Raw genomic sequence first — 1,136,633 nt, forward strand, 5'->3', positions numbered from 1 at the left:
TGAGTTGGAGAAGGAAATGGCAAAGCAGTCCAACATTTTTGCCAAGAAAACCCCAAACGGAGTCACGAAGAGTTGGACATGACTGAAAATGACTCAACAACAACTTCAATTTTTAGCCCCAGATCATTGTCTGTGGCACTGAAATGTTAAATGATTTCCCTCAGGGCTACAGAAACTAGCATATTTTAGAGGGGAAATACTTGATCACAGGACTTCCTCTCTCCCAAACTGGCCTTCTAACCATGACACCATGCATGGAGATGTCTTGATTTACTTATGGGAAATTGCATCCTTTTAAAGTTGTTGTTGAGATTAAGCTGGAAGTAGGGATTCAGTCAGGTATGCTGAAGAGGGACAGGGTAACAGAGGGTCCCTGAGTTCTGACCATAGGGCTGGTTCCTCTAAAGTCTGTCTCTAGAATACTCCCCGCAATACCATTTGCAGCCTCGATGCTGCGTGAATAGCAATTTGATACAGATCCCAAAGAGGCTACTGAACTGCTAGGCTAGCTTCACTTACACACTTCATTGATCTACAATAATAAGATATCAATACTGTGGATTTATCTTCAGCTTTTCATCTGAGGAGGTCAAAGCATTTTAATTTAATTGTATATTCCCCTGACTTTAAGACCCACTGGGTGTATTTACAAATGTAATAATAAGATCTCAGCTCCATCCCAGTTAACAATTGAGCAGACAACATGAAATCAAATCTGCACAGGCACTAGTTCCTGCCCCGAGTAGTTCAAGGACCTCCATTCATTCTAAACTCAAAACACATTTATTGATCACACTTTGGGCAAAGGGAGAGACTGTTAGGCATAACAGATAAAGGCCCAGCCTTGGACACAGGAGAATCTGGGTTCAAGTTTAGCTTTTGATGCCTAGTTATGTGATTGTAGAAGAGTCACTTAAACCCTCCAAGTACCCTGGGCAACTCTTTAAGACAATGAATTGCAGAGGTTTTGTGGAGTGGTGGGCAGCTAGTGCATAGAGTGCTGGGCCTGGAGTAAGACTCATCTTCCCAAGTTCAAATCTGGCCTCAGACACTTCCTAGCTGTGTGACCCAAGTTTCCTCCTCTATAAAATGAGCTAGAAAAGGAAATGGCAAACCATTCTAGTATCTTTGCTGAGAAAACCCCAAATAGGGTCATGAAGAGTTGGACAAGACTGAAAATGACTAACAACAAAATGTGAATTTATGCTAATGGAAAGAGTTTCCTTATTGAGAGTTTCCTCCTTCAATTAACATCACAGAATCCTTCTATCACACCTCTGGAACAAAAAAATAGATATAAACCAAAAGTTTAAAACATTAGACAATGAGGGAAATTAGGTACCAAGTTATCCCTCTCTTCTTATATTCCACTGTGCACCAGTGTGAGCATTTCACTCTAGTCCTACAACTCATCTAATGGTTCCTGTACCATTAAATTTGTCCTTTTAAATTTGAGTGGATCTTTTATTGTATCTTTGTGTGGCATTTGATTTATAGGAGAGAGGATGCTTAGTTTTTTATTTTATTCCTTTTTAAAAGAAAATTTCATTAAAAAAAGAGAAAAATAAAGCAGATACTCTTGAATGAGCAATATTCCCCCATTACTATTCTAATAGGTTTAAATCCCTCTAGTTACTTCAAGTTCTAGACAGGATGGCTTTTCTCCAAGTCCTATTTTTGTAAGTTTTTATTTACCCTTCCCCATTTCTATTCTTCTGCTAGTTCAAAGGTCTTGTCCAAATTGTAGTCTGGCCTCCAACAGAAAGTGAAGACAAGTCTGTAGGCCTTTCTTATCTTTGATGGCAAAACTTCCAGAATCCTTTTCCTGGATTTAGGCTCCATAGGTATAGGCCAACATAGAGGTATACAGTTTAATGCCCTTCCAGAATTCTTTAGCCTAATAGTCACTTGATAAGAAATAGAGCAGTATGAAACAACTGGGGTAGCAAAGAATGAAGAGACCTGGAAGTTATTGGTTAAAGGTTTAATTTAGAGTTATTGATTCAAGGTAGATATACTCACTGAATCCTCTACTTGGTCTGTTGCCTTTGTTCTTTTTCTGACTTTAATGAAAAAATTGCAGTCTTTGGAGAATTCTGATTCATAACATTAGGATGCCTGAAACAATTCAATTTACCCTCTTCTCAGAAGTTTTTAAATCTTCACAGTTATTTTTTAAAATTTATTGGAATAACCCCCGCCCCTTTTTTATCTTTTCCATCATTTTTCTGCTCTTTAGACTTTTCCCTTTGGCTCTTTTTTTGCTTCCGTATTTGACATAATGAATGAGTCTGGTACATGAAAGTAGAACTCACTAAGTAAAGTTGCTAAGTTTCAAGTAATGTAAAAAACTATAAATAAAAATCTAACCAGATTAAACATTTTTCCCCTTTGTACTTCATTCTGCTAGAGGACCATTTAAAAATTTTAGACATGTATAATTTTACTTCTTTTATCAAATTGTCTCTGTTTTTAGCTTTATCTGAAGATATCATAAAATTGGCATAAGCCAGATGTGTACATCAAACACAAATAAAAAATTAAAAGGATAATTTTAAATAGCAAAGATAAATTCTTATTTTAATTGAATTTTCTCTTGGGTTTTAGTCATAATTGTTTTGAGTTAAAATGTCTGAAACTTTCAAAAATCAAACTAATAGAAAACAGGATTCTGACTGTTTAGGTAAATACCAAAGCTCTTGTCCTTTATGTATTTTTTTTTAACCCATAAGAATTCCTCATTCAAATGGATAATGATGTTTTAAAACCCACACATAACTTTAAAATCACGTGGACAATCCTAAGATCAAGTACAAGGGGAAACATTACGATTTATAATAAAACTAAATGAATAACAATGATCCTGAGACTTTATGAAGTTTCCATTGGTTTAATTTTGCCACACTTCCAGCACATGTTAGAGGGAAATGATCTTGACAGCGGAAATTCACGATTCATTCACAGAACTACAAGTACCAGCATGCTTTGAGGGAAAAGTGCTCGTCGCGCCAGAGAAGCTTGAGAACTTTGATCCCGCCTTTTCATTTTTACTATTGGATAATTACGCGTACAGCAACTCCCCTGCTCTCATCCGATTGCTAGAAACTCCTAAGGGGTTCGCGCTCAGTGGTTGCACGTCCTTTTTCCGCTTCTTCTCTCCTCCTCACCTCTTCCCCCTCAGCCCCGTACCAAGATGGCGGCAGAAGCAGCTGTTGGGAAGTACAGGAGCACAGTCAGCAAAAGCAAAGACCCCTCGGGGCTGCTCATCTCCGTGATCAGGTGAGGGAGGGCGGAGGCAGAAAGCCGCACTCAGGGGCCGGGGGCCGGAATGTCTGAACCCTGGCTAGGGGACAGGGGAAAGGCTGTCAGTGGTTCTCATCCTCTGGACCCTCCCCTCGCCTCCCTCCCCGCCTCTGATGGGAAGCTAGTCCCAGGGAACGCGCTCCCCGCCCCCTGCTCCCCCAAGGCGGTCCGGGTCCCCCCCAAGGTCCCTCTTTGTCCCAGAGGGCCTCAGCCCCCAGCAAGGCTAGGTGGGGATACGAGGCAGAAAACCAAGGGGTTTTCATCCATCCTTCCCTCCATTCATCCATCCAAACAAACATACCTGGGGCCCTGAACGCCGAGTGAAGCTTAGGGAGGGGTGGTCAGCAACTCTTGCCTAGGCTTTGGGGGGGGGGGGCGGAGTTCTGGAGTCCCTGTCAGAGTTGTGCCCTGGCTCACTTCTTCGGGCACTGGGGCCACAGGTTTGATACAAGAACCCTCGGTGAGAGGAATGCATGAGCATCCTCCTTTTTAGGAGTTATATCCTCATCAGATTCTGTCCAGACTCCTCCCCATCCTCTCTCCTTAACAAATTAGATACATTTCATTGACCTGGGCCCTGTGTTTGCTTTCTTAATGTTAGGCCTTGGAAGTAAAATAGCTGTCAAGTCTGAATGAATTGGTTGGGGGTAGGAAGAAGAAAGAATGAATCCTTACCACCAGGATGGGATGAGTTAAAATACCTAAACTATTTACGTAAAGCACTGTGTCAGTAGGAGCTATTAGGATCATCATCTATTCCCATCATTAATTTAGAGAAGGCAAAGAGTTGGATTTCATTTTGGCATCTGGTCAGTTTCATTCTAGGCTTCTGCCCTAGAGTGATTCATTTTGTTTCTTACACTGCCAGGGGGATGTTCCACACAACACAATTAAGTAGAAAAAACATGCTGAATAAAGTTTTTTTTGAGAAGGTGGGAATAAACCTCACCCTGCCCCATTTTGTGTGTGTGTGTGTGTGTGTGTGTGTGTGTGTGAATTTCACTTGACAGTTCTTAATATTAATATTTGAATTGGCACTGAGGTATTACACTGTAAAAATAAAGCCCAATGTTCATTGATTGGAAATTAGAAATAATTGACTTAGTAGATGACACTGATAAAGGCCACACATTCACTTATTCTTTCCAAAAAATGTTTGCCCATCATTAGCTTGGCACTTGGTGGTATCTATTGATGGATAAGATCAGATCCCTAGCCTTCAATCACAAAATTAAACCCATTTATCCAATTTACTATAGTTTCCTAATCCTTTTTGTGAGAGTGTAACTGGAGAAAGTTGGGAGGTGTATTAAAATAAAAAACATTAAAACATTTGCATCCTTCCTGTACTCATCCTGGGGAAGCATTTGTATTTAATGTTGCCTTTGGTTTCTAATCTTTTTGCTTCCAATTTGGTGGGGAGAGAGGATAGGAGGAGGGAAAAGGAAAGGGGGAAGTTAAAGACCTGAAATCTGCTCCCTATTTATTTTTTTCAGATAATGAGAATAAAATGTATGCACTTGAACGATTGCTGTGTTTGTGTTTGTCATAGCTAGGTTGGTATAATGCACATTGACTGATTAAGGCTGACACATGACTGACCCTTGGCACCTATGGGTCCTGGGTTCTTTTGTTTAGTAGAATGTTTTCATCATTTGCAAAGTGCCTTAGTACTTTGTGCTTAGAGTGTGATTATTTAAAAAAACTAGTTATGGGGGGCAGCTGGGTGGCTCAGTGGATTGAGAGTCATGTCTAGAGGCAGGAGGTCCTGGGTCCAAATGTGATCTCAGACACTTTTCACCTGTGTGACCCTGGGCAAGTCACTTAACCTCCATTGCCCAACTCTTACCACTCTTCTGCCTTGGAACCAATACATAGTATTGATTCCAAGAGAGAAGATTTAAGGGTTTCAAAAAACAAGACAAAACAAAAACTAGTTATGGTTCCTCAAAGTAGTATCTGAGAAATATTATTATTGTGTTTGAACCTATACTTGCTTCATCTAAATAGATTCTAGAAGATAGTACAAGGTTTTTTCCTGAAGAGGAAAAAATTAACTGTCTCGGTTTTGATAACAAGTTTTCTTTTTTCCTTTACTTCCTTCTTATTTTGTTGTTCTTTTTTTTTTCTATGTTGAGGTCTTGGGTAAGGAATGGAAGTTAGGAAAAATGGTTATTTGAATCTCTAGGACCTTGTGAGATGAACTCACAGTTCCATAAACCTGGTTACATTATCTTAGATTCTTGCTTTCACAAGATCTCAGAGTTGGAAAAGACTTCATTGATTCCTCCTTCATTCATTCATCATTTAACAAATTTGTCAAATTCCTACTATATACAAAGCAATATTTTTAGCATTGATGTTTCATTCAGTTTCATCTACAAGGACTATGTTATCTCTGCATTTTTCAGTCTAACAAAGTTCCCCTATAGTTCACTTTTAGTTTATATCCCATGATTACCCTAAGCATGGGTTGGAAGTTTTGGAAGTTTTAATAACTGAGAAAACTTGGGAATAAAGAGATGGAGAACAATCCTCTTTATCAGCTACCTCAAATACCTCTATGCTGGTTAGAACATAATGTGACTGAATTGATTTCCATTCATTTTCTTAGGACTCTACTCTTTCTTGTTAGGGGGAACTGTTCATGTAGTAAGATTAGGATAGAGAGGATATCATGGCATACAGATTCATGCTTGTGAAGCACCTTGTAAGACCCTGCCTCTGCTCAGAAATCCCTTAGGATTTTTTTTTTTAAATATATTTTATTTGATCATTTCCAAGCATTATTCGTTAAAGACATAGATAATTTTCTTTTCCTCCCCCCCCCCCCCATAGCCAACGCGTAAGTCCACTGGGTATTAGATGTTTTCTTGATTTGAACCCATTGCTTTGTTGATAGTATTTGCATTAGAGTGTTCATTTAGAGTCCATCCTCTGTCATGTCCCCTCAACCTCTGTATTCAGGCAGTTGCTTTTTCTCGGCGTTTCCACTCCCATAGTTTATCCTTTCCTTATGAATGGTGTTTTTTTCTCCTGGATCCCTGCAAGTTGTTCTCCCTTAGGATTTTTTGGAGGCCCTGGAATTTATTCACTTTGATTTCTTTGCCATTGTGTAAATGACTCTTCCTTGTGGTATCTCTGTCCTCTTTAGACCAAAGGGACAATGCTTTCTTTCAAAAGTTGAGGATGAAAAGGAGTACACTTAAACAGTATTATATTGATGATTATATGATGACTTGGGGATGAAGATCATACATTTGCTTGATTATCTAGAAGTATGGGTCAAGTTGGTGTTTTTATCCTGCTGTCAATATTTCTTAGTAGTTGTCACTTGGGAATCTTGCCAATTGTCCTTTTCATGTGTTATTATGTTTCTCTTTCTATCCCATACCATAACTGGGAAAAAAGTCAATGTCTGTGCCGGAGAAACAGTGACATCAATCACTTTGAAGAATGGGGAGAGAATGACAAGAGAGATATTTTTTAGATATTTTTAGGCTAACAGTTTTCCTGCCCCCATGAAAATACAGTTTGAATTATTGGTATCATCTACTCCATTGGGACAATTCCATCGCTTTTTATTAGTCCATATAAAACTCCTTTACTCTTTTTCTAATCACTTGCAGAGTATCTGCAGGTGTAGGTTGTAGCTGATGCATATTATGTATTGGTGTAGTTTCCCTGATTGCCTTGTTAATAAATTGAAAAAATTTAACTGAACATTTTCATGTTTGTTTATGCCATACTAACCATAAAACAACTAGCTATAATGTAAGGACTCTTATTTCCTTGGCACTCTACATGAGTGGAAAGCTCTCATGAAAATCAGAAAATATTCCAAATGCCAGATTCTCATGTGGAATTGAGAGTGTTATACCTAATGGGTGTGAAATGGTGAACTTGGTTAGTTTGTCTAGGGCAGAGATTTCCAATCTAGAGTATGTATTCTGTAGATTATGAGAAGCTTGTCAAGGGACTAGGCAGAATATTTGGTAGTTCTATTATCCTATTGAAATGCATCAATTTATTTCTTTCATATGGAAAAGGGGATATATGCGAGAGCTTTTCTTATGTGCCATATGCACAGTAATTTTTAGAATTTATTTCCTTTCCTATTGAACGGGGTGTCAGGGAATGTTTATTGAAAGCCAAGGAACATGAGGACCAGAAAATGCTGGGAACTCTTGGTGTAGGTTTTAAAAATTAATTACAGCTTCATATCCAAATGATGTAGAGAGAAGAGGGCTGTAGGGAAGCACAGAAGTGCTTTATCTTGTTACTGCACTGAGGGTGGATTACTGATGATCCAAAAGTAAAACCAGTATGTTTTATGATACTCAGACATTAGTGATGTTGCAACTGTATGTTCAACAAAGGGATTTAAATGGAAGAAGTAGGAGGAGTGGAGCGGACCCAAGTTCAGTGGATAGCACACCGGGCTTGGAGTCAGGAAGATCTGAGTTCAAATCGGCCTTAGCTACTTATTTGGTGTTTGATCCTGGGCAGGTCATTTAACCCCTATTTGCCTTAGCTCCTCATCTATACAGTGCGGACATACTGAAGAATAACATGGTGAATCACTCCAGTATTGTTGCCAAGAAAATTCTATGGACTTTTGTCCAAAGAGTTGTACTGAAAGACTGAACAAGACCACAATAAAAGGAGACTTGGAAGACTGCCTATGTATGATGACCAAGCTAGAAACCATGAAGAGTAACTTCAATAAAGGAAGGACAGTGGCAGGATAAACACCCAGACATTCACATGAAGCAAAATTTGAGAAAAGAGCTAGTAACCTGTTGCCTTAGATTTCTAACACACAAAAGTATGAGGAGCCAGTAATATGGACCAATGTCCAATTGCTTGGTGACCTCATTAGAAGTTTCGAAAAAAGACCATATGATCACTTGTCAGTTATGTTGTCAAAAAGATTCTTTTCTGGCTTTAGGTTGGACTAGATGTCCACTGAGGCTCTTTCTAAATTTGACATTCTGTTATTCTTGCAGAAAACAAATTTGATCTCATGGGTATTGCCCAAGCTTGGTAGAGTGAAAACAATGCTGGCATAACTCTGGAAGGACATAGTTTATTCAAAAGAAACAGCATTGGTAAAAAGAGTAGCATTGTATATTAAGAAGATATACTCAGTGAGGAAATTCAAGAACCTGAAGGTAAAAACATGGTAGAGAACATTTGAGTTAATGAAGGTAGAAATTGAAAGGATATTGCCATACAAACTATTCAAACAAAAATGGAAATAAATGAGGAGTTCAGGAAATATTACAAGCCTGGCATAGAGCCATTATATGGTAGTGATCTGAGATTTAAATTTATCAAGGCATCAGCTGGAACTCTCACTGCCAAAAGCAGAGCAGCTAATAACTTCTTGACTTGACTTAATGGTAATTTCATCCTTAAAAAAGTGGAGAACTAACGAGGGGAAAACCATTTTTGTCCTGATCTTCTCAACAGGATAAAATATTGGACCAAATCTAACTTCATTTTATACAGAGAGGTAAAAAAAATCTTATGCTTGGGTTAAAAAGAATCAGCTTCATCAATACAAGATGAAAGAGGCATATCTGGGCAGCATTTGTCTTAAGAAGGCTTGGGAGTTTTAGTGGTTTTTGCTCAATATGAGACAACAGTGATATGGCAGCCATAAAAGCTGCTAGGAGCATCACAGAAGAGAGTTCCCCGGGAACTTGTTTTTTCAGTATTTTGGTTAATTGTATTTTAATATCCTTGCTTTCCCTTATAATCTGTTGTATTTTATTTTATGCATTTCAAAACATTATTTTGATAAGGAGTCCATATTGTTTCACAGTACTACCAAACAGGTCCATGTTAATAAAAAGGTGACAAACTTCTGAGCTTGGACTTAGGGAGGAGATTGTATTTTTGTGCATTGTTTTGTCCCAGTTCAAGTTGCCTTAATATAGGAAGTGCATTGCCAAGTTAGAGGGTTTTCACAGGAGCATAATTAGGATAATTAATGGGCTGGTGTCCATGTATTTTGAATATAATTTTTAAAAAACCCTTACCTTTTGTCTTAGTATCAATTCTAAAATAGAAGAGCAGCAAAGACTAGGCAGTCAAGGTTATGTGATTTACCCAATGTCACACATACATTTTGTTTTCAAATATTTGAAGCACTATCATGGGAATCTAAGGCCAGAACTTAGGGATGAATGGGCATAAGTTACAAAGAGTCAGGTTTAGGCTTAAGATGGAAAAAACCCCATCCTGAGAGAGCAATCCATCAATAAAATGAATTTACTTGGATGCAGTGAGTGTCCTCTGTATTGGAGGTCTTAATTCAAAAGATGAGATGACCATTTCTTGTACATATTATAGAACTGATTCTTGTTCAGGTACAGGTTAGATTCAATAGCATCTGAAATGGCTTCTGAGATCAATAAATGTTTATATAAAGAAAGGAAGATTATTCTCATTCTCTTACCATTCCAAAGATGGGCCTGAACTTGGAGCAGATAGGTACAGAGCTCAGTGGATAGAGAGCCTGGCCTAGAGATGAGAGGTCCTGGGTTTTAATTTGACCTCAGACATTTCCTTGTTGTGTGATCCTGGGCAAGTCCCATTGCCTAGCCCTTACTTCACTTCTGCCTTGGAACCAACATTTAATATTAATTCTATGAAAGGAGATACGGGTTTAGGAAAAAAAAAAAAGCTTCCATGAGTCCATCACTGTGTTTCAAAATTCATCTCCTTCAGTGATATGGAAGTATTGCCTCTACTGTCATTCTGACGTAGATAAGACTGTCTTCATTTTATCCCTGCACTACTCTAGTAGCCTGGTGTGCTATCACAAGTCTCTCTATTCCAATCCATCCTCCATTCAGCTGTCAAAGTGATTTTCCTAAAGCTCTGATCTGTTATTCCTACTTCTTTTCTCCTCCTCCTGCCAGTAACCTCCAGAGGTTCCCCATCACCTTTAGGATCATATAAAAAATCCTGTTGAGTATTCAGTCTATCTTATCCTTGCCCTCCTCTGTACCTTTCAAGGCTTCTTTTGCCTCCCACTCCTCTTCTCCATATATTTTTCAAAATCCAGTGACTCTGACTTCCTTGCTATTTCTCAACCAAGACAGTCCATCTCTTGGCACTGGGCATTTTCACTTGCCATTCTCCATATCTGGGATGTCCTCTCTTTCTATCTCTACTTCCTGGCTTCCTTCAAGTCCAGCTAAAATTCTGCCTTCTACAGGAAACCTTTCCCAGTCCCTCTGACTTCTAGAATCTTCTTGCTATTCACTATTTCATACTTATTGTGTATATAGTTTATACCTAACTGTTTTCAGGTTGGCTTCCTCATTAGAGTGTAAGCTTCTTGATAACAGGGACTATCTTTTGCCTTTCTTTGTCTTCTCAGTGCTTAACTTATCTAGTGCTTACCTGACCCAGAGCAGGCACTTAATAAATGCTTATTGATTGACTTGAATATGGAAGACTTGGTTTTTTACCTGAAAGACTTTAATGTTTTTTGTTTTTTTTTTCCTAAGGAGTCCTATTAAAGGGACAGGTAGAGTATACTTGTAGTGCTGGGCAGATGCATATTTGTAAAACACCTGGAGTACTTTGGCGGAAATTGTCATTATTTGTAAAACTATGCTCCTGAGAAGGTACTCAAATTTATCCTTTCTTAGGTCAAATATAGGGATATAAGGATGTCTTCAGGTCTGTAAAATGCTATTTGGAGGGAGCCACAGAAGTAACTGAACAGAAGGAGAGAAAATTCTTAAAATTTAATCATATACCAAAAAGATGTTGGGTTCAAAGTTCAGCTACAAGTTTTTGGTTATTTAACCTTGCTACTGGCCTTTTGAAATGGAACTAATTGGATGGAGAGAGTTCTGGCTACCTGCTGTTTCTGTTTTTGTTTTTTGTTTTTGTTTTTTTCTATACAGAAGACATTTACTTCCATTTATATTGATTTTTCCTAACCTTTTATTTGGTCTGAAGTTTGTGGAGGCAGCCTTTTTACATGTAAAATGAGCAAGCTGGCATTTTGGAGATGCTATTTTATTTTTGCTAGACATTGTCAGATTTTTAATTGGAGAATGTGTCTGCCTCTTGTAGTTAGGTGATTCGCTTTCCAATTAAATGTTGTTTTTTTTACAAGTTGGCCTTTAATAGCTGCTTTAATTGGGAAGACAAACTTTGGTTGTGACTTGAGAAAGAGACCTCATCGAAACCTCAGAGAAGAGCTTTTAAAGACCCAGATTCTGGTTACAGATGACAAGGAGGATTGAAGACAGCCAAAGTATCAACTTTTATGTCTCCACAGAAGTTGGACTTTCAAAAACCCTCTGAAAATCCTTTATTTTAGATACCTATGAAATTCCCTTGTCAGAGGATTTTTTTTTTCTGGTTAGCACAACATTTAATTCAAAGTCAGCTTTGCAGGAGAGGTCTAGTCTTTGATGACATCTTTGAAAAAACAATCTTGATGTCAGTGGTATGGTCAATAGAAAGAAAGCATCCTCCACATGGTAGCCAGGGCTCATAGCAGCAGTCATCAGAGTTGTAAGGAATATCATTTCTGGCTCTTCTTTTTGCATTGATTTGGAGTATTATTTTTTTAATTATTCCATTTTTATGTGAGCTGGGTAATTCTAGGTATTAGAAGGAACTGGGGTCTTTGAAAACTATTTCAATAATACCAAGAATTAAATTCTTAATAGAAATTTTCAGAAACTTTACAAACGCTTGGGCAGCATATGTGAGTTTAAAGAAAAAGAAATAAACATGTTTTTAGGAAAATGATAAAGGACTAAAACCTTAGCTATGCAGGATTTCCCTTGTGCAATTTCCATTTTAGGTTCTTTCAGTCTAGGGCAAGATAAAACATTTCATAATGGATAACAAGAAGAATGTAAACTAATATTCATAAGCAAAGTAGGTATTATTTTATGTATTGTCCATGTTTTCTCAAAAACTAATACTATCCAACTGGTCAAAATATCACAAAGGCAAATTTAGGGTCCATATAAAGAAAATGCTTCCTAACAGTGGGAAGATCTAGGCCAGTGATGGTGAACCTTTTAGAGACCTCATTTCATGCTCTGCCCCCCATGATGTCCTGTGTGGTCCCTCCCTTCACCTACCCAAGGGAGCTCCCATTTTACTGCTGGGCAGAGGGGCAGAGGAAGTGAGGAATGTCCTCAGTGAGTGTAGAGAGGGGGAGGGGAGTGGCCCCAGCACTGTGCTCCCTTTATGCTGCCTTTGAGCCACCTATATCACCCCTTGTGCTCTCCCATTGGCTGCTGGGCCGAGGGGCAGGGTATGTGAAAAAATGTCATCAGGCATGGTGGAGAGGGGGAGGGGAGCAGCTTCACCTGAGTCCCTCTGCCTTTCCAACTAACTCTGGGGGTATATGGGGGAGAGGGTGGCTGCATGCTCATAGAGAGCGTTCTGCATGCCATCTTTGGCACCTGTGCCATAGGTTTACCATCACTGATCTAGAAGTAAAATGGGTCTGCTTCAGGAGGTAGAGCAGCTCCCTGATTTGAGCTCTTCAAGCAAAGGCTGGATGATTACTTGATTGGCATCTTGCAAAAGATGTAGAGTAGAGTGGGCTGGATGGCTACTTTGGGCCCTCCCAACTCTCGTTTCTGTAATTCTTTGGTATAATTGCCCATAGAAGTATAGACAGATGATAGTGGACTTGTTCAACCAGCCTCTCCATATATTATGCAAACTCTTAGGTAGAGAGAAGAACCTACATAACCATTCAGATCAATGCTCTTTTTTGTTTTACTGAATGATGAGATATCTTGTGTTTTGGGTCTTGTTAACCTGGCTTATAGAATTAAAATGTACATACATTTTCTTGGTCAACTTTTGAGATAAATGTAGGTTTGGATTTTGAATAGGTTGTGTCTGAAACTTTAAAGAGGAATTGATTTGGTTCCTGCAGGATAGATACCATTCTGTTGACCACATTTATAATTCTTACCAACTTTGGCTAGAAACTTGTAATCTGGTGGCCCTCTAAAAATAAGAGTGATAGACTTAGAGTCAGATGACCTGGGTTCTAATCCTGTCTTTCCCCTCAAACACTCTCCAACTTCCCCATGAGTGGAAGGCAATACCAACCTCCTGGTTCCTTGTGGCTCATGTCCTTGATTCCTTATCTGTTGCCATGGCCTGTTGATTGATCACCTTTGTAGCATCACTCATCTGACATCTGGATTGTGAGCCTGGGTGAATTGAAGGAGGGTCATACCTTCACTAGTGATAGGGAAATTAGAAAGAAAAAATAGTTTTTAGGGAAAGATAATAAGTTCAGTTTTGGATATGTTGAGTTTAAAATACTTCCAGTTTGAGATGACTAATAGGGAGTTGGAGATGTGAGATTGGAGGCTAGTAGAGAAGTTAGGCCTAGAGAAGTAGAATTGAGAATCATTAATGTAAATATCATAATTGAATCCTGGGAAACTGATAAGATCAACCAATGAAATAGTTTAGTGGGAGAAGAGAAGAGGGCTCAGAATAGAGCCTTAGGAGTGACATATTTTCAGTGGGTGGAACCTGGATGAGGAATACTGAAAACAAAGACTACTGAAAAGAAGATATCAGGTAGGAAGAGAATCAAGAAAACTCAGTGTCAAGTAAACTTAGAAGAGAGTTTCAAAGAGAAAAAAGATGATCAATAGTGCTAAAAGCTGCAGAGAAGTCAAGAAGGATGAGGTGTAAGAAAACACCTTTAAATTTGGCAATCAAGGTCATGGTTAATTTTAGAAAGAGCATTTTCAGTTGAATGATGAAGACTGAATAGACTTCAAAGAATTAAGATGAGAAGAAGAATAAAGTAGAGGCTATTTATTTACACAAGAGTGTAGATAAAAATTATCAGCCACAAAAGGGAGAAGAGATATGAAACAGTAGCAAGTGGGGATGAACTGATTAAATGAAAGTTTTTTGAGAGTAGAGGAGATATGGACATTTTTGTAGGTAGCTTGTAAAGAGACAATGGACAGGAAATGATTGAAGATAAATGAAAGAGTAGGGATAATAGAGGGAGCAATCTTGGGTGAAGACACAATGGAATAGGATCCTTAGAAAGAAGAACTGTTTCTTTAAACGAGATAGCAGTGAAGGAGAAGATGGTAGTAGAGAGAATTGCATGATGTGAGATGAGGAAGAAGAGAGAAGAGAGAGCTCCTGTCCAATGACTTCCATTTTTTCAGTAAATTATGGGACAAGGTTTTCACCTGAGAACATAGGGAAAGGAGAAGCTATGCAAGATTTGAGGAAGATGAAAAATTTTGGAAAATCTGCTCTCCTGGGAAGGATAATAAATGGATTAAGGAGGTGTAAAAGGATTGTTTTGCTATAAGTAAGGTTTAGTTGACATTTTGTAACATAAATTTGTAATGACTTCATCATCAGTTGCATGATTTTCTTCATTTCATTCCACCTTAACTAGGAGCAGTGGCAGCACATGGTGATAGTAAAACATAGCTGAGGCTTGGCAGGGCAGGATTATTAATTGAATAAGGGGGCAAAGGATTCTAGAGAAGGAGGTAGAGTTGAACTGTTTCACCAAGAAGTTAGGATAGAGAGTATAGCCATTCCACATTTGAAAAAGCTGAGGGATGGAAGGATTGTAGTTTGCAGTAAAGATGAAGAATAGGGTTTGAGGTTGCAAGACAGAGGGAAAAGTGGAATAACAATAGATGGTTATTAAGTAAAGTCATTTCAGACTTCATTAACATAGAAGGGGAACATTTTTAGGCAATGGTAAGATCATTGGTCTGACCATCTCTGAGAAGGGATAGAGTATGTCAGGGGAAGTGAGTAAGTTGAGGCATTAGAAAGCAGTGTTTAAGAGAGTATCAGTTTGTATGTTGAAGTCCTCTAATATGAAGGCAGGAGAGAAAGGTTATGAGCCAGGCACTATATTCATTGGAAGTTCAGACCATCACCTGTGATATGGAAATCACTGTAAAAGACTGATATATATTAATTTAACGTTGCCAAGGAATTCAGCTATGTAATTCCTAAATGAAAACTCAAGTCAGCTATCAACCTTTTTTATGGTGTTTAATTACAAACAGGAGGAAGAAAAGTATTAGAGAGAGAGAGAGAGAGAGAGAGAGAGAGAGAGAGAGGAAAGGGAGAGAAGGAAAGAAGGCTTAAATACCCACTCTGCTTCAGCTGAGCCAAAGGCCCAAGGCCCTGGATTGCTGAGGCAAAGAAAATAGATCAGTCCCTATCACTCAAGTGACCAAAATGGAGAAACAGTCTATGGGCTCCTCCACTCCAAGCACCAGGCTCCATCCACCTTTCTCCCTCCACACAGGAAGTCCCGAACACTCCTGAGCTGTCCTCTACCTCACTTCCTGTCTCTCACATGTGCCAATGGTGGCTCTAGGTTGACCCAGGACCTCCCAGAAGTCTGTCCTTTTTGCACATGTCTGTTGAAGGCCATATTCTCAAATAATTAAATCTTGAGTTTTGCTGCAGCCCTTCCTAATCTTGTTACCCTGAGTAGGGTGGAGATTGTAGTTTCAAAGACCTGATTCTGTTATTCCAAGTATCTCTATTGTTATTGATCAGGAAATAGCTAAATCCTATCTTCTAAAGAATGGTCTGAATAGGGTTGAGTAGTTTTGAAATTCACAAACCCCCCTGAGGCCCAAGGAAGACTAATCTCTCCGATGGGTCTTGTAAACATACCAGCTATGAAATTACAATAGTTAGAGATAAGGGAAAATAGGAGAGATAGATAGAGAGAGAGAGAGAGACAGCAAAACCAATGTTTTTCTGGGCACATTGACAAAAGCCAATTAGGGGGCAGTCCCCTTTGGCAAAAGAGTGTACATTCAAAATAAATTCAATCAACCTTCAGTTCAAACAACCACACCCCACGGTTCATTCTTGATCTTGATGTAATATAGGTTTTCTGGCATCTTTCTGCAGCAGTTCATTCTCTGGATTTAGGAGTAGCAAGCTTCTTCCTTGAAGATCTTTCTCAAACAAACAAATAAAACCTTTTCAAAATCTTGTATTTTTATTAAAATACAATCCCCCCTGAAGCGGATGTTAAAAAAATCCAGTTCAGCTCAGGATGCATTGTTGAGTTATGGGGGTGTATGAGTCAGTTATTAAAGAATTCAAAAACAATAAAAAACAAAACAAGCAAAAACCAAAAATATATAAAGGGAAGAAATATGGAAGAAAGTTAAACTTTTGGGAGAAAGGGAAGAAAAAAATTCAAAATCAGAATCAAAATACCAAAATCTATGTATAAAATATTGAGTAAACAAGTATAACTTCATAATGGGCCCTTGGAAAGGTCCAATTTAAAGTAAATTTCTATCCCACAAGTCTGTAGGACAGAATGCAGTAATATTTCACTTACTCATTTGCAGGCAAGACTATAGGAAGTTGTCATATTACAAGAAGGAAAGGAACTAGAATTTTATTTTGATAGGGAAGAGTCATTCTCTGGTCTGACTTTTTTCATTCTCAAGGATATAGGGAACCAGCATGATAGTCAAATTTTTGTACTTGTATGAGTACTTCATAAACAGTGTAGATACAAGGAAGTCCTACGACTTAACGTATGTCAAGCGTTGCAACCTCGAGTCCACATTAGTATTTCCTGTGTGCTCTTTTGGCACTATTCAGGTAAAGTCTGTGCTCCTTGTTTTTTCCCATTACCTGGAATCAGACACAAACATTAATCATAGTCCCATAACATTTTATCAATAAATGGCAGGTTTCCACAGTCTAAAGCTGTTTGGGTATGTATATTTAAACTGATATTACTGCAGAGAGAGAGGGAAAAACATTTAATTGCATGTACCTTTTTTACAAGAAATGAGGAAAGGGGAAAAAATTCAAATATTCAAAAGAAAAGCAATAATAAAAAAATAAGGGAAAGAGAAGAAAAAAATCAGGAATTCAATGTGTTTTTGAAAAAACAGCATCCACTTGTCAATGGATTATTATCTTCAATGCATGTGATAGGATACAGTCAATCAGTCTCAGTAGAAGATGCTCTCTTTACATGTGAGCAATGAATCCAAGAGTCCTTTTCTCCAACCTTTATAGATGTTGGAGTAGTTAACAATATTTGGAATGGTCCTTCCCAAGAAGGCTGAGTTGCTCCAGTATGCTGGAATATATACCTTGTCTCCTGGGTTCAGGTCGTGAAGTTAAAGTCTAGTGGTCCGGCTTGTACTGCAGCTCCAGATTCATGGAAGTTCACGCAGTTTATGCTGTAATTCCTGTATATAGGAAGCAATAGTAGTATCTCCTCCTAATAGTGATGTTATGCCAGGGAGAAAGGCTTAGCCTGTATAGGCGGATGTCCAAAAAGTATCTCAAATGGTGAAATATGTAAGTCTCCTCTAGGACTGCTTCTAAGATAAAATAGGGCCAGAGGGAGAATTTCAGGCCATTTTAAATGGGTCTCAGTGCATAATTTGCCAATCATAGTTTTAAGTTCTTTATTCATCCTTTCAACTTGGCCTGAGCTCTGGGGATGATAAGGAACATGGAATTTGGGAGTTATCCCCAAGCAAGAATATATTTGGTTTAAGACAGAATAGGGAAAATGACTTCCTCTATCAGAATCAATATGTGCTGGCAGGCCAAAACGAGGAATAATTTCCTTTAAAAGCACCTTAGCAATAAAAGCTGCTGTGGCTCGGGTCGCAGGGAATGCTTCTGGCCATCTGGTCAGTTGATCTACTATGACTAGACAAAATTTATAATGACCGGCCTTTGGCATTGTTATGAAATCTATCTGTAGGTGCTCAAAAGGTGTGTAAGCCAGAGGATGCCCACTGAAAGCTTTTCCATGAAAGGCGTGTTGGTTATATGCCTGGCAGGTAGAGCAGGCTGAACACACTTTAGAGGCTATGGTAATTATACTGGGGGCTATCCATACTCTCTTAACAGAGTCCACGATGCCCTGGGTACCAAAGTGACCATTTTTATGCATAGATTGGCAACTTTGGTGATAGAAACTTCTAGGGAGCAGGGGTTTCCCTTCAGACGATACCACACTCCATTAATCTGTTTTGCTTTAAATTTTTGTTTCCATTTTTCCACTTCCTTTTCATTATAGGAAAGTGATAAATTTAAATCATCAGTGGTTGCTAATGTTAAAATTAATCCAGGTCCTTCTATGGCTTCTAGCTTTGCAGCAGCATCTGCTTGGTCATTTCCTCTAGAGACAGGGTCAGAGCCACCTGTATGGGCAGAGCAATGAACTACAGCTAGGGCTTCAGGCAGTTTGAGAACAGAAAGAACTTCATTAATAATTTCTGCATTAGCTATGGATTTTCCAGCTGAAGTTAAAAATCCTCTCTGGAGCCATAGCATCCCGACTGAGTGACAAATGCCAAAAGCATATCTAGAATCCATATAAATTGTTGCCTTTTTACCCTTGGCAATTATACAGGCATGTTTCAGAGCTATGAGTTCTGCCCCTTGAGTTCTAATATTAGAGGGAAGAGAAGCTGACCACTCAGTTGCAATTTCTGTGACTACAGCAGCTCCAGTGTAGTGTATGCCATCTCTCATAAAAGAAGAACCATCAGTAAATAAGACCAGATCTGAGTTGTTTAAGGGAGTGTCCAAGAGATCATCTCGAGGATTTTCTGACATGGACACTAGTGTTTCACAACTATGTAATGGTTCTCCTAAAGTTGGTAAATCTGGAAGCAAGGTGGCAGGGTTAAGAGTTGAACAGGGCTTCAAGGTAATGTTTTCATTGTTTAACAAGGTTATTTCATACCTTGTAATTCGCTGATCAGAAAATGCCTGTGTTCTATGTCTTAACAACAATGCTTCTACCTCATATGGGCACATAATTGTCAATGGGCATCCCAATACTAGATCAACAGTTTTTGTCACTAGTAAGGCTGTAGCAGCTACTGCTCTTAAGACATGGTGGTGCTCCTGATGCTACTGGGTCCAGTTGGGCAGAATAATAGGCAATTGGGCGCTGAGAAGGTCCCAAAGTCTGAGTTAAAACACCTGAAGCTACCCCTCTTTGCTCATGTACTTACAAAGTAAATGGCTTGTTGTAATCTGGGATGCCTAGAGCGGGGGCAGACAGGATAGCCTTTTTTAGATCTGATAGAGCTGACAGGTGTTCTGGTTCTAATTTGAGGGGCTCAGGGACCGAATCCCTTGTTAGTGCTATAAGGGGTTTAGTAATTTCCCCATAGTAAGGAATCCATTGTCTACAAAACCCTGTTGCTCCCAAAATTGCTCTTAACTGGTTCTTAGTGGTAGGAGCACTTAAATTTTGAATATTCTCAATTCGTTTGTGAGGAATCAAGCGGGAACCTGCAGACAGGATGAACCCCAAATAGTCTACTTTAGGGAGGCACCACTGAACCTTATCCTTTGAGATCTTATGACCTCTTTTGTGCAATTCCAAAAGAAGGTGCTTGCTATCTTCCTGACATGTTTCCGCATCTGTTGAGGCCAAGAGTAGGTCATCTACGTACTTGATTAATTTGCTGTTTTTAAATTTTATATTATCTGTATCTTGGCTCAAAATTTGCTCAAATAAGCTCAGGCTGTCTACGAAACCTTGTGGCAAATGACTCCAGCAGTATTTATGGCCCTGCCAGGTGGAAGCAAAGATATGCCTCGAGTTCTCATGTATGGGTATGGAAAAGAAGGCTGAGCACAAGTCTACTACTATAAAGTATGTAGCTGTGCTAGGAATAGAAGAAATAATAGTATTGATATTGGAAACTATGGAGTGTCTCTTTATAACGTGATTGTTCACAGTCCTCAAATCCTGCATGAATCTATAGAGGTGTTTGCCATTGTAAGATTAAAATTTAGGGGAGACGGGGAGACTGAGGCAGGTAGAAATTTGTTTCTCTCCGCAAGGAGTATTATATTTTTTTAGAGGTTTATTGAAGATTAAAGATTAAAGAAAATACAGGATAAGAGACACGTGTCCAGGGTTTTTTTTTTTTACTCCTAATCTAGGCAGTTGTTCCTTAAGGGAAAGGATATTTAGAAACAGCTCTCCCAACCAGGACTTTAGGGTCCTGTTGCTAAGATTTAAAACAGCTCTTTTCTATCTAACTATCAGAGTCACACAGCTGGAAAGTATCTGAGGTTCGATTTGAACCTAGCACCTTCTGTCTCTAGGCCTGGCTCTCAATCCACTGAGCCACCCAGCTGCCCCTTAAGATTAAAGGGAAGAAAAAGAAAAACTGCTGATTCCAATTTAACTTAAGGAGAAAAGAGAAGAGAGAAGTTTTTTATACTCAATTGTTCTAGCAGCTGTGTCTTTAAGCCAAGTTAGCTGTTAAAAAGGACTAAGTGGTGAGAAAGTAGAGTAAAAAGGCAAGAAAATTCAGAAAGTTTATTGAGGGAATTGGTTAGACTTTCGTAGTCAGCCACACTATGATATGGAAATCACTTTAAAAGACTGATATATATTAATTTAATGTCGCCAAGGAATTCAGCTATGTAATTCCTTAGTGAAAACTCAAGTCAGCTGTCAACCTTTTTATGGTGTTTTAATTACAAACAGGAGGAAGAAAAGTATTAGAGGGAGAGAGAGAGAGAGGGAAAAGGGAGATAAGGAAATAGGGCTTAAATACCCACTCTGCCTAGGCTGAGCCAAAGGCCCAAGGCCCTGGATAGCCTTGACATTCACAAACCCATCAGAATCTTGATTGAGTGTTAATGCCTGGAATGCATTTCCTCCTTACTTATGCCTCAGAATTCCTCTCTTCCTTCAAAATGAAGTTCAAGCACTATCTTCAAAAAAAAAAAACCTAAACCATTCCATTATTGCTGTTATTGTGTACAATGATCTCCAGTTGTACAGCCATTCCTCAGTTGATGCACATCCTCTCAATTTCCTGGGCAAATTTTTTTAAACCCTGTTTGCCTCAGTTTCTTCATTTGTAAAATGATCTGCAAAAAGAAATGAAAAATCACTTCAGTATTTCTACCAAGAAAATCCTAAATGGGGTCCTAAAGAGTCAGACACAACTGAAGTAACTGAACATTAACAACATTTAATAAATTCTTATTGTTCAATAAGCTCCAGTAATACTGATTATGGCTGTCAGACTCTTCTTTCATGTTAGGCATTATGTATTAGGTTCCCCCTATCCATTGTTTGGATTTTAGCTTTATTTATTGAAAATTTTTATTTCTTCATTTTCTTGGAAAGATCAGGCCTTAGTGAATTAGATAATACTAACAAAATTCAAAGGAAATGATTTGCTTATTAGAAGTTAATTTATTAATTTCTAATAAGTATGTAACCGCCAAATTAGGATGTTTGTGTTTATTGTCAACACATTCTTTTTGTAGTATAAACACACCTTGTGAAATTTAAGATAAGCAGATTGCTTCTCTAAGTACATTTATTGTTAACTTTTTGTCCCCAGTGTCTTGGAGAAAGCCAGCATTTGGCCACTGTTAAATTGAATTGGTGTATGAAGCCATAGCAAAAGGGAGTAGGAACTTTTTATATAGATCAGACTTCTCCACCAATGGATTTTACATGTTCAATTACGTAAAACATTGTTTCTTATTAATCCTTTTGTTGAAGGGAACTTGAATTAAAAAAAATTAAGAAAGAAAAAAAAAGTTGCTTCGGTCTAGATTCAGACTCTTATCAGTTCTTTTTCTCTGGAAGCAGTTGGTATTTTTTATTTTGAGTCCTTTGGGATAGTTTTGCATCATTGTATTGCTGAGTATAGTCAAATTATGCACAGTTGTTCATTTTACAGTATTCTTGTCACTGTGTTCAGTGTTCTTCTGGTTCTGCTTATTTCACTCTGCTTCAGTCCTTGTAAATCTCTCCAGGTCTTTCTGAACTTTTCCTCCTTGTCATTTCTTATAGCTCAGTAGTATTCCATTGCAATCATATACTGCAACTTACTCAGCCATTTACCATTCAATGGGTATCCCCTCACTTTCCAATTCTTCGCTCCCACAAAAAGAGCTGCTTTAATTATTTTTGTACCTATAGATCCTTCTCTCCTTTTTATTTTTTACCTCTTTGGAATATAAACCTATTGTTTTGGAATATAAACCTATAGTATTGCTATCAAAAGATGTGAACTGTTTTATACCTCTTTGGACATAGGCCCAAATTGTTCTCTATACCCAACAGGGTGTTCATGTCTCGATTTTCCCACTTCCATTCAAATTTTGTAATTTTTCCATTTCTGTCATAATAGCTGCGGTGGTACCTCAGAATTGTTTTAATTTTTATTTATCTAATTAATAGTAATTTAGAGCACTTTTTGCATGATTAAGGAGAAATTTAATTACTTTGAGAATTGCCTGTTTGTATCCTTTGACCATTTATCAATTTGTGGACTGACATATTCTTATATATTTGACTTGTTTCTCGATGCATTTGAGAAATTAGGTCTTTATTAGAGAGACTTGTAAAATTTTTTTTTCCCCAACATTATAATTACTGTGTATTACTCTCCATCCTATTTCCTCTTGTTTAATTTCTGACCACTGCATTCCTCAATTTGCCCTCTTTTCTATCAGTCCCATCCTTCTCTTATCCCCTTCCCCATCTACTTTTTTATAGGATAAGATAGATTTATATACCCTGTTGATTGTGTATGTTCTTCCCTTATTGAACCAATTTTGTTGAGAGGTTCACACATTCCTTTCCCTACCTCCCCATATTTCTTTCCACTGTAAAAGCTCTTTCCTGCCTCTTTAATGTGTGATGATTTACTCTATTCTGTTTTCCCTTTCCCCTCACAATGCATTCTTCTTTCTCATGCCTTAATTTTGTTATTTTTATATAATTTTATCTTATTCAATTCATACCCTTGCCCTCTGCCTGTATATACTTCTTTTAACTGCTCAAATAATGAAAAAATTCTTTGGCATTGCAAGAATCAACTCCCCATGTAGGGATATATGTAGTTTAACTTAAATGAATGTCTTGATTTCTCTTTCCTGTTTACCTTTTTATGCTTCTCTTGAGTCTTCTATTTGATAGATTTTTCATTCATCTCTGGTCTTTTCATCAGGAATGTTTGAAAGTCCTTTATCTCATTGAATAGTAATTTTTCCCCCCTGAAGGATTGCTTTAAGTATTATTGGGCAAATGGTTCTTGTTTGAGTCTTAGTTCCTTTGCCCTCTAGAATATTATATTCCAGGCCCTCTGATCCTTTAATGAAGAAGCTCTTAAATTTTATGTCATCCTGACTCTGGCTCCATGATATCTGAAATATTTCTTTTTGGCTCCTCACAATATTTTCTCCTTGACTTGGGAGTTCTGGAATTTGGCTATAATATTCTTGGAAGTTTCTTTATGGGATTGCTTTCAGGAGGTGATTGGTGGATTCTTTCAATTTCTATTTTGCTCTCTGGTTCTAGAATATAAGGGCAGTTTTCCTTGATAATTTCTTGAAAGGAAATGTCTAAGCTGTTTTTTTGATCATGGCTTTCAGGTAGTCGAATAATTTTTAGATTATCTCTCCTGGATTTACTTTCCATGTCAGTTATTTTACAATGAGATATTTCACATTTTCTTCTGTTCTTTTCATTCTTTAGACTTTGATTGTTTCTTGATGTTTCATGGAGTCATTATCTTCCACATGCCTAATTTTAACTTTTAAAGCATGATTTTCTTTAGTTGAAGAATTCTTTTGCTCAAGTGTATCTGAGTTCCTCATTTTCCATATAACCAATTCTGCCTTTTTAGAAGTTCTTTTCTTCAGTGAATTTTTGTATGTCTTTTTCCATTTGGCCAATTCTGCTATTTAAGGGTTCTTCTTTTCCTTGGATCTATTTTTTAAGGTATTTTTTTCAATTTTTTTTTGTGTGTGTGTGTGTGCCTCCTATACTAAGCTGTTAACACACAATTTTCTTTTATCACTAATTTATTTTCCAATTTTTTTCTTCTACTTCTTTTATTTGATTTTTAAAAATACCTTTTGAACTCCTCCATTAATTCTTTTTTGGCTTGAGAATTTCATATTTTTTTGGAGGTTTTGGATGCAACAATATAGACTTTGTTGCCTTTTTCTGAGTTTGTATTTTGGTCTTCCTTGTTACCGAAATAACTTACAGTGTTGAATTTCTTGTTTTGTTGTTTCCTCATTTTCCAGCCTTTTCCTTTTCTTTTAATTTAACTGTTGAAGGTGGGCTCTATAATTGTGATGAAGGAAGCACTGTTCCAAGTTTCAGGTTCTTTATGGAGCTGCCTTCAGAGCTAGTTCTGGGGGGTCTTTCTTCTTTCAATTCTTCCAAGATGATATGATGTAAGGAGAGGTGGGTTTAATACTCTCAGGGTCTGTGCTCTGGTCTCTGAGTGACCATAAACACTCATTTACCCCTTGGAACAGTGACCAGGGTCCCTTGCTCCCCTGTAGACACAAGTGCTGGTATGTGCTAGTGCTCCTTTTCACCCTGCTACCTAGATTTGTATATGGGCAATGCGAAACGAGTCTTGCACCTAGAGTCAGCAAAAGGGTCCTTTTAATCTCTTTCTGAACAATTATCAGACTTCTTACCATCTGTAGCTGAGAGCTCTAGAAGTGTTGGCTACTGCTTCAGCTGTGCCAAGGACTTATTGCTATGATAGGGTCTGCCCTGGCATGATGCTTTATGCTCCACTTCCACCCCAGTGCCATAGATCCCTTGTGTCAGCCTTCTAAGTTTATTTAGGCTAAACAATTACTTCACCCTGCCTTTGTGTGAGTTATGCTGCTCCAGAATTTGTTCTGAGGCATTATATCATAGTTTTTGGAGAGTAATTTGGTAGACATCATGTGGGCCTATATACCTTCTTTTCTATCTATTCTTCACCTCTGCTCTATTGTACCAATTTAAAAAAATATTTCTTTGGTACCATTAAAATTTCTACAATTAATATTTTGATGTCTCTAGGATCTTTCTGCCTTTGAGCAGCGGACTCAAGTTTTTACTTATTTTCCTGTAATTCCAAATTTCTTTATGAAATTATTGGATCAATTGATAGTTCCAACAGCAGCATATTCGTGTGTCTTTCTTTCTATAGTCTCTTCAATATGAATGATGATTTAGTGAGATGAATGAGAATGAATTGTCAGTTATTTAGGAGAAAAGCCATAAAAATGTCATGGAAAACCCAGGAAGAGGGAAGTGATTGATAGTGTTAGATGTTGCATGGAGGTGAAGGAGGAAGAAGTCTAAGAAAAGGCCTTTGGTTTGAACAATTACATTATTTTTTTTGAAGGGCTACCATCTGGAAATGTAATTAGACTTGCCTTACTTGACCCCAGAGTAGAAAATTAGGTAGAAGTTTTACAAAGGAAGATGCCAGCTTAATATAAGGAAAACTTTCTAACTGTTTAAGTTGTCCAAAATTTAAATGGGCTTCTTCAAGAGGTGGTGGATTTACCATCACTGGAGATTTTCTAGCCCAGGCTGGATGATAAAATTTGGGGGATATTGTAGAGAGGGATCCTGCTCAGGTACTGTGCTCAGAAATCAGAGCTCACCTTACTTATATGCCTAAGGTTCTATGATTCTTTGAAATGTCAAGAATTCTACCACATGAGCGAAATGCTTTATGGACCTGGTGGAACTTGAGCTGGTCCTTGACAAATAAGGGGTATTTTAGACTGATAGGAAGGGGATGGGATTCCAGGTGTGTGGTAGTATAACTGTGATATCTGTCTTCTGTGTTATAATAGAGCTGATTTTACTTAAATTTGGATACTTTTTTTTTCACTGGGCGATTCAGTTTATAAGTCATTGTCACCAGGAGTGTTCTCTATAACTGAGTTAATTGAAATATTGAAAACCTGCTTGGGTTGTATGTAGTAATTGGCATTAAGTGCTGTCTGGAACAAGATACCAGGGATTTTTCAATTGACATCATGAAGGAAATTGTTTGCTGTTGCTTGATATAAAATGGAACACTTTGTACTGAATTAAAGGATGCTGGTTTTAGTGTGGGAAAATTTTTTACTGATGGACTTGTCTTTGTGAGTTATAGTTATATGAGTTGGTTTTCCTCATGTTTAAGACATTCAATGAGACCAGACAGAAATTTGCAGTAAGCAATTCTATCACAAAGTAGCTTGATAGATTTTGTCATCAAGTTTTGAATCAAGTCATATTCCTTGTCTACATAGCAGTGTTTCATAGAATGAACCATTCTCACTGCAATGAAGAATCCATAACATTATTTTTGGCTCCCTCCATTAGCATTTTGTTGGACTTCTATTATACTTATAGTTCACTGGTAGGGCTAACAATATACCTATGCCAGACTAAGTGCTCTGCTTAACGTGCTCTGTTTTGCAAAGATCATTTGCTTTCCACCTAGTTTTCCTTAGTGCTTAAACACTTAGCAGGCCTTTCTCAGTAGCTTACTCTTCAATCTGCAGTTTTTCTTGGGAAATGCTTTCAAGTGACCATGAGTAATATCCATGCTGACAAAACAGGTATATTCTTCTGTCTCACAGTAGTCTTGAGTTGGCTAGTGCACACTTTAAAGAAAGAGAAATTTTGTGAACCTGACACCTTGAAATGCAGGTTAAATAGATGGTGAGGCCCAATCTAATCTCTCTTGGTTATAGGCAGTTTGGGAAAGGAAATGGAAAAAAGATTATGAAAGAGCATGAAAGCTAGGAGACATCATCCTTCAGTTAATTGAGCTTAGTTATCAGTTCACCCAGATGGGCACACACACTTGATGGCCTGACAGAGGAGAGCACTAGGGAAAATGAATGTCATGTCCCTCGGTTGTGTATAACTCAAGATGGTACTGTAGGTTCTGCTCCTTAGAGAGAGGACTTAAAACCTTTTAATCCTTGTTGCATTTGTTTAGAGTGTTTTGTTTAAACTTACAACTTTTACTTTATGAGAATCACTGAACTTGTCTGGGTTTCAGATCTTTAAAATCAAGACTGTAGACAAATGTTGTCTCTTACTCGGGGTGTGAGAATTATCTAGATTATAATCAGCCTTGAGGTCAAAGATTTACACTTTCAGTGCTGTGTGCAACTTGTAGATTTAGGTAATATTCATGAATTCCATATGTAATGGTGATTGTTTTGATTTTTAAATTGATGCCTTTTAAAAATATGCCATTTATTTCTTCATAGATTGTTGCTTCCTTCTTCTTGCTAATCCCACCTTCAAGGTCATCCTTTGTTCCAGGGAGCCAAGCTTGTTCACTGAAGTTTTTCTGTGTTCACCTGCTTTTCATGTTTCATTGACAACATTGTAGGCATTGTGGATATCATTCTCTTTGTTTTGTTTGATTTGTTTTGCATAATTTCCTATGCCTTTCTGAAGTTCTCATTCTTTCATTGCTTCTGACCCAATATTCCATTACTTTTATATGTCCATGGTTCAGCAATTCTCCAAATGATAGACACTCACTTTCTTTTCACAGGTTTTGTATGTGTGTGTTTTGGGGGCTACAAAGAGTGTATTTTGTCATATACCTTTGGTAGAACATTGTGTCAGTGAGTTTTGGGGTCTACTTTTAAGCAGCTGATGTTCAGGTGGGAAAGTCTTCATTTTTCAGGGTGGATAGTACAGTAGTTTCCCCATGTAAACCAAAATAATTTACAGTTATTGAACTATCTTTGAAAGCCAAGTTACTTATATCTCACAATAGTAGCTTTTTACATTTTTAATTTTTGGTCCTAACTCTGTGGTGTATGTTATGAACAGACCCTGTATCCAGGTGGTAATTGATTAGGTAAATTAGGATAATCTAGGAAAGGGTTTGAAGATAGACAGGTGAACACACTTTGTGTACATACTTTGATTGAATGAGTAAAGAGGAGAAGGCACAGTAATGCCTCACATATGCAGGGCCATTGAGAATGAGGCTCCACATAAATGGGGCAGCTAGGAAGTACAGTGGATAGAGCACTAGGCTGGAGTCAGGAAGATCTGAATTCAAATCTAGCCACAGATACTTGCTAGCTATGTGACCTTGGGCAAGCCACTTAACTTCTGTTTGCCTCAGTTCCTCCTTTCCAGGGTTGTCATGAGGATCAAATGAGATAATTGTAAAAGTACTTAGCACAGTGCTTGGCACATAGTAAATGCTGTATGAAGGGTCACTGCTATTATTATTATTATTATTATTATTATTACTACTACATAATTATTTCAGATAATTTAAGTATACCCCTTTAAGTGATAGCACTTTAAAAATTATTTTTTGATGAAAACTTTCTGAAATTTGTGATATGCTTTTTTATATTAAACATGGCTAAATAGCTTTTTTTTTTTTTAAAGGATTTAGGGTTATTTATGTCTTGTAGACATTGTAATCTATTTAAAGGTGAAGCTCTATCTGCCATAGTTAGGTATGTAAAGGATGTTTGCTCATAAGATTTGGAAGAGACCTCAGAAGTCTTCTGGCTCAAATCCCTTATTTTCTTAATCAGAAAATGAGGCCAAGGGGGATTAAATGACCTGTTTAGGGAAGTGGCAGAGTTGAAATCCAAACCCAGGTACTTGTATTCCAATCCATTACCCTTTGCATCACACCATGCAGGCTCTGCCACCTATCTAGACCCTAAGTGACCCAAACCTAGTTTTTGTGAATTCTTTTGTCTTGGGTCTTTTTATTTTCTTCATAACTATCCAAATATCAGTTGACTTTTCTTGCTGCTTGTTGGCCTGCCTACCTCTGCCCATGCCTTCCCCCTTTTATTTGCTTTGTCTGATCCGCTTTGAGTTTAAGAAAATAGAGCAGAGAGTTTTAAAGCTGGAAGGGAACCTTTGAGGTCACTAGATAGGATAGTAATTGTTTTGGTGCCCTCATTTTGTAGAGGAGGAACTTTAGGCCCAGGGAATTTGAATTACTGGTGGTCCCCAGGCTAGTTGGGGCCAAAACAAAGCTAGAATCTAGATCTACATGCAGGACTCCATGATATCTCTGAACTTGGAGTTAAATTAAGAATCCTTTGATATTTGGCCTTCTTCTGAGTGAAGTGCATGCATTTGGGCTGTTCAGAGGCCTTTTACATTCTCTCTTACTTCCCTGAGTTATCAGTTATGTTTCATACAGTTGGAGTTGCTAGACTAGATGTCTCTAAACATTTTTGATCTAAGAATTGTTTCAGTAAAAATTTTTTTACTGCTCCTCACTCCAGCCATATGTATCTATTGACTTACTTGCAAATGATATGCATGCCCTAAAGTTATAAAATTTACACAAAAATGGAATTTAAAAAGCATTAAAAATGAAAAAATATTTGATCACATAGTCTACTTAGGGAGCTGACTCTAAGTAGAATGACATGGTTATTAGCTGTATTTTAAAGAAATACTTTGGCAGTTTTTTGGTGAATGGATTGGAGTGGGGAGAGCTTGGAGAAGGTAAAGAAACTAGGAAGTTATTGCCAGAAGGAAAGGTAATAAAGACCTTGACTAAGGGAGTGGCTGTGTGAGTCAAGAGAAAGAGACATGTGTTAGATATGGAGGGAGAACCAACAAGACCTGCAGGCGATTGGCTGTGGAGATGTAGGGTAGGGAAAGGTGAGAGCCGAAGGTGACGTCGAGGTGTGATACTCTTCATCATAAGGGAAGTTTGGGAGATGAATGGGTTTGAGGGGAAAGATAATGTAAAAATAGCTGTGATCCAGGTCATAGTCCACCATGGGCATGCTTCTGTCATGTGTGCTGTGCTGCTCAAAATGAAAATGGGGGAAGAAAGGCATTTTTTCACTAGCCACTGCCTCAACTCAGAGCCCAAGAAGATTTGAGAAGTGGGGGCAGATTTTTCCTAATGGCACCAGAATAGCTGTTGTGGATCAGTGTCAGTGTAGTTTATAACTGCCCTCTGGAGCAGAGGAAAGGTGTTAAGGCAGAGACTTTGGAAGATAAGGTCAGGTGTGGAAGATAAGGAAGGTGGGTTACTGCCTGTCTTCCCCCTTTCTGATTACACACACACATCCTCTTGCTCACAAGCCTTCTTGGGGGTCAGGATATGGCCTCCTGGGGCGGCCACAGCCCTTTGGAGACCACCAGTGCTGGATAACTGACATCTACACTCTCTTCCATATAGATGTGGTGCTAGGGAAATGGATTTTTCTTAAATTGCTTATTATGTTTATCACATGTATATCATGTGTGTTTATCATATGTTTATGTCATATAGAAATATTCTTGAATTTCAGCAGGTTTCTAGACATGTTCATGAGATATTGAAACTGGTACCAATGTTTATTGTGGCATCTCCTTTCCCCATTTTTAAGTGCCTCTTGGATCAAATAATTCATCCTTCTGTCTTCAAGCAATAGAGGTTCATCTGTGGGAAATATTTGAAGGCGATTCTCCTGGAAGTCAGAGAGAGGGTTTATTTGACTCCCAGAGGCAATTAAAACTGGTGATTTGTACTGGCTAAATATTTATTGAGAATTTATAGCTGGAAGGCCACTTCTAAGAGGCCATTTTTGGTTATATCATCCACTGGAAGGGATCTCAGAAAGGGAGCATCTATTCCAACCCTTTTGTGTTACATTGAGGAAAGAAGTATAGTGAGATGAAGTGACTTGGTGTAAGTGATGGGTGTAAGGGACAGGGCCAAGCCTTGAACCTAGGGCCTCTGATTCAAAATCCACTTTTCTTCCCACTGTATAAGACATATTTAGGACTGCCCAGAATTAAAAAAAAAAAAAGTGTTCCTGGGGGCACCTGGTAGCTCAGTGGATTGAGAGCCAGGCCTAGAGATGGGAGGTCCTGGGTTCAAATCTGGCCTCAGACACTTCCCAGCTGTGTGACCCTTGGCAAGTCACTTGACCCCCATTGTCTAGCCCTTATCACTCTTCTGCCTTGGAACCAATGCACAGTATTGATTCTAAGATGGAAGGTAAAGGTTTTAAAAAAAAAAGTGTTCCTGCCCATTTTTCATGAATATGCTTTCTTAGGAGGTTCAGGATGGAGGCAATTTCTAGCCCCTTTTGTGTTCTAAAAATGTTTTGGCACAGTTCCTGTCTCAGTAATATAATGGTTATCCATTCCACATCACAGAGGTTAGGAGCACAGTGTACTTGGTAATCTGGAAAATATGTGCAAATTTTTTGGTCCTCCCTTTGTATCAGAGAAGTCTGAATTTTTTCTTTTTCTTTTTTTTTTGGGTGTTTATAGCACCTTATTACAAATTTTGGGTTAAGTATACATTTCTGAGTTTTTAAATTTTTTTCTGTCATCTGCTGGCCTTTGGATATTGTCTGTGGTTTCTGTAAAACTTCCCCCAAATCCCCATTTAATTTTTTATGCTGACCCATAATATAAAAAATATATATCTATATATCTATATATCTATATATATATACATACTTATTCGATTTGAGTTTAGTAGTACAAGGACTGCATCTTGGCATGTAGTAGAGTTTTTAGTAATGCAATTGTATGAGTCTGTTGGAGGTAGGGATAAAAGGTCTTGATCCTGTTACTGTTTGTAGGCTTCACAAATGGTGGTTTTCCTCCTGAGTGACAGGTTACACTAGGGAGAAACTGACCTTATTTCCAAAGGTTTGTTTTTTCTTTATTCTTGTGTGCCTTCCATCTTTTCAGGGGCATACTGACATATATTTGGTCTTATCTGGATTCCATTACTTTAACAAAGTGAAGACAAAATTGTATCAAGAAGGAGCCAGTGGTTGTGACTAGCTATTTTCCTTTCAAGTTGCTTGATCCCTCTTTCTGAAACACACAAAAAGGAACCTGACAAACTTATGTTTATACCTCCATGGTTATTTGCTCAGGTTTATATGTGTGACTGTAGGACTTTTTTTTTTTGTAGTCGACAGTTGAGGATTTAGTAGTAGAAACATTGTGTTTCTATTTTGTATTATTTATTGTTAATGCCGGTAACGTGGATAATGAATTCCAGAGCCTGTTGGAAAAATAAGTACCTTTCTGGGTAACAATTAGACATCTTTGGAAGGTATTTTCTATTTACTATGGTATTAATTTATTGAAAGCACTCAAGTTGTGGATCAGAGTGTGTCTCATTACATCTAATATCTGGTTTAATATGTTAGTATTCTGTGAACCTAATCTTGGTTAAGTCATCAGAATTTGGAGGTAGAAATGGAAAGATCCAAAGGGAGGCTCAGGGACTTCAAAGAATACTGGGATGACAGAGTCCAAATCAATTTTGCCTCCCATTCCTAGGTTCCCGCTTTGTATTCCATATCTAGCTACAAACACCTGCTACTTTGCCCTAGACTTAAGACTCTTGCAGTTTTAGACGCTCCTTGGAGATCTTAGTTAGGCTTTAGACTTACTCTTATCTTTATTATGTGCCTCAAGTTGACCACTGCCTCTCTCTAAGGTACAGCTTTGACACTGACTCTTTTGATTAAGGGTGAGATCCAGCACAGGAGTTGAGGGCAGGACATAGTGTAGAAGACAGAGTTTGTTGGGACGTTTAAGTCTGGTATTTAACAGGAATCAATGTAAAGTTTTCAAAAAATAAATGTGTAAGTATAGAATGGGAACAATTTGTATTGACTGAAGTTTATGAGAAAAAGGCATGGAGATTTTAATTAACCAGGTACTTAGCTTGAGTGTGGAAAAAGATAATTCAGTATTGACACTAATAGTGGTTTTTGACATTTCCTACTTCACCTATAGACTTCGCCTAGAGTGCTGCTGTGTTTAATTCTTAGCTCTGTTTTAACAAGGTAGTTGAACAATCAAAATGTTAAGGGGTCTAGAGAACATATCATTCCATGAATGGTTTAAGGGATTGTGGATAAGAAATCTGCTGATTAGGAGATAAAATCAAGAGATGATAACTATTTTCAGGTATCCGAAGGGCTATCACACTGGATCTCAAACATGAAAGTAATTTTGTAGCTCTAACTTTCTGGCTAAATGCTGTAGGAGATTTCCATTGCTCTGGAAGTCAGAATTAGAGCGATTTTTGATATTTGTATTTGAAAAAAGAAATTAAAACCAAAGTAAACATAACTTACTTTCTAGTTTGCACATCAGTAACCATCTCCATTTCTTAAACATCTCATAACCTACTTATAATTTGTTACCATGCTAGTTGGTGTAGAACTATATGGGTTCTCTGGGCCTCTAAATGACTGTTTTACTAGTTAGCTTAAAACAAAATGGAATATTTTGTATTTCTCTTCCCACAGAAGGGATTATTGGGGATGTAGAGGGAAGTGCACACAGTAGTTGAAGAGAGAATAGAGGAAGACTTTTGTAAAGCCATAGGGTGATGATCTGGTGGAGCCCTCAGTATACTGTTTCCTTTTTTTTTTAATTACTTCATGGTAATAACAAGGAATAACAGTTAAATATTCAAGAACCTATTCACCTTGAGACATTTGAGGACTTGAAGGAGTTTATGTTGGAAACCTTCAGTTTCTAAGAAGAGAGGTATGCACCATGGATGTAGCTGATAGACTGGGATCAAACATGAAAGTAATTTTGTAACTCTAACTTTGTAGCTGAATCTTCCATCTTCACCTTTGTCCACTCTTTTTTAGATGTTCTTTCTCTAGAAATATTTTATAATAATGTACTTATTTCTTGATGACTTACTAATTGGCCTTTCACCTTATACCCAGTTTGTAGGACTTTTTACTCGGACTTAAGATGGCACTAACTCTTGACCTCAGACAAGTCACATAACCTTTGTGAGCCTCAGCTTCCCCATCTGTAAAATGAGGGGAATTTGTACTGGATGATTCCAGAGCTCCCTCGTGACTCTCACTCTGTGACTTTAAAAATATCTAGGCTGCCTAGTTCTCTCCTAAATAAATGGTAAGAAGGAACATTTTAATGCTAAATTGTGCCCAAGTTGAGATCTCTTACTTTAAATGTCAGTTTGGAGAACTTCTTCATTTTTCTTGGAAATATCTGAAAGTGGATTAATAATTGACTTGATGACCTTAAAGGAGCTCTAATGATGGCCCTGTAAATGATAGCATTCATCACTTTGAGTCTAAAGTACCCTCCCCAAATTAAAAAAGAAAATGAAATGCACTGGGCTAAGGGTACATATGGACAAACCTGAGGGAATTTAATGAAATCCTGTAAATTACAGCAACTAGCAGATAAGAGGAAAAAGGCTTTTTCTCTTCTTACTGAGTATAAAACTGAATTGAAAAAAATTACACTGCAAGTAAGATAATGGATGAAACAAAGATTTGGATCATGTATCAAACTAGGTTATTGAGAGATTTTTTTAATAAGTGCATCCACCTCATCCCTTGGTTATTGTTGATTTATATCAATCTCTTAGTGCTGTTGTTAGAATAATAATAGAGTGACAGCCTTTCTGTAGAGTTCAGATTTTTACACCTGCAACATCTCCACAGTTCATGCAATCATTTTTACTGGTTTGATGTTTGTTGATACCTAGTTCAGTTAAGTCAGCTGTTTGCAATCTCCTGAGAAGGTTTGGCAGTCTGCAAAAACCTCTTTTGTTTGGTTTTGTTCTTTTAAAGATCCATAAAACTCCCCAAGGCTGAGGTGCAACATGCTTCCTCTTTTGTGCACATCCCCTCCCCTTGCCAAGCACCTGTCTTGCTTCTTTGGAATCTCCCATAGCTGGAAGTCTCCATATTAGAAGCATCTATGCTCTGTGGAGAAGGGAGAGGCTCACTGGCCAGTCTCTAGAGTGTGCCTTTCTGACAACAGGAACAAGCCCCAGGAGGTGTGTGAACATCCACTTCTATCATCCCCTTCTTGCTACTCCCAGGAAAAATAAAACAAAAAGAAAGCTGGGCCTGGGCTGCCTCAAGAGCGTATTGCTGGACAGGGAGGAGGGAATCTGGGATCCTGGGAGGAGTGAGCAGTGCTGTGTTTAACCTGGATGTGCCAGATCTTGCTCAGAAAGTAGTGTTTCTTTTGGTTTACTTATTTAAAAAATAGACTTTTAATGCTTTTTGCAGACTTTGTTTGCTTTTACTGGGCATCATGCATATTCTGTCTTTGTCAGGACTCTCTCTACAAGTGATGATGTGGAAGACAGAGAAAACGAGAAGGGCCGTCTGGAAGAAGCCTATGAAAAGTGTGACCGAGACCTGGATGAGCTGATTGTGCAGCACTACACCGAGCTCACCACGGCCATCCGCACTTATCAGAGCATCACTGAGCGCATCACCAACTCTCGGAATAAAATCAAGCAGGTGATTGGCTGACTTCTCTTCATGTGGAGCTTTTTTTTTTTTTTTAACTTAGAATCAGTACTATGTATTGGTTCCAAGGTAGAAGTGTGGTAAGGGCTAGACAATGGGGCTTAAGTGACTTGTCCAGGGTCACCCAGATAGGCGGTATCTGAGTCCAGATTGGAACTCAGGACCTCCTGTCTCCAGGCCTGGCTCTCTATCCACTGAGACACCTGGCTTTCCCATGGAGCTTCTTTCTGAAAGAGAGGCCCATGTGTTGTAGATTCTGTGATTTTCTTTCTTTCTTTTTTTTAATTTCTTTTTATATTTATTTCAAAATATTTTCCCATGTTTACACGATTCATTTTCTTCTCCTCTTTTCTTCCCTCCCCCCTCCCAGAGCTGACAAGCAGTTCCACTGGGTTGTACTAATGTTGTCCCTTGATACCTATTTCCATATTATTCATTTTTGCTATAGAGCAATCTTTTAAAGCCTAAACCCCAAGTCACATACCCACATATACATGGGATAAGTGGTGTCATATTTTCTTGTTTTTTCTTTTTTTTGCATTTCTACTCCCATAAGAACTTCTCTCAGTGTGGTCACCATTCTTTCCCATAAGTCCTTCAAGGAGTGTCCTGGCTTGTTGCATTGCTACTAGTAGCAAAATTAGAGGCTATGATTTTCGAGCCATCTCTTACTAGAGGCTTGTGTCCGGTTGTTTCCACAAGCTATAAGTTCATGAAGCTTTGCTGAAGGAGACCCCGCAGACATTTTTTCCTTTGTTTCCTCTTTACTACCCAAATGAGGGAGCACACAGGATGGGTCATATATTGGACTTGGAATAGGAAGAATGGGTTTAAAACCACCCCTGACTCATATTTATTAGCTGTGTCACCCCACACGAGTTCCCTGAGCCTCCCTGAGCCTCAGTGTCCTCATCTGGAGTATGGACCTCATTGGATTGTTGAGAGGCTCCCATGGTAATAGATGGAAAAGGCTTTGAACGCTGCAGAGCCCTGCGAATCAAGGTCAGGCTTTTGGTTTTGGTGTATCCAGACCTGTGATTTCCTCCACAGGGAGCTCCCACTGTTGAAACTCCTTCACTAATACAGACAACTGCTCTGTAACTTTGAGTTTAGGATATTTGCCTCTGGAATGGAGAGGGTCAGTGACTTGCTCATGGTCATGTAACCGTTAGGTGCCAGAGGAAGGATTAAGCCCGAGTATTTCTGACTCGAATGCCAGCTCCAAGGGAGGAATTGTCTCAAGAGGAAGTTTATTTTTTGATGGGGCCAAGGCAAGCTCATGAATAGGCACTTTAGGCTTTCTCTTCAATTGCAACTATGTTTATATGGCTAACCATTTTCCTGGTTTGCAAAATCAGTGAGGGTGGAGACCATGTCCCAGTTAAAGTATGCCTCTTCTGAAGCAAGCACAGTGCTCTGCCCATTGGTGGTGCTTAACATTAGTTGAATTTAGTAAATCTGTTCATTGCTGTTGTGTTTGAAGGGTTTGTCCTGTGTATCGAGATTTTCATCCAAGTGAGAAACCATGATTTGGGCTTCCTTAGATAATGGAATAAAAATAGTTTGGTTACAAGCTTGCCTTTGAAGTATCTATATTCATAGCCACAGCAATTCTGCTTTCTGTATTTTCTGCCCTTCGGAGCTTACAATGTTAAGATTTTGGAGGCAGATACATAAATTATTGTTTTGTTTGAGAAGAGCTGTGGAGATCATGGTTTTCTACCTTTCAGAGCATCACTGCGGAAACAGTAAGCCATAACCCTATTTGAGGCAGAATGCTGACCTTGCTGTCTTGTAAAATTAACTGAGTATTTCCAAAGGGAAGGCTGCTGCTCTTATCCTTTACAAGTCAAGAGTTCATCCTATGGATTTATATTTGAAACCAGGGGAAGCTTGAGATCAATTGCCCTAGATTTCAAATAAACTGTAGTCCATTTTGACCCAATTCATACTAAGCTCCAGCAGGGTCAGCAAATGAATGTATAGAGCTACCGACCTTTTGGCTTTACTTAGAGTAATCACAGCTTGGGTGAAGGATCTTTTGATATTTGTGTTTTCTGATTAGTTTTGGTTGACGAGTACTAAAAAAGACTTTTTGTAATCTCAAGGGAAGAGCCAGCAATGATTCCCGACTTGACTTCACTTCAAGTTGATATTATCTTTGCTGCTAAGAAAGAATGTTCACATTTGAACTGACTTGAAAAGACAGCATTCTGAGCTGATTTTTCTAATCCCTTTTTTAAATTATAAGATGCTTGCATTGGTAGCCAAACTCTTTTCTACTACCTTATTTTCCTTCTTCTAAGTTTGGCAATAAAAATAGAAACAACATAACCAATATAGTCATTTCATTAGGCAGTTGTCAGGAAAATAATTGTCATGTAAGAAATTCCAAATTATGACTTAACTCAAAGATCCTGTAGGGAGAAAATTAAAGGGCTGAAGCCCTTTAAAAAGGATAGATGCCTTTACTAATTGGCAAGTATGTAAAGAAAAATGATAGAAAAACAAATGAAACATGAGTGGACTTGTTTTAAGTTAGATACTTTGACAATTTCCTACTATGAAAGTCCAATCTCAATACACTAAGGAAACACTGACATTTCTTTACTAACCTTTTCCTGTTGCTTTTTGGTTTCCAGAGAGTCATTGATTTACATACATATAATAGTTGTTAAAGGTATGAATGTGAATGATTTCCTTGTCTGGCCAATTGCTCAGTGGATTATTTAGTTCCTTCAGGACTAGAGACTTGGGAACACTGAAAATGCATCAGGCCATAAACTGAAATTTTCTTCTTGCTCTTAGCCAATAGAATATAATTGGGAAATGGCAAATTCATTCTTTGCTTTCATGTAGAACTTGACACCAAAGTATTTATATTTTGAATGGGGTGGCTGCATTAAGTTACCGAATTATGGCAGTGTTTAAATAAACTTATAAATAGTATAAGTAAAAATAAACAGTCTCATGGGGATTTGTATATTTGCTAAAATCTAAACTCTGGAAATATAGATAGAAAAATAAATTTGGATTAGGATTAACCATCTAGTATTTTGCCAAATGCAACTGATTTCTTTTTCAGTTTATATGAAAATTCATTGTAAATTCTGTCTAATTAAGAAATTTATTTTCAAACAAAATGACATGTTTTTTGGTCAATACAAATAATGTGGTTGTCAAAGAATTTGAGCAGTTTTGGAAATAAAGTCTTATTGGTCTGTATGGAATTTCAGCTGCTTTGATTTTTTGACACATCAGAATTATAACTTTTATATCATCAGAACCATCATGAATAAAAACCATTTGAGGCAAATGAATCATGATGGCTGTATTGGAAAAATTTAACAAAGATTCAGAACTGAAAGGAATTTGAGAGATTATCTAGTTTAACTCCATCATTTTACATTTGAAGAAACTGAGATCCAGAGATGCTACATGACTAGGAGAGAGCAGACTCAGTGTTGCTGATGCCATGTCCAGGATTCTTTGTCATTTTACTATACTGCCTCATTTGCTTTTAAGGAAGTATATAAAGGTAGTTTTTGGAATAGACTTTCCCTTCTCTGGATCCCTTTGAAAATAGGATAGGTTCAAATATAGGCACAAGGTAGATCAGTGATTTCTCAATAACTTCTCCAGTTTTAGGATTTCTTTGTCTTCCTAATAATCCTGCTGTTTGGGAAAATGTTGAAAGTTAATGATAATCCAAAGATATGTTGTAGAACCTTCCTCACTATTCTCTATAGAATCTCTTTGCACATTGGAAGACTAATTAAATGTGAATACTCTTGAATTTCAGAAGTGGCTCTTTGAAATCTAAAATGGAAAGACATTGAAAAAAACCATTTAATCTTAGTAACTTTTGTTTGGAGCTCATTTATCAATATAGGAAATGGTTGGTTCTGTTTTCCCCTTTGAGTCCGTTTGTATGTGTATCCATTTGCTTGTGTTGATTTAAATAAAGCTCTCCTTGGAGACATATGACCTCTTAGAGTCCCTTCAAGTCCGAGGATTCTCTCTGGGAGATTAGAGAGGAATAGCAGCGTGAAGTTTTCATTTCCATCATTTTCCCATGAAACATATTTAACATTTACATAGCACTTAATATTTTCAAAGTGCTTTATAGCATTAGTTATGTCTTATGGATTCACTCAGGGGTAGGCCAGGAGTAGTATTCTCATTTCACAGCAGAGAAAACACAGACAGAGAGAGGCGAAGAAGACTCACCCAAGTGAGTCAGTGTGAGAGCCAGGATTAGAACTCAGAAAACGCACTAACCCAGGGGATTAAGAGAAAGTAGGAGTTAGCAACTGTTAAGTACAATTAGCACCAAGGAACAATGTTAACTGGTTAGCAAGCTTAAAATGGAGAGAATTTGGACTGAATCAAGATTGAAATTGCTCTTTTATAGGTAAAGGAGAATCTGCTTTCCTGCAAGATGTTGTTGCATTGCAAACGGGATGAGCTCCGGAAGCTGTGGATTGAAGGAATTGAGCACAAGCATGTCCTAAATCTGTTGGATGAAATTGAGAATATCAAGCAAGTGCCTCAAAAACTGGAACAGTGCATGGCCAGCAAGCACTATCTTAATGCCACGGACATGCTGGTAAGATATAATGCTTTATGCTAATGGGCAATTCTTCCAGGGCCTAAGAGCACTCCTGGCACCTTCGAGTCCTTTTTAGTCTGTCTAAATCTGGTAATGCAGGCATCCTATTACAGATGTTCTCTTGGGGATTTGGTAGTTCTTGGCAGGTGATATGGAGCAGTCTCTGCTACTGGTTTAAGTATTTTAAATGGAAGGGGATTACTATTTATACATCCTCTGTCTGTGGAAAGCTGGGTTTGGCACTAAATTGAGTAATGATGCAAACCCAATATTTAAATCATGTTGGGATGGTAGACAGAAAGACTTTTACTTTCAACAAAAGGTAGTTAATGTGCTTCATGCTCAAGTCTCAAATGAACCTAGAAGGATAGAGGAGTGCTCTTGAATTCAGTTACCTTGTCTTTCCTGGAATCCTTTGAGAGCATTAACAGTAGGTCAAAAGACTTTTGCCTTTAAGTTGATAAGATAGGAGAAGGATTGATGCAGTTATCACAAGGGGCAACCTTGGTCAGTAGGGTGAGCACTTGCGCTTTACAGCCTGGAGCCTTGCATCTTCCTTCTTAGAAATGATTTGGTTAAGCCTTAAGAACAACAAGGAAGAAAACCTAGAGAGTGGGGTTTCTAGTCAGATCTTTTTCTCAGGGTCTGTAGTTGTTATAGTGGGGCGCACTACCTCCTCATAATAGTTCTCAGTTCTGTAGGGCTGGCCTTCCACTAATGCAGGGAAGCTCATGCAAATATGATTCTGGCTTTACACAAGGAAACTGAGGATCAGAGAGATTAAGTGTTTTGTCCACATTTGATCAGTTGCCAATTTTGGAGCTAGAATTCAGCCCAGGACTGTTCAGTTTTTGTCATACCACAACTTCCTACATCTGTGATCTTTTGTGGGAAAAGGTGATCCACAAAAGGGTGACCTTTTGCCTCTCATTTGTCTCATTCTTCTCTTTCTCCTTTTCTCTCCTAATCTTCTCATCTCTGCTAACTATTTCCCTTACTTAAGTCATGTTGGTATGGGGTTCAGATGTGTACCCCTGGGGTTCAGAAAGGATACCTTTTGCAAGAATGCAAGACTCCAAAACTTAGCTTAAAAATAAAAAGAGAAATCTATTAATTTAGAAAGTAATGTTCTGAATGGCCAGGAGGATAACAAGGTGGGGCAGCAAGATGGGGAGCAGTTCCTGGGAGGACAGCACAAATGGAAAGGCTGTTCCCATGAGGACAGCATGGATGGAAAGGCTGTCCTCCAGAGGACATCAGTTCTGGGAATTTTATACTCTTTAGAACAGATGCTCTGTCATGGTGTGGACGGGACTAGGAAAACAAAAGGTAAAAACAAAGTTATGGTAAAAGTAGAGGACAGATTTAGGATGAATAAAGTGGAGGGAAAGACAGAAGTAAACCCTCAGGTATTTGGTGGGGTGAGGTGGTCATCTGACTGGGGTCTGCCTGGAGGCATAAAGATTCATCTCTTTGTCCATCTTAAATCTAGAGGACTATCAAAGAGGATAAACATCTCAGGACCCTAGTGGGGTCATTGGGTGTTTCTAGGTTCAGAGTCAAGAGGATGCAAGGGAGCAAGGGAGATAATAGTTCTACTGGAATTCTGGGGGTACAGTGCCCATGTCAATGTTGGTATGGTAGATAGAATGGTCAATAAAGATGCTTAGATTTTTCTTATTTTAAGTGGTCTCTTGAAACAACCCTCAAACCTTACTTGATCCGGATACCCCCTTATTTCTTATTATCTACTCATTTCATAACTTCTGTGATTTGACTTCTAATCTTATCACTTGCCATTGCCTGGTTAAAGTAATGTTTCTCATGTACCTGCTTACTAGTCATAATATATTATTGTTCAGAATCATTCAGTGGCTCCCTAATCCCTGCCATATAAAATATAAATTCCGTATTCTAACATTTCAAGTCTCTAAATTTTACCTCTGGTGTGCCTTTCCAGCTTTATTTCATCATATTCTTATTTATATATTCTAAGTCCTGACCAAACTGAATTACTCCTTGATGTCCTTCTTATGCCCTTGCCTTTGGGTATACCATCCTACATCACTGAATTGATTCTCTTTACATGCCAACCTTTTTTTCAAGATCTATCTTGAAAGTTGTAATTTGTTTTCCATGAATCCTTTCTTAGAAGACTTCTACAATAAGTAGCTTCTCCTTAAGCCTCTTAGAATAATTGTTTGACCTCTATTATTCATTTAATCATTTGCATTCTGCATTTTCACTCACTAACTTCTCTTTTGAGATTCAACCCATCATTTAGTTCAGCTCATTGTTTTGGTCATCTAATGACAGTTGTTTAGCTCTTGGCTTAATTTTTCTTCTCACACTAAACACCCATCTTCATATTTGGGGAATTCAGTATATACATTGAGGTTCTCTTAAAGCATCTTAGTTTCCTACTTTATCTACTTTCTTAATTCCCAATATCTGTTATTTTCATTCTTCTTTAGCTATACCCACAGGTGGAACCATATCTTGAGATTCTTTTCACCTGGGATCTATGAACTTCTTTTAAAAAATATTTTGATAACTATATTTTAATATAACTTATTTTCTTTGCAATTCTATGTCTTGCTTTAAAAGAAAACATTTAAAAACATTATTTTTGGGAGGAGTTTTCTAGGGAGTCCATGACACATAAAAGGTCATGAACTATCAACAAGCAGAGGACAAACGGTGGGAACCAAAAACACAGAAGAAAGGCAACTGCTTGACTACAGGGGCCGAGGGGATAGGATTGGGGATATAGGCTCTAAATGAACATCCTAGCACAAATACCAACAACATGGAAATGGATTCAGATCAAGGACACATGTGATACCCAGTGGATTTGCGTGTTGGCTATGGAAGAGGTGGCGGGAGGGGAGGGAGGAAAAGAAAATGATCTGTGTGTTCAATGAATAATGTTTGAAATTGACCAAATAAAATAATGTCTAAAATGGGAAAAAAAGGAAAAAAAGGTCATGAGCTCCTGCCTTAGATCTTAGCATCACACATAACCAGGACACTTTAGGGATCCTGATCCCTTCTTTGATTCTAACTTCCTTTACTTCTGTCTTTCCCTCCACTTTACTCATCCTAAATCTGTCCTCTACTTTTACCATAACTTTGTTTTTACCTTTTGTTTTCCTAGTTCATCCTCTTTACCTCTCCCTTCTTAGGCTGCTGCCTGTCATTGACCACTTTAACTATTCTTTGTTGTCTACCCATGAAACCGTTGCCATTTTGTCCCATTGCCTTGCTGTAAACCTACGGTCACTTCTAATGCTTGCTGCCTTCTCTTCCACACATGGGGAAGCACTTATTAAATACCTTTATGTGCCAGGCACTGTACCACATACTTCACAAAATCTTATTTGATTTTCTCAAAACCCTGGGAAATAGGTGCTAGTACTATCTCCATTTTATAACTGAGAACAATTGAGGCAGAAGGAGATTAAGTGACAAATCTAGGCTCACATAGCTTCTGTCCAGAGTTTTGAATTCTGATCTTACTCCAAGCCCCATGCTCTTTCTACTCTGCCTTCTGTGTTGCGCAGTTAATCTGGAAGAAATCATTCAGTCATGTTGACCAGAGCCAGAACAGATTTATCTAATCTCAACTGGGCCTTCATTATTTCATAGCCATCCTTTGCTATCATGAATACTTTGCTACTCTCTTTGCAACAACTCTTGCAAATTTTTCCTTTTGTCCTCAGTATCATTATTTAGCTCCTTTCCCCATTCTGGTGGTGGAATACCTTGTTTCCTAGTTCCTAGTGGATCTGTTATCCACTGTGAATTTCTTTTTCTATAGGACAGTGGTGGTGAACCCATGGCACAGGTGCCAAAGATGGCCCACACAGAGGCTCTCTGTGGGCACTCGGCTGCTCCCTCCCCCAAGTTTGTTACTAGAAAGGGAGAGATTTGGGTGGAGCTGCTCCCCTCCCCCTCTTTACCATGCCTGAGGTCATTTTTTCACATCCTCCATCTCTCTAAAGGGCGGGCCAGGGGGTGCCTAGCACTGGGGGAACTTGGCCTGGTACTCCATCTCTAAAAAATTTGTCATAATTGCTCTAGGATATAACTAAAAAACCCTCTACATCAAGGGGGAAGCTAAGTGGCTTGGTGGGTTAAGAGCCAGGCCCAGAGATGGGAGATCCTAGGTTCAAATCTGGCCCTAGACAATTCCTGATTGTGTGGCCCTGGGCAAATCATTTCATCCCCATTGAATAGCCCTTACCACTCTTCTGAAGATAAGGATTTAAAAAAACAACAACCCCAAAACAACTCTCTACATCATCCACCATTCTGACCTCTTTTGTTCAGTTTGTCATGGCTATCTTTGTATGCATTGTTGTCTCTACTACATAGTATGTTCCTTCATAATTGTGTTACTTGTCACTTTTGTATCCCTAGCACATTAAACTTAATATATATTTGTTAAATGAATGGACAGTTATCCACTGCTAAGAGTTGTTCATAGTTATGGGCCTCACATGAACTCAAAGAGACATTATCTTTCTTTAATAGAATGGACATCCTTTCCTTTGTTATGCAAAATTCCATGGGCTGCAACCCTTGAATATACAGGGGAAAGTGCCTGGGAAGGAAAAGGGTAAATGATCTGAATGAGCCTTCATTTCTTATTTCTACAGTCTAATGTATTCATACTTTCAAGGAGCATTTTGATAAAAGTTCTTTATGAGACGCTTTTAAAGATATTTGGTAGTCACAAGGTGAGAGGTGCTCTGACTTCCTGTCATGCACTGAAACCTGGTTATGGGATAAGGAATGGCCAATTTTCACAGCAATTCCGGGTTAATAGTGGTCTGCCCTTGGGAATGGTCCTAGGGAATGTTGATTCCCAGTCACTTGCCCAAGGTGATGTCATCTGTGATAATGGTTATATAGGAATCCTAATGGAAGTCATTCTTGCTTTAGTATTGGTTTATGGATTCTGAATCCATGTATATTATATGAATGTTTAAATGTAAAAGAAAGCTTTCCTTTGTTACATTTCTTAAATGGGGAGTTACAATATTTTAGATCAATTGCCTTTTTTTCTCAATCCAGTAGAACAACTACCACATTTGAGGCGAAGTAGAATAAATAAGGTCTTAACACTCATAGAAGTTATAGTCTAGTATGAGAGATAAGACATGAACATGACTTTCTTGTAGGGAGGAAGTCAGAGATGTGTGAAAAGACACCAAATATTGTGGGAACTCGGAGAAAAGGGAGAGATCGTTTTCATGTTCTCTAGATTGTTACATCCTGCCAACAACACATATGTGGATCTCGGAGAGGAGAGGCTCCTTTCTTTTTCAGGTGTGCATGCCAATTAAAATTGTGAGGTGAAAAAAGCAGAAGACGGGATAAAACAGATTTGTTGTTGAAACACTTCAATGTGGTCCAGTTTTGAAATAGGTCCAATTTCAAGTATAATCATAGAAAGTGGGTCATTGGAATTTTTTTTTATCAAATATTTATCTCTTTTAAGATTTCACATTTCTACTTTGAGCTAAGTAAAGTAAAGCTTAACTGTTTTACAAAAAACATTCAATATTGAAAAAAACTTCCCTTCACCTCTGACTCTTTGATTTATATTGTTTTGGAAAAACCTCACCAAGACCTTAATATGCTTCACTTGATATTGAGACAGTGACTGTAAGAGACAACAGTAGATGACAGTCTGCTAAATGATCGACTATATCTGCTCAGTACGTGTTATACACTGGCTCTGGCTTGCCTCTGGCAATCCTAAAAGGGAATTTATTGTAGTCCTTAAGAGGATCCACGTTTTCACCTGGTTTGGTGTAGTTCCTGGAGAGATTAGCAAACTGTCTCCATGAGTTGATATGGCCAGGCAGATTCATCTTCTGGAGGCCTTTTCATGATGGGCTTTGGTGTTCTTTGTGGCAGGCTGTGGTCATAAACTGTTTGCATCTCCTGACCACAACTAGAGGCACAGGGATGGTATTCAGTGCAGAGAGAGAAGGTGGGAAACTCATCTGAAAGGTGGGTACAGTGGGGGTATGGGTGGACTGTGATATCATCAGCCTGAGGTAGTTAGTTCGAATCTTGACACGGGAAAAGGTTTTGTTTCTGTTTTCATAGAATCCAGTAAAGTTTATATAAATTAAAATGAACAATATATGTTAAAAACACCCTACATCATTCTCAGTATTATATTTAAATATAAAATTCACCCTCTTTTCATATGAACTTGACAGTAGAAGGAGTTTGAGTTTCTAGACTAGTGGAAGGAATAGTCTTTCAAGTCACCTAGTATTTAATCATTTATTTTTCTATAAAGATATTTTATTTTTAACTATTTCATTTAATAAATTTCTACATAAGTGTTCTGAAGTTATTGATCCAAATTGTCTCCTTCCCTCACTCCCTCCTGACAAGCCATTTGATCTTCACCTAGTATTTATTAAGGGACTACTATGTGCCAGGCACTGTGCTGAGCACTAAGGAAGCAGAGGAAAGCAAAAAAAGAGGCCCTGCTCTCAAGGAGTCAAAGAGCTAATGATTTAATTGGGGTCAACATATAGATAACTTGAAATAAATAAGACACACAGGCACAGATAGTCTATATATATATGTATATATGCATATACACACATACATATATAGCCCATATGTAGAGACTACATTGGAAATAATCTCAGAGGGAAAATCCTAAAATTAAGGAAGACTAGCAAAGGCTTCTTATAGAAGGTAGGACTTTAGCTAAGACTTGAAGGCAGGGAAGCTAGAAGGTATCCATAAAGGAGAGAAATTCAGGCATGGGGGATAGCCAAGGGAAATGATGGAAATTAGGAGATGGAACATTATGGTTGAGGAAGAGCAAGAGGGTCCAGTGTCACTGGATCCCAGAGTATGTAGAGGGGAGCAAGGCAAAAGAAACGTGAAAAGGTAGAAAGGGATGAAATTATGAAGGCCTAAAAAGCCAGGTTGAGGATTTTATAATTGATTCTGGGGGTAATAGGGAGCCACTGGAGTTGGTTGATTAGGGAGTGATATCATGTACTTTGGGAAGATCAGTTTGGCAGTTGAGTGTAGTGTCCTGAAGTGGGGAGAGACACGAGCTCAGGAGATCAAGTACCATGAGATTGCTCCATTTTCTAGGGTGAGGGTAGAAGGGACTCCCTTTGTGGTGTATGTGGTGGCCACGTCAGAGGAGAGAAGGAGGCATATACAAGTGGTGTTATAAGGACAGAAATGACATGATTTGGCAACTGATTAGATATGGGAGGAGTGAGAATATATTGTATATTAGAAGTCAAATAAGACACCTCAGGTTGTGAGTGCAGGTGTCTGGCCATTCATTGTAAGAGGGAAGTTTGGAAGAAGGGGTCGGGGGGGGGGGGGGAGGGATTTCAGGGGGAAGATAATGAGTCAACTTTAGACATGTTGAGCTTATGATGTCTATGGGACATCTGGTTCAAGGTGTCCCATAGGTAGCTGAAAATGTAAGACTGGATGTCAGGATTGAAGATGGAGCTGGATGGATGGATTTGAGAATCTGAATCCAGGGAGGAGTGAAGAAGTGCCAGGGCAGAGTTGCGAGAGACAGCTATGGTTAATAGAAATGGTCTGAATGAAGATCTAACAAAGGAGACTCAGAAGGAGTTGTTAGGCAGGTAGGAGGAGAATCAGGAGAGCAGTGCCATGGAAACTGAGAGAAGAGAGTATCAAGGACCATGAGGACCAGACTAGAGATGTCAGGAAGGATGAGAACTGAGAAAATCCATGTTTACTGTTCTGCTTGGCCTGAGAGGTTACATTGAGCATCAGAGGTTGGAAATTGTGAAGAGGCAGATTTCAACTCAGTATAAGGAAGTCTTACTGATATTAAATATTTTTTAGCTTCTCTATTTCATTCCCCTCAAACCTTTTCTCTTCTATATGCTCTTTATTATGTTCACACTTTTAGGAGAATCGACACTGTCCAGCACTTGTTAAGGAAAAGCAAAAGGGAAGAGGAATGGAAAATGTTTTCATTCTGATGTTTTGTACTTAGATATTGTATCTTGTGTTGTTATATATCCTTGCTAATGTAAATGCTGCTACCATTTGAGGAAATGGTACCTATTCCATCCTCTGTGGTTGAGTGCTATTTGGCAATATCCACATGAAATAAGGACTCAACAGTCATGTGTCTGTGCTAGTTGAGGGAGAGCTGCCTCTATTTAATAAAAAGAGGATACTGCCCCAGAGAAAAGCAAAGGTTTCCCCTGATGATGCTCTTTTCTTGTCCAGGGGCTTGGAATTAAAGACTTCCGTTCCCCTGGTACCTGCTCTGCCATCTATCATTGCACACTTGCTGCCATTTCCATTTGAAGAACTGGTGTCCGCTCTCATCATGAGACTCAAGTTGACTCTTCATCTTTCAGGAGAAAGTGTGGAGGGAGAAGATAGTCTGTCCTGTCCTGGCTATTCTGTATTCAGATGACTAGCAACATCAATGGCCCCAGTCTTAGTCCTTTGAGCCTTTGAATCTTGAGAGAAATTTCAAAACCTTTTATGGAAAAACTAGCCTAATTTGCATGGAGAGATCAATGATGTTTAAGACCTGGAAATACTTTTACTCATCCTTTATTGACTGTTTCACTCTGTGTAACTTCTGCTTTAAATTTCTCCCTTTAATTCTTCAAAGCCTTTCCCCATTTCAGTCTTTCATTAGATCACTTCACCTCATCTTTTACTGAGAAAAACACAGACTAGCACACTTCAAAACATCTCTATTTGTTTATCTGTCTTCTCACTTATTGCAATATAAGACCATGAAGTGTTTTTTTCTCTTTGCCAAAGCTAATTTCTATACTGTATGCTCTTGATTTCATTCTTGGAACTTGCCCCATTAGTCATTCCTTTTTCTCTCCTTCCTCTTTCTTTTTTTTTAAAGTATATTTTATTTTTTCCCCATTTACATGTGATAACAATTTTAATGTACATTTTTGAAAACTTTGAATTCCAATCTCTCCCTCTCCGCCATGGTCTCTCTTTCTCTTTCTAATCTTCCTATATTCTGACTCTTTTCCTACTGCCAACATGCATGTTTAGATCTTCCCTCCAGCCTAAAACTAAATTAAACAAACTTTCAACTTGCCAGCCATGTAAGTTATTTTGCTATGTTTATCCTTTGTTTTATTGCTCAAGCCCTATAATGTTGGCCAGGTGTATTCTCAGATCCATGAAATTTGCCTTCTAATTCCATCATTTTACTCAAATTGCACTCCCAAAGATTACTAATGATCAATGGCAAACAGATAGTTATCTTATGCTTATCTTATGGCCTTTTCTCAGTCATCCTTGATACTGTTGAATATGTTCTCCTCTTGGATACTTTCTTCTTGGATACTTTCTTCTCCCTTGGATTCTATGGCATTTCTCTTTTTTTTTTGTTTTATCTTATCTAACTACTGTTCCTTAGTCTCCTTTGGTGAATTGTCATGCCTTTCTTCTCTATTATGGGGAACTCTGATTATAGGTATGCCCTCAATCTTGTGTCTTGGATTCTCTTAGTTCTCTCTATACTCCCTCTGGTGGTCTTACCCAATTTCATTGCTTTAGTTGTCTGTCTAGGTGATGTTCAAATCTATAGCTCCAACTCTAACTTGGCTCTTGAATTTTAGTCCCAAACAGCCAACTGGATATCCCATTGGCATCTCGATATAAAAAAGGGAATCAAAGATTTTCTTCCCCCAAATCTGCCTTCTTTCAAATCTTCCTATTTCTGTTGAGTGTACCATCATATTCACTGTCACTCAAGTGACTTTCTTTTCCCTCTCTCAGATTCAATCAGTTGCCAAGTCCTCTCAGTTTTACCTTATTACACGTTTCTCATTTTCTCACTTCTTTCCCCCTATAAAACTTAACAGCCTTGGTTCAGGTTCTGATCATGTTTTGCCTGAACTATTTCAATATCCTCTGAATTAGTTCCTCTCTTTCCCGGCTCTCTTCTCTCTATTCCATCTCCCATATAATTGCTCCTGTCTGAAGCACAAGTCTAACTTGACCATGCCACTGTGCTGCTCCAAAAACCCATTGCCCTTGGAGGAAAATAGAAACTCCTGAGCTTGGCCGTGAGCACCATGTGTATTTTGGCTCCAAACTATGTTTTTAGACTCATATCTTTTACATTTAATTTCAGTGGGCTACTGTTCCCTGAAGGTGATGCTCCATGCTCTGCTGTTGTGCACAAGCAGGACATTCCATATCTTGAATGTACTCCCTCACACTCATCTTGCTGAATCCTTATGCTTAGGACTTAGGCTTCTTCCATCCTTCTAGGATTCCTTTTCTTGTCCTATAGATTTTTAGCGTTTTCTTCCTTCTCAAATTTCTGAAAGCTCACTCTATTTTCTTTTAAATACCAGCTTCTGGAGAGCAGGGGCTCTTTTGGTTATTCATTTATTCATGGACAGATGTATGTATGCATGTATTCCCTTGTACCATTGGTGTTTGTTAGTAAATGTTTGTTGAATTGAACTGAATTATCTCTGGAAGTAGATTGTAAGCTAGAGATTTAAGAAAGGGAATGATAGTGTAGGCAGTATGAGCAAACTTTCCTTGCAATTCTGTTGCTTTCATATGACCTTACTGAATTAACGTCCTTATAGTCAGGTCCTGCTTTTTTCCTGTCACCTTTTGGGGAATTGGAGTGGAAAAACAATGGCAAACAGATAGTTAACTGTGGTGTGCCATGTATTCCTGTGGTTAGCAACCCCTAAGCCTTGAACCTCTTTTCACCACTAGATGGTGCATGCTTTTTCATAGAAATGCCCGGCATTGGTGAGATTTCTTTGTGCTTTTTAAGGGATCCCTGCAGGAACCTGACAAATGAAGGGATTCAAAGGGTTGAAAACAGAAATCCCAGGTAATTAAAAAAAAAAAGCATTATTGAATGAGTGGAGCAACGACATGCAAAGGATTAAAAAGTGTGTGCATTGCTTCTGCTTCGTTTTTTTGGGGGGCCATGGTTGTTTGCTTATTCAATGCAAACCAGAATTGCAATAGACATATGTAACATTTACATAGTCCTTTAACATTTGCTAAGTGCTTCATTTATATGATCTCCTTCTTGTACCTCATAATTACCCAGTGTGCTGGGTAACTACAAGCATTTTAAATCTCTTTAATAGAGGAGAAGCCTGAGACACGGGCTATGAATTGCCAAAGACCATTTAGTTATCAAGTGTCAGAAGAGGTATTTGAACTTCGACTCTTCTCATTCGAGGAGGTCCAATATGCGCTCCACCATAGCAAACTCTATTAGATAAGGCAACTACCTATGTGTAGCCAGGGTCCAGGCTGGACAAGCTGACTCACACTGTGATGCTTCAGATCCTATATCGAACAAGAATAGGGAGCTGCTATATAGAACAAGCTGATTGGACTGGAAGATCTCAAAAAATCCTTCTAGGTCTGAGTGTGTATCTCAGGCCCATCCAGGATCCCGCACATGTGTAGTCAGGATTTGTCTACACTGCATTCTTTCTATAAATGCTATAAATCTCCAGAATACGTGGATCTGAAATGAGTATTTGGGAAAGCTTAACTTCTTCTGCAGTATAGATAGACATTGTTGTTATTGTTGTTCATCCTTGGTTTTCAGAGGACCGATGACCTCATGGTGTGATGTCCTGATTTATATAGAAATTGGATTGAAGCAAGGCAGAGTTGCACAGTCACTGGCCTCGCTCTTCCAGAGTCATCCAAGCCCAGTGGCCAGACGAGGTCAGGGCGATGGTGACGCCCTGGGATGGAGAGTATTCCACAGGGCCCGAACCAGTCGTTCTCATCTGCCCATTCCTCCAGGGGGGGGTCTTCACATGCTTGGGGTAGAATCGCTCTCAGTCACTGATGAATTGGAGGTCTGTTGGTTACTCTCAGGCTGGTTGATTCTGTGTTCTGAGACAGTTTTCTGGGAGTGGCGGCTGAACATGCTTCTTGGAGCCAAGGGTGAGAGTGGGCTGAAAGGTGGCTACCCAAAGGTGTTTGAACAGCCCTAAAAAGGGCTTGGAAAGCCCTGCACACACCCCATTCATACAAGTGGTTCAGAGGGAAAAGCCCTGGATCTGGAATCAAAGGACTTGCATGAAAATTCTAGCTCTTTTACTTATTACTTCTGATGTGCTGCCAGGGTACTTCACCCGTCACCCTGCTTTCCTCATCTATGTAGTTAAGTGTGGGGTCTCTTTTAGCTCTAAATTTGTGATGCTAAATGGCAAGAAAGCTAGTGTGGCTAAGCTAGAAGCAAAGGCTCCCGCCTTGGAAGGCCATGATCAAAAATTTCACTGTAATTAGAGTTTGGACTTCTGACTAAGGAAGACGCCATTAGGAAATTCATTAATTAGGACTCTATAGTTCTTTTGGGAAGGAAGCATTTCCCTTACTAACTTAAATAAAAAAGCTGTCAGTTCTTAGATACTGGTGAAGGTACTCCCCTGTTAAGAAATGGATTTGTACTGTTTTGAGTACTTATGAAACTATCTTTTATTGGCAGGCATGGATGCTTTTAATAAACCTGAGACTTCATTTGAACAGACAGCTGTTTCCAGTTAACAAATAAGTATAAAATGGTCTAATTAATGAATTTGTTGATGGCTGTTAACCTGGTGAAGGATATTGGCCCCAATTCACTGTCATCTGTTTGAATGGGGGTGTGTGTGAAGGGAGTGGGACAGAGGGAATATATTAGTAGGGGAGGTTGGATGCCAAGCAATATTATAGTCATTTTGGTGTCAGGTTCTGGAATCAACACTTGAGATTTGTTGGTGGGAAGAGAAGAAAGGGTAGACTCAGATGATGTCTGTGACATTTATTCCTATGCTAAAAAGAGGCCCTTGACTGAAAATGTTTGAGTGTTACTGATGTAGAATTAAATATAGAGATCTATTTTGGTTAACATTATCCTACCTTTATAAACTTGATTACAGTGACTTGACTTCCACAGTCTTATTGCCATTATGTGAACTCAAGGGAGTATGAGCTCCCTTTTAGGGGAATAGAGATAGGTTAATATCCTCAAATATTCCTCTAAGCTGATTATGCATCTTCTATGCATCTTCTTTTTAGGAGAACTTTATCAATTTGTTAATCATGAAATGACTCAAAGCTATTCTACTGCAGAGGATAGGAATCCATTTCAGTTTGAAATGTAGAGGTTCTTACATTTTTCAAGCAGTTTTTATTGTTAAATGCTTGGGAAGAAGGGTGGAGCATGGGGAAAGTGTCCGAAAGCTTAAGGCCTTCAAGACTACTATCTAATGGAGGATACTATATGAATATGTCTAACCATATGGAAAGTGGAATGATCAATTCCCAAATGATGAATATGGCCAATAAATGCTATTAGTATGGTCAGTAAGTGCTATCACTGTGGGTAAGGTTTATCAGGGAAGAATTTATATAATTAAAATTAGAATTACCTCTTGACAGCAGTTGATATGATGTAGATAGGGATCTATGGACATAAGGAGGCAAAGCTAACGATATAAACAAAAATAGTGGTGAGAAAAAAGTAGATAAAAAGGGTAATACTTATTTATATTAAAAACATAAAAAAGCAAAAAAATGAATGAATTCTTCATTATTATGGTAAATAGTATCTGTTTAAAAATAAGAGCTAGTGTTATATGTAACAGAAAATAACTAGTCCTTTGCAATAAGATTAGGCATAGCAAAGATGTCTGTTGTCATTTCTATACATTTTAAAAGATGCTAGCCATAGCAATAATGCAAGAAAAGAAAACGAGGGAAGAAAGATAGACAAAAAAAGAAAGAAATGATTGATTTTTGCAGATAACATGGAGCCCTCTAGAGTCAATTAAAGATCAGTTGAAACAATAACCAGTAAAGTAGCAGGGTATAAAACAAATGATAGATCATCAGCCTTTTTTATATATTTGCCCACAAAACCTAGCAATAAGAGATTGAAAGAGAAATTTCATTTAAAATAACTGCAGAATGTATAAGATATTTGAGAAACAACCTACCAAGACAAACATGACTACTCAACATTTGTTACCAGAATAAATAGATCTAAATAATTGGTAAGATTAATTGTTCATGGTTGGATTGTACCAATATTTAAAACAAAAACAATGTTACTTAAGCTAATGTAGTGATTCAGCACCATACCAATTATACTACTAGATTATGACTTTATAGAACTAGAAAAATAATAACATGTTTCATCTGGAGAAACAAAAGGTAAAGAAAATCAAGAGTGAACATAAAGAAAGTAAGAAAAGAAATGATGAGTAGTACCATATCTCAAACTGTTCTACAATCCAAACTATTTGGTACCACTAAAAAAATATAAAGGTGATGAGTAGAACAAATTAGGTACAGAAAATTCAGAAGCTATTGAACATAATAGCATAGGGTTTGATAATAAATACCAAGGACAGCAATAGATACTACTAGATAAAGGACTCATTTAATGGAAAATGTTGGGAATGCCAGAAAATAGTCTGGCTGAAATTAGGGTTATTTTTATTTATTTTGGAATTTGGTTTAGTTAGGCATCTTATCCTTTTTATCACAATTAGAAATGGATAAATGGTACACTTCTTCATAAAAGGTTATATCATGAACAAATTAGTAGGATGGGAAAAAGATACTTTTCATGACTAGGGATAGGAAAAGAATTCTTAATCAAGTAAGAGATAGACAATTATAAGATAAAAAATGTACACATTCAACTGTATAAAACAAAATATTTTTACATAAACAGAATCATTATAGTTAGAAGGAGAAGAAAGATTGTTACTAGGGGGGAAAAACTCTTTGCATCAGATTTCTCTGATAAATGGCTGATATCCAAACTATTTGGGAAATTGGAATAAATATGTAAGAAAAAAGTCATTCTTTTATAGATAATTGCTTGAAGGATATGAAAAGGAATTACAGCTTCATCAGAATAAATGCAAAAAATGTTTCTGCTTAACAAAAATATAGACATTATTATGTTAAATTGATATTATAAGAAATCAGTCTGGCAACCAAACTTCCAACATATTTTGTATTAGGATTTTTGGATAATTGTAAAGACCTTTTGCTGCCAAATTCTAAGATTTGGGAGTATGGGTAGATAGCCTTGTTCCATTGTGTGACTCTTAATGATCACAGCCCTCTATCCAGTATACCTTCTAGCTGCCTTAGATAGATAGATCAAGTACTTATTGCCAGGCACTTTTCTAGTGCTGAAAATACAAATATAAGCAAAAAAAAAAAGCCTTCCCAAAGTCCCTCCCTTCAAGGAATTTGTATTCTAATGAGGGAAAATAACAGGAAAAGAAGCTAAAAAAACATTGGAGGGATCCCTGATGAGAGCTATCAATGTAGAGACATAGTTCAAAATGAGTCTGGGGAAGTTTGAAATGACCATGGTTGGTTTGGCTACTTCCTAAAATAAAGGTTCAGGAATGAGCTCACCAATGAGAGGAAGAGACTGAAGAATAAAGGTTTATTAGAATGAAGGCTAGTGGGATAGAGGTAGTATTGGTTACAATTAGAGATTATGCCAGGTATTTTTAGTTAGTAAAGGTGAACTGAAATCTTGCAAGTTTCATTACCTATCATTTTATAGGTCAGCTAACTTACCTTTGTGCATTTTTAAAGGCAATTGATATTATTTTGGCTTTGATTAATCTATGTTGAAAAGCTTTAACACTAGTTAGGGTTCATTATTTTGATTTAGGCATGATATAGAACATATCCACAGGATGACACTTGTTTTAGAAGCTCATTGACTCATCTTATTTCCTAGCTGGTTTTTTAGGTTATCATTTAATGTTTTTTTCCTTTTCCCCCCTCCACAGTGACATCTATTCATAATGATTTTGTATGTAGTCGCTATGTCATTTTTAAAATTGAAGACTTCATGGAGGAAATGGCCCAAAGTGTACTTAGAAGAGGGACCTTTGGTCTTGTTCTCTCCCCCTAGGCCTATGGAGAAAAGATAGCAAAGGACAGTAATGGCTCTTCTGTAAGCCTTCCACAGGAATAAAAAATAATCACATTTCTTTCTCTCCTAGTACACTTTTGGAAGCAAAATCTACTTACAGCCTCTCAAGGGATCAAATGGAAGTCTTTGCTGAAAGATACCATAAAGAAAGTGATGACAAAAAAGAGTTTAGTTCTTAGATGTCAATTCTCCTCCTTTTATTTTTTTATCAAAAGATTTTGTGTATTCTATTTCAAGGAGGATACAGAGTATATTACACAGGATGCCTGGTAAATGTAATCCCTATCCAGAGTAGGTCACTAAATCTAAAGTAAATAAATCAGTGGGTTGTCTTTGGATATTATCAACTCTTCTTATCACTTCTTCAACATCAGAATGATATGTACATGAGTCTTGGCTGGATTTTTTATTTTTATTTTTGATATGTTAACTCAAATATTGTATGAAATAATTAAATTGTCACAACTAGGAATGTTTGCAAATAGGCCTGTCCCTATGTTTCCTTCTTCAAGGTAAACAGCTGCTGTTGGCTTATGAAAAGCTAAAAGTGATCCGACAAGAAGCCTATTTCCGTTGCATTGAAATCGGAGACTTGATTAATATTGTTGCCTGTAGCTTTGTGATATGTACAGTCTAAATTAGACCTTTGCAGTCATTGTGCTGGGTGGATGCAAGCACATTAATGACATAATTTCTGGTTGCTGCATCACATTTCTGCAGTCTGTCTTTTGTATTCCACTCACATTAATTGAAGTAATTTTGCCACTGAAGCGTGTTTCAAACCTCTGCATTTAAATTGAAATTTTAATTCCCTTATTGTCTTGAAAAGACGGCTGAAGATGCCTTGTTACAGGTTTCATTATCACTCAAAACACTCCAGCTGCTGGTTCTAATGTACAATGACTGATTAATTCTGGGAAGAATTATTAATATAAGAATAGCAGTTTTTCCCTAGTGGCATGAGCTAGCCAGGAAGGTATTTCTGTGACAGCTCATATTTTTAAGAACTTAGATTTACTTTTTTAAAGCAGTTTTTGAAAAAAACAACAACAAAAAACCCCCAACAACCCCAACAGTTTGCATCAAACTAAAATTGCACAGATGAGATTTGAAAATCACTTATCCCAAGTTCTGATTTATCAGCCCATAGAAGTCAATTCATAATTGCAGTGAAGCACGGCAAACCAAGCCAAATGAGAGCAGTTTTGGAGCACTTTAGCTGACAGTCACAAGGCTTGTGACTAAAATAATATTTTTTTCCCTTTTCTAAACCTATTTCAGCATATGAAGCTTTTGAATGCCTCTTAATCATTTTATTTGTCTCATTTTTATTTATATGCCTCTTTAAAGGAATCTATAGCTGCATAGTCAGATAAGGATTATTATGATAATTATAATAATAACTTATATTTATATAGCTGTGTTCCTCCCAGAGGGTCCCAGAGCACTTTTCTGAAAACTGTAGCAAGGAATGATTTTACTCCCACCATTAACATGTGACTATATCTGGGCTAGACTGAGGGAGGCCACTCTTTTAATTGGGTACACTTTTGATAAAGGGTAATAAAAATGTTCTCCTTTAACCTTTTCTGTTTTCAAAGCTCCTTACAGCAGTGATTGTTAGGTTTTTCACAATACTCTGGTAAAGGATATTGAGGTAATCTTTATCTCAAAGTCTAGAAATTGGTCTGAGGCGAGAATTCCAGTACTTTCTTTTGAGTCCTTGAGGGACTAAATATAGAGTTAAGATTAGCATTCTGACTCCTCTTCCTGATTTGGAAAAACAAAGGGAAAGACCCAACTGCCATCTGCTTGGCATCATTTTAGCATATAACAGTTTTCTTTAAAACGTTTTATGGTTCTCTGTTATGGGGATAATGGAGCCGTGTGATGATATGTGCAGAAATTTAAGTCACAAATTTAAAGTATAATTATTATCTTGAGTTTTATTGTTGGTGGGAAAAGTAGAGGTGATTTTTTCCATTGTGTACATCTTTTGGTATTGTTATGTAATATGTATAAATAGGATATTTAGGAATCTCTGATTAAAGCAGTCTTTATTACCAACATGTATGAAGATGTAAACCGATCTACCCCAAGCAAACAAGGCGTGTTTTCTACACTTTATCTCATTTGATCCTTCTAACAACCCTATGAGGTATGGTATACATCTATATGATTATTTCCATTCTGTGGATAGGGAAATGGAGACAGGAACAAGGGCTGCGTGGCCAGGGACTGGACTTGTTCCATGACACTGTGCTTGGGCTTCCCTGTCACCGACACACGTGCGGTCCCAGCCCCCGGGAGAATCCGGGGACGCCTAGATATGGGGTGAATAAAATGCCTGGTGGTTGTGCATTGCAGGGAGATTTTTCTATCTTAGGAGGCCTCCCTCCAGGAAGGGCTCACCCTCGGTGTAGCTTGTGAAGACTGGATTACCTTTGTGGTGGAATTCCAGAGGTAGTGAAAAGTGAAAATCCCCAGACCAAGGCTGGGAATTCCCTAATTCCTGATTGGGTGTTTGTGATCTGTAATTCTTTTCTTAAACTTGTCAGGGTAGTTCTTTTTTTTTTTAAACATTATTTTATTTGGCCATTTCCAAACATTATTCATTGGAAACAAAGATCATTTTCTTTTCCTCCCCGCCCACCCTCCCGCCACCTCTCCCATAGCCGACACGCGATTCCACTGGGTATCACATGTGTCCTTGATTCTAACCCATTTCCATGTTGTTGGTATTTGCATTAGAGTATTCATTTAGAGTCTCCCCTCCACCCTTGTAGTCAAGCAGTTGCTTTTCATCGGTGTTTTTACTCCCACAGTTTGTCCTCTGCTTGCAGATAGTGTTTTTTAGATCCCTGCAGATTGTTCAGGATCACTGCATTGACACTAATGGAGAAGTCCATCACCTTCGATTATACCACAGTGTATTAGTCTCTGTGTACAATGTTCTCCTGGTTCTGCGCTTCTCACTCTGCATCACTTCCTGGAGGTTGTTCCAGTCTCCATGGAACTCCTCCACTTTATTATTCCTTTGAGCACAATAATATTCCATCACCAACATATACCACAGTTTGTTCAGCCATTCCCCAATTGATGGGCATCCCCTCCTTTTCCAGTTTTTTGCCACCACAAAGAGCGCAGCTATGAATATTCTTGTATATGTCTTTTTCCCTATTATTTCTTTGGGGTACAAACCCAGCAGTGCTATGGCTGGATCAAAGGGCAGACAGTCTTTTATCGCCCTTTGGGCATAGTTCCAAATTACCCTCCAGAATGGTTGGATCAATTCACAACTCCACCAGCAATGAATTAATGTCCCTACTTTGCCACATCCCCTCCAGCATTCATTACTTCCCTTTGCTGTCATGTTAGCCAATCTGCTAGGTGTGAGGTGATACCTCAGAGTTGTTTTGATTTGCATCTCTCTGATTAAAAGAGATTTAGAACACTTCTTCATGTGCTTATTAATAGTTCTGATTTCTTTATCTGAGAACTGCCTATCCATGTCCCTTGCCCATTTATCAATTGGAGAATGGCTTGATTTTTTGTACAGTTGATTTAGCTCTTTATAAATATGAGTAATTAAACCTTTGTCACAGAGGTTTCTATGAAGATTTTTTCCCAATTTGTTGTTTCCCTTCTGATTTTATTTACATTGGTTTTGTTTGTACAAAACCTTTTTAATTTGATGTAGTCAAAATTATTTATTTTACATTTTGTGATTCTTTCTATGTCTTGCTTGGTTTTAAAGCCTTTCCCCTCCCAAAGGTCTGACATGTATACTATTCTGTGTTTACCCAATTTACTTATGGTTTCCTTCTTTATGTTTAAGTCACTCACCCATTTTGAATTTATCTTGGTGTAGGGTGTGAGGTGTTGATCTATTCCTAGTCTCTCCCATACTATTTTCCAATTTTCCCAGCAGTTTTTATCGAATAGTGGATTTTTGTCCCAAAAGCTGGGATCTTTGGGTTTATCATATACTGTCTTGCTGAGGTCGCTTTCCCCCAGTCTATTCCTAAATGACCTTTTAATTGGAGCCTCTGACCTGGGCTTCAGGGATCTACCCAACTGAGCTAACTAGCCATAATCAAACATTGAACTCTTAATAGGCAGAGAGACCTTACCCTCATGGTCAAGTTCAGATTTCCTTTAAAAAATGCTGTTAATATTGGCCTTACTTTTTTGCTGCCTTCTATTTTAGCTCTGTAATTGAGCTGATGGAGATTTTACTAGCATTTGCATTTCATTGTGTTCAGCCTGACATAATCTGTTAAGAATATGAGCTTGGCTTGTTGTTAAATTAGGGTGTTTTTGATCTTTGTGCTGATTTAACATGCTCCAAAGCTGCCATGTTTACCTTTTGCATCCTGATGCTATGATACTGAATCTTTGCTGTGGTTTAGAATCTCATTTATTGAAATGAAGCAAATTTCTACATAACCATGCCAAATTGTTATCACACCAGCCTCTTCTTTATATGCAAATCTCTGCCTCTTGTGGCTCTAATGGATAAAGCAGGAGGCAAAACTGTTGATGGACAGAATGGTGAGAACCCTAATGTATGTAGGAGACAGACACTCAGTAAATTGAAGAAGGCCAGGCTGCCTTGGGAGGCTAGCTAACGACAGTGTGGAGCCAATGACAAACCAAAGTAAGGATGCATGGAACAATGATAATCTGAGGATTTTCCAGATGGTTCACATGTTTGTCTAAAATAAAATGTTAGGGTGGGACTGGCCTTGAGTAATGTTTCCACTGTAATGATTGAAATTCTCTTAATTTTACAGTGATTTCCTAGTTGACTGCTCAAGACATCCTAAACTGGTCAGTTGATTCCTTCTACAATCTGAATAGATGCCATAGAGGCCTCCCCTCTGGTGTTTGTTTTCATACTATTATTTGTGAGCTCATCACTCAGCCCGTCTCATTCACATTCTAAGACACATCTGATTGGAAAATAGCCACTGAAGAGGTGGATTTAGAGACCCCAGCTCCTCCCTCATTACTTCATCACAGGAGGAGGCAGGTCTTTGTCCATAGAAAGAGAACACCAATACACCTTTCCTCCCTGCCACATGGCTGAGTCTGTCTAAGGTGGCTACACATCTTGCAGATTTCCCTGAATCTCTCCAGTGGTTCAGAGTTCACCATCTTGAGCCCTGGGCTTAATTCTTTTGTCCTTTTAAGGTCTAAACAAAAGAAGGGAGGTTCCAACTCAGTTTAATAGCCTGGGGGAAAAAGGTTTCATTCTAAACCTAAAATCAAATTGTTCTTTGATGGGAGGGAGACTAAAGAGAAAATTATTTCACAATTCAATATTAATTTTCCACACCTGCCAGTATTAGGGGAAATGAAAAGTGTGTAATAAAGAAAATAGCGCTGGGAGAGGACAACTTACTTGTAAATGACATTATTGATGGCAATTTGTCAACACAAATTTAGATCATTAAATAGTTACTGGTCTGCTACTGGCTTCAGTGCTAGGTTAAGTCATTAAAACATCTTTTTGTTTGGCCACTTTCATTGCTGAGCTAAGTGAGGGGCAGTATGAGCATCTAAATTGTGGTTAATGATGACTTTTGTTTTTGATAATGGGTGCTCCTGATCTAGACCCTAGGCCAGAGCCTGATGATGCTGATTAGTAGATTTGGCTTGTTGTGGCAAGATGAGAACTCTTTAAGGAAGTGAGTTTTGTTTAAGATTCTGCTCAGTACTAATTATTGAGCTTGCCTAGCTCTTAAAAAAAGTCATATTCTACTAAGATTCCTTCTACCATTTCTTTTTTTTTTTAGAAACCCTTACCTTCTATCTTGGAATCAATACTGGCTATTGGTTCCAAGGCAGAAGAGTAGTAAGGGCTAGGCAATGGGGGTTAAGTGACTTGCCTAGGGTTACACAGCTGGGAACCTTTCTACAATTTCAATGGTTTATATTAGTAAAGTATTTACAGAATACTGATCACTATTAATGGATTTCAGAGCTCTCTTGCAAAGAATAGGAGAAATTGCTATGATTTAAATGTGACACTCAAGTGAGTCTCCAAGTTCTCCCTTATTAGCCCTTTTCTTAAGCTGTTTTTTTGTTTTTTTTTTGTTTTTTTTTAGCATGATTATGTATTTAAGATACAGAAGACATCCTAGATACCATCTGGACCAACTATACTTATAGTTGAAGAAACTGAAGCCCAGAAAATTCATATCATTTTTCCAGGGTCACATAGCTAGTGTCAGCACTAGGATTTGAGCTCTGTACCATAGAAAAGGGCTGGATTTGGAATCAAATGGCCACGGTTCTGTGAATTTTAGATTTTCTCCACCCTGATTAGTTTTTAAAATCCTAGTAACCAGGAATGTATACACCCTTCCTTAAGGATTAAGTGTTGAGGAGGATGGCCTATGACAGACATGTGCTAGCAAGTGACAAATAAGAAACAACTGACAGACCCCCTGGGCTGTCCTAAGTCAAGCGTAAGCTACCATTGGTACATGTGAGATGCAGGAAGTGATGTAAAGAATGGTCTATATATTTCACGTCACTTCCTCTCTCCAGTTTCTCTTGCTGAGATGTTGGGAGCTCGTGGCAGTGTCCTTAGTGTGCTTAGTGAGTGGTTTAGGTTGATTCCTTTTTTCCTTTACCTCCTAAAATGCTATCCTCCTAGGAGGCCCCTCATCTCGGAGGAGGCCTTGTGGCTGGAAGCCAAGCTAGATTGAGAAGGCCCCTTGGCCTAGGCCTCTGAACTCCTATCTGGCTTGCCAGAGCAGTCCAAATTCCTTTTCTTTCTCTCTCTTCTTAATTTCTTCCCTCTATTGTAATTAAACCACCATAGAAATCCCAAACTGACTTGAGTATTTTATTGGGATTGAATTAATCCCTGGCGACTACTAGTATAATATATTCAGTAAGTAACCCTTAACTTTACCCCTTACAGTTCAAATCATGCCTCTGACACATACATATGTGATTTTGAGCAAGTCACATAAGAGAAGACTGACAGATTCCTGACCTCAAATATAGTACATATATCAAAAGTTGGTCTAAGGATGTATTTTCAAGGGCTTTGCAAAATTAAACATAAAGGCTTTAAAACTAAATCAAGAAGACTCCTTCTGTATATTTCCCCAGTTAAATACCATAAGGAGTAGAGTAAGAAGATTAGTGACTAGGACAGCCATAAACTCACTGGAGATATAATCCAGGAAAGAGAACTGTAGTAAAGCCTAAGGCGTTGAGCATCTATATAGAGTTTGAGAACTGTAGGTTAAAAGGACAAGTTTGATTTTAGAGATATCAGTGAAATTTGGTGAGATGAAATCCATTATTGAATGGTAGCTCAGGATAGGGATATTTTGTGCAAAAGCAGTAGGATTGGGAAAAGGGGGAGTAGTGGGGTAGCACTTTGTTAAGAAAGTATATTCATGTGAGGAAATACAGGACCAGAGAGAGAAAGCATGCTGGTAAGTATTTGGACAAAAGTCAAAAGAAGAGACAGAAGTGATTTTTGTCCATGGGTGAACTACTCTGGCCTATTTATAGTAGCACAACACTCCATCTTCTCTCTCTCTGCCTTTCCAATGACTGCCTTTGATTATGGAAAGTTTTGCTTTCTCACATCTTATTTTTCTTTCAAGACTCAGCTCATATCCCACCTTTGGCAAGGGGCCTTTTATCTCCCAGTTGCTAATTTCTTCCTCATTCAAATTATTTCTTTCCTTCCTTCGTTCGTTCCTTTGTTCCTTCCTTCGTTCGTTCCTTCGTTCGTTCGTTCCTTCCTTCCTTCCTTCCTTCCTTCCTTCCTTCCTTCCTTCCTTCCTTCCTTCCTTCCTTCCTTCCTTCCTTCCTTCCTTCCTTCCTTCCTTCCTTCCTTCCTTCCTTCCTTCCTTCCTTCCTTCATTCCTTCCTTCCCTCCATCTATGTATCCATCCATCCATCCATCCATCCATCCATCCATCTATCTATCTATCTATCTATCTATCTATCTATCTATCTATCTATCTATCTATCTATCTATTATTTTTCTATTTCTATCTATGACTCTATCTACCCAGTTTCTCCTATTAGAACGTACTGTTTATGAGGATCAGGATGATAGGTTTTTTTCCTTTCCTTTCTCCTGCCTTTATATCTCCAGCATATGTCATAGTGCCTAGCACATAAATGCTTAATTAATGCTTGTTGACTGACTAACAGTGTGATTTTTAATAATACTAAAAGTGTTTTTGAATATTCAACCTACTTCTTACATGCCAATATTTGGGTTTCCATATATCTTTTGTCAATGAGGCCTTTTAATATTCTTAAATGATTATTTGGATTTTGCCTTTGTTTCTACATTTGAAAAATAAGAATGACAATACTTATTCCAAATTTCCTCAAAGAATCTTGTATAAAAATTAATTTTTCATAACTAAGAGTGCCCTCAAAACATTTTCTTTAGAGGTCACCATTGTATAAAGATAAGGGTGCTTATCATTATCATTATTTTCTCCTGATGATTTTTCTTATTATTGTTACCTTTTGTTTGATATAGACACATCTGACAATTCACACTCTTCTCCCTATTCAAAATTGGCTACTGATTATAGAACCAATTATGAAAGTTAGTCATGACATGCTGTGGTAAATTCTGTAGTTTTGCTCCCTATCTTTTCCCCATTTATAATAACAGAATCATGAAAACAGGTTTGCCAGCCTATTACATTCTCTTGTCTTCATGAAAATTTTAGCATAATGATGCAGCTGATGACAGTAAGTGTAACTAGTCTGAATTGACTTAGGGCTTAATGCAGTGGGTCATGTGAAAGCTGATCCAGCTAGATTAACATTCTTGCCCAGTAGATAAGAATGCTGGATCTGGAGTCAGGAAGATCTGAAAATGAGATAATAATAGCAGCTATCTCACAGTATTAATATGAGGATCAAATGAGATGATGTTTGTAAAATGCTTAACATAGTGCTTGGTGCCTAGTAGATGCTATAGATAATTTTTATTGCCTTCCCACATTCTGATTCATAATTTGTAGCTTTGTTGTGTTGTTAAATAAAATCAACAAACTGTAAGATTCTTTAATAGCCCTATGTGGTAGATTGAGAGTTTTGGTAGAAAGACTAAATTAAATGTATTTCCTAGAACAATAAATGATTATTATATTATTAAAATTATAATAAAATTATTACAATTAATAATTTCTATTAATTTGTGGTGTGTTTCTTGAATTATTATTTCCATGCCTGTGTTAGATTGGAATCACTTTGAGGGCAAGGATCTATATGCCTTCATTTATTTTAAGTTAAGTTTTTTTAGTTGATTCATCTTTATTTTTCTCCATTTTCTGGAATCATATCTTTTAATAAATGAAAAAAGTTAGGAAAACCAAGAAAAAAGAACCACTCTGAAAGCATATCCTGCATTCATGTCTCCTTTCTTTGACTGAAAAGGATAAGGATTTCATCATTTGTTCTCTGGAAAAAGACAATGAAATGCAATAAATCTGAGTTAAGTTGCTTTTTGGAATTTTTTTCTTTTACCCTTTTGTTGTTATTTTGTTTGTACTACTGTTTTTCCATTCTATATTACTTCATGAAAATCTACTCATATTTTCTAAATTAATGAATTTTTGTTGTTTCTTATAATATTTCATTTTGTTTATATAATAGTTGGTATAGACGTTCTTGAGTTGATGAATTTCCATTGTAAGGGTTAAAGCAGGGATTTTGACAAAAGTTTTAATGAGAATATAGTAGAGTTGTAAATTAATAATTAATATTATCCCTTTAAGCCAGAGAAAAGAAAACTTCTAGCAGCTTTTAACAATTAACAATTTAGTTTAACTAAAATAGAGCTATAAAAGAGTATAGTAAATGAATGTAGTAAAGGAGAGAAATGTAGGAAAGAGGCAAAGAAAATTTCTCAATGTTTATACTAGTCCACCTATAATACCTATAACTACCTATAATTACCACATATAACTACCATTAGAGAAAGCCCAGCTGATCACTCTTTAGCTCAGCTCACCAGAATCCACTCTCTCTGTGTCTGTGTCTGTGTCTGTGTCTGTGTCTGTGTCTGTGTCTGTGTCTCTGTCCCTGTCTATGTCTGTGTCTGTGTCTCTGTCTGTGTCTCTGTCTGTCTCTGTCTCTGTCTCTGTCTCTCTCTGTCTCTCTCTCTGTCTCTCTCTCTCTCTCTCTCTCTGTCTCTCTCTGTCTCTCTCTCTCTCTGTCTCTCTCTGTCTCTCTCTCTCTCTCTCTCTCTCTCTCTCTCTCTCTCTCTCTCTCTCTCTCTCTCTCTGTCTCTCTCTCTCTCTCTCATTCTCCCTCTCCCCATCCCTCCTTCCCCTCCCCACCACCAGCAAGAAACCCCCAATGATCTATTCATACTCAGCAGCCAACTTCCCCACACCTGTCAGCGACTGACAGCCCAGCCACCTCACACTGGTCCCCTTTTATCCCTTCGTACTACCTCTCTTCCTGCCTATATCATTCCTCCTTCTTGTCGATGTGGCTTATTCCTACACATCTCTATGGTAAGGGGACCTGGAGGTCCTCCTGTTAAATTAATAAAGGAATAAAGAATTCCTGTTTACACCATGTTTTCTAGCTTTTTGCTACCACAAACAGTGCTTCTACAAATATTGTTATACTGTATATGGGATCTTCCTCCATTGCTCCCCTTAGAGTACATGCCTCAGAATGAGATGGTGAGTCAATGGACATAAAGTCTAGGGACCTTCATTTCTTTTCTTTTTTCTCTTTGTGTCAGTATTAAGTGTATGAGAGGTACTCAGGAAAATCACTGTTTATCTCTTTCCTTGAATATTTTGATCTAATTTCAGAGAACAGAATTGGCAGGAGAGCTTGATTCAGCCTTTGATCAAGATGAATGAAGGATGGATTAATAGGGGAACTTTGCCAAGAATAGTTAGGGAAGAACAAATTGCTTACTCCCATGACTCAGGGTTCTAGTATTATCTCTGGGCTACAGGGATAAATCAGGAATTTCATTTCTAAGTGGAAGATAGGAAGGTAGATTTGCATGTTCTTACAGCCTGTAATAAATCAGTGAATCTATATGTGGCTCCTGTAATCTTTGTATTGCAAGGAAAGGAGTCAGGTTTTCCCAGGGTCCTAGGTTTCTATTTCATAACTTAAAAAAATCAGGTAACCAAGCTGTTAGACAAGTAGACATCAGAACTGTGACTTGGTAGCTAGAGTTAGCAAATATGTACTCATACACAGCTGATCTTGACTGTATCTCTTTAATATAGTTTTTAATATATACCAAACTGGAGCTTTTAATATATTCTGGATCCCTACCAGAACTGGCTTTTTAGCTAACTCCTGGGTAGGATAGGTACTTGAATATATACAGAAGCATGTCATTATGTTCTTAAAATGATTGGGAATAAAAACTATGTACACAAATATTAGAATTGCTTTCTAAAGAGGAAGAACATTTTGGGGATGCATTACATGTTAAGATATATAAACTGCTATGAGAGCTTATGCTAATACATGTTTCTATTAAACATTTGGGCAGCTAGGTGGCATAATGGATAGAGTACCAGTTTTGGAGTCAGGAAGACTTTATCTTCCTGAGTTCAAATCTGGCCTCAGACACTTTCTAGCTGTTTGACCCTAGGCAAGTCACTTAAGCTTGTTTGCCTTAATTTCCTACCTGTTAAATGACCTGGAGAAGAAAATTACAAACCTCTAGTATTTTGCCAAGTAACCCCCAAATAGGATCATAAAGAGTTGGACATGACTGAAAAAAAAGTGAACATTTACTAAAATTGTTAGTAGTCACCTAGTTCAACTTTCTGGACCAGCTGAAATATCCTACATTTTTATTTGACCTAAATGCTTGTTAAATTAAAAACATATTCTTTAGTATGTTTTTCCCTGTCTTTAAGAATACAGACATGTTTTAGATTTAGTCATATTTTAGGGAAGGCAATGGAAATTGGGAAATTACGTATAAAGAATAATATGGAGAAATTGCCTACAAGGAAATTTCATATATATATCTGTGGAATTTCTTGTTTTTATTGTGGCATGATTAGGGTTACTTGGTGATAATATGGGAATCCTTTCTGGAATAATCTAGCATCTGTTTTTTTTTCCTTCAAAAATAAAATATATATATATATATATATATATATATATATATATATATAATAAACTGAAAAGCCCTTAGACTAGATTATGTAGTCTGACTCCTTCATTGTATCACAATTCAGTTTGTGTAGTCCCAAGTGACTTGTTCACCTCCCCCCCCTCCCATGTAGATTTCCTATTCCCTATCCAAAATCCATTACAGATGGAGTTCTTTTTTTATGTACTTGATTGGGCATACTTGCTCTTCTTGACTTTTATCTCCTTGTCTTAGTATGCCTTACAAGGGGGGAAGATTCCAAAAGAAAAACATCAAGTGGTACTTTTCAGGGGAATAAAAGTGTCTAAGAAGACTTTAGAAACTTACCGGTACTTTTTTTATGCGTCCAAAGTTATCTTTGAAGATAATATAATAATTGACATTTATGAAATACTTCTACAGTCCTCAAAGTGCTCTGTATACATTATCTTATTTTATAACAGAATCACAGCATCTCAGAAGTAGGATAGGCACTAGGGATTTATTTACCTGATCTAGTTCATATCCTAATCCTTTCTATATCATTACTGAAGCAATTTGGTCATTTTGCATTCACTTGAAGCCTTTCAGGAAAGGGCAGCTTACTATCTCCTTAGGCAGTCTATTCTACTTTTGGATGATTTTAATCTTTTGGAAAATCTTCCTGTCTTTAAGCCTACATTTGTCTCTTTGCAGCTCTCTTCATTACTTATGTCAAGGAGAACAAGCCTAATCACTCTTAATACATGACTGCCTTTTAAATACTTGAAGATAGTTGCCACATTCCTCCCAAGTCTGCTCTTTTCCAGGTGAAAATATATTCAGTTTTTTCAGTTGATGATTTATTCCAGTGATATATTATGGCATGATCTGAAGACTCTTCATCATTGTAGTAGCCCTTTCTTGAATACTTTCCTAGTTTATCATTTTGCTTCCTAAAATGTGGCTTCTAGAACCTAGAATCTTTTAGATGTGTTCTGACCAGGAGAGTATCTTCTAAGACTCCTCCTACTTTTTGAACATTTCTGCCTTTCCTAATGTGGCCCAAGTTTGCATTAACTTTCTTGGCAATCACTTTATAATGTTGATTCATATGATACTTTCAGTCTACTAAATCTGCCCTAACATTTTCATTTAAATTACTCTCTAGCTATGCCTCCTCTATCTTGTGCTTGTAAAATTGATTTTTTGATCCCAAGTATAAGACTTTCCATTTTTTCCCATTAGATATCATTTTATTAGATTGTTCTAGTATGTCAAGACTTTTTTTGAATTGGTACTATTATGTAACATGTTGGCTATCCTTTTCAACTTAATGCCATTTAAAAACTTGATAAACATGCCATCTTTATCCAAATCATCAAAAGAAGTGTTGAATATCATTCTGTCAGGAATGTGGGACATTTACAATAGACTGACTTCCATGTTAACATAAAATTATTAAAGAATGCTCCTTAGGGCTAGATGTTTAACCTGGTTCCACATTCATTTAATTGTACTATCATTCAGCCCATAATCTCTCCTTCTTGTGCATAGGAGTAACATGAGATACTTTGTAAAATGCTTTGATAAAGAGTAGTCAGTTAACATTTTTAAAGTAACTACTGTGTGCCAAACACTGTGCTAAGTGCCAGAGAGATCAATACAAAAAAGAAAGACAGCCTCTGCCCTCCAAAAGCTTACCATCTAATGAGGGAAGACAACACACAAAAGGAAGCTGAAAAGCAGAGCCATGGGGAGGGACCTGACTTGGGGGCATGATGGAGAAATACTAAAGAATGCATCCATTTGGGAAGTGAAGAGATGTCTGGCCTGGCCCTCCTCCTTAAATGGAAGTTTTGGAAGGTGTTCCTTGCTGCACCCTCTAATCAGAGCAGTCAGAAGGGCAGAGGATACTGATGATGTTTGAATGCCAAAGCTGATTCAGTTTTGCAGGATGATGACATTTCTGGTAATAGGATTCCTGAGGGCATGTTGGAGATCCAAAGGAGTGTATCCAAGTGGGAAATGAAGGCGAACTCAGCTATGTCTATGGCATTCCCCTGACATATGAAGGAAATAAGTTTAGTTTGGCTTGACCAGTGCTTTATGAAGCCATAATGATCCATAACTGTTTTAAATAATATGTTCTAGAGTATTTCTAGCAATTAGAGTCAAAATCACTGGTCTACATTTTATACTCTTTATTCTTTTCCCTTAAAAAAAAAGAGTGAAGTCCTTCCATCCTGTAGTATCTCTCCTATTCCCCACAGTCTCCACCAGACAGTGACTCTTCTTTCACGTTGGTCAGTTCTTCTGGTTCCTAGGAATACAATTTACCAGGCCTAGGTGACTTGTACACTTTGAAGATAACTAGGTCCTGCCTTTCTGTTTTTTTCATAACTCTCAAGGCTCTAGGGATGGGTATTATAAGGATCATTATGTCCATTTTGTGAATGGAAATGAGAGGATAAATGACTTTTCCATAGTCTCACAGTTAATGAGATCAGAGATGGTATTTGAAGCATCTTTATGACTCTGAATCCATTAGCTTTTGTATTATTACACCCTGCTAAATTTTTGCTGTCTTCTTTATATAGAGGAACACATTCTCACAATTTGTAATGGGAAAAAAGGTGTTAATTATATAAAAAGGTTGGACTGGATTATATTTAAAATAGGCTCACCAGGAACTTAACTTATTCCAAAGGGATTTATTTACAAAATATAGAAAGAGTGAAGTAAGAAAATCAGAAAGAGGATAGGGTAAGTTATCTAGCCTAAGCACTAAGTAATTTACTTCTGGGCCCTGGCTCAACTTAGGCAGGGAGAGTTAGTCCTTAGCTGGCCTTGGCAAAGCTAACCAACTGGGGAAGTCTCTCTCAAGAGGTAGGTCTCTCCTGAGGCTAGTTTTTCAGAAAATCCAGGAAAGGAGTCAGCTTTTTCACTTACCAATTGTCAGTCCAAAGGGAGAGATTTAAGGACAGTCTCACCAGGAACAGAGTCTCAGGTCCAGCCAGCAGATTCTTCTCTAGTCTCCACTCCAAAGAATGAAGAACTGACTCTTACAGGAAGTTGTAATTCCTTTTAAAGACACTTTCTTTTGCTTCACTTCCTATACCTTCCTCCACTTTTTACATGAACAAATCATAGTCTAAAGCCTTGCTTAAGACTGCCCAGGAAGCAGTCAGTCGATTCTGATTTGTCACCCACTATTCCACACGTGGGTCATAGACCTTTCCACTAAATGATTAAGTGGGATGTTTACACTTTTGGTGATTAAATCTAAAAATGGGCAGGGGAGTTAATTTAATTTTCACAATCAGGAGAGAGATTAATCTTCACAAATTACACAACTGAGAAGTGTGGGGAATATACAAGATCACAATATATGTGTTGTTTATTGATTCTAAGAAAGTTACTGATGATAGAAAATTATATTCAAACTGGTGGTCCTCAGACATATCTCTCTTATGGTGTGATAAAGTTATATTGTCCAACTGTATTTGTTGAAGATGTTTGTCTGTGTCATTAAAGATGTCCTACTTAATGACTATGCAAAGAGGGGTTACCAATCCATGGTGGAGTTCTTTAATTCCCCATGACATTTACCATTCACATAAAGTTCTGGAATCCTGTTAAACCTTCTTAGTGAAATCCACAGTACTACAAAATAGCATGGCTAAATTGTTCACACTGAAAAAAAAAATATATTAGAAGTGCATATTGCTTAGATCATGATATGCAGCTGGATGGGCAGCCTGTCAAATTAGTCCTTTAGTAGATATATCTTGGACAAGTGTTGCAGATGGTTAATGAGTTGGGCTGGGAATTTAGTAGGAGGAAGAGATTGGGCTTGATTACATTCGGGAAAATATGTGGTGCTTTCAGTGATTCTAAAATGTTCCTTACTACAAAACCCCATTTCTTTAGTACCAGTATCCTCCCAGTGATACTATCTGACTTTAATCTTGGATGCAATGTTTTCAGAAGAATTAAGATTATAAACAAAAACAATGGAAGGTCAAACAGGTAACAACATATTACCAGTAGCTAAATGCATTACAGAAACTATCACTAAGTATTTTTTAGAATTTCTTTGACTAGGAAAGGAAGCAGACTGGTTTTGTGTCAAGAATGAGAGGCAACAGGTGGACAAACTAAGTGCTTCATTGATAATCTGAAGCCAGTTTGCTGGAGCCCAGCGACTTGCACTTAATAGATATTTAATTTTGTTTGTTGAATTGATGATGTTAAAAGAATGAGAGGGAGGCTTTGAGATTCTTTATGAAGGACTTATGGGAATATTTGAACAAATATTATGTAGAATGAGCAAGCTTTGTAGGCATTTCCATCCACATTGTTGAAGTAATTGATAAGTTCATGGATCCATGCAACTGTCATGAAATTTGAGAATTTATGTAGTTTGGGAATCCTTGGCAAGGACTATCTTGGCAACTTGGCAAAAAAAAAAAAGATTCAGCAAGTGTTTATGGAGTTCCCCTTTGCACCTGACATGATCTTTGCTCTCCAGGGACTGAACAGAAAAAGGGTGGATTTTTGCTTCAATGAAATGTCTTAGCTTTTTAGTAGTTGTTTTTCTTTTATTTCATTGATTTAAAAAAAAAAGAACTTACCCCCCCCCCCCCAACCAACAATCTGTGTGCTTCAAAGAAATAAATACTTTTTAATGAGGTTTGGTACTCCAGGACTGGTCAGGATAATATTCTTGATCAAGGTGACCAGTGACATTGCTTATTCTTGGGTTTTATTTCCTGTGATTCATTTGAAAGATTCTGTAAGGTAGAAATTCACCAGTAAATGGCCTTTTCTTTGATAGCACTTTATCTGTCAAACCTCTCCCCCCTTCATGCACTTATCAATAACTTCATCTCATTTACTTTATCCTGTAAATTCCATTATCTCTGAGGCAGTCTATTGCATTAAGCTGTTAGTACCTAATATTGCCTCATTTACACTGACACATGCTTGACCTCAACCCTTCGACTCTCTTAGTTAATGCCCCAACAAGCACTGATATCTCTCTGGAGCATTATCATTTGGCTGTTAGCTCAACTAATAACAACCATTCATTTGTGCTGATGAAGGTTTATTAAATAAAAACATGCAATAACCCTGGCAGTAATGAAGGTGGAATGGAGGCAGATAGCATCCTGGTTTTAATGGTGAGAGCATGCTGAGTCAACATTATAGATATTGGGTTTCCTGCAGGAAAAGAGAAGGCAACCCTCTAGGTCTGATCAATATTTTGTGATCAAACTGATTTAGAAGTGAGCATATGTAAATGTCTGATATTATTATTGATGACTATCATACAGCCTGAACAATAACAACAATAATAATGATAAAAAACTTCTTGCTGTAGGTAGTTGAAATTGTCCTTGTGATTCATCTTCCTTAGGATGTTTTCTCTTCTGTTTTCCTATGGCTAGCCCTGAGAGCTTTAATGGAGTACAAACCTGTAGCCAGAGCAAGAACTTTTGTGTACTTTCTGGTGAAATGGAATTGCCTCTCTGAACCTCATTTTCTTTATCTGTAAAATGAGTTGGTTGAACTCAGTCTTTAAGTTTCTTTCCCTGCTCCAGATCTGTATAATAGTTTACATTTATCCAGAACCCTAAAGTAAATGACTTTTACACAATTAATCTCATTTGATCCTTACACAACTCTATTTTATAGAGAGTGTTAAGTATTCTCCTTATTTTATAGATGAGGAAACAGATTTTGAGGCATTAAAGGGCTTCCTTAAATTGCTTGTGTGATTTATGGACTAACTTTCCTAGTACAAGTAAGTATATCTTTTAGATTAGATTCTATGGGTAGCAAGGCCCAGGGCATTAGGACAAATAAGTGGATTATTAGCAAAGTAATAAACTGAATTGCTACCTCTTTGGAATTTATACTTGAATGTATCATAGTTTTTCAGAAATGAGATGTTAACCCTCTTAAGTACTGTTGACTTGATACTTTTTTATGATGATGTGCAGAAGTGTTTCCCATCCTTTTTGGTTTTGGATATTTTGCTTTTGTTCTCTTGTGGTGTCAGTGAACAAAAGTCAGGAATAAATCAATGTCTTGAATTTATAGAATCTGGCTAATGATCCCTCTTCCCCCCGTTCCATTTCTGTTGGCACATCAGATGATCACAGTCATGCAGTACTAGAAATCTTTCTTTAGAAGATCTGATATATTTATTAATTGGGCAATTCCTGGGAAATTGGTGTTTTCTCAAAGTTGTAAAACTGGAAGCCTTTATTTTGTAGTCACTTTTCTAATACATGGCATGTGTTAGATTCTTTCATCTATGGAACCCCTGGACAAATGGGAACATTTTCTTTGTGGAATTTTATTCTTGAAGTGACAGTAAATGCATCCTTGTCCCTAAAAGCTCCTCTTTTGGCCTGTTCATTCTGTCTCTGAACTGTTGGCTCCTTTACTGGGTATTCTCAGGAGGATTTTGGTAATATAGAGTCTCTACATTTTGGGATTTCTATTTTCTGTTTCTAATCTTTCCTGGTATTGGAAGATAATTGGTTGTGACCAACACATGTGCTCTGATTTCCCTTGTTTCTACACCCCCTCCCACATCCATCTGTGCCTCCTTAAATATCTCTCCCAAGTGCACTTGGGTCAGGTATCATTGATATGCAGCACATTACAGACATTAGTTTTCATTCCACAATTTTTTCCCCAGTCTGGGCAGTTCTATTACCCCTGCCCCAAATTTTTTGCCTGTTTCCTAGTGACTGTTTTTTTTTTCCTGTAAAGTTGGTTAGTTCCTGTATTATATAGCTGAGAGACTGATTCCTTTAAATGAGACTTAATCTTGCTATCTCTCTTTCCAAATCTGATTTTCTCCTTTCTGGTTCTGTCTTCTCCATTGGAGGAGGCATTTGTAGTTATTTAATTAATCTCAAAAAAATACTTTGAAGATAAAAATGCTTTATAGAAGTATAATTATTAATTTGTTACAGACAGTATGACTGCCAAGTATTGAAACCTGTAAATAGATTGCTGCAGGGATGGTAGTTTCTTATAAGCTTTCTAGGGAAGCCGTAATTCTGTTTGAGTATGGGGATGGTCTGTATTTTCCTTATTCCCTTCAGTTAATAGAATAGTGCTGGTTCTAATGGGTTGTAGAAATACTTCAACAGATATTTCTTGAACTGATTCACTGTGCTGGGCTTTCAGAGAGATACAAAAATCTGGAACCTGGTCCTTCTCATAGAGCTTATAACTCAATTTAGTGAATATTTATTAATCACCTCCTATGTGCAAAACACTGTAATAGGCCCTGGATATACAAGGAGGAAAAACAAAATAATTACTTCAAGTTTATGATCTTGGTGGTTTGTGTGTACAGATACAAAGGGAAATGACTGGGCATGGTGCCACTTGCCAGTAATCCTTGCTCCTAGGGGAGGCTGAGGCTGGTGGATTGTTGGAGCTCTGGAAGTCTAAGCTGCAGTAGGGCTCCAGCTGATCATAGGGTCTTACAGTTTGGCACCCAAAAGATCCCTGGAGTGGGGAGCTACCAGATTGCTTAAAGAAGGGTGAACCAGCCCAGGTTGGAAATGGAGCAGATTAAAGCTTCTGTGCTGATGAGCAGTGAGGGTCAGGCCATAAATGGCTGCTGCATTTTTGGTCTGGGCAAGATGGGGAAAGTCAGTCTTCTTTAGGAAAAAAAGGATAATTGACAGAATTGCATACTCCTTATTTTCTAAATTTAAAATGTGCTTAAGATTGAATAATAGAGGGATAGCTAGGTAACACAGTGGATAGAGGTCCAGATCTGGAATTGGGAGTACCTGGATTCACATCTGGCCTCCTAGGCAAGTCACTTCATCCCAGTTACCTAGCCTTGCCACTGTTCTGCCTTAGAAATGATCCTAGGACAGAAGGTAAGGGTTTAAAAATAGTTAAAAAAAAAGAATTAATAATAGAATCATAGGTTAGCACTGGAAGGACCTTAGTAACCATTGAGTACAGTCTTTTAGTTTTACAGATGAGGAAACTGAGGCCCATCGATGTTGTCATACTCTAAGTTCATGATGGAACCTAGATTAGGACCTGGATCTCCTGACTTAGTATCCAGTGATTTTGCCGCTAGGCCCCACTGTCAGATGCTACTATAGATCTAGTTCCCTTTATGGTTTTTTAAGGACTATGCATGGATAGATCTTATCTTATACTAGTTTCTGGCTGTTGTTCTAAGTCTTCTTCATTCTTCATTTTTATTTCTGGTAGCAATGTACCCATGCGCTTGCTTATACAAAACTATGGGAACCTCAGGAGGGAATCCAATTCGCAGGAGCTGTTACAGTACAAAGCAGTGAGTTGAGATATTTGATGTTTTGTAGGGACAGTTGGCAGCAGTAATATTTCATTTTAGGTAAGCATAATTCAAATGGCCAGAAAACTGACAGTATGTTTCAGAGTGCATATTGGAATGTGACTTTGGCTTCTTAGAAATGGTTCTGCTGTTCCTGCTATTACCAGCCCATTATTTATAGATTATAAACTCTGAGTTGTTCTTCTAGTGCTGATGATCTGGAAGGGAGGTGGGAAAGATATTGGATAGTAACTGATCAATTATGAGGTTTTTTCTTAATTGTTACTTGTCTGCAGTGATGGATAATAGATGATGGATTCCCTGGAACTCTAGACTATCTCCCCCAGTTCCCCTGAGGCCAACTACAGGCTATAGAGCAGAATTTTTTACTCAGCTGATCTGTAGAGTAGTGCCTTGTGTTTAGGAAACCCAACCTGAGAAAATATACACAAAAGATAAGATTAGGGATACTATCACTTCAAAATACTTTTGAGATAATCTAGTTCAATCCCCTTATTTAACAGGTGATGCCCTTTGAGGCTCAGCCATCTTCCCTGTGACTTTCCCAAGATTGTAATTTGTGTCAAAATGTGGACTATTGGTATTCTCTATTCCCATTTCAGTACATGATTCTTGGCATTTTACTTCCTCTCTCCATTCTATAAAATAGATTTTCAATGGGTTTTCTTTAAATAGAAAGTTCTTCTCATGCAATGAAAATATGATTTGGTTTACAAAATTTTGTTTTATTTACAACTTTGAGAAAACACATATTGCATAGTTCCCTGGGGGGATACAGTATGCAACAGTGGCCTCATTATTAATAAAAACAACAGCAATAAAAGAAAAGCTTGCATTTTTTATAGTGCTTTATAGTTATACTTTCATGTTATCTCATTTTAATCTCATTAGAACCCTGTTTTAACTAGGTGACCTAACAGACTCAGGTGTGTTGTTTCAGGCGAGATGAAAACATGCTATGCAATTGAAAATGTTCTGTTATTATCTTTTACTGCTCCCTTTCTGACATAGAGACAGATATGAAGTGATTTGTAGTTGGGTGCCAACAAGAGCACTAAAACGACTGCTTTAGAGAATGAAATGTTTCCACGAGGGAAAGACTGAAATAGCAACCTGCATTTCTTGTGGTAGTTGCACAGCTTCTGCCTGTTGATAAAAGCCTGATTCCAGGCAGGACTGAATGAGAACTCTGGGGGTAGACTTGACCACTCCTGAGCTTGACAATGGTGACTAGGACAACCATGTTCCCTGGAAAGCCCTTGAGAAGAAAACCTGGGGTGACAAGGAAGGTGATGAAGGAGTAGGGTGTATATCATTCCCAAGCTGAATGCTTTCAACTGGGAGACTTTGTTTTCCTGTGAAACACCTTAGGGTTACATGCATGTTAACCGTGTCTTCGTTTTTGTCTAAAGAAATGATTACAGAATGCTCACATTATCTTAATGGTGAAAATATGTCCCATCAATGTCCCATCAGAGGTCACATGGGGACCTATTGAAAGTGACAAACCTTTTAAAAACTCTTTGGTTATCTTGAGTCATAAAAGAAATATTCATTTTGGCCTCGTCAATTTTTTTCCAAACTTTCTTTTTGGAAAGCAAAAAGTTACTAAAGCAAAAATTTTTTATTAAGTAGCAGATGGTTTAGTTGTAAAGATGATAATTCTTTTTTTTTGGGGGGGGGCCTAAACCAGATTCTTATTTAGAAACACTTGCTAATGCCTTTGAGGGTCTTAGGCAATATTTCCTTCCTAGGTTTCTTCTACACCATTTCTTCAATGAAAAAGGTGTTGAAAATGGCAGAATTTGTTATGTCCCCCTAATATTTCAATTCATTTAAAATAATGAAGTTAAATATTTTCGTTTAGCAAGCACTCATGAGAAAGTGTACATGACAAAGAATACATTTTTAATTCTCTTCTGCTCACCATAGGAAGAGCAAATGGCATCTTCATTTTTGACTCTGTAATGAAAATGTGAAATAAATTATGGTGGGCAAAATTATAGTAATTTCTAATTCACTAATTTTTTTTAGTTATATTGTATTTATGTTCCAAAGAGTGAAACCAATATATTGTTAGAGCAGGAAAGTTCAGGTCCCTCATTTTACAAATGAGGAAACCAAGGCCCAAAAAGGATAGGGTTTCAAAAACTTACCATATGTGTGGAGTAAAATTCGGGGGGGGGGGGCTTATCCTCCCCGCCCCCCCCCCAATCACTCTAATGAGCAGACAGGAGACTTGATGCTATCAGAGTTCATGTGGCTTTATTCAGAGCTGTGTGTGTGTATGTGTGAGGGCAAAAGGTGAGGACAACTATCTGGGCATAGGTAGTATCCTCACAAGGGGGAGGGAATAGGGAGAGAGAGAGAGAGAGAGAGAGAGAGTGGCTCCACGGTCTGAGGTTCTGAGAAGAAGTGGGCCCAGATGCCTCGGTTTACTCAGATTTTATAGGGATCCAACATGATGTTATCTCCACTTTTCCATCCTCTCTATCTTATTCTCCCTGCCTTCTTCTATCCTTATTCTTTCCCAAAACTTCTGAGTATCTTCTAACATTTCCAAGCATATGGGAATATTCCTTAAGTTTGTAATTTTTAGTTGAGTCAGGTTTTTAGGCCTGTCCAAGGATTTATCAGATTGCAATATTTCTTGGGCTATATAGCATTGCAAAATTTCTCAGAACATGTAATCAAGTTTATAACTTGTAAGTTTTGAGACTTCTCTCATAGGAATTAGGTCACCCTTCAACTTCCCATGGGAATAGAAAATGGGGGGGGGGGCTCTTTAGCCACATTTAAGAAGAATATCAAAGGCTTATACTAATATATACATATGTATTAAGCTGCTTGGGGAGGGGGTTTCTTTTACTCTTCAAAAGGAGAGATTGGTATCTCCTAATGGAGGGCATCTAACTTCACTATTTTTCTATAGGAAGTTCCCAATCTATGATTACTAATACTAATCAATGTATGTTGGAGAATAATGCACAATTTCATCTCACACAGCATAGATCATGTAGTTAGCAAGTAGTAGAGCTGGGATTTGAACACAGAATTAATTCTCTGACTCCATATTGAATCCTCTTTCCATTAGATCAATTGGTCAGATTTAAATACAAACATCAAATCATAAACTTTGTGCTTCAAACTTAACAGACAATAGAAATCTGTTATATAGATTTAAAGTCATGCTTCCTTTAGATTAAAAAAAATCATATTACCATCATCTTTTTCAGAATTCTGGATTACTAAGAAAATTTATTCTTTGAATTGATCTCTCATCAATGTGGGTATTCCTGCCCCCACTGTCAGTTGTGTCTTATTTAGACATCCTTGTTTTGTGTTTGTGTCATTTCACCAGTCCTCAGGAGATCATAGTGACATATTATAGGAAAGATACTTAAACGTTCATCTGTAATCTGTACAGTTCATAAATACTATTTAAATATGATGGTATAACTAAGATGATAGTAAATTCCTGGAAGCATAGCATTTGGAATGAATAAAACATGACTGATTTTAAGAGAGATCCTTTGGTAGTATGGCTTTCAGATATCATACTGCTTTTTATACTCTTTGGCTAGCATGTTAGGAGTAAATGCACTGTAACTTAGAATCATATCCTAAATGTGTGTCAAAACTTGGAAAAGGACTGACGATTGCCTGTAAACCTTTATATTGAGTGTGACTTATTACTATATTCATTTTCAAATAAGAAAAGTTGAATCCATAGAGGTTGATTTGCTCTTGGTTGCATAACTTGTTAAATATCTTGGTTAAAATGAAAGCATCATCAAAAGGTAATCATTCTTCAACATGTTCAATTGAAAATAAAAAAAAATGTATTAAAAGCAAAATGTATTTTTATCCTAAGAATATTTTTATTCTGTAAATTATGGACCATACCTCTTTGTAAAGGCACCTTTAAAAGTTTTAAGTTGATATAATAGCTTAAAATGACATTGAATAGATTTTTTTTCTCTCTCACTTCATGTGGGAATACAAAAAATAGATTTCCCCTCTTTTCAAGTGGGAATATAAGATGGCAAGGTAAAAAAACATTACTGAGTGCCTACCTTTAAAAAAGGTAAAATATAGACTAAAAAAATCCTATATTAGTGGAACTTAGATGTTTAGTTGTGAAAATGTTGGAGTTGGAGAAGAAAGTAAACTAATAACCTCTGAGGTAGCAGGATCAATTGGCTTTGGAGAGGTAGTATTTCCAGGATTCTGTGGGCAATATGATCATAGGATTTATAGCTTTAAAAAACCTTTGAGACTATCTAATCTTACCCCTAAAAGATAAGCATGAAGAATGGATTGTAAGCAGAGAAAAGTAGTGGAAAGAATTTTGAATTTGGAGTTGGAAGACCCAACTTGCCTGGTTGTTTGAACGTGGGCATCTTATTTCCCCTCTTTGAACTTTAGTTTCTTATCTGAAAAATAAAATCTTTAGATTGAGTCATTCTCCAGTTCCCTTCCAGTTCTAGCATTCTATGGAACTTCGGTTTCCTTAATTTGTGAAATTTATGGTGTGATCTATCCAAAATCAGTTGGGAAAATGGTAAGCCTCTGATGATCTGGAGATCCGGTGTTGGAACCACTTATTTCATACTGATTGGAGTGCCACTAGAGTTATGGAAGACTCATCTTACAGAATGTTTGTAGTATAACTTTAGAAGAGTTTTAATTCATGAAATCCTGTGGCAGAGTGTCATGTTTTTTCTTGAGTGGAAATGAAAAGAATTTAGGATTGGGGGAAATAATGTCTGGGTTTGTATCTCTCACATTATTAATGATGGATGTTGTATATTGATGAAGAATAATTTTGCTTATTATCAGAACTTTAAAAAAGATATTATATGCCTTTTGGGACAGAATATAACTGATTTAATAAAAGCTTTGAAGCATATTTTCTAGTGTGTTTGGGAGTGTCATTAAAGCCAGAGTGGTAGTAATAATTGCTTTTTCTGAGCTAGTACATTTTTTGAAATTAATGCTAACTTTTAAATTAGTATATTTTTCTAATTTTCACATCTCATTTTGCATTTCCTATTTCTGAATTTCTTATGCTTTCCTAGGGAGCCATTGGAGTTTTACATTTTTCTATTGCCATAACCTGAATACCTGAAATCTTTGCAGAGATTACATGCCATTCAGCACTCAGCATCTGGAGATTTAGCAGCTTGTGACAGGTCTGAGTCCCTGCACCATGCTATATTGCCTCTGGCCACAGGGAATGTTATTGAATTAAAGTGTGTGACTGGATGTTGTCTTAAAGTGCAAATGGTTAGAAACTTCCCTTAGAGATTAGAGTTTGTTTAGGGGTAGTTTCTTGAGATTTCAGTATAAATTTTTGGCACATTTAGTGTCTCTCATCTTTGGTAAGAAGGCCTCCGTTATTTGCATTGCTATTTATGGAAGAAGAAACTGAATAGAGAAATAAAGTGTCAGAATCTGCCCGTATTTCTCCCACCTCCATCCATTTAGCCTGTTTACTGTCTTAAGGGATTAGAGGCAGTTTACCAAGTTACATTGCTTTCCACTGGTTCTCATTCACATGATGATTAAACTACTAGAGAAGCCAGAAGCAGGTTTTGCAGCCATGAAAAGGTGAGAGAGCATGAAGTCTTTAAGACCCTAAGTTTCTGGATTAGGCAATACATTTCAATAGTATGATCCTCAAAGGAGTAGATGTTGCTGATTGGTGATGATAGAGCAAGCTTCTGAAAGTGGCATTGGGAAAAAAGAGAATTCTTGTCCACCCCCACAATCAATGAGTGAAAATATAACCAGTGGATAGGTGGAGAGAGGTGCAGTGTCTTTAGGAGGAAACTAGGTCACAGTTAGTACCACGAAGATAGAAGGACTGAGAGAAGAAAAATCTTTAAATGAAAACTAATTTGTTAATTATAAAGCAGATGTTCCCAAGACCACAGTGAAAAAAGTATGGCTATGTTTAGAATGGACTAATTAAGGAATATGACTAAGGAGTATAGTAGTGAGGGACTAGGAAGTTAAGGATAAGAAACAGGGCTTTTTCTTCAACAGAGGATTCAGGATGGTAAGAGAATATGAAGTGGGAGCTTGCTAACTATGGAGGAATAAATCCGGGCAGAGTATCAGTATCCTAGAATGGTCTGGTGAAGAAAACAGGTGATTAGACTATTCAGAATCTTCCCTTGGGGATGCCTTGAGCAGGGGATGATGTTATATCCTGAAAGGTCTTAGGAAGACCTTCCCCATGGCAAACGTATAAGTGAAACAGAATATATACAAAATAACAAAATAGTGTAATTGGGAATTGGAGGAAGGAGATGTTAATGAACTCTTTAGGGCAGCCATAGCCAGGGGTGGGTTCTATGATTATGATGTAGAGATTTTGATTTTGTTCCTTATACCTTTCCTATATCATGTACTCTAACCTTATGTCTAAAAATTCATTTAAGTTCCTAAAATAACTAATTGTGGGTGGGATTCAGCAGTGGATAGAAGAAGGTTCTAAGGTTTTGACAGATTTAATGACACATCATCATGGTTTGTTGCAGTTAGGTAACCTGTCTAATAATTCTATTGGAAAGTTTTATGCCTTTTGTTTTTAAACACAGTTATTTCCTTATATACCTCCTCCTACCCCCCACCCTCTCTTTTTCCTCATGTTAAAAAATAAAAATAGTTAAAGAAACAAAACAACAAAGGAACTACGTCTAACAACATGTGTGGTGTTCCTCATCGTTATTGAGAATGGAGGTATGTTTCATTTTCTGCCACTGAGTTTAGTTGTTTCAATGAGTTAAATTTGGTTGCCTTTTACTACTGTTTTTTTTTTACATTATTGTAGTCCTTATGTATGTTTATCTTTTGACTGTTCCCTTTGTTTAGCATTAATTCACACAAGTCTTTCTATGTTTTTCTTAATTCTTTATATTCTGAATTTCTTAGGTCACAGTAATATTCCAGGATATAGATATGCCATAATTTGTTTAGTTATTCCCATGTTGAAGGCCAGCCGCTTTGATAATTTTTGTAACCCCAAAGACAACTTTTATGAGTATTTTGGCATATACATTAGCCTTTTTTCTCCCAAATTTGATTACCTTGGGGTATATGCCCATTAATTGGATAGCCTGTCACAAGATATGAACAGTTGAGTGATTTTTTTTTCCATATAATTCAAAGTTGTTTTCCAGGTTGGAATGGTGGCCTTTTAGAAAATTTGTAGCATTTTTTTTATCTCTGTTAAGAAAGATTTGAATGTCAGAAAACAATTGCCAAAAATTGTTTTTACATGTAATTGAAAAAAAAATGTTTATTGACCCCCCAAAAAAGGCATGGACTTACTTAGATGCCCCATTTACATAAGTTGGTATGGATTATGAAATAGTCTATGTTACTGATAGTACCTTTTGGGCTTTACTTATTCCTAGAACCAAATTGTTTCAGCCTTTGGGTAGATTTGGAGGTTGTGCTTTATCATGTAATTGCGTATTTGGATCATGAACTCACTCGGGTAAAAATCTTCATGCAAATTCTTCCAAACAAATTATATATTTCTTTTCAGGAGGTGACTTTAAAGCTCTAAATCTCATCTGGATTTGATTATCTTAGTGATAATGCTACATGAAGATTTACCACATCATTTTTTAATTTTCTGGATACAGATTCATAAAAGGTTAATGCATCATCCTTTCACTGCCTAAGCTGTGGTTTAAAATTCCTTCTAGAACACTAGGACAAATATATTTGTTGTTCTACTTCTCCTTGGGGAATGTTTGATCATTTTGTGAAACTGAATGAATTTTCATTTTGAAGATGTTGGCAGCTTGCAAATAGCCCAGGGGCAATGGCAAGTCAAACTGAAGACATACTGGCTAGTTTTACAAGGCAGAACTGGCTCAGGAATGATCAGTGTTGGATCGCTAGAAGCATGTCTTTTTAATAGTCTTTAAAGGTAAGGAAAATACCTTTGTTGCTGACATTAGAGATACAGAGAACATGGTGCAAAGCAAAATATTAATTCCACATGTATTTATTATTTGTAAGTATTTATTGTATGAAGAGCACTGAACTAGGCATTGGAGGAGACAATGCATTTTTTTAGTTAGAGTGCAGTTCCAACACCCATGTAGTTTATGGTCTAAGAAAATGGAATATACAACAATAGAGATCATGGAAAAATCTAGTCTTTTGTGATAAATGCATTAGAGAGGTACAAAAGAAGCTCCTGGGGGAGGTTAAAGGGGAAGAGTAGTTTTTGACTAGGTGGATCATGGAAAGGATCTTGAGTTGGACTTTAAAGAATGGTTAAGAAATCAGAAGTGATGAAGGAAGAGGGTATAATAGGCATAGGAAACTATAGGAACCCAAGCAAAGAAACAGGAGAGTACTAATATATTGGGAAGGCATGGAGTCATCCAGTTTTCTTTAGCATACAGTATGTAGAAGGGAGCAGTGGAAGATAGGACTGAAAATCAGGTTAATGGTTTAATGCCACATTGAAGAGGGCCTTATGTGTTGGGCAGAGGAATCTGCAATTGACCTGGTAGGTAGTAGGGGGAGCAGAGAAGTAACATGGCTGAATAATAAACTATGTATACATTTTGTATGAAGCAGTATGAAGGATGAATTGAAGAGGGAAGATCTACAAGTAAACTCGTAATCTTATCAGTGTCATTGGGGATGAGAATAGCAGCAGTGGGAATAGAACTTAAGAATGGATGGGAAATGCAGCATTGTGGAGCTGCAGTGGACAGGATTTGGTAACTGGCAATGAAAGTGAAGCTCTGTTTATAGATGAACTCTCTTTTTTGCCTCATCTCCTCATTCAGACTTAATGCTTGATGTTTCCAGTTTCCTGTAACATTGACTTGGGTGCTGATTGTAGTCTCAGGACTCTAGAACAAAGTGTGGGACTTGCACAGGTGCTATATTCTTGTTGATTTCATCTGGTACTAGGATACTTGAGTGCACATAGATTTTTGATATAATTCAAGTCAGGCTGCTTTATAGTAGCACCTTGTAGAATATTAAAATGATTTTCAATTTTTTAGTTCTGTTCCTTTTCACATCCCCAATGTTTTCCTCCTTCATTCTGTAGTTCTCCTGTAAGAGGGAGTACCTGCAATTTGGAGCCTACATTTGTGTTTCAGACCAGGGTGTCTTCTTTATATAATTGGCATCCATAGAAATATAGACTCTCTAACCTGCTAGGCTCTTTTCCTTTCTTCATTCCTTATTCAGTGTTGCCTCATTCATGGAAATGGAATGAGCTGGGGAGAAGTTAAATGACTTGTCCCATGTTGAGACTGGTGACTGCTCCCATGGCTTTCCACCTCTTAAAAATTTTGCCTTTCGTGTGTATATGTTATGGCTAAAAGCCAAACTCTGGCTAGTGGCCACCTAAGGAGAAAACAATGAGCAAATTCATGAATTATTCTTTTATTCTATTCCCTAGGCTAATTGTTTAAGTAAAGACTTGTATTATTCATTAACATGGTTATCATGTGGAAATGTTTTCTGAATTTGGAAGTATGGGACATGAAATTCAGATATGCTTGGGTGAGTGCTGTTCCACTTTGTTAAGCGCCCTTTTCATATCTGTATCCATTCATAGTATATTTCTTTTATTTTTTTAAAAACCCTTACCTTCAGTCTTGGAACTAATACTGTGTATTGGGTTAGGGTATTGGTTCCAAGGCAGAAGAGTAGTAAGAGCTAGGCAATGGGGAACAAGTGATTTGCCCAGGGTCACACAGCTAGGAAGTGTCTGAGGTCAGATTTGAACCCAGGACCGCTCAGCTGCCCCCTCATAGTATATTTCTTGATGGTCTGTTATATTTTTCTTGGTCCATATAGTTTGGGCCAGTTTTGTCTTTCTTATATTTTGATCCCCTAAAGGGTAGAACCTGTGTCTTTCTGAATTACTCTAGAGTACTTAGCACAGTGTCACATGCAAATAGACTCATTTTTTACTATCCTTTAAAAAAAGTGAACAAAAATCCATTTTCCTGTCTTTCCACTCATACATAGTACACGGCAATTTGCATAGATGGGCCAGGTGGGGTACGTGACTTATTGATATGACATATTTCAGGAAATATCAAGGTACAAACTGACTGATAGCCTCCCTCTAACACCAAATGACTAGTGGGGCTGGAAATAATGGGTCACTGAATCATTATAACTTTCAATAAATGATAAATAAAAAAAAATAAACTTTCAGTAATCAGGCAAATCAGATCCCAGAATTGACTGGCCAAAAACGTATCTCATTCTACACTCTGAATCTATCTCTTTGGAGGTAGGTAGTAGGCAGACTTCTTTATTGTTATTCTGTAATCATGGTTGTTCTTGGTGTTGATCTGAGATGACAGATCTTTGTTTGCTTGTTTTTCCTTTTTTTTTTTTAAACCCTTACCTTCTGTTTCAGAATCAATACTGTGTATTGGTTCCAAGGCTGAAGAATGGTAAGGGCTAGGCAATGCTCACACAGCTAGGAAGTGTCTGAGGTCAGATTTGAATCTGGGGTCTATTGTCTTTAGGCTTTGCTCTTAATCCATTGAGCCACCTAACTTGCTCCTTCACAGATCTTTGAAAGCCATTTATCTTTACCATCCTGTCGTCATTTTCTTCATTATTCCCTTGATTCTGTTTACTTTATTTATCAGTTGATACAAATCTTGCCACAGGTCTCTGAAATTATCCCTTTCACAATACCTCATGTTAAAATACCATTCTATTGCATTTATATACTGTAATTTTGTTCAGCCTTTCACCCATAGAAAGAGAACCTTTTAGTTTCCAGTTCTTTGACACTATAAAAAGAGCTGTTATGAATATTTTTGTACATTTGGGCCTGTCTCATTTTTCTTGATTTCTTTGAGGATGTAAGTCAAATAGTGGTATTTTTAGATTAACAGGTATGTATAGTTTAGTAATTTTTTGTACATAGTTTCTGTAGAAAAAGGGTTTAGCAGCAATGGCTTTCGGGAGCCATAGAAACTACAGGAAGAGAAATAGGGAGGAACATCATGCAGAATGGGAGGAGAGATGACAGGGAGATCTGGGCAAACCTGCCTGTAAGGAGCCTCCCTCTTCCATCTTTCCTTACTTGGCTTCCTTCTTCATACTTTATGTCCGTAACATCTGCCTTTTTGTTGTTCTTTGCATGAAACATTCCATCTCCCAACTCTGTCCTTTTCCTTTTTTTTTTTCCCCTCACTTGGTGAGCGTTTATTAACTTGCTGTCCACACAGTGTGGTAGAACTTGGGGATACAAAGATGAGAAAGTACCAGCAACTGAGCTGTTCTGTGGGGAGGAGGAGAGCAATATGCACCATATAAAGAAATACAAAACGTATACACAACAAACACAAGTTAATTTGGGACAGGGTTTGAGTCACAAGAGGCAGCACTTGGATTGAGCTTTGAAGGAAGCCAGCGAGCCCAGGATGGGAACTGAGAAAGGAGTGCCCAGAGAGGGACTGCTAGATAGAAGGGCCGAGGATGGGGGGCAGTTTGTGGAGTACGACATGTGAAGAGAAGTAATATGTAGGAGAACCTAGAAATGGAGGCTCCAGTCAAAACACAAAGGGTTTTCAATGAGAACCAGAGGAGTTTGTACTTTACCCTACTACAGCTTTTTGAATTAGGCAGTGGCATGGTCAGATGTATGTGTTAGGAGCATTAATCTGTCGGCTGTGGAGAAGGTAGGCTGGAGATGGGAGAGAGTTGAGGCAGAGAGGAAGGCCAAATCTTCCCACCCTTCTCATGGGTCAGAGGACTCCAATTCTAGTTAATGGCATGAAAGGGAAGCAAAATGGCTTGAGAATAGACAAAAGCAAACCAAATTTAGACAGAAGTAAACATCTTCATAAATCCAGTAAGAAAGGGCCATTTACCATTTGAGCTATGTTGATTATTATTTTGTCTTTTAGAGTAGCTGGGGTGTAGATAGTGAAGACATGATTTAATCTGCAATATATTCCAAATCTGTGGGAACACAGGTAGATAGTATTCCCCAGAGAGCACTGCGCAGGGGTAGGGGATGAAAGAATAAGGAGAAAGCAGGGAATGCAGATAGTGACCAGCTCCATCCTTTTCCTTGGCAATCCCCATGCCTGGGATGCTCTGCCTCATGGATCATTTCAAGGCTCCTCTCAGATTCTCTCTTCTGCAAAAGGCCTTTCTCAGGCTTCATCAGTGCTACCCTCTCTCCGCTGAGGTTGCTTACAATCTGTCCTGTATATATCTTGTATGTTTGTAGTTGTCTGCATTTCTTTTAATCCTTAGAGCTTAGCGTAGTGTCTGGCATTTAGTAAGTGCTTTATAAATGTTTGCTGTTTTGACTTTTTTTGACTTGATAGTTGTGAATTGCTTTTGAGAATTGCTGGCCTAATTCATAGCTCTAACAAGAGCTGTGCATTAAGGTGCCTATTTCCTGTCAGCCCCTCTGGCATTTGTAATTTTCCTTTTTTTTTGGTTAACTTTGCCTGTCTTAAGGATGTGAGGAGAAACCTCAGAATTATTTCAAATGGACTCTTCACAAATTACTTTTTGGGGAGGTATTTTTCCTATTCCTTCATGATATTGAAAAATGGCGTGCTTGTAATTGTGGTTTCCCTTTCCTTTTCTAGGTGTCAGCGGTAGATTCTTTAGAGGGCCCTCTCCTTCAGGTAGAGGGGCTGAGTGACCTGAGACTGGAGCTTCACAGCAAGAAGATGAACCTACATTTGGTTCTCATAGATGAGTTGCACCGGCACCTCTACATCAAATCAACTAGCCGTGTTGGCCAGCGGAATAAAGAAAAAGGAAGAATGAGGTTAGTTTCAAAATGGTTCCTTCAAAACCTAATAACACACCTCGGGGTTCTGTGGAACATTCTGTTTTCTACAAGGATTTGTGCTTCTTTTGGCTTTTCCTTTATGCCCTGATTTCCTTTCGCTGCCTTGCTTCCATAGCTAAGCAACAATTGTCCCCCAGTATTTATGTAGACTCTTACTATATGTGTACGGATCTGCCTTACCACGGTCTACATTTATAACTAGATTTTAATGAGTAGTCTAAGGCCAGTAGGAAAGATGGTCAAGATTAAAAATTCATAGACACTTCTTTTTTATTTGAAAAAGGGACTTGTGTGGGAAATAGAGGAACAAGACAGTTGGGTCCCAGCTTTCCAGGGTATTCCCAGGATAGGCTACCTAATTAGGAAATACAGGGTTATGTATAAGGAAGCCTCAAATGTTGGCTGCCTTAGGATAACATATCAGCTTTAGGAAACTTTTCTTTTTAGAAATAGTTTAGGGATAATCTGAAGAATACACCTTCCTCTCATTTTGGCTTTACCATAATGGTATTTAAGAGGTGAATGTTAGGAATTGCATCATTTCAGAAAATTTATTTTGTACCCAGCAGAGAGTTTACCTTATCCCTAAGTCACATTTCCTCTTGCTGTGGCTCATTCTCTCTATAGAGGATCTTTGGTGGGTGAGCCCTCAAAATCTTCCGTCAATCCTAGATCTGACTTGACTTCCTATAGAAAGAAGTCAGTGTAGTTCTCTCCCATCTCCCCCCATTTAAACCCCCTGTATTCTGAACCTGTATTCCAAATGATCTCTCCAGATTAAAGATTCTATACTTTACCTCTGTGTTGAATCTATTCTCCAGGTACTAAGTCTGGTTTCTTCCCTCCTACCTTTTATTTTGATCTTTGTTCTTCTTGTCATCTACTTTTCTTGCTTGTTTGTCTCTCATTCTGGTCATTCTTATCAAATCCTCTGCTTTTATCCTTAACTCATTGTGGCAACCCAGATCTTTTCTTTCTACATACCTTTCCATCTTGGAAGATCACTTCAGCTCTGTAATTCACTCAGCCACTATATAACATCCCCTTCCTCTGATTGGATGACTCTTCCACTTAGGGAGGGTGCCCAGGCCAGCCACCTCTTCATTTCTCAGCAGACTGAGCTCCAGAATTCCAAGCTGGGTACCTTCCCTCCCTTCTCCCTTTCAACTTCCTTTTGCTATTGTCTTCCTCAGTGAAAATGTAACTTGAGGGCAAGGACTTTCCTTTTCACTGTACTTGTATTCTCACTACTTTCCACAGGACTTGGCACCTAGAGAGCATTTAATAATCACTTGTTGACTGATTATCAAAAACAAATATTTTAAAAATGTTTGTTATGAGTAGAGAACTATGTTAGTGTTGAAAGAAAAGTTTAAAACTTAAATAAATATAATTTCCTTTTTATCTTAGAACTTACACTCTAGTACATAACATATATCTGTTCTTTTCCTTCAGTTGTTTGTAGTTGTGCCTGACTCTTCATGACCCCATTTGGTTTTTTATTTGCAGATACTGGAATGGTTTGTCATTTCCTTCTCCAAATCATTTTACAGATGAGGAAACTGAGGCAAGCAAAATTAAGTGACTTGCCCAGGGTCACACGGCTAGTCTGAGGTTAGATTTGAACTCAGGTAGATGAATCTTCCTAATTTCAGGTCCAGCACTGTATCCACAATGCTTCTACCTAGCTGCCTCACATGATGAATATACAAATAACTATAATATAAAATAATTCTTACATGAAAAAGAGGTGTTAAAAAAGTGCTTTGTGAGATTTAAAGGAAGGGATAATTATTATCAATTGAGGATAAGGGGACGTTTCCTAGAGAGATGAAGTTTCAAGACATAGTAACCAGGGATCACTATAGATTTCAGTCATCTGTATACAGGTGAGGAGAGAGGAAGTGATCCAAAGGACCAGTAGACTGGTCTTCTCTTTCTCCTCATCTGATCCTCCTCCCATACTTTTAGACTCTTCTAAAACTTTTGCTCAGGCCTAACTATGTAGTGGTATGCTGGGCCTGTTCTGCTTTAGGTTACCTAATTCAAGGCTTTTTGTTGTTTTTTTGTTTTTTTCCCCCATCATTATTTTCTTCGCTTTACTAAAATAAATAAGTGTTAAGATTTATACCTAAGGGGGGCAGCTGGGTAGCTCAGTGAATTGAGAGCCAAGCCTAGAGATGGGAGGTCCTGGGTTCTAATATGGCCTCAGACACTTCCCAGCTGTGTGACCCTGGGCAAGTCACTTGACCCCCATTGCCTAGCCCTTACCATGCTTCTGCCTTGGAACCAATACCCAGTATTGATTCCAAGACAGAAGGTAAGGGTTTAAATTAAAAAAAAAAAAGATTTCTACCTAAGGGCATGCTCCCATTGCTTTTCTATGTAACAATAACCACCTGCCTTCCTCCACTCCCAAACAAGCTGTAATTTTTTCTGCACCGATGGGCCTATTTAGTGACTTACAGAAATTAATTTTTCTGATAAAAGAAAAACACTTTTGATAAGCTATGAAGGGTTATAAACCTCTTTAATACGGCACACATCTGTGGTTATGACCTAGAATCATTGAATCAAAATTCCTTAAAATTAGACCCCTGGCAGTAGCAGCTATTTACATTGCTGATAGCCAGAAAGTCTTGAAATTTGGGTTTGTGTTTTAATTTGCTACAATACATTCCTTCTTTTCACGTGTGTCTTTGGTTATCTTTGCAGTTACATCCAACAAACCGCATTCAGGCAGAATGTCTATAATGTTAAAAAATCTTTCTAGTTAGAGCAATGCTGACTGAGTTCTTAATCCCTTGTTGGCTAAAAATTATGATATTACCATTCCAGAAAGTGGTTTTTGTATCTTAAGTTAGTTTAATAAGAATTTAATTTAGACATGAAGTAGAATGTGCTTAAAAATAACCATAGCCAATCAATAATCATTGCAAAATGGAATGCTTAGAGCACTTCTGATAATCAGAATCCTCCTACCCCCAGATAAAGCAGTAATATAATGTGTCTTGTTTTAAATGCTCTGGCATCTTTTCTGTGAGAGATTAAAAATCTCTTTGTGAATATTAATTTATCCATTGCTAACTTTCCTTATGAGGTATGGACATGAGAGGTATTTTTGTACTGTTAAGCCCAGATGGAAACTGAGGCACAGTATATTCAGTGAAATTCTTTGGTAGCCTCAGTGCCCTCTGTGGGACAGTTCATTGTTGTGCTTCCTGAGTAACAGGGACATGGATGGGGATTTTTCTCCTGAACTTTTTAAAACAAAGCTACCAATTAGAAAATCCTATAGAGAACTACTTGCCTTTGGGTCAGTGTTCACAGAGGAGAAAATTGAAGCCTATGGGAAAATTTTTCAGAGAAAAGGAGAGAGAGTGATATGAGTACATGAAGATAGTTTTAAAGCAAATTCGCTTTCCCCATCCTGGCACTTGTAGTAATGTCTTTGGGTCATATTGCTTTAAAGCTATGATAGATATTCTTTATCCTCCCTATAACTAAATCGTTGCTTATGTTTATGATTGAAATATCTGTTGATTTTAACTTGACTTTTTGGGTATGAAAACATTATTACATCTATATTATATATTACATGTGTTTTTGATATATTTGGATATAAGCCATAGATGATCATGATATCAATATGGATACACATCTATGAATCTATCAATAGATCTGCACAATATATCCTACGCTGACAATGTACTGTGATACTTCATTGGACCACGGAGGGTGCCCTGAGTTCTTGAGGAGCGCAAGCTCTGGTAGACCTCATTAAGCTGGAAAAGCCTTTGATTCAGGCCTTATGAGGATCAGCCAAACTAAGCTGGATGAAGCTTATTACCACAAGTTTCATCATCCCCTGATACAATTTTTGGCTGTAGCTACACATGAAGACAGTTGGTCAATTCATTGAAAAGTTTGCAATCCGCCTGTGGAGAGAGGACTCAAATGAATGGAAGTGCTAATGTTTAAAAAATAAGTGTCATATTTCTGTGTATGTATGTATACATCATATATAATATATATGTAATATATATGCCCATATCCATGTATATATCCATACACACACACACACATATATATATATACATATATATGTGCCTGTGTACAATGCAGATTTACTGGTGTCATCTGGTAATGTGATCCACATAACTGAATGTTCTGTGTAACTGATAATTTCCCCTTTAGTCATCAAAACTTTTTTATAGTTGTTTGCCATTATTGGTGAAAATCTTATGTATTATCCTCCTCTCTGCTATTTTAGTGTATGCTCAATATTTAATTTAATCTTTTTTTTTTGGACTGTTGTCAATATTTTGAATATTAGTAGTTGTATTTGTTTTGTTACCTTAAAATAGTGGTTCCCAAAGTTTTTTGCAATGACAACAAAAAGTTCTATCGTAATTCCCAAGGAAATTTAATAAACTTCATATAATCTTTTAGAATTATTTTTAAGTGCTTATAACAACTACAATGATGACTTTTGTTCCCCTCAAAGCTTCAGATTAAAATTCACATGATATAATTATAAAATTTCATTTTACCTATAGTTATCAAAACTATAAAATTATAAACTGCAATTATTAAATTATTACTAATATTTTATTTGAGATATTCCATAAGAATTAAAAGAATTATTTCAGCAAGATTTCATATGCTTATCATTATCAGTAAGACTTTATATTAAATTTCTTTATTTTGCAAATTTTTGGAATACTAACATTTAATTGTTTAAAATTATTACTCAAATTTATAAAGAGCTAAATCAATTGTACAAAAAATCAAGCCATTCCCCAATTGATAAATGGGCAAGGGACATGGATAGGCAGTTTTCAGATAAAGAAATCAGAACTATTAATAAGCACATGAAGAAGTGTTCTAAATCTCTTATAATCAGAGAGATGCAAATCAAAACAACTCTGAGGTATCACTTCACACTTAGCAGATTTTGCTAACATGACAGTTATGGAAAGTAATGAATGCTGGAGGGGATGTGGCAAAGTAGGGACATTAATTCATTGCTGGTGGAGTTGTGAACTGATCCAGCCATTCTGGAGGGCAATTTGGAACTATGCCCAAAGGGCGATAAAAGAATGTCTGCCCTTTGATCCAGCCATAGCACTGCTGGGTTTGTACCCCAAAGAGATAATGGACAAAAAGACTTGTACAAAAATATTCATAGCTGCGCTCTTTGTGGTGGCCAAAAATTGGAAAATGAGGGGATGCCCATCAATTGGGGAATGGCTGAACAAATTGTGGTATATTTGGTGATGGAACACTATTGTGCTCAAAGGAATAATAAAGTAGAGGAATTCCATGGAGACTGGAACAACCTCCAGGAAGTGATGCAGAGCGAGAGGAGCAGAACCAGGAGAACATTGTACACAGAGACTGATACGTTGTGGTACAATCGAAGGTAATGGACTTCTCCATTAGTGGCAATGCAATGTCCCAGAACAATCTGCAGGGATCTAAAAAACACTATCCACAAGCAGAGGACAAACTGAGGGAGTAAAAACACCGAGGAAAAGCAACAGCCTGACTACAGCGGTTGAGGGGACATGACAGAGGAGAGACTCTAAACGAACACTCTAATGCAAATATCAACAACATGGCAATGTGTTCGAATCAAAAACACATGTGATACCCAGTGGAATCACGCATCGGCTACGGGGGGGTGGGAGGGAGGAAAAGAAAATGATCTTTGTTTTTAATGAATAATGCATGGAAATGATCAAATAAAATACTATAAAATTAAAAAAATTATGAGCAATTTTACATTTTCTTTCATATTGAGTCTTAACATGTTAAAAAACACACAGCTATAAAATTACATAGCAAACCAGCAGCAATATCCATACTTAACTTTCTTTGAGGAACCCTGTGTCCTTCAGATACATTTACATTGATTTCTGAATAATCATACTGGAAATGTTTCTTAAGTACTTTCCCCTTTTCAAATGACCACATCGTTGTGTCTTGGTGAAGTGAGATCAGAGTGCCTGGAATCACTTTTGAGCATAGTGCAACCATCTCATGAGTGTGAAGTGACTTCTTGCTTATTCCACCTCTAAGTTAGTACTGCAGCTTTATTCTAGAACTGGACATTGCTAACTTATTCTTTCTTATTCTAGCCGAATCTTAAGATCTGAGAGGAAAGAATAGAAACCCCTAAAGCTAGTGTGTACAACCCCGGAATCAACCTCTTAAGGAAAATGGAACAAGGTGGCTCAGGCCCTGGTGGTCTCTCTGCACTGGCCTCCCACTACAACTTCCCTCCCACCATTACTACTCTCACTCCTACTATTTCAGCCCTGAATTTAATTTCATCTGGCTGATTTCTCCAAAGTAGATAAAGGTGTTCCCACATTTGGTCCTCCAGAAAGGCCTGAAAATTGTGCTGTTTCTAAGCTCTGCTCACTTGGGAGAAGCCCCCTGACCAGGAGGAGTTATACTCCCTCCCTAGGGTCTGCTTCTCCTGGATGTCTGCTAAGCTGCGGCACAGATGGGAAGATGATGAGCCTATGCATTAAAATAAATATTGGTCAAAGCTGATGAGGTCCATATCTTTAGAAAAGAGTAGGAAAAAATACTTCAGAGTTTCTCCCAGAAAGAAGCTTTCTATCTTATCTCTTGGTTGTGGGTTGCTAGAATTCTGGACATTATTGATGGAAGAAAAACTTCCTGCAGGGACCCTTGTATATTTGTTGAAGTTCTATAAAATCTTCCAACCCCATGCTGGTATTTTTTGTCACCAGTAAACTGACATAGGCAGAAGAGGTTCTCTGTTGTCTCAGGTCACAGCAGATTATGCCTCTCTAAAGACTATACTGCCATATCTTTATGGCCTTTCTGGGGAAGAATGTTGGTATACACAATCCCTGGCCTCAGGCCAATCTCTGTCTCATGATATAGCTGGTAATGAGTTTCCATGGGAACTTTGGCCAGTTCTATGTGATTGACAGTTGGTTTAATATGAACTCCAAGAGCTCAGAGTATCAGACAAGAAGTGTACCAGGTGATCCATTTTGGCCCTGAAACAGCCCTGAGCAAGCTTTCTGGGCTCAGATTTCCTAAGTAGGTACCTTTTGGCCCTTCTGTATCATTCATACACTCTTGGGAATTTCTCATCTTTTCTTTCCTCCCCGGATTCATTGCTTCAGCAAATATTCATAGGAATTTTCATCTTAGGCACCTAGAGTATAGACTTCCAGGTGAGTAAAGAGACCACTGTTGGTATTGATAAACATGGGAACCAGAGCATCATTTATTTAGATATTTATTTGTGGGGGGGAATTCATCTTTAAATATTAAAATTTCCTTTGATTTCCAATGAACTACTAGAACTTTATTAGTAGGTGCCACAATGCAAATTTCTCATAGTAGCCTTTTAAAGAGCTTATGCTTTACAAAAATAATGAGGAATGACAAGGAAAACTGGAGAAGAAAGAAATAAAAGAAGAGCAGAGATGAGAGGAAAGCAAAAGAAGAGAGCTTGAAATTAGAGATGAGAGATAAGGAAAGGATGAACAATTCTGTTTTACTTGGCTTTGTAAGGCCTGACTTCAGAGCTAATAGATAGCTGTCCCTGGGCTTCCAAGAGAGTGATCAGAATCTTGCTATTGGATAAATCTTTTATGTCTTGAAGGCCTTCTTTTTTAAAGCACTTGACAAAAAGTAGACTCTTGATTGTCTGATCCAAATTGTAACCTTATGAACTATCTCATCTTGAGAGATCATTGTTCATGTTTTTCAACACATCAGTTGTAGAAGAGCTAGGTAACACATTGAAGTCTTCCCTTTTTTAGTTTAAAATTTTTAAAACATATTTTAGATTTCCATCGAAGAACTTTGGTCATTGATTTGCTGAATATCGTTTCAGATACATAGCTGGCCTACCTTCTTTTCAGGTTATTCATATCCTTAAGAATAACTTATACTTGTACAAGAATATTCACAGCAGTGCTCTTTGTGGTGGCAAAAAATTGGAAAATGAGGGGATGCCCTTCCATTGGGGAATGGCTGAACAAATTGTGTTATATGTTGGTGATGGAATACTATTGTGCTAAAAGGAATAATAAAGTGGAGGAATTCCATGGAGACTGGAACAACCTCCAGGAAGTGATGCAGAGTGAAAGGAGCAGAACCAGAACATTGTACACAGAGACTGATACATTGTGGTACAATCGAAGGTGATGGACTTCTCCATTAGTGTCAATGCAATGTCCCTGAACAATCTGCAGGGATCTAAAAAACACTATCCACAAGCAGAGGACAAACTGGGAGTAAAAACACCGAGGAAAGGCAACTGCTAGACTATAGGGGTTGAGGGGATATGACTGAGGAGAGACTCTAAATGAACACTATAATGCAAATACCAAAAACATGGAAATGGGTTCAGATCAAGGACACATGTGATACGAGTGGAATCATGCATTGGCTATGGGAGGGGTGGCGGGAGGTGGGGGGAGGAAAAGAAAATGATCTTTTTTTCCCAATGAATAATGTTTGAAAATGACCAAATAAAATAATGTTTAAAAGGAAAAAAAAAAGAATGACTTACGTCTACACGTTGTCACTGATAACATTTCAGCCCACTTGTAGCCACTGGGCATTTTTCAATTATTTATGGAGCTATTTGCCATTTTACTTTTTCCAAGACCTTAAGTATGCTATGATTCACAGATACATAGCTGGGAATTTGTTACTATTCATTAACATTAAATGGACTTTTTCAGCAGTGAGTGGTTTTGGATCATGGAAAACACTGCATTTTCTTAAAAATGATCTATTATTTTCTTCTGTCAATTCTGGACTCCCTTGTAATGCATGTCTGTAGTGGCATTTAATTATATTGATAGATTAATTGAGCAGTCTTCTTTTTCAGGTAGGCATCATAGTTTGAGGTAGCTAGGTGGCACAGTGGATAGAATGCTGGCTCTGAAGCCAGCAAGATTCCTTTTCCTGAGTTCAAATCTGGTCTTGGACATTTAGTAGGTGGGTGACACTGGGCAAATTACTTAACCCTGTTTGCCTCACTTTCCTCATCTGTCAAATGAACTGGAGAAGAAAATGGCAAAGCACTCCAATATCTTGCCAAGAAAACCAAATGGGATCATGAGGTTAAACACGATTGGAATTATTGAACAACAGCAGCCATTATTTGGGTAGTTTATTTTCTTTTTTACTTCCTTTATTTTCCTGAGGTTGATAGTTATTTAGCCCAGTCTCTTTCAATGAAGAGATTTCTAATGATCTAGGGTTTAGTATGATGAGCAAAATGTTAGCTGCCAACAAAAATGTGTAGGGCACACAATTAGGGCACATCCATTTCATCTGCATGATTGTATTGACTTAAGGGAAGTTCACAATAATGATCCTTTCTAGTGCCAGTACCCTCATTGTAGAGAAAAAGGGAAAGTTGGACATTACTCTATTAAATAAATTACATTTACAAAATTAAGTTCCTTTCCCCATTGCTTTTCTTGGAAATTTTTATTCCTCCTAAACCAAATTTTCAGAAAGTCCTTTTTTTAAACCCTTATTTGTTATAAAATAAACAAATTATCTGGATTGTCTCTTTTGACTAATGTATATAAATGCAATTCTTTGTGGCTCATAAAGCCGTGTTTATATGAGGGATGCTTGACGTAATCCTCCAGCACAACTCCTGACTACCAAGGACAGGAAGGACCGAGACAAGCATAAATTAAGAAATTACTATGTTCCAAGCACTGTGCTAAATTCTTGATGAATGTTATCTCATTTGATCCCCCCAAAAGCCCCTGGATGTGTATGCTATTATTATCCCCATCTTATAGTTGAGGAAACTGAGTCAGGTAGAGGTTAAGTGACTTGCTTAGGGTCACTCAGCCAATTAAGATCTTCCTGTCTCTAGGTCTAGTGCCTTATCCACTGTACCTCCCTCGAAAAGTAAAAATTCAGATATTTCCAAAATAAAGGTTTGTGAATAGGAGAATAGGATGACTATAGAGTCAACACTGACTTAAGCTACGTGGTTAAGGGGTGCCTTTTGGTCATTCCTCTTTTGAAAGGAGAAGTGTGTGATACACTAGTTAGGAAGAATGCCTCATGCAAAGAACAGTAGTAACAGATGAGGAAAGAGTAAGAGCTAGACCGTAGCATGCTGGAATAGCAGTCCACCGCAGGACATGGGATAATGTTGAAGCCAGTGCTGAAGTCTGCCTCTTTCTATTCCTTGTAGCTCTCTCATGAAAGATGCTTCCCCAGTTCCTCTGATTGACATCACAAACCTGCCAACACCTCGAAAGTTTCTGGATACATCTCAGTTTGGTACTCCTGGCTGCTCGACTGGTACGTAGCTCATTTTCCAATTACTCATCTTTTTTTGTGTGTGTTTTAGTTTCTTCACATACTTTTTTCCCCCTTTCATTTCCATTCTCTGTAATTGCATGTGAATTATCTACTTCTCTAATCTATATGGCAATATCCTTATTGGTAAAAATCCATTTTGGGGAACAACAATGGGATTTTCCATAATTCAATCAATCAGTATGAATGTTTTAAGGGTTTAATGCTAGGATGTGGGAATACAGACTCAAAAATGAAATGGTCTAGACTCTCAAGGAGCCCACATTCTAATGAGGGAGATAACACGTGTATATAAAATATATATACAAAACATATATAAAATAAATATGAAGTGATTTTGGGAGGGAGTGAATTAGCAACTAGGCGAATCTGGAAAGGCTTCATATAAGAGGTGATACTTATACTTGATGTGATTCTTTTTTTTTTTTTTTAATTTTTAAAATTTGATTTAGTCAATTTAGAACATTATTCCTTGGTTACAAGAATCATGTTCTCTCCCTCCCTCCTCTACCCCCACCCTTTCCGTAGCCCACATACAATTCCACTGGGTTTACATGTGTCCTTGATCAGAACCCATTTCCATGTTTTTGATGTTTGCACTAGGATGATCATTTAGAGTCTCCATCCCCAGTCATATCCCCTTCGACCCATGTCATTAAGCAGTTGTTTTTCTTTTGTGTTTCTACGCCCACAGTGTTTCCTCTGAATGTGGATAGTGTTCTTTCTCGTAAATCCCTCAGAATTGCTCAGGATCACTGCACTGTCAGTAATGGAGAAGTCCATTACATTCAATTGTACCGCAGTATATCAGTCTCTGTGTACAATGTTCTCCTGGTTCTGCTCCTTTCGCTCTGCATCACTTCCTGGAGGTTGTTCCAGTCCCCATGGAATTCCTCCAATTCATTATTCCTTTGAGCACAACATATAGCACAATTTGTTCAGCCATTCTCCAATTGAAGGGCATCCCCTTATTCTCCAATTTTTTGCTACCACAAAGAGCGCAGCTATGAATTTTCATGTATATGTATTTTCCCTTCTTATCTCTTTGGGTTACAAACCCAGCAGTGCTATGGCTGGATCAAAGGGCAGACAGTCTTTTATCGCCCTTTGGGCATAATTGCAAATTGCCCTCCAGAATGGTTGGATCAATTCACAATTCCACTAGCAGTGCATTAATGTCCCAATTTTGCCACATCCCCTCCAGTATTCATTACTTTCCGTGACTGTCATGTTAGCCAATCTGCTAGGTGTGAGGTGTTACCTCAGATTTGTTTTTATTTGCATCACTGATTATAAGAGATTTAGAACACTTTTTCATGTGCTTATTAATAGTTTTGATTTCTTTACCTGAAAATTGCCTATTCATGTCCCTTGCCCATTTATCAATTGGAGAATGGCTTGATTTTTTATACAATTGATTTAGCTCTTTGTAAATTTGAGTAAGTAGACCTTTGTCAGAGGTTTTTGTTATGAAGATTATTTCCCAGTTTGTTACTTCCCTTCTAGTTTTGGTTGCATTGGTTTTGTTTGTACAAAAACTTTTTAATTTGATGTAATCAAAATTATTTATTTTACATTTTGTGATTTTTTTCTAACTCTTGCTTGGTTTTAAAATCTTTCCTTTCCCAAAGATCTAACATGCATACTATTCTGTTTTCACTTAATTTACCTATAGTTTCCTTCTTTATGTTCAAGTCATTTACCCATTTTGAGTTTATCTTGGTGTAGGGTGTGAGATGTTGATCTAAACCTAATCTCTCCCATATTGTCTTCTAATTTTCCCAGCAGTTTTTATTAAGTAGTGGATTTTTGTTCCAAAAGCTGGGATGTTTGGGTTTGGTATGCTAAGCCACCTTCCTTCACATTTTTTTTCCATTATTTCCCTGGATATCCTTGACCTTTTGTTCTTCCAAATGAACTTTGTTATGGTTTTTTCTAATTCAGTAAAAAAGATTTTTGGTAGTTCGATGGCTATGGCACTAAGTAAGTAAATAGGTTTGGGTAGATAGATTCCCAAGTATTTTATATTGTCTAGGGTGATTTTAAATGGAATTTCTCTTTCTAATTCTTGCTGCTGTGATATGTTGGGACTATATAGAAATGCTGATGACTTATGTGGCTTTATTTTGTATCCTGCAACTTTGCTAAAGATTGTTGATTATTTCAACTAGATTTCTAGTTGATTCTCTAGGATTCTTTAAGTAGACCATCATATCATCTGCAAAGAGTAATAGTGTGGTCACTTCGTTGCCAATTTAATACCTTCAATTTCTTTTTCTTCTCTAATTGCTACTGCTAGTGTTTCTAGTGCAATGTTAAATAATAAAGGATGATAATGGCTATCCTTGTTTCACTCCTGATCTTATTGGGAAAGTTTCTAGTTTATCCCCATTGCAGATTATTTTGGCTGATGGTTTTAGATAGATACTATTTATTATTTTTAGGAAAGACCCTTCTATTCCTATACTTTCTAGTGTTTTTAATAGGAATGAGTGTTATATTTTGTCAAAGGCTTTTTCTGCATATATTGAGATAATCATGTGATTTTTGTTGGTTTGCTTGTTGATATGGTTAATTATGTGGATGTTTTTCCTGATATTGAACCATCCTTGCATTCCTGGTATAAATCCTACCTGATCATAGTGAATAACCTTTCTGATCACTTGCTGGAGTCTTTTTGCTAGTATTCTATTTAAGATTTTTGCATCTATGTTCATTAAGGAGATTGGTCTTTAGTTTTTTTTCTCCGTTTTTGACCTGCCTGACTTTGGAATCAGTACCATATTTGTGTCATAAAAGGAATTTGGTAGAACTCCCTCTTTGCTTATTATGTCAAATAGTTTGTATAATATTGAGATTAGTTGTTCTTTGAATGCCTGATAGAATTCATATGTGAATCCATTAGGCCCTGGTGATTTTTTCTTAGGAAGTTCTTTGATGGCTTGTTCAATTTCTTTTTCTGATATGGGATTATTTAAGAATTCTATTTCTTCTTCTGTTAATCTAGGTAATTTATATTTTTGTAAATATTCACCCGAATCACCTAGATTGCCATATTTGTTGCCATATAATTGGGCAAAATAAATTTTAATGATTGTCTTAATTTCCTCTTCATTGGAGGTGAGGCCTTCCTTTTCTTCTGGGATACTGTTAATTTGATTTTCTTCTTTCCTTTTTTTTATTAGATTGACCAGTACTTTGTCTATTTTGTTTGTTTTTCTAAATACCAGTTTCTAGTCTTATTTATTAGTTCAATAGTTCTTTCACTTTAGATTTTATTAATTTCTCCCTTAATTTTATGATCTCTAATTTAGTTTTCACCTGGGGATTTTCTCTTTCAAGTTTTTTGATTTGCATGTCCAATTCATTGACCTCTGCCTTCCCTAATTTGTTAATATATAAACTCAAGGATATAAATTTCCCCCTGAGTACTGCTTTGGCTGCATCCCATAGATTTTGAAAGGATGTCTCATCATTGTCATTTTCTTCAATGAAATTATTAATTGTTTCTATGATTTGTTCTATAACTAACCAATTTTGGAGAATCATATAATTTAATTTTCAATTAGTTTTTGATTTGTCTCTCCATGTACCTTTACTGATCATTATTTTTATTGCGTTATGATCAGAAAAGGTTTCATTTATTATTTTTGCTTTTCTGCATGTGTTTGCCATGTTTTTATGCCCTAGTACATGGTCAATCTTTGTGAATGTATCATGTGCTGCTGAAAAGAATATGTATTCCGTTTTGGCCCTAATTATTTTTCTCCATATAAATAACTCCAATTATTATTATTAACTCTATTTTTTCCAAGATTTCATTCACGTCTCTTACCTCTTATTCATTTTTAAATTTGATTTATCTAAATTTGATAGTGGTAAGTTCAGCTCTCCCACTAGTATAGTTTTACTGTCTTATTTCCTCCTTCAAATCCACTAGTTTGTCCTTTAGAAATCTGTATGCTATACCATTTGATGCATACATGTTGATTAATGATATTTACTCCTTGTCTAAAATGCCTTTTATCAAGATGTAGTTACCTTCCCTATCCCTTTTAATCAGATCTATTTTTACTTTGGCTTTCTCACATATCATGATTGCAATTTCTACCTTCTTTCTATCAATTGAGGCCCAATAGGTTTTGCTCCAACCTTTAATTCTAACCCTGTGAGTGTCTACCCGCCTCGTGTGTTTCTTTCAGACAACATATGGTAGGATTTTGATTTCTAATCCGCTATGCTATTTGTTTTCATTTTATGGGTTACTTTATCCCATTCACGTTCAAAGTTATGATTGCCACTTGTGTATTCCCCAGCATTTTGATATCCTTTCCTAGTTCTGTCCTTTGCTATATCCTTTTAAACCAGTGGTTTGCTTTTAATCAGTCCCCCCAATCCCTGCCCTTAATAAGCTTCCCTTTCTTCCCCCTCGCTTTTTGTCACTTTCTTATTTTTTTAGGGTCTGTTAAGTTCTCTCCCCCCTCTCTTTTCCTCCCTTTTTGTACTCTGTGACCCCCTACCTCCCTTAGTTTTCCCTTCTTACATTCCCTTTTTCCCTTTAGGGTAAGATAGAATTCAGTACCCCAATGCATCTAAATGCTCTTCCCTCTCAGAGTTGATTTCACTGAGAGTAAGGTTTAAGTATTAACTATTAGCCCTCTCTTCTTCTTTTTCTTATAAGAGTATTCTTCCCCTCCCTTTCCCATATGTGTCTTTGTCTGATAAAGATTATCCTATTTATTTTATTTCTTCAAGTATCTCTTGGTACCATCTTCAATTCCCCCCCAACCCTTTTTCTTTTTTTGCATATCATCTCATAGCCCTTAATGCCCCAATCTTTTCCTATGAGTGATTCTTCTAATTACCATAATAATGAATACAATTTTTGAGAGTTACAAATAACATTTTCCACATATATTAATGTATGTAATTTGATCTAATTGTAGCCCTTGAAGAGAGTTTGAATAAAAAAGAAAAAAAAAACATTTTCCCCTTTTCCCTCTCTTTCTCATTTACCTTTTCATGTTCCTCTTGATCTTTGTGTTTGGATATCAAACTTTCCACTTATTTATATACTTGGAAATCTTCTATTTTGTTGAATGCCCATACTTTCCCCTGGAAGTATATAGTCAGTTTTGATGGATAGGTGGTCCTTGGTTTAAGACTCAATTCTCTTGCCTTTCTGAATATCATATTCCAAGCCTTGCGGTCCTTTAGTGTGGAAGCTGCCAGATCTTGTGTAATCCTGATTGGTGCTCCTTGATATCTGAATTGTCTGTTTTTGGCTTCTCGTAAAAATTTTTCCTTAGCTTGGAAGCTCTTGAATTTGGCAATTATATTTCTGGGAGTTGTCTTTTGAGGATTTAGTATAGAGGGTGTTCCATGAACTCTTTCAATGCCTATTTTTCCCCCTTGTTCAAGAACATCAGGGCAGGGTTTTTTTTGGATAATTTCTTGTACAATGATGTCAAGATTTCTGTTTTTTTTCTGGATTTTCAGTTAGACCAATGATTCTCATTGTCTCTTCATGCTCTTTTTTCCTGATCTGTCAACTTTTCAGTGAGATATTTTATGTTTGCTTCTATTTTGTCAGTCTTTTGACTTTGCTTTATTAATTCTTGCTGTTTTGCAAGATCATTGACTTCTAATTGCCTAATTCTGGTCTTTATGAACTGGTTTTCCTTTTCAGTTTGGTCTATCCTGCTTTTTGTGGCTTCCAGCTGTTTCTCCAATTGGGAGTTCTTGTCCTTTAAACTGTTATTTTCTTTTTTGAACTTTCCCCCACTTTTATTGCCAGGTTTCCATCTTTTTGATAAGCTCCAGTTTAAATTCTTCAAGAGTTTGTGGGCAATTTCCATTTTTTGGGGAAGGTTTTGGTGCACTTATTTGTATTTACTCTTCTATTTCCTCTGTAGCCTGGGTTTTTCCTCCATAAAAGCAGGCTCAACCCCTTCTTGTTTTTCTTGGTGTTGGGAAGTTGTTTTTCCTGGTCACTGTTTGCCATTATGGTGGTGGTTTCTCCTTCCCTTTCCAGTTAGAAATCTGAGTGAGATGGGCAGTCGAGTCTCTGAAGCTTCCACTGTTTCCTGCCCCTCTCTGTGCTATCTCCCTGCCGGTGAGTACGATCTGAGCTCCTCCGCCTGCTGGGACCTCAGGTCTAGCTGCTCTCAGGGGTAGGTCCTTGGTGGTCTCAGCTAGCTGCCAAGGATTCAGAGGTGGCTTTCACTTTCTCCAGAGGCGCCCCTCGCTCACTCACTGATTCTAGTGCATGCTGGCTCTGACTCTGGCTCCGTAGGTGGTGTGGGGGAAGTGGATCAGCTCATGTTTTGGTGGAAGCTTTTTCACCACCTTATGGAGTGGAAATGCCCAAATCCCACATACCTTCAATGCTGAGCCCTAATGTAGAGTCCCTTTGTTCATATGAATTTGTGCTGTTTTTTTTTTTGTTTTTGTTTTTTGTCTTTTTGAAGTAGTCTGTATCGGTAGGTGGTGAGGAGAGGAAGAATCCTGTGTCTAGACTGCTGCTATATTTAACACTTGATGTGATTCTTGAAGCAAGTAAGAGATCCTAAAGAGTGATAGGTATAGAAGTAGGGCATTCCAGGTATGGTGGACAGACAGTTCAAAAGCTTGCAAAGACCGTCATGTTTGAGGAACAGCTGTAAGACCAGTTTGACTGGCATGTAGAATATAAGAAGGGGAATTAATGATAATGAAACTGTTAAGGTTGATCCGAGTCAGGTAATGGAGGGCTTTAGTTATTTTAATTCCATTCAGCATTTCTCAATTATTATTGCTAGTCTCCATTAAAGTTCTATTTGAATGACCTCTTTGTGACCCAGAGAAGTGGTTTGTGGTTCTTTAAAGCGAGGCCAACAGATTGCATGTTTTGGGAAGTCTTGCCAAGCTTAAAGCATGTAAGTGTGGTCCTCCTGTGCATGCCGGCAGCATTCTAAGATGGTATAGGTTTTTGGCCAAAATAACTCACAAAGACTGCCCATTCAAGCTTAGCAGTGGCAGGAGTCCCCACAAGAATAAAATCACAAACTACTGAACTCTCTGTAATAATAGTAATTGGAGGCATAATAACTCATAGGCATTGCTTTTTGTGTTTATTGTATTCATTATCCCTTTTAAGTCTCATAATGGCACTGTGGGGCAATACTACTACTCCCATTTTATAGATGAGGAAGTTGATGCTCACAGGTTTTAAATGACTGACTTGTAGTCACACAGTAAATGAGGGAAGCATGATTCAAGTCCTGGAAGATCCAAGGCTTTGAGTCCAGCACTCTCTATATTCCGTTGTGTGCTAGGTGTGTGTGTGTATGAGAGAGAGAGAGAGAAAGAGAGAGACTAGTTTTGCCTTCAAGGAGCTTCCAGTTAAGTAGAATGGTAAATTTTAAATGAGATTATGGTATTTCTTGAAAATTCAAGAGAAACAAACCATTTTTGTGCACGTGTGTGTGTGTGTGTGTGCATGTTTGCATGCACATACATAACTGCCGGCTTTTATTTAAGTTGAGATTGATTGCTGTTTGGATATCATTTTTCTTATAAAGAGATGTTCATTGCTAAAGAGTTGATCACAGAGGCAGCTAGGTGGCACAGTAGATACAGCAAAGGACTTGACATCAGGAAGACATGAATTCAAGTCCTACTTCAAACTTTTACTTTCTCTGTGATCTTGAACAATTTACTTGGCTTCTTTAAGCTTTAGTTTTTTCACTTGTAAAATGGGGATAATAAAAGCATTTGCCTCATAGAGTTGTAAGGTTCAAATATGATAACATTTAAAATACTTTGCAAACTTTATAGTTCTATCCACATATTAGCTGTTGTTATTTTTAAAAATAGTTCAGTTAAAGACAAGTGGTTAGAATTCTTTAGATAGATCAGAGGAATTAAAGGTAAAACTCAGATCTGGCTTGTATTTCATTTTATAGGGAAGCTAAGTCTGATACCATGGAGGATGGAATTTGAAAAAAGTTCAATATTAGTTTGGAAGCACTGATGCATATGTGCATGCAGCTTCCAGTTTGCTGAATGAAATGCATTCTAAAACTTAGCAATAGATCAGTTTTTGGAAAATTGGTATATATTTCTCCATTGAGTCTTAGATGGTTAAATCCCCAGGCCATTTCACAAAAATTTTCCCTATAAAATGTTGCAGGTTTTATTTCGTAATAGTTTTATCATAGAGGCTAACTACCATGTATAACTATGTTTCCTTGGGGAAGTGAATTCAGAGTTAAATATTGGGAAAGCTGAAATACATCTTTTCTTACCTGGAAGTTGTGCTGTTGTCCTCAAGGAAAAAGTGTCTGTCCCCTTATACCTACCAAAATGTGGATGGGTGGAATTTTTAGCTTCCAAACCCACTGCAGCCTCTATAGCCTGGATTGGGGCAGGTTTGAAAGGTAAGGAGCTTGGAGTAGGGAGTGGGATAGTGAGAATAGATTCAAATGGCTAATGAGATGAGCACAAAACTGTATGTAAAAATATTGAGGCATTACTGGTAGATACCAGCACAAAGAAAGACATAAAAGTAGGTTTGCCTTAATATGTTTGAGAGACAAGGAATAAACTCATTTTACTGGTGTTGTGATTCATGTAGGATAGTAATGAGTGAGAAGATTGGAAAGGTAAGTTGGGGAAGGCTTTAAGACCTGTTCAAGGAATTTTTCTTCTTAGTGAAGAGCGTTTAAAGATTTTTGAGCAGATTTATGAAATGATAAAAGTGATATTTCTAGATGATTAGTCTCCTGGGTTTGTCAATATACCAAGATATAGTGAGGGGAGGATGGAGATAATATGGGACTACTTAAGAGGCTTTTGTTGTTGTCCAGGGACTAGATAAGGGTCTGGATTAGGTTGGAGTAAAATTGAAAGAGAATGAATATTGTGAGATTGTGAGATTGTGAGATTAGATTAGACTCAATTAGATTTGAGTACTGATTTGATATGGGGAGAGAGGGAATTATATGAACAGGTAGTAGTAGCTTTCAAGAGTGGATGATTACAAAACAACTCTGAGGTACCACTTCACACCTAGCAGATTAGGTAACATGACAGCAAAGGAAAGTAAATATTGGAGGGGATGTGGCAAAATTGGGACATTAATGCATTGCTGGTGGAACTGTGAATTGATTCAACCATTCTGGAAGGCTATTTGGAACTATGTCCAAAGGGCTTTAAAAGACTTTCTGCCCTTTGATCTAGCCATACCAATTCTGGGTTTGTATCCCAAAGAGATAATAAGGAAAAAGACTTGTACAAGAATATTCATAGCTGCACTCTTTGTGGTGGCAAAAAATTGGAAAATGAGGGGATGCCCTTCCATTGGGGAATGGCTGAACAAATTGTGGTATCTGTTGGTGATGAAATACTATTGTGCTAAAAGGAATAATAAAGTGGAGGAATTCCATGGGAACTGGAACAACCTCCAGGAATTGATACAGAGTGAGAGGAGCAGAACCAGGAGAACACTGTACACAGAGAAGAATACACTGTGGCACAATCAAATGTAATGGACTTCTCTACTAGCAGCAATGCAATGATCCAGGACAATTCTGAGGGACTAATGAGAAAGAACAGTATCCACATTCAGAGGAAGTTCTGTGGGAGTAGAAACACAGAAGAAAAACAATTGCTCAATTGCAAGAGTCGATGGGGATATGACTGGGGATGTAGACTCTAAAAGATCTATCTCCCTAGTGCAAATAATAATATGGAAAAAGCTCTTGATGAATGACACATGTAAAACCCAGTAGAATTGCTCATTGGCTATGGGAGGGGTGAAAAGAGGAGAGGAAAAGAAGATGAATCATGTAACCATGGAAAAATATTCAAAATTAATTGATTAAATAAATAAAGTTAAAAAAAAAAGAGTAGTTGATTCACATGAAAAGAAATAAGCCAGGGTGAAGTATTGGTTTTATTTACTAATATTTTTAACCCACACCTTATGTTCTTAGAATCAAGATTAAATATCAGTTCTAAAGGAGAAGAGTGGTAAGGACTAGGCAATTGGGTTTAAGTGACTTGCTCAGGGTCACATAGCTAGGAAGTGTCTGATATTATATTTGAACCAAGGTCCTCCTGACTTTAGGCCTAGTTTTCTATCTACTGTGCTACTCATTTGCCCTTGAAGTATTATTAATTTTAGTGGAAGATGATGAGTTTGAATTTGCTTTAAAGTTAAGTGACAATGGAAAATCTAAGTGGAAATGGCTAGTAGGCATTTGAGGGTGCAGGACTGGTGTCTGGCAGAGTTGTTAGGGACAAAGAGATAGAATTGAAAATCAGAAGCCAAGAGAAATAGTTGAGGTCTTGAGTTCCTTGAAGAGGGGTGATAAAATAGGAACAGAGGGCCAAGGAATAAGCCTTGGAAAAGATCCTCATTCATATACAAGAAGGAGAAGAAAGTTACTGGATTACAAATTTAGAGAGAGAGAACCTTGTAAATCATTGAGTCTGTCCCCTTCATATTACAGATGAGAAAACCATGGCCCAGAGAAGTTGTGACTCTAGGGAGGTCACCCAGCTAGTAAGAGGTAGAGGTGAAATATGAATTCTGTTCTTCTGACCCTAAATGTCACCCTCTCCCTGTGATAAAAGAGCTTGAGAGGTAGAACAAGAGCCCAGAGTATCAGAAAGTATGTGTGTGTGGTCTACTGGGTCTAAAACTAGAAACCAGGCAAGGAAAACAAAAATGAGGCTGGTGGTGCCTTTGGGGAGGGAAGTTTCCTCTTAGGTGCTAGAACTAGACATCAGATTTCAGCCTGAGGGAATGATGAAGAAGAGACCAAGTAGTGAAGGAATGGAAGCAACTGAAATGGTCTCCCTTTGAAAGGAAGAAGAAAAATACAGTGGGAGGTATAAGGGGCAACTGAGTCAAGACAAGGTTTTTCCAGAGGTGGGCACACAGGCATGGAGCAAAGTAGAGAATAAAAAGAACAGCATGTGTCCCAATTTGAGTAACAGAAATGAAAAGCCACCAACAGGAGACCAAATTGTAAATATCTGGGAAAATGTGAAAATGTCATTGAATGAAACATTCTCCTGTGGTGGCAGAATGAAGTCACAATACTGGGCATTTTTGCTTCATTGCTTTTCTTTGTTACAAGATTACAATTAAACCCAAAGAAGGGTTTATTTAATCTGGAGAAGGAAAGTATCCCTCCCAACTCCCTGAATAATTATGATTTAGAGATAAAAGGCATCAATTAAATGTGTATTTTTTTTAAAAGAAGAGGAAGACAGGCATAGACAAACCTCTCATACCATACAACAAGATAAAATCAAAATATATACTTGAGCTAGAAATAAAGGGGGGACACCATAAACAAATTGGGGAACATAGAAAAATGTACCTGTGAGACTCTGGATAAGAGAAAAATTTATGACCAAATAAGACATACAGAATATTATCAAAAATGAGATGAATAATTTTAATTACATTAAATTAAAAAGTTTCAGTACAAACAAAACTAATATAACCGAGATTAGAAGAGAAATAATTTGGTGAAAAAATTTTATAGCAACTGCCTTTGACAAAGACCTCATTTCTCAAATATGTAGAGAATTGAGCCAAATTTACAAGAATATAAAGCATTCCATGATTGATTAATTGTCAATGGATATGAATAGGTAGTTCTAAGTTAAAGAAATTAAAAACTAGTTGTAGTCATATAAAAAAAAATGCTCCAAATAACTGTTGGTTAGAGAAATGCAAATTAAAACAACTGTTGAGATACCACCTCACACCTATCAGAACGTCTCATATGATCAAAAAGGAAAGTGATAAATGATGAAAGTGATATGGAAAAATTTGGATTCTGATGTGCTGTTGGGACTGTAAACTGATACAGCCATTCTAGAGAACAATATGGAAACATGTCTAAAAGGCCATGAAACTATTCATACCCTTTTATCCAGCAATATTACTACTGTGTCTGTATCCCAAAGAGATTAGAGAGGGGAAAAGAACCTACTCGTATAAAAATATTTTTAGTGGATCTTTTTGTAGTGGGAAAGAATTGGAAACTGAGAGGATTTCCATCAATTGGAGAATAACTGAACAAGTTCTGGTGTATAGTTGTAATGTTTTGTAAGGAATGATGAAAAGGTTGAGTTCAGAAAAACCTAGAAAGACATTATGAACTGATGTAAAGTGAAATGAGCAGAATCAGAAGAACAGTATATACACTAAAAGAAATTTTGTACAATGGTCAGCTTTGAAGAGTGAAACTATTATTAGCAAAACAAGGTTCTAAGATGACCACAAGGGACTCATGATAAAAAAATGCTTTGCACAGCCAAAGAAGGAACTGTTGGAATCTGAATACACATCAAATTACACAATCCTTCACTTTATTTCTTTCTTGAGTTTTTTTTTTAGTCATATGTATGATATGGGTTTTCAGGAGAATATGGAACTATGTATTATTGCATGAAAGAACTGATATAATATAATAAGACTGTTTATTGTCCCTGGAAGCAGGAAAGAGCGGAGAGAATCTGAATCACAAAGTATCAGAAAACAATTGTCAAAAATTGTTTTTACATGTAGATGAAAAAATAAAATTCAATAAAAAAATCTAGTAAAAAAAGTAAGTATAAAACTAATGAGTACTAAGAGAATTTGACTTGAAAGAATAGTCTTGGAGGAGTAAAGAGAGGATGGAATTGTAAAGGAGTTAACCCTAAAATAGTGAGTGGACAAGGCTTTATGTGGTCAAAAGGTAAGGAAGAAAGGGAATAGAGAACAAATGTGAAGACAGCTTGTATCTATGGTAATAATATTTTCATAGTCCTATATAATGCCTTCTGTGAGTAATGCATTCAATGATCCAGTATTTCAAGATAACATTTTATTAAGCCTCTTAAAGCTTAATTTTAAAAAGGTTATGATGCCTTGGGCAAAAAAAAGTGTGTGTCTTGAATCCAAATGAAATTCTAAAAAATTGATTCTTTGTGTATGTATGTTTCTTCTATTGACTTGCATTAATGTACCGTTCTGTACATTCCTTGAATACCTCTCCTATTACAAAGCTCTGAAGGTATTTTCATCCGCAAAGGAACACTTTGAGTGTTTCATTTTTACAGTGTTGGAGAAAATATTGTCATTATATCATGTATAGATCTCAGAGAAGCGTATACAGAAGCAAAACTGCAAAATAATTCTATATAGAGACTTTACATTATTCGGTTCTTTTACTGTCAGAAAGTATAATTGAATAAAATGACAGCCTTCTTTTTGGCTATTTCCTAATAAGTAACTTTGTTAAAATATTTTGAACTAACTAGTTCTTTAAAAAAAAATTATGTAATTTTAAAAGGATTGTTTTTGCCGCTGTTCCTGTAATCACAAAAAGTATTATGCCATATGGTGGAGTTTATTCCATTCTTTGCAATTTTGTAGTTTTAGAATTAGGCCAGAGATCCAGTTTTAAATTTAAATACCCTCTCTCTGCCTTAGGTTGGTATTCACAGTTGTTACACTGATGTCTTTTTCTAATAAAGATCCCCACATTATAGCTGAGACAGGTCATCAATTATACACATTGCCAAGCCGAGGCAAATGATGCTGCTTAAACAATCTAAAAAAACTGCCAAGTGGAATCAAAAGTTCTTATTGTTGATGAAGAAATAATTAGGGAGCATTGCAAATGAAAAGTGCTTTAGGAATACCAAAAATCAAATGATAGTAGTGGCAATAACAGAATGGTTGTATTTTTACCTTACCCAATGCGGCTTCTTTTCTCTTTTGATGGGAAATTTTTCTTTCAAACTTCAGAATTGCGGTTAATTTTGATTCTTTTGGTTGAAATCATGATCATTCTGTGACTAGCAATCTGTTTTCCCTTTATCATAAAAGTCTCTAAGAGCTTAAAATGTCATTTGCACAGTCCTGGGGGGCCATAGTGGAAGTCATCTGTAGAGCTATGTAAAATAAATTCCTTATTTTCCAAGAGACATCTGCTTTGCAGACTGGTGTTTCTGGCTTTTTCTTTGAGGGATAGAAAGAGGAGGTGGTGAAAAAATATAAAAGAAAGCTAAAAAATTTTCAGTATGGCTCATGCTCTGCCTTGAACTTTCTTCACATAGCACTATGTTTGGATTAGAGCCTCTGAAACTGAAGCAAGTGAAAACTTTCATCACATTCCTAGACTTTAGGACCCTATTAATCTGCATCACCTCATCAAAGAGGATTAGTGCCAACAAAAGGGTATAATTTGGAATGCCATAAATCATATAAGGTACTGTGTAAAATTTTACTGGGTACATGTACAGTCATGGGACTAATGAAATGTACCATGATAAATGGCAGCAATTTGGTATCATTTTCAGTAGTGAAGAATAAGCCTACAAGGCATATTCATGAGTATTGTACAAGGTAGTCCAGTAAGTATCTGCTCTTACAAGCTGGACTTTAACAAGCAGTCTTAAAAATTTCCTCTTCAGAGTGTGAAAGAGTAGACATGAGGATGTCATCCATAACCAGGGACATTTTTATGAGAAATCTTCCATCTGGGTATCCTAAGACAGAATGACTCTTGTAGGCTATTATGAATTAAATTAAAATCTTGATTGTAAGAGAAAGGCTCTTTTTCATATGCCTTATTCTGTTCAGAGTTCCAAGAAAGACTTTTCATTGAGAGTAACCACTTCATTCAGTTATCAAGGCTTATTCTTGCATTGTCTTGTCAAACGTGTTTATAATGCAAGGGGGAAACCACTGTCTAATTTAGATAGGGTAATTCAAATATAAACTGGTTAGAAAGAATGGAAAAGTGTGGGGAGAAAGCCAATAATAGTAGCAATTTGTTGGTTTAAATCTTTGGACCCACAATATATTTTTTCATTTGGCAAACTGCCTTTGAAACGTTTAAACTGAGCAATTACTCCCAGGGCACACTGGCATTTCATTTGTGTTTTCTTTATTCATTTTATTCAAACTCCTGTTGGGATTGCTGTGAATATGACTATAATGAAACTGGAGGCCTTGTGTCTTTTCTCTTTGGTTTTGGCAAAGGTTAAGCAATAATAAAACCTTTAGAGAACACAAATCAAATGACTTGTTACAGTGCTTATTTAACTGTCTCCTTTCACAGCTGTTATCTTGACTTACATTTTATTTCATAAGGCCTTGCTCTAAGATGGGATTTCTATCTTCTGAATTTTTGGTCCAAGATGCTTAAGGGTCCCTTCATGTAGGAGAGAGAATATGTCCTCACACCACTGGGGAGATGAAATTTGTCATCTTGACTATCTGGCATAGGATTGGAAGCGAGGAGAAGTCTTGGTGATGACTTATTAGAGCTACTTCCATTCTCATGCCAGAGGTGCTCTGGCATGTTCAGTTTGCCTGTTTCTGCATTGACTGCTACTGTTCTTAGACCATTCTTTGCCTTCTGTCCTGTTTGAGAATTCTACCAGTCAGGTAGAGACAGGTTGGAGGAATATGAGACAATAGAATGTTAGAATAGTCTCCCTTTCAACCATTTTGTATATTATTCCCTCCCACACATTCTGTGATACAGATGAATTGGTCTTCTTGTTCTTTATCAAAGTACACCTTTGAGCCTGGGCAGTATTTGCCCCAACTGGCCCCTTCTCTGCCATGCATCCAGTCCTCCCTCTGAGCCTTAGAATCCCTGGTCTTTCCTGGCACTCTCAGTCTGCTTTTGTCTTTTTAGCCTCAAGGCCCAGTTCCCTTCCTGGCCCAAAGTAGGTTTTTAATGAATGCTTATTAATTGAATATTGTTAAGAGAGAATTTTTTATTATGTTTTACTTTTAGTATCTCCTGAGAGAATATTTGAGCCTCACTTTAATGCTGAATTCAGAGTACCTGTTTCTATTGAAACCTTGTAAAGGTACCACAGGTAGCTGTGAGGTTCAGTGGAAAGAACCCCAAATAGAAGTTCTGAGGACCAGGTTCAGTCCTTTATGTCTTACTCATTTCCCCAGTGCCCTTTGCCAAGTCACTTAATCTTTTTGGGCCTGTTTCCTCTTTTATAAAATGAGATAGTTGGATTAGGATAACCCTGAGGGTCCTTTACTTTAGATTTTTGATTGTCTATTCCATGGCTTTTCTAAACTTAATATTTTCCCACAACCCCAGAAACAGCCATCTTTTTTTGTTTTAAACCTTTACCTTCTGTCTTAAAATGATAATAAATATCTCTTCTAAGCCAGAAGAGCAGTGAGCATGTCTTGCCCAAGGTCACATAGCCAGGAAGCGTTGTGACAAGGAAATCACTTTAAAAGACTGATATATATATTAATTTAAGGTCGCCAAGGAATTCAGCTATGTAATTCCTAAATGAAAACTCAAGTCAGCAGTCAACCTTTTATGGAGTTTTTAATTATAAACAGGAGGAAGAAAGGTATTAGAGAGAGAAAGAGACACAGAGAGAGAGATAGAAGGGAATAGGGCTTAGATACCCCCTCTGTTTAGGCTGGGCCAAAAGGCCCAAGCCCTTAGATAGCAGAGGCAAAGAAAACAGATCAGTCCCTATCACTCACGTGACCAAAATGGAGAAACAGTCTCAGGGGCCTCCACCTCCAGCTTCCTTCAGAGCAAGCTTCTCAGAGCACAACCTCTCAGAGCAAAACCTCTCCAACCACCCTAGTCCTCAGACCCCGCTATCTTTAAGGAAACCATCCAAGTTCTCTCCCCTCAGTTCTCACATCTACCAATCACTGTCCATGTCTTCCCTGTGCCAATGGTGGCTCTAGCTTAACCCAGGACCGCCCAGAGGTCTGTGGCTTTGCACATGTCTGTTGAAGGTCATATTCTCAAATAATTAAATCTTGATCCTTTGCTGCAGCCCTTCCTAAATCCTGTTACCCTGAGTAGGGTGGAGATTGGAAGTTCCAAGACCTGGTTCTGTCATTCCAAGTATCTCTATTGTATCAATTCTAAAATCAATCATGACTCAAAGAACTTCCTGTTCTATGCTTAAGCATAGGTCAAAGCCCTTTCCATTGTTCAGCAAAAGGTTTCTGTCCTAAAGTAATCTTAAGTAGGGAGGAGAAGGAACCTCCCATGCCAATGGGGTTCACATTCCAATAGAGTTCCCACTATCAGTAAGAAATTCTTCAAGTATGAAATTTCCCAATGGTGAAATTTCCAACATTTATAAGTCTAAGAAATTTTAAGGTTTACAGCGTCTGATATCCCATTTGAAACTCGGTCCATAGTAGGCTTTTAATACATGTTTACGCATTGAGGTAGCCTTATAGATGATCTTTATGAGAAGGTATCTTTAATATTGTGGGAGGCCAAACTATCCTGAAGGTGATCCTTGATTTCTTCCCTTTATTCCTAAACTGCCATTCTATAGTCAATAGTGTTCCAATTTGAATCCATATCTTTTGGCTACAAGACTTTTCCTCTCTCCATTATGCCACTTAGTAACTTCATAACTGAATTATAAAGAGGCTGTCCAGAAAACTGAGGTAGCCCTGGCAGGCCCTCTGACCTCACAAGGACACAGTCACTGATGGTTCAATTAGGTTTGGAGCTCCTCCTTTCAGTTGTATTCCTGTCCATTTTACTTTCATTTTCATTTTTGCATTCATGAGCAGGCTGGGGTCTGCTTAGAATGTCTGATTTAGGAAATTGCAAGAGGGAAAGCACAGGTGTTGCCAGTAAGACATAGGCCTTTATTGTAAGACTCTTTTATTTAATACTAGATTTTAGACTCAGGGAGGTCAGGGCTTGTCCTCGGTTGTGTCCCTCACCTCGCACCCAGTACTTTGTACATCTTAGGTGCCTGTTCCATATTGAATGTTTTCATTTGAATTGAAACCCAGATCTCTCTACCATCACTGAATCATTCTATAAGTAGAAAGTGGTTCCAGAGTACAGTGTGATAAAACTCTTTTCATGTAAAGCTTATGTCCTCTTTCCCTTGAGGAGAGGGAATAATTTGTCCCAGATAGGTTTGTTATTGCTCTCTTGTCTGAAGCTCTTTGTGAGCTTTTTTGTATGGCCATGTCCTTTGTCCCTCCCTCTTTGAATCACCAGAATCAGGTGAGCAAAGATCTCTTTCAGTCTCTCTCTCAGGCATCCTTCACAGTAACAGTAATAATAACAAAAATAATACATCTGACATTCATGCTGTACTGAAGGTTTGGAAAATGCTTTATCCTCACAATAACCTTGTGAGGTAGATGAAATTGTAGCAGCACAGAGAGATCAAATGACTTGCCCAGAGTCACACAGAGTAGACGTCTGTGCTGTGAATCTTAAAACTGCTCAGGTGCTACCTTAGAAGATTTGGTTAAGCTATTCCCTTATTGTAACAAATGGAGGTACTTGATCAGGAATGTATTGGGAATTTTAACATTACTCCACCCATACTTAGGCATCCTTTAGGGGAAGATAAAGTTGTAAACTCCTGATGGAACAATGAAAAAGTCCCCAACTCACACTTACAGTAAAGCTAGAACCTTTAGCTGGGTCTTTTTTAGATCTAATACAAAAGGGTGCTAAGTACCTATAAAGGTTAAATTAATCACTAAAAGGTCAAGCAACTTAGGAAGGGCAAGCTTAGCAAAGAGATGTGAAATACTCAGAAGATATAATCTAATCAGAGAAGGTGATAACAAAAGAAGATGTGAACTAAGAATGGTCAGTCCTGGGGAAAACGTCTACTGTGATTGGTAGATGTGAAAATATCGGGGAGGTGACACAAGAGAAAATTTCTTTAAAAGGAAGGAGAGTTTGAAATTGGTTCAGTTTGGGAGTTCGCCGTGGAGAGAGGAGTTTGGAGTTAGCTTGGAGGAGCTGGGTCTCTGAACTCAGTTCAGGAGTTGAGGATTTCAGTGAAGGACTGGAGTTTTGCTTTAGGATGATCTTGTGGTGAGTGATTAAAGACTGACTAGTCTCTCTTAAAGCTCAGGCCTAGGCCATTTGGGCTAGGCCCTTCATACTATTTACTCTCTACTCTCTCTCTCGCTTTCCTTAATTCCTTCATTTGTATTAATTAAAATCTCCATAAAACCCAGGTGACTTGGGTATTTTCATATTTGGGAATTTTTCCCATGGCGACCACTTATTTTTGATTTAAATCAAGACACTAAAAATTATCTTTACAGTTTTGGCAATTCACAGTCTTGAAACCCACATTTTTGCGGTTACAGTGCTTGGATTCAAACTCAGATCTTTCTTACTCCTAGTCCTGTACTCCAGTGGCTATGCCACAGACCTCTGTCAAGCTGGTGAAACATTCTCAGAATAATTTTTTTACTGCATAAAACAAAAATTCTTAAAAAGAAGCCAATTCTATTATAATAGTCATTGAGAAACTTGAAAACAAACTCAGAGACAGTGAGGTCCTACTGGCTTTCCTCTATCCATTTCTGTGCTTTACCTTTTCTTCTCCCACCTCAGAGAGGAGATTGAAGCTATCACAACACCATTCTAGAGAGCCTGGAGGCCTATTGTTCTAGAAACATCCTTCTTCTATGTTCCTTTTGTCCTGTCCCTCAGATGCCCACTGCTCCCCTTTCCAAACCCTGCGTACCCACCTGGCAATGACAACCTTGCCCTAACCTCATTTCCCATTCTCCTGCTTCTCTGTATTTGTGCATACACTCCCAGGAACATTTCCTTCTTCAAGTGTGATACAGCAACCAACACATTGTTGTGATGGTATAGCAGCTAGAGCATTGGTCTGTGAGTCAGAAAGACCTAAGTTCATATTCAGCTTCAGACATTTACTAGCTGCCCAACCTTGAGCATGTCAGGTAATCTTTGGCTGCCTTACTTTCCTCATGTATAAAATGAGCATCATAAAAGCACCCATTTCCTGAGGTTTTCATGAGGATCAAATGATATTCTCTCTCTCTCTCTCTCTCTCTCTCTCTCTCTCTCTCTCTCTCTCTCTCTCTCTCTCTCTCTCTCTCTCTCTCTCTCTTCTTTCAAACCCTTACCTTCCATCTTGGAATCAATACTATGTTTGATTCCAAGGCAGAAGAGTGGTAAGGGCTAGGCAATGGGGGGTCAAGTGACTTGCCCAGGGTCACACAGCTGGGAATTGTTTGGGGTCAGATTTGAACCTGGTACTTCCCATCTCTAGGCCTGGCTCTCAATCCACTGAGCCACCCAGCTGCCCCCAAAATAATATTTTAAAAGCACTTAGCACAGAGCTTAGCACATAGTAAGCACTTAATAAATTCTCCTTCCATTCCTTTCTTAAGGGGTCATGCTGTGTTAGAAGAGCTATAATTAATGGCCCTGCCAGGGTTCTGCAGGCTATGGATGCAGGTATAAATGGACCCCAAGACATGATACATTTGGCACATGATATATACAGGCCAAGGGTAAATGTTTCTTTGGATTGGGAAGCAACAAATGGGAAAGGGAAAAAACAAAAAGTTCTAGAAGTACTGGTGGAGGCCCACAACCATAGAGATCACATGTTCTCTAGGGGTGAACTTTTGGAGAATTTACTTACAGGGACATACCTATGTATTTGAGACATTAGAAGTTACTCATTGAATGGATTTCAACTCCTTTCTCATTCCCCTCAGTAAATAGCTTAGTTTTTATAATCTTGTGTCTTATGGCTGTAAAAGGGGTAGCAAAGAATTAGAAAGTGCTTATTGATTAGCAACTGACGAATAGAATTCAGAAAAACATGGGAAGATTTGGATGAACTAATGCAGATTGACATAAATGGAACCAAGAGATGAATGAATACAATGTAAATGCTCTAAATTTAAATCACTAAAAGAGATCAAGCTCCGAGTAATGGAAAAACCAGCCAAGGTTCTAAAGAAGAGTTTAAGAAACATACCTCTCTCCTTGTGGCAGAGAGTTGAAGGACTATACTTAAGGAAAAAGAGAAGCTATTAACCATACCTTTGGTTTTCAGTCTTCTTTACTTCTGCCTGTTTTTCCTTATTCATTTTGGGAAGACATTTGTTATTTCTAGACTACTTCTTTTATTCTTACTGAAGGGTCTTTGACTGGTGACAGTTGTTATTCAGAGAACCCTTTCATCAGTATCTGCTAGACTTGCCATCACTTGCACTGCATATATGCATTCAATAGAAGGAAAAATGGCTTTAAAGAAATTTTAGTTCCCTATTTTTCTTTCTTTGAAAACTTTTTTTTTTTTCAATCTGAAGTCCAGTGACTTAGGATGAATGGGGAACTAGTTCTTGTTTTTTTCATTCTCTGCTATTTAAAATCTTAATTATTTCAGTGCTTTAAAAAAATGTCCCAATGCCTTTTTCCAGTTGGTCAAATAAGTCATCTATAAGTGGAGACAAGTGACTTTCCTCTGAAGTATACAGTGAAAAGTCTTAATGTTGTTAATCTGATGACAGATAAGTGAAGGGTTATGACAGTGAAGATTTCCCATGGTAGATCTGCCGACAGTTTGTATATTTGTTACAAATATTTACTGTCTTTCATTCTCCTTTAATTGAAATGATCCAAATAATGATATAAATGTGATTTTGAGATTGTGGTAGAGGTACTATAAAAAAAGTAATATTTCTAATAAGTAGCATCTTCTTTGGTTCATATCTTATTCCTTCCATGGAAATTACAAAAAACAAAACAAAACAAAACAAACAAAAAAAAACAACCCAACAAAAAACATTGTATTTGATTAGGATTGCCTCTGTGTGAATACTATGCTTTTTACATTGATCTTTTATGTGATTTTCAGTAAGAGAAATGAACCTGCAGGATATCAAGGAAGATTTGGAGCTGGATCCAGAAGAGAATAGTAACCTCTTCATGGGTATTCTCATCAAGGGGCTGGCCAAACTGAAGAAGATTCCAGAAACAGTTAAGGCTATCAAGGAACGCCTGGAACAAGAGCTAAAGCAGATTGTTAAGAGGTCCACCACTCAGGTAGCAGACAATGGCTACCAGAGAGGAGAGAATCTTTCTTTGGAGAACCAGCCAAGGTATGTATGGGCCCCAAAATGAGTTTGTTGAAGACTTTATGGTCAAGATATGGAGTTTGTGGCATAAAGATCTTTGGACTTGGGTCCTACCTTTATCTTGGCAACTAACTTGCAATCTCTTTTGGCTTTAGAGTCTTCCTCCAGATTATGGGGTTGCATTTTCTAATGTCTAAGATTACTTCTTGATCTCAAATTGTATTATTTCATTATTTTTCACAATATACCCAAACTAATAATTATGAAAACAAATAGTTGTCATTCTGCATGTCACCTAACCAATCTTCTTGTTTCTAGATGAAATTGAGGATGGCAATAAATTTGGTAAACAAAATGAGTTCCATCCCTAAGTAATAAAATTAAATCCTCTGATGATTAGGAAATGTGTTATATGTACAAGATCCAAGCTATTTTAGGAATTTATCAATAGGAAATCTAGGAGCTTCTGCTCTACAAATAGCTAACATGATTTAGAAAAGACAATCTGTTAAATAGGGAGAAAGAAAAAGACATGAAGGGAAAATGTAGATCCTAATTAGGTTGTACCTTTATATCCATGATAATGCCAAGTTCCTTTGGAGAAACTGGGAGAGTATGTATAATCCAGAAGTGAGCCATGCAAAAACAGAGGGAGGGGAGGGGAATGTGACTAAAATGGAAGTTAAGTTCACTATTTTGAATCATGTTAAAAAGTATTTCACACATGAATTCTCTCCAAAACCTTTTTATGGGGGCTTAGAGGTGGGGGGAGAAGGGAGAGGTAATTAGAATAGTAGAAAAAGGATTTAAATACGAAAATAAAGTTTTAGAAATCTGAGGTAGTCAGTGGCAATAGATAGATGTCAGTATAGGCCACCCCAGGTGGTCATTCCTAGGTCATTCAAGCTGTAATAGGGAGGAATTGGGGAAGATTTCTGATTTGGGTTTTGCTCTCTACCCCTCCCCACAGCCCTCACCTGATTGAGTTCTGGCAAGACCTATTTGATTCCCTATTAACAAACACTCCCATATACCGGCTTGCTATTTACCCTCTTCCTGTAAGTCCCCAGAGAACTGCATGGAGCTCTCATAGGGAAATACATTACAAAAGCATATATTGGAAATAAAACAAAAGGGCATGAATCGATAGCTTTTCCACAGAACTCATTACAGTGCCCTTAAAAGCAGTGTATCTTTCACAATATTTTAACATCCTCTTCTTGCCTTCTGTAAGCCCCTCCAGAATTCACACGTGGAAATTACTGCACCAGAAGTGGATTTTCAGTAGACTGCCCCAGGAAATAATAAATGTGTCTGTACAAGGAATGAGTCAGCTGGAGTTCTTATTAGTTTTGTCAGTATTTAAGATGGCGCTTGTCGGCAGGACACATTGGACACTAACTAGTGAACAAGCTGTTTATGATGGTTTCTAGTTGGTAATATGACTCTATCTTGTAAAATGTACAATTCCCACCTTTGTTATCAGAAAACCTTCTGTGACCACATGAAAGAATGGAGAGTTCATAAGTTGGAGAGAGGGCGATATATGGTGCAGTTTTCTTTGCAAGATTGGAATTTAAATTCTCCAGTTATTTCCATTGGAGCTGATCATTTTGATCCAGTCTCCTATCTTACCACCCAATTTAGCCAAATGTACAATTCCTGCTTCTAAGATAATTTGAGTTTTGGCCAATGATGGCTATTTAAGGTTAGTGTGCTAGTCTGCATTATTGGAATAATGTGTATGAGAAGCTTCTATTCATGATTTATTAGTTTTATCAACTTTGACTCTTATAAGGATGAATAGCTCCTTGCTTTATAAATAATTAAAATTCCTAAATTTGGCATATTAGAATATAGCTAAAGGACTAATCTCTCACTGTAAGAATGATTCTTTCCATGTTCTAGCCTTAAGAAAAACTGAACAACAGCACATGAAATATAAACCTCCTAAACTTCCACCTATGAAACAGCCTCAAAATAGATCCAAATATAGTAATTTTCCCTAAGGGCATCATTGTAGAACATAATCTCATTAAATACAATCTGGTTGTGATGCATTACATCCATGTTTGCATCTGTCTTTATGTAAAGGGAGTTAATGTTGCATGCTGGTTTGCTGGAAATGCATAAGAGGGTAAGGTAGTGAATCATCTTGCTTTAAATTCCTATGGAGGCAGGATGGTTTTTTCACCCAGTTAGGAGAACCATTCATTAATATTGCTTGCTTCTAAAAATTTCTATTCTCTGTTTTTAGCAGAAGTCCCCCCTCTCCCCTATTCCTTCAATGTCATCCTGATTCTGTCAGTTATCTATCAACCATCAGGGTCTCTTATGGATGAAACTTTACTGTTGTTGCCATGAAAATAAACATTCATGTATGATGTTTCAATCTCAGTGCTGTCAGGACCACCTGCCTCCTGTTGTCCCCAAAAGGCTCAACCTCTGATCTCACACTTCTGCCGTCAACTTCTTCAACCTCAGCTGTCTTGTTACTACTTCTTTTCCAAAATAAGTCTAGTGACTTTGACATTTCCAGTTTTGGAAGAGCCCTTATTACTAAAATTCTTTCTGAATTAAGAATGACTTGGGAAAAAATTAAGGGTAGGGGGTAAAAAGGGTTTATTCTAGAGGTACAGTACCATGTTCCAATAATAGGAAATGGAGAAAGTAGAAGGAAGAATGGACAATTAAAGGTATGATTAGTGTATGCATGAGGAAACCACTGTTTTATCTCTGAACTTGTTCTCTTTAAATGTATTTTGAGGTTTTCTGAAAGTAGAAGTGTTACTGTTTTGAGAAGAAATCAGAGGCCTGCTATACCTGAGTAAAGAAAATTATTCAGTGTTAATTAGACATTCATTTTGGGGGAATTGAATAGATGAAGAGCCTGGCTACCAAGCAAATTCTTTTCTGACTGCAGAGAAATCAGTATTGAATTTTTACATAGACTCAGACTCAGGGGACTTCATTCTTATTTTATTTTTGCTCTGGATAGCTACAGAAACCCATAGGAAAACTGTGGTTGCAAGGTAAGGTGGTTTAAAGCCTTATTTGATATTAACAAAAATCCAGGGGCAGCTAGGTGGCTCAGTGAATTGAGAGCCAGGTCCAGAGTTGGGAAGTCCTGGGTTCAAATGTGACTGCAGACACTTCCTAGCTATGTGACCCTGGGCAAATCATTAATCCCCATTGCCTAGCCTTACCACTCCTCTGCCTTAGAACCAATACACAGTATTGATTTTAAGATGGAAGGTAAGAGTTGTTTTTTTTTTTAATCTACTTCTTATTTATATATTGAAAGATCAGATGGGCCACTCCAGAGCTTGTTAGGAGTCCTGAGGAAGCAAATTAAAACCACCTCTTTGATAAGTTACAAGCAAGTTTAAAGTTTAAATCAAAGAAACTGGAAGCTTTGAGGTACATTTATTGGTCAGCTTCTGATTCTCAGGTAGTTTTAGGATAAATTTTCTGATTAGGCCTAGGAGTAAAAAAACTATCAGGAATAGATTAAGCAGTGATTCATAGTAGTTGAAATTTCATGTCAGAACAGTACCATATTGTACTTCAGAGTTCTTATTTACTTAAGTTCCCTTCTTATTCTGGTCTCTTATTGTTTGTTCTTGGTAAATAGTGATTTTATATATTCATTTACACCTGGGAAATAGTACATTACCAATTGTTTGCATGTATAGGAGACTATCTCTAAACAGCAATATTCTTGCAGTGATCCTTTATAGGTGCCAATCCTAGAATACTCTGTATAGAAAGATGTATGATGGGCCTACGTAGCCTGCACCATGTTGCCAGCAATGATTTCTGCATGAGAAGTGACAGAAAAGATATTATTGTGAATGTAGGTCACTGGAAAACAAGGTGGACCTGTCATGTGGCAAGAATGTGAGGGGAAAAAATGGGTAGTTGGAGAGGTATAATACCATCCTCAATATACTAAAAGTTGTAATGGAAAGCCTCCAGTATGATGGGTTGGTCCCCTCTGAAGGATTCATGGGAAAGCATATCCAAGAACTAAACAAATAGAAAATATGGAAGGCTTAATATCAATGTCAATGAAGGGACTATTCACATTGATATCATAGTTATTAACTAAAGTTGTGTTTGTGCATGTATATATATAATGAGACAACCAAAATTTAATATTGAACAAAGTTGTTTTTAATAAGGTATAATAGTTTTATAGAAAAATACTGGCTAAAAGAAAGTTTCTGGTATAGTGCTTAAGAGAAAATGTAGTTTTAATAATCCTAATCTTTAAAAAGAAGTCATAATAAATAATAAATGTCTTAATGTGAAAGGAACAAAAGTAAGTAGGAATGAATAGGACAGCATATAGTGCAGGCATCGAAAACAAGGGCATCTGAGTTACAGGATGACTATGCAGAGACTCTCTCCTCGTTTCATATTATGAAGGAAGATTGCATGTGTGGATTCATTTTTACTATTGTATCTATAGCTTGGTTCTTCTTTGGGAACTTACCTCATCCCTTTATCCCAGAGCTAAATGGAAAGACCTTAAGTGAAATTTCAGCTGATCTACTTTGGAAATCTTGCTGACTATAAAGGACAAAATCAAACTGGCTGATAGAGAATTGATTTCCAAGATAAGTAAATGGACAAAGAATGCCTAGCCACTATGGAGGTCATTGTACCCAGATAAATTACAATCTTGGGTATTGAAAGAACTGAAAGTTGTAAGATTTTTGAACTATTGTCAATGATTTATGAAAGATAATAGAGAGCTAGAGCTTGGGAAAATGTACATGTTGCCCTGCTTTTTTTTTTTTAAAGGGAAAATAATGGAGTTTTCCCATTCCAGTAGTTTGACATTGATTCTTGGTAAAATTCCAGATCATATGATTAAAAGAATGATAAATCAATATTGAGACAAGGAGAAGTCATGACCATAAAAAAAAAACCAACAACACAAAAATCTTGGTTTCATGAAATAGAAACATTGGGACACATATTAAAAAAATGGGTATTTTTGGGGACAGAGTTACAAGATAAGTAGATCAGGAGAATCCTGTGGATGTTCTTTAGCCACATAAAGTTTGGGTTTTAGTAAAGCAATTACAAGGTCTCTCACTTATTCTAGTCAATAAGAAGAGTTGGGACTATATCTCAGGTTCTCCTGCTCCATTTGGAGAGGTCGCTTCCATCATGTTCCTTCCTTAATTCCTTTCCCAAGGTTTGTGAAGTTAATACACCTCCCACCAATAGGCTAAAAGAAAAGCATTCAGGATCTTGACAATCCACTTTTGAAAAGCTCCTGAACCTCCAGTAGTAGGTGCCAAGGAATACATTTTTTGATAGAATGAAGGCTATTAGGCAAAGGTGCATTGAAACTACAGTTAGAAGGTATGATAGAAAATTGAACACAAAACAAGATGGCCCCAGAAAGGATTTATGCATTTTCTATCTTAACAGCATCCTCTAATAAGGCCTGTTAGCTGTAAGCTCCTCAAGAGCAGGGACTATTTTTGGTTTTGACTTTCATCCCCAGAGTTTAGCACAGTGTCTAGCATATAGTTTGTATCTAACAAAGACTTCTAGACTTGACTTAGTTTAATTTAAGAGATAGACCAGTGGTACAGACACCCACCCTCCTCAGGGACAGCCTTAGAGTGAAGCATATATCTAAAGAGAAATTCACTAAGAATTCTTTATGCTTATTAGACCTGCAACAAACATGAAGCTTATTTATATTCAAATATAATAGAATTTCCTTTCATCTTTCTGTGCTTCTATAAGCATTTCTCTATCTGAAGACTCAATTTCAGATGTTTGGAGAATTTGTTATTTTTGTTTAAGGAAGAATAGTTGAAGAGCAGCATTTAGACAAAGTCAAGAAGAATTTGTCCTTGTGGCTTCTTGTAGCCATTCGCAGGCGGTGCATGTAGCACCTGGACATGCTTGGAATCAAGAAGGTCCTGAAGGTAATTGAGATGACTAGTTAATTCGAATCAAAGCAAGCGAGGGAAGCAAGCAAATTTAACTTCAGTGATTATGATTCCATTTGATTAAATCTCTACTTTTGATTGCATACGACAGTGAAAATTTGTTTTAAATATACCCAAGAATCAAATACAGGAGGGAATGAATAGGAGGAACAGGGAGATACAGAGATGAAATCCATATTCTGATGTCTCAGTGCATTCTCGGAATGTTTACTAAGAAAATTTTTAAAAGAAAAACAATTGAGTTCTCTGACTTTGGAGTAGAAAGTGACAGGAAAGATCTTCTAGTTATAGTATTATAGAGTTAGGCATGAAAGAGTTATCCATCGTATTACAAGTGAGAAAACTGAAGCTCCCAGGAGTTGTTACTTGATATTTCACTTCATAGATGTGAAGTCAGAGGGCAGTAGAGGTTTTTTAGTTCACCCAAGGTTGTAGAGCCAGTGAGTGACAGAGCAGAGTATAATGCTAACTTCTGTTTGTTTAGCATTTTCCTCAGAGTTCTATGAAGCCTAGGTAGTACCTTATTATCACCATTATTTCATATGTATTTGACGTGTATAAATCCATAGTTCATATAAATTTCATTATCACCAATTTTTGGAACTGAAGCTCATTGAGGTTAAATGAGCTAGGAAATAAAATGGCAGAGGATAGCTAGGTGACTCAATGGATAGAAAGGAGGTCCTGGGTTCAAATCTGTCCTCAGATACTTCCTAGCTGTGTGACCTTGGCCAAGACATTTACCTCCCATTGCCTAGCTCCTACTACTCTTCTGCATTGAAACTAATACACAGTATTGATTCTAAGACTGAAGGTAAGGGTTTAAAAAAAAAACAACTAAGTAAATAGCAGAAATTAGGTTTTCTGACATTTGTTTGGGTGCTTTTTCCTCTATATCAAGGTGCCTCTCCTTTCAAAGGAAATATTTCTTTATATTTTGGAAAGCAAACACAGTGAACTTGTTACCCTGAGATACATTGTTAGCCAGAAAAATATAATTTCAGAAAGGGTTCAATTTAGTCTAATAAACATTTATTATGCATTTACTATGTGCAAGACACATTGTGCTCAGGGCTGGGAAAACAAACACAGAAATGGAGTTTTTTCTGTCTTCAAGGAGCATGGTGGATGTCAAGGGTGTTGTACATGTGGCTAGAGGGTTCAGCTACTTAGGATCAGTTACTTCTGAATTCCAGTTTCCTCATCTGTAAAATGAGGGTTAAATGAAATGGCTTCTCAATTTCCTTATAGCTTTAAGTCTATGATCCTAGCTTATATTCTACTTTGTGGTAAATCTGAAACCGTTATTAAAAAGAAAACCAAAATGTTCATGGTGGATTCTTAGTGGTCCCAGTTAGTAAAGGAAGGCAAGATCATCTGACCTTCCAGATCTGGTTTGCCCCAGCCCATCCTGCATATTTCACCCTATTATCCCAGTTTTTTTTTTTTAATCTCTTGTTCTGGGAAGATACCACACTAATAATACCATTACTCTTCAAAGGCACATGATGGTCAGTCACTGTTTGTGGATGCATTCAGCATCCACATTCTCAGACTAAAATCTACTTCCCCCAAACACTATGAAAGAGAGAGAGACAGACAGAGAGAGAGACAGACATACAGATGGAGAGAGACAGATAGATGAAGAGAGACAAACAGAGAGAGACAGAGTTTGTTTTATCTCCCTTTGTTAGACTATAAATTCCTTGAGGACTCTTTAACTTGCGTGTTATTATTCCTAGCGCCCAGAAATGCTTTTCTATTCATTTGTTAAACACATAAGAAATATATAAAAGGGCAGCTAGGTAGCCCAGTGGATAGAGTGTCAGACCTGGAGTTGAGAGGACCTGCATTCAAATCTGGCAAATGACTTAATTCCAGTTGCCCATTCTTACTGCTCTTCTGTCTTAGAGTTGTTACTAAGACAGAAAGGAAGGGTTAAAAAAAAGGAAATATATAAATACTGCAATAGTGTCTGTGTCCATGGTTTTGAGGCTTCTGTGGCTGCTGCCTGGGCTTCAGCAGCATGTTGGGCAGGCTGTAACTAGCCAAAGGCAATGGCTTGAAGTGTGCTTGTGGAAATGAGTCCACAAGAGTTTCAGCTTGTGAGTTGTGAAATGGTGCAGGGGTCTGCCTTCTTGATGTTTCTCATGCAGACATGCGAGTTATGCTCAAAATGTTTCCTAACATCAGTCTCATGGTGCAGTCACATTTTTTGAAACACAGATTATAGCTGAACTGTTCTAACGAATATGGAGAGACTAACTCGATCTTACATTTTGTAAGTGGGGATATATTTTCAGCATTTCCCCCCTCAGTCTGCGTGATAAAATATTATCTGCTTGAGTTCTGATTCAGAGATCAGACCAATAAAGCAAGTATTGATAAAATCTACTTAGTGAATTGTGTGAGCACCTTATTCGGGTGCCGATCATCACATTGCATCAAGTCCTATTTCTTCATTTGGCAGACAGTGAGAGCTGCCTCAGGACCTGCCACTTCCTGGCTGTCTGTTGTCTTGCTCCCGGCCCAAGTTCTCACCCAGGCTGAGTCCCACTTCTTTACTCCAGATGCTTCCTTGGCTTTGGTCCTTGATCCCAAGAAGGAAATGCTTATATCAAAAGAAATTCCTCCCTCAATGGTGGGTGGTAGATGGTTGCATTGTGTGTAGCTTAGATTAGATTCATGGCAAGAAAGGGGCTGTGGGGACAAAGTGCAGAGAAAATGAAGCTACTTAGAGGAGGTGGTTGTTCTTTTTGTATTATCTAGCTTATATCTGTGTAATGCCATGTTAGAATATTAGGGCCAAGAAACACTTGTGATTTCATTGGTGTAGGGAACTTGGTGAAGAAACTTCCTCTCCTGGTGAAAATCAGGACCCAGTTGCCCACCCCCCGGGGGAAGTTAAGTGGTTTGACTGGAGTTCCATAGCTAATGTGCAGAGGTGGTCCTTATCCCCGCATCTTCCCGGCTTCCTCATCGTCTCTCTATCCCCCAAGCTTTGCCGTCTCTCAGTTATGGTCATAATAACTCCTTGGAGTCCCCTGGGTGAGGCATGCTTTCTTTTAAACAATGGTGTGATATAGGAAGTCAACGAGCTTTTATGAATGCTTCCTGTGCGGCAGGCACTATTCTAGGTACTGGGAATACGGATATAGAAGCTTCTGCTCTTCAGTTTATATTCTACTGGGAGAAGACAGTGCCCACAAAAAGAAGCAGAAAAGGATGGAGAGGGAAAAAAATAGAAGGAAGCTTTGAATGTTAGATGTGAGCATGGCCAGTCAGAGGAAGGGATCGTAGGAGGAGATAGATCTTCCCAGGGGAGATGCGCGGTACATGGTAGAGAAGCGTGGAGGCCTGGGCAGAGCCGAGCACTTGGCCGTCTGGGGTGTATTTCTTGCATTTTCCAGCTGAGGCTGGGTGTGTAACATACTGCTAGAAGGTAGCAGAGTCAGGATGCTAATGGGGAACTCAACTCTGAAGTCCATTCTGCCCCATATTAGTATTTCATTTGGTCCTTTAACATCTTGTGATGTAGAATATTGTTTATTGTCTCCCACGTTACACAGGATCCTTTGCACACAAATATATAACACTGGTTTTTGACCCTTTCCTCATACACATATGAAGCATCCATGTGCTCAGAGAAATTAAATGATGGACTAGAGGTCACCTGAATTATGCTGGAGAGAAGACTAGAACTCAGGCCTCCTGTTTGCCAGGCCAGCATTCTTTCCACTGTGACAGAATGAAAGTTATTGTGCTGACTGCCTCTAGGACATCCACTTATTTCCCCCCAAGAGTTTCTCCACTTCCATCCTCATTCTCATGCTGTACTCATTGGAATTAGGTATAGTCACTTGTGAGGTGATTGGTTGTGATTAATAATGTCAGCTGTGGGCATGAAACTGATTAAAAATAAGTCACATTTGCTCACAAGCCATGGGCCTTGGTGGCTTTAGAATCTTTTTCTGACAGATTCTGCTGAAGTCCCTGTAGCATCTTAGAGGAGTTTGTTTGAAAATCTAGGGACCCAAGTTTGTTTCCAAGTTTCAGTCACTGATTTGCTGCCTGATCTTAGGAAAGTCTATTGGTTTCTTTGTGAATTAATTTCATTACCTGTCGCATAGGATGATTTATGGTATGGTGTGTTTCCAAAGTGCTATGAGTAGGGGAATGAATGCAATGTAAATATATAAAACTATTTTTAAATGATTGATATACAGATTGACCAATATGACAGTAAAGAAAATAATAAATGTTGGACAGGATGCGGTAAAATTGGGGCACTAATGCATTGCTGGGGGAGTTGTAAACTGGTCCAGCCATTCTAGAGGGCAATTTGGAATTATATCCAAAGGACTATAAAAGAATGCATGTCTTTTGATCTAGTAATATTCCTCCTAGGTCTATATCCCAGAGATGGGAAAGGGCCTGTTTGTACAAAAATATTTATAGGTGCTCTCTTTGTGGTGTCAAAGAATTGGAAACTAAAGAGATGTCCTTTAGTTAGAGAGCAACTGAATAGAACGTGGTATGTGATAGTGATGGAATACTATTGTGCTATAAGGAATGATGAACAGGATGATTTCAGAAAGAGCTGGAAAGACCTACATGATCTGATGCAGAGTGAAATTAGCAGAACCAGGAGATCAATATACAGCAATATTGGGGAATGATCAGATGTGATAGACTTTGTTACTAAGAGCAATCCAGTGATCCAGAACAAATCAGAGGGACTTATGAAGAAGAATGCTATCCACTTCCATAGAAAGAACTGTTGGAGTGGAAATATAGATGAAAACATATGATTTTATCACTTGTTTATTTGGGTTTATGTTTTAGAGTTTTGATTTTATAACATTATTCACTTGTAAAAATGAATTATATGGAAACATATTTTTGCATGATACTGCATGTATAATCCAGATTGAATTGCTTGTCAGGTCTAGGAGTAGGGAGTGAAGAAGGGAGGAAGACAGTTTGGATTACATAACTTTGGAAAACTTGTGAAAATTTGTTTTTAAATTGATTCCTCTAGGGGCTAGAAGGAATTTTAAATTTGAGAATGAAAACTAGTGTCAAAGAATAAGTTAAATTTTAATCCAAAGCTGACTAGTACAGGATTATGCTGTTAAAATGTAATAAAATAGATTAAGGTACTTGAAACCAGAAAGGGAGGCAGGCATAAAGGAGTGTGCTGAAAAGAGATCTCTATGTTTCTCTTTAGGGATGGCCTGTTGTAGGGCTCGAGGAGAATTTCAGAGGCCACCAATGCCACCCCTTTTCATTCAGATGATATCATAATGAATCAATTTCAAACAGATGCCAATCTATTATATTCTTGAACATCTTTAGGAAAGAAAATGAAATAGTTTTTCTGCTGACCTAGTAATATTTAAAAAGCAACCATAAAAAGTAATTTATTTTTTGTCTGAACTGAATTATCTTGTAGCAATTTAAGTCTGATTTCATAGAGTCTAAAATTTTAGAGTGGGAAGTGAACTTAGAGGTCAACCAGTCTAATTTTGTCCTTTTACAAATGTGGAAAGCCCAGCCCAGAGAAGTTATGTGATATTCCCAAAGTCACACTACCAGTTAATGACAGTTTAGATTATGACCAAAGTCTTCTGACTTGCACTTAAATCCTTTTGTATGCCAGATTATTCCATATCTCAGGAATAATTTCCCATTGTCTTATCCGGTTCACAGATATAAGACGCTGATCATGTTTCCATATTGTCTTTTCTTTATAGAAATAGGAAATACACCATGAAACTAAAAATTAAAAAAAAAAAACCTATGAAACTCAATATACTTGAAAATAAGGATTATCTTATTTTTAAAAAACCCCTATCTTCTGTCTTAAAATTGATAGTAAGTATCTGTCCCAAGGCAGAAGAGCAGTAAGAATTAGGCAAATGGCATTAAGTGACTTGCTCAGGGTCATATACCTAGGATGTGTCTGAGGCCAAATGTGATCTCAGGACCTCCCATTTCCAGGCCTGTCAGTCTTTCCACTCTGCTATCTAGCTGCCCCTGAGATTAAGGTATTAGCTAACCTGTACTCCTTTTGAAGTGAAAATAAACTGCTGAGTAATCAACATCATTGATTATAGTGAGAATATGGTAGTAACAGCTGAATTGAATTCTTTCATGGAATTATTAATCATTTATTTTATAATTATGTAAGATTTGAGCTCAGGGTTCAGTGTTATTGTACATTTCTGGATTTAGCATTAGAAGAAAGCTCCTTGATTTTTGGTTTTGACTGTCTATAGAAAAGTGGGGAACCTTGAAATTAAGTTCTCAGCAGTATGTAGTAGAACTGAACTGATTTGTACCTCATGCATATCTTTGCTTCGTGACCAAGTCAGGCATAATTTTGGCTGCAGAACTATATTTTCTGGCCAGTTGATTAATTCAAGGTTTCTTGTATGTTAAATTTAGGTTTAGGGGACTTTTTCTTTTTACCTTACATATTAGGCATTTTTCATAGTTTGATAAAGTATCTTTAGCTATTATATATATATGCATATATATATACATATATATTCTTTTTTTAAAATAGCTACACATATTCCTTAAAAATATCTCCTTTTCACCATTTTGCCTGTTTTTTTTAATGGAAGGAGACACCTAAGGATTGTATAATATGGGATAAAAATGTTTTATGAAATTAATGAGAGAAATAGATTAAGATTTTAATAGATTAAGATTTTCATTTCTTCAGAATTGGAGAATCAAAGATAGATTTGTGAGATGCTTTCTTTTTCTATCTTAGCTCCTTTTTTGTATTCTAGATAGATATTATTACAGTATTCAAGTTAATCATATGTACTACCTATATTCTTCAGCTTTACAGATATTTCATATATTAATATTTGGATGAACAAAGTAGGTTCTTTAATAGGAATTCTATTTGAAATATCGTTTTTTAGAATATGATAGCTGCTCTCCCTTATTATTGTTTACTTCAGACAAGAAGATCATCTTAAATTTCTGGAATAAGTAGTTGACATGCTCCAATTTTAGTCCTTGACTTTACAACAGTCTTTATAATAACACCTATAGTCTTTTTTTGTGTCTACCACTTTAATAAAATTGCACTCAGTAAAGTCACCAGAGACTTCTTATTTGCCAAATTCAGTGGTTTTATTTCCCTTAGTTTCTGTTTTCCTTGATTTCTTTATCTTTTTTATGTTTTTTGATCTCATTTTTTTGGCTCCCTCTTTTCTTAACTTTTTTGACACTCTGTAATCCTTGTTTTACATCTTTGTCTCCTCATTCTTTTTTCCTTTTGCTAGTCTCCATTCCATATTTCATTTCCTAAAAATAGGCATTCTGTATGTGTGCATGCATGCATGTGTGTGTGTGGGTATGTGTATGGGGGGGAGAGTCAGTTAGTCAGAAAGGGACAGATAGAGAGATATACAAAGAAAGGCAGAGAATGAAGAGATTTATTTCCCATTGCTTTACTTGCTATCTCTATAGTAAATCTCAAATTTATATCTCTAGACTTGTATTCCCTCCTGAAATTCAGCTGTCCATCTGTATTCTCTTGTTAACATATCTCCTCAGATATCTGCCTATTTGCCTCAGATTCAACATTTCTGGAACTAAACTCACCTTTTTCCCAAAGACAACTCTTCTCTTTACATATATCTTTTGTTCCTTATGACAATCTTGTGAGGTAGTTTCTAGTATCATTCCCATTTTACAAATGAGGAAACAGGCTGAGGGAAGTTATTGCCAGAGATACTAGCTAGTATTTTCAGTGGTATTTGATTACATAATCTTCCTTTTTCTCTCCTAAACCAGTTCTCTGTTTAGTAAGCCACACAGCTGTCTAAAGATTAATAAGAATTTTTACTTTTTCTTTACAAAGCCCCTTTCTTCCTATTTCTATTGTGAATCTTTTTTTGCCCTTTATCCACTTTTGCATTGAGTTGGAAGGGTCAAGGTGCATTGTTTCCTGCAACTTCTTTTTTTTTTTAATTAATTTTTTTTTTTTTTGGTTTGGTCAATTTCAAACATTATTCCTTGGTTACAAAAATCGTTTTCTATTCCTTCCTCCCCTCCCGGTTCCCCTCCCATAGCCAACATGCAATCCACTGGGTATTGTATGTGTCCTTGATCAGAACCCATTTCCATGTTGTTGGTATTTGCACTAGGATGTTCATTTAGAGTCTATATCCCCAATCATCCCCTTTGACCCATGTCATTGAGCAGTTGTTTTTCTTTGCTGTTTTCACTCGCACAGTTTTTCCTCTGAATGTGGATAGTGTTCTGTCTTGTAGATTCCTCCAAGTTGTTTGGGATCACTGCATTGCCACTACTGGAGAAGTCCATTACATTAAATTGTACCACAGTATATCAGTCTGTGTGTACAATGTTCTCCTGGTTCTGCTCTTTTCGCTCTGCATCACTTCCTGGAGGTTGTTCCAGTCCTGCAACTTCTTGACTAGTTTATTTGCTTCTAATCTCTTTCCTTTCAATCTGTATTGTTTAGCACATCTGAATTACTCCAGAAGTCTATCATATTCAACTCACTTCCTTAGCTTCTTTCCTGTTTATTTTATGGTTAGATTTATTTAACTATAATGTGAGGGAGGGTAAATTGAGGTCTCCTACTAGTATAGTGTCACTGTCTGTTTCCTTCTGTAATTCATTTAACCTTTCCCTCAAGTTTTTGTATACTATGCCATTTGGGGCATACATGTTGAGTATTGATAGAAATTTATTATATTTGGAACCTTTAAAGCAAATGTGGTTTCCCTAATTATCTCTTAATTAAGTCTATTTTTGCTTTTTTATAAAAATTTAAAAAATTATTTAATTGATTAATTTAGAGTATTTTTCCAGTATTACAAAAATCATGTTCTTCCCCCCCCCACTTCCGTTAAGCCCCTCCCCTAGTTGATGCACAATTCCACTAGGTTTTACATGTGTCATTGGTCTAGACCAATTTCCATATTATTCATATTTGCACTAGGGTGATCATTTAGGTTCTATAACCCCAATTATATCACCATTGACCTGTGTGATCCAGCAGAGGTTTTTCTTTTGGGTTTCTACTCCCACAGATCTTCCTCTGAATGTGGATACTGTTCTTTCTCCTAAGTCCCTCAGAATTGTCCTGGATCATTGCATTACAGCTAGTAGAGAAGTCTATTGCATTTGATTATGCCACAGTGTATCCATCTCTGTGTACAATGTTCTCCTGGTTTTGCTCCTTTCACTCTGCATCAATTCCTGGAGGTTGTTCCAGTCCCCATGGAATTCCTCCAGTTCATTATTCCTTTGAGCACAAAAGTATTCCATCACCAACATATACCACAATTTGTTCAGCCATTCCCCAATCGGAGGGCATCCCCTCATTTTCCAATTTTTTTGCCACCAAAAAGAGTGCAGCTATGAATATTCTTACACAAGTCTTTTTCCTTATTATCTCTTTGGGGTACAAACCCAGCAGTGCTATGGCTGGATCAAAGGACAGACAAGGCTTTTAGTGCCCTTTGGACATAGTTCCAAATTGCCTTCCAGAATGGTTGGATCAATTCACAACTCCACCAGCAATGTATTAATGTCCCAATTTTGCCACACCCCCTTCAACATTTATTACTTTCCTTTGCTGTCATATTAGCCAATCTGCTAGGTGTGAGGTGGTATCTCAGAGTTGTTTTTATTTGCATTCCTCTGATTATAAGAGATTTAGAACATTTTTTTCATGTGTTTATTGATAGTTTTGATTTCTTTATTTGAAAACTGCTTATTTATGTCCCTTGCCCATTTATCAATTGGGGAATGGCTTGATTATTTTTTTTTTTTGCGCAATTGATTTAGCTCTTTATAAATTTGAGTAATTAGACCTTTGTCAGAGTTTTTTGTTATGAAGATTTTTTCCCCAATTCGTTGCTTACCTTCTAATTTTAGTTGCATTGGTTCTGTTTGTACAAACCCTTTTAAATTTATGTAATCAAAATTATTTATTTTACATTTTGTAATTTTTTCTCTAACTCTTGCTTTGTCTTAAAAGTTTTCCTTTCCTCCAAATCTGACAATTATACTATTCTGTGTTCACCTAATTTACTTATAGTTTCCTTCTTTATATTCAAGTCATATCACCCATTCTGATTTTATCTTGGTGTAGGGTGTGAGATGTTGATCTAAACCTAATCTTTGCCATCTTTTTTTTTCCAATTTTCCCAGCAGTTTTTGTCAAATAGTGGATTTTTGTCCCAAACGCTGGGATCTTTGGGTTTATCATAGACTATCTTGCTGAGGTCACTTACCCCAAGTCTATTCCACTGATCATCCTTTCTGTCTCTCAGCCAGTATCATTTTGTTTTGATGATCTCTGCTTTATAGTATAGTTTGAGGTCTGGTACTGCTAGACCACCTTCCTTCACATTTTCCCTGGATATTCTTGAATTTTTGTTCTTCCAGATGGACTTTGTTATGTTTTTTTCTAATTCAGTAAAAAGTTTCTTGGAAGTTCAAAGGGTATGGCACTAAATAAGTAATTAGTTTGGGTAGGATTGTTATTTTTATTATGTTACCTTGTCCTACTTAGGAGCAGTTAATATTTTTCCAATGATTTATATCTAGTTTTAATTCTGTTGATAATGTTTTGTAGTTGTGTTCCAATACTTCCTGTGTTTGTCTTGGCAGATAGATTCTTAAGTATTTTATATTGTCTAGGGTGATTTTAAGTGGAATTTCTTTTCCTAACTCTTGCTGCTGAGATATGTTGGAAATATATAGAAATGCTGATAATTTATGGGGGTTGATTTTGTAACCTGCAACTTTGCTAAAGTTGTTAATTATTTCCACTAGCTTTTTGGTGGATTCTCTAGGATTCTTTAGGTAGACCATCATATCATCTGCAAAGAGTGATGATAGCTTGGTCTCTTCATTGCCAATTTTAATACCTTCAATTTCTTTTTCTTGTCTAATTGCTACAGCTAGTGTTTCTAGTACAATGTTAAATAATAGAGATGATAATGGGCATCCTTGTTTCACTCTTGATCTTATTGGGAATGCTTCTAATTTATCCCCAGTGCAGATGATGTTTGTAGATATATACATTGTTTATTATTCTTAGGCAAAGCCCTTCTATTCCTATACTTTCTAGTGTTTTCAATAGGAATGAGTGTTGTATTTTATGGTCAATTATATGTATGGTTTTCCTAATATTGAACCATCCTTGCATTCCTTGTATAAATCCTACTTCATCATAGTGAATGATCCTCCTGATCACTTGCAGGAGTCTTTTTGCTAGTATCCTATTTAAGATTTTTGTATCTATGTTCATTAAGGAGATTGGTCTATAGTTTTCTTTCTCTGTTTCTGACCTGCCTGGCTTTGGAATCAGTACCATATTTGTGTCATAAAAGGAATTTGGTAAGACTCCTTTGCGAATTATGTCAAATAGTTTGTATAGTATTGGGATTAGTTGTTCTTTGAATGTTTGATAGAATTCATTTGTGAATCCATCAGGCCCTGGTGATTTTTTGTTAGGGAGTTCATTGATGGCTTGTTGAACTTCTTTTTCTGATATGGGATGATTTAAGTATTCTATTTCTTCTTCTGTTAATCTAGGCAATTTATATTTTGTAAATATTCATCCATGTCACCTAGATAGCCATTTTTATTGCCCTATAATTGGGCAAAATAGTTTTTAATGATTACCTTAATTTCCTCTTCATTAGAGGTGAAGTCTCCCTTTTTATCTGGGATAGTATTAATTTGGTTTTCTTCTTTCCTTTTTTTATTAGATTGATCAGTACTTTGTATATTTTGTTTGTTCAAAACATGAGCTTCTAGTCTAATTCATTAATTCATTAGTTATTTAACTCTTGATTTTATTAATTTCTTCTTTAATTTTTAGGATCTCTAATTTAGTTTTCAACTGGGGATTTTTAATTTGTTCCCTTTCAAGTTTTTTGATTGCATGTCTAAATCTTTGACCTCTGCCCTTCTTAATTTGTGAATATATGAACTCAAGGATATATATTTCCCCCTGAGTACTGCTTTGGCTGCATCCCATAGATTTTGAAAGAATGTCTTATTATTGTCATTTCTGCCAATCAAATTATTGTTTCTGTGATTTGTTCTTTAACTAACTAGTTTTGGAGACTAATTTATTTAATTTCCAATTAATTTTTGATTTGGCTCTCCACATACCCTTACTAATTATTATTTTTCTTGAATTATGACCTGAAGATATCGCATTCATTATTTCTGCTTTTTGTACTTGTTTGCCATGTTTTTATGCCCTATAATACATGGTCAGTCTTTGTGAATGTACCATGTGCTGCCGAAAAGAATGCATATGCCTTTTGTCCCTATTTATTTTTCTTCACATATCTTTTAACTCTAATTTATCTAAAATTTCATTCACATCTTTTACCTCTTTCTTATTTATTTTTTGGTTTGATTTATCTAGATCTGATAGAGGAAGGTTCAGATCTCCCACAATTATAGTTTTACTATCTATTTCCTACTTCAACTCCACTAATTTCTCCATTAGAAATTTAGATGCTATAACATTTGGTGCAGATATGTTGATTACTGAAATTTCCTCATTGCCTATACTGCATTTTATCAGGATGTAATTACCTTCACTACTTCTTTTAATCAGATCTATTTTTACTTTGGTTTTATCAGATATCATGATTGCAACTCCTGCCTTCTTTTTCTCAGTTGAGGCCCAATAGATTTTTTCTCGTCTTTGATCCTCATTCTGTGAGTGTCTACCTGTCTCATGTGTTTCTTGTAGGTAGGATTTTGGTTTCTAATCCACTCTGTTATTTGATTTTATTTTATGGATGAGTTCATTCTATTCATATTCAGAGTTATGATAACCACCTCTGTATTCCCCAACATTTTGATATCTTCTCCTAGTTCTGACCTTTCTTCTCTTGCTATATCTTCTTAAACCAGTGGTTTGCTTTTAATCAGTGCCTCAATCCCCACTCTTATTATACTTCCTTTTCCGCTCTATCCCTTTTAGTTACCTTATTATTTTTTCTTATTGTCTATTAAGTACCCCCCTTCCCTCATTTTTTGTACTCCCTGCCCCACTCCCTCCCTTAATTTTTCCTTTCTCACTTTCCCTGTAGGGTAACATAAAATTCTATACCCCAATGGATCTATATGCTCTTCCATCTCAGAATTGATTTTACTGAGAGTAAGGTTTATGTATTTCCTATTAGCACTCTCTTCCTCTCCTTCTTATAATAGTCTTCTTCCCCTCCCCTTCCCATGCGCCTTTTTGTGTGATTTAGATTATCCTAATTATCTTATTCCTTCAAGTTTCTCTTGGTGCCATCTTCTATTTACCCCATCCCTTTTCTTTTTTTGTATATCATCTTAGAGCACTCATTACCCCAATCTTTACCTATGAATGATTCTTCTAATTACTATAATAGTGAATATATTTTTGAGAGATACAAATAGCATTTTATCATATATTAATATAAACAATTTGATCATATTGAAGCCCTTAAAGAAGAAAATTTAATTTAAAAACATTTTTCCCCCTTTCCTTTCTCTTTCTCATTTACCTTTTCATGTTTCTCTTGATCTTTGTTTTTGGATATCAGACTTTCCATGTAGTTCTCGTATTTTCTTTTCAAATACTTGGAAATCTATTTTGTTGAATTTCCAACTTTCCCCTGGATGTATATAGGCAGTTTTGATGGGTAGGTGGTCCTTGGTTGAAGACCCAATTCTCTTGCCTTTCTGAATATCATGTTCTAGGCCTTGTGGTCCTTTAGTGTGGAAGCTACCAGGTCTTGTGTGATCCTGATTGGTGCCTCTTGATATCTGAATTATCTCTTTTTGGCTTCTTGTAAAATTTTTTCCTTAGCTTGGAAGCTCTTGAATTTGACATTTATATTCCTGGGAATTGCCTTTTGAGGATTTAGTTTAGAGGGTGTTCTCCCTTATTCTTTTCTCCTTCTGAGTATCCCTGCCCTCCCCTTTCACAAATTGACTGTGAGAGGTGAAGTAATTTGCCCATTGTTAGTTATGCGGCTGCTGTGAGATGGATCTAGGAGTCAGACCTGGCTCTTCTGGTTCTCCAGCCAAGCCTGTCCACTGTCAGGCTGCTTTGTCTCTTGGATCACAGTAACATACCTACAGCTTCTTCACGATGTACTAGACAGAAAGGAGCTATCTAGACGGTGCCAATATACTTCCATACCCTGCTGAATCTGTGACCTCATTGATGCCAGTATTCTCCCCAGTGATGATGAAACCACAATCCATCCATTCCTATACATCCTTTGGAAATTTTGCCTGTCCTTCCAGGTTACCCTCATCTATGCTCTCCTGCTATGTCACTACGGGAGAACTTTTTTTTTCTGTGTTTTCCCATGAGTTCATCACAGGGGATCCACCCAACAGGCTGGGTGGCAGATGGAGAGGATCCTTTTTGAGTTCTCTTGATAGCACAAGGATACCAGTGAGGTCTACCAACTGTCTCTCAGTTACTACTCATTTTGCCATATAACATAATCAATTGAAAGATGTTATATTCACTTACTCTGTGTTTTTTTCCCTTTACATGATGCTAAATAAGTGTTTTCATTAAAAGTATTTCGTTTAAAACTAGATTTCCTTTTTTAGTCTTGTGTGTAAATGTAGCCTTAGTGGACTAGTGTAATGTTTTCTGGTTCCAAATATCTTTTGAAATTGATTTTAACAGCTGTGCAAACTAGTTCCTAACCTAGAACTCACTCCTGAGGAACTTTAATATGTCTTTCCACTGGATGACATTATGGAACATTTCAACAACATATAGAGGAAGCAAAAATTGGCTTAGGTAATTGTGTGTGTAAATATCAACTGCAGACTGGAAATGATAAAGAAAAATCTGCTACTTGAAAGGTTAGAATGATTGCTCACCTGTATGGTTTTGTATATGTCCAAACTCAGTGTAGATCACTATATAAATTTCCATTGATTCTTTCTCTTCTAAATTACAATGTCAAATGTAAGTTGGTATTTTATCACAAGGTAGTTATGGGCTGTTGCATGGGCACATTAATTACAATAATTGGGCAGTAAAGAAGCCATAGGAACAGATTATATGCTGTACGTTTTGATGAGGTTGTAGTTATAGCCTCTTATGTATGATAATAAAATCTTGTTAATTGACACTTCTGATGTGCTCTCTTGCCTCTCATCTCTCTTTTCGGGTTGGTATATAAATCTTTTCAGGAACCGTGCATCTAAATTTTACAAATGAATACTTCCCATCATCCTCTGTCATTACACTTTGAATTCATTTGTTCATTCATTCAGCAAATACTTATTGAGCACTTTCTATGTGCAAGGCACTGTGCTAGGCTCTGTGAGAGACACAAAATCCATGTAAGTCATGGCCTCTGACTTTAATGAGAGTTATAATCCAATAGTGGAGATAAGAATCTGTGTGGATCACCATAATATGAAGCAATGTGTAATTATTGAGTACAAAGTAACTAGTTCAGGAGAGAGAGAGAAAGAGATTGATCAGTGAAGTCCAAAGGGAAGATAGTTTAGTGGTAGAGAGGCATGAGACTCCTGGGTTTAGGGGCCAGCCAGTAGAACTCAGAGAATGGTATGGATAGCTTACTTTGCTTTTAAAATGTCAAGATGGGGAGAACTTTCTGGGAATCCAGAAATCAATATCACTAAAAGAAATACCCATGAATTCTAGCAATTAAATGTCACTGATACACATAGAGAAGTGTTGCCATTGAGAATGAAGGGCCAACAGTCAGTAAATAAACATTTTTAAAAAAACTATTACCTTTTATCTGAGAACCAATACTAAGTATCTGCTTCAAGGCAGTAGGGTTAGAAAATTGGGGTTACATAACTTTCTCAGGGTCTCACAGCTAGGAAGTATTTGAAGCCAGATTTGAACCCAGGTTCTCTGACCTCTAGGCCTGCCTATCTACTGAACCATCTAGCTGCCCTTCAATAAGCATTTATTAAACATCAACTTTATGCCCACTATTAAATGCCTACTACACAGTTAGCCCTTGAATGAATGCTGTCAGCAGAGCAGTGTGATAACCGAGATGGATCAGTTATCGTTCTGTGAATTGGAGGTTGATGGACATTTAAAAATATACCCCACGCCCACACAAGGGCTGCTCCTAAAAAAAGTATTGGGATTGAATTTTGAGATTAACAGAGATGGCTAGTTTAAGTAGAAATATTTTGTTTCTAATCTTTTTTAAGATAAATTTTATTTCTAAAAATTTATCATTTAGCATTGATTTTACTTCTTATTAACAATCTCTACCTATTTCCTGACTGATAGTCAACCATTTTTTTCTACCACACAAAGTGTTATCATGAATATTTTGGCACATGGGAAACTTTCTGTCTTGACCCAGCCATAATACATGTCAAAGGCCTCAGTAAAGTTTTATAATTTTTCTAGTATCATTGCAAACTATTTTCTAGTGCAATTGAACTGATTCATAGATATTTGAATGCCCCTTGGAGGAGCTGTCTTCTGTACTCTTTGGTATTCTATCATTTTGTAGGTGTGAGGTGACACCCATTTTCTATCCATTTACTTTTATGACCTTGAGTAAAACACCTTCTCTTTGTGACTTGAGTTCTGTTTGTTTACTTGGTACCCTAATAATTGTTTTTGCCCTGATGAATTGTTTGCGTGACCAACACATTCTCTTGCCTTAACTTTGGACTTTTTGAAGGGTGGTTATGGGTATGTTTTTGTTTGTTTTGGGGCCCTTTTGCTTGAATAGCAATAAAACTATCTATATTGGAAAGAGTTGATACTCATGGAAAGTACTTAGTATACAGGTAGGGAATGGTTTTTGCTATATATAAAACCTGATTGATTGCATCTCATAGTATAACTTTGGTTAGCTACTTAATTTCTCATATGTAAAATAAAAGGGTTTGATTATAGGACTTCTATGGTCCCTTCTAGATTTGAAGGTATTGTGACCCCTTTCTTCTTAACAGAATACATATTTGATTATTTTTCATGAATCAGAAGGAAAACCATTTCTCCTATTATATTTTAGATTGCTTCTAGAGCTTCTGGAGCTTCTTTTTGACAAGTTTAATGCTGTGGCTGCTGCGCATTCCATGGTCTTAGGATACCTCCAGCAGACTGTTGTGCCCCCATCAACTCAGCATGAAGACATCAAATTGTATGATATGGCAGATGTTTGGGTCAAGATACAAGATGTCCTGCAGGTGAGATTCTCTTTCATAAGATATGGGTGTTGAATATGATCTTAGTTAAGTACCTTTGATGATAGAAATAGGCTTCAAAGATAATTTAATTATCTGGTGATGCTTGTGTTGCCATGGACATCAGTTAGCTATCAAATATCTTATGACCAGGTTTTCTCACTAAATAAGAATAGACTATGGTATCACAGGTTTTCAGATGGTATATAACATCCACTTGACTCCCTGCCATGCCCTTTACTCATGGAAATCAGACACATTCCTGCATATTTTATAATTGCTATGCTTGCACATCTCACTGTTTTATGGACAATATGAACTTGTGTGCAAGTTCCTTTGATGGGGTTATTCAAGTATAAGTTATACAAGTATGAGGAAGAATCTAATTAATGAATTAGTACATAATTGCTCCCTTTTTGCATGATGAGCTATATATTTAAGAAATGAATCTCCATTAATGCATACTGGAATTACAAATTGATATTGATGGGATATTATGTCCATAGTCAATTTTATTATGAAGTCTTATAAAGTCTTTTGAATTGCACTTTTCATTTTTCTGGTTCTCCATATAGCTCATTCATTATAAATTTATATCTCACATTACATGGGACAAAGTAGGAACATGAAACCTAGGCAAAGTGCTGAAATTTTCCATAGCAGAGTTATCCATAGTATTTTATCTCTTTTAATTATATGATAATGTACATTTTCTCATAGACCTTCCCAGGAGTTAGTAGTGGTTTAGAACATTTTGCAGTTTTTGAATTATATTGGGAACATTATAACTTGTTCAGGCATATTATTATGAACTATTTGATCAATGAAGAATAGACCAAAAGTTAATTGTGTTAACCATAGGGTTAAATGTTGTGTTTTGTCTTTTTTAAGAGTAGGATAAAGGCTCTACATTGCAAAATGATTTACTTTTCTTTTGAAAATTTCTTATATTTTCCCCCTCTTTTCTTCTCTTCTTTCATTCATCATCAATTTTGACATAGTTCCTTTAATCCAAATTTCATCTTTGTGTGTACCATTTGCTTACCAGCACAGCTCTCTGTATTCAAGATAGTTCCACTTGACTAGTTCATAAAGTGTTTTAGAGTGATAGTAGTGACATGTTAGCTTCCTAGTACTTATCAGAATTAGTTTCTTCAAGTTCATCAGTTGCTTTGAGCAGTAGTAGATATTTAGTCAGTAAAGAAACATTGTTTGAGTAAAACTGCCACTAGGGTATAGAAAAAAGGATCTGATGTGGTCGTTGTCCTTAAATAATCGATCATTAGGTATATTTTAGATTCCCACTTGGTCCTAGGCACTGGGAATACAGGTACAAAGAAGGAAGCAGTTTCTGTTTGCAAAGCTTTTATTTTAATGGGGAAATAAAAATTACAAAAATAAATATATGCAATATAAGCCTAAAGCAAACAAATATAATAAATACAGGGTTTTGCAAAAGTCTTAGTTCAGTTAATGTTTATATATTGTCTGTAGATACAAAGTAGCTTAGGTACGAAGGCAGTCACAGTTAGGAATGGTCAGATAAGCATTGAAGTAAAATGATTTTGGTAAGTGTGTAGGATGGATAGAATGAGGGAGACACCCTTTAGGAGGCCATTGCAACAATGTAGGTGAAAAGTGATGAGGGCTTGGGCTAAAGGTGGTAGCTATGTGACTTTGAGAAGGGGGTCAGATGTGAGAGATCTTGTGTAGCTAGAAGCAGCAAGATTTGGTCATTTGTCCAGTGTTGATGGGTTGAGGAGGAGTGAGGAGGCCAGGATGATCCTGAGGTTATTGACCTAGGAGGCAAGTAGATGGTGGGGCCTCCAACAGAAATAGGAATGCTCAGAAGAAGGATGGGGGAGAGCTTAGAGAAAACAGGAATGACCAATTTGGGGCATGTTGAGTTTTAGATGTGTCTGAAACATTCTGTTTGAAATGTCTAACAGGCAGTTTGTGTCAGACGCTCAGGAGAGAGACTTAGACTTGAAATATTCATGTGGAAGTCATCTGTGTTATGGTGGTGGCACCATAGATCCAGTGCTGCTCTGGAGGCAGTCAGACCTCTCTCTGAGTTCTGGTCTGGCCTCATACACTTCCTTGCTGTGGAACTCCAGGAAAGTCACTTAACCTTGTTAGCCTCAGTTCCTCCTCTGTAAAATGAGATGGAGAAGGAAATGGCCAACCACTTCAGTATCTTTACCCAGAAAACCCCAAATGAGCTCATGAAGAGTTGGACATCACTGAATTACCTGAACAACAGCAATAAACCTGTGAGGCCTGGTGAGGTTATCAAGAGAATGCTGCGAGACTAGGTGACAGAGCCTAGAGGAAGACCTACCAATAGTCATCATTTGGATAATGAAGCAACGGGGCAGACTGAGGAGAGGCAAATCAGAGAAATCAGAGGGGAGCTAGTAGAAGGCAGCGCCATGAAAACACTGAAAATTGAGAGAAGGCAGGATGGAAGGATGTCTATTATGTCAACTGCAGCTCTAATGTTAAGAAGGGAAACTGTCAAATCATTGTGTAGTACCTGCCAAAGAAAGGCTGGGGCTGCCCTGAGGAAGAGCACAGGCTCTGGGCATTCAGAGCCACCCAGCTTTAGAAGAGGTGGAGGACACTTTGTGAGTGAAAAGAAAGGGAGGGAAGAGGGAGTAGACAAAGCATATTGGAAACAATGAGTTTGTCCTGCTTAAGGTATGGTTTGATACAGGGAAGTCATTTAAGATGAAATTGGAACCATATTAAGGAGTTTGTACTTTGTCTCAGAGGCAGTGAGCAGCCTTTGAAGATTTTTGAACTGGAATGGTGACATAAAGGCAACATTTTTAAATGTTTAATTTAGGGCTGGTACAAGATGGGTTCAAAAAGGACAAGCTTGGTGTCAGGGAATTTTATTTTGCTGGAAGTGTTCAGTTATTCAAATTAATAAGTAGTTATTTTTTTTAACCCATACCTTCTGTCTTAGAATTGATTCCAAGTGTTAATTGTAAGACAGAAGAGCAATAAACTCATGACAATTGGGGTTAAGTGACTTGTCCAGGATCACAGGGTTAGGAAGTGTCTGAGGTCAAATTTGAACCCAGGACCTCCTGTCTCTAGTCCTGGCTTTCTATCCACCGAGCCACCCAGCTGCCTCAGTCATTTATCCTTCTACTAGGCAGAATACAGGATATTATTATCTTGGGCAGTAGAGGGGTTTAATGTGTACTTTTTAGTTGGCAAGGGCTAGGAAGAAAGGGAATCATTTGTTTTTCTCTTAGCATCTTAGAAGATGCACAAATGTTCCAGTGGACATGCCTATTCCATTTCATTGAACACATGCAAGGATATTCACGGTGAATACCTGTCCAGTTTAATTTGAGGTAGAGCCCTCAGCACTATCTCTTTTTCCCCTTGATCTCACAGTGGCAGTCTGGCACAAAGGATGACTCTGAGAGCTGGCTAGAACATAAATTAGGTTAAAGTCTGTTTGTAAGTAACATTTAGGGAAGAGTGTTTTTGTTTTAGATTTTCTTATAGACTTTTATGTATATAACCAATTTCATTCTAAAGTAGAGCTGTTGGCGAAATCCTCTTTGGGTAATATAAGCTTCTCTTAAGAGCTAAATATTTGGTTGAGAAGAACAATGAGACACCTGCCACTAAGTAGGAAATAACATGAATAACTGAGGCAGCATCTTTTGATTAAAAGAGTTAAACATTTAGGGGATAGAATTAAAGATACTTTCTTGAATTACTTTTTTTTTTTTGCCAGAACATTTGAAGCGTTCCTTTACAAAATCAATTTTAGAAAAGAAAATATTGCCTGGTATTTAAAAGATGCTGATGGTGGAATTTACATTTTTTCTATGCCTTACCCAGCAGGTGGAATCCAGCCTGTGGTTGGAAAGCCTCATTTGTCTCAGCATGTTTGTGTCTGAGGAAAGACAGCTGGGAGACAAGGCCATCGCAGTAACAGGGTGTCATAACTTCCTCCTACCTGGTGTCAGTCCTTCGGCTTCACACCGTTGCTCTCTGCTTTCAGGTTTATACTCTTTTGGAAACTGTGATAATAGAAATATTTGTCTTGGTCTTCAGAGCAACAGTAGCACCTTCTGAAATGTCACCTACTTGGTGGCATGCCTGTCATTCTGTCTACTGCACACTTTCAAGGTATGCAAGTCTGAGGTTCACTGGAAAACACAAAACATCCCATTTTGTCATGCTGTACAAAAGATGTGGCAGGATCACTTTGAATGAAGTATGCTTCTGTTACCTGTGCCTGAGAAAAATAAATTTAAAAGTTGCTGCTGCAGAAATGGTCCCATTTTAAAATAAAACAATTCATATAGCTGTTGTAAACTGAGTTTTGTAGCATTTCATTGTGTTAAGGGGTGGCAGAGATTTGGAGGATGAATTCTAAGCTTGTCTTTATGTTATGTTTTAAGAATCATGAGTTTAGAGCAGGAAGGGAACTTGGAGGCCACCTAATCCAGAGCCTTCATTTTTGAAATGAGGAATTATAGTCCAGAGAGCTGAAGACATTTTCGAAACTAGGATTTGAACTCATTTCTTCTGATTTTCCTTTCATTCTGTCAAATGTCAAATGTAAAAAAAAAATTGACACTCAAAACTTTGACCTCCAACCTCATCTTTCTTTTAAAAAATTTTTAAAGATATTTTATTTTACCAAATATTTGTAATAAGAATTTCCCATATATGTTTTCTGAAGTTATGAGATCCAAATTGTTTCCTTTCCTCCCCCTTCCTGGAGATGGTAAGCAATTTGATCTGGATTAGCATGTATTATTATGCAAAATCTATTTCCAAATTGTTCATTGTTGTAAGAGAATACTCATATATAATCAAAACCCTCAAATCAAAACCCAGATAAACTAATGTGAAAGATAGTAAGTTTTGATCTACATTCCTACTCCAAAAGTTCTTTCCCTGGAAGTGAATAGCATTCTTTGTCAAAGCCCTTCAGAATTGTACTGGATCACTGTATTGCTGAGAGAAGCTAAGTCTTTCACCGATGATCATCATATAATATTGTTGTTACTGTGTACAATGTTCTCTGTGTTCTGCTTATTTCACTCTGCATTGGTTCATGGAATTCTTTCCGGCTCTTTCTGAAATCATCCTATTCATCATTCCTTACAGCACAATAGTATTCCATCATGATCATATACCACAATTTGTTCATCCATTCCCCAATTGAGGGACATCCCCCTCGGTTTCCAATTATTTGCCACCAGAAAAAGGACTGCCTTATCTTTCAGCTGAAACTGAATACCCCAAATTTACCAGCAATTTCTTAACTGCTTAATTTAATGACTTTTCTGCTTTCCTCATTCTTCTTTACCTCTCAGTAACCTTTGATACTGTCATTCTTCCTCTTCCCTATAGTCTTTTCTTCTTGGGTTTCTGGGAGATGACTCTTAGACTCTTTGTTACCTGTCTGACAGCTCCATCTCTGTTTCCTTTGCTGGATCTTTATCTGTGTCTAGCCTTCTAATGATAGATGTCCTTCACTGCTTTTCCTGGTCCCTCTTCTATTTTTCCTCCCATCTTAGTTCATTTGGTGATCTCTTCAGTTTCCATATACTCAAAAATGGTCTCTCTGTTTTTTATTCTCAGATCCTGTTAGATTGTAACCTCCTTGAGGTCAGGAACTGTCTCTTGCCTTCCCCCCCCCCCCATCTCTAGTGTTTCAGCACAGTAACTGGTACATAGTAAAGGCTTATCATGTTTATTGATTAATCTACTTATCGTGATGAAATATTTCTCCTAACCTCCAGAATAGCATCTCTACCTGTCTTTGGACTTCTTGAACTAGATGTTCTGCAGACATCTTAAACTTATCATGTCTAAAACTTTACTCATTATATTTACCAAAAATTCTATCCCTATTCTTGAAGTGTAGGTTTGTCCATGTCAACTCTCACCCCCCCTTTTAATAAATTCTAGTGACTCCCTATCATCTATAGGACCAAATATAAAATCTTTTTTTGGCATTTAAAACCCTTCATAACTTGACTCTTCTCCCCCGCCCCCTCCACCCTGCCCCAACTTTCCAGTCTTACATTTTACTCTCCTCCATCAACTCTGAGATTCCTTGATATCCTATATTATCCATTGGCCAGTAAGTATTTATTAAGCACCTGCTTTCTGCTAAGTACTATGCTAGGTGTTAGGGATGCAAAAGCAAAAAGGAAAATCTTTCTCTCAAGGAGTATATCATCTAATGGAGGAGAGAATATGCAAACAAATGCATATAAGCAAGACATGGAGAATACATTGGAGGTCTTGATTAGTGCAAACAATTAATTCTCTCTGAAGTGATCCCATTATTGGAATAATACAGTATGTTTCCATTGGGCTGGAACCTGTTCCTATATTTTACATAATTATAACTTTAAAAGGTTTGAATTTGAATACATGCACCTACTTTAGGGGATTTATTATTTACTTTTCTTGAGACTTGGTTGTAATCAATAAAAGGGAGCTACTAGCACATATAAAGCAGGAGTGAGTAAAGCTTCTTGTAGGAAGATAAGTTATACACAGGACTCGAAGGAAGCTAGGAAGCAGAGGTAAGGATGGAGAGAACGTCAGGTGTGGGAGATGAGTAAAAATTCTGGTCTTTGAGATGGTGTGACTTTTGAGAAATAGCAAGGAGGCCAGTATGTAAGATTTGAGTTGGAGACAGGAAGCTTATGATGGTCTTTGCACTCCAAACAGAGGATGCTATATTTGTTGTTCTTGGAGATCATAGGGAGCCCCTCAAGTTGGTTGATTGGGGATGTTAGTGTTGTGACATAGTCAGACATATGCTTTAGGAAGATCAGTTTGACAGCTGATTGGAGGATGGATGGGAGTGGGGAGAGTCCAATCAGCGGGTCATTATAATAGTCCAGGTATGGGGTGATGAGGACGTGTACCAGTGTCCCATATGGGATGTGATACAAAGGTAAATATATGTTACAAAGGTAAAATTTATAGGATTTGGCAACAGATTGGATAGAGGCATCAAAAATGGCACATAGATTTCAAGTCTAATTGATTAGAAGATGGTGGTACCCTCAGCAGTATTAGAGAAGGTTTAGGAGGAAAGATAGTGAGTTCAGTTTTGGACAGGCTTAGTTTATGATGTTTGTAGGAAATCTATTTTGAGATGTCTGATAGAGGATGTACAGTAGAGATGTGTGCCTAGAGATGAGGATAAAAGTTTGGACTGAATAAACAGATCTGAGAATCTTCATCAAGATAGAGATGATGTTTGAATTCAAGGGAGCTGATGAGATCAAGTCCAGAGTGTTGAGGGAGAAGAGAATAGGGTTCACAACTGTGGGAGGCCCCCCTTCCCTTGGTTAGCAGTCATGATTTGGATGAAGATCCTGGGGAGGAACAGCCATCCATCTAGGTAGGAGGAGACTCAGAGATCCAAGACAAGATAATGTCAACAAAATCATAGGGAAAAAAGTATCAAAGAGAAGAGTGACTGACAGTGTCAAGAACTGCAGAGTGCTCAAGAAGGATGAAGATTGAGCAAAGACCATTGAGCAAAGACTGGACAAATAAAAAATCACTGACTTTGGAGAGAGCAATTTCAGTTGACTGGTGAGATTAAAAAGCTAGTTTGAGAGATTTAGAAAGAGTTGAGGGGAAAGGAAGGGGAGAAATTGATTCTAGAGAAACTTCTCTAGGAGTTTAGCCACAAAAGGAAGGAAAGAAAAGACCTGAGAGGTAGGGAGGAGGATGGATAGATAGAGGGAAGTGTCTTTTTTTTTTTTTTAAGACGAAGGTATAGACATGTTTGTGGGCAATGTGGAGGCAGACTGTGAGAGAGTGGATATTATAGAAGACCCAATGTATTAGTCCCTTTCCTCTGTTGATTATCTTCACTTAATCCTGTCTATATTCTATCAGCACAGAGTAGCTTAAGCATTGTCTCTTCTGTTAGACTGAGAGCTCCTTGATAGCAAGGGAAGTCTTGCCTTTATCTACATCTCCACTGCTTAGCACTATGCCTGGTACACACTGGCAGCTTCATAAATGCTTGACCTTACTGATCCCAAATCCATTGTGTTTTCCATTATTTCATACCACCTCTCAAAATTTGTCAAGTACCTGTCCTCACAATGACCTTGTGAGGCAGGTTTAGGGAATATTTGCACCTATAAACCTTAAAATTTCCCAGACCCTACTTTATAAGATTGGATTAAGACCATTCCCCATTTGGGCAGTGAACTCTACTTAAAGCAGGAATGTGAGAATTCTACTTTACCTACTTGGGTCTGCCCTAGGGGAAGATAAAGTTGTAAACTCTTTTCTGAACAATGAAAAGTACTTAAACCCATACTTTTCTTAAGCTAAGTACCTATAAAGGTCAAGCAACTTGTGAATTTACAAGGAACAAAGAACTAGAAAACTTACTCAGAGCTTTCCTGGTGTGAATTACTCAAAAAGCCACACCTTTTTAGGTGTGAATTAAGAATGGGCGGTCCTTTAGAAACATCTACAGTGATTGGTAGATGTAAGGACTTAAGGGAGGTGACAGGAGATTTTGCCCTTAAAAATAAGAGCTCAGGGAAGAGCTGGGAGGTCATTCTGAAACATTCAGATTGAAGAGACTCATTCTGAGGAGACTGATTCTGAAACATTCAGATGGAGGAGGGAGCTGGTGAAAGCAGCTGAGATGCTGCTGGCCTGGTGTCATTAGAAATCCTTACTTAGACAGATCTTATGGTGAGTTATAAAAAACTGACTGATTTCTCTTTTAAGACTCCGGTCTAAGCCATGTTGGCTTAAGGCCCTTCATACTTATTCCTTTCTTACTCTCTCTCTCTTTCTTTGATTACTCATTGTATTGTTAATTAAAATCTCTATAAAACCCAATTGACTTGGGTATTTGAATAATTGGGAATATTTCCCTGGGGACCACCTTATATTTGATTTTAAAACCCAAGACACTGTAGTGAAACATATTTCTGCAGTCAAATTTACTCACCCTCTCTTATATCTATCACAATTTATATTTTCCACTACTTTAATCACTACAGTTTAAGACCTCAACCATTTTAAATCTCACACACCCTAATTTTACCATGAGGAAACTGAAGCTCCAAAGATTTAAGCATCTACCCCATTATCACATAGTAAGAAAACCCTTGAAGTGGAATTCACTTACATCTCCTTCCAAGTTCAGTGGTCTATTAGGCCACATTCCTTTTTGAAATTGACAGTGATATTGTGGGCTAGTCATTTTCCCTTCCATACCTCAGTTTCCTTAGTTGATTCATGTGGAAAGCCTATATAAAAATCAGATGAAGCCTTTGGGGTATGTCAAGTATGCTGCATGAATGTTTAATGGTGATGAAATTATCCTCTTGGACAGGGAGCCTGAAAGCTGCTGTTGAGTTAAGAAAAGTAGCAAAGACAAATGATCCTGATCTTTGGCCTGGAGGGCATTTTCCAGGAGACAAATGCAGTTTTTGTTCTGTGTCTAAGTCTAGAACTGGATTATTTAGAGGTCTTTGTCTATTCTGCTAATAGAGAACTATATATATATTTTTTTTAATTTTTAATTTTTTTAAAAATCCTTACCTTCTGCCTTAGAATTAATACTGTGTATTTGGTAGAACCATACTCTTAGAAGTGAAACTAAAGGGGCACCTGGGTGACTCAGTGGATTGAGAGATGAGGGGTCCTGAGTTCAAATCTAGCCTCAGAGACCTCCTAGCTGTGTTACACTTAACCCCTATTCCCTAGCTTTTACTGCTCTTCTGCCTTAGAACCAATATACAGTATTGATTCTAAGATGAAATGTAAAGGTTATTAAGGAAAAAAAAGTAAAGTTAACTCCTCACAGTGTTTTAGGCCACATAACATAAGAGGAGGGCTTCATGAGCTCAGTTTTTCATTTTTGTTGTCCGTATAGATAGTTGTTTACAGCACTGGTTATTTTGGGGATCTTCATTTTCTTGAAAGGGATAGCCAGTTGGCAAAGTAGATAGAGTACCAGGCTTGGAGTCAGGAAGACTCATCTTTGTAAATTCAAATCTGGTCTCAGTTCTCTCATTGTGAAATGAACTGGAGAAAGAAATAGCAAATCATTCCAGGATCTTTGCCAAGAAAACCGCAAGGGATCCCTAAGAGTTGGACATGACAGAAAAATGACTGAACAACAAAAGTCTATAGATTTCATGATTTTATTTTCTCTTCCTATAAATTCATCACTGGATGATGTCTTGCCCAGATAGAGAACTGAAGACTCTAAATCAACTTGTGAAACTAACAACTTCCCCCAAATTAGGGTCAGTTTACAACTAGACATAGTAGCAGCAGAGTCCTTTGTCTCCAATTTTTGGCCACCATTGATGCTTAAAGCCATAACTAAGAGGGGATTATGGGGATTCCTTTAACCTCAGAACCCTATGGCAAGTATGGTACAGGTTATAGATTTTTGTTTTGTTTTAGTGCTAGAATATTTGATTTGTTCTATTGCTTTGATCTTAATGAACCTCAACACTGAGTTGATTCATGAACCACAAAAATTCTCCTAATCACCCCAGGGTTGCTGGTAGGAACCATCCTTGTTTACAGACATTGGCTGCCCTGAGAAAACAACTCTGGTGCCCTTGTGTTAAGGGTAAAATTAGGGTTGTTGACTGAATATATTATTTTAGTGGTTGCTAGGGATTTAAATTCAATCCCAATAAAATACTCAAATCAGTTTGGGATTTTTATGGTGGTTTAATTACAATAGTAGGAAGAAATTAAGAAGGAGAGAGAGGAAAGGGGATACAATTTCTTTGGCCTAGCCTAAGCCAAGGGAAGTTCAGAGGCCTCAGCCGAGGGACCTTCTCAGTCGATTAAATCTAGCTCAGCTTCCAGCCCGAGGTCTCCTCCGAGATGAGGGGCTTCTTGGAGGATAGTGCCTTTTCAAGAGGTCAAGGAAAGGAGGAATCAGCAGCCTTACCACTCACCAAGGTCCCTCAGGGAAAATACCTCACCTAAACCACACTACAGAACCAAAACCCGCAAGCATGCCAAAATGCTGCCCAGAGCTCCCATCTTCGCCGAGTGAGCTCCCAATGCCGCCAAGAGAGCCCAACCTTGCTGAGAGAGAACCCAACGTTGCCAAGAGAGCCCAACATCCCTGAGAGGGAGCCAGAGAGAGGAAATGACACAACATAAATAGACAGTTCTTTATATTACTTCCTGTGTCTCATGTGTACCAATCTATGGTACCTTAAGCTTGGCTTAGGGCAGCCAAGGGGGTCTGTCAGTTGTTTCTTATTTGTTTCTGATTCTGATGTGCTCGCTAGCACATTTCAGTCATAAGCCATCTTCCTCACAATTAATCCTTAAGTGGGGGTGTATACATTCCTGGTTGCTAGAATTCTAAAGACTAAGCAGGGTGGAGTCAATCTAAAATTAACACTTGTGCTAGCAGTTTCCTGAAAAGGCAGTAATGTTGCAGGAAAATAAGTACTCGACAGCAAGTCAAGAGACCCGAGTTTGAATTATACCTTTTCTGCTTCTAGTTGTGTGACCTTGGGCAAAGCATTTAATTGTTTTAGGCTTCAGATTCCTTCTCTGTAAAATAACTCATATGTCCTTTTTATTTCTAATTCAGCAAGGTTGGGATTCATTGGTAGAGAGATGGTTAGTGATAAGTTTTCCTTCATCCCGTTGTTGTCTTTCCTCATTGTTTAGGGTATTCCTGCTTAGTTTGCTTACTTTCCAGTCTAGGAGTTGTGGCAAGAGTCTTATCCCACTAGGGTGTAAGGCCCTCGAAGGCAGACTGTTGCTTCATTTTTTATCTTTGCCCCTTTGCACCTAGTTTACTTCCTTGCCAGGAAGATGCCTAACAAATGCTTTTTAAATTGAATGAAAGGGTTTATTGAGATTTTGAAGGATTTTTATTTAGAAACCAAGAATGCTACTCTTAGGAAATATGTTTGACTTTTTGGTCCTACATTTAGAACCCATAAATATCTTTAGAGGCCAGCTAGTTCTTAGCACCTCATTTTACAAGTGAGGAAATTGAAACCCAGAAAGGTTTTAAATAATAAATCAGCATCTAGCTCTGGGCCAAGGAATATAATATGCCATATATATATGAAATGATAGAGGTTTATAACCATGTGAAAAACATTGGGATAGAACCTCATCTTCTCATCTTTTGAAAACACAACCAGTGTAGAGGAGAGTATAGCCTAATTAATCTCTGACTCTTAGATGGTCATTTTATGGGAAACTCTGTGTGTGCATGTGTGTCTGTGTGTGTGTGTGTGTGAGTGGGAGTATGAGTGTGTGTGTGTGAGAGAGAGACAGAGACAGAGAGATGACTTGTCCATACTATATAACTCAGATTCTTTCCCTTGTCTACACTTAGATGACCACTGCCCTATTTGGTCCTTGCCAGGATACTTTTAAGAGCTATGCACTGGGTTTCCTTTATGCACTGGGTTTCCTTTTGCCTCTGGTCCATTATCAATACAACTGCCAAACTGAGGTTCCTGAAGCACAAACCTGACAATGTAATTCCCTGTCCAGAAAGCTCTAGTGGCTCTCTCACCTCTAGAATCCAAAAAAAATCTCCTCAGGTTGTTTTTTTTTTTAACCTTTACTTTCCATCTTGGAGTCAATACTATGTATTGGTTCCAAGGCAGAAGAACCCTAAGGGCTAGGCAAAGGGGATTAAGTGATTTGCCCAGGGTCATATAACTAGGAAGTGTCTGAATTCAGATTTGAACCCAGGACCTCCTGGCTCTCAATCCACTGAGCCACCCAGCTGCCCCCTGCTTTTTAAAGCTCTCCACAATCCAAATCCAGCCTTCAGGTTGGTCCAGCCTTACTACATGTGATGATTGTCATGCTTTCTAACTTCCAGGAAAAGGTGCATTCTGGTCATTTCAGGTATGTTTTAACTATTGATCTATGACTTTGATTAAGTCATGCTCCATACCTGGAATAGATGTCCCCTCTCAACTTTTTCCTTTTAATAATGCTAAGGTGTTTTTTTTTTTTTAAGCTAAGCCTCAAATGCCATTTCTTACAGGAAACTATCCTGATTTGCCCAGTTCTACAGTTCTTCCCTTAGAAATTACTTTGGGCATATGTTTGCTATTTAATGTCTATGTGCATGGAATGTAAGCTCTTGTGGGGCAAGAGTGGTTTCTTTTTTGTCTTTGTATCTGTACTGCATAGCTTGGCACATAGTAGGCTCTTGATATATACTTATCTGGTTCAGTTATTGAATTACAGAATTGCTTGTGGTTCTGAGAGGTTATTTGAGTGATTTGCTCTGGGTCACACAGTCAGGATATGTCAGAGATGGGAGTTGAATTTAGGACTCAAAGTCCAGTCACTATCAGCAAATTGCATGCTGCCTTTCATAGTTGTTTATTAATAATGATCTGTTATATGTCAGGCACAGTGGATAAAAAGAAAGTAAAAAAACCATGAGGGAATATTAGGTCATTTTATTTCCTAGTATGGCTTTAATTATAATTATGCATAATCCATGTTGTTTATGTGGGGAAATAGTTTAGCTCATTTGATTCAAAACAGCCTTTGGTTCCAGTTAAGAAAATAGTCATGATTGACTTCTTTGAGTTTCCTTTGAGTAATTGAACCAGAGCTGCACTAATGTGAAACTTTTGCTGGGTCTTCATTACAAAATAAAGGTCAACATTTTACTCTTGCCTTGGTATGCTTAATTAGTTGGGGAGTATTGAAATGTATATCCAGCTCAGGAAAAGTTAACAGGTTTGGTCAGATGAAAGCAATGGTCATTATAGAAACATTTGCAGAAATAAGACTCTCTCTCTAAATTTGTTACACATTAAGTTTATGGGAACTGTTATGGTATATTGTACTCTGTATTTTATCTGTCACTTTGTTTTAAGGAACTAAAGTTGCTTTATATATCTTTTCATTAAAATCTTTCTGTTATCATTTGTAACATTAGTACCATTATATACTTGGAGAAACTGAGCCATGAAATATAAAGTCTGTATTTCGCCTTTGAAAAGCAGTATGATAGTGGAATGGGCAGTTAGATGGCTTTGTGGATATAGTGCTGGACCTGGAGTCAGGGAGATTCATCTTCCTGAATTCAAATCTGGTTTTGGACACTAGCTATGTCGCTCTGGGCAAGCCCTTTTGCCTCAGTTTCCTCATCTAGAAAATGAAATAGAGTAGAAATAGCAAACCATGCCAGTGTCTTTGCCAGACTGAATAACTGAGCATATGGTTAGTGAAAGGCTCACTAAACTTAGAGTCAAGAAAGCCTGAGTTAAAATTGTGCATCTCTACTTAGGGTTGTATGACTTTGGGAAAGTCATTTAACTGAGATGTGCCTCAGATAACTCCTTGGTGCAACTGGCTCCCTAGTCAGATGAGGCCAAAAAATTGTACCCAGCATTCATGGTATGTAGATTTTCTCCTTTAATTGTTTAGGTCCCTCATTTTTAACCCTACTTCTAATACTTTTCTGTTATGTTGCCACTTATTTAAAGGGATTTTACAAATTTCTTCTAACAAAGTGTAAAAGAAGTATGGCTCATACATTTTTTAAAAACTGACACTGTAACAGTAATGGGCTCATAACAACTCAGACAGCTCCAAATGAACTTGTTTTAGGTTTTTGTTTATCATTTTTCAGTGTAGTAAAATGTTAGGCTGATTCTTTAGTGCTCTCTTTTCCATAATCCTTCCCTGTCTTCTGCTAGAAGTCATAGGAAGGAAAGATATGACATTTTTTTCTTATCTTCCTTGTTTATTTTGGGTGTGTGATTGTACTTTAGGTGTTACTTTATCCATCAGTTTCTCAGTGGTACATTCATTTGGAGGTAATTTATGTAAAAGGGTTGTATTAAGGTTCAAGTCTTCCCAGAGATGACAATACCACACCTTCTTTTCTCCCTCTGACACTTTGTACTGTCACCTTGTATGTCCTTTGTGCATATTAGAGTATATGCTATTCTCGTTGTAGCGAGCAGACGGGTTCATCAGGACTGATTTCTTTTTTAAAAATTGAATCAGATGTCTCTGGCAGACTTTGCATCACTAGGGGGATATCATTTAGAGGGCCGTTTAGGATTGGGAAATTCATCTTATATACAGTGTTTTGGAAGTAAGGGATATTCCTCAGTGGGCATTTGTGAAATTAAGCTTTTTACATTGTACCTTTTTAGAATTTGTATGTTTCTGAAGTAGTAATAATTTTATTTTGTTAATAACACAATGACCACCACAATTGGTAATCAGTGAATGTATTTTAGTTGGTTTTGTGATGGAAAATCCCCAGATTCCTCATTTTAGACTTCCATTTAGGATCAAGGAACTTGTTTCATTCATCTCATTCTTGATTTGTCTGCTGTTTCACAAATTTATCTAAATGTGATGTCACTCTTCTTTGAGCTGTTGTGGCACCTGTTCTCTTTGTCATTTCTTCGTCATTTGACATGCTTCCATGTGTTGGGATGTGTCTTTTGTTTGTTTTCTGTTCTCTCTCCTTAGATGGATTATAAATCCCTCAAGGTTGGGCACCATCTTGACTCCAGGTCCAGCACTTAGCACATGAAGATTAGTAACAGCCACCATGAAAACAGCTTCAGCAGTGACTGACATTTACATAGTACCTTGATGTTTACAAAGAGCTTTATCTACAGGAACTCATTTGAGCCTCAAGTCTGTGATGTGGAGTTGCTGTAGGCATTGTTGTCACCATTTTTACAGATGAAACTGAAGCTCATGGAGGTTAAATGTCCATTGTCATATAGCTAATCAGCATTGCAGTCAGGATTGCAACTGGTGTGTTCTTTGCCTTGTGTCTGATGACAACCATGGTGGTGGTGATGAATACCTGTAAAATAAGGCATTTAGACTAGAGGACACCTTAGGTTTGTTGCTTTAAGCTCTAAATTTTATAAACTCTGAAATGACTAATTCTGTGTTTGGCCAAAATGGTAGTTACATTTTATTGTTGTTCTGGAGGGTTTGTTTTTTTTTTAGGTAAAACAGTATTGGATATGACCAATGAACCTTGTTTTTTTTTTTTAATAGCGTTTATCTGCAAAGAGCCCAGATTGTAAATGCTGCTGCTGTGCCTTAGAGGCAACCATTAAGTCAATCGTCTTCCTTCTCCATTGATGGGCTACATTTTAGTAGTGGCTGAAGTAATTCTAATATTTGTTTATCCTTGTTTATAATTCTTGCTATGGGGCAAAAAGTACTGTATTGAAAATAAAAAAGGAATTTGAATTAAGACTGTAATTTGATTATGCAAAGTTTAATTTTAACATTGAGTGAAAACCGAGTTTCACTGTATTAATATTTTATGACTTTAACCTCAAATCTTCTGAGGTGAAAGGCAATGAAAAATGTGCTGTTATAATATTCTTTCTAGTTTGGCCATTAGTTGAATGGATTCTGCTAATGAAAGAAACAGTGAGTATTTCTCTCAGAATGGTGCTCTTGCCTAAGAAGGGTTGAGTTGCCTTGGTTAAATGGTGACAAGAAGCTTTAAAGGTTCAGAGTCAGAGGCAAGACCTCTTTTGACCATATGAAGCCCATATAATTCAGTCTATTTTTTTAGTGTTTAATCTGATTGACGATTACTCTTGATTTATACTACATCAGTAGTTTTTAATCTTTTGTTTTTAAACTCCTAATTATCTTTTCTTAACTCTCAGTTGTCTTTAGGGAATTTTTCAAAAATTTTAAGAGATTTGGTAAAATTTAAAAAAAACATGGCATGTGCTTTTGGAAAAAAGAAGGGGACAAGTTTATAGATATTCCAAAAGAAAATAGAATTTGATGAATGTTAGGATTGAAGAAGACACATGAATCAAAGATGAATGAACTGGGGTGATAAGGAAGATAACTTTGCCATTGACATACATATGAAAGTTAGCAGGAAGAATTAGTTTGAAAGGAAGTTGCTGTTGAATTTGGGTAGTTACTGGGCAGTGAAATTTCAATATGTAGGAGTGGAGCTATAATGGAACTTGGGTAAAAGCTAAGGGCTTCATAGAATGTGTATTTGGGAGATTTAATTTCCTGGCTCTCTCACTAGCCACCATGCCACTGAAACTCAAAACTAAGCCCAGCATGATTGAACCCTTTCATTTTGGAATTGCTATTTTGGGGTGACTGCTGTGCTGATTGGTGGTTGCCCAAGTCAATAAGATCAGATCCAGCCTTGCTTCATTTCAGTCTCTGACCATCTTAGCAGGTGCTATGGCATTGGCAAATAACCCTTCTTCCCTTTCCAGTTGTAGAACTATAATCAGTTTAAGTCTGTCATTGCTCCTATTAAGGGTGTTCTAATTCCTTGTGGCTCTACTAACTGTTTTGGTAACTTTTTAAAACAAAATATCACCCTTTGGCCAACCATTCTCTCTATGTGCTGTCTCACTTTCATGAAAATAAGGGGTCATGGATGATTTTCCTGTCTTCAACTTTTCACCAGTACTTGTGGGTGATGATAATAACTCATGTCTCAGAGCTAAACATTATTATAGTCCTGTTTGGAGTCTAACATAAAATTATAAGATGGATTAACTATGTAAAGCTTCTGAAGTGTTTTAAATATTGAAAATAAAAAATATTACACTTAAAATAATTAGCTCTTAGTAATAAGGAACTTGCTGCTAAGTGAGCTGTAGCAAATGAAGAAAGCTCTTGTGAGGGATAGCTGTCCTCGCTGGGGACATGCAGGAGTCATAATTGACAGCAGATTAGTATGTTAGCAACGTGATATGGCATTGAGGAAGGCAAGTGCTATTTTTGCCAGTGTTCAAAATGGAATAACGTCAGAAAACTGAGAAGTGATAGTCTCTTTATATATAGAGTTCTGGTTATGGCATATGGTTCATTTGCTTCAGTTTTGGACATATCAGTACCAAAATCATATAGACAAGTTTAGTGGGATTCCTGAGAGCAGCCAAAACAATTCAGGAATTAAAATAAGAAAAGATTTTGTTTGTGGCTTAAAAAATTTGAGTGAATGATATGCATAGAATGTTGGATTTTTGCCTCTATATAAGGAAAAAACTTTCAAACAGTTAGGGTTGGCAGCAGACCTGAGTTCAAATTTGACCTCAGATACTAGTTATGTGCCCCTGGGCAAATTATTTTACCCAGTTTACCTCAGTTTCTTCATAGGAAATAAGAACTGGAGAAGGAAATGACAAATCACTCTAATATCATTGCCAAGAAAATTTCAAGTGGGTTCACAAAGAGTGGGATGAGCCTGAAATGAAAGAAGAACAATAAAATAAGAATGGGCTGCCTTGGAAGTTAGTGAGATTGGCAATCTTTGAATCTTTAAACTGGGATTACTGACATCTTTTCAGACCTATTGTAGAATGTTTTCCTGTTCAGGTATAGGCTGGTCTAGATGACCTCTGACACCCTTTACAACTCTTTGGTTCTTTCAAGGGGAAGAAAATGGTAACCATAACAACATTGTTAAACTGGAAGTGAGTTATAGCCCTCCTAATAATTTTCAATAGTTTAATCTACATGCTTCAGTGGAGTTACTTTGGCATTTTCACAGGTGATAATAAGTAGATCCATTGAAGCCTTATAGATTATAGGGACCAACAGTTTATTCAAGGACCCCAAAATTATTTACACTATTTTAGGCTTGTCTCCTAAACCAGCCTCAAATCCAGCAGACTAGAACAAATTCTCAAATATCGAGCTATCTACCTGTGTTATGTTTATTAAATGATGAATAGGGAAATGATTTTACACAGAAAATAACTAATGTAGGTGATATGCTTTTTATGGGAATTTCAGGTCTAAATTTTAAATTTGTAAGTGACTGCATTTGTAGCATTTAAAAATGTAAATATAAGGAAAGATGAGGAATTAACTAGACATCTTGACAAAAGGAAATATATGAGGTACAGCAGAAAGGAATCTAATCCGGACTGTATATTAATTATGCCAGGGGAAATCTCTGAGAGTGAGAACTGTTGGACAGTGGAATACTCTCTAAGGGGAATTGCCATTGCATTTCTTTGGACATTTGAAGCTGTCCTGGATGGAATGTGATATCAGTAGGGATACAGAATGAATGACCCATTAGGTCTTTTTCATTGTTTCTTTTTCCTCAGACTTTGTACCTATGATGCTAAATTGATCACCTACTGTGATCAAAAAAGGAATTGTATCTCTTGGTTTTATAAACCTGGCCCATTTTAAATGCTGCTGAGAATGACAATGTCTAAATTGACCTGCAGTGGTGATTGGGGCACCATTTTTCTGTTTTATTTTTTTTGGGGGGGAGAATGGAGTGGGGTGCAATGAATATTTTTTTCCATGACAGAAATGAGATTATACTGGAATGAGATGATATTTCAGGGACATCTGGTCCATTTGAGGTCAGATCTTGACTTTAAAGGGATCTGAATCTATAAGGAGTGAAGGCTTTAATTCTGATGGGTGTCTGGATTTGAACAGCTGCAAAAATGTATGAAAACCTTGATTAAATCTTCTAGTAAGCAGGATTTTTCATTGGACCTTCCCCTGGCCTCACAAAATTCTTCCATCAGAATGTATACCAGATTAAGTGACCATTGACTCAGACTTTGCCTTGGATAAATTTGGCAGTCGAATAGACTTCTGTTAAGATGAAAAACATCTGCTTTAAGAGCTAAACTCTATAAGTGGTGACAATGATGATGGTATGTGTACTACACTCCTCTCCAACCTTCCTTCAATTTCTAAGGGAAATCATGTTCCTAAAATGCTGCTTGTTGTTTCCCAGGTTTGAAATCTTCAATGCTTCTTGATAGCCTATAGATTAAAATTTAAATTCCTTCAAGATCATCCAAAATCTGGTAGCCCAGGCTAGTGGAAAGAGGCCTGAACTTAGGATCACGGAGGTAGGTTTGAATGCAGACTCTGCTACTTAATAATGTCTAGGAAAACACAGGCAAGCCACGTGACATCTTTGGGCCTGTTAGATCATATCAAAGGCCCCTTCCAACTCTAAAGTTAAATGAGTTAGCAAGCACCCAGAGTGTCTTTTTACCTATATATTATCCCCTATTTTTCTACATGAACCTTTTGCTTCAGTGAAAGTCTGTTGTGACTATTTATAACTTGTGTGGGCCATGAATTTGTTGTTAAAATATTGTAATACCTGTATTTTGGTATAGATGGTTTTGTTTATAATCTTATGTATTTTATTTTATTAATTTAAAAACATTGTGAGAATGCCTAGGTAGGCTTTGGCAGACTGCTAGAGAGATTCATGACACAGACAATCATTAAGAACTCGTCCTCTAATAGAAAGTATTTCTTTCCTCTTTCCATTTGTATATAACTTTGCTTATAGAGCTTCTTTGACTAATCACATACCATCTTATCTTGATAGTTTCTTTTTTGCATGTTATTTGATGCCTCCAACTACCTTATAAACTCACTATGAGCAGAGAACCTGGCTTTATATTTACTTCATTAATGTTTTTTGTTATATTAAAAGTTAGTCAGTTCCAAATATTCTGCTTGCAAAATTGAAAGAAAAACAGTTTAGCAAAACTGACTGACAGCATGATTATATTTGACAGTCTTTATAACACTTCTACCCCTGAAGACCTTCCACCTTCTTTCCAATAAGAGGAAAGTGTATTTAATCATCTCTGCTCTGGGACCAAGATTGGTCATTGCAATTAATTTGATTTCAGCTGCTTTTGAGTGTTATTTTCTTTCATCTCATTGTAGTCATTGTATATATATTGGTCTCCTGTTTCTGTTTTCTTCCTTCAGCATTCATTTATGTGAACCTTCTAGCGTTTCTTTGAATTCTTCATATTCACGGTTTCTTAATGGACAAAAACACCCTGTTGTATTCATGTTGCTAATTTACTCATTCCCCAGTTGATGTCTACTTTGTTTCCACTTCTTTGTTAGCCCAGAAATATTGTTATGAATATTTTGATATGTATTGTATTTCATTTGGGCATGTGCTTCATAGGGAGATCCCTAAGTCTAAAGATTACCAACAATGCAGTGACTTCTTAAATACCAGTTCAAATTGTTTTTCAGAATGGTTGAATTACCTCCCAGTTCCAACAGCAGGGTATTCATGTGTCTACTTTATACTTCCTGAGAGTAGTCAGCTGAGTCTCTTTGCAAGTATTAGATGCTCATTGATTAAATGTTGGCTTTCAACTGTCATTTAAAGCTAGTGCTCCTCTGTGGGTGTCAACATCAGCTTTTCATCATTAGAAGTTTATGCCGTAAACTTAGGTAAGATTCTAGGAGGTCAACTTATTCAGCTTTCTCTCTCTTGAAAGACATCTCCTTAAATCATTCCAAACTGAAGAATATCTGTAAGTCATTCAAATTAATAAAGGCTTGATAGTATGAATCCATTAGTATTGTGGGAGAGTAAAACTACTAATAAACACAATTACTGCCCTGTCACCAGTACCCTGCATCACTCATTGCCGTTGACTGCATTGTTACCCATGTTTTCTTTAGAAAGTTTTGGAAAGTGTCAGTTTTAAATGTGGATAAATTAAAAAAAAAATCTAGTCACACATTTAGTCTATCATTTTCTTAAAAAGCTTCTGAAACAGGCAATTTCATATCCACCTGGTCTTTTATCCTGGTTTGCCTTATCCTTCACTAACTAGTTTTGCATCACATTTTCATCTGTCAGCCTCTCTAGCTTCTGTTCTGTTTTTCTCCCATTCTCAGTTCTTCCTTCAGTATCTTTTGAGTTTCCAGTCTAGTAACTCTTTGAGTAGTGAGGCTCTTTAATCAGGGAGTGCATTTCACCTAAGGGGAGGTTATACTTCAATAGTGCTGGTGGTGTTTCTCTTAGAGTAGTTTGTAAGATGTTTTGTGGTCCCTTGGGAGGAAAGGTGCTATAGAAATGTAAGGCTATTATCATAACTCCAGTGCTGTTATCCAGAACTGTGCTAACATCATTGATGATTCTTTTGCATAATCAAAGAATTAAACAAAAAAGTCATATTAATTTTCAGCTCCATTAGAGATGCAGGAAAAAAAATGTTTGCCAAATGGAAAAGGGCTAAATTGGTAAGTGAAAGAAATTTTAATTTCAAGCTTCATGAGAATATTACAAATAATCGAGTGTAAAAAAAAAAAAGCTATAAAAGTACTTGACTGTGTCTTTTTAAAGTCCAGTTAAAAAAAATAAAAGACAGAAGGAACCAAAAGAAATTCAGATTCTTGTAATAGTATCACTTTATGGTAGCAAATAACTTCTAAGATCATAATTTTAAAGATACCCAGCTGAACTCTGTTAATTTGTATCATTTTTTTTGCCATGATCACTAAGTATTTATTTTGAAGTTGATAGTTAACTGTTGTATCTTCTGGATTTCCCCTCCGGGAAGGGTTGAAAACGATCAGAATTTTATCTCTTCTTTATGTAGAGGTGCATAATTGAGCAACTTTCATTGTAGCGGGACAGTGAGGGATAATGTTCACATGAGAATTGAAGCTGAATTTACTGTGTAAGGAAGCAGTAGAAGGGAAGGAGGTATGAAGAAAAGCACACTAAATTTGGAGTCCAGAACATGAGGCTTGGGACCTATAACTTTTTCAACCCATAGATAAACATAGTAAAAAGTGTGAAACTGGAGATAGTATGTTATCTTCCATGACTGTGAGTCAGCCCACGTGAAGAGGAGGAATGTTAGAAGATATGCCATTATGTGTATTATTCTTTTCTTTAAAAAAAATCTGTGATGCCCATCAGAGCGTCTATAAAGACCTTACTAGTTATATGTGGTATTCTCAACTTGGATTTAAAAAAAATTATCTGGCTGGCCAGGATCAAGTTGCTTATGAGCAGTTTTCAACATTTATGGAAGAGAGTTAAGAGAACCATAGAAATGTGGCAGTTGTTGATGTGCTGAGCTTCTTCACACATTGTCCCGTTGTGACTAGCTCTGGAGGCATAGAGATGCATTATCCAAGAATATATGAAAAAGATCTTTAGATTGGGAAAAGGCCATATGCTCCTCATGCCCACGCTTGATGGGGTCTAATCTGACAGTGAATCATTTGGGGTTTGTGCTGGATAAACCTCATTACTGTTAAAGAGCTGCTGACACCTTCTGGAAAACAGAAAAACTTTCTGTTTAGAAATTATTCAGACAGATGCTTCCCCCACCCCCTTTCCCCCCCCTTCTTATCACATATGTACCTTCTCAATGCACAGTAAAAAAAAGGCTAACACTAAAACACACTAATACTTTTGGCATTAATCTTTTTGAACTATGTATTTGTTAGGAATAAGTCTCAAAGTTATGGCAATTTCTGAGGTCTGAAAATTTGATAGCAGGGAAAAACAATCCAGTGTTCCATCTAGTTAAGACTCAACACCTACCCTCATATCCTATTCAGCATTTCTCATTGACTGAGAAATCAAATAGTAACTTTAGAAGTATATTATTAGCATAATAGATGCCATTTGTGGGGAGAGAGTGGTATTAGTAAGACTATGGGATTTTGAGTCAGAAAACCTGATTTCTATTGTTTAACTAGCTTCATGATCTCGAGTGGGTTATGTCAATTTATGAGGGGGGTTTAGATGATATCTTTAAGGACCCTTCAGGCTTTAATAATTATGCTCCCATGATTAAATCCCTGAGCATCAACAAAGAATATTCACATTGTACTATGTTTTGATCATTCCAATCATTCAAAAACAGAAAGAGTTAAAATCAGCAAATCTTGTCTCTGGCACTGAGTAGAGATGTGACCTTGGACTGTCACTTTACCTTTTTCTGATATTTTCTTGATGAATGAAATGGAGACCCTTGCCATGAAATGGTCACATGATCTCTTTCATTGTTTCTTCAAAATTCTGTCTTGAAGTTAGCAAGACAGACTGGGATGATAAGGAGAAGAATTATTATTTTCATTGATTTAAAATGATAGATATCCATGAGTTTTTACAACTAAACAAGTTATCTCTAGACAATTTCAGAGTTTAACCAATGAGTTGGATAATAAGTACAGAGGAAGATATTAAAAACTCAGTTGTCCCAGTATTGGTCCTGGGTTTGTCTTTTGTTATTAATTCTCAACCTTTTAATAAGCTTGAAATCTTATATACTTTTCTACCTACAAGCTCCAAGTACTCCCTAAAGTTAATCTCCCCCACTAGGCTTTTGAGCTCATAAAGGCCAAGACCTCTGTCTCCACTTTCTCTTTCCCAATAAAACACTACTGTAATGCTTTGGTCTAATTAAATGCTTAGTTGTTGAGTAACTATTGAGTCATACTTGTACTCACAAATTCTTTATGAGGTAGGTAAAATGCCCATTTTACAGCATTAGCATTTTGCTAGTAAGAAAACTAAAATGAAGAATTGAAACAATTTGGGGTTGGGGGAATTTATATTGTCTAGCTCTGCCAGACAGAACTTGCTTATGTTATAGTTTTTTCCTCCTAGATTTATTTCCTAAGAGACAAGACTTTAATAACAACCATGAACAAAGACTGAGAAACAGAGGAAATGATGAACAGATTTCCCCAAATAGAATGTTCTCCCTAGAGTTCCACATACATTCATAGATTTTCTTCCTCCATAATATTTCTTCTATTTTCCATTTCATTTCCATTATTATAGCTTTTATTTTCTATCTTTATATTATTCTTCAACTCTGTCTTCTATGCCTAAATCTGTTTCTTGCATAGTATTCTTTTTTCACAATCTTGAAATTGTCTTTGGTCTTTGGTATATACATATTATTTAAAACCTTAATGAAGACCCTTCAGCTGTGACATCAGCTACTTTTATATGACCTACTATAGGTCTATACAAAAACAGGTGTCCAGTGAATTATTCCTTTTTTCCTCCTTTTTTCCCATCTCTTCTTCTTCTTCTTCTTATAAGTACACATTAGTTTGTTTTTTTCTGTTCCATAAAAGTAAATTCACTGACTGTTTTCTCACCAATACTTTTTCTGTCATTCTTAAAGCTGTCATGCCATTCTTCCAGCTTAAGCTTCTGTCCCTGTTATCTTTCTTCCACTATAGACCTTCTTTCCTTGAAAATATTGCTTACAAACTCTCTTCCATGAAATCTTTCCTAATTCTGACTGACTACTTGAGTGACATTAGACAAGTCACCGAACCCCAACTGACCTCAGTTTCCTCATCTGTAAATTAGAGAATTAGGATAAATGTTCCCTAATGTTGCTTCTAGCTCCAGAATTCCCCCTGTTTAAAATTCCTTCACTTAGGAAGAAGCTCCAGTCACTTCCCTCACTTCAGGCAGCACTGTATGTATGTTTATACCCATGTTAATGGTATCAAAGGTTTAATAGATTTTGTCATAAGTAGAGACAATTCTTACCACTTTTCTGGTTAGAATCTGAAGTGGGGTCTTGTCAGCATAATCAAGTTATCCTATTCCTTTTTTGGTCTTAGAGTGGGAAGGGATCTATGAAGAGATTTGTTTCAGCTCTCTCATTTACAGATGAGGAAGCTGACAAACAAAAGAGTGATTTGTGTTTCCCAAGATTCCACAGATATCAAGGAGTGAGAAAAGATTTGAGACTTGGTCTTTGGATTACAGCTCCATTGATCTTTTACTGCATGACATAGCTCTGTCTGTCTTGGTACTCTGACACAAAAACTGTTGACCCAACCAATGTCTTGGTGCCTTGGGTCATTAAATTCATATTCTTCTACATAAGGCTCTTTTCTTTAATTTGCTCCTATTCTCAGTAATCTCTGTCATGTTCAACTCAGATGTATTGTACTTATACTCTGGGGTAAATGGGCCACAACTTTATTTTAATTCCATTTCAAATAGAGAATTTGATCAAAAATTCTTTTCCTCATCTCAGATATGAAAGGAAACTAGAAAATATGAAGTAGGGCACCTTGAATGAGTGCCTTGTGGATTATTTCATTCTCTCTCTCTCTCACACACACACACACACATACACACACACACACACACACACACACACACACACACACACACACACACACACACACCCTCTTCTCTAAGCTATAGAAGCAGACTAAATAACCTCCAGCCCCGTGTGTGACCTTAAGTAAGTCACTTATCTTTCCTCTGTCTATTTCCTCAAAATGGAAATGTTTACTTAAATTACAGGGAATGCCCTGTGGCTTAATTAGTATCTCTAAACTGATTAGAGAATGTAAAGCAGTATTCAAGTGCTTATTATTTTTTAATTACATTTATAAAGGTTAAAGTATGGATAACTCAACTATTATTATCATCATCATTTAGAATTTGTATACCATTTATATTTCCAAAGTGCTTTCCTCATGTTAATTAGCTCTTTTCATGACATTCCTCTGAATTATGTCATTATTATCCTCAATGAAATGTTGCTGTTTCCCCCTTTAGCTATTATTCAACCATGCTAAACTTAGGAGGGAGGATGAAAACATCTAATCACTTTGGTACTGAAAACAGTAAGGGTAAATATCCCTTTAGAGCCAAGAGCTCTTTAAAATGACTTTTTGGCCAATAGTTAAGATGGCTATTATATTTTTTACTCTGTAGTAAACTCTAAATCTCCACATTCACCTAGGCTTGCATCTCAGAGTCATCTTTGAATCCTTTCTTCCTCATCTGCTCCAATCAATCAATTTCCAAACTCCACCTCCCCCCAATTTTCTGGATATGTCCTGTCTGCTCCATTTTAGTATAACTTTAATTCTGCTCTTCATCATTTTTCCCATGGAATATTATTCACCTGTTCTTTCTCCCTTTAATCTTTCCTCTCTAATTCATCATTCACCCAAGAGTTACATCCATCTTTCTGATATACAGGTTTGACATCTTCTCTCTTCTGGTCAAAAAAACCTTTAAAGGCTACCCATTACCTAAAAGACAGAGTACAAAGTATTTAACTTGGGATTTAGAGCTAACTCTTTCTTCCCAGATTTTATTGATCAATACTTTTGCATGTACTTTAGATTTCATTTAAATTAGTACTGTTATCTAATCTTTGGCAGGCTCTACCTTGAATCTGAAATAAATAAATCTCTTATATTTCTAGTTGCTTAATTCAGTTTAGTTTATTTAAGTGTCTATTGTGTTGATATGTCTTTTCCTTTACAACCCAGCTCAGGAAACATTTCCTCATGACCTGACAATTAGAGCTGTCCAAAATTAGAGTGGGTTAGCTGGAGAATTTGTGGATGTGTCCTGTCACTGGAATCCTCCTTGTAAAGACTGGACATTTTATTTTATTTTATTTTTTATGTTTTTTCTTATTTCATTTTAATAACAAATTTCCACTTAAGTTTTCCAAAGTTATTTGATTCATACTGTCTCCCTCTCTTCTTTCCTTCCCCCTCCCAGAGTTGACAAACAATTTAGTCTGGGTTATAAATGTATTATCACACAAAACATTTCCATATTTCTCACTTTTTATAATAATCTTTTAAAAACCAAAACCCCAAATCATATACTCAAATAAACAAGTGGTAAATCATATGTTTTCATCTGTATTTCTACTTGTTGGATATTTTAAAGTGGAGATTCTTATTGAGGGGGCAGCCTAGTAGGCACAGTAGATTTCCTAAATTCAAATCTGATCTCAAAACACTTATTGTACGATCTTGGGCAAGTCACTTCACCGTTTTTGTCTCAGTTTTTCATCTGTAAAATGATCCTGGAGAAGGAAATGGCAAACCACCATAGTGTCTTTACAAGAAAGCCCCAAACAGGGTCACAAAGAGTTAGACATGACTGAAATGCCTGAATAATATCAACCACAACTTTTTTGTTGAGGTTTGTGTTGGGCGGAGTAGAATGCTTCTGATGTTTTGTCATCTTCAATAAAACATTTATTGATGTTATGTCTTAAGGAGTGATAGGTACATGAGATACAAAACAACCAAACAAAATGAAACAAAACATATTTCCTACTTTCACAGAGCAGAATCGCGGTAAAGAAAGACAACATAGGTACAATAGAATCAAAGGAACAAATGTTCCTTTTTTTTCCATATATGAAACCATTCATTACTTTATAGTTTCACTTGTTTCTATTAGTGTGTGTAAATATGCATGCATGCACACACACACACACACACACACACACACACACACACACACACACATACTGCCTTTTATTGCTATTAGTCATCAGCCAAATCAGCAGTAAAGACAATAAGCATAAATCAGTTCACAGTCAAAAGAAATCACTTTGAACTGGAAAAAAGAAAGGAGGCTTTGTGGCATAAAGGAGACCCACATTGAACTTTTAAAGCAATGGCAAGCAGTTAGACAACTGGGCAGAAGGATTGGGATATTCTAGACTAGGAGAGGGGGATGAGATCTGCTGTGAAGTTGAATGGCATGCTTAGTAGTCCTAATAGTAGAATAGTTTGGCTGAAGTGGAGTTGGGTGGTTTCAATGTAAGAACAATGGAGGAGAAAGTTAAGGAACTGGGTAGTGATTAGATTTTAGAGGACCTTGAATTCCAGATATAGGAATTTGGACTTTATTCTTGAGATGTTTGGAGACTCTTGAAAGTTTTGTCACTTTTCAGGATACAATGGGATATGATATGATAAAATCCCAGAAGTTTTAGGAAGCATCATTTGGTAATAGTGAATAGTTTGGAGAAAGTAGGGAATAGATGAAAGAGGAAATCAAAATAGTAATAGCAAACTATTACAGGAGTTAATTTATGATCTGATGAAATCTTGGCATTAGGGTTTTTAAACCCAAGATTACAGATTAAATAATTGAAGAGCTTTGCTTGCTAGAATGGGAACTCTGTTCTTGAATCTCCTATGTGATGCTTATTTAGGAAGCCATCAAAATAAATATAAATTAGTAGAAATATTGTATTTACATGGTCAGTATTCACTGCTTATGTATAATGTGCTCAGAAGTGTAATGATACACAGAAATAAGACTTGGATCATTCTTTTTACTTAAGAGAAATTAACTTTTGTCCATACAATGAGGTGATTCCTACTTTCTATTTCAGATCAGTATATCTGTCATTGACTGGGAGATTGCCCCAATCAAGAATATGTTGCTACCACTTTAGTATCAATAACTTACATTTGTATACGGCACTTTACAGCTTATAACATTTTCACATATGTTAATTTGTACCTCACAACTATGCTATATCTAGGTATCCAGAGCAGGCATAATTATCCCCGATTCCTAGATTAGGAAACTGAGACTAGGGCAGGTTAATAGGTTGGGTAAACAAGACACCTGTTGATTGAAAGAGAGTTAAAACTTGAATTTTTGGTCTTGTAGTCCTGTGCTCCCTCCATATTGCTGTAATATCATATTACCATAAATCATAGCAAATCTTCTAATCTTCTTTAGCCTTTCCTTCTCATTTCTTGACAATGGTGACCAGATCATTCAGGACTTACCTTAGATCTGTTTTTTGCTCAAGAAACTGGTAGAAACAGTTCTTCTTCTACCCAGTCTGTCTGTGTTGTATGATTAATGGCTCACATGGTGGGTTGATTGATGAGGGAATGAAAGGAGTGATATATAGAAAAGTAAAAAAAAAAAGAATATAGACACATGAAACATGTGGATGATAGATGGTAGTTTGACAAAGTGATTGGTCAGGATTGAATAGGAGGTAGAAGACAGGAAAAAAGGAAAAGAGAAAAATGTAGTAGACAAAAAGAGGATATATATGAAAACAGACAGGAGAAAGAGCAGAGGAAGCTGAAAAGACGAGACATGAATGTTGGGGTTCTGAGTTTTCCATTTGAGGGTAATTTCTAGACCCTTAAAAAGTGCTTGAAAGTATATAAAGAAACTCACATTTAACTTTGTTACTATTTTTCAACTTTATGTCTCTCTCTCTCTCTCTGTACCTATGTCTTTAAGAATTTTGTGACATTATGCAACTCTTGTGTTTTTGGTATCTTGAAATATTTGTTCTGATCAATTTCATGATAAAAAATAAAAAAAAATTCAAATGTCATTCTTTAAAGGAAGTAGTTTTGATCAATACTAAAGAAATCTATAGCACTCACAGAAGTTTCTTAGAGACTTTTTCCTAACCAAAGGTATTCCATGGTTCTTAATACCATTCTGGAATGATTTTTGAAAGAAGATATTTTTAAAAGAATAATTACTTCCGTTCAGCATTTCCCTTGATACCCTTCAGTCTAGCCTTCAGACTGTTAAGCTTTTGTGGTTTAAAGAGGTTCATGGCCATTCTACTTCAGTATTCTTTCTACCTTTCAAGATTTCAAGCCTTCAGGGGCAGCTAGGTGGCTCAATGGATAGAGAGCCAGCACTAGAAAAATGGGAGGTCCTGGGTTCAAATTTGACCTCAGACACTTTCTAGGTGTGTGACCCTGGACAAGTCATTTGACCCTTATTGCCTAGCCCTTACCACTCTTCTGCCTTGGAACCAAGTATTGATTCTAAGACAGAAGGTAAGAGTTTTTTAAAAAAAGATTTCAAACCTTCATACTTTAAAGTATGTTATCTTCATGAACTACTGTATCAAAACCAAACAAACTTGAAATAAAAGACCTCATGGTCTGGTTGCCAATCCTTTTAGCACATAGTAGGACATGCTGAACTTATAGGGAAAACCTGGATAGGGAAACTTCCTGCTTTTAAAATAGTTGACATCAGATATTAATTAAAAAGCTGCTTTTTCATTTTTCTGTGTCCATCTATGACATGATTTAAGCTTCTTCAACCTCTTAATAGATTTTTGAATTTATTATTTTTAATAGCTGCAGTGTTTATATTGGAACTAGCATATTAATTACCCCTTTTAAGGCAAGTCACTACCCAAAACACATTAACTTCGTCTGCACTGAGAACTATGGCAACACATTTTCACCTGACAGAAGGGGGTGGAAAGAAATTAACTAATGAAATGGTTGTTCCAGCCTGGTCTGTAATTAAAGAGACTTTGCAAAAGCTCTTTGGGAAGCTAGATTACTGGGAAAATGTTCGAGAAATAGCAGTCATCTATTGCTATACTAAATGAATATCTAATAGAAGTGAGTACTTTTGGAAAAACTGTTTAAAACAAGAATGTCAGAATTATACTTTTCTCATGGTAATAAAGATGAAAAGCTATATGTGAGTCTAAAAGTTCATTTTCATATCTACCAGTTTTTACAAAATACCGACATACTTTATTGAGCCAGACTTTTAAATAATTAAATCTAAAAGGCAAACCACCCTACTAGGTGCTGGGGATATGGCAGAAATTAACCAATTCTTGACTTCAAGAAGATTTTTTGTACTGCAGTAATAATGTACACAGATAAGCAAATATGAAATCATTTTAAAAGGGAGAGAAACCTAAGATTCATAGGTTCTTTACTTTAGAGTTGGAAGGAACATTAGAGGTGCGTTTCTGTAATGAATCTGATGCTGGACTTGGAATCAGGAAGACCTAGGTTCAATTCCTGCCTTTCTAAAGTTTTACCACTTTAATATATCCTTCCCATGGCTGCCCAAGTGATTTCCTTTAAGTACAAATTTGACCCTGTTATGATCAAATGTTAACTTTTCTGACATTTAAAATTCTTCACAGCCTGGCCCCTTCCTATATTCCCAGTCTTCTTAACACATTAGAACCCTTCATATACACTACCATCTATTTGTGTTGGCCACTTGCCATCACTTCCAATGAATGGTCTATCTCCTATCTGCTTGCCTTGATTCATCCATGAAATTTTCTCTCTCTTCAGCTCTTGGTCTTTTTAATTTCTTTCAAGTTATAGGTCAGGAGTATCTTGCTGGGCAAAGTGTTTTCTGATCCTCCCTTCTCCTCACTCTGTTTCTGTATTGTATGTACCAGTTGTTTTTGTCTCCAATTAGGATGTAAGTTCCTTGAGGGCCACTATTGTTGTTTTGCCATTTCCTTCTCTAGCTTATTTTACAAATGAATAAACCAGGCCAATAGTAACTTGTCCAGCTTCACAAAGCTAATAAATGCCTGAGAACTCAAGAACATGAGTCTTCCTGAGTCTAATAGCCCTCTATGTACTGTGCCACCCAACTGCCCCAAACTCTTTCCATATAAATAGATATTTATCTCACATGTCTGTATGCATCATTTCCTACATAGATTTGGGCAGAAGAGTAATTCTTATATTTTTTTCTAAGCATGAGATTATTACTTAAAAAAAAGTGAAATTAATAGACTATATAGAGGCTACTCTTACTTTTTGATACCTTTCTGTTCACTTACCTATTGCCCATACATCCTAAGCCTCCTACTTAGAGCATTCCATGATACCCCCACCTAAAAAATACTCTTTGCTCTACAATTACCTACTACTTTTGCCTCTCAACTAAGACTTGAATTCTTTTGTGGTACTGAACTAAGCTGTAGTAAGAAAGCAGACTGATTAAAATAATTTATATTGTGTAAATGACTTATAGTCTCTTAACATTCCCAGAGTTATTTGCATTTTTAAAAGAGGATGCTTATTAGCTCAATGAATCTTAAATTGCTGGAATTTCAGACAGTGTGTCAAATAAGAAAAAAATTATTGAGTATGAAAGAAGATATTTTTAGCAGGCAAGTCTGCCTGGGATTATGCCTCCAGGGTCAGTTTTGCTATGCTTTTCCTAAAATGTTTCTGATTCTTTCACATATAAAGCCACTGATTTTTTAGAAGCTCTCAACTTTTTCATAATGACTTCCATAAGAGGCAGATTTTAAAAATATATGGAGACTATCACTTATATAAACTTGGGTTTTTTCCCCCCTTAAAACTACCTATAGATATAACAATTTATTATCTTTTATTGGGAATTTTCCAGACCCAGTTTCAAGGCCTGTTTACTCATATTTTGCACATAATTCAAATAAGATTGATTATTTGCTTTCCTAGCTCACATTAAATTAGCAATATGGAAGGGGGGGGACAGGGCTATTAGGAGCATTGACAGTGACAGCCGCAAGATATGACAGCTGACAGTATGACAGCAAGGAAGATTTTGGAAAACCAGAATATTTAAATTCAAGAACTCCAAAAACTTAAATCACATTCTGGGACCACTTAATATAGTAGTATACATATGTATAGCTGATCCTGAGGTATTATAATGTAATATGATAATTTATATGTGTATATATATGTATATATATATATATATATATATATATAATTCATCAAGAAAAGTTAAATTTCTTGGCCTTAGAATATTATCTACTTCAGACCCCTTCATTTTAATCACTGGAAAAACTGATACCCATGGTGTCATACCTATGTAGTAGTAGAGGAAGAACTTATTTTGAAGGAGGTAGGGAGTTATTAAGTATATTTAGGAAGGATTTCTCTCAAATATGGTTTTAAAATGGCATTTAAAATTAACTTCATTTATGAAGGGAAAAAGTAACTTCTACTGATCATCTCATTCCTCAGTTGTGGTAAGGTGTTATAGTTATGACAGGACTTGGGCTTTCGATAGGGATGGTGCAATAAGTATACCTTCTTAATAAGTGTCTACTATATGCTAGGTGAGAAATAGCATGTCTGGCTTTGGAGTCAAGAAGACTTAAGTTTCATCTCTGACACTTACTGTCTGTGTACCCAGCAAGTCACTTAAACCTCTCATTGTAGGTATATGTATTGCTAGGAAAGTTCCTCCCTATTAAGTCTTTTTCCTGAAGAAAGTACAGATCTAATTGAAAAGAAAAATGTGCTAACCACTGGGGATACAAAGGCAAAATTAAAAACTTCATGGAACTTGTTAGGAGACAGAACATTTAAGCAGATGTGTACATGTGTTGAGTGTGTTGTGTGTGTATATGTATGTATATCTTACGTCTATTGTTATCCATAGCTATATCTATGTTAAATTGAGGAGGAAGGATAATCACTAACAATTAAAAGAAAGACTTTCTTTTGGAAATGACACAGAGTCCTGAAGGAAGAAGCCAGGGATTCAGAAAAGCTGAGCGGAGGAGAGAGTGCTTTCTATGCTTTAGCAGGGGTCCCCAAACTGTGCCCCCCCCCACCCCCCGGCCATGTATCTGGCCCCTACCTCACTTCCGGAAGGGGTACCTCTTTCATTGGTAGTCAGTGAGAGGAGCACTGTATGTGGCAGTGCCGCAAAGCGCTGAGTCACTCACGTACAGTACTACTTCTGTTGACATAATCCTTTGCGTGGCGCCTTGTTCTGAGAGTAACTGAATGAGAACGAGGCATGGATTATGTGGCAGCACAATGGAAGATGTCAGCATGGTGAGTGGCAATCTGGAGGAGGGGATTCCGCACTGTGTATGCTGCTGCCCGGTGTAGTGGTGGCAGTGATAGGCCTGTTAAGGTGTGACAGGCCTATCACAGCCAGCACTGCAGCCTCCCCTATCCCAGACAGCAGTATACAGATTTGTTCATAGTATTTTTTTTTAATATATTCTGGCCCTCCAATGGTCTGAGAGACAGTGAACTGGCCCCCTGTATAAAAACTTTGGGATCCCTTGCCTTAAAGTCATAGTCATCTAGGGCCAAAGAGGTGAAGATGGCAGATGAAGTGCCTAGTATTATAGTATGGTCATTCTGGAAGATGAGGCTGGAGCCTGTGTCAAAGGGACTCTTGACTGCCATTATTTTGTTAGTCTGCCTGCCTGTTCATCTCTGTTGGTAGATCTGTCTAATTTTGCATTGGACTCTTTGCAAGTCATGCCAGGGAATTGAAAGGCTCTTGACTTCAAATGACTTAGAATGACATTAGGGATAAAAATAGTGGCAGGAAAAAAAATTCTCCAAATTAATTCAGTCATTGGAGTCCATGCTAGGAGAAAAAAATGACTGATCTTTTATAAAAGAAAATACATTTGACCTGAATCTCATTTGTTTCCTCTTAAAGGAAGATATATTATGTAGGATTTTAGAGACCATTTTGAATTATAGTCATGTTGAACATGTTTTACATGTATATACAATATAGTCTTCTTGAAACATCTTAAAAACTTTTCTGTTATTTGATAACATAATTTCTAATATTGAGACAATGTGAAGAACTCAAACCAGATGAGGAACTTGGTCTCATTGAACCCTACCAATTTCCTGTGGACTCCAGGTTCTTCTGTAAACCTGATATGGGCAACCTTTGCCTTTGACCTCCGATCCTTCACTTTGCTATTTTCTAAGTCTAGCCTTCACCTAAGGCATTGAGCCTCTTAGGCTTTCCTCACCCCTGACACTTCTTTACTTTTGAAATCCAGACATTTGCTTCAGTTAATCCTTTTCTTCCTCTTGCTGTTGCACTGTAGTATCTAAAGCCTTATTTCCTGTCAAATTGTGGTTCTTTCATAGGGTTTATTTATGAGAGAAAGTGAGACAGGTTGGAGTACAGAGAACTGGCCTTTGAGTTAAGAAAACTTGGTTTCTTGTCCTGCCACTGACACATTGATGGTATAATCTTGGCCAAATCAATTAATCTCTCAGTTCTCTCATAGTCTTTTTAAGATTATAAGGTTCAGAATAGTTGGCAGTGTGTATTGGTAAAGAGAATTTTTTCCTTCGTAGCATCCTATGGGCATAGATGGTGTTTCTAACATTTGAAAAATTACAATAAATCAACCCCAAGTTCACAAGAGAGAGGACCTTTGTTTTCTAAGATGATAAAACTTCTCTTCATTATTACATAGGGAAGCTTTTTTTAAAAATGTGTTCACAATTGATTAGGTAGATTTCATTTATTTATTTATTTATTTTGCCTCTACAAAACCCATCACTTAATTCATTGCACTGAAAGACCTTTCTGATCTAGCTCAGGTAACCTTGGTTGGGTATTCTTTTTGCTGCTACTATCCAGAAGGGCTGCATGAGAAGAGAAGTGTAATCAAAATCCGATAAACCTCCCAGCAGGTTAGTAAATAGATCAATCATTGTTGTTTTTACTCATAAGCTTGACTCTCCCCTGTTGCTCATAAGGGATTGTAAAATAAACTAGTTGATTTATAATTGTTTAGCTAACATACAATAACAGTATGATCTCACTTTACTGATGTAATTTAGAATTGCCTTTTCTTCACTGGCTACCATTTTGGTGACCTCTCAGAAATGTTAGCTTTCCAACCACATTCTCATTTGGATTTTGTCAAAATTCTGTTCTTTTGTGTTAACCTCAGTTGATCCTCTAACCTAATTCAGTGTGGCAGTTTTTTCTTCAGAGCTTGCCTATTGTACTAGTGAGAGAAGTACACATATGATTGTCTGCATCAGACACTGCAGCTTCCTTTCTAAGAACAGAGGGTTTCCACAACCCGCTCCCAGTGTTCTGCCCCCCCCCCCACCCCCAAAGTAGACATGTGAGTTGGAAAAGGCCAGTGATGCTGGAGGCCAGATTTTTATTTTATTTTATTGTTGAGCTACAAAATGTTTTCAGAAATGGTCAGAGAGATTGATTTGCTTCTGTTTTCTTCCTTTCCTTCTTATTTTTCTTGAGATCAGTAACTCAGAGTTGCATTTACTACTTTCTGTTCTCTTTATGTTGCCCTGATAAAACCTCCTTTACTATAGACTATTTTATCAACTGGCCTCAATCAGACAATTGACCATCTGGCATGCAACTATGACCACTGGAATCTTCCTTCCTTCCTTCCTTCCTTCCTTCCTTCCTTCCTTCCTTCCTTCCTTCCTTCCTTCCTTCCTTCCTTCCTTCCTTCCTTCCTTCCTTCCTTCCTTCCTTCCTTCCTTCCTTCCTTCCTTCCTTCCTTCCTTCCTTCCTTCCTTCCTTCCTTCCTTCCTTCCTTCCTTCCTTCCTTCCTTCCTTCCTTCCTTCCTTCCTTCCTTCCTTCCTTCCTTCCTTCCTTCCTTCCTTCCTTCCTTCCTTCCTTCCTTCCTTCCTTCCTTCCTTCCTTCCTTCCTTCCTTCCTTCCTTCCTTCCTTCCTTGCAACTGAAGAAGGTGGGGCTATATGAAAATATATATACATCAGCAGATATAAATTTCAGTAGTTCAGAAGTTCTGTGATTTCATCACTATAGACATTCTGTCTATCAATACAGATTACAACCCCTTTGCACCTTAGTAAGTCATATTTGTGAGTTGCTGTGTCCAAAAAATAATTATTACCTAACCACTAACCTTATGGTGACAAATCCTTGGAGCCATTTCAACTTATTAAACCCTGATAATCCTCTTGTACATAGTCTTTGTGAACCCAGTTACTTTCACAGCATGATGAATCACATCAGAATAAGATTTTATGATTCTTATTTTTAAAGAAACCTAATAATATTCTTAGAGCTTATGTCATTGAAAATTTCAAACTTTTGTGGTTTCCCTATGTTTGATAGTTCCAAACTTCACTTACCTAGTAGTCATAAGGAGGGAAAGATATTGTGGCAAAATTGAAGAATATCCAACCTTTTCTGCCTCCCTCCAGAAAGGGTCATGGTATATGTCTTACCTACATTAGATTGACAGCATACTTTCTAGACTTAAGATTAACATTCTAAAAATTAAAAAATATATATATGGGGAAATGTTTCCTAACAATTAGAGCTCTTTAGAAGCTAGCATAGAAGGTAGTAATTTTCCTTTCTGGAGTTTTTCAGTCAGACGCTAGAGGATGACCACCCACTAGCAATGTCATAGAGGGAATTCCTTCTTCAATTATGTATGGGTTAGAATAGATGATATTAGAGGTCACTTCCAACTCTATAGTTTTCTGATTTAAGACAAATAGAAGATTCTAGATTCATGGCTTGCTGTCTCTATTGACATTACCTCCGTGCATTATGTTTGTTGCTGTGCCATCTTCAGTGGTTTGTAATTAGATTAGGAATAGCATCTTGAAATCTCCTCATTAAAAAGAAATATTCTTAGTCATTTACTCATATCATATACCCTTTCCATTCTTGTGCTTTTCCTCGTACCTCCCAGTGCATTTAGCACATTCTCTCACTTGTGCTGAATGCTTACCAGATGCTCTCTTGCGTTATGTATCAGTAGATTTACTGTTTTCAGGACTTGGGCATCAGAAATAGAACAATTTGGCAGTCTTTACACTCCATCCAAACATGTTTCGACATTCTCAAGAGAGACATTTGTACAAAAATCCAAACATTAAATATCCCTACAAAGGCACCTGCAGGTACAGATCATATACAGATTATAGGGGACTTATCTCCGAGGTCATGAAAGTGTGTTGGCTTTAGTGAAAGATATGTCACAGTGTCAAGTAGAACATCCCAATGTAAGTGGAACACAGGCTCAGCTGTTCATACTGAAATGCTTGACTTGAGCTAGGTGGCTAAATATCGATACTTGACTGCCTTTTAAAGCACAGGGAATAAATGATCAAAACAAATGTTTTTGAATGTTTTCTTTTCTGAATAATGTAATTTATGTCCTTAAGTTTGACATGTAAAAGGAAGGTGTTGACTGTCAATCTTAAAGCGGATGTTTAAAGAATAATCACTTGCATATAAGCATGATTATTTATGGGAATTCTTTCTGACATGCTATTGTTTGGCTATTGTGCCCATTACTCTAGCTTTTCAGTGGATTTCCACGGGGACAGAACAGTGTGTTTTTGTGTATCAAGTACTATTTCAGCAAGACTCTTAAATTATTTGACCAGTCTATTGTATGTTGGAGGCATTTTTAGGATAACAAATGGAGCTCTGTAAGAAGCCAGTTTCAAAGGATGAATATATTATTTCATTCTCATTATATCTAAATATTTTTATGTTTCCATTCCTTCCCCCTTCCCTTTCACTTAAGAATCCCCTCATCTTTCCATCCTACTTTTATAATAACCTTTTGACTTTGGTGTGACATCTGTTTATTTCTAGTCATCCAGGAATAGATTTTTACCCTTTGCCTGAGGTGACAGCCAGCAGTGATTCTGCAGCTGAACAATTGAATTTCAATAAAAAATCCCAACTATAAAACTAAAACCTCTTTGAGTTAGCTTATTAAAATAGTACCCAGGCATGAGTTTAGTTCATGGGATTCTGACTATCATGTGTGGGTATGGTTAGCCATAGAAAACAGTGAAATCAATCATATTTACTGACTTAATGAAACTTTTCGTTAGATTCTAACCCCTGGTAACTAGCATTAAATTCCAAAGATTGAATTTTACAAAGATTGGGTTCAGTCACCCCTCTCACTTTGGAAAGTGAGATCCCAAAGTTGGGTTTTATTGTAAAAACTAGTTCAGAGCAGTGGTAATCTTGATTGCAGAATACTGAGCAAGAGTCACATCTTACTTTCTACAAGTGCCAGAGGCATTGTTGATACTTCTTCCATGTTTAATAATGCCACTATTCAGTATTGAAGTGTGGGCATTACATTAGAGTTAATGCCACTGCTTTTAGGAAAAGGGTGATTGGCATTTTAATCAGTGCAAATGTTTAGAACTTCTGTGCTATGTTTCATCTGAAAGACTGTATTTTCAAAAACATAGATTTATAAGATCTGTGATTCAGGACCAATTCAGAGGGGAGAGCTCCATCTACTGAAGCCTTATTTCCAAGTGATTCCTTCTGTTCAATTCAGTGATTTTCCTGTTTGCACAGCTCATTGAATTTTCTTTTAATTTATAAACTCCAGTGAAAGTTGTGTTTTAACTGGTCATTTAACTGGTGATTTCAAAACCAAATTTCTTGTTATTTTGCTTAGTGCTTAAAACTAAAGGGGTTTATAGTAGAATTGCATGTCAGCTATGGGGAAGAACATGAATCATGTAATCATGGAAAAGTATTCTAAGTTAATTAAATAAAAAAACTAAACTAAGCTAAAGGGGTTTATTAGTGAGTGATCCTAGAGCCATGTATTTAATATACATCGTTGGTTGTTTTTTTTTTGTGCCTATGCTGTTAGAGTGGGGTTTTGGTCTTTATATTTACCTAAGGAAAATGTTGCCATAGATGAGTTCCCCCTTTTAGTGCCCCCATATCCTTATTACCTCCATTTGATCAACTTTTCCTCATGCCCATCCCCTTCTTTTCTGGTGTACCATTTGCTTAAACCTTTTCATTCTTTGCCTTTCCCTTATGATTCCCTGCTATTTCTTCTAATTCCTTAGTTAGTAGGTGTCTGCCATCGGATCTGAATTGAGATCTTCCTGACTTCAGGCCAGGTGCTTTATCTACTTACTGCATCACCCTCTCTATCTTGAAGTTACCACCTCTCTAGTCACTTTAAATCAGGAGATGGAAATATTTTTTTAGGCCACTTCTTCTAGGACTCCCTATGACATAGATAGTTAGCAGATTTACACTATTATACTCAGTTCAGAGTTTCAGACTCAAAGGTGACCTTTGTTTACCTTGCAAACTGACATATCAATGGTAGTGTCAAAGATGAAAACCAGAACCCTTGTCAGAGTTCTGTTATACCCATAACACCTCAATGTAGAGTTTTGTTGTGCTTATTCTCGCATTTGTTTTAATATTGAAATCCAGACTTCTTTGTCAAATTCCCAGTATGGATCAGACAACCAGGAGAGTCTTTTTAAAATGTGTTCATTTTATAAATGTGGTTTCTCGAAGTCCCATGCAGATTGAACAAATGCCCACGGCCACACTCTTCACCCACCCCAATGCTACTACTATTCATTAAACAGTTTCTGTGTCTAAGGCTCATTGCCAGATGCTGGGAATACAAAGATAAAATAAAAAAGTCCCTACTCTCAAGGAGCTTACATTCTCCCGCAAAGACATGTGCAAAAATAAGCATGCACACAATAATTTAAGGGGGGGGGGGCACTTATAAGATGTATCAAAGGATCTGAACCATGAAGGAAATTAAGCTTTCTAAGAGGTAGAAGTTAGGAGGGATTATATTTCAAATCAAGGAGTGAGATTCTGTCAAGGATAGCATATGAAAAGACATGAACATGGAAGGTGAAATGTTGAGTTTAGGAAATAGCAAGGCCAGTTTGGATGGAATACAGTGTACATGAAGGAAAGTAATATGCCACAAATCCAGAACAGCAGGCTGGAGCCATATTGTAAAAAAAGGCTTACATGCCAAGTTGAGGAGTTTTGTTTTATCCTAAAAGCAGTAGTTACCTACTGAAGTTTCTTCAGCAGGGCAGTGACATGGCCACATTTGTACTTTCAGAGTTTCGGGATAACTGTGTAGAGCATGATGTGGCCGCTTTACAAGATTCATTATTTATACTAATCTGGATCTAGATGCAAATGAGAAATATAGGAGCCAAGAAAAGATGCCCTCTTCCCTCCTTCCACTGTTATAGAAATGCTAGTAATAGCAATAATACAAGGAAAAGAAATTAAAAGCACAAAAATAATTTTTAAAAAAACAGCCTATTTGATGATGGCAGGATGGATTATCTAGAAAATCCTAGGTAAATGGCAAAGAAAGTAATGGAGACAATCGTTTCAGTAAATAAACACACAAAAATCAACAGTATTTCTATATAATAATAACTTAAGAAGGAGTAATAGAAGGGAAAATTCCATTCAAAGTAACTACAAAATGAACAAAATATCTGAGAGTCTACACAAATACACTCTACAACTGTGTAGATACAACAGCAAATGGCTTGTCATTGTTTTGGATTTTTATTTTCAGTTCCAAATTCTCTCTCTATTACCACTCCCCCCCCAACTGAGAATGTAATAAGTACGCATTATATGTATGAAGTCATGAAAGCATATTTTTGTATTGGAGGTTTAATGAACACTGGGTATTACTCCGTTTAATTATTTCTGATGTTTCCTTGAATTTCTGTTTTAAAGTTCTATTCTATGTTGCCAAAAAAAATGGCAAGAAAACAATTTTAGAAAATAGGTTTTAATCTGCTCTGAGAGTTCATCAATTCTCTGTCTGGAAGTAGAATTTTTCATCAAGTCCCTTGGAATTGTTGTGGATTACTGTATTGTATCAGAGTACTTTTCCTTCACATGTGATTATTATTATAGTAATGCTGTTATTGTGTACAAGTGTCCTCCTTGTTCTGTTCACTTCAATTTATGTTAGTTTATATGAGTCTTACTGAGTTTTCCTGAAATCATCCCTTTCATCAATTCTTACAGCACAATACAATATTCCATCACATTTATATACCACTGCTTGTTCAAACATTCCCCTATTGATGGACATCCCATCAGAATCCAATTTTTTACCACTACAAAAAGAACTGCTCTAACTATTTTTATACATATAGGTCCTTTTCCTTTTTTAAAAATTTCTTTGGGATGTAGACATAGTGATATTATTGAGTCAAAGGATATGCACAGCCTTTTGGGCACTGTGCCAAATTGTTCTCTAGAATGGTTATACTAGTATATCAGTGTACCTTTTATTCCACATCCCCTCCAGCATGTGTCATTTTCTTTTTCTATCATGTTAACCAATTTGATGGGTGTAAAATGGTACCCCAGAATTATTTTAATTTTTATTTCTGTACTTATTAGTGATTTAGAACTTTTTAATATCATTATTGAAAGTTTTGATTTGCTCTCCTGAAACTGACTGTTCATCTTTCAATCATTTATCAATTTAGGAATGACCAAAATAGACTATTGAAGTAAAGTACAACTTAAATAATTGGAGAGTTATTTTGTATTCATGGCTAGACCATACCATATAATAAAAGTAAAAAAATACTATCTAAATTAGTTTACAAGTTTAGTTCAATGCCATACTACTAAAGGGAAGCTTTTATAGTATTAAATGAAATAATAATGAAATTCTTCTGGAGAAATGAAAAACTGAATTATCAAGGGAGATATTATAAAAACAAATAGTACTTTTTCACTTTCAAAACTTCTTTGGCACCAGTTAAAATAGAAAAGTAGAACATTAGAACAGAAAATCAAGGAAATATCAGAAATAATTAAACTGAGTAACCCAGTGTTCAGTTAAAGATATTACTATTAAAAAAATTAGAAAAGGACCTCACATTTATGACTGGGGGAAATAGATGTCATTAGGCAATTTTGATTATATGAAAATGAAAAGCTTTTGCATAAAAAAATCTAATGTGCCTTGTATAAGAAGGAAGTGTGTATCTGTGAATAAGGTGATATACAAATTTATTCAATAGTTATATATAAGACCAAAAGCCATGACCTGATAGATAAGTGGTAAAAGGATATGAGCAAAGAGTTTTTATAAAGAATGTAAACTGATAATAATTACAGTGGTACCTGGTAATCATCATTAATTCATTCTGGAAGGCAGGTTGAGTTCCAAAAAAGTTGAGTAATAAAAGAATTTTTCCCATGAGGAAAAATGTAAATTGAATTAATCTGTTTCAGATATATAGAAAATCCAGATTTTATAAGGCATTATATGCATTGAGTTATTTTTTTTTACTAAATAAATGTTAATAACACATAGTTGTAAATTAAAAAACAATAATTAGATTAAAAATAATTTTTACTTAACTTTAGCTGTATTGAAAGGAGTTCATGGCAAACACAAATAAACATCATTCTTGTGAAGTTTATACCTGGTGAAACTTAAGCAGGGTTAAGCTGTGATAAGTGCAAGAGAAAGAGAAAGAACTGCAGAAGGGCAGTTGCTCTCAGATAGTATGGAAAGGGACTCCTCTTTCAGACAATAACATTTTTCCTCCCTACAACCCCTGTAGACCATGAACTTCTTTCAATACAAATTAAATGATTAAGATTTCCATACCATTACATCTAGTATTTTACTATTGGGTGTGTTCTCAAAAGTAGATCAGTGACACTAAGAAAGGTCCTATATACACACCAAAATATTTATATAGCACCCTTTTTTTTAATAGAAAAGAAGTGGTAGGAAAATAGATACTCTCTATTTGGAGAATGGCTAAGCAAATTGTACATAAATTATACATAAATGTAAGGGCATAATGTTGTATATATAATGTTATAAATATAGAGAGGTATGGAAGTATACCTAATATATAACAATGCAAAATAAAATAAGCAGAGCCTAGAATAACAACGTATACAAGTAAATATAAAGAACAATTAAAACACTGAAAATAAATGCTGTGAAATTATGTCTAGGCTTTGCCCCAAAGGGGAGAAAAAAACCATTTCCTCTTTTTTTTTTTTTGGCAGAAGCTGGGTACTATTGATGTGAACACAATATATTGCATGTATTTTTCAAAATACTGTTTAATTTTGCTGAACAATTTTCCCCCTCTTTTAAAAAAATATTTGCTTTCATGGATTGGTCTTTGAAAGAGGAATGGTTAGAAGTGATAAATGAAGAAATGTAAGTGATATAAATACAAAAATTAATGATTTTTTAAAAAAATTGATACTCTTAAACTTGTTATGAATATATCTGTACTGTCAGGTTTCACATGTGTAGTTTTTTTCCTCAAATTAAGTATTTCAATTCAGTTATAGGATGGATTTCTTCTATTAATTGTCTTGAAATAAAAACCAACTATCCTTCATTTTGTTTGATGAGTATGTGGCTACTCATCTGTCAAATATTTGAGTTTTTTTTTTTAAAGAACAAACATCAAGCTTTTCAAAGGACTTTCCCCTTTTTAGTGTCTGTTTTGGATATTCTTGCCTCTGAATATAGGAAATTTAAGAATTAATAATCTTGTTCTGTTTTCTGTATTTAAACTTCACCACCAGATCCCCTTCTTCATGATTTTTAACTTATAATTTATTTCTTATTTCTCATTTGTTATTAAGAAGCTATAGCAATTCTCTAGATTTAATAATTGCAAATACAAAATTTTGACAACAGATTTTTTTGGATCCAATGTTAAGTAGCAACCTTTTTTTTTGACAGTGTGTAATGAATAAAATTTAGGGGAGAGGGGGAGACTGAGGCAGGTAGAAATTAGTTTCTCTCTGCAAGGAATATATATATTTTTAGAGGTTTATTAAAGGTTAAAGATTAAGAATATACAAGTATGAAACATGTGCCTAGGCCAGAGGCCTAGACAAAATAACCTCACATCATGGAAGAGACCTCTCTGCTCCAAAAACGGAAGTCCAAAAAAGCCCGAGCCCTTCAAAAGCCTTTGCTTAAATATCTTCTCGATCTCGGCCCAGGTGAGATTACAAGGCATTCTGGGGAAGTGGAGCAAAGGCTCATGGGGATTGTAGTCCTGTATTCGAGTCTATTTTTTTACATCCCCCCGTGTGATCATTTGTGGAAAAATTAATTTTTCCCCAAAAGGATCATAAAAACATAATAAACTTAAAAGATTACAATAGTGTGAGGATAAGAGAAAAAAGAATAAAACCAATAATTTCTGAACACATTGACAAAAAGCCGTTAGGGGACAGTCCCCTTTGGCATAAAAGTATACATACAAATAAATGTTCAATCAACCACACCCAAAGTTCAATTTTGTGCAACTTGTGGTCTGGAGGCTTCTTCATGGTGGCTTCTCCAACAGTTCAGTTCTGGATTCAGAGAGGTAGCATCTTCTTTACCTAAAATTCTTCTCAAAAAGAATTTAAACTTTGCAATTTGAATAATGATATTTTTTTTTACATTCCCCCGTGTTGTGGGTGATTGAAAGATTCAGAATCAGTTAGGGATGCATGGCTGAGGTATATGAATCAATTGGCAAGAGATATTAAAAAGACATCAGAAAATCCAAAAGAAAAGAAAAATTTCTGGATGAAAATATAGACTATCAAAGTCTTATGTGTAAAAATTCCAAGTAGAAGAAAAATAAATCTATAACAGGTCCTTCAATCAGGGCCCAATCAAGATGATCTAAGTAATGATGCATTTACCCAGTCATTGCCAGGACTACAGAAAGTTACCACACTATGAGAGGCAGAAAAAGGGGACCAGAGTATATAAACCAAGGTTCCGGGAGCCAAGTTTGAGGTACTTGGTAGAATGTGGAACAAGGAAGACCTGCTTTTAACACATGTTAAACAGCCGCAACCTCGAACCCCAAACACGTTCAAGTCCTCTTTGTCTAGGCTCAAAGTGACGTCAATTTCTCCAGGATTGGTTGGTCTCTTTGACCTTATGCTCTATTGGCACTATGCAGTGGCTCTTTTGTGTATATCTTGTCCTAGAATCAGACAGAATCATTAAGCAAAGTCCCATAATTTATTTAAATAATTAGTGGCATAATTTTTATAGTCACAAGCTTTCTAGGGCATGCATTAGCAAATGTATTTCAAACTTGTAGCACTGAAAAGTCAAAAAGTTAAAGAAAATCTTAATACTGGTGACATGTGCTTCAAATATAAAAAGGAGAGAAAAAATAATAAAAAAACTGAAAAAGTATATTGCACATGTAAGAAAAATATAATAAAAAAAGAGCTTTAAAAATTCAAAAATATAGCTTATAACCATTGACACTCTGTGTCAGTTAAGAAAATATAAAATACAAGGCTTTTTCACCAAAAAATGAGATCCATTTCCTCTTTGTATCTGGCCATGATCACTGTGAGTAGAATGTGAGCAAATGAATTGAACAAGGTTAACAATTTTTTTTCATCTTTAAAAATACAGTAGTACAAATATGTCGATATCAAAATCCCCAAAATTCTCAATAGCCCAATTAATTACAATAGCAACCAAACACACTTTCATATTTCACATAAGTTGCTGTGTGACATTTTTAAAACCTATGAATTGATGGACATTTGTCACAATTTTTACAAACGTAGCAATCCTTCAACCTTGGTATTTAAACATATTTTAAAACAAAGTAAAACTCATCTTGGGTTTAGAACATAATCAAGAAATCTATATATCATCCTGGTAGAAGTAAAATAGTGAGCTGAAGAGCATAAATAAAGGGGTGCTCCTTGTTCTTGGAGGCTTTTCCCAAGGGTACAAATGCCCTGAAATTAACTGCCCAACTTCCATTCGCATGTGGGAAGGTTGGGGGTTATAAAATACATTTCACTTCAGCTACTAGAATGGGCCTTACCTCGTGGTAGGGGCAGGCAAAAATAACCAGACTGTTAAAAAAAAATTCCAAAATCATATTTAAAAACCCTTAAAATCAAATCATTTGAGGTATTTAGCACATTAAAATTCCAAAGGTTGTTAATACAATTATAACCAGTTCTGAAGTCCATCTATCCTCAGCAAAATAGAAAAAGGCTGTTTTTTTTTTCATATATGGGCTTATTCACAATAATATTTGTTCAACAGTTATAGGGGAAAAACAACAGAATTTCAAAACTCAGTACATTCAAAATACATTCAATCAACTTCAGTTCAAGCAGAATAATATTGAATCCAGTAATATATGAACTTAAAATCACAAAGTTAAACCTTAAACAAAACAATGCAATAGAATACAGATAATTTTATAAACCATTAGAGTCTGAAATGCCTTAGAATATAGCCTTTAGCCTCTTCAAAGTTCCTTGGGGTTTTTTTTTTGTTTGTTTGTTTTTATTTATCCATTTAAATGTCTATTGTCCGAAGGTAGAGTAGTAAAGGCTAGGCTATGGGGTTCAAGGGCTCCGTCCAGGGCCCCATGGCTGGGAAGCATCGGAGGCCAGATTTTAGCTAGAGACCTCCGGTCTCTGGGCCTGGCTTCCAGTTCGCTGGGCCACCCATTTTCCTCCCCAAAGTTAAAGTTGAATCTTTGGGCTGAGTCTGCTCCCAGACGGGCAGGTAAAATCAATGAAACTGTCAGAAGAGTCAAAAATCCTTTTAAACAGCCCATTGCTATTAAGTTTCTGTTTGAAAAGATCTGTTTCTTCTCTTTAGTCTTTTCTGTCTTTCCCCTCTCTGATCCCGCAGTGGCCAATACCCCCAGCCACGTGGAGGCTTAGCCTAAGGGAAAATCTCCTTTCCCTCTGGTCTCTCCCCTCCACCCACGTGGTCAATACTGTTACCAGCTGGTCGCAATGAGTCCTGAGCGATCTGCTCCAAGGATCTGGGTGATGAGCCGGCTGGGTCGGGCTCCTGGGTCTGGGGCACAGAAATAGGCAGGCAGCGGGCGGTGAGAGGCCAGGAGCAGGAGCGGCTGCGGGGGTGGGCAAGGCCGGGACCAGGTACCAGGTGAGGATGATCAGGGCTGCAGGCTGCAGGCAGGAAGCGGCGGGGCCGCTTTCTAGGTACTAGCTATTAAAATTGAATTTAAGATCAGAAAAGAAATCAGAAGACTGAAAGTTCTTTTTCCCGTAGTGGTTAGCCAAACTGTAAAGAATAAAATTTAGGGGAGAGGGGGAGACTGAGGCAGGTAGAAATTAGTTTCTCTCTGCAAGGAATATATATATTTTTAGAGGTTTATTAAAGGTTAAAGATTAAGAATATACAAGTATGAAACATGTGCCTAGGCCAGAGGCCTAGACAAAATAACCTCACATCATGGAAGAGACCTCTCTGCTCCAAAAACGGAAGTCCAAAAAAGCCCGAGCCCTTCAAAAGCCTTTGCTTAAATATCTTCTCGATCTCGGCCCAGGTGAGATTACAAGGCATTCTGGGGAAGTGGAGCAAAGGCTCATGGGGATTGTAGTCCTGTATTCGAGTCTATTTTTTTACAAGTGTCTTTGTTTAGTTTTTGTATTAAATTTCATTTTTTAATTGCATGGCAATTGTTTTCTGACATTTTGCAACTCAAATTTTCTTCCTCAAGAATCTTCTCTCCCTCCCTGAGGCAGTTAATAGTTCCACATAGGTTTTACCAGTGTTTTCATGTGATATATTTCCATATTCCTCATTTTGTGACTGAAGAAACATATCATATATACAATTAAAAAAACACATGAAGTGAGTAAAGTGGATGAAGGCATTCTTTGATCTGCAATCAGATTCCAACAGTTCTTTTGTGGATAGTAGTTTTTTGGTTTTTGCTTTTTTTTTATGAGTTCTTTGGGTTTATCTTGGAACCTTGTTTTGCTGATAATAGTTTAGGCCTTCACAATTGATCATTGTACAGTATTTCTGTGAATGTATAAACTGTTCTTCTGGTTCTGCTCACTCCACTTCGCATTAGTTCATATAAGTCTTTCGAGGTTTTTCTGAACTCATCCCGTTCATCATTTCTTTCACTACATACCACACACAATAGCTTTTTCAGCCATTCCTCAGATAAAGGGCATCCTCTCATTTTCTAATTCTTTGTCACTACAAAAAAATCTTATAGAAATGTTTTTGTACAAGTAGGTCCTTTTCTCCTATCTCTGATCTTTTAATGATGCAGACCCATTAGTAGTATTGCAGGCCAAAGGTTATGGTCCTTTGGGCATGGTTCCATATTGTTCTCAAGAATGGTTGTATCAGTTTACAGTTCCACCAACAGTGCATTAGTGTCTCAATTTTCCCAAATCCTGTCCAACATTTATCATTTTCCTTTTTGGTGATATTAGCCATTCTGCTAAATGAGAGGTATTTCAGAGTTGTAATTTGCATTTCTCTTACAATAGTGATTTGGAGCATTTCCTCATGACTATAGATTTAGTTTGGGGCAGTAGCTTTGTAATGATTTCTTTTTTGGCCCAGTACTTAACATGTCCAAATTATATTCTGTCCTATTTTCTTCCAAGATTCTGAAGTCAACTTTTCCATTCTTTAAAAAAAATTTGGTAGGTTGGTACCCTGAAATTTCCTGTTACTGTTGTTACTCTTTCTTCATCTGAATGTGAAAAGATTTGAAAAGTAGCTTGGATTGCTGAATTGGAAAGTTAGGTCTTTTTTGCTTACTTTGCTTTTATTTTAGTCTTTGGACAGCTAGGCAATCAGACTCAGAAATTACCCTAGTGTTCTTCTGCTGAGACATCATGGTATTGAGGTCACAACAGGCTTTAAAAAGAATTTCTTACCCGCATTTAAAAAAAAGAATGTTCTAAGAGAGAGTTTGGTAAACTATAGCATAATCTAGTCAATAAAGGCTGGAAGTTAGGGCTTGTCAGCCCAGTTATGTATTGATTACCAATGGTAAAGTGAATGGTTGAACAAAGCGCCTCTCAGGCAAGTTTGCTATCTTATATTTAAAATTATATTCATAGGATCATTTTGTAAGCAAGACAAAGAGTTCTGCAGAGTTCATCAAATATTATTTGCTTCCTCCATGTTGAAAGGTGATTCATGTGAGGGTTCCTGGAAAAAATAACCTTTAATATGCAATTTGAAGCTTTAGTATGTTGGGATCTATAGTGTGCGTTGTAGATGAAGAAATGTGTCTGATCACAGGGTAGCCAGGAGTACATGGAGAAGACCACAGTGAGATAAATATTTCAGAGAAAAAATTTGTTTCAGTTTAGTAGATATAATACCTTGCATATAATGGGTTCTTAATAAATTATTTTTGGTTGATTGTCACCAGAGGGATTTTTAAAATGACTAGCACTTGTACTTTGGGTAGTTTTTGTGCAGAAGAAAGAGAATAGGAAAGATTAAAGGGATTCATATGTAAATGGTTTGGAGGAATCAGTGTAACTGGTAGCCAGTCATAATTTTATGCAGTATGACTTAATGATTAGAATGGCATACTTGGAGTCTGGAAGATATTGGTTTAAATCTTATTTTTAAAACCAGATGTGCCAAAATGGACAAGACACTTAACTTCTTAGTTTTCATATATATGTACACACACACACACACACACACACACACACACACACACACACACACACATACATATATAAAGTACGGACCAGTGGTCGCTCGGCCCTGTGGGCAGCAGGGACGTTTGGCAGCATCCTGGGCAACTGAGCAGCCCTCTCTAGGACAGCACTGCTCACCCTAATCAAGGGAGGGGACTAGAAAAGGTGTCCCAAACATTGCCTGCCCTACAAACACCCGGTCAGCACACCGCGGCTGGCGGGGTCATCCCCTTTAAGCAGTCGAAATCAAAGAAAAAATACAAAGAAACTCCTACTAGGAGCATGGAACATCAGAACATTACTTGACAGAGAGAATACCCCAAGACCTGAGAGAAGAACAGCTCTAATCGGTAAAGAACTGGCGCGATATAACATCGACATCTCAGCCTTAAGCGAAACACGCTTACCAGAAGAGGGATCACTCAGCGAACCCACCACTAGATACACCTTCTTCTGGAAAGGTAGAGCCTCAAATGAAGGCAGAATCCACGGTGTTGGCCTGGCAATCAAGACCAGTTTGCTCAAACAGCTGCCAGACTTGCCTGTGGGCATCAGCGAGAGGCTCATGAAGATCCGTTTGCCTCTCAGCAAAGACCAGTATGCCACAATCATCAGCGCATATGCCCCAACACTGACCAGCACAGAGGAGACCATCGAGCAGTTCTACTCTGACCTGAGTGCCGTCCTGCACTCAGTGCCCACAAATGACAAGCTGATACTACTGGGAGATTTCAACGCACGCATTGGCCAGGACCATAAAGATGGAAAGGAGTGCTCGGCAAACATGGCATGGGCAAAATGAACAACAATGGCCTACTGCTACTCAGCGAATGCTCAGAGTTCGAACTCACCATCACGAACACTGTGTTCAGAATGGCGAACAAATATAAAACAACGTGGATGCACCCACAATCAAAACAGTGGCATCTCATTGACTACGTCATTGTACGCCGGCGAGACATCCAGGATGTAAAGATCACCAGAGCCATGAGGGGAGCTGAATGCTGGACAGACCACCAATTGGTGAGAGCGACTCTTCAAATGCGCATTGCGCCTCACCATCCAAAATGCGCCCAGACAGTTCGCATATTTTACAACATGAGTCGTCTTAGAGATCCATCGTATCTGCAAACATTCCAGTCCTGCCTGGACAACAAGCTGTCTGCCAAGGAACCACTCCCAGTAAGCTCAACCGAGAAATGGAACCAGTTCAGAGACGCAGTGAAGGAAACATCAAAGGCAGTCCTAGGCCCAAAACAATGCAACCACCTGGACTGGTTTGACAAGAACAATACTGCTATTGAAGACCTATTGAGCAAGAAGAACAAAGCCTTTATGGAGTGGCAAAATAACCCAAACTCTGCTCCTAAAAAGGACAGATTCAAGTCTCTCCAAGCCACGGCGCAGCATGAGATCAGGAAGATGCAAGACCGATGGTGGGAAAAAAAGGCAGAAGAAATCCAGCGGTTTGCTGATATGAAAAACTACAAACAATTTTTCAGTGCCCTCAAGACTGTCTATGGGCCATTAAAACCCACCACTACTCCCTTGCTATCCTCTGATGGTGACACTCTCATAAAAGATAAAAAAGGCATCAGCAATAGGTGGAAAGAACACTTCAGTCAGCTTCTCAACAGACCCTCTTCAGTCGACCAAAGTGCCCTTGAGCAGATTCCCCAAACCCGCTCCACTGAACAACTTGATGTCCCTCCTTCAATAGAGGAAGTCCAAAAAGCCATCAAACAAATGAGTGCAGGCAAGGCACCTGGTAAAGACGGGATCCCAACCGAGGTGTACAAGGCCTTAAAGGAAAGGCGCTCCAGGCATTCCACATAGTACTGACCAGCATATGGGAAGAGGAAGACATGCCCCCAGAACTCAGAGATGCCTCCATTATAGCCCTATACAAGAACAAAGGCTCACGAGCAGCCTGTGACAACTACAGAGGCATCTCACTACACTCCACTGCTGGAAAGATCCTCACCCGTGTTATATTAAACAGACTCCTGTCATCTGTTTCAGAGCAGAACCTGCCTGAATCACAATATGGTTTCCGACCAGATCGCAGCACTATCAACATGGTCTTCACGGTGAGGCAAATGCAGGAAAAATGCCTTGAGCAGAACCTGAGTCTCTACATTGTCTTCATAGACCTAACAAAGGCGTTTGACACAGTGAACAGGGATGCATTGTGGGTGATCCTCAGCAAGCTCGGTTGCCCAGCAAAATTCGTCGAACTGATCCAGCTCTTTCATGTCGACATGACAGGGGAAGACCTATCTGGTGGAGAGACTTCTGATCGCTTCAACATCTCCAATGGCGTGAAACAAGGTTGTGTCCTCACTCCAGTACTATTCAACCTATACTTCACCCAAGTATTACGACATGCTGTGATGGATCTAGACCTGGGCGTCTACATCAAATACCGACTGGATGGCTCACTATTTGACCTTCGCCGCCTGACTGCAAAAACAAAGACAACAGAGAGACTCATCCTGGAAGCTCTCTTCACAGATGACTGTGCTCTCATGGCCCACCAAGAAAATCATCTTCAAACCATTGTGGACAGGTTCTTCACCGCAACAAAACTGTTTGGCCTGACTATCAGCCTCAGCAAAACAGAGTGCTGTTCCAACCCGCATCGGGGAGGCCAACTAACCAGCCGTGCATTACAATCGATGGCACGCAGCGATCTAACGTCAACACTTTCAAGTACCTGGGCAGCACCATGGCCAACGACGGGTCCCTAGACCACGAGATCAATGCCAGGATCCAAAAGGCCAGCCAGGCACTCGGGCGGCTGCACTCCAAAGTCCTCCAACACAGAGGTGTAAGCACTGCGATGAAGCTCAAATTCTATAACGCAGTGGTCCTTAGCTCGCTCCTGTACAGTTGTGAGACATGGACACTGTACCGGAAGCACATGAAACAGCTGGAGCAATTCCACCAACGCTCCCTCTGGTCAATCATGAGGATCTGATGGCAGGACCGAATCACTAATCAGGAAGTCCTCGACAGAGCCAACTCCACCAGCATCGAAGTCATGGTCCTCAAAGCCCAGCTACAATGGTCTGGACACGTCATCCGCATGGACCCAAAGTGAATACCAAGACAGGTATTCTATGGTGAACTGTCAGCTGGACTCAGGAAACAAGGCCGACCACAGAAAAGATTCAAGGATCAGCTAAAGTCCAACTTGAAGTGGGCTGGCATGACACCAAAGCAACTAGAACTCGCTGCCTCTGACAGAAGCAGCTGGCGAACCCACATTCACCATGCTGCCACCACCTTTGAATAGATAAAATAATAGTATGTATGTTAGAAACTACAGAGTGTCTCTTTATAACGTGATTATTCACTGCCCTTAGATCCTGTACGAATCTATAGATGTGCTTGCCATCGGGCCCTTTTTTTGGTTTTTTAATTGGCAGGATGGGCGTGTTGTATTCAGATTTGCAAGGGATTATTATTCCCTGTTCTATTAATGAGTTAATAACTGGTGTAATACCCTCAATTGCCTCCTTTGAGAGGGGATACTGAGGGATAGAAGGAGGTGGGCTAGATTTAGTTTTTATCTGTACAGGAACAGCAGATTTAAGTAAGCCTACATCAGAAGAAGATGTGGCCCAAAGAGACTCTGGTATATCTTTAGGTATTTCAAAAGTGGAAGTCTATTTTGCCTCCTAGTTTTCCGAGAGAAGTACAGGGATTTCCTTGTCCCTTTGTGGTCACCACAATGTGACAAGGAAATCACTTTAAAAGACTGATTTATATTAATTTAAGGTCGTCAAGGAATTCAGCTATGTAATTCCTAAATGAAAACTCAAGTCAGCAGTCAACCTTTTATAGAGTTTAATTACAAACAGGAGGAAGAAAGGAATTAGAGATAGAGAGAGAGAGGGAGAGAGAAAGGGGAGAGAAGGGAATAGGGCTTAAATACCCCTTCTGTTTAGGCTGGGCCAAAAGGCCCAAGCCCTTAGATAGCTGGGGCAAAGAAAGGAGATCAGTCCCTATTACTCACGTGACCAAAATGGAGAAACAGTCTCAGGGGCCTCCACCTCCAGCTTCCTTCAGAGCCAACTCTCAAAGTACCACCTCTCAGACCAAAAACCTCTCCAACTAACCTCCTCAGTCCTCAGACCCCTCTATCTTTAAGGAAACCATCCAAGTTCCCTCCCCTCAGTTCTCACATCTACCAATCACTGTCCATGTCTTCCCCGTGCCAATGGTGGCTCTAGCTTAACCCAGGACCGCCCAGAGGTCTGTGGCTTTGCACATGTCTGTTGAAGGTCATATTCTCAATAATTAAATCTTGATCCTTTGCTGCAGCCCTTCCTAAATCCTGTTAGGACTGAGTGGGGTAGAAATTGTATTTTCCAAGACCTGGTTCTGTCATTCCAAGTATCTCTATTGTATCAATTCTAAAATGACTCAAAGAAATTCCTGTTCTATGCTTAAGCATAGGTCAAATCCCTTTCCATTGTTCAGCAAAAGGTTTCTGTCCTAAAGTAATCTTAAGAAGGGAGGAGGAGGAACCTCCCATGCCAATGGGGTTCACATTCCAATAGAGTTCCCACTATCAATAGGAAATTTTTCAAGTATGAAATTTCCCAATGGTGAAATTTCCAACATTTATAAGTCTAAGAAATTTTAAGGTTTACAGCAATATATATTGTTTTGGGGGGAAGTTTGTGGAATTTACTTCTTTTTATCTTTAAAAGTCTTTTTTTTTCTGGTAAATCCAAAGATTCCCTAACTATTCCCTAAATTCTAATTGTGGTTGTGTTTTCTAATATTTTCTCTGTATGTTCCCATCTGTGTTAAATTTCTAATTTGCCCTTTCAAGCGTTTTTTGAACCCCTAACTCCACCTCTCCCTTCCCTAATAGTTATGATATTTGAAATTTCATCTAGCTTGATCCTGAAATGCAATAATTCAAGATATCTGAATGAAAGCAACAACTATATTTATCTAATTTAGCTAAGCGTACTCTAAATAGAAAGAGGATACAAAGGTAAAATCTTGTAATAACACCTGCAAATTAGTCATAGTTGAATTTTATTAAAATGAATGAGTTAACAAAAAAATGCCTAGCTTCAATAAGTCTTTACAAATGCAAGAACATTAAGGGCAGTGCTAATCTAACTAAAGTGAAAATGTACGTTAAAAAAATAAATTTAATTTAAAAAAAATAATCTTCCTTCTTCCACTGTCTCTACCAACTGAGATGTCAAGTGAAACAAATCCAGTTACAAATTCATGTAGTTATTTGAAATTCATCTCCACATTAGCCATGATCAAAAAATAAAGAAACAGAGAAAGAAAATCTTGAATTTGAGTCCTTCAATTCCTTACTTAGAGGTGGATAGCATGTTTCATCATTAGTCCTTTGGAATTGTTTGGTCATTGTGTTGATCAGAGTTTCAAAGTCTTTCAAAGTTAATAATGCTTAAAAACAAAAACAAAAACAACCCTCACCCCCTGCCTTAGAATCAATACTAAGTATTGGTACCAAAGCAGAAGAGTAGTAAGGGTTAGGCAACTGGGATTTAGTGACTTGCCAAGGGTCCCAGAACTAGGAAGTGTCTAAGGCCAGATTTTGAACCTAGGACCTTCTATCTCTAGACTTGGCTCTCTTTCCATTGAGCCACCCAGCTGCCCCATAAAGTTGATTATTTTTATAATATTATAGATATTATATACCTTGTTCTTCTGGTTCTACTTACTTTGCATTAGATCAGGCAAATCTTCCTAAGCTTGTCTGAAATGGTGCCCTTTGTTTCTTATGGCCAAATAATAGTGTTGCATAACATTTTAAATACCATAATTTACTCAGCCATTCTCCAGTTGATATATGCCCCCTTAATTTTCAGTTCTCTGCCACCACAAAAAGAATTGCTGTAAACCATTTGTCCATATAGATCCCTTTCTTCATTTTTTGATCTCTTTGTGGTATAGACTTTGTGGCAGTATTGCTGAGTCAAAAGGTCACAGTTTAAAACCTTTTGGTGCATTGTTCTGAATTGCTTTACAGATGGTTGGACTTGTACACCACCCCACAAAGAGGACATTAGTGTACCTATTTTTTTTTACCACATTCTCTTCATCATTTGTCATTTTCCTTTTTTGTTATTTTTGCCACACTAATGGATGTGAGGTGGAGCCTCAGAGTCTTAATTTGCATTTCTCTAATAGTGATTTATAGCATTTTTATATGGCTATGATAACTTGAATTTCTTATTCTTAAAACTACATATTCATATTATTTGATCATTTATCAAATGGGGAAATAAATTTGACTAAGTTTCTTTTATGTATTAGGAATGATACCTTTATCAGAGAAATTTGATGAAAATATTTTTTCTGACTTTCTGTAATATTATCCATTTTGCCTCCAGCCAACCTCACTATCTCCTGTTCGGATATGAGCTCTTCTTTTATCTATAGATCTCAGAGACAATTTTTTTCATTCTCCACTAATTCATTTATGTTTTCAAATGCAGTTAGTAAATATTTATTAAGTGCCTACTATGTGACAGACATTGTGCTTACTAGTGGGGGCACAAAGACAAATAAAAACAAAGATAACATCTACCCTCAAATAGTTTTTAGCCTAATGGAAGAAAATAACATTTAAAAAACATTTTAAAAAAACTAAGAGAGGGAAAGGTACTCAAAATTGAGTCATAATGGAGTGACAAAGACAAACAAAAGTATATAGTTGGTGGGAAGTAAGATGGTGACCTCTCTCTTTAAATAGAGACTTGAGCCCATGACTCTGCTTTCTGATCAGAATCCAATCAGTTGGGTAGAGGTTAATGATGAGATGTAAATACCAGCAAAATTCAATCTCAATGTCACTTTCTAAATCATCTGTATCTTTTTTTAGCTGAGTGTATGGTGTTAGATGCTGTTCTGTCCCTAGTTTCTTCCATATTGTTTCCTACTTTTCCTAACAAGTTTTGCCAAATAATGAGATATTGAAACAATACCTCTAATCTTTAATTTGACCAAAAATTAGATTATCACATTCATTTGCTTGTGTGTATTATATAGTTAATTTGTTCTATTTATCCCCCTCTCCATAAGTATCAAATTGTTTTGATGATTAAAACTTTGTAGTATAGTTTGAAACCTATACAGATAGGCCTTACTCCTTTCCATTTTTTTGGTCATTAATTTCCTTGATATTTTTAACTTTTTGTTCTTCTAGATAAATTTTATTATTTTGAACATTGTACTTTTAAAGAAATCTGTTAATTATTTTAAATGTCCTTTCCTTTGACTTGTGACAATTAGACTGACATGTTGAAAAAATGTATTTATAATATCATTAAAGTCAAATAAACTTCAAAAATTTTGGTTTCATGAATTTGAAAGATATTAAAGTTTTGCCAAATGAGTTCCTAGGTATTTTAGTTCTACAAGATTTACATATATCTAAATCTATATTAAAATATTTTTTTCTACTTTTAAATACAAACCAACCAATGATGCTCATGATTTTAAATGGTCCTTAATATAAGACTGTGCTACTGGGCAGTCCCATCCTTATCATCCATTAATAGTATTTAGTGAAATATCCTGCTAGAAATTAAAATTTCAATCTGTATAGGAACTGGAGCCATGACAGAACATACTCTTATCTTCCTGGAAGACTGAATAGAATTAACAAGTTAAAAGAAATATTTATAGTCCTGTAAAGAGATACCATATATGTATTGACTGCCTGTCCCACTCTTCCCTTCCAGTCATTTTTCCTGTTTCTGGCTTCCAGAGGTCCTACAGTTTTTAGTATGTGAGACAATATTTTAATATTTGCTTGGAGAGTATGGGTGTGTTTTTCCTTGTAGATCAGTGTAGGAACGATTACTTCTTGGTGACAGAACAAAAGAACTAGAAATAGCCTTCAGCTTTCCTTTCCTCTAGTAGTGGTCCTCTTTTAAGGAGCTACAAAGAATCTTAGAGTTGGTTTGTTCCAACTTCTATTCTCCTATTTAAAGCAGGGGTCCTCTCAATTTGAGACTGCTGATCCTCTTGACAGGATTTATTATAAAGGATTGTTCACATTAGAAAATTTGTTATAAATGGCAGCAAAACATGATTGTTAAGAGGGCATCTATGAGGAAATTCAATTCAATTAAAATCATTATAAACTTCACAATATCAAAGCAATTAGATGTTTTATTTAGCTTCAGAGGCAATGGGTTTGAAATTGCTAAAGTTTCAGTTTATTGTAAACAAAAATTTAACAACTAACAATAAGAGGTATCAAAAATTGAAATGGACTGAGGAGACAAATAGTAGTTTCCCCCTAATGATGGATCTTTACTGGTTTTCCTCTAACAAAATATCAAGAGCTCTAGGAGGTAGTCCTTCTTCCCTTCCTCATAGCAAGTTGGATATATTCTCTAGAGAATTTACTGAAAACCTGGACAAAAATTACACAGGTTAAAGTGCCAACAGGTTTTGATTTTTGGCATTGGAATGGTACCACATAGCATTTATACTCTGCATGATATAAGAGATCTTTTGGAATATGGGAGTGTGTCTAAGATATTATAGTATATAGAAATCGGTTTATTATTTAATACCCTTTGGATGCTTTAGTTTTTACCTATGTAATGTTTTGGAAAGGATGTCTTTTATGGGTTCTGAAAATTGTTAAAAGTTAGAAAGATTAGATAATCTAAATTGTTTTACCCAGCCATTAATTCCCTTGAGTTTACATTACTTCTAATAGTATGAGAACTTGTGTTAAATCCTTTGCCCCTTTACTGTGACTTTGAATGTCAGATTCTCAATTGTAACATGAGAGTGTTTGACTAGATGACCTCAAAGTTCTCTTGAATGTCTAAATTTATGATCTAATCCGATGACCTTTGATTATATTAACCTCTAGCAATACTATTTTTGATTGTCCTTCAAAAGTTGCTTTCAAGGGGGCAGCTGGGTAGCTCAGTGGATTGAGAGCCAGGCCTAGAGACGGGAGTCCTAGGTTCAAATCTGGCCTCAGACACTTCCCAGCTGTGTGACCCTGGACAAGTCACTTGACCCCCATTGCCTAACCCTTACCACTCTTCTGCCTTGGAGCCAATACACAGTGTTGACAAGACTGAAGGTAAGGGTTTAAAAAAAAAAGTTGCTTTCAGTTTCATGCCTTTATTTCAACGTTTTCACTCCTTGTGACTGAAGTTGATTTTAATCTTCACCAATCCTAGTCAGGCATTGTCATCCAACCAATCATATATCTTTTCCTAACAAGAAGGCAAGAAGAATGCTGTGTATGCTTGTTTTTATTAAGAAAATAGTTACAAGAGAAAAGCAAAGCACCTCAACTCAGAATTTTAGTTGCTAAATCAAATTATTCAGTCACCTTTGATAACTGACAAGCCAAAGGTGATCTCTCAGACTTTGTACTTCCCAGCCTTTATAAAGAGACAAGGAATACAAAGAGAAAATAACATACTTCCTACTTTTTTTCAGGGAGCTCACAATGTCTTCCATGCTTTAGAATGCGACTCTCCCTAATCACCTACCTATTGTAATCCATCCCTCTACCTTCATGATAGAACTGAGGTGCTATCTCCCATAAGAGGTTCTCTCTCTCCTCCGCTTAAAAAGATCTCTCCTTCCTCCAGTTATTCACAACACTGTCTAAATCTCTCACAGGCAGCCTTATAACATTTATTTGCATACCACTTTATCCCCTATTGTTAAAGCCCAGAGTTGATAATGAAAATAAGCTGGATAAGAATAGATTAATGTAAGTAATACCGTTTGGCTGGAACATATGACAGCAACAGCAATAACAGATAATATTTACATAGCACTTTTAAGCTTTGCAAACTGCTTCATGTCTATTATCTCATTTGATCCTCATAACAACCTTAAGACATGGGTGCTATTATTATCTCCATTTTACAGATGAGGAAAGTGAGGCTGAATGAGATTTAGTGACTGAGACAAACAAATAGGGTGAAGCTAAATCTTTATACTTTATTTCATAGACATTGGGACAGAGGTCAGAAACCAGTGAAATTATAATCATATTGTATATAGACCTAATTTTAAAACCATAGTTTCTTAACACAGAGGTTATCTAGGTTACATGTTTTACTGGCTCCTACAGCATTTCAAAATGACCCAGTTCAGAATGACATTCAACTTAGAGAAAGCTGATTGAAATGGGCATTTGTCAGAAAATCCCTTGGGGATTTATGGAGCAGTTAAATAAGTCAGGAATCTCATTCTTTTTAATGGTGAGAAAGAGAGAGAGAGAGAGAGAGACAGAGACAGAGAGAGAGAGAGACAGAGACAGAGACAGAGAGACAGAGACAGACAGAGGACAGAGACAGAGACAGACAGAGAGACAGAGACAGACAGAGGACAGAGACAGAGACAGACAGAGAGACAGAGACAGAGAGACAGGGAGAGACATAAAGAGCACCTTAGTAAGGAAAGACTAAAGAAATAGATGGAAGCTACTTCTTAACATGGAAATTTTGGAGAAGGTATGTGCTTCTTTTTTAAAGAGAAGAGGAATACAATTGGGCCTAATTTTAATTCTTAATTAGGGAAATTGATGGAATTTCTTCAAGATTAAATTATTATTTTGTAAGAAACTTATACTTATGCTTTTTTTTAACCCTTTCCTTCTGCATTAGAATCAATACTAAGTACTGGTTCCAAAGCAGAAGAGCGATAAGGACTAGGCAGTTGGGGCTAAATAACTTTCCCAGGATCACACAGATAGGATAGTGAAACTGTATTTGAACCCAGGCCCTCCTATCTCCAGGCCTGGATTTCTACCTGACTGCTCTCATCTCCTTTTTTCTCAACGAGTTCAGTACCTGTCTCATAGTTTTCCTCTCCCTCCAACCTACAAATGAAAATGTTTGAGATCATTTTTACATCATCTATTACTACCATTCCCTTGATCCTAAACTCCAAAGCTTTCCTTTCTGATTGGATTCTTCTTATACCTATTCATTATATTCATGACCTTCAATTTCTTCAACTCTCTCTTTTCTCCTAGTCTTTTACCATTGTTCTGGCCCCACTTTCCTGCCATTAGTGTTGACTTTTTTCAAGCTTTGACTCTTCCAGGTGGACTCCTTAAAAATGGAGATATCATACCCTCATTCAGGATGGAACGTGATATAAAATCTACTGAATTATCCTAGTAATTAGACTACTGAACCTAACTTCCTATATTCCTACAGATGGCTTTGAGTCTGTCAAAGAAAAGTAAGATAAATATTTTCTCACAAATATGAAAGAGGAATAAAACACTTATTATTTAGTCACTAAGCTGATAGGCATATTATATTGTTTGAGACACCAGAAATAAACAAATTAATTACATGCAAATAACTTGCTTAGAAAGAGTTGGATAATGATAGTATCTGTTTGAATGTTTATGGGCAAATTTATTTACAGTATGGTTTGATTTTCTAGCTTTTTTTCTTGCAGAAAATTATAAATACTTGTTTACATTCTCTTGCCTCTGTTTTTCAGAAACATTAAAAAATTAAGCAGTTTTGATATTCTCTTGCCAAGGACAAACCTAAGGATAATATTTATGTGTATTGAATTAAGGATTGTTATTCACATGTTTTTTGCAGGCAAGAAGAGATGAGCACCATCAGTACTGTCATCAAGGACATACTTTCAAAGGACGTGTAAAAAAGATCCTTGTTATGTTAAATTAACTTTTCTGTTGGCTTACCTGAAATTGGTTTTCTAATAATCTTTTTCTTGGACATCCGATATGAATTTCTTGGGGAACTTGGGATGCTTTTTTGATGTCGCTGGATTAGGGAAAGACATATAATTGAATAGTGTATGTTGACACTGTGATTCCCTGTTGTGTTGTCTATGTCTTTTCAACTCCAAGGCTGAAATGACTAACAGTTGTGTGTGTTACCTTCCTTCCTACAATTGCTTTAGGCATTGAATGCTGTTCACTTGATACGACTCAAAAGAGCACTAGATATTAAGTCAGAGGGTTTGGGTTTCAAAGCCTGACTGCTACATGCTGCCTCTGTGACCTCAGGCCCATCTCTTTGCCTCAGTGGTGCCTAGACTGGAAATGAAAATTGTTTGGAGCTTCATCCCCTATTGTCCTAGGAACAGTTTGTTCTTAAGTCAGGAAATTATGAAACGTGAGGTATTTTGACCAATATTTAGATTAAATTAGGAGTTTTAAATAGAAATCACTTCAGGAATACATCTAGTCCAGCCCAGTGAGATGAGAAAGTTCCTGTCCATATGGAACTTTGGTCAGATGACCAGGAACTGGCAAAGCCAGGCCTACAGCTGAGTCTCCTAAAGCAGAGTCTTCTGTTGATTTGAATACATCTTGAGCCCTTTTTGCTTTGCCTCCCTTTGACTAGAATTACATTTTAAATCATATATTTTATATTCAGTATATGCATGTTCATTGGAAAATTAGACTTTTAATGAATTTTCATAGATGGCCATGACCTTTCAGCATGAAATTTTAAAAATCTTACCTCATGGATTGTGATAAACTAGCCACTCTAATTGCTCACGAATTGTGGGCTGAAAAGTAGCATTTGTTTCAAGACCTGGAATAGACCTTGTGCTTTGATTGGGTGTAGAGCAGTAATCTGTATTTAATCTAAAAGAACACTGAAGATGGAGAACTAAAACGCCCTTAACAGTGGTTCTCCAACTTCCATGCCACGACTTGACAGTGCGGCAATATTGGTACAGGCTAGTGACAGGGCTTGGGAGCTCCAGCACTCCATATAATCACGTAAAGCCCTCATCCGTCCCTGTGTATCTCTGTAGGATGATTGTCACTGCTGCTTTTGTTTCTATTCCTTTTCTCCCCAGTGATTGCCACTTTAGAGACAATTTGAGGAGGCTAGGAGTTTAAGAATCCAAGCCCCTGGCATTGTCCTTCATCCTTCTTTCCAGTTTAATAAATATTGATTAAGTACTGCCTGCGAATAGTATTGTGCTTGTATTGGAGATGCAAAGAGATCTTAAGTAGCTCTTGGGCCTTGATTTAAGATATGCCGATCTAGATCATACTTTAATGGCTGTGTTTGAAATATGAAAAATCAATTAGCTGATATCTGGGAAATATTCAGGGTGTTCAAAAAAAGTGAGAGATATAACTGTCTTTTGTTTGCAAATTATTTGCTTTCAGGGGTTTGAAATATGACATTTAGCTTCTCAACTTATGACTGATAGGATGAGGCTAAAAGTGCCTCAGTCTAATGGAAATTTATAATATGGCTTTCAGAATTGCTGGATCACACTTGACAGTGATTTGTATGTCCTTGGATTATTAAAATTTCAGCATGGAGAATGACCTAATTTTAAAATGTCCAGTTTGCTTTACTTTGTTTTATATGGGTAGCAGAAACTCTTATCCATTGTCCTCAATGCTAGAACCCATATTTTCCATTATGGCCATAAGTCTTTGATTAATGCCTAGTAAAGAGAAATTTTGAGACTGTCTCTAACCACTTAGCCATAGTCACTCGCTATCCCTGTCTTCTTGAATTGGTGCTACCAGGAACTCAAATGTTATTATTCTGTGAAATAATGCATAAGTACATATGTGCACACAGAGACGTACATGAAAACATACATATACTGAAATCAGCGGAAATGATTATAAAGAAGCCATTTTCTGGCAAATGGTTATCATTTCTTTTTGATATATTCCCCATTTACTGAAATGGCTGCAGAAATGTCATATACAAATATGTGCAATATTACTTAGTATATTATTTCAAGACTTTTTAAACAAATTATGGAGTTTTTTTTTAAATTAAGAAGTAAATTGAGTAACAGAGGAAGCATATTATCCTTTATTTGAGAAATATTTTTAAACATGTAACAGGGATACTTAACATGCCCCAAACTGAACTGCTTGTCTTTTACCCAAGTTACTCTCCCTTCACTTTTCTCTGTTTTTTTTTTTGATGGCAATACTATCTTCATAAGTCAACTAGATTTGAAACTTTCATGGCATCTTTAATGGTTCCCTTTCATGATTCGATCACTGGCCAACTCCTACTGATCCAATTTCCATGATATTATATATATATATTCCCTCTGTTCCCATCACACTAAAGTTCTCTTTTGCTCATAAAACCATCAGTGTTTTCTCAGTGACTATAGAATAAAATTTAAACTCCTTGAAATAGCATTTGAGTCTCTCCATAAGTGGTTCCTATTTAGCTTTCCAATCTTATCACAGTATACTTTTATTTAATGTACCTCTATATACCAACCAGCTGGACTACAATTTCTGATTTTTACCTCCCTCCATATATTCACAGAAGTTCATGTCTTTAACAATCTCAGTCCATAACTGCCCATTAGAATCTTTTTCATCCTTTTTAAGTACCAGTCTTCTTTGATCCTTCTCAGTTGAAAGTGATCCTTCCTACAATTTTTGTTATAGCTTATCATGCTTGTTTTCATATATGTTTTATTTACTTTACTGGATTGTAAGGGAAAGACTATTTTTCATGTCTGTATTCTCAGTGCTTAATATGACTCCTTTGTATGTAGAACCCAAATCTATTAAAAAGAACTAGATTCCTTTTTGGAGCATTTGACAAAGAGGGCAGCTCAGTGACGGGGATAGATTGTGAGGCCTGGAGTCAGGAAGACTCATCTCTGAATTCAAATCTTAACTAGCTGTGGAACCCCAGACAAATCCCTTAATGCTTTTTGCTCCAGTTTTCTCGTTTGTAAAATGAACTGGAGAATGAAATGATAGGCCACTCCAGTATCTTTGCCATGTAAACTCCAAATGAAGTCATGAAGAATCAGACATGACTGAAAAGCAACTGAGTAGAACGATTCTTCCATCCCTCAAATACTCTTTTAATTTTTCTCCTTTTCTGTAGAAAAATAATTTTATGAATACTTTAAGCAAATTTGGATACTTGTCTATCAAATGAAATATAGAAAAGCAAAAATTTTACATCTTGAGTCTAGAAAGGGCAAGGATAGGAAGACTTAGACAGACAGATGGGGATGAAAGGGATTAAGGTTTCTAGTAAGGTGTTCTGAAGGAAATAAATTAAAAGGTGGAAACTGGAAGCCTATTGATTAATCAAAGTGAGAGAATTCAAGCAATGACATATTGGGTAGAAGAGGAAACTTCAGTGAAGTGTGTGTAATCCTTGTGGGGACAGTTTCTCCCTTACTTTACTAGCTAGAAAGAATCTTGTTTTCAAAGACTGTAGTTGAATGAACCCATTTGACTTGGAGTCCAAATACTTGGGACTTCAGAACACATAGCCAATTTAAATATTAAGCCAGGTAAGCTTGACTGAATAGAGTTTGACTACCAGCATCTCATCCATGTCTTGAATTCCTTCACATTGTAGTGAAATAGCTTTTGATTTTCAAATGGTTTTACCGTGTGATGGGCTCATGGTACACTGGAAAAGAAGTCCTCTAGAGCACATAGAGACAAACCCGAGGTTGCATGCTGGCCGCTTGTTAGGAATTCTTCAGTCAGCTATGGTTGGGTGAAAAGGAACTAGGAAGGCAATAGAGAAACTTGACTTAAAGTTCTACTTTTGTGTATTTCTGATCCATTATAGAATCAACTGGTGGCAGTATAGTTTGCAGAGCTTTGGGCCTGGATTCAGGCTGACCTGATTTCAACTCTGGCTTCAGATAATCATTCCATGTTTGATCCTGGACAGGTCACACTCAACCCTGTTTGTTTCACTTTCGTCAACTGTAAAATGGGGATAATAATATCTTACAGTATTGTTGTGCGGAACAAGTGAAATCATATTTGTAAAAGTGCTTAGAACTGTGCCCTGCATACAATAGGTGCTCCACAGATGCTCTTCCCCATTGTGACATTCTTGAGGATTTTAGATTCTCTTCTGGCTCTGGGATTTTGGGACAGACTATGATGTTTTTCTGCATAAAGTGACTTGAATTAGCATTGAATTGTTGCCCTTCATTTTTGAAGAGGACCACTGACATCATGGGTCACGTCCCAACTTGTGTCTGAATTGGATTGACGCGAGGCAGGGCCACATGAGGGCCTCAGCCACACTCTCTCCTTCAGAATCATCCAAGGTCAGGAGGCCTGGGGACGGCCTTGGTGCCTGATGTCCCACCAAGCTCTAAGCGCTTCACAGGGCCTGCTTCAGCTGTCTTCTCGGCCCTAGAACATGCTCGGTGGCCCTTCAGTACTCTCATCCTGGGTTTGCCCATCTGCTGAAATGGTTGACCACCATGCAGACGCTAGGCATGCTTCGGTCTCAGGTGGGGCTCAAAGGTGGATGGATACCCCTGAAAAGGCTCTGCAAGCCCTCTTCCCGAAGGTGCAAGTCCTTCCTGGACACTCATGGACCTCAGTCAGTCAGTCGGTCAAAACTTAGTAAGTGCTAAGGCATCCTGCACTGGGCTCAGCACTTGTTGTTCTGTTCAGCCCCCTGTGTTGTTTTAATTTTAGATCCTATGCTGTTCTGCCAAATCTAAAAATTCTTAACTTGGTTTTCATGTTTAATTTACTTTTTTTTGAAAACCCTTACGTTCTGTCTTAGAATCAATACTCTGTATTGGTTCCAAGGCAGAAGAGTGGTGAGGGCTAGGCAAGGGGGGTTAAATAACGACTTGCCCAGAGTTACACAGCTGGGAAGTGCTGAAGTCAGATCTCCAGCCGCTAGGCCTAGCTTTCTATCCACTGAGTCACTTGGCTGCCCTTTGTTTTAATTTCCTTTTAATGTTATTTTAATACTTATGAAAATATTAGTTTTCCTTTACAGTATCACTTTTGTTACGTATTTGACAAAATTATTTAAATCAATTGACTTTTTTTTTCAAATGGAGCATGGCCTCATTTAATTAGCATACATATATAAAACTTTAAAATTTCCAAAGTATTTTGTATATATTATTTCATATGAAACCCATGAGCTATAAAGTAGGTTGTATACAATTATTATTTTATAATTACTATTAATCACATTTTACATATGATCAAAGGTAGGCTTAGTGAGATTGTAACTAGGCTATACTCACACAGATGCCAATTATTTTAGGTGAGATCTGATCTCAGATCTTCCTTACTCTAATTTAAATATTCATGGGATTGTAGATTTGGGGCTAGAAAAAACCTTAGAAGGTATTGAGTAAAATTGCCTTATTTTACAAATGACATAAAGAAGTTAAGTGACTTGGTCAGAATCACACTGATATTAGGTACTGAATTGGGATTTAAATTTATGTCTTCTTAAATGTCAGGAATTAAATTGAAGTTGTATTTCTTCAAGCTTAACACTCTGCACAGCATCATGCTGCCCACATTCTTAAAGTTAGTACGTGTACTAGGCTAGATTGCCTCAATGTTATTTTGAAAGTCAGTGGAAAAGTAGGATTTAATAATAGACCTCTTGTAAGCCAACCGTTTCTGTAATTTAGTTATTGTGTAAAATGAAGTTTATCTTGGTTACAAAAAGAGAAATTTAGATAATGAGAAACTGGAAGAACTTCCTCACTGTGGAGGACATTAGCCACTATTTTGAATTATTGTAGGTGACTTTGGAAACTCCACTCCTGGATCTTTTTAAGAAAACTTGAAACATAATTTTAATCAATCAAACCTCACTGACCACCAAGTATACACTAGATTCTGGGTATATATCAGCAAAAATGAAATGATCCCTTCCCTTGGGGAGCTTATATTCTTATAGGAGAGTTAACCTGTACTAATGTGGATAGATACAAAGCTCGTTCAGAACAGAGGCTTTGGAGGGGACTAGGGAAGGCATCATGCAAAAGATGGTGCTTATGCTGAGTCTTGGAAGAAGCAAGGGATTTCAGGAAATGGAGTTGAGGAGACAGTATTTCAGACAAGGGGGGCAATAGCTAGTCTTGGGAAGTGGAGTGTTGTATGTGAGGAAAGGCTAGTAGAACAGAGTGGAAGCATGGGTTATTCTCCTTGGGGTCAAGGAAGACTTACTTTCAGATCTCACCCCAGACACTAGCTATGGACCCTAGGCAAGCCATTTGCCTGCTCTGTCTCTATAAAATCAAGGGAAGTTAGACCAGGTGGTGTCTGAGGACCCTTTCATCTCGAAATTTATGATCCTCCAAATCTATGACTAGACCAGAGAGTTCATGGAGGGTAGTACTGTATAAGAAGGCTAGAAAGTTTGAAAGGGTTCAGATTTTAACAAATTTTAAATGCCAACCAGAGGACTTTATATTTGATCTTAATGGATAACAGAGTAAAACGGGTAGGTCATGGTGAGGGAAGACAACACAGTCCCTTTCAGTATAGAAAATCAGCGTGGCAGTTGGGTGGACAATGGATTAGAGTAGAGAAAATTAAGGCTGAGAGATCAAGAGTTTTGAGGCGACTATGGTAGTCCAGATAAGAGCTGAAAAAGACTTTAACTGATGGGGTGGTAGAGAAAGGATTTATACAAGCATTGTGGAGAAAGAAAAGACATGATTTGGTGATTTTCTGGACATTTATGGTGAGGGAGGGAGCTAAGGATGATCCTGAGGTTCCAGACCTAGGTGACTGAAGGGACATTTGAAAGAGAAACGTTTTGGGGAAGAAATAGAGTTTTGGTTTGGGCACATAGACTTAGGTATATTTACACAGAGTCTAGTCTAAAATATCTAGAAGGCCCTTAGTAATCTCGGCCTGGAGTCTAAGTGCAAGAGTTTTCAGAGGTGAAAATTCTCATAGAATCGTCTAGTTCAAGCACCTTGAGAGAATCCATGCTATCCAACAGTCAGAGGACCCCGGTTACAATTCTGCAGCTGCCACTTCGTATCTGAGTAACCAAGAGTAAGTCTCAGCCTCTCCTGGCCTTGGTTTCTTCTGTCAAAGGCAGGAGAGAGAGGTGGCTTCTAAGGTTTCTCTCAGCTCTAGATGTGATCCTTCATTAGAGTACCCTGAGGCACAAAGAACAAAGCAGCTGGCCATGGAAGAAGACTCCCCAGGCTGGTGTTCTAGCTGCATCTCCCCCTTCTACTACTATATTCAGAAACCTGGGAATGGTTTAAATTCACTTAGGTTTAATGATAAGTGGTATCAGATTAAAATAGAAACAGGTCCACTAAATGTAGGCAATCATCCCTGAGGCTGCATAATGACTTGGAAATCCACATAGCAACATTATCTATGTTTTATTTTATTTTTATTTATTCCTTTAAAAATTTCCCAATTACATTTTATTTTGATTCAGGAGTTTCTTGGGCCTACAGTGCACGTTTGACATCTCTGCTTTACATAACTTTCGACTCTTCTCTTGAGATCAATGATCTATATTTTGTTGCATTGAAAAAAGCAGTCATATTATACCTAGTATTCTTTTTGAGCCAAGTGGTTTAGAGATGACACAAAACCACCTAGTACATTGTTTACTGCCAGTTTTTATCACTGTGTCAAGGGGGTTTTACTGACTTTTAAAGAGTGTTTTTGTTCTTCTGAAGTAATTTACATGTTTACTGCTGAGGCCAGCATTCACAAAACAAGAAAAACAGTTTAAATAACTGCATTTTATCCAGTGAAGATAAATTGCTGTTGCCCATCAATAAATAGATAACTTTCATAGCTGCCAAGATTATTAGATAGTAGAAGACAATAAATTTGCATGCTCCCTTGTGAGTCACAGTGTCTTAAAAAATTCACAACTAATTATCTTAAAGTGAGACAAGTTAATGCAGGTTTGCTATCTACTACTTTTCCTTTTTTTCTCCTAATCACCCTTGGGTATGGTAGGAAACCAGCCTGTATCAGGCTTTCTTCCCTCACCTCCCTTCCTCCCCCCAAGTAATATATGTATAAATTAAATGTAGCATGGCCTAAGTAAGCATAGATTACTCAGTATCTGCAACAGCATTCTTGGAGGCCACATTTGCATGTTAAGTGGAGTTATGTGCCATGAAGGATAGGTTTATAGACTGGACCTGTAATGAAGTCACTTGTGGAAGCTGTGGATGGTAGGTAGAAATCTAAGACCTCTGAATACAAAGAGCATACATTTCACTTTCTTTTGACAAAGCCTTTATTTTATGTGGTTTTATGGGCAGCAGTTGCTTCAATTACTGTAGTTAAAACTCACTGAAGGGAGAGAGACATTAAGACTTTGGTGGATGATACTTGCCTCTTCACTTGTAGCCTTTGGTTCAAACCAGAAGAAGTGCCCAAGGTAATCCAGTTAAAAAGGTTAATTGGCTTCCTGCTGTTCTATGATGAAAAGACAGTACTCCCATTTCATATGTTAACATGAAAGCTCTGTGGCTTGTGCCTTTCCAAAGGGCACTGGGTTAAGAACATTAGTCCTTTTAGAATTTAGGGAAGTCACAAAAGGAGGATCCATCCTGAATGGGCAGGTGGCCAGTGTCTAGGAGAAGTGAGCTCTTGAAAAGTTTTGCCTGGAGAATTACAACTTTAAGGTACACAACTCACTTATTTTGTATCCTCTAACATCTAGTCTAGTGTCTTGCTCATTCCAGGTATTTAATAAATATTTGTTATGTTCCCTTATATCTCCAGTCTGAATGTTCTTTTCTGAGAGCATTTTGTTCCACAAAGGCACTGTTGGTATTTTGTTTTATGATTACGTTTTCAAGACTTTACCTTCCTCTTAGACTCAAAGACAAGGATCATACTCCATTTATCTTTTTTACATCATCACTCACATGGCAGTACTTTGTGACTCCTTGTTTTCAGGAGTCTTGGAAGAGTATTCATTGTTAAAGATTAATGCTGGTTTCCCTATAGTGAGACATATGTTTGAAACACTTCCCAGCTTTTCTCAGTTTCTATTAGGGATCTTGCCATTCCTCAAGCACCATAGGCTATAATTATCAATTATCTGTAACTCTTCATCCCATATCCAAATATGCACCAACATTTATTGATTCTTCATAGAATAATAATCTCAGAAGACAGAAGAGACCTTGAGGTTCATCATTTCCAACTCATCAGTCTTGAGGTTGTCTATTCACTGCACTGTATTCAATCTGCACAGTTGACAAAAATGTTTGCTTTGCTAGGATATCTGCTTCTGTTCATTCTCTAATCCCTACACGATTTCATCCTATCATTTTCTTGTTCAGAATCCTTTGAAATCCCATCCTTGGCTTTAGTATCCAACCCCAATTTCTGAGTTGAGAATTAAAGACTCTTTGGCAGTATGGTCTTACCCCAACAGTTAAACTTTATTTGCTACCTTTCACAATCCTCTAATTCACCCAGGCTAATTCCCTTACTTCCCCCCCCTAAAGATGTCATAATTATTGTGGGCTCCAGACCTTTGTTCTTGGGGTCCTTCTTCTCCCCTCAAAGTGAAATGTCGTTGTCCTTTCTCCTTCCCTAGGCCAGACCTTTCCCTATCTTAAAAGCCCAGCTTGCCTCCCTCTTGTACAAAACCTCCCTGACCCCTCTAGCTTACACTGATCTGCTTATTTGAATTTCTCTACTACTGTTTGTAACACAGTCATATATTGCTTTCTTTTGTCACTTCCCTGTTTCATGTTTATATATCTTGTCTCCCCGAGGGACTATATCTTGCATTTCTTCCTTTCAGCATTTCTTAAAAGTTCTATTATGTACATATGAAATGCTCAATAAATAATTGAATAAATAAAAGTTTTAGAAAATCTGCTTTCAAATACTCTAGTATGTAGTTTAGTGAATTTTTTCAATTAAACTCAGTTATTTCCAGACACTATACTATTTTGATCGTATTTTGCTGGTTGAGTAAGTTTTTCCCTATTCCCATTAATAACTATATGTGGATTAAAGGAAGTCAACTGGTTCTGGACCTTCTTTGATTCATACTTTTCCCTATATGTAAACAGACTGAGTAGGCTCTCTTCTGCTTCTCTTGTAATTGTAACCCAAGCCCTGCCCTCTTTGAAAATTTCCATATATTTTATGTTTTGTGGCACATTTTAATTATTTTAATTAATATTTAATAATTTTTCTTATCCTTTCCTCCCTTATTTCACATCCTGAATCCTTATGTACTTTATAATTTTTCTACATTTCATTATAAAGCTGATGATGGAATTTTGGCATTAGATCCTGTATTCTCTATTAATAGACATGTTATGTCCATTTATCTCTGGCCCCCAGTAGAGTGGGCATTCAGTAGTGGGAAGTATTTTGTATAATGTGCCTTTCAGAGAGTAGACTCTGGGCAAACATGGGTGATGCTAATGCTGGTGTGAAGTTAGACAATATGAGAAGTACCCTGTCTCTTTGAAACTAATAATCTCAGACCACTAAATTAGGGTGCCCTAATCAGCACTCTGCAGCAGTAGTTTAGTACTCCTCATTAGTCATTTGCTGAAGCTGGTATAGCTCCCAGTGGTGCTATACTTACATTGCAAAACACAATCTGTTCCCCATCTTCCACTTCTATCCCTAATGAAATCTTATTTTCCTTTGGCATTCCTATGAGGCAGGTAAGTGACAGCCTGTCAGGCTGCTGAAAGTTGTCTTTTGGTTCCATGAAAATATAGCGTTAGTTGACGCAATGTTGCAGGAAGCCGTTTCTACCATAGGATTGATGGATTTTGTCTGTGTGGGTTAGTGTTGGAACCATGTTAAATGAGGTTTTCTGACTTTATACTGGTTTTGTTATGAAACAGTATGATCTTCTCACATTGTAGAATTATATTGTGTGAGTGTGTGGGGCTGGTAACCTTATTTAATAAATGCCTACTATGGGTCAGGCATGTATCTGTTTTTCACATAGCTATTTTAGTATTATGGATTCTTACATATATCTGGCTAGCCAGTAATTATGCTAGGTGCTTAAGAAAACTCATGATATCCTATTTAAGTGATTTGCTCAGAGTCACACAACCAGGAAGCATCTAAGTCTAGATTTGAACCCAGGATCTTTCAACTCCAGGTCTGACTATCCATTGAGACACCCAGCCTCCCCATGATATCCTATTTTTAAGTGATAATATATAGCTTGTTGGGAAGATCACAGAAGTAGGACTCAGGAGGCTAAAGTTGTGGTTCTAGTTCAAGTTATTATTATTCCTGGAATAGTGGGCAAATTGTTTATTTCCTGTGTCACACTGAGGCACAGTTATCTTGTATTTGCTGATTTATGCATATGTTGTCTCTCTCTCTCTCTTTCTCTCCCCTTCCACTCATCAGAATACAGTATATTCTCAAAGCCTTAGTTTGCAGTTTTAAGCTTTGATAAGCATATACAAACTTAAAATAACACTAAGACTTTGGGGACACCCTGTATAAACTCCTTGTATGTAGGCACTGGATTTTCTTGGGGGGATCCCATCACATAACACAAAACTTTTCATATAGTAAGACTTTTATAAATGCTTGTTAATTGATTATTCCTTTTAGTTCTAAGGATGTGTGCATCTGTGGTTTCCTTTGTTCTAGATAAATGGGCACCGGGCAAATGTCTCTGGATTTCCTGGTAAAGTCAACTCTATTTTGGCTTGACAGTCATTTCAGAGGTGAAGACTTAGAAGAAAATGCTGAATGCTGGACAGACCTCTGTGACATTGTAGTTAAAACACTGCTCAGAGTGATAGGATGGGGATTCCAGTTGTTATTGCCTGCCTCCATCCCTAGCTCCCTGTGCATTTGGATATGCATGTTCAGTTTTCTATATTTTTGGGGTTTTTTTTTGTTGCATGAAGAGGTAAAAGTTAAGGGAATATGCAACAGCAAACCCATCAACCTCATTCCTCATTTACTATGAAAATATGTATCTTTGGTCCTTTGAAATATTCTAATCTCGGTTATGGGAAGATCCCATTAAAAATCAATTAATTTGTCTTCTGAAGTGAAGGAAAATGGAAGAATTATAGACACACCTCTCTTTAAGGCCATGATTATGTTGGACTAATTGTGTCTGAGTGCTTCAGAATTTGTAGGTGACAATTCTTTTTAGGAGCTTCATTTGTGAAGAAAATTGCCGAAAGGAGACTGGACAGACTATTCAAGCAGAGATACCAGACTTCTACCAGTTGTCTATTTGATTTTGTTTTTGCTGGACCTCAGGGATGCTGTGACCAAAGCAGATAAACAGACCATGGGTTCTTTCTTCACCCCTCTTTCCCCTTGAAAAGAAATCATTTGGAACAAGAAAAGGGTTAATGTATAAAAGCTTACAAGGATTTCAGATCTCATTGCCACCCAGTGTACACAGGAGAGTTCCCTTGATGCTGAGCTCCCCCCTCTGGCACTTGGGCTGCATTTATTTCTGTTTGAATCTTCCAGACTAAAACTTCCCTCTCCCCTGTGCCTGTCTTCTTGCCTTTGCCTTGGGGGATGGCTGCTTTTCTCCTGGTAAATAGAAAGAGAAGAAAAGAACACATGGGGGAAAACAGCAGACTTTTCCGGAGTAGAAAAATTGGAAAATTCAGTACAACCCCAATGTATCTCTAAGCAAGGCTTGCTGAGCTCTTCTGAAAGTGTATTCTGAAACCTCAGTGTGAGCTCTGAAATGGACAACAGACCATCTTATTATTGTAGGTCAACCAAAAGAATATAGGGAATGAAAAAAATTTTATTGGATTTTGATTTTGATTTAGAAGATCTAGATTCCAATTCCAACTTCTCATTTAGTAGGTGTGGCTTCTAGGAAAGTCTTTTCCTGACTCAGGTCACTTTTGTCCTTAAACAAGGAGATTAGACTCTATAGCTCTACTTTTCCTTCTCTAAATCAGATTGGAAACAAACTGCTGACCACATGTGGTACCCTTTCTGAAAAAAGAAATATGACCAGGTTATCCTAGATGTGGGATAGATACAATCATATTTCACATATGCAGTCTCAGAGAAGCTGTTTGTGATGGATTTAAACAAATTGGATTCACTCTCTGTCTCAAGACTATGTATTAGTTCTGTGAGCATGGGCAAGTCCTTTACCCTCTCTTTTCCATTGCCCAAGACAATAACACTTTCCTAATGTGAGGTTAAATTTTTAGGAGCTTCTAGGTTTTGGAACAGAGCTAAGAACCTAGATTATTATATTATTATTATATGCCATATATTTAATTATTATTGATATTTTTAGTAACTTTCCCATCAACACTATTGTTTCAATGGAAATTCTCATTAAAGTGATCATATGCATTTAAATAAAAAATAAACTAAACAAAATTTAACTTTTTCTTTATCCCATAGGATTATCATGACAAGTGATAATGATCATATTATACATAATGGCTCTCAAGTGACTCTGATGTGTAGTCTATTTGTCTTATACTCAATGCCCTCAGACTACTTTGCCTTTTAAATTTTATTTTAATATTCCTTTACAAATGCTTTACTGATGCCTTTTGTTTTATTTTGCATGTCAATTCCTAATATATTCCCACACTGAATCCTCCTTTATGACTCACCTCAGTCCAGTAGTTCAGCCAAACTATCTGACAATTTAACTGTCAAGATATACAATATTCTCTCTGTGTTTCTCTTTATCTTTCTACAGATATTTTATGTAGAATAATCATTATAACTAATCTAATTCAGTTGTCATGTATTGTTGCTTTCAAACACATTGTGATAGAAATTACTCTATTAATTAATTGTATCTTACAATTTTTCTGCATCTTACAATTTTCATGTTTCTCTGAAATTCTCCTATTTGTAATTTTTTAATGTCACAGTAACATCTTATATTATTCATATACTTTGGTATGTTCTGTAGTTTTCTAATTGACATACACCCTTTTTGTTTTTTTCCTGTCTTCCCTTCCTTTCCCTTCCCTCCCCTCCCCACTCCTCCCCTCCCCATATATATTCCAATTTATCTCTTTAGGAGTAGGTACCCAGCACTTACATCACTGAATAAAAGACTTTTCTCAAATTATTCAAAAATTGTTTTCAAAAATGGTCTCACCAATGCTCAAGTCCACAAGTATTATATTGGTGCTTCTGTTTGCCCATGTTATAATTCCTGTTACATAATATATTTGCATTTTTTAATCATTCTTCCCAATTTGATAAGAGTGAGATGAAACCTGATAGTTGCTTTTCTTCCCCCTCACTTTATTTTATTTTATTACTTTCAGATTTAATTATTTAATTTTAATCTTTTATTTTATTAATTAATTTAGAAGATTTTTCTATGGTTACATGATTTATGTTCTTTCCCTCCCCTCCACCCTTCTCCTTCCTGGAGCCAATGAGCAATTCCATTGGGTTATATATGTTCAAAATCCATTTCCATATTATTAATATTTGCAATAGAGTGATCATTTGAAGTCAACATCTTCAATTATATCTCCATCAAACCATGTGATCAATTATATGTTTTTCTTCTGTGTTTCTACTCCCACGGTTCTTTCTCTGGATGTGGATAATGTTCTTTCTCATTAGTCCCTCAGAATTGTTCTAGATCTTTGCATTGCTGCTTGTAGAGAAGTCCATTACATTTGATTGTGCCACAGTGTGTCAGTCTCTGTGTACATTGTTCTCCTGGTTCTTCTCCTCTCACTCTGTATCAATTCCTGGAGGTTGTTCCAGTTTACACTGAATTCCTCCAGTTCATTATTCCTTTCAGCTCAGTCATATTCGATCATCCACAGAAACCACAATTTGTTCAGCCATTCCTCAATCGATGGACACCCCGTCATTTTCCAACTTTTTGCCATCACAAAGAGCACGGCTATAAATATTTTTGTACAAGTCTTTTTCTCTATTATCTCTTTGGGGTACAAACCCAACAGTGGTGTATGGCTAGGTCAAAGGTCAGGCAGTCTTTTAAAATCTTTGGGCATAGTTCCAAATTGCCCTCCAGAATAGTTGGACCAATCCACAACTCCACCAACAGTGTATTAGTGTCCCAATTTTGCCACATCCCCTCCAACATTTATCACTTTCCTTTGCTGCCATATTCTCCAGTCTACTAAGTATAAGTGGTACCTCAAGAGTTGTTTTAATTTCCATTTCTCTAATGGGGGGGGGGGATGTGGTATACTTTTTCATGTGCTTATTGATTTTTTTTAATATTGTTAATGGAAACTGTGCTGCCCCAATTTGATACTTCCAATTTCTGGTTGGTAGAAAATAAGATAATTTTGATAAAACTGTATATAAAGTAAGAGTAAACAGGCTCTGAATGAGAGCTTGAGATTTTCTTCTAAGGACAGAATACATGATAACAGTGAATGGACATTGTGGCAGTTATTTGAAAAGACTAAATATTTTTTTCTTATTTGCTTGTTAGCTATGCATCAAATAGTTGAGCCTCTAGAGAAGTCAAATGTTTATGTTTTATCAGTAAAAAGGTAACATACACTATATATTTTTTTCCTAGATGTATCTAGTTTTAAATGTCACAAGAATAGTACATACTTCATCCTTCTCAGGTATTCTGTAATCTTGTAGGTTTTAATATTTCTGGCAGCATTTGATCTATATGTAATTTTCTCTATCATACTTCTATGGTTCCTAGACTAAATTAATATATTTGTATTTTTTATGTTTTTGACATTAAGTTTTATACTGATTCTTTTATTTTTTTTATATTTTTTATTATTTTGTCAAATTATTTTTTTTATTATTTTGATTGCCCTTTTCTCTCCCCAGTTTGATGATTGAGATTTCTTAAAGTATTATAGTCCTGAAAGTAGAAGAATTTTTCTTCATAACCATAACAGTAGAGTGATCTTGTCTTGCCATCCTGTAATTAAAAACAAAAAATTCTTCTGTCCTCTTTTAACAGGAAAATTATATAGGATAAATAAAATCTTGAAAGATAAATTGGATTTTCCATGGCCTTACTCTTCAGCCAGAGTTCTTCAGCTTTTATTAGTCTGAAATGAGTTGAGTGTATATTGCCCCTGAATTCAAACTGTAATTTCCAAAGGAGTAGTCTTATATGGGGCCCATTTTTTAGTCCAAGGCTATAGTCAAATGATATTGCTGTTTGTTACTGTTTCAGAACTTGTATTCTCCTTTTTTTCTCCATTCTCAGATTCCAGGACAAATCTTTATCTTTTGTGGTCAGGACTACCTTGTTTGAGGACAAATGGTTTCTCATTGGGGAGAACAAGAGTCCTGTCTTTATTCTTGTAAAAATTAAATTTATACCTCTAATAATAAAATATTATATTTTAGAGGTTTATTAAGGATCATTAGAAATCAAGGAATAAAGCAAGGAATAAAGAGGATAAATAATAAATAAAGAGGAAAAATAAAGAGGATAAATAAAACAAAATAAAAACCATGTACCCATGGCTGGTTAGCCATTTTCAAATTTTCCCTGCCTTATCACTATCACTGCTGATGCTACATCATGCAAGAAGAGAGAGCGTTGGAGGCATTACTGCCAGTTAAATACCAATTGTGATCTCTCCAATGTGGAGATGCAGGAGATGCATTCCACTCTTCCCCAAGTAGTGTATTTGATACCTTCTGACCTGAGTAGCTCATCTTCTTATGTTATACCTTTTATCATTTTAATACTGCCCATGGGGTTGTCTTGCCAAAGATGGTGGAGCAGTTTGTTGTTTTCTTCTCCAGTGGATCACCTTTTGTCAGAACTCTCTACTGTGACCTTTCTGTCCTGTGTAAACCTGAATGGCATAGCTCATAGTTTCACTGAGCTATGCAAGCCCCTCTACCATGACAAGGCAGTGCTCTAGGAGGGGATGTAAAGTTGTACAGATGGCTACATTAGATTTCAAATTCATTTAGCAAATGTGAATAATAATTTTAAAGAGTCAATGTATTTGACAGCATTCCTTATTTTTAAAAAAATGTATGAGAAGACATGAGTGAATGTAAAAAGTCAAACATTTTAAATATATTTCTTTCACAATATGGCACAATAAAAGAATAATTAAGGAAAACTTGAACAAAAGATACAAACATAAAGTGAGAGGATCAAAGAACAAATGATGGAAGTCTTAACAGTGAGAGAAGATAGACCAATAAGGCAACTAATGGTCCTTATAGGCAAAATTTCTTAAAGAAAATTAATAAAATTAAGACAATGAATTGAGTAGGCAGCTTATTAAAATAGGAAATGAATAAATTAATTGTACCCAATTAAGTATAAAAATTCTTCAAGAATCAGGGAAATAAATTAAAAAATGAAACTTGAAAGACTATTGAACTGATAAACAAAAAACACTGAAAGAACACTAAAAGTTTTAAAACCATTCTTTAACTAGATTTTAAAATGAAGAGGAAGTCAGATTGCCAGAATAAAAAAAAAGAACAAGTTGCTTTCACAGTGTAGAATAAATAAAATTATATGTCAATGAGACTTGAAATTTAAATTAAATAGATATTTTCATGCAAAAAAGTATAAAGTACTTAAAAGAACAATAGAGATTTTCAGTAGTTAATTTGAAAAAAGTATTTTTAATTTTATTTTAAAAACCCTTCTTTCTGTCTTAGAATTGATACAAGTATGGTTCCAAGGCAGAATGGTAAGGGCTAAGCAATTGGGGTTAAGTGACTTGCCCAGAGTCACACAGCTAGGAAGTGTCTAAGGCTAGACTTGAACCATGGTCCTGCAGCTCTCTGTCTGCTGAGCCACCTAACTGCCCCAATAATTCATTCATAGTAAGAAAAATCAAGCAAGCCTTAAATGAATAACCAAAGTTTGTAGGGGGAAAAACTTCATCCAAATGGATTTACCAGTTAATACTATCTTGTGTTTCAAAAAGGTTTATACTTAATGCCATAAAAAATATGGAAAGGAGACATCTTACCAAATTCTTGAGAACAAATATGCTTCTTATATGTAAACCATGGAAGGATCAAGCAAGAAAAAAGTATAGACCAGAATATATAATACATATTGAAACAAAAATTTGAAATAATGGAATTATTTAGGCAGTAGACATAGAATTACTAAACTTATACGCATTCTGATTGTGCCCTCTATTTTGACATTGTAATTTTGCATTTGACATTGTAATCACTTTTTTTTCTTGAAAACTTTATCTTCTCTGAGGCTTTGTTTAGAGGTTGGGGGAAGGGGATGGTGCTTTATCTTGCTTCACTTTTTATCTCTATTATTACTCCTGCTCAGACCCTCTTGCTAGATTTTCATCTCTTCATATGTCACCTGTGAGCACAACGCAAGACTCTTTGCTTTTCTCTCTTTTTATGCCTTTTCTCACTTGGTGATCTCATCAGCTTCCCTGGGCTCACTTATCTTTTCATGAATGATACCAAGATCCATAATCCTGTTTTATTTCCTTTCTGGAGCTGCAGCCCTGTATCATCAATTGCCTGTTAGACATTTTGAACTAGACGTTTCATTTTGATCTCAAGCTCAATGTGTCCTAAATAAGACTCATTATCTTTTCCCCAAAATATACCCTTTTCTCAACTTAGATATTAATGTCATAAGTACCACAGCATCTGTCCTTTTGCCTACTCTTGTAGCCAGCACCCTAGGTCAGACTTTTTCCCTGAACTATTGAAGTCTCATATTTGTTCTATTTTAAAGTTTTCTTCTCTTCTATTTCTTCTGTGTGGCTGTCAAAGTGATTTCCCTAAAATTCAAATTTCATCATGCCACCCAACCACCTAAGAAATTTCAGTGGCTCCATTGGATCAAATATAGACTACGTTTAGCATAAACAGCTTTTCACAACCTGCCCTTTTCCTACATTTTTCTGTATTCTCACATGTTGCTGCACCCTGTGCTTCAGCTCTACTGAACTCCTTGCTTTTCTCACACATTCATCCTGTTTTCATGCCTAATGCACTGACTTGGCTCCTCTCTCCTGTAACAAGGGAATCACTTTAAAAGACTGATATATATTAATTTAAGGTCGCCAAGGAATCAGCTATGTAATTCCTAAATGAAAAACTCAAGTCAGCCGTCAGCCTTTTTTGGAGTTTAATTACAATAGGAGTAAGAAAGGAATTAGAGATAGAGAGAGAGAAAAGGGGAGAGAAGGGAATAGGGCTTAAATACCCCTTCTGTTTAGGCTGGGCCAAAAGGCCCAAGCCCTTAGATAGCTGGGGCAAAGAAAAGAGATCAGTCCCTATTACTCACGTGTCCAAAATGGAGAAACAGTTTCAGAGGCCCCCACCTTCAGCTTCCTTCAGAGCAAACCTTCTCAGAGCCACAGGAACCACACCGACCAACTCTCCCCAACTCCTTCTGTTCTCCCATCTACCAATCACTGTTCATCAATTTCCCTGTGCCAATGGAGGCTCTAGCTTAACCCAGGACCGTCCAGAGGTTTCTGGCTTTTGCACATGTCTGTTGAAGGTCATATTTTCAAATGATTAAATCTTTACTCCTTTGCTACAGCCCTTTCTAAATCCTGTTAACTTGAGTAGGGTAGAGATTGGAATAATTAAATTTTGATCTAGGCTGCAGCCCTTACTCAATCCTATTAGGACTGAATAGGGTGGAGATTTATTCCAAGTATCTCCATTGTATCAATTCTAAAATCAATCAAGACTCAAAGAAATTCCTGTTCTATGCTTAAGCATAGGTCAAAGTCCTTTCCATTGTTCAGCAAAGGGTTTCTGTCCTAAAGTAATCTTAAGAAGGGAAGAGAAGGAACCTCCCATGCCAATGGGGTTCCCATTCCAATAGACTATCAGTAAGAAATTTTCCAAGTATGAAATATCCCAATGGTGAAATTTCCAACATTTATAAATCTAAGGAATTTTGAGGTTTACACTCCCCTCACCCCATATTTGTGATCTACTCCCTCTGCACCTTTGCCTCTTGAAATATGTTGTTTTCAAGACTCAGCCTAAGACTCACCTTCTGACGCCATTAGAATGTAAGTTGCTTGAAGGTAGATACTGTTTCACTTTTATGTCTGTAGTGCTTAATACTTAGTAGTGTTGATTGATTGCTTATGTCAGGAATATAAGGACAGTTCAATATTAGGAAGCAAAGTTTGTTTAATTAACTGCACAAACAAACCAAAACACACAAATGTGTTAAAAGTGGCTGAATTAGCTTTTAACAAAATGCAGTCATCTATGTGAACGACTTTGAAAAACATAGGCAAAGAAAGGCCCTTTCTTAGTATAATGAAATGATATTTCTGAAACCAAAGGATTCTAATATTATTTTCAGGAAATATCAGAAACTTTCTTTTCAGCTTTCAAGCAAGCTTTTTTCCCCCATTATTATTTAGCTTTATATTGGAAATGGAAGCTATAACCATAAGAGAAGAAGAAATTATAGTAATAAATGTAAGAAAAAAGGAAGGAAAACCATCCATATTTTCTGAGGCTATCATGCTTTATTTGAAATTAGAAAAGTTACAGAATTTGTAATCTTGGTTTATCTTCTATACTTTTCACTTGCCCTCACCACACATAATGATTCTGTTGTGAAATTTTGCTACTTTTTTCTTCAAATCTTATGAAATATCTTGCTTCCAAGTTCAGCTTCCACCTTAGTACAGGCTCTCATTGCCTCATGCCTAGATTATTATATACAATTAGTCTCCCAGCTTTGAATTTCTACCTACTTCCTACATATTGCTCCTTATGTGAAAATCTGACCATGCAAAACCCTTACTTAGTCAGCTCTGGCTTCTTATTGCTTCTAGGATGAATACAAACTTCATTGTTTAATTTTGGAAGTCCTGAACAACCTGACCCTCTTCTGCTTCTCTAGCCTTATGGTCCTCTATACTGAGGTCTAGCTACACTGGCTTTTTCTCTGTTCCTCACACTTGACATTCCATCTTATAATTTTTTGCTTTTCATTGGCTATCACACATGCTTTTAATATTCTATTTTCCTAACTCAAGACTCTGAGTTCATTTCCCTCTTTAATCTCCCTTCAGTGTATCATATTCAGCATAAAATTTTGAGCGAAATTCAACCAAGGTAAATTGAGGCAAATGAGATTACATTTTATAAACATAGGTGCTACTTTCTAATACAATAGGTCAGTGGCTGGCTCAATTTAAGTCCTAGGCTTTGTGATGGAGACAAAACTCCTTTTTATAAAATCACAACCAAGAACAGAGCAGAGTAGGTGAGTAAATAATACAGTTTGATATAGTATTGGTTACATCATGAGGTTGGGGGCTACGTGATTGGTTACATTGCAGATGCATGGGGAACAATGTGATTGGGTGGAAGTTGGGAATGAAGGGCTATCTCATTCATACCCCCTCCTTTCCTGTGACTGCAAAAGGTTTATTCATTGAGTCCCCCTTCAGAGTTCAAGATAGTGGGCCAGACTTCTTTGGATAACAATCTAGACAGCCTTGAAAAATGCCTCAATGGTATGAAGTCACTCAATTTGACTACCTGATGTCCACCTGCATTCTCCTAAACAGAAGATTTCCTTGAGCAGTTAACAGGAAAACTGGATTTCTAAACTTAACTCATTATAGGCCTGCTGAATTTATGCATTAAGTTCAGAGACAAAGAACTATGATGTTGGCAGTTAATGAACAAGATGAATTAACTGTAAATAGGCTCAATAAAAAAGGATGCAGAATCAATCCAATCTCAAGATTTCTTCTCATTCCCTAAGCTGTGAATGATCTCCTGTCTAAACGTCCTTGTATTTAATTCATTTTTATACATTTACCTTTACTAATCTTTACTTTTATGCTCTATAGTATGGGGTCTTGGCATTAGAATGTAAAATACTTGTTAATAGGAATTGTTTCATTTTTTGTACTTGTATCTCCTGTGCCTTGCATATAATAAATGCTTTTTTTTGTTTGAATTTTTCCTACAATTTGGCTCAGTGAGCCTATTTCTAAGTTTATATACAACAGTTATTATTTATAGTTTCATAATAGTAAAAAATCTGTATTTGAAGCGGCTGCCCATTGTAGAGAATGACTGAACAAATTGCTGTACTTGAATTTAATGAGATATTTTTATGACACAAGGAATGTAAAATGTGAGAAATTCCGAGAAAAACAGAAAGACATGAAATAATTCAGAAAAAAGAAACAAGAACCAGGAAAACAATATCTGACTAAAATATAAATGAGGATAACATTAAAAATCAGTAAACTTCAAATTAAATTCAATGATTGAAGATAAAATATTTCCTGTGTTAAATTTATTTGTGGTTGGACTCTTAATATATATTTATATAGGTAGTTACCCGGGATTTAAATTCAAACTCCCAAAATGAATTACTAAAGTAAATGGAATTTATGGTAGTTTATTTACAATATTTACAATGGAAGGAAGATATTAAGGAATGAGAGAGAGAGGGAAAACTCTGACTTCTTCTGATACCAGTTAGAATTTCTAAGCCCCAGCCAGGGGAAGAGAGTCTCAAGATGATGGACCTTTCCTGGAGGCTTTATACCTCCAGAAAGGCAGGGTCACTAAGTCAGCTTTTCACTCACCAATGATGATAGTCCAAAAGAAGTCTGGGTGTCTGTCTTCCAGTTGCTCCTCTGAGTCAGTGCCCAACTGTCTGAATACCCCAATGTCCGAATATCTGTCTTCCCTCCAGCTCCGAGTGGCTGATCCTTTACTCCAAGCCCAAGTGACTGACTGTCCTTCTTCAGTCTTTGTTTCCTCTATTTAAAGACCTTTTTCTCTTGTATCACCTCCCCTAAATTTTCATATCTACCAATCACAGCAGACACTTTTCTCCAGGACTGCCCATTCTTTAGTTCTCACCTTCTCTGGTTAGATTATATCTTTTGGGGTTACTTAATGCCTCTTTTGTTAAGTTCACCTTTTGTAGTTACTTAACACCTTTTTGTGGTTAATTCACCTTTTTTAGTTACTTAATACCTTTTTGTAGTTAAAATCTAACAATAGATTGTAGCTTATAATTCTAGCTTCACTATAAAGAAAAGCTAAGTGCCTTCATTGTTACAATCAGGAGATTACAATTTTATCTTCACAATAAAGAAAGAGCAAGGTATCTTCATTGTTACAATCAGGAGATAGCTAAATCCAATCTTCACACCTGTCAGTATAGATGATAGAGACTACTTGGTCTATAATGTCACATACAGCTGTCCTTTTCAGTTGCTCACTCTGTTGGTTTATTTTAAATTTTGGTCTTATTTGAAGGAGAGAGTTCTGTGGTAGTTGTGGGGATAATAGTGTGTTAAATATAAAGTGCATCAATAATATAAAAATTTAAAAAATGGAAATCTGTTTATAATCTTCATAATCTCTTCAAGATTCTTCTCTAATTAATTATCATTGTTGAGTACCTTTTCTGCACCATATATTAGGCTGTATTGGAGAATATAGGAATATTATACTTTAATCCCCTTGTGGATTTTACATTATGTAAGAACTGAGGCGGTTAAGATAGACACACAGGAGGAAGAGGCACCTTTTAAAAGTTCACTGTAATGAGATTTCACTTGTGTTGCCATAATCTTGTCAGAAAGGAAATTTCCATAATTGTTCTTTTTAACTACTTTAAGATTGATAGTGAATTTTCCTATTCCATTCACCCCTATCACCAGTCTTCATATCTTTTTGTTTCCCCACCTTTAAATGGTATTTCTACTATGATTGTAAATGACTCAGCAAGTGTGTGAACCCATTCCCTTAGGAGCTTCAGCTTCCCATCATCCAAGCTTCCTGATGGCTGTATGTTCAGCTTTATCAAGTGTTCCCCATCTGCTTTTTGTCAGTCATTATTTTTGCAAAGTCTTCATTCTCTCCTAATTGTACAAATGTCTTCATTTCTCTTGTCAGAGACAAATTAAAAGGAATTAGTTCAGTTGGGGAGCTAGTTTAGCATCTTCATTAATTCTATGCCTTACCACATTTATAAGCAACATTTTTCCTCCACCCCAGGCTTTCTTCCCTAGATAATTCATAAAAGCTCTTCTTGTGCCTCAATCATTTGTGTAGCATTAATCCACCTTCTACCTGTACATTTGACTGGTAAGCTTTGACTATAACAAGGATTTACTGTGTCTTTTGCCTTTTGAACTTGTCTCTGTATTTAGTTTAACTCTTTCCTTGGCTTTAGATGCTTGAATAGCAATTTGTGAAAACTGCATTAGGTGTTTCTTGTTTGTTATCATTTCTTTACTTCCCCAGAGGAATTATTATTCTCTCTGTGTTAATTATTTCATTATCCTAATGATGTTCTCAAGACACTCTTGGCATCTTGTGCATTGATGGATTTTAATCCATCACTCTAGCGCATCCCATAATTCTTAATTTTTTAAATTTTGCTCATTTCAAATCTGATAGCCTGAATTGATTAACTGTGTCTTTCCCCCTTTGATACTTAAGCACTTCAGAGTCACCTTTCAGTGGACCAATCTACCAACAAGTGTTAAGCACTTACTATGTTCCAGTTAGTGGAAATAAGGAGACAAAAATGAAACTGTGTCTGCCTTCAAGGAGCAGATTAAGAATCTTCAAGGAGAATCTATTGGTGGAGGGAGTATGGTTGGTGTGTGTGTGTGTGTGTGTGTGTGTGTGTATACAAGTATGTGCAAAATAAAAAGAACATAATGGGGGCACTAAAAGTATAGGGATCATGAAAGGTAATGCAAAATGTGAAACATTAGCTGAGTTTTGGAGGTAGAGAATTTTCTATGGGATAGAGGTAACAATGCTTTCTTTCAGCCATGAGGGACATCCATTTCAAAGGTGCAGAGATGGTAAATGGGATGTTTTATGAGGGACAATAAGAAGATTCAGTTTGGATGGATCAATGTATAATATATTTTATGTTTCATAATAGGTGATGATAGTAAATATGTAATAGGTGATGATAATAAATATGTACACGTTATAGATAGTACAATGATGTGTTGGAGTCCTGGATTGAAAACGGAGGTTTATCCACTGCCACCCACTGCCTTTGGGCCAATTAAGTAAAATTTGAAAACAAAAGATAGAACTTTATATTTTATCTTTGAGACATTTGGGGTTCATTGAGTAGAACAGTGATGTGGTCATCCTTTACCATAGAAAAATCACATCAATATTTGTGTGGAAGATGTATTGTATTTAAAAGTCAGGAAAACCAAAGAGGAGGCTATTGAAATAACTTAGCTAAGTGAGAGGCAGTGATGCAGGTGATGCTTTTATGACCCACAATTGAGTAGGTTGAAGGGGACTGATGGATGCAAGCAACGTTTTGGAGGTAGAACTGACAGAATTTGGCAACTAATCTATAGAGTCTTAATTCAGATACACACACACACACACACACACACACACACACAAAACAAACAAACTAGTAACTAGAAATCCTAAATCGAAATAGGGAAGTATAAAAGAGGAGTTTTTTTGGAGAAAGGCAATGAGATTGTTTTTTAATGCTTTTAATTTGTGACCCCTATAAAACCATCTAATTTGAGTTATTCAGTTGGCTACTTGAGATATCTGACTTTTTCTGCAGAGGCCAGGGCTTTGATAAAGAGGTGAGAATCACTAACATAGAGATAATAATTGAATCCACCAAATGTGATGAGGTTATGAAGCTCTAGGCAGAGCTTTAGGATACCCCCATGGAAAGGAGGCATGATATGGATATGAAACAATAAAGTGTAGACTAACTAAAAGGACAAAAAGCAGAAAAAGAAAGGGATAACAGTTTTATGAAAACCTAGAGAAGAGAAAGTTCTAGGAAGAGCCTCTGGTTAGCAGTGTCAAATGATGCAAACAAATTAAGAAGGATGAGTTTCCATCTTCTGAGCTAGGAATGAAGAGAGCATTTGTACTTTCTGAGTAGTGTCAATTTAATGTTGATGTCACAAGACAGCTTGCAAAGGGATAAGAGTGAGTCAGTAGAGGTGGCACACTTAGATGGCTTTTCAAGGATTTTGACTGACAAAAAGATTCTCAACTGTAAAATAAAGACCCCTCAAACTCTAAACATATAATCCTATAAAGGGAGGAGAGAAAAGATGCTAATTTGAAAGGATGGTAGAGTCTACCCTACCATCTTAGGCTTATTTGAAGTGAACAGAGAAGCAACTAGTAAATGGAGAGACATTGAAGATTTTAAGAGAGAAGGATCTGCTCGAGAAAACAGGAAGGAATGAGATTATACATGTATAGTTTTGATTTATCTCTTTTCTTTGTGCCTATGTGAAATCAATCTTGAAATTCTCCAACTACTTCCTTTATAATATTGTCAACATCTAATTATTTCTTCTTATTTGGACTGTCATTTTCCTAAATTGAGGCTTTATCACCTCATGCCAGCAATCTTTCTGTGGTCTCCATTCACTTTCTTATGAAAACAGCTGCTTTGTTAATCATTCTAAAATGCCACTTTCATTGGGTCCCTCCCTTTTTTGGAATTTTAAGTGCCTTTCCATAGCTAACCATTGTCATTTCAGTTGAGTTTGTTTAGGTGAGGAAGTATACAGATTGCTAGTAAGGTATAATAGAAAGATACTAGACTTAAACATAGGTATCTTGGTTTCCAGGCTCATATGCAAATTCACAACTGTGATTCTGGGTAACTCAGTGACCTTATGGGGGCATTGCCTCCATTTTTTCATTTATAAAGAGGTAATAATGTTATTTTGCCAACTCTAATGCAGCTGATATACAGTAGTACGTATTCTAGTTGTCAATATCAGTCTTTTCTTCTTCCAACATGGGTTGTTTCCTCCAGAAGAACAAGGAATGTGCTGCATTTGAAACTAGGATAGTGAGCAACATCTATACAGTGTGATTCCTTAACAAATGTTGTGTGAATCAATTACTTATTATTAATAAGTTAACAATAATTATTAATAATTAATACTATATTTTATATAAGAAATTAAATTAAAAGATAAATATTCCCATATTTAATCTCTTGGGAATTGTCCTTTATGTAAAAATTCTCATTTGTAAAGCATAATGACAGTTATAGGGTTTCCTCATTATTATCAAAATACTGAAAACTTGTAGCTTCTTTCCTAGGTATTACAGTCTGTCCTCAAGCTAGGTTTTTATTTCTTTGGGGTTTTTGTGTGTGTGTTTTTTTTTTTTTTGGTTATACTAATGTGATAATAGCCTCTAAAAATGGATATGGCAAGGTGTTTATTTTGATACTTTATTCATTGTCATTTTAAGACTTTGGTACTTTTAAGACCAAAGTTGTTTTCAAGGTTTATTATTTTTTAATTCTAGAGTCTCTTTTTTGGTGAACCTCATGATTGTCGAGCCCACTATTGTTGCAGATTGTGTTAGAAATGCCTGCCAGTTCATTTTTATTGAAGTTATTTTCAGTCATTTTATTCCTTCCTAAATTGGAAAACTAGGAAATTAACAGTCAACTGACATTTTGATGCCTCTTCAGAATGCTTTGAGGATTCTCTAATTATGAATCCCCTGCCCATAAATTTCTTATTTGAATGGATTTAGAATATAAACTGGATCTAGAAAATATTTCTATTTATTATACCCAGATAAGTTTGTCGTATTTATATGACAGTGCTTAAATGGTTATTTGAATATCATAATTATACCTTAATCTTTCACTGTGTTCTTTGAACAAAACATTAATTAAATGTCTTCTTTATCCTTTATTAGTATGTATGACTGAAGCTTTGGTTTAATGGGTTAAACATTACATTGCCTTTCCAGACTTTGTTACCCTTTCTGGGATTACAAATGTGTTTTGTGGGTGCTGAATCTTCCCTTCTCTGAAATAATTTATTTCCATATCGACTAGAATCAGTAAAAAAAAAAACAAAAAACAAAAAAACAACCTTCCCTTTCTAAAATTTTTCAGTGCTTTACCTGCAAGATTGTATCTGGGTGCTAAGAGACTTCAATTGTATCCAAATTCTTTTTTCTTAAGTTTGCAAAACAGTTTATATCACTATGTTCTTGTGTTTTGTTATGATTTCTCTTCTCATGTGTACATTCTGTAGTAAATTACTATTTCCATGTCCTTGATGGTGACAGTGCCTTTCCATGTTTTCTATTCAATTCAATTCAACAAATGTTTGTTATGTACTACCTGAAGGCAAGACCTTATATGAGCTGCTGTGGTGGGAGAGGGTAAAAAGACAAGCAGAAATGACTCTTGCCAAAATTTGCCTATCATCTAATAAGTAAAAAAACAAACAAACAACCCCCCCTCTGAAAAAAAACAAAAACCAACCAACCTATGCTTCAACAATTGATCCATGACCTCACTGCTCTGAATTCACTCTCTATAAACAGTGAAAGCTATAATCATAAGATTTCAGTTTTAGGGCTCAAGGGGGCTCTGAAGGTAATCTTACCCTAACATCTAATTTTATTAAGCAGAATCTGAGGGCCCAGAAAGATAAAGTGATAACCCCCAGAGTCATTCAGGTGGGAAGTGAGACAGTTGGAGTTTGCCTCTCCCTGAATTCAGTGCTCTTTTCTACTTGATCCCATATCCTTAGTGAGAGCAGTTCTTGTCCTTGTCTTCTCAGGAGTCTTCCATGATGCAGCCGCCCTCCAAGTCTTAACAAAAGGGAGAATGTCCTTGGAGCACTATAGCTGTCTTTGGTCTCTCTCCTTCACCATGATCAGCTCACTTCCTTTTCTATGCATTCATCTACCAGATATTATCTTTTATATGGAAGTCAGTTTGGCTATAAGTTATGGTCTATTTTTGTCCATTGTCTCTTTTATTTCACTTTGAATTATTTGTAATTTTTTTGCTTTGAAGATGATTAATGATTCTCAAAGCATCACTGGGAGATTATTGGTGTTAAAAAGATGTGTTTTTGTTTCAGGTAGCAACTTTGGATTATTGAAAGCATTATCCAATTTCCCAGATGCAAACTTTTCCTTTTATTCAATTCTAGGTCAGGCTTATTGTCTACTTGAAATGCCTGTCTGACTTCCCTCTTCCATATCCCACTCTCTTTTGCACCTATATCTAGTGTCCTCAAAGTCTTAGAGCAGTTTTGACCTTTTATAGTTTAAGGCTAAAATAATACCTTGAAACCACACTAAGACTTTGGGGACATTTTGTACACACACATGAACACATATATGCACATATATGGGCATGCTAAACATATATATTTCTATATATGCACATATTTAAGTGTATGTATATACACGTATAAATGGATCAACTCATTGAGCAGCTTTTAAATTTAATTTAAATACTCTTAATAGTGTAATAGACATTTTTCATTCTTTAGCCATTTAATCTTTCTCAGGTTGATTGTCAGGCTACTCTTTGGAATGGTTATGAATCACCAAGCACACATACTGGCATCTTTCCTCTTTGTCCTGGCAGGCCACCATGCCTAGAATATGCTCCTTCCTTATCTCCACTACAGAGTCCTTCATCATTTCCATAAAGCTTTCCCTGATCTCTCCAAGTGTCATACCCTGTCTCTCTAATGGCCTTGTATTTAGCTCTTCTATGTTTCTTTATATTCTTCTCTTTCTATTTATTTAGAATAAGCTAATATTTGTCCTTGTTGCCTCTGAGAGAGCATAAACTCCTTACTTACATGAAGAGATTGTTGGATTCCTTGTATTACTCACCTACAGAACCTCACAGCACATAATAGTTATTTAATACATGCTCAATAATGGACTGATTGTTTCTTAATACTTTTTATATAAACTCTGTTACTATGAAGAGGTAGTCTACTTTATAATATCATCTTGCAAAAACCTTCTTTTTCCCCCCTCCTTTTATACTTTCACCAAAGATATCCTTGGGAAGTTGAAAAATCCAATTCTCAAAGAAGAAATCATGAAACCTACCTCCTCCTCATACCTATAAGTGGAAGACTGTCTTGGTGGAATATTATATATATTATTGGCAAGGTCTTTATAGAATATAATTTCGTTAGTCTTTGTCATAAGGAAGGTTCAATTTAGGAAGTGGCCATAGAAATTAACTGATAAAAAGACAAAAGGTGTCAGTAGAACAATTAAAAAAAGGAATCCCTTGATAAGTCTTTAAATAATTTTCACAAAGATTTTATAGAGATGAAAATTAACTTTGCATGGGTTTGTAGTAATTGATGCCTTCTGCATTACTCTTTCTGTTTGTAATAATATTCATGATTTTATTTAAATTTTTCAGTGTTTCTCCCACTTTAAGATATTCTGAGAATCATTCTTTTCATGTCTCCAATATGGTGTTACTTTTACAAGAGTTTGCATTTCTCTTTAATGGTTCTGATTCAACTACTCTTCTGATACTGGCCTTTTTTGGACCATTTATATATCCTCATCATCTGTTTATTGTCTTTCAATTTCACCTTTTAAAATTTTATTTTAATTTAATTTGTTTCCCCTCAATTACATGTAAAAAGAGGTTCCAACATTTAAAAAAGAATTTTGATTCTCAAATTCTGTCACTTTCTCCCTCCCCCTACAATGCCTGACTGAGATGGAAGGCAATATGATATAGACTTTATATATGGAATCATGTAAAACATTTTCCCATATTAATCCTTTTGTAGAAGGAAGTTAGAACAAAAAAAATTAAGAAAGAAAGTGAAAAAAAGCCTGCTTTGGTGAAACAGATGGCATTTTTTATTATGAATCCTTTGGGATTGTTTTGGATTATTATATTGCTGAGAATAATTAAGTTATTCTTAGTTGTTTATCATGTTCACAGTATTACTGTCACTGTGTATCTTTTTCTCCTGGTTTTGTTTATTTCACTGTTTCAGTTCATATAAGTCTTTCTAGGTTTTTCTGAGCTCCTCATGCTTGTCTTTTCTTACAGCACAATAATATTCCATTCCAATAGCAATCTTGTGCTATAATTTACTCAGCCATTCTACAGTTGATTGGCATCCCCTCATTTTCCAATTCTTTGCTCTCACAAAAAGATTTACTTTAAATATTTTTGTAAATTCAGTCCCTTATCTCTCTTGTTTTATCACTTTAGGATGAAAACATAGTAATTCTAGGTCAATGGGTGTGTAGTATTTCATAGCCCTTTGGGAATAGGTCCAAATTGTTCTCCAGAATGCTTGAATCAGTTCACAACTCCCCCAGCAGCGCATTGGCATCTCAATTTTTCAAAGTCCCCTCCAAGTTTTGTCATTTTCCTTTTGTGTAATAATAAGCAATCTGATAGGTTGTTTTGATTTGTATATCTGTACTTAATAGTGAGTTAAAGTATTTTTTCACATTACTAGAGAGAGCTGTAGATACTTAGAAAACTACCTGTTCACATTCTTTGATCGCTTATCAATTGGGGAATGACTTGTATTTTTATATATTCAAATCATTTCTCTATTTGTTTGAGAAATGAAGCCTTTATTAGAGAGACCTGTAAAATTTTTTTCACCATTATGCTTACTGTCTTTTCTCCATCGTATTTCCTCTTGTTTACCCTTTTCTCTCTGCTTTCATTCTGTCCATCCTCAAAAGTATTTCGTTTCTGAACACCACATCTCCCAATTTGCCTTCTTTTATATTAGCCTTTCTTTTATACCCCTCCCTTCCTACTTTCCCAAGGGGTATGATAAATTCCTATTACCTATTAATTTTTCATGTTTCTCTGTCTTTGAGCCAATTCTGATAAGAGTAGGGTTCAAGTGCTCCTCTCCCCACCTCTTCCATTTTCCCCTGCACTGTAAAATCTCTTTTCTGTGAGATAATTTGCCCAATTCTATTTCTCCTTTTCCCCTTCTCCCAATCCATTTCTCTTTTTCACCTCTTAATTTTATTTTTTTAAGGTATCATTCCATCATATTCAATCCAACTTTTTCTGCTGTCTATGTAGACTAGACTGCCCTAATAATAATAACATTTTTAGGAATGAGAAGAATCATCTTCCCATGTAGGTGTACATCATCTTGGATGTTTTAGGAGAGAAGGTTAAACAGCTTTCTTTATCTTATTACCACTGGTGTGCCATACTAAAGAACTACTACTGACACATTTAAAAGGGAATGAAATCTGTTTCCATGTCTAGGAATAACATGATCTAAGTTACTCAAATCTATGTTATCTTAGTTAATATCTAAAATATACCTTTGACTCAGTCCATTAATGATCATAATAACAGCCCAGAATCTTTAGGACAGGGTTCATTGAATCATAACATTTAGAATCAGAAGAAACCTCCAATGACCATGTAGTCCAACCACTGTCATTTTTAATTAAATAGTAGAACTCTTAATTGAATCCCAGTTTTAGGTCCAAATCTATTAATCTTTACTATTTCCTGCCATTGTATTTCAGTATACTGGACTTTAGAAAGGGAGTTATATGTGTATACATATAAAACATTTTAGAAATATTTAAATATTAGAAATAGTAATCTTTAAAAATATGTTAAAAGTTTCCAGATCTAAAGGCTTAAATATGCAGTTATTTGGGTAATTATTGCCTATCCAGAATGATCCTTTGCAAGATGATTCTTCTAAACACAAAGGATGGGGGCAATTAGGTAGATAGTGTGCCAGGCCTGGAGTTGGGAGGACCTGGGTTCAAATGCAGCCTCAGACACTTCCTAGTTGCCTGTGAACCTGGGCAAATCATTGAATCCTGTTTGCCTCGCTCTTACCCTTCTGTCCCAGGAGCTGATACTAAGAAGTTAAAGGTTAAAAAAGGAAAATAAATACAAAAGATGTTTATGAAATTTTCAAATCAGCAAAATACCTGAATTCTCTCATTCTTTAGTGTCTAAAGTCCTTCAGCAAAATAGTTGTTTCTGACCATGAGTTTTTGAATCTTTGCCATCATAGATTACCTTCTAGAAGCAGTTGGCCTCACAAATGTGCCTTATAGTACTGATTGTCTTTTTAAAAAGTATAATAAACAATGAATGTCCTATGTATGAGAACTTGTGTTTAATTTCAGTAAATGTTTGTTCCTTAAATACTTGAAATATTCATCCTACCTTTAGGTGTTGTAGGGCAGTCTCCATTTGTATAGTTCCTTATTTTATTTAAAAATAGCTTTTTCTATGTGCAAGGTACCTTATGGCATCAGTGGTAGTTCACCCATCACATTTCCATTATATGTTTGAGTCATGTGTATCTGCCCCCTGTCAGGTAGATTATGTGTATACCTAGATAAATAATGTGTTTGACTTTGTGGCATGCTTACAGTATGCTTTTATCCTTTGTTGGAACTGAAAAAGCCATAAATATGAGCTAAATTTATAAAAAGGCTAATCATAAATCACTAAGAAAAATGATTCTGCAATATTTTCTGAGAATATAAAATGCTCTATAAGTGATAGATAATACAGTATAGTAATGCTAAATAATTTATTTGTAGCCAGGAATGCTTTGGTATTTTTCACATTTGGACTCAGTAATTTAAATATGACTGGTTGTCTAGATTTTCAGCAGAACAGGGTAAAAAAACTGTTCAGTAGCTTATATAGGTAAATGGTTGAAAGCATGGAACATTGATGTTCACTGCTGGCAACACATTTGCCTCCTATTGGTTTCAGATGCTTTGTTTTGTATCATTTGGAGAAACCTTCATTTATTGGTAGCAGTAGTTAGGTAAAGAAATCAAGTTTTATTATAGAAAATGTAATCTTTTTCATAATAAAAATTTGCCTGTAGGTTTCAGTACTTGTTTTATGTTCTCATTTTATTAAGAGGCAATGATTGAGGCACGGGTCATTTCTTTGAGATGAATGATTGACTAGGAGTACTTTGGGCTGCTTGTTTTGTGATATGTCTAGTGAACCCATTTTATTAATCATTTTTCTGTTGCATTTCCTTAAATGAGATTTTCAAAGGAAAATTAATCTCAGAAACATAACATGAAGGTAGTCAACCTTTTGTTTGATGGATACTACCTTTTATTAATGCTTTCAGAGTTATATCTTTTATAACATCTACCTGTGGTAGCTTTTCAAAAAAGTTTTCATCCCATTTGTTAGTGGCCATTGCATGTTCTTTAGAATATTGCATGATTCTTAGGGAATAAATGTTGTTAAAGTAAGTAACTTTTAGATGATCTTCTAAGTTGAAAAGAACTTTAATGTGGGAGCTTTCTTTCCATTTTTTAAATATAAAATGTACATTGTGTATAGCTGTATAGCATCTGTTAGTCAACATGTAATGATATGTTTTAAACTGTGCTAGGCTACTTGGAGAGTATGGAAGAAATAGAATATATGCTCCATGACTTTAGGCTGCTCATATGTATTAGGAAGATAATTAAAGCCATGTTTTAACTGCTCAGTTAGAAAAAAGATTAAGTACTGAAGTACCACTTTCTACAGGAAGTATTTGCTGACCTGCCCCTCTGCCACTACCCCCTTTTGCTGTTGGATGTTTTTCTTCCCAAAATTCACTTGTACTTCTTTAATATATATTTTATCATATGGAGCAGCATGCCATAACGGATAGGGAGTTGGTTTTGAACTAACAGAAAGTAAAGTCTAAATCCTTTTTTTCACATATAAACTGTAGTTCTCTGGGGAAATTGCTGAAGCTCTCAGTGTTTGGGGCAACTCCCTAAGACTTCTAAGTTATAGAGAAGGTGCTGATCTTAATCCTCAGAGGGAATTTCCTCATGTGAGAGTTTTCTCTGCCATTGAAATATCAAGTCGAAGCCTTAAATCTATCCATAAGTTATCAGCTATTACAGAATGTAGGCTCTTTGAAGGCAGGAATTTTTATTTTACTTTTTTATCCTTAACATATGCCACATTTTAAGTGCTTATTCAATTCTTGTTGTTTGATGGGAAGATGATTAGGCTATCATTAGATAAATAAGGAGCTGTGAAGGATTCTGTATACATAAAAGCACACTGTATTGGAAATTGTTGTGTGGTTAAGTCAATGAGGTCTGGCTAGAGCAAAGGGTACATGTTGGTCATACTATGTTATATGGTTGGAAGAAGCCATAGTTTGGAAGCTTGTTTTCTTTCTTTACCATTCTTATGTCTTCCTCCAATTCATTTGGGATATTTATTGTCATTAACAAGAGTAAAGTGAGGGCAAAATCATGGGTTCCTTTTTTGAGATTCCTCATAAAAGCCTTTACCTTTAGGTGTTTTATTTTATAAATGGTTCACCAAATACCTAGCTGGCTCTTTCAGAGCCCTATGCCAGGAGTCACAATTAATGTGTAAAGCAAGAAATGCATAAGAAGTACAGACCTGTTCCCTGTCTAAGCTTGAATTTCACTTTTACTGTTGTCATCTCATATCACTCAGTAGATAGGATTCAAACATATTAATTTGAATTGAACACAAAACTTTCAAACTGTTAAAGCAAAGCTATAACTAAATGCAAAACTACACACACACACACATGCGTGGCACAAGCACCATTATATCTAAACTCATGATCCATATGTCCTGGGCCATCAGATTGTGCTGTTCTCAAATGGTCTTCGAAAAAGAAATAGAAACCCTGAAAGTTAGAAGCAAGCCACAATTAACCCCATCTACCACAGAGAATTATAAAGCAACTACCTGCTTCCTTCTTTATTTTTCTTCCCAAATAGATCAAGTAATATATAATGTATGTAAAGTTTTATACTATAAAATTAATTTTTATTAGTGTTCTCATCATCTTTATGATATCAACTGGATCCATTGACTTTGTCTTTTTACTTAAGAAGTTCTTTAAGAGGAAGAGCTCCTTTGACCTTTTTACTATTAAGAGTCTATCACTGGCTTGTGAAAAGCATCAGTAATAGTAAGAATTTTTACTTTTCTTCCAGAGTCCCCATTGCTATTTTCATTGACTTTCTTAAGTAGTGAACATTTCTGAAACCTCTATATCCAGTATTAGAAAAGGGAATCAGAAAAATAAGAGAGAAGCCAGTAATATTAATTATTGTATAACCAAGCTCATAAGGTTGTTGTGAGAATAAAATTTGATAATATATATAATTTACAGAAGGACTACAAAAGGGGAAAAGTGGAAAATTGAAATTTCATATATATATATCTACATTTCATTAAAATTTTATAATTTAATGTAACTTGTGAGATTTCACTCTTCCTTCATTTAAAGTGCTCTTCATTTAAAAAAAAATATTCTTCATCACAGAAATTGCTGTATCTCTTCAATCCTTAGCTGGACAATCTGGAAATGGAGGGTTCTAGCTTGGATAAGAATTCTATCTGAGTTTGAGATCTCTCACTTCCTCTTCTTGCTCATGCTGCCTCTCGCAGGCTATTTTCTGTAATGCACAGCAGGGACAAAATTATGCTTTCTACTGGGGTTGACACTATTGTCAACTCAAACATATTCTTTCAGAGAATCATAAATTCTTCTTGGAGTCTGAAGCTGTGTCTTGTTCATTTGTCAACATGTCATTGCAGGAAACAGGTGCAGCACATTCATGGAGAGAAGTAACTTGTGTTTCTCCTGATTGAAATCTTGTCTTTAATATTATTTCTAAAGACAAAACAATTAAGGATCTCTCTCCATAACACATTTTACTGTGATTGTTAGGCTTTCCTGGAGCCTAGGTAGGGATCAAGTCTTGAGGGGAAAGCAACAAACTTTTAAAAAGACTTGTAGATACCTTCTCAAAAAAGAATACCAAGCTACTTTTACCCTGGTGGAGTGAATAGTGCACATTTTTAGTCAAGTATGTGATTAAATTTGACATTTGAAAATAGAACTTCACGTGGAAATAAGTATGGTACTTCTGCATGTCTAATTAAGATGTTTAGTTCCTGTCAAGGCTGATAGTTTTTTTTCCCCCCTTTCCTCTGTGAAGGGCAATATATTCTCAACTTCTGGAATTTCAGAAACCTGTACTTAACCTTTAATCGTCATTCCATTTACATAGAAATCTGATTAATAACTTTAAAGTTCAGGAGCTCCTGGTAAATGCAATTAAGACCTTTTTGGAGTCTGTTATTAAGAACTGGCATTTAATGAAGACTGGGGCTAAGCTACCATTTCTGTCTCCACTAGGGCAGGTTGTCTCAAACAATTAGCAGACAACATGAAATACATGAATTGTACTGTACTATCTATGAGTTAACATGGTTGGTATTTAAATAGCATGCTGTCTCTTTCTCCAGTTCACTTTATTGTATGTGCTTGTTGTTCAATGATAGAATAAGACTTGGGATAATTAGGTGGAGTCTGGCACTTCTCACTGCTTTTCTTAACTGAAAGGGCCACACGTGCTCAGCACTTAGGATGTGCTAAAGTTCTGTTTACAAACATGCCCTCATTCCTTCAGTGGAATCAAGTTAAACATGCATGTCCTTTGTACTGCTAGTACTGGTGGGCAGATAGACTGGGGGCTTTTCAAGAATTGCCATTTGAAGATCAGAGAGAAATGTAATTCAAATATCCTACTTTGACCTAACCAGAGAGAAGGGTTGGAAATTTGTCATGAATGCCACATCTAATCTAGGTTAAACCTTGACTAGAACCTAACAATTTCTGGGAATATTTTAGAAACTATAGCAAGTGAAGAAGTATAAAAGCATTTTCTTTTGTTATAAATAACACCAATCTGGAAGCTTGTTACTAGACTTATAAGCATTTATTAGTGAAGAGAGAGATAAAAAGGATCCAGCCTTTCTGACATTAGGGAAAGATCCAATCCTCCATTACAGCTTGCTCTCCACTTGCCAGAGATGTAGAGATAAAATAAGAGCTCAGAGAAAAACACCAGACCCAAGACATGTCTGGAAGCAAAGAGCCACTCAGCTTTCCACACTAGCTTTTCAAAACCTCTAGCTCCTTCCTCTGTGGTGAGGTTGCTCTGATTCTGGCACGTTGATGCTGGGGCATCAGCCTGTCAGACTCACCATGTGACTGTGAGTCCTAAGTCCTGCCAGGAGAGTGTGTGGTATCCAAGGCTCCTAAATAATTACCTCACATAATCTGATATTAAAGAAGTTTCTTCCTAAGGGCAAGGCACGTTGAGAGAAGTTTTAACTCAAGTCAGTTGGGCTTCATTCCCTTAAACTAAATATAATCTAGCTTAAAAACAAAAAGAAAACCATCTTATTCCAGTTCATTAGATGGTGACTGATTCAATTCTTTTGTGAATGTTTGAGGATAATGAACTAGCATCTTTTAAGTACCTACTTTGTGCATAATATTTGCCTATGGAACACTATTTCTAAATTTCTTTTCATTAAACACTAACCTACTATGTAACACTAAGAAGACAATGACAAAAAAAAATGAAATAGATTATCCTCAAGGAGCTTACTTTCCACCAGGAGAGCACCTGAACAAATCAGAAAAGGCCTTCTATAGGTAATGGTAACAGCTGTGTTTTGAAGTAATATAGGATTTGAGGATAATCTATGTAAAGGCAGAGGGTGGTAGATAGAATGTCATGTATGGAGAATAACTAGTAATCTAGTTTGTTTGGAACATAGAGCACATGTTGGGAAATAATTTGAGATTGATCTGGAAAGATAGGTTGAGTAACAGGCATGATTCTTTCCCCTCAACGGCTTCTAGTGTGAGAAGAAAAAGATGGCTTGCAAAAAAGTATGAAGCAGAGATCCAACAAGTAAATATTAAGTATGGGAAGTGCTGAGAAATGTAGATTAAGGCCTCTTATTAAAAATACAGGTTTTCTCATTTCACCTTGGACCTCACAGCTATCTTGTAATCATTTTAGGCTTCTTCAAAAGTCTTCTATTACATGAGCCACAGGATCTCATCTAATATTCTCCTCTCCACCCTGTCCTTTATGTGACCCTGTGATCTCCTTAAGGTCCTGTCCTTATTCCTTTCCTTTGACATTAAAACTCTTGGGCTTATGTACACTGATTGCCTTCATTTTCTCTCTCTGGCTCACTTCTCAGTTTCTTCTGATTTGACTTCTGATGTTCTCTTTATTGAAACTTCTTTATCTTGATTATTAAGCCTCTAATGCCCTTTCTCAATCTGCATGCTATTTTTGTTCTCTCTAACTTGGGATGCTAGTTAACAATAAAGCTTTCCTTTATTCCTTGACTTCTTTGATACTGTTGTGTCCTACTCACTCTTCAGTTTTCTCATCAATTTCTAGTTTTATTATCATCCATTTCTTACATTAAACATGCACATCTAAATCCCTGCTTCCTTTCTTTATATTAAGTCAACTTCCATGGGTACAGTGACCATTTCTAGGCATATGACTCCAGATGAGCATTTTCAGCTCTTACTTGTCCCTTGTACTCTATCCAGTATCATGTTTCCAATTTACTGATGGGCATTTACCTCCACCTTGGCACTTCATTTCAAAGTCACCATTTGCAAAACAGAACCTCATATGTCTGTCCTTATATATCTTTCTTCTAAACTTAACTATTTCTGTGGATGGCACAACCATTCTTTCAGTCTCCTTAATCTGTAAACTGGAAATCATCCTAGGTTCTCTCGTCTCTCTTACTTACCATATCAAATCAGTTGTTAAATTTCCCCCCATAACATCTCTCCTATCTATTCCTTTCTCTTCACTCATATATCCTTTCTGGATTATCTTAGCTTCCTTCATAGCTCAGATCAGATTCTTCCTTCTTATGGAATGATTTTTCTGAATCCTTTTGTTCTTGTCTTCCTTCTGCAGTGAATTAGCATTTACTTATTTGTCTGTGGGTTGTAACCCTGGAATGGGATGTAAATTACTTAAGGGTAGGGATTATTTTGTTCTTGTCTTTTATATACTCAGCAACTCTACCCAGTACTCTGCACATAGTAGGCATTTAATAAATGTTGTTTGAATTGAAATGGATTAGAGGAGGAGTTTGCTTCAAGAAATATTGATTCAAGAGATATCCCAGTTTAAGGACTTTTGTATTTCTATATTTAAACAGTATATTTGAGTTAGCCAGACAGCCAGACAATTCATTTAACCTTGTTAGAGATGGGGCAAGAGCAAGAAATGATGTGATCTTTTGCTTTGACAATTGACATTATTGGGAAATCAATGTAGGTTAGTCATCGCCCCATTTTACATCTGCCAATAAAAGTGAGACTGACTTCTTGTAGAATCAGAATTTTTTTTTTGACATATGTGCTCCTAACTAGCTTTTACCAGTTTGGTATCTAGCCTAGAGTCTAACTATGGTTTATCATTTTCTGATGTTCTAGTAGTAGATTTTGTGCTATGGCCAAATATTTCAGGTCCATGACCTTAATAAGTAGAGATCATGAAAATCTTTTTTTTTCTTTTTATTTAGGCTATTAAGAGACATTGTCATTTTTCAGTGGGAAGCACAGGACTGAGAGTCAGTAGACCCGATTGAACCCAAAGCCCTTGCCTAGTTACTTGAGTTCCTTTCAGCAAGTTACTTGGCTTCCATGAGTCTCAGTTTTTTAATTTCTAAATTGAGGTATTAGAGCACATGATGAGACCTCAGCAACCCTTAAATCTATGTGATTTAATGCCCTACTTATATAGAACAGCATTTTAGGATAATAATATTTATAAGAGATTTTGAATATCTAGTCAAACTCTCTTATTTTAAAAATGAGAAAGCCCAGGAATAGTAAGTTGAAATGAGTTCCCCAAGGTCATACAGAATTCTTGTGTCAGATAAAATCCCCCACCCTTAAGGTGTCGGTGGTCTCATTAGGAAGATGAGACATACATGTTGCTGTTTGGTAGTATCTGACTCTTCATGACCCCATTTGTTGGCAAAGGTACTAGAATGGTTTTCCCTTTCCTTTTTCACCTCATTTTCCAGATGAAAAACTGAGGCCAACAGGGTTAAATGACTTCTGCTACTAGCAAGTGTCTGAGGCCATACTGGAACTTAGGAAGATGAGTCTTGTGGACTTTAGACCTGACAGTCTATTCACTGCACCACTTAGCTGTCCACAAAAGACATACATAAATGAAGGATTAACATATTTTAAGTCAAATACAAGAGATGCTTGCGTATCAAATTTACTATTGAATAGCAAAACCATTTTGGAATTAGGAGACAATATGATGACAATATGGAGTGGGAGAATTCATCAAGTTGGTTAGAAAAAATTTCATAGATTATGTGATCTTGAGTTGTACTCTGAAGGATGAGTTCCATTCTTTCTTTTTAACTTTTTTTTTAACTTTTACCTTCCATCTTAGGATGAGTCCAAGGAAGCAAAGCAGTAAGAGCTAGGCAATTAGGGTTAAGTGACTAGTCCGGAGTCACACAGCTAGGAAGTAATTTGAACAGTTTTGACCCTGGGACTTTCTGTCTACTTGGCTCTCCCCGCCATCCTGATGAGTTCCATTCTTATTGGTCAAAGGAGATGGTAGGAGTACAATGAAAATTTTCTATTAAGGGAGATGGTGAACAAAGGAAATTAGATTATTGAAACATTATTCTAGTTCTTAATCCTCAAAACCACTCTTGGGGAATAGATTCTTTTTTGCTTTCTCCTTTGTTCTTATTAAGAATACTTCAAAAATATCATGATGTCAAAATTTTATGGATGCTTTTTATTATTAGGCCAATATTTCATTTTTAAAAGTAGCTTCCTAATATAGACTATACATCTTACCTAATGCAGATGGTTTTTCTTTGAACTCAACTTGCCCTAGACTAAATTCTTTAGCTTTTAGATCATGTTATAATGTTTTCCCATATAGATCTCAACAATACTATTTTCTTTTGAAGAGGTAAACATATTTGGGCTTAGTGTGTATCTTGAGGTAAAAGTGACCCTATATGTATTGCTTTTGTTTTTTATTATTAATAATAATAATAATTCCTTTCATTTAAATAGCACTTTTTAATCTTCATAATTCTTTCATATGCACTATCTCATTTGGATCTTAGTACTGCCCTGTGGAGTAGGTAATATAAGTGTTTTCACCTCCATTTTTTAAATGAAGAAATGCTTAGGGAGGATAATTGATTTTCCTTTAGGCATTCAGCCAGTAAATATCTGGGTCGGAACCTGAATCCTGTTTTTTTACTTCAAGTAAAGTGCATTTTCTTGTTGTAAAGATGAACTTTGTGTTATACTTTTTACCAATTAGAATTCTGATATGGGGCCATTTTTGATATGACCTACGTTGTCTTGGGGCTGCCCATTTTGTCCTGCACACTGAAGTAAGAGACTATTCACAAGTCCACACTAATGGCTGTTCTAATTGAACAATTGACTTTCATAATGAATGTAATTGAGTTCAGAGCTATTCCATTACTGAAATGACTATGTTTATTTTCTTTCCTCATAAAAATACTTCTTAATTTCCATGGCATAGGGAAACTGAGCTTCTAATTCCAAAAAATTAATTCTTAACTCTTTCTCTGCTCTTCTTATGCTTTCCCCTGCATTTATTCTTCTCTTATTTAACATTTTGGGTAGTTTTTTTGCCATTAAAATTTCATTAATCCAGAGCACAAAGGAAAAACCTGATATTATTCTTTGGTGTCTATTTGGAGCCAATAATGTGTTCATTTTCTTCTCTGAAATAAATGTTTCCAAGGTCATTATGTGATGTCTGGGGTATGCTGACAGATTGCTCTCAAATCTGTTGAAACTTCATAGGGAGCTATTTCATTTCATCATGGTTTGTCAACTACTCCTTAAACTTAGTGATGAGCTGATGGGTAGTGCGGACTCATTTATCAAGGTTTGAATGTATAGAAATAATAAGTAGGAACATCGGATTTCTGAGTATATGGACTGGGACTTGGTTGTTTGTATAATGACCACATGAGGAGGTTCTGCACCAGAATAGAAGGTACCACATAAATGTGGTCATGGGAACTGAGAAGAAGTATATGGGAGAATGGCTGTCTGGAGAGTGGGCTTGAGAATCAGTTCCAAGCCTATCACTTGGTTTTTGAAAAAAACTTACTTAGACATTTATAAATATAAAATGGTACTTGCAGTATATTAAGTTCAAACTTCTTTCTCAGGTATTCAGTTCTTCTCCATTCCTTTACCAGCCTTCCTTTTCAGCCCCTACCATCAGTACTCCTTTCCTTCATGAATTTTAAGTTATTGCCTGTTTCACAAAAGCTTCTCTTGATTTCCCACCCCATTGTCTTTGCTCATGCCTTTCTTTACTCCTGAAGCTTCTCTTCCCTCTTAAAGAACTAAAGAACAATTTAAGTAACTGGTGGAACATTTGGTGATCATTATTGGGCCATACTAACATAAACATGATAATACTCTCAAAGTTATTTTAGAGTGTTAATGTTATACTAATCAAAGTACCAAAGGAATACTTAAAAAACTTAATGAAATAGTGAATTCATATAGACTAGAGGTCAGCAAACAATTGGCCAAGTCTGGCCACTAGGTTGGTTTGTTTGCTTTTCTTTTTTTTTTTTTATAACCCATGAATTTTTAACCTTTGGGCCTTAACAAAAACAAGTGGCCAACTCCAGATGTAAAAGACAAAAGATCCTCAATATCAAGGAAAGCATTAAAAAGCTGCTTTTGCTAAGGCTGATAGATCCTATAACTATTATAAAGCTGCTTTCATTGGACCAGTTTGGTATTGGTCAAAATTTTTTAAAAAGTAGTTAATTGGAGAAGACTAGACAGACGAATCAGAAATGAAACTCAATTACTGAGGATTAAAATTAATGGTTGAGACTGAATTTAATAATTATATTTGGTCGCCAAGGATTTTACTTATAAAATCCTAGTGAAACACCCAAACTCAGCTGGAAATTTTATGGTGATTTAATTGATATAGTGGAAGAAAGAAGAAGGAAGGGGCTAGTAACTGGCGGGAAGATTAGGAGATCTAGAAAGTAAGGTTTTGAGTGAGAAGGAGGGAAGAGTCAGCCTGACCTCCAAAGGGGCTTAGCTAAGATGCCCGAAACTGAATCAGGTCAAGGACAAAACTCACCGTCAAAACCCAGACAAATAACTGCCACCACTCCCAAGATGTCGAAACACCTAGCATGCTGCCAGCCAGTCACCTCTCCAGGGAAAGAGGAAGAGACAGGAAGTGACGTGCCTTATATAGATGTTTTTACATCACTTTTCTGTGTCTCATCTGTACCAGTGAGGACTTAGCTTGACTTAGGACAGCCCAGAGGTCTGTCCTTTTTTCTGCACATGTCTGTTGAAGGCCATTCCCTAGATAATTAAATCTTGAGTTTGATGCAGACCTTCAAAATCTTGTTAAACTAAGAAGGGAGGAGAAATGTAGAGTTTCCAAGACCTGCTTCTGCTATTCCAAGTATCTCTATTGTTAATTGTTATTGATCAGGAAATAGCTAAATCAAATCTTCCAAAGAATGGTCTGATTGGGGTGGGATAGTTTTAAAATTCACAGTATTAAATAAACTCAAAGACATAAGTTATTTTAGGAATTAACTCCATGTTTGATATGACAAGAACTCCTAAGGAAAACTAGAAAGCATTCTGGAAGAAGTTAGGTTTATACCAACAACATACTCTATATTCCATAATAATAAATTCAAAATATTGATGTACTCTGAATACTAAAATTCATATTATGAAAAATTAAAAGAGTTGCTGATCACATTCTTTTCACAGCCTATATAGGAGATGAATTCTTAACCAAGCAATGGATAGAAATAATTACAAAAAAAAATACTTAATTTTAATAACATGAAATCTAAAAGCATTTGTACAAAATAATGAATGCAACTAGGGTAAGAGAACAAATAGTTGACTAGGGAATAAATCTGCAGATCCCATTTCTTAAAAAAGTTATTTGGATCCAAAATGGGTATAAAATTAGCAGAAAATATATAAGACCAAAAACCATTTTCAGAATTGGTCAAAGGATTCTCCAAAGAAGAATCCAAATTATTAATTACCATGTAAAAGAATGCTCCAAAGTAATTATAAGGAAAAAAAAATCAAAACAATCATGAGGATTTACCCTGTAGTCAGCAAATTTGTTGGGAGTGTTGTAAAAATAGACACACTGATGCATTGTTGGTAGTTCTTTGAATTAGTACAACTATTTTGGAAATCACTTTTTAAGTGCCAATGAAATGATTGCTATAGTTTTAATTCTTTGGTCCACTGATTCTACTTTTAGGCATATACCCCAAAGTAGTCATCGATAAAAATAAATACTCTAAATACATAAAAATAAATAGAACACACTTTTTGTGGTAGTAAAGTACTAGAAGTACCTACTCATAAATTGAGGAATGACTAAACAAATAAATGACAGTCTGTGGATATAATGGAGTGTTACTGTGCTATATATACATGATGGATATGATGAACAGTAAAAGAAGAAGATAACATTTTTCCCCTTTCCTTAATATTTACCTTTTCAGGTATTCCTTGCTCTTTGATTTTCGGTATCAAACTTTCCACAGAGCTCTGGTCTTTTCTTTGCAAAGAGTTGGAAGTCTTCTATTTTGTTGAATACCCATACTTTCCCTTGGAAGTATATAGTCAGTTTTGCTGGGTAGCTGATTCTTGGTTGGAGACCCAGCTCTCTTGCTTTTCTGAAGATCATGTTCCATGCCTTACGATCATTCAGAGTAGAACTTGCAAGGTCTTGTGTGACCCTGATTGGCATTCCTTTATATCTAAATTGTCTTTTTCTGGCTTCCTGTAGGATTTTTTCTTTTGTTTGATAGCTTTGGAATTTGGCAATTACATTCCTGGGAGTTGTCTTTTGGGGGTTTAGTGTAGAGGGTGTTCTGTGAGCTCTGTCAGTGGCTGTATTGCCCCCTTGTTCTAGAATCTCTGGGCAATTTTCTTTGATTATATCTTGTATCACCATGTCCAGTTTGGTGTTTATTTCTGGCTTTTCTGGGAGTCCAATTATTCTTAAATTATCCCTTCTCCCTCTATTTTCCAGATCTATCACCTTGTCGGTGAGATATTTTATGTTCTCTTCTAATTTCTTGGTGTTTTGGCTTTGCTTTATTAGTTCTTGCTTTAAAGCCTGGTTTTCTTTTACAGTTTGGTCAAACTGGTTTTGTAGATGCGTGAATTTCTTTTGCATTATTTCCCACTTTTCCTCCCAGAAGGCTTCCATCTTTTTGGTCATTTCTGATTCAAATTCTTCATGGGTTTGTGGAGAGTTTCCATTTCCTTTGGAAGATTTTGGAACATTTTCTTGTATATCTTCTTCTATCTGCTCTGTATTTTGTATTTTGGCTCCATAGAATGTGTCCAAAGTCGCCCCTTTCTTCTTATTTTTCTTGGTATTTTGGGGCTTCTGTGCTTCTGTGGAGTTTGCCATCTCTGAATGTGGAGGATTAGCTTTTCTTATCTCTGTCTGGTGATCAGAGGCTTTAGTCCTGGGCAGATTGTGGGTTCTATGAGCTTTCCCTGGGTTAAACTGAATATGCCTCACTGGAACTGGAATGGAAGGGTCGGACCACGTTGCTTTCCGGAAGTTGCCTTCAGAATCGCTGGCCGTGAGGCTGTTTCGTCGGCCTGCGGGGGGATGGTCTGCAGCTTCCCCAAGCTCTGAGGGCAGGGACTTTCACTGAGACTTGGATAGCAGGATCCAGCCCATGAGGCTGTCTTGCTCCAGGCAGTGACTTTCACTGGGACTCGGATAGAAGGCCCTGAGGGTTGTTGTTCCGAGGACCCTGCTCTCTGAGCCAGGCCGGGCTGCGGCTTCCGGGAGCCTTGGACTTTGCGCTCCTACCCCTGAGGTCCGAGGGATCTCGGGTTCTGGCTTTTAAGGGGAGCCGTACCTTTTGAACCGGGTCCAGGTCCAGGAGGAGGGTTCCCAGGGTCTGTGCTGTTGATCGTTTTGAATTTCGGCGCCTTAGGAGCTTATAGTTTGAGATCGGTCGGGAAGGGTTTTCCGGAGATCTGAACTTTAGCTTTCTCTAAGCCGCCATCTTAACCGGAAGTCCGGATATGATGAACAGACAGAAGTATGGAAAGGCTTAGAAGAGTGGATACAATGGGAAATATGCAAAGTTGAGAAGACAGATGACTACAGCTCTATAAAGAGAATAACAACTACAAAATAAATGAAAATGAATTATGAAAATGATAGTGGACAAACTTATACCCCCCCAAAAGTATATGAGAAAATTCCTTCATCCATATCTCTTGCAGAGATACTAAGTCACTGAATATGGAACATTGTATATATTGTCATATGTTTTTGATTTATGATTGATTTTGCAGATTTTTGTTTTAATGTTATAGTTCCTTCTTTTCCTTTTAGTAAACAATTCTTTGTTATAAGAGATGACTCTCGAGGAGGGAGAATGGAAATGGATATACGAGGAAATTTAGGGACAACAATGGAGAGAGGGCTATTAATAAAAATTTATTTACAGAAATAAGTGCTTGTTTGAATGATTGAGAACTGAGCTTGTAAGTCACTTTTTTTTTTTTTTAATGTTAAAAACCCTTACCTTTTGTCTTGGAGTCAATACTGTGTATTGGCTCCAAGGCAGAAGAGTGGTAAGGGCTAGGCAATGGGAGTCAAGTGACTTGCCCAGGGTCACACAACTGGGAAGTGTCTGAGGCCATATTAGAACCCAGGACCTCCCATCTCTAGGCCTGACTCTCAATCCACTGAGCTATCCAGGTGCCCCCTTTGTAAGTCACTTCTGTGTAATGATCTCCAATACTTCTGGTCAGAAATAAACTTTCCTTTCTAGGAATTTTCTTTGTACCTCTCCTCCACTTATCTGATTCTTCTTTACAGAGTAGATTTGTCATATATTTTTGGTCTCCAATATTGCCCTTTGCTAAATATTGTTTAGGGGCAGCTAAATGGTGAAGTAGATAGAGCACCAGACCCCGAGTCAGGAGGACCTGAGTTCAGATTCAGCCTCTGACACTTAATAGCTGTGTAACCTTGGGCAAGTCATTTAGTTCTCTTGGTATCTGTTTCCTCATTTGTAAAATGAACTGGAGAAGGAAATGGCAAACCTCTGAAGTATCCTGACCAAGGAATCCCCACAAGAAGTCATATAGAATCAAAGACAACTAAGATGACTGAACAACAACCACAAAAATTTTATCTATCAGTTTGTCTAGTGCTGTGCTTTGAACATTGGTATTTTATCAACATGTTCAGTGAGTCAAAACAGGGGTGGGTGAGTTCTAACATTTTAAATGCTAAGTAGGGAATACTTGCTCAACATGGTGATATTGTAGACTTTATATTGAGTTATAAATCTCTCAATCTTGTCTCTGATTTATACATCATGAGCTTTTTGACTGATAGCTAGCAAGTGCTAGTAAAATGTTACAACCGACATTAACAAGAACAATAATGTTATATATCTCTATTTTCAAGTACTTTTCAGCTGTGAATCCTTTGGTGTGGCTTTGTCACTTCAGCTAATAATGCTTTTTAGGTTATTTTAAAATCCAACATAAAATTTGACTTTATTATGTTGAGTGCTTGCCTACCAGAGAATTCTTTATACTTGAAACCAAGAGATAAAGAAAGAATCCCAAGATTTAAGGAGATTGATAGCTAACCAGGAACACCGTTCATGCTATAGGTAATATATGGTGCATGTACCTCTATTATTTAACCTATGATTTTCAGTTGACATATAGCTTTGAATTAGCAGCAACATCTTGTCACATAGGTCTTATTATTCATTTAATCAAATAGTCCATTTATTGAGTACTTACCAGCTGCACTTAGGCCTGAGGATACAAAAGATCCTAATAATAAGGCAGTTAGGTGTGGCACAGCACATACAGCCCAAAGCCCAGAGACTGAGACCAAAGTGTAAATCTTGCCTGGCATTTAATGTCTGTATGACCCAGGGCAAGTCAAATAATCACTGTCTGCATCAGTTTTCTTCTCTGTGATATGGGAATAATAGTACCTATCTCCTGGGTTTGTAAGGATAAAATGGGATGTTTGTAAAGCACTTTGCAGGCATGCATGCAATGCCACATAACTCGGCACTCTTTTTCATTATCAGCAGCCCCATCCCTCGTTAGCTCGGTAGATAGAGTAGATAGTGAGCTAAGAGGAGAGATGAATGCTATTGGGTCCAAATGTGACCTTAGGCACTTCCTAGCCATGTTATAGATAATAAAGCAGTTTAAATTCCGTTTGGGAGAGAGGTCACTATGGAATGGAGCAATCGGGAAAGATGGTTGTGGGGAAATCAAGCCGTTAGTCTTTGAAAGATGAGTAACATTCCTATAAGCAGAGGGAAAGGTGAGGAGAGAATTGCAACCAGGGAAATGCTTTGATGAAGGACAAGGATGCGGGGCCTGTTCTGAGAACTCGGAGTAGCTCAGACTTCTAGACTTGTGTTTGGGTGTTCAGGGGAGTGAACATAGGAAGGTAGGTTAGAATCAGAGTGTAAACTGTCTTGAATAATCGGCCTAAAAATAGGTGTTATTGAAGGGTTAGGAGGAGAACAACAAATGATGAGGGCAGTGAAGGAGGTACATTAGTCTGGCCTTTTGGTGAGTCCCTCATTTGTAAGGGCGGAAGCCCAAGGGCGTGGGCTGCTTTGCTGGCGCAACCTTGGTCACCTTCATTCTACTTCAAGCTATAGAATAGACTTCAGCTGAGATACCTCATATAGGAAATGAAAATCATCCCTGCCCTACTTAAGCCAGAGGAGAATGGTGGTGAGGAAGGGATGAAATCAGAATACAGTGGGCACTTAGAGTGGGAAGCAGCAGCTTCTGCTGCATTTGAAACCAGCTTGGCCACTGTGATCTTGGGTCCTACAGTTCTGAGGGACTTATGACAAAGAATGCTATCCCCCTCCAGAGAAAGAATGGTTGGAGTCAGATGCAGATCAAAACATACTATTTTTCGCTTCTGTTTTTCTAGGATTATTTACTTACAAAAATGAACAATATGGAAATATGTTTTGCATGTTAATATATGTATAACACAGATCAAATTGCTTGCAAGCTCTGAGAAGGAGACATTTTGGGTCATATAACATTGGAAAACTTATGTGGAAATTTATTACATGTAACTAACTGGTAAACATTTAAAAAAATATTAAATAAAAAATATTTTGTTCATGCTAAAGAAAAAGGTGGATGAAGTCCTAGTGCCCTTCCACTTAGAATAAGTGCACTGACCCCAGTGCGAAGAAGAGTAAAGAATTATATTGGAGTTAGAGAATGGGGGTTCAAATCTTAATTCTGCCCTTTATTAACCTTTGTGATTTTACACAAATCATTTAACTCGGTTTCATTTTTCTCCCCCATAAAATGAGGAAATTGGACAAGGTGACTACCAACAGCACTTCCATCTCAGTTTCTCTGCAGTAGGCTGCTGGCCCTCCACCTTGCATTATGAGCTTCCTCTTGGTTAGTGGTAGAGCTAGTACTCAGGCCAGCTCTAGGGTAGCCAAGGTTCCATGGGGGCACACATAAGACAACCAGAGAGAATTGAACAGTTAACCAAAGGAAGTTTAATTGCCCCATAGCCTGGAAAGGATAGTCAACAAGACTACTCTAGCATGAGACTCATCTAGTCTGCAGCACAGATGTGGTCTGGGGAGATCTACTAAGTCTGCAGGGCTCCAGCTCTAGCTGATTGGGCATTTTGCATTTTGCGATTGACCAAAGAGCCACATCTCTGTTGCCAGAGACCTTGCATGAAGGGAAGCACACACCTGTCTATCCCCGTTGCACTCCTGGGATTTTAAGTCCCAGGGTCACATTTAGGGGGGAAAAAGCTAGCCAACTCATACGGAAACTCAATAGTTATTGGTCCTTCACAATATCCCACCCCAGACATCTTCTTGCCATCTGCTCTGCCAATGTCTACTCATACCCTTTTCACGTAGCTCCCAATGTTTTCCATTTCTAGCTGTGGAAACAGTAATCAAATCTGTCCAGTCATTGCTGCTAGAAAACCATGTTCACTACCTCCTCTGTGACACTACTCACCATCACTGTGACTTCCTGGTCCAAAACTTCAGGCCCTGACTACCATTCCTTTATCTATGTTGTTTCCCTTTACAAGAATATGAGTTTCTTGAGGGAAGGGAAAGTTCGCTATTATATCTGTTTGGGTTAACAGAATGCTATTCCAAGATAAGTGCCTAAGGAATGCTTTTCATTTATGGATTCAAATTTATGTTCCTTTGACCAAATCCAGTACAGAGTCATATAGTCTCTAAGCTATAAAGCATGTAAAATTTTTCTTTTGAAATTATAATTTTGTTTTAAATTATTTTTTCTAAAAATAAATGTCTAAGGCAGGTGAATATCTTTTTGCTCTAACTATTCCTTATCCTGTCATCATTTATTCTTCAACACTATTTTAAAGTGATAATTTTGTTTCTATTCTATGCCAAAAGTTTTGTCCAGTAAATGATTCTAAATTTTCTAGGCTTTCTATTTTTTTAGCTAGGTCCCTCCAACTCTTTTCTTTACTAAAAGCCATCCCTGCCCAGGGTTCAGCTTTCTTAAGAAGGAAGCTAAGAGGAGTTGGGAGTGGAGGAGAACCACAGTGCCCCTGGTTCCTTCTGTGTGAGTTCTCTTATTCTTGTTACTTTGTCTCAATGGGAAGATGCCAAAGTTCTCAGCTAATATCTTGGTTTTTCAGCCCAAAAGAGATATTTTCTTTCTTTATTGTCTAGGAAAGATTTTAGGATCAAAGGCTTTATAACTAAAATGGACAGGAGATAGAACAGTCTTCTTCCTTTTCTTTCTCCCTTGTCTTTGAAAATTAAATTTACACAAGATCTCTGGCCTGACTTAGCTAACAGTCTTTAACATGATGCCCTTAGGACTTGGCTCTAGATACTGCTGCAGTTTGGTAGTTGAAGGTGAACAGATTTTTTTAAAGCAAGACATTAACAATAAATTATAGAAAACTTATTTCAAAAACAGTGAATATATTAATGCATTTCAGGAATGCATTACATATTATTGTATTATCACATCGATATATTTTCAGGGAAGGAGAAGGAAATAAGTATTTAACTCCTATGTACTAGAGAAATAAATATTTATTTAACTCCCATGTACTAGGCACTGTACTAAACACTTTATAAATGCTTTTTTTTTTTTTGATCCTCACAACAATCTTTCAAGGTAGGTACTATTATTGTCTTCGTTGTTCAGTTGAAGAAATTGAAGCCAACAAAGTTTAAGTGACTTGTCCAGGGTCACACAGATAGGAAGTGTCTGATTCCAAATTTGAACCCAGGTCTCTAACTCCAGGACCAGTACTTTATCCACTGCACCATCTTGCAGCCCCTTACCTGGGGGGGAGGGGTGGGCACAGAAATTGACCAGTTGTTAGAGTAGTTTTACAGTGAGGATTTAGAAAACAACTATGCCTATAATGAGATATAATTAGATTGTTATGTTTGCTGATTTGTGTCTTGTTAGCTTATTAGAACTGTTTATGTTAAACTGTTTTGTCTGCTTTCGTAGATGCTGCTGACTGAGTACTTGGATATGAAGAATACTCGAACAGCTTCAGAACCATCAGCTCAACTTAGTTATGCCAGCACGGGTCGGGAATTTGCAGCTTTTTTTGCCAAAAAGAAACCTCAAAGGCCAAAAAACTCCCTCTTTAAGTAAGTATTAGGTTTGCAGAGGAGCAAGTGTTACGTCCCCAAACCCACTGGGACTTATAAGTTGCTTGTCAGTAAATTTCATTATTATTTTGAAGCTTTGGTTTAAATGATGTCATAGTAAGTTGATTTCTAAAGGCTTTCTTCAATTCTCTGTACTTCTGTTTATCATTAGTTAAAGCTATAGTATCAGAAAATGATTCCTGGAATATTTTTACTTTTTAATAAAAAGTCCATGGAACCTTGGGGAAATTAATGGAAAAGGAATGAATATTCTACCTTCTGAGAAAATCCCTAATCCTAAGTACTTATTGTTTTTAATGAGACTCCACATTATATTCTCTCTTGATCCTTGGATAGCATATTAATTGGTCAAAGGATAATTCTTTCACTCTTTTACAACTTCTACCCCATTGGCCTCAGTTTCCTCATCTGTAAAAAAGATCCGCAGAAGCAAATGACAATGTACTCCAGTATATTTGCCAAGAAAACCCCTGATGGGCTCATGAAGAGTCAGAAAGAGCTAATTGACCCCATCTTCCCCTCCTCTGTCTAATTCTTTTACTCTTCTTTCCTTTAATATTACTGAATAAAAATTCCATTTCCTCTATTTTTTGTTGTAACTGATTTACTAACCTATACTCACACTGCCAGTTCTCCTCTCTTCTATGGGATACAAGTGGAACATACACTCCCTATTTTCTCCATATAGTATATGAAGCAGAAGAAAAGGCAGGACTAAGTTAAGATTTTGTTTTTGTTTTAAAAAAAATTTGAGTTTCTATTTATTATACATAGTTTAGCCATCTATACCACTTACTGAGTTAATTTTGGAGTTGCTATGCATTTTGCATTTTTTTTAATGAATTTAATTGATTTATTTTGGAGAGTATTCTCTCTTTTCCATAGGTAGTATTCAGTTACAAAGAGGAAGTAAATAATTATAGAATGGTTAGTGTACTCTGTCTTCTTCCAGTCTTTATCTGCACATATTAAGCAGTTTTAAGGATTTTTAGGCAAAAAAGCCTGTGGTTTTACATATGCTTCTAAAATTTGTGTAATCCCCTTGAGATTCTAAGCCATTGATTTAGCAGGTAGAAAGAATTTTAGGATTTCAAAAAATCTTCTGGTTATGAAGGGTTAACATTTTGATAAAATCCCATTATTCTCAAGTGCAAGATGTGCTTTATTATCTGTCATTAATTATCTCTAACTAAGGTTAATTGTGTGTGTTTAACAGCTCTCCTCTCTTAGCATGTTTGACTTTCCCTTCCCTTTTCACAATGCCGTTTTTCTCTTGTCCTCTGGCCAGCAGCTTTCATCATGCTTCTTGGAGGTCAGTCCTATCTCTTTTGTAGTTGCCTGGCAGGTAGATGTTATGGCAGAAGGAGCCCACTCACTCTACCTTACATCAGACTTTCGGTGTCCAATTAGTTTTTGCCTAATAAATAGAAAAAAATCAAATGTAATGATTATTTTATTAAGCTTTATGTCTACGTCTGTATATATTCCATGAATGACCTTTCTTCATCCTCTAGTTGTTAAATTAAATCATGATCATGTGACTACCTATAATGAAAATGTAGCTCATTAATACCCTATAGTGACAGTGATAGGTTTCCTGTGTCTGCTGTCTACTGGAAGGTTTTGTTTTTATCTGGTCAAATTTCAGTGTTGATATGTATTCCATTAAGGATTTCATTGTTGAGTTGCTGTTCAGTCATTTCAGTCCTGTCTGATTCTTCTTGACTCCATAGAACTCTATCCATGGAATTTTTTTGGCTGAAGTAATGGAGTGGTTTGTCATTTCCTTCTCCCTTGGTAAATGGGTTCATAGACTTGCCCAATGTCACATAGCTGGGAAGTTTCTGAAGCTGGATTTGAATTCGTGTCTTCCTTATTCCAAACCCAGCATTCTATCCACTGTACCACATATAGCTCCTTTTACTCCTTACTTTGTCTATCTTTGTCTTTCTTTTTTTGTTTTTAAATCATTGTTTCAGATTTTAGGAATCTGTTCAGTTTTGTTTTGCATCTTTACTTTTCATGAAGATCCTTGGTATTTTTCTTATGCTAGCCATTATTTAACATTTTAGGAATTCATTCAGTTATGTAAAAATGGAGATTTGAACCCCAGACTTCAATCCCCAGAAGTCCTTGGTACTTCCCAGTATTCCCTATAGTCTCACCTGAGTCTCCACCTGGGTGAGATCACAATTTAGTATTTAACGAGCTCTCTGCCTCCCAAGAGCCTCTTCCTCTACTCGGACATTGTAAGATTTAGTGAGTAGGCTGTGATTTATTGTGACTAGGCAGGTGGTTTATTATTTTGTATCCTTGATTTCTAATAATCTTTAATAAACCTCACAAAATATAATATTTTTATTACTAGAGACTAATTTAATTTTTACAGTTATCACATCAATTTTTTCTCTCTCTAACCCCTTGTACAGGGCCTTATATGACAGACAATAACTCCCTCACTTTGTTGTTAAAAAACTGTTTTTGTGGAGGCTAGCAACATCCATTTTACAAGTCTGTAAAAGTGTTTTATTTGGTACTTGGTAGAGGAAAAAGCTAATAGTATTTTAGTAAATATATTGTCTTGAAGGCACTAAATTACAGTCTTCCTGGTCTCCTTCTTTGGGGTAGTTAACAGTATTTCTAGAGTACCCCTGATAAGGAAAACTCTTCTGGGAGTTAAAAGAGGAGTTTTGTCTAATAATAGAGATCTGGAGTCTTACCCGGGTGAGGCTGAACTGAGCAGTGATATGATCACAAATGACACTTAAATAGTCCTTATAGCCCCATAGTTCTGATAATGTCACTCACTCCCCTGCTCAAAAATCATCAGTTACTCCCAATTTCTTATAGCTTAGGGTTACAGCTTGACTTATTGTTGGTTCAGTTGTTTCAGTCATTGTCCAGCTCTTTGTGCCTCCATTTGGGATTTTCTTGGCAGAGGTACTAGAGTGTTTCTCCATTTCCTTCTCTGATCCATTCACAAATAAGGAAACTGAGGCAAACAGGGTTATGGGACTTGCTTAGGGTCATACAAGTTTATGGGACCAGATTATGAGTTGAAGATGAGTCCTCTTGACTCCAGCTCCTGGGCTCTATCTACTGTACCACCTAGTTGCTCCCCTACGCAGCTTGACGTGGGTTTTTAAAAATTTGACACTAACCTTCTTTTCCAAATGTATCTCCTTTTATTTCTTTCTGTTGTACTCTGCCTTCCCATTCCCTGAAAATGGGTGCTTTTGCACAGGTTGTCCCCTATCCTTTTTTTTTCTTCTTCTTGCTAGAATCCTTAGCTTCTTTCAAAGCTCTGTTCAAAAACCCCTTTCTACGGGAAGGCTTTCATGGTCCCCCAGTTATGAGGTTCTCTCTGTCCTCTAACTGCCTTGACTTTACTTCTCAGTGTATATTAGAGCAAATGTGGATTCTTGGAGACAGTATTGAACCTGGAGTTAGGAAAACCTATATGCAAATCTCATCTCTGACAACTTGCGAGTTATTTGCTGATAAATGGATTCTCTACACATTTTCTTTCCTTCTGTTTCCTCCTCTGCCAAAAGCACCTTAGAATATCCATAGTGATGTTAGTTATAACACTACTCACTCCCCCCCCCCCAACAGATAGTAGATGTATTGAGGACAGGCCTGTACTTTTTGCTTGCTTGTTGGGTTCTCACCTTTTTTTTTTTTATCTCTAGGATCTTATATATTAGGCTGCATATAATTGTTGCTTTATAAATATTTGTGGGATTATTGAAGTATTGAATGTAGACTAAGTGACAGCAAAAGGTCTACCTCCTGGTGGACCAGAGACAGTGTGAGCAGTTCTTTGGGCTGTTTGGGATCTTCTTTTGGGTTAGGTAGGGGGAGGTGGTCTGTGCTATTAGCATGCAAACCTTTCCTGTGTTCTGCTGTAGGTTTGAGTCGTCCTCCCATGCCATTAGCATGAGCGCCTATTTACGTGAGCAGAGACGAGAGCTCTATAGCCGGAGTGGGGAACTTCAAGGTAGGTAACAGAACTTCTCAGGCACAGTTATTTTTATGGGTAAAGTCTGAAGCTTTTCTAGCTTGTGAGTTCATAGCCTCTATTCACAGGGTACGTTCAAGATAACGGAAACTTAAAGACTTGATAATCTGCTTCTTCTATCACTTCCCAGCATCTGCTGTAGGGCAGCTAACACCATCAGGATGACTGCAGAATGTAGACTAGTTGCTATTCAAGAAGGAGCTCAAGGCAAAAGATGGGATCAGACACCATGCTCAAAGCTGGCAGACTCGGGCCCAGTCAGACCTCAGGAGAATTCCAGTAGTCTGCTTCTGTCAGCCACTCTTGATTCCAGCTGTTATTTTTGAGGATTCGTGGAGGATAGAAGGCCTGCCTGAGGATCACAAATGGAAAAATTCAGAGCCCGTTCCTTAACTGGAGGTTGTAGGCCAGCCAGCTTAATTATGATGCCTGCAAAGATACTAGAGCAAATTATCAAGCAATTGATTTGCAGGCACCTAGAAGAGCACAAGGAAAAGGAGTCTTACAGGAGAGTAAATAACCTGCTTTTATGAAAAGCAAATCATCATCCTAATGACATTGACTTCTATGACAATGCGATGGTTTTACAATATAGAGAAAAAGGCAGCCATGATACGCTGTTGGGTTTGGTTAAGGTTTTTGATTTTGTGCCACTTGATATTCTCAGTAAACTGCTACTGTGGAAGAAACTGAGTGGGAAAAATCAATTCTGTGGGTGAAGAAGTGGTCAGACAGGTGTGTCCAAAGGATAGTGATGGATAGCACTTCATCATGTACAGGGGGATGCTTGTTAATTAGTGATGTATGAGGTCAGCTTTGGGTTCAATTTTTTTTTTAAACCCTCACCTTCCATCGTGGAGTCAATACTGTGTATTGGCTCCAAGGCAGAGGACTGGTAAAGGCTAGGCAATGGGGGTCAAGTGACTTGCCCAACGTCACACAGCTGGGAAGTATCTGAGGTCAGATTTGAACCCAGGACCTCCCATCTCTAGGCCTGGCTCTCAATCCACTGAGCTACCCAGCTGCCCCCTTCCGTTCAATTTTATTTCACATTTTCACCAGGGACTTGGATGGTTGAAGTGGAGATATACTTACTGGGTTTTTGTTGTTTCATCATTTCAGTCTTGCCAATTCTTTCTGACCCTATTAAGGGTTTTCTTGGTAAAGATACTGGAGTGGTTTGCTATTTCCTTTTCCAGCTCATTTTACAGATGAGGAAACTGAAGGCAACAAGGTTAAAGGACCTGGCACAGGGTAAAAGTGTATGAGGTTGGATTTGACCAGACTCCAGGCCCAGTACTCTATCCACTGTACCACATAGCTATTTAGGTTATGAGACGCTTTGAAAGGTAGGGAATGCACATTGATTACTGGCTTCTGTTCATCCTTTGGATCACAAGCTGAGTACAAGTCCTCAGTGCAGTACTGTTAATGTGATACTGCTGCAAATTAGCAGAAGCATGATAGTCCGTGGGTAAATAATCTTTTTCCACTACTGTATTATTGATTGGTTACTGATTAGAGTACTGCATCTTATTTTGGTTCCTGTATTTTACATGAGATATGTAGAAATTGAAGGGTTTTCAGGGAAGAGTAGTAAAAATGAATAAAATGATTGGAAAAAGATAGTGTTATAAAGGTTGTTAGGTTGCTGATTCAGTCAGAGAAAATTAAAATTTTAAATCATAATTCCTTTAAAATGGAGTAAGTTTAACTGACAAATTCTCATTGTGCACCTGCTGTATGCAGGACAATTGATAATAAATAATTAATAAGTTAGCATCTCATAAATGCTACAAAAATAAATGCATATTATAAGATCTCAGGGGAAGGAAAGGTCACATTTTATTGCAGGTGAAAGAACAGAAAGTTACTCTTACAAAAGACAGGATTTTCAGCTGAGTGATAGATACTAACTAACCCTACTTTGCATGTCTGATGATGACTAAATTTTTTTCCTAATGAAGCTTTATTCCCAGGAGATTTATCAATTGAGGCATAACATTTTGTATGAGTGGCAAGTGGGAATCCCTTAATACATTGGAACTGAGCAAGGATATGAACATAACAGGAAGATTCTCCGTTTCTTAATAACCTACTTAAAATGTGGAACTTGGCAGAAATATTCTAACAAAATAGCCAATGCTCACTGAAGTATCAGGGTCTCTTTTGGTAATGTAAAGAAGTAGTGGGCAGATAGATTATGTTAACTGTTGAAAAATAATTTTGGCTTTTTAGCTAAATCATCTGACAGGAAACTGTCCTATCAGCTACCCTGATTTTTTTTTGTTTCCTTTAAAAAAAGTTTCTCTGTAGAATTCTTTTAACATTACAACAGGAAAAAAAAAAGAGAAAAAGTCATACCTACTTTCCATGATAAATGATTGGCCTTTTTTCAGCCTTTCCATTAATCTTCCTGATCCATGGACCATAGCAATATCTACATTTAGCTTTGTCCTTGAAAAAGTCTAATTGAATTGTTGAGTCAGATTGGTAGACAGTGGTGGAAGGCTGTCTCTTCTATAAATGCAGCACAGTTGCATGCTTTTTTCCACAGCAGGCCAGGCCACAGGGGTTGGCTGTTACCACTACTACATGGAAGCATGATAAAGAAACCCACCAAGAAGAGGATCAAAGTAACATTAAAAACCTCATATTTAAAAAAAAGATCCCTGCCAACTTTTTACCCCCACTTTTCATTTAATTAAAAGTGTTACATGACCAAAAAGTAAAAGAATTTTAAAATGAGCTTTCTACTCTTTCCACAATTCGGTCTAAACATTATGATACAGATGGTTCATTATCTTTTCTACTTTTAGAGATGGGTAAGTTCAATTTCAAAGTCTTGTGGCATAACAGGTAAGACTTCTGTGAAATTCTCTGCTTTTGTCAGTGACATCTGGTTTCTCTCAACCTCTCTAGGAATTTCATTCTGTTTATATATTTGTGTTACATGTAGATAACAAGATGGATAATTATTTTAATGAATATGTAGTATTGTCATAGCTTCTTGAATATTAAATTGACTCATTAATTATTAATTTATATATTCTAGATAATTTAATTAAATTATGTAATTAAATTAAAAATTAAAGTGATAGTTTACTTCAGATTTAGGGTTCCTTTTTGGGGGGAAATGAAGGTAATTGATCAACAGAGAATCCTTTGGGGAACAAGCATAGGTCTGTGAGTTAGAAACTTGGCTCCATCACTGCCACTAATAACCTGTGTGACTTGGCAAAACTTCTTAAACTGTGCCTATGTTTCCTCATGTGGAAAGTGGGAATAATAATAATACTTGATTTGCTTGCCTTATGTGTTGTGATGATAAAATTAAATGATATGTAAAATGTAAGTAGTCTTTGAAAAATTCAAAGTGTATTGGTGAAACAAATTAAAGGGGGGGTTATTTTTAAACTTACAAATTTTGCCTTCTTTATTTCTGAATCTTACCTATAATACTACTAATCACAATTGGTATGAATTTTACTTATTTGTTTTGGCAAACTATGTAGTCATGAATGATAGTTTATAAATGATGTAAGGGCCTTTATATTTTCTCCTTTTGAGAGGGGAAGTGGCATGAAGAATGGCTAAAGTGCATTTACCTGCTGTGATTAAATTGGAAATGCATACCATGATGGATTACTCTTAAGTCTCTGACTACTTTGAACTTATTTTTTTTATTCACCAATACTGCCTTCATAATTTTTCCTCTCATGATTTGTATTAGTAACATATAGTTTAGGCTGTCAAGTGATCTAGGCTTTGGAATGATCTGACCTTGTAGCTTTATAATTGATATCCCCCAAAATATCATCATAAGAGTTGGGAGCCAGAATACATGTATCTAACAGTTCACTTGAGCTGCCTTTTAGTTTCTTTCCTGAGCCTATTCCTATAGTTTATTGGTTTGGTTATGAAGCCTTAAAATTTTTGAACAGTATAATTTTCATCACTAGCTGCGCCTTGTCTCGTGTGTAAAAATCCTAGATTTATGATTGATTAGCTAGCTTGTGATTATTTACTTTGTAGAAGAATTCGCTAAAAGATACTTTTAATTAACAAACCCTCCAAAAGCATATTTAAAGTGCCACTTCATCTGTATACAACTTTTCAGTGACATGTCTTTTACTTAAAATGAGGTACCTTCTTATGGTAGAGTAATTTTATCTGTGCTATATAACCCTATCATGTATAGTTTTATTTGTTTAAGCTGGATGAGAAAATTCTTAAAGATTTTTTTATAGTTTGTCTAGTGACTGGGTAAACACTATGTAGGCAACCATAAAGAAGTACATTTTTTTTCTAAAATGTGCATAGTTACTACAAAATGGTTCAAGTCTTCCATATGTCTGCACCGTTTCAGGCCTTAGAAACTCATATTAAAACTAACTGCTAAATGTATACATTTAGGTTCTTGAGATTTTAAATATACCATTTAATTTTAATCAACATAAGTATAATATTCACTTCATAATCATACATATTACATAGATTCTTAGAGAGATCTAAAATTTCACCTGCAAATTTCCTCTCCTGGTACAAATTATGGATATTTCTTTCTACAAATTTAATTTTTTTTCTCTTTCTTTTTTAAAACTTTTTTTGAAATTTCAAGTTCTAACATATTACTCTTACTTTTCCTTATGCCCCTCCTCTACTCATTCTGTCTATCAATTTTCTGTGGAAATATATACAGTATTCTGGAGACATTTAATATATCCTGAATATGTTATAGTACTTACTGAAGCTATCCATCCAGTATGGCTCATTCTCATAATATGGCTGGTCCATTTCCTTTCCAGTGTCATAAAATCAGAAAGTAAGATCTGAAAGGAACCTTATATCAACTGGTCTTATACCTTCCTTTTCATATAAAGAAATTGGAACCTACTCAGTGAGATAATATGATTTGCCCATAGAACGATGAATTTAATTCCAAGTATTAATTGTTGATGTCAAGATATGACCTTGTTGTTAATAGTCAGTATGGTTTCTATTTCTAGTTTCCAAAAACGTTGTCAATCCTCAATCATTAGGATCATTCACAATTTCAAGCTTTTTGTTTAGTTATTGAAAAGAATGTTAAATAATACCTGACATGAGCTATAGGGGACACTATTCAACACATATTCAAAAGTTTACACATCACAGGGATTCCCAAGGAAATCAATTATATGGAAATGCAGTTTTAAGGATATTAAAATAAAACAAGTTGATAAAACATAGGTTAAAGCTAGATTAGCCCAGGTTATAACTCTATTTAAGATTTAAAAGGAAACCTTAGCATTTATTTGACAAATAAAGAAACAGAAAACTAGTGTACTTGCCCAAGGATAAACAGGTTTGACCTTGGTTATTTCCCCCCCCCCCCTTTAGTTCTTATAGGCAAGTAATGATTGGTCACTTGGTACAGTATATAGACCTCACCTTGGAGTTTTCAGGGTTTTTTTTGTGTCTCATCTAGTCATGATACTTCTGAAATCATGGTGTTCATAATTTATAGCCACATAGTATCTATGGGAGAATACTGTTATTGGAAAGATGGGCTTTCCAAAGAACTAGATACAAATTAGATGTAGTTTGATTAACAGAATGATTAAACAAGCTGTTGTGTGTGCATGAAGGTAATGGAATATTATTGCACTTAAATGAATATGAGGAATTTTGAGAAGCACAGAAAAAATGTTGTGAACTAATATAGAATGAAATGTGCAGAACTTAGAGAACAGTGTAAAAATGACCATGACATAAATTATATCACTAAAACAAAGCAGAACTCCTAGGTAACTGAGAAAGCCCACCTTGACTAGGGAATAGAGGTAAAATACTCTCCTCTTCCTTTGCATAGAGAACTGAAAATACAGAATGCTGGACATTTGTTAGATATGGTCCCAGGAAAAGTTGGGTTTTCTGGTATAAAGTGAGTATTCATTGGTAAGGTAAGGATTTGTATCTGGAAATGTTTTGAAGCAAAGCCAAAAGCCAGAAGGCATCAATAAAAGTTGCTTTTACTTATTTTTATAAGTGCATATGTAATTTTAAGTTTTTAGAGTTGTGGTATGGCTGTAATTGGCCTGATGGTGTTTCATAGATGATTCTTATATTGGATGATTATTCAGATAAGAGAACTTCAACCAGCTGTCTCCTCCTCCATTCCCCCCTGTCATACTTCCCAAACACTATCCCTCTGATTTGGGAAGAAAAGAGATCTTTGGAAGGGGAGCTAGAACTAGAGATGTCCTCAGAGGCCAAATCTAGGCATCTTGTTTTACATTTGCAGAAACTGAGGCACAGAGAGATTGTGACTTGCCCAGATTCACATGACTCTTGAGTGTTTTAATCAGCCTTTGGGCTCAGGAATTACTGACTCTGTCCACTCTGCTATGCACTTGCTTCATTTTAGAGATAATCTAGTCTTTCTTCCCCTAGCTGCCACTCATTGTGATATGGTAGGAGAGAAAATGAATGACCTCATCTTTGGATAGTCCAATCATTGAGAGCTGCCATTGCATGATTCTATACATCCAGACCAGAGATTATTTACCTCAGGCTCCTTGGGGTGTTTTAAAAATCAGGATAACTGCACCAGGAAGCTGGTGGCTATGTGCATAATTCCCCTCTCTACTATTGTCAATACTAATCTGATCCAGATGTTGAGATTTCTGGACAAAGAGGGGCATGTTTAGGGCTTAGGCCATATTTTAAGATCTTTAGGATGAAATCCAGCCTCAAGTTCCTGGATTAAAAATAGAATATTCAGCTTAACTGCAGGTGGTGGCGGCAGCTTGGTTATGTATGGAGATTGCAAAGTTCTCTGTGCATATGTAATTTTAAGATTTTAGAGCTGTAGTATGGCTGCAAATATGTGCAGAGTGACTTTTGGCTTCACCACAATTCTAGGCTTGAAAAGCTTATAGTAGTATATGTGAATGATATATGAATATTGTAATAGTCATAATATAGAATGTTCATTCCTAGAATTGTGATGGCATTTCCTGAATTACAGCCTGTTCATTTGCATATCCATGTATGATTAGCCCACATAAGTCCCATTTTGTTTGTACATTAAAGCTTTCTTCTGACATCAGTCAACTAATTTACATATTCCTATTTGGTTGGATAGTAATATGCAACTGCAGACTAGACTAATAAAATCTGGTGAAACCTTTCACAGTGCGGGCCTGGAGTATGATATTAAAACTCTGTTGTTTTTAGTCCTTATTTTAACCCTTAGCTTCCATTGTCAGAGGCTGAAAGGTAGAGAGTTTTCTTAGTCTTAGCTGGCTTTTTAAAAAAAGTATCCAGGAATATCTCGGATCCAGGAAAGAAAACTTGGCTTTTGCATTTGAAAACCTGGGTCCATGTTCAGAATCTTCTCCTTATTCCCAGTAAAGCTAATTTACCTCTCTGGATCTCAGTTTCCTCCTTTGTAAATGTTCTGGTCTGGTCTAGATCAGTGGTGTCCAATTTAAATAGAAACAAAGGCCTCTAAACCATGCATAAAGATTCCTGCAGGCCACATATTAACTCAGAAAGCCATGTAATAGCATGTTTCATTGAATTTTTCCTTATTTTGTTAAATATTTTCCAATTAAAATTTACTCAGGTTTGGACCATACTTGGGAGTGTCATGGTTGGAGACTGCAGGTCTTGCTCCCTGGAAATGAACATTCTACCCATAGTTCTGTGACACTATGGTTTTACTGCAGTCCTAGACACACAAACGCAGTTCTAGATACATTGGAATTTGAGAGTTCAAACTATGTACAAGTGAGGTATATTATAAAGATTTTTAACATAGCAGCAGTTCTTAACCTGTAGTCTATGGGATCCTGGAGCAATGAGGGTTGTGTGACCCCACAAGTGAATCCATAAATAAGCCAGAACATTTTCTACAAATATATATTTAACTGTCAATTTATTGTGAGTAGGAATTTTTTCATTTCTGGTACTTTTATTCTAAGCACCTATCATAGTGTTTGGCACAAATTAGATAATTTAATTAATAAGCACTTGTTGATTAATTTGTCACATTTTCAAATGTATAGAAAGTATTGTGTTTAATAAAGTCCAAATTCTTTTAAATGACTTATTGAATTCATAATGGCTTATTATGTTTATTTTTAGTTTATACAACAATAGCAGAAGCATGATTATGTGGACTCCATATACTTAAAAATAAGAAGAGAGAGAAAAGGAGAAAATCTCTAATTGTCCCTCTGATCAACAGAAGTTCTGGGAATTTTCTTTCTACTTTCTCCTGGAAAAATCAAGGAGTCTTTGTATTTCCCATTGTTCTATTTTCAAGGACAAGAAAATGCTAAAACAGAGAACACAATTTGAGTTATTAGGATGCTATTGACCAGAAGGAAAGAGAAAGGAAGGTCAAGGGAAAGGATCCCAGCAGATTCCTCTTAAAATCCCTCCTACTGCTTATAGTCAAATCATGTTCTCTCAGATGTGTATCTTCTTGTTAAGATTGAAGAAAGCTCCTCAGATCTTTTTATTAATTTGATCTTATCTATATGCTAACCTACTTCAGTAAAGGAATCAGTTTTTTTTGTTTTTGTTTTTTAAATTTAAACCCTTACCTTCAGTCTTGGAGCCAATACGCAGTATTGACTCAATACTGCATATTGGCTCCAAGGCAGAAGAGTGGTAAGGGCTAGGCAATGGGGGTCAAGTGACTTGCCCAGGGTCACACAGCTGGGAAGTGTCTGAGGCCAGATTTGAACCTAGGACCTCAGTCTCTAGGGCTAGCTCTCAATCCACTGAACTACCCAGTTGCCCCCTAGGAATCAGTTTTTAATCAAGACAATCCAGCCCCATTTATAAAAGAAACCTGCCCTGTCAATTTGGTCCACATAACTAAATAGCCTTAAATGTGTTACAGAAATTTAAAATCAAGAGTCCTTTTTCATTCATAGACAGAAAGCTCTCTACTTAACATGGGATCCATTAGTGAATGCTTTTTTGTTGATTGGAGGCAAATAGGAGAGGAAATCCCCCCTTCTCCTATTTCAAACTGCTAGATATGTGTTTCCAAGGATGGATGAGCAGAGCAGAGCAATACTCCTAACAGTATTGGCCACACTGGTTGAATATATCATCTTAGGCCCTTAAATTTTCTTAACAAAACAGTCTTGTTCCTTTCACTTATATTGTCTACATATTCAGCTCTTACTTTAACCAGCAACATTAGGGCAGCTATGGTAACAGTCATTAGAGAATTCAGCTAGAAATTGATTATATTCCAGCACTGACAAAAGCTCTCTTAAGACAATTAATATTTGAGAGAGTCTAATGGACCCATTAAATGCCTTTTTAGGTTTTCCAAGTATTACCCCTATATGAATTTAGAATAACAGAAAGCAAAATACAAGCCTTGATTTCTCTCATCTTCCATAAATGTCTTCATGAGTCAGGCCAGCATACTATTCCTTCAGCATTTCTAGACGGTCATAGGAGAATTTTCTGTTTGAGCAGCATTTCTTGCTTTTGTATAACTGTAGTTAAAAAATCTTGTAGTTTCTAAGGGACCTTTATATAGAGATACATATAATTTATTTTACCTTGAGTTTAATTATAGGAAAAAATTGTTTCCAGAAATAAATTTGTATACTTTCTTTTGTAAGATTGTAAATACTGTATAACCAAGCATGTTTCTCTTTTTGCTTTAGCTGCTAAGGAAATTTGAAGCTACATTTAGTAATTAGCTCATCTAAAGTACCTGGCAACTGCTAGTTCCCATTTTCTTCTTTGGTTATCTCTCCTAATTTGAATCCCTAATTTTTATTTTGAAATTGTTAATTTTTGTCTGTTTTCTCAACTTCTTTTGGTTATTGATGAAATTCATTTATTTGTCAGTCAGTATTTACGAATGGAGATTTTCCTCAGTATACTTAGAATCTTTGATTTGGAATACTCTTTTTAATTTTTTTGGGTCCCTTTTCCATTTACCCAGTTTTATTTCAAGGCATCCTTTAACTCTCCATCTCACCCTCTACACCCTTTTCATTCTGAGTGTTATCACAGTAGATCTAACTCATCACAGTGTTTTGTTATATTGGTCCTTCTTTTTCACTGATATAGATAATCCTTCCAATGATCCAGGTCAAAATTTGGTTTGTTCCTTTTTGTTTTATGTGACTCCTCTCCCTGCCTGCTTCTATAATTCTCTATGGAGGCCCTACAAGCAGTGCTGGCAATCCTCTTTAATATCCTGATATTATGTGGACATCAGTGTAGATTGCATATTGTTTTCATTGATCTTAATTCATGACTATCTCTGTCTCTGTCTCTGTCTCTCCTTTCATTCATTTTCATCATCTTTTTGATGATGTTTTCAGTCCTCTTTTTAGGAGCAATTTGTTATTGGTAATAATTTTCAGCTTATTTTGGCCCACCATGAGTCTCAACATTGCCCTTTAGATGACCTGGAATTTTGATTTCTTGGATACTGTGAATATTTCATGGATTGTGGTTGTAAAACATGACCAGAAGATACTGATATCAAAGAATATTTTAGGGGTAGGACTAGAGAATGAAGAAGTTTAGGATGATTAAAAATGCTATACAGTTTCCCAAATTCAATTGTTTCTCCTGTCTTCCTCTTCATTTCTGAGCCTGCTTTTCTTCCATCTGCAGCCCAGAAAGAATTTGGAACTTGCCCATACTTACACAGACTATGAATAGATTAGTCAAGTTTCAAACCCAGATAACATTTTGATCCTTTGGCTCAAAATCTTTGATCTTTCTAATTAATCATTCATCTTCTGCATTTATATTTTAAAATACAATTCTTGGGCTATCTCTCAGAAAGTCTTTAAAGATACTCCCCTTGCTCCCTCACCCTTCACCCACCTTGTTTCTTCTTTACTTCTTGCTTCTATGCCCCTTAAATTTTTAGATCTGACTTCCAAACATAGGCTAATATAAACCCATCCTGGTAGGACCATGGTTCTGTTGCCTCACAGATCAATGGTTTTGTTTAACCCTGAGGTTAATCCTTCAGTCTTCAGTTTCATATATTTCTAACCAATTTACACCTTACTAAATCTGAATATTTATAAGAAGAAAATAAATACATAAGTAATACATAGAGTGCAGTCATTATTGTTCTGGAAAGATATGTGAACAGTAAGATACTGATTATGACTGTCAAGTTTCCTATATTGAGCTCATTTTCCTATATCTTTTCCCAAATGCCTATATGCTTTCATGATCTTATGCTTTAATCTAGTTCCAATCTCCTCTAAGGTCTCCTGAATGGGACACTTCTGCCATGATTGGTAAGGTGCACCTTTTCACTTTGACTGGACCTTACCTTGACTTGCCCATATGTACAGAATACTTATTGATACAAGTCATCAAAAGGACTCTGAAGGTGTGGAAGATATTCTTTTTTCTTTAGAAGATCTTTTTCTATTCACTCTTAGGGAAATAATCATCTTGCACTCACATTCCTCATCCTTCCTTTTTTATCAAGAAGCTGTAACTTGTATTTATTTTTGTAATAATTTCTAAAACTGCCAAGTATTTCCTCAGCTTCTTAGTTGGGATATGCTTTCTAGTTTGGATCTATAAGCTCCATAAAGCCTGTATTCTTCTCAAGAAAGTAAACAAGAAAAATAAGTAATCCATTCTTCTCTCCAACTCCTATTATTAGAAAATGCTATCACAGCCAATTTGCTAGAACTTCTTGGGTGGGGTGTGGAAGTTATGCCAATCTTATAGGCTTTTTATGTTATGTAAGACTAAGTGTATATGGTTATTATGTTTAGGGAGATGTAATTTAATCTGTGATGTATACATACATACATACATACATACATAACAATAGACTTGTAATATAGCTTACACTAATCAGTTTCTCTATATAATATGCCTTAGGAACAGGTTGATTTATTTATTTACTTTTGGGGGCAGTTATTGATACATCATTAAATGGAACACAAGATTTGGGATTCCTTCTTCAGTTCTAGAATTAATTCCTAATTCCTCTTCCTTTGCTTTATTAGCCCAGAACTTTTTATTGTTTTTATTATGCCTTTTCCTGGCTATTTTACCCTGATGCCTTCAGCACATCTTTCAACTAGGCAAGCATTTATTAAGATCTTTCTGTACCAGGCATTGGGCATACAAAGATCCTTTCAAAGGATCTTATAGTCTTGTGGGAGGAAATAGCAGATACACATAGAAGTCATTACAAAATGTATGCAAAGGCACTATGAGGTAATTTGTTGGGGGAAGGGCCCTAATATCTGGGATGGGGATATCAGGTTAGGCTTTGGGTAGAGCTTGAGCTGTTCCCTGCAAGGAACTAGAGGTTAAAGATAAGGAGAGACAATGCTGTTGATCCAGAGGAGAGTGATGGGATATTACAAAGTGTTACAGACAACAGCAAGTAGACCAAGAGCAAGAGTAACATGTTTTTTATCTGTAGAACAGGGGCAGGAACATTAGGAACCAAATATTATTTAAATTTTCCGTGGTAGTCAGCCTTGTTGATTGACTGTACTATTTTACATTCAGTTACAGGGGAGGGATCATTGTAGGGCTGTGTTCACAGAGAGTAGCTATAGGTAGCTATGTTGTAGTACAGGTATCTCTTCCATATAGTGACTTTCCTCATCATGGCTTCAATATATTGTGGGTCAGCACAAGAAATTAAATGGGAATCTTTTGGGAGTTTTGCAAAAGCTGCAAAAAAAAAAAAGCTGCAGGCTCAGGCCTGCAGATGACATAGAAAAAGTTTAGAAACTTAGAAATGCATAGTTTTCTATAACATAAACACATTTTTACCTCTTAATATCATAAATATACCCAATTTCCTTTTTTAATTAAAAAAAGTAAGAAAACATGCAAAAGAATATGAAAACCAAAAAATTTTATGCTGATTTTCCAGATCATGAGGGTGCTTGGCCCTGTGATGTGGAAGGCATACCTGAATGATTGAAATGAAAAAGCTTCTATAAACCTTTTTTCCCAAAACCTCAGTAAAATGGGGGTGGGTCTCAATTTACCCAAATGATCCTGAAAGTCTTTCTTAGTTTTCTCATTTTTTGTGTTCCAACTCTTATGCAAATATTGAAGAAAAAAAAGAATAGCCCATTTAGTCTTATAAATCAACCTGAAAAAATGCTCACTCCTGATATTATGTATTATTGTGTCACTATAGCATTTTCTGAAATTGGTTCAACATCAGTTGGTCCTAGATGAGCATTACTGTATAAATGAAAATTGCCCACATCATAATTAGAGGAATAATGCAGTATTCTCCTAATTAAGACTTCCTTTTCTTTGTGAGTGCCACCTTGGCAGCAAATGGCATCCCAAACTGATGAGCTGTAAATTTAAAACTGCAGAATGCCAGGTCTGGTCTGGGGGAAATGAAGTTATGTGTAGGTGCCTTGTTCCATTTGAATTAATCAAAGGGCTTCTGGTGTAGACCAGCTGTGTTCTCTGATGACAAAAACGAATCTTGACATTTTGGATAATGAAAATTCAGTTCAGCACCTCTTGGAGATATATATGATAATATATTGTCAGTCTGAAGCAAGGGGAGAGGGAAGCAAAATCCTTGTCTTATTAAAATAGACAGTGTGACAAGTGGACATTACCAGATCCCTCATTATCAGGTTGGAGGGGTCTGTGTATGTAGAACAGGAAAGATAAAGTAGTTCAAGAAAATGATAGGAATTGATGTTTCAGGAAGTGAGGTGAGAGATGAGGCATAGTGCCTCACCTCACTGACAGTTATCTTTGTTCATAATGCCTAATTTCATGCTTTAGTTTCCTGGGGTGTAGTAGGGTATAGTAGTTCTGGGAACAAGAATCACTTTTTGGGCTTGACAGTATTAATGCAATCATCTAATTCATACCTTGTAAGCCCACTTATTATTTCCTCTGCGTGTGTTTTTTCTAGTTTAGCGGATTAGCTGTACTGTCTCTTCAAAGGCTATCCAATCAAGGAGGGGTTATTAAAACCAGGGCGCTTTATGACTGAGAATTAATTAGAGAAGCATTTTCATGCAAAACATCCAATTTTTTGATTAGCAATGGAGCAGGGCCGCAATTAACACTCTAGGAAGCTTAAATTTCCAGCTTTTTGATTCTCAGGAAATGAGATTATCAAACCAGGGTCAGGCACTTGACAGCAAAAGGGGAGATTATGTGTTAAAGTTTTTTTGTTGTTCTCCCTTGATTTTGCTTCCGAGTTTGCTATTAAGGGATTGGTAAATTCAGAGGAGGGAAAGAAAAAATGATTCTGAAAATGCAGGAAACAGACATTTGCTTCATTAGTCTCCTACTTGCTATGCCAAGTGTCTGCCTTCCATGTTTGACTGAATATGATTTGAAAGCAGAGTAATAATTTTTTTATTACTACATTATTATTATTTATTATTCTACCATTCCTAGCAACTCATTTGGGGGTATTTGGCAGTTTTGAAATATTGAAATATTCAAAATATTTATATCCTTTGTGAAGAAGAAAAAAACAACCCTCCCCCCAAAACAAAAACACAACACCCAAAAGATTTATATGTTAATGGTACTATTTTGCTAAGGAGTGAGTTTTTTCTTTTTAATGTAGCTCTTGGAAACCAATTTAAGCCTGAGTTTAGGTAGTGAGGTATCTCTTGATATAGATTACTGCTTATTAAAGTATGCCCTTTGTCAAGCTTAGGTATCTCTGATAAGGAGCAGGGAATCCCCAGAACTGTTGTAAAACAGTTTCATCATCAGCATAATTAGTGCTCCTCAGGGAGGTGAAATACAATGAAGAAATCAATTTGGTGATAGAAAATATTTCTCTTCCTCTTTCTGTTCATAATTCATGTTTTGGATTGGGAAGAAGGAAGAGAAACTAACCCATTAAATCAGATATTCTTATTAATTGATAATCAGGCTTGGATCTGCTTCTCTTCCCTTACACTATGGTGTTCTTCAATCCAAAAATTTGTATATTCTTTTGTTAAGGTCTCCTAACTATATAAAAATAACATTACATTATTTATTATCTCCCTGGGTTCCATTAAGTTTACCTGCAATTAGATGGAATTGGGCTTTTATGGCCCTCAATTTCTAAGTCTTGGGAGCCCACAAATGTAGGAGGCAACATGAGAGGTGTAGAGAGCACTGGATCTGGGGGTAAGGGAGCTGGATTCAAACTCTAGATCTGCTATTTAGTACTTTTGTGACCTTGGGCAAATCAGTTAATTAACTTCTATAACCCTCAATTTTCTCATCTGTGAAACGATGAAGTTAGGTTTATTTTAGCTCTAAAGATGACCCTATGCATTTTTGTTTTCCTTGTTTATAAAGATTTCCTTGTATTTTAAATATTCTTTTAATTTCTAATATTTTTTGCTTTTGTCTCTGTTGAAGCTTATGTGACTATTGCAATCCTTTGTCTGCCTTGGTATGTCCAATGTGTAAAGAATGAAGAATCTTACAGTAGGGATTTTCATTAAAAATAACTGCTTGAATAGAAATTACATCATGAGGTCTTTAGATGTAATGTGAGCACACTGAATAAAAGCGATTGTATGCCTTCCGTAACACCAGTGGCTTTGTTTGTTGCATTTTCCCTCTAAAACATTTCTGATTTAGGAACATGATGCATTGATCTAGCCTTTCGTTCATATAATCCCACTATGGATCTCAGCTTTGTATGTCAGTCTTGCTTAATCCTCCTTCCTTTGTTGTTGAAGAGAATCTATCACTGGCTGGATGAAAATTGGCTGCAGTTTAATCTTGGGGAAAGAGAAGAAACTGTCAATCAGAGCTCGTACAGTTGATCTTGTTGAATTTGTAACCTTTAGCCTTCACGTGGATCTTCATGTGTTTGGATAGTGATGATGATATGCTTTTTGGTATCCAGTAAAAATTTATTGAATGAATGAACTTAAAATTATGAATTCATAGGCCTTCCCTTATATCAGAGTACTTCTTCTGTCTGTCTATAGGGTCCCTTGTTGTCTGTTAAAGGGCAGATATTGTGTCCCTAGCAATATTTAACCCAATAATCAACTCAGTTGGAATATGCCTTTACTTTTAATGAAGCAAAATGTTTAATAAATTCTCTTTTCACTTGATTTACATTATAAAATTAAATTATAGATGAAATGGAGTCCACTTTGAAATTGAATCATACTATTAGAATGTAGAAAATGTGATATAATTTAGAGAAAAATAACTCACTGATTAAAAAAATTTACATTTGTGAGAAAGATCCTGTATGTAAACTTTTTTTGTTCAAATTATATTTAAAAGTATTCAAAGAAGAGAGAAAAAAGTTAATCTGAAAGTGTTTAATATAGGAAGAAAAGAAGAGCTCCCTATATTACAAACTTAGTCACCCAAATAATGGAATGTTGATTGTGAGAAAGTCACATGATCATAAGTAAACTTTCATCTCTGGTGAGAAAAGATATTCAGGGTCGTTATTTATCTTTTTATATTCTAATCTATAACAAAAATATCATGGTTGACTTGTGAATTACAGACAGTCATACCTCTGAAGAATGAATTAATCTTTAGGGGAAATGACTTGTGGATTCAATTCTATTTTAATGATAGCTATGATCATCAAAATAAGTGAATCTCACTAAAATTGTCTTATGTTTAAAAAAATGACAATTAAAATGAAAGTAAAAATATTTTAGTTATATACTATCTCCTCAGCTTTAGTAATATCTTGTAAGATTTTTTTTTTCTTAGCCTTACAAATCTTTATGTGTGAAATACTTTGAGATGGGATAGAGGGGAGACTTAGCCATCTTAGGCCCTTTCTAGACATACATTTTTACCTAATTATAACTATACAGTTATGGAATCCTTGACTAAGAGAAGAATATTGGCGTTCACAAAGCTCAGAACTAAAATATGCCATACTTGTTTAGCAATTCTGTCTTATTCCATTGTCTCTTTGGAGATATCTGGTAATTACCTAATGTCTAAATCTAGAAATTAGAATGATAGAATCTTAGAGTTAAAGAGTTAAGGCCATTCTGTCCAGTCATTACCTAAGCCTTCATAGCAGCATCTCAGACAGGAAGGAATACAGCTTATACTTGAACACCTCCAGTGACAGAATTCTTACTCCCTCATGAGGGTGCCCATTCCATATGTGGACAGCTTTAATGATTAGGAAAGAATTCTATATTATATGCAGTATTAGTTTTGTTCACTATATCCTACTCCGAGGAAAAAAAGAAAGTTTCACTTCAAAGCTATTTTTTAACACATTATCAGGGAAAACAGTTTCTTTGAACTATTTCTCCAAGAAAGATATCAGAAGGGGTTCTGTTGATTATTGACTATTGACTTTGGGCTATAATTAAGGATTAAGAGGAAAAAAATGGTAGACTCAAGATGAGGGCAAATGATGTAGTTATTTTTATTTAGTGTCTTTTGTGTTTCTTATTTTTTTAACATAACTCTTGCTTTCCCCATTCAGAAAGCCATCCCTTGTAACAAACAACTACAACAAAAATCTAAAGTGAGGGAATAAAAGCAGTTCAGCAAAACTAATACCACAACTGAGTCTGATTGTAAATTCAATGTTTTATATTCATTTTTCTCTTTCCACCCACCCCTGGCCCCCATTTCTATAAGGAAATGATGGAAATGCATTATTTTTATCTCTTGTTGAGGGCTACATGTAATTTTATTAGGAATTATATCTTTGAATTATGTAATCAATATTACCATATTGAATTATAATTATATATTTTAATTCTTATATTTAAAGGATTTATATATCTTGATCAGGAGCGATTAGGAACTAGGCTTTGGATCCAGAGTGGTAGAACTCTAAGTGATGTCCAGGGAATGTTTTAATGGAGTGGAATGGATGGTTTGATTGCATCCTGGGAGGTATGTAATGCTTTGGGGGACATAAATACTTAGCATTGGAGTTTTAGTTAAATGACATGTGCCTCATAAGTTGTAGAGCTGGAACTAGAACCCAATTCTTTTGACTCCTAATCCATTTAGGACATAAAACTAAGTTAATAGTATCTGAGATGAGCTAACTGGGATAAAAAAAAGGTTTGGTGCCAGTGGAGTTACAACAGAGACTTCTTTTAGAACCATCTATTGTCTTTGTTGGAGAGAATTAATGAGAATTAGAAGATGAAATATCCAGGATTCATCTGAGATGGAAGGAAAGCAGGAGACATATCTGATGAGATGAGTGAGTCAAGTGAAGACAAAAGTAGGGATACTTGAGGCTGTAAGGGAGACAAAAATAGGAATAAATAATACAGCTAGAGGTCAGTTAGTCAAGGTAGGCTTGAAGAGAAAGGACAGCATGTCAAAAATAAATGTAAAAAGAAATAGAGACAGTTGTAGGGTGAGTAAATATTTTTTCAAGAGATGAGTGTCCCTAGTGGCCCGATTGTCTGATTCTTTAAAAGTCACTATCTTTCAGTTCACAATAAGTGGTGTAGACCTAACATTTATCCTAAGATTTTAGAATCATAGATTTAGAGCTAGAGAATACTTTAAAGATCATATAGTTCAATACCGCTGTTTTACAGATGAAGAAACTGAGGTGGCTCAGTGGATGGAGAACCAAGCTTAGAAACAGGAAGTCCTAGGTTCATATCTGGCCTCAGATACTTCCTAGCTTTGTGACCCTGGGCAAGTCAGTTAACCCCCATTGCCTAGGAAACAATACACAGTATTGACTCCAAGACAGAAGGTAGAAGCCAAGGGTTTAAAAAAAAAAAAAGAAAGAAAAGAAACATGCCCAGAAAGATCTTATGGCTTGTTTGAGGTTGCACAGGCATCAAGTAGAAAAGATTGGATTGAATTTAGGTATCTGATCCCACTTACATTAGAATATGCTCTTTTTCCTTTACCATTATTCTTTATTTTGTTTTGTATTCAACCTACTTGATATTTCTTTTGTTACTGATGGCTTCATGATAGCATAATAGCAGGTGTTTGGTTTTTTTTTTGAAAGGTGATATGGCCCAACACTGATCATTGTTGAACATGGCAGGGAGAATTCAGCTCAGAAACCACTAATGAGCCCAAATTGTGGTGCTGCTCACCTGCTATTCCATCTGTGCTATCAGTATATTTCAGCCTTTAGCCCTTTGGTAAAGCCTTTGGAGCTCAAAGTGACTACTTCTCATATCCATGTCATCCTATGACATTGGGAGATTGGTGTTGCCTTTGCCAAGCAGAGACAAGGTGCCCTAGTTATCATCATTGAACTTAAGCCCTTGTATTAGTCCATCACAGGGATGGATAGAGAGCCCAGGACACTTATTTCCTCATTTCTCACCAGCTGCCCTACTTTTGGACTTCTCTATTATGTCATCATGCTCCAAGAATCTCATTTGAGAAATCTCACAGTCTGCAAGATTGAATCAGCCTTGGAACTCACATATTATCAGTGACCTTTACCCCTTTCTTTGGAAAATGGAACCATGAGCTCCAAAACCTTCATCGAAAGAGGAGGTCCAGAACAGTTATGTCCTCATTCTTCACCAGCTACTACTCTCCTTTTGGACTTCTCCATCTCTCTCCAGGTTCCTCACAGGGAATTTTAACATTCTCTTTCCTCCCATCCTCTTTTCTGTTTCCTTGTGTGTTCTACAAACTCATGGAAGGAAAGGGGTCTCCCCATTGCTTAGGAGTTCCTGGCACATAATAGCCACTTAATTAATGTTTATTGACTAAGTGACTAATCCAGAGGGACAAAAGAACACTTATGCTGCTTTGAGCTAGAGGCCTCCATCATCTGTGGTCTTTGTAACTATCAGAGCAATTGATGCTGCCTCTTCTAATCAGTTGAGTGCCCTAATAAGTTGACTCTTCTGTTATTTGGCATTCTCTTTTCTACTTATTTCATACTAGAAAGATATTTGTTAATTGATGTTTCCTTCATTTCTTGCATATTATGCTAGATGTAGTTGAATGGAAACATGATCAGAATTCTAAGATACAGGATACAAAGAGAATTGTCTGCTTGTTTATAAATGAAACATTCTACCTAATACGTTGTGCTTAGATTATACTTCAGGTCCCATTTTTCTGGATACTTCATAGTGATATGAAGATTGAGGTACTGTTTTCCTCAAATTAGGAAAGATGAACAATAAACATATTTAACAATGCCAAGTGTAAACACTTGTTTAGGCAGTCTCCCATTTATAAATGAGTTATGATTGAAAAGTTTGTGCTCTAATCAGTTGTTTGGAGTTCACTTTCCCCATAGTTGTTTGTTGTTATTCATCCTTCATTTTCATAGATTACCAGTGACATCATAGGAGAATGCCTTGACTTGCTTGTGAACTGGAACTAAGTAAGGCAGATATGCACAGTCATCAGCCTCACTCTGTCTTCCAGAGTTTATCAAAGATGAAGGTCCAGCAGAGGAGACTGAGAAGGATCAGGGTAAGATGAGAACCAGAAAGGCAGTATCACAAATAAAACCAAATGAAAACAATAACAAAAGATAAGATATAAGATATTAGCAAGGAATCTCAAGAGAAAAACAAAACAAAACAAAACAAAACAAAAGAGGTGAGAAAGAACAGAGTCCAGCAATAAAAGATCACAAACTTTATTGAAAGCTTGAAATCATAAGAACTATTTGGAACCACTTTTGAAGCTGATCAGGTGCCATAAGAAATGATGAACAAGATGAGTTCAGAAAAACCTGGACAAATTTATATGAATGAATGCAAGGTGAAGTGAGCAGAACCAGAACAGTTTGAAGAGTAACAGAAATATTATACAGTGACCAACTATAGAGGACTAAACCATTATCAGCAAAGCAAGTTTCCAACATAACCACAAGGGACTCATGATGAAAGTACTATCCACAGCCAAAGAAGGAATTGTTGGAGTCTGAGTGCAGGACAAAGCATGCCATCTTCCACATTATTTCCTTCATGAGATTTTTATTCTATATGTTATATGTGTCTTCTATCATGACATATTCAATAATTTGAATATGTATTACATCAAAATACTGGATAACCTATATCCAACTCTTTGCTTCCTCAGGGAAAGGAGAAAGGGAGAAAAATCTGAATCCTAAAATCTCAGAAAACAAACAGTTGTCAGAAATTGTTTCTACATGTAATTGAAATAAAAGTATAGGTTTAAAAGCAAATATTATTGTAATTGGAAAAATCCTAGACACTTTCTAAACAAATACAGGGGTAAAGTAAGGTTGCCCCAATCCACACAAGTTTAGTCTTAGAAATGCTAATCATAAAATGAGAGAAAAATTAGTGGTTTATGTAAACATCAGCAAAATTATGCCAATTTACAGATGACATGATGGATCATATAAAAAACCCAAGAAAATCTACCACTCTTAATTAGGGGGATTAATTAAAATTAATGTCAAAATAAATCCATTAAAATCATCAGTATTTCTTTACAAAAACCACAAGGAAAATATGAAAAGAGAAATTCCATTTAAAAAAACCCTATAAAATACATAACAAAACTAAGAGTTAATCTACCAAGACAGCTTCTGTATTTATATATAATTAAAAAAACTTTATGGAAATAAAAGAAGATAAGTCAAAGGGAGATATTCACTACAAATGGAAAGGAAATACTAACAATGATAATTATGATAGTAGTTAAATTAATTTCAAGATTAAGTGCTATACAAATCAAATGCCAAAAGACTATATTTTACAACTACATAAAATAATAACAGAATTCATTTTAAGTAACAAAATTTCTGACATCTTAAGGAAAATAATGAACAAAAGAAGAAGTGAATTATTAGTAATCATCACTACTGCATGGTACTAAAGAAATAAAAAAAGTAGCTTATTGGAACAGACTAGGTAAGGAAGACCCAGAAGCAAATGAATATAACAATCTAGCATTTAGTTTACTTAATCATAGGTTTTATCCCCAGAGTAATAATGACTCCTGGGTTATGCACAAAGCATATGGCAGCTATACATTACTAGTCAGGATTTTGACTATAGTTGCCATTTGCTCCTAACCAAATTGGTAGAGAATGGAATCTTCCTCAACCCATCTCACCCTCCTCCACATAACTCTCAACATGTAGCTCAAAACAATCTTATCTCACTGGAAGCCACAAAGGAAAGAGCTCAAGAATCCCATATCTTCCTTTTGTATGACCAGGACATCATTAGCCCTCTAGCTCAATACTCAATTAGGTGTTCTCATAATCTTAAAATCCTAGCCCCTCAGTCACGTAGAAATAGAAAACCCCTACCCCCACGCCAGGTTTCCATTATGAACTGAAACAAGATAGGGATTATAGTTGCATGTTCCAAGAGATAGAATCTATACGTTACTACCCATTTTATAATAATAAAAAATAATAACAAATACATGATTATATCAATAGACCCAGAAAATGACTAACAAAATATAGAATTGCTTTATGTTAGAAAGCACAAATAGTATAGGAATGAATTGTTTTTCATTGATATAGTAAAAAGTAATGGTCTAAGACCAACAACTGGCATTATTAAACTTTAAACTTAGATTTTATACACATGCACACACAAACACACATACACTCTAATGGGAAAAGGATAGAGATAGAATAAGATTAAGGGAAGTGGAAGGCTGTCTTTAAGGCACAGGCTAGGAACTTAAGGGAAAGGATTTTAGCAGGCAGAAGGCAGAGGAGGAACAGTTTGGAAGTGACAATTGCTAGAGTGAGTGACTTCCTGTAGGAGAGGAGGCTCTTCCTGTGTTGAAGGGAGAAGGAAAGGCAGCTTGTCGGAGCTTAACTACCTCACCCTGAGTGTGGAGAAGAAGAAACCCCTAAATCATCTTTGGAGGTTCTCTGTTTGACTGGGGAATGTCTAGAAAAGGATCTGATCATACCTGCTATGATTTCCATAAAGTTTTTATCTAAAAATCCTGTCAGATCAGTTTTGAGATTTTTACCTTGGGGATCAGACCCCCTGGGGTGGACTCAGCCATTTGAGAGCAATCATAATGGGTTTTGGAGACAGTTTTTGAACTAAATCTAACCAACTACTGAAGGACATAGATAGCTAGCTTAGTCACCTTTTGGGAAGTACCTAGATAGAAATAGGGAGCTGGTAAGTTAGCTAGAAGACTCAAAGGCTCCCTCTTGCTTGGGATGTAGAGGGTTGTGGAGCTAGATCCCTTAGAGTTAGGGACCCCTTGTTCTGATCCTCAGTTTGTATCCCCTCTTATAATAAAAGAGATACTGATTTTATACATCAATTGTCTCCAAAACATTTGAGCCACTGGCCCAGTGAGAGAAAGTGATTCTGCTTCACTCTTATTAACCAGAGTTTAGAATATGTGGAGATAATGGCTGTGTATTCAGGGAGATCTCTAAGTGGAAACTACTCTATCCACTTTAGGTCCCTCTCCATATATATATATACATATATAAACACACACACAAATACTGGATGTATTATCCTATTAAACATATGTAATCAAATAATTTAATTAATTATATGTCTGTAGATCATTCACTTAATATCCCTGTTTAATATATGTGAACTTTTGCAATAGTATTTAATTGTAGCATTTAAATGTTATTGAAGTTGCCAGGCACCCACCCAGTCAAAAAATACCCCTTCCAATGTGGCAAAATTGGGACACTAATGCATTGTTAGTGGAGTTGTTGACTGATCCAAACATTCTGGAAGCCAATTTGGAACTATGTATAAAGGGCTATAAAACAATGCATTCTTTTTGGTCCTGAAATACAAGGTTTGTATCCCAAATAGATAAAAAAAAAGGATAGGGGATGTGTTCTGGAACAAAAATATTTATAACTACTCTTTTTGTGGTGGCAAAGAATTGAAAACTAAAAGGAACTCCATCAATTGGGAAATGGCAGAACAAAATAGTATATATTGGTGATGGAATGCTATTGTGCTATAAGAAATGATGAACAAGGTGATTTCAGAAAGACCTGTAAAGACCTACATGAACTGATGCAGAGTGAAATAAGCAGAACCAGGTGACTATTGTACACAGTAACAGCAATACGGGAATATTTAGCTGTTCTCAGTAATACAAAGATCCAGGACAATTCTGTGTGAGTTAAGACACAGAATGCTATCCACCTTCAGAGAAAGAATTGTTGGAGATAGAATGCAGATAAAAACATATGATTTGTCACTTTAGTTTGTTTTGGTTTTGGGGTTTTGGTTTTATGTGGTTATTCTCTTACAAAAACGATCAATAATGGAAATATGTTTTTCAAGATAATATATGTATAACCCAGATCAAATTGCTTGCCAGCTACAGGAGGTGGGGAGGGAAAGAAAGGAAGGAGAAAATTTGGATCATTTAACTTTGGAAAACATATGGAAATGTTATTACATGTAATTGGTAAAATAAAATATCTTTATAGTAAAAAATAAAAATAAAAAAATCCCTTCCCTGAAAAAGTTTTCCCCCATGCCAGCCAGAAGCAGTTATACCATGTTATATAGGCTGATGAGTACTCAAGTCATTGAGATACTTTTTTAAATGAGATTTGTTGGAGTGATAGTATTTTGAATGATTCTGAAGAAACAACCAGTAGCCCGTTTATAGTAATCTAGACACAACCAAAATGTATGGGCCTCTTTTAAAATATAACAAAACTTCAGAGGGTGGTATGATAGTCTCTCATGGAGTGATGTCTGAGATATCATTAAAGACTGTGATAGAGGACTAAGATAAATATAATCTTGTAATTGTGTATTTATAAATCTTTATACACCAACATTGTAGTCTTATGTAACATACAACAAGCTAAAATTGGGTATTTATGTGGAAAATAAATTATAATTCAATAAATATATAAAATGATAAAGAAAAATTGATTGTATAAAAACTTAGGTACACAAGATCCAGAAACAAATGAACCTTGAGTATGGTATTGAATAAATTCAAAATCAGCTATTAGGGTAAGTTCTTATTCACCATTCAACAAAAATTGTTGGAAAACCTGAAAAGAAATATAGCAGAAAGACTCCTGTTTCCAGCTCCTATGATACAAGTTCTTGAATAACCACTCTTGGTTTTCCTCTGAAGTGTGGCTCATTCTTTCCTGAGTTCTTTATGTATGTATGCAAAGACCCATCTTTAGAACCCATGTACATCTTCATCTTTCTCCAGAACAATATAAATGAAAAATGTGAAGGAACAGGTGCAAAACAGAATTCTTTTTTTTTTTTTATTGTTAGGACATAATCTTAAAAACACCTCAAAAAGTTGCTTCTTGTATCACAGACCAGATATAAATCCTGTTCCTGACCCCGATACAGAATTTTTCTTCCCAGCAGTCTGGCACCAATGCATCACTCCTCTGAGCCCTCAATACTTACAGTGCTGGCTTTATTGCTGGAGACCCCTTCCTGATGCCCAGAGACTCATGCTGATTTTTTCTGGGCTAAGTGAAAAAATTTATTTTCTTTACTTTCAAGTTTTTAAAATCCTTATTTGGTTTGGTGTCCATTTTATATCTTTGCTAGAGTGCATACAGGAGAACTGGTATTTATGGCCTTGGCCTTTCATGCTGCCATTTTAATCAGTAGTTTCCCTTTAAAATTTATGATATCATTTCTTTATAATGGAAATGATTTGTTCGTGTGGCAGTGACTCAAAAGAAATCAGGGTAGCATGTCAACTTTCCTTTATAGCACCAAGAGTGTCTGTTTACTCATCATGAACCTTCTCTTTAGCCCAGCTGGTTGCGATTCCTCCCAAGTTACTGAAAGAAGCCCACTCTAATTCTGTTTCCTCTAACTAACGACTACTGCTCAGTACTTTTGCAGATCTCATTAGTGTTTTCAAATTTCTCTCTAATTGCTTGATGGTATAATAACAAAAGCTTGATGTTCTATAGCTGGATTCCCTTAAATAATATCAAAAATATTATAAGTGATTAGAAGCTTGGATGACTTCCCGTGCTTCTCCCTGGGAATTTTTAATTGCTGTGATTCTGTGGTTATGTTTAACTTAATTGTCATTAACTACTGCTGAAGTCCTCAGCTCATTCATTGTAAAGTCTTTGCCTTTCCAGGGCATTTAGGGAAGGGTGGACAAACATTCCCTTCTTTGTGTATTTAATGAATATACAAGTACTTTTAAATGGATTCTCCTTAGACTGGAGGTTGGTTTGTTTTTTTTTTTAGTAAGGAGAAATATGCTAGAAATAGATTTATAACACCCAGTTTGATGATTGTAGAATTTAAGTCAAGATTTAGAATACTTATTTAGGAATGCTCATATCTTAAGATAGATAAAGGACCAGACACAGGTTAAAGTATAGTTTCCTAATATCACTTTATCTGTACTCATAGTGATGTTGATGTTTCAATGGAGGTCTCCTACAATTTTTGATTTGTATGTATATGTACTTTTAAATTTAGCCCTATCTTACATTTCAAGGGCTGAACTGGAAAGTACCTTAAGGTTATTTAGTTTGCCTTTTTGCAGAAATGTTTTCATCCATAGGAGATGATATCCATTTCAGCTTGCCAAATTTTAGCACTTGATACACTTTAGAAATATCTTGTTTTATTGGCACAGGTGACTTGTGAAATAGTTTGAACTATAATTTTATATATTTAGCATCTAAGATTTAGAGAAGTTTAGTGACTAACTTGCAACCCATACCTTTGAGAACTCAAGAATTGTGTCTTCTTCCCATTACTGGGTAGCAGAATGCTTCCTGGCTTTGAATTCAAAGGGCCAGGTTTCAGTCTTGCTTCTTATGCTTATTTCCTTTGGGACCTCACAAAAATAATTTACCTTCCCTAGGCCAAACTTTTCTCTTCTATCAAGTGAGTGGTTTGTACTAGATGGCTTTCAGGTCTAATACATGATCCCTTTCCATTAGTCCCGCAGTCCCAATTGGGTAATTTTTTAAGGTATCTAATAATGCACAGAGAAGTTGTTTTGCATAGTCATCTCAAATTTCCCTTACTGGTTTAGCACTGTGGCCCATTCAGCTCACTATTTTGCATGTAATGTTGTTACCTAATGACATTTAAATAGAAGACCATGGTTTTCCCCATAATATCAAACTTAAAAATTTTTCCATTATATCTACTCTGACTTCCCTAGATTTGATAAAATGCCTTATAACTAATTTAATAAATGCAGATACATATCTGTAGTAGCTGCAGATAAGCAGCAGCAAACCTCCATTTTCTGTCTAGTCCCTTCTCCTGCCACACGTAGATTAACCTGGTTTATAGCTATGGATCTTTGTAACACTTCTTTAGAATGAAGTGAGGGTTGATATAACCTGCATTTTATAGAACTGAAAAATATCATATATGATATAATCTGCTGACAGTCATATGGCAGCAGAACCAGAAATTAGAAACTCATTTCTGGTCTATTGCTTTATCCAAAAAATAAAGCAAGCATTACCTGATGACAGTGCATAGTTTACTTTATGAGCAATATATTGCTATATTCTGATGTGTTGTTACCTGTAAATGCTGGGAGAATAGATGCTGTATTCTGTTAAGACTGTCTTGGTGAAGTTATTCTATAGCTTTATGAAAATGACAGAACTTAAGATGGCAGAAATTTTTGTGCATCCAGCAGGTTTCATTTTCTTCTATAGAACATGGAGTTTAGTGCTAAGACCTGAAGTACTGAATCTACTCATTTTCCTTCTCCATTTTCCTCTTTTCCTTTCTGTCCTCTTATATTCCTTTCTCTTCTCTCTTCCTTCCTTCCCTCCTCTTCCCCCCTTTTCCTTTTCTCTTTCCAACCAGAAATACAGTTGAAAACCATGTAAGTTTAAGACTTAGAGCTGGGAAGGAGTATGGTGGTTCAGAGGATAGAGCCCTGAGGCTAGTCAAGAAGAACTCAATACAAATCTATCCATATACACTTACTAGTTATGTGATCTTGGACAAATCCCTTAATTTCTGTTTGCCTCAGTTTCTCCCACTATAAAATGGGGACTAATAGTACCTACCTCTCAGGGTAGTGGTGAGGATAAAATGTGATATTAGTTATGTACTTAGAGTACTTTTGTTGTAGTTGCAAATATATGCTTAATTATTATTATCATTAATAATTATTAATGGTTGGAAGAGGCCTTAGAGCTCATTTAATTCTTATTCTTGGTTATGTGACTAGCTAGCTGACATGACCATTAGTGAAGTGTTGGCATTGCCTAGATTCCTGATGAATTTGGGCAGAGAAGGATGGATACTGGTTGTTCCATTAGATAGTTTTTTGCATTATGGTTTTTCTTATATTCATAGAAATGTCAGTGCAGAGTCTGTTTTGTTTTTGCTATTTGATTGTTGTGTGTATTTTCAAGTTCAGCTAGTGGTAATGACAGGAAACCCTACTTTTGTGTAGTAGTACATGACAACTAATATGTGAAACACCGTTATAACAGTTGTCAGTTCCATGGCAATAATATTTAAACTGTATATTTGGAAATTAGCCTAAGGGAGTTCATGTCACTGCAGTTCAATTGCTAGCTGGGTTCTTGCTGACCACCTGATTTTCTTTTGTTTGATAGACCAAGTGATATTACAGATAGGCTTTTGAGTGTTTCATCAGAGTTTGTTTTAAAGCATTTTTGATGATTTTGTTAAATGATGTGATCAAGGCCTATTTCTGTGGGTTATGCTAGTGTCCATGAAAGGTATGGTATAGAAGAGACCTCCCTCAGCTACCCCTGGTTCAACTCCTGTTGGTTTAATTAAATTATTTAATCTCTCACTCCCCTAGACAACTATTCCTCTTCACTGGTAAAAATAAACTGATTCACTAAGAAACTCCCTCCAAAAGTGTAATCATTGTTGTGGATCCTATATAAACTGAAACCTGTTTATGTTGCTCACTACTGTAAATTTATACTGATTTGCAAACAATGTGTCATATACTTCCGAAACTCCTTCCATATATAGAACTCCAAGTTAGCCTCTGCAGTGGATACAGAATTTGGATGAGACAGGTCCCTGTCTACAATGATCTTATAGTCCATTTGGAAGTTAAGAAACCAATACAGTTACCTATAATACACAATAGAAGATAAATGCATTAGAGATGCTCCATAAACAAAGTGCTGTATAAAATTTGAGGTTAAAAATTATTACTAACCTCAACATTGTTCTATAGTGACCAGTTTTCAAAATGCACTTTTTTGAAAGAAGTTGGAAGAGAGTTATGGGGAAGAGACCTATGCCATTATTTTCTCCTTTTTGCTTTGGTTATCTCCTGAATTTGACCAAATATATTTTGTTTCTTCTGAAGGCATGAGTAAGAAACATTATAAATAAGACAGCCTGATGAAATTAACTCAGGGAAAAAAAGATGGGAACCTTTCTCCTTTTAAAATAGATGCAAATAGAAGCTGATAAGTAAATTCTAATGTATTTGATGAAAGTCTCTGCAGTTGGAATTATAGGGTTTGATTGTATGTATTCGGAGTTAATGATGCATTTGGGCTGAAGGGAGTATAGGAGGAGGGAGAAGCATGGATGTATTCCTGGAAGAATAAAGATGCCTAATTCAGGCCCTCAGTACAAGAATGTTATTATTTGGAACCATCAGTGCAGATTATTCAATTGTTTCCAAGCATCAAATTAACCCTTTAAGTAGTACCTGGCTATTTTATAGTGATGCTATAGCCCTGGTGACTAGATATTTCCTCTGTCCTTTCCCTAACAATCTGACTACTGAATCCTTATCCTTGCTTTAAAGTGGACTTGAAATGCCCTTGCTTGTAGGAGGATTGCCTTTGATTTTCCTCCCTCTCCTTTGTGATGATTTCTTCCCTAGGAGTTAATGATATTGTCCTCCTTAACTCAATTAATTTAATTCAAACATCTGTTTAGTGAAAGTATCTGTACTAAAGCTTGAGTTAAATTGCCAAGAATTAAGCTGTACATGTCTTCAAGCAGCTTATATTCCACTGGGTGAACTATCTTTAGAGAAGGAAAAACAGGATATTAGTCTCATCTATCACCCCTCATACCTATACTTCTCTTATACCCCAGATACCATTTTAAAGAATTGAATGTCCATGCTGATAATATAAACAATATTTTATTTCTATTTGACATTTTAAATAAGTATTTACATACTTACAATCATAGTATCTGTAATGCATATAATTCTGCCACACCCTTATTTCCCAAGACTTTTGTATCTAAGAGTTAGACAGGATCTCAGAGGTCATTTAGTTTAACCCTTCTCAAATAGATGATCTCATCTACAATATCCAGTGACAGAAAACTTATTACCCACCACGCAGCCTGTGGCATTTTGGGATACCTTTAATTGTGAGGAAGTTTTTCCTTGTGTTAATTTTTATTCATTAATTATTTTTCCATAAGGAATTCTCTTTGGGATATTTGTTGGTGTAGATTTTGAGGTGTAGATGCAACTGAGTGACATAAAGTTCTTTGGGTCCCTTTATAAATTATTGGGAACAAATTTATTGTGATATAACTATTTTGACACATAACTATTTGGAGTAATTGAAGGTTCAGGGGATGGTATTATAGGGCCAGTAATCTGGTTTGGGAAGAGTATACCAGCCCAGGGCACAGGCAGAGCCAGACTCTGAGCTAATGAGCACAGAAACTGTATACAAACAAATCAGTTTGGGTTTAATAAATAAGGGAAAGGTGAAAAGGGGTTTGGGATACCTAAACTAAAGAATATAAATAAACCTTCCACCAAAATCTAGCTGGTAGCTTCAGAGAGATGGTATCTTCCCTGTCAGTTACCTCTTGACCTAAAAGTCCCAGTTCCTATAATACAATACACGTCACTAACCCAAGCCCCCCCTTAGATGGTGATAGAGGGGGTAAGGTAGAAGGCAAGCAGGAGTAGGACTCAGAGGAGAGGTCTCACTGACACATGATTTTAGGTGTCTCAAGCAGCTCTGTAGGCATATCTCAGTCAACACGCTACACAGGTACAGGTAGTTGGTAAGATGGATCACAAGGAAAGCCACAGGAGAGAGAACAACTAGTTCACCAGGTCCACCTTAGGAGACTAGACAAAACTCAACCTCCAGCTTAACTGTCTGTTAGAAGAAGACAGTCCTGCCACTTCTCCAGAATTCCAGAAGCTTCCTGCTCCTGCTCATTTCCTTATAACAAATGAAACTGTTTCCCTTCTACCAAATACAGTACATTATCAGTGTAGTGAGGATCAAATGAGACAAGTTTGTAACATACTCCGGAAATGCCAGCTGGTATTATTAGTTTAAAGGTTTAACAGGTGGAACATTGCTTTGTCTTTTTTCTCACTAATAGTAACTAATCCAAGACTATTCTCATGGATTTTGCATTTTTACTGAAGTGAGCTTGAATAGGGCCCATTTTCTAGTACTATAACTAAGAAAACTAACTTGGGGAATATTTTTGGAGTGAGAAATGACAAAAGGAAATGCTTTCAGCTAAGATTGTTGATATTTGAAGTCTATAAGTAGATTTACCAGTTAACTTTCGAGAGATTAAGGCATTGTTTTAATATTACCCCCAAATAAGATTCCCTACAGTTTAAAGTTTTAAAACCCCAATGACCCTGCCAGGAAAAAAGCAGTAGGAGTCATTTCTAGTAGAGTTTAACTTCCTGAACCTTATGCCTTTTAATGTGTTTTGAATCTCTCCACAGCTCATAATACATATTTGTTTGTCTAAATTTCAACCATACCTTTGTTGTGATTTTTCTCCATTACAGACTTTACACATAATGAATTTCAGAAAATACATAAAAACAGCTTCTCCTGGTTGCAGATAAGGACATTAATATGATGGAGTGATCAAATACAAATGTCTCTTTAATTTATTTATTTTACCAAGACATTTATCCATGTTTTATTTATAAGGCAATTGAAGTAATTTATTTTGAATGGAAGCCTTGTTCCTGTGAATAAAAAAATATGGTATTATTATAATACAGCATTTTGGGGGTTGGGAGGATATATCTACTTATACTTAACTATACTTATATTTAAATGCATATTGTATATTTAAATGTCATTTAAATGTATACTTAAATGTATACTTAATATATTATATACATAAAAATGAAAGTTTAGCATTGTGAATTCAACAGTCACAATTCAAGTGATGATGTAGAATTTATTTCTAATGGAATAATTATTTTGAGAACAGGGATACAAATCTGATGGACCTAAAACACTGACCTGGTTAGAATATTTCAAGTATGCAGAATTCAAAGACTTAGAAATACCTTCTTTACAAAAGCTATATACCTGTAACATTTAGAAAGGATTCTGTTCTAGGACTGCCCAGAAAATTGGGGGAGACAAGCTACCATGAAAATATTCTAGACTCAATTCTTTCCTAGATGACTGGTGGCATAGTAGAGAGAGCCCTGGTCCTGTAATCAGAAAGACTTGAGTTCAATTCCAGCCTCAGACACTAACTGTGTGACCTCAGTAAGTCATTGACTTTTGATTGTCTTAGTTTCCTGACTATTAAATTTGAATAATAATAGCACTTACTTCCCAGGGTTGTTTTGAGTCTTAAATGAGATAATATTTGTAAAGTTTTTGGCATAGTACTTGGCATGAAATTGATTCTATATAAATGCTTATTTCTCTTTCCCTAGTAGTATTCTTTTTTGAACATTAATTTACAACATTAATTAGGATTAAACTCTTTGTTTAGACCTCCATAGAGTTTGATTTTTGAGGCCAACATCTCTTTTATTTTCTATTAATAAATTTTTATTTATATCTTTTTAAAATCATTTCCCAAAATTTTCCTCTCCTTTTCTTATCCCAGAGAGTTGACCATCATAACAAATGAGAATAAAGTACTACTACAGTTTAAACATTTTATTCAGGGAGCTACATTCATAATTTCCACCTGCAGCTGAGATGAGGAAAGGAACAGTGTGCCTTCTCAGGTCTCTTCTTTGGCACCAAGCTTGAGCATTATCATTTCCTAGTATTCAATTTTCATTGCATCTTTGTTCTTCCCATTTCTGTGTATCGTTTTCTAGGTTCTGCTTATTTTACTTTATATCCTTTCATATGTCTTGCCAACTATTTTTGTGCTCATCATATACATTGTTTTGTACAGCACAGTAGTATTCTGTTACATTTGTGATCCACTTGGATATTACTGATTCATGACTAGGCAAGTCACTTAACTTTTAATTTAGACCCATGTTGGCAAATCTATGGTTCCTGTGCCAAAGAGGGCTGCTTCCTCTCTATACTTGCCTGAGAATATTTCTCTCATCACCTGCTTCTCTGCCCAGCAGCTCAGTAGGAGCACTTCCTCCCTCCCCTGTCTGGGGGAAGCTCACAGGCTGTGTAAGGGTTGAAGTTTGGGCACTTAGTCCCTAAAAGACTTGTCATAACTGGTTTAGGCATTCTGAATTGATAGCCAAGTACTTGATTTCTGCATCTTTACCACTTTGGAAAGTGCTACTAATGTTTTGTTGAATATGATACCTTTCTTTTTCTCTGACTTCCTTGAGAAATATGTTTAGCAGCGGAATCTTTGGGTCAAAAGGTCTGAACATTTAAGTCATTTTCTAAACATAATTTCAAATTGCTTTCCAGAATTGTTAGACCAATTCACAGCTTTCCCAAATGCATTAATGTGCCTATCTTCCCACAACTCCTCCAACAATGACTAGTCCTTTCTTTTGTCATCTTTGCCCATTTGCCAAGTGTGAGGTAAAACTTCAGTTTGGGGGATTTGTATTTCCCTTAATAATCTGGAACATTCCTTTATGAGGTTGTTAATAATTATACTTTTTTTCTAGAACTATTTGTTCATATCTTTTGAGTAGTTGGAGAATGGCTTTTGGTCTTTTATTTCTGTTAATGGTCTCTGGACCTTGGATTACAGTTCAGATCTTTTTGTAGATTTTTAGTATAAAAGTTTTTCAGTTCACCACTTAATTTCTATTCTAGTTGCATTAGTTTGGTTCATGTAGGAGCTTTTCATTTTCACATATTTGAGATTATCTGTTTTGTTTTTAGTATTGTTGTTTAATATTTAATTCTGTATTTGCATTTGCAGGTAAAACGATGCCCTCGAGTTACAACAAAAACCCCACCATCACTGTTATTCTTTAACCTCAGCAAAAACTCTGTCTAGCAGCTGTAATGCTGTGTAGATGCTACAATTTAGTCCGTGGTAATGTCTTGAGAATCAATTCTGAGTTAGTTTAGGAGAAGGGATTAAGTTTGAAAGAACAAAAGGCCCCAGACATAAAATCTAATATTCATAAAAGATGAACAATGATTAACTTATTAAGTCTATTTCTCTGGCAAAACAGATTGAAAATATAGCTAAATTCAAGAGGCGTTTAGATTCTTTGAAGAAGCTTTTTATTTTTTTAAAAATCTATTGAATTCTGGGCCTATTTTGAGGTTGTACAAGCCAGGAAGACCTTGGTTCAAATCTAGATATAGACAAGTACCTGCTCTGTGATTCTGGACTAGTCACTTAATATTTCAAGCTGTAATCAGGCTGAAATGCTGACCTGTGAAATCATGGGTCCATTTATTTTTGTTTCTGTCCAGATTTCTACTGAGGGGCCATCTTTAGGTTTTTGAGCTAATAAGAACAGAAATGCATCCATTTGAATTATATGCTTTAAAAAGTATTTTTTTTTGCAATAACTCCTCAAAATATGAAATTTATTATTATCCTTGTTTTTACAAATGAGGAAATTGAAGCTGGTCAACTTCCATGTTCTCCCATGAATTTTTTATTGACATTACCATCAGACAGAGTGCTAGACTGAATGGACCCTGAATGTTGATAACTTTGTTTGCTAATAAATTTAGTTTTAAGAGAATGTAGGTATGCCATTATTTGAGGTACTTTAATATTTTAAAATTCCAATGTTAAAAATGACAAAAAATTGGGGGCAGCTGGGTAGCTCAGTGGATTGAGAGCCAGGCCTAGAGACGGGAGGTCCTAGATTCAAATTTGGCCTCAGACACTTCCCAGCTGTGTGACCCTGGGCAAGTCACTTGACCCCCATTGCCTAGCCCTTACTACTCTTCTGCCTTGGAGCCAGTACACAGAATTGACTCCAAGATGGAAGGTAAGGGTTTAAAAAAAAATTACAAAAATTACCCTACAATGTTTCAAAGCACTTAGCAAGAGGGTTTTTTTATTTTTATTTCAGTAGTACATTAAAATAGAACTTCTAAATCATTATTTCATGAACATATCCTTTGTATATGTAAATTAGAAATAAAAATATACCTCAAAACTGTACTGTCTCTAATCTTAAAAGATTCCATATTCAAATTAAGCATATGCCTGTTTTGTTGATTTTGTTGTTTTTTAATATATTGAACCTTAAAAGACAGAGGAAATTTTTTGTTTATCTATGTCTGACTCTTCATGACCTCATTTGGGGTTTTCTTGGCAGAAATACTAAAATGGTTTGCCATTTCCTTCTGCATTTCATTTTACAGTGAGGAAACCCAAACAAGCAAGGTTAACTGACTTGTCCAAGGTCATATGACCAGTAAATGTCTGAGACTAAATTTGAACTTGGGTCTTTCTGGCTCCAGTCCCAGCACTCTGTCCACTGTGCCACCTAGCTGCCCTGAAAGGGAATTAGCTCACTAGGATTGTCTAAGACAGATTATTTAGTTACTCCTTTCTACTCGAAGATTGCAGACCATTTTTAAAAAGTATTTTTCAAGTACATCAACCAATATATTAGGCTGAAGACACTATGACTACCATAGATCCATCCCTTACTTTTGTAGAATAGCTACTCTTCATAAGTTAAAATTTCCATAAATCAAATCAGCTTGAGGAAATTGTTAACCATTCTTAGATCTTTGTGGAGATTTATTGACTTATTTGATTCCTTTGTTTGTTCTGATATCTCTGAGAAAAAACAAAACATGGAGATGTTTCATAAGACAGAGGTGCCTGGAGTTTTGCTTAGAGCATTCTGAATCTACTTGGAATTATGGTATCGTTCTCTTCCCTAGTCCTTTGCTCACTCTCTACCTTGACAGTGTCATTTATAGTCTTATGCTAGCATTTCATATACTTTGTTCCCTACCTTTGGATCCTAAAAGAATGAGGTCCTTAAACAGTTTGCAGTTGAGGGCCATAATGTGATTGAACCAATAGTTTAATAGCTTCTTCTTATCATAATATATATTATATATTTATAATATATATTATAATATAAAATATAATTATATATATAATAATAAATATATATTATATATTATTAATTAGCTTCTTATTCCAGAAGATACTTATGGCTAGTAAATTTTTCTTCCTTTCCTAAATAATTGCCTTGTCCTTCACCAGAGCAGCCAATGTCATATTCTCACCAAAGCTATTGTGAAATTCTTGTTTCATTGGGATGGTAGAGACAACAGAAATCAGATTGACTGAAATCCCAAACTTTTTTTTTTTAATTTGCCCAAATGAGTTAATTGCAATTTTAAGAGTTGACTATTCCCTCTTTGTCTAACTTGCTATTAGATTTAACTTTCATTTCAGAAGTACAGTTAATCTACTTTTATTGGAGTACTGTTCCTAGGAAGCAAGACTATAGTAAAAAACTCAAATGCTAATTCATTGAATTTATGGGAAATAGGCAGTTAGGTTACCTTGACCACCAAAAAGTGTAGTCTTGCTAGATTGCTAGAAATAAATTTTTCTGCAAAAGAAAAAAAGAGGGGAAATTAACTATCACCACCATCATAGTCCTGAGATGTTTTCTGTTTAATCCAATGTTGTTAAAATTATTAAGAAAAAAATGCATAGTTTCCAAGTACATACTGGCTCTGTTTGCCACTCAGCTGAGAATCAACTGTATCCCAGTATTGGGATTTATTTTTAATGATAAGATAGATTTAACACCCAAGTTTTCCATTTTCTCCAGATTTTTGTTGCTTCACTTTCTATATCTTCTCCTTCCTATAGTATATCTGCTGATCCCTAAATCTATTTTTGCAGGTAGGTGAAGGGGAGGGCAGGAAGAGAATACTACAAATAATTATTTCCTTAGGTTTTTTTTTTTCTTGGCAAATTGTGTTGTAATTATTGTCATGATGTTATCCTTATTCTTGTCTTCATCATCATCAACATCATCATCATCACTGAGAGGTGTGGCAGAGTACACAAATTTTTTTAATTTCATTTTTTTTCTCTTTACAAAAATATTTAATCTGCCTCCCATCTCTACCCCAACTGGAAAAAAAAGAAACAAAAAGGAAATAAAAGCCATGTAACATATGTGCTTCATGAAGCTAAAAAAAAAAAATTTAAATTAGCTATGACCAAAAATATGTCTCATTCTTTATATTTATTAGTCTTTGACTAGCATGTTTGATTGTCAGTCTTTTAGAATCGTGGTTGCTCATGGCATTAATTAGAGTTCTTGAGACTTTCAGAATTGTTTTTCTTTACAATGTTGTTGTTATAGTAGAACATATAGACTCAATAAGGAAGATTAACACAAATGGTACCAATGCAACATACAAATATCAGAGTTGGCTTCTAAATTACAAATTTTGGAAGGATCATTTGATTTCCTCAAAATGAGGAATACCTGCTTATAACTCTCTACTAAGTGAAATCACAACAGTGATTTGGTATATGTGTCACTTCTCTAAAACAGGGTAATTTTTTTGAAATAGGACTGTTTAGTTTCTGTATCTGTATATTTTGATACTGATCATAGTGCCAACACATTGTAGGTACTTAACAAATGTATGTTGGTTGGGGGAAAAACCCACAACAAACTATAATTGTCCCTGGTGGATATAGGTATAACAAAAGGTTTTAGTGTCCCTTAATACAATTATCTTTGATACATGAAAGTGAATGAACTCCTATTATAGAAAAATGGAGCTCAAAAATGACCTTATTCCTTGCATATACTGGTTTACAGCCATAAAGAATTATAAGAGTCATTAGAATTTCCATGAAAAATGTAGTTTTTGAGCCCTTTTCTAAAAAATAATTGATATCTCTTCTTTGTTTTAGGAACAAAAAAAGGGGAGTGGGATTAGAAATGTGTTCCTCATTGTCTTAATGGTATATCAAACATGCTGATAAAACAGTTCCTCATACAATTCATTATATACATATCCATATATGTATATCTGTATATATTCCTATATATTTGTTTTCAAGTACCAATGATGATTCATTCAGCTGATGATCTTTGAATTCAGTGATAAATAATGTCTATGTGATTAATCTGAGTATCATATTTGCAACTTGAAAGAGCAGCCATTCTCTTAGTTCAGAATTACAGGCTAGCAATTCCGTTTTTTGGGAGATCTGACTGAAACCAGAGAGCAGTACAGTTGGAGGTCCTGACTAGTGATAGGAGTTAGAGTTCATAGGCGCATCTTGTGGTTGTCTTTTTCCATAATTTCAGCCAGCCTGGAGGTGAAAGACAATGAAATTTTCTTAGTTGCCCAATCAGATTCTGAACGAACAAATGAAACACAAATGGCAAACCTCTCACTTAAGACTTTTGGGCCAAAAACACAATCAGTAACTGCTGTCTTAACACATGCATGCTACGTTTGGATGCCAAAATATGCCACTGCACCTGTCCCTACACTTCATCATTTGTTAGGTTCATCATTAGATGGTTTCCCCCAACCTGGACAGGAAGTGGAATTTCAAATTTTATTCTTTTATCAGTTAATTTGGAGATTGTTTCCATGCTCAGACTTTTGGAAGGACAGGGTTCCTTTCCTAACTCATTATTTGTTATCTTGCTAATTAAGATTTTATGAAATTTTATTACATATTGGGTGATTGCTATATTGTTTGCTAAAAGGAGCATGAATAAAGCTTGTAGAAAAGAAAAATAATACTGCTCCTCAACCTGAGGGAAACATTTTATCAGGATGCCCAAGTACTGAGATCTAGAATTCTTTGGCTAAAAAAGGATAGAAGAAACTAGAGAACATATACTTTTATGGGGGGAAGAATATTCAAAAACAATTTTAACCACCTGCCATTTATATAGCCCCAGATCAACCTATATGTAATTTAGCTTTTCCCCTGAACTCCTGACTCTGGCTTAAGTTGGTTCTCAGTCACAATATATTTAGTGTTCTGAACAGCTGGGAATGGAATATAGCTCATTAAGACAAAAGATGTTATCTAAGGCTCCCTAAGCATCCAGAAGAATAGTGAATATGTTCTGCAGCTTGAAATCTAAAGTATCCATTTCTTTACCACCTAGTGTTTCCCTGCTTTTATTGAAAAGTCTTCTGGCCCCATTGCATCTTTGAATGATGTTCACAGTTTCTACCAGCTGTTGTGCCTTTTATATTCTCTTATCTGTTTCCTTTGGCTTTTCATTAAGTTTATGGTATATCCAATGTCTGTTACTTAAAAAAAAAAAAGTGCCTGATACAGTTAGTGCTAGCATAGCTTGACTTTTTTTCATTGAAAGTGTGATTTCATTGACATAGGGAGCTCCTTTTGAAGAATTTTCTCTCTTGATCCCAATACTTAGATACCAGTACTTGGAGAATTGCTATATTTTTGCTTATCACTGGTTTATGGAACCCATGATTGTGATAAAAAAAAAAATTGATTCAACCTGCACAATATAGATGTGGGCTACTACTAGAAAACGTCAATGTCCCTAAAATATGCAGTGGATCAAAAGGGGAAGAGAATAGAGAGGCCATCAGGCAGTCAGTATGTATCAGAGGCAGGGCTTCAACAAGATCTTTCTGACTTTGAGACAAGCTATCTACCCATTAACCCAATGCTACTTCTCTTATTTTGTAAATTAAAACTATAAATGTAGAGCAGAATATTTCAGGAATTCCACTATTGCTTAATGGCACCCATGCTAAAGACAAATTATCATCAATGAATTGTGTTCAGCTATTTATGGATATTTTAGGCAACTGAGGCTGACAAGAGAATAGTCATGCAAGAAAGTTTCTCTGCTTGTGTAGAAACTCTAGAGAAATACTGCAAGGTGACTCTGGGGGAACAAAAAACTTCTCTAAATCTAGGACTATAAACTTCTATACCATTAGACATAAATATGCATATTCATATATGTGCCGAAAGGTTCAGTCTGGACTTTCCATAAAAAAGGCCCATGGCATCTATCTACATTTAGGCACCTTTGTCATTTTCTGTGTCTTCCTTTTACTCCATATTATCTCTCTCACCTCTTCTGCTCTTCTTCTAGTGCAAAAAGGAGCTCTACAGCAGTAAAGGCAGTTCTCCTGCTACTGAAAGACTAGCCATTCCAGTTAGCTACCCTTCAAGTCCTTCTCTCCCTCATCTCAACACCTTTTGTTCCAAAATTATCTGAGATGTCCCCCCACCCTGTCCCACTACTTTCTTTCTTTTAAAAACGACCTTGCATGTATTGCAGAATAATTCCATTTCTTCTGCCAGATCTAACTTCATTCTTTCCTCGCAAAGCACCTTCTCCTTTTCTCCTTCCTCCTGACTCTATGAAACCTCACTCTCACATAGAAGACATCCTTTTATATCCCCCCCTTTCCTCCTAGTGAAAACCAGTTAAGTTATCATAATCCTCAAGAAATAAAGCTGAAGGAATCATTAAGTTAAGATTAGATATAGAGATTTGGGAAATTTAGGAATAGAAACTGGACCTGTGATGCCATTGTATATGGAATTTCTGTATCAGAAACTCCCTTTATTGATGCAATTTAGCAAAAAAACCTTATTTAAAATTTACACCTTCAATAAGTTACCTAGAACAGAGGTATCAAGCAGTTCTTGGAGGAAAACTAGATGAAAATGTATTTGGGAAATATTTTTTAAAATAAATAAAAATACAATAAAAATGAATAATGTTACATAAAACTAAGTAAATACGTCACGTCAGGGACTCATGCATGGATTAGAATTTTGAATTTTGAGTCACTGACTGAAGAAGTTGAATATCTTGTCTACAATCAAGTATCCATTATGTTTCTTCTTGGTTTAGAGCCTAGTTCTTTTCTATTCATTTTGTCACACTGCTTCCCTTAGAAATTGAGGACATACAACATTGGTACATTCCAGTGGAATTGCTTGTCAGATTTCGGAGGGATAGGGAAGAGGGAGAAAAAGAAAATGAATCATGTAAATATGGAAAAATATTTTAACAATAAATAAAAGAAAAAATAAATTGAGGTCACAGAAAAAATTGAAGTATAGTTTAGGAACATTTTCCATAAGTTGACTTAATGATAAAATAATCCATTTTAAAGTATATTTTTAGATAATAATTTGATACTTAATAATGTAATTTTGGGGGAATATTTAACTTTTCCTTTTAAATTGAGCAAAAGATTCGGTACTATTAAGAGTCCAGCATCTTAGTTTTTCCTAGTTTTTGAAAAAACAAGTCAAAACTTAAGAAATGTAGAAACCATCCACATTTTTAGGGTTATTTTATTCAGAAAGTCATTGTTACTTCCATAGAGCTTGATTGTGCCTGAGACCATAGATAACTGCTAGGGATGAAGGGAAGATATCTAATGTTTTTCAACTATAAAGGGATCCAAATTAAGCTATTCCCTATTTATTTTTAACCCTTACCTTCAGTCATAGAATCCATATAAAGAATTGATACTAAGTATAGATTCCAAGGCAGAGGAGAAGTAAGGGCTAGGTAATTTGGGTTAGACTTACCCAAGTTCACACAGCTAGAAAGTGTCTTGGGTCACATTTGAACCCAGGAACATCTCCAGGCCTGACTCTCTTTCCACTGGGCCACCTGATAGAAAATAGGGACACCAAGAGGAGGTGGATTGTTGGGAAGGCCTAGATGGATCAGGGATGAGAAACACCCACCTAGGGACCACCCCAGGGCCAGTAAAGCACAAAATACCCGGGGCTAAGAAAAACTAGTTTATTTGATAGTTGGAGTAAGGGAATCTGTACTACTAAAATCTAAACTCCACCAGCTTCTGTGCCTCCTGCACAGGAGAGCCCTTCTTTTCCTTCTATAGGCCCTGCTTATCAGCTCCCTGATCTTATCTAGAACCCAAAAGCTATCTGACTATCTTACTTATACTTTTTAGTATGGATTATCTCTAAAAGAGTTAAAGAGGGAGGACTCTCTGATATACAGAGTCCTTCACCTAAAGCCTGGGGGTTGTTTCCTAGATAAACCCAGAGTCCCAGGTGACGAAACCCTCCTATTTACCTAAACCAAGTGAATCTCTGACCCATGGATGTCTGACAGGTTGGTCTCTGTACTTCAGGGAAAGGCAAGTCTCCTCCAAGGCAGTTCTCCAACCCAGGAATATCCTAATCTTTCCAGAAGATTATATTTTCCCAGGGGATGCCAGAGCAAAGATCCTCCTTACCGGCTCAGTAGAAAGCTAGATCAGGAGTGACAGTTAATGCCAGTAAAAACTCCCAAGATCCTTTTTTCCTTTCAGAATCTTCTCCCAGGGCTTGTGTCTAAATTCTCCTTCTTTCCTTTTAAAACCAATCCATACTTTTTCTCTATCACTTACCTTCCTACACACCTAGCTGTGCAACGGATGAATGTTTTAAAAACTATTCTCCATTTTTGATCTCCCCAATCCTCACAATACCCTTTTAGTAATAACTGAGCTAAGCTACTTTTATTTTTTTCCCCTGGATTTTGAATAGTCCACCAATTTTGTTTTGTGACAATAGCATGTGAATGTGGTATCTTGATTCTTGATATAAAATTGAAAACTATATTTAATAATTTTATCTTCTAATAGTATATAGGTTTTGGTTGGGTCATTCAAAATCTACATATCCACAAGTTCGAAATCTGTACCTGCATCAAACCTTAGAAGGAGAAGCATAGTTTATAGCCATATAATTATTTTGATCTGTAGAGTTAATAATTGACTTATTCAGAAGTAATGAGACAATTGAGATATAAATTCATTTTTGAGAAGGCATTTTAATAATGGATAATTAGTAAAATTGTGTTCTGAATAAAAAAATAAGGCTATTTATGAAGGAATAAGGAACGTTACTTTTAGAGGTTGAAGCCATCACTCACTAAGACATTGTTGCTAGAAAGATTCCGTAAATGATATTTCGTGGTAACAATTACATGGATTGAGAACGACCTAGAAAGAGTCCTAAAAGTGATTGCCACTGGGAATGCAACAATTGAAGATTTGTTTCTGCTGAATGAGTTTTTATCACTTTATTACAGAAGCCTAGGCCAGTGTATACCATATTCTTATTTCTCTTGATCTCCTTTCTTATGAAGTTTTGCTCTTTGCTATCTACTTTTCTGATATTTAGAAAGTGGCATTTAAAGTACCATGGTGGGTTTTTTTTTTGATTAGTTTTATAATATATATCAATCTTTTTGGGGTCTAGAGCCTAGTACGGGGTGGAGACACCTTATTACATAGGATTTATGAGTTGCTGTGTCCCAAAAAGTTCACCACCTGACATCCAGCCTGAGAATGCTTTTGCTTGAATCTTGCTTGACAGCTATGCAGTTTGTCACTGGGTCCATACTTGAAACCTTTCCAGCTCGCTGGGACTTGCTAGATAGAGCTTATGCTGAGCTGCCATAGGGGAAACACTTGGACACTACAGTGAGCCTCAGAGCTGGACGTCACTGGAGGCCAAGTTATCATCAGTGTTTCAGAATCTATGAATGAATGCTATATTGGGGCTGACTCTCCCACCTTGCTGGCAAAGTATTTATTTTCTTATTTTTTCCTATTTAATATCTTGTCTTTTTGGACGTTTTCAGCTTGAGTAGCTCTTGTTGCACAGTGCCAAAATGATGTGTCTATATGCCTAGGTAATATAGATGCTGAGTGTTAACACTTTTCCTATGACTCTCTTTGGTACCGTTTCACTTCTGATGCCATATGGCAAGGTGTGCATGAAATGGTCTTGGGGAATTTCAGTTTAATGTGGACAGCAGTGAAAATCTGATGATGCCATCTAGAATGGAGCATGGACCATGGATTCTAATGTCCATTCTAATGTTGTCCTTGGGCAGTGTCAAGACTCGGGCACTTTGGGTAGGGTCACCTTAGGGGTATAAACTGTAAGGTTGAGGAAGCTGTGGCTAGCACTCATTTCAACTTCTTTGCATAGATGTCACAGGATATTCTGGAAAAGATGAGGGCAATGCCATGGGGACTACTTGGAACTAATTTTATCAAGGTGCCTCTCCTCTTTGAACTTGAACCCCAGGGGAAGCCAAATTGTATTTCTGGTAGCACTGGCAGGAGTTAGGAGGACCAGACTGAAAAAACAATGATGAAATTAGCTTCTTCAGTTTTGTCAACTGTATAATTTAGATTCTTTGCTGCTGACTGGGATTCCACACAGATCTTGATTAGTGTCTCCATGTATATATTGAACCCTGTCCTGTGGCAGTGTATAGTGGGGTTTTTAATTGCCTGAGTTTGTAGATCATCAGGAAACATATGTTTTTCTTGTTTCTGTTTCAGATGTGCATGTTTGACCCAGTTGTTTCAAAGACTTTCCATTTTGTCCTCAGTTAAAGAACCTTGGCTAATTTTAATCAACCCTAAGCTGTCAGTCTTGCTCATCACTGTCACAATAGCATCACTCTTGTTCATCAATGTCACATTAACAGAAAATCTGAACTCACTGATTAGCAAAGTGGATGGAAATCACAGCTCTGTGTGTGGCCAAATAGCTACTCATCAGCCAGGTTTGTGATGGGGACTGATCATTTAATGCAGGCCTTAATCAAGGTCTGAACCTTGTTTTCTCTGTATTGAAACTTAGCAGGATTGAATTACACAAACACATAAATGCACTCTTTCATACGTGTACACACAGAGCTCATATTATGTTAGTGTTAAAAGGCAATCAGACGTTATCAAACAAAAGCTGAAAATAAATAGAAACTGCAGATACCTTTATCACTGGTCACAGGTTTTCAAATAAAGACTGCTTTTTTTCAGTCTCAGCAGAAAGCAAGAAAACCTAATTGCATGCTGTTAGACACTGGATGTTGTGAAGCAAAATATTGAAATTTTAGGAAGTGTATGGGTCATTGTTACTTTGTAGTTACCCTATTGCCTTCATTTCAGAGACCCAAAGTTGCTTTTATTTATTTATTAAAACCTAGATTGCTAATAATGCAGGCCAAAGCCTTGTCTGTGAAAGGCAGGATGGTGGAGTGGAAAGAAGTTGTTGGACCTTGGGGTTTGGAGACCTCTAAAGAGCCCTGGCTCCTTGTCCTTCAGTTTTTTTTTTATCTGTAAAATAGGACCACCAACAATAATAATAGCGTCAGTAGCTTTTTTTCTTTCTTAGTCAAGGTTTTTGTCAGAATCAAAGGGGATAAAAATTGTGCTTAGCACATTGCCTGGTGCATAATAAGTGACATATAGATGTTAGCTCTTATGATTATTATTAAAGTGATATTTAGACTACCCATCTCATAGAGCAAGGGAACTGCTTTGTAAATTTTAAAGTGTTACATGAATATGATTTTCTATCAATCTTATTCCCCCTCTATATTGGGGAAATGTTCCTTTCCCCTGATTCACTCTTTAATTTTGTATAGATCTACAAAACCCATTGGGTCTAGTCTTCATATCTACGTAAATTAGTAGTTTTTAGAAGTAGATCCATGAAGAATATGGAAGTATAGTGAAGAATAGTGGAATGGAGGCCAATACAAGTTAGAAAAAGAGAACAATGTATAAATAAATGTTGAATATTTTTAATTCTTATTGGTCAACAGCAGTTTGAGTCTCTAGTGTAGGCTGAGCTGTATAATATTGAGCACTGATATAATTATGATTATATCGATTTCCAAAAGAAATTTAAAATTGCAAAATATGACAATAAAAGATAAAAACAGAATGGAGAATGCTGAGATTAAAAATAAAGACAAAAGACAATCTCTACCCTGGAGGAGCTCAAAATCTAATGGAGTTGACAAACATAAAAAGAAACTGAGAATGGGAGTAGCTGGGGTAATGAGAAGAAAGGATGCCTTATGTGAAGGAAGATGATGAAACCCAGAGGAGTGCAGTTGATTGGGAAATGATGAGATGGCAACATTTACTGGCTGACTGCCCTCCTTAAATGGAGGGTTTCTGAGGACCTCTCTACTACCCACCCTCCACCTTCTCTAATCAGAGGGAGGGAGGGGACCCAGAATCAAGAGGTACAGAGGAGGTGTCAGTTTCAAAGTTAATGTGACCTTGGGTGATAATGAATGTCCAGAATGACTTAAGTTCAGGAGTGCAGTTTAGAAAATAATATTATCTATCTATTATTTTATCCAAGGTAGGATCCCTAATCTAGCTTCTTTAATACATGGCAAAATGACCCTCTGCCAGAATATTACCAGTTAAGGGAACTTCCTGCATCATGTGGTTGCCTCTTCCATTATTTATTTTTTTTTAAAAAAAAGGTTATTTTCCACTTTAAGCTATAATCTGCATTCAACTTTTTCTTGGTGTTCTAGAGGTTTTCTCCTCTAGATCATTTTTTAAAATTAATTCTTCTCTGAATTCCTAATACTTCACATGATGTACATATGAATTCTTTGAATAAATATTTTGAACCTAGTGCACCATTTAGAAGGGGATGCCAGAGTTCCTCTGACCTGAAGCAGAATGACTAGGCATTGTTCTTCTTTCTTTTACCCAGCCTCAGCTCCAACTCCTCCTTCAGGAGTGCTTGTGAGGCTGATATAAATGAAAGATAGACCCATACTAAGAGACCCCACCTGCCCTTGTTTATACTCCCCACTGGGATCCATACAAATCTTTCTCTTTTTTTCTCCTCTCCTTTCTGTTTCCTTAAGGTCTTGTTTCATTCTTTAAAAATGTAAAAAGGATGGTGACAAAAAGAGACACTGAAATATTCTCAGTTCTATTATGTACTTCTTTTCATAAGTACCTAGCCTATTCCTAAAGTCCTCACTATGGATAGTCCCAGTTGTTATTTGTCTAAATCCCAAAGGGTCTGCGACCTTGACAGTAGAATGCTGTATTTATGGCTTTTGAAGATACATTTAGAACACAGTTATGTTTTGTATTTGCTAAGAGAAATGCTGCCCTTAGAGCAAATTCAGAACAACTGTTCTCCAACTTTAACACAATACTCCAGATATTTGAAGACATTTGCCATGTTTTTTTGAGGTTTTTTTTTTCTTAAGAATCTCTAGTTACGTCAACCATTTCTTACAGGATGACGTTATTTCCAGACCTCTCAATGCTCTGTGTCTATTAAAATGTGATTCCATCTTGAATATATACTATATGTGTACAGTATGAAAATCCCTTCCTATTTTCCCATTAGCCAACTAGCCACCCAAATCACAAATGTAGCCCTGGAGGACTTAACTCTTTTATACCTCCTGCTCCTGCTGTCATACTAGTCATACTGGTCAGTATTCCTGCTGTCCTGATTGATGATTGTTTCCATTGCCCACTATATCTAAGCCTGGACTACAGTAAGTAATTTCCTTCTATTTCCTCAACAGCCATCTTGCCTCCATAATTACATACATTCCTATTACTTCTGGCTCCAAACTATCCCTATAACACTCCAAAAGAAAGCTCTTGCTTCCAAGACAATTCCTTTTTTATATGTTCTCTATCTTTTAGAATGAAAGCTTCTGGAATGCCAGAATTGCATTTACTTTTATATGTCTATTCCCCAGGTACCTTAGCTCAGTGCTTGGCACAGAGTGAAAGCTTAACTGGTGTTTTCTCATTTATTTATTTATATTTGGTGTTTGGGCAGAATTCTAAGGATATTCTTATTCACGATCTGGACTCTGTGCCATTGTAGTTAAGATGGCCTTAACTGACTTAGCAAGGAATAGTAAATTGTACTTTAGATATTATTGTTTGTAGTTAACAAAAGGAATAAGGATTTTCATCATTTTTATGCCCCTTGTTTACATTATTGTCATTTCCCTACATCCCATCCTCAAGCCTTCCTTTTAAACAAAGAATAACAGAAATAAAAAGAGTAACTCAGTAACCACATCCAACAATCTATTTAACATTACACATTAATATTCCCTGCATCTTAAATTTGTTCCCAAGACTCATCCTTAGCATTATGTAGCATTTGGCTTAATTTAAATGTATTATTATTTATTTATTTATTATTTATTTATTTATAAATTATTTATTTATAGTATTATAACAGTATATTTTCTTTACTTTCCATGTTTTCTTTGTTGCATTCCTTTATCATTTCTTTGAGTATGCACATATGACACATTTTTCAGCCTTCTCACCTAAATGATGGGCATCTACTCTTTTTCCTTTTTTGGGCTACTATAAAAACTAGCACTAAGTATATGAACTGTTGCAAAACGAAGAAAGCAGAAGCAGGAAAACAGTATACACAATGACTTCCAAAACTTAATTGAAAAGAACAATGGAAACCTAATGTTATGAAATTAAAATGGCCAAGCTGGAACACAGAGGAGATACATAAGAAGAGATTTACTCTTCTTTATTCTTCAGTGATGGGACTATGAATATTATAACCTTCAGCATACAATATCAAAGGTTTTTGATATACTGGTTAGTTTTGCTTAAATTTTTTATTATTTCTTTTTATGAGGAATGACTTTCTGGAGTAGAGAATAGGGAAGTTTTCAGTAAAAATTATTTTTTTTAAGTTCTGAAGTGGATATTTTTATTTATTAAATTTTATTTAATTTCAATTAAATGTAGAAGCAACTTTTGGCAATTTTTTTTCTGACATTTTTGATTTCAGATTCTCTGCCTCCCTCTATTCCCCCTCTCCCTGAGGCAGTAAATGGTCTGATATAGGTTATACTAGTGGTTTCATGCAATAAATATTTCCATATTCACTATGTCTTAGATGAAAATACATATAATTATAAAACTTTTTTTTAAAACTCATGAAGGAAATAAAGTGAAGGAGGGTGTGCTTTGATGTGAATTCAGATTCCAACAGTTTCTTCTTTGGCTGTGAATAGCAATTTTTTTTTTATCAAGAATCCCTTAGGGTTGTTTTGGAACCTTGTTTTGCTGATAATGGTTTAGTCCTTCACAGTTGATAAATTGTGCATTATTTTTATTACTGGATATACTATTCTCCTGATTCTGCTCATTTCACTTGGCATTGGTTCATAAAAGTCTTTACAGATTTTCCTGAACTCATCTGTTCTTCATTTTTTGTGATGCAATAGTTTTCCAGTACAGCCACATACTAAAGCTAGTCGGCTGTGGCTATTTTGGTGTATATAGGTTAAACTAGGACCTTCCTTACTGCCCTACTTTAGGGTATACTCCAAGCATTTGGATCTCTGGTTCAAAGGATATGAACAACATATGTTGGTTTTTCATGAACTCGAATGTATAAAACTAGTTCTTCATTATCCTAGTCTAATACACTTGATTTTAAAATTTGAATATAAAACCACATATTTATATCTATTAAATTTCATTTTGTAGATTCCCATTTAATATTGTAACACTTTGAAATAATTTCAATTCTTTTGTTTCCTGTGATATGTTAGTTTCTGCTTCTGGCTCTGTTTCATGTGCAAGTTTGATGGGCATATAGTCTTCATGCAAATCATTGATAAGAATGTTGTGGAGCATAGAATTTGTTTCATGTCTTCCTTCTGGGTTCACAATGGGCCATTATTCAATACTCTTTGGCCACAGTTTTTCAACATTATGAATCTACTTAAAAGTATTATGCAATTAATGTCTTACTATCTTAGAAACAAAACTATAACATGAAACATTGTCAAATGCTTTGCTGAAATTGAGTAATAATTCTCTTCCAAACCAGTTTAGCCTATCAAGAAAGGAAATGAGATTAGTTTGGCATGGTTTACTCTTTGTTAACACATGTTGACTCTTAGTGATCACTTTTTTCCCCCCTGAATATTCACATGCCATCTGTTACAGAATTGATATAAACTTTATTCATTTTTAGTTTTTCCAATCTAGTCTTTCCTCCATTTGTAAATTAGGATAAGAATTCTGGGTTTTTAGTCTTCAGTGACCTATTTCCATGATTTCTTAAAGGTTACTTACAGTATATCTGACATTATATATTCAAATTCCTTTAGCATACTCAAGGTATAATGTAAAACTTCTATGTATTTTCATCTTGAGAAAATGATCCTACTTTATTGTTTGTTCTATATTCTCCTTTTTAAAAGACCACTCATTTCTCTGAAGAAGAAACAAGCAAGAAAGAACTTGCACTTTCCTAATCAGTTAATCTGTCCACTTGTCCATTTTGGAATTAAGTTCAGAATAGGAATTTTCTAATTTCTTTTAAAAATTGTTAGCAATGCATTAATATAGCAGAAGATGGGAAGATAACCCTTCCATCCTTCTTTTACTGTATCTGGCTTGATTATTAAGGGAGCATCATTTATAGTCTCCACATGACTGTTATATGCAACCAGATACCATCACTTGTTTCTCTCTTAAATATACCCTGCTGTGCTCTCAAACTCAGTCTCATGGATTTCCTTCTTTATCTTATGATTTCTCCTTCTACTTCTTTTATTAAGATGCTTTTTAGATTTAATAGATTCTTAATGGGTCAACTGGGCACTTGATGGCTAGATTTCCTTTTTTGGGAGATCTACATTTCTGCCTCACCTCCTACAGAACCTTTTACTTTACTTAAATGCCATTTTAAACTCCTTCCCCAGAAGGGTCCTTTGTGTCTGAGGTAGGGCAGTAGGATTTGAATTTCCTGACCTCCTAAACCTCTCTGATCTGCCATCCCCTGCAGGGAAAACTTGAGGGGTCCCAGGAATATCGAGTTCTACCTTAGTATAGGTCATCCCCAATGTCCAGAATGTTCCCTCTCTTATCCTCTTCTTCTTTTAACCCTTAATTCACTTTAAGGTTCAATTAAAAAATCTTTTCCTACAAGAGACATTTCCTTGTTTTGCCTGTTAGTAATACCTTAGAAATTACTTTGCATAATTTCTCATTTGTGTTCATCTGACTTATTGTATTACTCATACCCTACCTCCAACACCATATCCACCCCTTGAGGATAGGGGCTGACTTTGTCTTTGTAGTCCTAGTGCCTACTACAGTGCCTGGCACATGGTAGGATCTTAATAAATGCTTGTTGAATTGAATTACTATCTTTTGAACAAAATGTAACCTTATCTCACCTATTCTGATATGCAATTATAGATTAATAGGATCACAGAATTTCTGAGCAATACTTCATCTGAGAATTCAACTTATCTGCCCCAATATTTCATCAGCAGGGAAAATAAAGTGTAGAAAGGCTAAGTGCCTCACCTGGTATCAAAAGTTAATTAGCCTATGAAACTTACCTGGAAGTCATCTCCAGTCTTCAGATCCAGTGCTCAGTTTCACTTTGGTTTTTATCCAGAGTGTGTGCATTGGTACAGAGATATGAGAGGCAATGAATATCATTTCTAACTATCTTCTTCCTTATTTTTCAATTCAATTTCAAACTGGTTCCTAAGATCAGGTCCCTTTGTCCTTTGTCAGAACGTCAGTGCTTATATGTTGTTGACTTAAAATCCTTTACTAATTTAAACAGAAATAAGCTATATTATCAATCCAGAACATAAAAAAAGAAACCCAAACTTCTTTAAAAAAAAATGACTTGTTCATGACTGATGGACCACAGTACACTTATATGTTTTGAAATCACTTTGGGTATTTTTCCCTTTCATCTGACTTATTAATAATTATGATAGTTATGAGAGGATGGTATAGAAATGGTGGTGAGTATCTGACTTTGTAAATGTGGCTTGTAAATGAACTGTTGCTATATACTAAACAGGATCAGATAGCCTTTAAGGTCTCTTTTGGTTTTGATATCCCCAGATTCTATTAGGAATTCAGGTTAGATTTTGGCATGAGATTGGGAATCAATAAAGTTTGGGAAACACTAGAGTCAGAAATTTGTACAATCTTCTTACTAAAGAAATGTGTGTATATATAGTCTGAAATGCTGTGAATATCTTCTGAATTCTATGTGTGTCTTCAGAAAACTTCGAGAAAGGCAGGATTTAGGTATAATTCAGCCTTGGCAGCAATGGGATACAGTAGATGACCTCTCAGGGACTCTTCTATCTTTACAACAGAAAGCTTCCTATGGCATGCTATTTTACAATTCAGCACAAAACCCATACGAACAAAACCCCCTACAGCCCACTTCAGAAGGAGAAATTAGATATTGCCCTTAAAGAGTTTTGAGCATTTAGAAGAAAGACATTAGATAAACATAAGACATTTTTATTATTACTATTGCTATTACTTGTTATCATTCATGTAACACCTGGGTCACTAATGCAATTGCTTATAGGAGCTACAATTTTTCTCCTGATGGCTTCTTTTTGTTATTATGTAATCTGTAGCAAACCACAAACTATCTAACTGTTTCACTGGATTTCTTTTTCCCCCTAAACACTGGTCCAAATTTTCTATTTCTGTCCATTTATCACTGAGCCATTAATGGAAGTTTCTCAGCAACACTTAATATAGTATAGGGTACTTAGAAAAAGGTGTATTAACTAATACAATTTGAAGTGATTGTCCAATCAGAATTTTTATGCCTGCAGAAAACTATTAAAAATACATTAATAATTTTCTTGTGCATGGTTTAATCTTTGGCAGCCATTGCCAAGTTATTTTATTCACCATCAAAATGAGAATCATAGTTTTCAATCCTGATAATACTTTGCTGATGCCAAGTCAGTATATAGATATGCATCTGATGTTCTGTTCTTATTATCATTTTGCTTTTCCTTTTGTCATTCAGGTCTTTTTATTCTGACCAGAAGCCCTGTATCATAATTGAACCTTCATTGTTTTTAGAACTACTAGCAGGATTCAGTTTTGTGAATCTTAAAATTTCTCAGACTTGTGAATCTTAAAAATTCTCAGACTCTACTTCAGAAGATTTGATTAAGCTAAACCCATTTTAAACAATGAAAGTACTTGATCAGGAATATGGGGACTTCTAACATTACTCCACCCATACTTAAGCATACTTTAGGGGAAGATAAAGTTGTAAAACTCCTTACTGAACAATGGAAAGGTACCCAACCCATACTAAAGTAAAGCTAAAACCCTTAAGATGGGTCTGTTTTTAGATCTAATACAAAAAGGTGCTAAGTACCTATGAATGTCAAATTAATCACTAAAAGTTCAAGCAAGCTTAGCAAGAGGTGTGAGGTTTTAGTCTACCCAGAGAAGTTGAGAACTAAAGAAGATGTAAATTAAGAATGGTCAGTCCTGTGGAAAATGTCTACTGTGATTGATAGACTTGAACACTTAGGGGAGGTGACATAGGAGAAAATTCTCTTTAAAAGGAGGTCAGAAAGGCCTCTGAACGAAGGTCAGCTCTCCAAAGCTGAATTGGAGGTCAGCTCAGGAGCTGAGAGCTGGGCGCTCTCTCTCTCTCTCTCTCTCTCTCTCTCTCTCTCTCTCTCTCTCTCTCTCTCTCTCTCTCTCTCTCTCTCTTTCTCTCTCGCTGAACTTAGTTCCATTTTGGCCTAGACCCTTCATACTATATTTCTCTTATTCTCTCTCCTTTTTCTTTAATTCCTTCATTTGTATTAATTGTATTAATTAAAATCTCCATAAAACCCAGCTGACTTGAATATTTCATATTTTGGAATTTTTCCCATGGCGACCATTTTATTTTTAATATAAAATCAAGACACTAAAAATTATCTTTACCAATGTGGCCAAAACCTTACACTTTTTCACGGTCACAGTTTATGGCAACCACTTTTTTGTCTGTAACAGTTTTCATGTTGTGACACACTGTGATGAACTGATAGACTTTGTCATTTCCATTTGCAAAATTATTAACTTAACATTAACATTGTATAGGAACAAATGAAATTACCATAGCAGAAATCAATTCATTGCTTAAAGTTTCATCAATATAGTTTAATTTTCTTTATTTTGCATTGAAACTAAATTGATACTACATCTATTTTTCCCTCCATTTTGTATTTTTCTTTGTTTCAAATGTTGCCATGACCAAAGATTTGATTCCTTAGACATCAGACCACTCACTATGTATATCTCCTTGTTCAGCTGGGTTGCTCTTTGAGAAACTGATAAAACACTATTCCTAGTATCATAATCAAAGACTTTCCAGTATAGTAGAATCCGTTGGTACATTTATTCAACTTCTTTTCTCTCTAGGAATCCAGTAATGAGGTGATCTGAAATCAGATGGACAGCCCATAGAGCAAATTATACATATCTTACACAAATGTAGCCAGTGGACAGTGAACTGGACCCAGAATTGAATAGGAAGAAAAGAGTGGATTAGTGAAATTGTGCTGTACTTTCAATGCCCCCCCCCCAGCTTATCCTTGACACATAATCCTATCTTTTAAGATGAAACAGGTCCATAAGCTCTTCGATTTGAGAGTTCCTCCAGCAATACAGATTTTAAAAAATCCTGTGCAACTCTTGTCTATGTGCTTTCATTAGTTATCCACAGGGAGCCCACCCAACATTCTTTAGGCCCTCCTTGCTTTTTCCTGATATCATGAGCCCCCAGAGGAAGAATCTCTTGCTCTCATCCTATGATCTGTTATCATCTTTCTTTATTCTATATGTACCTAATGACATTCCTTACTCTTATTTTTCAGAATTTTTCACTGGTTGTATGTAGCAGCCTGGTCACCTTAACAATTCTCCTCTTTATTTCTTTTAAACACCAACATTTAATTTATTTTGATTAAAGACTCCCAGTCCTCCTGTTGATCCTTATTTACTTAGTCCATCTTCTGCTAACTACCCTCATATTCTTTCTTTCAAAATCTTGACTAAATGGGTGATGATAGATGTCATAGAATCCTACTCTATATTCTTCCCTTACACTACTTACCCCTTTCTTCTCCTTATTTATGTCTTATCAGACCTCAAACCAAGGTCACCTTTATCATGTACCTCCTTCACTTCTATTCATACACTGCTTAGTATTGTTGGAGAATTACATAAAAGTACCAATGATTTACTGCAAATTATTGTTTTATCTCAACTGGTCCTTTATTTTTGTATGACAATTCTTTTATTCCTGCTTGATTCACTTTTTATTATACTCTCCACAGGGACTAATCTAAATCTTGTTTTCAAATTTCATATACCACTTCTATCTATTCTCAGCACACAAATTTGCTTAATATTTTACTAAGAAATCTATATGTATCTACAGTTACAGTTAGTTCCCCTTTCTCTATACCCTAAAACCCTTCTATATTGATCTGCAGGCTCATAATTTGTGTGAAGAGGAGACATTTCATCTAGGCAAGTCTCTCCTTTTCTTGTGCCTTAGATCTTTTACCTCTTTTGTCTTCTCCCAGAACGTACATGTGTGACTCTTTCCCTGCTACCTACAAATATCTCCACACCCAGTCTCTAAAAACCCTTTACTTGACTTTACTGTCCCCTCAAGCATCCCTTCTTCATGGCCAACTCTCAGAAAAAGTCACCTAGGTTATTGCCTGCATTTCCTCACTTTTAACACCTTTCTAAATATCTTGGAAACTCTCTTCAAGCCCTTTATTTCACTGGAAACACTCTAAAGTTACCAGATAATCTTAACTCTCAAAGCTTTGAACTTTTTTCACTCAATCCCCATTCTTTTTTATCTCTCTGATGCTTTAGATACTATTGACCACACACTGGATATTTTCTTTCTATTTTATAGTTTTAGATGGTATAAGAAAATGTTTCAATCCAGGGTCTGTGAGGGAGATTGTTTTTTGCAGGAGCCCCTTAGTTCAGCATTGACCATGAAAAGGGCACCTATCTTGAAGTAGTTAGAATGGGCTTGTAAGGTAATTGAGTATAATTTTTTTCCCTTTGTTTTGAGAATTATAGCACATCTTTTGAGACAACTGAAGACACCTGGAGATATTGGAAGATTGAGAACAGTAGTCCCTAGCCCAAGTAAATGAAACTGGGTTCAAATTTGAGGATTAAGTTCCTTTAATATTGAGAGTACTTTATTTCCCAAAATAACTATGATGGCAATTATACTTAAAAAGCATGTATTCAACAACCTTATTTTTCTAAATATCAGTGCTTAACACATATGCACCAAATGGTATAGCCTCAATTTTAATTATTTTTTTTGAAAATTTTATTTAATTAATTTAGAATATTTTTCCATGGTTAGAAGATTCATGTTCTTTCCTTGCCCTCCCACCGACCCCCTCCTGTCACCAACATGCAATTCCTCTGGGTTTTATTGATCAAGACCCATTTCTATACCATTAATATTTGCACTAGGGTGATCATTTAGAGTCTACATCCCCAATCATATCCCTATCAACCCTTGTGATCAAGCAGTTGTTTTTCTTCTGTGTCTACTCCCACAGTTCTTTCTCTGGATGTTCTTTTCTCATAAGTTCTTCAGAACTGTCCTGAATCATTGCATTGCTGGTAGTAGAGAAGTCCATTACATTTGATTGTACCACAGTGTATTCGCCTCTGTGTACAATGTTCTCCTGGTTTTGCTCCTCTCACTCTGCATCAGTTCCTGGAGGTTGTTCCAATTCCCATGGAATTCCTCCAGTTCATTTTCCTTTGAGCACAATAGTATTCCATCACCAACATATACCACAATTTGTTTAGCCATTCTCCAATTGAAGGGCATCCTCTCATTTTCCAATTTTTTACCACCACAAAGAGCATAGCTATGAATTTTTTTATACAAGTCTTTTTTTTTATTATCTCTTTGGGATACAAACCCAGCAGTGTTATGGCTGGCTCAAAGGGCAGACAGTCTTTTAGTGCCCTTTGGGCATAGTTCCAAATTGCCTTCCAGAATGGCTGAATAAATTCAATTTTGCCACATCCTCTCCAACATTTATTACTTTCCTTTGCTGTCTTGTTAGCCTAATTGAGTATAAAATGAGAAGTGAAAATTGTTTCCTTTCCCATTCACTTGCCAAAACAGTTTTGACTTTTTCTTCCCTAAGTTTTGGTTGTATAAACACTTCAATGCTGAATTTGAGAGCATGTGCTATTGAATAGGTTATAAGGAAATATTCTGGTTCCAAATCTTAATCTGTATATGTTAAAATGGATAGTTAAATGGATTTCCTTCTAAGAATTTATCCCAGTAGAAGCACAACAGGTTGAGACTTTCCATACCTGTTCCTGAAAAATTCTTGCCAAATTTAGAATTTTATTCTGAGTGTGTTGTGATATATAAGGAGGAAGTTTGAGGATTTGAGATGAAGAAACATTCCTGATAGCTTTATTTGAAGTATAGAACATGAATCCTAATAGTCACTATACACTAAATCTCACTGAGGAGAATTTTTCTTATTTCAACTTATAGATTTGTAGAATTGAAAAATATTAGAAGTGACAGGGATTTCCTTTTATTTCCTAATTTACCTTCCTGATGCCATCTACCCAAGCACCTGAGCCTCTTGGAATACCACACTAGACATATTCTATTCTTAAAGGTCTTCAGTAAAGGATATTCTATGTCCTGTCAGTGCCTAGCAACAAGATATATAGGCAGGCAGACAGTTATAAAGATAGATATACATGCACTCAGAAGAGTTTTTTTTTTTTTTTATATTTACTGGAAACCTTTCTGTCAAATTTAAACCCATTTTCTCTTGGGCGGTTGTCTTTGAAGAACAGCTGCTCCTTTCCTCTGTGTAATAAGCTTCCATATATTTGATAACTATTATTAAGTTATCTCAAAGCCCTCCTTTCTCCAAGCTAAATAATTCTAGTTCCATTAAACATTATTTACAAATTCTCTTTTTTCTTAAGCCATCGTAATTTTGGTGGCTTTTCTATCTCTTCTTTGGGAAAGGCTATAAAATGAACCTGCTGTTATAGAGGTACCATCTGCATTTATCCACTATACTAGTCAAAATGCTTTGTGGTCTTTGAACAGAAGACTCCATGGAAACATTTATTATTTGTTCAAATATGGCCATAAAAATTGACTTTCCAATCATATTTGAATCCTCTTGACAGGCTGTGAGTGACAGAAACTAATCTTATCTGCCGGATAGCATTTTAAAAATGATAAATGGACCCTCAGTCTTTAGTTAACCTGTAAATGAAATTAGGTTTATCTTATTTAGTCCCAGAAATAGCATTCCTTAGAAAATTTTGAATTATACCTCTCTAGTAGAAGTTAAATAGCAAAGGCCAGGGGCTACATTTTGATGGTGATTATATACATATATTTCAAGACTGTCTCTTAGCACTAGATAGTAGGGCTTTGGGAAAAGAGATTTGCTTAAAGATCCCAGCATTCCTCTTCCAAACAGAATACAGGAGTTTTGATGCTCCTGAGTATGTGACTGAACCTTTAAAACAATACCTGGGTCGATTGAAAAAATAATTGTTCAAGGTGAATTTTGCTATACACTTGGGCTCATCTGAGAGTGTATCATAATCCCAGCTTCATTTTTAGAACCTAAAATAAATTTTGAAATGTGTATAATCACAGCATGCCCAGGGCTAATATCTTCATTGTTTTGTCTGTGTTCTCCTTGGTCCCTTAATCATTTTAACACCAAGTTAAATTGATTCCTGGTAAAATTCATGCTGTTAAAATGGCTTTTCTTAGTGACTTCCTCAATCCATTTGTTTCCCCAGTGGGAAGCTGATTTACCTGACTTCTCCATGTGATTCTATTATCTTTGTTTTGAAATTGTCTTTTCTTTTTCAGTCTGGATCAAGGACTTCATTGCCCATTTTTATCACTCCTATAACAAATTAAATTAGGTCACCTCACAGTGTCCTTTATTTTTTAATTCTTTCATCTTAACTCAAATTTCAGGGCACCTATTCTCTTTTCCTTTCCTCTATTCTGGATCACCAGGACCATGCTAATATGTTCATTAGATGGTTTTGTGCAGTATGTGGGTCATAACCAATTGATGGGAATTAAAGCATTAACCTTTTGTATTCTGCATCCTAAGCAAAGGGATATTGATATGCTGGGTTGAGGGTGGTGGCAAAAGCTTGTTATCCTTGGGTGGTGGATGTTTTTGCCCCTTTCCTCTCCCTTTGGCCTCCTTTCCATGAAAGAGCACTGAGACACAAGTTGGCTGATTAGGAGGATGCCTCTACACCTTTTGTTCTGTTCCTTCTCATTCCATTTTGCCTTATTTCTTTTAAAAGTCTAGAGACCTGAGGATGATTGTTCTCTATTTGAAAATTTTCAAGCTGAGTTAAAGGCTCTTGAAGCATTACTACTGCTTTGCAGATGAACATATGAGATAAAGTTATTCTGTTAAACTCATAAATTAGCTCCTGCTTCTCACAAGGACCTCTTGCTTTAGACAGAGTATGCCCCATTTATTAGATTTGTTTGAGGAATGAGACATATTGCAGATAACTGAGGCTGACCCATTTAAGCAGTGATACTTGTAGAAGTGTAACCATTTAAATGGAAATCCTATTAAAAACATTGTCTGTAGATTATTTGATATTTTCTTGGTATCTCCTATCATTATTTATTTTAGTGCTTATGCTATATGTACTGTATTAGAGTGTTCACAGAAACTCTGAATTCAGTTTAGTATGTCCGGTCACTTGCTCCACTATTGAATGACCCCATAAAGCTAATCTTTTTCTTTCCTTTCTTTAAAAAAACAAACACACACACGTGCTTTCACATGCCCTTCCCTTGAAGTTAGCCATCACTTCTTGCTACTTTGGTTGGTCTACCTCTCCCCCAGAATGCTTCCTTTAATCTGCTAAGGGCCAGAACTTCACAGCCTAGTTTATTAAATACCAGGCACCGTGAAGCTTGTTAAACTTGTGTCTGGTTTTCAAGTAAATGGAGTTTCATTAAGAACCTGAAGAGAAGTTTTACCTTTAATAAAGTATATGTGTTCCATTTCATAGACTTGAATTGGCTTTTTTTTTTTGGACATCCAAAGGTCTTTTTTCTTTCCATTTGTCTTGGTTCTCAGATATTGTCCACATAGTAGAGGAATATGTTTAAGCGAAGTATCACTTCATGAATATGATTTCAGTAAAATCTGATCTCGTCAGTGACGGAATTCTGCATTCAGTTAGCAGACATTTATTAAGTGCCTACTGTATGCCAAGTACTAGACTAAGTGCTAGAGCTATAAAAACAGAAATGAGACAAGTCTTTCCCTTCAAGGATCTTTTATTCTCTTTGGGGTAACAGCATTTATATAGAAAAGCATGCACAAGGGAAATGCAAGGTAATATGATGGGAAGGTACCAGTAGCCAGGGAGGTTGAGAAAGGCTTCGTGCAGATGATAGTGTTTGAGCTGAATTTTGGTGCTGATTACAGTCTATACTTGCCTTTTCATTCTCTGTATTTCCTGGTGCTATCTGGTCATAAATCCTCTGTAGAGTAGCAGTCTAATACCCTGAAGAGTATCTTTAAATTTTTCATGGATACCAATGTAGCACTCCGACTTTTATCCCTAACATTTCCTACTTGTCTGGTTTATCTCCACTTCTAGTTCTAAGCATTTTTGACAATGCATTTTCAATGAATGAATTATTCCATCATGTTCCAGACACTATGCTAGACTCCAGGTATATAAAAAAAGGCACAAAGTTCCTTCCTTCCAGGGGCTACATTCTAATGGGAGAGATGGCATGTATGCATACATTTATGTATGTATGTATAATATGTACATATATTCACATGTGTGTTTGTATGTGTGCATATAAGGAATGGAGATTGCTGTTGAAGTATCACATTAAAGAGTCTATTTCTTCATTAGTTTGTTCCATAAACATCTATCAAGCAATTAGTATGTGTAGGTGCAACTCTATATAAAGATATTGTTCCTGCCTTCTAAAAACTTATAACTTAGAGAGACATTACAACTGCAGAGAAATATCTTTTACCTCTTTAAATATTCATTCTGTATTTGGTTTAAACATGCACTGTGATCAATTTTAAACTTCAGTCAACAGTAATAGTCTCCTTATGATTTGTACATGTTAGTAAACATTCATTTTGAGAAAGATGTACATTACGCCATCATACTTTCATTCTTCTAAATAATTTGGATTTACATGATGAAAAAAAGACCTTTTGTGTTCAAAGACATTCCATCTTCTGCCTCAATTATTTTAACTAATATTACCTGACTGAATGGGCTCTTGACAGAAAAAAAAATAATTTTTTATGAGAAAAAAAATTTACCATTATTCTGTGTTTTATCTTTTAAATGAAAATGTAAGGTCCATTTAATTCTCTTAAAAATATTGCCTTCTGATTTTACCATCTTTTAAGATAGATGGTCAGTTCATGATAGATATGACATAAAAGTAGATGGTATTTATACATAGAATCGTATAATATAGCTGGCAATTACCTTATAAATCTAGTTCCCCCTTATTTTAAAGTGTAGAGAAAGAAAATGATTTTATAAAGATCATGAAGTGTGACCTCTTGGTAGAACTAGATTTTGAACCTAAACCACTAAATCCTGCTTCTTTCCATTATTCTATGCAACCCTCTTACTATTTTAAAAGCAGAGACTGGGGCAGCTAGGTAGTTTAGTGGATTGAGAGCCAAGCCAAGAGACAGGAGGTCCTAGGCTCAAATTTAGCTTCAGATTGTAGGGATTGGAAAGGAAGGCTTTTGGAATTCTACAGATAGATGATGGACAAGAGCTGGAGTGACACTTTTGATAGTGAGGGATTGTGGGAGAAAACTGTTGGCTGGGAAGAATTCTGGAGAGCCTGAAGTCTTCCGTGTTTGGATTCAGTTCAGTGTGGCTGAAGGAACTCCTAAAGTCTTGAGAGAAGACCCAGACTTCCTACCTCTAATTTCCTGAAGCTGTTTCTCCAAAGAAACCCATTTTATTGTTTCTTCCACCTTTTACCAAGAATCACAGGCCCAGAAGAGGTACTGGCCAAGGACTCTCTCACAACCCAGAGTCCAGACCTCCTGTCTTTTCTTGGTCTCTTCTAGCCTTCCCCAAACTGTTTTCAAGATCCAGTCCTTTTAGATAGACTAGTAGCATAGATTGTAGAAAGAACAGATATTTGGGGAAAGGGGCAGAAACATTTGTGGACACTGGCAAAGGCCCCTTGAACCAGCTGCCGTTTTATTTTATTTTAAATTTAATGAATTTAGAATATTTTTCCATGGTTACATGCTTTACATTCTTTCCCTCCCATCCTCTCTTTCCCTCTCCCCCCCCCCCAGCCAAAAAACAATTCCACTGGGTTTTATGTGTATCATTGTTCAAAACCTATTTCCATATTATTAATATTTGCAATTGAATGATCATTTAGAATCTATATACCCAATCATATCCCCATCAATTAACCTGCATTTTAAAGGAAGGAAATGCTATGTAACAGAGATGAGGAGAGAATGCATTCCAACCCTGTGAGATAGCCCAGTACAAAGGAATATGAAAGTAAAGATGAAAGTTGGAGTAACTTGCTTAAGGAACAGTGAGAGGACTAATGCCACTGCTTTGGAGTGAGAAGAGAAAACAATGAGGGGTGGCAAAGATTGCAAGTTGGGATAGGCCTTTGAGAGCTAGAGGAGTTTTGATTGTAGAGTTTAGTAGCAGAATGCTACTGGGATGATATGATCATGAGAGTCACAGATCTGTACTTAAGGAAAATAGCTTTGGTAGCAATTTGTAGGATAATATGGAGTGGGGAGACACTTAAGGCAGAGAGAACAGAAGTCCTTGCAATATTCTGGGTAAGATGTTATTAGGAGCTAAACCAAGTTGCTAATTGTGTGAGTGGATAAAAGGGATCAGCTGTGAGAAATCTGATTGTATCTTCAGGAAGAAATAACAAGACATGGCAACTAATTGGAAATATGAGCTGAGGGAGAAAGAGAAGTCTGGAATTCCTCTGAGGTTACAGACTTGAATGACTAGAAGGTTGATGGAATCCTTCAACAAAAAAATAAGAAAGTTTGGAATACAGGGGAGATTTAGGAGGAAGATAATGATTCAGTTTTTTAGACATGTTGCATTTAAGTTCTTTCAGACATTCAGTTTGAGGTAGGCAATTGGTGATTCAAGACTGAGGCTTAAAGGAGAGACTGGATCTGGTTATACAGATCTAGGAGTCATCTGAATAGAAAATGAGAGTTGATGAAGTTATCAAGAGAGAGACTATAGATGAAGAATAGAAAAGAACCTAGGACAGAGCTTTGGGTTTCATCCACAGTTAGAGAGTATAATATGGCCAATGATTGAACAAAGGAGAACTAGGAAGAGTGGTTAGACCGATTGATGGAGAATCAGGAGAGAATAGTGTCAGGGAAAACATGAGATGAGAAAATGTCTCAGAGGAATGGGTGGTCAGCAGGATCAAATACAGCAGAAGTTGAGAAGCATTAGGATGGAGAAAAAACTTTGATTCAGCCATAAAGAGGTCACTGTTAACTTCAGAAGGAGCAGTTTCAATTGAGTGATGATGTGATCATAATTCAGAGCGAAAACAATTGAGTAATTAAGAGGAGAGGAAATGGAAGTAGAAAGTTTAACCAGATTTTTTTCAAGGAGTTTGGCTCAGAAAAAGAAGTGAGATACAGGACAATAACTTGAGAGGATAGAAGAGTTGTGAATTATTTTAAGGGTAAGAGATTTGGGCATGTTTTAAGGGAGGAGAAAAGGAACTTGTTGATAAGTAGAGTTCTAAGATTTGAAAGAGGAAGGGAAGATAATTGAGATTGCAATTTACTGGAGAAGATGGAAGGAGAAGGGATTGAATGCAAACATGGAGTAGTTCTCTTTGGTAAGAGGGACACTTCTTTGTCAGACTAGGGAAAAGGAGAGATTAGGAAATCAAGACTAGGGTTTTCATTATGGTGAGAATGGGAGAGGTCAGCATCATATGAGTATTAAATACTCAAATGAACCTTTGATTTCATTGATTTGAATCTTCTCAAAGATGATGCAGATTGCAAATAATCTATCTTTCTCTAAATATCCTGTTAAATTCTTGTCAACACCTTTCCTTAAGTAACCAAATAGAGTTCACCCAAAGTGCTGTTGTCCTTCCTCAGTCTCTCTTGACAACTTGAGGATACCAGTGAAGCACTTGGACTGATCTCCTTTCAATCCAACTCATTCATTTAAACTGGTTAGAGTATGAAAATTCAGCATCATTTATTTTCTATAAAGGGAAAAATGTAATCTTCATAATTATGAATGTGGTATACCAAAAAGAACATATGTCAGGCACTAAGGCCCATCCTATTGACAGAATGTTCCTGGGTTAATCAGATTTGGGGATCCGGATCTGGAACAATAGTCCTAAACCGTGCCGTAAAGAAACAGTTCAGAAAGAGCTGATGGGTTACTAGGTTGGGGATGAAACCAGAGAACTCATTATCATCGACTGTCAGAGCTGGGAGGAACTGTACAGATCTTCTTACAAATTGATTTCTCCAGGATCAAAGCTTATTAATGATAGATCCAGGGAGAATGGTGAGAAACACTGTACCAGAGAATCTGGTTGTTATGCTAAAGTTAGATGAACAGAGTCAGGCTAGCTACTTTAAAGTCATGAATCCTGGTCCTCAGAAATAGGAGAGGAATGTGAAATTTTACTACAGTTCAAGTTCATAGGCAGAAAAGGAATAAGTAGGCTTGAAGAAGCAGTTTATTTCTAGGGAGCAGAGTACCTTGGGACTTGAACAGTTATTTGTCTTAAGACATTTTTTGCTCTGTCACCCTGGTTTACAACTTAACAATTTTTGCATGTCCAACTCACCTATTTCTCCCAGGACATTGGTACTTTGGGTTTTTCTTGCTGTTTCTTAACCTTGATCTGTCTGTTTTCAGAAAATATGTACCTGCTACTTAATTAAACTGCTGAATTGTAGGGTAATTGGAACCTTAGGTCATTTAAGTTAACCTCTAATTTTTATACATGAGAAAATGGGGCCCAGAGAAATAAGTGACTTACCCAGGGTCACAAAGGTAGTTAATGCTTTCCATTGACTATAAGTAATATGAGTACCATACTTGCTTAACCCTTTTGTAGTACAGTTGCGCAGTTTAGTTAAAAATCATGCTTTTGGTTTTATAACTAACTTGTCATTAAAGGTGAGGAATTTAAAAAATTTTTATACACCCACACCTCTGAATATATTTGTCAATATGAACTATGCTGAGAATTACTCCTTTATTTGCTTTTAGAATTTCAGTGATAACCATGACAGCACATGTTGAGTGGTTTATGTTATCATACAATTCTCCTAAGGCTCCACTTGTAATACAACCTGATTACAGTACTGTGACCTGTTCTCTTTTCCTATTCACTTGGTTTAGTCACAGAGTAGAATGTCATTAATAGATATTCACCACTGGAAAGCTTGTTATGAATCACCAATATTTTTAGTTTGGAAGAGAGAATTGCTCCTTTCTAGGGACTTTTGTATGAGAATTTGCTATTACAGAATTTTTCCACCGAGGAACTGAATTGGTATACAACTTGATCATTTTTAAAAATAGCAGCACTTGGTCCGTATAGCCATGTTTCAACAAATTCTCTGCAATGACTTCATTTTCTGTTTTCTGTTTCCCAACAAAAACATTTCTCATTTCTTCATTTTGTTTTGCATTTGACATGTTGACCTGTGATGGGCTCCCGAGTTTCTACTCTTTTTGTGGGAAAATTGAATAGATTTTTTAGGTAGAATAAAAACATGAAATCTTAGTAGCTAGAGCATCTTTCAGCTGCCAACTCTACATACTTAAGTCAATGAAAGCAGTCTCTGTAATTGTCCCTTCTCATAGCTTTTGTCAAGGAGACAGGTTTCATAGATATCTATATGCTGAGGAAGTACGACTACTCTTGTGACTTAGTTTTCAGAAAGATATATTTCCCTAATCCAATCCAGAAAAGTGAAGCAGTTTCCCTCTTCCTAACTATTTGACTTAGAATGACTTTATCTTTAAATAAACTTATCATCCTTTGCTACTTCCTAGCAACGAATAGAGTTCCCTCAAAACTTTAGCTTCTTTCCATGAACATAAACTCTTCCAAGAGCCATTCCAGAAAAGGGCCCATGTTTCTTTCTGCAAAACATTTAAAAATAATTTAAATAAGCATTAAAACCTAAATATACAAAACCAAACCAAAGAAAAAAACTATTTTCATGATAAATCTCTTCTCTTTTGAGTTAGTGTGTGTTTCTATCTGAAATATGGTCCTCTTTCTACAAGGATAAATGAAATTCTCTTTTTGTCGTACCTTGTTAAAAACCCCAAAAAGAGATTTGCTCACCAGAGAAAATAAAAGTGTACTAGTAAGTATTTGTAAAATGAAAAAACAAACCAAGGCCATAATGTCTAAAAAGAAATGCCTGTGCAGGGAGTCTGCAGTAGAACAAAAGGTTGCTCATCAGGTAGCTCTTAGAGAGCTTGTTGTCATACACATGCATTCTGTGTGTGTGTGCGTGTGTGTGTGCGTGTGTGTGTGTGTGTGTGTGTGTGTGTGCGCTTGTGTGTGCGCGTGTATATTAGAGTGGATAAAAGGCCAGGCTTGTAGACAAGAACAGTTAAGTTTCAATTCTTGCTTCTAACATATACTAGCAATATGACCATGGTAAAGTCAGTTTTCAGTGTTATAGGCAACTCCATAAGAACGTAAGCTACAGAGCAGTTATTAATCTCTGAGCATTCCACGGATGAATGCTGTTACAAATCTGAATGAATAAACTAAGACAACCAAACCTTCAGTACAATGTGCTGAGGTAAAATATTTTCATTATTTATCACATGGAGAGTTTGGGCCTCTAATATACCACTTGACTTAAATGTAAGGAAGGAGAGAGGAATATTTGTTAACTGTTGTATGCATCAGGAACTATGCTGGGTGGCTTACCAATGTTATTTTCACTTCATTCTCATAATAACCCGGCGAGATAGATGCTTTTATCCCAACTTTGCACTTGAGAAAACTGAGATAAAGACTCAATGACTTATTCAGGGTTACCCAAGTTAAAAATGTCTGAGGTTGAATTTGAACTCAGATGGTCCTGACTCTCGGCCCAATTCACTATTCCACCAAGCTGTGAACAAGTCACAGGGAAAGTGGCCAGGATTTAGGGTTAGAAGTCCTGGTTTTGCAGCTGACTCCCTCAATTGCTTATTAGTCTGTCTGGGTGTCTCTTTCCTCACTTGTAAACTAAAGGCATTTGACGAGGCTGAAGATCTTTTCTAAAGTCTTTAGTCTCTGGTCCCATGATTCCCTTTATTTCCAAGTTTTGTTCATGTGAACACTTCCTGGGCTTGGAGCAGAGCAGATCTGTGTTGTGGTTGGGTGTTGGAGGTTGCCGTGTTCACTTTCTGGAAAGGGAGGAAAGTGGCTGCTGTGCATTTTATGTTTACTGCTCAGTAGTTAGTCTTAGAATATGTCAGAACTGAGTTTAAAATGGAAATGTTTGAGGGTTCCAGTCCAGGGAATTGATACAGAGGGTATGTCAGTTGTTCTGAAGTCGTATTCCAGGATTTTGTCACATGTTGATGTAGTGCCAAAGCATATGGATCTCCATATGGTGTTTCTTTCTGGTTTTATACCACCTGTAATCTAGCTGATTTTCAATCACTTGAATTTGCCCAAGAGGTAAAGCAAAATAAATATGGAAATGAGAATAAGATGCCAGTGTTAAAATGCAGTATTTTGGTGTGAGTTACTGTTATTACAGTAATTACTAAAGGAAAAAAACAAATTTATTTAATGAGTGCCTTAGTAATATAGAAGTCATGTTTCTAATACCTCATTAGCAGCAGGGAGCTATGCATCCACTTCTGAATTGCTGAATGGAGAATGAAATTCATTTTTCTATTTTATTGAGTTTTCAGGAGAAGATGGAGTTAGTTCATTTTGGGCATCTTTAAGAACAATAATAATAATAAATGAATTTAAATGTGTTTTCATGGTTCAGAAATAATGGTATTGTGAATGACATTTGGCATTTTGATTGAATATAAAAAGTAATAAAACTGGTTGTATTCTGACTGAATGATATTTGCAGTTGTTTTATGTCATTAAGAAAATGTGACTTCAAAAATAGGAAAAAGATGATTTTATTGAAGCATGATTTTCATACCTCATAAAAACGGTCCCTGAAACTTGAGAAAAAGTTATTAGTTTCTGTGTCATCTAGCATTGTTTTACATCATGTTTTAAGTGCTTTAGTTTCTTTTCAAAATAATTTTTCTTCCAAGGCATGATCAATTCAGTGAGGCTATATCAACAGCTATACCTATATAGACAATGTTTATCCAAAACTAGTCTTAAGGTAATGTTGGGATTATTTCCCTATGCCTTGTTCTTTGGTGCTGTAGGTATCTGATCTGTGTCTTGAGAAGCAGCTTGTTGGGGTAGGAAGAACACCATATTTGTATGACTGGACAATAGAACTAATTCATCCTCTCTGATCCTCACTTATTTCATTTGTAAAACAGGTTAAATTATACTTTCACAGTCTATTTTATAGAGCTGTTGTGAATATAATGGGGGTCTGGTAGATGCACAGACACATTATATTAACCAAGCAAATGGAGAAGATGTGTGCATGTGCCAGAGAAAGCAACTTAAAGTCCTGCATAGGCTTTGGTAAGTATTAGGAGTTATTATATTTGAAAATGGTATGTAAATAAGAATTGTTATTATGTTTAATAGCATTATTTAATGGTCCTAAGAATCAAAATGGAGGCTAATTGTCAAAGGGATAATAGTGGACATCTAGAAAATAAGGTGGGTATAAAAAGCTAGAATTCCTTCATCAAGAATAAGACCTTATCAACAAAGCAATGGGTTCAAATCAAGAAAACATCTAATGCCCAGTGGACTTACGCGTCGGCTATGGGGGGTGGGGGGGAGGAAAAGAAAATGATCTATGTCTTTAACGAATAATGCTTGGAAATGATCAAATAAAATATATTAAAAAAAAAAAAAAAGAATAAGACCTTTATGGGGGCAGCTATATAGCTCAGTGGATTGAGAGCCAGGCCCAGAGACAGGAGGTCCTGAGTTCAGATGTGGCCTCATACTTCCTAGCTATGTGACCCTGGGCAAGTCACTTAACCCCCATTGCCTAGCCTTTACCACTCTTTTGCTTTGGAACCAATATACACTATTGATTCTAAGAAGCAAGGTAGGGGTTTAAATAAAAAAAAGAAAGAAAAAAGAAAAAGTCTCCCTTTAAGGTTAACCTCAGTCCTCCTATAGATATAATTAGTGCACCAAAAAATAGGAGTGTCCAAAAGGAGACTGAAATGTTGAGGACACTTAATTTAAAATCATGATTATAAAAGATGATATTATTTTGAAATCTATAACATTTGTGTTTTGATAGCACTTATACTCCAGCAATTTAGAAACAACAAACTTAATTAACAGATAATTAGTAAAACTCTGTGATGGCTTACTCCTTATCCCCAGCAATCTCCAGGTGAGCTGCTTCTTGACATAGCCCCTTCCTGATCTACCTCCCATCCATACAATACAGTACCTTCAGTGCTTTGTGGCTTCCTTGTGTGTCTCTCCCTCTGTTTTCTCCCACCTCCACAATCTTGTGTCATCAGAGGGTTTTGCTTCATTCTCAGCTAAATTACTTTAAGTACTATTTGTATTATTTTCACATTATGAATCACAAGACTGATTTGAGGGCAAAGTTCATTTTTCCTGCTGTTTTGCTCTAGGCACCAAAATAGTTAGCTACAGTTTTGTTGACAAGGTTATTAGATTGATAGATGAAGGGAATGCCTTACATGTAGGTTACCTAGATTTCAGTAAAGCCTTTGAAAACATGTTTCATGCCATTTTTGAGGACTAGATGAAGAAATATGGTCTAGTTGATAGGTACAGTTAAATGGAGTTAGAATGTTGTAATGATTGGAACCAATGAGTAGTCATTAATGTTTCTCTGTCACCTTTGAAGGAAGATTTTAGTGGACTGCCTCAGGAATATTCTTGGCATAAAATGTGTGTGTGTATATATATATATACATATATATATATATATATGTGCATATATATATGTTTTAAAGAGATTTTTACTTGGAAAATTCATTTTATAATTTGATAATCTATTATATGATTCTGTTTCTAATGACTGTATTCGAGGCTTTGAACCTTGTTTCATTAGGTCATAATAAAAGTAGAAAATGTATAATTTTGTGCCTTTTTCCAAAATACATTCTTATAATAATTTTATTTAATTTGTAAATGAAAAATGTGGGGCTTCAAAGAGCTAAAAATATATGCTCTAATAGGTTTTTTCTCTCTGTAACAATTCCATATTCATATTAGAATATGCTAGAGCATCAGTTAATATAATTCTTCCCAATTTTCTTTGAATCCCTCTTTTATCACTTTTGGGTACAATAATATTTTGTTGTATTCATATAACATAATTTACTTAACCATTCCCCAACTGATGGATACTTTTTTTTTCTATTTCCTTATTAAAAAAAAAAAGTAACTGCTTGCTTTTAAATTCAAGTACTTGAGGCTAGCCTCATCTGCCCATTCTCCTTAAGGAGCCCTATGGTGAGAGGCTCTGGCCCACATACTCCTGAATGAGAAACAGATATGTCAGAAACTGTGTCAAACAGATGGAGCCACAACTGGAAGTCCCTTACATTCTTGCTTATTTGTATTTTTAGATGTCCCAGAATGATTTTTGGTCTCCTAAATACAAATCTTGCCAAAGACCTGTGTCTTATGCTACTATTTAAAGAAAAAGGATAACAAAAAACTGTTTCTTTGAAAAAGATCTATTGTTTTGATATTTCTACTGTAATATTAGATATCTCTAAATTCATATCTCTTCTCTGAATTAAATAAACTTTAGTTTTATTTCTATCTTATTGTATTTTCCTAATTCTGCTACATATGTTGAGGTACTTCATTCCAGTTTCTTGATTCTGTGACTTTAAAAAAATAGTTTCAATTAAAAATCATTTGTTTTCTCTTTTATCTAACATTAAAAAAAAAAGAAAAACAAAACTTAAAGAAACAAACATAGTCAATCAAAAGAAATCCCCAACTGGCTGTGTCAAAATATATGTCTCAATCTGAGTCATCAGGACTCTGCTGGAGGTGGTTAGCATTCTTTATTATTGGTCTTTTAGAATTGGGTTTGGTCATTATATTGATCAGAGATTTTTGGTCCTTCTGAGTGTTTTGTCTTTATGTTTTCATCGTATTGTAAATTATTTTTTTAGTTCTGCTCCCTTATTCTGCCTCTGATCAGAGGATTTTTCCCAAGTTACTCTGAATCCCTTTCATCATTTCTCATGGCACAATAATGTTCCATCCCATTCATAACAATTTTTTCCTGTCATTCCTCAGTTGGTGTTCCCTCCCTTAAGTTTCCAATTCCTTGCCACCACAAAAAGAATTGCTATAAATATTTTTGTACATATGGTCATTCCATTCTCCAATCCCCACAACCTACAATCTTTTTTTTTAAGGACTGGGGCTCCCTCTCTCTCCCAGGCCTGATGTACATAAGCTAGTTATAGGTCCAGCCCCACTGTGGATCAGCATAGAAGCTTTGACCTGCTCCATTTCTGATCTTGTGATCCGTCATTTGTGGGGGCATAGTATAATGTGAACATGTGATTAGCTACTACTGGTCAGAATCTGAAACTCAAACATTCCATTAGCCTCACCATTCCTAGGATCAGGTATTTTCCACCACACCCAGCCTTTAAAAAATATTATAAGTTACATGGTTGCATAAAAGGCATCCTCATCACATTTGCAAATGGCACACAACTTCCTTGCCTTTTATATAAGAGTTTGGATTCCTACCCCTCTCATCGCCACACACACAAAAAAATATTCAGTCATCTCCAGAACATTAGGCTAAATTGAATAACTATAGGAAGAGGGAATTATAACTAGACAGTAGTACTTTGCGAAAGAACTTAGATTTTTATTGGATTGCAAGCCATATTGGCTCAGCAGTGTGATATGGTAGTCACGAACCTAATGCCATCTTGCCTTAGGAAGCATCTCATTAAAGATTAGGGATGTGATAGTCTTGCTATGCTACTCAGACCAGATCCAGAAAGTTGTGATTTTTTAGTTACTGTATTTTAGGAAGGTTATTGATAAACTGGAGAGTCTAGACCAGGGTGACCAAGATCCTGCATGGCTTTCTGATCATGACATATGAGGATCAGTTGGAGAAGTAAATACAATACAGAGGAAAGAGCCTTGGACTTGGAGTAAGGAAGACTTGGGTTCAAATCTATATTGGATCCTTCAAGCTCTGTGAGCCTGCCCTCATTTCTTCATCTGCAAAATAATGATAATAATAGCATTTTACTCAAAGGATTATTGTGAGGACCAAATGAGGTAATATTTGTAAGTCACTTTGCAAACCTTGAAGTGATTAATTTATTATTATCTAGGAGAAGACTTGATAGGGATATGATAATTGCCTTTAAGCCCTTGAAGCATCTGACCCACCTAAAAATTAGGAGTAATGGGTAGAAGTTACATGGAAGAAAATGTCAGGTGGATGGATGCCAGCAGGGACCTTGTTATAACAGGATCTTGGGGTTAAAGGGGGCAGCATATGGAATAGCATCCTCAAGGAATCTATGGTGCCTCCTTATTGAAGACCTGCAAGCAGAAGGTTGTGTTCACTAGGTAGATAGAGCAGAGAGATGGGGATTGGGAATTGTATTTGATGGTCTCTGAGGCCTCTTTCCATTCTTAGAGGCTGTAATTGTGGGACAAGGGGCAGGGGGAGGACCTAGATTAAGTATAATAACATGGACAGAGATTTTTTGAGAAAATTATGTGTAGAAAAGGATGCATATAGTGAACCTGAGGGATAAGATTTAACCAATAGTACCCACAAAATTTTAGAGACTTAGGCAAGACTATATCCTCAGGTGAGATTTCTCAATAGCACATACACAAGATAAGAAAATGTGGCCATAATGCGGGGTGTGCTGAGATATGCATTTTTGGAAAAAAGCATTTCCCATGGATGAAATCCTGGATCCATTGATATCAGATGAGATAGTTTGTGGAAAGTCCTTTACAAGTCTGAATATGCTGTGGAAATACTAGTCATTATTGTTGATGTGATTATTGAGGTCAATATTAATATATTATAAGGTTTTAGGTGGTAAATTATATTATATGTAAAAATATCGATATAATAACAATTTTGCCCTGCTATCCACAGATTTAGTATCTATCGATTCAGTAATCATGAGGAAAAAGGTAAAAAAAAAATTGAAAATTTTGGAAAATAACAGAAAATTATAAAGTAGACTGTTTATAAGTTTCAAACCACCTGCTAAGCAATTACGGGCTGTAGCATGATGAAGTTTGCCAGTCCTAGAACAGAACTCATTTTCCTTTGTCCCCATGCCCATGCTCTTATGTGAAGCTTTCCACCAGTCTTTCCCTACTATTCTTGCTGTTCACATAAGTTGTCACTTTATTGCAGAGCTAGTTTTCAGGTGTTAGAGAGCTTGTTGCACACTAGGTTCCTCTCCTGAGCGTAAAGGCAGCCTCTTCTATCCTGCAAATAAGGCTACAAAGTACATAATGGTGCTGATGATTTGAATTCCTGGATTATTTAATAGTTCTAAAATGCTTCTGCCTCATTTCTTCTCCACAACAGCCCTCAGAAGTTGGAAGTTAAGTGATTATTCTGTTAGTTTGACAGATAAGGAAATAAAGACCTTTTGATTTTGCCAAGATCAAAAAGAGCAAGTGGCAGTGTTAGAAGAGGAACCCAAGTTTCCTAATGCCAAACCCAAGATTCTTTTTATCATTTATTCCTATCATTGTATTGCTTAGTGATTTATCTAATTGTTGTCATATGGAAAAGCTTTGTCAATTAAATCATAATTTAAATCTTTAGAGGCACTTGCCATTTAAAGGACCAGTATGGGGAGGGTGTGCATTTGTGTGTGTGTGTGTGTGTGTGTGAGTTTTAAATAAGGTATAAAATCAGTGGTTATGTGCTATTCCACAGTTTTTTCCCACTTTTATAAGTTTGGATTTCTATGTTTTTCTCTTATCAAGTTGTGCCTATTGGATGGTGGCATTTGTAGACATAGTTTAATATTGAAGATGAGTTCTGTGATAAAGCACAGTAAACCTTACTAGAAAAAATTTCACTTATCAAATTTTCTCACAAGATCAGGGACTCATTTTTAGGTCTTGTATGATTGCTCCTATGATGTTACTTTCCTTTGAGAAAGTTTCTCTGAGGAAGTTTGGAGGATCTAAGTACTTGAAAAGATATCAAAACAGGGTTGAAGTGATTCAAGAAAGACCTTAAGGACCCATGATGACATCTGCCTCCAAAGAAAGACCCTATTGTCTTAAAAAAAAGATAAAAGAGAGAAGTTTTTGTACCCCAAGGGAAGCGTGGACTTTCAGTATGGAGAGGGGGGAATAGAGGAGAACCCCCTTCTCAAAACAGGGTTCAGGTGAGACAGCAGATGTAACAGGTTGGCTCAGAGAGAGGAGAGGGGGTTTGAAGATTTTCCCTCTTCTGCTTTCCCTCCTTAGCTAAGGCTGTTCTCCCCAATTCGCTCTGGTCCCTCTTGTCCCCCCTCCACTACTATAGACCAAAAGGTCTTCCCTTGATCCATTCACTCACACTCAGCTTGGGGAACAGATAACTTTTAATGTTAACTCAATCAGGTAACAAAAGAAATAATGGGCAGGGAAGAATGGGAAAAGGAAAGTAGGAAAAGGGGGTCCCTGTCTCTATCTAAACCCTTTCCCCTCCCTCCTCGAGTTTGGGGAAAACTCAGGTCTTGGTAGACTGAGCCCCCTGAGAGAAAGTTAGGTTGACTCACCCCTGGGCAACAGGAGCTGAGGTAAAGTCTGCTCAGGTTTCTCTTCAGAAGTCCCTTCAATTAGGAAGTGTTGGGGGGAAAGATTTCTAGTCACCAGCAGGAAAAGTGGGTAACCCTCAGGACAAAGTCTTTTCCCCAACCTCTCTCTTCAGCTTCTCAAGACCGAGAGCCCCCTAACTCCTCTCCCCCAGAGCCTTCTCTCCTCAGGATTCCACTCCTGGGGCCCCTCCCCCATCAAGGTGATCAATTTTACATACTCTTCAGTATGGCACTTTTTCTCTAGTGCCAGCCTCTGTCACACTATGGAATCTGAATGTAGACTGAGATATTATATTTCACTTTATGTCTTAACTTTTCTTTTTTTTTTGTTTATGTTTTACCAAATAACTAATATGGAAAGATGTTTTATGCTATTACACATGTAAAAACTCTTATCAGATGCCTTGTTGTCTCAGGAAGCCCTAAGGGAAAGGAAGGGGAAATGGTGAGAATTTGGTTGAAATGTAAAGAAAAAGGTTAAAAATTTTTTGAGTGTGTAATTGAGGAAAAAATAAAATAAAGGAACAACAATAATAAAAACATTGAATGTTTAGATCATGGGGCCTGAAATAAAGTCTAGGAAAGGTCTTCTGGCCCATTACAAAATATATATCTATTAAAAACAACAACAATGAATTGAAATCTGTATAATTAATATTACCAAGCTTGGATCCAGAGAAGAACTGAAAAACTACACCCGTGCTTCCTTCTTTAAAGAGGTGGGGAATTATGCATATGAATATCAAATGTATTGTTGGATGAGGACCATGTCTCTGGATATTACTCTTCTTCCTGTTGTCTACAAACCAGTGAAATTGGCTTTAGATACTAGCGTCTCCAGATACTCCCTATTCAGTTCCTCTGCACTGGTGTTTTCACATGCTGAGAATGCACTCCCTCCTTACCTCCTAGAGCAACTCTTTTCCTTTAAGATGAAGATCAAGTACCATCTTCTTTTTGCATAAAATCTTTCTTCATTCCCCAGTACTGCTAAGTGGCCTCTTTCCTGAAATACTGCATCCTTAACTATTTAGTATTTATATTTATTTGTGCTCTAGTTATGGTGCTTATATTAAAATATGCACTTCTTGTCTTCTCCATTAAAATGTTTGTCCTCAGGCAAAGATAATGTCGCTCTTTGTATTTGTATCTTTAGCATAGTTTCTGGAACATAGTAGGTGCATATTGAATATTTTTTGATGGATTGTTTAGTGCTTTGTCTGAAGTGATTTTCCCTCTTCTTTTTTTTAAAATATATTTTATTTGATCATTTCCAAGCATTATTCGTTAAAGACATAGATCATTTTCTTTTCCTCCCCCCCGCCCCCCATAGCCGACGCGTAAGTCCACTGGGCGTTACATGTTTTCTTGATTTGAACCCATTGCTTTGTTGATAATATTTGCATTAGAGTGTTCATTTAGAGTCTCTCCTCTGTCATGTCCCCTCAACCGCTGTATTCTGGCAGTTGCTTTTCCTCAGTGTTTCCACTCCCATAGTTTATCCTTTGCTTATGAATAGTGTTTTTTTCTCCTGGATCCCTGCAGATTGTTCAGGGACATTACACCACCATTAATGGAGACGTCCATTACGTTCGATTATACCACAGTGTATTAGTCTCTGTGTACAATGTTCTCCTGGTTCTGCTCCTCTCGCTCTGCATCACTTCCTGGAGGTTGTTCCAGTCTCCATGGAACTCCTCCACTTTATTATTCCTTTTAGCACAATAGTATTCCATCACCAACATATACCAAAATTTGCTCAGCCATTCCCCAATTGATGGGCATCCCCTCGTTTTCCAGTTTTTGGCCACCTCCCTCTTCTTTTTTACATTTTATTTTTTATTATAATGGTTATGTGCAGTGGTTAGGAGGAAACTGAGATCTTCAGATATCAATGTGATGTATACACAGAAAACATAAATACATATAATATTTAAAAACAAAATCTCAACTCATTTCATTCCCCCTTTGGAGTAGCTGCCTCATTAGTTTTCCAATATATTCCAATGTGACAATTTTTTTTATATAATCCTCCTGAATCAAAAAAATACTTAGGTTTAGTGTCTATGCTGTTAATATGTGGCAGTCCCCCTCATCCTTCTTCCCTGTCTCCCTCCATGATAATTGAATAGCCATTGTCATGCACCTTTCCTCATCGTGGTGAATTAATAATGAATTATGAAATAGGGGCAGGCACCTCTGGTTCTTTGGGAAAGACCATGATTGGCAGCAGGAAATAAGGTGGCAATTACACTTTCAAAAGGCACAGGAAGAAGAGGTGAAAATGGTACAGAAGCACATGAGACAAGGAGTGGTATGGTGAAGGAGGAGTGGGAGAGGCAGAGGGCCACCAGGCATGTAACCATGGATTAGAGTTGGGAGTGTTAGGCAGCATCGACCCAATAGAGATGGAAGTGGACTGGGGGCATGAAAGAAGGAGGAAGGAAGATTTTGAAGTCATATTTTTATAAAGTATTTTGGGGAAATTGTCCAACTCCTACCTGTGCCCCTTTAGGTCATTAATATATCTAAATTATTTCAAAGTTAAAACTTCAAAGCCATCACCCCAAAGTTATCAGTGCCTTTTTGATATTCTGATGGTCAGAAGCTTTGGAGGTGTAGATTTTGTCTGGAATTTACATATCACAAGACCAGAATTTTATCAAGTAGTGCCTAGGTTGTTTCCCCTATTCAGCACTTATTACTGAGATGTGAATTTTAGTAATATATTATCCAAATTGCAAATTATGCCCCTTTGATCTTTGGGACAGTTTTTATATGACTTCCAGGTTGCCCTTTTGAGTCTTATTTCCTGCTAAAATTTGCTGACTAGAGAGCTAAGTACTGGTCAGGGAATCCAGAACAAGATGCATTTTTAACACAATGGTTACCACATATAGTTTCTTAAGAGGCTTACCATCACCCTTACCATCCACATCCCACAAGTCACAGGGCAAAGAGCCCTGGATTTATAGCCAAATGAACAACTTTTGTGCCCCCTTAATATAGCTATGACCTTAAACAAGCCTTTTTAACTCACCTTCTACTTCCTGATCTGTAAAATGAAAAGTTGGACCCTGTGACCTCTAACATCCCCTTCAGCTCAAGAACTGTGGTTTTATGATCCCACAGAACAGGTTTTATTAGGGAAAGAAAAGTTTTACTTTCATATGGATAGAATGACCTTTGCACCCCTGGGGTTCTGTGGGAAACTCAGATATTTGTAGCTGTTTGATGTTAAGGTCATTACTTAACTTTTCTAATCTCCAGTTTTCCACGGCTTTGTTATGAGGTAAGTGCTTCTTCAGTTTTGAAGCTCTGTAGAAACATGAGGTATTGATGATGATGATGATGATGATGATGATGATGATGATGATGATGATGATGATGATGATGATGATAGTGATAAGGTTGGTCAGTAGACTGAGTACTTGACTGTGAGTCAAGAAAATTGAAGTTCAAATTTTACTATCTGTGATTCTTGGAAAATCACTTAATGTTATCTGCCTTGGTTTCTTCATTTGTAAAGTGGTAATAATAATAGAACCTATATCTAAACATTGTTGTTAGACCCAAATAAGTTAACATTTATAAAGCATTAGGCAGACCTTAAAGAGCTGGATTGAGTACTAGCTAGTATGATGATGATGATGATGATGATGATGATGATGATGATGGTGTAGAAAATATTTAGTGATGCCTCTAGACCCTATCAAAGATGTTGAATACAATCTACAGTGGCCTAGCATAATTAGAATGGTCTGATGTATTTTGGTATTTTACTAGATGATTATCTGGGAAAATACTGGTTTAAATGATAACATTTTTTAAACCATCATCTCATTCAAGACTGCAATTGGTTTTTGTAGTGGGGAGGAATTATCCAAAAGTGGAGGGCTCATTACACCAGGTTTTCATTGTAGCTAGGTTTGGCAAGTGGTTAAGAAATAAGTAGACTTCTAATTTCAATGCAATTCACTTTCCCTAGGAATGAGAAACCTATAGCCTTATTTTTTCTCATTTTTCTTTAATATAAAATCTAAAATGAGTTAGCTTTTCCCTTTGTAATACTCAGTTTATTCATTCATTCAGCTTTCATTCATTCATATCATTATTGAGCACCTATTATATATAAACCTTTTGGAGGATAAAAGAAAAATAAGATGTGGTCTGCCTTCAGACCTACAGTTCCTGGAGCCTCAGTCTGTTAGGGGAAATAAGGCAGAGATAACTATAATATGAGATATAATGTGAAAGTACAATAAGATAGGTTCAGAATATAATGGGAAGGAGAGATTACTTCATGCCAAAAGGATCCCATAAGGTTTCATAAAAGATATAACAAATAACATTCAAATTGGAAATAGAAGGATGACTTAGATATAAGATCATCATCATCATCTCTTGAATTTATATATTACTTTAAGGTTTGTAGAGTACTTTTCAGATAGCTTACTTTATCCTCCCAATAATGTGTGATAGACACATTATTATCCCCATTTTTCTGATGAGGAAGTTGAGGTATATTAAATGACTTGCCTGCTGTTGTTGTCTAGTTGGACCTCTAGTGAGGTAAAGTTGAAGGCTAATACACATGAAGTAAACAGTGTGAATAAAATCATGGAGTAGCAAGGCAGGGAATATTCAAGAAGCAGTTGATATTCCTTTTTGACTATTGAACTTCAGCCTCCCTGGGAGTATGTCTTTTCTATACTTTTCTCTCCCCCAGCACCCCATAAAGTGCCCTGCCCAAAATAGCTACTTATATTTATTGATATTCTTCAGTATAGATTATATGAGATAAGGGAATGGTAGTATGAAATAAGAGCAGCCAGAAGGCCCAGTGGATAGAGTATGCAACATTCATCAACAATCAGCAACATTCATCTTCATGAGCTTAAATCCAGCCTCAGACATTTACTAGCCATGTGACCCTGTGACTAGCCAAATAATTCTGTTTGTCTCATTTTCCTCATCCATAAAATGATCTGGAGAAGGAAACAGCAAACTACTCCAGTATCTTTGTCAAGAAAACCCCAACAAAACAATCTCCACACAATTAAAACTAGATCTAAATAATTGGAAAAACATTAATTGCTCATGGGTAGGATGAAGTAACATAATAAAAATGACAATGTTACCCAAACTAATTTACTTATTTGGCACCATACCTATTGAACTACCAAAAACTTTTTTACAGAATTAGAAAAAAACAATAACAAAGTTTATTTGGAAGAACAAAAGATCGCAAATATCAAGGGAAATAATGAAAAAAAATGTGAAGGAAGGTGGCCTAGCAGTACTGTATCTTAAATTGTATTATAAAGCAGTGGTCATCAAAATAATACAGAAGGGAGGATCAGTGGAATAGACTTGAGGTAAGTGACCTCAGTAAGACAGTCTATGATAAACTCAGAGATCCCAGCTTTTGGGACAAAAATCCACTATTTGATGAAAACTGCTGGGAAAATTGGAAAACAGGATGGAGAGATTAGGTTTAGATCAACATCTCACACCCTACACCAAGATAAACTCAGACTGGGTGAATGACTTGAACATAAAGAAGGAAACTATAAATAAATTAGGTGAACACAGAATAGTATACTTGTCAAATCTTTGGGAAAGGAAAGATTTTAAGACTAAGCAAGAGTTAGAAAAAATTACAGAATGCAAAATAAATAATTTTAATTACATTAATTAAAAAGGTTTTGTACAACCAAAAACAAAGCAATCAAAATTAAAAGGTAAGCAACAAATTGGGAAACAATCTTTATAATAAAAACCTCTGACAGACGTCTAATCACTCAAATTTATAAGGAACTAAATCAGTTGTACAAAAAATCAAGCCATTCACCAATTGATAAATGGGCAAGGGACATGAATATGCAATTTTCAGATAAAGAAATTAAAACTATTAATAAGCACATGAAAAAGTGTTCTAAATCTCTTATAATCAGAGAGATGCAAATCAAAACAACTCTGAGGTATCACCTCACATCTACCAGATTGACTAACATGACAGCAAAGGAAATAATGAATGTTGGAGAGTAAGTGGCAAAATTGGGACATTAATGCATTGCTGATGGAGTTGTGAATTGGTCCAACCATTCTGGAAGGCAATTTGGAACTATGCCCAAAGGGTGCTAAAAGACTGCCTGCCCTTTGATCCATCCATAGCACTGCTGGGCTTGTACCCCAAAGAGATAATAAGGAAAAAGACATGTACAAGAATATTCATAGCTGTATTCTTTGTGGTGACAAAAAATTGGAAAATGAGGGGATGCCCTTCAATTGGGGAATGGCTGAACAAATTGTGGTATCTGTTGGTCATGGAATTCCATTGTGCTCAAAAGAATAATAAACTGGAGGAATTCCATATGAACTGGAACAACCTCCAGGAAGTGATGCAGAGCGAAAGGAGCAGAACCAGGAAAACATTGTACACAGAGACTGTTACACTGTGGCATAAATGAATGTCATGGACTTCTCTACTAGCAGCAATGCAATGATCCAGAACTATTTGGAGGGACATATGAGAAAGAACACAATCCACATTCAGAGGAAGAACTGTGGGAGTAGAAACACAGAAGAAAAACAACTGCTTGATCACATGGGTCGGTGGTTCTATGACTGGAAAAGTGGACTCTAAAAGATCACCCTAGTGTAAATATTAATAATATGAAAATGGGTCTTGATCAGTGACATATTTTAAACCCAGTGGCATTGCACATCGGATATGGGAAGGGGGGTTGGGGAGGGGAGGGAAAGAGCATGAGTCTTGTAACCATAGAAAAATATTCTAAATCAAATAATAAAATAAAATAAAAATATTTTCAATATATGTTTCCTGAAGTATCTAAAAAAACAAATACAAATCCCAAAAGGGTCATGAAAATTTGGACACAACTGAAAGAAACTGAACAACAACAACAATGTGGATTGAGCCTGAAAGATTTTAATTTGCTAGGAAATGTGCGTGATGAATCAGAACAGAGAGACCGTACGGGGCTATTGCAGTAATTCCTGTAGAGGTTGTACTTATATGAAGTATATTTAAAAATATAAAGAAAGAGATTGATAGGAGAACCGCAGTTGCTCAGAATCCTTCTTACCCCACAAAAGCATGAATATTTTGAGCATTAGCATCAACAATGATGAGGATTTACTATCTCAGTAGAAAGCTCATTCCACTTTTAAATAGCGTTGTTAGGAAATTTTCCTTTTATGGAGCTGAAATATTCTGTGTACCTTCCAAATAGAGTAAGGTTGTGTTTTGGGGTTTTTTGGTTTTTGTTTATTTTTAGTGTGTGTATTTGCCACTAGATGCTATTGAGGAATGGGGGATAATTTTTTTAAGGAGACCTTTTTATCCCTACAGAATATTCCATTGAAACAAGGCAAACAGTTTCATAAGCAAGTGTTATTGGCTATATCTATGAATACAGCCCTTAGTATTTGGCATATAGTAAGCATTTAATAAATACTTGTTCACTGATTGAAACAGCATCATGGAATTTCATACTTGGAAGGGCCTTTGAGAGTCCAACATTACAACTTCTTCACTTTTGTTGTTCAGGTAGCAGATTGCACTTAAGTTGCACTGAAAATAAAAATTCCCTTTTCCCAGACATAACATGCAGGTCTCCCTTTTAATCATCCAAATACTGAAAATAGCTTCCTCTTGGTTTATGTATTAACTCTGCTTTTCTGCTGAGAATTGACCAGACATACTGGGCTTTTCCTGGCTGAAATGAGTTATACATCACAGAGAAAATACTGACGGAGGTGATTTTAGACCAACTTCATTGTTCTTGTCGGTTGTTGCCTATAGTTGAGTTGTTGCTATACAGCCTGATACCTGTACTTTTTAACTTGTCACTAGATATATTTCTAATGGATTGTTGTAACTTTAATGAAATCCAGTCTTGCTGAATCACTAAACTTGCTTTCTCCTGGAAGGCTCTTTATTGGGACCTGACAGATCACCTCTCCAGTGCTTCCAGACGTCTTGGCTCTCTAATTCTTCTCCATAACGAGTTTTGTGCTGCATGATAAAATATTCATGTTAAAATAGGTTCTAAACTAATTATCTGCAGCCAGCAGTTGCCACTGCAGTCATTTGCTGTTAGCTTGGCTGAAGTTAATGGCTTATATTTCAGTACAAATAGTCCCTTCTGGCTGTTTCCTGTCGCTGATTCTTATCCTAAATGGAATTTCCATACATATCGAGAGTTAATTCTTCTTATTTTGAAAGGAGCTTTCTTGTCCTACTTTTTCTCACCCCATTTCTTAAAGATTAGCTGGATCCATCCCTAACCCCTACCCCCCTCCCAAAGAAATCTAATAACTATCCTTGGATCCTGTACTGAGACAAAAACTCAACAGCTTCTATCTCTATATTTAGTGAGTGACCCTATTAGGCTTTAAAGGAAAACAAATACAATAAAAACTTGGTTCTTTTTCAATCTGAAATCCTTTCTTTTGAACAGAAAGTAGTGTGATAGGGAATGGCCTATGTCACAAGGAAAAAAGAGACAGATTGATAGATTGGTCTAATATATCTCTCAATGAAAATGAGATGATCTGTCCAAGGAAAAGGAGGGTGTATGGAGAAGGGTGGGGGCCTTAGGGAATACCTGGAGTTAGGAGGTAGAGAGAAGAAGAATCAGCAAATACAGAGGGAAAGTTGTCAAGAGAAAACCTAGAAGGAAAAAGCCATTATGAAAGCTAAGACCGAACTATGTCCAAAAGTGCGGAACAGACTAGGAACTGATGGAAATCTTATCTACTTTGGATAAGTCAGGAGGGATCCAGAGTAATGATTGGGATGAATGAAGTATCGATATTAATTTTAATTTGTAATAGAAGAGTAATTGTATTCAGAATGCCTTTTCTGTTGTTAAAATCTTATGAAATAAATGCCAAGATTCATACAATTATCTTTCTCTTTTGGCTTAACCTCTACTTTTTATTATTCAATTTTATTCAAGTGCAAAAAGGAAAATTGGTCATTCAGAGGTAGAGAATGGATCAGTCTATGTTCCATCTTCATATTTAAGGTGAATATGTAAAAATTCTTTAACTGTTGAGACTTCTAAAAGTCTTAATATGGTCTTATTTAAAAGGTGACTTAATTAGTATTAATTATACTTATGAACCTATCTTATTGTACTTGTATGTGCTAACTTTTGGATTTGACCTATTGACTATTTTGGATTTGACCTAATATGACTATTAAATTATAAACACCATTATGTCATATCTTTGTTGCCCCCTTTAGTGCTTTTCACTTGGTAGGTGGGCATCAAATATTGGATTGTTGGATAGATGGATGTGTTGATAGTTTAGGATCAGCATCTTTGTGTAGTAGATAATATTCCAGGAAGAATTGGGCTTAAACCCTTTCTCTGATATTTACTGGCTATGTGACCCTAGATGAGTCACTTGTTCTCTCTCTGCAGCTTTCAAAGATGAGGGGATTTGACCTCATATTCACTATGGTACCTTTTGGTTCTACATCTATTATTTTACAGTCCCCTGACTCAGTGACATTCTTAGAAAGAGCCTGGATAAATTTTGTATTTCCTCTTAAAGGACAGAGAAAATCCCTGGAAACTGTTTTTGGAACTGCCTTTGATCATGACATTCTGCCCTCTCTGTCTCTAACTATTGGCTTCCTTTAAGATTCAGCTATGAGAAAGCTTTCCTGTCTCCCCTTTGCCCCCATGCCCACTATGGTGCCTTCTCTCTCAGATGACTATGTCTTGTACATACATGGCAGTTAGTATTTTGTCTTCCCCATGACAATGAGAACTCTTTTACTTCAGGGAACTTGCTTTTGTTTTACTTTGTGACTTGAGAAGCAATTGAGTCTAGTAAATTTAGCACTGGATCTAGAATCAGGAAGATCCAAGTTCAAATCCAGCATCAAATACTTTCTAGATGGGTGACCCTATGCAAGTCATTCTGTCTCAGCTTCCTCAACTGTAAAATGGGGATAAAAATAATGCTAACTTTCTAGAGTTTTGGGGATCAAATGAGATAACATTTATCAAAGACTGCACAGTGCCTGGCACACAGTAGGTGCTTATGAAATGTTTGTTAACTGACTTTTCCCCTTTGAAATAATAACCAGGGCTATTAAACAGTGTTTTTTGGTGGGGACTTCAGAGTGAACATCAGTTTAAAATTCTTTGCCTTTGCCAAGGCAGACAAAGAGTTAAGCTAGGGGTGTATCCAGTTGTTTGTCACCATTTAAGGTAGTCTGAGGAGAATTAGAGATGCCATAGATTTTTCAGAAAGTCTGGAAAATGAGCACTGTGTGTCAGTTGGTATCTACTTGGGCTTCTCAACACCATTTTGCCTGCTAGATCTCTCCAGAAAGGGGCACATATCTTTACCTTCATTTTCTGCAATACTTGATTGACTCTCTCAGGTTCCTTAAACAGGTTGAATGGTACAGCTTTTGCTGTGCCTCAACTCCATCCTATCACTCTTACACATTGCAGCCATTGTGAACTTTAACCCCACACCATCCTCAAAGGAAGAAAAACAGCTCCTCTAATAGGACACAATTTCAGGTTTGGCTGGATTCTAAGCCATCATTTACATTCTGTTCCTGACTTAGAGGTATTTCAGGCACAGAATTATAGTAGTTTTATTTTTAAATCAGAGCCGTCTGTTTTTTGGGGGCCTTTTTTTTTTAAATGGGATTTTATTTTGAATGAATATAGTTATTGGAATCATGCCATTACTCAGGGACTGTCAGTGTGCTGAGATGCAGGTGTGCAGTGAATAAAACATGCAGTGATTTTTATAGGGCCCCAAACATTGAATATTAAAGAAAACTCTCCAGTTACCAACTGCCCGAATCTAACAAGCCATTCTTTTATTGTCCTTAAAATAATGCAAGCAGAGGGAATTGATATCCTAAGCATTTCCCCATCACGTACTGTTTCTGACCTCTGCCATATGTTTGTTAATTCAACTGCTTTTCACTTCTTGATCAAAGCAGAAAGATGCCTGTTAAAACACTCCCTATGAAATGCATCCTGGAAGAAAGTGTTAGTTGGCATTTTGAATTTCTTCATTTTGTTTTTCTGCTCAAGGAGTTTTTAGACATTGAAAATCAGCAACAAATATATATTTCCAGCAAGTGCAAACAGAAAATGCAATTCAGAGCAATAGAATCATGACTTGTTCCATAGCATGTATGTTTTGATATAAATTAACATGGAGAAGTAGTCATCACATATTTTGTTTCCTCTATGTTGCCCATATGTTGTTACATCCTGCTCTTATGTTGAATGTATTAATAGTCTTTCAAGTTTAATGCTTTATTAATCCCCGAGGATGATGTTGAGTAGACAAGACACAACACTGCAGTGAATGACAAAATCTCAGAACTTCAAGGAACCTCAGATGCCAACTAATACAGTCCATGTATGAATAATAATCTAAGCTTTGCTTGAAGAACTCCAGAAGCACCAGGATTTGAATCTTCTTTTTCTGAAATCAAATTCAGTGCTTTGGGGCATTCTCCCTGCCCCCTGCCCCCTTATATCAAGTCTAAATTTCTCTCAACAATTTCAGTGCATTAGCCAAGGAAAAAATCTACTTCCTTTCTGTATTTAAGATACTGTTTTTTAACCCAAACTTAAGATTTTATATTTATCTTAATTTTTTATTAGAGTTGACCCAATATTTTAGCCATTCAAGATCTCTGGATCTGGATATTATTATTATTCAGAGTATTAGCTACCTCCTTCACAACTTCTTATCTACAAATTTGATAAGCTTGACATTTCTGCTTTTCACCGTCATTGCTAAAAAAAAAATTGTTTTTAAACAGTCAAGCAGATACCTGGGACCCTCCCTAGAGATGGCCTTCCAAATTGATATAAACATTAATGACTACTCTTTAATTCCTGCCATTTAACCAGACCCAAGTCCACTTACCTGTGCAGTCACATAAAACATGTTGCTTTGTCTTTTCCACAAAACTTTTGAGAGATTCTGATAAATTCTAAACCATTGTGTTCGTGTCTGAACTTGGTCAAGCCCTACTGTCTTACTGAGACCATTCCTCCCCATCTTTAGTTTTCAGAAGCCACATTTTCATAAGATAGTCTAGATTGTGGCCAGATTTTATCCAGTTTGGGGAAAATTCCTATGAAAATTGAAAAAATGTTTATTAGTAACATAGTTTCTTATGTTATCTTCTTCAAACAAATACAATATCCATTCACATATTCTTCTCCTCTCTTTCTTGTCCTCAGTTTTAGGAATAAATTAAATACTTTTCCTCCCTTTGAATAATTTGTCCTGATAAGTTTTAAGATCCATTGGTAATTCTGAATCTCTGAAAATTTGTGAAAGTGCCCTTGAAGAAATATGAGCTTTGTTTAATTGAACCCTGTTTGCTGAAGGTAAATGAAAGGCTGCTTGAAGACTGTTCAGAGCTCCTCAACTACTAGGATCAAACTTTCACCCCTTATACTGCTTCTACTATCTCTTCCCTCTCCAAAAAAATAGAAGAGATGGTAGCTAGTAGAGACTTTGCTGTGATGGTAGGAACAATATCCCCACTGAATCTCTCTCACCATTTTAGAGATAAGATATCTGTGAAGGTGTTGGTCTAAGAGGATAAGATTAAAATAGAAATCATTTTCCCTCTCTGTGTGCTTGGGATTTTATCTAAACTAAAAGAGAACTTGGCCTTTTCTTTAAGCATTTGCTATTCTATAGAAGAGGAGCTGATTAGGGCCAAGGTTTCCACCTTTGGCTTTGATTGTCTTGGGAATATGCTTATCCAACTATATTTAGGTTATGTGAGACCCTATAACTAACTTCTTTTTAATATGCTAAGGTTTCATGAACACTGGATTTTTATTTTTGAGCCTGCAAAGTTTGGGTCAAGGTCTACTTTCAAGTACTTGTTAATAGGCTCTTTCATTCCTTACGGCTTGTTTTTTTCAACCTAAGGAACTGCCTTAAGTTGTTTTACCTTATGGTGTCTGGCAGAGGAGGAAGAAGGGAGGGGTTTTGATTTAGGAGAAGCTTGTGTTTAAATTTTTTTTTCATTTGTAGGAATGAAGGAAGGAACAAAGAAAAAAGAAAGGAAGCTTTAAAGCATTTATTGAGTACTTGCTGTGTGTAAAGGCTGTGCTAAACTTTAAAAAGAAAAATAGGCATTAGCTGTTCTGAAAGAGCTCACTTTTTAATAAGATAGATAACATTTAGAGGCAGTGAGGTTTTATTTTAGTTGAAGGTAAAGAGAACAGGCCCAGTGTTCCTCATGGGCAAACACTTAGTGAGGCATTTTCTTGGAAGTTCTTTTCATGGCTAAATTCATGCCTCGACTTTGGTGTGAAAGTGTTCTTTCCTTGGTCCTCACTAGCTGCAGCGCCTGACCTGGCAGGGGCAGTAGTGTCTTCAGGTGCTAGTTGCTAGACGGCACGGCTACTAGGATTGATTCCCTGAGTGGCATTTGCAGGACCTGGGATAGCCCGAGAATTCATAGTGTTTTGGGGAGGGGCACTCTTATTCCTGGGCCACCTGGGCGGGGTTGTCTCCGCTGGGGTTGGAGGAGAGGTGGTCGTCATGGCAGCAGGAGTAGTTGGACCTGTCTCTTCTGCCTTTCTCAGGCTTCCTTGCTTTGATAGGCGCACTCTAGTTGGTGGGGATCATGGACCTTTTCTTGTAATGTTTGCTCCTCAGGATATAGTTGGGGAGGCCGGACGGGGCTCCTACCAGTGCTCTGGGTACTAATATTTCTGGGTTTATTGGGTTTACTTGCGGGTTAATGGCCATTTGTCATCAGTTGGTGTCCCACTCGGGGATGACTCAGACTGGTTCAGAGCTCTATGTCGGGAGTGGGGCTGGGGCTGAGGGCTGTCACCAGACCTTTTAAACTTGCCAGTTGAATCGTCCCATAGGGTTCAGTTTTGTCATCTGTAAAATGGGGGTGATAGTAGTACTTGCCTTATAGCGTTGTTTTGAAAACCTAGTGAAATGTCTTTGTGAAGTGCCATGCAAACCTTAGAGCACCATACACATGGCGGCTGTGATTAGTAAAAGGGGATTTGTCTTTTTGCTTTTATCTTGTACTGATTGTCTTCTCCAACTGTACTGGCATCTCAGCTAAAGACCTCTGCTGACCTCATATAAACAGTGTTTCTTTTTCTTCGTATTTATTCATGTGGTTCTATAAACCCTGTTGAACTGAAGCACACAGACTCATCCCTTTTATTCTGTTGTACTGCTTCAGCGGTTACTGTACAGCACTAACAAATGCAGCTTTTTCCTATTTAGGAAAAACAGTACCTTTATTTACTCATAGCAGTTTTCACAAACGTGCGAAGAGGCAGAAAATTGCAATTAGTCTCTGAGCAGCAAGGCTGAAATGTTCTGTGCTAGGCAGCAAATAGAAAGACAGATTGAAAGCATTGAGTCATCAGAGTTCTTTCTCTGATCCAACTAATGCATTATGGGTGTTCATAAGGAACTCTGGCGCTGAGGAATTCTAAAACAAAGGGTCCTTAATATGCCATTAGTAATCTTCTAGCCTCTTAATAGAAGCTTTTAATTTCTATTCCCTGAGTCATCACATTTTTTGCATTGCTAGCCCCCTGCGGCCAAACCAAATACTTTCCTAATTAATTTTAATAATAGAAAGGTTCATTAGGGATGCAGTGGTCTGTTGGGATATGATGACAAGTAGTGCCAGCAAAAGAAAATGAAATCATTTTGGGCATTTCAGTGACATGACTTGTTAAAATGGCCATTTCAGACTAACGAGGGATATTTGTGGCCAGCAGTCAGGAGGTTAAATGTTACGTTTCATTTGTTTGATTTGGAATTGTTGGGTTGTCTGGCATTGAGAAATGATAGAGTTTTTAAAGCATATGAAAAAGAAAAACTTCAAATGGTAGGAGTGAAGTCCAATGGAAAGGGAAAGTGTGTGTGTTTTGAAGTTTTTAAAGAGCCCTAAGCAAGTAAAGGCTTCAGGGTCATTTCCTTCCCCCCCCCCTCCAAGTCCCAGGAGCTGTTTCTCTTAAAAAGTGAATCAATTGGGGGTTGGGGGGAGGAATTGTCTCCCAGGAACATCTGTAAACTGTTGAGTTTAATTGGCCCTGCAGCTGTTGTTGGTTGTAAGGTTTGTGGCTTTATTCCCCAGTCCCCCTTTCCTCCATTTTTACATGTCACTACATTTCCTCTTTTCTACTGTTTCCTGGGTCAGATAGATGGTTTGCTGGTGTATAAACATGAAGGAGTACTTAGTTTTTATTTGTGATTTTCTAAGAGCCCTAAAGAGAAGTGTGCTTAGCTATAAAGCCTTTTCCTCTAAACACCTGTTAACAGTTGGATTTAATCTACACCAGCTGTAGCCCAATTATACGTGGAGTGAATGGGAGGTGTCTTGCATATTGTCTTCTGTCCCTATTTTAGTTTTTATTTCATTGAGATAGATTTAGAAAAATCAAATGACATAAGAAAATTGGAAGAACGATGCCAACAGATCGTTTCCAGTAAGCTGGAAAGAGTCCATCCTGTGTGTTATCTGAAGACCAGTTGAGCTAAGTTCTGAAGAAGCTCATCCCCAAGCTCACTGCTGGGTGAGGAACTTTTCAGCCCTATCAGCTCTTGGAGAATGAATACTAACATACTACTAGGGTTGCAATCCATGCCAATGGAGGGAGAATCCATAGTGACTAAACTGCAATTCTTTGAAAGTATTGACAAAGACCTTGCAAAACAAGATCTGAAGGATGCAGTGGGGGCCCATCAGCTCAACCTTTCTACAAGAATTACAGAGTTGAACTATTAATAGAATTTTGCTTCTGTCTGCAAAGTTGTGAGAAGTTTTCAATTCCTTCACTAACTTCTTTCTGCCTTCTCAGAAATACAGCAGAAAAAGCTCAGCATTTGTAGTCAGAGGACTTGGGCTTGAAGCAGAGCCTTGTGATGTACCACATCTTATATACACCTTGAGGAAGATCTCAGGGCTATAATTTCTCCTTCTGTAAACTGAAGAGATTGGATTGGGTCCTCCCAGGTCCCTTTGAGGTCTAAAAAAATGATCATCTGATCCTGTACCATAGGACACCTGTTTCAGTTTTAATGATTTGTTATCATGGTCCTAAGGACTGGAAACACTCCAGAGAGAAGATATAGATAGTAAAATTTATTTGTCTGCTCTTATTATTCATTCATCATTTTTAGGCAAACAATGAATTCAGCAAATAAACCATATTATTTATCACAGGGTGAAAGATTGTCTACTTGCCTATTTTTTTTTTCATTTGCACAATAGCATATTAAAAGCAAATAGCCTTTTTGCAGTCTGTTTTTAAGAGGATAATATGTGGTGTGATAGATGTTTGGGTCTCTGCATGAGAGGATAACATATTTAATTTGAAATACACAGCATTGTTTACAAAATTTCAAAACGAGGGTAGGGAAGAACCTTGAAATGCTGAATTTTGGTGATTAATTAGGCAACAAATATGGTAATATATTCCAAATAGAAAAAGATTGGTGCATAAGTGAGGCACAGTTTAGTCATGCACTATTGATTATACTGTGAGGAAAAAGGTCAAATTAAATATAGATTTTTGATAATTGGAAATTAGTTACAACTGGGATGCACTGGAAACATGGGAATAAAGTAAATACTTAGAAAGAGATGGAGAAAAATATTGGATAGATTACTGGTTTAGGAGTAAATGTTGCTACCTCATTTATAATAGGATAATAGGATAATATTGGCCCCAAAGAAGTAGCATTTTAGTGGCATTATAAATATGCTATATGTGTCAGGTGCTTTTTTAAACTCAGAAGAAATATGATGAATTTTATAATTAAGTAATCATAGTGTGCAAGCATATTTATATGAAGTAAAAGGAAGAGGTTTTTGTCCTCATTAATTAGGAGTTTTGTCGTGACACATCTTAATGAATTTTAGATCTAGTGTTTTTTAGAGCCATGTATTGAGATAGTTCTTGTTGGTTACTCAATTTCTGTGTAAAATTTTCTGTTGGTTAATGGGGAAATGGGATAGTAGATAGTATAATTAAAGAAGAGTCTGGAGCTCATTTATACTTCATCTTTCTCCCCTTATACTGCACACATCCTGGAAATGAGAGCCTTGCTACAAGTGTCCTGTACCAGTGATATTTAATTTGAGTGGATTAAACCTTTGCTATGATTACCACCCTTATGGAACACTGTATGAAAAAGAAACACTACTAAAATGGTATGGGCAAGAAAAATTCAATTTCTGTGTATTCATTCTGTTGCTATTCAACAAAAGCTAGAAAGAAACCAAGACTGAGAGATAGAAAATGTTGGGCAGAGTATTTTATTTTACTGGGAGATACTCCCAACCCCCCCTCCCCCACCTACCTGTGACTGTAAAATTGCAATAAAAGATAAGAATATCTGAAGTAACAAGTTTTAACATATAGTGGAAGATGGTAATGCCAGCTTAAAGGAATTTACAAAGAAAAGGTTGAAAATTTTTAGTATTGGTTAGTGGACATGGTTGATATCAGAATAAAAAAATGTACTTTCTTTTTCTTGGTTCCATAGCTGACTTTGTATATAACTTTAGTAAACTTGTCATCCAGCCATTTGGGAAATTTGTACTATGGAATCTAATAGCTTGTAATTTGTTAATTGAAAAATTAGCCAACATACTTTCCAACTTTCAAGAATGTTGTCAAGATTATGTATATGTTAATTATGTGTGAGTAGACTCACTGATGCTAATTGTATATCAGTATCCTAATCCCAGATTCCTTAAGTTTAAAATAAAAAACAAAACCAAATAAGCAATTAAAACATTAGGCAAGGATATGTAGAGGAGTCAGTTGCCAAGGTGAAATTGTGGGAGGGAAGATTAGTTCATTGACCCTGTGGTTTTGATGACTTTTGAGAGAAGAGAAAAAAATAATGAATGTGGGTCAAAGAAGGCTAAATAAAGTATGAGAAACTACAAATGGTTATGGTGGTTGGATTTTTTGTGGTTAGAAAGTGGGAAAGAATATCAGTCAAATCACATTGAGGAAAGTGTATACCAGATGAAAATGAGCAGATTGTTTTCAGGCATCATACATGAAAACTAGGAGACAAGTGGAGTGGATTCAAAGATGGGCAGATACATCCAGCACATACCTATTGATAAGAGATCAGTTTAAATCTTTAAAAATAAGATTAAATAGATGACAATATTCAGGAAAATATATAGAACACAGACATCAGAAACTCAAAACCAACAGCTAGCTATTTACCATTAGGAAAGGAAGAAATTATGAAATTACTTTTAAAACCAGAGTAGCTTTGAATATTACTAATCCAGTATTATTAAGCAGGAAAAATTATTGCCTGGGGCAGCTGGGTAACTCAGTGGATTGAAAGCCAGGCCTAGAGAGGGGAGGTCTTAGGTTCAAATCTGGCCTTAGACACTTCCCAGATATATGACCCTGGGCAAGTCATTTGACCACCATTGCCTAGCCCTTGTCGATCTTCTGCCTTGGAACCAATACATAGTATTGATTCCAAAACGGAAGGTAAGGGTTTAAAATTTTTTAAAAAAATTATTGCCAAATATACATACATTTACATACATGTACATATATTAAATATAATATATAAGTAAGAAATTGGAACGTTTTCTTTACATTGTTGTAATTTAGAGCTCTGGTAATGGGCCTCTAGATTCTATAACAGAACTATCAGCCCAAGCTTAGGTTACATAGGATGGATGGATGGATGTAAGACTTGGAACAGGTTACAGTGAGTGAGCTAGTATCCAGGTACACTCAAGAAGGAGTATTTGACTTCAGCAAAACCAACCAATATCTCAAAGATACATACCTTTAGAAAAGATGGCTTTATCAAAGCCTATTTGAATAATTGAATTTACTCTTCACAAGTTGCGTGCCTGTGTACATGTGTGTATGTGTATACACATGCACACTTATTTATGAAAAGGGATTAAAAACAATTCTTTATCATAATAGTTAATGATTCAGTATGAATAGAGTATATGACAAAATCTTGTAAAGAAAAGAAGACTGGTACTGAAAATCAATAATTTTTAGAAAAAAATCTGGGAAAGGTACTCAGTATAAAAATAGCAATTCTACAAACATGCTAAACAACTAAGTCACTCAGATAATTAATCCTCATACATTGAATGACCTACTTAAAGAGAAATTGATAATGTTTGGTCAATTATTCCTACTTCTTATTTAGCAAGATTATTGATAAAATAAGGGAAACAAAGACAGGAAAAATAAAAATAACGAAACATCTTTTATTGGAAAAACAATGAATCTTAGAGAGGATGTGCTGTTGATTTAAGGCATTGGGATTCTGGGAAACATTTAGGAGGTCCATAAATATCTTAATATTGAAACACTGTTGTCATAATTACAGATTAAAGAATGATACAATGTTAATATGAGATGGATTGATTATAAAAACTTTACATGACTTGCATCCTAATTTCTTGCAGGTTAATGGGTTCAGCCATTCAAATCTTTAGCTTTTGTAGCAGACACTTCATTTAGCAAATGTTTGGTATACCATGTTGCATTTTTTAAAGCTGAGGAATATTTTGAAATAATGACTATTTGGGGGAGACCTGTATTTTAGTGGTTTGTGAAACCACAGAGCAACAAACTACAGTCATTACTTTAAGGTGGTATTTAAGGATGTAAAGATATTCAAGCCTTTAAGAAAGTATTTACTCCTTGTGGATGATTTGAAGCTCTCCATTATTCCCCAGTCAGCTTCATAAACCCACAAACTGATAACTGAAGTGAAATGGCAAGTGAAATATGAGTTGAGTTAATCTATTTATTATCATGTGATTTATCTGTGTTTTGATACTTTGACTTGATAGTGCTGCTCCTATCTTTGGTTCTTTGGCTTCTGACTGGTAAGTCTTCACTGTTTCCTGTTTGACCCTACCATACTATTTCTCCCAGTCATCTTTAAGTCATTACTCCTTGTTCATTCCCCTCCCTTCTTCTCTACCCCCCTCACAGCCTTTTATCTCTTTGTCTGGTAATTGTTAGAGGACAGAACTTGACTATCATTTTGCTCTGTGATTCCACTTACCATTTCTTTGATTTATCTGAATAGTATATACCTCTGTGGCTACTACCTCGTTTTATCCATTATATATAATGTCTTTCCCTATTAGAACATAAGCTCACTGAGGTCAGAGAATGTCCTTTTTTTTGTATTTGTATCTCCAGAACTGAATATGTTGAGTATGTAATTAAGACATTTCTCATTCATTATTTTACTTATTTGTACTTAATGATTTAGATAATCGCTCTAACAGTTCAGATGTAATTCAACCTATTCATACCTTTTCATCCTGTGTGAAATCTTATCTATGTCCTCCCATAAATCTTCTAGAGGGTCTACCCAATGTGCTCAGAAGCTTTCTTTAGATCACTTGACTTTTTGTGCATACCATTTCAGTCCATGAACTATTCTTTCCTCTTGCTTCATCACATGATCATGGACTTAGTGCTGACAATAAACTGGTGGGCTGAAACAACCAATACTTCCTTTTTGATATATGAAATGATTGACACACTTTCTTTTCTAGCCACAGTTGTGTCTTATGATATCCTTTATGTCACAGGTGTTAAGCATATATCATGCAATGCTCCTGAATGAGGCTTGAACGACATTAAAATATAATTGGGAAATATTTTAAAAAATAAAACATACACTAAAACATAGATAACATTAATGTGATTTTCTAAGCCAATCTGTTATGCACAGGGCTCCTTTTGTACAGTGCAATGGCCCCTGTTTCTATTTGAGTTTGACCCCTATGCTTTTTGCCTCATCCAGCTAGTTGTGAAAGTCTTCATTTGTAATTCACTGTAGCCTCACACCAACCATGTATCTGTTCATTTCCTTTGGGTTAATGTGCTGCTAATTCTTTAGAGGCTGGTATTCCTTAACTCAGCATCATAGAGTCACTGAAACATTGGTTTTTAAAAAGATGAGCCTTTGTGAGAAATTGAATGATGATTAAAATCATTACACAGTTTCTTAAATTGAATTCAACCTATTTTCCTTCTCTTATTTGTATTTTAAGAACAAATTAATCTGAGAAATAAAACTAAATTAAAATTATAACAGTTGAAGTATAAAAGCATTTATAGCATCAGTCTTTGGAATTCAAAGTCTTCAATATCTCTAGACAGCTCCAAACATTTCAGAAAATCATTTTTGCATTTTCTATGCTTTAATTCCATCACAATTTTGACCCCTTAGTGAACAAGTTGAATTTTGTCTGATATTGTTTGTATTCATCATTCCCACACTCCTACCCTAAATCACTCCCATCCTCTTCCATCCTCTGTCCTCTGCTTGTGTGTTATTGAACTGAGCTAGAAGAATTCATGTATTTATGCTGTCTACTAGTGATTTAGCAAATCTCATTGGGTCTCCACTGTAGCAAGGCAAACTTTAAAATTCTCCCAACTTCATTCTCTCTCCTATTCATCACAGCAATTGTTCCAGACCTCTTCCTTCAAGCTTTCAACACCATCACTTCCACCTACTTTCAGTTAAGGACTTTTCCTTATACTTTACTGAAAATATAGAAATCATTCATTACCTGCTTTCTTTATCCTCTTCCTTACCTCACCACCCTTTGATATCATCTCCCAGCTTGGTGTTACACTGGATAGAATGCTAGACTTGGAGTTTGGAAGTTGTTGTTTGTTGTTCAGTCCTGTCTGACTCTTCATGACCCCATATGGGGTTTTCTTGGCAGACATACTAAAGTGGTTTGCCATTACCTTCTCCAGCTCATTTTATAGATGAGGAACTGAAGCAAAAAGAGTTAAGTGACTTGCTCAAGGTCACACAGCTTAATGTGTAATCGATTTAAATCTGAGGTCAAATTTGAACCCAGGAGGACCTGTAATCAGACCTTTTACTTAATTTCTATCCCTTAAGATAGAGATAAAAATAATATCTTTCTCACAAGATTATTAGTGAGGATTAAATGAAATGATATCTGTAGGACACTTTGGAAACTTTAAAATGCTATATAAATTCTTGCTTTAATGGTCTTTTTTGCTTCATTCTCTGGTGAAGAGATGGTCCTTCTCCTTGCCCTGGTCCATCCCTCTACATGGGTTCTTGACCCCATCTGTTCTTTTCTTTAGCAGGCTGCCCCACCACCATTCTCTTTATCTTCATCTTCCTTTCTCTGAACTTTAGTTTCTCTCTGTCTACTAGTTCCTGCCTTGTTGCCCACAAGTATGTCCATATCCTTGCCATCACTAAAATTCCTCTTAGATCCTACCCTTCTCCTGGAGTTTTAATCCTCCATTTTTTTCTCACATCCTCAGTCAGACAGATTTCTTGAAAAAGCTGTTTATCCTCATTGCCTCCTTCCTCTCCTCTCTAAACCCTCTTTAAGCTGACTCCTGACTTTGATCACTCCACTGAAACTGATTTCTCTAAGTTACTAATGATCTCTTAATTGCCAGACCTAATGGCCTTTCCAGGGGCCTCATTCTTCACAACCTGTCTTCAGTATTTAATACTTTTGACTCCTCTCTTGTCTTCTATGCGTTTCCCGCCTTGTTTTCCTAACTCTGGTTTTGGTTTTCCTTCTACTACTCCTTCTCAGTCTCTTTTCCTGCCTCTTCACCCATGACCTATCCACTGTGGCTGTGAGTGCATCCCCAGCTCTGGTCTTGGCCCTCTTCTCTCTTCTTTCTAGAGTCTATCAGGTTTTGGCCTCATTAGCTGCTCTAGTATCGATCATCATTCCTATACTACATATGTGTGTGTATGTCCACATATATATCTATATATATCTTCAGAAGTCACAATGTGTATTTGAATCTTTCATCTCCTGAATTTTAGTTCCACATCACCAACTGTCTAATGACTATTTCTAAGTGGACATTTTAAACTCTCTCGCAGGCCTTACATTCCTACACAGTCCAATGCAGGGACTCTCTGATATCTCTCAGATCAAACACAAACTCCGGTTTGACATTGAGGTCTCTTTCCTACGGGCACTCTCAGACCCTCACAAGCTTCTTGGACATTACTCCTATCTGTGGCCTCTGCTGCTCTGCAGTCCTTGTGCTGTATTTCCCAAAGGCTCTTCATCCTCATTTGTACCTTCTGGGCTCAGCTCAAGCTCCACTTCCTAGGCCTCTCAGATACTAGAGTCTTCCCCTCCAATTACTTTGTATTTGCTTTGTTTATGGTGTGTGTGTGTGCATGCATACTTCCTCTCTCCAATTAGAATATAAGCTCCTTGAGGGCAAGGATCATTTTTATTTTTTCGCATATTAGATGCTTGATCATTGATTGAAAATTAAATTGTTACTTTTCTATGAATGAGGAAACTGAGACACAGAATGTTATACCTTACCCAAGATTAAGTCATTATCATGGATGAATACTAACCTTTCTTGGTACATTACTACAGAGTTGTAAAGTCTGACACAATATGTTCTTATGTGGACAAAAGGATGACCCAAATTATTCAGAATTTGAAATTCTTTGGAATACTTCTTTTGTAATATGCTAAGTTAGAATTGGATGGATCTGCATTTTAAAGAGATGACCTTCAGCTCTGAATATCAACCTTGCAAATTCTTTGGTTACCCTGTACTCTAATTATTTCAATTATTATTTAGTATTTATAAAACATTCTGTATTACCAAAGTGCTTTTTAATCACATTACTTATTAAATAAGATTTATAATAAGATGCTGCTCCTATTAATAGAATGAGTGATTGTATATGATTATTTGCAAGCAGCATCTGGCATTAATAAGTAGGGGCATTGTGTATAATTTTGAAGAAATTACTCTGGCTCTTTGTAAGTGACAAAAGAAGAGGCTGTGTTACACATCTAGACAACTGCTTGCAACTAATGTAGAGACACCATGGAAATTTTTATTTACTCAGTGCTCACCCTTCTTCACCCCTAGAAAACAGTTGGATTTATAATGGGACCAACTAAGGTTTAATTAAGGGACTTAGGCATTGGCTAGATGCTAGGTGGATCACTTAATGTGAACATTCCATTTCCTCTGGCTATTCGTTGGAAGATATCTTGTATAGCTCCATATTTTTAGCTGGCTCCCATATACCTTTTGGAGCCTGTAACAGTTAAAATTTAGGGAAACCGAGGCAGGTAGAAATTAGTTTCTCTCTGCAAGGAGTATGATATTTTTAGAGGTTTATTAAAGGTTGAGAATTTAAGAAAAATACAAGTAAGAAAGGCACATGCCAGGTGGGCCGAGAGGCTCAATTCGATTTCACTCACATCATGAGACGCGTCTGCTTGCCAGCGGAGACAGGAAGAGAAGAGAGGCCCAGAAGCCTTTCCAATCAGGTTAAATACCCCATCTCAATCTTGGCCCAGGTGAGAATTCAGTGATATTACAAAGCATTCTGGGGAAGTGGAGCAAGGACTTCTGGGGATTGAAGTCCTGGATTCAAGTCTCCATTTTTACAAGCCTTGTCAGTGTAACTGTCCATTTGAAAATAAAATGATATCCTTTCTGAAAAGAAGGCAGTAGTCTTCGAAACAACCAAAATATTCTAGTTGTTGGATTTTCCCTACTCAGTCTTTAAAAAAAAAAATCAACCCTCTCCCTATGACAGCAAATAATAGAATATAGGTTATATGCATATTATCGTATAAGGCATATTTTCATGTTTGTCATTTTGTGAAATAAGACATAACTTACATTGGAGAAAAATTTATAGAGAAAATGAAATGAAGTAAAGAATGGCATGTTGCAATTTGCATTTAAACTACATCTGTTCCTTCTATGGCAATGGATATTGTTGAGGGTTTTTTGTTTGTTGTTTGTTTTTTCATGAGTCTCTTAGAATTGACCTGGATCTTTTCCTTGTTGATAATTGTTAATTGTTAAGTCATTCACAATTGATCCTCAAACATTATTGTCATTTCTGTGTACAACTTTCTCTTGGTTCTGTTCACTTCCCTTTGTATCATTTCATAAAATTCTTTCCAAAATTTTTTAGCATCTTTTCATTTTTATGGCACATTAGTATTCCATCACAAGCTTTTACTATTACTTGTTCCACCATTCCCAATTAATGGATAGCCCTTCAGTTTCTAGTTCTTTGCCACCACAAAATAGAGTTGCTATGAATATTTTTGTACAGATAGGTTCTTTTCCCCTACATTTAATTTACTTGGGCTACAGACCTAGTAGTGGTATTGCCAGTTCAAAAGTTATACATAGTTTTATGGCCTTTTGGCATGGTTCCAGATTATTTTCCAGAATGTTTATTTTATCAGTTCACAGCTCTACCATCAGAGTATTAGTGTCTCAGTTTTTCTATATCCCCTCCTCATTTTTGTCATATTAGATAATGAATGTAAGATGGTACCTCAGAGTAGTTTTAATTTATATTTCTCTAATCAAAAAGTGATTTGGAACATTTTTTCCTATGACAAAAGTTTTCATTTCTTTATCTGAGAATTACCTGTTCATATCTTTTACCATTTGTCAATTGGGAAATGTTTTATATTCTTATAGATTCGTTCAGTTCTCTTAAATATTTGAGAAATGAAGGCTTTGTCAGAGAGACATGTTATAAAGATTTTTTTCCCAGTTTGTTGTTTGTCTTTTAATCTTGGTTGTATTGCTTTTGTTAATGCAATAACTTTTTAATTTACTGTAATCGTTTTGCATCTCATAATGTTATCTATGTCTTGTTTTGACCTAAATTCTTCCCTTATCCATAGGTGTGACAGGCTAACTATTTTGCACTCCCCTTATTTGTTTATAGCATCACCCCTTATTTCTAAATCATGTATCCATTTTCACTTTACCGTGGTAAATGCCGTGGAGTATTACAGGTCTATGCCTAATTTCTGCAAAACTGTTTTCCAGTCTCCCAAGCAGTTTTTGTGGAATAGTAAATTCTTTTTCCGGAAGCTTGGATTTCTGGTTTGTCAAGCATTAGGTTACTATGGTCATTTATCATTATATGTTGAGTGCCTAGGTTTAATTCCATTGATCCTCCATTCTATAGCTTAGCCAACAGCAGACTATTTTGATGGTTGCTACTTTATAATATTGTTTGACCTGTGGTATAGTGAAACTAAATGCCTTTATATTTTTTCTTTAAATTTCTTTATATTCTAGGTCTTCTGTTTTTCCAGGAAATTTTTGTTGATGTTTTTTTCTAGCCCAGTGAGATTATTTGGGGGTAGTTTGATTGATATGACACTGAATAAATAAATTGATATAGAAATAATTGTCATTTTTACTGTATTGGCTTGGCCTACCTATGAGCAATTAATTCTTTTCCAGTTGACCTTATTTTTGTGAACAGTGTTTTGCAATTTGGATTATTTAATTCCTGGGTTTGTCTTATGGGGTAGATTCTCAGGTATTTTATATTGTCTAGAGTTATTTTAAATGAGATTTCTCTTTTTTGTGGTTTTATTTTATATTCTGCAACTTTGCTAAAATTGTCATTTGTTTCTGTTAGTTTTTTTGTTGATTCTCTAAGATTGTCTAGGTATGCCACCATATCATATAAAAAGAATGATAGCTTTATTTCCTCATTACTTGAGTTCCTTCAATTTCTTCTTCTTTTGTTTCATTCCTAGTCTTATTGGGAAGGCTTCTATTTTATCCCCATCATATACAATGTCTAGCAATGGTTTTAGATGGATGCTATTTATCATTTTGAGGGTTGTTCCATTTATTCCAATGTTCTCTAGTGTTTTTAATATGAATGGGTGTTGTATTTTGTTGGAAAAGCTTTTTCTGCTTCTCTTTTTCCCATTAAAATTTGTCCAAAAATCCAATACTGTATATTTTAGAAAAGAAAATATACTGGGGCTGTAGAGGAAGGACCTTCAGAAAAAGCCATGACAAACCTAGGAGAGCTACTGTATTTTTAATAAATATTTTTTAAAAAGCAATCTAAGCAATGGAAAGGACCACCATTTTATGAGAGGAAGAATTATGTAAGAAAGTGTTTTTCTGAGAATCAGGAAGTCCTGGATTTAAATCTTGCCTCTGACACACGTTGGCTGTATAACCCTTGTCACTGCCTCAGGAAGCACTCATCAAGGCTATAGCCCATCTGCACCAGTAGAAATAGTTTCCTCACCTGAATACTGCATATTGATGAAATCAAAAGTCAAATTTTTAAAAATCATGTTGATTTTGACAACCTTCAACAAGAACTAAGTTGTAATCTTAATGATGGCAAGTCCATATCTTATATATCTCAACTTCCAACATGACACTTGTCATTAAAATTTTGTTGAATCGTGGCAATATTGTGTTTTCTTCTAAAGAAGTGTCAAAGAATATGTAACCTTAGACTCTCTCATAGGTGAGATTTGGGCCTTATTTTTGGTGGAACACACTTCTAATCTATTCTATTTTTTTAAAACACTGATCTTTCTTAGAAGTGATATTAAGCATTGGTTTCAGTACAGAAGAGCAATAGGGGCTAGGCAGTTGGGGTTAAGTGACTTGCCCGGGGTCACAACAATATTTTCATTTATTTTCAATTTATGCTGCTTATAGTCTGACCAGACTCACTTCCTAGCATTTCCTTTTGTGCTTTCCCTTGTCAGAGTTGTAAAATGAAAAAAAAATATATATTGGGGAAAATTATCTGAATCATACTAACATTTATTTGTAGAAAGTTATAAATTACAAAATGTTTGAGTCTAGGCTCATCCCAGCTCAGCCAAGACCAGGTGCTTTTGAGTCAAATTGTATATAATTGTATATATAGAGAATCAAATTATTGAGACCTCATATCCCCCTTGAAAGTCCCCTGAACACCTCTTCTCATTAAAAGGTATATTCTATAAAGTAATGATCATTTCTATATTATTTAAAAGTCAAGGTCAACCTTGTAGCTTCAAAGTCAACTGAGATATATCATATTATATGGATACTTTCTAGGATGCTGGAATGCTGGACGCATGCTCACTGCTCCCTTTTTTGCCAAGGCATTTCAGAGGATTTTCTTTGTGTTACTTACAATATGATTATTTATTATATATTTTCATACACAATTATTCAATTAATTAATAATGGGATTATTCCTTTTTATTAATTCTATCATGATTACAACTTATAATATTGGCCATCTAAGAGGAGTACAAGTAGAAGTTTTATACACACAAGATATTTGTTAAATGAATATATCATAATTATAACAACTTAATGAAACTATCTTTTACAGAGTGTAAGCTCCTTGAGGGTAGAAATTGTCTTTTTGCTTCTATTTGTATCCCTAGGACTTATCACAGTGTCTGGCACAGACTAAGCACTTAATTAGTGCTTTTTTCATTCATTCAATCATTCAGCTACCCATCCATTCATTCATTTGGAATTATGTTATATCTAAATCTTGTGGAGTGAGTTGTATGACCCAGTGAGCATCTTGACCTGTCTTTATCCTGAAGTTTTTACAGTTGCATTTGTAGAAAGATGAAGCTCATGACCATAACAACTATTACTTCTGTAAAATGTAAGACTACTTGATCTCATTAATGCTGGGTTTTTACCATTCATCAAAGCCATACGTATGCCTCATGCTGACTTCTGTTCTTTGCTTTCCTTCATCCTTCTCTCATTATAACTGTGTTGGCGCCCTTTGCACCTAACTGCTCAGGAGAGGTTCACACCTGCAGAGACATTTTTGGTGAAAATTTTGTTAATCTTTTAATAGTTGAAATAATGTCCTGCAGCTTCAACGGGAATGAGAGGTCTTTTTGAAACTATCCTTTACAATGAGGTTTTTCCTCCCCAGATGTGTCATCCATAACCAATAAAAAATAATGTAGGAATGGAGCATGGTTACAAATAAGTGTTCGTTCTGCTTTTTAAGTTCTAGATAGTATTGCTGTATTTGAGAGTATCATATGATTAATTTTAAAATGTTGTACCTCTCTAGCTCTGCCTGGCTGATTCCTGCCTATCCTCCTACTCACTCAAATACCCTGTCCCCCACGATCCTCCTCTATTCTTCCACCTCCCTAGCTAAGAGTAATACATCATCTCAGAACTCTTAGTACTTTTTGTGTATTTTCAAATTCAGTCTTCCAGAATTTGTTATTTCTTCATGTATTATCTCATCATCTATACTAAATTGGGAGCTATAGGAGGGCAGAAACACTGCTACCTTCTTTTTTTTCTAAATCACCCCTATAGTGGCTTGAATATGATTGGTGTTCAGTATAGAGGGAAAGGGTATTTTAGAAGGAAGTTATTAAGCATAGTTCTTAGAATAAGAAAAAATGGAAAGTTCTACCTCACCCTGCACCTGCCCTGAAATCTCAAGTTTAGTTTGTGCACTAAATACTTTTAGAAATTCATATATCTTTAAATTTTCTCGGCTCTATCACATATTTTTCATTCTAATCTGTCATTTCTTCCTATTCTCATGATCCCCCCCCCACCCCCACCTTTTCTCTTCTCAAGCCCTTGTTAATCTCTTCCTGACGGAGTTCCTCCTCTGCATTTCTCCATTCTCTCACATGTGCTCCACCATGTATGCTGCTTTTGATGAAGCCACTCTATGAATGCTTGCCTTTGGTATATTGAAAAGGGCTAAGCATGAAAAAGCAGATAGCAAAACTGAATCCTATAAAAAAAAATTGTGGTAGCCAGGACTGGAATTTAAAAGTAAGGTGAAGAATCAGTTGAGGGTGTGGTGACTGAGAGGTTTCACGTATTGCAGTGGGGTGGACTTTGTGTAGTCCATTATGTAAGTTCATATTTTTCTAATTCCAAAACTGAGAGCTCAGCATATTAGGCCAAGAATGGCCCTGAGTAGGGGAAAGTAAAAGAGAGGAAGAGATACAACTAGACTTGCTCAAATGTAAACAGAAGAACATTTAGGCAACAGTTGACATTTTCCCTGTACCTGCAGCTAAGTTAATTCATCAATAGCTTTAGTTTATTAAGCATTTATTTATATATCTACCTGCAGTGTTTAGTCCCCAAGAGAACTTAGTATTCATTGGGGAATGATAGGAGGATAAGAATAATATTGAAATAATTGTAATACAAGTTTAATTTTTTGTAGGAAGGCATAGAAGAGGTCCAAACAGTGTTACCAGTGATTATATGAGCAGGAAAGAGATATAGAAGAGTGATGTGAGTAAAATGGGCATTGAACTCAGACTCTAAGGAAGGTTAATAGATCCAGAACTGGATTTTGTTGTTGTTCAGTCATGTTTGACTTTCTATGACCCCATTTGTAATTTTCTTGGCAAAGATATTGGAATGGTTTGCCATTTCTTTCTCCTGCTTATTTTATAGAGGAAGAAACTGAAGTCAGCATAGTGAAGTAACTTGCCCAGAATCATATAGCTCATAAGTGTGTGAGGTTGGATTTGAATTCAGGAAAATGAGTCTTCCTGATTCTAGACTGTTCTCTCTATCCACTGTGCCACCTAGCTGCCCTCTGGGAAGAAATCTCCAGAGCCATCTATTCCTGTTCCCTCATTTTACAGATAATGAAACTGAGGGCCAAGGGGGATAAGTGATTTGTGGAAAGTCACTCAAGTATCAAAAGAAGATTTTCTGTGGAAGAAAATATAGCTAGATATTATTTGAGGTACAAGGATAATTTGGTTTGAATTCCAGCTTTTCTACCAGAGGATCTTTGGATAAATTAATAACTCTTGGATGGATAACTTTTCATTGATATCATTGATGGATATCCTTTCTTTGAAGGTCACTTTCCTCATCCATGAAATGAGAGAGCTAGTTTAGGTGATCTCTCAGAACTCTTCCAACTCTAGATTTCTGATCCTACATTTAGAGGCATTGAGGAAAAAAAGGATTATATGAATTGGAAAACAATGAGGAGTTGTTTACCTAGAAGATTTCATATTTTTGAGGGAAAACATAGGTATTAAGCTTTAAAAATTAAAGTCAGGACCTTGTGAGAAAGCCCTGGTACTCAGCTATGGGTGAGTGGTATCATGTTAAATGAGTAGGTTTGATAATAATGACTAGGTTATTTAATTAAGTGTCATAATTTTTGTGTACCATTGTACATTGTGCCTACTATATATTGAGTACTTAATGAATGCCTATTGATTATTTTAAAAACTTACTTTAAATTGTTGGATAGGTTGTTTTATGCAGACTATAGAAATGAATTGCAGTGTATTATTAAAATATTGTTACAAAATAAAAGACATTTGCAATTATCCATACACTTGTTTCCTCACCTTTATAAAATGTCTATGAGATTGTTCATAAGTAGTTTTTGCTTTGGATACCATCTTTACAATCGTACAATTCCCTGAAACTTATGAAGAATATAAAATCCTATTGGATTTATTGATTATTTATTTTTTAAGAAAGTATTTGAATTGGTAGAGCAAAAGGCAGTCTTAAAGGCTGTCTTCCAACAAGGTGTTTTTCACACATATAATATGTCAAAATCAATTCCCAAGACAGCTCTTTGATGCATGATTTATATATCTCAATCAAAGCATTAAAACAGGGAAAGAAATGTTAACAAAGACATGATCATGGAAGACATCTGCCTTAGTCCAAACAGAAGGTTTTCTCCTTAACAGTGAGGTTTTCCAAATCCTATTGCCAGATGTCACCAAGCAATTACTTTTGAGCCCTGGCACGCATAATAAAGATTCCTAACTGACATACAGTGATTGAAAGACATTGGTCAAAGCCATCATTTCATTGTCAAACTATATATGATTTCCATCTCCTTTTCTTCTCATTCAAAAACCTCCAGTGCTTTCTTTTTGCCTTTTGAATTATGTCCAAATTCCTATCTGGCTTCAAAAACTCACAATCATTTGACCCTACTTCCCACCATAAATTTTCTTTGTATTTTTTTTTTTGTGTGTGTGTGTGTCAGACTGGTTTTTCCACTGACTTCCAAAAGTATATACCATGTTCATTTCCATCAGTAATTTTTCTCTTGGTGATTCCACTAAGTGGAATATGTTCTTTGCCCATCAAAATCATCATTTCAAGGCCATATCAGTTCTCTTTAATTTAGAATTAAAAGAACATTAGAGATCACCCAGGGCAAACTCATTATAACAGAGCCTTCTCTAGTCACCAAAGTTGACATTGTTCTCCTCATTTCCTCTTTCATTTATATTCTGTCCCATTCAGTTTAATCTAGTATATGCTGCCTTGAATTGTTCTATTTGATGTCCAGTGCCATGCATTATTTTTTTGTGTCACCTATAACATCCAGTCCTAATGCTAAGCACACAATAGATACTTAATGAGTATTTTTAGCTTGTTTTCTGAGCTCTGCCAATTTTGTGTCCTTGTGTCCTTCATCTCTGGACCTCAGTGTAAATATTTTTTAAATTAGAGGATTTGCTGTTTGCAATATTTCCTTTTGCCTAACCATCTTAGTCATAGCTTATGTTTAGATAATTTTGTGGTTTGATAGAATATATATGTATAATATATGTATATACACATATATGTGTATCATAATCTCTTATGTCTATAATAAACTCTTTCTTCTCACCAGCCTCATAGAGCCTTTATCTTCAAAGCCCAACTCAGGGGCCACTTCCTGTAAGCGATCTTTGTTGATTCCTTCCAGTAGTCACTCCCTCTTGAAATTACTTTGTATTTATTCAATTATAGATTGAATTCTTCCCCTTCTACCCCATACTAGAATGTAAGTGCTTGGAAGGTTTCCTTTTTGTCTTTGTCTCCATGGTAGCATAACGCCCAGCACATGGTGTATCCATGTTTAATAAATGTTTGTTGAATTGACTTCCCTGGCCAACTGCAGCATGGAATATAAGTAGATTCTTGTTGATCATTTACAAGTTTTAGGGAACTGTTTCAGTACCTTTTTATCTTCCTACCTCTATGTTTATCAGCTAAAATGGACCCTTCTTTGATTCTGTAAGGCCAGTCTGATTTCACATTCCTTAGTTTTGATTCTTTTTGGCAGGAAGATGAGATGTGGTTGACAGATTACGTCTGAAAAGGGCTTTGGTAATTACTTGTTCTGTTCAGTGACTAAGTTGCTGACAGATGGGCATAGTGAAAGCTGAAAATATTCTGGACCTCAGCATGGTCCTTCAGCTTGTGTGTTGTGAGGATTGCCAACATTTTTGTTATTATCTATTAGCCAAAAAAAAATCTGCTTGGATCATTACATCTTTCTGGACCGTTAACAACATCATGTTTATGGCTGACTTCCTCCTCCTTATCCTCTCTCCTCCTATATTCCTTCTTTGTTATTTTATTTTATTTTATTTTTTTTGAATAAAGAAAATCTCAAGATGTTAGTACAGGCTGGCATGAATGAGTGCCAACTGCACTTACAGACTTGTTAAAAGATTTATTTTTTGCTTGAGAATTACACATATGGCCCAGAATGGTAATATTAGGGTCTATGGTTGAGCTAACTGGCAGATCACACCTTAAGAAAAGTGATTGGTTTGCCTTGTCTTCCTAATTTTAATCTGTCATCTATGTCATAGTCTTTAGAGTACTATTGTGTAGTAGCACTGGAGCATATTCACATTTTTTTTCACTTATTTAACCCACTTATCGAGGCATCTGTTATCTGAATTAGACTTATTTAAAGAATTCCTGTATTTGCCAATTTAGAAACATAACCCCAAAGTGAACATAAATGGGAATCCCAATAGTAATAGATCTATAAGATGAACTTCTTAACTGGCAAATGAACAAGTTCCCACCTAAGTATTTTTGCAGTTCTAGAGAAGGTTTCAAACATTTGTTCTCTATACAAAACAGACAGATATACAGAATGAGAAAAATTATATTCAGGAAATAGTTCAAGTAAAGCTTTTTAAAAATTATTGATAATGATAGTTGATAATACTCTTTCACATTCACTATTTCATTCGATCCTCACAATAGACCTGTGAGATTGTTAGTACACGTTATCATGCAATAATAAGATGATATTTATACAGTACTTTAAAATTTACAGAGTGCTTTACTTTATCTTATTTGAGCCTCTCAGTCACCCTGTGAGGCACTCACTCTGGCTGCTTTTGTCTTCATTTTTCAGATGAAATCAGGAACCATAATGTGCCAATGTCCATAGTTTCAAGAAACCAAATTTGTACCCAGAATTTTTATTCAAACCCAGATTGCATAATTACAAGTTCAGTGAACATCCACTACACCTACATTTTATGTCTTAGATGAGGGAATTTAGAGCCAAATGTTATATAGTACAAAGCTTGCCACAGTTCACACAACTAGTTAGTTGTAGAAGAAATAGACATTGTAGAAGAAATTTAAAGATATCCAAGAGTTTGTAGAGAGAATACCATTGGGTTTGGGTAATTAAGAGATCATTGGTAATTTGGAGAGAGCAGTTTCAATTGAACAACGAGGTCAAAATTGGAAAGATTTACAAAAAGGGTGAAAAAAAGGAAGAGGAGGCACCTGTTATAGAAAGTCTGCTCAGAGTTTGGCCACAAAATGGAAGTGAGATATATTATGATAGATAATGGGGATTGATAAATTGAAAGATGTTTTGGTGAGAATGAGAGAGACAGGGACATATTTTTAGGTAATAAGGAAACAATTCAATAGGGAGGGAAGGATTAAAGATTAGTCAGACAGTAGGGATGACAGAAGTAACCATCTCCTAGATAAAAGGAAATAGAATGAAATCACTTGTATATGTAGAGGGTTTTGCCTTGGCACAAAGAAAGATTACATGAGTGATTGAGTACATAGTGGCAGAAAGTATCTGAATGATATGAGATGAAAAACAGGGGAGAAGAGGGAGCTTTTTGTGAATAATATCAAAAATTTCCGTGAAATATTATGCAAAATTCTCAATGGAAAAGTTGGATGGAAAAGGACCTTTGGTAGTCTTGGGGGGAAGAAAAGTTTGGAAAATCTACAGTGGTTAGTTGCATAGTAAATCAGTTAGAGAGTTCTTATAGAATTGCCTTGCTTTGGTGAGAATCAAATAGAAATTAAATAACAGATTTCTTTTGAGAAGTAGCATTTCAGTTCACAGTGGCCATAAGAGAGAAGGTGGAGATAACGAATATAGACTAGTTCCTCTTGGAGTCTGGCAGTGGCAGGGCATAGAGATATATAATAGGATCCCATATAGTTAAGCAGCTGGAAGGGTCAAGTGAAAGAATTTTTAAGCAGGAGTAAGACTGTCATAGAACTCTCCTTTTGGTAGATCCCTCTTCCCCAGGAACCTATATAGTACCTATGATTTAGAACACTGCTTCAGTTGGAGTACTAAAAGAAGATAAGTCAAGCTTGGTTCCTCTATGTTGGTGACCTCTCCTACCCATCTCTTGCCTCCAATAGTTGTTGGTGCTCTATCCCTTTGTTCTTCCATTCCTAGCACGAGTCTTGGATCCTTCTTTCATTGCGACTTTCTTCAGTCTTTTCCAACTGTCATGGTATATTTCCTTTGGTATTTGCCTTGCCGGTATTGACTGTTTGTCTGTCCCTTAGCAGATGGTATTCCTTGCCTTCTTTCCAGAAACTATGCTTGTTTATTGTGCTCTGGATTCTCAGCTGACATTGTTAGAATTCTTTTACTCTTTGTTGGAGATGGAGTGTAAGGAGTGTTGAGGGAGGGGTAGTATCTCTGGTATGGAGGGCTTGTCGTGCCCTCCTAGGGCAGCTCTCCAGCCTCTGACCCCCACCTGACACCCAGCTCTCACTTGTGGCTCCCAGTAGCTGCTAGCATGTGGCAGCGGCCACACCCCGGGCAACGGCTTCGACAGGCCGGCCAAACCTTGTTAGGGTAGCCATTGGGTCGTCGACCCCTGGTGAACCAGGGCTTTGCTCACCCAGCATGTGAAGACTGCTTCAGCCGAGCAGCCAGAAGAAACCAACAAGAAGGTTCAATGGCTGAGATGGCGACGCAGCAAAGCACTGTGGAGTGTTCAGGGCGTGTTGGAGCACAAAAGACAACACGGCCATCCAATGCAGCTGAGGAAGTCTCCAGACGTAACAATTTTTCGTGCCACTGGACGCAGGCTTCCAACGCCGAGAGAGAGTGGGACTGTCTCTGTGCATCGACTTTTCCACTTAAATCTCTTTCACACACAAGTATCTTTGTGCACACTCATCTATCCTAACCCCATCCACCCTCTTCAAGACCTGCGGCGATGGGGGAGTGGCTACGCAACAGGTGGAGGTGACCTCTGGCAGTTGTAATCATGATCCTGCACGTAGGCGGCCCACGGACCAGTGGTCGCTCGGCCCTGTGGGCAGCAGGGATGTTCGGCAGCATCCTGGGCGACTGAGCAGCCCTCTCTAGGACAGCACTGCTCACCCTAATCAAGGGAGGGGACTAGAAAAGGTGTCCCAAACATTGCCTGCCCTACAAACACCCAGTCAGCACACCGCGGCTGGCGGGTCATCCCTTTAAGCGGTCAAAATCAAATAAAAAATACAAAGAAACTCCTACTAGGAGCATGGAACATCAGGACATTACTTGACAGAGAGAATACCCCAAGACCTGAGAGAAGAACAGCTCTAATCGGTAAAGAACTGGCGCGATATAACATTGACATCGCAGCCCTAAGCGAAGCACGCTTACCAGAAGAGGGATCACTCAGCGAACCCACCACTGGATACACCTTCTTCTGGAAAGGCAGAGCCTCAAATGAAGGCAGAATCCACGGTGTTGGCCTGGCCATCAAGACCAGTTTGCTCAAACAGCTGCCAGACTTGCCTGTGGGCATCAGCGAGAGGCTCATGAAGATCTGTTTGCCTCTCAGCAAAGACCAGTATGCCACAATCATCAGCGCATATGCCCCAACACTGACCAGCACGGAGGAGACCATCGAGCAGTTCTACTCTGACCTGAGTGCTGTCCTGCACTCAGTGCCCACCAATGACAAGCTGATACTACTGGGAGACTTCAATGCCCGCGTTGGCCAGGACCATGAAAGATGGAAAGGAGTGCTCGGCAAACATGGCATGGGCAAAATGAACAACAATGGCCTACTGCTACTTAGCAAATGCTCAGAGTTCGAACTCACCATCATGAACACTGTGTTCAGAATGGCGAACAAATATAAAACAACGTGGATGCACCCAAGATCAGAACAGTGGCATCTCATTGACTACATCATTGTACGCCGGCGAGACATCCAGGATGTAAAGATCACCAGAGCCATGAGAGGAGCTGAATGCTGGACAGACCACCGATTGGTTAGAGCGACTCTTCAAATGCGCATTGCGTCTCGCCATCCAAAACACGCCCAGACAGTTCACGCATTTTATAACTTGAGTTGTCTTAGAGATCCATCTTATTTGGAGATGGAGTTAGGAGAAGAAGTTTCTGGTATATTTGGACCTCATTCTCTTCTATGGAAATGCATTTTTTATCTCTGCTGCAAACCCCAAAGTGCTATTACCTCTCCCCAAAGTTTTCATATTTTTATATATATTTGGTATATATATTGCAAAAACTAATGTGTATATATCATCACTCCTAATAGAATGGAAACTTTTAGGGTAGGAACTATTCAGTTTTGTACCACCAATGCCTTCCACAAACTAGAAACTTAAATAATTATCAGTTCATTTATCTTGGCCAACTCAAAGGATTCTGTTTTGAAGTCTGACTCAGCTAATGAGGAATTTGTAGCCATTCTTTCCATTAGCTCCCATACAGTTGGTCTCCTACTTACATCAGCATCTCTTGTTGACTTTTTAGAAGTTCAGGAAGGCTCTTCTACTTCCCTTTCAATTGTCCTCTGAGGAAGCCAGGTGAACCTATTCAAAATTTTCTATGTTGAATTTTTGATGCCTTCAATAAGAGAATGATGGAGGAACCAAGATGGTGGCTTTTGGCAAATATTTATAGCACACATGCCTGTAACTGAGAGGGAATGAGCCATTTGGTTATTATACTTTCAAGTCGGTTCAAAAATGATCATGAGTTTAACACATTGCCAGCAATAAATTAGGTACCTGGAATTTAGTAGCACTTATTGACATCACATGGCTTGACTCTTTTTTTTTTTGGCTTCTTTAAAACAAATACTATTTATGTTTTAATTGATATATTTAACTGTTATATTTTTCTCACAATGAGCAACAAGTTAAGTTGTCATTATAACACCTTTTAGAAAAGAATCAGGCTCTGAAATGTTTAAGTACTTTGGAGAGTAGCTTCAAATAAATAAATAGGTCAGTTCTACTTTATCATTAAAAATTGTCATTATTATTACTTCAAATTTTGGAAATTTGAGTCAGTTACAAATGACAAATTACTTATAACTTGAATAGTTCTTACCAATTGTCATGAAGATGGCTGAAGCAGTTGCTATGAAGCACTTACAAGATGGTTAGACTTCAAAGATGTCAAGGTCATCTACTGCATCCCAGACTATCACCAATCATCCTGACTTTTGTCTTGCCACTGGATTTTGATGACTGGGGGAGAATGAGGCTGATGACCTTGTGTATCTCTCCCTTAATTAAATTTACTTTACAAGCACATCGAGACATTATCCTGTGATGGCATTGATCCTCTTTGAAAATGAAGGAACAACAACAGCAACAGCAATAACAACAACTTATAACTTATCATTGCAAATCAAAGGAATACACAATATTGATATTCTCTCCAAATAATTCTCTCCCAATCTTGCTTGCTTAAAACCAGTGCATAATTTGTAATCAGTGTTGTTTTTTCAATACATATCTTTTTCCCCCTTTCTGAGGGATCTCATTAGAAAGATTTTGCTTTTATTTGAATCAAATGGTACTACTTCAAAAGTCATTTGCTTTAACTTAATAATCAGAGTTCTTAGTGTTTCTGATACTCTTTTGAAGGGACTAGGAAGTTTGAACATTGGGGTCCAAGTCTATAATAAAATTATGTTTTATTCATTATGTTCTTTTGGATGACAGTAAAGTATAGATATAGGGATAATATCTAAATTAGTTTGAGTACATGAAAAACATAATGCTGAACTCTCAAAGTCTAGGATAAAGTGACTCTGAAATATGACAATCACTGTGCCCTCAACTAAGAAAATGCAGCATGCATTCAGAAGCCATTGTTAATCTGGAAAAAAAAAACAACTCTAGGATTACATAAATAATGGACAGACTAAAATACATTGGTTTTGTAATGTAGATTAAGGTAAAATGTCATGTCAGGACTGAAATTTGCATATTAGAATAATTTAGTTATCATATCTTGTCCTCCAAAGAAGTGAAATAGCTATGAATATTCATAGGTTCAATTAAAATATTAATAGCATACAGATACTTCAGTTTTAGGTCTCTAGTCATCCATAAACTGTTTCATTTAAACATGATTAAGAATGAAGAGATATTGTGGCAGTGAGGATAAAATATTGGCTTTCTGTTCCTGCAATGAGAATGCCATTTCTCTCATGAGTGAATGAGGTGTTTACTCTTCCAAAAAAGTTTCTTCTTGGTAAGAAAAGTTCATCCAGTTATGCGAGGATCATAGACTGGAAGTTAGGATAGTCTTTCAAGGTAATCTACTTTTAGCATTTCACAAATGAAGATGCTGAATTCAGAGAAGACTTTCCCAAGGCCATATAGATAAGAGGCAGAGACAGAATTTTGAACTGTGCTCTTCTGTCTCATCATTCAGTGCTTTTTCTCTGCTGCTGTTTGCCATCTCCCAGTTTGCTATTTCACCTTGGGAACATATAGACACATATATGGTGGCTATTTCCTTATGCTCCCATTACTTAATTTAGCACTGCTAATTCATCTTATATTTTGCATATAATCAGGAATATGGAATGCAAATGTTCCTGTTGATTTTTTGAACACTAAATGAACAGAGATCTCAAATGAATTTTTCAGATATGTGACTAAGCCACAGTGCTGAAAAGGAAATTATTTAGTGTGTCTCTGCCTAGCTTTTGGTGGGACCTTAGTTAGAGACTAGGTCTCCTTACTCCTGGTCTTGTGTCCAAATAAGTGATATATGAGAGATTAGGTCTATGATCAGTCACTAAATGCTTTAAACTTAAATTGTATGAAGTGCTGAAGATATGTGAAATTTTTATTAAAATTTGAAATGTATAACATTTGTGGAAGACAGTGTGGTATAGTAGATAAGAGTGCTAAGCTTGGAGTTAGTAAAATTTAATTTGAAATCCCACTTCTGATATTTATACTTACTTCTGTGACCTAGGACAACGTACTTAACCTGGTTCAGCCTCATATAACTCCCTGGTAAATAGAAGCTAAGTAGAATCTTTTTTGAAATTGTATATATCTCAGCAACTCAGTGATTTAGAGAGGCAGGCTTAGAGACAGGAGGTCCTGGCTTCAAATCTGGCCTCAGACATTTCTTAGTTGCGTGGCTGTGGCCAAGTCACTTAGCCCCCTTTGTCTAGCCCTTACTGCTCTTCTGCTTTGGAACCAAAACACAGTATGGCTTCTAAGTTGAAACACCAAGAATTCTCAACTTTAAGGAAATCATAAATTCCTTATCTCATTCATTTTTGTTTATTTCACTTATGGAAATATATTTTATTTGAGACCCCTGTTTTGTAAGCCAATGTTAGTTCACCTAACATAGTTTCTGGTTCACCTAAGGTTGTTTCTGGTTTATTGTATTTGAGTTGAAAAGAGAAAAAGGAATTGGTTTCAGATTAAACTTCATGTGATCAAAAGTATATTTTAAGTTCTATTACGTGTCATTTTTATTGTTGCATTTTTTGTTTGTTTTTGGGGAGGCCTTTGAGTTGGAATCATGAACATTTCAAAAGTTGCCATTTTAAAAGATAACTTAAAAGAGATTTACAATTTTCTTGACCAGATTTAATAAGAGATGCTAACCACAATAGAGTTAACCTTATTATACCCATTAGAAAACCCATCTGTCTCTCATAAATTCAAAACTTTTATGCTTTTTATTTTGAAATGTAAACTGGACATTCTCCTTAATACAATCCATAGAAGGGAAAATGTACATTGTCATTTAGTGTCAATATGACTAATGTTCAGAGATCTATGATTAAAAATTCAATAAAACAAGTTTTAAAAGGCCAAAAAAGTCCTACAGTAGTGGTCAAATGGGACTCATTTGTTAAAGTAAGCAGATAATGTTTCTGAGCAACAATTATGTCTCAGTTAAGGAAAAGTATCAAAGGATTAAAAGAAAAATGTTGGGCTGTAGAAAAGCTCAGTTGCTGGCAGGTACATTGCAATCTTTCAAAATACAAGTAATTATTTTTGAAAGGACAGAGTTAGTGGTCTTTTTATATAGATGAAGAAACTAAAGCCCTTTTCTAAGACCTCATTTTCTTGATCCCCATATGCTAACTTCTTGATCTTCTGTTCTCTTTTACTATCTCTCCCTCAGAGATTCATTTATATTTATGGCATCACCTCTTGAAAATGACTCCAAATTAGTATCTTTAGCTTAGGACACTTTTTCTAGACTCCAATTTTAGATTCTGACTGCCTGATTGACATTCCTACTTGGATATCTTGACAAATTCAACAAATCTAAGAGCCACCATTTCACTTTCACTTTTCAAATTTCATTAAAAATTATTCTCTTTTCTGTATTTCACCCATCCATTCAGTCACCAAACATTGTTTATTCTTTTTTTTTTTTTTGCAGTGCTGTCAATATCTCTTTTTCTTTTCCAATACCTTAGTTTAGGTCATTTTTCTCTCATTAGTAGGCTGTTTTGATTTCTTTCCAAGTGGGCTTTCCGCCAGAATCTCCATTCTCTAGTCTGTTCTGTATGCTAGCTTGAGATTAGTCTTCCTAAATTACTGATTCCATTATATTATTCAGCTACTCAAAAATCTTCCCTGACTTCCTTTACCTATATAAGATCAATTACACATTTTCTGCACAATTGCCTCAGACCTCCTTTTTCAGACTTCTTTCATGTAGTTATATTATATGTACTCTATTACTATCCAGAATGTATTTCTAGCCATTCCTTAATCCTATTCTAGCCAATTCTTCATTGATGTGCATTTGTATGTATCAACCCCCATACCATAGCTCTTTGCTTTTACTGTTATGTTTGATCTTTTCTTTGTTCTTGAATTATAATAGCTTACTAAATTGTCTAACTTTGTAAAATTTACAAGAGGCTTTTATTCACCAAGCTCCTTATTTGTCCTGTAGTTGTGTGTGTGTGTGTGTGTGTGTGTGTGTGTGTGTGTGTGTGCACGTCTGTATAATTACCCACTTCTAGATGGAAGTCTTTTTGAGGACTGGCCTGTCCTTTTCCCTCTCTGTTAACTCAATGATTAGCATAGGGCATACATTTAGTAAGGGTTTGTGAGAGAGTCAGGGAGGATTAGCACCTTTGGTGTAAGAGCTTGCTGAGCTTAACCCTTTTCAGAGCTGCTCATCTACCTTTAGTGTCCATCTCTTAGCCAACTCTCACCTGTGCCTCCAGGAACCCGTGCAGTTAGTCACTCTCTGCTACAACCATCCCCAGGTTGGGCTTTACTAATGAGCCTAAAACCCGTCTGTGAGTTACGGAGGATGTCTACCTTAAGCATGTGGGCGGATGAGAACACTTGGAGTTTAGTCAGACATTGACAATGCAAAGATCATTTACTGCATCCTTGGCCAACCCTAGTTGTCATGACTATTGTCCTGTGCCTGGACTTTGATGACTCTGTAAGAGAAAGTGAGGCTGATGACTTTGGAGAACTCTTCTCACTTAAATCTAATTCATACATAAGTTGAGAACACTCGTGATTAGACCTCTTTGAAAATGAAGAATGGAACCAGAAACATTTAGTAAATAGGTAACTTGAATTGATTAGAATTTAATGAATTTCCCTTATTGTACAAATTAAGAATAAAACAAAACAAAAACAACTTAAACTTGATAGTACCCTACCCTTCTCTGGACTTAAATTGACCACTTGCAAAATGAGGGAATTGGAATAGGTAATTTCTAAGTGTGTTTTCAGCACAAAAATTATATGATTCTCTCATGTTAAAGTAGTTGTTTTGCCTAAAATCACACAGCTGGGTAATGGAAAAAATGTGAGATTCTCGTAGATGATCTCAAGGGTACTCTTCATACGGTATGCAGGGATAATCTAAGAAATGTTGTTAAATTCTTCATTAAAATGCAGTTTATTGTGTTTGCAGCATCCCTCTGATCTATCCATTCATTTATCCATCCCAAGTCTACTTAAAAGATTCAAGTTACAAGACACTTATTTAGTCACAAGTTTTAGAAATATTTCAGTTGTGCCAAAGTAATCCTGTATGTGGCTTAGAATTGAACTTATCCTTCTTTGATTTCCCTGAATGTTTTTTGGTTATAACTTGTTAGAAAATGGAAACTTTGAAGAATGTTCTTTGCTAAAGATTAAAAAGTACTCCATTTATCCAGAACCTGAAAAACATTAACTTTGTATTTTGTTGAATGGAAGCATTATACAATGGAAAGAGTGGATTTGGATAATGAGAATGTCAATTGGAATACATCTCCATGGTACATCAGTCAGTCAATAAGCAATTATTAAGAGCCTACTTTGTGTCAGGCACTATGCTAAGTGCCAGGAGATAGACATGTGTGATAGACTGGAAGAAATGGCTACAAGGAAACCAGTTGTCTCTATTTCTTTCAATTTTCTCATTACTTTGTAAGTACATGTGGTGTCCTCCAATTAAATAGTAAGCTCCTTGAGGGCTTGCCACCTGTTTATTGCCTTTCATAGTTTCCTGTTACACATACTTGCCATGCAATTAGGATGAGTTGCTAGTTGATGAATTATTGTACTTCATTGTATACAATGAGATTTCTCTTAGGTGAGTTTAACTAAATTTAAGAGAAATGCCATTTTCAACATAATTATGTTTTTTTTTATTTCTGTTGAAAATGGTTTCATTAAAACTGCTAAGAATAAACTTGGAAGAGAACTCTAAGAATTGAATGAGGGAGAGTAAGCTGAATTGCCTTTGAAAAATTTCATGGTGCATTTTTTTGGGGAAAATTTTATTGAATTAGCCAATTTATAATATTTTCCCCTGGTTACAAGAATCATGTTCTTTCCCTCCCCTCCTCTCATCCCCTTCCCATAGCTGGCATGCAATTCCACTGGGTTTTACATGTGTCTTTGATCAAAACCGGTTTTCATGGCACATTTTTAAAAAGTCCTAAACTTTCCCTTGAATGACAGACCTATCTTTTTTTACATCAATCTACTTACGATAATACCATAAGGCAGAATTTATGGGATATCACAACCTCTTAAGAATTAAATTGAAGGTTATTCAAAAGGCTATGGGAAGTTACATGGTCGATGTCAACATTCTACAACATGTTACCGAAGAAGAATCACACAGGAGAAATATGAGGTAAAGAATATCATCAGAGATTTAGGGCTGTAAAAGGCAGTGGGGCCATCATATAAGGCATAAGTAGTGGACAACCCATGTGTTCCTTTGTTAACAAAAGAATATCTGATCAAAAGGAAGGCTTTGAGCACATTCAATAAACTTCTTTGTGGAAGCCTGATGGGAACACATGGGACAAGTCTCATCAAGTAAGAGGGTGTAGATGGGTTGTGATCTGTAGTGGGGCTTCAGTAAGATTCCATAGCTGTTGATATACAATTTAAGGCAAAATATAGAGTGATAAAAACCTCTACAAAGCTTCCTTATTTATTCTCAACTATTAGAAATAACTAGTTTTTCTCATTCTTTACCCAACAACTTCTCCCACATATTTACCTTGTTAGAGGACAGGGCTTTTGGCTCTGATTCTTCTGACCCTTAGAATGGCATTCCTAGAATTCCTTCACAGGGGTGAGTAGTGCTCATCCAAGTTCTCTTCTACTTAGCTTTGCTAAATTGTTTTAGAGACTTATTAGTGCATAGTGATAAAATAGAAACTCAAAAAGGTCAAAGTTGATATCAGTAACAGTTAATCTCTGAGAAAATCAGTAATCTTTGCTAAGCCTGGACTGGTGTAATGGCACTTACTTGTATGTGCTACTATAAGGAAATGGAACATCTTGAATCATCTCTAGTCTGTTTCCGGAGTCAGCAGACTAGCCCTTGAACCTAAACTGGTGCCTTTGTATAGCCTGTGAGCTAAGATTGGATTTTACATTTCTTAAATAAAGTTTTATTGGAACATGGCTGTGCTCACTCATCTATGTATTGTCTATGGCTGCTTTTACAGCTACAATGACAGAGTTGAGTAGTTGCCACAGAGACCACATGTGATGCTGTCATGGTTTCCAAATGGTGCTTGGCACACTAGAAATCATAGTGACACAATACTAACTTGAGAGGGTTTTGAAGCATAGTGCTTTATTGCAACACTTTTTTTTTTTATTATTACCAGGGCAGCCCCATCCTGTCAAAACAAGAAGAGAAAAAAAAATATTTTATTATGATTTTTTGTGAAGTTAGGTCTGAGTCTGAAAATTTTCTAAATGAGAACTGCTCTCAACCACTGTTTACAAACACTGAATGACTTTGGAAATTAGCTTTTGCTTCAGACTTGATAATACTTCTTAGTTATTTATACCTAAAAAGACAAGGTAAAAGTACTTATATGTGAAACTTATATTGCCTTAACGTCAATTTGATTACAGCTAACATTGTTTGAATGCCAAGTAAGATCAAACAGTTTTATCTACTTCTCAGGCTGCCAAAAGGTAAAACAAGAAAAAGATCTTCCATTTTCACACAAATGTGCAACAGATATATTTTCTGAGCTCAAACTACAGTTCCAGCAGTGTTTGGATCTCAATGCAATTGCAAAAGGAATTAAATCTATTTAACTTTGTAATTGAGAAACTTCTCTCATTCATTTGAAAGTGATTAATCTATAGTATTATGTCATATGAAAAGGAAAATGTCAAGAGGAATATCTAATACAGTTATACAATTGTGTGCCACGTGATGAATATTAAAAATTTTATGCTAGTGAATAGATTTTAGTATTTAGCAATATCTATTCATATAAAGAGACTTGTTCAAAGATGACAAGGTCTCAGTGCAGATCAAGATGAATAGTTAAACCATTTCAATTGATTTTAATGATACTGCTCACTAACTTTGAACCTGTATTAACTGAAATTTTGCCCCGCCTCCAAAAAGGAAGAATTATATATTCTTCCTTTTAGCAAATCCAATAGGAAAAATTATACTTAATTATTGTTATATTTTAAAGTTCATCAATAAAGAATGTGTGGAAACACATTTTTCTCTTGTTATCTATCTTTATATCTTTATATCATTGATTTTACTTCAGCCCACAAAACCTAAAATATTTATTGGCTGACCCTTTATAGAGAAAGATTGCCAAAACTTGCCATCGTTCTTCCCTAATTGAAGAAGGGTTTGAAATCAAATAAAACTTGTATATGTAAGATACTAGGATGACTGTTATTTTGACTGAATAAATTTATCATTTTTAAGAGATTTTCATGTCAGGAGACTGAATAACGGTGCTCTGTGCTATGATTCAAAGAGCAATGGCTTTTAAGATTTAGGATGGAGGACAAAATCATGATTCTACTGTATCTAAATGATCTTGGGTCTTATACTTTTCTTCTTAGGTTCTCATTTTCATTTGTAAAATCAGGAATTGTACTTGATAATTTATAAGGATTCGACCATGTTTAAATCTTGTAATCTTCTAAAAATCATTAAAAAATAGTTGAAAGACAGCAGGATTTAATGGGTAGAATTGTTAATTTGGAGTAGAAAAAGACCCAAGTTCCAATACTATCACTGCCATTGGCTAGCTCCATGGCCATAGGCAAATCATTTATCTTCTTGCAGTTTCAGTCTCCTTATCTGTAAAATGGAGAAATAATGAAGACCAGTATTTACCTTACAGGGTTGTTGCAAGACTCATTTGAGGTACAAAGTTTAAAAAACAAAACTAAATAAATGCTAATGATTGAAAGAAATGATTGCCAGAATTTGAATTTGATCCAAAGTCATATGATTTCATTTAGAGTTTGGATTTTCACTGGTCTCCTTTTAGATTTCCTTCTTTTTAAGTATACTACTCAAGAATGTGGGGTAAAACTTAAAAAGAAAATAGATTTCAAAATGTGGAAATCAGTATTTCCATTCCATTCTCTCCAAAGGAAAACTATCCTAGGAAGAGTTAAATTTCTTTTCAATAATGACATGAAAGCTATGTTGTTGCTATTGCTTTTGTTTTGAACTTAAAAAAAAAATGCACAGAACATTGCACTTTGATTAGTTCTAGCAGGTTTTCCCCGGAGGGGAAACTGTAGAATGTAATTTCATCACAAAAAAAAGTGGTGCCTGAGCTCAGACCAAAGTTTGAGTTTGTTTTTCCCTTGGGGAGTTGACATTTTCTGTTTCCTGACATTTTCCCCATTGTTAGACACATTTCTTTGTACTCCTGCCCTCTGCCCAACCCCTTTCAAGAAACTATATATTTGATCTTCTAGGAGGGAGGAATGCCTTCTGTTTTGGACAAGCCTCTTAATTGTTCAAATAAACTAAACTATTGTTTAATAGACCACTTATTGGGAACCGGGTCATGTGATTATATTTACACTCATTCACAGCACCCAGAGCCTCAGTTAATTCTGGAAAAGGAATTAAATACCATTTATGCAAAATGAATGATTTATATTCCTTTTACTTCTTTATTCATTTTCCCCACCCCAAGCCCTCTTCCATGACTTTCTCACCAATCCTTCATTATTTAAAAAAAAAATTCTGAAAACAAGAAGAAAGAGGAAGTGACATAATGCAGTGATCTCAAACCTTTTTTGGTTGCACATATCAGTTTTAAAAATTGGACACATATCCAAAACATGTCAGTTTTATTTGATTTTAATTTATAAATATCTATAAACACATACCCACACCCACCCACCAATACTAATTGTGTGCATTATAGAACACAGAAAAAGTAGACAATTTAGATGGATGAGATTTGATGCTAGAGTCAGTGTGGGACCATTAGAGTTTATTGAGTGGGTGACACTTTTTTTAGAAAAACACTTTTAAGAGAACTACTTTGTTGGCTGATGGAGGCAGGATTGAAGAATGTCGAGTCTTAAGGTAAGGAGAAATTTAAGAAGACAGTATAATAATCTGGGAAAAGTCTGAAGATTGCCACATGAGTACAGAAAGAGGATAGTTATTTTAAAGAGACAAATGAGAAGAAATTCCAACTGATTTGAAACATTGAATGAGTGAGGAAAAATCAAGGATGAAAGAGAGGTTGCAAACTTTAGTGACTTGAAGGACGATACTTCCCTTAACAGAAATAGAGAAGTTTTGAAGAGGGATGGTTTTTTTAAGGGGAAATAATAAAACAGGTTATTTCATGTAGATTGTAGCTTCCTATTGATGTGAACTCACACACAGCATGGCAGTTAAGTTAGAGAGTGTTAGCAGATAATGAATGAAAAAGATTTTGTTGGAAAGCCCTTCAATTAGTTGTCTCCCATAAAATAGGGTGAGACCCATTCTCCCACCCTTGCTTTATCAGGGATCCTTTGTCATGCAATGGCAATCTCTAGTTTTTGAGATCCCTGATTCAAATTTGAATTCTATGCAGGTCATTTTTGCAAAACATTTTCCTCCCTAACCTGTATAGTTTATGGAATAATACACATCACTGGAATTATAAGAAGAGGTATGGGTAGACTAGTCCAGCCTCTCCCCCCTAGGTATTGAACAATTAAAGGTCTTAGACCTGAACAGCTGGGGAAATCCCATCTTGAAATTCTAGTATAGTTCCTCTTAGACTTCAGTTTAAATGAAACATAGATGAAAATATCATAAATGATCATTGCTCCTATTTATTAGAAAAGAATTATGGCAACATTTTTAGTACAAGATTTAGGAGTAAAGTGGGAGAATATATTACATAAAAGCAAAGACATTTGTCAAGTCAAGATGGGAGATGCTACATTATTATTGTCCTGAGTGTAGACTCTGACATTTCTTCATCAGTTCTTAGCATTTCTGTATAGTATCTGAAATTAACTCCGTTAATCCTTACCTAGCAGGCATAACCTTCAGAGCCAGAGCTAATCCAGCTAGAAATCTTCAAGCTGTAGGCCATCTTACTGCCAGAATCAGTAATGTGTATATAATTATAAAACAGGAATCGGTTTGTCTTTCGGCGTTGAACTACAGAAGAATAGAGGGTGGGATTCTATTGTCAGATTTGTACAGAAAATTATGGTTGAGGCTTTTTATGGATGAAAACCCTTGAATTATGTTCTTTGGAATTCCTCCATACTCTAAATTGTTCCTCTATCTAGTGTTTATCATTCTTTTTCATATCAAAGGCTTCAGAAACAATCAGCTTTCTTCTTACATTAGGTCATCAGAACTCATTTCCAAAATTCCTGAAAGTATTTAGTACTAAGATTGATAGGAGGCAATAACTTGGTCAAAAATAACCTAATTAATAATAATGAAGTATTTTATAATCTTGAAATTAAAGTATAGTTTTGTGTCTATTAATAAGGTACATTTTGAGAGGCCTTTTTATAAGCATCATTTTCATTATTACTTGGCATCATGAATATTTCAGTGGACAAGAAAAATGTTGTCCAAAGAAGTCAATGTAGGATAGGAAGAGAATACTAGAAAGCTCTCTTGCTTAAAAAATATTTCCCAGTATCTTTAGTTGGCAGGATAGTCTTTTTGAAATTTAAAAACCCTTGAAAACATCAACTCCCCAACCCCCACCTCTTACTTCTCTTTTCTTTGTCTCCTTTACTTGCTTCTTGTCTTTTTTCTATCCACCTATGATGAATGCTCTGCAATATAATGTCTTTGGCCCTTTTCTTCCTTCCTTACTCTTTCCATTGACAGACTCATTTCTTCCATAGTTTTATTCATTATGTCCAAGTCAATGACCTCCATATTGGTATTTATAGCCCTGACTACTTTCCAGAGCTGCCTGATGTTTCCACCTATACTCCCTACTTGTTTCTTGAATGCATCATGTCCAAATGAAGCTTTTTAGCTTTCTTTCCTTGAAGCCTTACCAATTTAAATCTTCTAAGGCTTAACTACCAACTATAACCATAGAACTTTACTTTACAACATAGCATAAGATTTACTCTAATTCCACTCAATCTTTTTGGACATTTTTGTTTTTTTTTAAATCTTTCCTAATTATATCCTGTTGGCATTGTACGTCTGGATTCTCCATACATTCACCGTGTAACCTATGCCCATGTACAAAACTGATTTACCAATTTTAGCTTAGTTCTTTTCTTCTTTTGCACCAAAAGATAAGATGGTATTCCACTATTTGAGTTTTGGTAGAAGAAAGTCTGGAATTATGCATCCCTTGAGTTTCCAACAGTTTTTAATGTAGTGACAAAACTTGATTTCACAATTATCATAATGAGACCTTAAAATTATACAGCATATTTCTAAATATGCTTCACATGTTTGAAAGAGTTTTGATGGAAATATTGGCTGTTTTCTTATATTTGTCACTATCCTTTCTCATTAGCAAAGAGGGTAAAGATCAGATGATACTAGTCCTGTTTTATGCATGGAGAAAATAGAAAGAGCACAGATTTATATAGGGCTTTAGGCATTATGAAATGTTTTCCTTAAAACCACTCTGGTAAATATGTGAAGACAAGTATTCTTTTTTTTCCTGTTTTATACATGAAAACAAAAATGAAGGTCAGAAAAGTTGAGTGATTTGCTGAAGGTCATACTAGCAAGTGGTAGAAATAAGATTCAAGGTCAGGTCTGCTGATCCCAAGGACAGTCTTTTCTTCACTAGACTTTACTGCCTCATGTCTTTTCCATGTCTTTCTCTTTGTATGTTCTTGTATTTCTTCTCTTCACTTCTTCTCTCATTTCTCCTCCTCTCATTCTGTTCTATAGGAATATAAGTGGTAGGAGCACCAGATGTGCAGTTCAGAAGACTTGAATTCAAATCCTGTCTTAGACACTAGTTATGTGATCCTGGGCAAATCCTTTTTGTGAATGACTTTCCTCATCTGTAAAAATGGAATGTAGTCCAAAGATCTCTAAAGTTTTATCCACCCCTGAATCTGTGATATATGATATTTTCTCACTCACCTTCAACTTAAAACCATTCCTCAATTGGACATATACTTTGCTCGATCATACATGTATAATCCAGATCAAATTGCTTATATTTGAGAGGATATAGCAGTGACGGTGAACCTTTTAGAGACCGAGTGCCCCAATTACAACCCTCATGCTGCATGTGAGCCCTGCCATCTTGCCCCAGACAGAGGAGGGAGAAAGCACTTCCATTGGGCTGCTGGGCAGAGGGGCGGTTGATGGGGGAAATGTCCCTAGGCATGGTGGAGAAGTGGAGAGGAGAAGCCCCCTCTGGCACATGCTATAGATTTACCAACATGGGTATAGGGGAAGAAAGAAGACAATTTATTTCTTATAACTTTGGAAAACATAAGTTCACAATTGTTATTACACGTAATTGGGAAAATAAAATATTTAAAAGAAAACTCTCAAGGGAATAATTTTTTCCCCATTGCCATGATGAAGAATATACAACTTCACAAAAAATAAACTAATGTTAATATGGTTGAAGTGAAGTTGATTTGGACTGTCTCAGCCCCATTGCTGGACCCAAGAGAAGGAGCAGATAACAGAAACAATGGAGTCCTATGGTCTTGAAGAAAGTATAAAGAAATGTTATGTATATACTTTGTTATCCCCATAAGAGCCATGAGAAAGTTTTTCAGTCAGACATGATGGAATGACATGGAAGCTACGTTTTGGATACTTGGAGGATTATAGTGACAGGCCCTGATGATTAAAAAGCCAGACACTCTTTAGGGGGTGAGTAGAGCAGGTGGAAGCTCTGAAGAGTGTTCTTTCAAGTAGCAGAGAAGGGAGCCAGCTATGAAGGAAGGGCCCTCCTCTTTCTTCTCATTGTGAAGGGAGTTTCACAGTCATTGGTGAAGATTGGGGGAGAAAGTGAACTCATCAGGTGCCCTGTTTTAGAGTATCTCATCACCTGGTTGTTAGCCTTCTGATAGCCTGTCTATATTTGTATAAATGGTCCTTGGATGACATAGTATTTTAGTAAAGGTTCTGAGACTAAAAATCATCTCCAACACACATATACACAGTCACAGTCTTATAAACTAATGGATATTGGATGTTTCCCCATAGCCAGAAATATATATAAATGCAAAGTGATATCTCTAAAGAGTAGAAATATGATAAAGTGGAAATAACACTGTCCAAGTTGGTGATTTTGCCCCGAAGTCAGAATTCTGAAGTTAAGTTCTCACCTACTTTATCCATTTATACATAGCCTCATTTTTCTCATATGTAAAATGGCACAGTTAGTGCTTGCACTGCCTTCCTTATAGAGTTATTGTTTAAATGAAGGCAATAAGTATAATGTGTTTTATAGCCATAAAATGCCATGTAATTGTAAAGTATTATTTTACAGCTATGTCATTTTCTCTTTACTTATACAGCCATCACCTCAGTCCAGACCTTCATTGACTCTTTCTTGGGCCATTGTAGGAGCTTCATCTTTGGTCTTTCTTACTTCAGCCTTTTCCCCACTTCAATCTGCATAGTTAGTCGACAAAGGGGTTTTCCTAAAGGCCAGGTTATCCCCTATTCAATGCATTCTACAGGCTCTCTATAACATTTGCTCAAGTAAGATTTCTATATTGCATTTATTTAATGCTTGTCTTACCTTTCTGGTCTACTTACATTTCATTTCCTTCAAGGTAACTACTAGGTAATTAGTCTAGTTTATTCATTATTCCACATGCACTTGCTACCACCAGCTTACCTCCTGCTGCTTTATGTGTGGAATACATTCTTTTCTCATTTCCAGCTCTTAGAATCTTTGTTTTCCTCCAAAATTCAGCTCAAATACTACTTTCTAGGTAGAATCTTTGCTCATTTTCTCAATTGCTAATGCCTCCCTTCCGAACCAAACTTGTGTTCTTTTGGTATTTATTTTGTATATATTGCTGGTATATACTATGTTGTCTCCTGCCATCAGGAGATAAGCTTTTGGTGGGCAGGAAGTTTTTTCCTCTTTTTTTTGTATCTTTAACACTTAATATACCATTTAACGTGTATAAGGTGCTCAATAAATGCTTTCTGAGTCATATAAACACATAGCTTCTTTACATGCTCCATTTTCTGATTAATTTTTGCTGGAATTATTTTTTCTTGCTCTAGAGGGAATAACTTTTTTCTTTTTCCTCCTCCCAAACAGCAGATTGCTTTTTTGCATTCCCCATCTCCTCAATCTCTCTAAGTAATAAGCAACCATCGTATATTTAGGGTCATGACTTTTGTCTTTTGGCATGTCTACAACTTAAACAAAGAATTGGTAGCAGAACTGATCCAAGCCATATAGTTCTCTGAACATCTGGGCTTTGTGGCCTTTGCCAATAGAAGGCTTGATACCCCAAAGTGCTCCATCCCAAATTCCTGTTCTGAAGAGAGTTCCTGGACCATCTCTGTTTTGTGGGGGCTCTCCAACCCAGATTTTGCACCTGTCCTCCCAGCTGGTCCTCTGTTATCCATATTTTAGATACAGCAATTGTGTGTTTCTGATTTACATGTATGTGTGTGTTTTTACATTCACAGTGTCTTATATAATGTTCGTGTGTTTTGCATATTATCACACCACAAATTAGTATGTATAGAATGAGTATTCTATCTATTTGTAATGTTTTTGGAGTTTGCTAAATTAGGTTCAGCATGATGCTGACACACTGACTTTTATGAAATTGGTTTTTATTAAAGTCTGCAGGTTGTTCTTGTACTGGCAATGGCTTTGATTAAGCACTGTATTAGGGTCATATCCTGGAATAACAGCATTTTGAAATCCCTGGCTGTGTTTGAAAGAATTGTGATTAAAGTTCTGGCTGTTTTCCCGTGATTACTAATGTCTGCTGAGGGTTGAGTTACCCCGGTTGTTACTGGCGATTGAGTTGTGTGGCAGCCCCTTGTGCTTTCTTGCCAATATCAGTGGCACTCTCTAGAGGAAAGTGATTTTGCATTGAAATGGGAGAACTAAAAGCTGTAACAAAATTAACACGAGTGTCTTGAGTTTCTGATGTGACTAGAGAGCCAGAGTGGTGGATGTTTTTCTAATGCCTAATTCAACTTTGATTGAATTTCAGACTAAACAAAGTGACCATGATGAGGAGGTAGGGAAACCCATCTAAAAGAGATTATGGAAGAACAGGTTGAGGAATACTTTATGGCAGGCTAGATTCAAGGCAATCAGATCTGTTTGGACTTCAGCTGAATGTTCTTACTGGATGTACTACCTGCTTTGGCATGAACACCTCCTCATTCAAAGCATATGAGCATCCCCATGCTCTTAGCAGTGAAAGCCTCCTGCTGAGGAGTGAATAATTTCTTGAATGTCATCACGTGGCCATAGAGCTTGGCATCTTTTGTGGGGTGAGGGGAGTAGAATTTGAGTATTCAGAATCCCTAAAGTGGAATGGCTTTTAAACACTGTGTGAATAATGATTCATGAGTTAGCAAGTCAATCTGATGAGATTCCTGCACTTTGAACTGGCTCAGTCAGTATAATCCAAGGAGCTGATGAATAGGGTATTTGAATAGAGTTTTTGAGCTTCCTGCATTTCACTTCTTGGTGCCTTGTCTTGGGCATTTAACAAAAATGCAACAGATCTTATGATCATGAACAGAGTTTGGGGGAAGTCAATGTGAGATCTTGTTAACATTTGCCTGTTTTAAAAATGTATGTTGATCTAGCAAAAGACTGATGTAATCTTCTGGCCATTTTAAAGACATAGTGCTCTCTAGATAATAAACCCTAAATAAATTCATTCTCTCTCTCTCTCTCTCTCTCTCTCTCTCTCTCTCTCTCTCTCTCTCTCTCTCTCTCTCTCTTTCTCTATCTATCCATCTATCTATATCTATCTATCTATCTATCTGTCTATCTATCTATCTATCATTTTCCTCAACTATAAAAAGGAGTTGCAATAGTTGTCTTCCCTATAAAGCTCAGATCCTATAATGTATACCTTTCCCCCCTTACTAGTCTCTAATCTCCTTGAAAGTAGTAATCTTGTTCACTCTTTCTTTCTTTATGTCATAGTATTAATGCACACTGCCTTGCCCATGCTAAGGAAACAGTAAATATTTGTTGATTAATTTAGGATTCATCCTTTCCTTCCTAATTCAGTAATAGATTCCAAGTTCTCAAGAACTACACATGTATACTCATAGAATCCCAAGTAAAAAAAAAGATAACCTTAAGATCTAAATTGGGGTTAATAAAGACATTTTTGAGGAAAATACATGACTATAAATAAATAATACAAAACATATACAAAATCAGCAGAAAATAATTTGGGGGTCAGGTGCCCTACAAAATGGAGATTGAATTAGTGGATTTTCAGAGGGAAAGATGAGAAGAGAGTATTCCAGGCCTGGAGGATAGTCCATCCAAAAACATGGAGGTAGAAAATGGAATTGAAACTAGAAGAGTTCTGAATCATAGCAAATGCAACTCTTATTTTTAAAAATTGTCTGGTGCGCTTTGTACCTTATTGATTTATTAATAAAACAAATATTTTTATGTGTCATCTATAGTAGTATGTGTCAGGCACTCATTTATATCTTATGTGCAGTATGTTTTATTGATTCATTCAGAAAATAGGCCTTTATCATATGCCTTCTACAGTAATATGTGTCAGGTGCTATGATAGGTATAAAAAAATGAAAATAGTTGCTTTGATTAAGAAACTTATATTCAACTGAATGAAAGCAACATGTCTGTAGATAAGTAAAATGTTCTGCAAAATTAATACAAATCAATATCTTATCAGAACTATGGAGAATATAAAAGAGAATAAAGTCTATTCTTTCTAGGTTTAACTCTCAAGCAGTCATTGGGGGGAATCTGTAGCTTTGATATTCCTTTTCTCCTAGGTTTATTTGTATCACCAAAGGTAACATAGGGAGAAAAGTAGAGCAGTAGGTGGAATATATACAATTTGGCGAGAATATTTTATTAGAGGCAAACTTTGTGCTATATGTTCATTAGCAATGAGGAAACCTTGTGTTCAGTTTTGGAAAATGTTGATGCTGCAGACTGATGTAAGCTCAGGAAGAACCAGCAAGGGCAATTACCTTGAGACTAACCGAAATAGTAAATATAAGAGATGACAAATGCATTAATCAAAACTTCTATTACACTGGTCTGCTGAAAAAAAAATACATGAATTTTAAGCAGATTATGTAGTTGAAAGGGGACTTTACACATGTGTCTGACATACTGATCAGATGATAAAGTGAGGGAAAATTTAACCTCAACCTTTTTACTCTGCTCGAGAAAGTAAAGGCACATTACAGTTTTTTGAGGCAGATGGAATGTGAACAACTAATAAATCAGGTTTTGAAACATTGAAGAACAACTTATTTGAATGCATATGGTATTGGATCTCAGACAAGATAGTATTGGGGAGTATAAATAGATCAGACGCAGCAACATCAGAAGGACAATGTGCCTAAGCATCATCTGCATAACAATATTTAAATCCATTGCATGGCATCATATTCAAAATTTAGTAAATAAATGATTATAGTTCGCCAATAGGAAGCTTCAAGATCTCCACTGAGAGTTGTTCATCAAAGAGATCAAAATGAAATTGTATTTAAAAAATAAGCTTTCTATGATCGTTCTTTTATTTCTGAAAAATCTGCTACACTTTATAAGGAACAGAAGGATGCAATGACTCTATAGATTTCCTCATCAGAAATACCAGTAGGAGTGGAATTCTATACCCAAATAAACAAATTTTTGTCAATGCTGATAAATATTCCTTGCCATTTGGAAAGATGCTATCACCCATTGAGAATCAACATAGCCTCTGAGTATAAGAGACCACTATGGACTGTGTACCATGTTTAGAAGAAGATTAAAAATAGGCTTCTGTACAAGACCATGTTGAGAGATTACATAAAAACAAATTGAAAGCAGGAATACATCTGAGACTGGAATATAATAATTGCCAAGAATAGACTTGGAATAAAATCCTTTGATGAAATTAAGTCAAGATAAACAATTCTTTGTCAACTATTCAATGTTTTTTCAACTGTTACGTGGCATAATGAAACTTGCCTTTGAAATTGCCCAGTTTCCAGTTATGAAACAAGATGTTTGCTAGTCTGAAGATCCGTATACTCATATAGCAGTATTTATTTTAAAAAATAATAGGTGTGTGCATATGTGTAAACATATATATGTGTTTGTGTGCATTTGAATTGTTTCCTAGTTCTATTTTTTAGAAAATAAACAAAAAATAATCAATAAAAATATTGATGGTTTGGGGGAAAATAGGATGAATCTTAGCATATGTCTCAAAGTGAGTATTTCCCCTATTTTGTTGTAAAATGATCTCCTGTCTTAATTGTTTGCTTGATTAAAATGGGAGGTTAAGTTATTGATTAATTTGTGATAACACTAATCTTACCAGACTGAGTATAAATTTTATTATTTTAATCACCTATATAAGAGTATCACCAAGTATTAGAAGCTTGGCAATTACACTAATAGTGGGAAAGGAATTAGAATTTACCCACACAATCAAATGTAATAGACTTTTCTAATAGCAACAATGCTATGAGAACCCAGATCAACACTGACGAACTTATGAGAAAGAACACTATTCATATCCAGAGAAAGAACTGTGGGAACAGAAACACAGAAGAAAAACATATGACCAATCATATGGTTCAATAGGAATGTGATTGGGGTTTTAATGTTAAAGGTTCACTTGAATGCAAATATGAATAACATGGAAATAGGTTTTGAACAATGATTCATGTATAATCCAGTGAAATTCCTTGTCAGCTCTGGAGTGGGGGGGATCATGAATCATGTAACTATGGAAAAATATTGTAAATAAATTAAGGGGAAAAAAAGAACTTACCTACAAGAGGCACAGTCTCTGGAGAAAGTGAATATATAGAGACACATTCACCTGGCCAAAAGAATAATTAAAACCATTGATTTTTAATAGAGGAAAATTAAAATATCCAAATGATACATGGAAAAACATAAACATTTAATACTTAGTGAAAACTACAATCTTGAACCTTAAGAAATTTTACAAGCAATTGCAATGTTAACTACTTTTTGGTGCTTATAGCCATTGAACTCAGAAGTCCAGTACTTCCTCATCCTGGCAGTTTGAGCATAATCCAGCTGGGGTGGAAGTGCTAGTTAAGTGTCATGCTCTCTGTGACCAGATTTTCTGCCTAGGGCATCACCTTCTTGTCTTCTTGGAGTAGATGGGTTTGTAGATCTGACCATTGGTACTTAGCTCTGAGCCCCCAGTCTCTGATTGATGCTACTTTCTTTCTAACTCTCTGCATTTTGATTGATGCTAGTCACATGATATCCCCAATATAAAAGTTTTTCATAGAAACAGACCTTTGTGCTTGGATATTTAGCATCCAATCGATATGCAAATAAAAAGATCATAATAACTCTAGCACAATGTATATTAGATATATAAAGATCCACCATAAAGCTTATTGTGCCCCTATATCCTTTATTGTTTAGTTCCCCATTGTTACTCTTCATTGAGTAAATAAATGAATGAAATTTATATTCTCTCTTCACTAGATAAAGTGGCAGAATCTCTGAAAGAACTTTCCAGGACCCAGAATTTAGGAGATTACAAAATCTTGATATGGAATGGTTGTAGAACCATTATGGGTATGGAATATCATCTGTAATGCAACCTGGAATTAGGAAGGTTCTTGCATTCCCATTTCCAGCAGTCTCGTTGCTTACTGTGATCTCTGTCCCCTAAATAATCACAAAGCACAGTGCGAACATTTATGGTTAAGATTTAGCAAAAATTATATTATCATCACAGGGTTTAGTTTCTGCCTCGGGCAAAGTCCAGCCCCACTTGTTACTCCAGGGGTTCCCAACAGGTGAAGAATGGTCAGTCAAGAAAATAACAAACATTTTTTTTTGGCACACAAATACATTACCTAACACACATGTCTAAATAGAGATAATTGGAAAAGTGATACATTAACTTTTAACAAATTACTTGATTAACATTCTATATTCTTGTATTGTGATTATAGATTCTTGACCGAATAAAGGTTTCACACAAGATAAATTATTTCATCACAGGTGGCTTAATTTTCTCATTACCCTGTGAAGAATTTTGAGCTCATAAACAATCAAGGAAATTTACTTGTTACTTTTAATAAAAAGAAATAATCAGAAATTCTTCAAGACAATTCAACAATCATATCATTGAGGTTGAGAGGTACAAATTTAATATTAGACTGATCACTTTTTTACTAGGAAGTTTCTCAAAGGAAGAATCAAGGCACTGAGGCATGATGAAGTGTGGTGTACCTGCTCATTTTGTATGTGCCTTTATGATTGATTTGTATGCTGGCTTAATGAGAATAAGTTTCTGTGAGTGGGAAAGTTATGAGCTTGACTTGTAGCTATGGTTTTACTGGGAATTATGTACCTAAGTAAAAGTTAACCCAATGGTAATCTTTTGGGATTGGGTTTGAGGGTCTGATCTTTTGGTGATGTTTTGGGGAAATAGAGTGCAAGTATTTTGCTTTTGTATTATTCCTTCTGAGGTTAGGGGGGGATAGCAATCATGTCAATTCCATAGGTAAGGGATGTTAATGAGAGACGTCATGCAAAGGGGACTGATTGGGCAATCACATCTTGCCAAGGGGCCACTCTTTGACCTCTTTAGCTGCCGTGAGTGACCTTGTCTAGGAGCTGATGGCTCCCAGCAAGTTTCACCTTCTCTAGTCTTTGAGTTTTAACACCTTTCCCTGCCTCTACATGTGCCCTCATTCACTGTTACCAGACCTGGTTCTCCAAGACAGAGTGATGAAGGTGATTAGAATGAAGTCATGCTTAACATTTTTATAGTAATTTTTGCCTACATATTCTGATGGGGAGAAATCCTTCTTTCATGAAGTACAGTTCTAAGCATGTTGTTCTGAAAAGCATATCCCCAAGCCCATGATGGTCTATCAGTTGCCTCTATTTATTTATCTGTTTCTCACCAAGGAGGCTTTCTAAGTCTCAGCATAATGCATCAAAAAAGTTTTTTAAGTGCCTTCTATATCCAAAGCACTGTGCTTAGTGTTGGAGTTTAGCTATTTTTTAAAAACCCCTGTCCTCAAGGAGCTTATTACACACTAATAAAAGAATAAGACATTAATCTAGATTGGTATAAAGTTGTCATGCAATTTTCAGGGATACTAGGTCACTAGTGCTTTATCTAAGTAGCTAGAGATAATTATCCCCAGAGTCAGGGTTGGAGATAGATACAATATAATCCTTTAATTATTAGTTAATGGGAAAATAAGCATAATGTGCCAAGAGAGAGAAAACAAGAATTGGATGAGCAAAAATTATTGTCCCAAGCACTGAAGGATACACAAAAAATTTTGTTTGTGTTGATCAGAAGTAAATATAACTACTTTTTTCTAGAAATGGCTATTGATACTTCTTACTGTTGTCTTAGTTCATGTAAAGGCATCAAAAGCACTCATGTGTTCTTTCTTCAGTGCTGACAGATTAAAAAGGGGGATAAACTGAAAAACTAATTAATTATATAACAAAACCTAACATTTATTCATAAATAGGCAAAATATGGCAAATCATATTGATGCAATTCATCATATTGGTGTTTCTGGAATGTATGCACACTTGATTGATGCTCATAGTCTGTGAGGTCTTGATCCATATATTTCCATTATATAATATTTTGGCTTTTATAAATGTAGCACATTCCAAATATATGCATGTTATTTCAGCAATGAACTGGATAAATTTCTATTATTATTCTTATAACAACGCTGTGACAAGAACCCTATCCAACTTAGCCTCATTGTCCAGTGAGCATTTGGGAAAGTGGAAGATAGAAGATATTTGAAAAGGCAAGTTAAAAATACATTTGGACCATTTTTAAAATGAATTTGCAAACTGTTAACTGATCTTGCACATCAGATATACGTTGACATGGCCTCTGTGTTAATAGTAATATTTTGAGCACATATTTTCTATTTACATTTAAACCGTAACCAGAAACAGAAGTGTGATAGTCTACAATATATGGTAAATATAAGCATACCATTCATTGTAGGTTACTTTTGTAAAGTGGAATGATCATTGGAATATAATCATCACTATAGTGAAATAGAAAATCTACAACTTGTTAACTTTCTCTAAGCAATGTACCAGATACTCTGAGTTTCTGTAATTTTTTTTTTGTTAACACTGCAAAATGATTGGAAATCTGGTGTGTCTCCTACTCCAATTCCACCACCACCACTATGAATGCTGTTTTACCAATTATACTCTTTATAGTATAATTGCACGTTTGCAATTCTTTGTAGCTCTAGCAGAATATGGTAGCATGCTTACATTGAAGGATGCAAGATTCACTAAGTTCAATTCATAGTGGTTCTGTTACACCCTAGAATAAAGCTATTATTTGGACCCTATTTTCCTTTGAAATTCATTTCTCTCACTTTGTTGTTTAATGCTCATGGGGATTAGCTAGGTGTCCATTTTAAAACTGTAGTTCCAATTGTCAATTTTACCAATTTGTAGGAGAGATATGTTGTGAATGAAGGAAGTATTTGACTTCAAAACTTTCTTCTATTTTTATTCTAAGGAATTTCTTTTTGACTTAAAAATTATGTGACAAAAACTGTCTCATGGCTGTTATTTAGGTTGACTTGACACTTGGTCTTGGCTTTACATATACCTCCTTTCACACCATTGCATCCCATAGTCCCTTATATCAAACAGATGATGGGTAGCTCTTTTAGACCAGACAGATGGATCAGGAATCAAATACTTTTGTATTTTCATAATCATTTCCTCATTAATTTCAGTTTAATTTCTAAAAACACTTGGTGGTAATGCAAAGAAATAATCAATAAAGAGATTAGAAATGAAGCTACAAAAGCTACAAATAGAAAGTAATAAGCCATTTTTTGCATTGTTTCTAGATGAAGTCTCATTTCTGTAATTATATTTATGTAATGAGAGTATTTGTCTATTGGAACATCAATAAACATTCATCCGTTATTCTGCCTTTTAAAAAAATTTTGGTTTTGAACTGAATTATTTGTCTGTATAAACATATGTTATCCTTGACCTCTGGGGAAGTGAAATGTCTCTGCTAGGGCTAAGTAAGTTATTAAGGACTAACCTGCTATTACTTACCTCATAATATTGTCTTTAGACTTTTTGTTTTATTGGAAGCTTCATTTCTTGATTATCCCAAACATCAATTTCTACTATCAAACTTGGTTATCTGAAAATGGGAGATATAAGCTATTATTGAAGGCACAAGGATATATAATAAAATATTAAGGTAGTTGTTAATTTAGAACAAGTGTTTCCTGAGTGGATGCAATACTTTATTTTTAAAATAGTTCTCTATTGATACCTCTTGTTTTTCATATCACCTCTTATTTTCTCCTTTCTCCTTCCTTCTCTGTCCCCAAAAGCCCTCTGTTTAATAACAAAGAGTTAAAAGAAAAAAGAGAGAAGGGGGGAAAATCAGTAAAAAAAAATCAACACTTTAAAAAATGTAACATAATATATATGTTATATCCATATATCTGTGGTCCCTTATTTTGTAAAGGAGTTGATGTTGTTCAGTCATTTTACTTGTGTTCAGTCCTTTGTGACTCTTATTTGTGGTTTTCTTGGCAACGACACTAGAGTGGTTTGACATTTCTGTCTCCACCTCATTTTACAAAGGAAGAACTAAGGAAAACACTTCAGTGACTTATCCAGGTTCACATAGCTAGTAAAGAGATTGAGGCCAGTTTTCAACTTAGGAAGATGAGTCTCCTTGACTCCAGCTTGGCACTATCCATTGTGCCACCTAGCTGGCCCTACCAAGGAGTAAGGGCTGTGCTCATATCGTTTGAGCTCAAACTTCATCTTTATAATATTGTAATTTCCAGTTTCCATCAATTTCTGTTATTTGTTCTTTTTACATATGTTATTATGGTCTTTGTGTATATTAATTTGCTGACCCTGCTTACTTTAATTTGCATCAGTTTATCTAAATCTTTGCATGCTTCACTGTAATCATTATTTTAGTTTTTTCTTAGACTGCAATAATACACCATTAAATTTACATATCACCATTTCTTTAACCATTCTCCACAATATGAATATCTATTTCATCTTGATTTCATTGCTTCCATGAAAAATGCTACAAGTATATTCATGTAAATGCAGTCTTACATGTGTGATTTTAGTCTTTTGGAAATATGCTTAAAAGTGAAAATTCTCTGTCAATGATTTGAACATTTTAATCTCTTCTCATAATTTGTTATTGCCTTCTAGAATAGTTGAATCAATTTGTAGCTCCAACAGAAATGCACTACTGTTCCATCTTTCTACTCCCCCAGTGGTACTATTTCTATTTTCTTTAATGTTTCTCAATTTGCTGGATATTAAATAAACCTTAAGGTTATTTTGGCATTTCTCTTATTAGTGATTTGGAGAATTTTTTTTATATGATTGTTAATAGTTTCTTATTTCTCTACTGGGGAAAATTTTTTCATTTTGGCCAGACTTGAATAACCCTTCTCAGAAATATTTGATATGAAACATTTCCTTGTTAGCTATTATTATTTTTCTTGAATAAATTAATTTTATGCTAAATATTTTTGTTTCAAATAGTCAAAATTATCCATTTAATTTTTGATTGCCTATGTACCATGTAGATTTAATAATTTAGTCTTTACCCATACCTATGAAAGGTAAATGGTTTGTTTCTCTTCAAAATTATTTTAATGAGATGATCTTGAATATTCAGGTTCCATTTCTGTTATGAATTTTTCTGGAAAATGGTATGTCCTTGGTATAAGTCCAGTTTTGTTAGATTGCTTTCTAGTACTCTCAATTGTTCTTATCAAATAAGGGGTGCTTTCCCAGGTAATTTATGTTTTTGGATTAATTGAATTGATTTTTTTTCTTATTCCTTATCTATTCTCTTCCATTGATCTATATTTTTGTTATTCAAACCAACACTAGAGTTTTGATGATTATGCTTTATAATATAGTTTGAGATCTAGAAGTGTTAGACTTCCTTTCCCGTATTTTTTCATTATTTCCCTTGATAGTCTAGACCTTTTGTCCCTTCAAATAAATATTATATTACTTCATCCTGCTCTCTAAAATATTCCTTTATTAGTTTGATAAAGCATTAACTAGAAATTAATTTTAGTAGTATTCTTATTTTTATATTGGTGAGCATTGAACATGAGTATTGAATATTTTTAGTTACTTAAGTTTTTCTTCATTTATTTAAGAAGTATTTTGTGTAGACAAATTTTGATTGCATCATAATAGATTGCTTTTTCAGATGTTTTATGCATTTTGTAGTTATTTTCAATGGAATTCTCTTATATTATTATCATCTTTTGTTATTATATAGGCATATATGTGTGTGATTATTTTGTAACTTGAAGTAGTGCAAATGCTGTTATTGTATCAGATAATTTGTTATTCCAAAGAATTTTCTAATATACTACCATGCCATTAGCAAATAGAAATCTTTTAGCTGTGTGTTCTTTCTCAATTTTATCTTTTTGCTTTTGTTAATATCCCTCTTATATTTTTCCAACTTTGACAAAGTAACATTAGGTATTACTAACATTATAAATTAGGTTAAATATTGCTAATATTTTTCTGTTATTATCTATGCCTTTTTGAAATGATTTGTTGCTGTGGTGGTTATTTTCTCTTTTTTTCCCTTTGTTAATTGTCTTTTCATTTTTTGAGGTAAATTTTTGGTATTTGTCCTACATATACTTTCTTCAGCAAAATTTTTGTCTATATTTTATTCTTTCTTTAAAATTTATTTTTCAAATATGGAATAAAAATAAAGTCAAAGCATTTGGCATAAAAAAGGTAATTGTAGGAATAATGGTCTCCTTGTTAAATTGCTCAGTCACCATTAGTGATCAAGTAAGTAGAAGGCTTATTGAATGCCATTTGTTAATACTAATGCATTTGATGTTAACTTACTTTGTTAACCATCAAGAAAAAATGCTGTGTATATATAAAAGTTATAAAAGGAGAAATGACATAACCCTACTAGGAAAAATGGGCCTAGAAGATAAAGAGACCAGAGCTTAAGTTCTGCCTCTGCTGCTGACCAGTTATATGACTTTTTCTGGGCAAAGTTATTTCATGTTGATTGGGCCTCAGTTTCCTAACATGTAAAAACAAGGTGAGTTCTCATGTTCTTTTGAGTACTAACAATCTGTGATTTTATTTTAGTCAAAAACAATTTATCTTCCACATTTTTAATCTCAAATTTCTACTGAAAATTTTAATATACCAATAATAATTCACATTTATATAGCCCTTTAGGATTTATAAAGCACTTCCTTCATAAAATCCCATGTGACGTGTAGTACAAGTATTAAGACTCAGAGACATCAAATGAGCAAGACAGAAACAGCCAGTCAGTGCATACCCAGGACTTGGACTCCTACAGTTTGACTCTAAATCTAGTCTACTTGCTACTCTACCACATGTCCTTTCTTAAATATGTTAATTTCTAATTCAATGAATAATACTTTTTCCTATTAAATTTTTTATGTTTAAATTTTTTAGATGGTTACACCATTCATGTTTTCTACCTCCCCTCATCCCTCCCCCCTCCCAGAGTTGACAAGCAATTCCACTGATTTATACATAAGTACACACATACATATAAAATCACCCAAACCCATTTCCAAATTATTCATTTTTTTGTAAAAGAGTAAGCCTTTAAAACCAAAACCCCAAATCACATATCCATTTGCACAAGTGATAAATCATGTTTTCTTCTGGATTTCTATTCCCACAGTTCTTTCTCTAGATGTGAATAGCATTCTTTCTCATAAGCCCCTCAGAATTATCTTGGATCATTGCATTGCTGCTAGTAGCATAGTCAGTTAACTTTGAACATCCCACAGTGTTACAGTTTCTGTGTATAATGATCTCCTGGTTCTGCTTATTTTGCTCTGCTTCAGTTCATGGAGGTCTTTCCAGTTCTTACAGAAATCCAAACAGGTCCTTGCCTAGGTTTTTTTTTGTTTTTTTTTTTAATCTCTTTGGGATATAACCCCAGCAGTGATATTGATGGATCAAAGGGCATGAATTCAATGAATAATACATTAAAATACGTCTTCTAGGTCTGGTTGCATATCTTATCTTATGATAAGATTAAAGGGAAAATCTACCTCTTGCTTAAATTTTATATAGTATCATCCTCCATATCCTAGTGTGCTTTTAGGCTTAAATACTACATTGACTTTGGGAGACGTAAATACTCTCTATTAGCCACATCTGCCATCAATTGCATATGGCAGTTAAGTACTCATTTAAAATTTTTTAAAAGGTAGATATAAAAAAGATCGATTCCTTTTGAATTTTAGCTATTTCTCTTTAAATTATTCATGATTCTAAGTTAAAATACTTTTCTCTAGGAAATCAGTATGAGTCATGTGCATGAAGAGACAGGGATGTGCTTGAATTTTTTCCTACTTTCCTCAGCTATTAGAAATACATGCTGCACTGATGCTTCCCACAGAAAATAAAATTAAAGTGCGAGTTTATAAGATAATCATAATTATGGAGTGTAAAAATGTCATCCTAAAAAGATACCAATTATTTTATTTTCCAAAGTATAACTATTATCCAAGCAAAACAGAAATGGAGTTTACTGCCATTTAAAAACCCATTAGAATTATTACTTATGAATATCTTTATGATTGCAATAATTGGAATACATTTCTGCTAGGGATAGGTACTACTCTAATTATATTTATGCATTCTGAACAAACCCAAACAAAGTCAAAAGGTTAGAATTATTTTAAAGTACATTATGTGATTTAGGAAATGGAATTTTAATAGGATTTTAGAATACAAGGTAGTTTAGAGACCATCAAGTTAGCAAGTCAGATCCTTTACATTTCAGATGAAATGTTGTGGCCTATATTATTGGGAGGAACATAATCCATATTTCCTGACCCTTACTCTTTTTTTTTGACTCTTACTCTTTCCATTATTTCAGTTATAAGTAAAATTGTTAACTAGAAAATATTGAGCTATATCTACTGCCTACTTCATTTATGTTAGCTTTTATTTTTCCTCATTGCTCCTTTACTTTCATTTACAATTGGAAGTCCTGATGAGGAACCTCCTACCCATTGAGGACAGCAATTACTCTACAACTTAAAAAGTTGCCTGTAGGTGCCAAGAGGTTAGATGTTGGAACCAGGGTCACTTGTTAAAGATGGAATTTGAATCTCTGTCTTCCTGACTAAAGCCAATTCCATCTGCTATGCAGCTGTCTCTCTAATTAGCTTTACTCCTGGACTATTCATTCTCTTCCATGTTACTGAAACTTACCTTATTAAATAACTTATAGACAGAAGTGTTAAGCCACTGAGATGTGACCAATTGTGCCTTCAGTGCAATGTTGAATTTTAAGAGAAATTATTTCATAGATTTTTTGAGCTAGAATGGGTCTGATAGATCATCTTCCTTGTCAGAAAAAGAAATTGACTCTCAAGGGTTTTTAGTCACTTGTCATGGTCAAATACATAACTGACAAAATAACTCATAAGAGAACCTAGGATTTGTTTTTGTTTTTCCCTTTCCATGATAACATTTTAGACTGTTTTGCACAGCACCCTCTGTTTGTCTTTAGAGTTCTTCAAAACCTGGTTCCTTCCCCGCTTTCCAGGAAGCTTCTTCTACCTTACTCCCCATCACTGCACTCCAGGGTCAGAGACTTTCTTGTTGACTGCACTTTCATTGGCTGTTCCTCAGCCTGGCATTTTCTCCTTCATGATTATTCTTTGGTTTCTCTGTCTTTCTTCCAATCCTAACTAAAATCTATCTCTGCCAGAAGTCTTTTTTCTTAATTCCCCTTAATAATAGCCTATTCCTTTTGAGATTACCTGAAGTTCATTATGTGTTTGTCTGGCTCTTAGGTAGTTTTTGGCATATTTTCTATCTCATTAGATTATGACCATATTGAGGGCAGGAATGGTTCTTCCTTTCCTTTGCCTCCTAGGGTTTATCTTAGCACAATGCTCAACATATACCTGCCATTTAATATTGAGTCAAAGTAAGATTTCAGTCTGAATATTTCAGGAAAAGACTTTTCATATTGAAAAGTGAAACAAAAATGTTTGTATATTAGTGGTTTTCTCCAGGAAGACCCACATGAACTGACCTCACTAAAAGACATCAATTGTCTGACCCAGTGAGACTGAATGGCTAGAGGTGGGTTTGAAGAATAATTAGAGTTCTAAAATTTGAAGAGGTAGCAAGCCATTTATTCAGTCAACAAATATTCATTCAATGTTTGTTAGGTCTTGGTCTCTCAGCTATTAAACTCCTGAAATTGGGTTCAAACCCAGATCCCTTCATTATGTGGCTCTTTATACTATGCCACCTCCCACAGAGTTGGCAATTCAGCCATTAGTTAAAACACATACAAATAACTACTGCAAGACAAATTAAAGTGTGCATTTTCATTAATTCTTCCTCATGTCTGTAATTTTCTCCATCTTCATATTTGCTTCCTGACTTCCTTCAATTCACAGCTAAATTTTTAGTTTTTGCAAGAAATCTTTTTGAATCCCTCTTAATTTTAGTTGCTTCCCTCTGGAATTACTTAAAATTTATCCTATATATCTTTATACATTATTGTTTACATGTTGTCTTCCCCCATTCACTTAAGGGCAGGAACTGTCTTTTGCTGGGTTTTGTATTCCTGGTGATTTGTGCAGTGCAAGTGTTTAATAAATGCTTGCTGACTGACAGATGTAAAATGGAGGAACAAAATAAAATATCTAATGAGATCCAAACAGGAAGTGGTCATTCTAGATGTGAAAATTCATTGTGGATTCATAGATATTGGAGGTGATTCAAAGATTTTCTTACCCGTACTCAAGTCCTCAAGGGTTAAACCTTATTCTGTTGAAACACTGTAAACTAATGAGGAAGCATAGTGAGAGTAGTAAGTAATGGGAGTAAATGAGAGTAAAAGCAAGTAATGGGTAGATTTTTTCCAGGGAGTTAAAGTTGGACTTCTCAAGGACAATCAACTTTCATGTCCTAAAAAACACAAAATGTGGTCTCCTGTGCAAGATTAAGTAACAAAAACTGGAACAAATAATTAGACACATCCCATGGATTGTTGCTATCATGAGCCATGGGACTTCAGTGTTGCTAATAAACTCTGATTTTTGAAGTTACTGAAATGATTAAATTGAAGCAAAAAGTCCATCACTTTATAGTGTTTTCCATTCTTTCATTCCAATATTTCCAGGTTCTTGTGTACCTAGGCTTGCTTTCCAGGACAGTGGGAGGTTCATCCTCCTGGGAACATCAGTTGGTATATGCAACTTGTTAAATACAAATAATATTGTCAGATATAATAATAATAATAGTCATCATTATCATTATCAGCATTATAGATAAGTTATATAATAGCTACACTATGCTAAACCGTTTACAACAATTTATCTTATTTCATCCTCACAACAACTCTGGAGGGAGGAGCTATTATTATACCCATTTTGTATTTGAGAAGACTGAAGTAAAAAGAGGTTAAGTGACTTTTTTAGGGTCATAGCTACTATTTGTTAGCCGGCAGATTGGAGCTCAGGTCTTCCTGGCTTGGTCTACTGCGTTGTCACTGTGACACCTAGTTGCCTTGACCCTACTAATTCAGACTAAGAGAGAGATGGAGGGACATCCAATTTCACCAGTATGTGCAAGTCTTGAGTTTTAGTACTTCTGTTTTTAATGGCATCTTCTTATATTCAGGTAAATACAATATCTGAAAATGATGACAGAATTTATGCTTAAAGGATTTCAGTAGTCCAACCCATATACGAAAGACTTTTGACATGTAGAACCATGTAAGTGACATAATGGACCAAATGCTTGATTTGGAGTCAGAGAACCTCAATTTGAATCTTTGTGAGACATTTGCTGCCTCTGTTGCCCTTGTCTTGCAAGTCCCTGTTGTGAGAGTCAAAAAAGATAATATTTATGAAATAATTTGTTAACCTTAAAGCACTATACAAGTATCAGCTTTCATAGTCATCATCATCGTCATTACTGGCCTGTCTGGACTCTCTTGAAAGTCCCCAGAGGAAGAGAAGCCTTTGAGGCAGGTCAGAACCAAAGCAGGACTTCTACCGTACAATATTGGCCTAATACAATTCAACAGATCATTATTATGTGCCTGCTCTGTAAGAATCCTGTGCTGGATACTGAAGAAGAAACAAAGCCCAAGTCAGACCCAAACAATATCCTTATATGGACAGCTTGACAGATCTCTTATGTTTTATGTTTTCCAAAGTACATTACATCTAATACGTCATTTGGGCCTCACAATTACCTGTTACTGCAGCTATTCTAAAGCCCATTTTATAGATAAAGAAACAGCCTAACGAAAGTTTAGCATCTTTCCCTGGTCAGTTACCTTCTTAAGAAAAGACTCAAACCTCATTCTTCTAATTCCAGATCCATGAAGAATATCCATGCCCATTAATGCTTCTTTTGGAATTTATAGTGCCACGTGGAGTCTGTTAAGATTAAAATTTAGGGGAGATTGAGGCAGGTAGAAATTAGTTTCTCTCTGCATGGAGTATTATATTTTTTAGAGGTTTATTAAGGATTAAGGATTAAAGAGAATACAGGATAAGGAAAACGTGCCTAGGCCAGAGGCCTAGACAAGACCTCACCTACTGTAAATCTTGAAATTTCTCAGACTTGTGAATGTTTAAAAATTTCCACATTGAGGAATCCTCCATTGGAACAATTCCCTATTGGAAACATTCCCCATTTTGATGTGAGAACTCGCCAGGATCAGAAATGGGAGGACCTCTACTCCACCCGTACTTAAGACTGCTTTAGGGGAAAAAACTCCTTGCTAAACAATGAAAGTACTTGGACCCATGCTTATAATAAGGCAAGGAGTTCTTTGAGCCATGCCTGGTTTTTAGAATTGATACAATGGGATGCTAGGTACCTAAAAGGGTCGGGCAAGTTTTTTCTTAATGAGATTAGTTGACTCAGATGTGTTTTCTCTGGTTCAGACTTACTGAGGGGATTAGTCAACACAGCAGCATTTTCTCTGGTTCAGACTTACTGAGGATATTAGTCGACTTAGCAGGAATTCAGATGGGCTGTCTTTTAGAAAACATCTACGGTGATTGGTAGATGGAAGAACTTAGGGGAGGTGACATAGGAAAAAACCCCATATATAAGAAAAGGAATCTCTTGAGTGAGAGAGGCTTGGAGATCTTTGGAGATCCTTGGATCCTTGGAGATAGATGCTTGGAGATAGATCCCTTTGGAGGAGGCCCTTTGAAGATCTCTTGAGAAGAAGTCCCTTGGGAAGCTAACTCTGGCTGGAACTCCCTCTGGGGAGACTCTGTTCCCCAGACATCCTTGCTTAAGACAAACCTTGTGGTGAGTGATAAAAGACTGACTGACTGACTGATTCTCTCTCTCTTAAGACTCAGGTCTAGGCCATGTTGGCTTAAGGCCCTTCATACTTATACCTTTTTCTCTCTCTCTTTCTTTAATTGCTCATTGTATTATTAATTAAAATCTCTATAAAACCCAGTTGACTAGGGTATATTCATAATTGGGAATATATTCCCTGGCGATCACCTTATATTTGATTTAAAATCCAAGACACTGTAGTGAAAACATTTTCTGCGGTCACAATTTACTCACCCACTCTTATATCTATCACAATTTATATCTTCCACCATTTTAACTCACTACAGTTTACAACATCAACCATTTTAATTATTACAGTTTATGACATCAACAATTTTAAATATAACACTACATTATGGAAAGAGCCACGTCTGCTCCAAAACAGAAGTCCAAAAAGAGACCCAAAAACCTTTGCCACCAGGTTAAATACCTTCTCGATCTCGGCCCACCTGAGAATTTCCGTGAGATTACAAAGCATTTTGGGGAAGTGGAGCAAAGGCTTGTGGGGATTGTAGTCCTGTATTCGAGTCTATTTTTTACATTCCCCCGTTGATTGTTTGAAAAAAAATTAATTTTTTTCCAAAGGATCATGAAAACATAATCAATTTAAAGATTACAATAATTTGAGGATAAGAGAAACAAAAGAATAAAACCAATAATTACTGAACGCATTGACAGAAAGCCAGTTATGGTGCAGTCCCCTTTGGCATGAAAGTATACATACAAATAAATGTTCAATCAACTACACCCAAAGTTCAATTTTGTGCAACTTGTGGTCTGGAGGCTTCTTCATAGTGGCTTCTCCAACAGTTCAGTTCTGGATTCAGAGAGGTAGTATCTTCTTTACCTAAAATTCTTCTCAAAAGGAATTTAAACTTTGCAATTTAAATAATGATATTTTTTACATTCCCCCCATTAAGAGGGTGATTGACAAATACAGAATCAGTTAGGGATGCATGGCTAAGGTATGAGGTATATGAATCAATTGGCAAGAGATATTAAAAAAAATCAGAAAAATTCAAAAGAAAAATTTCTGGATGAAAATATAGACTATCAAAGTCTTATGTGTAAAATTCCAAGTAAAAAGAAAAATAAATCTATAACAGGTCCTTCTATCAGAGCCCAGTCAAAATGATCTAAGTAATGATGTGTTTACCCAGTCAGTAGCCAGGACTACAGAAAGTCACCACACTATGAGAGGCAGAAAAGAAAGGGACCAGATTATAGGAGCCAAGTTTTGGGGATACTCCTCTGTGAGTATCTTCAGAGTAAGTGTGGACACAAGGAAAGCCTATGTCTATCAATGATAAACACAGTAACCTCGAGTCTTCACACTAGGTTCAAGACCTTTGTATTGGCCTAGAAGTGCATCAATCCATCCTGGATTGGCTTTTCTTTGGCTCTGAGTAATGGCTCTTTTGTGTATATCTTGTCCTGGAATCAGACAGAATCATTAAGCAAAGTCCCATAATTTATTTATATAATTAGTGGCATCGTTTTTATAGTCACAAGCTTTTTGGGCATGCTCTGACAAATGTATTTCAAACTTGTAGTACTGAAAAATCAAAAGGTTAAAGAGCTTCCTGCTCCGGGCACAGCACAGAGTGCGTCGCATTGTGGGGAAAGGAGATACGGGAGGCGGGGCGCTCTTCAGGCCTCTCGAGCGCTACTCTCTTCCTTCACTGGATGGATGGATAGATGGATGGAAAGATGGACAGCTCTCTTGCACACCCTAATGTCCACAGCACCAAGACTGGCTCCCATGTTAATAAACCTCTAAAAAATACAATACTCCGTGCAGAGAGAAACTAATTTCTACTTGCCTCAGTCTCCCCTAAATTTTAACCTTAACAAGTCACAGTACTTAAGAGTAACTATAACACAAGTTAAGGGCCTCAGAGAGATACAAAACAAAGAGCTTTGTGAGGCCAAGGCATAAATAGGCATTATTGATTAGAAAGATAGAAGAATGGTTCCCTAAAGATTTTTCATGAGAGCTAGGCTTCAGCTGATGAGTAGGTACTCCAACCTCATCTGACCCCATCTGGATTACTGTGAGTTCTGGGCGACATGATTTAAGGATAGTGATAAATGGATGGAATATCCAAAGGAGGGACAGCCTGGAGAAGAGAAATCTCAGAGAGCCCTTTATAGCTGCTTTGAAGTATTTGAAGGGTTTTTGTATGGAGAAGAAATTAGACTTATTCTATTTGGCCCCAGGGGATAAAACCAGGAGCAATGAGTACAAGGGATGAATTTAGGCCTAATGTCCAAAAAAACAGCACCAAAATCCAACTTGACAAACAAACAAAAAAACCTTAAAAGTAGAACTTTTCCAAAATGGAATGGGCTGCCTCAAAAGCCATTAGGTTCTCTTTCCTTGGATATCTTCACAGCCTGGACTGTGATGATCACTTGTCCAATGATGATGATGAAGATAAGGATAATAATAATGATAGCTAATATTTGTATAACATTTTAAAGGGAAAACTAAGTCTAGGTGAAAATGACTATAAATTCTGAATCACAGCAATATAATTGAGCTTTTGCATTGAGAACTTCAGTGTTGTTCAGCAGGCATGACAATTCAGATTATAAATAGATTATGTAAGGTTGAAAATGTGAGTAAATTTAAAAAAGCACTTTGTATGTCTTTAAGATGGACAGCTCTTGTTTGTGTGTGTGTGTGTGCATATTCCATGCATATCTGCATGCTTAAAAATCATTTCAAATACAGCTTAAGAGAATATTTTACTCTAGATTTAGCTTAGCTAAATTCAGAATGTTTCATCACCAAAATGTCTGTAGATTGATGAAATCTGAAGTCATAGCACCTCATAAATGACCTTCTCAAGTCATAAGAGGGGATGTGATCTACATGAGTGAGAAGAATATTTATATTGATAAAAGTATTTTAATAAGAAAATCAGCATTTATTAAGCACCTGCTTTATTCTTGACTGTGCTAGACACTGATGCTACAATGACAAAATTGAAACTGCCCCTTCAGACATTTCATACAAGCTGTAAATAGTAGCATTGCTGTAAATGCCCCTCTCACTGCTCTATATTTGTGAAACTGAATGGGCTTGAATATGAAAGACAGTCTTGGAAGGGGAAAAGAACCAGAGAGCCACCTGCTACCTAAAGTAGTAATTATGCATGGGAGTGAAGATTTAGTTAATGGGCATGGAATCTTTATTGACTGACTTTATCAATATGTGTATGTCCTCCCCACCCCCTTGTATCTTTATTAGGTACCTGTTTTTATTCTTTCAGTAGAGTCTTAATTATTTATACTTTTTAACTTCCCTTCCCTCCATTGTAGTACAAGTTTCATGAGGGCAGGGATCATTTCTTATAATCTCTCTCCCTTGCAGTCTATACATAGTTGGTGTTTAATGATTTTCCCTATATTTTTACCATCATTATTAGGATTATTAGGTAATAATTATTAGTCCAGGGTACTACAGAATAGGAAAATACCCATTAATATAGTAGTGATGACCAACTACAAGTTTGAGTGATAACAATGCCATGACTCATAGCTGTCTAGGACGAGCACTTTGGTTTTCTGTGATAATAATGAAATAGATCCTTGCCTGGAAACACCGAGAAGCTTATATTGCTAATTACAATTGGGGGTTTGTTGGTAAGGAGGTTTAATGCCACCTATGTCTCAGTAGCCCAGACACTTCAATGAGGCATGAAATAATGTCATTTCTGTTAGGGTGCCAAAGTTGATTATTTTTGTCAAGAAGGTAAGTGCTACCACGTTTTGCTAAGATAATTTTGCCTTTCGTTTGGTTTGAAAAGCATTAGATCTAGCCTATTGTTTATATTTTTTTGGCCTTGTTTTAAATTTGTTATTTCATTTTTGTCTTCTGCCCAGTTCTTAAGGGTGAGTCTCTTCCATTGTAGGGAGTGTTTATATTTAAGTATGCCTCCGGATACATAAAAGGCAAAGATAACTTTTACCAATGACATCTTTCTTCTGTGATCTAGTATATTTATGTACTAATCTTTTCTGGTACCTTGGGCTCCAATAGAAACCATTGCACAGGCGAAATAAGATTGATGGTCTCAATCTGTTTCCTGCTTGATGCTTATCCACATCATAAATCTACCACTCAACTGGCAAGTTATCATCAGGAGACACCCATTACTAGCCAAACATAAATGTTAGGTCAGCATTGAGGTGTAGGCAGATCTGATTGGAGAATTTCACTGCATCTTGTTTTTCTTCCTACAGCTCTTGCTTTATTTTAACTAGAACTAGGAATAGTAAAACCTCCTCATCTGAAACTAGAGTGGAGAGAGAAAGCTGATTGGCTATTTTAATCATGAAAGATGAGCCAGCCCTGACATTTCTTTCATGGTGCAAAAAAAAATGCCAATAGTTTTCCAATTCTACATACTTGATATGCTACTGCCATCATCTGTTAAATCTGATAGTACAAGCTGAATGTCCCACATAACACTCAACAGGATAAAGTACATTGGGGTACTTGATAGGGCCAATTTAAAAAAATCACTTTTTGCTCTTGTGAGCTTGACAAACATCAACATGAAGATCCATAGTCAAAGAACAGAAAAAATAGGATTCTGTATGAAACCATGACTCTTTCTTACAGACAACTTACTTTTTTGAAAAGTATATGACAAATTCAGCACATTAATTCTAAAACTGCTCTGCTTGTCTTCAACTCCCTCTAAAATTCTTTCTGTTCATTTAAGCAAAAGTCTCATTGATTCATTAATACTCTTTTCTTTATTTAGGGGGGAAAATGTTGTAGCATGATTATCACTTGTCTCTTCCCCTCCCAAACAAAAATAGACTTCGTTCATAACAAATGAGCATACTCAAGCAAAAATAAATTTGATGGAACAATTATTACTTCTGTAATGCTCCTCTTTCCACCTGATATTTTTGTATTGGTGGAATTAAATTGGTGTGTATATAAAGACCAGTCTTTGAAGCACAAAAACAAGCAAATTTCCACATCCTACCTGAAGTAGTTAGAGTATAAACAGAGGTATGGCCTATGATAACAAGGATAGTGTTTTTATAGATGCATTTCATATATATAAACATAGATATAATAAGGATATATATTATATACACATGCATCATATATACATACATACATCCTTTAGCTACTGATGAACTTTTGAAGCTGTGAGAATTTTATAGGATTCATTGGCTCTTAGTATAGATTCTGATGGGTAGGGTCAACCTGGTGCATGCAGATGCATGATAGGGACCCTGCTGATCCATATTGAAGTCTCCTGAGTCTTTAGCATCACTCTGCTGACCACAAAGGGATACTTAATAGGTTTGAGATAATTAGGTCAAAGGAATCATTAAAGAGTGGAGGGAAAGGAAGGAATCAATGCAATCTCCTTATATAGTCTTAAAATAAAGTGAATTACAGGATAATGTCACTAAGCTAGGAATATTCCACAAAGATTATCAATTAAAGTTCCCCTTTACTTTATTGATCAACCATTTTCCAAATATGTATCCAATGATTGCAGTTCCTTTGGTAATTTACTCGTATCTTACATTTTACTCTTCATAGAGCAAACCATTTAAGACATATTTTGTACATATATGTGCACATAGAGTTATATATTTATATACATAAATTAGATCTACAGATCTAATTTATGGAGCATTCCATTTAAAATATGTGAAATGTATCTAAAATAGCATGCTCTTTGAATTTACATGCATATATATGCATATGTGTGTGTAAAATTCAGGGTGCTAATATACTCATATTTGCCTTTGACTAATGAAAAATATTCAATTGAACACATTTCTCTCATCATTCATAGAGTTGGATCTAAGTACCTTAGTGATCATCTAGTCCAGCCTTATTTAAAAAGTGAGTAAAACTAAAGATCCCTGCTGAAATGACTTGCCTAAGATGACACAGAGAAGCCATGTAGCAGAAGGAATATAATATTTTGTCTTTTGCTTAGGAAGTTTTAGGTTCCCCTTTTGCCTCTGGCACATGCTGACTCTTTGACTTTTCTAGGCAATTCTCTAAGAGACTAAATTACAGAGAAGGTGTTTATTTACTTTTGTAGAGGAAATGACCTCACCTGGAAATTCCATATACCACTGAAATCTCAGATCTAGTTCCTATCCCTATTCCTACAATAAATTATAGGAAAAACTAATTTCATGTCTGGTTTTATTTTACATTCCTTCTCCTCTTTTAATTTGTTTCTAGAAAGAGTAAATCAACAAATGACTAGTCTTGTTCAACCCCAAAAGAGAGGAGGAAACATACCTTAGTTTTATAGCTATGTAATAAAACTGTGGTCAAGAAAAGTACCAAAAACACAGAAGTAGTTAGTGATTACTGAGACCAATCCTGGTCTCAGTCTGCTCTTGGGGCAGTGAAAATCCACAAAAGGAGAATTGCTGAGTAAGGTTAGAGTATACACCAGTGGTAAGATTCTGTCATGTCAGTATTCTAGATCAGGTACATTAGGGATTAAATAGACAGTTTTGTGGGCTGTGTTTAGATCATGAACACCACTTATTTATTATGTGGGGAAAAAACTTCCTGAATTCCAAGTAACCAATTCAGAAATAAACTTTAAACTTTTAATAAATTGTGAACTATAGTGATGTTTTTCAAAAATGTATATTATAGTCATCTTTATCAGCAACTAACACTTAAATGGATAGTAGACTCTTATGGCTGCATTAACTTTATCATCCTTAGATTTGTAAGCAATATTATAGATGATATATGATATCCATTTGGGTCACCTCCGTTGTAACCATAGAGTTATTTCATGAAAGATGTTTTTGCTTCTTTGGAAGAGCATCTTCTGCTAATAATAATAATAATTATATATATGTATATATATATATCATTCTGTCTTCTTTCTTGAGTGCTTTCTAAAATGATAAAGTGGAATATATTAAGTATGCACTGTGAAATAATCTTAAGTAGCTGGGGTTTGGAAGTGGCCTCAAGATCCATAGAATGTGGAATTCAAAATAATTATTGAAATCATCATATTTCCTTTAGGGAAGTCGCTTGTTCATGGTTACACTTTTTGTTATTAGCAGAATCAGGATATGATTCCAGTTATCCTGACTTCCAAGACAACATTCTTTGTACTACTCCCGCTAGTAAGTGAGGCACTGAGCTAAGAATCCAAACAGTAACAAAATAAAGAGCATACCGCTTTAAGGTTAGGCATTTTGCATAAATTAGCTCGCTTAAGCCTTATAAGATCCTCCTGGGGTGGATATTCTGGTCATTATTAGTTTCTCTTTATAGATGAGGAAACTAAGACTCAGAGAGCAACTTGCCCATGTTCACATAGTTAGTATCAGCGTCAAGATCTGAATCCAGATATTTCTGCCTCACAAATCTAGCCATCTCGTCATATCCCCAAACTGCTTCTGCAGGATTCTTCCATACATTTGCTTTGACCAGTTAATGAGTTAGAATGTATTCTGCGTTGAGCATGTATTCTATATCCTTCTAAGACACTCTCTTTTAACCCACCAGATCCTATACTTTGCCTTTAGCTTTTGCATCTTTAACACCTCCATAACTAATTAGCGATTAGTAGTAATTAAAACTTTGAGAGAGAAGACTTATTTTAGTCTCTTCTATAACAACTGCTGGCTCCACACTTGTGCAATGTTGCCAAACAGATAAGACTGATGTGTTTTATTCATTGCTCTAAAGTTAGTCCCAGTCAGTGATAATGATTAGTGCTGGGTGACTTAATGTAACAGGAAAAACACTCTTTTCTTAATTTGAACCTGCATTTCCTGGTTTGTGCTTCATTTGTTCATGCTTCAGTTATTTCCTTGATGAGCAAGTTAGTGACTGTCTATTGGAAATTGCAAAGACTTCCATTAATAAGAATTGGATGATATTCTTTTGATGAACTCTTTCTCCTCTTTTACTTCTTCCCCAAATGTCGATTCAGTTATGTATCTATGAACTTAATTATTTTTTAGATTATTCTTGAATTAAATTTTAGAAAACCCTCTTTTGGAATAGCCCTTTTATTAGTTGATCTGTTTTGAAACTGTTAGTACCTGCCATATTTTTTTTTCACTCTTTGCACATTTTGTATAAAACAATTTGCAAATTCCTTAGCAACTTTAGTGTTAGACAACAGAATATTAACATTAGTTTCAAATATCACCATAATATATCTTAAATATTTCTTGGCCTTACCAATTTGGAGACAATACATAATTACAGATGGAATTATATACTCAATATTAATTAATCAACATTTTATATATTCATCTCCCTGATGAATTTTCTCTTTTTTTCTTTCCATATTTGCTAGCAGTGTTTATTTTAAAACTTAACTTAGGGGGCAGCTGGTTGGCTCAGTGGATTGAGAGCCAGGCCTAGAGACAGGAGGTCCTGGGTTCAAATGTGGCCTCAGACATTTCCCAGCTGTGTGACCCTGGGCAAGTCACTTGACCCCCCATTGCCTAGCCCTTACCACTCTTCTGCCTTGGAACCAATACACAGTATTGACTCCAAGACAGAAGGTAAGGGTTTTTAAAAAGCCCAACTTTACTTAAACTATCTACTTCCTATAGTTAAATAAGTCTCTATTTATTAATGCCTCAAAAAGTCATACAACAGGAATAGGTTCTCTACGGACATTTTTTTCCCTGATTGAAAATATAGAATAGTGAACAGAGATCCTGCCCTGATATCAGGAAGACCTGGGTTTGATTCCTGTTCAATTGTATCACATATTATACTTGTAATCCTGGACAAATGTTTTAATTTCTCAATGTTCTGTACCACTCTCCATAACTAAATTGCAGAAAAATTCCTGATTTGATAAAATCAGATTCAGATCCACCAACACCACAACAAACTACTCTAAACATTTATGAAATAGATATTAATCAAGGCTAGAGCAAGGCTTAATAGCTATAGTGTATTGCTAAAGCTTAACAAGCAGTTCTGGGAAAAGAAGTAGGTATAATATACTTTTAAGTTTAATCTGAATTATTAACATGTTTTCTATAACTTTCTTAAATCTAGAAAATCAACAAAACAAAATAATAAATAAAGGCCAGATTCGGAGCATTTGCCAGTTTCTAAGGTATATATGCTTACACTGAAAATTTAACAATAGGTTCTCATAAAATGAATCAAAATTGCTTCTAGCCTACCTGTGTTCACTGATCACTGACAATTTCTCTTTTGAATAGTGATTGATTTAAACTTTATAGAAGTCAAAGCCCTGGATTCTTTTAAATAATTTATTACTGTTTACCTTAAAAACATAAGAAAATACAGAGAAATAGAAAGGACTAACTTCATAACATTTTAAATTAAAGCACCTTTTCTTTATATGGTATGCACATACCGAGTAGCTTGTACTAACCTTAGAGGTATCTAGTATACTTTGGTTTTCTATTCTGAGTCCCTTGAGTCATCCTGTCATGTTCTCATTTTTTAAAACTGAAAATATAATTGTATGCAGTTTTCCCCATCTTTTGCTATATGTATTTCATACATAACCCTATTGTCAATTTTCCCTTCATTTCAACTATCTATCATCATCCATATTTTTCTTTGGTGTCTATCACTAGAGTTGTCCATCACCTAAACATTCTGTCAGAGAAGATTAAGCAATAAACATAATAAATGAGGGACAGGAAAAATCTATTTTTTCTCTCTCTACTCTAGCATGTTATTTTCAAAATGGGTGAATGACTTGAACATAAAGAAGGAAAGTATAAGAAAATTAGGCAAACACAGAATAGCATACATGTCAGACCTTTGGGAAGGGAAAGACTTCAAAACCAAGCAAGAATTAGAAAGAGTTACAAAATGCAAAATAAAGAATCTGGATTACATCAAATTAAAAAGGTTTTGTACAAACAAAACCAATGTAACCAAAATCAGAAGGGAAACAACAAATTGGGAAACAATCTTCATAAAAACCTCTGACAAAGGTTTAATTACTCAAATTTACAAAGAGCTAAATCAATTGTACAAAAAATCAAGCCATTCTCCAATTGATAAATGGGCAAGGGACATGGATAGGCAGTTCTCAGCCAAAGAAATCAAAACTATTAATAAGCACATGAAAAAGTGTTCTACATCTCTTATAATCAGAGAGATGCAAATCAAAACAACTCTGAGGTATCACCTCACACCTAGCAGATTGGCTAACATAACAGCTGTGGAAAGTAATGAATGCTGGAGGGGATGTGGCAAAGTCAGGACATTAATTCATTGCTGGTGGAGTTGTGAATTGATCCAACCATTCTGGAGGGCAATTTGGAACTATGCTCAAAGGGTGCTAAAAGACTGTTTGCCCTATGATCCAGCCATAGCACTGCTGGGTCTGTACCCCAAAGCGATAATAAGGAAAAAGACATGTACAAGAATATTCATAGCTGCACTCTTTGTGGTGGCCAAAAATTGGAAAATGAGGGGATGCCCATCAATTGGGGAATGGCTGAGCAAATTGTGGTATATGTTGGTGATGGAATACTATTGTGCTAAAAGGAATAATAAAGTAGAGGAATTCCATGTGAACTGGAACAACCTCCAGGAAGTGATGCAGAGCGAGAGGAGCAGAACCAGGAGAACATTGTACAGAGACTGATACACTGTGGTACAATCGAAGTTGATGGACTTCTCCATTAGTGGCAATGCAGTGATCCTGAACAATCTGCAGGGATCTAAAAAATACTATCCACAAGCAGAGGATAAACTGTGGGAGTAAAAACACCGATGAAAAGCAACTGTTTGACTACAGGGGTGGAGGGGATATGACTGAGGAGAGACTCTAAATGAACATGCTATTGCAAATACCAACAACAGGGAAATGGGTTCGAATCAAGGACACATGTGATAACCAGTGGAGTCCTGCGTCGGCTATGGGAGAGGGAAAGTTGGGGGGGGGGGGCGGGGAGGAAAAGAAAATGATCTTTGTTTCCAGTGAATAATGTTTGGAAATGACCAAATAAAAGAATGTTTAAAATTAAAAAAAAAAAAAAAAGAATGCCCATGACCAAAACTTCCATGTTACTGGATTAGTGAAAGGCTCAAGAAGAGAGGCAAGTCTTGTTTTCAGTTTGAATACAGAAATTTGTGCCATTGAATTATACCACTTTTTCCTAATGTATTTTATTGTTGCCTTATTTGTTCATTCTATAGCTTTTCATTATTCTAGCACACAATTTACAGTCTTTCATGCCATCTATTCCCTTTATAGCATGCTCAGAGACATTAGTGTCCACATTGGTAACCTTTGGTCACCTTATCCTTACAAGTTTGTTTTTTTTAATCCTTCCACTCTCAAGATCTCTCTTTTTGACAAGAGCTATTCACTCCATTGGCTGGATGGTCATAACATAGCAATGGCTATCACTTGAAATTGTCTTTTGAAAATCTTGCACTCTAAAATTCACTTTTCCTTCACAACTCCCCTACCTCCTTAATCCTTCCATATTTATTCTCATTCCTCATTATGCCTTCGTTGTTCTGGCTTTGGTCTCTTTCCTACTGAGCCCTCAGCTTTCAGCTACTTTAGTTAGCATGCCCTCATTTTCACCTTTCAGTTTCTTCACTCAGTCCAGGGGAACGTATCAAATGCTTCCATTATTTCTGAAATACCAAATGCTTCTGAAGGAAATCACATAATTTTGACTTTTGGCAAATAGATCCACTATGAACTTAAACCCTCTAACCTCAACTGCCCTGTGACCACTTCTCAGCAATCCTTTTTGTCACATCTTGTTGACTTTTTATTATACCATATACAGTAGCTATTCCAGCCTTCTGAAATCCCTGATTCTACCTCATTAATTCCTCTCAGCAGCTGACCTCATCTATTTTATTGAAATTATTGAAACCATCTGATGTAAATTTTCCATTCTTTCCTCTTCTTAATGTCTTCTCTTTCCTCCAGTATAAATAAAAGGCCTTCCTTCTTGTTAAATCTAACACTTCCATTCACACTCTAAGGCCCGTCACCTTTAGTCAAATCTCTCTCTCTCTCTCTCTCTCTCTCTCTCTCTCTCTCTCTCTCTCTCTCTCTCTCTCTCTCTCTCTCTCTCTCTCTCTCTCTCTCTCTCTCTCTCTCTCTCTCTCCTCCCCCCTTCCTTCTTTCTTGGATCGTTGTCCTTAGCCTACAAACATGCTCAAATTTTGTTGCCTTCCCCAGTTGGTTAAGGACAGGTACTGTTTCTTTTTTTCCCCCCCCTTAGGATTCCCAGTGGGCACTTGATAATAATGTTTTTGGAATTGAAGTAATAAATATTTGCTCAAGGGAAAAAAAAATTCTCAAATTTCTCTATCCTAAAATTTCTCTATCCTTGACACTAAAGTCAAATTATCTAATTTTCTTCTCTTTTACTAGCATATTACTTCTTTTTTATTATATCAAAAAAAGTCTCAGTCTTTATTCTTTTTTTATAACACTATTTTTTTATTTGATCAATTTCAAACATTATTCCTTGGATACAAAAATCATTTTCTTTTCCTCCCTCCCCACCCGCCCCCTCCCCTTATAGCTGACATGCAATTCCACTGGGTATTACTTGTGTCCTTGAGAGTGGAAGGATTAAAAAAACAAATTTGTAAGGATAAGGTGACCAAAGGTTACCAATGTGGACACTAATGTCTCTGAGCATGCTATAAAGGGAATATAGATATATGAGTGGGTGAGTAAATTGTGACCGTAGAAAATGGGTTCGAATCAAGAACACATGTGATAACCAGTGGAATCGTGCGTCAGCTATGGAAGAGAGAAAGGGGGTGGGGGGGAGGGGAGGAAAAGAAAATGATCTTTGTTTCCAGTGAATAATGTTTGGAAATGACCAAATAAAAGAATGTTTAAAATTAAAAAAAAAAAAAAGAATGCCCATGACCAAAACTTCCATGTTACTGGATTTTTGTCCATTGTCTCTTTGGGGTACAGACCCAGCAGTGCTATGGCTGGATCAAAGGATAGACATTCTTTTGTCGCCCTTTGGGCATAGTTCCAAATTGCCCTTCAGAATGGTTGGATCAATTTACAACTCCACCAGCAATGAATTAGTGTCCCTACTTTGCCACATCCCCTCCAGCATTCATTACTTTCCATAGCTGTCATGTTAGTCAATCTGCTAGGTGTGAGGTGATACCTCAGAGTTGTTTTGATTTGCATCTCTCTGATGATAAGAGATTTAGAGCACTTTTTCATGTGCTTATTAATAGTTTTGATTTCTTTAACTGAAAACTGCCTATTCACGTCCTTTGCCCATTTATCAATTGGGGATTGGCTTGTTTTTTTGTACAATTGATTTAGCTTTTTGTAAATTTGAGTAATCAGACCTTTGTCAGAGGTTTTTGTTATGAAGATTGTTTCCCAGTTTGTTATTTCTCTTCTGATTTTGGTTGCATTGGTTTTGTTTGTGCAAAAACTTTTTAATTTGATGTAATCAAAATTATTTATTTTACATTTTGTGACTATTCCCAAAGGTTTGACATGTATACTATTCTGTGTTCACATAATTTACTTATAGCTTCCTTCTTTACGTTAAAGTAATTCTCCCATTCTGAGTTTATCTTGGTGTAGGGTGTGATGTGTTGATCCAAACCCAATCTCCCCATACTGTCTTCCAATTTTTCCAGCAGTTTTTGTCAAATAGTGGATTTTTGTCCCAAAAGCTGGGGTCTTTGAGTTTGTCATAGATTGTCTTGCTGAGGTCACTTATTCCACTGATCCTCTATTCTGTCTCTTAGCCAGTACCAAATTGTTTTGATGACCACTGCTTTATAATATAGTTTGAGATCTGGGACTGCAAGGCCACCTTCCTTTGCATTTTTTTCATGATTCCCCTGGATATCCTTGATCTTTTGTTCTTCCAAATGAACTTAGTTATGGTTTTTTTCTAATTCAGTAAATAAGTTTTTTGGAAATTCAATGGGTATGGCACTAAATAGATAAGTTTGGGTAGGATGTTCATTTTTATTACGTTAGCTCATCCTACCCATGAGCAGTTAATGTTTTTCCAATTGCTCAGATCTAGTTTTAGCATATTTCTTCTTAAAAATAGTTTTTACTTGATTCTTCCCATTAATCATTACCCTCATACCCTCTTGAAAACTGAAAGACAAAGTAGTATTTTCTCTACGGTAAGTGAAATAAGACAAAACATACATCAGGAGTTTAGAAAAAAATAAGGTATTCACAGATGGTGGATTAAACATGTAAGAGTAGGTCTTTAAACTTCTTGAAGGAAGACTAGGATTTAGATGTCTTAGAGATGATCTGAGAGGACTAGTAACATGGGGTGAGTAGAAGGAGGGGAGTTTAGAAAAGACCTCAAAGAAAAATTTATGTGGTATAGTCAGGAATTCATTTGGAGAAAATTTGCCAGTTTCTAATGTGCTTATTGAGCAATAACTGCACCCTAAAGAAAGTTTTTATGTTGAATGAGGAAATTAATGTGTTAATTTGTTGGGGTTTTGTAGGGTTAATAAAGAATTATTTCTGCTTGTTTTTGTAATAGATTACTTCCTTTATGAATAAGTTTGTAATATTATTTCAAAGCTGTATGGGAATCTGATGGGATAAAAAATATCTAGTCATCTTTCTTAGGGAAGGAAATGAAAGGTGGAGATAGAAAGGAAGGGAAAGATGATTGATTGACTAGTAATGTAGATATATTTGTTTAAAAAGGTCTCATCAGTCTCAATTTTTTTTCTTTTCTTTTTTGTATGTTTTCCATATGGTCCTTAGAGGTGGGATTTATTGTTTTTAAATCAGAAAAGTAGATTCCTTTGACTCATTTGATACATTTGATACATTTGACTCAATACAACATTGAATAGGCAAATATAGCCTACCTTTGACTTGTACTTAATTGTTCAATATATATATATATGTTCAATTGAGAGAAAAAAGCTCAGCTTATTATCTAAGACTGTACATTGAATTCTATATACCATCCTCTTAGCAAAAAAATAGTACTCTAATTAGTTGATATAGATATTATGTTAAATATCTATTCCTAACCATATTTCCCAAGGTAATTTCTCTTCAGAAGTATTTGGATTTTAAATATTTTTCTGAAACCTTCTAATTCTGATACAAGATTTGAAATATGACTATTTGGTGAAATTTGCAATGAAAAATAGTTTTAATACAGAAAATTATCAAATGTAATGATTATTTTGCTGTATAATTTTATACTTAATTTTCTTCGAGGGAAATATTTCTAACATAAGGATGTTCTCTTATGTGGGAGATCCGTGTTTTTCTATTCAAGATGCTTAGAATTGCATGGAACATAATTTAGCAAATGTCTATAGAGATACCTTTCTGATAAAGCATGGTGCTATTATTACATTGATTTCTGAGACTGAAATTGTATACTTATAATTTCTAATGTGTCTCCTTTGGATTTCAGAGAGATAACCAGTTAATTATAGTTTAAATTTAATTAATATAATTTAAATGAAAAACATTAAAATAATACTTGCAAGTGGTTGATATTTGTGTTTCAGAATTTAAAGTGATATGATATATTAAGGCTTTTTTGTACATTTTGACATTCTCCTGATACTCCTATTTTAAGAAGTAAGGTCAAATTCTTGAATTAGTATTTTGTTAATAAAAATAATATATGAGAAACAGAATTTTTTTTGAGACCATAATGCTCATCCTCCTCATTTTACAGGAGAGATAACTGAGGCCCAGAGAAGCAAAACCAGAAACAGGATTTATATGTTCTTAATTCCTAATTCTTTGTTCTATTTCTTTTATGGCTCTTCTCTAGAAAGTCATATAATGCTTTTTTTTCCTGAGTGGCAGTTTAATAAAGTGGATAGGGTAATGCCTTGGAGGAAGGAAGACCTTGCTTCAAATCAGTCTCAGATACTTACTAGGTTTAGAACCCTGGAGAAATGATCTAAACTCCTTGTTCCTCAAGTTTTCTCATATGTAAAAGGAGCTATTTGTATTTGATAGCCTCCAAGTTTCATGTCAGCTCTAAATCTATGCTCTTATAATCAGCCTTATCTTATAAGCCTTAAGCTTCCCTGTAAGTTATTGGCTAAGTTTGGCTTATGATTTAGGAAAAGTATTTAGTTCCCCTGTTGTTGAGTCTTCTTGCCAATTAAGAATAACTATAGCTACTTAGCATTTCAGATAACTATGAAAAATAACAGTTAAAAATAATATGTTATTATTATCCATTTTTCAAAGAAAGTGCACCTTGCTAAAAACATGTCCCAAGCTAAATGATGTTGTTTTAGTCCTTATTTTAAAAATTATAGTTAGGTAAATAATTAAAAACAATTTTTTTTAAGGAGGACCTGATGACAACTTAATTGAAGGTGGAGGAACAAAATTTGTCTGCAAACCTGGAGCCCGAAACATAACGGTCATATTCCATCCATTACTCAGGTAAGATAGAACCTATGATGTGCTAAGCATAGGTCCATATTTTTATTATTTATGCCAATGTGATGTGTGCCAATAGTGTTATTTTTCAGCATTCCACAAGATTTTTTAAAAAGACCCCTAATATTATCTACAATCTTCCTATCAAAGTTATACAGCTCAGTGGAAAGAAGTAAATCATCTTAATGTCTTCTCAGGTCCGAGGAGGATAAGTTCCTATTAAATATTTATTAATACAGATAGATTATTTATTATGTTATAATATTATAATACAGACAAATATTTATTAATACAGATATACAAGATATTATTCTTTATCTTCCCCTTCATGAACTGGAAGATATGGGTGTTGCACATTTTTAGATAAGGACCCAAATGTAATCAATCTGGTTAACTTCTTTTGGGATATGGCTTAGATGACTTTTTATTAACTCTTTTGAGTCTCTCAGATACTGTTTCTAAGTATCTGGAGTAAAAGTTTAATAAATACTACTGTAATACTCTGGCATAGTTGTTATTACTTAAAATTATAAACATATTACTTTTCATATTCTTACCACTATTATTAACAACCCTCTTCTTTCCACATTAAAGACAGTTTATTAAATCTATTTTCATCAAACTACTCTGTTTTGCTTGAGTTTTAGACATTTGCATTGATAGCTATAGCTGTCATGAATAGCTTCTTCAAGTTGATATTAAGAAGACCTAGATTTAACTCTTATACTAATAGTTGTGTGAACCTGGCCATGTCACTTAACATAAGTACTCCAGGCATCTTCCTAGGGCCTTATAACTAGAAAATTTATATTTGTGATCTGGTTCATGGAGGGATTTTTATAGAATGCAGAGAAAATGCTAGAGCCTTTCCTTTTATATGTGATACCTCTCTAGACACAGAGAGGATAGAATTATTGTTTGTTTGAATCTAATCAGGAAGCTAGTTGTTTTCAAAATCATTTTGACTCAAAATTGTTTTCAAAAAAAAACCAGTTTGAATTAAACTGAAGTTTTTTTCCATATTAATTTTTTTTGTAAAATACACTTAAGAAACCGTGTTCCAAATAATAAAAAAAAAATGGAAGGTGTGAAGAAACTTTTAAAATCTTAAGGAGATAGTTTTTTATAATAAATATTATCATTAAGCAAGTCATTTATGTGTCTATGTATGTATGTCTACACACATATATGCATGTTTTAAACTGAGCCTTCAATAGACAAAGGCTATAACTATGTAGGACTAATTAATGTTGGGCTTCTGATAACAATTGTCATTGGTGACCTAAAAGCCTTAGACAGCTCTAGTTTAAATAATCATGGTAGTAAAAATCAGCTGGCTTTGGTAATTATTTTATTGCCCTGTTTCCCAGTTACATTGATCTCTTTTAGACTAGTGCTGCTAATTGTTAAGAAAAGGGGGAGGGGAACCCTTAATTATTATAGGCATTTCCTTTTTTTTTTAAGTCCTTACCTTCTATCTGGGAATCAATACTGAGATTTGGTTCTAAGGCAGAAAAGCAGTAAGGGCTAGGGAATTGGGATTGAGTGACTTAAGGTTCACATGTCTAGGAAGTGTCTGAGGCCAGATTTGAACCCAGGAGCTTCCATCTCTAGGCCTGACTGTTTCACTGAGCTGCCTAGCTGCCCCTATTATAGGCATTTCATTTCTTAACCCAAATTTAACCCCACAGCTAACCAAGATATATATGAAATTCACAAACTTAAGGTACAATATGTACTAGCTCTACTAAAGGCCTTTTTCAAATTTTAAGATTTAAAAAAAATTTTTCCCTAAAAAAACTTTAATTAATTTAGGGTATTTGTCCATGGTTACATGATTCATGTTCTTTCCCTCCCCTCCCCCTACCCCCCTTCATACCCAAAGAGCAATTCCACTGTGTTTTACATGTGCCATAGATCAAGACCTATTTCCATATTATTAATATTTGCATCAGGGTGATTGCTTAGAGTCTACATTTAAGGAGATTTCCTTAAACTCAAATCATTCACACAGATAATCTGAGAGTTGGAAGGGTCCTTAGACTATCCTTAGACGTCTAGCCAGTTCTTGAGGAGGAATCCTTTCAGCAGCATTCCATATAAGGGATGAAATAGTAGTGTAGGCCCCAAAACTTCCAGTATGTAGTTTTCTTCTCATCTTTTCCCCAAAGAGCCCCACTTCTGGGCCAATTCTGTTATGGGTGTGGAAGGATACCCTTTTGGGTTTGGGAAGGATACCTTTTGCAAGCATGCAATGACTCCAAAACTTAGCTTAAAAACAAAAAGAGATCTATTCATTTAGAGAGTAATGTTGAGAGTGGCCAGGAGGATAGCAAGGTAGAACAGCAAGGTGGGGGGGAGCAGTTCCTGGGAGGACAGCATGAAAGGAAAGGCTGTTCCTCCATGGGGACAGCCTGGATGGAGAGGCTGACCCCCAGACGACATCAGTTCTGGGGTTTTTATACACTTTAGATGCTAGGCCCTGGTGTGGACAAGACCAGAGTGAGTGTTAGTCCCACAGGCATTTGGTGGAGTGGGGTGGTCCTCTGACTGGGGTCTGCCTGGAGGGATAAAGAGTCATTTCTTTGTCCACCTTAAATCTAGAAGACAAAAGAAGGTAAACATCTCAGGACCCTGGGTGGGGTCATTGGGTGTTTCTAGGTTAAGAGTCACAAGGATGCAAGGGCAATGGAGTTTTCCCTGTTAATAGTTGGCCTGGGTTTCTGGGGTACAGTGCCCATGAAAAATTGCACTTAGTGTATCATGTGATGTTTGTCGCTTCATCATGGGAAAGTCTGCCTCTCTTCGTCTAATACCCCTGGCTACTAGCTCTGTTTGGCATCATTATTACATGACTCCTTTCTATATATTGTTTAGAATATTCATGCTCTGTGGGGCATAAAAACTCTTAAGAGTGGTTTTGTTTTTTCTTTTTTATTCTGCTTTGCAAGAAAGTTTTTCTGAATAATGTGATATGTCACCAGGTAGCCATTCTCCTGATTACTAATCTAACTTTTAAGGTTTATTGGGTCTCCTACTGGTTTTACTTGCTTGTTTGATCTCTCTCCCATCTAGTTATAATTTATTATTGATTAGAACCGGGAAAAATTTAGTTGTAACATCTCTAAATTGTTCATCTCATTGTCTGTATAATGCTTAATGAAAGCCAGAAGAGTACTATGTGCATCAAAAGGTAAGTGAATTGTTATATAAATAGATACAAAGTCTGTACCACAAATTAGCCCATACTGTACATAACTTCTCCTCATATACACATTATAGTTTCTCAGTGTATAGTCATAAAAAAGTTCGTGGAACTTAAAATGGCCTAAATGTTTCTTTCAGTTGTAAGGAAAAGACCATCTTAAGTCTTAGGAACTAGATTTCCTTTTTAAAATTTTATTAGGAACTGAATAGTGTTATCTTAGTGGCATTGAGAGAATAATGGTTTTCATCCTGATGAAAAAGTTAGGATTTAGTATAGTATTCAGTCTTTTATCTTTAACATTCCTCTTGAGTCTGGGTAAATGTGCATACTCTTTTAAGAGTAGTTAGTTCAAATTTTCCTGAATTCCCTGAATCATCATAGGTCACAGCCTTTACAGCTTGCCAAGTGAAAATGAGACCTTTTGTGATCTCATTCAGTTTTTAGCTGATAAACTTTACCTATTGATTTTTTCTAAGGCATTTTAAACAATTTCTTCTTTGACCACAAGGATCTATTTGATTACTTGGAGATATAAGTATAAACACTAAAGATCTCAATAATTTTTCTTTATTAAGATGCTTTATTAGAACATCCTAGAGTTTCTCAGTTTCTCCCTTGCTTTATTTTTTTCTCTACTTAACATCATACTCTTCTTCTTACTCTTTCACCTACAACAAAAGCAAGTCCATGCCTACTAGGAAAATATAATGAAACTCCTATATCTATTTATCTTATTCTGTTAAATGTTTACTTCCATGTGTCTAGTACTTAAAGTACCCTATATCTTCCCAGTGAGCCAAGCTCTATCCTCATTAAATGTAAGACTTATTGAACTAATTTTCAAAGACAATAAAACATAAATTATTGTGACAAAGATTTAAAAAGAAAAGGGTTGCTATCCTTATGCATAAATTTTTAGCAAATCAAAACTTTTTTCCTGATGCTAGGCCATACTATTGATGTCAGTTGTTTAAAAATAGCATGTTTTGTGTTTGGTAGAGTGTCCCAGATTTTGCCTTCTTTCTTTAAACTTTGCACCTACCACTTTGATCCTTTTTGATAACCAAAAAATATTGACTATAAATTTCTCAAAACTGTTTCTGAATTTCTGTAGTCAATATAGATTTCTTTTTTGAAATGTTATAATGATGACTTTTAGTAGGATTCATCTGCCCCCAAAAGCCATTTTAAATCAAAAGTGTAACCAGACACCAACAGTCATGATTAACCAGCATCACATCCTTTTACCACAGAGCTAATAAAATACTATTTGCTACTACCTATAACATTTGTATGTGGTTCTTCTAAAGACATAGTTGGGTTAAAAACATTTTAACTTAGTCAATCAGAAAGTTATCTTGATACCCAATTGAAGTTGTTTTCTAAATGTTATATTTTTAGTCTATGTAAATCACCACTCCTTAAAGTCATGAATTTACTTTTTAAAGAAGCCTGGTAGTTTTAAGGATCCCTTCTCTTCCAGAAAGCTCCCCACCCCCAATTAATTCTAGAACTGTTGATTTCATCTCTTGAAGAGAACTTCTTCCTCCTTCCTCTTCTTTCCTTACCCTGTGAAATACAGTAACCTTTTTGTTTATTCTTAGTGGCAAGTAATAACTTATTTAATTTATATAATCAACATATGTTCTATGATCTTTGTCCTAGTCCATTGTTGTCTCTTAGAGAGTAAAATTGTAGAAAGCTGGGGAAGCATATCTGTTCAATTCACTTTATATTATCCATTGCTTAGTGAAGCATTGTATATAATTAGACACTTAATGAATGCTTTTGGTGATAAGAGGTCATCTAATCTATTTCCTTTGCCTGTGGGCCCACCTGAACAAAGACTCTTTCAGATAGATGGCCTCCTATCCTCTTCTTAAATGGATTCCATAATCTCTTCTCCAGAAGTACAGACCCTGAAGATGATACCACTTAGGCTCTCTCTTTGTTTTCTACCTAGATATTTGTCATTTGTCAGCTTTCACCAGAAGCCTTCAGGAGAAATGGATGAGTTCATTTTGATTAATGGAATTTACTTTATCCTCCTGGGCCTTAATTTAGGGGTGGGAAGTGAAATATGGTAATGATGAAGCTTGTATGACATATTTTTTCCCCTTTGACGTGCAGATTTGGTCTGCATTTAGATTTCCTCATTGCATAAATGACTAGTAATTAATAGCTGCTATGTAAATAAACCTTCATGGAGTGAAGCATATTTCATAGAGACATCTACTACTTGGTGACAGGGAGCGACACTTGTTATAATGAGCTGCACAATGGGATCATTTGTCAGAGCTATTCTGATATTACTCTTTGGTTGGAATTAGAAGTATATGTACAAAGGGGGAATTCCTTTTTTTCTTCTATTTAAAACCTTTGCCAAGATTTGCAACCTGCCTCTAAGTAGACCTGGATTCTAATGAAGCCTACTTTCAATGTGGAGCCTGTATGACCCCGAGCAGCTAAATAAAACTTTTTGGACTTTAATTTTCTCATCTTTAAAATGGGGATGATGTGGTACCAATGTTCTTTATTTCCCTATATTTTGTGATATAAAATAAGACAATTTTTCTGAAGATGATTTAGAATAGCAATACATTGTAAAAAAAAAAAAGGGCTCCTTTTTATTTTTACCTCCTAATGAAACAGACCTTGATAAAAAAATTTTTAAAAATTCCACTTTAGGGTCATTTATAACTGGCAACTGAAGGCTCTTGAGATACTTTATTAACTTCTTTACTTCATAGGCAAGTTAGTCTACTAGGTAGATTTGCAAATGAGGTCAGCATCTTGGATTTGATATAATTGTGCCTGCCATCTCACAAATGCATGCTATGCTTTTGGTTATAAAGGGCATAAAGAGGGGAAGCTAGAGTAGTAGTTAGAGTACCAGGCCTAGAGATGGGAGGACCTGGGTTCAAATATGTCCTCAGACATTATCTGTGTGACCTTCTGCAAGTCGTTTAACCCCAATGTGCATACCCCTTCCCACTCTTAGAATTGATACTAAAACAATAGGTAAGGGTTTAAAAAACTGATTATAAAAGATAACAAGAAATTATAAATGGCTCACATTCCATCCCCACAATGGGGGAAAAGTGCAAAGTGAGACTCTCTGTCAACAATAGAAGGCAGTAATGTAATCAGGGATTCAGTGAGGAGTAGGGCCCTCAAAGAGAAAAGGATTCTAGTTATAAATGGGAGGTAGCAATGCATGGTGGATTGTGATATAACCTTCAAGGCAGGAAGCCCTAGGTTCAAGTCCCTTCTCTAATGCTGGCTGCACATCTAAAAGCTAGTCCTAACCCCTTTAGGGCTTCACAAATCACTAACAAAATAAATTCCAGAGCAGGTTTAGACTTGCACTGATTCATAGTTTCCTCACCCAAAGTTCTCTGTCAGGAATATCACAAATCTAGTCTTTAACCCTGTATCTGGAGGGAGTAGAAAGTTATTTCTTTTTTCTTGCCCAACTCATAACTGTGAATTTGGGTCAAACTAGGAAAGTTGGAGCTCTGAAGGGTTCCCTTCATTTGACTTGGGACAGAACCAAGAACTTATTCTACACTTGTAGATGTGTATGGGAAGTGCAGAAAGCATGGAACAGCTTAGATGCTTTGAATTTTACCAGGCTAATTGACATAACTTTTTTTTTACTTGTTAGGGGGTCTCTTTGCTTATTTGTTTCAACTGGCTTTTGAAAGGCATTGGATTCTTCAGGGTAATAATCACTCTACATATGCTTTATGAAGTATGTTTACTACCAGACAACTGAGGAACAGACGTCTAGTGTGTCTTAGGGGTGGCAGAGGAGAGACAAGAAGCTAAAAATGTTCGGAATGATGGCGTTTTAAATGACAAAAATGCCAGTGATCCTTGTATTGTTGAATAGTATTAAGACTCTGAGTATGGTGACTATCTATTTATTAACAACAACCATATTTTATTAAGATCAGGCAGCAATTAAAAGTGTTGTGGCATGGAACACAAAGTCAAACTCTCACTGGGTTGAAAAGTGAGTTTGTGTCAGAGCGAGGGGTACTGCTCTGTTGGGGCTCACAGTTTTCCTGCTGCTGGGCAGCATCCATGCTTGCCAGCTGCCTGGCTCCCTTAAGGTGTGACTGCAGAAGAATAGCCAAGTTATAATTCCATCATCTCATTACAGAGGAGGGTAACTTGTTGAAATTAAACTCTCTTGCTAGATCTTGAAACTAACCATTGTATGGGAAGCCATCTTTTGCGTACTCATCTCTGACTGTAGTTGTTTATCAGCTCTGGCGTGTGTATGAGTGTGGAGAAGGAATTGAAGTTATAATATGTGAACATGGCAGAAACAAGGCACAGGCCATTGCAAAGCATCAGCAGCAAGGACATTCTAATTGCAAAATTATTTTGGAGTAAGTTACACTGACAACTTGGATTTTTCTTTCAAAACAGCATTTTGTTCATTATTAGGAGTGCATGCCAAAAGTGTACATTAAAATTGTCATGATATTAGTAAACGAACTCAGGATGGTAGAATAATTATCTGTGTTCAATGAACATTTTGGAATGACAGAGTGTGTATATATACATATATATATATATATATTTTTTTTTTTAAAGTAAAAGGAGGCTATTTTGGCTCCTGAAAGTAATTTATCTTGACTAAAATGCTATTCTGTATTAAATAAAGAGGCCACTGATTTACTCTTTAATACTAGTTGGGTCCTCCACACAGGCTTTTACTCTCTGAGACAATTCAATCATATCTTACCAAGGATCTCTGCCCCAGAGATTACCTTTGTCATTCATTTAGCTGTACATCTCTTTGGTCACACAAGCAACTAAATAAGAAACATTAGCATGGAAGGAGAAGACAAAAGGGAGAATCAAAGCAACAGGAAGCCTTTTGGAGAAATTAAATTACTTCAAAGATATAGAAAACCTTGTAAAACTTCATCATGTAGGAAATCTCAATATAAATAGAATTAAGTAGTCATATGGGAGATGTAATCTCTATTCTGGGTTTTAATGTTCTATATTTTGCTTCTCAGAGTAAGATAAAGAATCTTTTGAAAAGATATTAGACTTTGTAAGTTGGTTTTCTGATGTGAAATGGAAAATGTAAGGGGAAGCTTCAAAAGAGGATGCATTTACTTGGGGAGAAATTATAGTGCAACAAATGCAATTTATTAAGTGCCAACTGAATTCAGGTCCTTGTACACGATAGTAGGGGAGGCAAGCAGTATACTGCCAACAAGCATAGGGTCAGGAGGAAGGTGCCACCACTGTTATGATTAGTAATTATATATTAGTAATTTAGTATATTATTAGTAAGTTAGAAGTACATAAGGTCTGAGAGAAGGTTATTAGCAACCCAAAAATCAGTGAAAGTTTTCAGGAGGACTTGGTATTTGATTTTTGATTCAGAGAATGAATAAGTATTTCATAGGTAAACAAGATAGACATTCCAGCATAGAGAACAGTTTGAACATAGGCACCGGGTGAGAAAGCACAACATGTGTTTTGGGACATCATGCAGATTTGGTGGATGGGAGGTAGAAAAGGGCAGCTGGGAGTTTCAGCTGCAGAAACCGAGGGGATTTCTAGTTTCTGACCAAAAATACCCCCAAAATGAAAGTGCATGTGATAATGATCCTTGAGCATATGTGAAATTGCTATCAAGGATTGCTGACATCTATACATTTTATAGTCCAAACAAATTTGGCAGAATATAGTTTGGCTAGAATCCAGTGGAGCTTTATTGCAGCTTTATTCCATAGAACATGAAAAAGACCCTACCTTCTGAGTCTTTTCTCCAATACTGGCTATGTCACTGGTGTAGTTTACCTTCCAGTTTGTTCTAGAAGGAAAAGGAGGAGGAGAGGTATTTTAAAATGTAAAACCAATAAGGAAAATACTGCTATGATTTTCTGAAGATTGTTTGGCAGGTGTGATGATGACAAGAATTTGCTCTTGTCTCAGTTATACTGCCCAGAAGATTGTTCCACCTTGAGTATCTCTTTCCTGTTCTGTGACTTTCTGGGAAGAGTATTTACCATCCATATAAGTAGTTATCTATAAGGGGTTCCTGTGTGGAGCTTCCTCTGTTCTTGTTGCTCTGAGCCTAATTTGCTAGAATTCATAGAGCTATGTGGATAGAGGACTCCTTTTCTTGTTTTTATATAAGGTCATGGGGATATGTGACTGTTATGTTTAGCATGGATAGGGATATTCTCTTTCCCTTTCTAGCCCAGTACAACCATTCCCAATTTTTAAATTTGGGTACTATCCCTACTCAGAGCAAGATCATGAAAATTTTCTTCCTTACTTTTTCACAAACTATCAGGATCCACAGAAAGTCACTTCCTGCCCCCTTCATGTTCATTAGAAATTACCAGCTACTTTATAGAATAAGGGTTCTTCACTTGGAGTTAATAGAATCCATGAATAGATTTCAAGGCACCGATGAACTTCAGTGGGGGTAGGGGGGGAAACTTTAGTCTTTTTTGTAGTCCTATATACTTTATTTTATTCATTTAAAAATAGTATTGTGAAAAGTGACCCTTAGGTTTCCCCAGAATGCCAAAAGGGCCCATGATATGAACAGTTAAGAAGTCCTGTTTTTTTTTTTTTTTTGAGGCTAGTATCCTTCCTGAAAGGGATTTGAAAGAAATAGACCTTGAAGGATATGATGTATCAGAATTAGATTCAGGCTTTTAATCCTATTTCTATGTAGTTCTCAAAAACTTTTGGCCCACCTTAAACCTCAGAGACCCAAATAGAGTCTTGGTAAAATCCCCCTTTAAAATACCTGCTCCATTCTTCCAATCAGTCCATCTCACCCTGTATCTCATACTTCCTAAATGTATATACTTTCTAAAAAGCCTCCAGTTCTTCCCCTGCCCAGAACTTTTTTAGACTGTTAGTCTTCCCTGGTTTGGCTTCAGTTCATTCTCCTTCCTTTTTCTATTCTAACCCTGTAGTTAATTATTTCAGCACAATGCTGTCTGCTCTCCAATCTCTTCTCTCCTTGTCCTGTCACATCTTTTGTCAAACTTCAGCCTTGCACTAATCCTAGTACATGCTTCCTCCTTCTTTCTGACTCAGGTGAACAGAGCTGGTGGACATTGCACCACAGTGTACATTACCTGTTTCAGTCATCCCTCACTCCAGTAAGGCCATCCTTTAATTGATTCTCTTTGTCACTTATCACAGAAGCATCTCTAAAGCTTGGCTTCCTCCTCAAGCCTCTCACCCTTCCCTGCTCCTGAGAAAATGGAGGCCTTTCCACAAGAGCTTTCAACCTCTTCTTCCACTCTCTTAACTTCTAAACTCCCTTACATCAACTCTGAATCTTTCCTCTTTTCCTCCCGCATCTGACAGTGAGGTTCCCTTATCCTTGCCAAAGTCAAGCCTTCTTCATATATTTTTGGCCCCATCTCTTCTGCCTTCTCTAGCAAATTGCAATCTTAATCTCCTCCTCTAGAATCTTCAGCCTCTCCCTATATATTGGTTCCTCTGTGCTATTAAACATACCTGACTCCTTGGTCCTTTAAAAACCCTCACTAGATCCTAAAATAATTTTGTGTTGCATTAAATAGGATAACTTCAATGTAGAAAGAATGTTCAGTTTTTAACCAAGTCCTAAATATCTTTGGATGGTTAAGCCTATTTGGTTAACCAATTTTTTGAGTCTTTACTATTGTATCTATGGATTGCCCATTTTAAGAGGAATATTGACAGATTTCATATTGGGACCAGCTAAGTACCAACTAAACTCCCTTTAATTGGAGATATTTAAGAGGAGTCTGGAAACGTACACTATGAGGAATTATGGGAGTTTGAATATATTTAATTAAAGAAGCAAAGACTAAATGAAAATATGGTAGCTATCCTCAGAAACTGAAGGATTATATTGTAGGAAGGAAACATACCTGTTTTATATTACTTCACAAATCCAAACCAGAACCATGGGTATAAATTGCAAAACAATTTTCAGTTCAACTTAGGAAAGACTTTCCAGTGAACAAAACTTGTTCAATAGCATGAATATATGAAGCTCTTGAAAATAGTTAAACGAGAGCCAGATTGGCATCTGATAGTTTCATGTTTTTGTGTTTTGTTAGAAGGGGCTACATGTTAGGTTTTATTTTGCTAGGTGGGATTGCTTGACTTTTATGTCCTTTTCCAACTCTTTATTTCTGTGATTCTAAAAACATTTAGAACACATGGAACTAGGTCTCTATTTCCTATATTTCCATATTTCTCTCACTAATGTTTCTCAACTTAACTAATACAATTACTTTATGTACTATTGGTGGGAATCATGGGATAGGCTATTGCTGTCACTACTATATGCACATGTCTTTTACTAGGTCAGGGTGGGTACCTTATTGCCCTAAACAGTCACTGGGGATACATTATTCCCTACCAAGATAATTTGCTTTCTCTTCTCCTTTTTGCTCTTTTGACTTTTCTTTCTCTTCCTCCACCAGTTTGTTAACTAGCCTGCTAGAGGGATCCCCCAATTCTCACTGTGTTAACTCTTTTGTTCTGCAAACTGAATGGAGAGTAGTATTCCTGGAATTATTAGAACTTGATTTAAAAAAAAAATTTTTTTTGCAAAGCTGAATCCTATAAAATAGGGAGCTTTGTTCAAGAAAGAGATTTAATGGAAATGACCAAATGCTTAGGCTGTTAGGGAAAACTAAATCTGTCAAAGTCTATGTTGTGAGGACTATCTCAACAATAGAAACAAGTCTATCTGGAATGTTTCCTCTAGAATTAAAAAAATTTAATCTTGACAGTAGTCCTAAAACATAAAGGTATAAAAATTATTGTGGATATTCCTATGAAGATTACAGTGGATCCAGTTCTAGACCTAGTTGTTCCTGCCTGAATTCAAAGTTACAAAGATTTCCCAACTTTAAAATGGAAAATTGCCCCTTCAATCCTTTTAGCAAATACTCATGCTAATAGGAGATAAGTTGAAGGAGAGGTTCTTTCACATCCTCATTCTCACCACCTAAGGGTATTAGTTTTTTATTGTGCTTTATAAATTCTAATTATTATTGTTGTTGTTGTTATTTCCAATCCTTTTCTTACAGTAGTCTGGCATAGAGGGACTATGTTTACTCCAGTGGTAGTGATATTTAAGGCAAAGAAGATGACTAACCCATACTGTAGAAACAAGTTTTGTTACCTAATCCTATTTTTCCAAATATACTATTTACCTACATGAGGTTGTTCATTGTTTTCTGTTCTATTATCATCAGAATTAATACTTTTGAAAACTTACATATGTAAAACATTAAGGTGTAAATCTTTCTTTTAGGCTTTTAATTTACCTAATTTGTGAACATCCATTATGTCTTCTGAATCTTTAATTTGTCTTCTGAATCACAGTGACCAAAATGCATTTACTGCTCCTGATCAGGCCCAGAGCTATCTTAATTTGTTTTTCAGATGTGAATTTATAATAGAGTACATACAAAGTAACCTTTTTGGGAGGTATGAAAATTGGCCCTGACTTTAGTAATTTAAATTCTCATGGTCAGTAACTATTCTTTTAGATTTCCCATTTTTGAAAATTATTTATCTCTTGCTGCCTTTTCAGTCTTTAAAAAAAATGCTAAGGATAATTTGTTCTCCTTTTTGCATAATTTTGAAGGTTCCTTCAATTTTGCTTCCATATTTTTATTTGTTTTCATTTTCCCTTGACTACTTCCAGCAATAATCATTTAAATACAATTAGCTAATAATGATAATAATAATTTTCTCCCCTTTCAAAAACCCTGGGCATGTGCTAGGAATAGGACCATATCTGTGATCTCTGTGGTGTAAGAAATTCTCTTTGAGAAATGTTCTCAGGTGATTGCAGATAAACACATGTTCTCTGCAATTTCTAGTCTTAGAAACACATTGAAGGCATTGAAAAGTGAAAAATAATACAACCAGAACATGTCACAATCCTAGGCATACATTACTGCAAATAAAAGTTTTCTTGGGAGTAGTTCTCTGATATCTTGACACTGCAAGTAACCATATCGCTCATCTGGTCCAGCCCTTTACCTTCATATGAGAATTTTAAACATGAGACAGTTGTTTTTTGGAGACGGAAAGTGATTTACCTTAGCCACATAGCTGGTTAGTGGCACAATTGTTACATAAAATTTCCTTGCCATGTCTGAGCTTTAAAATAATTTTTTTTGCATTAGTTTTGATGTTAGTGAAATGTGAATTTCTTGCCTATTGCTCACTATACTACTGGGACTTTGCTGTTTAATTGACAATTTGAGTAAAGAAACTTCTGTTCAAGCTGTAACAAACCAGTGATAGAGAGAAATGGGTAGCAGCTGCCACAAAAGACATTAGGATTTTTTTTTTGGTAGGTGAGAGCAGCAGTTTCAAACTTGAATTTACTAGGACACCACCTAGTAATTTGTCTTGTGATTGAAATTGAAGCTGCTGCTCTTGATGGCCACAAGTGGTTTCCAGCACTCTAAGTGGGAGATAGGCTATCTCCCTATTATATGGTAGAAACTGTGATTATTGTCCTTGTAAGTCTGCTTATTTTAAGCACATCTATGTAATTTACCACCTTATAAGGTGGGGGGTAAAAAATGATAGGTGGATGGTAAATAGACTTGGGCCTAGAGTCAAAATGTTTCTGTATTTCTTTTCTAGAAAATCGGGAAATCTATCCATTTACAGCCCTTCTCAGTCATCTCCTATATGCTAGCCAGTGTATTATGCTCGGGAATATAAAGTTTAAAATGCAACAGTCTCTGCCCTCAAGGACCTTCCATTTTACTGGGAAAGTCTTAGCAATTTACTAATTTGAGATTTGCATTAATTCAAATTCAGTATTAGTACTTTTTGACTAAGATGTTAAGAATAATTAGTTCTGTGAATTAATTCTGTGTCTTTTGAGTAAGAAGACTCTAGTTTAAAATGAGTACCTTTCAAATCAAATATTAATTCTTCTTCCAATGTGTCTTCAGGATCTTAATGTTAATTTTTTCTATTCAAAAGCAGATATTTATAATACTGTATAAAATTAGGCAAAGCAGGGCTTAATGTGAATCCTTTTCATTTACTTCATTTGACATCTTCATGTTTATATTTTAATTTATGAGATATTTGATATCAACTAATCCATATATTCAATTTGGACGTTTTGCCAAATGAGACTGGTCTCTTCGCTGCCTCCATTATTCTTAAATAGTAAAATCTTAGTATGCTCTTTTTAATACATGTATAGATATAGATATATTAGAAATAATATGAGATCAATGGAAGCAGTTATACTTATTCAGTAATTATTTATAATTAAATGACTACCAAGACAGAAAGTACCATGATACTTTTTATCATTCCATATTTATAAAACTGCCAAATTAGGGAACAATTGCAAGTAGGTTCCCAGTTTTTTCAGAGACTACACATATTCCCTTACACATATTCATGGGGTCATGAAGATCAAAATGCAATAATGTTTGTGAAACTTGAAGGAATGCTGTGGAAATATGAGTTATCCCTCCTCATCTCAAACAGTGCATCATCTTATATTCCACAAGGTCTGTTTTGATTAGAACTTCTAGTATCTCCCCACCAAAAAGTTACTTGGTATTTATATCATAGGTATTTTATATGTAATAATACTTTCATAATAACAGCTAACATTTATATAGCACTTCACAGTGTGCAAAGTGCTTTTCCTATCCTTATAACAAACCTGTGCGGTCGATGCTTTGATTATCCCCACTTTACAGATGAGGAAACTGTACATTAGAAAGTGATGTGGCAGGATCATACAAGATCTGGATCCACATTTTCCCTACTAACAAGACCAATATTCTATCTACTGAGCCACCAGCTACCTCAGAGCTAATATATACTTTTACATGTACATATACATGCACATTATAGAGTGTGAGGTTCTCGTAAACGGGAGCCTCAGCACCTAGCACAGTGTCTAGAACATAGTAGATGCTTAATGAATTCCTGGTTTATTACATGAATGATCATCTTTAGTCTCTAACTGTTATCTAAAGAAATAAAATGAGGTAATAAGAACGGAACCTGGCAATAGTCAAATGAGGAGGATTTGGAAATGGAAACCAATGGAATGATTTCTTTATCAATTTTCCAGGCCATTCCAATTGAAGATGCATAGTTTACATATTCCTTGTTCAAAAGGAATAGGCCATATTGAAAAGGAGTGAGAACCTAACTGAAAAGGCATTTATCTATATGGAAATCAAAGAATTTGATTGGGGAAATAGAATGGAGAGCATTTGGTTGAGAATAAAAGGAAGAAAAAACAGAAGTGGTGTCTTTATAAGAGTTTGCATATTGTTCAACCATATGGTGGGTATAGATGAATTTTTCTTAATATAGATTATACAGTGATTATAGAGCCAAGATACTATTGGGAAGGGAGGGGGTAGGACTCTACTCTTTTCTGTTGAAGGCTCATTCTGGCAAATGCAAAGCATGTGATATATTCCTAACAAACTCTTCATGAAAATTTTCTTCTCAATGAGGTGTAGAGCAAGTACTGAATATACAACAGAAACCATAATAACTTATGTATATAGTAAGCCTGTCCCCTTTGTAACTTATAGCTTATTAAATGATTTTAGAATTCTACCTTGGTTTTAGTCATGTACAGCTCTCAGTGATTCTTTTTGGGAAGAGGAGGGGGACAGAAAGAAAGAAAGAAAGAAAGAAAGAAAGAAAGAAAGAAAGAAAGAAAGAAAGAAAGAAAGAAAGAAAGAAAGAAAGAAAGAAAGAAAGAAAGAAAGAAAGAAAGAAAGAAAGAAAGAAAGAAAGAAGAAGAAGAAAGAAAGAGAAAGAAAGAAAGAAAGAAAGAAAGAAAGAAAGAAAGAAAGAAAGAAAGAAAGAAAGAAAGAGGAAGGAAGGAAGGAAGGAAGGAAGGAAGGAAGGAAGGAAGGAAGGAAGGAAGGAAGAAAGAAAGAAAGAAAGAAAGAAAGAAAGAAAGAAAGAAAGAAAGAAAGAAAGAAAGAAAGATGAAGGGAATGAAGGAAAGACAGAAGGAAAAGAAAGAAGAGATGAGTCAGTAGTGCAGCCTGGAGAGGATTGAAGACATATTTGGCCCCTGCCCTCTTCCTTAAAATGGAGGTTCTGTAAAGAACCAGCCAATCAGAGAAGAAAAAAAGGAAAAAGTGTAAGAGGAAAGAAGTTACTTAATTTACTGGAATTCTAGCTTTCTAGGGTTAGGAGAAGGACTGTTACTGAGGCACTCATTCTACTTTCTTCAAAGGGAAGACTGGGACTTAAAATCTTATTTTTTCTCATGACCCAGCAAATGTTTGTCATTTGGGGATACATTTCTTTTATTGCTTACAGAGGATAAAAGCAACTTTCCCTGGTCACTCTGGAAAGGAAGTAGTTCTGTCTCCAAATTTCAAGGGTAAACAGCCTTCTTTCAACTGGCTTAGCTCCTTTCCATGAAAGTCATATTATGTGATAATGAGTGAACATATTTACTAATGCAAATGCTAAAATAATATAAAGTTCTATAGATTAATGTGGATAATGGAATACACAATAAAGTAATCCCTTTGACTTCTGAGTAAAGTGAAATCTCAAGTCAATCAAAGAGAGTAAATCTCACCCAGGAAATCCATGACAGAATTCTAGTACACTCCACACCACTGTCTTGGTTTTCTTCTCATGCCTGTTGCTCCAGATGGGACCTCCATGCACCATTTAAAGTGCTCATTTTCCTCCTGTCTTCTCTCTTGTCTCCATGAATTTTCCACATTTATTTTTCCTTGTGGACTCTTAAGTGCATAAGCTAATCTGGAGTCATGTCTTTCTTTGTATGCATAGAACAATGTGTGACTGAGTGGTCCTTCAGGGACAGCCCATCCCTACCTGGAAGGGGGTCAGGGGGAGTGATACACATTAGAACCAGAATATCTGAAGGATCTTGCTATATGGTTTAGAATGTAGGTAAATGAAGAGCATTACTCATAACAGAATTTGGTCAGGTGGGGGGAAGTGATAGTACTTAGAGAAAAACTTCAGATTCTCTTAAAAAAAACAACTTTATTTTATCCAGTGATTTTTACCAATATTCAAATGGCTAGGCACTTTCTTCCAAATGCTTTGTCTCAAAATGTTATGCATCTTATGTCTCAAAGTGTCATTTTTGACTTTTCCTTATTTTTTATGTGTTTGTTTTGTATTACTAAAAATCTTTTCTTTTCATGTCCATTTGAAATTAAATTTTGCTTTTTTATGGCTCTGGTTTCAAAGCACATTATGTGCTTTAAGTTCATGTGGTTAATGATTGATGAATAGCTCTTGAGCTAGAGAGAAGCAGTTTGTCCTGTGGAATTAATAAGCCATCCCTGTCCTCTAGGAGTTTGCATTCAGTGATAGCAAAGCCAGTTGGATGCCCTTTGCAATGACAAGCCAGGGAAGGAAGGTGCATTTCTAATGCAATCAGAAAATCTCTCCATAATTTAAATATATTAGCATATCCTAAGAAACCTTGGTTATTAACATGTCGTAAGGTAGCACATAGTATCTCCCCAACAAACATGATTGAATTACTAGATGAAACACATTAAGACAGCAGGAAGGGGCCTTAATGGACCTGCTCTGTCTATACTCATTATTGCAGCAAATGCTAGGAGAGCCATCACCAAAGCCATAAGGAGTCTGGTTATTGATGCTGCTCTAGTGATTTCACTAGCATGCTTACATCCAATTTGCCACGAAAAGTTTGATGACATGTAAACATTGAACTCCCCAAACATTTATATTTTCTTTCTCTTGTAAGCAGAAATAAGTAGAAAATGTGTCTCAAATCTCTGTAGTTTGGATTAGGATCTATTATATAAAGCAAAAGGCATAATAGGTTATGAAATTTTTGATTCTAGGAAAGTTGGGTAATGAAGAATAGAATTAACTCTAAGTGCATATGCACAGTCTGGCTAAATTTGTGTTATTCATAAATATCAAGGTCTTCGCTTGGTTAAGAAACTGTTCAACAAAATCAAGCCATTCTCCAATTGATAAATGGGCAAGGGAAATGGATAGGCAGTTCTCAGATAAAGAAATCAAAACTATTAACAAGCACATGAAGAAGTGCTCTACATCTCTTATAATCAGAGAGATGCAAATCAAAACAACTCTGAGGTATCACCTCACACCTAGCAGATTGGCTAACATAACAGCAAAGGAAAGTAATGAATGCTGGAGGGGGTGTGGCAAAATAGGGACATTAATTCATTGCTGGTGGAGCTGTGAACTGATCCAACCATTCTGGAGGGCAATTTGGAACTATGCTCAAAGGGTGCTAAAAGAATATCTACCCTTTGATCCAGCCATAGCACTGCTGGGTCTGTACCCCAAAGAGATAATGGACACAAAGACTTGTACAAAAATATTCATAGCCGCGCTCTTTGTGGTGGCCCAAAACTGGAAAACGAGGGGATGCCCATCAATTGGGGAATGGCTGAACAAACTGTGGTATATGTTGGTGATGGAGTACTATTGTGCTAAAAGGAATAATAAAGTGGAGAAGTTCCATGGAGACTGGAACAACCTCCAGGAAGTGATGCAGAGCGAGAGGAGCAGAACCAGGAGAACATTGTACACAGAGACAAACACACTGTGGTATCATCGAACGTAATGGACTTCTCCATTAGTGGTGGTGTAATGTCCCTGAACAACTTGCAGGGACCAAGGAGAAAAAAACACCATTCATAAGCAAAGGATAAACTATGGGAGTGGAAACACCGAGAAAAAGCAACTGCCTGAATACAGAGGTTGAGGGGACATGACAGAGGATAGACTCTAAATGAACACTCTAATGCAAATACTATCAACAAAGCAATGGGTTCAAATCAAGAAAACATCTAATGCCCAGTGGACTTACGCGTCGGCTATGGGGGGTGGGAGGGGGAGGAAAAGAAAATGATCTATGTCTTTAACGAATAATGCTTGGAAATGATCAAATAAAATATATTTTAAAAAAAATGAAAAAAAAAATGAAAAAAAAAAGAAACTGTTCAGCTCCGGCCAGGATCCCTAAAACCCGAACTTAATCAAACATCTACTAGGGGGAAACCTTTCTTTAATGAAATGAAATAGGCCTTTCCAGCCTTCTCCTTACCACATGGCCCATACTTAGACCATCTTGTTGAGTCCCACCCCAAAGCCTCAAGCTTTGCTTCTGAGTTTCTAGGTGAGATTTTTAAACTTGCCATTCCTTTACTCCATTCTGTTTCTTGGCCATCTCAGCTAGAAACAAGTCTCACCTTGTCAGTATTTATATCCCTAGGGTTTAGCATAGTATCTGACATATTCCAAGCGCTTCATATATTGTTCTCTCTGTCTCTCTCTGCCTCTGTCTGTCTGTCTGTCTCCCTCTCTCACCTCCCTGCCCTTTAAATTATTGAGTTCTTTGAGAATGTCAACTAACAATAGTTAATAAATAAGAATTGTCTAAAACTGCTATCAGACTATGCTATATATGATGGCATATGCCCAATCTTTGACCCAGAAAATCTAGGTTAAAAAGATTTTCATGTCTCTCTCAGTCTTACACATGCATTATTGGGCAAGAAAAGATTAGCCTTTATTACAAATAATTGTAGGCCACACTTTTAGATTAATTTTCTAATTTTAAAAGATAAAAATACATCCTACTTATGTCTAGTTTTAGGGAAAATATATATATAAAATAAAATCCCCAGGTTAATTAGGGAACAATCTTTGCATTATTAAGTGGTTCATCAGTTTTCAAAAGTACTCAAAGTAGTGTTTCTTAAGTGAATATATGAAATATAGAGTCTTAAAGTATTATGGTTAAAAGGACTACCTTAATTCCAACTTACGTCTGTTCAACAATAAGCTCTATCAAATCCCCACTGAGTGGTCATCTAGTTTATACCTAAAGACTTCCAGTGATGAACAACTCTGCTAATTTTTGAGGTAACCTATTTTACTTTCTGGACAGTTCTTATTGTTAGAGAATTTTTTTTTCTTTCATTTAACAAAAATTAGCTTTTGTGTACCTCCCATCCATCACTTCTTATTCCTCTTGAAGATCAAAGAAAAGTCTAATACTTTTTCTACTCAGCCACAGAGTTCCTTCTCTAACATCTTGTTTTCTCTGAACTCGGTGTCCTCAGTTCTTTCTTATGTGGTAAAGATCATTCCATACTCCCCTCCTTTAGATAGGCTTCATCTTATCAGTTTGCTTCCTAAAATGAGCAATCCATAAATGAACTTGACTATCTGATATCCTAGGTGGTTAACTTTGGGGACTGCTCAGTCAAACTGTTTGCTCCTACCGTAGGCAGCAGAGCCATGTCAGCAAGTATTTAGTAATCATCTGCTACATGCCAGGCCCTATGTTAAGTTCTGGTGGTACAAAGAAGGGCAAAAGAAAGTTGAGTTCACCAGGAAATGGGACAGACAATACACAATTATGTGTGAACGAGGTACATATAAGATAAATTATAGAAAACAGAAATATATGGCTTAGTCTTAGACTCCTCCAATTGTCTTCTATAGTTGACTTTTTAAACTCAAGTATAGCAGTTCATACTTGCCCTTGTTGGCTTTCTTCTTACCTAATTTTGCTCATTGTTTTTTGCCTTTTGAGATCTTTTTAGTTCTAGTTATGTTATCGACCTGCCATTTACAAATTTAGTAAGCATGTCATCAAAGCCTTGATTCATGTTTTTGACAAAAATCGTGAAAAGCAGAAAGTTCAAGGACAGATTTTCTAAAGCTTCAAATAAAGGCCATTTTCCAGTTTGACAGATCACTGATCTTTGAGTTGCCTCATACTATCTTTGAGTTGCCTCATACATCTTCCATGAATCTACCTGTGACTATCTTAGCATCTAATCTGCCTTTTTCAATGTTGCCCACATTGATGCTTTACAAAATACTGAAATAAAAAAATAGACAGTCTAATAATCTGTTGTTCTAATTTCCTAGGTCTACTTAAAGAAGCAATTCATAAAAGATTTATTTAAATATATCTTCTTTGAGGATATCTGACCTATAAAAGAATGTAAAGCAGTATTTTAGTGATAGCATACTATACTGTGATTCTCTCATATGGCTTTTGACTACAGCTTGATACAAAATAGGAACCTTTAAAAAATATCTGTGCCAAAAGCTTGAAATATATTGTGTAACCCCCTACCGTTAAGTCCATGAGACTAGAGTGTCAAATTCAAATAGTAATGGGGCCTCTGTAAACCATACATAAGGATTTTTGGAGACTGTGTGTTAATTACTTTAGAAATGGAACATTATTGCTCTTGTATTGTACTTTTATTAATTTTGTTAAATATTTCCCAATTACATTTTAGCTTTGTTCAGGCTGCCTTTGGGAATGTTGTGGGCTATGGATTTGATACCTTTGCTCCAGAGAATGATAGCTTTGGATTTTATTTTGGAATCAGGCAGTTCCTTGTGTTTTGTCAAATCACACTGTCTGAAATAACTGCCATCTTCGTGATCTCTCCCTTCCTCCCAGATCTGAGAAGTGGCACTTTCATCTTAAATATTCTAACCTCTTGTTACTAAAAATAATTGATTTTTAAAATACACTGATACTGTATACTTTCCTTATCCACCTTTCTGTGTTTTAATTTCCTTATTCATTTTAAAACACGTTGTCTATTTGGAGCCTCAAAAGAAAAGAAAAACATTTCTGGATAACTGTTCTGTTGAAGATAAAAGCCTTAGGGTTTGTGCTTCCATTCTTTATTGCCCACCCTGCCAACCCCCAATTCCTTCTTCCTTTCAGGGACTGGAAGCCAAAAAAAGCCTCCTTTTAGAGTAATATCAAATATGTATTTTGTTTGGGGAGCAATTGAAAGTTACAGTTATGGAAAGAAATGCTGGAAGAAGTATATAGCACCCAAAGGACAGCAACAACTGCATTTCTTTTTCCTATTTATCTAATTGATTGTATCTGAGTCTTTCCATCTTCATCTCCAGATATGAGGAAGAAAAAAAAATAAAGGGAGCACTTTTCTCTATGGTAGATTAACATACAGGTTCAATAGACTTTGTTAGACTACTTTAAGGATAACTCAGTAATACCATTGAGGGATAAGAGAAAAGTCATTGATATCTTATATTTTCATTTGTTGTTTTTTGAAGTTCAATATTTTAAAGGGATATCAGATCAACGTTTTGTTAGATTGTTTAGAATTTAAACGACTGGCATCTCTAAAATTTCACAAAGGCAGTTGGGAAGATTATTTCTGTTTTTCAGGGCTCTTCCCACAAGTTCTAACAAAAAATGTGCACTGGTCAGAAAAACCACATGATGCCTTTTTTACCACTACATTTATTTCTTTTCTCCTTACATTTAGTTACATTTCATCTAGTTTTCAGTACATGTGATGAGTCTCATCGCCAAACCAACTGTTATGGATTTGGCGGCCAATCATTTCAGAAACTGGCTGGTTTAGCTGGCGTTCTTGGATGATAGTTTGTGTGAAGTATCCTACTTTTTCACCACTAAGTGTATTTTTAACTGTCATTTCTTTTCTGTTCGTTTGTGTCACTAAGGAAGATGGTTGCTCCTTTTGTAGTGTTTCTCTTGGATTTCTTCTTTCAAGCTTTCAAGACCGAGCTTCTGTTGAATGCACATGTTTATATGTGCACAGACACACAGATACACGCATACCTCCCCTTGCACCTCCAGTACCATAGGGTTGGAAGGGACCTTAGGGGTTATATAGGGCAACACTCACCTTTTCTGGATGAAGAAACTGAATTCCCGATAGGTTAAATAGCCTTACCTTATATAGACACAAAGTTTGGCAGACAGATTCAAGTGCAGGTCTTTTGACTATAAATTCAGTACACTCTCCACTATGTCACGGTGTAGGCACTGTGTACATTGCTTTTCAGAATAAATGTGCACAAAATCCACAGTGAAGACTCATAACCTCAGTTAACTCATATTACCTATTAATGGATTTGAGAGCATTTATGGAATAAAATGATGTTTTAGTAGCACCAGTAGACCAAGAAGAAAGATTATTGTTCATGTTATTTCTTTATGTATAACATAACATGTAACATAACATAATACATATGACTAATTATAATTATGTGATAAATCATAGTAAATATCCAACAGAAACAAATTCTCACATTAGCTATGTCCAAAAATCTGTGTCTCATTTTTTTCCTCCTCCCTCCCACCTGTCCCTCTTCCCTAAGATGACTGGTGATATGATATAGGTTGTACATATATTATCAGATAAAAATATTTCCCTGTTCATCACGATGTGAATCAAGATACACATTAATTACATTGGAGAAAAATTCATGGGGGAAATCAGGTGAAGAATGGCATGTTTCCGTCTGAATTTGGACTCAATCTATTCCTTCTATGGTAGTGGCGATCCTTTCTCTTTGTGAATCTCTTAGCTGTATCCTGGATCCTTGTCTTGTTGGTTATAGTTAAATCATTCACACTTGATTATGACACATTATTGTTACTGTGTACAACATTCATCTGGTTCTGCTCATATGTTGCATATAATTCTTAACAGGATTTTTTTTTGATTGTCTTGTCATTTCTTATAGCACAATAGTATTTCATTGCAATCATATTCCTTTTAAAGGATTTTGAGAGACCATATATTGGAATGGATAGTCTTGGAGACCTGGATTCAAGTCCTGCCTTTAATACAAACTGTGTGACCATAAGTGAATAGTTTGACCTCTGAGTGATCCAGGTGATTATGCAGTGGGAATTCCTGGTGAAGATTGGTGGAGGAAATTCACAGTTTTAATAGGTTTCTGTCTCCACCACCAAAGTACAAGCCACTTGATCTTCAATGACTGGAATGATGCATTTTTATAGTGATCTTATTTCCAAGTAATACTTATTTTTGAAATTGAGGAGGTTTAGGTCAGTTGGCATCTTAAGAATTATGTGTAATTCAGAAAACACTATTTATGCCCAGAGTATTCTTAAAATATTCTTTTATTAGATCACATTGCCTTTTCATTCTCCCTGTTCATCTGCTTGAAGGTTCAGTTTTATGGCCCAAATCCATTGCCATTCTTTCCTTCCCACTTTAGATATTTCCCACACATGACATGATTAGCAATCTTGTGTGAAATGATTATGTGGCAACATTCCTGGTGAATTACAGTTTCTCTAAGTGCTGTATGTTTTTGCTTGAGAACATTGGCTCTTATGGGTAGTTCTACTTCCATGAAGTGAAAGTCCCTATGATCAAATACAGCCAGAATTTAATTTGTGAAATGGAGCTTTAAACTAGATTGTTCTTCTTCAGTAGTGGCAGTGGAAGATTTCTTATTCTCTTTCTGAAACAGAAGAGCACTGTTTTGACTATTGCTCTTATAGGTCTATTTGATTCTTCAACTTGATGTTGTCTTTAAGAAATATTGAAAGCTCTACTTGAATCTCTAAGAGCTTAGGGGGCAGGGTAAAGATGATTCAGAGGGGGTTTATTTGTATCCATATGTTTTACAAAAGCCGAAGCACCATGTCCAAACAATGCTACTTAAAACTAATGGAATAGCTGTTATAGGAATCCTAAATGAGGGAAGTGAATTTTTTTTTAAGATTTTATATTGGCTATCCTGGCTCAATTCTCTCATAGTGAAGAAGGCATAGTAAATGCCAGAGTTATAGTACTTGAATCATAAGACTTAATCAGATCACCAACACTTCTGACTGTTCACTGCTTGGGGAATTAGCTTTATTCTGTGAAATAACTTCAGAGAAAGTATAAGTGGATAGGGGAAATCCACCAAACTCCAAAGGACGTATCTGTTTACTTTAACATCTTATCCCTCACTAGAGAGAAACTGCTCCTATCCATAGTTTCCAGGACCATTTGCTTCATGTTACTGTTTGTCAGCTTTATTTTTAGAGAGGACAAGTTCATTCTGTCCAAAAAGAAATGCTGCTTCTTTATTCATTTTATTATTATGATCATGAAAGCTGCTTTGAATCTTTCCTGGAATATACCCAATGTGACAAAGAAGAAAGAGGGGGAAAAGATGCCATATGTGTGTGTGTGTGTGTGTGTGTGTGTGTGTGTGTGTGTGTGTATCCCATTTGAGGACCTCAGAGTGCTAGAATAAAGTCACTCTCTCTGCCTACCCCAGTGTTTGAGGTAGATGATTGACAGTATATACAGAGACCTGGTCTTGTTAGGGTCTCAGCTGAGGAAGACATCATAGCTGAGAAGATCAAAACTCTCCCCTGAAGCAGAAAAGTTTCCATTTAGACTTTTATAAATCTAGGCGGAAAGGATGATCCAGCTTCAAATAATTAAAAAAAATTTTTTTAAGTACTTATATACCCCAAAATTTCTTGTATACTGTAGAATATTTATTTTAGTCAAAATCAAGTCAAGGATTTATTGACATTTATTACCCTTTTGAAAAGTATCAATTTTAACCACCAAAAAGGATCAGTAGGCAGTATTTGGAGAGATGACTGAAGAAGACAGAGAAGGGCACTATCTATTCTGAAAATATTAGCTGAAATGATTCTGATTGGTGTGGTCATAGCATCCTATCAAGCAAGAAATTGTTCTCTGGGCTACAATGGCCAAAACAATACTGTGCTATTTCCTGCAAAATAAATAAATAAAATCAGTTAATCAGAAAATACAAGTCAGAAGAGTTATCAAAAGTTATATAGTCCATAGAGTCCTTGCTTGCTTGGAATATTCCTCAAAACATGATCATATCTAATCCATCCCAGAGTTCAATATTTTCTTATTTGGCAATTCCTCCAAGTTAATACTTTCATTTTCTAATAACATTTACTGTTAGGAATTTTTTTCATAATGTCAAAATTTAATCTCCTTTGTATTAATGTAGTTTCTGTCTTGATTGATTTCATTTCAATCAATCCTTAATAAAATGAAAACTAGCTAGAAAGGGAACTTAAATATTCAAAATTCAGTAGTGTTACACGTGTGATCACACCTTTGCTCCTGTGTAATTCCTCATTTGTAATATATCACAGCTAGTTCTCCTCAATCACAAACCTTTTCATTGCCCTTCACATGATTCTCAACTTCAGTTCTTTGAAGACCCTAGAATTCCATGACTTAGTAACATTCAACATCCAGTGATGAATAAAGACATAAATAAATATTATAGGGCCACCACCCACAATTGAGTCTGGCAGTTTTCTTTAAGCTTTAAAGGTTTTATTGGGCAATTAACCTCTCTAAAGTTCAATTCCTCCATCTATAAAATGGGGTATCCCTTAAGATACCTATCTCATAGACTTATGAGAATCAATCTTGATAATATGTGGGCAAAATACTTGTGGAATTGTAAATTACTGTTTCTCTTGGCATTATTGTCCAAGTTTTCCATCAATGCAGAAGATGAAGAATGAAGAATGTGTACAAAAAAAATGTAATTAGCAAATGCTAATGCCTAACTGCCCTTTACTTCTTGGGCTTTTCTAACCCCATGCTTCTCATTCTCAGAATCTCTCTCCCTCCTTGGATCTACCCCTGCCACATTCAGTTCAAATAAATGATCCTTTCCCCCATGACTTTTCCCCAAGTAGGTCTTCTCCTATTAGCATTTGAATTTTTTAAAAGACTGGACACCTGGGCAGCTCAGTGAACAGAGTCAGGACTAGAGTTTGGGAGACTCCTCTTCCTGAGTTCAAATCTGATCTCGGACACTTACTAGTTGTGTGACCCTGAACAAGTCACTTAAGCCTGTTTGCCACAGTTTCCTTATCTGACAAATGAGCAGGAGAAAGAAATGGCCATCCAGTCCAGGATCTTTACCAAGAAAACCCCAAGTGCAGTCACAGAAAGTCAGACACAAGGACAGTGGCTGAACGGCAAACAGAGGGCCATAGCTTTATTTAATGCTATTTATCAGTCCTTTCTAAACCTTGAAACTGTGCTTGTTCTTCCCCACTGTCCTTTCTGGTTCCTTTTTTAATCCTCTTCCCCTAAAGATATTAACCTAGCTGAGAGAAAGGCTATCTAGTTGGCTTGTATAGGGTGCTGGGCATATCATAATTAATTAGTAAGTAATAGCTGATCCTATTAATTCTCTCTCCCATTGTAGTGTGTAAACTTTGCTGAAGACACTGCTTTATTTTTGCTTTGCAATTCTTAGAGCTTAGCCAGTGACTGGCACATTGTTGGGACTTAAGGGCTTCTTGTTGATGTATAGAATAATAGATACCAAAATGGCAGAATTTTCACTGCTGTATAAACTCTATAAACACTATGTAAACACAGCCAAGATGATCTCATTGCTTGCCTACCTCTAAATGGTTCCCTCTATTTGTTACAGATTTCTATAATTTGTTGACAGTTTTATTTGACTGCAGCTCTAGAACTTTACAAGTAACTTTTGCTATGGGAGTTAACCAGATAGATTTCCAAGAGAAAACACTCCTGGTGCATTTGGGTCTGCTGTCTTCTCCCAAACAAACTCTCTGTCTTCTAAACACTGCTGCGGAATTTGGAAGCAACAAAAATGGGATGCCTTTGGTTTAAATCTTTTGCTCCCATGAATGAGAAAAAAGACCAAGGTTTCTGGAGGGGTAAAGATTGGAATAGTTGCAAAGAAAGAGTCTGGAAGAGGATTATCTGTGCCAAGATGAATTGGTCCAGATGGGATAATATCTTAGGAAGGAGAAGTAGTGACAGTCCTTTGGGATTTTATACAAACTTTTCCCTTCTTAGAGGCTTATGTGTAATATGTACTCTTTATTTTAGGATACTTCCTATATGAAACTAAGCAGATAGTGCATTAGATGACCTCATGCTTTGTACTTAGCATGTGTTGGGTTAAGCAATTCTAAAAATGATTCCATCAAGGAAAGAATATGTCTTAAAGGTAGCAGCTAAGTGGTTCACTGAATAGAGAGTCAGGCCTAGGGACAGGGGATCCTGGGTTTAAATCTGGTCTTAGATACGTCCTAGCTGTGTGACCCTGGACATGTCACTTAATCCCAGTTGCCTCGCCTTGGAACCCATATTAAAGTTATTGATTCTAAGACAGAAAATAAAGGTGAAAAAAGAAAGAAAAAAAAGATGATGTCTGAAGGGAGAATTAAGCTGTTTAGTAAGAATATCTCACTCATAATAGCGAGCCTGAGGACTTAACTTTTGTTGGGTTCTACTGGAAATCAGTGTATAGGGTGATTCGCAGTGAAATGGACAGGGATGAAAATAGACACAATGAAAGCAGATAGAGTTTGTCTTTGGGATTTCTAGCTCAGACTTCTTTTTCCCCAACTCTTCTCTTGGTCTCTTTCCCGGGAGGCAACCAATGCTCAGCTTTTCTATCACTTAGAAAAGTATTAAATTCTTTCACGCTAAATTGGTCAGGATTCTACCCATTCCCTAAGGATTTTCATTTTAAAAGAGGACCCAGAGAGGAAGGTTGATTAAATGAAAGGAATGAATCCTTAGAGTATAATTTTGTGTTTTTGCAAGGGTAAGGTTCCAAAATGTGTTGCAAGTACTTTCCTGAATCCTTAAATTCATCATTGCTTTTTTCTCTCTGCTTGAAAAATGTTGGTAAAATTTTAGAGTGGAGTCACATTTACACCATATAAAATAATGGTCATTGAGACGAGTAGAAAGCTCAATAAAAACTGACCAGAGAACGAACTCTGATCACTTTATATGGGTTTTGTAAAACTCTTTATTTTTTTATAACATGTTGATTGGAGCTTATAGAGTAGAAAGGGAGGGAGGAAATTGAGTAGAGGTGAGTAAGTAGTGCAATCTGGAGAGGACTGAAGACAGTTAACCCCTGACTTCTTCCTTAAAATGAAGTTTCAGGAAAGAACCAGTCAATTAGAGGGAGGGACCCAGGAGAGGAGGCTGCTTCCAAAGTGCAGTAGTGCAGGGCTGAAGTGAGCTTACAAGTAGTGCAGGGCTGAAGTGAGCTTACAAGAAGAGATTTCAGAGTAGAGAAAGATTGAGTTTAGTTACTTAAAATAATAAAGAAAAACTCCAGTTAGAATAATCTATTAAAATTAAGAATAATTTCAGTAGGTTTTTTTTAAGTTAAAATAATACACATATACATATTTTTTTAAAGGGGAATGGAATGAACATTTAAATGGTTCTTATTATTTGTTACACACTGTGCTAGGAGCTTCACAAATATGATCTCATTTGATTCTCACAATAACCTTGAAAGGTATGTGCTATTATCTCCATTTTAGAGTTGGGAAAACCAAAGCAAACAGGTTTAAGTGATTTTCCAGTGGTCACATAACTAATAAGTAGCTGAGACTGAATTTGGACTTGGGTCTTCTTGACTGCAGGTCCAGCATTCTATTCTCCGAGTCACCTAGCTGCCTCTATTGGGTGTTCTCTGATCCATAGGACTTATGTTGGCCTTTATAGAAAAATTAAATATATTTGTTTATATCCATATAAAACAAAAATCCTATAATTATTAAAATAAAAAAATTGGAAAAAAAATGAGAGAATTCTTGATTACCAGTGAGACTCAAGGAAAAAAAAAGATGCCTGTTTATTTAATTTAGTTCATACTGTGAAAGGACAATCAGGAAGGTAATCAGAAATAGCAGGTATTAATTCTTATCTTTAATAAATCAATCAACTTCACTAAAAAGGAAACTTCATTTTGTTAAGGAAAAATGATTTTTTTCCCCTTAATACTTAAGAATGATGGTCTTTTTTTCTTTTTCTGAGGTCAAAAATGCATCAAAATGACTTTTGTTGTGCACTAAGGGACTGAGTAGCTTTATCTTATTGAAAATTAAATTGAGTACTTGGAAAGGCAAAATTCTATATGTTCATTCCTTGCCAGTTAAGATATCTTTACATCTTGTGAGCAAAAGTAGAGAATGGGTCATGTAGAGTAGATAATGAATCAAATTAGGAAAAATTCTAAGTGAAAATGACTTTAGAACCTATTGGATAACTACTAATTTGATCCATTTAGGAACTCTGTTCCTTTTCTATTGGTTGTCAGAGGGGGAAAATAACATTAAAAATGTATAATTATTCAGAACTTTAAGATTCACAAGATTTTTTCTACATGAAAGGCCTGGGAGATAGTCACGATGTAGAGATATTAATACAACCATTTATTGATGGAAACAAAAGCATTACAGGGAACTTTAATCACTTGCCCAGAGTCACTTAGCCAATAAATGTCTGAGGTGAAATTTAAACCCAGAAATGCTAGTTTCAAATTCTGCTTTTTTCTTCTAAGTCACATTGCCTGTCAACAAATATGAAAAACAATTACACTAGAGACTATTATTATTCATTCTATGTATTTAGCCAGTGGTGGCTTTCCATTTCTTAAACACTAGGCATATTTTTTAAATTTTTACCCATCATAGCCAGGGTTGCATTGATTTTTTAGAAACTGAGGCATATGTATATATATATAATATGTATAAATAAACATATCACTAAAAAGAAGTCAACTCTGAGGTAATGGAAAAATCAAGGAAGGTCCTGATAAATGAAATATACCTCCTTTTTCAAGGCAGAGAGTTGGGAGAACCTACAAGGACAGAATATTATATGCCTCATTAGACATGGTCTCTGTGTTTGATATTTTTCTTTGTCACAGGTAGAATTAAATCTAGGAGGTGGAAGGTCGGAGAAACAATGTCAATGCAAAAACAAAAGATATCAGTAAAGTTTTGTTTTGTTTTTGTTTTTATTTTTAAAGAAAGTGTTGTATATTACCCTAGTGAGAAATGGAACCTTCCTTAAAAGGCTTTTAGGCCTCACTGCTAGTCATTTCTGCATTAAAAATATTGTCAAAGATCTAGAAATTTAAGAGTTAGAACAGTACTGGTCCACTCCTCTTATTTGTCAGAAGGGAAACTGAAGCATGAACTGGTTAAATGAAAGAGAAGATCTAAGCGATTTCTGACCATTCTTTGCAGCCTTCTTCCCCTAGAATATCCTTCTGCTATGTCCATCCCATTTTCCATATGTTCCTCCTGGAACTTCCATTTTGAGGAGAAGCCCAGGCAGCCAACCTTGACCCCACTTTTGGCCATGCTTCTGACTTTCCCGACTTAATTTGACTTCTTACTTTTTATGTTCAACTTTTCCAGCTCTCTTGGGTGTCAGAGACTGGCTACACTTGAAGAAATGTTTGTTGTCTTGCAAAAACGACTTTGCCCACCTTACCCAGTTAAATAACCAAACTATGTTTTGAACCCAGTTCCTCCGGCTACAAAATCTAGTTTGTTATTTTGCTCTTATTTCCAGTTCTAAGACTGAACAAAAGACAAAACAAGATCCTTTTGATTTAATCCTAGCTCTCTTTTTCCGTTCCTACAACCTCCTTTTATGTGAACGCTCCCAGTGACCTGAAGGATGCTCCAGAGTTTCTTTCCTTTTTCAGATAAGGCTAATCATTACTTGTCACCTCTTTCCTCACAAACCAGAAAGCAGAAAGGTCAACTTCCATTCACCTCTTGCATTCAAAATAAAGTAGCTAACCATATCTCCTTTCTTTCCCTTAGGATTGTCTTTTCCCTTGGACAGTATGTTCCAGGCAAGCTATCTGAATGTTAATAACAATGTACAAAAGAACACAAACTTTTCTGTGCCTGGGTGTTTCCATTAATTCCTTTGCAACCTTGAATTGATTGTTTCCTCCCAATCACACCCAGGACAACTCTGATTTAGAGTGGCTTAATCAATAGACTGCAGAATGAGTAATTTGTTTCCTGTTCATTTCTTTACTGTGTATTTTCAGAGCAAGGCCAGGTGCTCAGGAAACCTATAGACTGGATAGATATGGGGATGGGAATTGTTGGTAACTGCTTTCCTGATTCTGCTAACATCTATGAAAGTGACTTATTTAAAACCTTTCCTCTTGGGTTTTTGGTGTCAAATTTCCAACTATGTCTAAATATCACAGATCCTCTACCCTTCACCCTGATATACACTCACAATAAAGATATTTCCCTTTCTCTATGGTCCTTCAATGATACTTTGCTGTAGTGAAATAAAGTACAGTGAGGGAAGGACAGAGAAAAAGAGAGGCACTTGTAAATACATCTCTTAACATCTTAGGGTTCTTGCCTCTACAAGTTGGTATGGAAGGAAGAGTAGATCTATACTCCTTATTCCTCACTGCCATTATTGTCATTTCTGGATTATGACAAAAACATAGTTTGAGTGCCCATTCTAGTAATTCAATGGATTTTTAAAAAATTAATCACTAAAAGTTAGATGTCCTTGATTTGTGAAGTTAAGGAATTTAGGAGATTACTGGGAAAATGGTTCATAAAAGGATCTTAATATCTTTATTTTATGACAACTTATACTACAGAAATGATGATGCATAATTCTTAATGTTGTTCTGAGGAAATCTTCTGGTAAATATTACTCGATTGGTTTGTATTATTGGTGTTTATATCTGGGATTGTCACAGTCTCCAAAGAATTAAAATTGCATGTTATCATGAGTGTTGTGGATATAAATAAAGCACAGCATATTACCAGCCAACAAATAAGTAACTTCATAAGAAATTTTAAAGCTATTGTCTAAGGGATGTACAACTAGATAAATGGAACATGAATCAGCCATGTTAAGAGAGAGATGAAAAAATGGGGAGTCTGGGTGGTCCATCAGTTTCAGTATCAAAAGATATAATAGAGATTTGAAACATGGATAAGATTTATAGATGGCGAGGAGTATATGAGCTCCAGTAAAGATTATGAATCCTTTAAATTCTTGAATAGTTGTTTTATTAATTAGAATAATGATGATAAAGGATAGTTTCAAATCATGTAGCAAACATTCTCAGAATGTTGACTATTTAATATATTCTCCCTAAGTCTCATGGAATGATAAAGGAAAAAAGGTGAACGTCATTCTCTGTTGCATATGCCCCAAAAGCTTAGACTTAATTAGTTTAGAACACCAAGTAAGCTTCTATACCTCACAAATCTCTGATTTCATCTCCTTCCCCCCCCCCCCCCCCCGCCATTGCTATAGCAAAAATTCTTCATGAGTTGCTGCGACCTAAACAATTCATCATCTGACAACCAGCCTTTTGGTGGTGATCCTTTTCAAGCTAAACTAGGCTGCTCCTAGCACATACAATCTGGTGCTAGCCACTTAATTGAAATCTTTCTACCATGATAGAACTTTACAGAGCCTGTGCTCAGGTGGCCCAATCAGCCAGAATCTAGAGTCCTGCAACTCCACAATTAGACTTCAAATAAGAGCTTTATTTGAACAGTTTTTGTGGTAATGTATCCAGCATTTTAAAAAGTGATGTGGAATATTATCCACATATATGTGAATGTATATATGTGTATATACATACACATATATAAATAAATTCTAAATATACACATATATATGTAAAAAGGATATATAGTCATTAAAAAACACTTAGAATAACCTTCATTAGTAATTACAAAAAGATAATTCCAAGAAAAGAATGTCTTTAAAACATCATTAATTGCTTGTGGGTACAGTGTAAAAAGTGCCAGATTTAGAGTCAAGACTTTGATTTAAATCCTTGCTCTTCCATTTCCTAATTGCATGACCTGGTCACTAACTAACCAAGTTTAGTAATAATCATGATTACAAATCCTGAGCAGAAGTGGAAGAAAGAATATACATGTAATAGCAATTCATGTCACTTCTCTGGGCTGTAAAATGAAATTACAAAAGTCCAATTTTACCCCTGAGCCTAATATAGAATTCAATTTTTTAAATACTGTCTTATTACTTCAACCAAAGCTTCTCCAAAACTCACCTAAATGCTAGAATTCTCAGCTTGTTCTGGAAGATCTCTTAACTGAGAGATCCTTTCTGCTATTAAGAGCTTGCTATCTTGTTGGGGAGACAAAATGTATAAAGAAGTATATGCTAAGCGATATAAGCAGTAGATGCTATAAGGAATTCAGAGGAAAGAGACACAATTATAGCTTATGAAAGTTCTCAATTATTTGTAGATATCTATGGACCCAGGATGTTATGTCTGTGGTTCATTTGGCCAGCCTAGCAAAATGTTGAAGGACTCATCATCAGATTTGCTACAGGATAGTTTTAGTCATAGTAACTCTTGAAAACCGTCTAAGTTATAAGGAGATTGCACCGTAAATCAATGGAGTTTTTATAGAAGGAAGTATATTTTGTTGAAACATTTAAGCATTATTATTAATAATAAATAACTAATATTACTGTTAAACCCAGGAAAATAAGTAAACTAAAAGTGAGGTTGGGGCAGAGGAATAACCATAGTGATTGACTCTTTTAAGTTCCAGTGCTCCCATACTTTTCCTCACAGTACCCTAAACCTTTAACATATTAACTCAACGTGTCACAAAAAAAATGTGTTATACCTGGGGGAAAGGCATTATATTCTTCCATTTTTGGTGAGGGGGAAATTAAAAGAGGTTGGGGAAGATAAACAGCTCATCCAGAATGGAACAGCAAATATATTTAGGAATCTTGCTTTCCTGTCTCAGCCTTTTCTACATTCCAGCTTGACCTGAAATGGGCCAAAATCATTTTCTCTATTTTGATGGGTGTTAGAGTTGACAATCAGAGTTGCTGATCAAGGCTTTGTGACTGCCTGTATATATGCATATGTGTGTACATACATGTTCCTTCTGATTGTTGAGCTGTCGCCTTGAGTTAACAGTTTACCTCAAAGGAAAAAAAAAATCTTTGGAAATGCTCGGTCCTTCATCTCAGCAAAAATCAACCTTGCGTATTAAAGCCAGTGTGAAAAGTATGACGTGACACCCCCAATCTTATCCAAAGTCCTTTGGACCAAAAGTAGCTTTAGAATGTTGTATCGTCAAGGCCACCCAGACCCTTGCGACCCTTTCCCTGTCCTCTTATGAATCAGCCAATGGAACTCTGCAAACATCTTACACTCTATAGTAATGCCTAGTTGCCTAATTGCCTGTGAAAGAATTAACCTGACCACCGCCAAGGTGACAATTGGCCCTTTTGTCACAATTCCAAGAGTATCAAAAGTATCCATTAATGCCATGAAAGAACCACTGAGATATCTTTAAGGTAAATTTTAGGATCTCTTTTTTTTCTCCTTTCTTCCTTGTAAAAGGACTTATAATTGCTGTTAGTAATATGGTGGCAAATTGCAGGAAGATTATCTGTCCTCTGCTTCCTCTACTGCAGTTACAGCTTGTGAGATGCAGCATGGCAAAATGGATAAAGGACCCGTCTTGGAGATCAGGAAGACCTAAATTCAAGTCTTGCCTTTAACGCATTGTAGTTTTGTGACCAAGGGCAAATCATTTAATAATTCAGTGCTCGGGGCAGTTCTTTGAGTCTAGAAATGAGCAACTGGTTACTACTCTGTAGAGTAAAAAAATGTTCTTTTTCCACCCTAGGAGTTTCCTATACCAGTGTCCACATTTTTAGCCTAAAAAGCAACTGGGAGACCACAAGCCACATGTATTCATTTAGTTTCTTTGATGAATGAAAAGCAGAGATTAGTAGTGCAAATATTATCCTCATTTTCAGATAACATGGTCAGCTAGTAAGAATCCACTATGTCTCAGGCACCAGGTGAAGCACTGGGCATGCAAAGAAAGGCAAAAGACTATCCCTTTTCTCAAGGTGCTCACAGTCTATTGGAGTATAAACAACATGCAAATAACAACTTACAGAAATGATATAGATCGGGTAAATTGAAATCAAGAGAAGGAAGGAACTGGCATCAAGGAGGTCTGGAAAAAGCTTCCCAACGGGCTTTCGTTGAGACTTGAAGGAAACCAGGTGATGGAAGGACACAGGAAGAGAGATAAGTGGTGGAGAAGTACAATGTTCAAGATTGTCCTGCCTATGTCTAAACTAGAATTTGAAAACTTCATTGGACACCTAATTCAGAACTCTATTCCCTCTTAGTTTCTATAGAAATAGAAACAGTATTCCAAGTTCTTGAGCTTCATTTGATATTAGAAGAATTATTCTTGGCTATGGGAAATGGGAGTGAATTAATGAAACATTTAGCATCTTTAAAATTGATGAGCCCAAGGGGAAGCTTGGTGGCTCAGTGGATTGAGAGCTAGGCCTAGAGAAAGAGATACTAGGTTCAAATCTGGCCTTAGACACTTCCCAGTTGTGTGACCTTGGGCAAGTCACTTAACCCCCATTGACCAGCCTTTATTGCTCTTCTGTCTTGGAACCAATACACAGTACTGATTCCAAGATGGAAGGTAAGGGTTTAAAAAAAAAATGATTGATGAGTCCTCCAGTTAGCATATTTTAGTGTATTTTCCATTAAGGACTGGGAAAAATGTGATTTTCTGCCGTATGGAAATTCTTCCTTTTTTATCCCTTAAATTGCTACAGCAACCAATTTTTTGCTAAAAAGAACACAGCAACGGAAGGCTTCAAAGAATTAGGCCAAAGTTGTGTAGAAGTACTCTAGGTTATGCTAGACCACACATAGAGGCAACTTAGAGAGAATAGTTGTTTCTCCACATGACCAGAGGAAAATGGTATATCAGTGGCTCTGTTAAAACAAATAAGCTCTCTTGTGTTCTTCTTGAATTGTTTCCCCTCTTGGAGCCTCTTTAAAAAAAAAAAACCCAACCATAATGTAATCATTGAATTCTCTTACAAAACCAGAGAGATGTACATTTTCCATCATTGGGCAATATTATGCAAAATATAACTCCCAGTGAGCCATTTAGCTATTGTTTGGTTTAGGGCAAGGAAAAATCCCCCCAAACCTAGTAACCCAAGTTCTTAGGGACGCAGACAGCTAATTAGGACTTTGGATTTTGTAACACAAATTTTTCTTTTCCCTTACATATCTTTGCTCTTACTTGACCTCTCTGGTCATCTGTCAAGCAATAAGAAGAATAACAATGAGAATTCACACTTCTCTAATGCTTTAAAGGCTTCCAAAGTATTTTCCTCTTAGCAAACAATCTTGGGAGATGGAGTGAATTGTATACTCTATTACTTTTTCTTATCCTTATTCTTTAGCTGATTGATGACACTTAGGTATTGGAGTTATGTGACTTTCCCAGAGCTATACAAGTAATTAGAGGCCAAATTTGGGGTAAGAAAGAGCATGGAGAGGCTCTGGTGCACTCATTTGGCAGCTTGTAGGTATGGGAGGGTTGTGTGAGGTTCTGGTTCATTCTAAAAGGAAATTTGGGAGCTCTGGACCGTGGTCTGACAGGACTTCATTGTATCCCCTGTTACTTCAGAAAACGTTAACCACAGCTTCAGACTTACACAATGCTATAACTCTATTCAGTTTCTTATGAATATTAACCTTGTAAAATAGTATTGGGTGATTTTTATAGGCCAGAAGATTAAGTTCAGTGTCTGACTTCACTGCCGGAATTTGAATGCCCTTTGTAAAAAAGGTGCAAAGATCCTAATAGTGTATCTTGAGAATAACACCTAATAAAGAAGTATTGGCTAACCTGGGAGTAAGGAGTCCAGAGCTCATGCCCCTGTGTCTGCCACAAAACAAGTCATGTGCTCAGGGACCCTGGACCTCAGTTTTCTCATCTGTAAAATCAGTGAATTAGACTATAAAGTTTCTAATAGCCTTTGCAGTTCTGAACTACCTTGGAACTCTGAGGTTGCAATTTGGCTTTGGGGATTTCTAAACATGTACACCTCAAACTATGTCATTATTTAAGGTAGACTGATGTTTTGGGGTATCTGTCCAGAATGTCAATGTGACTTAATGCATATTTCTTTTTTAGTATTTGCTTATGAGCTGCTCAGAAGACATAGTACTCCCCAGCAGTCTCCTGCGTGATAGAAAAAAAGTAGCATCTTCATGAGACAAAATAAAACCCTGTCATATTCCATTTCTATTTATCCAGGTATATCACTATTATTCCCACCTAGATTCTGATAGTCTGTCTAGAAAACTCAATGTTGCTTTTCAGTCCTGTACCAGTTTTAAAGGAAAAAAGACCCAAGCACTAGGTCATGTCTAATTGTAGCTTAAGAAGGAGAGGGGCGACCTGTTGCCCCATTTCAAGATTTTAGTTTTCTCCAATCTTCAAAATGCATATTCTAAAAGCTCATTTCTTTCTTTTTTGTCCCATTTACTCTTATTTTCAGTGCTAATTCATTTCAGTTCAACTTGCCCCACATGCTTCACTTTTATAGCTCCATATAAAGTGGAGTGCTCTGCCATATTGATTTAGTGGTATGTTTCAATAAATTTCCCGTTACAGTGCTTTCTCCACACTAGGCAGTCAAGGGGAAAAACAGACATATGTGCTGGTTAACTAATTTTGGAAGAGAAGAATTCTATTTTCTCTATCCTTTAATGTCATAGCTGTCCCACCAATGACCTGATTCTGAGATGTATTAGGTTACCCCTGACATATGTTACAGGAAGTAGTGACCTGACCTTTTAAATTTTTTATTAACATTTATAAATTTGTTTTAGCGTGTTAGGTTGGAGGCAATGATTTTTCACTAGAATGGATTGGGGTGACTGGCATATGGATTGATAGCCATGTCATAGATGAAGTTGGTGGACATTTTGTGCAATGTTGCAATCCTACATTTTTATCTTGTTCTTACCTGCTTACTACATTACATTTATCTCTAATATTAATAGGAGTAAAGACATTTAGGTCTTATCCTTGAAGCATTCTGTAGACATTCAATGGTATGGAAGTTGCTGACCCTGGTTGGTATATTTCCATACCAGAAAATACCTCTTTTGATGAAATCATAAAACCCTATACCTGAACTCTAAAACAACTCCAACCAAAAAACTTGCCTCCCCATTCCCCAAATATATAGTCTCTTATGGTTTTTTAACAGCTTTTTATAGAGATAGAAAATGAGATAGAGAAAATAAGTGGTAATAACAAGTACACAGAACAAGATTTTTCACAGCTCAATTCTATTTTCAGGCCATTAAAATATATAATTACTTGAATATAATAATATCTTTAAATCATGCTTTACCATGTGTTTTCCCTATGAATCTAATTTTATTCTCTTTTTAGTATGAATGATTCATTATCCAAATGAAGACACCAAGACTCAATAAGCTCAAATGACTTGTCCAAGTTTAAACAGAGTATAAATCAGAACTAGTACTAAAACTCATAACTTCAGTCTTCAGATCCAGAGCTCTATCCCCAATAACATTGCTACCTCTTGTATTACATTTCTTTTCCTTCTGGAAATTCCTTCATTATAGTTATTTATTTGTGACTGTATCATATGAAAATGGCTTCATGATGAGTGAAGGAAAATATCAGAATTAACAGGGACTCTTCAGACTTTACATTTACCTTATTCTCTTTTATTATCATCTCCTCAGGGTATGAGTTTTAATTTTCTGGAGACAGTTGATTAAACAATAAGCCTTTTTGGGGCACATAGCAGCCCCTAAAGCTAACAATGTTGCCTTTTTTCAGTGTTTATATAATTTATGTACTGTGGAGAATTTGCTAACTATAATATCAGTTATCATGATTGATATAATGATGATGATGATGATGGTGGTGGTGGTGGTAGTACTGGTACTAATGATGATCTGTACTTTTAGCTATTCGCTGCCATTTTCAGAATTTCTCTGAAACTTTAATTAAACCATCTGATATTTTTATCTGAATACGAATTGTTAGCTTCATACCATTATAAGATATTTGTAAATTTTACAAACAGGAAAATTAATGCTTAGAGAACCTTTCATTATTGAGAAAAGTGCTTTGTAAACCTTGAACAATCTGATAAGCTAAGTGAAATAGATTAATATTTTTAAAATATCTGAAATGCCCAGATTAACACAAGAGGGAATAGAATACTTAACCCCATCTCAGAAAAAGAAATTATATAAACCATTATTGAATTCCCTAAAGAAAAAAATTGCAGGATAGAATGGAATCACAAATAAATTATACCAAACATTTAAAGAACAATGAATTCTGTAACAACATAAACTAGTTGACAAAATAACTGAAAAAAGAATTCTGTCAAATTTCTTTCACAAAAAAACTATAAACCTTGAACAACTACAATAAAAATTTTATTTATTTTAACATAATTCTTTTTTTGGAATCCAAATGTAGCAATCAGACTTTTAAAAAATTCTTTTTATGTACAGAATTCATAGTGGGAAGAACTAATGAATGAACCAGATAAGAGTCACCCAGAAGATAATGTATGGAAATTTTATAGTGCTATGTAAATATGAGCTTTTTTCCTTATTCCACAAGGCTGGGTTAGATTTTCAAGGGACAGACTCAAAGACTCACCTCAGTTAACCTAAAGATGAAACTTATTGGTAGTGTGTGAAAGGATTTAGTGGAGCAATGATGCAGAGGCTGCATGCATGTGCCTTACTGCCACCCCAGGGTCTCCATATTGATTCTGGTTCTAGGAAATAAAGCAGCACATGCCATATTTTTGAGCCCCCTGCCCTGCCCAGAAATTCACAATCTGGTGGGGATAGGATTAACATTTGAGTTTAGTGAGATAAACAGAAAGACTTGGAGCACTTTACAAATATACCAATCCAAAGTGAGCAGACCCTAAGTACTCCTGAATATGTTGCATGATGCATAGATCAGATAGAGTGAGACAGGAATGGATGGCATTTCCTTCATGTTAGGAGCTGGACTTATGGACCAATTCATCAGTCATTCTCACTGTTTTTGTCTTCACATAGTTCCTCTTTTCTCTTTATCTAAACTGACTAAATCATAGGTTTTATTTAATATAAATGAAATTGAATGTGCTTTTGGTTTATCGGAAGCACAGAGTAGAGGGGCTCTCCAGTCAGAGATCTGGGATATAATCTGGCCTCTGACCTTTGTGACATTAGGCAAGTCTCTTGACCTCCTCTGATTTTGGTTTCTTAATCTTTAAAAAGGGTAGAGCAACACTCATTCCTATTGAAAACACTAGAAAGCCTAGGAATAGAAGAGCCTTTCCTAAAAATAATAAACAGTATATATCTAAAACCATCAGCAAACATCATCTGCAATGGGGATAAACTAGAAGCCTTCCCAATAAGATCAAGAGTGAAAAAAGGATGCCCATTTTCACGTCTATTATTTAACATTGTACTAGATACACTAGCAGGAGCAATTAGAGAAGAAAAAAGAAATTGAAGGTAATAAAATAGGCAATGAGGAGTCTAAACTAGCTCTTTGCAGATGATATGATAGTCTACTTAAAGAATCCTAGAAAATCAACTAAAAAAACTAGTCAAAATAATCAACAACTTTAACAAAGTTACAGGATACAAAATAAACCCACATAAGTCATCAGCATTTCTATATGTTTCCAGCATATTTCAGCAATAAGAATTAGAAAGAGAAATTCTATTTAAAATCATCTTAGACAATATAAAATACATAGGAATCTATCTGCCAAGACAAATACAGGAACTATATAAACACAACTACAAAACACTCTCCACACAATTAAAACTAGATCTAAACAATTGGAAAAACATAGATTGCTCATGGGTAGGACAAGGTAACATAATAAAAATGACAATCCTACCCAAACTAATTTACTTATTTAGTGCCATGGACCCATTGAACTACCAAAATAATTTTTTACTGAATTAGAAAAAAAAACATAACAAAGTTCATTTGGATGAACAAAACATCAAGAATGTCAAGGAAAATAATGAAAAAAAAATGTGAAGGAAGGTGGCCTTGCAATATCAGATCTTAAACTGTAGTATAAAGCAGTGGTCATCCAAACAATATGGTACTGGCTAAGAGACAGAAAGGAGGATCGATGGAATAGACTTTGGATAAGTGACCTCAGCAAGACAGTGTATGATAAGCCAAAAGATCCCAACTTTTTGTGACAAAAATCCACTATTTGACAAAAACTGATGGGAAAATTGGAAAACCAAGATGGGAGAAATTAGGTTTAGATCAACATCTCACACCCTATGCCAAGATAAACTCAGAATCGGTGAATGACTTGAATATGAAGAAGGAAACTATGAGTATATTAGGTGAACACAAAATAGTATACTTGTCAGATCCTTTCCTTGGGAAAGGAAAGATTTTAAGACTGAGCTAGAGTTAGAAAAAATTACAAAATGTAAAATAAAGAATTTTGATTACATTAAATTAAAAAGGGTTTATACAAACAAAACCAATGCAAACAAAATTAAAAGGGAACCAACAAATTGTTTTGACAAAGTTCTAATTACTCAAATTCATAAACAGTTAAATCATGTTAAATTTAAATTGTGGTTGGACTCTGAATATTTATATAGGTGGTTGCCAGTGATTTAATTTCTAAATCCCAAAATGAATTACTAAAGTAAATGGATTTTATGGTAGTTTATTTACAATAGAGGGAAGATATTAAGGAAGAGAGAAAAAGGGGGGGGGGGGGAAGAGAGAGAGAGAGACAGAGAGAGAGAGAGAGACAGAGAGACAGAGACAGAGACAGAAAGGGAGGGAGGGAGGGAGAGGGGGAGAGAAAAAGAGAGAGGGAGAGAGAGGGAGAGAGAGTGCTCTGGCTTCCACTGATACAAATTAGAAATTCTAAGCCCCAGCCAGGAGAAAAGAGTCTCAAGAAGATGGACCTTTCCAGGAAGGCGGGGTCACTAATTCAGCCTTTCAATCACCAATGAGGACCGTCTAAAAGGAAAGCAGTCTGAGGTCTCCTGCACTAGTTCCTCCAGGGTCAAGTTCCTCTTCCAGTCTCTCCTCAAGTGTCTGTCCTCCAGTCTTTACTCTGAGTCAGAGTTCTTCCATCCAACTTGAATTGAATATCCTCTTCTGGCCTCTGGTCAAGTCTACCATTCACACCAGACTGTCCACTCTAGGACTGCCCAGAAGGCAATTAGTCAATTCTAATTCATTACCCACTATTGCACATGTGTGTCACAGACCTGCCACCTCATGATTAAGTGGGAGATTTATATCCTTGGTGATCAGATCTAACATGGGCAGACCTTCCCATTCAACTTCAAATACTGTGCTTAAATTTCTGGGGATTAAATCAACAAATAGACAGAGGATTACAATTCAGTCTTCACAATCAAGGAAGAGCTAAGTACCTTCAATGTTACAATCAGGAGAAAGCTAAATTCAATCTTCACAATCAATTGTACAAAAAAATCAAGCCATTCCACAATTAATAAATGGGCAAGGGACATGAATAGGTACATTTCAGTTAAAGAAATAAAAACCATTAATAAGCACATGAAAAAGTGTCCTAAATCTCTTGTAATCAGAGAAATGCAAATCAAAACAACTCTGAGGTACCACCTCACACCTAGCAGATTAGCTTGCATGACAGCAACAGAAAGTAATAAATGCTGGAGGGAATGTCGTAAAGTTGGGACATTAATTCATTGCTGGTGGAGTTGTGAATTGATCCAACCATTCTGGAGGGCAATTTGGAACTATGTCCAAAGGGCAGTAAAAGTCTGTCTGCCCTTTGATCCGGCCAAAGCATTGCTGAGTTTGTACCCCAAAGAGATAATAAGGAAAAAGACCTGAACAAGAATATTCATAGCTGCGCTTTGTGGTGGCCAAAAATTGGAAAATGAGGGGATGCCCTTCAGTTGGGGAATGGCTGAACAAATTATGCTATATGATGGTGATGGAATACTGTTGTGTTCAAAGGAATAATAAAGTGGAGGAATTCCATGGAGACTGGAACAACCTCCAGGAAGTGATTAAGAGTGGGAGGAGCAGAACCAGGAGAACATTGTACACAGTGACTGATACACTGTGGTACAATCGAATGTAATGGACTTCTCCATTAGTGACAATGCAGTGATCCTGAACAACTTGGAGGGATGTGTAAGATAGAACACTATCCACATCCAGAGGAAAAACTGTGGGAGCTGAAACACAGAAGAAAAACAACTGCTTGATTACATGGTTCGATGTGGATATGATTGGGTATATAGACTAAATGATCATCCTAGCAGAAACATCAACATGAAAATATGTTTTGATCAAGGACCCATGTAATACCCAGTGGAATTGCATGTTGGCTACGGGAAGGGGTGGGGGAAGGGAGGGAAAGGACATGACTTGTAACCAAGGAAAAATGTTCTAAATTGACTAATTAAATAAAATAAAATTTTCAAGAAAAAAAAAAAGTCGAGCTGCACCAAAACACCCCTGAGATCTTATAACCTTGTGGGTGAAGTTTCTTGCTAGCTTATCACTAGTGCAATAGAATAGTAAGAGGAGAGATTCCCAGAGGTGTATATATATACAGCTGTACCTTTGCCTCTCTCCTTCCTCACTAACTTTGACATCTTACAACCTTCTTTTTGTCATTTCTGGTACTTTCCTCACCCCACATATCCCTAATCCCTCTACTCACCTTTCTTCCCCCACCCCATTTACTGCAATGTACACACATTCTGACTTCAAGGTTCCTTCCTAGATATTATTGGTAGGACTCACAACTTAACAGATTTTTTTATGGCTATATCTACTGTTATGCATTATAATCATTAGATCTATTACTACTACCATGACTCAGTTTCCTTCCTTCCTCCCTCCCTTTCTTCCTCTCTTCCTTCCTTCCTTCCTTCCTTCCTTCCTTCCTTCCTTCCTTCCTTCCTTCCTTCCTTCCTTCCTTCCTTCCTTCCTTCCTTCCTTCCTGCCTTCCTGCCTTCCTTCCTGCCTGCCTTCCTGCCTGCCTGCCTGTCTTTGTTCCTCCCTCCTTCCTTTCTTTATTCCCCTCCTTGCACCTAACCCATCCCTAGTATTCTGTGGTTTAGTCTGCTTACTGAAACAAGGCAGTAATCATGACTCTTTACCCCAGGTCAAGTGTTCTATCCCATCTGACTGTCCATACTGGCCATTTGGCCATATGTCTTCTCCATGTATGCCCTACCACTCCCCTCTCATCTCATTCTCTGAGAAAGTATTCAAATCAGAATCACTTTTGTTTCTGGAAAGAATTCCTCAGTGGATACAGTCCCCATTCCTTAGCCTTCTCACTCTAGGTTATCATTTTGCAACCTATAAGGGTTAAAATAAAAAGGTTGGAGTAAATGTATAAAATGTGGTCACTGAAATTCTATTACTTCAGTCAGTATTACTTTTTATGGTAATTTATTTATAAAAAGAGAAAGAGTGAATGTAAGGAAATAAGAGAGAGTAGACAATTACTTTGACCTGGTCTGAACCAGGCAGAACTTCAGAGGCCCCAGCAAAGGGGGCCCAAAAGTTAATTAAACAAGGGTTCTAACCACAAGGCTTCCTCCAAGATGAGGGGCCTCTCCGGAGTCCAGTACCTCCAGAAAATCCAGGAAAGGAAGTCAACCTTTCCACTCACCCATGTGGTAGTTCTAATGGAAAATCCAAGAGCAACCTGAGGTCCCAAGCCTGAGACCCCTCAAGTTCAAGTCAAAGGCAAAAAAAGAGCTGGTCCTAGGAAGTTTCAAAGACCATTCCTTTCGTCACTTCCTGTGCCTTTCTTCCATTTTATATGGACCAATTGCAGCTATAGCTTTGCTTAGGACTGCCCAAGTGGCAGTCAGTGGATTTTGATTTTTATTCATCACCTACCAGGTGTGGATCACAGACTTAAGAATAAGTGGGATATATATTTATGATTCTGGTGATTTAATCTAAAAGTGGGCTAGGGGAGAGTTAATCCCATCTTCACAAGCCACCACTCCTTTATATGTGTTCTCCCTTTCAAAATGTAAGATCATTGAGGGCTTTTGTTTTTGTGTTTGCCTCCCTAGCACTCCATACAGTGCTTGGCAATAGTAAGTGCTAATAAATGCTTTTCAGTCATATGAATAGTTCACACAGTAATGGTATAGTGCTACATAAGGAGAAATAATAGCTAATAGTTTGGCTGTCATACATTTGCAGAGCACTATACCAGAGATCTCTCATTTGGTCTCACAACAACTTAGGGAGGCAGATGCTGTTATTATTCCCATTTAAAGAGAAGAAAACTAAGGTACAGGTTAAGTGGACTTAGTGTGAGTCACCAGCTGGTAAGTATTGAGGTCAGATTTGAACTCCTCTCCTGGCATTTTCTCTGGCTGTCCCCATTCCTAGAATGTTCTTCTTCCATTTGCTGATCACCTTGACTTCCTTACATCCCAACTAAAATGCCACCTTCTACAGGAAGTCTTCCCCAACCCCTCTTGATTCTAGTGCCTCTCTCTGTTAATTATTTCCAATTTGCACTATATATAGTTTGATTTGTTCTTATTTGTTTACATATTGTCTCCTCCATTAGGTGATGAACTCCTTGAGGACAGGGGCTGTCCTCTTCCTTTCTTGTAACCTCAGAACTTGGCACTGTAGTTCATACATGGTAGGAGCGTGATGAATGTATCTTGATTGATTGAGGTCATTCTGATTCCAGTTTTAAGACTTTTAATACCTTAAAGAAGCTTGAGACAGTGCATCAAGACTTTAGCAAAGAAGTGAGATAATAGGGGGAAACTAAAGCTCCACTGAGTTTTTTAATCACCTAAGGCCCCAATACTGAATTGTAAAAACATCTTAAATGATTGAATGCTCTTATGGGAACAGATGAAAGAAAAATCTCAAGGGACAGATGCCTAAGTTTTCTTTGCAATCCAAGCACTGCAAAAGCTTTCACTAACCACTAAAGGCAAATTCATAACCACAAGCAAGTGCACAAAATCCCTGAAACCTCAGATAAAAGCGACAGTGGATTATACATATTATAGAAGATAAACATAGATACTCTGTCTCTGCCCAATGGGCTTTCAACCTAAGACAAAACGATTAAGACAAAAAACATAGTAATTAAGGCACGATATGGTGAAGCCGATTGGGTTAGTAGATTGCAGTATACTTTGAATTCCCTTGTTCTACTAATTGTTTTCTTTGAAGGGGTGAGTTTTTTGCAGCACCATTGCCACATAGAAATGATAAATTCTCAAATGAGGTGTAGATGCTTAACCTTATGACTCATATGCCCGTTTATGTGCCCTGCCAACAGGTAACTTCTAAGGTCGGTGCCCATTAACCAAGCTGTCTTGCTTTATTGTTGCCATATTACAATAAGTGTTCTCTGCATTTTGCGGGGTTGGGGTATAGGTAGAATGCCTATGGTAATGCAAAGTGTGAGATAAGGAACTCTTTGAGTGTATGAATACAGTTCATCTTAGTGAATGAATTTAGCACTTTAGTGCTATTTATTTACTCCACACTATAAAATGCGATATAATAAATAATGGGTCCCATGGGGGTGTTGGAAAACTCAGTGATCATCTTCTCAGCAGGAAAGGGAACACAACTCGAGTGCAGAAATAATGATCAAAATTTGCAGAGCTCCCTAGGATGCCATTTATATACCTGAATCTAATAAAGGAAGAATTACAATGCTTAACACAGTGCTTAGTATTTGGCATATAAATGTAATGAGACTGGGAGAGGGAAAAGACAATCCCATTAGCAAAAGATCCTATTAACCTCAAATTAGCAGTCTGGGCAATGAGAAGTTTTTTAAAGGCAGTGGCTTTTGTCTGTAAATTCTCTGTTCATCCATGTCTGAAGAAGTTAGAGAATGTAAAATAAATGGAGAACTACTTTGTGAGCACCTTACTTCTGAAAATCATTCAGACAAACTGGACCTTTTCAGGCTATAGTCAAATCTCAAGACTCTCAAGCATCATCCACCAGATAAATTACCTTTAGCATCTCTGGGCCCCATTTCCAATGGGGCATAGATTCTGTTTAATAAACAAAAAGGCTATCCCAGGGAGCTGATGAAACCAAACGCAGAAGTGATTTATATGTGTAATTAAGTGGTGCTATCCCAGGCTATATAGATATATGTATATTTTATTCCACATGAGTACTAGAAACATTTTTCCTAATACTCACTGGTGTCCAGAGGGCCTCTCAATGCTGTCTTTACCATAGAGTGAAATAGCTGTCTAGCTAAAGGTAAATAAAATGCATCACTGCAGGTTTATATAACAGATGGACTTCTCTCAACATTTGGAGGTACAGAAGACATCCTGGCCCTATACATGTCATATCAGTTGTACATTCAGTTATTAATTGCCTCCCTACTTTCATAGCGACCATGATATAATTGGGCGGAACCAAGGCCTTTTTACCCCAGGTAATCCAGTTAGTGACACAAGAGACAAAATGGATTATTGCTAGCAAGAGCTTTAGGTTTTTTTTTGTGTTATGTTTTTTTCAATTTCACATTAACATTCCATGTGTCCATTGAATCTTGGTGGTATAAACAAAATTTAGTATCTCTAAAACCTGACTCATTGTCATGATTTTTCTGTTACTATTATAAGTGGGTACCTCAGTTCTGTAAGGCACCCAGGCTTCCAACCTAGGTATCATTCTTCCTTCCTTACTCTTACCACCCTCCCGCCCCCTCATTCAGTCAGGAGTCAAATCCTGTCATTTCTGCCTTCCTAAAATCTCTTTGATTCACCCCTTCTTGCTTCCTTTACTGCTAATACTTTGGTTCATTCCTGGACTATAACAATAGTCTTCTGGTTGAGATCACTGCCTCAGATTCTTCCCATTCCAGTCCATCCTTCTTTCCATTGTTAGCCTATCGTAATTAGCTGGAAACTTTCATTTTAAGTTGATTCAAAATCTTCCCTATATATTAGTTTTGTTTCTTAGAGCAGAGGTGTGGACCAGCCAATATCCCCCAGCCTCAGTGCCTACAAAACTGATAGCACCAGATCAGCCCTCAAGAAGTCCAATCCAGAGCCATTGAAGAAAGGCCAGGTCCGAGAATTACAGAGAATCAGTGAGTCACAGCCAGAGATGTAGCCAGGACATCCCTCAGGCAGTCCATAAAGCCAATCCAAAGCCCAGGAAGCTCTGTGCCTCCTGAACTACAGCAGGAGACCAGGCCAAACCAGCACCTAATTAGCCCTGGCCTGAGTCATAGCAGTAACCACAAGAGAAAGGGTTGTGGTTTATGTCATCTGGGAAGGGAAGCACATTGGGAAATTCACTCAGTTGGCAGCACCGTCATGAGCATCTGGTCGGGACCTATGAAGGTCACAGGAGGGATGAGCTAACTTTGATTTGGCTGGCCAGATGAAACACAAAGTGGCCAAAGCCAAAAACTTTGGTGAGCCACCAGAAGCAGAAGCCAGAACCTAGGAGTTTCTTCAGAGGATGAAAACTGGTCTGAGTCACTTCATCTAGGACATCTGAAGGCTTGCTCATACCATCCAAGAAGATTACCCAAGCTCTCAGCCCCAATCCCAAGGCTCAGTTTAGAACTAGGAGTCAACAGAAGGCAATTCTAAATACAATGAAGAAATCATCGCTTGAGAGAAACCCCAGAAGAATAACTTCTCACCAAATCCAAGTAAAGACTCCAAGAAGGCAATCACCTGGCCTCTGAGAAAGGAAAAAATAAAGGTAGAGATTCAAAATATAATGATAACTGTACTGAGACTCAGAAGAAAAGAATGAGAAGGAAAATTAATAGCTTAGAAGGTAGCAAATCTTACCCAAGAATTGAATTTTCTGAAAATTGGATTGGGACAAACAGAAAACAACTACATGAGATATTAAAGCAAAATCAAGACATTGTTGAGGGGCGAGAGAGAAGGAAAATGCAAGGTATATACTATCCAAAACAACTGACCTGGAAAACAGATGTTGTGATCATTTATCCTATGAGATTGTTTTCATCTCCTCCTTTACCATCGTGGATACCCTTTCTTAAATAGTCATTAGCACATCTGTTTTTAAAATAGAAAGCTTAGAACTGAACAAAATATTTCAGATTTGCAGAGTGCCATGGAAATACTGAAGGAGTTCATGCCTTATCATAGAAATAATCCTGGATTTGGAGTCAGGGAACCTGATTTTGAGTGAATTCTTCAGCTTAGTACACTATGGTTTGCATTCACTTCCTCTGGAAAATGAGGGAGTTGTACTAGCTTCCCTAAGGTCTCTTCAAAAATCTAAATTCTATGAGCTTATTACTGTGAATCTTAGGAATTCCTTTAGGTATTTTAGGTATTATTTTAAACACTCCTTTCTTTAAGAAGAAAAAAAAAACCAACAAGCTTCAATTTCCATTTTTGCACCAAATAAGTTTTCTTAGTAACAAAGCAAAATTCTACTCTCTGGCAGTAGACTTTACATAGTTCCCAAATCATTAGCTATTACCCCTGGGCTAGCAGGTTCTAGCAACTTTTATTTCTAAGATATCTGACACTAAGGTCTTTTTTTTTAATTTACCTTAAGAACATTTTATCAAGCATTTTTTTGAAAGCTTAAGAAAAAACTTAAACAAATTGTCACTTGGGGCATCCAGTTTACTTTTCTTTTATGATGAGAACAAACCTTTGAGTCCCAAAAGCTTCTGGCTTTTGCCTTGTTCATGTTGGCAGCCATGCTGATTTATACTGATTTATCTGTTTTACTCAGCTTGCATATTACTCTGCTTGTTTGGTCTACCTTTACCCTTGGGCATCAGTAAGATTGGCAGGTTTGGTAATCCTTAGGCTCAGTCTCATTTTAAAATTTTGAAACACATGAATAAAAAAGGGTATCCATTTGCATCTTTGTAGTCCTCAGAAATTGTTGCTGAACCAGAGAACAAATGATAAATCCACATGTCCCTGCCATTCCACACTTGCTTCCTGTGAAATCCATGGGCCAACTCATCATATCCAGGTGATTTACTATGCTCAATATCTTCCTTGATTTCAGCTTTAGACACTTCATTCTTTGTCAAGACCATTCACTACTTTCCCCCAAGGGTTATGTATTTGAATACTTCCTGTCTAGAGTTTTTTGTGGTGGTTGTTGCCTTTGTGAGGAAAGCACTAGCAGGTGGGGAACCAAGGCAGACCTCCTTGGGAAGTGACTGATTCTAAAAGGAAGCCAGGGATGCTAAGTAATGGAGGTATAGGGAAAGCATTCCAGGCATGGGGATAGCTAGTATTAAAGGAAACAGAATAGCAAATAGTTCAGTATAATTGAACTTCAAAAACCATAGAATGTTATATATAAGAAGTTTTATAAGGCAAGAAGGGGCCAGATTATGAAGAGTTTTGTTCATTTTTTTTCAACTACAAAGCAGTTTTTTGGTCCAATTTTTGTCCAATTTAATATAATTAAATATAAAAGAATAATAGCAGGGTACTGATTGTCTCAGTCCTATTTCTATTTGATTCCCATTAAAAAAAAAAGCATGAGAAAAAGATAATTAACATTTGCATGGTCCTTTATGATTTGAAGTATTAAATTTAATTTTTAGTCCTTTTTGTTATAATTTATTTTTATAATGTATATGTAACAATTTAATATGTGACATAATATAATACATATGATTTGTTATGTGTGTAATAAATAATAATATATACATGCTCATCCAAAAGAAACAAATTCTCACTTTAGCTACATGCAAAAATCTGTCTCATTCTTTTCCCCCCTTTCCTCCCACCTATCTTCCCTTCCCAAGGAGAAAGGTAATACGATATAGGTTATACATATATTATCATATAATACATATTTCACTGTTCATCATGTTGTAAAACAAGACACATTATGTTCATTGAGGAAATTAAGTAAAGAATGGTATGATTCAATCGATTCAATCTGAATTTGGACCCCATCTGTTCCTTCTATGGAGGTGGAGATCCTTTTTCATTAAGAGCTTTATTTTTTCAAAAATGAATTTTAATAATTTTTTAAAATTTGTTTTTATATCAGCTACATATAATTTTGTATTCTGCTTTCCACTGTCTTCCAGAGAGTACTACCTATAAAGAACTTTTTAAGTAAAAAGCTTTAAATGTCCAAGTTTATATTTGATACCTGAGTTAATAGCCAGTTTTTGTGTAAGTTTTTGTAAGTAAGTTTTTGAGGTAAGTGTCTTATGTAAAAATTAAAATTTAATGACAAATAATATATTATTTTAAGAGATTTATTAATGATCATTAGAAATAAAGGAATAAAAAGATAACAAAATAAAAAACTATGTGCCCATGGCTAATCAGCCTGTTCAAAATCTCCGCTTATTACCACCATGGTTGCTGACAGGAAGCAAAGTGCCTAAAGAAGCCAGACCAGGAAGGCCCACTGAATTTATCACTTGTCTACAGGAAGTACATAATGACAGAAAGTCAGTGGGCTCCTGGGAAATGTAGTGTTCAGGGTACCAGATTTCTAAATATATACTTTCGGTAAGCCCTCTGCTTTAGGGAAATTACTTTGGCAATTGTGTGAAGGATGGATTAAAGATGGAAGACACTTGAGAGAGAGAGTCCAATTAGAATGCCCTTGCAAAAGTCCATGAATAAGAAAATGATTTGTAATCTGTAGATTTAAATATCTGGGAAATGTCTTATGATGTGAATCTCCATCTTTTGATCTGTGGGATTTGGTCATTTTTTCCCCTAGATTTATCGTTTTTCTTTATTTTCTCCAAATAAACCTAATCTTCAAAGGTCCTTAAAAAACAAAAATAATGATGACCTAGATGGTGGCTACATGAACGGAGAAAAGGAGTGTATTGAAGAAACACTGTGGAGGAAAAAATTATTAGTTAGCAACTGATTGGTTATGATTAGGCGATCAAAAGTAAAGAGTTAAGGATGGTACTAAGATTTTTAATTTAAAGTTATAAAGCCATTGTCAAATATTTTCTTTAGTCCAGGTTTTCATCCTTGTTATTCTTTCTTCCTGTTTCCCATATTCTTTCTTTCTCCTTCCCCTTGTAAGGGGTAAATTTAGGGGGTTTTGACTGAATATATTATACTATTGGCTGCCAGGGATTAATTCAAATCCCAATAAAAATACTCAAGTCAGTTTGGGAATTTTATGGTGGTTTAATTAATGTAGAGGGAAGGAATTAAGAAGAAGGGAGAGAGAAAGTATAAGATTTCTCCGGCCTAGCCTAAATCAAGGGAAGTTCAGAGAACTCAGCCATGAGGCCTCCTCAGAAGATTAAAACTAGCTCGGCTTCCAGCCACATGGTCTACTCTGAGATGAGGGGCCTCCTAAGAGGTTAGTGCTTTTAGGAGGTAAAGGAAAAAGGAATTAGTCTAAATTCATCACCTAGCACGCTCACGCCAAGCCACTAAGACTCAAGACCCAAGACACCAAAAGCTGCCTAGCACTCCCCACATTGCTGACAGAGACCAACATCTCCACGTGGAAGAGACAGGGCAAGAGCCATGTCTCCATGAGAGAGCCAGAGCCACCTCTCTGCCAAAAGAGACGTGGGAGGAAGTGATGCAAATATATAGACTCTTTTTTTACATCATGTCCTGTGTCTCACATGTACCAATGGTAGCTTAAGCTTGACTTAGGACAGCCCAGGGGGTCTGTCAGTTGTTTCTTATTTGTCACTTGCTATCACATGTTGGTCATAGGCCATCCTCCTCAACACTTAATCCTTAAGTAGGGGTGTATACATTCTTATTTGTTAGGATTTTAAAAACTAATCAAGGTGTAGAAAATCTAAAATTCATACCCTATTATTTTCTCTTCCTGTAAATTCTTTCACTTTTCCCAAATAGTACCAAAGGGACAGATTTAATTTATTCTTATCACTCTCGGTGGTTCTTTTTTGTTCATTTTGGCTACTACATTTCTTTTATTGGCCAATAAACATATTATGTAAATATAACTCTTTAATGAATTAGATTATTTGTTAAATGCTCAAAAATATGGTTAATGGTACTTTCTGGTAAAAATGTAGTATAATTGCTTATTAAAGTTTTATTGATCACTCTGAACAAACCTTTATTTATACCTTTATTTATTGAATTGTGCAGATAAAAACTTATGCTTTGATCTTTTCTAGTTGAACAGTGGTGGGTTGTAAAGTCAATTATACCTTCCTTTTGGTTAGGGTTAATCTCATTGATAGCAACCTTGCTGTATCATTTGGAAACATTCTAGGCATACATTAGTTCATAGTCTAAACCCAATCCTAAAAAAATTGAGAAATCTTAGTTAACCAGTTGAAACACTCATTTGGATGAGAACTTAAGCAAGGTTCAGTAATTCTCAATTTCCTACTTTGCTTGCAAAACAGTGTAAGTACTGAATTACCCTCTTCACAGCTTATTACACTGTGTGTTCGCTCATGAGGAAATAATTTAATGCAATTTACTCCCAACTGTTCCCCCCATGCTGACCCTTTTATTAAAGGAACTGATCTTTCAAGGTAATATTTTATTTGGGAATTATTTTGTTTTCTCAGAGGTCATGAGCTTAATCATCACACTGACTACCACAGCCTCCCTAGCTTAGGAGTCCTCTTCTCTTTGCTGCTAGTTGAATCTGAGCTGTCTTTTCGGTACCAGGTGGGAAAAAAAAAACAAAAACAAAGAAAAATCTCTCTTAAAGGTTCCACCTCCCTGTTCCTATTGCTAATGGTAAGTTAAGCAAACCACACTCAGAAGCTTGAGTTTGTAGTTACTCTTCCTTTTGTTCTTGATAGCCTTTCTTTTAAATAGGCAGCCTTTCCCAGGCATCCTTAGCATATTTTAGCTTCTTTTAGGACTTTCTTTTTTATCTTGCCCTTTTCAAATTCATCTCAGTTTCTTTTTATTCTCTTGGTTCTTATCAGAGTCTCTCATCTCATCTCCTGGGCATCATTCTCTTATGTCTCTGACACAGCTAGCATATTCCCATTCTGCCCTAGTTTGAGTTTAGTGTACCTAACTTGACCATTCCATGTTTTTACATTTTCTTCTTGATGACCATATAGTATACATCCAAACCTCACTTACAATCAGTATTCCTCATTAATATCTAACTATAGATAACTATACCAGCAAACCTGATAATTTGCTTAATATAGTCCAGCACTTTAAAATTTAGAGATGATCCCTAAATTAAAAGTATTATTAAAGCTATATTTTTAAATCTTAGGAAAAATTAGTATCTTTAAGATTTTTTAAAGCCATTTTTACCTTCTGCCACTTGGTTTCAACTAGTCTATTGAACTCCTTTTCCCCTAAGCTTTTTTATGACAACAGTTGGTATCCTGAAGCTTTCATCTTTGTTACTGATTTTGATCTATAAATCCCCAGATTATTGGATCTCTGGTTACCTTTGAGATTTCTCTCACCATGGCCTGCTACCTGAGGCCAAATGAACTTGCATGTTTCTAGCCATTTTCATCTCAGAGCTCACATCTGTAGAGAATTTTTAAATATTAACTTGAAGTCTTCTTCCCACAAATTCTACTCTCTCAGAATGATCCCCAGGTATTTGTCAGCTGTGTGGCTTACCATAAATTGGTTTGGGGTGCTGTTTCTTAAGGCAGGTATTTTTTTCCTTAGGATTTACTGTATTAGAAACAACTAAAAAAACTAATCAAAACAATTAATAACTTTAGCAAAGTTGCAGGATATAAAATAAACCCACAAAAGTCATCAGCATTTCTCTATAGTAACAATAAAACCTCACAGCAAGAGATAGAAAGAGGATTTACCATGTTTTTACCTACGGATTTTGAGAAGTCCACAAAAAAAGAACAAATCTTAGTGAAATTGAAATCATCTCAAGGCCTTTTCCATTTCTGACCTCTAATTTCTATGGCTATGAGAGTCACCAATCCAATACACTTAACAGGAGATTGGAGACTACTTGATTTTAGTCCTTGACTTAAGCAGGTAAAAAATTAAAAGTACCAAGAGTCTATAGTATCATTATTCAAACTTAGGCCAAAGGACTTTGAAAGCATATTGATTTTATTGATGGACTCTGTATAGTACATTTTCTGCAAAGCCTGCCTTTTCCCTTAAGTGTTCCTGGGAGGGAAGCAAGGACTAAAATACTAACATTCTTTCTTTTTTTTTTTTTAAGTCCTTACCTTTTGAGTTAGTACTAGTTATAAGACAGAAAAGTTGTAAGAGTTAGGCAGTTGTGGTTAAGTGACTTGCCCAGGGTCACACAGCTAGACAGTGTCTGAAACCACATTGAAACCCAGGTCATTTGAACTTCAGATTGGGCACTCTATCCACTATACTTGCCCTTAGGAGTAACATTCTTGTTTTATACCTGGAGATTCATCAGTGAATGAGTATCCAGGGATATCCCCAATTAATGGTATCAATGGATAACCCCATTCTCTTCTTAGATAGGGAGATTGTGACTCTATTACAAAATCTGGATCAAATTTGTTCAGTTTCTTTTGCTGCCCCCACCCGTCCATCCAACTGAGTCCTCTATAGCAATTTTTTGGTTTGAGTTTGTCATGTATATCTTGGATTCCTTTGCCTTAAATGCTAGCATTTCTCATAAAATGTGTTTAATAAAAAAGCAAACATTTTTAAATTTTCAAAGAAAAGAATATAAAGCATTCTGCTGAAACTATGACACATGCTTGGTCTAATATTTTCTTCACCTTACATAAATCTCTAGAAAAGCTGTAGGAAGGAAACACATTCCCCTGACACATGACAGGATGTAAAATGGACATAAACCAATTACTTCTTGCAATTCTTAGAGCAGTCTCAGGAATACTGACCCTTCTGACTTCATTTTCAAGCAAGAACTCTCTACCCCCGTACTGCAAGGAAAAATAATTGAACTGAATTCCTACTCAGAAGCAAATCTGGGCTTTCAAAGAATAATTGTGTTAGGGCCTATGGAACAAATCACCTCTGAAACCTGCTGGGGTTGTTTACTTAAATACATTTAAGCACCTAATCACTGAGGCCTCTGATGAACTTTTCACACATTAAATACATTAAAGTAAGCAAAGGGAGGGGAGAAGCCATTAGAAAATCATTATAATAAACACCAACATTGATCCACTTCCTTTTCCCTTGGTCTCTTCCCTTCTCAAATGCACTTGCTACCCACCCCCTTGTTTCAACTAACAGCTGAGATTATAATACACAACGAATCCACACCAGTCCATAGTCCTGAATTCTGTCTTAATTTTATTTTTAAATGGTATTTACCAACATTTTCTTTATTTAGGATGTTAAGGGAGCCCATCACTAATGCTAGTGCCCCATTTTTGGCAGGGCCTTTCAGATTGAACCTTTTTGATGGGAAATGCTCACTCCTGCTTATGCCTCTGTGTTTTGGTTTTAAAAATCAATCTCTGAGAAAATGGGCTTCCATCTCCCTTTCAGCCCTGTCTCCTTTGATGATTGATGTTAATTCACTAAGCTGCTGACCCAAGAAAAAAGAATTGTTTGTGCTGTTGTTTTGAATAAATAAACTTACAAAAGAATCAATGGTGCTGGCTTAGAGAAATTAGATGGCAAGGATTGTAAAGCTGCTCTCTGTCTGTGATCCCCATGTAAACAAAAAAAGCAAAGGGCACTTCAGTTATGCAGTGATTCTATGAATGACATGAGCTTCTTTAGACTTTGCAAAAGTCTAAAGGAAAACGATTTGTACCATTTTCTGCAAAGGAGCTGTATTTGTGACACTACATGGAAAGAGTGCTAAATTGGGGCTCAGAGAAACTGGATTCAAATCCGGACTCTTCATTAATCCCTGCCCATTCCAGCTAAGGAAATCCTCCAATATTTTTTAACAATGACCTTTATTATTGTGTTAGAAAGTTCAAGTTGTAATGTATGATTGCTGTCCCATTTTGCTGTCATTATTTTACTGGCAAAAGTATGTCCTCCCAAAACAATACTTGATTCATTCTTTGTTCACTCATAAAATTAGTATGTAGTTTATAATTTAATCTTGGGATTAAAGCCATTAGAGCCTGTAGGGTTTGTAGAGATCATCTAGTTCAGTTCTGTCATTTTGTAGGAGATTACTGAGTCGCAGAGAGGGTGTTTTGCCACAAGTCACACAAGTAGTAATTGTTAGAGGAGAGATATATCAATAGATATATAATTTTATTTTGTAATTAATAAGCATTATTTTTCTCTCCCTCTCAATCACTCCACTTTAAAGAAAGATGAATTTATATTGTCAAATAAAACAAATCCCTCCCTTGTAGGTATCCTTCATTATCTCAATCCTATCACCTCTTTTAGAAGTCTCATTCATTATTAGTCTTTTGGAATTGTGGTTAATAGGAGTTCTTAGTCTTTCAAAGTTTTGTCTTCATAATTAGTTGTTACTATGTAAAATATTTTCATTCTCTTTAGTTTACTCTGTATCAGTACAGAGGAAACATTTGAACCTGGGTTCTCTGGCTTTAGATCCTTTGCCCTTTCCTCTGTATCATAAAATTAATTATATTAAATGTAGAAAAAATAAACTTCATAATTTTGGTTTAAAATTTTTAAGATCAAGTTCTAGTCCAACTTCTTTCCTCCCGCATTGTTCTATAAAATATTAGTCCCCATTTAAATGACTTCATCTTGGGTGGGCTTTTCTTGGTACTTATTGTTTTCAGATCATGAGGACTCGATATTCCTGTTTTAGTAGTGACTTGGCCCAAGTCTTTTTTTAGACTTGATCCCACCTTTTGGCTCTCTTCACCATAGATTTTTAGTCTATCTGTGCCCAAGGTGTCATCCATGGATGGAGGTAAGAGTCATTATATGTAATTATGATCGCTCTCCAATAGGCGTAACATGGTCATAAGTGTAGATAGCTGTGTGGCAGGTCAGACTTCTTGAGTGCTTTAAGGTCTGAAGGGTGTTGCTTCACAGGACCTCCAGAAGGCAGGAGAGAGAATCCTTTCCTTCCCTGTTTTCAGCAGAAGAAACAGATTGGCAGAAGCTGAACAGGGTCAAACATCTGGGAAGCATCAGAACAGACCCCTCCGTCCATGTCTTTCCAGTATTCCCTGCGGCTTCCCAACAAGAGATTCCGTGTCTGCCTTTGAATGAGGAGCCTCTCCCCCTGGGCCTCCCGTGCCAGTGCGAATATGCTCTCAATGAATTTTGGTAACCATTCCTTTAGAAGGACTCGTCAAAAAGCCATCCTTATTCCCAAGCTGCATGATGAGTATAATAGTGCCTGTGCAGTCAGAGTAAATGCAAAGTTCAGATTGGGCCTTACAATGACCAGCTTTAGGATACCGTTTGTAGGGGGCAGCCAGATGGCTCGGGGATAGAGCCCCAGCCTGGAGCCAAGATGCCCAGGGTTCAAAGCTGGCCTCAGGAACTTCCTAGCTATGTGATCCTGGGCAAGTCATTTAACCCCCTTTGCCTCGCCCTTGCTGTTCTTGTGCCTTGGAACCAATGCACAGTCTCAATTCTAAGATAGAAGGAAAGGGTTAAAAAAAGGGTACAATTTTCAGGATCATCCAAAAGCAGGGGACATCGATCCTTTGGCTATAAAATTACCAAACACTGGAGTTGCTTGAGCAGCTAGGTGGTGCAGTGGAGTGCCAGGCCTGGAGTCAGGAAGACCTGAATTCCAGTGTGCCCTCAGACACTGTGTGACCTTGGGTGAGTCACTTAACCCTGTTGGCCTTAGTTTCCTCATCTGTAAAATGAGTTGGAGAAGTAACTAGTAAACTACTCTAGTATCTCTGCCAGGAAAACCCCAAATAGCTCAAGAAGAATCAGACACAACTGAAGTGAATGAACGGCAAAGACACGCTCAGGTGAAGATTAATCTACAAATTTGAGTAGTTTTGCTCAAAAAGTATGTGTGTATACACATATAAAAAATGAGAATTTAATATTATTTTAATAAAATTAGAACTCTGGCCAGAGAGATAGAAAGATGGAGAAAAGGGCCTAATCTAACTACCCACATGACTTTTCCAGCAGCACCCCCAGCACAGAAGTTCCTTGGCAGAAGGCCAGAGACAGAACAAAAACTTCCTGCTTAACCCTTTTTTTCAGGGTCAAGTTCAGGCTTATGTAGTTAGATGTCATCGGCATAACCCCAGAAAGTGGGGGACAAGTAAACTTCCCTTGCACAGTATTGAGCATCATTCTAAGTTTTTACATACTTTTATTTTAATAATTTTTAAATTCACCTACTTTTAGCATGAAACAAATAAATTAACCATGGAAAATGTTATTTAGGTTTTCATAAATTTATCACTTATCAAAAAAATATAGTTGATATTATTTTCATATTACAGCAGGATTCCAGAGTAATCTGTATTGGATTAAAGAGCTATAGTAAAAGCTATCTCTGCAGATTTTTCCTAATCTATCCGGGTGTTTGGGGGATATTTGTCCAGAAAATATATCTAAGCCTTAATTTGTTATTTTTCCTTAGGACCACATTTAATCTACTTTAAATGATTTTCTGCATTGATTCTATTCCATGATTTCAACACCTTTGTGTCTCTTCAGGTCCAAATTCAGGTTTTGTACTCATTCATACCAGGGGATTCCTTTATAATCGTAACTGTTAGAAATTTAGAGCTGGAAGGAACCTCAGAGGCCATCTAATCCAACCTCCGCATTTTACAGATGGAGAAATTGAGGCCCAGGATAGTTAAGTGACTTATCCAAAGATACTAAAAGAGTAAGCAACAAAGGCAGGATATGAACTTTAGTCTCTGGACCCAATTTTTTTAACTACCTGTACTGTGCTCTCTCTGCCTGGTATTCACCTAAATTGGTTCTTATAGAATATGGTATATGTTTTTAATAACATAAATAATGCTTTATAATTCCAGATCAGTTCTGTATATTTTATTTGAAAAATAGTTCCTTAGAGCAATGCTCTTAATATGCTTTGGTTGTGAAATAATTGCTGGACTTGAAATCGATCAGTCCTGAGTTCAAATTCTGCCACAGACACTTCCTAGCTGTGTGACCTGGGACATTTTATTTAACCTTCATTTGTGTCAGTTTTGTCATCTGTAAAATGAAGAGATTGGACTAGGGGACTTCCAAAGGTCCTTCAGCTGTTTCTATAAATGAAAAAGGGTCACATTTGGGTTGGGTGAAGGCTAGTGAAAATGATGATTGAATAGCTTTTGGAAACCAGAGGCAGCCGCGACTCCGTAGTGAAGAGCCCTGGGCTTGGGGTTAAGAAGCTGTGAGTTCAAATCTAGTTAACGACGCTAAGTGGCTCAGTGAATAGAGTACGGGACCTGGAGTCAGGAAGCTGGGGCTTGGCCTCGGCCTCTTCCGCTGTGTGACCCCGGCCAAACCGCCCAGCCTCGGACTGCCTGAAGAAAGGATCCCCTGGAGGAGTAAATGGCAAAGCGCTCCGGACAGACAAGCCCCTGGGACGACCACAACAAGGCCTTGGAGTTTACGTGGCCCAAAGCACCAACCTGCCCATGGCATGTGCTTTATGTATTGTTTAACAGCTGGGAAAGCCTTTCACACGCTCCATCTCTGGGTCCCTGCGGCAGCTCTGGCGGACACCTGGGCCCCCGCAGGGTGTGGAGCAGACCCCTTACACCGGAGTTCTGCGCAGGCCCGGTGTGCGGCGGCTTCCGCATCCTCGCTCTCTGCAGGAGACCCGCAACCCGCGGGGTCCCAGCTTCCTGTTTGGTGGCGCTCAGACCTGGGACGGCGCCACCCAGCGAGCCAGGGCGCCTCCTGTTGGGGAGGCCGAGACTTACCAGAAGGAGTACAAAATCTTCAGAAACAGTGGTTCTCGGCCGGCCCATTCTCGTTCCATATCGGATGGAGGATGGCCTTTATCATCAGACTCTCAGGCCCGGGCCACCAGCAGGGCCTGGGGAGCCGCATCCTTTAGGCCCGAGAAGTGAAGGGAAAGTTGACTTATCCCCACGGCCTATTCCGCACGGTTTAGGTTCCTTTTAATCAGGGCTGCCCCGAGCTTGCGGAGCCCCCTGTGGGCCTGGGTTGGGAGGGCAGTTTTCCAGGCCGGGCTCCCACCTGCATCTTTTCGTAGTTTTTAGGGCCCTCCGACCCTCTGGGCTATGCCATCCCATGTACTTTTCTTGGCTTGTCTTTGTGGGCGTCTTTTTTCCTTCCTTTGCTCGCTCCGCCTCCTTTCCTGGCTCTGTTTCTATTATGCTTATGCTACTTGGTTCTCTACAACTGACATATTTTGTTAGTGTTATCAGACAGATTAGAGGGAATCAAATCAGTATGAGTGTTGTTTCATATTCTTCCAGGTCAACAGCCTTATTTTCAAGGATCACACTTCCTGATTGCTCTGCTAGGGGCATAATTGATCACTATCAAGTTTGCTTCTCATGCTACGTCTGACTTGTTCATTTAAATCATGGTGTACTGATTTTATATGCAGCAGACTCCTATCTTAGGGCGTAGAACCTCAGGTGAATATTAAGCTGTCTGATCAGGCCAGCAGTAGGCAGATTTGATTAGCTAAACCACAGTGATTTTTCCTTATTTTCAAAAAAATCAAATAAAAGTTGAGTATTGTTTTGTGGTATAATTCAGGAGATAAAAAATAATTCTCATAAATGCTCCTTTCTTTTGCCTGCCTCATACATTCCCTGCTTCATTTCCTGGCCAAATATGTTAGATGTTCTTATACAAAAACATCTTACCCTGGCAAGTTTGTTCTCTCCTTTTGTGAGATGCTTACTTGGGAGAACACTAATATATTTCCCTATGAAGAACGGAGAATGCTTCTAACCCCCACCTCTCCTTCAAACCATAAACATTTAGTGTATTGGAAAGGCAAGAGCAAAAGACAACAGCTAACACAACCCCCACAGCAACATCATCATGATATTACAGTGCTTAAATTATTTTCCTTTTTCTCAAGAGATGCCATAAAAACTAGGAAACTTATCCTGACATATATACAAGAGAATGTTCAAAGGGAATTTTACTCAGAACCAGCAATTTGTCCTAAAAAAGATCTAAAAAGGAAAAAAAGATAGTCATTGTTGACATCTTTTGATATTTCAGAGATTTGGTATTCTGCTGCTATAGTACCCATTTCACTCATCTGAGTGAATTAAACAACTGCCCTTGGTGTCTTAAGTATGCCATATAAATGAGTATCTTTGAGGGTCAGTCCTAAGTTTCCAGAAGGAGCTCTTGAATTTATATTGTGCATATTTCCTCTTGCAGACAAAACTGCCATTAAATTCTCCATATAAGGAGTCACAGGATTCCACATTGGGAAAGGACCTCTGAGCTCAATGGGTCCAATTTATGTATGAAAAGACCTTACCTCTAAACTAGTTTTACTAGCAACCATCCAGCTTTTGTTTGAATATTTTCTGTAAGGGAACACTTTCCTGACAGTTCCTTCCACTTTTGGACAACATTTCATGTTTCAAACCTTTTTCTTTGCATTGAATGAGTCTGTCTCTTTGTCTTAGATTCCCCCCTCTATGATTTCTGGTTCTGCCCTAACAACATGGATACGTTTTTCAACTTATATAATATAATATAACAAAAATTATTTTCATGATTTTGAGATACAATCTTATATTTTTCCTCCCACAAGAGATACAATCTTATATTTTTCCTTCCCCAATTAGCCATCTAGAATTTTTTCCTGATGTCCCACACAACTTATTTGTTTAGCTGTGCTCATATTGTTTTTCCATTAGAATATAATTACCTTGTGTCCAGAAGCTGCCTTTTTTGTCTTTGCACTCTTGACTCCTTCTTACCAGAATCTTCAAATCCATCCTTAGAACCTCCATGAGTTTTCATAGGTAGACTTAAACCTTTCCCCTAGGAACCCAGTCTCTACCTCAACTCATGGCCCAGCAGCTCCAAAATGAGTCTTTTCAGTTTGTTGTAACCTCACCCATTTCTTTCCTTCTACTTTTTATTTGTTGTCTTCTGTCTATTAAGATATATGCTCCTTAAGAGCAAAAACTGTCTGGATTGCTTATATCTGTCTGCCTAGTACTTAGCATGGTTATATAGTAAGTATCTAGTAAACACTTTATCATGAAAGCACAGCATCTTGGATTTGGATGGAACCTCAGTGGTTCAGCCTATGTACCACTACAACAAATGTGACCTGTGGCTGACCAGCCACCACTTGAAGACTTCCCCAAAGGAATAATCTAACCTTTCTTGAGGCAAGCCAATCCCCTTCAGGACAGCTATAATTACTAAGATTTTTTTTTTCTAGACTTAAAGGCTAAATTGAACTCTTTTCCAACTGTATCCAGTGTTCTTGGTGTTGCCCTTTGGGGTCAAAAAATATATTTAATCTCTTCTTTACATGTTAACCCTTCATATAATCTAACACAGTTATCTTGTGTGTATGTATATGTGTGTGTGTGTATATATATATATATATATATATATATACACACACACACACACACATATATATCTCATATCCTTTACCTCCCAGTCTTTTCTTTTCCAAGTTAAACATGACTTTTACATTTAGTTATTCCCCATATGAACTCAAGGCCCTTCAGCATCCTGGCTGCCCTCTTGCATACTGTTAGCTTGAACATCATAGCTCACTAATGTATTTTTCTTTTTATCCTCCCTCCTCTTTCCACTCTCAAAGCAATCATTAGGACCACTGTGTTTCTTAGTTAGTTCTCTCAATACCCTCTCAAGACATCATTATAATAAATGTTTTCTTCTTCCTTATAAGAATGTTAGTACTGCATGATCATACAGTTCCATCTATTTGTCCCAATAAATTTTCCTTTCTTAGTTTTTTAGGATCATTGTGTTGTATTTCAGAATTCTGATGCAGATGTTATCTTTTCATTAGACATGCTTGAAAATCCTCTGTTCCACTAAAAAGTACACCCCCCCCCCCCATAGTATTTTTCCCAGTTTTACAAGGTAACTCATTTTTGGTTGTAGGTCTTCATCTTTTGTCTTATGGAATATTATATTTTAAGATTTCCTCTTTTTTAATAGAAGCTGAAAATAGTTCTTGTGGAATTCTGACTAGAATCCCTTGATACTTTGAGATGCTTCTTTCTGGAAGTTGCATTATTTTTTTCTTTAACTTTTGGCTTAGGCATTCCTAGTACTTTTCCTTTTGAAGTTCCTTTCAGGAAGTGGTTAGTTTATACTTTTGATTTTGATTTTGCATTCTGATTCTAATAGACCTTGGCAATAGATTTTGTTTGAAAGATAACATAAGGAGAGATAACTTAAGAATCCCTGAAACTTCCTAAAAATTATTATAAGGATTAAAAAACTGTTATTGACCTCAAGTAATTTTTAAATGAGAATTAGTATGTACCAATATTTATTATAATAGAAATAAAAATGATAGATCTTCAAAATGTTCATTAATTCATTTAAAATAATAAATTGATTTTGTTTTATTATAAATAACAATTTAATGAAAAAATTATATTTCCAAAAACATAAAAATTATTGAGTAGAGTGTAATTTTTTAATATATTTTTCTAAATCTCTTAATTTCTAGCTTAATAGAAACAAGCTGGACTATTGTACCTGCTTCTTCATTCAAACTGTTGTGATGTTGTTTGAGTTGTAGTTAAAAAAATATGACCTCATAAATATACATACATAGACACACACACACACATACACACATATAGAGACAGAGAGACAGAGAGTTGAAAATGGGAGGAGCATTTTAATAGGTAAATCACATCTTAATATATGGAGGACCCACAGGATCGTGGTGATCAAAACTGCTTCCCTGGCCAATAAGTTTATTGAATGGGAACTGTAGGGGCTGTGGAGGGATGATGTCATGATCATACTTGGACAAATCTCAAATGGAAAATCATATTGGCAGCTTTCTGGAAGAGAAGATGAAAGCCTGACTGGGGGAGAGTGGAAGAGGGGAACTGGTGGCTACAAGAGTAGACAGGGGGGCAGCTGGGTAGTGGGGGCAGCTGGGTAGCTCAGTGGATTGAGAGTCAGGCCTAGAGACGGGAGGTCCTAGGTTCAAATCTGGCCTCAAACACTTCCTAGCTGTGTGATCCTGGGCAAGTCACTTGACCCCCATTGCCTAGCCCTTACCACTCTTCTGCCTTGGAACCAATACACAGTATTGACTCTAAGATGGAAGGTAAGGGTTTAAAAAAAAAAAGAGTAGACAGGAGGGGACATAGTCTAGAGATCTAAAGATAGAAATAACAAGAAATGGCAACTGATTGAATATGGGGAGTAAGAATACAATGTCGAGGATGACATTGACATTTTAAACCTGGATGGATATCCAGATTTGGAAGTCAACATAGAAATGGTAACTAAACTCATAAGGTTGATGAAATCATGAGACTAAAGAGAAAAACGAAAAGAGAGTCCAGAACAGAATGTTGGTGGTACCCTTCGGGTTATTGAGCTTGGCAGACTGAGAGTAATGGCTCCATAGAAAAAGAAGACAAAAGAATGTCACAAAAGTTCAGAGAGGTGTGAGTGGTTCAATATCAAATGCACCAGAGTTTAAGGAGGATGAGAACAGGCCATTAGATTTGCTGAAGAGAAAATTTCTGGTTATTTTAGAGAGAGCAATTTAAAATTGAGTGATAAGGTCAGGAGCCACATGTCAGGAATTAATGAGATTATGGACAAATCTCTTAACCTACCCAGGGCCTTGGTTTCCACATCTGTAAAATGGAAATTATAACTATAATTTTGGTAATATTCTTATTGTTGTGAAGAAAATGCTTTTCTAATATTAAAATGCTATTTGAATGTTCATATGCTGTTCAGGAAGAGAAGCTGCATGTGAATAAATGTTGTTAATTTATGTGCGAGACAGCTGAGTGTAATGGACAGAATCTTGTACAGTACTTTGGATCCAATGGCTGGTTACTTCTGCTGTCTTGATCTTGGTTTGCTTCCCTGTAAAATGAAGGAATGGAATTTTATGGTTCCTTCTACTTCTAAATGCTACAGTCTAGTTTGGTGCAGGGAGCAGAGGTGGAGATACATAAAAATGTAAAATCTATGTCTATACACATACAGATTAAAATAGAAAGGACAGCCTTATTTGCCTTCAAGCTATCTCAAAACTGTCTAGAATAGAACTACTTAGCATTACTTTACAGGCCATTGAACTCAGAGTTTGGAGTCATGATTGAGACACCCTATAATGCAAATAGAAATGTCCTGAGGTCATTCAGCAATTTTATAAGACACTTCACCCAAGCCAGAAAGGGAATTGAATATGTTTATAGCACAATTAACCCTAAAGAATTTTCTGAGAAAAAGCAGAATTTAGAACTGAATTCTTTGCTCTATGAATTCAACACTGTAGAATATACACATGTGAAAATTATGCACACATCCTCATGCCGTTTATCTTTGTACAGGGCTCATATGTTTAATATAATCTAATGGAAACTTCTACAAGAGGAGAATACATTTTGAAAGAGTGATGAACGAGGGCAGCAGTAAAACAACAGCTTGCAGCGTTTTGCTTTGAGTCCCTCTAGATTTGTGGTTTTATTTTACATTAGAAATGACAGTACAGTGATGATTATTGCTCCTTGGGGACTGATAGGAAAGGAAACAGTGCCCAATTATATTAGTCATTAGTATTCTCTACAGAGAGGGGGTCTCCATAAGGGGAGAAACACGGATTGAGATATGGATCTGAGTTGTATATTTTTTTTAACTTGTAAGTCATCTTTTACATAAGTAAAAACAGAATTTCAGTTCTTTTTTTTCCTGCTTTTGAAAGAAAGGGGGATAAACCAAGAACCCCCAAAACTCTGTAAGTCATTCAGCTTATCTTTTATTATTTAAGTGGAAGGTATATTCCAGTAGTCCGGACTCATTCTTATTTTTTAAGAGATGGTTCATGTGGGCCCCATGTTGATTCATTTGTTGTTTTTTACTTTTATGTGACAGTCTGAATGTTTTTGAAACTTAAAAGGCAACCAGCCTATTCCTTGGGGATCAGTCAGCTGAAGGCCATCTATCAGTCAGCCTCCTTGATTGCTATTAAAGCCACCCAATGATACAACAGTACGATGACAAAATTTTATTAATGTTCCCTTCCCCAGACGGATTTTTGTTTTCTGTTTATATACACTTTCATCCCACTCCCACTTCACCAATAAACAAAGTTGATTTTCTTATTTGTATTCTAATATTAATTTGTGGAATAAACCTAAGGAAAAGTTTCTGCCTAGGAATCAGATCAATGCTTCCAAAATTAGGACCACGAGAGCATCTCTATCTATCCTTCTCTGCCCAACTTCTGTAGTACATTGTATCTATTAACCAATTTTGATTCTTAATTATTCAGAACTTTTACTTCTTTGGAGAGATTCCTTGTCATGATTTATATTTTCCTACGCTTTTGTTTGGGATTTTAAAATTTTGCTTTTTTTCTGGCCTAAATTAATTCCTAGTTTCTTCTGCTAAGAGTTTCATTTCTCCTTTGTGTGGAGTATATTTGAAGGAGTGCTGAATGTTGACCGAAGTCATAGATCTGTTGGGGAATTCACAGGAATAGATACTAGAATCCTTCTGGAGAGTAATGCTTCCTACTTTGTTTCTTTTGATTGAAGGTCAGTAAATTTAGGGGCCAGACTAGAAGACTAAAAGTTTATTTGGCATTAAGCTGAAGATTGTAGCCTAGAGAATAGCAACTCTGCAGAACCAAGAACAAAGATACATGGGTATATAGGATTTGATAGACCCTTACAAAATGCAAAAAAGAGCAATTTGTTTAAGTTACTTCTTTAGGCCCCTTTTCCTAATTTGGTTAGTTAAGTAATAGGCACTGGATAGATATTAGGTGGTAATTTGGTGTGGAGAATATCTTAATCTTGAGGCTATAATTTGTCAAACCTGTTGAAGGAGAAATTGTTGAATCTCAGGTCTCTTCTGGTGGAAATATTTCCATATAGTTAACTGGATCATCTTAGTGGATCTGGAGTTAGCAGAGGTATATAGTCAATCTCAACAGAATATTCCGGTGAGAATGGAGTTCTCCAAGATAGAATCAGTGGCTGGAAGAGTATGTGAATGCTACCTCCAGAAAGTGAATACAAAGATGAATTGTGAAAGACTTAATTTATATGTACAAGTTGGCCTCCTAAAGGATATCTTTTGTAATGCAGGGAAGGTGGGCTGGGCTGGGACTCTTGAGCTTGGGATTTATTATGTAGAAATGAAGAAAAGTAAGCTAAATATTTAGGAAATTTGTGGTTTCTTTTGTGTACTATCTTCTTTTTCTTTGAATATGGAACTACTTGTTTTGTTTGGTTTTATAAAATTTTGAATTAAAAAAAAGTAGATTCCATGGGCCTATCTCATTAAAATACAACTTGATAGTCTGTTTATACCATACTGGAGTTCCTTTCTTTGATCTTTTAAGGTTACTTTTTAATGGAATGATGTAACTTTGAACTCACAAGCAGCAGTTTTTATTCATTTCCTCAAACAGTTCAAATCCTGACTTTCCATTTACTAGCTATTTGACCAAAACATGTGTATTTGTTGTTTTTGTAAATTTGTGTTTACATTTTACTATAAAAATTACTTGAAAAGCTGTGCAAAGCACCAAACAAGGATGCTCTAATATAAAAGAACTGATCTGAGATGCTTGAGTTTTTTAGCATCTCTCCTTTGTGTAGTATCCTAAAAAAGTACAGGATTTCAGTGATTGTCACCTCTTTGAAATATGGATTAGTTAATAAGCCATTATTCATACCTTTCTAGAGGGAAATGGATACCACTGGGGAATGGCAGAGCATCTTTTCAGCCTTCTGTCCCACATTTGATCTAAGATATTACCGTGAAAGTTATGGTCAGCTCATCTTTAATGAAGGATCCTTCACATGCTATTTTCATTGACAATGACAATGACAATCATTTTGGATCTCAGACTAAAACCAATTGGATGAGTTTTATTTAGCTTTTGATACCCAACTCAACCAGACAGAAGCTTTTCTAATGGTCCTAAGCTATATACTTATTACCACTTTGGGCAACATTCAAAAACTTGCAACTTGTCTCTAGGGTTTTCTGGTTTTGTTTTATTACCGGTGGTATTATTAAAGCCAATAAATCAGCCCACAGTGTTTTCCTTTTTTAGATTCATATTGATAGATGCAGTATAAACATTGGCATTGGTAAAATTATTACACTTATATTAGTGAAATAAGAATGAGCTGTGTTCATGGAATAGTATTATATTATTGCCTTTTGGGTGGCTTCCATTAGGCTCTGAATATACAATATCCATTTATTCTATACAGCCATTTCATCTCCAGTTCAATTTCTTTTAAAAAAAAAAATATATCCTTGTTTTCAATGACTACAACTGCCATTTAGCAATCTCTTATAAGTAAACTTGAAACTATTTGACAGTCAGAAAATATATGTTATTCTAGAATCTGAATAATTAATTTCCAACTCTATTTACCACATTTGATCTACTTTTGGAGTCACGTCCACCTCTACAATATGCCTAAAAATTCATATTCTCATTAATAAGGTCTCTTAGAAGCCTGTGGGATGTAAAGATTAAAATTAGGGAATATGGGGAGACTGAGGCAGATAGAAATTAGTTTCTGCAAGAAGTATTATATTTTTTAGAGGTTTATTAAAGGTTAAAGATTAAAGAATATACAAGTAAGAAACATGTGCCTAGGCCAGAGGCCTAGACAAAATAACCTCACATCACGGAAGAGACGCCTCTGCTCCAAAATGGAAGTCCAAAAGAGAGCTAAAAGCTTTTGCAATCAGGTTAAATACCTTCTCAATCTCGGCCCAGGTGAGATTACAAAGCATTCTGGGGAAGTGGAGCAAGGAATTGTGGGGATTGAAGTCCAGAGTTCAAGTCCAATTTTACAGGGATAACAGCTGCTTAAAGTAAATAAAATTTCCTTTTTATAGAGGCAAAATAAAGGGAAGACAACACCATTCTTATTTTACAGATGGAAAACTGAGGCACGGAATAAGGAGATGACTTGCTTAAGACTTAGCAGATAGGGCAGTAAAGGGGATTCTTAATGTCATTTGTCTGGCATTATGTCTGTTTGCCAGACATTGCTGCATATTATACTTGAGACTATATTACTCCCTGTTTAAGCTAGACTATTATAGTAAAAGAAGCTTAACTCAATGAGTGAAACAGTATTTTAAAAAGACATTGGTTGTATGTTCTAATCCCTGCTCAGCTACTGACTTGCCGTGTGATCCTAAGTAATTCTTTTGGCAAATTCTTGAACTCCAGATTTTTTAAAAATTTCTCTTAAGGGGGCAGCTGGGTAGCTCAGTGGATTGAGAACCAGACCTAGAGACGGGAGGTCCTGGGTTCAAATATGACCTCAGACACTTCCCAGCTGGGTGACCCTGGGCAAGTCACTTGACCCCCATTGCCTGGCCCTTACCACTCTTCTGCCTTGGAGCCATTCCAAGACAGAAGGTAAGGGTTTAAAAAAAAATTCTCTTAATAATAAAAATGTTTATAAGGAGGCCCATGTTCAAATAGTTGCATTAAAGATAGATGAAGAAATTTGCATCTAGTCACTCTTCTGATGAAGGGGAGTCAAGTCCTCTGAATCAAATAATTTTCTAACAAATGCCATGAGTTGACTAAAATTCTTTTGGTGTGTTAGAGTTTTGCTGTCAATTTATTGTTTGAAATAAGTGAGTTCTTCTGAGTTCTGTTATAAATAGATGTAGGTATAAATATGGACAGTGAATTCGGTTCTATCTCTGGCATTATCCAGGTCTCATTTCTATTGGAGGTCAGTTATTTAGCAATTTTAAAATGTCAGGGAGACTCTTTTGTAATAATTTTTGTTTTGGCAAGGGAACTGTGTGGTCCTAGAATTGAGATTTATTCTATAGGTTTAGCAGTATCTGTTTAAATAGGGTTCTAGGAGGCAGCTGGGTGGCTCAGTGGATTGACAGTTAGGCCCAGAGATAGAAGTTCTTGGGTTCAAATCTGGCCTCAGACACTTCCTAGCTGGGTGAACCTGGGCAAGGTTCACTTAAACCCCATTACCTAGCCCTTATCACTCTTCTGTCTTAGAACCAATACCCAATATTGATTCTAAGACGGAAGATAAGAGTTTTAATAAATAGACTAAATAAATAAATGAACAAACAAACAAATAGGGTTCTACATTTAATTTCAAAATTTATTCTTTGAAGGTAAAGTATGAATTTGAGGGTATTATAAGTGTGTTAAAAAAAGAATGTCTAGATTTTTGCAAGATGGAATATTGGATGAATGATGATAGGAAAATAGTTTGGTAAGGCAGAAAAACAAAATTATATGAGAAAATACACCAATTAGAGTCTGTGACTATCACTTCATGAGGAATAGGTTTTTGGTGCCAACCTAGTTATCTTATCTAAAAAAAAATGGTCAATCTGGAATCACCTCTTCTTGATAAAGCTATAATATGTTAGCTTTTTTCATTACTCCTTCACTTTCTGCATCCTCAAAAACCATCCCTTTGAAATGTATTCTAGAATTTTGACAGAAATAGAGGCTAATCTCATATATGGTTTTTAGCTTCTATCCTCTTGTTTGTTATTTTTATTGTCCTTCAATACCTGTCCTGTTTTCCAAGTCCTTGAAAGATCATTGATTTCTACTTTGAAGTTATATGCACTAGTTATTTCAGTTCAGCAGAATGTAATTTATTGGGTGCTGGTGACTTTAACACATCAAAGGCATCTAGATCCCATCCTCCACCACATACGCAACCTCCTCCAAGATCTGCTTCCTGCTAATAATCTTTGTCCTAGACTTTTAATACAAGACTAAATGGATTTAAAGTAAATGTTGAGTAGTTCAGTTCTCAGAATCCTCCGGATTACATTTCATCCACTCTGATCCACAATAATTCTAACTCATCTTTGATCCTTTGAACATCTCAAAGACAATGAACAAAACACAGCAAAGCAAAAAAACCTGATTTTGATTATTGTTCATAGTAGTTAATGTCAGTCTCATTCCCTTCTGGGTTTTGTGCTCCTGAAACAGTAATAAGATTTTTCCATTTTTGTGTAATTATCTTCAGTTACTTGCCCCTGATGCCATCTTCCATCCCACTGTGCATCCACATTCAGCCTTTTAGTGTGATGCCCCTTTCCCTCCTCCTCCTCAGGTCAACTTCTGTTTGAATCTTATTTCTTTAAAGCTTCCTTTGCCTCTTAGACATAGTACATAGAACCCTTTGAAAACTGCTCTTCCCATATCTAGGTTATGTGTTAGACTTATATAACGAGTTCATTCTCTATTATATACGCTAATGAAGTAGTCATGTGCCTCACATGGACCTGCCATTTATTTTTCAAGAAACTATTCTTTCTGTATGTGAATTTCCTTTTCTGTACTTAGTTTGTACATACCATTTCATCTTCTTCTCTAGCAATAGATAGAAATATCCGTTATGTAGTTAGGTATCCTGTACATACTGTCCATTTTGTCTTTTACATACAAAACCTCTTAGGTAGTGAAACTTGATGATTTATGTATGCGCCGTGTACCTTGGCACAAGCCTAATATTAAGTTAGGTCAAGGACGTGCAACTCGGGAATTGGGGGCCTGTCTCTTGAAGACCTCCTAAGTTTTGATGGAACCAATGACACCAGACTTTGAGGAACCTTTTCCTTTGGCGAAAACATGAGAAGAGATGACAGAATATAGATAGGCAGGCTTGGCCCACGTTTTGTTCTTGGTTAATAACATCCCTACTGCTTACCTCAGAGTAGAGAGTCCTAGTCAAGGACTACACAGTAGGTAACACTTGACTGCCTACATCCCTATGTATTCTTCTCTTCAATTCAATTCAATTTAACAAGCATTCATGATTATCTCCCTCTTCTGCTGGAGCACCTGCCACCTTTGGGTCTGTCTTCCTCTTTGCCAGACACTGAGAAGAATCTGCTTACCTGGATCATTAGGCTCTACAAACCAGATCCGTCACCGCGTACCCTGCCCTTAAGAAACGTCCAGGCTAAATATGAACAATGCACATACGTGCAGAAAACTGATAAAACACTGAGCAGGTAATCTTCTGAAAAATACTATTCGGTTCAGTGTTTATGGGGTGCTGCCAACATAATACCTGAGCTGAGCCTGATTTTGTCATCTTCTGTTGACTGTTCACCTATCCAGGCATCCAAATAGGCCTTCCATGATAACTAGGACATTTTATTATTATTAATTATACCATTATTTTATTCAAATTCTAAAACTCCCTCCAGTAATCTGAAACTGATCCTGAGAGAACTTGCCCAAGGGCTCTTGTTTCATAAATGCCGCAGCCGGGACATCGCCCTACATTGTGTCTAACCCCAAGGCCAGTGTTTCATTTTGGAGTTTTTGTTTGTTTTTATTGTACCATGTAGAGGGGAAGAGGGAATATGGAGTAGGATGAACAGCTGGGTTGTCAGAAGAAATGGACAATGCTGAAAGAATACTTGCTTGCCAGAGGAGTTAGCTAAATTAGTTCTTTTGATTTGCTGACAGCAGCAGAATTTTTTTAAAATTCAGGTAGCTATAAAAGCAACACAAATCTGTAGTCCCTGCTGAGCCCTTTCGAAGAGGGGAAGAAAAATTTACCAGTATCAAAAGTTGCAGACAACCTGCAGAGATGGCATATCTGCTGCGCCTACTAAGCTTTCCATTAGCATTCTTGGTAGGTTGGTTGGGAGACTATTGCTGTGCAGAGGATGGGTTCTGAGTACTTTGAGTAATTTGTTTCTGCAAAGAGATTGCAAATGGACTGCAGACTTTTAAGGCCAATTAATACATTCGTGAAAATAGGCAATGTGAAGAGACAGCATTTTGAAACTTTTAGCTTTAACTGGATGCATTACAATATGCCAGTCTTTGTTCATATTAGATAGTGTGCTAAATGTCCCTTCTCCCCAGCCTGTTCTTTATTAATATAAAAGCTGAGGCCTAGAGACTCATTTAGCACATAATTAATTGTCAGATGTTTTGAAGGACTTCCAGTTAAAGCACTGGTCCACAAAAGCAAAGACAGAAACTGAGAAAAGGGATGCTCTGAGAAAATATTCAACAAACCATTGTTAATGACAAGACTAAAAAAAAACATAAATATTTTTGCCTTTGAATTTAAAAATATAGATTCAAATTTGTTTTGTTTTCCCTATTTCTCCAAAGGTTTAAAAAAATTAAGATATTTGTTTTCTTTTCTTTTTTTTCTTCTTTCTCATACATTTATATAAGTTGTACTTCTGAAAGCCAAAGAAAGATGCTTCTGCCCAGTCATGGAATTACAGAATTGTGTGGTTGGAGCAAACATTAAGCATCTTTTGACCAGTCCCTACTTGAAACATGAATCTGCTTTTCAACATCGTCTTCTTCAACAGTTTTTTTAATGAATACTCATTATCTAATGAGGCATCCTCTTCTACTTTTTAAGCTGTAATAATCATTCAGAAGCTTTTCCTTAAACAATGGCAAATCTTGCCTTAGATACTTTCTAGCTGTGGGACCCTAGGCAAGTCACTTAATCCCAATTCCTAGTCCTTGCTACTCTTCTATCATAGAATTGATACTAGGACAGAAGGTGAGGGTTTAAAAAAAGTTATTATGTTATTTCTCAATTAATTCCCCAAAATGTTTACACTCAGCCTTAGTTTTGCCCTCTGTAGCCAAGTAGCATGGACAATCCACTCTTCACATGAAAGTCTTTCAAATATTTGAAGATGGCTATTTTGGCCATTAGAGTTTTCTTCTTTTTTTAAGTTTAACTCTTTCAGTGCCTTCAACTATTCATAAGTGAACAACATTGGTTCATTGTTGCATAACTCAATGTGATCATTCAAATCCAGGTCATCTGACTCCAAGTTTAACATTTATTCCACTTTACAATGCCATAGAGGTTATGAGGCTATTACCATGTGGTTTCTATATTAGTTGACTCTGGCCTAGGTATCCTAAAAACATGGATTTTTGTGAAGGAAGAAAGCTATCGGAAATGAAGTGAGAAAAGAAGAGATAAAATTGTTCTTTTCCATGATACATGCAGTAGTTCTTCATGTCACTGCTGAGTTAAGTTCTATAAAATAATTCCTTCAAATGATTGGGAGTCATAGCTCTTGAGTGACCAGGAAATAGCAAACACTGATAACTGATACATGAAGGTAAATATTTAATTTGTCAGACTGAATCTTTGGTTGATATTTCATGGTCCTAGCTAGTACTCTCCCCAAACTTTGTATGATGTAATTTATTTTTCTAACTTCATAGTCAGCGAACCATCTTCAAGAAACTTTTGTTGAGAACCCAGAATGCTTGGTATGTGGTGTACTGTTATGCTGTGGTATAATGGACTTCGGTTGGCTTTTGTCGTATGTTCCCTGCCTCCTCAGTTTTCTCATTGGCACATATACATGAGATGTCATTTAAATAATAAATAAAAATGTAATTTTATTACAAGTTATCTTTTACTACATAATATCTTTGTGATTAAGTGTTGAAAATGGGTAACATTAATGAAACCTTTTTTTTAAAAAGGATTATAGAATTTAAGACTGGAAGCTGCCTTTTGATCCAGCCATAGCACTACTGGGTTTGTACCCCAAAGAGTTAATAAGGAAAAAGACTTTTACAGGAATATTCATAGCCGTCTCTTTGTGGTGACAAAAAACTGGAAAATGAGGGGATGCCCTTCAATTGGGGAATGGCTGAACAAACTGTGGTATCTGTTGGTGATGGAATACTATTGTGCTCAAAGAAATAATGAATTGGAGGAATTCCATGTGAACTAGAACGACCTCCAGGAACTGATGCAGAGTGAGAGGAGCAGAACCAGGAGAACATTGTACACAGAGACCCATACACTGTGGTATAATCCAGTGAAATGGACTTCTCTACTAGCAGCAATGCAATGATAGAGGACAATTCTGAGGGACTTATGAGAAAGAACGCTATCCACATCCAGAGGAAGAACTGTGGGAGCAGAAACATAGAAGAAAAATAACTTGGTTCGATGCGGATATGATTGGGGATGTAGACTCTAAACAATCACCCTAATGCAAATATTAATATTATGGAAATAGGTCTTGATCAATGACACATGTAAAACCCAGTGGAATTACTCATTGGCTACAGGAAGGGGGTGGGAGGGAAAGAACATGAATTATGTAACCATCAAAAAATATTCTAAATTAATTAAATGAAATTTTTCAACTTTAAAAAAAAGCTAAAAAAAAATTCAAAGCTGGAAGCTACCCAAAGCATCTTGTCCATCTCTAGTTTTTCAGGTAAGGGAATGAAAGCTCAGAAATACTAAGAAATTTGCCCAATGTCTCACATCTAGTAAATGTTGGAGTTTGCTTTAAAATCAAGTCTTCAGTTTAACAGCAGTTTTCCTTGGTTCTCCATTTTCTCCACAAATACTTGGTACCTGAAAATGTTAATATTCTTGTATCTACCAGAAAGTAGCATTGTGAGGAGGCTACTCATTCCAAAAACTTTACTCTAATAGCTAGCCTTTATATAATGCTTTCAAATTTGCAAAGTACTTTAAAAATGTTCACTTATTTGATCCTCCCAACAATCCTAAGAGATAGGGGCTATCATTATACTTATTTTACAAATGAGAACATTGAGGCTGACAAAAATAAGTTATTTGCCTAGTGTAAGATTAAAATTAATATCTAATAACTCCAAGTATTATGTTTTATCAGAATTATTAATAATCACTTGAAGTAGAGGAAATAAAGACAAATGTAAAGCAGAGTAAAGAGAAGTTTTTCCCAACAGGGATAGCAGGAGAAGAGAGGTTGGGGTTATAGAAATTTTATCTCCAAAATATAAGGACTCAATATGAGGATGAAAGTGGGATTCTGGGAAATGGAGTCCTGGGGTACAAAATTCTAATTACACAATGGTAAAGGGAAAGAGATTGATGGAGTGATAGCTGAAGAAGGTAGAAGATTCAAGGAGAGGAGTTTCCTTTCTGTTTTGTTATATTTTTTTAATTGGGGGAAAGTGAGTATGTTTGAAGACAAATAGGAACAAGCTAGTGATGAGATAATAATAACAAATGAGAGAGAGAAGAAATGCCTTCTGGAAGGGGTGGTACTCTCTCTGTAGACACATACATGTATATGTAGAGCAGCCATAGTAAAGGGCAGGGTTACCTTTTGTACAGGATTGATACACATGAGAATTCTACAGATTCCTTTTGGGAATGCATACTATTTTCTTCAGACATTTTCTTTTCTATTTCTCATATTCCCATACACTTTCAAAAGGGCTAATGTTAACTCTTGGTTTCTTGGGATTTTGTATACTTCTGATTGGATACATCATATTTCTCTTCAACAATTCTACATCTCACCTATTTATATCAGTTTTATACATAAAAGGAATTACTTTTAGAGTATCTCCATCCCAAGGTATCTTGCAAGTTAACATATTCAATAAAACCTTAGTAATGGTTGGAACAAAAGACTAAACAATAACTCAAAAGGGTCAAAATAGGTGATACTCATTGCTCACACAGCTAAATTTCACCAGAACTTTACATTCTTTCCTTGTTTAGCTTGGTGTTTCAGGTTTCCTGCTCAATCTTCTCTTTCCCCTCTGGACCAGTAATTTTCTATTATTCCAGCTGTGTGGCAGTTAGTTAGTTGTGAAATGACTTAGTCATGGAAAATCATTGAAGTACCAGTTCTTAGGGGCAGAAGCTAAATGCTAGTATACTGAAACATACCAATCATTCAGCTTTTATGATGCAATTAGTAAGACAAAAATCAAATATACCAGCACTTAGAAGATAATTTAAATCCACTTATCTCTTTTCTTTAACGTTACTGTAGCAATCATTTTATTTCTTTCCTTTATAGAGTAATCATGCATTAGAATATTAGTCTATACAAGACACTTTTAAAAAAATCTGGTATTTTTAAAAACTGCAGTGACTATCGATACAGCAACAACAGATGAAGAAAGAGGTGGGGCAAATTAAGCATGTTGCTGATGTAATGGGATTCTAGGGATTGGAGATCCAATATGCCATACTATCCCTGTTGAACAAAAGCAATAGAAAATGAACTATATAATTTTTCACTGACTTGTTCTGTTGGTGATTGAGGCATTTCAGAGCACAACCAGGAAAATAATAGGTTGCTCACACAATAGTAGAAGTTTAACAAATGCTCAATCATTCACCCTACATCATCGCTGTCCTTGGTGAGGGCTTTCGTGTATGATGTTGATGCCTTGCTTCATTCTTATTGCCGTATTCTTTTCAGATTCAATCAATCTGTCTGCAATGGACCACTAAACATTTCAATTTGCTACCTGTAGAGCTGGATTGCAATGCTCAAGCTAAAATAAGAAAGAAATGGATTTAGTGAGACAGAAAGTAGAGGGTGTTTCATGGATTTCTGTGTAAGGCATGCACAAACTGAAATTCACCGATAAGACCCACGTTCACTTTTGAATGGCTCATAAAAGTACATGGTATTAAGCAATTCAGGGATGTTTATAGGGAAAAATATGCCCAGTCGGATCCTGATAAGACCCCCTGCCTTGTGAGGAACTCTGAATCTCTTGTCAACCAAAAGTGTACTTTTCTTATCCTTGATGCTGTTATAATCACCTATGGCACATTTCCTTATGTGCTTTGCTGTTATCATAACCTTTGAATAAATCTTAAATATGATACTTGTTTGAATGTTTTTAAGAAGCAACACATCTAAAGAGAAGTACATCATAATATGAGTCATTTCACACCTATCTAGCAGTCTCTTGAATAAAAGAACTATTCATAAATTTTTTTGTATTTAATTCTGAGACTATATAAAAGTTATTTCTTTTCAAAAATCTAATTGCTTTAAGATAACTATAAAAGTAAGATTTATAAGCTACATCCATAACTACCTAGATTCCTATTTAGCATTAGAATCTGAAATTAAAGGACTAGAATATGAGATCTCTTACTCGCCATTTCCATTGTTAGGGCTATCTTAGGTATAACCCTATCAATTTTCCATTTGCCATAGATAAGAAGCACATGGTTCAACCTCCATTGTAGAACACATTTGACCCTTTCGCTGGACACCCTAAATATCAACAACTATGTCCCTTTATGAATGGCTGGGAGAATCCCTGAAAAGTGTCAGGGATGCCCAATCTTTTGGTAAATTACAATTTCAGTTCCATTGGTTCCTGATTCTGGTTTGCTATGGTCTACTACCTTGCTTTTTACTATAAATCTTGGGTGTTCTCCAACATCTGACTCAGTGGCCAATCTTTGCCTCTCCTCTGTCCTTATATAAGCTCAGTTCATACCCTCAGTTGTGCCTTGACTGCTAGTTTCTAGATACTTCTCTTGAGAGGTTTATTACATGCCTTTACCTTTCTGTTCATTCCTCCCCACTTGGTTGTAGCTTTCTCAATCCCAGATCTGTGGCCACTCTCTAAAATCTGTTTCCTTTTCCCCACCCTCTATCTATGAGCCATACAATGGCATTAATAAACTAATTAAAATGGTGGTTCTCCAGAGGCTGAGCAGTATCCAAATTCATCTTAACTTCTGTGCTGTGATTCCTAGGTCATGTGATCAAATGTTGAAACATTTTTTATTTAAGGGAGAAAATAATGTGTCTGAATCCTGAATTTAAAGAAACTACTCATATTATCACTTCTGACTTCTTCAAAGTTGATCTTTGTATATGAATTTGTTTAAATTCTCAAGAGTAGTGTACTCAGAAAAGTTTTTTTGTGTTCATCACAAGAGACTAATGTATGAAAATCCATAAAAATCAAATTTGAAGGAAAATAGTAAACAGGGAAATAATTGATCACCAGAATCAAAGTTTTTTTGGGAGAGTCAAGTTTCTGAACTAGTTTATTAATGTCCACCTGGCTTGAGAAATCTGATAAACCCACCCCTTGTTGATACTTTTTTGTTTGCGTATTTATTTAGCTATTGTCCATTTTAGAAACTCCAAATAATTGGTTCCCTGTTCATAACAAACATGAGCCTAGTTTATATGCAAAAGGGAAAAGGAGAGAGAGAGAGAGAGAGAGAGAGAGAGAGAGAGAGAGAGAGAGAGAGAGAGAGAGAGAGAGAGAGAGAGAGAGAGAAAGGAATGATTTTCCATTGTTGAATCATTTGAGCAAGTCATTTAATATCACCAATCCTCAGTTAGCTCACCTGTAGGATAGATAAGTCATCATATTTTTTACTAGCTTTCTCATAGAAAAAAAATACTACCTAAAAATATAAAAGAAAATGTGAGTTGATATCATCATCATCGTTATTTTTAACTTGGTTCTTCATTCCTTAATCCCAAGAGTAAAGAATGTGCATGTATTTGTATATATTCTCTTAGGTGCTAGAGCAAAGGTAGCAGGAGACTGTGAATATAAAACAGTGAGCTAACTGGGAGCACTCAGTGAATAGGTTAAAGGGCCAGATAATCACCAAAGGTTAGAATAAGCAGTAAGACTGGAACACAGGAAGCTACTTTCTAATTTGGTTCCCTGTACTTTATAAAAGTCTGAGAGATCTTGTGTAGTAAGTATATTTTATAGACCAAGAGCTATACAAAGACCAGGCAACAAGTTGGGAAGCATCTGGACAAAGAACATGATTAATGAGCAGATGCTTGAATACTAAGGCATCTTCCTGGCATGAATTTTTATGTGATTCCTGTTGAGTCAGAGACCCCCCAAACCTCCTACATAATCTTTCATATCCTTCTTCCCTAAGCTAGGTATTGGGCAGAAGGAGGCAGTAATGGGAAAGGACCATCCTGTAGGGACCCTCAGGAATCATGGCCTTTGTGGGGTACAGGAATAAACCACTTTCCCTATCTCACCCCTCTACTGCCTGTGTTCAGGGCACTGTATTCTGGACTTTTTCCCTCAGTAATCCTTTCTGGGCTCAGCAAATACTATACTGAGAAAGTATTCTCAGACATCAGGCTTTAGCTGTATTCCTGTGACAAAGGAAGGCCTCTTAGACTGTGAAGGCTCCAGCCTTGCTGACCTCTTTCCTCTAAAAAGATTGCATCCCAGCTTTTGGGACAAAAATCCATTATTTGATGAAAACTGCTGGGAAAATTGCAAGACAGTATGGAAGAGATTAGATTTAGATCAGCATCTCACACCCTACACCAAGATAAACTCAGAATGGTGAATGACTTGAATATAAAGAAGGAAACTATAAGTAAATTAGGGAAACATAGAATTTTTTACTTGTCAGATCTATGGGAAAGGAAATAATTTAAGACTAAGCAAGAGACAGAGAATATTACAAAATGCAAAATGAATAATTTTATTAGATTAAATTAAAAAGGTTTGTACAAACAAAACCAATGTAACCAAAATTTGAAAGGAAGCAACAAATTGGGAAAAAATCTGTATAACAAAAACCTCTGACAAAGGTCTAATTACATAAATTTATAAGGACCTAAATCAATTGTACAAAATATCAAGTCATTCCCCAATTGATAAATGGGCAAGGGACATGAATAGACAATTTTCAGATAAAGAAATCCAAACTATTAATAAGCTCATGAAAAAGTGTTCTAAATCTCTTATAATCAGAGAGATGCAAATAAAAATAACTCTGAGGTACCACCTCACACCTAGCAGATTGGCTAACATGACAGGAAAGGAAAGTAATGAATGCTGGAGGGGATGTGGCAAAGTTGGGACATTAATGCACTGCTGGTAGAGTTGTGAATTGATCCAAACATTCTAAAGGGCAATTTGGAACTATGCCCAAAGGGCGCTAAAAGACTGTGGGAGTAAAAACACAGAAGAAAAACAACTGCTTGAATACATGGGTTGAGGGGATATAGATGGGGATGGAGACTCTAAATAATCAACAAAATGGAAATAGGTTCTGATCAAGGACACATGTAAAACCCAGTGGAATTGCGTGTCGGCTATGGGAAGAGGTGGAAGGAGGGAAAGGAAAGAATAGGATTCTTGTAACCAAGGAATAATGTTCTAAACTGACTAATTAAATAAAATTTTCAAAAATAAAAAATAATAATAAAGAGGTTCCATACTACGTCTTATGTACAAAATCAGGTTGACTAATAAAGAATACTTAGTGAGCTCAAAAATCTAGTCAGCTTTGGTGAACCTCTTCTGAGTTCCAGTGCCCAGAAGGCAAATTCAAGCTATTTTTGAGCCCCTGCATTACCAGAGAGAACTGAGGGAGGAAGTGCTTGCTTTGGGCAGTTAGACAGAGAGTGGAATATACTTCCCCCCCAAAAAATGTCTTTGGGCTCTGGGAAGAGAGAGAACAGAGCAGCTTCCTGAGTGTCAACTCTGCAAGGGTGCTCAGTCTTCCATTAGTGTGGTCTAGTTTATCAGAGGACCTGCTTATTGATGAGAGCTGATCAAAGAGAAAATTTTAAAGAAATTCTTTAATTTGGGGGCAGGGTAGCTCAGTTGATTGAGAGCCAGGCCTAGAGATGGGAGGTCCTAGGTTCAAATCTGACCTCAGACATTTCCCAGCTGTGTGACCCTGGACAAGTAACTTAACTTCCATTGGCTAGCCCTTACCACTCTTCTGCCTTGGAACCAATACAAAGTATTGATTCCAAGATGGAAGGTAAGGGTTTAAAAAAAAAAAGAAAAACTCTTTAATTTGATATTTTATCTGTGTAAAATAAATTGTACATTTATTTACTTCAGCTATTTATTTTGTTCCTGGAAAACCTCAGGCAGGGATAAATGATCCTATCATCCACTTCTAAATCCTCCTAGAGGGAAAAATTGGTAGCAAAGCCACTGGCCATTTGTGATTTAATCTCTTGAATTCAGTAAAAAAGAAAAAAAATTATTAAGCATCTTCAGTGTGTTAAGCTCTGTGCTAAATCCTGGGGATTCAGTCAAGAAAAAAAAAGAGAGATTTTCTTCCATCAGGACACTTAAAATCTAATGGAGGAAGACAACACATAAAAGGAAGATGATGTTGAGTAACTAAACCTGAGTTAATGATCCTGAGATTTCAGGTCATCAACTTATTCTGGCTTGGCTTGGTCATCATATTCTTTAGGGTTCAAACCAAGAATTTCTACAGATGGAAAATGGAGAGCTAGTTGGAAAGTGCAGCTTTCAGCCCTCTATAAAGGAAAACTTTGGGAGAAATTTAGTGCTCCATTCCCCATTCCTCTAATTAGTGAGGGGAGGAAGATGAGGAAATTGGGAAGATGGTGAGTACCCAAAGATGAATTAGAGCATGATGATGAGATTTTAGTAAACAGTCTATCCAAGATCCTTTATTGAAATATAGGAGTGCCATCAGCTTGAAAAAAAAATGATTTCAAAGTGGTGTTTTTAATAGTAATTATTTCATTTCATTTTGATCAATAGATTCTTATGAAATATATATGAATAGATGTATATGCCTAATTCCTCATTTGCTCATGTAAATTATCAGTCATCATTTGATCATAACTTGTACAACATGCTTGTCAACCCTTAGGTCCAGATTTATGTGAAGAAATAAGAAATAGATTATCACTGATGATTAAGTCAGTGAAACCTATTTGTCTTATTAGCAAGCAGTTCTATTCGACATATTTTATTAATCCAGATTTTATTCTTTTAAAAAAAATTTCTGACAATAATTGATTGCTTGAAATCCAGAACAGGTGACCACCATTTTGCCTCTCAGTCTGCCACATGGCTTTCAGCAATGAGTAAAATTAGTGTAGTGAAATCAGCATGATAGTGTTTTTCTAGTTATTAACTAAATCTTGATCACTTAATGATATTTATCATTTTTGCAAATGATATAATTCATTTTTAAATTGACAGAGTGGAACAGTGATAATAATAACAGACTGATTCTGGGAAACTTGGGTTCCATTCCACCTCCGATATATATTTATTGACTTCTCTCTCAATGCCTTTGGCAACTCTTTAAGGCCAAAAGTTATAAAATAGTTGTTGATCTGAGTGAATAGACGATGCTTACTCTTTGGAAGTTCCCCACATAGATGAAGTCATAAGTTGGGGGTCCAAAAAAATCAATTTAATGATCAGCCTAAAGAAAATAAATTAGCTTATTTCTTTCAGTTATAGCTCAGAATACTAAGTTCATGACACAAAAAATAAGCCATTCAATTAAGGTTAAGACACATAAACATATGCAAAAATAGAAAATTTATTAGGGTAATATTTTTACTTCCATGAGGCAATTAACCAATATTGAGCACTTATCTCAAAGTTTCTATGTTCAACTGTATAAGGGATAAAGATAAAACATAGTCCCTTTTCTCAAAGACAATACAATAATAGTTGAAGGAAAGACCCCTACATTCTAATAATACTACTAATGATATCTCCCATCCTGATAATTTATACATATAATTTCTTCATAAGAGTCCCATGAAGTGGTTCTTGACTCACATTTATCACAGTGTTCTGCAACCCTGTCTGTGATATCGTCCATGTCCGTCCTCTTTCCAATATTACAAAAAGTAAGAACCCAACCATACCTTCTTACACTGAATGACTCCTGTCCAGTTCCCTTGATGAGGGGATCTGCTCCATTGACAATTTTGGTAGTGAAGATGCTACTAAATAAGAGTCAACTCTGTTGCCAGTGGATCTTCTTTCCCTTTTCTTGCCATTGGAAGAGATCAGACTGGATGCCTTCTTCAGTAGGATCCCAGACCTTCCTCATGGTCTCAGACCTCTGTGTTCTCCCGCCTACAGCTTTTGTTCTCTTCAGGGCTTTGTCTCAGCCTTATATGCCTGGTCAGTCCAGACAACAGTGTGTTATTGGTGGATTCCAAATTCTTGGTTTGCCCCTAAGTCATGTGACTATCAAATAACAGGGTGAGCCTAGGCAACCAGCCCACCTATGCCCCATCCTCAGGTCATCACTCTAGCAATGGACTCAGCAGCAGACTCTGGCTGATGTGGTCAAGTGAAGCTGCTAGGTCTTAAGTCCAGCCTCTCGCCCAGGCCTGCCGTAGATGGGTCAAAAGACCAAAATGATACCAGGTGGAGGGCTCTTCATATATCTTGGGGCTTTGTGCTGAGACTTGTGACATCTCTGTCATACAAGGCCACATGTTCAGGCCTAGGGTGAGGGCTCCTTTTTCTAATCTTGCAAGTCATAGTCATAGGATGCCACGTGTATCAAGATTTAGCATGAGAGGAAAGAACCTATTCAACTATAACCTACATCTAATTACTTCTAATTGTGTTATGTTTTAAGATTAGTTGCTTATCCTTAGAAGAAATATCTAGGAATTAATCACTAACCTTATGGAATCACATTAAGCTGATTTAATACTGATAAAATCATTGATTTAAGATGGGCAGGGATCTACTAAAATAGGGTAGAGTACTGATTCTAAGACAGGATGTCAGGGTTTAAAAAAAATGTGCACAGAAGGCTTCACAGCTTTCTTTGACCAAACCAAGAGATTGCTATTCATATTAAAGTGAATTCATATTCAAGAAAAGAAACCTCCTTGTGCTGAAACAATTTCATGAAACTAAATAGAAACTTTGACTCCTTAAGATAAATACCAAATAAGATGAAGTTTGGAAAATATATTTTTGCCTTATCTTCTTTTACTTTATACTGATTTTGTCTTATATTTTTTCCATGACTCCAATTAGGAAGGGAAATGGAGAAATAGAAATGCAAAAACTTCCTTTTTCCTGACATAATATTAATGAGTAGTAGCCTTTGGTTTGGGTTGAGAGACTTGGAGCATAATTTACATTTTTTTCCATTATAATTAGCAGAAAGTCTTATTCTGTATATTAGTCCAGCAATGTTCTCATTTTGCAATTTTTAAACTGTCTGTACTCAAAAAGACTTATTAAAGAATGACTTTAAAACATTATAAATCACACTTTTCTTTGTTCTGTTTACCTATTCAAAATTCCTAAGCCTTTAAATTTCAATAATGGCAATCATTAGGAGAGGTGGCTGCCTCATGTAAGGGAAAGAATATGGTTATTGGATATTGGATCTAATCTGGACCTTGCTACTGTGTCAGAGGTCAGTCCATTTTGCTTTCAAAATTTAGAGAAATGAAGAAGGAATAGGATGATCTTCAAAGAAAGTTTCAGTTAGAATGAGTTTCCAAGTAGAAAGATTCTTGACATTTCAGAAGTAATTGCAACACATCAGACCAAAACATTTCAGCAAAATTCTTGAAAGAGTTCTTTTAAAGAAGCTTTGTCTCTTCTGTTTCCTCATGAAAGCAGCCAGTCCTGTGGGATCTTGGACAGGTTACTCAGCCTTAAGTTAAAAAAAAAATGGAGATAGACCTGGATGATTACTTGGGTCCCTTCCTGGGACTATATCTTGTTATTTTTTTCAACTTTAAAATTCTACGATTGTGTGAGTCTAAGTATATTTTTCACTCTCTTATTATCGCCTAGGTTTCCTCAAATCATACTTCTGAATTTCTTTTTTAACTTTCTATCTAGAATAAATGCTAGGAGCAAACCAGTATAAATACTTTGGAATTAGAAGGAAACTTTATTTTAAGATTGCTCTGTTTAGTTGAAATGAGTTTAAAATGGTTAGAGGTGGGGAAAGCCATATTTAAAAAAAAAATACAACTGGTCTTCCCAAAATTTTAACCATGTAGTAAATTATTATTAGGCTTACCAAGATATTTTTAAGGTAATCTTAGGTATTCTTTATAAAATAGCTTTTATACTAAGCCAGGCAGCTTCATTGGAAGGCCTAAATGCTTAAACATCCATGGAAGAAGTGGGGTATGGGTTGAGGTGGTGTATCTCATCATGACTAGAAGGATAACATAAAAGAATAACCACCCATTTTGTTGTTGTTTTTTTGCTGTGATCTCTGCCCGCCCCTAAAAACATGGGATTTGGGGGTAGAGTGGAGAAAAACCACATGGAGTATGGGCTTCCTTGTCCAAGAAGGTGTAGAAGGTTTGGGGACCTGGCAGTGGCAGGATGTAAGAATAGGTAACTAGAACAATTAACCTAAGAAACTAAAAGCTTTTGAAAACTAAGAGAAGGTTTCAGGTTTGACTAAACTGGAAAGTTTTTATGTTCAACCACATACTGTGGTTGTAATAACTCTAAAGTTTCAGACATGGCCAGAGTGAGTGTAGTCTAAGAGATTTCTTACTCCAAGGAGGCAGACATGGCCTTTTTCTCCTCTTCAATATGGTGAACATTTATTAAATGTCTGCCATGTAAAAGGTTCTATTCTAGGCCTTGTAACTAAAATACAATGTAGTTCTTGCCCTCAAACAGATTATAGTTAGGAGAAGTTAAGAAATCTATCTGCCATAATAATTGTTATTTTTTCATATATGTTAATATAATTTCTTCCTTTCAAAGGAGGAATTAGAAACATGAGCAATTTGAAAAGGAAGAAATCACTTTCATTTCATGAAATCCAGGAAGGCTTGAAGGAATGGGGAAATTTCCATAGGCAGGGAATTGGTGGATAGGGAGGAATTCCATACCAAATAAAAAGGATTATGTGAGCAAAAAAAATGAGTTGAAACAGAATAGTATCAGAATGGAGTAGAGTGAATTCCATTTGGCTGGAGAGTAGTAAGGGTAGAGAGAAGCAAAATTAAGTTCTATCTACTTTGTGGAAATACTTAAGTTCCAGACTAAGAAATTTTGTTTAACCTAGAGGCAAGGGAGCACTGAAGGAAGTAATATGATTTAGTTCTGTGCGTTTTTTTTTTTTTAAAGCAAGATTACCTAAACTTGAATAAAGATTAAAGAAGGGTAGAGACAGGAGGCAAGGCAGCCAATTAAGGAAGGTATTGTAATAGTCAATTATAGAGGTGATAGGACCTGAACTGAGACAGTTGGATCTGGAGTGAAAAAGAGCATATTTGAGATGTTGTTCTGAAAGACAGATCAAACCAAAAGCAAAGAATTGTATAAGTTGAAACTAAATGAAACTGGTCTTTTGGGCTGAGTTATTGATTTTTATCTTATCCTATATTGTACCTTGTTCTATATTTTATTACTTTGTATGACAAGATTGACAAAATAGAGATTTGTTACTGATGTGTGCTGTCATCCTGTGATTTCGATGTGGCGCCATCATTCACCTAATGGCAATTCCTGCAATTGTGCCTAGAAGAAAATAATCAGCCACCATTGGACCCTCGAAAAATTCGAACCTGTTGAGTGATAAATGTTACAGTATTCCAGAAAATCCAAAATATAGTAATAACGATAGCACTCTGTGATCTATGAAGCACTTTTTTCACAACAGCCTATCTAAGGCAACTAGCAATGTGTCCCCATTTTATAGATGAAGAAATTGATGCAGAAAGGGATTGTGACTTTACAAAATCACAAAATCATAGATTGGGAGAAGACCTTAGAGAATCTCATTTCACAGGGAGATCATGTGGTACAATGAGAAGAAGGCTATATTTGATGTCAAAATTAGAATTCTTCTTTGCCCCCTATGGGACTCTGTCACTTAATCTTTATGGGTCTCCTCTGTAAAACATGGAGGTTGGACGAGGTTACTTCTAAGGCCCCTTTTAGTTATAAATCTGTGATCCTAGGAAATCAGACCTTGAGTGCTTAAGTGCTAGTAGATGGCATAGTTGGAGTTTAGACAGACATCTTTCAAATCCACTGCTTTGTCCATATTACATTGCTTGCTCATAAACTCAGACTTAGTAATTATTGGAATCAGCCTCAGAGTGCTGGACTTCAGAGACCAAGTACAGCTTTTCTAAGATGTACTTTATTTACTTTAATATCAAACAAGTATACGTTATCTTAGGCTCTACTTAACTTTATTAATTAGAATGTAAGAAATATCTTGCTAAATAGAGGCAACTTATAATAAAAGGTCTTTTTAAAAATTGTTTTGTGAATGGTTGGCAACTCCGAAAAGGAAAACACAATTAGATGATGAATTAAAGAAAATGATTCATTTTGATCCAGAGAAAAATGGGGTGTTTCATTTTGCTTTTTCAGTTGTTTCAGTCATGACCAACCCATTTGGGGTTTTCTTGGCAAAGACACTTGGAGTGGTTTGGCAATTCTTTCTTCAGCTTATTTTACAGATGAGGAAACTGACACAAAAAAGGTCAAGTGATTTGCCCAAGATTACATAGCTAGTGTCTGAGGCCAGATTTAAACTCAGGAAAATGAGTCTTCCTGATTTCAAGTCCACCATTCTATGTCCTATGCCATTTCACTGCCCCAAATAGGTTGAAAGGTATTTTATATTTCCTAACTTCAAAACATGAACCAGAGGAGATAGTGGGTGTGTGTTATGTCTCTCCTGCTACAGAGGTTGTGTTTTGGGGGATAAATCAGCCTACCTTGGTTCCAATACTTTGGCCATCTATGCTCTTCTATAATCCAGCAACATTTTTCTGCCGCTCTGTGTAACATTTTTTTCCTGATTTTAAATGAGGATTTTAGGATTGCTACTGGTGAGAAAATCACCCTTGTGTAGTACCACAGGGGCCATTTGGAACTTTGCAGTCTTAAAACCATTCTTTTTCTCAAAGCAAAATCACATTTTGTAAACCTATTCAGATATCACTTTGGATTCAAGAGTTTAGAATAAGACAAGTGACCTTGGCGACACATTTTCAGACAGTTGCCCTAGATTCATTAAATTCTTGCCGCCATTGACTTTACCCAGGGTTCAGTGGAAAATCAAAGCTCTGAAATGGAGAAACATGTTAATTCCTTTCTCCTTTCCTTAGAATCAGGACTCAGCAGATAGAGAGAGGTATTTGGGGGCAAAATGTATAAATTTCAAAAGAGGAAGAAAAAAGGTATTGTTAAACTTAGCTTTAGGCAATTACAGGTTCCTATCAGCAGCCAATCTCTGGCACAGTATTAAAATGTTAGGACTTTGGGATAATAAAACTGCTGCAATAAGCAAAAGGTGATAACTGTTAGACTATTTAACTGGAGTTTTCAGGGTTTTAGAGGTCATTGGAAAAGGGAAAATAATCCATTAATTCTTTTACAAGTGTGTTCTTTAAATGTCTTCTATAAAGATCAATGTAAAATTTCACTGCCATTCAAGATGCAAAGTGGTGTATAATATCTCAATTCAAAACTGCCCTAAATTGTTGCATTTTTAAACAAGCTGCTTTTGAGTTAATGCCCTCACCACATAAATTCAGTTTTGAGATTGGATTATCACCATGTGGATGCAATAGCAAGAAAAATGAATTCCTGTCATTCTGAATTCTACTTCAGCATTTATTATTAAAACTGCTCTTAACCTTTTCCTAGGTCAGTGATCATCTTGCAGATCTGATTTTATTCTCATCCCTTGGCAAATAAAAATTCCTTTCTTTATGAGGATTATTTATAAGCCAAATGTTACTCCTCCATTTACATTAATCGTGGTAAATTATTTACATACTTTGGAATTCATATGTTACAAATTTGCTAGATGAAAGCTATCAAATGAATGAATATATTTGTTGCTACCAGTCTGCTTTTCATTAATGAGGCAATCCTCAGGGTCATTGGTTAAAAAGAATTGAAGTGAAGGGCAAAGATGAGGAGGAAAGAGACACATGACCCAAAACAGAGGAATCAGTACCATAGCTAGGACCATTTGGCTTTGGGGTAATTTCTGCCTAACCTTGAGACACTGAACTCACCCTCTCCACCTCTTATGTTGTCTCCTTGACTAAACTTCAAGTTTAATGATTGGTCAAGATGGAAAAATATTACTCTAGCAAAAATAGATTGGGCTGTTAATATAGACTCATTTCTGAAATAGGATATTTTGAGTTAAGATTGATCAAACAACTATGTAAACCAGAAATTCTATTTTGTAGGAATTAAAATTACATAAGGGCCATGCCTAATATTATCAGTATTAATGATTAGACCCAGACTTTGAGCCCTTCCAGTGGCAAGCCCTGTCATTGAGCAAGGAAATGCAATTTGTGGTCTTAGGCTGAAAGTTAAGGTTCAGTTTTCATAGTGTGGTATTTCAGATGACCATATAGCCTATGACCTTGAATAACCACAGGGACTGATGCTCATTCTCTGAAAGCGGATAAGAATCTTTCTTGTGCTTATTTCTGCAAGTCACCTGAAAAGAGATCTCAAACACAGAAACTAGTAGTAGGACAATATGTTTATGCTTCTTCCCTATATATTAGAATGGTTTAATTCCAATGAAACACTTTTTGGCAGGACAATGGAGAAAAATGATGGAATAATAATGACTTTGTGTGAATTTTTGTAGTTCTATCATTTATTGATTTCCCCCTTACATATTAAGTTCTTTTAACACCACAGAACTTTAAGATATTGGATACATGCAGTATTTGTTTTTAAGAGATTCCTATACCTTGATTTGAAAATACATACTTTGTTTTTAACACCAGCTCAACAAAAAGTAATTTACCTAATCAGTGTGTGAGAAATTCTTGGAATGTAAATGATGCTAAGATTTAACTATTAGGATCCCATCTCTTAAGTAAATTGTGGAAGAATTATTCTTTTCTTCTGTTTTGGCCTTCAAACTGGTAGTTTAATACCAAGCCTCAGATTCTTTCTTTGCCCCACAGCACTGCTTTTCTGGTTAATCAACATTAGAAAGGAGCTGCATCTAAAGTCATTACCCATTACCTAAAAGTTTTTCATTAGATTTTAAATCTTTTATGTTAAAATTTTATCATGGATAAGAAGGGAGAGAAGTACATGATGAGGTAAACCTTTGGTTAATGGCTCTTTCTTTTTAATGCAGCTTTCTGATTCAGGAAGCATATTTGTTCCTTTCTGCAAGTTACTTTTTTCTTAACAATTTGTCTTTAAATGATTTTTTTTCTGAGATAAAATGAAATAGTCAAGCTTCTGTTAAGACTTTTGATTTTCACTTAGAATTTATTAAAGATAATTATTTGCTTCGGAATCATAGAATAGAGGCAAAGATAAATGGAGAGAGAGAAAGAGAGACAGAGAGAGACAGAGAGACAGAGAGAGAGAGAGACAGAGAGAGAGATTAAAGTCTTTGGCAATATTTAATTTACCAAAGATCAAGTAAGAAATTGTCAGACTTTAATTGGGACATCCAGTACTTATCTTGAGAATTAATTCCATTTATTACTAATTGGTCTAGCTCTATGTAAAATTCCTTTTCTTACCTTATTTCCTTTGCGTTATAACTTGTGTAGTGTCTACTTATAATAGATGGAGAATTCATCTGGTGTATAATCAAATATCATGCTTTATGCTCAGTTGGTGCCTAGTGTTGTTAGTGACGAATACTATTTACTTTAAGAATGGGATTTTTTTTTTGGCTTACTGTTAATTTTCTATTAATTAATGACATACCTTCAATTCTTAATTGAAGTTCAGACCAGATTATATAGAACTTCTGGTTGCTTAGGCATTTCAGTCATATCTAACTCTTTGCGACTCCATTTGGAGTATTCTTGGCAAAGATACTAAAGTGGTTTGCCATTTCCTTTTCCAGCTCATTTTGTAGATGAGGATACTTGAGACCAATAGGATTAAGTGACTTACCCAGGGTCCCACAACTAGTAAATGTCTGAGGTCAGAACTGAACTCAGGTCTTCCTGACTCCAGATGCAGCAGTCTCTCTGGGGCCAGTGTTGTATTCACTGAGTTGCTTAGCAGTTGCCTTATATAAAAACTAAGCTAAGTTAATTGTGAAGAGATAAAAAAAACAAGAGGGTTTTTTTTTGGGGGGGTTACATGTATCATTGTTCAAAACCTATTTCTATATTATTACTATTTGCAGTAGCGTGGTCATTTAGTCACCATCCCCAATCATATCCCCATCGGACCTTGTGATCAGATATATGTTTTTCTTCTGCGTTTCTACTTCCACAGGTCTTTCTCTGGGTGTGGATAGTGTTCTTTCTCTGAGAGAAGTATATTATAATCGATTGTGCCACAGTGTATCCATATCTGTGTACAATGTTCTCCTGGTTCTGCTCCTTTCGCTCTGTATCAATTCCTGGAGGTCATTCCAGTTCACATGGAATTCCTCCATTTCTTTATTCCATCACCAACAGATACCACAATTTGTTCAGCCATTCCCCAATTGAAGGGCATCCCCTCAGAAAATGAGAGTTTTGAAATGCTGTGTTATTTACAGAGAACTTGATATAGTAGGAGATAGAGGTCCAGAAAGACCCCAGTTTAAGTCCTGTCTCTCATTCATGCAAGCAGTGGGCAATTCACTTAATTTCTCAGAGTTTCTATGAAATTCTGTTAGACTTTAAATTACAATTGAGTTGCTGCATGAATCAGAGGAGAAATTTTTCACAGCTGGAATTCACTGAAGTCATGAAATCACAAGTATAAATATATAAACCCAATAAATAAGACAACGAAGAAAACCTCCACTTCTTTTTGTGCCAGAATGAGTTTATGAAGGGACAGGCTCAGACCTACAACCAGTAAACCTTTTATTATGCATCTTTTCTTTCCCCTTATAAACTTCCAGTCAGTCACCCAATGATATTTATTGATATCTACTCTTGCACTGTGGTGCACACATTCTGACTTTGGTGAATTGTAAATTTAGAACTCAGTTTCCTCAAGTTTTCTCTTCCTCTGTACCCTGCTTGTAGCTTTCAGGTTGCTATGTAGCCTGTTGAGAGGGTGGTGGTTTTTACTCATAATTTCCTGCCCTCTAGTTCTTTCCTAGATTTAGGTACTAGAAGAACAAAAAATAAAACAACAAAATGATTCAAAAAAAACCCTGGTGGTCCTGCATAAGGAGAAATAAAGGGATGATTGACAGCTGCTTCAACTCTGGCTCCCTCCACATTAAAAAACAAAAACACTTGGGCCATTTTTCTAAAGTCTTGTGTTTATGAAAAGCTAGTAATTGCATTTGGTATAGTGTATAATTGTTAAAATACTATTATTTATGAGTCTGACGCTAATCATGCCTTTGGACTCATTTTGGGCTATTATGCAAATCTCTTTGGAAATTCTCTTTTGAGGGGGGAAAATTATGTATCTTAGATGAAGGATGCTGTCACATAAATACTTATTTATCTCAAAAAAGACGTCCCTGCACACCAGGGGGCTGTGCAAGGCCCTTTTTTTGTTTACATATTGTAGAAATCATTTTCTTTGGGATTCCTGGGATGTGCCACGGAGCTATCAGTTGCCATATTGTGTCTATGAAGAAAAATTTTTCTATAACTTCCTTCATCTACATTTTCTTTTCACTCTGGTAGATTTGTGTTCAATTAAAATAAACATAATTTATTTAATGTGAATACACCTGCTGCCTGTAAGCTTTAGTTTCTGCTAATGTATTTTCTTTAAAGATAATTTTTTAGAGAGTTGAAACAGCAAAAAACTTTTAGATAGTGGTGAGTGGCCTTCTGCAGCAGCAGCAAATTTCTTCTTGCTGGTTGTCAGTCAAAGGGTGGAGGCCCTTCACTCTGGTGGGTATAGTGTTACAACTCTTTCTTATTGATGTACAGCTTGGATTAAATGAATTTGATTTCCCTTCCATAGCTGAGATTCTGGGATACCTTTAAGCCTTAGGATTCAGAGCTAGAAGCTCAGAATTCATACTAAGGGAACATTTCAGAACAGTAAGAATCAGCCAATTTGACCCTTTCGTTTCATAAATAAGGAAACTGCAGTCCAGGGAAGTTAATTGACTGCCTTGGGTCACAGATGGGAAGTAGTTTAGAGCCAGGCTTCCCACCAAGCACTCAGGGAACAGGAGTAAATGTTTTCATTTCCACAGGGGCTAAAGAAATCTTCTTTTTGTGGCAATCTACTTGCTCAGCCTATATATCTCAGGGTTAAATTGTATGGGGAGGGTTCTAGGTGTGAACAACCTAGGGCAGCAGCAGTAGTTAGGCGAAGGGAATACTGAATAGGTGGGCATTTGCCCCAATTAATAGCATCTTTGCAGATCTGTGAAAATTAGTAAAGGTGATAGAGCTGACATTTTTATAAAATTAACTTTTGTTTTTATTCTCAACTATAACACTTAGTAGAGTGGATATTTGAATACACATAGTAAAAAAGAAAAATTTGCATTTGAAATTGGAAGTCTCTACAGAGCATGATTTTCTGTTTCAGAATATAAAATCAACATGTAGCTTTCAAGCCAGCCTGCTTATCCAGTCTTCTATCTGGCAACTAGGTGGCTCAGTAAATAGAAAAACTCCAGGCCTAAAGACAGGACATCCTAGGTTCAAATTTGGCCTCAGACATTCCTTAGCTTTGTGACCCTGGGCAAATCATTTTACTCCAGTTGTCTAGCCCTTACTGCTCTTCTGCCTTAGAACCAATACTTATTATCAATTCTAAGATAGAAGGCAAGGGTTTAAAAAAAGTTACTTGTTATTCTTCCTTAGACCATCACCTCTCTGGCAGGAGGCGGTTAGCATGTATCATCTTTCCTCTGGAATCAGAGTTGGTCTTTGCAGTGATAAAAGTTCTCAAATTTTAAAAAGTTTTCCTTATAATGTATGATTATTCTAGTTCTGAACACTTTATTCTGCATCAGTTCACAGAGGTCTTACCAGATTTCTCTAAAACTGTCAATTTTGTTATTTCTTATGGCACAATAATAGTATTATATTCATATACTATAATTTGTTTGGGGCAGCTATGCGGGGCAGTGTATTGAGCACAGGGCCTGGAGTCTGAAAATCCCAAGTCCCAGTCTGGTCTCAGACATTTACTAGTTATGTGATACTACATGAGTTACTTAACATTGGTTGCCTCAGTTTCCTCATCTGGAGAAGAAAATGTCAAACACTCCAGTATCTTTTCTGAGAAAATTCAAAATAAGCTCATGAAGAGTTGACACGACTAAAATGACTGAACAACAAATAATTTGTTTAGCCCTTCTCTAGTATATTTGAATGGAAGACAATACTTGGATTTTGTAATTATTTTCCTCCTTTGGTCATTTAAAAAATTTTGTATGATTCCTTTATTCATTCAGTAGTTTGAGTTTTAATCAAAAGAAAAACCTAAAAAGAGGATTCTATGGTACCACTAGTTCTCAGAGGCCCAGAGGCTCTGCATTCTTCTAAATTTTGATACCCTGAAGCATATTTATAATGATATTAAAATTATGAAAACAAGATAATTTGGTAGCTCACTGATCCATGACTTAGGGATATGGGTCCTTCCTTCATTGATACAAAATACAATCCCATCTATACCTTAGAAAGGATAGGTTTGATGAGTCACTGTGACAAAAAACATCTGTCATCTCCTAGCCAACTATCTGGTGCTCAGCTTGCCTAGGCTGGTCTCCATATATCTAGATGCAAGATTTGGCTATATCTTTTTATCTTGGTAGAATCTGCTGGAATTTCCATACTTTTTTCAGATTTATTTTTTTCAATTACATCTAGAAATAATTTTTAATAATTGTTATCTGGCATGTTGGGATTCAGATTCTCTTCCTATAGCTCTCTCCCTCCCCCTAATATAAGTTATACCAGTGCTGTCATGCAATACATATTTTCATATTCATCATGTCATGAAAGAAGACACATATTGCACATACCAGAAAAAACTCATTAAAGAAATAAAATCTAAAATTGTTTTCTTTGATCTGTATTCAGACTCTCTCAGTCCTATCTATGACTGGATAACATTTTTCATCACGAGTCTCTTGACGTTATCTTAGAACCCTGCTGATAATAGTTTAGGCCTTCCAAGTTGATCATTGTACAATATTTCTGTGGCTATATACAGTATTCCCCTGGTTCTCTACTCACTTCACTTTGAGTCAGTTTATAGAAGTCTTTCCAGGTTTTTCTGAATTCATTCCGTTTGTCATTTCTTATTGTATAATAGTTTACCATTACAACCATATGCTATGACTTGTTCAGCCATTCCCCAATTGATGGAAATCCCATTTCCAATTCTTTGCCACAAGAAAAAGAGCTGGTATAAATAGTTTTGTACATATATATCCTTTTCCTTTTTTCTTTGATCCCTTTGAGACATGATAGTCTCCACAGACTTATGTTCCCAGCTTATCCTGAGTGGGCAGAGCTGTTTTTCTGGCAAATATGAGATCCCTTTTGAATTTAAGGCTTATGGCCTTCTCACTGACCCTGAGTGCTGTTGGTTAGAGGGGAAAGTAGAAATTTGTCACCGATTCCTTCAGAAAAAAAAAACTACTGCTTGTAACTCAGGGAAAAGAGAGGTGTTGGGTATTGATTCTAACTAGAGAGCAGATACCCTACTACCATACATATGTAAAAAAAAAAAAGCCAAATGACACTCAACACCTGAAGTTAAACCTTTCAAGTTTGATGTTTGTTGTTTTTTTCCCCTCTACTTGCTTTTTCAATTTCATTATGTTAAGAACATTTCCCTTAATTTAGAGTCCTAAAGGAATCAACAATTTCCCAGAGCAGATAGCTAAACATTACATAATACCAGCTAGTGGTCATCCTAATGGAAAAAAGGAGGATTGGAAGTATTTGTGTGGGAGGAGTTGTTTGTATCTATTCTGACTTTGCTAGTAACCTGCATAGTACTTAGATGGATTGGCCTGTAAGGATAATGCAGTTTATTCAAAGAGATAATCAGATCTTACCCTGTGGTAATTTTTCTTCTGCACAAAACCTTTTCAACAGAACATTTGCAGTGTTTATTGCCTTTGCTGACTTTCTTTTGTTTTACTAGAATCTGAAAGAGCTTTGTACTTTTGGTCTCTTTCAAGGGCTTAACTCAAATCTGTTTTCTTCTATACTAAAGGGGGGTCCTGGGTGAAAAATGTCTTCTTGATTACTAAATCCATTGAAATGAAAAAAAAGGCCTGGGAAGGGAGTTAGGAGAGAGGGACTTAGTAAGAATTTCCTAAAATGTAATTAATATTATTTTATTAGTAAAAGCTATAGCAAGGTGTTCTTCTTACATATCCCTCTAACTATGCTTATGAACACTATCACAGACAATTGCATCTTTTAATTGCCCCATGGCAATTGAAATAGCTTACTGCACCTGCTAATTAATCCAACTAAATAAAATCCCTCTTCACATTCTTTTGCCAATTTTCAAAAAACAAATCAACATTTGTGAAAATGCAAAGACACGTATGTGTAAACATATCCACTCATACTCTCTTTCCCTTGTCCCTTAAGGGATGTTAGTTTTCCTCCTACCAAAAATTACTCTGCCTTGCTGAGTGAACCAGCTGGAAATGTTGACAAACTTAAAATGACAATAGTGCTACTTTATCACACCTTGTAAGAACCCATTTTTAGAAATATGTCTCAAGTCACCTAACCCTGACATGATTTTCTTTTAATGTTGAACAGCCGTAAAAATATTGCTCACCGTAAGAGAAATTCCCTGGATCTGCAGTGACCAATTCCCTTTTCCATGTAATGCCAAGCTTAATTCAGCCTTTTCTATTTTGCCTTCCTCAGTTCAACCTCCCTCCCTTTGTTTTGCCTTATATAAAATATGCATAGAAGAGGCTGTCTCCTCTTTGGATTTTGGCCCTTTTCATCGTTCTTTTGCTTTATACTGAAGCTAAAAACATGATGTTAAATGATGCCATTCCAAAATCGCTTCCCTTCCTCCCTGGCAAAAAATACTGCTTTTGCTGTTATAATCCTGACCTGGTGACCCTTCTAATCTCCCCTTCCTTACATCCCCTTCTTTTGGTAGTGACCAATTTCTATCTCTTCAAGGACCCATATGAAATTGTTGCAAGTCTCTTTAATCACTTTCTTCCTATTTCAATGAATAATTCAAATAAATCACTTAGATTGTGGCAGTCCCATTCCCTTCAGTCATTTCACTTACCTGATTAACCTTGATGTCTTCTTCTTCCTTTCTAATACAGGTGGCAAAACTATGTAAACTGGAATTATTCTAATTTTCAATTCAACCAGCACTTATTAAGTTCATATTATAGGCCAGGCAATTAGTTATCCCCTGAAATAAACACAATCCCTACCTTCAAAGAGTTTCCATTTTCCTGGGGCTATGCAGGATTCCCACAGAAAAAATGAAATAATTTGCAAGGTGAGTTAGCTCTAACAACTAAAAAGATTAGGAATTCAGACCATGGAGTAACTACATATGTTAAATATATAAATCCTTGTCATCCCTCACATCCCAACATCTTTACTCTGATCCACTCTCCATCCAAGTACCTAAGCAGCAGGTACACAGGCTACCGTAGACCCACCCAAGGCCATGAGCAGGGAAGCAGTTGCCCCCATGATAGGAGCTGTGAGGCTGAATTCACTGGTGATGTAATGGACTAATGAAAGATTTGCACTGGAGCTAGAGGCCAGCTTTGCTGGGATGAGAGGCTAGTAGAGGGAACTGAGGGCTTGAGAGGAGCAATCAAAGCCAAAAAGGGTAAAAGAAGGCGAGGCTCTTTTCTAGGATAGGGCAGCAGCTCAGTGTACAGTCATTTCAAAGCATCCAATGTCTAGGGTAATCGTTTTTAACCTAGGGTGTGTGAACTTTTTAAATTTGATATTTTGTTTCAGTGTAATTGATTTCTTTTCTAATCCTGTCAATTTTATCTTATATATTTAGAAACATTATTCTGAGAAATTGTTTATAGGTGACACCAGGCTTCCAACACTATTCATAACCCAAAATAACAAAATATTAAGATGCCTTGGTCTAAGGAGAAACAAACTCAAGTGGGAAATAGAAAGCATAATATAATGCAAAGAACACAACTGGTTTGGAAGTCAAAACAAAAACAAAAAAACACAGGCTCAAATCTTTGCTCTGTTAATAACTTGATGACATTTCTTAAGTCGTTTTTATCATTGTGATTCCTGTTTACTTTTTTAATGAGGGGGTTGAATTAGCTGTTCTTAGTGCTTGTTTCTAGCTTTCAGTTCTTTGTGAGTAATGAGGGATGAGAGCAGGGTCCTGAAGAGTCCTAACTGTCAACATGACCCTGGATATGCTTAATGCTTCCCTTCTAGCAGTGACTGAGAAAGTCAGAAAGGTGCATTTAATAGGCACTTGCCTTGCCGTTGTTGTTTGATGAGATAAAGCTGCATGTGGTGGGCATCTCTGACAGATGGCAAATGCTACCATATTCTGGCCATCCCCATGAAATCTTTTTTTTAACTACTTGCTTACCAATGTATATCATTTTGCTACTATGCAAATGATAGCATATGGCATGATACTTTTGTGAAAAAGTGATTTCTGCAGGTGTGCCTTTATCATATTTGATGATTTTTAAAAAGTGTTTTATTAGCCGCCCAAATGAAAATAATTCTACCCAAAATGATCATTCTTCTTTTCTACCAAAATGCCTTTGCTATTTCTCTTAGTGGAGCCCTATGACAGAAAAATATGAAATTTAAATCAAATTCTTATAATCTAGAAAGTGCTGAAGTTAGTGGAGCCCTATGACAGAAAAATATGAAATTTAAATCAAATTCTTATAATCTAGAAAGTGCTGAAGTTAACAACTTAAAAAGAAATGTAGGGGCTATTTTACCAAGTCCATAATTGACATTCTGTCACTGCTTAGACTTTATTTCATTTCTGCCCAACTCAATATATGGATTTTTATCCGAACCATTTACCAAGCACTAGACAATAGCGCCTTTGGCAGATCAAATCTGAACAGGTAAGTTGTTTGTTACCCACAAGAGAGCTTCCTTTTGTCACTTAGTTTCAGCCAGCTGCCCAGAGTGACAGTTGGTGACACCTAAGGACAGAAATCTTTATGTGAACATCTCAAAGAAAAAAAAGCTCCTTAAAAACTGTGAAATAAAATAATTTGTTTTGTATGGTCATTATCACATTAAGAAGGGAGGAGGTGATGATTTCTAAATTAGTTCTCCTTTTTAAGTAAGACCTGGTCAAATCTAAATGAAATCTTTAAAATTCATTTATCTGATTATAATTATTCACTTTTTAAAAATATCTAGAAGCTGAAACTGAGATAATCTCTCTACACTCTTTTTTTAAAAACCTTTCTCTTCCATTTTAGCATCAATATTGTATATTAGTTCCAAGGCAACAGAACAATAGGGACTAGCCAGTGGGGGGTTAAGTGAATTGCCCAGGGTCATACAACTAGCAAGTGTCTAAGGCCAGATATGAACCCAGGCCCTCCTGCCTCCAGTCCTGGCTCTCAATCCACTGAGCCTCCTACTGCCCCCTCTATGTACTTAGTATTTTTTTCCTAGTAGTTTCTGTCTTTCAAAAGCCTACAGATTGCTTTATGGCAGTGTTAGTGATCTTGAAAATCAAGATCGTGTGCCAAAAGTACAACTTCAAGCTACCTGTGAGCACCATTGCATTACCCCAGACAGTGGAGGGAGGAAGTGCTTGCATTGGGTGGCTCAACAGAGGGGCAGGACTTGCAAAAATGCCCTTCAGCACTGTGGAGAGGGGGAGGGGAGCAGGTGCACTCACCCACCTCATGCCCTCTTGGCGCCTCTGCCATGGCGTCACTGACATAGCTTTATAGTCTTTTCCTTCCTTAGTAGTTTGAAGTACTTTGTAGAATGTAAAGTCCATTATCATTTCTACCCAAATACATAAAACAAGCCTTTCCTTTTCCCAAGACATTAGGTAGAGGAGAGCCTTTGAAGATGTAACTCAACCAACTCCACCCTCCTTTCTAAAGACATCCCTGGATTGCTTAAAGTTTTCTGAAAACCAGTTCCAGGTGGCCCACAGACCATGTTGAGAGTTTACTTTAACCATCCTTGGGATTCCCTTCTCCCTCTCAGGAGTAATCAGCTTTATTTCGAGCTTATTCAGCCAACTTCATTTCCATGAAGTCTCTGAGTCATAGATTTCTAACCTGTATTTTTGGGTAAGTACAGATGCCAGTTCCAGTCAGTCAGTGTTGACCTGGCAATGATTGCAGCCACACCACCCAGGATGAGAGGACATATTTGTGTGTTGCACAAGAGGTCGAGGATGTTCACTGAGAAATTGTGTCAGAATCAGAAGAGTTCCTGTAGCCACCATAGGGAGCCAGGGCTCTTACCTTGCCCAGCAAATAATAAGTCCTGACAGACAATTAGAGAGTCAGAGAAAAGCATAATCTCAACATCCCAATGGAGCTAGCAAGTGTGAACCATTGGATTTTGTAGACAGAAGTGAAAGGGACAGATTCAGTCAGTTTAAAAGACTAAGCAAAACCATGGAAGACCATTTTATTGACACTGAGTAGGCTTGGTTTATACTAGCAAAAGATGCTCAAACAGAAATTTCTTGACCATTCTCTTGATCATTCTCCTTAGATTTTACTGGAATCCATACAAACAAAAAAGAATAATTCAGTTGTTCTCTTAATGAATGAAACCATTTACACGCCTCTCTCCCTTTCATGAAAACTCAACTCTTTCTTATAAAGGTCTGATTACTAAGGTATAGGAATAACTGACAGAATAAGACTAAAAACAATTTACTAATGCATATGCACAAAGGATATGAAGAAACAATTATCAAAAGAAATATTGAAACCTATTGACAATCAAATGTCAAAATCACTCATTATATATAAACAAATAGCCCCAAGATTTCATCTCACACCCAGCAAGTTGGCAAATATAATAAAATATAGAAGTTAGTGCTGGAGAGGTTAGAGAAAGATGGAAGCGGTTGCATTGTCTGTGGAACTGTGAATTAGTTCAACTATGATGGAAAGCAATTTGGAATTAGGCAAACTAACATGACCGAGAGGTCTAGGGTCAAAAGAATAAGTATATATTCCAAGGAGGAACATGACAAAGAGAAAGGTTCTGTATTTACCAAATTATTTATAGTAGAACTTTTGTGTTATCAAAGAACTAGAAACAAGCCCATAGATCAGGAAATGGCTCAACAAATTATGCTGCATGAATGTAATGTTATATTACTGTGGTGTGGAAAATAAATATGATACATGTGTGAAGCATGAAAAGACAAAGTGAAGTAAGCAGAGTCAGCAAAACAATATTCACAGTGGTTATAATAATATAAATGGAAAAACAATAGTCACAAAACAATCAAAACTGAATAGTGCAAAGTTATGTTAGCCCCAAAAAAGAGAACTAAGAAAGTACTTCCTCCTCTCACCCTTTTAAAGAAGGAACATGGGACAATCCAAATTACATGACAACACTTGCAGTGTGTTTGAGATGTTTTTACTCAGTTCAAGCAAAAAAAAAAGTCTTCCTTATTGTCCTGCGTGTCTTTTGCTATTGTTTGTTATGAGACAGCATTCTGGATAGGTTTAAGGAGAGGGATATAGTGAGGAAAGTAGTATCAATAGAAATCTGTTTTTTAAGAGGAAAACTAAACTTTCATCTGTTCCAATCTTGTAAGATCCTAATAGTATATTTCTGCTTGTATCTTGTCTCTATTCACAGCTGGAAATTAGGCCATTTTTTTCCTCATGTACAGTTGTATCTCCTGTTATTACCATAGCTACAGAATGGGGTCTTTTTGTTAACTGAAATTTCCTATTAATTTAGGGTTAATCCTTTTCACGTAGTATGTCTGTTGGGGTAATGATATCCTTTGAGGCTGTTAACCTTCATGCATAGGCTCATTGTACACAATTGTATTTGTTGTTCTCTCAATTATATATTCATAGAAATAGAGCATATAACCACAGTTTTTCCATCAAGTAATGTCAACACAATTTGAAAATGACCTTAAAAAAACACTTTTTTGTTAACCTTAAATGCATTTAAGTAATCATATACACAGAAAAATAAAGTCTTCTATTTTTACTTTAAAAAATAAATGATTTAAAATAGAAGGAACTCTGATTCTGAAAAAATTAGAATAATTGAGAAATACTTAATAAAATAGTAGCAAACATGTCAAATTCAAATTGTTTATCCTTCATAGCTAAGTCTTCCTGATCAAAACAGTTATCTATACATTGAAACCAAAGGGAAAAGGAAAGGAATAAACATTTACAGAATGTTTGCTATGAACTGAACACTATGTTTAGCATTTTGTAAATATTACTTCATTTGATCCTCACCACAACCCTTGCAGGTTGGTAGTATTATACTCTCCTTTTTACTGTTGAGTAAAAAAGTTGAGGCAGAAGCTGGTTAAGTGACTTGACCAGGGTAAGAGTGTTACTGTGATCCAGATAAGATATACCAACAGAATCTAATGAAAAATATGAGAGATGATTGAGTAAGGTTCTGAAAGAGTCTAAAATAAGTCCTATTGTCAAATCAGATATAGACCTATTATTTTGGGTCATCTGTCCTGAAGAAAGTAATAGCAGCTTGAATTTTTAAGGTCGTTTTTAGGAAATTCTTCCTAGGATAGTGAAAGGATTGACAGTTGATTATTCAACCACTCTCTGGAATATAGCATTGGAGAGAGGATGTAGTAGCAGTCTAAAGTTTTCCTCTTCATCCTAATCTTTCTTTTATAATAATGAAGAAAATATTTTTAAATTATCCTTATTTGAAACCTTTGGTTTGATTGGAAAGACATATCAGTCTTTCTTTTAGCTATCAGTTCCAAAACACTGCCCTTCTCTCCTATCTCCAAATCAGACTGGGGAGACTTCTTTCATGAAGCAATTAGATTATGATTGGACAGGGGCAAAAGACCCTTCACTAATGTATCATAGCCTTATTAGGTTAGAGATTCACCTAAGAAAAGAAAGAATTCTCTTTGATTACTTCTAATAATAAAAGTAACTCTTGGATATTTTTATTTGCTTAAAGGAGAAGCCTTAAAGGGAATATAGGATGTAAAGATTTTAGGAAGTCAATTCTTCAAGGGCATACTGAAAGTAAATAACTTGGTTTGCTTAATGAATCAAACTCTTAACTGAACCTTTCTTTTTCTTAGCCTGATTTCTGTAACTATGTTTTCATAATTTCTTGAAATTTTCCTTATACCGGAACACTGTAAATAATAGCCACAAAAAGAGATATTTTCAGAGGCACAAAGTAACTAAAGTCAAGAGAAGAAGCAAACACCTACTACATGCCACCCTCTGCTTAGTGCAAAGAGAGGCAAAAAAGGCCCCTGCCCTCCACAATCTCACAAAAGCAGCAATAATGAGGATCGTGATAGCTGGCATTCGGATAGTGCTAGACAAATATCTAATGTTGTCCTCATGGTAACTCAGTGATGAAGAGGGTATTGTTGTCTCCATATTACCTGAGACAACAGAGCTAAGTGACTGGTGGAGGGTCCTATAGCCAGTGAAGGTCTGAGGCTGGATTTGAACTTGTCTTCCTGACTCCAGATCCATCACTCTATCAGCTGTCCTCCAAATTGCCACTAATGAGAGAAGGCAGCCTGGAAATAATGGACAGACAAAGCAAATGGAGATGGCAAGGATGGCACTGCTCAGAGACCACATGCAAATGCCTACCAACAGGGTAGAGATGGGGCAAGTTGGAGTTCAGAAGGAAGGTATACCAAGAGCTTGGATTTTAGCTGGGACTCCAAGGAAACCAGGAAAGCCAGGGGAGAGGCGAAGGAGAGAATTCCTGGTGTGACAAGCAGTCCAAACTCCAGGAGTTGGAAGAGTGAGTGGCTTGTGTAAAGGGCAAGGAAGCCAGTCTTGGAGAACGTGGAATGGGGAGAGGTTGTGGCAGGGACACCAACCTGAAGCTACTGAAATAGTTCAGGCATGAGGTGATGAGGGCCAGTGCCAGGGGAGGAGCAGCATCACAAGGCAGAAGTCCTCTTGGCTTTTGTACTTTTCTCCCTCCAAGCAGAAATGCATAAATTGGAAAATCAAAATTAATAAAAATTATTTCTGAATGTCTTGTACCTAAACCTCATATAGTATTTTCTTCCATTTTTTTCTTCTTTAAAACCCTTACTTTCAGTTTTAGTAACAAAAAACATAGAAGGACAAGGGTCAGGCAAACCGGGCAAAGTGTCCAAAGTTAAGGAAATAAAACTCTATTGAGACTTAAGTGGCCCATAGAATAAGGAATCACAGAATCAATAGTTCATCCCTCAGGCTTTTGACCTATTTAGGAACATAAGTAGTACAGGTATAAGAAGCTATGCCTAGCTGAGTAAATAGTAAATTCTTACTAAATATCATTTCGTGCACAGGTTAAGCAGATTCCTTCTTGTTAATTGCTTTTTAGTCTACTAGTATCTCTTTTTTTTTTTCCAGTTTAGAACCTGAACCAACATAACAGCTTAGGTTATGTCTGGCCTATAACTCTTTTTCTAAACTTGAATTAAAAGCTAATATACTGGACAGTAGCTAGGTGACTCAGTGGATAGAGAACCAGGCTTACCTGTAGGAGATCCTGAGTTCAAATCTGGCCTGAGACCCTTCCTATCTATGTGACCCTAGGCAAGTCACTTAACCCCCATTGCCTAGCCTTTACTGTTTTTCTGCTTTGGAACCAATATGCAACATTGATTCTAAAATGGAAGGTAAGGGTTCACAGGGGAAAAAAAGCTAATGTACTTGCCCAAACAATACCTGTATTTAAAATAAAATTCAGACTTCAGGTTTGGTAGCAAAATAAATATCATAGAAAGTTGAACACAAATTTTTTAGGGTCTTTAGATTTCTCCCATCTTTCTCTGCCTTCCAATTACTGGATCCAAAATGACTTTATGCTGTCTTGAAGGAAATGAGATTTCTCAACACTAGCAAACAACAGTGTCAATCTATTTGAGAGTGTTAATGACTCATTTATAATGCTGGCAGACACATGGATGCAGGAAAAATTAAATGTGTGGCATCATTACCTTTCTTAGCATTGCTGGGAAACTGCATATTCTTTTAATGTAACATTTCATAAGCTTGGAAGAATTCTCTTCCCAAATAAACTTTATACTTGAGGGTTTGGATAATGACTGAGAAACTGATAACTTTTTACTCTTTGGACTGACTGACATAGAATTCTCTCAATGATTAGCTGTTTATATTCTGCAAGGGTTTTCGTATCATTATAGCCTATTTTACATATAGTTTCTTGACATGTATTTTTGAAAGTTTGAGGACACTTTTCAAAAAGTATTTAAATAATGTAAAAGAATTTTGTATTAGGGCTATTCTAAAGTATGTTCATTCTTTCAAATTTGAAGGTAATGCTACTGACTGGGATATTGTAGAAGGATTTGCCACACTGTAATAATGACCTCTGTGGAGTCTAAATTCTAGAATTCTATGACTCTCCTTCCTCATAATCCTTTAATATTAAGTTCTTTTCCAGTAACTATGATTAATTTTTATTTATTCTTCTGTGCTGAATTGGTGCCTCCTCCTTCAACCATGAGCACATACTATATTAAAAACAAATTATTATTATTATTATTATTATTATTAGCATTGAACAAATGGTTTAATCACAATGCATTTATTTAATGGAAATTAGATTTATGATAGTAATTCAAGACCAGATCATTCCTACCAGAAATTATAGAAATACTCCACCCTAGACAACCATTGGAAAAAGGAAAAAAAAAACTTGTAAACAATAGACATTGTCAAGAAAACATAATCACACATTGGCTATATTACAAAAAATATATCATGTTCTGAATATTGTTATAACAACTCATTGTCAAGCAGTGTGTAGCATTCCTAATTATTTGTTCTCTGGAATCATGATCATTGTATTGATCAAAGTTCTTAAGTTTTAAAAAGTTGTATGTTTTTATAGTGTTGATATTTTAGTGTAAATTGTTCTCCTAGGTCTCTGTTCATTCTGAAACTGTTTATCAAACAACCGTCCAGCTAAAGCTCTTTTCATTCCTATAGCATAGCACTATTCAAATGCTTTTAAATGCCAAAATTATTGAGCCATTCCCTAATTGATGGATACCTGCTTAGTTTCCAGTTCATTGTCACTACAAAAAGAGCTGCTACAAATATTTTTTTCACATATAGCAATGGTTTCTTCTTTCTTTGATCTCTTTTGGTAATAGGCCTACTGGTGGTATTACTATGGGTTAAAAGATAGACTCAGTGGAATAACTTTCAGGGCATATTTTCAAATTGCTTTGCAAAATAGTTACTCCAATTTATATCTCTACCACCAGTGTTCTGTTTCCCCCGCATCCCTTCTAATGCTTGTTATTTTCCATTTTTGTCAACTCTGCCAATCTGGTGGTTGTAAGGTGAAACCTCAGAATTCTTTCATTTGCATTTCTCTATTAGTGGTTTAGGATATTTTACATGAGAATGAGTAGTTTGTATTTCTTCCCTTTTCATAACCTTAGACCAATTATAAATTCCATGAAGGTTCATGTTCTTATAAAATTGAATGAGTCCCATACATACTGAAAATAAGACTTTATCTAAGAAACTTGCTACAAAGTTTATTTTTTCCCCTCATAACTTTTCCCCCTTCCAATCTAAACTCCACTGGATTTGTTTATGCAAAAAACTTTATTTTATAAAACCAAAATTGTTCATTTTATCTTCTGTGATCTTCTTTATCCCTTATTTGCTCATGAACTCTTTTCCTACCCATAGATCTGAAAAGTAATTTCTTCCTTGCTCCTCTAATTATGTAGCATCTAGATAATTTCTCTTGGCATATGGAGCTCAGACTTGTTGATCACTGTTTATTTTACCAGGAAGTGGCTGAAACCATGAAACATACCTATGTAGGGAAGGGGGTGCTGTTGGGGGAGGAAACGGTGAGGCCTCTGTGTACAGTGTCATACTTGTGGCTAGAAGGCTGATATTTTGGGATTCAAAGAGAAGTAAAATAGATATCGCTGGTCTCTTCTTCCCACTGCATTCTTCTCAAGGAAGACTTTCATTCCTCCCCAGAGGGGAGCCAGAAACTGGGGCAAGTGGCTGCCCTGTTCTCCTTAGAGAGAGTATTGGGCTATAATTGGCCCCTTAAATATTGTTAGTCTGGAAGGTATGATGCATTCCTTATAACTTCCAATTGCTTTGTCATTTCAGGGACGAGGGAGGAGGATGCTGAGCTCTAAGTCTTGACCCCTTTTACATAACTTATCAGTTCCACTGTGAGCACATTGAGATTAGCAAAGAAACCCATCTACCCAAATCATAAGAAAATAGAAATCAGAGAAGGTATATGTAAGAGAGTATAAAACAGAGAATAAAAAATGAAAGTATTCTTCCATTAAGAGTGAGATAGCTCAGCCAAGAGAATGTGCCCTGGATCTTCCCCAAAAGGAAAGTCCCTACAGTCTCAAGAGTTGCCAGTCAGGAATAGGAACACAGGTATTCATGGAGTAGGTCAGGGCATTCATTTTTACCAATAAGGAGGCAGCCCAGTGGGCTTCGGGACAAAGGTTATACCAGGAGAACTATCAAGTGACCAGATTTCTATTTCTGCCTTCTTTTAATCCTTAGACCAGTTATAGATTGGTAAATGGCTCTTGATCTTATAAATTGTTTGGGAGGTATCTCAGAAGAGACTGGATTTTGGAAGGGGGGTTTGGATACAGATTGGACTAGAATATACTCTAGACCATTTCATTGTTGTCGGTAACTCACAGGTTGGAAAGTATCTTTACTGCTGCCCTTGAATAACTTCTGTATATTAATTGAGTCCTCCAAAGCTTCCTGAAGCACTTGAAGCTTCTTGCATTTGGCCACACAATCAGGATAAGACAGAGAGAATTTGAACACTGTCTTTTCTAACTCCAAGGCCAGCTATCTGTCCATTCAACCTTACAGTCTTATACCCAGTATTTGTTGGTCATTTGATTTCTATTTAATTTATATCTCTTGGAGCATAACAAATGACTTTTTGGGTGTCCTTAAACTATAGCAAAAAAGGTGATTTCTTTATTGCAATCACAAATCTATATTCCTAGAAACAGTTATTTTCAAGCAAGCCTCATTTTGTATAGCTAAGTGACTTTGAATTTCTCCCTGACAAAGATGACATAATGACTGTTAAAAGCATGTCCCAGTAATGTTCTAATATTCAGTGCAAATCACACGGTACTGCTTTCTTTAAAAGTTGAAGGTTTAAATACATCAGCACAGAATTCTAAAAAGGAACACACTCAGCTCTGAAAGATGTCACCTTCAGCCTTTGGCTGTTGTTCTCCCTGGAGTTGTTGACCTGAGAGTTCTGTGAGAGTGTGTGCTGAAAGCAGAGCAGAGTTTCATCCTCAATTCCAAGGCAGAAATAAACAAAAGGGGCCATGGACTTTTTCCCAGCTGCCCCCATGACAGAAACAGAAGGTAGGCGACTGGAGGCTTGTTTAATAACAACGATAATAATGATAACTAAGATTTATGGAGCACCTACTATGTGCAAGGCACTATGCTAAGTACTTTACTATTATTATTTCATTTGACAAAGACACTTGCAGTGTAGATACTAGTACTGCTAGCAATTCTGAGCAAGAAGTCCAGCCTTCCTCTGCATTTGATTTGGTGTAGCATAACCCCAAGTGCTCCTGAAAAGGAAGAGCAGGATATTGGTTCCCCTAATTGTATTTTGCTTCCCAACGGCATCTGTTCTTATCATAGCAGCACCAGGCCCTACTAGCTCAGTCAATACTTGTATATTAACAAGAGACAATCGATAGAAAAATTAAAAAGGAAAGTCAAGGTAATTAGGCTAAAGCTGCTGCTTATGAGTTTTCAATAATTACTTTAGCTTCCCCTTGTTTTCCCATCTCCAGAAAAATAAGGCCTGATTAAAGAAGTGGATCGAGTTTGACTGAGGACATGTCAAAATTACACAAAGCTGAGGAGGAAATAAAATTAAGCCATATTTGTAATGGAACAGAAGGGAAGCTCTTTAATAGAATGGCATAGAAAGAATAGACTTTGATTTAAATGTGCCAATTAGTGGCTGGGCCATTGTTGCTACCTGTTTTGTGTCATCGCTTTTCCCCCAACTGACAGAAGCCCTTTGACACTCCCGCAGCATCTCATGTTACTGAATGGAGCTTTAGGGGCCTAAGATGACTAGCTTTCTTAAAGCAAGATAAGGAAAGTGCCATTTCTTGCAAAGCTGCTGTACAAGTCAAAACCCTGCAGTCTGCATATGGTGCTGGAGCTAACTTATACTATTGTTTTATGTAGTCACAATTGAAAATGATCCACACATTTTTTTAAAAGCCATGTCCTAATGAACAGGCTTGTCCTTATTGGACCAGCATAGCAACCTCTGGCTTATGGCTTTATTCATTGCTTGCACAGGCTGACATTGTTTGTGACTCTACTCCTGAGACTTCTCTTCTTCCTGTATCTTCATTTGTAAAAAATCTACTTTGTTTTTGGCTATTTGAGGTTATATTTCTTGATGATCTCTCTAAGGGAGACCAGAAGTCATGAGCCTTTAATTTGGGAGGGAAAAAGAGAGAGGAGATATTCCAGGTTTTATTTTCAAGCACAATATTTCCATTCATTTGGAAGAATTTCGAGTACTTTACAAATTTTACCACCAAACACAATGTTCACATCTGCCAGGTAGGTACATATATCCTGATGAAAAATGAAACTGTCTCACTTCAACTTAAATCCATGGAACAGATTTATGGATGGATGAATATGATCAATAGATATTAAACACCTGCTGTGTACATTGTTTTATATTAAGGAGGCCAGAAAGAGAATTACTTCTTGCCTCGGTGAAACTAATAATCTCTTTCATTCATATAAGATCTATAAGTACAAAAGAGTAACTAATAACCAAAGGCAATAAATAGCAAATGCCCAAAGTAATACATAGGACTACCACTATAGAGCAGTGAGGAAAGGAAGGCTCCTGCATGCTGTGTTTAGGAGCAAGAAGCTGAGATTTATGTTGAATAGAGTTCCAGTGAATTGGGATGAATCAGTAGGAGTGGAGGTATGTAGTGTGAAGAAAGACTGAACATGTACAGAGACTATTAAAGAAAATACAACAATTGGTCTAGAGGGATAGGTTCAATTGAGAGTTAAATTTATTTTTGTGGACTCCATGACCTTTAACACTGTCTACTCCTGCCCACCATTGTTATTCTTCTATCACTAGCACTTTAAAAATGGCAGAAAGCTATGTAGCAGTAAGGGTTGCAACTGGGCACAGATTATAGAGAACTTCAGTGCCAGGCATCTGGCTGTTAAAGTTTGAGCTGTGGGGAGTTGTTGACTTTAAGTTAGAGACATTGTCTTAGAAAGTGGGGTCCAGCAGCGGAGGACTGCCCTGGGGGCCTAGGGAAGACTAGAGGCAAAGAGATGGGTTAGGTATGTATTGTAGAGGAGGTGATGAGGTTCTGAAGTAGAAAAGGGGCAATGATAAAGGAAAGGAAGGAATTATGGGGCTGGTTATATGAAGGAAGGGAATAGTCAAAAATGGAGGGGACAGCTGGGTAGCTCAGTTGATTGAGAGTCTAGCCTAGAGACGGGAGGTCCTAGGTTCAAATGTGGTCTTAGACACTTCCCAACTGTGTGACCCTGGGCAAGTCACTTAACCCCCATTGCCTAGCCCTTACCACGCTTCTGCCTTGAAACCAATACACAGTATGGATTCCAAGACAGAAAGTAAGGGTTTTAAGAAAAAAAAATGGCTTTGTAACTATATAAATGAAAATGCTATTAATAGAAATTGATGTCAGGAGAATAAATAAAATCCAAAAGAATATTAAAATAATAATTTATATAATACTCTAAGGTTTGAATAGTGTTTTATGATGTCCCATTTTCCATTCTCACCAACCCCAGAAGGCAGATGACCTCATTTTATAGATGAGGAAATTGGCTCACCCAGGGGCACAAAGCTAGCAAAAGTCCGAGGCCATATTTGAAATCTGGCCTTCTTGCCTCATCAAACATTCTATACATTGCACCAATATATGTCTCTAGGTTGAAATGTGGAATCAGAATAGAAAGTTCTTAACATTCATTTCAAGATGTAGAACTAGCTGTTGGGAGGAAGACCTCCAAGTTCTCAGTGTAGATTTGCAAGTCATTTTAATAGATGGGATAGCTGAAGCTGGGGATAGAGATGAGTTCTGCCTGCTAGTATGTCCCAAAGAAGAAAATGCCAAGAATTGAGCCCTGGAGAAGCAAGAGCATTAGGGTCCTGGAGAAAGAAGAAGAACCTTTGAAGAAGACAAACATGGAATACTGAAAGAGGCAACATTAAAGGCAGGGGAGCATATAAAGAACTAGAATAAGAAGCCAAGTCATGAATCAACTCTAAGAGCTGAATGAATTAAGAGGATCATACAGTATAATAGAGTGGGAAGGGTCCTTCCCTAGGAGGCAGAACTGTCTTTAGTTCAGGCTTTAGAGGTGTTCTTGGACAAATCACTTTGCCTATTTTGAACTTTCATTTTTCTATCTGATAGTGCTTTCCTTTGAAAGAAAATTGATTGACTAAAGAGACTTGTGGAAATAGTCATGAAGGCATGATGGAAAAAAGTCCAAATTTAGAGGTAGAAACACTGGGTTCAGGATAGAGGGCCAGGCCTGGAGTTGAGGGGACCTGGGTTCAAATATGGCCTCAGACATCTCATAGATGTGTGACCCTGGGTAAGTCACTTAACCCCAGATGCCTAGCCCTTCTTGTTCTTTTGTCTTGCAATTAATAAGAAGGTTGAGTTCATTTCTGGCTCTGCCTTATTCTGTCCCTCTGATCCTGGGCCCATTCTATTACCTTTTTAAGCCTCTAATTGTCCATATCCAAAATAGGGGTAACTCTTCATTTCTACTTAATAATTGACAGTTGTGGGACATTGAAGGTTTACAAGATGCTGTATATGTGTTATCTTCTAATAACTGTGAAGTAGACACCAAAGATATTCTTATCCTCATTCTATTGATGAGGAAATTAAGACTAGAACTGAAACAACTTACCTCGGTTATAGAGAGTTTAAGTGACAAAAGTGGAATTAAGACTCAACTCTCTATCTTGACTCTGAAAGCCAGCATCTTTCTTTAAAAAAAAACAACAAAACTTTTATTGATATCTTTTATACATATCACTTAGTTTTATTTCCCACTATATTACTCCTCCAACGACCTCCCAGAAATCCATGCCTCATAATGAAGAAAACAAAGATTAAGAAAAGAAAGCATAGTAAAACCAAAAAAAATTGAAATAGTGTAACATCGAATGCAGTGTCCCACACCCACATTCTTCCACCCCTGGAAAGAAGGAAGAAAAGCACATCATTCCATCTCTTCTTGTTGGCCAAACTTGGTCATTCTATTTTTTCAGCATTCAGTCCCGACTGCTTTGTTGAGGTTTCCATATTATTATAGTCATGTGTCTATGGCTTTCTCACTTTTGCTAACTGGACTTTGCAGCCATTCATAAAAAGTCTTTACATTCTTTTCTGTATTCAGCACATCCATTGAGTCTAACACTGGAATGTTATGTTCATGGACTGCAGACTATGGGCATCAGCCCTTTTTTGGTTTCTTGTTGCTAGAGAGAGCATTACTGCCACTATTCTGGCGTGTAAAGGAGTGTTTCTTTTTGTTCTTGACCTTCTTGGGGTATATATCTGAGGATCAAAGGGTGTGGAGATTGTAGTTCATTTCTTAGCTAATTTCCAGGATGGTTTGACAACTCGGCAGCTCCACCGTTAGTACTTCAGTGTGCCCTTCTTTCCATAACCCCTCTGAACTGAACATTCTCATCTCCTATGACATTGCTTCATTTCCTGGGCATGTGGTAGAGCCTTATAGTTGTTTTAATCTCAGTTTCTCTGATTGTTAGTGATTTGGAGCATTATTTCCTGTGGTCAATAACAGTTTGGAGCTCTGTCTTTACCCATGATACTGTCTCTCAATATTTACCTCATGGAAATACCTCAACTTGTGAGAATCCAATGAAATACACACTCAGCAAACACATATATAACTTCATGAAGGTAAAATGCCACAAAAATGTAAACTTTTTATTATTTTGAAATCATTTTTACCAGTTATATCCCAAATAATGTGTGTAGCAGGTCAAGACTGAATTGCTGGTATAATCAGAATTGATTTTCTCTATACCAGAATTTGTTGACTGTTTTTTGGCCCCTATGATATTATTTTTCTGTATAAAGTTGTTACATATGTATGTGCTAATGGGGCATGGATGGTGGCAGATAAGATTCTTGGTTATTTTATACAGGTTTTGCTTTCCTTTGCAACTTGGCCTTGACACTGCACTGAGGTCCACAGAGTTATAGTTGTTATAACTCTACTGTTCAAAGTTCTTCTTTTTTTTTTTTTTTCATCAAGCTTCTTGGAGACAGAGCTGTCCTTAACCAGCCCAACACAGAGAGAATTCAAACTGAATGTGAAAACCTTTTCATCCCATTACTAAAAATGTTCAAAGTAACTCAGATGCAATCCATGTCTCTCTACTTCTACCATTCATACTGCCAGACTGACAGACTGAAATTCTATCACATTTTTGGGGGTTTGAATAGAATATACTGCTATCTATTTAAAGCACTTTGGAGAAGAAAGGAAATAAAGAAGTTTGGGTCTTGAAGACAGTAGTTCAGGGAAAAGTTGATGCCTTCCTCTGATTCATCTCCTTTCCCATAGTTGAATTGTATCTGGGAAATGAAAAGATTGTGGGGGTGGGCAGAGGGATAGTGGTGTCCATTGTCTTTCCAGACCTGTGATTTAATTATTGTAGAGAATCCTGGATATGAAAACCTCCCTCTGCTCATGCAAATCAGTACCCAGGTCCCTTATCCTAGGAACTTATACGAAAGCTCAGAGAAGTTATGATAACTCATTATGACACATGAGTAAGAAGCAAGACTTCAAACTAGGTTCATCTTACTCCAAGGCCAATCCTCAATCCACTGTACCATGCTGCCAACAACCACTGTTGTAATCTACAAACTATTTTGCTCAGACAGGCATGGCTAACCCATATGTGTATGGAGAAAAGTTTAATATGTTTATCCTGATATTCAGTGCTGTTTAATTAAAGCAGCTTATTTTTACATAAATTAAGGAGACAATACTAACTATGTAACTTTTTTAGGAGCAAATGCTTTTCTTACTGACTTATTTTCTATTCTTTTCTATTTTTTAAAAATTCTAAACATAACAAATATTTAAAAATAATTTGTATACATTATAGAATAATATTAAGAGATTTGTATATGGAAATGTAGATTTCCATTATGTGTAGCTTTCTTTAAAAAAAAAAAAACCTTACTTTATGGCTTTGAATCTATATTGTGTTAGTTCCAAAGTAGAAGAGTAGAAAAGGCTAGGCATTGGCAAATAATGACTTGCTCAGATACACAGGTAAAGTATCTGAGGTTATATTTGAACCCAGGACCTCCTGTCTCCATGCCTGGCTCTCTTTCCATCAGTTCATCTATCTTCCTCTGCTTACTTATTTTAAGTACAAAATCATCTCAACTTTAACTTTTAAATCTTTCTTAGCTGTGCTTCTTTGTGGTTTTCTTTCTCTTCTTTACATTACTCCCTTCCTTCCTTCCTTCCTTCCTTTCTCTCTTTCTTTCTCTCTCTCTCTCCTTCTCTCCCTCGCTCCTTTCCTTCCTTCCTTCCTTCCTTCCTTCCTTCCTTCCTTCCTTCCTTCCTTCCTTCCTTCCTTCCTTCCTTCCTTCCTTCCTTCCTTCCTTCCTTCCTTCCTTCCTTCCTTCCTTCCTTCCTTCCTTCCTCCCTTCCTCCCTTCCTCCCTTCCTCCCTTCCTCCCTTCCTTCCTTCCTTCCTTCCTTCCTTCCTTCCTTCCTTCCTTCCTTCCTTCCTTCCTTCCTTCCCTTTCCTGATCCTGTTCCTGTTCCTATTAGAAGAAAAAAATAAAAGCAAGCCCTTGTGACAGGTCTGTATTGTTTGCGCACAATCAATTCCCACAGTAGTTTTGCCCAAAACTGTTTAACTTATTATACATCTTGAGTCTATTATCTCTCTGTCAGGAGATAGGTACTGTGCTCCATCATCAGTCCACCAGAACTCTAGTTGATAATTGCATTGTTGAGAGTTTTTTGAAGTCTTAAGTTGTTTTTCTCTATTAGATTTGTCTCTCCATGGAGAGAGGGAGAGAAAGAGAGAGAGAGAGAGAGAGAGAGAGAGAGAGAGAGAGAGAGAGAGAGAGAGAGAGAGAGAGAGAGAGAGAGAGAGAGTGAGTGAGAGAGTTCTTTTGGTCTGATTCTATACTTCCCAGTTTTCTCTTCATCCACTTCATAATTGTTTATGGCTAATAAGCCGTTCACCACTGGATGGGGTCCTCCTTAATTTCCACTTCTTTGCTAGTATAAAAAGGGCTTTTATAAGTATATTTGTACAATGGGTCATTTTCTTCTTCATTTGATCACTATGAACTCCCACAGGTTTAATGAGCATCCCTATACAGCAAATTTCTATATCTCTATATGTCTCCCTTACCTTCATTCCCATATTATCAATCTGTTGGGCATTTCAAAATGCACATCATAGAGACTTCCTTCCACCAGCATGTTTAAAACACAACTGATATCTTTTCCCCAAAAGTGACTGATTTTCACAACTTTAATATTTCCATTGAAGGCATCACCATTTTTCCAGTTTGCCAGGTTCATAACCTTGGCCTTTGTCTTGCTTCCTTCCTCTAAATCCACATGTCCAGTCATTAGTCAGATCTTCCTATCTCCACGACATCTTTTGCATCTGTCCTCTCAGTTCAGACACCCTCACTACCTATCCTATCACCTAGACTTCTAATTAGTCTCACTGCTCCTCTTTCCCCCCTTCATTTGGTCCTCTACATAGCTACTGATTTTTCTTAAGCATAGATCTGTCTGTCAGTCCCCTGCTTAATTAAATCCCAAATAGAACACTCATCCACTTAGTTCTTCTCAACCTTTACCCCATGCTTTTCTTCCAGTCTTCTTCATTATTCCCTGTCCTATACCCTGGGATCCACCCAAACTGGCATTCTCCTTGTTACTTTCACAGGGTGCTCCCATTTTTCTCTCTTCTCACCTTGTTTCAAGCCCCACATCTAAAGTATTTTGCTTCCTTACCTCTATCTGATAGAACACCTCTCAGCTTAAGGCACAGATCAAGTACTACCTTCTTTTTTTTTTAACTCCTTACCTTCTGTCTTGGAATCAAAACTGTGTATTGATTCCAAGGCAGAAGAATGTTAAGGGCTAGACAATGGGGATTAAGTGACTTGCCCAGGGTCACACATCTAGGAAGATTTGAACCCAGGACCTCCCATGTCTTGGCCTGACTCTCAATCCACTGAGCTATGCAGCTGCCCCCCAAATACTACCTTCTATTAGAAGCCTTTTTTCATCCACCCCATTTACTAATGTTCCCACCCAACAATATTGTATTTTAATAATTTGTATTTACTTAGTTATCTTCTTTATATTTAATCTATGTGTATGTATGTGTGTACATATATACATAAATCTAGACCCTCTTAAAATGGAAGCTTCTTACCAATAGAGATTGTTTCATTCATTGCATTTTCATCCCTAATACTTGCCACTTTGCCTGGGACATAGTAATTAGAAAATATCTGTTGTTATAATGATAAATTTTTTAAATCACTGTCGTAATTGGAAGCCCAGAGTCAAATGGCTTACTTACTGGTTTTCCCCTAGGATAAATGAGCAATCTTGGTGCTATCATGTTATTGGAAATCTATGGCCCCAAAAAACTCTCCTTGCTACTGTGGCCCCATATGGAGGGGTGCCTAAAGGAGGCAGGGGACATCATTTGATTTTTCTGAAAAGGGACATTTTTAAAAGCCCAAATCTGAAGAAAATGCTTTAAACCTCATAACTAGGTCATTTAGACTAGAGTATTTTGGATGATTTTTTTCCCCCTTCACATTAGCACCACCATGACAGAGACTATTTTGCAGCATGTCTTTCCTCCCCCACCCAATAGTGTTTTGCTCACCCTTTGGGAGACCTTTGTTTCAGCTACAGACATATCCATCTAAATGTTTGGAAGGCCGACTCATCTCCCCCCAACCCCCCAAGAAGCCTTTAATTGCTTGTATGAAGTTGGTACTTGTCTTTCTCCTTTCCCAACAAAATGACATTTATTAGCATTTCTATGGTGGTTATTAGTAATTGCACTGCTGTTCACAGTGCCCAAATGTTACAATTAAATTATTTGTGATCCTAGTCACATTGCTAAGCAGCTGCACCAAATTACAGCTGAAGACTTCTGCTTAAAATCTGGAGTTCCAATTAGTAAAATATCTGGGGTGGGAAGGGTTTGCGGGGGGAGGAAGGGGTTGGAAAGACTTAAGAAAACATATGGCCTAAAATAGTTCAAAATATTCTTGTTGCTCTCCTCCTGCCCAGCTTTGGGTTTGTCAGCAATGCAAAAGGGTATTTCAGCTTCTAAGAAGCTGCGTGGCTTCTTTTCTTTTCCTAAGGCTTCATTGTGTCCATGTTATTTCTATGTATTCAGTAAACCTCAATTGCTCCCTGTTGCCTCAAGGATCGACCATAAAGACTCATGTTGGAAGCTTTTTATTACCTAGTTCCTTTTTCCCTTTTTGGTATCCTTTTGACTTTACTCCCCTTCACCAGTTACAAAATTCAACTATTTCTCCCTATTTTCTGGGGGCGGGGTTATCCTTTTATTGACCATTTCCATGCCTTTGCCCCATTGTCCTCCATGCCTTCCTTCAAGTCTCACCTTCTGTAGGAAGCCTTTCCTTTCTCCCAGCTATTAGTGTTATCCCTCTGGCATTACCTCCCATCAACTCTGTAAGTTACCTTGCATGGATCTAGGTCCTTATCTGTTGTTCTTTCCATTAGAATGGGCACTCCTCAAGGGCAGGGACTGTTTTTACCTCTCCTTGCTTTTACCTTTGTCACCTAGAGACCCCTGATAAATGATTTACATTGATTCAGTGGATTAAGCTGGAACAAGAAGACATTCCCGATGAGTTGCTGAGAGGATAAGGAGAGAGAATAGCAAAGGTGGCATCACATACTGAAAAGCTTTGTCTTGTGATAGAAGGACTACATTTTTTGTCTTTTTCCATTGGGTCTCAGAGAGAAGAATGGGTAGAAGTTGCAGAGACAGATTCTGACTTAATGTAATGGAAAAACTTCCTAACAATTTGTGCCATGAAATATATAAAGGACTGCCTTGAGAGGGTTCCCATTCACTGAAATTCTTCCAGCAAAAGCTGCATGAACCCCCCCTTCACTCAGAAATCCCATGAAAGGGAAGGAGCCCTCAGGTCCATCTGGGAATATGTGTGTCATCTGCCCTTTGCATTAGCATTCTACATCTTTAACTGGCACTGTAGTATATTTTCATTAATTTATCTTCCAAGTACTCTAGAGATAAAAATATTAGATTCCAGGTGGCACAGTGAATAGAGAACTGAACCTCCAGTCAGGAAGACCTGAATTCACATCTGGTTTCATATACTTAGTAGCTCTGTGACCCTGGGCAAGTCATTTTGCCTTAATTTCCTCCTCTAGGAAAAAGTATATATTATAATCGGTCTTATAGTCAGAAAGACCTGAATTCAAATCCTGCCTCAATAGCTACTCTGCTTATAGTATGATCCTGAACTAGTCATTTAAATTCTGTCAAGCTTCTCAGTATCCTCATCTGTAAAATGAGGATAGCACCTATCTCCTAGGGTTGCTATGAGAATAAAATGAGATATTATTTGTAAACCATTTGCAAACATTAATGTACTCCAGAAGTATTAGCAATTATTATTTTCTGAGAAAAATAAATAACTGTCATAGATTTATTCTAGTAGTTGACATTCATGTAGTATTTCATGTTTACAAAGCATAAGTATATACATTAACTCATTTAATCTTCAAAACAACCTTTTCAGGTGGATAGTCTGTGTATCAGCTCTTTCAACTGATAAAAAGCTAAGACTCATGGGGGCTAAAATTCACTGGCTACATCGAGTTTAAAGTCATTTCAATGAATAAATATTTTATAATTGCAAAGATGAAACAAGGTATGTTTATGGAAGTATTTGGTAAATCTCTTAAGTCGTAGACTAACATAATGTGTGGTGCTGGTGGTCGCAGCAGCAGTTAATATGCCACTTTTCTCCTTCTTTTCCTGAAGTGCCTTTTGAAAGCCATATTATAAAGCCATTTGTCTTCAAGTGGACCATATGCCCCATGGGAATGCTGTAAAGATGAGGATGAGAATAATTCTAATGAGAATAATATTTATAGAGCTTTTTAAAGTTTTCAAAGCATTTTACAAATACTGTCTCATTTCATCCTCCCAGTGATCGTGGGAGGTAGGGGCTGGAAACTCAGGCTTAAAAGAGAGATTAAGTGACTTGTTCAAGGTCATACAATAAGTATAGTATCTTGACATGGGATTGAATTCAGGTCTTTATGCCTACAGATCCAGTATAATATGTACTATATCATAAAGATGCTCTATTTCTGATTTTTTAAAAGTAGCCAAATATAAATTCTGTTTTAATCTTAAAATGTTAAACTATGTTCATATCCTATGTAATAGACAGAAGTATATTTGCAGCATAGGTGTAACCAGAGTCTGTACACATAAATACCATGTTACTATGTCAAGTTTTATTTAAAATTAATATGCTAGATAAAATAAATATTAAATATTCAGTTACCCGAGGAAGTAATTGTGAGGAAGATTTGGTTGTTATAGGTCTCTTTAAAAAGATGTCTAAGTGGAAGGCAAATGGGTGGCTGAGTGGATTGAGAGCCAGGCCTAGGGATGGAGGGACCTGGCTCTAAATTTAACATCAGATACTTCCAGGCTGCATGATCCCAGGCAAGTTGTTTAATCCTCATTGGCCAGCTCCTACCACTCATCTGCCTTGGAACCAATACACTGTATTAATTCTAAGGCAGAAGGTAAGGGTTTAAAAAAAAGATAGCTAAGCAAGTTCCATCTGATCTCTTTTCCTTTTGATTGATTTCTCTGTGCCAACTAAAGGCTTTTCTTCTAAGGCCTCCCAATGACACCGGAGCTACCCCGAAGTACTGTTGAAGTTGTTCCATCAATGTTTATCGTCGATGATAGGGCTTATTCAATTCCTCTGAAGAGAAAAGGCAAAGGCTCTCTTCATCCTTTCTTCCTGCTCATCTCATCCCATAAAAGTCCCCTGGCCCCAGGAAATGACTGAAGGTCTCATCTTTTTCATCCATTACTGTCTCCGGTCCTACTTGATTCTTTTACTCACTGGCTGTCGGGCTATGTCGTACTTCATTGAAAAACAATAAAAACAAGTTTCACAGCCTTTTCTAAAAGGACGTTCAATCTATCGCGTAGAATTCTAAGCCAGGAAAAAGTGCTATCCTAACTTTTATCTTCTTTATGTTTTCACAGTGGCAGAAACCATAGATTCCATCAACAGTTATTTAGTAAGCACCTATCATGTCTAAGATATTATACTAAATGTCAAGAATATAAAAACAAAATGAAAAAGAGGCCCAGCCCTACCTGGGGATGATAATATAGTTGACATTTAAAGAAAGCTTCAGTATTTGCAGAGCACCAGGCACGTATCATCTCATTTGATCCCTGATTCTCACGGCAACCCTGTTAGGTAGAAATTGTTGCAAAGACAGCGAGGGAGGACTTAAAAGTAAGAGTTCAAAGAGCAGCAAATAGGTAGTTCAGCTAAAACAGAGTAACATGATATAAGCCTTTAGAGCAGGCCAAAGGGCTTTCAGGGCCAACCTGAGAAGTTTTTGACACTTTGAGAAGCAGGATTCAGAGAGCATTTCATGAAATGATCATGAGAGATGGGTTGGCCCAGCTGGACCTGAAACTATTGCTTTGGGTTCTAATTCAGCATTTAGCATTTGGTTATTTGGTTTTAGGCAAGCTTCTGAGACTTTAGGTGGGTCATTAACATCCCTGACACTTCATCGCAGTGTGGAGGTGACTTGTGTTCTTGACAGTTTTGCCCACAGAGCACATGTCTGACAAGCGCTACAAATCCTCAAGGCTTTGAAGGCAGTGGCAGCAACAGACTCTTTTCCAAAGACCAACCAAGTTAAGCGAGAAGAGACATATCACCAGAAAATTGGCTAATGTGTAATAAATAGTTTGGGACAGGTCAACTCATTAAATTCTCTACTGAGGCATGAAGAGAGCGCCTTTTGCATTGATGGAGAGAATATCCATGTGATGATTCCATAGACTCATCTTTTGAAGTGTTGAAAAAGCCACTTTATTCACTGTAACCTCATTTAGTAAAGTGGTAATTGAGAGAATGATCTAATGGATACCACTCTGAACCGTTATATAAATATAGACTGAAATGGATTGCAATTGATTTCAACTATTTGGGGCTGACATGACAATTATTATTAAGTTTATTATATTAGAAGAGTTATTGGAAATACAGTTAAAGTAATGGTTAACAGTTGAATCTATTCACATAATTGCCAACTTTAGACTTGTGGTAGAAATAGAAAAATCGTATGATCAGGATCATAATTGCCTTGCTGTTTTCTAAAAGGAGTATATTAAAGGACTAAATGCATTCCTCAGCTTCACTGTGCATTAGAAAGTATATCTATTCTATTGACTAGTAGAGACTTTCTTTCCTGTGAAAAGGGATTGAATAGATGTTAATATCCTGGCTAAGTACAAATGAAGCCACTCTGTCATAGATCCCTCTCCTTTTTAATGGGAAGATGGTGAAATTCCTGTTTTTGAATAAGGTGGGGGGTGGGGGGACTGTGATGTTAAATGTAAGTCCTTGAATATCAATGACATTTTATAGCTGTAGTTAAATAGTATAAGATTTTTCTGCTGAGGTAAAAGAAAGAGGCAGGGAAAAAACCAATTCAACATGCCCCTATGAATTATGGCATTGTGGGGTGTCCCAGATTATTTCTTTGTGACTTAGATGTTTAAATTTGGATCATGAAGATCCTTCATCTTAGAAGTGCCTACATATCTTAATAAGAAAAAGAAAGATGCCAATAAATCCTTTTTTTTTTCCTGAGTAATTCTGGCATTAGAGTTATTTTAAAAGATGCCTAGAAGAACTAGCTATGGGATATAACATCCCATTTTGTTTTACATGTGGCTCAAAAGTGAAACTATAAGAACGGAATCATAAGAACTTTATCCATCACATAATTTAATGTGTCCTTATTGCTTCAATTTTTAAATGATGGTACTTGACTATTTTAATGATCATTTTCCTCCTGTGATCTGATTAGGATGCAAAACTTCCTTTAAGAAACCTCTGCCAGTAATGTTGGTGCTGTCCCTCTTAGAGATTAGTAAAACTCATTCTCTTAGATATAAATAACATCCTTTTAGAGGTTAATAACTATTCTCTTAGGTAGCACAAAGATATTAACTAACTTTTCCAAAGTTATAGAGCTGGAGGTGGAACTTGAACCTAGGTCGTCCGTGCCCCAAGACCACTATACTACACTTTCTCTTTTCTTCCAGGGAGCACAAAAATATAAAAATAAATATTTATTGAATTTCCCTGAATGAAACATCCTTTCCCTGGAAAGATCTCTAAGTTAGATTGCATTAAAACATTACTGATAACAGTTTTAATAGATGTGAACATCAAGTCAGAGGAAATTGTGACCAAGGTAGGATTACACAATAATCCATGAACAGAATGGGAACTAAAGCCAAATTTTTTCACTTCTGACTTTATATTATTTTTGGCATTTAATTCAAAACAAGTAATTAGACACAATTCACAGACAAACAGCATACACAAACCCAGTGAAATTGGCCCTTCACTTATTTTCTATTGCACAGCTTATTATAGGAGAGAGAGTTGGATTTATATTCAAAAGACATGGGTTATTGTCCTCATTTTCCTCCTTACTCCATTGGGCAATGTATTTAATTTCTTAGGGTGTAAGTTTTTTCACCTACGAAAATGTCTATATGATGCTTAAGATTCTACTATTCTATGATTCTCTGGGCACCTGTCATTCTCTAGTGGAACAGATGCAAAGGTACATATTTCCTTCTGGCTAAGATCTCCATAATTTAAAACTAATTCTTACAGGGGTAGACTAAGAAGGGAATGATCAACCTGTCAAAACCCTACTAAAGCCATATTTTTCCCCCTTCTTTGTCCAGAAGCAGCATGGCATTTTAGAATCAAAAGGTTTGGTTTTGAATTATGGTTCTGATTCTCAGGAGCTATATAACACTGGACAAATCAATTTATGTTCCCCTCTCCAACCCCTATTCCCCACATTCTTACTCTTCCCCATTTCTATCCCTCCTTAGTCATTCATGATCTTTATATTATATTGAGTAAGTCTTCCTCTCACAGGAAAAAAATTAAATGATCCCATAAACTAGTTAATATCAGTAAGGTGTTAGAATCAGGAATTTATGAACATCTGCATTTTTAAAGAGGCACAGCTGAACCTCTCCAAGAAATATCTCTGACTTCTGGAGCCCTCCTTGATCTTTCTTCGGAACTCCTGGAGCATCTAGTCAAAACCACCTACCTTGGCACCTTCTGCTATTTTGCTTGTGTGCTAGTTATATATCTGCTGGAGAGGCAGCTAGGTAAAACAGGCAGACAGAGCATTAAGCACACATCTTACACTAGGAACCATGCTAAGAAAGCAAAGCAAACTATCCCCTCCAGGTGTTTACATTTGGATGAAGCAGACAGTACCCAAAGGAAAATTGGAAAGGGGGGATGGAAGGGAGAGTGCTGTGTAGACGGCTGGACCATGGCATGGAGAGCTGATCTTGGGTGAGGTTCTCATCTCTGAATCCGTACGCCAAGGGTGGAGTCCTAGATTCCAGGGGTGGGCTAGGGGCAATATGGATATGATGACTAGGGGGAGGCAGCTGGCCGTGAGGGGGGCTGGGAAGGCTGCTTGCTGTACTTGGAGTCAGCTAGACCTGGGTTGGAATCCCATCCCCATCTCCCCACGCACCCAGCATGTGACCCTCAGGAATCACTTGAATTCTCTGGGGCTCAGCTTTCTCAGCTGTAAAATAAGAAGAAAGAACTTGGGCTCTGAGGTCCCTTCCAGCACAAAATCTATGATCCTGTGCACTCCAACTAGATTGCAAACTGCTTGATTTACATGAATTCTGTAGACACCGAATTGTTGGTTGATGAAACTCTTGGAAAGGACAATACTTAACTGGAAAGAATGACAGGTCCATGGCAGAGTTTCAGAATTTAATTCAATTAAATTCACTAGACTATTATTTATTCAGTACTTAGCATGTATTGAGCACTGTTTTAGATATTGGGGGTACAAAGAGAAAAATAAGGGAGCCCCCATCCTGGAGGATTCTGATGGGAGAGCTGACATTCTCCTTCTTAGGGTTAATTAGATATTCAAGTGAGACACATATTTTAGGGATATCATATAAGCACAGAACTAACTCCAAAGAGAAACCTTAAGGTCATCTAATTTAATCCTGTCATTTGATGAGTGTGTGAACTGAGCCTCAGATACCCGAGACCACTTCCTCAAGGCCACACAGGATGGAAGAAACAGAACCAAGATTTGAACCCAGGCCCTTTGGTTCCAAATTCAGGGCTTTTCCAGTAATAGCTTTATATTTTTTTCACATTTTATTCAAAGCAGAGAGCTGATTCCCTACTCAAACAGCTAGGCCTGACAAGTAGGATTTGGGGGCTTCTGTAGAAGGATCCCATGTGGTATTTACTCTTCTTGGACTTACCATATGAACTATTTCATTCTATAATACCATTTAGAACCCTGGACTAAATGGAGACTCTAAAAGTTAATGTAAAATGATGAATCATAGTATCACAGGAGATGCTCCTTCTTTCTAATTTTTATTTTATTTTTATTTTTTTACTCTCTCTTCTCTTCCGCCTCTTCCCAATGACCATATGAACCAGTGTTAGTCACAGACATACTCATTTGGGCCTGAAATTTTCAGAGCACAGACTGCACTGCTAAATATAATAACAGTACCCATAACTCACATTTATATGGTATTTTAAGGTTAACAAAGCCCTTTCAAGGTCACAAACAAAACGATGGGTGTTTTTTTCAGTCATAATATAAAAACAACTTGTTCTTATGATCATCCTTAGGTACTCTTGCCAAAAACAAGGGACTATTATTAAGGTCCCATCACACTTAAGCAATAAGCATTTTTATCTGTCAGATACTTGGTAGGAACTCCAAATTATTTTTGGTATAAAATATGCCTTTAATAAATTTACTATTTTTAAAAAAAATTATTTAATTAATTAATTTAGACTATTTTTCTATGGTTATGAGATTCATGTTCTTTCCCTGCCCTCCCCCAAACCCCTTCCCATAGCCAATGCATGATTCCTCTGGGGTTTTACATGTGTTATTGATCAAGACCCATTTCTATACCATTGCTATTTGCACTGGGGTGATCATTTAGAGTCTACTTTCACAATCGACCCTTGTGATCAAGTAGTTGATTTTCTTCTGTGTTTCTATTCGCCCAGTTCTTCTTTTTCTTTTTTTCCCCACAGTTTTTCTTCTGAATGTGGATAGCATTCTTCCTTATAAATCCCTCAGAATTGTCCTGGGTCATTGCATTGCTGCTGGTAGAGAAGCCCATTACATTCAACTGCACCACAGTATATCTGTCTCTGTGTACAATGTTCTCCTGCTTCTGCTCCTTTCGCTCTGCATCAATTCCTGGAGGTCATTCCAGTCCGCATGGAATTCCTTCAGTTTATTATTTCTTTGAGCACAATAGTATTCCATCACCAACAGATACCACAGTTTGTTCAACCATTCCCCAATTGATGGGCATCTCTCATTTTCCAATTTTTGGCCACCACAAAGAGCGCAGCTATGAACATTCTTGTACAAGTCCTTTCCCCTATTTTCTCTTTGGGATATAATAAACCCAGCAGTGCTATGGCTGGATCAAAGGGCAGACAGACTTTTACTGCCCTTTGGGCATAGTTCCAAATTGCCTCCCAGAAAGGCTGAATCAATTCAAAATTCCACCAGCAACGAATTAACGTCCCAACTTTGCCACATCCCCTCAAACATGTATTACTTTCCTTGGCTCTCATGTTAGCTAATCTTCTAGGTGTGAGGTGATACCTCAGAGTTGTTTTGATTTGCATTTTTCTGATTATAAGAGATATAGAACACTTTTTCATGTGCTTATTGATAATTTTGATTTCTTTTTCTGAAAATTCTCCTTGCCCATTTATCAACTGGAGAATGGCTTGATTTTTTGTACAATTGATTTGGCTCTTTATAAATATGAGTAATTAGACCTTTGTCAGAGTTTTTCATTATGAATATTTTTTCTCAATTTGTTGCTTCTCTTCTAATTTTAGTTGCATTGGGGTTTTTTTTTTGTACAAAAACTTTTTTAATTTAATGTAATCAAAATTATTTTACATTTTGTAATTTTTCCTAACTCTTGCTTGGTCTTAAAATCTTTCCTTTTCTAAAGATCTGACAAGTATACCATTCTGTGTTCACCTAATTTACTTATAGTTTCTTTCTCATTCACCCATTCTGAGTTTGTCTTGGTGTAGGATGTGAGATGTTGATCCAAACCTAATCTCTCCCATACTGTCTTCCAATTTTCCCAGAAGGTTTTGTCAAATAGTGGATTTTTGTCCCAAAAGCTGGGATCTTGGGTTTCTCATAGACTGTCTTGCTGAGGTCACTTACCCCAAGTCTATTCCACTGATCCTCTTTTCTGTCTCTTAGCCAGTACCATATTGTTTTGATGACCACTGCTTTATAGTATAGTTTGAGGTCTGGTACTGTTAGGCTACCTTCCTTCAAATTTTTTTTTCAATATTTTCCTTGATATTCTTGATTTTTTGTTCTTCCAAATGAACTTTGTTTTTTTCTAATTCAGTAAAAAAGTTTCTTGGTAGTTTGATGGGTATGGCACCAAATAAGTAAATTAGTTTGGGTAGGATTGTCATTTTTATTATGTTAGTTCATCCTATCCATGAGCAATTAATGTTTTTTCCAATTATTTAGATCTAGCTTTAATTGTGTGGAGAATGTTTTATAGTTGTGTTCATGTAATTCCTGTGTTTGTCTCAGCAGATAGATTCCTAAGTATTTTATATTGTCTAGGATGATTTTATATGGAATTTCTCTTTCTAATTCTTGCTGCTGAACTGGGTTGGAGATATATAGAAATGCTGATGATTTATGTGGGTTGATTTTGTAACCTGCAACTTTACTAAAGTTGTTGATTATTTCCACTAGCTTTTTAGTTGATAAATTTACTATTCTTTAGGATATTAGACAAGCAAATAAGAAATGGTAGCAACCAATATAAGAAAATCAATTCAAAACTAGTCAACAAACACTTAGTAAATGACTACTAAGTTCAAAGCACTTTGGTACTAGGTGCTTATAATTCAGTAATGGACCCAAAATGGATCCTGCCCTTAAAAAGCTCACATTGAGCTAGGACTAGGATGGACATGGGGTTGGCTGGTGAGGAAGGAATACGATATATGCAGAACTAAGTAACTAAAAAGCATATATACAAATTAATACAAAGAAATTCTAAGGGAGGGAGAGAGTGCTAATAAGAAAGGACATCAGAAAAAACCTCTTATTACAAGTTGTTCTTGAGTGTGTTTTGAAAGATAGGGGAGCAAAGGTAGGGAGGTCATGGATAGCCTAAAGTGGTACCAATTATGCACACATATGCAGGTAGATTGGAAATGTAATGTAGTATACAGAGGATAGCTCTCGTGTCCCTAGCTAACTGAATTAGAGAGTGGGAAAAAATATGAAATGGGAGCAATATTGATGAGTATTTAACTGTAAAGCTGAGGAGTTGTATTGATCATAGACTTAAGAGGGATTCAATTCAGTTTAGGTTTTGGAAAGGTTTTCAGTTTTTGATTTTTAGTATCAGGAGATGCAGTCAGATATGTAGTTTAAGAATATCAATTTGGAAGCTATGTTGAAGAGGGGAGAGCCTAGAGGCAGAAAGACCAATTAGGAGTCTATTCCTGTAGTTCAGGTAAGAGGTAATGAGGCTCTGAACTATATTAGAGAATGTGTGAGTAGAAAGAAGAGAATGAATTCAAGAGATATTGTGGAGGTAAAATGGTCAGTACTTGGCAATTGATTGAATATGGGATTAAAGGAAAGAGACAAGTTAAGGATGAGTCCAAGGATGTAGACCTGAGTGTCTGGAGGAATAGCTTTCTTCAACATAAATATGGACGTTTGGAATAGGAATGGATTTGAGAGGAAATATAATGAATTAAATATTCAATTGTCTCATATAGACACTAAATGCTATTAATACTTCAGAGAAGAGAGAAATCATTCATCAGAGAATATCAGGAATAGTAGAGAAAATTTCTAAGAAATGGATAGAAGTTGCAAAAGGGAATTTTTTAGGTTAACACAGAGGAATTTTCTAACAAGTAAACCTGTTCAGAAGAGGAATGAGTGACTTTGGAAAGTGGTACAGTCCTCATCAATGTTTTTTAAACAAGACTAGATAAGTCCTCAGATTGTCGAGGTAATTTTTGATCAGGGACTGGTTGGACTAGAAGACCTTTAAGGCCTCTTTCAATATTGACCCAAGTCATAAATAATATTTTTGGAGCTTCTATCAATGAGAAAATGATGGTGCTATTCTTAAGAATAAGAAAATTGGGAAGAGTTATTTTGTGAACTACATTTGAATGGCTTACTGACTACAATAACACACTTGATTTTAGTTAATAATTTTGCACATTAATTAAAAATATGAGCTGTATTTTGGCAACAATATTTATGTACCATCTGTAATAATATGATTAAAAGTATCAGATAACTAGTGATAGATATTTTAAAATTGCATATTATGTCAGTCAGTCAAAATCAAAATATCAATGATTTACTTAAGTAAATAAAATATAATGTTTTGAAAAACATGTCAAAATTTATAAAGTATATCTTTTACTGCACTTAAATTACAGCAGAAAGGATAAAAATAGGAGGCAACTTCCTAGTACACAGCTCTGGAATCAGGAGTCCTGAGTTTAAAGCTCACCTTATACTTTATAATTGTGTGACCTTGGATAACTCACTTAACCTCCCCAGGCTTCATTTCTCTCAGTTTTAAAGTGAGGAATTTGGACTACATGGCCTCTGAGGACCATCTGTTTTTGTTTTAGAAAACTAGAAAATCCCCTTTCCCTCTTTTCCTGTATTTCCCCCTTAACATTTGTACATAAAATATTCAGAGAATATTACTTGATATTAAAAAATACATATGCACACCACCTATTGAAGATTATAGCCTCCCCTGTGCCTCAGTAGTTAGTATTAGTGAGTTGCTGCGACTGAAAAAAAAAAAATCTAAGCTTAGCAAGGTTGGTCATTGCCTAACAGACAGTCCTTAACAGCCACCTCTACCAGAAAGTTCAAGTTTCATAGAATTTGCCAGAGATTAAACAAACATTTGAGGGGAAAAACATTTGAGAACTTGAGGCTATTTCTTTGCTATGATGAGATGCTATTGTAAAAGTTTAGTGGCAAAAGTATAACTGAGCACCTCATTAAAATTCAGTGAACTTTCTCTACCTCTGTGTCAATAAACTCATTTAAGACTTCTGAGAGTCAGCTTTGATATTCTAGCACAGTTATTGGATCAGACAGCTCCTAAAATATTCAGTGGTTGATGAGTGCTTTACCTATGTTACAACACCTGATCCTTATAAAAACCCTCTTGAGTTCATAAAGATATACATTTATAAGCGAAATTTTATATAACAAAGACCCAGCTATTGGCTTTGTTACTTCTATCAACATTTAAGGCAACAAAATGATAGATCAGGAATGTTTTTCCTTGTCCTTGTAATTTCCTTTTAAGAGAATTTGACCTGTAGAACCCAGTTTCACATCATGATGATGATGATAGAATGAAAGACAAATATAGAGAATAAACAAGTTCACTTAAATAAACAAGTAGTCAGCCTATTGATGATAACCAAAGGAGCAAACAAACCAATACATTGAGAAGTTAGTGCTGATAGTATATGTACTGGGGCTTCAGCCTTCCCTGATAAAGAAGTATTTTGGAAGATTATCATTTTTTCATTTACCTTTGGAATCTTGAAAAAAGACAAAGTGTGAGCAAAAGATGCCCCAAGGAGGATTTTTGGAAAAACTTCAACATTGCATAGAGTTATGCAGTTGAATTGATTTAATTAGCTTAGCTAATGCCATTTCTCCTGAAATATATGAAACTGGCTTATTTAAACTCATATGTGACTTGTCTTTGGTATCATCTTTGAGAACTTAAGGATGCTTAAGAGTCCATTAATGCAGAGCTGCTATGCTAAAATGAGATCTTAGGCAAGTATCAGAATGAAAAAGAAGTAGGTTTCAGGCCAAGTTAATATGATTTATCATTAAAAGTTGCAGCTTGAGAAGCCTTTAGAGGGCTTCTAGTCCATCTTCCCATTTTCAGATACAGCAACTGGGGCCACAGCTATGGTGACCCTGCATTCCACAGACTACAATATATTTTTTGGATGGAAAAATCCATGCCAGAATGCCATAACTCTATGCCACTGGTCTGAAGCATTTCAGACCGACTTCTCTGAGCCCCATTTTGGGGAGGGACATTACCCAGATCTCCCCTCTATCAAGATAGGGATAATTCTGACTGACCATCAAGCTACATGATTAGGATCCCCACATTAGAAACACAAACACAAGTAATCTCTCTGCCTTAGGTAACGAAAGTTGCTGGTGGTTGTTTCCAGTTGTTTTCTTCCTTTTGCTACTTAGCCATAAGCTTCCCTTTCCTGTTCTGTTCCTGGGAACATCGACACTGCTGGACCAAATGATCTAAAACCTGCAGACCTAAAATGCAGGTCTGATAACCCCAACTTTGATGAACCCGCCACTGTTGGGTGAGGTTTAGTCCCACAAGTTATTCTCATTTGCTTTTACAGGACTCTTCCACAGAAATGGATGGATATGTCTGTCAATTCTATTAGGTTAGCTAAAGCAAATTGTCTTGCCAAGCAGTCTTAAGATCTTCTTTTGTATTTCCAGTAAGACTTTCTGGGCCAAAACTTCTTAGTGACTGATGCTTAAGCAAGGATATGTTTTCTCTGTCTGTGTCCAATTTTTTAATGGAATGCCATCTCAAAGAATTGATGACATTACTTTAGCAATGACCCTTCTTTCTCAAGAGCACTGACCAATCAAGTATTGCTACATTTGATTTCTCAACAACAAAAGGCAACTAGGCCCAATCATTTGAAAAATACTTAATGATCAGTTGCCCTTGCCCCAGAAGAGTAAATTTTCATTCCACTTTCCTGCCCATATGAGTAGGGATATAATTCCTGAGAAGCAACCTATCTGAACACCGTTGCTAAGTTATGAGTCTTATATTCAATGACTATAGCAGCTTTTACTCCTTTCTAGGGTTTTGCCCTATCTCTACCAATGCATCCAAAGTGACATCTCTCTTATATTAATAAGAGATATAAAAAGGAAATCTCCCACATAAATAACAGGACTTGCTTACCTATTCTCTCTCCATCTCTCTCTCTCTCTCTCTCTCTCTCTCTCTCTCTCTCTCTCTCTCTCTCTCTCTCTCTCTCTCTCTCTCTGTGTCTCCATCTCTCTCTGTATCTGTCTGTCTGTCTCTCTCCACACCCACCCCAAACCTCAAGTCTTCTGATGGACAGACCAGTATTAATACGAAGCATATTGGCCAAATAAAGACTTGGGAGTTGACTGTTCTTGGGAATACATAGTAACACCCTAAGTTAGATGAGACAACTTCCGAGATTCCTTTTTAATTCTAAATTTCCCCCTAACCATGCCCATTCATTGAGCTGAGTTTTTGTTAATTATTAGTGTATTACTTTCCCATCATAGAGTGTAAAGTTTATTTAGGTACATGATTTGTGCTATTTTTATCCCATTCGTTGGTCATCCTTGTGGGGGCCGAGGAGGTTGCCAAAATTGTTAGTTAGTGTGGTGATTGGGAAGGTAGCCTATCTGCCAATTTAGACAGCACATTCCTGAAGCGCCATAAATGTAAACTGGCTTGGAACATTCTTCCTTAATAAGTCCTTTTATTAAGTAGGCAAGTAGAGTATTTAATCAAGTTCTTCAGAGAAAATGTTTAAATAGAAACTAGACCAGATGACTCCTGAAGTACCTTCCAGCCCTGAGATTCAATAGTTAGGTAGTGCCTTTAAGTTAAAGCTGTCTCATATTGCCAAATATTTTTTTCACCTCCTTAACTAGAATCAAATAATGTTGTAAAAAGAGTATTGAAATAGAGTCAGCAGATCTGGATTCCAGCCCAGACTCTGATCTCCTCCTCCTTTACTGTGGTCTTGGCTAAGTCATTTAACTATATTTTAGTCTCATCTTCCTTTTCTGTAAAATGAAAATTTAGAAACTTTAGCTCTAAAATTTCATCTCTATGAGCATGTGGACCCTATGTTATACAACTTAGAATCTACCACAAGAACTTATTTGTAACAATCTTAATCAATATATAATGATTTTGTTTTGTCACCTCAGTTTCAGATCACAATTTGCTTTTCTTCCCCAAAACTTACTTTTAAAAGAAAAGAGAAACTCTTATAAATAAAGCTCTCACCTCCTCCATAGCTTCACACCCCCCCCATGGCCACAATTTCCTTTCAAATATTGGAACTGAGAATATTAAATCCACTCACTGTGGAGTATAACAACCTAAAATGTGTGAAAATTGCTATATCCATGTTTTGAAGCATTTAGTCTTAATAGGAAACTTTAATGTATCTACAGCCATTTTTCTAATTTGTAAACATCATTTGAGTGCCTTTTTGATTACTGATAAATGTATATAGCTTTCATTTGTTATAATAGTAGCTGTATAGGAATATGAAAAATAAAAAGACAGACATCAAGGATAGATATGATGGTAACTCGCTAGCTAGTTAGTTAATAAGACTCTCTGGTCTTTTTTGCCATCCCATTATTTTACTATGTAATGTTGGGTAACTAATCTTGCCCTTCTATTGTCATTGAAATAACTTAGCAGGAGTCTTATCTTCAGCAAGTCTAGATGCTATTATGTACGAGGCACATCCTCACACTGTTGGAGACAAGGCCAAAAAATATAGAATGGTTTCTGGTTAGAAACATGTTCCTATTTTCCTTAAAGGCATGGAGAAAGTAATATTTAGGTAAATTGTAATCTGTGTTCTACCTTGACTTCATTTTGTTGCTTCTATTAACAGTAGGGAAGTATGCAGGAAGAAAAATGGTTGGGAGCAAATGTCCCCTCTACTCCATTGCAGAATGCCTGTGGAGTCATTGACCTACAGTTATCTGCTTTTATGCAAATAGAGAAAGGTTACAAGCTTTCATACAAATGTATGTCCATTTGGGAAGGAGCTTCAGGGACCATCTAATACAGGAATTTATAAGTTATTGGTGTCTCGTAGTAGTTACACAGCTTTTGTCACTGTCCATCATCACCATGGTGTCTGGGAAAAGGCTCTTCTCTTGTGTCCAGGGAGAAGGCAGGTTTATTTCTGATATGCTCATACAAAACTTCAAATGCATTTTCCCTCACAGAAACAATGATATTAATGTCCTCTAGCTGTATTTGAAATCATACTATTAAGACTTTTAGTTCAGGAACATAATAAGCTAAAAACCAGACATTCATGGGGCTGCCTGGGTAACCTAACCATCACTGATAACATGATTTCACGAAAAAGAAAATGTACTCTGAGTTCTTAAAACCTCCCTCATAAATGAGCTTTTGAGGTTTAACACTCGTTTTTCTAGACATACTTACATATTTAATACATTGGACTTCCTGAATGTTGAAGATGAAACAAAAAGCATCATTTCCAAGATTTTTTAGCAAGAACTTGAACTTCTAAGCATTCTTGTGGTAGAAGGAAATGGTAATCCTTTTGTTGAATAGAGAAACTGAGCTAAAGGATTGAATAAGAGTAAATAAGTGAAAATAGGACTTTCTAAAGGTAATTTTTCTGACAGGTGACTCTGCTCTATGGACTGCTTTTAGTAGCCTTTTCAGTGTCATCTACTCCCCTGATTTGTTACACAATCTCCAACTGGTAGTAAGAAGATTCTCTTGGACATCTACAACAAAGAAAAGGGAAAGCATATTATGAAGGAAAATGCCCACCATGAATGTTTAATCTTAAGGAGGAAGAAGTGCATTTTGCACTGGGAATGAATGGTAAAGTGGCAACTTAATTTTAAAAATTAAAAAGTAATCTTAAAAAGAAGCAATTAAGATAATGTCTGGGCTGCTACCTGCACCACTTAGAGGATGTTATGGATTCTTTGAAGATGTAGAGAATTATGAAAGGGAAAAGAAATGACCTTCTGAGTTGGGGTAAAATCATTGCTTTATATCAGGAAAGGTGATACCCATAGATTAAGAGGGTATTTGTTTTATAAACTTCACTGCAGTGTAGAGGAAAGTGCTCCAAAGGTCGAGTCAGAAGACCAGGGAATTGAGTTTACATGTTACTACTTACCAGTTGCTTCCAGTTGAAATTGTTCCATTCCCTTCCTTGACCCAAGAATCCCTCAATAATGTCTCTATTTCCTCCACTACTTACATCTGTGGTGCCCTAGTTGTGAAGACCTTTGACCACAGAATAGAGTTTGGGTTTAATATTGATCTACATAATTTTCCCTTTTCCTGTGTTAAATTCCCATGTTAAGCCTCCTTTTAAATGATAAAACTCAGTAAACTTCATCCTGTCAGGGAGACCCAAAGATGCATATCTGGGAAAAAAATAGGGAAAGTAATTTCCATTGCACCTACCTTTCATAGCTGTTTGAGGAACAGGAACAGAACTGGTGTGTATATAGAAAGCAGTAAATCTTGAAGTAATACCAACTGATTTCATTGCAGATTTCACAGGGTTACACAGACCTCCTGACAGCTGGAATGGATCGTCAAACCCTAATATTGAAACTAAAAGGGACCTTAGAGATGAATTAGTCTCCTTTTAGAAACAATTAAACTGAGGCTTAGAGAGGCTATGAGACGTGCCCAAGGTAACATGTGTAGTAATGGAGTATCATGGTCACAATTTTATATTGTTAATTATTATTAACAAATAACAAATACCTTATGTATTAAAATATAAATATTTAATATTATTAATTATTTATAGCTAAATAATAATGGTGATAACAATATTCTGTGATCCATCCCCATGTGGAAATGTCTTTCATCCCTTGGAGAAGATCAACAGTTCATTAGTAAATTACTGTCTTGGAGGATTTCTTGCACTGAGAGATTAAATGACTTACTCATGGTCAGATAGCTAGTATATATAAAAAGCAGGATTTGAATATTGGTCTTCCTGACTCCATTGCCAGTCTTTAGTTATTATGCTTTGTTGCTTTTAGCAGATAGTGAGCACTAAAGAAATCTTGATTCAAGGGAAATAAATCTTGTAAAAAAATGGGAATGAATGAGGATATGGTATATTCTGACATTAAACTTTTCTACTAAGGACTAATAATCAAAATTACTTGGTACAGTCTAAAATATAGAAAGATAGATCAGTTAAATGGACTTAATAAAGATAGATTATAAACAATTAAGTAATATGCCCAAGAACATAAATATTTGTGTATGAATTTCCTATTTAAGAAGAACTTATAGGAAAGCTAAAAAGAGGATTGGCAGATATTAAGATTAGACCCACCTCTTCTACTCTATATCCCACATATCACCTTTAAATAAACTATTAATGATCATACCATAACAAATTAGAAGAGAACAAGCCAGTACTTTTTTTTTTTTTGGAAAAATTTCTTTAATTAGTCATTTAGAACATTTTCTCTTGGTTACAAGAATCATATTTTTCTCCCCCTCCCCTCCCTCAACCTCTTCCCATACCCGACATGCAATTCCACTGGGTATTATATGTGTCCTTGATCAGAACCTATTTCCATGCTGTTGATGTTTGCATTAGGATGTTCATTTAGAGTCTACATCCCCAATCATATACCCTTGACCCATGTAATCAAGCGGTTGTTTTTCTTCAGTGTTTCTACTCCTGCAGTGTTTCCTCTGAATGTGTATAGTGTTTTTTCTCATAGATCCCTCCAGATCACTGTTCAGTATCACTGCATTGCCACTAGTGAAGAAGTCCATTACATTCGACTGTACCACAGTATATCAGTCTTTGTGTACAATGTTTTTTCTTGGTTCTGCTCCTCTCACTCTGCATCAATTCCTGGAGGTCATTCCAGTTCACATGGAATTCCTCCAGTTCATTATTCCTTTGAGCACAATAGTATATTCCATCACCAACATATACCACAATTTGTTCAGCCATTCCCCAATTGAAGGGCTTCCCCTCATTTTCCAATTTTTTGCCACCACAAAGAGTACAGCAATGAATATTCTTGTACAAGTCTTTTTCCTTATCTCTTTGGGGTATAAACCAGCAGTACTATCAAGCCAGTACTTTTTACAGCTATGGGTAGGTTGAAAATAGGTAAATAAGCAAGGGAGAGACATAATTTTAAGTGATAAAATAGACTTTCAATTACAAAAAAAAATTTTAAAGCTTTTTTCATTAACAAACTAAAACAACTAGAATAAGAAAAGAAATGGATGACTAATTAGGGAAAAAATTTTTGCATTAAATTTCTTAAAGAAAGGTCTGATTACCAAGATGCACAGTCAGTTCTCAACATTCTTCTCTCACACTTTCATGACTTCAAGCATTTTCATGATTTTATTAGTAAACCTCATTTTCCCTTTTGCTTTGACAACCCTGAAAATTTGTGCTTATGTGAACTAGAGAAAAAAATGAGAGGTATAATGCATTAAAATTTGTGGAGCCATTGGTACTAGGCAATGTATTCAATTCATCATTCATCCAATTCATCTCTGCTATAATTCCATGCTCTGAAATTTTTAAAGATCTCATATGATGCATGAAGATCATATCACTATTTCAAACTGGGGTCTCTTTTACAATCTCCAATTCCATCCACCAGCTGAAAAGGACAGAGTATTAGAATTGCTATCATGCTCTTGCCTTCAAATAACAGTGATTAAAGTCCCAGCAAATTCTCCCTTGCTTTTCAGAGGACACCCAAGGTAGAGAGATTTATAGCATTATAGTGAATAGTACAATGCCCTTGCACCACAGTTTGACACAGAGAAAGGGAAGAGTGAGGTTAAAAATTGTTTTAGTTTTAGGAATGTTATTTGCTGTACAATATTGATGATAATATAGATTTCGTGTATTATGAAAAGTGAATATTGTCTGAAATCAATTTTTTATTGAGACGCTAGCACAAAAGATTACAGAATTCTTGGGAATTAATAGTGAGAAAAAATGTTTTGCATGTTACCAATTTTATTTTGTGTACAGCATTTTATAGGTTATTTCATCGTTTTTATGTTAGGAAAAGTGCATATTATCAGAATTAATGTTTTGTTATAGAGGGCTGTACAGAAAAGTGTGTTTTCAGCCAGCTCTAACAAAAGATTATAATTTTTCATGTTGAGAGGAAAGTAATCCCCTATTTTATATAGATTCAATGGATCAACATTCATATTTTTTACTTTTGCTCCATTTTTTAAGATGTTGAGGCCTAGGGTTGATTGTAAAGACAACTAAGTGAAATATAGTAGATCAAAAGTCATTTTCCAAAGATAAACTATGTAAAGACTTCACAAACATTATAGACTTTTAGCCATGAGAAAGAATGTTCCAAATCAGTAATAATAATAGAATTCCATGTCAGAACAACTCTGAGGTTTCACCTTATACATAGCAAAATGTAGCAAATTAGCAAAGATGACAAAAATGGGAATACTCAATTTCAGGTTTGTTATAGAAAGATGGCCATACTACTACATTCCTGGATGGTTGCTGGATTTGCAAAGTAGTCCAAACATCATAAAAAGGAATTTCAAATCATGCAGAATTTTAACCAAATGTCTTTACCATTTAATTCAGAAATTCTGCTATTCAGAAGATACCCCAAGAAAGTTAATGACAAAGAGAATAATTCCATATGCAACAAATACTTATAGCAGTACTTTTTGTAATAACAGAAAATACAAAATAGATGAACATTGAGTAATGATTAAACAAATTGTAGTACAAGAAAATAATAGAATATTATTGTTTAAGAAACAATAAATAAGACTACTAGGAGAAATAGGAAGACATGAATTGATGCAGAATGAGATAAGCAGAGCTATCAAAACCATACACACAATGACTACATTAAATTAAAAGGTCAAAAAACTACAAAAATCAAAACTACATACTATGTAATTATAACAATTAAGCTTCATCTTGAGGAAGATATGATACTACATCTACCTCCCTTTCCTTGCAAAGGTAAGGGCATATGGAAGTCAAAGACACCCAAGTGCTATCAAACTTATTTGATCTGTTAGGTAGTTTTGCTGAACTGCTTTTTCCATTTTTCTCCCTCTTAAAGGACAGGTCTTTCTGTTAGTTAGGGGGAAGTATATATTGAGAAATTAAGGTTACACAAATATAAGATGTTATAAGTAAAAAAATGTAAACTCTAAAATAGTTTAATGAAAAAATTTTGCTTAGTTGTTTAATAGGGTGTTTGTTTTTAAATTTGTCTTTTGTTTTAATATCACCCTCATATCCATATATGCCCTTCCCTTGAATGCAGAGAGCCAGTCCTTATTACAAAGAATTTTCATAAAGAGGGAAAAAAGCAATTAAGCAAAATTAGCACACCAACCAGTTCTGTCAGTCTAATCAGCATTCAACATTTATAGGCCCCCACTGTTTCAAAGATGGAAAAGGAGACATATCACTTCTTTGGGGCCAACTTTAGTTATAATTATACAACATTCAACTTTAGGTGGGGGGGGATTTTTTGTGTTATCATCATTGTTCTTTCTATTTACACTATTTTAATTATATGCATTGTTTTCCTGATTGTATTTATTTTATTTTGCATTATTTCATATAAGTTTCTTATGACTATATTCATACTCATCCTTTGTTATCCCAGGAATATCCCAATTTATTTATGTACTCTACTTTCTTTAGCCATTCTCCAAAACATGGGAATCTTCTTTTTTTTTTTGTAGTTCTTTCTAAGAATATTTTAAGAGTTCATTATTTTGTAATCACTACCTCTAATAAAGATAACCATTTACCCTTGACTTAAAGACGTCCAATTAAAGAAACATAATGTTTAAAGTGGTATAACCATAACTAGATATCTTTTTATTAAACTCATCCCTATTCAAAACCATCCTTTTCCAAGAAAGAAAAGGAAACCTTATCCAGATAGGTTGAAGATGTCCAAAGGAAGGCAGATAATTTTTTTTTTTTTATCACATGGTCCTTCTCTGGAAGAACCATTGTAGGACATTAGGTTTATAGGACATTGAATGCAGTCTATTTGTGGCAAAAAAAGCTGGGCAATCAAAAGCTCCTTGTATGAACCAAAAACTTTCATAAGCAGATAATTTAATCTTTGTTTCCTAGTCTCTAAAATCTTCTTATTCTTTCCAAATGTGTTATGAAGATAAAAAGATGATTGTGGTTTTAAGATTCCCTTGTGACATTTGAGATAGCAGTTAATTCTTCTTATTTCTGAGCTGGTGCACCTTCCCGAAGTGACCTCATCCAAACACCTTTGTTCAAGTTGGTCATCTTCCTTCAGCTTATATCTTTTCATGTATGATAATTGCTAAATTTTCTCCATCTCCTTTTCCTAAGTAAAATAAGTGATTCCTATGAACTTTCCTCATATAATCTAATTTCTATCTCTTTTTTAAAATTTTATCTGCTTCTCTATGAAGCCTTCTGAGTTCTTAATTTACTCTTGGTTCTTCTAGTTTTACAAGTTGCTTAGGGGAAAACCACTGGTTGTTTTTACATGATTAGAACTGGACTGATGTAGTGGTTGAACCCTAAATAATTACTCAACTAGGAGAATGGTGAGCCACTTATAAGATTTCAGAGGACATCGAAAGAAGGGGTGAAAGAGGAGAACAATAACTCTTGAACCTCCGTGGATATTACACAGAAATTCAAAATATTTAAAATATGACTTTGTTGAACTGCCCAAAATGATGAAGCTTAAATCTCGTAAAATATAGCAAACATTGGCCACATAAACTGTTTAATTTTTCACCAGGACCTCTGAAAGAAAGCATATTTCTCTCTTTTCCTTAAATTATAATTGTAATTATATTTATGGTTTCTCTGACTTTAGTATGAGTTTCCAAGAGAGTCTTATCAAGAATTTCTATTTTTTTAACAACTACTTCCTAATTACTATGCCAAAACTATGAAGAAGGGGAGAATACTTCAGCAAGGCATATTACAATTACTTTGTCATGCATCTGGTTATGTTGGCATATTTGTTTAATTAAATTCCCTGCTAATTATAACTGTATGTACTTGTGTTAATTATTATTTGCTTAACATAGTCAACAGTGTAATTCTTTTAAGGAAAGCAACATGCTTTCTATTTAAATTAAATTACTGATTTCATAGACTTTCTGAAATAATAGTTATGCCATTTTGTGAAAATGGATTGAAATTTATTTTAATTAGAATTTAGTTTGGACAGACCAGAATCTAAAAGTTGTTTTACTTTTAAATGATAGTTTAGGACATAAAAAAAATCACTAACTGGTTTTGCCATAGTCTAATCATCCAAGCATAGATATCACCCTTTATAGAAGATTTTTCTTGCCCTTTTGAACTGCCTTATCGCCTGCCTTTTAAGAGAATAAAAAGAGTTTAGTTCCATTGACTCTGAGAAACTACACAAGTTTAATACAGTAGCACTCTCTCCTGGTGTGCTCCTAATATATCCTCTGAAGTGTTTGCTTAAGATCATTTTCTCCAGTAGTTTTGATTTTGAGTGTTCTCCTTAGAGATTTAGTACTTTTGTAGCTAGTCTTAAGGTTAAAGAGAAATCTTCTTCATCTGCATATAAAGTTAGCATCTACTTGTGAGCAAACTCTTCCATTACATTTTCTCTTAATTCTCAATTTCGTCCCTTTCTTTTAATTCTCTTTTCCCTATCTTGACTACATAATGAGTATGTTAAACTTCAAGCCACAGTTATCATATATATACACATATATATTTTACTGTTATCATATATGTATATATACATATAATATTTCAGAATCATTTATAACTTAATAATAAGAACTGAATATGTTAAGAAATCATCTTTAGTTTTATGTATTTAAATTTATATATAATGTTTTGTCTTTCTTCCTGTTCCCCCTCCCCTCCCCATCCTTTCTCAGGACTTCTTATGCTTAAGCAACACTTAAGTTAGTTGAACTTTGTTATGTGTAGAAAAACACTATTAACTTCTATTTTCCTAGGGATGTTGTGAAAATCTTGGTTCAAATCACTGTATAATAGTCTCAGTTTTCTTCCCCCCCCCCCCCACCTTGGGAAATCCCTAAAAGCTAGTATCAATAGCTTGACTTCCTCTTTTTTGTTTGCTTGTTTTTAGCAAGAAATCAATTGGAGTACCAAATTCTGTGGGAAGATGGCATTACTTCTTTAAAATCTATTTATTTCAGTAAAGTTTGCACTGCTTCACCCTTTGTCATTCTTAGAATACAAGTTGGCATTATTATTTTCCTTTCTTAGTGACCTCCAAGATTGCTAAGTGGTTCTTCATTTAGATATTTCTGGGGGAAGATATAAGAGAAATAAAAGACATGATCATGCCCTTAAATTGTTTCCAGTTTATTTTAAAAAAATACAATGGGGGGAAGCTGGGTAGCTCAGTGGATTGAGAGCCAGGCCTAGAGATGGGAGGTCCTAGGTTCAAATCTGGCCTCAGACACTTCCCAGCTGTGTGACCCTGGGCAAATCACTTGACCCCCATTGCCTAGCCCTTACCACTCTTCTGCCTTGGAGCCAATACACAGTATTGACTCCAAGACGGAAGGTAAGGGCTTAAAAAAAAATACAAGGTATCAAGTTATGATCCAATACAATTATTAAGCAACATATCAACACGTACAACATTATTTCCATAGCATAAGGCAGTTAGATGTTGAGGTGACAGAGTTGGGATAATTAGATATCAGTTGTGTTAGTTAAAGGAGGTTTCCTGGAGCGGATGACTAAGGAGTAGGTTTTTTTTACCTTTACCTTTACCACATTAAGTGGTAAAGATGAATATGGGGTGCAATGAATCAATAATATAAATAATGATCATCACTGACACACAGACTTTAAGATTTAAAAATACCTTGTGTTCATCATCTCATTTGACCTCAGTGAGCTCATGGAGGAAGGCTCATCAATGCATGAACACAGGATGCCAAGATGGTCTTGGCTGGATTAGTTAAGAATTCAACAGGAAATGAGGCATAAAGACTAGGCAAACAATTGATAGAAGACATTAAATGTTTGGGTGAATTCAAGGTAAAGAATACTGAATTTGGATCCAGAGGATCTGAGGATAAGTTCTAACTCAGTCACTGATCAATTTGATATCAAACAAAGGCCATCACATCTCTGAGCCTGTTTCTGAGCTCATTTCTCAAATGAGGATACTAGTGTTTGGGCTATAGACTTCCAGATATTTTCTAGAGGAAGACACTTTGCAAATCTTAAAGCCATGTATAAATCATAGCTTTAGAATTAAATGAGTTCTCAGAGGTCATCTCGTTCAGCTTCTTGATTTTCTTTAAAACCATATGTTGTTTTGTTTTACAGCACTAGAGTTTTTCCTAGTATCACTTCCCACCCTGCCTGTGAGAGCCATCCTTTATAACAATGTTTCAACAATATTTTTAAAGAAAAGGAGGAAAAAATTACAAAGTCAATCAAAAAAGTCTGAAAATTTATGAATTGTTTCATACCTTGTGGGTGAAAAGTGTAATAGTCACATATTTCTTCCTTATGGTCTTGCTTATTCTTTATTGCTTTGTAATATTCATTTTAAGTGGCTTTTTGCTGTTTTCATTTATATTGTTGGAGTCATTGCGTAATTTTTTTACTTGATTTCATTCTGCATCAAATCATGTAAATCTTACCCTGCTTTTCTGAATTCATTGTATTGATTATTTCTTAAGGCATAATACTCTCCTGTTGCACACATGTACCACAGCTTGGCTTGCCATTCCCCCACCTATGGGCATCTGCTTTGTTTCCATGTCTTTGATACCACAAAAAGGAATTCTGTAACTATTTTGGTGTATACGGGGATTTCCTTCTATGAATTACCTGCCAGAGTAGTAGTGAAATTGCAAACTCAAAGGATATGGACATGTTAGTTGCTTTATTTTCATAATCCTAAATTCCACATATCATTTTTATTGATTCGTTCATAGCATTATCCATATTTCATTAATGTACCTGTCTTCCCGCAACACTTCCAACACTGACTGTTCTCATCTTTTGTCCTCTTGCCAATTTGCTAGTTATACAGTGAAGCCTGAAGGTTGTTCATTCTCGTTGATGAAGTGAAACATTCTTGCATATAGTTGTTAATGGTTTACAGTTGCTTTAAAAATTGTTTCTTTGTATCCTTTGACTATGAAGCTATTACAATGTTCAGTTTTATTTTGAGGAAAGTAAGGCTCAGAATGCTCAAGGGATTTACCTGGTGACATAGGAAATAAATACTATCTCTTCAGAGTCCTGATTTGAACCCAGCACTTTTCCCACTGCCTCACTCACCTACTTCTAATATTACTTCTTTTCTTTGTTATGACAGACAGCAGTGCAACTCCTCCATAGACTTTTAAACAGGTGACAAGATCATTACTCTCCCAGGACCCCAAACAACTACTACACAGTGTGAAATAAATACTATGTATGAAAATTTCAATTCACTAAGCATTTATTAAGTGCCTACCATATACCAGATACGGTGCCAGGTTCTGGGGATAAGGCCGTCCATGACCAAACAACATCTGCCTTCATATTCTACAGAGAGGATGCAAAATGTGTCCAGATAAGTACAAAATTAATACAAAGACATTTCCAACTGCTTTCTGTGGATGATTCTTGATGTTCTCCCAAGAGAAGCTCTTTTACAACCACTGTAGCCATCTCGTGAGGACTTAGAGGAAGTCCAAGTTCGCCCTTTATTTCCTTTTAAATGACCAAATCCAAAACAGTTGCCTTATGGCTTAATATGAATTGTTACAAAAGCAAAATTGAGTTACCCCCTTGATAGGCATGCTTTGCCCACGAAGAAATAATTTCTCTTTGCTGTGTTACCGTAGTGAATATTCACAGGCTTTTAGCAGCGAATTTAATACTGAAATTCATTGCTGAGCTGATGGGTTGGCTGCTATTTAGTGGTGCAATAGACACATCTTCCCACTAAGACCACATTCAAAGACACTCACTTTGAGTCTTGAAAATGAAAGAGAATATTCTGCCTGCCAAGAAAGCCAACTCTCAGGCCTTGATAACAGCTGAATTTGCCAACCACCGTAGCAAGTGATTACGCCTATAGAATAGAAACTTACAAGCCCAATTAATGCACCCTTTTCTCAGGGGCTTTAAACAGACAAGTTCTTGATCTGTCAACTCTTTCTCTCCTGGGGTTGTGTCTGGTTTTCATTCCTGTTTTAAGATCTGTCTGCACGCGTTGGGCCTTAAGCCACATAGCACGATAGAGGGACAAATGAGATCATTTTGTGCCACTGAGGGGAATAGTTAACATTTATTCAAAGATGACTTGCTTGAGAGGGACTTTTGGTTATTTTCTAATGAGCGAAAATCTCCCAATGTAATATTTCACTGCCCACTGTTTCCTGCATAACAAAGCAAACCTGAAACAGTATTGAACTTTCCCTTCTTCTCTGTGTCATAAATGTTTAATAACTAAAGAGTCCAGCCACATTTTGTTCAGAATTAGCTTCCAAATTTGAAGAACTGTTAGTAATTACCCCAGGGAGCCTTGGGCTCTGATTATAATCACCACCTTTCTTCTGAATAGAATTTTTTTCTATGTAGTTCTAGAAACAGCCTTTGTTTCACCAGCCCTGGATCTTCCTACTCTTATTTGAGGTATATTTAGTTCAATTCAGCTAGCATTTTAAGGGCACAATGTAGAGCACAGTGCCAGGCACTCAGATATATTACAAAGCCCAGCAAAGCAAAGATTTACTTTAAGAGTCAGAAGATGTGAATTGAAATTCCAGCTTTGGCTTTGGCGGCATAACCACAACGAACTTCCTGGACTTCTCCAGGCCTTATTCATCTCATCCACAAAATGGGAGAAATAAGGCTTGTATTGTCTCTCTCACATAATTATAATAGGAAGAACACTTAAGGGAGTCTTGCCCTTGGGACTTTCATTCTTATCCTATTGTAAGCTTCACTGAACTCTAAACCTTAATTTGAGCTATGAAATGTCCCGATGTTCTTGGCCACTGAGCCCATGAGCTTGACAGTTAGGTGGTGGAGGCTGGCATGCCATGCCCAGCATCGGGAAGATCTGAATTTCATTCTTGCCTCAGATACTTATTAAACCCTTGACAAACCTCAAAGTGTCATAGAAATGAGCGCTGTTAATACTATATCAGCTCCCGAGTTCAGAGATGTGCCATACTCAATCCCTTATTACCTTTCCTTTTTCTTCTGCCATTACCATTATGTCTTCATACATATTCCTCTGACTTGTGATCCCTTAACTTCTCTGAGACTCAGTTTTCTTACCTGTAAAATGAGTGCCATAATATTTGTGGTACCTACCTCACAAGATTGTTGTGAGACTCGGGGGAGAGAGAATGGATGTAGAGCGTGGTCAGCATAATGGTGGGCTAGAAGAGTGGAAGATATGAGTGCCAATCCTGCTCTAGGCCTTTATTAACTATATGAGTCAAAGCACACTATTTCTTAAGCTTTCCTTTGCTTTCATGTTCTCTCTAGGCATAACCTCTTTCTTCCCTTGTAAAATGAGAATAATAGCATCTCTTCTCTCATTTGGGTGGTTGTAAAGACAAAACAACCCATGAGAAGGCTGTACTAACAATGTACTCTATAAATATTAGCTATTGGTATAAAGAACTGTAAACGCTATAGAAATTCTAGATACTGTTATTATCTCATTATTGTTTTTTTCTGTAGAATTCAGATAGAAATGGTTGGAGAATCAGTCACTATTCCATTATTATTCTCAGATATCTCAATGCACAGGTGGATTAAACGTCTATACTTTGAAGTGAAATAAGGATATTTGCGTATAAACGCATCAGCTTTAGATTCATAGAGAGGATGACAGCAATGACATATACCTCATCCTGCTCTCTTACACTTTCAATTTCTACAGATTAGAGATTATGAGCAGTTAGTATGGTATGGGCCAGTGTTATGCCTGTGCAGTATTATTGCTTATTAATAGTAGCACTGCTATTACTCCTCCTAATACTTCTACTGCTCTCTTTCCCTCCTTACACCTATAGCTATACTTTGCAGATCACAAGTACACGTTTTTAAGAGGGGGGAGTAATATTCTGAAAGAATAAGAATGGAATTCTGAGTAAAGAAGACATAAAATTGTCTAGTATGGACAAGATTGTACTACTTGAACTTGTTAAGCTTTTTTGAAGTTAAAATTTCTCAATTCATCTTTAACCATGATGATCCTTACTAGGCCTAAAACTCATTCCCTTTTTGGCCTACTCTTATTGTACTTTGCTCTAAAGATTCTTTCTTTCACGTGTGATTTCTCTCACTCTGGGGGGGATCGTGGGTTCAGAGACTTGTGTATCTGAGCAGAGGTTATTCTGAAGTCCCAGACTCATCCTTAACCACTCAGAAAGCCTTCTGATTGCTGAGAGATTGTATATGTGTTGGTGGGGTAGAGAAGAATTATACCCAAATTCCTACTTGCTCTCAACTAATTAGAGTTACCTTCCTTTAACCCAAAGAAAGAAATGAGAAAAAAAAAACTTACAATAGATATATTTATACTCCATTATCAAGGTTAAAATATTCTTAATACTCAATTTACCCTTTCTGTACATAAAATGTACCCCATTTTCCTCTCCAAACTATTGAAGATTTCAAACAGAGCACTTAAATAGTTCTTTAAGATTTGCAGAATGTTTCAAATACATTCTCTCTCTTGATCCTCATTACAACATATTAAAGAAGGTGCTAATTACAAATGAGAAAACTAAAAAGAATTCATGATCTTGCTCACAGTTACGTAGTATGTGAGGAGGAATCAAACCCAGGTCTTCTTGTCTCCAAGGCTAATGTTCTAGATGCAACACTGTCTTACTTCTCATGACCATACTTTGTGTACTAAAGATTAAACTAAAAAATGGGGTGAAGGATAAATTAAAGATTTAGGGGATGTATGTATATAGGAAAACATTTTGGGAATTTATCTTAACTGTATCGTAGTAATGGGAGATCAAAGGGATCTTAGAAATCATCTAGTCTGCTGCTGAAACCCCCTTTTACATCAGAAGAGCCTGAGACTCAAAGAGATGGAGTCAATTTGCAATTACAAACTGAGTTCCCTTATCCAATGTTCTTTCTAATATTCCAGGCTACTTTCTCTTAAAAATTCTTTTATTATGTATTTTATCTTCCAGAATACATGTCGATATTATCTTTAATAATCATTTCCTGATATTTTGTGTTTCATGTTATCTCCCTCCAACATTTTCCTTTCTCCTTTCTGAGACATCAGGTAATATAAGATATACATGTGTGATCATAGGATACATATTTCCATGTTTATCATGTTGTGAAATGAAATATATCACTTATCCTGAAAAAACTCATAAAAGAAATAAAGTAAAAAATGGTATATTTTCATCTTCATTCAGACTTCATCAGTTTCTTCTCTGGTAATGAATAGCCTTTTTTGTCATATGCCCCCTGTAGTTGTCTTGGATCCTTGCACTGCTGATAATAGTCATCATTTACAGTTGATCATCATATACTCTTTAAAAAAAAAACTTACTTTTTGGCTTAGAATCATTACCAGGTGTTGGTTCCAAGGGAGAATTATGGTAAGGGCTAGGAAAGGGGGAGATTAAGTGACTTTCCCAAGGTCATACAGCTAGGAAGTATCTGAGGTCAGATTTGAATCCAGAACCTCTTATCTCTGGGCCTGCTTCTCAATCTACTGAACCATCTAGCTGGCCCTGATCATCATAGACTCTTGTTGTTACTGTGTACACGTTGTCCTGGCTCTACTTATCTATACTATTTTCCATATATAAAAATATTTTAAAGTACCCTGATTCCCCACACTCTTCTTCACTCCCATATACCAAGTAATTTCTTTCCTCAATATCAACAGACTTTCTTTTGACTTATGTAGTAAACTAGACTTCTGGTGAGTTCTGTAGTGAATATATTGAATTTTTTTAATGTCTAAGTCATCTCCAAAATACATTATTCCAGTTGGTATTTTTCGTTTCGTTTTATTTTGTTTTTTGCTGCTATCTTTGAACAAAGTATATCCTAGGGAACTGAAAGAACTTGCATATATATTTGTTGAACCTGTCCATGAACCTTCAGGATAAATATTCCAAGAGGGTCATAATAGGAATTCAGAGCAAAGAAAAAACCTGAAAGTTGCTTCACAGATTAAATTGGAGGAAACAGCTAACTATATTCAATATGGAATAAAAATAACAATTGGACTTTCAAGTGCTAGAGACCAAGGGAAAGGCTGTTCAACTACCAGAAAGAGTGAATTCCGAGGGAGGAGCAGGTTGAGGAGGAGGGCAGAGTTGGTGGTAAAGACAAGGGGAAGATAAAAGGCATACTTACTTGTGAAGAATCCAAGACCATTCTCAAGGCCACTAGGACAGACCCCTTGTTTGGCAATAGCCAGTAAAATTATTTAAGCTTCTGAATGCTGAACAAGTTATTCTACATTCTCCAGGACGAGATGAAAGGAGTAAAGCAAAGAGAAGCAGCAGAGGTGATAGGTGAATGAAGGAGAGTATATATATATATAGAGAGAGAGAGAGAAAAACGAGGGTCAAGGAAAGAACCTTGAGGCCTTCTTACTTGTCTCAAAGATCAGAAAGAAAGGGAGGAGTCTGTAGGAGAGAAGGAGCAATTAGAGAGAGGGGAGGAGATCTTTGAGAGTCAGAGGAGAGTTTCTAGAAGGAGAGGATAGTCAAAGGTGTCATATGCTACAAAGATATCAAGAAAGTTGAGAATTGGGGAGAAAGGTTATTAGATTTTGCACTTCTTATATTCTTGATGACCTTGGGAAAAAACTGCGTCTGTAGAGCGGTGGGAGAAGAAGCCAGATTTCTTGATATTGATGAGAAAATAGACAGCAAATACCTAGGGGCTGTAAGTATAGAAGTTTTGACTATGAAGGGGAGTAGAGAAGTGTGATGGAAGCACTTGGAACTACTCATTTGGTATAGGAAGGTTAAGAGAACTTTTCAAAGGGTAAGTCTGTAGGCAAATAGGGAGGAATCATTTAAAAAGCTTTTAATCCCTGACTCCTAGGCTTATTAATCTCCTTTAGGTGATCTTCATCCTAGGCAAACTGCTCTACTTACTATTTCTCAGCTCAATTGTCAGTCTCCCTCCTATGCCTTTACACATTCTGCCCTCCCTCCTTGGGATTTGCTCTCTTCTCAGAATCCCTAGATCCCTTAAAGGCTCAGATAATGTGCCATTTATCCATGGGAAACTTTTCCAGACCCTTTCTCCCTCCTCTTCACATTTTCATGTATGTGCCTACCTGTTCCATGTTATATCCCCCTGCCAGAAATAAAGCTTCTTGGGGATGCGGGCTCTATTTCAGTTTGTATTTCTGTCCTTAGCACCTAGCACAGTGCCTTTGTGCCCAGTAGATGCTTAATGCATGTTTGTTAAATTGGATTAGATTGGATTGGAGCCAAGGGAGAAGTATAGATTGAAAATGCAAGAAAGAAGGGAGCTAATGCTGGATTAAGTCCCATGTGAGGTAGGAGAGGATAAAATTAGGATAATTTAGAGGAATAAGTGCTAACAAGGAATAGCAGTGTCTCTTCCCTTGAAACAGGAGACTAGGTTAGAAAAGGCAGTGATGCTAAGAAGTTTTCAGGAGTACAAAGAAGTTTGTCTGGAGAGATCTGGTTCAGTGACCTCAATTTTCTCTGAGGAAGTCTGGTTATCTCTTATTGGTGTGGGGTGCTAGGAGTTCACACAGCTCAACGTTTGAAATAGTAGGTTTAGGGAAAGAAAGAGAATCAGTAAGCATGAAATCCAAAGATTGTTAAGCAGTTATGAGGATTCACTGTTATATAGTTTAAGCAAATGCGTAGAAAGTGGGATGTCAACAGTTCTGGATTAAATCAAAGCCCAAAGATTTCTACATGCACACAGTCAGTCAACTAGAATTGACAGAGGAGTGAATCAGTCTGTATTGGTGGAGAGAGTTTTCATATTCAGTCTTCCCTCTGATGCTGAAATCATAAGTCTGGAAACAAACACACAAAAAGCCAATAAAGTAGATTTTCAAACTTTCTAGGTCCATGTAAGCATGTGGAATAGACCAAAATAAGACTTGTTCCCTTGTGCAAACCAATACATAAATTAAATAAAAATAGTGCTACTTTTTTAAAAACCCTTACCTTCCACATTAGAATCAAAAGAAGAGTGTTAAGGGCTAGGCATTGGGGATTAAGTGATTTGCCCAGGGTCACACAGTCTGAGGCCAGATTTGAACCTATAACCTCCCATCTCTAGTCCTGGTTCTCAATCCACTGAGCCACCCAGCTGTCCCCCTTAGTATCAATTCTAAGATAGAAGATTGACTAGGGTTAGGCAATCAAGGTTAAGTGACTTGTCCAGAGTCACATAACTAAGAAGTGTCTGAGACCCAATTTGATCCTAAGACCTCCTATCTCTAGGCCTAGCTCTTAATCCACTGAGCCACCCAGCTGCCCCCTGTGCTATTTTTAATGACATACCAAGAGACTGATTTACTTTTTAAGAAAGAATGTATTATGAAATGTCAAAAGCAGCCATTAATTGTATCACAAGCAACCCCCCCCCCCAAATCATATCGAGAACTTTCACAGACCACTCTTCTTTCTATTAAACTCATACTTTCTGTTATAGTAACAATTCTAAGACAGAAGGTCAAGGAATAGGCAAATGGAGTTAAGTGACTTTCCCAATCACACAACTAGGCCAGAGGCCAGATTGGAATCCAGGACCTCTTGATTTCAAGCCTGGCACTCTATCCACTGAGCCACCTAGCTATCCCTAGAGATAACACTTTGAGAACCACTACTCTAGAGAATTATGAAGTATTCACAGGATTAAAAGAAAATGTACAAAGGAATTACTAAAAGATCTCCATAAGGAACCAACATTTCTTCATTAGATTTTAAGTTCCCTGAGGAGGGAAACTTTCTCTCTATTTATATTCCCAGGGATTAGTACAGTGCTTGGGCATATAAGAAACAATAAATTCTAGTTGACTGACTGTGTGCATGTAGAAATCTTTGGGCTTTGATTTAATCCCTGATAGCAAGCATTAGGATAATTATTACTATTTCTTCTCTGATAATTATTGTTGTTCCAATTATTGTTATTCCATCCATTATTATACTGCCTATTATATCCATTATTCCTATTAAGTTGCCTAGAAAATTGTCCTTTGAATCTACATTCCCGCACAAAATGTCCTACTCAGTTACATAAGAAACATCTTGGAGGTCCAGATCTTCTTTCTCTTGGCCTATACTGATTGTTTGATTGCACAGATTTAAGTGCTGCCACTGCTTTTATTTCCTTTATTTCACTATCCTGTACTTTACTTTCAGCATCCCTTAATTTCTTTTTCAAATCCTCAATTACTGTATCCTTGTCTTCATACCTTATCATCATTATCCATGCATGAATAAGTTGCTTTTCTCTTTAACTCTTCCAAACCCATCTCTTCCCAATCTGGGCAATTATTCTAAAAATAACTTTATCTTGGGATAAGCATTTTTAATAAATAGTCTCTTGATGTGGGCAACTGTGTCATCCGCTAACATCGAGTCCTAATATTAATTCAGGAGCATCTGTTATTCCTTCTAGAAAACTTATTGGTGATTCATTCTGTTTCTGCTTTATGCTCTCAAATTTGGACCAAGCATTTGGGCGTTTGGAATACCTTTTCATTACATCAATAATTGACCTCGTGGCCTGTTTCACCCTTCTGTAATCAGGGAATAAATTCATATCTGTTCCTTCAAAATCATGTGGCCATGGGGTTAAAGATAGATCATTTCTGGACTCTTTTATGAATTGGTTCATCTCTCATTTGGTTACCAATTCCTTCATCAGTAAGAAAAAATCAGCATAGTCAGGGTTAAAGATTTCTCTCTCCCTCTGAAATTCTTTTACCACTTTATTAGGTTCATCGGAAAAGCACAGTGTTCTATGCCTGATAGTTTCTAAATCCTCAGGAGTAAATAACTTATGTGTTTTAACTTTATATATCTCATCCTGTGTAACTACTGATATATCTCTTAGAGGAAACAAAGAAACCTGATTTTTATTACATTCAGCATTCTCCCTTTCCAATCTGGATATTTTCTTAATATTTCTTTCAATATTTTCTTTATCTATAGCATTATCCTTTAAATCATTCAAAATACCATTATTTAAAACCATTCTCTCCTTCATGCACAGTTCCATTGACTCTATTTTATCTTTCATTATCATTTGCTTCATTTCTGAATCTTTTGTTATCCTTTGAACAATTGCCCTTAATTTATAGCCAACACCAAAAACCAAGAATCTGCATTTAAACAACAAAATTAAACATAAGCATATCAATGGTACATAAGCCAAAACAGTTCTTACAGACAGTGACATAACCCAAGATAATATAACAGCAATGAGGGAATAAAGTGAAAATCCCATAAAGGATATGCAGGAAACGATCAAAGAAAAAATACAAAATAGCATTTGCCATGTCTCCTGACATGATGTTCAGAGTATACAGGAAATTGTTATAAAGCACAGGATAGGTGTTATTAGTATCCACCTTGATTAGCAATTACAATCACCAAATAACAGAACCAGGAAAAAAAAAGTCTTCCTAACACATGTGCTTTTAGCCTTTAGTCTATTTAAAATTTAAACCTCTCTCTGTGTCAATCAAGTCAGAGTTCTGTGTACCAGGACCTTGGAGAGCAACCTGGTGCTGGGGAGGACAATGGAATGTTGCAAGGTGTCCTAACTATTAGCTGTTATAAATTACCTCCAATCTGCTCTAGCCTAGGCCAATTCCTTTGTATTCACCAACTGAAATAGGTGGGCAGAATAAGGGTTCAAAACCATAAATATATAAGAATAACAGGTTTATTTAAACTAAAGGGAAAGAGGAAAGAGAATCAGGGAATAACTAACTTTTACCCCAAAACAGAAATTAAAACCTTTATAACTTCCTATAAGTATTCTAAATTGACTCCTTAAATTATTAATTAATATTAAGGAGGGTTTGGTAGGAGCAAGACACAACTAGAATCCTTCTTTGGGTTAAGCAGCAGTCTCAGTAGGAAGTCTCCAGCAGCTCTGTTGAACATGCACTCTTCAGCAATAGCAGTAGCAGAGATAAACAGAGTCTCCAGAAAGCCCACAGGAGAGGGAATCACTGGCTCTCCGGGTCCACCCCAGAATAATCAGACTGAAAACCTTCTGGGCTCTCTCCTCACTGTTAGGGAAAAGCAACAGTCTCTCTTTCCTAGCATTCTGGAATCCCTCTTGCTCTCTAAGACTTCCTGGTTTGCCTTGTATGACTTGCTGGTTTTTAGGATTTCCTAATCCCAGTAAAATCCCTTGCAATACTACCCAGTTTTATTTTAAAGAATTCTGATCATTAGTTATGACCACATAGCTTATCTTTTTTTTTAGACTAGGTCTCCCTATTTTATCCAGGCTGAAAGTGCAGTGACCACTCATAGTCCTGGTCCCAGTATTAATCAGAAAGTTTTAACCTGCTCTTTTTCTGTTCTAAGTTGGTTTGCACCCTAGACAGCCTTGTGGTGCCCTGCTTCAGATGTCTTAACATATTAGTACCACACTTAATAGGGTCACCCAATTGGCTTTAACCATCTGCAGCCCAGAATTCCCAAATTCAAACAACTTACTAGCCTGAGCTTCCTGAATAGCAAGGTAATTGGATCAGATATCTTCCTGCTAATTAATGTTGTTCCCAGGATCCCAAGCTCTCAGTGCTACTGGTCTTCCACTCTTCTTTCTCCTCTACATCAATGAGAACAGTGGATGCGAATCCCTAAAGGGCAAAAGCAGTTAAAATTTCTTAAACCTATCGCAGTAGCCAGGGAAAGACCTGTAGAAGTGCCTTCCTCCAATGCCATTGCCTCGTGTCCTCGATCTGGCCTTGCTCCTCTTTCAAAGTCTCTGTACTAACAGAACTCTCCATCATTTCTATCTCGATTCTTTGCCTTTAGTAAAAAATAGAAGCCTTGTAAATAGAATTGCCTTCAAAGACCAACATCTTATTCTTTTCTCCTTTCATACCCGATGGGAAAAAAAAGTAGTGTGTGTGTGTGTGTGTGTGTGTGTGTGTGTGTGTTAGGGAGTGTTACAAGATCACTCAAGAGTGAAATTAAGTAGATAATAAGGGTTGAGGCTATTTAATTCATATTATCTGAAATGATTATAGCTTGTGGGCCAAAATCTTTGGGTGCAAAAGGCAAAAGGGTCCACCAGCTGTGCAACAATACCTTCCCTTAATATTTTTATACTCCTTTTCTCAATTTGCTAACTATGGCTCACCATGGTCTTGCTTAGACTTTTTGCCAAACTTCAGTGTCTTTTGGATTTGATTGGGTAATATTTTGACAAGGAAACTGCTGAGCCTTGAGAGGAAGAATAATCCTTTTCCTTCTGGATTTAGGTACTTCATCTTAACCCCCCCCCCTCCACTTATAGATACCACTAATGATTCCCTTGCCACAGCTCATTCCAAAATAAATTTAATTGGAAACTAGATAGTTCCCCAAACCCATGCATATATTTTTGCATAACAGAAGAGAAAAGGATTAATTTCTTTGTTCTCATTAATAAGAATTAAAGCTGAATCACAATCTATGGTGTAGTGAGATGAGAGAAAATAAGTCTCCTTAGTAATTGGCATGGTTGTTTAGGTATAATTGTTTCATTATTGAGTTAATAGTTTTTTACAGACAGTTTCCACTTCCATATCATATTTCTGCTCTAGCTCTTCCCTGCAATTGTCTAGTCTGAAGACGACAAGAAGTTGTTTTAGATCCATCACTTGTCTAAAATGTGAGCTCCAAAGAGGTGGGGGTGTGGGGGGGCATGGAAGGGTAAGGGGAGGAGGAGTTGGGAGTGGGGTTGGATTGAAATCAGTTGATTAATAAGACAACAAAATTCATTCACCAGCTTGTTTCAAAGGAGACTCTTATTATTCTGGAGAGAAATTAGACATCAGATCCCTCATAGGCCCCAGGCTCTGACATGTGTTTTATAATGACAGTTAATTAGATGCTGTCTGCAGCAATCATAGGCTGTCATTCCTAATACATTTCTGGGAAGTTGAAGGACAGGAGAAGTCACCCCCCCCTTCCCATCTTTCCCCTTCCCGTAACTGAAATCGGTTGCCAAAATTAACTGTGAATATATGAGGCACGAGTTCGACAATTATACAGCCGTTCTGCACATTTTAGCTCCCTGCTTAGTATGTGCTCTGCATTCCAGGCTGTGATCAGCTTCTTCTGGCAGACAGACCAGTCAATGCTGAGATAGTCACATTTAGGAACATCATACCCAGCACTTTCTAAACACCCGCTCTCTGGAGAGATACTACCTGTCATCGCACCTTATGGTTTCTAGCATGAGGAATCTTTTCACCTCACAAAACGGCCCCCAAATTTCCTCTAGAGTCAAAACAGAGCTGAGAAGACTTTGCCCAGGAAAGTAGGCCTCTGAGAAGAAAGAAGCCCGTTTGGGGTCAGTCCGGAGGCGTTTTGTGGGTCGTACTCGATTTAACTTGGGCCAGTGGTTTAGGCTCAGAATCAGAGCCACGTGCTAGTCTGACATTGAACACAAATAGATTTAGTTAACAATCAAAGGATTCCCGGCAAGTGTAGAACACTGGTTCAGTTACACAAGTCTCTGTGTTCCCGTCTGCTCACCATGGCGGCGCGCCTGGTTAGAGGCAGGCGCCAAACTGAGCAGTTCCTGACTGCGTATCTATTCACCCAGAAGGATTGCAGCAGGTAGAGCCTGGGCCCCCTGGGCCAGCCACGTCTCAGGGGCAGTGAGATTGCCTTTGACTTAGAAGCCCGCCCAGCCTACCTGAATGCACGTTGCTCGTACCCCATTCTCCCTCTTGCTTATTCTGAGCCCTGTCGCTGCCTTGATTTCATCTTCATGGAATACCGTCCTGTGGGCCTGTCTGTATCCATCCTGTCTTCTCCCCCCTCCAAGATGAAGACATCCAGGGAGAGCAGGAGCCATTTCCTTTTTGTATCTGTCTCCGCGGGGCCCGTGGTGTGTCGAACTGAGTCATGTTTCACTGAGGGTTTGTCTCCCAGCCTGAGCCGCTGCTTCCCCGCTTGTTTCAGAAAGAGGGGAGAGGATCATCCTGACAGAGCTTGCCTTCCTCTGTCAGCGTAGGTCGGGCTAGGAAGGAGGTAAGGGCGTGGGTATTAGAAGAGAGGCGCATGGGGGAGGGCAGAAAGAGTTGTGGCCCATTCTCAATAAAGCAAGGCCCCTTGGGTAGTTGTGATCAGCTCATCCACCTTTCGTTTTCCTTCCCTATTATTATTCTGCCAGCACCTTATCATTGATAGCACACTCTTCTGTGCATGATCACAATCCTTACAATCATAGACAACGTTGGGAGGGCTAGATTTGTTATCCCCATTTCACAGATAAAGAAGCTAAGGCTCAGATTAAATGACTTGCCCAAACTCAGAGGTATGCGTGTGAGAACTGGGACCAGAACCCCGAGGCTTCCAATTCTTCGTCTAGTGTTCCTTTCGTTTTACCATGTGCTGCCTAATTTGTCCTATAGGAACATAGGTATAAATCATATCATCCATATTATATTCTTGTTATGTTACATAGCATATAATGTTATATATATTAAAAAACAAATATCTGTGATTTTTTAAAAAAAAGTAGTAAGAGATTTAAGGATGAAAGGAGGACCTTGAGCAAATTGTTCATACTCTTTAAAAATGATTTGCGGAAAAGGCAGACAAGAATCTCCTAAGATGTGATCATGTGAACATGATACAATCCCCACGAGTCACAGAAAGTACCCATATTGAGGGCTTCACAAATGGAAGGAGTCAAAGCAAGAGTTTGAGAGCATGCCTGTGTATCACCGTGTCCCCGTGACCATTGACTAGAGGCTGGATATCCATTAGATGTTAGATGTATTAGAAATGCATAGTGTGGCCTAGACATGGATTAAGGTGCTGATATTGTGTCGTTTCCTCTGCTGTTCCCCAGCAACTACCACTGATAAATATATCCAACTTAGGAACCACCATTTATATGTATGATGATTTGGGGCAGAGACCACAAAACTCCAGACAAACACTTTAAAGTCTTGCATTAATTTCTTTATTTGTGCCTGACCGACAGGGAAATTAAACCCTAATCTGATAGGTTAGCTATGAAAACCCCAATTTACAAAGACTCATTGCTATTTATAATTCAGTCTTTGGAACATGCATTTCTTCTTAAAAACAGTATTGTAAATGATAGATTTGGGACCATTCAGTAGAAGGTTCTATTATTACTATTCACCTTCAGTTCTTGAGGGATCTATTATTTTATCCCAGGTGTATATTTCCTTCACTGATAAAAATTGTCTCACATGTATGATAACAGATATCAGGAGTTTCTATGGCAAAAAGACAGTCACTTACTGGTCAACCTTTCCAACTTTAGGTAGGCTGGTCCTAAATTAGCAGGCCCTTAATATAGCTGAAATGAAAAGAATAACAATCTATACCGATATTACCCCCTTAAAGTTTGTCAAGCACTTTCCTTAAATCAAACCTGTGAAGTAATACAAGTATCATTACTTCAACTTCACAGATGGGGAAACTGAGGCCTTGAAAAGTTAAGTGACTTGTCCATTATTGTATACAACTAGTAAGTATTCAAGGAATGATTAGAACCTAGGTTTCATGACTCTCTCCACTTCCCAAAGACATTTTGGTTGTTTGTCCATATTATATTTTTGGAATGAAATATAAAAGAATACACCTACAGCAGCCAGCAAGGCCTAGCTTAGAAATTAATCCACACCAAAGTGTAAATAATTTACAAGAGATTATTCATTGCTCTAATGGAAAAATGCCAGTACCTGAACTGACAACGTTCTTGGACCTAGGAGGACAGGAGTATGGCAGCTGCAGATGTAACATAAATTAATGTTTTCTGAAGCCTCACTATGTTGCAGACTTGTAAGATAAGATTTCTATTCTGAAAAGCTTTGACCTTGGCCAGGTCAGCATAAACGGGTTTTTTGTTAACTTAGAGAGCAAGGGCGAAAAGTAGTAGAGGACTTGGGGTTAGGAAGATTCTATTTTTTAAAGTTTATAAGTTTTTAAGAAATAAAGACTTTTGAGAGGAAAGACTCTGTGATCCAGGCAAAATTTGCCATTTAATAGGTCATGAAACAGAGGTTGGGAAAATAAATACTAGGTTAAATATTTAACTCCATGGTCTTGTCAGATTTGCCACTGTCGCCAATATTCATCCAGAGCCATTGTACTTTGTGAAGGAATAGCCCAGGTGGAAAAGAACAAGCTTTTTCACCTGGCCCTCCTTATATCACATCTGGATATCTATACATTATATACCTCAGCTTCTAATAAATTTTTCTCAAGCTCAGATACTGGTCCACTGTTATCTCTACCTTGCTACTAGGGGTTTCTTTGTCCTTGATTATGTTAAGAATTTAGAATACTGTTGGAATTGGCATGTCTCTTCCTCTCTGATAATACAGTTCCAAATGCCTGAATACTTTGCTTGAAAATTTCACAAGATGTCAGTTCTGCAAGATTTATCACCTGGTGGCCAAACTCCTTGTGTGGAGCTTTGCCAAACTGGGCTAAGTTGTTCCTCAGATAGTTATACATACCTTTATATGATGTATATTTATGTCACAAGAGGCACTAAAAGACGAACTTAGTCAGGAATCTATATTTTGGATAGGGGAAAACATCAGGAGTGAAAGGAACCTTAAGAATTATCAAGTCTCTACTACTTTACAAGTGGTAGTTGTAATCTGTAAATTACAGTGCCTCAAAGAAAAATGCTAATTAATCCCAAACCAAAGAAAAATGTCTGGAAGAATTAAAGAAAGAGATAAGAATGATAGTAGAAAAATTGGTAAAAGAAATGAATATGGCACAAGAAAATTATGAAAAGAAAATTAACAACTTGATTAAAAAGATAAATAAAAAGTACTGAAGAAAAAACTCCTTAAAAATCAGAATTGGCTAAATAGAAAGGAAGGTACAACATTCATTGACGAAAAAGATTCCTTAAAAAGTGGAATTGACCAAATATAAAAAGAAGTACAAAAGCTCCACTGAATAAAACAATTTCTAAAAAATTAGTTGATGACTCTAAGAGACATCAAGAAACAACCAAAAAATTATAATAAGAAAAAATAAGAAAATTTGGAATATCTCATTGGAAAAAAACTGAGAAATGACCTGAAAACAGATGGAGCCAAAATAGCAAAAAATAGCCAAAAGCTGTGATTAAAAAAAAAGGCTAAACATCATGTTTTAAGACTTTATCAAAGTAAATGATCCTAATATCAGATCCAGAAGGTAAAATAAAATTTGAAAAAGTCTATCCATCACCTCTTGAAAGAAATTCCAAAATGAAAATTTCCAGAAATATTATAGCCAAATTCAAGAGTTCCCAAGTCAGAAAGAGAGTATTACGAATAGCCAGAAATAAAGAAGAAATCAAACATCATGGAGTTGCAGTTATGATCAAATAAGATTTAGTATATATCCTGTTAAATGAGCAGAGGTCTTGGAATATGATATTTCAGAAGGTAAAGAAGGTAGGATTGCAACCAAGAATACCCACCCAGCAAAACTTAGTATAATCCTTTAGGGGAAAAAAATGACTATTTGACAAAATTGAGCATAGAGAAACATTCCTGATCAACAGACCAGAGCCAAATAGAAAATTTGGCATGCAAAGACAAAACACAAAAGAAGCAATAAAAGGCAAATATGAGAGTAATTATATAGTACTCAATAAGGTCAAACTATTGTAAAAATGGAGACTGGAATCCAGGACTTCAATCCCCAGAAGACCTTGCTCCACTTCCCCAGAATGCTTTGTAATATCACTGAATTCTCACCTGGGCCGAGATCAAGATGGGATATTTAACCTGATTGGGGAGGCTTCTGGGCCTCTCTTTTTCTTTCCTGTTTCCACTTGCAAGCAGGCAGGTTTTTCATGATGTAGGTGAGGTTGTGTCTACGCCTCTCTGGGCCTAGACACGTGCTTTCTTATTCTATAATTTTCTTTAATCCTTAACCTTTAATAAACCTCTAAAAATACAATACTCCTTACAGAGAAAAACTATTTTCTACCTGCCTCAGTTTCCCCCCTAAATTTTAATCTTTACACTATTTATATTCCTATATGGGAAGATGCTATATGTCATTACTAGGTCAGTTAGAAAAAGTCTACATTGAATGAGGACATGAGTGTCATTCAATTATGTTGAAATATATCTCCAAAATAAATGAAGGGATGAGAAACAGGGAGGCACTGGGAGAAGAGAGAGTAAGAGGTTGAATGGGGAAAATTTTCTCATGCAAAAAAGAACTTTTATAGTGGAGAGGGAGTGGAGGGGAAATGAAGAGCATTGTGTAAACCTCACACTCACTGGATTAGTTTAAAGAGGGAAGAATATATATATATATATATATAGTGGATATAGAAATCTATTGTATTCATTAGGGATGTAGAGGGAAAAGAGCATAGGGAATGCTGGAAGTGAGAGTATGGCATAAAAAGGAAGGCATATTAAAGATCATTTGCTAGAAGCAAGAGAGATTTTAAAAGAGAGAAGGATAAACAGAAGAAAATTGGTTGGAAGGACATAAATAGTAATCATAACTATGAATATGGATTCAATGAGTTCACCCACAAAACAGAAGCATATTGAAATATGGATTAAAAATCAGAATCCAACAATATATGATGTTTACAAGAGACATACTTGAAACAATAAGACATACACACAGAGTTGAAACAAAATGATGGAGCAGAATACATATTATACATCAACTACAGGAAAAATGTCAAATGAAGCAATCATGATCTCAGGCAAAGCAAAAGCAAAAATAAATTAATTAAAAGAGATAATCAGGGAATATACATTTTGATATATTTTGTACATCAAAATATGCATTTTGATTAAAGATACCATAGCCAATGAAGTATTGTCAGAAGTTTTTACAAGTCTCTCTGATAAAGGCCTCATTCCCCATATATTTATATATAAGGAAATTAGTCAAATTTATAAATATAAGATCAGTTGATAAATGATCAGAGGATGTGAACAGTTTTCAAAAGAAGAAATCAAATCTATAACTATATGAAAATGTGCCATAAATCACTATTGATTAGAGAAATATAAATTAAAATGACTATGAGGTCCCATATGACAACTATCAAAAATGACAACTGTTGGAGGAAATGAGGGAAACTAGGCCCACTAATGAACTGTTGGTGCAGTTGTGACCTGCTCCAACCATTCCGGAGGACAATTTGGAACTATGCCCAAAGGGCTATAAAACATTGTAAATAAACCCTATATCAATACTACTATTAATCTATATCCCAAAGAAATTTTTTTAAAAAGGAAAAAGACACAAATATACATATATATCTCAACTCTTTTTTGTGCCAAATCTCTCTCTCTCTCTCTCCCTCTCTCTCTCTCTCTCTCTCTCTCTCTCTCTCTCTCTCTCTCTCTCTCTCTCTCTCTCTCCCCCCTACTCATGGTTTGCATGATTTCACATGCATAATTGATATCATTTTGCTTGCTCTTAGTGGGTGGGAGGTGGAAAGGAAATTTAGAACTCAAAATTTAAAAAGAAAGAATGGTAAAATGTAAAAATAATAAATTTCTTTTAAGATAATACTTTGGGATATAAGATGGATAAGACTTGACTAGACAACAGTTCTTGTAAAAAGAATATCTAGGTATATTTGACAGCTGCATGTTTTTATAATAAAACAGTGTGATGTGGTAGCTTAAAAATTAAACATCTCTACTACATCAAGAGAGGCATGATAATCTTCACTTTGAACACTCTGAAGGGCTACAAGGGATTACATTCTGTTCATTCATAAATGTCAGAAGTAGGAGCAATTGGTTAAAGTTGCAAAAGGTCAAATTTAAGGAAAAAGTTCATTCTATTACTGCAATTAAAAAACTTGATATTCCACCTTGCAGAATGATAGGTATTCCCTAACCAGAGCCTAGTACATCACTAGCTCTTGTGTCCATTAGTCAGCCTAAGGAAATCCTTGGTCAAATGTGAATTGGAGTAGATAGTCACTGAGGACTAAAAGAAAAAGAAGAGAAGAAAATGTATGTGGTTTTCACAATATGAAGACTATTAAAGAGCTAGGCAGTAAGCAGTAGATTTCTTTTTTTTTTTAACCCTTACTTTCTATCATAGAATCAATATCATATATTGTTCCAAGGCTCGAGGAGCATCAGGGGATTGGCAATGGGGGTTAAGTGACTTTCCTACATTTACACACAGCTGAGAAGTAGCTGAGGCAACATTTGAATTCAGGACCTGTCTCTAGGCAAGACTCTCAATCTACTGAGCCATCCAGCTGTCTCAAAGCAGTGGATTTTTGATGAAAAGGTATTCATTTAAAGATAACATATTTTGCCTCTTCAGAAAATCACAAGAGAAACATTTTTTTTTTGTGCAAATGACAGTGTGACTCCTGTCTAAAGGATGAAACCTATTCTCAGTTCACTTGCAGAGCAAATATGAGTGGCATGCCCTGAGCCAAGAACACTGGGAATGTGTGTGGGTTATTCCATCGCCTCTCACCTTCCATGTGTGGTGCTGTCTAAAATGGGATGTGTTGTCTACTCTTCCCAAACCCAGCCTCTTATGTCACTGGCTTACCAAATTAGTACTCTGTGGATTCTATGCCTGATGATAGGTTTCCCCTCATACACCCTGCTTGCTATTCTTTGTTGCTATTTTTAAAAACTGAACACACAAAAACTTAAAATGATTAGGTCCATTTCCCCTAGAAATCCTAGAGGTCATCTGAATGCTATATTGCCCCTCTCCATGGTGTTCTGGGCTTGAAGGACTTCTGATTGGGAGGATAGGGAGAGGGTAGCAATGTGGCACTTTGGGGCAGAGTATGAAAGGTACTTTTTATTCATTTTCCTTCTGTGTGTTGGCATATGTTCCCTACATTATGTACTACCACATGCCAAAGCTCCTTAGTCATAATTCAGCCATCATTGCTACAATCCTCTCCATTGGGGAAAAGAGCTAAAAGACAGCTAGGTTGACAGGCAGAACTTTCACATGTATGGATTGTCACATAAATCGGTAAAGTTTGCATATGCCATGCCAGGCTGAATACAAAAAGAATGACGTCCAAGTCACTTGTCATGCCTTCCTTTTAAAGTTGTCAGCTTGCGAGTCCCACAGGGAAATTTGTGAACACAAGAGTGCTTCAGCCTGTGTCCACAGTGAGCATTGTCCTCACACTGAGCTCCTCTAGTTTTTCATCCTCAATAAGTCAGACACGGAGATAAATTAATTTCTTCTGCCAAGAGTCATAAGAGGTGCATCCAGCAGAATATTGCCTGTAATAGGCTCATCCTTACTTTTCACTAGCTTTGGTACACTAAGGGGAAAACAGGTCTTGTTTTTAGACTTGAAACATGAAGTGCACAATCCAATTCTCTGTTCCCAGATGCTTCCAGATTCCTACAAACTCACTCATTCCATCTTCAATCATGTTAATCAGGAATTGCTAAAAGGAAGTATTTCTAGTGCCTCTTTTTGACATTGGGTGCCATAATATACATGAGTACATTGGAAATAAGGTCTGCTGCCTCACTGTAGGTAGTTAATGATTCCAGGCCATCTGTGAATTCCTGGTGTCTGATAAAAGCAAATTGTAGGTTGGTTTCTAATTTTCCAGGGAAGTATGTGACAGAAAATATGTAGGATGCCTCATTATTAAAACAAAAGGAATAGCTTTTTCTGGAAGGAATCACAGTCACTTCCCTTCTATTTTACAATTTTCCAAATCTTAATGTTTGTTAGTTATCTCCTGGTGATTTTTAGATGAACGTTGTTCTATAAATAGGCTAAAGAAAATAAGAAGAGCTTGAAGCTGGGGCAAGAGGCCAGAGCAAGGAGGGGATAGAAGCTGTTAGTATAAGATTTTAAATGGTATTTTATCTGGTTGAAAAAATCAGATTGTCAGTTCCCTTGCATCTGTGTCATCTATTGTTATGTTTCCTTTCAGATGTCATATCAGAAGCAATAACTTTCCAGCCTCACTCTGAACAGAAACCCTTCAGTGGCATTGTGCGCTTCCCATTACTATGGCCAGCTCAGGACAGCCTCCAGGCAGGCTACCCTCCTTTCCACTCCCCCTCTGAGTTGCCATTAGCCTCTGACATGGTGGCATCACAAGCCTATAAATCGGTTTGGTTCATGGTTCTACATGAATTAACCCAATCATGGTTAGGAGTTAATTGAACATCTCATTCCTTGTTCCACACATTCAGTAGCTTTGCCCCAAGCCCTCTTTCATCTTGTGGATTAAGGGACAGCCTAAGAGGCCTAATTGAACTCTTTGTGAATGAAGGACTTGAAAAACTGAATGATGAATTGGGTTTCATTGTGAATTGTGGACCTGATTCATTCCCTCTTCTCTGCAATTTTCAAAATAGTGTGTAATTTATGAGAAATTCAATCCATGTTTGATTTGTATCCACTTAAATCATCAGCCTATTATTTTTTAAGAGTTATCAAATGTTCAAGTGCTAACATTTGGCCCAGAGTAAAACTATCCAGATGCCAAATGATTCAGGTTAAACTGAGGAGTCTGTTGTCTTGGGTTCCCAGATGGGTCTTCTTAACAAAGCAAGTTTCCCTTCCTCTTGAAATTACTAGATGGATGAATCCACTATGTCTCTTGCACTATTGAGATTTTCTCCTCTACTTTTAATGTGGTTATACTGGCTCTAAATCTGACTATTAGGCTTTAGTTTTTTGCTTGTCCCATAATCTTAATGCCTTAATCTTCTTTTGAAATAATCCCAGTAGGGAAAAGAAGAGGTAAATTCCCCTTATATGGATGTCTTTGAAGAGAGTCTGGTGGACGATCCCTTGAGGGGAATATTATAGAGGGGATTTATGTTTCAGTTTGGACGAGCTGACCTCTGAGCTCCTTTTCAAATCTAATATTCCTTAATTAACTTAATTCTAATTATAAGGCCATTTGATACCACTGAATGTTGGATCTGGAAAAGATCCCCAGAGATCATTTATTTCAAACTCTTTTTATAGATGAGATGAAATGACTTGTCTGGAGCCACACAAGTAGGAAATGGCAAAGCTAGGAATTAAACATGGAGCTTCTATGTCTTGGTCCAGGACCTTTCTATTTTACCAATACCAAGAAAATTTATTAATTTATTACTATTTGTTACTAATTTATTTCTAATTTTATTTTTTCATAATTACCCTTTTTATTGATTTCACCTATATTTTCCCCTAACTTAAAATGTGTTTCCTATTAAATCTCTCATGGAGAATTGATTCTATAGAACACCACTTTTTGAAAACAGGATCTTTTAGAGGCATCTACTACACTTTGCTCATTCTTCTGGGTCTGTGCTATTTCTTCAGGAAGCAAATTTCTCCATTACTATAGCTTCTAGGTAGGGGTACTTTTCAGAACCAACATGTCCAGTCCTTATTTCTAGATTCTGGTTTCTTGTTCTGATTCAGAAAGTCTGCATGTGGGAACAGAGAATCTCCCTTTTGAGCCATACTACATAGTGGGAATTGACTTACCTCACAGGGATTATATGAGTAGTTGCTACTACAGAACAGAAAAAGTAGGGTTCAAGCTTTCTCTGAAGTGTACCTTATGATGTGAAACATTATACCACCAGTATCAATCTCTCTGCCAAGCCTCACTCCCACATTTCCAGCTTCCTGCTCTGTACATCTCCACCTAATTGTCATGATAGCATTTTAAATTCAACATATCCCAAATGAAACAGGACAGTACTCCCTTCCCAAAAACCTGATTGATTGAAGGAACTAGGGTTGTTTAACCTGGGGAAGAGGAGGCTCATTGAAGCTAGGAAAACTATCTTCTAAGATCGAAATATTTGTCATATACAAGAAGAAAGATTTGTTTTGCTTGGTTTCCCAGGGGAGATCTAAGAGTAGGCAAAACTTGCAGAGAAGATTTAATCTCTATGTACAAACAAAGGAAAAGATAAACAAAACTTCCTAGCAATTAGAGCTATCCAGAGTGGAATGATAACCTCAAAAGTGAGGGGACCCCCCCTTCTTTGGGGGCTTCATCTGGAGGCTGAAAGTTTTGGGCCAGGTACTATTCGAACTAGACAATCCAAGTTCTCTTTCAATATGAATTCAATATGGGAGATTGTGTGATTCCTCCTAACATCTCCTAACATCTCCATTTCTGTCAGTGACATACAGTCACTTAAGGATGTGAGGTCCTTGTTGTTTAATGAATGCCTTTTCAGGTATATTTAATGTAATTCAAAGTCCCTCATAATTTGTGACCAGACATCTTTTTCTTCTTTGTGTCTAATGACTCCTTTGTTCAGACTAATCACACAGAGGGGTAGCTAATAAAAGCTCTATACCACCTTTTACTGAGGACCCTGACTTCTTCTACTGCCACCAAGACCACCATCACTACCACCACTACTACCACCCAGATAGTTATGATCATCCTGCTTTCTCTACTTTCTCTCCAGGCTCACTTGCTCTTGAGAAAGAACCAATAAGACTAAATATATCTTTGTGATTTTGCTCATGCTCCATTCCAAGAGTGGACCCCCAGCTTCCATCACCCTCTCAAGATCTCTGCTTCCTTCAGAGTGGCAGAATAGATAGAACGATTGAAGAAGGAAGACCTTCATTTGAAAACTGCCTCAGATACTTACTAGTTTTTGACTCTAGGCAAGACACTTTACCTTTCTAGACCCCAGGTTCCTCATTTGTAAAAAGGGAATAATAATGGCACGTAATTCACAGGGTTGTTCTGAGGATCAAAATAGTAAAAATATATTCAAGGAAGATTATACATTCTTTGGAGTCAGGGTCAGTTTTATATCTATCTTTATATATTCAGGACCTTTCATAGTATCTTATACATTATTGTACATAGTATATTAAATATTTAATTGAATGAAGGGTTAAAGTTTCACCCTACCTTGACTTCTTCCTTTTTAAAGGTCCCCTGATCCTTTTTACCTAGTGACCAATAAGGGGACTTCTTAAATTGCCCGTTCTACCAGGCAGTGTCACACATGACTGAATATAGCCTACCTCATCATCCTGGAGAACTCAAGTGCTGAGCTAGCTCACCGGGACTTAGTTAGAAATAGGCACAGCATTTTTGCCCACACCTTGTTCAACCTCAGTTACATACATGGAAGTAGAAAACAAAATTGAATCAAAATATGCAAGACAATTTCAGTGGGAAGAACTCCTGAGCACTTGGAGAGGGAGGCAGTTCTAGGGAGACTTCACCACACTTGGGAGGTGATACTTCTACAAGAAACATAACGGAGGAAAATTTGTCTGGTCTTTTTCATAATATATGAAGGGAAATAATGTATATGTCTGGAAATGTAATCCGAAGGCCTTTAAATTCCACACTGAGGACGTTCTACTTGATCCTAGAGTCAAAAGGAAGCTGTTCAAGACTCCTGAATGGTTCACAGATGGGGGATGACATGGTCAGGCCTGTGCTTAAAATATAAATCTGAATGGTCATTTGTCCCCCAGTCTGTGACATTTCTTCTTCAACAATTATTTCTTCCTTGTTTGTCAGAACCAGCTCTGGAAGAGCAGCCCTTCTTTGACTTCCCCCACCAAAATGTATTGTTGCTCTGTTTTGGCCAAGAGACTGGCAGATGTCTGTATAGTTAAAGTGCCAATCATTGCGGAATTATTTCTCTGTGCCTTATTCGTGGTCTACTTCCTGAGCTCCTTATCTAATTCTTCCTTCATCCTTGTTTTCATATCATTACTGTTTCACCCTCTGCTGATGAATGACTCAAATATCCTCCATGCTTAATAACCCTTCTAGTTTATGAATTATTTCACATTAGTACATCTTACATACACTAGTATTCCATCACCCTTTTTAGGAAGACTTTTGTTTTTTTGAATAAAGTTCATCTTCCCAAAGATGATTATTATGTTCCATGGACCAGTGTTACCTGTGAGTTTGAATTTGCCTCCTCCTATGTCTGTTCCCCAAGTGGAATGAAATTTAATATCCCATCTCAATTAAGACTTGTCATCCTTTTTAGGGAGCAGACTCAGGCTGAACAGAAGGGACAAATGCAACCTTTCGATCTTAGGCCTCTCTGGAAGACTGCCTTTTTTCTGTCACATCATAGGACAAAACAGCACCCTAGCTATAATTGCTTTGTCTAATCCCTTATTAGTCTGTAATGTGGTTTCTGCCATGTCAGATTTTTTTATTTAATTCTAATAAAACACTAACAGTCTTTCCCTTTGGTTTATTTCCATATAGGCTGCTTCAGAGACTTTTAAGTCAATTGTTACAGCATTAATTATGATTTCATGGTCAGGCCCCATTTGTCTATAGCAATGATATGATTTTGCCCCCTTTGCATCTTCAAAAAAGGAATCTTCAAACATCCTTGTGATGTCTCCTGCTGCTTTAGAAGATTTGATATAATGGAGGGATGATGAAGCAATCAAACAAATTCTATTGATTCATCTCTGTGCGTTTAATTCATGCATCACTGAACACCTTGGATGGAAAATTACCTTTGGAGTTTAAATTTTCCATTCCAGACTTGTGTTACAAAGGTAATTTTGTTTTGGTAGGCCACAGGGTTTTGCTGTTAGAGACCATGAAATTTATATCCAGTTGCCAGCTTCATTGTGTAAGTGAAAGGTTTAAATACTATGTTTTTAATGTCCTTGTCTATAAAAGTGAGATTTTTTTTATGGTTTACTCAATACTACTAACTCTTACTGTTGCTGCTTTGCTAGGTTAGTGGTATGGATTGATGAACTCATAAAAAGAAAAGAGTAGGAAGAAAAAAGGAACAATGCTAGTTTCCTGGAAACTGGTCAGAATGGGAGTTGGACCTGTGGTTCACTTAGGAAATTTCCATTAGAAAACTCTTTAGGTTTCGGTCTCAATACTTATCCCCATGATTTGCTAGAGAGCTAGAAAGTTGATTCTGCAGAGATTGAAAGAGCAGGAGTTTCCTCCTATAGTGGTGTTTTTTTTTTTCCTGACTGATAAGAGTTCCATAATAAAGTTCAAGTTCACTAACTACTTCAGAATCATTCATTTTCATGCCTTTTTGTCAAGCAGGTGCTTGTGGTCTTCAAAGTTGGTGTGGAATTTCTTAAGGATTTTATTTTCATACACCTTAAATAGTTTTTTTTTTAATTTTTATTCCAGTTATCTAAGCATCTCAAGGTACTTCATAAACCCGCATAACATTATTAGGTGAACAGACTAAACAAAAAAGTTTTTCAGTCTGGAGAATGGTATTCAACAACTTTAGATGTGCATAGTGAATTCTCTTGAAATGATTGTGGAAGTTAGTGAGCAGATGGGCTTATTTGTACATGAATAGAAGAAATGCTGTTTTAAATGAATGAAAGTCACTTCTCTTTCATCCTCACTGCCTCTCTTTAGTACCTCAGGAGAGTACTGAGTTTTTCTGTTATAGCAGAGATAGATCACTTTGAGTGTCTTAGGCAATAAAGTAGTCTGGTAGTCAAGTAGCAGAATGGCAAGACTTTCTTCTCCCATGTCTCCAGAATCAGGACAGACTTTACTGAGAAACTAACTTCTTAAGTCCTATTGGATCTTTCTTAATGGAAAGAACTGGGCCTATAGCATATAAGGGATAGTCATTTAAGGGAGAGACCAGTAATAGAAGCTGCTAAAAGGAAATCTAGCTTTCGAATGGGACAAACTGGAATACAGCATTTTAGAATTGAGTTTAATCTGCTGAATAACACCCAGAGGAAGTAAGCCAAGTTGGCAAAAGACATCTAGATCATGTCATGCTGTATGAAGATCCAGTTGGAGAAGAGAAGAATGGAGGGAGATGATACCTTCCTGCAAGCACCTGAAGCACTGCCTATGAAATGAATTAGAGATGTTCTTGGCCCTCAAAGGCAGCACTAGCTATAATGGGTATTGAAGAGGGACTGTATATCCATTAAGGTTCCCTCTAATTCTGGAATTCTGGGAGACTTATAGCAGCAAGGATAACTGCCTTTGTGATATGATTTCATAGGCACCAGTAAGAACTCCTTACCTCTTTTGACATTTCCCATCCCACCATGTTCCCATCCCTTTTCACTTCCCTACAAAAGCAAAATACTTTTGATGTTTGGAATTCCTTTTCATAAGGCAAAAACATTTTTCCTTCTAAAACTGAAGGTAAAGCTTAAAATGCAGAATCCCTTATAAAAAAATAACAAACCATTTTAAAGACACACTAATGTATAAACTTTTGTATGTAAGATTTACTAGTATGCTTTGATAGGATAAAGGCAGTAGATTAGTAATCTAGTAATAGAAAGCATACTAACAGAGGATGAAAGAGAAATGGAGAACAATGGTGGTGGTGGTGGTAGTGGTAATGGTGGTGGTGGTGATGGTAGTGGTAAGAGAAGAAACATTGCACTGGTCATCCCTGGCTGGTAGATTAAAAAGAAGTATGACAAATTAAGAAGCACCATTATACAGTTTAAACTGTCTCTGGTGACAAAGTGGTAGAAATACAGCCTTTGGGAAATTTTTTTTGAAACTAAAATGTGGTTCAAACTACTTTCCTTTCTCAGACTCAGAAGACTCAGAAGAGAATATTCATAGTCAGCTGGAATTCACAAGCTCTGCCAAATTAGAAAGGACATTTAAATGCTAAATCTTTTTTTTAATCCCCTTTCAATACAGTTCAAGAAATGATCTCATTTTAAAGAGAATCTCCATGTCTAGAGGCACAGTCAAAAGCAACATATATATCTTTTTACATGGCAGTTCTTCTTTGCCAAGGACAATAAAGTGACAATGATTTTTTTCCTCCTCAATAGCCTAGAATGGGTTTTAAATAGTCTTATTTTTGGTTTTGTTGAGGCATTATTGCTGCAGGTAGTTTTTCTCATTAACTTGATTTCTGTTGAATTAAAATTGTAATGTTCTTCAAGGAAACAAGGTTAAAATGAGGAACACTGAATAACAAACTAAATTATTTAATATATGATTATATATAATCATAGGTATAGAACATATTCTATACCTATTTTAATGTAGAATATGTTATATTATTGAAAGGATATATATTCTTTTCAGATAATTTTATACATACATATAAAATGATATAATATATGTTTGTATATTACATATATGAATGTACATATCCACATATATTCTGTATCTTTTATTTCTTTGATGGTGATGAAGGATAGTCTATAACTTAAGAGACACTGAGAGATTGTTACTTGGCCAGGCACGGTCCCACAGATATTTCAAAGGAAGGAAATTAATGATACAGAGACATGCAGAGATAGGTCTTTCAATCCATTATGAATCTCTCCATTTTAAAATGTCCATATATATACTGAAGGGTTACAGGGGGGGAGAGAGAGAGAGGAGGAAGAGAAGGAGAGAGAGAGAGAGAGAGAGACAGAGAGAGAGACAGAGAGAGAGAGAGACACAGAGAGAGAGAGAGAGAGAGAGAGAGAGAGAGAGAGAGAGAGAGAGAGAGAGAGAGAATGAGAGAGAACATGAGAACACATGCACATTTGTCAGTCAGTCTTATGATTTCAGAAGTACTGGATGCTCCCTATAGGAGTAAGTGTATCATTCCTTTAATGACACTTGAGATTTCATTATAGATAACTCCTGGTAAAGATTCTCCCCACCAATCCATATAGACAACTTCTCTGTCATTTATAATTTTAAAGAATGGCCTGGGGACACTAAGAGGGAACGTCTGGTGGGGTCACAGAAACCATATGTGCCAGAAGCAGGATTTGAAATCAGGTCTTCTTGACTTAAGAGTCAGCTCAGTTATGTAAAGATTAAAATTTAGGAATATGGGGAGACTGAGGCAGGTAGAAATTAGTTTCTCTCTGCAAGAAGTATTATATTTTTTAGAGTTTTACTAAAGGTTAAAGATTAAAGAATATACAAGTAAGAAACATGTGCCTAGGCCAGAGGCCTAGACAAAATAACCTCACATCACGCTAGAGACGCGCCTGCTCCAAAACGGAAGTCCAAAAGAGCGAGAGCTTCAAAAGCCTTTAAATCAGCTTAAATACCTTCTCCATTTCGGCTCAGGTGAGATTACAAGGCATTCTGGGGAAGTGGAGCAAAGGCTCATGGGGATTGTAGTCCTGTATTCGAGTCTATTTTTTACAGTTATCCACTGTGTCCACTGTTCTCTTCTACATTGCACATTTATATAGGGTTTTTAGGCTTGCAAAACTCTTTATATCCATTATCTCATTTGATCCTTACAATTTTGTGAAAGAATTGCTATTAATATAACTATTTTACAGAGGTAGTAACACTACACTGAGCTTCAGAGAGTGTGTAGACATACATGTATGTTTTCCATTGCCATTCTTAAATAAATATGCAACAATATGTTAGCAGAGTGAAGGGGCCTAAAGAAGAAATATAAGCTTTGAACATTTCAGAAAGTTCAGTAATTCTGATGAAGTTTGGAAGTCCTAAGTGTATATGGGTATATCTTAAATTTTTCTTTGATTGCTAAAAATTATGACTAGAAAAGCATTTTTTCCTCAGGTCCTCAGGACTTGGCAAAACCCTTATTTATGTCTCCTGACTTTGGCCTTCTGGGAAAAGTCATGGATCCCATCTCACAGTCACATTTTTCAACGTATAAAATATGTAATGTTACAAAGGAAACTAATAATGTTGAAATAGTTTTATCTGTATATATCTTAGTTCATATAGTTATAATTTGTATATAAAGTTTTATATATATGTATATATAAACACTTAAAATATTTATTTATTCTTACCTTCTATCTTAGCATTGATACTAAGTATGGGTTCCAAGGCAGGAGAGCAATAAGGGCTAAGCAATGGGGGTTAAGTGGTTTGTCCAGGGTCTCATGACTAGGAAGGTTCTGACACCACATTTGAACCCAGGACTTGCCATCTTCAGTTCTGGCTCTTTATCCACTGAGCCAACTAGCTGCCCCTAAAATATATTTTTCAAACATTCTCCCTATCATAGTTCTTTAAAGCACTGCTAATTCAGTTTTATGCTCTTCTAAGTAGAAATCAGGGGCTGGGATAGCAACTAGGAAACCATGCGGCCTCATGTTATCAATGTAGACCTGGAAGCAACTTTGTCAATCATAGTCGAATTCTCTCATTGACTTAGTTCTGAAGCATCTTTTTAGGAATGTTAGCCCTTTCCTGCATTTCAGGCCTCGGAGAGAGAAGCTGGCACACTGGGACCTTCCATCGTCCACTGACCAGAGCTCACCTTTTACTCCCTCCCCTAGCTAGACCGAAGCTGTGCTAGGCTTTGAGTGCCCCTAAACTAAGCTTTGCTATAGGACAATGTAAATCTTGAAATTTCTCAGACTTGTGAATGTTAAAAATTTCCCCATCAGGGAATTCTTAATTGGAACAAATTCCCTACTGGGAAACATTCCCCATTTTGATGTGAGAACTCGCCAGGATCAGAAATGGGAGGACCTCTACTCTAACCGTACTTAAGACTGCTTTAGGGGAGAAAACTCCTTGCTATGGGAGGACCCCTACTCTACCCGTACTTAAGACTGCTTTAGGAGAGAAAACTCCTTGCTATGGGAGGACCCCTACTCTACCCATACTTAAGACTGCTTTAAGAGAGAAAACTCCTTGCTAAACAATGAAAGTACTTGGACCCATACTTAGAATGAGGCAAGGAGTTCTTTGAGCCATGCCTGTTTTTAGAATTGATACAAAGAGATGCTAGGTACCTATAAAGGTCGGGCAACTTGTAAACTTGCCAGGAGCAAAGAGGTGAAAACTTATTCAGAGGTTTTCTCTTGAGGGGATTAGTCGACTTAGCTGTGTTTTCTCTGGTTCAGACTTACTGAGGGGATTAGTTGACTCAGCTGTGTTTTCTCTGGTTCAGACTTACTCAGAGGTTTTCTCCTAAAGGGATTAGTCGACCCAGCAGTGTTTTTAGAATGGGTTGTCCTTTGGAAAACGTCTACAGTGATTGGTAGATGGAAGACCCCCTATATAAGAAAGAGATTCGCTTGAGAAGGGATCTCTGATGAGGATCGCTTGGGAAGAATCTCTTGAGAGAGGCTCTGGAGAAGGGAAGCTCTTGGAGGACAATCTCTAAGGAGGTCTCGCTGGAGCTCCTCTGAGGGGACTCTGTCCCTCTGGAGGCTCTGGAGAGAGGCCCTTTGGAACAGTCTCTGGCTGGAAGGCTCTTTGAGGAGAACTCTGGCTGGAACTCTCTCTAGTGAAGTCAGCTGAGATGGAGCTGGCCTGGTGTCACTAGAATCCTTGCTTAGACAGACCTTGTGGTGAGTGATAAAAGACTGACTGATACTCTCTCTCTTAAGACTCAGGTCTAGGCTATGTTGGCTTAAGGCCCTTCATACTTATACTGTTTTTTCCTCTCTCTCTCTTTCTTTGATTACTCATTGTATTATTAATTAAAATCTCTATAAAACCCAGTTGACTTGGATATATTCATAATTGGGAATAAATTCCCTGGCGACCACCTTATATTTGATTTAAAAACCAAGACACTGTAGTGAAACATATTTTCTGCGGTCACAAATTTACTCACCCACTCTTATATCTAGCATAATTTGTATCTATCAACCATTTTAAATCTCACAACAAGGACAGTCACCTTTCAGTTGCCTTGATAAGCTCTGATCCCTTTTTGTATTCCAAATGAGAGTCCACTGAGGTCCACCCTTTTCCCTTGTCCATCGGATCACCCACCGTCACCACTGCAACTGTAGGACAGAAAGAGAAAAACAAGGCGAGCGACAAATAGCAGGCCCCCCCCCCCCCCATCTATGTTTAACCTCCTTATTTAATTGGGCTGCACCAGGAAGAGAATTCTGCTGTGACTGCTGGGTTACCATAATGGGCAATAATCAGGGAAATACTCATCTTTTCCCAGAAACTATTTAAAAAGAGAATTTTTCATGCCAGCCCCTTTTCTTCACATGAACATTGCACCTTTAAGGGAATTGAACTATAATCATTCATTAGGAAAGGGTTTCACTGGGAGAGGAGATTTTTCTGCAACTCAAACTGGACCATTTTAAACCCGCTTGTTGCCCACGACAAGGGCTTCGTGTGCAGGCTTCTCGGGTGAGGGCCGAAGCAGAGAGGAAGGACGTCCACAAGCCTTCTCACCCTCGCGGCCAGGCTCAGCCTTCGCTCTGGGCTCACCAGGGAAGCACCTTAGCAACGATTCACAAATGGTTCTCCATAAAATCAGTAGAAGGGAAGGTGGCTCAGCAATGGCGGGCTGGGATTCTCCACTTCTACAATTTACTATCCTTAATCGCCACTGGCCCGTCCCCTGCTACTGCCCTTGTTTTTCGTCCTCTAGGTTCGTGGTCATTTTAGAATGCTGCCAGAGAAGCAGGCAATTCATGAAGGGAGTAATTCTGAGACAGCACACTAATAATGGAAGCAGCATCGACTCGTAGGAGGTTTTGCTTTGGTTGCCGGATTTGCTGTTGATGTCATGTCTGTTTGAAAGAGTGGCAGCTGGTCCTCAGGCTTCTGCCCTGTGAAAGGGAACCCCAGAATTTCGGCACCCTTCAAACAGCACTGAAGATGATGCATTTGACTCGAGATCTCATTCAACAGAGAGACTTTTCCAATTTAAATATATGTACTAGTAATTAAATTTCTTAATTCACTGAGGAAAAAGACAGTTTGTTCCCTTCAAAGCAGCTAGTGGTACAGTGGAAAAATCACAGGATCTGAATTCAGAAAGACCTGAGTTCAAATTTGGCCTCACATAACTTACCAGCTCTGTGACCTTATACAAGTCCCTTAACTCCACTCTCAGTTTCATCAACTGTAAAATAGGGGTAATAATAGCACCTATATTACAGAATTATTATGAAGATCAAGGAAATAATATTTTTTGGGGGAAATCATTTAGCACAGTGAGTGGCACATAATGGATCCTATATAAATGCATATTCTCATCCTTCCTTCTTTTATGAGGTGAGCCGGTTTGTTCTCTAACTGACTCTTTGTGCCTTGATGATTTTCTGAATTATGTTGCCCTGATCCTGTCGTGGAAGTTGTAATCAAGAGGAAAATCATTACCAGTAATAGAATATTGGAAAACAATAAATTACCAAGATATCCCTTAATAGAATAGGCTTATGGATATATAATGTAACTTCTCTTGGTGAAGTTTGGCTCTGTGCTAGAACCAAAAGTGCTCCTTAGAATCTTGTTTTAATTTGAGCCTGAAATTGTAGGTTTGCATTTCTGAGGTCTAGAAAGAGTAGCCAAGTGGATCCTATGGAAGTTACATCTGTAAAAAAAAACCTTCTTAAAGAATAGAACTCATTCTTCATGGTAGTTCCTCATATAACATCGCACAGCTAGACAGATGAAGGCTTGCTATCAGTCATTCTCTTCTGAAGCACAGACAGTATGCTTGATAGCCATTCCATACTGTGAAATATCCCCAAGCGCTGAGAATTCGGCTGGTATGATCTGTCCCTGGCTTGATTTTCTTTTAACTGAATATAAGTAAGATCGTTCTTAAAATCCACTTAAATTCAGCAAACATTTTCCTGTTGTCTCCTATGTGCAGAGAACACTGTGCTATGTTCTGGGGAAGATACAAAGTTTAAAGGACAGAACGCCTGCCCTCGTAGAGATTATAATCTATGGACATAGTGGACAGGATAAGTACAGTAGTTATGAAACATGCTCTATGAAGGGAAGATTTTATTTTTTTCCATTTGAGTTATCTTTATATGTCCTTTGAACATTTCAGAAAGGCAACTAATTTTGAAGAAATTTGGAATGCTACTAAAGTATATCTGAGTGTATCTTAAATTCAATTTGTGACTCATTTGGCCAGCTTGATTCACCTTGGTGATCAATTCTATTTTTCAAATGGGCATATCCGCTGTAATTTTTATACCAATTTCAATGAAATTTCTCATAAAATCAGAGTTCAGAAAAGCATGTGATTGTATCAGATGTCGTCTATAATTCACAGAATCAGTAGGTGGAATATGACATAATGGTAAAAGCACTAGATTAGGATTCAGAAGGTCTGGTTTTGAGTCCCAGGCATATTAATAACTGGGTGACCTGTAATAAGGCAATTTTTCTCAACCTCAGGTTTTGTTTTTTGTTCTTATCCTTTAAACTTGATTATCTCCAGTCCTAAAAATCCAAAAATCTTTTGGATCTAATTTAGCTACTTTTAAAATATTTCTCTCCTTCATCCATAATGTGCTTTTGGCTACCATTTCATTTGGAATAGTTCCACTAGTAAAACCTGACACATTGGTTTTTTAAGAGTCCTGAAAATAGCCATTTAGGGAGACTTACCTATTCATGCCAGGAAAGTAAAAGAAAAGAAATTGTTCCCTAAATTTTACTCTGTGTGTGTAAGAGAAAGTGAGTGAGTGAGAGAGAGAGAGAGAGAGAGAGTTGGTTTAGGAAGAAAATGTCAGCTGGTAAATAATTCATACATCTTTGCAAGGCAAATGGAAATTATCTAGCTGCTCAGGTTCTTCTCTGTTAATATAGACTAGCCCATTTCTAGGAAATTTCTAGGAAAGTCTGGGTCCTATTTTCCCTTTTTTCATTGCAAGCAAAAGGAGTTCCAGTCATCTCCTTGCCCCAGGGGGTATGGAGGCATGGCATGTCATTTTTTTTATTCCAGTACTTTGTTACATGATTGTAGCCAGACAGTCCCCCTCTATGCTTTCCTCCTTATTGTTGCCTGAGCAATGTACTTTTATTTCATGTTTCAGCGATAGCTGTCCCCTGGGCAGTGTAATAATTATTTCATTGTAAACTCTAAGCAGGAGGAAGGCTCAGGTATTTGTCATTCCCAGGGAACTCTTTGTAGTAAGTAGGGTTTCCGAGGCCCTTATATAATGTCATTGTGCCTCTTTTAATTCTAGATGATGGCTTTGCTAAGTAAATGTCATTCAAACAGATTCTTCCCTTCCTGCTAAAGTATCTGCCAAAGCCAAATTAGAGGGGGCAGGGCAGGGGGATGTTGGCTACTTTAATGGAAACAAACCTAACAAATGGTCTTGGAGATTATAGAAAACTGAATTCTTTCACCTCAAATACCTTCAGAGGACTTATTTTACTCTGAACTCGACTTACAGAATCAGATTCATTGCCATTACCACTGTCTCTTTGGCCATATTTTGTGGGGTGTTGAGAGGTGGAGGACAAATAAAATAAAAAGGGGACAATAACAGGAACTGGCCCTCGGAATATGGCAATAAATTATGAAGGGTTGGGATTGACCAGTCTGGTCTAGATTGCCCTCAAAATGTCTGCTCTGGCTCTGGGTCATTCCCCAGGTTAGAGGAGGATCCCTGGACAGTTAGAGCTATTTTGATGATATTGAGAATCCAGGCTCAACCCGAACTTCAGTGTTACGTGTTGGGAATTCAAAGACAAAGGGGAAAAAATCCCTACCTTCACAGAGCCTTACATTCTTTTTCTTTTTTTTAAACCCTACCTTCCTTCTTGGAGTCAATACTGTGTATTGGCTCCAAGGCAGAACACTGATAAGGGCTAGGCAATGGGGGTTAAGTGACTTGCCCAGGGTCACACAGCTGGGAAGTGTCTGAGAGAGCCTTACATTCTAAAAAGGGACACAGCACATACCTATGTGAATATGTGCAGAGAAACATCTAGACCTCAGCATTGATCCTTATCTGACCCTGTGGGGCCCAGCAGCCCCCGGGTGGTGCAGTGGACAGAGCCACTAGTGTCCCTAGACGAGACTCTTCATTCTCTCCTGGTCTGATTCTGTGAAATGAGGGGGGTGGGCTGGACAAGCAGCACCATGTTGTGGAAGCTCAAGTGCTGAAGGAGGAACAGGAAGACTCGGGTTCAGCTCCGTAGCCAGACTTCCTAACTTGTGGGGTTAAAATAGCTGCTCTTCCCAGGCCCCTTCCCGGCTTTCCAGGTTTTCACACGTTATTCCCTTCCTCGTAGTACCGTCATTGTGCCCGCAGGGGTGCTGGCTCCTGTCTCCGTGCCGCTCTTTTCCATCTCAGCCCTGGATCTCCTCCACTTGCCTTGATGAGCCCTCCAGCGCCTAGTGTCTCCTTTCCCAAAGGCAGCTTGTCGTTACGGTACATGCATCGTGTACGTGTGCACACACATGTGTGTAGACATACACGTGTGTGTAGACATACGTGCATAGAAATGGTCTCCACTGTTGGGATGCGGCTTTTCTCTCACTCGTCCCGACACAAAGCGAGTTATTTACTGCCTCCTCATCTGCAGCGTGGGGCCGATACTCCGGAGAGCACCTCGCAGGGTCCCCGGTTATTGCGTGTGTTATCACAGATCAGTACCAGCACTTTAGAAGCCTTCAACAAATGCTTAATCAATGCAGTTATCCTTATATCCAAGACCTCTTCTGATTTCAACATTCTTCTGTGTTCGTCCAATTGCCCCTCCCTGAAGGAGCCTGTTTCAGCTTGGTACCTCTCCCCCATACACACGCGTGTGCCCATGTGTGCACTCACACACACAGCGCCGGCCTTCCCGTGCAGAGCCTCTAGTTAGTCTATTCAACTGATCTCTGAAAACGGCACTATGGAGACAGGCTCGTTCACATTGACCACAGTCAATTCAAGATGAAGATTGATGTTCAGTAAAGAAAGGGCCTGTTGGCATTGGAACTACCACCTTGTACTCTTGTCTCATTTGCTTTGGGATGCGCCGTTTGCTCTCTCTACATGACCATGTATGTACTAGGAAAAACGCTTTGCTCCTCTGGGTGCTCTTAGGTGAGTGCAACACCACAGACCTACTCTGGCCATCTTTGCTGTCTGCCTCCCTCATCTCTCTACCCCCACCTGCTCTTGTCCATTGTAAACCTTAAAATTTCTTAGACTTATGAATGTTGGAAATTTCCCCATTGGGAAATTTCATACTTGAAAAATTTCCTACTGATAGTAAGAACTCTATTGGAATGTGAAACTCCTTGGCATGGGAGGATCCTTCTCCTCCCTACTTAAGACTACTTTAGGACAGAAACCTTTTGCTAAACAATGGAAAGGGCTTTGACCTATGCTTAAGCATAGAACAGGAAGTTCTTTGAGTCATGATTGATTTTAGAATTGATACAATAGAGATACTTGGAATGACAGAACCAGGTCTTGGAACTTACAATCTCTACCCTACTCAGAGTAACAGGATTTAGGAAGGGCTGCAGCAAAGATCAAGATTTAATTATTGAGAATATGACCTTCAACCGACATGTGCAAAGGAAACAGACCTCTGGGCAATCCTGGGTTAAGCTAGAGCCACCATTGGCACAGGGGAGACATCGACAGTGATTGGTAGATGTGAGAACTGAGGGGAGGGAACTTGGATGGTTTCCTTAAAGATAGCGGGGTCTGAGGACAGGAGGAGGAGGTTTTTCTCTGAGAGGTTTTGCTCTGAAGGAGTCTGAGAGGAGAGAGGTCCTGGAGGGAGAGCTCCTGGAGAGGTCTGAGAGGAGGGCTTGCTCTGAAGGAGGCTGGAGGTGGAGGCCCCTGAGACTGTTTCTCCATTTTGGTCACGTGAGTGATAGGGACTGATCTCTTTTCTTTGCCTCAGCTATCTAAGGGCTTGGGCCTTTGGCCCAGCCTAAGTGGAGGGGGTATTTAAGCCCTATTCCCTTCTCTCCCCTTTCTCTCTCTCTCTCTCTCTCTCTCTCTCTCTCTCTCTCTCTCTCTCTCTCTCTCTCTCTCTCTCTCTCTCTCTCTCTAATACCTTTCTTCCTCCTGTTTGTAATTAAAAACTCCATAAAAGGTTGACTGCTGATTTGAGTTTTCATTTAGGAATTACATAGCTGAATTCCTTGGCGACCTTAAATTAATATATATCAGTCTTTTAAAGTGATTTCCATGTCACACCTTCAACCTCTTGGAAAAAGAAGAAGCATTATTTGTTTAAAAGGCAAGTCACCAATTCAGGACTATTACCGGAACTTTTCTTCCCTTCTTTTATTCAGAACGCAGGGCCATTCCTCATCCAGATTTGGGTCAATATTAACCTCATCTGACTAAAATGTGTCCTAAGGAATGTGAAAATTTCCAAGAACCTTCAATTCTCCTTAGATAAGGAGCCAGAGGAAGAATCTCAGGGGTTCCCCTTCACTCCTTGACTACATGTTAATCCTCTTCCTCCATCAGTCTTATTGTGAATCCCTTAAATGTAGTTCAATCTGTAACCCGACTTAGTTTACCTAAAGAGTTTGTTTGATGAGATTTGTTTCCTTAGGGCATATATGAGATTATAACTATTTAATATTGTTCAACTTTTATGACTTTGAAGGAAGCTTTGGGATTATTCATCTCTTCCTTAATATTTTGTGCTCCAAGAGGAATACACAGGTTTGAAATATGTAGGAGCATTATTTTTCTGTCACTGACATAATTTTGCCTGTTAAGAAAGCTTGTGAAAATCCTAGTCAGAGTTTAGGTTTTTTCTGAGGCTTGAACCTATACTTGAGCATAACAATAATACCTAGATTTTTACCTCTATAATTTCTGTATTGAGTTAAATATATATATATATATATATATATATATATATATATATATATTTGACAGCAATTACTCATCACCTGGACTCAAAGAGGAGATATTTCTCCCCTAACACGACAGAGAATTGCTTAGGAATTGGCCTCTTGGGTATTTCATTGAGAACATGAGGTTTCTTTAAGCTTTGAGGGATTTATCAATTGCTGTTTAATAGCACTTTCCTCCCAGGATTGTTGCAAGGATCAAATGAGAGAATATTTGTAAAGTTCCTTGCACATAGTAGGTGTTTAATAAATTCTGTTCTCTGCATTTTCCTAGATATATGCCCAAGAAAGTCATTATGGAAAATGTCATCTTATCTATATGCAACTAGGTTTCCTAAAAATGAGTGTAATATCAAAAAGCTTAGTGAAACTGGTACCCAGACTTCCTATTGGCAACTACCTCTGAAGCAAAACAAATATCACAACTTTACTTTTTTAATCTTAGAATGTAAGCTATTCATGTTACTATTTAAAATAACTAAATATATTCATCTTTTGGACCTTAAGGGCATTGTCATTAATCAGTGCTGCAAAATTCAATTTTAGAATTTATGTGAAGCTCCCTGCAATCCAGTCTCACCAGGCAAGTAACCACTTTGTCAATAACCTCCTAGAACCACTGACTTGGATCAGGCAGGCCATTGACAAGGAATAGTTTTTTGAAATGAGAACATTACAGAGAACTGATCCTTCCCAAGGAAGTGAAACTTTTTTGAAGAGCCATCCATTGGCATCCATTGGCAAATCATAATGTGGGGACCACCTGTAACCTTCTTGCTTAAATATTTCAAGGAGCTACCATTTTGATTGTATGAGTACTCCATCCACCTTTGTTGCTAGTCTTAAGAGATGATCTTTCTTCTGTTGAGGGGGAAAATATTTCATCACCCTAAACAGTCAACCTATTATTGAGCTTCTCCTTGAGTTCTTAAACTGGCCCATATTTGAACTCTTTTCAGTTGATTGGAGAAAATGCTATTCTGGCATAGTTCTTGAGAACCTAATAGCCCTTCCATTCCACAAAGAGATTGAATATTGGTAGCCTGGTATGAAAATACAACTTTAGGAGAAATAAGGGGCAAGGAGGTTGGCACTTGATGAAATTGGCTTTTTAATCATGATGGACCCCTACTTTTCTGATTTGATCTTAGGTTACTCCTGACATCTGTCAGATCACTGGACCAAGTCTCTTATTAGTAATTCCTCAGGATCACATTTGAGTCACATTTTAAGATCTTTAAAGCACTTACTTCTTTACTATTTTTTTTTGCCATATAATTCCAAATGGCCTGCAGATTCTTTGCTCCAGTTCAGCTCAGTTCAACTCAATACACATTTATTAAGAGTCTATGGTGTGGGGGACAGCTAGGTAGCTCAGTGGATGGAGAGCCCAGCCTTGAGATAGGAGGTCCTGTATTCAAATATGACCTCAGACACCTCCTCACTGTGTGACCCTGGGCAAGTCACTTGACCCCCACTGCCTAGCCCTTACTACTCTCCTGCCTTAGAACCAATATACAGTGTGTTCCTTGATTGACCATATTAGAATCAGATTGTGAAGATTTTTAAATTGGTAATCACTGAAAAATTTGGGGGGAAAGGAGTGACTGCATCAAATATACAAAGTAGAAGATTATTTAGCAACTGTGATTAAAGAAGGGAGGACCTAGATGTGGGAAGATCTGTAAGTGTGCTATTATATTAAGCTAGGTGGTAGGTAAGGAGGACCAAGCCTGGTATGACTTAGAGTTCGTCACAAGGGATTCATATAATTGATGGCAGTCATATAACTTCTATTAATAATTGCCATAGTCCATTGTCCTTCCAATTGTCATACATTTCAAAGCGCTTTTATATACCTGATCTTATTTGATCAATATGTTGCTTGAGGTTATCTGTGTTTATGCCTTTCTTTTATCACTGCCACCATCTCAGTCACAAGGGAGGAGGCCAAGGACTCTGACCGCCTGGGTGTTCCCATTGTGTTCCAGGAGTTGAGACTTCAAGAAGACGTGGAAAGGAGGACGAGGGGATTAGAGACAAAGACCCCTTGGATAATTCTATCTTTAAAGCTTATGTTCAGTAGCTATAGGGTTCCACTTTTTATTGTACTTTAATTTGTGCCGTCAGTCACGGCGTCTCTGAATTTTCAATCTTCCTTGGACATGTAGAATGTAGAGACCCCTGCCCGTAAAGATGAAGATGGAGAGCAGGACACGACCTGCATCCTTATGGCTTCCTCCTTAGGTTCATACCTCTTCTCCATGGTGTGCTCCATCTGGGGAGCTGACAGCACAGGCTGGTTATAATCATGCTTTCAAATTTCTTCACCGAGTCTGTAATTAAATGACATCACTGAGTCTTAAATGCATCTGCTGTGAAAGTCAGAAGGCTAAATTATCCCATTAAAGGGAGAAAAGTGTTACTCAGTGTTAAAGAAGCTCAAGTTTAGTATGCTGAAGAGTTGCTTCGGGAAAGCTGTTGAAAGCCAGTTGAGCATGGTACATTGTGGAAAGATTGGGAGGCCGGGAGGCCATGGGGTTTAGAACAAGCTGTTCAAGAACTACAGCTGCACTCTGGCAAACTTAAAAAAAAATACTGTTTTCGCTCTAATATAGTTAACCGCTTGGCTGCTGGAATAAGCTCCCAGCTGCTAGAATTAGCTCCCAGCAGCTGGGATGTCATAATCCACTGGGACAAGGAGACCGCCATGAGAATGGTGGAATGAGGTAGCTTCTCGGGGCATAGCGTTGGTGAGGTCATGAGTTCAATTCCTATTTAAGGCACAGGATGCCGCCCCGCTTCATGACCACAGATAACTCACTAGATCTAGGGATGCATTTTCCCCAAAATATTTTCCCATAGAATAAAGGGGACCAGTCAGGAGAATAGCAATGGATCAATACAAATCCATCATGGTTATTATCATAACCTAGCAGCCATGGCAAGGATGTGTGCCAAAGCATAAGCAGAGCTCATTTAAGACAATTTGTCTGGGCCCTGTTTTCCAGCTTGAATAAAGTGACTCTGTGATTCTACAGTGAAGAGGTTACTGGTTTCACATTGATAGTTTTCACCCATGTATGTGGATTTGGCAGTCATCTGTAGCATCATCCTTTTAAATGCAAAAGATAGTAATTCCAGTACTTAAATGATCCTCAGCCTTTTCAGTGGCTGGCTTCCGAGGCATTCTAATGTCATTAGGAATTTTCATTTTTCCTGCCTGTTTGTTTTTTCTCCTGTATCTACATCTAGTTGATTATGTAGATCATAATGATAATGATGATGAAAACTGACATTTATGTAGTAGGATAACATTTGTCATGCGCTTTATATCCTTCTCCAATTTTATCCTAGGAAGTAAATGTCACAGATAGAATTATCCCTGTTTCCCTCATCTGTATAATGGGAAAAATCAATTTCTGACACTTTTTAGTGATTCCAGACTGTTTAGTAAAGGATGAAACTTTTGCCCAGGTTTGATTATGGTGATCAGCACTGGGTCTGGGTGAAGTAAGTAGGTGTCCATGGTAGCTGGAGCTATGGGGCACAGGGAGATAAGGCAGTTCCTGTCTAAAGCAATCCAATGCTTTGTTTTGTCTTGTTTTTGTTTTGTTTTGTTTTGTTTTCTGCTAAATCCACTGACTTCAAGTAACAGGCATACATTCAAGAAGCAGCCTAACATGTTAGTAGATAAAGCACTCAACTTAGAGTCAGGAAGACCTGCCTTCCAATCCTTCCTGAGACATATATAAAAGACTTTGACCCTAGGCAGCAATCCTGGGAGGTAAATGCCACAGATGACATTACCCATGTTTGTTTCATCTTTATGATGAAATGTAAATGAAAGGTAAATGAACCCTGAGCCAATTGTTTCACGTTTCAGTGCCCCAGGCATTTCTCTATGTACCAGTTTACATTGTTTGAGGCAGTTCTTCACTTGGAATTCCCTATTTTGCTAAAATCTGTCACCCACTTCTCCAAAAATATTTAGATAAAATAAATTTATTGTCAAATATAGTATCATAATGTATGTTATTATATATGATAATTTTTCTTTATTACAATGCAAATTTATATTATACATAATATATATATATATTTGGTGTGAAATGATCAATTAATGGTTTTTTTCTCTTATTAAAATTCTACCCCCAAATATCCATAACTAAGAGGACCTAAAGACAGTTTATGGCTTGATACTCACTAGTAAATAATATCTGCTTTTGCCTGGTTCTGTCATTTTCACTAACGTTTGAAACAATAGCATCTAATAATTTTTTTAAATAGATATTTTCCAACTGGCTACCTTTTTGCAAGTTGCAGTGCTAGCCATCGTTGTGGATATAAAAATGTAGATAGATATGCATAAACTTACAGTTAGTCCATTAAGACTAGAAGAGGGACATATTGCTATATTTCTCCATCTGCCACTTTTGCAATTCAACCTTGAGGTCAAGGATCTTTTTTTCATTTTGCCTTTGAACCTTCAGCATCTAGGACAGAGTAAGTATTTAATAAGTGTTTGAAGGATTAAAGTGTTCTGTAATCATAAAGACCTCATAAAGGGCTTCCAATGTTTTTGTGACTGTCATCACACCAAGGCATGGTCCTAAGTAGATATCAGATCCTTTTCTGTATGTTCCTTACTCACCAAAGTACCATCCTCATTTTTCTCAGCTAAATTAACAATACCAATAATTATCCTGGATGAGGACAAGAATAAGAATTATATTCAGAAAACTTAGAGTGTTTAGGGTGATTTTCTATAATTACACTCACACGCATGCATATACCTGCCCACACAGATGACTGTGGGACAGGTTTGTATTCATTTGGAGTAACCTCCAAGGAGTTGCTAAGAGGAGGAACTCTGAAAACAGGTGTCAAAGGCATTCATTGCCAGACCAACATCTCTTTGAGAAATAGGACAGAAGCCTTTAGTAGTGCCTGGCTTTGTGGTCTTATGGAAGAAGAGCCCTGGGTTGCATGTTCTGCATCCCCAAAGGCCAGCCTCCTGCTTTTCCTTTTGCATTTCCTGATGTGCTCCTTCTTCTCTTCCCCCAAAGACCTGCATTTTTATTTTTGACCAGAACAACTTCCCATTTATCAGTTTCTAGCAGGTTTTGGAGTCAAACTCAAGTCAGCATTTTGCTTTATCAGCAAGTGTAGTAGTGACATCTAGTGACAAAAAGAGGGGAACAGGCTGTAGTGGAAAGAACACCACTGAACCTGTCTGCCTCCTTGGCCCTTTGTATGACCTTGGGTGACATCTCTGAGGCTCTTTGCTCAGGGCTCAGAGAGAGATGTGAAGGCCTGGCAAGAAGAAAATCTGGACTCTGAGGCTTTGTTCACCCTCAACCCTGATTTCTAACCTTTTTAAATTTTGTTTTGCTGTTCTTTCCCATGCTCCCCTTTTGCTTTGATGTCACAGTAATTTCGTTGATCTCATCAGATCCTTCAGGGCACGGCTCTCCTTCATCGTCTACAACAAATGCTGACAAATAAGCTCTCGTTGGCACCTGAGAGTTAGGGTGGGCTCCTTGTCTATGCACAAAACGGGCCAGTATGTAGAAAGAGCCCTGCAATGCACAAAATAGCAAAGAGCCAGCTTCTGTTTGGAGAATTTAAAGAATGTTATGGGGGTGAGAAGACCTGGAAAAGGTATGCTCAGCACTGGTGGAGGGAATGAAAGCCCAGATTAAGTCAACTACCCGAGTATTAGCTTTCCAGTCTAACCACCCTCCCGTGTTATAAAGATTAAATGAGATATTATATTGGAAAACTGCAAAATGGCATATCTGGGCATATATATCACACATTCCCATAACGGCATATAAATCTTTCTAAGGTAATTGCAGGTTTTTCCAGTCTCTGTAATCCATTCTAACCATGTAACCGCAGATGAGGGAAACTTTGGGCATTGTGGTAATAAAGAGAAAACACAGATAATTAAGTTGTGCATTTTCATCATCACCACTTTATCAATTTAACAAGCATTGATTAAGTGCCTACTATGTTCAAATCACTGTGCTCATTCTGATTTACATTCATCTGCCACAGGTAGAGTTCATTAAGGATGGTTTTAGACATCCAGGAGATTTCCCTTCTCCTACAGTGGCATTTTCAGCCTGTTGTCCAGACAGATAGCTAAGGTAGACGTTTAGTCATCACAAAGCCAGACTGTGTCAGAAGTGACACGAAGAGCTCAGGTCTGCTTTGGGCAGCTGTGTACTCCTCTCATTTGCTACCTCTAGCTAGGAAATCTGGACAGTTCACTTTCTGGTGGCTCTCGGTATGATGCCATTGACTCCCCTTGCAAGCACATGGCTCACAAGGCTTACAGAATGAACAGGTTTATTACAAGTCAGAGAAAACACATTGGGTTAACAAATGAGTTCTTAGAAAATGTGACCATTTCAAAACAGCAGCCTTTCCCCAGAAGCCCGTGTAGCCTCAGGCACCTCTCAGGAGGGCTTTCAGGGAGGCCTCAAGTGGGGTTCCTTAATGTATATTCTCCTGAGACTCCACAGAGGGCTTCTCTTGTTGCCATTTCTCATTTCAGTGAAACCTGGATATTCTCTAAAAATGGTGCCTGATAGATACCTGTTCAGGAGCTGAGGCAGAAGTAGCAGTTTCCATGCCTCCTGCTCCTCCCAACAGGTGGTGCCTGTCATCCGCTTCTTTAAGCTCTCAGCTGCTAATGATAGGGTCACAGAGAGAAAGCTGGAAGGGACCTAAGAGATTATGTAGTCCAGCCTACTTACTTATATTATGATGAGAAAAAGAAACCCTGGAGAGTTCAAGTGATTGGCCTAAGGTCACAGGTTCTGTAGCCTTCTGGGCCAGACTTCAAGCCCAGCCTTGTTCTTTGCTGCAGGAATCCCCTGTCTTTCCTGGGATCACTTGACCTCCCTAAGACCACCAGGTGCAAACAAAGCCCCCCAATCAGAATCTGTGCCTTGTACTACAGTCAGAGGTGTGCTGGAGGCAATTTGTACTGTCTGGCCATTTATACTTTGAAAGTAAGCAAATGCTAAAAACAGAATTTCATCTATTGATTTGATGATTGGATAGACTTAAGAAAGTGATGGAGAGGGGGGAGCTGGGGGGCTCAATGGATTAAGAGCCAGGCCTGGAGATAGGAGGTCCTGGGTTCAAATCTAACCTTAGATACTTCCTTTGCTGTGTGACCCTGGGCAAGTCACTTAACCCCAGTTGCCTAGCCCTTACCACTCTTCTGCCTGGGAATCAATAAACAGTATTAATTCTAAGATAGAAGGTAAGAGTTTAAAAAAAATTTTTTTTAAAGGGAAGTAAAGAAAGTGATGGAGAAAATGCTAATGATTCAGTTTAAATTTACAATTGTATTATATGTACTCTTTTCCCCAGAGAGTCAGTTGTTAAACATTTACTAGCACATGACTGGCTCTTTCAGACACACTCACATAAGCTTCCCAAGTGATAAGGAAAATCCCTCTTTCCCTTCTCCCATTCCATTTTCCAAATATTCCCCAAGGCCTAGTCAGGGCAGTTCCTTACCTAACCCCACAGCACACCACCCCCTTCTTCCCAACCCTTAGTGGATTGTTCTCCTGGAAGACAGAAAAGCCTTTATGATCACTCTATATATGTCTGGATACTCTTCAGTCGTTTCAAAGCTGGCAAAGAGTAAATGGAAAACTAAAACAACCGAATCTTTCCAGCTGAGAGACACTAAGAGCAAACCTTTTCTCGAAGTCTTCAATATGGTCAGTGAATCAGTGACTGCTGAGTGTATAGTAGACACACAGCTGGAGCAGCAACAGACTCTTTGAGGAGCAATAAAGTATGCATCAGAACGTGGATGGGAAAGGAATGTGATGAATTGATCTTCAAAAAGTTAGGCAGAGACGTCTTTACTTCAGAGTGCCTAATGTTCCTGAAGCTCTGAGCTATGGGTCTGTCTTTTTCTTGTGGGTATTTATGTATTTCTAAGCATAGAAAGAAGAGGTATTGCACATTGGCTTTATTTCCTAGAAACAGAAACAACTGAGCTACCCATCTTAATGCCATGAAGGTCACTGAAGAGATGGGATGGAGAACTTATTCATGGCCAGGTGGCCGGCCTCTCTGAAATGAGCCGGTCTGCTCTTCTGACAACAGACTTGCACACGCTAGTGCCAGGCCCTTTTGCAAAGGCTTTTGAGCTCCTGCTCATATAGCCTTCAAGAACCCAGGGAGGGTCTTCTCCACACACATTGTCAGGAATTCAGCCCAACTTTAAAAGTTTCTTCCAGATTTTAACCAAGGTTCGATTACAGACTTGTCACCTTAGTGTTTTCTTTGACACTTCCCCCTCCCTCACTCCTCCTTCCTTCAGTTACCAAATCCTCTCTGTTGGGCCCTTACCATATCAGCTCCCTCCTCTGTTTTCCACCACCATAGAAGACACTCTGGTCACAACTCCCCTGCAGTAGCCTTCTAACAAGTTTTCTGGCCTCCTTTCTCAGTGCCCTCCCATCTCCCAAACAATTTCTTAATAAACTGTCCATTGATCAAAAATCTTCATGGGATACTTATTGCCTTCCAAAAGAAAGTTTATATTCATTTGCTTAGAATTCAAGGCTCTCTTCAATCTGTTGCTCCTTAAATCTCCAGCTCTTTCTCTGATTATCAAACTGCTCTGCTGATATCCAAACAGGCCGTGTCCTTGGCCGTTCCCCAGGCCTAGAATGTTTTTCCTTCCTTCCTCTTTACTTGTTAAATTCCTGGTCATCTTCAAACTCCAACTCAGATGCTACTTCTCGGAAGTCTTTACAGATCCTCTTTCATTTTCCCTTTGGCCATACATGACACCATGTTTTACAAGTTTACATGTTATCTCCATCAATAGAATGTAAAAGTTCCTTCGGGTCAAGGACTTTTTTGTTTTTGTCCTTTTATCCTCACCAAGCACAGTGTCTGGCACATAGCATACAAATTAATAAATGGCTACTGATTGCTTACAGCTCTCTAATGTACTTATCATATAGTATTTTATTTTGGAATCATCCATATTTTTGTCTCTTTTTTTCCACTTGGCTATATGGTTCATGAGGAAAGGCATACTCTCTCATCTAAACTTTTTGCACTGACCTAGCCCATAGATTAGTGCTCTGCATATGATAAGACACTTAAAGTTTATTAAGTGAATGAGTGTTCCAGCTCTAACTGCCTTTCTCAGTTCATTGGGTCACTTGATTGAATAAATACTAGTTGTTATTAAATGTTTATTGATTGACTGATTTAGACCTGGAAGAGAATCTTAGAAATTATCTAGTCCAGCATCCTCATTTTAAAGACAAAACTGATGTCCAAGGAGGTAAGGCCTTGTTTGTACAAGGTCATATAGGTAGTGAGCATCTGAGCAAAGATTGCATCTCTTCCAGTGTTGTGCTCCTCTGAATCTCTGGGGTCGTTGGCAAGCAGTCCATGTGAAGTGAATCATTGAGTAACTCCTCATGCTTTGCCTCAGAGGGATGCATACAGCCTCATTACCCCAGTGCTTGTTTCCTACCCTCCTCTTTATGAATTGGGGGTGGAGATTTGTGCTTTATTATGCCTGGGGTTCTATAGAACCTGATTTTCAGATAAACAGGGAGCATCCATTCTCTGGAATGTCATTCCCAACAGCTTTCAGAAGCATTAAACTCACTTAGAAAATAATTAGTAATCAAAAAGGGCATTTAAATTCAATTCTCTGAAGCGTGGAGGGAGATGTACTTTACATCGATTGAATTATCAGTACAAATATCTGCTTAGTTGAAGTAATAGTAATTAGGTTTTAGTGAAAGAAGACATTTGTGTAGATTTCGGGGATGGTGGGATGTTTTAATCATCTATGCATCATTTTTAGGAGGGCCAAAGGAAAGTGGATACCAGGAGGATTTGAGTGGAGGGCACTTTCTTCCTCTGTAGAGAATCATAGAACTTCAGAGCAGAAAGAAGGCTACTTAGAGATGCATGTTTTAGAAGAGGAAGCTGAGGTCCACAAAAGTAAATTGTCCTCCTGAAGATTATGTAGCTAAGTGGCAGGGTTGGGACTAGAACCTGTATCTCTTAATCCCCGTTTCCTGAGCTTTTTACCATGTACCGAACAGGAATGAACTGAAACATGTCCTCCTAGATCTGTGACCTGGGACATGAAGCGGCAGTGTGATCCTCAGCAGTCAATTCCTATGTCAGTAATAACTTAGTTTTGAAATTGGCACATTGGATACTTTATTCACATGCACCAGCAACGCCAAGATACTAATGAACATTTTCACCTGCAAAGGGATTCCATTTGGAGACACCTGCCACTTAATAGCTTAGGAAGGCCAGAATTATCATTTTTCCAGCTGTTTCCTCCTCTAGAACTGCCTGGCTTTCACCTTTTGCTACTGTCTTTTAAAAAAAAAATTCAAAGATTTTATTTTCTTAGTTACATATGATAATAATTTTAACATACTTTTGCTACTAAGTGTTAAGCAACTTGTAATGTACTATATTAATAAATTTACACATTAAAGTCACCCACAAAGAAGCCTTCATTGTGTCCGAAGTGGGCGATTATTTTATTTGCAGTTGAGACTTTGTGAACAGTGAAAAGCAAATTCTTCGATGGAAGAAAATTGTTTACAAGGAACAAAGATCTGAATTACTATCATATTGTCATAAGTGGAGTTCTTATATAATATGCAATCGTATTCCAAAATGGAAATGAGAACAGGATAATGGAGGAAAATTTGAGACTCTGTAATTGAATATGTTTTCTTTTTTTTAATGTATGGCAAAAAGTGAACATGCATTTAAAGTCTTTCAAGAGATTGCATTATATAACAGAAAATAATACTCAACTTTTGATTAGATGAACTAATGGTTTGGAGCATTAGAGCAGATGTACGGAATGGTGCATAATCTTTGAGAGATTTCTATCATATCACATTTTTTGGATGATAGACAGTTATAAAATAAATAATGAAAAAAGGCTGAGATTTATGAATTAGTTTCAGATTAGAGTCTTGGGGTGGTGAATATAGATACTGTTTTCTCTTTAATATATGTTTTCATATATACTACATATGTTCTTATATTAATATATTCATATTCTATATGTGCATATAGACAAAGTATCTATATTCACCACCCCAATTATATATTTTTCTTTATTTGGAAGGCAATAATATATTTAATATATAGGTATATTATATATGTGTGTGTATATATTCTCTACTATCCACCTCCAGAGAAAAAACTATTGGAGTCAGAAGCAGATCAAAACATACTATCTTTCACATTAGTTTATTTATGGTTTTATTTTGGAGTGTTGATTTTATATGAGTATTCTCTTACAATAATGACAAATATGGAAGTTTGTTTTGCATAATAATACATATGTAATCCAGATAAAATTGCATACCATTTCCAAGAGGGTGGAGGAAAAGAAGGCAGGGAGACAATTTGGAGCTTATAATTTCATAAAATGTATGTTGAACATTGTTATTACATGTAATTGGGAAAATAAAGTAATAGCTCTTAATTTAAAAAATTAAAAATAAATATATATATGCCCTCTAAATAATAATTTCATTTCTTTTGCTTGTATCTAAGAGAAATTATGAGATTAATGAGAAGGTAGACACAATCCCCTCATTTAGCAAACTTTTTTTTGTCATGATTCATAGATAAATTTCTCAAAGTCCCTTAAATAATTTCATAGTAGCATTTAATTTCTTATTAAGTTCATCCAAGCAAACATTAAATGCTTACTCTGGGTTTAACTTTTAAAATACAAAAATGAAATAAGACATGGGTCCTGATTTCAATGAATTTATCTTCTAGTTCAGTAAGATAAAGACACAAACAACTAGGCCCCAATTAGTGTGAATAATGAATTTTATGAAATGGTCACATTATTTGAATTTTCCTTGCATGATTTCATTGGACTGGAACCAATTACTGTATTATACACATAATTATGATGTAAGTCAAAATATAAGTATAAATAAGAAACTTGAAGAGAGATGAGGATACAAAAATTTGGGCAAATTTCCTCTGAACTCAGGGAAAAATGGGGAGAAAATTTGAACAGAAATCAGTATTTTAGCAGAAATCAGGGATAGTAAGATTAGTTTTACATTTATAGGAAATGGTGTGAGCAAAGGAATGGAAACAAAAACAAGAATGGGGAACAATTAGTCAGGAACTTCAAGAAGAATAATGATAATATAACGAGAAGTTTTAGTAAAATACTCCTGGGAATAGAGGCCTGAGCCAGAATGTAGAGATCTTTGGATTCCAGGTTCAGAATTTTATGCCTAATATGCTAATCAAAGGGAGCTAATGAAGATTCTTAATTGAGAAGTGACATAGTCAGAACTCTGGTTCCTTCAAGTTGCTGGTTGATTTCCTATTTAATTAAAATAGTAGGAAAGTAGAAAGTGCAAACAATAGTACTAAATGAAGCTATAGAAAATTAATGAAAAAAAAAGTCTACCAAACATGGGTCATAAGGGAAGGTCACTGGTGGGGATGGTAGCACACAGGGAGGACTGGATGAAGCAGACAATTTGTACAAGAATAATTAAAGGTTAATAAATATTCCATGGAATTCTCCTTGATGCTGACTATTCTTATCTGAAAACATTGTACAGAGAGCACTAGATGAATAATCAGCACATCATTTTTTTGCTATGTGATTTTGAGCAAATCTCTTAATCTCTCTGGACTTCAATTTTCTCATCTATAAAATAAAGATCAATCAGTTACTGGGCAACTTATTACTCTAAGGAACCTATTACTCCAGGAAAATTCTAACTCTAAGGCAATATCATAGACTCCATGAAATACACAAGCAAATATCAAACTTCCCCTTCACTGAGCTGAAATTCAAGCTGGACAGACAATATACATTCAACATTGTCTTCTTTTGAATTCCTAACATTCAATATCTATATTGCACCATGCTTCTGATAATTAATTTTGTACTATGTTGTGGAATCTTTTGTATTGACAGCAAGCTTATTTATATAACATTCTGAGCCTCAACATTCTCCATTATAGAAAAGGAGTAATATTTTTACTGCCTTTCTTACAGAGTTGTGAGAAAATCACTCTGTAAACCCAAAGTCCTATATAAATGGAATCTATAATTGTTCATGGGAGAGGAACACTTAAGGTATCAGAACCACATCATTTGTTACACACACACACACACACACACACACACACACACATAAAATCTATGCTATTATATATGGTGTAAAATTGAGTGATTCCTTAAACACTCCAAGAAGTTTTTTATGTCCTTATTGTTCACTATACTGATGGTAACATGATTTTGAAAGGATGTAGAGATTATTTAGGAAGATTATAGCATGATTAGAATCAATGATTCAAATTACTCTCCAAAATGACTATGAAGGTCATACTGATAACCACTGACCAACTGATCTACTTACTTATCTCTACCAAATCATTGAGAATAATTTATATACATTTTGAAGACATCATATTTTTTATCAGTTCATATCGTTTTATCACTTCTCTGTTGGAAAATGACTGTTGAGCTTATCAATTTCTGTTACTTCCCTATAATTCTTGGATGTCAAACTTTTATCAGAGGCATATGGTATTTTTTTTCCATAACTGATAGTTTCCTTTTTTTCCTAGTTGTATTAACTTAGTTGGTATATTTTTAACATAATATAATCATGTTTGACTATTTTATTTCTTGTGATCTTTTCAATTCCTTATTAATTTAGAAATTCTTTCCTTTTTTCTAATTGTAAAAGTTTTCTCCATAAATTTTACTCCATATTTTTATTGATGCAACATTTTACATTTATATTTTTATATCCATTTTCAACAAGTTATAATATACTGTATAAAATAAAGCCTTGAATGTAATTTCACTCTTTTGGGAGCAAGTGTTATAAAGGGTGAGAAGACATGGACTTTGATTGAATTATGAGAAAAGAACAGGCAGCCTTTTGTAAATAATTTTCTATAGTAGACTATATCTTTATGTTCATACAATTGACTCGGGCAACAATCTAATAGATCTCACTATTGTTATTGTTTGAGTTATAAAAATGCATTTGGTTTAGTGAATCAAATTGTAGTTCTTATGGCTCTTCTGTGACAATGTCTCTCTCATGCATATGTTAAGATCTATTGATCTTAAAGGTTTCCTTGGTAGACACAAGAAAGATAACTTTATTAGATTAAGCAAAGTATAAAATTGTCAGGTGTTTGCAGTGATAGGGAAGGTGTCCAGCAAGTGCATATGAGAGATTCCCTATAGATGAGATGTTTCAAACGGTCCTTTTTATGAATGAGATTATTGTGTGGACTGCATCAAATCTGGGAATTTTGTGTAGCCTCTCAGATGAGGCCTGTGAATCCCTCAGAAGAGTTTGACCTAACTGTCTACACAAGAAAAGCTTAATGACAGGAAAACGTTTCTTGTGTAGACCATGATCTACAGTTGGATGGACAGCCAATATAGCTAGTCTGCAAGCACTGTGGGTGCCAGCTAGGCCCAGAATTGACAGATTGCATTTGGGAACTGAGACGATGCTTCCAATGATGCCAGGCTGCTCCCTGAAAGAAAATCCTATCCTTTTAACATCATTATTTTTCTTCTTTGAAACATGGAATACCACAACATGCAGGGGAAGAAAATTAGAGATCACTCAAAGGCCAATAGAAGGGTATACTGCAGGCATGGAGAAACTGCCGCATATTATGAAGTGCTCATGAGAAATCATAGAATCGAGGGTTTGTATGACCAGCAAAGGAAGTGAAATGGCATTGGATCTAGAGAAAGGCTCCAGGGACAATTTATGGGAGGACACAGACAAGAGTTTTACAGGATAGGAAGTGAGGAATGTGCTTCAGCCCGCTTGAAAGGAGTTCCCAGGTGTATTTGAAAGTGAACCCATGGAAGTATGGAAGTATCATTCAGGAGGCAGCCTCGGGGAAACCATTGAAAGTTCCATTGCAAGGGAGACCCTCTGAACAAGGGGAGGAGCGACCACTTCCTAATGGGGGGGGGGGAGTGTTATGAGCATTTTGACAAAAATCTTGGCACCATGACATATTAAATAGTATTTATGTTTTTAAAAAAGGTTTTCGCTGGAGTTTTTCCTTGGAGTTCAAAAAACACCCATTTGGAAATCAGCAACGTTGCCCTAACATTCAGGATATTCACAGGAAATAGGTTGTATTTGAGTCTTTGGTTTGGAAATGGGGCCGTGAAAGAGAAGTCTCAATCCTAAACCAGAAGTTTCTTTTCCAGGCCATTTTGTGATCTTCACATCCATGGCTGCCTACTTGGTTACCCATACCTAATTCTCAGTGCTTGCAAACCTCCAAGCCTAACCCGAATCAACTTTTTCCTGACTTAGACCTTAATATCTAGGGTATGTGGTCCCATCGTTTAGAACAAGAAAGGCTTTACTCTCAAGCAGTTCTGATTTCCCTTTCACCGCTTTCAAGCATGGCTTTTCTTCTCATTTACTTGGGAGATGGTTGGGCCTGCTGATAATGGCCCAAACGTCTGATGTCATCACCAAAGGAAGCTCTCAGTGTAGAAACTTTCTTACTCACATTTTGGCAACTTCTTTTCCACGTCTAGACTAACAAATCAGTCTGGGGAGTGACAAGTGGGGGCAGCTAGGCAGAGCAGTGGATAGAGAGCCCGACCTGAAGAGAGAAGATCCTGGGTTCAGTCTGACCTCAGACATTTCCTAGCTGTGGGACCCTGTACACATCACTTAATCCCACGTGCCTAGCCCTTCCTGCTCTTCGGCTTCAGAATCAGTAGTTAATGTCAACTCTAAGATAGTATGAGTTTAAAAAAAAAAAGCCATCGGGTAGGCCAAGAGGTTAAACAAATTGCCCCTGGTTACATAGCTAGTATATTTTACAAGCAATACCCAGATACAAGTCTTTTGCCTCCTGTACTAACAGACTTTTAGGCTGCATCTCCAAGCTTTTATAATAAAATGGCAATTTCTGAGTATCAGATTTCTATCAGTAATATTTGACTCTTGCTCATCTCTAGCCTTTAATTCTAGCTTCCTAGATTGTGCTTCTGTTAAAGCAAATTTTATTTTTAATTTTAAGTCATCAAGATGATCCATTTTATCCTTTATGATCCCTTCTAATCCTGGTCTAGTTGAAAAAATTTTCCTCCTCACCCTGATGTGTAACACATATTTTCCTCTAATTTTTTTAATGTGAATATTATCTATACTGTCTCTTTATATATATATATACATATACATATGTATATGTGTATATGTATATGTATATATATGTATATACTTCCTCCAGAAATCAGGAATTTTAAGAGCAGAGCCTGTGAAGCATTTATGCACCCTAATGGAGGTTTGAAAATCACGCCTTTACATTTTAAAATCGTGACCGCTCTTTGTTACTATATTGGGTAGGCCCTGAGCCTTCACTATAACATCGAGGCTATACAATATAAAATGACTTATTACAAAATAAATACTTTTGTGTCCTGAAGGATACCTCTGCCATTAAGGCTAATCTTCCCTGTCTTGTAGTTTCTTGGTGATAGCCTGCGTTCTAGGGCAGCTCCTCAGCGTCAGAATGAGAGAGAAAAGACCCCAGGAGGAGGGGAATAGAGGACCTCCCTCCCCCTTCCTTCCAGAAAGACGCTGAGAAGGAAGGGTCGGCAATCAGCCCAGGGAGGGGCTGGCCCATTACATGGCTATACATGGGAGTAACTTGGGGTTACAAGACTTTTTTAATGGCCTGTGTTTATGGATTCACGTGAAGAACACCTGACTTCAGAGATGGACTCTTTCCCCAGTTCTGTGCCTGGAAAGCTAATTATTCAGTCGGATGGTAATGAAAGACCCTGCCATCTGTCTGCTGATTTAATGGAGTGTCAGCACATCCCAAATAGGAAGTAATTGGATTGACAGACACAAAGCCAGTTATTAGACCGTTATTATCTGATTGGAAAAAGCAAGCAGAGGAGCATACAACTGTAGCAAAACTAATCTGATGATGTCTGTTGTTCCCGGAACACGCAGTCTGCCACACAGAATTCATGGGCTTTGAAACCCCTGACCGGCTTGGGAACGTTTGGAGCACTTTCTCTCCGAATTCATCTCTGCATTCTTATTACAAATCATTAGAATGCAATCTAATAAAACACCGTTTGCATAAAGATGGGGCCCATTTATAAAACTGTCACCGCAGCCACTCTATTAATAGAGCCATTTTAAAGATTTATTGTGAGCATATGTTACTTTTTACAGGGGGCCAGATTGAGAGCTGCAGGATTTGAACACGCAAGAATGTGCCTCTGGTTGGGATGATTGGAAGAAATAAGTTATTCTGCCCAAGGAATGTCATGAGAATAGTATTTGTTTCTTGCTTTTCAGGTACAGTCATCCAACAACAGTCTTAATGAAGCAGTAGAGAAAGCAGACTAGGTCTGGTGCAGTGATGTTCCAGGGTCGTTTTCTGCCTAAAAAACCCTGGAAGTTAGAGGCACGTGGCTAGGGCCGGGTGTCACTCTATAAGCCAGAACCAAGGCCTGGATGCTTTCCTCCCTCTGTGGGATGCTAATGAGATGGAGCTGCTGGGAAAGGACCAGAGACATTGGCTCTTCCTATCCATTAGTTAAAAAAGAGCCACAGTGCTATGTGTTATATGTGTATGGATCCTAGAATTCTAGTCGTTTTTGGACTTGTGGAGAGAGAACTAGGCAATGAATCAGAAAAGTTATCATTGGACGTCACTAACCAGCCCTATTACTTTAGACATGCCTTGTAATATCTATGATCTCTAAATACAGAAATTTGATTAGATGGCCTCTAATATTCCTTTGAGTTTCAACAACCTATGAATATATCACTAATTTCTGTATAATAATTTGCATTTACAAAATGCTATATTTTTTCAAAGAATTATCTTCACAACAAATACATGATACAATTGAAGAATTGATTATTAGCCTTATTTTAACATGAGGAAATTGAGGCTCAGGGAGGTAAAATGCTCAAGGTTACATGAATTCAGAATGTTGGAGCCCGTAGTTGAGCCTTGAATATGTGATTTCTGTCAAAAAAAAAGTTGTTAATGATTCAATGTTGATATTGAAAGTGAGAAAATTATACTTCAATTCCCTTCCTGTAGGCAGAAAACATTTTCTTCGAGAATCCTTGGATCACTGTAGCCAAGTTGTTCTTAGTTAATCATCATTGATGTTAGTCTACACAATGATCTCCCATCTTGCTTCACATCAATTCATATAAGTCTTGCCATGTTGTTTTCTTTTTTTTTCCTGAAACTACCCCCAGAGTTATTTCTTATAATACAATGGTACTCCATCACAATAATGTGCCAGAAACCGTTCCCCAACTGATGAACATCACCTTGATTTTGAACTCTTTGCCTACACAAAAAGGGCTGCTCTAAGTATTTTTTGTCCATATAGATATTTTCCCTTTTCCTTTGATCTCTCTGGGGTATGGACTTAGTAGTGGTATTTCAGGGTCCAAGAGTATGCACAATTTTGTAGCCCTCTGGACATAATTCCATGTAGTTCTCTAGAATGGTTTGACCAGTTCTCTACTCCATTATTCCACTGTAGACTATTAATGTGCCTATTTTCCCTCAACTACTCCAGCCTTTGTCATTTCTGATAAGTATAAGGTGGTACCTCAGAGTTGTTTTAATATGCATTTCTCTAATAAGTAGTTATTTAGAGAAATTTTCATATGACTAGAAATAGCTTTGATTTCTTCTTCTGGAAACTGCCTATTAATATCCTTTGATCATTTATAAATTGGGAAATGGCTTTTATTTTCATAAATTTGACTTGTTTCCCTATATATGTGGGGGATGAGACCTTTATCAGAGAAACTTGCTGTAAAAGTTTTTGATATTACTTGGTAATATGGTACCTTTTGGGAAATTTGTAGTTTCACTGACTGTCTTTTAATTAGGTCACTTTTGACTTTGTCTTTGTCTGAGATCATGATTGCTACCTTTTTTAGTTAGGTGAAGCATATTAGATTCTGCTCCATCCCTTTATTTTAATTTTCTATGTGTCTTTCTATTTCAAGTACATCTATTATAAACAGCATATTATTAGATTCTGTTTTCTAATCCATTCTGCTCTCAATTTCTGTTTTATAGTGAGCTCATTTCATTCATATTTGTGGTTATGATTATATATTTCCTTCCATTGTATTTTCTTATATTTATATTTCTCTCTCTTTTTTCTTTACATCCTCCAATAAATGTTTTGCTTTTGACCCCTGCCCTAATTAATCCACTATCCCTTTTATTACTTTACCTATATTTTTTCTCCTTCCTTTCCTAGATTTCTATACCAATCTGAGTATGTATATGTATATTTTCCTCTTTAAACCAAAGCCATTGAGAATGAGGTTCAATCATTTTCCAATCCCCCATTTTCCTCTCCACTATAAATGTTCTTCCTCGAGTGCCTTTTTAATGTAAAAAAAAATTTTCCCCATTCTGCCTCTCCATAAATCCCTTGTCCAAGTGCATGCCTCTTTTCTCACCCGTTAATTTTTTAAATAAATCATACCAACATAATTAATAATATTCAAGCTCTCTGTCTATGAAGACTACTTCTGACTGCTCTAATATTGATAAAATTCTTAGGAAACAAATGTGTCATCTTTCCATATAGGAGTATAAACATTTCAACTTTGTGATTACTTTCACATTTACCTTTTTATGCTTCTCTTAATTCTTCTGTTTGAATTTTGTATTTTCTGTTCAGTTCAGGTCTTTTCATCAAAAATGCTTGAAAGTCCTCTATTTCATTAAGCATCAATTTTTTTCCCTGAAGGATTATACTCAGTTTTGCTTTTTATGTTATTTTTGGTTGTCTTCCTAGCTCCTTTGCCTTATAGAATATCATATTCCAAATCATCTAGCCACTTCAAAAAGCTGTTGACTCTTGTCTGAACAGATCTGATTCCAGGATATTTGAATCATTTCTTTCTAGTGGCTTACAATATTTTCTTCTTAACCTGAGAGCTCTGGAATTTGGCTATTATTCTGGAGAGTTTTCATTTTGGGATCTTTTTCAGGATGTGATTTGTGAATTCCTGAATTTCTGTTTTACCCTCTGGATTTAAGATACTGAAATAATTTTCTCTGATCATTTCTTGAAATATGACATCTCAGTTCAGATTTTCATTCACTTGATTTTATTTTATTATTTATTGATGTGTCATTTAATTATTAATTTTACTTTCCCAATTTTAATTTTTAAGAAAATATTTTCTTCAGTGAGTTTTTTTCCAAACACGTGCTTTCTTAGAACCAATACTAAGTGCCAGTTCCAAGGCAGAAGAATAATAAAGACTAAGTAATTCTGGTTGAGTGAGTTGGATGTTCACATAACTAAGAAAGGTCTAAGGCCAGATTTGAATCCAGTTTCTTCTTTTGTTCAGTCTCTCCCAGAGCTACCTAGCTACCCCTTGAGTGAGCTTTTGTTTTTCCATTTGTCCAATTTTACTTTCTTAGGAGTTCTTTCCTTCAGTGAATTTTTATGCCTCTTTTGCCACTAGACTAATTTTATTTTTTAAGATGTTGTTTTCTTCAGTATTTGTTTTTGTGTCTCTTTTACCAAACTGTTAATTTCTTCTCATAGTTTTCTTACATCACTCTCATTTCTTTTCCCATTTTTTCTCTAACATCCTTATCTCCTTCTTTAATTTCCAGGCCTTCTTAACCCAATTGATGCTTGTTGCTATTTTCTCACTGTTGACTTCTTCTGAGTTTATGTCTTGATCTTTGCCACCACGGTAGTGTTTTATAGTGAAGTTCTTTTGTTGTTATTGTTGTTTACTCATTTTTCCACTTATTTCTTGACTTTGAACTTTATTTTAAATTTGGGTTCTGCTCACCTGGGGGTGGGGAATCTCTGTCCCAAGCTTCAGACTTTTTCATGTTGCTGCTTTTCAAAGCTAGTTCTAGGGGTCTGCAAGTATTGGGTGCTTCCAAGGTAGTGGGATCCCAGGAGAGGTTTAGTTACTGCTCTCCTCATCTGAATTCTGGTCTTTACCCAGGAAGGGCCTCTTGTCCCCTGCAGCTAGTAAGTTCTAGCACTCTTCTTGGCCCTGGACCTATGACCAAGTCCCCAGTTCTTCTGTAGTCCCAAGCACTAGCATTCCTCTCCAACTTAAAACTTTGACCAATGCTCTGGCTCCCTTGTAGATAATCACAATCACTCTTTTCTTTCCTTGTTCTGTGACCCAGAACTGCTATTGGCACTAGAGTCGCTGATCAATGCCAACTGTATCCAGTTGCTAGCAAAGAGACCCTGGTAGCTTCTTGCTGACCCCCTAAACATATCTGGGATCAAAGTTTCTATTCCTTCTATGGCTGCTGTTTTTTCAGTTGAGGCCATCTCCATATCCCACAGCTTATGTTCTTTCCATGCTCCAGGCTGTCTCCCAACATGCTATCATAGAACTTTCCTGCCAACATCCTAAGATGCCTTAGTCTGGAAAAATGTCTCACTCTCACCTTTTGTTGGCTATATAGTTCCAAAATTTTATTTGAGTAGTTATTTTTGAATTGCTTGGAGGGGAATGTTGGGAGACTATGGCTGGCTTGCTGCCTCTAATTTAACGTCTTAGCTCCTACAAGCACTGTAGAGTTTTGTAGGAATAGGGGAGCAGAATGAACTGGAATAGTCAGGAAAAGAAGGACTTAATTAAGGTGTAGAGAAGGTGTGCAACTTGTACTCTACATTGGCATATTGGTAGATGAGAAAGGAGGGGGGAAGAAAATCTAGGTGAAGAGATGGGAAGGGGGAAATAACCATGGCATCCTGGTGCAATATGCAAGAAACCCAGCTGGCTCTATCTATCAGGGAGGGCATATTAGAGAGTGGTAAGGGAACAGATCAAAAAGGTGGGGAAAGAGGGAAGGAAGATTTCTGGTTATGGAGGTCCTAGAAAACCAAGCAAATAGGTTTAAATTTACTGCATTATAAATTGAGGATCTATTGATTTTTTTTTGTCCATTCTCATAAATGAAGAGTTTGATAAATGTGATTTAAAAGGAATATTAAGGGCAGTTAGGTGTACATCTAACTAGCTGTGTGACCCTGGGCAAGTGACTTAATCCCAGTTGTCTGCCCTTACTGCTTTTCTGCCTTAGAACCAATATTTAGTATAGATTCTAAGGCAGTAGGTAAGGTTTTTGTTTTTTTTTTTTAAGGAAGATTAATCTATCAACAGTGTCCATTGAATGTGAGAGAATCAAGGAACCTAATAGACTATTGCAACATCTTCAGTGTGAAAAAGTTGGAGAGAGTAATTAATAGGATCTGGACAATAGTTGTGCCAGTCGGAGCTGAGAAGGATACATTGGGATCTATAAAAGGGAAGAATTATTTTTGAGCCTGTTACGTTTTTTTAATCTATCACCTCATTAAAGCAACAGATTTAAATAAGCTCCTTCTTTGAATAATTTTTAATACAAGGTTTAACAGAACTTGTGTAGGGTGTCTACTATCTTTCAGAAATCAGCTTTATGGAGTTTATGTGTCTTTTATTTATCTAGCTATCTCATTAGCTACAGGCACCTTTCTAGATGAACAACTCGCCTATTCAGATAAAAGTGGGCTGAAGGATTACTGGAGGGAAAGTGACATAAACATTACTGGGAGTGGAAAAAGAAAACAGGGATATAGGACCATAGACACACACCTTGGACTAACCCAGCAACTATAACTAGAAATGCAATCAACTAACTGAACCATAAAAGTACTAAGACCATTAATTTCATTTTATTGTATTCATAAGAGGTAGAGAAATATTAGATATATGTACTTTGTAGAATGACATAGAATTGATAAGGAATCATCATAAATAATTCCCAAATTCCCAGGAGGGTTACCCCTTCCTTTGGCAGATAGGCTAAATATCTTTCAATAACTCAGATTTTGTCTCCTAACTTAGTAGAAGTCAGTGGATTAATCTTATATCAGAAATCCTGTGTTCTTCATTGCAACCATTACTAGAAGAGGAAAAAATAACTGGGGGCAAGTTTTTATAGCAAGTATCTCTGACAGACAATATATAGAGAAGTGAGGCAAATTTATAAGAATATAAGTCATTCCCCAATTGATAAATGGTCAAAAGCTATGAATAGGTAGTTCTTATATGAAGAAATCAAATATATCTATAATCATATAAAAATGCTCCAAATTACAATTAGAGAAATGCAAATTAAAACAACTCTGAGGTACAACCTCAAACCAATTAGACTGGCTAATCTGACAAAAAAAAAAAAGGAAAATTATAAATCCTGGATAGGATGTAGGAAAATTGGAATATTAATATACTATTGTTGGAGATGTGAACTGATGCAACTGTTCTGGAGAGCAATTTAGAGCTGTGCTCAAAAGGTATAAAACTACATACCTTCTGACCTAGCAATACCACTACTAAGTCTATTTCCCAAAGAGATCATAAAGAAGGAAAAAGGATTCAACTGTACAAAAATGTGTATAGAAGCTCTCTTTATGGTGGCAAAAAATTGAAAAGTGAAGGAATGTCCATCAGTTGCAGAATGGCTGAACAAATTGTAGTACATGATTGTAAAGGAATAGTATCGCAACATAAGAAACAGTGAATGGAATAATTTCAGAAAAACTTGGAAAGACTTTTGTGAACTGATGTAAAGTGAAGTGGGCAGAACCAAGAGAACAATGTATACAATAAGAGAAGTATTGTACGATGATCAACTGTGAAAGACTAAACTCTTATCAGCAATGCAAGAACCCAAGACAACCCCAAGGGACTCATAATGAAAAGTGCATTCACAGCCATAGAAGGAATTATCAGATTTTGAATGCAGATCAAACCATGCCATTTCTTGCCTTATTTCCTTCATGAGTTTTCTTCTTACATACACAGTATATGTATTTTTTCAGAACATAAGGAATAGAGAAATTTGTATTATATGACAACACTGGAATAACCTATATTGGATTGTTTGCCACCTTGGGCTATCTAAGAGGGAGGAAGGGAGGAAGAAAATTGGAATTGTAAAAAGTCAGAAAGCAATTGTTAAAAAACTGTTTCTACATATAATTGAAACAACAATAAAAGGAATGAGTTGGGATAAAAGGATCACTGAATGTAATTTAATGAAGAAATAAAGTTAATTAGAAAGCCTTTAAGCTAAAAGAAAAAAGAAATTTTGAAATCTTATTTTAGGTATGCTAATTACTAATTATGTTATCCTGTACCAAACTTGTAGACTGTCAGAACAGGGAGGAAATCTTTAGTTTATCTAGACCAATCTCTCTATTTTATGCACGAGGAAACTGAGGTCCAAAAGATGAGACAACTTGTTTTAGGTCATACTACAAGGTAGTTAGGGAGCAGGAATTAGAACATAGATTTCCTGAAGCTCAGTCTGGTGTTCTTGTCTTTTTATCACACTTTTTAATTTCTCTGCCTCCCCTGTAAAATGGAGATAATAATACTTGCCTTGTCATGGAATTGTTTTATGATTCAGTTCAGATACATGGAAAAGTACTTTGAAAAGTATAAAGCACTGAACACAGGCAAGATGTTATTATCTATCTGTCATCCTTTCTGCTACCTTTTAAAGCCATGTTTAGGGGAGACAAGAGAAGATTCATTGCACTGGGTGTATGTTTTGAGAGATAGATACTGCACAACAAGCCAGTGCTCTACTCTCCTGACCCCATCTGCATTTTTGAGACAACCTCTTTAACTTAGTAGATGTGCAGCTGAGAGGCAGATGATGAAGGGCTCGCATGTTGGGTCAGGCTGATTATCGCCCAAGGATGGATCCCATGCCATCTCTCTCAACAGTCCTGTATCCACTATGTTAATTTGCAAGAGGATGGGCTGATAGGAAATGATTTTCTTCCTCTTGACTGAGAGAGAAGCATCATTCACTAACATCCTCTCATTGATGCTTTGCTGGTAATTAGGTATGTTATATGTTGGCTTTCATGAATAACCAAATGCAATTAATAAGGGACATAGTTGGGGGGGAGATTAGCCCATAGTGAAGTTATGAGCATAGAAAAAGGAGTTTTAATTGGAACCTGAAAGAAGTGAACTCCCGGTACATGCTGATGTGGTCGCATGGAGAAACTTCAGTACTTTGTGTAAGGGAGGTCTGCAGAACTTTTAGTGAATTGACTTGAATAAGAAAATGTCCTCAAGATATAGTGATTACACCACTGCTGAATAGGGTGGCCACTTCACAGTCACAAGCAGCTTCCAGGGTGATTAAAAAATGGATAAAATAGCATAGAGGGAAAGTAAAACAACAATCTACGTGCTCATGGGGTTCAATCTTGCTAACGTGTTTTTTGTGTGTAGTGTGGCATTGAGATTTTCTAATAAAATCATAATTTTAGCAATGAAATAAATCTATATTCAGTGATTTGCTGTTGAAAATGATGCTTCCTGACCAGCTGTTTGCACTTGTGTTCATTAATATTTCACTGAGTATTAGGAAGACTCACAATTGCTAAACAAGATTTTTTTTTTCCCCAACACAAAAGCATTCTTGTTTCTTCTTACTCTATAGACCTGCTTCATGGGCCTAGATTTCATTAAAAGGAGTGACTGTTAGTTGGGTGCATCTACAGAACAATAGGCCCCTATGGGAATTAGAATAATTCTGGGCTCTGCTGTTGAATAATCCTTTAGTTAAACCAAATTTAATCTCATTAGCTGGGTAATTGTGCTGTTAAGGGAAGTGACCAACTAGGCTAAGGGGAAACCAGCATTGTCTAATTATTATTTATTTTCTGCCAGTGGAGGGTATGACTAGACCTATGGATGCTGAACTTCTCCCTATTTTGAATTGAGCTTTGAAATGCACTATATCAGTTCCAGCTCTAAGGGATGTGGGGTGCTATAGTGTAGTAGAATTTTCTAAAGGAACATTTTACTCATCTTCAAAAAACCCTATCCCAGATAATAGGATTGTAGAATGTTAATTCTTGAAGGGACCTTTGAGACCTTCTAGTTTAGTGACTTCTTTTTTACATATGAGGAAATTGAGGTAGAGAGAGATCAGGTAAGTGCAAAGGGCACACAACTAGCCAGATAAATCACAAATAGGAAACAAGCCTTCTGAGCTCCATTTTCACTTCTTCCCTGTCTTCTAGCAGCTTTGCAAAGTGAAACATGGCACCCTCCTTTGCATGATACACATCATCCATTTTCTATCTTTGCTAGCATGTTATAGCTGCTCAATAAGCAGTGGCTTAGGACTGATTTTCAAAAATTCTACAAACCCTATTGAGGATTATTTTTGAAAATAGATTTCTGTCCTCTTTGTGTAGGAATGCTCTCAGGCTTGCTGTTCATTTCCTTGGCCATTGCAATATGGAATTGTGGCATACCCACAGTGGAATAATATTTCCAAGGGCTTCCACCAACATTATTTCATGTTATGATTTTGTAGGGAGGATAGAATGCTTTAAATTGTGTTTGTGGAATGGAACATGGAATAAAATGCATTATATGTGATATATTTTGTATGAGATTAAAATATATGAAAACAATTATTACAAAGAATTAGCCAAACTCCATTATTAATTACTGCATGAAGAGTAGCACCAATGAAATACACTATTGTAATACAAAAGAAATTGGAGGGTTTTTTGTTTGGTTTGGTTTGGTTTGGTTTTGGTTTTGGTTTTTTGCCTCTAGGGTATTTACTATCTAGGCAGGGAGAGAAAATACAGGCAGGAATTTTAGCACAGGAAAATAGCAGCATATCATTACACCAGTGGTAAGTGATCTCATCCATATAGGTTCTTGCTACAATAGTACAGATGGCAACCCATCCATATTTTCTCTTCCTATACAGTTCTTGTCCATATTCCCCCAGAAATACCCACCAAAATATTGAAGCCTTCTTCTAGGTCTCTCAGTATTACACTGGCACCAGTGGAGCAGCTCAAGTATAATCTTTTCCACTAAACCTCACTTTTCCAATAGAGCCATGCTACTTTTTTTTTTTATGGGCATATATCTCTTTGAGGTCATCCTTTATGCCACTTCCTCATAATTCATCAGTGGTAATAGTCCATAAACATTTATCAGGTGCCTTCTATGTGCTAGGCACTGTGGTAAATGCTAGGGATACAGTGAAAGCTAAATGATAGCCTTTCTTTTTGAAGATATTCTGTCTAATGGGGGAAACAACATAGATGTAACTGCACAAACAAGCTATGTACTGGATAAATTGGAAGACATCCAAAGAAGAGAAGCACTACCAGAATTAAAAAGGATCAGAAAAGGTTTCTTGGAGATAGTAGGATTTTAGACTTGAAAAATCAAGGAAGCCAGGAGGCTTTTATGAGGAAAAAGAGCATTCCATGCATGCATGACTGATTATGAAAATATCTGGAGTTGGGAAAAGGAATGTCTCATTTGTGGAATAAAAATGACCTTCTCAAGGATTTTTAGCCACAAAAGGCAAGAGGAAATGGGATGACGGCAGTGTTCTATAGATCCGGTGTCTGTCTGTTGCCCTTGGGTTACCTATGACTTTGATTCTTTGGAGATTGTAGCATTTCATGGTTTCCCAGTCATATAGTACTAATGCAAGAATATTGGCATTTTAACAATGGATGTTGTTTTCCATGAGAAACATGGTTATATGGCTAATTCTACCCATTTAATAAGCAAGTAAAATCCCAATCCTTACAACTGGCCTACCATTAATACCAAGTTGACCAAAATTGAGAGTCACCTTCTGCTTTGGAGCCTGTTTTCACACTTCAGCCAATTAATTCATGTTATATTCTCTTGGCATGTATGCATCCAGTCAGAGGTTGCCATGAAACATGTAGGTGTAATTTAATATAGAACAGAAATGCTTACATGCAAAAGGAATGAAGAACAAATTAATTGGGTGAAGTTAAAGAGCCTCATTGGTAGCTGTTGGCCCTCTTGCCTATGAGTAGTTTACTTCATAGCAGGCTAGTTGTAATGTCTGGGATTTTACTAGGCTCTTTTATAGATAGAATAAGTTGTTTCAGAGTGGCCTGCCAGTGTTAGCTGGGAGAGAAATTTCTTCTTACATTTGAAAACCCTTTTTAAAAGATTGTGTTGTTTTTTAATTTAGAATGCACAGCATATATGAAAGATTATAAAGAACTTAAATGTTTCTTAATTTTTTCCTTTGCTTTGAAAGCAGGAAGCATTTTTTAATGCAAAAGCAATACATAGGTGGCTATATATGGAATTGTTATGATATATACTACTCCAATTTGGCTTTTCCTCTATCTCGTCCACATTCAGCTGCAATTCCTAGCAGCAATCATCCCAAGAATACAACTCAGTGAACGCATATTAACCTTCGTTCAGTCATTTCCTTTTGGACAGCTGGTTTATCTTTCATATGTTTTAGGTATTTGTCATCAGCACATTCCAGAGAGAAATATCAGTTCTGCTGGAACTGATAATATTGTAATCAAAATGATTCCATAGGGTCTAGTTTTTCTTTGGACATACTGTGTATTCCATCATTTTAATGTCTATAAGATTGATGGATAGTCGACTGCAAATAATCTCTGGCACATCAGCCAGAGAAGAGATTTTTCTTATTATTTTACTGTGTTTATTATTCTGTATACAAATTTAATAATCCCTACTCTTGGGCAACTCAGGTTCCTGAGTAGAATTTTTACTCTGCATAGGCCACAAAAAAGAACCTGAATAAAATGAGATGTATAATAGTGTGAATTATAAGACCTTTAATCCCTATCTAATCAGAGGAGCTATTTATGAAAGCAGACATAAGGAAGAACATATCTGTCTGATGTCTGACCTCTGGGATGAAACATTAGACTTCTTGAGAATTATAAACTAAGGGCCTATTAATATGAAGATTTTTGTTTTCAGCTAGTCTACCCAACACATTTTGTGATATTAATATCCTGGTGAAAGAGGTCTAGCTGTAGGATGTCAGAAGTTTGGACCCTTGGAGTAGATGACTTCAATAAATCCACAAGAATTTATTCAACACATCCTCTGTTTCATGTATTTTGCTAAGTACAGGAGATGCAAATACAAAATTGAGAATCCCTGCCTAAAGGAACTTCCAATCTAACTGACTGCTCCCAGTCATCAGAATTAAAGAGAGGTTTGACTGGTTAAAACAAAGTAACTTGAGAAATGGCATCAGAAAGGTATATTGATGGTTAGAGGAGGTAGAATTAATATGGGGGATTAAAAGAAAGAAACATATAGCTACAAGGAAGTTAGTGCAGCATCAAAAAAAAAAAATGCTTCTCGAGGTTCATCGCCAGAAAACTTAACTACCAAATAGCAATTCTTTTTACAACTGCTGCAACTCATAGAGGGTTTGAAATCTTCACCAATAAATTCATAGTTGTTGGCTTACTGAGGCATCATCTTGCTACATGTTCAAAATTGTTCTTTGAAAACTGACCATTCAAGAAAAATCTCATATGTAAAAACACTATTTTCATTCATTTTAAATTAAAAAAAATTATAGAACTTTTTTTGTATCTTCTCCCCCAACCTCCCCAAATATACTCAGTAGCAAACTCATACCCGAATTGCTCCACATTTATCAAAAAAAAAAAAGGGAAAGAAAAAAACGTTTTTGAGGTAGGCAAATAATTGAATCTGCTTCTGGGGGTGAAGGAACACTTGAAAGTGATGGTAATGGTCATGCTAATGGCCAGGGAAATGGAGAGAAACTATTAAATGACAGTCAGCCTATCTACTACTAACACACCTGAAATCAACATCTAAAGTGATCTGAATGGTTTTGGAGAAAATCTTGCCATTCTTAGTGGTACCCAAATCCAAGTGAGAACTCAAGCAGCTTTCTTTGACCATCAAGCTCTGAAAAAAAGGTCCATCTCTTGAAACCTTTCAAAGTTGTTTACCTTTATAGTATCATTGTTATTGTATAAGCTATTCTTCTGGTTCTGCACATTTGTTACAAAGATTTTATTTTTCTTTTACTCTTCAGTGGCAGGGTGTGGTGGAAGGGAAAATGCTTACTCGTGTAAAAAGGAATATAAATAAATGCTTTTTTTTTTTTAAGAAATCTTTCAAACCATCCATGACTGTCCTTAAATTTTATCACTTATCTGCCTTTTCTCTTCCACTGAATGGATGTCTCTTGTGCCTAAATTTTAAGGAATCCGTCCATCATAGCAATAACATCCATAACAATAACAATAATAACAATTAACCCATTGGATGGCAGAGCTAAAATCAGAAAAGATCCTTGACAAACTAGAAAATTGAACTGAACCTAAAAGATTGTATTTATTCATTCTTAATGTAAAATCTTATACTAACTAAAAAAAGTTTTTTTGCATAAAGAATAGAAGTGGCCTGAATTTAGGAAGGCCTGGCTTTAAATTCTACCTGCAATGCTCTGAGAAAGTCATCTAACCTTTTCCCTAATTTCATGAAACTGTTAAGAATTTAAGTTGCAGAACATTTACTGATCTGCATTGGTAAAGAGAACTTTCTTGACATTAATGACATCACAGGTCTGAACCCCCCCCCCCAAAAAAAAAACTTCTATTGCATCCAAGTCTTCCAAGACTTTTTTCTTAAATTTTAGAAAATATTTTCTTAAAAACGTTCATCTAAATGACTTCAATATAGAGTGAAATCATAAATAAATTAGGTGAACATAGAATAGTATACCTGTCAGATCTGTGGGAAAGGAAGGAATTTAAGACCAAGCAAGAGACAGAGAACATTACAAAATATACAATGAATGATTTTGACTATACCAAATTAAAAAGATTTTGTACAAACAAAACCAATGCACTAAAGTTAGAAGGAAAGCAACAGTGGGAAAAAATGTTATAGCAAAACTCTCTGACAAAGGTGTAATTTCCCAAATATATAAGTAACTAAGTCAAATTTATAAAAAATCAAGCCATTCCCCAATCGACAAATGGTCAAGGGATATCAACAGGCAGTTTTCACATAAAAAAATCAAAACTATCAATAAGCACATGAAAAAGTGTTCTAAATCCCTCTGGATTAGAGAATGCAAAGATACCATCTCACACATGGCAAACTGGCCAATATGGCAGCAAAGGAGAGTGATAAATGCTGGAGGGGGTGTGGCAAAATTGGAATATTAATGGATTGCTGGTGGTGTTGTGAATTAATCCAACCATTCTGGAAAGCAATTTGGAATTATATCCAAGGGGCTTTAAAAGACTGCCTGCCCTTTGATCAAGCCAAAGCACTGCTGGATTTGTACCCCAAAGAGATAATAAAGAAAAAGACTTGTACAAAAATATTCATAGCCTCACTCTTTGTGGTTGCAAACAATTGGAAAATAAAGGGGTATCTATTGATTGAGGAACAGCTGAACAAATTGTGGTACATGTTGGTGATGGAATACTATTGTGCTGAAAGGAATAATGAAACTGGAGGGATTCCATGTGAACTGGAATGACCTCCAGAAATTGATGCAGAGTGGAAGGAGCAGAACCAGGAGAACATTGTACACAGAGACTGATACACTGTGGTACAATGGAATGTGATGGACTTCTCTACTAGCAGCAATGCAATGACCCAGGATGATCTAGAGGAACATAGAAGAGATTCTATCCCCACCCAGAGAAAGAATTGTGGCAGTAGAAATAGAGAAGAAAAACATATTATCAATCATGTGGTTCAATGGGATATGATTGGGGTTTTGGTGTTAAATGATCACTATATATATATATATATATATATATATATATAACATGGATATAACATGGATAACATGGAATAACATGGAAATAGGTTTTGAACAATGATACATGTATGAGTGTAAGGGTTAAAATTAAAGGGTTAGACTAAATATATGAGTGTGGTCACCAAGATTAATATATCTCAAGTCTAGATGACTTTTTTATGGTAATTTATTTACAAAAAGAGAAAGTGTGAATGTAAGAGGTAATAAGAGAGAGTGAAATAGATAACTACTCAGGCCCTCTTCAAACCAGGCAGGGCTTCAGAGGCCCCAGCAAAGGGGCCCAGAGGTAAATTAAATAAGGGTTCTAGCCATGAGGCCTCCTATAAGAGGAAGGGCCTCTCCAGAGTCCAGTACCTCCAGAAAAACCAGGCAAGGGAGTCAGCCTTTTTTCATTCACCCACAAGGTAGTTCTAAGGGAAAATCAAAGAGCAGTCCAAGGTCCCAAGCCTGAGCTCCTTCAAGGTCAAGTTCCAAGGTGAAAGAGTTCCTCAAAGGAAGTTCTTGCCACTTTTATTTTTTTTCCATTTGAATTAGTTTATTTAGTCAATTTAGAACATGATTCCTTGGTTATAATAATCACATTATTTCCCTCCCTCCCTTCCACCCACCCTTCCCACAGCCAACGCACAATTTCATTGGGTATTACTTGTGTCCTTGATCAGAACCTATTTCCATGTTGTTGGTGTTTGCACTAGGATGTTCATTTAGAGTCTCCATCCCCAACCATATCCCTTCGACCCATGTAATCAAGCAGTTGTTTTTCTTCTTGCCACTTTTAAAGACCCTTCCTTTCATCACTCCCTGTGCCTTCCTTCCACTTTACGTGGACCAATTGCAGCTATAACTTTGCTTATGACTGCCCAAGGAGCTGTCAGTCTTCTGATTCGTCACTCACTATAGCACACGTGGGTCACGGACCTCCCCATACTTAAGAATAAGTGGGGTGTTTCTAGTGATTAAGTCTAAAAATGGGCAGGGGAGAGTTAATCCCATCTTCACAATAACCCAGTGGAATTACTTGTCAGCTCCAGGAATGGGGAGGGAAGAGGGGTGGGAACAATCATGAGTCATGGAACCATGGAAAAATATTCTAAATTAGTTAATTAACTTTAAAAATATATTCACCAGGAACCTTCCAGAGATTATGCATCTCTGACATAGCCATTGATAACCTAGAGTCACTGACAGACTGTACTGAAAGCTAGTCAATAAGAAAGCTTTTTTTGAGGATAAAAAAAAAGGCAAAAAGCCATCTCTGCCTTAGAGGAACTCACAGTCAAATAAGAGAAACAAAATAAGAGAAGCAGATGTATAAGAACAAGTTAGATACGGGATGAATAGAAAGAAAGTAGTTAACAGAGTGAAGGCACTATGATGAAAAGAAATTAGGAAAGACTTCTTGTAGAAGGTGGGATTTGCATTAAGTCTTAAAGAAATCCAGAGAATCTAGGAGGCAGACATGAGGACAGAAAACATTTCAGACATGGGGGAACAGGTCATGGAACAAGAAGGAAGCATTGAATTAAAAAGAGTGGGAAGAATGGGAGAAAGGGGATTGGTACAAGTATAGGAAATATAGTGAGGTAGTGGAAGGCTAGTTGATGAAAGATTTTAAGTGCCCATCCGATTTCCCATTTGATCCTAGAGGTGATAGAGAGCCACTGGATCTTATTGAATATTGAGTGGGAGTGGGGATGATGAAATGTAAGACCCACAGCATTAGGCTAATAATGACAGTAGACAAAAATATCTCCCAAGAGAAACTGAAAAGTGCTTTAATAAAATCTTAGTAAAAGAGAATATTTGCAGTTCCCCAAAGTACCAGTCTTAGGAACTACTAAAAAAAAAAATAGAAATGAGGTTGGTCTTAGCATGGACCTGCTCTTAATGAAGGAATGCTGATTTTTTTACCATCTCTGTTTTTTATGGTGTAATTAAAATAGTTTTCTTTTTTTCCTATACTTTAAAATAGATATTAAATATATATAAAATAGATGTCATGTCAAGATTTTTTAAAGTATTAAATTGAATGCTGAATTGATAGAGTTCTACATTAATCAGATCACAGGACAGATTTTACCCAAAGCAAGCTCATTCACTGACGTAGTTTTCAAACTTAGAGCTTTTTTCCCTCTTTTTGAAAACTAGGATATTAATTCTTCTCCAGCCCTAACACAGCTCTAACACTAACACTAACACTCTCTCCACAGTTTTTCAGAGATCACTGATAAGTGACTCAGTTCTTTAATTATCTCAGGATATATGGTCTTTTGAGGATCTGATCACTTCATCAAAGGCATCTATATGTGATCTTACTGTTTGTTTTATGTTTGTGCCATAAGGAGAGAATATAAGTGCCTTTATCCTGGTGAAACAAAGTAAAATAAGAATCACAGTCCTGCCTTTTTTTTTATTATCCATTATCATTATTTCACCCACCTTATTAAATGATCCTATCTTTTTTTGATTTACCGACAGTAGATTCCTGAAGTTTTGTAGAACTATTAAATTTCAAGGAACATACCATGATATTTTGGTCCCCTTTGTCTATGTAATATTAAACTTATATGATTTTGTATTGCAGTTCCTTTTCTTTGTATCTTATTCCCCATACTATCTTAGAAGATCCCACATATGCTTCAGGAGAGCTGTGACCATAACTTACCTAACCTTATCTCCCCAGTGCGTAACACAGTGATGCCTTGCACACAGTAAATGCTTAGAACACAGATGTTGAGTGAATTAATGGCCCTTTGTTGCATTTTTAAAAAGGAAGACTAAAGTAACTCAAGTTTAAGCATTGACTGTAGTTGGAGAAAAGAGAATGGGGAGTATATTTTGCATTAATAAGGGAAATTTAAAAGATAAACACACAGATTTTTAGGACTTTGGAAAAGAATTATTTTATATTTGTTTTCTGGGGCTTATGCCAATAGCCCTTTTTAATTTTTAACACTTCAGGAAAAGTAGTTTGCTTAGTGTTAAAGTTTAGAGTCTGAATCACTTAAATTCCTGTAATGATTTACTTTTTAAAAATTCAAATGATTGTTATTTTTTTTTCCTTTAAAGAGGGTTACTTCATTTTATCTAAAGTGCTTTTCTGTCTAGTGGGAACACTTAAGTGTAGTCACAAATCACCTGCAATATATTCATAGAAAGATTAAAATCAGTTAAATTTGTTTATAAGCCTGCAGATTCTAAATTTCACCCATAATGCTCATTTTTTTCCCTGCCCTTGCTTAAAGATTTCACCCTTTTTCTCATCTGGTCCTAGGTATGAATTTCATGTAGCCATAAATGTGAGCACCTGAATACCATTTTATATCATTAGAACAGCAAATTGCCTCCTAAGGGTATAAGGTATGGACATAGAGCCATAGGATTTTAGAGTTGAAATGGACCTTAGAGATCATCTGGTCCATGATTGTGTTCTAGCATTGATGAGCTTACTTTGCACTTTTATCCAGAGAAAATTTTAAGTACATGAAGAACAGATAATAGTTCCTCTAAATATATGCAATTATGGAGAGTTAGAGGAAGAATCTTTTCTTGACATGCACATGACTTGCTCCATGAATTAAGAGGTGAATATGCCCCAAAGTGCATTAACCTTTATGGATTTTTCTTTGGTTTTCATGTTCCACTGATTTATGGTCTTAAATATGGCTGTTGCTGCCGTTTCTGAATGAACTCCTTGTAAATCATTTCTAAATGATCCTTTCCTAGTCAGATAATCTAAGTAAATTGAATACATAGCCAATCAATTCTTCTGAGGTTCCTATTCCTTTGTCATAGTTGTTTGCCAGTATGTTATGCTTTGTAAAATATTCTATTTGGGGGTATGGGAACCTCCAAGGTTGAGATCTCCAAAACACTACGTGTGTGCCGACAACTTTTTCTACATAGGATGTGTATCTGAGGGTCTTTGATATGTTTTTCCTTAGATTTTTATTTCAAAGAAATGAAAAGGGGCTAAAAAGATCTTCTGTAGCTCCTTGTGAAAGGCCTAGATGAATTCAGGGTGTAGATGTTTATTTTCAGTATGACCATGTGGGGCAGACTTGAGTGGGATCAAATACACTAAGGATTTCAAGTGCAGTGTATTGAGGGAAATGTATATCTTTGTTCTTTAAGAGGTTGTTGATTGATTTAAATGAACTGTGGAAAAGTCATTTATATATTATTGAAGTTCTGGTATTCATATTAGTATTGGTATTAACTTCTCTTTTCCCTGGTTTATAAGTTTTAGGAAAATTCTGAATATTGCCTAAAATGTTGATTTCTTAGTCATAGGCTCATAGAGCTTCAGAATCTACACAAGACCATTGAAATTATATAAGCCAGTCTTTCATTTTCCAGATAAGAAATCCAGTTAAGCAGAAGTCATTGTTTAGACTTTTTTTTTTTTAGACTGTTGGATTGAAAAAAATCAGGGGACCTGGGTTCAAATAAATCTGATTCCATCATTTTTTAAATTTCTGTGGCATTCAGTCTCTTTGGAATTTTCTCCTCTCCCAGGGGAAGGAGTTGAGGTGCTTCCTAACAGCTCTAAATTCTTTAATTCTGTGATTCTCAATAAAATTTTTCTAATTTATTCCACATATAATTTACCTCTGTCATTTTCCTTTTTCTCTTTTAACATAACACCACACTACAAAAATGAGGTTGAAAAATTCATAAGACCCAAATCACAATTTTGGTTTTCAAAGCATTAGTCCTCTACTTTGATACAGCATGTTGGCTTATTTAAAAAAAATACTACTCCTGATTTTTTATATTTCCTTACTTTGTTTTATATTTTTATTTGAATATAGGTTGTGATATTATAACCCAGCAAGGAGCATAACTAAAAAACACTCTTCTGTTTTCTGCACTATTTATTTCTTTTCCCTGTTATGGTACAATTGTATTTTATTTTCTAGGTTTAAGAGCCTGGAGAAATGTCTGGGTCATCCATTGTGACCTCTCTGTATTTTGTAGGACCCTTCAATATATCATTTTCACTAATGTATTCTCTAATCTAGTCTTGACTCTCTGCAACAGGGGTACCTTGACCACCTCCCTTGGGATTCTCTTTCACTGCCTAATGGATCTTCTTGTTAAGACATTTTCCATACAACCTTTTTTTCTTTCCTTCAGTTTATGACATTGTATAAATGTGAAAAGAGCTCCTGAAATGTGATATGGGGCCTGCAGAGATGGTGCATGCTCCTCTAAAGTAGCCTGCCTTATTCATAAGCATGCCCATGTTTCCCTATTTACCTCTACTGTGAATAAAGACTATATGTGTATATTGTTAGCTTGAGTAGTTGACCATAGAATTTCAAGTTTAGTGTCTAGGCAAAGAAATGGTTATTTAATATTAACAGCTTCCTTCTGATGAATAAAAACTGTTCCTTTACTACAAATCCTCTAATACAGTGTCAGCCCACTGTGCTCCAGGATGTTTCTAGCTAGTCAGTACTCTTAGACCTGTCTGAGAAGAAATGGAAGAAATGGAGCTTTACAGTGAAATGGAATTTGTGATGATGAGCCTCAGCTAAACAAGGGACTTTGCAAATCAGAAGCCCATGCAGCTTGAGTGAAATTTTAATTAGTTTAGAATTTCCCTAGTGGCACTCTCTGAAAAGGGATGGAAATCAAATCAAGATAGAAGTAGTGGAAATTATTAGGGAGAGAGAAAGAGAAAGAGAGTGTATGTGCGTTCATTTTCAGAGGGAGAATACATAGGTATATATTCACATGTTAACTTTTATTTTTAATTTTTTTTCAATTTGCAAGCATTTATTTTCTCTTTCTTCCTATTGAAGAAGAAAGAAAAGAAAAGCAAATGTATTCTCTAATTTAGTCTTGATTCTGCAACAGTGGTACCTTGACCTTGTAACAAATATATACATAATCAAGCAAAATAAACTCCTGTATTGTCCATATCCCATCCCCCTCCCAAAAAAAGGTTTATTCTGTGTCTCAAATCCAAACCCTAAAATTCAGGTATCCATATGTGAAGGTTTCTAGAGTTCCTCCCACCTTTGGTGATTATCTAAGAGAATATTTCTGACCCATATGCTCAAAAAAACAATTTAAGTTTTAATATAAAATTGCAAAGAAAGTAACTCTCAAAATAATTATTTGGGGTTTTTTTTCTAACTCTCTCTAACCTTGTTCAACACAGAGTTTTTGAGTATATACATACATACATATATATATATATATATGTGTGTGTGTGTGTGTGTATATATATATATATATATATATATATATATATAACTTATCTTGTAAATTCCTTGACTAAATTGGCCATACCTCATATATCTTTCTAGAGTACCCTTCCTTGCCAAAGTACCTAGCAAAGGATTGTGTCCCAAACTGGCACTCAATAAGTTATTGCTGAATTGAAATAGGACTGATAATGATAATAGTAGTTAACATTTACTATGTACCAGGCACTATGGCATACATCCTACATTTATTATCTCATTTGATCTTGATCTGATGATCTAGATGAGATTTTTGTTTTTAAAGTCATGATTTCCTGAGTGTTTCCTCCACTAATATAGATCAACAACTTTGCCATTACATAGCCTTAGAATTCCTGGGCCACCCTGAGATTAAGTTCTTTCTCCATGATGATTCTGACTGTTTCTCAGCAAAGAAATTGTTTAGGGATTGATTTATCCTATCTTCTCAACTTTCATTTAGCTGATTAGGAACATTCTTGAAACACAAGAATTTTTGCTGATTTCTAATTCCTCCCCAAACTCATCCATTCATTCAATGAAAATTTATTTGAGTTCTTTCTGAGCTCAATGCTGTGTCAGATGCAAAAATGTATAAGGCAATCAAGGATCAGATATTTATAGCTTTAAAGTCATATATAGTTCAGAGGTGTTAAACATGCAACTCACAACAATCCCAAGTGCCATGGGACTAGAGTAAATGTAATTGGGAAATACTTAACAAAAAAAGTTTACAATACAATAAAACATAGATAATATTACATTTTAAAACTAAGACAATAAATTATCTCCAGGGATCCTCATATATAGATTAGTGGCCTCCATTTCTGTGGCCCCAGTGATGTAGTTTTCAGCCTTCTCATTTTACAGGTGAAGCTAAAACCTGAAGGGAAGTGGCTTAAGCAGGCTTGAGCAGAAAGTATATGACTTGGCCAGAATCTACCCCAGACCATCTCTCACCTCCTGCCCTGTATCATTCACAGGCCTTTCCCAGACATTGCCTGCTTCCAAGCCAAATGGAGGCCATTTGCTTCCTCCCTAAAGAAAATTCTGCCATAAACTAGGGCCCCAGAATGATTCAAGTACATATTTTCAAATATAATTCAAGTTTTGCCTAAGGCTTACTTGTTAGAAGTGAAGATTGTTGGCACATGACAGTGATATAAAATAAGTAAAACATATGTGATTGCAAGATATGTTTAAGATGTTAACATATTAAGAAATATGGTCATGGGAAATAAAAAAGATCATTTTGATTATGTGAAATGAAAAAGTTTTTATAAAAACAAAAGAAATGTAGCTAAAATTAAAAGGAAAACAGGAAATTTGGGGAAATTTACAGCAAGATTCTCTGATAAAGGCCCCATTTTTTAAATCTATAGGAAATTGAACCAAATTTACAAAAATAGGAACCATTTCTCAATTCATAAATGGTCAGAGGATATGAACAGGCAATTCTCACAAGAAGAAATCAAAGTTACCAATAGTCACATACAAAGAAAATTATCCAAATCACTGCTGATTAACAAAATTTATTTTAAAACAATTCTGAGGTACCACCTCACAACTATCAGATTGGCTAACATAACAGAAAAGGAGAATGACAAATGGTATAGAGGATGTGGAACAATTGAGATACTAGCACACTATTGGTAGAGTCGTGAACTAATTTAGCCATTAATTTGGAACTATGCCTAAAGGACTATACATCTGTGCATATTCTTTGACCCAGCAATAATCCCAATATTACATCTACCTTTCAAAGAGATTTTTTAAAAAGGAAAAGAACCTAGATGTAAAACAATATTAATAGTCTCTTTTTGATGTGGCAAATAATAGGAAATTGATGGAATTTCCATCAATTGGGAAGTAGATGAACAGAGTGTGATATATGATTGTGATGGAAAACTTATGCTGTTAGAAATGACCAGCAGGATGATTTCAGAAACACCTGAGACAACTTATATGAACTTTTGCAAAGTAAAATGGGCAGGCTCAGGAGAACATTGTACACAGTAACAATGATGTTGCAAGGATGATTAATTGTGAAAGACTTGGCTTCTCTCATCAAGACATTGATCCAATGCAATTCCCAAGCACTCATTATGAGAAATGTTATCTGCCTCTAGAGGAAGAACTGATGAAATATGAATGTAGATTGAAGCATATCTTTTTTTAAATTATTTTTAAGTTTTTCTTATTTTATTCTTATTTTCTTTAGTAACATGCAAACATAGAAATGTTTTACAGGACTTCATGTGTATAATTGATATGAAATTGACTGTCTTCTCAAGGAGAGGGGTGGGGTAGGATAATGGAAGAGAATTAGAAACTGAAACTTTTTAAAATATTAAGAATTATTTTATATGTAATTGGGAAATATTTAACCAAATTTTTTTAAATTGGCCAATTTGATGCTCTGGCACCTTTTTAAGGACTTGGGTTCCTTTATCTGCATCACAGATGAGAGGCTTTTCACAAATACTTGTACAGAATTTAAACAGTTCCTCAGAAATAGGGAATTAGATCATCTGTTTCATATTTCCAAAATTAGCTGATTTTTTTAGTTATATGTATATTAAATTGGTTTGTTGGGTTTTATATAGAGAGGCATTTGGGCTCTTTTTTTTTAAAAAAATTGTTTTTAGAAAATGACAAGCTTAGATCTCTCAGAGAAATTAGAAGATTATTTCTAAATAGATCAGAAAATCTGTCCTTCAAAGGAGATCCGAGGACTTCCTTGTTCTAAGGTCCTCTGAACCTCTCTTACTCAGAGGTAGCAAGTTGGAGAATCTCCTCACTGGAGAAGTTCAAGAAAAAAGGTTGAATGACCATTTGTCAGTAAACTGCAGATAGGTCTCTTGGTCAAGGATGTGTTGATGACCTCTCAATACCCTTCCAAACCTAATATTCCATAATCTTGCAAAATGAGACTAAAAAAGGTTGAAAAAATTATGGGTCAGTGCTTCATCTTGACTCTACTTCTACCTTAATGGAAATGCCAAAAAACGCCATTCTACTCAGACTCCTGCAAGGCATTGATTGCTTCCTATATAAGCAAACATTGCACTGCTCAGAGAAAGACAATTTTACAATTTAACAAAGTTTCTCACTGTTATTGACTAGGGTTAGAAAGGAGCTGGTAAGTCAATTTCTTTGTAGAATATTATTTCTTTTTTTCATTCCTTTGTACATTGAGGTTCCTTCTAGTTCTGAGAGCAAATTTGGAAACTTATGTTAAATGGGTTCCCTCGAGTTAGTGACAACAGCATCAACCTGGATATGTCATTTTAGACTGATGAAGTCAACATTGTATATGCTTTAGGGAATAAATAGTTCATGTTTGAAAGAAATCACTCAGCTAAAGTTGACAGGAGGCACTCCATCAGCGCTACTCAATGAAGTTTTATATTGTAGAGACACTAAAGGCAAGCAATAAATTAGGAAGAAAAAAATAATTAAGAGCATTTTACTGATTTGTTTAAGGGCATGTGACTAGTGATTTTTTTTTAAATCTCTCTAATAAATGTTGTATAAGATTTTAAACTGTCAGAAGCACTGAATATTCAAAAAATATCTATTCAAAGGACACTTTTTCCAAGCATTGTTTTAAAAAGAATAAATTGATTAATTCTGATCCTGATGCTTGATACCCATAACCACACTTGCCTTTTTGAAAAAGAAACTTTAGTGTATTCTGTCATCATCAAATTCATCAAGGTAATTTATTTTCACAAGTGAGATAAGTAGAAGAAACTTCACAAGGCCAAGGGATTTATTTACAGATAGACTAATTCTAGAGAGGTTAGCTGTACTGGAAAATGAGGATTATTAACTCAAAAGGAATTAATAATCTCAACATTGTCCTCTAACCAGCAATGATTTGCCAATATAGATACCTATAAAAACTGCTTTTCCTCCTAACCATCTGGCTATTCTCCAGTTCTTTGCTCAACTTGTTCAAGAGTCCTTTTAGTATTTTTTGCCATCTTACAATTGAATCAGTCTCCTAATCTACCTTCTTCTGGATTCTTGTTGCTATTAATAAAATAAGTTGAGAGGTTTTTATTTTTGGTCATTCCCACTTTCTTGTCATGATTCACTTCCACTGTGACAGTCTTGGTTGTTCTACCACAGGAATTAATGATTAAGTCTGTCTGGCCACCTTCAGCATTTTTCTAAATTAAAAAAAAAAATCCAGTGATGGCGATGGCTATAGTCAGTTAAGTTATAAGTCAATAAACCTCTACTAAGTGCTTAATATGTGTCACTTGAGGTACAATGGAGATAGGAAGGCAAAAGAAATTGTTCCTGATCTTTAGCACATCATACTCTAAAGGAAATAACACCAGAAATAACATGCAAATGGAAGATAATCTCCCTGAAGCCTGCTCTAGAAAATTGGCATTCTGGATATTTCCCTGTTTGTTCTTTGGAAGTGCCCCAAGTCTGGTGATACTTTGAAAGAATCGTGAAGTATTTTTATAATTGAATCCTTTATTCAATGAGTTTATTATATATGGTTTCTCTGCTCTGTTCTTCTAGGTTTATTCAAGAGATCGAGCATGCCCTGGGACTGGGCCCAGCCAAACAGTGTCCTCTTCGAGAGTTTCTCACTATGTATATCAAAAATATATTTCTCAACCAAGTCCTGACTGAAATCAACAAAGAGATTGAAGGTGTCACCAAAACGTCTGACCCTTTAAAGATCCTGGCCAACGCGGACACCATGAAAGTCCTGGGAGTACAGCGGCCTCTCCTCCAGGTAGGGCTTGGCACATTTTTGCTTTTAACCCAATGATTTTCAAGCCTAAATCACACAAAGGTTCGGAACAGTCAAACCCCCGGGGGTTGTTTCCTAGTTCAGATACTAATTTGATTTTGAAGAGTCATAGAATGTTTCATGAACTGAAAAGGAAGAGTAGTGCGACTTCCCCACTTCTCCTTCATCTCCTACACATCTGCTGCTCTGACTTCTCTGCCTCATGACAAGCTTGTGGTGTACTGGATAGAAGACTGCCCTGGGAGCCAAGAAAACCCAGGTTCTAGGCCTACCTTTGGTGCATAGCAATGGCTAAGCACTGGGCTAGTCACTCTGTCAAAACTTTTATTAATACTTATAATGATGCTAAGCTCATTCGAGATAAAAGAAAAGGAAAAGACCCTCCCTGCCCTCCAGGAGCTCCCAAGGGGGTAGCAACTGACAAACAAACATACACAAACAACCTATATACAAGATAAACCTGAATTGATTGGGAGAGGAAAGGCACTAGAATTTAAAAGGGTTAGGAAAAACTTCCTGTAGAAGATGGAGTTTTATTTGGGACATAAAGGAAGCCAGGGAAGCCAATGGACAGAGGTGAACAAGGGGAACAAGGATGGAGGTCCTTGGGGGAGCACAGCCAGAGAAAATGCCCAGAGGGAAGAGATAGTGTCTTGTCCCTGGATTTAAGGCTGCAGAGATTAAGGTGCAAGAAGACTGGAAAGTTAGGAAGATTTTATTTAGGCTATGAAGGTCTTCAAATGCCAAACAGATCATTTTGTATTTGATCCTGGAGGTAATAGGGAGCTATAGGAGTTTTTTGAAGTAGGGATTGGGGTAGGGTGACATAGTCATCCCTGTGCCTTAGGAAAATCATTTTAGAGGCTGAATGGAGACAGGACTGAGGCAGGCTCTGCTCACCAGCAGACTCTTGTGGTAGTCCAGGCCTAAGGTGGTGAGGGCCTACACTATAGGGGTGTCATTGTAAAGAGAGAGAAGGGGGGGCATGTGCAGGACATGGCAAAGAGAAATCAACACTCCTTGGCAGCAGGATCCAGGATGACTTCTAGATTGTGAGCCTGAGCAGATAGGAAAATTGCCTTCAGCAATCACAAAGAAGGGAGGAGAAGGGGAGGATTTATTGGTTTATTTGATTATTTACATATCTTCAATAACAAATCCTTATCAAAGTAATCTGATAAAAAGATTTTTTTTTCCTTATTCAACCATTCCTTACTTATCCTGGATGTGTTAATTTTGACTGTACAGGTTATTTTAGTTCCCCATTAATCAAAATCATTTTGTTATCTTTTTGCCTCTATCTCTTGTTTGGCTAAGGATATGTCTCCTACTTGCAGTTTGTGATCAATGTCTAAATTTTTATAGTATAATCTTTATTATTAAGTTTATACATCTATTTTGAATGTTTTATGGAACATAGAATAAGGAGTTGGTCTAATCCTAATTTCTGTTAGGCAATCTTCCAGGTTTTCCCAGCAGTTTTTATCCTAGGTGATTTTTGTTTTCTGTTTTGTCAAAATACTGTTATTGAGTTCTATTATTTATGAATCTCCCATGTCTGTTTAATTGTCAAACTCTATTCTTTAACCAATACTGGATGATATTCATGACTGATGTTTTAAAATATAGTTTTGAAGTATGGGAGTACTATTCCTTGGGCAAAATTTTTAAACTGCTCTAACCTCAGCTGTCTCCTATGTAAAATGAAGATAACTATAATTGCGCTACATGTTTCACAGAGCTATTCATAGGAAAGGGCTGTGTAACCTTCACTATGCTATATAAGCATTAGTTTTTCTTATTGTTTTAAGAGAATACCAGTAATTCCTCTGGTTGAGCCCCACCTATCAAACAGGATTTAATCCAAACCAACTCAGGGATGCACTGTCTCAGAACGCATTTGAACTCAGATGTTAACTGGATTTTTTTTTAAGTGAAATGAAATTGTTTTATTTAGAAGATTGGTTTGTTTAGAGATTAAAATTTCATTTTTCCTATGGAGATGTGACCTCAGAAAATGGCCTAAAGATACTCATCATAGGCCTCTTGGCTTAGCAAAATGGTGGTTCCTTTCTCCTAAAAATTAAGAGACAATGAGTGTTTTAAATGCTGGGTATGCATTGACTCTGTTGGACACAATAACCTATTTATGCCTAGGTGCTGGCAGGTTATGTAAGAATTTGAAGTGCTTTGTTTGTCATGGAATTCTCCAGTATCAGAGCTTCTAGGGTCTTCAGAGTTCTAGTCTAGCCCCCTCGTTTTACAAGTGAGGAAACAGGCTTAGGGAGCTTTAGGTAATAAGCAGCAAAGCCAGGACTAGAACAGGAACCTCCCAGCTCATACCTTATCTAGGATGTTTCCCAGTATCTTGGGCTACCTTTTGTCCTTCTCTAGTGTCCTAAACAAGAGATTTTTAATCCTTCCTGCATTGTGATACCATCCTCATTTTAATGATAACTACTTCTTTTACGGTGCATCTCACTGTGGTTTTCCTTCATTCTTTGACCTTATTAACCCTGCTTTGTTCTTATTATCTCTATATCTAATAGATTTCATTGCAGTAATATTTTTAAATATGAGTCTTGTGGGACACAAGATTGTTAGTTTTTCTATATCTAGGAAAAGAGCTCCTCTTTTCTTTATTATTGGAGAAGTGAGTTTTATATTTTTGGGTCCCTGGGGACTTGGAAAGCATTATAGACTTGTGTGGGGTACACACTTAGACTGTCTAATACAGCAGTATTAACACCCACATTGATTCTAATTCTGATTCATTTCTCCTTGGGATATACTCAGTGTGGAGGGCAAAGGGGCAGAGTCGTAGTTTAGAGGGACGCTGAGTTAAATGTATAATGGCTGAACTGACATAGTGTCAAGGGAAAATTATTTTTCAAAATTTGAGGAGACAAGTTAAATAATACAAACAATATTAGTTCATATTTTCTCCTACATCATAAAAAAAACCCTTTAAGCCTCTCTCTGCATGTAGCCCTATTTATGTTTATTGCATCAAAGTAGTTAACCAGATTGATTCTGAAGCCCTGGGTTTAAAAGAAAAAAAGGGAAATCCTGAGCTATTCATGGACGTCACCTGGAGTGTAGAAATACAACTACGACCATCATTGTTTTAATGTCTAAACACTTCCAGGATCTCTAATTGATTAGTCTGGGCACTCCTATAGACTCAGATTGCAACCCTCCTAATAACCTTAAGATATACTTCCCATCAAGTGCTCAGTCTGAGAAGGGCCTCCGTGGCCTTTCGCAGAGCTGGCCTCAGACAGCAGACACAAGCCTGAGGCCAGACGCCCCTGCTGCAGCTCAGGGTCTCCCCAACACCACGAGTCAGGGAGGTTAGAGTTGAATATTAAAACCTTTGTAAGAAGTGGCCACCCCCGCCCCCTTTCATAGACGTAAAGCGCCGAGTCAGTGATCTGACAGTCTGTAAGGAGCAGAACCAGCATTCAAGCCCATGTGCTTGAATCCAGTGCATGCCTGAGTCTGCATTCAAGCAGTCTTGGATTCCAAAAGGCAGCTCTGCTTCTACCTTTGAAGGCCAGCCAACTGAAATAGGTCTAGTGAGTGTGTATATCAAGTCACTCCTAAGACTGTCAGGGCCATTTCTCACTATCTTCTTCTTGTCCTTTAAATGAATTATTCTGTTTTGAGAGTGCATAAGAGCTGCAAGTTGACCTCTCCATTTGGGTGACCTTGTCAGGTTTAGATAATTATATGGCAATATGTGACTGTGTAAACCTTGAATCCAAGGCCATTCCAGTTATTAACCTCACAAATTTGTTTCTGGAAGCTAAAAAAGCTGCTGTGTTATTTGGCTATTTAGCTGCCCTCTCACCAAGTTCCTTTTTATGGGTATGTAAATTGGTTAAACCATATCAATAAATTTGTTTAATATTCTCATAGTGTTGTGAGGCCAAAAAAGCAAACTGGATGTTACTGGATTTTTTTGCCCATTTTGAGAATTCTTGTTTAGTAATGAATGTAAATCATTTCCTGAAGCACTTATTGATGGTCAAGATTCTGTGTTTCTTAAATGTGTTTATGTGACCTTTTGATATGATTATTCCTAGGTTTTTATAAGTACCTAATCTGTAAGAAAAACAAATAATTGACTACATGTATTTTGCCTCAAATGTCCAAGCAGAAGTATTGGGGGAGGAGGAAACAGAGAGGGGAATGTTAAGTATTAAAGTATTAAGATTTTTTTAAGCCCTAAAATCTATTTTTTCTATCAAGATGACCATATTTAGTCATAACAACCATAAAATATGTAGCCCTAGCTTCCCCCATGGCAGCACATTCTGTCATGTAGCATCAATTAAGTTCAATTAAACAAATATTAAAGACCAGCTGTGTACAAAGCACCATGCCCAACACTGGGAATTTCAAATAACAGGAAGTAAAAACTGCCTAGCACCATATGGGCACATGTCTAGGAAGTGAGGCTGCTGTCACTGAATCACAGTATTATAGAACTGAAAAAGACCTCAAAGGCCATCTAGTCTAACCCTTGCATAAGAATCTCCTTTATATTATCACCAGTTAGTGATTATTCAGACTTTGCTTAAAAACGGCCAGAGCAAACCTACTACCTCATAATGTACTTCTTATGAATGTTCTGAATTTTAAGGAAGTTTTCCCCTATATTGTGCTAAAATATGCCTCTCTGTATTTTCTACACATTTTTCCTAGTTCTTCTGGGGCTAAGCAAAATAGATCTAAGCCATCTTTCAAATCAGGGGTCCCCAAACTTTTTACACAGGGGGCCAGTTCACTGTCCCTCAGACCGTTGGAGGGCCAGACTATAAAAAAAACTATGAACAAATCTGTATGCCGCTGTCTGGGATAGCGGAGGCTGCAGCTTGGCTGTGATGGGCCTGTCACACCTTGCACAGACCCATCACCACCACCACTACACCAGGCAGCAGCATACATAGTGCGGAATCCGCTCCCCCAGTTCTCCGCTCACCATGCTGAAGTCTTCCATTGTGTAGCCACATAATCCTTTGCGCGGCGCCTCATTCTCATTCAGTTACTCTCAGAACAAGGCGCCATGCAAAGGATATCACCAGAAGTAGTACTGTACGCGAGCAACGCAGCGCTTTGCGGCACCACCACATACAGTGCTCCTCTCACTGACCACCAATAAAAGAGGTGCCCCTTCTGGAAGTGCAGTGGGGACCAGATACATGGCCTTAGGGGGGCCACATGTGGCCCAAGGGCCATAGTTTGAGGACCCCTGTTTCAAATGATCACCATTCATATAATTGAAGATAGTTATCATCCCCTTCTACAATGTTTTCATTCTCCTGGCCAAAAATCTCCAGTTCTTCCAGCATGCCTCAAGATGATCAACTGGTCTTCTCCCTTTCCTTCACCTTCTTTCTAAATTGTATTGCTTTTTCTTTACTAATTGTGGCACTCTGAACAGAAGACAATAACCCAAATCTGCCCTAGTTAGGATGGAATACAGCAGGGACAACAGGAGTACTGTCAATCTGTGGGAATATTATGAAATAGATGGGGGAAAGCATTTTTTAAATACCTATTCTGTTTTAGGCACTAAAAATACAGATACCAAAGCAATAAAAGTCCCTTACCTCAAGAAAATCACATTTGAATAGCCAGACATGACAGTATAAGGAAGTAGTAGCCAGGCAGGGGAGTTATGGGAATGATGAGTAGAGCCTCAGGGCTGTCAATTTTCATATTTTTCCTGGAATGTTCTAACAGATCTAACAGATCTAACAGCTTACATGAACTTGTACTCACCCTTCAGATGAACTCAGTCTGCTCCAGTATGGACTAACAAAGCTGACTTTGACTCCTTCTAGACTCTGTGGAGATTTAGTCTAGACATGGGGGATGTTGTCCAGATGGAGAACACTGCCTCCTTTATCTAAAGTAGGGTAATTTGTTGACAAATAAATCATACTGTTGACTGGTTTTAAGTCCATTAAAACCCTTAGATGTCTTTTGTTAAGAACTATTATGTCCTTTCTTGTACTTATTATTTGAACTCAAATGTCGAACTTAAAATCATAGTGTCTCACTCTATGATGCGTTACTGAATCGATTATATAACTATAAAATTAAAATCTCATTAAATCTAACTCTTCATTCCAGTCTACTAATTTAATCTATTAGATTTGGCCCAATATTCACTTTTTGAGTTTTCTTTGGATCCTAACTCTTATCCAGTCTGTTAGCTCTTCTTCCCAATGTTGTGTAATCTGAACATTTGTTTAACATGCCTTCCAAGCCACTACATAAAATACTGAACAAACCAGAATCAAGTCATCTCTACAGTAGTTCTTTTATCCAACCTTGGATTTGATATTTCTAGTAACAAGAAACTACCTACTTAAAAAGTCAGTCTATGTTTGCAGAACTCAGCTAGGTGGAGAGCCAAACTTGAAATCAGGAAAACTCATCTTCCTGAATTAAATTCTGGCCTCAGATACTTCCTAACTGGGTTGCCCTGGATGAGTCATTTCACCCTGTTTGTCTTAGCTTCCTCATCTGCAAAATGAGCTGGAAAAGGAAATGGCAATATACTCTAGTATCTTAGACTTCAAGAAAATACTAAATTGGGTCATGAAGAGTTGGACAAAATGGAAACGATTGAATGATAAATTTTTTAAAACGTCTCCTTATATGGAGCTATAACTTTTACCTACAGGTTCTTTGGAACTTGCCTCAGCACTATTTATCCTTATCCCTCTTGAATTCCATCCCCTACATTACAGTGTAGGGAGATGTAGAAGCCTTTCCATGGAGGCCTGCTCATTGCTTAAGACCATAAGAGATGCTGGGCATTCCCTGCTTCAGTTCCTCCAGTGGAAAGACTCTCCCTCATGTGTAGGCTTAATGCTGTTGCATAGATGTACCATTGCTTAAGGAAAGTTTCCACTTCTGTATATCACATATATATATATATATATATATATATATATATATATATATATATATATATATATATATATACAGCTCAGACATTGTATACCAGCTAGGGTGGCAGGTCTTCAAATTGAGACTCAAGTCTATTTAATAATGACCCCTTCACCTTGTAAAGGGGAATTCTTAATAACTCAGAGGCAGATGCGTATGTGTAGCCTTGAGAGAAAAGTGTCATTTTTTTTAGCAACTAAGCTCTTAAATCATTTGTCTCCCCTTCTTCCCAACACAAATGGTTGGACTGAAGGGTAGGAGGAAAGCTTTTGATCTAACATAAATTTTTGAGCATCTCCCTGACCTTTCTTCAGAAGTGAAAAGCAGTTTTTATCTTGCTGTGATCTTGGTTTAAGACTCACACCAAGAACTTCAGGACTTAAAAATGAAGCTTCAAAGCTGGTGGACTTCTGACTTCTGCTAGTATTAAAAGTTAAAGAAATTAGCACTTATACTTCTTTCCCTTTGTTTTCTGCATCATTGCCATGGCTCTGGCCAGTGGTCTTACCCAGATCCAAGGCTGAAACATACAGATTGGAATAGAAGGGAAAATATCAAAGTCCCTTCTTTTACTTTAGTGAGAAAAGTTCTCTCATCTCTTGCATTTGAGACTAGAGAACTAGTGTTAAAAATGGATCTAAGTGGATGTGCCTTCACGTCCAACTAACGAATACTTAGTTCATCACTGCTGGAGGGTATCAAAGGAGTAAGGTCTGTTGATCATCATTTGACTTGTTTATTATTGACCTGAGAGACATAATTTAGCTTCTTAGCCCTTCATTTCCTCTGCTTAAGTCAGAGAGAAAGAGAAAGAGACAGAGACAGAGAAAGAGAGTGAGTCTTTGGGGGACCAGGGTGATGGGAGAGTCATGAGGTATGATTGATCTCTGCTCTCCTATGAAGCACTAAGTATATTGCTACTCTGCCCATCTCCCAATTTCTAGTTCAGTCGTTCAGTGTCCTTCAGGCTCCTTCTTGCCTATAGGATTCAGTGCCAACTCATCAGCCAGATATTCCAGGCCCTTCACATTTGGGCCTTAATTTATCATTCCAAACATGTCCCCACCACCATGAGTCTCCTTCATAAGCCCTGCATTCTAGCCAAGGAGAACTCTTTTGTTCCCTAACCATATTCAGCGTCTTCCCAGAACTATGCCTTGGCTCATTCCTTTCCCTCTACTTAGAATGACTTCTCCTCCATTCTCACCTTTCCAAATTCTACCCATCTTTTAAAACTTAAATATTCCCACACCTAAGCATCCTTCAGCTTGAGATAATCTCTCCTACCTCTCACCCTGCCCAACTTCCAACAGCTCAAAATCATTTCCATCATTTTAGTAGTAATTTGTTTAAAATTCTCATCTGCCCTCTACCGCTCCATTTAAAGCTCTTTGAAGTTGACACTTATACCTTCCACAGTGCTATATATATAAAACAAGGCCTTGGTAACTTTGTATGGATTTGAATTTGTTGAGTTGAGCCTAAGGATGTGAGGTAACAGTGAGGGTAGAAAGCAAGATCAGCTGCCTGAAAGCTGATATATGGATTGGGACTTCCTGTGTTAGAAAGTTCCTTGGAAGTGTTGGTCTTGTTACAGTGTACCCTAGGCATACCCCACTTCTTCAGACTTACAAGACAATCCCAGAGAGCTCTAACAGAGTTCTGGAACATTTTCTGATGATCTGATTGAAGTCTTAAGAAGGAGTATTCAGGCTACACAGCTCTTGGCATTGGAGTTACTCTCTGGAGAAAATTATGCTGTTCCTTAGGCCTATTATCACATACCCCAAATTAAGAAACTGCCAGGGACCACTTGCAACTTTCCCAAGGAAATATGGCCAGCAGAAATAACATATTGTTTTCATCAAATCAAATTATGTTCATAAGAAAGAATGACTGAAATGAGTACAATTTGAATGGTGACCAGTTGTTACTCTTCCTCTCTCTGGTACTTTAGTAGATCTAAGCTTCAACACATTAGTTCCATTTAGGATGTGCTGAAAGCCATAAAGAAAATCATTAAGTTGAGATGAGGCCTAGTCAATTGAATTTTTTAGTTATTTTTTTATGAAAAAAATACATAAAGAGGATATGTTTGTAAAAGTCTCAGGACAATAATGAAACAGGCAAGCTATGGCAACAGTTAACTAGAAGGGATTTTAGATAGGAGGAGGATGTTATGAAGAAATATAATGAGTTCTGTTTTTACAATTTTATAGTTTTAAATAAGTCAATAAATACTTCTATAAGTATTTATAACTATTAAATAGTTAATATTACTATATATGCATATAATATTAATAGGTAATAATTATGTAAATAAATAAGACATATAGTTTTAAATAAGAAGTACAGTAGACAATTTGTGATATAGGATTGAAACAGGGAAAATATTAGAGCTGTATGTACACATATGTACATAATATATACACATAAGTATGTGAATATATCATTATGCAATGACTTTTTGAGCCAATGGACCCAGGCTTACAACGCTGAGAGAGTGGGAATGTCTGTGCATCGACTTTTCCACTTAAATCTCCTTCACGCACAAGTGTTTTTGTGCACACCCATTCTACATCACAGATGAAAGCTCACAAAGACAATCGTCATCCTCGGTTACCGAGAGACTACTACTATACTATATCATTTATGTGTGTTTATGTGTGTTATATGTATATATGTGAGTGTGAGTGTGGATTTGGGGCCAGGGGTAAGCTACATAGAGAGATTTATTAAACTATTGATTCTTATTACCAAGAAAGAATGTAGAAGTAAATTGCTCTCTTGATTCTGCTTACTTCTTTCACTCTACATCAGATCATACAAGCCTTTTGTGGATTTCTTCTCAAAAGCTAGATTCCTATTGCATTCAAGATAACATTGGGTTCTAGTATAACTTTTCAGGAGCCCATCTATTGTGTGCATTCAAACTGACACTTCAAATGCAACAAAAGTAGTCCTGTATTCTTTTATTAATTGTAATAGTAAAAAACAAAAAGATTTCTCCATGTGTATGGAACTTGGGGAATCAGAATTGAGAGTGGGATGGGTACCTCAGTACCCATCAGTCTAAACCATACCCAAAAGAAATTCCAAACATAACATTGCTAACAAGAGAACATATGGGCTGTTCTTTTTTAAATTAATTAATTAGCTAATTAATTAATTAAGTCAATTTAGGATATTATTCCTTGATTACAAGAATCATATTCCTTTCCTCCCTTGCTTCCCCCCACCCTTCCCGTAGCTGATTCACAATTCTACTGGGTATTTCATGTGTCCTTGATCAGGACCTATTTCCATGTTGTTGGTGTTTACACTAGGATGTACATTTAGGGTTTATCTCCCCAGCCATATCCCCTTGACCCATGTAATCAAGCAATTGTTTTTCTTCTGTGTTTCTACTCCCACAGTTTTTCCTCTGAATGTGGATAGTGTTTTATCTCATAGATCCCTCCAGGTCATTCAGGATCACTGCATTGCACCACAGAGTATCAGTTTCTGTGTACAATGTTCTCCTGGTTCTGCTCCTTTCTTCTGCTTACTTCTTTCACTCTACATCACACTTCCTGGAGGTTGTTCCAGTCTCCATAGAATTCCTCCAGTTTATTATTCCTTTTAGCACAACAGTATTCCATCACCAACATATACCACAATTTGTTCAGCCATTCCCCAATTGAAGGGCATCCCCTCATTTTCTAATTTTTTCTCACCACAAAGAGTACAGCTATGAATATTCTTGTTCAAATCTCTTTCCTCATTATCTATTTGAGGTACAAACACAACAGTGCTTTGGCTGGATCAAAAGGCAGACAGTCTTTTAGCACCTTTTGGGCATAGTTCCAAATTGCCCTCCAGAATGGTTAGATCAATTCACAACTCTACCAGCAATGCATTAATGTCCTGACTTTGCCACATCCCCTCCAGCATTCATTGCTTTCCTTTGCTGTCATGTTAGCCAATCTGCTAGGTGTGAGATGATTACCTCAGAGTTGTCTTGATTTGTATCTCTCTGATTATAAGAGATTTAGAACACTTTTTCATGTGCTTATTAATAGTTTTGATTTCTTTTAATTGAAAATTGCCTATTCATGTCCCTTGCCCATTTATCAATTGGAGAATGACTTGATTTTTTTTTACAATTGATTTAGCTCTTTATAAATTTGAGTAATTAAACTTCTGTCAGAGGTTTTTGTTATGAAGATTCTTCCCCAATTTGTTGCTTCCCTTATAATTTTGGTTGCATTGGTTTTGTCTATATAAAACCTTTTTACTTTAATGTAATCAAGATTATTTATTTTACATTTTGTAATTTTTTCTAGCTCTTGCTGATGACTTATGCGGGTTTATTTTGTATCCTCCAACTTTGCTAAAGTTGTTGATTATTTCAACTAGCTTTTTGGTTGATTCTCTAGGATTCTTTAAGTAGACCATCATATTATCTGCAAAGAGTGATAGCTTGGTCTCCTCATTGCCAATTTTAATACCTTCAATTTTTTTTTCTTCTCTAATTGCTACTGCTAGTGTTTCTAGTACAATGTTAAATAATAGAGGTGATTAATGGGCATCCTTGTTTCACTCCTGATCTTATTGGGAAGACTTCTAGTTTATCTCCATTGAAGATGATGTTTGCTGATGGTTTTAGATATATACTGTTTCTTATTTTTAGGAAAGACTCTTCTATTTATATACTTTCTAGTGTTTTCAATAGGAATTGGTGTTGTATTTTGTCTAAGGCTTTTTCTGTATCTATTGAGATAATCATGTGATTTTTGTCAGTTTGCTTGTTTATATGGTCAATTATGTGGATGGTTTTCCTAATATTGAACCATCCTTGCATTCCTGGTATTAATCCTGCCTGGTTATAGTGAATAACACTCATGATCACTTGCTGGAGTCTTTTTCCTGGTATCCTATTGTTACAGATAAAAGAGTGGTTGGCATAAACTGTGACCGTGAAAATATGGTTTCAAGATAGTGTCTTGAGTTAAATCAAAAATAAAGTGGTCGCCATGGGAAAATTCCCAAATATTAAATATACCCAAGTCAACTGGGTTTTATAGAGATTTTAATTAATACAACTGAAGAATTAAGGAAAGGGAGAGAGAATAAGAGATGTAAAGATTAAAATTTAGGGGAGAGGGGGAGACTGAGGCAGGTAGAAATTAGTTTCTCTCTGCGAGGAGTATTATATTTTTTAGAGGTTTATTAAAGGTTAAAGATTAAAAATATACAAGTAAGAAACATGTGCCTAGGCCAGAGGCCTAGGCAAAATAACCTCACATCATGGAAGAGACGCCTCTGCTCCAAACGGAAGTCCAAAAAAGCCCCAAGACTTCAAAAGCCTTTGCTTAAATATCTTCTCGATCTCGGCCCAGGTGAGATTACAAGGCATTCTGGGGAAGTGGAGCAAAGGCTCATGGGGATTGTAGTCCTGTATTCGAGTCTATTTTTTACATCCCCCCGTGTGATCATTTGTGGAAAAATTAATTTTTCCCCAAAAGGATCATAAAAACATAATAAACTTAAAAGATTACAATAGTGTGAGGATAAGAGAAAAAAGAATAAAACCAATAATTTCTGAACACATTGACAAAAAGCCGTTAGGGGGCAGTCCCCTTTGGCATAAAAGTATACATACAAATAAATGTTCAATCAACCACACCCAAAGTTCAATTTTGTGCAACTTGTGGTCTGGAGGCTTCTTCATGGTGGCTTCTCCAACAGTTCAGTTCTGGATTCAGAGAGGTAGCATCTTCTTCACCTAAAATTCTTCTCAAAAGGAATTTAAACTTTGCAATTTAAATAATGATATTTTTTACATTCCCCCGTGTTGTGGGTGATTGATCAAAATCCCCAAAATTCTCAATAGCCCAATTAATTACAATAGCAACCAAACACACTTTCATATTTCACATAAGTTGCTGTGTGACATTTTTAAAACCTATGAATTGATGGACATTTGTCACAATTTTTACAAACAGAGCAATCCTTCAACCTTGGTATTTAAACATATTTTAAAACAAAGTAAAACTCATCTTGGGTTTAGAACATAATCAAGAAATCTATATATCATCCTGGTAGAAGTAAAATAGTGAGCTGAAGAGCATAAATAAAGGGGTGCTCCTTGTTCTTGGAGGCTTTTCCCAAGGGTACAAATGCCCTGAAATTAACTGCCCAACTTCCATTCACATGTGGGAAGGTTAGGGGTTATAAAATACATTTCACTTCAGCTACTAGAATGGGCCTTACCTCGTGGTAGGGGCAGGCAAAAATAACCAGACTGTTAAAAAAAAATTCCAAAATCATATTTAAAAAACCCTTAAAATCAAATCATTTGAGGTATTTAGCACATTAAAATTCCAAAGGTTGTTAATACAATTATAACCAGTTCTGAAGTCCATCTATCCTCAGCAAAATAGAAAAAAGCTGTTTTTTCATATATGGGCTTATTCACAATAATTTTTTCAACACAGTCATAGGGGAAAAACAACAGAATTTCAAAACTCAGTACATTCAAAATAAATTCAATCAACCTTCAGTTCACAGAATAATATTCAATCCAGTAATATATGAACTTAAAATCACAAAGTTAAACCTTAAACAAAACAATGCAATAGAATACAGAGATTTTTTTTTATAAACCATTGGAGTCTGAAATGCCTTAGAGCCTTTAGTCTCTTCAAAGTTCCTTGGGTTGTTTTTTCTTGTTTGTTTGTTTTTAATTATCCATTTAAATGTCTATTGTCCGAAGGTAGAGTAGTAAAGGCTAGGCTATGGGGTTCAAGGGATCCGTCCAGGGCCCCATAGCTGGGAAGCATCGGAGGCCAGATTTTAACTAGAGACCTCCGGTCTCTGGGCCTGGCTTCCAGTTCGCTGGGCCACCCATTTTCCTCCCCAAAGTTAAAGTTGAATCTTTGGGCTGAGTCTGCTCCCAGACGGGCAGGTAAAATCAATGAAATTGCCAGAAGAGTCAAAAATCCTTTTAAACAGCCCATTGCTTTTTAGGTTTCTGTTTGAAAAGTCTGTTTCTGATCTCTTAGTCTTTTCTGTCTTTCCCCTCTCTGATCCCCCTGTGGCCAATACCCCCAGCCACGTGGAGGCTTAGCCTAAGGGAAAATTGCCCGGTCTCCTTTCCCTCTGGTCTCTCCCCTCCCCCCACGTGGCCAGTACTGTTACCAGCTGGTCGCAATGAGTCCTCAGCAATCTGCTCCGAGGATCTGGGTGATGAGCCGTCCGGGTCGCGCTTGTGGGTCTGGGGCTGGGGTGATGAGCTGTCTGGGTCGGAGGCCAGATGGGTGAGAGACAGACCGCCGGGGTGGGTCGGGCCGGGAGCCGGAGCGCAGCTCGGGCACCAGGTGAGAGGCCAGGAGCAGAAACAGGAGCCGATCAAGATGGTTTTCTAAAGAGTATCTTGGAGAATCGTGGCTTTAAAAAAATTCTCTAGGCTAAAAACATTTTTTGAGAAGTTCTCATCCAATCTAGTGGTCGCCAAAAACTGTAAAGATTAAAATTTAGGGGAGAGGGGGAGACTGAGGCAGGTAGAAATTAGTTTCTCTCTGCGAGGAGTATTATATTTTTTAGAGGTTTATTAAAGGTTAAAGATTAAAAATATACAAGTAAGAAACATGTGCCTAGGCCAGAGGCCTAGGCAAAATAACCTCACATCATGGAAGAGACGCCTCTGCTCCAAACGGAAGTCCAAAAAAGCCCCAAGACTTCAAAAGCCTTTGCTTAAATATCTTCTTGATCTCGGCCCAGGTGAGATTACAAGGCATTCTGGGGAAGTGGAGCAAAGGCTCATGGGGATTGTAGTCCTGTATTCGAGTCTATTTTTTACAGAGAGGAATAAGTATGAAAGGGCCTTAGTCAATATGGCCTAGGCCTGAGCCTTAAGAGAGAGATCAGTTAGTCTTTAATCACTCACCACAAGATCCTTCCAAGCAAGACTCTAGTGTTCAGAGAGACCCTCCAATTCAGCTTCTGAGCTCCACTAAGTTCAGCCACTGAGCCCTCCAATTCAGCTTTGGCAAGCTGAACTGCTCCAGAGGCCTTTCTGACCTCCTTTTAAAGAGAATTTTCTCCTATGTCACCTCCCCTAAATTCCCACATCTACCAATCACAATAGACATTTTCACAGGACTGACCATTCTTAATTCACATCTTCTTTAGTTCTCAAATTCTCTGGGTAGATTAAAACTTCTGAGTAAGTTCACACCTCTTTGCCCCTTGCAAGTTTGCAAGTTGCCTGACCTTTTAGTGATTAATTTGACCTTCATAGGTACTTAGCACCCTTTTGTATTAGATCTAAAAATAGACCTAGCTTAAGGGCTTTTGCCTCACTATAAGTATGGGTTAAGTATTTTTTCATTGTTCAGTACGGAGTTCACAACTTTATCTTCCCCTAAAGTATGCTTAAGTACGGGTGGAGTAATGTTAGAGTTCTCACATTCCTGATCAAGTACCTTCATTGTTTAAAATGGGGAATGGTCTTAACCAAATGTTCTAAGGTAGAGTCTGAGAATTTTTAACATTCACAAGTCTGATAAATTTTAAGATTCATACTATTTAAGATTTTTGCATCTGTATTCATTAAGGAGAATGGTCTGTAGTTTTCTTTCTCTGTTTTTGACCTTCCTGGCTTTGGAATCAGTACCATGTTTGTGTCATAAAAGGAGTTTGGTAGAACTCCTCCTTTGCTTATTCTGTCAAATAGTTTGTATAATATTGGGATTAATTGTTCTTTAAATGTTTGATAGAATTAATTTGTGAATCCATCTGGTACTGGGGATTTTTTCTAAGGGAGTTCTTTGATGACTTGTTCAATTTCTTTTTCTGATATGGGGTTGTTTAGGTAGTCTATTTCTTCCTCTGTTAGTTTAGGCAATTTATGTTTTTGTAAATATTCATCCATATCACCTAGATTGCCATATATACCCATTATTTTGGGCATAAAATTTTTAATGATTGACTTAATTTCCTCTTCATTGGAGGTGAGACTTCCCTTTTCATTTTGGATACTGTCAATTTGGTTTTCTTCTTCCCTTTCTTTAATTAGATTGACCAGTACTTTATCTTATTTGTTTTTTCAAAGTTCCAGCTTCTAGTCTTATTTATTAAATCAATAGTTCTTTGACTTTCAATTTTATTAATTTCTCCTCTGATTTTTAGTATCTCTAATGTAGTCTTCATCTGAGAATTTTTAATTTGTTCACTTTCTAGTTTTTTAATTTGCATGCCCAATTCATTGATCTCTGCCCTCCCTAATTCGTTAATATATGAACTCAAGGATACAAATTTCCCCCTGAATACTGCTGTGGCTGTATCCCATAGATTTTGAAAGCATGTCTCATCACTGTCATTTTCTTCAATGAAATTGTTAATTGTTTCTATGATTTGTTCTTTAACCAATTTGGGAGAATCATATTGTTTAATTTCCAATTAAGCTTTGATTTGCCTCTCCATGTACCCTTACTAATTATTATTTTCATTGCATTGTGATCTGAGAAGGTTGCATTTATTATTTCTGCTGTTTTGCACTTGTTTGCAATGTTTTTATGCCCCAGTACATGGTCAATCTTTGTGAATGTACCATGTGCTGCTGAAAGGAAGATTTATTCCTTTTTGTCCCTATTTATTTTTCTCCACTTATCTACTAACTCTAATTTTTCTAAGATTTAATTCACTTCTCTTACCTCTTTCTTATTTATTTTTTTGGTTTGATTTATCTAGTTCTGATTGGAGAATGTTCAGGTCTCCCAGTAGTATAGTTTTTCTATCTATTTCATCCTTGAGCTCCACTAAGTTTCTCCTTTAGAAATTTGGATGCTATGCCATTTCATGGATACATGTTGAGTACTGATGTTTCCTCATTGTCTATACTGCCTTTTTTCAGAATGTAATTACCTTCCTTATCTCTTTTGACTAGATCTATTTTTACTTTGGCTTTTTCAGATATCATGATTGAGTCCCCTGTCTTCTTTTTATCAGTTGTTGCCCAATAGATTTGGCTCCATCCTCTTACTTGTACCCTATTCTACTTTCCTCATGTGTGTTTCTTCTAGACAGTATATGGTAGGGTTTGGGATTCTAATCCACTCTGCTATTCACTTGTGTTTTATGGGTGAGTTCATTCCATTCACATTCAGAATTATGATTACCAGCTATGTATTTCCCAGCAACCCTTCACATACTGAATGGAACTATTGTACTCCTCTGCATCTTCCCTTCTTCACTCTACATATCCCCAGTTTAATCTCAGACTTGAAAAATTCTATGCAGGCAAGTATAGGATACCCATTCTCACTTCCATGTTTCTTCCCTACTCATTAGTCTTAATCTTAAAAACAAAACAAATTGACCTATGCAAAAGGTAATTTACTTGAAATGATGGCAAGAGTCGCATCCTATACATAGGATAGAGATTAGATTAAATGACAGGATGAATGGTCCATCCAACTCACTAAGTTCCCCATTTCTGTGTTAGTATCATTGCACTTTAGTGGTCCATTGCCTTCACCTTCACGAGGAATCTATCTTTTTCTTACATGGTGAAGCTGTCCTCTTCCTGAGAGGGATAAGTTATAAACCTTGAAAGCATCTTGGGGAACTCAAAGGATGTCTATTTTAAGTTCCTTTCTTATCATCTCATAAAGAAATTGTTCATTCCCAGTCCATTTGATATCCTTGTCCTTTTGCTCCTTTCTTTTCAGTGCCATTCTAAATAAATAAAAAACCAATGGCTAGCCAGAAACTTTCCTCCCATTCCACCTCCTCTGCCCATTCATCCTCCCCATTCCCTTCCTATCCATTTGTTCCTTACAAAAGTCAACAGTTTGCCAGCCAAGGCCTTTAAACACTTCTATAAAATTCCATGGGTTTGTGCTCTTGTTTTTCTTATTTCTTTGGTTTTTATTTTGATTGTTCTTTGGAAAACTAACAGGTATTTGGAAACATAGGAAAACTCTCCCCAGCAGTTTCTGTTAGATTAATAAAGATCTCAATTTAAAATAAATAAATATCCCCAATTTAGCTGATCCTTACATGACATGGATCCAAGGCCATCCAGGTGGGCCTACTTTGGTTATTTGACAGTTTATCCATATCCTTCTTAAAATGAGGCTCCCAGAATTGAACCCAGTAATCTCACCTAGGTGTGATCAGAAGTGTGATCACTCACTACTGTTTTTGTTATCTGGTTTCTTAATGCATTCGAATATCACATTAGCTTTTCTGGCAGCCATATCAAACTGCTGCATCATGCTGATATTGCAATCCAGTAGGACCACCGCCCCCAAGGTCTTTCTCAGAATGACTGCTGTTCAACAATACTTGTCCTACTTTGTTTCTTTGAAGCTGGGTTTTTGTACCCAACTGTGAGACTTTACATTTATCCCTAAGGCATTTTATCTTACTGAATTCACCCCAATATTATAACTCATCAAGATCTTTTTGGATCCTGACTCTATCATCTAATGTATTGGCTATCATTCCCAATTTTGTGTCATTTGTAAATTTGATAAGCATGTCATCTGTACTTTTATCCAGATCATTGATAAAAAATATTAGACAGGTCTGAGTCAAGCACAAGTTTCCCTGGGACTCTCCACTAGAGACCTCTTCCTGTGCTGATAATGTACCATTAACAATTCTTCTTTTAGTCCAGCCATCTAGCCAATCCTGAATACACCTACTTGTATTATTCTCTAGTAAGTAGCTTTCCATTTTCTACATAAAAGTAGTAGGAAGAGGCAACTAGATTGAGATCCAGGCCTAGTGATTGGGGTCACTGGGTTCAAGGTTAGCCTCAGATGTTTCCTAGCTGTGTGACCCTGGGCAACTCATTTTACTCCCATTGCTTAGCCCTTATTGCTCTTCCTGCCTTTGAACCTATACAAAATACTGATTCTAAGATGAAGGTAAGGGTTTTACATGAACTAATGTGATGTTGAGATGCCTAAGGAGCAGAATTTAGTATGAGATACTTATCAAAAGCTTTGTTATCAATTATAAAAATGTTATATGAAATGAATATGAATGAAAGATGAACTTCCGTGAGTGATACCTGCCGCCCAGCTCTGCTTTGGGTGAGAAACATGTGCTTTCTTGGAGTAGCATCAGAACCTCATCCCTATGAGCCCTAGGTTTCGATGCCAAACATTGAAATGCCTTTTCCATTGCAAGTAAATATGGAAGGTGTTGTACTGTAATTGACAGAATGCAGGACGAATCATCCAAAGACCCGGCTTCTAGTCCTGGTTCCATGACAACATTATCGCATGCCTCTGGGCAAGCCTCTAAAACATTTTGGGCCTCATTTTCTTCTATAAAATGAGAGTGTTTAGTGAAATAACAGCAAACTCCCTTCCAGTTGTCAAGTGCTGTGAGTATATCTGTGAGTCTGTCTCTACTGATAGCTTTCTTGGTTATCACTTAGAACTTGCTGTTGGAATTGGCTCCATTGGGGCATTTTCCAGAAGAGGTTTACCTCGGGGTGTGGATTGGCCGCTGTCTATTTTGATCCTGCTGCGGTGGATTCCTTGGTGGTGAAGCAAGAGAGGAGGGTAATGACTTATGACAGATCTGCTGACGGGGCCTGAACTACATTAGCACTGTGTCAGTCAGATCTTTGGAGAGCTGCTTTTGCTGGAAGGGTATATGACTTTACTTATTAACAAAGGCATCTTCAGATAGATTAGAGAAGAGAAGCAAGAGCCAATCAAGAGATACTGTGAAGAGAGAGAGAGGGAGGAAGAGCTCAAGCCCAAGTCTGAGTGGATGATTGCTGTCATTCCACTCAGGGGGAGCAGAATGCTGAGCCACTAAGATTTACTAACAGGAACCAGTGGAGTGATGGTGGGTGTCCACAGAACTGCAGCTATGGGGAGATTTTTGAGTCTAGTCTTATCCTAAGTAAATTCTTCCCTGACTAAATATAAAACCCAGTGGAATTGCAAGCGTGGTGAGAAAAAGGGAGGAGGAAAAAATTGGGGAGATATGTAGATTGTCTGTTAATATTAGCTGAGCAAAGATACTCAGTGTTATCCCTGATACCTTCCATTCTGACCTTCTCAAGAAACTTAGGAACATGTATGTCTTTGCATTAGTAAAGTGGGACTTTTAAGACTGGCTCATCACTTCCAGAGAAAGAACAAATGGAGTTTTATTGAAAACCAAAAGGCACTAAATTTCACTTTCTTATTTCTTTTTTTTGTTTGAGGTCTCTTTTTTTAAATTCAAAGATATATTTAATTTTCCTAATTACCTATAATAATGATTTTCAGCACACATTTTCCAAAATTATAAGATTTAAACTGTCTCTTTCCTTCTCTCCCCCTTCTTGGATCTGGTAAGCAATTTGATCTTGGCTATACATGTATTATCATGCAAAACATCCTCCCATAAACAAGTATTAGAAAAGTTTAATCGAGGTTATAGACTTTCATCTTGAAGAAGTGGTAAGATTTGAATCTGGAGAGAGAGGAGGCCCAACGGAGCACTGGCCAGACTGAGAGTCAGGAAAATCAAATCCAGTCTCACACACTAGCTATATGACCCTAGTCAAGTCACTTTCCCCTATTTACCTTATTTTCTTTATGTGTAAAATGAGTTGTAGAAGGAAATGGCACTATCTCTGCCAAGAAAAATCCCCCAAAAGGATCATAAATTGCTGAACATAACTGAAAAATAACTAAACAACAAGATTTGAACAAGCAGTGAAGGGAAGGCGTTAGAGGCATGGAAATGGGATGAATGAAGACTCACAGCAAGGAATGAAGGAGATCTCCTCATCTGACAGAGACTAAAGCAGACAGTTTGTTTTGGGGGAAGTCAGAATCTAAGTTAGGCTATCTGGAATAGGGTCAGAGTGCAGTAGAATTAGAAGTCAAGTGGTCATATTTATGAAGAATAGATCAGTGAGTTAGAAGAGGAGCTGAATCTGAATGTTAGGGAGGACAGTTATGTTACAGTAATTGAGGTATGAGGTGAAGACAAAAACTTTCTAGTCAATCTTTTTTCTCCACAGCTGGAGACTTTGGCTGATGTCATGATAGCTGCTTGACATTTGGTGATTGCCAGCATTTTACCTGGTTCAGCCTTGGAAACCAGTCTTGATTGATCATTTTAATTAGCCAAACAGCCCAGACAAGCTGCCTTCCTGGGATAAATATTACATTCATAAATCTTCATTCAGCTTTCCCTTGTTGAGCCCTCATAGCCCACGTCTGGATAGGGTTCTGCATCATTTCTGTGTCCACAGGAGTAGCCATTTGGCTGGGGCTTGTTCATATTTGTTTAAAGATTAAGCTGTACATTTTTCATTTATTACCTTGTTAGACACACAAGAGATCTGCCAGTAAATGTCCTGATTTGGGGGAAAAAGACAGCATGGCTAACTCATTAACAAGTTTTCTGTGTCATTCCTTCTTCTTTGGTTAGAACATATTGGAAATGTATTTTTTAGTGGGAAAAAAAATCCATCTATCCTTCTAGTTTTCTCTTTCTTTTTCATTTTTAATCTTCTTTTCCCTCCGTTACTTACAGCTGCTCCTATGATGGATGGGCATATCTGTAGGGTCCAGAACACTCTTAGCATTCACTTGCAAATAGCTACAAAAGCTTATTCAGATAAACTGCCATTAAAAGAGAAACCAACCTTACCTCCCTTGATTAGAAATACAGTACCACTCTTTATCCAGGTTTTGTAAGGGAGCTTTATTCTCTCTTCCTTTTGAAGTGTTTCTGAATTTGTTGTCCCCTTGGTCAGTCCAAGGTCAAGATTCCCTATCGTACTATTGCAGAAATCCTCCAGTGACCTCATTTTTCAGTGTTGTGGGCCAGCCTAGCCGGGTGATGGGAGAGGCAGGGTTGATAAAGTTAGTGTGCCTTCGCCTATTTGAGGGGCACTATGATACAGTGGGGAATTAGTTCCCCACTGTGTTACTTAACATTTATTTCATAACAGATAGTGTCCTGTAAGTTCATGCTTTATGCTTTAGAAGTGGAAGAAGTTAGTCAAGCAAACATGACATTATATTCCAATACAAACCCTGCCTAATTTTCTTGGGGGGGGGGGGGAGAAAAACTTTTTGTTTGTTTTTTCAAGGAGGAAAAGTTCTCTACATCTATGCTTCCAAATTCCCTCCTATGGCTATTATAAATGTTTTATATATCTATATTGTGACAGAGACTGGCACTAGAGAAAAAGTGCCAGGCTGAAGAGTGTGTGGAACCGATCACCTTGATGGGGGGCCCCAGGAGGTGAAATCTTGAGGAGCAGTAGATTCTGGCTGGAAGAGCAGTTGGTTTCTCAGCCTGGAGAAGCCAAAGAGAGAAGGTGGATTAAGACTTTATCCTGAGGGTTACCCACTTTTTCCTGCTTGAGACTGGAAATCCTTCCTCCCAACATTTCCCAATTTCAACTCACTGTAGAGAAACCTGAGAAAGGCATTTTGAATCTCTGTCAGACTTACCTCAGCTTCTGTTGCCCTGGGTCTGAACTGTGGCCAAGGGGCCAAACCCCATGTCAGCCAACTTAACTTTCTCTCAGGGGGCTCAGGCTGCCAAGGCCCGAGTTCCCCCCAAACTCGAGGAGGGAAGGGAAAGGGTTTTAGATAGGGACAAGGTCCCCCTTTTTCCCACTTTCCTTTCCCATTCTTTTCCTTGCCAGTTATTCCTTTTTATTACCCTGATTGAGTTTACATTAAAGAAGTTATCTTTTCCCCAAGCTTTGAATCAAGGGTGTGTGAACAGATCAAGGGGAGAGACATCTTCCTAAGAAAAAACCCTTTGGTCTCTAGTAGTGGAGGAGGGGAGACAAGAGGACAAGAGCAAATCTTGGAGAGCTCTAGCTAAGGAGGGAAGGCAGAAAGGGGAAAATCTTCAAAATCTTCAAAATCTCTCCTCTCTCTAAGCCAATCCTAAACATCAGCTGTCCTCTCCTAGATCCTGTTCCCTTTACTATCCCCAAACCTTTTCTCCATTATATCAGCTGTCTCCCCTGAACCCCGCTTTGAGAAGGGAGGTCTCCATTCTTTACACACACATATCTGGAGCCATCTCTAGGCTTCAGTTGCTAGTAGTGAAGGAGAAAGAAAGGATCTAGAAGAGCCTGGAAAAGACATAATCTTCCTGCCCACTTTTATTATTTTGTTCTGGAAAGGCATTTTATTTGAGGAAATGATGATGCATGAGTCAATCCCATGGGACCAGTGTTATAAGTAGATGTTCATCAAGATGACATTTCAGTTGACTTCAGTTAAATTATTCCATTATTATTAATTTAACTAATTATTTAAATGCTTTTGCAAAGCATCACTGTTCAGGGCACCTTTGGGCAGGCTGTGCATACAATCATACAAGATAGAAGTTTCCACTCTTAGAAAGAGGCTACTGACCCTGTTAGAGAAAGGAAATAGAACAGTCTATGGGCTCCATCTCCAATTCTAATCCAATATTAATCACCAATTTTAAAGCCAAATTCATCCTAGAAGGCCACCAAAAATGTCTCTCAGTTAAAAAAAAAAGTTAGCAATAAAATCTGAGTGAAAAGCAATGCATATTATTTTTTACTTTATTTTTGTTTTTGTTGTATATGAGTCTTCTCCCTCAGCATGATCACTGTGGAAATATGTTTTGCATGAACATGTAAGTATAATCCAGATGAAATTACTTGCTATCTCAGTGAGAGGAAAAGGGTAGAATGGAGGGTGAGAATTTGGGACTTGCATTTTTAGAAAATGAATGTTAAAAATTGTTATGCATAATTGTGGGAAAGTAAAATATGATATTTTTTTAAAAGCAAAGTTAAGAAAGAATAAACAGAAAGTGATATCAGGGCTTGTTAAAATCACCTTAGGTCCTGTGAAGAAACCACTATATTTCTGTTCTGTTCCATTTTGTTCTCTTCAGATGTCTCTTAAAAAGTCCAGTTAGAAAGTGAGTAAATGCTATTTAACTAAGCAGCCACATACTGTAGAAGAAAGAATCCTAGATTTTGATCCAGACTACCTGGATTTAAATCCTGATATTTTTCCACCTCTGGAACCTAGCACAAGTCACTTAATCTTTCAGGACCTCATTTTCCTTACTTGTAAAATGAGTATCTAAGAGGGGATGATGGCTAAGATCCTTTCTAGCTCTAAGTCCTGTGGACCTAAATCTGACTAAATAAGGGTATAAAACAAATCATCTAGAAAAACTCATAAGATGTACTGTAGGGAGTCACGTAAAGGAGGAATCATGGCCTAATTGGGAAAATATAATCATGTGGAATACACATTGAGACAGACACATCTATAACATATATCCCTAATTTCTGCTTTGGGTGAGATATAGGTCTCCAAGGAGATTGTTTTTTTTTTTAATTTTATAATATTTTATTTGATCATTTCCAAGCATTATTCATTAAAGACAAAGATCATTTTCTTTTCCTCCTCCCCCACCCCCCATAGCCAATGCGTGATTCCACTGGGTATCACATGTGTTCTTGATTCGAACCAATTGCCATGTTGTTAATATTTGCATTAGAGTATTTGTTTAGAGTCTCTCCTCTGTCATGTCTCCTCAACCACTGTAGTCAGGCAGTTGCTTTTCCTTGGTGTTTCTACTCCCACAGTTTGTCCTCTGCTTATGAATAGTGTTTTTTCTCCTAGATCCCTGCAGATTGTTCAGGGACATTACACTGCCACTAATGGAGAAGTCCATTACGTTCGATTATACCACAGTGTGTCAGTCTCTGTGTACAATGTTCTCCTGGTTCTGCTCCTCTCGCTCTGCATCACTTCCTGGAGGTTGTTCCAGTCTCCATGGAATTCCTCCACTTTATTATTCCTTTTAGCACAATAATATTCCATCACTAACATATACCACAATTTGTTCAGCCATTCCCCAATTGATGGGCATCCCCTCGTTTTCCAATTTTTGGCCACCACAAAGACCGCAGCCATGAATATTTTTGTACAAGTCTTTGTGTCCATTATCTCTTTGGGGTACAAACCCAGCAATGCTATGGCTGGGTCAAAGGGTAGACATTCTTTTGTCGCCCTTTGGGCATAGTTCCAAATTGCCCTCCAGAATGACTGGATCAGTTCACAACTCCACCAGCAATGAATTAATGTCCTGACTTTGCCACATCCCCTCCAGCATTCATTACTTTCCTCTGCTGTCATGTTAGCCAATCTGCTAGGTGTGAGGTGATACCTCAGAGTTATTTTGATTTGCATCTCTCTGATTATAAGAGATTTAGAACACTTCTTCATGTGCTTATTAATAGTTTTGATTTCTTTATCTGAGAACTGCCTATCCATGTCCCTTGCCCATTTATCAATTGGAGAATGGCTTGATTTTTTGTACAATTGATTTAGCTGTTTATAAATTTGAGTAATTAAACCTTTGACAGAGGTTTCTATGAAGATTTTTTCCCCAATTTGTTGTTTCCCTTCTGATTTTAGTTACATTGGTTTTGTCTGTACAAAAGCTTTTTAATTTGATGTAGTCAAAATTATTTATTTTACATTTTGTGATTCTTTCTATGTCTTGCTTGGTTTTAAAGTCTTTGCCCTCCCAAAGGTCTGACATGTATACTATTCTGTGTTTACCCAATTTACTTATGGTTTCCTTCTTTATGTTTAAGTCACTCACCCATTTTGAATTTATCTTGGTGTAAGGTATGAGGTGTTGATCTATTCCTAATCTCTCCCAATTTTCCCAGCAGTTTTTATCGAATAGTGGATTTTTGTCCCAAAAGCTGGGATCTTTGGGTTTATCGTATACTGTCTTGCTGAGGTCTCTTGCCCCCAGTCTATTCCACTGATCCTCCTTTCTGTCTCTTAGCCAGTACCAAATTGTTTTGATGACTGCTGCTTTGTAATATAGTTTAAGGTCTGGGACTGCAAGGCCCCCATCATTTGTGTTTTGTTTTTTTTCATTATTTCCCTGGATATCCTTGATTTTTTTGTTTTTCCAAATAAACTTTGTTATGATTTTTTCTAAATCACTAAAGAAATTTTTTGGGAGTTCAATGGGTATGGCACTAAATAGATAAATAAGTTTGGGTAGAATGGTCATTTTTATTATATTGGCTCATCCTATCCATGAGCAGTTAATGTTTTTCTAATTGCTCAAGTCTAGTTTTAGTTGTGTGGAGAGTGTTTTGTAGTTGTGTTCATATAGTTCCTGTGTTTGTCTTGGGAGATAGATTCCTAGGTATTTTATTTTGCCTAAGGTGATTTTGAATGGGATTTCTCTTTCTAGTTCTTGCTGCTGAGCTGTGTTGGAGATATATAGAAAAGCTGATGACTTATGTGGGTTTATTTTGTATCCTGCAACTTTGCTAAAGTTGTTGATTATTTCAATTAGCTTTTTCATTGAATCTCTACGATTCTTTAAGTAGACCATCATGTCATCTGCAAAGAGCGATAGCTTAGTCTCCTCCTTGCCTATTTTGATGCCTTCAATTTCTTTTTCTTCTCTAATTGCTACTGCTAGTGTTTCTAGTACAATGTCAAATAGTAGAGGTGATAATGGGCATCCTTGTTTCACACCTGATCTTATTGGGAATTCATCTAGTTTATCCCCATTGCAGATGATATTAGCTGATGGTTTTAGATGTATACTGTTTATTGTTTTTAGGAATGACCCTTCTATTCCTATGCTTTCTAGTGTTTTTAATAGGAATTGGTGTTGTATTTTATCAAAGGCTTTTTCTGCGTCTATTGAGATAATCATGTGGTTCTTGTTGGTTTGCTTGTTGATGTGGTCAATTATATGGATGGTTTTCCTAATATTGAACCATCCCTGCATCCCTGGTATAAATCCTACTTGATCATGGTGGATGACCCTTCTGATCACTTGCTGGAGTCTTTTTGCTAGTATCCTATTTAAGATTTTTGCATCTATATTCATTAGGGAGATTGGTCTATAGTTTTCTTTCTCTGTTTTTGACGTGCCTGGTTTTGGAATCAGTACCATGTTTGTGTCATAAAAGGAGTTTGGTAGAACTCCCTCTTTACTTATTATGTCAAATAGTTTGTATAGTATTGGGATTAACTGTTCTCTGAATGTTTGATAGAATTCACTGGTGAATCCATCTGGTACTGGGGATTTTTTCTTAGAAGTTCTTTGATGGCTTGTTGGATTTCATTTTCTGATATGGGATATTTAAGAATTCTATTTCTTCTTCTGTTAGTCTAGGCAGTTTGTATTTTTGTTTATATTCATCCATGTCACCTAAATTGGTGTATTTATTGCCATATAACTGGGCAAAATAATTTCTAATGATTGCCTTAATTTCCTCTTCATCAGAGGTGATGTCCCCCTTTTCATCTTTGATGCTGTTAATTTGCTTTTCTTCCTTCCTTTTTTTAATTAAATTGACCAGTACTTTGTCTATTTTGTTTGTTTTTTCAAAGTACCAGCTTCTTGTCTTATTTATTAAATCAATAGTTCTATCACTTTCGATTATATTAATTTCTCCCTTAATTTTTAGGATTTCTAGTTTGGTTTTCTGCTGGGGTTTTTTAATTTGATCGCTTTCAAGTTTTTTTATTTGCATTTCCAATTTATTGATCTCTGCTCTCCCTAGTTTGTTAATATATGCATTCAGGGATATGAATTTACCTCTGATTACCGCTTTGGCTGCATTCCAAAAGATTTGAAAGGATGTCTCGCCATTGTCATTTTCCTCGATGAAATTATTAATTGTTTCTACGATTTCTTCTCTAACTAAACGATTTTGGAGTATCATATTGTTTAATTTCCAATTAGTTTTTGATTTGGTTTTCCATGTACCATTACTGATCGTTATTTTTATTGCCTTGTGATCTGAAAAGGCTGCATTTATTATTTCTGCTTTTCTGCATTTGTGTGCCATGTTTCTGTGACCTAATGTATGGTCAATCTTTGTGAATGTGCCATGTGGTGCTGAGAAGAAGGTGTATTCCTTTTTATCCCTATTTATTTTTCTCCATATGTCTATTAATTCTATTTTTTCTAAGATTTCATTCACTTCTTTTACCTCTTTCTTATTTATTTTTTAATTTGATTTATCTAAATTTGATAATTGTTGGTTTAAATCTCCCACTAATATGGTTTTACTGTCCATTTCTTCCTTCAATTCTCCTAGTTTCTCCATTAGAAATTTGGGTGCTATATTATTTGGTGCATACATGTTGATTAGTGATATTTCCTCATTATCCAAAGTCCCTTTTAACAAAATATAATTACCTTCCCTATCCCTTTTGATCAGGTCTATTTTTGCTTTGGCTTTATCACATATCATGATTACCACTCCTGCCTTCTTTCTGTCAGTTGAGGCTCAGAAGATCTTACTCCATCCTTTAATTCTGACCTTGTGGGTGTCTACCCGCCTCATGTGTGTTTCTTGAAGACAACATATGGTAGGGTTTTGGATTCTAATCCATTCTGCTATTCGTCTATGTTTTATAGGTGAGTTCATCCCATTCACGTTCAAAGTTATGACTGTCACTGGTGGACTCCCTGGCATTTTGATATCCTTCCCTAATTCTGACCTTTCTTCTTCAGCTCTACCTTTTAGTCTAGTGATTTACTTTAAATCAGTCCCCCTTGTCCCCTCCCTTGATATGTTTCCCTTTCTAGTCCCTCCCTTTTTGTTCCTTCCCCCTCCCCCCTCTTCTTCCCTCCCTTTTTTGTGTTCCCTCCCCGCTACCCCCCTTGGTTTTCCCTTCTCCCTTCCCTTGTTGGGTAAGATAGAATTCAAGATCCCAATGTATCTGGATGTTCTTCCCTCTCAGAGTTGATTTCCCTGAGAATAAGGTTTAAGTGAAAACTCTCTTCCTCTCCTTCTTATAGGAGTTTTCTTCCCCTCCCCTTGTGAATCTTTGTGTGAGAAAGATTATTCTATTTGGTCTTTCTTTTCCCCCTATTTACACATTACATTTTCCCCACATGTTAGTATATTTAGAATGATATAAATGTATTCCTTATAGAAGAGAATTTGAGTAAAAGAAAAAGATAACATTTTTCTCCTTTTCCCTTTCCTTCAAATTTACCTTTTCAGGTATTCCATGCTCTTTGTTTTTCGATATCGAACTTTCTACAAAGCTCTGGTCTTTTCTTTGCAAAAACTTGGAAATCTATTTTGTTGAATGCCCATACTTTCCCTTGGAGGTATATAGTCAGTTTTGATGGGTAGCTGATTCTTGGTTGAAGGCCCAGCTCTCTTGCCTTTCTGAAAATCATGTTCCATGCCTTATGGTCATTCAGAGTGGAACCTGAAAGGTCTTGTGTGACCCTGATTGGCATTCCTTTATATCTAAATTGTCTTTTTCTGGCTTCTTGTAGGATTTTTTCTTTTGTTTGAAAGCTTTGGAATTTGGCAATTACATTACTGGGAGTTGTCTTTTGGGGATTTAGTGTAGAGGGTGTTCTGTGAGCTTTGTCAGTGGTTGTATTGCCCCCTTATTCTAGAATCTCTGGGCAATTTTCTTTGATTATATCTTGTATTACAATGTCAAGTTTGCTGTTTATTTCTGGCTTTTCTGGAAGTCCAATTATTCTTAAATTATCTCTTCTTCCTCTATTTTCCAAGTCTGTCACCTTGTCAGTGAAATATTTTATGTTCTCTTCTAATTTCTTGGTCTTTTGGCTTTGCTTTATTAATTCTTGCTCGTTGTCTTCGAGTTGTCTGATTCTGACTTTTAAAGCCTGGTTTTCCTTTTCACTTTGGTCAAACTGGTTTTATAGATGCGTGAGTTTCTTTTGTATTATTTCCCACTTTTCCTCCCAGAGGGCTTCCATCTTTTTCATCCTTTCCGAATCAAATTCTTCATGGGTTTGTGGAGAGTTTCCATTTCCTTTGGAAGGTTTCGGAGCATTTGCTTGTGTTTCCTCTTCTATCTCCTCTGTATTTTGTATTTTTGCTCCATAAAATGTGTCCAAAGTCGCCCCCTTCTTCTTGTTTTTCTTGAAATTTTGGTGCTTTTGTTCTTCTGTGGTGTTTGTCATCTCTATCTGAGTGGGGAAGACTGGCTTTTCTTATCTCTGTCTGGTGTTCAGAGGTTTTAGCCTTAGGCAGATTGTCCGTTCTATGCAGTTGTTGTTCTGTCTTCCCGGGGAAGCCAGGAATTGCTGGTCTTTCCATGTTACTGCCCTCCTCGGTTCCCTCCCGATGCTTCTCCGTTGCCTTACTTCCACGCTCTGAGCCTGGCTTGGCCCTTTCCAAGGGGTGTTTCTGTGCCTTAGCAGACCAAGAGAGCCAGCACTCTGAGGGGGGAGGGGCCGCGGCTTCCTGGAACTCCGAGGCCTCCTGATAAGATTAACTTTCTCTGGGTTGAACTGAGTATGCTTTGAGTAAGGGGCCTTCCATGAGACTTGGATGGAAGGATCCAGCCAGGGGGCTGCAGGCTCCCCCCGTCTCTCTTTGTTTCCCTGCTGTCTGGATGCCCCCTTGACTGGGTCAGGTTTTTTTCAGGATGCAGCCTTCAGCTCCGAGGCCCTTTTGCCAGACCTGAGGGTTACTGTTGTTTCAGAGGACCCTGCTCTCTGAAGAGGGAGGGGCCATAGCTTCCTGGAGCTCAGAGGGCTCCTGATAGGATTAACCTCCAACTGAGTATGCCCTGAGGCAGGGACCTTCAGTGAGGCTCAGATGGAAGGATCTGGTCAGGGGGCTATAGGCTCCTCCCATCTCTCTCTGTTTCCCTGCTGTCTGGGTGCCCCCTTGACTAGGTCAGGTTGTTTTCAGGAAGAGGCTTTTGGGATAGCCGGCCCTGAGGATCTGAGGTTCCCTCTGCTGCCTTGGACTCAGCCCTCTGGGTTGGGGGGATGGGTCCTGGGACCTTCCTTCTGCCTACTCCTTAGGTCAGAGTGATCTCTTGTTCTGGCTTTTGGGGGGGGCCGTACCTTTTGATCCAGGACCAGGTCCAGGAGGAGGATTCCCCGGGTCTCTGCTGTTGTTTGTTTTGAATTTCGGTGCCTTAGGAGCATATAGTTTGAGTTCGGTAGGGAAGGGTCTCCGGAGATCTGAACTTTAGCTTTCTCTAAGCCGCCATCTTGACCAGAAGTTCCAAGATTGTTTTTAAAAATACAAAAAATTTATAAAGGCCTACGTGGAATTAAGAAGAAAGAAATGAGTAGAACCAAGAGAATATTATATACAGTTAGAGAATAATGTTTGAAGAATACCTTGTTAATGTTCACTTCCAGAGAAAGAACTGGTAAATAGAAACACAAAAGATGTAATTTAATTTATATATGGATTTTTTGTGAAATAATGCCTTTTCTATGGGAGGAGATATACATGAGAATTTTAATGTAACCAACCAACAGATATATTAATATACAAAGGAAAAGGGACAGGGAAGAATATAGTTCTCCACTCTACAGAGAAGCTAATGGAGCTGGAAATCTTCAGTATAAGAGGAACTCAGTCACAGATATATTTTTGCCATGTCATTTAGAGAGAGCTAAGTGCAAATCTGGCATCATCTACAAGAGGTTAAATGCTTGGGTGCTTTGTATGGGTCTTCCGATACCAAAAACATAAATACGATTTTACCACAGACTTCTCCTTATATTAAATTCAACAGGGATTAATTACTAGATTCTCACCTAAAGACTAATTGGATATAGATAACAAGAAGTTACTTTGTGGCCTCAGAGAAGGTATTTCAGCTGCCTAGACCTCAGTTTCCTCATATGTAAAGTGAGAGGACTGAAATGGATAATGTCTACATCTCACCATCTTTAAGGTCCTGGGTATGGAGCAAGATAAACGCTTCTTAGCTAATGTTTTTAAATTAAGTTTCATAAACCCCTTCCTTCTCTTCTCTCTCCAAAAGCAAAACATATTTCATTCCAAACTCAAAAGCAAGATTCTGCCCAAATCCACACTAATTTGTGGCTTTCAAATTTTTTTAAATGTTTTTCCCCACTTGGGGTCCAATATACTGCCTGCAAAATCACAATGGTTTAAATAATTGATGGCTACTTTATGAAATTGTCAGCCTGGATCCATCTTTCTCCCTCCCACAACCACAAGACCTTGAGCAGCTAATCCTTTTATGTCATATTACATTTTTTAAATGTTTCATTTAGATAATTGTATTATTCACCCTGGAATATAATTGCCAATATATAGTGATAGAAAGGAAGGAGGGAGGTAGTTAGGTGGGAGCTGTCTGCTACTGGCATCTGCAGGTCTTAATATGTCTGTTATGTTCTAGCCTCTAATTTCATTGCCAACCCACCTTTTAAAGGTTTAATTATGGTGGTATAAAGGTATAATTTGAAATGTGACTTCTAATTCTTGTGAAAGATAAAAGACACATTAAACCATTGCTAAAATCAAGAAGTCATGCTGGTATGGTAGAAAGTGCCTCACACTTGAAATTTAGGAGACCTGAGTTCCAATCTTGCTTCTGCCAGGCCTTCACTACAGGCCCACATGCACATCAATACACCTCCCAGGACCTCCTGCCCTCCTCCATAATATGATGGAGTTGACCATTGATGTCGGGCCTCTCCAGGACCAAAATCTCTGGTTTTAAGAAGTTCTATAGTGTGGCTGCTTCTATACACTGAATCTCATGACTAGGAGCTTGTGGAGGAGGCATCACTCATCTCTGTTTGCCATTTGTGAAATCAAACCAAGCCTTAGTCCACCCCATCCCAGGAGAGGGTGGAGAGGTACATACATTAAAACATATCTTAACAATCAAGAGGTGTTTTCTGAGGAACAATACATTTATTTGTCTTCCCCCCATCTCCCGGGACTGGCGCCTAAAGCTTTTTTTCTGAGTATCAGAGTGTAAATTTATGATTTACACCAGTCTAAGCATCACTGCATTATTTCAAAGGATTACTCGATATTTCCTGGGGTGGAAGTTCAAAAACTGGTCAGTGATACATTTCATTTGAGTCCTATATCTATGGTAGTTATAGGACCCCAGGATTTCCTAGAGGGAGGGATAGAAGGAGAGAGGAGGGAGGAGGGGGGAGAGGGAGAGGGAGAGAGAGACAGACAGACAGACAGAGAGACAGAGAGAGAGACAGAGGGAGAGGGAGAGAGAGAGAGACAGAGGGAGAGGGAGAGAGAGAGAGACAGAGGGAGAGGGAGAGAGAGAGAGAGAGACAGAGAGAGAGAGAGAGAGAGAGAGAGAGAGAGAGAGAGAGAGAGAGAGAGAGAGAGAGAGAGAGAGAGAGAGAGAGAGAGAGAATGAACTGCCCTCTGGCTCCCAGGCTCATAGCAGAGGTCCCTGGGCCCCTCTGCCTCCAGCAGAGGAAGACATTTATTCTTCATTTGTAATCCTGGAAGCCATTAAGCATGGGGCCATCATGCCTATTAAAGAGTCAAGCACTAGTCTAGACTACATGTAGAGAAACAGAGCTACAAAACTGAGAAAAGAAGAAAGATGGGAGCACAGACTCTGCGAGGGTTTTGTGGCTTTAAGGGAATAGGGAGAAATGCTATTCTGCTCTGTCAGATCCTCGTATGTCTGAAGAGTGTCAACCCCAAATGACAGCATGTTGCCTGTTACAAATGGAAAGCAAATAACACATGAAAGGGAAAAAAACGGATTTAGAGTGGATTTTACAGTGTGTTTATTTTCAGGGAGCAAATCATAACCCATTTGCCTTATTGGAAAAACAATTTTCCTGTTACACTAGGGAAAAATGGAGTATTTAAAAAGGAAATGAATGTGACAATCAAATGGACCTACTTGAATTTAGCAGTTTTCTTTCCTTTGTGTTTGGTATTTCTTTGTAAGAGAGAGACTAAGACATGCCCTTGACCTGCTTCTGGCTAAAATCACTTTTCAGTGGAAAACTCATGCATCTGGGCACAATAAGGTGGTAGACTTACTATGGTAATGCCCCTGGCACACAACAGCATCTAGCTGAGACTAAGCAAGCCTCTTGCCCCTTCAGATGAAGAACCATGTTATAATCTTCCTCATTTTGTCTTTACTTCTTCTCCTCTTCCCTTCATCTTTCCCCACCCCATTGTTCCGCAGAAGTTCCCTCTATGGCTGTGCCAGATTCCTGTGCACAGTTCACTGTGTTCCTTGTGAGAGTGCTCTCTCTCCCTACTTCTGTGGCTGCTCCCAAGACTGAGAGAACTTTTTTTTTTTTAAGTTAAATTCGTGGTTTCAGAGTGACCAGATTCAGAGATAAAGACCATTTGGTAGAGTGGATAAATCTCTAGACGTGGTATCTATAAGACCTGGGCAAAAATTCTGCTCCTGACCCTTATGAGCTGTATGACTGTGGGTGAGTCACCTAACCTCTGAACCTCAAAACAGTCTCTGACCTACTGAAGTTGGAGCATGGCCCTCCCAGATCCTGAGGTTTGGATATGTCCATGCTTACAAACCCCACCTCAGATCCAACATACTACTGATGCTATTAACAGTGACTTACAGAGCACTTCTGTGTTTAGTACCTGATGGAATCCTCCCAGCAATCCTGGAAAGTCTGAGGATGGAGATCATGATTCCATTTTACATATGAGTAAATTCAAGTTCAGACAGCTGCTTCAGGTCACACATGGATCTGGTAAGTGACAGAACTGTGGCCCCTCCCTGTCTTGTAGTTCCGTGTCTGGGAGGTTTTATTACCCCCCCCCCCAATTGCCTCACATCCAGTCAGGGCAGGACCCAAGTACTTTTAAAAAGGGAGAGGAGAGAGCAGGCTTTATTAGTACAAATAACATTGGCATGGCACCTTTCTGCTTTTGGTTAAAAATAATCAACTTCCCAAATATAAGATGAAAGAAACATAGATGGATATGACTTTGCTTAAAAAAAAAAGACTAAAAACCAAACTTGTGCAGTTGGGTGGCTCATTGGTTGGAGAGACAGATCTAGAGACAAGAGGTCCTGGGCTCAATTCTGGCCTGAGACACTTCCTAGCTATGACTCTGGACAATTCACTTAACCCCCATTGCCTTCCCCTCACCACTCTTCTGTTTTGGAACCAATACTTAGTATTGATTTTAAGACGAAAGGTAAGAGTTTGGTTTGGTTTGGTTTTTAAATTCTCATGGTGGTTAGTGGCCTGCATGCTCTACATGAACGGACAGGAGTTATACTGCTTCCAAGAAGGCTTTCATGGACTTTCTTAAGAGAGGGACAGAAAGAGGGAAGGAAGGATGCTGCAGCCAGCTCAGTTCCAGGATGTTCATTTTGGACCTTGGTTAGGACATTGATAAACTAGAAGGTGGTGAGAGGAAAAGAGTCAGGATGGTGAACGACCTCTATTTCCTGCTACCCAAGGATGAATGAAAAGAACCGAGGCGATTTTGCCTCCAGGGGAGGCATTTTGGAAGGGGATGAATGTGATATCTGGTCTTTACCTAGTGGAAGGGCAATCACCCAGGTGTCTTATGAGAGAAGCAAGTTGTCCTCCTTGGCCTCTGAGGGCAGAACTCAGAGCAGTGAGTAGAGGTGAGGAAGGAAATGCATTTAGGATGCAGATGAGTAAGAACTGCCCCTAGCAGAAGAGGCGGCCACCATACCATGGCTTCCCTCTCTCTAGTGGTTTTCAAGCAGGAACTAGATGAACATTGTTGGGTATGGTGGGGCGCATGGGGGATTCTTGTGTACGTCGGATTAGGTCCCCCTGAGATCCCTTGTGACTAAGGTTCTGGGGGCCTGTTAATTCCTGCTTCTTGATGCTGCGGGATGGGTTAGATGGGATGGCACCCCAGCCCCACTTTGGCACAGCGACACCATTTGTTTTCCCAAGTCTCTCCTCGGCAGGCAGGCATTGATAGTGCCGTGTTCCATGTACGTTTCTTTCTGAACTCCCGGTGCTCCTTCGTGTATGTATGTTTCTTTTCTAACATTTCTTGCCATATCATCTGGCACTAATCCATATTTGGGTAATGAGCGAGTTTGTTGTGCCTGCAATGAAGAAAATGATTTAAAATGTTTTTTAATAAGTTAACAGGAGCAAGCGTTGAGATTACTGTAATGAGATAATGACAGTGCAGCATATTGCTTTGAAGATTGTGCTCTGGTGAAAAATGGAGGCTGTTAATAAATTCATCTTCACTTTATTTCTCTGCCCTGTGTTGTTTAGAGGTTGCCTGTTTGTTGGCTACTAATGGGCAAATGAGCTGGGAGGAAGGAGGAATAAAACTGGTCATAGCTTCAATGTCCAGCTGAGCAACTAAAGATTTGTGGCAAAATACTGACCTGACTCACAGGGAAAACAGGACCCAGCCTGAAGGGTGCCCAGAATTTCCTCGATAGGCTCTATCTTGGGTAGGAAGCTTGTCAAAAGTGCCGGAGGCGTGGAGACAGATGGCACATCCATGTATTGTACCATGGACTGCCAAAGTGAGAGCTCAGCTAACTCCCCAAGGGGAGAGGAAACAAACCAAGCTATTCGAGTGTCCTCGTGTTAAGTTCCAGGTGAGATAGAGATGGCCCTCATCCCCCTCCCTCCATCCCGTCCCAGCCGGCACCCCTCTTCTCACTGATGGATGTGAGCACATTTCTGTCCAGCCGCCTGCCCCGAGTCTTCTCTTTGTCCCCCCCAGACCCAAGACCCCCTTCCCCATCCCATTAACCCATGTTCCTCCCTCCCAGTTTGGAGCCTGGCTCACACAGGGCTAGTCAGTTCCATGGATCTCAGGAGGCGAAAGCCCGGGTGCCTACCTTAATGGATTAAAGGCTCACTTTATTAAACATGTCATGAGAGTTCAGCCCAAGATAACCCCGTCATTTTACTGCCATGAAGTCAGTGCTGACTGTGCAGTCTCGGCACTTCCAGGGGATACAACGTGTCTCTGGTTGACTGCCTCGAGTTGTCAGTGTGGCAGGATTTAAAAGACTAGAAAAAAGGGGCACGTGCTCCTCCGCAGTAAACCAGCAACCTTTCCAGGGCTTCCTGTGAGCACTGTCTACTACCGCCCAAGACAGGATTTAATACCCAGGAAAGGAAAGCAAAATACCACGTTACTTCTTATATAGGCAAAGGGGAGCTTTGATCACAGGCGCTGTCTGAGGAAGGGAATAAAGCTGATGGAACTGATAAGAAAAGACATCAGTGCAGGAAGGCAGATTGAAGGCTCTAGTCTGTCTTCAGTTCCAACTTTGTTTCTTTTAGAGACTTGTGTACGACATGATCTCGAGCATGATTTCATCTTGTTCTTACTCCTCCTGCATGCCACGAAGTTGCCACCAGAAGCTGCTTTGCAGCAGCGGCTGCTTCGCATGTGGTAAACCATTAGCAACGGTGTTGAAATAAAATGAAGAAGCCTTTGTCCACCCCACAGTTTAATGGAGAGCCATTAGCTAGCAGCAGCCCAAATGAGGGCAGACGGGCCTGATAGCCCGTGTCCTAAGAGACAGGGCTTCGAGGAGCATCTCTCTACCTGCAGCAGTGGTCCCAGGGGACTTGGCCCCACGCAACACCCTACTGCTGTCCGCTAGGGGGGGAGAGGGTCGTGGCCGCCTGCCCACCCCTGCTGAATTCCCAGCGCAAACTGAACGGTGCTTCCCAGGAGCCGAGGAGCCCAGAACCCACTGACTAGACCCACGTTGGTCTCCTTTCACAGCCCCCCAACTGCTGCTCAGGGTGTGCTTGGAGGGATTTGGTGCCCTGAGGGGCACATCACACCAAAGTTTCCTCCTTTTCCTCAGTTTCCTCATCTATAAGACAAATGAGTATGTGATGTAAGCTCTCTACTTGGGAGAGCTGTGAGAGGGAATAATTAGTTACATTTATTGTTAATGTAATTGTCTACATTCTAAATCAGGCACCAAGGTGACTCAGTGAATAGACTGCCAGGCCTTGGGTCAGGAAGACTCCTCTTTAAAAAAAAAAAAATTAAACCCTTATTTTCTGTCTTAACAACTTTAAGATATAAGGGCAAGGGCTTGGCCAACAAGCTTAAGTGACTTTCCCAGTATCACACAGCTAAGAGGTGTCTGAAATTAGATTTGAACCCAGGTCCTCCTGACTCCAGGCCTGGCAATGTATCCACTTGTGCCATCTTGCTTCCCCCAAAGACTCACCTTTTTAAATTCAAATCTAGCCCCAAATATTGCTAGGCGTGTGACCCTGGACAAGTCACTTAAGCCTGTTTGCCTCAGTTTTCTCATTTGTCAGATCAGCTGGAGAAGGAAATGGCAAACCACTCCAAGAAAACCCCAAATGGGGCTATGAAAAGTCAGACACAACTGAAACAACTAAAGAACAAAAAGCGTTCTCTAGTCTTCTCTGAGCATACCTCACACTTTCCTGCCTCTGGGCGTTTTTATACTAGTCCACTCCCCCTTTCCAAGGTTTTGGAAGCCTCCCTCCCTTGCTGTCTCCTCCTTCACTCCTGCACATCCTTTTTTATGCATATCTTTTTAAAAAATAAATTTATTTTAGTTTCTATTCAATCAAATGTAAGTTCTCACTACCCACCGAGTGCTAAGTTTTAGAATAAAGACTCCCATTCTTCACAGCCTAACTCAAACCCTACCCCTTCCTCAATAACAATAATGATAATAATACATAATTTATATATATATATATATATGTATATCAGAGACAGTGTGTCATACTGGAAAGACAGACAACCTTGTTAGGTCTGGATTCAGGTCCTATGCTGCCTGTCACCTCTGGGTAAAATTGCTGAGGCAATACTCCATGACTTCATCGATATGGATAGATGTGTGTTTGAATATATATATTATATACACACACGTATATTTGCTTAGATTAAATATGTTACCAGCCACATTTAAGTTGCAGAGAAGGTGCCAACCTACATTGGTAGAGGTAATTTCTTGACTTGGAGTCGCTGTATGCACACCCCACTTGCCGCGCCTGCGCACCTTGAGAGGTAGTTACTCCAAGCTCACTCATTGTGCCTCCCTTTCACTGCTGCAGCCTGAAGGGACTGCTCCCATCTGGCCCGATGATTAGACATTCAAACTCACCATCTTAAACTGTTAAGTACCAGGCAGCGAGGTAGCACCGCGGATAGAGCACCAGGCCTGGAATTGGGAGGACCTGGACTTGAATCTGGTCTCAGACACTGCCTGGATGTGAGACCCTGGGCAAGTCACCTGTGCCCAACTGCCCAGCCCTTACCACTTTTCTGCCTTGGAATTGATACTAAATATTGATTCTAAGACAGGAGGGAAGGGCTGAAACAATTGTCAAAATACCTTCTTATGTGCAGATGGATTATCTTCCCAGATAGAATGTAGGTTTCCTGAGGTGATGACTTATTTTTTATTGTCTTCTTACCTCTCCCATGTCCTTCCACACAGCAGGAATTCAGGTAGACTGTCCAAAGTCCTTCACATCCTTCTTAAATGTCCAGGGAGGTTAGATCAAGACAAGAATACAAAGAATCTTGAGCTTTTTATTTATTTATTATTATTTATTTTTTAATGAGCAACATAAGATATTTTCTATGTATTACCCTCTAGCCTTCAAATCTTCACCAAAACTATACTCTTCAGAATAGGGAAGTAAAGGGTTAAGGTTTGGGGGTTTTTTGCAATCTGATTTTCTTTTTCCTTTTGATCAACTTTGGAAATGTGCTGTAAACATCCATATTCAAGCACTTACACATATAAAATATTAATGTTCTCAATATATTGCAACCAGTATATGTAGCGTATCCCTAGGCAGAGCAATCGAAGAAGCAACTATTATTATAACTATGTTAAGAGATTTTTTTTGTCAATGGAATATAAATTTCTTTGATATGCCTCTTCAGTTCACATGCTCTGAACCAACAGAATATTGCCAATTTCTTGTTGCTATGGATTGCCTCTGTAAAATATTGGGAAAATCTACATTTGTGCCAATTAGAGCATTGACGGTGTGCTTCATTGCATTTACAATACATACCTATAGCTTTTAGCCATTTAGAATAAGAATTCAAAGCCTTTAAAAATATGGACAATCCCAAGGAAAAAAAGGAGTTCTGCAGGATAGAACACTGCTTTTATTTTTCCCAATGAGATATATTTATGCTGAGACAGCTTTGGAAAATTTTAGCATCAGAAGAGACCTTAGAGATCTCCTCTTATCTGGCATCTCATCTAGTATCGGAATCCCTTCTTAGGGCACAGATGGTCCCATCTCTTAGTTTCTGCTTGAATATTTCCAGTGATGGAAAACATACTTCTGCAGAAAGCAGGATCTATCACTGTTAGACAACTTTAATTGTTAGAAAACTTGTTCTATATTTCATTAAAATATGCCTGTCTGCAACTTTCATTCTTTGGCCCCTCTTAAATCATGTGATGCAATAAACAAGGGACAGCTTTTATCCTTTAGATGTTTGAATATGTCTCAAACATTTCCATTAGTCTTCTCTTCTCCGGGACCAAATATTGCCAGGTTCTTCAGTTACTCCTCCTATGGACTGGTTTCCAGTCACTGTGCTCTGTCTTATTCACTTCTCCCTGGGTGCACTCTGGTTTGTCACTGTCCCTCTTACAAGGTGGTGCCTAGAACCGAAGGCAGTAGTCACATCAATGTATGGTGATATCGCCTGATCCTAAACTCTAAAGCTCTAGGCAAGTGGCTGTGCCAGGGGTCATAATGATCATATAGATAGGCTGAAATTTCAGTGCAGCCTGAGACCAAGCAGTGGTGTTCAATTCAAATCAGTTCAGTTAAACAGACATTTATTAAATACTTACTTGAGGCAAAGAAGGCACTGCCTGAGCTGGGTGATGGGGACACAAAGATAGAAATGATCATCTTTGCTCTGAAGGAGCAAACCTTCTACTTCCCTTCTACTGACCTTCCCTTCTGCTGAAGGGATAGATCAGACAAACAGACAGGCAAAGTGCAGGGATGATTCAGGAAGGACAGAGGGATCAGAGAAGGGTTTTCAAGGGAAGGTAGAACCTAATCGGAACCTCAAAGGCAGAGAAGGATTCTAGCAGGAGAGACCAAAATAAGAAAAGAGAATATTCCTGCCATATCATGCTAGTGCCCCGGGATCAACTGAAAGCCTCAAGAATTTTTTATGATTGTTGTTATTATGTTGGCACAGCTAGGAGGCAAAAAAGATTGTCTTAGAGTCAGGAAGATCTGAGTTCAAATCCCACATCAGACACTTATGAGCTGTATAATCCTAGGGAAATCATCTAATCTCTGCCTGTCTCACTGTACTCATCTGTAAAAGGGGGATGATAATAATAGCAGCTACTTCTCAGGGATATGGTGAGGGTAAAATGAGATAATATTTGTAAACTGCTTTGTAAGCCTTAAAAGTGCTATGTAAATGTTTTTCTTCTTATTGTTCAGCCATTCATTGTTCAGGCAAAGGTATAGAAGTGGTTTGCCATTTTCTTCTCTACTTCATTTTACAGAGGGGGAAACTAAGGCAAACAGAGGTGAGTGACTTGCCCAGGGTCACACAACTAATAATGGTCAAAGGCTGGATTTGAACTTAGGAAGAAATCTTCCTGATTTCAGACCTGCTAGTTATTATTATTTATATGATTTGTTCTCTGCCAAGCTTTCCCCATTCTGTATTTGTACAGCTTTAATTTTTGGACCTCAACCCTTTAGGTTTAGCCCTGTAATCCAGATGAGACAACACTGGCCCTAAAGTCTGAGGATGGAGAATCAAATGCTGCCTCTGATATCTTTGTGAACCTGGACACGTCACTAATTTCCCTGGCTTTGGTTTTCTCTTTTGTAAAATGAGGGTTTGGACCAGCTTCTTTCATCCATGTCAGGCTTTCTGCTCTCTTGATCCTCCTACATTCCTTCTTTTTGGTTTCCACCCAGGATTCCAGTTTGTCGAGACAATTGTTCACCTTTATTGTTTCAGCTATAGGATCTGATATCCTTAGGAGCTTTGCAATATCTGCCTCTCTGATATAGGCTCACCTCATCATTTTTACACAAAATGACTGACTTTAAATTAAATAATGCTATATGGGGCTCTTACTACTAAACTTGCAATGGTAGCTGAGCCACCAGAGCTACATTTCTCAGTGCCTTGGCAGCTGTGATTATGCTGTAATGATCCTTTGTGTGTATATGTTGTGATAGAGACGTGAAGAGAGAGAGGTTTTGCAGAACTTGCAAGAACCAGGGCTGGAGCCCTAGCTCTAGCTTCATGTCTATCACAATGTGGGGGGTTTTGCCACATGACCTTTGTCAGGATAATATTCTGGGGGGGTATACCCAACTTTTGCCTTCTGTTTCCTCATGGAAAACTGTTGATAAAATGGGAAACAAAATATGGCCAAGGATAGAGATCCATTGCATCTCCTTAGAGACTGCACTCCAAGCAGAGGGCAGTACATCCATCAAAATCTTTAGCTACAGTTGTTTAACCAGCTAAAAATCTACACTTAGTCCTCTCTTTACCATCCTGTCTACAAAGAGAGAGGCTGTGTCAACTGCTTTGCCAAAATTAAGCATATTCATTATCCTGACTTCCTAGACTACTAAACCTATTTAAAAGTGAGGTGAGATGTGTTTGGCGTAGATCTTTTTTGAAAGGTTTTATTTATGTCTTTTGTTCTTATTAATAATTTCTGAACAAACCCCTCTCAAGACTCCCACTTCCCTCCTTCCCTTGTGACCAAGAAAAACAGTTCATTGGATAATAGATCTATAATTAGCAGGGACTTCAGAAGCCATCTAATCCAGCCTCCTCATTCTGTAGAGGAGGAAATAGACCTGGGGATTTTAAGTGACTTGCCTAAGGTCGTACAAATAATAACTAATAAGGGATTTGAACTAGGGACCCTAAATTAACAGTTATGAAACACCTCATTGAATGGTCTTCTAACACTCTTCAGTTCAAGAAGGGAAGTTCATTTCCTCATCTCTTCTCTAGGGCTAAGATTAATCATTTGGTAAAATAGGGCTGTGCTTTACTTTGTTGTTCCTTTAATTTATATTAATCTAACTAGGTGACATAGTGAATAGAGTTTTAGCCCTGGAGTCAAGAAGACTCGTCTTCCTAAGTTCAAATCTGGCTTCAGGCACTAGCTGTGTGACCCTGGCAAGTCACTTAACCTTATTTTCCTCATACATCAAGTGAGAGAGAAGAGAAAATGGCAAATCACTTCAGGTATCCAAATAAGATCACAAAGAGTTGGACATGACCAAAACGACTGAGTCAACAACAACAGTCATTGTGTATATTGTTTCTCTTGTTCTGCTTTCCAATAAGATAGATTTATTTTTAGGGATCCCATATTGTGTCTAGTGATAATTAAAATCTTTTCTGAGCATCTACACTTTATATCCCTGTCTTTATATTCATAAACCTTCTGGATAATCTATTTTAAAACTTTTCCCTGGGATAAATGCGAGGTGAACATGAAAACATGTCACAAATCCCTTGGACGATACACTTTTCTCTAACATTACAATAAAAATAACCTATATTCTCATAAACTGCCTGTCTATCTTCACATACAGAGCCAAATTTTCATTAGCTTAGGTTCATTTCAGTACAGATTTTTGAAGGCCATCCATCCTTCAGAGGCCCAGAATCACCATCATCTCCACTAACGGTTGTCCAAGAGAAGCCCATTTTTCTCTGTCTACTAAGTATGAGATGCATGTTAAAAATGGCATAGCTTTAGCTGCTAACACCTGAATCTTCCACTTCTTCCTAGCAGAGAGCAATAGCTCCAAACATTTCTTGTTGCTGGCACGTCTGTTAGCATGGAGGTACTTTTGAAAAGATTCTGGCACTTCACATTCCCTGGTGGTTGATGTTTGCTGTGTTTACATTTGCCTTCCAGAGGTAGAGCATTTAACCGTCAAGAAGATGTGGTGCACTGAGGATTCAGCCGTAACTAGGAGCTGGGATACAGCTTGTGCAAAGTGATGTGTGAATGGTCCAACCAGTTTGATGATGGGGATGGCACTGATAATGACTCATCAGTAGCATCCATTCTGTACATCTCCAATCCCAGATGCAGCTATTTAGTCTTCTATGTGTCATAATGAGGACAAGGTAGAAGCATGATTGTTAAGTGAGAGAACATATGGGTAAAGGACCCTTGGAGACTAGCAGTGAGAGCTTTGTTTCAGGGCCAGTAGTAAGTATAATGCTTTCTTTTCTCTATTAGTCTAGGAGTTCCCAGGTGTTTTTCTTCAGCATTATTTAGCTTTGGATCCCCTGGGCTGTTTCTAAAATTTGTTTTTCTTATGGTCTGAAGCTGAGAAGAATGTGGAAGAGAAGAAATTTAGTTAGATCTGACAGCTTTTTTATCACATCATGTGTGTGTGCATGCATGTATGCACATGCACATGTACTTTGGGAATTACATTTCACTCCTTTAATCTATTTGGCACATATTTTATTTTAAAAACAAGTACAACCACTGTAGAATCAGTACAATCCAGGAACTTGGAGACCCAGAAACAGTCTAAACTTGGGAACTCTCTTAACTCCCACACATCTCCCAAATCTTAAACAATCTTTTTTTTTTTTTAAACCCTTACCTTCTGTCTTGGAGTCAATACTGTGTATTGACTCCAAGGCAGAAGAGTGGTAAGGGCTAGGCAATGGGGGTCAAGTGACTTGCCCAGGGTCACACAGAATCTTTTTTATTCTTTAGGGCTTCACTGTCTCTTTTCCCTCCTTAATTTTCTTCCTCTTTCCTTCACTCCCTAAAAGCCAACAACAACAACAACAAAAAAGCAAATTGCCTTCTGATATTAATTAAAAAAGAATGATTTAATGGCCAGATTGTGTACCAGAGACGTGGGCTATAAACTATAATGCCCACTACTTATATGATTCCCATAACTTCTCAATATATGTTTCACATTTGCAGAAAAACACTTAGCCTAATGCTGACTTATCTAATACTAGGCCATTACAAATGCTTCCTGCCTGCTACTCTTCAGGAACTACCATTTGGTCTGATTTTTCCAACAAGCAAACTTGATAGAGTAACTCTTCAGGGCTCTTTTTTTTCCTCTCCAGGGCTCTCTCTTCCCAGACACTGTGCAGAGTACAGATGCTGCTCTTTATTGCTTTAAATAAAATTATATGCCTTTTATTCTGGGAGTCAGAAGCTTGATTTCACCAGATAGTTTCAAAGACTACCTTCCCATTGCAGCTGGTCACCAGGATAAAGTGATATATCTTATGAGAACACAGCTGTCCATAAAATCTCCTGCTTCCAGGACATATAATTTGATTCTTTATCTGAGTAGTTATCTTTATCCTGTGTTTTGAGGTAAGGAGCTTTAATCCACATTCTTGCCCTTAATCTTTTTAAAATACCACATTTTTCTTAGTGACCCAGTTTCCAAATAGTTATACATTGATATTACATTGAAAATGCAATAGAATGTAATTCCTCTTAATAATGTCCAGTACTATAAAAAAATGATATCAAACAAAATAGAACAAAATACTTGTCAGATATATGGATAAAGGAAGATTTCATGAACAGAGACAGGGAGGCTCCCAAGAAGTAAAGTTGACAATTTTAATCAACAAAATCAAAAAGATTTTTCATAAATAAAACCAATGCAACTAAAATTAGGAGAGAAGTGGAAAATTGAGAGTAGGAGATCTTTATAATAAAGTTTCTCTAATAACAGTACCATTTATAAGCTATATGAGGAACTGATTCAAATGTATAAGAATAAGAGCTATTCACCATTTGATAAATGATCAAAGGATATGAATAGGCAGTTTTGGGAGTAAGAAATCCAGGCTGCCAATAGCCATTAGAAAAGATGTTCTGAATCACAAATAATTAGAGAAATTCACATTTAAACAGCTTTGAGGTACTACCTCAAAGCCATCAGATCAGCAAAATTGACAAAAAAGGGAAAATGACAAATGCTAAAGGAGTGATGGGAAAACAAGTTCATCACTGCGCTATTGGTGGAGCTATAATATAGTCCAACCATTCTGGAAATCAATTTGGAATTTTGCCTTTAAACTATTAAACTCTACATACCCTTTGACCTAATGATACCACTATTATTTCTGCCCTTCAAGGGGATCAAGAAAGTAGGAAAAGGACCTATAAGTACAATAATATTTATAGCAGCTATTTTGTGATTTTTGTGATAGCAAAGAATTGGAAGCTGAGATGTCCATCAACTGGGCAATGACTAAATTAGTTGCAATGTCTCATTATGATAGAGTAGCATTGTGCTATTAGAAATGATTTAAAAAAATTTTAATAACAATTTAATAACAAATTTCCACATAAGTTTTCCAAAGTCATATGATCCATATTGTCTTCCTCCCTTATTCTACCCTCCCCCCCTTCCAGAGCTGATAAACAATTCAATCTGGGTTATGTGGAAAGGAAACAAGACTAACAGTTGGTGGGGGAAGCGGCAACTGGGAGTAGCAGTTGGGTTTTGTGACTAGCCCTTCCTTCCTGCCGGGAGTGACTAGAACTTCCTTTCTGGTGTGGGAGGAGGGAGGATCTCATTCAGCCCAATCTGGAGTGGTGTGCCTCTTCTTGGTTCAGCCTGAAGATTCAGGCCCAATCACTTCTGAAAGTTAGAACTGTTCTTATTTGCTTTCTGTCTACTAAGATTCTGAATTAGACAAAGTGAGGACAGATATAGAGTAGATGGGAGTGGGAAAAACATGCCACCAGCCGGTGGGGCCTGGTCTCAGCTCCAAAAGCTGAGGAAAAAACTCCAATCCCAACTGGTTATTAAATTTTATGTTATTTGAATCTGCAGTCAGATAAGTGGACTATCTTTTCTGTGCATAGAGGGAGCTGAACATCAGTTCAGTCATTCAATGACAAACAGTCCTTATCGAACCCCTGCTGCTTTCTCTCGGCAGGGGGCATCTCTCTCCTTTGCCTAATCGATCAATATTCCCTCTCTCCCCTCAACTCCTCCATAACTGGCTACAAACCTCCCATTATCCCCATTTTTCCAATCCCCCCATTTCTATTTTCCCAATAAATATTAAAGTTATACATGTATTATCATACAAAACATATTTCCATTCCATAAATTATTCATTTTTATAAGTGAATAATCTTATAGAACCAAAACCCCAAAACATATATGTAAATAAACCAGTGATAAATCATAGGTTTTCATCTGTATTTCCATTCCAAACAATTCTTTCTCTGGAGGTGGATAGCATTCTTTTTCATAAGTCCCTCAGAATTGTTCTGGATCATTGTATTGCTGTTAGTGGCAAAGGCTTTCACATTTGATCATTCCACAGTATTGGAGTTACTGTGTATAATGATCTCCTTGTACTCTTTATTTCACTCTGCATCAGTTCATGTAAATATTTCCAGTTCTTTCTGAAATCATCCTGTTCATCATTCTTTATATCACAATAGCATTCCGTCACCATCAAATACCACAATTTGTTCAGGCATTCCCCAATTGATGGTCATGCCTTTAGTTTCCAATTCTTTGTCAACACTAAAAGAGCAGCTATAAATATTTTTGTAGAAATGGGTCCTTTCCCATCTCTGGGATACAGATCTTGGGGTGGTATTACTGGATAAAAAGACATGCATTCTTTTATGGCCCTTTGGGCATAATTCTAAATTGCCCTCTGAAAAGTTGGATCAGTTCACAACTCCAACAATAATGTATTAGTGTCCCAATTTTGCCACATACTCTATAATATTCATTATTTTCCTTTACTATTCAATCTGATAGGTATAAGGTGGCATCTTAGAGTTGTTTTAACTTGCATTTCTCTAATAAAGAAGGATTTTGAGCATTTTTTCATATGATTTTTGATACCTTTGATTTCTTCATTTGAAAACTGCCTATTCATATACTTTCACCATTTATCAATTGGGGAATAACTTGGCTTCTTATAAATTTGACTTAGTTCTTTATACATTTAAGAAATGAGACCTTTATCAGAGAAATTTGTTTTAAAATTTTTCCCCAGTTAGTTCCTTCCCTTCTAAACTTGACTGCATTGGTTTTGTTTGTACAACCCCTTTTTAATTTAATGTAATCAAAATTTTTCATTTTATATCTTATAATGTTCTATCTCTTGTTTGGTCATAAATTCTTCCTTCTCCATAGATGTGACAGGTAAACTCATCTATGTTCCCCTGATTTACTTATAATATCACTGTTTATGTTAAAATCATATACCCATTTGACCATATCTTGGTATAAGATATGAGACATTGATCTAAATCTAATTTTTGCTATACTATTTTTCAATTTGGAGTTTTTGTCAAATAATGAGTTTGTATTCCAAGAGCTGGCATCTTTGGGTTTAATAAATACTAGGTTGCTGAGGTCATTTACCCTTAGTCTAGTCCATTGATACATCCTCCTATTTCTTAGCTAGTGCCAGATTGTTTTGATCATTACTGCTTGATAGTATAATTTCAGATCTGGTACTGCTAGGCCACCATCCGTTACATTTTTTTCATTAGTTCCTTTGATATTCTTGACCTTTTGTTTTTACAGATGAATTTTGTTATTGTCTTTTCTAATTCTATAAAATAGTTTTTGGTAGTTTGGTTTGTATGGCATTGAATAATAAAATGTATTCAGGTAGGATTGTCATTTTTATTATATTAGCTTGTTACAGGAAATGAAGAAAGGAGTGGTTTTGGAAAAAACTGGAAAGACTTGTATGAACTAATGCAAAGTGAAGTGCACATAATTTATATAATAATAATAGTCCTATAAAGATAACTTTGAAAGACTTAGGAATTCTAATTAATACAACCACAATTCAAGAGAACTCACAGGTAGAGATGAGGAAGAGAATTCAGAACTGAAGATAATTTTTAAAAAAGAAAGGTGGTAAAATATGAAAATTACTTTGCAAATTACAAAGTAATAGTAATAATAGTAGTACTGGTAGTGGTAGTAATGGCGGTGGTCGTCGTCGTAGTAGTAGTAAAAAATAACTAGTCCTAAAGATAATCAACATACTCTTTATGAAAGGTGAGATAGTATGGTAGAATCATGATAGTTCCCCATTTGGTCTCTTGATTTACAAATATTTCTATCATAACAAGCCTGTAGGAAAGACCATCTAAGTAAAGGATTCTAGATGATTTTATAACAAGATTCCTAGGGAGTAAGGGGAGTTGAGGGTTGAGTGTTGTCAGATAGGGAAATGGAAACATTGAGGGGAAAGATCTGTCTCCATTTTGCAGATAAGGAAAGGGCAGTTCTGAAAGGTTCAAATATTTGTTTCTGCCCACACAGATTCTAAGTATCAGGATCAGTATTCAAATTAAGGTCTTTCCAATTCTAAAGTTGAATTTTCTTTCTATACAGCCTCAAAAAAGTCCAGGAATGAAGAGTTTGAAGGCCTTCCACTCTCACTCAGTGTCTCTGAGAGAACCTCTGTATTTTTGTTTTCCTTTATAGAGGTTTTTCTGGTAGGCTTTTCATTTTTTAAGATTCTTATCACTTCACTTCCCAATGATAATGCTACCCCTTTCCTCCTCCACCAATTGAACCCTCACTTGTAACAAGTATATAATCAGACAACACAAATCATGACATTGGCAGTACCTGAAAATTAGGCCACAGCCTCTCTGCCAAGAAGTGGAAGACATACTTCATCAACCCTCTGAAACTATTATTTATTACTGCATTGATCAGACTTCTGAAGTCTCTTTCAGTGTTGCCTCATTTTTTTTCCATATAAAATCAAGGCAGTTAAATTAGATGGTTTCTGAGATTCCCTCCAGCACTACAGTACTTTGGTTTTGTTATAGGAAAACTAAATTGACTTCCTTATTGACAGACTTTCCCCCTCAATGCTTCCATTTCCCCATCTGAAAATTAACAATAATTAACCCTAAACTCCCCTTTCTGCCTAGGAATCTTGTTACAAAATCATCTAGATCCTTTATTGAAATTATAACCTAGGCAAGCAAATGAAAAAAAATTATCTAGTACTTTGGAGCAGATTACAAACAGGAAAATATGATTATCATCATATGGAGTTATTTCATAAATATTCATTGATAATAATGAAAGGAGCAATAATAAATCAGAATAGTTATACATTGACAGGCTGATACAATAGAAGCTTGCATGAAGTCTATGGCTCCTTTTTATATCTGCCTTATCCATTTCCACAAGGTGCTAGGTGCTTTCTCCCATGATAAACTCTGATATGGGACCAGCAATGCTGAGGCAGGAGCATACAGTTAAAACACGATTTTCAAAAGCAATGACTGCTTTTGATAAGCAAGTCTTCTTGGATGACTGACTTCTACAAAGTACAGGCTTGCATGGATAGAGCTTTATTTGTTGATTGATTCCGAAGATGACAATTCGGGTGCCTTTTAAGCATCACAAAGAAAGAATCCTGTGGCTTTTCTGGAATTTCCTTGCCTTTGAGAGGTCTTCCTGCAAAGCTTTCACTGTCATTTCATGTTGGCTGAGCTGAACCCCATGATATTAAATTAGTTAATATCAAAATGAATCAACATAGTGGTACAGCCCATGGTCTCAGGCTTCTCTTATTCTTGGACTGTTGTGAACAGCAAATGGAATCTTGTTGCCAAAAGCTTCTCCCCTCCCAACCTGAGTTTCAAATTTTGATCACTTATTTCACGACAACCTTCTACCCCAATGGTTCTCCCCCTCCCCTTTTTGCAACTGTTGGAACCCTGAGGATACTGAATATTCTTCCCCCGAACTCTTCAGGATCCCACACCATGGCACCAATTTATTTTTCCATAGACCCTATTTTATTCGTTTCATTGATCTTTTTCGGTTGAGTTAAATCTGCTGCCATTGTTTGTACTGCCTTAGCTCCCTGAGCAGCCGTTAGAGGCGAATGGCACCACAGCCCCTGCTACATTTCAAGCACATATCCCGGAGGTAGCAAGACATCACATCAATCTTATGTGCCACCTGGCTCCCTGATAAGCTTTTGTTTTATGTGACTGCGTTGTCAGGAGCATCAGTCCCCCTATCACTACCACCTCGCCCGGAGAGCTTTTCTAGATATGACAACCATCTAAAGACGAATTATCTCCTCTCCAAGTTAATTTCTGTTTCTCAGTGGGGTGCCCTAGGGCCCCCCACTGGGTTTGGAAGTGCTGCCGTTTGGTTAATGGATGAGCATCTCTTGGATCTGGGTACCCAGGCTGGAAGTGCTGAAGAGCCCAGCTCTCTTTTCTTTTCGGCTTTAATTTGCTTTAATTTCTCACTTGCAGCTGGCGTTAGGAGACCTAAATGGGTTTATTCACAGGACAGTAACTTGACTGTCATTAGCACAGAGAGCAAATCATATCAGAGAACAAGGAGTAGAGTGCAGCTCTCTTGCTGCCCTTGACCAATTCTGAGGTTTTGTTTTTCCCTGGAGAGTATGGGAAGCCCTTCTGGAGGCTGGAAGAAATGACCTACTACCGTAAGCCCTTCTCTGACTTTGGGAGATGGGGAATGAAACTGAACCACTCCTTCCCATCCTACCTTCTCGGGGACTGTTGTGAAGATAGAATGAGATCGTTTGAAACTGCTTTGAAAAATCAAAAGCATTCTACAACCATAATGTGTTCTCTGCACTATTAATTTCAAGTATGGTAATTTTTGTAAAAGGTGTTATCTTCTAGATAGAAAAGCCACTGGCAGAATTGAATGACTTCTATAGAGTAACTAGGCAAATTTCACAATACTGGGATGCTGAGCAGACTTTTCAGAGAAGGCTCAGAAAATTCTTGTCCATCACTTCTGAAAAAAGTCAGAGTTCAGCTAAGCCTGCAGCCAGAGACCACCTTTCTTCGGGAGGCATTTGATCCTCTGACAACCTTTATGGGATGGGAGATGGGGCGCAGGATTAATATGTTTTTGTATATATAGGAATATAGAGTGGTTATTCATGAACTAAGAGGAAGTATAGCATAAGGGAATAGAGAACTGGTCTCAGAGACAGAAAGACAACTGACCGATTCTAGCTGGGTGACACTGAGCAACTCACTTAATCTTTCTGTGCTTCCTAGAAGAGGGGGGATCTGCACTGGTTTAGAGAAGGTTCTAGATATGTGATGATGAACCTTTTGGAGCCAGAGTGCCCAAACTGCACCCCTCATGCCACATGTGAGCCACCCCCTTACCCCAGACAGAAGAGTGAGGAAGCGCTCCCATTGGGCTTCTCCGCAGAGGGATGGATTATGTGAGGAAAAGAGTACAAGAGACTCTTCCTGGGGATTGGCAAACACTGAGTAAATGGTCTCGCTGACACATGTCACTAAAACATTGATCCAAATGTTAGTTGGTCTCAAGCAAATTGCTTCCCCTTTGGAATTGGGGTCCATAAATTTGCCAATGTTTTTGTTTACCAAAAAACATTAATTAGAGGCAGTTGTGACTCAGTGGGTAAGAGCACTGAACAGGGAGTCAGAAAGACCTGAGTTCAAACCATCAGGTACTTCTTCCTAGCGGAAGAAAGTCACTTAACCTCTATTGCCTGACAAAATAATACCCTAGAAAAAGAAAAGGTGAGCCACTCGAGCATTCTTGTTAAGGAAACCTCATGAATCACTGGTGACCCCTGATGGTAACAAAAAGTCAGACATGACTAAAGAATTGAACAGCAACAAAAATCAAACTAATAGAAAATCATAATCTTCAGAGAAAGACCAGATTAGTACCCTTAAATGCCAAACATCCCTAAAGAATACCACTTGGAGTGAAATGCCTTTAAAGAGGCAATCATCGTGTAGGAAGCAGTATTGTCTCCAAAGTCTTCTTTTCCCCCTACCACCACGGTTAGAGGGAGGAAGAGGCAGGACCAATACAAAGTGCTTTTTTAAACAGAAGTGACATTTAGGTTTTCTTATTCTTTAATGTTTTCACTTTGAAGCTTAAGCACTTTGGGTCTAGGAGGATGACAATACTTTGTATTCATAGGGCCTCTCATACTTTCATATATATGTTACTCATAAGGACCAGGCAGCTGTTCCAGCCCCAGTTCACTGCTCCTGTTTCTCCCAAGGTACTATTAGAACTTGATATAAATATCTACTCAGTAATAGTTGCTACACTTCACTGCCAAACACCTTTGGCTCAGTAGTCCAGGGGAGTCAGCACGAAGATAGATGAAAAAGAATGGAAAGGAAAAAGATAGACACAGTGGAGGTTAAGTTCTGTTTCACTGTATTCTCACATCTCCACACAGTAGTTAATAAATATTTGTTGAATGGAACTGAATTTTCAACTGCCTTAAACCTTCAATGACGAGCATCCCTAGCAGAGGAGGGTCCCATTTATCTCCGTCTGCATGCCTGCCCGGCTGCCCAAGTACCACACCCCACCTACAACAGCTGACCTTCAAGATACTTCCCCCTGGACACTTCACTGACACTCGAAACTTGATCATCCAGAAGCCAGCATTTACCTTTTACCTTTAATTGGTTTTGACTTCAACGTCACTGCTGCTTTGTCTGGTCCTGCCGTTCACCTGGTCTTCCATGTTTGTAGCACGAAGTCTTTTACACATCCTTCCCCTCCCCTCTCACCAGGTCCCGTCAGATTTTCTTTGTAACATCTATCAAATTCATTCTCTCCTCTCTTTCTCATTACTGCTGTCATGGTACAACTCCTTATTTGGAGCCTGGACTCCTTCAGAAGCTTCCTTTCAAGTCTTCCCACCTCCATAATCTCCAATTTGTTTTTCATAAAACTGCTACGCTGATTTCTGTTATACTTAGATCTAGAGAGGCAGTGTGATATAGTGCCTCAGCCTTTGGCCTTGAAGTCAGGAAGCCCCGAATTCAAGTCCAGCCCTTTGACACATATTGTCTAAGAGATGCCAGTTACGGTGCTTAACTGGTCATTGTCCAAAGCAACTCTGAGACATTGCAGAACAATTATAAATCTGCTTTGATAGAAAGAACTTTTGGACTTGGGGTGGGGGGTTCCCTGCAGTATGAAATCACAGGTTTATACCATTGGGTACTCTCACGCCTCCAGGAAACATCTATAGGTCTGTTCATGTTTTTCTTCCTCTGCTCAAAAATCTTCATTGTCTCCCTATTTACTCCCAAGAAAAGTTCAAACTATTCTAGCTGTCATGCAAGGTCCTCTACAACCGACCTCTCCAGCTTTCACGTATGCTCTACTCCAGATAAACGAAACACCTTTTTTGACATGTCTATACTCTTAACCATCCATGTATTAACTCAAGTTCTTCTCTATGCCTAGAATGACCTTCCTCCTTATTTTTACCCATTGAATTAATAATTGAATTAATAACTGTCCTGTAAATCCCTTCCTGTTTCCCATCAGCTTTGGCCATTACCTCCCTGCTCAGACCTATCAAAACCCTTTGTTATATAACCTTTAAATACATTTATTTTGTAACAAGAATAGTCTTAATTCATCACACTTTTGCTTTTACAAAGTGCTTTACAACCTCCACGAACTGATATGGAGTGAAAGGAGCAGAACCAGGAGAACCTTATACACAGAGACTGATACACTGTGGTACAATTGAATGTCATGGACTTCTCTACTAGCAGCAATGCAGTGATCCAGAACAATTTGGAGGGGCTATTGAGAAAGATGCTATCCACATCCAGAGGAAGAACTGTGGGAGCAGAAACACAGAAGGAAAACATTTGGTTTCTCACTTATTTATGTGGGTATTGGATGTGAGGTTTGGGTTTTTTTAAAGATTATTATAAAAATGATTAATATAGAAATAAGTATTGAGTGACAATACATGTATAACCCGGTAGAACTGCTTGTTGGCTCTGGGAGGGAGGAGGAGAAAAAAGGAGGGAAAGAACATGAAGCATGTAACCATGGGAAAATATTTAAATTGGAAAAAAAATGTGTTATATATATATATATATATGTCTATTTTCTCCTTTCAACCTCACAGCAACCTGTGAGGTGAGCACCACAGATGTTATTCTCCTTGTTTTATGTATGAGGAGATTGAGGCTCAGAAAGATTAAGGGATTTGATTATGGTCACATAGCTAGTAAGTGCCCAAATCAGGATTTGAACCCAAGTCTTTCTGAATCTAAAACCAGTTCCTTATCCACTGTACATAATATAGGTGGTGTTGATCTCCATTCTGGCTTTTTCTTCTGGCTAGCTTATACATTTCACGAGGATAGAGACCTATCTTAAGGTTTCTTCCAGTCCACAGCACAATCCTCTGCACTCAGATACTTAATAATTGTTTGTTATGTTTTATTATTTGAAAGAGAAAAACTGTTCCCATATAATGAGAAATAGGTAGATAATGCCCAACCCTTTAGGATTATTCTCCATACTATTATTATGTAATCACATATTATATATGAAAATGCCTTCAGAAATATTTAGATATGGACCAAGGAAAATATCAGTAGGCAAGCCCAGATACTCCCTCACTAGCCAGGAGATGAGATGGGTTATTCAAGCTTCATTCCAGCTTTCCTTTTCTGGTAACCCAAGGTGGAAAGAGGGCATTCCGGGCACAGGGAAGAATTTAAACAAAGACATAGAAGTAGTTGAAGGGTTTTTTCACCAGAGAGAGAAAAGGTAGGACTTTAGCTAATCCTTGAAGAAAATTGAGGATTCTAACAGGAGCAGGTGAGGAGAAAGATTGTATTCTACCAGGGAGTTATATAGTTTGCACAAAAGCAAAGAGGCTAAAAATGGAATGTCGACTTTGAAGAATAACAATTTGGCCAATTTGACTAGAATATAAATTATATGTATGATGATTCTGGAAAGATAGTCTGGACTCAGACTTTACAGGGCTCCAAATACTAAGCTGAGGAGTTTGTATTTTGTACTTGGAGTTGTAAAGAGCCACAGGATATTCTTGAACAGAGACTTTTTAAAAAGACTTTAACAGGGGGCAGCTGGGTAGCTCAGTGAATGGAGAACCAGGCCTAGAGATGGGAGGTCCTGGGTTCAAATCTGGCCTCAGACACTTCCTAGCTATGTGGCCCTGGGCAAGTCACTTAACCCCCATTGCCTAGCCCTTACCACTCTTCTTCATTGGAACCAATACAAATTATTGATTCCAAGATGGAAGGTAAGGGTTTAAAAAAAATTAAAAAAGACTTTAACAGACACAGGGAAGTTTGGAGAAGGAGCAAGTTTAAAGGCAGAGATAATGAACTCCATTTTGGACATATTGAGCATGAAATGCATGTACATCTTCTTTCTGGAGATGTCCAATAGAAAGTATATAATGAAAGAGTGCACCTTAAGGGACAAGTTAGGTCTAAATATTTAGATTGAGTCTTTTGTTTAGAGATGACAACCAAACCCAAGGGAACAGATAAGGTCAAGAAAAGACAAAGAAGAGAAGAATGCACAGGATAGAACCTTGGGTACACCTGCTGTTAGGACATAGGTGATGGCCTTTCAATGGATACTGAGAACTATCCATCAAATAAATAAGAAAAGAATGATGAGAGAGCAGTTTTACTGTTGTGGAAGGATGAGAGGGTATGGGTGAGAATGAGAGAGAGGGAGCCATAGTAGTGTCTAGAGCAGCAGGGAGGTTAAGAAGAATGATAGCCTGGGTGAATTGGGCATTGGATTTGGCATTTAAGATACTGTTGGCTACCTTAGAGCTATGTCAATTGATTGGTGAGTGTTCAGTGTTTCAAAGGATTGAGAAGTGAATTGAAGGTAAGAAAGTAGAGAAAATAAGTGTAGACAACATTTCTAATTGAGCTTTAAAAAGAGAAAGAAGTATAAGATAAGAACATGAGGGGAGAATGGGGCCAAATGAAGGTTTTTTTCTAAATATATAGGAAATCTGAGATCCTTTTTTAAATAACAGAAAAGCAGATAAAGAGTAGCAGTAGATAGAGAGAAGGTGCAGAGAGAGAGGAGATTAATCAAAAGGACAAGCTCTTAAAAAAAACAAAAGGGCACAAGTTGCAGAGTTGACTGTGGCAGAGAAAAGATCCACTTTTGGTTGGAGAATGGTACAAAAGAGTTGACAATACAAGATGTTCTTGAAGTGTTTTCAGATAAAGAAAAAGAGAAGAGCTCATAGTAGGATAACCTCAATTTTCTCAAATTTCTCTTCCATACTAGATCAATTCTAAATTTGTCTAGCATTCAAAATCCTAATTAATCTAGTCCTATTCATCATACCGTGGTCATTCATTTAGTCAAGTGGTGAGGGGGGAGCTGGTTCAGTAAGTTTATTTATCTTAGTCTGAAAAATCTTCATAGAAAATTATGTATTATAATGGTTAACTATGTGCAGCTTACTTTCAGCCATAAAAACTTGCCTTTTCCCGGTCAACTTTGTTTTTTGAAAAAGATAGACATTTTGGAAAGATTTCATCTCTTCAGTTCTTTGTTGGGCTTATTTTCTTAGATGGGATCATCCCATCTCCAGCACTAGATTTCTTGGGTATCTCCCCAAACACTTCCAGAGCTACATTATTCTTTATGTTCCATGAGAATTCTTTTTTGAGATTCAGATACTCTGGGCCATGATGATTTGTTTACTATTTATTTCAACATTGAATTCTTTGCTTTCTGAAAGGGAAATGTTTGACAATGAACAGTGAAGAATAGTTAGTTATATATAGCTCCCATAAGGATTCCAAAGGCTTTGTTCCCAACAGTAACTCTGGCACGACCTGAATCATAGGGTAGATATAAAAACAGTGGACGAGCTTTCAATGCTTTCCTTATTCCTTTCATCTCCAATCATTTTGACCTGTCTTGTCAATGCCAAATCTATTAAATAGGCTTCTGGCCAGCAACAGGCCAATACAGTAAGTTGCAATATAATTTGTTAGCTCAAATTTAACTCCATACTTGATCATTTTGAAACATAATTTGACCAGAAAATCACATCCTTTTCTACATGGGCGTGAACTAGCTGGCAGATATTTTTGTTGGTGATTGGAACTATCACCCTGTTCAGTGTGTCATACTTGCTTTTTCCCTGGATTACCAAACATTTGTTTGCATAATAATCTGATTTTCCCTCTCTTCTTCTCCAGATTTTTACTGAATATTTTTTGAAGTCACCTTTACTTTAAACCACTTAGACCAACCCCATTCTTTTTTTCTTTTTAAACCCTTACCTTCCGTCTTGGAGTCAATACTGTGTATTGTCTCCAAGGCAGAAGAGTGGTAAGGGCTAGGCAATGGGGGGTCAAGTGACTTGCCCAGGGTCACACAGCTGGGAAGTGTCTGAGGGCAGATTTGAACCCAGAGCCTCCCATCTCTAGGCCTGGCTCCAACCCCATTCTTCTTTGTACAAACAGTCTAGTTTTGATTCAGACAGTTGTGTCCCATAGCATCAGGGACAGGGATGAATAAAGAACAATATTTCCTTCTCCCATGGTTTTTTCCCCCCTCAAACTACTTTCTCCAAGTAGAGTTCCATATCCTAGACTTTATCCTTTTCATTTTTAGGAACACTCATATGATATAACAGGCTCTATATTACGTACTGGGAAGACAAAAAAAAATGTGACAGCATAATCCCAAACCTTTATGGGGCTCACATTCTACCAGTGGAAACAGTATTCAGTGTATATATACAAGATAGATACAATTTAAATGGAAGGAAATCTCGGATTAAAGGCACTGGGATTGTGGGTTTAGGGGAAAACAAAAGGCCTCCTATAAAAAAAAGTGGAAGGAAGTCAAGGAAACTAAGAGGAAAAGGTGAAATGGGCAAGCATTCCAGGCATGAGGGACAACCAGCAAATGCAATGCACTAAGAGATGTATTATCATGTGTGAGGAATAGCAAAAAGACCATACCAATGTTAGGGGATCACAGATTGCTCAGAGAGGAATAAAATGCTAAAACTGGAAATGTAAGGAAGGAGATGGATTGTGAAAGGTTTTAGATGTCAAACCAAAGACTTTATGTTTGATCCTTCAGGTAATTGGGAGCCACTAAGTTTTCTTGAATAAGAGGCAGATCTAGTCAGGCCTATGCTTTAGAAAGATATTTCCTACCTAAGTGAAGTGTAGATTAAACTGAGGAGAACTCAGGCATACAGATCAACCAGAAACTATAGTAATAGTTCATACTAGAGGAAATTAGGACTCCTACTATAGTCATGGCCTTGTGAGTCCAGAAGAGGACATGTTATTTGGGATGATATAAAAATAGAAATAAGATTTTTCACCCATCCACATACCACCCATTTTTCAGATCTCACCTTGTCCATAAATGTTTCTTTTATGGCTCTAGTCCACTTTGATCTCTGCCTTCCTTAGCAACTTTCACACATCCGTACCAAGAAATGACTGTTTTCTCATTAAACTGTCATATTCTTTGTTTCATTTCTCAGTGTCTTATCTCCCCAACTGGACTTCAGTCTCTCTGTGGCCTTTTACTTCTTTTGTATCTACTGTAGTGCCAAGAATAGTATAAGAAAAATAGCCAGCAATAAATATAGACCACTGTAGATAGCTTCCTTAAGGGCACCAAAAACTTGATTTCCATGGATAGTTCTAAAAAGAACTGCACCCACTAAATATAATACTGTCTCCCTCTATTTACCATAAGGATCCATTCCAACAACATACTTCTTTGTCAGAAATTTCATTATAGATGATGTGGGCTGAATCTCATGCAGGCTAGTCCCTTGATAGTTTAGATCTGCGTTGGCAAACCTAGGGCACACGTGCTGGAGGGGGCTCCTCCCCACCCCCTTTCCACATGCACCTAAGAACATTTCTCACATGACCCACCCCTCTGTCCAGCAGCCCAATAGGAGTGCTTCTTTCCTCCCTTGTCTGGGGTAAAGGGGTGGCTCACATATGGCGTGAGGGTACAGTCTCTAAAAGGTTCAACAACACTAGTTTAGATCCATTATCAAAACAAAATGAGGCATCTGTAGTTCATTGAACAAAAGGAGTCTAACTTAGCCACAGCACAGAAAGGATACTCAACAAGGTTACAGCTCTTTAGAAGTGCCCCTCTTCTCCCTCATCTCCATATTGAAACACATCTTCTTCTCAGGACTGAATGTGGTGACTCCAGCCTTGGAACATCAGGCAAATGTAACATAACATGGGCAGGATTTTTTATGCCCTTAGGTAACGAGAAAACTACTTTGATACTTGGGCCAGTCAAGGACCTAATTAACCTAAAAGGGGACAGAGTGGAAGAAGCTACCTTAGTAGAGCTTGATCTTATCACCCAGGATATAGATTTCATATGGAATGCCTTCTCAGTTGTCAGAAAAGAGTACTAAGAGCTAAATATGCCATTAGCTGCTAAGTCAACATCAGAATCTCTAGAAAATAGGAGCAGAAGGAAGTGAACAAGGGAGGTTGGGAAAGTCAGAAGCTCAACCTTCACTTAGAAAGGAAAATGAGGGAAAGTGCTCCAATGTACTATGGAAGGAAGGATTTACCAGGTTCATTTCAGAATACAGAGGACAAAACATTTATTCCCAGAAGCTTCGGAGAATAGATCTGAATCTTAAATGGCTGGCAGTGGGCTAGTAAGTCAAAGTTAGGAGTGTGGGAAAGATGATCTAGATGAGCAACTAGAATTATTGAATACAGAAACGATTTTTTTCCTTTCCTCCTAATATAGGAAGTTAGGCAATAGAAGGGCACCAGGGACCTACTACAGGGATACACAGAGGCTGAAATGAGCCACCTAGAGACAGTAGCACCACCTTCTTGTCCAGAATCAGGCCCCATTTATATTAACCTGGAGGATAAAAATAGGTTACACCAAGACTGTTTTTATCTTAAACCAGCTCCTGAATGTGGCTCAATAATAACATTATGTTGGAGCTTCCTGATTCCTGTACGCACAGCTTCCCAGGGTTTACAAATTGGGTTTGTTTCTTGAACGTCGCCAGCTTCATTGTCTTGTTCCCCAAGGATTCGTTAATCGAGGTATCACAGGACTTGTTGGTTGGTTTATTGATTGATTGAAAAGCCTCATCACAGCAAAGCAAGGAAGGAGCTTTAGGTGAGCTGAATCCATGCATCCAGCTGTGAAACTGATTGATGTCTGGAAGCCCCCCAGGAGCCTCTGTACTGAAGCCAAGGTTACTCTTTAAAATCAGAGGGAGGGAAAGCAGGGATCATACAGGAAAAACACATTTTTCTTGATTTTCCTTTCAGTAGTTGTGAGCCTGGGAGAGGAAGAAGAGTGAGGAATTACACATGAGCTAAAAATATATGAATGCCATCCTTCCTCTATAGACATTAACTTCTGAAAGATGGTATCCATCTTCTGACAGTTGTCCTTCTTTTGATGGAATTTTCCAGGCTTCACAGTTTCAAGCTAGTACATGATAAAATGATTCTGAGTCCAAGAAGGGAAAGTGAACATATGGTATAAAAGGGAGAAATTAGCAATTGAGTTTTTAATTTGTTTTCCATTTATCCCCATTTAAGATAGTGTTAGCCATAATAATAGGTATGTACAGCATATCTTTTTTTGTTGTTGATGTACCCTTCCAAATGCCAAGATTTGTCATTTTTTCAATGTGTGGGATCATTATCGTTAGCTGCATCATTAGTTCTTCTCTTGATAACTGTTGGCCATGTGCTAATTTCTCATAGCTAATTATCATATGAGAAGAGGGGGAAATGACTGAAATACTGTTTCTTTCTAGTATTTTAAAGCAATGTTCTACAGCCAGTGCTGTCTGTCCTGGCCATAAGACATTTAGAAGTCAGTTGAAAATAGGTTTGCCTTTCCAAAAGCTAATGATCCTCCCATGATCCATGATTGTCAAGTTCAGTAGTTTATCTGTGAAAGATATATATAGGTTATGAAATTCAAATTGGAAAGTGAGTGTGTCAGTATGGGAAGTTGATAAAAATGGCTAAATAATATTAGTTTCCTAATCGACTAATTAACTAGATGAATTTTGGCACATCATTTCACTTATCTCCACTTTAGTTTCACTATAAAATTTAAAGTAGAGGGGATAAAAAAATCTCTCTTTGAACTTCTTAAAATTTGCTGCTACTATAATCTCATTTTAGAAAATAGTTGACTTTGATAGATTACAGAAGCGTAACTGATCACTTTCAGGAATTAGCAGAGGTAGAAACTACTGTATTACATATCTTTTTCAGTTAAGGCTGCAGATCATGTTAATGAAGCACAAAAACCCATAGAATATCTAACCCATCATTTCTCATCATCATTAAACATTTCACCAAAATTAAGGGAACCAATGTCACTACACCAGCAGACATGACACAGTCTTATCACACACGCGCGCACACACACACACACACACACACACACACACGAAGTAGGTGCTTAGTATGTGTTGAATAACTGATTGCTGGGAGTCATAACTCTAGAGCACCAGAACTGCAAAACTCACTGCCAGTGCTGGGGTGGACAACCCTGGAACACCAGTGCTGCAAAGCTTCAAACTGCCCTTTCTGGACTGAAGAACTAAGGAGGAAATGAGACAAGTAACAAGGATAGAACACCATGACAGAGGGTCAGGGAGGGAACTGTGAAGCACTTCACTAAACATGCGAGAAAGAGCACAACATCCAGCTGAGGCCAGTTCTCATCTCTCAGAAGTTGCTTGGAAAAAAGACATATAGGGGAGAACTGTGAATTGCCCAGTGTGAGAGAATACTGAGAAGTTTTAAGATCTGCCCCGCAATGAGGAAGAGTCAGAAAGTGGGTAGTAGGACAAAATAAATGGGAGAAAAAAAGAATGAAATTACCAAAGATTTCAGGAAGAAGAAAATACAAATTAGGAAGATCTTTACATAAATAGATAAATATTTTAGGGGAAATGGTAGCAACAGAAGGAAATCCTCAAGATATATTTAGGCCATGAATTAATAAATACTAATAAACAAAGGAAAATGATCCAACATTTGATGAGACAGAGGACCCTGTAAAATTTGAGAACGTAGAACCACAACACACTGTTCCTGAGTATTCCAAAAGAGAAACAAGAACTATGAGAGTTAAATTTATAACTTAGAGAGCAAGAATATTGAGTGGAACAAAGATGCTGTGGAGGTAAAGTCTATAAAGCTTAAAACTGATTAGTTTAGGAAGTATCAGGGAGTGTGAGTGAGAAATAACTCCAGAGTTGAAATCTGACCCTTAGCAATCTATCTGATTATTTTTGTTAAAGTACTACAAAAATAATGCCCTATTCATCTGGAGATTAACTTTTGGGTCCTCAGTCCTTTGGAATACATATGTAAACCCAGGCATCAAAAAAGAAACCAAAGTCCTTAGACTATACATAATAATAACTATAACTACCAATCACAAAGTCTGTGCAGTTTATTCTGTAAGAGATTTCTTCAGGCCATTACTCAGAAACTGATGTATTCTCTATGCAACTCAAAAAATTGCTTATCTGGTTTTCTAGTAGTTATTAGCACATTAGATATGGAAAACAGTTAATGGTAAGGAATGACAGCTATAATTTTTTCAGAGTGACAGCTCTCAATCTGAGAGTGAGAAATCAGGGAGAAAAATTTAAAAACTGGATCAGAACTAAAAGCACAGCAATTTTGTAGAATTCTAGCACCATCTTCTACCAGAGATTGTCAGCTACTCCTTCCTAAATTTGTTTATATTTAGTACTCTTAGGATCATTTTTAGACATTGGTCAAAGATGTCTAGCAAAACTGAACACTACAAAGTAGCTATGTAATTTTGCGTGAGAAAATTATTTTAATCAGGTTATTTTATTACAGGAATTCTTAGCTCAGTAAAGGACATACCAATTTGATATAAGTAGAACAACCAAGTACATAAATTACCAGGCAAACGTTTAATGAAAACTAGATTATTTAACAATTAACCCAAACACATAAAACATGAAGTTATTCCTGGAAATGGGATTATTAGTGTCAGAGGAACCAGCCTTAAAAAGCAGCCATGCAGACTTTCCAACTTTGAGCAGGGAGAAAAAGATGAGAAAGGAGAGTAAGGTGGGAGATGAGGGCAAAGGAATGCCAAGAAACAACTCCCAGAGGCATTTTCTCTGGTCACAAAACAGAAAGGAAAAAAAATAGACAGGAAGCAAGGCAAAAAAACAATACAGAATCCCTGACTGTAAACCATATCACTGTTTAGTTCTACTAAATAACATGTTCCAGTCACTTCAGCTTCTCCCCCCAAGGCTTATATGATATGTATCCACATTAGAAACTCTACCAGAAAAGTTTTGTTCATCAATCTGCGGGGAGATATCTCTCTTTATGTCCTTATGATTGAACTCAGTGACTCTCTAGATCAAAAGTTTCTCACTGAGTCAGTCTCTCAAGCTGGTGGTCCAACTTGGAAGAGTCCTGTGGTGTCTGGAGCTAGGTGGAGAAGAGGCAGGTTCAAGAACCCACATCCTCATTCACAGCTGAAGGAATCTTATCAAGTATGAAAGGAGCCAAGAATACACCCTAATTTTAGTCTAGGTGCAATCAATCCTGCATATCTCCAAAGACCCGATGCAATAATTATTGTTAATCTTGAGTCATGAAGAAAAGTTTAGTTATGTTCCTGCCCTATTTACAAAGGCAGGAAAGTTTGTAAGATATTCTTTCCTCATTAGAACGTAAGCTCCCTGTGAGTAGAGATTGTTTCATTCTTTGTATTTGCATTCTCAAGACCTAGCATAGTGACTGGTATATGGTCCTTAATAAATGTATATTAATTGATGGATTAATTTGGGAGCTATTTCCATCCAAAGTGGCTTAAATTTTTTAAAGGATGTCATTAGCCTACTATACACTGCAAGAATCTAGAATCGTTTTTTATTAAATATTGTTTTGAACTAGGTAATGCCAGCAGTAGCTGACAGTCTTTTAGTTATACATAGGTTTTTGTTGTAATGGGACTTTTTTTCTTTTCTGTAGAACCTTTACCTGAAAATAGGAACTCAGGATAATCTACCTTTAATTAAAAGGAAATTATCACAGTGTAGGCCTTTTGTTTTTCTATAGGTAAATTCCATGGGACAGAGCTATTCTTTTTCATAATTTTCATTTGCTAGTCAGAAACTCTCAAGAGGTCTAGGATGGGTTTTATTTTTTGCTGAAGTTCTTGTTTTCTTTCCCTTTTAAAAAATTGAAGCCTTATATCTGGAATAATGAAGATTAAGAACCTCAGTAGGCAAGAAATTGAAACAAACAGCTGGAAGGTTTGGTTGCTGATGACCCTATCCTCTAGGGCCCTTCTCCTGAAGCATGCTCAGAAATGATGATATGTTCAGTAGATGCCAACAATTATTCCAAATAGTGATAAATGGTCTCTAATGGTTTAGTTAGAAAGCTTCTTTTGCTTTTGAAATACCACTGGACCACGTCCTCTTCCCATATCATGAGTTTCAAGTTAGAATTTGATTCAGTACCTAACAGAAATGCCTATATATCCAAGTATGTTGTTAACTGTTCTCCTTAAGTTACTTCTGTCATTGACTTCTGACTTGATCTTGAGCAAATCTTTCTTGTTTATGTTTAATTTCTCTAGCTGTAAGGCAGCAAATTTTGTGTTCCTCTATCACACTTATTGGAGAAGGATTAAAGAGATTTAAAATAATTTTCAAAGTGCTTTAAAAACAAAATAAGGAACATTATTGTAATATCCTACTTTTTCAATAGTTTTTCATTTTTTATTCTTGATTTATGATTTCATGTTTCTCAGGGGACAAAGCAACTAACACTTATTAAGTATTTATTATGTGTTAGGCACTATTCTACGTATTGTAGACACAAAAAGAGGCAAAAGATATACTCTTCCTTCAAGGAGCTCACAATCTAATAACCAGTGAATGATTATATATAAACAAGGGATGGACAGAATACATAGGAAATAATTAAGAGGAAAGGCACCACAATTAATAAGGGTTAGTAAAAGCTTCCTGTAAAAAATTGAGATTTTTGCTGGTACTTAAAGCCAGGAAAGGCTTTAAGGTAGAGATGAGGAGAGAGAATATTCTAGCCATGGAGAACTGCCAGAAAAAAATACCTATACCTGAGAGATAAGAGTATGTTGTTCAAGAAACAGCCAAGAGATCCATGTCACTGGACTGAAGAGTACTTTTAGAGAGTAAAAAAAAAAGAAAAAAAGAAGCATGGAAATGTAAGAGAGGGCTTTGAATGTTTTGGATTGGATTCTGGGGCAATATGGAGTCACTGAAGTTGACTGAATTGGAGACTGACTGGATCAGACTTGCACTTTAGTCAAATTACTTTGCCAACAGAATGGAGAATAGTTTGGAGTGTGGGGAGTCTAAAGACAGGTAGACCCACTGGCAAGCAATTGCCATAGTCCAGGTATGAGGTGATGAGGTCCTGCATCAGAGTGATGGCAGCATCAGAAGAAAGAAGGGAGCATATTGGAGAGATATTGTAAAGTGAAACTGGCAGGCCTTGGTAACAGCTTGGATATGGAGTGGGGGTGGGGGGAGGGGAAGAGATAACTTGGAATCCAAGATGATTCTGAGGTTGTGAGCCTGGGAAGCCGGGAGGCTGGTATTGCTCTCTGTAGTTATAAGGAAGAGAGGAGATCATGAAATGGGGCAGGGGGAAAGAGAGAGGTCACTTTGGGACATGTTAAGTTGAATATGTCTACTGGTTGTCCAATTTGAGATGTCTGAAAGACTGATTGGATATCAGTAGAGAGAATCATCAGCATAGAGATAGTGATTAAATCCATGGGAGCTGATGAGATTACCAAGTAAAGTAGAAAAAAGGGAGAAGAGAAGAAGGTCCAGGACAGAACCCTATGGAACATCTTTGGCTAAAGTGCTTGATCTGAAAGAGGATCCAGGAAAGGAGACTGAAGAATGGTCATATAGAGAGAAAGAGAACCAGGAGAAAATAGTGTCCCTAAAACCTAGAGAAAGAGGATGATCCACAGGGTCAAAGAGAAGCCAAGCAGAATGAGACCACTGGATTTGACAGATAAAAGATCATTGGTAAATTCAGAAAGAATAAACATCCTCTATTAGTGCATGTTGGCATATGCTCATTAATTTTTAATCCTAGAGAATTGTCTAGATCCCTTGGAAATTAAATGACATGTCTAAGGTCATGCAGCCAGTATATCTCAGAGTGAAAATTTGAACCCAGGTCTCCTCTGCTCCAAACATGGTTCTTTATTCACTAACCCACATTGCTTCTCAATGCATAGTAAAAAATTTGAAATGATCAAATGGTCAGAAAATTAGATATTCTTATCTTATCAATTTTCTAGATAACTAAAAGGTCCCCATTGTGAAAACTATTTTTATATTTAATTTTAATAGTATTCTTACTGAAATGTGCATAAAGAAGATAACATTTTTCTTGAAGACTTAATGAAAATTATTATTAATATTAATCATTATACATATAATATACTGGTGCCCCTGGGAACTATTTCTGTACTTAATGATTTCCAAATACAGTTCTCTCTGCTTTTTCTAGTTCTTATGGCGCTTACCCCACTCTCATAGTAATGGTTATTAGGAAGAAGAAGATCACAGCTTGGGCTATGTACCCAAGATGTTTCTATGCACACCTGGTTTAGGTCAGCTCCACCTCACCTCTAATGTTAGTATGCCACAATCCAGACATCCTAGTTTTTGCAAGGGTCAAAGGGCACTGTGTGAAAATGTAACCATGAAAATGTGGTTTGCCAAGACTGTGAATTGCCAAAACTGTAAAGGTTTCGGCCAAAATGTAATGATAATTTTTAGTGTCTTGGTTTAAAAATCTAAAATTAAGTGGTCGCCATGGAAAATTCCCAAATATGAAAATACCCAAGTCAGCTGGGTTTTATGGAGATTTTAATTAATATAAATGAGGGAATTAAGGGAAGGAGAGAGAGAGAGAGAGAGAGAGAGAGAGAGGGGGGGGGGGGGAAGGGAGGGAGGGAGGGAGGGAGAGAAAGAAAATAGTAGAAAGGGCCTGAGCCTAACGGAGAGCAAGGCAGTCTTTATCAATCACCACAAGATCGTCTTCAAGCAAGGTCCAGTCCTCACTTCAACTCCGAACTCCAACTAGTCTGAACTCCTACTAACTCAATTTCAAACTCTCCTTCCTTTTAAAGAAATTTTCTCTTATGTCACCTCCCCTCAATTTTCACATCTACCAATCACAGTAGACGCTTTCCCCCAGGACTGACCATTCTTAGTTCACATCTTCTTTTGTTCTCACCTTCTCTGGTTAGATAAAATCTACTGAGTACTTCACACCTCTTTTGTTAAATTTGCCTTTTGTAAGTTGCTTGACCTTTTAGTGATTAACCTTTTTAGGTACTGAGCACCTTTTTGTATTAGATCTAAAAATAGAACTAGCTTAAGGTTCTAGCTTTACTATAAGATATGAGTTAGGGACTTTTCATTGTTTAGTCAGGAGTTTGCAACTTTATCTTCCCTTAAGGCACTGTCTGAGTAGAGTGGAGTAATTTTAAAAGTTCTCAATACATTCCTGATCAAGTACCTCTATTGTTAAAAATGGGGAATAGCTTAATCAAATCTCCTGAAGTATAGTTTGAGCAGTTTTAAGATTCACAAAAAGGAATAACCAAATAAGGGTCCGACAAAATGGCAGCTCACCTGTCTCTCTTAGTATTGTTGCTGTGGTCTCAACTATCATACCTCTGGAAAGACTATCAGGATTTATTTCAGATATCTGTGTTTCAATCCCAAGTATCCATATGTGGTCCATAGCTGAAAGTTCTGTTACTCTGTTACCAGACCACAAATTATATCTAAGAGACAGTTTGAATGGTGATGAGATGTGGCACAGAAGTCATGTCCCCAATTCTCTGAGCTGAGCTTGATCCCCCATGATTAGGGGACATTGCCTAGTAGTGGGCATCTTAATAGCACTCCCCTATCAGATACCACTTCTCAGATCTTTGTTAATGCATAGTCAGGGAATCTAATCTCTTGCCTTATTTTATTTCTAATTTATGATGTCATTTCTAATTTAGTAGACCTGAGAGAACCCAACACTTCCAAAGAATTTAATTCAGAGATACGGTGCTTGAGGTTCATAACAGCTGTCTTCCTTTCTAGAGCCCCTTTTCACTTCTTGGTCTTGTGACATTTGATTGACATGACTGTCAAATCTGATGAGTAGGTATTGTCTTAGTATTGGATGTCTGTGTTAGGGAAGGTACAATAAGTTAGATTTGCAACTGGTTGCAAGACCAGATTAAGAGTAGTCATAATGGCTCATTGCCAGCTCAAAGGAAGCCTGCAAAGCGTTGTTGTTTTGATTTTCATTTCTTTCCTTATTAATGATTCAGATTCTTCTTTCATGTGGTTATTAATAATTTGCAGTTCTTTTGAGAATCATTTGTTCATATCCTGTGGCCATTTATTGAGGAATGGATAGTCAGTAGCATTATATATCTTGGATACCAACTATTTATCAGAGAAATATAATAATAAAACAATTTTCCCATTCAACTACTTCCCTTATTGTAGATACATTAATTTTGTTTGTGCTGAAGCTTTTCGGTTTTATTTAGGCATGGTTATCTATTATATATTTTCTCATTGCTTCCGTCCCTTGTTTGGTTAAGTAAAAATATATCTACTACCCACAAAAGTAAAAGGTATATGATGTTTCTCTTCAACTTTTTATGATGTAATTTTTAATATTAAAGTCATAGGTTCACTTATAATTATCATGGAATAATGCATAATCCTAATTTATGCCACACTGTCCGTTTTCCCAGGGGTTTTTCTCAAATATGAAATTCTTTCCTAAATAATTTGTTCTAGATATCAAACATTGGGATATTGAGTTCCATTTTTTTTCAGATATCTCCTTGTCATCTGTTCATTAATCTCACTCTTTTTATTAATGCCATATGATTTTAATATATTACTTATAATTAAAAGTCAAAAAATACTATTCTCCCTAAATTTTCTATACCTTTAATTTTTCCAAGTGAGTTTACATTTATAAATGATTTTTATTTATTTTTTATTTATCAGTTTTTATAAAGTATTCCTTGGTACATTTAATGCAATTATTATTGAATTAAAATTTTAACCTAACTTAGGTGGTATTGTTTTTATTATATTATCATGGTCCATCTGTTAGCATGGAATATTCTTCCATCTATTTTAAAATTGTTTGTTTTTAGGAACATTTTGTAATTGAATCTATGCATGTGCTTTGGTAAATGGGTCCCCAAATATTTTAACTCATTTTGTAGTTATCTGGAATGAGATTTCCATATTCATTATTCTTTATCCCATGGATTTTGTTATTGTTGTTTTGAAATACCATTGATTTAAGAGGTATTTTCTTTGGAGTTATTTTATAGCCTGCAATTTTACTGAACCATTAAATTATCTTAATTAGTGTCTGGTGAATATCTTGGATTTTCTAAGTAAATCATGATGTCATGAGCAAATAGATTATTTTATCTATGGTTTGCCTATATTTATGTCATTGATTTCTTTCATTTGTCTTATTTTTATAACTAGCATTTCTAGAATTATATCAAACAACATTTAGAAGAGTGAATATCCTGAATTAGCCTTATATTTATTGGGAAGCTTCTAGTGTAATCCTACTGGATATGATACTTCTTTTGGTTTGATAGATTTTGTAAAAAGACCATCTAGGCATAAATTTTGTGGGATTTTAGCATAAAGGATTGTTGTACTTTGTCAGAGACTTTTCTTCCATGTTTATTGAGATAACTGAATGGTTTGGGACATCATAAACTTTAATGCAATCATTATGTTGATTATTTACCTAATGGTGCATCCAACTTGGTTAATATCAGATTTCCGCACCCCACTCACTCCTTGGATGAATCACCCTAATCTCTTTGTCAAGATTTTATTTAAAATTTTTGAATCATATTCATTATTTATATTGGTTTATAATTCTCTGGTTCTTTATCCTTCCATTGTTTAGATCTTAGGACTACATTTGCCTCATCAAACATTTAGAGTATTTTCTTTTTTAGTTTTTCAGAATGATCTGTGTAGCATTGGTCTTAATTTTTCTATATATTTTTGTGGAGGATATGTGTATATATATACACACATATATATATATATATATCTTGCATTTTTAAAATTTTTAGTTTCATTGATGTGTTTTGTTTTTATGTTAGAGATATTTATAAATTATCCCTAATCCTTGAAAATACCTCCTCTAAAGTAAAAAATTAAGTAAAACTAACAAAATAGTGATTTTATCTGCAAGTTCATGTAACATTGTACATCTATAGTACCACTCCCCAATCTGTTTTTTGGTTGACAAAAATCTATTTCTTTTCTTACCACTTCTCACCCCATTAAAAAATAAAAGAAAAGAAAAATAAATTTCCCTGTAAAAAATATACATAGGAAGTTAAGCAAAGTCCCTGATTGATTATATATAAAAATACATGTCTCATTCTCTATTCTTTGTTAGGAGGTTAATAGAATGTTTCAGTACCAGTTCTCTGTAAACATGAATAGATTATTCTTTTTATTATTACAGTTCTTACATCTTTCAGAGTTGACTTTTCAATGTTATTATTACTGCATAAATTGTTTTTCTGGTTCTGCTCATTTCATTGTTCACCAGTTTTTTTTAATTGTTTATTTTTACAATACTGATATTGTTGTAGTATAAATTTTTCTTTTATTCTAGCTACTTCTTTCTGTACCACTTCATATATGTCTTGTCATGTGTCTATGAAATTATTTCCTCATTTATTACAGCACAATATTATTCTGTCACATTCATATATCATAACTTATTAAGACAATTCTCAATTGATATGCTCCCTTTAGAGTCCAGTTTTGTTTAGCCACCACAAAAAGAGCGGCTATGAAAATAGTTTTGTGTATATATAAAACCATTTCCTGTTTCTTTGATCTTTGAAGAGTGTGGATCTAATTGAGTCAAAGGGCTTAGATTTAGTCATTTTTTGAGGCTAATTCCAAATTTCTTTCCAGATTGGTGCCATCCACACATAGATCTACCAACTGTGGATCATTATAGCTTTTTTCCCAAAGCCTCTCCAATATTTATCATTTTTTTTGTCATTTTTGCTACTCTTTTGAGTATAATGTAGAATCTCAGAATTGCTTTAATTTGCACTTTGCTAATTAACTGAGCATTTTTTCATATAGCTATAGATAGCCATAGCTTATTTTCTTCCCTAAACAATTGCCTGTTCATATTCTTCAACAGTTTATCAGGTGCGGAATAGCTCTTATTCACCTAATTTTGTCTTATCTTCCCAAACAAATTCTAATGCTCTTGAGACCATGGATGACATTGTGTGAATTAATATAAAATACCCCCCTTATTCCACTTGAAAATCCCTTACCAAAGACCTACATGAACTGGTGCAGAGTGAAATAAGCAGAACCAGGAAAACATTGTACACGATAACAGCAATATTATGGAATGATCAACAATGCTCTCCATATCCAGAGAAAGAACTCATGGAGTAAGAATGCAGAGGGAAGCATATGGTTTATCACTTGTTTGTTTGGGTATATGTTTTAGGGTTTGCTCTTATAAGATTACTTATGAAAATGAATAATATGGAAACCTGTTTTGCATGGTAATACGTATATAATTCAGATTGAATTGCTTGCCTGTTGCTGGAGGGAGGAGAGAAGGAGACAGTTTCAATTATATGACATCAGAAAACTCATGTGGAAATTTGTCATTAAAATAAAATAAAATGAAATGAAATTATTTTTAAGAAAAGAAAACCCCTTACCTGCATATGTGTATTAAGTCAGGATGCCAGTGAGTCATTTGACTGAAGTGCCCCATGGGTACCTGGAGTCCTGATTTCTGGAATGGGCTGGTGGAAGTCCCTGTATGATGGGTGATGTGTCCAGAAGTCAGGACTTGGGGACAGGAACTGAAGTTAAGCCTGGCCAATCAGAGATGTAGGAAGAATGACATCATTGACCTTATAATGAAGAGGACAAGCAGTGCCTTGGTCTTTTTGGCTTGGGACTCTCTCTTTGGCAGGACACGTGGTAGAGAAACATGGAAGTAGTTGTTTAGTCTGGACAGCCTGATGATCTTTCTATTGTTCTCTAACTTTTACTAATAAATAATTTAAAATTAATATATAGTCTCCAGAGATTTTGATCATAACATATACTTTATCTCTTTATATCCCCTCTCTCACCTAACATAGTATCTGACACATCATGGATGTGTCATTTCTGAACACCTTTCAGTCTGTAAGAAAACAGAATTGGAATTAATAGTGCAGATGGAAACTCCAGTATTCCAATTTTTGGCTTAACTGTATCAAGGATATCAGCTAGGTGGGGTCCTTTTCTTAAAGACTTTTATATCAAGAAATTCTGATCTCCTAGATCGCAGTCAGAAAAAAAATATATATATATAGTTAATTTTACAATAAATTTGAAAAGATCCTTTCTCAAATTCAATACCAACCCACAAACATTTGTTCCTTCAGTCATTTAGTTTCTCAGGCTCTTCACATAATCCATGCTACCCTCACATAAGTCATGCCCTCTACAAGGTGCAAAAAGATCATTACAGGTCTCTTCTCCCCGAGTCCTACTGTCAGGCCTCTTAGATTAACTGACACTGAGCCATTACAATTACATTTACAACTAGCAGACTTCACAGAGCAGCATCATAGGTCAACCAAGGAGAGGTTTTCAGTTCCCAGGTGACAAATGGTAGGCTGTGGTTGAGGCAAAGTTGAAAGGACTTCTCTTTTTAACTGAAAAGCAGAGGCAAAGCTATTAACCTCCGGCAAAGTTTGGGCAAAGCTTTTGCTGAAACACTGCCTTCTTCAGTTTCGGTTATCTTAACAGGATATTAGTCAAAGACTTTGATTACTGGAAGAATTAATGTCTGCATAAACATACAATATATTGTTTTCTAACAAGTGAAAGAACATTTCATTTTATAGAATTTTAGATTTTAATTCTATTCTGCAATGACATTATTCTTGTTGTTGAGTTTTTTCCATCCCTTCCTGATCCTGTTTGGGGTTTTCTTGGCAAAGATATTGGAGTGGTTTGTCATTTCCTTCTCTAGGTCATTTTGCAGATGAGGAACTGAGGTAAACAGGGTTAAATGACTTGTCCATAGTCACACCGCTAGTATGTGATTTGAAGCAGGATTTGAACTCATGAAGATGAATCTTCTTGGTTTCAAGCCCAGTTCTCTATCCACTGTCCTACCTAGTCGCTTATTAAGTGCCAACATAATGTGCAATGTTTTGTTCTTGTGAAATAAGTGTAAAAATAAAGCAATTCTAGCCCTCAAGGAGTTTACATTCAACTCGGGCTAAGTGTATTCAGAGCATAAGACAGGAAGATAGAAAATGCACCTTGAAGGAAGTAAAGATTTTCCAGAGATGGAAATGAGCATGGAGTGCATTCAGGGTATGGTAAGTTTGGAGATGGAAAGCAAACAACCAAGAACTGTAAAATTAGAAAGTAATTTAGGCCTTAGGTCGTCCCACTTCTTCCTGTCATGGCTGAAGATAAAGGTCTGAAGACTTTAAAATGACTTTGCTAAGGTCACATAATTTAATGGCAGAATCAGGACAAGAAGCTAGTTCTCCTGACTCCCAGACCCTTTTCGATCTACCACCTTTCCTTCCTTTTAAAGAAATACAAAAAGAATAATAAATTAAAAAGTGACCTATTCCACTAATGCAGGAGACTTTGGGGGCAACCTGTATTTTAGGTGTTTCCCTTAAGACTCACGAACAGGAAGCCACATAGTATTTTCAAAAACCCGTGAGGGCTATGCGTATGGACATTTTTCTGAAATTCTAGGATCAGAGGGACAACTGATAAAAAGGAAGCAGATGCATGGAACAATAGCATTAAATGGACTGAGCTAGTGGCAAGCAGAGGAGATTAGCAGAGATCAGGGTCCTGGGAGCAGTGAATCAGTCTAATGTAAAGTAGTTTGAGTTGATTATAATGATCTGATTATATGCCCACAATTAGGAGAAAGCACCACCAGCCTGGCGAATTCTAAATGTCTCTGCAAACACAATCTGCCCCTTGCAGAATGTCAGCCATTTTTCTCCATTACAGAACCCATACTGTACCATATAAAATAATGCATGAGAGAGCTTTTATAAACTGTCAAGCACTACATAAATGTATGGTGTTATTATACTTGCCCTGACCCCATAAAGGATAGAAATGGCAGGGAGACAGTATGGCACAGTAGGAAGAACATTGGACTAGAAAATCCAAGATCCTATTTCTGGTCCTAATTAGCTGTGTGACCTTGAGCAAGTCACTCTCTGGTCCTCAGTTTCCTCATTTGCCAAGTGAGAGGATTAAACAATCTTATTTCTATGATCCTTTCTAGTTCCTAACGCCTTGTGGTGAACAATTCTGTGCTGATGCTTTCAGTAATACAGATGCCGTCTCATTTCCCTTGAATCTCTGAAATGTTATAATTCGAAATCTTTAAAGTACTTGGGGAGATAGTTAATGACTAAGGCAGTGGGGACCTTTTTGCAGTTTGGAAAATGGTGGGGGGTAGGCAGAAGTCTAGTCTCTGGAAAATTAGAACTTCTCCCGGTTTCTGCTAGAAAGGTTACTGCGGTACATTTGCCTGACAGGAAGGTCACCTCCATGGAACTCCTGAGTGAAGCCTTTCATTCCCAATGAGCTCTCTCATCAACTCTTAGTGAAACCTTCCACCCACCAGGCAGGCAGCGATTCCCCAACGCGAACAGCCCAAATTAACACAAAAATAATCGCATTTCAGAGCAGTGAGCAAGACCTTGGGGATTGTGGCATACAACTTTTTAATTCTGCGGTGAGAAAACTGAGAAGCCAGAGAGGCTTCATGATTTGCCCAACATCATCACATAGTTAGTGACAGAGATGAGATTAGAACCCAGGGCTCCTGACTCCTCAGGCAGCGTTCCGTTCCACTACATCACCCACCTAACCCTCCCGACAAGTGATGTGAGATTGAGCCTTCTGGGGAATTCAGACGTTGGCCCTCAAGGAGAGAAGTTGGGGATCAAATTTCACAAGTTCAGCTAGTTGCGAGCACTTAATTTCCTAAGAGGGGAAGAGTTTCTCAGTGTGATTGACTTCACAATCAAGGATTCAGAAAGTAAAAGACTTGAACCTTCTCTGCCAAGGCATCTTGTTACATTAAAGTATGATCAAAAGCTTGACTTCCAAGAGAATTAGAAGTTCTTTCATGGGAAGTGAGGCTGAAAAAATGATACCAAATGTCCCTGCCTTTGAGGATTTGGGTCATCAATTCATACCCTTTCAAATATAAGCAACCCTTGACTGCCCTGGCAGTGAGGGAGGGAGACTAGATACAGCAACAGAAGGGACTATTCCTGAGGCATTATTTCTATTTATTTGGTGAGGCACACATTGAAGGGATCCACTCCCGGTGTGGCTGACATTCGTTCATATCTACTTTAGGGTGAGCTGAGGATACTCCCCAGCAAACTGTTCTTCTTAAAGGGGCTCACAGGTAGGAGAGAAATGCTTTTTGTAGCATTTTTGGATTTGTACTGAAGTGCAATCCAGTTAGCTGCATGTGATTCTAACTTGCCCTGACACATAGAAGGAGGTGCCAGAAAGAGCTAGATTTGTAATATACTTGAAGACCTGCAGGGAGACTATAAGGAGAGAATAAGAACTGAGCCTTTGGAATACTTCAAAAGCAAGCTAAGATTGCCGCTAGCTCTAAAAGTCCGTAGTTCTATGATTTTTTTCCTTCTCTCTACCGTGTTCTTCATCAAGAATTTTCTTCATCCCCTTATTCATCATTAGAGTTGTTTATCGTTTGCATGTGCCAAACCTGTAGATTCTGTACTCTAGCCTTGGATCATTCGGGGTTAAATTTCATTATTATAGACCCTTTCTTAGTTTCTCAGCATCTGTCTTTCCCTCTATTTATCAATTCAGTTCAACTTAAGTCAGCATTTATATCCCTACTGCATGTGCGTGCCAAGCTCTGTGCTCTACTGAAAGGTACAATGAAAAAGCCCAGATCTCCCCGTACTCTCCAAGAGTACCTGCCACTGTGGAGGAACATGTACATCCTTAAGTGGATACACCAAGTAAATGTCTGCTAGTGGACATGGAGGTGGGAGCCCTAAGAAAGGAAGGATGAGCTTCAAAAAAGTCCTTGTCTCGCTGGTGGCACCTCAGCTGAGCCTTAATGAGAGCTAGGAATTCCAAGAGGTAGAGATGAGGAGGAAAAGCTTTCCAGACATAACAGACAGGTTGTACAATGGCAGAGACAGAAAATGGAACAGCAAGCAAACCAGTGGAGCTAGAACAAAGAGGGCTTGAGGAGGGGGTGGGAGTAATATGAAGCTAGTCTAGAAAGAAAGATTGTTCTGCCAAACCGAAGAGTTTTTATTTTATCTTAGTGGACCCTTGTTGTTCAGTTGTGTTCAACATTTTGTGCCCCAATTTGGGGTTTTCTTGGCAAAGATATGGGGCTGGTTTGCCATTCCTTTGTACAATTCATTTTTACAGATGAGGAAACTAAAGCAAAAAGGGGTTAAATGACTTACCCAGGGCCACCCAACTACTAAATGTCTGAGACCAGATTTGAACTCAAGAAGAGGAGTCTTCCTAACTCTAGGGCTGGAGCTATTTCCGCTCTGCCACTTAGCTGCCACTGAGATTTTTTGAAAAGGGGAATAATATGGTCAACCTTGTGTGCATTAGGAATATTCATATGAAAGCTATTTGGATGATGGGTAGGAGTAAAGAGAAATCTGCCAAGAGCTCTCTATTAGGAAGCCATTGCAATAGCCCAGGCAAGAGATGATGAGGATCTGAATAGAATGCTGGCTGTGTGAGTGCAGAGAAAAGAGTTGTGGAGGAAAAATCAATAAAACTAGATGGAAGTGAATGATAGGGAAGATGCAAAGAAGATTCAGAGGTTTTGAAGCTGGGTGAAAAAGACGATGATGGTACTCTCATCTTCCCACTATAAGGAGATATCGCAGGGAGATGAGGTGAATGGTCTGGGAAAGAGTGACAGAGGATGATCAAGGCATGCAAACCCATGTAGCAAAAAAGCAATCTATTCTTTCCTTGAATTTATTTCCTCATTGGCTTTTTTCTCCCATTGAATTCCGATGGCCTTCATTAGAGGAGATTCTCATTTTCATAATTATAATCTTTGCTGATGTCCATCTGTTTAAACATGAGGTGGTTTATAGTCACCCTGAAGTCTCTTTCTACAGTGAGTTACCAAACCACTAGCAGTCCGTACTGAATGGTAAGTTGTAGGAAGCACTAGAATAGCATAGTCACTTACCTCTCCTGCTCCTGTACCCATTTCAGGAACCAAATGCATCATTCCAGATAGTGTCGTTTTCTTTGAGGATGTAAAATTGTCTTCCCTTTCCCCTTTAGCTTCATTGCCCCAAAGTGTTCTTAAAGCCAGTTCTTCTTGATACTTCCTTGTCCACTCATATACTAGCTTCCCCTTTCCTCAGACATCCTCTCTTAAGTAAAATGAGGAATGAAGATATGAGCCCATTCCCAGACCAGCTTGCCTGTGTAATCTTACGTAGTATCGAACCAAAAGAGATAGAGGCTAAAAAAGAAAAAAAAGGTGGGGGGGGGGGGAGAATAAAGGGCAAAAGGTTAATAGGTCATCAATTTAAAACTAGAAAAAACTTTAGGATACATCTACTGCCACCCCTCCTCCATTGTACTCTATAGGGAAACTGAGGTACAGGGAAGTTAAGTGATTGACTCAGTGTTGCACAGCTGCTAAATGCTTTTTAGTGCAGGATTTGCACTCAGGCCCTCCTGACTACAAGTCCAGTGGTCAACTTCTTAGGAAGTAATAAAAATGGTTATATTTATAATCAACATGGACTGTGAAAAAGAGATTGGAGGATACAATATAGATTAAAGAAAGAAGAGAACTATTAAGGGTGTAGGAATGGAAAAGTGAATGTGCAAAAGAAATAAAAACAAACACATTCATAAGTTGCTAGTTCTTAAAAATATAAGATGAATATTACATTTCTATCTAAAATATAAGCATCAGGGAAATAAAGAAATAGTTTTGAGAATCCACACACAAAAAAATCCCATTTTGATTAGAGTAATTGAATCAGCCTTGATCTGGGTTTTATGCAGTAATTTCATTGTCACACATTTAAAGCACTTTGGCTGAATGAAGTTTGTATTGAACAGGAGAACCATAGAGACCCCAGAAAGATATGTATATCCATATCTATACAGAAGGTCAGCTTAGGAGCCCAAGTGCTCATTTGTCTGGCCATCTGGAAATCTCCAGTGATCTGAACACTTAATTTTACCCTCTTTTTTTTTTCCTTTTAACAAAGGGGAACAAAGCAAAAGAAAATGGTCAATCCAGACATTCTATTTTTTTATTCCCTTAAAGATAAATCTTAGTGTTGCAACAAATGAAGAGATTAAAAGAAAAGAGATAGACTTCATTAAAAGGATTTGAATGCCTGGCTTCATTTTCTGGGGAGCACTATTGTTTTCAGCTACTTGGGAAGTGTGGTAATTTTATGAATCATTAGAGTTTTCTTTCCAAGTAACATGCCTGTACATGTAAAGTACTTCCTTCCTAAATCTCTTGCTAGAAGGGACCTTTGAATGATTTCATTATTCTTTTGAGTGTTTTGGAGCTGTATTTTAATTTCCCATTTTTAAAAATGTTTAGAAATGTAATAGGCCAGACAAAGATAGAATAATGAGCAATAGATCTTTGAATACTTTTTTTCCTTCTTTTTTATCTCTTACACATTACAGATTACATTTTTTTTTCTTTTACACATTACATTCTCTACACTCTCCACAGTGGAATTGACCAAGTTAAGCAGCTCTTCCCTGGGCCTCTAGTTTTTTGGACCAGAAAAATAGATACAGTGGGAGGATATGCAGAGTATACATTTTCCACTTAAAGACAAAAACAAAGGATCTGAAAACCTTTGACCATTGTCTTTTCTGCACCAGGACAGGTCAGAGGAGCAAAGGTAAGACTACTGAACTCTAGCTCTGCCAGCCTTTGACCCTGAAAAGCACTGTATTTGGAAAGTTGTACTGTGGAAGAAAAATTTTATGCAAATGATACCTAAAAAATCATTTCATTTTTGTATCTTCTACCTTAGAGAAACTTGAGCACTTTGTAAAAATTAACTATACCTTTCCTAGAGAATTAGCTGTTAAGATAAATGTAAGCTGTTGGAAAATTTTACTCTTTCAGACTATTTAAAAAAAGGATTTTAGGATTAAAAAGAACTTTGTTTCCCTTCTACTTCTTTATAGGGTAAGATACAATTCTATTCCCCAATGAATCTGGCTGTTTTCCCCTCTGTGAGCCAATTCCAGTGAGAGTAAAGTTAAGTATTACCTGTCACCAAACTCTTCCTCCTTTCCATTGTATTGGTCTTCTCTCCCCACATCCCACACACTTCTTTATATGATATATTTTATCCCATTTTACTTCTTTTTTCTCATTTCTTTTAGTATTATTCTCTCTTTTTTTTGCCCCTAGTTTTATTTTTTTTTGTCATATCATCCTAAACAGCTTACTACCACACCCTCTACATATTCTTCTTATAACTACTATGATAATGATAACAATTTTTAAGAGTTACAGATATTTTTCCTTATGGGAATACAAGTCATTTGACCTTATTTTGACCCTTAATTTTTTTTCTCTTTTTTATTTACCTTTTTATGCTTTTCTTGAATTTTGTATTTGGGCCTCAAATTTTCTGTTTAAGTCTGGTCTTTTCTTCAGGAATGGTTGGAAATCTTCCATTTTATTAAATGAACATACTTTGCCCTGAAAAAATATAGTTTTTCTGAGTAGTTGATTCTTGGTTGTAAACCTACTTCCCTTGTAAACCTACTTCCTTTGCCTTCTGGAATATCATATTCCCAGCCTTCTGGTCCTTTGTGGAGGTTGCCAGATCCTGTGTGATGCTGTCTGGGGTCCATGATATCTGAATTGTTTCTTTCTAGCTGCTTATGGTATTTTCTCCTTTATCAGGGAGCTCTTGAATTTGGCTATAAAGTTCCTGGTAGCTGTCACTTCTGCATTTAATGCCAGAGGTGATATGTGGATTCTTTCAATCTCTATTTTACCCTTTGGTTCAAGAATATCAAGGCAGTGTTCTTGGATAATTTCCTGTAGTATGATGTCTAGGCTTTGTTTTTTTTTTCTTTTGGTCATGACTTTCAGGTAGTCCAATAATTCTTAAATTCTCTCTCCTGGTTCTATTTTCCATGTCAGTTGTTTTTTTTTCAATGAAGTATTTCATGTCTTTCTTGTATTTTTTTCATTCTTTTGATTTTGTTTTATTGTTTCTTGATGTCTCATGAAGTCATTAGCTTCTAATTGCCCAATTCTAATTTTTAAAGACTGAATTTCTTCCATGGCATTTTGATCCTCCTTTTCCAATTGGTCCATTCTTCTTTTCAAGTTGTTCTTTTCATCCTTTTACTTTTTTGTCTTATTTTCCAGTTGGCCAATTCTTGATTTTATGATACTATTTTCTAGTTTTGATTTATGTGCCTCTGTTTCTAGATGACCTGTTTTGCTTTTTAAGCTGTTGTTTTCCTTTTCCCATTTTTTTCAACCTGTCTTATTTGATTTTTGAATTCCTTTTTGAGTTCATCCAGAGCCTGAGTATTCCCTGGATTTTTTGAAGTTTTGCTTGAAGTTTCTTGGATCCATTGTCCTCTGTTGGTTCTGTTCTTTGGTCTTTACATAGAAGCTTTCAATCATTACCTCCTTTTTTCTTAATATCCCCTGTGGACTATAAACTTACCCATTTGTTGGTTTATTGGAATAGGTATTCAAGCTTCCCTCTCCTGAAGGGAATCTTCAGTCTTCTCTCTCCTCTGCTGATATATTGGATTAGACTATTTGACCTGACATGACTATTTGAGGGCCATGCTAGTCTGCTCTGAAGCCAAATCTTCACCATGGCCAGATACCATGGTGAGGGTTCCCAACCAGATGACTCCTCCCCCCACTGCTAGCTCCTACTTGCTAGCCACTCATAGTCTTGGACCTCGTATGGTAGATCTAAGATGTTCCATCACAGTTGTAGCCCCCACCTAGGAATCCTGCCATGGTCTCAGGCCCCCACCCTTTCCATGGCTTCAGGGGTCCTCGACTAGGTGTGGCTACAAAGGTGTAAATGAATGATGGAAGACAGTTGGGAGTGTCAGCCTGGGCCAGGCTTTGCACTGAACTGCTTTGTCTGGCCCAGAGTCACATTTATTTTTATACCCCTCAGTGGTTATATTCTTTATTGGCACACAGCTACATTATTCAACATACATGTTCAAATGCAGATAATTGGATAAGTGATACATTAACTTGTTTGATTAACATTCTGTGATCATTCTATATATTTACATTGTTACTATTGATTCTGATAGCACACACAAAGCTTTGCAAATGATAGATGATTTTGTCACAGGTGGTGTAGCTAGAGATCAGTTTTTTCATTAACCTGTGAGGTGCTTTTGGACTTGTGGACAATCGAAGAAAATAATTTGTTACTTTTAATAAAATAGATAATCAAAAGTTCTAGAAGACAATCAACAAACACTGTAGCCAAGTTGAGGGATCAAAGGGACAATAGAAGCACAATTTAGTTTTAATATTAGGCTAATCATTTTTCAGTGTTTCATGGAGAGTTTCCAAGATGGATTTTAGTTGGTAAATCAAGTCACTGAGGCATGGTGTACTGGCCTCTTAGTAGGGTGATTGATGTACTGGCTTAGGAGAACTTGTTCCAGGTCTGTACCTTGCAAGGGTGGAAAATTTTGGGTACAACTCTATTAGAAGTTAACCCATAAGAGTCTTTTAGGTTTGATTTCATAAATGTGATCTTTTGGTGTTATTCTGGGGGGATGATGTAGAACATTAGTAATAATCCTGCAAGTATTTTGCTCTCATATTATTTTTCCTGAAACTAGAGAGAGAATAATGATCACAACAATTCTAATAGTAAGCGATATTAGTGAGAGAAGTCACACGGGGGGGAAGGGGGGGATAAGTGGGTGCCTCCATCCTTCCAAGGAGCCACTTTGTGACCTTCTGGTTTCCACAAGTGACCATGTCAAAATATAGTGGCTTGACAGCCCCCAGCAGAATCTCACAGACAGCCTAGGTCTGATTGCATGTCCCAGTGTAATAGGTTGGGGTGGGGTGTCCATTCTTCACTTATACCATGGAAATAGACTCTCTCTGTCTACCTTTCAAGTTTTGTTCAGAAGGAGAGTACTGTGGCTCCATGTTGTTGTTGGGTTTTGATTTCTGTCTTTTTTTGAAGTGCTTTTTAAAGATTGGTATGGGAAAATAGTCAGATTTCAGCTTTTGCTGTTCCTAAGCCACCATCTTGAATCTGCCTTCCTAAAAAGAACTTTGGCATTTACTTACTCCCATTTCTGTCATTTGACAATGAGAAAACTAAGCCTAGAAAAAGAAACAACTTCTTCAAAATCAGATAGCTTGCTAGTATTAGACCCAAGATTGTAAAGGGACTGAAGTGGTGGCAATAGTAATAGCCAATATTCATAGTGCTTTAAAATAGACAAAACACACTATGTATATTAACTCAGTTCTCACCATAACCTGGGAGGTTGGTGCTATTATCATCCCCATTTTATGGCTGAGGACACTGAGTATGAGAGAGGTTGAGGGAGATTAAAGTCACCTACCTAGTAAATACCCAATGCTGAATTTTAATTCAGATCTTACAGACTCCAAGTTCCACACTCTATTCCCTATGCCCATGGAAGGTATAGCACACATGCTAGAGGGGGCACTCATAGCCCTCTATATGGGCACACCCACCATCCCTCCAGCACAGAGTTTTCCAAAATTTGTTTCTAGAAAGCCAGAGGGATGTAAGGTCAGCTGCTCCCCTCCCTCCCTCCACATGCACCTGATGATGTTCCTCACATTACCTGTCCCTCTAAAAGGTTCACCATCACTGTCCTAGACCACAGAGCTGCTTTCTATTTATACTTTAGAGTTCAACTTAATGCAACAAGCATTATAAAGTCCTTCCTCTATGCAATTCTCCCTACTGCTAGGCATTAGGAATTTTTAAAAAAATAGTCCTTTTCCTCAGGGTGCTTACAGTTCATGGTCATGAATCAGTAAATATGGTATATGATCATTAGAGGAGAGAGGACTGACAAATGGAAGAGACCAAGAAGTTCCTGGATAAGATAGCTACTAACCTGACCTTTAAAGAACATAAGGATTCAAAAGGCATTTTAAATGAAGAGGAATTATGTACCACATCTTTGAGAAGGCAGCTGAGTGTTGCAACAGAGAGAGTCCTGGACCTGAGTTCAAATTCAGCCTCAGATACTTACTAGACTGTGTCCCAGTAAAGATCATTTAGTCTCTGCTTCATTATTTATTTGTAAAATGGGTATAATAATAGCACCTACCACCCAAGGTGGTTGTGAGGATCAAATGAGATAATAAATCTTTGTAAGGTGCCTAGCACATACTATGGACAATTAAGCAAAATGCTCATTCTCTTCACCTACTTTTGCAAATGCATAGATGCACTATAGGTAATATCTAGTTTGGGGAAACAGTAGTTAGTGCAGTTTGTATGAAATGTAGAATACACAAAGACTAATAAATGTATATGTAATAAGCCTGCAGTAGTAAAGCAGCTTTATAGTGAAAGATCTTAAATGTCTTATTCAGGTTTTGGGGGTTTTGTTTTTAATTTTTTAAAAGTGGTAGGAAACTCCTCATGATCTTTGAATAGGGGACTGACTCAGTAAGACATCATTACAGTCAGTCCAAATGAAAGGTGATGGAAGCTTAAGAAAGAAATACAGGTGTGATTTCTGTTGTGGAGGTCAAATTTAATAGGCTTTGTCAACTGATTGGTTCTGGAGACTGAATGACAAGCAATCATCAAGTATTTATTAAGTGTCTTCTATATCAGGCACTGTGCTAGATGCTAGGGATTCAAATATAATGAATGAAACAATCTCGGCTTACAAAGAGCTTACATTCTAATGGGGGAGACACCAAGGATATACATAAGTATAGAAAATTAGGAAAGATACTGGACCTATGATTTAATTAGCACTAGGACCTTTCATATGAGGAAATTCCTTTTACCATTGTAGGTTGGTACTCTCTTTACACCTTATAGTCATTGAGATTTTCTTAGAGCATCAAGAGATGTTTGTTGGAGGGATGGCGGTCCCTACCTCAATCCATCCACTACACTGTTAGCACATTAATTTTGCTTAAGCATAGATCAGACAATATGACTTCTCTCCTCAGTAAACTCCAATGGCTTCCTTTTGCCTTTAGGGTACAGTATACATAACTTCTACCCATGTCTGCTCTCTCACTCTGCTTCTCATACAAATACATAGGTGGAATAAATATAAATAGTGAATCAATACAAATATATGCAGAGGAGCTAAATACAAAGGAGTTTGGAAGGGAAGACACTAGTATTTGGGGAAATCAGAAAGTCTTCCTGCAAAAGATAGCACTTGAATTGCATATTAAGCCACTCATGTTTATTTAGTAAAGAAGTCACTCCAAATGGTCTGATCTGTGGTTAATTTGGTAGTAGTATGGTAGGTAGACTGAGATAATAAGAGAACCCACATTTAAGGGGCATGATCTGGATGAGAGAGAGAGAGACAGAGAGAGACAGAGACAGAGAGAGACAGAGACAGAGACAGAGACAGACAGAGACAGAGACAGAGACAGGGACAGAGACCAAAATATAGCAGTGTCATAAAAGCTTGGGGACCATAGAGTAAGCTTGTTCAACAATGTCAAATGCAACAACTAGTTTGAGAAGGATGAGGAATGAAAAACAACTAGAATTTTTGGCATTTAAGATGTCATTGGTAACTTTTGGAAAGAGTTAAGGAGGATTGCTGATGTCTACCCTAGAAACAGAAGTTTGCAGTAGGTATGGGTTTGGGTGAAGAAAGAAATGTCTGATAGGGATGTATAGAATTGAAAGTCATCTATGTGAGCTCTTAAACTGAACCTGTGGGAGCAATTGAAATCATGAAGAAAGAGAATGTTGTTCCTCCTTCATTTTTCCAAAGAGTATCAATGATATCATGGATGATGTTTTGACATGCACATGCAAAAGAAGAGAATGCAACGGGAGAAGAAAAGAGAGGCCAGGAGACATCCATTTGTAGTGATAAGAGATTAATAATTCAGCATAGGAATGAGAAGAACCAGCTGGACCAGGGTAAATGGTATGGGATGTTTGTTTGTTTTTTAAATTTTTATTTAATTAATTACTTTAGAATATTTTTCCATGGTTACAAGATTCATGTTCTTTCCCTGTCTTCCCGCAACCCCCCTCCCATAGCCAACGCACAATTCCTCTGGGTTTTACATGTGTCATTGATCAAGCCCCATTTCCATGGTATGGGAGTTTTAAGAGAGAAATCATGGCAGAATAAAAAATCATTGTATTTGAAATTGAAGGAACTGGCATGAAATCCTGTTTTTGCACCTGCCTATCTACCTCCTTTCCCTGGGCTTGTTTCCTTATCTGTGAAATGAGGCTGTTAAACCTTTAAGACTGTTTCTGGCTCTAAATCTATGATCCTACAATATGAAGACCCTCAAAGTAGATGGCCTTAATTTTCTTAGTAAAGTAGGAGGCAGAAATTATTTTCTCTAAATAAGGTATCTGAGGGAATAAAGGGGAAAAAGTGGACTTGGTGTTAAAGACTTTAGGGAAAAGGTTTCAACAAACTTCTGCAGAGAACCTTCTTAGAATTTGTCAATGAATAAAAGGACATTGTGATCAAAATGAAGAATTACAGAGTTCAAGATCTCAAAATTAAGATATGCTGGGATCATGTCAGGTGTGATACAAACTCTTTAATGGCTGAAGAAGAATGAAGTTATAGATCATGACAGTTTAAGGGGACTGATAAATGCGGAGAGAGTATTTGAGAAGGACGTGTTAGAGAAGAAAGGAAGATATTGAGCCAGTATTGAACTCCTTGAGAAAGGAGGGAGATTGACCTAAACTCCTGTAGATTACAGAAACACAGATCCATTCAGGGTGATCCAGACAGATGAAATGAACCTCATTTGCTGAAGAGTAGTAACCTTAGGGAGGGACCTAAAATAGCAGAAGGACAAGGAGAGTGTTGTCAGCTCTTTCTGGCCCTGGGTGGAACTGACAAGGAGAATGAGAAAGAACAAGTAGTACTGGAGAGGTCAATCAAGGAGAAGTGGTATTCAGAGGAAGACAGGATTTATAAAGCATGTGCTTTTCAACATTCTGAGCTATGTAGTGCCACTGTTACTATTTCTGTTTTACAGAAAAAGAGATGGAAGCACAGAATGGTTTAGTGAATGGTATGGTCACATAATCAGTCAACAAGCATTCATTGTATCTGCTCTGAGCCAGACACTGTGATAAATGCTGAGGACAAAAAGGGGGCAGGCAATTTCTCAAAGAGCTTACATTTTTTCAGGGGAAATAACATGTGCACATATAAGTAGGCATATACTAAAAATGTGCAAAGTTAGAAAAGTATGTTTTAAGTACTTCTCATGTGCCAGGTGTTCTTCTAAGCACAGGAAATATAAGTACAAGTAAACAAGGCAGTTTGTTTTTTGTTTTTACAGTATCATATCTGTCTCCCTCCCAAACAGCCATGTCATATAACAAAGAATTTTTTTAAAGAAAAGGAGGAAGAAAAATGTCAGCAACCTTAGACTATACTAGCTCTGGACAAGTCACTTAAACCCTTTGCTTCAGCTTCCTCAACTACAAAATAGGGATAATAATTTCTTGCAGGGTTGTTGTAAGGTTCAAATGAAATAATATTTGTAAAGAATTTAGCACAGTGCCTGGGACACAGTAGGTGCTATATTAATGCTAACATTATTATAGTTTCTTCCAAGATGATAATAGCCCATTACATTCACATACCACACTTTGTTTAGCCATTCTCCAGTCAATAGGCATCTAGTTTGTTTTCAGTTCTTTGTTACTATAAATAAAAAATGCTACTATAAATAGTTGGCTATTTATGGGTACTATTTCCTAACAATCACCTCCTTGAGGTGATCCTATCTAATAGTGGAATCTTTATTTCATAAAATATTATTTGGGGTTACATTATTTTTATAATTCCAAATTGTTTTCCAAAATGGTTGTACTAATTTATAGAGAAACATTTTTATGGGGAAAAGAGAACATCTAAAGGGATACTGGAAAATGGAAGGAGAGGACCACCATGCTAGAACATGATGAAAAGACTGAAGGAAATAGTTTGTAGTTCTGGTTCCCAGAAAGACAAGGCAAAAAGGCTCATCTGTCAGAGCTGTGGGAGTCAGTAGTAATTGGAGAGTGGGGCCATGGTGAGGAACATGCAGGAAATACAAATAAATACAATTTCATTTTGGAGAGGAAACACTCAGAGCTAATGGGATCTGGAAAGGTCTTATGTAGGAGGGTGGCACTTTAAGCTTTAAAGAAATCTAGGTGTTCTTTGTGACAGAGATGAAAAGTAAGGGCATAGGGCATGGCCTATGCAACAATATAGAGACATTTAATGGGAGATGGAATCACTTGTGAGAGAAAGCCATTAGGTCACTTTGATTGACCCATAGAATGCACAAAGGGAAGTGATTTTTATTTATCCTGGAATTAAAAGGAAACCTTAGAAATTTCTTGAGCAGGGAAACAACACGATCAGACTTGTGATTTAGGAATAGTCATTTGACAACTCAGTACTGTATAAATTCAGGAGGAGACAGCTGGTGCCTGGCAGATCCAACAGGAGACTATCTCAGAAGTCTTGGTGAAAGATGATAGTTGACCTAAACTAGGGTGATGGACTTGTTGCAAGAGATATTGTAAAGGTGAAATCTGTAAGACTTGATAACTAATTGGAAATAGGGGAGTGAGAGAGAGGAAAGAGTTGAGGACAGCTCAGAGCACTATCTTTTCAGTTAGTGATGCTGTAGAGAGAAATTGGGAAGACAAAAAGAGGGTGAGAGGGAGGTAAAAAATAATGAGTTGTGTTTTGGACATGTTGAATTTAAGGTGCCTATGGAATACTTATTTAAAATGTCCAGTAGGCAATTGGGAGTAAGGCACTGGGAGCTCAGGAAAGAGAGTAGATCTGGATATGAAAATACTGAAACCATGAATAGAAATGGAACCCCATGGAAGCTGGGGAAAGAAATGGCAGAGAAAGACTGGAGAACTGGACTCAGGACAGAGGTTTGGGGGCATACAGTTAGGGAGCAGGACATAGAAAGATGATCCAGCAAGAAAGCCAAGGATTAAAAGTCAGGCTGGTAGGAGGAGAACCTAGAGAAAACAGTCACAAAAACTCAGAGAAGATAAGAGTATCCAAGAGAGGTTCCTCAACAGTATCTAGGGCTGGACAGAAGTCAAGAAGGATGAGAACTAAGTATTGTCCTTTAAGAGATTATTGATAAGAGCAGTTTCACTTGAGTGATAAAGTCCAAAGCCATATGAAAGGGGTTTAGAAGAAAAGGAGAGGAGAGGAAATAGAGACAATGAACCCAGTCAGCTTTATCTGCAAGAGACTAATGAAAAGAGATGCAGGACAATAGTTTGAAAGAATGTTGATCAGATGAGATCAAAGGATCAAATGAATCTTTTTCAAGGAGGGAGAGACCTGCTTGTGTTTATAGGCAAAAGAGAATGAACTAATACATAAGGAAAGATGGAAAATTGGAAATGAAAAAACGATGACTATGAAGGCAGGCTACTGGAGGAGATTGAAGTAAATGAAATCACAGGTATATGTTAGGGGAATTGGCAGCTCGTGAAGCATTGTTGGAGCCTGGATTCAGGTCTTCTGATGCCACATCCAGTAATTTGTTTGCACCCTTCCTCCCTGCTACATCTGGTCAGTACCTTTATATAGCCTTTCACAAGAGAATTGGCAGAAGGAAAGAGCTGTTTCTACCAGTAAGTTCAACTGGTTAAAGTATAGTGTCATAAGCTCAAACTCTGGAGAGATCAAGCTATTTAATTTTACATGAAGAACAATGACCACAGACTATCTCCAGGCCCAGCCAATGATTTTACCAAAGCTTGTCTTTTATAATTACAAAATAAAAATGGTAATATAAATGATTGAGTGAAAACTAATGCCAATACTAGAAAAATTAGTCAAAGCTCATTTCTAGTGCTATAATCTTTATTTATGAACAATAGCACATTTGAGCTGAGGAAAGGAGAAGTGCCTTAACTACTGGTGCAAAATATATTAAAGACAGCGATGGGTTTAGGACACTAAACTCGTGATTCTCCTGTCTTTTTGCTTTGCCTCCAGCCCTATATTATTCTGTGGAATATTGATAGTGTTATAGGAATTGCCACAAAGAGTAGTTAAGTTTAAACCTGGAATGACCAGAATCCTGAGTTAGATCCTAATTAGTTTTCCTGAACCTGAAAACAATTTTCTTTGGATTTGGCAATTCTTTTTATGTTTTTTTGGCTTCCTACTCAAAGGGACGGCTCAGCTCTCTCCCCAGACCAAAGCTTCCCCAAGATGAAGGTCTAAGCATGTACACACATAGACATACACATATACATTCCTTGCCAACAATTCCATATGTTGCATTTTCCTGGAAGCCAGGCTCCCTGCTCATGTGCCTCCTTGGAGTCCTCCACACCTCCCCTCAGAGGTACATGAGTAACTGATGCTGAAAGGATTTGTACAGAAACATGTCAGCATAATTGATTATTATATGGCATGTGCCACCAAAGACAGGTGAGCCGGCACAGAGCGGAACCGATCTGTGTGGGGCATGCATTTCCCTCTGGTTCAAGCTGGACTTCCTTCTCTGACATAGTGATTGATATATCTGCAGCTCTTCCCCAATGAATAGTGCCCCAGCATGGGTCACTGGAGCCCCCTACTGAATAGACCCTGACATAGCCAGGAAAGAGAAGAGGGTTTTCAAGGTTTTGTGCTGTGAATTTTGTAGTTCTTTGGACATTCAGGGAGATGGCCGAGGATATGTTGTTTTGTTTTTAATAGCCACAGCAAAATACATAATTCCTTAAGAATCACTACCTCAAGAGAAGAATTTCTGTGGCCACAGAAAATTCACATCATGACCTTAAATACATATTAATCAAATGAGAATTTGAGAGATTGAAAAAAGTGAAATCATTTCAGTTTAGCCTTATTATTATTTTTTAATCTCAGTGCTCCAGAGCCTTGAAAAACCTCTTTCTTAAGTCTTATGTTTTTCCCCTGAAAAACCTCTTATTGAAACTGTTAAGCTTGCTGTTATATAATGGAGATGGTAATGATTGACTATTTTTCCTATAACCTGTTGGGAGATTAATCGAGATATTGTTTGTGAAGCACTATGGATTCTTGAGAAGAGTGTTGAATAACTAAATCTATTATTAAAAGGGATGGGAAATTATGCTTTAAAAATAAGACTAACTAGATTCAGAATTTGGGCCTAGGTGGACCCCTGGGATGAACAGGTATATGACTTCTTTTGTTCTTATTAGAGATTAGGAAATCTCTTCTCCTGGATCCCAAGCTCTGGTGACCCTAAATTAGGAAGAAAGGGGCAAGACGGGGAAATAGGAAGAGCCTTTGATATGTGCTTCTTATCTAACAGCCATTGAGAGGCTTTTGGAATTTGGGAAATTATAATGCTATATAAGCCACAAGTTTTTTTTCCTCATTTAGAAAACTGTCATAACCAGTGAGAGTAACCCAGCTTTCACTTCACCTATACGGGCTTCTCTAAGTACTTATTTCTAGGACCATAACATGAAATTTTTGTGCACAGAATAGTCAATATGAAGTATAGTCTCAGTTGGGCAACAGTACAGACAGAGACTCTAGGACACCAATAAAGACTGATATTGAAGATCATATCACATGACTAGAGAAAGAGGAGGTCATTTCAGCCCACCATCTTATAGTTTTCAGTTTTAACTAATCTTGGCAGTTGTTTCTAATTGCTAAAGTAGTATAAGTGATGTCAGAACCCTAAATTTTATGCCCCAGGTCTATAAACACTTGTCACTCTGCCCTAGTCATGACTCTGCCTATTTCTGCCTTTTTGTGCATTGACAAATTTATCAAATACATAGCCTATATGCCTTTTGGTTTTATTGCCTTATTATCTATTTCCTCCTTAATCACGGGCATCATTCTGCTTTATTAATAATAAATTAATCCAAAGGAGTAGGTAAAATCAAAACATGGGACATGTCAATCGCCTCTTAGAAGGACAATGTATCTGAGAGAGAAAGAGAGAGAGAGAGAGAGAGAGAGAGAGAGAGAGAGAGAGAGAGAGATTTTCAGCGATAGCTAATAGAGGAATTGTTTTGCTGAACTGTCATGTTTATGATGATATTTGTATATATACTATATATTTAATTTTTGAATTATTTTTGCTTCTGTTTTTATTCTGAGGGAGAGTATCAGGAGAATAGATTTTAAATGCATGCTAAAATAAATAAATGTTATTAGTGGATAAAATCAAGGAAAATAATATATAGAGAAAAAGAGAAAATGTTCTAGGACAAAAACTCAGATAATAACCATATGGCAGGTGTAGGATGCTGAACCAGTGAGAAGACTGAGAAAAAACACCCTGTGAAATTGGAAGAGAATGGAGACCAATATAATAGAAATCAAGAGGAAAAATATTATCAAAAAGGAGGGAATGATTCATAGGGTTATATGGGGTAGAAAGGTCAAGGAATATAAAGGCTGAGCAGAAACCATTGATTTCATAATTAAGAGATCTTTGGTAACTATAGAAAGAGAAATTTTGATAAAGTGTCAAAGAAAGAAGCTCTGTCTCAGCTCTTCTACTTACTACCTGTGTAAACTTAGTCAAGACACTTCTCTGGACCTTAAAGTCGTCACTGTAGAATGAGGGGGTTGGACTAGATTACCACTATGGTCTTATATTCTTGAATCTATGATTCTATGTAGAGATGACCAATCAGCAAACATTTATTAATCAACTCCTATATGCTGGGCACTCTACCACATATTGGGTGATGTGGTTGTAGATGAAGTGATCAAGAATGAAGATGAAAAGGTAGCCATAAGGTGAGAAAGTTCAACTTTTCTATGCCAGTGATGACTAGAGATGAATTTTTTGAGGGTTATTAGAACTTCTTAAAAGTTTCCCTTGTTTTTGTTGTTTTAAAACTTTACTCCTTTTACACTTCCTTTTCAGTTTGATTTTGTGCTACTTGGAATCTATGATTTCAACACTAAAAGGAACTCAGTATGAGAGAATTCTGTCAATGCAAATCAACAACTTGTCTGTAACTTCCAATTTTAGAAAGTTTCCTGGGAATGCTGAGAGATTAAGTGGCTTGTTCATAGTTACACAGCTAGTACATGTCAGAAGCAGGACTGGAACCCTGCTATCTCAAATTGCATATCTTAAATGCACTGTCTAAAGTTGAATTTTTCCCCATCCTCCTCTCCCCCTTCCCACCTTCCCTATTACTGGTGAGGTCACTGCCATCTTCATCGTCACCCAGGCTTATAACACAACTGCTATCATCATTTCCTCAATCTTTTTCATCCCTCATAATCCAATCTTTTGCAATTCCTGCTGATTCTACCTTCACATCTCTTGTGTACATCCTCTTCTCTACTCTAGTACTGATGTAGTCCCTTAAAATCTCGCACCTGGACAATTGTAATAGTCTACTGCTTGATCTGCCTCAGGCCTGTCTCCATTGCAGTCTACCCTCCTTCAACTATCAACATGATCTTTTTTATACTCCTTATCTTGTCTTAAAATCAATACTAATCATTGGTTCCAAGGCAGAAGAGCGATAAGGGCGAGGCAATTGGAGTTAAGCGACTTGCCCAGGATCACGTAACTAAGAAATATCTGAGGCCAGATTGGAGCCCAGAACCTCCCGCCTCCAGGCCTCATTCTCTATCCACTGTGTCACCTAGCTGGCCTTCAGTGTGATCTTTTTAAATTGAAGATCTAACCATGGCACTCCTCTATTCGGTAAACTCCTGTCGCTCCCTGTCACCTCTACAATCAAACATAACATCCTCTGGCATTTTAGGCCCTTCAAAAACGGAGCTTCTTCTACATTTTGACATTCTTTGTATCCTCAGCTTTTGTCCCATTCCTGGCACACAGTGGGCATCTAATAAATGCTTGTTGACTCAGTTTGACTTCTTGATAGCCCACTATCCACCATGTCATGCTACCTCACTTTGTAACTAATTTTCGTATGTTCTTAGGAAAATCTGAAAGAGATTATGTTCTTAATTCAAGGTCATGGTCAAGAGAGTAAAGGAGTAGCTTTGAGACTATGGGCCATAGTGGGCCAAGGAAACAGAAACCTGATCAGAAGAAATAGTTGTTAGAAATTGTAAGAGAAATAGGGAGTTGATGTCCTGGTTCCATGGAAGAAAGGAAGAGTAAAGAGCTGTCTTGGGGGAAAACTTCCTTGGAGATTTTCACCTACCACTGACTGAAATAACTTCCTTTGCTTTCTTAACAGATCCAGCCCGATTTCCCTCTTATTAATTCTGTTTCCCATTTGTGGGCACAAATAAAAAATGGAGCTGAATTTTTTACACAGCACAATGCAGTATTTAGTCAGGGAACCTGATAGTGGTAGGTGCCTATTAATCAAGTCATTATAAATCCATAATTTGGCTCCACCCTACTTATCTTCCTTTATTTGCCTCAACTCCTCAGTATATGCCCTTCATGTATTTGGAGTCTTCTCCAGCATCTGTGTATGTAAAAGTATATAGACAGAGAAATAAAGATAGAAGTATGTAGTCATGTGTATGTCATTAGATATAGATATACCTGCATTCCTTTTTGTAGCTCTGTTATCTTCTTCATTTCGGATGATTACATATGCCACCCCTTTGTCCTCCCTGTCCAGAACACGGAAACCTTTTCAATATTGTACAAATCAAAACAGATTAATGAAGTAAAACTAGTTTCTTTCCCATTTCTGTCATCATTTTCATTGACTTAGTGATTATCATAATTATTTGTAAGACGCTACAAATCATAGATGATTAAAGTTTTTTGGTAATATTGTAATTTTAAGTTGGGCATCTAGATGGTACAGTGGATAGAGTGCTAGTCTTGAAGTCAGGAACCTTTGTGACCTGGACAAGTCATTTAACCCTGTTTGCCTCAGTTTTCTCATCTGTAAAATGAGCTAGAAAAGGAAATGGCAAACCACTCTAGTGTCTTTGCTAAGAAAATCCCAAATGGGGTCATAAAGTGAAATGACTAAGTAACACCAACACATTTTAAGTATTCAAATTATACTTATGGTGTACATCCATCAGCAGCAACAAGCATTCATTCAGAGCCCATAAATGCTAGTATCTGGCCCTAGAGATAATAGAGATGCAAAGGAAACAGTTGTTAGCATCATACTTTATTTCTCTTGGGATCATTAGTTCAAGGACCACTTCGTGGAATACAGACTCCCTACTCCAATAGCTGTGAGTCAGGAGATCCAACTTCTGTTTTCTTTCCCACTAACTTGTTTTGTGATCTGAGACAAGTTAGTCCACCTACTACCATCACTGCCACCTCTCTTAGTTTCCTCAGTTTCCTCAAAATAACCAGGCTGAACTTACTACACAGCACAATGCAATATTTAGTCAATGAACCTAGTGGAGGTGGGTGTCTAATAATTAAATCATTATAAATCTATAATCTGGATCCACCCTATTTATCTACATTTATCTTCTTCTACTTCACAATACATACCCTTCATTCTGACCTGGCCAGTTTTCTCAATGTTCCCCAAATGAAATATGTTCATACTCAGTCCCACCTCTGATCTCTCTAATCATGGCACTGTCCCTGTGTAACCTTGAACAGGCCACTTAACATTTTGTTGCTGTCAATTTTTTCTGTCTGTCAAAAGTGAATAAATAATTCCTACCATTTCTACTTGGGAATGCTGTAAGCATATTAGAGAATACATTTAACAGTGCTTCAAGATGTTCAGAAGAAATGCATTATTAAATCAAAGGCTTTTATGGAGGATATCACTTACATTTTTTCCCTTTCTAAGTCACATTCTAGATACCAAAGAGATTTTTTTTAATGGAGTATAGTTCCTGAGATAGCATGCCATATTCTGAATGACTCACTTGTACTCTATCTGGAGATAACCTGCATTTTTTCTCAGATCTTCCCCAATTAATAAACCCTGTTCTATGAACATAATTTAGCAATCAAATGTGAATTATTGACAGCACTCAAAAGTACTTTGAGTAAGTTATTTAATCTCCATTAAAGCCCTTCTTTGTAGTGTAAAAGGGACTCTGGGTTCTTGCAGACAATGCCAGACTAGCACAAATTTAGACATAGCAAGGACCTCCCAAACTGGAAATGCGTTTGAATCTGAGCTTCATAATATCCTGTTCTGCTTGTTCCCAGAAGGCAGTGCTAAGAACAATGGGAAGAAGCTTCAGAGACAGATTCTAGTTTAGTGTAAAGGTAACTTATGAATGATGACAGCTGTCAATAAATGGAATAAGCTGCCTCGAGGTATGAAGGTCACTCGAGTAGTCTTCAAGCAGAGGCCAGACAAGCATTTAGTCGGGACCTTGTCATCAAATTAATCAGATATGGTGAGACATCAAACTCCGAGTTCCTGGGATTCTGGTCTTGTCAGCCACCTTCCTCTTACATCACAGACCCCCCCCCCGTTTCCCCCCAAATATGTGATATCTTAAACAACTCTGTGTCTACATGTAATATTGCTGAAGACACAAAGGCTAACCCGTTGCGTGGCCGAGCCCCACAATGACAAGTTGCTGTCAGTGGCCACGATATCAGCGTAGCCTGTATTCTGAGTCTGGGTGAGATTTTTAGATTCTTTTTAGCAGCTTGGGGACATGGAGCAGAGCAGAATCAATTTCTGTCACTCACAAGCAAATATAGAGGAACAGGATTATGGATCAGGGTGAAACTGCAGTACTTTAATCTTAAAATCAATATAGAAAAGGAAGTTGTACTTGTGAGGATACCATAGAGATAGTAATTTGGACTCCTATGAGGTTTTACCCTATAGAAGATAGATCTTCTCCCCTCACTCCTCTCATTTCTGATTAATATACCTCATATCACCTTCAGATTAATATACCAAAAAAAAGAGGCAATGAAAGAGAAATCTACAGAATTGAATAAGAATGCAGATGTAACTCATATAGCTACAGCTAATTCTCCATGGTCTTAGGAAAAGCTATGTGCATATGTATTTTATATCCTTACTTCCTTTTGTTCCCATTCTTTTTGATTTTCAAAAGAAATAACAAAATCCTATAGTTTACACTGATAATGTTTAAGAATCTATGGTTCCATTGTTTTAGGTACTCCCTCCATTAACTTAGATCATATCACCTCTATGCCTTCTTTCTTATCTTTTGCAATTCTTGCTACAGTTTTTCTCTGGATACTTTATAGAGGATTCACCTACTGTGCAGAGGTCTTTCCCTTGGTCCCTCATTGCGTTATTGCAAATATTCATTATTCAATCATTGGCCTCAGTTTGTTCTCATCTATTCTTTCTTATCCTCCCTAGCCAACTGGCTCCATCTCTTTTCCCAGTCATAAGTTGTACTCAGTGATATCTCATGGGTAAGTCACTGTTTGTAACATTCTAGTAGAGATCTTTACATTAAACATGCATCTTTCCACTGTCCTTTGAGTTACTCACCATTTTCCTTCTTCTGACACAGAAGAGTGTGGTGACTCACAGCTATATGATGTTATTGAAAGAATATTGATATTCAGACTATAGGCTTTGACAGCAGCAAGCTGTCTGGGATCCCGGAAGGCATGATGTAATTTCCCAAATATGCCTGGTTCCAGGTAGATGCATAATAAGTGCTTATTGAATTGAAAGGAAATGCAATTCAGCCTGATTTCCTCTTCTTATTTAATTCTGGGGCCCATTTGTGGTTTATCTGAAGCCCTCACCAATGTCTTTCTATGTGTGTAAACCTATATAGACAGAGAAATAGAGATATCAATATGCAATCACACGTTTGAATAGATATGATTACCTCAATTCCATTTTGTAGCTTTTTGTTACCTTCTTCCTTTTAGATGCTTACGCTTACCACCCCTCTGATTTCCCAAGCCAGAACCCCAGCTCCCTTACAGATAGATAGATAGATAGATATACACATTCTGTTCCCATTTTAAGATTATAAGTTTCTTGAAGGCAGCAACTGCCTTGCTTCTTTGTATTTGTATCCTCAGTGCTTAAAAATGCTTTTTCAAAGGTCTTTCCATACCTTTATCCACAAATACCCTTGAAGTGTAAATGAGCAAGATTTCATGGTGAACTGTCTACAGACTCATTTTCTCCTCAGTTTCTTTTTTTTTTTTTATAATTTTGTTAGTCATTACTGCTCACAGTCTTCTATAGTTCTCCGAAATATTTGGAAAATAAGCATATACTATCAACCTAGACTTCCATAGCTACAATGTCTCCCCACTTGGAAATGGAAGTTAAATGTTTGCTAACTAAAGTAGTTTCTGGGCTCATTCATCCTCTTCATCAAGGGTTTTTGCATTGTTTAAACTTCTTTAAAGAATAGTGATAGGTGAATGTTCTTGCTTTTTTTTCCAATTCCCACTTTTAAGAGTTAGTAACTTGTTTAAAAACAATATAGTCTACGAAAAAATTTTATATCAAATATCTTGAATAAAGGTCTCATTTATAAAATATATAGAGAGACATCTAAAATAAATATTTATGATTGTCATTTTCCAATTCAGTTGCCAAATTCCAATGTTCTACTTGTCAAGCAAATGAACAATTCTTTAAAAAAGAATTTATTGGAGGCAGCTAGGCGGCTCCGTGGATTGAGAGCCAGGTCTAGAGATGCAAGGTCCTGGGTTCATATGTGGCCTCAGACACTTCCCAGCTGTGTGACCCTGGGCAAGTCCTTTAACCCCCATTGCCTAGCCCTTACCACACTTCTGCCTTGAAACCAACACACTATATTAATTTCTTCTAAGATAGAAGGTAAGGGTTTTTTTAAAAAATAATTTATTATTAACAGACACATGAAAATGTTCCAAATCATTAATAATAAGAGAAATATAAGTCAGAACAAGAGAGGTTTGTCTGATGCCTGGCAAATTGACCAAGATTACAAATAGGAGTAGTTAGTGTTGAAAGGGTTGGAGTAATACAGGCATACTAATGCACTGTTGTAAAATGATCCAACAATTCTGGAAGGCAGTTTGGAATTATGTGAAAAAAAAATAACTCAAATGCTTATTATACCCATTGACCCAGAGATACTACCAACAGACATGTGCCCCAAGGGGTCCGTGACAAAAAGAAAGGTCCCATTCAAGACAGAATATTAATAGCGGCGATTTTTATAATGGTGATGAACTGGAAGCAAAGATACATACACATTAATAAGGAAATGACTAAACAAATTGAGTACATGAATCTAATGGAATATTACTGTGCTGTAAAACAACATTTAATGTGATGAATACAGGTAAATGTGGGAACACTTAGAGTGGAGTTAACAAAACCAGGAAAACAATATTTATCATGGCTACAGCAATGTACCAACATAATATTCATAACAGAATGCTCTTATAATGACCAAGCTTGGCCACCAAGCTTGTCTCCTCTGTTCTTGGCAAAGGTAGAGGATTGAGGGTTGGGAACTCTGCATATAATGTTAGATTTTTTTTTTCCTGTCTTAAAAAACCTTATTTTAAGGGATGGCTCTCTGAGAGGATGAGGGCAGGGCAGATGCTGGGAAATATAGGAGATGTTAAAAGAAAAGATAGTAAAAAATTTAAACACAATATAGATTAGAGCTTCTATTATCACCCACATGGTATTTAGTTAGTTTGACCTTTGTTCTAACCAATCATTTGACAGCATAAAAAGAACTGATTCCCAAATGACTGAAGAGTCTTTAACTAGGTCATTGGGGTGTGTGTGTGTGTGTGTGTGTGTGTGTGTGTGTGTGTGTGTGTGTGTGTGTGTTTCCTACCTGTTAAGATATAGTCAGTTTCTTTTTTTAAAAATGATGTCATTCAGGGCTGACCACATCCATTGCTTTCTAGCCCTTCTTAAAGAACTTTTTCATGATGTGCAGCCTAGGGCTTCTCAGTAGTCTACGAACCTTTGGCCTCTTTCATTTCTTAGTCTCAAAATATTTTTTTCCAACATAATGTTAAAATGGACATGCTACAGCAGACCCATCATATAGCCAATTATGTACTATCCTGAGATACAAATTCCTAAATTTGGTTCCCGCTGAGTCCAGTTGTATTGTTTGCTTCCATGCTGAACCTAGAGATCCCTGCCCTCTTTTTTGTTAGCCCAGAGCAGAAACCATTTATAGAAGCAGAGCAGACCCAGTTTTCCTCTAACTCCTAAAGTTGTGATGATACTCTGTCATTTCTTTACTTGACTAAGATCTTCCCTTCCATATTCCCCAAAACTTTCCCTGTGCTCTCAGAACAATACCCCTCCACCCAGCGCCCACATATTTTCTTTCCTAATAGCCAGGTATAGATGTTCTGCAGTCACCAAGCGACTACTTAAAATAAGTTCTCCCTCTCACTTCAAATACTGAGTGATCAGTAAAGTGAATTCTCTTCCCTCAATCTCACCTCTAACCTCATCATCCCATATCCAAATCACTCATTCTGCTGTTCATTTTTCTTTATTTAGTGAGGCAGTGTAACACATTCTACAGAGAGCCAGCCTAGAAACCAGGAAGGCATGGATTTAAATACTGCCATTGATATAAACTAGTTGTACAATCCTAGGCAAGTCACTTAATTTCTCAGTGTTCTAGGTAAATTCCTTAGGTGCCAGCTTGTATTCATAGAGGAAGCTTCTTCCTTTAGTTTCCTACTAATGAATTCAGAAGTTCAAGCCCTACTCCTATCATTAATATTCATGGGATCATGAATTTAGACTTGGAAGGGATCTTAGAGGCTATCTGGTCCAACACCCTCATTTCAGCACTGAAGAACCAAGGTGTAGAGAGAATTTAAGTGACTTGTCTTTCCATGGCCTCTTAGCTAATAAGTGTCTGAGGGAAGATTTGAATCTAGGTCTTCCTGATGCTGAATCCAGTACTCTGTCTAGGGCAACTTAAAGTATCTTATTAAATTTGGGGTTTAGTTAAAAGATCACTCTATAGCAAAAATGAATACTATAGAAATAGGTTTCAAGTGAGAACATTTGTACCACCCAGTAGAATTGCTTGTCGGCTCGGGGTGGGGGGTGGGGGACAAAAGAGGGAAGGGAAAGAAAATGAATCATGTAAATGTGTGAAAATAATTTAAAATTGTTTTTAATTTAAGTATCTTATTAAGTTCTTCATAGAATTTTTTTTTCTGCTTTGCCTTCTGCAATGCAGTTATCATCCTGTTAGTTCATTTCCTTATTCTTACCTGAAGTATTGGAAAGTAAAAAGGGACCAGTTAAACTAGAGAATGATATTTCTTGTTGCCTCTGGAAACTCCCTGACCTCAGCTCTTACAGCTCCTCTATTTACCAGGTTAAGTCAAACCCCAAGTCAGTCTTCCATATACTTGGGACTTCTATATATCCTTCCATTTCACTTATAGTTAGAATATCAATGGAAATGTGGTTCTGTTCCTTGAATAGTATTAAACAAGGACAGCATGTTGAATGGCAGGAATATTAATGTTTACAGATGTTCCAAGAACTACATGAATCATTAGCACCTCTTGTACCCTATTCTGTTACCCATCACTATTATTATAGCAACAGAAGGGCCACTTTTTGTTTTTACCATTTCGTGTACCATTTGTTCATCTTTCTGGTAGCCATCTTTCTCATGATGAGTTTTTCTGCACTTGGTTAGTTTGTCTTTGGACAACAGAACACATAGTCTTGCTCCATTCCATGTCCAAAGGCTTTCCAACTTGAAGAAGGTGCCTGAGCCTGTGTTCCACTGACCTGTTCTTTTTTACCTTGTTATCTATCACCATGAGCCCCTGGAACAGGACTTTTTATTTAAATTTCCCAACTGACTATAAACCATTTTTAGATAAATACAATCTAATTTTAATGTGAATTTGATCATTTCTTTTTTATTTTTTAAACCATTTCTTCAAATTACATTAAGTTATAAGTTCAAAGGCAGAAGAGTGATAAGAAAAGACTTGTCAACTGGAGTTAAGTAACTTGCCCAGAGTCACACACCTAGGAAGTGTCTGAGGCCAAATTTGAACCCAAGACCTCCTGTCTCCATACCTGGCTCTCTATCCACTAAGCCACCTAGCTGCCACATATTTAGCCATTTCTAGTGGTTGAACATTTCACATTGATCTATTTATTTTATTAAAAATTTCCTCCATGGGTCAGCTTCAAATTAGCACTTTAGAAATCATTTTATCTCTGTTATTGCCTCCATAGTTGTATCACATATATTTGTTCTACAACACATCTGTAGAAAGAAGGACTCCAGGCAATTGAGCTTGAGGCTCAATATGGCTTCACTATGGTGGAAGATTGACAGGAATCAGTTATATGAGTCTGAAGTATAAACCCTTTGGAAGGGAGTGAAAATGAGGGGCTTAACCAGTGCAGAATTGGGAATCTTCAAGTTTACATTCTGATGAATATTGCAGAAAGATGTCTTTTTTTCAGGTTTGATATTAAACTTGTTATGTAATGGATCCCTATTGGTGAAATATGAATAATATTATTTTCTCCTTTGGAGGTTTGTATCCTTCATTTTTAAAATGGACGAAATCCCCAAAAGAAATAATGTGGTCTAATGAAAAGGGCTTGCCCTGAACACAGGACACATTTCTGGTTTTAATATCTCCTAATAGATTAGAAGCTCCTTGAGCAGAGGAGTTGGGGGACGTGGAGGCTTTATATCCCTAGTGTCTAGGACAGTACCTTGCACATAAGAGGCAATTAATAAATGCTTATTGATTGATTAGTTTTGCTATTATGTGATAGACCACAGATAAATATGTGCCTTAAATTCTGTGCCTTATTTTCCTTATCCATAAAATGTAGATAAAGATACCTGTAACTATCTTCTTCATAGGTTTATTGTGAAGTGAACAGGTGTAAAAGCTTTGAAGAGTCCTCTCAAAACTCACCATTAATATAAAGTGATACTGTTACTACGTTTACTACAGTAATAAAACCTTGCATTGATTTAGTTCTTTTCTTCTTAGGAATTCAAAGCACTTCATATGTAGCATATTGTTTCAATATCCTTGGGAAATAAGGAATAGCCAGGAAATATTTTCCTCATTTTATATCTTTGAAATTTTACTATATAAACAATAAAGTGTTTCCCATAGTTCTTTGCGCAACCAGAGATTGATGCTTCTGAACATAAATCTACTTAGTCTGACTCCCAACAATTTATGTTTTTCTTAGATAAATGATTTTCTCTCTCCAAGGTTGCGGACTCCTTCTCCGTTGTCCTTTCTGTCCAGTCTTGGATCTCTGATCTTCAGTGCAGGGAGAGAGGTGATCTGGCTGATACAAATTGGACGTGTCCTCAGAATCCCCCAGACTTTTCTTACTGGAGCTGACCGGCACATTTTGAAACTTTAAGGATTAAACATGCAACATACAATTGTTCCAAAGTCCTTGCAAGCAGCCCTGTGTGAGATGTCACTGGTGTCTCTGTTAACCATTCTTCTTGGGTTACCTCTTCCACATAGGGTGATATCAGCATCCTAAAGTATTATGTTATTTCGGTTTCTCTGCGTCTCGTCCCCCGAGAAAAGATTTCACAACTTTCTGTTCTGTCTGCATTTCCTTTCCCAGAGCACAATAATTGTGGAGAAGACTGTGCAAGACCTCATGAACCTCATGCATGACCTGAGTGCATACTCTGATCAGTTCCTCAACATGGTGTGTGTGAAGCTCCAGGAGTACAAGGATACCTGCACAGTCGCCTACAGGTAGAAAATTACTTTCAGGAAAAGAGTACATTCCATTTCACTTTATTTGGGGTCTTCTTGGCAGAGATACTGATGTGGTTTGCCATTTTCTCCCCCAACTCATTTTACAGATGAGGAAACTGAGGCAAACAAGATAAAGTGACTTGCCCAGGGTCACACAGCTAGTAGCCAAGGCCAAATTTGAACTCAGAAAATGAATCTTCTTGACTCCAGGCCCAGCACTTTATCCAGTATACCACCCAGCTGCCCTTTCCTACTCAAAGCCAGCCCTCCAGTAAAATGTACAACTTCAGGTTTGTCAGAGATCTGAGGGCATGTGTGTATATTCACAGAACAGAGCCCCAGAAGCCTTAGTCCACTCACTAAAAAATGAAAAATATCAAGTATGACTGAAGTGTCTTATGAGTCCGGCTGAATGGCTTAGATGAGGCTTTTTATAGACCTCTTGATTTTCACACAGTTAGAGAATCTTCAGGCTAGGAGGATCTACAGTTTTTATATAATCTCTCATCTTCTGCCTCTTGTTTGTGTGGGGTTTTATGCCCTTACCTTACATCCTAGAATCAATAGTATATATTGGTTCCAAGTGAGAAGAGTGGTAAGGGCTAGGTAATGGGAGATGAGTGACTTGCCCAGGGTCACACAGCTACAAAGTGTCTGAGGCCAAATTTGAACCCAGGACCTCCCTCCCATCTCCCAGCCTGGCTCTCTTGTCTATTGAGCCACCCAGCTGCCCCTCCTTCTGCCTCCTGTTAATGAGCACCAGGGAAAGACGGTGAGTTCACAAATTCCCTTACTAACCTTCCTTTAGTTGTTAAATTCCTCTCTTCGGAAGTTTCTCCTCATCTCTATCTCTTGTGGCCCCTGAAGCTATATGTAAGCAGGTAGCTTTGGGTCCAAAACAAGGAAACACTTTTTAATGAGTAGAACTATTCCCAAGTGGAATGAGCCAGCTTTGTCAGGACAGGGACCTCTCATCACTGGAATACTTTCAGTAAAGGCTGGATGGCTCTTGCCAGGGTTCCTCTACATAGTGTCTGCTTGTGTCCGGGTTGGGCTACGCAGGGCTTGTTAACCTTTCTCTTCGATGCACGCCTTGGGCATTCTGGGGAAGCCTATGAACCCCATTTTAGAATTAAGTTTTTCAGTCTATAAAATAGAAAACACGGGATCATAAGGGAAAACAATTATATTGAAATCAAGTCATCAAGTTTTCTTTTTAAGTTCACCGACCCTATATTAAGAAGCTCTGGACTAAATGATTGCTAAAGACCCTCCCATTCTCATGGTCTGTGATTTTAAGTCCATTTCCCCTTGATGACACTTCATTGTATTTAGGAAACTTAGGAAGTCAATGTTTTTCAGCTTTCTTTTCTCTGAGATAGCTATATGTTGTAGGGGAGATCACCGTGCTTCTCCTGAAGAATCTATTAAAGGAACAAGTGAGAGAAAAGCCTTCCACCGTTCAGTTGTTTGAAGAGTTTCCAAGTTCCTCTATCACACAAACCACAGCAATGTCCTGAGACTCTGCTAACTTCCAGAAGGTAGTTTTGAGCTCCTGCCATGCCCACCATTGAGGCTCTATTCTACGGCTAGCCTTGTGGTAGGCATTTTTGGAAACAAAAAGAAAGTAGAGGGCAAGACATGGGCCCTGACTTAATAAAGAATAATACTTTAGACAGTCATGGGGGGGCAACTTGAGCAGTATAGCAAATTAGCAAAAAAGGAAGGAGCTTAGTGTTTGTTTCACTAATTAAGGAAAGCTATGAAGGATGGTAAGATAGAGGTAAGCAAAGAGAGGAGAGGAAAGCTTTAGGGAATTCCGAGGAATTGGAAGAATAAGAACAAGGAGCAAGTAAACATGAAGAATAGGAGAGACAATGAAGAAACCAACCTAACTGGAAAAGAGAGTTTATAGTTTGAGGTAGGAGCTGGATAGGTAAGGTGGAGTCAGACAAAGCCATGACAACCATGTGGTAGGTACTAGGGAACCCTGGAAGTTTGGAAGACAGAGAGGATTATAGTTAAAGAGGGGTGTAAAATGGATTAGAGAGAAATTGAGGGCAAAAGGTCACTTAGGAAGTGGTGGCCATAATCCAGGTAGTGAAATGATGAGACTAGAAAATAAAGGCTACTCTGACAAGTGTTATGAAAAATAGTATAGGCCCTTTCACAAAGATAATTGGATAGTTATCAAGCAATAATTAAGAGCAAAAGCAATGATTGAAAGTTTTCCATGTCCTCACCTACACTTCTTAAACTGAACTTCTGATATCCTACAGTCCATGAACAAATGATTTTTCTTCTTATAAGGTTATGATTGAGATCTGGATAGACTGTTGTTAAAGTGTAGGGCAGTGATGGTGAACCATTTAGAGACAGAGTGCTGTGCCTGCCCCACCCCATACCGCATGCCATGCCCCCCCAATGCTGGGTATGGGCTTCCCCTCTTACCCCACAGAGTGGAGGAGAAAGCACTCCCCTTGAACTGCTGGGCAGAGGGAAGAGTAAAATGAGGAATATCCTCAGGGATTATAGAGAGGGGGAGAGGAGCAGCCCAAGCACTCTGCTCCCCTCCAGCTCTGCCACCTGTGAGTTGCCCACTTTACCCCCTGTGCACTCCCATTGGGCAGCTGGGAAGAGGGCAGGTGATGTGACTGGAGGTGGGGAGGGGAGCAGCTCCATCCGAGTCCCTCTGCCTTTCAAGTAATGCACTCTGGGGGTAGTGGTGGGGAGTGTGCACCCACAAAGAGTTCTCTGCATGCTATCTTTGGCTCCCATACCATGCGTTTGCCATCTCTAGTCTAAGCGATTCCTTATGGAAAGAGAATCATCTACCAATAGCATGGCTTCTTTTATCAGAGAAGACCTATTATCAAGCTTTCATTGACACCAAGTCTCTCAGCCTCCTCTCTCCTCTAGTCAGAGAGATGGAGGGTACCAAACTATGCCCAACACCTTCCTTTATAAAGGGCAGAAACTGGACTCTCACCTCACTCCATTTTGTATCTTCTGCCCTACCTGGTTTCAGCTCCATGAAACAAGATACCCCTGTACCGGGTACCTCCTGGTGTCCCCCTTTCGCCTTCTTTCTCACCTCCTTTTAGATTATATGCCTCTTGAGGTCAGGGATTGTCTTCCATTTTATTAATAGTTGATTGGATTGGATTGGATTTTTTGTAGTACAGATGAATTTACAATGATTGACTTTACTGTCTTGACAACTCCCTCCTAGAATCTAGGGCACAAAAATGCCTATGCCCAGAGATATAATCTATAGATGTGAAATAGAATCAGAAAAAGAAATAGAAAGTCACTGGGCCTCAAAAATTAAGTTTGTAACCTTGGCCTCATTTACAGCAGTGCTCCAACCTATATCAGACATTCATTTGTCAACATTATTTAAGCTCAAAGAGAAAAAGAAAATGACTTGTTATTAGTCTTCACTGACAGGTCTTAGAAGAGAACCTCAAAAAAAAAATGGAAAAAGGACCATTTCCCTTATAAAGACCATTTTTAGAGAATCTATACTCTGTAATTAGGTTTTATCTTCTTAAATTCCTTCTATACCCTCAGTGCCTTAATTAAGACTACTATCAAACCTTTAACAGCTTCTTTTCCCCTCTCCCATCACCCACATAAACAAAAGATAACTTTTATTCTAAAGTTTTTTATCAGAGAAAGCAAAATGTATCATATGTTTCTAAGTTCTCTCTATTCATACAAGTACCAATCACCTTATTCTTCACCTCTTGAATGGAGGCTTGACCCGATTTCATAATTAGTCACCCTGCCTCTAATCTCTTCTCTCTCCCATGCATCCCACACACAGCTGCCAAAGAACTGTCCCTAAAGCCCAAGTCTGACCATGTCACTCCTCTGTTCAAGGAGCATGACTTGACCCCCTCTTACAGAATCTTGGAATTTGAGAGTTAGAAGACAACTCAGCAGCGATCTACCCCAGCCAACCCTCAAAGGAACCCCCCAGAATCATGCCCAACATGCCCCAAAATGCTTGTTCAGCCTCTTCTACATTTAAATCGCTCTGATTGTTAGAAAATCTTTCCTGACATCAAGTCTAAATTGGCTCCTTTGCAGTTTCCCCCTCCCCCACTTTGACGTTTCTCAGTGAGATCAAACAACAAATGTATTTCGTTCTTCACATGACAGGCCTTCAAGTACCTGAAGACAACTGTCATGAGCCCCCAGAGCCTTTCCTCCTTTGAGCTAAACATATCAAATTCCCTTAACTGATCCTCTCAAGATCATTCGACTTGCCATCCTGTGGACACTCTCCAGGTTATTAAAGCCCTTTTTAAACTGTGACATTCAGAACTTAATACCATATTCCAGAAGTCTGGTGAGAATAAAATGCAGTGTGACTGTCCCCTCCCTCTTCCTGCAAACTATGCCCCTCTTAAGGTGGCCCAGGATTGCAATAACTTTTTGGACTGCCACATCACACTGATAACTTTGAGCTTACACTCCACTAAAATCATTAGAGCTTTCTTAGAACTGCTTTCTGGGGAGCAGCTGGGTAGCTCAGTGGATTAAGAGCCAGGTCTAGAGACGGGAGGTCCTAGGTTCAAATCTGGCCTCAAACACTTCCTAGCTGTGTGACCCTAGGCAAGTCACTAGCCCTTACCACTCTTCTGCCTTGGAACCAATACACAGTATTGATTCCAAGACAGAAGGTGAGGGTATAAGAAAAAGAACTGCTATCTGTCCATTCCTCCCCCTATAGTATTCTCATGCAAGTAATTTCTTGTACCGAAAGACTGGACTTTACTTTTTCTTCCTAATTATTTTCACCTTATTGGATTCAACCCAGTATGAGAAGCTACTAAATGAAAAACAAGGATTCCACAGGGTTTGCAAGGAAGATAATTTGTTTGTCTCTAAGAAGTAAAGTGCAGATAAAGCTTAGATAGATGTAGGACTCTTGGCTCACTCAGAAGGCAGATGAAATTTTATGCTAGTAATAACAATCCAAAGCTTTTCAATGATGGCATGAAGGCTCTTTATGGTCCAGAAACCTATGGTTTATCTCACCCACTGAATGCTGATGGAGCCACACTGATCAGTGATAAGGACATGATCCTGGACAGATGGACTGAACACTTCCATCTTAAAAGACCATCATCAATCAATGCTGAAGTCACTGACCATTTGCCTCAGGTTAAAATCAATTCCTCTCTAGCTGAACTTCCAACTTAAGAAGAGGTTTTGAATGCCATTAGGCTCCTCTCCTTGTGCTCATTTTGGCCAAATTAACACCAAGAACTAGATTCTCCACCAATCAGCTCTGTACTCTCTAGATGTGGAACCACTGGTCATAGCAAATGGAAAAACTTTGAATACTGTGGACAAGTTCACTTAACTTGGCAGTATATTTCTAGGGATGTATACATAGATGATGGGGTGGATGGCAGCATTGCCAGAGCTAGCTCAGAGTCTAAGAAGCTCCTAAAGAAAATGTGTGTGTGTGTGGGGGGGGGATGTATGAGGTTGCCTACGAAGCTGAAGGTCTAAAGAGTTGTTGTACTGACCTCCTCGTTATGCCCCTGTGAAACCTGCACAGTCTACCAGCACTGTGCTGGGAAACTGAATACCTAAAGATTTTGAAGAACAATTTGCAAAATAAGGTACGAAACACTGAAGTCTTTTCTCAAGTTGAACTGTCAGGCATACAAACTCTATTGGAGAGACACAATGCTGGTGAACTGGCTATGTTGTTTGAATGCCAAAAGTATGCTATGGAGAACTTACACAAGGCAAGTGCTTACTTGCAGGTCAGAAGAAGTGATGCAAAGACACTCCAAAGGTCTCTCTCAAGAGCTTTAATATCAGCTATGAGTCATGGAAGATGCTGGCACAGGACCATGCAGCATGGCATGCTCACATCACAGAAGGCTCTGTACTCCAGGAGTAAAGTAGGATGACAGTAGCTCAAAAGAAATATGAAATGCACAAATTTAGAGACATATCCACCCCAGATATTCATACAGGCTGTTTGCACCTGACCTGTGGTAGAGCTTTCCAAGTTCCTGTTGGTCTGATCAGCTGCAGCACATTGACCCAGACCATAGGGATGTCGTTTTTGATCCTCTTTGAGTATGAAAACAATAATCCACCAATCAAAAACTTGTGTCAAGGATTTCAATAAGTATTGGGAATATAAATACCAACATAAAACAATCCATACTTTCAAGAAGTTTCTATCCTAACAGAATGGAGGAAGGTACATTTTGTTGCTTTTATGTTTTAAGAGCTTTGAAAATCAATGCTATACTTTTTCTACATTTGACTGAGTTGGTACCATGTAATGGGAATTTAATAAATTCTCTATAAGAGTAATAATAATGAATATTATGATAAAATAGTTAACATTATAGGTTTATGATTTTCTGAACATGGAGAACTTCTAGTGTGAGTCCCTACAGCAAAACATACTGAACATTGTCTATGATTTAGTTCCGTTTCCTGACACCAGTAGAAGTGAATTTCCAAAGGTCAGTTAGTCAAAACAGAACCAAAAAAAACATTTATTAAATGCCTACTGTGTGTCTGGTCCTGTGCTATGTTGATCACTGTAACAAGTATCAGAAGTAAATTGGAACCTAGGTCTTCCTTATTCTAGTCTATCCTCTAGGCTGTGTGACTATGGTTGATAATTCAATCAAGAAAAGACCAGTATCTAAACTCAATGTTGCTGCTTGTCTATGCTGTTCATATATCCTGTTTCAGCTTTGTCATAGCTCTCCTGTGTGCTCCCTTATCTCCTGATACTACCAACATCCTGGTGCAGGTCCTCATCACCTTGTGTTGGGACTATCACAATAGCCTACACAGGGGTCTGCCTGCCTCAGATCCCTCCCAACTCCAATCCATTCTCCATTTTGTGAATCTTAAAACTGCTCAGACTCTACCTTAGAACATTTGGTTAAGCTATTCCCCTATTGTAACAATATAGGAGAAACTGTGACCGCGAAAATGTGAGTTTAAGACTGTGAATTGCCAAACTGCAAAGATACTTTTAGTGTCTTAATTTTTATCAAAAATAAGTGGTTGCCATGGGAAAAATTCCCAAATATGAATCAAAAATAAACTTTGGGTGTGGTTGATTGAACTGAAGTTTGATTGAACATTTATTGTAAATGTATACTTTTATGCCAAAGGGACTGCCCCTAATTTGGCTTTCTGTCAATATGCCTAGCAAAACATTGGTTTTGCTTTCTTTCTTTCTATTCCTCCCTAACTACTCTAATTACCTCTTAGAAAATTGAATACTGTATACATCTGTAGTTAGAACTGTGTTTAGGACTACAAGATGATTCTGTTAAATGATCAATGGGGAGACTAGTCTCCCAATGATCATCAGGGGGGATTGTGAATCTTAAAACTGCTCAGACTCTGCCTTAGAACATTTGGTTAAGGCTATTCCCCATTTTAAACAATGGAGGTACTTCATCAGGAATATATTGGGAATTTTAACATTACTCCACCCATACTTAGGCATACTTTAGGGGAAGATAAAGTTGTAAACTCCTGATGAAACAATGAAAAAGTCCCTTACTCATACTTATAGTAAAGCTAGAACCTTAATCTAAGTCTATTTTTAGATTTAATACAAAAAGGTACTAAGTACCTATAAAGGTTAAATTAATCACTAAAAGGTCAAGCAACTTACAAAAGGCAAGCTTAACAAAAGAGGTGTGAAGTTTTAGTCTACCCAGAGAAGGTGAAAACAAAAGAAGATGTAAACTAAGAATGGTCAGTCCTGGGCAAAATGTCTACTGTGATTGGTAGATGTGAAAATTTAGGGGAGGTGACATAAGAGAAATTTCTCTTTAAAAGGAGCTGGCTCTCTGAACTTAGGGGAGAGTTCAGATTAGTTGGAGTTTTGGAGTTAGTGTGGAGGAGCTGGCTCCGAACTTAGCTGGAGTTTTGCTTGGGACAAATCTTGTGGTGAGTGGATAAAAGACTGACAAGTCTCTCTTAAAGCTCAGGCCTAGGCCATTTGGCCTAGGCCCTTTCCTACTATTTCCTCTTACTCTGTCTTCCTTCCCTTAATTCCTTCATTCATATTAATTAAAATCTCCATAAAACCCAGCTGACTTGCGTATTTCATATTTGGGAATTTTTCCCATGGTGACCACTTATTTTTGATAAAAATCAAGACACTAAAATTATCTTTACAGTTTGGCAATTCAGTCTTAAACTCACATTTTCGCGGTCACAATTCAGACACCGAAGTGATTTTCCCAAAGTATAGGGTTAACCATGTCATCTCCCCTACTCTACTCCAGGAGCAAATACAAAATTCTCTGTTTGGTATTCAAAGCCCTTCAGAGCCTACCCCTGCCACCTTTCCAGTCTTTCTGCACTATACCCCCTGCCATGTACTCTTCAGTTCAGTGACACTGGCCTAGAGGATACTCTATCATCTCCCAATTCTAGACTTTTACTCCGGATGTCCACCATATCTGCATTGCTGTCCTTCTCCACCTCCACCTCCTGGCTTCTCTGGCTTTCAAATCCCAACTAAATTTCCACCTTCTACAGAAAACCTTTCCCAACCCCTCTTTATTTTAGTGCTTCTTTCTTTTAATTATTTCTTATTTATCTTGTTTTTATCTTATTCATATATATTTCTGCGTGTTGCCTCCCTCCCCTTTTATTAAAATATATCAAGCTTTTTGAGAGCAGAAACTTATCTTTTTGCCTCTTTTTGTACCTCTAACATTTAGTATGGAGCCTGGCACATAGTAGGCACTTAATAAATGTTTTTGAATCATTGGTTCCTTGGGGATCCCCAAGAATTTCTCCCCAATAAAATGGCTATCTTTCCTGTTGTTATATCTAAATGCCTTTGGAATTGATAGCTCCTAGATGCCAATGGCCTATTTTATCCTTTCCCTTCAGTAAATGTGGTATTTCTTTACTCAACTTTTGTGCACTAAAGTCCAGTGTATGTATCTGTGTGTGTCTATATATGTCCATACAAATACATACATATATTCATATACTACTCTCTGTGTGTGTATATATGTAATATGTGCATATATGTGTAACATTATATATGCCCATACACAGAGACATCTTAGAAATGGGTGAAGTAACTCTTGAAAAGCCTTGGAGATAAATAAACAGAAAATCATTTTGTGATTGTTACACAACATACACATACCCTGTTGTGGATAGCTTGTTACCTAATCAGATCCCACCGGCAGGGGAGAAAGTGTTTTCCTTTTCTATGAGTATGAAAATGCCGAGTGTCCTTTCTCACTTCCTGTCTCCCTGTTTATTGCCCTCCCCAGGATTGGCACCTGCTGAGCAGTAATTAGGGCAGCCCTAATTTGGACAGCCAAATCCTGATTACAGTGAGAGGAAAAACAGGAAATGTTCTAGTTTTGCTGCCAGCAAATGACTGACTTAAATAGAAAGCCATATACAATTCAAATGATCCAAAAAGATATAACAGGATTGGGGGGTGGGAAGAGTGTGCCAACCTGATTCTTTTATCTGCTTCTCAGCAAATCTTCTACAGAAATTACCAACTCCATAAGCTCATGATGCCCTCTGGTGAAAGTTAATGTGTCTTCCAAGATTTCTGCCAGAGAATAGAGAGAGCTGTGAGGTCAAAAATTTCTTAGCTCCCTATGAGAACCCTGCCATTGTAGAAGAGAGATTATCGGATGTTTCATTTCATGTTGGGGACAAAAGGAGAAGGTTTCTCATAGAAGGCGTACTCAGCACTATCAGGTTAGATAATATCTTAATTTGGCCCAAAAGACGCTGTCAAAAAACTGTTAAAAATTCCATAAGGAAATACATTAGCAGCAACTAATGTGGTTTTCTATCTGGTTATTAATTGTACTATGAGTTCCTCTCTTTGTCTTTTTATCCTCAAAATACTGGCACTAAAAAGGCAGCTAATGGTTCCCAAATACACATTTTGTAAGTGCAAGTCCTTTTAAAAGCCTTTTAAGGGAATCTGACTACTGTCATCTAGCATAACAACAACAATGGCTAGCATTTAGATAGTGCTTTAAATTCTGCAAAGCACTTTATAAGTATTGTCTCACTTCATCCTCACAACAGCCCTGTGAGAGGCAGATGCTATTATTAACCCTACTTTACACTTTGAGAACCTGAACCAAATCGAGGTTAAGTGGTTTGACTTAGAATCACAAAATTACTGTCTGGTGCCAAAATTGAACTCAGGTCTTAATTCCTTTTCTGGGTCTCTACCAAGCATAATTCATCAATCAACAAATATTTATTATAGAGAGGCAGGCACCATGGTTTTGCGGAAATATCCTTGAACATGAGAGTCATAGGACCTGCATTCAAGTCCTGACTTTACTCGTTAGTGCCTTGGGCAAATCACTTCCCTGGGCTGGTGGTTTCCTCCTCTATAAAATTAGAGGATGAGATTAGGTCATCTCTGATGTACCTTTCAGCTCCGTGTCTGTTATCTTCTGTGTTCCACACTGGGGAATATGCAAAATGAAGTTCTAAAAAATAGCCTCCTTCCTAAAACAGTGTAACAGTGCATCTCCAATTCAGAAGTCAGCTGCTTCTGCCATTCACGTGTAATAATGGACCTGTTGCTGTAGTCTGTGGTTAATAGGAGTCACAAATTATATGTCCTTTACTTAAGAAAAACAGAATTTAAATGACTAATATGGAAAATGTTTTACACGGTTTCTCATGTCAAATCTAAGATTGTTGTTGTCTCAGGGATGGGGGAAGGGAGGAGGTGGGAGAAATTTTGAATTTCAAAGTTTTTTTAAAGAATGTTAAGAAAGATAGAATCTGTAACCAAAGTTTACTGTTTCTTATCCAGTCCTCTTTGTTGTTCTTCTTGGTATATTGGAAGGAGTGTGTTTGCTAAATTCATTAAAGGGAAAAAAGGGACCCAGCATTAGGCTCCACCTATGAGATTATGTCTAAGGTGACAGTTATAAGCACTGACATACTGATAGTCCTGAAAAGTGACACAGCTGGTGGGAGAGAAGAGAGAAACATGTCTGATAACTGTAAAATGATGATTTTTTAGATTATTTCCAAAGTTTCTTCCAACTCTTAAAAGCTTTAAATTTATGAGACTTAAATGATAGTTAAAAACATTCCATGTTCACAAATACACAATTGGGCGTGGTTTGTTTGTTTTTAATTCTTAAGCCCTTACTTCCTATCTTAGAATCAATTCTAAGTATCAGTTCCAAGACAGAAGAGCAGTAAAGGTGGAAGTTAAGGGATTTGCCCATGGTCATACATGTAAGAAGTGTCTGAGACTAGATTTGAACCCAGGTCCTCCCAGCTCCAGGCCTGGCTCTCTATCCTTTGTTCTACCTAGCTGTCCCTCAGCCCAGAAATCAGAAGATCTAGGTTTCAGCCCAGCTTCTAGACACTAATTAGCCACAAGACTTCAGTTTTCCCATCTCTAAAATGGGGATAGTAATACCTTCACTCCCTTATAAGGTTAGTTTAAGGAACGTATATTTAAAACTGCAAATGAATAGGAAAATGTGAATCATTATTGTAATAAATCTAAATATTGCAAGGAATTTTGCCCTACTACTGATCCATTCGTTCCACAGTTTCAATTAGATTGCATCTAATTTAGAAAGGCCTTGTCTGTCTGTCTCAGCTGTTAGATTTTGGAGCCGCTGACAGACTCAACCTGCATACTCTGTCACCAAACAGTTGAGTTCCATTAGGCCTACCTGCCCCTTAGTTGTTTACCTAATGGAAAGGCTCAGCACCCAGCTGTGTCCGGGGACCACGCTCTCCTGCATTCCTGGCTGTTCCCGAGAAGCAGCTCCCTTCAGAGCCAGTCAACAGCCCCAGCAGATGTTTCTGAACGGAATTCACCGCGCTGTGTCGAGGGGACGGACCCTCCTCAACGCACACCATCACCTGTTCCAAGAGTTACACCTATTTTCCTCTTCCTCTTGGGAGCGGGTACAAATAGTTACACAGATGGCTCTGCCCGTGGCCCGTTGAGCTGTGAATTAATTAGTAGATTATGGCTCTGGTAGTGACAATTAACCCCACTCCTCTTGTGGAATAATTGCTTGGGTCTTCTTCCGCTTTGTGTGTATCCATAGGACTGTTTGGCTATGTTCTGGACGGAGGTAATGCAGATGATATGGGCTATCACAGACTCCTGCGCCAATAAACGGAACTGCTCAGGGGCAGCAACCCTGCCACCTACGTGGAAAGGGATCCTTGCGATGATTTTATGTCGCCAACAAATGCTGCCGTCTTCCATATTCAGAGCTGCTGTTAAGATTGCTGTTAGCTCTATTCTAAATTTGTTGTTGAGTGCTGGAGCATTCGATATGTTTTACTAGTGTGATCAGTGAAGTAAGATTAAATTCGTCCAGGGTAAATGGGCAAGTATCTGCGACTCATCTGTCCTATTGAGCAACGGAATGAAAAGCATTGGTCAGGAAACGACATATTCCAGCCCATATCCCTGGAACCCAATTGAGTTCCCAAACCATCTAGGACACATTAACCCAGTGATGTGGAGAATAAAAACTGGGTAAGGTTTACATTTCCTACTACCTTGCCCACCAGATTTAATTTCTAATGTCAGGCTAAAAAAGATTAGAGGCTTGAATTCCCAAAGCAGGGGTCTTCCCAGGAAGGATTCCTGGGACAACTCCCAGACCAGAAAAGGCTCCCTGGACATTAACCTCAGGACACCTTTCAAGAAACCGATAAAGGAAAGAGCATTAATTTAGGAGTCATGAGATTGGGTTCTGAGTCTAGATCTACCAGCCTAACTCACTTTACCCTCATTGATTGATTCATTGTTTAGATTAACAATCTCTGTCTCTCTGTCTCTCTCTTCCCTTCCCCTCCCACTTTCCCTTCTTTTTCCCCCCAAAACCCTCAACAAGCATTTATTGAAATACCCTTCTCGGCAACAAAGAACAAAAGTACCACATCAAAGCAAGGTGGTGTCTTATTTTAACAGTGTACCTCACTTTGCATAGATTTGTTCTACTCTGGAATCTGCTACCTGGTCAGACGGTTTCTGGACTGTTATGTTGAGTTCCAAGGGCCATATTTTAAAGACATTAATGAATTAGTGCCCAGAGAAGGGTAATTAGGATGGTAAATTACCTTGAGCTCATGTCATATGAACATTGGCAATGTATTGGTAATGTTTAACTGTCAGAAAAGAAAACTCAGAAATATATGGTAGCTGCATTCCAGTATTTGGAAGGTTGCGGTATAAAAAAGGGATTTGGCTTACTTTGCAAGGCCCCACAGGACAGAACTTCCTTGTATTTAGCTATTTGTCTTTCCAAAAATATGAAACTCAGGATGGAACACATACTCTAATACTCAGAAGGAAAGGAGACAATAGAGCAATAGCTTCATTCATTCTTCACCACATGCTTGCCCCAAGGCAGCATAAATTCATAGTAGCTTTTTAAGTTGCCGTGTCACTTTGCTGAATCGTATCAAACTGGCATTCACCCCCTCAATTTCTTTATTTTGTACATTAGGATTTCTTATGTTGGATTGCTTTAAAGCAGGGCACACCTGTGTCCATTCAGTCACTCCTGGGAGAATATGTCTAGACTGCCATATGCATTCCCCAAAGAATATTCTGATTTGTAGCTGTTAAGCTACTTCTCACTATTGAAAAGAACCTCACAGTGAATCCTCACATAAAGCAGAAGTGATTTGCCTAAGTGCCAAATTACTTGATCACTTGACTAAGTCCTTTAATGAAGAGATTTTGAATGTGTATAAACACCCAGGAGGGAAAGGAATTATATAAGGTGATGACTGTAGGTTACAGACACGCCCCAAACTGAAAGTTATCACTCCATCCAATCAAATTTGTGTCTATCTTATTCTTAAGACCTCTAGCCAAATAATTTGATGATCCCTGGTAGTGACTATTTCTAGTCTCTGACTTTTTTTCTCTTAAGCAGTTTTTTTCATGACATCTAATCTAGGGAGATAATAGCAAACAAAGATAACTATAATTATATTTTTTAAATGTTCTTTAGCAATCCAGTAATACAGTATTCTCTTCAAGGACTTGCCTTGTATTTCCTAGAATGGTAGCTATGGGGAACTTCAAAGTTGTAGCTTACCCAGATTTTAGCAAAGCTTATATATCTCATACTGTTATTCTTGTAGAGAAGATGGAGAGATGTGGAAGAGGTATTGACACAATTATATGTATGCAAGAGTAGTTGAATGGCTAGACTCAAGGAATAATCAATCAGTAAGGATATGATGCCAACATAGAAGAAAGTCTTCACTGGAGTGCCTCAGGGATATGTGCTTGTCTCTTTATTATTTAATATTTTTATCAATGTCTTGGATAAAGCATGTTCATTAAATTTGCAGATGACACTGAGCTACAGGGGATATCTAATACAGTGGGTAATAGACAGGATACTAAAAGATCTGGACAAGCTAGAACATTGGTCTAACTCTAATAAGATGAAAAGCAGTTGGAGTAAATGTAAGATCTTGTACTTAGGTACCAACTTCCACAAGTATGACTTAAGGGGAAGCATGTGTAGGTAGCAAATTGACAAAAAAGAATCGAGAAGTTTTAATGGGCTGTAGATTCAAAATGAGTCAGCATTGTATATGGAAGCCTAAACACTAATGCCATCTTGGCATGCACTGAGAAAGGCATTGTTACTAGGAGCAATGGGGTTATCCTAAAATGGACACTACCTCTATATTCTGCCTCTTTCAGGTCTCATCTGTAGTTCTTTGTCCAGTTTAGGGCATCAGTTTCAAGACATTGTACTCAGAAGAAATTATCCAGGATAGTGAAGGGCCCTGAGACAACATTATATGAAGATTATTTGAGAGAATCGTAGATGTTTCGCATAGCAAAGCTACAGGGCAAACATAATCAATGTCTTCAAGTATTTGAAGGACCACCAGGTAGATGAGAGATTGAACTTAGCCGCAGAGGACAGAATCAGGAACAATGTGTTACAAGTCATAAAGAGGCAAATTCAGACTTGATGTTACAGGGGGAGGGGAGGGGAGGATGCTACCTCACAATTTGAGCTCAAAAAATGTAATAGACATGAAATCAGACTTTGAAAGCTATAAAGAATCTCCTTTTTTAGCTCCCATCCTATATTCATCACTAGAATTAAGTAAATGTATCTTTGCAGAGAAATGTAGTTCAGTTAAAGGAAAAAATGTACATTTCCATGCCAATCAATCAATAGGGATTTATTAAATGCTGTGTGAGTGGAGAGAAGGCAATGTATATGAAAGATGCTATAAAATCAGAAAGAACAAATCTTGATTCAAGAAAAGAGATAAGGATGGCAACAATGATGGCAATCCTGGGTGACTGGAAAGATGGTGGTGGTGACCTTGATAATAATAAGAATCTTGTGAAGAGAAGAGGGTTTAAAGAGGAAAAATAAAGAGTTTTATTTTGGACATGCTGAATTTGAGATATCAACAGGAAATTGAATTTAAGATATCTAATAGGCAGTTGGCAAAAAAAAAAAAGTCTATAATGAATTCTTGGCACTCTGCTAAACAATAGGAATAAAAAGAAAATCATGCACATGGTTCCTGTTCTCAAGGAACTCACATTCCAATGGAAGAGACAACGTGTTATATCCATTATGACTGGGAGAAAATCCAAGAGGGAAGATGGCAGGCTCTGATGGAGGTGAGGCTAGGAACTAGAGGGAAAAAGATCTCTTACTGAAACTAGAATCCAAGGAAATGAGGAAGCAGAGAGATGAAGGAAAAGTAAGTCTTCCAGGCATAGGGAGCAGCTAATGAAAAGTCACAGAGTCAAGAGAGGGAGTTTCATGTACAAGAATAACAAGAAATCAGTATTGCTTAATAATAAAAGTATGAAAGGGAACAAAGAATAAGAATACTGGAAAGTTAGGAAGAAGCATATTTGGCACGGACTTCAAATACCAAAAACAGCATTTTATATTTGATCTGAGAGGCAACAGGGTCCACTGGAATTCATGAAGTTGGGTGTGGTATGACATGGTCAGATCTTTGCTTTTTACAGTGATTATTTTGGCAGATGAGTGGAGGATAAACTAGAGAAATCTGAGGCTATGAGATCAACCAGAAGGTTATTATGGTAGTCCAGGCATGAAGTGAGGAAGGCTGGCTTCAGGATAGTAGCTGGAGAGAAGTTGTGTGTGTGTGTGTGAGAGAGAGAGAGAGAGAGAGAGAGAGAGAGAAAGACAGAGACAGAGACAGAGAGAGAGAGAGAGAGACAGAGAGAGAGAAATGTTATAAAATTAGAAATAATAAATCACATAAAATAAATACAAAAGAGGATATGAGGATGGCATTGATGCTGGCAATTCTGGGTGACTTGAAGGATTGTAGTGCCCTTGATAATAACAAGAAACTTGGGAAGAGAAGAGGGTTTAGAAGAAAAGATAATAAGTTTTGTTTTGAACATATTAAATTTGAGATATCAGCAGGAAATTGAGTTTAAAATGTCCAAGAGGCAGTTGTTGAAGGAAAAAATAGTCTTGTCTATAGTCTGGAAATGGATTCTTTTAGTGTTTGTTATCTTCAGTTGTACATAGTTGGTGCATAATGAATATTTGCTCAGTTGTTGAATTCAATGATCTAATCAATGGCAAATTAGTATTTCCCAAGTAAATAAATACCAATTATGTAACTGGAATTACTAGCAAGATGGGGAGGGTGCGTAGAAATATTATTCCAATACAATTGTTAAATGCAAAGCCAAGCGATATAACTAAGATGACTGAATACTAAGTGTAGTTTTAAAGGTGCATTTTAGTAAGAGCAGGAAAGCCAGAGAATTTATAAAAGGATATGGAGTCTTTTAACTTTGGGTCATTAGTTTTACTGTCTCAAAGATAATGTAATCAAAAGCTATTTCTACACAATAGCTAATGGCAAGCAGGAAAGTAGTGAGCTGTTGACTATGGCTTTTATTATGAAATACAGTTGAGAAAATATCCTTATGTAACTCTGGAAGTGTAACCTGAGGAGACAAGGGATAGACTTCCTTCTTTGTCCCAAATGTTGTCTTAAGAGTGGGGTAGCTGATGCATGTTTATAAAAATTTTTGTTACTTTCTATGTGGTATTCATGCTTAGTAACTTAATAATAACCCTACCTTGTTTAATCATGGTCACTATTTAATATCTTTCTTCAAAGAGACCAATACGGCATAAAGATGGCATCACATTCATCCTTAGAGCCTCTTTTGTCTCCTTTCTAGAAATTGATGCCCAAAATGGCCTTTTAGTTTAGTCACTTTCTATAAGTTGAAGCCAGACTTAGTGTTATAATTCCTTATCTGTTATTCCTCCTTCCCTCCATACTTATATAGTAGATTTTATTTGTGAGAAAGATGATGAAAATAACTCACCAAAGAAGAAATAAGGAATAGGAATAGGGGTTGATTTTAATGAATTTTGCTAATTTTATTAAAATATATTATTATTTTCCTCTTTATCCTTAGGAGCATTGCCCAGTCAGAGGAGAAACTAGTAATCAGTGCCTCCTGGGCAAAAGATGATGACATCAGCAGACTTTTGAAATCTCTGCCAAACTGGACTAATATGGCTCAACCCAAACAGCTGAGACCCAAGAGAGAAGAGGAAGAAGATTTCATAAGGTAAAGAATCTATGTTGCCTAAAAACTGATAAATGAAATGAAGTTTTTTGTTTCAATTCAATCATTAAGAATTTTGTGTTGTCCATGCGGAATTATTTAGTTGTATAAATAGAATTTTTAAGTTAACCAGTCATTGATTTGTTCTGAAGAGCCTATTCATTTTAATGTGGCCAACTTTCTACATTACACTATCCCCACCTGTGCCATTTTTATCTGTATTAAATTGCAAAGTAGTAAACATACCTATAAAATGTTTTGTTGTATTAAAATCAAAGTCAAGGACTTCCAGAAGAATGGTGTAATGCTGAAGTTTTCTCCATCAACTCCACACAACAAATATGCCAAATAAAATAAAAAAAAACAATATAGGTGAAAGGGAAAAAAATCTTGTAGAAAAATTGGCAAAGAAACTAAAGAAATCAGTAAGTAAAAAAGTCTCTCAAGTATAATAAAGAAATATTCTGAAGTACAAGATATTAAGAAGAAATCTATAGAAAGGAAAATTAATACAGCAAAGGAAACAAGAATTAAAAGATTTGACATCTATCCAGATAAAAATAAAATTTCTTAATATGTGGACAAACATGAAATTTAGCTACTTAGAATAGGAAATGGGATATTTTAATAAAACAGTAATCTTTCTTTAAAAAGAGTGGCAGAGATAGATCACAAAAAAATAAGAATATAACTCATGTCAGATCACTGTAGGAAAGACAAAAGACAGCAAAAATAGAATAACATTTGTGAACTCTACAGAACAAAGCAAATGCCTCAAAGACAGAGGCATTTTTAAAAAATATTTTTCCATGTTTACATGGTTCATTTTCTTTCCTTCCCCCTCTTCCCTCCCCCCTCCCAGAGCTGACAAGCAATTCCACTGGGTTATACAAATGTTATCACTTAATACCTATTTTCATATTATTCATTTTTGCAATAGAGCAATCTTTTAAAACCAAAACCCCAAATCATATAAACAAATGATGTCATGTGTTTTTCTTCTGGAGAAGATGGAACTTTATAAAACAAGCTAAAAATGATTACATTCTTTTAAAAAGTATAAATACAAAGATATTGAATATAATATTTGAGGAAATTATATAAGAAAATTGTCTGAAAATATTGGAAATTAATGGAGGAAATACAGATCAATTAGAACCTAGAACCAATAAAGTTCAGTCAGAGAAGAACCCCAATATAAACTCTCCTGGAAATGTTGTTAACAGCTTTTAAAACTTTAATATCAAAGACAGGGAATTTTGGAAACAGAAAGGAAGAAGCAATTCACATGTCAAAGAGCATAACTCTCAATTATTCAACCCTTATTCTTTTTTTTTTTAAACCCTTACCTTCCGTCTTGGAGTCAATACTGTGTATTGGCTCCAAGGCAGAAGAGTGGTAAGGGCTGGGCAATGGGGGTCAAGTGACTTGCCCGGGGTCACACAACTGGGAAGTGTCTGAGGTCATATTTGAACCTAGGACCTCCCGTCTCTAGGGCTAGCTCTCAACACACTGAGCTACCCAGCTGCCCCCAACCCTTATTCTTTTGAAAAGAAATAAAAGAGGAAACTGGAATATAATGTTCATTGAAGGTCTTAGATTTAATTCTGGAGAGATGTATAACTTCATCATTTTAAAGATGAGGAAATTGAGGCCCAGAGAGGTTAAGTGACTTACCCAACACCATATAGGCTGACTTTAAGTGGGATTTGATCCTCTGCTCTTTGACAATAAAACTCCTACTCTTCCCTTTGCACCAAAAAGTAAATGAAACTGGCCTACATCCAAAAATCATACAGGCATACCTCCTGTTTTATTGTACTTTGCTTTATTGTATTTCACATATTTTGCGTTTTTTTTTTTACAAATTGAAGATTTGTGATACACTGCATTGAGCAAGTCTATTGGCATCATTTTTCCAACAGGATGTGCTCATATCATGTCTCTATGTCACATTTTGGTAATTCTCTTAACATTTCAAACTTTTTATTTATTATTATATCTGTTATGGTGATCAGTTATCTTTTATATTAATATTATAATTGTTTGGGAGCACCATGAATTGCAATGATTTAAGACAGCTAACTTAATTGATAAATGCTTGTGTGTTCTGAATGTTCCAATGACTGGCTATTCCCCCATCTGTCTTCCTCTTCACAGTCTCCCTATTCCCTGAGACACCACAATATTGAAATTAGGCCTATTAATAACTCTACAGTGGGCTCTAAGTGTTCAAGTAAAAGGAAGAGTCAATCAGTGCAACAAACTCCATTACTGTCTTATTTTAAGAAATTGTCCTAGCCATGCCAACCTTCAGCATCCATTACCCTCATCAGTCAGCAGCCAGCAACATTGAGGCAAGACCCTCTACCAGCAAAAAGATTATGACTTGCTGAAGGCTCAGCTAATGTTTAGCATTTTTAGCAAAAGTATTTTTACTTAATGTACATTATTTCTTTAGACATAATACTATTGCACACTTAATAGATTATAGCATAGTATAAACCTAACTTTTGTATGCATTGGGAAATAAAAAAAATCATGACTCACTTTATTGCAACATTTATTTTATTGAAGTGTTCTGAAACCAAACCCACAAGCTTTCCAAAGATATGCTTTTATATCTTCCTTCATGAGAAAAGATAGATATCAGTTGGATGATAGACTTTTCCCGGGATTTTGGTAGGAAAAAAAAAAAGGGAAATCCAGAAAGAGACTTTAACATACACATCTGCCAAATGATAAAAACCTAACAGATAAGCAAGATAATATAGAAAGAAATTAGTAATTTATAGCCCAACTACTTGGAAAGAGATCCTTTATTTGACAGAAACTACTGAGAAAACTGCAAAACAATTTGACACTTTAAGGTTTAGCTGACATTTCACAGAATAAAATTCAAATAATTAAGAGAGATGAATGTAAAAAGTCAAAATGTTTAAAAGTTAGAAAAGAAGAGAAAGTTATATCTGTAAAAACTCTGGTTAAGATAAGAACTTATAATTGGCTGTGGCACAAAAACATTATAAAAGACAAAAGGAGAAATTTAATGAGGATTAAAAGATATGACTTCAAAATCCATAAGAAATTGATACAAATTTATATTAGGAAAAACTATTTCCCACTATATGCTTTGAACATTTTTCAAAATAAGAAATGTAGACTCTGACCAGTCATCTGAAAATTTATTCAAAGTATCTGAAACTCATAGAAATCTAAATTAAGACAGTTCTTAGGTGTTACATCATTCTCATCAAATTAGTAAATATAGTAAAAAATGGAAAAATTCAATGTTGGAAGGGCTGTGGTAAAACAGGCACACCAATCCACAATAAACAGTGCAGTGAATTGTTTTGACTATTCCAAAAGAGTTGAATTATGAATGAATACATATTAAATGGATTGTTCTTTTTGACATAGAAATTTCTAGTATTATATGTATTCCTAAAGAAAGTTAATGTCAGCAAGAAAAGACCTATGTGCATGAATGTTACTGGCAGAACTACTTTTAATAATAAAAAGCCTGAAGAAAACAACCTATATTCCCAGTCACTAAGAAATAAATAAATGGAATATGAATGTGTATGTATAATATATAATGCAGGGGTCCCCAAACTATGGCCCACAGGCCACATGCGCCCCCCCCCCCCCGAGGCCATTTATCCAGCCTCCACCACACTGTCTGGAAGGGACACCTCTGCATCCTGTGATCCTGGAGTACTGTATGTGGCAGTGCCACAAAGTGCAGCGTCACTCATGTACAGTACTACTTCTAGTGGCATAATCCTTTGCATGGTGCCTTATTCCTAGAGTAACTGAATGAGAATGAGGTGCCGCAAAGGATTATGTGGCTGCACAATGGAAGATGTCAGCATGGTGAGCGGAGATCTGGGGGAGGGGATTCCGCACTGTGTATGCTGCTGCCTGGTATAGTGGTGGCAATGATGGGCCTGTGCAAGGTGTGACAGGCCCATCACAGCCAGCGCTGCAGCCTCCGCTATCCCAGACAGTGCTATACAGTGTCACAGGCCCAGCACCACCTCCAGTACTATATAAGGGCATTGGATAGCGGTGATCTGGCCTGTGACATCAGCGGTGGGCCTCTACTGTGAAAAGCCCACACTGCCACTGAGTGTTTTATAAGGCACCCTCTGTTTTGGGAGGTGTGGAAAGGAAACTAGAGTAACAGTTCGTGTGGGGGAAGGGGCAACTGGGAGTGGAAGTTGGGTCTTGTGACTAGCACTTCCTTCCTACTGGGAGTGGCAGTTGGGTTTTGGGACTAGCACTTCCTTCCTGCCAGGTGGGACTGGTTTCCTGGTGTTGGAGAAGAGAGGAGCTTGTTCAGCCCAATCTGGAGTGGCATGCTCTTCTTGGTTCAGCCTGAAGACATAGGCTTCTGAAGGTTAGAATTGCTTTCTGTCTACTGCTAGGGTTCTAAAAAAAACAAAAGAGGACTGATATAGAGTAGACGGGAGTGGAACAAACCCTCCGCCAGCCTCTGGGGCCTGGCCTCAGATCTGAAGCTGAGAAAAAACTCCAATCCCAACTGGTTATTAAACTTTATATTATTTGAATTCGCAGTCAGATAAGTGGACTATCATTTCTGGTCATAGAGGGAGCTGAACTTCAGTTCAGTCATCAAGGCAAAACAGACCTTATCGGACCCCTGCTATTTCCTCTCAGCAGGGGGCATCTCCCTCCCTTGCCTCACCAAGCAATATTCCCTCTCTCCTCTCTCTCTCCTCCATACCCTGCTACAAACCTCCCAATACTCCCCATTTTTCCTATCCAATTTCCTTTCCCAATAAATATTACGGGGGGGTCAAATTAATATAAAACAGTGTCTTATTTTGGGGGAAACACAGTAGTACAATGGCCCCCATATTCCCCCAGATGCACAACATAATGGCCCCTATTATAGGGTGCATCTGGGAGAGTATGCGAGCCATTGTACTGTGAAGTAATGTGGGGAGAGACTTTTGGGTAAAGGGAGGTTATAGGGGTCATTATATTGTGCATTTGGGGGAGTATGGTTGCCATTGTACTGTGTGGGGGAAGTGAGGCATGTGTTTTTCATATTACGGTCTATAAATCCAGATCCATAAGTACAGACTACAAGAGAACACACACTAGTGCCTTCTTTTTTCCTGCCATGGAATCTGATCCCATGGGTCTTACCATGCGATCAGATTCCTGTGTGAGTTCACAGATCACAGTCAGTTCGCACAGGGTAGTGTGAACTGGAAAGGTGGTGGAGGAATTGGCTCTGTAATTGTACTGGTTCCTGCACCGCACCAGTGTGAGCCTGAGGTAAAAGTGGAGTTCCACCAATATGGCCACTGGTAAGGTTGAAATGATGTGGACTGTGAAGGCTGCATTGATGGGCACAGATCAGACCTCATTGATGGGCAGTGCAGTCTGTATGCCTCTGTGTGGGCAAAATTATTGTTGGTATATTGTTTTTGTAGGGCCATATATACATATGTATATATGGGTATTTTACCAATTTGGAATCCCTAGGAAACAATGACGTAAAGAAAGAGAAAAATTGACTCGAAGCATTAGATATTCAAAGAAGAGTGGACCTATGATTAATTTTTTACACAGTACAAGGAAATAGCTGTGTTTTTTATATGCCAAAATATAGTGTCTGTGTTCAAAGAATACAATTTGCGTCAACACTATCAAACTCAACATAAAGATAAATATGATTGTTTGGTCAGAGATGTGAGAAAAGATAAAATATTAAAACTGAAAAATACATTGAAAACTCAGCAAAATACTTTTGTGAAGCAGAAGCAGCTAAATATTTCATCACTGCGAGCAAGTTTTCAAGTTGCCAAGCTAATAGCATGCACTGGCAGACCATTCGTGGAGGGAGAATTTGTTAGAGTGCCTTCTTTCTATGGCCAAAGAGAAGTGTCCAGAAAAGACAGACTTATTTAGTACAGTTAGTCTTTCAGGATCTACAATTACACGAAGGATTGAAGAAATGGGAGACAATTTGCATCAGCATTTGCAAAACTCTGCAAGAAAACTTTCCTATTTTTCCTTGGCACTCGATGAGAGCAATGATGTTTGTGATTCTGCACAACTTCTAATTTTTATTCGTGGGACGAATGACAATTTTGAAGTCACAGAAGAGCTTGCTGCACTGCAAAGCATCAAAGGAACAACTACAGGAGAGGGTATCTATGAAAAGGTTTCCCAAACTGTGAAGGATTTGGAGTTGGACTGGGCTAAACTAGACAGTGTGACAACTGATGGTGCTTCTAGCATGGTGGGATCTAAGAAAGGAGTAATTGCTCATATTAACCAAGAGATGGACAAACATAACAATTCTCATCCAATAGCCATACACTGCCTCATCCACCAACAAGCACTGCTATGTAGTAAATCACTGAAGTGGGGCTCTGTTATGAAAATTGTGGCATCTTTTGTTAACTTCATTAGTGCTAAATACACTAAACCACAGACAATTTCAGGCATTTCTGTCTGAGCTAAATGTTGCCTATGAAGATGTTCTGTACCACACAGAGGTCCATTGACTTGAGTCGAGGAAGAGTTTTGAGACATTTCTATGACTTACTTCCACAGATTACAATTTTTATGCTTTCAAAAAACAAAGAAGTACCAGAGCTCAATGATGCAGAATGGAAATGGCACCTCACCTTTCTGACAGATGTAACAGAGCTACTCAACAGTTTCAATGTGCAACTTCAAGGAAAAGGGAAGCTCATCTGTGATATGCAATCACATGTGAAAGCATTTGAAGTAAAATTAGGCCTCCTTATCAAAGTGAAGGAGGAAAATTTCTGCCATTTCCCCTTAACTCAAAATCTGTTAGTGTAAAAACCTTTGATTGCATTCCCAAAAGAAACATGTGTGAATTCACTGGAAAAGTTGCAAAAGGAGTTCCAATTCAGATTTAAAGAGCTTCATCTCCATGAACAGGACATACATTGAAAATGTGGATACAGTTTACCAAATGGAACTGGCTGAACTTCAGAATAGTGACTCTCTGAAAGATGCATTCAAGTCAAGCAGCTTGCCTAATTTCTATGCATCTCTCCCCTCTGAGACATATCCTAATCTCAGGAACCCTGCACTCAAAATGGCAACCATCTTTGGCAGCACTTATGTCTGTGAACAGACTTTTTCCAGAATGAAACATCTGAAATCTCCAACCAGATCTAGACTAACTGATGAACACTTACATCATTTGTTACGGCTAGCAGTGACAAATATGGAACCGAACATTGAGCATCTCATTAACCAAAAGCAGGCCCATAGCTCCCATTGAAATACTGGTCAGTTTGTTGATTTCCATTTACTTGTTCTTTATTTTAAATATTTTATTTGTTCCCTTTTTTTTAACCTTAAAATAAGATATATGCAGTGTGCATAGGGATTTGTTCATAGTTTTTTTTTTTTATAGTCCAGCCCTTCATCAGTCTGAGGGACAGTGAACTGGCCCCCTGTGTAAAAAGTTTGGGGACCCCTATACTATAATGTATAATGAATGACAGCATGAAGAAGGCAGGTAAACAATACAGACTGAGAAAAGCAGAATTAAATGAACAATATACACTACAATTGCAAGTGTATAGATGAAGATAACATTAAAAATCAATAACTAAATAAATCAATTAACTAAATAAAATTGGGAAGTGGGGTTGTTCTGTGGGTTAAGGACTTATTTTTATGTTGGGATGAGCCCATTGTGGCACACAAAAAAGAATCATTTTTTAAAAAATAATATAGTTACCTCAGACTCCCAAATATCAAATTAACTAATAATGTCTTTTTCCCATTTACAAGAACTCATACAGTAAAATATTTGATAAACTTAAATAATTAACATCTTTTTATGATTCATCATAAGACAAAAAACTTTATTTTGATAGTCTGGGGTATAATGTTTTATTTGCAAAAGAAATTGAATGCATATATAGTATTTCTTCATTTTCTCAGTGCCCTGATCTGACTTTCCATATAATTGCCATGAAATCTTCATTCCTTTTATCTTCTATATTGGTCAGGTTGACCTAAAGAAATTTGACAATTTGAGTGACTATCAGCTATCTCTTTCCTAGGAGGAAAGCAAACTATTTAAAAAATTTTTTTATTTGAATATTTTTTCACATATTGAACAAAATTGTACACTCATAAACCTTCTAAAGCCTTCATAGTTCTCCATGTTCCATTTCTTTTATGGAGTTCTGTGTAGAAAATGTAGTGCCCTACTAAAGGTATGGCATAATTTCTATAATGATGAAAGAAATTTGCATGAAGAGAGGTAGGGTATTCACCTGCATGTATACCCACAATAAAGAGAAGAGGGGAATGACTAAATTTAAGACAGTCCTTAAGCCATAGGGTTCAACCCTTTCACAGCCTTCTATTCTCACAAATAATCAGATAGAACTGCAATTTCTATTTGAGAGTTTCCTCTAATAACACAGGTACAAGGCATCAAATTCCTGGGGCATTTCTGTAGGCCACATGCAGTACCCAACTCTCCTGAGTGCCCCAAGCAGATTGAAGTGTAATTGGGAAATAGTTAACAAAATAAAAAGATAATAAAACACATAATACTAACCCTTCATTTTCTAAGTCAATATAGAGGACACAAGAACTCATTTCTATTTGAGTTTAACATGACTAATATAGATCATGACTGATCCACACCTGCCCATCCTGTGGGACTCTGGTTCATCTGTCTTCAAAGCTCACCAGAGGACGGAGCCCATCCAGGGTCCTGGAGATCTTCCTTGTTTTCTTCTGACATTACAAGAAAACCACCACCACATTTTGGTTGTTCACCCACCATCTCACACTCCTGCCACATGACCAAGCCATGTTTCCTTTCTATCATGCAATTCATGATGGCATCATTTATTCTTGCTCTTTTTTTGGAGTCCATTGTTAGTTATCTGCTTCAACCTACTCACACCCTAATGCACTCCCTGCCCTCTATATCGTACTCATCTTTAGTTATTTGTAGCCCATAACTCACTGCCACATAATAACCAGAGTAGAATGTTAGTATTAAAATGAAGGGCCTTTGTTTCATGGGAAGCTTGGGAAGTAAATGAGCTTTGCATGTGCCCCAAAGCAATGAAATCCACTCTTTTCCATTCAATTCCAGGCCCTAATCATCCATTAGTACTGTCTGTTTCAAATTTAAGTTCTTTGGGACCAACTTTATGGGGCATCCATTAGGCAATAGACACTCTTCAGTGATAGCTTTTCTCATATTGTCAGTTTTTACATAAGACCAGAGGATGATAGATTTAGGCTTAGAAGAGACCTTAGAAGCCGTCTGGTTCAATCTCCTCATTTGACAGATGAGGAAACAGAGGTATGGCGAGGTGAGGAGATGTGCCAGGGGGGCCTACAGCCTGAGTGTTTGAACCAGGATTTTTTAATCAAGTCTTTTTGACTCCAGATGCAGAGCCCTCTGCCTTGCTGCTAGATGGCTTCAGAGGTTCTTTCTAACTCTGAGGCTCTGCATTTAGATGATTCTCACAGTCCTTTAAAGATAAAAGGTGAGTTTTTTAGTCTTGTTTGGAAGAGAAATTGAAGCCAAAGAGTGGGTCTCCACAAGTCTTTAAGGTCATGGAAGGGCCAGATTAGCATTCAGGAGTGAGCTTTTCTAGATTGTCCTTTAGCCAATTGAGTCATACTTCTTCCCAATCTTACCTCAGGTTCTAATAAATCTATAATGTTTATTTTAAGAAAATGGCAAGGGAAGAGGGTGACCTGCAGGTCTGATCTGTTTTGGTGTGATTGATTCTGTCATCTTAGCCTGTCACATTCTCCATCGTGATTAAAATTTGAAAGCCAAGGTAAGTACTAGAAGAATTTTCATTAATATTCTAGGGCTTGACAAAGAAGCTTGATTAAGTGCATTATAGGGCCATGGAACTTGGCATCAGCCAAGAGTAGGAGACGGCAGGCTTCACTTCCTGTAATTAATTTTTAAAACTCATACAGCTACTTGGCACTTGTATGAATATGAAGAACTGCATGTGCTCTTTGCTTTGAATAAAGGTTAGAGCACCTTCATTACCAGATATGGCCCTTTCTTCTCGTTTGTAGCTTTGAAAATAGATGATTTTCAGACAAAATTTTGAATAAATGGAAAAGTATGTTTAAAGAAAGATGTTAATGATGTGAGAGGCTGTGGTGCAGTGAATAGAAAGCTGACGTCAAAACCAGTAAGACCTGGGTCTGTGTCCAACCTCTGACACAAACTGTGTGAACCTGGACAAGTCCCTTACCTTCTTTGTCCTACAGGTCAGTGTTGTCAAACTCAAACACAGCGACCATTCTTCCATACAGAAGGATGCGTATTCACTTAGCTTTGAAATGTAATATTATCTCTGTTTCATTGTGTTTTGTTTAGTCTGTTAAATATTTCCCAATTCCATTTTTAATCTGGTTGGGGCCCACACTCAGGATGTTATGAACCCCAGGGCGGCCTCTGGCTCTGCATAATTCTCCAAGATTATGTTACAGAGAATGTGCTCACCTCTATTGGTAGACATTTCCTCACTCAAGAATTCCCTATGCTTGTGAAGTCACAGATCCAGTTCCCATCTCTATCCTTAAAAAAAAAAAAATGGAGTCCTTACTCATGCCTTCTTTTGCACTCCCTTTTAGGTCCTAGTTAGGTTTTACCTAATAAAAATCCAGGGTTCCAGGTGCCCCATAGACAGAGGTGTGCTGGAGCCACTCCAGGATGAGAGCTGACTGTCAGCTTCTCAGTGTGAACATTTACACCTCTGATAAGCAAAGGCTAGAAAACAGGGTTTGATTTGTTATTTTTTTAATAGGCATAGTGACATATTTCAGAAAATTGATGTTCATTTGATTGGAGTCAAAGAACTATTAGTTCTATTCATAGACTAAGATGCTTTTTTTTTCCTTAGTGCAAATTTTATAAATTCCTTAAGCAAAAGGATGTGTGAGTAGTCAGACTAGGTTATTCTGCCTATGAGGTGTAAAGAACACATAAGTACTCTAAATCAGAAAGCATTTTACCTCCTGGCTGTCAGACGAATGATAAGAATATAAGTCTGTTTAGGGATTAGAGATGTTACACAGTCTACTAGAATAATAGTAATCGACCAGCATAATCATTGATAAGGAATTGAATGTGCTTGGGAATTTAGACTAAGGCTCTGTTCCTGGGCATTGTCCTGAGCTCCATCACTGGTATTCTAAATTCAACACTTTCTGTAATTCACAAGGCTTTATCACTTGGCCTGTCTTACTACAGCTTTTGCCTTTTGTTGTTATTGGCCTATTAGTGTATTAGGAAAGCACACTGTAAACCATGAAATGCTATGGAAATTTGAGCTCCTATTCTTCTGTGTCGTGGCTGCTGTTCTAGCCAAGAGCTCTAGTGAATGTTTGAACACATTATTAGAATATATCCAGGAGAAACAATGTGCTAGAATGTCTAAGGACCATTTATTTTTCTAACTCTCAAAGGCAATGAAAATGGAAAATGATTATAGTAGAAAAAAGAAGGAAAAAACACATTTACTGAGAGGCAAAGTATGAGACTTAAAACTAAACATGCTCAACTTGTTGTGGAGAATAGATTATTCAAAAGTAATTGCAAAGGGAAATGAGAAGAAATTACAAAAAGAAGGAAGGGGGAGGAGGAGGAAGAGACGAGAAGCAGGAGTAAGAAGAGGAGGAGGAAGAAGAAGATGAAGATGACAACAACCTGGGAATATTTAGAAACTTTAAAAAGATTCTTTCATTAGGTCTAGGCTGTGTTGGATAAGTAGTAATACTTTTGAGATTTATTTTTACTGTTTTTATGAAACAATTAAATTAGCATGATTAGAAGATAGCTAAAATAATCTCTTCCCATTGAAGGAAGCCTGATAATTACCACTCCCAACTTTTCTTTGGAGTGGTGTTTAAAATTTTAATAAGAAATAATGGAAGAACAAGAAAAAAATGAATCTTTACAAAAAAATTAGCCATCTTTCCAATAGAAAAAGAAAATGATGAAAACTAAGGAGAAAAAAAATGTCCTAACCTGGGAAGTAACAGAAGACCAATGCTAAAGATTTGGAGAACAAATATGAAAACCATCTTCTGTCCTGGCTTAGAGAAGTCATGTCAACTCCCTGTGCCTTGGCTTCCTCATTTGTAGAAACGAGGAGCTGGGTGAGATCATTTTTAAGATCTCTTTTAATACTAAGGGGGAGAGGGGGATCAGAAGCTCCTAATGCCTTACTATAACTTTAGATCAAGAAACTTTGTTGAGAAATCTTGTCTTAACAGCATGAATTCAATCAGAAAGGTCCTGGAGGACAAGGTTAGAGAGGCTAAATGGCAAAAAAAAGGGGGGGGGATGAGGGGAAACAGTGTTTAAAGGGAACTAAAGAAGAACAGGAGGAAGAGGTAAAAGATTGGTCTAATGGAATATTTTGGACTTCTTTTGCCAACTATGACAAAATGCTTTCTGAAATGGAGACATTTATTTTTCTGTATCCAAACACCTAAAAACTATTTTTTTAAAAAAATGCACAAGAAAGCATAAATATATTAAATTAGGACAAAGGAAGAAGCAACTTTACTAAAATAATTTTTTTGCTTGATTAAATGAAGGTCAGAGATGGATTTAGGAACATTGCCCATCAGATCTGAATGAGAGAGACAGAAATATTCAAATTAAACATAAAAGTTTGGCAATTAACTTGGAATCAACTAAAAACATATCCATTTGTATTATGGGTGATTAAATTAGAAGTATTATTATTATTATTATTATTATTATTATTATTATTATACAACACTAGTTTAGCTCCCATTAACATCAGATTTTCAGTAAATGAAGAAAATATCCTAATATTTGACCTAGACATAAACAATAATCTAGTGAGGCATTTAGTGGGGGGATCACACTGATTCACATTGTTAAAAATTCAGTGACGTGGGGTTTTCTATGTGCTTTTTCTGTTTTATTTCAAGTAATAAAAATGCTTAGATCTTTTGAATTTATTCTCAGCATTTGATACTATGCAGGCACTTAATAGTGTCAAAAAAATCTCATACTAATCTTACTCAATTCAGCCCATATCGGTTAAGTGCCCATTGTATGCGAGACACTGTAGTCATCTCTTACTTGGATGTGGTTGTTATGGCATAGAAGGAAAGGAATAGCTAGATAGGTAGGTAGACAGGGAAGATTTATGTGTTAATGCCATGGTGAACAATTTAGAAGGATATAGAAACATTGCTAAAAAGGCCTTTGCATATCCAGCTTCGATTTTGCTGAGTACTGTGGCCAATATCTGAGACGTGACATACGCTTATTAATCTTTTTTCTTATCTCAGATCTATTTAAAGATATGGATTAAACTGGGACAGTAGTTAAGGCCCAGTGAAATCTGCCATGAGGGTTGCCCTTTTTCTCCCTTGGTCTTACCTCTTTTCCCAGATGTTAAGTCTCAGTTCTCCCAGCCTAACCTGCTCTGTCTTTTGAAACGCCAATCATTTTCCTTAAACCTAATTTATTGAAGAGAGGCCAGGCACCATATTGCCACATCTTATGCCTTCAATTGCAAGTCCTTTAATTTTCCACAAAATCTCTTCTCATTTAGGCTTTCCCTCCTTGGAAAGGGGCATCCTCTTAGCCAGGGTTCTTCCCTTTTCTGCCACTCTAGCCCACATGGCTCTTTCTTCTTCCAATCCTTTAATTTATCTTTAGGATAGGAGTATACCTGCTGTACACTCCACGAGTAGAGGAACCATATCATATTAGAGGCGGATGGTCTAGTGGGGCCCAGCTTTGGAGGCAGAAAACCTGGGCTCCGTTCCTGTCTCCATCAGTGACCACCTGTGTGACCTTAGGGGACTCCCTTCACTTTTATGAGCTTCTGTTTCCTCATGTCTAAAATGGGTGACCTCTGAGTCCTCTTCTAGGTCAAAATCCAAGATCCTTTGGTCTACAGTTCATATTTTCCCCAGTGTCTGCTGTAACGCTTTACATATATTATGGATGGTTGTTGAATTGAAATGAACCTATTCTAGTTTCCCCTGATCCAAGACTATTGACCTAGGCTCGGTTAACTCATGAATCCTCTTCTTTTAAGAGACTGAAATCCTTTCAGAGAACATTGTACAACCATTTGAAAGAGCACTGCAATGGGAAAGAAATTAAAATGCTGAAAGAAAGAAAGTGTGATGATCTAGAAATATCCATAGGAATTAGCTTTTTCAAGAAAATCAAAGGTAAATTCTTCTGTAAAGAAAAAGTCAACCATGGAGTAAATATTGACTGATTGCCTACAATGGAATAAATGTTGTGTGGATAGAAATGCACAGGAAAAGCATAAAGTATCCTCTCCTTCTCCCCTTCCCCTACAATAAATCTCTTAAAAGCTAGTTGGTAAAAACAAATCATACATAAATCAATCCAGTCCTTGTCCAATCCAGTCTGATCCAACAAGCATTTTTTAAAGAGCCTACTGTGTGGGAAAGCACTATACTAGGAATTAGGGATGCAAAGACAAACCAAAAAGCAGTTCTGATGCCCTCAAAGGGCTGTTTCCATTTTTCATATGTGACATTTTCTCCCATGCCCATGTCCTTGGCACAAGCAGTGTCCCTGTGCTCTGGGCATTCCCTTTTCACCTCTACCTTCCAGCATCCCCAGCCTCCTTCAAAGCTATGCTCAAACATCACCTTGTTCATGAAGACCACCTGAGGTAAAAATCGCCCTTCTCTACAAATGACTGAAATCCTTTGTGTATATTTTGCATGTATTTCATATGATCATAGATCTCGAGTGGAAGGGCCTTCAGAGACCCTCCATCCAGTGCAGTCTCCTCATTTTAGAGTTCCCATCCCATTATCTTTGCTTTGCCTAGCACAATCCCTGGCATATGGTGGTTGTTCTAAAGTTGTTTCAGTTGTGTCTGACGCTTCGTAACCCCATTTGCAGCTTTCTTAGCAAGGATTCTGTAGTGGCTTACTATTCATTCCCTAAGCTTATTTTGCCAATGAGGAAACCGAAGCTAATATATTAAGTGACTAGCCCAGGGTCACTGTGACTAGCTACTTAGTGTATGAGACAGGATTTGAACTCAGGTGTTCTTGACTATAAACTCAGTGCTCTATCCACTGTGCCACCTAGCTGGCCTCATGTATGCAGTGATACATGACAAGTGCTTATTTAATAAGAGAATTCCCAGACCTTTAATTTTAGAGGAGTTCCATCTTACACTCTTTTCCATTAGAGGTGGTGTGGTATAATGGATAGAGGCCTGACCTTGGAATCTGGAAGGCTTGAGTTCAAGTCCTACCTCTCACCTATTAGCCATGAGGCCATGGGTAGATCACGTACCACATTAAAATCATATACCACAACTTGTTCAGCCATTCCCCAATGAATGGCATCCCTTAGTTTCCAGTTCTTTGCCACCCCAAGAAGAGCTGCTTAGAATTTTTGTCCTGGGAGGTTCTTTTTCCTCCATCTTTAATCTCTATGGGATACAGACCTAGTGGTGGTATTGCTGGGTCAAAGGGTAGGCCCTTTGGGCCTGGTTCCAGATTGCTCTCCAGAATGGTTGGGTCAGTTCACAGTGACACCAGCAGTATAGTACTATCCCCTTTTTTCACATCCCCTCCAACATTTATCATTTTCCTTTTTTGTCATGTTAAGCTTGTCTGGTAGGTATGAGGTGATACTTCAGAGATGCCTTAATTTGCATTTCTCAAATCAATAGTGATTTGGAACATTTTTTCACATGACCAAAAATAGTTTTAATTTCTTCATCTAAGAATTGCTTGTTCATGTCCTTTGACCATTTGTCAGTTAGGGAATATTTTGTATCCCTATAAATTTTACTTAGTTCTCTATATATTTGATAAATGAAGCCCTTATCAGAGAATCTTAACATAGGAGATTTGAGAAGACAGAAGTCATATTTACCTGGGATTGCTCCAAGCTTTAATCCTAATTTAACTCTCCCAAATTATAAGGCAAATAAGTATATGCTAATTAAATGTTGACATGTTTTGTATAGCTAGTACATTTGTGTTAGGTCATAGGATGATGAGATTACAGATTTTGAGCCACATGGGACCTCAGAGATCATACAAACAAGCCTACTCATTTTGTAAATGACAGAATGGTTTAATGACTTGCCCAATGTCTTACATGTAGGAAGCACCAAAAATATAACTTGAACCCATGTCCTCTGATTAAAAAGCCATCACTTTTTCCAATTGTTGTTCTGTTACCCAGTTTATGACACAATAGAGTTGCAACTTTAGGGGAGAGACTACAGAGAGACAAAAATGATAATAATAACCGATGTTTTACATTGTACTTCAACATTTGTAAAGCACTTTGCAAGTAATAGGTAGATATAGACAGAGAAACATGTGGAAACAACAAAAAAAAATGAAAACCTAAATGTTTCCACTGGTGACATTCATCTGTCTAAATCAGAAATTCAAATTGTAGGTAATTGGGCTTAGGGTAGAAGAAGCCTAGAAGTAATGGAAACTTCTGATTTCATAGTTATATTACTGCTGTCCAAATTTTGAATTTGGTATGTGAGGATACAAAAACATAGTAGTGTGTATCAGTCATCTAAGAAAGACCGTTTCTAGAGATTCAATGCCATATAAATGAGACTAAAGGGGATACAGTGCTATTTCCAAGAACTTGCCATTCTTATAATTTCCTTTTGGAATACATTATCAGGGTAAGGAAAGTCCATAATCTATCCCTCTTTAGTTCCATTTTCCTAGTAATTGCCCCAGATTCATTATTGTCCTAGAAATAATTAAAGGAGATACCTACTGTTGAAAGGGGAACAGAGCTTTGAATGATTTTTAAGCTATTGCCAAGGACCCATCAGAGGCCACATTCAATAGCTTTCTAGGATTTATGTGGACACTTGGCTGTGTTCACTCTTGGCTAAACTAAAAAGACTTCACTGTGTGAAGGTAATCTTAATTTATCACAAATGCTTCCATTCATCATCTTGTTTCCTTTCTCTTACTTCTGGAAATGTTGGCGTAAGGGAACAAGATGGGTGGTTATATTTGTTCTTTAAGATGTCTCACCAATAGTGATAAATTTCACCATCTTGAGTGTGAGTCTATTAAACATATTTGTTTTCCTATCTTGTGTGTATTTAGTCCATATTCTTTATATTAAGCGCATGTGTTTCCTGTGTTACTAATAGGTCACCCACTAGGCAGATTCTATAGGGTTTTAAAAAAAAAATCCCTCTTCAGGTGAGAGGAAAGGACAGGTATTGTAGCAAATTTTCGTCTTGGGTAAGACCACCTACCTTCATGTCACTCTTGCCTCACTTACCTTTAATAAGAGTTTCTCAGAAATGCAAATCAAAACAACTCCGAAGTGCCACCTCCCACCTAGCAGATTGGCTAACATGACATCTATGGAAAGTAATGAATGCTGGAGGGGATGTGGCAAAATTGGGTTATTGATGCATTGCTGGTGGAGTTGTGAAGTGATCCAACCATTCTGGAGGGCAATTTGGAACTATGCCCAAAGGGCGACAAAAGACTGTCTGCCCTTTGATCCAGCCATAGCACTGCTGGGCTTGTACCCCAAAGAGATAATAAGGAAAAAGATCTGTACAAGAATATTCATAGCTGCGCTCTTTGTGGTGGCCAAAAATTGGAAAATGAGGGGATGCCCTTTGATTGGGGAATGGCTGAACAAATTGTGGTATATGTTGGTGATGGAATACTATTGTGCTCAAAGGAATAATAAAGTGGAGGAATTCCATGGAGACTGGAACAACCTCCAGGAAGTGATGCAGAGCAAAAGGAGCAGAACCAGAACATTGTACACAGTGACTGATACACTGTGGCATAATTGAATGTAATGAACACTCTACTAGTGGCAATGCAATGATCCAGGACAATTCTGAGGGACTAATGAGAAAGAACACTATCCACATCCAGAGAAAGAACTGTGGGAATAGAAACACAGACAAAAAACATATGATTGATCACACGGTTCAGTGGGGGATATGATTGGGGATGCAGACTCTAAATAATCACTCTAATGCAAATATTAATAATATGGAAATAGGTCTTGGTCAATGATACATGTAAAACTCAGTTAAATTGTTTATTGGCTATGGGAGGGGGGAGAAGGGGAGAGAAGGAATATGAATCATGTAACCATGAAAAAATATTCTAAATTAAATAAATAATTTTTTTTAAAAAATAAGAGTTTCTCAGGCAACCAGTATTCCTTTAAAGCAAATGTCTTTAATATGTACTGAAACTCAAAGAAAAGAACAGATTAAAAGTATAATGGCTCCTTTTCTAATGAAAAACAAGTGCTTGGAATGAAGAAAATACCAGTATTTATTTGAGATGGCTAAGATGGGTCCATTGATTGAAAGCCTTCAAGGTGTTTGTCAGTTATCTAGCTGCAGAAACCTGCTGCCTCTGTGCCCTTAGTTTAAGTGGATTACCCCCAAGCAAGATGGGACCATTAAAGATAAACCAGATAAATACACAAAATGTCCATATAGGTTATTTAAGTGAACAGATTATTAGCAATAAAATCATAGATCTAGAGACTGAAGTGAAGATTAACTAGTCCAACTTTTACTGATGAGAAAACTAAGGCCTAGATGATGTCAAGTGACTTGTACAAGATTACAGGGGTAGTTTGGTGGTTCCTAGGACTACAGATACTTTCCTCAGTGTCTCAGGGTCCTGCTTATTCCTAAATTTATACCTTCTCTGCCCTATGCAGATTTCATATATGCTGAACCTAATTTTTTTTTCCTGGCCCTCTTTCCCAACCTCTCCCAACTGCTTCCTTCCCAGCCATATCATCCCATCCTTCTCTCTCCACCTCCAGACTTTCAATTAGTTATTTGGTTCTGGACATGTTCAGCAGCTAGGTCAAGCCTTGTTTCTGTATGGGAAGCTTTAATACTACACCATAGTCAAGCGAGTTGTTCCTGAAGGGTAGGAGAAGGCAGAGAGTGTGTGGTTTATTTTATAAAGGTTTCTTTTATCTGTGATTTGACATATTTGCATTGTCTTCTCTTCCATTAATGCTATTAGAGTTGATTGTTCAGCCAAGACCAATTCTGTGGCCAGAAGTGATTTGTAAATGACTTGAAAAGGGTAGATGTGAATTACTAAAGACACGAGAAGGGAAAAGATCCACTGAAGTCATTAAAACCGCTTTTAGAGGCTGGGCATTTCATCTGATACACAGGGCAGAATCCCAGAAACAAGAAACTTTGCTTTTGCTTTTACTTTTGCTATTGATTTTTTTAAAGCCACTCCGCCAGATGTGTTGGGCGGCTAGGTGGTACAGTCGATAGAGCACTGGCCCGGGCGTCAGGAAGATCTGAATTTAAATCTGGCCTCAGACATTTAGTAGCTGTGTGACCCAGGGAAAAGGTCCCTTAATCCCTATTTGCCTCAGTTCCTCACCTGTACATTAGAGAAAACCCTATTGGGTCATGTAGAACTGGAAATGGCTAAACAATTGAACGATCACAACCAGGTACATCACCGTGTACCTTGTCCTGCGTTTTCTCTATCTTCAGAATGTTATCCAAATATTTGGCATTACCATGCCTCAAAGCAGTGTACTGAGAGAATTAAATGGAATAATTATTACTACATTGAACCTAAGCTAAGTTCACTGTGAAGAAAAAAGATGGACCAGAAACTCAAAAAATCAGTAGCACAGAACAAGGTATCAGAGGCTAACCAAAGGCAGAAACTGGAACTAGAACAGAAGACGAGTTGGGCCAGGTTACAGGCAGCCTCATAACTTCATTATGGTTAGAATCGGGCAACAGCATCCACGAAACTGAAGTAGCAGAGCCAGGCCCATGCGAGGCATCAGGGCCAGAATGATATAAACCAGAGTCAACGTCCAAAGCTTCGTCACAGAACAAGGTTCCAGTCAAGCAAGCTATGCATAGTAGAAGACATAGCACTAGAGTAACAGAGAGAGGCTGGTGTTCAATATTTTGTTAAAATCAGGACTCTGGTCCTTTGATTATAATAAAGTTTATTAGAATTTCTTAAATAGATAAGAGAAGAGAAATAGAAAGAAAGATGGAGAAAATGGGCCTAATCTAGCTACCCACGTGGCTCTTTCAGAAGCAGAGACAGGGAGAGCAAAAGCTTCCTGCTTCACACCCTTTCATCCTGTCTTTCATGTCCAGGTCAAATTCAGACTCACATACACAGATACACAGACAAAGCAGACAGACATCACCTGCACGACCCTGGAAAACAGGGGTGAGGGGATAGCATAAACTTCCCTCACACAGTTTTATGGCAGTCTGCTCACTTTGCTGTTTTTGTTCATCCTTGCCTTCCATCTTAGAATCAATCCTGTGTACTGGTTCCAAGGCAGAACAATGGTAAGGGCTAGGCAGTGGGGGTTAAGTGACTTGCCCAGGGTCACACAGCCAAGAAGTGTCTTGATCCCAGGACCTCCCATCTCTGAGCCTGGCTCTCTATCCCCTGAGGCACCTAGCTGTGTTCTAGTCTGCTCACTGTTGATGGACAGCATCGAGTCATGGACCTGACCCATTTATGGAGGAAAAGTTGGGGTTAAAAAAGAGTAACAAAGGCCTAATGGCAATATCAGGCATCAGATAGAATAGGCTTGGTGGGGATCTACATTTTTTTAAATTTACACACACACACATATTGAGGAATTTCTGTAGCCAGTTGAAGATAAAAGAATGAAGTACAAATGTAAATAGAGAGGAAGTAATGATTTCATGAAGTAAAAGGAACTGAATGATTGACCGTATTATCAAGATGTGGACAACAGCAGTTTTATCAAGTAGGTGAGAGTGGGAAGAGAAAAATAATCAATAACAAATAAGGAGGCTGTGATCAGACAGCCAGGGTAGTGAAATAAAGCTAAGATCATGATGGGGAAAACTTGAGGATCCTGTGAAAGTAATACTTAGATTTGGTACTTTCCCATGGTTTAAGGAGAGGTCAGCGTAGTGCAACTATAACTGTCTGAAAGATGGTAGAATGAGCAGTTGTGAAAAGCTGAGTGATAGATGAGAGAGTGATTATCACAACTCACAAGAATCAATTAGAGTCATTAAGGTCATTGATGGAGCCCTGATCTCTCTGCACCCTGTATCAATCTGATTTTCCATTTCCTTGCTACATGATCTTGGACAAACCACCTTTCTTTATTTCAAATTCTCCGACTATAGAATGAACCTTAATTCCTCCAAATTCAGTAGAATTTACTATCATCTGTGGCTTTAAGAACATGCAAATTTAGTTAGCAGACCTGCAAATAAATCGCATTCAGACTTTGTTAATGTGGTTGTTCTTTTTAGAATGAATGACACCTGCTACAAATATTTTTGAATGACTTAGTGGAAAAACTGCTGAACTTGAAGTCACAGAAACTAAATCAAATCTCAATTCTTCTATTTACTTCTTCTAGTTAATTTTAAGGTGATAAAAAGATAATTATTTGTTGAATATCCCTTGAGAAAGCCTGCTTGTTTCTTACTAATATCATTAAGAATGCTCTCAATCTATGTATTCATGTCTTTCATAAATTTTTTTTTATAGTTTGGAAATTGGTATATAGATTGGTAATTATTTTCTCTTAGTATTCATTTTTCAGTATTAATAAGATCCAAGATTTTTTTCATATATTTAGTATCTTCCCATTATCCAGAAGCTTTATAACTTCTCAGCATCCTCAAAATTACATCAACTTCCTTACATAAGTTTTCTAAACACAGTGCAATCCTGCTGCTTTTCTCATCTTTGTTCTCTTTAGTGCCTTTTATATATATCAGCACTTCAGGAACTGTGATGTTAAGATCCAGGTATGATGGTTCCACTGTCTTTCATGAAGAAAACAATTTCTCAAGATGGTTTTGCAGATATTTTCCATTTTTCTTCTTGTCTATAACTCTTCCTTCATCTTCATACTTAAATGCTCTTGGGATAATGATTTGGCGTTGGTTGGATATTTTGCTAAGCTTTCTTTAATGTGAATTTTACCTCCCACTATTTTTTCCCTGCCTTATGAGATGATTCTGTTCATAGTAGTCCATCATTCCTCATAAAATTTCACAAATGAGTTATATTTTAACCTTGTATTGCTTTTGGCAAGCATCTCTCTAAGGCACTCTTTAGGCTCTTTTGGTCTCCTTGTCATGTCAGTTAATTTTCATTGGTTAAGCTGTGATATAAAAATATGCTGTCATAAAAATGATAAATAAGAACCATATAAGAAATAAGGAAAGACCTATATAATGTGATATAAAATGAAATTGCAATCAGAACTATATACATACTGCCTGCAATTATATTAAGAAGGGAGGAAAGGAGGACAGAACCCCTGTCAAGACAGTACCACTTCAAGTAAGCCTAGAAAGTGACTCTGAACAAAAATGCTGCCTTTTCCTAAATGATTGCTTATTAAGTTGTTTTTGTTTTCCATTTTCAAAAGCCATGGGATTGGGAATCAGATTTTGCTTTGTGATATATATATAAAAACCTAACCACCTAACCATATATATATATATATATATTTATACACACACACACAGAGTGAGACATATACGTGTGTGTATATGTATATATATTTTTACATATATATGATGCATGACTAGAAATTGAAGGTTCTAAGTTTACACAACTAGGTACAGTATTACAGACATCACTTTGGTTCCCGTTTTTTTGTTTGCTTTTTTCATATAGGTCTTTCCCAAGATCATTAGATTGTGGCTTATGTCTGTGTCTAGCCTAGCTAAAGCACAAAGAGGCCATTTCCAGTAGGATGGCTACTTGGCAATAAATTAATTGACCATGGAAACTTAAGAAAACAAAGAAAATTCCAAAATAGTCCCCATTCTTTTGCAAAATGGCTGTGTTCCATGTCTGCTTTGATCATGGCATAAAGTAGAGCAGAGGCTGCCAAGAATTATAGTTTTTAGGCTATCTATAAATATTAATTTAATTATTAGTATCCTTAATGTGAAATGCTTATCCAGATACCATTATTAACATATAGAGAAACTGAACGATGTTGTTCTTGTTATGAACTCCTTATGAACTAAACCAAGAAATGAAAAGAAGTTATAGCTAAATTGATGGATAGATAACAGGTTGTTCTTGATGAAGTAAATAAAGGAGTTGACAGAGTTGATTTTATTATGTGTCCAAAGAAAACATAAAACATTACATGAGACATTTCATCATCTCATAATTCAATGCGCATAATAAGCATTTGCAAAAAGATAACCACGAGAATAACTGGAGATCCTACATTATCATCTTTGTGGAGGATGAAGTTGTCAAGAAATTTTTTGAAGAACTTTTTATGACCCTCAAAGAAAAACCAAAATCTAGCATATGTCAACAGGAAGAACTTTTTTATTGTTTTCTGATAATTTATATCAAGAAATCCTAAAATGAAGAGACACATTATTCTCAAAGGTATTTACTACTGTCTTGGAAGACATCCAACAAAAAGTCCAAATCAAAGAGGAATTCCCTAAAGATCAGTTGTGTCAAACTCAAAGAGAAAAGGGGGGGGGGGGCACTAAACCATACATAAGCATCCCTGCAGGCTACATATGCACTTAGAAAAACACATTAACATTATCCATGTTCTACTGTATTTTTATTTTTGTTGTCAAATAATCCACAATTACATTTAAATCTGGTTCTGGCACCACTCAAGAGCCTGCAGTCCACGGCAATTGTACTATAGAAGATAAGGTAATTTAGGTGCTGCTATTTTAAATTGACTTTGCAATGATTGTATCAAGCCACAGAACATTGCACTGAGATCCATGATCTAAGAGAAATCTATGATTATAATTTAACATAGGAAAAATCTTATAAAGAGTTCCAAGTACATTTGGATGCCCCTGAACATTAAGAAACCCTTACTTGACCCTGCAGTCCCTGCAAAATATCATCCGTATCTCCCCCTCTTGTCACAGTGAAACTTGTAGAAAATGCTGTCACTTTATCTTCCCTCAGTTTCTCCTCTCATTTTTCAGCATGTAGTCATCTGAATTCTGATCTCATCCCTCTACCAAAGCCATTTTTTCCAATTATCAGTGTTCTCTTCATTGCCAAACATTGGCTTTTTCTCAGTCATTATACTTCTTGATCTCTCTGAAGCATTTGACTCTTTTCTCCTAGATACTCTCCTCAACTGATTTTGTGATATTCTTCTCTGGATGCCTTGCCTACCTCTCTAAAACTCTTTCTCCAGCTTCCTTGCTAAATCATTATCCGTATTACCAAATTCTAATTGTGAATATCCAACCAGGCTTTGTCCTTAAGCCTTCTCTTTATATTCCCTCTTAATGCCTCATTCAGCTCCTTTCCATTACTAAACTCTCTCTGAAAATGACTCCCAGATCCAGCCATCCAGTCTCACCTTCTCCTAAATTCCCACATCACTAGCTACCTACTGGAGATTATCAGTCACACATCCTATAGGCATCTCAGACTCAAAGCAGAGCTCGTGATCTTCCCTCCGAGTCACACCGATTGGCTAGTTCTGTCAAGGACCCCATCATCTTTTCAGGATCACCACTTCAGACTCATCCTCGTGGCCAGGTCTTGTTGATTCCTCTTCCACCAGACCACTCCTAGGGGTCCCCTCTTCTCCCTTCGAGGCCAGCACCCTTAGTGTCTCTCCCCTAGTAGCTTCCTCGTTGGCCCGACGCCTGCTGCTTTCTCCATCCAGAGTCCCTCCTCCACACAGGTGCCAAAGGGATATGCCTAAAGTGCATCCCTAAAGGGCCTGACAGCTCATTTTTCTATTCAGTAAATGCAATGGCACCCTATTATCTCTAAGATCAAATTACAACTCTTCTGTTTGGCATTTAAAAGCCTACATAACCTAGCTGCAGCCTCGCTTAGCAGCCTTATTAGGCAGTCGTCCCATTCACGAATTCTATAGTCCAGCCAAAGCGGCCTGTGTATCGTGTGTCATCCCATCTGTTCATCTCTCATCGGTGTCCTTTTACTAAGCTGTTCCCCATGCCTGCTTTCCCTACCTCTGCCTTAGAGTTCCTGTTTTCCTTCCACGCTCTGCTCAAATGCTACTTGAGACCTCTCCTGAACATCCCATTTACTAGGGCCCACTTTCAAGAAAAGGGCGCATCTATCCTGGATAATTTTGTACGTATTTATTTTGCATATACAACTATAGGGACGTATTACCTCCAATAATAGCTAACATTTACAAAATACATTCGTAAGAGATAAGATTGGTTCTGATGCCGAGTATTGGCCATTCTGGAGGTATCCTGATAACCACATCTTCAGCAGTATCAGGTACCTGTGCTACTGACCCTACTTTAGCCCAACCACAGAACCTTTCTGATGTTGGGCTACCTTCAGAGCTATTGTCTTTCCCTCGCTGGGCTTTTACTGCCTATTTTCCTGTATTATAGACTCCCAAAATGTGAATTTACAAGGCTCTGCAATTCCTTTTTAGAAAATTGGCCGTGAAGCAACAAAAAAGTAAAGCATTTCAGAATTCTCTGGGTATAAGACCTCTCTACCACCACCTTGCACACACATACAGATCCTTAAAGGAATGGGTTTTCTGAGTAACTGGCTGCAGCTGTCGGTCAATTATTCTCAGTGTCATGGTTCCTGTGCTCTTTCCAGGTTGTTAAGGGATGATTACTGATTCCTGTCAAATGAGATGTCTACTATATATTCAACATGAGGCATTTTGTATTTTCTCAGTCTGTGGCTCTCAAGGCTTAGGAGGTTAAGCAAATTTTAGCAAGCCAAATGGAACACAGGCTAGGAATGCGATGCTAGAAGCATGCACAACAGACATGCCAAAAGTTTGAAGATCGCTGTACAAGCAGATTAACATTTTATATAAATATACTCATCTTGATTGTCACATCTACCTGGCTTTACACCTACATTCATAAAAGTGACCCTGAGCCTAATTTTCAAAGAAATTTGCCTCCTTGTTGCAACTTTTAGCTGTCAAGCACAAAAGTATTTTGTGTGTTATATCTATCAAAAATGATTAAGGAGCTAGAAGGATTGATGCATGCGGATAGACTAAGAAAACTAATTCTTTACAACTTGGCTAAGTGACAGCAAAATGGGAGATAGAAAAACTGTCTTCTGGGCTGAAGGACTGCAACAAAAGATGGGAAAATTGCTTAGCATGATCCCAGAAAGTGGATCTGTAAGCATTTAACTCAGAAAGCTTACTGAAAACCAAGAAAAAACTTCCGTTAGGGACAGTTGTCTTAATTAGCCTCCCCAGGAAATGAGAGATCTCCAGAGCCTGAAGTACTTTGGGATGTCTGACATAGCTTTCTAAATTTGGGTTGATAAGGTTTACAGTTTATGTATGAGTCATAGGTGATCTGTGCATGGACCAACCATCTAGGATGTCCCCGTATATGCACAAGTAAGGACATTTAATCCAGGCAATTATTATTTTTCTTAGAGAAGTACACATTTAAAGGAGCCACTGATGGGGTGGCAGGGATAGGTTTGAGAAAGAAGGGTCCAGATCTATATGATTGAGTTATTATAGGGAATTCCTAGTATGGAAATTCTGTTTATGGATGTTTGTATGTAACTCATATGTAATTTATATTCTTAGAGAAAAAAATGACACTGGAAAATATTTCTCTTAGAAATATAATCTGACTTATTTATTAAGTTTATATTATTGTATATTGTGGTTGTATATTATAATTATAATTATACTTTAAACTATTCACCTTCAGCAGTGATGATAAACCTTTTAGAGACCAAATGCCCAATCTGCAACCCTCATGCTGTGTGTGAGCTTCCCCCTTCCCCCAGGCAGGGGAGGGAGGAAGCACTCCCATTGGGCTGCTGGGTAGAGGGGCAGGTTATAAGAGAAATGTCCTTGGGCATGCATGGAGAGGGGGAGGAGAGCAGCCCCTCCGGCACATATGCCATAGGTTTGCCAACACCAGTGTAGAGGAACCATTGTCAAGGTCCCTAACCAATGCCTAGGGAATCAAAAGGCAAAAGTTCCAGGACTGAAGTGACTTTGCAGGATGAAGAGGTTCCTGGGGCATGATAGAGAAGTCTAGAGGAGGCTTATGTGTTCTTCTAAGGGAAATGCTTTTCTGGTTTCATTTAAAAATTTTTTTATCTTTTGTTCCACCAAATTATTTATTTTTATAATATGTTTTTTACTTTAAATATCCAATTAACTAACTCCTTCCCTCTCTCTCCCCTCCTCCCATTAGAGAAGGCATCATTCCACAAAAATATGTATATATAAAACAATGTCTTACCTACTGATCAGTTCTTTCTCTGGAGATCATTTTTGTCATTCTTGGTCACAATAAAGATTTTTTAAATTCTCAAATGTGCTCTATTCTTAAAATTTTCACTTTATTTTCTAATTTAGTCTCATGAGGGGTCAATAATCCCCCTGAATGGGTGAGAAATGACATGCCATCAAAAATCTCTTATATCAGGAAAAAATAAGAAATTGTCTTACCACTCTTACTGAACTCTGGATGCATTATTCTATCATTATAGACTATTTCTATCCCATTTGTGAGAAGGAAATAACTTTCCTTTGTGATTTTATTTTCTAGTCTAAAATGAGAGGAGAAACCTTCCTGGGGACATTGTATGTCTGTGTGTGTGTGTGTGTGTGTGTGTGTACATATATATGTATGTATTATATAGTCATAGCATTATAAACATCTCATAATTATTTTTTTTTCCAGTTAGGAATAGCAACTGAATTTATTAACTGACCTTATCAATTGATCAGTGCCCAATCTCAGTTGAATCTATTTTTGTTAATAGCTAACAGCATTATAAATCTCAGACCTTTGGCACAAATAGATATTTTCTTACTGGGACCATGCACTTCTGAACATTTGCACTTAGCACAAGAGCTTTTAGCTAAATCAATTGTACAAAAAATCAAGCCGTTCTCCAATTAATAAATGGGCAAGGTACATGAATAGGTGCATTTCAGTTAAAGAAATCAAAACTATTAATAAGCACATGAAAAAAGTGTTCTAAGTCTCTTATAATCAGAGAGATGCAAATCAGAACAACTCTGAGGTATCACCTCACACCTAGCAGATTGGCTAACATGATAGCAAAGGAAAGTAATGAAAGTTGGAGGGGATGCAGCAAAGTAGGGACATTAATTCATTGCTGGTGGAGTTGTGAATTGATCCAACCATTCTGGAGGGCAATTTGGAACTATGCCCAAAGGGCGATAAAAGAATGTCTGACCTTTGATCCAGCCATAGCACTGCTGGATCTGTACCCCAAAGAGATAATGGACACAAAGACTTGTACAAAAATATTCATAGCTGCGCTCTTTGTGGTGGCCAAAAACTGGAAAATGAGGGGATGCCCTTCAATTGGGGAATGGCTGAACAAAATGTGGTATATGTTGGTGATGGAATACTATTGTGCTCAAAGGAATAATAAAGTGGAGAAGTTCCATGGAGACTGGAACAACCTCCAGGAAGTGATGCAGAGCGAGAGGAGCAGAACCAGGAGAACATTGTACACAGAGACTGAGTACACTGTGGTACAATCGAACGTAATGGACTTCTCCATTAGTGTCAATGCATTGTCCCTGTACAATCTGCAGGGATCTAGGAGAAAAAACACCATTCATAAGCAGAGGAAAAACTGTGGGAGTAAAACACCGAGGAAAAGTAACTGCTTGACTACAGGGGTTGAGGGTACATGACTGAGGAGAGACTCTAAATGAACACTCTAATGCAAATACCAACAACACGGAAATGGGTTCAGACCAAGGACACATGTGATACCCAGTGGAGTCGCACGTTGGCTAAGGGAGGGGTGGCGGGAGGAAAAGAAAATGATCTTTGTTTCCAATGAATAATGTTTGAAAAATGACCAAATAAAATAATGTTTAAAAGGAAAAAAAACAAGGTAAAAAAAATAGACAGAAATACTTAGTAGTATCCTCACACTGAAAACTGGAGACAGTAATACCTAATAGAAGGAGAATGATAACAATTCATCTTGTCTTGTTATAGGACCAGCATGTTAAATGTGAACTAAATAGTCTTTCCCCATTTCTAAAATCGTCATACTATTTGGTGATGTATGTTATCAATTTGTATTGCAGGGCAGCCTTTGGCAAGGAGTCTGAAGTTCTAATTGGGAACCTCGGTGATAAATTAATCCCACAACAAGAGATCCTACGTGACGTCAGTGATCTGAAAGCTTTGGCCAACATGCATGAGAGCTTAGAGTGGTTGGCAGGACGAACAAAATTAGCTTTATCCAATCTTTCAACATCTCAAAGTAAGTGCCTGATTCTCATTGTCCCATTTAGGGTTTGGCTTAAAGGCCAGGTAGGATCATTTCATTTAGACTTGCAGATAACAGGTAAAAATGCACCTCCCAATGGTCTACTCTGTTGAAAAACTCCACTTAACCTTCTTCAAAGGACAACTCACTTGTCACTCCCTGGACGATGTCTTTCTTGAACCTTACCAAAGTATTAGTGCTCTGTCTCTGTTGAAATTACTTTCAATCACTATATCGATCTGTCTACCTACCTATTTTTCTGTCACTCGGCCTATCTAGATATCTATATCTCTGTGGACACACACAGAAAAATAATACTTCCCACATAGTAGGCACTTAATAAATGTTGACTGAATTGAAGTACAGTTCTATTTTTGTTCTCAGATTTCTTTGTGACCTTAGGAAAACAACTATTTCCCTATTCCCATATGTAGTATAGAAAGCCAATGGGGCCTGTTTTAACACAGCTTTTATACTAAACTTCAGAAATATGTATCAGTTGAGACCTAACTGGAACATCTCACAGAAAGTAGTAGAAGTAGTAGAAAACTGTATTTTTCATTCTTACCACAATACATTAAAAAATAGAAACTTGAAGAAAGGAATTGTATATAAGTATTTGATATAGGATAATTCAGAAAACAATTAACTAGAAAAAACAATTTAGAAGAAGAGAAAAATAAAGTTTGAAAATAAAGACAAAAAGAAATTATCTTGTTCAAGAAATAAAGGAGTAATTAAAAAATACCACAAGGTTGCTCCTTATAAGATGAGAGGAGAGAGGGAAAGCAAAGGGGAGACAAAGAAGATAAAGAAAGTCTATTCTGAAGTGAATGTTAGGATAAACTATTAAAAGAGTGTTAGAAGTAAAGTGGTGGGGGCAGCTTGGTGGATGAGTAGATAGAGAGACAGGCCTAGAGATGGGAGGTCCTGGATTCAGCTCTAGCCTCAGACACTTCCCTAGCTGTGACCATGGGCAAGTCACAACCCTTGGTTCCAGTCTAAAATGAAGGGGGGGAAGATTATGGGGACACTGTATATATGTATACATGTATATATATGTATATACATATATATGTATATATGTGTATACACATATAACATTATAACTCTCTCATGACTGCCTTTTTCCAATTAGGAAAAGCAACAACTTTATTATCTAATCTTATTAATTAATCTGTTTTTGCTGGTGGCTAATAGCATTACGATCTATCTCGACTTTTGACGCAAACTGATTTTTTCTTTTTGGGACTGTGCACTTCTGAATCTTTGAAGCTAACACAATACACAGTATTGATACTAAGATGGAAGATAAAGGTATTTTGGTTTAATTTGTTTGTTTGTTTTTTTTTAAAGAAGAAGCAGTAAAGTGTTTTCATTATACCTTGGTTTCTTTCTTCAAATTCATAATAAATTATCATACTAATAATATAGTAATAATAATAGTTGACCTTTTTAATAGACTTTAACAATTCACAAAGCACTTTGTATACATCCTGTTTTTCAAATTCCATAAGGTAAGGGGTAAATTTAGGGGTTATTGACTGAATATATTATACTAGTGGTCTCCAAGGATTAATTCAATCCCAATAAAAATACTCAAGTCAGTCTTGGAATTTTATGGTGGTTTAATTACAATAGAGGGAAGGAATTAAGAAGAAGAAGAAGAGAGAAAAGGGTATAAGATTTCTCTGGCCTAGCCTAAGCCAAGGGAAGTTCAGAAAACTCAGCCACGAGGCCTCCTCAGAAGATTAAAACTAGCTTGGCTTCCAGCCTGGAGGTCTACTCTAAGATGAGGGACCTCCTAAGAGGATAGTGCCTTTAGGAGGTAAAGGAGAAAGGAATCAGCCTCAATCACTCAACCAGGTCACTCAGGGAAGACACCCCACCTAATCCACGCTACCAAGCTTCTCCCAGTTACCTCACCAGCAAGCCCAAAACTGCCAAGACACCCAGCATGCTGCCACCAGTCACACTTGCCAGAGTGAGAGCCACGTCTCTGTGAAAGAGCCTGGAGAGAGGAAGTGACGCGAAATATATAGACTGTTCTTTATATCACTTCCTGCATCTCACATGTACCAATGGTAGCTTAAGCTTGACTTAGGACAGCCTATGGGGTCTGTCAGTTGTTTTTTTATTTGTCACTTACTAGCACATGTCTGTCATAGGCCATCCTCCTCAACACTTAATCCTTAAGTAGGGGTATATACATTCTTGGTTGCTAGACTAAGCAGGGTGGAGTAAATCTAAAATTCACAATAACAACTCTGTAAGATAAATAGTAAAGATATCCTTGTTACAGGCAGTAAGTTGCTAAATTATGAAGTCAAGCACAGGTCTTCGGACTCAAAAGACAACAGCATTTTACTACACCACAGCTGCCTGGCCATTTACAACTTTCCTTTGACATAATGGTCAGCTGATTAACCATAGTTCAAGGAATTCCTCCTTTCAATGAGAGTCATAGAAGCTAACCAGGGGGAGATAGTTTCCTGGGCTACAATGACAATAGACAGAGAAATGTTTCCAGATAGGATACTTTATGAGAGTCTTTGGGCCTGTAAGTCTCTGCTTCTTCACCAAAGGATGCCAGACAGACCAAAGTAAATAGGCTTAAATTTCTGTAGAAGAAAGGTGCATGAGAGATGAGAGTTCTAAGGCTGTGGAATTCTAAAAGGGACTTCTGAAAAAGAATCATATAGTTTTCCCTGTGGGATCCTTAAGAACAAAAGGCACTTCCATTTCAGTGTGTCCAAAAGTTTTGCTTGAAAGCTGGATGTTAGGAGGATGACTTCTCAAAGGGTGCTTAATGAGTCTGTAATATTGGAAACTGTATTGCAAGGCATGGAATACAGCAAAGAGTTAAATCTGGACACCCACATACACATTTCAGAAAAGCCCTGATGTCCCTTTGTTAATTGTGAAATAAACACTTAATGTCACCCTCCCTGTCATCTCTCCTGCTTCAATGCAAGGGCTACTTGGGTGTTATAGCATCAGTAATTGTATGAACTCATCTCGTGTGTAGGCCATCTGCCCCTAGGGGACAATTACCTAGTGTTTCCAATAATGCAGCATTCCAAATTTGATGTGTTCTGGACTAGAACTGCTCCACAAAACAATATAATAGATAACCTTGATAGCTAACTGCCGGGTGATTCACACATGCTAACCTAGAATCAACTGTTTTCAGATGGCAAGAGATGCTCTCTGAGCTAATGCTCAACTTTGTAATTGCACAATTTTGCCTGTTGTGTTCATGTCACTAAGAGCACCCTGGTGCCATAGATGTCCAATTCGTGTCTTTAATCACCTGCGTGATTCTGACAAAGACCTATTCTACCAAACCTGTTAACACTTCTGATGTACTCAATTCCATTTCATAATATAAGTAGCATGCTCTCAGTTGTTCATTTCAAGGTAATTATTCCACCCAGTGAGTGATTTAAGTAACTGTCATCATTCTGATGTTCACTGTGGAACACCCCAAGTGAACAGTGATCACTTCTTTTATTGTCTTTGCTAAACCAAAGCTTCAAGTGATTTGGTTTATCCTTCTCCCAAGTCCTGCCCATCCTGTCTTCCCTGTCCCATGGCACCCTAGAACTTTATAGGCAGAAAAGAGCAACAGATGTGGAGCCCTGGTTTGGAAGCCAGAATTCCCACTTGCTCTGGAATCTTGGGCAAATGGCTTTAACCTCTCTGGCCCTCAGAGAAGGTAGGATCAGATAACCACTCAGATCCCTTTTAGCATTAAATTATCCCCCTCGGCTGTTTCTAGGTGGGTGAGACTTCAGGAGGAGAGTCCCATGATGCCACATGATGACCTTACTTATATCCACATGTAGGAAAAATGTGCAAACAGAGAAAATACTTTGGATAGTCAGACGTAGGACTGAAAGAAGGATTCTCATTCACCTTGTAAGGAATGGACATGCCTTGACCAGGGAATAGAGTAGACTACCTTTTCTGAGGTATTGCCTGCTGAATTCTTTAGTAACAGACTGAATTTTGACATGTCTTCTTTTTAATTTATTTCTATCTTTCCTAAATACTTCATGTCTAAACTGCCCAAATCCAAGTCACCTTTTGATCTTAATCCATAATTACACTGCTTTGTACAGTCTGTGTTCTCCCTTGACTCTCCTGAGTGGTTCTTTCTTGAGCTCAGCATAGCTGGGTGAGCCATGCCAAAAGTCCACCAATTCCTGGGCCACATTTTGTTTACATTTCATATTACCTCCTAGCTCAAGTTCTTTCCCTAGTTTTCTCTTATATATGTTCATATGCATGTAATTCTATATTCTAACATTTATCTGCATCTGTACACATGTAGAGTCAGTCTGCTCAAAGAAGGAGTTTCTAGCCTGCTGTTTGTCTCTGCACTGTTTTTTTTTTCATATTGAGAAGAGTGTATTCTATACTTTTGTTTAAAGCCTTGTACTTGCTTAAGGATGGATTTCATAGAACAAACAGTATGGCTGAAAGCAAGCTTGAATTCAGCTCATCCATCTTACTCCTTTAGGCAGGACCACACTTTATTATCTCTTTTTGATCATTTATTTAAAGCTCATCAGGAATTGAGATTCTGTAAGCTACCTTGATGGCTAGTTCTGATAGTTAATTTGCTCACCATCTAAAAAGGTTGTCTTTATATTTTTCTATGACAACTGCCTTTGTACTTGGTGCTAAACTTATTTCCCCTGTTTGGTCGTCCTCCGAAATGGAAAACAAATGATGAGCGTTCTCCCTATCGCATGTCTGAAACCTCCTCTCAGAGGCCGTGTAGTTCAACCTATACTGGACCAAGAACCCATCTGCAATATGCCCGACAAATACTCATCCCGCTTTTATTTGAAAACCTTTGGTGAAGAGAAGCTCCATGCCTCCCAAGCTCCTTCCCTTTAGAACCACCCTCATGAACAGGAAGTAGCTTCTACCATCGCTCTTACCTCTAACTTCTGGGGCCAAATGGCACAAGCCTATTCCTGGCTTTTGGCCTACTTCCTTCAAGTAATCTTCATACATCATGGCCTCGAGGCTCTTCTCTGTCCTGGCTGGCCTCCTCTAGATATGCTCCAGCTTATCAGTGTCTTCCTTAAGCTGAGGTGCTGAGAACTGAGCATGGAATGAGACCAGAGTACAGCGGGGCCAGCAGGGCCCTATTTCATGCAGGCTCTTACTGGGGCCAACGTGGCATTAGCTTTTTGCTTTGCCCCATCTCACCACAGACCCATGGAGCTTATAGTCTACTAAAATTCCCAGGAAAGCCGTTGCCTGACTATTTAGCTCTCCTCGTCTCATACTTCTTTACCTACTGTTCACTTCATGAATCTGCTTTCTCTCCTCAAGTCCTCGCCTTCATCTCCATCGCTGAGAAGAGCGCCCCCATGCCCCTGAGGGCCTCAGTTTCTGGTCCACAACCTCATCATCCTTGTCAGTGCTTGTGACATTTCTTCCAAAAGTATCTTTGGTGCCCAAGTAAATCACCAAAGGGCGTAGTGTTCATCAAAACTGACAGACCCAGGGAGGTCCTTCATCATACCCTGGGAAGACAGCAGCCCTCTATTGCTGTAATCAGGCCAACAGACAGCTGCCTCATTACCCCTCAGCAGGCAGTCACCTCATCAATCTGTGCATCTCCTCTCCCCTGACCCTTAACTGAATGATCTTTCACCTGTCATCCCTGGTAGATCCGTATTATCATTCCTTGTAGGGCCAGCAGCTGCTCCCACCTTATTGGAGAAGAACCTTCTGCCTAAATAAATGTTCACTGTTCCTTTTTCTCTCATTCTTTTAGCTTCCTGATAGAGGTCATTTTTCCCTTTTGCCTCTTCAGAGTCCTTTTTTCTTTTGTTTTTGTTTTTAAAAAATGCAATCTCTTCTGTTTTTTGTTTTTGAATAGTTCATTTTTCCTAGGAATATGGAGATTAGAGAGGCATTCTTCAAGTAACTTCTACCTTCTCTTCTAGACTGGAAACCAGGCTGATAGCCTCTATTCTAGGAGAAACAGCCAACATACTAAAGCCTCTGCTTAGAGTTTGTCCACAGATTAAACAACTTCTGGGGTTGGTTGGTTGGTTGGTTGGTTGCTTTTAGCATTGCTCTTTTCTGAACTCACAATAAGTTCTAGAACTTTCTCTTAAAATATGATTTCAATCATGAGGCTGGCAGAACCTTGGTCCACCTACAGATGAGGAACCTGAAGCTTGTAAAGATTGAAGGGTTCAAGGAGATCTCATAGCTACTTTGTGGCAGAGAAGTGACTAGAACTCAGGTCTCTTTTCAGCAAATCAAGTGTTTTATCTATTGTGCCATAACTGATCACTTTTAAGTTCAGCAAAAAGAAGACTTCCTGGAGATCCTAGCATTCTGATAATTCCTGTCAATGTTATATTGGTGTTTTAAAATAACCCATCTCTATTGCTATTGTGTATTCAGCTTGTTACCTTTCCTCCCTACTCCCCCTCCCCCCCTTGTAATTTTCTGGCATCCAAATTCCATCTTCATATAATTTTGGTTGTCAATAGGTTTATCCAGTCCACTTACTTCTGTATCATCTTAAAAACATTTACAAGTCTATGACCAGGGTCAATGATAAAGGTTTTAAATAACACCGACCCATTAGAACATTAGTGGTAGTCTCTTGGTGACCGAGAATGACTATTGTCTTTGTGCAGTTTCATCTACGGTGTACCCTCATGTGGCTTTGGAGTCCAAAGGCTGAGGCGCACAGTTTGTGGCACGTGGGGCCTGGGGCGCCGGTTGTTACGGGAGGTGCGGTTGTGGCCTGGTGTCGGCGTTCACGCGCAGCGGCAAGACGTCGACGTTGTTCATCTTCAAAGGAGGTGGCGGCATGGTGAATGTGGGTTCTCCAGCTGCTTCTGTCAGAGGCAGTGAGTTCTAGTTGCTTTGGTGTAATGCCAGCCCACTTCAAGTCTGACTTTAGCTGATCCTTGAATCTTTTCTTTGGTCGGCCTTGTTTCCTGAGTCCAGCTGACAGTTCACCATAGAATACCTGTCTTGGTATTCACTGTGGGTCCATGCGGATGACGTGTCCAGACCATCGTAGCCGGGCTTTGAGGACCAGGACTTTGATGCTGGTGGAGTTGGCTCTGTCGAGGACTTCCTGATTGGTGATTCAGTCCTGCCATCGGATCCTCATGATTGACCGGAGGGAGCGTTGGTGGAATTGCTCCAGCTGTTTCATGTGCTTCCGGTACAGTGTCCATGTCTCACACCCGTACAGGAGCGAGCTGAGGACCACTGCGTTATACACTTTGAGCTTCGTCACAGTGCTTACACCTCTGTGTTGGAGTACTTTGCAGCGCAGCCTCCCGAGTGCCTGGCTGGCCTTTTGGATCCTGGCATTAATCGCATGGTCTAGGGACCCGTCGTTGGTGATAGTGCTGCCCAGGTACTTGAAAGTGTTGACGTTAGAAAGCTGCGTGCCGTCGATTGTAATGCACGGCTGGTTCGTTGGCCTCCCTGGTGCAGGTTGGAACAGTACCTCTGTTTTGCTGAGGCTGATAGTCAGGCCAAACAGTTTTGTTGCGGTGGAGAACCTGTCCACAATGGTTTGGAGATGATTTTCTTGGTGGGCCATGAGAGCACAGTCATCTGCAAAGAGAGCTTCCAGGATGAGTCTCTCTGTTGTCTTTGTTTTTGCAGTCAGGCGGCGAAGGTCGAATAGTGAGCCATCCAGACAGTATTTGATGCAGACGCCCAGGTCTAGATCCATCACAGCATGTCGTAATACTTGGGTGAAAAATAGGTTGAATAGTACTAGAGCGAGGACACAGCCTTGTTTCACGCCATTGGAGATGTTGAAGCGATTGGAAGTCTCTCCACCAGATAGGACTTTCCCTGTCATGTCGACATGAAAGAGCTGGATCAGTTTGATGAATTTTGCTGGGCAACCGAGCTTGCTGAGGATCACTCACAATGCGTCCCTGTTCACTGTGTCGAACGCCTTTGTCAGGTCTATGAAGACAATGTAGAGACTCAGGTTCTGCTCAAGGCATTTTTCCTGCATTTGCCTCACCGTGAAGACCATGTAGATGGTGCTGCGATCTGGTCGGAAGCCACATTGTGATTCAGGCAGGTTCTGCTCTGAAACAGATGACAGGAGTCTGTTGAGTATAACACAGGCGAGGATCTTTCCAACAGTGGAGAGTAGTGAGATGCCTCTGTAGTTGTCACAGGCTGCTCGTGAGCCTTTGTTCTTGTATAGGGCTACGATGGAGGCATCTCTGAGTTCTGGGGGCATGTCTTCCTCTTCCCATACGCTGGTCAGCACTATATGGAATGCCTGGAGCACCTTTCCATTTAAGTCCCATCTGGGTCGCATCGTTTCTGGGGTGTATGGGGTGCTCAGGGAGGGGTAGTATCTCTGGTATGGAAGGCTTGTCGTACCCTCCTAGGGCAGCTTTCCAGCCTCTGACCCCCACCTGACACCCAGCTCTCACTTGTGGCTCCCAGTAGCTGCTAGCATGTGGCAGCGGCCACACCCCAGGCAAAGGCTTTGACAGACCGGCTAAACCTTGTGAGGGTAGCCATCGGGTCATTAGAACATTAGACAGTCATAAACCCACCTAGGTTTATCCTGAGTAATTGGTAACCACTTCGATTGTCTCCAGGCAATAAGATTCCTGCTCCATGCAACTTTGTTCTGTGACTTCAGAGCTTATTCAAGATATGTGATGTTCCTCCTACACCACTCAGTACTACAAAGCCGGTTACTCTGCCATTGAATTAAATTAGTCTCATGACTAAGACCCTAGATTTGGGGAGGCCCAAAAGATTGAGGGAATTGCCCAGGGTTAAAAGTGGCAGAGTTTGGATTTAAAGCCAGGTCCAGTGACTCCAATTCTAGTGCCCTTTCATCTCATTATATGAGTAAAAAGCCATTTTGGCAGCTTTGGTCTCTTCTGGGTGATTAAAGTGGAAATTTAATTTGATTTATTATGTAGATTAGGTATTATGTAATATGTCACATATTTTCTGATCTATAGAATTATGTGTTAATTTATTTGACATTATATCATAATATATGAGTATAATCATTATATATTATTATATGATTTATCTTAATATCTTCTCAGATATTCAAGTCGACTAGTTATGTAGTCTCTCATTTCCAGCATTCACTCATTTGCATTTTTATAAAATGATTATTATGTTTGTTCTTTTTCAATTTTGAGAACTTTCCAAGAAGCTGCCTACCAACTCCACAGTAACAGATATTAGCTTCTTAAGTAACAATGCTAGGTCCTGTGCGCCTGGGCCCTTCTGATATACCTAAGTACATATTCTAACTTAATGAATTTCTCATAAGCATTTTCTTTTCCTTTCCAAATGGACTTTCCCCCTTCTCCTCACAGTTCACTCTTGTCCAACCAGGTACCTCTTTCTGATTTATGATGAATTTATTTTACTAAATGTGTGATTTCACTGCTATCTGGAGCTCCATAAGAGGAAACTATTTAATAATCTTTTTTAAATCTTTACCATCTGTTTTAGGATTATGGTAAGGGAGAGGCAATAGGGATTAAGTGACTTGTCCCAGGTCACCCAGCTAGGAAGTATCTGAAGCCAGATTTGAACGCAGGACCGCCCATCTCTAGGCCTGTCTCTCTATTCACTGAACCCCCTCACTGCCTCTCCCTCTCCTACTGTCAATCAGCACCTGCTCTGCAGCTAATTGTCTTAGTTACACCCAGGGTCACAGTGGCCACCTGTGGCAGAGGTCTCGCCCACTGGGAGGCCAGCTCTTTGTTCTCTGTCTTTCTACATTGTAGGCTAACCTCTTCCTCCTGGCATGCGATGCTATTGATGGTGAATCAAGTGCCGTGGAGGCAGATTTGGCCCCAAACACCAGTGTAGAGGCAGCCACGTGCATTTACTTCCTGAGCTGGCGTGAAACTTGTCCCTTCCTAAACATCTCCAAGCATCCTGCTGTAAGCTTGTTTACATTTCTGCCTCTGAGTAGTGATATCCTCCAAGAAGGCACTAATAGAGCCAGACTTACACCAGTCTTTTCAGACACAGCCAAACTAATGCAAAAAAAAAAGAACTAGGTCGGCTGTTTTCCCAAAGCAAAATAGTAAGAAAGGTAGCCAGTTTCCATTGTTTTTTACACAAAATTGGAGATCAGCAACTGATTTTAAAAGTTAAACTTTTACTGAGAAATGTCACTTTATAGACTCCAAAATGATTTAGCTTCTTGGTCTCCTATATATCTTTGTAACTGGAAATTGCTTTGTAGTTATTTTACTTCTCATTTTTTCCATTCTTGGAGGAGTAGATTTGTCTTGTTTCCCCTATTTTAAACACAGGGCACAAAGATTTTAAAATGGTGTAATGAAAAGAGCCCTGGCTTGGGAATCTGGGGAATTTTAAATTCTGGTCCTATGCTCTTGGTTGTTGTCTCTCTTTCCCTCTATACTTTTCCCTTTTCCCCTGATCTGCACTAAGCAACTGTATAAAATTAGGCAAGTCCCTTCTCACCTCCATCCATTTTGTCATTTGTAAAATGAGAAAACCATACACTCATCACCTAATTCCCTTTCCAGTTCTATGCTTCTGTTCTGAAATTTAGAAGCTGCATAGGAATAATAACGCATCTTTTCTTGGTGCTTCTTAGATTTACTCTCAACCTAATCTGATTAAAAATGAAATGATAAGGGGCAGCTGAATGGCTCAGTGGATTGAGAGCCAGGCCTAGAGATGAGAGGTCCTAGGCTCAAATCTGGCCTCAGACACTTCCTAGCTATGTGACCCTGGGCAAGTCACTGAATCTCTATTGCCTAGCCCTTACCACTCTTTGGCCTTAGAACCAATACACAGTATTCATTCTAAGATGTTAGGTAAGGGCTTTTTAAAAAATTAAATGCTCTCTTACCGCTTCCCAAACTGTTATCAGTGAAGTCATAAAATATCTCTTTATGTTAAAGTCTGAGAATGCCAAACTAGTTAGTTAAAAGTGAAACTTTCTGTAAAATATCACCCTCAAAATTAGAAAAGACCCAGCTGGTCTATATTCACTCTTGATCAAGACTTAGTGACTTTCTATTTTGTATTATTTTGTCTGATTTAAGGATTCCTAAAAGACAAAGTGGGAGCTGTACTGTAGAGTCAAAGCTTTTGTCGTGCTTTAATCATTAATGAATTCTAAAATAGAAACCCATAGATATCTTTCTACATAACTACATAAATGACAGTAGCAATTTGCTTAGCCAAGATCCCATGAGGTATTGCCCAGTTTCAACTGTTTTTCTTGAACCATTAGACAAAATATTCCCTTTCCTAATTCCAATGGATTATTATTAAGTAAAGCCCCTTGTATGGTAATTCTTTCTCGCTCAGGTATTTACAAGTTTCAAATATTTGTAGACTGTTATCAGATCCTCTTTAGTCATTGCTTAGCCTAGCTGTACATATTTAGTTTCTGTAATCTTCTTTCCTGAGTTAGGCTTCTTGTGCCTTTAATCATTTTCTATTCTATTCTTTTTCATTTTCTCAAGCTGACTCATTTAGAAATTTCCTCTTCTTTTGCCTAACCTCTACAGGTCTGTTTTTATTTCTCTGTTCTTACCGCTATTGGCCATACCTTCTAATTCAGTGTCCTCTTTTAATTCCATTATCTTTCTGCTCACTGAGAAAATCACCATTTAGCATTATACTTTTGTGTCTGAGTTTTCAGCCCATTGTCAAGCCGAATGACTTTGTCCTCATCTAAGCTAATTGGAACCAATTTTACTTGTAAATTTTTATGAACTTTTATCAAATGTTTTTCTAAAGTCCAAATATATATCTACGTTGTCTTTCCTTTCAGAGTTAATCGTATTATTTTGTGGGGGGAAGAAGTACTGAGTGGTAATTTTATGATGATTCATCCTTATTATTCTTCAGGCTTAATTGAAGTTTGTTCAAATATAAAACCTCAATGAAATGTAAGTTAAGGGAAAATGAATGTATGGAGTCCCTGCATTCAGTATGCTGACCATTCTAAGGACTCATAAAACTGTTGCCATTGACAACAGAAATAATGGTTATTCTCTTGTTAGTTTCTGGGTAGAAACATCTGGGGTCCTCTATTTCCTTCTCCATGGCTGACATTATTACTGATTATCAGCTAAGCCTCAGCTGGACGTGAATGGATTTTTCTGGCTTTGAGTCTTGAGTGTCTCTGTTTTTTACCATAGAAAAGAGTTCTCTCTGTGTGCACCAAGGCCCTGGCTGCCACCCAATTCCTCCTAAGCTTCTATCTCCCCTTCTTCCTCCCCTATCCACGCCCACTTTTTTTATTTTACCTAGGAGAAGTTTTCTCATGATTTTTCTTCAGTCACTTTACAACTTTCAACACTTTGTTGCTGTTCAATCTTGTCCATCTCTTCTTGGTTTTCTTGGCAAAGATACTGGAGTGGTTTGCCATTTCTTTCTCCAGTGGATCACCAATCTATAGACAAACAGAGGGTCAGTGACTTGTCCAAGATCTCACAGCAAGGAAGTTTATGAGGCCAAATGTGACTTTGTGAACTGTGCCACCTACCTGCCTTTAATTAGATTTGAAAAATTTCCCCCTGCTTTGTTTTCCTTCCCTCTTTAAGATATTATTGTTATTCTGTAGTTCAATTGTGTTTAGTTCAATTGTGTCTAACTCTGCATGACCCCATAGGGGATTTTCTTGGCAAAGATACTGGAGTGATTTGCTCCAGCAGATTAGATAAACAAAGGTTAAGTGACTTGCCTAGGGTCACACAGCCAGTGTGTGTTGAAGCTTTCCTGACTCCAGGCCCAACACTCTATCTACTGAGCAATCTAACTGCCCATGACTTTAACACTTTATAATCCTTTCACCATTTTTCATCTTTCAGCCACTCATGTCTCCCTGTTGATTTTATTTGTATCTCCTTGTTCTTATAGTATCTCCAAAAGCAAATGAAATTATCTATGTAAAGTATTTCATAAGCCTTAAAGCACTATAAAAATGTCAGTGTTATTATTACTGTTATTATTGTCATCATCATCACCATGATGATTGTGGTTCTCTCCACCAGAAAGCACACAAATGTGGCAATGTCTTCTGAAGCTTTATGCCTGCATGACATACATGAGGCTATCTACCCTGTGAGAGCAAGACTCAATGTGTTTCTCAAACCATAAAAGGAGGCCTCAGCTAGTCTCCAGAATCTATTTACCTGCTACATCCAAAATGTCCAAATACAAGCCTTTCAGTATCATCATCATCCACTTTTGCAATATGTTACATTATGACATGTCCCTACAATTTTTAAAGGCTATCTCACTAATTTCCCCCAAAAGTGGCTTTGAGCTTTCAAGAATTATCCCAAACTAAGATTATTTGTATAAATTCAGAGACTAAACTTTTAAAGTAGAGTTAAAGTAAAGATAAAAATTATGATCAAGAAGATTTTTGTGATCTTTGTGAGCCCATTAGGGGTCATCTTGGCAAAGGTACTGGAGTGGTTTACCATGCCCTTCTCCAGCTCATTTTACAGGAAAGGAAACTGAGGCAAATTGGATGAATGACTCACCCAGCGTCCCACAGCTAGTATATGGATTTAAACTCTGGTCTTCCTGACTCGGGGGTCAATGCTGTATCCACTCTGCCACCTGGTTACCCTTCCTAGGTCTACGGAGAAGTGATTTGCCCTACATGGTAGGCACTCCATAAACACTCGTTGCTGACTGGCTGTCTTGACATTCAACCCCTATCGAATGATCTGTCAAGCAGCTGCCAAAGCCAGGGCTATTACTTTATCATATACCGTTTTCCCACTTTTTTTTTTGGCTTTAGAAGACCATCACTGGTAGTGTTTTCATTTATGTTCATGAAGATGGTCCTTATAGAGCTGAACCTAAAAAAATGTTATGGATGCACCTTCATGGATACAGCTGAACTAGTCATCAGCGAACAAAAAGGATTTCCATTTTGTCTGCCTGTATTGAGTAAGAAGGTTCCCCTGCAAGGAGTCTGTGCGCACAGTGTCCTCATAGGCTGTTATGGGGATAATAATAATAACGCTTACCATTTGTGGAGTGCATTCTAGTGACAAGAACCCTTACAATCGTTCCTTCTTAATCTCGCTGCTCCTCCCCAGGCCTTGAGATTCAGGTCACCCTCATCCTCTCAATTCGATAATCAAATCAGCTTCAGTGATTTTCTAAGGTCACGAACCGAGTTTAAGGCAGAGTCAAGCTCCTGCCTGCCTTCTTCTGAGCTTTGGGGCCACAAGACAGTTGTGAGGAGCAGGACAGAAGAGGAAGCCGTGCATCATATTGGTGTTTTTAAGTGTTCTGCTCACCAATGTGCTCCAGTTTCCTCACCTGTAACATTTAGTTAGTGCTGTTTTCTGGCTATCTTACAAAGAGGGAACAATGAGATGAATCCTTTGCCTTGAGTCCATAACCATAGAGGAGTAGAGCTGAAAAATCCCTTGATGTCCGCCTGCCCTCATTTGGCATAAGAAGAGGCTAACGTCCAAAGAGAGAAAAAGTCTTGCCCTTTGTGGAAAGCTGGTGAGGAGAGAGCTGGGCCAGAACACCTCATTCTCAGCCCAGGACTCTTTCCATTACGTTAATTTGCTTCTCTTGGCAGAAATGGAAAACTCTTTGAATATTATTTCACTCACTTTTAGAAGCCAATTCTTAAATATGGTGTCCCAAAAGGAGTATGTTCGGGGACAGAAAATCAGGACTCATATTTTCAGGAAAAAGTCTTTTTTGCCTTTATATCCCTTTGACTTCACTATAGCTATTCATACAATTAAAATGAAAAGGAAGCCGCTGTGAATAAGGTGCAGGTCTTAGCCTATATTAGGTCCAGGGCTCCCGGGCACAGTGTTGCTTATTAATAATAGCTAATACTGTGTACTAGCATCTTGCCTCCTTATTCAATGAAGCCTTGGTGGATTTGAACTGGAGTTCTTAACTAGCAGCTTAATCCAGTTTTTATGAAAGGAAGAATAACCTGAGAGGGGAAAAAAGACAAGCCTGATGAAAAACTAAATGCCTTTGTGGAAACAAAGAATATCTGCCTGGCGTCTTGGAGGAGTAAAAAACAGCGCTGCGAATATGCAACACGCTGGGAAGCCGGAAAACCCCTCTGGTCAATTTCATCTAAAGAAGGCCCTGTGTGGAGGTGACTTTTTGGTGAGTCTGTCAAAGGCTCTTTGCTACAGATAAAAATTCAATAACCTTTCACTGTGAATGTGCCACAATTATCACTCATTTAAAAACAGTTTCTCTAATAGAGTGTTTTATCATGCTGGACAGTCTCTTCATTGTTCATTATTTAGTGTTTGCTAAGCTGATGGCACTTCCACAGTGGTTCCCTTATCTCCACTTCTTCAGAATTGGATTTTATATTTCCGAACCAGTCAGATATGACAAGTCATTTTCTCCTCTCTTGTCTTTTAAGGGAACGCAAACTTCCTTTTTTTCCTTCCTTTCTTCCTCCCTTAAAAAAAAAAAAACAATCACTTGAGGATTAAAGTTATTGGAAATAGCCACATTAACCAGAGTCAGACTACAAAATGACGAGGGGGGATTATGTTTTAAATGGAATTGAGGTTTTCACTCTTCTTTTTTTGTTCCTTCTTTTTGTGTTTCTATATATTCTGCATCTCTTTAGAAACCCATCCTTCTAAAACACACAGAGGATGCAAGAATAAGGTATTATGTTACATGATGTGGCTAGAAGACAGGGCAAAGTCTTATCGGAATTATTATATTATAGAACCTCAATCAAGGTAGTGATAAGCTCTGTAAATGACTCTGTCTGCAAATACAGACTACTTATATGAGAAATTTATGGAAAGGGAAAGAAGATATGGTGATTAGCCTGCCGCTCGGGAAATGGATGCCAGTTCAAACACCTTTTTTTCCCCTAGTATTTAGTAATTTTTAATTAGTTATTGATAATAACTACATTGAAAGTTTCAAAAGAACTGTGGACTGATGAGATGTTATGATTAAAGTAATCCAAGAGACTGGCTTTGGGGTAAGAATAACAATTTATTGATTAGATTAGCACATTAACCAATAGGTTAATAGTCCAGTGCCTTCCTCAATTGACCAAAGACCCCAAAGATTTTCCACATAGACCAATAAATAGAGTTTTAGGGGCTCATTTTTCAGTCCCTCACATGAATACTCCAAGACATACCTAATTATTAAAAAATTAAGTGGAGGTAGTTCACCAAAGTCTTACCCTTTCCTACATCATAGGTGATTGAAATCATGTAGGCTGAAAGAGATTGTCACTTTCATTTTTTTCAAAGGAAAACATTCCTGGGAACTCCTATGGACAAAGAAGAAGTAGAAAGCAATAGTCTTGATGAGTCTTTGACCAAGAGCCCAGATATAGGAATTCTTTCTAATCCACAATATTTATATAGAAATTAATATAGTATATGAAAAATAAATTCTCACAGAGGTAAAACTCCTGAGATGTAGTGTTGAATAGCAGGTAGGGTACTGGACCTAGGTTCAAATTTTTCCTTGAAAATTCTCCAGCTTATGATCCCAAGCAAGTGATGGAACTTCTTATCTATGGAAATAGGCATCATCATAATTCCTGTGTGACCAAGTTGTTGCAAAAGCTGGAAATAGTGCCTGTAACTTGCTTTGCAAAACATCTATTATTGCTATTATTGTTACTGAATAAAAGATTATTAATTTATGTAGTGTTTTTTAAAGAGGAATATGAAATTATTTTCACCAAGTATCTACCAAATAAATACAGCTTTTCTTTGGCCAGTGTCATCTTTATATATAGTTTTTGTTCTTGAGCTTTAAGGTTTAAAGTAATGATAATAAGAAATTTGCAACATTGAAAGGACATTGGATTCGAATGCTGAATTCCTGCCTCTGCTATATTTAGTACCTACCATGTGCCAGATGCTGTGCTGGGGATATAAAAAGAGACAAAAGACCATCTCTGTCCTCAAGGAGCTCGTAGTCTAATGAAGAAGACAATGTGCAAACAAACATATACAAAGAGAGCTCTATACATGATAGATATGAAATAATTAGCAGGGAGAAAATGCTGAAATTAAGAGGAATTGGGAAAGACTTCCTGTAGCAGGTGGGGTTATTGTTGGGATAAGACTGAGAAGGAAAAGTCAAATAATTAGGAGATAGAATGAGAAGAGTTCAGTCTTCCTCTTGGACAGATGACTTTTTCTCATAGGTCTCAATTTCCCCATTTATAAAATTGAGAAGTTATATTAGATGATTTACTAGATAAGATATTCTCCAGCTCTAACACTCTGCAGCTCTATTAGACTATTTTTAGTGAAATTTGATGCAGTATCATAAAGAGCCCAGGAATTTGCTGCTGAATAGCAAAAGATCCACATTTCCTCATTCAGTATTAGCAACTCTCTCATTGAGCCTTCCAGGAATGGCTTATTTAAAAAAAAATGTAGCATAATATCTATTAGTCTAACAAAGCTATATTAATGTAGTTCTCTAGAAAAGTATAAACAAAGGAACAGTAGCTTATTAAATATTGGCCATTTTAATGGAATGATTTCCAAAGTGGGGAAATATTGGAATCCTGAGGGGAAAATAATGTGTGAAAAAAAACTTTCAGAGTCTTTTAAGAAAGAAATTAAAATGTCAGGGAATCCATTGTGATCATCACAACAGAAACAATCTTTTTTCCCACCAGTTAGTTGGGAAACTGAAGAGAGATGTTTAATATTAATAACTTAGTTATGTTTTCTTTTGACTAGTAGCAATCTTTTTAAGTTGCTTTCTAACCCATAAGTAGTGACTTCAACATATTCAGAGCTGGAAGTAATCTTAGAGATAATCTAGTCCATTTTTACAGATGAGTGAACTGAGGCTACTCTCTTGCCAAACTTTAGCCTTTGCTCACCCACACCACCCACATCCTTCCTTCCTAGTCAAGAGGTGCTAAACCAAGCTGGAAAAAAATCCCACAACTACATCATTTCATGTTATCTAATTTTAGCTTAGCTCTCACTGCCTCCATGCACTCTTTTTATTCCTCCATAATTGATTCCCTATCTCAGTCCCCACAAAAAGTTTTTTCAATCTGCTCTTCCCAAGCTCTCCACACCTCTTAGCTGAGAACTATTCTTCTTACTTGACCAAAAAATATTTTTTAAGTCATTCCATATACATCTTCTCCCATTCTCCTTATTAGAAAACTCCTTGATGTCATATAACTCTCTGCTCCTTTACCTATGACAAAGAGGTGGCCCTTCTTTCCAAGGCTGGCCACTTCATGAATACTTGATCCCATCTCCTCCCTTCTTCCCCCACCTTTCTTGATCTGGGTTCTTCAATTGATTTTTTCACTTCTGCCTTCAAAGGTTCCCATACCTCATCCCTCCTTATGAAGTACCTTATCTCTAATTGTTTATTGTTTATTTCAACCTGGATATCCTAGAGGCAACCCAATATGACTAAAACAGATGATTATCTTTTTCTCCTTACTCCTCCCTTCTTGAAAGTTTCCCAATATCTTATCAGAAGCACGGATGTCTTTCCAGTTTCTCAGATTCACAATCTGGGCATTATGCTTGACTCCCTTATGCCACACATCCTATCAGTTGTCCAGTCTTGCCCTCTTTACCTTCACAACAGCTCTCATCCGACCTATTCTCTTTATTCACACAGTCACCCAACTTCAGTTCAGGACCCTAAATTGTTGCAACAGCCTCCTAATTAGTTTCCCTGTCTCAAGTCTTTCCCCACTCTAGTCTGTCATATTCACTACTGCCAACTATCCTACTCAACCAACTCCACTGACTTCCTATTGGCTTCAGAATAATGCAAAAAACTTCTCTGTTTAACCTTTAAAACGATGCATCCTGACCTCAGCCTATCTTGCCAGCCTCCTCGAACATTTCCTTCCCTCTTTCACTGCAATTCAACCAAACTGGCCTTCTCTCTGATCTTCACTCACAATACTCCATCTCACAACTTAATAATGATAACCACAATAATAATAATAGCAGGTATGTTAATAGCATTTTAAAGTTTACAAAGAACTTTAAAAATATTGTCTCGTTTTAACGTCATCATGGCCCTAACATGTAGGTGCTATTCATTCTCCTGATTTTACAGAGAAGTTATCTAAGGCAGGCAGAATTGTCTTAAGTGATTTGCCTAGTCTAACTGCTTTCACGTTGAATTCACTTCCTCCTTATTTCTGCCTCATTAAGTCCCTCTTCTCCTTAAGGATGTTGAATAGTCACCATCTACTACATGAATCCTTTCTCTGTCCCTGCAACAGTTGGTTCTCTCTCTCCCAAACTCCCTTGTGTTGAAGTACTTTGTATGTGTGCGTGTGAGTTAATTTCTTTCTTTCTTTTAAATGTTGACACAATTTTTAATAATAATTTTCTGACATTTTGCTTCCCCCCCTCTCCAAGATGGCAGATAACAGGATGTAGGTTGTACATGTGGTAACATACAATATATATTTCCATGTTCAGCATGTTGTGAAAGAAGGCACGTAGAAAAGTTCATAGAGGAAATAAAGATCGGAATACTTCAATCAGCATTCTTACTCTGTCAGTTCCTCCTGTAGCAGTGGATAACCTGTTTTTCTCATGAGATCCTTGTAGTTGTCCCGGATCCTTGCACCGCCAATAATAGTTTATTCTTCCACAGTTGATCATCATAACTTATACTGTGTACAACCTTCTCCTGGTTCTGCTCTCTTCACTTTGCATCACTTTATGTCTGTCCAGATTGGGGGAGGGGAATGTCTTGGTTCTCATTTTTTATGGCACAATAGTATTCCATTACAATTATATGCCACAACTTGTTCAGCCATTTCCCAATTAATTGATATCTCTTCAGTTTCAAGTTCTTTGCCACCACAGAAAGAGCTGCTATAAATAGTTTGGTGTCAAGCAAGTCCTTTACCCCTCCCTATCTTTGTTCTCTGGGATACAGAACTAATAGTGGTATTGCTGGGTCAAAGGGTATGCACGGTTTTGTGGCCATTTGGACATGGTTCCATATTACTCTCCAGAATAGTTGGATTGGTTCAGAACTCTACCCACAGTGTATTAGTACCCCTGTTTTACCACATCCTCTCCAACATTTATTTTCCTTTTTTTGTCATATTAGCCAGTCTGATAGGTGTAAAATGGTTTGTTTTCATTTGCCTGTCTCTAATTTATAATGATATGGAGCATTTTTTCATACAATTAAAGATAGTTTTTATTTCTTTATCTGCTATTACCTATTCATATCCTTTAACTTTTGTCAATTGGGGAATGCTTTGTATTCTTTTAAATTTGACTCAGTTTTCTATATATCAGAAAAATGAGGCTTTGTCAGAAACAAAGAAATCTGCTCTTAAAGAAAATTTTTCCAGGTTTATTGTTTCCTTTCTAATCTTGGATGCATTGATTTTGTGTGTGTAAAAAATTTTCAATTTAATGTAGTCAAAGTTATCTATCTTACATTTTTAATATTCTCTATGTTTGGATATAAATTATTCCCTTATCCATAAATTTAACAGCTAAATTATTCCATGCTCCCTTATTTTGTTTATAGTATCACACCTTGTTTCTAAATCATGTATCCATTTTGACCTTACCCTAGTATATGGCATGAGGTATTTATGAGTTATTGGCATGTGCTTAGTTTCTGCCATACTGTTTTCCAGTTTTCCCAGCAGTTTTTGTCCTGCTTCTTCCAAAATCTCGGATCTTTGGTATTGTCAAATACTAGGTTAATGTGGCCATTTACTATTGCATGTTGAGTGCCTAATGTATTCCATTGATCCACTACTCAGCTAGGACCAGATCTTTTTGGTAGTTGCCACTTTATAATAAAGTCTGAGATCTGTTATAGCTAATCTACCTTCTTATGTTTTTTCATTAATTTATTTGATTTTCTTGGACTTTTGTTATTCCAGATAAATTTTTCTATTTTTTCCTAGCTCTATGAAATAATTTTTGATAGTTTGACTGTTATGGCACTGAATAGGTAAATTAATTTAGGCAAAGTTGCCTTTTTTATTATATTGGCTTAGCCTAACCATGAGCAATTAATGCTTTTCCAGTTTTTAGATCTGACTTTATTTCTTTGGAAAATGTTCATTGTGGTTGTGATTGTCAAATTCCTAGGTTTGTCTTGGCAGGTGAACTCCCAGGTATTTTATATTGTCTGCAGTTATTTTAAATGGGATTTCTCTTTCTCTTGTTATTGGACTTAATTGATAGTATAGAGAAATGTCAATAATTTATGTGGGTATATTTTTCAACATCATATCATGCTGTATATATTTTTGCATGCATTTGCCATCCCTATTATAAGGTAAACTCCCGAGTAGGGAGTATTTCATTATACTTTATCCCCAGTTTCTTGCACATAAAAAGTGCTTCATTATTTCTTGCTGATTGATTAAGTTACCCAGGGCATGGAAGTGCCTACTTGGCAATAGGCACTGGGCCAAGGATGCAAAGCCATGTGCTAGAGAGATATCCCTGCCCGCAGGGAGCTTCTATTTAGGGATAAGGGACACAACATATACATATTTAAACATGTATATTTTTCATACATAGCAAATGCAAAGTAATTTCAGGGGGAAATCATGAATAGCTGGAGGAATCTGACAAAGCCTCACATGCAAGGAAATACTTGAGCTGAACTTTAAGGGAACCTAAAGATTCTAAAAAAGTCGAGATGGGAAAGGTGCACATTCCAGAAGTGGGCAGCAGCCTGGACACAAAGCTGGAAGAGGGAACGTTCTATTTGAAGAGCAGCAAGTAGGCCAGGTGGGCTGGATTCATGCAGTGCGTGAAGCGCAGGCATAGATATTCCAAATACCCTCTGAGTCCTCCATAATAAATAAGAAAATAGTTAAGCAAAACCAATGGGAAAACAGTCATATTTAGGACAATATGCAGAGGGAATAGTCTTTCATCCTCTTCTCTGAAACCACATTGTCCATTGAAATTTATCTAAGCTAATTGCCTCTTAGTGTTCCTTTATTATTTATATAGCCTCTTATTTTCCTTGGTCTGCCTTCTTCCCTCCATGTCATTGAAGGCATGTCTTCCCTACCAGCAGGATCATTCTCTTTGACGCGCTTGCCATGGTTTTTGTGGCCAGAGTGCTATATGCTTGCTTTGATAGAAAATCGCTTATGTCGGTGTTCTGCCTGTCTATAACACATCCCTGAATCCCAGTCATAGGGATCCTGAAGCTAGCACTGGAAAGGGTCTCGGTGACCAGCTAGCCTAAGCCCTTTGTTTTATTGATATATACGGAATCTGGGGCCCATGGAGGTGGCTTGCTCCAGGCCACATAAGTATTAAATGTCAGAATTTGAACCCAAATCCTCATGACTTCATGTTTTTCCCACTGTATCTCACAAGGGTTTCCAAATGGTCATTTCAGAAACTTCTTATGATTGAAGAATAGGCTTCAGTTTGTAGGGCAGGTAACAAGGACAAGTATCAGAACATAAAGCAGCTACATGGAGAGGGCCCTGAGCCTGGAGTAAACAAGACCTGAGTTCAAATCCTCTCTCAGACATTATGAGCAGTATGATCGGGGCTAGCCATTTAACCGCTAACTTCCTCAAGTTTCCTTCTCTGTAAAATGGGAATAATAATAGTACCTACCTTCCAGAGTTATTATGAGGATAATGTTTTTAAAGTGCTTTCCAAACCTTGAAATGCTTGAGAAATGCTAGCTATTATTATCATCATTGTTATTATTGATTTAAGGCAGGGGTGATGGAAGGAGAACACAAAAAAAGGAAATGGAATTGAAAAACGAGCACAAAGTATTTACCTTGAAGTAGAGGCAGAAAGTGCCTCCTGTTCTGAGGGGTCCTTAAGCTAAGCAGCTGTTTTGCTTCCCTGGGGAACCCAAAGGATTATAAGGACAGTGAGTGGGTGGTGAGAGGAAGGATGGACTAATGGCCAAAGGGAAGGGCCAGTCTTGGAGTCAGCAACATGCAGGTTTAAGCTCTCCACTGAGACACATTGGCCATGTGACCACGGGCAAGTTGCTCACCTCCTTGGTGCCTCAGCCACACCTCCAAGACTTTAACAAGTTACGGACGGGCTGCCATCAGCGCCCTTAAAGGAAATCTTCACGCCAGAAATTCCCGACACCGATGAAGTCACAAGTCCAGATTAAAAAACAATGCCAGCAAGGGCAAGAAAGACCAATCTATTTTTTCTCTTAGTTCTCCTCTTTGGGGATTGCGTTGTTGGGTTTGAGTCTTATTTTTGGACGTGGTTTCTCATTTCATGATAGCAGAAACTAGCTGACCCCCACTTGAGAGAAAAGCGATTGCTCCCAATCCAGGTTCCACAACTCTCCAGAGGCCTCGTCAGTGCCGTCCCGAGGAGGGACTGTCTAAGCTTTGCAGTGGCTGCGCTCTGCGGTACTCTTATTTGTATTAGAGATACCACAGCCCTAATTAACGCATTCACTCTAGCCAACAGCACGTGTGATTTTAATGGGAAGTGTGGTGATGTGCTATGGAAACACCCCCACAAAGGGCCTTTGCATATGCTACAGGAGCTGCCTCATTCCGGGAAGAGGAGCACAGTTCACTGGCAGACAGATGGTTTCCAACAGCTCCACAGCAACAGGAGCTTCTCCCACCACCTCTTGCCCCTGGAGGCAGGGAGGGAGAGGTAGAACTCTTCAGCACCCTGTCAAGACCAGCTCTCCTTGAATCTTAAGGTATACATTGTTGCATTCCTCTACTTTCTGCTGCTTAGCGCCATTATCTTGCTCATTCTCCCCTGAAAATATTGTCCTTTTGCCTCGCTCACTTGAGCAACCACTACTTAGGAACTCAACATATAATGCCCGATCGTTCCCTAACTGGTTCCTTTTCTCACATCCTGCTGATTCAAGAGGGCTAGGCCAACGAGTAGGTCATTCATCCTCTACATTTTACCTCAGGGTCAAGGAGGTCTTCAGCATAGTTCATTTGAAAGTAGATATAAAGTCCCTGTTTCTGATAGTTGCCCAATTATCACCAGTGTCCTCTGAATGCAGATAGAGGCTAGGGTTGAACATTGTCTAAAATTCACAGTGGGAAAAAGTTAAAGTTAAAGCTCTTGTATCTTAGAAGTCCTCCACCTCCTAAGTGTACTCAGATGTGTCAGGAGACACAGAAAATTAGACTGCTTGTTGCACTGTATTCTGGGAAGAAATAGAAATTAAATTGCTAAATGTTTAGCATTGCTAGCTATTTACGCTCAAAGCTCAGAGTGTAGTTCTGATCTCTGAGTCTGGCAATCATCAGACAAATAGGGCCAGCCTAAGATGGACTTAAGGAACTGACCATGTCAAGACAGCAAGCATTTATTAATCACCAAGTTTGTGCCAAGCACTATGCTAAGTGCTGAGGATATGGAGAAAGGCAAAAATTGCCCTCTAGGAGTTCACTATATATATATATATATATATATATATATATATATATATATATATATACAGAATAAATTGGAGATAATTAACAGTGGGAAAGCACTAAAATTAAGAGGGAACTGGAAGAACTTCTTGTAGAAAATGGGATTATAGCTGAAATTTGGAGGAAACCAGGGAAGATAGGAAGGAAGGAGATAATTCCAGCTATGGGGATAGCCAGTAAAAATGCCCAGAGTTGAGAGTTGGAGTTTCGTGTGAGAGGAATATAGTGAGGAGTCCAAAGTCACTGGATCCCAGAGTACATAGAGAAGATTAAGATCTAAGAAGATTGCAAAGGCAGGAGGTTACAAAGGGCTTTAAAAGTCAAAGTATCTCATATTTGATCCCATTAGTAGGGAGCCACTAGAGCTGATTGAATATTAAAGGATGGTGAGGGAGGTGAAATTGTCAGATCAGACATGCTTTAAGAAGATGACTTTTTTAGCTTGTTATAGGCTAGACTGGAGTATAAAGAGATCTGAAGGGGAGCAGAATTACAGTAGTCCAGAGCTGAGGTGAGAGAGGGTGAGAAGCCAAGGATGACACCTCGGTTCTGAGCTAGGGTGACTCGAGACGTTAGGAAAACAGGTGCATTTGGAGAGAAAGAGTTTTGGACTGAACTGTTGTGTTTTAAGGTGTCTTCAGGGTATCTAGTTCAAGATGTCCAGTAAGCAGATAAAGATGACACTGGGAGTTGGGAAGGATTAGAGCTGGACAATAGGTCTGGGAATCATCTGCACAGAGATGGTCATTGAATCTATGGGAGTTCGTAAGACCACCCAGGGAAATAGTATACATGGAGAAGAGAAAAAGACCCAGCGCAGAGGCTTGAGGACACCTACAGCTGGGGATCATGACCTTGATGAAGATCCAGCAAAGGACACTGAAAAAAAGACAAGAGGAGAACCGGCTGTGTGCAACATCATGAAAACCAAAAAAAGAGATTGTCAAAGACAAGGATATAGAAACAAGGATACAGAAAGGTCAAGAAGGATGAGCACTGAGGAAAGGCAATTGCATCTAGTCATTGAGAGATCACCAATGGCTTTGGGCAGATTGGCTTCAACTGAATGATGAGCTCAAAAGCCAGACTACAGAGAGTTCAGAAGACATGATAAAGCCTGAGCTGGCCCCAACTCAGAAAACAAACAGATGGGATTCTAGTTCTCTCAGGACTCCAGGGTAGTCATCTAGAGGTACCCCGGGGCCCAAAGTTTTCCAGAAAGTTCTGACTCCATTCATAATATGGAAGGTAATGCTGGGTTAAATGCAGTACACTACTTCAAATGATGACAAAAGCAAGCTCTTGAATTCTGTCTTTCCTAATGCAGGATTCCACAGTTTAATGCAACCAAAAAGTTTCATGTTGTTTCTTATGCCTTATTGGGAAAAGACATTGTTCTGTCTGTTACTCGTGGGCCCAGAATTTATTTGCATCTTTTCTGTGCTTTGTCCCTGTGCTCCCATCCATTCCAATCTCAAAAGGTTTTTTTCTATTAAAAAAAAAAAACAGAAGGCTTTGAAGACATGTCACTTCTCCCTATTATATGGACATTCTGAGATGGAAAGAAGGAAGTATTTTAGCATCATCTCAAAACTAAAGAAACTAAGGAGCTACAATCCAAAGCGACTGAATATTGTCTGTGATGAAGCCAACTAGCCTTTTCTTCAGACTCCTGTTTCAGGGCCTGCTTTTACTAGGCAATGCTGCCTCCAAATGGTCAAGTCTAGAGACCACAGGGACACTATTGTCCTGAATGCATAGCCATTGCCTAGCGGTAAAACTCTTAAAAGGAGAATTTCCGGAGCCACTTAGCACCTGATTTCTCAGTTAGTAGTCAGATAATGTTTGAACAGAGTGATAGAGAAGAGAGCAGGTTCTGGAGAGATGGGGTATTCCAAAGTTGGGAGAACAGTGACAGAAAATTTTCATGGAGGGGCAAAGGAGATGTAGTTCATAAGGCCTAAGGGAAGGAGGTTTTAGAAAGGGGGAAGATGAATTTGAAGGCAGAAGACCTGGGTATGAATTTCTACTCTATTTACTTACTATCTGTGATCTTGAACAAGCCACTTCCCTTTCCTAGGCCTTAAGTTTCTCACCTACAAAATAAAGGAGTCAGAGTAGATAGATCTCAAAGGTTCCTTTGATTTTTTTTCCCCTAAAACACTTACCTTCCATCTTAGAATCAATATCATGTATTGGTCCCAAAGCAGAAGAGTGTTAAAGGCTAAACAATGGTGGGGTGACTTGCCCAGGGTCACACAGTCAGGAAGTGTCTAAGGCCAGATTTAAACACAGGATATCTCTAGGCCTAGCTCTCAATCCACTGAGCCACCTAGTTGTCCCCTAATTCTTCTCATTTTTAAAAATATGATTCCATATTCTTATAAAAATTGAGCAAAAATCATGGAAAATTGATCCTTTATTATTCAACCATAGGAAATTTTCTAATATTTTAATGATTTTTTTTTACATTTCTGTCATGTCTTAATTTCCCTAACCTCTAGTAGAGTCCTCTATTCTAACAGAGAATAGTTAAGCAAAACAAACACATTGGCCCTGTCTGGTAAGGCATAACTCATTCCACATGAAGTCATTTATAGAAAAGCTTGAGTGCAGCCTTAGGAAACAGCAGTCTTGGGTCCTGTTCTAATCTCATCATGTGACTTTGAGGATGTCACAAATTTCTTGGACTCCCCATCCCTTCTATAAAATAGCAAAACCAATAAATTTCTTTCTGCTATGAATAGTATCAGAAAGTTGCCTTTATTACAGCATTTTGAGTTTTTTTCTTCATTTCTGTAGTCTTTATTCTTTTAACTCCAGGAAAGTAAAACAGGTCATTGCCCAAGAGATGGTAAATACCATTATTTGTATGCAAGCTTTACAGATCATAAGAGAAGATATTAGAAGATATGGCAGTAGTTTTGTAATTAATAGGTTGTGACAGTGGAGAGAACAACTTTATCTCAGAAGTTTTTACAAATGATGCATGAGATTTTATCAGGAAGATCTCACTTTTATTAGTGAGATCTTCCTGATAAAATAATAAATTTATTTATTTATTATATTATTATATTTTTATATATATTAATATATTATTATATATATTATTATTATAATATAATAATATATTAATATTATATATTATATTATATATTATTATATTTATTATTAAAATAATAAAAGTGAGATCTTCCTTTTAGTATGCTTTGAAGGCCTCCTCGAAAAGGTCTTTGTACTTAACCCCATAATATAAAATGAACTGAATTTTTTCAGTACAACCATATTTTCCTGAAGTCAAAGCTTTTTTTTTTCTCCTGGGGGAGGGGGTTTAGGGGGTGGTTGACTTGTAATACATCTTGTTGAATTGATTGCTCAGAGTGTTTTTTCTTTTAAACTTTTTATTAATAACTGTATTTAAAAGTCAGAATAATTAAAGACTGTTAAATGTCTAAGTGACCCTGAACAGCCCTGAGAAGGTGCTTGGAATACTGGTACTTCATTAATGCAATAAATGGTGTGATTAAAAAAAAACCCAAACCATAAATCTACACTTAATGTGAAACATCTACCATTAGCTTCAAGTACTAAATTTTGAGCGTGTGTAGTCTCCAAAGAATTCCTATTGGCAAGGCATAACTTAGTGTAAATGGGAGCTTTCCTTTAGGAGCCTGGAGAGCACAATCCATCCTGATCTGTAGCTTAGGAAGTCCTGATTCTTAAATGTCAGTGGGTATTTTCTGTACTCACTGCTTAGTTAGTAGATCGTTCAGTGATCCCCTCTGTATATCAATCCTTTGCTAAGGATCATTTGCTTGGGTTTTACATGGAATACAAAAACCTTCATTAAGAAATAACTTTCATTCTCCTCCATCTGCATTCCCATTTGAAACGCAGAAAGAGGTCTGAGAAACACATTCCCTAAAATGAACATTATCCCTTATCCAAACACAATCATTAGACTTCAGTGCCTTGGCTATGGTTGGGAATGGAGTTTAGTTGGCTTGGATTTGTATTAGTGTGTTAGTTACCCATGTTGCACTTTATTTGGCTTCCTACCTCGCATCACTTAAATCCATTTCAAGTGCAAGGCAAAGCATCACCCTGTAATATCATTGGTCCTCTTAAAAAAAAAGGATGAAAGACAGAAGATCATCCAAGTTAGCAACCTCACCACCATGAGGCAATGCACAAGGGGCGCTCGTGATCTCTCATCAGTGATGGAAATTCTGGGATCCATTAGTATTGTAAAGCTAGTCACTAGGATGCATGCATGTCACTCGTCAGAGATGTTATATAGGGGATTCATATCCCTTACCCACCTAGAGACTGGCCTTGATGCCCTCGGATGCATAGTCTCAAATTTGGGGGTTTAGCTTATGACAGCTTAGCAAGTGGTGTTCATGATAGTATTTTTAGCCATGATTACAGTCAGCTGGGGGTCATGAAGAATAACACATCATAATTTTCAGGACATGAAATCATACTGTCACCTTTTAGCAAAACTACCTGTTAAATTTGTGTCTATGAATAAATCATCCTCTCTCCTCATTTCTCTGATTGAAACCTTTCCATTTTCTTTGTTCTCTCCTTTCAAATACTCATTAATCAATTTTAATATAATAATAGCACAGGGCTTTAGAGTATTTCAGATATTTCTTAGCAAAAAGGATATGGGGAGGTGGGAGAGTAGGGAAGACACTGAAGCAGCAGTGGCCTATAGTTCAGAGAGTCGATAAATATTTATTAAACTACTTCCTGCCATATCCTGTATCCTGCCAGGCACTGTGCTAAGTGCTAGGGATACATAAGAAGGAAAAAAAGACAGTCCTTGCTGTCTAGGAGCTCACAGTCTAATGAGAAAGATAACTAACAAATATATTAAAAACAAGCTGCATGCAGGAAAAATAGGAAATAATTAAAAGAAAGGTACTAGAATTAAGAGGGGTTAGGAAAGACTTCTTGGAGGAGATGCAATTTTAGTTTGGATTTAAGGAAGACAGGAGGCAGAAATGAGGAAGGAGAACATTCCCAGTCAGCCAAGGGTGTTCTAGAACCTGCTTATTCAGGCTCAAGAGAGCCAGTTGTTATGTTTTCAGTATGAGGATTTATACCGAAGAAATTGGCAAAAATGCATTGGAAAAAATGTAATCAAAATGCTGCTACCAATCTTTTTGTTGTTGTTTTGCTAATTGTCTAGGCTTGAGCCAGGATCTGAACATGTCTCCTGACTCCAGATTTTGGAACTTTTTCCAATTTGCTACACTGCCTTGATCATAAGTTCAGAGAAATAGAGAGAGAGAATTTAAATGAGAAAAACTTGACAAATAAAAATTTGAGTGTGCTCAAAAGTGATTTAGGGACATGAGATGGATGTGCATGTAAGTGTCTCCTATACTATGTTTTTCCACACAACTTATTAGAAGTTTTGAGGCATTTTTCTTTTTTTTCCCCTGAGAGATTTCCCTTAGCCAAATCCCTGCTCAAAGATGAGAGATACTATCAACTCTTGGTAACACTCACTCCACAATGGCCTTTTGTCACCGGTACATATAAACTGGACATACAGTCATCATAAATTCGAGACTCTGACCATTGTCATTCATTAAGATATAAAACAACTTACTGATAGATTGTTCAGTATACTATCCAATTTAGCACATGCTTACTGAGCGCATAGAGCAGGTTATATACCAAGCCATCTAATTTTTCCATTCAGCATCCATTTACCAAACACTTCTTCTATGAGCAGCACTGTGCTAGGCACTAAAGTCCACACAAAGATAAATGAGATACAGTCCCTGTCCTCACAATCTAGCAACAACTAGAAGGTGGAGGGGCAAGGAGAGTTAGTAAAACTCATACACAAACACACAATATACAAATATACAATAATTGTAATGTATAATAGCCTTTAATGTGGCTGTAAGGCAAGAACAAATTGGTTTCAAGGTTAGAGAAAGGGAAAAAAAATAATTTCCAACTCAGAGAAACAGAGAAGGCTTTCTGGAGGAGGTGGCTTTCAAGCTGGGTCTTAAAACTCTAAAACTAAACTAACAAGAAGTACTGTATGGAGCAAAGTTACCAAATAAAAAGAGAGTTTGTAATTACAAATCTGTCTTCTTAATCTAGTGTTTAGTTCAGTTCTGTGACAGAATTTCAAAGACTTCATCCAAAACTCTGTTCTCCAAGAATTATGCCCTCAGGATTATCATATTCATCTGCTGTCTTTTTGTATCTGATTAGTGTATTCTCACCAATATATCTTTTGCCTTGCACACAGGACTCCATTTACCGAACTAGCTCCTTCCCACTAAGCTGGCCGGAGCCAGTCCGGAGCATGCTTTCTCAGAGTGTCACTACAGTGGCAGAATGGGGCTGCTCCTTGGCCCTCACAAAATAGCAGCAGTGCCCTCTTGGTTTTTACTTCAAGGGCCAGGCACGTGATTTTCCTCACTTTTATCCTATGTCAAATCTTATCTACAAGTAAAACTTACCATTAAACAAACACACTCAGATATGAACAACATTGGGTTGGGCTGCATGTGCATATTCCATTTCCGCATATTTCTTTGGAGATTTCAGGAAACATGAACCAAACCATTTATGCTTCATAGGCACAGTTTATATCATTTGAAATACTCAATAAAAATGCAGTCTCATTCTACAGATGGGTGTCATTTAATTAAAATATGTATTTAAAATGCAAAGGGCTACATTAATTCAGCACTGTGGCTGAGATTTTAATTGCACTCAAGTTAGGAAATTCTGAGTTAATGCTCCCCTGGCATCTTTATGTAGCCTTTTTGCACAGATGTATTGTGATCAGAAGAGGCTTTCAATATGCTTTCACATGCTGTAAATGTAGTAATGACTTCAAGATACTAGAGTGGTAGGCAGTGGAACAATGGCACGAGAGATGATGCTAAATAAAGGAGACACTGTACTCTGCCGATTCTTCTTCATGGTGCTGCCACTGGTTTACTCTTTGGCATCTGGCCGATGACGCCCCTCCCCACACCTTTGGTAACACCCGGCAGGAGTGTCTGGGGGCTCGCTTAAAATGAAATAAAGGGCTCGAGTTTTTAATTTTTTTTAAATAAACCAACCTTCCTGAGATATCACCAACATGTGAGAAATGTCAGCTATTAGGACACTGGTTGGACACAACTGTCTCATTCTCACAGGAATGCAGAAACTGGATGCAGAGATATTTCAGTAAGGATTCTATTTCACGTTTATAACAAAAATGATATATTCCTATAAATCCATGATATCATCCTTGTGGACATTCCATCCAATGACATCAGTTATGAGTCATCCGTTGGTGGCCCACCCTTAAAACTCTTATCCGTGTTCTTCCAACTATCACAGGCTCCCCGCAGGAGGTCTAGTCAGTGTGACTGTCTCAGCTTTCCTTTGACATTAAGAAGGTACCAGTGGAAGGCATAGATTTTATATTTTCTTCATTCTTATCATATGATGATCCCGAGGTGCTTATGATTTGTTTTTTGGGGGGGAACCACTTGGTTTAATATAATAAAATAGCACCTTAAAGGCTATCTTACAACAAGCCACCTCTCAAAAATCAAAGATTTTTCCAAAGATTTAACAGTAGCCATAATCTGATTCAAGGGCCCTCTCCTCTCCAGATGAGTCTTAAAATGGGGAATTATATGCTCACTAGAAGGAGCCACCACAGTCATGGAGAGATACAGCACAGTGTCCTAGTTAGACATTCCCCAAGGATAGTGAGGTAAGCCAGGGACCCTTTTTCCATGGGACAGTTATGCTGGTGGTCTTGAGCCCCAGGACATTGTCCAAGGGGCTCCAAAAAGTTCTGGGGCTCAAGACCACCAGCATAACTGTCCGAAGAACTTGACCTAGCCAACTACATTTGAAAAAACAAAGAGATGAAAAATGTCAGTTGTCCAGATTATGACAGTCAGTTTAGTTGGACAGCATAGTATCCTGCTTGTCCACTAGTGAGTCGTATGTATGTCTGTGTGTGTATCTTAGAAAGAGTGTACAAATAGGCCCAGGATTAAATAAAAGGTGAAGAATTGGTTGGATGAACTTTGGGACATGACAGAGACCCTTTAATGGTCCCAGGCTCCTCTCTGAAACAAAAGCCCGTGTGGTTATGTGGTTGTGTGTCATGGAACACAGTCTCTGAAGAATTAAAAATTAATCACCTCAGAGGGCAGTGGAGAGATACCAGGATGTTTGAACAAACCGGGGCACATAACAAATAAGGAGCTTTGAAGAAGAATAAAAGGAAAAAGATGCCATTCATGTATGATTGGAAAATACCCAAAATATGAGACTGATTTCTAAACAGGTCAATAAAAAATGAATTCATTCAGCGAACATTTATTAGTCACTTACTACATGCTAAGCAGGGAGCTAGAGGAGGTGGCAAAATTGCTGAGTCTTATAACTGCCATCACTCAATAAAAATGTTAAGGGCCAAATGATGTTATCTTTGATCTCAGAGAACTTACATCCTTTTGGAGGTGGCATCATTTGGATGAGTGGGTGTGGGATAGATATGAGTGTATGTATGTATATGGATGTGTTGTATTTATTCAGAATATATTGGGTGTTTGTGTGAATATAGACATCATACATTGTATATGTATATTTATATACATTATAGATATACATTTTATATATTCACCCACACATGTATTCAGAATAAACACAAGACAACCACAATATACTACAGGAATTAGGGCACTGGCACTTGGGGAGCATCAGGGAAGGGTTCATAGAGAAGGCGATACTTAAAGGAAGTGACAGATTCTATGAGATCAGAATGAGGAAGAAGTATCTTACAGGTGTGGGAAACTGCCCGCCCAAAGTGCAGAGAGAGACAGAAAATGAAGTGCTATGGATCAGGAACAGAAGGCCACCGTGGCCAAACCAGAATACAAGGAGAGGAACAGACAATGAGACTGGAAGAGTAGATTAAGGTCAGGCTATCAAGGAAAGTCCTTAAAAGACAAATAAATTACTTGCATTTGGTCTGAGAAGCATTGGGAGCCCCTGAAGTTACTGAGTAAAAAAGTGTGAACTGATCAGTCTATACTTGGGGAAAATTGCTTTGGCAGCAGTGTGGAAGATGGATTAGAGGAGGAGAGACCCAAGATAAGGAGGTGAATATAAAGGGCATTACAAGTCAAGGAGAGTGAAAGGTGATGAGCACCAGAACCAAGGTACTATCTGTTTAAGTAAGGAGAAAAGAGGACAGACAGAAAAGTTCTGTTTCAGACATTCTTTAATATCAAGTCTCTGGTTTTTCTCTTTGTATTATTAAACCAAACCTTAAAATCAATTGTTGGGGGCAACTTGGTGGCTCTGTGAATTGAGAGTCAGACCTATAGATGGAATGCTGTATGACCCTGGGCAAGTCACTTAACTAACAACCCCCATTGCCCACCCTTTTCTGCCTTGAAACGAATATTCAGTATTGATTCTAAGATGTAAAGTAAGGAAAAGAAAGAAAGAAAGAAAGAAAGAAAGAAAGAAAGAAAGAAAGAAAGAAAGAAAGAAAGAAAGAAAGAAAGAAAGAAAGAAAGAAAGAAAGAAAGAAAGAAAGAAAGAAAGAAAGAAAGAAAGAAAGAAAGAAAGAAAGAAAGAAAGAAAGAAAGAAAGAAAGAAAGAGGAAGAGAGAAAGAAAGAAAGAAGGAAAGAAAGAAGGAAAGGGAAAGGAAGGAAGGATGAATAAGAATACTAGGTTGAGAAGCAGTGATAAATATGTGTGTTTCATGAGAATGTTTTTATTATCTATTTATGCCCTTGTGAAATCTTTTTAATTAAAAATCTGTTTATTTGAAATGAGGTAATATATGAGAAAGCACTTTGAATCCATAGAATGGTAGACAATATAAACATCTTAGGGAAGAAAATAAATTTTAAATCCAAGTAGGGAATCATTGGAAGGCCCAAGAATAGAATTCAGGCTTCTTGGTTCCTCGTCTCTGTTCCAATTTACAATGAAACCTTTCTGAAATTACATTTCATTTAGAAAATGATCAGTTTAAACAGCCAGCCATACTGTATTCTCTTAGACCATGTTCTGATTTCCCAATATATTGTTTCAAAGGGCCATGCTTAACCATTCATTGAACTACTCCCAAAATAAAGAGCCAGCTAAAATAACTTTTCATTTGTAGACTCGATCTCTAGGTGAAGAAGCCCCCACAGGAAAAAGCATCTGGTTCAGAAGGGACGACCTCAGCCAGAGCTGTGCCATCTTTAATGGGCAGCTGAGGTAATAAATACCAAAGAGGTAAAATATAATTATTTGTATCAAAGGCCCAGACCCGACTTCCAAATTCTGCAGGTGCAGATAAGGCTTGGAGGATCTGGTAAATGAAGGAAACCTAATCATCAGTTTTAACATGGAAGACTTGGTACATTGTAAGAAATTGATTTCTGTTTACAATACTGAAAATTAATCAGATGTCAGGGTTATTGGGTGTTTTGAAAAAATATTTCCAGTCATGTCATGAGATCCTATGCAAATCAGCCACCCGTGTGTGAAGGTCATTCTAAAAGGCATGTAGTGTTTCTTTTCTCTTTTGTTTTTTTTCCCTTTGTGAGGGAAGGATGAAGAAGATGGGAAGTAAGGGTGGAACAGTAAACAAAAGCCAGATGCCACCAAGGGTAGATTTGAAGAAACCAATGGAAAACAAGCCACTTTTAAGGAAATTATTGCGTTTTTAAAAGTGCCAGTTTCCATGTGAAATTTCTGCCTTCCAGCAGAAGCAACATAGGAGTATCCCAGGCAGCGCTAAAGAGACAATTCATTAACTGGCTAGTGTACACACGCCATAAAGGACATTAATTCACAAAATGAAAAACTAATAGAGTGTTTAGCTGACTCTTTATCACCAATGACAGTCCCATACTCTTGTCATCATTAGTGTTTACTGAACTGATGGGGGCTGCAGTCCGACCTTATCACAGCTCATCTCAAATGAGTTTACATCACTTTTTCAGCCTGATTGGGCATCCTTCCTCTTCTCTCTTAATTGAAATTAGCAGTCCAAGTTTATCTAGGAACCAGGAGCACCTCCTCCATGTTTGATTTACCTCATTTTCATTTTGGTTCCCTGCTCAGTCCCTTTGACAATGATAGCAGCATTTCTGTAGTGCTACTCTTAGGTCATAACAGACTTTAGAAGTCTTATGTTAATTCTCTTGTTAGCTCATTGGAAGGCTAGTGGTTTTTATTCCCATTTTACAGATAAAAAAATGAAGGGCAGAGCAGAAATGTAAGACAGCTTGATATAGCAGGAAAAGGGCTGGATCTGGGGGGGGGGGTGAGGGAAAGAGGACATGGATCTGATCTGAATGCCAGTTCTACAAGTCAACAGCACAGTTGGATTATAAGCCACTTGAACCATAGTTTTCCTTAAACTAAGAAAAAATTCCACTCCATTCCTCAGTTCTTTTTTTTTTGTCCTTCCTCCTTTGATATTTCCCATATGTGCACTCTCCCTCTTAGGTTATTAACCAAAAGCTTGTCATCTCTGAGCTTTTAGTCTTTTGTATGATAAAAAGAGTTTGCAGTAATTCTTCTGTACTAAAGTATCAGCCCTAGATACTAGTCTTTATCTGCTCTAGCCCTACTGATTTCCCTCATAAAAGTCAACTCTTACATGTTCAAGGATTGGCAAGCAACTTTCAAGGTTATTCCTGGCCTTTTGTTTCCCTTTTTTGGGCCATTTCACTGCTGATTAACTGCAGGTATTATTGCCATATTGACAAATTTTGAATGTAAGAATTGTTTCCTTAAATTCAAAGTAATTTAAGTGAAACCCTATTGCCACAGTAAACATAAAGGATATTATAATATTTACTTGGGAATCTGTTGTTTCCTTAACTACAGCTAGTGCTTTGTATGGATAATCATTTCACAGAAGTTTCTGTACATTAAATTTCTGGTGAGTTTCTTGCAATGTAGGGTCTTTAAGTCATGGTAAGTGAAAGACAACTAAAGAGGTCATAAATGCATTAAGTGCTCTAATAAATACACTTGTACCTAATGAACTCTCAAAATTTCCACCTCTTAATTGTGATCCCTAGGTTTTCTAAATTGCCTCATTTCCCAGCCTAGCTCCTCCACTGGTCATCTCCACTAAGAACCCTAGAGACTTGTGAAAATACCTAATCCTGGGGATTTTTATTTTAACAGAATATGTTAAAAATCAGATCAATGAAGTATGATTTCTCTGAGTTATGATCATAAAAGCTCCTTCTCTGAAAGAATTGCATTACAGAGGAATTCATTAAAATGGGATTTTTACTTGAGTATCATTAGTGGGCAAGTGTAAGGAAAAAATTGTAACTAAAAATCCATTTATTTTGCTCTTGGTGTTCAGTGGTAATTGGGAGGAGGAATGCTGACCTCCCAAAGGGATCTTTTGTCATAACAATAATAAAATAGCACTTTAAAGTTTCTTTATAACAACCCTATGAGGTAACACATGAGTAATAATAATATTTTATTAGTATAGCTATTGCAGGTCAGAACCTGTTGTTATCCAATTTTAAAGCATTTTTACTAGAACTTGATTGTGTCAACCATAGCTTAGAATAAGCTATTAATATTAATAGCTGTTAAATTAATAGCTAGGGGCATGGAAATTCAATTAAATAAACACTAATTAAATCCTTGCTATATATAAGACACTGAGGAGGATACTAGGGGAGTTTTAGACAAAAAAGAAAGTAATTCTTGCCCTCATGGATCTTAAATATAAAATAATTTGAGGAAAGAAAGCTTAACAATGGTAGTTAAGAGGGAGGGAGGGCTTAGAGAAGGCTTCTTATAGGAGATTGCAGTTTACCTAAGCATTAAATAAAGCTACAAATTCTTGGAGGCAGAGGTGCAAAATGAGCGCCTGAAGGATAGTAGTCACGTCACTAGAAGAGGAAATTTTAAGATTCGTTGCTGATTTGGCATACCACAACTAGACAAGTGATTGGATATGGGAGGTGATAGACAGTGAAGAATCAAGGATGATCGAAGTTTAGAATCTGGCCAACTTGGACTTTTGTCATCTTCTCAGTAAAAATAGGAAAGTCTGGAAGAGTGAAAGGGTTAAGGAAGAAAATGAGTTTTGTTGCACACATCTTAAATTTGAGAACATAGATTTAGAGCCAAAATGAACCTTAGAGATCATCAGGTCCAATTCTTTCATTTTACAGATGAGGCCTGGAGACATTAAGTGATTTGACCAAAATCACAGCAGTTATAAGTGACAGAACTAAAATTTAAATTTCACACCTTGAATCCCAAGTCCAATGTTCTTTCCTTTGTAATGAGACTTTAAGAGGTTGTTGAGATGGTGCAGATGTCCAGCAGGTATTGAAAAGTTCAAACTGAAGATAGTGAAAGAGATAAAGGCTGGCTGTATAGTTTTGGAAGTCATCTTTGTAGAATCAATTATCTCTAATAATAATCACTAAAAGAGTACCTATGGAGAGAAGAGAAGGGAACACTGGGGCAAAACTTTAAGAGTTTTTACAATATCTAGAATATCAGCTTACTTTTGGTTGTTACCAAACCTTCTAACAAAGCTGGTAGCAGCTAGCAAAACTGATTCCTTTGAGTTTCTCTTTTTCTTCTTTTCTCTAACTTTTTGGTAAATGGTAGGGAGGATTGAGAGGTAGACCTAGGAGACAAGGAGATAAGGAGAATATGTTGGTTGGAATGCAAAGGAATGATCATTTAAATTTATCTAAAGATATACAAAACAGAAAATGATTTCCTAACTGGACTATCATTCTCTCAATGATAGTTAATACTACTGTTAATAATTCTAGAGAATAAAGATGTTGGACTATTTCTGTACATTTCATCTAAATTGATGAAACTTAGGTCGGTTATCTCTGTCCCCTATTATCACAAATGAAAATTGATTCTACTATTGATTTTACATTTGATGTATGCACAATGTTTGCACCTAGAACAAGTGTGTGGTAGTAGAATTGCTCTGTTATGTCACAGACAAATTAAAACCCTGAATAAACTCCGCAGTCTTTAAGTAGTGTATTTTACACATTACAGAACACAGTTGTCAAAGGCCTTGCTAATAATAAAACAGCAAAATATGAGGAATCATATGTAAAGAAACTATTTATACTGTAGGCCAATTGGATAGATAGATGATGTGGAGGATGCTTTCATAATATAGTTTTTAGAAATGTTACAGAGGCAAGAGAGCTTCAGTTGTCCTGTCTTCTGAAATTCTTAGTGTTTCTCTTACATTTATTAAATACTTATTCAGTGAACTTGAAGGAAAAGACTTAAGAAATTAGTTATAGATGACAAGAAGAAGCTTTTTATCATAGAATGATAGTAAGTTCCTAGTAGATAGCCACTAAGGGTAGCTTGGAGCAAATTTAAAGTGAAAGTAAAAACAAGAACAGTTGTTTTGTTTTGTTTTTTCAATCTCTTCCTTTTTTCCTATAGGAGAACCCTAGAGTAGTAGTGGGTGGTGGTGGTAGTTAGTAGTAGAACTAGTAGTTGTAGTGGTGAAAGTAGTAGTTAGTAGTGATCATCATTATCCTCCTCCTCCTCCTCCTCCTCATCCATGGCAAATTGTCCAGTAGAAGTAGTAGTAGTTATCATAGTTGTTATAGTAATAATAATTCACATTTAGATTGCACTTTATAGTTCACAAAATACTTTCTTCACAAATAATATTCCCATTTTACTGCTGAGGAAACTGAAGCCCATAAAGGTTAAGTGATTCACCCAGAGTCTCTTTGTTGTCAGTAATGTTGGGTTTCAAACTCAGATCTTCTCACCCCAAATTGCCCATACCAAGCTTACTCACTAACAAGCCTGATACTAGCTAGAGTGCTCCCCTCTGGGATCAGAATCTTATTCCTGTCTTCTCTAAAGTTCAAAAAGCCATGTTTTCCCTTCCATATTAATGTCCATTAGCTGTAGGAACAACCAAGCCTAATTATTTCTTCTTGCCCTTCAGCTAAATATCTGTTTTCTGTGAGGTTTTCAGGCAGACAAGAACATTTAATCTGTGTTTCTTGATTTTTGAGAGGTGCTATCTTATTATCCTCCGGGGCTCTGTAGAGGTTTGTAACAGCTAGTCCTATAAAGGTTTATGTACCTGGGAGAGTCAGCTTCAGGGATCACATTTACATCAGAAAAGAAAGATATTTAGATTTTGAGGTAACTCAGTCTGACACTTTGTAATCAACTAGTAAATTATTCTGCTGTATAGGAATAAAAGCTCTATCTTAAAACTGGTACAGAAGCAGAGTATCATTGTAATAGTTTTTAGAAAAAAATATTCAGAAGATTAATTATTCTACAAACTATATGGTGAGTCTTAAATAGGAATGAGAACAGGCTTCATGGGTTATTAATATATAATGACAGAAATATGGTAGCAGATTATTAACCATCACAAAACATTAATCAATATGTGAGTGTCATCACCCCCATCAATTTAACCCATATAGGCCATATTTGACACAAGAGAGATGTAATTGGAGTTACTTAGTGTTATCTTTACAGCACACCAGACGGGTGTCTCCTTTTGTCCTCACAGGGCAGAAATTCCACCAGGAAGATTACACCTCTTTAAATGCCATCCTGGATATAAGGAAGTTCATTATCTTTCCATTCCTTCTTTTCCATCTTGCTCGTTTCCAGAGCATCTGACGTCTCCAAACAGCTATCCAGCATGTCTGTATCTTCAGACTTGGTGTAAGGACCCTTCCAGAAGTATTTCAGAAAAGTCTTTCAATCAAACCACTGAGCCACAGTCTCTACCCTGAGTAGCTCAAAATGAAAGATTAGAGGAATTCATGCCTCTGTGATTCTTGCTGCTATGAGTGACCTTGCTCAAGTTTTTGTTACCTGATAAGTAGCTACAACCCAAATGTATTAGTACCTAAACAAAGTGGAAGGAGAAAGAGAAGAGGGATGGACACTTATTGTTTTGTAAAGAGATAAACTGATCTGTTAAGCTATTTCCAGCACATGAAATTCCATCTCCTGTTTCTGTATCTTTGCTTAGATGAATCTCTCAGGTCTAGAATTCCTTACCTGCATGTCATAGAATTTCTAGTTTCTTTCACAGTACAGCTTAGGGGCCCCCTGAATTACTTCTATTCTCTCCAATCTGAAATTCCTTTGTATATGTGTCCATATTCTAACTCCTCAGTGGGCTCTAAGCTCCTAATTGCTGGAGAATGTTTTGTTTTTATCTTTGCCACCCCAGCATGTAGCAATATGCTTTGTACATTGTACTTAATAATGTTTGTTTTATTGAATTAAGCATGCATTTTTTCATGAAAGAAATAGTGATCAGAACTGAAACTATTATGCATATGGGATTGTTGGAGTCTGGGCGGGGTGCAGAGAAAAGAGAATCTACAGATTAATAAAATAACATCCCTGCAGTAAAGGAACTTCTAGTCTAGTAGGGGAGATGAGATATATGCAGTTAATACAGAAAATATGAGATGTAAGAATAGTGCTGTTAGAGTATTATTTGACTAATATGGACATTCTTCCATCCCATCCTGCATGATTCTGTACTCATTTTCTTCCATAGAGCCTCCATTGGAGGCCTTGCTCTAGGTATTTTTTAAATTTCATTGGTGCTTGTCCACATTTGATCCTTCCTTCTGTTTATCCCGTGGTCTTGCTAAATGACAAAGGTCACCCCTTTTCCTACTCATCAATTTTCTGGATGATGGTTCTTGTAAGCAGATGGTCATTGGAAATAAACTGAAGCCTATTTGGGCCTGCCATACTTCTCTTCTCTGACTTCTGCAAAAATCACCCTCAATTTTTTGTCTTCAAAGACTATGCTATTAGAATATCTGCAACTATGTCCTGGGAAAACTTTTATCCTCTAAAGTCATATTTTTGCACTGGAAAGTAGATTAGTATCATTTAAAAACACTATGCAGTTTCTCTTAAGCAATCTAACCCACTCTTCTCTTCTTCTTCAATATTAAGCCTTACTCATTGTCCTCCTGCAGTGACTCTCTCAGATATATGACAAACTCATTGAACTTGTCTTCCAGTTTCATGTCATACTCGTTATTTTTTCACATATTTTATTTAGCTTTTCCTCTAAGATTTGTAAACTGATAACCTTTTTTTCTTTTTTTTTAATAGCTGATTACTTTTGGATAATCATGGATTTCATTGATAGGTTTCATTGAGGAAGCCCTAGGATGAGTGTTCATAACTCAAATTATTCAATACCCAAATGAATCTCTGATTTTAGTCATATAAATTCCCTCCAACAGTGGAGATCAGTGATGTCAAATCCAAATAGAAAAAGATCCCTGGGGACTATGTATAGATTTAGAAAACCATATAGTATATTTACAAATAAAACTGATGTAACCAAGCTTAGAAGGAAAGGAAATAGGTGGGGAGAGGGACTTAGACAGTTTTTCACAGATCTCATATCTAAAATAGAGACCTTTGTCAAATTTATAAGAATATGAGCTACTCCCCAGTTGATCAAAAGATATGAACAGACAGTTTTTGGACAAAGATATCAAAGCCATATATATATAGACATGAAAAATGTTCTAAGTCATTACTATTTAGAGAAATGCAAATCAAAACAACTTTGAGTTATTATTTCACTCCTATCAGATTTGCTAAAATTATAAATGTTGAAAGGGATGAAAAAAAATGGAGACACTAATACACTGTTAGTGGAACTGTGAGCTTATGGCCAGAGAGCTATAAAACTGTGTGTATACTCTTAGACTCAGCAATAGCACTGTTTGGGTCTGTTTTCCAAAAAGATCAAGGGAGAGGTGAAAGAATCTTTACATTATAAAATATTTATAGCAGCTCTATTTGTAGTAACAAAGAACTGGAAATTGAGATGTCCATCAAATGGGGAATGGTTGGACAAGTTGAAGCATCTGACTCTAATGGAATACTACTGTACCATAAGAAATGATGAGCAAATTATTTTTTTTGATATGGAAAAACCTACATGAAATTATGAAAAGGGAAATAAGTAGAACCAAGAGAACATAATACACAGCCATAGAATTCATATTTGAAGAATAACTCATGAGTGTTCTACCTCCAGACAAAGAACTGATCAATAGAAACACAAAAAGCCGTAGTTTATCCATACCTTTTTTTTTTTCAAGCAATGCCTTCTGTGGTGAGGGGAGGAAAGGGAAGAATATACCTGGGAATTTTTATGTAGCCAACAAACAATAAGAAAAGAAAAGAAAACTAGATATGAATATTATCTGCATTGTGCTGTATTTTTATTTCTTTTGTTAATATTTCCCAGTTACTTTTTTATTTTCTTGGTGCTCCATGGAGCTTCAGTGAGTTTGGCACCTCTAATATAAATCACTCATTATCCATCTGTACCTACACATGCTGTATGACTCATAGCAATAAAAATCATTCAATCAACATGTATTAAATACTGTATTGAGTTTTGAATAAAAAGACAACAGGAAAATAATCCCTAACTTCATAGAGCTTACATTCTAATGAAGGAAACAACTTACAAACTAAAGACAGCTATTTTGGAAGAAGTACAGTAGCAACTAAGAAGACCAAGCAAGACCTAGAGATGAAGGTAGTCCTTGAGTTGTGTCTTGAAAAGAAGCCAAGGAATAGATAATATAGAAATATGTTTTGCATGACTATATATATTTGTAATTGGTTTTATTTTTCTTGCCTTCTCATTGAGTGGGTGATGTGAGGAGGAGGAAAAAATGGGAACTGAAGAATAAAACTGTGTCTGTGCTTTTTAAAAAATAATTAAAATTTTAAAAATTAAAAGTGGAAATCAGGGCAGCTAGGTAGCTCAGTAGATAGAGAGCCAAGACCTGGTTTCAAATATGGCATTGAACACTTCCTACCTGTGTGACCTTGGGCAAGTCACTCAACCCCAGTTGTCTAGTCCTTAACATTCTCCTGCCTTAAAATCAGGACTTGATATCAATTCTAAGACAAAAAGTATAGGTTTCAGTTTTTTTGTTGTTGTTTTTTAAGAAGAAACAGGGATCCTAAGAGGCAGAAATAATAGAGTTGGCCATGTTTTCTAAAACAAAGGGTAACCAGTGCAAAAGCAGACAAACAAGAGATTTTATAGATAGAACAGCAAATCTGCCATTGTAGCTTAAATACAGAGTTCAAGAATGGGAGTAAAATTCAAGAAGACTGGAAAGGTAGGAAAGGGCCTCATTCTGGAACAATTTAAATGCCACATAGCAGAGTTGATCTTTGACTCTTAAGGTAGCCGACACTAGAATTTGTTGTGACATGATCAGAATGCACTGCAGGAAAATCACTGGTCACTGTGTCAGAGGAATGGGGAGACAATTGAGGCAGAGGAGACCAAAAAGGAGGTGGGGCAGTAATCCAGGTGAGAGGTGATAAAAGGCCTGAAGGAGGGTGATGGCTGTGCCAGTAGAGAGTAGGAGACACATGGGAGAAATATTGTGGCCAATGGAGCAACAAGATTTGGCAAATTCCTGGCTGAGAATGCAGTGGAGTGGCAAACCTGGTGACTGGCTAGGCTTACCCCAAGGAGTCCACTCCATGTGCTGATGCCCTCCTTAGCTTTCTCTTACTGTTGAGGATATTCCAATGGGCTTTCCACAAGCTATTCCTCACTCTGTCTTCTATTTTGCCTACAGTGAAATGGAATCCTGCTTATGACACTCCTAATTCTGTGACACTGGGATCCCTCATCCCTAGAAGAAGAAGAAGATTTTTTTTTTAATAATAATGTTTCTTAGGTGTTTTATAAATTTTAAAGTGATGTTTGAATAGTCAAGTAAAGCAGAGGCCTTACTCTCAAGGAGCTCACAATCAAATAGAAGAGACAATGTGCAAACTACAAGCTATCAATAAGAGGATTAGTTCTTCTATTATACTTATTAGGGGCCTCTAGGAGGTTCAGTGGATTGAGACCCAGGCCCAGAGACAGGAGGTCCTGGGTTCAAATAAGGTCTCAGACACTTCTTAGTTATGTGATCCTGGGCTAATTGCTTTACTGCCATTGCCTAGCCCATGCCAGTCTTCCACCTGGGAACCAACACTTAGTATTCATTCTAAGACAAAATGTAAGGTTAAAATAAATAAGTTACACTTACTTGTGTGTCTTATCCCCTACCAGAGTATTTGCTCCTTATAGTTTGCTATCCTATCTTATCTAATCTTTATGTCTCCCCCCAAAGTCTAGCACAGTGTTATTGGTTGAATTTAATTAAATTGGTCTCTGAGTCACTTAGTGAATAAACTACTCCCCTGAGGCACTTTGAGAAGTGCACAAATTCTACAGCTAGGAGGATATTCATTAAACACATTTGCTTTAAAGAAAAACAAAACTGCACAGCCCTTTTAATATTGTCTTTGGCTTCATCCTGACTCCCTTATTCACCTGGGAAAACTTGGGCAGGTTTTTGTTCATTTCTTAAGATGTTCTTTGATTTGAGATTTTTGTAGAAATGCAAAATATTGATTTATGAAGTACACAAGAGATCAAATATAGCATTAAAATTTTATTTTCCCAATGAATGACTAAAATGAGGCTTATTTTTTGTGTTGTTTTTGCTTTATTTTTACCTCATTTCTCTTCCTGATCTAGTAGTAGCAGAATTAATATTACAACATATCGTTTTAGTTGGTGATTAGGTTTGTGCCAGGAGCTTGGAGAGGATTATTTGAAACAAATGAGAAAAAAAATTAATCTGGTATTTTCCCCTCAGACTGAAGGATCCTGTTCCTTATATTTTTTTACCCATGAGATTTAGGAAAGATGGAGTTGTGATACTTTAGAGAAGTACCTATTTTCTGCTATGTACGTACTGTGTGCTGGCAAGCCCCTAAAGCTTAATATCTTGGCAGGCCTGGGACTTGCTCAATCGGTATTAACATCAAAGAATATGTACTAAGAGACTTACATTGTGTTTCATTGAGCTGTACGATGTATGGAGTACCAGTGTTGGCTCAGATTCTAGAAATACTGACTTAGTAGTCTCTTTCCCTTGTGGGAACTTCGAAAACAGCTGTCCACTTTTACCTTGGTTTTTTGTTTTACTATTCAGAAAGAAGTCCTGCATGAAGTTTCTCTTTTCATCACTATTTATCTCTACTTCTGGCACTTCTATGATAATCGAGATTTATTTTCATAATCTTTGGAGCTTTAGTTTCAATAACATTGAATAATAATACTGATCATTAAAATATTTGGAAACCATGGGCAAAAGATATTAGTCAGTTTTTAGGAGAATGATAGGAATAAAAATTTAAGTTTTGTTCCTATTTTGACAACACCTGTTGAAAAACTTACTCTTCAGATACCTGGAGATTCCTTTGTAAAGATTAATTTTTCTCTGGCACTGGGTTGCTCAAAAAAGAAATCTACTCAGAAAAAGCAAAATGAAAGATCACATGTTACCTTTGAGTTAGTCTATCACCACATATATGTGTTATAAATATGAGCAGTTAGCTGGGCATAGAACTGAAAAGAACATCAGGATATATCAAATTTGGGAAATGATGCAACATTTTCAGTGATCCCTTGCTTCTTGCTACCACAAAATTGTATATTTCTAACACCATTTGTTTTCCAGTGATTCTGATTGGTTATGTTTTAAAACACTATCATCTCATAGTAATCAAAATTTCCTTTGACCCAGGATGACTTCACAGGAAAAGGAGAGTACTCATAATGATATGTGTGTAAGAATTACCATAAAAGACACTAGCAAAAACATGAGTGAGTAGAAAAAGAAGTAGATAGTCATAGAGTGAAAATGAAGAATAATCTATGAACAGACCAGTGTCACACAGCTACCCATATGGTTTCAAAATCAGAGTCGTATTTAGCAGATCAGATGAGATTCCTACTTGGATTGGTTTCAAGCTGCATAGAGAGAGGCAACGTTCACTCTGATAAGAATTTAGATTCATCAAAGTATTAGGAAAATAATCAAATCAAAGTATTTATCAAGTGTATACTGCCTACCAAGCACTATGCTGAAAACAGAGAATTCAATAAAGTAGGGGGAATCTAGCTTGTAGAGGGCTTTGGATGCTGGACTAAAAGAGACCGGTCATTCCTCTGTAGGCGGTGGTCTTTGTTCAGGGTAGTAATCCCATCAGCCTTGTGCTTTAGGGATTTGACTGGCCGCCTTGTTTTACAAGACTGATTAGAGATGGAAAGAATGGTGGGAGGCTACTGTAATAATCTAGGCAGGAGGTGATAACAGCTGATGGAGCAGTGACATAGTTATGAATGTAGATCTAGAGTATCAGAGCCAGCCCCTCTTGTGGAACAGGAGCCAGCCATGCCCATTCACTCTCAACCAGCTGCCACTCATGAGACAGTCAAGCCAGCCTAGCTAAAGCACAAAGGCCCCTGAGAAAGAGACAAGCAACACGTCAAAGAACCACCACTGCCATGTCGACACCACCATCTCCCTTTAGGTTTCTGAATCCAAGCCTTGGGAATAAGAATGCTTCCCGCCAAGTGTCCACAGGAAACGGCCCCTAAAGAGATGTAGCCTGACTCCTGCAGATGCTACAACCACAGCTACTAAAGACCAAGAAAAGAAATTCTTGCCACCAAAGTCCTTGGCATTGTCAATTCTGATCAACATCAAAAACGGATATAATTTTAGATGGAGGAAATGACATTAAAGAAGAGGCATTACCTTCTGCTTTGCTGCTATGCCCTAAGGACCAGGGGACTTTTCCATCTGATTTTCAGTTGAAACCTTCCATCTGTGTTATCTTCCAAATTAGAATGTGAACTTGAAAGCAGGGACTGTCACAGCCAGAATAAAAACACCGGTCTCTGGACTCAAAGCCCAGAGCCTTTTCTATTATAATACTCTGCTTCTCAGTTCCTTTATATCTAGAACACTTCTGGAGCTCTATTTTCAGCCCTGATATGTCTACCAGAACCTCCAGCCTCCTGCTGCACATTGCCATTGAAGATGTGTTACCATCTTTCCAAAATGTACGTGCCTGAAACTGAATTCATTATTCTTCCCAGCCCAACATTAGTTCTCCTTTTTTGCTTGCCTGTTTCTGTAAATGCCAAAATTAGCCTCCACTACTCAGGCTCAACACCTCAGAATCGTCTTTGGCTCTATCCTCTCCCTCAGGGCTTTCCCTGAAAACGAATTCAGTGATCCTAGGCTGGGATTTCCTTCATAATGCAGATCCAATCAGTTCTCTGCACACACACACACACACACACACACACACACACACACACACACACACACGCGCGCGCCCATGCACATAATATGGATGCATATATTTTATGTTGCCTATTTGGTTGAATGAATGAGTCAGAGGCTTCTTTCACTGAGAGAAGGGATCTCTGAGGTAATAGCATCTCAAGATCAGAGTGTGAATTTGTAAGCACTATCATTACATCAACTCTGTGAGAGATAGAAATGTTTTAGAATTGGATCTGTGATTTCATCTCCTGTTGATCAGTATAGGACCCTCACAATGAGGAACTTGCTCTACCAAGGTGAATTATCATTCGCTCTATAATTTAGCATCTTCAGAAGTCATCTAGAGCCCTTAGAATTTAACCAACCTTCCAAAAGACCCAAGACCACTGTGTCTCAGAAGATTATGGGGTAGCTAGGTGGTGGAGGAGATAGAGTGCCACATCTGTAATGGAGAGAACGTGGGTTTAAATCTGGCATCAGGCACTTCCTGACTGTGACTAGGCAAGTCACTTAACCTCCATTGCCTAACCCTTGACATTCCTCTTAGAATTAATACTAAGAGAAAGGGGAATGATTTTAGTGGGACGTAAGACCTGGTCTTCTTGACTCAAGGGCAGTTTTTCTATACATTACGCCACATAATCACCATTTTTCAGAAAGGAAAACTAAAAAACAGAAATGAACATGCTTTCTTTATGTCCCCCTGAGTCATAGTTCAGAGCAGAATTCAGTAAGTTGCATCATGCTCCAGTACTTTCAAAATTCTGTTATCTCGTCTGTAGGTACTCCTACAATGTAGGTACTCTCTCTGGAGATCCCAATCTTTATGCCTTAGAACTAAGGTTCTTTGCCAGGGGTTCACAGACCCCAAAGGACCCATGGACAGATTTCAGATGGAACATGAACTGGGATCAGGAAAAATATATATACCTTTATGTCAATATCATTAATTTTCTTTTTAAACCTAAGTATTTTATTTAATACATTTTAAAAATGATTCTCAGAAGTCCATAAATTTTACCAGATGGCCAATAGGGTCCATGACCCAAAGAACATTGTTTTATGGGATGGTTTTATGAGTTGCAAAAATTCATCACCTGCATTTTGGTCAGCATTTTCATCATGAGACTCCCCATACTTAACAAAGCTGAGCTTTAGATGAAAAACATACAGTCCTTTGCCAGACCTTCCTCCAAGACTTTCCAATTTGTTAAGACCTTTCAGAGCTTGCATTCTGTTGCCCTAGCTTTAAGAAATCCAGTTCATTCATCTCTATGCCAGGTTAAAACATCTAAGGAAAGCATTGATGGAGGAGAGTATTTCAAAACTTTGTAAAAATTTAAGGGGATTCAGTTTCCCAGAATCTTAGATTTATAGACCTAGAATGAACTTCTGGAAAGTGGTCTAATGTTCTCAGTGAGGAAATCATGTGTGATTATTCTTTGGCAGCTTTCTGCCTCCTACAAAACATAGATTCAATAGGTTAACCTCCATTTTCCTGCTACAATAACTATCTTTCCCTTTTGAGTTTTTCACTTCCACCCCAGTTGGGACCAGTATATAATATAACGAATTCAGCTAATACTGCAGATGCACAAGGACATCCTTATATGGATCAATTAAAGAAGTCGCAGTAAGTTGCCATTGAAAGCAGAGCAGCTGCATCCTTGAAAACAGATGCTCTTCTGGGGCTGAATGAGCCCAATTTTGACTAATTTTAAGAACTAAACAGATTTAGGTCTTGTTAATATTTGGATGTGGAACCACCTGAGACTTCCTAATGTCCTCAACTAATTGCTTCTCCATGGCAGCTAGCATTCCAGTTTTCCTGAAAGGTGTTCTGTATTTAATATTTCACTGGAACTGGTCAAGTGATTTGGTTGTCATCTGAAAGGAAAGATTCAAGTCCCTTGATTGCAGCAAGATGGACCCCATGTGTGCTTTATGTGGAATTCCTTGGACCAGAACATTTTATAGGACTGATTAATTGGGCTGTCTTGGAGTAATCATCGAAGTTAAGGTCAAAGTTCTTAAATCACACTACCAATTCTGATTACACTGGCATTTCAGGGAAATAACAAAAAAACACTACTTTTTCACTAGCTTCACCTATTCTAGTGTTTGTTTGTGGAAGGCACTAGGAGGGAAGAAGGTACAGGGGCTTGAAATTTTAAATGTGACCAGGACAGCCGGGCGTCTTTAGTAAGCCCTAGATTGTGATGAATCAAGATCAATCTCTACAAACTAGCCCCCTTCAGAGCTGCTGCCTTGTAGGACCTCATCAAAATTATTAATGACCTCAGGAAAAATATCCTGAATCTTCTGTACAATGATGATGGTGGTGCTGGTGATGATAATAAACAACTCACATTTCTATAGCACTTTCCTAAAAATTTGGAGTCAGAGGACTTGGATTGAAGACCCAACTCTCCTACTTGGTTCTTTGTGACCCTGAACAAGTTACTTCTCTTCTATGGACCTCAATTCGATTATCTGTAAAGTGAAGGAGTTAGACTACTATCAGGAGTTCTTAACCTGAGATGTGAGAATTTGTTGTGTTTTTTTAATATTATAATAGCAATTTCAATATTCTTGGTATTCTTTGCAATCCTAGATATTTCATTTTATGTGTTTTAAAATATTATTCTAAGGAAGAGTGGGTAGACTTAACCAGCCTGCCAAAGGGGTCCACCATACAAAGAAGATTAAGAACCACTGGAGTGGGTGGCTTGGTAAATAGAGAACCAGGCCTGGAGATGGTAGGTCCTGAATTTAAATCTGACTTCAGACGTTTCCTAGCTGTGTGACCTTGGGCAAGTTACTTAACTCCAATTGTCCAGCCCTAAGCGTTCTTCTGCCTTGGAACCAATACTTAGCATTAATTCCAAGATAGAAAGTAAGGGTTAAAAAAAAAAAACTGGACTAGATGAATTCTAAAAATCCTCTCAACTCCAAATCTATAATCATAAGTAATTATCCAGATGAGTTTCACAAAGGTTTTGTAATTTGCCTCAAGTTACACAGTTAGTTTTGTATTCATACCAGAGCTTGTAATTTGTCTTTCAATTGACTAACATTTATTTTCTCCCACTTTTTCTGTTCTCTTTCATGGAGGGAAAAAAAAAAGGAAAACCAAAACAAAACCTTTGTAACAAATATGCATTCTCACACAAAATTAATTCCCATTTTGTCCATGTCCAAAAAAAATATGCATCTCATTCTATACCTTGAGTCTATCATTTCTTTGTCAGGAGGTGGGTAACATATATCACCATTGATTTCCTGGAGTTATAGTTGGTTGTTGCATCGACCAGAGTTCTTAAGTCTTTCAAAGTTGTTTGTTTTTATAAGGTTGTTGTTACTGAATACATTGTTCCACATTGTTCTCTGGTTCTGCTCAGGATGCTTTGCCTCAGCTCATAAAAGCCTTCTAAGCTTTCTCTTATTGGCACAAATATTTTGTCCCATAAATTGTTCACCCATTCTCCAATTTCTGATCATCTCTTTTGTTTCTAGTTCTTTACTAGCCCCACCCAAAACTGACTACAAATAATTTTGTTCTTATGGGTCCTTTTCCTCTGTGTGATTTCTTTGAGTTACTGAGAGGGCCTATATTTTTATAATTACACCATGCTGCCCTCTCAACTCTACTGTCTAAGGTTCAGTTTTCCACTTTCTTGACCTTTTATTCACCAAGCAAAAAGATCCACATCTTTAAATTAGAAAAAACTAGGGAGATTCAGCCTGATTTATGACCCCCCCTTCATAAATGACATACCTGAGTCCTACTAATATTCATCATTGGGACTAGTTTAAAATAAATGAGCAGGGAAGAAAAATATTGTTAATACACGTGTGACCTTTAAATTAATTGATTCTGTTTTACACACAATAGATGTATAATAAAGTACTATAGTAAAAATCCATGCCTGGAATTCTCATCTTTCTCCCTCTTAGTTTTCCTGGCTTCTTTCATGGATCCTCTCAAATCCCAACTACCTCAGGAGGCTTTTCTGAATCTCTGTTCTCCCTTCCTATGTAGTTGTCTTTCCCCTTAGAATGGGGGGAACACCTTGAGGGCAGAGACTGTTTTTTACCTGTCCTCAACACTTTGCACAATCCTTGGTATATTATAAAGCACTTCATAAGTGTTTGTTATATGACTAACATCAATGTATTTGTGGAATAGCTAATACTTCAGTTTGACTGAAACATTATCTGTGAGGGGAAGTCGTGTGAGAGAAGGTTGGAAAAATTAGTTGGCATCAGATTGTAAAAGGCCTTGAGTGCCGCTGACTGTCGGCCCTTCTCTGCGCAAAGCCAGGCAAGAGAAAGAAAATGACTTTCCTTGAAGCGATTTCCTGCTGCAGAAAAAAAGTCTTTCACTGTACCCAGTCCTTGACAAGCGGTGCCAGAAATCAATCTCCAGATGCTGAAAACCTGGAATTTCCATCCTTCCTGGGTACAGAGCTGCCAGAATGAACTTGTATGCATCTTCATTTAGCTAACCCCCTGCCCAACAGTAAGGATGGTGTGAGGCAAATTTCTATAAGTGAATTGCAAAGTCCTCAGTACACAGAGGAAAACCGAGCCCCCTCCCGCACTCAAGAAATGAGCGAGCTCTGGATCTCCTCTGGCACCTCACAAGGTGCAGGCCCAGAATTATGCAGTAGGCTAGCTCCTCCCAGCCACACTGCCCGCTCTCTAAAAGATAGAGGTCCACGTTCTGTGCCAAAGCCAAGTAGCACTTTTCTCCCCTTGAATTTGACTCATTTCCCCCCTTCCTCCCTCCCTGTCCCCTCCCTAGAAGAATGCTAACATTGCAAAGAGACCACCATGTCCCACGTCCAGTCTGCAATGGGAAAGAAAGGCATGATGGGGCATCTGGGCGTACCGTCCTCCTCTTGGCCACGTCCTGGCCAACGCCGGGCCGCTGAGCAGACGGTTTCTTTGGGCCGGGCTAGGTGGTCCATGAGAACGGAGGCCAAGCCTTTGCTACAGCGTGTCTAGCCTGGCGCTGCACCTAGAACTTCCTCCGTTGGTGCCTTCCTAAATGCGGACCGTCGCCCCATGGAGGCAGACGAGTGACCGCTTGTACGAGGAGTCTTAGACAGCCGCCCGGGCTGAAATTAAGGGATGGCCCGCGGCCCCCGAGTGAATCGTGGCGTGGTGCTCCCTGAAACCCGCTCTCCCGGCGCCGCTTCTCCGTGTTGAGACTCACGATTTCTACAACACCAGCCATGCAAGCGTGCACGTTTATTTATATCGTCCTCATAATAGCTACGATTTAAATAGTGCCCGTGCATGCCGGGCACCATGCTAAGCACTTTACAATCACGACCTTATTCCACCCTCCCAACAGCCTGGGAGATAGATGCAGTTACTCTCCTGATTTTACAGATGAGGAAACTGATGCCAACGGAGGTTAAGTGCCAGCTGGTGAGTGTCTGAGGCCAGCCCCAACACACAGCTTTTCCAAATGTCTGCTCAGGATGGGACTTTATTGGAATATGAACCTCGTGTGTGAACGACCTACCTAGCAGGGTTGTGGTGAAGAAAGCACTTCACAAGCCATAAACCCTTCATGAATATGACTCGCTTTCTGACTGTGCGTTTCCTGGGTCGCGCTGCCCTGGATCAATGTCCCGCCAAGCTCCAGCAGCATTTGAGCCAGTTAGTACGACCCACAGAAAAGCGTGGGCCCGTGGCCAAGCACGTCCTCCTTATCCAACCTGTAGACTCGGCGGGGCACCTGGATGGTCATGGGGCGGAGCATCATGCCACTTACCTACTCAAGAAACCTCTGTGGCTTCCCAGGGTCTTTAGGGTAAAATCCAGACTCCTCGGTTGGTCCATTTACCACCTGACTCCAGCCTGCCTGTTCAGATTTATCTCCCGTCATGTATATTCCTCCCCAAATGGCCAGTGGATATTCCCTGAAAAGAATATTCCCTCTCACGGGCTGGCTGTCCCCCCCTCCCCACCTGCAATATTCTCCTCATTTCTGCTGCTTTGAGTTTCTTGCTACTCGGAAGGTTAAAATCAAGCCCTGCTTCTGTGATTCCCCCACCCACGAGGGGTTTCCATTCCCCCATTCACGCACAATAATTTTAGTTTCATTTTATATCCATTTCTTATTTGCTTATGTCTCTGTATATGCTGTTCATCTCCAGCAGAATGTAAGCTTCTCGAGGGCAGGGCCTTTCTTGTCTTTCTGTATCATAACATATAATATGACATCAGCGCCTGGCACATAGTAGGCCCTTAATAAGTTCTCAACTTGACTTGAATTGGAGTTCAATGAAGCCCATCCTCCCCATGATAGTATTGAAGAAAAACCAATTTCACATTCAGGTCCTTCCAACAAGGGGTGACTTATTTGCATTGGCTTTGTACCTGAACAAAAATACTATATTAAAAGGAATATATTAAAAGAGGAATAGAGTTTTGTAAATAACAGTCAAAATACATCCTTCAGATCATCTTACAGAAATGTTCTATAAAAAGGATGCGTGTGTGTGTGTGTGTGTGTGTGTGTGTGTGTGTGTGTGTGTGTCTTATGTTGCAAATCTTGACTGCAATCACCCTGAGCAGATTCTATTCTGCCAGTGCCGTTTCTTCATGTATTTCCGTTTGACATTTCGGAGCTAGTTAATTATTTTTGGTTGTCTCTGTTTGCCCTGTTCAGGATTTCTTTACTCAGTACTGTCTCCCATTTAAAAAATACTTCATAAATTTCAGTGAGCCCTGGGGAGTTCATAAAGCAGCATTCCAATCAAGCTCTCGGTTTAATGCTCAAGTTTTTTCCAGTAGAACACTATGCTTTCACCATAGATTAGAGTCAAATTAAATATATCACCAGATAGTTGTTTTACTGAAATACTTTCATCTTACTACTTACAGTTGGAACTCAGCAGCTGCTCTATGCTTATAGTTCTCTCTATTTGAAGCAATTTCTTTAACTTTCAGGTGGGTTGTTGATCATTTGTTTACCACATAAAATATTTGGTGTTGCTATTATTATTATTTTTTATCATCCGCATTATTACAAGGAAAGAGAAGAATTAGGATTTCTTAGCAGGATGTTTGGAAAATGTTTGGGGGGGGGAGAAACCCTTTTTTGAATTATAAAGAAAAAAGAAAATGCTTTTGATAGTGAAGGTAGCATGAACCCCTGAGCTGGAAGTAGGATTTCAATGCCCTAGTCCCAGTGGCCTTCATTTATACATGCATGGCTCCTTTAGTTCTCTATGCCACATTTAATGTACCCAGAAAATTTCACATCAGAAAGGATCCAGGAGGTTCGGTTAAATATCTCAGAATATTACTAAACTAAGAACCTTCTCTTGTTTTGCTCTGATATAGAATAATAATAGAGAGAGTGCAATATTGCTCTCTAGTCTCCAGGAGATACATTCAGGTAACAGGCTGGATGTTGTAAAGGTAAACAGTGGCCAGCATTATACAGTGTTCAGTCCTTTTGCATGAACTGCCTTGAGCAAGGCTTGACTTTTAATGTGTTTTCTATCATCTTTTCTTTTTTTTGGTCCTCCCATTCTTCCATGAGAAAGAACATGATTATCCCACATTTAGGTACCTTCAGAGGCCTGGACTATAAGACAATATCTATCTCCAACCTTGGCAGGAGGTTGGAATTGGTAACTCACCAAACTACTTACCAGTATTGTGTAGTAGGGCTGCAGACAGATGCCAGGCTCCTTCCCTTCCAAAGAAAGCACCCTCTTTTTTTGTCTTTGAATCTTCCACAAATGGCAAGTTGCATTGCTGTTACTCAGTCAATTCAGTCATGGTGGACCCCATTTAAGATTTTCTTGGCAAAGATATTGGAGTCATTTGTCATTTCTTTTTCCAGCTCATTTTACAAATGAGGAAACTGAGGCAAAGAAGGTTAAATGACTTACCTAGGGTCACACAGCTTATGAGTGTCTGAAGCCATATTAGAATTCGGGAAGATGAGCCTTCCTGACCCCGAACCCAGTATTCTATCCATTTCACCTCTTAGCTGCCCCTGGATAGTATAAACACCTAAATGCCTATAGAATTGAGTTGGAGTTCTGTGCAGACCAATCTCTGTAATGGCATTGAAGGAAGACCACTCTGGTTTCAAAGTAGAAATTCACTGGATTTTCAGAGCACGAAAGTGTGTAAAGCTCCAACTCACTTGATTTGAGCCACTCCAACTGGCTTCACCATCTAATCCTTTACTAAAACAGACACTTCCTCCTGTACTGCCAGGGCCTCAGTGATCCCTATGAGGCCAACCTGATCAAGACAGCAAGGAGAGAGGCAGGATGTGTCGTCATGCTTGTTTGTTATTAAAAGCGTGTATCCCCCTATGCCAATATAAACTCAGAATGGGTGAATGATTTGAACATAAAGAAGGAAACTATAAGCAAATTAAGTGAACACAGAATGGTATACATGTCAGACCTTTGGGAAGGGAAAGATTTTAAAACCAAGCAAGACTTAGAAAGAGTCACAAAATGTAAAATAAATAATTTTGACTACATCAAATTAAAAAGGTTTTGTACAAACAAAGCCAATGTAACCAAAATTAGAAGGGAAGCAACAAATTGGGAAAAAATCTTCATAACTAAAACTTCAGGCAAAGGTTTAATTACTCAAATTTATAAAGAGCTAAATCAATTGTACAAAAAATCAAGCCATTCTCCAATTGATAAATGGGCAAGGGACATGAACAGGCAGTTATCAGCCAAAGAAATCAATACTATTAAAAAGCACATGAGAAAGTGTTCTAAATCTCTTATAATCAGAGAGATGCAAATCAAAACAACTCTGAGGTATCACCTCACACCTAGCAGATTGGCTAACATAACAGCAAAGGAAAGTAATGAATGCTGGAGAGGATGTGGCAAAGTCAGGACACTAATTCATTGCTGGTGGAGTTGTGAATTGATCCAGCCATTCTGGAGGGCAATTTGGAACTATGCCCAAAGGGTGATAAAAGACTGTCTGCCCTTTGATCCAGCCATAGCACTGCTGGGTTTGTATCCCAAAGAGATAATAAGGAAAAAGACTTGTACAAGAATATTCATAGCTGCACTCTTTGTGGTGGCAAAAAATTGGAAAATGAGGGGATGCCCATCAATTGGGGAATGGCTGAACGAATTGTGGTATGTGTTGGTGATGGAACACTATTGTGCTCAAAGGAATAATAAAGTGGAGGAATTCCATGGAGACTGGAACAACCTCCAGGAAGTGATGCAGAGCGAGAGGAGCAGAACCAGGAGAACATTGTACACAGAGACTGATACACTGTGATACAAGAGAACATAATGACTTCTCCAGTAATGGCTTTACGATGTCCCTGAACAACCTGCAGGGATCTAGGAGAAAAAATACTACCCACAAGCAGAGGATAAACTATGGGAGTAAAAACACCGATGAAAAGCAACTGTTTGACTACAGGGGTGGAGGGGATATATCTGAGGAGAGACTCTAAATGAACACTCTAATGCAAATACCAACAACATGGAAGTGGGTTCAGATCAAGGACACATGTGATACCCAGTGGAGTCGCAGGTCGGCTATGGGAGGCGTGGCAGGAGGGGGTGGGGGAGGAAAAGAAAATGATCTGTGTGTTCAATGAATAATGTTTGAAAATGACCAAATAAAATAATGTTTAAAAGTTAAAAAAAAAAAGCATGTGTCCCAGGTGAAACCAGTCACATCTTTATCTCTTCCTGTTTTTCAGTGCCCTCCCCTGGCCAAGATAACCACATGAGCCTAGACCTCCCTTCAGGCTCCGAACAGATCGTGCAGACCCTCGGGGAACTGGCCAAGTCTTTCCAGGAGATGGCTGACCGTTGCCTGCTGGTTCTACATCTGGAAGTCAGGTGCGGCTGTGGACACGACTTCTTGCTAGTTTAAATACATCAGGAGTTATGGGTCACTCGTTTGTTTCAAAGGGAACATTCTATGAGTCCTTTTGGGTTTTTTTAATAAAAATGTTCATTCTACAGATTCATTCTACAGTCAATGACAAGTCTGCCTTCAAATTGCACTCACAGGCATACAAGGCATAATACTAAATACAATATGCTCGAATGTGAGCAAAGTTAAACAACATAAAATAACAACATAGAAGAATCTGTGACTTTTCCATGATGAATGTCAAACAAGTTGTAGAGTAGTATACAGTCCAGTGAATGAGCTATTAATGTGGGCCAAATTAGGCCTTCTTCATAGAAGAGAAAGAATGTTAATTATACAATATTTGTGATCCCCAAGCCAAAGAATCATGGGATTACAGTGTTTGAGACCTTGAGGAGTCCTTCAAGGTCCCCCGGGCCAGCTCCATCATTCTGCAGATGAAGAAACAGAATCCTACAGAGGTGAAGGGACTTGAGCCTTTTGTCTTCTGTCTCCAGATTCAATGCTCTTTCCACTAGAGCACATCGCTCTTGCCTAGTCCATTGTTCAGCCCACCCAATACCCTTCCTTTGTCTTCTTTATCCCCATGCCTCCATTTTAGAGAATATTTTCTAGATCATCATGCAAAGTCTTTTTTTTTTTTCAGTATAGGTGTTTATTTCAATAGAGTAGGGAACTCCTGTGTAGGAAAACTCTCTGCCCATATGGATCTGCAGCTACTCTGGAATTCAGACGTGTAGAAAATTGACTGGAGCATTGAGAGAGATTGAATGGCATCTTTGTCAGAGGCAGGATTTAAACCCAGACTGACCTGACTCTATCTCAGTATTCACTATACCATTCTCCCTCTTGATCTGGTTTTCTTTCCTTAAGGTTTTTACCCTATATCCTGCCATTTTGTTGTTGTTGTTGTTATTCTCTCTTAGCTTTAAGTAAGATATCGGAAGTGTTTCAGAATGGGGTGACCTAACTTTTGGAGTGGAGGAGCTTCTCATTGTGTCTCTAGGATGCCCAGTGGTGTAATCAGATGTTCTCCACAGAATCAAGGAGGCTTCCTGGAGAAGGTGCCACCTAAGTTATGTTACCCAGTCTGCTAGATTTTTCCTGCTTATAAGTACCATCAAATACTGGGTGGAAGAACAGTGGAATTCATCCATATTACTCTTGAATTAGCTTTTATTTTTCATCTTCTCCTTTAGCATGCATGATAGAGAGCAATAGTAGTCTGGGAGTATGGAGCCTTAGGTTTACATGCCTGTCCCGGCTCCTACTAACTCTAGGACCCCTTAACCCCTGTGGATTCTATATCCCTTATCTGCAAAATGGGCATATGTTGATGTGAGTGCTGATATCCACAAATTTGCAAAACAAGTGTTATGTGAGCCCAAAAGCTAGAAGTCTGAGCTGTTAACACCGTCATTGTAATGGCTTGTCTATTTGAGCTTTTAAAAAACAGTGGCATTTCCTATCTTGTTGGTTTGTTTTAAATTCATTTTCTATTAATTTCTAAATTAGCAATTAAATATACCCCTCACTTCTGTGAACAGACCAAATGGAATATGCTTTTGAGGGAAAACCTAACAACTTTCTGATGTGCCAAATTGTAGATTTGCAGAGAGAAGCAAATAGAATACCAAACTAATTACTATCCAAATCCACAGAAGTCAGGTTATTGATGGTGTAAGTGTGTAATATATTTTAAAGCCAGAACTATCTATGTCATGTAGCTAATTCCCAATGGGCATTTTAAAGTCATTGAGGTAGGTCATTAACTCCTCGGTGTCTGTCCCTCCCCTTCATTTCTCCACGTTCTGACAATAATAACCATAACATTGAAACCATTTCATCTAAAGCTTGTTTGAGTTGCTGCAGGGGCACTTAGAGCTAGAGGAAAGGGAAATTAGAATGTGACCACATTAGAATATTTTGAACTCTAGAATCTGGGAAGGAATTTCTCCCTTTCTTCATCTGTCACTAGGCAAGATACTCGATGTCATTATCCCTTAGATCCCCCCAACTATGGGAGATCACAAGCTTTCCCAAAGCTTTAGTAGCAGTCAGAGAAGAGAACCAAGAATCTGAAGACCTGCGTCATGATAATCGTAGGCATGCCATTTACATTCTTTTTGGTCCATATTCCCAATCTATAAAATGGGAACAATAATGCCAGTGCTATATGAGTCTAGGAGATATGGCAAATAATAAAGCACTTTGACTCAGTGGTTTGAAAGCAAAGCCAACAGACAAGCCTGGCTTCAAATCTAACCTCATATACTTCCTAGCAATGTGACCCTTGGCAAATTACTTAACTACACTGTCTAGCCCTTACCACTTTTATACCTTGGAATCAGTACACAATATTGACTCTAAGACAGAAGGTAAGGGTTTGAAAAAAAAAAGAAAGATATGGTCAAATTATGATTGTTATTATTTGTTTTTTCAAGAACTTGAAGAAATATCTTCTCTTTGAGAAATCCTAAAATTTCCTCTTTCCTAGGATTGTTTAAAAGGAGTAGAGGTATTTTGAAGCCCTTAAGTATGTTGTGATTTTTCTTAGACATAAGAGACATGATTCAGGGAACCTTAAAGCTATTGTTAAACATTTGAAGGAAACAAAGAAAAAGAAATTAGATTTAATGCTAATGGGCAGGTTCAGGTCCAATGAATGGGATTTGCATGGAGACATTTTGACTTGGTGCCATAAAAATGTCTTCAGAAGTCATAACTGTAACAAAGAATGGGCTATCCCAATGAACAGTAAATTGCTTACCCTTTGAGCCCATAAACAGAAACTATACAGTCTTTTGTCTGGAACATGGAGGATATCTGTTGGACCTTTGAATTAACCAGTCTCTGAGATCCCTTTAAATTCTGATGTTCCGTGATGCCTTAAAGGCTCCATCAGGGAACGGTATAAACTGAAAGAATTTTATACTCATGCCCTTCCATGACTTTCAGGAACTACTGTTGATGTTTAGACTCAATAGGACCCTGAATCTCAAGATTGTGGGAGGCATAATAAAATCATATGCAGAAAGATTCTAGACGAAAAATAAAATTCAAGGTATTATTACTGGGTTGCATGTGTGGTTTTTTAAAATGTTAAAATAAGGGACATTATGAAGAACCTTAGAATGGCAAATGATGTCTTCTATTAATGAAAATACTATTATTTCCAATATATTAAGAAAAGGTTTCAAAAAAGAAGAAATTTTAAATGGAGTCTATTTAATATTGATTCATTAAGATGAGGATTTTGAAATATAGATATTAAATAATAAGAATTTAATGATGTTATGGTGAAGGAGAGAGAACATGTGCTAGTTTGGGTATCAGTTGCATCAGTGATCTCAGCTTTGGCTCAGGGTTTAAAATTTACCATGACCAGGACAGCTAGATAACTCGGTGGATAAAAAGACAGTCCTGGAGAAGTGGGTTCTGGTTCCAAATCTGACCTCAGACACTTCTTAGCTGTGCAACCCTGGTTATGTTACTTAACCCCCGTTGCCTAACCCTTACTGCTCTTCTAATTTGGAACCAATACTTAGTATTGATTCTAAGACAGAAGTTAAGGTTGTTGGGGTTTTTTTTGTTTTATTTATAATTTAGTGTTAGTGCTGTTCCCACCATTTCTTTGAAGCCCACATGGAAATCTGTGGTTGAATGGAAAAGAATGTTGGACCTCAAGTCAGAGGACTTGAGTTCCTGCTACTTACTAAATAGGGCAAATACCCAGACTCTTTTTACTTAAGTTTCCTCACCCATAAATTAGATTTGATGGCCTCTGAGGTCCAATTCAGAGTTAAATTCTGATTCTAAGTAGGAGAAAAAAATGAATTACAGAAACAAAAAATAGTATTAAAGAAGGCAAGGGAGCAGTAGGGTCCTGAAGAAGCCATTGGGGTTTCCAAAATGGCACCAGGAATGAAGTCAAATATTGTTCATAGCTTAAAGTGTCAGGAAGGAGAGGCTAAAGAAACACCATCTGCCATGTATAATAATGTCAACACTTAAGAATGCTTAAAGGAACCAATTCTTTCCCATGTCATTACCCTAATTGGTTAAAGACAGGACATTTTATGTGATTAAGCTTTAGAATTTAAGAACCAAAAGTGATATTCAAGCTCATCTAATCCAACTCCATCACTTTTCACATATGGGAAGATCTCCTAGAAAAATGAAATGAGGCACCCATGGGCATCATAAGAACTTAGAATTATAAAATATTTTAAGGTTTACAAACTCTTTTTCTCATAACAACCTCATGTGATTACTATCATAAGACTTGTCCCCATTTTAAAGATGAAGAAACTAAGATCAAAGAACAGGTATGACTCAGGCATGGTTCCATAGTGAGTATCTATATGTTCAATCTAAGATTTGGACCCTGATTTAACACTCTTTATTGCACATGCTCTTTTTTATTGAATTATAAAGTGAGCTTCCAAGAAAAAAATGCTATATTCAGTGAAGTATCTAGCACAGTTATAGGCACATAAATAGGTGTTTAATTAATAACTGATTCAATGACTTCAGTGAATTAAAAGTCATCTGGTTTGAACTGAGAGCCAAATAATATTCAACAGGTACCATTTTTTTGAGATTCAAAAAAAGAAATCTACACGTGGGACTCCTATCTTCATATCATTCAGTACACATAAGGTAGACACAGAAATCCAGAGAGGCTGGGATCACAACTGGCCATCATAATAAAGATTTACTGTGTGGCTCTCTTTTGCCAATTATGCCCTAAGAAACCTAGACTACACGTAGGCCCTATCCTCCAGGAATGGACACTCCAGTGAGGAATCTCAAAGTAGCCTGATTTTTTTTTACCTTTCTCCATGAAACAACATACTCCAGAAAATTAGGAGAACTTCAAATACCAAAAAATGCAGTCCTGCTCCAAGTCGTTTTATAGTCATGGTTCTCATTATTCCGTAGCATAGTTAAAGTTCAAACCAGAAAGCCTTCACAAAAGCCAACAGGTTCTAATGAGTTGGAGGACCCAGCGGAAAAACATTTGACATTTTACCTGAGAAACCATAGGTCACATTTAATCACAGGGAGGTCCCTCTTCCACAGTTTAGGGGATAGGCAAATGACACCCTAATTATTAAGAGACATTGCAGAGAGATTAGAAATCGTTGGGGTTTCTTCCCATTTGACCTACGGAAGAGAAATAGGAACTTGCCATTTGAGTCTAGATGCCAAGAATGTCACCTCTATCAGCTGTTTCCTGTCACCATCAGGAGGCCTTTAAGTGGGTGCCACAGCAACGGCCTAAGTGCGCACTTTCTGAAAATCAACCCTCACGCTGTGCAATCAGCAGTGTTTTCAGAAAGCCTTAATGCCAAAGTCGTGTTGAGGTCAGCAGCAGCTTGCCTGTGTTAGAAAATTGCACAGCATTTCCCTTGTGAAGTCGACACTTCTTTGGGACCGTATTAATGCCCTTTCACAAGACTAATCACTCGAAGACCAGCCGATACCTCAAAATGTCATGTAGTTTTCCTCAGGGAAGCAACAGGCCTTTTATTTTAAATTCTTACCATGTAGAGCCAGGACTATCTATCCGAGGCTGAATATGATTAGCTTAGGCTAGTGGTCAGCTCTGCAGTGTATCGTGGTCTAGCCTTGGAGTCTTCATCTAGAACTTCATGGTTTTCTTTGCCACACATTCCTCAAGTTCCAAGAGCAGGAAGCGCTGGGCAGTTGGGGGAAAGGATCTGATCAGATTTGAACCCAGCCCCTCGTGGGGTGCATGCCCAGCTTTCTATCTGCTGAGCCACCTAGCTCCTCCTAGTAATAGGCTTTGGCAATGAGTTTCAGTTTTTCACCTGTCTGTAAGTTAGTTGTGTTTCTGGCCAAAAGATAAAGTGGTATTGGTTTGGGGAAGGGAGGGACGGTGGTTAGTGCTGGTGTTTTGTTTTTAAGTCATATAAAATTTATTAGCCTTCACAGTTATCGAAGCAGTTAAGTATTTTAAAAGCGACACAGAAATCATTATTTTCTCCAGTAAAACCTGACATTGACAATGTACCTGTTTTTTTTTTTCCCAGAGTTCACTGTTTTCACTATCTCATCCCTCTGGCAAAGCAAGGGAATTATGCCATCGTCGCTAATGTGGAAAGTATGGACTATGACCCTCTGGTGGTGCGACTTAATAAAGACATAAGTGGCATTGAAGAGGCCATGAGTGCCAGTCTCCAGCAGCACAAGTTCCAGTATATCTTTGAAGGTCAGATCTTTGCCCATGAGATGGGAAAGAGGGATCGGAGTGGTACACAGCTCTGGCCTAAACAGGAAGCTGTTGGGGAAAGCTTTCATTCTTGTATTGTCGGAGAGGCAAATATTATTCTGTGTGTGTGCGTGTGTGTGCTAAGGTAGACCAAAGTGTGGTTGCCATCTGCTCCTGGTGGCTAAAGCGGTTTCATCAAACCGGGCAGATGGCAGCCCTGCTGCCTCCATCCTGCTCTCTTCCTGAGGCCCAGGTACGCGTGGGGAATGGGCCTGACTTGATTCACGCCAAACGGAAGGGAAATCCTGATAGATTCCTCACCGATCTCATTGGCTGTAAAAATCCCCTCTGCTGTGAGTGCCGCCTTCCCAGAGGCCATCGTCTTCTGAGGAGAGCCTCGGATGGGCGGGCTTCCCTCGGGACATCCAGGCCCTTTGCCTTGAGCCCGTCCTGTCGGTTCATGGAGGGCGCTGGGGAGGGCTGTGTCTGCTGCCTCACCAGGTAGCCAATTTCCGTGAACGTCGGGATCCAAAGGAGTGCAATCACATGAAGCTGGGAAGAAAGTAGCCCTGCATGTGGCTGTCCCTCCTGTGTTGACCTCTGCGTCTTCTAACAGAATTTGACTTTAAAATGATTCTTGTTTTCCCTTTGACTTCCATCATTAATTAGAGATTGCTTCCCACGGGAAAATCCCTCAGTGGGCTAAGTAGAAAGCCCAGTAATGAGAGGCAGGCAGAGTATGATGAGCTTAATACGGTGGCCGGCTCTAGAATATCGCCAGCCCTGTAGAGACCGTCAAGCTCACCAGGAGCAGGGAGAGGGCTCAGGGCATAGAGGATCGGACCTGGGGGACCCGGGTCCGTCCCAAGTCACTTAACTCCAGGCGCCTCGCCCTTGCTGCTCGTCTACAGGACTGATTCTGGGACCAAAGGCACAAATTTAGAAAGAAAGAAACGGCTCACTCATGAAACATCGTGCTAGAGCCGTGGCTCGGCTGTCCCAGTGAGCTGGCTGGGAGAGCCCGTGCAGGACTCTGAACAGGTCCCGGAAAGCCAGACGCCCCAACGGGAGGCACGCGGGCCCTGCGCGGTCTCCAGGCCTCCACTCCGTCTGTGTTCAGTCCGTGGATTTATTGTTTCCAGAGACAAATGTTCTTACTGTGATTATCGCTAGCAGTAAATATGCCCAGCCAAAGGGTCCATGATATAGTAGGGATGCGCGGCAGTCTTCCAGCTCTAGCCGATCCCGGGCTGCTCGTCGGGCCTGCTTTCAGCTGCTTCCTTTCTGAGCGTGGGGGGAGGGGAGACCACCCCACCCCCTCTGGTGCGCCCACTTACTCCATGACAGCGCAGGCTCCCGCCCCATCTGCTGTCGCACAAGGAGGCTCTGTATTCGCGGAGCTCTGGGCCAGTTGACAAAGATCGAGGAGAAGAGTCAGAAGGCGTAGGCTGGCCACCTTCATGCGTCCCTTCTTAGCTCTTCTCTTTCCAAATGGACACCAGAACCCTCTAGAAAGAGGCTGGTTTCTCTTTCATCAGTTCTGTGGATGGAAGGCTAGACCGAGGGCCGGAAAGGACCCCAAGAGGGCATGTAATCCAACTCCTCATCTTACAGTTGAAGACACTGAGGCCCGGGGATTGGCCTCGGGTCGCCTAGGTGGGGAGGGTCTGCCCGGACGCGTCCGGTGGCGCTGGGAGGAGGAGCGGCGGTGCCCCTTCTCTGCCTCATTCCCCGTCCCTGCTTTCTTCCCCTAGGCCTGGGCCACTTGATTTCCTGCATCTTGATCAATGGCGCCCAGTACTTCCGGCGTATCAGCGAGTCTGGCATCAAGAAGATGTGCCGCAACATCTTTGTGCTTCAGCAGAATTTGACCAACATCACCATGTCGCGAGAGGCAGACCTGGACTTTGCAAGGTAAGGGGGGAGCCTGGGGGGGCGTGTGAGCGCGCAGGGCACACGGGATCTCCCTGCCAGGCCCATGCGATGGTGCGGAGCCGAAGGGCCGAGAACCCCGCCGTGTGTCCGTCTCTTTCTCGATGTGTAAGACCCGGGGTGCACCGCTCAGACAAAACCGTGCCTGGCCGGAGAGCAGAGAGCGAGCGGGTGCCCTTCCTGGAGGACAAGCCCTTGTTGGACTGGACCTGGGACGCCCTCACGGGGAAGCTCCTGCCACTGACACACAGTAGTGCTTGCTCTACAACAGGAGCCTTCTCCAGGCGTGTGAATAACAATCGTGGAGAATAGTCATAATAGCTAGCATTTATATGGTGCCTACTGTATACCAAGCTCTGGGCTGAGGGCTTTAGAAAGGTTATCTTCTTTGGTCTTCACAACAACCCTGAGAGTCCCATTATTATCCTATTATTATTATTGTCCTAGTATTACCCTATTGTTATCATCCCCGTTTTACAGACGGAGAAACTGAGACCAACAGAGGTTGAGTGACTTGTGCAAGGTCTCAGTGCTATTAAGGGCATGGGGTAGGATTTGAACCCGTCTTCCTGACTTTGGGCCCAGTGCTCTCTCTATACTCTGCCACCACTTACCTAGAGTCCCACGGTCAGTATGTATCACAGGCAGCATTTGAACCCAGGCCTTCTTGACTCTCAGTCCAGAGCTGTATCTGCTGCATCATATGGCCTCACAGTAGATAAACATACTATATCCCAACATACACAAAAAGAACCAGATGAAGCTACAAGCTCCATCACTGACATCCAGCATCTGACATTAGTGGTCAAGAAATTGTCTTTTGTTTCTAATATCGACGTCTCTCATTCAGCATGGTGCATTTACTTTGGCATCTATTCATTTGAGCTTCCTAAAGAGCTCAGAAAAGATAGAACATCCTGGAGGTGGATTTTCAAGGGATAAACAAAGTCTCACGTCATAGAGAGTTATTATAACGCTTGGTTTTTATTCTCGGACCCCGGAAGCCTATTCCTCTCCCTCCCTGGCCTCCTTTGTCCTCATATCTCTCCCGTTTCTGTGCGTGTATCATAGACCGAATTAGGTGGAAAGCCTTCCTTGTGCGGATTAGGAAAACCAGGTGTGACTGAATGTTGCATTTATTTGGTCTCTCTTATGGGGAATGATCTCATTATTGAATTAGTCTATTCATAATAACATTGACAAGGGGAAGTTAAGAACATGGAGGCCTGAGGGATGCTGAGAACCATTACTAATTCTCTGTGGAATATAATTCCTAAATTCAATCATCCCTTTTTAAATGATTTTTTTTTCCTTTAGCTCAAATGTTAAGTAAATTAGCATGGTTTTTGGCAGACAGTGTGGGGCCTGAACATGTGCTAACAGCAACTGGCATCTGAGTTAATGAAATGCTGACTGAGCAGTATTTGGGTTCTGAGGTTGGCATCAGTGGCCTCTCCATGGGTGAAGCATTGGCCCAGGCAGTAATTAAATGGCAACTGAGTTTGGCCTTTCCCAGATGTGTTGCGTCCTCCCTGTCTAGGACGGGTCCCGCCATCCTTGCCCCAGCATTCTTCTCTGCTATCTTCTCTGAGCAGATAGGTTGGGGAAGGAAATATGTTGGCATAAGCATCCAGGAGATCCAAGCAGGGGGCACAAGAACTGATCTTGGAGATCTTTTCAGGCTCGGATACGGCCCAGACCTTGATGACTGCTGGCCCAGAGCAGTCTTTCTCTGGAGAGCTTGGGAAGGTCCTCTCTCTTCATACACAGATTGTGATTTGGCCAGTAAGTTCCTCTCCTTTAAGGTGCCGGGCCAGGTTAGGATCTTAGCCTTCTGGATTGCTAAAGCAAGAGTCAGCCTGGGAAAGAGTGGAATTTGGGCTCACGGTGAGCCTCATGATGCGTGCCAACTGTGTGACCAACGCTGGGCAAAATCCCTGGACCTTGGAGAGCCCCGGCCACACTCCAGCCTGTTGAATTTCAGGCCATTTGTTTCTGGGTGTGGTCAAGGAAACGATACTGTCGTTCCCCAGGACCAGAGAGCTAAGCCCATCTCCTCCTTTGTGACCCATGCCAAGAGCCTAACCTCGGTTTACCTCTGTTTTCTCACCTGTAAAAGAGGAATAATAATATCTGCCTCAGAGTTGTAAGGACCAAGCAAGGCCTTGTATTCAAAAGTAAGTCAGAACATGCACAGGAAATACAGATGGTGAGGATTCTCAGCCAGTCAAATCAAGGCTTATTTATTGGTAGAAAATAACAGAATGTGATTTTGTTGTTAGAACCTTGAAGTTATTAACCAGGGATCTAAGAAAGAATTTCTTAGCCCTGAGTATGGGCAAATCTTCATTCTAAACTGACTGAAAACAAGAAATCTTCTCTGGAACTTTTGTTTATCTACACTGCTATGAAGAATAAGAAAGAAATAGAAATATATATGTATATATCTACATACATACATGTATGTATCTATGTATATATAAATATGTATAGATGTACACTGTGTGTATATATATATATATATGTATGCCTGGATGTGTCTGGTTCCATGTTCCATGTTCAGGTTTTTTTTTCTCTTTGCTTCCCTCTGCATCCCCCAATCATGGACACATACCTTTTTATAAACTTGGGTTTTTCCTCCCTTTTGCCATTGCTGAGAGGGGCAGGTTCCACAAAATGTTTCCCGTTAGTTCTGTGGAATTTCAAACTATGTAAGTTAAACCTAACAGCAATACCAAAATATACAAGAATAGGATGTTAGGCATGTGGTTCAGGAGCCCTTAAACAGTAGCTAATCAAGCATGGACAGCATCTGTATTTCCACGGACTCTCTATAGGAATGTTATCTGCAAGCACAGTAATTAATCATTACCTTGCCATGTGTCAAAAAACTTATTTAGCAAGAAGTTGCAAAACTCTCCTAGTTTCCCATTTTTGCTGTTGTTGTTTTAGCTTCATGACCTTGGCCAATAAAAAGGGAAAACTTTTTCAATAACAGCTCTGGAGGCAGAGATCTGGGAGTGTGGAGATCAAGGGGTAGTGGACAGGAAGAGGATGGGACAAGACTTCATGTATTCCCATTTATTCTAGAACTATCAGGATAAATTCTATGATAATTAAGATGCTACTGTGAATTCTTTGGGAATGTTTGCAGCATTTGTGACTATGATGGATAGGTTTCTCATTTTTAGTTGTTTGTTTCATTTTTTACACACCAGTGCCATCATTTAAACTGTGATCAGGAAGATAAACTCCAAGTGAACAAAGGGTCCAAAGCACCTGGCAGCACTACTGAAATAAGAGTGTGGACCACTCTCCCCCCATCCCTGGTTTTTATGCTAATGGTCACTTAAGTCTTGACATGGGTTTGGCCTCTTTGACCCTGCTGCTGAATTCTACACTTGGAAGAATGGTTTGTCCTGGGAAATCACTGCAGATTAACTAGAAAGCCAAAGGGCTTGATCAGCCTGCTCTGTAATTCCTTTCATCGGACACTATCTTAGCCAGAGCTATGATGTGATTTTCTAAATGTAATTCACAGAAGTATTGACAGGACCTGAATGTTCAATATTCTTGCATTAACTGGAAGAAGTTCATGTTGGCCTTCAAGCCCTCATATATATTGCATGGCAATGTTTAACCAAGCTACTATGACTCTACATGATTTTTAGACAAAGGCAAGATAAGTAGCCTAGAATTTCCTCTCAGTACACCACACTGCCCTTCATGTGCCTGGTAACCGAATCCTCTCCATAGTATAGTTACATTTCCTTAATTTTGTTTCTCCCTACTCTAATTCCAATGCGTTTTTCTCCCAAGTGATCTCTGCAGAGACCATGTGCTTTAATGGAAAGATTATCTTTGTGACCTTGGGTCAGTCACTAAACCTATAAGGGCCATAGTTTCTACATCTATAATACGAAGATTGGATCAGGTGATAGCTAATAAAAGATATTACATTCCCACCCATCTATCACTGGGTTGTTGGTCTTCTCTCTTCAGCCTAGCATTTATCAGATCATTGCAAGTAAAGCCATGGGTGTTAGAAATTCTGAACCAATGAAGCAGAGCAGTACTAATTTATTATAAAATCATCCTTGTAACTTGGAAGGGAAAATATTTTACTTTTTTTTTTTTTTAGTAATACTGTCTCTTCCAAATACCCCCCACCCGTTCCCTAAAGAAACTTACCTTGAAATGTAGAAGAACCAGTTAAGCAAAACTGATGCACTGACCATGCCTTTCAGTCTGCCGTTCCTTAACTAGTCTACTAACCTCTCTTGAGGAGAATATTTGTGACATAAATCCTGTGAAGACAGGATCAGTTATAGCATTTCTTCTGAATTCCAATGTCTTTTTGTGTTTTTCTCCTCCACATTTAAAGAGGTGGAGAGGGGGGAGAGGAAGAGACAGAGAGAGAGAGAGAGAGAGAGAGAGAGAGAGAGAGAGAGAGAGAGAGAGAGAGAGAGAGAGAAGGGGGGGGATTGTCCTTTTGATTCTAATTATTTTATCAGTTCACACAAGGATTGCCAAATTTTTCTAAATAAGGAAAATATTTAAAGAAATTTTATTGATACATTTCCTTTTCTTCCATATAGGCCTTCAATGAAGTGACAGTTGATTTATGTTGTTGTCTCAGTGGGAATCTCAACTGCACATCTGCATTAGAGCCCAGATGCAAAGTAGATAGGAGATATGTATGCAGTTAGACTAAGGAGGTTCTCAAAGTGTGATTTGCAAAATGCTAAATTTGTAGTGTTACCCTTCAACTTGAATAAGTTTTGGGAGTTGGACAGAAGCTATTATGTTCCTAGCAACACAGACCTTTGTAACATGCTTCCCCCAAACATAGTCACCCTTTTTTCCATATACGTGTCCAGTGAATCTCTTGAATTTCTGTTATTTCAGAAGTGAAATAACCCTCTGCTTTTAATTTTAAGTAATAAACAGCCTCTATTCCTATATCATCAAATTCTATGAAAAATATTCAATTGAATTTGATCACTGGTAAAATTCTGTAACAAATTATTAAAGGAATGGTTAATAAACACATTGACAAAGAAAGTGTTCATAATAACTAATGTGATTTCTTCTAGATTAATTTAATTCCTTTTCCAAAAGGGTTACTAAACTGCTAGATTCTTTGGAGAAATATTGGAAGTATAGCTTACGTAGACTTCTCAAAACATTTGCTAGTCTCTCTTGCCACTCCTATAGAAAAGCTAGAGAACTTTTAGCTAGATGATCATACAATTGGGTAGGTTAAATTTCCAGTCTCAAAAGGTGATCTTTGTTGGTTCTATGGCATCTTGAAAAGAGAATTCCAATAGAGCACCCAAGAGATCTATGCTTAGCCTCATGTTATGAATATTTTTATCAGTCTGGAATTAAGGCATAATTGAGATGCTTGCCAACTTTGGAAATAATATCAATCTGGTAGTGGATGACAAAATCAGTATTCAGAAAATTCTGGGCAAGTAAGAACATTGGGCTTAATATAATAAGATGGAATCTAATATGGACTAATGTAAAGTCTTATCCTTAAAGTTCAAAAGATCAACTTCAACAATATAAAAAGTGAGAAGTGTGATGAGACAGCACTTTGCCTGAAAAATTACAGAGGTTTAAGTGAACTGCATATTCAATATGAATCTGGAATATAAAAGCTATCACATGACCCACCTTAGCATTCATTAAGAGGAGCATAGTTTCTAGGGCTAGAAAGATAATAGTACCACTAATCTGCCTTGGCCAGATCCCCTGGAGTAGAAAATTGTTTTCAGCTATGGTTGCCCAATTTTAGAAAAGACATTGCTAAGCTGGAGCGCATTTAGAGTAGGACCACCTGGTAATGAAAACTCCTAAGGTATTGCCTTATAAAGATCTTACATTGAGCTTGAGGACAAGGACACTATTGGGAATATTTGTTGTTTAGCCGATTTTCATTTGGGTCCAACTCTTTGTGGGGGTAGGGAATATATGATGTATTTGAAGATCTGCCATGTGGAAGAATGACCAGACTCATTGGCTTAGCTCAAAAAGGCAAAGCTAGGAGCAAGTGGATTGGAGAACCTAAAAAGAAGCAAATTTTAGGAAACACAAAGTTAAACTTGCTCACAATCAGAGCTATTTGAAAGTGAAATGGATTGACTCTTGTGACTGTAGTTTTCCCCTTCCCTGAAGTCTTTGATCAAAGGTTGGATGGCCACTCGTCATGTGTGTTTTTGAGGGGAATTCTGGTTCAGATACATGTTGGATTAAGTGGATTCTGAAGTCCTTTCCAACCAGGAACTTCTGGAACTCTTCCTGTGTTTGTCTGTGTCTTTACCATCCACAACTTGGCAGTGACAAAGGGGGAAAAGCCTTATGACAGCTAGAGGGAACACTCAAGTTGGACTGTCCCCTCAGGGGTGCTGGTTGAAGGAGGGAGAATCATGGCTCTTCCATGAATTAATGATCTCTTCAAAGCTCAACATTAAGAAGATTAAGGTTATATTTTAGGATAGTATAACAACATGGAGTTGAAAATCAGAGACTGAAATAATAGCAGCTCACGTGTGTAACAAACACCTTTAGGTCTACAAAAGTGTTTTCCTCACAACAAACTACCTTTAAACCAGGTAGTAAATCCAAAGAAGTGTCCCAGTGATGTTTCCATATTAGGCAGGAAATTTGTATGGGAAATATATGACCCTTATGAACCTTTTCCCCTTTTCTGAGCTCCAAGCTACACAAAGAGCCCCTCACTTGTTCATTTGCCCATGCTGGTATCCACACTGCATTTAGAGAGGATTCTTTCTGTTACCCAAAGAGTGGTTTTTGCTTATCATCAATCCCCTCCTGCCTTTCTTCTTATCTCCACAATCCCTCACCCCAGTCCCACTCCCACACCATTGCTCTCTGCGCCTAACTTGTAAACCAAAAATTCTGCACAAGCAGCTTGGGAAGTTCTTCCGTGTGGTCCAAAGGAGACATTTTTTTTTCCAGGAAAAAATCATTTCTAAGAATCTGAATGCCAACATAGCTGTATAACCCAAATAATATCCAAATAATATTTCCATATATTTATGTAGCACCTTGCTTCATCAGTCACAAGTGTTCTCTTATTCCTTCCTTAAACTTTCCATGTGAGGCAAAAAGGTTATATGCCTTCCCAAAGGTTACAGTCAATTGCAAAGCCAAATGGAAATTTCAGGTTTCTAGACATAAAACAGTGCTTTATCTTAGGCTATATAATCTCCCCTGGGTGCAGAGTTCTCTCTGACAAAGCCAAGAACGGCAAATTTCTCCCAGAAGGAGCCTTCAGGAAGATCTATTTCCCATATCCTTTTGGTCCTAAGATTATTGCTTTCATTTTCTGCAAGATAGATTCCAGTTTTCCTACTTGGATTGACCAGCCTGCAATGTGATTGAGAGGGATTAGCGATAACATGCTGCCATCTACTGGAATCCCTTCACAGAAGTCTAGCATAATGAATCTTCCAGGATTCTTCCTTAGATTCAGAGAAAAGTGTAGGCATTGCCTCTGAGTTAAGCTTCAGGGGTGACTTTGTTGAAAAGGAGAAATGCCTCCAAGGGAAAAGAATCTCTCTTTTTTTTTTTTTAACAAATTATTTGAGCATTGAACACAGGAGAGCCTTATACAGACGTTTCCTCGTACATTTTTTGCCAGAATGCTATTCTGTCACCCACCCAATCAATTAATTAACATTTATTAGGCACCCACAAAAGGCAGTCCCAGCCCTCAACCAGCTGTAATTTCTCCCGCTATTCTGGGTTCTCCCACCCCAAAGACAAACACACCTTCCCAGGGACCTCTAGCAGTACCATGATATTCTGAGGCTTTTGATCCTTGATTGTTTCTGTGTGGGTTTGTGAATATTTTGTTTTTTATTGTTTTTTGTCTTATTGTGTCAGAGACTGGGATAACCTCAAAAACTAATGTTGCTGCTACTTTCCAACAACGCCACTAGAAAATCTGTATGATCTGTGGTTATGATATCTGGCACATAGTATACATGAATAGATGTTTTTTCCTTCCTTCCTTTCTTCCTTCTTTCCTTCCTTCTTATCTGTTCTAATTAATAAGCCATACATCCTATCAGATGAAAAAGAATCATAGACTCTTAGAATCTGCAAGATTCTACCTTAGTGGTCTTCTCACCCAGCTGCCTTTTAGATAAATAAATCAAAGCCGAATTCATTCATTTTCACCCTAAACCTTAATTTTCCTCTTTCTGACTCTACTGTTCTTTCAGTCACCCAGAATCCCAGTTCCTGACTCTCATATCCAGATCTTGTCAATCTTCCATCCATATATCTTGCATTCATCTCCTTCTCTATACTCTTTCTGCAGTCACCCTAGTTGAGGCCCTCATTACCTCTCGCCAAGACTATTGCAGTTCTCTTGTCAAGTCTTCAGACTATTCTCAACTCCTCTTCAACCCCCTGCCTGGATGCCCTCCTCCTCCCCTTGCCTACATACCCATCGCCATCTCTAGGCCCAGGTTTAAGGCTTACCTACTCCATGAAGCCATTTTTGAGCATGTTAATCCATACTGTCATCTCTCTTTTCTGTTTTTTTTCCCCCATTTCTAGAGGAAATATACTTGAAATTTTTTTAAGGAATTTGCTATTCTTCCTCTGAACTATCTCTGCTGTGTGTCTGTCTTCTCTTCATTTCCAGTACCTGCACACTAGTTCAGACCCTCATTGGCTCCCCCCTGGACTAGAACAATAGTCCCCTAATTAGGCTCTCTGCCTCCGGTCACAACCCCCTTTAATCTGCTCTAATCAATTTTAGGAACTCCTTCCAGAGCAACCATGAAGAGCACAGCTCTGACCACATGTGTCTTAACCCTCCCCATCCCAGTCACGCCACACTTCTTGTGATCCTCGGGATAACGTACAGAATCCTCGACCTCTCATTCAAATCCCTCCACAATCGACCCCAACCTGTCCCGATGACCTCACCCTCACTAGTCCCCCTCGTGCCCTCTGTCCAGCCAGAGGCCGTACTCGATGTTCCCAGGTTAACAGGGAATAGGCTGGGTATCCCCAAGTCAGGAGGGTGAGTCTCACAGATCTTCCTCCAGGTCAAGACAGCTCCAGGAAGACAGGTTCCTCCTGTAGGGGTCGGCCCACCTGCTTAGAAATGACTGTCCTCTCCATGCTGACAAAGTCAAGACCATGGTGTATTGGTATAGATCTGGTTCCTGTTCTGCCTAGTTTCCTTTAATTAAAATGTGCTTTTATTTTTCAATTAAGAACTTGGCTCTAAAACATTTCCATTTTCTTTCTTTCGTTTCTTTTGTATGTATCTAGTTTGCTCCCTGCCCTACCCTCCTCCATCCTTGGTTTCTATTGAGTTCTGATCTCTATGCTATGTGAATTAGGCTTAATTAACAGTTTTGCAACATTAACCAACAGTCCTAACCATTAAGGATTTTTTTTAACTGCCTATGCCCTAGATTGCTTTCTTAGGAGTAGAGCCTCAGGCTCCCTTTCAACCTTCGGACTAAGAGCAGTGGCCTTCAGACCCAGCATCATGGCCCAGGAACTACACAGGGAACCAGAAAGAGCAAGTAATTTCCACCCCCAGGTGCCTGCCCTCGAATCTTTGTTTAGTAAAAGAGTCAAAAACAAACCTTGAGTTCTCTTTACCAAATGTTAGGCCTTTCCTCCTTTAGTCTACTCTCTTTTGTCCTGGCTTCCACTTGTTCCTTTTTCTCCTACTCATGTGAGAACAGAAATTCTTATGCAGTTTGACTATTAGACCATTAACTAAACCCCAAAGTGCCTTTCTGCAATGAATTTACCCATTCCTCATAAAAACCTGCCAGGATAAGTCTGTATCATTATTCTTAGTTTAAAGATGGAGAACATCAAGCAGAAAAGAGTTGAGCCTGAGAGTTCTTTGTGGATTGTACCTTCTCATTATTTTGTAAAGTTTGATTACCAAGTGTCTGTCTTAGAGATATTCAATGATAGGAACAGGTCGGTATGACAGTGGATTGAGCGTGGAGAAGTGCGATCCTGAGCTCAAATCTGGTCTCAGATACTTCCTAACCGTGTGACCCTGGACAGGTCACTTAACCCCAAATGCCTAGTCCTTACCACTCTTAGATGATACTTAACATAGATTCTAAGACTAAAGGTCATGGTGTAAAGATTAAAATTAACCTCCAATACTCTACGTATTCTATTTAATACTATTTATTAAATTCAGCTTGAAGCAAAGGGAAAGTGAAAGCTAGAGAAACCAAGCGAGCTACTCCCTGCCTCCATGTGGCTCCAGCCAGAGAGCAAGAGAGCCAAAGAGTGGCCAAAAATGACACACATAAACAAAAAGGCAAAGGGAATTGTGGGAATTAGAGTCATTAATACAAAGATTTAAAAAAAGGAAGAGAATTGATACTCAGTGATGAGTCTTTACCACTAACAACCTATGTGAAATTAGGTAAAGAACGTCATCAGAGGGTCAGGGCTAGCATAAGGGCATGATGGAGCCAACTCAAGCCTGGCTCCTGAGAACCAGTTAGTTCAATTTCTCATGTGAGCATTTACCCCTTGGAAATTGGCAGCTACAAATCAGGCCTTGATTTATTGTTTTCTTGATTTAGACTTAAGAACATGATAGAGAAAAATGATAATGCGAGATTAAACTTAAAAGTATGTCATTCATACATTTTTCTTTCAGGGACCTGGTTGTAAAATATTTATAAGCATGCCACTGGCTAGAAATAATCAGTAAGCACTTATTATATACATCTTGTGTCCCAAGTGGAGTTCTAGAAGAGATCTTAAGGATCAATATGGGAAAGCAGAAAGAACAATGAATTTGAAATCGGGAGATCTGAGTGTGAATTCTGGCTTTGCTACTTATTAGCTGAGAAATCACTCATCTTTTTCCATGTCCTGATCCACAAAGGGGGGATAAAAATACTGTAGCTCACAAGATTGTTGTATAAAGAGCTAACATAAATCAAAGCTCTCCATAAAAGGAGGAGGAGGTTAGACTAGATGAGTTCTAAGGTCTCTCTGAACTCTCAGATTCTGGTATTCTATGAGAATAATCGTCACTTCACTCATGTTTTCTCACAAAGTAGTATATGGAACTAAATAGGAATCTTCAGAATTATGGAACTCAGCCTTCAGAAACAAGCACAGGGAGAAAATAAGGAAATTGTCCACAAACAGACTCCAGAAAGACAGTATAGCAGGGAGTTCTTGGCAGTATATAAGTCCTACTCCTCTCTGTGAGGCAACTAGGGGGTGCAGTGAATAAAGTCCCAGCTCTGAAGTCAGGAACACCCAACTTCTTGAGTTCAGATCTGGCCTCAGGCACTTCCTACCTGTGTGACTCTAGGCAAATCATCTAACCCTATTTGCCTCAGTTTCCTCATCTGTAAAACAAACTGGAGAAGAAAACAGCAAACCACTCCAGTATCTTTTCCAAGAAAAGCACAAAAGGGGTCACAAAGAGTCAGACACGACTGAAACAGCTGAACAACAACACTCCCCTGCATGTTGCCTGTATCAGGCTCTCACTGTGCTCTCAGAGACCAGAGACAGAAAGGAACCTGCTAACACCTGTACGTAACCCATGTAACTTTTTTCTTTGGCAGTGAGCAATAGTTAGAAAAATATATAATGGCAGGCACCTAAAAATGTAAATGTCAAGTCGGCGGTGGTTCTTCATTTCTTTTGTCACGCTGCAGTTTTCCGATTGATGGAGAGGTTTTATTCAGAACAGCCATTTCAGTTTTTCCTGGAGGCACTCTTAATCTTTGGGCTTTAACCTTTAAAGATGCAGGCTTTTGGTTGCAGCAGTAATGATTTTCACTGCCTGGCATCTCCATATTTGGATTCCTCCAGAGAAATGCAGGGCTTCCATTTTTTTTTTTAACCAGAGATGGAGGAAAACAAGAAAAACTAAGAGGGGAGTGGGAGGGGCAGAGCTGATTGACTTTTCTCTGGATATGTTCCGCAGGGGCGTTGGAGAGAAGGGGAATCAATGGGTTGAACTTTCCAACAGGCATTAAAACTGCTTCTCCTTTAGGCAATACACTTCACAAAGATGCTGATTACACATTTTGGGGTGTCAGGAGGCAGAGGGAGAAGGGAGAGGTGGAGGAACCTTAGTGATTAGAGAGCATTTTCATCCACAGCATTAAAGGCTTGGTGATATATTTGAACAGAAATTAATTACAAGCCACTTTCCCATTTCTCCCTTAGGTGACAGTCTTCTGCTGATGCGTGCTGCAGAGAAAATAATAATAGGTTTCAAATGTTTATAAAAAATATGAAGTAATTATTTTTGGTATAAATCAGTCATTCCAAGCCCCAGCCCCCTCTCATGTCCTCTCAGTATGTGTCTGTCTATCCCTCTTTGTTAACATTAATTAAACGCTGTAGAAGGAATTCTATTTTGCTGTATGAGAAGTTTTACTTCTCAACTTCTTGGTTTCACATTTCTTCCTGGGATACAACCACAGAGATGATAACTGCATGAAACAGATACTCAAACAAGGGTAACACATACCAGCCAGAGAAATACATGGTTTAGTTCAGGTATGTGGCTATTGGCTCTCAGCAGTTTGTTGTTACTGTGGAAAGGAATCCACTTAAACTCATTTCATGGTTCTCACAAACACTCTCCCTTCTTCTCTGTGCCTTTCTCTAAGGGACTATGGGAAAAGGTGGCCGAGTCGCTTTCCTTCCAGAAGCAAGAGGACTTGAACATTGCCTCGTATTGCTCTGATATAAATCAGACTTTCTTAGCTCCTGGCCTTTCCATGGACTCCAGTGAACAGGGGCCCTCCTTTGTGTGTCATCTCCTCTGATTAGAATGTATCTTATTTGAAAGAAAATCCTGTCTTGATTTCCTACTTGTTTCCTTAGTATTTTGCACAAAGCCAGTACTCAGTGAATTTTATCCATCCATTCCATTCCTTTGCATGTTCAGTTGAGCCTCATTTGTCTGTTTTCCCAAACTGCAGCCTTCAGATCAAGAGAAGTAAGGTCTGTAGAAGGTAGATCATCCTTATAAGAATCTAAATCTAAGAGAGTTACCTAGAGAGCTTTAAAAAAAGGGGGGGCAGGGGGTACTGTAGATCTGCCTCCCCAGGTCATGAACTGGGAAATGGGTTAGTAAGACAGAATAAGCACTAGCAATCCAATTTAATTTAATAAATATTTACTGAGAGTTTAGTATGGACAAAATGCAAAGGAAAATTCAGAGCAAAGTAAGGCCTGGTATAGTCCATGCCCTTAAAACCCATGTAACTAGCAGTAGTGGGGCTGGGGACCTGCAGGAAGGGAGAGAGAGGAGGAGGAGGGCTGACTGGGTGAAATCACTGGTGCTGTAGTCACTGGTGGGGACGAGGTGGGCGAGACATCCCGGGGCATAACAAGGCTTCTTCATTTCTGAAAAATAGACTGCTGCCAGGGACTTGAGTAAAGTCGACAGGAATCATGACCTAGGATAGTGGTGTGGTGCCATAGAGCCCTAGAGTGAAGCCTCAGTCACCCAGATCTAGTTAAGGCTTTGACTCAAAAATGTATGCTTTAGTAAGGGAACATTACATGTCTAGAGATAACACAAAGAGAGAACTGCTAAAATTTTGTGAAAGGAATAAATGAAATGTTAGAAAAGTTAGAATTCGACTGGGATAGGAAGACATCACTTAAAAAGTAGCAGTTGAACTAGAATGAAGAGGATAGACACACCTAGTCTGATTCTCAAAATAAGAAATTGGTCAACAGAGAAGAATAAGAACTAACCATCACATTCTAGGGTAGTTGGGGATAGAAAATTATGCATATAAAAAGTCTAATAATCACATAGTTTTACAGATGCAACTAAGTGCCATAAGTGGGACAGACAATAAGTGCTTTGAGTACTTCAAATCTTTAAAGGAAGAGATCACTGTACTAGAGCAGTTAGAAAAGATATCGTGGAGGATCCATCAAGGTACTTGAGTTTGGCCTTGAAGAATGTTTTGACTGGATGGACAGAGGAGAAGGGATGACTTTCCAGGTGGGGGGAAAATATGAACAAGCCCTCGGAGCCATGAATAAGCCAGTAATGTTCTGGAGCTACTGATCAATTGCTCTCGCTGGTTCAGAAGGTTCTCGAAAGAGAATAATAAAAGATAATGGTTGAAAGGTAGGTTTTAAACACACATTATGGAGGTCATTGACCTATATATAAGGAGGTTGGATTTTATCTTCCAAGCAATAATAATGAACTTCATTTGCACAGTGGTTAAAGCTCAAGATTTTCATATACATAATTATCTTATTCTAACCTCATAACAATGGTTAATAATGTGAGATAGATAGAATATTCCTGTTTTCAGGTGAGAAAGTAGAGACTTAGATGATGGAAGTAATTTGCCTCAAGGTTCCACAACTAAGAAGTGGTGAGGCCAGGACTCCAAAAGGTATTCTGGAGTCTTAAGGGTATTCCTGAAAGGCAGCTTGGCTTCATGGCTAGAGAGGCAGCCTCAAAGGCAGGAATACCTGGAATCAAATCCCATATCTGCTACACACAGACTGTATAGTTCTTGGACATTCTCTATAGCTCTAAGTTACAGAACACCATTGACCTGCTTTGGTAGAAGGAAGTGCCTATACCTCCCCCCCCCCCAATAAATAATAGTTTCAATCTCTTAAAAAGGAAGTGAGTGTGGGAGAGGGGGTAGAATAGAGTAAAGATTATGAGTAGAGGAATGATTATGAATAGACTGCAAACGCCTCTAAACCAAGTAAGTCCTTAAGGGATTGCTTTTCATTTTTGCCTTTATATGCCCAGGCCCTAATAGAGGGCCTTCTAAGCAGAAGAAACAATGAATGTTTGCTGAACTGTTTTAGGAAGCTTGACCTTTCAGAAACTCGACCAACAAGATGACTTGCAGGAAAGAGTCAGGAAATCAGGAAGATCTAAAATCATCTAAAAATTATTCAGATAAGTCAAATTTGGGGTGATATGAAACTGGTCTCTTCCATTGTAAGGGTAGAAACAAAAAGGAAGGGATGGAAGCCAAAAGCATTATGAAAGAAGACTTAAGTCTAATGAAAGAAGACTTGAGTCTAATTAGAAGGGGAATGGAGAATGATGTAGGAAGAAGGCAAAGGTGATTTCTCCTGTTTCCAGTTGGCATGACTGGATAAATGATGTCTGACAGAAACAGGGAAATGCATTGAGGGAGCCAGTTCTTTCTGTGGCAGGTTTGGGAGGAAGAAGAGGAGTAGAGGGGAAATTATGGGTCAAGTTTGAGCTGAAAGTAGAAATGGAAAGAAATCAAGTCTGGAGAGAAAGATGTTAAAGCCACTCACATAAATGTGATAGTATAAACTATGTGAGTGGCTGAGATGCCATAGAATGTTCTATCAAAAGGGACCTTAGAGGCTAAACTAATGAGAAAAACGATCCCCAGTGACTAGAGCATAAAGAAAAATAAACAGAGATTCAGCAAAGGGAAGAGTGTAAATATCTGAAATCTTGGGTCTATAGAAAACTTTTATAAGCTTTTGGTAGCTTAAGAAATTTTATCTATTACTAGCACTAGAGAGAAAAAGACAATTATCAGTCTGGTCTGAGTTAGTAAAAAGGGAGAAAGAATGAAGTTGATCTATTCCAATCCACCATATTTTCTGTGGGAGAAAATGACACAATAAAGAGGAGCAGAGGCTGAAAAAGTATAATTGCAGAGGATGCTGATACTCCCCTGAAACTATGCCTTTAGGAAAATAGAGAGCAAAGGATAATGTGTTTCAGCAAAGTGTGAGAGAGGGAGAGGTGGGAGTTGACAGCAACCCTGTTAGCATAGACTGCATAGGTATGTCAAGCTATTAAGATATAGTTTCGATTTTGGTTAGTTCTGTGGGAGAACTCTGATGGCTTTTTGTAACCTTGGAGGTGACAGAAACACCTCCAGTTGGAATTTTTTAAGTATGTAAGGAGGCTGATATCGAAGCAAGCTTTCAAGGTGATTGCCATCAAAAGAGAAAGTCTTTTTGTTAAAACAGCAACAGTTGTAGTCCTCTGTCACCTTCATTAACAATGGATGACGGAAATAACTAGAAATAATGGCAGACTGTACATATGTGTTCCTGCTGGAGCTGAAAATGTCCCTCTGTGCGAATTAATTTTATTTCACTCTCTCATTTTGAGATAGCAGGACATCATGTACTGAGAGGTGAGGGATCTCTCTCTGGAAGAGAGATGACTCAGACTGGAAATTTAAGGGAGGAAAACAAAAAGGAAGGAACTGGATTAACCACCCCTGGGATAACAAGATAATTGTCAAAGTAGAAAGCAGATATATGGCTGGGGGAGGGGGGGATTATTTTCTGGTTTAAGAAAAGGTAAAAAGAGGTCATTGTTTTTTCTGGTTAACCTGGCTTTCTCCCATTCGGTCCTTAAAATCATCAAATTTCAAGACTTAGAATAATAACATTAAACTCCTTTGTTTTACAGATAAGGAAACTAAGGTCTAGCAAGGCTTAAAGACTTGGCTCAAGACCACAGAGGAAAGAAACAGAAGAAAATATGTAGTTAGGTAGTATTGGAGACAAATGCCTCCTGATAGCCAATTTTTTTTTTTACTGTGCACAGGATACATTACTAAAGGATACATTTTTGAAGCAAAGCCTTAAGTAGTTCTGGGTGACTGGGGCTTTGTTCTAGGGCTCTAACAATTAAATGGCACCACACCACTGTCCTAGGTCATGATTCCTGTTGACTTCACCCAAGTCCCTGGCAGCAGCAATTCTTCAGAAATGAAGATGACCTCCAGAGCTTTTTGAGGACACAAACTATAAAGGTGCCAACCAAACAGGAATCATTCTCAGGCTGACATTGCTATATAATAGTCACTTGGGTTCTACTAGGTCTCTGTGTGACGTTGGGCAAGTCATTGCTTCTTTCTGGGCATCTATGTCCTCAACTATAAAATGAAGGCTTTGAAATCAGGGAGAGACAAAGCAGAATTGTCAAGAGACTCTTGGAACCTGACTAAGGAAAATCTGGGTTCAAATACTAACTCAGACATTTTCTAATAACTCTGTGATCCTGGGCAATGCACATAGCCTGCCTATGCTCCAGTTTCCACATGTATAAAGGAAGAGAGTTTGGTCTAGATGGCCTCTACAGGGCCTTCAAGCTCTGAGAAAGTTGGGGGAATCGGTAACTTGAACCTTTGTGTCCTCAGGAAGTTCATCTTTGACTTGCCTCAAGTCCAAATCCAAAATTCTAACATTCCTGCAATCTCCCAAGATACTTTCCAAGGCTGACGATCTATATCCTAAAGGTTTCTTTCTGTACTCTACAAATGTATTCTCACTTGTGCTGCTATAACTGTATAAATACAAAATGAGATTAGCAGAAAATGATGAGGGTTCCTTGTTAATGATGTCCATGTTCTCTCATGATAATCTAATGGTCATCTGATGTGATTTTGATTTTTTTTTCATGATGTAGAACCTATACCATGCCTCTTTTATCTAGATTCAGACATAACATGAATCAAAACACATCCTTATCAAAATATGGGGGCAACTGGGTAGCCCAATGGAAAGAGCATGAGTTTGGAATCAGGAAGACTCATCTTTCTGAGTTCAAATGTGACACTAGCTGTATGATCCTGGGTGAGTCTCTTAACGCTGTTGGCCTTGGTTTACTCACGTATAAAATGAGCTGGAGAAAGAAATGGCAAATCATTGCGGTGTCTTTGCCAAGAAAACCCCAAATGGGATTATGAAGAGTCAGACACAACTAAAACAACTGAGCAACAAATAAAAATTAAAAAAAATAGCAAGTAAGTACAAATATAGTAAGAATAAAAACTGCTTGCCTATCATGATATATTGAAGTCATTTTTATTTGCTATAAAAGATAGTTACTAAATTCTACAAGGCAAAGTAGTAACATAAGTATTTTTTAAAACCTTTATCTTCACTGTGAGAGTAGAAACACAGAAGAAAAACAACTGCTTGATCACACCGTTTGATGGGGATGTGATTGGGGATGTAGACTAAACAGTCACCCTAGTGCAAATATCAATAATATGGAAATGGGTCTTGATCAATGACACATGTGAAACCCAATGGAGTTGCTTGTTGGCTATGAGAGGGTCAGATGGAGGAGGGGAGGGAAAGAGCATGAATCATGTAACCATGGAAAAATATTCTAAATCAATTAATTAAATAAAATTTCTCAAATGAAAAGCAAATCTTATCTTCCAGCTTAGAATCAATACTGTGTATTGGTTCCAAGGCAGAAGAATGATAAGGACTAAGGTCCCACAATTTGGAAGTATATGAGTTCAGATTTGAACTCAGGGCCTCCTCTCGCTAGACTTTGCTCTCAATCCACTGAACCTCCCATAATAGGCATTTGATAAATGTTTATTGATTGATTTCTGATGCAAATGCTTAAAGATTCATTGATTTCTTGTTGGGGGTTGTCAGGCCAAAATGGCTAGTGGCTTTTGAATCTTTAACAGAATTCATTTTATGATGGTTAAGAACCTGTTAAGGAGAAAATTTGAAGTGATTCTCTTTTCAGAGGGTGAAAATTGTAAAAGAACAGGAAAAAAATAATCTGATTTATAGGAAGTAAAACTTGAAGTTTATCACTTCCCTTTTGATTCCTAAATGTGAAGAAATATGTGCCCCCAGTAAGGTTCTGGCACCAAACAACAAATACTAAAGAAAATAACTAGAAGTAAAGATAAAAATACTAGAATACTAGAAAGACAAAATCTTGCAAGCTCAAGATCCATTTCCTTTGGTTTCAACTTGGCAATCAATGGTTTTAGTAAGGAAAACTTTCCTACCAGTTGGTCAGTAAGACTGTGCTAAGGACCTTGTAACTTTGGCTAGGGATAAAGGTTAAATAGCTAAAGAAGTGTATAAGAAAGTTATTTTTTACTTTCAGGTGCAATCAAAGTTATCTTTCCTAAATTTATGTTGTGATATTAAACAGAAAAAATCTAGTTGCTTTAACAAACAAGTTTGGGCTTTTGCGTGTTATTTTTGTCTGTTTTTTAAAATAAAATCATGCCATACTATATCTCTGACATCCCTTTGAACTATACTCTTCTAAATCTTTATTGTCACCCAGGTGACAACAATTCTAAATTGTAAAAGCTTTTTTTTTTTTTTTTCAGAGATTAATAAGCCCTTTCAAGTGCTAAACTGTAAAATCTGCCTCAGAGTTTTGGAACTTAGATCAGCTTTCTAACAAACAATTTGTACCTAGGCCCCTTACACCAGTGTTGAAAAGGGGTTCTATTATATACCTATCTTCTGTCATACAGAAGGGTTTGTGTTTATCCATAATGGTTTTTTTAGCAAAATTCTGTATAGTAAAGATTATTCTTCCATTGATACACTTTTAAATTATTTTTACTTATTTCTTTAACTATTTCCCAATTACATGTAAAAATAATTTAGCAATCATTTTTTTTAATTTTGAGTTCCAAATTTCCTCTCCCTCCCTCCCTTCCCCCTTTCCTTAAGAAGGCAAGCAGTTTGAAATAGATTATACAAATGAAGTTATACAAAACATATTTCCATACCAGCCATGTTACAAAAGAATATATAAACAAAATAAAACAATAAAGATAAAGCTTTTAAAATGTAAGCTTCAATCTACATTCAGAGTTCATCAGTTCTCTCTCTGGACGAAGATAGTATTTTTCATCGTGGGTGCTTTGGAATTCTCTTGGATCATTTTCTTAATCAAAGTAGCCAAGCCTTTCATAGCTGATCATTCTTACAGTATACAATGTTCTCCTGGTTCTTCTCACTTCACTTTGCATCGGTACATATTGGTCTTCCCAAGTTTTTCTGAAATCATCCCATTTGTCATTTCCTATACCACAATAGTACTCCATCACAATCACTTGTCACATCTTTTTCAGCCTCCCCCAAATGATGGACATCCCCTCAAATTCCAGTTATTTGCCATCACACACACACACACACACACACACACACACACACACACACACACACACACAAAAGCTGCTATAAATATTTTGGCACAAATAAGTCTGTTTCCCTTTTCTTTGATCTCTTTGGGATATAGACCTTGTGCTGATATTGGTGACTCAAAGGGCATACACAATTTTATAGGCCTTTGGATGTCATTCCAAATTGTTCTCCAGATTATGAGCCTGGATTGGTTTGCCATTTTTTCTCCAACTCATTTTACAGATGAGGAAATTGAGGTCAATTGGGGTTAAATGACTTGCCCAAGATCACATAGTTAGTGCATGTCCAGGGCCAGATTTGACTCAGGAAGATGAGTCTTCATGATTCCAAGCCCAGTGCTCTATCTACCACCATCTAGCTGCCAGGAGCTAAAAATCAAAGGAGTAATATTGGAGCTTATTTTTTTTTTAATGTCAGTAAATCAGTGAAGCTCAAAAATAATCTGAACCACTCAGATTTTCATCCTGACATCTTCCCGGTGCCTTTGCTTTCATCGTCCCCACTGTAAGGAATAGACAACTCCTGCATCCCTATTCCTGGCTATGGAAACTCTTTTCCTTCCTCTCAGACCCCACTGAGATACCCGGGAACTTTCCCCAAAAGGTGATCTCTTTCTCCTCAAATGTGTCTTAACTCCCTTCCTGAACATTTCTGGAACATTTCCGCGTCAGTTCCTTTCTGTCGTGCCCCCTGAGTACGCCTGTGCACGACTTTCCTTGATGAGATGCTAAGCTCCCAGAGAAAGGCATATTTTTGTGATCCCTGCAAAGTGATAACGACCACGTTTGGCGCCCAGGGCAGTTCCTTTGGGGTCAGTTGCAGGGAGATGCTGGCCAATGAGCTGAGAGCATAGGGCTGTAGCTCAGGACTGCCCTGAGGGAAGGTGCACAGAGCAGTTCCCCTGGACCACTGGGAGAAACACACCATTCGATGACGTCAGGCGGTAGCTAGTTACTCTTGCTGATGAAGTGCTTCAGCCAGGTGTCACCACTGCCGCGTGGGGAGGACTCCTGCTGCGGCCCTTGTTCTCATCCTCCGAACTGAGCACTGCGCATTGCACTTACTTGGTAGGTCCAAATACAGTGTTGAGTTGAATTTGTCAAGCGAAAGAATGTAGAAAATTACTGTTTTATATTAGGATGAGTTGTTTTTGCCAACCACGTCCCTTAAAGTATCTCAGGGACTCTGTTCACAGTGCTAAGATTTAGTTTACGACTTTAAGATAATACATACAACATATACATTATAAGCACAGAAGTGGAGCAAAGGGTTAAGCAGGTGAGTGTTCACACTTGCCGAAGGAGAAAGATGGGATCATCAAAAACAGTCAGGTTACCCTCTCCAAGGATATATAATGTAGAATAAATCAGTGTATCCTAGAGACCTCACGTGAAGCAAAAATATAAAATAAGATAGCATTTGAGTATCGTAGGTATCTCAGTCGGCTCCGACTTCTCCTATTGTCATTTTTGACTCAAATGCTGGCATTCTCCCGCTTTAAACTTATATTCTCTAAAGCTACACAACTCTTAAAGCCTCACATCTCTAAGCCAGCAGTCAATCCCCAGAGCCCCTTAATTGTGCTGACTGTCATTAGAAAACTCTAGGAATCTAGGTATGAGCCTAAGTCTTAGCCCATAGAGCCTTTAATCTCTATTGATGGTATTTAAGCTCTGTCTCTATAATTAATGACTGTTTAGGCCATTAGAACTAATAAAACTGAAATACTGTCTGTTTTTTTCTCCAGATTCAATTCAACTACATACTGAGCTCAAAAGGAATAATAGAATGACTAATTATAGTCCCATGCTTATTTTTTTTCTTCCCAAACATGGAAAATTGAAAGTGGAAACATGGACATAGGTTCCTATTACCTGACTTCTGTCAATTAATTTTGAGTCTACAAAATTACTACATACTTCTCTTTTTCTTCTTTAGGCCCTTGAAGGCCAAGAGGTCATTTGATCTGAGAATTCAGTGACTTCTGGTCCCTGGGATTTGACACAGGATCTTAGTCTCAGTTTCCCTGTGGACTGAATTCGTTTTGGGTTTTTTTTTTATCATTTTTAACCAAAATTTTTATTAACATCTTTTGTTTTTGTACATCACAATAATTACCTCCCAATATCCCTTCCACTGCCCAGAAAGTCATTCCCTATAACAACAATATTTTTAAAGAGAAGAAAAGTATTTCCATTCTCCCTTTTGAGTACAAGGTATAATTGAATTAAATCTATTCATGTCAATTTTTTTCACATTCTTCTTTATTCATCATAAATGCCATTTATTATATCATAGTAATATTCCATTACATTCTTGTACCTCAGTTGGTTTAGGCATTTCCCAATCAATGGGCATCTACTTTATTTCTAATTTCTTACTATTACAAAAAAAAAAAGTGCTGCCCTGAATATTTTAGTACCTATGGGAAATTTCTTCTTTTATATAACCTCCTTCAAGTAAAAGCCTACTAATGAAACCTTTGGGTCAAAAGATATGAAAATTTTAGTTATTTTCTTTGCATAATTCCAAACTACTTTATTAAATGATTGCATTGATTTATGGCTCTCCCAACAATGCTCTAGTAGTGTGCTGATCTTTCCCCAGCCCTTCCATATCAGCTACTCCACGTTTGTTATCTTTGCCAGTTTTTTAGGGTATAAGGTAAAACCTCAAGCTTGTTTCGATTGGTATTTCTTTTATTATCAGTGATTTGGAGTATTCTTTTATGTGGTTGTTAATAGTTTGCAATTCTTTGGAGAACTTTTTGTTCATATCATTTGATGACTTAATCTATTGAACAATGGCTTTCGGTCATATAAGTGTATGTGTATAACTATGTCAGCTATAGATGTAGCTATACACACACCTATATGTATATACATATATATTTAATATACACACTCATCCAGTGACATCGGTTTCTTGATGGCTCCACCTCATGTGCCAGCCTTTTCCCTGTGCAATGACTGTGTGTTCACTATCCTCTTGATGTTATTGCAGTGAAGTCCAAAAGGGAGCTTGTTTGTGAAAGGTAACAAGAGTAGCGAGACAGGAGCCTCGGAGTAAACTCGTACTCTGCTTCACCTCTCTTAGGTGACGTTGTCAAGAGGTGTTGCACAGGTAAGAGGGGATCCGCTGTTGTGAATGAGTGCCGGGAAGCGGAAGCAGGGTCTCCCCTGTCAGGTGTCCTGGGGGTATCCCCAGACTATCTGGCACGAAGAGGCCCTGAAGACAAACCTCCCCAGAGTCCTTGGTTCAGCGGGGGAGGGATCTTGGTTGCTCTCTGGTGAAGCTGCTTTATAGTCTCAGCCAGTTACCTTCTCCAAACTCCAAGAATAAACCACTTGCAAGAAATCTGACTGTTATGTAAAAGGTTTCATGAACTATAGTTATGAGGCAGGTAGGGGAGTTGGGAAGAGGGAGTCGGGGTCCCTGATTTGTTCTCCCGAGCACTGGCTTGAGTTTCTCCATCCCTTCCCACCAATTCTCCTAAACTATTTATAATATAACAGGGCCAAGGAATAGCAGAATGGGTGCAAAGAGGGCTAAGGCAGAGAGCCAGGCTCTCTCTGGTAGTGAGTCCACGACTCTCTCCCCCTGAAGAGTTTGACCCTCTATTCAGATGGTCCTAGAGGTATCCGATGGATAATATGTCCTGGCAGAAGTAACTTCTGGACGATGTACAGACAAATCTCTTTTATGGCTCTTGGTGAGGTCCCCAGCAAGGAAATTGCTTCCTGCTTGTTTGAGGTCTCAGCACAAAAAGCCCAGAATTCCTCACGGATCTTTGCCTAGTCTCTCCCCCCCCCCCCCCCCAGCATCCTCTCCTTCCAACTGTTGTTGCTGTCACTTGACTCTTTTTGCAAAATTTCATCTTTTCCTCTTGCAACCCGTACTTACACCGGGATGTTGTCAGTTCCTAGAATTCTCTCCCTCCTATGACTATGCACTAAACTCCTATCTTCTACAGGAAGCCTTCCCAAACCTCTATTAATTTCAATGTTTTTCTTCTTTTAATTCTTTCCTATTTACCCTATATACAGTTTGCTTTATAGATGTGTTTTCATGTTGGCTCCCCCATTAGATTGTAAGCTCCTTGAGGACAGGAACTCTCTTTTATTTCTTTTTTGTACCCCCAGGGCTTAGCACTGGGCCAGACCCCAAAGTAGGCACTCTTTTTTTAATTGAAATTGAATTGAAATGCCTGACACCAAAATCTTATCAGAGAAATTTTATACAATTTTATACAAAGATGATTTTCCCATCTGACTCTTCCCTTCTTATCCTAAGTATGCTCATTTTGCTCATTTCAGTTTCATGTAATCAAAGTTATCCACTTTCTCTTTCATATTTGCCTCTATCCCATGTTTGGTTAAGAATGCATCTCCTGCCTGCCAAAGCTGTAAGATGGTTATAATATGGCTCTCTTCTAATTTCATAGCATGAAACTTCATATTTAGGGCTTGAATCTGAGAATCTAATTGCACGTGGTCATGTACCAATTAATGTCATTTAATGTCAATCAATGTCATATTAAAAGAAATAAAGAAAATTCTGCCCTGTGGGAGCTTATAGTCAAAGCCGGATAAACTTATACAAAAACACAAAACAGGTACTATATACACATTCAGTCAGTACATACATGAACATGGCAAAATCTGTGAGGCCATACCTAGTCTATATGTGCACACATGTCAGAGGTAGCATGTGCAATGGACAGAGAGCTGGCTTTGGAGCCAGAAAGACCTGAGTTCAAGTCCTATCTCTGACAGAAGACTATATAGCCATAGGCAGGGCAATTTACCTTTCAATGCTCAAGGCAAAGCCTCTGAAGTCTTGGCCTGTATTGGTAGAGGGAGTTCCTCAAGGGAAGCACCTTCAGATTCCATCCCTGCTAGGAGCTAGATGCTTGGAGAGCACAGAGATGTAAACCAGACAAGCACCTTGCCCTCCAGGAGTTTGCAATGAATTAGACTGCTTTATGGCATCCAGAAAGCTTGTAAGATACCAAGAGACCTGATCTGATGACTCCTGTTTGTTCCATTGGCACAGATCTCCTAAGCAGAGCCAGGTTCGAAATATTGACCCCCAAATTTACCCAAGTAGGTCCGTGTAAGGGAATATGAATAGTTCAGTAAAACATCCAACTCCACTGCCAGAAAAACAATTCAGAGCATGTACAATCCCAGTAGCAGTGACTATGGTCATCTCATAAAAACATCAGAAATACAACATAAGGCCTAAGGACAAGACTGACTAAGCAAGAATCAAATTAGAAGAAATGAAATTATGTTTAAGGCAAGAGAGTTTAAAAGAAGGTAAAGATCTACTCACTTAGAAAAACAAAGGCCTTAACCTTTATTGGGGAATACAAATTCCATAGCTCAAAAGACTCAACTATAAGATAATGTTCTTTTAATCTATAGGCATTAGTAGGTATGGGCTAAGCCAGGGAGTTTTTGCCAGGCAAGTGAATTTGAAGGCTGCTCCTTTTGCATCTGGAGCAAGTCACTTCGTCTTTCGACTTCATTTTCCAATCATGGCCCAATATATAAAACATATAATGAACATTAATGTCTTTTGTCAGTGACTGTTCTTTCTTCTAGCACCTTTTTTCTCAGATTTACCATTTTGGATGGTTGATTGATTTACTTGAATATTTCAAGAGATCATCTCATTGAGGAGGGCACTCCCTCCAGTGGTGCAAATCACAGCAAATCCATACCAGTTCTTGAATCTTTTGGCATTGAATGACTTGTAGGGAGCATCTGGGCTGTCCACCTGTTATCCTGAATTTTCACTACATGACTGGCCACCTTTTCCATCCATACCTCTCTGATGGCATCCTTTATGCTGCTTCTATTCAGTATAGCACAGCTTATATCAGGCACTTTCTTCAATGCCTTTTGGACACCTTGCAGCTTTCACTCTGGTCTGTGGTATGCTGCATAGCTATTAAGCTATTCCGTACATATAGCTAGATAGCATCACTAGCAAAATGGGGAGAGAGAGACAGAGAGACAGAGAGAGAGAGAGAGAGACAGAAGTAAAGAAGGAAGGAAGGAAGGAAGGTAGGAAGGAAGGAAGGAAGGAAGGAAGGAAGGAAGGAAGGAAGGAAGGAAGGAAGGAAGGGAGGGAGGGAGGAAGGAAAGAAGGGAGGGAGGAAGGAAGGAAGGAAGGAAGGAAGGAAGGAAGGAAGGAAGGAAGGAAGGACAGACAGACTCCCCCAATTCCAAGAAGCAATGCAGAATCCTTAAAGACACACTGCCATTTCTCATACGCTCTCTAACCTATTCTTCTACTCAATAATAGGCTTATTCATTGTCCATTTTGAGTGTCTGTCTAAGGTATATGTACTAATAGACCAGTTCTATAGCTTGTCTATAAACCTGCATATTGTAATCTGACCAATAAGTAGTCTTCATTCACTTGATTTTTCCTATGTGGATGGCTGAGCCAAATTCTTTGGAGTATAGATCCCAATTTGAAAGCTCTGCAGTATTCGTGGCTTTATACAGTTAGCTTTGTGTCATCCGCAGATGAGTATTTGGAGGAACTCACCATCAACAGGGATTTCTTCTTCCAATTGAGTGGCTTTTTAGTGGAAAGTCATTAAGGCAAAATTTTATTCTACTGAATGAAATTATATTTTGGTCATCAATACACCTAAAGCACAATGGGATCTTACATTTTTTGTACTTTTTGTCAATTATATAGTAATGAAAATGTTGTTGCTGTAGAATATCATTTGCAAAAGGCTACCTGTTCCCTTTTCATTCTTTGATTAAGGAAGGATATCTTCAAAACCTAGGTAGATAATTCTCATGAAGATTCTATTAGAGAGGAAAAAGTAGACACGAGTCAATAGTTATCGATATTCTCTAGGTAGCCTTTTTTAAAGTAATAATCAGATCCATAATTTTTAAAAATTGTGTTGTATCAACCCATCTGTCAAATATGTTGGAAATCAATGAGTGTTTACCCTGTAATGCTGGCCAATTAGATCAGACTCTTTTGCCAGAAAAGGAGATAGTGCAGATAGATAGTGTTAAAGGACCTGATGAATAGAGCCCCTGACTTAAAGAATTCTTCCATCTACCATGTTCAGCCTTATCTGAGCTATCTTAGATTGGTGCATTTGTAAAAAGATTTAGGTTGGGGGCATCTGGGTGGCTCAGTGGATTGAGAGCTGGGTCTAGAGATGGGTGGTCCTGGGTTCAAATCTGGCCTCAGACACTTTCTAGCTGTGACCCTGAGCAAGTCACTTAACCCCCATTGCCTACCCCTTACCACTCTTCTACCAATACCCAGTATTGATTCTAAGATGGAAGGTAAGAGTTTAAAAAAAAAAAGATGATGACGATTTAGGTCCCTTTGTCTGTTTCCCACTGTAATACATGTAGCCTCTAATGTCTATAGCCCATTCAGTGGTTATTCCATATTCTAAAAAAGATTACCTTTTGGTAATAGTTGCACATGCTTCTTCATTTTGCTGGGGCACATAAAGACAAGGATTCACTGACTAACATTGAGACCCAAAACAATGGACCTCTTTTGAACTCTTTATATATGAGAAGGTTTGCTTAGGTAGTTTATATTTTTCAATAAACCCTTAAGGTGGTTGTAGGCCAAGAGCTCCTTCCTATATGCCCAGACCTCGAGCCATCCTTTGCCTCCTGACTCTCTTTTTGAGGAAAATATTCCAGATGTATAGGAACGACCTTGGCCTCACTCATTTCCTTCTTCTGAAGCATAGTTTTTCACAGCTTTTTTCACTACCCTTATCTAGCTCTTATCTAGTTCTTCAGGGTCTTCTTCCATCAGAACTTCTTTAACAAATGTTGTTGTGTAGGCTTTAGTTTTCTTCATGACAGGTATGTTGTAAATACTCACTACAGGCACTGTTAAAAGAGATGGCTGAAGTGTCCCATGAAATGATGTCTCTTTCCTTTTGGTATATGATGAAATCAGTTCTTCCTACTCTCTCCAAGAAGAAGCTGTGACACACTCTTCCATTTAGCTGCAATTTCTTTAGTTAATGGTTTCATACACAATGAGAATGTCAAGCTTTATGTGATCACAGTTCCTCCATTGGTCTGTCTTCTTGTTGAACTCTAGATAAATTTAGAGCACAAACAATTAAATTAACTTGTATATAGACTAAATACTATGTAATTATTGGTGTATTCTACCCCTTCTTCCATGACTCTGGCATTATTTCAGCAGAATGAAAAGGGACTTAACTAGGGGACATTTTGTACTTTTCTTTATCTAATAGGCTGCCATCACCCAACACTTGACCACTATGGCCACCAGCTGGTTGGTGATGAGTCTCTCAGTAATTAGCCTGGCCCTCAGAAAGCAGATCAGTTCTGTTGCTGGGACCATTCTCGAAGACTTTCCAGGATGGGAGCACTTGCCAAATGAATGACTAAATGAAACACTTCTTGTATACTGATTGTGTGCTAAGTGCAAGGACTCAAACAAATAAATAAGAGTCTCTCAAAGTACTCTCATAGAATGAGGAAGGCAGCGCATGGAAGGGTTCAGCTACAAATTAGATGGAAAGGTCCCAGGGTCATTAGGGAGAAGTGGCAAAGCAGATAGTCATGTCTTTTCCACTGATAAGATCATCAGTTCCTGACTTTGCAACACTCTGACAGTGCCAAGGATTTCAGTGATAAGAACTTTCTCTTTTGAGTTGCCTCCCTGGATGTGGGCTGGCTGTAGTTCCTGGGAGGCAGGCATTCCTATTCCTGAAGTTCTTGCATTCAGGGTCTTGAGCTGTCTCTTTCAGGGTCAATGGGGAGACAGTGGTCAAGGTGGTGGTGTGACTTGTCTGCCACAGGCTGCCTCTCGTCTCTCCCCTTTGTTGCTTCAGCTAGCCTAGCCCACCTGTCCTGTGGATGGTAGTTGGCAGGGATGACACTTTCCTTATCCATAGAGCCATCTCCCTAGACGATGACTGTGCGAGCTAAAAGCAGGCCTGGGACTGGGGATGGGGTACTGATATTTCCAGGGCTCTGTGCCTATCTATACTGTCAATTGGTAGCAAAAGCTTATACTCACTCCATGGTCGTAGCCTTTAAGACTGAAGCTTGGGCTTGGAAGTTATGCTGCAGTAGAGCTAAGTCAATTGGGTGTCTATGCGAAGTTTAGCACCAAAATCTCGAGCCCCTGGCAGGCTGCTTAAGAAAGAACAAGCTGATTCAGAACAAACATGGAACAGGTCAATGCTTCCTTGACAGTCAGCAGTGGAATCAGGCCCAGGAATAACCGCTGTACTTCCAGCATGGGCAAGTAGAGAGAATATACAGGGTTATGCCCATGGCACTATGAGAGTAGGATTTTGTGGACATTGGTTGGAAAAAAAATGTAAAATATTCAGGGGCAAAGCAGAGGGATTTTATATCTCCCTATAAACAGTATATGCACAATAAAGAAATACCAACAAAGCAGGGATAAAGAACAAGCAAAGATAGAAAACAAGTGGGAGTGGGGGGGGGGGGGGAATAGTGGTTTTGATCAGCTCTTTTCAGTCAAAGACTGTGTACCCTGTCACCATGTTACCCTGAACAGAACCCCAGATTTTCACTAAAAATAAGGTAATTAAAATGGCTTCTTCACAGAGGGCAAATAAGGTAACATTCTTCTTCTCTGAAATGCTTTTAATTTTAAAGAGACATTAGGAATCTCAAGAGTCAAAAAGTTAAAGATTATAATTCTCCAAACCCTGAAAGTCTTTAGTGTCTTTCCCTAGCAAGGTAGTTCAAAGCATTCAGGTATATTCTCTCATTCATCCATAGCATTCCTAGGTTGCTGGTGAAGGATTGGTAGAATGTAGAAACATACCCAAAGAATGAAATCTCCTGAATTTGGTATCTCTGGATTTATAAATCAATTTAGCTTAGGACAACTTCTTTCAGAAAGTGGTTAGGAAATGAACGGTCTTTACCATCCTCAGAGAAGGGTTTGGTGCCAAGTTGGAAAACCCATCTTCTTTGTTCTCTTTAATTCCTATGCTTATTCCCTTAGAGCAACACTCCCACCCCCAACACCCCCCCTCACACATACACCCACACATTATGAGACAGTTTATTGAAAAGGTAATGAGTTGCCAACAGGAGCCCAAGTCCACCATCTGCTTTTTACCAATCCTAATTCCAAGCTCTAGCCAAAGAAACTGGAAAAGACATATCCTTTCATCCGTGTTCCAAGTAGAGGGATGCTGGTTGTTCCCTCTGGATGTTACCTGCCACGTCCGTTTTCTTTGGTTGTGGAGTGATTATTCCAAAAATGACTAGCTGCTCTGAGTTAGGGAAGGAGAGAAAACAAGAGGCTGCTTGCCCTTTCCATGAGAGCATCTTTTAAAGAAAGGAACTAAAACAAAGACCAGTACAGTGGGGATCTGTTCCGCCTCCTTTGGGCACTTAGGGGAGGCAGGCAGCAGATTCAGAAGCAGGTGTAGAAAAGATGGAGTTAAGGAGGTGAAGTATTGATTTCACACAATCATTAACATATCTGGCAGGTGGGGACTGTCTGAGCACATTTCATTGACTGGCATCTGCACCATACTGATTGGCATTACTGAACTTTCACGCATCAGATGCAGGATTTCAACACACAGACTCTGATATGGCAATCAAATCCCTCCCTGAGAGCCAATGCTTTTCAGCCAGGGAAAGTTGTGAACACATAAAATAATTTAAACCTTTATTAATTTCAGGATGTGTAAGGGGAGCGTGTGTATGCATGTGTGTTTACACAATATATGCACACATATATGTTATATACATATGTAACATATATGTATATTTTATATATCTATGCAAATAAAATCCCCGACTGTTGTTTTGATACTAGATATGTATGGGGGGGGAGGGTGCCTGCATGGGTATGTGTGGGTGTTGGGGGATGTGTATATGTACTCTTCAGGAAATTACTGCATACTGTCCATTAGATGCTAGAATATCAAGCTTCTCTGGCCTTGAACACTTCCTAACTGTGTGACCCTGGGCAAGTCACTTAACCTCACTTGCTTAGCCCTCATCACTCTTCTGCCTTAGAACCAATACACATTCTAATACAGAAGGTAAAGGTTAAAAAATTAAAAAAAAAAGAGTATCAAGTTTGCCTCACACAGTACAAGGAAGGGCTCAGGACCTGGCATGTAGAGGGCCCAAACTCTAGTTTCCATTGTGCCACTATTAAATGTCCTTATCACCTAAAACATATTATTTAACCTCCCTAGACCTCTGTTTTCTCACCTGTAAAATGAATGGTTTTAAACAAGTTGTGACCTGGGTCCCATTCAAGTTCTTTGAATCTTTGGCAGAGCAATGAAGTAAAAAGGCTAGGCATGTGGAATACTTGTGAGTATTTAAAAAGTCACTCTTTTCCTCTCTCTTCCTTCCAACTTCTTCACATCTCGTCTTCATTTCTTTGGGTACTTTCTGCCTTTTTGTCTTCCAGACTACCCTATATTTTTCATTCCTAGAGAGTAACATGGCACCTCCGTCAAGTGGGTTGTATTGATTCTAGAAGCAGTAGGCAACCACTAGAAATTCTTGAGCTGGAGAATAATGTGGTCAGAGCTGTACTTCAGGAAAATCCATTTGACAGACTTATGGATTAAAGAACAGAGGGTTGAGACAGGGAACTCAAGAGGCTTCTGCAGTAGGGTAGCCTAGAGATGAGTACCTAAACTATGGTGGGCATATATAAGTGGACAGAAGAGGATAGATGCAAGAGCTATGGACTGAGAACCAATCAGACTTGGCAATTGAGTGGCTATCATATATGGAAGAATGATGAGTCAGTCATGACTTATGTCCATGAAACAAGATAATGGTGCCAACATTATAGAAATAAAAAAGATTGGAATGGGGAAGGATTGGGGGGCTGGGGTTTAGGTTCCATTTTTACTGGCCATGCAATTATGGGGATTTAGAAGCAGAAGACCAGGGTTTGAATCTAGGCTCTTGTCATTTACTGATTGTGTGATTTTGAACAAGTCACCTAATCTCTCTGAATACCTGCATTCCTTATTTCATGGAAAGAACACAAGAAATGTATGTGACCACAATGTTATATAAGTATAAGCTCTCATGATCATGAGGCTGGCCTATGGTACCATCCCCACATGTCATGGCTGCCGCATTCTGGACAGGTTCCCAGGTCAAGTGGTCCCCAGGTAGCTTGTCTTAGTCTGAATGAATAGTTCCTGTAGTCAGTTACCCAGGCTTTGTGTGTAGAGACTAGAATATCTCTTATCTTCTTATCTTCCTATCCCCAGTGCCAAGCCTAGAAGGTGATGAATATATATACTGAGGAACTGTCAAACCCAAGAAGAGTGTGGCTGCCCCCAAACTCTTTTCTTTGAGAGCAAATCATGACCCAAATAAAGACCCTCCCCCATGAACTTTCTAAACTTAAATTCTTTATGATTCTAAGTGTTCAAAATTCTACCTCATAGGAATGTCTCATTAGGGAATTGCCTCATTAAGTCTGAGGTTCAATTATAGGGCTTCAACCTTATGGTTGCTTTGGAGTTTGAGTCAAGTTTACTAGTTTTGTGATTAACCATGGGCAAATCACTTAAATTATTTTCTCATCAGCAAAATGGAGATAACAGTACTTACTTCACAGAATTATTATGAGGGTTAAAAAAAGATGTTTTTAAAGTACCTATTAAATGTGAAAGTGCTATAATATTCATCATCATCATCATCATCATCATCCTCAATTTCCTCCTCCTCCTCCTCATGATCATGGTGATGTTGACATATCCAGGAGATGCATCTTCTAAAGATGCTTACCAGTGTCATGGGGTGCATTCATCCCAGAGTCGACACAGAAAAGGGAATATCCTTCCAGATGACGAGTGAGGTCCTCCAGATGCTATTGTTTTCAGAAGATGTTGTGCTCCCTACATGATGCTTTGGTGCATTGCAGAACCTTTTAATTAAGATTCCCAACTCCTCAAAAGAAATCAACCTACATGGAGTAGAAAGATCTCTGGTTTCTTGGGCATCATTGAGATCCATAGAGCTTCTAAGCAATGGGTTAGCTCTGCTGTGGGCAAGCTCTATCTTCCTGCCTGATAAGCCCTATTTTTTATGGAACTCGTCTTCCCAGAACTGTCTGTGTTAGAATCGTCTTTGTTCGAAAAGCTTATTAACTGTTCCCTGGTTGTGACCAGGAGTGGGAGTGGGAAACAAGTCAGACATGCCTGATTCAGACCCTTACTTTCCTATTAAACTGCACATGACTATTGTCCACATCGCTAGATGTTCCTAATCAACAAAGAGCAATAAGAGCATGCCATAATCTGAGTAGTCGGTCTGAAGATGCCTTGGCAGGATTATGATTCCCCATCCTCTGGCCATACCCTGAAGATCATTTCTCCTTTACCCTAATGACTCTCCCCATTGCCCAAGTTACATGTCAATCTTGCCCCACTGAAGCTTATAATCCAGTAGGCTTGACCCTCTAGCAATTATGATTCAGACATATTTGCTTTAACCCCCTCTTCACTTGCCCACCTCCTCATGCCTTCAGATATCAAGCTAGTCAGTGTGACTTCCTTTGTGTGAGTGAAAAAGGCATCTGAAATGAAGTTCTGTAGTTTTAGCATCACTGATCTTTTTGCCTCTTTTTTGCAAACTTCCAATCCTAAACCTAGCTGAACCAGATTGGGACAGCCTAACTGTTTACATAGGAAAAACAAAATGTAAGAAGAAAATCTATTTTCCAAACTATGCTTTGCAGTTGTAAATATGTTTATATAGATGGGTCCTTTTGCTCTCCTTTCATCCCTTTGCATTATAGACCTAGTAGGGTATCATTGGGCCAATGGATATTCACAATTTAATCACTTTGGGGGCATATTTCCAAATTGTTTTCCAGGATGACTATGTCATTTAACAACTCTACTAACCTTCTTCCCCTTGTCACTTGCCCTTTTTTTGGTCATATTTGCTAACCTGATGGATGTGAAATGGCACCTCAGAGTTGATTTGATTATTAGTGACTAAGACCATTTTTTCACCTGTGGCTATTTTATATATGCTATGCAGTTGTATGGATAATCCATTGAACTAATACATCAATGCCTGTGTCTTAGATTCCTCAGATAAACAGGAAACTGAGCCCAGAATTAAATAGGAAGAAGAATAGCTTACATTGCATTCAAGAAGTGATAGTTTCCAACCCCATATATCTTCCTGAAGAGAAGCTACATCTTTAATCTTCCTCCACTGATGTATTTTAAAATAATAACTAGCATTTATATAATGCTTTAAGGTTGGCAAAGTGCTTTCTCTATTTTACCTCCTCTGATCCTCACAACAACCCTATGAAAGAGGTGCTATCATTAATCCTCATTTATGAGATAAGGAAACTGAGATTGAGAAACGTTACGACTTGACTAGGGACATATAGCTAGTAAGTATGTGAGGCATTTAAACTCAGGTCTTCATGTCTTCAGCTCTAACTGTCTGCTTAGCTGACAACTGCATGGTACTCATCTCCAGAGAATCAAAATTGCAGGTCACTGAAAAGAATAAGCAAGAGATGTGTAGTAGGAATGCAGAGGCTACAACATATTACCAGTTACAATTTACAGAGGAGTAAGATAAAAATAACATATTATCAAAGAAATATATGATCAAAAAAGGAAGTGGGCTGGATGTGCAGCAAGGATAGGGGACCGATACTTGTGTCTTGCCTTATTACTCACCTAATGACATAAGTCCTAGATGAAGGCCCTTGGCACACTGGGTGAATACCTTGTGGAGGATTTATGGAACAACATTACAAGAGTAGACCATGATGAAGAGGCTTGGATTGGCTGTCATCTACATCAATGGAAAAAATAAGCGATCATAGATTGAAGTGTGTCTATGTATATACATATCAATTTGATTCTGAGCTCACTCCAGCTCAAATTAAAGATAGCTGTAGCTTCTTAATATTTTTAACTCATGTCAACAAAAAGAAAGATGCAAGCATAATCAATTCTGATCTTGTTAGCTGAGTACTTGGAAGAATCGAGGAAGACGTTTTACCAATGGACAGTGTTGTACACTATAATTTTTAGCCTATGTTGTTTGTGTAGGTGTTGACTTCTTTGAAGAGTGAAATCCCAATCCCAAGTCAATATTCAACCCAACTATCTCCACATTGACTTGTCAAACCTTCACTGAGTCCTGCCTTTACGCTGTGATAAAGAATATTCATTTTTTTCTGTGTTAAATGCCAGCACATTTGAATGTTTCCGTGTGTCCCTGATTATGGCATCAGGTTTTTGTGTATGGTTCCATACCAGTTGATTCTAAATAAGGGAAATTTTGCTATGGTAATTGCCGTTCCCAAAGGGTACCTAGAACTGCCTCGGTCAGCAAAAAAGAAATAATACAATTTTTGCCTTGCTTTCTATTGAATTGCTGACTCCCTCTTCTTTAGACCCTATGTTCATTTCTACTCCTCCCTAATTTATGCATGAGCCCAAAAGAAAAATCACTTAATATTCTTTATAAAACTGACATATGGTTTAGATAATTTTTTACTATATGCAGTAAAAATGCAAATCTATGTGGTTTATTTGCCAATGTGGACATTAATAACTGATATTTAAACAGTCCAGATTAGCGGTTTTACTGATATATGTAAAAGATTTTTCCAATCATTTGCACACTCAAAATCAATTTGAATACAACATGTAAATTGAATTTAATTTTTTTGATATAAAATTGTACTTATCAGCTGAAACCATTAAATTTACTATTTAATATATGCTTTCCAGCTCACTTGGCTAGAATTTCATTGCGCCTTATCTGTATAAATTTAATTAGGCTTGATATCATCAGTATATTATAGAACTAATTAAAGATTTAGATAAGTGCTGAGGGGGCTTATTGAAAACTCCATAAAGTTCCATTTGGAAAATGAGATATTCTATCCTTCGTTTCATTGTGAGAGACTGAAACAGCAAGAAGCGTTTCAAACAGTGTTTCTAAAAAATTATTTAACAGGATTTAATGGACTTATTCCATTCTTTGAAGAGCTTTTTAATTACTCTAGATCTTTGTGTGGTCCAAGAACAGTTATGATCTTTATTTAAAGGGTTTTAAATGCTCATTTTCCTCTTCCCCCACTGAGCCTTCTGCCTTATGCGAGGAGGACTCACATGTGTGCACATATGCCTGGCTGGGGTCTTGTGATTTGTGGTTGAAGAAGGTGGGGAGGAAGGTAATTCCCTAGTACCTCAGGGAGAAGAAAGCACTGAAGACGTCTAGAAAATACTTGGAGTCTTCAGATCATCAAAAGGAAAAGGAAAAGGAAAGGAGAGGGGGAGGATCAGAACTAGAGGAGAATCTCCAGCCTAAGAAGTAGCACCTGGGCAACTGGTGTTTCTTACACGCAGGCTTTTGTAGTTTAAGTAAATTGATTTGTAGAGAGCCCTTTTTAATTCTCTTATGTCTGCATTTCCACCACGGGATCCAAAGAAGATTAGTTTAAAAGAATGTGATTTCTACTAAGTGCTTTGTATCTTCATTACAAAGCACAATGCAGCGCTTTATCACACTGGGCTGCTATTATTGTCAATGGGATGTACATGGAAATAAGGTTGTATCTACCACATTACTAGACATATACTCGTCACCCTTCCCAAAGCTTATTTTTTAAAGTATAAACTGAATGACAATACATATTCAAAAATGAAGGTGCCTTTATAATATAGGCATAGATAAGAAATAATGTCTATAAATAGTGAACATTAGAGATTAATTTAAAGGCACCAATGAGGAAAGGGGAGATAAAAATCATGGCATCTATGGAATGTTACAAAAGGAAGAAGCAAAGACTATGAAGACATTTTTTAAATGACATGATTGGGGGGGAGGGGGAGGGGGGAGGTGGCTCAGTGGATTGAGAGCCAGGTCTGGAGACAGGAAATCTTGGGTTCAAATCTGGCCTCAGACACTTCCTAGCAGTATGATCCTGGGCAAGTCACTTAACCCCCATTGCCTAGCCCTTGCCACCCTTCCATCTTGGAACCAATACTTAGTATCAATTCTAAGACAGAAAGTAAGGGTTTAAAAATAATAAATGACTTAGAGGTATATGCAGGCTATATGTGGTAGTGCTCATTCCACATGACTATTTCTGAAATGTATTTCCACAGTTTACTCTGCCCATGTGGTTTTCTGAATATCATTTGGACTCACCAAGTCTGAGAAAACATTTAATGAAACATTTGGACCATAAACCAATGTTCGTTTAACCAACATGCTCAAACTAGAATTTTCCATTTGAAATATTTTCCTGTGAAACACATTCTCAGTTAAAATATACCCTGGACCAAAGGAAAAACTCAAGTGGACTTTGGGGTTTCCAAATAGACAATTCATATAACATGTGTGTAAAGTGTGAGGCCTCATCAATATAATCTGGCAAGAATATGTGACTTGTCAGCGTGAGGATTCCCTTCACCAACTCGGGTCATGATCCTTCTAAAAAAGGTAAGTCTGAGGATCTGAGACCAAATGATTTGCCTCTGTTAAATCTGGATCTTCCTGACTAGTCCAGCACTCCTGCCTCTATTATATGATTTGATTATATTTTGCCACCTGAAATGACTTTAACTCATTGATCTAGCCTTTTTACTCTCATAGTTGAGGAGATGCATTTTGTAGCAGTTTGGCAGACTGCTCCAGACTAATGAGCTAACATTAGAGGAACCACCTGGGGTTCAGGCCTGGGTAAATTAACTTGGACTTTGTTCCCTTCTATAAACATTTATGCCGTCTTTTGTTTATTCTTATAATTTTCTTAAACCATAAAGAAGTTTCATAAGTATTTCAATGCTCAGAATTTCATAACACTCTAGCCAGATTCTATTGGATCACTGATCAGCTTGTTCTTCGAGCCCACTAGCTATTGTGACCTCATGGCAACATGATGGGAAGGGAAAAACACTGGATGCCAGTTGGAAGTTTTGTGTTCCAGTTTCAGGTCCTCACTTATTCCCTGTATAATTCCTAACAAGCTATTTAACCTCACAGAGATTCGACTCCTCATCTGTGAAATGCACATAAATCTGTGTTACCTACTGTTCAGTCTTCTGGGAATGGACCAGAAGAATACATGGAAATAGTACTGTCCTGGAATCACTCTCGGGACTGCTTCTCACGTTCTGGGGACAACCCAAAGGGGTTGGGATGTTGATCGTGCTCCATCTGGTGTGTCCCCAGTATCAATCAGCCAGGTGATATCAACTAGCTTTTACATTATAGACACTTATCGATGAGGAACACCAGAGGTAGAAGTATAAAAACATCCACCCCCCAAAAAATGGGGAGACACACCCTCCCTTGAAGAAAGTTGGCTCAGACTTAAATGTTGTAAGTACAAAACACTCCCCCATTCTCACCTCCTGAGCCTGGGAATCCTTTTCTTCCTTCTCAAAATCCCTACCAAATCCACTTCTCTGTATGTCATAGCCAACGAGTGTGCTGCTCCCTTGCTCTCCTCTCTAAGCTGTTGAGTTCATTTAGTTGGTTGGGTCAGGCAAGCCACCCGCTGGGGCCGCCCTGGCTCCTTAGGGAGCTCAGCAAGGACGACTACCCTGCTTTGGGGACTCCCACTGGGAAGCCTCAGGTGGCATGGACGGCTCTCCCCAGCCTCACGCTGCCATCGCAGATAGTCACTTATGAACAGGGCAGAATAAATCCAGAGGAGGAAAAAAGAAAGAGAGGTGCTCTGTAGAAGCAGAGTGGGAAGTGCCGGCGGCCCCCCACCTGGTGGCACACACAAATCCTCCTCGCTGGAAAGCTGTCAAGAAGAGGTGACTCATCTGGTGGACCCTTTTGTACCCACATTCAGTCTGGGCTTAGAAGCCAATTTAAAGGCTTTTGTCACAACACAGTAAGCCAACAAGTTACCTTTGTGTGCTCCAAATTGGGGGGAGGGCACCCCTATTATTCATGCCCAGAAGCAGGTTCACCCAATCTCCTCAGGGATGACAACCAGTCAGGAAACATTATGCATTTTCTATGGACTGGACTCTTACCAATTATATGAGCATAATTTTCTTTAGAGCTATAAAATTATAAAAAAATAGATATTACTTTTTAATATAATACCCACAGTCAGCCATTTAGAATGACAGTTATCCTCATTGCTCACTTTGGCTTGGCACAGACTAACATAGAGATCAAATCTTTAGCCATCTTCTCTATGTCTTCTAACACTATATAGCCACCCTCTGCCACTCCACAAGATATTTTTAAAGCACCTACTGTTAAGATTAAAATTTAGGGGAAACTGAGGCAAGGTAGAAATTAGTTTCTCTGCAAGGCGTATTATATTTTTAGAAGTTTATTAAAGATTAATAACTTAAGAATATGCAAGTAAGAAAAGCACGTGTGAAGGAGGGCCGAGAGGCCCATTCAACCTCACCTCCATCATGAAAGACCCATCCCCTTGCAAGCGGAAACAGGAAAGAGCCAGTAGGCTTTTACAACCAGTTAAATAGAACCTTTGATCCCATCTGGGTGAGGATCTCAGTGAGATTACAAAGCATTCTGGGAGCCAGAGCAAGGACTTCTGGGGTTTGGAGTCCAGGGTTCAAGTCTCCATTTTTACACTACTATGTGCCAAGCACTATGCTGAGCAAGAATAACACACGATGAAAGTGTAGAAGGTGTATAGTATACATGGGCAGAGGGAGGGGCATCAAAATATTGTTACTTTGGGGAGTGAGTAGATGGCTCAGTGGATTGAGAGCCAGGCCCAGAGACTGGAGGTCCTAGGTTCAAATCTGACCTCAGACACTTCCCAGCTGTGTGATCCTGGGCAAGTCACTTAACCCCCATTGCCTAGCCCTTACCACTCTTCTGCCTTGGAATCAATACATAGTATTAATTCCAAGATAGAAGGTAAAGGTTTTTATTTTTTAAAAATACTATTACTGTTAATAATGTAGCAAATTAAAATTAGCCTTTCCATGGCCTCAAGATAAGAGCTTGGTTGAGATTGTATTTTTACTCTACCCCAATTACCCTGCATTTCCAGGCATCAGCCAGTGATAAGTAGCCCTTATCTTCCAGCACTTGCCCAAAGTCAGTACAATCAGGCTAGCCCTAATAATGTCACATTTATAAAATATTAAAGAGTTTATAAAGTTATTCAATCAGTCAGCAAGTATTTAAGCAGCTAAACTTTCCTTTGGTAGCAGCATGTAGGACAGACTGAAGTGATGGAAGACTTGAGTCAGGAGGACCAACAAATCTTGAGAGCCAAATAGAGAAAAAGAATCAGATGAGAGAGATGTTGTGAAGGTGGAAATAGTCAACTTTGGCAACTTGCAACTAGTCTATGTGATAAATGCTACTAGTATTATTATTCCCATTTTATGAGTGAAGAAGTTGAGGCTTCATAATGTAAAAATGGAGATTTGAACCCCAGACTTCAATCCCCAGAAGTCCTTGGTATTTCCCAGAATTCCCTATAATCACACCTATGTCTCCACCTGGGCGAGATAACAATATTTAACTGGTAGTAATGCCTCCCACACTCTCTTCTCTGCCATTGCAATGATGTAGCAAGTGTAGCAAGTAAACTAAGTGTGGGGATTTTGAATGGGCTAATCAGCCATGGCACATGGTTATTATTTTATATCTTCTTTATTCCTTGATTTCTAATCATCCTTAATAAACCTCATAAAATAATATATTTTTATTATTAGAGACATAATTTAATTTTTACAATAATGGATAATGACAGAAGCCCAAATCACTAAGTGTTATAGAAAGAACTGAATTAGGAAATCTAGGGTCAAACTATGGCTCAAATACTTACTAATGTTGCCATGGGCAAGTTAGCTTCCAGCCCTAAATCCTTTGCTTCTCTTACCCATCTGCCCAAGCTCTGTTTCTATTATGCTACTAAATTCTCTTTAAACTCTAGCCATCTATGATCTATGATTCTGATTAACGGAGGGTTGTGGGATAATTGTTTTATAATTGGGAGGGACCTTACATGATATCTTGTCCATCCCTTTCACTTCACAGAACCTTTAGGGTTCACCTGGCGACAGAGAGCTGGCATTTATATGTAGGCCTTCTGACTCCAAATGAGCATTTGAAGTTGCAGTCACTTTACTAGTTAGTTCTGATCAATCTTAATATTATAACTAAACTCTGACATCCGGACATAAAAATTAAGAATTCATATTTCCTTAATACTCTCGAGAAGGTAGAGAAGAAACACTCCAAGCAGCCTGCCCCAAACGCAAGCCCTGCCATTCTTGCTGTGTGACAAGGACGGACAAAAGGACCCATGGCATGTCTTTGTATGCCCTCCCTCCTGCCATCTTAAGAGCTGGCTGGCACTGAGAATGGTGGAGCCCCTTTCTCAGAAGGTTAGAAAAAACAGTTCAGTGGGAGAGGGTGTGGGAGCTGTGGAGAGAGGAGCATACTTAATCAAGTACAGTTTGTGGTAAATGTTGCTTTCCAAAGAGAAATGCCATTGAAAGGCAATTCCTGTTTGTGACTGAGAGGGCACTCAGAGCTAACTGTTCTAGAGAGCTTGTATAATTAACTGGCCTATATTGTCACCAGCTCAGTGTGACTGCTCCCCCCAATCAGAAAGATATTCTGCTTAGGAAATTCAGTACCACAAACTGCAGTCTCTCTCTTCAAAGATAAAAATCTTTTTTCTTAAAATAAAATTAAGGTTTAATTTTGAATTTACTTTACTGCCTTTGGAAACTTAGGTTTTTGTGTGGTCCAAGTCTCAAGACTTTCATTAGCATTTAAATAGAGGCATTAAGAGCACTCAGAGACCTCACTCTCTTAGCATAGCCCTTTCAGGGAATTTTTTTCAAACTAGACACCCTTTTTCCCTCCTTAAAAAGGATTCCGGAGAGGTAATTCTTTTTCCCAAAGTCGCTTTTCTTCATATGCATGCTTAGGAGAACAGTATTGCTAAGCAGTTTCAACATCAGGCCTTTTTTTCCCCCTCTTATTTGGAAAGAGTCAGTTTAAATTTTTCTCAGCCACCCTTGTAGTCCCTGATTTAGTGGCAATCCAGGCTCTATCACTAGGAAATTGCCAAAGAGGATTACTTAGGATGCCTTTATCCTGGGGTAGCCAATGTGCTGACAGAATTTTCCTTTGGTTTTGTTCCCATCACATTTCCCCTCATTCCCTGTTTTAAACCCCAAAACATAACTGACATCCTTAAAGGACAAAAAGTATTTTCTACATATATTTGCTAAAAGAAGCCCAAACTCACTCCTCACAGCTCGTAGTCAGTCATAGTGGTCTGAAAGAGCATTCTTTTCTTCCTTCCTTAATAACTGGTTCCTAGATTTTCCACTGTATTTAAAGAGACTCACTTAAACTTTCAGGGTCTCAATTGCTTTATCTAGAAAATGAAGGAGTTAAACTAGATAATTTCTAAAGCCCTTTCCAGGTCTAATCCAATGATTCTCTGAAGCTATGGTTTTAATTCTTTTATCTTCAAGACCTGCAGCGATGGGGGAGTAGCTACGCAACAGGTGGAGGTGACCACTGGCAGTTGTAATCATGATCCTGCATGTAGGCGGCCCACGGACCAGTGGTCGCTCGGCCCTGTGGGCAGCAGGGACGTTCGGCAGCATCCTGGGCGACTGAGCAGCCCTTTCTAGGACAGCACTGCTCACCCTAATCAAGGGAGGGGACTAGAAAAGGTGTCCCAAACATTGCCTGCCCTACAAACACCCGGTCAGCACACCGCAGCTGGCGGGTCATCCCTTTAAGCGGTTGAAATCAAAGAAAAAATACAAAGAAACTCCTACTAGGAGCATGGAACATTAGAACATTACTTGACAGAGAGAATACCCCAAGACCTGAGAGAAGAACAGCTCTAATCAGTAAAGAACTGGCGCGATATAACATTGACATCGCAGCCCTAAGCGAAGCACGCTTACCAGAAGAGGGATCACTTAGCGAACCCACCACTAGATACACCTTCTTCTGGAAAGGTAGAGCCTCAAATGAAGACAGAATCCATGGTGTTGGCCTGGCCATCAAGACCAATTTGCTCAAACAGCTGCCAGACTTGCCTGTGGGCATCAGCGAGAGGCTCATGAAGATCTGTTTGCCTCTCAGCAAAGATCGGTATGCCACAATCATCAGCACATATGCCCCAACACTGACCAGCACAGAGGAGACCATCGAGCAGTTCTACTCTGACCTGAGTGCCGTCCTGCACTCAGTGCCCACCAATGACAAGCTGATACTACTGGGAGACTTCAACGCCCGCGTTGGCCAGGACCATGAAAGATGGAAAGGAGTGCTCGGCAAACACGGCGTGGGCAAAATGAACAACAACGGCCTACTGCTTCTCAGCAAATGCTCAGAGTTCGAACTCACCATCATGAACACTGTGTTCAGAATGGCGAACAAATATAAAACAACATGGATGCACCCACGATCAAAACAGTGGCATCTCATTGACTACATCATTGTATACCGGCGAGACATCCAGGATGTAAAGATCACCAGAGCCATGAGAGGAGCTGAATGCTGGACAGACCACCGATTGGTTAGAGCGACTCTTCAAATGCGCATTGCGCCTCGCCATCCAAAATGCGCCCAGACAGTTCGCGCATTTTACAACATGAGTTGTCTTAGAGATCCATCTTATTTGCAAACATTCCAGTCCTGCCTGGATGACAAGCTGTCTGCCAAGGGACCACTCACTGGAAGCTCAACCGAGAAATGGAAACAGTTCAGAGACGCAGTGAAGGAAACATCAAAGGCAGTCCTAGGCCCCAAACAACGCAACCACCAGGACTGGTTCGAGGAGAACAACACTGCTATTGAAGACCTGTTGAGCAAAAAGAACAAAGCCTTTATGGAGTGGCAAAATAACCCAAACTCTGCTCCTAAAAAGGACAGATTCAAGTCTCTCCAAGCCACGGCGCAGCGTGAGATCAGAAAGATGCAAGAGTGATGGTGGGGAAAAAAGGCAAAAGAAATCCAGCATTTTGCTGATACGAAAAACTACAAACAGTTTTTCAGTGCCCTCAAGACTGTCTATGGGCCATTAAAACCCACCACCACTCTCTTGCTATCCTCTGACGGTGACACTCTCATAAAAGATAAAAAAGGCATCCCCAACAGGTGGAAAGAACCCTTCAGTCAGCTTCTCAACCGACCCTCTTCAGTCGACCAAAGCGCCCTTGACCAGATTCCCCAAAACCGCACCATTGAACAACTTGACATCCCTCCTTCAATAGAGGAAGTCCAAAAAGCCATTCAACAAATGAGTGCAGGCAAGGCACCCAGTAAAGACGGGATCCCAACCGAGGTGTACAAGGCCTTAAATGGAAAGGCACTCCAGGCATTCCACATAGTACTGACTAGCATATGGGAAGAGGAAGACATGCCCCCAGAACTCAGAGATGCCTCCATCATAGCCCTATACAAGAACAAAGGCTCACGAGCAGCCTGTGACAACTACAGAGGCATCTCACTACTCTCCACTGCTGGAAAGATCCTCGCCCATGTTAAACTCAACAGACTCCTGTCATCTGTTTCGTAGCAGAACCTGCCTGAATCATAATGTAGCTTCCGACCAGATCACAGCACCATCAACATGGTCTTCACGGTGAGGCAAATGCAGGAAAAATGCCTTGAGCAGAACCTAAGTCTCTACATTGTCTTCATAGACCTAACGAAGGCGTTCGACACAATGAACAGGGACGCACTGTGGGTGATCCTCAGCAAGCTCAGTTGCCCAGCAAAATTCATCAAACTGATCCAACTCTTTCATGTCGACATGACATGGAAAGTCCTATCTGGTGGAGAGACTTCCTATTACTTCAATATCTCCAATGGTGTGTGAAACAAGGTGAAACAAGGCTGTGTCCTCGCTCCGGTACTATTCAACCTATTTTTCACCCAGGTATTACGACATGTTGTGATGGATCTAGACCTGGGCGTCTACATCAAATACCGACTGGATGGCTCACTATTCGACCTTTGCCGCCTGACTGCAAAAACAAAGACAACAGAGAGACTCATCCTGGAAGCTCTCTTTGCAGATGACTGTGCTCTCATGGCCCACCAAGAAAATCATCTCCAAACCATTGTGGACAGGTTCTCCACCGCAACAAAACTGTTTGGCCTGACTATCAGCCTCAGCAAAACAGAGGTGCTGTTCCAACCTGCACCAGGGAGACCAACTAACCAGCCATGCATTACAATCAATGGCATGCAGCTTTCTAACGTCAACACTTTCAAGTACCTGGGCAGCACCATCGCCAACGACGGGTCCCTAGACCACGAGATCAATGCCAGGATCCAAAAGGCCAGCCAGGCACTCGGGCGGCTGCGCTCCAAAGTCCTCCAACACAGAGATGTAAGCACTGCGATGAAGCTCAAAGTGTATAACGCAGTGGTCCCCAGCTCGCTCCTGTACAGTTGTGAGACATGGACACTGTACCAGAAGCACATGAAACAGCTGGAGCAATTCCACCAACGCTCCCTCCGGTCAATCATGAGGATCCGATGGCAGGACTGAATCACCAATCAGGAAGTCCTCGACAGAGCCAACTCCACCAGCATCGAAGTCCTGGTCCTCAAAGCCCAGCTATGATGGTCTGGACACGTCATCCGCATGGACCCACAGCGAATACCAAGACAGGTATTCTATGGTGAACTGTCAGCTGGACTCAGGAAACAAGGCCGACCAAAGAAAAGATTCAAGGATCAGCTAAAGTCCAACTTGAAGTGGGCTGGCATTACACCAAAGCAACTAGAACTCGCTGCCTCTGTCAGAAGCAGCTGGTGAGCCCACATTAACCATACCGCCACCACCTTTGAAGATGAGCGACGTCGACGTCTTACCGCTGCGCGTGACACCAGGCCACAACCGCACCTCCCGTAACAACTGGCGTCCCAGGCCCCGTGTGCCACCAACTCTATGCCTCAGCCTTTGGACTCCAAAGCCACATGAGGGTACACCGTAGATGAAACTGCACAAAGACAATAGTCATTCTTGGTCACCGAGAGACTACCACTACTACTCTGCAACCCTTTCTTCCTACCTCTGGCAGACTAATAGCCAAAGGTGTCAACTATACAGCTACAGGCTACACAGAATCCACAGCACTCCCAAAGACAGCCCTAACCAGATTAAAATGCAATTGGGAAATATTTAACAAAATGAATGAAAATTCACTTAAACATAGGTAATATCCATATGGGGTTTTCTCAGTCAGTATGTGGCCCACCCACAGGAGTCCTTATGTATGGTTTTGTGATCCCCATTTCCAAAGGATTTTGAAACCACTTCTTCAACACAAGAATCTTGAACAGAGAACCTTCTGCTTGGAGCTGAACTTTTTTCCCGGCTCCATCTCACCACTAATCATTCCATCAGTTCATTTTAGAACCAACCATGTGTAAAACATGTGGAAGGGCTTGTTTAAGGCATATATTGAGTCATAAAGATCAAATGTTTGCCCTTAAGTCTAGAGGGAATAAGGCCTACTGACATGAAATAGTAACTAATACATTACAGGTAACAGATGAGTGGTGCTAATGATAAGTACCGTAGGAGGAGTTCAGGGAAGAGAGATTCATTTCTGGTCACTAAAAAAGTTTCTCATAAGAAATAGGATATGAGGGAGACATGAAAGTACTTAGGGGAAGAAGAAGAAAAAAGATATTTCTGACATGTGGATCAACTTGAGCAAAGACACAAGCAAGGCCAGGAAAGCACTTGGTATTCAGGAGATATTAAGTTGACCAATTTGCTTCAAGAGAGTTCCGCTTATGAGAAAGAACACTATCCACATCCAGAGAAAGAATTGTGGGAGTAGAAATGGCAGAAGAAAACCATCATCGATCATGTGGTTCAATGGGAATATGACTGGAATTTTGGCATTAAAAGATCACACTATTGCAAATATGAATAATATGGAAATAGGTTTTGAACTGTGATACATGTATAAGCCAGTGGAATTGCTTGTCAGCTCTGGGAGAGGGGAGGGAAGAGAGGTGGGAAAAATCATGAATCATGGAACCATGGAAAAATATTTTAAATAAATTTTAAAAACAATGATAAAAGAAGAGTTTCAAATGAAGAGTTAATGGGGAAGAAATATGGAAAAGTAAATTAAGGCCAGAATGCCAGTGTTGGGAAGCTATTGAAGGTTTTTGAACAAGGAAATCACAAAAGTCTAATGGTTTGTTGTTTTAAAGGAATGTTTGTTGTTTTAAAGGAAAATTAACTTAGTCATGATATGTGGAATCAACTTGGGTTGAGGACATAAGCAGTGGAGAAACTGGAGTTGAGATATAAGTTATGAAAGTAAAATAATGATCTGATCATAAAATGAAGACTTAAATTCAGAGTGATATGAAAATCAAAATAATGAATAAACAAAAGAAGTCAAAAGTAAACATTATGAAGAAATTACTGATATGACAATTACTAATTTGATATAGGGACCTTAGGGTACCAGGAATAATAATAGTCTTATTAAAAAAAAGATAGGAAAACTGGGAGAAGTAGCCAATTTGGGGGACAAGAGAGAAATGGAATTAGATTTTTATATAGTAAAGAGTAAAAAATATGATGCTAAAAATCTGGGGGAAAGTCAGGTCTGAAGATACAGATTTGGGGGTCATCAGCATTGAAGAAACTAAGTGAGAAACGTTTCAAAGAGAAAGTGGGCCGAAATGTGAAATGCAGTTGCATCATAGAAAAAATATTAAGAAGACATGGTCTTCAATAACTTTTGTATGTGCATTTCAGTATGTTTTGGGTAAGAACCAGATTGTAGGAGATGAGAGAGCTGGTGATAGAGAAACAAAAGCACCAGAGGCAGACATTTGATAGTGAAAGGAAAAAGAAAATATGTCCATAAAGAGTAGGGGCAGTAGAGTCAAACAGAAGACTTCTCAAAAAAAAAAAAAAGAGGAAAACCTAAATGTTTTTTGAAAAAGGAGTGGAAGTAGCCTAATGCTCAGGAGGAAAGACTGAAGGCACTGATGACAGAGGAAGAAGGTCCCAGAGGGCACAAGTTAGCCTTGCAAACAAGAAACTAGGAGTGATACTTCCACTGAGACAAGAAGAAAGAGTAGCCATAGCCATCCTTTATCCTCTGTGGAGAGAAATATTTAAAGATGAAGAAGATGAAAAGTGGGAAAGTTCATACCTCATAAGGAGAACCAAAATTAGAAAAACTCTTTTGGGGGAGCATTTTAAAGAGTTCAGGAAACTCTCATCTCCACTCTCTAGCCTCCCCCACCTACTACAAGCTCTCCAGGTTCTCAAAACAAACTAGACCTATAAAAAGACTCCTTCTTTCAGGATCCAGCTACTTCACTGGCTCCCTCTTGCCTTTTCATCTCTTCCTAGGGTAATGCTGATTTCTCTCATGATATCAAAAGATCCCACATGACTATCATGTTGCTCTTTAGCTATTACTTAAATAAAATGTCTTTAATCTTCTACCCTCTGACAATCTCTCCAGCCACATAATCCCATTTGATGCTATTTCCCTGCCATTGGCTCACAGATTTCTAGGTTGGGATGGCACCAGACCACTAAGTATAACAAAGAAAGGGATTATCTCTCCCTGCTCTGTCTCAATGCTTTCTAATGTGTTAGTCAAAAGAGCTTTACTTTCTTTTGCTGCCACTTCATATTACAGATGGTGACCTAATTTGTTGTCATTGCTCCCACAGCTCTTCCCCCTTCCCTTCATGGGGACTGAAAGTTTTATGGTTCTTTTACATATAAGGATTTTTTCCCAGACAAGTTAATTTACATCTCTACCAATTAAAACTCAATTGTTCTTCAGTCATGTCCATCTCTTTGTGACCCCTTTTTGGTGTTTTCTTGGCAAAGATATTGGAGTGGTTTGCCATTCCTTCTCCACTCATTTTATAGATGAGGAAACTGAGGCAGACAGAGTTAATCAAAGTTCACACAGCTGCTAAGTGTTGAGACTTGGAACTCAGGAAGATGAGTCTTCCTGATTTTAGACCTGGTGTTCTATCCTCTGTGCCACCTGGCTACCCTTAGAACTCATTTACTTCTTTGCAAATGAGATAACTACAAAACTATATAAAAGTTATTATCATCATTATCACACATAATTCTGAATTCTCTAAGACTTTTTTTAAACCTTTACCTTTCATCTTAAAATCAATACTGTGTATTGGTTCTAAGGCAGAAGATCAATAAGGGCTAGGCAGTAGAGATTCAGTGATTTGCCCAGGGTCATATAGCTAGGAAGTATTCTGAAACCAGATTTGAATGCAGGACCTCCCATCTCTAGCCCTGGCTATTAATCCACTCAGCTGCCCCGTCTTTATATTTCTTTTTACGTGTGGCATATACTCACTGCCTATGTAACCTTGGACAAGTCTATTATCCTCTTGGAGCCTTGGACCCATCTCATCTATTACGATAGAGTAGAGATGGCCTCTGAGGCCCCTTCCATTTCAATATGGATGTCATGGGGATTTCTCTTTGTTATCATTTGTTCTCTCAATAGCCCTCCTGCAGTGCTTTATTTTGAGGGAGAGGTTCTCTTTGGTTCTTGAAGACTGAGCTTGTGAGCTACAGACTCTGACAGGTCCTACCGAGACAGAAAAGAAGTGTGGTCCAGAGACACACTGTGTTTGTAGCTTTCTGACCAACTTAGCTTAGCTAAGTGTATAGTCGCTCACTACCAAGTGATAAAGGTTTTTGGTCATATCACTTACAAGAAGATCATCAAGTAAGGAACGGAGGGCTTAGTGTTTACACCAATGGAGAAAATCCCCACAAATGAAGTAACAGATCTTGTGGCATGTTAAAGAAGAAGCCATTATATCAGTGCCTCAGAATTGGGCAACAATTGCCAATCTAGCATTTTAAATGTTTTATTCATGAGTTTGTGGGGTAATTTTTTAAAAACCTGTTATTGTCACTTCCCAGTAGTCCCTCCCCACAGGAGCCGTCCTTCATAATAATTTAATTAATCAACTCATTCACATTTATTATGTACCTACTATGTACCAGGCACTGTGCTAGGAGTTAGTAATGCAAAAATAAAAACAAAACAACCCCTATCCTCAAACAGTTTGTGTTCTCTCATTGAAAATAACTTGTAAGAAGGGAAGCAACAAATTGGGGGGAAATTTTTGTAAGAAAAACCTCTGACAAAGGTATAATTTCTCAAATATATAAGGAACTAAATCATTTATACAAAAATTCAAGCCATTCCCCAATTGATAAATGGGCAAGGGACATGGATAGGCAGTTTTCAGATAAAGAAATCAAAACTATCAATAAGCACATGAAAAAATGTTCTAAATCTCTTATAATTAGAGAAATGCAAATCAAAACCACATTGAGGTACCACCTCACACCTAGCAGACTGGCTAACATGACAGCAAAGGAAAGTAATGAATGCTGGAGGGGGTGTGGCAAAGTAGGGACATTAATTCATTGCTGATGGGGTTGTGAATTGATCCAACCATTCTGGAGGGCAATTTGGAACTATGCCCAAAGGGTGCTAAAAGAATGTCTGCCCTTTGATCCAGCCATAGCACTGCGGGGTTTGTACCCAAAAGAAATAATAAATAAAAAGACTTGTACAAGAATATTCATAGCTGTGCTCTTTGTGGTGGCCAAAAATTGGAAAATATGGGAAATGTGTGTGTGGCAAAATTGGGACACTCCCATTGCTGGTAGAGTTGTGAATTGATCCAACCATTCTGGAAGGCAATTTGGAACTGCCCAAAGGCTTTTTAAATGCCTGCCCTTTGACCCAGCCATACCACTGCTGGGTTTATACCCCAAAGAGATAATAAGGGAAAAGTTTATACAAAATTATTTATAGCTGCGCTCTTTGTGGTGGCAAAAAAAAATTTGAAAATGAGGAGATGCCCTTCAATTGGGGAATGGCCGAACAAATTGTGGTATATGTTGGTGATGGAATACTATTGTGCTAAAAGGAATAATAAAGTGGAGGAGTTCCATGGAGACTGGAACAACCTCCAGGAATTGATGCAGAGTAAAAGGAGCAGAACCAGGAGAACATTATTCACAGAGACTGATATACTGTGGCATGATCAAATATAATGGACTTCTCTACTAGCAGCAATGCAATGATCCAGGACAATTCTGAGGGACTAATGAGAAAGAACAGTATCCACATTCAGAGGAAGAACTGTGGGAGTAGAAACACAGAAGAAAAACATTTTCTTGATAACACAGTTCGATGGGGACTGGGGACATAGACTCTAAATGATCACTCTATTGCAAATACTAATTATATGGAAATAGGTCTTGATCAATGACACATATAAAAATCCAGTTTAATTTCTCGTTGGCTATGGGAGGTGGAAAGGAGGAGGGGAGGGAAAGAATATGAATCATGGAATCATGAAAAAATATGTTTACTTAATTAAATTTTAAAAGTAACTTGTATACATAGAAGTAAAACATGTACATTTATATACATATAAAATAAATACAAGGAAATTTTTTTAGTTTAAAGACTGAATGAAGTCTAGACTGGACTAGAAAGGATTCATATAGGAAGTTGCATTTGAGGTGAGTTTTGGAGGCAGCTAGGGATTCTGAGAGTCAAGAGAGGAGGAGGAAAGGTATTTTAAGCCTACAAAGTCAATGAGAAGGGAGATGAAATATTGTGTGAGAAGAACAGCAAGGTATAAAGTTTGGATCGATTGTAGAATGTATAAAGGCAAATAAGTATAAGTCCGATCCAGTTAAACAAAACAAACACATCAGCCTTGTGTTGACCCTATCAGTAGCACTCAGAATCCAAAGCTGACCACCTCTCTTGAAAGGAGGGAAAAAGCCCTCCAAAATAAAGACTATTCCCTTCATCTGAACTCTGATGTCCTTAGTGTTAGGTTATAGGACCGTGGCCATTGTATATACTATTCTTTCAGTCCTGTTCTCTTCACTCTGTGTCAGGTTTGTACCCTCCATTAAGGCTATTAAGTAAGGCAAGCCATGAAGCCAATATGCTTGATGTTAGCTAAATGCTTTTGCCTCCAAGTCTGTTCCCTTGCCTTTCTCACTTGTCCTTTGTTTCTCTTTCCATTCTTTCCTCTTCCCACCAGAGTAGCCAGTCAGAATGAATTTACTTTGCTAGTGACATATTTTTTGAAGTTTTGCTTCAAATGCTCCATGATACCCAGATATAGAGCAGCTGCAACCGCTTCTTCACCCTCCAAACTCATATTGCTTTCCAAAGCTATCCGTCAGGTTTGTCAGCATATTTGGATTCTTAATTAAACCCTGCTGGATAGTGTACGTGTTTCCATTAGCTTCTTCCTCCTATTTATTCCATTATTTGTCTAATTGACATCAGGTCTGACTCATCTGCCCTTGAATCTCAGGTGGCACATTTCATTGCTTTGGCTTACCCCAACTTTTTGCTCTTTGATGAATAACTGAAGATTTCACAAACCCCCCCAGTTTGCCATTTCTAAACACCCTTGAATGCTTGTCACCAGTGCCTGCTGATTTGTATGTGCTTACAGTTTCCATATCATCCCTTGACTTTCTGTCAGCAATTATTTCTGCAAGTTCTCCAAGAATTCCTAATTAATATGGTTTCCTTCCCTTCATTTTCCTCATTAAAGAAATGTGAGTTTGTTGCCTCCTAGCCATTTCCCTGCCTGATCCTCCAGTCATAAGTAGCCACTAATCTCAGGAACAGGGAAATACCGGCATATCACTTCATATGATATTCCATGTGCAAAAGTCTTTCTTCACAATAATTTTGGAAGGCAGGGAATACAAGAATTATTTCCATTTTACAGAGTAAGAAACAAACACATATATAGCCATAAACAATAGAGGTCCTACCAATTTTAAGTCTGGTGTTCTTGTTGTATACCCTTACTTTCTGTACTGAGAAGGGCAAGAGCCAGGTAAACAGGATTAAGTGACTTGCCCAGGGTCACATAGCTAGGAAGTGTCTGAGACCAGATTTGAATCCAGGTCTTCCCACCTCCACGCCTGGCACTCTATCAGCTGCCCCAGTAGTTTTTTTTATTTTCATTAAACCCAGACCCCCAGGCTCTCTCCCTGAGCAATGGCCTGGGGCTGACCTTAACCTAGTGCCTGGCACACAGAAGGCACTTAATAAACGTTCCTTGCTTGAATCGAGCCTCCCTTTTATAGGCAGCACATGGAAAGGAGAGAAGTCTTAAAGTTACTCCACAAGGCAAAGGATAAATTTTTTTGCTGACCTTTGTGCTTCGGCATCAGTAGACTTGGGCTCAGAGTTATCTCAAGGGTGGGCTCAGCTGTGCCATCTCCCTTTCCTCCCTTCAGCAGGTTTTTGAGATGGACTGAAGTCAGGGTGCTGCCTCTGAAGGCTTTATGTGCCAAGCTAAGTAGCCCCTGGGAGAACCAGCCCATGACCCTGGATTATTGTTTAATGTAGTTATTCCTTCCACATCACAGGGGTTAGGGGCACAGCACCCTTGGGGTCTGGAAAATCTCTGTAAAATCTTCTGGCCCTCCCTTGAAGACGTCTGAATTATTTTCTTATTCTTTTATGGAGTGTTTATCGTACCTTTTTGAAAATTTTGAGTTAAGGATGCATTTCTGAGTTTCTTAACTTTTTTGTGTCATCTGCCCGGCCTTTGCATGCCATCTGTGGCTTCCACAAAACTCTCCCAAAATTCCCATTTCATTTCTTACATTGACCCATGACTTATTGAAGTCTAATGGGGAAACTGGCAGTGTGGAAGGCATAGCTGTATTCTGATTCCTGCTCCAGGCCGTGTTCCCCGGGCTGCAGGGGGGAGGGGGTGGCAGATCTGCCCTGGAACGCTGCACACAAACCAGTGTGATGCTTATTTGGTTCTTGTCTTACTTATGGTTTTTGTTCTTACATAATAGCCGCTTCCAAGTATCTCCTCCCTCTACACAAGGCTCTTCACTTACAAAATCTCTTATAACAGAGGACAGGAGCTAGGATAAGGACAGATGACACCAAGGGAGGGAATTCCTGGATAAGGAAACTCCACCCGTGCACGTCTCTGTGCTCTCTTAGAGAGTTGCCAGGAGGAATGAGAGGTGCCCGGGAGCCAGTATGTGTCAGGGCCAGCACTTCCAGCCTGCATCTTCCTTTTCCAAGGCCCGCTCTCTCTCTACTGTCACACACCACCTCTCTGTACCAAGAATGATTAAATGCAATTCAGGAAAACCAACATAGACATCATTCCATATCCATGACCCCCACCTCTTCAGGAAAAAGAAAGAAATACATGATGTCATCTTCATCAGCTTTCCTTAGGACCTAGTAGTGTATGACGTTCTATTTGTTTTGGGGGTTTTTTAATGGTCTTAATAAATTCATGCACATGAAGAAGAAGTCTGGGATGGCTAGATGACTCGGTGGATAGAAGGCCAAGCCTGGAGAGAGGAGATTCTGGGTTCAAATGTGGCCTCTGACACTTCCTAAATGTGTGACCCTGGGCAAGTCACTTATCGCTAGTTGCCTAGTCTTGACTGCTCTTCTGCCTTGGACCCCAGACTTAGTATCATTTCTAAGACAGAAGGCAAGGGCTTAAAGAAAAAGAGTAAAATCTATGGCTGCCAATATTTCAGACATGGGACTCGCATATAAAATCAGCCGCCTGACTCTCCAGTATCTCACCGGCACCCAGAAACAGGCTAAAATGATTATTTCTCTAAAGGGGTTGACTTCATTGAAGTTCACTGGCAACAGCTAGGCTCCCTCTGAGAGCTGTACAAAAGCCATTCACGTGTGCCCCCTCTGTATTAGTCCTGCCTTTAACCCTGGACCCAAAGCAAGATCTGCCGCCGATGGCCGTCACACCCCTTGTTGTTAGAGGCAGGGGACAGCCTCTCAGAGGGGCTCTGTTGTATTTTACAGTGTTGGATCCAATATTTGGGGTCCCTTTGCTCCTGATCCACATGGAATAAATTGTCTTTTCGAAAAGGGCATACTGAAGGCAGGAGTGATATTCTTCGCGTTAGATGACATTTAATGTGACGTGGACCCTCCTGAGTGAAAGCTGAAATGGAAAAATGAGATGAGAGGATTTCCTTGATGTCCCTTGGGAATTCAGCACAACTTTCTTGCATACTTAGAATCAGAAAGCAGACAGGAAGACCTACGACTTCAGCCAAGTGCATGATTCACCTACTGTGTGCGGGTTTATCTAGCAAGCCATAGGCATTTCCCTCAGATTCATAATCCTGAACATCGAGGCAATGTGGTGGTACGTATTAAAGACATATTATGCCAAATGGCACATTAATAAACTTCTTTGAGATCCACTATATACTAAATTGTATATTATAAAACACTCTATATTCTGCCTCAGCAAATTTGGGATAGAGTCCTTTAAAAAAAAAAGATTTTCCAAAGTGGCATTCAGCACAAAATAGCTCTCCTTAACCTGGGCTCACCTTTTGGTAATCAAAATAACATTTACAGGGCTATGAGACAAACACAATTATGAAAGTACATTATGAAATTAAAATGAAGAGCCTAAATAAAAAATCACAGAACAAGAGGGTAATTCCATTCACTCTTTCATATTTCATTATTTGATAACATCAGAAGATGAATCCATCAGAATTACTTTGGCAAGTGCAAACAGGACTATGCCTGATCAATATTTATTAATACCTTCAAAATGGGAGAAGGAGTTGAGCAGACTCCTTAATGGAGTGAATAATTATTCATGCAAATAAGGCTTGGCCAAAGGCAGTGCCAGACCAAAGAGACACAGTTTTAATTGTACTGAATTAAAAATGTAGATCTTCTTCCAGCCCTGTTATAGAAAACCGTAATTAAAAAAAAATAATCTGATGCACCAAAGAGTGACATGTGAATCCCTAAACTGATGAGGTGAAGGAAGCTTCAACCTCAAAGATTTATAATTTAGAGCTGGTTCCAAAGGTGGGGAGCAAAGTTTTTGGCAGAGGGAATCAAAGAGAAGCCTTTCCTCATGTCTGTGATTGAAGCCAAGGTTAGAGGAATGTCATTGATTTTAAAGGTAGCCCTGGATTTAGCTTCATTCTCTGGGATAATGGGACTCAAGTGAGATGCAAAACCAAGGTTCAAGCCGTCATCCAGGCATTAACGCTCTCACAGCACCCTCGTGAGCAGAGAGACTAGTTCAAAGCTGCCATGATGCAGAGGGATAGATTTGGCGATAGAAAACCTGAATCTTAGTCACTTATTAGCCTCTCTGACACTCAGTTTCTTTATCTATGAAATGGAATAATACCTGTCCTCCCTATTTTGGTGTATGTAAGGATTGAATGGAATTATAGATGAAAATTCTCTGAAAACTGAATAAATATGCATATATACATAGATATTTATGTTATATATATTTATGTTATATATAAATATATTACACAAATATATAAGGTAATCATGATCATCTGAGTAAGGTATTTGCTATTGTTGTTAGGCTAATTGCAGTTTATGAAATTTCCCTAAGGAATGTTTAAATATATATTTTTTTAAGTTTTTAAAACATTATTTTATTTGGTCATTTTCATACATTACTCATTGGAAACAGAGATCATTTTCTTTTCCTCCCCCCCATCCCAGCCACCCCTCCCCTAACCAACACATGATTCCTCTTGGGTATCACATGTGTCCTTGCTCTGAACCCATTTCCTTGTTGTTGGTATTTGCATTAGGGTGCTCATTTAGCATCTTTCCTTGATCATGTCCCCTCAACCTCTGTAGTCAAGCAGTTGCTTTTCCTTGGTGTTTTTACTCCCTCAGTTTGTCCTCTGCTTGAGGATAGGTTTGTTTGTTTGTTTTTTTCTCATAGATCCCTGCAGATTGTTCAGGGACATTGTAAAGCCATTAACAGAGAAGTCCATTACGTTTGATTGTACCACAGTGTATCAGTCTCTGTACAATGTTCTCCTGGTTCTGCTCCTTTCACTCTGCATCACTTCCTAGAGTTTGTTCCATTTAACATGGAATTCCTCCAGTTAATTATTTCTTTGAGCACAATAGTATTCCATCACCAACATACAGCACAATTTGTTCAGCCATTCCCCAATTGAAGGGCATCCCCTCATTTTCCAATTTTTGGCCACCACAAAGAGCGCAGCTATGAATATTCTTGTACAAGTCTTTTTCCTTATTATCTCTTTAGGGTACAAACCCAGCAGTGCTATGACTGGATCAAAGGGCAGACAGTCTTTTATCGCCGTTTGGCCATAGTTCCAAATTGCCCTCCAGAATGGTTGGATCAGTTCACAACTCCACCAGCAATGAATTAATGTCCCTACTTTGCCACATCCCCTCCAGCATTCATTACTTTGCATAGCTGTCATGTTAGCCAATCTGCTAGGTGTGAGGTGATACCTCAGAGTTGTTTTGATTTGCATCTCTCTTATTATAAGAGATTTAGAACACTTTTTCATGTGCTTATTAATAGTTTTGATTACTTTAAGTGAAAATTGCCTATTCATGTCCCTTGCCCATTTTTCAATTGGAGAATGGCTTGATTTTTTGTACAACTGGTTTAGCTCTTTATAAATTTGAACAATCAGACCTTTGCCAGAGGTTTTTGTTCTGAAGATTGTTTCCCAATTTGTTGCTTCCATTCTAATTTTAGTTACATTGGTTTTGTTTGTACAAAACCTTTTTAATTTGATGTAGTCAAAATTATTTATTTTACATTTTGTGACTCTTTCTAAGTCTTGCTTGGTTTTAAAATCTTTCCCTTCCCAAAGGTCTGACATGTATACTATTCTGTGTTCATCTATTTTACTTATAGTTTCCTTCTTTATGTTCAAGTCATTCACCCATTCTGAGTTTATCTTGGTATAGGGTGTGAGGTGTTGATCCAAACCTAATCTCTCCCACATTGTCTTCCAATTTTCCCAGCAGTTTTTATCAAATAATGGATTTTTGTCCCAAAATCTGGGGTCTTTGGGTTTGTCGTAGACTGTCTTGCTGAGGTCATTTACCCCAAGTCTATTCCACTGATCCTCCTTTCTGTCTCTTAGCCAGTACCAAATTGTTTTGATAATGACTGCTTTGTAGTATAGTTTGAGATCTGGGACTGGAAGGCCACCTTCCTTTGTATTTTTTTTTCATTATTTCCCTGGATATCCTGGATATCCTTTGTTCTTCCAAATGAACTTTGTTCTGCCTTTATTGAAGAGAAACCTCCATTGAGATGTGTAGGAAATGTCCCGGACTGGGAGTCGCCTAGAACCGAGGCCCAGTGCTGCCACTCCCTTGCCCCAGTGATCCGGGATAAGTCATTTGTCAGTCCACACACACCACAGGTATGTCCCAAGCCTCCCTCTTGGGCCCATCTCCCCTCTGCTCTCCACAGCCTCACTCAGTGACTTCACTAGCTCCCACGAGTTTAATTATCGGCCTCCTCCAGATGACTCCCAGTTCTATGTGTGCCGGTATCGTCTCTCCCCCGAGCTCGAGGCCCCATCACGGGCTCCCCGCTAGACGCTGGGAATCAGGCATCCCCTGGGCCTTTCCCACGCAGCCTATCCAGAAGAGAACTCATTAGGTCTCCCAGAGCCGCCCTCCGGCGAGGCCTCTTCATCCCAAGGACACCAGCTTCCTTCCCAGCAGCCTTGGCAACGCTGTCCTCTCCTCCCTCTCATCCTTTCTGTCTCCACCACAGGTGACTCCAGAGCGCCCGCCCGCCCGCCCATCCTCCTCTTCCCCCATCCTCTCAGGGGCTCCAAAGGGGTCCTTTTTCCCAGAGCCGGGCCCCAGCCATCAGCCCAGGGCTTCTGAGCACCTTCAAAAATCAAACAGGGACGTCCCTTTCTGGCAGGGGGAAGCGTCACCCCATGACCTTCCTCTCCCATGTTCACCTGCATCACGCCCCTCCCCCCTTGGCAAGGCCCAACATTTCAGGCCTCCAGGCAGATTTCAAAATTGCTTTGACTTGTCACCAAGATCGCTAGATCCACGTAGATGGGAAAATCAAAGTTCTTTTAGAAACTCTGAATAAGTTCTTCACGAAGATAATCATCATTTTGGTGTAGATGTCGCCAGGTCACTCTCGATCCTATGTAGAGGCAGAATTAACACACTAAAAACCTGGCCCTGAGAGCAGCACCATGGATGGGGAGGCATTTTGTCCAGCAGGGCTTCAAGCTAAGAAAGTGGGGGGTTTCATAGATCAGAGTTTGGGGGCAACTCAGTGGATAGAGTTCCAGGCCTAGAGATGGGAGATTCTGTGTTCAAATCTAACCTCAGATACTTCCTCGCTGTGTGACCCCAGGCAAGTAACTTAACCCCATTTCCTAGTCCTTACTGCTCTTGGAACTGATATTTAGTATTGATTCTAAGTTGGAAGATAAGAATTTGAGAGAAGGAGGAAGGGAGGAGAGTAAGAAAAGACCTCGGGATTGACTAATCCAATTGCTTCAATTGTATGAAGGAGGGAGCTCGAGCACTGTTGGACCTGTATCAGGAAGGTTGGGTCCCACCTCTGATTCTTACCAGCTCTGAGACTGTGGCTGCTACACTGGTTGCCCTCCGTGCTGGGAAGGCCCTTCTCCCCTCTTCCCCACTAACTCTAAGAATCTTTGGTTTCCCTCCAGACTCAGCTGAAATGCTATGTTTGACTTGAAGTGGTTCCTCATCCCCTCTTTCCCAAAGCAGCCTTCCTTTTATGTACTTTACATGTGCATCCTCCCTGCCTGGGAACACCCCCATCCCAACCCCCAAGGCAGTGATGGTGAACCTTTTAGACACCGTGTGCTGTGCCCCGCCCTTCCTAGCTTACCCCAGATGGGAGGAATCCAGGGCTCTGCTCAGGGGAGGGAGGAAGCCTTTCCATTGGTCAGAGAGGCAGGAGGGGAGCAGCTCTGGCAGGGGATGGTGCACATGCCCACAGAGAGGTCTCTGCGTGCCATCTTTGGCATATGTGCCATAGGTTCACCATCATGACCCCAATGCATTCATAATCACCATCTGAGTCCCTATCCAGCAGCTGGTACCTCTGGTTCTTGGTGCAATCCATGGGGCTATTCTTTTAATCCTGTAGCTCTCAAGTCACCACCCATGTGCTTCCCATTGACACTGAACCAGTAAACACTTGATTTTGATCAAAGGCATTTACTCAAATGGCACAGGAAAACAGTCGCTAAAAACCATTTCCTTCATGAAGCTGGCTTACACTTGCCCATAAATATCCCCAGTTCCCTGGGCAGAGTGGTCTCAAGCTTATTGTACAGTGGAAGGGAGGCACATGGGTAAGGTTTATGTGTAAGCTATTGGTACTGCTACAGGACCCAAAAGACCTTTCTCCCTTCACTGAATCTTCATGTCAGGTACCCAAGGACTGCTTTTTGCTGTCACTGGATTCAGCTACATTTCCCCCCCCATTAAATCTTTACCTTCTGTCTTAGTATCCATTTTAATACAGAAGAGAGCCAAGAGCTAGGCAATCAGAATTAAGTGACTTTCCCAGGGTCACAACTAGGAAGTATCAGAAGCCAGATTTGAACCCGCAGAGCTACCTCTTAGACCTGCTTTCTCTTTACAATGATTATCTCCTTGCATCTGTGTCCCTTGAAGTACATCTCTGTTCCCTACTAGATGTATTTTCCTACTGATCACGGGCTCCCCTTTGAGGTTACATGGCCAATTTGAGGGTGAAGCAGAAGTAGTAAATTCATGTCTTTTGACAAAACTGACTAAGAGAAAGAAATTCATCCCTTCCCTCTTTTCTACCCCCAAGAATCTCTTTTGCAAACAACTTCTGGCTTGCAACATCTCTCACTTATAAACTGTTGGATGAGCTATCTCTGACTCAACTGCTGGATATTACGACAGATGAGGGGATGAAGAGAGAGAGATATTGTCTTCCCCCTGCCTGTAGCAGTCTCACTCCCTATCTGCTCCCAGCAGCCCTCCAACTCTTCTGGGCTTAGTTATTTTAAGCACCCAGAAGTGCTCTTTTTTATGTTTTGTTTTGTTTTTGCTCAGTCTATTGACTGTTTCCTTCTTGATTCAGTCAAGGTGCTGGAATCTCGTAAAAGGTCTGGGGCCATCTTCATCATTACTTTCACATCTCAGTAGCGCCTTGTGATTACATTCAGAGCTTTTGGGGACTACAGCTGTGGAAGAGGAACCACATACACCCACCCTTACATAAAGCTGTAGTCCCATATACTTCGTTTACAATATGCCTTTCCATTTAGGAATCCACCAGGGCAGGGCCCATCTTGCTTTTTTCCTAGCACAAAATAAGAGGAGGCTGGACAGAACAATTGTTTTTACCCTTCTGGAAATCAGTTTCCTAATCTGGAAAATCAGGGAGTTGGGTTCCAAATCTGCCATCTCCCATGATTTCCTTCAGGACCATGCTCGCTCCAAGAAGCCTCTTCTCTTTTCCTGGCTTATTATCCCCTCTTCTTCTTGAGTGCTTTGAAAGAGGATTTACCATAAAGCACTGTCGGGGCAGGGCTGGGCATTCCAAAAGTTTTAGTGCTGTTTAATACTACTAAAGGTACACTAAGGCTTTTGGGACTCCCTAATCCAAAAAAAGTCTGGGTTTATAGTAACAGTTTAAAACAGTTTAAAAGGATAACAGTGTTGTAAAAGATTCTTTAAAAAAAAAATAAAACAAACATACCTTCTATCTTAGAATCAATACTGTGCATTGATTCCAAGGCAGAAGAATGGTATGGGCTAGGCTAGGCAAGGCAGTTGGGGTTAGGTGACCGGCCCAGGGTCACACAATTAGGCCTGGCTCTTAATCCACGGAACTATGTAGCAGCCCCCAATTCTTTGTGACTCCTTCTGCAATTTGAAATGATTCTTACAGTTTAATCTCACACCTATCAACTGTAGGCTCAATGAATAGAACAGTAAATCTGGAGTCAGGAACACCTGAGTTCAAATCTGGTTTCAGACACTTACTAGCTGTATGACCCAGAGCAAATCACTGAACTTCCTTTTTGCCTTTTGGAAAAGAAAATAGCAAACTATTCCAGAATCTTTTTCAAGAGAAGCCCATATACAGTGTGGTCCAAGGGATCACTAAGCATCCAGCACAACAAAGCACAGCAGGATGTCCTGCTGTCCCCTGGGTGCTGGCACTTGAGATCTCTCTGGACCTGAGAGGCCCCACTAACCCCATGCCTTAATTTGGTGTCAGCCCCCACTTCACCTCCCTGGATTGGAGCCTTTTTCTCATTTTCAGCTAGGACTAAACTACTTTTCCCCACTCAGGATGTGGAGTCGGAGGCCTCTCCTTCCCTCCTTCAGGTCCATCCCGAAAATGTTCTGCCTTCACAGCCTACAAATAAGAACTTCAGGGACATACTGCAATATCAGCCTAGACTAGCCCCTTGGTAACTAACTGAGCAGGGTCATCGCATCATAAGTGCAGCTTAGGGAGTAGTCTGGCCCTTCATTTTCTCTTCTCACATTTTCCTGCTCATTAGCTTATCGCCCGGAGAACTGGACAGAAAAAAAAGGAGAGATGAATCTCCAACAAAAGCTGCACATCTGCAACTGGATAAACTGGGCAGAAACAATTGTAGCCCCAATAGAACTTAAGGGGAAAATCTTTAAAAAGTAATACTATTGGGACAATGGAGTGCTGGATCTGGAGATAGGAAGTCCTTGGCTCAAATTGGCCTCACTCACTTCCTAGTTAACTTCCATTGACTAGCCCTTACTGCCCTTCTGCCTTGGAACCAATGCTTAGTTATTCATTCTAAGATAGAAGGTAAGGGTTGGGGGGTTTTGAGAGGAAAGGGAGTTAAGTAAAAAATTCTTAATTACCCATCTCCATATGTGTAATTGGAACAGATAAATTATGAGCCAGAAAGATGAGCAAATTTGGGGAAAGGGGGATGGATCAGCTCTTCTTAGGTTAAGATTTCACATCAATAGCAGATGTAATCTTGTCCCCCCAGCAGGGAATACTCATGAAAAGGGAGTTGAGGGATAGTGACTTGGCTCAGTGGATATAGCCAGGTCTGGAGTCAGGAGGACCTGAGTTCAAATTTGGCCTCAGACACTTCTTGGCTCCTCACTTAACCCCATTTGCCTAGCCCTTGCCCTTCTGTCTTTGAGTTGTTAATAAGACTGAAAGTAAGGGTTTAAGAGGGAAAAAAGAATTGAACAGAACACGACCAGGAGGACAGGATAAGGAAGCTGGAAAATTACATAGTTCCTCCTGAATTGGGTCTTCCGAGTGGCTTGTTTTTTGGTTTGAAACTGAATTACCAGGTTAGACCCACCCATATTCGAATGCAAATGCAATGCCATGTAAATAGATTTTCAATTATCTGCCTCACTGCTCTGTTCCATTAGCATGGAAAATAGAGAGTTGACTCTATATGTGGGTTTCAAGTTATTACTGTTTCCCTTACCATGGTTGAGTTAGTTATACAGGTATCCCTTGCAACTCATGATTTTTCCATCTGCAATCGCAAGTATTCATGGTACAGTTACCATGTACCACTGCCGTGCCCCGCCATGCACACCCACAACTGGTGTGAGACTGGAATTCCATATTTTTCTAAATCATAGAATTTCTGTTTATACAAGCAAGACTTCAGCATCAGGAGAAAAGAAAGGATTAGGGGGGAGGTGGGGGGGGAGGAAAGGAGCTCCCTCCAGAGAGGGAGCCCCAGAGAAAACAGCTCCAGTGGGGGCTGCTGGCATAGAAACCCCATAACCTTATTAGGTCAAAGACCCCTACAGGAAGATGCTGAGAAACTCGGAATGGCATCTTCTGCTTCATTCTGGAGGCTTCTAGCATGAGGAAGCTAGAGCTAGCCCTCTGTGGCTCACCTGGAGCAGGACCCCAGGAGAACACAAGTTGATTCTCCTCCTGCACACACTCAGGTAGACCGCGGGGCCTCTGTGCTTCCTCTCTATGCCAGCCTCCTACGTCATCTTGCTAACTCCCCTCCCCTCCAGATTGAACACGCTCCCGTTCAGAAGTCCTTCTCCTTTGGCATTCGGACCTCCAAAATGCCTCTTCCATGCGCTTCTGCAATTTGGAGCCGACCCTCGTTACTCATCACAATATGTTACTGCAATGGACATTTTGCATGTTGGAGACCTGTGCATCCCAGCTAACTAGCTCTTTGTACTATTGATAGTCATGGGTCGCGATCTCTTCCTACCAGCGCTGATTTGCCTGCTGCAGCTACCTCCTAAGGAATGGCCCTTGGAGAACCACTGTCCCAAGGATGAAAGACAAGGAGGATCCTAGGAGGGTTAGCTCTAACTTCCCCCGGCCCCTTCTCACCCTAGTGCCGATACAGGTATTACACTAAACCTCAGTTTAAAGAACACATTGAAGTGAGGGAAGGACAGCCTGAAAGACTTGGCCCCTGAGTGGCTCAGATCCATATTCCACAAGCTAGAAAATAGCTCCATTTCTCAGCGATCAATCAATCAGCCCCCATTTCTTAAGCATTTCCTATACTCGAGGTACCGCTAAGCTCTGATGAGACACAGAAAGGTGAAGACTCCTCTCTGGAAGGCTGAGATTGTAGAGAAGGAGCCGGTTCGGGTCTACCGCCCTGCCATGGGGCACTTGTGACAGCTCTTCTTAGGGTTAATGATGAAGACAGAACTCACGTTTCTTGGGGCCCTAGGAGGGGCTGCTAAATTATTTATTCCAACCAGACTACAGAATTTAATGTAATTTTGCATGATTGTTTTGCTCTGGGAACACATTCTAATGGTGTGGAGGCTACAATTTCCCTTTTCTCTTTGGGCCATATTATGTTGCCTTTCTCTCCTCATCTTCCCAAGGAAAAGCACAGAAGCTAGCTAATTTGAATTAGTTTTTGCTACTGTATACCATTCGAGAAGATGAATGAATTTTTGTCTATTTTAAATATTCATGTTTCTTTATGAACTAATATATCATCACAGTTACTGGAGCATTTTTTCTCTCTAACTGTACGAAATGCACTATCAGTCAACCTGTCAGTGGTGTATAATAACTTGGGTTTGCAGTTCCTGGGTACCATTCATCTAAGGATCTCAGAGCCTCTAGAAATGTCTCCATTCTCTTCTTTACAGTGTCATTGTGGGGTAGATAAGCGTTTTCAGTGTACGGGGGATATTGGCACATTAAGAAATTAAGTGATGTGCCTTTATCCCTTGTCACATGTTGGAAGACACAAGGCTGGGAATGCAGGCATTTCTCATCCATGGCCTTCTGTGGCCTTCGTCAGCCTTGGAACAACATTCTCTCCAGATAACCAGCCAGTCAACTTAGCTAACACGGTAGATTTACAGTGAGCCTCATTGTCATTCTCAGGCAGCAGTACCCCCTCCCCCAATCCTGCCAACCACTGCCAAGAGACACGCCCCAAGAAACATTTAGACGTTTTGTTAGTCTAATAAGAACTCTTCTCATCTCTAGAATCTATAATGACGACTAACATTAAAGAGCTCTTTACGGTGTGCTGGTACGTTAGGTGGACTTTCTCATTTTGTCCTCACGGTCAAGGCTGACTAGAAATTTTACTGTCCCCATTTTACAGTATAACTCAGATGAAGTGACTCATCTTAGTCATATAACTAAAGTCAAAGCTAAAATTTGGCCCTATACCTCCCCTGACCCTGTGTCCAGCATTCCTTCTCTAGGTTCTTCCCAAGCAGACCACATTTCTTTTATTGACATGATTACTAGACAAGCCAACCAAGGGGAATATATTGGTACCGTATTGGAAAAAGTCTCTTCTGATGTCCTTGTAAACAAGATGGAGAAACGTTAACTATGTTCAGTGAAGTGAATAAATAACCATTTCCCAAAATTTTAAATCATAAGTGTTTCTAAACTTTATAAATTATATTGTTAGATTATTATTGAATCCACTATTAAGGATAATTAGTTATTATTGGAATTAATTATTGATCACTGCAAATTATTAAACTCTAGTTTAATGGGTGGTTGCCAGTCTGTGGGAGAGTCTTTAGAGGCATGCCATAGGACTCTGCCCCTGGCCTTGACCTGTTCAATATTTTTTTTCCAATGAACCTTCTTGACAGATTTTCCCAGACTTCCATAATTTCAGAATCACTGTTCCATCCACAGCCCCACCTCTCCAAACTCTTGTGGCAGGGGAGGAGGGAGAATTCTTGAGTCAGTTTTGTTCAGTTATTTTTCAGCTGTACCCAACTCTTTGTGACCCCTTTTAGGGTTTTCTTGGCAAAGATACTGAAGTGGTTTGCCATTTCCTTTTCTGGTTCATTTTACAGATGAGGAAACTGAGGCAAAGTGTGTCACTTAATCTGAGCCTCAATTTCCTTTTCTGTAAAATGAGGACAATAAAATTTCTAATCAGCCAACCTCACAGAGTTGCTGTGAGGACAAAATTAAAAGTCCATCTAAAGTACCATGCAAACCTCAAGGAATTCTAAAAATGTTAGCTATTATTATCAGCTGGAGATGAGAAGGGTTCTTATTAAACTAACAAAATTTCTAGATCGTTTTTGGGGATATGTGTGTTGGCAGTTGGTGGCAGGGTCAGGAGGATGTTGCTGCCTGGAATTACAGTGAGGCTCATTGTAAATCTACCGTTAGCTGAAATAAGTTACCCAGGGTCAGACAGCCGGTAATGAAGTATCTATGGCCCCATTTGAACCCCATTTTCCTGACTCTGGGCCAGGCACTCTATCCATTGCTCTGTTGTTATTCAGTCATATTTCAGCAACTTCAAAATCACCCTTCCATTGTGGGCCCACTTCTGCAGGCTCCTCTCTGTAGGGGAGGAGGGAGAGTTGTGAGCTGCTTGGCTTTAGCATTAAGTGGTGCCTCTCCCCTTTGACCTGGAGCCCTGGGAACAGCACTTTACAATTGCTCCCTTCCCCTGGGGAGGATAGGCTCTCCTGGTGTATTATTCCCCAACCCTTGCTCAAACCTCCAGTGACTCCCTCTTCCCTTTGGGCTAAGTCCTTAACCTGGCCCTCCAGAGCCTCTCCAGTCTGGTACCCGCCTCCTGTGTTAGCTTTAGCTCCTATCCCTCCTCTCAACTCATCTGGCCCCACCTTTTGTCTCTGCCTTGGCACACACCTAGAATGCACTTCTTTCTCCTCTCCACCTTTGGGAATTACTCTCATCCATCAAGGCTTGACTTAGGTGTCGCCTTCTCTGAAAAACCTTCAGACCACTCCAGGCACTCGTACGGAAAATGAGCTCTCCTCACCCAGACTCCTCTAGAATACGTTGTATGGTTCTCTCCTGTCCCCCTCACACTGGGGAGCGTTAGGGCCCATCCACCGGGTCTGTGTGTCTGTCTGTGTCTGTGTGTCTGTGTGTCTGCATGGTTTACCCCTTACTAGACTGTCTGCTCCAGTGTGGGATGAGATGATACGTGTTCTCATCTTTTTATCTCCCAACCTAACATGGGGCACTATACACATAGTAGGGGCTTGAAAATATTGGTTGACTCGAATCTTCCTCCCCTTTCTCCTCTAACACCCCTGTGATTACCCGCCATCAGACGGCAACATTTTCTAATTGCACAATAGTGAGATTGTTTCCTCCTTGCACCTACGGCTTCATCGTTAAATCCAGCCAAGTTAATAATAATCATGTAGAGTGCCACGGCTGCCCTCTGTTATCTGGTGATCCAAGCTGAGGAATCAGAGTCTGCGTCCACTAAAGATTGTTCTTAATTCCTATCAGTGACTTCAGATTGCATTTTTGATTACAAAAATTGTAACTGCAGGGCAGTATAAGGCACTGGGCCCTGTTCTTCTATCTCTGCACTGAAAAGTTCAAACTTCAGCATGCAGGCATGGAAAGAAATGAAAAAGCAATCTCCAAATGGGTAAGAAGCTAGATCCTCCCCATGCCCTCCCCCCGCAGAGAGGTTGGGGATTTCTTGGGTTCCTTGTCAATCTGAGCTGAAAGGTTTTGCTTGCTTGTTTTTCTTTGTTGCTAAGGGAGGACATGGAGGTGGATTGGGAAGTGACTTGATGTTAGGATAAAAGACATCAATAGAGCATATTTTTAAAAGAAAAGAAAAAGCAGGCTCCCAAAATGCTCAAGTCTGTTTTCTACATCTCCTCTCTCCATGCCTCTGCACAAATGGTCCTCTCTGGCTGAAATGCACTGTGTGCTTCCTCTGCCCCTCCGAATCCTTATCTTCCTCACAGGGTCACCTTGCTCTCCTGAGCCAAAAGTGTTCTCCAGTCCTTAGATGTTCCCAGAATGCTTTATCTGGCCCTCTCCTTTGGTCACCGTCACTTCCTACCTTGTATTATACTTTTCCGTGTATTTGTTAGGGCAGTTATTTCATGAAGGGAAAATAAAAATGCTGCGTTTCTGTTTCATTGCTTGGGAGCATTCAGAAAGAATAAGCTTCTCTGGGCTCCCACAGTTGCTTTCCTGTCTCCTTACAGCCAGAACAGCCCAGAGCCCCAGGTAGGTGCCCAAATGACCAGAAAATGAGTGGCTGCTTCCTGCGGAGCTATCCCAGAAGATGGGATGTCAGTGCCTGGCCACTGTAAAGATTAAAATTTAGGGGAGAGGGGGAGACTGAGGCATCTGAAATTAGTTTCTCTCTACAAGGAGTATTATATTTTTTAGAGGTTTATTGAAGATTAAGGATTAAAGAAAATACAGGATAAGAGACACGTGTCCAGGCCATAGAGAGGCCTAGACACAACCTCACCTACATTATGAAAAAAAGCCAGGCCTGCCCCAAAACGGAAGTCCAAGAGTGAGAGAGGATCTTCAAAAGCCTTTGAATCAGCTTAAATACCTTCTCCATCTCGGCCCAGGTGAGATTACAAGGCATTCTGGGGAAGTGGAGCAAAGGCTCATGGGGATTGTAGTCCTGTATTCGAGTCTGTTTTTTTACACCACACCAGGTCTCTCGCCCAATAGAAGCGCTGATGTTTCTGAAACCCAGGAGTGCCTCTGAGAAATAAGAGAATGCTGGAGAAACCCGGGGCCCAGAGCTCTGGGGGCCACGAGGTCCCCACAGCTGGGCTTTTCTTTAGGGTCCTTGTGAACGTTGCCCATCATAGATGACCAAGAATCAAATGAAATCCTTTCTTGGGCCAGCTCCTCCTTCTTCCTCTCCCAGGACGGTGTGTGAGCCCATTCAGGCGCAACTTGCTCCCATCATCTGGCGCCATTCGGAGAGAGAGTGCCGCCTGGGCTGGTTCTGTCCCTTCCGCCCTCTGTTTACTGGGACAGATCTCAGGCTTACAGGCCCTCCCGAACTCTGCTTCCGTCCCTCCAGAATGGAAGGAGTCTGCCCAAGCCTAGGGGCGCTTTGCTCTTCTTATCTGCGCTGTGCATCCCTGTGGCCAAGGAAGTCGTCCACACGGTCATAATCATCCAGTGTTTTTCCAGCGTGGTAGGTCCTTCCAGGGTTTGTGCTCAGCTAGCATAGCCTCTGACCCTAGGACCCCCTTCACCCTGTGATTAGGGCCTTAGGGCGGGATGGCAGGGAAGTGATTCAAGGAGTCAGACTCTGAGTCCATGAAGAAAAAAGAGGAAAGGTTACTCCTGCTTGGTTCTGAAGCACATTTACCCTTTTCTTTTAAACTTTTACCTTCTGCCTTAGAATCAATACTATATGTTGGTTCTGAGGCAGAAGAGCAGTAAGGAGTAAATTATGGGGGCAAAGTGACTTGTCCAGGGCCACCCAGCCAGGAAGTGTCTGAGGTTATATTTGAACCCAGGACCTCCCATCTCCAGGCCTGGCTCTCAATTCACTGAGCCATCTAGGTGCCCCCAACTACATGTGCCTTTAACAAGTACAACAGAATCCCATCACAACACAGCCTGTTACTTAGATTCGCAATACCGTTTGTTGGTCTCTTAATGTTTCCTGGAACCAAGCATAAGAATCCCTCAAAGTAAAATTAAATAAAAACTATAAAAATATAACATAGGAAGGAAATGTATGTAACTGGCTACCCTCAATAGGTGGTATAAATAGAAAATATGAATAAATTGCTGTAGGAGGGGGGTTGGCAAATGTATACATTTGTTCAGTTTCTGAAGGAAAAAAAAAAAAACTTTTGGACTATACCTAAACTTTAAAATTTCCATCAGAATGGACAACAATGGCCCCTTAAGATAGCTCTTTTAAAACAGTACATCACTCATGGAAAATAATAATTTATTTATAGATTGTTAGAACTCAATAATCATCCAGTCCAGAAGTTCTTAACCAGGGGTTAGGTTTTTTTTTTTAGTATTTAGTATATAAAATACACTTTTAGAATTTCAATCACTGTATTTTGATATGTAGGTATCCCTTCCACATCATGGGGGTTAAGGGCACAGTGCCCCCACCGTTTGGGAAATCCACATAAAATTGTTTGATTTTTCATGCCTGAGAAAAAGTCTACATTTTTTTCTTTTTCCTTTATGGAGTGTTTACCATTCTTTATATGCATCTGTGAGTTACCAAATTTTTCAAGCTATAGCTACATTTCTAGCTTTTGTGTGCCGTCTACTGGCTTTCGTCTTCTTTTTGCAAACTTTAACCTTTGACTTACTTTAACTTTAAAAAAGAAGTATGTGTCCTTAGGGTATTAAAAGATAAAATATGTTGATATTATACAATACTCTACCTATATTTTTTGCATTTCTGAGGTTCCAAACTTTTTGTGTTGTCTGATGGACTTTGGATGTTGTTTGCAGCTTCTGCAAAATTCCTATTTAATTTCTTCCGCTAACCCACAAGATGTTGAAACCGCAATGGGGAAAGTTGCTGTGTGGGAGGGATACCTGTAATTGGTTTCCTTTGTAATCCTATGTATTTTAGCTTATGCATTTAGGAGCTTTATTCTTTTTTTTTTAATTTTATGGTATTTTATTTGATCATTTCCAAGCATTATTCATTAAAGACAAAGATCATTTTCTTTTCCTCCCCCCTACCCCCATAGCCGATGCGTGATTCCACTGGGTATCACATGTGTTCTTGATTCGAACTCATTGTCATGTTGTTAGTATTTGCATTAGAGTGTTCGTTTAGAGTCTCTCCTCTGTCGTGTCCCCTCAACCGCTGTATTCAGGCAGTTGCTTTTCCTCGGTGTTTCCACTCCCATAGTTTATCCTTTGCTTATGAATAGTGTTTTTTTCTCCTAGATCCCCGCAAGTTGTTCAGGGACATTACACCGCCACTAATGGAGAAGTCCTTTACGTTTGATTGTAGCGCAGTGTGTCAGTCTCTGTGTACAATGTTCTCCTGGTTCTGCTCCTCTCGCTCTGCATCACTTCCTGGAGGTTGTTCCAGTCTAGGAGCTTTATTCTGAGAAGAAGTCTAGAGACTTTACCAGATTGGGATGGTGGGAGAGAGTGAGGGTTAAGAACTGCTGGACCACATCAATCAAGAATCTGGCCTAGTAGGGCAACTCCTTATGTTCCCACTTAACACCTTTAACTTAGAGAATCCAACTGGGGTTCCGTGCCAAAGTTAAAAACAGGTTTGGGGTCTTAAATACTAAAAGGGCTGCTGAGGGTTAAGGTTTAATTCAGATGTCAGAAAGTGTTTCCCCTCTTAGTCATGTTCTTTATTGATAGAGCACTTTATATTTCTTACCTACTTATCATATATTATTTTGTACTGGACAGACTTGTACACCGATCTTATTCTCCTCTGGATGATAGGCTCAATCATTTCATTGACTGTCTTGTCTAGACTTTGTATGTCCCCCAGTAAGTATGTCGCACAATTGCCCTGCATGCAGTAGGTGCTAAATAAACATTTGTTGAGTCAAGTTGAATAAGGTAAGAGCTGTGGCTATACTCGGGGATTTTTTCTCATCTCCAAAATAGCTTTAACACCAGGAAAGCAATCCAGTGGGAGCTTATTCCAGTGGGTAAAAGTAGGAAGCATGTCCATGAAGGGCACTGCCACACGCATCCCATGGACTCCCTCAGAGACTCTTAGTGTCATTACAAATCTATTTCTCTGCTCCAAGTCACCACTAAGGCGGCCTTCCTTCTGTTATCTTCTCAGGCAGTACTACGAGATGCTGTACAACACAGCCGATGAGCTCCTCAACCTGGTGGTCGACCAGGGGGTGAAGTACACGGAGCTGGAGTACATTCACGCCTTAAATTTGCTGCACCGAAGTCAGACAGGTGTCGGGGACCAGACCACGCAGAACATGAGACTCCAGCGCCTCAAAGAGATCATCTGCGAGCAAGCCGCCATCAAACAAGCCACCAAGGACAAGAAAATAACCACTGTGTAATCCCTGCCTCTTGGCCTCCTCTCCTATGGCAGGGGCTGGGGCGAACTGCCCCAGGCTTCTCCTGCCTTCCCAGCCACGGCACATCCATGTATGTTCCCTTTGGTTTTGCGCTCTCTCTCTCTCTCTCTCTCTCTCTCTCTCTCTCTCTCTCTCTCTCTCTCTCTCTCTCTCTCTCTCTCTCCTTGTCTCTCTCTCTCCTTGTCTCTCTCTCTCTCTCTCCTCTCTCTCTCTCTCTTCTCTCTCTCTCTCTCTCTCTCTCTCTCTCTCTCTCTCTCTCTCTCTCTCTCTCTCTCTCTCTCTCTCTCTCTCTCTCTCTCTCTTTCTCTCTCTCTCTCTCTCTCTCTCTCTCTCTCTCTCTCTCCCTCTCTCTCTCTCTCTCTCTCTCTCTCTCTCTCTCTCTCTCTCTCTCTCTCTCTCTCTCTCTCTCTCTCTCACACACACACACACACACACACACACACTCTCTCTCATCCTTCTTTGGTATGTTACCCAATCGATTCTGCTCATCCCGAGGGGAGGGAAAGGCTTTTTTTTCTTTACTACCAACCCTAAAGGAGAGGTTTTATGTGGTGGCGTCCAAAAGGAGTCAGAGTGGGAGTGGAGATTGTGACCCAGGATTGGGGTCTGAGTAAAGAAGGAGGAAGACTATGGAGCTCCTGTTACTTTCTCAGCAAAGAACCACTCTGACCTTTGAGAAGAGAGTCCTTTCATGCCATTTCATTGGTTTCAAAAGATGCTCTAGAGTCTGTATTTCGTAGACAGTGAGGTTCTGAATCCTGGATGCTATTGATTTTTAGTCCAGTGATATATTTGGCTCTTTGCTCATTACTCTTTGCCTTTTTCTTGCCAAGGCCTACCAAAGCAGTGAATAGTCTTCAAGGCAGGCCATGGTCTCTGGGAGATTTTTTTATGACCAGACTAGGAGGAGGCCTTCCCTCCAGAATCAGAGGCTAGATGGGTTGTTCTCATCCTGCCTTCCCAGGGTAGTGTTATTGTGAATTGTTTCATTGGCTTTGTTGTCTTCGTTTCTGCTTTATCTGAACCAAGAGCCATCATACCAGTGGTGAGGAGTGCAAGCAACCATGGAAGCAGGGATTTTTTTTCCCCTCCTTCCAAGAGGAAATGTTCCTTAAAGGACATTACGAGGACTGCTCTATCACCAACAAGTTAAATGGAGCTAAAATACTGCCTTATTCACTGAGTCAGTCCCAGTAGCCTCCTCAGATTCACACAAATGGGCAGAGAGACTTATGGCATTAATTCTTCTTTTGCCTTCCAAGTCCAGACTGCTCCCAGATTGCCTTGTGCTGTCCTTCACCTTTTCTCTGGCACGTCTTGCCTTCTAACCGAGTTCTTGAGTGTTATTGGATCTCAAAGTTTAAATATCATTAAAACACACTGTGTACTGCCTGTGCTGCATCTTCTTTGTCAAAGTGGAAGGAGGAGGGGATCCACCACTGTCACTGATGGTCTTGAAGTTTGCAAACTGCTTGTGCAACTTTGGGCTTGGGGAGAAATGGAACATTAAAGAATGTTTTGAGAATCCGTAGTTTGTGTGTTGTGTTGTTTTTGTTTCCATTTTATTAGACTTGTGGGGCGCTATGATTCCTTCTCAATCCCAGCCTGTGATCCTAGGATCCTACCACCTTGCTAATGACCTGCTCTATAAAGGAAGTGCGGACCTGGACTGCCTGGGGCAGCATGTCATAGTGTTTATAGGGCTGGCTTCAGAATGGGCAACCCAACCGGATAAACATTTTTCATGCCTGTTACATGCCAGGTACCATAAGCTATGGATAGACAAAGACAAAAATGAAACAGTCTCTGCTCCCAAGTGTCTTGTATTCTATAGGAAGATGTGGGTTCAATTCAATTAAGTAAACATTTATTAAGTGCCTGATATGTGCCAGGCATTCTGACAAGCACCAAGGATATACACACAAAAAAGAAAAGATAGGTCCTGCCTTCAAGGAGCTTACTGTCTAACGGGAGAAGACAATGCACAAAAGGAGGCAGGAACCAGGAACTTACCTGATCCTGGAGGTTGAAACCAGGCAGAGCTGCAGGTGCAAAGTGGGATGAGCTGAATGTCTAGTCTCTGCTCTCTGTCAAGGAAGGCATTAGGAGGAAGGAACTGGTGTCTCTCAAGGCTTTGGGAGTTAGCAGCATGAAGGTGAGATTAGAAGTCATCATTTGAACCCAAGTCGTCTTCTACAGCCCAGTACTGGTGGAACTATATTAATGAGAATAATTTCATTACCACTTCTAGAACCTTCCATCCCTGCACCTTATGCACCCTTAATAAATGTTTGTTGGTTGATTGAAGTGACCTCACCCAAACTCTCCTTGTTTCTATAGCACATCTTGTGGACTTCTGTTCCAAAAATATTTTGGTTAACTATTTCTATATAGTTATTACCTTTGTACTCCTATGAATTTTAGGTTTGGGGAAAAAACCTGAGAACAATAATGATAATAGCCAGTATTTATTATGGCGCCACACAGTTGGCAAAGCACTTTACACATGTTCTCTTATATGAGAAGGAGCCTATATGCTTCACCTGACTGCTAAAGAAGTCCAAGGCCCTAAAAAAAAGCAGAGTTGGGGGGCAGGTTAAGAAATCTTGGGCTAGGTAAAACTAATATCCATCCCCTCTTGGAGATTCTTTTAGTCTGATTTACAGGCATCTATCACTCCCCAATCCAATTAAAATAACCACTTTTGGGCATTTTTTTTTCATCTTGTCACAATTTTTATCTCGATTAACAGTGGGATTTTTTTTTAAGTGACTGCATCCCAGTCTTGCTAGAACAACTGATTTCAGGTGTGTGCCTCATTATATGCATCCAATTTTAGATATAACTAGGTCTTTTCCACATCTGATTACATACTTTGTAATTAGGCACATCTCGTGATACCCATACCTTATGAGAATGACTACTTACTTCCAGCTCTTGAAAGACAGGTTGTTGCCTGATAGAGCTGAAACAAATTCAAGCTATCAGGGAATAGTTCAGTGCTCCCAAAGCCCCCAACTCTGAGAACAAGCTCTGTAGCTTGTTCCTCACCTGGAGATACTGCCTTGTAGAATGAGTTTGTTCACAGCTGCCTAATCCCCTCTCTTGGAATGCTCCCTCCTAGAGTCATTGTGACCTTGAGAAAAAGTTAAAGGGAAAAGCAAAATTAAGAATCCTTGCTAAGCCCTTGTTGGGAAGTTGTTTACCACTGAATTCTTTTATGCTGTTTCCAGTAATTTTTTACAATTTCCACTCCCCTCTCATTGAGTTCTGTATTTTTGAAAGAAGATTTCTATATCTTGATCATATTTACATATTATATCTCTTAAAAAAAGAGAGCCTGAGAACTAGTGATATTGGACCAGGGAGATGATAGCGCCATCTTGAACCTTCTAGAAATTCAGTTAATGCTATAAATCAGGGCTTGACTTACTGTTCTGTTGATTATCTGGACTTAATAAAGTGATGGAGAAAATGTTAACAATTCAGATTATACCTAAGAGGGTATCATTCATATTTCCCTCCAGAAATCTAGTTTTTAAACATCTGCCAACATATCACTGTCTTAGATTATTGGGGAGTACCCCTAAACATGATTTTGATCCAGTCTAGATAGGATAATTTTGGAGCTCTAGATGTGACCTTCTGTCCTATAAGCAGCAACAACTAATTTCAGGAGTCAAAAATAGGAAGTCCCACTATAAGAAGGCAGAGGGGCACAATCCCAGAAGACAGACAGCCAGATTTGGACCAAACTCTGATTAAGACCGATATTGTGATTTTAGAAGGCAAAAAATTATTGTCCCCCTAAGTGAATTCAGAAACAAAATAATACTAGACAGGAGCGTTGTGTCATAGAAAGATCAAGAGAAAATTATCAGTCTACAGATAGATCATGAATGGTATCTTAAGGGGACTGATGGGCAAGCATGCCTTCTACTTCTTGGTAGAGAAGTAGTAGACTACAAGTCATTGTTCCTTTGTCCATCCTTCATTTTTTAAGAGAACCGGTGACATCATAGAGTGATGTCTTGAGTTGTACATAAATTGGACTTGAATGAGGCAGAGTTGCATAAAGTCTTCAGCCTCACTCTCTTCCAGAGTCAACCAAGTCTGGTGGCAAGTCAGAAGTTAGGATGACTGGCCATGGTCCTGGATGCGGTGGACAAATTTGGCATCCTCAATGTCTAGCCAAGCTCCAAGAACTCCATGGTGACTGCTTTGGCTGTTTTCATAGCTATCGGAACAAAATTGTTCTCTTCTGCCCATTCTGCCAGGGAAAGTCTTCACATCCTTGTGGCAGACATCTCCCTAACTCGCCAATGGGCTTGAGGCCTCAACCTGATTTAATCCATAACAGAGTATGGCTGCCACACATGCTATAGGTTGTTGGAGCCCCAGGTGAGAACTGGTGATTTTTACCAAAGGTGGATGAGCAAAAATGAATAATATGGAAATGGAAATGGGATTTGAGTGATAATATATGTACAACCCAGTGAAATTGCTTGTCAACTCTGGGAGGGGGAAAGGAAGAAGAGGAAAATCATATAACCATGGGAAAAATGTTTTGTTTTGTTTTTAATTTTTAAAAGGTGGGTGAGCAGCCCTGAAAAGAGTTCTGCAAACCCTCACACCAGAGCAACTAGTCCTCCCTGAATCCACTATATACCTCAGGCTATAAGCATAGCATGAATATGTATATATATATGTCTGTGTGTGTGTGTGTGTGTGTGTGTATTTGTATATATCTTCAGACATTGTCAATATTGACTTGCTTTGCTTAACTGTTGCTCAGTCATTTCAGTCATGTCTGACTCTTCTTGACCACATTTTGGGTTTTCTTACTAAAGATACTAGAGTGATATGCCATTTCCTTCTCCAACTTTGACAAACAGGGCTAGGTGACTTGAGGCTGGATTTGAACACATGAAGAGGAGTCTTCTTGACTCTTGACCTGATGCTCTGGGTGCCACCTTGCTACACTATTGCTTAATTATAATTATTTAAGAGAAAATACCATTATGGGAAAATTGACTAAACTATCAGGAAGTGACAGTCCTGTCAAAAAATAGAAGAATAGTTCAAATCTGGCCTCAGACACCTCCCAGCTGTGTGACCCTGGGCAAGTCACTTGACCCCCATTGCCTAGCCCTTACCACTCTTCTGCCTTGGAACCAATAGACAGTATTGATTCCAATATGGAAGGTAAGGGTTTAAAAAAAAAATAGAAGACTATTGAAGGGAGTGGGGGTTGCACTGTGTCCAAATGAACAGTTCCTGGGAAAAACTGCAAGGCCACAGTTGAGACAGATAACCGGGAAAAACTAAGACATCCTCCTCAAGGCCACAACTGTTGAAACAGACAAGACCACAAGAGCAAGGCCGATTCTTTTCAGATGCTCTATATATGTGCACTCCCGATCCTACCAGGGCATGGTTCTTTTGGGGAACCGTCCTAGCGCTAGTAATAAGCTTCTCCCTGCTGCCTTTTGCATTGTCTTTGCGTGTTCCTTTGTGGGGTACTTCCACTCAGACCCTAATATATGAGGGCTCATCCGGGATGGTAGTAGGACCCCTCTAGGAAACACTAGGACAAAGGGAAAGCTCTCCCAGCTCTTGTGATGAAACCCTGAAGGTGAGTTGATTGATTGATGAGTGAGTGTGAGAGTGATTGTGTAAGGGGGGAGGTGGGCACTGGATTGGCATATGACTTAGTGGATGAATATTTACCGTGTCCCCTGGGTTGTAGGGGGCCGTCCTATGTTAAGCCACCGGGTCACTCTGCCTTACCAGGCAGAAGTGACAGCCCACCTCCTCGCCCATTTCTGAGTGAGGACCGGTCGGTATTGCATTTTCTGCCTCCCGAGAGGGAGCAGGTTGAAAAAACCGGGAAGCAACTCGGCTAGACAGAGGGAAAGGGTTTCACAAGAGCTGAGAAGCCAAGAGGCAGAACTTGGGGAGGTTGGTGTCCTCCCCTGCCTCCAGAGAGTCCCTGGTGGTGTAGTCTAGTCCCCAGGTAGGGGTCTCAGGGTGGACGCACCCAAGGCCCCTCAAGCAGAAGGGTGCTGGGCCTCTTTGGCAAGGCACCAGGAAAGGCGAGGAGGAGCCTTGAACAAGCTCCCTCCCCGCTCCAAACATTGTTTGGATCAACTAAAAGGATTTTTGTCAGTCTTTTTGTCTGTCTGTTATCTGTGTGATTGTCTTTGGGTTGTCCGCCATTCTCACGAGCAAGGGTACGAAAATGGGTCAGAATCAGACTACCCCCCTAGACCTTTAAAACTCGGGCGCAGAATCTGGGAGTCTCAGTTAAAAATGGAAAGTACAAACCCTTTGCAATTCAGAATGGCCAACCTTCAGGAGTGGGTGGCCCTAGGGAGGGACATGGGAGAAGGACACCGATCAAATGCTTATTGAGCACAAAAACTCATGGTTAGAGGTTTGTTTTGTTAAACCTTGCAATTCATAATGATTTCAGTAAATTTGAGAATTATCTAGATGTGATTGATAGCCAGTCTGACACGGAGAGAAATGTTTATTCTATATGGACAGAAATTGTACTGGCTACTTTATAGATGTACTTTATGGATGTAAAAGTCATTCAGAAAGTTGTTATGTTGCTGAGAAGAACTTATTCTAGAATTTGAAATTGGGAATCCAAATCAGATTTGTTTAATGTATGTGCTGTCAGAACTAGCAGCAAGAACTCATATGACAAGATAAGTTTTTTGCAGTGGTTAATCTGTGCAGGGGAATTAATAATGTAAGTGTTAAGAATTTTGGTATTTTGCAAAAGAGATAATTTCTAAAACGGTGCTGTCTTTGACTAAGGTTATGTGTTTTGTTTTTGGGGGGAAAAAAGAAGGAAATTTGCACAATGTATAGAAAAGAATTTGTGATCCAGAGATGGGCATGTATTCAGATACAAATTCCTGTAAAGTAATGAAGTAAATGCAAATTATGTGTGCATTCATGCTATAGAGAGAATTAAGTTTTACACCTAAATGGGTTAGGGGTATATGATATGCAAACTGTATGTCCTTAACAAGACAACCTTGACGAGCCCTTCTTGATTTTAGGGCTTGTCATAAGGATTAAATACAATTCAGTATAGTACCTTTCCTCTACTTACAATAATGGCAGAGGAGGAGCCAGAAGTAATAAGAGTACTGAATAGAGTTACTAGTTGATACTATGGATTCTAGTGTGGAATAGACACAACAAATTATAAATTGGAATAATGTTGATGGACTTTAATTAATGTAGCAATGTTCTGAGCTTTAGACAGGTTTGAGAGAAGTGCAGGTAAATGCTTTGCACTTCAGTTTGGTTACACTGAAACATTGCTAAAGGACTTGATCAGAATTATTTGGAAGTGTGGAGTTCAAACTGGAATCTACTGAGAGTAAATTATTTTGAAGGGAGTTTGATACATTCAAACTTTTAAAATTATAGTTAGCTCACTGGTTAAAGACGGATGGGATAAGGTTGCTAAGTAATAAAATCTAAACCAAGCCAAGCAGCCTTGGGATACATTGCTCAGCAGTTGTTAACCCTTTCCTTGCACACAGGGAGGAAAAAGGAGTGCTTGTAATTATTCCACACTGATACTTAGGGACTGAAATGGGGATCTAAAAAGGTAAAATGGGCTTTAGCAGTATAGCCTCAAAAAGGGGTGTTCCATCCTTATCTATCTTTCTGTCATAAGAGGTTTCAAGGGAGAATGAAAATGGGTTTAAGTGTTTAAACTTACCTAAAATGGGTTTTTGTTTAAAATTATCAAATAGCTTTCATCTCAATGGTTTTCCTCCTACTGTATTATTAATGCTGGACTAGCTTTATTATTACCTTTAACTTCTTGGTTTCAACGATAATCAGCCTGCTTGTCAAACAGCTTGCTTTGAGGTTTGCGGTCCTTACAAGGTTTCATATCTCTAAATTTGGAATAGATCCTGTAACACTAAATGTTTTATGAGATTGTTTTTAGAAATGTTCTGTGAGTTGCTTTCGAACTATGCATTTTAAGTATTGTTTGGATGTAAACAAAAGCTCATTGTTAACCTAACTCTACCATAGGTTTTGTTCAATACTCTGTGGTTATCTCAGTTTACCAATTTGTTCTATGAACTGTAATTTATAATGGATGTGCCCTATCTTAAAGATGGTTCCATGATGTAATCCTTTAAATCAGAATTCTTTTGGGTTACCGATCAGCAACTGCAGTGACACCAGGGGAAGGTTGTTTGCCTTATGATGGTAAAAGAACATCAGAGAAAGTGGGGAGGTATGTTGGGTTTGAATTCGAAAGAAAGAGGGACTTTGATCTAAAGTCCATGAAAGTCTGAGTATGCTGGTTTGTGAAGGAAGAATGGAAGTTGTGTTCTGCTTTTAAGCAGAGGGTTTTGGAGGAAGGGGGAGGGGAGAAGGTGAAAGAAAACAGACAGATGTTCTACTCTTATAATTGGATCTTTAACTTAGGGATAATTTCTAGAATTGATGTATGTAGTTTTGTAAAATCACAAATAATTCTGGAATTTCTCTGAAAGTTCCTTGGGGATATTCCTGACTAAATACATAAGAATAATTGAGTGATCAGCCTTGTGGGGATATCAAAGGCTTGTTTGGGGTATGGAGATTTTTTTCTGGACTGCTGATAAGCAGTATTTCTCTCAGCTGAAATGGGTGAGACTTGTCTTTTACTGCAAACAAAGGCTTCTGGAATTTAATGGTGACAAAGTACACCAAGGACAGTGAATGTCTTGGAATGGTTACAGAGGCATTTCCTGGGCTCACATAGGAATAGGACCTTTTCTGACCATCTAGGCTATTGATTACCTGCATGTGAAGCCACTCACTGGGTCCTTTGGGACCTGAGGACATATTTCCCTTTGTAACAATATCCCATGATCAGTACATAATGCAAATGGAAATTAAAGTTTCCATTTCCTCAAACAACCCTAATAATTGAAAATTCTCAAATTGTTAGGAGCATACTTTGAGAAGTAGGTGAAGTTTACTCATAGATGGCTTGTATTTGCAGCCTTAATTTACCACAGTTGAAGTTTGGATCTTGAGCTTGGAAATATAGCTCAAAACTTTCTTGAATTTCCCCCAGAATCTGGGGTAAAGCAATACATCTGTTAAATATTGTTACTCCAGTGTTTATAGATGTTATAGTTAATGTGTACTTTGCAAAGGGATATTCTTTAACAGAAACACCACATACCAGCTCTTCAAACAACTCAGGAATCCAATTTCCTAAAGGGATCTGTTCCTGTCAGAAGATAAGTATTGTTACTCCAGTGTTTATAGATGTTATAGTTAATGTGTACTTTGCAAAGGGATATTCTTTAACAGAAACACCACATACCAGCTCTTCAAACAACTCAGGAATCCAATTTCCTAAAGGGATCTGTTCCTGTCAGAAGATGATTTCTGAAGATGAAGTCTGCTGGCTAAGACACCCAAATGCAAATGTGTAATGCCAATTACTGGTGTGCTAATGTTCTGTTTCTATCTGCTGTTCTAGTATTTGCCCCAGTACACTTCTATCTTAGGGGTTGATTCTCTCCCTTGTGACCTGGCTGCCAATTGGGGGAAGCAGTGGCTGGACACCCTTCAAATCTCCAAGCAGGTCTCCACAGACCTGGGACCCTGGCATTCACTGAGGATATGCCCCTAAAGACCCTGTGTCTGCAGCCTTTCCCTCTCCCTCTCTATTCCCCTCCCCCTCTCTCCTGACCATAGGCAGGGACAGCTCTACACCCATTCTCAGCTCTGAAGAAGCTACAGAAGACTTGGACCTTCGCCCTTTTTCCCCTAGATACTTGGAGAGGGGAGGGGATAGGACGGCAGGAGGCACTGAACCAGAATGGGCCTGAGATTCTGGCCCTCCTGGAGGCTGTGTGGTTCCCCTATGGATGGCTGAGCCTGCAAAATGGCAGGACTCACTTACCAGAAGCAGTGGGGAGACAGTTAGCAAAAAGAATGTATGACACCACACATAGGAGAGGCACAAAACTGAGTGATATACTGGACGGAGACTTCTTCTTTCATAATATGCACTAAATCTGCAATGACATCACTTAGAGATGTGAAACATGTGCGTGGGTTAATCAAATGGGGGGACCGAAGGAACCAGGGGGCACCAGGTGAAGAGGGCTGGAGCCAGAACAGTGGGAGGTAGACTTTACAGAAATCAAGCCAGGGACATATGGGTACAGGTGCCTTTTAGTCCTGGTAGACACCTTTCAGGTTGGGTAGAAGCCTATCCAACAAAACATGAAACTGCCTCAGTGGAAGTTAAACCCCACCTAACCTCACTGCCAGACCACCATAGTACGACATTCCCCCGTAAGGTGCTTACTGGGCTGCACCTCCTCAGGACTGACCCCTTGCATTTCCTCCACGATCTTGTCCCAGGACCCCAAGCTTTGTATCCTAGTCACCATCCTGCCCCGAGTACTATACCATCCGGAGACGGAGCTGCTGGACTATTGAGAACATCAAAGAATTGGCCGCCAGTAACGGGAACCTGTCCGTGCACTGACCCTAGCCACGCTATTCGGCTTGGCAGGGCTTGGCACAGGTACAGCCTCCCCCTTTCAAACAGCAGACCTAAGGCACCTGCTCACTGCCGTAGAGGCGGACCTCATGCGTATAGAAACATCACTAGACTCCCTTGAGAAGTCGCTGTCCTCCCCTTCAGGAGTCGTCCTCCAGAACGGAGGGGCCTTGATCCTTTGTTCCTCAAGGAGGGGGGCCTTGGTGTTGCCCTCAAGGAAGAGTGCTGCGTATGTACGGACCACACTGGGGTAGTCAGGGAGGCCGTAGCTGACCTTAAGCATAGACTAGATGCCTGAGAACGAGAACGCACTCACGCCCAACCTTGGTACCAGCAAGCCTTTGCGAACTCCCCCTGGCTCACCACCCTCATCTCCACTCTAGCTGGACCAATGAGAATTCTCTTCTTCCTTATCACTTTCAGGCCTTGTATTGTCCACCGACTGGTTCGCTTTGTGAAGGATCAGGTCCACACCGTCCAGCTCATGGTCCTCAGGCAGCAGTATCAGGCCCTGACACACCCCCGATGGCTACGCTAATGCCCTCCCCCTGGAGGTCTCCGCTCGCCCCTGAATGAGCACCATGAAATTTAAAAAACTGGGGAATGAAGGGAGTGGGGGTTGCGCTGTGTCCAAATGAACAGTTCCTGAGACAGATAACCGGGAAAAACTAAGACGTCCTCCCCATGGCCACAACTGTTGAAACAGACAAGGCCACAAGAGCAAGGCCTGTGCTTTTCAGCTGCTCTATATATGTGCACTCCCGATCCTACCAGCGCACAGTTCTTTTGGGGAACCGTCCTAGCGCTAGCAATAACCTCTCCCTGCTGCCTTTTGCATTGTCTTTGCGTGTTCCTTTGCGGGATACTTCCACTCGGACCCTAACACTATCAGTAAAACAATTCAAAAAAAAAAAAGAAAGATCACTGTCTTTCAGTCAGTCTTGTACAGTGGAAAAAGCATTGGCTCTTGGTTCAAGTTCTGTTTTGGCTGCTTAATCCCTGTGTGACCTTGGACTAGTCTCTCAACCTCTCTTGCTCTCAGTTTTCTCTCATCTATGAATGAGGAAATTGGAGTGGATCAGAGGAATCAAACAGTTAACCAGTAGGATGCATGTGGCCCACAACATTCCTGACTGCAACCCAAGACAAAATAAAATAAAATAAAATAAAATAAAATAAAATAAAAATAATACAGAACAAAGTAAATTAAAGTATAGTCAAATATAATGTTAACATGTCATTTTCTAGACAACTTGTAGCCCACAGGGATCCTTCTCGTGACCTCCATTTCTGTTTGAGTTGAATACCACTGGCTAAGATGACTTCTTGGACTCCCCCCCCCCCCCCCTTTCTCCATCCATGACCTTGCAATCAAGTCAGGAGCTCCGTGACTGGGAAAGTCGTGGCAATTTGATTTCCTCATATATAGAATAAAGATGATACGACCTGCTCATTTGGGAGGCAAATGAGATCATATAGATGGGAGAATTTTGAAAGTACTAAAAGGGAGTACACAGGTAAGATATAATATCCACAGAGTTCTGCTTGAAAAATCAGAATGCGTAATGCAATGTGTACACCCCAGACCAAGCGTCCTGAATTGGCAGAGATGGGAGAGATTATGCATGACTGGAAAAGGTGTACCGACTTGGACTTGATGCAGAGAAGATGCAACGATACGCCAAGAACAAGAGAGGATAAAGGAGAGATTCGGGAACAACCCCAGCCTCATCCTAATTAGGCATTGACGTCATAGAAGAGTTTCGTTAGTAAGTGTATCAGACGCGAAGCCCCGAAGTGCTGCCTAGAACCGAAGCGCTCCGTGATACACACGGAAGAATGGGGCTGCCCTCCCCGAAGTGCTGCCTAGAACCGAAGCGCTCCGTGATACACACGGAAGAATGGGGCTGCACTCGCTTGGCCGGGGGCGCTGCGCTGCCTGGAATTACGGAAGGGGGGATGATGGGATGTCTACCACTGGGCTGTCCCTGGAAACCAAATGTTGTAATGAGATGCACACACCAGGCAGCACTTGTTCCAACTGGGCAGGGATGTAATGGGATGTGCCTAATTATCAAGGATGTAGTAAGAGGCAAAACCCACCAGAATGAAGCCTGAAATAAAGAGGTGTAATGAGATGCAAACACCTGAAAGGAGTTTCGGCTAAGTGGGCCGGGTGTAATGAGATGCACATAATTTGAAAGATTGTCACGAGAGGCCACAACAGCCAGTGAGGGCAGGAGATTTCAAAGGGGTAATGAGGTAGGCATCTGGAGCGGGCTGTCCACAGTCCGGCTGGGCTGTAATGAGATCCCCATCCTTCACGGAGCTCGGAGCCCAACAGATATCATTTATTGACAGTTAAAAATGAGATGGGAAACAAACGAAACAGTGAAAACAGTCCAAGGGAGGGCCTCCACCTGAAGGTGGCCGTCCTAATTAGATTGGGATATGTGTAAAGGCACCTCATTAGTGAAAGGTAGGGGGAAGGGGGGGGGGAATCACCACAAAAAAAGCCCATTTCTGAACCTGAAAAACTTAATGAGAGGACACCCCTCTGAAAAGAGTTATCCTACTTTACCTAGGGCAGAAGGAGTCCTTGGGTAGAGATAAAGGGGACAACCTTAGAGTCTGGAAGGCCTATGTTTGAGGCCTGTCTCTGACCCTGGGCAAGTCACTCAATCATAAAACATCCCTGAAAAATGTCTATGATGATTAAATTACAAACCAGATGCTGATTTGTAGGGGGCGGGGGAGACATTTCCTCAGAGGAGCTCCCGAAATCCAAGGTCCGGCTGCCTGCCCCACTCTCAAATAAAAATGATGAAATAAAGTTTTATGGAGATAAGGAAGAAAATCCGGAATTTTGTTTGGAAATGAAAAGGAGTTAATGAGATGCTTAAACTTGGCAAGAGGAAGAGCCTAGCATTGGTGTTCACATTCCACAAATGCAATACTCTAGTATAATTCTGCTTGAATCCTTTATTTCTCTCAGGGGTTAGATCTCTCATGACTGGGCAGCCTTCTTAGCCTAGAAGGCCATTCTACACTGTGGTCCCTTCCTTCCACTAGACAGCGCCTCCCTGAACCTCCATGTTAAAGAAAGTGCCCAGGCCAGCCATGTTCAATCTTTTATTCATCTCTTGGGTACATCCAACACTCTGGACTTTGTTCTTCACCATGCCCGAGAGGGCCCCTTCTCCATACCCTAATAACCCCAACTTCTTTTATGTGTTGTCTTCCGCCATTTGTAAAATTCCCCAATGTAAATTCCTTGAGGGCAGGAACTTTCTTTTTGCTCATATTTGTATTCCTATGATGTGGCACATGCCCAGCTCATGTTGTTCAGTCATTTCAGCCGTGTCCAACTCTGAAACCCCATTCGGGAATGTTTTGGCAAAGATACTGAAATGGTTTGCCATTCCCTTCTACAACTCATTTTATAGATGAGGAAACTGAGGCAAACAGGAGACTTGCCCAGGGTCACACAGCTAGTAAGTACCTGAGGCCAGATTTGAACTCAAGCAGATAAGTTTTCCTGACTCTAGGTCAGGTACTCTACCTACAAAATCTAGCAGCCCTTCCTGGAATATACCAAGCATTTAATAAATGGTATTTCTATCTATCTGTCTCTGCCTGGCATTTAAATCTCTTCATAGTCTAGTTTCATTCTAACTTTCCGGCTTTCTTACCCATTATCCTCCCTACATATACTTTCCAGATCCCTCATTCTGTCCCATTTGCTGCTCCTTCACATGACACTCTTTTTCCCACGTCTGCCTTTGCACCAGGTTGCCCCCCCCATCTCTGGAATGCCCTCCTGCCTCCCCTTTAACAACACAACTCTTGCTACCTCCTCCATAGGCCTTTCCTGATCTAAGAGTTGCTAATGTCTCTCTCTTGCCACTCCAAGTTACTTTGAGTCAGCTTTTTATACATCTGTATATACCTAGACATTTCCTGTTTGAACTAAAGTTCCTTGAGGTCAAGGACTGTTTCTCTTCTGCCTTTGTGTGGTGCTCAGTACACAATGCTTGGCACACAGTAGTTTTTTAAATAAAGGTGGATCAAAGTAAATAATATAAGTCTTATCTCCATCTTCATGATGAAGAAATGGAGGCTTAAAGAAATTGAGGGGCTCAATGGTGGCTACAGATCTAATAAGTATCTGGTTGGAATCAAAACCCAGGTGTCCTGATCCCTGAGCCCACAGCTCCTTCTACTGTGTCTAAAATGCTTCCGAAGCAAATGACACCAGAAACTAGATTCCAAAGAGGGTAGTAAAGAAGCAAGACAGCATTCATTCATGGAGTGGCTCCATTTGTCCCAGCTTTTATTTTTATTTCTTTTCCCATCTTTCCTCATTTTATTTTTAGAATAGCTATTCCATGTGGATAGTTTTCAGTTCAATACCTCCAGCTATTCAGGAAACCATTATGTGGATCTAACAAATAAATAAAAGTATCTGGTGTTATTAATATTAATATTTCTTGAGAAATGATGCTGGGTCAAGAATTTATAACCAAAAAAGATTCTTATGCACCTTCATGCTATCCGAGAGCTTTCATTGACTCTACAATCAACTCACCATACTGACCTAATTTTCCCCTGTTGGACTTTCTGCCATTTTGGTATACCATACCAATTCTGGGAATTGAGTTGTTTTCATTCTGTCAACCTGGTTCCATTTACAAAAACATAAAAAGAGTGAAAGAAAATCTATTTTCCATTTTTCCATTCCTTTCCCTGACAACCTAGGGTTATGTTAAGGTTCCTAGTTGTCCCAATGGAAACAAATGTTAATGGCTTTATATGAAAGCTGAAATTACTTCTTTTTAAGATTTGAGAATGTAGCATTTAAAAAGCAGCATTTTCAGGGACTAATAAAGCAAAGTTCTGTGCCTTTAGGTGATGAAACAGCTGACATTTATTCATCTCTGATGTGACATTAGATATTTTCATATAGGTTATAGAAGTGACCATAAATTTTTATGATGTTATCATTTTTCTCCAGGCTTTAATTACCGTTATTTTTTTCCTTTTAAAACATTGATGCCTATTAAGTATATTTATTTCTTAATATGCCCTTTCTCCCCAACTCAATAAGCCTTTCTTTTTATTTATTAAAAAAACCAACCCTTATCTTTCATCTTAGAACCAATACTATGTATTGATTCCAAAGCAGAAGGGTAAGGGTTAGACAATGGAGGTTAAGTGACTTGCCCAGGGTCATACAGCTAGGAAAAGTCTAAGATCAGATTTGAACCCAGGACCTCTCTTCTCTAGGCCTGACTCTCAATCCATGGAGCTACCCAGCTGCCCCCATTCTAAGTCTTCTAACATGGCAGAAGGCACTAGAGATCTACAGGTTCCTTGCTTCCATTGTCTTAAAATATCTGATAAATTCTAAAGTGTGGAGTAATGAAATTTAAATTATCAATACTATCTCAAAGGCCCCACACCTCCTTTCTCAATTCCCCCCAAAAGTTCCGGCTTTGAAAAACTTCCCTGACTTAGACAATGATTTCCATTTACCCCAACAGCAGCAGATAAACACATGTATACAATATAGATATGTCATGCGTAAGTTGAAGGTCTAGGTGAAACCATTGAAACAAGCAAAGTCAGGGTGCACATAGCTTAGGAGGAGTAGTGAATCATCCAAGAGGAAAGCAGAAAAGAACCAAGAGACCTCCAGCAGACTAAAAGGGAAGGCAGAATGGAGAGACACCTAAGCGAGTAAGAATCAGGAAAGGTGTTACAAACCAGATGGAGATGAGGTTTTTTGCACACTGAGAGGAGATTGAAGCCTGGGGCATATGTTGTCTCTCACCTAATTCCCCTGGTGATCCAGGCCATATTTATATAAGATCATGGCTGGCTAGGTCCAGGAACAAGATGAAACTCATTACCTGCAGAAGTCTAACACCCCCACACACACACCTCATTCATTCAGCGCTCTAAGTCCCTGAACTGGTTGTAGAGTGGACCATCCTCTAACTCCAGGGCTACCTCTTCCCTTGGGTCTACTCTAACCTTTAACCCACCCACTGATTGCTGGTACAAATTGGTGCTTCTTATCTGACTTGTGTAGCTTTCTCCCTTATCACACAAAGAATGGGAGCATGCTTAAAATATGCTATTAATAACCAAGGCCATCTTACCAGCTGTAACTGATTAATAATTTATAGTAGCATCTCTTGACTTAGTTAAGCTATAAAAGTCCCTCATCTGCATGATTAGCTCTTACCTTACTGATTAGGGGGGGAAAGTTTCTCTCGGTCATTGCACCTATTCTTTTGAATAGTCCTTCCCAAGGTGGAAGGGACTCCAACCTGGACTCCCGTATCAAAGAGACAATGGAAACAACAAGGACCAATATATTGAGTGAGATGCAAATAGTTCAGGATATTGAAAAATAAAGCTTTATGTTTTGGTCAAGAATATGAGAATCTTCCATGTGTACATTTATATGCTTGCACATGATCTTATACCAAAAATTCATGTATTGAGATGGAAATAGTGGTAATGTCTGTAATGCAATGTCTTGGAAAGGAACACTGGAAAGAAGAGAGCAGCATGTCAAAATGGTCCTCTGATCACTGTACTCAATGATTCAGAACTCTTGGTTTTAGCCTCAAATAGGTCATTTTTGGCTTTCTGCCCGAGTTTCCTCTTAATATAGCATCACCCAGACTAGCTTAGAGAAAGCTCTTAATAAATTTGGGCATTCTGTACTACTCTAGAGAAGCTATATGGAGTATGATAATGATTGTCCTGTCCTAGTCTAGCTTCCTTGATGGGGCTAGAGTCCAAACTTCTAGTCAGGTAACCTCATATCCATCCCTCCATGATCAGGAACTGTATGTATAAACTAGTAGGCAGTGTCAAGGAAGCAAAGGCAAAAATGTGTTGTCAATCCATGGAGCCATAGATCAAAGCAGAGGACAATGGGTTATCTAAGGGGAAAGAGCTAGATTGTTCAGTGGATTGAGAGCCAGGCCTAGAGATGGAAGGTCCTAGGTTCAAATCTGGCCTCAGATACTTCCTAGCTGTGTGACCCTGGGCAAGTCACTTAACCCCCGTTGTCTAGCCCTTACCACTCTTCTGCTTTGGAACCACTATACAGTATTGATTCCAAGACAGAAGGTAAGGCTTAAAAAAAGGGGGATCATGAGTTCTGTTTTATCTACTCTGTCTCAGGTCAGATTTGAACCCAGGACCTCCCTTCTCTAGGCCTGGCTCTCAATCCACTGAGCCACCCAGCTTCCCCCTCATGATCCCTTTTTTTTTTTTTTTTGGTATGTATAAAACGGGTTTACTTTTTTTGTATAATTTTTAATACAAGACAGCTAAGTCTTTGATAAACAGTGAGTTGATCCTATTAGGAACAAAATATGGCACAGATTCCAGATACAATATCATATCTAACTTCTTTTTGCATTCACACGCTTTCCACTCTATGCAATGATTATCGATTCGCCAAAAATAGTTTTAACAGTCAGGTAGAGACTGGAAAAAAACAGACTTGAGAAACTTTATTTCTCGAGGTGAAAATAAGTAAATGATTCTTATAGTTCTCTTCACTTGTAAGATCTTTAAACTCTTAAAAAAGCAGTTTGTTTCCCAAAGCACATGCCATCTTAAAAAAATCTCAGCAGTGCATATGTGCACTCAAACAAAAACATGCAGCTCCATTGTCTCTTGAAAAGATTTTGCATAAAAAATTCAAGACTTTCTGCAAAACTGTTCCCCTTGTGTCATTCCAGGACCCCAAACCACAAATAAGCGCTCAGTGCAATTCTATTGCTTCTCATTTCCGTAGGAAACACAGAGCAGAAGATGCCTCTGACCACAACTGTCTCCTGATGGTTAGAGCGACAGCTTCTCTCTGCTTTATTTAAAATACTCCTTTTTCAACCTGTTTCAGTAAAGTACAAACAGAATCCAGTAAAACGTGAGGATCCAGTGAAGGAAAAAAAACAAAAACAAACAAACAAAAAAAAACAACATTAAATTTCTACCCTGTGCCATATACTTAAAAAAAAAAAAAGGTTAGACAAATTTTTTTTTCAGATTTTATCAATTCACCCTTTTAAAAGTTACTTTTTATTTCTGAAAGCAGCTCTTAATGCAAATCAAAAGCAGTTCCTGAGTAACTGCAGTAAACAGTGTCTTTTTAAAATATATATATTTTTTTGCAATTCAGCTTGTTTTGGTTCTGCCTTAATTTACCTCCCAGTTTTCAAGTTTAACCACAGCTCCTTTCACTCCAGAATGTGCAAGTTCAATAGCGTCAGCTCCCAAGTCCAGTGGCTGCAGATGTCCCTGCAGCATCTTCTGGGTGAAGTGCGAGCTGCTCAGGGTGTGTTCCCACAACTGCTGCAGAAAGCATCCCAGGGACCAAAGCCTCCAATGCCCTGGGCTCCTTCACGTCTTCTTTAGCAAGCGCCTGGACTGCCATGTGTGGAGTTTATTGTAGGCTGTCTGCAACATCTCTTCTATGTGACTTATCAAATTTGTGCTTAAATACTGTCTCCGAATTTTTTCTTGGAATGGGCAGAGCTTAGTAGCTTGGAATCGTTCCAAATTATTCTTCATCCTTACTACCTTTTCTTCTAGGAATGGTGTGTTAACTGGAAAACAGGACCAGAAATGCCTCAGCAGCTCTCCCACAGCCACATACAAGTGTTTGAGTTCTGACTGAATGTCACTTGGCACCATCTGGTTTATGGCTTGCTGTGGTCCTCCCTGCATAAGTGCTCCTCCAGGGGATAGGGCCGTGATGGTACTACTTGCAGCACCACTTGAAAGAACCTGAGTTAGTTTGGGTGTGTAAGTTTCCATCTCTTGCTTAATACTCTGAAAAGAATTGATAATATCCTGACTTGTTGCATACTGGAGGGACTGAATTGGTGTTGGACCGTGATAATACCTATCTGACTTCTTTAGGCTTAGTGCAATAGTTTTTATGTTGTTATTTTTCCCCAAGTCTTCATATTCAATGGATTCCTGTAACTTCACCCTTTTGACTGGTGGCTGAAAGAAGTCTGAATCCCGAGAATTCCCATCTGTGCTGTTGTTCTCATTGTGATCATGTTGTGCTTCTTGTTTCCTGAGACCTGCTGCCAGGACCATGGCACTATGATGGTTAAATCTCTTGATGATTGCGGCATTGCTGTTCTCCTTTATGGATTTCGAAGAGTTGGAAGTAGATGGCACAGGGGAAACTCCATAGCCCTCATCTAATGATTTATCCTCCAGTGCTGTCAAATCTAGTAGGGGGTTTTTCACTCCTAGAGATACCATTGTTTTTAAACCCTTTTCATCCATTTTGGCACATTCTGCAAAGAGATCTTTTGACCCTGTGTTAAGTCGATCCCTATGAAAATAATGGGATTGAAAAAATCTTGTCCAGAACTCTTTTTCTGTCATGTTATGTGGAACATTTTCTGCATATTTCATTTTTACTGCTGGGTAGGTCCTAAATATGGACTCAATGATATCAGAGGTTAAATTATACCTTAGGCCATTACAGCCATCTGTCTGAGGGCGGACATCAGCCAGAAATGCTGCAGAAATGCCCACATCTTGCTTGTGATTGGATGCTGCAGGGCTATCCACAGTATTCATGCTTAAACGATTGGCCCAAAATTCCTCAGCACTGATCACCTGACTCACCACCAGGTCTTTATAAAGCTGAAACAAAACAGGATCCTCTTGCAGCATTCTGTTTTTCTCTTCCAGTTCTTTATTGGCTTTCCTCTTGAATTTGGGTAGCAACTGCTGAAGAAGATCTTTCACAGCATCTCGCTCCTTTATAGCTGTGCTTTCATTGGAAAAATGGAAATTAGTAGTGTCTCCTGCATGTAGCACCAGCTGAAGCTGGATTTTAGCTTTTCCTTCTGGACTGATTTTCTGGCATTTAATGTCCGCATACATATGGCTGATTGTAAATCTGTCTTTGCCTTCAGGTGCCCAAGCGATCCTTTCTGCCATGAGGTACAGGGCTTCATCCTGCTTCTTTTGACGTACCTTCTTTACAATCAGTAAAACTTCTTCTGATGAAGTTGCCATGCTGACTATAAGGTACGGCGTGGAGCCCCGGCCTGGGCCCAAAGGGAGGGTCGCTGGGGCAAGCTTCTCTCCGTTCCTCTATTCACTGGCGCTGCCTGGCTGAGCCCGGGCTCCCGCTGCCGCCGCCTCCGGTACTGGGGGGTCTCTCCTCCTCCATTGCTGCCTGGGAGGACCTCATGATCCCTTTTAACAGATGAGTAAAGCTCAGAGCATTTGTATTGCTTTGCCTGAGGTCATATAATAAACTAATTATAAAAACTAGAAATAAGTTTTCTGACTTGAAAGATGATATTAGGAAAAGCATATACATGAAGATGATAACAGAATTATCTTAGTCACTATTTGTTGCACACTCAAAATGTTTCAGGCTTAGGCTATTAATCTTATTCAAGGGTTCTTGCAACAGTGTTTGTGTGTTTCTGATAGTGAAATTAATGCATTGACTTCATCATAGCACTTAATCCTGTGTGCATGTATAGATGGATGTGTGCACATCTTTCTGTGTGTATTAACATACAAAGGGATTGGACCTATGACTTCACTGGTACTGGGAATTCTCTGGTGAGCAAACAATTTATTAATGTAGGTTGGCACCATCTATGCAATTTATGTCTTCATTAGTTACCTGGATCATTAAAAGGCTAAGTGACTTGCCCAGGGTCATATAAATAGTACAGATAAAAGGCAAGACTTAATCCTGCTCTAAGATTTGTTTCTAATTTTTGCTCAATTACGAACTTATTGTGTGCTTCTTTCCCCCACTCCCAACAAGTAGAACTGATTCTTTGAGCCTTCATTTCCTCGTGTAAAATGGGATCATAATTTCTGGTTTATTTACCTCACAGAGACTGTAGTGAGATGGTGTGGAGAAGATTGGCATGGTAGATTTCCTATGAAAGAATTCCTCTCTACCCATAGAGCTGAAAAACTGTTCTGCCATATATAGTCCCTCCTGACTTCAAGGATCTCCTACTACCGCACATATGTTGTCATCATTCACATAGCATTGGAAAATTATCACTACAAGAATGGATACTCTTGTGTCAATCACCATTTGAGATTCCTTTCTACTGGACTGCAGTTAACCTTTGCTGGAAACACAGATGACTTTCAATCCAATGGGATGCAAAGCCAGAAACCAAGAGGTCTAGTGACTATTGGCCAAATAGTTTCACTAAACTTCAAAAGAAGAGAACAATAACAATTAGAGCAAGAGTCCTTAATGTGTTTCTGTGACATGGACTCCTTTGGCAATTTGGCAGAATCTATGGGCCCCTTCTTAGAATGATGTTTTAAGATCTATAAAATGAAATTAAGCTTTTAAATAAAACACGATCATATGTAATCAACTTTGCTACCAGCAGCAATGCAATGATCCAGGACAATCTGGAGAGATTTACGAGAAGGAACGCTATCCACATCCAGAGGAAGAACTGTGGGAGCAGAAATGCAGAAGGAAAACATTTGATTTTTCACTTGTTTGTATGGGTATTGGATTGAGGTTTGGGTTTTTTAAGAGAGTTTTACCAAAATGAATGATATGGAGATAGATAATGAGTGATAATACATGTATAACCCAGTGGAATTGCTTATGGCTCTGGGAAAAAAGGTGAGGGAAAGAACATGAATCATGTAACCATGGAAAAATAAATAAAAAAATTAAAATATAAATGCTTTTTCCACTAGCACCAAAGAAAAGGGAAACTTTCTGGAAATACTGAGCTTTAAGAGTTGCCTAGTGAATAATCCAAATTGGAGTTCCTAAGTCTGAGGATTCAAGCACCAGCTCCCTTGAAGAAGATGATTTCCTCAACAAAGGGGTTCTTAGTAAATGAATATGTACAGTACGGCCCTGTAGCAAAAGTACTGGTGCCACATCATGGAAGAGGAGAGGAGGAGATTTAAACCACAGAAACCTTCCCTACTCTTGCTATTCCTGTGGGAATAGCAAAGGACCAAAGTGAAGGCACTTGCTTATTTAACATCGACATGTGCTTACTCTGAGGAGGGCTGTGATTCTAATCGACTATTTAAAGGTGTTATGTTCCTATGTCTATTTGTTTTCTCATGGTTGTATCATGCCTGATACCTATATTGTATAATAAATGCCTATGTGGAAGTTGGGAGCCCTATTTACATCTGGGGAAACTGGGGCATAGACTATATCATGAGTATAGATTTCCTGAAATAACTATATTGGGGGAATGGACCCAAGAGTAATAACCCTCTGTGGTCAGCCCCCAAAGTTGACCCTTGTGATGATTAAAATTTTCTTGAAGGCTGTATGTTAAATTATAATTATTTTTTAGTAAAATACTTAAATAAATGAAGTATATTAAGTTAAATAACTTTAAAAAGAAACCAGCTTCTATTCTTCCACAGCCAAGTTTCCAGTGGAGGGTTAAATGTTGCAAAAAAGCTCGTATTCAGGAAAATTTCCTCACCCAAGAGAGCATGCTACTGCCTGACCCCCCTCTCTTTATCTGGCCAATGATGGCCCTCCTTTTGGGGCTCTCTAATCGGACAGTCTAGGTACCGAATCCTGACTTTAGTCAGATACCTTACTTGCCCTGCAGGGACCTCCTCCAGCCCCTTCCAGAAGTCAGGACTCCAGGTGCCCAGGCAGCCCTTTCATCACCTGTCCTGACTTAAAGCACATGTGTGGGTACCGGGTTACATTTTTATATTAATTTCCCGCACCTGCTCTACACAAGCCCAGAGTCCTTTGGAATCCTGGACTCTGGATTAAATATTCACAACACTTTTCTCAGAACAGCCATATGAGATAGTTAAAACAAGCATGAGTGTCTTCATTTTATAGTTTTGGACACAGAATGATAGAGATCAAATGATTGGCCCCAGCCACATAAGTAATAACTATAGGAGTCTTGAATTTAAATATAATTCTAGGGGCAGGTAGGAGGCTCAGGGGATCCTGAGATAGAAGGGGACAGGAAATATATATAATTCTGCCTCACTCCAGATCCAGGACATTTAAAAAAATCATTTAGGGGGCAACTAAGTGGTTCAGTGGACTTAGAGCCAGGACTCTAGGTCTATGGTTCAAATCTGGACTCAGACACATCCCAGCTGTGTGACCCTGGGTAAGTCACTTAACCCCATTGCCTCGCTCTTACCACTCTACTGCCTTGGAACCAATACTCAGTATTGATTCAAAGATGGAAGGTAAGAGTTAAAAAAAACAATTTGTAATACTTTCTGGAATTCAATTTCTTTCACTGTAAAAAAAAAAAAGGTTTTAGACTAGATGGCCTCCACCTCTGGATTTATAATCCCCTGATTCCTTCTCCATGCTGCCTTTCAATAAAGCATCCTAGAAGAAGAAAGGTAACGGCATGCCTATACACATGTGCCCCAATGCATACCTGCATCAAGGCTTGCTTCCCTAGCATTACAATGGAAGTCAAGCGAATTTCTGTTGTTCGATAAAAAGTTAAAGGTCAAAACTGAGACAAGCACCTAGCATTCTAGGCAGCCACGGCTTCTATCTTAATTCCAGACATCTTTCATGGTGCTCAAGATAGAGGAGCTGTGACAAGAGTAATCACTCTCTCACTAGAAGAAAAGCATGCTGTGATGCTAATAACGAACAGCTAGCAAGTTGGCTGGGAAATAATTGATGACTTAATCCCTTCCCTCACACACACACACACACACACACACACACTATGCCCGTCTGAGGCAAACAAAACAGCTCCAGGGAGTCCTAGCTGCTTGGTTATCAAGCTTGTCATAATTGTAACTTTATTAGTGATCCACCCAGGAAAAACTCAAGAAATGGCTGAGTGGGCATGGGAAGAATCAAGATCCACGTTCTAAACAAGAGACTGAGAGTCCTAGATGGAGAGGCTGAGGGTTCTGGGGTTTAGTGATCTCAAGTTTTCAGAAGCTGACTACAAGTATGAATAATTAAAAAAAAAAAAGATGAACAAGGGGTAACCAGCTAATTCAGTGGATTGAGGTCTTTGAGGTCCTGGATTCAGATTTGACCATAGAAGACTTCCTCACTGTGTGATCTGGGCAAGTCACTTATCTCCCATTGCCTAGTCTTTACTACTCTTCTGCCTTGGATCCAATACACAGTATTGATTCTAAAATGTAAATTAAGGATTAAAAAAACAGATGAACAACTTTGAAAGACTTAAAATCTCTGATCAATGCAATGATCAACTATGATTCCAAAGGACATCATGCTACCTGCTGCCTACCTCCTGAAAGAGTTCCCCTTGCAGAAGAAGGCACATTTGTGGAATAGCCATTGTGGACATTTGTTTTACTTGACTATGCACCATGCATACTGCTTCCAAGGATTGTATTTTTTTTCTGGGGGAGGGGGAAGAAATAGGAGTCAGAAAGATGTTTCATAATCATTTGTAAAATTATTTTTATTTAAATAGGAAATCAGAAAGGACCTACTGTTGATCCTAGGGATAGTTAATCTCGGCAGTATACCAGAAACTATGCATTTCAAGTTCTTGTCCACCCACTATATTAATTTATTCTTGCGTATTTGTTATTCTTGAGTATTGCCACTATTCCAACCAACCAAATGTGAAACATTTTCAGCTTCTCCCTTGCCTTACTCATCAAAATAGCAGTTGGATCTGTTGACTCCATCTTCATATTGTCTCTAGAATCCATGTCTTTATTTTTAATCCTGTTGTCATCACCACAGTATAAATGCCTATCTTTCCATTACCTTGTACTTAATTTGTATAAATTCACGTGTCTACGTCTCCACTGTCTAATATAATTGGCCAGCCTGACTCAAGTTGGCCTCCTATAAGTGTCAGTTCAATATTGGAACAAAATAACTACCTCTCCCAGTTCATTCAATGGTTGACAAAAGGTTTGTTGTTTAGTCTTATCTGACTCTTCATGATCCTATTTGGCCATAGAGAAACCGAGGCAAACAGGGTTAAATGACTTGCCCAAGATCTCAAAGCTAGTAAGTACCTGAGTCTAGATTTGAACTCAGGCCTTCCTGATTCCAGGACCAGAACTCCATCCACTGTACCACCCAACTGCTCTAACAAAAAGTTTACTTAACTATAACACAGAAGAGCCAATATAGCACTCAACACATGCTACCTCTGTGCCTCCATACTAAGGGTCCATCATTCCTGGAAAGCTCTGACCCCTCAGCTGTTCCACATGGTTTCCTTCAAGCCTCAGAACAAAGCCTACCTTCAACAGCAGGTCTTTCCCAGGCTCTCCAGTTGCTAATGTCTTCTCTTTTCAGATTACCTTCCATTCATTTTGTAATATCATATCCAACTCCTTGTTTACCTGTTGCTTCCTCCATTAGACTGCAAACTCCTAGAAGGCAGGGACTGTGCTCTTGGCCTTCCTCAGTTTCCCCAGGTATTAGCACAATGCCTGGTACTCCATAAATACTTAATACATGTCTATTGACTGTCTAATAGAGGAATAAGACCAAACATAGATAATTAATGCATAATTATAAATAGGAAGAATATAAGAAAGCTGCAGAACAAAATGTTATGGGAGATTCAAGGGAAAGGCCTTCCTGACTTGGGAATCAGTTGCTTCTACTGAGTCTCCTTCTCTTTTACTCTTATTCCAAACTTTCATACTTTGTTTCTCTTCCTAATCTTTCCTTCCTTTTCTCTTAGCCTTCCTCTCCCCATAAAAAAATTAAATGAACATTTCCTACTAGAATAGCATTATCTCTTGGGTATAAATTACACAATATTACCTTTCTTTTCCTCTTTGCTCAGAAAACAAAACAAAACAAAACACCATATTTTGTAGCCCCAAAGAAAATTGGTAGCGACTAGAATTTTAATGACACTAAAAATCTAACATCATTTAACTTAAACTTTGAATCATATTCCTTCCTCCATAAATCTCTATTAATCTTTCATCAAAATAATGTTGCACTTTCTAAAGACTTTGACACCTAATTCCCTGCTTGTACAACTTTATTGCCAGGGTGAAAATATACTGTCTCCTTACTTTCATTTTTTAAAAATCAAGTGCATTGAAAACATAAAATATTACTTGGGAATTACAGCAGATGATTTGGCAGCCACATTGAGAAATGGTTGGCCTGGGAGAAATAAATCAAATCTTCTCTCCAAGTTTCAAGTTATTATTTGAATAAGTATGAGGGGATCAGAAATGGATAAGTTATTAGGATAATTTTATAGTGTGATTCATACATACCTTCAAACTAATTTTATAAAAAATTTCAGTAATGTGTTATGGTAATGACGAAAATCAGGGACTATTTAATTTTGTAATTTTGTTGATGCTCTATGGTGACTGCCACAGGCTGTATTTCCATAAGCTGTCATCTAGAGAGGGATCGTTTCTTCCTGGGATCCTATTTCTGCAATTTCTGTAGCTTCCACCAGCCAATGACAGTATCTGCAGAGGTCATTTAAGACCAGTATTTACTTGTTGTCTAACTCACTGAAGAGCAGCTAAGTGGTTCAATGGATAGAACACTGGGCCTAGAGTCAGGAAGATTCACCTTCTGAGGTAAAATCTGTCCTCAGGCACTTCTAACTGTGTGACCCTGGGTAAGTCACCTCACCCTAGTGGATCTAGTTTTCTCATCTGTAAAATGATCTGGAGAAGGAAATGGCAAACCACTCCAGTCTCATTGCCAAGAAAACCCCAAATGGGGTCACAAAGAGTGGGGCACAACTGAAAGTGACTGAACAGCAAAAATAACTACCTGAAAGAATTAGTAACTGAAGTGTACAGAATCACAGAATACTAGGATTGGAAAGGGTTGACCTCCTCATTTTTTAGGTGGGGAAATGGAGGCTCACAGAGGAGAATGGCTTCTCCAAGAACACCGAACAAGTTAATGGAAGACCTAGGTCTAGAAAACAGGTCTTCTGCCACCTAGATCAATGTTTTTTTCTTATATGCTTCTTTCATGACATATTTGACAGCATTGTATTCATAAGGTTCAGGGTTAGTCTTGATCCATTAAAGAAATACAGTGTTTGTTTTATTGATGGTGTAAAAGAAGAATATCCTCAACTCCAAGCCAAAGAGTCCATGGCCCAATATGGAGTAAGATTGTGGATATGATAAAGGTGGCCCAAGTGGCTATTTGAGAACAGGCTCTTGGGCTTAATTGCACTGGATCGATCCTAGTCCAGAGTCTCGGAATTCAGAGGAATAGAATTTCAGAGCTGAAAGAGACCCAACACAAAGGCTCCCATTTAGCTCTAAGGTTCTTTCCAGCTTCCATAGAGTAGGCATGGGGAATGGAGAAGAGTCAGCAGCAAACATTCCTAACAAGACTGGTGGATGTATATGATGGAGTCACGTATCACCACAGATACCATATTCATCTTCATGTTCCTTTCTGACAGTCGTGTTTATCTGATATATTAATGCAAGGGCATGAGGGGCAGCTAGTGCTTCCAGGGGGAGTGCCAGGGGGGTGAGTGCTGGGTCTGGAATCAGGAAGACCCGAACTCAAATCCAGTCTCAGATCATAGCTATGGATCCTGGCAAGTCACTTTCCATTTTTGTCTCTTTTCTCATCTGTAAAATGGGCTGGAGAAGGGAATAGCAAACCATTCTGGTGTTTGCCAAGAGAACCCCAAGTTGGGTCAGTAAGAGATGGACCCCAAAATGGCTGAATAACAACAATGCAAAGCCACGAACTTCCCTCTTTCATACTGTCATCCCGTGGAGGTATGTGAACAATTCTTTGCCTATTTCTGAGCATAAAACAGACTTGGAAGTTCCCATTGCCACTTGGTCTCAGACTAGCGCTCTGGTCAAGGCTGGTTTTTCCTTATTGTATACAGTCTTTCTTCCTAGGATCAGGCCTGAACATCAGAAGGTGGGACACAGTAGGGTGATTTTTGTACTGTCCCTAGTACTGGCCTTATGGCCAACCTCCTGGCATTGAACCTCTGAGAAGTAAGTCCATTTGTTGTCTCATACTCAGACAATAATCTGGTTACAGAACCTAAACATGAAGCCTTGAAAAAAAAAAGCCTTCCTTTCTGTCTTAGTATCTGTTCTTAGATAGAAAACTGGCAAGAGTTAGGCAATCAGGGTTAAATGACTTGCCCAGGGTCACATAGCTAGAAACTGTCTGAGGTCAAATTTGAACCCAGGACCTCCTAACTCTAGGCTTTAATCCACTGTGCTACCTTGCTGCCCTCATATACATGAAGTCCTTGTGGATATGTAGAACATACCGGAACTTGCTCTGATGCTGGCTTTAAGAACCAGGAGTCAACTACACACTTTAATGAAGCATCACACCAGGGATGGATAACAACTACCACCACAATAGCAATTCTAAAACAAACAGCAAATTTTTTTCATGTTTCAAAAAAATATATTTAAAATTGGTAGGAAGTAGTTTATTCATGGAGAAGTCATCTCATAAGAATAATATTTTACATCCTCAAAAATAGCTGATTTCTAAAGGAAGAGAATTTCTCCTTTGTATAAAATTAAATGGGAAAGAAGCAGCTAGGTTGCACAGTGGATAGAGCACCAGGCTGAAGTCAGGAGGAATGGGCTCAAATTTGACCTTAGACCCTTCCTAGATGTGTGATCCTGGGCAAGTCACTTAACCCTGATTGCCTAACCTTGCCACTTTTCTATCTTAGAACTCATACTAAGACAGAAAGGAAGGGGGAGGTTGTTTTTTGTTTTGCTTTGTTTTTTTCTGGTTGTTGTTTTAAGGCTTCGTGTTTGGGTTCAGGAGCCAGATTATTGTCTAACCCTTACTGTTCTTCTGTCTTAGAACTGATATTAAAAGAGAAGGCAAAGGTTTAAAAAAACAACAAAGATTAAAAGGGAAAATACAGGACATTAAGAAGCACCTTGAGAGAGAGTACAGAGTGATAGAGACCTGGCCTGAAAAGCCAGAAAAAAAAAACAAAATAAGTTTAGATCTCACCAAGGATGCTTACTGACTTGGTGACCCTGCGCACATCATTTACTTTCACAGTGTCTTAGGCAACTACCTAAGATTATGACATGACATGCAGAGAAGGTAGCAGCTTACATTGGTAGAGTTTCCTTGTCTGAGAGTTTCCTATATCAATAAATTTAGAGGTCCAGCCTCTATCCTCTAAGAAGGGTCTTAAAGTCATGGTTTTTTCTACCACATAATTTCTGCTCTTTACCAATAGCACTGCAACAAAATTGGTTATAGATTTGTTAACACAATAGGAGTAAATCCTTTGTTTCTTTTGGTTGTATAGAATTTTACAGTTGTTGTTATTCGGTCATTTCAATTGTGTTTTCCTTTCCACACTCTTTTGTGGGGGTCTTTTGTGACCCCATCTGGGGTTTTCTTGGCAAAGATACAGAAGTAGTTTGCCATTTCCTTGTCTGGCTCATTTTCCATAGAAGGAAACTGAGGCAAAAAGGTTTAGATGACTTGCCAGGATCATACAACTAGAAAGTATCTGAGGTTAGATTTGAACTCAGGACTTCCTGGCTCTAAGCCAACATTCTATCCACTGTTTCACCTACCTGCTCCTGTATGGAGTTTACCAGTATTCATAGTACCATCTTTTCTATAACTGCAACATTGGATAATGTATCCCCTTGGAATCTGGAAGTTAAACAAATAAGCTTTTGAAACAAAATAATTCCACTGGGCTTGTGTAATTCAAACAGTATTCCTTTGAAAAGTAGCTCTTAAAACATTAATACTGAGATTCTTTTCCTTCTAGTTTTCTAATGGTTAATGATTTCACTTCTCAACAAAATCCACGTTCGCATATCCTCATGCCCAGTAGGGTATGGAAAAATCACCGTATTGTCTGATAACATGACTGCGTGTTGTATATGTGTATGTTCCTCATCCAATTTTTCTCCATTCTATGTCTTTAAACCCTTACCCTCCCTTCTCCATTCTCCAAGCTCCATTCTCTAGTGGGTATACTCTTAATTTAATTCCAAGTGTTCAGCTCCACACCAAAGGACTGCATCAGTCATCTTATTTTGGAGAAAAACTGGTACTCATCCCCTTTTCCCTTGCCAGCTTGAACATATGGGACTTGTGTGTGGTCTCTAGGTATGTGCTCCCGGAGTTCTTCATAATGTCTCCTTCTGTTTACATCACCATCAACTCTAAGAAGAGATGAAGTGTTTTCCAGATGGCGGGAAATAAAGTCACGGAAACTTCCATGCAGGGAACTCATTAGCCTTGTATGGCTGAACTCCAGATCTAGAAAAGTTCCTATAAATGGTTTGTGTTGTTGTTCTTCTGTCACAGCCTCCGAGGACGGCCATCCTACTCTTCCATATATAGTCTGCCCATATAAATAACCATTGCATCATTGTAAAATATCCCCCTTTTCCTGCTTTGGCTTTGAGAGTAGTAAAATTGCATTTAAAAAAAATCCCATTAGGAAAGCAGATCCTTTTGGACAATGAGATGTAGACTTTATGTGTGTAGAAGACAAACGTACACTGTATGAGCAAGTGAGCAGGATTAAGAGGTTCCAGGAGGATCACCATAAAGCAAAACTCTTTAGAATAGAAGTTCCTTGAGGAGAGGGTCTGTTTTGCCTTTCTTTGGGTGCCCCTGGCTTAGCATTGTGCCTGTCACATCGTAAGTGCTCAGTAGATACAGAGGGCAGTTTGGTGGTAGAATGTGAGACCGGAAATGGTCAGAAATGAATGTCTTCAGAGTTCAAATCTAGTCTTGGACCCTTTCTCTTAATGTTGTTGGCTAACAGATGAGCATGAATGGCCAAAGTTCTGGAGCCAGAGTGGGCTGAAGTGATATATCCCAGCAACAAGAACCTCTTTGGCAGGAGAGATGTGCCCTACCCCCTGTTTCCTCTGGTTCTGGTTCTTGTTTTGAAGTTAGGAAATAGGAAATACCCTTTACTCCATTTGGGTCATTGAGATGGCATAGTGGATAAGGTGCCAAGCCTAAAGATTCATTTTCCTGATTTCAAATCAGTTCTTACTAGCTGTGTGACTCTGGACAAGTCACTTAACTCTGTTAGCTTCAGTTTCCTCATCTGCAAAATGAGCTGTAGAAGGAAATGGCCGACCATTCCAGTATCTTAGCCAAGAAAATCTCAGATGGGGCTCTGAAGAGTCAGACATGGCTAAAAAATTACTGAACAATGAGTGCTTATCGACTGACTTTTCTCAATAAACAATTCTTTTTGTGAGGACCTATTATGTGCAAGACAAAGACCATCTCTATAAGGATGCACAGGATCCAGATACCATTAAGGAAAGCTAACTGAAGAAGTCTAAATATAATACAGCATGAAAATGGCCAGAGACAATCCATGGATTTGGAATCAAGAAGATCTGGGTTTGCATACTAGCTCTATCAAAGTCTGTCCATTTGGGTCATTTAGGCAAGTTCATTTATCTGTCTCAGCCTCAGTTTCTTCATCTATAAAATAGGTGCGAGGACAGTTGTACCCTCTACTACACAGAATTATTATAACAATTCAACATTAAATAAGCCAAGAGCCTTATTAATGTAAACTATCATTATTATTATAAGAATTAGTAGCAAGCACCAGGCCTGAAGTCAGGAGGACCTGGATTCAAAACTGGCCTGTGGGGAGTGGGGTTGGGGGTGGGGGGGCAGCTGGGTAGCTCAGTGGATTGAGAGGCAGGCCTGGAGATAGGAGGTCCTGGGTTCAAATTTGACCTCAGACACTTCCCAGCTGTGTGACTCTGGGCAAGTCACTCACCCCCCCCCCTTTGCCTAGCCCTTACCACTTTTGCCTTGGAACCAATTGGTTCCAAGACAGAAGGTAGGGGTTTAAAAAAAAACAAACTGGCCTCAGACTTACTAGATGCTAGGCAAATTACTTAATCTCTGTCTGTCTCTTTCCTCAACTTAAAAATGGGAATAAAAATGACATACCTTATAAGGGTTTTGTGGGTATCAAATTAGATATTTGTTAAGCATTTAGCATAGTGCCTGGCATATAGTAGGTGCTTAGTAAATGTTTATTTATTTCCTCTCTTCCTATGACCAGGACTCCATCCTATACTGAATCCACTTCTAGGAGAATTGGCAATGATGGAAGGAAAGTACTTTAGTCAACAAAAAAGTAATATTGGATCACATAGCTCTATCCTGAAGCAAAAAAAATAAGAAGAATAACTTCAGTCACTCTCCCTGGGACTCGGTTCCAATCTCCGGCTATCTTTGGTAAAACAAAATATTTGTTGTTCAGTTGTGTCCGACTCCTCGGGACCCCATTTGGAGTTTTCTTGGTAAGGACACTGGAGTGGTTTGCCATTTCCTTCTCCAGCTCATTTTCTAGATTAGGAAACTGAGGCCAACAGGGTTAAGTGACTTCCTTGGGTCACACAGCTTGTAAGTATCTGAGGTCAAGTTTCAACTGAGAAAGATGATTCTCTCTCTGTTCTGCACAGTATCTAGTGTGCCACCTGGCTGTCCCAAAACATAGCTTGTTTATTTTTATTTGTGATTGTTATTGTGACTATTGTTGTAAATCATAACTGAAATTTTTTCTGATAAGCCCTTTGAGGGTTATAAAGCACTTTACCTACACTAACTATATCACTGATCCTCCCAAACATCCCTATTATTATTCCCATTATATAGATGAAGAAACTAAGACTCAAGGAGTGCTTTGCCCAGGGCCACACAGCTGAGGCAAGATTCAACACAAATCTCTGATTCTCATGTCAGAATATCTATTACAGTAAAGAATCACTATTACTGCCACACTTTTGCTCGTCAGCCCTCTGAGCATCAGTGACAAGAGAAACAAGAAGAGTAGCAACGGTGTTCACAATTGTGTTGAATATCTCTGGGAAATGCTATATCTGCCACACCTGGGCCCATTTCCTCCAAGAATTTCCCCCCATGAAGTGTTATGATATGCAAAACTTTTTTTAAAGTCTTCAATATTCATGCAAAATATTGCATATTTGCAAAAGAATACATGCTGTTGAAGGACCTAAATGGTGGAGCCAGTCTTTCCCTTCTTGCCTTTTTGGCCAGAAGACTCCTGTAAACCTCAGAGGGAAGGGATCGCTGGGGAAGAGAAGCAACAAAGGATACAAGGCATTACTGGGTAAGGAAAAGTATGTTCTAAAAACTAGAGCCTTCAGAGTAAACCACGAAGATTTTCCATAGCCAAACTTAGAGAGGGACCTAGAAGAGGCCCAGCATATGCCTGAAGGCCACTTGTCAAGTATGTTGGAGTGGGGATCCCTTTTTATGTATAGGACTGAGGTCCCCTTCAATTCTGAAATTCTGTGATTCTATGAAAAAGTTAGTTGTTGACCAGCATTTTTCATTTTTTCAATTGCTTTGCCACTGACGTATGGGCCTTTGGACAATGCTCAGCATGAATCCGTTGTGCTTTGTATCTCCAGTCCCATTTGTGGTGACAGCTCTGAAATGTTTGTTTCTAGTTTGAGGCTTCGATATAATGCAGTCATTATCCAAAAGGAGATGCATCATTTGCTCACCATCAACACTGTTTCCTATTTCCCCATCAAGCTTATGGAAAAGTGACTCCTCCAACAGGGCTTGTCTACAACTTCTGGGAGGTTATATCCTCTTGCTATATTCCCCTGGATAGATTTATGCATCATGGGTCATTGAGTATCATAATTTCTATCAATATGGTAGTGGCGCATTTTTGCCATTAGGTCTTTGTAATTTAAACACATTCTGATTTTGTGATGTGCAGTCAAGATCACATTATGTTCCGTTGACTTGAATGCTTTCTTATAGCCCTTGAATGTCAGACAGATTGGAATTTGATGTTCATAATGTTTTTCTGTTATCTAGAGGTGGGAATGAACATATTGGATGGTTAAATACCCTGAAAATAATTTTTGAGACTTTGAGGATTATAGATTTTTAAAGTTAGAAGGGATCTTAAAAGTCATCACAGGGGGCAGCTGGGTAGCTTAGTGGACTGAGAGCCAGGCCTAGAGATGGGAGATCCTAGGTTCAAATGTGGCCTCAGACACTTCCCAGCTGTGTGACCCTGGGCAAGTCACTTGACCCCCATTGCCTAGCCCTTACCACTCTTCTGCCTTGGAGCCAATACACAGTATTGGAAAGGGAGTCAAAGTGACTTGCCCCTAGGAAACAAGGGACAGAATTCAGATCTGAATCCAAATCCTCTGACTCTATATCCAATTTTCTGTCTACTTCACCACGCTTTAGCTACTCTGCTATAGCTGGTCTTTCTTGAAATGCTCATGATTCTGGTGAGTACATTTCTTTGTAGGAGAAGGATAATTTGTCTATAGGAGACAAAGCTGGGAAACTCAGTTGATTATGGTACTTCCCTGATCTACCCCCTAAATAACCAGGATTTTAAAAAATATTTTATTTTTCCAGTATCATGTAAAAACAATTCTTTGACATTTTTTCCAGTCTTTCAAATCTACTCTCTCTGCCTACCTTTCGAATTGTATTCAGCAGGAGAGCCCCATACATCTTGTTGTTGGGTTTAGATTTGTTTTTATTTTTTGAAGTACTTTTCTAAAGATTGGTATGGAAAGACAGTCAGAGAGATTTCAGCTTTTTTTGCTCCCAAGTTGCCATTTGACTCTGCCCTGGGACATTCATTTTTTTTAATTTGAGTTTCCAATTCTCTCTCTCCCTGAAAGGACAAGCAATCTGAAAATTCGGTATTCTTTTTTTTTTCTCAAGGACCCCCCCACCCTTTTTCAAAAAGTAAATCCATGGATAAACCAGCATTTATTAAGTACCCACCATGTACAAGAAACTTTACTAAGTCCTATGGGGACAAAGATAACAGAATGAAAGAGTCTTCACATAAAAATAATGTATGTACTCTCCAATACATTCTTTTTATCCTTCACAGCATTGACTACCATCTTGGGCATAAAGTATACACTTAACAATGATGTGTCACATCTCTTTCTATTTTACTACCAGATGGACCCTGACCCAAAATTGTGATGTCATTGATCCTCTTTGAATATTTAGTATTCTTTATTTGTTTAATCATTTTTGATTTTTTCAATTCTATATAAAAACAATTTTCCCTCCCTCCCACCCATTCCCCCTCCCTTAAGAAGGCAGGCAATATGATATATGTTGTACATATGTTAACACATAATACATATTTCCATGTTCATGTGAAACAAGACACATATTGCTTACACCAGAGAAAAATTCATGGAGCAAATAAGTAAAGAATGGTATGTTTCAATCTGCATTTGGACTCCATCTGTTCCTTCTATGGTGCTGGAGATCCTTTTTCGTCACGAGTTCCTTAGAGCTGTCATGGATCCTTGCCTTGTTTATCATAGTTGTCATTTGCAGTTGATCATTATATATAATTGCTGTCATGGTGTACAACATTTTCCTGGTTCTATTCACTTCACTTTGCATCACTTCATATAAGTCTTTCCAGGTTTTTTGTGATCATCTTCTTTGTCATGTCTTATGGCACAAGAATATTACATTCCGGTCATATGCCACAGATTGTTCAGTCATTCCCCAAATGATTGCTGTATTGATTGTTGGAGTGGTTTGTCATTCCCTTCCCCAGCTCATTTTGAAGATGAGAAAAGTAGCCAAATTGGATTAAATGGCTTGCTCACAGTCACACAGCTATTAAGTGTTTGAGGCCAGATTTGAACTTCAAGCAATGGGGTCAAACTTCAAAGCCAATCCTCTAACTTCAAATCCAATAGGCTTCTATCATACTTTATTGCTTCTTCAGGGGATTACCTTCTCTGAGGTACTACCACACACTCAGAAAAATAGTCAAATGTCTGTGGACATGGCATTGCCTGCCTTTGTTGCTGAACTAGGAGAATGAAGGAGTAGGAGAACCCTTCAGCTCCATAATATTCCTCTCACTTCTCAGAAATGAGGTTGGATTTGAACTCAGGTCTTCCTGACTCCAGGTCCAGTCCTCTAACCATTGAGCCACAGCTGCTTCTTCTACATGATAATTCTTTAACACCTTAGAGATAGCAATTCAATCCTCTAAGTTTCCTCTTATGCAGGAGAAATATGGCCAGTTCTTTGCAAATTCTGACCATCTGTTTCCAGACAGCATCACAGTAGGGGTATCCTGCTGCAACTTTTATGACTCTGATTTTATGACTCTGACACCATCACAGTTTAAACGATTTTCAGTTCTCTCTCCAAAGCTGTATCTGTGTTAGTGTCTAGAAAATGAACTCCTTGAGGACACAAAGCCACTTCCCCAGAATTTTAAAGTAGAGCATCATGTGAAACTATACAAAGATGGTTGTAGTAACTCTCCTGAGTCCTGACTACGTATTTCACTTTAACTAGGACATTTATTCCCCTGTGGACGAAGTATCACCTACAAATAGGGCTAAAGATCACTTATCTGCTGACTCTGTGGTGGGGAGAAAGAGACATCACTTTGGTAAATAATTGCTAGGTATGTATTCTGGAAAACTTGCTTGGTCCTCCTTCTGTTGCAAACTGGCTGTGGGACCTTGGGCAAATCATGTAATGTCTCAGTATACCTAGGCAAGGGCAGCTAGATGGCATAGAGGATAGAGTGCTATACCTGGAGTCCGGAACACCTTCGTGTAAATTTGATCTCAGACACTTACTAGCCATGTGACCCTGAGCAAGTCACTTCACCCTGTTAGCCTCGGTTTCCTCATCTGCAAAATGAGCTGGAGAGGGAAGTGGCAAACTACTCTAGTATCTTTGCCAAGAAAACCCCAGATGGGGTCACAAAGAGTAGGTCATAACTGAAAAATGATGAAATGAAAATCCTTGGGCAAATTTCTGAGACTATACATTTCAGAGCAGGTGCTCATCTGCTTCAGTAAACAGATGAAATTACAGGTCAATCTAGTGATGCAATCCACCCCTACCCTCCAGAGCCCTATCAAGTTAAGTTGAGAAGGAGATAGTGGTGGTGGTATGCTTACTATGAATGATACTTATAGCTCCAATTTATCGGTAAAGTTCCTGGAAGCAATAGAAAATGCAGATAAACATCAGTTTTTAGTCTCTTCTTTAAGAGAACAATAAGGGGAAGCTATGTAGCAGAGTGGATAGAGTGCCAGGCCTGGGGATGGGAGGACCTGGCCTCAAATCTCCTAGCTATGTGTCCCTAGGTAAGTCACTTAGCCCTTGCCATTTTTCTGTCTTAGGGATGTTATTAAGACAGAAGAAAATGAGAGAGAGAGAGAGAGAGAGAGAGAGAGAGAGAGAGAGAGAGGTAACTGGAAGCACCACCACATGGTGTTAAGCTTCTTCCAAGATATATAGATCCTTACATATCTACTTGGCCAATGTTTGCCTTGCTTAACAGGCCAATAAAGTTACTGAATCAGAAACTTTAAAAAAGAGAAGTGGGATTGCATTTCATAGTGTTTGATCACCAGCCCCCCTTACACATATACTCTCAGCTAGAATTATAATCTGGGGAGGAAAGGGGAGAAGAGGGCAAAAAATCATATACATATATGCACGTATACACACACATATATATCTGAGAGTGCATTGCCTATTGTAAGAGGGAAGAAGGCGCGTAGCAGAAAGAAAGACAGTTTCATTATGGCCTTTACATTTATGACTAGCAAGATAATGAAGGAAGGTAATTCTGAAAGCTTTATTGAAGTTATAACATTTCCCTCAAGCACAGAGAAAGATAATAGTTAATGGATGATGTCCACAAGGATTTCTCCCCCTCCCTTGGCAGTCGTTGAAATCACTATCATTCTTTCTTTGCAACTGTGCTTTTTCAGAAGTCTAGAGACAAGAAGCTATAAAGCAACAAGGATTGAGAATAGCTTCCACCAGGAGGAGAGGATCCCTCTTGGGAGATATCATTGTGACCATTGTAATATATAATGGTCATTATATTTTTATTCTGCTTTATGTAAAGACTTTCCTTTGAGGGACTTAAGGCTATGGGGTTTGGATTGTATAAAACCCAACTAGCATCAAGTCATGCCTGGGATGCTGTTTACAATCTAGGAAGACTTTATCATAAAATTATAAAGAGAACAAATTTGATGCACATTTTTAAAGAAATTATTAATTTGAGACACTTGGTCAATGCAATCATTTAGAGTATGTGAAATAGATATATTTGTTTAATCACAGAAAATTTTCCCCCTAAGAATTCTGGCTTATTAATCTGGAAAACTGAATATTAATTGTTAAATAGTCCACCCTCAGTCAATAAACATTTATTAAACACTTACTGAATGCCAGGTACTAGGCTGAGTGCTGGTGACACAAAAAAAGGCAAGAGACAGTTCCTACTCTTGGAGACCTCACAATGAAAGTCAGAAGATGGGGACAACAAACAGACAAATGTACACAAGCAAGGTATATAGAGGATAAAAGGAAGTAATTTTAAAAGGGAGGCAGTTAGATAGCTCAGTGAATAGAACACTGGCCCTGGAGTCAAAGACCTGAGTTAAAATCCAGATACAGACACTTACTAGATAGATGACTCTGTATAAGTCACTTAAGCTCTGTTTGCCTTAATATACTAAAAAAGGAAATGGCAAACCGCTCCATTATCCAATATGGTCCATGGAAGCACAAAGAGTCAGATCCAACTGAATGACAGAACAATAATGATGACAATTTTTTTTTTAAAATGAAGACACTAGTATTAAGAGGGATTGGGAAAAGCTTCCTATAGAAAATGGGATTTGTTTTTGTTGGGATTTTAAGGAAGCCAAGAAAGCCCATAGGCACAGATGAGAAGAAAGGACATTCCAGGCATCCAGAAAAAAATGCCCAGAGCTGAGAGATGGAGTATCTTGTTTGTGAAACAGTTAAGAGGTCAGTGTCACTGGATTGAAGGGTTTGGGACAAAAAGTAAGGTATAACAATACTAGAAAGTAGAGTGTCTTTGAACACTAAGCAAAGGATTTTGTATTTGATCCTAGAGGTGATAGGGAGCCACTGGGGTTTATTGTGTAGCAGAGTAACATGATCAAAATTGCACTTTAGGAAAATCACTTTGGTGGCTAAATGGAGCATGGATTGGAATAGGGAGAGACTTGAGGAAGGAAGCTTTTTTGGTATGTATTCTAGGCATGAGATGATAAAGACCTGGTCCACAGTTGTGGCACTGTCAGAAAAGAGAGGCTCATATTTAGAAGATGTTGAAAATGCGAAATTGACAGTCCTTAGCAATAGATTAGATATGGGGTGCAGGGTGGGGTGATTGAAAGTCAGGGATCTAGTGCAACTCTTAGGTTGCAAGCCTGAGGGACTGGGAGGATGATGTTGCCCTTTCTAGAAATAGGGAAGTTCGGAGGGAGAGGGCTCTTAGATGAAAAGATAGGCTCAATTTTGAACGTGTTGAGTTTAGAATGCCTATTGGACATCCAATTCAAGATGTTCAAAAGTCATTTGGGCATATGCGATCAGAGTTCAGTAGAGAGGTTGAGCCAAGATAAGTGGATTTGAGGATCACCAGCATAAAAATGGTCTTTAAATACATGGGAGTTGATGAGATCACCAAGTGAAGTAGTTAGTATAGAGGAGGAAAAGAAAGCCAAAGGCAGAACCCTGTGGGACTCCTTGGGCTAGAGGACATGATCTGAATGAGGATTCTGCAAAGGAGATTGAGAAGGAGCAGTCTAATTGGTAGGAGGAGAACAGTAGAGGATGGCATCCTAGAACTTAGAGAAAAGAAAGTACCAAGGAGAAGAGATTGATCAATACTGTCAAAGGCTGTAGAGTGGTCAAGAAGAATGAGGACTGAGAAGAAGCATGAGAATAAGATTTGGCAATTAAGGGTTTATTGGTAACTTTGAAAAGAGGAGTTTCAGTGGAATGATGAGTTCAGAAAACAGGATTATATGGCATTAAGAAAAGAGTGAGAGTAGGTAAAGTGAAGGTACCTTATGTAGATGGCCTTTTCAAAGAGTTTAGCCACAAAGGACAGAAGGATCACATAAGTATTTTTTGAGGATAAGGTAGATATGAGCATGTTTGTAGTCAGTGGGGAAGGAGACAGTAGAGAGGGAGAAATTAAAAATAAGCAATGGAGTGGGATACATAAAATATCAATCTATTGGAAGATATGGGAAAGAATGGGATCACTCATGCAGATAGAGGTGTTAACCTTTGTAAGGAGATAGTGAAAAAAGGCATATGAGTGATAGGAGATGAGGAAGAAGGAAGAAAGAGCTCAGGATAAATGGGCTCGATTTTTTTTCCCCTATAAAATGTGAGTTACGGTTCTCAGCAGAAAAGACAGGTCATGGAAGCCATGGAACTATAGAAAGTTTGAAGGAAGATCAAAAGGGTTTGGAAGAGTTGCTGTGGAAAGTAGGGTGGTTAATAAGGGACTTAGATTAAGATTGCCTAAGGGCAGTAAGGGTCCAGTGGAGTTGTACAACATAGTTTTTGAAGATCCAATCAGAAATAGCATATGGTTTTCTCTATTTTTGTTCAGTAGTACATGTGTAAGAATGAAAGGGGCAGATGATGAGAGTGGCCAAGACTGGAGATTGACCAGAATAATCTGCCTCAAGCTAAGGGGGCTAGAGACTCAAGAGAAGAGCTATTGAGAGATCTGAACTATATTATCAGGAGGGAGCCAAGTTTGAGTAATATCTAGTAATCAGAAGTGGAAGAGGAAAATATTTATAACAACAGCAATCACTAACATTTATATAGCATTTACTAGGTGCTAGACACTATGCCAAGCATTTTAGGTAGGTCCTATTATTTTCCCCATTCTACAATGAGGGAACTGAAACAAATATATGTTAAATGCCTCTCCCACATAGCTAGTAACTGTCTGAGGCTGGATTTGAACTCGGGCTATCCTGTCTCCAGGACCAGTGCTCTGTCTGCTATGCCTATGGAACAGGCATTCTAGAGGGCACAGTGGAAGTGCTGAGGAGAGTTGGTTGGAATTTTGAGGAGAGGGTTGAAGGGGATAGGAATGAGGAAAAAGGTGATAGAAGATAGGGAAAGCCATCTGAATGGTAACCTACAGAGGTTTTTACTAACCTATCCTGAATCCTTCTGGGTTTATTTGTGCTTTTTAACACTTCTGGAACATATTATTGTTGGTTTCCACTCAGACTCAATTCCCTTATAATCGGAGAGACCTGCCTGTTAAAGGGAGAAAAAGCCCATTTTAAAGTTTTTTTTTTTTTTTTTTATATCTCCAGTGTAAGAGACTTGTTGAGCTACCTTGAGGAGTACCAAAAAAAGTGTACAGGATGTTCAGTCAATACTAGCACCTCTGGTGTAAAAATTTGCTGAGCCCTTTTCAGGGCTATCTCATCCTGAAAGAAGCCATAGTGTGAACAGCATGAGAATAGCATAGCATGGCCAAACTCTGGTAAACCTTATCCACAGTGGGGCTAAACCAAATTGAGAGTAACTCTCAGGCCTCAATCCAGTAGGAGCATTGGGGGGGGGGGGGGTGTTCTACCCCCAAGCATATGAAGACTTCCCCTGGCTAAATGAGAACAATTTGTTTAAATGGCCATAAAGGCAGCAGAAGTGGGCACTGTGGAGTGCTTCGAGCTTGGTTAGACATTGAAGAAGCCAAGTTCATCCACTATATTCTGAGCCATCACCAATTATCTTGACTTTTGTCTTGCTAGTGGACTTGGATAACTGGAAGAGAGAGTGAGACTTTGGGCATCTCTGCCTCACTTAAGTCCAATTTAAGAAAGAGTCAAATGACACCACAAGCGTACTCTTCAAGTTCAAAGGACAACCACCATTGGGGGTTTAGAAACACTGGGAAGTGTAGGGTATGACCAGGTGAGAGAACATTCGTTATTGAGTGGAAGACATGACTCCTTTTCCCAGATATGACTGGTGACAAGTGGAGCATGATAGGAAAGGCAAATGGTTAGATGGAAGGCTCAATATGTTCTTTGCACTAGAGGTTCTCCACATCTAAACTGAGAGATCAGGCTGGCAGGAGGAAATGGAAGTTGCCTTGTGCTGGCACAGATGGAAATCACTCCATTGGCCCCTAGTAGCCTTCCGTCAAAGGACATTCACAACAGGAGTTGGAAAGTAAGATCAGGTAAAAATCTCATTCCTCTTCTCACCTGTGCTTTTGTTTGTCGTCTTCCTGACTCCAGATCCTGTACTCTATCCACTAAGCCAATGAATTGCCAATACTGGCATGGACCTTTAAGTAAGTTGAGGGTTGGGAAGAGTACTTTGAAATCTTTGAGATAAGCAAAAAAATTGAAAAGAGGGGAAGATTATAAAAGGGGAAGAAAAGTGAGTGGGGAAGCAGAAGGGAAAGAAAAAGAGAAAAGATAAAAACAGATAGAAAAAGGACAGAATGATGGAGACTATAGTAAAATACATTTTATATCATTTTAAGGTTTACAAAGTGCTTCTCCTAAACAAACAAACAAACAAACAAAAACAACTCTATGAGGTTGGTAGTCTGATTATTACCATTTTAAAGACCAGGAAACTCGGGTTCTGAAAGATTAAGAGATTTGCCCAGAATCTCACCTGTAGTAAGAATGGGAGCCAGGTTTACATACTTGATTCGAAACTTTTGACTCTAAAATCAGTGTTCTTTTCTCCTCTCCTCCCCAAACATTACTGCCTCTCCAAACCTTACTTTCTGCCCAAGTATCAACTCTAAGACAGAAAGGCAAGAACTAGGTAAATGGGATTAAGTGACTTGCCCAAGGTCACGGGGCTAGACAATATGTGACTAGAATTGAATCCAGATTCTCCTGGCTCCAAGCCTAGTGCTCTCTCTACTCACTGTGCCATCTTATTTTCACCATATCATGCTAGATTTTTTTTAGAAATAGACAAACTAAAGGAGTTGAGAGGGGAATAGGGAGTGGGGGGGGGGGGGAGGGAGGGATAGAGAGAGAAAGAGAGAAGGGGGGGAAGAGGGAAAGGGATGGGGGGGAGAGAGACAGAGACAGACAGACAGACAGACAGACAGACAGAGAGAAGGAGGGAGAAGGAAGGAGAGGGGGAGGAGAAGGGGAGGGGGGAGGGAGGGAAGGAGGGAGGAAAGGAAGGAGGAAGAGAGAGAGGGAGGTGGGGGGTGGGGGAGAAGGGTTGGAGGGGATGGTAGAAGACAGGGATAGAAACTAACGAAAGATGAAAAAACTGCGACACAAACATCAGCACAAAGTGACAAAGATATAGGAAGACAGAGCAAAGATCTAATGAGAAAGAAAAAGAAGCAAAAGGAGTAATGGAAAGACGGGGAAAGAGGAGGAAAGGAAGGAAGGACAGGGGAAGACTGAGCAGGGAGACGGAAACTACAACATCCACACTCCCTTGCGGGTCCTCGCGATCTCCAAGGCAACCGATACTAAACAAGATGGCCGCCTCCGGGACTGCCACCCGGTGACACGTTTCTCCATCTCTGGGGCTCCCTTGGGGAGCTTTTCTCGCCAGCCGGAATCATGTCGTCCGTTGATCTGAGAAATAATCGCTCTTCCACAGTGACTAACAATTTCCCAGTGGGGCAAAAGCTGCCAAGCGGCTACTCCAGCGTCTCCTTCTTCCTACAGCAGCTCTTCCACAATGATCCTTCACTGCGTTTAGGCTACAGCTACGAGGAAGAAGACGAAGAGGATAACGCGGAGGCGGAGGAGGAATCTTCTGAGTCTGAGGAGGAGATGGTAGTTGTTGAAGTGAGTATTCTTCCCCCGAAGCCCACCTGACCCCGCGGCCCCGAGGCAAGAGCCTAGCCACATGAGCCTTTTTGCTTCCCCCTCTTCATGCCCTCTCTGTGGACAGATGTGCTGCTCTGGTGTCCTGTCCCCCGAGCCCCACCCCTCTCTGTGGCCACATGCTCTCCTCTGGTCTCCCCTCGGGTCTCTGTGGCCAGATGCATCCCTCTGGTTCTCTCCAACTACCCCACCCACCATGGCCAGATGTGCCCCTCTGGTACCTCCATCTTTACCTCCATCTCCTCTTCCCACAGTGCAGCCCCACTAAGAATCCTGGACAGTAGGCCGTCTCTTCTGGCTTAGTGGGCATTTCAGTGGTTCTTCCCAGTCAACAAACACCAAGGAGCTCTGTTTCTAGATTCTCTTTCTTCATCACCACTATTCATACCTTGTGCTTTTTCCCTGCCTTTTTTGCCTTATTGTTTCCCCCAAGACCAACCAGATCCCAAACATGAATGTTTATTGTTTGTCTTTGATATCCCTGGTTTCCTTACCCCTTACTTTCTTTGAATGCTATTGGAACCCATAGTGGTTTGAGGGTTCTTTCTCTTCTTCTGTTATATGTTAAAACAAACAAGCAAACAAAAACTCTGCTCTCTGGGAAAGTGGGGATAAGGCCATTTATGCTAGAGTGTAAATGACTGGTAATGTTTAAGGAGTCACTCTTAAGTTTTAACCCCCAGCAAAAGAATTTTCATGTATCTTGCTAGTTCAGTGAATAAAGTATTCAGTGGATAAAGTTCAGGTCCTTAAGGGAATCCCACCATCAGCCTACTATAAGACTGATCCTACTTTTTGTATTCTTTCAAAGTCTCTCTATTTTAACCATAATCACCCATTCCCCATGCTTCTCTATTTTTCTTCTTAATTTTTAATCCCTTTCAAAATTGTCTTCTTCCTTCCCTCTCTAAAACAAAAATTTCACAGAATCATAGAAGTCATACCTTAACATTTCCAACCAGTAGTTCTCCAGCCTACTCCAGAAGACCCAGTGATCTCTCATTTACTTCATTCCCTTCTCTCTGATTTTCCTCTCTGTTCCCCTTCATTTTTAACAGCATTATGCATTATCCTTTCTGTATCACAAGTCCCCAAGTCTTATTCCCTTAATCCTGCCCCTACTCTCATGAAAACTTGTTTCCTTCTGTTGCATTACTTTTTTCTTTCACATTTTGCTTTTTCATTTCTTTCTCTATTCTTACTACTAAACTTTTTGGCTTTCATTATCCCCTTTTGTCATCACCCCATTTTACTCCCATACCCTAAACTTTAGTCCCCTACCCTTTACTATTTTTCAGCTCATTTGCACAGTTCTCTTTTGAGTTCGTTCAAGGACAACTCCCCCAATTTTTTTCTTTCCTCATCCCTTTCCATCAGCCACTGTGCATTTGAAGTCAATATTGTAGATTGGTAGGGTTTTTTAGTCTCTTTTTGTTTGTGGTTCCTATTACTGTTCTTAAATGTGATATCTGCAAAACTGCCACATTGTTTTGCAGGTTTAAGATGTTTGTGTGGTTTCCATCAGGGTCCACCCCAAAGGAATTCACAAATGAATCAACAGTTTACTTTATTCTTCTTCTAATTAACATTTGCTTTTTCCTCTATGGAGTTCATTAGAACCACTGTTAATCTGTCTTCTGCATGCTATTAACAAACAGTATAAGGAGTTTGACTTTCACTTGATATATACTCATGAATTATTTAGTTCCTGTGTAGAAATTTCTTTGCTATTCTTGTTCTGAAATAAATCCTGATCAAGTTACAAACATATATTTGGTAATTTTAAAACTTATTTTAACTTTATTTCAAAGCTGAATAAACAATTCCTTTACATTTCTGAATAAACTTTTCAAAAACACTTACCTTCTGTCTTGGAATCAATACTGTGTTTTGGTTTCTAGACATAAGTGTGAAAAGGGTTTGGCAATGGAGGTGTGGGGGGGATGGCAGTGTAGTGTGGGTAAGTGACTTGCCCAAGGTCACACAGCTTGGAAATGTCTGAGACTAGATTTGAATTGAGGATCTCCCTTCTCTAGGCCTGCCTCTCAATCCACTAAATCACCCAGCTGCCCCATTAAAAATAAATAAATAAAGGAACCCCCCCCCCCATCAGGGACGATGACAGTGACAATTACCTAATAGTTCCATTCCTGAGGATCTAAAAAGTATTTGAAGTATTTAGGGATTTAAGAGTATGCATCTTCCAATCTATTTTTTTAAACATTATTTTATTTGGTCATTTTCATACAATATTCATTGGAAACATAGATCATTTTCTTTTCCTTCCCCCCCCCCCCCTTCTCCCACCACCCATCCCCTAGCCAACCCGAAATTCCACTGGGAATCACATGTGTCCTTGCTCAGAACCCATTTCCTTGTTGGTATTTGCATTAGGGTGCTCATTTAGCATCTTTCCTCAATCATATCCCCTCAACCCCTGTAGTCAAACAGTTGCTTTTCCTCCGTGTTTTTACTCCCACAGTTTGTCCTTTGCTTGAGGATAGTTTTTTTTTTCCTCATAGATCCCTGCAGATTGTTTAAGGACATTGTAAAGCCATTAATGAAGAAGTCCATTATGTTCGATTGAACCACAGTGTATCAGTCTCTGTGTACAATGTTCTCCTGGTTCTGCTCCTTTCACTCTGCATCACTTCCTGGAGGTTGTTCCAGTCCCCATGAAAATCCTCCAGTTCATTATTCCTTTTTCCACAATATTATTCCATCACCAACATACAGCACAATTTTTTCGGGGATTCCCCAATTCAAGGGCATCCCCCTCAGTTTCCAATTTTTTGCAACCACAAAAACATGGCTATAAATATTTTGTATGTCTTTTTCCTTATTATCTCTTTGGGGTACAAACCCAGCAGTGCTATGGCTGGATCAAAGGGCAGACAGTCTTTTAGCACCCTTTGGGCATAGTTCCAAATTGCCCTCCAGAATGGTTGGATCAATTCACAACTCCACCAGCAATGAATTAGTGTCCCTACTTTGCCACATCCCCTCCAGCATTCATTACTTTCCTTTGCTGTCATGTTAGCCAATCTGCTAGGTGTGAGGTGATATCTCAGAGTTGTTTTGATTTGCATCTCTATGATTATAAGAGATTTAGAACACTTTTTCATGTGCTTATTAATAGTTTTGATTTCTTTAACTGAAAACTGCCTATTCATGTCCCTTGCCCATTTTTCAATTGGAGAATGGCTTGATTTTTTGTACAACTGGTTTAACTCTTTATAAATTTGAATAATTAGACCTTTAGCAGAAGTTTTTGTTCTGAAGATTGTTTCCCAATTTGTTGCCTCCCTTCTAATTTTAGTTACATTGGTTTTGTTTGTACAGAAAATCTTCCAATCTATTAATCATGGCACTTAGCCCATATCACTAAACAGCACTTTACAGTACTCTGCATTCAGTAGAAACTTAATAAAGTTTTGCCAAATTGAATTGAATGTGATAGTGTTGGGTTAATTTATTGCTACCATTTCTCTTTCCTATATCCTTTCTTCCTCATACTAAGTGACTTAAAAACATATAGATTATGGATACCATAGGTTAAGTGATAAAGGTAGGGAAAAATAAAAGTATGAAAATCTTGGTCCTAATATAAAATTGTTGGAAGGCTTTGTTTGTGGAAAAGAAAAATCTTACAGAAGTGTTATCCTTAGGTAAATTTTAGGGATGAGACTGAATATAATTTTAGTGGTAGACAGGGATTTAAATTCTAAATCCCAATGAAATACTCAAGACAGAATGGAATTTTATGGTGGCTTATTTACAATAGAAGGAAGAAATTAAGAATGAGGGAGAGAGAGAGAAAGGGGAAGATCTGCTCCAGTTTGGTCTGAGCCAAGGGGAGTTCAGAGGCCTCAGCCAAGGGGCCTTCCCATAAGATTAGATCTAGCTCAACTTCCAGCCACCAGGCCTCCTCGAAAATGAGGGGCCTCCTTGGAGGCTAGTGCCTTCATAATGGGCCAAGGAAACGGGGAGTCAGCCTTGACACTCACCACGTGGATATCTCAGGGAAGCAGTCTGAGGTCCCATGCTCCAGAGCTCCTCTAAGTCAACTACCACTGCTGAAGACTGCAAAAAAAGTCCCTCTCACAGGAAGTGATGCAAAATATAAAGGCAGTTCTTTACATCAATTACTGTGTCTCACATGTACCAATGGTGGCTTAAACTTGACTTTGGACAGCCCGGGGGGTCAGTCAGTTGTGTTTTGATTTGTCACTTGCTAGCTCACTCCGGTCATAGTCTTTCCTCCCCCACACTTAATCCTTAAGTGGGGGTATATACATTCCTGGTTGCAAGAGTTCTAAAGGGTGGAGTAAATCTAAAATTCACAGTAGCATGGAATGAAGCATATAATTGTTATGCAGGAGATTACTAGGTTAAATGGAAAAGATCAAGATTTTTCTAGGCTAAAGTAAATAACCTAGAAGTGGGTAGTGGTTTTGGTCCCAGTGAATTGTAGGGGCCCTATACTTATATTGTGCTGGCACATAGTATAAGGTTCTTAAATCTTACTGAGTATTGTGTTGCTACAGGACAAGCTTATTTGTCATCTCTAGGACCAGGGATTGGGTAATAATTGGCAAATTATTGGCTGATCCATGATACTTTTGGACTACTACACTATCGTCTAAACAAAACATATTCCAATCTAATAATATTTTGGGAAATGTGTACAAAACAAGTGAAATATGTATATTAGAACCTCTTTTCTTCAGCAAAAATGCCAGATATGTCTTTAGCTAGATGTAACTAATACATGTTTGAAACCAGTCATTATTTACAAATTCTAGGACAATCAAGATAGTGATTTCATTAGTCTATGTGAATTGCACTTAGTATTCATCTTGCCTTCAAATAAGAGTGAAGTGACAAAATTTTCTTATGAACTGGTACAATTTTGGCACTTTCTCCTGGACATATAACATAGGTGCAGAGTATGACTAGGTAAGCACTATTTCTTTTCATAATACATCTTTATGACTTCTTTATTTATTTATTTATTTTTTTAGAATGAATTTGATGGAGTACTTAGAGAAGAAGCTGTGGCTGAAGCACTCTGTAAATTGGGCCGCTCAGGTCCTGGTACTGAACAAGTCTACCTCCATCTGTCATTACCAGTGAGTATAACAGAATTCCAGTTATCATCACTGTTCAGAAATTTGGTACACTGACTCTAAACCTACTGGTTTCTTAAATTGTCTTTGTTGCTCATTGATTTAGAGAAGACCAGAAGCTACCTCAAGTCCCAAACCATTTAATTTTGGAGGGAATCAATGTTTAACAGCTGCTCATATCGATGTCAGACTTTAGGGAATTTCTACCATGTTTGGTTATCAAACCCCCAAGTTCCTTTACTAGTATTGCTTTCACAAGCCAAATAACTCTAGACCTTCCTTCTCTTAAGGCTGGAAACTGAGAGACACTCCAGCTGATACAGTTTAGTTATGCAGTATCAGACAATCTGACATGCATCACTTGATTCCCAGCACTTGCTACTGGCATAGCAACGTGGGGATCACCTAACCCAACAGTAACAGGCCAAGAGCAATGTTACATAATTCCAACTCAAGAAAATTATGATTCTATGGCCTAAATGTATCTCTTAATCCAAATGAAAGCAGGCATTTTGTATTTTGAATTGGTTATGTCAAGGTGATCCACCTTTCTATGAAAAAAAAATACTACAAAAATACAATTTTATAAAGAAATTTTTTTTGGTTATTTAATAATCTTTAGCTTTTGAATATCACCCATATTTAAATTTATTATACAGAATTTCATCTAATCCTATAAAATAAGAAATGAACAATAATAGAGTACTTCAAGTTTCTGTTCAAATTAAATTAATATCCTGGGAAAATATTTTAACCTTTTGTTTCAGAATATTATAAAATGTTAAAAAAAATTTTTAAATGAAAACAGGATGACTTAGTGGGAAAAGCACTGAATTTTGTGAGCAATTTGTGTCCGAATCCGAGCTCTGGCTAGATGTGCTGGAGCATACCTGTAGTCTCTAGTTGAGGCTGTTGGATTGCTGGAACTAAAGAGTTTCAAGTCGGTGTAAGGTTAAAGTTGATTGAAAGTCTGCACTAAGTCTGGCAGCAATAAGAGAAATTCCCAGAATCAAGAGATCACCAAACAGCATAATGAAGAGCTAACTGAACCAAGTTGGAAAAAAAGGAACAAGTTAAATCTTCTATGGTGATCTGTATTGGTGTTGAACTGGCAAGTGGTGGCTGCATTTTCAGCCTAGGCAAGATAGAGAGATCCAGTAGCAATAAATAAATGAACAAACAAACAATGAATAGATAGATAGATAGATAGATAGATAGATAGATAGATAGATAGATAGATAGATAAGATAAATGAATGAATCCAGTTCTGACTCACTGCTTATATCGAGACTTCTATTGTTCTGGATCTTAGTTTACAAATCTGTAAAATAAAGAAATTGAGGCATGTGACCTCTATGGTCCCTTATAGCTTTAAATCCTGGGATACTTTATTTTCTAAATCGTGTTTATGTGCAGAATATGCTGGGACATTAACATAGCACTCTGATTCTGTTATATAATGGAACCCATTCTAAGGTTATTCTATCTTAGACATCATTTTAGAAGAGTTAGTTAATGTAGCAATAAAAGGCAGATTCATCTACAAGTGGTTATCATGGCAAGTCTTTTGATGACAACATTATATCAAGGCTTGCATGTATTTTCATTTTTACTTTAAAGCATTTAAAAATGAATCAATGAATAGCATGTATTGATTCCTCTAGGTGTGCATAGCACTAGATTAGGCATTGAGGTGATAAAAGAATTTTAGAAGCCATTCTCAAACTCCTTTCAACCAATATCCTATTTCTATATTTGGTGCTCAACTGAAATTGATTTGTAAAAAACAGTCCTTTATATCTTTTTTCAGCTTGAGAAAACTTATTTTACCAAAAGTGACCTAGTCTGTCTTAATTTTCTATCTTTTCTTTGTTTGGCTTCTTTAGTAGATCTCATTCAGCTGTTTTATCCCCTTTTAAATGAGTATTTTAAAAAGTAGATATATGTTGATCTCTTTTTTTTAATATCAGCAAAATTTCCTCCCCTTCTAAGGAAACATAAGAATATAACAAGAATATATCTATGAGAGTATTCTTCCTTCCTTCCTTCCTTCCTTCCTTCCTTCCTTCCTTCCTTCCTTCCTTCCTTCCTTCCTTCCTTCCTTCCTTCCTTCCTTCCTTCCTTCTCCTTCCTTCCCTCCCTCCCTCCCTCCCTCCCTCCCTCCTCCTTCCTTCCTTCCTTCCTTCCTTCCTTCCTTCCTTCTTCCTTCCTTCCTTCCTTCTTCCCTCCCTCCTCCCTCCCTCCTTCCTTCCTTCCTCCCTTCCCTTTCTTTCTTTCTTTCTTTCTTTCTTTCTTCTTTCTTTCTTCTTCTTTCTTTCTTTCTTTCTTTCTTTCTTTTCTTTCTTTCTTTCTTTCTTTCTTTCTTTCTTTCTTTCTTTCTTTCTTTCTTTCTTCTTCCTTCCTCCCTTCCCTTCTTTCTTTCTTTCTTTCTTTCTTTCTTTCTTTCTTTCTTTCTTTCTTTCTTTCTTTCTTTCTTCTTTCTTTCTTTCTTTCTTTCTTTCTTTCTTTCTTTCTTTCTTTCTTTCTTTCTTTCTTTCTTTCTTTCTTTCTTTCTTTCTTCTTTTCTTACCTTCCCTCTTAGTATCAATTCTAAGACAAAAGAACATCAAGGGCTAGACAATCAGGGTTAAGTGACTTCCTCAGAGTCACACAGCTAGCAAGTGTTTGAGGGCTTAATTTGAACCCAGGTTCTCCTGTACTCCAATCCCATTGCTCTATCTAGCTGCCCCCAAAATAATATTTTTAAAATACAAAAAAAGAAAGAAAGAAAAATGAGAAAAGGTTCAGCAAAATTGATCAACATATGTCAGAAGTCCAAAAATATTAATCAATCAATATGCACCTATTGGTTCCCAGGCACTGGGCTAAGTGCCAGGGAAGACAAAAAGAGGCAAAAAACAGTACCTGCCCTCAGAAAGCTAACAATATGTACTTTGTCCTGAACTCATTGTCCTCCCACCTCTGCAAAGAAGTATGTGAGAGAGATACCTTCTCAGCATTCTTCTTGTATTTGAACATTCTTCTTAATACTACTTAGATTTATTTCTTTGGCCACATCTACCATCCTATCCAGGATCTCCTGATTCCCATGTCTCCTCTGAGTAGCCTGTTCCAAGGAACTGAATTCTTCCCTGATTACCTCTTGGAAGTAGGAAAGGTGTTGGTCATGGGTCTTAGAATTAGAAGACTACTTAGAACTTCAATGCCTTTTATAGATGACCCTGAGGGCCAGTGAGATTAAATGATTTGTGGCATTAAATGGATTTGTGTCCCAGATGGAGTTGGAGCCCAGGTCTCCAGCTTGGACCAGGGATCTTTCTTCTATCCCACCCAATCATGGGAAAAATAATGCCTGTGCCTTGCCTAGTTCATAGGATGACTGGATCAAGTGCAATAACATACGGAATAGTGCTTTCGAAGGAACACTGGATAAGTAGCCTGCAGTGTGAATTATATCTTGGTGAGGCATAAAATCCATCAGCATGTCTTTCACATGCACCTTCACAGTGGATCCAGTGCTAGGCTTGGAATTAGAAAGACTCTTCTTTGTGAGTTTATATTCAACCTCAGATACTCCCTATATGACCTTAGGCAAGTCACCTGGGCAAGGTAGTTAACCCCATTTGCTTAAGTTTCCTCAAGGAAATGCAAACTGTTCTAGTATCTTTGCAAAAAAGAAAAACAACAACAACAAAAAACCTCAAATGGGATCCCAAAGAGTCAAACAAGACTGAAAAAAAGCTGAAACTAACCCCCAAAAACTCCATGCCAGGCAATGTGCTAGACAGTGGGGATATGAGCAGAAAGAATGAAATTATCTTATACCCAATGAGCTTACATTCTAATGAGGAATTTACAAAATACATATGTATAAAACACACACACACACACACACACACACACACACACACACACACACACACGGTCCCCTAGGTGGCTCAGTGAAGAGAAAGCCAGGCCTGGAGATGAGTGGTCCTGGGTTCAAATCTGGCCTCAGACACATTATAGCTGTGTGACCCTGGGCAAGTCACTTAACCCACATTGCCTAGCCCTTACCACTTTTCTGCTTTAGAAACAATATTAGCATTGAGTCTAAGACAGGTATACCGCATACACATAAAAATAATAAATACAAATAGAAACAAAGTAGCTAAATGCCAAAAAGTTTGGGAGAGCAATAGTATTGGGGTACCTTTTCTGTGGATGGCATCTTAAAGGAAGAGAAGGCCTCTGAGGTCAGGGGGCAGTGCGTTCTAGGCATGAGGTACAGCCCCTGAAAAGTAAAGGGTACAAAAGATGACATCTCCTGTGCAGAGAAGAAAGAGAAGGCTTGCTTGGTCAGATCACAATAATAAAGTTTGGGCTTTACTATTTCTATTACCCTAACTCTACATTGTGGCTTGTTGCTTCCATTTGTTTTATGCTAAGAACTTGTCTGGTCAGTTAGTGGGTAAAAAGCCCAGAGCACAGGCCCTGCAGCCTGAAGACCCAAGTTCAAATGGGCTCACCAACACTTACTAGCTGTGTGATGTGGGCAAATCACTGAACCCTGTTTACCTCAGTTTCCTTATCTTTCCAATGAGCTAGACAAGGAAGTGGCCAGTGATTTTCCAAGAAAACCCCAAATGGGGTCATGAATTATTGAAAACAACTGAACAACAATAGAAATTTGCCTGATGTATAGTTGCTTTAGCTGACTTTACTAGAAAAGAATGACTGTTCCTTTGCCAACAATCCTTCACGATTTTTTGTTCCTATTCAGTTAGCAGTCCTTTTCTTCTGTGATTATTTGAATGTTGCTTTTCTTCTTTTGGGAGTCTTGTATTAGTAAGAGATTCTGTCCTGAATACACATTTTATTTCTCATTAGAATTTTGTGTTTAGCTTTTAACACCCAGTTGAAAAGTATTCCTGATTACTTTGTGGCATCTCTTCTTCCCTTGTATTCTAAGGAGACTATCATACGAAAATGAAATTAAAGGCTTTTTACTTTTTTTCCCTCAGAATGCTGACTTAATAGATGTTAACATTCTTTGTGGATATGTTCACCTAGAGAAGTTGGAACTTTCACATAATAAAATTAATGGTATGTAACAATTATTCTAGTCAATTCCTGCCTAGACCAATGAGCTATAGAGAATTAAAATGGTTTGAGGTAATTTGTAGTTAATACCTTAAAAGTTGATTTTAGTGATGCTGGCATGAACCAATTCCCACATGGTTTCTCTACCTTCATATCAAAAGTAAAAGGCACAAATCTACAAAAAAAGATAATACTGTGGTATATTTGTGATATTGCAGAGTTGTGTTTACCCAATTATCAGAGATTCTGGTGAAATATTTTGAAGCATTATCTTCTTTAATGGGGTTGATTATGCTCCAGGGTTTAAGCATTCTGTTTTTATTTCCTACTTTTCTTTAATCTTTGATAAAGATTATGCATTCCTTTTATGTTTTCTTTATCCTTGATGGCACTCTATCTTAATTTGTTCTTTCATATTTCCATCTTCTTACTGAATGACTATATCTAATGTTATTATTTGAACACTAGAAACTCAAAAAAATTTTTAATGTGTATGTGTGTAAATTACTCCCTTCCCTGTTCATTGTTATTTTTTCAACTTCATCTTTAACTTTTTTCTTTTTTCTTTCATGTACATGTTTGTATTTATGTATGCATGTGCATGTATAAAAAGCATATTGTGCTACACTTTTCATTTTGTTAAAATGAACTTCAAGTTCTCCTTTTCCTATTCCTCTTTTCTCCTCCTCTTCTTCCTTCCTTTCTCCTCCCCCTAAGCCCTTTCTTATTGATCATTCTAGCATTATAGTTGATAACTATCCTTTATCTAGGCTTTCATCCTTTACATTCCTTATCTTTTTCCTTCCTTATACTTTTAATGGGTTGGACTAGGTGACCTCTGAAGTCTCTTCCAACTCTCATAATTTGTAATTCTATGATCAATGTATATCACTGATCTCTGCTTCTTAATTGCTGTGACTAGAAGTCATCATCATCACCCCACCAACATGGCAAGGAGCCTTTAGACCTTAGAAGGCTGATATTTGGATAAGAGACAAATATCCCTTCCTTAGGCCATACCTGAAGCTTTTCTAGCTTTGTAGCATCTTCAGGGATGACAACACCCTGATGATAAAGTCTTCAAGCACTTCTAATAAGGCACTGGTATAGAACTTCAACAGAAGACTTTCTCCCTAGTAGTTCTAAAATAGATTACATTCATCCTTGTTTAGACTTTAGATTTCATTGGAATGGAGATAGGAAACAGCTCACTGATGCAGATCAGTAGCTCTTCTATAATATGTAATTTTAGAATATTACATAGGGCTCTAAGATTAAATAACTAAGCATGGTCATACCTTCAGAGGTAGAAATCAGATGTAAATCTTCTTGACTATGAGGCTATCTCTGTCTACAAATGCATTGCCTCTCACTTTTTCCTTTTAAGGAATATTAACATAGTTCCTTCACTAACCATTTCTTATTTTGATGATGGAAAACTTGCTTCTTTCTTGTTTTGGGCTTATTTGATTTCACAGATTCTCTTTCTGACTTCTGTTGTTTTTCTATAATTGACACAATCTCTTTTCATTGATTAAGAACCTCTTCTGACTTCCTTTGGATTTTTCCTTAAGACTTACTTTATTTGAAATATTTTAATGAGAACATATTATAGATGATCTCAAATTGGCCTCTTTTTATCCATGGCAATTTGTGAAGGAACTGGTGAATTTTAACCAGATTTGGCATATAACGATCTGCACTCCAAAGACCATCAGACCTTTCTATCTGACTTGCAGTGGAAACCTCCCACATGTGTTTTCCCCTCATTAGAACATGAGCTCCTTGAGAGCAAGAATTACCTCTTTTTTCTGTTTCTATACTTATTGCCTAAATTCAGTGCCTTACCCATAGGAAGCACTTATTAAACACTGCATTCATTCATTTATTCATTTGTTCATACTACTGAGGAGTAGTAAGGTAGGCTTTAGGCATGATTTATGGTTCAATATTCCATTTTGAAACAAAGCAAAAAAAAGTCTTCAGATAGGCATATTGTGTATTTTTTAAAAGCATTTGAAGGGATTTTTATGACATTTACTCTATTATTAGAGTGTCAGAAGATACCTTTAAGTTGATGCTTAAAGTTCTTCATTATATAACCTTGAAACAAAATGATGATAACTATTTTCAAGTAGCCATAGCTTCTGAAATTTTTAATGAATCGGTGTCTCTTGGTATACACATAGAGATGAGAAATCTATTTTTGTATTGAGGGAAGTAATAGGATCATAGAATTAGAATTTCAAGGAGCCCTAACAATATGTAATCCAATTCTTTCAGTTTATAGATGGAGAAACAGTATAGAAGAGGTTGAATAATATGTCCAGGTTCATAAAACCATTAGAAGCTTTTTCCTTTAGCTAATTGAGTTTGGGAATTATTAAGCTTCATAGAACTTAGCTTGTAGCAATATAATAATCACCTAAACCTGAATGCTTGAATTATAGTTTATGAAACTAAATCAAGTAATTTGCTGATGCTTACATAGCCATAAAATAGTAGATCTGAGCCTAGAAATTAGACCTCCTATTTTTTAAATCATATTTTTCTAAAGACATTGAAGCCATTTGCCTCCTCCTTTCTTCCTTATCTTATATCACCCACTTGTCTTCTGTCATTATCTTCTCTTTCATCCTATCTCAAATAATAAGGTAATCCTCCTCGCCAAGGCAAATAAACCCCCATAACATATACAAAAAATCCTATTCCATCTTATCTTTAATGGATTGTCATCTTTATTATCCCCACTCTCTCACTTAGCTTCAATCTTTCGTTCTACTGGTTGCTTCCTTATTGCTGCACATTTCCCTTATCTTAAAAAATCTTTCACTTGATTCCTCCATCCCTACTAGCTAATATGCAATATTTCTCCTCCCTTTTGTGGCTTATCTTCTTAAGAAGACTATCTATAATAGGTGGCTCTACTTTCTTTTCTCTCAGTGTCATAACTCTATAGTCTGGCTTCCAACAGTTTTACTTAGCCAGAAAAAAAAATCCTCTCTTCAAAGTTACTAATGATGTTTTAATTGCCAAATCTAATGACCTTTTATCAGTCTTCATCCTTGAATTTTTTGAAACTTTTGATACTGTCAGACACCTTTTCCTTGATACTTTCTTCTCTCTAGGTTTTTGTGATATCACTCTCTCTTGGTTCTCCTTTTCTAACAGATCATTCCTCATCCTGTTTTTTCTGGTTCTTTATCCAGATCATACCCATTAATGGTAGGTGTCCTCTAGGACTCTATCCTGGATTCCTCTTCTCTTTCTTTCACTTTCCATGCCATATTTCAAACTGGTTATCTTGGAAATATCTTAAACTAAGGGTATCCAAAATTGAACTCATTATCTTTCCCCACAAGCTCTCCCATCTTCCTAACTTCCTCTTACTGTTGAAGGCTTTTCCATCCATCTAGTCACCCCAGATGTGAAAGCTAAGTATCATCTTCAGCTCCTCACTCTCTCATTCTCCATATCCAATCTGTTGGGGAAACTTGTTGATGTTGCCTTCTTAACATTTTTCATACAAGCTTCTCCCTGTCGTCCCTGCACCACCACAGTGCAGACCTTTGTCACCTAATATCTAGACTATTGCAATAGCCTTCTCTCTACCATAAGTCTCCCCTCACTTTAATCTATCCTATATTCAGATGTCAAAATGATCTTCCTAAAGCTCAGGTATAACCATGTCACCTCCACCCACCACTCACCCCAAATCTAGTGGTTCCCTATTAAGTCCAGGATTAAATATAAAATTCCCTCACTGACCTTCATGGACTTTCATAACTTATCCTTTCATACTTTTCCAGTCTTCTTATACCTTATGCTACTTACTCACATCTACCCTTACCCCTATATACTTCAGTTTTTTGAATCATTCCATTAATGTTAAGAGGAGATAAGTACTTCTTCCTTTTCTTAATTAACATGAACCTTAAGAAGGCCTCTTTACAAGTATTTACAAGAGCCAACTTTCTCAAATCAGGAATAATAATAATGATAACAATAATAGTAATGATGAGAGGGGAGGAGGAAGAGATAGAAGAAGAAAAGAATGAGAAAGTATTTAGGTTCAATTTCCAGCTCTATTGCATAGAACTTCTTTATAAAACAGGTGCTTGGATTTGATCATCTCAAAGGTTTCTTCCTTAGGTTCTAAATACTATGATAAGTAATAATAAGTGCTTCTTGCTTAATTGACTGATTAGTTATGAACTTGCCCATGTGAGGAAATCAGAGCATAAAACCATGCCTAGTGAGCCGGTACTAGAATATATATTATTTGATTCCTACTGTTCTTTTCACTAAACTGTGTTGCCAGTGATGTTGCATACATTTAAGTTGGATGTTATATATGAGGATGAGAATGTTCTCATGATCAAATTTTATACCTTATATATTAAAATTCATAAATGACTCTAGTGGAAAAAATATAGTCTCTTTGGAATGAAGGCACAAAATTCTGGCTTTTGACTGAATACAAAGTTTAAATGAATATTTGAATAAAATAGATGCTAATGTAGAATTATAAAATTTATTAAAGTGATCCTGTAGAATTAATAAGATTTAGGTTTCAGTGATTAATTGTCAGATATTTATAAAAAAAATGTATTTAAAATACAGAGGTTATGTTAATTACCATTCTTTCTGTAGTCATCTAACTCAGTTATTTAAGGTCTGGTTATCTGGTAAGTTATCCAGGAATATTACTTCTCTTCCATCTTCCTCCTACTTTTCTCTCTTTGAGGTATTTCATTACTTGTTAGCACCTCTGTAAGTTATTGAACTAGTTTAGGGGATGAGAAGGTGAAACCCAAAATAATCCTTTTGCTATTTACAGTTCTGGGTAAAGGCTGGGTGGAAGAGAATGTTAAAATTATTGGCTTTTGTGAAGAATTTACATATTTAAACATATTTGAATTATTCGTGTTTGGGAGGGCAAAGCATCATGCAAAAGTTTGGATGCTCGCAATTAAATTTTTTTTAAATGTTTAGTTTTAATGTATACTGTTGTTAATTTCTTTATCCTAATTTTACTTATTTCATCGGTTTAGCTTATTTTGTGTTCTTTCTTTCTTCCTAGAGTTGACCTGTGTTAGTTTCATGCCTTATCTCATAGAACTCAGTGCTTCTCACAATGAGTTGACTACATTTTTTGGTTTCAAGCCACCTAAGAATCTTAAGGTAAAGATTATAACTGTGCTAAATAAATATATAAATACCCCCAATAGATTTACATATGAAATTAAACAGGTAAGCAGCACTGAAGAGATATAAGGAATTTACTTTGAGAGATTCAGATTTTAGTGGAAAACAAATGAAAATTTTTGGAGTTCAGCCTTTATATAATTGTACAAGTAAGTAAAGGTAGATAATAGGACTATTGGCTTTTGAAGTAAGAGGAGAAAATAGGACATTGTGTTTTTTATTTATTTTGGAAAAATAAAAATATAGCCTAGCTGCCACCTGACTACTTCTTAGAAAAGTTTGCAAAAAGGTAACAGGATGATTTAAGACACTCCTGAAAAAAAAATTCCTTTTATCTTCCTTTCACTGAAATTATGAACTAATTATTAGTAGATGTTTTTAAATCAGAGCAGAAACAATAGCATATCAGCAATGCATTCTAGAAAACCTGTATAGCATAAAAGTTTTCCTAATAGTTCCAAACTTGCCCTTGTCATATAACTTGATTTTTAAAATTAGTGATGATTTATTTTAGATGAATTTCCATATAAATGTATGTAAATAAATGAGATAATATATATGTATATATATATATATATATAAAGTGGTTACCAAGCTATAAAGTGTTATATGTATTAGTCATTATTATTACATAAACATTTTAAACCTATACTTATACCTAAATGTGTTTTTGCATTCCCAAAGCATAAACTGTATATTAGGCATTTTATAAAACAACTTTAATAGATTGGAGATTTTATGAGTAGCATTGTCACATTACTCCATTTCTTAATGAAAAATATTTCCATATGCTTAAACTTTGTATGGCTAATCATTCATGTAAGTGTGGTATGAACATAACCCATTACTATCTATTTCTCAGGTTAACATTTTCATTTGTAACACAAATTAAATTTAAGTTTTAGATCTAAAGTTCTTTACTAAGACTTGCAAAAGCATGGAAATCTGTTTTGAATTCCTTCTATTTCAGCATTCATTTATATTACAATACCATGGCAGAATAACACAATGGATTTCCTCCTTCTTACTTAATAATCATTCAATTATTATCTGTCTTGTTATTTTTCTTTTAAAATAATGCTTGATTTTGTATAATGAATGCATCAGAATGCTATTTCCCTATACCACTAAGCCTTATTATGTTCCGCTATAGAACCATTAGGCTCTCTGGAGAGACCACTTAATAGTCACTCTGAGTAGGCAATTTTCAGTCTCCATTGTTGACACCATTACCAGTTCTCTCAGACTCTGATAGGGCTTTCTTCATCCTGAAATATGCCCTTCATCCCTTTAGAAGCCTCCTTAAAATCACATCCAATGAAGTTACCCACCTTAGTCTCTTCCCCCAAAATATTCAGTCCCTGTCCTACCACCATGAAAACCCCAAATCTCAGGGAAATTAGCAAGCTTAAGAACACTGGGCTCTACAGAGAACTCTCCCCCAAGAATAGCCAGATAATTACCCATATAGTCCTCAATCACCCTGCTAAATGAGGACAGTGGCTTGTTCCCATGGTTCCACCTCCCAAGTATGTCCTCCTTTCTTCATATTTATTTTATGCTTGTCCAATCTCAAGATTAGAAATGGTATCTTGTACTTCTTTGTGTACCCCAAAGTGCCTAGCATAGTGTCTTGAATGTACCTAATAGACACTAAGGAAATATTTGTTGATTTGCATTTGATGGCTTACTTTCTATGATCTTTCAGTCTTCCAGCTAAATTCTAATGCATATCAGAGTGTTCTAGTATGCCCATTAAAACCTCTGTACTATCTTTGACAAAGGTACATTTAATACATATGCTGAATATAGACACATAGAGATAGAGAATAAAAGAATCAATGACATAAATTAAGGGGAAATAAAGTCTCTGAGAATTAGGTAGTATTTTCTAGTCAATCATTTGCCATTTAGTTGGGAATGAACACATCATCTCCAGAATTTTCTTGAAATAGTTAGGAAAAGGTTATAAAGTAGAAGGGATGTATCTTAAGGAATTGATAAAGCAAGATTCTTCTCATCTTCAATATCTGGACAAATTGAGACCGAGAAAGGGGCAAAAAAAAAAGAAAATCAAGATATTCATATAAATTAAATGAATAGAATTTAGGGACATTTAGAAAAAATGATATAAGTGATGCAAAATAGGAAAAGAAGGAAGGAGAATCCTGAAGGGTGAATAAAAAAGTTTAATATAAATGTCAGACACTGAGGTGGTCAATAGAGCAATCTGAATTGGTTGTGTATAATAATATTACCTGTGTCAGTGTTCAGAACTCCATGGTAAAGATAAGTTCTTTGGATTAGTAAAAAGATGAAAGAGACAGAGGTCATTATGAGATGATTATACAGCTTTAGGATCAAGGATTTATCATTAATAAAATTTCCCTTTTAATATTGATAAAGATTAATAAAATGTATCTACATACTGTCATTTAATCTAAATAAAATCATTCCTGTTTATTCTTCAAGTAAATATATTTTTCTTATGCTTTGCTATTATAAATAAGGTGAAAAGATAAGCAACTTATAACAACTTATAACAAAGTGTTCTCTTTTTCTTTCCAGAAGGTGGATTTTTCATTCAACAAAATTCCTGAAATGAATGATTTGTTTAGGTACAAAGGGCTTACTAGACTTATACTGGATCGTATCCTTTGGCCTGGATAAAGGGAATATATTGTATAATAGATTCATCAAATTTGCTAATTTTTCTATACCTTTGTTACACTCAACAAAAATTTTCTAAAGAAATAGAAATAGTATTTCAGCTTATTAGAACATTTGTTTTTAAAAATAGAAATTTAAAAGAAGGTATACTTATTAAAGAATAAAAGTTTGATCAAGGCTTATGAAAATAATATTAGGAAAGTTGTGAATCACATTTCTGATGTTTATTTTTGTTTCTGCTACAGGATTGGAAGCTATGTTTTGAACTAATTGTAATTTCCTTAGTTTCTAGGGACAAATTCAACTACACATGCGCTACCTTTTAAATTAATATTTTCTGTGAAAATATGGATTTAAACAATTTTTTTGCTGCAATACCATTTGTCACCTGCCTAGTCTCTAGTTACTGCCTGTCTGAATTAATAATGCAAAATATTTCTAATTAATTTCTTTGACTCCATTTTGTACCCCTTTAATCCATCCCTTGTATCACTATCAGACCAGTCTTCTATATGCATAGGACTTGTCAGGTTTCTCCTTTCCTCATATTTCCTGAGTGGCTCTCTATTTCTTCAGAAATAAAGTTCAACCTCCCTTATCCTTCACAGTCTGGTGTGCTTTACCTTTCCAGTTATATCTCACATTATCTCTTTCCTCCTTTTATTCTATACTCCAAGCACACTAAACCACTTAATGTTTTGTACCTCTCTGATGGACTTGCAGTGATATACTGTGTATTAGAGTCACCTATATTTATGACATGTTCCCCTCTTGCTGGAATTTTGATGAAATTAAGAATTGTCCTTTATATAAAACTTGTACTTCATCTAGGTCCTAGAAAATTAGTCTATAGACAGAAGGGACTTGATAAATGTTTAATGAATTTGAGACCAGCCTAATAGGAACAGAGATTTTCCTTTTTTAAAACTTTATTTATTTTTAACATTCATATTTTTAAAAAAAAATTTAGTTTAGAAATTTCTCCCTGTCAATTATTTATATATACATATATGAAATCATGCAAAACACATTTCCATATTAGCCATGTTGCAAAAAAAGAGATTTTTTTTTCTTTTTAAAGATAAGAAAAAGAATTTTTGAATGAACATTATTGATCATTATATAAAATGAGTCTGAAAATACATGTATTATATCACTCTTATGGGCCTCTCACATCTGCAAAAGGGTGGGTTTGGTCTTGTATAAATCTTTAGAGGCATGCTTGTTCTTTATAATTTTACAACATTCCCCCTCTTTATGTGGTTGTGTTTTTTGTTTACATTGTTGCAGTCATTGTACATATTTTCTTCACTCTACTTTCTTGGCTTTGCACCATTTTAAGTAGATCTTTATATATTTCTCTATATTTATCACATTCTTTCTTAGAGTCCAGAAATATTCCATCACTATTTCTTAGTTTATGGACATCTACTTTGTTTTTAATTTTTAACTACCATCAGTGTCCTGACATGAATATTTTGATGTATATGGGTACTTTCTCCTTAAGACCTCGTTGGGGTATAATCCTAGGAATGAAATCTTGGGGTTAGTGAGTATGGAAATTTTAGTCACTTTATTTGCATTATTCCAAGTTACTTTTAAAAAATCCCTTACCTTCTCCCTTAGAACTGATACTAAATATTGGTTCCAAGGCAGAAGAGCAGTAAGGGCTAGACAATGGGGTTTAAATGACTTACCCAGGATCACACAGGTAGAAAGTGAGGCTAAATTTGAACGTAGAACCTCTCATCTCCAGGTTTGATATCCTATCTCCAGGCACTGAGCCACCTAGCTGCTCCCAAATTGCTTTTCAAAATGTTTATACTGAGTCACAGCTCTGCCAGAAGTGCGTAAGTGTGCCCATCTTCCTACAAACACTCTAACATTTACTATTCCCATTATTTATCATATTTCCCAATATTCAGAATGTGATGTGAAATCCCAGGGTTATTTTGATTTATTGTCTTCTTATTAGTGATTTAGAGCATTTTTCAAATGGTTAGTAGTAGTTTGATAACACATAATAGAATCTGATAGACATATGTATATATGTATATATGTGTGTATGTTAGTTGTATCAATATTACCAAATTCTTATTAGAGAAATTTAATGCAAAGATTCTTTCCCATTCAATTGCTTCCCTTCTTATTCTAGGTGCATTAATTTTGTTTGTGTTGAAGGTTTTCAATTTCTTTTCAGAATTTCTTTTTAAAAATTTTTATTTGTTCTTGGTTGTATTAAAACTCCCCAGTATCTCCCTTTCTCTCTCATCTCCCCACACTAATGAAACATATATGCTATGTCTTTTGTGTTTCTATTTCTGGAGATAGACATCCCCAAGTTATTTTTCAGACATTAATTATGTAGTTGTCTATAATGTTCCCTTGGTTTTATTCATTTCACTTTTCATAATTTCATGTAGTCTTTCCATTTAAAAAAATTACTGTGCTCATCATTTTTTACAGCTCAGTAGTATCCCATCATGATTGTATGCCATACCCTGTTCAACTATTCCCCAATTGATATGCATCCCCTCAATTCCTAGGTCTTTGCCACCACAAAGAGAGCTACTATAAATATTTTAGAAGATATAGGTTCTTTTTCTTTTCTCATGGCCATCTTGAGAAAGTGGACCAATAGTTGTGTTGTTAAGTCTAAGTTGATTCACAGTTTTATAACTCTGGCACAATTCCAGATTGCAAGAAAAATCTTAAAAATTAAGAACATATGTTTCAACCTACCCTTCAAATTTCATTGGTCCTCTCTGAAGATGGACAGCATTTTTTATCATGGGTCCTTTGGAATTGTCTCATTGAATTGATTAGATTAAGTCTTTCATAGTTGATCATTATTATACCATTGCTGTTACTGTGTACAATGATCTAGTGGTTCACTTTACTTTTAATCAATTCAATATAAATCTTCCCAGGTTTTTCTAAAATCATCCCTCATGTCATCTTATAGCACAATAGTATCCCATCACAATCATATACCACAGCTTATACAAGCATTCCCCAATTACTGAGCATCCCCTCAATTCTTTGCCACCATAAAAAGAGTTGCTATAAATATTTGTGTTCATATAGATCCTTTTCCTTTTTCTTTGGTCTCTTTGGTATACAGATGTAATAATGTCAGGTCAAAAGATATACCCAGTTTTATAGTCTTTTGGGTTTAATTCCAAATTATTCTGCAGAATGGTTGAAGTATTCAAAATTCCACCAACAGTGCATTAGTGTAACTAGGAATGGAGAATTTCTGTTATAGAGTAATGGGATGGGAACAGATTGCAGAAAACCTTCATTGTCTGATTAATAAGCTGGGACTTCATATATTGAAAGGCACTGAAGCTTTGGGAGTAACTTGAACTAAGTGGTGTTTTAGGGAAGTAGGTAGTGGTGATATGTAATGTGGATTAGACACCTGGAGAATAATAATGTATGAGTGAGATTATAACAATGCACTAGAGTATGGTCAATGTGAGTGGAATGAGAAAAAGGAACACGAGACATCTCAGTGGAAGAGAACTGCCAGCACTTGGTGACTGACTAGATAAAGGGAAGCAGAGGAAGAATCAAGGGATGACTATAATGCTCAGAATTTAGGTAACTAAGAAAATAGAAATAGGAAGTCTGGGAAGGATAGCTGGTTTGGGGAAGGGGAAAAAATAAACTTACCTTAAGAAATGTAAAGTTTACAATAATGAGAAGAGGTTTAGGATTAGAAGGTAGATGGAGAAAGAAGATGTAGCCAAAGAGACATAAGAGATCTCAGAGAGGTAAGGGACTAATAAAGAAACTACAAGACCAGAAAGGATGGAGAGTTTGAAGGTATGAATAGTCAAAACTGAAATGTGTTAAAGTGAGGTTAAGGACAAAGAATTACAGAGAAAAGGTACTTAGACATGAAGAGATGATCTCCTAATGAGAAATTTCAATAAAGTGATGGAAAAGTGGAATAAAAAAAGTTTATAAGAAGTGGGGGGGGGGTGTGAGAAAATGGAATTAGTGGATAGCATAAAAATAATAGGCAAAAAATGAACTATTTATTGAAAATATAAGGATAAAAAAGGATTTCTAACTCTTAAGATATTGGTACTCCACCCAAATAAAACTCCCTGGTTCCACAAGGAACTGCTTCTCCTGTTTCCACAGGCTACACTGATCCTTCCTGATCTGACTAAGGCAAATTTTCACTATTCTACAATAAACTAAACACTATTACCCTAATACAAAGTATATGATTCTTAACTTTGTCTCCAATTTATAAAAATAACAAAAGCTAGCTAGCTAAGCCTCAGCAAGAACCAAGTTAGAACTCTGAGCCTTAACAGATTCAGAGTCCAAATCAAAGACCACGTCTTTCTTTGGTCTTCTCAGATAAGGAAACAATTTATGAAACAGCAATATACATTCACTAGTGTTTCCCAAGTTGGAAAAGGAAAATCACTTAGCTCTTTCAGGTTTTTCCCCACCTTTCCTTCTACTTCAGACAGTGAGGAGTGAGAGAAAAGATGTCACCTGCTCCCATAACTATGAGAGAGTGTAACTGCCAGAGACCAACTGCCACAGAAAAAAACTGTTACCCCTACCACACACACAGTCAACATTTGAAACTGACATTCTTTCTCAAATCTGCTTCAAACTCCAATTCTTTCTCAAGCCAGCTTCTTTACTTCTTATCTCTAAACTAATATAACAAGACTTAATTTCTAATATCATCTTTATAATACTGACAACTTTTTTGAGAGCAGTAATAGGGAAAGAAAGAGGTAGGGAAGTAAGATTATATCTGAGATTAGGTGAAGGCTTTGTTTCCATTTTTTAAAGAGGAGACCTGAGCACCTTTAAAAAGTGAAGGCAAAGGGGCTAGCTAGTCAAAGAGGGAGAAGTTGGATTGTTCCTTAATGGAAGGTTGACCTTTGTATCATCTTTAATCAGAACTTTTAATACTCCTTCAAAGGATACAAAAGCAGGAAAAAATCTTACTGTCTCACCAAGAAGATTGAAAGTAGCACCTTCTGTATCAGTTGTAACTAAGTTCATCTAGAAGTAAACTATATGGTAAGACCTCTCGAGCTCAGAGGTCCTTTGGGAAAGCACATAACATCCTCAAATAGATTATTAGATTAACCAAGGGAAAATCTATTGCCAGGAAGGCAGCTATATGTTATTGAGATATTTCTTTCACTTCTAATTAAACAAATCATATTTTAATATAAATGTAGCTGACAATTCAAAATCTGTATTCTACTAAATGCTAGTTATTTTTACTCTTTAAAATATACTTCTCAAGGAATTCATCTATTCTCTATTTAAAATTTTTCAATAATTCCTATGAAGACAACTTAATGTTGACTTTCTTTTTTCATAAGACTTTTAAAATATTTTCCTTAAATATAGCTTCTGATGTATAGATAATGAGATAAAGGAGATCAAAGGACTAACAAATTGTAGTGCTCTGAGTCACCTTAGCTTGGCACACAACAAAATCACTAAAATGGAGGGCTTTGGCAAGTTACCAATCAAAATACTCTGTCTGGTGAGTCTATAACATTCTTGTTCTTTCTAAAAAATATTAAAATAAATAAATAATTGAGTGTTTGGATGTTGGTTTCTTAGGATTTTAAGATTTTGTTAAAATCGTAATTGGTTCACTGGGAAAACAATGTTTTATTTAGCTTTTTAAAAAAATAATGTGTCCTTTTGCATAGGTGGTATCATTTTTGCATATTTATCATATGGCAAATAAAGATGAGCTAGTTTAGTGTCCAAATATTCTAAATTAATTTTTAAAACATGTTGGGCATTTCTATATTGGGAAAATGGCATTCACAAAAACTTCCAAAAATATTTTTAAAAAATGAATTGTTTAAAGACACCAGTAACATATAAATAAGTACTACAGTTGCAGAGCAGCTAAGTGTCACAGAGGATAAAGTGTCAGGTCTGGAGTCGGCAGGACCAAGGTTAAAATCTGGTCTCAGACACTCTCTAACTGTGTGACCCTGGGCAAGTCACAATGCCGATTACTTAGCTCTTCTGTCTTGGAACCAATACACAGTATTGATTCTAAAACAGAAAGTAAGGTAGTTTTTCTAAAAGGCCATTTAAATTATCTCCTTCATTTTACAAATGAGGAAACTGAGACTGAGAGAGGTTAAATGATTTGGCCCAACATAAATAAAAATCTTTTTATAGGGGAAAAACCTGCACGATTTTTACACAAAGAGTGCTTCTGAAATAACTCTTGCCAATTACTTGGGGAATAATGATCTAATTTTTAGATTATACAAGTCCCTGATTTCTCCTTCTTCTCCTTGTTTTTGTTCCACTATTCTTTACTACAGCAACCCAAGGATGGACAGCATGACAGGGAATTTCAAGCTGACGAAATTTATTTCCTTTTCATATCTTAGGTGAATGTTTTGTTGAGGAAGGAGATTGGTTGAAATTGGTTTTTTAAATGAAATTTTATATTATTTGTGTCTTTAATTTTGTGAAGTTTTATGTTCTTATTTTATTTAACACCGAGAAAACAATATTGGCTTTATTCTTCTTTCAAAGAGTTGAAAATGCTCTTTTGAGATTCCCCATACTATACAGTGAGGGAGGCTGGTGCAAAGTACTGGAATCAGATTATAGATGGTGCAATTTAAGCACAGAGAGATATGATAATTTCCCTGAGGCTACACAGTAAGTTGATTAAAGAGATCAAGGTCCAATTCTCCTGACTTCAGGTCACATATTCCATCTGCTCCACCATATTAATGAACTCACTTCGTTAAGTGAAAATTTAGGTGATAAATAGAAATATCTCTAGAAAGACAATAAGTTGGAGTATTATCAGTCACTTTTACAATGGATTTTTATTACTTGGAGGATCATATTCTTTCTATAGGGGCACATATGCTTCAAGGTCCCATTAACTTGAAGTGGTATGACTCAAGGATGATATGTGGGAGTGCTAAAGGGGATAAGAATTAAATCCATTATTAAGAATACTCATGGCACTATCAGATTCAAAGTGAGTTCCAAACACTAAATAATCCAAACTGACAACTTTTTTCTTAAATATCCTTTAGTAAAAGCAGCATATTCATTCTATCTTTTCTCAAGAAGAGATTAGATAAATTGCCCTTTCCTACCACAAAGATCAGTTTGTGAAAACATATGGAATATGATATCTTTTGGTTTTCTTTGAAGCATTTGAGGATAGATTTTCTTTTCCATTTTTTCATTATCTGACTAAAATGGAATTATGCAACTATTCTAGACTTTATGTTTGCTTAATTTCCTTGCCAATTTAAACCACCAATTACTTCATTTTAAACCCCATTATAAAGGATTTATTTTTATGATTAATAGGAAGGATAAAGAAAAACATTCATTAACAAAAGCAATGATTAATTCTGGCACCAGCTTTCACTGTAAACCGAAATGTAAATTCATCTCAAGAAATGACAATGAATTCCAAACTTTAAAATTCAGTTTACCTTAAGTAAAACCTATTTTTCTTATTCAGAGTAGTGGAGCTTATATGTATTTTTTATTTCATTTCATTTTTAGGAAACAGCCTGCCTTTTTATAATTTATATCTTGGTGCAGTCTTTAAACAAACAAACAAACCCTTACCTCATGTTTTAGAATCAATATTAAGTATTATTTCGAAGGCAGAAGAGCAGTAAAGGCTAGGCAGTTGGGATTAGATGACTTGTCCAGGGTCACACAGCTAGGACATATTGATGTTTTATTTCTTTCTTTTTAGCCCTTACCTTCTATCTTAGAATCAATACTAAGTGTTGGTTCCAAGACAAAAGTAATTAAGAGCTAGGCAATGGGAGTTAAGTGACTTGCCCAGAATTACACATCTAGGAAGGGTTTGATCCCAGGACCTCCCATCTCCAGGACTGGCACTCTATCCACTGAGCCATCTAGGTGTCCCTGATGTATTATTTCTTAAGAATTTCTTCTTATACTGTTGGAGTCAGACACAAATCAAAGCATCCTATCTTTCACATCAGTGTGTCTTTGGTTTTATTTGGGGGTTTCAGTTTGTATGAGTGTGCTCTTATAATAATGATCCATATGGAAGTGTGTTTTGCATGATAATACATGTATGGCCTAGAAAAAAAAAGAACTTCTTATAACTAGCAGAAACCAACTAAGAGCTCTGGAGGTATGGAGAATTATTTTATTTGTTCTGTGATTAAGCTGTCCAATTGTATGCAGAGCCCAGTAAACATCTTCAACTGGTTCCAGTACACTAAGTGAATGAGATTTAATAAGAGTAGTTAGTTAAAATTACTGCCTACCCTTTGATTTGCAATAGCATTGTAATAGAGCTTTGTTGGCATTATTCTGGGGTTTGGCTATGACATATTAATGGCATTATCCAGAAATTATTCTAGTTGGGGATATGCTTTATAGTTTATGCCTACTAACCTTCTAGGCATCAGTTCCACCATTTGTAAAATACTTAGTAGAACTGGGGCAACTAGGTGGCTCAGTGGATAGAGGAGTCCTGGAGTCAGGAGGTTTTGGGTTCAAATTTGACCTATACTTCCTAGCTGTGTGACCATGGGCAAGTCACTTAACCCCAATTGTTTAGCCCTTACTGCTTTTCTGCTTATAACCAATACTTACTATTGATTCTGAGAGGGAAGGGAAGGGTTTAAATTTTTTTAAATATATTTAATAGAGCTATTGTAATGACACAGTCTTTGGAAGAAAGCTTGTCATAGTGGATGAAGTGTTCAGTGTTAAATCAAGTTAAGCAGACTTGAATTTGAATCCTCCTTCAGATACTTACTACCTAGCTGTTTGATCCTAGGCAAGTCACTTAACCACAGCCTTAGTTTCCTTATCTGTAAAGTGGAAATAATAATGGGAAATATCTCACAAGGTTGTTATAAGGATCTCACAAGGTTGTTACAAGGATCAAATGAAATAACATATATAAAAGACTCTGCAAATCTTAAAAGTGTCAAAAGAATGTCAGTTAGCTCTTATTATGAATTAGTTCATGTATCTAAAGTACTTTAAACTTCATTGGGGAAAAGTAAAATTGAGAAATTACATATTTTTACTACAAGGATATCTATTTTTAAATTATGTTCATGTGCATATTTATGATAAATTTACATATTAAATGTGTTCAATTTTTTTTTCTTCCTCCATAGTTTTATCTTTTTTTCTCTGTTCTTATTCTACCTTTTACCTGGTTCAAGTCTTTAAGTTTTTAGGAGTGGTAAATTTGGTTTTAACTGTGGAAAAATAACAATGAAGGGTACATTTTAAAAATGTCCTCTTCTTGACTTAAAAATAAATAATGAGTTCTATTTAATGAAGAGATCTCTTAGGAATTTTATTCTTTCAAAGTGGCATTTGGGAGCTACTTACAGAATCACTTTTTGTTTCTAGGATTTGAAAAATCAGCAATTTAAGAATTGTTTTCTTTTACTATACACTATTAAATACTTATGAGAAATGTAGGTGAATATTACTATTAATAGGCTAATTAGAAATGTACAAGTCAGGAAAAATGTTAGGGATGCTCAGCTAGATCCAGCACCATAATACTTATTTCTTGAGTTTTTAAATGTTTATTAAAAGTTCATTTTAAAATAATTTTTAAATAAATAATTTATAAATAATTATTTTTACTCAACATGACATTAATGGATGATGACAGTTTCAGTTGACCAATTTAAATTGAAAATATAATTTTTAGTTTGAGTCATAGAACTCAAAGCTAACTTAAGGAGCAGTATTTCCAGAGGAATGTTGTAAAACTGTTAAAAAACTTTAAGGTATTACTATTATTTGTTATCATAAATACAGAGAAAGATGAAGAATGGACAAGAGGACAAATTTTGCCTTCAGTGCTTTTCAATTTTCATTGTCAGAAAAGCTGCTTATATATGAGTAACTGAGCTTCTAATTAAAGGAAATGCTTATTCTTGAGCAAATTTCTGAGAATAAGGTAATTGGGTAAAGTTGCTGACATTCAAGAAGTCTTTTGATTAAATAATTGCATCAAATTTATATTTCCAATGATATGCTTGGAATTATGCTGCCACTTAGTCTTTCAGCTTTGGGGTACATGGGTTTTAATTTTCCTTCCAATTAAAGAAGGGAAGGGGGGGGGCAGCTGGGTGGCTCAGTGGATGGAGAGCCAAGTCCAGAGATGGGAGGTCCTAGGTTCAAATTTGGTATCAGACACTTCCTAGCTGTGTGCCCCTGGGCAAGTCACTTAACTCTTATTGCCTAGCTCTTACCACTCTTCTGCTTAGAACTTATACATAGTATTGATTCTAAGACAGAAGGTAAGCATTTAAAAAGAAGAAGAAAAAGAAGGGAATGACAATAGCATATATTGGGACTTACACCAAATTGGTTTTATTTGTCCATTCTTACCACTACATTAAGTGGCTTTGACTATCTATGATGGGCTTATGGGAGGATATGGCCAAGAATTACCCTAAATGGCATATCTGTGATCTATATCATTGGGGGAAACTTCCAAATTGATGAGATCCATTTGAGTTTAGAGTTTTTATTAATTAATTCATTCTATATGAAGGAATGAAGATGCAAAAAAGGAGAATGATTGGTCAATTTTTTACCAGATTTTGAACAGTATGAAAAACAAAAAAAATATTCATTTAGGGATAATAACAATATTCACTGTCAATAACTTAAAAGTAAAGTGAAAAATGTTTGATTAATTTTAGAGCAACAACCAAATTGAGGAAATATCTTGTTTGGAAAACCTTAAAATACTACAGAACCTGGACTTATCTGGTAATAAAATCAGTAGATTAAAAGGCTTAGAAAATCATGACCTTCTGGAAATCATCAACCTAGAAGATAATAAGGTAATGTCATATATAAATATCATTCCTTTTTGTTTAGTTCCACCCTCCCCCCTTAAATAAGACATTGATAATGGTGAGCTCTTAGAAAGCAAGATTATCTTTTATTTTTCTTTTGTCTCCCTAGTGTTTAGTACAGTGCCTGGCACAGAGTAAGTGCTTAGTACATGTTTAATGACTGACTGGCTTACTGAAATATTCCTCATGGTAGTTTTTAAAAGATTGTCAATTATCTCATATTTCTCTTAAGACAGAGCCTGGAATTATTGATCCAATAGGTCAAAGATCACATTGCCTCCACATTTTGGGGAGAAGGCTGAATGGGTAGCATTTGGCAGTTCTGAAATGTTGGCTTTAGGAAGTTAATGGTATCCTAGACAGCCCTGGAGAATGCTGTCATCAATAGTATTTAAAAGGAAGATTGCAGAGTCTGAAAAAGTTAAATTTTTCATTTTTTTCTAAGTACAATAACACCCACCTTCAGATAGATTCAAAGAAAATTGAAAAAATCATACTCCATATTTAAAAAAACTCATCTTTGTGATATGACAGGAATATTCAACTATCTTTTGGAGAAAAGATAGAATGGATATATTGCTTTTCCTCAAAATATTTAAAAAGAAATTGTCACTATGGTAAAATACCCACAATGCAATCTGTACTTTTTTTTTTTTTTGATATGTGACCAATGTGGGAATTATTTTGTCCGACTATACATGTTTGAATTGGTTTTTGTTTTCCATGTTCTTTCAGTTTGGGGAAGGAACTATGGGAGGGAGAGAATGCAGATCTGAAAATAGAATAAATTTTAATTTAAAATTTTAATATAATAGGATGTTCTAACACTGTATGATGAATAACTAATTACATTTATTCAAATCCCCACACCAAATTTAATTTACATTACTTCACAAGTTACAAATTGTTTTCTGCTTTTAGTGATACTTTATTTTTATTAAAGCATATTTTGAAGCATAATATATTAAATTGGTAGACTTGGCTGAATTTTATAATATGGCTTATGAAGTAATTTTGTTCATATTGGAGACTCTTGTGTTTTAGAAAAGATCTATTCTTGAGAGAAGCTCAAAACTTCCTTCTCTGGTAAATTAAGACTTGGTTGATCTTGGTAGAGAGTGTCAGTGCTGTATGGAGGTAGATGTAAGAATATGTAAATAGTTCCCCATTTAGGAATGCTAATGCCCTCTCAGTTCTAATTTAGGACTTTTTTTTTTCAAAAGTTTCAGTGGTGTAGGAGAGGAAAGAGAACATTTTCCATCTTAGAAGAAACTAGATTCTCATTGACTTGAATTTGTTGCTTCTAAAATAAAGGAATTCTTAGTCACAATTCAATTTGAAAGCTATTATGTTCTGTAGACAGTTGTACTCCTCACCTAGACTCAGAGGCTTCCAGAGCTAGTTAGTTATGTTACCCTTGTCCCCTGCTCAAAGGGAGATTCTCTAATATAGAAACTTAGCTTGTTTTCTCACATTAGAATAAAATTTCAGCTCAAGTTTGCCATTCAGGAATTGAAAAAAAAAAAGCATCACTATTAAACAAATAAATGTGTTGGTGGTATGTCACCTTGATCCCACAGAAAAGTATCACCCTCTTTCCCTTTCCCCAAGCCTTTATTGTAGAGGTGGAAGACTGATTTGGGAATGTTGGATATATCAGACTTTTTCAATACATTTGTTCATTTTGTGAAACAGCTTTCTTCTGTGTTACTCTTTGTTGTAAAGGATGACTTTCTGAGAAGGAGATGAAGAGGAGTACATTGGGAAATGTAGGCAATATAGAAAAAGATAGCAATAAAAAAATTTTAAACAAACAATAACAATGTCAGTAGGGTCTCTTTGCCAGCATCTGAACCTTAGGACAATAGTCTCCCTGCTTTGAGTTAGTGCTTCTGTATTTAAAGAGACCCCTCTGATCTATAACCAAGTTCTTTCACTGTCAATATCCACTCTCAGGAGTGCCATCTTTAGATAGATAGGGAAACTGGTGGGAGTCCATTCAGAATAAGCCAGTATCTCAGGTCTTGGACCCTCACTGCTTGCCTGCTGGCATTCATGGATCCTTAGCATCATGACCAGGAGCACATATTTTGTTACTGAATTCCATACATTCTGTGGTCCTTTTTACTACCTTCATTGTCTGCTAAACAGGTGTTCCTTCTGTAGTAAATTCCACCTTTGGAAATACAAAGGAGAATCTAGTCTAAGACTTAAAGTTTATGTTTTAGTTATCTATGGTCCATCCTCATCTGATAAATGGCCAAGGTGATCTGGGAAACAATTTGCCAGAGAACATCTGGGTGGTTTTCTTGCTAGTTCACACTTCTTTTGCATATAATAATACACTTCATCCTTAGATGCCATAGACTCTTGCTAAACGTCCCACACATAGATCCTTGCCTACTCCAGCCTTTGCCAAAGAGGACAAGGACAATGATTTGAGAGGGATCTGGGAGCTCAAGGATGAAGATCTATCTGCCTTACTAAAGTTAGGTCACTTGACACCATTGCATTAGTACTAATTTTCCATAGTACCTGGCTTCTAGATGGATTATACCATTACCAACTTGAACCAAACATATGGCTCCATACTACAGTAAATTTCTCTTTAGTGTCATAGGCTCTTGGGCTGGAAGGAAATATCAGGCCCTAGAAGAGAGAGATTATTGAGTCTAAGCCTCTGATTTCCTAGATGAGAAACCAAAGCCCAGAGAAGATAATCAATTTGTTCAAAATCTCACAAATAATAACAACTAGAATTTGAGCCAAAGTTCTTTGACTCCAAATCCAGTGTTTTTTCACTTTACCACATTGTGGCTTTCAGGCTGGTACTCCAATATTCAATTCAGAGTTTTTTTGGTATCACAAAGTTTATCAAGATTTTATCTAATAAGGGAGGTAGCTAGATGGTCCAGTGAATTGAGAGCCAGGCCTACAGATGAGAGGTCCTGGGTTCAAATCTGGCCTCAGATACTTCCTAGTTATATGATCTTGGGCAAGTCACTTGACCCCCATTGCCTAACCCTTACTACTCTTCTGCCTCAGAACTGATACACAGATTGCATACAAGATGGAAATTAAGGGTTTAAAAAATCTGTTTCATCCAGTATTCTTTTCTGACCCTCTCAAATCCTACTTTGATAACATCTCTTTTGTCCATCATACCTTTTCCTTCTCTAGTGACTGAACAGGGACAGAAAGAATATTTAACTTCAAGGTGGCATATAGAAAATTTGTGATCTAGGCCACTAGAGAGTACAATAGAGAGAGTTCTAGACCAGAAGTCAGAAGCTCTGAGTTCAAATTCAGTCCCATATACTCAGCTGTGAAACCCTGAGCAAGTCATTTAACCTTTGCCTCAGTTTCTTTAATCATAAAATGGAATAATAATAATATTACCTACCATCCAAGGCTGTAATGAGATATTTACAAAGCTTTTCACAAACCTCAAAGCACTATAAAAATGCTAATTGTCATTATTATTTTCTGATAAAATGGATGGTGGATGTTATGAAAGAAGGATGCTGGGATTCTATGAAACAGATTTATTATTCTACAAAAAATGCATCCTACCTCTCTTAAAACATGAGGGCTTCAAAAGAAAGGTGGCAATATTCAACTGGGAGGAGAAGTGACGTTATGAATCAGTTCTTGAATTTCTGGGTAGGACCCAACCAAGGCCAGGATATCCCTCCAGGTCTCTGACTTCCTAATGGATACAGTCGCCATTCTAAAGTATAGAACTGCCTGCAGCACCCCAGAACGTGAAACAGAGGAGAGTGCAAATGGTCTCTGACCTTAGTTTGGGGTTAAATGCCCCTTCCTAGTTCTGACCTAATGCCTTGAGTGCAGGACTGGGCCATGCTCTTACAGCCCCTCTGTAAGAGAGCTGGCCACTCTGGATTTGACCCACATCCTCACGGAAGCGATTGTGGATCCTTGTTCTTCAGGCTGACCTGCCCCATCCGAGTTCCTATGGAGGCATGTCACGAATTTTAATTGTTTTAGTCATCTTACTTTCCCAAATTCTGTCACTCCAGACCAACTTAGCCTTGACATTTTTATTTTATGGCCAGAATCTTCCTTGTGCACAAGCAGTTTAGGGACTTCAGACGAACATCAAATGTCTTTAATAGCTCCTACGTGGTGCTTTCTAAGGGCTTGTTGATGGGCTGATTGGCAGCTTTCCTTCGGTGTTTGATTTTCTGTCACAATGAGTCAGTTGGCCTGTCATAGAAGAAGGAATGATCTTATTTTGCCTTTCCAAAATTGTCAGCTTTCTCTGTGCTTTCTCTTTATTATCTCTGTTCTCCTGGAAGAACTCAACTTTATGGGTCCTGGAGGAAAGGTTCGGCATGTTTCCCAGATCTCTGGTGGCACATGTCCTTCCCTAGGACCATCAATGATCTGACCTCCAATGGGCAGATGACCTCTTTCCTTTTGGGTTTGCATAATTCACCATTGGCTTATGTGCCTCCTTTTAGGAATGACAATCCCTCTTTGTGGGAGGTTTTTAAATGTCTTTCCTTCATTATTGCTCCCTCAAACCACTTCTCTCTTTTGCACTTCTTTTGCCCCAACAAGTGTTCCATCAGACCCTGCTGCCTTCTACTTTGGCCTTAAAGTCCAATTCTTGCAAAAGTGAACTCTGTCAATCTATATGGACCTTAAGATGAAGTTGGGAAGAATAGGCATTCTCAGAAAAATCAGCGTATGCTTCTTACTTATCTGTTTGTTCACTTGGATGCCATTGAAGGTCTTTCCATTCCTTGTACTCATTGAGACTTAAGATCTCATTCCCTCTGCCACTCAAGGCCATTGTCACCCCATCCTAACAGCCTAGGAAATGGGGGAAAAGGTGGATCCATTCTTTTTTTTTTCTTCCCAAAGGGATAGTTTCCTTGCCAATAGCTTCCAAATATTTGCCTGTTTTCTTTATTGCTACCTGGAAAATACTCCAACTTCTCTCTCGATAATGAACAGCCTACGTCTACATACAATTTTTACAGCCATCTTTATGACTTGACTTTTGACCCAAACCTTCTCTATAAAAAGAGCCATGGCCCTGTCTATAGACCATAGTGTTTTTAAAACATACCATAACACATCAGAACAAGGCTTATAAAGTCTTGCATGATTATTCATTTGCAGTAATATTTTTTGAAGTTACCATTTATTTACTATTCACAGTAATTATGTTTTACAGCAAGGTGATAAAACACAGTCAATAGAATCATAACATAATAGAATTTTAGAGTTAGAAGTGATCTTGGGGGCAGCTAGGTAGTAGAGTAGATAGGGAGCCAGGTCTGGAGTCAGGAAGACCTTAGTTCAAATCTGGACTCAGACATTTCCTAGCTGGGCAAAGCACTTAATTCTAATTGCCCAGTCCTTGCTGCTCTTCAGGCTTAGAACTAGGTCAGAAGATAAGGGTTTAAAAAAATGATCTTAGTGTTCATTCATTGACTTTTCATTACAGATGAAGAAACTAAGGCTGAGAACTGAAATGATTTGCCTGAGATCACATAGATAATTAGTAGCAAAAGGTGGGTCAGAACCCAGATCTTTCCTTCTCACATCGAGAAGGGGTCAGGCCAGTGAGAGCACATCATTGGAGTCAGAAAGGTGGAATTTGGATCTTGGCTCCACCACTTGCCCATTTTGTACATTTGGGTCTCAGTTTCCTGATATATAAAACAAACCTAAGATAAAGCTAAAAAGCTCTTCCAGATCCAAACTTGTGATCCTGTGATATGAAGTACCTTGACAATAATGGACTGCACAGAATGTTGCCCAAAGTCTATAGCTGAACCCTAAGAAACAAGGAAAGGATCTTCAAGTTGGTGAATTTCTGTAGAGGGAGAGAAAGCATGGGGGGGGGGGGTTGAGGGGACAAGGGGAAGTCTAGCCAAGTAGTCTATTAATTGACATATCCCTTACATCTTTAGATAAAGACTCCATTCTAATGGCTTTGAGGCTTTCCCCAGAAGTTGACATTTCCCTTCCCTTAGTGTGTCCTGACCAGAAACTGCTGACCTTCTTAGAATTTTGATTCAGAATTCTAGATACCCTAGTAATAAAGCAGTAATTTTCAGACACTACAGTCTCTACTAACAAGCCCCTCAGGGTACATGGCTCCTCTTTTTTTTTTTTAATATAATCAAAAACTCTCTACTCAAATTGACTTGTGTGGAATGTTTCCAGAAATGAGAGACAACAGTCTTTTTTTTTTCTGTTCAGGCTCAGGAAGCTTGAATATTATTGTTCTTACTCTACAGGAGACTGCAATACAAAAATATGGATGGGACAGCAAAGTGACTCAGTGAATAGAGAGCCAAACCTAGAAACGGGAAGTCCTGGGTTCAAGTTTGACCTCAGATACTTCCTAGATCCTGAGCAATTCGCTTGACCCCAATTGCCTAGCCCTTACCATTCTTCCAACTTAGAACCAATACTTAGTTTTAATTCTAAAATGGAAGTCAAGGGTTTAAAATTTTTTTTTTTATAAAAAAGGGGTGGAGAGGTTTAACCGTTTTCCTATAGATTGGCCAAATGGAAATCCAAGTGATACTTCTTTCTATCTTGGTGAGATATGCAGAGAAACATAACATATATGCAAGCATTCTTCCTATTTGGGAAATTAAGAAATATTTTAGGTTTTGGCTTTTTTGCTGCTGGGCAGAAATTTTGTTTGTCTCAATAGTGTCATGATGTAGTTTTTCTTTCCTGCAGCATCGAAGAGCTCCTGTCATATTTGAAAGAGTGCCTATGGGGAAAATAATAATAAAAAAAAAGGAAAGGCATTTATGGGCTGTGGGAATGCCTTACTGACCATAGGTAAAAGAAAATTTTAGCAATATTAATTACAGGCAATAGAACTAGGAATCTCTTCGTGTTCAGATGCTAAAACAACATGCATGAAGAATTGAAGACTTGTTGAATAAGCAGCCTTTTTATTATATGTGAAATTTTGTATAAGAAACATTCTTCTAGTAACATAACATTTGTCTTGTCTCCTCAGAGGTTAAAAAAGAAGTTAAAAGATGTGGCTAGGAGACTCTGCACCTTGTCAAAATTATACAACCTTTGATTTTGATTTTTAAAATGCTCTCAGTGACAACATAACTCTCTCCATTTCTCTCTATCTCTCTCAACCATAAGTAATTCTAATAGAATATAATGGCTCAAGAACCCTCACTTTTTATTTGTACTACTTCCCTGTCTGTTCACTTTACTTGATTTCTGACTGATGATAAATATAAGCAAAGTGTAGAATATCAGAACCATAATTGGTTGTTTGTTACCCAAAGAAGTGAATAACCAATGTATTTCTTGGTGAGAGTTCCCCTTTTGTAGAGGCTAATGCATCTTTTCCAATCCTGCAGAGCTTGAATAATGAACTGAATAATCTTTGTAGCATGCTAAATTGGAAAGACTCCAGTGACTTCTTCAATGTTTTTTTGTTTCTGTTATTTAGTTTTGTGTTAATATTGTGTTTCTGTGATTAAACAGATTGCAGAGTTGAGTGAAATAAAACACATTGAAAATCTGCCACTTCTACGGGTACTAAATCTTTTAAAAAATCCTCTTCAGGTAAGACGCAACAGATACTGGAAAGAAATGAAATGGACTTTAATAGAATCAGGTGTCTAAAGAGAACTTTTGGTAAAGAATATAAAGAAACATAAATGTGTCCATCTTTATCACCTTCTCTTGGGCATATTTAGGAAGATTAAGTGAAAAATTGCCTTTAAATTGCTTGCTATTGAAATCAAAAGCACTCTCTCCACTAGATTATCAAGTCTAGATGATCTCAGGTATCCTAAATCTTACTGACTAACAAGCTTAAGGTCATGCTAATTTCACTGAAAGCTGAGCTGGGTACTGAATATTGACTTGACTGCTATGTGGTCATTTGTCGCTTACCCTGAGTAGCATTAAAGATTTACTACAGTAGCTATTGGTATTGCGATTAATATTTCTTTGGCTTGACCAAGACATCCATGGTTTAGAAAGAAAATATTGTATAATAACAAGAAGAAGAACCTACAAGAATAGACCACTGTGCTGATTTTCTGGGGGAAAGCAGTTTACTTGCCATGAAATTAGTATAAGATAAAGAATGTATTTCCACTTATTCTCCCATCTTCTTTCTCAATCACTTATGTTTTGCCCACTTGCTCTCCTCACTTCTGTGAATCCACTTAATCCCACATCTTCTGCTCTCCTACCTAGCTATAAAATCTCACTTACTCTTTACCAATGGTTTTTAAAAGGTACATGTTTTGCCTAAAAGTATCTTAACAAACAAACAACACAACTTTAAATTGTGACTGTAGGCACAAAAACTCCTATGTGAGAATAATTTCAACTCCTCTACTTTCCCTCTGGGAAAGATAGTAATAGTATTTGAGGTTTAAGTCTTATTACCAGTCTGTCCACATACCCATAAATCTTAATGGGTAGCTGGATGGGGCATGAATAGAGTACCCAGCTGTGAGATTTAAAATGGTTGAGGTCTTAAACTGTAGTGATTAAAATAGTGGAAGATATAAATTGTGATAGATATGAGAGGGTGAGTAAATTTGACCGCAGAAATATGTTTCACTACAGTGTCTTGGGTTTTAAAATCAAATATAAGGTGGTCGCCAGGGAAATATTCCCAATTATTCAAATACCCAAGTCAATTGGGTTTTATAGAGATTTTAATTAACAATACAATGAGTAATCAAAGAAAGAGAGAGAGAGTAAGAAAGGAATAAGTATGAAGGGCCTCAAGCCAATATGGCCTAGACCTGAGTCTTAAAAGAGAAATCAGTCAGTTTTTTAACACTCACCACAAGGTCTGACTAAACAAGGATACTAGTGACACCAAGCCAGCGTCCTTCCTCAAAGAGTCTTCCAGCCAGAGATTGTTTCAAAGGGCCTCTCTCTCAAGAGCCTCTAGAGCTCCTACCCCAGAGGGACAGAGCCCCTCAGAGGAGCTCCTTGAGGAGCTCTCCTCCAGAATGAGAATCAGAAATCGAGATATATCTGAATGAGATCCAAGCTCTTATTTTTAAGGGCAAAATTTCCTCTGTCACCTCCCCTAAGGCCTTATATCTACCAATCACTGTAGATGTTTCTAAAGGACCGCCCATTTTGAATTCACAGCTGAGTAGTTTTAATCTCTTTAGTAAGTCAGAAAAAATGCTGCTGTGTCAACAAATTTCATTAAGAAAAAATCTCTGAATAAGTTATCACCCTTTTAGGTTTAAGTAGTTTACAAGTTGCCCCACCTTTATAGGTACTTAGTATCCCATTGTATCAATTCTAAAACAGTCATGACTCAAAGAACTTCCTGTCCCTTCCATAAGCATGGATCAAAGCACTTTCATTGTTCTGAAGGAGTTTTCTGTCCTAAAGCAGACTTAAGTAGGGTGGAGTAGGGATATTCCCAAGGCAAGGAGTTTTCACACTTAAGTAGAATTCTTACTATCTGCTAGGGAATTTTTTTAAGTAGAAGATTCCCCAATGGGGAAATTTCCAACATTCATAAGTCTGAGAAATTTTAAGGTTTACATAGCCTAAAGTCTGGAAGACCCATCCCTGAGTTCAAGTCCAGTCTTGGACTTATTGACAATGTGACTCTGGCAAATCACTTAACCTGACTGATCTCCGTTTCCTTATCTGTAAAAAGAGCTAGAGAAGGAAATGGCAAACTACTTCGGTTATCTTTGCCAAGAAAACTCCAAATGTAGTTATGAATAATCAACTTAAGTGACTGAACAGCAATAAATAAAATTTTTAAACCCTTACCTTTTGTATAAGAATAAGTTTTAAGACAGAAGAGCAGCAGGGAATAGGCAATTGAGATTAAATGTTTTGCCCAGGGCCACACAGCTAGGAAGTGTCTGAGGTCAGACTTGAACCCAGGTCCTCCTGACTCAGGGTCTGGCACTCTATCCACTGAGCTACCTAGCTGCCACTAACAAATAATTCTAAACATACATCCCCATTGATAGCCATTTGCACAAACATACACACACACACACACAGAGTTACTCTCTTTATTAAGTTACCTCCACACATTAACATTCTGTAATGATTATTTTCACGTGTTTATTCAAATACTCATTTGCCCAAGCAGATTAATTTTTCCAGTGATCATTCTTTGTAAAGCAATAGATGCTCCTTCACAAGCCTATGTCTATCAATAGAGTATAGCTGAGAGAGTAGAAATGGTGTTTGATTCAGTCATGTAGAAAACAGTGGAGTCCTAGGCAGGGGAAAGTGGATAGATAGCATCAATGAGTGAGTTTGGGTTGGAATGAGTTGGAGGAAAGGTTGAAGGGTCAGCAAAGTCAGCAGAGAATTCTGGGATTTGTTGATTCGAGAAAATAACACAACTCTCCCTGATCTTAACAGGATAAATCTGACTATTGGCTCTTTGTTCTTTATACATTACCTCGACTAACAGAACTAGATAGGAAGAAGATTAACGTGGAAGAAAAGGTACTGTCCTTAAAATCTCATATAATTCACAGTTACAGAATTTGAGAATCAGAAGGGAGCTCAGCAGCCAAAGGACACCAGTTCATGCATGAAAAGAGTCCTGACTATAATATGCCAACCGGGAGTTGTTCAGCCTATGCCTGAAGACTTCCTAGAAGGGAGAACCCACTGCTTTTCATAGCAACCCATTCCTTTTCAGACAGCTTTAATTCTTAGGAAATTTTCCCCAATATGAAACCTAAACTGACCCTTTTTTATATCTTCTACTCATTGTTCCTGATTCTACCTTCTAGGGCAAATGTGTTATCTGTGCTCACCCCAGTCCCATTTACCCTACTTTCATATTTGAAGTAGCTGTCATAACCTTCCCAAGTCTTCTTTTTCCAGGATAACTATGTCTAGTTTCTTCAAATGATCCCCAAATACCATGAATTTGAGGTCTTTTTACATTCATGATTCTCTTTCTTTAGAGACTACTCCAGCTTTTCAATGTCTTTCTTAAACTGTGATGTCCAAAACCAAATATCACACTCCTGAGAGCAGGGTTATATATAGAGAATATGGCTACCCTATTCCTTAAAGCTGTGTCCTTCTTAATGCAGTTCAAAGATTGCATTTTGTGGGGCTACCACATTACATTGCTGGTCCACAGAAACTTAAAACTTTGCAAAAAACAACCAGATTTCCCCCTAGAATAACTCTTGTCTATCAATTTCTCTCACATTTGTAAAGTTGATTTCTTTTGGACCTAAGTGCAAGAATTTACATTTATTCCAATTGTATTTCATCTTAATAGATCCATCCTAATGATCTAGCCTATCAGAATCCTTTGAGATTCTGTCATTCCCTGTGTTAGCAATTCCTCCTGATTTTATATCATTTGTATATTTAATATGTATACCATTTTAGGTCTTTATCTGAGTCTGATAAAAATGTTAGTATAAGATTAAATATAAATTTCAGGATTTGCCCCCCCCCCCTTCTGGCTTTTTATCTTCTCAATATTTTATTTTGGTTCTCTATTTCTTTGTGGCCATCTCCTGGTCTCCATTTCAACTTCATCTTCCTCCTCTTCTCCTTTAAATGTCTAGGTTTCCCTCAAGGTTCTAATCTTAACTTTCTTCTTCTCTCTATATTCACTCAGTGAATTAATTTATTTTCCTGGTTTTGATTTTCTCTATATTTTTTACTCCCAAAGCAATCTCTTTCTACAAAGCTCTGGTGCCACATATTTAACTGCCATCCAAATATCCTTTTAAACCCTCCAATTCAACATATTCAAAATTGAACATTTTTCCCCTCAAAAACTGTCCAAACTCTCAGCCTCTCTTTTTGGCACTACCATTCTCTCAGTCACAGGACTAAAGACTTTGACTCATCTTTGACTTTTCCATCCAGTCCAAATCCAACAAAGATTTAAGATTTTCCTAATCTATGCAAGGTACTATGCTAGACACTGAGGAGGTAAAGACAAAATGAAAATCATCCCTTGCCTTAAAATTTTTATTCTTTTCAATTGATACATTATTCAAATGGATGTTTATCCATGATAATTTGAGAGATAGAAATCACTAACAGCTAGGAAGATAAGATGAAGTTGGTGCTTGAGATGAACCTGGAAGAAAGAGATGGAATTGAGGAGAGAAAGAAGTTCAGGTACAAGAACATAGAGAGAGAAGCAAAAATCTTGCATTTGGAGAGCAACGAGTCCATCTTGTCTGGAACACAGAATGTGTAAAGGAATGCAATATGAAATGATCAGCAAGCATCTATTAAGTACCTAGAATGCATCAGACATGCTGATATACCTGGGATACATATACAAAGAATGAAACCATTTCTGCCTTCAAGGAGCTTAAAAGCTTTGGAAGAATAGAAAAGTGGTAGAGCCAGATCATAAAGGACTTTAAAATGTGTCTTCAAATTGAGGAACTTTAATTCTATCTGAGAGGGATACACAATCCAAACAAATTAAGCAGAAAATCTTTGCTTTCTTGGCTCTTAGAGCTGAAGCCAGACAATTATGATATTGATAGAGGTTTAAAATTTTAAAAATAGAAAGTTATAAAGCAACTGAACAAAATTAAATTGTGTTCCCTTTACCATCTATTACTTTAATGTTTCACTACCAAGAATGACCGAAAGCCATGGAATCAAAGGGTTCTAAAGTAGTAACTAGAATCTAGTGATCTTAGAACACTTTATGCCTTAGCTTTGAATCATTCTTTACCTGTGAAACATTGTTCCTGGTTAGTCCCTGTAGTACCATTCCTCTATTTCTGCTCTAGGGGATATTGAGTGTTGAGGGAGAAAGTGACAAATTCCAGTGTTTTCACCTAATGTTTTACCTATATTTTTGACCCACACTCTCAACTGGGTTTTTGTTATATTCCATTCATCCAATTATCTTTTATTCTTCATATCTATTATCCCAAATTTTTCCTCATCTCTTTTTAGATCCCCTCCCTCCCAAATTATATTATTTATCTTATTTCAGGGAATGCTAAGGCCATTTGATACAAGCTCCCTACCTCTGTTATTATCTTTCTTCCATTCTTCAGAACTCTCTAACATCACTACTGTCTTCTGGTCATAGAAAAAGAAGTATATCCTCTCTATATTATGGCAAATATCTTTAACTGTTCTCCTTATCTTATTCCCCCTTGCCTCTTCCATTACCTTTCTCCAGGACCAGATAGGTCTTCAGCAAAAGCTTCCCTTTCTTATTATTCTTCATTTTTCCCCTTCCCAGTTGCTTACAATTCCCAGTCCTAAAAAAGCCTTTCCTTGACTCTGGTAAATGTAATCCATCCATTTACCATCCTATCTCTCCATTACCAATCTCCTAGAAAGTTTATCTGCACTCAGTATTTCCATTCCATCATTTCCTTTTCCTCTTCTCTCCTTTTGTAATATGGCATCCACTGACATCATTCTACTGATCATCTCTAGCATAAATTAGTGATCTCCTACTTGTCAAATCCAGTTCCCTTTTATAAAGCTCTCATCTTCTTTGTTTTCTACAGCTTCATCACTGTTGGCCACCCATTTGCACTTAATGCTCTTCTCCTTTGACAGATACTAAGCTCTCCTGCTTCTCTTCCTGTTTCTGTAAATGCTCCTTCTGTAAGGGTCTGTCCATGGCTCCCTTCTTGCTCTAAAAGGCCATTATCCTCTCTTCCCTATGACCTCAGTAAAAGCAATTTCCAGATCTAATTTCCTGCCCTAGACCTCTCTTCTACACTCCATACCCCCCTCTCGAACTGTTCTGTAGGACCCCACTTCCTAGGTGTTCCAGTGAAATCTCACATTGAGTGTGTCCTAAATTGTGCTTATTGTCATACCACAGGATTACTTTTCATTCTTTCTTTTCCCTTGCTTGCCTCTCATATGAGATCATTTATTAATTCCTGGCCATCCCACTTATGCATCCTATCCCCTTCTTTGTTTTCACTGCCATCTCTAGTATAGGCTTTCATTGAAAACTGCTTAGACTCAGAACAAATCTCAACAGCTCTTCCCACCTCTGGTGTCTTCCCCTCCAGTGTTTTTACCAGAACAAGTCATGCCATTTTCAGTGGTTCCTACTGAGCAAGAAATAGCCTTTTCTGTTGGGGATGTAATGCCCTGCACAATCTTCTCTACCTTTCCAAAGATATTTGGAATTTCCTATTTTGTATTATTTCCTCTCTCAAACCTATTGTACTACTCTTTCCTCTCTGAACAGACACTAGGAACTCCATGCTTTTGGAATGGTTTTTCCAGTGGTATCCCTCCCCATCTATTAAAGTCCAGTCCTCCATGATGTTTTCTTTGGCTTTTATATTTCATGACCTAACATACTAGGTACTTCATAATTTCCTGTTGAATTGAATTAGCCTCCCTTGATGATAAATTTCCCTCTTGGACTTTGCATAGCATTTTGTTTTTTAAAATGTTAATACTTAAATAAAATATTAAGTGTTTATAGCTATTTGTTTTGGTTTGTTTTATCTTCTTAATACATTATAGAATATGTTTCACTGTTTAAGCTAAGATTTGTAGCTTTCCCACTAGTATTAAATGAACTGCAAAGTCCCTCCCAACTCCAATACTCTTGATTATTTTAAAGGATTATTTTGAAAAATTTAAAATAATACTTTGCACATTGATGCATATGAAGGAATTTAATGGGAATATTAGCAAAATCCTATATTACTCTTTTTTTTTTAACTTTCATGTTCCATCTTAGAAGTAATATAATGCATAGGAAGTAGCTGAGGTCAGATTTGAACTTGGGACCTTTCATGTTCAGACCTGGCTCTCAATCCACTGAGTCACCTAGCTGTCTCCCAATTCTATACTTCTATACTAAAGATGGACTAGAAAAATAGGCTAAATTGATTTTTAGAACTATGAATTTAATCTGTTCCCTCCTTTCATGATAAAGATTAGATTTTTAAAAATCTATTACATATAATCATGGCTTTAGAGTTTTGTTGCATCACTCTCTCTCCAACCACAAATTGTAAATTAGTAAATAAAGAATAACTCCATTTCCACTGATTATTTTCTCTTCACTTATCTCAGGAGTTTATTTATTTGTTCTCAGTAGGTGAATCAGATGAGCAATCTTGAATAATCTAATCATAAGAATTGGCACTTTTAATTATGAAACCCCTTTCTCCTTGTTAGACAAAGACTTGATATAGTGATCTTCCCCCCACCCCTTGTATTTTGACTTCTTGTACTGGAAATAGGTTGAAGCAGAGAATAAGTATGCACCTCCCCCTGAAGTAGTCGCCGCTCAAGACCATCTGAAGAACATTGTATACAGCATGATGCAGCCTCAGAGAATCTTTGATAGGTAGGTGCAGTGAGCCCCAGGCTACATTTGGGACCCTAGTGGTATTCAAGCTCAGCAAAGCCCACCTACCCCCCCCCCCCCAGATAGTTCTTGACACTGTCTTGCCTTAGATTTAACCTAAAAGAAAACTTGGTTCAATTGAAAAATGAATTTGGTCTGCTACTTCTAAGCTTTGGGACGGGTTTGCAGTTGTTTCTCAGCTTTTTAAACAGCATATTTGGGCAAATGGCCACTTGTGCAGGATACAGCAATTCTGTTAATAGCTAAAGGACTTAAAATACATATATACTTGTCAAGGGGCAGCTAGGTGGCTCAGTCAATAGAGAGCCAGGCCCAGAGACATGATGTCTTATTTTCAAATCTGGCCTCAGACACTTCCTAGCTGGGTGACCTTGGACAAGTCAGCCTCAATTTGCCTAGCCCTTACTGTTCTTCTGCCTTGAAACCAATGCACCATATTGATTCTAAAATGGAAGGTAGAGGTTTTAAAAAAATTTGTAAAAGGGACGCTAGATGGCACAGCAGATAGAGAGCCATGCCTAGAGATAGGATGTCTTGTCTTCAAATCTGACCTCAGACACTTCCTAGCTGAACGAACCTGGAGAAGTCAATAAGCCCCAGTACTTACTGCTCTTCTGCCTTGGAATGGATACTTAATATTGATTCTAAGATGAAGATAAGAGTTAAAAAATACTTACAAACCTTCTGAAAGTAAACTAAAATGTCTGATTTTCATACAAAATTGACTCCAATTTGCATTTATTTTTCAATCTTGGGAACCTAGGAAGAGTAAAATGTTTTAGTTTTTCAACAAATGCCAACATTTTTTGCATCCTTTGAAATCCAGGCATTGAGTATTATAAAATGTGTTCATTGTATTCCTTTTTGTAAATTTATTTTATTATTTATTTGAGTTTTTCTGGAAATGTACACTTGATTTAACAGAAGAACATTAATAGTTTCATTGGGTCCCCCCCCCCTTTCAAACCCTTATCTTTTGTCTTAGGACTGAAATTAATATTTGTTCCAAGGCAGAAGATCAATAAGGGCTACCCAATGGGGATTAAATAATTTGCCCAGGGTCATTAGCTAGGAAGTGTCTGAGGTCAGATAGATCTTCCTGATTCCAAGCCTGGCTCTCTATTCATTGAGCCACTGAGATGCCACCCATCCCCATTTCCCCCCATAGAGGTATGCTTGTTGCTTCACACTTCTGGGTTCTTTTTATTGTTGTTTAGTCAATTAATCATGTCCAACTCTTTGTGACCTCAATTGGGGTTTTCTTGGCAAAGATGCTGGAGTGGTTTGCCATTTCCTTTATCGTCTCATTTTACAGATTAGAAAACTGACACAAGTAGGGTTAAATGACTTGCCCAGGATCACACAGTCAGTACTGTAATATTTATAGGGATTCCGGAGGATTTGAAGAGAGGATGGGGGTAACAAAGGTTTTGTAACAGGTAATGGAGGGGTTGAAGGGAGAGAGGAAATATGGCTATCTTTAAAAATTGGGGTTCCCGAGAAATGGGCTACCTATGATAGCCCAAGGGATGTCTTCTCTATTGATTGATATTGAAGATACCCCAGAGCAGGTAAGCACAGACTACCCTCCCCCGCAGGGACAAGCCTTTCCCCTAAGGTAAGACTAAGATAACCTAGCCGGGGTCCAATAAGGACTGTTTATGGTTGAATGGCTGTCCTTGGGTTCAGCTCCCTTTATATTCCCCTGAAATGACAGTCCTCTTCTCTGACTGTGGTTATTGAAATAAAGATGAATTTAATAACAAGTTTGGATTGGGGAGGTATCAGGGAAGAAGGAATTGGGATTTCCCTAGACTGGGTTTGAGTCTCTCTCTGCTTTTGAGTTGAGGCCAGGCCTCACAGGCTGGTGGAGGGTTTCTTTTATTCCTGTCTGTGCTATATCTATGCTAGTTTTCTTAAGTTCAAAGTCTTAGCAGTAGACAGCAAGAAGAAAAGGTTCTGATCTTCAGAGCTGGTTGGGCCTGTCTCTTCGAGCTAACACCCTACACGCCCTCCTTATAGTTCAAACTGCTCCCCTTCAATCCTTTTGTTTGATGACATGATCACAGGAATCCAGGTAGAGCACGCAGTAGGAAAAAGTCCAGGAATAGAGGCACTTCTATCCAAAGACAGGGAGAGAGACTCCTTCCAGTCCAAGGGCCAGGAAAGAGAGTCCCGAGACCAACTGTCACTCTCCAAGTACCCCTCCCCCCCACCAACTGTCATTCTTCTCAATATCTTCTCTCTAACATTCCAACTGCTATTTGTTCCACCCGAGTGGCAGAAAGTCCAAAACTTGCTTCAGTTTCCTTTCCACAGCCCAGATTTTTATCTCAGATCGTCCTAACTCCAGGGCTGCCACTCTACCTACTTTATCACTCAACTGCCCATGCTTCTGGGTAAATTCACATAAAAATATATATAAAACAAAATTTACTACAGCAGTTGAAGAATCAAGTAGTTGATCATTTCTGATCTGTCCCTGTACAACATCTGATGTTATTTTGTATCAGAAACAGCTCCTTTGCTTTCAGGGTTTCTGATTCTGGCATGGGTGGAAAATAGAAACATCTCCAAATGGTCCCCAGTACTTAAAGAGGAAAATTCAGCCAGTCTTTGAATTCTGACTGTTCATGCCATTAATGGCTTCTCTTTTGTTTCTGTCCCTTTGAATATTCCCTGTCCTGAGCAAAAGTCATGTTCATTTCTATCTTCCAGTATAAGTCTATCTTTCAAGCAAGCCTTTTAATTTTCTTCAGAGCTGATATATTTTCAAATAGGTGAACATATGGTTTAGTACTTAGGGTAACAACCAATTTTATTAATTGCGTTTCTCCAAGTATGCCAGTGTTTAATTAGGAAAGCACATACTGTATCCACTAATGAAATACATCTAATTCTTTTTTATTCTCTGATTGATGAATTTAATGTTTATATATGAAAATTTTCAGGTCATTTATCATGTTAGATCAAAGTTGGTAATCAATTTTAATTTATTAAACTTTACTTTCATACCAGCAAAATGCCAATAAAATGCCTGGTAGGTCATTACTGGAAAGAAAAGACACAGATCATTGGGGGATCCAGTAGGGTGGAGTGGATAGAACTGGCCTTGGAGCCAGAACTACCTGAATTCAAGTTCACATATGGTGCCTATGACTTGGGGCAAGCTAGGGAACCTCTCAGGGCTCTTGGCAACTCCAAGATCATATGTTAGATGGGCAGCTATGGGGCTCAGTGAATAGAAAGTCAGGCCTGGAGGTAGGAGGTCCTGGGTTCAAATGTGATTTCAGATACTTCCTAGCTGTGTGACCCTGAGTCCTTAACCCCAATTGCCTAGTCCTTACTGCCCTACTGCCTTGGAACCTTTACTCAGTATCAATTCTAAGGCAGAAAATAAGGGCTAAAAAAAAAAGGTTATATGGTACAGAGGAGGTCCTGACTTGTGTTGTTGCAAGGACTTTTCTTACCTGGGAGTTCACTAAACCTATGAAATCACAGTTTCAGCCTCTAAATATAACACTAAGGTCCCCAAGTAAGTTTAAAATCCATCATTTCTTTTTTGTTTTAAACACATTTTGGGGGTTTTTCACTTTATTAATATTTCTGAGATGAATATTATGTCATCATTTAGTTTTCTGAAAAGTTCATTGTAGTTAACACATGTGACATTTGTAAAAAATAATCATTAAGGAGGCAGCTGTTAGCCCAGTGGATGGAGTGCTGGGCCTGGGATCAGGAAGACCAGAGTTCACATTTGGCCTCAGATACTTAACTAGTTGTGTGAACCTAGGCAAGTCACTTAACCTAAATTCCCTTTATTTTAAAAGGGGATAATAATATTCTCTACCTTGTAAGCTTGTTTTGAAGATCAAATGAGATATTTGTAAAAAGTACTCAGCACAGTGCCTGGCACAGAGTAGGTATTTGGTTGTTTTGTTGGTTTTTTTTTTTTTTAAACCCTTACCTTCTTAGGATCAATTCTCAGTGTCTGTTCTAAGGCAGAGGAGCTATAAGGGCTAGGCAATGAGGGCTAAGTGACTTGTTCAGGGTCACACAGCTAGGAAGTGTCTGAGGTCAAATTTGAACCCAGGGCCTCCCATTTCCAGGTCTGGCTCTCTAGGCACGGTTTCTTAAATGCTTCTTCTCTCCCCTTCCCTATTTTAATAGATTCCGGCAGCCAACACTATAAAAGTAGTGAATACTGCTTCTTTCTCTATCATATAATTGAGCCTAAATGTGTTTGGTTTTGTGTTATTGTAGCACCTTGCCTAGCCTTGACGCTCCTTATCCCATGTTGGTATTAGTTGGTCCACAAGCCGGAGGGAAACGGGAACTTGCTCACCGCCTCTGCCGCCAGTTCTCTACTTTCTTCAGATACGGGTAAGTTTCTTCCTTGGCTCATGAGCCTGGGAAGGCTCAACAAATAGCAAGCCCGTCTCTTATTTTAAGGCAACCAAAACATTTTACAGATATAGTCTAGTTTAACGCTGTTGGTATGGGAAGACATCTTCAGAAGCGGGCTTTATAGAAGCTGGTCGCTAAATATGAATCGTGGTGGTGATGATGGCAGACACTGCAGCCTTGGTCCTCTCGGGTAAATGGTTGATCTGACGGAGGTCTGGCCATTTGTCCCGGAAATGTCCCGGAATGGCTGGTCCCTATCGCTGCGCTTGCACCATTCCCTACAGAAACCGAGAGAACCGCCCAACCAGCCCCAAGAAGCCAGGTATTTCCGCACCGCCGTCCCATTAGCAACCGAAATCCCGGTTGCTCAGTGCCATCCTGCAGCTGTTAAAGTAGCAGCAGGCAGATGAGCCTCTTTGCCGAGTTTTCTTTACACAACAGCATTTCTTGGCAGTAACTTTTCAGCTGTGTGACTTAATTCGGAGCCAGCCCAGAATAATTCTCCGGAGCCTAAAAAGTCTTTTCTTTTTAATGCAATATGATGGTGTTGGAAAGCAGTCGCTTTCTGTCGCAACACAGCGTGTCAGGATTAATCACAATGTTGTGATGTTCAGTTTGCTACTCTGGATAAACTCGCACTAGTGACAGCCCCCTACTAGACTTTGCTCTTAGCCTCCACCGACGGCACTTCCCTTCTAGTTCTTGAGCTTTCCTCTGAGGAGCGTGTATCACAGAGAAGGAAAAAGAAAGGACGGTGGCCTCTTTTCTCACTCAAGTCAGTGTTGTGATTTTTGGAAGCTGAGGCTTTGCCAGACGACAGAACAAAATCAAAGCTGAGAAATTTTACGGAAAGCCAGAGCCAGCCTGAATGTCCTCCAAGTGGCGACATCCTCTCTTCAAACGCTAGGAGAGTAAGACTTTAAATTGGAATTGTGGTTGCTGTTCCTTTGAAATGTTCCCTTTATTAGCATGTACGGGAAAGCGATTGCTTTCAGACTAGCAGTCTATAGGAACGAATTGGGAATGTGACCAAAAAAAGAGAGAGGCAAAAAAAAGCAAGCGGTTTTCTAATACAATTTTTCAGACTTTTCCCTTAAACTAACCGCATCCAGACAATACAGATAGTTTTTTCAATGGGCCCATTTCTGTAGACTTCTAAAATTATATTCCTCATCTGGCCTCAGACACTTCCCAGCTATGTGACCCTGGGCAAGTCACGGAACCCCAACTGCCCAGACTTTACCACTCTTCTGCCTTAAAACCAAAACTTAGTATAGATCAGGGTTTCCCCCGTGCGAGTGCCCAGAGGGCATATTCGAGCTGTCGGTGAGCCCCTGGATTGCCAGAGGGAGAGTTGAGGGAGAAAATGCTTGCTTTGGGCTGCTGAACTGAGGGGGTGGGGCATGGAAAAATAAATGTCCTCAGGCTCTGGGAAGAGGGGGACCGGAGCTGCTCCCTGAGTGCCTACTGTGCACACAGTAACATAGCTTTGCCAATGAGAGTATAGATTCTTAGACAGAAGGTAAGGGTATAATCCTCATTTAACTTCAAGAAACAAATATTTTCATGTAGTCTGATGAAGAAAATATTCCTGATACCCATAAGTAAGTAATAAATTAACTAACTTATTCCAATCAATTATATTACCACGTGAGACTAAAGCTTCAAAAGTGTCACTGTGAACTTACTGAGATCCCAACAACTGGATGGCTTAGTGGATAGAGAGCTGGGCTCAGAGATGGGAGGTCACACTTCCTAGGTCCATGACCCTGGGCAAGTCACTTAACCCCCATTTCCTAGTCCTTACTGCTCTTCTGCCTTAGAACCAATACACAGTATTGATTCTAAGATGGAAGGTAAGGCTTTAAAAAAAATTTTTTTTAATTTACTTACTGACTAATATCACAGATGAGCAATTTGTTAATTTATACCTGACAGCATGGCAAGGTAGCCTTAAAGTAAGGATAACTTGAGTTCAAATCCTTTCTGACACACTTATTAGTTTTATGACCTGGGTAAGGCACATAACCTCATTCAATCTTGGTTTCTTCACCTGAGAAATGAGGATAAATAGGTTGTTGGGAGGATGCACTGAGAGTGCTTCCTAATCCTTAAACGGATTTATAAATACTAGCTGTTCACATTTGCTTTTCAACATAAATGAAATCTCAGTTTAATTTTGTATAACCCTTTAATGGAGTTTACCATTTTTAGAATGCTTACCTTTTTATCTCAATGGCAAAGCATTAATTTTAGCAGCCTGCTATCTTGGTTGGTTTGTCTATGATGACATTCCCCAGCAACAGAATTCTTTACTTCCATTTTTACTTTACTGGAGAATTTTTACCCTCATATGTAAAATCCTTATACCACCCCACTTATATTTTGTTCTAGTTCCTCTTGTGGCAGTCACTGAAAATATTTAAAGTAATCACTTCCAAAATATGTAGCCAAGGAACAAAAGCCTCCAATGTGTTAGTATCCTTTAGATATTACAAAATATTCCCTCTTGCCATTGGATAAGACTAGTGCTCTAGCCATCAGAATTTAAAGTTTGTCTTCATTTCTCTATTTGCCAATGAAACTGATAGTACTTGACCCATTTTATAGGAATTTACTATGACTTAACTAACCAGTGATTAAGAAAAAAATGGGAAAAAATAATGTCAGGTATATTGTTTTTTTTTCCCCTAGGAGAAAATATGTGTATTAAAACTTATTTTTTTTTAAAAAGCCCACATAAATGTTTCATGTCACTAGTTGAAGTTTTGGCATCATTCCTTTTTAAAAAGTTCAATTTTTTTTTTACAATACCTTTATTTTTTGAGATGTTTACATTTAGGTTTATCCAGAGGCAGCTAGGTGGTATAATGGATAGAGAGTGCTGGACCTAGAGTCAGTAAGACCTGAGTTCAAATCCAGCCTCAAACACTTACTAGCTATGCGACCTAAACAAGCCATTTTATCTCTGACTGCCTCCATTTCCTCATTTATAAAATAAAAATGATAACAATAGCACTTTCCTCCCAGGGTTGTTGTGGAAATCAAATGAGATATTTGTGAAGCACTTTATGCAGTGCTTGACACTCAGTAGGCACCCAACCAATGCTTGTTTCCTTCCTATTTAGGACAGCATATTCTATAGTGACTATGACTACAAAAGACAATGGGGCCATAGTTTCAGATATTTATCAGTGGGATTGGATCCTTTTTTTATGAACCCAGAATAGAGTTCATAAGGTGTGATTCCAGTAAATCCAGGTGCTTTCAGCCACCATAGTGCTAATGAGACTATTGTTTTCTTTGCCTGGGCAGAAGCGATAAATCATAATAAAATCAATAAACATTTCCCAGATACCTTCTTAGCTGTGCAAGACACTGCTAATTCAAATTATGTTTTCTCTGTAAGGAATTCTATAAAATTTCCTGCCCAATCAGTTCTTCCAGCAGTATGGAAAAGTCACAGCAGAAGGGGTCAACATGGTGATTCATTCATTCAGGTGCCCCCATTGACCTGGGAAAGGATTATTACCTGGTACAATGCCTGCCACATAGCACTGTAGATGATTAATAAATTCCTATTGATTGATAGACTGAGTTCCTTTTACCAAGGTCCATTGTGTCTTCACATAGAAAAACTAATTTCAAAATATTGTGACAACCCTTAAGTAGAGTTTCTTTGCTGTCCTGGTTGTATAATCTAAATGTAATATTAAATATTAAAATAAATATTAAATATTAAAAACTACTTTTATAATCTCTTGATCATCTGTACTAATGGAGGGGAACAACATTATTAATAATGAAAAATATTTGGATTTGGAATGTATTTTGTAAGTTGTTTTTCCATCAAAAGATTTACCTGTGAAGTCTTTTTTTTTACATAATGTTATCAAAATTATCTGGAGATCCCCAGAGCACACAGCCAGCAAAGAGTCAGTATAATACAAGGCAAAGACCTTCAGTTGAATCACAAAACCTGAATTCTAGGCCTGGGTTTGACACTGACTAGCTATGGGACAAGTTATATTTTAAGTTTTATCATAGACAAAATAGGAATAATATGTGCCTTATCTACTTGAGAAGTTTGGAGTGAAGATTAAACAAGATATTGTAATTGAAATGCTTTGGAAAAAAGCATCAATTACTTTTATTGCTGTTAATGCTGGTATCGGGGGTGTCATTTATGAAAGAGGAGAAGGAAAAGGGATATCAGAGTCCAAGGATGAATGAGAGAGGTGGGAGAAGTACCATGAGAGTACCATTTCAAAGCTACCAAAGGAGGAGAGAATATTGAGAAAGAAGAGGAGTATGGAGTTTTTTGTCAATTGTGGCAAGCATTGCAGAAAAATGAAATGAGATAAAGGAGTGAAAAAAAGCCTTGTAGTTTGTGAGAAGGATATCATTAGGATTGGAGGAAAAATTTGGTTGAGTAGTTGGAACTGGAAGGCAGATTGTGAAGGGTTTTTAGAAATAAGTGAGTAGTGAGAAAATAGAAGCTGTAGATGTAAATCACACCTTCTGGAAATTTGGCATTAAAATGCATTTAGAATGAGTATAAGCTAATGGGGAGTAGCAAGGTCAAGGGTAAGTTTTTGTAGAAAGGGGAGATGCCTTTTATCTTCCAGTCTAACATGAGAGCGTTTGACTAAATGACCTCTCTGGATCCTTTCAGCTCAAAAAAATCTCATGATCTTAAGAAATTAAGAACTAAACATGGTCCCAGAGAACTGGGATCCAAAAAATATCAACTATCTGAGAAATGTACAGAATATAAATGTTACAACCTCCTTAGGTAGGTAAGATCTGTTATTCCAATTTTATGATATAGCTTGCCCAAGATTCCAAGATCTTTCAGCACGGGCTGGGCATGTCATGAATGTCTAGAGAAGATTCATATTTAGGGTGGTGATTGGACAAAATAATGCCTAAAGTCCCTTTGTGATAAAGGTCTCTCACCTCTTGTGATTTTATGATTCTATAGTGTTGGCTCATGAAAATAACAAGGCCCATCAATTTACTGAATCCATAATGAGTAATCAGGTTACAGAGAATCACAAAAAGTAGAAATCTTAAACATTAAAAAATGCAAATTTTGATGTCCTCAAAAAATGCTTTGAACCAATCCTTTTTTATCACATTTTAATTTATTGAAAACAGATTGAATTATTTATATTATATCTTTCAGTTCCTGTCATACCACAAGACTTCCCTACTTTGGAGAAGGGGACCGAGTAGATTATAATTTTATTTCTGAGGAGGTTTTTGCCGAAATGCTGAACATGGTAAGAATTGTGAATATTCCAGGAGTGATGCCTTCTTGTTCACATTACTGTTTGGCAATGATGAATATACTAGTATTTGAATGTTTCTCAAGTTTTAGAAATATTGATTCTTAACATATTAAAAACACTATTGCTATAGTTCCTATTCCACTCATTTACCTGCTATTAGTAAGGCTTTATCTCTTCAGTGTAGACAATTCTACCAGACATAATTTAACACTTGTAGATTAACTCATGCATATAGCTTTGGTTATGTGGTCAGAGAAGAGATCTTTGCATTCTGTATGAATAGTTCCTTCTAAATCTTATAGCTTTTAGGCAGAAGTCAGTCTACTTTATCTATATTCATAATTTCATACTTCTGGAGATGCTGGTCTTCCCCCTTTACTCCCCTCATAATATTTTGTTTTTTCCCAATCATAATAAAAACACATTTTCACATTTGTTTTCTAAAGTTTTGAGTTCTAAATTCTTTCCTTTTCTCCCTTCCCTTCCCCCTCCTTGAGATGGTAAGCAATTTAATATATATTATGCATGTGCCACTATGCAAAACATATTTTCATATTAGTCATGTTGTAGAAGAAGACAAATCCAAAAGAAAACACCCCAAAGAAAATAAAGTAAAAAATAGTATGATGCGAGTCTTAATAAGAGAGTCTAACCATTGTGGAATTTATCTATGGGGACTGATGCCCTTAGATAGCCACATTTAACATGTCTTTTATTCCTTGTGTGACCTAAATTCCCAGCCAGGTAAAAGTATTGCCTCATAAAACTGCCTCAGGTGGAACCAATGTAATGTCATCCACATGAGATTTCATATCTATTTCCACAATTCTATCATTCTAACCATCAGTAATTACATGCATTATGCTTATCTGTGAGAGCACAACTTTGGATCCATATGCAGAATGAGTCCCGAGAGACCTTGTACTCTTTTTTTTGGTAACTTAAAACTTTATTATTACATATTCATGCAATACTGCTTTATCAAAACCATAAAGAACTTTCTTGCAATTAATTACTATATGTTTGCTACAAAGACATATTTACATAAATGTGGATTGCTACAAATATATATTTCTCATATAAATATATCTAAATATAATATAAATAAATATATCTAAATATAGAGTATATACATCTCTATTTGCAAATTCATATTCCTGCAAAATAATTGTGCACTCTTGAAATTATCCTAAGGGCAAAATTAAAGGAATCCTGTGTGGATTTGGGAAGGTGACTATGAGACCAAAGGGAACCATTCCTCACCCTGCCCTACTGCCCACTTTAAAAAATATCCTCCATGTTTTCTATCAAACAAAATTCCCAAGTTACAGCTGGAGTATGCAGCCATGAGAAACATAGCCATATTCCTTACAACTTTGAAGCCACTAGATCAATTGTTATTATGGAGATAATTTTGCCTAATCCATCCACTAGACAAAGATAAGGAAGCATGTGCTCATTCATATTCTTTGCCAATCTCATGGAGCTGTCCCATACAGATTCCAAAAAAAAGGTTCTCTAGATCTGTGATTAAGTTCTTCAAATCAGCAGATGATATAGTAATAATTACATCGAATTCTAGAACACACTACAGGTTTTCTTCAGTTAAATTAATATTCATTCAGAAAAGTTCAACTTAGCTACTTACAGTGTAAAAAACAAAGTGGATTAAAAATCATATTACCTAGCTGCTTTTGATATACTTGATAGATATCTCAATGAGTTAGTAAACCCACACAAATATGAATATGCATATACTTGTTATTGTTTCCAAGACACTTTCTTGCTTCAGCTCTTTGTGACTCCATTTGGGGTTTTCTTGGCAAAGATAAGTGGAGTGGTTTGCCATTTCTTTCTCCAATTCATTTTACATTTGAGGAAACTAAGGCAAACAGAGTGAAGTGATTTACCCAGGGTCACAATGCTAATAAGTATTTGAGGACAGATTTGAAATCATGAAGATGAGTCTTCCTGATTCTGAGTCCAGTGCTCTAGTCCCTGTGCCACTTAGATGTCCTTTGTCTATGCAGGTGTGTATGTGTATGTGCATAGGTATATGTACATACAGGGCAACCCAAAAGTCTTAGTGTAGTTGTAAGCTTTAATTGCATATAAATATATATATTTTATGCATACACGCATACATATACGCAGGCATTCCTCCCACATTGCAAGTTTCCCTATCAAGGATTCAATATATCATGAGTCAGCCAGAAGAAATTAAAAGTGAATTTTGGGGGAGTTTTGTAGAAGCCACAGTCGACATACAAAAGCCAGCAGATCACACACTCACATGTGCTGAAAATAAGCAGCGAGCCAGTCACAGAACTGATGAGTAAGAATGATGAGATAGGACTAGAGATCATATGAAGGAAATTGTGCAGAGCTTTCAATTATTTCAAACTGCTTGCTTCTACACTTAAACAGCAGTATTCTTCCAGTGATGTTGTGAATAATGAAACATTGTACTCTTGGAAGAATCAAAATGGCAAGCGATAGAAAGGACTATGCTATACAGTGTAGATAAGCATAGGCCGTAGGATATTACAAGCAATAATTTGTGTGTAAGAAGGGACTCAAAAGACATCACTGAGGACCAGAAAAAGAAGCGGGCCAATCCTATGGTCAGAATGAGAGTCAATGACGAGGTAGCCCGAGTCCCATCCTGCTATCTTTAAAAGGAAAAGAACTCGACAAAGATCTCCAGTTCAGCGGGAGAATCTTCTGTGGCAGATTTCTGAAAAGCTGCCGTGGTGGCAATGGTCAGCACTGATGGGGAAAGCATCCATTCCAAGGTAGTGAATACCCAAGTGTTCTTGAAGATTGAAGCTTAGCCTTCAAAACTTTCATTCCATAGGTTTGGCATGGAAAGAGATGTAGCTAGACAGCAATCCACATGAAAAACACCTCGAGGTTTCAGTGGAGCCTCAGCTCAGTGTGACTCCTCTGTGTGACATCACAGCTAAAATGCTTATTAATGTAACTTTGCTCTAGAGAATCCCTCGCGTCTACTCCCTCACATGCAGTAAAGGCAAAGCAAACTCTGTTGTCTTTACCAGTATAATTTCATGATGTCATTAACACATTATGACTAAACCGTACTATAATAGCAAGATGTTCTTTTTTTATGGTCTAGAAGCTGGTATAAAAGATTATTATCAGAGTAATGTGTGATTGAAAAGAGAAAATGGGCTGGTCACTGGGAAAGGGTAAAAACTTATGCACTGGTTTGGCACCCTCACAACCTCAAAAGAAAGTGAGTTGGGACCCTGTGATAAAATGCTGAGAGTGCACCAACAAGAGTTAGACAGGTTGGGCAAGGATGGGTGGGTCGAAGCTTGCATCTATGGAAGAAATAATCTCATGTATGATAACAGATCAGTTCTGTTATCATTGTAATCAGTCCTGGGTACCATACTCATACACATTCTAGTGAATTCAAAGAAGGATGACTAAGATACTAAAGGTTCTTAAAGCTGGGAGAGAGGAGGATTAATGGAAAAAAACTATGACTATTTTCCTGAAGAGGGAAAAACGAGAGATATAAATGCTGTCTTTAAATATTTGAAGGACTTATTTATGGAAAATGATTTAAATTTGTTTTGCTTGACCTCCAAAATCAGAAGTGAGACCAGTGGATGAAGTTACAGAGAAATCTATTCTAGCTTACTATAAAAAAACAACCCAACTAATTAACAGTGAGAGAGGCACTCCTCATCACTTATTGGGAATGCTGGATTTATGCATTATGCATTAAAAAGATATCCAAGATTACTATGATTCAGTGATATGGAATTTTAAAGCCCTATTGTTTACTAGCACAACAGAATTGCTCATTTCAAAACTGTTTATGGGATCTGATATCAGAAATTAGATGTGTCAGGGCACAGTGCATACATTAAAATTGCCCAACTTGATTCATTTTTTGAATTTCAGGGAAAATTTATTTTGACCTATAAATATAACAAGCATAATTACGGACTAACTAGGGATACGGTAGAAGGTATTGCAAGAGAAGGCCTGGCAAGTTGTATTCATATGGATATAGAGGTGAGTACTTCTCTTTATTTTTTTCATTCAATAAAACAACAAATATTTGTTGGACCACCTTGATGAGGCCATCGTGGAAGCTACGAGGAAGTATAATCTCTGCTCTCAAAGAGTATATATTCTACTGGAAAAACAATATGCAGATATGATAACAATTGAACAATACCAGAGTTGTCTTTCCCCAATTTGAATGTTTCCCTGACAGCTTTCTTATGTCTACATATTTTTTGTTTGTTTGTTTGTTTCACTTTGTTTGGAGAAACTAGGTGATGCAATGGATAGTGTACTGGGCCTGGAGCCAGGAACATCATCTTCCTGAGTTCAAATCTGGCCTCAAAAACTGTGACCCTGGGCAAGTAACTTAATCCTGTTTACCTCAGGAGAAGGAAGTGGTAAATCCCTCCAGTATCATTGCCAAGAAAATATACCACATGGGATCACAAAGAATCAGATACAATTGAAAATAGCTAAACAACATTCCTATTCCCCTATGTCAAATAAAGGCATAGCCTACATGACATTTTCTTGACCAATAGAATTTCACAATAATGTTCTTAGTATGACCAAGTTCCATTTTACCATTCAGACACCTCACTGCAATGCCATTTGGCTTATGGACTTCTAATCCATTTCCGAAGCCATAATTCAAGTTTGAGCCCCAGTAATTTTAATTTCCAGTAGAATTATCTGTTCTCTGTTTTGTCTAAGTTCATATTTTAATGGAATCTACAAACATAGAGAGGGTTGACCTAACTTTGTGTACAAGGACTCTATAATAGATAATTTTACAAACTGCTTCTGCTATAAATCTTCAAGGAACTTTAAAAATTTTTTTTGTTTTATGTTTTCCCTAAATATTAAAAATCATTTTTGGACATGGCTTCAAACTAAGCAGAGAAAATTTTATAACTTGAAGAAACTTTTGAATTCATCTAGACTAGAGGTAGACTAGTTTTGTCAATAGTAGACCCCATGAACAAAAATCCATAATTGTATGGGCCAAGTGAATTTTGAAAATTGAACAATGGAAGCACTAAAATATTTTAGTCAACTTTAATCAAACAAATATGTGGCTTTATAAATTCATTAAATAATTTTGATCAAGTCAGTGAAATTACTGTTAACAGACTGAGTCATTCCTACAGTTTGATATATTTTTATTTCTATTGACAAGAACAAATATTAAGATATATTAACAAGAAGGAAAAAAAACACAATATAACAAAATAGTGATAGTACATGTAATCACAACCTTCTACCATTTGCAAATTATTTAAAACAAACACCAAAAAAGTGTATATAATACTTTTAACAAAGATAATTAGATTACTCCCGTTTGTTTTTATGATCCCTTATGAAATTCTTTCCTATATTTTTATCTGGATTTTGTTTTGGTTATTATTGACTTTATTTGCATAATTGTAGTCAATGTGTATTTTTTTCCTTTGGCTGTACTTTCTTCACCCTGTATCATTTTGTAAATTTATAACAGCATAGATTTATAGGTGGAAATGATCTTAGAAGCCACTGAGTTGAATCCTCTCATTTTGCAGCTAAGAAAACTGAGTCAGCCCAGAGACGTTACATAACTTGCCTAAGTTCAAATACCTATTACCTGGAATGGGATATGAACATAGATCTTCCAGAATTCATGTACAGTGTCTTATTTTTTATAATCTTCATAACAATTTTAAATGAGGTAATAAAAATAAAATACATTCATACATCATCATTTGTTCAGTCACTCTCCCACTGTTGTACACATAGCTTATTATAAGATTTTTTCTTATCACAAATAATGATCTTAGGAATATTTTTGTTTAGATTTTTTCCTCTATTCATAATCATGATAATTCAATGAGAATGACTGAATTTTTCAGTTCAATATATATATTGGCTATTAGACTTTCAGAGATGCTTATTATGAGTTTTCTCCCTTTCTGTCACAAAAGTTTTTTATTTTTATATAGTCAAATTTATTTCTCAGGACCCTTATCTCTTCTAACAAATCATGGATGGCTAAGAATTTTTCACCAAACCCCAGTTGAGAAATACATGACTTTTCATTATTCACTTATTTTTTACAATTATACATATACATAAAATCCATTCTGAATTTATCAGGCTGTACAAATGCCTATGAAAGTCCTACTTTCCTGCCTGATGGTTATGGAAGCAAACTTGGATTATCAAAGGTCTTGCCAGCAGAGCTCAACCTCTGCCAGTGCAACCAAGCTGGGAAGGTTTTGATCACAGGAATAGTAGTGGTCTATGTCTGGAGTTCAAGGAACAACCTACATCATTTTAGAGATGCTCATCATCAGATTTGCCAGGGTTTTAAATTTTGCCTTTCAGTGCTCAAAATCATCACTATATTCAATGGCTGAAGAAATGCCCAGCTTGATGAACTGAAGTTTTAAAGTAAGAAGGATATGAAACAGTGGTCAACTCCTGTTTTGCCAAATTCAAACAATTTCCCCAATTATTTCTGTTGATTAATGTCTTCCTCAGTTGCAGCATTTTATTATGTTGAATTTACCAAATACTGCGTTGCTATGTGTTTGTTTATATATTCTGTTCTACTGAACACTTTTCCTAATTTTTCACTTCTTAACAGTTCTCATAAGTGCTTTGGAGTATAATTTGAGACTGGCAATACAAGACTCCCTCCCCCCCCCCCCTTAATGTGCCCTTTCCCTTCTCTTTGAAATTTATTATTTCTTCTACCTCTCACTCACACTCCCAATCCTGCCCATGTTTAAAAATAATATGCACAAAACCTATCATTATCTTAACATTTTATTGGCACACATCATTGGCCAGGAACTATGAAAATAAACTCACAACTATATAAACTCACAAATATATAACTATATCTCTCCCTCCCCAGCATTGCTCACAGAAATAAAGGACTGCATGTTCATCAAGGAACATTCTCCTCCCCATCCCCCTGACTCACTAACATTCCTCTCAAAATGCCATTCAAACAAGAATCCAAGATATCTCAAGACTGTTGTTGTTTATCTCCATTATAATACCTTTGGCTGGCACAGTTAGGTGGGTTAATGCATAGAGAGCCAGACTTGAGACAGGAGGTCCTGGATTTAAATCTGGCTTCAGACATTTCCAAGCTGTGTGACCCTGGGCAAGTCACTTAACCCAAATTTCTGAGCCCTTACTGCTCTTCTGCCTTGGAACTGATTCTTAGTATCAATTTTAAGAAAGTAAGGGTTTAAAAAATATATATATATATAATCATATATTGATATTCTATGTCATAACGATTTATAAAAGAATGAGTAGGTTCTAGACATGGCAAACAACAGATTATATTACCAAAAAACTGATTCTATTTTTTTTAAGAGGTAAAGGATTTGTTATTGATGAGGAGTTATCCTTTAATCACCTATCGGTGTATAGTCAGAACATTGACTTATAGCAAAAGTCAGAATCAATAAAATGGCAGAAGAATAATGAGAAAAAGATTATTTTGAAACAAAACTATAAAATAGTAAAGATTAATTAAAATACTATATTAATTTGATTGGAAGCTGGGTGCATTTTTGATGGGATAATCTTGAATAGAATAGCTCAATCCTAATTTTATAGTGAAGTTTAAAGACAGATAACCACATAAATACAAAATACAAAGTTTAAAATCTTACATAAAATCCATACTATTATAGAATAAGCAAACTAATGAATTGACAATAAGCACAGCGTTTTTGCTCTGTGACCCCTTCCAAGCCCATTTGAAGTTCTGCTTCCTTTAATCCTTTCTTGTATTTTTAATATAGTTGCAGACAGGGTTTTTACAGAAGAGGCTCTGCTGATTTCATTTTGTGTCACTTCAATGAGGTCTTATTCTATTTCTTTGTATTCTTCATATTTAGAAATTTGAATGACAAAGGAAAATGCATTTATTAAGTACTTACTCTGTGCTGTTTATTAAGCACTAAAGACACAAATACAAAAGGAAAGACAGGAAATTAAATTTTTGATTAACAAAGAGAAATACTTCCATCCCGATGTCATGCTAATGTCTGAAATCCAAAATGCATCTAATTTGCTAGAAAATAATTACCATCAAATGATAAAATAAAAACTATCTTAACATATCTTCTCAAGACAATTTACTTAGTTATCTCACCAGGTGAATTGTCTGTCACAGTCTTCAATTTCATTCATCTTCCCTTTTATCCCAAAGGGTGTGAGAAGTTTGAAACATTCCTACTTTGAGCCTCGATATATCCTGCTAGTGCCAATGAACAAAGTAAAATATGAAGGGAATTTACGGAGAATGGGACTCTTCAGTCGTTCTGAGATTGAATTTTCTGTCGCAAGAGTTGATTATTATATTGAAATAAATCAAGATTTTCCAGGTTACTTTGATGCGTTAATCAATACAGGTGAGTAACTTTCATGGGGAAAAAAAAAGTTGTCATTTTCATTTTGGAATTGAGAAGCTACTGAGTTAAAAATTTCATGTCATGGGGGCAGCTGGGTAACTCAGTGGATTGAGAGCCAGGCCTAGAGATGGAAGGTCCTAGGTTCAAATCTGGCCTCAGACACTCCCCAGTTGTGTGACCCTGGGCAAGTCACTTAACCCCCATTGCCTAGCCTTTACCACTCTTCTGCCTTGGAACAAATACACAGTATTGACTCTAAGACAGAAGGTAAGGATTTAAAAAAAGTTTCATGTCAGGAAAACTCTTAGACAAAACCATAAATATGTCTTGTTATAATGAGTAATTGTGTTCTTATGCAGCCCTGTCCCTCCTATTAATACATAGTGATTAGTAACCATGTTCCAGATCTTTATTATTAGTTAATATGAACATGGAAATATGTACTGACTGATTATATATATTATATATATATATATATATATATATATATATATATATATATATATATAACCTATATCATATTACTTGCCTTCTTGGGGAGATGTGAGGGGTGAGAGGGAGGGAGAGGACATAGATTGCAAAATGTTAGAGAATGATTATTAGTTAATATGCTTAGAGAGGAAGATTCTGTATCTTTCATTTATATGTGTTCCACTTCTTCGTGCCTAGTGTTCCTAGATTGTAAAATTGGGATGGTGATACCATTCCCTTCCTCCCACTATTGAGATGCTTTAAGGACAACAATTTCAGTTAATATATGTGACAGTGTGAAACCTCCAAAAGAGTCTTGTTCTGATGCCTCATTTTGGCATGGACCTGACCCTGAGTTCTCAAAGGTTATATTAAAAAGAGCATGATCTCTGACTCTTTCTAGCAAGCATGAAAAGGCTTCAGATGTGACCATAGGACTGCTCTCTATGCACTAGCCTAGCTAAGTATGGAAAAACACCTTACCAATGGGGTGACCACAAGGCAATGGATTCTGGGAGCCATATCCATGAAACAGATAAAATAGATGAAAAGATGCTCAGCCCTTTTGCTTCTGTAATGAGAAGAATGTAGTGCTAGAAAAAGGAGATGGAGCTGCTAAGAATTCCACAGGTTTCAGATAGCTACAAATATTAATTTAACTCTTTGTACTCTAAATTTGAGCTCTTTTTCCAATGAAAAATGGGATGAAACGTCATTGGAGAATCTGAACCATAGCCATAATGATGTGTTTTGGGGTCATAAATGTGACCAGGAGACAGAAAGTAGTTCTAGTTCATTTGAAGGAGAGCTTATAGGTCCTTCTCACAGAGGCCATCTCTCTTGGCCATCTTGACTCTTGTGACTTACATATGCAAAAAAAAAAAAAAAAACCAACAACAACAAACAAACCACCTGAAAATAACTGCATCTTTTCAACCAACTTTGCTTGCAGAGAGTGATATAGCAAAGCAAATCTTTAAAGACCTTGAAAGGATCCTCCAATCAAGTCAACATGTACATCACGTACTTCAGTCCTTGGTGACTTCAATGTAAAATTGGGCATAGGGGAGAAAGGTGAAAAATATTTTGTATAATATAATTAGGTATTAAGAAATGAAAGATTAAAAACACAGACCTTTTGAAGAATTAAAGTAGATGTGAAATTAAAGTACATGTGAAAATATAACACCTAAAAGCCTCACACATATCTAATGAGTGCTTCTTTTAAGAAAAGTGTTGGAGGCACAAACTGTGGTGAAACACCAAACAACATTACAAAAAATAAAATGAACCTCATCTTAAAAGATAAAAAATGATTGTTTACTGACTTGAGAGTCATTTTAAAATTGTCTATGTAAAGTCAGATCATCAAATGATACATACAAAGGCCAAAAGTAGCACAATTTCTTAAGTAATAAAAATAAGAAAATGATGCACAGAATTAAAATAATTTTACTCTATTTCTACAAATAGGGTGCCAAATCTTAAAGATGAAAGTAGATAAAAGGGAGTCTAGGTGGCACAGTGGATGCAATACCTGACCTAGAGTCAGGAAGACTGTAAAATCTGGCCTCAGACATTGACTAGCTTTGTGACCCTGGACAAGTCACAACTCTGTTTGCCTCAACTGACTCATTTGTAAAATGAGCTGGAGAAGGAAATGACAAACCACTCCAGTATCTTTGTCAAGAAAACCCCAAATGGAATCACGAAGAATCAGACATGACTGAAATGATTGAGCAACAAAGTGAATGTATTGACTCTGATTTTCATCATTCCAGAGAAAGCTATAATGTGAAATAATCATGACAATGAAGAGGCTAAAAAAGCCTAAAATCACTCTCTATTGGCACTTGATCTCCTTAGTAGCTGAAATCTTGCTAGCCCTTTACATATATTATCTCATCTTGGCCTGGCAGCAGACCTGTGAAATAAAGCTACAGATATTATCCCCAGTTTAGAGGCAAATAAATTGAGGTTAAATGTTGTCTATGGTCATAGCTAAGTACAGCAGGATTTGAACACAGCTTTTCCTAACTCCAAACAGATATAACAGCTAAAGCAGCATCAATATGAAATTCAAGCCAAGTTGCAAAACATTACAGAGAATGCCAGATTGCTAGCGGAATTTCCTTACCAAAAAAAAAAAGTGGAGAACCAAACAAACATAGGGAGAGGGAGGGACTTGGCTTCACATTAGATCAAACTAAATCAGATCATCCTGAAAGATTTTATAGGTGAAATTGAAAGAACTACAGCTCAATATGAAATGGAACATATTTCCCACTGTTTCTTCAGAAATGAATTCTCTTCACTGAGCACAGTGAAACTGCTTTACTTCCTTAAAAGGGAAAAAGAAATAACAATGTAGAGAATGAAGTTAAGAAGAGGGCTTGGACTTGGGCAAATAGATACAAGAGGCACAGTGGATAGAGTAGTGCCAACCTTGAAGTCAGGAAGACTCTGTTCCTAGGTCCAAAACTGTCCTTAGACACTATCTGTGTGACCCTGAGCAAGTCACTTCACACTGTTTGCCTCAGTTTCCTCATAAAAAGTGCCAGACATGACAAACCATTCTATTATCTTTGCTAAGAAAACCCCAAATGGAGTCATGAACACTCAGATACGACTGAAATGACTGAACAACAACTACAAATACAGAGGAAATCCATGAAGGTGACAAAATGAAAAGACGCTAAGAGAAATTATTTTTGAAATCCATCAAGAAGGGGAAAACTCGTAAGTTTTTCAAACTCAAGAATGGAAGTTCTCAGGAACTGTAACTTCAAAGAAGATATAAAAGAAAGAAGAAATAACAGGTCACAAAAATGGCCAATCAAGAAGAAATCAGTAACTTATGCATTTACTTTTTCATTTCTATAAAAATTCTCATTTCTGTAAAAATCTTTATGTTCTTTACATGAGAAAAAAGTTCATGCATTCATACCTCCACTGAGGCTATCCTTGAAAAATATGAAGAAGGAGAAAGAAATTTATAGATAATTCTCTAAAGCAGTCTACATCTTCACAAACATTCAGTCAACCGAGAGTTATAGAAAATAGAATCCCACTCTATTTATTATTTGTTGATGTTAAAAAGAAAAAAAAAGAAAGCGATTCAGTAGAGCAAAATACAATATGGAAAGGCTGGTTTCCCATAAGATTTGTCCCAGGGAGATATTGATATTATATTTGATTCCTTAAGAGATGCAACTGCAGAGAGAATTTTATTCATAATTGGTCTTATGTTAACCAAAATATAAAACAAGGAAAAGGAAAAAATGAAATGGAGTAAGCATTTATTAGGCACCTACTATCCTTAGCAACTCAACAAGGACTGGTTATGCAGAAAAAATTAAGTGCCTGAAATATGCAGGCTGCTTAGACTCTCCCAAGGCTCATATTTGGATAGGTAACCCACTGAGTTGTTACATCAGTATACATTTCTTGGATAGGCATTGAAGACAGAAAATGGGCCATCCTCAGAATTGAATAGAAGAAGGAAAGCATTGAATTGCATTTGGGAAATGATGTCAAAGACATCAATCTTGCAAAACAGTTTGTGAATAGATCAAGCAGTCAATCAGCAAACATTTATTAAGCACTTAATATTTGCCACACGTGGTGCTAGGTGCTAAGATTATAGAGATAAGAATGAGACAATCTGGGTTACGAAGGAGCGTGTATTCTCTTCGTATAAAAAAGTGCATATTTAAGTGCACATATAGAATAAATACAAGAAAACATTGGGGATGAGCCCTGAAAGTTTAGAGGGATTAGCCAAAGCCTCGTATAGGAGATGGTGTTTCAGTTGAGATTTGAAGGACATTCTCAGAGCCTCTGGAGGTAAAGAGGAAAAGGGACAGACCGTGCTAAGGAATTGAGAGGGAAGTTAGGTTGTCCAATGGAGAGAATGCTGGACTTTTGACTTAGAAGGTCTGAGTCACTTACTGACTGTGTGGGCAAATCACTTAACCTGTATCTGCCTTGGTTTTTTAATTTGTAAAATGGCATAGCCCCTACTTCCCAGGATGGTTGTGAGAGTCAAAGTAGATAATATACATCAAATGCTTTGTAGATTTTAAAGTGCTATCGAAATGCTAGCTATCTCTATCATCGTCATTAAAATGGGAGATGGCATCACATCAGAAACACCAAGAAGTCCAGTTGGGCTAGAGTGAAAAGTACATGAAGGGGAGTAATTTATAAGGTAGGATGGAGTCAGGTTGTAAACGACTTTAAATGACAGACAAGAATTTTTTATTTGGCATTAGAGGAAATAAGGAGCTGCTGGAGTTTATTGAGCAAGGAAGAGACACGGTCATACCAGTACTTTAAGAAAATCATTTTATCAGCAAAATGGAGAATAGATTGGAGGCAAAAGGATGGATTGGACTTGAGTGGGAGAGAACAATTTGGAGTCTATCTTAATAATCTAAGTGAAAAGTAATGAAGAAAAAAATGATGGCTTGAATTTGAGTTTTGACCACATCAATAAAGAGAAGGGAAAAATGTGAGGGATGTTGTAGACATATCAAAGTAGAAATCAACTGGGTAGAATTATGATATGCCATGAACCCCAAATTCAACACTGCTACCAGCCTGGTGATGAGTTTTCAGGAAATTAGCTAGACTGGTCCTCAAATAATAGATGTGCCTCTTACTTGCAAAAAATAGACTATTAACTGTTAATCTTTACTTAGTAACCACTGGGCTGAAGACTTGGAAGAACATTGGATTGCAATTTGTGAAATATATACATATTACTTATCCATGACCATTAATAACTGAGAATTAACTGTTTTTATATGTTTTTTGCCTTAAAATATATTTTCTCTTTTACTGGTAGATGACCTAAATACTGCCTATCAGAATCTGTGCCAGCTCATTAGAGAATACCTGGGTTTGTCTGATCAACTTGGCAAGGATATGTCTGACATCACAGGTACTATAAATACCATCTCAAGTTGTACCCCTTAGGTGCCAGTACTGATTTGTTGCTGTTGTTGTTGTTGTTGTTTTTCCAAACAAAAATTGTTTAGTTCTCTAAGAGAAATATCCAGATCACAGGCAGTTTCGGTAATTTTAGAACGGCAACATAAATCCCCACTCTAACCCAGGTGACCTTGGGCAAGTCCATTAACTTCTGGAAACTTAATTGCCCTGCCAAGTTCCTAGATTGCTTTTTTGAGTCTTGGTCTTGTATTTCTAACATTCATGCTATTTGAGTCACCATTTCTGAGGATTGATTTTCATTCTAATTTACTCCACTGTCATAATGGAACTCCAGAAGAACACACCGAGGAGTATGCAGAACAGTACAGTGGCAGATTATTTCCAAGTCTAAGCCCTTTATTTAGAAGTGAGCTTCAAAGGGAATCCTTGCCTTAACAGTACAGGTATTTCCCTGCATGACACTTGCATTCCTCAGTAATCCAGTCACATCTGCTTCCCTTTATACAATCCCTTCTTCTTGGTCTGTCCTAGCTGACCTGTTGGGGTATAATGGAATGAAGGCTTTGGTTCCTCAGCCCTAATGAAGGCCATGTGATACTGGCCAAATGGCTTAGCATCTAAAAGGGGAATAATGCCTTCTGAGTGCCTGCCTCACAGAGTTGTGATGAGGGGCAAATGAGATCATGAATAGGAAAGTACTCTGAAAAACTTGAAAGCACGCTACGAAAGGTAAGGTATTATAGTAGGAATATTATTACAGATTGGGAATTTATTAGAAAATTCAAGAATTTCACAGAGAAAATAATTTGCTTTTCATCTATCATTTATTACTTAATACCTAAAAATAAGAACACTTTCCAATTTCAAGAACTTTTACAGTGGAAAAATACTAATGAGTGAATATTTTCATAAGTTTAAGTCAGCATATAAAGTGTCTTCTAGACCAAAGGAATTCTTCTGGGCAGGCACTCAGACAGTTGAGTTTATTATTAGATATTTTAGGAGAAATCAGAGAACAGAGAGGAACCCTAGTAGGGATTGGTAAAGTGGCATTTTCACAAGACACTGGCCTTCCCTTGATAGCTATGTAGTATGGGTTAAAGAAGGAAAAAGAGAAGTAAGCCACAGCTAGCCATTTAGACATTCTTTCGAAACTATTTCATCTAATGTAGACATATAATCACTGAGCATAAAAGTAGCATCTACCTTATTAAGATTTGGGGTCCTGACATTTTAAGCAGATATCCTAAAGATATTCCCAAGACTTCAATGCAGTAGCCCAGCTATTTATAGAATGTTCTCAGGAACTATTAAAGCTCCTTAAGATATTTATGCATGATGTGGTATGGGAGAAAGAACGCTGGATCAGGAGTCAGAAGATCTGGCTTCCTATTTCAATTTCCCCACTTAGAGAACAAGTCATTTCACTTCTATGGGTCTCCATTCCTTGCTGTAAAATGAAGGAACTGAATCATCTCCAAGTCTCTTCCATTCTAACATTGCATGGTCCTATGATTCTTGTACTGACTTTCACTAACCTTCAGATTTATAGGAAATGCCTGCGTAGTTGTTAAGATTTAATTAGTCGGGTGGCTCTAGCCTATTGCAAGCTTGTGGACAAAGTCATAGAAAACAAGCTGGAGTGAGAGGGGCGAGGTGCCCCAGGCCAGCTGCTTTCCCCCTATTTCTCTTTAGGTGTAAATGCTAAGTAGCCCCTACATCTCAACGAACCCGTGAAGGAGACACCCCCTCAACTGCTATTTTTGTATTTTTCAGTTAACAAAGGGTAAAGGGCTCCTGTCTATGCTTTTTTTGCTTGGAGGCCCAGAATGTCAACCTTATGCCACTATCATGCACTGAAAATGAAGACAAGGTTAACCTAATGGACAAATTATATCTATGTGACTTTATGTAAGTCCCTTTCCCTCTCTAGCTCCCAGATTCCTCTTCTTTAAAAAAAAAAACAAAAACAAAAAAACAACCAACTGGTTGGACTAGATGATCATTAAGACCTAGTTTTCTCCTTTGTAAAATGAAGTTAATGATACTTGTATTACCTACCTCACAGGGGTGTTGTGAGAATCAAGAGAGCTCATGCATGTAAAATATTTTGTAAATTGTAAAGCATTAAAATTATCAGCAATTATTATTTAATACTGATCATTTAGGATGACTAGCAAACCCAATTCCTGTGTGTTTATCAGTGACAGCAGTCAGAAAGTTTCTGTGTTGTTTTTTTAAAACTGGGTTGTCAATCTGGTCTAAGCAGAGAAGACTAAGATTTTGACCTCATCCCTTCAGTCATGGATAAAATATTCATTGGAAATATAGTAATATAGCAAACTTTTATATCTTTTGAACAATTACATCATCTAAATATAGAATTTCCTTTCTTTTTTTTGCTCAACTGGTCCAGGAAATCCTTGAACCAAACAAATTCCCATAGCCCAAATGCCTAAAAATATTTGCTATGAAAGTAATTAAAGTGAGTTAAATATGTGCTCTCTGAGGCTACTTACACCTTGATTTTAGTGGATTCAGATGCCCTCTCATCATATATACATATGTGTATATGTATTTCTCTGCTTGCTTCTCTACATGGCAGACAGAATCCTTGGTTCCAAAGGAACCTTTGAACAACTGACTCAGCATGGGGATAACATCCTTCTAAAAAAAAATTCTAAGTGTAAAACATGACTCAAAATGAAAAACCAGCCAAAGAGTTGATTTGATGTCTCTGAATTATTATAAACTAATAAAGTCAGAGAACGGGGCTGGGACAGCTGAAGGTTGTGAACTAGGTCAGAAAATGGCATATCAAAAACCGCATGTTCTGATTCATGTAGATAGTTTGGGCTCTTTTCACCAACATAGAAGAATGAGTCTGATTCATCTCATTTAAGTATCTTAAGTGCTATAAATAATGAATAGCTAGCTCTGGAGATAAATGATGTTCACCAAAAACTCATAATTCTCTAACTCTGCTAGAGCATAGAGGCCCCTCCTTGGTCCTGCTCTTCTTAGCCATTATCCACATTTGGCCAATTCTCCTTCGGCTAAGAGCTTGTTACTCCCATGCTTCCCTCCCCTTATCTTCCTCCTTCCTATCTCATATTACAGGGGCAAATTTTCCTTGTCTTCCAAGGCAATTAGCTCATCTAATAAACTCATTGGACTAATGTGCTTATGAGAGAAGGCTAATTAATATCAATTCCATAAGGCCCTCCTAGAAGTTCCTAGCTCACACTTATGCATTGTAATAAGGGCCTGAAGATGATAAACAATGATTATTTGGTCTTTCTGATATATTGTATTGTACTTATTTGTATTTACTAAATAAACGAATAAAATATATATAAAGCAATACAGGTGAGGTTGGTGTAAAATCTCTGACATCAATTGAAGAAATATTTATTTATAAAATATAATGTGATTTCTTAAAATTATGTGCTCTTAAAAAATGCAAAACAACCCTTTCTTTCTACCTTAGAATCAATATAAGTATTGGTTCCAAAGCAAAAGAGCAGTAAGGACTTAACTGGGGTTAAGTGACTTGCCCAGATTCACACAACTAGGAAGTATCTGAGGCCAGATTTGAAATGATAATACTCTTAGAATTTGGGGTGGGGGAACAGTTAATGGTGTGATTTTCAATAAAAAGGAAAAGAGTCTAGAAACTTTGAGTTGATGAAATTGATTTTTATTTCTGGCAATTGGATCATTGTTTCCCTCACTATAGATGCTACAACTTTTTTAATGCAGTTGAAAACATTAGAGTTTTTATGTTGTTTTATTTTATAGCTGACTCATATTGAGTTGACAATTCAATAACATTCTCCCTTCCTCTCTTCCCTCCTTCCTTCCTTTCTTCTCTCTTTCCTTCCTTCCCTCTTTCCTTCATTTATTCCTTCCATTCTTTCCTCCTTCCTTCCTTCCTTCCTTCCTTCCTTCCTTCCTTCCTTCCTTCCTTCCTTCCTTCCTTCCTTCCTTCCTTCCTTCCTTCCCTCTCTCTCTCTCCCTCCTTTCCTTTCTTCCTTCCTTCCCATTTTCCTCCTTTTTTCCTTCCTTCATTCCCTCTTTCCTTATCTCCTCCTTCCCTCCCTGCTTCCTTCCTTCCCTATTTCCTCCTTTTCCTTTTTCCTTCCTTCCCTCTTTCCTTCCCTTCTTCCTTCCTTTCTTCCCTTCCTTCCCTCCCTCCCTCCTTCCTTCCTTACTTCCATCCCTCCTTCCTTCCCTTCTTCCTTCCTTTCTTCCCTTCCCTCCTTCCCTCCTTCCTTCCTTACTTCCTTCCATCCCTCCTTCCTTCCCTTCTTCCTTCCTTTCTTCCCTTCCTTCCCTCCTTCCTTTCTTCCTTCCTTCCATCCCTCCTTCCTTCCCTTCTTCCTTCCTTTCTTCCCTTCCTTCTCTCCTTCCTTCTCTCCCTTCCTCCCTCCTTCTTTCCCTCCTTCCTTCCTTCCTTCCTTCCTTCCTTCTTTCCTTCCTTCCTTCCTTCCTTCCTTCCTTCCTTCCTTCCTTCCTTTCTTCCCTTCCTTCCCTCCTTCCTTCCCTTCTTCCTTCCTTTCTTCCCTTCCTTCCCTCCTTCCTTCCTTACTTCCTTCCATCCCTCCTTCCTTCCCTTCTTCCTTCCTTTCTTCCCTTCCTTCTCTCCTTCCTTCTCTCCCTTCCTCCCTCCTTCTTTCCCTCCTTCCTTCCTTCCTTCCTTCCTTCTTTCCTTCCTTCCTTCCTTCCTTCCTTCCTTCCTTCCTTCCTTCCTTCCTTCCTTCCTTCCTTCCTTTCTTCCCTTCCTTCCCTCCTTCCTTCCCTTCTTCCTTCCTTTCTTCCCTTCCTTCCCTCCTTCCTTCCTTACTTCCTTCCATCCCTCCTTCCTTCCCTTCTTCCTTCCTTTCTTCCCTTCCTTCTCTCCTTCCTTCTCTCCCTTCCTCCCTCCTTCTTTCCCTCCTTCCTTTCTTCCCTTCCATCCCTCCTTCCTTCCCTTTTTCCTTACATTCTTTTTTTTCTTTTGGATTACTCTATCTCTATCTCAGTTGGCATTCCTTACTATTTTACTTAGGATCAATGCATTCCTTTCAACTATTCTCATTCTCCTATTCTCTAGTCTGAGTTGATGTAAATCATCCAAATATCTTAACAAAATGGAATTGGAGTGGATAACCTTCATTCTGCTTCTCATTGTTCACAAAAAGGGATGTTGCTGTGTAGTGTAGCAAGGAAAGGGAATTATAGCAAGAGCAATATTGACAGGCCTGGATTTCAAGCTACTGGGTCAGGGTTCCAAATTGTTGAAGAAATGCTCCATTTGACCTGAACTTTGTAGGTGATAAGGAATATGATATTTGAGTGTTGTTCCTAGATTCTCATAGATTCTTTTCAGGATATCCTAGGTGAAATGAGATCCCTTATCAGAGTCTATGGTAAGTGGTAGTCCAAATCTAGGAATAATTTCCTTAATCAACACTTTCACTACAAAGCTCGCTGTATTTATATTTGATGGAAAAGCTTCAGGCCACTTAGTTAATCTGTCTACAATTACCAGACAAAACTTGTATCTTCCAGCTTTTGGCATGCTGAGTAATCAATTTTCAGACTCTCAAACGGACAATCTGCTAAAGGTCTACCACCTAAATCTTTCTGTCTAAATGCCTTCTGATTGAATTTTTGACGAACTGGCGGCTTGTACAGATCTTATTTGCTACAGTAGCCATATAGGTCTCTTTGGATAGGTCTCCATTTTCTTTCACATTGGAATAATTTCTACTCTTTTCTTCAGAATTTAATTCTTAAAACTTCCTTTTCTTTTTGAGATGATTTCCCCAGTAGAATTTTAGGCCAATGGATCATTAAATTTTTAAAAAATATTTTCCCCCAATTGCATGTAAAAACAATTTTTAACTTTAAAAAAATTGAATTCTAAATTCCCTTCCTCCCTCCCAAATTCCCTCTACTCCCCTCTCCCTGACATGATAAGCAATTTGATATACACTCTATGTATGTAATCATGAAAAACATTTTCCCATATTAGTCATTTTTAGGCCAGTAGATATTAGCTCTCCCTCCTCAGAAACCTTTGAAATATATTTTCTTCACAAGAGTGTGGATCAGACTTTCCCTAGATTTTCTCTCTTCCTGTATTACAAATTTCAAGATGGAATGCTCACGTGTCATTTCTTTGTCAGCAACTTATTCCTCCTTTTGAGAAGAATCAAGTCCAGAATAGTAATTCTTTCACTCTTTCACTTCTACCACTTGAAGAATTAAATAACAATAAAGTTAAGAATACATCAGCACCAATTGCTCTATTTTTGTCATAATATATATGTGTGTGAGTGTATATGTATGGTGGGGGGGAGAGGAAAGAGAAGGAGGGAGGGGAGAGAGAGAGAGAGAGAAAGAGAGACAGACAGACAGACAGACAGACAGAGAAAAAGAGAGAGAGAGAGAGAGAGAGAGAGAGAGAGAGAGAGAGAGAGAGAGAGAGAGAGAGAGAGAGAGAGAGAGAGAGAACGAACTCCAATACATCCCTGAGATTTGGAGGACTCTAAGAGAGGTAATTCTAGTGCTAAGTAATTTGAGGGTAAGCTTGAATTTCTGGTTTGCTTTGGGAATCCTAGGCCTCGATCAGCCTCAGTTTGAATGAACATTTCAGATATTCTCTAGCTATAGAAGCTCCAAATTGTATTGAAATCTCTGGTTTTTCTCTAATTCAGATTTGGATCCTAGTAACTGGATCTTAATAGGAACAATCTCCAAGAATGGCTATAAGATCACCACTTTGTCATGGTTTCCTATACTAAACTTGGAATCTGTAAATAATCTCAATCATAGGATGTATCTCTATGAATCTAGAGCCCCTTCCAATAACTGTTGTCATGATGATTGAAGGACTCTTTATCCACCCCATTGTTATTACTGGTGGTTTTCTAGTGCTACTCTGGATATCAGGATTGACTTTAAGAGAAAAAGGAAATGCAAACCATTTCCCTATAGAGGCCAGCAAAGGGTCTCTTCTGAATATCAGTGGTAGCACTGGAAACAACTGAAGTTACATATTTGAGGTTGAAGTATATTTGGACTTGAACATCTATGCTTTATAAGTTCTTCTAGCTCTTATATGCATCTTATGATACCTGGAGATCAATAAATTAAGTGATGACTGCTCCCCTCTTCCTTTCAATTTTGTAAAATCTTATCCTTGTAAGATTCCTAGGAAAAATTTCCTAGCCATTTCTAAAAGTGTACTTGACATTTGTGCATATAAATAGACATATTTATTTTTCTAAATTCAATGTTAATTTTTGTCTGTGTTTCTAATTTTAGATTGGTTCTTTTTTTTTTTTTTAAGAACCTAAGGATATCAGGTGGAAGAATGATCCTACTATTGGAATTTCTATAATTATGTCTATGTCTCTATGACTTTGTTTTTAAGCTAACTTCTGTTTATGTTAAAGCAGGGCCACCCTCCAGCAGGAGGACTCTCAATGGACTGCCATCATACCTAATTCCATCCCCAAGGCGTTTGACAAAACTGGAAAAAGAAGGTGTTTTAGCAAAATTTCCCTTTGGGGTAGAGAATCATGAAAAAGTGCCTGAAAACCAGAACATTACTCCTTCTCAGAATCACCAGATCACTCAGGAGGGAGAAACCAATAGTCTAGAAGTCCCTTCCAACAATCAGAAGGCTTCACAACATTCCAACCCAGATTTATCTCATGTTCCCCAATCAGCCCAAGACAAGAAAGCTGATAACCATCCTAAGTCCACAGAGCTCCATGACTTAGCCCTAACTGATGGAGCAGAAGTTCCCAAATCAGATAGCAATTCTAACAGGAATAGTCCTGATAAACCAGTAACCCATCCAACAGACTCCTCTGAAAACCAGCTCATGCCACTTCAAAATGAAGCAAAAAATGTTGGGTCCCAAGAGACTGACCAAAGCTCAGACGCACCTCCATCCCATAGCCCTCAGCAAGACCAGGATGAGGAATCTGGTGAGACCAAAGTTCCTTTCACTCATTCTGAGCCTCCAAAGAACTCAGACTCATCTCCCTCCAGTTCTCAGACTGCTCAGAATAAGGAAGTCAATGAAGATGAACTTCCAAAAGAACCTGAACCAAATCTACCACCTAATACTCAAACTATCCAAAATGAGGAAGTGGGTGAAGTAAAACTCCCTCATTCCAGTCCTTCCCATTCTGACTCATCTCCCAGAGAGCCTCAGGTGCCTTTAGAAGAAGAAACCCATAAAACAGAAGTTGCTCGAGTTGATACTCCTTATCCTGAAGATCTGCCAAAAAGTCAAAAACAGACTCAAGAAAGGGATGCCCCAAACTCATTGCTCCCTCCAAACAAGTGGGCTCCTACCAGGCTGCCACAGCCACGAATGCTAGCTCCTCTCCAAAGTAGAAGACCATCTCCCAGGTCACCCAACCGGGAATCTGCCCTAGAACAAATGGCAGACCAAAACATAACTCCTTCTCCCAGGCCTCAACCATCGCAGGAAGGAGAAGTCAAACTTCCTCCCATCAGTCCTCTCAGTTCCAATCCTTCACCAAATATGCACTTAACTCCCCCTGATAATTCCCTGAAAACTCAGGAAGAGAAAGACAGTGAGGTAAAGCTCCCTCTCATCAGCCCTCCCCAACCTGAACCACAATTGCATCATAGCCCCAATTTGGCCCTAGAAGAAGAGGCTCATCAAATTAAACTTCCTCACCTCCCTACTCCCTTTTCGGAGCCCCAACAAACTCAAGCCCATCGACAGAGAAAAGAAAAAAAAGTTCAACAAAGAGAATTGAATTCCAATAAAAAGATTACAGACAAGCTGGCAAATCAGGAGTCAGGTCAGCAAGTGAAAGCCAAAAAACCCTCCTCTCTCAAAAGAGACACAGGTAAAGGACCAGCACAGCTTAAAAAGAGAAGTTTAGAATCAAGAGTCCATAGTGAGCAGAATCCCACCAACCCAAGCCCACCTAAAGGCTCCGAGCTGAATCAGGAGGAGGAAACCCCTGCATCAGAAGTTCCAGAACCATCCCAATCAGAACCACTTATAGAAAATGACAACCAGTTACAGGAAGTCAAAATTCAAAAAGTTCCTCATTCCAGCAAAAAAGTTCCTGCCAAGCTTTCCAAAAATGAGCTGATTCCAAAGGTGAGAGTGCCTAAAAAAGGTGTCATCCCCAAAGAGAGAGAATCCTAAAAGCTTATCCCATGACGCCAGTGAGCTTCCAATTATCAACCAGTAATCAGCTCTGGAGGGACAAGTTCATAAAAACAGATTTCTCTGGGACAAAAGAATTTTGTCAGACCTGGCACAGGAGGACAGTTTAATTGCAAAGGAACAAGCAATAAAAGAAAACATGTCTATAAAAGGAGGAAATCTGAGACCAAAGAGACCTTGGCAGGACCCCCAGAGAATGAGCAAGAATGAGCAGTCAACCAAAGAGGCACAAGTTAAAAAAAAAAGAGGGACCATCCTGAATAAGGAGCATGCCACAGCTTCTTCTCATAAAGACAGTGTGCCATCTTCTGCTAAGCAAATAGGAAAACAAAGAAAGAACTCAAAAAAATGGGATAGCTCAGAGTCAAGAAACTTCTGCTGGTTCAACACAGGAAGAGAGCACTGCTACTCACCCAAACTAGCCATCAGTCCAAACAACAGGACCCCAAAAAGGAAGGCTTCAATCCCGGGACAATCAGAACACCAAAACCTAACTCAACCCTGCAGCTTAAAGAAGAAGCAATTCCTAAACCAGCAGTGCCACAGAGTGAAAAGATGTGGGCAGAACGAGTACAGGGACCATAAACTTGTTCCTTTCTGTAGGCATGAAACAGTGTAGTTGGAGGGACTCTGAAGAGTTGAGCCAACCTGGCCAGGATGCTAAAATCATATTCACTTCATCACCCTACACTTCATTTTCCTCATCCATAAAATTGAAGGGTTGGATTCAGTGACCTTTGTAATGTCTGTTTCCAGCTCTAAATCTATGATCCTATCACAGTTATTACTGCTAATCAGCTCATGGGGGACAAACAGGTCCAGCAAATGAGCTCAGTACACTAATTTGCTCTGCCTTGCTTCACATTAAACACAACTAATCTTGGATTCTGGGAAAGCAGAGCACAAGTAGGAAGGACTTCTGTTAGCACCCTGAAATACTTCCTTCTATTCATTAGAGGGAAAATGATCATGGAAATTCTTTTCTAAATTGGATCATGAAGAGACCTACTTCAGGCAACAACAATGACCCTTCTATAACTCTTAAGATGTCAGAGAGGCAGAAAGGTCCCTAGGCTGAATAGCTCTTTCCTCAAGAACCATTTTATCTTTAAATGAAAAAAAAAACTGGAATTAAGCAGAAATGTGAAGGTCAGATGTTAAGGGAACATTTTTCTTTCAGGTTTTTTTTTGTTTGTATGATCAAACAACTCACTATTAATGTCTCCCTTCTCTCTTCAGTAAGTAATCTGAGGTCAATTGGGCCACATCGAGGCAATGCCAAAGTAAGAAATTGAAGTCAATGCATACATCAGCCAACTTGATGAGATGTGGGGAGGAAATTAATTAAACCAGTTGTTAAATTTATTCAGCAAATATTTGTTGAATGCAGAACATGGTAATATGCTAGGAGATATTTGGTATCATGCCAATAAGATCATTGGGTGGTTGAATGAATTTTGCCCTTGGCATCTGGTTATGCTGGTATGCCAACATAGCCTTCTAGTGGATTAAAAGCTACAGAGCTGATAGTATGTGGGAGAGTGATTCCAAAGGACGATGTTTTCTTTTAAACGTCCCATGTCTGAAGTGTACTATATTAGTCAGTCAACAAACTTTTTGTTAAGCACTGACTATGTGCCAGACACTGTATTCAGCAATGGGAATGTGAATTGAAATAAAAAAATGTTAAGTACTTCTTGACTGACTACAATAATGTATGCATAAATAAAATCTTGAACTTCAGCTTGGGGGTGCAATTGAAAGGTGCCCTAAAAGACTTCATAGAATTCCCCAAGTTCATGTAGAAGATGATGTTACAGAAAATTTGCATGTAAGTCAAATCATATTTTAAATACACTAGAAGATTTCTACTATTAAAAATATTTCCTGCTGTGAATCATTTTGTGATGCAAATAAGAACTCTCCATTTTATCTCTTCCATCTTTGAAAAAGGTGATCTTTTTTATACTTCCCTAATTGATTTGCTGTTTCACATGTCAGAGCAACTATTCCAAACTTTTTCATCCCTCTTCAGCAAGATGGCACCTCTTCCCCCAATTCATTTCCCTCTTATCTTGCTGAAAAAAATTGAGGCCATTTAGCTAGAGCTCTCCCTCCTCTCCTCATTATATCACACAGATATCTTTCCTCACTGTCTCTCTTACTGCTCTCTCATATGAATACATGGCCCGTCTCATTATCAAGACAAAGCCGTCTACCTGCACTTTTTTTTTTAATCTTTACTTTCTGTCTTAGAATCACTACTGTATATTGGTTCCAAGATTGAAGAGAGGTAAAGGCTAAACAATGGGGGTTGAGTGACTTGCCCAAGGTCACAGAACTAGGAAGTGTCTGAGGTCAAATTTGAATCCAGGACCTCCCATCTCTAGGCTTGACTTTCAAACCACTGAGCCCCCCAGCTACCCCCTATATGCACTTTTGATTCCATTCCATCCTCCCTCCAGCAAAGTGCTGCCTCCATTATAACAACATTCTCTAATTTTCTGCCCATTACTGGCTGATTTGCTGCTGCCTACAAATACTATCTTTTTCATTTGATTCATCCATTCCCAATGGCTGTCATCCCATATCTCTCCAACCTTTTGTGGCTAAACTCCTTGAGGAGACCATGTATAATCGATGCCTCGAACTTCCTTTCCTCTCACTTTTTTGACTCTTGACATCTGACTTATGACCTCATCATTCAACCCAAACTTCTCTCTCCAAAGTTACTCACTTTTGAATTGCCAAAGCTAATGGCCCTCTCTCCATCCTCCTCTTCCTTGACCTCTCTACAGCCTCTAACACTGTTGTTCACCATATAATACTTCTCTCTCCTCCTTCCTCTCCTACTTTTCTGATTGTTCCTCTTCACAGACTACCTTCACAGCATTTCATTTATAGCCCCTTATCATCACTCACATAGCTGAAACCTGGTACTGGTCCTCATCACCAATATGCACATCTAGACTATTAAAACAGTCTTATGCTTGGTTTTCCTGCCTCGAATCATTCTCTCCCTAATCTATCCTCCACTCTGCTGTCAAATTTATTTTCCTAAACTGTGGGAATAAAAACACCAAAGAAAAACAACTGCTTGATTACATGGGTGGAAGGGGGTATGATTGGTGATATAGACCCTAAATGAACATCCTAGTGCAAACATCAACAGCATGGAAATAGGTTCTGATCAAGGACACACTTAAAACCCAGTGGAATTGTGCATCAGCTATGGAGAGGGCAGGGGAAGGGGAGGGAGGAATAGAATATGATTTTTGTAACCAAGGAATAATGTTTGAAATTGACCAAATTAAAAAAAATATATTTTCCTGACAGGTCTGATCACAGCACTTCTCATCCTGTCAATAAACTCCAATGGCTCCCTATTACCTCCAGGACCAAATATACAGTCCTCTGCTTGACTTTTAAAGTCCTTCACAACCTGACCCCTTCCTACCTTTCCCAGTCTTCTTACAGTTACTCACCTCTAGTCTCTACAATTCAGGGACATTGACTTTATAGCTGTTCCTCCCACACGACACCATTTCCTATCTCTGTGTCTTTGCACTGGCCATCCTCCCATGCATGGAATGCTCTTCTTCCTCACTTCTACCTACTCAGTTACCTGGCTTCCTTAAAAAATCAGTTCAAGGGGGCAGCTAGGTAGCTCAATGGATTGAGAGCCAGGCCTAGAGATGGGAGATTCTGGGTTCAAATCTGACCTCAGGCACTTCCTCACTGTGTGTGACCTTGGGTAAGTCACTTAACCCCCACTGCCTAGCCCTTACCACTCTTCTGCCTTGGAACCAATACATAGTATTGATTCTAAGACAGAAGGTAAGGGTTTAAAAAAAAGAATCCATTCAAAACCTACTTCCTGCAGGAGTTCTTTTCTGGTCCTATCTACTACTAGTTCCTTACCTTCTGAAATAACTTTCCATTTCCCCTTATATATGTCTAGTTATATACATGTTGTCTCTCCCATTAAAATGAGTTCCTTGAGCAGAGGGCTTATATTTTTGTTTTTGTATCACTAATGTTACCAAGTGCTTATTAACTTATGATCCTATCAAATGTATAAAATAATGAGGCTCATATTTTTAAACAAATATATCAGAATGTATATACCTGAAGGACACATCCTTTTCTTCCTTTTTAAAAATACTCAGTTACATGTAGAAACAATTTTGGCCATTATTTTCTGACATTTTAATATTCAGATTTTCTCCCTCCCTCTATTCCCCTTAGCAGTAAATCATCTGATGTAGGCTATATCAGGGCTTTCATGCAATATCTATTTTCTTATTGCTCACGTAAGAATAGAAGACATATAACACATACAATAAAAAACTCATGAAGGAAAAAAATGAAAGAGGGCATGCTTTGATCTGCAATCAGATTCCAATAAGTCCTTCTTTGCCTGTGGATAGCATTTTTCATCATGTGTCCCTTGTCTTGGAAACTTGCTTTGCCAATAATGGCTTAGTCCTTCAGAGTTGAATATTGTATAATATTTCTGTTACTGTATACATTTTGCTTCTGGTTCTGCTCATTTCACTTTGCATTAGTTCATATAAGTCTTTCCCAATTATTCAGAACTCATCCTGCTTGTAATTTCTTATGGTGTAATGATAATCCATTACAACAGGGGAAGCTAGGTGGCTCAGTGGTCTTGGGTTCAAATATGGTCTCATATACTTCCTAGCTATGTGACCCTGGCCATGTCACTTAACCCTTATTACTCTTACTACTTACTACCCTTACTACTCTTCTGCCTTGGAACTCATACACAGTATTGATTCTAAGACAGAAGGTATGAGTTTTGAATAAAAAAAATAATAATCCATTACAACAATATACCACAAATTGTTTATCCATTCCCCAGGTGATAGACAATCCCTCAGTTTCCAATTCTTTGCCACTACAAAGAAAGCTGCTAAAAATATTTTGGTTCAAGTAGGTCCTTTTCCCTTATCTCTGATCTCTATGGAATACAAACCCAGTGGCAGTAGTGCTGGGTATGCTGGGTATAGTTTTATGATACTTTGAGCCTGGTTCCATATTGTTCTCCAGAATGGTTGTATCAGTTTACAGTTCCATTGACAGTGTATTAATAACCCAATTTTCCCAAACCCCCCACCATTAATCATTATTTTTGTGGTCATGTTAGCCAATCTGATAGATGTGAAGTGGTACCTCAGTGTTATTTTAATTTGCAGACACATCCTTTCCAAAGCAGTCACCTTAAGAAGCTATGGGCTTACTGTAATTGCTTAAGCCATTTCTTAAAAGCATTTTTAGAGCTATCTTTTTGAAATTACTTTCAGAAGTAAGTTTATGAACTACACAAGAAAACTGCTACTATTCAGCTGTTGTTTCTGATTCAAAACAAAAGTAAACTAAGCCTGATCACCTATTTCATTCATCAGACTTGGCTCCAAATGGCTTTGAGCTGTTTCCCAAAATTAAATCTTTTGCTATTGATGTTTTTTCAAAACTACAACATTGTATTAAATTCATCATAACCATGTTGGTCCTCTGATACTGAAAGGTACTAGAAGTCAACTGTGTCCACCACAAATTTGTTGTCCCATCTTCATTATACTCTCACTGATTGGTCCTCATAATCTCCTTAACATCTCTATCTCAAGACTTCTTTTCTCAAACCATCTATACCATTCCTTTCCCCCTCACTCTCAGAAGACCTTGATTCAAACTTTTTTTTAATTTAAATTTCATTTTTTAACTTATCAAGCATTTATTTTTTTCTCCCTGTCACATCCCAGAAAAAAAGATAAAACAAACAAAACAACAACAACAACAAAAACCCAGACCCTTGTAATCAGCATAATCAAGCAAAATTAGTTCCCATGCTGGCCATGTCTAAAATATTTGTCTTGTCCTATATATTAATGCATCATCTCTCTTTCAGAAAGTTAGTAGAATTCTTCATCATTAGTCCTCTGGAATCATGATTGATTATTGCATCAATAAGAGTTTTCCAGGCTTTCAAAATTGTTCATTTTTATAATGTTAATACATACTGTTCCTCTGGTTATGCCCACTTTACTCTACATCAACCCAAACAAGTCTTCCCAGGTTTCTCTGAAATTATCTCCTTTTTCATTTCTCCTAACAAGAGTATTCCATCACATTTGTATAGCCATAATTCAATTATTCCCCATCTGATGGCACCCCCTTCATTTCCAGTGTTTTGCTTCCACAAAAAAAGAACTGCTATGAATATTTTTGTACTTTAAGACTTTTTCCTCTTTTAGACAGATTGCTAGGTCAAAGAGTATGTATAGTTTAGTTACATTTCAGACATGATTTCAAGTTGATTTCCAATATAATTGTAGTAATTCATAGCTCTATCAATAGTACAACAATGTGCCCATTTTCACACAGCTCCACCAACATTTGTCATTGAGTTGAGAATGACACCTAAATCGCAAGCCTGGGTGACTGGGAGGATGGACACCCTTGGCAGTAACAGGGAAGTTTGGAAGAGGAATGGGTTTGGGGAGAGTAGGGGCAGTGGGGAGGGAAGATGAGTTCAGTTTTTGATGCATTGAATTAAAGATATCTATGGGATATCCAGGTTAATATGTCTAATAGATAATGGAAGATGTGAGATTGAAAGTGAAGTCGATAGGTAAGGGCTAAATAAGTAGATGTGAGAATCATCAGTACAGAGGCGACTAGTAGGTCTGTGACAACTGATAAGATAACCAAGTGAAATAGTATAGAGAAGAGGAGAGGGTCCAGGCTAGAGCTCTGGGAGATATTTATCATTATTAGGCATAACCCAGATGAAGAACCAGCAAAGGAAATTAAAGACTAATCAGATTGGTAGGAGGAGAACCAAGATAAAGAAGGGTCAAGAAAACTAGAGAGAAGAGAAAAGAGTGATCAATAGTAACAAAGGCTACAGAAAGATCAAAAAGGATAAATTCTGACAAAAGGCTATTAGATTTGGCAGTTAAGAGATCATTGGAAACTTAGGAGAGAGCCATATTGGTTGAACAATGAGGTTGGAATCCAGATTGCAGAGAAATAAGAGTGAGAGGAAAGGAAGTGGAGTCAACAGTGGTTGATGGCCTTCTTGAGGAGTTTAGCCACAAAATGGAGGAAAGATGTAGACTAGTAATAGGCTTAGGGGCAGCTAGGTTGCTCAGTGGTTAGAGAGCCTGGCCTGGAGAGGGCAGATCCCAGGTTCAAATCTGGCTTCAGACACTTCCCAACTTAATTTCCATTGCCTAACTCATATCGCTCTTCTGCCTTGAAATCAATTCTTAGTCTGGGTCTAGATTCTGTGTGCTCTCTTGAGTTTTCTTCTTTGCATTTCATTTCTTCTGTCTGTGCCCATTTCAATCATAAGGCCAAAGAGAGTCTTGACCTCAAAGAGCTTACAATCTAATGAAGGAGATGACAAGGAAGCAAATATATACTAAACAGCTCTATACAGGATAAGTAGGAAATAATTAACAAAGGATTTTAGGAATTATAATTAGAATTCATTCTAGAAATTTACTTAGAAATAATATGATTAAGAGGGATTAGTAATTAAAAGGAGCAAAAAGCACTTATATAGTCCATATTCTGTGTCAGGCATTGTGCCTGACTTTACAGTTTTTATCTGAGCCTCACTTTGAGGTAGATGGTATTGTTATCCCTATTTTATATTTGAGGAAGCTGAGGCAAAATGATTAAGTGACTTGCCCAGGTTCACATAGCTAGTCTTTGAGGCTAGATTTGAACTCGGGCCTTCCTGACTCCAGGCCCAGTATTCTATCCATGATGCCACCAGGGGTTGGGAAAGACTTCTTGTAAAAGATGGGATTTTAGTTGGGAGTTAGAGGAAACGAGGGGAGTCCTGAGGAAAGAGAGTATTTTCAGGTATGAGAAAATGCCCAGAGTCAAAAGATGGAGTTCTTGTTCCTCAACCCAGGAGGCCAGTGTCACTGGATTTGAAGAATATGGGTGGGGAATCGTATCTGGAGTCTTAGTCTATCAGTCAGATATAGTTATGTATATCATATCCAAAGGGACACAGTTAAATGGAAATGATTTGTAAAATGGAGACAATCATAGCACCTAACTCTCAGGATTGTTGTAAGGCTCAAGAGAGCAATTTGCACACCTTAAAGCATAATGTTAATGTTAGTTATCATTATTATTATTATTTAGTGTTACAGGGAAGCTCTAGTACCATCAATGAATCATTTCCATGATCCACTTGTCTTTGGTTTCTATGGTGAAGAGACTAGCTCTGTTCTTTAAATAGGAATCATCTATTTGTCATTTATTCATAGAAGACAAAACTAAAAAGAAAAAAGATTGTCTTCCAGCTTCTCATAAAGTTCTTACTTTTGATGCCAAGGATGTTTTAAGATTGATGCTTCCCTTCCTCCCCTAGTTGAGAATCTGACTTGAGACGAGATGATTAACTTCAAATCTATTCATACCTTAATTTAAAATATACAGAATATTCTCAAAAGGAAAGAATAGAGAATCAGACTTTTTAAAAAATTGGCTCTATCAGATATGGGTGCTATTTTCAGACCAGCTCTTACTTACCCATAGGACGGAGAAAGAGCGTGGCTATCTGGAAAGGGTCCTGGCCATGAGTCAAAGGACTCTAGCACAAATCCTGCTTCCAGTGCTTCCTATCTCTGTGACCTTGGGCAAGTCACTCAACCTCTATGGGTTTCAGCTATGAAGATGTTGGACCAAGTGGCCAGAAGGCATCATCTGGTTCATTCCTCCTCCCCAACCCCAATTTTACAGTGAAAGAAACTGATACCCAGGAAGATAAAGTGTGACTCAAGGTCACAAAGGGAGTAGGTAATCAGGAGTCTATCCAACTTCCTTCTAGTTTATATTTCTAAGTTATTTCTAAGACCCTGAAGTTTAATCAATGGCTGCAATTTAGGGAGTTGGTGTGAGAGTTGGGTGTCCCTATTAAATGACCATACAGACCCTAGCTCTTTTACTCCTGAGTTTAGCTCTTTTTGTCACCCATACAGAAATTCCCAGGAAACTCTTAAAGTATCCCAAGAATGCAGGACTGAACACTTACAGAAACCAAAGGGATCTTCTGAGATAAATTCATAGAAAAACTTAGTTTTAGGTTTGGGTAGAAATAGTTCTATGAGCATTCATTGTATTCTCAGAGTTTCTTTATGTAATTTCTCTATATACTGTTTTAAAATATATATTATTTATTTTAAACATTCTTTTAAATTTTGAGTCCTAAATTCTCTCCTTCTCCACTCACTGAAAAGATGTGATATCAATTATACATGTAAAATCATGCAAAACATATTTCCATATTAGCTATATTTAAATAAAAACAGGAAAAATAAAGTAAGAAAATGATGCTTCAATTTGCACTCAGAGTTCATCAATTCTTGCTCTGGAGATGGATAGCATTTTTTCATCATGAGTCCTTTGAAATTGTCTTGGGTCACCATTTTGATAAGAAAAATCAAGTCTTTCACTGTTGGTCCTCATTACAACATTGGTGCTACCGTGAACAATGCTCTACTGGTTCTTCTCACTATCCTTTGCATCAGCTCATATAAGATTGCCATGTTTTTCTGAAACTGTTCCCTTCCTCATTTCTTAAAGCACAATAGCCCTCCATCACAATTATGTGCCACAATTTGTTGAGTCATTCCCCAATTGATGACCCTCCCTCTGATTTGCAGTTCTTTGCCACCACAAAAGGGGCTGCTTTGTATGCAGAGGTCTTCTTCATTTTTCTTTGATCTCTTTGTGATACAGATGTGGTAGTGGTATTGCTGTGTCAATGGGTATCACAGCTTTATAGCGCTTTGGACACAATTCCAAAGTGCTCTCCAGAAGGATTAGATCAGCTCACTACTCCAACAGTTTTTTGGTGTACCTTTTCCCCTCTTTTGCCATTTCAATATTGTGAGGTAATACCTCAAAATTGTTTTAATTTGCCCTTCTTTAGTCAATAATTTTATAAAGCATTCTTTGATATGACTTGTAGGTGGTAATAAACTCTAGAAAATAAAGTAACAGAGTTCACAAAAAGTTATACACAAAAGTTCTTTATTCCATTGGAAGAGGAAAAACTAGATGCAGCGTGTTGGGATCTGTCCTAGAATCAAGCCCAAGACAGCCAAGAGTCAGCCTTGTTATAGGTAGCTGTGACAAGACAAAGGAGGTAGGTTGTAGCAGCAACAATGGCAAAGTCTGAACATTTTCCCAGCATCAAAGAGTCTATTCGTATCAGGGACTTATGACCAGGATAGAATCGATGTGGTTCTTGCAGGTGTTTGCCCAACCTCAGGGACCATTCAGGCTGATTGGTGTGAGCTAATTCAATGGTTTTGACAACAACAGATTGACCACAGCAGCATTGTCCCAGCGAGTACATGCCAAAAGATTATTGTTATACCAAGCTCTCAGCACATTTGATTGGGTGAGATATGCTCAGCTGCTACGTCTGAGCCTGAAAAACATGGCGGCTCATAAAAAATCAGAGATATTAGCAAAAGGTTGATTCAAAACTCTTGACATTTCTGACAGCAGCTTTGATTTCTTCTGAAAACTGCCTATTTATATCCTTTGATCATTGGTCAACTGGGGAATGGCTCTTATTTTTTATAAATTTCACTTAGTTCTGCATTCGGTATATATTGGAGAAGTAAAGTCTTTAACACAGAAACTTGCTGTAAAAAATATTTTATATTACTTCATTGCCTTTTAAGCAAAATATAATTTCCCTGATTATCCCTTTTAAATTAGGTCTGATTTTGCTTTTGCTTTGTCTGAGATCATGATTACTTATTGTTATTATTCAGTCATGTCTGACTCTTAGTGATCCCATGAACCATAGCAAACCAAGTCCTTCTATCTTCCTATCTTCTGAAATCTAAGTTCATGTTCATTATTTCCACATGATCCATCTCAGCCTCTGCTTTCCCCTTCTCCTTTTGCCTTCTTTTTTTCCATTATTTTATTTGGTCATTTCCAAACATTATTCATTGGAAACAAAGATCATTTTCTTTCTCCCCCCCACCTCTCCCATAGCTGACGCATGATTCCACTGGGTATCACATGTGTCCTTGATCTGAACCCATTTCCATGTTGTTGGTATTTGCACTAGAGTGTTCATTTAGAGTCTCTCCTCAGTCATTTCCCCTCAACCCTTGTAGTCAAGCAGTTGCTTTTCATTGGTGTTTTTACTCCCAGTTTATCCTCTGCTTGTGGATAGTGTTTTTTAGATCCCTGCAAGTTGTTCTGGGACATTGCATTGACCCTAATGGAGAAGTCCATTACCTTCGATTGTACCACAGTGTATTGGTCTCTGTGTACAATGCTCCTTTTGCCTTCTAATCTTTCCCAGCACCAGGGTTTTTTCCAGTGAGTTCTGTCTTCTCATTATGTGACCAAAGTATTTAAGCTTCAACTTCAGCTTTTGTCCTCCCAGGTAATAGTTTGGATATGATCTGATCTGATCTCCTTGCTGTCCAAAGAACCCTCAAAAATCTTCTGTAGTGGGGGCAGCTGGGTAGCTCAGTGGATTGAGAGCTAGCCCTAGAGATGGGAGGTCCTAGGTTCAAATCTGGCCTCAGACACTTCCCAGTTGTGTGACCCTGGGCAAGTCACTTGACCCCCATTGCCTAGCCCTTACCACTCTTTTGCCTTGGAGCCAATACACAGTATTGACTCCAAGACGGAAGGTAAGGGTTTAAAAAAAAAAACTTAAAAAAAAATCTTCTGTAGCACCATAATTCAAAAGCATCAATTCTGTGGTGTTCAGCTTTCTTTATATTTGAAATCTCTCCGCCAAACATTAAAACTGGAAAAACTTTATCTCTACAAACCTTTGTAAACAAGGTGATATCTCTGCTTTTTAATATGTTGTCCAGAATTGCCATGTCTTTCCTTTCATGGAGCAAGGGTCTTCTATTTACATGACTGTACTAATCATCTGTGGTGGTCTTTGAGCCCCCAAACATAAAATCTGACACTCTTTTTATTTCTTCTCCCTCTATTTTCTAGGAAGTGATGGGATCAGTTGCTGAGATCTTAGGGTTTGGGTTTTTTTAAGCTTCAAGTCAGTTTTTACATTCTCCACTTTTACCCTCATCAAGAGGCTTCTTAATTCTTCACTTTTTTGCCACCAGAGTGGTATTGTATGCATCTCTAAGATTGTGGATATGTCTCCTGGCAACTTGATTCCAGCTTTTGATTCATCTGGCCTGGCATTTTGCATGAGGTACTACACATATAAATTAAATAAACAAGGTGAAAATATATAGCCTTGTTGTATTCCTTTCCCAGTCTTAAATCAATCAGGTTTTTGTGTTTGGTTATGACTGTTGCTTCTTGGCCCACATACAACTTCTTCAGGGGGTAACTAACATGATTTGGTACTTCCATCTTTTTTAAGGACTTGCCACATTTGTTGTGATCCACACAGTCAAAGGCTTTAATATAGTTATTGAAGCAGATATAGATGTTTTTCTGAAACTGCCTTGCTTTCTCTGTAATCCAGTGAATGCTGGCAATATGGTATCTGTGCCTTTTAAAAAAATTATTTCAAGCATACTAGATTCTGCTCTAGCCCTTTAGTTTATGTATGTGTATTTTGGGTTTTGTTTCAAGTGTGTCTCTTATAAACAACAAATTGTTGAAGTCTAGTTTCAAATCTATTCTGTTATTCACTTGCATTTTATGGGATAGCACCTTCACAGTTATGATTACTATGTTTTCTCCTCCATTCCACTTTCTTCTGTTTCTTCTTTTCTCTCTCTTTTTATCCTGTCTGTCCTCCAAAATCTATTTTGCTTCTAAAGATTCCCTCCCTTAATCTGTCTTCCCTTATGTCATTAATTCCCCCAGCCCCTTTCTCTTATTCTCTTCAGCCCTCCTAATTCCCTATTGGATAAGTTACATTTCTGAGTGTGTGTGTGTGTGTGTATTCTTCCCACTTTGAACCAATTCTGATGATGAGGTTCATGCCTTGCCCACTACCTCCACCCCCATTTCCTCCTCCACTGTCAAAGCTCTTCCTTGTGTGCCTTTGTTATGAGAGAAAAATTTTCCCATTTTACCTCTCCCCCTTTCTCCCAGTGCATTCCTCTTACTTACCACTTAATTTTTTAAACGAGATCATTCCAGAATAATCAACTCACATCTGGATATGTCCTCTGTCTATCTAAACTCTTTTTTTTTAAACTACTCTAATAAAACGAAAGTCTTAAAAGTTAGTATCATCTGATGTAGAAATGTAAACATTATAGCCTTATTGAGATCCTTTTGATATCTTTTTCATACTGAACCTTTTTATGCTTCACTAGAGCCTTTGAATGTCAAGTTTTCTATTCAGTTCTGGTCTTTTCATCAGGAATTCTTGAAAGTCCTTTATTTCACTAAATATCCATTCCCCCAACCCCCAAAGAATTATACACAGTTTTTTAAGGTAGGTTATTCTTGATTGTTTCAAGCCCTCTACTGCTTTATAATAGATGTTGCTAAATTTTGTGTGATCCTGACTATGGCTCCACAATATCTGGATTGTTCCTTTCTAGCAGCTTGCAATGCTTTCTTTTTTACCTGGGAGCTCTGAAATTTGCTATAGTATTCCTGGGAGTTTTTAATCAGGATCTCATTCAGGAGATAATTGATGGATTCTTTTAATTCCTAATTTATTTTCTGGATCTAAGATACCGGGACAATTTTCCTTAATAATTTCTTGAAATATGCTATCTAGGTTCTTTTTTGATCATGGCTTTCTGGTGGTCTAATAATCCTTAAATTATCTCTCCTTAATCTATTTTCCAGATCAATTGTTTTTCTGATGAGATATTTCACATTTTCTTCTTCTTTTTCTTTTTTCATTTTTCCTACTAGGCACTTCACTGGTCTTGTTCTTGCTACTATTGTAAAGAGCTCCCTATGTATTCATTGCATATTTTCATCATTTGGTTTTTCAAGTTTTGTATTGCAATTATGCCCTCAAATTCTAGTGGGCTATAAGCCAAGCATGTAGCCAGTACAATGAATTAGTGAAAAAATGAGGATATTAAAATTTCATGCCAGAATGTCTGCAGCTGCTGTTGACTGCGAGACCCTTAAGGGTCTCAAACAGCCCCCAAAACATTCTTCACAATCTCCAATGCCATCCACTAACTGTGAAGGACGGAGTGTCAAAGGAGATAGCAATTTCAGCATCTTCGTGGCTACTAAAGTCCTAGCAACCTCTTCTTTAGTTTTCAGAGGGTGGTCAACGTGGAGAGGTTTATTTATAGCAATCTAGCATGAAGTACAGCACCCTCACACCACCATCTGATATAGTGGAAAGTAAGATTCAGATTTTAAAATGTTTTAGTTTTAAGAATTTTATTTACTATATTGTATTTATGGTATTATTGATTCCATGAATTATGAAAAATGAATATTGTCCAAAATAAATTTTTTGAGATGTTAGCACAAAAGGTGAAAGAATTCTAGGGAACTACAAACAAGAACAATTTTTTGCAAATTGCTAATTTTATTTTGTGTGCTACATTTTATGGGCTATTTTATGGTAACTATTTCAAGAAAAGTGCATATTATCAAAATTAATGTTTTGTTATAAAGACTCATTTGAAGAAAAGTGTATTTTTGGCAATCTCTAGTCAAAGATTATAGTTTTAAAAAAAGATTACAATTTTTAGTGGTCATGAGAACCCAACTCCCTCTTCCCCATAGGTTCAATGTATCAACATTTGCGTTTTTGACTTTTGTGCCATTTTCTAGAAATGTTACCACAACAAAAGTTGAGAATTGACTGTGTATGTGTGTATGTATACATGTATGCATATATCTAGATATAATATATCTACTATTTAGTATGTTATACAGTAGACTGCCTTTAGTAAATCTATCTACTCTTTAGGGGATGTAGATCTCTTCTCTATTTCTATATACACATGATATAGTCCACATACTATCTATATATCTACGATATAGTAGATTTACTATAAATATAGTATACATGTCTACCATATAGTAGAACTAGCTATCTATACTGTGTGTATAAATGGAAGATAATCGCAAAGAGGAAGGCACTAACAGCTGAGGAGGGGCAGAGGAGAAGAGAGAGTTGATCAGGAAAATCCTCCTGGAAAAGATGAGATTTGAATGGATTCTTGAAGGAAGCTAGGGTGGGGGTGAGGGGCAGAAGGCAGAGGTGAGAAACAAGAGCATTCTGGATAAAGGGGGCAGTCAAGGCAAAGTTAAGAAAGATAGGAGAAGGAAAGTTGTGTGAAAGCAACAGTAAGTAGGGCAGTGCAGCCAGATTGTCAAATGCATGGAGGAGAGTGAGAAGAATGGAAATGTAGAAATTAACTGGGTTCTGAAGAGCATTAAATGCTAAATAAAAGGACTTAATATTTTGGTCCTGGAGTTAATACAGAGCCACAGTGGAGCTTATTGAATAGAGGATGACATCACATGTCCCATACTTTAGGAAAATCACTTTGGCTGATGAATGGATGGACACGATGAGCTATCTCCCTACAAGATATATAGATATATATATATATCACAATAATTTGCTTTTTCAGAATTAACCATCTTAATGAATAATAGATTCAAATTCTAAAGTCTAATAGATTCATTAGTCTAACATATGAGGTATCATTTTACAGTTGAGAAAAATTCCTCTGAATTGTTTCTTTCCTTATTATTCATCACAACCTGGAAAAATCAACTCAATCTTGCTTAGGATCATTGAAATTCTGTTCCAAATGGCAGACCCAGTTCATAGAGAGCTATAGCTCCAAAATTCCTTTTTCCTGACAAACCAAAAATAACAATTCACATTAAATAATACTTTAAAGTTGAAAAGGCCTCACAATAGACTTGTGAGGTACACAAGGTAAATTTCATCATCATCTTTAACATACTGGTGACACAATTGAGATTTTGAGAGGATAAATAGTTCAGGTATGAACACATAACTAGTGGCTAAGTAAGCTGGGATTCTGACTCAGGCATCCTGACTCCACGTCCTCAGTCTCATCCACTACGCCATGGTGCCTTTCAGTAGACCTTGACTTTCACAACTTGATATGAGCATGATCAATCTGTTCATTTAGCTGTTTTAAATACTATTAGAAGCACCTACTTTACATTGTCTGTGTAAATGCAGCCATTAATATATCAATGAAAGTAAATCTCTCTTTTTTTAAATTTAAGGATATGCATTTTTAAAGTGGTCATTTCTTGTGGAAATTCTCAATTTACTGAATTCATAATTGAATCCATACATCACCTTCTCAAACTAATTTAGATTGGATAACAAAATTGGAGGAGAATAAATTAAGAATCTTGGTCTTAAAATTTAATCATCTTCATTGGTAAAACCAGGTAACAAATAGAAGAATCTTCTTCCAAATTCCTATGAAAAGCTTTGGCAACCTGTATAGAGGAAAGGAATTTATCAAAAAGTAGAAAACTTTAGGAAGCAGTCTGCAAGTTGCTCAGGAATATTGATGAGAACATGGAGATCAGTGAAATACTTGTATTTAGAGAATCAAAATGAAATATATAATTTTTGAGGTGAAATTAAAAACATTTACATTTTGCACTTCTGGGCAGTATATTTTTATTAAAATGACTGTATAATAAATATTATATTGCTTGGTTTGGGATTTGCTGCCTGTGGGGGGAAATTTCATTTTCTATCTGTTGTGGATTTATTGAAATAATGACTGACTTCTATAAAACTCTGAGATTCAAGAAACTTCTGGTTCAAATGGCAGGGGGGGGGGGAAGAATGAAAGATTGCAAAGATTGAAAAGGGATTTTGCTGGGAAAAAATGACCTATTGAAGCAGAAATTAAAAAACAAACATCCTTTTTCTGAATGAGTGTGTTAATTAACCAACTGAACTTATTTTGGAAAGATGGATAGTAGGTTGGGGAAGTGAATCAGATGTTTAAACATACCACTTTTAAGAAGAGAAATATTCCTGCTCTTAACAACAAAAAGGGGAGGAAGAAGCATTTCCATATAAACAGTAGAAAAGAAGATGATTAAAACAGGATCTATGAATTTCTATTATGTATAGCTTTCTTTTCTTAAAAGGGATATAATAAAATCAACATGCTACTTTCAAAGGCATCCTGCTTGTCTATGTTTCAATCTGCATTTCCTTGGATTTTCCTTTTAAACACTTCAATGACACACCTCTTTGGAGAGGGTAACATTATTACTAGTCTGTCTGTCCCCACAACTCCCCCAAGAGAAACAAAACTTTTGTAACAATAATTCATAATTACCCCAAGCTAATCAATCCACTGACCATGTCTGAAAATGTATGTCTTGTGTTATATATATATATATGTGTGTGTGTGTGTGTGTGTGTGTGTGTGTGTGTGTATATATATGTCATCCCTCACTATTATCTCAGGAGTTGGGTAGCTTACTGCTTCATTGGTCCTCACAATCGTGACTGGTCATTGCATTCTTAAATCTTGGAATTGTTTCTTTTATATTGTTGTTATTATTGTGTAAATTGTTCATGCGCTGTTTACTTCACCCTGCATCAGTTCATGTAAAGTTTCTCTGAATCCATCCCTTTATCATTTTATGACACAATAAAATTCCTTTAAAAGCATATATCACTATTTGTTCAGCCATTCCTCAACTGATCCATAGTTTCTAGTTCTTTGTTGGAAGAACAAAACCAAAAGAGCTATTATGAATATTCTTATACAAATGGGTCTTCTCCTCTTTCTTTGATCACTTTGGGCTATAAACCTAGTGTTACTCATGTATATTTCAGTCATATCTTATGTCAGCATTTATGTATGTTGTATATTTTGTGTAATGTATGCATTTACTTGTATAATTCAAGCTTTCACAGAAAAAAAGACTAATAAAAGCAAAGGGTCGTTAAGTACCCACTATGTGCCAGGCACTATTGTAACAGTTAAATTAGTTTCTCTACTAAAAGTATTATATTTTATGAGGTTTATTAAAGATTATTAGAAATCAAAGATACAAATTAATAAGCCAGGTGCCTAAGGCTGATTAGCCTATTCACACAGCCTAATTACTACATGTTGCAATGTTTAAGCTGAGGAAGAGAGAGGTCAAAGTAGGTGTTGCAGCCAGTTTAAATACACTGTGTTCTCGCCCAGGTGGGGACCCAGGTGAGATTATAGGGAATTCTGGGAAGTACCAAGGACTTCTGGGGATTGAAGTCTGGGGTTCAAATCTCCATTTTTACACTATGCTAAGATTTGTGAATACAAAGAAAGGCAAAAAAACAGTAATTGTCCTCAGAAAGTTCCCTCTTCTTCCATATGGTGGGGTTTTAGCTGAGACTGGACAGAAGGATGAAACAAGGAGAGAGAGCATGAGCATGGAAATGCTCAGAGTCCAGAGATGGACTGGCTTATATCAGGAATAATGAGTCCAGTTTCTTTAGATCAAAGGGAATGTGGAAAGGAAGAAATAAGAAGACTGAAAAGTTAGGAAAGAGGCCATTTTAAACAAAAAAGTGCCTGAAATACCATTGATTCTGTGACCACCTGGGTACCAGCCTTTGTTAAATTCATCTTGTTCCAGGGTGGTCCATGAACAATCAAACATAAATAGGATAGAGGCCTGATATCTTTTTCTTATTTCTTCAAAAGTATTTTTAATGATGAAAATTACCTTATTGAAAAATAGTTGGGCAGTCTCATATTTTTGGTCAGTTTAAAAACTTAATTGTATTACCTATGTAATTGATACAATCAGCTGTATAGAAATTGGTTATTTAAAAGTCTATATGACCAGAGCCTTCTTTTAGTCGTAGTTTCATCTACAACTATAAATGTGTCTATCTCTATATAGCATCAGAAAATAGAAATTCTGGAATTTCTCATTTCTTCTTTCCTACATGTAATAAGATACTTGTTATATTTAGGGGACAAGAAATGGGGGTGAAAGAGACCTATGAAATAGTTTTTCCTATGTATGTTTTATCTCTTATGGTGCAATCTAGATTCTCTGTTCTGTTAAAGTGTTATAAAAATATCACAGTAAAGAAAGAGATAAGACTTTTTTCTTGTTATTCTGACACATTTCTTGTTATTCTGACACATTTTAAATCACCTAAGCTTAAATGTTTCAGCAATTTAGAATTCAATTGAATTGTGGTTTTCAGTACCTTGGAAACTTCATTAATATAGTCTTGCATTTGGCAAAGATACTAATCCATGAAATAACTTTAAAATCTACTATGCACCATTAAATTCATTTAATGCTTTATAATAGGTGTTTAAATAAGTTTAACTACCCCATATTTTCTGGAGAACTTGGTTCTTCTTAGGGACTGCAAAGCAATTTATTTTAAAATGTTGCCTCAAGGTTGATTTTAATTCAGACACTTTTTACTGGAATTGTATCAGGAAGCTCTTTCACTGGGTATTATGACACTATTAGTTCTGGTTTGGGGTTGTTTTTTTTAAAGCTTGATCTTTTGTTCATTGAGACGATTGAGATAATGGAAAATATTTAAATATTATCTGGAACACCTACCAAAGGAAGTATTTGAGACAATATGGTCAGCATAGCATGGATATTCTCAAAGCTGCTAATGAGTCAAACATCTAATTTTCACTGAAAATGTTTTAATCACTATCAAAAGAGAAGTCATTCTTTGAACTACACCAATGTTACTACTGTGTCATTTCACCAAAGTATTAATTAGATCAGAATAAGCCTCATGGAACAAACAAGAGAAAAATCCACATGTCTGTTCCATATGAGATATATTGAGCTTCCTTGGAAACATTCAGGGATATAAGTATCTAAGTGCCAAATGGTGATCTTTGGTCTCCCATTCTGGAATGGCTCTTTTGTACTATGGAGAAAGAAGAGGGATTCAAACTGTATCAGGGAGGATTGGTCACTGAAAGTGTCTCCCACTTAGTGGACCTTAAAGGGAATGAATCTTCCATCTGGCTCTCTCTTCCATCCCCTCTTCAGAATGAGTACTAGTTAAGATTCCCTTTCTGGATTTTCCTATAAGAGGCAGAAAGAAGAATGGGAGCCCTCTCTCACTCCAAAAGAAATGGCAACTGTGAATGCATAGCAGTGGACACTTGAGCTTTCTAGGTCCTCTTGCTCTTGGGTATTGGACTATTCCCTGAGCATATAAGTCACTGAACCTATGATAGACATTTCCAGCCTGGGAGGAAACCATAGAATCATATGGTTGAAAGAGAGACCTTAGACATCATCTAGTCCAACCACTTCAATTTACAGATAAGGTTACTGAAGTCTGAGGAAGGTTAATACTTCCCCAAGGTCATACATATTAGTGTCAGAGAGAGGATTTGAATTCATGTCTTCCCACTTCAGGGTCAGTGTTTTTTCCACCATACCATAGAAGTTCTTAAGTATGTAATTGGCACTGGCTACACTTTGGAAGGAGCCTCTGGCAACTGCTATAGGTCTTGAAGATCATCACCAGCAAGAAAATATGCTGGGCCTGACTTGCCAGAAGACAAAAACTCGGAGAAAACTTCCTAAGGAGTGCAGTACTTTACATGAACTGATGCAAAGTGAAGTGAGTAGAACCAGAAGAACGTGGTACTCAGTAACAGCAACATTGTATGATGAACAACTGTGAACGATCTAGCTATTCTCAGCAACACAGTGATCCAAAACAATGCCAAAGACTCAGAATAGAAAATACCTTCAGCCCCCAGGTGGGGACTGAATGTAGACCAAATTATACTACACTTTTCTTCTTTTTTTGTTTGTTCATATTCTCTTCCATAAAATGACTAACACAGAAAGATATTTTACATGATTGAAAATGTAAAATCTATAATAGATTTCTTACTATCTCAGAGAGGAGGAGAGGTGGGGGAAAGAACTTGGAACTCAAAACTTTTAAGTGTTAAAAATTGGTTTTATATGTAATTGGGGGAAAATAAAATATTGTTTTTTTAAAAAGTGTAGAACTAAGGTGAAAGTTGATTCACTGCTGATTGAACAGTTCCACAAAGTGCTTCACATTTGAATGTTTGAAATATCAGCCTCCAGGGAGGGTATAACAGTCATCATAGAACATTGTTGCTCCTTGTTTAAATTCTTTGTCAGTGGGTACTTATGATTCTTTTATGTTAAACAGTTATTTTGTTTAGAGGAAATAACTGTCCTATACATGATTTATTGCTGCACACTAAAGGGTCTACTGGATCTTTCTATCTGACTTGAAGTTAGAAGTTCCTATATAGATTGTCATCCCATGTTAGAATATTAGCTTTTTGAGATTAGGGATTGTCATGATTTTCTCTTTGTAATTAGCATACATACATACATACAATATTTATCATCATGCTTTGCACCTAGTGAACAAGTAATAAATGCTTTTCAATTCAATTATTCATCCACATTTTACATAAAGTACTGTTCTAGTTTCTGTAGAGAGATCCCAAATATGAGTCAAACCTAAATTTTAAGCAGTTCTCTCTGGAGCTTGTGAGTGAGGGTTAAAGAACCAAAGCATATTGGTGGGGGAGGACCCTGAATTCTCTCTAGACAACCTGACTCCCCCACAAAGGCTGAACCCAGTCTAAGTATGTGGGCTCAGATTTGATATGTATCCATTTCCCTTACTGGAAGAGGGTGAGGGCAAGCATCTCAGCCTCCCTGGACCAAGTAGCAGCCATGTATTTATTGCATCATCATGATTGTTTACATTATAATGGAGATGATTTATGAGAGAAAGCTAGTTTTAAAAAAGCCATCGGAACAAAATTATATTTTATTTAGGTTTTGACTCAAATAGGATCTAGTAAGTAGAATTACTCCTTTGCTATGTTATTAAAATAATTCTAGAAGTTTTGATGTGCTCCCATATTGGTCTTCATGAATACTCATAATGCAGAAGATCTACCTATCAGATTTGAACAATTTCAAGGTATTTAAACTGCTCCTAGAGGCTTGGTAATAAAGAAAATTTAAATGCTATATACTCTTAGTCTCATGGGGACCCCATCCTTTAAGAATAAATTAATATATTGTTTAATAAATTCATTTAACAATAACTTTTTTATCATTCCTCTCTATGTTAGATACTATTCTTAACATTGTGTAAATTACTTTTGTTTTCACTTTTCCAAAGGAAGCATTTTTCCGAAAGAGAAATAATACTGATTCTTTTTACAATTAGATCAAGAGGGTTACTGCTTTAACTGATATTTTGGAATATTTTAATTCAATTCAATCTATGTGTGTTTAGTGAGTACCTCTTGTTTAGCCAATACTGTATTAGACTTTGAAAAAGTTCTGTTTTTAATTTGATCCTTTCCCTCCCAGATTTTAGCAAGGAAGTATATGCCAGGAGATCACCAGAAAATGAAGAATTTTTTTGGCACCTTTCTTCAAATTCTCTATTCAGTGATTTTCTGGACTCCACAGACAGAAATTATGTTATTAGCTTATCAGCCAGACTTTTAGCAGAAGAAATACCAGCGGTAAGAGTTGGAAAGATGGGGGCAAAGGTGAAACTGAATATTGTAATGTGTTATCTTCAAAAGAGATTTAATTCTCTCAAAAAGTAACAGATTTCCCCAAACACTGCTCTCTTGTCCATGCCAGCTGAGAACACATTCCTTACTTTTGTCTTTCTGTACCTACTAGATTTATAGGATGTTGGAGAGTAAAAAGACCATAGAGATCACTTGTCCAGGCCCACTTTACAGATGAGGAACCTGAGCTAGTTGCAAAGCTAGTTAATGGCAGAGCCAAGATGCAGAACAAAAATATCTGCCTCTAATCCATAATTTGTTCATCTATACCAAATCAGATCCCTCATTGGGTATAAGATTTAGAATAAGGGTGTGCAATCTAACATCAGACTCGACTATATTAAAACTTGCAGTTTTCAGGTGCAAATTAGCACATCACTTATGCACTAATTCTCCTAGATGAGTTAATTTGATAATAGATCCAGAATGTATTCATTGAGAATTTTTTTAAAGGCTACAATAAAACAAATGCTATTAAAAAAAAGGTTCCATGTAAAAGTTACTTTTTAATTTAATGATAATTTATGGTACTCTTTCTGTACAGTGATTGGGACTTGGGTGTTAGGAAACATGAGTTCTAGCTCTGCCATTAATTAGCTCTATGACTTTGACCAACTTTAACTTCAAATTTCAGTTTCCTCATCTCTAAAATAAGGATAATAATAGTTGTATTACTGCACAAGATAGTTGTGAGGCTCCAATGAAATCATGTATGTAAAGCAGTTTATAAAATATTATTAAATAGTCACAGCATCTCAGAGTTAGAAGGAACCCTAGATAGGCTATTTAGCTCAATGCTCTAACAACAAGAATCCAATCTACAAAATCCTTAAGAGGCGACCATGTAGTCACTTCTTTCTTTCTTTTTCATTTTTTAAACCTTTACCTTCTACCTTAGAATCAATACCATATATTGGTTCCAAGGCAGAAGAGTGGTAAAGCCTAGGCAATTGGGATTAAGTGACTTGCTGAGGGGTGACACAGTCAGAAAGTATCTGCCTTCACATTTGAACCCAGGACTTCCCATCTATAGACCTGGCTCTCAATCCACTAAGCCACTTACCTGCCTCCCACCTATGCATTTTGTGAACACATCCAGTAAAGAGAAAGCTCACCATTTTCCATGTTAGCCCATTCCATTATTAGAGAGCTCTGGGAATTATGGATTTTTTTCCTTAAATCAAGTCTTAAATGGTCTCTTTCCACCCCTGGTTCTAACCTCTGAAAGCAAAAGAATAATTCTAATTCCTCATCATTTGATGTCCTCCACTGCTTGTAGCTTTCATATCCACAGCAAGTTTATGTAAGGAATAGAATGCCAGGCTCCAAGCCAGTCATCTTCCTGAGTTAAAATCTGGCTTCAGACACAAACTCTATGAACCCTGAGTAAGTCCCTTAACCCTAATGATCTCACTTTCTTCATCTGCAAAATAAGTCGGAAAAGGAAATGGCAAACCAGTTCAGGATCTTTGCCAAGGAAACCTTGCATGGAGTCACAAAGAGTTAGATACAGCCAAAACAATGGAACAACGAAACATTATCTGCCTTAAGTCTTCTTGTCTCTAGGCTATGCTATATCATCAGTTTTCATGTGGCGTGATATTGCGACCATTCACCATCCTCATGCCTCCCTCCAGATGCTCTCCTATGGATTATGGTCCTTCTTGAAGTGTGGCACCCCAAACTGAACACAGTGCTCCAAGGGTGATTCAACCAAGGCAGAGTATAGTGGAATTGCCATATACCCCTAGTCAAGGACGCGATGTCTGTCTTTCCTAATGATCTGTTAGTTCTTAGTTACAACTGTTGACTCACACTCAACTGTGGATCCATTCAAATCTCTAATATTTTTTCACATGAACTTCTATTTCCCCATTTTATGCATTTAGTGGTGATTTTTTAAAAAGTCCATATGAAAGGACTTCCTTTTGGGTTCAAATAATGTAAACTATTATACTGGTAATAAGCTATGAATTTGGAAAGAAAAGAAAATTGCCTGAGGGTCTGACCTATTTCTTGTGGTCATGAATTAGTTAGCCCGTATGAGTTAGTAATAAATATCAGCCTTGACTGAGAGATAAAATTATAGTGTGCTGTATTCACTTCCTTCTTCAAATGTGTTTTTATGTAATTACTGTAGAATGCTCCTGCACTAATGTACTGCTCTGATGCCTCATCATGGAGTAGAGGTGAGACAGGATAGATAGACCAGAAAATCAGGAATTCTAGCAGCTTGTGTAGTTGTTCAGTCATTTTTCAGTTATGTCTGTCTCTGTGACCCCATTTGGGGTTTTCTTGGCAAAGATACTGGAGTGTTTGCCAGTTCCTTCTCCAGCTTGTTTTACAGATGAGGATACTCAGACCAACAGAATTAAGTGACTGATCCAGGGTCACACAGTTAATAAATTTCTGAGTCCAGATTTGAACTCAGGAAGATGAGTCTTCCTGACTCCAGGCTCAACACTCTATCTACAGTACCACCTTGCAATAAAGTAAATCAAATCAGATTAATATCAACATTAAGGGCAGCCTTGAATGAGAAAAGATATCACAATCTATGTGTTTATGTGGAAGAGCTAAAGATTGTCCTAAGGTTTTCCTTGATGTAGAGTAGGAATAAAGCATCAGAAAACCTTCAACCTTTATTTAAAAAATACTCTTAGCAGATTACTTAATTTTAAAATATTTCCTAATTCTAGTTCTGCCACAAAACAGTGTGACTTTGTACAAAGCTACCTTTTCTCAAGCTGTAATAACACACACTTTTATAAAGTTTATATTGCTATTTACATTTTGCTGATGAGAAAACTGAGGCTCAGAAATATTAATTAACTTAAATAAAGTTAGTGACTGATCCTTGCTAGAGTCAGGGTCATGCATAGAGATAACCAGGGTAAAAAACTCCTTATTAAGCTTTGAGAATTAATCTTACAACCCAATTCTTTAATTCTGTATTATTGTTTTTGTTCATTTAGAAGGGTTGGACAATGCCATCTGCAAACAGCCAATGCTATCTTAGCACACTGGAAGTGACTGATTAGACATGAGCCCATGAATTTGTTTGGTAAAAATGAAAAAAAAAAAGAAGAGTCTCCTCCCATGTACTGAAGCTATCCTGAAAGACTGACCTACAACTATCACCAGAGATGTCCCAGATTTTGCTGTTGCTTTTTTTTTCTCCTTGCCATGTTTTTCTTTTTAAACATACAGGTGCAATGATGTTATAAAACTTCAGATTTTCATGGGGCTTTATCACATTTCTTAATTTGTTCCTAAAGAGAGAGATTTTTATTAATCCAGGATCTCGGAGGTGGTGTGCAGATGGTGCTACAAAATATACTTGGCTAATATCCTTTGTTAATAGCTGCCCAAGAGCAGCATTTAAAAAGACTCAAGAGAAAACACTAAAATTTCGGTGATGTGCTGAATTATGCCTTTTTTGACAGAGCTGGTTGCATATATTTTGGGAACAGATTCAAGCCATTGATGCTACTTCTAGTGAAAGTTAGCATTTTGGAGGCAGCTGGATGGCTCATTGAATAGAGCCAGACCTAGAGATGATGGAAGACCCTGGGTTCAAATTTGGCTTCAGACACTTCATAGCTGTGTGACCCTGGGTAGGTCACTTAGCCTGCATTGCCAAGCCCTTACCACTCTTCTGCCTTAGAACCAATATTTAGTATTGATTTCTAAGATGAAAGATTAGGATTTTGAAAAGAAAACTAGCATTTTAATGTTGGAGAAAGACAGAAATAGTCAGCAGTTGACCCTTTCCATTAACAGTTTTTGATTGTTCGAAAGCTTTCCTTCCAACAGTGCCAGAAATAGATTAAAATAAATAATAAAACCTTGTTAATTGTTTTTAGAGGAGAACTTTTGCACTAAAAAGCAAAATTGGTTAATCTACCTCATCACATATAGTTCCCCTTTCCTCCTGGAGACTTTATCAAAAATGAGAAAGGGTATGATTAATTTTTGAATGATCAAATTATTCTTTTTCAAATAATTTCCCTCCCTTTCTTCACAATTGCTCCAAACTCACTTGCCTGATGCCTTTCCAGATTGTGGTTGTTTAAGTCCGGTCACACATCTCATCTTCTGTTCTTTGAATTTCCATTATTAGTTAATAACTAAGCTTTCTCTGACCTTATCTCCCCTTTCCTCTCCAATTCCTCTCAACTTAAAAAAAAATTCTCCCTCTTTACATGTTCTTTGAGCACTGTCTGAGTCTAGCAAATACTCATATCACATTCTACCATGTATCATATTTCTGTGTGAATACATCTAATCTCCTACCATATTCTGCAATTTTGGAGGCTAGAGACTGCTTCTTTTTAGCTTTTCTATCCCCAATTCTTTGCACATACCACACACCTGTAAATGCTTTTTGCATTGAATTGAGACTATTTTTCCTAGGACTTGTGGGAATCACTTAGTATATTATAATTATATTTCATACGCTTACTAGCCATTCATTCAAAAATATTTATTGAATACCTTCTACATGCAGAATATTGCACTGAAAGAAATTTAAAGGAAGTTCTCAAGGAGCTTGCCGTATTAGAGGAGAAATGACATTTACTCATAACAATAAAATATAAATACGAAGAGAACATAAGTGCATTAGAGAAGGGGATGATGCAAATTCCTAGGAGGAAAAGATAAGTTTTTACTAAGGAGATTAAAGAAGGCTTCTAAAAAAAAAAAGTAGCATTTGAGGAGAGGCTGGGAGGATGGGTAGGATTTCAATAATGAGGTTTTGGACACTGGAATCTTTGGAGATGCAAAACTATGCCTGTTTTTTAAATGAGTATAAAGTTCTAATTTGGCTTACCCCTTTTCTATTATACATTCTTTGGCACATCTTGGTACAACAATGTCCCATACCTCTGTAAATCCTTAGTAGTTTTTATTGACTTGATGACTTTTTTAAATTAATTTCTTCTTCCCTCTCACTCTTTTTTCTCACCTTATTATTTTTTCTCTTTTGATGGCCTGCTTTTCCCTCTACTTTTCACTTTATGTCTATAAGATATCCTTTTAGGGGCACTAGGAAGGACTCCATGCCAGCCCAGTAGTGGCTCCATTTTGTGCCATAGTACTTTGAATGGAGTAAACTCCAAGGTTGAATGTCAAGCATCCTCCAGTATGTGATGGATGGGGACTATTTGGAGGGAGATGAGGACAAGATCAGGGCTTTCCTGAGCCTGTTAGAATGGACTCCAGAGGTCTAGTCCAGCTTGTAGTTGAACAAGGATCTCCTCTGCAGTATCCTCAGCAAGTGCTCATTCAACTCTTATTGGAAAGCTTTCAAAGAGTCAGTATAGCATAGTGGATAGGGAGCTAGACCAATAGCCAGGAAGACCTGGGTTCAAATCCTGCATCTGACAATTATTATTTGTGTGACTCTGGGCAAATAATTTAACTTTCCTGTGCCTGTTTTTTCTTCTGTAAAATAAAGGGGTTGGGTTGGACTTAATGCCACCAAGGACTCTCCAACTGATGATCACTGTGAGGTCAAATAAAACCATATAAACTCTTTTCTAAACCATAATGACCCACACAAATGTCAACCATCATTATTGTTATTTTTCTAGGTACTATACCATCATCTTTTTCACTCCCTGGTGTCTCCTTTTACTTTTTTTTAGTTAAATGAATTTTTATTAATTTAACAAAATTTATTTCCTCTCCCTGTTATCCCCCCCTTAAAGCTTCCTCAGAGGGGAGAGAAGCTTTAAGGTAGGAAAATAGAAACAGGATAGAAGTTTTAGATACCACGAGGGGGATGACAGAGTCTTTATTAATTATCCATAAGCCACAGCCAAGCTTTGATCAAAGGACCACTCCGAAGGCTTTTATGAGTCCAGAGATCCACATTTAATACCACACAGGTCAGAGAGATGATAGAGAAAGATTAAAGATGGAGCCTGGCCAAAGGCCAGGCTCCAGCAAGGACAGCCATCAGTACGAGCTGGAAGGGAGCAAGAGCAGAAGAGAGCGAGGCGGAGCTGGCTGGGCCCTATTTAATCTCTTTGATATGCAAATATACACAGTACATAGGGATGATGATCATTGGTTAATGACAAGGTATAAGTGTGGTTTCTCTTAACCAGGTGAGCACAAAGAAACCTGTGTTCCCGCCTAACCTGGGGGAAGCTGGGGTCAAAGGTCAGAGGCTTTCCCAGCCATGTGCAAGACTGAGCATGCTCAAGACTGAGCATGCTCTCTTCTAAGACAATCTGTACATACCAACTGTTCCCCTTGCCCATAGCTAGGGGTGGACTGCTACACCTCTCTTCTAGATGAAACAGCAAAAAAGAGAAAACCCTTGTAAAAATATGTAAAATTAAGCCAAAAAATTCTCCCATTGGCCATGTTCCAAAAAAACTGTTTTGGGCTATACCCTAAGTCTATCTGTTGAATGGGTAGCATGTTTCACTATGAATCCTCTGGATTTGTGGATGGTCTTGTGTTGCTCAGAGTTCTTCAACCTTTCAGTGTTGTTTGTCTTTACTCTGTTGTCAATATGAAAATTGTTCTCCTGGTTCTACTGTATAAATGGAAGTTTTGAGCTTTTGGACTTCTCACTTGACTATACTTCATTTCATACAAATCTCTGAAGCTTTCTCAGATACCAACCCTCATCAATTATCCTGATCCATTCAAATAGCACACTAATATTTTATTCCATTCATGTACCATGATTTGTTTTTTGTTGTTGTTTAGTCATTTTTCAGTCACAGCTGATTCTATATGACCCCACATGTGGTTTTCTTGGCAAAGATACTGACATAGTTTGCCATTTCCTTCTGCAATTCATTTTTCACAGGAGGAAACTGAGCTAAGCAGTGTTAAGTGCCTTGCCCAGGGTCCCACAGCTAGTAAGTACGTGAGGCTAGATTTGAACTCAGATCTTCTTTATTCCAGGCCTGGTATTCTATTCCTGGGTCAAAGGGTGTGAATATACCCTTTATAGTCTTTTTAATATGAATATAATTGGTGATCATATTTGTTGCCTAGGAAATAACTTCTATGCAGAAACGGCGTGAAGCAGCCCGGCAAGCCCTAATGGGAAAGGTTCCTGCAGATTATACAACCCTATTTCAAAGGTAAGACCATTTTATATCAAGTAAATTTTCAATCCATACATTTTTTCTCATTTAAAAATTTTTTGAGTGTTCATATATGCCATTTGTTTCCTAAATTATCAATAAAAATCAGAAATTCCCTAGAGAACATGTCAAATTGAGCCAATTTTAATTCAATCATATTCCCTTTTCAGTTTATCACTATTCTGTAACAAATATGCTTTCATAAAGGAAGAATGAGAAAGTGATTAAATAATTATAATCAAATAAAAAGTTGGTGTCTGGATCACTGTAATGGCAGCTTAGTGTAATGGGGAGAGTATGGCCCTTAGTGTCAAGAAGAACTGCCACATTCTTGCTCAGATAATTACAGCTTTATGAGCCTGGATGAGTCATTTAACTTCTCTGTAAGTTCAGTATCCTCATCTATAAAAACAGAGAATTTCCCTTGCAGTTTTCAGGCTATAGCCTCAGGGTGTTTTGAGGCAAACCTAGGGGCAGCTAGATAGTACAATAGAAAGTACATCAGTAGAGGACCCAGGTTCAAATCTGGTCTCAGACACTTCCTACCTGTGTAACCCTGGGCAAGTCACTTAACCCTAGGTGTGTAGCCCTTATCATGCTTCTGTCTTGGGCAGAAGGTAAGAGTTTTATATATATAAATTATATATGTATATATATGTGTGTGTATATATATATATATATGTATATATAGAGAGAGAGAAAGAGAGAGAGAGAGACAGAAAAGAGAGACAGACAGACAGACAGAGAGAAAGAGACAGAGACAGAAAGAGAGAGACAGAGACAGAAAGAGAAAGACAGAAACAAAGAGACAGAGAAAGACAGACAGAGACAGACAGAGAAAGAGACAGAAATAGAAAGAAGGGGAGAGACACAGAGAGAGAAAGAAAGACAGAAACAGAGAGAGAGAGAATGTGCCTGTTAGTATTTAACTACAGGTATCCTGTATTTCCAACTTGTGATCCATGAAGGTTAGTTTAACAAGTCATTATTCCTTAATGATAGAGGAGAGGTGTTTGGTTTTTTTCTTCTTCTCCATGCAAAGTCTCCTTTATTCTCAGTTCCACCTGGTTTTCCAGAAGTGGAAAATCACTGAATTGTAGTTAGTTGCCTGTACAGTTCAGTCAAGCATATTACTTCCAGGCACACCTCTGAAGAGCAAATATGCAAATAATACAGCTGTAAGTCTGTGGGGGCTGCACATGGGCTCTGTACCATGCAGAGATGGGAAGAGCGAGACTTCAGAGAACAGTTACCTTCTGCAGGAGTTTGGACTTATAAAAATTTTGTTATACATGTCAGATATAAATAAATGTATTGACGAAAACTTTAGCAATGAACTGATGTAGGTCAAAAATTTTGACTTTTTTGGATTAAGATAAAATTATGCTGAAAACAGAGTACAAACCAATATTTTGAAAACTCTGTTTATGAACAGTTAGATGGTGCCATGATGAGAGCATCAGGCTTGAAGGCGGGGGGACTTGGGTTGAATCTGCCCTCAGACACTTCTTAGCTGTATGATTCTAGATCTCAGTTTGCCTCAGTTTCCTCCTCTGTAAAATGAGCTAGAGAAGGAAATGGCAAAGCACTCCAGGTTCTTTGCCAAGAAAACCCCACATGGGGTCACAAAGAGTCAGAAATGACTGAAATAGCTGACCATCATAGGCATATATTACTGTATCAAATAAGAGAAGTTTAAATTTTTTCCATTTTTTAATTTTTATTTAATTAATTAATTTACAATATTTTTCTATTGTTACATGACTTATGTTCTTTCCCTCCTCCCTCTTCCCTCCCAGAGCCAACAAGCAATTCCACTGGTTTTTACATGTATCATTGTTCAAAATCCTTTTCCATGTTATTCATATTTGCAGTAGAGTGATCTTTTAAAGTTAACATCCCCAATCATATCCCCATCAAACCACATGATCAGTCACATGTTTTTCTTCTGCATTTCTACTCCCACAGTTCTTTCTCTGTATTTGGATAGTGTTCTTTCTCATAAGTCCCTCTGAATTGTCCTGGATCATTGCACTGCTGCTACTAGAGAAGTCCATTATGTTCAATTGTACCACAGTGTATCAGTCTCTGTGAACAATGTTCTCCTGGTTCTGCTCCTTTCACTTTGCACCAATTCCTGGAGGTCTTTCCAGTTCACATGGAATTTCTCTAGTTCATTATTCCTTTTAGCACAATAATATTCCATCAAAAAGACTTGTACAAGAATATTCATAGCTGTGCTTTTTGTGGTGGCAAAAAATTGGAAAACGAGGGGATGCCCTTCCATTGGGGAATGGCTGAACAAATTGTGGCATATGATGGTGATGGAATACTATTGTGCTCAAAGGAGTAATGAACTGCAGGGATTCCATGGAGACTGGAACAACCTCCAGGAAGTGATGCAGAGTGAAAGGAGCAGAACCAGGAGAACATTGTACACAGAGACTAATACACTGTGGTATAATCGAACATAATGGACTTCTCTATTAGTGGCAATGCAGTGATCCAGGACAATTCGGAGGGACTTATGAGTAAAAACACTATCCACATTCATAGAAAAAACTGTGGGAGCAGAAAAACCAAAGAAAAACAACTGCTTGATTACATGGGTCAAGGGGGATATAATTGGGGATGGAGACTAAATGGTCATCCTAGTGCAAACATGAACAGCATAGAAACAGGTTCTGATCAAGGACACACTTAAAACCCAATGGAATTGTGCATCGGCTACGGGAAGGGTAGAGGGAGGGCAGGAAGGGTAATAATATGATTCTTGTAACCAAGGAATAATGTTCTAAATTGACTAAATAAATTTTCCAAAAAAAAATAGTATTCCATCACCAACACATACCACAATTTGTTCAGCCATTCCCAAATTGAAGGGCATCTCCTCATTTTCCAGTTTTTTGCCACCACAAAGAGTGCAGCTATGAACATTCTTGTACAAGTCTTTTTCCTTATTATCTCTTTGGGGTACAGACCCAGCAGTGCTATGGCTGGATCAAAGGGCAGACAGTCTTTAAGTGCCCTTTGGGCATAGTTCCAATTTGCCTTCCAGAATGGTTGGATCAATTCACAACTCCACCAGCAATGCATTAGTGTCCCAATTTTGCCACATTCCCTCCAACATTTATCACTTTCTTTTGCTGTCATATTGGCCAATCTGCTAGGTAATGAGGTGGTACCTCAGAGTTGTTTTGATTTGCATTTCTTTAATTATAAGAGATTTATAAAACTTTTTCATGGACTTATTGGTAATTTTGATTTCTTTATCATGTTCCTTGCCCATTTATCAATTGGGGAATGGCTTGATTTTTTTGTACAATTGTCTTAGGTCCTTATAAATTTGAGAAATTAGACTTTTGTCAGAGGTTTTTATTATGAAGATTTTTTCCCCAGTATGTTGCTTCCCTTCAAATTTTGGTTACATTGGTTTTGTTTGTACAAAAGGAGATACCATACCATTCATTTAGTGGTAGCTACCCAAATTGTAGACATAACATCAAGAAGGCAATAATAACAGCTGGCTTTTATATAGTCCTTACTCTGCATTAAGCACTGTGCTAGGCACTCTACAAAGATTATCTTATTTGATCCTCAAAATAGCCCTGGAAAGTACATTCTATTATTATTCCCATTATACAGATGACTGTATGGGGCAAATAGGCTTACTTTGGGTAGTTATTGATCATTGAGAAATCAATTATTAGACATGGCTTTGTCCATCTCTAATTCTTTTTACTTTGAGGAAAAATGTTTACCCTTACTCTTCTGGTGTCCAGACACTTCAGGCTTCATGTCTGCTTAACATTATTTTAACGTGTTTTGCCCTGCTCTGACTTCTGACTATTAAATTTCTCTGCCCACTGTTTCAGCTTATTGAAAGGAGAGTCATTTGACTCTTTAGTTCATTTTCTAACTGGTCTGTCCCTTTATAGCAGCATGGGCTTTCTAATACTCATGGCTTTTAGAACCAGTTCTAAAATGTAATTTCAGCCTTGCTCACTTACTCTCCCTCTAATGGAAAAAAAAATAGAAAAGGAAGAAAAAAATTCCAGTGTGATTCCTTGAGTTAGCATCAAACCCCTTGGTAATCTCCTTGAATCAAGAAAAGGTTTCCTTGGCAACCATGATTCTATTCAAGTCTCTCACCTATATAGAATCACAGAATGCTACCTCTTCCCTCTGTATCAATGCTGATAGAGATTTTTTTTTGTCTGATGAATTGTTCCGCTTCTATAATTTTTTTTTTAAAAACCTAGCTTTCTGCTAGAGGCTTCATAACAAGGCCAAACTCTTTTTCTTCATGAACATTTTAAAATCCATTTAACATAACTGAACAATTTAAAGAGAGAGATGCAGTTATTTCCTCATGGGGTATCAATGATTAATAAGAATAGATTGTAGCAGGGAGTCAGATGAAAATGTACAAGCACGGGAAGAAATATTAATTTTCCTTGCAACTTGAAATAAGCAGAAATGACAAAGTAGATTATATAGTTATTCTATTAGAAACATATCTACAATACCCATGGATCTAGGATCATCCCTTAACCTCTGACCATGAGGAAGGAAATGTCTTGCCTGGAATGTATACTCTCTTCACCTCTGCAGATTCATACAACCCCTAGCTCCTCTCAAGGTTTGGCTCAAGCATCTCCTTATCCTGGAAGTTTGTTAAGATCACTCCTGCAAATTGCTGGTGTTTTCTGTCCTAATATATACATGTATACATGTGTATGTGTGTAAATACACAGGTATACGTATATCCACACCCCACATTTTGTTTACCCCAAATAGAATGTAAGCTTCTTAAGGACAATTTCTTTCTTTCTTTCTTTCTTTCTTTCTTTCTTTCTTTCTTTCTTTCTTTCTTTCTTTCTTTCTTTCTTTCTTTCTTTCTTTCTTTCTTTCTTTCTTTCTTTCTTTCTTTCTTTCTTTCTTTCTTTCTTTCTTTCTTTCTTTCTTTCTTTCTTTCTTTCTTTCTTTCTTTCTTTCTTTCTTTCTTTCTTTCTTTCTTTCTTTCTTTCTTTCTTTCTTTCTTTCTTTCTTTCTTTCTTTCTTTCTTTCTTTCTTTCTTTCTTTCTTTCTTTCTTTCTTTCTTTTTTTTGTCTTTGTATCCCTGGCACAAAACCTAGCATAGTCTGGTGCATAATAGACATTAATTAGTTCTTGTCGAATAACCAAATGAATACAGAATACAGTAGAATGCATAGACTAGGCTAGTGATCAGGAGACAGTGATATGCTACTGACTTTGCCACTAATTTGCTTCCTGACCCCCAGTAATGTTGCCACTCTGGGTCTTAGTTCCCTCTGTAAAATAGGGAGAAGATACCAGATGGTCATTTAGGTCCCTTCCAGATTTAATATCTCTCATGCTTTAATGTTAAGGGGTGCCCCATCAGATTTAGAAAGTTTTTCTAGTTGAAGGGATAAAAGATAAAGCACTTTCTTAATGCAAAGGTGACCACATTATATTGTTTCCCAGAATCTAATCTGCATTTGACCAGCAAGAGAACTTTGGAGTTGAAAGCTGGGGAACAATGAACCCAGAAACATTTTGAGATGAATGACGAAGGTCTATTACCTAGTTCCTATTTAGCTGGCAGAAATAAGGCTTGGTTAATCTCCACAGGTTATAGAAGGAGTCTGTGACTAAAAGGACATTTGCTTTGGACCAAGAAGGCTGGTCTAAGCAAAGAGCTCAGAGCTGGTGGAAGGAAGACTTTCTCTTCATTCATCTTGTTACCAGCTTCTTAGAAGATTAAATTTATAGAAGAAAGTGATCCAGTGATTACCAGAGACCAGACATGTTCACAATCAGAGAAGGATTTTCAGAGCTCGATGCTCCTCCCTGTTTTGGTACATTACAAAGGTCTTGCATTCAGTATAGAGCAGGGATGGCCTTAGAGGTACTAGTAGAGCGAAGTCCTAGTCCTCGGTCTCTGAGGCATTCAAATAAGAAAGAGGATCCAGTCTGAGAGTCTTACCAGTAAACTAGAGCATAGTGATAAGGGCACTGGACTTGGGATCAGAAGACCTAGAATGGAATCCTAACTTTGATAGCTGCTAGCTAGGTAACCACAGACAATTTGCTCAATCTTTCTAAGTTTTAGCATTTTTCATCTATAAATAGGAACAGTAATAATCCTCCCCTCTTAACCTCTAAAGGTTGTTGAGGAGGAAACACTTTATGAACTTTAAAGTACTGCATTTGAGTGATGAACAATCAAAGGAGCTGTCTCTTTTGTCTGAAGAAGGAAAGGAAGGAGGGAAAAGGGAGAAAGGAATAGAGAAAAAAAGAAGAGAAAGGAAAGAAGGAATGATTGAATGAAAAAGCATGTAGTAAGTGCTTACTATGTGCTAAACTCCATACTAAGTGCTGGGAATACATATAGAAAAATGAAATAGTCCTTCCTCTCAAGGACCTCATACTCTTAATTGAGGGAGATAATCCATAAATGATGTTTTCCCCCTCCATTACTACAGAGAACAGAATTAAGATAAATAGGTGGAAGTTGTAAAGAGATAGATTTCATATATATAAAAGGAAGCATTTTCTGTTTATTAGAACTAATTATGGAAAGGTGATTTAATAAAGTAAGTGAGCTCCTTATTGTAGAAAGGGTTTCTGCATGGACAAGAAGTTGGCTGACATCATAGACTCACAGCATCACAGTTTTAGTATGAAAAAGACTTAAAATTCATCTAGTTCAATGAAATCAAAGATCACAATGTGGAAGGAACTTATCCAAGGTCATACAAAATTGATAGCCTGTGTTGTTGTTCAGTCATGTCTGACATTTTGTGACCCCATTTGGGGTTTTCTTGGCAAAGATTCTGGAGTGGTTTGCCATTTCCTTCTTCAGCTCATCTTACAGATGAAGAACTGAGGCAAACAGGGTTAAGTAACTTGCCCAGGGTCACCCAGCTAAGTGAGTATCTGAAGACCAGGATTTGAATTCAGGAAGATGTGTCTTCCGGACCCCAGGTCCAGCACTCTATCCACTGCTCCCCCTCACTGCTCTAATTATTGACAGAACCAAGATTTAAATCCAGGTTGTCTAACTCTTTCAATGATACCATGCTGATGATCGCTAATGTCTCTTATCCAAAATCACGTAGCTAGTTAGTGGCAACACTGGAACAAGTACCTAGAATCCATGACTCCCAGAGGAAAGAAAGGAGAAGCAAGGAACAGCAGAAGATTCCAATGTCCCCTAGTGAACATTTCTAGCCTGTGACTTCCAAAGACACCTTGAACTCAATCTAAAAGTACCACTGACCATTACTAGTACATTGTGGAAGCTTAAAGCCATATGAAGATGGTATATGCCATGTTAGCATGACAAATAAGAAATTAGCCAGGAATTTGTGCCTCGTTATTGATTAGATATTTTCCCTAAATCATTTACTCTGTCCAGCTTTATATACTAATGGAATCAAATCTGTATTATGTTATTATTTTAGAAGTTTAAAATAAAAGAAAGGAAATGTAGTGATAGGTCAAGTAATGGTGCTGACACATTCTTTCTGGGAGTGGACATGATGTCCAAATGGCACTTGTACACCTCTCTTCCTACTCTTTTGGTTGGCTCTCTCTTTTTGACCTACACTCATGTTGATAGGTTGGGAAGAGTTTCTTAGAAGGTGGTTGATCATGGCCACCATACTGCTTCATACTTTCCAAGTTATATATATATATATACACACATATACTAAGAGTGAGGCGGGGAGGAAGTATCTATGTTTATGTGAATACTTGAGAAGACCACTGTAGTTCTTGAACCTCATAAGTATGTTCTACAATTACATAAATCAGGCACAATTTTATCATTGACTCTTTATTGTAATAAATTTTTATTTTTCCAGATTATGTCATTATAATTTTTAATATTCATCTTCTAATATTTTACAATTCATGCTCTTTCTTTTCTTCCTAAGAAGGCAATGTAATGTAAGTTATACCTATATTATCACATAATACATATTTTCTTGTTCATCATGTGAGAGAAGACATACAATGATTTCACTAGAGAAAAATTCATGGAGGAAATAAAGTAAAGAATGTCCTATTTTGATTTGCATTCAGACCTCATCTGTTCCTTCTGTGGTGGTGGATATCCTTTTTCTTTTGTCATGAGTCCCTTGGAGTTGTCCTGGATCTTTGTCTTATTGATAATAGTTGAGTCATTCACAGGTGATCATCAGACATTATTGATTGTTACTGTGTACAGTGTTCTCCAGGTTCTGATCACTTCATTTTGTATCACTTCATACAAATCTTTCCAGGCCTTTTGTGACTGTCTTGTGTGTCATTTCTTATGGCAAATAGTATTCCATTACAGGCATATACCACAGCTTGTTCAGTCATTCCCCAATTGATGGCTTTCCCTTCAGTTTCCAATTCTTTACCACCACAAAAAGACCGCTATAAATATTTTTATACAGGTAGGTTCTTTTCCCCTATCTTTAGCTATTGATTCTTAAACACAAAACATTTATTAAATAAGGTAACTTCAAATGTATTCATAATATATAGTTAATAGAGGGCAAAATAGGAATAACCAAACTCTAACCATCTATACCTATAAACATTTCTGCCCATGCACAGTATATAGATATCTAACAATTAGGAATGTCTTGAGGAACAATTATTAGGAGGGTAACCCATATGCGGTGGGCAACTCATACCTCTGGTTCACAGATCTTTTTTAGGATATAATCTAATACTAGCCATCCCCTACTTCACTTAAGACTTTTCACCTTCCAGATGGACCAAGTCACTTCTTGGCCACTCTAAGGCTGCCGAAATAATGGTAAGCTCATCAATATCACAATCTCTCAGTAAAGCAGCAGTCTTCTCAAGTCTGGAATCTGCCAACCGAATCCAGTCTATTCTCTATGGGCTCTAAAGGGTTTCCCCTTTTGGAGAGGCCAGTAAAGGGTAATACAGACAAGACTAAGGGATTTGCCCTTCTGAAGCTGTAGTGCTATCAAGCAATGCAGCCTCTCCCTAGCCAGATCTCTTTTCTCCAATCATTTCTTAGCAAAGAAGTGCATCAGTCGAGCCTGCAGTAAAGCAGATGCAAAGCCTTTCCTCCTCAGTTCTGGTTCTTCCTTTTGAGGGCAAAGCAGGCAAGCTCCTGAGAGCTTTTCTCTCCTGCAGACTATAAACAGTGCCAAAAGGCAGTAAGCATCACACAGGAGGAAGATTCTGCTTTCTTCCAATCAGTTTCTAGCAGGTACAGACCCCTCTACCCAGCCAAGTACCTGCTTGACTTTATTTGACTCCATCATTGTACTCTACCCAAAGAAACTCTTATTGTCTCCTGATTCTTCTTCATTTTGCCTCTTTCCCCAACACCATGAAGATAGGGATGATAGGAAGTCTCTGCCATCAGTTTCTATCTTCAAGTAGCTGCTGTATCTTCTCATATTCACATCTCCTACAACTTCTGCTGTCTCAACTCAGGGCTGCTTCATGAGAACTGACCCTTCTCTAACTCAGGTTAAAAAGATAAAAAGAACAAAACCCACAATTCAATCAGGCATAACACAAACAGATAACATACAATTTTCCCATCATCCCCAAACAATTTTATGATTTAGTTTTGCAGCTATATCCTTCACCGGAAAGAGTAATATATGCTCTGATGGACAGCAATACATGGCAGCCACCTCCAACCCCCTCCACTATGTAGTCATTTTGTCTGAGCTGCTTTCAAACAAGTCCTCTTGGTACATTTATCTGAGGAGCAGTTTTCTCTCAAGTCTTGGAAACAACCTCGAGCTACTTTCCTAACTTACGTGCCCTTTTTCTGCCCCCTTTTAGCAACTAAAATGTCTATAAATGAAAGGAGGCAGTACTTTACATGGGAGTAATATGAGTTGGCTGAAATTAGAAGGCCATAATGGAACAGAGAAGCCATAGACAGTGATATAAAGTAGGTGAAGCACCTGGAGATAAAGGCTTGATGAAAGATTACAGAATGCTATAGATAGAAGCAGAGCATTTTAGGCAATCTTTGGGGAGTTCTAATCGGTAGGAAAGAGTGAATGACGGTGTATCATGCCAGGAAAATAAAAATCAATACTAGATGAAAGGTGAGTTGAGTCTGGGAAGAAATTTAATTTTCATGATCCTCTACCACTAACTCATCAAAGAAATCCTCAAAGACTGTCAGTCAGATTGGTATCTGCTGATCTTAAAGCTGGTGTTACGGTATATAAAGAAAATATGTCTTTTGGGCTAGCAAGCAAGGGTCCTTAAGATAAGCAAGTGGTACTCTTCCTTTGAATTTAAAGATGAAAGTATAGACTTTAAATTGAATCCAATATTTATAACTAGGGTAGGAGATGGATTTGAAATATTTGTATTTTTCTTTTCCTATACTATTTTAACCAAAGGCAGTCTTAGAAAACATGAAGGGCAAAAAAAAAATTATATAGTGAGGTCACTACTCTAAAGGTATGAAAAGTAGGACAAGACTTTAGTCAACATATATGCTACCTTCATTAGCTGCTCAAAGACACAATGGTTGGAGGAAGAATAAAGACAATTTACCTTAAGTTTGATGCATATAAATAAAAGAATAAAAGAAATGAAAGTGTCTTGATTAATTTCTTACTATAATCAAAGTGGATTACTGAGGATAGAAATAGAAAAGCAAGACTTTAGTACTCTTGGGGAATTTGAAAACTAGCAGCAGAAGACAGCATACAAAATTAGCTTTAGCTGCTCAGTTGAATGGAAAGGACCAGCCAACCTTGTGGTTTTTCATTTGTTACAGTTGGGTCAGCTCTTCATGACTCCACTTGGGGTTTTCTAGGCAGAGACACTGGAGTGGTTTGCCATTTCCTTCTCTAATTCACTTCTACTGATGAGGAAACTGAGTGATACAGCAAAATAAGTATCTGAGGCCAGATTTGAACTTGTGGAGAAGTCTTCCTGATTCTAAGCCCAGTGCTCTATCCATTGCACCATTTAGCTGCCCCACTAGGCAATTCTAACAAAGCAGATGGTATTGCATCTTTTAACATTATTTCCATTGATAAAACAATATCCAGTTCTCTTGTTGAACCATTTAACAGTGCCCCTGACTTTGGTGGTAAGAACTTTATTTTCCAAGTATTCAGTAGGTAGGGTTTCCTTAGATGTGTGTGTTTGGGGGGGAGGTGTGTGTGTGTGTGTGTGTGTGTGTGTGTGTGTGTATGGATGGGTGTATGTGGATATGGATGTGGGTGCCCAACACCCATGATGGATGATGCTATTAAAAAATTTCACACCAGAAAAGTCACCATTTTGGGGGTTAAATGAACATGAAATCTATATATTTTTGCTAGCATCAAGAAGCACCTACTTTACTTGCACTTGGTATATTTTATGCATGAGGAATTCCCTGACTTTCCTAACTTATGAATGTCTTGCATGTCTTTTTCTTTGGCTCCTTAGACAGTAAGAAGCATTCCTCAAGCCCACCATGCTCTTGTTGCTGGGCATTGAGTGGTTACTACAAATAGTGAACTGGGAATCAAGAACATTATTCTCTAGTGACAACTCTGCAGTTCATTGTATTTTGTATTATATTGCATTATTGGAGGAGATCTTTAACATGAAGTTGATCAAAGAGATTTGAGGGCATATTTGACAACCCACGATAAGAAATAATTGAATAGAATTCATCCCTGCATTGTATATAGAAAATAGTCAGGCAGAAGAGAGTTAAAGATAATAAAGAGTCAGAAATGATTTGAAGACCTGAGAAAGGAATCGTCCTTCTAAAATAAAGAATTTTATGATCAAGAACTACTTAACTAACATCTTCCAGGACTACTAATTTGTTAACTAAAGGAACTTTTATTACATTAGAACACTGCATAGTCATAGTTCTTAAAAAATATCTGCTTTAAGTGCCATTTTTATACTTTAGATTTTAGGCCAATTGGACCGTCTCTTTTTCTCTTCATTCAGGATGTTAACCTGATTGACCTTGTACATGTTGATTATTTTATTATTATTAATGAAATTAATGATACCCAATAGCAAAAGTGCTGCTTCCATTGCCTTTCAAGGCTTTCTGCAACCTAGTTTCCACCTCCCTTTCCAGCCATATTTCAGACTATTTTCTTTCATGAACTTGTCTTTGGTCAAACTCTGTGTCTCATCCAAGACACTCCATATACAGACTCTCCTTTCCAATAAGTCATTCCCATGCTAGAATGCTGCCTGCTCCTGATGGTCTCTCAGAATCCTTGTCTTCTTCGAAAGTTCAACCGAGTCTTGGTAGATGCCAAGTCTTGTATAAAACCATATCAGGAGGACCTGAGTTCAAATCCATCCTCAGATACCTAACTAGCTGTGTGAGCCTGGACCAAGACACTTAACCCTGTTTGTCTCAGTTTCTTCATATGTGAAGTGAGCTGAAGAAGACCCTGATAAGGGTTGTATAAGATTGAAGGCAAAAGAACAATGGGATAGTAGAAATGAGATGGGTAGATAATATCATGGAAACAACCAACATATGAACTTAGACTTTGAGAGATAGTGAAGGATAGAAGGACCTGGCGTGGTTCTTGGGGTGACAGAGAGTTGGATATGACTGAACAATCAAACAATAATGATTCTTGTTTCTATTAGTATTTTAACCTTCAATTTTCCTTGCATTATACCCAGTATGACCATGGGAAAGTCATTTAACCTCTCCCTCCCTCAGTTTCCTTATTTGTAAAATGGGAATGATGATAATAGCTACCTCCCAGAAGTTGTTGTGAAGCTAAAACAAGACATTTGTTAAAGCAGCTCACAATATCTACCTTCATGTTAGTTCTTATTTTTGTTCTATGTGTTTATTTAGATGGTGTACCTCTTCTTTCCCCACTGCCATTGAAGGGCTGAGTGCAGGAAATACTTTGTTTTTGTTTTTCTATTTTCATTGTATAGCACAGTGTTCAGTAGTATTTAGTAACTGTAGGATTGAAAAGACATCATCGAGGATAACCTAGATGGATCAGTGGATTGAGAGACAGGCCTAGAGATGGTAGTCCTGGGTCCAAATGTGGCCTGTGACACTTCCTAGGTTTATGACCTTGGCCAAGTCACTTAACCCCACTGCCTACCCTTACCATTCTTCTTTCTTAGAATCAATATTGATTGGGTATTTTAAGGGTATTAAAAAAAAAGGAAGAAAAGAAGGGGCAGCTGGGTAGCTCAGTGGATTGAGAGCCAGGCCTAGAGACTCTTCTGCCTTGCAACCAATACATAGTATTGATTCCAAGATGGAAAGTAAGGGTTTAAATAAAAAAATAGTTAATTAATTAAAAATAAATTTAAAAAAAGAAAGGAAAATTAATTTCCATATTTAGTAAATGTTCAAAGAACTACAATAGAGTACATATTAATCTTAGAGAAGATAGGATGAAAGTGATAGTTTAATGGATGAGAAATATTTGTTTAGTATTACTTGCTTAATCCAATAATTATTATAGTATAAAGCTCTTATAGTGTCCAAGATGAATGCTGAAGGACATTTTCACAAGTGAGTATTGGTGTGCTATACCACAAAGAGCTTCTTTATTTTTTTAACCCTTACCTTCTGTCTTAGCATCAAGACTATGTATTGGTTCCAAGGAGGAGTGTGGCAAGGTCTGGTCTTGTTGGCAAACCTATGGCACACATGCTGGAGTGTGCCGGAGGGGGCTTTTCCTCTCCCCCTCTCCACAGGCACTTGAGGATATTTCTCACATTACCCTCTCCTCAGCCACTCAATGGGAGTATGTCCTCCCTCCCCTGTCTGGGATAAAAGGGTGGCTCACATGTCCTGTGAGGGTTGTAGTTTGGGCACTTGGTCTCTAAAAGATTCACCATCACTGGTCTAGGCAATGGGAAGTAAGTGACTTGCCCAGGGTCGCATAGTTAGGAGGTATCTGAGACCAGATTTGAATTTTTAGTATTTTTTAAAGTGTTTATATTTCCTACATCCTTCTTTTTTTATGATTTTGAATAATCATTCAAAATCAATCAAAAGATTATGAATTTTAATCTTTTCTTATCTTTTTAATCCTTTGTAGAATGAACATGAGTTAGAATTTAGAATTCTGATAAGTAAGAATTAGAATTTTTCTAATTTCTATGTTTCTTTTTCAGGGGTCCAGTACCAACCCCAATATCAGCAATCACTCATCTAGATCGAACGTCACCTACAAGGATGTGGGCTAAGTCTAAGTTTGCTGATGGGATCTCCCTCACTCCCTCACTATCCTTTTCTGAAGGAAGCAGGTAAGCAGAAATGTTTTCTTAAAGGAAATAAAATGACTTCTGCATGCTATTAATAATGGTTGCACTTTTTATGAGTTTAAGGCCATGATATGATTAAATGATATAGGAGGCAAAAGAACCCAATGTTATATTTTTCCTTTGCAAACTCTTTTACTTATTTTATTTGCATGTATATACAGTAAAGAGAAACAGTTGGTTGGCAAAGGGGATAGAGTGCCAAACTTGGAGTCAGGTAGGCATGAGTTTAAGTCTGGCCTTGGATGCTTACCAGCTGTGTGACCCTGGTCAAGTCATTTAACTCTGTTTACTTCTATTTTCTCATCTGTTTTGGGGTCACAAAGAATGAGACACTTTCTGAAAAACAAAATACACAACAGGAACCAGGCACACCCATATCTTTGAGTGACTATAAATAAATGTGAGCAATAAGCAGGGTGAATCATAGAAATCCTAAAGCTTAGGAGTATCTCTGGCTTCATAATGATCACTGAATTTGGTGGGAGACACTGTAATCGGGCAATCGAAGGATATATTTTATTTAAAAGGTAGAGAGTGAAATAACATTATATGTTTAGAAGATACTCATATGAGGAAACCTAGTAATCCAAGGAAATGAACATATTGGAGAAGATTTATGTTAGAGCAAATGGATGTGGAAAAAGTAGATCACTTGGAAAGAAGGAAGAATGAGATGAAGAGTTAAGGTAACCAGTATGGAAAAGAAATCGGATAACTCAGAGAGGGAGTCTTGACTTTCCAGACATCCTAGACATAACCCCAACCCTAAAAACCAAACAACCAATGCATCAATGACTTTATCTGAAATATATTTTCATCCTTTGCAAGGTAGATGACATAACAAAGGGAACTCCTGCCCTGGACTGGATTCAAACAAAGAAGAAGGAATTAGTTGCTTTATCAGAAACAATAGGAGTCTTGTCGGCATGTGGCTACTCCTTCCATCATGCTCTGTGACATAGACTCTTCTTTGTGGAGAGTAGATTTCCAAGGGTTCAGAGAAGCTCTCAAGAATGAAATTTAGAAGGTGTAAGCAGAGGGGCAGTGAGGTAGCACAGTGCATAGAGTGTTGAGCCTGTAGATGGGAGAAACTGGGTCCAAATCTGGCCTCAGATTCTTTCTATCTGTGTAATCCTGGGCAAATTATTTACTCCCAATTGCCTCAGCCTTAACTAACTCTTCTTCTGCCTCCAAACCAATACCCAGTTTTGATTCTAAGATGGAAAGTAAAGGTTTAAAAAAAAAAAGAAAACACAAATGAGGAGAAAAAACCAAAGCTGTCTAATGGGATCTATATGTATACACAGAAAACTAATTGATAATATCAGGTTTCTAAAAGACATGGACAGAAGTGGGAAGCAAAAGCATGTAAGAGAAGATGAATATACAAAAGTATCACTATCTTATAAGAATGGTACGAAAGGTGCTGAGGCTAGTAATGAACAAGGACAACAAAGAGGAGTTCTCTTTAACTATGATGGGGACAAGAGGAGGATGGAAGAAGGGCTAAAACCAATGCTTGCCATGGACAGGATGATGATCATGGATTCCTATGAGAAAGCTAAACTAGCCTGGAATTTGAAGTCAGAACCTTGGTTTGAGTTCTGGCTCTTCTCTTACTAAAATGAGAAAATCAAACTGGATGATCTCTTTGGTTCTTTCCCATTCTAAATCTCCTTTATCACGATCCTAGTGAATCCTTATTTTATTTGGAATTTTTATTCCAAGAAGATCTATTTTTTGGACTGGGAAGGTCTAAACAAAACTGGGTAGCACTATTTCTTTTTTAAATCCTTACTTTCTGTCTTAGTATTGGTTCCAAGGCAGAAGAGTGGTTAGAGCTAGGGATCTTGGGTATAGTGATTTGACTAGGGTCACATAGCTAGAAAGTGTCTGAGGCCAGATTTAAACCCAAGGGGCATCTAGGTGGCTCAATAAATTGAGAGACGGAAGATTGACTCTAAGATGAAAGGTAAGGGCTTTTTGTTGTTGGTTTGGTTTTTTTTTTTTTAAAGAATTTTAGAAAATGGGAAAATTGCCAAAGTACTGAAGAAAGGCAACCATCCTGATTTTCAAAAAACGTATTGAGGAGAAAGGTCATAAACTATAGGCCAGTGAGTTTGATGTCCATTTATGACAAAATTCTGGAGCACATTATTAAGAAGGAAGTTTATGAGCTCTTTAGAAAGAGAAATCACGATTATGAGAAGCCAATACAATTTGCTCAAAAACAAATTATGCCAGGCTAACCCCATTTTATTGCTTTAATAGTGTAACTAGATTGACAAATCAGGGTGATATAAAGTCTATTTAGACCATCAAAACATTTGACAAAGTCTATCATGCTATGCTTGTAGATAACTTGGAAAGAGATGGGAATAAATACACATAGAAAATATCACAATGTGAATCTGGGACCGGTTGAATGACCAGAAAGACACTGGTACCTTGGAAAGGATGGTGGATTTGGAATCAAAAGACCTGGTTGAAATCACACCCTCTTGATTACAAGCTGTATGACCTTGGGCAAGACATTTAACCTTTGGAGGCTTTAGTTTCCACATCTGTAAAATGAGGAGGTTGGACCAGCTAGCAAGTTATAGCTCCCCTAACTTTACATTTATGATGCCATGGCCTAAAGAGTAATCATTCTTGGGTTAATGTCAATTTGGCAAATGGGAGAATGGCTCAGAGATTTGTCCCTGGCTCTGCAATGTTCAACATTTTTATTAATGACTTGGTTTAAGCCACAGCTGACATGTTGGTCAAGTTTGCATATAGAAGTTGGAAGGCTAACTAACACTCAGATGACATAATCCTTCCAAATTAAAAAAGATCCTGGAAGGACAGAGGGAAGGATGGAAAGAAAGAAGGAAAGAAGGAACAAAGGAATGAATGAAGAAAACAAGCATATCTTAATCACTTTGCGCCAAGCACTATGCTTAGCACTTTACAAATATTATCTCATTTTATTCTCACAGCCACCCTGGGAAAGAGGTATTATTATTTTCCCCATTTTACAGTTGAAGAAATTAAGATGTTAAATGTTACCTAGGCCACACAGCTAGCAAGTGTTTGAGGCTGAATTTGAACTCACTATCTTCCCTGACTCCAGGTCTAGCACTCTAACCTGAATTGAATAGACAAAATTTAATAGATATAAATATGAAGCTTAAGCTTGGGTTCTAAAAATTATCTAGAATATGGGGGTTATTTTTTAATTATTTATTTCATTAAATATTTCCCTATTATATGTAAAAAAATTTTAAACAAATTTTGAAAATGACATTTTTCATTATGGATGCTTTAAAATTGTCTGGGGTTATTGTCTTGTTCAGAGGAGCTTTTGCTGTTATTGTGTATGAGGCTCTCCTGGTTCTGCTCACTTCATTTTGCATGTGTTTGTGGAAGTCTTCCTAGGTTTCTCTGAAGCCCATCCTGCTCATATTTCTTATAATACAATAGTATTCCATCACAAATGCTGTAACCCATTCAGCCATTCCCCTATTGATGACTATCTCCTCAATTTACAGTTTTTTGCCACCATAAAAAAAAAGAGCTGCTATAAATATTTTTATATAAATAGGTTCTGTTCCCTTTTCTTTCATTTCTTTGAGAAACAGACTTAATAGTAATTACTGGATCAAAGGGTCTAAACAGGTTTATAGCCCTTGTGGACATAGTTCCAAATTGTTCTCCAGAATGTTACAATTCCACCAATAATGCATCGGTGTCCCAATTTTTCCACATATCCCCTCCAGCATTTGCCATATTCCATTTCTGTATATTGACCAATCTGAGATATATGAAGTGATACCTCAGAGTTGTTTTAATTTGCATTTCTCTAATCAATAGAGATTTAGAATATTTTTTCTTGTGATATGTGACCATCGATAGCTTTGACTTGTCCTGAAAACTATTTGGTCATATCCTTAAGCCATTTATCAACTGGGGAATGGCTCTCATTTTTAAAATAAAATTGACTTAGTTCCCTATATATTTGAGAAAGAGACCTTTTATCAGAGAAATTGCACATTTCCCCCCCTAGTTTCCCTTTATCCTTCTAATTTTGGCTCCATTAGTTTTATTTGTGCAAAGTTTTAAAATCTCATGTAATCAGCATTATCTGTTTTACATTCCATAATCCCTTCTATTTCTTGTTTGGTCATAAACTTTCCTTATCCATAGATCTGACAGATATTTTAGTGTTTAATTGGGGATTAGAGTTTATTGGGATTTTTAGTTGACTAGAAGCTCAATGTGAGTCAACAATATGATATAACAACCAATAAATACATGTTATCCTCACCTATACTAAGAGAAACATCCAGAAAGAGGAAGATAACAACAGTTCTTCCATTCTGCTGAATTCTGTGTTCAATTCTAAGAACCACATTTTAGGAACCACAGAGACAAAGAACAACTGAAGCAGATAAGAAAAGACAACGGCCAATATGGTAAAGAAAAACTTCAGATACTGAGCCAGAAGAAGAGAAGATTTAGAGGGAACACCATCACTCTCTTCAAGTATTTGAATGGCCTTCATGGAGAAGAGAGATTAGACTTATTCTGCCCTGTCCCAAGGTGCAAAACCAGGAACACTGGGGAAAAGTTGTAGAGAAGGAGATTTGGTTTGGATCTAAGAAAAATTATTTCCCAACAATTAGAACTCTCTGAAAAAGAAGCACGTTGCCTCTGGAGGGAGTAGGTTCCTCCACACTGGAAGTCTTCACGTGGAGTTTGGACAAGCATTTTTTGAAAATGTCATAAAATGAATTCTTGATCAGTTACACATTGGTTTCTGGGACTGAAGTCTGAAGGCTCTGCTAACTCACCATGTGACTTTAGTCAGTTCTTCCCTGGATCTCATTTCTTTTATGTGTAAAATGAGTTGTTTTAAGGTTCTTTCTAGCACTAACATTCTATGTAGGAAACTTCACTACCTGTAAGATGTGTGTTTATACACATATATGTATATACTTGTGTACATACATACCTACATATTATATGCACATTGATGCATAGATATATGTATATTGTATTACATAATATATTTAAATAAAATAAATATGGACATATACACATTATATACATATTATGTATATATACATATATGTGCACATGCATATTATATTGCATATTATGGTTAAATGAAATAAATATGGATATACACACATTGTATTCCTATTGTATATCTATATCTACATATTACATACATGTACGTATATTATATTTAAATAAAATAAATGTGGACATATGCATGTTATATAGGTATGCACACATATGCATATTGTATTGCATCTTACAATTATATAAAATAAATATGGACACATATATACATTGTGTGCATATTGTATATATAGACCTATATTTCATATAGGTATACACACACATGCATATTGTATTGCATCTACATTTATATAAAATAAATATGTACATAAATGCTCATCATATGCATGTACATTTAGATTTAGCTCTATATGCATTTATTTAATGATATATTTATTACTATATTGATTTGGGGTTTAAAAAAGAAAATACATCTAACAAAAATAAAAATGAGAAGCCAATCTTATGCAAAAGGGGAAAGGAATGAATACTTTCTGAAATTAGCAGTGATCACTTGCTTGTAAAGGATAAGCTTTCAGTTTTGACAAAGCATGGAATCCTAGAAATCCATTTGTCCCATTAAAATGCAAGCCCAAGGAGAGAACAAGGCTGTGGTTGCCAATCCTGCACTGCCCCCTGGAGGCTAGATCCATGACCTGCACCTTCTCTGAACTGGGCATGTCAGAAGACAATTTTTAATTGTTTGAAGAGACCAAAACACAGAAATGGCTATATTCATTTTGCATGAATAAACCGTAACGCTAACCTAACGGTCAGAAGTCGGAATCCTTAGTGCCACTTGAAAATTAACTTTGCTGAAAATATTGTTTAAAAAATGCTCCACCTAAAGGGATGTTTTCCCTGTAAAACGTCCACGTCTTTGCAGAGAGGGCGCTCACTTTATTTCCTGTCTTGTTCTTGCGGCACTTTTTTCCTTTCACAAAAATGATTTTTTTTAGTTTTTCCTTTCACAAAAATGATGATGAAAAGAACTGCCTGTTCCCTTTAAATTCCAAAAACTCGGCACACTCAGTAGACAAGGTAGAACCTGCCACGGTAATTAGTTAATTAGCATGCTGTAACAATGTTGAAACTGCCGGCCCCCGTGGATTTGTTAGTGATCTGTATTTGTACTGCAGTGGAGTAAACTGATGGGAATAGAGTGAGAGAATAAGCATACATAATAGGTTGCACTGGGAGTATACATCATCTGTCCCGACCAGTAAAGAAGGAAGGAATATCACTCAAGTAACTCCGGAGCTATGACGACTTGTAAAGGTCTGACCCTGTACATGGGGCAATAAATGTGCCTTTCCACTCCACTGCATTTTGGTGTTTGACTTTTACAGCATTTTCATTTAGTGTTGTCAGGAATAGAGTGAGAAAATAACTATAGGGAGAAAAAAAATAGCTTGTTAACGTGATCCATTTTCTGTGCTTCAAACCATGGCCCATCCTTTTACCGAAATGAAGGACCAAAACGTTTATTTTAAAGATCCAGTGGAAATGTTCTTGTCACTCGCCCATTGTGCTGCCTTTAGTACGCTGAATGTATTAAACATCACTTCAGAGCTGTGGCCATGAAATCTGTGAATTTTTATGTGGTGTTGAATAAAAAAGTTCATCTTTGATGAACAATTTCATGCTTCAAAACGTATGGAAGGGAAGACCCTGAAAGGCTGAAATATGATTGACGTCATCCCTGGCGGGGAGGAGTGTTGCCTGCTCAAGGTTGGGGTTTAAACCTAGAAGGAATGATCTAAAGTATAATCTATTGTGGTGATCGTTGGGTTGTTTTAATGGCATCCCCATTTTAGGGTTTCTGGGCAAGGATTCTGGAGAGGTTTATCATTTCCTTCTCCAGTTTATTTTTTTTAAATATGTATAGATAAGGAAATGGAAGCAAATAGAATTAAGCGACACAGCGAGTGAAGTATCTGAGGATAGATTTGAACTCATGAAGATGAGTCTTCCAGATTCCAAACCAGGCTCACTTAGCTGCCCCAAAGAACAATCTAGTGAAGTGCTTATCAACAATCCGCATACCCCTGTGGTGTGAGATGACATCTCTGGTCTAACAGTACAGCTAGACAGGAGAACACAACTACAAAACACTATCCACACTAATTAAACTAGATCTAAACAATTGGAAAAACATTGATTGTTCATGGGTGGGACAAGCTAACATAATAAAAATGACAATCCTACCCAAATTAATTTACTTATTTTTTATGCTTTTAAAACCATTATTCTGAGCAGAGGTCCACAGACTTTACAATATTGAAAAAAAGGTTCATGATAGACAAAAAGGTTTTTTAAAACAACTTCTGATGTATGACATTCATCTCTTTGGGAAAATATATTACAAATTTATTATTCATTCATTAAAACTCTCCTCTAAGAGCAGCTAGGTGTCCCAGTGGATAGAATGCCAGCCCTGGAGTTGGGAGGACAGGGGTTCAAATCTAGCCTCAGATGTGTGACCTTGTGTATCTAGCTGTGTGACCCTGGGTATGTCACTTAATCCTGTTTGCCTAGCCCTTGCCCCTCTGTCTTAGAGGGGCATTCATAGCTTATTCATAGCTTCACTCTTTGTGGTGGCAAAAAATTGGAAAATGTGGGGGCCCTCAATTAGAGAATAGCTAAACAAATTGTGGTATCTGATGGTGATAGAATACTCTTGTGCTGTAAGGAATGATGATATGGAGGATTTCTATATGAACTGGGAGAATCTCAGTGAACTGATGCAGAGTGAAATGAGCAGAACCAGGAGAACATTGTACACAGAAAGTGAAACATTGTGGAACAATCCAATATAATGGACTTTGCTACTACAAGAAGATCTCAAGGGACTTATGAGAATGAACACTATCCACATTGAAAGAGAGAACTGTGGGAATAGAAACATAGAAAGAAAACAAATGACATACCTTTTTTATATGGACATAGGATTGGGCTCTACTACAAAAATGAATAATATGGAAATGGTGATTATAGCTGTATAACCCAGTGGAAGTGCTTGTTGGATCCAGGAGGGGAGAGGGAAGAGATTAGGGAAAGAAAATGAACTACATAAATATGGAAAAATATTTTTAAAAGAAAAGAAAAAGAAAAAAGTAAAGGTTTAAAAATAAAAATAAAAAATAAAAACTATCTCAACAGTGGGTACTTCCTCTCTGCCATGAAAGCTGCTAATTAATATTTCTTTATCAACTGTAATCTAAGATCCATGAACTTGAATTTATTAAATATTGGCAACTTTATGCAATTGATATTAATTAATAACTGATTAATTAACTAATTAATATATCTTCATTGGCTGTTAGAGCAGTCATCTACTATCATGGCTATTTCTTCTAGAGGATGGAGGAAGTATCATTGTGAGATTGTTCCAGGAAAGCTTTTAAGATCTTTTCATCTCACATGTGATACCCAGAGGAAGCATGCATTGCCATTGGGAGGGGCAGGGGTGGGGAAGAAAATGATCTTTGTTTCTAATGAATAATGCCTGAAAATAAAATAATATTTAAAAGGGGGAAAAAAAGAAAAGTGTTTTGTGATCGTGTTCATACATGGTTTGTTTTGGCAGGTAGATTCCCCAGTATTTTGTGTTATCTGCAGTTAATTTAAATGGATTTCTCTATCTCTTCCTACTGGATCTTGTTGATTGTATGTAGAAATGGTGGTGATTTATGTGGATTTGTTTTGTATCCTGCAGCTTTGCTGAAGTTGTTGATTGTTTCGGTTGGATTTTGGTTGATTCTCTAGGGTTTCCTAGATGTACCACCATGTCATTTGCAAGGAGTGGTGGCTTTGTTTCCTCACTGCCTATTTTTGTTTCTTCATTTTTTCTTCCCTTATTGTTATAGCTGGCTTTGCTAGTATAATGATGAATAGAAGTGGTGACGATGGAAAAAAAAAAAGATCTTTTCATCTCATCTCACCCTTCCTCTTCAAAGGAAAATAGCTCAGCCCTTATTCCTAGCAGGTTTAGGGCAACTGAATTTTTTCCAGTTGTGCTCCTGGACCACTTAGACTATGTAAATTGTATCAAAGCTGCAACAAGCCTCAAGGAGGCACTTGGCAAGCCTTAAGGACATCAGATGTGGCCAAGTTGACCCTGTATTCCTGCTGCCACAGTAAGGGCTCCTGTTTGCTAACCCAAAGAAATAGACTAGCTAGTAATGGGAGAGCAATTAATGCAATGCAAAATTGAAGTTACATGGAAGAGCTATACCAGGGAAAGGGTACCAGTGAAAAAAAAAAGAAATAAGCAGAAAGAATGCAAGAGGAAGAATGGCAACTAGAAGATGGAAGTAGTGATGAACAGTATGCAGAGAAGAGCTGAATAACAGTGATGGACACTTCCTAGCTGTGTGACCCTGGGCAAGTTACTCAACCCCCAACACCCAGCCTTTATCGCTCTTCTGCCTAAGAACCAATGCCCAGTTTGGATTCTAAGATGGAAGTTAAGGGTTTAAAAAAACAGTTATGGAACAAATCAGCAGAAGGTGAAGCAACAATAGAAAAACCTCAAGAATCCCTCTGATGATCTGGTATACCAGATTTCTAAATCTCAGGTTTATCAATTGATTCATATAGACCCACTCAACTAGGGAATAGCTAGGTGGTATAGTGGATAAAGCACAAACTTGGAGTCAGGAAGATTCATTTTCCTTATTTCAAATCTCGCCTCAGCTACCTACTAGCTGTATGACCCTGGATAAGTCACTTAACCCTGTTTGCCTCAGTTTCCTCATGTGCAAAAAAAAAAAAGCTGGACAAGGAAATGGCAAAACTACTCTAGTATCTTTGCCAAGAAAATTCCAAATGGGGTCACAGAGAATCTGGCACAACTGAAAATGACTAACTAGCCATAGCAAAAATAACCAACTGGTACAATTCTATCAGAACCCCAATACTCCTTAAATTTCATTTCATAACTTTATTGTCCTAATGTTGGTTTCCCAGGAATACAACTTCCCTTTATGACAATATTGCTATAAAGCTACCTGCCCTCTTATAATATTATTTCATTTAAAATAAATATTTTCTTTCTTTTTTTAAATTCTTACCTTCTGTCTTGGAACCAATACTAAATATCTCAGTTCCAAGATAGAAGAATAGTGAAGGCTAGGCAATGGGACTTGGCCAGGGTCACACAGCTAGGAAGTATCTGAGGCCAAATGTGAATCCAGAACCTCCTATCTCTAGACCTAGCTCTCTATCCACCAAGCCACCTAACCACCCCTGCAAATTAAATTTTCATGCAACCACTTAATGACATTAAATATCAGGATTGTTCTACTGAATATGTGATAATCTTTTCTTGATGATGTATGCATATAGCCATTACAAACATCTGTACCATCTTGCTATATAGATAATGCTGTTGCTCTAGGTTTAAATGATGTAGGGTATGAGGTTGAAAAGTTACTGATGCCAGGATTTGCCCTCAAATTTGTTTTCTTTTTAAAAAAAAATCCAAGATGTCAGCTCACTTTCTAGTTATTTTGCTCTTTTCTATAAAGGTGGGATGAAGGATGGGTCATTTTTGCATGACCCCTAAGGTATTTTACCTTGGGTATCTGTATGTGAAATGAAGTCATAAGGTCAGAACTAGAGCTGGAAGGGAGCTTAGGGATCATCATTTAGTTCTCTCATTTAATAGATAAGGAGACTAAATCTTAGAGGGGGAAAGTCCAGCGTCCCTGAAAGTAGTAAGTGGCGGTGCTACTACTCAAAACCAAGTTGTTTGACTCCAAGTCCAGAACATCAACTACTTTCCCTGTGTTTCCAAAGCTTTTATGTAAAACAAAACAAAGCAAAACAAAGTTTTCTTCACTGTTGCCATCAGTATCCTTTCCCTTATCTGTAGCATTTTTAAAAATTATCTCTTTCTGTATTTCTAAGGCAATTTATGGACCACAGGAGCCACCTTGTCAAGTACAATCCCCTATTCAGACTCACTAGCACTGTTTGTAGATGGGATATGGCAGAACTATTTCCCTTGGCATGTTGAGAATTTGTATTAGTAGTTCGGAGAAAACTTCTTCTGAAGTCTGCCGTTCCCTGGAGTGTATGCAGTGGTGCTCAGGGAGGTCTAGCACCTGTGTGAGGGCTTGCTGAGACCTCCTTTTGGGGCTGCTCAGCCACCTTTAATGTCCACTTTTCAACCATCTCTCACTTGTAGCATGTTCACCAGTCACATCCCAGTAAAATCATCCCAGCACCCATGCTAAGTTATGTTGAGGGTAACCAACGGGTCTCCAACCCTTCAGTGACTTAGGGGTATGTCTATCCCAAGGATGTAGGGATGCCCTGATGGAACAGGCAGATGAAAACACTTTGTTCAGTGGCCATGAAGGTGGCAGAAGCAGGTGCTGTGGAACACTTGGGCTGGCCACACATTAAAGACACCAAGCCCATCCGCTCCATCCTGGCCACCGCCAGCTGTCCTGCCTTTTGTCTTGCTACCAGACTTGGATCACTCTGTAGGAGAGAGTGAAGCTGATGGCTGTGCAGCTCTACCTCACTTAAATACAATTCGCTCTCAAGGCAAGTCATTGAATGTCACTGGTCCTCTTTGAAAACAGGACAAACAGCAACCAATTCATTATTATCAGGAGACAAAACACTTCTGTAGATAGAACACGAGGCCACGGTTTTCTCCTTAAAGTTTGAATTTTATTTATCAACTAGAATTGAATTCTAGTGCTAGTCAATCTCATACTTGAAGGATGCCATAGCTGGGTCTATACAGATCTGAATTTCTGTTAGAGTTAAGGGGTCCGCTCCCCAAAGGAGGCAGAATGAAACTGGGGTATTGTGGCTTAAAAAGGGTTTCTTGAAGCAAAAAATCAGGTGCAAATAGTTCTGAGTTCAAACTCAACCCCCTCTAATGTTTACTTGAATAGAGTCTTCTCACCCTTCTGGAGTCAAGTAAACTGCTTATTTCCCAGCACTGGGTGGTATAAGACCAGACCCATCACCACACAGGCATTATTATCTTCTTTTTAATAATAATAATAATAGTGAATGTTTACAAAAGGTGGTGGGGGTCAATGGAGTCATTGCCTCCATTTCCCTTAGCATGATCAAGTGGAATGGGGGTGATTTAATTATTGACTCAATCTATTGGCACCAAAAATATAATTTTATACAAGGCCCAGAGGTCATGACCAAGTCTCCTCATCCAATATGAATTTACTTCCTGTGCAATCTAATGGCTTTCTGGTTCTTCCAAATTTATCTAGAACATTTTACGCCTAGTCTAAAGCTTTTGATTTGAAGATTGATTGGTTGATTGATTGATTCAATAGAAGTGTCTAGGCTATATTCACACTTTTTTGTTGATGTACTCATTGGAATTATTCTTGCCTGACAAAAGTATTAAGCCTGAATGGGTTGTGGTAATGTGATTGACTGGGTTGACCCCCTCTTCCGATTCTCACATTTATATAGTACTCTAAGGTTTGCAAAGCTCTTTACAAACATTTGTCTTCATGACCAGCCTGTGAGTTAAGTACCGTTATTATCCCTAGCTTGAAGCAGCTGGATAGGATAGATAAGAGTGCTGAGCCAGGAGTTTGGAAAACCTGAGTTCAAATCCAGCCTCCTAAACTTCTAAGCTATGTGACCATGAGTCAGTCACTTACCTTCTGTTGGCTTCAGTGTTCTCGTCTGTAAAATGGATATAATACTATTACCTCCCTCCCAGGGTTGTTGTGAAGCTCAAATGAGATAATCATCGTAAAGCATGTAGTATAAAAATGGAGATTTGAACCCCAGACTTCAATTCCCAGAAGTCCTTGGTAGTTCCCAGAATTCCCTGAAATCTCACCTGAGGTCCTCACCTGGGGCAAGAACTAAATGGGTATTTAAACTGACTCTCCACCTACTTTGGCTCTCTCTCTTGGCTTCTGCTTCTAGGCTCACGCAGCTCTCTACCAGGCAGACAAGATGTTGGTTTCTTATTTTGTATTTTCTTTATTTCTTAATCTTTAATAAACTTAATAAAAATACAATACTTTTGGCAGAGAAACTAATTTTAACTGTTACAGTAGCACAGTACCTGGTACATAGCAAGTGCTCCATAAGCATTAGCCAGTATTATCATTATTGTTGTTGACAAAGAGACCTAGATGTGGCTCATTGGCTCACCAGCTGTCATGTCTCTCCTGATCTGGAGTCCAGAATTCTGTGGTTTGAGCCAGCGACGGTAGGTCTTGAGGCTGTATTCTTTTACAACATTAACCTACCTTTTGAAGTGAAAGACTAGCCATGGGGTAGGAAAAGGTTATGATGTGTTCGTATTATTGTGAAATGAAATACTCTGCTTCTCTTAGTAAAGGCTTGCCTAAGGCTCTCTTATAAGTTCCCATTATTCCTTCTAGTATTAAACCCCAAAGTTTCACCAAGATGCCCCTGAACTGTCATATTTTCATTTCCTTCTCCAAACTATTCTCTACCATTCTTCAGGGCATGCTCATTCACTTCAGAGCCCTTTCCCACAGTCACATACATATTTCTAACAAACTACCTAATCAGTCTCTTTACCTGAATCCCTTGAAATCTCACCTCCTCCATGAAATTAAATGAGAGTTAGGGCAGCAAGGTTCATAGAGAAGCAGGACTGGAGTTGAGTCTGGCTTCAGACACTTTCTAGTGGTAGGACCCTAGGTAAGTCACTTAATCCCAATTACGTAGCCTTTACCACTCTTCTGCCTTAGAACTGATGCTTGGCTGCCAAGCAAGGGTCAACAAGGATGCCTTCTACAACAAAGGCTTCACTCTTTTCAAGTTAACCAGTTTGAGCATGAAAAGAACACAGATTTGTGTTTCAACACAAGAGTATTAATTTTTCTCTTTTCAATGACAAATAAATATCCATCCATTCATTATCCAGCAAGCTTGTACATCTTCCTAAATAGAATCCTTTGCTTCCTTGAAGGCACTACTCAAATGCCACCTACCACGTAAGGCTTTTCTAATTACTCCAGTTATGAGTTCCCCCTCATCCTGCCCCGAATTATTTTACTTTAAGCATATTTTATATTTGTTTAGATACAATCTTATCTAGTGCCATGATAATGAAAGGCATTGTGCTATAATAAATAATGAACAGGAGGATTTCAGAAAAAGATGGAAAGACCTCCATGAACTGATGCAGAGTGAAGTAAGCAGAAGCAGAAGAACATTATACATAGTAACAACAATACTGTGGAATGATCAAATGAGATAGGCTTAGCTACTATTAGAAATACAATAATCCAGGATTTGTGACAAAGAATTCTATCCATTTCCAGAGGAAGAACTACTGAACTAGGAATGGAGATCAAAGCATACAATTTTTACTGTAATTTATTGGAGTTTCTTGTTTTGGGGTTGTGTGTGATTATTCTCTTTAAAAATTGAACAATATGGGAATATGTTTTGCCTGACAATAAATGTATAACCCAGATCAAATTCCTTGCCAGCTCTGGGAAGGGAGAGGGGATGAGACAGAGGGAGACAATTTGGATCATCTAACTTCAGAAAACTTACTTGGAAACTTGTTATTACATGTAATTGATAAAATAAAATATTTTTATCAGAAGAGTCAGCTTTGCATAATGGTTAAAGATCTAGCCCTAAAGTCAAGGAGACCTGGCTTCAAATCCTCCCTCTCATATCTACAGGCTGTGAGCCCTCGGGCAAGTCACTTAATCTCTCAGTGCTCTAAGCAACCCTCTCTGACCTTAAGCTTACAGAGAAGGTACACAGAGGATCTTCACCTAGAAATTCCCTACCCCAGTGAAATCTCAAGTCTAGTCCCTATTTACTATTTTGGAAAATGTTGTTTCCCCCCATTACAATGAAAGTCCTTTAGCCATTTCAGTGCTATCTCTGTATATTCTAACAGTACTTGGCATATTGTAGGTGTTTAATGTATGTTTATTGAATGAAGAAACTTGTTAAGGGCATTAGTTTTTCTTTCTTTTTTTTTTCAGTTACAGAGAATCACTCCTTATGTCTAAAGGCACTACATTATCATCTTTAGCTCATTTTCCTGGAGAGTCAACTTTCATATCATTAGAGACCCCAAGTCCTTTAAAGTCAGACACCTATCTGGACAAAGAAACAAAAGGTATGAATTCTGCTTCACAATATATTTTTCCGTCAAACTTTAAAAATTCAGTAGTATGTTTTATTTCAGAAAGACCAAGGGACAAGAAATCAGGGGCCTAATGTTGCTGGTAATCATTAAAACAACAAACCTCTATTAAGCATCTAGTATGGGCCAGGCACTGTGCTAAGCAATGGAATACATAATCAGGAAATAAATACTTCATTTGGAAGTATTATTTACAAGGCTAACATTGAGCAAAGGCTGAAGACCAAGTAGATCAGCCTTCCTAAAGCAGAGCTCAGCTTGTGTCACCACATGACTCAGTGGTTTCTGTGGCTCTCCATTGCCTACAAAATAAAACCTAAACATTTTAGCCTGGCATTCAGGGCCTTCCATCACCTAGCTACAGCCCACCTTTCCAACCTTATCCCATATTTCCCCTCATGTACACTGACCTCCAATCCATCTGGGTATGTCATTATCCCTGGCTTTCATGCCTCTGATGGCCTCTTGTACCATCTCTGTCTTTTGGCATCCTAACCATCCTTCAATACCTTTCTCTAATAGCTCCTCCTTGAAGACTGATCTGATCCCATTAGTCATTTGTGACCTATCCTCCTGCTCTCACAGTCCTTTATACACTTATATTTACATAGTGCCTTAACAGTTACAAAAAACATTTTCTAGGCATTTTCATTTGGTGTCCTTATTATGTTTAATTCTCTATTATATTTATTTGTATATATTGCTTCACTGAGATTTTAAGCTCCTTGAAAAATAGTGCTATCTTATTTAACTTTGTATTTTCCCCTGAACCTAACCCAGAATAGTTCAATATTTTATTTAACATCTATTTGGTAAAAGACTAAATAAATGAATCCTTCCATATAAGTTCTCTTTCCATTATTCATCATGGTACAAAATAATCTTGAGTTCTTGAAGTCTATGCTCCTAGAATGCAAGCTCTAGTGGTATCAACCATTCTGGAAAGTCTTTGATTACAGACCTGGTAATAAATAGACCCTTTTTCCTAGCTGAAAACCAGCCTAGCTCAAGAGAATGAAGCCTGAAAACAATAAGTTGGTCACTAGGCAATGAATTATTTGGCCTGAGTAACCTATGAAAAAAAGAAAAATACAACATTTCCCTTTACCCTGTGGATCCCTTCCCCCTTTCCAGTTCTGCAATGAAGGGGGCAAAGTGATTAAAAAGGGGTAAGAAGGTACTAAGAATTATATAGGTTAATTAATCATGGCGCAATGACTTAGTTGATATACAGCTGTAATATCTCAACCTTGTTGAGACTGGAATTCTTACTATAAAGGAATGATGCCATGCTGGGGATAGAAAATTCTAAAGGAAAAAGTCCCCTTCTTCAAGGACCTTCCATTTGGATGCTGGCAGACATAACACACACACACACAAATAACTATAATAGAAGATAATTTGAGGAGGGAGAGAGCACTAGCTACTAAAGGGATGAGGAAAGTCTTTAACAGAAAGTGCCTGAGATGAATCTTGAAGGGAGAGGATTCTGAGGAGAGAAAAGGAGGAGCTATAATCTAGGCATGAAGATGTGAAAATGTACAGAGGTGGTAGACAGATTGTCAAGTGCAAGAACAATATTGCCAAGGGGTAGCTGGATGGCTCGGTGGTTTGAGATGGAAGGTCCTTCATTCAAATCTGGCCTCAGACAGTTCCTAGCTGTGTGACCCTGGGCTAGTCACTTAACCCCCATTGCCTTTCCCTTACTGCTCTTCTGCCTTGGAGCCAATATATAGTATTGATTCTAAGACAGAAGGTGAGGGTTTAAAAAAAAAAAGACCATGTATTCAGTCTTCAATTCTCGAAGCTAAACATCACCAGTTTCTCCAGCCAAACTTTCTAACATAATCTCAAGGCCTTTGAACAATCTTAGTTGCCTCGCTTGGACATGCTCTCTATAGCTTGTCAGTGCCTTTGGGAAAATGTAATTCTCAAGGAAAAACATGATATTCCAGTGGTGGTCTGGCAGTACAATAGCATCTCACCTTATTAAAACAGTTTGGACACTTTGACTCTCTGCCACATTACCCTAAGATTGATATTGTATTTATAGCTCAATAAAACACCCATATGTTTTTCTCATAGATGGTTAGGAAGCCCTCATCTCCTAATAGTGAATTTTATGATTTAAAGGAAAGTGCAGAACTTTACTTTTGTCCTCAGTAAATTTTATTTTATTAAATTTAGCTCATTGTTTTAACATTTTAAAACCTTTTGGGATCCAGGCTCTGCCTCGTCCAACATTTTAGCTGTTCTTGCCAGTTTTATGGCACTTGCAAATCTGACAAGCTATACCATCGATGCTTTAATCCAAGCCACTGATAAAAATGTTGAGAAGCACAAGCCAAAGACAGATCCACTGAGTGACTCACTCTAAATGTCCAAGTTGTCATTAATTCATCAATTACTGCTCTTTGGATTTATTCATTGAACCTTTGCTGAATCCCCCTAACTGTAATAATTTTCCAAGTAACTCATTTCTCACCATTTTGTTTGTATGGAAAGCAAAAGATATTTAGTCAAATGTGTTCCTGAAATATAGGTATGTTGGGTACACAGCATTCCTTTGATTTACCATTTGTATCTATTCTGTATAATTAATCTAGTTGCTTTGTCAAAAAAGAAAGAAAGAAACGACAGAGTTGGTGACCAATGCTTAGCTCTTAGTGACCATGACAACACTTCAATTTCTTTTTTTTCTTTTTTTTCTTGAATTTTTCCAGGAATCAAAGAAAAACTTACTGATCTATAGTTTGCAAACTCAATCCTCTTCTTTAAAAGGTGGGGGTGGGATTTTGTTTTTCTTGGTTTTTATAGCCTTTCTTTCATCCTCCATAATTTTCAAAGACCTCTGGCACTTTTCTTAATATTCTAAGACGTCATCCATTTCAACCCAGTGGCTTTTATTCAACACTGGGAGAGAATATAGAACTGGTACCAAATTGTCACCATCTTTTCAAATAGCTCAAGTTTCAACTTCCTATTAACCATTTTTCTTTTCTCCTCTCTAGTCTAAAGATCACTTTGCTTAGAACATAAAAGTTAAAAAACAAACAGGATAGTTCTGCTTTCTCAGTCATTCATTGTCCTCATCCACCTGGGTCAATGCTACTTACTTTACCCTCCATCTTCATCTTATCTGCAACATCTAACTAGCTGTCTTTTCTTTTTTGTTTGTTTGTTTGTTTGTTTTTTTCCTAGTGACTTTAGCATTTATCATCAACTACCCTCATTCTGGGTGTTAGCATTCCTGACACTATCCTGATAGGGCTGTAACCCTCTTTGATATTCAACTTTCATTAACCTGCCTTTGCTTCCATCTTCTAAAAAAATGACTGTTTTAAATTTTGGGGTTGGTACTATTTTTGGATCCTTCAGAATTTTTAGAGATTCCTATCGCAGCCATCTGTTCATATGTTCATTCTTCTTTTCTTGTCTAAATCCCTTACCTTAAATTTAAGTAGTAGTCATGAAAACACTACCCATGTCCCTAAGATCTTCATTCAGGACTTTGCAGCCCATAGCAATGCTTTCTGGATATCTTTTGGTGGGATCATTTGCCCACACATGAATTATGAGAAGAGTAGGTAGTGTTGTTGAGGGACTGCAGACCTCATTTTAGTTTCTGTCAAGTTTACAGAAAGCTTTTTGTCAGCTTTAGCAGTCACCGATCACCACTTGTTTCATCTTTCTCTGAACTTTACTGGTAAGAACCTGATTGTAGGTAGAGTTCCACAAGCTTCCAGCGCTGTCCTCTCAGGAAGAGCTTTGTGCTCTGAATGCTTAGTAAGTGTTTTTCTTTGCTTCTTTTTATTATATTCTCTCACCCTCTGGCCAGCTGCAACTTTTATTTCTATCTTTTCTCTCTAAAGCACCTTTTTCCATTGTTTTTCAAGGAAAGCTTAATTTTTCTATTATAACCTGAAGGATAGAAACATGCTATTCCCTAAGGTGAAAAATGCCCTTTTTCTTTTCCAGAAGAAAGTTAAGGGGGCACTGCATTGCACATAGCACTAGTCCTGGAGTCAGAAGAACCCACGTTCAAATCAATCACAGACATTTCCTAGCTGTGTGACCCTGGGCAAATCCCTTAACCTCAGTTTCCTCAACTCTAAAATAGAGATAACAATGATACCTCCCCAAGTGGTCGTGAGGATGAAGTCATATTTTTAAAGCACTTAGCATAGTGCCTGGCTAATTATTATTATATAGATAGATAATTATATAAATGCTTATTCCCTCCCCTCCACCCTTATATAGCCATGCTTATTTTCTAGTAGTTACAGAAATATAAACACTCGTACCACATTTGCTAGAAGTGGGTTCTTCAGTCTTTTGTCATCTTTACTGGCAGTCTTCATGGCAACATATTGTGGGGAACTGCCCCTTTCCCACGTCTGCTAGCTCAACTATAAACTGGAAAAATCTTTGTTTTATCAATGGTGGCCTTCCTACCTTTTCTCAGTTGGAAGAAGCCATGTGGCTCAATGTCCTTTGATTGGCAATTGGTACTTTTCTGCCATACCTTAATGGAAAGAGACTGAGTCTGGTCTGTCCCCTTTAGCCAGAGTCTAAAGCCAGAATTTTCCTAGTTTTCTGTGGGTCTTCTCTTCCCAATGAAACTCAGGTACCGCCTTGCTCCTCTGCTTTCAACCTCTTATCTGAGACATATGTTTAATCCCTTAATAACTCTCCATAGTTATCAAGACATGTCTAAACACATACCTTTATGAATAGATCTAGGAACAGGAGGTGAAATGGAAACAAAGCAGATTTCAGACTGATATTGGAAAAGCCTCTTCACAATTAAAGCTTTCAGAAGTGGACAAGGACGTTGTCCTGGTTGCCATACATTTATCCTACCTGGAGATGTCTAGGCAGAGGCTTGGATGAACATCACCTTGTCACGGGGATTACAAGAAGGGTTCTTATGGAGCCAACTAGGTGGCTTGGTGGATAGATAGCCAGACCTAGAGACAGTATGTTCTGGGTTCAGATTTGACTTCAGACACTTCCTAGCTGTGTGACCCTGTGCAAGTCACTTAACCCCAGTTACCTAACCTTACCACTCTTCTGCCTTAGAACCAATACACAATAGATTCTAAAACATTAGGTAAAGGTTTAAAAAAAAAAAAGATTCTTGTCCAGGTACAGGTTAGACTAGAATGGCCTCCAGGGCTGCTTCCTCCCCCTCTGAGATCCTGTAATTCTGTGATCTTCCTAGACTTGTACAAATGGTCCCAGTTGCCTATATCACTGTTTGAGGAAGAGCTTCAAGCTGCATGTTTCTAGAAGAAGTTTTAGAGAGAGGGAGGGAGGTATCAAGGGGAAAAAAAAGAGATTTGGGCACTGGCACATTCCACTGGATGCTCCTACAGTTCAACTATTGGAGGGAGAGACTTAGAGCTTAACTACTCCTTTCTGAAAGAGAACAACTTGTTAGTCTATCTGTGTGCAAATGCTTAAATACCCTCTGGAATAATTCATCCTTTCCCACGATGATTTACATGCATGCTTTTTTGCCATTTAACTCAGTTTTTATTTACATTTCACAGTTTGCTTTGAAAGAATTTAGAATTTCTTTAGTAAGTCACTCACCCTCAGTTTCCTCATTCTCTGTATTGACATTTGTTTTTTGTTTTTCATTTTTACAGAACAGCTAAGTAAGCCTTCATTTGAATTAACTGATAGAAAGTTTAAAGTGAAATCTCCAGTGTACCAACCCAACATCCGGTCAGGTCGGAATGTCAAAATTGTCCTCCCTCCTATTCCACAGTGCCGAAAATAGACCAATGCCTAACGTCTGCCTTCAAGAGGAAAAAATTGCTTCAATCATGCCCAAGTTCTCCATCTAACCTGGCTACTGATTCTAACTTTATCTCCCCCAACCAGATGCCTACAAAAGAATATTCCATGTGCCTTTAGTACTCTCAATCAGTCTCTTTATAACTCTCTGAATAGCTTCTGTCTTTTCAAAAGAAAAATTGATTTATTTTTAGCTTCAAAAAATGACATTTCAGTTTTCTCTATAGCTATAAATGATTTCCCCAGCTGTTTCTTGCTTTGAAATGTCACAGAGAGCACAAATCTCCCAAGATCCATGTGATGATATGTTCATGGTGTTTTAAAATATTTTTATGACTAAACTGGGGGCTATTCCTTAAAATTTTCCACTTGCCCCTTTGTAATATTGGTAGATATTCTATAACAAATTATTGTGGTGGTTAGATTAAGAAAGGATTGAGGAATTATACATTATTTGTGGCGACCAACTAGATCTTTCAGAGGAAATCAACCTTTGCATAAAAAGCCTTAATGTGAATTTCTTCAATCTAATTTTTATTTTAAGTTGTATCCATTGTTCCCTTGAATCTCTTCAACAATATTAGGAAATAAAGAAAATAATGTTATTCCCTTCTATTTTGAGTTAAGTACTTCTTGTCTTAACTGATTATCATGGTGGTTTAGTAAAAATGGTTTTCCAACCCATGTTAATCTTCATGACTTAAAAAAATCTTCATAACTATTAGAAATAGGGGAAAACCTTATCATTACAGGAAAATGTAAGTTGTTAAGGACACATTTTGTTGGCTTTTGGTTTTTTGTACATCTTCTAAAATTTGTTTTTACATCACAACCAAGCATTCCTTTGGGGTACTTGATTGGAGGCCATCTACTTGTGAGTTGGTCTCACCTTTCACTTACATTTGCAACTCAATGGCATGTCTCCTCTGGATTTTGTCAAACAAATTATGCTGTCAGCATATATAGGAGATTTCATAATGTTTTCCCATAATTTAATCAAACATTGAGTCTTGACCAAACTTCTCAGTAGGATCTGTGATTTTAATCTAGTTCATTATCATTAAATTAGTAATAGTTTAAAGAGACAGCATAGTCTAGTGCAGTGATGGTGAACCTTTTAGAGACCAAGTGCCCAAACTGCATCATCACGCCACATGTGATCTACCCCCTTACCCCAGACAAGTGAGGGAGAAAGTGCTCCCATTGGGTGCACAGCAGTGCAGAAGGGTGGGGGATGTGAAAAAATGTCCTGAGGTGTGATGGAGAGGGGGAAGGGAACAACCTCCTTTGGCATGTGTTCCATAGGTTCCCCAACATGGATCTAATGGATATAATGCTGGCCTTGGCACCAGGAAGACCTAGGTTCAGGTTCAGTTTGGGATACAAGACTAGCTTTGTGACCCTGGGCAAGCAAATTATTGAATCTCTAAATGTCTCAGGCAACTCACTAAAAGTTGAAGAATTTTTGGCAGCAACTTTAGTTACCAATCTAAAGAAGTAGTTTCATCACTAATAGAGAAAATTGTCCTACCTTAATGAAACCATTGGGCCATCCACATAGGTCCAAATTATACTAATTCTAGTGTAGTTTTATATTTTTCATGATTGGCTACATTTTCCTATTGATGCAAGAGATGCCAAATACTAAAGGATTTCAAGAATGTAGTTTCTGGATAATTGCTTCAGTTAAAAAAAATGTAAAACATACTATCAATTGAAAATCTATTGTGGGGGGGGGGGAGCTAGGTGACTCAGTAGATAAAAAGCCAGGCCAGAAGTTGGGTTCTGGGTTCAAACCTGATCTTAGGCACTTCCTAGCTGTTTGACCCTGGACAAGGTGCTTAATCCCAATTACTAGCCCTTACTGTTTTGCCTTGGAACCAATACTCAGTATCAATTCTAAGACAGAAGGTAAGGAATTTTTAAAAATCTATTAAAGAGCATTTGTCATATATCACAAGTGCCATAAAACTAGATGTTCATAATAATGTCTCCAGGGCAAGTAAGCTTCTAAGGACCTTCACAAAGCAGATTTCAGCCCAATATAAAAGAAATACTTCCTAGCAATTCTCAAAATGGAATTATGGAATACACTACCTTGTAACATAATGATTTCCCTTTCATAAGAGGTCTTCAGGTCAAAGTTTGAGGACTTCTTATTGGAGATAGTATAGATATATGGTTAGATATTTGACAAGATGACCACTGACATCTCACAGTTCTGTGTTACTGAATAACCAAAGAGAAATTATGGAATTTTTTGTGTACAATGTGGTTCTATTATTAAATGGATTTTCTTGTATCCTACTTCTTTAAAAATTAATTATCTATATGTGGTAACTCGATATACTACATTTAACACTTAGTAAGCATGTCTGTTGTGTAAGTAGTAGGTACACAAGGAAAAATATAGTACAGACTTTGCTATCAGGAAACTTAATTACGATAGAAGGGGGAAAAGAGATAAATGCAGTGGAGCAATTTAAGCAAAGGGCTATGCGAAATTTAAGGATCCATTCACTTAAGGATATCAGGTAAGACTTAATCAAGGACGTAAAGCCTGAAGAAAAAAGAGTGATAGATTGAAATAAAGACAAAATCTACTCTGGATTTGGGGGATGACAAATAGTCACTGAAATGAAAGAGGGCATCATGAGAATGAGGAAAAGAGAGTAATCTAGTTTGACTGGAGGAGGAAGACAAAGGAGAAAAGACTAGAAAGGTAAGTTGAGGCCAGATAGCAGAGATCCTTTGGATTCAAGGATCAGCAGTTCATATTTTATTTAGTATCTGGGAATCTATTAAAGATTTTTTAAGTAGAGGCATGATCAGAGAGCAAGGCACTTGGGATCAAGAGCATAAAGGATGGCTTGGAAGGTGGGAATTCTGGAAGCAAGAATGCCAGTTTTAAGGGCATTATAATAATCTAGGTAAGAAGAGATTCAGATCTGAACTAGTGCACCTGAATTTGCAGAGGAAAGAAGTCTTATAGAGGCAGATTGAACAGCACTTCGTTGCTCATTGGATATGTGGTGTGAGAGAGAAAAGAGTTAAAGATGACTTCTAATTATGGGCCTGATAACTGAGAGAATGGTGAAAGAAAAGTAGGAGAAGGGCAGGTTCTTTAAGGAATGAAATGTTCTGGATATGTCCAGTTTGCCATGCCTGTGCAATATCCACAAGGGAGCTATCCCTTGTATCATGCTATCATTGGAGACTGTCGAACTCTTTCCTGTTTGCTCATACTAAGATGGTTGGTTACTGAATGGTTACTGATGGCAACTGATCTCTTACTCTATGTGTGCAGGTGTGTGTATGTGTGTGTGTGTATGTGTGTGCCATTACTACCTACAGGCCACTCTCCTGAGTTCTTAACTCCATAATTAGGTATGTTGCCTAACACCAAAGGGATCCATTTTACCAAATTCTCTTTTTTAATCCTTTATACTCATATTTGATGCCTTCGAGGTGGCCTAGGTGCATTTGTAAAAGGCTCCAGTTCTTTTTGTCTTCCTTAATTTAGAAGCTCACAGACCTTAAACAATGGTGACTAAAATGAAAAAGTCTGTGCAAGTCTGGCTGTCTGGAACTATCACAAATATGGCTTCATCTCTCAGAACCAGGACCAATATTGAGGGGCCAACCAGCCTCACGAACTGCCAACCAACTGCCACTAAAAGGGCAGCAGGGCCAGCCTATGTGAGGCAGTAGGGCACCCTGAGGGAGGCAGCATGTGTCAGGAAAGTAAAACCACCACCGCCAGCCCCTTGGCAACCATCTCCTCTCAGATCCTAATGGAGACAGTCCAAGACCCTTAATCCAAGGACCTTGGGAATAGGAATGCTTCCAGCCCAGTGTTCATAGCCATCATTCTGGGAATCCACTCCTGTGGAGATTCAGCCTGGCAAATGCTCCTGCAGGTGCTATAGCCACATCTACTAAAGACCCAGGAAAGAAAGTTCTGGACTCCAAAATCCTTGGCACTGTCAAGGGAATCAACATTGGAAACTAATATGGTTTTGCCAATGGAAATGACATGAAAGAAGAGACATTACCATCTGTTTTGCTGTTGTAACCTAAGGATTATGGGAATTTTCCATATTACTTGTAGCTGGGACCTTCCATATGAACATCTTGAGGTAGGACTGACTTATTTTTCTATTTATATTCTCAGCATGTAGTACAGTGTTTTTGCATAGAGTAAACAATAAATAAATGGTTTATTAATTTGTTCATCTGCAACAAAACAATTCCCCAAGAGTTAAAGCATATCATCCTCTTTTCCTTGCTTTGAAACCAATAAAGAAGAATTGTGTTCCATTTGGGGCGCCATTTTTTTGGAAAGCCATTGACAGTCTGCAGTGCTCAGGGCAGTGAGAAGAAATGGAAATCATTCCACATGAGGATCGTTTGAGAGAACTGAAGATGTTTTGCCTAGATAATGGAAGACTTTTTTGAGCATATAATAGGTGTCAGAAAGTATTTTAAGGGCTCTCTTGTGGAAAGGGGGCTTATTTTACTTGGCTACAAAGCATATATATCCCCCCCTTTCTTCTCTAACTCCCAATATCCATTTGTAAGCCATTGTCCTGCTCTACTTGAAATGCCTATAATCATAGTCCTCCAAAGATGCTTTTTGATTTCTCTTTCTAGTCTCTCAGCATTGGCAAAAATATACACCAACTCAGCAACTCCTTCTTAGGTCATCTTTTGGCTCTGAAGCATAGATACCTGGGGCAAAAACAGATGGAAACTTTATGATCCAAAAAGTCATATATGTGAAGCTTACATCTGCATGATAACTTTTTAATGCTGTTTCTTTCATGAGAGGAAGCAGGGTCTCACTGGTACTTAAGTAATATTTTTTCTTCTGTTTGGTTTAGAAAAATAAATGAGAAATTCATTATTCTAAATGCTCAAAAGTGTCATTAACAGTAGACTGCTCGTTATTGTTCCAAGAGGCAGTGTAAACATATTCCCAGAAGATGGACCTTTTTTCTGAACAAAAAAGGCTTCATTGGTTGATTAGTTTTGATCAAGAATGTGATACTGTCATAACAGGACAGCTAGGTGGTACAATGGATAGAGTGCCAGTCCTGGAGGATGGAGGTCACGAGTTCAGATTTGCTTACTAGCTGTTTGACCCCAGGCAAGTAATTTAGCCTTTTTGGCTTCAGTTTCCTCGTGTCAAATGAGCTGGAGAAAGAAATGGCCAACTATTCCAAATATCTTTGTCAAGAAAACCCCAAATGGAATTCCATAGAGGACTAGACAGGACTCAACAACAATGATTGTAACCAACAGGGGTCACTGTAGAGCAAATTTGGATGACTACCACAATTTTTTACTCCCACCTCTCTTCCTAAAAAGGGAGGAGCTGCCAGACCATCCCTATCTTCTCTCCCATTAGCTCAGGTCAGTGAATAGAAAGCCCTCTTCATCTTCCTGGTCCTAGTTTCCAGGTTGAGTTTTTGTTTTTGCCTGGGGGTCTTGGGTTTGAAATGACTTAGCCTCAGCTGGGCTTGTGTTTTTTAGCCTTCAGGTAAATTGTCTCAAATCCAGATGGATTCTTTCATCTGATATTTTATTTTTTAAACCCTTACCTTCCATCTTGGAATCAATACTGTGTATTGGCTCCAATGCAGAAGAGGGGTAAGGATTAGGCAATGGGGGTTAAGTGACTTGCCCAGGGTCACACAGCTAGGAAGTGTCTGAGGCCAGATTTGAACGTAGGACCAGCTGCCCCCTCATCTGATATGTTAAAGAAAGCTTACTAATGAAATCACAACAGCCTCCAGATCAGAATGAATTCTCAATCAAGAAAGTATTTGGCACCATTTCAGAAATATGTGGGGCAGCTAGGTGGGGCAGTGAATAGAGCACAGAACTTGGAGTGAGGAAGACCTGAGTTGAAATCCCAGCTCAGACACTATTCGGTGTCTGGTCTGAGCAAGTCACTTAACCCTGCTGGCCTCAGTTTCCTCCTCTGTAAAATGAGATGGAGAAGGAAATGGCAAACCACTCCAGTGTCCTTGCCAAAAAAACCCCAAACAGTGTCACAAAAAGTTAGACCTGATTGAAACAATGAAACAACATGCATACATGTATACATACATAAATGGTTACCTCTATACACTTGTTGGTATACCTAAACATAGGGAGAGAAAGTTAAGAGATATTTTTAAACTTTCTGGGCTTTTTCTCCAGGGCAATCATTCAGTAAGCTCCCCTTGTGTCCCTTGGGAGGCTGCCCTGCGCTTAGCAGTCCCAGCACACCCCGGGAGAGGTCCTCGGGGATATTATTGCCATGGCCACAAGATGTTTTTTTCAGCCCTGTTACAGCTCAGTTCCCAGCCTTTCTCTTGTCTTTCTCCGCTGCCCCATTTCAGAAGGTCCCACAAGAGTGGAAAACCCAAGCCCCAGCTTAGGGTCCATGATACATCCCTAGTCTCTTGTTGGTCAGGACGATGATGAACGCTAAGATCCCTAACTAACCTGTGGACTCCTACTCCTCCTTTTGCAAGAGTCAGCTTCTCTCAAAGGACCTGTTACATTAGTGTACGCGCAGGTTAGGGCGGTGCCGCGAAGTGTTTTCCGTTCCAAACTTTCAGTTGCCTCCAGTTTCCTGACACCACGTTTCATCGTAGTAGCACTGAGGGATGACTTCCGGTCTAAGTCCAGAGGGAACCCGGGGCGGCGCATCATTTTCTGAAGGCTCCTTTGAATAGTACAAACCTTTTTCCTGTTTGGCCATTTGCTCTCAACAACAAATTTTAGCAGAGGTGGTGGTGGGGGGAGGGAGGTTCTTTCTTTGATTTGTATTGGTGGTGACACATTTTATTTTGTTTTGTTTTGTCTTTGTTTTTAAAAACCTCTCCTGTTTTAGAATTGATGGTATCAGTTCCAAGACAGAAGAGAAGAAAGAGCTAGCCAGCGTTGGCAAAGAAGTGGCTCCAGAGAAGAGCCAGCACTTGGGGAGTGGCTCGGTTCCCAGCCCCAGGGCATTTTTTGCAAGCTCCACCCCTTGTCCAGCAGTCCAAAGTAAGTCCTTTCTACTTCAACTCTCTCTGGAATAGAGACT

The 1,136,633-nt window shown here is 37.5% G+C and overlaps 3 protein-coding genes and 3 long non-coding RNA genes across 12 annotated transcripts; 2 read left to right on the forward strand and 4 right to left on the reverse strand.

Annotated features, from left to right (window-relative positions):
• Positions 1-3,094: 3,094 nt before the first annotated feature.
• On the forward strand, positions 3,095-943,236 carry EXOC4 (exocyst complex component 4). The gene is made up of 18 exons (XM_001367316.5): positions 3,095-3,279; positions 35,253-35,442; positions 39,866-40,060; positions 89,182-89,366; positions 99,625-99,734; positions 121,452-121,695; positions 144,716-144,890; positions 259,420-259,565; positions 263,498-263,586; positions 426,397-426,493; positions 653,886-654,105; positions 757,780-757,916; positions 775,426-775,581; positions 804,770-804,948; positions 862,416-862,557; positions 868,654-868,832; positions 870,587-870,746; positions 942,795-943,236. The coding sequence occupies exons 1-18, from the start codon at positions 3,194-3,196 to the stop codon at positions 943,030-943,032; spliced, it is 2,928 nt and encodes a 975-aa protein (XP_001367353.2). The 5' UTR covers positions 3,095-3,193; the 3' UTR covers positions 943,033-943,236.
• On the reverse strand, positions 295,391-306,022 carry LOC103106008 (uncharacterized). 2 transcript variants are annotated; one of them, XR_008912590.1, is made up of 4 exons: positions 305,770-306,022; positions 305,253-305,337; positions 300,218-302,003; positions 295,391-295,494 (listed from the first exon to the last, which is right to left on the reverse strand). It is a non-coding gene; the product is annotated as an uncharacterized LOC103106008 (long non-coding RNA). The 2 variants fall into 2 exon arrangements; XR_008912589.1 differs by having other exon boundaries at positions 305,933-306,011.
• Positions 898,151-906,481, reverse strand: LOC103105877 (uncharacterized). Its single transcript, XR_008912591.1, has 3 exons — positions 905,515-906,481; positions 899,844-899,959; positions 898,151-898,888 (listed from the first exon to the last, which is right to left on the reverse strand). It is a non-coding gene; the product is annotated as an uncharacterized LOC103105877 (long non-coding RNA).
• Positions 943,237-943,291: 55 nt separating the features above from the next.
• On the reverse strand, positions 943,292-946,373 carry LOC130454765 (uncharacterized). The gene is made up of 2 exons (XR_008912592.1): positions 945,979-946,373; positions 943,292-945,265 (listed from the first exon to the last, which is right to left on the reverse strand). It is a non-coding gene; the product is annotated as an uncharacterized LOC130454765 (long non-coding RNA).
• Positions 946,374-960,894: 14,521 nt separating this feature from the next.
• Positions 960,895-963,874, reverse strand: LOC130454595 (general transcription factor IIH subunit 1-like). 2 transcript variants are annotated; one of them, XR_008912307.1, is made up of 2 exons: positions 961,847-963,874; positions 960,895-961,532 (listed from the first exon to the last, which is right to left on the reverse strand). XR_008912307.1 is itself a non-coding variant. In XM_056799710.1 (1 exon), the coding sequence occupies exon 1, from the start codon at positions 963,686-963,688 to the stop codon at positions 962,042-962,044; it is 1,647 nt and encodes a 548-aa protein (XP_056655688.1). In that variant the 5' UTR covers positions 963,689-963,874; the 3' UTR covers positions 961,643-962,041. The 2 variants fall into 2 exon arrangements, 1 of the variants encoding a protein (XP_056655688.1); XM_056799710.1 differs by lacking the exon at positions 960,895-961,532 and having other exon boundaries at positions 961,643-963,874.
• A 22,883-nt stretch (positions 963,875-986,757) lies between these two features.
• On the forward strand, positions 986,758-1,130,167 carry LRGUK (leucine rich repeats and guanylate kinase domain containing). Of its 5 annotated transcripts, XM_056799711.1 has the most exons (20): positions 986,787-987,316; positions 992,380-992,487; positions 997,488-997,569; positions 1,002,650-1,002,750; positions 1,005,343-1,005,424; positions 1,010,862-1,010,986; positions 1,016,181-1,016,324; positions 1,023,852-1,023,932; positions 1,026,747-1,026,833; positions 1,031,573-1,031,679; positions 1,035,964-1,036,083; positions 1,041,296-1,041,392; positions 1,045,338-1,045,451; positions 1,049,659-1,049,860; positions 1,055,181-1,055,276; positions 1,086,858-1,087,015; positions 1,094,093-1,094,181; positions 1,108,333-1,108,464; positions 1,123,584-1,123,720; positions 1,129,402-1,130,167. In XM_056799711.1, exons 1-20 carry the CDS (start codon positions 987,086-987,088, stop codon positions 1,129,533-1,129,535), a joined length of 2,427 nt encoding a protein of 808 aa, XP_056655689.1. In that variant the 5' UTR covers positions 986,787-987,085; the 3' UTR covers positions 1,129,536-1,130,167. The 5 variants fall into 5 exon arrangements, with proteins under 5 accessions (XP_056655693.1, XP_056655690.1, XP_056655692.1 ...); XM_056799713.1 differs by lacking the exons at positions 986,787-987,316; positions 997,488-997,569; XM_056799712.1 differs by lacking the exons at positions 1,094,093-1,094,181; positions 1,108,333-1,108,464; positions 1,123,584-1,123,720; positions 1,129,402-1,130,167 and adding an exon at positions 1,090,045-1,094,052 and having other exon boundaries at positions 986,775-987,316.
• The last annotated feature ends 6,466 nt before the right edge of the window (positions 1,130,168-1,136,633 follow it).

The sequence above is a fragment of the Monodelphis domestica genome, chromosome 5 (genome assembly GCF_027887165.1).
Source record: "Monodelphis domestica isolate mMonDom1 chromosome 5, mMonDom1.pri, whole genome shotgun sequence".
In the NCBI taxonomy this organism is placed as follows: domain Eukaryota; kingdom Metazoa; phylum Chordata; class Mammalia; order Didelphimorphia; family Didelphidae; genus Monodelphis; species Monodelphis domestica.

What these genes read in the sequence shown, in the direction of transcription:
- EXOC4 (XM_001367316.5), top strand. Translation starts at nt 3,194, where the DNA reads ATGGCGGCAGAAGCAGCTGTTGGGAAGTACAGGAGCACAGTCAGCAAA. An exon ending in CCAAAAAACTCCCTCTTTAA is followed by an intron (nt 259,566 to 263,497) that starts GTAAGTATTAGG and finishes GTTCTGCTGTAG; the next exon opens with GTTTGAGTCGTCCTCCCATG. An exon ending in ATATTCCATCCATTACTCAG is followed by an intron (nt 426,494 to 653,885) that starts GTAAGATAGAAC and finishes CTGTTCTTCTAG; the next exon opens with GTTTATTCAAGAGATCGAGC.
- LOC130454595 (XM_056799710.1), bottom strand. Translation starts at nt 963,688, where the DNA reads ATGGCAACTTCATCAGAAGAAGTTTTACTGATTGTAAAGAAGGTACGT.
- LRGUK (XM_056799715.1), top strand. Translation starts at nt 987,086, where the DNA reads ATGTCGTCCGTTGATCTGAGAAATAATCGCTCTTCCACAGTGACTAAC. An exon ending in AGCCACCTAAGAATCTTAAG is followed by an intron (nt 1,002,751 to 1,005,342) that starts GTAAAGATTATA and finishes TTTTCTTTCCAG; the next exon opens with AAGGTGGATTTTTCATTCAA. An exon ending in TCTACTTTCTTCAGATACGG is followed by an intron (nt 1,036,084 to 1,041,295) that starts GTAAGTTTCTTC and finishes TATATCTTTCAG; the next exon opens with TTCCTGTCATACCACAAGAC.